The 1,153,433-nt window shown below is 34.6% G+C and overlaps 1 protein-coding gene across 1 annotated transcript; it reads left to right on the top strand.

Annotated features, from left to right (window-relative positions):
* The first annotated feature begins 796,311 nt into the window (after window positions 1–796,311).
* LOC100027413 (baculoviral IAP repeat-containing protein 5-like) lies at window positions 796,312–796,659 on the top strand. The gene has a single exon (XM_056821078.1). The coding sequence runs from the start codon at window positions 796,312–796,314 to the stop codon at window positions 796,657–796,659; it is 348 nt and encodes a 115-aa protein (XP_056677056.1).
* The last annotated feature ends 356,774 nt before the right edge of the window (window positions 796,660–1,153,433 follow it).

The raw sequence follows: 1,153,433 nt of genomic DNA, 5'->3' as shown, positions 1-1,153,433 counted from the left end.
ATTCTGTGTTTGCCTCGGGAGATAGATTCCTAAGTATTTTATTTTGTCTAAGGTGATTTTGAATGGGATTTCTCTTTCTAGTTTTTGGTGCTGAGCTGTGTTGGAATTATATAGAAAAGCTGATGATTTATGTGGGTTTATTTTGTATCCTGCAACTTTGCTAAAGTTGTTGATTATTTCAATTAGCTTTTTGGTTGAATCTCTAGGATTCTTTAAGTGGACCATCATGTCATCTGCAAAGAGTGATAATTTGGTCTCCTCCTTGCCTATTTTGATGCCTTCAATTTCTTTTTCTTCTCTAATTGCTACTGCTAGTGTTTCTAATACAATGTCAAATAATAGAGGTGATAATGGGCATCCTTGTTTCACTCCTGATCTTAATGGGAATGGATTTAGTTTATCCCCATTGCAGATGATATTAGTTGATGGTTTTAGATATATACTGTTTATTATTTTTAGGAATGACCCTTCTATTCCTATGCTTTCTAGTGTTTTTAGTAGGAATGGGTGTTGTATTTTATCAAAGGCTTTTTCTGCATCTATTGAGATAATCATGTGGTTCTTGTTGGTTTGCTTGTTGATGTGATCAATTATGTGGATAGTTTTCCTAATATGGAACCAGCCCTGCATCCCTGGTATAAATCATACTTGATCATGGTGGATGACCCTTCTGATCACTTGCTGGAGTCTTTTTGCTAGTATCTTATTTAAGATTTTTGCATCTATATTCATTAGGGAGATTGGTCTATAAGTTTCTTTCTCTATTTTTGGCCTGCCTGGTTTTGGAATTAGTACCATGTTTGTGTTACAAAAGGAGTTTGGTAGAACTCCCTCTTTGCTTATTAAGTCAAATAGTTTGTATAGTATTGGAGTTAGCTGATCTTTGAATGTTTGATAGAATTCACTGGTGAATTCGTCAGGCCCTGGGGATTTTTCCTTAGGAAGTTCTTTGATGGCCTGTTGGATTTCTTTTTCTGATATGGGATTATTTAAGAAATCTATTTCTTCTTCTGTTAGTCTAGGCAATTTGTATTTTTGTAAATATTCATCCATATCACCTAGGTTAGTATATTTATTGCCATATAGTTGGGCAAAGTAGTTTTTAATGATTGCCTTAATTTCCTCTTCATTGGAGGTGAGATCCCCCTTTTCATCCTTGATGCTGTTAATTTGCCTTTCTTCTTTCCTTTTTTAAATTAGATTAACCAGTACTTTGTCTATTTTGTCTGTTTTTTCAAATTACCAGCTTCTAGTCCTATTTATTAGGTCAATAGTTCTGTCACTTTCAATTTTATTAATTTCTCCCTTAATTTTTAGGATCTCTAGTTTGGTTTTCTTCTGGGGGTTTTTAATTTGTTCATTCTCAAGTTTTTTAATTTGCATTTCCAATTCCTTGATCTCTGTCCTCCCTAATTTGTTAATATATGCACTCAGGGATATGAATTTTCCTCTAAGTACTGCCTTGGCTGCTTCCCATAAGGTTTGAAAGGATGTCTCGCCATTATCATTTTCTTCAACAAAATTTTTAATTGTTTCAATGATTTCTTCTCTATCTGATTTTGGAGTATCGTATTATTTAATTTCCAATTAATTTTTGATTTGGCTCTCCATGTACCCTTACCAATCAATATTTTTATTGCCTTATGATCTGAAAAGGATGCATTTATTATTTCTGCTTTTCTGCATTTGAGTGCCATGTTTCTGTGACCTAGTGTATGATCTATTTTTGTGAATGTGCCATGTGGTGCTGAAAAGAAGGTGTATTCTTTTTGTCCCTATTTATTTTTCTCCATATGTCTATTAACTCTAATTTTTCTAAAATTTGATTCACCTCTTTTACCTCTTTCTTGTTTATTTTTTGGTTTGATTTATCTACATTTGATAGTGGTTGGTTCAAGTCTCCCACTAATATGGTTTTACTGTCTATATCCTCCTTCAATTCTCCTAGTTTCTCTATTAAAAATTTGGATGCTATACCATTTGGTGCATACATGTTGATTAGTGATATTTCCTCATTGTCTTTCCTCCCTTTTAACAGAATATATTTACTTTCCCTATCCCTTTTGATCAGGTCTATTTGTGCTTTGTCTTTGTCAGATATCATGATTGCAACTCCTGCCTTCTTTCTATCAGTCGAGGCCCAAAAGGTCTTACTCCAACCTCTAATTCTAACCATGTGAGTGTCAACCCACCTCATATGTGTTTCTTGAGGACAACAAATGGTAGGGTTTTGGGTTCTAATCCAATCTGCTAGTTTTCTACTTTTTATGGGTGAATTCATCCCATTTATGTTCAAAGTTATGATTGTCATTTGTGGATTTGCTGGCATTTTGATATCTTCCCCTAATTTTGACCTTTCTTCTTTAGCTATCTCCTTTTGAACCAGTGATTTGCTTTAGGTCAATCCCCCTAGACCCCTCCCTTGAGATGCTTCCCTTTCTAGCCCCTCCCTTTTTGTGCTCTCTTCCCCTCCCCCCTCCTCTTCCCTCCCTTTTTATGCTCCCTCCCCCCCTTAATTTTCCTTTCTTTCTTGCCCTAATGGATAAGATAGAATTCAGGATCCCACTGGATCTAGATGTTCTTCCCTGTCAGATTTAATTTCACTGAGAGTAAGGTTTAAGTAATTCCACTTCATGCTCTCTTCCTCTCCTTCTGATATTAGGGTTCTTCCCCTCCCCTTCCCATGTGTATCTTTATATGGGAAAGATTATTCTATTAAGTCCCCCCCTATTTCTTGAAGTAAGTCTTAGTATTATTGACGGTCCCCCCTTTTCCTTTCTTTGCCCCCACTTTCCCCAAATCTTCTTAAAGCCCCAATCTTTCCCTATGCATGTTTCTTCTAACTACTCTTATGATGCTATAATTTTTGAGTTACACAAAACATTTACCCCACATATTAATATATATATATATATAATTTGATGTAAATGTAGTCCTTATAGAAGAGAGTTTGACTTAAAGAAAAAGATAAGATTTATCTCCTTTTCCCTTTCTTTCATATTTACTTTTTCATGTTTCTTTTGCTTTCTGTGCTTGGATATCGAACTTTCCACAGAGCTCTGGTCTTTTCTTAGCAAATGCTTGGAAATCTTCTATTTTGTTGAATGCCCATACTTTCCCCTGGAAGTATATAGTCAGTTTTGCTGGGTAGTTGATTCTTGGTTGGAGACCCAGCTCTCTTGCCTTTCTTTGTGTTCCATGCTTTGCGGTCTCTTAGTGTATTAGCCGCTAAGTTGTGTGTGATCCTTATGGGAGCCCCCTTATATCTGAAGCTCCTCTTCTTGGCTTCTTATAGGATTTTCTCCTTTTCTTGGAAGCTCTTGAATTTGGCAATTACATTCCTAGGGGTTGTCTTTTGGGGATTTAGTATACAAGGTGTTCTATGAATCCTTTCTATTTCTATTTTGTCCACTTGCTCCAGAACGTGAGGGCAATTTTCTTTTATAATCTCCTGTAGAATAATATCGAGTTTATTGTTTATCTCTGGTTTTTCTGGGAGACCGATAATTCGGGGGTTTTCTCTTCTCCCTCTGTTTTCCATATCGGTGACTTTCTCAGTGAGATATTTTATGTTTTCTTCTAATTCATTAATTTTTTGGGTTTGCTTTATTGATTCTTGCTGTTTTATCATCTCACTTTCTTCAAGTTGATTGATTCTGGTCGTTCGGGACTGGTTTTGCTTTTCAGCTTTGTCTGCCCTTCTATTGGATGCTTCGGGCTCTTTTTCCAATTGAGCAGTCTTATCTGTCAGACTGCTGATCTCTTTCTCCCATTTTTCTTTCCAGGTTTCCATCTTTTGGGTAAGCTCCAGTTTGAGATCTTCCAGAGCTTGTTGATAGTTTACTATTTGGGAGGCATGTTCTGATTTTTTTTTGGATTTCCTCCTCATTCTCTTCTTTTCCTTGGGTACTTCCACCATAAAAGTTTTCAATAGTCATCTTTTTCCCTTTCTTCCTGGAGGCTTGATTTTGGGCCATGTGTGCCATCCCTTTGGTGGTTTTATTCCCCTTTCCTTTTTGGTCTGGGGTCTGGGTGATGTGGGTGGGTTTTCTGTGAATTTAGGTTGCCTCAGACTAGTTCTTCCCAATCTCTGAGGTATCTTAGAGTGCTGGGGCCCTGATCACAGCCACACTGCCCAGGTGTTCAGCTCCGTCCAGATAATCAGCGCGTGGTCCGCCCCTGGTGTTTAGCTCCGCCGAGATGTTCAGCGCAGCCACCCCAAGTACAGCTCCTCTTACCCCCGTGCTCAGCTTCGAGTTCTCCAGTGAAACCGCCCTGAGACGTTTTTTCCTGGCAGTCCCCAGATCCCAAGGACCCTGGAGTTTCCCCCCCAGACAGAAATGTTCCCCACTCACTCGCTGTCCCGGTGAGTGCTCAGTTAGCTCACTCTGGTTTGGTGGGGGAGGTGGGGTGGGGGAAGGGCGGGTCAGTTCACTTTTCTGTGCAAGCTTTTCCTCCTTCTTATAGTGTGGAAATGTTCAAACCCCATGTACCTTCGCCTCTGTGGAGTATTGGGGAGTACTGGGGTGTCCTTCTGTTCCTCCAAAGGTGATTTTTATGCTCCTTTGATGTAGTCTATTTCATTCGGTGCCGGGTAGAGGAAGCCTGTGGCGTCCAGATTGCAGCCATGATTACCCAGAAGTCCTGATGAATTTATTTTTAATGATTATGAAGTTTTCTTGGTTGTGTGCCATTCCCTGTTGGTTCTGAGGAAAAGGGCCTTTGTTGAGTTATGAAGCCATAGTGTTTCTAGTTTGTCCTCTGCTCCCGATGTGAATATTGCTATAATTCCTAGCTGTCTGGGGAGAGTTGCACTGTCTTCTCGACTTTTCATGGTTTGAAATATATTCTTCTGGTAAAAGGAAGGAGAGGAGAGAGTTTCTCTTCATCATCTTCAACAAGCAAATTCTTTCTTAAGACCTTGGCTGGAACTACTCCACCACTATACTGAGCTGCTTTTAGAATCACAGATTCCAACCTGATTTATATTGTTTTATCCAGGATACACAAGGCATGATGGCAGTTTTTTAACTAAATGCTAATACATTTCTTGCATAATATCTTATCACTTCATTCGAAGTCTTTAAGCATTTCACTCCTATACAACTTGATTAACTAAATTGTTTGAACCTAGTTTATATCTTTGATTAGTTCAGTAGAGATGTCTAGTAGTTTTTCACACTTAGTTTACATATTGGATTGATTTGCTGATTCAGTGAAAAGACTGGACCTTTGGTGGTTATTGAAGTAAGGTAATAGGCCACCTCTCTTACATGTAGTTAAAACAAATTGCTTATTTTGTTTCATTTTTTTTATTGAAAGTGTACAACTATATTTTGGCAGAATGGTGAGTCAAAGGAAATGTTACAACCTATAAGGTATGGTGTTCCATACTTACATTTTATTTCCTGCTTTGGCAAATATGTATGTATATATTTTAATCATTCTGAAATCTTAAACACTATTCTCTTTTGATGGATCTTCAGCCAGGTCATTCTTATTAATTGTAGTTATCTATCTCTCTTGATCTCAGCTACAGTAAGTTGAATAATCTCCTTTGTATCTACAGTTACCAGTTTTATATGTCCAGACTAGTCTCTTTCCTAAATTCCAGTCCAGAACGTAATGTCTTTTTGATTTTGTAAGGATGATATTAGAAAATAAGTGTTGTTTTAAAAGTTTCAGTATAAGAAGTAAAGTGGCTTGCTTGAGAAAGAACTAGAGTTTGAAGCAGAGCTGAGAGAGCAAGTTGATTTCAAATGTTCACAGTTATAACTATTTTTCTGTGTCAATTACTGTCTCTGGCAGTTGGCAGAGACACTCACACAGGGACTCTCTCTCAGGACTGGAGAAGGTAACATCTTTGCCTCTCTCTCTGTCTGAGGGAAAGACCTGAAGTAGCTTAGTTTTTTTCCTTTCCCACCTTGGGAAACACTATTGAATATCTATTGTGGTTTTTATAGAGTGTTTAACTCTGAGAAGACTAAAGAAAAACCTTGTCTTTGGTTTGGACTCAGTGTGTTAAGGCTCAGAGTCCTAATTTGATTCTTGTTGAGACTCAACAAGAGTTTTTATAATTTGAAGTCAAAGTTAAAAATTATAAGGATAATAGCAGTAGTTTCTATTTAGATAGTATAAGTTTGGCTTAGTCAGATCAGGGAGGATTAGTGTGGCCAGTGAAACACAGGAGAAGTGGTTCCTTATAGAAACAGGGAGTTTATTTGGGTGGGTTTAGAATCCCTTAGAATTAGAAATCCTCTTTATCCTTATATATTTCAATAAATATTTTATTTTTATAATAAGAGTTTCTTTAGTGTCCTTGCACCTGGCCCTGAAGGGAAGTTCACAGTTGAACTTCATTTCATCACTGAGGATACTTTTGATTACATCTGAACAGCTTTGGATTTTCCATCTAAATATTTTAATTTTACAACTCACCAATATAGTTTTTTTTAAAACATTATTTTATTTGGTCATTTTCATACATTGTTCATTGGAAAAGATCATTTTCTTTTCCTCCCTCCCAACCCCGCCCCCCACCCCTTCCCTAGCTGACATGCAATTCTTCTGGGTATCACATGTGTCCTTGCTCTGAACCCATTTCCTTGTTGTTGGTATTTGCATTAGGGCTCTCATTTAGCGTCTCTCCTCAATCATGTTGCCTCAACCTCTGTAGTCAAGCAGTGGCTTTTCCTCTGTGTTTTTACTACCTCAATTTGTCCTCTGCTTGAGGATAGTTTTTTTTTTTTTCTCGTAGATCGCTGCAGGTTGTTCAGGGACATTGTAAAGTCAGTACTGGAGAAGTCCATTACATTCTCTTGTACCACAATGTGTTAGTCAGTCTCTGTGTACAATGTTCTCCTGGTTCTACTCCTCTCACTCTGCATCACTTCCTGGAGGTTGTTCCAGTCTCCATGGAATTCCTCCACTTTATTATTCCTTTTAGCACAATAGTATTCCATCACCAACATATACCACAATTTGTTCAGCCATTCTCCAATTGAAGGGCATCCCCTCATTTTCCAATTTTTGGCTACCACAAAGAGCGCAGCTATGAATATTCTTGCACAAGTCTTTTTCCTTATTATCTCTTTGGGGTACAAACCCAGCAGTGCTATGGCTGGATCAAAGGGCAGACAGTCTTTTATCGCTCTTTGGACATAGTTCCATATTGCCCTCCAGAATGGTTGGATCAATTCACAACTCCACCAGCAATGCATTAATGTCCTTACTTTGCCACATCCCCTCCAGCATACATTACTTTCCTTTGCTGTCATGTTGAACAATCTGCTAGGTGTGAGGTGATACCTCAAAGTTGTTTTGATTTGCATCTTTCTGATTATAAGAGATTTAGAACGCTTTTTCATGTGCTTCTTAATAGTCTTGATTTCTTTAACTGAAAATTGCCTGTTCATGTCCCTTGCCCATTTTTCAATTGGAGAATGGCTTGATTTTTTGTATAACTGTTTTAGCTCTTTATAGATTTTAGTAATTAGGCCTTTGGCAGAGGTTTTTGTTATGAAGATTGTGTCCCAATTTGTTGCTTTCCTTCTAATTTTAGTTTCATTGGTTTTGTTTGTACAAAAACTTTTTAATTTGATGTAGTCAAAATTATTTATTTTGCATTTTGTGACTCTTTCTATGCCTTGCTTGGTTTTAAAATCTTTTCCTTCCCAAAGTTCTGACATGTATACTGTTCTGTGTTCACCTAATTTACTTATAGTTTCCTTCTTTATATTCAAGTCATTCGTCCATTCTGAGTTTATCTTGGTGTAGGGTGTGAGGTGTTGATCCAAACCTAATCTCTCCCACACTGTCTTCCAATTTTCCCAGCAGTTTTTATCAAATACTGGATTTTTGTCCCAAAATCAGGGGTCTTTGGGTTTGTCAAAGACTGTCTTACTGAGGTCATTTACCCCAAGTCTATTCCACTGATCTTCCTTTCTGTCTCTTAGCCAGTAGCAAATTGTGTTGATGGCCGCTGCTTTGTAATATAGTTTGAGATCTGGGACTGCAAAGCTACTTTCCTTTGTATTTTTTTTTTCATTATTTCCCTGGATATCCTTAATCCTTTATTCTTCCAAATGAACTTTGGTTTGGTTTTCTCTAATTCAGTAAAATAGTTTTTTGGTAGTTCAATGGGTATGGCACTAAATAGATAGATGAGTTTGGGTAAGATGGTCATTTTTATTATGTTAGCTCTTCCCACCCATGAGCAATCAATGTTTTTCCAATTGTTTAGATCTAGTTTTAATTGTGTGGAGAGTGTTTTGTAGTTGTGTTCATATAGCTCCTGTGTTTGTCTCTGCAGATAGATTCCTAAGTATTTTATATTGTCTCGGTTACTTTAAATGGAATTTCTCTTTCTAATTCTTGCTGCTGAAGAAGGTTGGAGATATATAGAAATGCTGATGACTTATGTGGGTTTATTTTGTATACTTCAACTTTGCTAAAGTTGTTGATTATTTCAATGAGCTTTTTGGTTGATTCCCTGGGATTCTTTAAGTAAAGCATCATATCATCTGCAAAGATTGACAGCTTGGTCTCCTCATTGCCAATTTTAACACCTTCAATTTCTTTTTCTTCTCTAATTGCTACTGCTATTGTTTCTAGCACAATATTAAATAATAAAGGTGATAATGGGCATCCTTGTTTGACTCCTGATCTTATTGGGAAGGCTTTGAGTTTTTCCCCATTGCAGATGATGTTTGCTGATGGTTTTAGGTATATACTGTTTATTATTTTTAGGAAAGGCCCTTCTATTCCTATACTTTTTAGTGTTTTCAGTAGGTATGGGTGTTGTATTTTGTCAAAGGTTTTTTCTGCTTCTATTGAAATAATCATGTGATTTTGTAGATTTGCTTGTTTATATGGTCAATTATGTGGATGGTTTTCCTAATATTGAATCATCCTTGCATTCCTGGAATGAATCCTACCTGATCGTAGTGGATAACCCTTGTGATGACTTGCTGGAGTCTTTTTGCTAGTATCCTATTTAAGATTTTTGCATCTATATTCATTAGGGAGATTGGCCTATAGTTTTCTTTCTCTGTTTTTAACCTGCCTGGCTTTGGGATCAGTACCATGTTTGTGTTGTAAAAATAATTTGGTAGAACTCTTTCTTGGCTTATTCTGTCAAATAGTTTGTACAGTACTGGGGTTAGCTGTTCTTTGAATGTTTGATAGAATTTATTTGTGAATCCATCTGGACCTGGGGATTTTTTCTTAGGGAGTTCTTTGATGGCTTCTTCAATTTCTTTTTCTGATATGAGGTTGTTTAGGTAATATATTTCTTCCTCTTTTAGTCTAGGCAATTTATACTTTTGTAAGTATTCATCCATATCACTTAAATTGACATATTTTTTGCCATATAATTGGGCATAGTAGTTTTTAATGATTGCCTTGATTTCCTCTTCATTAGAGTTGAGGTTCATCTTGGATACTGTCGATTTGGTTTTTTCTTTCCTTTTTTTAATTAGACTGACTAGTACTTGGTCTATTTTATTTGTTTTTTCAAAGTACCAGCTTGTAGTCTTATTTATCAAATCAATAGTTCTTTGACTTTCAATTTTATCAATTTCTCCTTTGATTTTTAGAATCTCTAATTTAGTCTTAGTCTGATGATTTTTAATTTGTTTACATTCTACTTTTTTAATTTGCAAGCCCAATTCATTGACCTCTGCCCTTCTTAATTTGTTTATATATGAACTCAAGGATATAAATTTCCCCCTGAGTATTGCTTTGGCTGCATCCCATAAGTTTTGAAAGGATGTCTCACCATTGTGATTTTCTTTAATGAAGTTATTAATTGTTTCTAAGGTTTCTTCTTTAACTAGCTGGTTTTGGAGAATCATATTGCTTAATTTCTAATTAATTTTTGATTTATCTATCCATGTACCCTTACTAATTATTATTTTTATTGCACTGTGGTCTGAAAAGTTTGCATTTATTATTTCTTCCCTTTTGTACTTGTTTGCAATGATTTTGTGCCCTAGTACATGGTCAATTTTTGTGAAGGTACCATGTACTGCTGAAAAGAAGGTGTATTCCTTTTTTTCCCTATTTATTTTTCTCCATATGTCTACTAACTCTAATTTTTCTAAGATTTCATTTGCTTCTCTCACCTCTTTCTTATTTATTTTTTGATTTGATTTATCTAGTTTGGATAGGGGAACATTCAGATCTCCCACTAGTATAGTTTTTCTATCTATTTCATCTTTAAGCTCCTCTAGTTTCCCCTTTAAAAATTTGGATGCACTCCCATTTGGTGCATTCATATTGAGTACATATATTTCCTTGTTGTCTATACTGCCTTTTATCAGGATGTAATTACTTTCCCTATCTCTTTTAACTAGATTTATTTTTACTTTGGCTTTGTCCGATATCATGATTGCTACTCCTGCCTTCTTTTTATCATTTGATGCCCAATAGGTTTGGCACCATCCTCTTACTTTCACCCTATGTGTATCTGCCTTCCTCATGTGTGTTTCTTCCAGACAGCATATGTTAGGGTTTTGGATTCCAATCCACTCTGCTATTTGCTTGTGTTTTATGGGTGAGTTCATCCCATTCACATTCAGAGTTGTGATTACTATTTGTGTATTTCCCAGCATTTTGATTTCTACTACTGGTCCTGCCTTTTCTTCTTTCACTATTTCCTTCTATACCAATGTTTGTTTATAGTCATCCCCCCCACGTTCCCTCCCTTATTTTACTTCCCTTTCTACCCCCCTCCTTTCTTATTCCCTCCCTTATTTCCCCTGTAGTCTTTTTAAAATCCCCCCCACCCTCTCCCTCCCTTGTACTGCTTCCCTCCCCACCAGTCCATTTTTTACCCTTCCACTCCCCATAGGGCGCAAATCTATTCTCTTCCCCAATGGATTGAGTTGTTCTTCCCTCTTTGTGTCAGTTTCAAAGTAAGTAAGAGTTGAGTATTTCCTGTCTCCAACCTCTTTACCCTTCCAGTGTATCAATGTTCTCCCCCCTCCCACCATGAAATTCTTTGTGACATATAAATTTACCCCCATTTGTTTCTTTTCCCATTTCTTTTAGTCATAACCTCTTTTCTTTTTTAGCTCTAGTCATGTATATATATATATATATACATACACATGTATATGTATTTATGTATGCATATATCTATATACCTATTTATGTCTTGTCCTTTCATCCTATACAGTTTGTCACTGTTCCCTTTGAGTGTAATTCTTCTAGCTGCTCAGGTGATAGCAACAGTTTTTAAGAGTTACCAATGACCTCTTTTCTTATAGGGATATATATCATTTTAACTTATTGACTCTCTTATAAAATTTTTGTTGTTGTTTTGTTTGTTTTTTCCCCTCTTTTTTAATTACCTTTTGATGATTCTCTTGAGTTCTGTGGTTGGACATCAAATTTTCTGTTCAGGTCTGGTCTTTTATTTATGAATGCTTGGAACTCTTCGGTTGTGTTGAATGACCATACTTTCCCCTGTAAGAATATAGTCAGTTTTGATGAGTATTTTATTCTTGGTTGTAGACCTAGTTCCCTTGCTTTCTGGAATATCTTATTCCATGCCTTTCGGTCATTCAGTGTGGATGCAGCCAGATCCTGTGTTAACCTCATCGTGTTTCCATGGTATCTGAATGGCTTCTTCTTGGCAGCTTGTAATATCTTTTCTTTCATCTGATTGTTTATGAATTTGGCTATAACATTTCTTGGTCTTGTCAGTTGGGGATTAAATACAGGGGGTGATTTGTGGATTCTTTCAATCTCCACTTTCCCCTCTTCTTCTAGGATCTCGGGACAGTTTTCCTGGATAATTTCCTCTAGTATGATGTCCAGGCTTTTTCTTTTGTTGTGGTCTTCTGGTAGTCCAATTATTCTTAAATTGTCTCTTCTTGATTGATTTTCTAAATCGTCTGTTTTGTGAATGAGTTGCTTCACATTTTCCTCAAATTTTTCATTCTTTTTGTTTTGTTTTATAGTGTCCTGCTGCCTTGTGAGGTCACTTGATTCAACTTGTTGTATTCTGGTTCTTAAAGATTGGAATTCATCTCTGGCTTTTTGGTCCTCTTTTTCCTTCTGGTATGATTTACTTTGAAGATTGTCTTTCATCTGCTTTACCTCATCTTTCATGTCCTTTGCTCACCTTTCATCTTCTTTGCCTCATTTTCCAGCTGCTTGATTTTGGCTTTTAAGACATTATTTTCTTGTTTTAGTTCAAGTGTCTCTGTTTCCAGATGACTTATCTTAATTTTTAAGTTCTTTTCCCAATTGTCTTCAGCCTCTCTTAGTTGTGTTTTGAGTTCTTCCACAGCCTGTATCCAATTTGCTGGGATTTCTGGTTTATCATTTGTTGATCTCTCCCCCTCTGTTACATTTGCTAAGTAGTAGCTGTCTATTGTAGTTTCTTTCTTCTTTTTCTATTTTTTGCTCAAATTCACCCCTTCTTTACTCCCCGTATTTGTCTGTGCTCTCGTTCCTCTCATTTTCTTTGTTTTTTGGGGACTTCTATCAGTCTCCCCTCTTGGAGCTTTAACAGAAGATCTCTTGGTGTAGTCTCTAGGGGAGGGTTGTTGGGGGTTTGAGCTTCCCTGTCCTCTGGAGGCCTTTGATTGGCTTAAAGTCCAGCAGTCAATGAGGATGGGTGGGGAGCCTGGGCTTCCCTGCATTCTGGAGACTTTTGATGGGATTAGATTCAGCTGGTTCTTTCAGAAGACTCTGCTCTCTAAGGGGGGAGGGGTCGTGGCCTCCCTGGGCTCTGAGGGCTCTTGATGGGATTAGGTTCAGCTTGTTTGTGCTGAATGAGCCCTAAAGCAAAAAAACCTCCTTCATAATCTGTGTTGAATGCCCAGAGACTGGCCCAGGTTGCTTTCAAGGTAAGCTCTTTGGAGCAACCCCTTTGCCAGCCCTAAGGTTTCTCTCCTTTCAGTAGCTTTGAGGGCTCCTGATGGCATTGGAGTCAGCTGGTGCCCTAAATTTGGGAACTCCCTTGAGACTCAGTTGGAAGGATCCAGCCAGGGGGCTACAGGCTTCCCCCTTCTCTCTATGTTTCCCTGCCGTCTGTGTTGGGAGCCCAGGAGACTGGCTCAGGTTGCTTTCAAGGTGACTCCTTCAAAATAGCCAGCCCTGGGGCCCATTTTCCGACCCTGAAATTCCCGCTGCTGCCTTGGGCTCAGCCCTCTGGTTTGGGGGTGGATGGGTCCTGGGACCTTCCTTCTGCCTTCCCCGTAGATCTTAGTGATCTAGGGTTTTGGCTTTTGGGGGGCCGTACCTTTTGATCCAGGTCCGGGAGGAGGGTTCCCCGGGTCTGTCCTGTTGTTCAGCTTGAACTTCGGTGTCCTAGGAGCTCTCAGTTTGCGATCGGTAAGGAAGGGTTTCTGAGGTCTGAACTTTCGCAACTGCATCTTGACTGGACACCAATATAGTTTTACAATTTCTCAACCAAGAAATTATGTAGGCATCCCAAACTTATGTCCAAAACTAAATTCTATCACTTGTCTTCTCCTTCCATTCTCCCATTTTCCTATATTAACTGTCTTTTTTAAGCATAGTTAAAGTTTTACATATTAAATAATATGAAACATAACAAAAATGAAAAATACTACTTGTATTAAATATATAATAAATTATAATAAATATGCTTATACAAGAGAAAAAATTTCTCATGTTAGCTATGTACAAAAACATATGTCTAAATCTTTGTCCCCTTTCCTAAGAATGAAGGCATCCTCCTATTCCTGCTACCTGGACTCATACCCTCAATATGATATTATATTCATCAAACATATCTAATCGGTTGTGAAATTTTGGCATTTCTCTTTACAAAATATCTCTCATATATCGTCATTTCCTTCCACTCACATAGCTACTACCCTAGTACAGTCCCTAATATCTCTTTTTTTTTCCCCTAGACTATTTCAGTAGTCTTTTTCTGATTGATCTCACTGTCTCAAAAATTTCCCCATTTTATTCCATCATTTATTGTGCTGCCAAAATGAGTTTCCAAAAGGGAAGGTATATTCATGTTAACCACCCAAAACACACATACATACACACAATTTCATAAAAATCACTCACTCAAAGAATTCCAGTGACCCCTTACTTTTTTCAGAGTCAAACATAAAGGTATTTTTGGCATTTTCATATTTGACCTTTCATATTCCATCCAATTCTCATCTTTTCAATTTTATTAAACTCTTTTAATCTAGTTACACTCATTTCATTGCTATTCCTTCATCATAATAATCTATCTTCTCTCTCAATGACTTTATACTGTTTGTCCTGCATTCCTGGAATACTCCCTAGAACCTCAATTGTACTTTCAGTTTCCTTGGTTCTGATATGCTATACCCTTCTCTATCCTCTACCCCAATGCCTTTCTTTAACTCTCAGAATATCTTTTAATGTTATTTTTTTACATGTTGTCTTCCCCCAATAGAATATCAGCTCTTTGAGTCCAAAGACAGTGTTCATGCCTTTCTAGGAGCCCTATAATTTATCACAATTCCTAGTACACAGTACCAATTATCATTTAATTGCCAAATATGATAATCTATTTTTAGTCTTCATATATCTTCACTACCCTACAGCCTTTGATGTTATCACCATCTTCTTAATTCTCTCTTCTTTTTAGGTTTTCTTAATATTTATTCCTCAGTGTTCTCTTCCTACCTTTGTGACACCACTTTCTGAAATCTTCTTTGCTGGATCTTCATCCAGACTGCTCCAAGTAACCAAGAGTGTCCCTGAAGCTCTTTCCTCTTCTTCCTCTACCCTATTCATTTGGTGATGGCATTAGCTTTCATGGATTTTCTTTTCATGTCAGTCTATGTGGTGAGGGCAGCCAGGTGGTATAGAGAATAGAATGCTTGTCCTGGAGTCAGAAAGACTCATCATTTTGAATTTAAATGTGGCTTCAGACACTAGCTGTGTGAGCCTGGATAAGTCACTTAACCCTCTTTACCTTAGTTTATTCATCTGCAAAATGGACTGGAAAAAGAAATAGCAAATCACTCCAGTATCTTTGCCAAGAAAATCCCACATGGACACAAAAAGACTTGAACATACCTGAAGCAACTGAATAACATCAACAGCAGATGAATCTCAGATTTATTTCTCTATCTCCAACTTCTTCTCACTTCCCGTCTATGTCTGTCTATTGGACATGTCAAACTGGATATTTCATAGACAACTTCAACTAAATATATCCAAAATTGAATTCACAACTATAATGTAAAATAAAAATTCCTTATGTTGGCATTAAGAAGGTTCTCTAATCTGGTGTAGTCTCTTCTTAGAGACTCATTTCATGATTTTCCCCATTTGGACATTCTACATTCTGGGATAATTGCTTTACTTACTGTTAGTCAGTCACATCCTACCTTATCCTAACTTCATGCATTTAGGCAGGCCATTCCCACTTATACTTGATGTGCTTCCTGTACATATCCTCCCTTTGGAATTCTTATCTTTCTTCAAGGCCCAAGTAAGTTTCTATTTCCTTCATGAAATTTTCTCTTAGATTGTTATTTGGAATTTGAGAGTGGCCTTGCACTCAAATTTTCTTATCTGAGGCCCCCATTGTCTTCTCACATTCTGTCATATATCATTTCTCTGTTTTAACATCTTACTCCTATTAGATCACATATTGGCCAATATAGTGACAGTAATAATGATAATAAATGAGATTAATGTTTCTTGACACACATGAGCGTAAATAGGAAAGAAATGCTCAAGGAGATGAAAAAGAATTTCAAGAGAAAAAGTGGGACATATGGTTCTCTCCATATTATTGTTAAATGTTCTCATACAAGATCTGTATTTCTTTCCTTTTTTTCTCTTAAAAAAAAAGAAACCTGATCTTCTCAAAGACTGATCTTTTCTGGACATGATTACTGATAAGGTGAAATGACTACAGTTACTTTAATCTTTCTCCAAGTGATCACAAGTTTCTTAAGCAAGACTAAATATATATGGTAATGGTTCACTTGAACAGATTCTATTTATCTTGCCTAGGTTTGAGGTTTGACTATATTCTGAGTCTGAAATCTGGCCAGTAGCATTAGAGAAGGGATGAATCTTTAAGCTGGATAAAGTTATGTCCTAATGAAACTCTATGATTGCCCCTTAAGAGGCAGCAACAACTGTGTATTCAATTTTTCAAAATATGACAAAATTATGGACAATCTTTAAGACCTTGTTTTACATGAAATAAATGAGACAATTTTTTTCTTTTCTCTTTAAAAAAATGCTTTTTTTCAGGCAGGGATTTCCCCCCTCTTTTATGGAAATAAAATCTTGAAAAAAATTCCTTATCTTTTATCTTAGAATCAATACTTTGTTTTGGTTCCAAGGCAGAAGAGTGGTAAGGGCTAGAAAATGGGAGAGGGTGGGGCAAAGTGATTTGCCAAAGGTCATACATCTAGGATGTGTCAGAGGGTAAATTTGAACCTAGGACCTCTCATATACAGGCCTGGCTTTCAATCTACTGAGCCATCTAGCCACTCAAAATTTTTTTTTTCTTTTTAATGCAAAGACGAGTTTCTTTCTTTTTAAATAAGATTCTAATTCTGGATTTTCTAGATTTCATAGATGAGATTGCAATTTATTTTGGCAGAGCTCAGTCCTCTATAGCATATCCTTGCTTACTTCTCACAGCCACTTTTTTTATGTTGTCTTCCTTCATTAGACTGCAAGCTCCTCTAGGGCAAGATTGTCTTGTCACAACTCAACTAAATCAGTAAGTGGTTATAATAAATATTCTATCTATGCATCAGTCTATCTATCTATGTACTTATCTCATCTCTGTAATAGAATATATAGAAAATGCTTATATATATATGCATATATATATATATATATATATATATATATATATATATATTTAAAAGACCTCTTCCTTATATATCCTCCTGATACATAGAGTGGGAACATACTTGATCTGTGATTCAGGATACCTGAGCTCATCTCCAAACTGTGCCATTTACTAGCTTTATCACTCTAAGGAAGTCATTTAACCTCTCTGTGCCTCTATTTCCTCCCCTATAAAATGCAAATCATAATACTTGCTCTATCTACAGCAAGTATGCTTGACTCTATTTTATGGAGGATATATCCTCAGAAAGGTCAAGGAACTAGACTAAGATCACAAACCTACTAAATATTATAGTGAAACTCCAACCCCAAATCCATTGCTCTTCTCTCTCTCTCTCTCTCTCTCTCTCTCTCTCTCTCTCTCTCTCTCTATATATATATATATATATATATATATATATATATATATATATATATAGTCAAGGATATATGTATCTTCGACTTTATCATCTTTGTTCTGACAATTCTTAGATCCATTTATCCTACCTGTAAAATGGAGATTTGAACCCTAGACTTCAATCCCCAGAAGTCCTTGGTATTTCCCAGAATTTCCTATAATCTCACCTGAGTCTCCACCTGGGAGAGGTCACAAGGAGTATTTAATTGGCAACAACACCTACTTTGTGCTCTTCCATTTGCAAGGATGTAGTGAGTAAGCTAAGAACAGAGTTTTGAATGGGATAATCAGTCCTAGGCATGTGGTTTTCTTATTTTGTATTTCCTTATACCTTGATTTCTAATAATCCTTAATAAACCTCACAAAATATAATATTTCCATTACTAGAGACTAATTTAATTTTACATGCCCCAAGTCTCACATCTCTAACTGCTTTTCAGCCATGTCTAACTGTATGTTCTGCAGACATCTTAAATTCAGTATGTCCAAAGTCAACTTATCTTCATCCTTACCACCACCCTTATTTCCCTGTTATTATAGAGGGTGAAACTCTCCATTTTCTCAGGCTTATAGTGGAATCATTCTTTACTCTTCACTATATCTCACCTGCCCTATCCTATATGCACCAAGACCTGTCAACTTCACCTTTGCAACATCTTTCCAACATGCCCTCTTCTCTTCTCTGATACTGCCATCATTCTGGGACTGAAACTCTTATCACTTCATGGCTATATTATGGGAATAGCTTACTAATTGGTCAGCTTGCTGCAATTCCTTCTCCATTCCAATCTATCCTAATTTCAGATAATGAAGAGATTTTCCTTAAGTGCAGGTCTGTCACTCTCAGGAGCTCTCTTTTTATGTCCAGGGTCAAATACATTGCTTGGCATTAAAAATCTCACATAACTTAGTCTTATCCTAATTTCCCAGTGTTCTTATATCTTATTCTTTACTACATACATCTCAATCCATTGTCACGAGCCTCCTTACCATTTCATGAAAAAATACTCCATTCCTTAACTCAGGCATTTTCTCTGATTTTTTTCTCTTGATCTGATATCTGTGATGTCCTTCTCCTCATTTCTCCTCCTGGTTCTCTTCAAGTCTTCAATAAAGTCATATTTTTTTTAAAAGGAAAGCTTTCCTAATTATTCTTAATTCTAGTGCCTTCCCTTCCATTAATTAGCTCCTCTTTATCCTGTATATCCATTTGTTTGTACATATTCGTTTATTGTCTGTCCCATGAGAGAGCGAGTTCCTTGAGGGCAAGGACCATCTTTTACCTCTTTTTGTATCCCCAGCTCAGGAAAACTGAGGTTTATAGACATTAAAATTGTTGTCCAATGTCATACAACTGGTAAGTGGTCAAGGTAAAATTTGAAAGCTATGTTTTTCTGATTTCAAATTCAGTGCACTTTCCTTTTTTCTGGCACTGAATCAAAGATGGTGCAATCTTTATCAGAAAGAAAAAAAGAAGAAATGATACTTATAAAAGGCAGAAAGGACTCATTGATTTTTTAAACATTATGCATGAGCTATATAATAGAGTTTGCCATTATCAAACACCATAGAATTGTTTCCAACATTATAAATAGTAAGATCTGGGAGTGGTTCTTCCTGACTTTATGCCAGATCATCTGATATTTTGACATTTGAATCAACTTATCCAACACTTTCATCTTCTTGAAGATGAAAGCAATAAAGCTGACTATGGTAATTACTGAGATACCCCATGTGCTATTTATGGAAGAATATTCAGTCCAGAAAACTTTTAGATCAGCTACTGCACAACCTTGTCAACTGTTAGCTTCCATAATTATAATAACTCTTTAAGTTAAGATGTGTCATAATAGACCTGATCTTTTCAGTGTTTCTATCACAAAAGAAGAGCAGGGAATAGCACTGAAGCTTCTATTTGAGATCTTTGAAAACCCACGGAGAACAGGAAAGATGATGTCAAATTTGAAATTGGTAAAAATTTCATTTTTTTAAACAAAGTGGGGAAAGGTGTTAGAGTTCAATTCCTGCCAAAATTTCAGTGTGTATTATTAGAGACAATTTGTAAGCACTGAAAAATGGAGGTAGTGGATGCTAAATGCCAACATGGGATGATCAAGAAGAGGTCATTATAGTTGAACCTTCTTTCCTATTTGGACAAGAGTATGAGGTTGGTTATTAGGGAGTATTCAATTCAGTTCAGCACACAATTCAATTATCAAGTATTAACTAACTATGTGCATGATATTGTGCCAGATAGATAGAATTAACTATGTCTTGATTTTGGAAAGCTAATTTAATAAAGTCTCATAATATGTATGTTGACAATGTTGAGATATGAACTGCTTGAAAGTTAAGTGGAGTGGATGCAATGGAGGCAATAGTGGTTGATTGACTAAAGCTAGAAAGTCATGATTATTGAATCCCCTGTAGGGAAGTCTCCATTCAGGAAGACTCAAGTTCAAATCTGGTCTCAGACACTTACTAGCTATATGACCCTGGGCAAGTCACTTATCTGCCTTGATACTTTGAAACTATAAAATTTCTTATACATGTTAGTAATGATGATAATTTCATATAAAGTACAAAATAATCTTCCAAATCATATAGGCCAGATGTGGATACTTGCTTGTAAATTATTTTTAGTGTCTTCACATTGCTTATAGGATAAAAATTTTAAAATGATAAAATTTTAAAATAAATACATAAAATAAAAGTTTTTCATATTGAGGACCAACTACAAACTAGGTTCCTCCTATGCTCTCAGCTTTATTTCATGATTTTCCCTTTTGATATATTCTTTATTCTTGCTTAAGGGGCTACTCATCAGCAGTCAGTTTCATCCTACCCTATCCCAGCTCCATGCATTTATATAATACATTCCCACTTCCTTCTAAAGTGCTTGCACCCTACTCATGTCTTCCCTTAGGAATTATTTTCTTCCTTTGAGGATCAGTTAAGTTTCTATCTCTTCCATGAACTCTTTCCTTATATTGTTATTTGAGAAATTGAGAGTGGTCTTGTACTCTATTTTTCTTTTCAGAGGCTTCTGTTTCATCCTTATAATTTTCTATCTTGTACATTATTTCTCTATTTTCTTATCTTACTCCTCTTAGATTACATATTAGCCAGTATATTGACAATAATGAAGATTAGTAAGATTAATATTTCTTGACACTCATGAGTATAAATGAGGAAAAAAATGCCCAAGGATATGAAAAAGAATTTCAGGGAAAACAAAACAAAACAAAACATAAGGACATATGGTACTCTCCAGACTGCTATTAAATGTTCTCATACATGATCTGTATTTCTTTTCATTTTTTGTTCCCTTAAAAAAAAAACGATCCTCTCTAAGATTGATCAGTTCTGGACATGATTAAGTGATGAGGAGAAATGACTACAGTTATTTTGATCTTTCTCCAAGAGATCACAAGTTTCTTAAGCAAGATTAAACATATATGGAAATGATCCACTTTGATAGATCCTATTTATCTAGCCTAGGTTTGACTATATTCTGAGCCTGTAGTCTGGCCAGTTATATTAGAGAAGGGACGGATCTTAAATCTGGATATATCTATATTATAAAACTCTATAACTGCCACCCACGTGTCAAAATAAGTATATATTTATCTAACTTCTCAAAACATAACAAATCATGTAAATTCTAAACCTCATTAATGCTTTCTTTTACATGATGTAGAAGGACATTTTAGCTGTCTTTTTGGCTTTTACCTATACAATATTTTGACCACATGTCCGATGCTGCTTCCACTGCACCATGTTAAAATGATGGACTAAATTTAAAAACATGATATTTAAGAAGGATAAATATAAAGTCTCATATATAACTATATTTTCACCCTGGGCATGTCACTTAACCCGTCTTTGCCTTAGTCCTCTGGAAAAGGAAATGGCAAACTATACCAGTATCTTTGCCAAGAAAATCCCACAGACAATATTGGTATACTGTAGTCCATGGATCATAAAGGATTGGACATGACTAAACAACTGAACAACAATAAAAGTAGAATTTATTGTCCAAAATTTTACTAGGAGGCACTATTATATAGTAGAAGAAATGCTTTATTTGATATCTGAATATCTGTGTGACTTTGGGTAAGTCACTTAAAATCTTTGGATCTCTGTCTGCTCATTTATAAAATGAGGTAATTGGGTTAGATGAAACCTCTGCAAGTCCTTCTAGTGTTAAGTTGACATTATCTAACCTATAGCAGTAGTGAGTTCAAATTGATTGCTTCAGGTTTGAAATTTTAGTGTGAATGTCAATTTTTTCAATGTTGTTTTTATTTTTATTTTATTTGTAATGTTGTTTTTCTTCTCAATATATAGGGAAGGGGAAGGAAGGAAGAAGGAGGGAGAAAATTCAGAATTGAAAATAAATGTGAACTGAAAAAAAATTTGGAACAAATGAGCTAATGGAAAAATTCCCAATGTCTGTCTTTTTTAAAACCCTTACCCTCTTTTCTTTTCTTTTAATTTTATTTAGTAAATTTATAACATTATTCCTTGATTACAAGAATAATATTCTTTCCCTCCCTCCCCTCTCCCCACCTCTTCCTGTAGCCGACTGGCAATTCCACTGGGTTTTACATGTGTCCTTGATCAGAACCTATTTCCATGTTGTTGATGTTTACCCTAGGATGATCATTTAGAGTCTATATCCCCAATCATATCCCCATCGACCCATGTGATCAAGCAGTTGTTTTTCTTCAATGTTTCTACTCCCACAATTTTTTCTCTGAATGTCAATAGTGTTCTTTCTCATAAATCCTTCCAAGTGGTTCAGGATCAGTACATTGACACTAATGGAGAAGTCCATTGCATTTGATTGTACCACAGTGTATCAGTCTCTGTGTACAACATTCTCCTGGTTCTGCTCTTTTCATTCTGCATCAATTCCTAGAGGTCATTCCAGTTCCCATGGAATTCCTCCACTTTATTATTCCTTTGAGCACAATAGTATTCCATCACAACATATACCACAATTTGTTCAGCCATTCTGCAACTGAAGGGCATTCTCTCTTTCCAATTTTTTGCCAGCACAAAGAGCACAGCTATGAATATTCCTGTACATGTCTTTTTCCTTATTATCTCTGTGGGGTACAAACCCAGCAGTGCTATCAAGATGCCACTGTCTTGCATTGCATCCCTGACCATCACTAGTCTAAATATCTTTTGTATTGCCACTGACCTTGGATGACTCTGAAAGAGAGATTAAGGATGACTACTTTGTGCAACTATGCCTCACTTAAATCATAAGATATCACCCAGTGTTTCCATTGGTCCTCTTGGAAAACAAAGGATCAACCATCAGGCATGCTGCTAAGCCAGTGGAAAAAAAAATGAAAATAAAGAAGAAAAGGGTAGATGATTAAAGGGTAAAGCTCTGTAAGAGAACTATATTAAAGGGACAAAAAAGGAGGACCCTTGTAAGGAAAAGGGACACAATATCCTCAGAGACTGGAATAAATGAGAAGGAAATTAGGTTGCATGTCATATTAATATGATTTGAAGTGTGTTGTTATTAAGCAATAAATGAACTTTCCAACTTGAACAACGAGAAATGGTCCTGGGCTGACAGGTGGGAAGAAGATGGTGACACTGGTTTGATGAGAGAAGGCCTTTGGGAGAGACATTGTGGCAAGTTTAATAGAATTAATTGTTCAGTCATTTCAGTTGTGTTTGGCTCTTTCTGATGCCATTTTGTGTTTTCTTAGCAAAGATACTGGAATGATTTGCCATTTCCATCTCTAGTACATTTTACTAATGAAGAAACTGAGGTAAACAGGACTGAGTGACTTGTCCCGGCTCACACAGCTATTAAGTGTTGTAAATAATAGACTCGAATACAGGACTACAATCCCCACTAGCCTTTGCTCCACTTCCCCAAAATGCTTTGTAATCTCACAGGAATTCTGAGGTGGGCCGAGATCGAGGAAGGATTTAAACTGGTGGCAAAGGTCTTCTCGCTGTCTCTTGAACTTCCGCTTTGGGGCAGGCATGGCTTTTTTTCATAATGTAGGGGAGGTTGTGTCTAGGCCTCTCTATAGCCTGGACACATGTCTCTTATCCTGTAATTTCTTTAATCCTTAATCTTCAATAAACCTCTAAAAAATATAATACTCCTTGCAGAGAGAAACTAATTTCTACCTGCCTCAGTCTCCCCAAGTATTCCTAAATTTTAACTGTTATAGTTTTGGCGACCACTAGATTGGATGAGAACTTCTCAAATTTTTTAGCCTAGATAATGATTTTTTTAAAGCCACTTTTCTCCAAGATGCTCTTTAGAAAACCATCTTGATCGGCTCTTGCTTCTGCTCCTGGCCTCTCACCTGGTGCCCGAGCTGCGCTACGGCTCCCGGCCTGACCCACCCCGGCGGTCTGTCTCTCACCCATCTGGCCTCCGACCCAGACTGCTCCTCACCCCACCCCCAGACCCACGAGCATGACCCCAGCCTGCTCATCACCCAGATCCTTGGAGCAGATTGCTGAGGACTCATTGCGACCAGCTGGTAACAGTATTGGCCACATGGGCAGAGGGGAGAGACAAGAGGGAAAGGAGAACGGGTAATTTTCCCTTAGGCTAAGCCTCCACATGGATGGGGGTATTGGCCACAGGGGGTATCAGAGCAGGGGAGAGAGAAAAGGGAGAGGAGAAGAAACAGATTCTTTAAACAGAAACTTAATAGCAATGGGCTGTTTAAAAGGATTTTTGACTGTTCTGGCAATGTCATTGATTTCACCTGCCTGCCAGAAGAAACATTCAGCCCAAAGATTCAACTTTGAATTTGCAAATGGGTGGCTCAGGGAAGTTAGAGCATGGTCCTGGGTTAAAATCTGGCCTCAGATTCTCCCCAGCTGTGGGGCTCAGAGCAGATAGATAGCCTTTACTACTCTACCTTTGGACAATAGACATTTAAATGGATAATTAAAAACAAACAAACAGACAAAAAAAAACCCACCCAAGGAACTTTGCAGAGACTAAAGGCTATATTTTGAGGCATTTCAAACTCCAATGGTTTATGAAAAATCTCTGTATTCTATTACATTTTTTGTTATGGTTTAACTTTGTGATTTTAAGTTCATATATTACTGGATTCAATATTATTTTGCTTGAACTGAAGGTTGATTGAATTTATTTTGAATGTACTGAGTTTTAAAAATTCTGTTGTTTTTCCCCTATAACTGTGTTGAACAAATATTATTGTGAATAAGCCCATATATGAAAAAACAGCTTTTTTCTATTTTGCTGAGGATAGATGGACTTCAGAACTGGTTATAATTGTATTAACAACCTTTGGAATTTTAATGTGCTAAATACCTCAAATGATTTGATTTTAAGGGTTTTTTAAATATGATTTTTGGAATTTTTTTTAACAATCTGGTTATTTTTGCCTGCCCTAAGGCCCATTAGCTGAAGTGAAATACATTTTATAACTCCCAACCTTCCCACATTTCTAAATATTTGAATGGAAGTTGGGCAGTTAATCTCAGGGTATTTGTATCCCTAAAAGCCTCCAAAAGGAGCACCCCTTAATTTATACTCTTCAGCTCACTACTTTACTTGCACCAGAATGATATATAGATTTCTTGATTATGTTCTTAACCCAAGATGCGTTTTACTTTGTTTTAAAAAATATGTTTAAATACCAAGGTTGAAAGATTGCTGGGTTTGTAAAAATTGTGACAAATGTCCATCAATTCATAGGTTTTAAAAATGCCATACAGCAACTTATGTGAAATGTGAAAGTGTGTTTGTTTGCTATTGTAATTAATTGGGCTATTGAGAATTTTGGGGATTTTGGTAACTACATATTTGTACTACTGTATTTTTAAAAATGAAAAAATTGTTAACCTTGTTCAGTTCATTTGCCTTCTACTCACAGTGATCATGGCCAGATACAAAGAGGAAATGGATCTCATATTTGTTGAGAAAGCCTTGTAATCTTTATTTTCTTAGCTGACACAGTGTCAATGATTATAAGCTCTATTTTGGAATTTTTGAAAGACTTTTATTCTATTTTTCTTGCATGTGCAATATACTTTTTCAGTTTTTTTTATTATTTTTTCTCTCCTTTTTATATTTGAAGCACATGTCACCAGCATTAAGATTTTCTTTAACTTTTTGACTTTTCAGTGCTACAAGTCTGAAATACATTTGCTAAAGCATGCCCTAAAAATCTTGTGACTATAAAAATGATGCCACTAATTATTTAAATAAATTATGGGACTTTGCTTAATGATTCTGTCTGATTCCAGGACAAGATATACACACACAAGAGCCATTGCACAGGGCCAAAGAAAAGCCAATCCAGGATGGATTGATGCACTTCTAGGCCAATACAAAGGTCTTGAACATAGTGTGAAGACTCGAGGTTACTATGTTTAACATGTGTTAAGACATAGGCTTTCCTTGTGTCCACACTCACTCTGAAGATACAGACGAGTATCCCCAAACCTTGGCTCATATAATCTGGTCCCCTTTTCTGCCTTCCATAATGTGGTACCTTTCTGTAGTCCTGGCTACTGACTGGGTAAATGCATCATTGCTTAGATCATTTTGATTGGATCCTGATTGAAGGACCTGCTATAGATTTATTTTCTTTTACTTGGAATTTTTACACATAAGACTTTGATAGTCTATATTTTCATCCAGAAATTTTTCTTTTCTTTTTGATTTTTCTGATGTCTTTTTAATATCTCTTGCCAATTGATTCATATACCTCATACCTCAGCCATGCATCCCTAAGTGATTCTGTATTTTTCAATCACCTACAACACGGGGAAATGTAAAAAAAAATATTATTGTAAATTGCAAAGTTTAAATTCCTTTTGAGAAGAATTTTAGGTAAAGAAGATGCTACCTCTCTGAATCCAGAACTGAACTGTTGGAGAAGCCACCATGAGGAAGCCTCCAGACCACAAGCTGCACAAGATCAAAATGAACTTTGGGTGTGGTTGATTGAACATTTATTTGTATGTATACTTTCATGCCAAAGGGGACTGCCCCCAATGGGCTTTTTGTCAATGCGTTCAGCAATTATTGGTTTTATTCTTTTTTTCTCTTATCCTCACATTATTGTAATCTTTCAAGTTGATTGTGTTTTTATGATCCTTTGGGGGAAAATTTAATTTTTCCAAAAATGATCACATGGAGAAATGTAAATAATAGACTCGAATACAGGACTACAATCCCCACTAGTCTTTGCTCCACTTCCCCAAAATGCTTTGTAAACTCACAGGAATTCTGAGGTGGGCCGAGATCGAGGAAGGATTTAAGCTAGTGGCAAAGGTCTTCTCGCTGTCTCTTGGACTTCCGCTTTGGGGCAGGCATGGCTTTTTTTCATAATGTAGGTGAGGTTGTGTCTAGGCCTCTCTATAGCCTGGACACATGTCTCTTATCCTGTATTTTCTTTAATCCTTAATCTTCAATAAACCTCTAAAAAATATAATACTCCTTGCAGAGAGAAACTAATTTCTACCTGCCTCAGTCTCCCCAAGTATTCCTAAATTTTAACTGTTACATTTTCTAATGTTGAACTCAGGAGGATGAGTTTTCTTGAATCCAGGCCTGATACTCTATGCAGAACACCACCTAATTGTCCCAGTAGAATCAGTCAGAGAAGAACAAAAGCTCCAGTTGAGAATGGATGACATACATTTATATTGCACATAGTCAGCAATTGTTCTAAGACTTTAGTATCCAGCAGTCTACAAAAAGAAGCAGGGGGTAAGAGAGTCATATAGGGTAAGGACCTAAAAAATATGAGTGCTGAAGCAAAGGATTCAAGAAAGTCTAGCCTGTCTATCCCTGGACAACTTTCTGAATCCTTTTTTGATGGAAAGAGATTGAACCAGGTATGCTAAAGAGGGAAACCTGTATGTGGACTGGCTTAGATCCATGAATGGGAAATTGAGATTTCTTCAGTTTGTTCTGTTATGTTTATTTTGAAATTACACAATTACAGACTTGCTGTTTCAAGGATACAGGAATAGAATGGATAGATTCAGTGGAGATGCTTGTAAAAAACAGCTGACTCAACCAAAGGCTGAAGGAATAGAGAACCATCAGGGATCAGATCAAGATAAACAGGGGATGAAAGAAAGCACCAATGGATAAGTGCAGTAGAGTCTTTACTCAGGTAACAGAAGATCCCATCCTCATCCCAACCCCTAGCTGGATATCGAACTGGGCAAGTGAAAGGGAATGCAAGTGTAAATATAAATAGAGACAGGCATCTACGACTGAAATTTGTATGATTTTTAGGGAAGAGTAAAAAATAAGCAGTATCTATGTGTGTCAGGTATGAGGGAAGAGAACACTGGGATGAGACTTACTGAATGTGGTATGAATGGAAATGGAAATGAATGTGACTTGGCATATGTATTTGCAAGAGGAACAAAACCCCCATTGCTCTTAACCATGAACCTATGAAGGTCTAAATAAATACTTGTCTGTTTTCTTTATATAATTCCTTCATCCTTGATCTCAGTGGAGGTCCTGGAGTAATAAATACTATTTCTTTCATCCAGCATTTTAGGTACCTTACTCAGTTTTGTGTATCTGCAAAAACTTGATCAATGTTCCATATACCCTCTTAAAGGTAGTAATAAAAACACTGCAACAACAGAAGGCCAAGAGCAGATCCTGATGACACTTGGCCTCAGAGGCCCTTTTTAGCTTATAGACAGACCTTTGATTCTATTTTGAGAGTTCAGTCATTTACCCAATTCTGAATCCTCCTAATTCTGAATTTCCTAAATCTGAATCAGACCACATGATCATCTCATGCACATGTCTGTCCACAGAACAGCATGAAGTTCACTGTGAAATATTCTCCTGAAATCTAGGTAAACAAAATCAAGATATTTGATCCACATAAATAATAATAAAATTTATTTAGTATCAGAGTATCTTTTTAGTATAAAGAAACTGAGTAGAAAACTGCCTCTGAATTTTCTGATCCTGGTAGTTAACAGACATTCTTGCCTGATGCCAAACCATCTGCTTGACATCTGGGGAATGACTGATTTTGTTTTGAATTAGCTGAATTGATTAGCTGTTTTGGCATTGGTAGACACAACTGCTGTCAGATCTAGTAAGTGATAACCAATATGAGGATGGCCTTCATCTCCTTAGAAACACTCCTAATCATTGTATGTAACTCCAAACCTTAGAACAAAATGAACATCGAGTGTCTAAATATCTTAATGTCAGTGGGTCTTGGACCTGCCACAGATGTTACATTCAGTTTCTTGAACCAATTCATTTCTAGCACCTACTTAACAGTTCACCACGGACCTCAAACAATTCTATAGTCCTTAACCAGGCACTCAAAAGGCTTCTGGTGCCTGTATTTTTTTTTTTTTTTGCATGTGAGATCCTTCTAGTATGGTTACTCCCTCCACTGATACAGAGTAACAACTTTCCTATTACTTAAGGTATCAGAGACTTCTGTGAACCTCCAGTGTAACTTAGTCATGGTAAACAGCTAACAAATCAAATCAATAGCATGATTTGTATCAAGTCCTCTTAACTTCACGGTTGTTGTTTAGTTATTACCTCATGCTACCTTTCTAAGTAGAGAGAGAGAGAGAGAGAGAGAGAGAGAGAGAGAGAGAGAGAGAGAGAGAGAGAGAGAGAGAGAGAGAGAGAGAAAGAGCATTTTTACACATGGATAGGGAGAACAAGGAAGCTTGATTTAGACAGAATTCAGCACACAAAAGATGTGATTCTGAAGGGGAATAAATTATGTTGCTTGCATATGTTAGTTTCCTAAAAATTTAGGTCATTATAAGAAGTTCCAATAAACCATTTTACTTAGAAATGGATTGCATTCTTAAATTTGTGATAGTCTGAAACTCCACTTTGATACAGCTCCTTTAATCTCTAATTAGAAGAAATCCTTCTACCTCTTAGTATAGGAACTTGGGGGAAAATAACTCTAAGTGGGGTCAAAATCATTGTAGTTGGCTCAGAAAATGTGGACTCATCCCATCTCTACTACTTCCTGCCTGTGTGAATTTAGTTAAATTGCTTAACTACTCTGAATCTTAGTCTCCTCATTCCTATGAGAAGATTGGACCATATGACCTTATAAGACTGTATTAGCTCTAAATTCATTTTATATGTGTGGAATGAACTTCCCACTGTATCACTTAAGTATCTGCATGCCTTTAAGCAAGTCATTTCATATTTATGGATGTTTCCTAGATATTACTTCCCTCTGCATCAATTCATGCAAATCTTCCCAATATTTTCTGATTTTCTATATTCAAAAAACATTTTTGCAGCAAAATATTATGCAATTATATTTGTAAAGGTGAAGTTCTCTATCCACTTAAATTAATCATTGTTTTTCACAAATCTGTCATACATAGATCTATCAATTTTCCTTACTCTGTATTATAAAGCTAACAGTTTAGAACTATATTAAACAATGGCAAAAATAAAAACCTTGATCCTTTTGGACATTTTTTATAATACTGAGGAAAGTCCAATTTAATCATTTTGGTTTCAATTTTTAATAAATTTAATCAAAACTGATAATGTATAGTTGGGAATTTTTAAATCTCAACTTTATCCCTTTATTTCTTACCCTTTATACACCCCAGGTCCCTGTCTTGACCTTACTTTTTCTTTATTTTCTCCTTAGAAATCAGTGTTGATTGCTGAAGTTTGTTTTGCTTGTACCTCTTCTTTTTCCAAGTCTACTTCTTTTCTTAAATTCAGTTTAACTATTATTTCCATATCTCTACTCCAAACAAGAAATTATTTGCATCTTTGAATTGCTGTACCATATTCTCCCCCCTTTCCTAACTTCCTTTGCAATGTGTTAAAGGATGAATGGGTTGCAAAAACTGAGAGAAGCAAATGTCAGAGAGTGATTGACAGGAGCATGTGACTAAGGGTCACATGGGAGCCTGAGGCTAGAGATCTGGGAAAGATTCTATGCCCAATGGACTTCATCAGATCTCTCCTGGAAGGACCTGAGGTTGAGGATTGGAAAGGCTTTCTCCTGAGACCAACAGAAGGAAAGAAATCTTTTGGATCTGGCTGCTGGCTGCTTTGAGATTGAAGATAGACTAACCAACTGAAGATCCTGGCCCATTTGATTGGACTCCTTGTGTGAGAATTTGCTATTGGATATTTTACTGCTTAGCTTAATAAGATAGGTTTAGATAGTTTGTAGATATTAGATTATTAATATAATTAGTATAAATTTCTCCTAAACCCCTGTTCCTTCCTCCCCTTCCCAACCAATAAATCTTAATTATTTATATGTTCCCTCTTGTTCTTTCCTCACCCAAAATCCCAACATAACAACTTTGAATAGGTGATAGTAAAATTTATGATAAATTCATTGTCTTCTTCCATTTTTGTATTTTATAATTTTTTTGTTCAAAAGCTTTTCATTTTGTGTATTCAAAATGGCCTATTCTATCTTTTTAGATCTCCTTGACTCCCCTCTCTCTTATATTCCCACATTCCCTTAGTATGATTGTGAAAGGTACTTGATCTCATTCATTCTCTTCCAGTTTTTTTTTTATGTGACCTTTGTAGATATTCTAGGAACATATCCTTTTTCATATTATTGTAGTATATAGTATAAGATGTTTCTCTAAGCCTAATGTCTGACAGTTTTCCAGTTTTCCTAGTAGGTCATCTCAAATACGATCCTATGGGAATTTTTTATTATTTTATTATTTGGGATTCAGGTCAATTCTTCCTACAATTTTTGGTTAACAAAAAGTCTGTTTTAATGTTACAATTAAAGATGTTTGAGAGAGTGGTTTTGGGATAATAATATCAATTTATTGATTGGACTAACATTTAACTAATAAATTAATCCTTTTGATTTTCAAAGACCCACAAGTTCCTTCATGCAATTCATTATATACAATTTAGGGGTTCATATTTAGGCCTTCCCTTGGGTATCCTAAGACATCTCCTCCAGTTGGTAAATAGCTAATGAGGAGATAGATTTAGAGATTTCAATTCCTCCCTCTTTACTTCATCCATCACAGGAGAGGTGGGTCTTTGCTTAAATAAGGAAAATTCCAGCAAACTCTTTCATTAGATACATGGCTGGCCCACCATATTTTCAATTGGGTCAAAGTTCAGTATGACTGATCTGTCCTACTGTTGTGGGGGCCTTGAGGTGAACCCTTTGGGTTTGGGATTAGTACCCTTTGTAAGAATGTAGGACTCCATAACAGCTTAAAAATTAAAAAGAGAAATTTATTAAATTGGAATTCATGTAGAATTTGGCTAGTAGGACTGAGTGCAGGAATTTGACATTACCTTCTCAAGTGGATGGGTTCTAGGTTTTTTTATACTTTACTGATAACAGGTGCTATATGACCAGAAAAGGGTATGAGTTCAGGTAGAAGTGGTGGAAGGGTTGGTCACCTGAAAGGGATCAGAATGGTGTTTTATGTCATGAAGACACAGCATACCTGCCCCAGAGGATGTACAAATCTACTTATAGGGCCATAAGTATTTCTTAGATAAGAAGGTGGAGGATGAATTTAAATTTTCTTTGGCTCTTTGGCAACATGAAAATCTTCCTTCCCAACCAGCCTATTGTTAATCCTTTATATGTAGTTTGACATTTAAGAAACACATAATATGTAAATATTTTGCATGTATTCATTTACATATATGATTATGAAAATACATCTACACATATTAATCTCTGTGCATGACTACACAGTAACTATGTACAGAATATGCACAGACATAACCATGCATGTAAATATCCACACACATGTATATCTATGTATATGTGTGTATATAAACATATAAACATACATTATATTGGCGCCTTTCTCTGTAGCAGAGTATTGTAGTCTAGTTCTAGGTGATGGTTTTAGAAGGCACCTTTTTTGCCCTTTTAATCATCACATATCAAATGCACAAACATTTTACTTACTGACTTGAGCCCTAAGAGGTTTTTCAGATTTTTATTGAAGCTATAAAGGCTTACTTTGGTCTCTTGGAGCTCCTAGCCCAATACAGAGTTTGCCACCAGCCACCAACATTGGTAGTGATTTCTTCATTGTCTTTTATTTTACTTAATAGTTTATATCTGCTTTTCATAGAAATGCTTATGAAATGCCTTTGGTGATAAAATCAATACAAGTCATACTTACAATTAAAGTAATAAGGCTTTCCCTTCTCCCACTAGAAAATATTCTTTACAGAGAATACTTAATGAGAAACAATGTTCAAATATTTTGAAAAGTTAAAAAATGGATTTTGAGAATAACAAAAACAAACATTGGGGTAAATAAATGTAGCTATACCTTCGTCCTCCCCTTCTTCCTGAATCAACTCTCTCTCTCTCTCTCTCTCTCATATGCACAAAGGCTTTCACAAGTACACATGCTCACAATTAACAGACATTTGACCAGGTGTTTCCAGTTGTGCCTCCAAATCTTTGGCTGCTGAGATAATAGGGAAAGAACCAGGAGAGTCCTGATGAGCCAAAGTGGAATTGAGTAAGAAAGCAGCTAGTATGCAAATTAGAAAAAAGAAGACAAGGGCAGTACTTTCTGATTTCAAAAATAGTGAGAGGAACAAAGCGGCAGCCTTTGGAACCTGTAAATGTCTAGTGACTGGACAGCCAAAAAAGGGTTTGAATGGAAAATACTGCTGTGAAGCACCAAGAGATGAAGGACATAAACTTCTTTTCTTAACATTTCCTTAATTTGGAGGCTTACCTAAAGAATTAAGAGGAGCTGGGATACATGGCCCAAAAGGAGCCCTGGGTGCACTGGACAACAATAATCTTAATGTTCTTGGTTTTTCTTCTATAGTTATGAGTAAGGAATTGTATATAATTAATCTGTACTGCTGTGATTAACTTCATTGAAGCATAGTAAAGATGGAAAGTGAGCAGAGTTTCTTAGGGTTTAGCCAAGGGTCCAATTGGATAAATTCATGCAAGCATAACACTTGTTAAATTGGGATGACTATCCCACTGAAAAGGGAGTGTCACAGTCCACTACAAAATTATATTCTCTTATCTCAAGTCTCATTGTAGCAAGGCCATCCTTTTATTACTTCTTAATCAATTTTCTACTCTATTCACGGCCGAAAATGTTCTAAACTTTTTTTTTTTCTGTAAGACTTCCACCCACCCATTCTTTTCAACCTTTCATGTGAGAATTTCACTTCTTACACTAAAAAATTGGTGGCTTTTGGTAAGAGCAATTTCTTTTCTTCTTGTCATCTCATATCCCTCTAATATTACACCAACTTTGTCCTCCTTCACTCTAGTCTCTGATGAATAGGTTGCCTTCTTACTGATAATACTAGGCTCACTATATATTTATATTTTAACTATATCTACAAGTCCTTGATGCCATTTTTTCCATCAGATTATCTCTACTCTTGCTTTTTATCATTCTCTATCAACTTGTTCCTTGCATGTTCCCCATAAAAACTTATACTCATTGCCTCACCTAAAAATGGAAAACCTTTAATAGATTCTATCTTCCTGTCTAATATTATCCTATATAGCTTTATCTCTTCTCAGTTAAGTTCTGTGTTTGAGCTATCTGAAATTATCTACCTTCTTACTTTTTGAAAAAAATCTTCTAAACCTATAGCTTCTGGTTTAATAAAATCAGCTGAACAGATTGCTCCAGAGCTCTTTTAAAAATTATTTTTTCAAGTAATAAAATTCCATTTTCTCTGTCTCTTCCCTGACCCTCCCTGAACTGAGAATGAAAGAAAGACAAAACTCTTGTGATTCCATTCTGTGCACTTAGTTCTTCACCTCTCCACCAGGAGGAAGATAACATGTTCCATGTTAGGCTCCTGGAAATGTGGTTGGTCATTATGCTGTTCATATTTTCTTATTCTATCAAAGCTGTTTGTTATCATATTATTTTCCTTTAATACATCTTACTCCTGGTTCTATACATTTCACTTTGTATCAGTTCATTTATGTTTTCTCCTCTGATATCATCCCCTTTGTCATTCTTATAGCACAACAGCATTTCATCACATTTGCCTAGTTTGACTTTTTAGCCATTCATCAGTTCATGGATACCTTCTAAGATTTCCATACTTTACTACCTCAGGAAAAAAACCTAACCAAATAACAAACAACAACAACAAAAACAAACAACGAAAACAACTCTACCTGTATTTTTGAACAACCTTCAGGTTTGTTTTGCTTGGGACTAATCCCTCCTTTAATCTTGATAGTATTCAGTCATTCAATCATGTTCTACTCTACCTGACTCCATGGGCCATAACACACCAAGCTTCTATTTTCTGCTATCTTCCAGTGTCTATTCAAGCTCATATTCATTGTTTTCATGGCACTCACTAACCATCTCAACCTCTGCCATACCTTTGCATTTTCCTGTCAATCTTTCCCAACTAGAAATTTTTCTCTATCAGTCCCATTTTCTCATTATGTGGCCAAGTATTTGAGTTTCAGTTTTAATAGTTCTCCTACTGAAGAGTCTGAATTTACTTTATCTACATAACTTGAATTCCTTCATTTATCCTCCCTCTAGTTCCCCCTTCTCCTTTCTTTTTTCCTTCCTATTTTCCAGTAGAGTGAAAAGTATTTTGTACCCTGCTCTTTCTCTTTTTGTGTAAACTCTTTCCTACTCGGCGTGGTCCCTACCTTTTTGTTTGCATAGATGCCTATGTCTATACCTTAATTTTGTGAAATAATCTCTCCTAACCTTTTATTCTTCCTCCTTTCAGTATATTCCCTTCCCTTCCACACTATCATTTATTCTTTTAATATCATCAAGAAATAATAATAACAATCCTAGGGTTTCTAATTAGACACACCTTATGACTCTGATGAAGATAGAATTTGGAAGGAATATATATGTAATAACATATTAAATTGGGACATGTTCACTTGTATTTTCTTTTTGTGTTTGTTTGTTTGTTACTCCTATAAGGGAAATTCAAAATTTTCGTACAAAGTTGATCTTATTATTAGATAGGCTCTAAAGTTCTCAATTTCATTAAATGTTCATCCTCATTCCACTTTTCTCTTTCCATATAATCCCTTATACAGATATTCAATTTTGCAAAGTGACACTGTTGCTTATGATTTTTTTATCTTTCTCCTTCAGATTATCATATTCCAATCTTCCTGCCCCTTTGTAGTGGTGACTGCTAAATCATGTCTGATCCTGATGGGCCTCCTTGATAACTTGAAATGTTCCTTTCTGACTGTTGAGGGTATTTTTCTCTGATTTGGAAACTCTAGATTTTGGCTATCATTTTCCTGTAAGTTTTCATTTTATAGTTTTGTTTTAGTAGATGACTGGGGAATTCCTTCTCTTTCTACTTTGTCTTCTGGTTCTAAGAGATCTGAGTAATTTTCATTTAGAATATAAAGGAATATGATATTTAGTCTTTTATTTTGGTAATGGAGGTTAGGTAGTCTGATGATTTTTATGTATTTCCTTATTTTACTTTGGAAGACATTTGTTTTTACTCTTTAAAAGCAAAACCTTATGTTTTATTCTATTTTTTTCAGACTTTTGACTTTATTTTAAGGTTTCTTATTGTCTTATAGAGCTATTGGTTTCTATTTGTCCATTCTAATTTTCAGAGAGTTTGTTTCCTGGGCAAGAATTTATATTTTTTTGTGCCAAGCTGTTAATTATTTTTTCAATCCTCTCATAGTTTTCATTTCATTTCATCAATCCCCAAAGAAAGAAAAGAAAAGAAAAGAAAAGAAAAGAAAAGAAAAGAAAAGAAAAGAAAAGAAAAGAAAAGAAAAGAAAAGAAAAGAAAAGAAAAGAAAAGAAAAGAAAAGAAAAGAAAAGATACTAAATGTCAATTCCAAGGCATAAGGGCAGTAAGGGTTAGGCAACTAGGCTTAAGTGACTTGACCAAGATCTCACAAGTAGGAAACATCTGAGCCAAATTTATATCCAGAATTTCTATCTTTAGGTCTAGGTCTCTATCCTATCTATGAATAACAGTTTTTATCAGAAATATTTAAACATATTTTATTTCATTAAAATACATTTTCCTTCAGTGATTATATTCCGTTTTTAAGCCTATGTCTTTGTTTTGTTTTGTTTTGTTGCATATTTCATTCAAATCTCTTCATTCACAAATGGTTCTGCCTACTAAATTTTATGTAATCTTAACTATGGATCCTTGGTGCTTTAATTCTTTCTGGTTTCTTACATTTTTTTTCTTTGACTTTGAAGCTCTGGATTTTGGCTCTGACATTCTTGTCAGTTCTCATTTTGTGTTCCTTTCCTTTCAGGAAGTAGCTAATGTATCTTTTCCTTTGTATGTCTTCTGCTAACTCTAATAAATCTGAGCAGTTTCCTTTCATGATTTATTTGAATGTGATGCCTATGCCATTTTCTTGTAATTCAAAGATTATAAAATTATCTCTTCTTGATATATTTTCCACATGGAACTTTTAAAATAGATGCTTTAGTTCTTATTTTTCCACCTTTTGTATTCATTTTAATATTTATGATCTTATAGAATAATCAATTTGTTTCATTCTAATTTTCTGGGTCTTTGTTGGTTAGAAGGATTTTGTACTTCATTATATGCAATATCTTGTTTCTTTTCCATTTTTTTGTTTTCCTTAGTATTTTCATTTAATTTGTTAAATAATATTTTTAACTATTTAAAAAATAATTCTTATTTCCTTTACTTAGGTAATTCTGGTTGAACTTGTGTTAAAACAGCTTTGGCTGTGTTGATCTTTGAGACTTTGACTGTAGATGTTTTTGAGTCATGGTCTTCCAGTTTATATCTTAGGCATCTTTGTAACCATAGAAATTTTTTCATGGTAGATGTTTTCATTGTTATTTTTTCTTTTGTTGTTAGTTATTCATTCTTCAATCCTTAGTTCTTTTATTATTATTTTGTGTTAGGGAGAGTCTCTTCCCATTTCTTCAGCAGATATCTTGGACTTATTTAACTCTTTCTGCATACCCTTTGCTCCTATTGCATCTTCTCTGGGTTCTCTGAATGCTATGTTCTTCAAGGGGCTGAAGATAAAGCTAAAGTTTAATTTAAATGGCCTAATCCAGGGTGAATTCTTATTGGCACATTTCAGTCTGAACTTTTCAAACTCTTAAACCCAGTTTAGTTGGAATCTGAGTAACATATCTGTAGCATCATCCATGGGTAGAGCTATAGTTGACTGCTACTGTTTCTGTCTGCCAGGCTCTTCCCTACTCAGTGAAACAACTGAAAGTTCCTCCTTGGTCTGAGCTTAGTCTGAGCTGGCTGAGGCTAGAGGATGAAATTGAGTCCTTGATTCAGCATCAGAGGACTGAAATTGTAGCTAGTTTATGTTCTTGCTACTTATCTAGTGCATAATTTCATGCCTATAGTTGAAATTTGCTTGTTCAACTACCACTAGTCTCTAATCTTCTCTTTAATCCCAACTAGATGAGTTTTGTGATAGGCACAACAGAGTTGTTACTTGAATTTTGTTCCTACTACCTACACAGTCATACTGTCTTTGTTAGATCCAGGATCTTCTTGTGATCTATTATACAAATGCAGCCCTGGGCCCATTTTTACATTAGAATGCTCTGTGGGGGTGTCTTCATGTCTAGAAACTATCCTTGGTGCCTTAGATCTTTGGCTTTCTACCTATGTCTACCTAGGCTTGGGAAAAAAAAAATGACACATTCTGATTTTGCCTTCAAATTTCCCAATTAGGACTCATCCTGGTGCTCTTTCAAGGTCTTTGTTGGATTACTTAGGGGGAAAATTGATTTGTACTATATCTTCTTACTCTGACATCTTTCCAATCTTCTTTGTTGGATCTTCATCAATATTTCATTCATTAATATGTTTATCCCCCAAGTTTCTATCCTGGCCCTCATCTCTTCTTCCTCCAATATATGTCTGAATTAGGAATTTACCAGTTGCAATGAATTCTTCTGAATCTCAATTCAGTGCTCTTTCTAAAGTTGAAGAAGTTCTCAGAGACATATTTCATATCTTAGTATTTAAATATATTTTCTTCACAATAGGGCGTTGAGGGAGGACTAGTCCATGTGGTGTGAGGGCTTGGCAAATAATTTTTTAGGCCTGTGCTCTTCCTTTTGTGTTCATTTGCCACTAGGCTCTCACTTGTGACTCCAAGAAGCTGTAGCATGTATGGTGGTCATACCTTGTGGCTAAACCAGGTGGACTAAATCAGATTGAGAATAACTGACAAACCTCAAAGCAAGTGGTGAGTTGGAGAGGGGATATTCCCTAAATACATGAAAACTTCTCCCTGGGGGAATGGGCAAATTAGAACAATTTGTTCCAGTGGCAATGAAGGCAGAAGAAGCAGGAGTTGTGGAGTGCTTAAAGCTTGGGTAGGCACCAAAGAAGCCAAAGTCGCAATACTACCCAAGCCATTACCAGTCATCTTGACTTTTGCCTTGCCACTGGACTTCTATACTTCTGGAAGAAAGGGTGAGGCTGACAATTTTGTGCAACTCTTCTTATTTAAATCCAATTTATGACTGAATCAAAAGACATCACCCATGCCATTTTACTGTTTATTTTATTATTTTACAATATTATTTTATTTATTTTATATATTTATTACATTATTTTATTATTTTGGTCCTACCCCCAAAGTCCTGTGGCAATAGGCAAGGGATGAAGCAGCAGGTATGGATACACTGGTTGCTATCCTCATACTTGTATGCCTATGAAATGTGGACACTACACCGATACCATGCCAGGAACCTGAATCACTCCCATTTGACTTGTCAAGGGAAGATTTGAAGATCATCAGCTAAACTGCTAAACTTTTAGTATCTACTGTAGAAAGCTGAATTCTGCTGGGCTGGCTGTTTTTCAAATACCAAACATACGCCTGCCTAAAGGACTATTCCATGCACAATTCACAAAAGGCAAGTGTTCTTGTGGAAGTCAGAAGAAGAGATACAAGGACACTCCCAAAGTCTCTCTGAAAAACTTTTGTATCAGTTGTGAGATGTGGGAAACATTGGCACAGGACTATCCTGCATGGGGTACTCCTAGTAAAGAAGGATCTGTGCTCTGAGAGCAATGCAGAATTATGGTAACTCAAAATTAACATGAGATATACAAATTTAGCCTGACTTGTGATAGAGCCTTATGAACTCCAATTGGTCTGATCAGCCATAGTCAGACAACAAATAAATTGATTCTGATATAGTGATGTCACTCTGATCCTCTTCAAGTACCAATTAAATACTTTTTTTTATTAAATCCTAAATAATGATATTTCATCTCAAAAGTGTGAGTTTAACCTCTGAATATAAAGTGTAGTTTATTGACCAATTAATACACATTAATAACTAATTCTAATTAAAATTGTATTTTGACCATTTAAACCCCTCAGTTAAAATTATAACTGAAAAATTACATGTGGAACTGAAACATATTAGTCATGTAAAAGAGATAAACTAATTTGAAAGGCTTATTTTATTATATCATTTAAATGCTGCTAAAGGTTAATTTAATACCAAAGACTTTTTTATTTATTACTAAATTGATTACTATTACTTAATAGCTTACCATGTTTATCTCTTGGAGATGCTTGAGAAGCAGTCACTGGTAATTTAAAATCAATTACAGTAGTTGAATAAAGAAGCATTATCTTTTTTTTTCCTGTCTAGAAAATAAAGTCTTGGGACCAAAACAATGTATCATGTTTTGAAATTAAAATCTATTCTGAGAAAAAATGATGCCAGTCACACAAATGCAGAACAAACCTCTGACCAGAGGTAATTCTATAATACTAATATATTGGTTACCTTCTCTTGGGGCCTCTGTAAACACAAGAGCCAAAAAGTGAATTGCTAAATGCATGCCAGCCTCCAGATCCAAACAAATGCCTGGTATCTCAATGTGAAATAATGGACATTGAAGTTAAAGATGGATCTATTATTGTGTGTTATCTTGTTTCTATAGGGTCCTGTTACATTCTGATGTGATACAATTTAATATAACCAGATGACTGCAAATCCTTAAGTGAAAACACTTAAGAGTTTGTGTACATCTGCTGATAGCTGCCCAAGCTGCAGCTCTCTGATTTGAATTTTGGTAGCTTTTTAGAGGGCCAGATGTCTGGAGGGAACAAGTAATTCCATTTTATGTCAGGGTACAGTTCATGAATATGCCTTTTTTTGTATTGCAGATCCCCAAAGAGAATGTGGAAACAAAGAAAATTTGGGGTTTTATTTGCCTAAACCTAGTATATACATAATTCCTCCTATCTAGTGATCATAAGGGAAGAGTTTGGATGCAATTTTTAACAAAGTGTATATCCCTTAATATTCTGAGGTATGTTTTCTTGACATGGAGTTTACTTTGATTTTATAGAAGTTACAGGTTCCAAAAGGACAACTATTAAAAATAGAAAATTTAATTGGGCTTCTTATGAGTTTTGATTGCAAATACTATTTCCCCATTTAAAATTCTTAGCGTTATTAATTCCTTTCTGTTTTTTTTTCTTAAGCCCTTATCTTCCATCTTGGAATCAATACTATGTATTGGTTCCAAGGCAGATGAGCAGTAAGGGCCAGGCAGTGGTAGTGAAGTGACTTGCCCAGGGTCACACATCTAGGAAGTATCTGAGGCCAGATTTGAATCCAGGACCTCCTGTCTCTGAGACTACCTCTCAATCCACTGAGCCACCTAGCCATCCCCAAGTGATATTTATTCTTAGACATTTACTCTTAGAAGTGTTTATGCTCATTCCATTTTTAAAAGTTTAACTAATTAATTTAGAATTTTTCCCATGGTTATATGATTCATATTTTTCCCTCCTCTCCTCCCACCTAGTCCCATAGCCAACAAGCTATTCCACTCATTTTTTCATGTCTCATTGATCAAGACCTATTTCCATATTATTAATATTTGTAATAGAGTGATCATTTAGAGTCTACATCCCCAATCCTATCCCCTTGACCCATGTGATCAGGCAGTTGTTTTTTTCTTTTATGTTTCTATTCCCACAGTTCTTTCTCTGGATGTAGATAGCATTCTTTCTCATAGATCCCTTGGAATTGTCCTGGATCATTACATTGACACCAATAGAGAAGTCCATTACATTTGATTGTACCACAGTGTATCAGTCTCTGTGTATAATGTTCTCCTGGTTCTGCTCCTCTCACTCTGCAGCACTTCCTGGAGGTCATTCCAGTTCACACGGAATTCCTCCAGTTCATTATTCCTTTGAGCACAATAGTATTCCATCACCAACATATACCACAATTTGTTCAGTCATTCCACAATCGAAGGGCATCCCCTCATTTTCCCATTTTTTGCCACCAGGAAGAGAGAGGTTATAAATATTCATCCCATTTTAATGTATGTCAATATAATGATGTAAGAGTTTCATGAAGAATTTACACATCTAGACTAAGAAACTGGAAGATGTGCTACAAATTCCACCTCTGACACTTAGAAGTTGGACTTGGAGTCAGGAGGGCCTTAGGTTGAATCCTGCCTCAGATAGTCAATAGCTGTGTGATCTTGAACAATCCTTTATTCTCCATGATACTCAGTATTTTCATCTGCAAAATAGGGACAATAATGACATCTACTTCCTAGGGTTGTTGTGAGGATCAAATGGGATATCATATGTAAATCCTTTGCAAGTTTAAAGTCCTAATATAAATGCTAGCTAATATTATTGCCCAAAATATCTCATTTAAAATATGTATATTTATATAAAACTTATAAATGACCACCAGAAACATTTCAATATACAGAGAGGAACAAAAAAAGATTTTTTCTCAGCTATTGAGAATCCTCAGTTAAGAGCAGCCCCTGTTCTTCTGGGACTTATTGTTTAGAAATAATAATGTAATAATTATTATTGCAAGCAGCATTTCTATAGCACTTACTATGTTTCAGGTACTGTGTTAAGTGGTTTTCAAATATTATCGAATCTGATCTCCTCAAGTCTGGGAGGTAGGTGTTATTATACCTATTTTACAGTTGTAGAAACTGACAGAAACAGAGATTAAGAGCCACATAGCCAGCATCTTTGAATTCAAATCTTCCTGATTCCAGGCCCAGAACTCTTTCCACTATTTGAGCTACAATGCACTTTTACATACGTTATCTCATTTCAGTTTCATAATGTTCATGCAACATTGATTCTACAAGTAGTATTATTTCCCTTTTGCAGATGTGAAATTTATGACCTGAGTTTTACCTAGCCTTTACATTATGGAAAGATACAATTGCTGAACTTTAGGAGTTGTCAGGTGTGATAGGTTCTAGAGATAGTCACAAAGTATGAGTGTATTTCTCTTATTCTCCATTTTACCTGACTAGGCTGGAGAGGGAGAGAGAGTACACAGGATTGACAAAACTCAAGTCAGAAGACTTGCCTTCTTCTGAATCCTGCCTAAGGCATTTTGCCTGAGTTACTCTAAGTCACATAAACTCAGTTTCCTTATCTGTAAAAAAAAAAGGAATAATGGCATCTACCTAGCAAATTCTCTCTGAGGATTAAATTAGATAATATATTAAAGTATTTTACAAACACTGAAGTACTGTATAAATTTGTTGTTTTTTGTTACTAGGTTTCAATTATGTCTAACTGTTTGTGTTTCCATTTAGGTTTTCTTGGCAAAGATACTGGAGTGTTTGACACTTCCTCAACTAGCTTATTTTTACATGTGAAGAAACTGAGACAAAGAAGGTTATGTGACTTGCTGTAATGGCAGAGGAAAAGGGCAGATAAAGAAGGAAAAGATTCTTTCCTCTATTACATATGGGAAGAGGTAAACCATACTTTGTTTCTATAAGGAAGAAGTGTCTCCAGTGAGATGCTGAAAGGAGAAGTGGGGGATGGAGATAGGGTTTGTAATTGATTGACTCAGTTAAGGTGGCAATGTGTCTCCTTCAGTGAAGTTCAGGGCTCTGAAGCTGAATCTGCTTCAGTGGACCAAGATGACTGCTTCTAAATCCCATCTCCCAAAGGTACTTTAGCTGTTAGCCCTTTGGCAGTAAGTTATGGCTCCAGCTGGTAAGGAAAGCTGACCATGCTCCTTATCCAGCTATACTGAACCACAGGGGTTCAGAATCAAGCCCCTTCTCTCAGGAGAGTCTGACAATCCCTAGTCTGGGATGTCACAGCCAGGGACAAGACTTCACCTTGAAATCTTGTCTCTCCTTCCTTGAACCCCTATCCCCTTTGGTTTATAATCTACAGGCAGGTCCCAATTCAGATCTAATTAATAAAATGTATTTGAAGACAATGGGGAAGGTAATGGTGGAGGAAAGAGGGAAAGAAAGGTATGTGGATGAGGGTAGCCCTATGGTCTACACCCCTTGCAGATTGAGTTTCAGAGTCTGGAGGCTGGAGGCTTTGGGGGCCCTAGCCTCCTTTTTCTATCAACTGCTTCTTATCCCTACACTTAATAATTTCACTATCTAATGTTGAGTTCAGCAGACAGGTGTGGGAGAGAGAGAGGATTAAATGGCTCAGCCCAGAGTGAGTCCCACCAAAATCCTTCTAGAGTATTCAGTTAGTTGTTGATGAATCTCAGCAGAGGTATTTGAGAGTCTCTGAATGGAGTCAGGTCCCCATTCATAGAGAAATCTGGTAGAGCTCTTTCTCAGCCTCTGGAAACTCCTCCTTCTCTTTCTCCTTCTTCCCCTGCTGGAAGACTGTTAGTTGGCTTCAGAGTTCTCTCCTGCTTCCAGAACTCCCTGCATTCTCTTGCCCTTTCTCTGCTGCTCCTCAGGCTGATATCTCTATCAGCCTGGCTTTTCATCCCCCTTTCCCCCCTGCAGAGTCTCTCTCTTCCTTACTTTACATTGTCCAGGACTGCAAAATCAGTAAGTGTCTGAGGCTGGATTTGAACTCAAGTTTTCCTGACTCCAGGAATGGTCCTCTATCTACTGCTCCACCTAGATGCCTCCATTCATCTCATTCTGTGTAGTAGCTTCTTAGGAGAATTCACCTTTATTTTCTCTCTAGGTCATGTATTCTAACTTGGAGTCTAAAACAGATATATACATACACACATGCATACATAAACACAGACAGAATACATCTCAACAAAATTTATTTCCTTTGTAATACTGTGCATTTTACTTCATGTAGTGAGAAGTTCTGATTTCTGTACAGACATGCAGGAATGAGTCTGTAATACCAATTGCCATAAGACCCACAAGTTCAAGGCCTTACTCATATTCTACACATTTTTAAATTTCAGAGTTAGGGGTTCAATGTGGGGGCATTTGGAAGATTATTAGAATCTCTCCTTCCTTGATGCCTCACTCCATTTTCCTTAGAACACTAAAATTCTGACACATATATCCAGGTTGCTGATGTACTAGGAAGGAAGAATACTATTGTAATGATGGGGAGTAGGAAAGAGAACCATTGGGCGTTAATGGAATGTTGAGGACTGACAGAGGCATGAGGCAAGAACAACAGTTGGGAACTGAACAAGGACTTCTGGGGAATTATCCTGAGGGGCAGGGTCTTAAGGGCTTAGACACAGAAGGGAGTGGAAGGAGGAGCTATTTCTCTGGACCATTCAAGGCACCTGTGGAGATTTCTGTCATAGACAGAAATCCTAATATCAAGGGTTCCTGTTTAAACATCACTGGTTCCTGTCAAGAAACCTAATTTCTTCAAAGACTTTCATTTCCACGAACTATTGAGATACTGGACTCTATACAGTGAGCAGTGTTCTCTCCTCTTTTTTCTACCTCTCCCCTGGCTACAAGAAAATCTTGTACTTCAGTAATTAGTTTTATTTAGAAAGAGATTTAGGGCAACTAGAACCTCTCTAAACTCGACCCTTTTCCCCAGTTAACAATTAAATCAAAACAAGCAGTCAGATAGTGAATTCAAACTTGTTTATTTATATCTAGAGAGTAAGCCCATTTGCAGACTCCATCTTGTTGCCAGTTTTCAAGAAAATACAAAGGGGAGGCTTCTGAGCACCCCAAAATAGTGCATATTCAGATTGAGGTCCCATTAAACCTCTCCTTGTAGAGAAGATTTCCCTGTTGCCCTTGAGGGCTGGCATGACCATCAAGGGGCAATTCTTCACTGAGGGGAGATCTCCATTTTGTCTCCCTCAAGTAATTCAGGGACTCTGAGAGGGAGTTGTGAGGTAAGCCATTTTTATCAACCCTTTCCTCACTGCCTTCAATCTTAATTTCTCCATCTAAGGAGTGTGAGTTCCCCTCAACATTACACTATTAAATGATCAATATATTGGGGCAGAATTGCAAATGAAAACGATAGAGACGCTTGCTCATGATCCATTCCTGAGTGAGTACTACAGCATTCTCTAAAATTCTACTCAAATGTGGGGAGGGATTTAGACTTCAGTAACATCAATCTTGAAGTTTTTTCCTATAACTACTTATACTGGTATCACCCTTCTTTTCCTCTCTTTTTACTCTTAATAGCAGTCAGTTGTTTATAGAAACCTTCAATACCTGTATCACTGAGCTTTGCCTCCTAAAGACAGCTCTAGCTGCTTGCTTCTACAATAGATCTGTGGTACCTGCTGGGATAAGATTTTTCTCCCCATACTCTGTGTTTTTACATACATGCTAGGACTACTCTGAGTTTAGTTGTCATCATTGCAATCATGGATGCCTTATGCTTTGACCAGATATCCTGGGTTCTCTTTCTTTTCCAGAAATCTCTTTGGACCAATCAGAGTTGATGCTTTGTAACTAAGCACTCTGAGCTATAGCACAACGCTTCTTGGGAAGTGAGGTCCTGTATGCTTTTCCCATGATTTGTTGCTTTTCTGTGACACAGCATAATGAGAAATCCAGTTCTATATTTACCTAAGCAATAGATGCTATGATGAAACCTTACAAATTTTATAATAACGCATGCACAAGAGTGTTTCAACACGTATGAATTTTTTAGGGTCAGGAATATAGTATTTAGAGAAAGGAAAGACTTTAAGCATCATCTAGTCCAAATCTTTCATTTTGTAGACTAGAAAAATTAGACACAATGAATATAAATGGTTTGCTTAGGATCATACAGGGAGAGTTAAACATCAGTGATGGGAAGCCTATAGCATGGGTGCCAAAGATGGCACACAGAGCACTCTTTGTGAGCAAGTGGCTGCCTCCCCTCCAAGTTTGTTACTAGAAAGACAGAAGGATTCATGTGGAGCAGCTGCTCCCCTCCCTCTCTCCACCATGCCCGAGGACATTTTTACCATCTCTGAACCCTCTGCCCAGTAGACAATGGGAGCACATAGGGGGTAAGTTGGGCAGTTCACAGTCAGCAGAGCTGGAGGGGAGCAGAGCACTCAGGCAACTCCCCTCCTCTTCTCTACATTCACTGAAGACATTCCTGATTTCACCCACCCCTCTATCCAGCAGCCCAATGGTAGCACTTTCTCCTGCCCATGGATTGGGTAAGAGGGAAACAGGGTACATCAGATACTTGATGATGGGAAGGGGCCCAACATGCTGTCTCTGGGGTGGAGGGCAGGCAAGGCACTTGATCTGGGGGTGCAGTAGGGATGAGACCTGGCACTCCATCTCTTAAAGGTTCACTATCATTGGTCTACATCATGGTTTTACCTAATTCTAAGTGTAGTATGTTTTTCACTTGTCTCTTTGTATTAAAGGGAAAAAACTTAATTTATTGATTATTTTTTAACCCAAATCTCGCTTGACCTCATTTCCATGGCTTTTTTCTTAACATTAATGTTGAAAAGTAGATTTTTTAAAATGTAGAAGCTATTTTCAATGAATTTGTGTTTGCTTTCCTATGTCTTGAAGTCCTTTTAAACATATAAATATATCCTTATATAGATACACTCCTATCTCAGAAAATAAATATTTATTTTATTTTAAACTTTACTTTTATTGCTAGTATTCTATTATTTGTTAGAAAATATTCCTGAAGAGTTTATAGGTCTTCAAGAAGAAGTGGGGCACTCTCTCCTCTTCTCAGCCTTATACTCTCAAAAATACTGGTAAGATACCATGGCATCAGAATGTATCATTAATGATGGTTTATTTTAGTCTGAGATTTTTTTAATGTGGACAATAATGTTGTTGATGTATATTATAACTCCTCTGATGTTAGGTTAATGACTTTACAGATTTCTGTGGTCAGAAGAAAATTTTTTTACTTGCCGACCAATTTTCTATGATGATGGGGCTTGGTAACACATGGTCTCTCATTGGGTTTATATTTCAAAATATTTAGCTTTGGATGAGCTGCTAGATTTTCTCTTTCAGATGTTACCTTTGTGCACCTAAGTTGCAGCCACATCTCAAAGCATAAGAATAGGACTTCCGGGGAGGGAGTCTCAAATATTTTCTTTTTTTTTTTTAAACTTGTACCTTCTGACTTAGAACCAATTGGTTCTAAGCCAGAAGAGCAGAAAGGGGGTTAAATGAATTACCCAGGTTTCACAGCTAGGAAGTGTCTGAGGCCAGATTTGAATCCAGGACCTCCTGTCTCAGCCTGGATCTCAATCCACTGAGCCACCCAGGTGTCCCCTCAAATATTTTTATAACCTATATTGCTTTTCCAAAAAATTATTGAGAGGGTATGATCAGTTTTATCTTGTGTAAGTGAGCATGTAATTACAGTATTAAAGAACTCCTTTTCATCTTTAAAGGTCCCAAATTTTTCATCTGAAAAAAAATGAGGGGATAGATTCTCCCTTACTTCCTCAATTTCTTCTACTTTTCCTCTATTTCAAAATATGCTCAGATTACCTACATGCTGAAAATTTGATTGAATAAAAGCCCTAACTTTAACTAAGATAAACCATCAAATTAGTCTCTTTCATTTCCCCTTTATGACAAATTTCTAGGATGATTGGTTTACAATCACTTGACTTCACTTCCTTAAATGATTTGGCAACTTACTGCAATTTGATTTCTATCTCTATTATCTTCTCCAGGTTGATCAACAAGAACAACAATATACCAATAACAATAATAACATTATGGTATCCATTTTACTATTATGGAAATTGAGGAGATTGTCCAGGTCACTTAGCTGGTAAGTATCTAAGGCCAGATTTTAATTCAGTGAATGTCCCAGTGTACCATCCAGTGTGCCACAGTGCTTCATGAATGCTCATTTTCTTCTCTTCCTTTATAGTTTGTAAGACAGAATTCGAAGTCATCTTCTTGATTTCATCTCACAAATTCACTATTATGCCACCTAACTGCCTCTTCCATATCTTTACTTCACTGACTTTTTTCTTCTTGTCAATCATTATCTTCTTTGATATTTCTGCACTATGTTGGACTGTTCAATGCTCTTTAGTTGGTTCTCTTTCACTTCCTTGAGCCTCTTCTCTGTTAGTTTTCTTCCTATCTATTTATTGGCTTGTTTTCTTCAATAATTCTCAGTCTCTATGATCATTCTCTAAATTTTTATCCTGCAGTGTTTGTAGCCCTCTATTTCTGTCTCTGTCTCTGTCTCTCTAAGTATCTCTCTCTGTGTCTCTCTCTCTGTGTGTCTCTCTCTCTCTGTCTTTCTGTCTCTGTCTGTCTCTGTCTGTCTCTCTGTCTCTCTCCCCTCCCCCTACTTTCCAATCAATTCTAAAACACAGGTCTTATCATTTCACTATATCGCTCAATAATCTATTAACAAGCAAGTATTAAGTATTTATTATATGTCATGCACTCTGTTGGGTGCTGGAAATACAAAGAAAAAGCAAAAAAAAAAGTTCCTCTCCTTTAGGAACTGATCCTGTGGGGGGAAGAGAGGGGATGATATACTGTACATAGATGAGAACATAAAAAAATAAATGTGGTATATTCAGTGGCTCCCTATTATATCTAGGATCAAATACAAATACCTCTGCTAGGTTTTTGAAATCCTCTTAAATGTGATTTAAAACCTCCAGTTCCATTTTAATCATATAAATGAATCACTTTTACATGCTTTTCAGCTCAACTTTCTTATTTGATGTTCATCACACATAACATTCTACATTTATACAATCCATCTCCCATATCTAGAATTTATTCTCAACTAATCTCAACTTCTTTAAAAACCCTGTTTCTTTCAAAGTGCAGTTTAAATACAATGTCATTCATGAGGATTTTTCCAATTCTCTGAAGTGCTGTTGTCCCTCAAATTACTTCAGTGCTTTGGAATATATTTTTAAAATATTTATGTATCTGTATGATGTCTCTCCTGATGGAATGTAACCTCCTTAAGGGTAGGGACGATTTCATTTTTTTCTGAATCATTAAAATATATTACAATATCTCACACCTAGTAGACACTTTATAAATGCTTATTCATTGAAGGGTTGTTCTGTACATTCTTCCTCTTTGTAATCTCATTTATTCTTATGATGTTGATGATCACATTAATAATATGGCAATTATATCTAAATCTCTGTTTCTAGGCCTGATATTTCCCCATTCCAATACCATATTTCCAACCACTACAGGGCATTTAAAACTCAATCTCTAATCTTACAATCTAATCTGAATTACAATGGGTATTTTAGACTCATCTTATTTAAAATGAAGAATTGTCTTAAACTCTTTTCCCAACTTCCCTTATCTCTCTTGATGGTATCACCATCTTCCAATCAACCAGGCTTAACACTGAAGTTTATCTATTTCTCACAATTTATATAATGAATGAGTTTATGTACTTCATGAGCTTAATGCAACTATCTGCTTCAGGAATGTAAAGAATTTCTTTAGTTCCTTCCTTCCTTCCTTCCTTCCTTCCTTCCTTCCTTCCTTCCTTCCTTCCTTCCTTCCTTCCTTCCTTCCTTCCTTCCTTCCTTCCTTTCTTCCTTCCTTCCTTCTTTCCTTCCTTCCTTCCTTCCTTCTTTCCTTCCTTCTTTCCTTCCTTCCTTCCTTCCTTCCTTCCTTCCTTCCTTCCTTCCTTCCTTCCTTCCTTCCTTCCTTCCTTCCTTCCTTCCTTCCTTCCTTTCTTCCTTCCTTCCTTCTTTCCTTCCTTCCTTCCTTCCTTCTTTCCTTCCTTCTTTCCTTCCTTCCTTCCTTCCTTCCTTCCTTCCTTCCTTCCTTCCTTCCTTCCTTCCTTCCTTCCTTCCATTCTGCCTCCTTCTTTTCCACCATTATTTAAATGAAAATGCAGAGTGAATGAGAACATTATTAAATGATGATTATGCCATAAATACTGTGCTTAACATTGGGAAAGCCTAAAAGGTCTTCTGATTTCAAGTGTACATTCTACATTTATAAATAACATATATAGAGAACTGATTTTTTCAGTGTCCTTTGATCTGAAATTCCAGGAATTGTGATTGAATAAAAGGGTATATGATTCACATGGTCTTTCTGGAATCTATCATAGAAGAGCAAAAAATAGAGAGAGGCTGTATCCTCTTGATGGCAGTCAGAAAACAAGGTAGGGATGTGGAGGATACTATACAGTCCCAGGTAGTCCAGAACTGAGTTATTTACCTCCTTCCAGATTTGGTTTCTCACAGCAACAATATGATACATGACTGGGGTGGGTGAAGCTAAGAAACAATGGTGCCATGGAGAAAAGAATAGGTTATTATACTATTCTGAAGTTGTCCATAGAAAATTTTATGGGATATATTTACCCAATCAATTAAAATATTTATTATATTATGCTATCATATATTATATAATAAAATATATTGACCCAAATCAATTAAAAATTTATTGGGTTTCTAATTTACTACAAACTGCACTAGGTTCTGAGGATACACAGATATATTTGAAACATACCCCATGGACATGGAGATTTGCTTCCAATTTCCATTAAATACTTCTATTTGAAGGTTTCTTGACAATGCATTCTCCAATTTATTAAAACAAAAACCTAACTTGAGACCTTAGGATTGCCTCTCAATAGCTAATGTGTAGGTATCCGTATATAACATGATTGCTGAGTTATGGACTATAGGCATAAAGATTTTAGTTGCTCAAATTTTCACCATATTATAAATGAACTTGCATTAGGGATTTCCCTGTTTCCTTTCTGTGCAAGTCATATTTGGACTATTGAATTCCTAGAACTCAACTGATTCATTTGGTCTGTCATTCTCAAGAAAAAAAATCACTATTTAAGTTTTATTTTTTTTCTGGGAATAGCTTCTTAGCACGTTTGAAATTGCTTCAAACTTAGCACATTTTCAATGCTGTGAACCCAAAGAATTTGGACAAATCTTACTTTTTCTTGCCAAAGACACCTTCTAGCTCTCCTGACCATGGTAATGAGGTCCAATAATTCCAAATGGAACTGGGCAAAAAGAATATATCCATCACCCTATTAAAAAAAACCAAAACAAACAAAAACATGCCATTCCACCAACAGAAATCCTAGTGAAAACCTAGAAAAGATATTGTAAAGAAAGACAGACTTTATAATATTTACTTAAAATTCTATTGGCTAATTTCCTTTAACTTATTTATCCTATCTACTTGAGATATATGCTAATTTGTGGTCTTGGTCAAGGTCAACAATGAAAAGAGCCAATTTATGGTTAGTGAAACAAACACCAATTTCGATATACCTGGTTATCTGTTGGTAATGAAAAAACTCTTTTATACTATCAATTGTTAACTTAAAAAAATAGAAGAAAGAAAACAGAGGTAAAAGCTAGAATGAATTTAGGAAGACCATAGAAGAAAAAGAATAGTTTTGCCAAGCTAACATAGCCTAGTATAGTGTTTCTCTTACAGATCATACTCAATAAATGTTTGTTGAAAGAATGGAATTTAGAACTAAATCAAATGAATAAACAATGTTCCTAAACCAACTCATAACTGATTAGAAAGAGCTTGGTTCATTTTCACTCTATTGACAAAGTAAAGGAGTGAATGTAAGTTATATTTACAATCTCATAGATCACAGAAATTAGAGATAGAGGGGAATTTAATACTCAATAGCAGTCATTTTACAAATGAGGAGACTGTATCTTTATCTTGTTAATAGCTTCTTTTTTTAACTGGAAGAGAAACAATCTCATATTGTGGCTTCACAAAATCTTGCTAAAACATGAACAACAACAATAACAAAATTGTGTGTCTGTATGTATGTGCATATATGTATGCATAAAATTATTTATTCCAAAACCAGTTGGGAAATATTAAATCAGGGAGAATGACATGATATGTTCAGGCTTTCACTTTAGGAATATTCTTCTGCTAGCCATGTTGAGAATATCTAAGGCAACACAGAGAAACTTTCTAGATTTAAGTTCAATTCAGGAGAAGAGAAACCTCTAAATGAAACCAAGTGTTTTGGACCATGATTAGCTCTTAAAGAAAGGTCACACGAAGCATGAACAAAAAGCTATAAAAACACCCAAGAATGTGACACTTTTTTAATGCAGAGGCTTTTTAGATAGGAAATTTTATAGAATGACATGTAACCTACAAAATAATTTTCTTGACTCACGATGGGATAAATTTGGAATGTAGAACCTAACAAAAAATTCCTGGATTATTTTCTGGTTTATATCACTTTTACCTTAACATAATTTTCTACATGTTCATTTCCTTTGTGTACTACTCCCTCCTGCCCCAACCCCACCAAGAGTAAAAGAAAAATCTTGCCTCATGAAAATGCAGGAGAGTCATGGCATATAAAGACCATCTTTAAAATGCGCATTATTTACTTGACAGACTGTAATGGCTGTTTCAAGGATATTATGGGTTGTCACGTGAATATGTATTTGAGAATGCTATAGTATAAATACTGTGCCTGCACAATACATATAAAAAATATAACCTAACAAAATGCCTTTTGAAGATTAGCCATTGTGTTAGAAAGCAAAGGAGATGGGCAAACCAGTTGAGCTAAAATGAGAAAATGCAGATGATCTTATAGACCTAAATTGAACCTAATTCACATTTTGAGGCTGGGAACAGGGTTTAAAGAAATTAAATATTTTTTAATCCTTATTTTAAATTGAGGCTGCAACTATAATTTCAGACTATAACTCAGGCATCAATAACATGACTTATTTATCAAAAAAATTGCTTTCATTGCAATGTCCACTTTGGCTGAAATTATGAAATAATGAGAATCTAAAATAGCCTTATTCTTGTAAGATTTGTGACCCAGTCCCTGAACTGAAGAGATACATGAATTGATTAATTTTGCATTTGGAAACATATTTAGGCTAATATTAAATAATGGAAAAGCAATACATAAAGGCCAATGTGGTGTACATATGATGTAGACAAATGAGTTCTTTAAATGCTTGAGTTTAGTATCTGTCATTGATTTGGGTCTGTGATTGAAATTTTGGTTTTATTCAAATAAATTATGCAATATTGCTTTGTTCTTTTTTTTGAGATGTGAATACACTAAATAAATAACAATAGTATCACTGTAAACTCAGATATTCTGTCTTAAAATGTTAGAATCATCCTCACTGTATCACAATGTTCATAATCAGTTAGTTTCGAGTCCTCCTTCCCCAATGTATTTGTTATCTTTCTGCTCTTCCTGCATTGTTAAACATTGTTAAATGTTTGAATGCAGAGAGAAGGATTTCATCTAATGTAATAATATGACTACCTAAATTATTAATGAACTTCTTTTCAAACCTTATTTTGGGCCATACAGGTAATTGTGTAGACCATAAGCTCTGCCATAAGCTCTGCTAAGACAGCAGAGCTTCAGTTATGGGGTCCAATGATGGACTATTAGACTGTTTATCATCTGAGGATTTCCAAAATCAATATGAAGATCTACATAACCAGGATAGTCACAGGGTGAAAAACAATTTGAGGCCTAAGAACTTTCTAAGCTCTCTCAACTATTGTAGAGTAGTTCTGATCGACCTAAGGGAATGTGACTACCGAAAACAATGAAATCAAAACTCATTTTTGAAGTATTGAGTGAATGAATGAATGATTGAAGCATTTCTTAAGAGCTTGCTATGTGCAAAGCACTGTGCTAAGCATTGGGGATACAAATAGAAACACAAGATAGTCTGAGTTCTCTTAAAACACAATTTAATGAGAGAAATAACATAAATGGGGGAGATTAGAAAGCTTTGAATGATTCCAGTAAATATTGGAGATGGCAACCTAATCCTTATACTGGAGGTGCCTGTATACATAAAGAACTATGAAATATTCAGAGGAAAATACACGGAAATTAACTAGTAAGTCAATTATGTATTTTTAAAAGGCCCACACCCCTTTTATCCTCTTTGGTTTCTTTTTTTTTTACCCCCTTTTATTAAGATGAAGATCTTTATAAGCTACTTACTTAGAATGATAGATTAGTTATAATGGACTTTACCAAGGAAAGAGCACTGAATTTGCAGTAAAAAGACCTGAATTTGAATCTTGGTTTTGTCGTTTAATACTTCTGTGACTTAGGAAATTCACTTAACCTCTGTTTGGATCTCAATTTCATCATCTATAAAATGTAGGGGCTATACAAAATGACCTATAAAGTCCATTATAGCTTTAGATCTAGGTGTTTATAATCCTACTATCAGGTCCAATTTTCATTTTCTATATGAAGAAACTGAGGCCAAGAGATAATAAATGAATTACCAAAAGTCATTCAGATCGATGAGGAATTAGAACCTGAATCCTTTCATCCCCAGTTCATCCATTAAACCAAACTATCTTGCTAAGATGCAGTTGCTTCTAAAGGCACACATGCATTCCTAAATATATTCAGAGCAAAAATTTCTCCTGATCCTTCAGATCCTCAAGGATAATTCTGAAATTCAGTGTAAATACTTGGAGTCATCAATTATGACCCAGTTTCTAGACATTTGGGTACTTTTTATTAACAAATGAACTTTAAAGAGAAACTTTCTTTTTATGATAAATATAATTCCAGATATTTTAAAATTCCAATGTGTGTGTGTGAATTTATTTTTGAATGTACTTTTCTTAAAGCTACTACTTCTTTTAGATATTGAGAAAATGGACATTCAGAAGGGAAGACAATAAGGGGATATTTCCATGATACTTCATTGACTTATTGAAGACCTGATCATTTGCAGATGTAATCTAAGTTTTCAACTTTGAAATGTAAGCATTATCCTTAGTTACTTCTGCAACTTTGATTCAAAATCCACTTGTATAAGATTCTCCTCACTGGTGGATAGTGGTTACTCATTACTCATTGCTGTAGGAGGGGAAGGGAGAAACTGGTGAGAAATTTAACAAGAGAAATTTTAATCTGGATTCTAGCTTCAACAAAGAATTGAGGTCCCTGAAAACAGAAAAAGACTCTGGGAAGAAGCAGATGTGTAGAGAAACCAATACCCTTAATCCAACTCATTGCATGAGTACATTTGGGCAATTTCCCCATATATCTCCATATATGTATCTATGTACACAATATGCATACATTATATACATATATATATATATATATAATATACACACATACATACACATGATGCACAAATGCATACATTTATGCATGTATATTTGGGCAAATTCCCCAAAGGTTCTTGTGTAGTAAATTAAATTAGCTCTCTGTCTTTCTCTGTCTCTCTCTCTTTTTCTCTCTGTCCTCTCTCTGGGTCTCTCTCTCTCTCTCTCTCTCTCTCTCTCTCTCTCTCTCTCTCTCTCTCTCTCGCTATATATATATATATATATATATATATATATATATACACACACACACATATATATAGCCTCTGGTCAAAAATATTGCTATATTTTATGATCTAAGATTTTTGATAGCAAGAACTATTTCATTTTTTATCTTTTTGTATCCAAGTATGTGCTGGAGCTGATCCTTAATAGATTGGAAGATTGATGATTAAGTTTTCACTGTGAGCATTTACACCTCAGAAATCAGAAAATGATACAAATATGAGATTGATTTATTTTTTTGTTGACTGTTGAGACTTAGAGTGAAGAGACATTAATAATATAGATTAGAAAAATGTTAAGCCCCTACTTGATGTCTTAGTAACAACTCTAAGACAGAAGGGCAAAGGCTCAGCAAATGGTATTAAGTGACTCACCAGGGTCTCACAAGTAAGAAGTGACTGAGGCCAATTTGAACCAGGTCCTCCCTTCTTCAGGCCTGGTTCTTTATCCACTGTGCCACCTACAAGCCCCTCAGCTTAAATTTAAAAGCATGTTGTGTGATGACAGCTGGGTGGCTTAGTGGATTTAGAGCCAGGCCTAGAGATGGGAGGTCCTGGGTTCAAATTTGACCTCAGACACTTCTTGGTGATGTGACCCTGGGCAAATTACTTAACCCTCATTGCATACCCCAGCCCTACTCTTCTGCCTTGGAACCATTATACGGTTTTCATACTAAGATGGAAGTTAAGGATTTTATTTTTAAAAAAGCATACTCTGCATACCCCACCACTCCAGAGAGCTGTTGTTAAAAATGTACCAGAAGCCCTTGTTTGCATCCCTATGGCCCAAAATTGTTCATGACACATAGTAGGCACTTAAGAAATGCTTGTTAATTTATTGATATATAACTTTGTCCCATCCACTGGGATTTGTCCCATTTAGGAAGAATCTCTCCACTCTCATTGGTTGTGTATGTTCATGCCTTCTTTCTGCAATGACCCTCAGGATTTGACTTGGATATATATTGACTCCCCATTGAGAAAGTCATTGAATGTACTGGGCTTGCCTTTTCTTCATCTTTAAAATGAAAAGGTTCAACTAGATGTTGTCTACACTGCCTTCTCATTCCAAATTCTATGAAATAGCCTATGAAAATGAAATGTATATTCATATTTATATCCTCTATAACATAATTTGCATTCAATGAATATATGCTGAATGAGTAGTAATAATAGTGCTTTTAGGTTTGCAAAGCATAAACTCTTTTGATCTTTACATTAACCCTGACAGCTAGATGCTATTATTATTCCTATTTTACAGACAAAGAAACTGAGAGAGGGTAAGTGACATGCTGAGTTATATAGCTAGTTGCTATCTCAGAAAGATTCCAATTTCAATCTTTCTGACTCCAATTTCCACACTATTCACTGTACTTCTAGGCTGTTGGTATACATAGCCAGAGCCCAAGACTTGGAGAGTTTAAATAACTCTTCCACAGTAATACCTCACATTTAAAAAATTCTTAAAAACTCATCCAGAATGCTCCTCATGGTATATCTGTGTATATATACACCATATATGCTGATATATATATATATATATATACACACACACACACACACACACACACACACACACACACACACTCACTGATAATCTCCATTTTGGGCAGAGCTAGCTTTAAGTCATGCCTGTGACTTGAACTATATTCACTGTGTAATCCTTTGTAAATTGCACAACTTCTTGAGTCATTAAATTAGCCTCAATGGTGGGCATCAGTGAAAAATATAGGGTTTCCTCACACTGATGGAATTATAGTTCCCCTTCTCACGACAAACTCCTCCATTTTATTTGTCTGGAGACTTCATAGGGGGTGAACTTACTTGTCCATGATCACCAAGCTAATAAGCATAGGATCTAGAACTTTAGCCCAGGTTAAGATCTAGTGGTTTTTCTCCCACTCCAAAATATTGGCATAAGAGAAAAGCCAATCCCAAGGATAATAACATAGAAAAGAGAACTGACGGCTGTATCTGGACCCTTTAGGATGTTAGGACAAGGATGTTGAGTCATATGTTTGTGGAGATGACATAGATAATTAAAGACTATCATTTAGATGACTATTATGACCTCTTTTGCTTAAACTATGATGCTCAGAATGTTGTTTTTAGCCCAATTTAGAGCAGATAGTACAAGGAGTGTGTCAGAAGGACCATTTTATGGTTTAAACTTCTACCAAGATAGCTGTGGCATTGTTAACTAAAAAGACTGATATATTGAGAATAAAAAGATTTGGGTTCAAATTCTGACTCTATCAATTATTGCCTTACAATTTTGGACAAGTCAGTTCCTTCTCTTTTCCTGAGATTCCTCATCTCTCAAATGATGATGTTTGACTAGATGACTTCCAAGGTCCCTTCCATTGTAAGTATACAAATCTATGAATATAGAGGTTGTCCCTGTAATTTATAATACATATATATATACATATATATATACACATCAATTCTTCTATTTATATAGTGCTTTAAAGTTACCAAAGTGCCTTATGTACATTATATTATTTGAGCCTCAAAACAACTATGTGAAACAAATGTATCATCATCAAAATTTTACACATAGGAAAATTGAGGTCCAGAGAAGCGAAGTGACTTCCCATAGTGATAAAACTAATAAATGCAAGAGATAAGATTATGCCCATCTTCTCTTTTTATTATAATGTTCATCTCAAATACTGAATTTTATCAACATGAAAATGGTGTAAGAACATCTCTATGTATAAAGTGGAACACAAAATTTATGTGAAACAGTGTATTGTGTACATTTAGCTTTTAGAGAAAGAGCAATTACATAATGAATTCAATATTTTAATTTCAAAAGTATCCTGTTTTTGGTTCTTCCTGAACTTTCTTCTATCCTATGCATAGAAAAAAAAAACAAAGAAAAACACCACTTCAATGACCCCTTTTTTTCTTGGTTTTTCAGTGACATCCTCGATAACCTATTTCAACCTCTCAAATCCCTTATACATGCACACAAACACAGAGGGTCCTTATTACAAGGAAATATCAATAAGAAAAACAAATCCATTTATTTTCCTTTTCTACACCTTGGACCCATCATCCATATCAGGAAAGTAAATAGCCTGCTTGATCATCAGTCTTCTAGAGTCATGCCTAGTCTTTGCATTGGTCAGAGTTCTTCTCTAAATTTCTTTTCTTTGTTGTGTTGTTACCTTATAAACTATTTTCCTGGTTTTCTTCACTTCATTTTGAATAAATTAAAGTCTTCCTAAGTTTCTCTGAAGCTGTTCCTTTCTTACTGTTCTGTGGCTCAATAACACTCTATTATTTTCATGTCCAATTAAGCCATTTCTCCAATGAATGGAGTCCAAGATTTTCTTCATATAGGATACTATACTATATCCATGATTCTATGCTCTATTTCTCAGTATATAATGTGTATAACAGAGTCACCTGATATATATATATTTAGGCAGTTAGCAGTATCAACATTAAATACTATTATTACTACTTCTATGATTAACAAAAATAACAATCATAACTAGAATTTATATAATGCTTGAAAGTTTTCAAAATGTTATATACTTATTTCAATTTATTCTTTGGAATTTATGTATCTAGCTCTGTAATACAATCTAGAGTAGGTAGGAGTTTGCTCTTGCACAGATAACATAATTTTCTCAATTTTCAAATGAGATACAGGAATTTTTCCCCACCTGGTACATTATTTCACCTTTCTAAGTAATTTCTCTTCTATATCTTTGAATCACTAGTGAAGATGTTCAGTCAGGCTTGCAGTTACTCTGATAATCATTGGCAAAAGAACTTGACTCACTTTGGTTTCTTTTTGTTTGTTTTTCCTTCATATTCTTTCACAGACTACAGACATTAAAATATATATTTTAAAAATATATGTAACATGTTATATGCATTTCTAGAGGATCAAAATTTAAAGGTCAATGTTTTGAGCAGCCTAATCAGCTAAGAGAATTTAAAGATCAGAAATCTAAAATGAGTTTTTAGATCCTTTGAATAAATGAATAACAAGGAGAAATCAATTGACTAAAATTCCATCTATCCCATATCTTTGCTTCACTTTCTTAAGAATAAGCAGTGGAGATTTCAGGGTTAAGACTTTGTTTTCCATAGCACCATGTAACTAATTTGGGTCTTTACATAATTTTTTAAAGGAAATGAAACGTATTGACTATCAGAATTTTGGGAGGACTCCTATGTAGACTGCCACCTACTTTGAAGCATGAAGTCTCAGAGAGTTGCCTAGGGTCACAAGGAGGTAAAATAATTTACTCAGGTCATATGGACAATGGGTGACTGATTCAGGAGTTGAATCCAGTCATTCCTGACTTGAGGCCCAATTCCAATAATCTCTCTCTCACAGACTGAGGTAAGGGGTGCAAGGGAAAGATGTTTACTGTGCTTGATAGCTCTCTCCTTTCCTTGATCATTCATACTTTTGATGAAAAATACTCCCCCAAAACATTATTTCTGCATCTTCCTGAGGTTGCGTGGACCATTTGTTTAATCCATGTGAAGATGAAAACAGATTCTCTCTTAATCCATAACCACACAGCTGAAAGATGGTCATCCAGAGGATGAATGGATCCGATCTGTACCTGCTTCTTCGACAACAGTAAGAAAAGAAACATTTAAAATCAGGCCCAGGATGGTTAGCTTTGAAGGTAGAGAAAACAGCTCAAAATTAAATATCCTTCACTTAGGTCAGCAGAGAAATGATGGTTTATTTTTTTTTCCTTTTTGTACTATGAGAAAGACATTAGTTTGTAAGATTTGGAGTTAAGTTTAAAGGACACTGAATGTATTTATGGATGTGTCACTAAAAGTATGAGGTTATAAGTGCACAAACTTGAAGGAAAGTGGGGCATTCACAGCTCATCAGCTTTTTGCCATCAGGGTTCTACAGTATCAATTGCTAGATTCCACTAAACCCTAAGCTCATTTATGTAATATTTATATTGCCAATTTGTCCACACCCTTGGTGCAGTAGAGCATGACTCTTAGCTCTAGCAGTTGATGTTTTCTGGAAATAACATTTTGTTTTTCCTATTGGCTCTTAGTATAACATACTACAGTGTATTATAGAGGGGGCATTCTAACAAATAGAATCCAACAGGAATACTGATCTGAGAGGGGTCTCGAAAACAAAATTTTTATTGAAAAAATAAACAAAAAAATTGACCATGAAAGAATATAATTGTCAGATAAAAATATATCACTGTAAAGATCCAGACTAAGTAAAAATCATAGAAAAACAAGAAAACAGATTTATATGTAATGTGTATGGTATATAGATTGTGCATGTATGTGTGTATATGTTTATACACCCATATGTATAGAAACATACAAATTTAATATATAGGTCTGCTTAAAATATGCTATTTTTTTCATTTTAACACAAACTATATTTTGCTCAAAAATTGTGTGATTAATGCATTGATTTAAGTTCTCAATGTGGACTGCTGCCAGGCAGATTCTGATATTATTTATTTTTATTAGTTTATAATATGTCAATTTTTCTTGCTTATCTGTCAACTCCCACAAAAATACATAAATCAAAAATGTAGCAATGTGGACACTAACAAGGCATAATTATTGTAGGGCCTGTCCCCTTTTAAAGAAAAAATACAATTACCCACTAGTATGCTGCTGGGATTAGGTCAGAATTTGCATAATACTGACTCATATTTTCTTAACAATTTTAACATCAGACAATAGCTTTTGCAGATCTATAATCCTTTCCTATTTTCTAGTTTTATTTTCCATGCTCAAATAAGGAGTAGCTCAGTCAAAACAAGATAATTAGAATAGCCTATCCCCACAGAAAACTTTAATTACTCACTGGCATGTTTTTAGGATTAGGTCAGATTTTTATAAGTTATGTGGGTGTGTATATGTGTGTGCATGTGTGTGTATGTATAAAATAACAATAGACAATTAAACTTGCCAAACTATAATTCATTGCAGTGAAATTTATTCATTTTTCTACAGATAAATATTTCATAGAAAATACCTCAATCACTGGAGGAGATTAAGGAAAAATCCAACTTCAGTTCAATCTTAAGACAATGGCTCTCAGACAGTTTGCTATTTACCAGCTGTAAATACAACCAGCCCCAATCCAGAGTGATGATGAAAATTGTGGAAAATTTTAGCTAAATTAAAATAATAGCTGCTAATGTTGAGGATTATGAAACACCCAGTAGCAGAATATGTAACAAATAGATCCTTTCTGAAATACTGAAGGCTGGGGGTGGGATCTGGGGTTAAATAACTGTGATATATTTATAGAGGGCAAGGGATCACCATAAAATAAAGCAGCAAATAGTAAAGAAGTCAATGTAAAAGAGAGGCCAGGGATTTAGGGTATAGAGATCATAAATTTTCATCGATATAAACAGTCTGTGTACCTCAGGAGTTGAGGTTTAGCTATAATTTCAGGTCTGACCTATAGGTTTTTTGTGTTCACAGTGCATGCACGATCAAGATGCCATCTAAGGAGGTGTTAAAAAAAGAAGGAAAAAGAAAGAAACAGGAGAAGGGGAAAAATGTTTCAGATCTCTGTGATTTACTCATTTAATCATCACAGAATCTACTCCAAACACAATGGCACTATGTGGAATATCAGTAGTTGAAAGGATTTTATTGTCTCACTAAATTATATTTAATTCTTACCATATCATCTCCTATAAACAAGAACAGAAGATGATTTTTCTTCTATCACATTCTTCCACAAATAATAAAAAAGAGAAAAAAGATTGTTAAATTGAAATGCATAGTTTCCTGAACGAAGGTCATTACCACCTTTCCTATGCCTCTCAGACTCTCAAAATTTAATTATGTTTTTGTTTTACAAGTGTAAAGTATGGTCTATTCTTGGAAGTATCCATATATTTATTTATATACACATACACTTATATGTTTACATACTTAAATATAGAAGTGAAAGTTTATTCAAATTTTGAAAGCATGAGAAACCTAGAACATATAGTGGTCGCAATGACAAAAAAAATACAGTGAAGGTTTTTAGCTGTCCTAATGGCCTAACAAAATTAAAAAAAAATAACTAACAAGAAAGCCTTTGGCTTTCAATAGTTGCTCTAAATGGAATTTTAGATATTTTCTAAAAATGCTTAAATAAGCTGGGCAAAGATCTTGTCCTTTGGTTTGGGGTTTTGTGCTCAGTATATTTATAGGCCTGATAATAAACTTTTCTCCAAGATGGTACATACATGTGCTTGTAGGCACACACATTCACATGACACACACATTCTGGGGTACATGCATAACATAGAAACTTTTGTAGTCATTTGCTTAACAGGAATGGAATGTGAAAAGGTGACCTACAGAAAACTGCCTGTTTTTATTACTGAGAGCTGCTTATTCCTCTTAATTAAGACCATAAACAGAAAAATCGACCCCACCCTGAATTTTAAACTCTAATTTTTTTTCCATAATTGACATTTTTCTAACTTGTTTTATAGAAATGTACCGACACTCCCATCTTCCCCACATTTTTTATTCTCATTAAAAAAAACAACAACTTAGAAAAGGGCAGCTTGGGTTAGCCTTTCCAATGACTCTTGAAAGAGAGGTCATGTGGCTGAGGCAGCAGCTGGCCAAGCAGAGCTGGACCTTCATCCACTAGGTTGCACTGTTGTATAGAAAACAGGCTTCCCATTCCTTGCCAGGCTTAGCTTCACATAGGCACGGCTCTTGTAAATACTATTTCGCAGTTTTCACTAAAAACAGAAAGACAGGCGGATGGTCAAGAGAGGAAGACTAGCATTTGGAAATGTTTGCTTTTCCCTCCAAGCCAGGGCCAGTGTCATGGACTTATGGGGGAGTTTCTGTGCCAGGTGTGTTTTTGGGGGGAGAGAGAAGACGTGGTCACTACAGGGTATGTGTTGTGTGTGGGGAGGAAGGTTGTTATTCAGAAATTTGATTGCATTATTTAATATGTGATCTAAAGGTCACTAAGAAACTTTCAAGGTGGCCCTTGGGCCCTGGGTTCTCTTTTAGAAGCTAATAGAATCTTTTCTCATGATCCTTCCTCCTCTGCATTATTTTATTGCCAAATTATATGAAAAGGAACCAAAAAGCTGACTTTCATGTGGGTACTGCACTGCGTGATGCTTAACATTATATAGTGTTTATATTTGAGCAGTTAATTGTAGTGGTATTATTTAGCCATCTTTTCCACTGCCATGGTCCAAAATAAATCTCTCTCTAAGTGTAATATAATTTTAAAGGGAAACAGGGGTCCTTTACCCTAGCTGACATTATCCAAACCATCTTTAGGGAGCTTTTGCATTATTGCCCTTCCTTCTGCTAGCAGAGCACACTGCCTACATAGGAACTGGCTTTTATCAAGCAAATTACTTGCAGAGGATTTTGTAGGAAAAGATTGCTAACCCATTCCTTTGCCTACAATGCATTGATTCTGGTGTAAATCTTTCAATATTTTTGCTTCATGGATTAGCACCTCTTGCATCCCTTTTCTCCTCATCTCTTTAGGGCAGTAAGTGGAGACAATGATAATGAAGACCAGAGCTGGAGGCTTTCCCCATACCAAAACTCTTGGAGGGAATAGGTCATCACCAAAGACCTGAATCTGGAACTAGTTAGTTTACTTGGCTTGATATAAACTTCACATTCGGGAACGGTCTGCTCCAGGGTTTAGAATGTTTCAGTAACAACTTTTCTGCTAATTAGTTTCTTACTGCTGCTGTGACACTTTTAGAAGATACTTGAGGTACTTTTCCTCCACCTAGACAAAAAGAAACTCCTCTCATGACAAGAACAAACACTGTCTACAATTAATCCCCAGATGGCAGAGAAAATGCCTGAAAGAAATATAGTTGATGAGAAAATTATAATGGAAGATATCTCATATATTGGGAGAAATGTGTAGATGTGAGTGTCAGAAATTATACATCTGGAGTGTAGACTGGATAATACTTTGTGTTTCCTGTTTTCTAGAGAATTCTACCTAATCTACTCAGAACAGATTTTTACATATGAATATACAAATACCAATACAAATATAGGTAGGAGCATATAAGTATATAATGCAACATACATATGTGTATATCCATACATATTCAGTGAAACAAATTTATAAGATACATACACACACATTTGCTATTTTAAAATATAAGGAATTGTCTATGTTTTCCTTATTGTTAGACATTTCCCTTGTAATTCCCTTGCCATATTTCTGTAGGAATTTCTCTTGTCCCTTTTAATCTGCCCTCCAGAAATAGAAAATAGCATTATATTTTGGTGAGTAATTTTGCATAATGGAAAGAGTGCCATAATTGTTAGCAAGAGACTTGGGAATATAAATATATATATATATATATATGTTACATATATGTCATATATGTTATATATGGTATATATACATTCACACAAAGAACAAGAAATGAAAAAAGTGAGATTCAAATTTAGGCCTAGCTATTTACTATTGCAGGAGTAAACAAATCTCTTCACCTGTCTAACCTCATTTTCCTCAATTGTGCCATCTGGAATTTAGCTGTAATTATCACAAAGCTCCTTCCATTTCAAAATACTGTGATCTTAAAGCAATGAATAATTGTAGTTTTACTTCACATGTAATTTTATTTTATTTAGTTGACTTTTTCTCTGTCTTAGATAAAAAGGGTCTGTTCTTCCTATACCCTTAAATAATTAAATAGATTTTCACTGAAATTTGCCATGTACCTCATGTTCAACCAATCAAATCAACAAGCTTTTATTAACTATTCTCTATGGAAATACAAAAACAATTATAATAAAAGCAGCTCTCATTCCTATGGCATTTTATGGTTTAATATTTAGCACTTGTGGTCCTTTAAAGTTTCACTTTAAGCATTTGATTGTCACAGTAACCCTGTGAGGTAGGTGCTCTTTTCATCTCCATTTTTCAGATGAGAAAATTGAGTCTGAGAAACTTAAGTGACACTTACCACCACCCCTCCCCTCCCAGGTCACATACTTTCCAAGGGCCTGAGACAGAATTTGAATTCAGTCTTCCTAACTCCAAGTCCAATACTATCTATTAATTGTGACACTTAGCTACCTACTCTATGAGACAGGGAATGTAAGGATTACTATCCCTAATTTACAGGAGAGGAAAGGTACTATGGAAAATTTTGCAATCTAGTGTATATATAGACATACATCGATAAGGATGAGATATAAGAGTTTATGAATGGAAATAGGCTACCAAGTACAGATGGGAATTAGATTTTGTGTTGCAGGAATTATAAGGGTAACAACCTAAATAGAAGAGTCATTCTGTTTTAGAAGAACACTTGGAGATTCAGTTTGGAATCAACAAATATTTATTAATCCTCTGTTATATTTCAGACACTGTGATAGGTATACCGCATGCTAAGAAACAAAAATAAGGTAGTGCTGGCCATAAACATGGCTTATTTTGAATTGAAAGGGATGCAGAAGGTGCATGAATAAATATATTACATGGGAAATTAAAATGGGAATAAGCACTAAGATTTGGAGAGATGAAGAAAAGAATCCCAGGAAAGAGGGTACTTGAGTTGAATCTTTAAGAGAAGTTTTGGTTTCTGCCCGATGGAGCTGAGGAGAGGGTGAATACCAGAGATTGAGAAGTTACCTATACATATGTACAAATATGGAAGATGGAATACTGAGTCTAGTAAAAAGGCTACTAGTCCTTTTTGACCCAAATATGGAATGGTTAAGGAGTGCAATATGAGATAAGTCTGGAACTGTAGGGGATAAACAGGCCATGGAGGACTTTAAGGCCACATAAAGATGTTTACGTTTCAGGATCAGAGTTTCACAACTAGAAAGGACCTTGAATATCATTTCTAATTTTCTTATTTTATAGATAAGAAGGAAATGGAGACCCTAAGAGGTTAAATGCCTGATGCTAGATAGCAGAAATATGAAGTGAGATTTGACCTCAAATCTTTTTCACTTCAGAATCCATGTCCTGTCTATATATCACAATTGTTAAGAGTAAGCCATTAAAGATTTTTAAACAAGGAAGTATCATATTCATATCTGTACCTTGGAAAATAATTTTCACAGCCAGATGAAATCGAAGGGTAAAAATGGAATGGAAAAATTAATCAGGAAGTTATTGAAGTAGTCTAAGTAAGAAATGATGAGGATTTGATCAAGGGCTATAGCTATGTCAGTAAAAAGAAAGATTCTAATATTAAAGGTGTCATACAAGTAGAATGGATTACATATATGTTAAAACATTGGTGAATGTGATGCTGCTGCTGTTTTTAACAGAAAAAAGGAATCTGGAAGGAGGCAAAGATTTAGACAAGAAGACAATGAGATCCATTTTGGACATGTGGACCTTATGGTCCCTACAAAATAATCAGTAGGAGAAATCTAGAAAGGAGTTGGTCATTTGCATCTGGAATTAAGGGAAAGACTGAGGTTGGTTATATAATTTTGAAATACATCTACAAGAGAAAATATTTGAATTCTTTAAGATTGTTGATGCATATAGTTTTGGAATCAGTAGATATAAATTTATAGCCTTGCATTGCCATTTATATATACTGTATGACCTCAGACAATTCACTTAATTCCTCCATGCCTCAAGTTCTCATTTGTGAAATGATTGGACAGGATTGGATGACCTCAAATGTCTCTTTCTTTTTAAAAATATCACTCCAAGAAAACAAAAATAATAAAAAGAAGAAAAATGGACCCAACAGAATCCACTCTAAAGTAGCAAGGATGGATGATTGACCCAACAAAGTAAACTAAGAAAGAGTAGTCTGATGAGTAGGCACAAATAACAGGTAAGAAAATTGTGTCCTGAAAGTCAAGAGAAGTAAGAGTGTCCTGGAGGAAAGGAAACTAAGAAAAAGAAAGATTCATAATGTGATTTACCAATTTAAAAATCCTTGACAACTTAAAAAAATAGTTTCAGAATAGTTAGAAGCCAAATTATTTGGTAAGCAAAGCAAAAGAAATTAAGTGTGAATTTATTCTTACTTAGGATTTGGTATTGGTTAGAAAGAGAGATCACAGGTAATATAAAAGAGTAGAGCAAAATAGGTGTCTTTAAAAGTAAGATAGCAAAGAAGCATTAAGTAATTATGTGACAGGCACCTAAGTGCTAGAGACAAAAAGACAAAGGGCAAGAGACAGTGGTAATTGTGAGGTTGAAAATGACAGAGAAAGATAATGATCCATAGGGCAAACTCCTGGAGGAGACAGAAGGCTAATGGACAGAGACCATATGCAGAGAAATTGACTTTGATGAGAAAAAAGGATTCCTCTTCTTCAGAGACAACATCGAAAAAGATAAGAATAAGTAAAGTACATGAATTCTGAAGTATGGAGTAAGAGAGAAGAATTTGCACTTAATGTATAGCCTCTATTATCTCAATCATGTAGGAGGTGAGGATATTTGAAAGACTGGAAATCTTGAGGTGAGAGGAAGAAATACGGACCAGTCAATGAGGGGACTGGGGTAGAATTTGGGGAAACAAAAGTTTTGTCTGGTAGCATTGAGGGTATAGTTAAAGTTAAGTAACATGGATTTTTAAGTTTTCTGCAGTTTTATATATGAACAATTAAAGTGGATGGGAGGGATTCAAGGTTAAGATTTGTAAGGGGTAAATGGTGGTATAACAAAGAGACCAGGACTTCAAAGGTAGTTCAACTGGTCAACTCTAGTGTCAAGACAATTAAGAGAATTAAATGCAGTTTTAATAGACATGATGAACTTGAAGACAAAGGGGTGGGAGACCCAGAAGCTGTGGTGCAGATGTAGAAAGTGGTCAGTAGGAGTAAAGCAAAGAGAGAAATTAAAAGAAGGGAGGTTGTGATAAAAGGGGTAATTTCTGAGTTCAAAGTTATGGAAGTAACATGGTTATGACTGATGGTGAGATTGATATTTTATCCATTCCTGTGGTTGGCAGAGGTAAAATGAAGACATAAATCATGTGAGCTAAAGAGGATGATTAACTATGAGATCAAGGTGCAGAAGGGGCATCAACATGTCTATTGAAGTAGCAAGTATGAAGACAAAGATTGGTTTGTATAGGAAAGTAGTGCATTAGTTAACAGAACTCCAGCAAAAGAGAAAACAAAAAGAGACACAAACAGAAAGAGATAAAGATAAAGACACAGAGAAAGGGAGAGAAACCTGGAAGTCAGTGGGTCACATCAAAAACTTTTTGAACAGGATTCAGTAGATGGAGTAAGTGAATCTCAAAGGAGAAGACATTGCTGAATGATTAAAGTCAGACAACTGTTTAGGGATTTGATGGAAAGCCTTGAATGCTAGCCAGAAAAATATTAAATTGATCCAGTAAAACAATAGTAAGGCAATTTAGATTGTTTGTTAAGCAAGAAGTAGACTTGATTAAAGGGGTGCTTTTGACAGATTAATTGGGAAATAGTATTTAAGATAGAATGGAGTGGGAGAGCCTGGAGACAGTAAAATTAGACCTTGTTTTTAAAGAATTTATATTTTTGGTCTGGACCTATGATTTCTTTGTTGTATGGAATTTTTGGTTAGAGAATTCCTTCTGCTATTTACTCAGCTATGACAGTGGTCACATCATATTTCTCCAAACATAAAAAAGCATATACATAAAAATCTTATATATCCTGCAATGTCAAGGAGACCTATGTTCAAATTCCATCTCTTACATCAACTGTACTAAAAGTAATGCATTTTACCTCCCTGGTTCTCAGTTTCCCTATCTATCAAATGAGGATATTGGATGAGATGACCTGTATTGTGCCTTCCAACTTAAGCACCTCTCCTGTGTTTATTATCATTTCTTTTGTTACATTTTCAGAATTTTATTTAATATATGCTTTCTGAATCTAATAAAGATTTCATTCAAAATAGAACGGTGATCACCACACTATAGCAATGTTATCTTGTATAGTATTTTATATATACATATATATATGTAGCTATCATTGTACCTTAAAAAATAACATGCCTTAAAATAGTTGAATTACTAACCATTTCTATATGTGAAGTACCAAATGAATTTAGACTTCAAGTGAGTGCAGAGTATATACATACTAGATAAATGAAAAAAAATGTTAGGAATATTAAATCTAGGCATTTTGATGGGAGGATACCACTCTTAGAAATATAGATGTGAGTTCTGCATCAACCTGCACATAAAGTAGTGTTCATGATAGGAATATCAATTACATTTAGAGATGGATGTATGTGCATGTGTAAATGAATTCACTTATGTGGTGAATAAAGGTGGGCCAATCTCTATTTCCTTGAAAATCTCAATAGGTAACTGGCAAAGGAAAGAGACCACGAGATCACTTCTCTTTATTTTTGCATTAGTAAATCAGTTAACATACAATGAAATTTTGATCCTTTCCTTTTTCCAGTTGCCAGTCACAAAGGGCTGATCTCAATAGCTGTCCATTTTTAGAATATCTCATTCTGTTTTAGGAAATGTAATGGGAATGTAGACTGCATTTTAGAAGAAATAGTTTGTTTCTTTACAAGCTTTCTTAGCTTCCCCTGGGTAATATTCTTTTTTTAACCAGTCTGTTCATTAGAAACTTGAGGAAAGTTCTAGATAATTTATCTGATGGTGTTCAAACATGCAACATTAAGATTTTTTTGGAGAACTATATTGTTGTAGCTTTTGATTTTAATTTGAAACTTAGTTCAGGCTGTTATGCTAGAGTAGCTCATAAACTATTTCTTATCCTCTGTAGGGATTAGTAAACATGGAAAAGGAGGAAGATAAGTGCCTGGGACATTGAGAAAGAATGTGAAAGGAAACAAAGAAGAGAGGTCAGTTATAAGCCAGTACTGAGCAATGTTCCTTGCACATCAGTAGGCACTTAGTAAATATTGAACTGAAATGAGTAAAAGACATATAATGCTTTAATGGCTTCAAAGTATTTATATATAGTCTCTCATTTGAGCCTCAGCACATATGTGATGGGTAAGTGCTACAAATAGGATCATCCTCATTTTACAGATGAGAAAATGGAGGTTCACTCAATGGCATATAGTAGTGGGAGGATTTGAAACCAGCTCTTCGTGATTCCAGATCTAACACTCCCTTCATTATTTAACACTTCTCATTGAATTGTTATTGAAATGGACACTTTCCAAGTTTTATCATTTTGTTTAAAAAGATATCCTTTCTATTCCTTGAACATTCCACTTATCCCTATACTCTCTCTGCCCCCTCTCCCTATATTACCATATACTTACTATCTAATTTTGTATTTATTGGTAAAGTTATTGGCCTCTTGCTATCTCCCAGATGTTTCTCTAGCAGACACTTAATCTAAACCATTTAACAAACAAATATTCAAATAGAAATTATTTTTGCTATCATGTATTACATTTTAAAATTATGGAAATATTTAAATACTGCATTCACAAAAAATTTGTAATTTTGCAGATGTGTATTTCCTCAACTGATATGGATCACAACTGTTTGGTAATTTAGTAAATATTTTCAAGAATCTCTGTAATTTATGAATATCCTCTGATCTAGCAATTCAGCAATTAGGCTTATACCCCAAAGAATAAAAAAAAAAGAATGAAATGAGTCATATGCACAAATACACTAATAATGATACTTTTGCTATATAACGACAAGTCCTAGAAATTATGGGAGTGGCTATCATTTGGGGAGTGGCTGAACAAATTCTGTTATATGAATGCAATTGAATATTGATGTACTATAAGAAATAGAGAAATGTTTAGTTTCAGAGAAACCTGGAATAACTCATAAATAAATGCAAAGTAAGCAGAAGTAAGAAAATAAATTTATAAAATAAAAGAATATATTTTAAAATCCTCATCTTTTTTCTTAGAATCAATACTAAGTATTACTTTCAAGGCACATCAGCGTTGTCTAGGGTCACATAGCTAGGAAGTGGCTAAGGTCAAATTTGAATGCAGAAGCTCCTTTCTAACATTCTGTCTGCTGAACCTATCTATTCTATATAGCTGCCTGTAGTACAGGAGTATTGTATGGACAAACATCAAAGAAAGACAAAGAAACTGATCAATGCAATGATCAACCATTACTCCAAAGGTTGGTGAAGCAGGCTTTAAAATTCTTGTCAGAGAATTAGTGGAATGGAAGGACAAAATGAGACATATGGTATTGTTGAGAGTCAATGTGTGGATTTTTTTCTTTGATTGACTGTATTCATTGCTGCAAAAGAGGATTTTTATTTTTATTTTGGGGGAAGGGTAATGGTGATGACAAATAATAAGAGTATTGATGAAGCATTAAAATACACAGAAGCAAATAGTAAGAGAGCATTTCAGTATTAATGTACTGAATTATTGTATATTTAAAAAATAAAATGCATGTAAAGAAAATTAGGATGTTCTTGAATGATTCTTTTCTATATGAAAAATCACATATTTATTGAAAAATATTTGCTATTGTTGCATTTTTTAGAAATATATGAAATCAATAATTAGAGAAATGCAAATTAACACAATGCTGAAATTTCAACTCACATAGTAAATTGGAAAAGTTATGAAAAATGAGGAGTCAATTTTGGAGGAATTATGGAATGATGAGCACTCTAATTCATTACTGGCTAAATTAATACTATCCTTTGAGAAAACAATTTAGAATTCTGCAAATAATATGACTGCAATGTCTATACCTTTTTCCTATAAAATCTACTACTAGGCATGTATTCCAAAATTTTTTTAAAAAATGAAAATTCTGTATATCAAAATCACTTTTTTTCTGATTGCAAACAACTAGAGACAAAGTGGATGTGCATCTATTGGGGAATGACTTTTGGTACACGGATGTAATGGATTGTGGGAGAAAGATCAAATATGTGGAATACAGAGAAACATATAGAGACATATGAAGTGATGAAAAGTGAAATAAGTAGAGCCAAAAAATCAATATACATATTGACTACAGCAATGTAAATGGGGGGAGAAAAATAAAAATTAAAACTATCACAAAACAAAAGAAATTGTATGTTGTAACAAAATCAAGAACAAGTTTGTCCCCAAAAGTTATGTAAAGATTATCTCTTGAGTAGATAGGAGTTTTGAGAAAATAATTCTTGTCATTCTTACAAGAATCACTATATGATGGGCACTATGCTAAGCACTGGAAATACAAAAAAGATTCAAATGATAGTTCCTGTCCTCAAAAAGCTCACAATCAAATAGAAGCAGAGGTCTGGTGATGTAGAACATAGGACATAATGTCATTTTTCCTTTTTTATGTGCTGAAAACTTTAATGGTTTTCTTTTTCTTTTCTTTTCCTTAAAAATATTTTAAGGGAACCAAAATCAGAAGGGAAATAACAAACTGGGAAACAATCTTTTCTTAACAAAAACCTCTGACAAAGGTTTAATTACTCAAATTTACAAAGAGTTAAATCAATTGTACAAAAAATCAAACCATTCTCCAATTGATAAATGGGCAAGGGACATGAACAGGCAGTTTTCAGTTAAATAAATCAAAACTATTAATAAACATATGAAAAAGTGTTCTAAATCTCTGATAATCAGAGAGATGCAAATCAAAACAACTCTGAGGTATCACCTCACACCTAGCAGATTGGCTAACATGACAGCAAAGGAAAGTAATGAATGTTGGAGGGGATGTGGCAAAGTAGGGACATTAATTCATTGCTGGTGAAGTTGTGAACTGATCCAACCATTCTGGAGGGCAATTTGGAACTATGCCCAAAGGGTGATAAGAGACTGTCTGCCCTTTGATCCAGCTATAGCATTGCTGGGTTTGTACCCCAAAGAGATAATAAGGAAAAAGAATTGTACAAGAATATTCATAGCTGCACTCTTTGTGGTGGCAAAAAACTGGAAAATGAGGGGATGCCCTTCAATTGTGGAATGGCTGAACAAATTGTGGCATATGTTGGTGATGGAATACTATTGTGCTCAAAGGAATAATAAAGTGGAGGAATTCCATGGAGACTGGAATAACCTCCAGGAAGTGATACAGAGTGAAAGGAGCAGAGCCAGGAGAATATTGTACACAGAGACTGATACACTGTGGTACAATCAAATGTAATGGACTTCTCCATTAGGGTCAATGGAATGTCCCTGAACAATCTGCAGGAATCTATGAGAAAAAACACTATCCACATGCAGAGGAAAATCTGTGGGAGTAAAAACACCAAGGAAAGTCAATTGCTTGACTACAGGGGCTGAGGGGATATGATTGGGGATGTAGACTCTAAATGAACATCCTAGTGCCAATACCAACAACATGGAAACAGGTGTAGATCAAGGACACATGTGATACCAAGTAGAATCTTGAGTCCGCTATGGGAGGGGTAGCGGGAGGGGTGGAAAGAAAAGAAAATGATTTTTGTATCCAAGAAATAATGTTTGAAATTGACCAAATAAATATAATGTTTAAAAATATATTTTAAGGGATAGATCACAGATTAAGGGAGCAATCTAGGTGAAAACATAGGAGATGCTAAACTAAAATATAAAAATTTTAACTATTAAAAAAAAGATAAACTTTCTAGGGTTAAAAATCTCTGAGTCCTGTGACTGACCTAATAATGAGTATCTTTGAACCTAGCAAGGCTTCTCCATGGACAACTGGCACTCTTTCCATTTAGTGTTTGTTCGTGCCAGGCCTTTACCATTTGGAAGTCTAGGTAGAGTCTTGACTTTAGTAGCAGAGTTTTTAGACATTTCCATATAGAATCTTGACTGGAGTAGAACTTTAAATAATCAATTAGAAAGTATTTGTTAAATACTTAATCAATGGCAAATCACATAACCTCTGTTTGCCATTACCACCCCCTGGAGAAAGAAATGGCAAATCATTCTGGTTTCATTGCCAGGAAAACTCCATGGACAGCATTGACATGCTCTGGACCATGAAGAGTCAGACATGACAGAAAAACAGAATAATGACAATAGGGCAGATACTATGCTAAACCCTAGAAAAAAATACAAAAAAACCCAAAAAAACCAAACAACTGCATAAATATATCTTGCCTTCTATTTTTTATACTTTTGTATATACTTATTTCCCCCATTGAAAAGGAAGCTCAGGAATTATTTCATTCTATGTATTTGTGTCTTAGGTCCTTAGCATAGTGCCTGGAACATTGAAGATTCTTAATAAATACTTTTGGATTGATACTGAAGAGGAAGATGATATAAAATAAATAGATGTTGATAAGATATTCCTAGTAGATGGAAAGTAACTTCTGAGGGGCTGAATTGAGCAGATTGGAGCAGGGAAAGACTTCTTAAAGAAAGTTGTGCTTCAGCTGAGTTTGAAGGAAGCCAGAAATTTCAAGAAGCAGAGACAATCAATCAATAATGTGGGGGGAAAAATTTATCCTGGTTGAACAAGACATTGACTTGAATGTATTTAATACATATAGAGGAACAGCCACAGACTCACAGCATGTAAGGAACAGGTAGAATGTAAACTCCTTTAGGGTAGATGCTGTTTTGTTTTTCTATTTGTATCCCCAGCACCTAGGCCATATTGAAGGCTCTCAATAAGTTCATACTGAATTGATCTGAATAGCAGGTAAAGATCTATATTCCTAACTGTTGCAGTGAGTTGCTCCAGGAAACAGGTACTATCTGCTCCTTCAGTGCTGGGGTACTTCTAAATGAAATGTTAAAAGCAACAATTTAGAGAAACTATTTTCCCCCAAAGCCCATTGCTGCTATTAATACCCTATCATTGTATTTTGTTAATTTGGGAAGTATTTTTCAAATACACAGGCTAAAAAATGCACTATAGAACTACTTGTACTACAGTTGCTGGGGCAGGTCATGTGCCTTTTTCTTCCAAAATTCCTGCCCCCTCCTCAACCCTCCCCTTTGTCTCTGTTTTTTCTCTCTCCTGATCTCCTTCATATAATTTCCCCTGACTAAAGCCACTCTATATTTATTATAATAACTCTCACTCTTATTCTCTCTTTCAATTTCTTTTAGTAGGAACAATAAACTGACTGATCACTAGAAAATTAGCCTAGGGAACTCTCTCTTTTTTTCCCTCCAATCATTTCTCTTCTACCCCATTTTTACTCTCTTCCTCTCTATCTAGTTCTCCCTCTCCTCCCTCCCTTTCTCTTATCTTCTCCCTCTCTCTCTCTCCCCCCTCTCTCTGTCTGTCTGTCTGTCTCTCTTTCTGTCTCTCTCTCCCTGCCCCCCTTCTCACTTTCTCTTTATGTCTCTCCTTTTCCCTCTGTGTCTCTGTCTCCTCTCTGACTCCTCTGTCTCTCTTCTCTGTCTCTGAATGTCTTTCTCCTTCCCTCCCCTTCTCACTCTTTCCCTCCCCTACTTTGTTAGATTAGTGAGCAAATTTAACCTGTGACTTTCTCTCATATTCATCATTAGGCCAGCACATTTCTGTCTCATCTCTACTCCAACTTGTCTGCAGAATGTGACCAAAGTTTCTCATTAGAATTCAAGGGAGAAAGAGCCTGTGTATAGAGTTCCATGTATATTATGCATACAAAGTTATTGTTCAAAAGACTTCCACTATCTATTCCCTTGTAACACCTTTGCACTAGACATAGAACTGTACCATTTCTGTGCCTCTGAGAAAATTAAGCAATTTTAACCTTCTGTTTCTTTCTGAAGAAAATATGACTACTGTGACATCAATGGTGTACTTCCCTTTTTTACTAAGTAAACCCAGCATCTAAAATAAATGTGAAGAGCAGAAAGAAATAATGCAATCAGAGTACAGAAGATGACTACAAGCCTGAGATACAATTTGCCTTGGTCATACTCTAGGACACAGGGAAAATAACTTAGCTAAAATATAGAATTAAAATATTATGAGTGGAATGTATTGTAAAATGAAAAAAAGCTTCTTTATATCATTTTAATTCTATATTTTTAAGATAACAATGTGGAGACTCAAAGTGACCTGATTTATTATATTTTCTATTTTATAGATATTTTAGCTCCACATTCTAGATATTCATTATTTTTTTTAAAGAAAGTTCAGCATATTCTCCACTATCATTATGCATCTTAAACTTAGAATATTCCAAACTGAACTCATTTTTCCTACTCACAACTCTGCCCCCTTCCAAACTTCCCTATTACTGGGAAGGGTACTATCATTCTCCTGGTCCGCTACAATCAAAACCCAAGTGTCATCTTTGATTCGTCACCAGAACTCACCTTCCCCCCACTCTCAACATTCAATCTGTTCCCAAGGCCACTTAATTTCACTTTTGTGAAATATGTCTCCTTTCCTCTAATACAACTATCACCCTCATCTCTTTATACTTGGATTATTGCAATAGTCTGCTGGTTAGTCTGCCTGCCACATGTCTACATTTCAGGCCATGCTCTACTCAGTCATCAAAGTGATTTTCCTAAAATACACATTTTACTATGTCATCTAGTAATCCTGGACCACATACCAAATCTATTTCCATTCCAAACCATTCATAACCTACCTACCCCTATTCTCACAGATCTTTTCAGTCTTCTTACACCTTCCCACCATCTCCCAACTCCTTATCATGTACTCTGATTTAGAGCCACCCAGATCCTTGCTGTTCCCTAAATAAGATATCCTATCTTCCAACACCAGGCATTGGCATTAGCCATCTCTCATGCATGAAATGCTCTCCCTCCTCATATCAGCATCCTGGCTTCCATGCCTTCTTTTAAGTCCACTAAAAACACACCTTCTTTAGGAAGTATTTTCTCCTCCCTTTTAATTCCAGTGCCTTCTCTTTCTTGATATTTCATAGTAATTTTTTTTGTTTGTTTATACATAATTGTCTGTCATTTCTTTCATTAGACTGTGAGCTCCTTGAGTGCAGGAACTGTCTTTTGACTGCCTTTGTATACCAGAGGTAGTGTCTGGCACATAATAGAAGCTAAAAAATGACTGAGATCAAATATTTTGGAGATTGTAAATCTTGAAATTTCTCAGACTTGTGAATGTTAAAAATTTTCACATTGGGGAATTCTCCATTGGAACAATTCCCTACTGGGAACATTTCCCATTTTGACAGTGAGAACTCTATTTGGATCAGAAATGGGAGGACCTCTACTCCACCCATACTTAAGACTGCTTTAGGGGAGAAAACTCCTTGCTAAGCAATGAGGGTACTTGGGCCCATACTTATAATGAGGCAAAAAGTTCTTTAAACCATGCCTATTTTTAGAATTAATACAATGGGGTGCTAAGTACCTATTAAAGGTCAGCCAACTTGTAAACTTGCCAGGAGCAAAGAGGTGAAAACTTATTCAGAAGTTTTTTCTGATTCAAACTTACTAAAGGGATTAGTTGACCCAGCAGTGAATTCAGAATGGGCTGTCCCTTGGAAAATGTGATTGGTAGATGGAAGAACTTAGGGGAGGTGACATAGGAGAAAACCCCCTATATAAGAAAAAGCAGACTCTCTTGTAAGACAATCCTTTTGAGGAAGATCTCTTATGAGGAATCCTTTTGGAGAAAAGCTCTTGGGAGAGGCTCTGAAGAAGGGAAGCTCTTGGAGGACAACTCTAAGAAGGTCTCTCTGGAGCTCCTCTGAGGGGACTCTGTCCCTCTGGAGGCTCTTGAGAGAGGCCCTTTGAAACAGTCTCTGGCTGGAAGGCTCTTTGAGGAGGACTCTGGCTGCAACTCTCTCTGAGGAGACTCTGTCACTAGAATCCTTGCTTAGACAGATATTGTGGTGAGTGAAAAAAGACTGACTGACTGATCTCTCTCTCCTAAGACTCAGATCTAGGCCATGTTCGCTTAAGGCTCTTCATACTTATTTCCTTTTTCTCTCTTTCTCTCTTTTCTTTAATTCCTCATTTGTATTAATTAAATTCTCTATAAAACCCAGTTGACTTGGGTATATTTATAATTGGGAATATTTCCCTGGCGACCACCTTATATTTGATTTAAAACCAAGACACTGTAGTGAAACATATTTTCTTCGGTCACAAATTTACTCATCCACTCTTATATCTACTATAATTTATATCTTCCACTATTTTACTCACTACAGTTTACAACCTCAACTCTTTTAACTGCCACAATTTAAGGCCTTCACTATTTTAATTATAACAAGATTTATATATATATATATATATATATATGCTCATTACACTCAATATACTTATTAGAATCAATTAAATTTGTATTGGAATATAAGGAATATGTGTCTGGAAAGAGCAGATTATATTGAAACCTAGTTTATCTCTTAGAAATCCTTGAACCAAACTTAAACATATCAAGAAAAGATAGTGTTACTATTGATGCAAAAATGTGCTTCCAGGGTGGATTGTTGATGGAGCAAGGTATGACTGTGTAATTGTCAGTCTTCTTGTAGCCATATGTGCTGCAGATAATATCCTTATTGCCTCTGATGATTCAATGAAATTTAAGTTCCCCATCCAAAAGTCATTCCTCCCATTGCCATGACTTTATCTATATGGGGCCTGCTGATTTCCCCTTGTTCTCTTTTCTGAGAGGTTTTTCAGGTAGATTTTGTAAAATTTAACCATTTGATAATAGCAATGGCCCTAATTTCAAGTGAATTAAAGATCTTCAGTATTTAAAAATTGGTCTTTCAAAAAGTTCTCCCAATACTATACAAACTATTTGACTTAAGTAAAGAGGGAGTTCTACCAAATTCCTTTTATGACACAAACATGGTACTGATTCCAAAGCTAGGCAGGTCAAAAACGGAGAAAGAAATTATAGACCAATCTCCCTAATGAATATAGATGCAAAAATCCTAAATAGGATACTAGCAAAAAGATCAGAAGGGTCATTCACCATGATCAAATAGGATTCATACCAGGAATGCAGGGCTGGTTCAATATTAGGAAACTATTCACATAATTAACCATATCAACAAGCAAACCAAGAAAAATCACATGATTATCTCAATAGATCCAGAAAAAGCCTTTGATAAAATACAACACCCATTCCTTTTAAAAACACTAGAAAGTATAGGAATAGAAGTGTGTTTCCTAAAAATAATAAACAGTATCTATCTAAACCATCAGCAAATATCATCTGCAATGGGGATAAATTAGATGCATTCCCAATAAGATCAGGAGTGAAACAAGGATGCCCATTATCACCTCTATTATTTGACATTGTACTAGAAACACTAGCAGTAGTAATTAGAGAAGAAAAAGAAATTGAAGGCATTAAAATAGGCAAGGAGGAGACCAAGTTATCACTCTTTGAAGATGATATGATGGTCTATTTAAAGAATCCCAGTGAATCAACAACAACAAAAAAAAGCTAATTGAAATAATCAACAACTTGAGCAAAGTAGCAGGATACAAAATAAACCCACATGAGTCATCAGCATTCCTATACATTTCTAACACATTGCAGCAGCAAGAATTAGAAAGAGAAATCCCATTCAAAATCACCTTAGACAAAATAAAATACTTAGGAATCTATCTCCTGAGACAAACACAGGAACTATATGAACGCAACTACAAAACACTCTCCACACAACTAAAACTAGACTTGATCAAGTGCAAAAACATTAACTGCTCATGGGTAGGATGAGCCAATATAATAAAAATGAATATCCTACCCAAATTGATCTGTCTATTTAGTGCCATACCCATTGATCTTCCAAAAAAATTTTTTTTACTGAATTAGAAAAAAAAAAACATAACAAAGTTCATTTGGAAGGACAAAGGATCAAGGATATCCAGGGAAATAATGAAAAAAAATACAAAGCAAGGTGGCCTTGCAGTCCCAGATCTCAAACTCTATTATAAAGCAGTGGTCATCAAAACAATATGGTACTAAGAGACAGAAGAGAGGATCAGTGGAATAGACATGGGGTAAATGACCTCAGCAAGACTGTCTATGACAAACCCAAAGACCCCAGCTTTTAGGACAAAAATCCACTATTTGACAAAAACTACTGGGAAAATTGGAAGACAGTGTTGGAGAGACTAGGTCTGGATCAACACCTCACTCCCTGCACTAAGATAAACTCAGAATGGGTGAATGACTTGAAGATAAAGAAGGAAACTATAAGTAAATTAGGTGAACACAGAATAGTATACCTGTCAGACCTTTGGGATGGGAAAGACTTTAAAACCAAGCAAGACTGAGAAAGAGTCACAAAATGTAAAATCAATACTTTTGATTACATCAAATTAAAAAGTTTTTGTACAAACAAAACCAATGTAATGAAAATCAGAAGGAAAGCAACAAATTGGGAAACAATCTTCATGACAAAAACCTCTGACAAAGGTTTAATTACTCAAATTTATAAAGAGTTAAATCAATTGTACAAAAAATCAAACCATTCTCCATTTTATAAATGGGCTAGGGACATGAATATGCAGTTTTCAGTTAAATAAATCAAAACTATTAATAAACACATGAAAAAGTGTTCTAAATCTCTTATAGTCAGAGAGATGCAAATCAAAACAACTCTGAGGTATCACCTCACACCTAGCAGATTGGCTAACATGACAGCAAAGGAAAGTAATGAATGTTGGAGGGGATGTGGCAAAGTAGGGACATTAATTCATTGCTGGTGGAGTTGTGAATTGATCTAACCATTCTGGAGGGCAATTTGGAACTATGCCCAAAGGGTGATAAGAGACTGTCTGCCCTTTGATCCAGCTATAGCATTGCTGGGTTTGTACCCCAAAGAGATAATAAGGAAAAAGAATTGTACAAGAATATTCATAGCTGCACTCTTTGTGGTGGCAAAAAACTGGAAAATGAGGGGATGCCCTTCAATTGGGGAATGGCTGAACAGATTGTGACATATGTTGGTGATGGAATACTATTGTGCTCAAAGGAATAATAAAGTGGAGGAATTCCATGGAGACTGGAATAACCTCCAGGAAGTGATACAGAGCGAAAGGAGCAGAACCAGGAGAATATTGTACACAGAGACTGATACACTGTGGTACAATCGAATGTAATGGACTTCTCCATTAGGGTCAATGGAATGTCCCTGAACAACCTGCAGGGTTCTAGGAGAAAAAACACTATCCACAAGCAGAGGACAAACTGTGGGAGTAAAATCACCGAGAAAAGGCAACTGCTCTACTACAGGGGTTGAGGGGATATGATTGAGAAGAAACTCTAAATGGACATCCTAATGCAAATACCCAAAACATGGAAATAGGTTCAGATCAAGGACATTTACGTGATACCCAGTGGAATCGTGTGTCGGCTATGAGAGGGATGGCGGGAGGGGTGGAAGGAAAAGAAAATGATTTTTGTTTCCAATGAATAATATTTGAAAATGACCAAATAAAATAATGTTTAAAAGTAAAAAAAATAAAAAATAAAGTTCTTGATGAAGGAATTGTAGTATCAATGATTCATTTGGATGCCTAAGAGAACCATGAGCTATTGATGGAGGCATGGGAGTTGACTAGAATGAGACTCATTGAAAATAAATGATGATCTTGAGTTCTTCATATTAGAATATTCAAAGATATATCTATAATTCTATTTCCATCTCTATATCATATCTATCTACCAAAAGAAAAACCCAAAAGAATATAAACAACAAAATTATCTGCTCTAACTAGTTCATAGTCTAATGGAATAACACTTTTACACAACTACTTATGAGAGAGACTGCAAATATTCCCATTTTACATAAGAGAAAACTGAGGCTCAGAGAGGATAAATATGTTGCCCAATGTTACACATCTAGTGTATAAGTTTGTACTTCAGTCTACTTGAACTCAAACTAGTATGATTTTCTTTACTCTTTATTACTTCTCTATATGTTTAGGGATGTTTTTAACTTTTTCCATGTAAACATATATACATATATACATGAATATATGTACATATATGTATGTATAGGTATACACACAATGTGTGTATTTTCATATGCAAAAAAGTAAAAAATGTACATTGTCATCTATATATACCTCAAAGATGAGCTCATTGGAAATATATATAATGTACATGCATTTCCTCTATATAATTTTACATGTAGAAGCTTCCTTAGATATCTAATCTAGCTGGGTAATTTTATAGATGGAGACACTGGGACATAGAGAGTTTAAGTGACTTACCCCAAATCAAATATCTTTAGTGATAGAGTGAGCATTATAACTCCAAATGAAAGACTAGGATGTTTTCTTTCTAGAGAAAAGGTTATTAATTTGGAGTCCACCTCCAAACTTAAGAAGCTTGGAGAATCCTCCCCCTCACCCAGGAAGTTGATAAAAAGATTCCTAGAGTTGCTTCAACTTGGAAAGAAAAAAAGGGACATTTTAATTTTCAAAATGAAATTTAGCATTTCATTCAATTATAAATTTCAATAATTACATTGTGAAGAGGGGTCCATAGGCTTTACCACACTATTAAGAAGTTCACAAGACAAAAATATTTTAAAACTCTTATCATGGATCATGATGTCTTGCAGTACTTGGATAAAACTTTAGGACCTGAATGAATTCCAAAGAGTAGAGATTATGTTTTAATGTTCTTTAATTTAGATTTTATAGTCATTGCCTGAATCTATGCAATTACTTATACTTTGAACTTGAGTTCTGTTTGCTTATTCAGCTGGTTGCCCTCGTATCCAGAATGAGGGGATGATTGCTTATGAACTATATAACTTCTTGATTCCCTTTAAAAAAAAACTTTTGTTTATAGCTTATTGATTTCTAAATATGCCAGGAATGATTCCTGGAATCTTCCCTTTTAATAAAAATTTAAAAAGAAGAAGATAGTTCCATAAATCCAACCAAAAAGCTGTCCATATCTAATAGGATTTGCAATGTTCTATGTCCATGGAAATTCACTTTCAAATGAAAAAAGTCAGGTATATTATCTCAGGTTTTGTCCAAAGCCTATATATCCAATTTTTGTTTCATTTTATTATCATTTCCATATGTAATGTTGTTATCTATGTGCATATTGTTTTTAATTTATTTCATTATGAAGCATTATCACTCTTACCATATTCTTTTAGTTCCTTATAATTTTTAAGGCACAATAATATTCCACTACATTCATGAACCATAATTTGTTTAAATATTTTACAATATCTACTGACCATTATCTACTTTGTTTACATTTATTCATTACCACTGTGAGAAACAGAGAGACTTACAAGCAGATGCAAGGAATGGAAGCTTGAAGGACTGTCAATCAAGGAGAGAAGGGAAGATTCCAGAGAAGAATTTGGTCAGGGAGACAGTTAAGAAAGCTAACATCTAAATCTTCATTTTCTGCTCTCCTGGACTGTGAGAAAAAGGAGCTAGCAGGCGACTGCTCTGAAGTTTTGGCTAATAACTTAACCTTGGGAAAGATTGGGGCATAGCTCTGAAGATTCTTTTCAATTTATTAGCAATATTCCCTCAGAGACAAATCAACCCTTATTTCCTTATATTGAATCTTAGAATAGATTAGGGAAACCATAAATTCCTCCAGTCCTTCCCAAATCCCTAAAAATAAATCCCCTTTTGAAGGTACTATAGTGTGAAACTAGTCTATTGAAAGTTGCTGTTAACATCTCTGAAGAGCTGTTAAGATCAACAGAAAGGGACAGGAAGTGGGTGGGGGAGGAGTGAGAATCCCAGTTTCTCCTTTAACCTTATTTCCTAGTGTCACCTTTCCAGCACTTCCCTTATCTTAAATACCTTGGTTGAAGAAGTCTCTATTACAACACAAAGAGGATTGCTATAAAAATTCGAATACATGCACACACACATATATATTCACATATTACTTCTCTACTGATAAGTGGACCTCTTAATTCTATGTAAACACATATGCACATGAATATATACATATGTGTATATATTAACATATTGTGTACAACTTCTTATGTGAAGAAAATCATAAACCTATGAATTGTTATCTACACATATCCAATACTTAGTATGCATATACTTATACCCCATGTTCATGGAAATATATACTATGTGCATGCATAACCCAGTTTTTCTCTATGTAATTTCACAAGTGTTAGGAGTGTATGTATTTGTACTGATCAATTTATTTATGCCAATCATCTTTGTTTATCTTTGAACTCAGTGAACATAGGTTCCTATTAGTGGCAATGCTGGTTATTTTGTATCTTAGCCACTTAACAACAACAACAAAAGCTACATTTCAATTTACTTTTTTTTTCTAAATCCTTACTTCTGTCTTAAATCAGCACCAAGACCAAGGCAGAAGAGCAGTAAGGGCTAAGCAACTGAGGTTAAATGACTTGCCCATAGTCACAAAGCTGGTAATTGAGCCTACATTTAAACTTAGGACCTCCTATCTCTGGTCTGGCTCTCAATCCCCTGAGCCACTTAGATGCCCTCAATTACTCCTTTGCCAATAGTGTATAAAGATGCTTGTCTTCCTATTAGTTCTCTAAAATCTATTTCCATCTTTTGTACATCTTTTGTATCTGTCAGTTTGTTGGCTGTCTAAAGAAACATTAGAGTTGTTTTGGTTTTTATTCATCTTATTTGTGATTTCAAGTAATATTAGCTAACATTTATATAGCCTTTAGTATATGTCTGATACCTCATTAAGAACTTTACTAATATTATCTCATTTAATCTTCCCAATAAGGGAGTTAAGTGCTATTGTTATCTCTATTTTACAGATGAGGAAACTGAGGCTAATGGCTATTAAGTGACTAACCCAGCCATAGAACTAGTATGTGTCTGAAGCCAAATTAGACTCAGGTCATTTTGACTCCAGGCCTGGAACACATTCCATTATGCTACATGATTGTTAATAGGTAGCAATTATTTGCCCTCTGTATTAATTAACTGTATCTTTTAATATGAGATTCTTAAAAGTGATGGTGGATGCATTTTTTCTTAGTTTACCATTGTTCTTATAACGCTGTCTTCATTGATTTTATTGCTACAGAAACTTTTTTTAATTTTAAGGCCTAATTGTTTCCTTTGTCTTTTCAGATATTCTCTATTCATTGCTTAGTTAAAAATCCCCCCTTTCCATATTTGTGAAAGGTATTTGACCTCATTCTCTTTTAATTTTATAAACAATATAATCTTTTATAGTCAAGCCATTTTGAACTTGTGGTATAAAGTATGAACTCTTGATCTATATATCTGTCAAGTTGCCCATCAATTTCTTTAGCACATTCTATTAAATAGTATTCCTTTCCAATGAAATGGTATTTCTCAGAGGAATAAATTAAAACTCTCCAACGTCATATGGGAAAATTCTACAAATCACTATTGATTTGACAAATGATAAATACAAACCTCACACCTATCAGATTGGCTAATATGACCAAAAAGGAAAATGATAATTATTATAAGGGATGTGGGAAAACTGGGAAACTAATGCACCGTTGATGTAACTGTGATTTGATTCAACAATTCTGGAAAGCAATATGGAACCAGGCTCAAAGGTCACAAAACTCTGCATTCCCTTTGACCCAGCAATATATCACTAAGGTCTCTGTATCTCAAAAAGATCAGAGATAAAGGAAAAGGACATACCCATACCAAAATATTTTAGCAGCTTTTTTATAATGGCAAAGAATTAGAAATTGAGTTGTGCATCACTTGGGAAATGGATGAACAAGTTGCGGTATATGGATGTAATGGAATATTATTATGCCATAAGCAATGATGAATAAGATGGGTTTAGAAAAACACCTGGAAAGACTTATATGAACTAATGCAGTGTAGTGAGCAGAACCAGAAGAACAATGTATACAGTTGCTGAAATATACAATGATCATCTTTATCAACAAAGTCAGTCTCCAAGATAAACACAAGGGACTCATGACAAAAATTCTATCTATAGCCAAAGCAGGAAATGTTGGTGTCTGAGTGTACATCAAAGCATGTTATCTTTCATTTAATTTCCTTAATGAGATTGTTATTGTATGTGTCATATGTGTCCTCTATCATGACATAAACAATATGGAATTATGAATATAGCCTATATCAGCCCATTTACTTCTTTGGAGAGAGTTAGGGAGTGTGATATGGAAATCACATTAAAAGACTGATATATATTAATTTAAGGTCACCAAGGAATTCAGCTATGTAATTCCTAAATGAAAACTCAAGTCAGCAGTCAACCTTTTATGGAGTTTTTAAATTACTAACAGGAGGAAGAAAGGTATTAGAGAGAGAAGGTATTAGAGAGAGAGAGAGAGAGAGAGAGAGAGAGAGAGAGAGAGAGAGAGAGAGAGAGAGAGAGAGAGAGAGAGAAAGAGAGAGAGAGAGAGAGAGAGAGAAAGGGGAGAGAAGGGAATAGTGCTTAAATACCCCCTCTGCTTAGGCTGGGCCAAAGGCCCAAGGCCTTGGATAGCCGAGGCAAATAAAAGAGATCAGTCCCTATCACTCATGTGACCAAAATGGAGAAACAGTCTCAGGGCCTCCACTCTAAGCACTAGCTCCAACAACCTCCTTTCCTCCACCCAGGAAGTCCCCAGACTCCTCAGCTGTCCTCTACCTCACTTCCTGTGTCTCCCCTGTGCCAATGGTGGCTCTAGCTTAACCCAGGACCGCCCAGAGGTCTGTCCCCTTTGCACATGTCTGTTGAAGGTCATATTCTCAAATAATTAAATCTTGAGCTTTGCTGCAGCCCTTCCTTTTTTTTTTTTCAAATTCTTTTTTTTTTTAATATATTTTATTTGATCATTTCCAAGCATTATTCGTTAAAGACATAGATCATTTTCTTTTCCTCCCCCCCACCCCCCATAGCCGACGCGTAAGTCCACTGGGCATTAGATGTTTTCTTGATTTGAACCCATTGCTTTGTTGATAGTATTTGCATTAGAGTGTTCATTTAAAGTCTATCCTCTGTCATGTCCCCTCAACCTCTGTATTCAGGCAGTTGCTTTTTCTCGGTGTTTCCACTCCCATAGTTTATCCTTTGCTTATGAATGGTGTTTTTTTTCTCCTGGATCCCTGAAAGTTATTCAGGGACATTACACCGCCCCTAATGGAGAAGTCCATTACGTTCGATTATACCACAGTGTATTAGTCTCTGTGTACAATGTTCTCCTGGTTCTGCTCCTCTCGCTCTGCATCACTTCCTGGAGGTTGTTCCAGTCTCCATGGAACTTCTCCACTTTATTATTCCTTTGAGCACAATAGTACTCCATCACCAACATATACCACAGTTTGTTCAGCCATTCCCCAATTGATGGGCATCCCCTCATTTTCCAGTTTTGGGCCACCACAAAGAGCGCAGCTATGAATATTTTTGTACAAGTCTTTGTGTCCATTATCTCTTTGGGGTACAGACCCAGCAGTGCTATGGCTGGGTCAAAGGGTAGATATTCTTTTGTCGCCCTTTGGGCATAGTTCCAAATTGCCCTCCAGAATGGTTGGATCAGTTCACAACTCCACCAGCAATGAATTAATGTCCCTACTTTGCCACATCCCCTCCAGCATTCATTACTTTCCTTTGCTGTTATGTTAGCCAATCTGCTAGGTGTGAGGTGATACCTCAGAGTTGTTTTGATTTGCATCTCTCTGATTATAAGAGATGTAGAACACTTCTTCATGTGCTTGTTAATAGTTTTGATTTCTTTATCTGAGAACTGCCTATCCATTTCCCTTGCCCATTTATCAATTGGAGAGTGGCTTGATTTTTTGTACAATTGATTTAGCTCATTATAAATATGAGTAATTAAACCTTTGTCAGAGGTTTCTATGAAGATTTTTTCCCAATTTGTTGTTTCCCTTCTGATTTTAGTTATATTGGTTTTGTTTGTACAAAAGCTTTTTAGTTTGATGTAGTCAAAATTATTTATTTTACATTTTGTGATTCTTTCTATATCTTGCTTGGTTTTAAAGCCTTTCCCCTCCCAAAGGTCTGACATGTATACTATTCTGTGTTTACCCAATTTACTTATGGTTTCCTTCTTTATGTTTAAGTCACTCACCCATTTTGAATTTATCTTGGTGTAGGGTGTGAGGTGTTGATCTATTCCTAGTCTCTCCCACACTGTCTTCCAATTTTCCCAGCAGTTTTTATCGAATAGTGGATTTTTGTCCCAAAAGCTGGGATCTTTGGGTTTATCGTATACTGTCTTGCTGAGGTCGTTTTCCCCCAGTCTATTCCACTGATCTTCCTTTCTGTTTCTTAGCCAGTACCAAATTGTTTTGATGACTGCTGCTTTGTAATATAGTTTGAGGTCTGGGACTGCAAGGCCCCCATCATATGTGTTTTTTTTCATTATTTCCCTGGATATCCTTGATCTTTTGTTCTTCCAAATGAACTTTGTTATGGTTTTTTCTAAATCAGTGAAGAAGTATTTTGGTAGTTCAATGGGTATGGCACTAAATAGATAAATAAGTTTGGGTAGGATGGTCATTTTTATTATATTGGCTCATCCTATCCATGAGCAGTTAATGTTTTTCCAATTGTTCAAGTCTAGTTTTAGTTGTGTGGCGAGTGTTTTGTAGTTGTGTTCATATAGTTCCTGTGTTTGTCTTGGGAGATAGATTCCTAGGTATTTTATTTTGTCTAAGGTGATTTTGAATGGGATTTCTCTTTCTAGTTCTTGCTGCTGAGCTGTGTTGGAGATATATAGAAAAGCTGATGATTTATGTGGGTTTATTTTGTATCCTGCAACTTTGCTAAAGTTGTTGATTATTTCAATTAGCTTTTTGGTTGAATCTCTAGGATTCTTTAAGTAGACCATCATGTCATCCGCAAAGAGTGATAACTTGGTCTCCTCCTTGCCTATTCTGATGCCTTCAATTTCTTTATCTTCTCTAATTGCTACTGCTAGTGTTTCTAGTACAATGTCAAATAGTAGAGGTGATAATGGGCATCCTTGTTTCACTCCTGATCTTATTGGGAATGCATCTAGTTTATCCCCATTGCAGATGATATTAGCTGTTGGTTTTAGATATATACTGTTTATTATTTTTAGGAATGACCCTTCTATTCCTATGCTTTCTAGTGTTTTTAATAGGAATGGGTGTTGTATTTTATCAAAGGCTTTTTCTGCATCTATTGAGATAATCATGTGGTTCTTGCTAGTTTGCTTGTTGATGTGGTCAATTATGTGGGTGGTTTTCCTAATGTTGAACCAGCCCTGCATCCCTGGTATGAATCCTACTTGATCATGGTGAATGATCCTTCTGATCACTTGCTGGAGTCTTTTTGCTAGTATCCTATTTAAAATTTTTGCATCTATATTCATTAGGGAGATTGGTCTATAGTTTTCTTTCTCTGTTTTTGACCTGCCTGGTTTTGGAATCAGTACCATGTTTGTGTCGTAAAAGGAGTTTGGTAGAACTCCCTCTTTGCTTATTATGTCAAATAGTTTGTATAGTATTGGGGTTAATTGTTCTCTGAATGTTTGATAGAATTCACAGGTGAATCCATCAGGCCCTGGGGATTTTTTCTTAGGAAGTTCTTTGATGGCTTGATGGATTTCAATTTCTGATATGGGATTATTTAAGAATTCTATTTCCTCTTCTGTTAGTCTAGGCAGTTTGTATTTTTGTATATATTCATCCATTTCTCCTAAATTGGTGTATTTATTGCCATATAATTGGGCAAAGTAATTTCTAATGATTGCCTTAATTTCCTCCTCATTGGAGGTGCTGTCCCCCTTTTCATCTTTAATGCTGTGAATTTGCTTTTCTTCCTTCCTTTTTTTAATTAGATTGACCAGTACTTTGTCTATTTTGTTTGTTTTTTCAAAGTACCAGCTTCTTGTCTTATTTATTAAATCAATAGTTCTATCACTTTCGATTTTATTAATTTCTCCCTTAATTTTTAGGATTTCAAATTTGGTTTTCTGCTGGGGGTTTTTAATTTGATCGCTTTCGAGTTTTTTCAATTGCATTTCCAATTGATTGATCTCTGCTCTCCCTTGTTTGTTAATATGAGCTTTCAGGGATATGAATTTGCCTCTGATTACCGCTTTGGCTGCATCCCAAAAGGTTTGAAAGGATGTTTCGCCATTGTCATTTTCCTTGATGAAATTATTAATTGTTTCTATGATTTCTTCTTTAGCTAAATGGTTTTGGAGTATCATATTGTTTAATTTCCAATTGGTTTTAGATTTGGTTTTCCATGTACCATTACTAATCATTATTTTTATTGCCTTGTGATCTGAGAAGGCTGCATTCATTATTTCTGCTTTTCTGCATTTGTGTGCTATGTTTCTGTGACCTAATGTATGGTCAATTTTTGTGAATGTGCCATGTGGTGCTGAGAAGAAGGTGTATTCCTTTTTATCCCTATTTATTTTTCTCCATATGTCTATTAATTCTAATTTTTCTAAGATTTCATTCACTTCTTTTACCTCTTTCTTATTTATTTTTTGATTTGATTTATCTAAATTTGATAATGGTTGGTTTAAGTCTCCCACTAGTATGGTTTTATTGTCTATTTCTTCCTTCAATTCTCCTAGTTTCTCCATTAGAAATTTGGGTGCTATATTATTTGGTGCATACATGTTGATTAATGATATTTCCTCATTGTCTAGAGTCCCTTTTAACAAAATATAATTACCTTCCCTATCCCTTTTGATCAGGTCTATTTTTGCATTGGCTTTATCAGATATCATGATTACCACTCCTGCCTTCTTTCTATCAGTTGAGGCCCAGAAGGTCTTACTCCATCCTTTAATTCTGACCTTGTGGGTGTCAACCCGCCTCATGTGTGTTTCTTGAAGACAACATATGGTAGGGTTTTGGATTCTAATCCATTCAGCTATTCGTCTACGTTTTATGGGTGAGTTCATCCCATTCACGTTCAAAGTTATGATTGTCATTTGTGGACTCCCTGGCATTTTGATTGCCTTCCCTAATTCTAACCTTTTCTTCTTCGGCTCTACCTTTTAGTCCAGTGATTTACTTTGAATCAGTCCCCCTTGTCCCCTCCCTTGATGTTTCCCTTTTTAGTCCCTCCCTTTTTGTTCCCTCCCCCTCCCCCCTCTCTTTCCCTCCCTTTTTGTTCTCCCTCTCCCCCTCCCCCCCTTGGTTTTCCCTTCTCCTTACCCTTGTTGGGTAAGATAGAATTCAAGATCCCAATGGATCTGGATGTTTTTCCCTCTCAGAGTTGATTTCCCTGAGATTGAGGTTTAAGTAACCCCCCCCCCCTTCCTCTCCTTCTTATAGGAGTTTTCTTCCCCTCCCCTTCCCCTGTGAATCTTTGTGTGAGAACCATTATTCTATTTGGTCTTTCTTTACCCCCTATTTATACATTACATTTTCCCCACATATTAGTATACATAGGTTGATATAAATGTAGTCCTTATAGAAGAGAGTTTGAGTAAAAGAAGATAACATTTTTCCCCTTTCCTTAATATTTACCTTTTCAGGTATTCCTTGCTCTTTGATTTTCGGTATCAAACTTTCCACAGAGCTCTGGTCTTTTCTTTGCAAAAAGTTGGAAGTCTTCTATTTTGTTGAATGCCCATACTTTCCCTTGGAAGTATATAGTCAGTTTTGCTGGGTAGCTGATTCTTGGTTGGAGACCCAGCTCTCTTGCCTTTCTGAAGATCATGTTCCATGCCTTACGATCATTCAGCGTAGAACTTGCAAGGTCTTGTGTGACCCTGATTGGCATTCCTTTATATCTAAATTGTCTTTTTCTGGCTTCCTGTAGGATTTTTTCTTTTGTTTGATAGCTTTGGAATTTGGCAATTACATTCCTGGGAGTTGTCTTTTGGGGGTTTAGTGTAGAAGGTGTTCTGTGAGCTCTGTCAGTGGCTGTATTGCCCCCTTGTTCTAGAATCTCTGGGCAATTTTCTTTGATTATATCTTGTATCACCATGTCCAGTTTGGTGTTTATTTCTGGCTTTTCTGGGAGTCCAATTATTCTTAAATTTTCTCTTCTCCCCCTGTTTTCCAGATCTATCACCTTGTCGGTGAGATATTTTATGTTCTCTTCTAATTTCTTGGTGTTTTGGCTTTGCTTTATTAGTTCTTGCTTTAAAGCCTGGTTTTCTTTTACAGTTTGGTCAAACTGGTTTTGTAGATGCGTGAATTTCTTTTGCATCATTTCCCACTTTTCCTCCCAGAGGGCTTCCATCTTTTTGGTCCTTTCTGATTCAAATTCTTCATGGGTTTGTGGAGAGTTTCTATTTCCTTTGGAAGATTTTGGAGAATTTTCTTGTATATCTTCTTCTATCTGCTCTGTATTTTGTATTTTGGCTCCATAGAATGTGTCCAGAGTCGCCCCTTTCTTCTTATTTTTCTTGGTATTTTGGGGCTTCTGTGCTTCTGTGGAATTTGTCATCTCTGAACGTGGAGGATTGGCTTTTCTTGTCTTTGTCTGGTGATCAGTGGCTTTAGTCCTGGGCAGATGTTGGTTCTATGAGCGTTCCCTGGGTTAAACTGAATATGCCTCACTGGAACTGGAATGGAAGGGTCGGACCACAAGGCCACACTCTCCCCCTGGCTCGATTTCCGGAAGTTGCCTTCAGAATCCCTGGCCGTGAGGCTGTTTCGTAGGCCTGCGGGGGGGATGGGCTGCCGCTTCCCCAAGCTCCGAGAGCACAGACTTTCACTGAGACTTGGATAGCAGGATCCAGCCCGTGAGGCTGTCTTGCCCGCCCTGAGGGTTGCTGTTGTTTTGACCAGCTCTCTGCAGCGGAGGCCCCAGGCAGTAACTTTCACCCGGACCGACCGGCTCTTTGCAGCGGAGGCCCCAGGCAGTAACTTTCACCCGGACCGACTGGCTCTTTGACCTACCGACCGGCTCTTTGCAGCGGAAGCCCCAGGCAGTAACTTTCACCCGGACTGGGACTTGGGTAGAAGACCCTGAGGGTTGTTGTTCCTCAGACCCTGCTCTCTGAGCCCGGCGCGGCTGCCGCTTCCGGGAGCCTTGGACTCTGCGCTCCTACCCCTGAGGTCCGAGGGATCTCGGGTTCTGGCTTTTAAGGGGAGCCGTACCTTTTGAACCGGGTCCAGGTCCAGGAGGAGGGTTCCCAGGTTCTGTGCTGTTGATCGTTTTGAATTTCGGCGCCTTAGGAGCTTCTAGTTTGAGATCGGTCGGGAAGGGTTTTCCGGAGATCTGAACTTCAGCTTTCTCTAAGCCGCCATCTTAACCGGAAGTCGCTGCAGCCCTTCCTAAATCCTGTTACCCTGAGTAGGGTAGAGATTATAGTTTCCAAGACCTGATTCTGTCATTCCAAGTATCTCTATTGTTATTGATCAGGAAATAGCCAAATCCCATCCTCTAAAGAATGGTTTGAACAGGGTTGAGTAGTTTTGAAATTCACAGGAGGGGAGGGAAGGAGAAAATATAAATTCTAAAATTGTAGAAAATAATTGTCAAAAATTGTTTCTAATGTAACTAAAAAAATAAAAAATATTTAAAAGTACTCCTTTCTTTAGGAATTTAATTTCCATGTTTTTCAAACATTGAAAATTTTCCTCCATTTCAATTTTTTGTTTAAATGGTCTGTTCCACTGATTTACCTTTCAAATTTTGACAAATATCAAATAATTTTGGTTATTATTGTTTCAGAATATAGTTTGAGGTCTATTCCTCCTTTGTATTATAAGGGGAGGTTAATTTGTATCTGAGGGGTTAAGACTTTCAGTATAGAGAGGGGGAAAAGAGTGAAGACCCCCCCTTCTCAAAGCAGGGTTCATGGGAGACAGCTGATGTTTAGGGTTGGCTCAGAGACAGGAGAGGACTTGAAGCTTTTCCCCCTTCTGCCTACCCTCCTTAGCTAAAGCGGCTCTCCCCAATTTCCTCTTGTCCCTCTTGTCCCCCCTCAACTACTCAAGACCAAAGGGTCTTCCCTTAATCTGTTCACTCACACTTAGCTTGGGGAACAGATAACTTTTAATATCAACTCAGTAAGGTAATACAAAAGGAAGAATGGGCAGGGAAGAATGGGAAATGGAAGTAGGGGAAATGGGTCCCTGTCTCTATCTAAAACATTTTTCCTCCCTCCTCCAGTTGGGGGGGGAACTCAGGCTTTGGCAGCCTGAGCCCCTGAGAGAGGGTCAGGTTGACTCACCCTGGGTTTGGCCCCTTGGCCACAGTTCAGACTCAGGGCAACAGAAGCCGAGGTAAAGCCTGCTCAGGTTTCTCTTCAGAAAGTTCCTTCAATTGGGAAGTGTTGGGGGGAAAGATTTCCAGTCATCAGCAGGAAAAGTGGGTAACCCTCAGGAGAAAGTCTTTTCTCACCTTTTATCTCCTCTCCTAGCCAGTCTTCTCCTCCTCAAGATTCCAAACTCCTGGGGCCCCTCCCCCATCTAGGTGATGAGTTTAACATACTCTTCAGCCTGGTACTTTTCTTATGTGCCAGCCTCTGCCACACCTTGCCTCTTTTACTGGTACTTTCTTAGCATTTCTCTTGAAATTCTAGATCTTCTTGTTTTCCAAATTGTTTTTTTTTGGGGGGGTGGGGGGAGAAAGAAAGGATCTAGATCTAAAAATTATACCTGTGCTAATTTGATTAGTATAGCATTTACTTTCTGAATTAAATTAAATAATCTAGTCACATCATATTAGAATGGTATGGGCTAATGATAAGCACCAAATAACTCCAATTATTTGTCTCTTTTTATTTCTATAAAGTAATAAGAAATTTTATTTGTAAAAATAACATTTGTTTTTCTTGTCAACTAAGCTCTGAGAAAGTGCTAAGTGATTATTGATTGGTGGAAGAATGGATTTCATTTGACATAAGCTTTAATGTTAGTTATTGCTTTCCAGTACCACCTAGAGCTAGAAGTATCTCTTAGATTCCTGTTCCCTTTGCTGCCCCTTCTGTTTTGAGAAGAAAAACAGAGGTAACGACTGTGCCCTACTTTGTTTCACAGTGATCTGGCTAGATTTGTTTCCCTGAGTTAAAAAAGTCATCCTTAGTTGTGGTACTGTGAACCCTGTTCTGATTGAATAGCATTTGGATGAGTGAATACACTGCCTGAGCTGTTTGTCATGGCCCAGGGAAAGCCAGTTTGATGAGTTTTGCAGTTCTCTGGTTTAAAGTAAACTGTTGTTCACATTAAAAGAGCTAACACTTTCTAAGCTTGCTTTTAAAGACAATTGAAAGTTGAAAGAACTTTTAAATTCTGTATTCTAGAAAAGGCTTTGCTGAGGGAAGTAGTAAGTAGAACAAACAGTTTTAAATGGCATGGATGTTCCTTAATGCACCAATCTCATCAAAACCTAAAACTCAGAGTTAGGAGTTAAATAAAGCACATATATATATATATATATATATATATATATATATATATATATATATATATATATATATATATATATATATATATATATATATTACTTCCCTTGTGTAATTTTGCATGAACTTACTCTTCCTAACAGTTTCTAATGCATTAATTGGAAAGACGGACCTACATTTACATGTGGATTATAAGGTATTTTATTTATTTATTTTAACATATAAGTACTCATGAAAAAAAATTGGATTTCTTTTGCCTTATTTCTAATTACATGAAGGAGTTTTTAGGGTTTGGTCAGGTAGAAACAGTACCTCTGATGGGAGGGCTTGCTGAGACCGTCTCAGGATGCTAATCTACCTTTGATAACTCTCACCTGTGGCTCCAGGTAGCTGTAGTATGTGCAGCTGTCACACTGCAGAAAAGCAATCTCATCAGATAGGCCAAACTAGGAGGCAGGTAGTTGACTCTCAGTGAGTCAGGGAGATGCCTACCCAAGCATGTGAAAACGTCTGCTGCTGGAATGGGTAGACAAGAACATTCTTGTTGGAATGGTTCTGAAGGTGGCTGAAGCAGGTGCCATGGGACACTCTAACCTTGGTATTACTATATCCTGGACCATCACCAGGCATCATGATTTCTATTTTTGACTCTGGAAGCGAGAATCAGGTTGTTGAATCCATGCAACTCTTCCTGCCTCACTTAAATAAAATTCACTTCCAAGTCAAAAAACCAACAATTATTAACACACTGTACTCTGACCTCAGAATTGTGATGTCATTAGCTTTTTAAAAAAAGACAAAAAGCACGTGGATATTTTTTAAGTTTTTAAGAGGTAAAGTTCCACTATTGTGAGTGACTGATTATATAAATATAAATAACAGTAGTTGGGGATCATAGTAATAAAGGGAAGTAGACTACCCTTCATCAAGATTGTCTTCATCAAGGACTCTGAGTGGATTTGAGTGTAATCCTGGGACAGTGATCAATCTCTGGGGTTTTTAAACTTCCAAAGAGAGGACAGATTAGAATAAATAATCAAATGTATAGAGTAAGTTAGTGTCTAATACACTTAGGTTAGAGCAGTTGACCCCAATGTGGTATATGAGTAGCCACAAGATACAATACCAATGGATGTAACACTAATGGATTTCACATTTATAGAATTAATTATGCTAATTTTTTTTAATATTGGAAAATATTTTAGATCTGATATGAATCCAATTTGATCATACCAAATTATTTTCAAATATATTTCTAGTTTTCTTGCATGGATTTTATTTTATATTGTTGCTTTAATATAAATTAGCAAGAAACACACATATATATTCATATTTGTATGTCTTTATCTGTTTTGCCTTTTTCTGGTTTGGGTATCATGATCTTGCCACATATTTTATCTCTTTGTAGTTGCCCAGGAATTTTCTTTGAAGTCTCAGTTTTGTTTATATATACTGTATAGTGATTTCTGATAATTATTTTCATTTATCTTCTGTCATGATATTATTATACTTCATTCTATTTTGATAACTTACCTCTTTCTTAATCATGCTGGCTAATGTTCATTGATTTTATTAGTCTTGTTAAAAATTCTTAGTTGATCAGTTTTTATAGTTTTCATTTTCAAGTTGTTCTAGTTATCCTTCAATTATTATGTTTTTTTTCTTTTGTACTTATTTTCAGTGTTGCTAAATGTTTGTATGTTTTTATTGCTTATTTAGTTCATTGAATCTTTTCTCTATTTTGTTAATATTGTAATTCAGACATTTTCTGGTATGAGCAAATTTAACTATTTCCCTAAAACCAGGTCTAGGAGAAAACCCTATGTCATTTCATTGGAGTCCTTCCTCTAGGCTGTTTTCTATTCATTAATCAATATTCTTTGATTATTTCAATGAGTTCTGAACACAAATAAATGTAGTTATGTTTAAGAGATTCTATTTACTTTGCATATAATCAATGTACAATAATTTTTCCTACATGAAAAAAATAAAATCTTTTAAAATTGGGTGCTATATTAAAATTTAGGAGTTGTCCTATAGCAGGATTTTTATCCTTTGGTAGAAGAAAGTTATGAAGTAGGAAATCTGTTCTAGGCATGACTGGCAAGCAAATGAGTACAAGTTTTCACTCCTTCAAGAGACCAGACACTACTTTTAAAACTAAAGTTGATTCAGACACACTGGTGGGAAACTACTGCTTTAATAGAAGTTAATATAATGCAGATATGGCCTAAAGGAGCTATTCTTTTCACAAGACGTATGGAATTTCAATGCTTAGCTTTGAGGTGCCATTTTGAATTCCTTTCCTTCTCACTTTAAAGCTTTTCATGTCTGCTTTTGCTTAAAAAATTGAGGTCAAATATTTTCACACTAGATTACATTTTTTTCACCAACAAGAACCACTTTTTAGCCAAATGGTGCTTACTAATTTAATTAAAAGAACCTTGTTTTCCTTGTACATCTGTAACTATCTTAAATATAAAATTTTATTGAACTTCTTGATAAAGGAGTCACATATAAAAGGCATAGATCTAGAACTAAAAGAAACCTGAGGGGTCATCTACTCCAGTCCCCTTCATTTTACATCTGAGGAAACTGAGGCCCAGATAGGTAAAGCAATTTGTTCAATTTCACATAGAGAATAAATAGTAGTGAGGATCTGAATATTATGCTCTAACTGAATTGAGCTTTCTTTATACTATACCATGCTGCTTTTTTCTTTGAGCTTTGTTTTTTTAAGCCTTTTTGTTGTTTTTGGAATATACCTATCATAAGATGATTGGAGATAGAAACAGGAACCAGAAACTATTCCCATAGAAAATAGGTATTAATATAACACATATTTTTGTATCCATGAAGCATGTTAACTTTATCCAACCTTATATTAGAAATTATCTGAGCTGTGACTAAAATTATGCTGAATTAAGTTAGTACCTATAATCAGATCCTAAATTGCTCATTGGATTTTTTTAAGTTTGTCTTTACTTATATTCCAGTCATTCAAGGAACACATTGTTGGCAAGGGCCTTTCACTTATCTAAATGAACATAAATTGTTTTGTGTCATTAATCCTACTAGAAGAAATGAGAAAGAAAAGAATGGTTTATTTTTTGCATAGGACCCAGGATTTGGAAACAGGATGACTGATAATGACTTTCTCTTCTATAACATATCCCAAATTCAGATGAGCATTGGGTTGTATGAAAATTTCATTGTGCATTTTAAAACTTCAAAACTTGTAGTAGAATTCTATTTCAAGAGAATTAAGGTTCTTTTTTATTCAAAGAAATTATAGATACTATAAATCTGTTCTATATCACTTCATGATTTTCTCCAAATATTACAAACATTAGAAATAAAAGGAAATTAACATGATCAGTGATATAGAGCATCAATAATTACAACTACAGTTTTGGAATTCATTTAGAATTGAGTAATATAATACCAGAAAAAGAGAGTCCTTGCAAATTTAATAGTCACTATAGTAGGCAATATCAACATTGAATATGATTTTATGCTGAAAATGTATTGTCTATTCTTTGTAACAGAATTCATTTAAGATACAAAATTAGCAGTTTTCTAGTTGTTTAATGATTGGAAATTGGAATATATTAACCTCACTTTTAAATATTTTTAAATGAATATGGGTTCTTGGCTATTGAAAGGACCTTCCAAACATGGTAGAGCAAAAAGTAGCCTTCAAAGCTTTCCTCCTTCAAGGTGTCTCTTTTCATATGTAAATATCATAATAGAGAGGTTAAAGATGCAGCCATGGATATAACTTTGTTTAGTGCTTTTCTGATTATCAATATCCAGGGAAATGTAATGCAGGGAGACATATTCATCAAAGTTTGTTTACTAGTATCATGTGAAAATAGCCTGCATTGGTCTCAAATTATGGACAGATTCCAAAAAGATTGTGCAATTCCTTAAAATATTGCTGACACTGTGCTGATTGCATCAGTCACAGAATATATCAAGGTCTCCAGTATCATCCAAAGTCAGTTAACAGAGGTTGAACAAATAATCCACAGACGAAATAACACATAGATGAAGAATGTTATAACGTGCAGCTATAAAATCACTCCACTGAGTTTATAAATTAGTAAATATATCTTGTATGAACACTGTAGATAGATAACTAATTGACTATGCCCAGATTTAAAGAGAATGAAAAAAAGATCAATGAACTGCATTTGAAAATTATACAGTGCTTTCAATGATCCCATGAATTCTTTCACTAAATATCATTTTATTTAACAATGATAATACTTGATGATGATATGTGATTGCAAATCAGGGTACACCTTAATATCTGAAGATTCAACATTTTAAGGGACTAAAGGTGATGGAGAGACAGATGGTGACTATGAATAGAATGTGTTGCCTCACTGGTGATGATTTGAACACAGGAGGTGGTACTTTCCAGGAAATGTTTGATCAGAATGAGGGGCAGATTCATTATGTGGCAGTTTTATGAAAAATCACAACTTAATAGTCTATATGATTCACTCATAGGTACTCATAGATTATTAAAATACCTTTGAAAAGCCTTTAGAACATAAGGAGGATTTATGGGAGAACGTTGACAAGAATCACTTTGTCATATATGAATGATTAAGGATTTATTAAGTGTTTACTATGCTCCAGTCACCGAGGATACAAATACATGTAGGCTGAGAAAACCAAATTATTATTCATGTGAAGTCATCTACTTTTCAAATTCATACTGCATAGTTTCATTGGGTTAGAACCAATTATTATATTCTACTTAACATATTATATATAACTTCAAATAGTATGACTTCAAATAATGTGACTTCTTCATGAGATTCAATATTCACATTAAATGGGATCTAGCCATATGAACAAGCAACACTGTCACTAACTTCAAGGAGCTCCTGTTCCAATAGGTAAACATACTTAAAAATATTGAGAGGAGGAATTCAGAGAATTGAGATGTCCTAGGTAGAAATGACAGTTTTAATATGATGGAGGACCATACAGATATGGCAGCAATGTTTGGAGATAGACCAGGAATGAAGAAAATGGCCTGAGAGAGGGCATGATAAAGTGAGATGCTAACCAATCCCAGAGAATTGTATTAAAGTCAGATAATGCATTGGCTTTATAAAATCTGCTAGATTAAGGATGGAGGTTGCTGTGGGATTATCAGTATCACCACTCTTTTACATCGGCTGTTAAAGGCAAGTTTTTTTAAAAATTTAATTAGTTAATTTAGAATTTTTTTTCCCATGGTTAAAAGATTCATGTTCTTTCCCTCCCCTCCTGTAGCTGATGTGCAATTCCACTGAGTTTTACAATTGTCATTGATCCAGTCCTATTTCCATATTATTAATATTTACATTAGGGTTATGATTTAGAGTCTATATCCACATTTGTTATTTTTCTTTTCTATGTTTCTATTCCCACAGTTCTTTCTCTGAATGTGGATAGTGTTCTTTCTCATAAATCCCTCAGAATTTTCCTGGATCATTTCTTTGCTGCTAGTAGAGAAGTTCACTACATTTGATTGTGCCACAGTGTGTCTGTCTCTGTGTACAATGTTCTCCTGATGCTACTCCTTTCTCTCTTCATCAATTTCCTGGAGGTCCTTCCAGTTCACATGGAATTCCTCCAGTTTATTATTCCTTTGAGCACAATAGTATTCCATCACCAACATATACCACAATTTGTTCATCCATTCCCCAATTGAAGGGCTTCCCCTCATTTACCAATTTTTTGCCACCACAAAGAGCACAGCTATGGATATTATTGTACTAGTATTTTTCCTTATTATTTCTTTGGGGTACAAACCCAACAGTGCTATGGCTGCATCAAAGGGAAGACATTTGTTTAGCTATTGGCTATTAATGTTAACAATCATAGGATCACAATTTTAGTAGTGGAAAGGATCATGGATATCAATGTATACAACCTTATTTAATAAGGGTGGAGGACTAGATGATCTCTAATCTGTCCTTTGATATCTAGCAATCATTTTGTCAATCAACAGGAAGTATTTATTAAGCATATTATGATTACAAGAGGGTCTACTTTGGATGTTGGGGATCCATGTTCAAATAATGAAACAGCTTGTGTTCCAATAGGAGAGATGGGCAACTAAAATATATGCAGCACAAACATGAAGTGAATACATTCATATTTAGACCAAAGTGTTAGGTACAAGATAGTTTAAGAGGGAGGGCATTAGCATCTGGGACAATAAAGAAAGATTTCATAAAGAAGATGGTATTTTATGCACATCTTAAAGGAAGAAATATTGAGAGGCAGGGTAAAGAGATCAGGTGGCACAGTAAATAGAGCTCTGGGCTTCAAATCAGGAAGATTTATCTAGTCTCAGATACTCACTAAGTGTGTAACCCAAAATGACTTTGACTCAGTTTCTCACCTGTAAAATGAGTTGGAGAAGGAAATGACAATCTGTTTCATATTCTTTGCCAAGAAAATCCCAAATGGATGCATCCTAGGAACTAAGATGGATTAAGGGACACTCATCTTGCCTAAAGCCTCAAAACACGCAAAAATAGAAAACAAAATGCCTCAAAATAAAGGAAAACAGGAAGGACATCTCTCACTGGGGTGAAAAAGGAGAGTTGCCCAGTCAGTGATGCATTGGGGGATGCTTATAGAGTACAAAATGGTGCAATCCTGATCTCTCCCAAGTGACTTAGGGCAATGAAACAGCAGAGGAAGAGCAGCAATATGGTTGCAGAGGGTACAATAGAAAGATCTAGAACAGGTGGATAAGAATTAGAAGAGAGCTGAGATTGAGTTTGCTCTTAGGTTAGACAAGGTGGCAGGACCAGAGGACATCTAAGCCCTCAATGAACTCACTTGTTTAGCTCATCCTTTAAGCTGATCCTAAGAAACCTAGAAGTTCTATGGAAGGTTTATCAAAACAGAGGCTTAAAGGACACCATACATTGATGAATGGAAGGGAGAGGTGGTTTGAATTTCACCACATACTGAATCTTGCCATGCATCCAGATGTCTACATGTGTCTAGGCTATGCCAGGCTCTGATTATATCTCTGATTTTCTTTATAGTTCAATTCAGGTGACCTTCTAAAATAGATCTTTCTTAATTCTTCCAAGTGCAGTCTTTAGGCTTCTCTTCTAAAAGGTATGACTCATTGAATGTCAAATAACCTTTAAATATTAAAATGCTTTAATAGCTATGTGTAAATAGGTTCAGGAATATTGGATACCTACTATGCAATTTTTTCTTCCTCAAATTTATTTTTGCTTATATACTATATGAGAAAATCACAGAGAAAGTATATAAATGTAGTAGTTTATCCACTAATTGACATTTTCATTAAAATGAATTATTTTCATTAATTTTATTAGCATTGGAAAAGAAGATAGATTCCTTGTGACAGCAGAATCAAATTCATTTGTCCCAATTATCATTTCATAATAATGCAAGCATGCATACATAAATGCATATATATACATTAATACATTAACATACAAATAAATTTGCACATATTAAGGATTTTCAAAATGTGTGTGATAGAATAAAAAATGTTTGAATCTCTGAACAGTTTGTGTTGGAGTAGTAAAATTATTTTGGCATTGGATCAATAAGTTATTTTTTATATTTTTAAAACCAAATCCAGACTAGAATTCTATACTATTGTACTGATCAGAACTTTTGCTTCTATTGCATCAAATTGTAAAAAAGAGTTTAATGTATAAATATATTTTTGTTTGTAATAAGTACAAAGAAATATTGTCTTGGGATTTTATTTCTGTATTTCATTTATTCTTAGCCAATTCCCTGTTCTCTGTTCATTGTTTATCTATTCTCAATCTCCTCCTATGCTCTCCCTCCCTCAACCAGCAGTTACAGCTATTCTACTTTTTCCCCTTTCTTTTATTCTTTCTTTTCTTTTTTTTTCCACCAGGCATCCCTGAGGCTTATGCCTCTCTGGACTTTCCTTTGTCTCTTCCTGCTCCCTCCCCCTTCAGCAGTTTGCTTAATATGCATTCTCTTTCTTTTTCATTTTCGATATTTACTCCCTATTTTGTCTTCGAGTTCTTTCTTATTTTTACCTAAATTTTCTTTCTTTTTTATCACTTTTACATCTCTTTTCTTTTCACGTTCTATTATTTTCGATATATTTTGCTTCTTTCAAAGTTCTCTTTTGCAGTCTCTTCCACTTAGCTTCTCAGGATTATTTGTCTTTTCCTTCCTGATTGTTCAATTGTTCTTTTCTCTGTTCACTTCTGCTGCTCTCTCTGACTTCCCCATGAATACTTAAGCACCTAGCTCTTATGCCTTAGCAATAATAAAATTCGGAGTACGATTTCAGAGAAATGATCTGAGAGCACTCATTCTTACAATATTTTCTTTGATGAACTTCACAGAAATCCTCTCAAAGTATTCTGATAAGAAAATGAACTGGTTAGCCAACTATTGAAAATGATTCTATCTAATATAGATAGATGTGCATAAATATATATGTATACAGACATACAGATGGATATATACTCATGGAAATATATACATGGAGAGAGATTCTCATACACAGATATACATATGTATGTGCATTGTGTAGGATATTCTTCTTTCTATTGCTATATAGAGGAAGCTATTGCTTACTTGAGGGGCTGAAATGATATTAGTAACAGAGTTCAGCAACTGTGTTCAGACTCCCCTTTGATGGAGTTGATTTACTATTTCTGCCTTTGTCTAGGTGATCCAAGGAAATCCTAATTGAAGCCACATGTTTTGTGCATACCAGAAGCTTCTCACCTTTTATTGGTAGGTATGAACTCTGAATTTCTCTGGGTGTAGTGGGAGCAAATTGTCATCATCATTGTCAAATAAAATTTACTAGGCTTTTATAGACTCATGACACTGTTTTGGGGTCGTTACCTGAAATATTCTCCAAAATTTTCATTTATAAAAGGTGTTGCAAACACTCAGCAAACAAATGCACTGTTACTTTTTAATTCGACTTTAACTGTTTGCTTCATTAAAAACTTGAGTCCTGTCTTCATAGCACACTATCTTGGATATAGCATGAAAGTCAATGGATTGTCATAAAAATAAGGAAGCCAAAGGTCGGGGAATGTTGGATGGTTACAAGCGCAGCAATAGTTGTGAAAGTTGGTTGTTACATTGGGGGTTTCTTGATGGAAGCACTGCCTTATGTAACAAGACTAATAATGATAACATCCAGTTTCTCAGCCATCTCCAGGTTACATCTAGTAGATTGAAGGAGGGAAGATGAAACCTTCCTACATTTTTGATACCTTCTTGCCTCCCATAGCAGCCATATCTCCTGTTACTTTCTAATAATGACTTTTCCTTCTTTATGAAGAAGGCAGTTACTAAAGAAAAATTGAAACCTACTGCTAATTTATAAAAGTAACAATAACTACCAAAAATAGGGAAAAAAGGGATAAAAAGGCTCTCTTTGTACACATATAAAACCAACTACTTAAATTATTTTATTTGAACATTTAAAAATGCATATTAGTTAGGTTACCTGTGAACTAAAAAAAATCTATATACTCATGACATTAAAAATATAATTTGGGCATTAGATCTTATCAGTCTGAGATGCAATCTTGTTATGATGGTCAAAAAAGGGGATGAGGATAAACAAAAGTAATGATTAAGCAAATACATGGATCCTAAAAAGTAAGCATTTTGAAAAGTAAAATAAGGTGTTAATTTTATCCACAAGGTTAGACTACACAAATGAAACTCAAAGTTACATTTAACATAAAAAAAACTTAATGTCTGGAGATAATAAATAATGAGAACTCTAGTTCTGGTATCAAAAATGGAATTTGCAAACATTTATTTTTTCAAAAGATATTTTCTGGCATTTACCTTACTTAGGATTTCAAACAAATCTCTAAATGAGAGATATATAATAGAAAGAATTAATAGGCTAAGACAATTTTCCATCTGTTCTCTAAATGCAATGAAATAATTGTCATTCTTTAGCAATTTCATTACTTCATTACATTCAGTAGTCTGAATAACATTATTGTAGTATGTGTGTGCATACACACATGTAATATGTAAGTGTATATATTTTATCTTAATTGCAATAAAGAATTTATTAATGGGCAACAATATTTACCCAGAGGTTTTGTTTTTTGCAATTTTTGGATTGAGAGAAGGAAAGCCATGAAAAATAAAGCTCTGAGAGTTGGAATGTTTTATGTGATGTGCATTAATGAAAATTTACCTCAGAGTATGTGTATAGAAAAAAAAACACCACCACAAAATTGCCTCCAAACAATTATGATTCCCATAGACAAAAGAAACTTTAATTTAAAAAATTACATTTAAGCTAGAGATATATCTTGCTGTGGAGCTGCCCAAGTAGTTTTTCTTGACAAGCCTAGAACTTTAAAAAAATGCCATACTAAATTCAGAAATTCAGTATGATAACTTGCTAATTTATGATTCAAAATTCAAGTCCTATCTTGATTTATTTCAAAGTCATCTGACATTACTGTATTCAAACTTTAGTATTAGAATTCAGTGTTTGGTAGTAAATCAAGAAAAATTAACCTTTAACAGCTAAGAGTAGAATATCCCTTTCATGGAATTTTAAAGAATATGTATTGAAATGCTAAAGCCCACAGGGATTTCACAAAACACTGGCATTATTTATTTGATGTTACATACAAACACAGACACATATATGTATAGATAAATATAACACAAATATTTGCACCTATATCTTCATATTTCAAAGCATTCTTTTTTGGTTAATCATCCAGATATAATAGCCTTATGGTTTTAACTGAAATTTCAGAAAATGTAAGCTTCTCTGGACATTAACCTGCTATTACTAAAGAGATACTGAGTAAAATGTTAGAAACATTTGAATATATGATGCCTCAGTTTCTTCATATATTTTGCACATTGCTCTGCTATTTAAATAGTGTAATGAGGATTAATGAAGTAAAATTTCAAAATTTCTTTGAGTTTTTTTTTAAGGAAACAGACTATGTATACAAATGTGACTTATTCAATTTATTCTATTCCCTTCTAAAATATTCATTTGCAGTTATTTTTCTGATTGACAATGTTGTTTCATTAATAAGCATCTTCATTCTTTTACTGTCCATAATTGCTAATGGGTAAATCAAGTGCAAATATTTCAAGAAAATGAATCATATCCTAGACCTAAGCTATAGACACATAGTAATTATATATTTCCTTACATGTAATCAAAAACATTTTATTTTCACATTAGCCATTTTTAAAATTTAGATTATGAAAACATAAGCAACATTCTGATTTTTAAGGAAGACAATTTTAAAAATTAATCTTTATAAAAGCTTTTTCTCCCCCCAATTTTATCCTTTTTAAAAGAATAAAACATATACATTCATATTTATGGATTGTTAGACATAAAATGGGAGTTGGAGCTTTTCAAATCCAGGACTCTCATTTAACAGATGAGAAAATTTTGTCCTAGGGTGGTTAAGTGACTTTGTTTTTTCCCAAAAACACTCAACAAATTAGTGAAAGAAGAATGAAATAGGCTCAGGCCTCTTAGTGTCTAGTCTTGTATTTTTCCACACAAGAGAAAACAAAGCACTTTAAAAATAGGACTAGTTGAAAAAAATCACTTGGAGATATTGTTTGTGCATCTGGGGTTTTGCAGTGATAATAGTGTATTATCATATTTATTAAAGAATATTGAGTAATTTCAAATGGACCTGGTCCAACAGGGTTAAAATAGATGCCATATATAAACAACCTAAGCCATAATTTCTGACACTGGGTGTGCCCCACACAGTCAGTAATTCTGGTGTAACATGCCATTCACAGCCCCTATATTATATCAGAACTTTAACAAGGCATTGTTCCTCCCCCAGATTCAGAGGTGGAAATGACTATAAGGTACTTTCATGCTTTAGATGTCTTTAGCAGCAATTTGCCCTGATGGGCTAACTACAAAGCTGAAGCCATCAAAAAAAGGAGGCATATCAGAGATTTTGTTTCATAAACTCATTCTTAGTCTTAATACATTAAAAAAAAAAGAATAAAACTGGGCTTCACTGTCTGGGGATGAAAGAAATGTAAAATTAGAATTTAAAAATGATCAAGACTGAATAAAATTTGTCCAGTTCCTTTTTCTTCCTGTCTCCTTTTTGTCACTGAAATACAAATGTCATGAATGCAAGAATAAAACATCTCAGGCATTAAGATTGCATGATAGCTCATTCACATGACAATGACTGCAAAGAGAACAGGGGACATTTCTCAGAATCTAGCCATTCTTATGACCAAAGATGATAATGACAGGGAGAAATGGTGCAAAATTAACCAATTCTTACATCTTTAGGAAGCAATCTTTTGGGTTGCCTCTTACACATTATTATATTTTATATGAGACGGGAAGAGAGGGAGAGAAAAAGCTAGTAGAGGTTCAAAATCACACTGGGCTAAATTTTTCCACGGAAAAGCTTGATGTTAGTGGTCTGGACTCTGACCAGTAGATGTCACTGCAATCAACGGAAAAGTCCCCCTTGGGCTGGAAGGAATAACATTAGGCTAATGAAGTAACCCTAAACACCTAGAAAATAAAACAGAAAGCTCATCTGTGGTGAATTCTGTATGATACAGCCAAAGCACTCAGATAGTTCAAGTTTTAATTTTCCCTCAACAAAATCTGTTCAGCTCTTGCCTAGGTGACTGGAGTATTTGACAAGGTCCCCCAGAGCAGAGCCTTTATAACACTGTCCTGATCAGACTTTGTAGCTACTGTGGCTGGGCTCCCCTCCTGGATTTATTGGGCCTATTGCTCTCTTGGCATGTAGCTGGGATTACTTTTTAACCCATGCATGGGCTGCCATTCACTCTGCAATGATCTAGGATTGAACTGAATGTGAAACAGATTTCCTTAGAGGAGGTGGTGTTCTGGTGTTATTGCAACTTATTACAAGGATAAGGTTGGGGAAAAGCTGAAGATTGGGGTTCAACAGAGGAAAGGAAGGGCTGACGAGTGCTGCCATATCCCCTAGGCTTCAAGGGACTGTTGTAGCTTTATCTTGGGTCCTTTGATGAGAGACAGACAGACAGAGACAGAGACAGGAGGGAGAGGGAAAGAAAGAGAAATAGGAAGGGAGGGAAGGAGAGGGACAAAGAGAGAGGGACACAGAGACAGAGAGACAGAGAGAGAGAGACAGAGAGAGAGAGAGAGAGAGAGAGAGAGAGAGAGAGAGAGAGAGAGAGAGAGAGAGAGAGAGAGAGAGAGAGGAGAAGGAAGTTTGACCCTCAGTATTTGTGTAAATCATGGACACTAAAGCAAGCTCCAGAGACTGACTTTAGCTTCCAGTGTAACACCACAAAAATGTAAGACAGGTGACCTGAGAACCTCACAGGGGCTCCTTGGTATTACCATGATTTTGCACTGCTTCCATTGTTTTCTGTACTAATGTATCAGAAAAGACCACTAATTAGGAGAACCTATGAGGTCACTGTATCAAACCTGACCACCAATACCTGGGCAGGGCTTTTTACTGCACATTTCCAGCACTTTCCCTTTATTTTTGAGGGAAAGATGCCTAAAATAGCTGAAAGGATGAGTAAATTTTCATTATTTACATTTTTATCACCCTCTCTTGATTTTTTCAGTAAATGCCAGCTAACTGAAGTACTTAGTCTTATTAATTTGGCTTAATTATTCCCTAAATTTATAGTCTCTAAAGCTCTATTAATTGGAGATTTCCCATCATTGGCATAGGACTGTACAGCCACATTCCACCAGTAAAAAAGCACCCTTTGGCTTTGACTGAGGCTCAGTATTTCAGTCGATAGATTTAGCTTATCCTGAAGCTTGTCCTGAGAGTGTTCAGGGTTTTTCAGTGTTCCTTGAAGTACTGGTAAAGGTGACAGCCTCACAGATCTCTTTTGTTCCAGTCTAAAAAATCAGTCAGATTTCCATTAGTTCTTATGGTCCTTTTGAACACTGGGCTTTTATTTCACACTTAAAAGAGACTCTGTCAAGTAGTTTGGGCCCCAAATATATCCTGCCTACAAATGTCAGACTGGTGGGGATTAGATTTTCTATTTTAAATAGCCTTTAAATGAGCCAGCTCTCTGTTGCTAATAATTTGTGTGTGTGTGTGTGTGTGTGTGTGTGTGTGTGTGTGTGTTTAAGAGTAACTATTATTTGTGAACCTGGTAATATTTTGTGTTCTACTTTGGTGGAGTTAAGAGAAAAGGCATGTTGTTTGCATAGCAGAGGCATGTAATTTCAGAAATGCTGTTTTGAGAGAATGGAGGTTGGTGTTGGTACACATGAAAGGTAAACAAAGCAATTTGTGCTCTATTTCTAAAATTGAAAGGGGAGGATAGAGAAATGGACTTTTGTCAAAATGAAAAAGAATAGAAAAGACAGACAAACTTTAATCACCTGTAAAATGTACTAGAATATGAGAAGGGGAAACATATTTTATAAAAAGAGCACTGAACTGGAGAGTGTCACTTTAAACTTTCATTCTGGCAGAGCTTTCCATGTCTATATACCTCTTAAGATCTCCTGATCCTCTCTTTTGGAATTCTTTCAATTAGTTTTGGATCTGTCACCCTAAACTCCCTGAAATTGCTTATTCAGAGAGATTTCAATATTCCCTCTGATGACATTTTAGATTCTCAATCCATAAGGATTCTTAGAAGTTTTGAATTTACTTGTATATCCTTTAGTCCATATAAATCTGGCAATCAAGATTTCTCTGAGTTAAATTTGCTTTCTGTTGAGGATTTAAATGATATTATCCTGAAGCTTTAGCCAACCACTTCCAGTCCTAATCCTTGGCCTTCCTCACTTGTGAAAGGCTGTTCTCAGTTGTTTTGGTTCAGTTTAGCCCCCTACTTAATCTCTCTTTGACTTCTGGTAAAGTGCCATCATGTTTAAAATCTGCAATTGTAACTCTCTCCCTAAAGAAATCCAATTCACAAAGGACAAGATGACTAACATATCATCTATTTTTATTTTTAATTTACCTAAGAGCAACGGGGGAAAAGTGGCTGTCGGTCAGCTCTAGACATATCTTAACTGTCATCAGATCTAGAATGAATTTCAGTCAGAATTTTTGTCATTTCATAGCACATAAATTGCTCTTCTTAAAGTTAGAAATGGTTTGGACATCTAGGTTTATGCTAGCAGACTTTCTATGGTTGTTGTTGCTTCTGGGCTTTTAGCAGACGGGCTAGGTGCTCTTTTCCAGTGCTAAGTTTATTTTTTAAAGGTTGCAGTCCTATAAAGGTCTTTCTGGTATTGCTTATATTAGTTTCAGTTCATATTTAATTTTAGCCTCCCCCAGCCAGTACTCATCAACAGATTATGTTTCCCCCTACATAATAGGGTTTCACAGGGTTAGACCCTAACCCTTTAAAGATTTATGTATTTTCAGGCAGACATCCCTGGAAGACACAATCTATCTGGCCCTATGCATGTAGATGGCATGCAGACCATTTTTCTCCACTTCAAGAAATATTATTCAAGCCCTTTCCAGTGGGTCTGTTTGTTTGGCTGACTTACTGCAGGGAATGGCCAAAATTTTTCTAAAATTGAATCCAGATAAGACAGAATTCCTTTTGATTGGACCTTATCCCTGGGTCGATCAACACTCTTCCATCACATTGAAAGTTGGCGATTCACTGATAGCACCAGTCCCAGAGGGGAAAACCTTGGTTTTATGCTTGACTCTACTCTGTCTTTTATGAATCGTGTAAATATAAATATTAAACTGTCATATTTCCCTCTGAGAAATACAGCAGGGATAAAGTCAACAGTATCTACACAAGATGTGGAAGTGTTGATTTTGGCTTACTTTTTTGCACTCAGACTACAATAATTCCTTACTAATTGAACAGATTCAACATCTTTGAAATATATAGAATTCTAGCCTCTTTTCAGTTTATTCTACAAAATTAGTTTTCCATTATATACCATTTTAAGATTGATTTTCCCTTCTGAACTTACGAGAGATCCAGGATCATAATCTCCTGAGTAAGAAAGCCCCTCTCTATATGCCCTTTACTGTGTATTTTCACTCTCACTTTAGTTTTTTTCCATTGGGGTTCAGAATGGGCAATTGTACCATATCAAGCCACAATTACAACTTTATTTTAATGGTGAAAAGAATTTTAGGTAGGCCTTATAAAGCAAAACAAACAAAGGAAAAAAATTCCTTTCTTTGTAAGAAACAGACTTAAAAGAGCCTGACTTCCTTCCAAAGACACTCAATTGGACATAGGACTTTATTTCCAATCAAGAGTATGATAAGCCATTAGAGATATATACTACTATGATGGAAATCTTTGTGATTCCAATTCTAACTTGAGAACTACCTTAAGCTAGGCTTTTAACTAGAAATTATCTGAGTTTGGTACAAGCATCACAAAACCTGCCCAAGACAAGCTTCACAAAATGCTGATATGGGTCATATAGCATAAAATCCATCCTCAAATTAAATATGAAAGAGATAATCTATTCATGTGTATGCATGGCATGAACTAGGGAGTATGAGATTTCTAGACACTGTTACTTTTTCCATAGGGCAATAGGAACTGGAAACTCAGCTGGCAAATGGTAATTATAGAGTCTAACTCCTATGGCCAATTGGGCATCCTGGAAAGGGAATCTAGACCATACTATGGTAGGATCCCATGTTGCTGGAAGTACTCTTCAAAAGTGGCTAAAGACCAATTATTGGGTTAAGCATTATAAACTATCCTTCATTGCAGAATCTGAGTAGTCCTCTAGGCTACCAGTATTGGTTGTAAATCCCATAGGGCAAACTTTCCTTTCTCTGTTCTGTTCTCACTCTAAATTCAGAATGTTTTGAAGATTCTTGATAGTTGACAAATTTAGTGGAATATTAGACTTTGTTCCAAGATTCAAAAAAAAAAAAAAGGAGTCAATGCAAAGCTGCTTATGTTTTGTAGCTAAAATTGAGAAATTGAGATAGAAATAAAGTAACTTCTCCCATCCCCAACTTAATATTTCAATTTAATATTTATCTAGTTTTTATTACACAGAAGGTACTAGGATTATAAAGGGAAAAATAAAATAATAACAATAGTCTCTGCTCTCTTCTTCACCTATCAAATGAGGAAATGAATTAGATGATCAAATGTAATAAAAAGACAATTCATAAAGCCACTTGTAAATTTTTAGCTCTATATGAATGCCATTCTTTATTTTTGTTATTATTGAGAACAGCATTGTTGTTGATATCTAAGGCCCAAATCTCCTTAAGAGTCCAGCTTTAGTCTCACTTCAATTAGGAAACTTTCCTTGAAAAATCTGGCTTATGCACTGCATCACATATCATCCATGTTGTTCCTTACTATTTTTCCACATTTCATCTTAATCTTTCCAACTAGATAAGTCTCCTTCACTTTAAGAATCTGGTTTTATTCAGTAGGATTTCTCTGAGCACTTGGTATAGTTCAAGGCATAAAGTCATTAATCAATACCTATTGATTGATATACGTCAAGACAATAGCAGTGTCACAAAACTGAAGCTAGAATGTAGGGCTTAAATTAGAGAATAAAACCAAATTTCATTAAAGATTTGATGAACTATTGTAGACTATTAGAAGTAGTTTGATCTCATGCTAGGCAGGCATAGGAATCAATTATTTTCCACTTAATTTACTACTTTGATTCAAACTATAAATTTAATTCTGTAACTAGTTAAAGATAGCAGATTTTAATTGCTGAGAGATTTGACCCTTCCTTGATTCATATCTAGAGGGTACTGTTGAAAAGGAGGTGGTTATTAACTTTAATGCAAGGATCCTGGACAACTCCAAGAGTTTCATAACATAAAAGACTATCTACCTCCACAGAAGGAACTGATTCAATCTGAATGCAGACTGAAGCATATCATCATCCCCTTATTTCCTCCATGAAATTTTAGCTAGTGTAAATGATGTGTCCTCTTTTCCATGATGAATGTGGAAATATGTATTGCATGATAGCACATGTATAACATGTTAACTGCTATCTTGAGGAGGGGAGGTGGGAGGGAGAGAACATGGATGGCAAAATGTCAGAAGATGATTACTAAAATATATTGTTATGTAAAAATTGTATATAACAAAAAAGGAAAAAAGGGGTGTAACACCTCTCATCTCCTCAAATCTAAGAGATAGCATGATCTAGTGAAAAGACAGGTTTAAGAGGAAAGAAACTTGAATTTAAAGCCTCTATCAGACACTTAGGGGCTTTGTGACTGAGTAAGTAACTTAAACTTTCATAGCCATAGTTTACACTTTTGCCACAGTGGGATAATAATAAACACACTATCTTCTTTGCCTTGATTTTGTTTAAAAAAAACACAAAAAAATATAGTTCTTCTATTTTAGGACAATCAATTTGTGTGAACTATCATCATTATGGGTAAGCAGCTTCACTGATAGAAGGTTCTAGGCTGCTTTTAAAGCACAGTCTAGTTAGGATATGCATCTAGAAGATTCTAATGAGAAATTAAATAATCACATATGACCTAATTAGACCAGAAGTAGTAGGAAGGACTTTTCAAAGACACAATCTTTTAATGACTCTCTTGTTTATTCTCTCCCTTTTCTTGGCTCCTCTGCTGGATTATTTCCAGCAGGCAAAAGAAATGCTCTTTGCCTTTCTCTTTGAGCTCATCATGATAAGTGAAGGATAGAGTAGCAGTATTTTCCTTCCTCTTTCCACTCCCTGATATTTTTTTTTTTCTTGGCTCTGGGAGGCATCTATGATTTTCTGTTAAGGTAGAGACCTTGGATCTAGGAAAGGCCATTTAATTTCTACTGAAAATACTTATATATCTTGTATTTTTGGAGCTGCTCTAGTATTACATGGTTATTTTATAGAAGTAATTTATAACTGGTTTTTGTATCTATATAAAACCAGAAACATTTTATCAGTAGTTTTTATTTCTTAAAATCTCTGTCTCTTTCCTTCCTTCCTTCCTTCCTTCCTTCCTTCCTTCCTTCCTTCCTTCCTTCCTTTCTTTCTTTCTTTCTTTCTTTCTTTCTTTCTTTCTTTCTTTCTTTCTTTCTTTCTTTCTTTCTTTCTTTCTTTCTTTCTTTCTTTCTTTCTTTCTTCCTTCCTTCCTTCCTTCCTTCCTTCCTCTCTCTCTCTCTCTCTCTCTCTCTCTCTCTCTCTCTCTCTCTCTCTCTCTCTCTCTCTCTCTCTCATCCTTTCTATGTCTCTGTCTCCCTCCCTCAGTCATATAATCCAAAACTTCAAGTTTCTGTGATTTTTGTCAGCACGAGGCGTATTCCTTCTACTAATGCAAGTGGAAATCCCTTTGGGATTTTATAGGTAGCACATCACATATTTATGCCTGCTTTCATGACAGGGATACAATCCATCACTAGGCCCATATTCAAATATGGTCCAATTTGTCAGGACCATGCCTTGGAGAAAGAACCTAGCTATCTCTCTGGCATGATGAATAGATTTCAGTTGAAGTCTCAATTCGATTCAATTCATTCAACACATATTAATTGTCTATTTATTTTCAAAATGTTGTTAGGTGTCACAGATTTCAAAGGCAAAAATGAAATTGTCCCTGTCCTCAAGGAGAATAGATTCTATGGGGATAAAGAATGGTAATGTGAATTCAGCATATATACAAGTTACTTAATTGAAAACATAAGACAAACTAATATGAAGTAATTTAAAGTAAATGGAAGACCTCATTTTGGATTTGACACCTGAGCCATGCTTCCTAGAAAGTAGTGGATTCCAGTAGGTAGATCAAGTAGTAAGAGAATAGTAAACACTTTAGAGATGGGGGCATTTTTACATAAAAACAGTGATATAGGTGAAAGACAGTTTTATACCAGGAGCTGCTAGGAGGATTCTTCAACAACAAATTAATCAATCAACAACCATCTGTTGACTACTCACTATATTCTAGATACTAGGGATACAAAAAGAAATGGTCTTTTGGTCCTCAAAATATTGGCACACTCTAAGGTAGAGACTTAGTGCATGGAAAATCTTTGCATATTAGATAAATACAAAGTGGTTTATGATATGTGGGACTAGAAACTCAGGAGGGAAGTACTAGTGTAGGAGGTAACATTTCAAATTGAGCTTTCAAGTAAACCAAGGTTTTCTTGGCTGCAGGTGAATATGGAGTTCATTTCAGCCAAAGGGGGATGTTCTTGCAAAAGGACTGAAGCTGGAGGTGGGATGTCCTGTCTGAAGAGAAAGTGGGTCAGTTTGCCAGGACTGAAGATTATATAAAAGGAATCAATAAGGTTGTGAAGGGCTTTAAATTCCAGACATTGTAGTTTGCATTTGATACTAGAGGTAACAGGGAGCCACTGGAGTTTGGAGGAGCAAGGGAATGACTTCAGAGATCACACCTGTGCTTTAGGAACATCACTGTGGCAGCTGGGTGGAATGGATCAGAGAAGGGTCAGGCTAGAGAAATTGAGCCAAGTTGCTTGTTGATTCAGAGGAGTTCAGCCCACCATACACCCTAATGTCCACTGCCTAAGCTGAGCTGAAAAGCCAAACCATCGACTGCAAAAAGGAGAGGTAGATTATTTGTGCTTCTGAAATCCTCAGGAAATAATGGAGTTAGCAAATGAGAAGAAAGACAGCATAGTTTTAGAGAAAGGAAAATAGCTTTAAGCAATGTAGAATAGGAAAGTTTTGCCTACTCAAGTTATAGGCAGCAGAAGCCAATGCTATATGCCCTACTACTTATTAAATTGGCCTCAGTTCCACAGATACTTCTTAAGTGTCAGTGAAATCTAGAAGTCCCCAAACTCGCAGCTTAGAAAGATTTAGTGATTCCCCAGTTTTGTTTAGCCGGGAGGTGAAAGCCTCAGGTTTGAGCCTGTTTCTGTGAGAATCCACAATCCTCTTCAGATGGAGGCTAAACCCAAGGGGAAGTTGAGTCACTCTATAATTAGCCCTCATCTGAAGTGGATTGTGGATTCTCACAGAAACAGGCTCAAACCTGAGGCTTTCACCTCCCGGCTAAACAAAACTGGGGAATCACTAAATCTTTCTAAGCTGCGAGTTTGGGGACTTCTAGATTCCAGGTTGACATAAGCAACTACTATTTCTGAGACCTGTTCTGGAAGGCACCTTAATCTGCATCTGGTTATCTGTAATTCACACTTTTCCATCCCATTTTTCCGACCTCAGGATTCCTACTTGAATCTCCTGTTGTGTGGAAAAAGATAAGCAGAGTGAAAATATCACTGTTTTTGAAATCTGCATTTTCTTTGCCTCTACTTTCAATAACAGGGAACTTGATTCATGACAACATCTGATCATTATAAGGAATTTGATGAAGTTACGAATATCCTAAGGGCTCTAAAACACAAAATGACTCTGGCGGACCATCTGATGGGCAAATCAGGGATTATTTCTTTTGCCCTTGTCTGTGATGAAAATTTGTTATATAACCTCTAGAAACTTGCTACTTTCTTCCACTTCAATTTCTCATCTTTAAATGTAGTAGTACTTAGAGTTTAATAAGATTACTGTGAAATAATGAGTGGATATATAAACCACCTTTATTGTCACCATTGTATTTGATATTTACAAAAATACCCCTTTTCTCCTCATGGTTCCCTTGTGGGCAATAGCATGGGAAAAATCAAATTGTTATTCTGGAGCCACAGAGACCACAATTCAAGTCTTACCTCCAGTATTGATCTGCATGAACCAGGAAAGCTCACATGAACTCTCTGATCCTCATTTCTGTCATTTCTCAAATGGAGTGAGACTAGATGGTCTTTGAGGTCCATTCTAGATGGGTAATTCCATGATAAACAATAGATAGCAATTTTTTTCCTTCCTTCCTTGAATTCAGATCAGTGCAATTCAACAGGTACTTAATAAAGCCTTGGTTATACAAAGAAAGCAAAAAAAAACAACAGTCAATAAAGCCATTGCTCTTAAGAAGTTTTAGCATCTTTTAGGGAGATACAATGATGTAGGGGTTACTGAGAGTAGATGCAGATCAGTTAAAATGGGGAAAGATGTGTTTAAAAGAGTAAATGACTAAGCCAGAAGAATTAATCAGCAAAGAGTAGTCTTAGCTCTACCCTGTGCCAATTGGTTTCTTGTAGTAAAATAAAGGATACAGAGAGACTCTGTGACAGCCATCCCCACTTGAAAATGTTAATACCAGCATTGCCTGAAATGAAAAGTAATTGGGCAAGGCAGGATTCCAGCATGACAATGTTAAAATTAGATCCCACTTCAAAAAGGATTTTTTAATTGAGAAGCACCCAAAATACAAAGACCTTACTTCCCAACTAACACAGAACAATTATGTTAATCAGTATGGTCCCCATGCAATCTTTGGGTGGATCTAAAGTAAGTAGTTGTTATTTTGGCCTGAGTTTCCAACCCCACTCATTTTGCTAAATTGCATTTCTTTAGAAGTGAGGGTCTGATAGGGTACAAGTGTTACTAATTCTATTGAATCCCCTCCCCTCTTTTTTTCTTTCATACTAAAGATCAAACCCTTAACCACTTTCTATTTTTAAATGATTGTTTCTATAAACAAAATGAGGCCTCTGAATAAACCACCTCATGAAGATTAGGATTTCCTGAATGACAACCTTGAACCTTCAATTTATTACAAGCCACAATATTAAATTATGCAAATTAAATCAAGGCTTGGAAATGTATCTAATTTTATATTTGTTTTGAGTAGTTTTGAAAAATCTACAAGAATGATCTCAGGGTTTATGGGATTAACTCTTCAATATAGGCTTAATTACTTGAGGAAGGCTAGGCTATAGGTGATTACTTTTGGTAAGACAGTGAGCTTCAGGAGCTCCTAATCCATTTTTTTTTTTTACAGATGACTTTACAAATGTCTTTCTTCAACAGATAATTGGTTTGTGTCTATAAGCAAGTAGTTATAAAGAGGAATAGTGTACTATTAACAACCATATTGAAAGAAGGCTCAAAATCATTGAAAATAAGAGATGAATATCAGAACATCATTCTGCCTTTATATCACCCACAACAAGTAAGGAGTGACCAATGACAGAAAAGTTAAGGAATATAATGAATATGAAGAAGCTTGGAAAAACCTGTATGAATTGGTGGAAAATGATGTAGCCATCAGGAAAACAATATAAACAATGACTATAGAATCATAAATATAAAGCATAGCAACTATAAAAGAATTAAAATTGGATGCTGGAGATTTATAATGACTGAAAATAGCCTCAAAGAAGATATATGGGCGCCATTGGTTATGGGACATAGGGTACAATGCCAGTCCCGTTATGTTGGTTAGTTTTGCTAAACCTTTTCTATTAAAAAAAACAAAAACATAAGAGATGGCTTCTTTGGTGGGAGCAAGTGGAAGTAATACAGTGAGAAGTCCAGGTGATGTAAAAACAAAATATATCATTATAAAAGAAATGACATAACAAGGAACTTAAACAGCCACTATAGGCATAGCATTTTCCTGGGTATTGTCAGAAATATTGGCTCTCATTAGAATCTGCCAAAGAAGGAAAAATAATTGTTTATGATGCAGACCAGTAACCAAAACCCCTCAGTATTTTTATGGGATTCCCAATTTTAGCACTTTCTCTATTGACTTTGTTTCTTTACATTTTTTTCAAATATATTCTTATTCAGGAGATAGCTAGTGTTACTGTGGATGGTCCTAGAATCCAGAAGAAGTTCAAATCTAGCTGCAGACCCTTAGTTGTGCCCTAGGCAAGCTACTTAACCTCTGTTTGCTTTGCATTCCTTAACAAGAAAATGGGGAAAATAATAACATCCACCTTGTAGGGTTATTGTGAGGATCAAAAAAAGATAATATTTATTAAAAGAAAAAAATCATTTAACACAGTGACTGGAACATAGGTACTATGTATCTTTTTCCTTATCTTATTTTTTGTCCCTTTTCAAGCCACCAAACTGCCTTTATGGCTTTTTTTTTTGTTCTCATCTAGTTATTTTGTTTGCTTGTTTTAGTCTAATATTCCTTTTAGAACATTTATGGAAACGTGGACTCTATTCCTGATGTTCTGGTTCTGAGAAGTTAGCTTTTGCCTTAAATTCTAGGAACCCAGCCTCCATGACACTTGATCACTATCTCCTTGTCATACCTCTGCTAGGATACTTTTTATGTCCTTTGTAACACTCCTTTTTTTTTATCTTTTTAGTATTTTTGTTTTCAGTTAAAATATTGTATTTGTTTAAAGAAACCAAAATATACTTTCTTCCTTTCTTATTCTAATTGTCCTTCTAATTGAGAAGACAAGAGAAATAAAATTCATTACAAACACATTCAAACAAAACAAATTTACACGTTGATCATGTCCAAAAATATCTGTATCATTCATCAGATGAATGCATTCTGAGTCTTCCATCTCTCTATCAGAAGGTGTAATCATCATTTGTCCTCTCAAATCCTGGTTGGTCATTGTGATTATAAGAGTTCAGCATAATAGTATTCCATTACATTTATATATCATAACTTATTCCCCCACTTACTAATTTATGGGAACCTCCTCTGATTTCCATCATTTTCCACCACTTGAAAAAGAGCTATAAATATTTTTAATATCCTTAGACTTCATTTTGCTTAAGTCTAATCCCTAATTTAAACTACCCACTCATTCATTCCCTCTTGTCCTTCTCTACTTTTCCTTTTATTTCCTCATTTAATGAAATATATTTCTATATCCAACTCTGTGTGTATTCTTCCTTCTTACAATCAGTTCAGATGAAAATGAAGTTCAAGTTTTTTTAACTAGTCCTTCCATCCCCTCTTCACCTTGTTTATATAGATATCCACTTGTGCATCTTGATAATGTGAAATAATTTCCCCCAATCTATCTATCCCTTTCCTGTCCACTGTATTCATTTTCCTCTCATTTTTCCATTTTCTTAAGGTCATCAAGACATAATTGAACCACTCACAAATATTGCCCAAATTAGAATCCCTTTATGAATCATGATGAAGATATTTTACAAAGGTGATATGTGATGCATCTCCCATGTTTGAGTGTAAGCAGTTTACACTTGTTTAGTCCTTTATCATTGTTCATTCATGCTTACCTTTTTATATTTCTCTTCACTCCTATGTTTGAACTTATGAATTTCTCTAGAACTCTCATAGGAATGCTTGGAAGTCCACTCTTTTATTAAAGATTCATTATTTTCCCTATTATATCATACTCGGTTTTGCCAGGTAAGGTATTCATGGCTGTCAGCTTGTATTCTTTGCCTTTTGGAATATCATATTTCTAGTTCTTCAATGTTTTATAATGATGGTTTCTAAGTCAGGTATGATCCTCACTGTGACTCAGTACTTTAAATCTTTCTGACTGTTTATAGCATTTTATCTTTGACTTTGAAGTTCTAGATTTTAGTTATGATGTTCTTAGGAGTTTTCATTTTGAGGTTTCTTTTAAAAGGTGACTAGTAGATTCCATTTCCACTTTGCTTTTCTTGTTCTGAGAAATTTGGATAATTTTCTTTGCTATGACACATGTTTCTGTCTCTTTTTTTTTCCTTTTCTACCTTTTACCTTTGTTGTTCCTTGTAGCCTCATGGATTCTCCAGCTTTTATTTGGTCAATTCTAATTTTCAGGGACATTATTATTGAATAAGTTTTTAAATCTCTTGTATGGAGCTGTTAATTTCCTTTCCAATTCTTTTTTTCATAGCTCTCATTTCTTTTCCATTTTTTCTCTTTTAACAAACTCATTTAATTGATAAGAACATTTTTACTTAAAAAGCAATTAAAACAAAATGCTGCTTCAACTTTTCCAGGAATTTTAGTTGAATTTAAACCTACGTAGTGTTGTTCATAAAGGTGTTGCTATTAGATATTTTAAAGCCATTCTGTATCTTATATATCCCTGTTATTTGAGGGACACTTTCTTTTTTCTTTGTCCATTTGTTCAGCTTACTACCTGGCTTTTGAACTAATTATGATGCTTGTCTTTGCCACTTTTTGAGGGAAGGTCTGAGTTGGTCCTATTGTGGCTTTCCTGTGGTATTAAAATGTTATATTATTATAGGATCTCAGAGACAGTCAAGAACTTCATAAACTCCTAGTAATCCCCAAAATGCTCTCATTTAGAGCAAAGTCTGATTGTTGCACCTCTGGTCTAAATTTTATAAATACCTGACCATATTTGAGTCTGTGCAAAAGTAGACAGCTTCTAGATCCTACCCTCTTAGCCAGCTTGAAAACTCTTTTGCTTCAAAGTGTCAAAATTGTAGGTTTTCCTTCATTCTCCAATTTCTGTTGTTATTTTTCCTCTATAGGCTTGACTAGGTAATGGTAGTCAGTTACACCTCTACTGCTTTTGGATAATGAAATTTCTCTTTTCTCAATACACTGACCAGAATCTCCCTGCTGGGGAAAATCACCCTTGTGCCCAAACCCCTTTCTCATTCTACTCTTGACTTGGGACCTGGAAGTGGGTATTGGGAGGAAAAGCTTCCAGTTAGCACCTGTCTTTTTTATAACACTCCACTATGGACTTGATGGAACCCTGATATGATCTAAGACCTCATCTGTCCTGGTACACAATCTTTCCCTGGACTCTAGAGTAATTCCATCCATGGTATTTTTCTGTCCTTATTCTGTTGCCAGTGTTCACAGACCTATCTGTCTGTGATGAGTTGGACCTATGATTCACTGTGACTCTTCCTGGATTTTCATCATTGTCTGTTGAATTTTCTAAATCCATTTGGAGGAATTATTTAGAGGGAACCATTGCTCTCAGAATGATAGGAAGAAGTAATTCCTATCTTTTTGCACAACCTCCATATTTATAGAGGTGAGAAAGTAGGACCAGAGAGGTTAAGCTAATGTTAATCAGATTGTAAATGTATATTGAGAATCTGAACCCAATTCTACTGTCTCGAAATCCAAAAATTCACTGTACTACCACAATTAAGTACTTTAAGAAAAAGGTGTGTCATATAATGTTTCATACACAGTAGGTCATAGAATCCTAAATCAGAAAATCTATAGGTTGAATGAAACATCGGAGGGCATCAAGGCAATGTACACATTAGCAAGAATCCCTTATAACATTCCCAACCAGCAAGCAAAAATGATCTATTAAGCAGCTACTATTTTTAAGGACTGAGACTACAAATACAAAAGAGAATATAAATAAACACTATTAAAAATTAGATAGATTAGGAAAGGTTTCCTGTAGAAGTAGGCCCAGGAAATGAGCTGTGAAGGAGGATAAGGAATTCTAAGAGGTGAAAATGATGAGAGTAAATTCATTGAAATCATGAGGGAAGACAAGCTTCAAGATGAAACATTGGTCAACGTGGGCAGATTGGACAACATGGTAGAGAAGATGACAGGATGACAGGAGAAAAGGACTACAAATTTATTAATTAGGAGAATGTATATAACCCTGGAGAACCCACTTTCACTTGAATGACAGAGTTCAAAGTCAGATTTTAAGGGCTTAAGAAGTGAATTGCAGAAGTGGAGATGAAGGTAAATGTACAGATTTTTCTAATTTGTTTGAAAATGAAGACATATATTATCAATATACATAAAGGAATATATATGTACATATGTATACACATACATATTATATACACATACATATACATATACACACAAATGAAAACTGGAAGGGATGACAAGGTCAAGTGAAGGTTTTTTGTTTATTTGTTTGCTATTAAAGAATGATAGAGATTGTGTCTTATAGTAGCAAAAGAAGAGTTTTGCAATGGTTTTTCTTATATGATATCATCTAAACCACCTGGATTCTGGTATAACCAAAAATTAATCCATTTTGCTTTTCTTCAACATAATTGGTTCTTAACAATGTAACTTTTATTATGTGTAGGGGTAAGAGGATTTTTAACAACTGGATTTAATAGGTTTCCATTCATTGTCTGGGGATACTATTCTGTCCCCAAGAAGAGAATGGAAAGGATTGTAGTCTCCTACAGAAAACCCTGATACAGTCACCTTTTTTAACACCAGCAAATAACTTCTTATATTTTTCCAGTGTGTGGCAAATTTCATAAGAGAATTTTGCGGACAGTCTGTGACTCCTCCATTTGTGGTGAAATGTTTGTTGCTCTTGCAATTTGCACTGATTGCTTAAGAAAAGAAGGGTTTGTTTTGAGAGGACTGCTTTGAGTTTAGTGGGTTCTGTGCATAGTTAGTGGCAATGCCTTTATTTTGTGGTGGTGGTCCAGATTGTGTTTCTTGGAGACATTTATTCATTCTTACAAATTACACATGTTGAAGGAAGACTGTCTTTATCCATGGATTTTAAAGCAAAGCTGCCCTCTTTTTGACTCGAATGAAAAGCTTGATAAGCTGAGATTAGTTTACCTAGTTTAACACCATCAAATCAAGAGAAATAAATGATGGTATCAGTGAAAAATGTAGACCTGATTTTCCAGAATACTAATTTCTAACAGTAAAATATCGTGATAATTTAAATTATTTTTCTCCTTAAATTGAGTGCTGTTTTTTTAAGGCTTATAAGTTGTTAAAATCTAGACCTGGTGAAACATTTTTCTGCTTTGTTTTGTACTAATCTGAATTCAAACATACTTCAATTCATCCCTTGTTCATTAAGCACTGATTATGTTCAGTACAACTTTCTCATTCTATAAATGCTTACCTGCTCTTGTGGGGGGGTTGTCATTAAGGAGTTTCCCACATCAATGAAATCACTGGTCAAGTCCCTATCTGAAAGTTCTAATTTTAATAAACTGTTAGGTAACAGAGGTACAAACATCAAACAAATCAAACAGTGTACAGCGTCTGTACTTGAGGAGCAAGCTTATATTCTTCCTACGGTTGGAACTTGGAGTGAACTCTGAACATAAATAACTTTAACAAAAGTTGGAATGCAATTAGATGGAGAGGACAGATTGAATAGAATATGAAGATGCTTGATTTGAGAAGAAAAGTCTTCAGACTTAGATGAGAGAAATGGAGAAAATTTCATGGAGGTCTTGGGACTTGGATTAGATCTTTCTTAAAGAGTTTTACAGCAGGTAGAAATGTGCAAGGGGGCATTTCTTGCATAGGGAATAGGACAAAGAAGGGCATAGATAGCATAATGACAGTGCAAAAATATATCAACAACAAGATCTAGTCTAATACTTGACTGGAGAATAAAATACAGGAAGGAAAGTAGTATGAAAAAATTTGAAAGGCAGAGTAGAATCTCTTGGAGATTCTGAATAGTCAATTAAAGAATTTTCACATTAAGTGGAATAAAAACAGGAGGATTTATTAAATGGATGAACACAGAGATGAGCAAATCTGTGTATAAAGAATATGCATTTGAGGGGAAAGAGTATGAAACCTTGAAGAAAAACAAGGAGCTTATTTTGTTCTATAGGTAGTAAATAAGAGTTTGTGTCAGTATGATGACAGTGGGATCCAGATGAATTTTGGATAGGGGGACTGTGTCATTTCTCATGGTCTATACTCCTTTGTATTTCTCCATCATGTCTATGGGAGTCTTTTAGCCTTGATACTCACCATGTCATGACTCTCTAACCCTCTGGGGAGAAGTGAAGAGATTCTTCACAAATCCCTATTTAAAGAGGGTGCCAGGGCCATTCATCTCTTTGTTTCTCACCTGGGTACACTACTTTGGATTTCTCCATCATGCCCCACTCTTACCCAATCTAATCCTTTCAGTTTCTTTTTGTTTGGTTCATTCCCCCATTAGATCATAGGCCTATTGAAGGCAAGGAATATCTCTCTTTTTCATATTTATGTCCCTAACACTTAGCACAGTGCCTGGAATATAGTAGATACATAATAAATATTGACTGACTACTGCTGAGTTGTAACTGATAAGACTTAGTAAGTGGTTGGATATAGGAGTTGAGGGTGACAGAAACATCAAATATTTTATTATTACTTTAAACATTTAAACACTTAGTGAATTATGGCTGGTTGTTGTCCTTTCTTTGTATTTGAAAAGAACCAAAATGTTATGAATATGATATCTTTTGACACATGCATAAGCTGGATTTAAGAGTGGTAGTGTTGTACAAAATCATCAGCCTCAATCTTCTAGTGTCATTGAAATTCTAGCAGCAAGACAAAAATCAATACAACTGGTGATACTGGTGATGGTCCAGGATGCAGTGGATGACCTTATCTTCTTTAGTGTCTAACCAAACTCCACAACATCTGCTTCCACCATCTGTGTGGCCATTGAACCACATTGTTCTCATCTAATCATTCTGCCAGGGGAAGTCTTGGCATACCTGCAGTTTGACACCCTCCCCCCACACCTAATTCACTGATGGGCTTGAGCTCTGTGAAGTCCCCCCAACCTGTTTAGCCTACTTGCTGAGGTATACCAGCATGTGTATAGCACCAGCTTCTTGGTGACAGATGGACACCAACAGAGAAAAGCAGCACTGAAGTGAGTGCTTAGTAAGTCCTCACATCAGAGATACTAGTCCTCCCTAAACATCACATACACCATTAATAGAAATTCTAAGGTAAGAAGAAACATGTTTTGGGAGCATACTGTTAAGTTCAGATTTTTGGAATTGATTTTAAAGCTTCAGTAAGAGGCATCATTAAGATAATGGAGAACAAGCTAGATAAGAGTTTGTACAAACATTTCAGAGGCTTATAAAAGGTAATAATGATAGGCTGCATGACTGGCACTGGAGTAACAATCATGATAATTTGGGAGATGTTCATTACTAGGTTGGCAGCAAGTTGATTAATGCTTTAGCCACAACCACTTTTGGAGTTGTGCTACTCAGACACAGCAGATCTGTAAACTCTACCAGTAGGAGTATCCTCATGGATAAAATTTCCAATATTATTTTTAGGAAGCATCACTTTGGCTAAACAACCTATGAACAAGAATCTCCTCTTTAAGTTTATCAGGAAGTAATTAGTTAGATTTTTATTTAAAGAACAACAGTGATGTGGGTAGCTGGTGGCTCAGTGAATTGAGAACCAGGCTCAGAGAAAGGAGGTCCTGGTTTCAAATCGGGCCTCAGTCACTTCCTAGCTGTGTTACCTTGGGCAAGTCACTTAATCTTCATTGCCTAGGCATTCCCATTCCTCTGCCTTGGAACTAATATATGGTATTGATTCTAAGTCAAAAGGTGAGGGTTTAAAAAAAGAACAATGAAACAATCTAAGTCAAACTTTTCCCTTGTATTGAGCCAAAATCTGCCTCAATTACTTAAAACATTGCTGCAAGCCCTACTCTACTAATCCAGTAGATGTCTAGCTCCTCTTTTGTATGACATCCCTTAAAATACATAAGAAGGCTGTCAAGTCCTCCTCAAAGTCTTCTTTTTACAGACTAAATGCTTCTACTTTGTTCCATCAACTGACCATTGTATGGTGCCAAAATCTCAAGACATCTCACCATCATAGAACAATAGGAAATTCTAGTGGGACATTCGTGCAAAACAGTTCAATAAGCAGTTGGAAGTACAGGTCTGGGAATCAGAAGAGATGTCATAGATAAGTGCTTAGGAGTCAGACATTTAGAGGTGATCATCAAAGTTATGAGCTTGATGTAATTGACAAAGGGAATAATGAAGAGAGATACTAGAAATGAGTAATGACAGAATTTTGGAGAACAACTTGAAACATTAAGAGGTCTATTTATTAAAGTTCTACACAAACATGTTGTTTTGTTAAATTGAAATATTGTCATATTAAGGAATCAGGTAAAGGAAGCAGAACCATCAAAAGAGAATAAAGGATAATTAGAGAACTTAGGTAGAGTCCAACATATGCCACACACTGCACTGGGTTCTTTATGCAAATATTATCTTATTTGAGTAAAATGATGTTGTTAAAACAATTGTGATAGATTTATAAGATCACATATTCAAAACTAGAAGGGATGTTAAAGACCATCTAGACCAAATCCTGAGTTTAAAGAGAAAAAGAGAAACTGCATCCTAGAAAGTTGAAATCCAGACAACAAGCACTCTTTAAGCACCTACCATTACCCCGGTACTTTACTAGACGATTTGTCAAAAGCCATAGAGATAAGAGAAATAATGTAAGATTTTATTCCAGGACCCATAAATATATATATGTAAATGATATTTTTAGTGTACCAAACTAGAATTAAAAGAAGTAACATGGCATTATAGAAAAAAAAAACACTGAAGTGGTATAAAGGGTGAATATTATTGTTGAGACTGAAAAAAATCTAAATTTAAATGGTCACCAAGGGAAATCCCAACAAATAAAATATCCAAGTCAGCTGCCAAGTTTTTATGGTGATTTAATTACAACAGGAGGAAGAAAATATTAGAGGGAGAGAGAGAGAGAGGGAGAGAATGAAAGGAGTTTAACTCAGAACCACTCTGGCTCAGGCTGAGCCAAAATGGATGTTAAGGCCTTGGAAAGCCAAGGCAAAGAAAGGGGTCAGTCCTTATCACTCACGTGACCATTCTGAAGGAAAGTTATCTGTGGGGCTCCTCCAAGCTCAAGCTCCAGGATCGAACTGCCCTCTACCCTCTCTACAGGAAGTCATGAGAACTCCAGAAGCTGTTCTCTACCTCACTTCCTGCATCTCACATGTGCCAATGGTGGCTCAAGCTTGACTTAGGACCACCCAGAGGTCTGTCCTTTTTTTGCACATGTCTGTTGAAGGCCATCTCTTCAGATAATTAAATCTTGAGTTTAATGTAGACCTTTCTAATCTTGTTAAACCAAGAAGGGAGGAGAAATGTAGTTTCCAAGACCTGATTCTTATATTCCAAATATCTCTACTGTTATTAATCAGGAAATAGCTAAATCAGATCTTCTAAAGAATGGTCTGATTAGGGTGGAATAGTTTTGAAATCCACAGTAGGAATCATAAATGAATTGAATCAGATCACTAATGATCATCAGATGTCATCTAATCTAACTTCATTCTTCTGTCTCCCATTTTCCACATGAAGAAACAGGCTTAAAGAGTTGAATTTCCTTTCCTGTTCATATACAAGAGGGATTGAACCTTGCTCTCCTGACCTCTCGCTCTGCGACAAATATAATTTTTGTTTGATCATTCGTTTTTTCCCCCTCAATGGCCTTTCATCTTTTTATTTTTCAATAACTTCAAGTAGAATTAAATCCTTGCTTGCTTTTGGGGAGAAAGAGAGTGCATGAGAGAGAGAGAGAGAGAGAGAGAGAGAGAGAGAGAGAGAGAGAGAGAGAGAGAGAAAGAGTGCATGAAAGAGACAGAGAGAGAGAGAGACAGAGACAGAGACACTGACAGAGAGACAGAGAGTTGGTTCAGGGAGTAATGGTAAAATAGCAGGTATTTAAACAACATTTAAATGTCAAATGGAGAAAGAGGCCAACAAAATCCATTTTAAGAATGCTGCTTGATTGTTTCTTTCCATACAGAGGAAATGCCAATCACCCCACATTCACATTACTAATGCCTATTAACTTAGTGACCTATACTAGTTGATGAATTTTACCTTTGGGAAAACTGAAATTAACCCTAATGTGAATGTTAACTTGGAAATGACAAAAAAAAAAGATAAACAGGACTTGGATTTGCAGCCACCCTAGTATATATGGTAGTCAGGAGTGTTAGAATTTAATTCAAGCAAAATCATTGACTTGGAATCATGTGATTAATACATATTTGATGAATAGAATAGAATATTAGATATGGAGTGAACTTTAGCAATTATCTATCTCATCTCACATCCTCATGTTACAAATAAGGGAAAATAGGGGATTAGAGAAACAATGTGGATTCTCAGGGCTATTCAGTGACTTAATGTTAGTACCATATCCCAGGTCTCTTGACTCATAATCTTTCCATTGATACCTGCTATTTATGATATTAATATAGGTGGTTACATCTACTTCTTTAAAATTATTTATTTATTCATTTTTGACATTCCTTTTTAAAATAAAAAGTTGAGTTCAGAATTTTGGTTCTGAATGGTCTTTAACTGAACATAGCATAACAGTATAGTTTCAACCACAGAAGAATAGGAAATTCTGGGGTATAGCAAATTTCAATAAGCAGTATGAATATGTCTGGAAATCAGAAGAGATGTCAGAGATGAAACTATATACTCAGGAGTCAATCATTTAAAGGTGAATACCAAAGTCATGAGATTGATGAAACTGACAAATTTCCTTCCCTTTAGTCCCTCCTCCACCCATTGAGAAGGCAAAGAATGTGATATCAATTACGCATCTACATGGGCTTTTAACACATGGCATTTGACATTGCTAATATTGATGAAGATCTGCACAAAAAGGCTTCTTCTGGCTTAGAACATTTACACAAATTTACAACTTGAAAGATGACAAGGGGAACATGGATTTAAATCTCATCTCTGCCATTTATTATATATGTGACCTTGAGTATTTGTATAACCCCTTTGGCCCTCAGTTCTTCCTATGCAAAATGACCAGTTTGAATTAGATGGCTTCTAAGGAATCATCTAGCTCTAAATGTATTTTATTATCTCATGAGTTGGCACTTACCAAGATTACTAAAACTGGATATGATTTCAGTAATTACTGATCTAAGGTATCATGTAAGGGCCTATTTTCTTCTACAATATTGATATATCGTTGCATTCTTCTTCAACCATTATATCTAGAGATTACCATTGCATGCTGAATCAATTCCTCCTAAAAATAACAAATCCTTTTCTTTGCTCTGCCATATTTCCTAATCCGAAATCAAACTCAGGATTATTTCACCCCAGATCTTCATTTAAACAAAGGGCTAGTAATAAAAAATCAAGAGAGTTAAATTATTTTAAATAGTTTAATTCCATGAATGATTAACAACAGTGTAACATCTATTTATTCATATATTCATCCATCCATCTATACATTCATCCATCCATCCATCTATACATTCTTCTTTGTTTCTATCTACCTTCCTATCTATCTATCTATCTATCTATCTATCTATCTATCTATCTATCTATCTATCTATCTATCTGTCTGTCTGTCTGTCTGTCTGTCTGTCTGTCTGTCTGTCTGTCTGTCTATCTAGGTTATCTTGTAGTATATTGGATAGATTGTTGGATCTGCACTCAAAAAGTCTTGATTTAAAATCTGACCTCAGATACTAGCTGTAGAGCCTGGGCAAGTCTTAAAATTGGAATAATAGAATGCCTCTCCTCGGGGTTGTTATGAGGATCAAATAAGATATGATTTTTTTAAGTGCTTAGCATGATTCCTGGCACATAATAGACACTTAATGAACTTATTCTCTTTCCTTCTCCTTAAGAGAAACTTTTAGAGATAAAAAGTAAGAAATTATTCTTTACTACTGCATATTTGGCAATATAATTAAGGCTTAGTTATTTGGAGCACTGAAGGTTTGAAGGATTTACATAGGATTATATATGTAGGAACTGAATCTATATCTTAGTACTTTAAATTTGGCTCATAATCCATTTTGTAACAATGACTTTTTGAGCCTGGATTCAAAGTCTACCTCTTACAGCAAGCATGTAACCCTAGGCAAGTTTTTTAACCTCTATGTGCCTCAAATATCTCCCCAGGATTTAGTCTATTTACAGTAGAATGGGTGGTAATGTGTGTTGATGACAAGAATTCCCATAGGTCCTACACTGAGAGTCTCCTTTGCTGATGGACAGGCACTAGTCTGCTGAAGCTATTCCAGGAACAAATATATTTTGCTCTCTACTCTAGGATTGCTCTTTAATAAGGAGGGAAAGTGCCTTTTTTTTTTAAAAGATACACAGAGTATAAACGTGTAAGTTTTAGAGCACTTGATATGATGCTGATAAGAAAATAAATTAAGCAAACTAGAAACATAGAGTGATTAGAAAAAAAAATCTAATACTGTATTACCCTAAGTACAATGAAGTGAAAGTTTATTCAAGTGTCAATGGGACAGTAGAAAACAATTTCTTTGTGAAGGCTCTCAATGACCTATTTTATATTTTCTTTCTTTTTTTAACCCTCATCTTCAGTCTTAAAAATTGATACCAAGTATTAATTTTAAGGTATAAGAGTGTTAAGGGATAGACAAGTGTAGCTAAGTGACTTGCCCTGGGTTACATAGATAGGAAGTGTCGAAGGCTAAATTTGAATCCAGGTCTTCCTGAATCCAGGACCTGTGCTCAATGTACTGTGCTACCTAGCTGCCCCTCCTATTTTATATTTTCACCTTCCCTAAATCCAGTCTGATCTTGTCAGTTCTCCACCCCTTCACACCCCACCCAAATTATGGGACAGATAGGGGGAAAATATATTACCTGCTCAACTTCCAGGACCACTCAGAGGGTCATTTTTGTACTTTAAAACTAGCAGGAGTAGAGGGCCCCAGTGTCAGATAGCACCTCCTTTAGTACATTTGCACATTTCTCACTTAGCAACCAATTAACTTTTTTGTGAGGACACAGTATGAGCACCTCAGTCATCATGGTCAAAAGGAAACACTCAGAGGATATCAAATGCTCTCCCTCTTCATCTTGGTCTCTTGGATTTCTTGGTTTCCTTCTAGACCTGCCTAAAATCCCATTATCTATCAGAAACCTTTTCTGATTCCTCTTAATTATAGTACTTTCCATTTGTTCCATATTTTTTTTATTTATCCTGTCCATAACTTGTTTGTTCATACTTATTTGCATGCTGTCTCTTCTGTTAGACTATGAATTCCTTCAGGAATTGAATTATCTTCTCTCTTTGTATCCCCAGCAAGTTAGCATAGTGTTTGGCACATAGTAGGTGCTTGATAAATGTTTATTGACTGATTGACTAGATATTCCAGAGTGTTTGAGGAGAAATCAGGGAAGGAGAGAATCTTATGTTCTACACAATAATAGGAAAGCTGATGCAAAGCTTTTATACGTTTGCAGAGAATGTTTGTTAAGCTTGTTCTAGATGGGGAACTTTAAGGGAGTTTCACATATAAAGAAAGCAAAAAAAAAGACAAAATACAAAAAAGGAAGAAAAAAACTCATGAATCTAAACCTTTCTACTCTGTGGCTTAAAATTGGGTAATGCTTTAGAAGCATAAGTAAACAAATGAAGCAACAAACTGGTCACTGTGGTGGGCTACAGCGTGAGTATTTGCATGATATATCTCTGAGTCTGTGGCCTTTTTCTTCCTGTCCATGTGAATTTGGCAGAAGATGCTGAAGTGGCATATCTGCAAAATGAAGCATTTGTGTGGTTTACAGGCTATTATAGGAAATGAGTTCATGTTGTCTGAATCCACTTTTGGTTTTTTTTGTTGTTGTTTTTTGTTTCTTGTTTTTTCCCTGAAGTGATATACTTCAACTCTATTTGGGAAAGTTTTTGTCCATGCAATTCTTGGACTTGCTACAGAGACACGTTAGTATTATTATTTTTTAAATGGAGCTCACTTGCAGGAAAAAAGAAGAGACCAAGTAGGTTGATTATTATGCTTTGGCTACTACTAATCCTGTGTTAATATAGTCCAGGCATGCCTTAAACACCATTGTTCTTCTCAAGTGTCTCTTTTTTTCATTTAGAAATGACTAGAGCTCTATTTTGGTGATATTTCCAGCCTGATTATTCTGATATTCCTTAAAAACAAACAAATAAGAACAATTGAATAAGAACAGCAATTTTCCTTCTAATTCTTTATGATCAGAGGATTATAGAATTAGAAATGTTTATATTCTTTAGTACAGAAAAGAAAATTATGTACTTTCTTGTATTACATGTGGATTTATTAGGCATTATATGTGGTCTAGGGTATGAAGCTAAGCCAGTCAATAGTAAGACCTCAGTTCAAATTTAACCAAGTTGTTCAACCCTGGACAAATCACTTATAAATCACACTGCATCCTCATTTGTAAATAGAGGCTAATAATAGCAGCTCCCTTATAGAAATTTGCAAAGATCCAATGAGATAACATGCATAGTGTTTTGTAAACCTCAAAGCTCTATATAAATGAAAGCTATGATGCTGGCTACTGTCATAATTGTTTTGTTTTATTACTGTGAGCCCTAGAATGATTTAAGAAATGATTTGAATAAGGGATTCTTTTCTTTTTAATTTTTTTTATAATTGTCTATATTGGTAGTAGGGTGACACTATTGACTCCTTAAAACAATGCTAAAAATATATAAAATAAACAAGATTCCCAATTATCTTAAAATATAATTCTTTCTGTCTCTCTCTGTCTCTGTCTCTGTCTCTCTGTCTCTGTCTGTCTTTCTGTCTCTCTCTCAGAGTTCATAGACCCTAATTTAATCCCTGATTTGTAATTCTCAATGATATTCCTTTGAGGAAGCATCTAGGGCATTTTTACCATAATCCAAATTTTTAAAAGAATGAGGCTCCGAAAGCCTGAATGACTTTCCCAGTCCCAAAAACAATAGGAGCCAGAGCCAGGAACATAAAGTGAGTTTAAACTGCTCTTGTTCCAGATGCAGTCAGTTTCTAGTAAAATGTTCTCTCTGAATTTCCTGGAGCTGTGCTGGTTGCATCATGCCCAGTGACATGCTGTTGGCATGTGGCAATTCTTTGTGTAAAACAGGGAGAAAAGACGGAGAGTCAGGAGAACATCCCCACATCTTTGCTGGCTTGCTGCTCCAGGAATGCAGCAGTAGGGGAGTCATGTGTAGTTTATAGAAGGACAGAATAAGTTCCAGATGTTCACCATGCGGCCAATCCTGATATATACAAAAAGGGTTTTCCCAGTGCCTATATTTAATTTCCACACAAAAATATGGGTTTTCTAAAAACCCTTGCCACATTTCACTGTGTTTGCATAAATCAAAACATTTTAGTGCTCCACCCATATGAACATTTCTTTTATTTACTTAGGACAAAAGATGGTGGCAAAGTCATGTTTAGGTTCTAATTTAAATCAACAACAAAAAAATAGATTGATTCTACCAATCCCCTTCTCTATATCTACCTCTCTTCTTCCTCATCTCCTCCTCCCCTTAACATGTTCCTTTTGTCGTTTAGATGAAACTCTGTTGTCCATATTGGAAACAGCAAAAACAAATAATTGAGCTTGATGTTATTAATACCTTTAGAAATTTTGTTGAAGCCTTTAAAAATGGTTTGAAAGAGTAAGAAAATTCCCTCTTGTAACTCAATTTTAGGACTTGTAGAAACTTGCTAAATGTTCTTCAAAATTATTTTTACTATTGAATAGAAGGAATGTTTGCCAGATGTGGAATTTGTTGGGTTTTTTTTTCAAATTTCCATCTGAATGTTGCTAGAGAAAAGGAAGCCAAAATGTAGTGATAGTATGTTAGACAAAAGATATAATTTCATTGGTATGGGGAATTACCAGTAAGGAAACTCCTATTCATAATGCAGATCAGCAAATATTCTGTAACCTATAGTTCTAGAGATAAACTTGGAACATTGAAAGATGAAATGACTTGTATAAGATCACACAGCCTCCATGTATCAGAGGTAGAGTCTAAAACTGGGTCTTCTTGCCTTCAAAAACAGTTTTCTATACATAATACAATGTCTTTTTAAAGGCCTTCTTCTTTTATCAACTCTGTGGTCCATGAAGATGAGGACTATAATTTATCTAAGTTATATCTCCCCCTGTTGCTAGCACAGTACTCTGCATAGAATACGCCTATAATAAGCATACATGTCAGACCTTTGGGAAGGGAAAGACTTCAAAACCAAGCAAGAATTAGAAAGAGTTACAAAATGCAAAATAAATAATCTGGATTACATCAAATTAAAAAGGTTTTGTACAAACAAAACCAATGTAACCAAAATCAGAAGGGTAGCAACAAATTGGAAAACAATCTTCATAAAAACCTCTGACAAAGGTTTAATTACTCAAATTTATAAAGAACTAAATCAATTGTACAAAAAATCAAGCCATTCTCCAATTGACAAATGGGCAAGGGACATGAACAGGCAGTTCGCAGACAAAGAAATCAAAACTATTAATAAGCACATGAAAAAGTGCTCTATATCTCTTATAATCAGAGAGATGCAAATCAAAACAACTCTGAGGTATCACTTCACACCTAGCAGATTGGCTAACATGACAGCAAAGGAAAGTAATGAATGCTGGAGAGGTTGTGGCAAAGTGGGGACATTAATTCATTGCTGGTGGAGTTGTGAATTGATCCAACCATTCTGGAGGGCAATTTGGAACTATGCCCAAAGGGTAATAAAAGATTGTCTGCCCTTTGATCCAGCTATAGCACTGCTGGGTTTGTACCCCAAAGAGATAATAAGGAAAAAGACCTGTACAAGAATATTCATAGCTACACTCTTTGTGGTGGCCAAAAATTGGAAAACGAGGGGATGCCCATCAATTGGGGAATGGCTGAACAAATTGTGGTATATGTTGGTGATGGAATACTATTGTGCTAAAAGGAATAATAAAGTAGAGGAATTCCATGGAGACTGGAACAACCTCCAGGAAGTGATGCAGAGCGAAAGGAGCAGAACCAAAAAAGCATTGTACACAGAGACTGATACATTGTGGTACAATTGAAGGTGATGGACTTCTCCATTAGTGTCAATGCAATGTTCCTGAACAATCTGCAGGGATCTAAAAAATACTATCCACAAGCAGAGGATAAACTGTGGGAGTAAAAACACCGATGAAAAGCAACTGCTTGACTACAGGGTTGGAGGGGATATGACTGAGGAGAGACTCTAAATGAACACTATAATGCAAATTCCAACAACAGGGAAATGGGTTCGAGTCAAGAACACATGTGATAACCAGTGGAATTGTGTGTCAGCTATGGGAGAGGGAAAGGTGGTGGGAGAGGGGTATGGGAGGAAAAGAAAATGATCTTTGTTTCCAGTGAATAATGTATGGAAATGACCAAATAAAATAATGTTTAAAATTAAAAAAAAGAAATGAAATACCAGCTAGTGAAATTAAAAAAAAAAACAATATATGGTAAATATACTCAGAAGAAAATAACAAAGTCAAAACAGTGACAAAGGCATGCAAAGCTTCAAAGAAAAATGTGAATTATGCACAGGTCCTGAGATAATCCAAGGAAGAAGTAAAAAAGGTTTTAAAAAATCAAATAAGAGAAGGAAGGAAAATTGAGAAAAGTAATGAAGATGATGAGAGAAAATTATGAAAAGATGGTCAAAAACATGGTAAAAGAGGCACAAAATAATGAAAATATAAATACCTTAATATTAGAACTGGCCAAATGTAGAAAGAAGTTCAACAATTCATTGAAGAAAATATTTTTTTTAGAATTGGGCAAATTAAAGTAAATGAAACCTCAAGAAACAATAAAAATATATTTTAAAAAGAAGAAAATAGAAAAACTTCATTGGAAAAAATGACCTACTAGAGAGATAATTTAAGAATTATTTGACTACCTAACAACCATGATAAAAAAGCCCACAAAATTATCAAGTAAAACTGTCAGACATCCTAGAACAAGAGGGGGAAAAATTGTAATAGTCTTCTGCTCACCAATTGATAGGTTTCCCAAAATGAAAACTGCCTAATTTACTTATTCAGTGACATCCCAATAAAATTATCCATAATTATCTTATGGAGCTAGAAGAAAACAATAAAATTCATATGGAAGAACAAAATGTCAAAAATATCAAAGGAATCAAAGAAAAAAATGTGAAGAAAGATGCCCTAGCATTACCAATCTCAAACTGTATTAAAAAGTGACAAATATCAAAGCACCTTTTTGTTTTTCAAATGTGTGTATTTATTTCAAAGACTTCAGTACAAAGTAGTAAGAAATATAGTGGTGGATCAATGGCATAGATAAGATGTACAACAAAGAGTGATAAATGATCATCATAATCTAGTGTTTGATAAACCCAAAGATCCTAGATTTGGGGACAAAAAGTCATTATTTGACAAAAATTGCTGGGAAAACTAGATAGCAGTTTGGCAGAAAAAAAGGTAAAGACTAACATCTTATAATATATACCAAGATGAAGTCAAAATAAGTACGTGATTTAGATAGAAAAGGTGCTATCTTAAGAAATTTAAGGGAACATAGACTATTTTACTCATCATAACTAAAGTGAAAGGAAAGAATTTAGGACCAAACTAGAGAGAGCATTTATAGGATGCAAGTGGTTTGATTTGATTACATGAAATTAAAAAGGATTTGTACAAATAAATCAATGCAGCCAAGATTAGAAGGAAAACAAGAATCTGGGGAAAAGATTTACAAGAAATTTCTCTGATAAAGGGGTCATTTCTCAAATATAGAGTTAGCAGTCAAATTTATAAGAATATAATTAATTACCCCATTTATAAATGGTTACAAGATATGAACAGACAGTTTTCAAAGAAGAAATCAAAGCTATCTTTGTCATTTAAAAATGACCTAAATCACTATTGATTAGAGAAGCACAAATTAAAACAATTGGAAATTGAGGTTGTGCCTATTAATTGGGTAATGGCTGAAGAAGCTGTGGCATTTGATTGTGATGACATACCATTATGCTATGAGAAATGATAAGCAGGATTCTTTCAGAAAAAAAAAACTGAGAAGATTTACATTGACCAATTCAGAGTCAAGTGAACAGAATCAAGAAAACATTGTGCACAGTAATAGCAATATTGCATGATAACCAATTGTGAATTTCTTAGCAGATCTCAGCAATACAATTTCCCAAGACAATTATAAAGAACTTATGATGAAAAATGCTATAAACCTTCAGAGAAATTACTGATGAAATTTGAATGCAGATCAAAGATTTCTTTTTAAATTTTCTTTATCTTGTTTTTCTTTTGCAATCATGGCAAAAATGGAATTATGTATTGCACTAGTGCACATGTATAATCTATATCAAATTGTTTGTCTTTAAAAGGACATAAGGGAGGGAAAGAGGGAATATGGAATTCAAAAAGTTTTTAATGCATGTTAAAATGATTTTTACATGTAACTGAGAAAAAATATAAAATAATAATTTAAAAATGTACCTTAACGGACATATTCTTTTGAGCTATATACTCAAAGACCACAGTTGTACTGTACAGTTAAACATTGGAATAAATGTTGCTATTTTCCTGATTCAATGGCTTTTTTCAAACATTGTGCACTGAGTGTTCACAATTAGCACACTCATAGCAGTCTACAGAGGGATCTACCCTTCCAGCTATATCGATCAAAAGAATAGCAACTCAGAAGGATGATCAACTGAGCTAGTATAGATCATGTGTCTGCCAATATCCTATTCCCTCACTCCCTTTGGGTTTTCCTTCTACTGATAAAGAATGTAAAGGTTTTTTGTTTCTTTTTAAAGGAAAACATGTTGGGAATAGAAGAAACCTTCCTCTAAACATATACCTTCTTTACTCCCCCAGTATTGTAAGACTTATGATGACCATTGAATGAAAAACTTTTCTTGAGATAGTTCAGTCTGACACACATTTATTAAGAGTCTACTGCATGCCGCACACGATTCTTCTAGGTGCTTAGGATACATAAACAAAAATGAAACATTCTTTAGTCTCAAAGTGGATCATGAATTAATTGACCATGAATAATGGTTGAGACAGACCAAAGACTTGTTAAAAGGGAAAACTCAAAGTCACAAGTCATGAACAATTTCTTGCAAAAAGCCTGGCAATATGGTGAGTCCTTTGGAGTGGAGACCATCAGATAACCTAAGAAAGTGTGGAACCACACAGGTCAGATATGGAATAAATCAAAGCTCCAGTTCTTATTAATAATAGGATGAAGCCTTCCAGTCTGATTGATTTAGGAAGACATAGGCTAAAAAAAAAGAAGAAAAGAAAATAAGTAAAGGAGAGAGAGAGAGAGAGAGAGAGAGAGAGACAGAGACAGAGACAGAGACAGAGACAGAGAGACAGAGAGAGAGACAGAGACAGAGACAGAGAGACAGAGACAGAGAGAGAGAGAGAGAGAGAGACAGAGACAGAGACAGAGAGACAGAGAGACAGAGAGAGAGACAGAGAGAGAGAGACAGAGAGAGAGAGACAGAGACAGAGAGAGAGACAGAGACAGAGACAGAGAGAGAGAGCAGGAGAGAGGGAGATAACATTGTATTACTGGCATCAAGGTCTTGGACACTGAGAAACCTCTTGGACTAGATCTGTAAGCACTTAGAAAAGTTTATTCTAACCACAGGAAACAAAGAAAAAATAGTTGAAATATACACATTATCTTTCTTTCCTTCTTTCTTTTGACCTGGAAGGTTTTGTCAAGGGAAGTGCAGGATAGTCACATAAATAGGTGGTTATATTTATTGCTGAAGGGAACAACCACATGGATTACATCATAGATACATTTAAGTTTTTTCATCTTTTTAGTATCATAACTAATACATCTTTGTGGAACTTCAAATATTTTATTGATAATTGCAAAAATAAATAATATTGATAATTACTATTAGTTAAAAGATATTATAGAGGATTTGTTTCCCTAAATGTAAATGGCATTTTTTAAATTTTAAAACTTATTTTACCCATGTATTAAATTATTAAACAATACAATTATCAATAATAAAAACTTTTAAAATCAAACCTAAAAAATGCCACTCAAGTTAGATCAATTCCTTTTTGTCCTGTTGGACTTTTTTCTGTGATTTTTTTCTTAATGAAGTTTTTTAGTATCTCTATTCAAATGAATACATTTGCTTGAGAACGCCCTAGTTTTTGTCACTGTTTTCACTGAAGTCTCTATGCAAAGTCATGTAAATTCATTCTTTGGCTCTGGGTGAAAAATGTGTTATTATTATTTGCTTTAAATTTTAAATGATATTATTCCAAAGCTGCTTCTCCACATTCAGGCTTCTTAATAATTCTGGCAGGAATTGGAGGGTCAAGTTGGGAGGGTAATATGGGGAGAGATTAAGAGATACTTGAAAATGTTCCCTACTCTGTAATTAACACATGAAGAATGAACTTATTGAAAACAATAATTCCACAGTCATATGTCTTTTTTGTTTTTAATCCAACATATTTTATCTGTGATTTCATTAGCTGCCATTTTGTAAATGAGCCCTGTGTTTGCTAGAATCAGCTTCAAGTGTTTTAACAAATTAAGATCTAATACTTCTCATCACTTATTTTAGGGTGGTGTTCCACACTTTTCCCACAGAGCTTTCAAAGTACCACTCCCGTTGGCAAAAGCCCAAAGAATTGAACTGAGACTTCTCCTTTGCAAAGTCCAGGACTAGGCAAGCATATTGACTGTTTGGAATGTATTCTCTCATTTTTTTTTTAACAATTACTTTACAAATAGACAAAAAGTTGTCATAAGACCTGTCTGTCTGGATTTGTAGTGATATCTAGTATAAGATTAAAAATTAATATCCCAATAGTTCAAGTATTGTATTTTTATAAGAATTTATTAATAATAACTTGAAGAAAAGGAAAATGTTAGCATTAGCAAAGAGAGAGTTGCCTGGACCCCAAAAATGGGAAGAGGGCACTAGTAGGAAAGCAGGGGAAGAGAGAGAGAAAAAGGTGGAGATCTAGCAAACGTATTTACAAAATATAATGACACAAAGTAGGGAACCTGATTCATGGAATTCTGGGAAAAGTAAAGGAATTCTGGGGAACATAGTCCTGGGGTATAAAATTCTATTTACATTATATTTAATTATTGTTAGATATTCTCAAAGATCAATCTCTGGCTATGGCATATAAACCCACATACAGAAACATATACTAGACCACAGGGGGAATATTTGCATCCATGCATATGTATTTGTGTATATATATATATATATATGTCCTTGTATATCTATGTGTATATGTTTTTATACATTCTTTCTACATATTCAAAGGGTAAAACATGAATTACATTAAATAATTAGTAAATACCATGAAGAAACTTAACAAGATAGCTAACATTGGAACAAAAGAATTTTGAATTTTGGATGTTTTCTACACTTTGAATACCAGGAATGGGGGGGGGGGGGAGATAGCTGGATAGCTCAGAAGATTGAGAACCACACCTAGAGATAGGAGGTCCTGGGTTCAAATGTGACCTCAGACACTTCCCAATTGTGTGACCCTGGGCAAGTCACCAATACATAGTATTGATTCCAAAACAGAAAGTAAGGGTTAAAAAGAAGAATAGCAGGAAGGCTTTTTTGTCATGAGATCAATGATATAATCAGCAAAGACCATTTTAAAAACAGATATATATCCTTTTTTCATAGAAAAGAATATCTATCTATCTATCTATCTATATGTGTGTGTTCTTCCCAGGATCAGTGGGGAAAGAAATTGAACTTCAATAAATATAGACGAATAGATAGAGAGATAAACAGCTAGGCAGCAAATCTGAGAATCTCCTAGTTAAAAGGATGCTAAATTGAAGAGGCTAATACAAACAACCATAGCAGAAAGCTGTGGTTGCTTTTTCTGATGTTTTTCTACTTTCTTTCCTATTTTCTGGGAGTACAGGGAGTGAAGAGAGTGAAGATTTCATGCAGAAAGTTAGCTATAGAACATGGCTACTGTAGAAAGAGGCTACATTATGGAAAATTCTGAGTCAAGGTCAAATGGCAGATAGCTATCAAGCAAGGGATTTCTAGGAGGAAAATAGAAGAGGAAGGAAATTATAATAGTCACCCTCAGTTGTAAACCTTAAAATTTCTTAGACTTATAAATGTTGGAAATTTCACCATTGGGAAATTTCATACTTGGAAAATTTCATACTGATAGTGGGAACTCTATTGGAATGTGAACCCCATTGGCAAGGGAGGTTCCTCCTCCTCCCTTCTTAAGATTACTTTAGTACAGAAACCTTTTGCTGAACAATGGAAAGGGCTTTGACCTATGCTTAAGCATAGAACAGGAAGTTCTTTGAGTCATGATTGATTTTAGAATTGATACAATAGAGATACTTGGAATGACAGAACCAGGTCTTGGAAAATACAATTTCCACCCTACTCAGTCCTAACAGGATTTAGGAAGGGCTGCAGCATAGATCAAGATTTAATTATTTGAGAATATGACCTTCAACAGACATGTGCAAAGCCACAGACCTCTGGGTGGTCCTGGGTTAAGCTAGAGCCACCATTGGCACAGGGAAGACATGGACAGTGATTGGTAGATGTGAGAACTGAGGGGAGGGAACTTGGATGGTTTCCTTAAAGATAGCAGGGTCTGAGGACTGGGGGGTGGGTTGGAGAGGTTTTGCTCTGGAGAGGTTGTGCTCTGAGAAGGTTGCTCTCAAGGAAGCTGGAGGTGGAGGCCCCTGAGACTCTTTCTCCATTTTGGTCATGAGAGTGATAGGGACTGATCTCTTTTCTTTGCCTCAGCTATCTAAGAGCTTGGGCCTTTTGGCCCAGCCTAAACGGAGGGGGCATTTAAGCCCTATTCCCTTCTCTCCCCTTTCTCTCTCTCTCTCTCTCTCTCTCTCTCTCTCTCTCTCACTCTCTCTCTCTCTCTCTCTCTCTCTCTCTCTCTCTCTCTCTCTCTCTCTCTCTCTCTCTCTCTCTCTCTCCCCCTAATACCTTTCTTCCTCCTGTTTGTAATTAAACTCCATAAAAGGTTGACTGCTGACTTGAGTTTTCATTTAGGAATTACATAGCTGAATTCCTTGGCGACCTTAAATTAATATATATCAGTCTTTTAAAGTAATTTCCTTGTCACACAGTTTAGCTAAGAGCAAATGAAAGGATATAAAGATGACCAAGATGGTGGCGAAGTTATATGAAAATAACTGCAAAATAAAAAATGGCTAATGATCCAAGTAGAGGTGCAATACTCCCTTCACTGAAGTATTCAATCTCCTATTCCAAGAGGGCAGAGAGACATGGCCTAGATGTCTCTGATGCCACTGTGATGACTGTTTAAATGGGATCAAGACCCAAAGCTGTTGGTAGGAAAGGGAAATGAGATATAATCACTGAAAATGTAGACTGCAATTACTGTCTATTGCTTTACTCCTTACTGTTCTCTTGTGAATAAATTTTATATTTAAATGTTATTGAGAGCTTTAGTTTGCTATCATATAATTCCACTGAATAGTTTGAAAGTGAGTTAGCTAGAGAAGTTTCCCAAGAGGTTTTAAAGCTGGATGGGGCAACATGAGCCAATGGGAGTATTAATTTTTAAGACTTTCTGCAGTAGGAACCTGATCTGGCTGATAAGAAATTAGGGCCTAATACCTAGGACAGATAGCACTTAAATGCCAAATAATTCCATATCATTGGTCATGTGAGTAATGAGAAGTGTACTGAAGATTCTGGCCTCCTGGGCTTAGCCCTAAATAACTCTCCCTTTCTAGTCTCCTCAACCATGAATCTTAATGTACTACAGTGTGGCACATTTAAGGAGTAGAAGAACGAGAGTCAGGAGACATGGATCTGATTTAGTTAGATTTTATTAACAACTCAAATTCCATTATGTGTCTTAGGCAGATGGTAAACTACATAAAAAGTAAGGAGACTATATTATGAATAGAACTGAAACATTATTGAAAATAATCGATTTTAAATCATCAGAACCAGATTATCTAAGTATTTTTCTTAAATCTATTCTCAGAGTTAGAAAGCATTTCTGCATTTGTTCAGTCCAATTCAAATTTCACCAGAAACTCTCAATGTAAGAATTCCATTCTCATTCGCCCAAGTCATAAGGAATTCCATATCTAATGAGACAATCTATTCAACTTCCGAGTAGCTCTAAATGTTTTCTGTTAAAGTGGGCCAAAAGTTGCCTCTTGGCAATATTTACCTTTTCCTCCATTTTCTTTATTCTCACCTGGCTTCTGAGTCTAAGTCAAATTTCAAGTTTTTATGTAACATTTTTGACAAGTTATTATTCAGTCTCCACCTGCAGTAGTCTGGGAATAATAGTGGGTTTAGAATAAAGAAGAACTTGATTCAATTTGTGACTTCTACATTCATCAGCTTTATGACTTATGGTATTTAAGCTTTTTTAAATGGCATCTTTCTTTAGACGGGAATAATGCTAGTTTCTTTGGCCCATGGAGATTTATTGTAAAGATAAAATGAGGCAATATAGTGGACCATGCTTTTAAAATTGTAAATTCTATTGGGAAAGTATATACTACTTTACTTTCCCTCCAGTGAGGGCACAGAAGCGTGGCCTCCAGTGAGTAGGAGTATGTCACAGAACCATACAATTTCAGGTTTGGAGTGATGTTTATATACAAGTGAAATTAATGCAATGCTTTCCTTATACCATCTAATTGAAACCTCATTACAATCATAGAAAATACAGACTTTAGATATTTTTATGTCTAAAAACCTCAGAGGCTATCCACCAGTACCTGAAATAGAATTACACTTTGTATATCCATGACAGGTGGTATTGTGATTCCCTTATTAAAGCTTCACTGTATTACAGTTTGAAATATATATATAAAATTCTCTATCACAGAGTTTTGCTATATCACATGATCTTGTGGATGTATACCATATTGTACACCACGGAAATGCAGTATTTGTACTTTTGTAACTTCTTTTGAACCAAGTTCTCCTCTCATGAGTCAAGTACAATAAGTTCCATATCTTTCCATATGATCATTCATTAAATACTTGAAGCCCAACATTGTGCTTCTCCATGGATCTGAAGTTCATATCTTCTTTTTGGGGGGTGCAATATATTGGTTATGTTGAGCTTCCAGTCCACTGTTTCAGCAACTATTTCATCCTTGTTAGGGAAGAATGAGGTCGAGAATAGCAATTTCCTTTACCTTTGGAGAAATTAAATTATCAAGGGAAAAATACTCAGCTTTTAATAGATGAGAACAGATGACAAATCATTGGAGTGTTCATTCCTACTATAGTAAGCCCCCTTAACCAGTCTTTTGATCTTTTCCCTCATTTCCCTTATATCCAAGGACTTTATTGTATTTTAAAAAATGTCATTTCTATTGTCCCTTTGCTAATCCTCATACAATTATTCTCTTCATTCCTATGGTTATTTCATATTTTACATATAACTCTACTTTGCTTCCTTCTTTTCTCATCTGGAATATGGTAGTCCTTTCTAAAGCTCTATTTTAATTGTAAAGTCCATTTCACCAAGTTGCAATGATAACTAAAGGTATCCTTAACAAAAGATCTCTTATTTTACCATGCTCATTAACTTTAGTTTGTTCATTTCTATATAAATATCTCAGACCTTTGGTATTATTGCTAATTTCCTTCTTGTATATTGTCTCCTACTAATGACCCGACTGTATTTACTTTTATTCATCTTCCTATGCAGAATCTGTTATTGTCTATGACTTGGAAGATGTCTCAGCAGTTATCCAGTGTAATCTAAATCTGGCAAAATAATGTTTCCATTATACCTAATTAGTAATCCAGTGGTTGCTTGATAATTTATGGTGAAAGGGAAGCCTATTGCTATTTGATGCAGTCCATTATACTTTTGAATAACTGAAATTGTTAGGAAAGTTTTCTTATGTAAAGCTTTTCAACCACTCTCCCAGTTCTTTTTTCCAGGGGGGCCAAACAAAACAAGTTTCTATTTTCATATGGAAAGCAATTAAACACTTACAATCCTTGACATATGCTTGTGATAGTATAGTACTGGGCCATAAGATATGATGAGCAGGTTAATTTAAAAAAATTGAAAGATATATATGAAATGAGCAGGAACAAGAGAACATTATATAGAACAATTGAAATATTATTTGAAGAATGATGTTTGTATGTCCACCTTCATAGAAAAAAACTGATGAACAGAAATAAGTAAGACATAGTTTTACACACACAGACACATTTTATATATATATATATAGTGGAGCATGTCCAAAGAGCATTTCATGAGATGATATATGCAAATATGCTCTTGACCTTATATGTAAGTAAAACAAAACTATGGGAAGAATCTCTGGCCATTTGAGATGAGTTTTAGCACAGAGCTTCCTTACGGTAGTCTTTCTTTCCTTATTCATGCACTCAACTTGGCCTGAACTTTGGGGATGATACAGCACATGATATTTTGGTGTTATTCCCAGATTTTCATGGACTCTTTTCAGGATATCTTCAGTGAAATGTGATCCTTTATTAGAGTCTATTGTTAGTGGACTCCAAATCTAGATATGATTTCCTTAATCAACACTTTCACCACAGAGCTAGCTGTATTTGTATTTGATAGAAAAGCTTCAGGCCATTTAGTTACTCTATCAACAATTACCAAGCAAAACTTGCATCTTACAGCTTTTGGCATGCTGATAAAAATCAATCTACAGACTCTCAAATGGACAATATGCTAAAGATCTACTACCTAAACTCCTTAATTGAATTTTTGGCAAACAGAACAGCTTGAACAAATCTTATTTGCTACAGTACTTATTCCAGGAGCAACCCATTGCCTCTTTACGATGTCAATTACAGCTTGACTACCAAAATGACCTTTCGTGTGAATGGCTTGACACAAATAGGTATACTGGTCTTTTGGTAACAGCGGCTTTCTTGTATCTGTTGACCATATACCACGGTCTTTTTTAGCTTCAAACTTCTCTTTCCATTTTTATATTTCTGAGTCTACATAAGCTTTTCTAGGTCATCAGATTCTATAGTTGATAAGTTCATAATATGCACTGGAGCATTTCTGGCCACAAATTTTGCCATTATGTCATATCTATGATTTCCTTTAGTAACAGAATCTCTTCTATTAGTATGACTTCTAAAATGGATTACCACTAGCTGTTTAGGCTTCTGGATAGCATCCAACAACTCAGTTATTATTTCTGCATGAGCAATTGGTTTTCCTGATGCAGTAATAAAACCTCATTGTTTCCAAATATTTCCAGTAGCATGACAAACAGAAAAAGCATAACGAGAGTCTGTGTAAATGTTTGTACTTTTATCAGCTGCCAGAAGAAATGTTTGTTTTAAAGCATTTAATTCTGTGGTTTGAGCGCTAGGGTTACTAGGTAATGGTCCATATTACCGTGTCTCAAATTCTGTGACAACTGCAACACCTGTACATCTAATTCCATTACACAAATATGAAGATCCATCTGTGAATAAAACCAAATCTGGATTTTCGATCAGAGTGCCTTTTAAATCTGTCCTTGGCATATCCACTAGATTTGCTACTTCTAAGCATTCATGTAATGGTTCACCGTTCTTTGGCAAATCAGGAAGAAGTGTAGCTGGGTTTAACACACTACACCTTTTCAACGTGATGTTTTCACTACCTAGAAGTATGATTTTATACTTAGATATCCGTTGGTCTGAATATGCTTGAGTACAAAATTTCCTCGTTAGCACTTCCATTTGATGTGAACAGAATACTGTCAATGGACATCTCAAAATTAATTCTGTTCGCTTTTGAACTAACACAGCTGCAGCAGCTAAACCCCGTAAACAAGGAACTGTACCTGCAGCAATTGAATCTAGCTGACAACTATAGTATCCAATTGGATGATAACTTTATCCTAAAGTCTGTGTCAGTACACCAGATGCAATAACTTTGGTCTTGTGCACAAATAATTGAAATGATTTAGTATAGTCTGGGATTCCAAGAGCTGGTGCAGATAAAATCACTTCCTTAAGCTTACTTAAGACTTGCAGATGTTCAGGTTTGAGTTTCGGAGGTTCTGGTTCTGTATTCCTAGTTAAATCTGTTAAACATTTAGTAATTTCACTATATACAGGTATCCATTTTCTACAAAAACCAGTTGTCCCAAAAAAAGCTCTGAGTTGTTTCTTGGTCTTAGGTACACTCAGTTTCTGGAAATCAGCTATTCTTTTCTTGATACTTCTGGAACCCTCTGACAACACAAAACCAAGATATTCAACACATGGCAAAACCCACTGAAGTTTTGCTTTAGAGATTTTATGTCCACGTTTATATAATTCACTCAAAAGAATCTTGCTATCTCTTAAACACACTTTAGCAGATGGAGATGCTAGAAGGATATCACCTACAAAATACACTATTTTACTTTTCTTGAATGATATTGTTTTAAGATCTCTGTTCAAAATTTGAGAGAATTGGCTCGGGCTGTCACAGAATACCTGAGGAAGACAAATGAACATCCACTGGGCACTGTCTCATGTGAATGCAAAGATCTTTTGAGAATCCTCACAATAGAAGCCTTTATCCAAATCATTGGTAGAAACAATTTAAACTGCATAAGATGAACAGACCTTTCTATTGTTTGCCATCAATACATAACTCCTTTTCTGTCCTTAAAAATGCTACTTATATTCTTTTTCTTTGATTTCTCCTGGAAAGACTATCATGATGGCATGTAAGAATATTTATTATCATTACTCATATTGAAAGAAACTATTCCATTCTGAGAGGGTCTAGGTACCCCTTCTTTGTGAAGAACTTCCTGCCTATTTTAAAGTATTTCATGTTCAACACTGTCTCCCCTTTTTTTATATGTATCACATTGTTTCTCTCACCAATTTCCTGACACAGGTAAGATTTCAAATCTAATTCATCAGAATATTATGCATTCCTCCTTCTCTTTTCCTTAAAACATTTCTTCTACTTTTTCAAGGAATAATTTGTTCCCCTGTTAATGTGGTCAGTTAAAGGTTGTTTCCTTGGTCTGGCCCTTTTACCTTCTCTTTTTAGAGGGAGATCAATATGCATTTTGTAAATAGTTGTTTTTTGGTATAAGCACAGACAACATTGACTGGTAAGAGAGAACCTGAGAGAAGAGATAACAAGAAGAAAATAGAGAAGTGATTCTGGGAATTTGAATTCTAGTTGTAGTTGTTCAGAGTCAGAGCAAAGGACAAGAGTGGGACGTAAATTTGGAAATTTGTGACTTGGGCAGGAACTAAGATTTTAGATAAGTGAACTGTTTAGGAATGAGTACTGAGTAAGGAAAGAGGCAGGTACCAGAGAGAATAATGTCAGCTCTTTTAAAAATCTATCACATTTCAGACAGATAGCTCTTCTAGCTTGGGAGTTCTGCTAACTGCCTAAAATAACATAATTAGTGTAACTAAGTATCTAAGTCCCCTAGAGTCTGAGAGAACTTCAAGGCTGGGAGAATCAGCTGCATGGAATATTTAATTGTATCTGTGATTTTAGATTAGCATGCAATGACATGTGAATTTATTGTCTCTATTTCTTGCATTTTGATTGCAAATGGACAAAGTCAAAATGAATAGAAGGAAGTCCTTTGAAACCAAAACATTCATCTAGAATGTTTCTGAGAATTCAATTCATATATCAATAGGAGAGATAATGTTTTGTTCCTAACATTTGGCCACCTGGAGCAGATTTAGGTAATAGCTAAATGAATTTAATTCATTAAACATTTATTCAGCAACCATTATGTGCAAGGAACTGTATTTGGTGTGTAGGGAGATATAGTGGTACAAAAGATAGTTTCACTCCTCAGTGAATTTATAGTTTGAAAGGATAGATAAGAGTTATACACAAATAGATAAAGAAATCAGAGCCTGATAACCAGGTGCCTAAATGAGAGAGGGACCTAAGGAAGCCAAAATGATTTCTGACCAACAAGGATGGGATGAAAAACAAGAAGATTCCCTTCATGGAGAAAGTGACATTCAAAATGGCATTTTAAAAGATGTGTAAGGTTTCAATGAGAATGGGAGAGGGAAAGGAGAATCATGTGAGCAAAGTCATGGAGTTAAAAAACTATGGAACATTTTCCTGAGATGACAAATACTCTAAGGTTAAGTAATATGGTAGTGACGTTTTTTGTTGTTTGTCCTTCATGTTGGAAGAGAACTGATGACATCATGATGAGTGATGTCTTGACTAGTGCAAGAATTTGATTTTAGCAAGGTAGAGTTGTAAAAAAATGCTAACCTTACTCTTTTTCAGAGTCATTGAAGTCCAATGGCAAGACAGAAGCCATAAGGACTAGAAATGGTCTGGAATGCAGTGTATGAGCTTGGTGGCAGAAGAGGAGAAGAGGAGGTAGGAAATTTAATTGTTTTTTAGCACCCCCTTAATCAAGATTTCACAGTTCAGCTCTAATGAAGGATATCCCTAGGAAAATAAGTTGGGTGGCAATTTTTCTTAAAAATATCTATTTTTCCCAGAGCAATCCTCTTCTATATGTAATAACCCTTCAACCAAATCGCATCTTTGAAATTATTATTATTTTTTCTGATACTACTATATTATTATGGACTAATTGTGCTTTCCAAAATATAGGGAAACTACTGATTAAAAAAAACTCATTTAGAAACACAGAAGAAAAACAACTTGTTGATCACATAGGTTGATGGGGATATGACTGGGGACTCTAAATAATCACCCTAGTACAATTATCAATAATATGGAAATAGGCCTTGATCAATAATATAAGTAAAACCCAGTAGAATTGTATATTGAGTATGGAAGGTGGTTGGGGAGGAGGGGAGGGAAAGAACAAGAATCTTGTAACTATGGAAAAATATTCTAAATTAATTAATTAAATAAAAATGTTCAATTCAAACAACAACAAAAAAAGTTTTTTGGCAAACATCTCCCACTTTCCACTATTTCTCTTCAGTCATTATATCTGTCCAAAACCATGCATATGGTTGAAAAGTGAAAAAATAAAACCAAAAACCAAAGCCAATTAAACAATTAAACTAAATAAAAATTAGAATCCCCCCAAAATAAAATAACTAATAAATAATTAAAAAACTCACTTATGAGAAAGCAATTGGTAGTTACTGAGGCTTAATGTTAATTCTCCCTTAGTTGTACTTTAACAAGATCATTTTAAAAATCCAAAGGAACGAGATTTTTTTGTATGGTAAAATTTTAGGTATCTCTACTGTGGGCTACTGGAAAAATTATTTATTTTCCTCCAGGAATATTTTACTGTATTTTCCCCAATTACATAGAGAATTTTAAACATTTGTTTTCTGACATTTTATGATTCCAATTCTCTTCCTCCCTCCCTCTCTTGAAACAGTCAATAATTTGATCATTGGGAACATTCTTAGAGGAATCATACTACAGACTCTGCCTATGTGCCTATGTGTGATATTAGCTCTAGGTTTTATTATTTGCCTGTAAAAACTATATTCAAATATATGGCATGAAAAGGCCAAATATAGGAATTCTGGTCAAGATAGCTGTCTGACTTTTCAGCTTCCATATATCTATGCCATCAAAATGTTTATGTTCAGATTAGTCAATAGTGATAGAGAAATTTAGAGAGAAACTACATGAAGTGACTTCTTCTACCCTTTAACTGCACTGAAAATCAGCCAGAGTTTCTCCTCAATAATTCTACTACAGAGAAATGATAATGGGTTTAAGTCCTAGCAGTACCATAATGACATCAAACCGACTCTCTTAAAAATAGGGCAATAATTCATTAAAGGTCATATTCCCAAGAGTGAAGCAGATCACACTCCATCTATGCCCAGTCATCCTGGGAAATTATGTTCTTTTTTCATAGTAAAGTCACCACATGAGGTCTCCTAAGTGTACTTGGGATTTTATACTCTTTCTTTGGACATAGTGAGCATGCCAGTGGATTTTAAGTACCTTCCATTGATTAAGCCTTTCTTTCACTTAGTATTTAGTTCTTTTTTATAGTTCTCAATCTGTTATTTGCTGAAGACTACTCACAACCATCGTATTCTTGTCTATTGACCTCTGCTTTATTTTAATTTTTAATTAATTAAAGTTTCTAGCTGACAATTATTTTCAGCCATATGGCACTGTCTTGGAGGATGAACAACACACAGTCCAAATGAATTGAAGTTCCCAATATTTGTCTTTTTACTCTTATGTTACACTTATACATCATCTATGTTAATATATAGTATTATATTTTGACTCATTCTGTTAAACATTTTCCAAATTATATTTTTATGGACAATTTCTTTTATTTGAATAAAATAGTGAATAACATACCCTGACTGAGAAAAAAGAATGTGGTTTAGGGTTTAAACAAATCCTTCCATTCTGAAACATGCATTTTGAAGGTTTGGGACTTGTGTAGAGGGAATTTCATCCCCTCCCCAGGATTGCCGACCCAGTTCATCCCATTTTTTGCATGCCAGAACTGCATACATGTAAATAAAACTTTGGGTGTACCCCACTTGGCTCTACTTTCCTGAGCCTGGCAGGTGAAGCAGTCAGAGAATCCTGCAAGATGAGCTACATGTGGTTAGACTTAGAGTAGGAAAGAGACTTTAAATCTATGCTTATCTGTTTTCTCTATTTCAAGTGATTATTAATAAACTTGATTGAAATTAAGAACTTGTAGATATTAATTTTAATCTAACAGAATAGAAGCTTTTGACTCAACATCTTTTGGCTTGAAGCCTTAGGGTGGTGTTCTCCATAGGCTTAGTCAGCAGTCTTGGAATTGCTGGGTTTCATGAGAGCCCCCAGTTTTCTGTTTTCCTACTAATCTTGTTGCATTTGTCTTGTTTAGAAACAGACTTAATGACCCTGGGCTCTGACTTAGTGATCTTGCCTTCCTTGAGATCAGTCTTGATGCCTGTTTTAGACTTGATAGCCTTGGTGACTTGGTTCAATTTTGGTGGCCTTTGGGTTAGATTTGGTGATCATTTTGCTTTTCTATCACATTAACCAATCTGATTTGTGTGAAGTGGAAAGTTAGAGTTATTTTAATTTGAATTCCTCTAATCAATAATGATTTAAAGCATTTTACTATGATTATTTAAAAAAAGGAACTCTTTATTCATTTTTAATTTAATGGGGACCTGGATGTCTTCTTACCATAGAGATGTGTAGGGATTAACTAATCCACAGGAAGTAGGAACCAGGGAGCCCCGCCCCCCCGCTAAACCAGCATCAGTTGGAGGCAGTCAGTTGCTGACAGTTGGTGGGTCCATTCCTGATAGTTAGGGTGGGCAGAGTTGCAGAGAAGTTGGCTGCTGGGTGTGAGTTGGTCATTGGGGGTTGGTTGCTGGTGGTGTGGTTGACTTTTAGTTACTTGAATATAAAGGCAGGCCTGAGCTTACTGAGAGGGCTTTTGACTTTAGCCTTTAGAGAGGTCTTTTTGCCTTTGGGATGTCTAGAGTTCAGGAGGTCTGTCTCATAGGCAAGGATCTGTTGTCAGTTGGCTACTGACAGTTTGGGCTGCTATAAAAAACTGATTGAAGGCATGAGTGGTAGCTGTCTATTATTTTATAGAGTTAGGTAGTTGGTGAATCATTTATAGATAGTGTAGGTTAGATAGGCCTGGTCTTAGCCAGGCAAGAAGAAGCTGTTCTCAGAAGACAGTTAGAGGTAGTTATTAGGAATTTTAGGTATATTTATAGGGTATAAGATTAGTAATCTCTCTTTCCCCTTTTCTATCTTTCCCTCCTTTACTATATTCTTTTAATATCCATATTTTAATTAAACTAAATTGTTAATTGTTAAAAGCTGCTAGAAGTTTTCTTTTTTCTGGCTTAAAGGGCTAATATTAATTTACAACTCTACTATATTCTCATTAAAACTTACATTATTAAAAGCTTCTCTCTTATTCTGTCAAAACCCGTATTTTAAGCCTTACACTATGGATATCTTTGATTTCTTCATTTGAAAACTGGCTATTCATATTCACTGGCCCTTTATCAGTTGGGGAATTTCTCTTTTTTTTTTCTTATTAAGTTGATTGTTTTCTATATGTTTGAGAAATGAGACCTTTATTAGAGAAACATAAATTTTCCTCCAGAGCCCCCAGTTTTCTGTTTTCCTATTAATCTTGGTGACATTGGTTTTGTTTGTGCATTTTAAAATTTAATATAATCAAAATTATCCATTTTATATCTTATAATGCACTGTCTCTTTGTGTCTGTCTCTCAGTTTCTCTCTCTCTCTCTCTCTCTCTCTCTCTCTCTCTCTCTCTCTTTCTCTCTCTGTCTTTCTCTCTCTTTCTCTTTCTTATTTGATCATATTTTCCCCTTGTCTATAGATCTGGCAGGTAAATTATTCTATGCTCCACAAAGTTGCTTATGGTATCAATTTTTATGTCTAAATCATATGCCATTTTGAACTTGTCTTGGTATAGGGTATGAAATATTGGTCTATACTTAGTTACTGACAAACCCCCTTCCAGTTTTCCCAAAAGAAATTCCTTTTATTTAACCAATTACATCCAAAGATCCAAATAGTCTCCCTCCATTCCTTTAGTGCTCCTTCTCAGAAAAGGGAATTGATTTGAATGATACATATAGTATTATGCAAAACATATTTCCATATTGATTCTTATTGTAAGAGAACACTTTTAAAATCAAAACCCCCAAATAAAATCACAAATAAACTAAAGTAAAAAATAATATGATCTGATAAGCATTCTGACTCTACCAGTTCTTCCTCTGGAGGCGGATAACATTTTTTTTCATAAATCTTTCAGAATTTTGTCCTGGCCCAAAACCCCAAGTGGCATCATGAAGAGTTAGATCAGATTGAAAAGCAACTGAACAATACCACATAGATAAGTTTTGACTACTGGTTGAATTGATTTGAGAGAATAGCTACATACCTTACATGGACTACTTCTTTAAACAATGACTATTTTAAAAATAGATTAAAAATAGAAATAAATCAGTGCAATTAACCAACACATCAATTATATTTAGTATATTTAATATTCTACAGTTATAACCTATTACAAAAAAAAGAAGGGGAAGAGGTGAAATTTTCTGACTCATATTTGGATCCCACTTAGATCGTTATAATTTCAGGTTGTAAAATTTTCTTTTTATTATTATTTTCCACTTTTATTGTTATATTAATTTATTTCTCCTTACTTTATCACACTTTGGTTCATATAAGTCTTGTTATGCTTGCTTGTCTGTATTTTTCTCTATTTTTCACCAGTGCAATAAAACTCTCTTTTGTTCAGGTGCCCATAATCTGCTTAGACATTCCTAATTGATTAGCTTGTACCTTGTTTCCATCTAGTAGGTGTTTAATAAGTGCTTATTAAATTGAACTAAATTGAACACATAAACTTAGCCAGAGTAATTGACCCTAAAGATTCAAAGCAGAGAGAAAAATTAAATAACATTTGTCTTCTAGAAAGAAACAAACAAACAAAACTAAATGAGTTAAAAAAGCCTGTGCCAGGCAGGTGGTAAATAAAGAGTTAGGCCTGGAGATAGGAGGTCCTGGGTTTGGATCTGACATCAGACACTTACTTCCTCATTGTGTTAGCCTGGGTAAGTCATTCAACCCCAATTGCATAGCCCTTGCCACTTTTCTGCTCTGCATTTTATACCTACTGTCAGTTCTAAGAGAGAAGGTAAAGGTTTTTAGAATAAAAAGTAAAAATCTGAGTACTCAGCTAAAGGAGAATACCAGTCCCCCACTAAAATTCTCAAAAATGTTGAAAGCAAAAATGTATTAAAAATTGGACTACATAGATTACTAGCAGAAAAGACCCTCAAGAATAAAACTACTAGTCATGTAGTGGTTAAATACTTCAAACTAGTCTCCAGAAGGCTAAGTAGCTCAACTCTGATCATATTACCAGTAATTAAAAGATATCAGACTTTTTTTTATTTTCCATTATAACCTGGCACCCCTGAGAAGGGCATTTACCATCTTTAAATTCTGCCAACCCTTCTTATGTTACATTGTTTTGTTTCTGTATTTGTTACCTTATTTTGTGATTTTCCTTGTAAGTTTATATGTTTATATAATTTGTCCCAAAGAACCACTAATCTCATTATAATAATAGAAAATATCTTTGATTTACTGATGAGTCCAGTCCCATAGAGTCAGCTAAGTAGCTCTTTGGATTGAACACTGGTCCTGGAGTCAGTTCAAATATGGCTTCAGATATTTATTGGCTCTTTGACCCTGGAGAAGTCTCTTAACTTTTGTTTACCTTAATCCCTAGGAGATGAAAATGGCAAATCACTCCTTTATTAGCCCAGAAAATTACATACAAATTAGGTCATGAACAATAAGACATGAATGAACAATAGCAGTCCTGTAGCATGTACCTAGACCAATGATGAACACACATAATCTCAAAAATGAATATCAACTGATTGATGATGAGTGAATAAATGAGAAATTCAAAGAATTTAGTAATTTAGGGACAGTGCTTTATCTGTGTCTCAACAAACATTATTGATTTTTGTCCACAGAATGAACAGAATCTCAGTTAACCCATATTATCTAAATTAAACTAAAACTTGTCACATCAGTTTTACTTTCTATCTTTACAATTGCAAAGATGATCTCTTTACTTACTGTCCTTCTCACTGATCTCTTACATGAATCTATGAATAAAGAGTATCAGAGATAACTTTATGAATGTTCACTTTCCTTACCAAGGTTACGCCATCCAAGCTGATGCACTTACTGCTGCACTGGCTTTAAAAGCCTGCATGACATTGAAGAGTAAAAAACCCAAGTTTAAATATCTCAATCCTTAATAAGGATCCTGAAGCTGCCTATTGTTGTCTTTCTCCAGCTGGAAATATTGACCCTCAAAAATCTTAGGGTGGAAATAATCTTAAAAAATCATCTGACCCAATAATCCCATTGTTTAGAAGAGAATCTGAGTGTTATCAAAAACAAACAAAAAGAGATATATGCTTAAGAATAGTCACAACAGTATTACTTGCAATTGAACATAAAGTAAAACTGGAAGCAACTTTAATGGAAAACAACATTGAATGGGAAAGGTTGATTACATTGTGTATACAAATATGTTGGGATATTATCATGCAATTAAGGTTGAGAAGGATGATGAATCTAAAGAAATCTGGATACATCTTTATGAAATAAAATGTCAAGTAAGAAAGGCAGAGCCAAACAGTAAAAGTAGTTGTGACCCTTTATTGGAGGAAGGGAATGGGAATGAATAATAAAACAAAATTTTCAAGGAGAATTAAAGGATATTGTTAGGACTTTTTATGAATTGAAATTCACTTATTTAAATGTAAATAGTTGTTAAGAATTTTAAATTACATGCACTGCTTTTCAATACAATAAATTTATAACAAGTCATTTAAAAAATGATCTATTTCGAATTCTCACTTGCAGATAAGGAATCCAGGCAAATGATTTGCCCATGGTCACAAGGTAGGTCTCTGAATTCACAGGCCATGTTGTTGTTGTTGCTGCCTTTCACCTCATACTGTGTTTCTTCCCTGGGATGGAATAAAGAGGAATATGATGCTGTATTAAGATGCTTTTTCTCCATGGTGGCTTTTTAAAAGTATTTTTGGGTGATCCATAGGAAATGCATTTGAAGTATATTGATAACAACTTGTAACTAACTATGTGTGACTGTGACCATCAATAAATGGCATAATGAATGTCTGTTATTTTTAAACATAATTAAGTAAAAAGGAAACAGCTCTGCATAACTGGTATCTTCTGAAAAAATAATTGGTTCATTAACTGTAACCACATCAGCCTGTTCTCTTGTCTCTAGTCTAATTGGAGCATGGATGGAAATAGTGTGGATAGATCATTGTATGCCCAGGTATGCATTATGCAATTATTTCCTCAGTATAAATGGCTGTGTTATCTAAAATTTTATTAATACCACAGTCAAGTTCAGTGAGACATATTAATGGAGAGACAGATCATGAGAGACTACACAAAAAAAGAAAAGAATTATTCTGTGTCATGGATGTGATTGATGAATGACACATTTGACAGGCCACTTAAGTATGGCCATCTCAGTCCTCTGTGGTTGGCTTCTGAGTAGTTGAGACAGAAACATCCTTCTCCATTCCTGCAGGAGGAAAAAAAAAAGCACAGTGCATCATTTTTGTTCTTCCTGTCACTGTGATCACATTACTCTTTCCTCAAGTTCTTTTTTTACTTTTTTCTGCCTCTCACATCAAACTTACACTATATTTATCCTTGCCTTCAAGACACTTCATACCTCTTCACCCTTGTCTAAACCTTGACGATCATCTCCAATTCCCTACTTTCTCTGCTCCAATCAAACTCATCTCCATTCATTCTGTCACTCTATTGCATTGCCCACATATGCATCCATGCACTTTTCTACAGCCAGTATGAGGTACATGAAGTATTCCTGCATTTTTTATCCTTCATACCCAATAAGCATTATCCTGATTTTCTTAGATTGCAGTCTCCTAGAAGTTTTGTCATCTTAATAGTATAACTTTATCAGATAATAATATCACCTTTAAATGAAGTATCTTATTACCTTAATCAATGTAAATATAAAGTCCACATTATAGATTTCTCTACCTCTGTGTCACTTATTTGTTCTCTAGATTTATTCTGTTCTGTTTCCTTCTTTTTATCCAAGGAATCTGTCTAATTTAACTTATGAGCCTTTTAGTAATTGTCTGCACTTGATTTCTCAAACTACAGAGTTTTTTAAAGTCCTCTTAAATATTTATTATGCTATTGCTGCAACAAACAATGCTAATTGGTAACAGGATCACTTACAATGCATCAGCAGTTCTTCTCTCCTCCCCTCCCTCATCCCTTCCCTTTTTAGAGTGCAATATTAGACCCTTCACACTCTGTTTGTCAAAGTTTGGCTTTAAGGTTTTCATTCTGTTGCCTAGAAGACAGATAAAGGGGATTATTTGTCTGTACTGAGCCTGGTTTCTGCTAATCTCCAACTTGAATTCTTTCAAGGGTTGCAAAATATGATTCAAGTATTGCACAAGCCTTTATAACCCAAACTGAGCTTTGTCATCTGTCTGCTCTATGTACTATCATGGGTATATTGGACAGTGACATTTTTTAATCTCTAATCTCTGACTGTATAAATATTTCCTTAGAGTGACTATCAACATAACACACAGAAGCTCTCTCCTCAGATTCACTGATGATAGAACAGTTCTTAACTAAAAGCTCCTTAGTGGGCAATGTTAAATTATTCCATGGCAATGGGGCAAATACAGTGAATGTTTCTGTTGTATCTTTTGCACAGGTCTTTTCTTTATGAGTGAGATAGTAGCAGTACATTACTGCCCTGGAAACTTCTCAGTGACATGGTGTATGATGTAGAAAAATAATATTTAGAAATGCACACATGCATCTGATAAAATATGCTAAGTAATTTTATGCATGAGATTCTTATTTTTCTATCCAATAAGCACCACTAATCTCTCCTTTTATCCTTTCTTTGAAATTCACTTTCTCCAAGTAGATCATCAGAGAATAATTTTCTCTGTTGACATTTTATATAATTGTTTATTTCTACTGAAGTATTTGACATAACTGTGATGAAGCAGATTCATATTTTTATAGCTTGTGTGAGGTTCAAGTTCTTCTCTCTGATTTTCAAAATGGCACCTGGTTATCTGGACAGATTTGGTGGACTTCTGCCAGAACCTTTCCTATTAAGCTATATTCTGGTACACTCAGTATACCAAATTATAACCTGAACACTCAAGGGATGGTTCATTTCTTGTTCTTTGACATATGCTAATTTTGTTATAACTTTAAAAGCTGGGGAAGATCTTAGACAGATTGCCATATTTTAGCATGTTCTTAAAATTATGATATAAAATAGAATTTTGAGATTGAGGAACTGGCAGAGATCCTGATAATGGTTTCATGCTTCCCCTCTTTTTACAGATGAGGAAACTGAGAATTATTAATAAATCAGCAAGCATTTGTTAAGTTTTAGTGCCAATATTGGACTAAGGCTGTAGAGCCAAAAAGGGGCAAAAGACAGTCTGTGCCCTCAAGAAACTCCTATTTTAATAAGGGAGACAACAGATTATATTCCTATACACACACACATGCACAAGTTTTTGCAGTATAAAACAAATTAACAGAAAGAAATCAGTAGAATTAAGAGGTATTAGGAAAGAAAAGGCAGTAAATAGATATGAGGAGGAAGGGCATTCCTATTATGGGAACAGGTCCAGGAAATGTCTGGATCCAAGAGATGGAATGTCGTGTTCATGGAACAGCAAAGAAGCCAGGGTCACTTTATCAAAGAGCATGTGGCAGGCAATATGCTGGAAGAAGAATGGAAATGTAGGAAGAGAAGAGGTATTAAAGAACTTTGAGTTTGCCTTTGATCCTGGATTCCATAAGAATTTATTGAATAGAGTGGTAACATAGTCAGACCTGTGCTTTTGGGAAATCACTTTGGGGTCTGAATGGAGAATAGATTATAGTAGTAAGAGTCTAAAGGAAGGCAGATCCACCAGGAGTCAATTGCATCGGTCCAGGAGTGAGGTAATTAGTGCTTGCACCAGAGAGGTGGCACAGTCAATATTTACTCTTATATTCTTTGAACACATTCATAAACAATTATCTTGGCAATCTAGTAGCATAGATCTAGAACTTCAAAGGAACTCAAGAAGCCATATAATCTACCTTTTCCCTTCACAATAGATATGAAACTGAGGCTTGGTGGGATTAAATGACTTGTTCAGAAAGCTAATAGGCATAAGAGACAAGATCTGAAACTGAGTTCTCTGATGTCTTTATTTTTCTCAGAATAAAATTACAATTCTCAGAATAAAACAACAATTTTACAGGTCAGATCATTAATAGTCTTGCTACACTCCCATGGAAGTATTCTCTGCTAAATTATACTTTGTGTTAAGTTCATATCAAAAAAAAAGGATCATAGATTAGAAAGAACTTATTAGCATATTATGTTCAACCCTTTGTGAGGTTTCAAGTTTTTGTTGGAAGCTGGATTCTGCTTCTACTCAATTTGGTCTCTACTTTGAAACAGCCTGGAAAAATAGCTGATACGTTATTTGTGGTTTTCTATCTGTTGTGATTTATCTAATCAGAAGAGTCTTTGAGCTAGATGCTTCATGTTTTTACTGGATTTTATAATTCTGATATTCATTATATGGCTTCACATTTCCATGAGGCTGTAGATAAGTTTTTGTTTATTCTTCTGAAAGAATCTTATAGCACAAAATTTGTAAGTATCAGAATGGAGACTAGAAATTGTAATTTCTTTTGACCACCACACGTGTATTTAAAAAGCAATCAGTAAATACCATAATATAAACCAATAAGAAGGTACAGACAGGCAGGGCAGTCAAAATCCTTTTCACCAATCCCAATAGACTTGTTCACTATTATAGGAGGAGAATAAACTCAAAATAGTTAGCAATAAGCTCCCAGATCTCTTTTAAAATTTCCTTCCTCTATCCTCATATTTATTATCTATTTAGATTTCATTTGTCAGAGGTCTGAATTTCTTCATAGAAGCACAGGGCAGAATCTCCACTCTGTATGTTGAGAGCAGTTGGGACTTTTAGAACTTTGTTAAAATGTTTCAGGTTGGTTTGTAGTTTAAGCAGTTTAGCTTGTAACATATTTTTGAGGAGAAGGAAATAAAATGGGAAATCTCCAATGAAAATAAAAAGTCCCAGGAAAAGAATTAAGCAGATGAAACTGCACTTTCTAGCTCTACCAACTTAAATTGTTGTTTCAGAGTTAAAAGCATGCTTTGCAATAGCATTTTTCCTGAAAGATTCTGAATGGAATTTGTTTAAAGAGTAAACAGAAAGAAGCAAAACTTTGAGAGAAAACAATAGAATATTTGCATATGAGAGAAAAAAATGTTTCTCCTTGGTGTTTTGAGTCAAGAGAAAAAAGGAAAAATAAAACAGGCTTATTTCCCAAAGTTGACTTTAAATTTAATGATTTGGAACTAACTGTCCTCCCCATGAAAAACCTTTAGTAACAGCCTTTTAAAACTAGGAGTCCAGGATCAGCTTAAAAAAATCTGCTTGAAAATTAGAAGGTGTAGGGTTCTTTTTTCCACACTGGAAAATGGCGATGGCAGGCTAGAAACAAACACATGTAGAGTGTGAAAAGGGATTGGGGTGGAATTATATGTCACCCACTGTGGAAAAAAATAGATGGAATTGGCAGACTCCTGTGGCCGGTCTGGTCTCTGCAAGAGGAGGCACCAAGCTGGGTGGAGAGCAGTGAGGAATGCTGGCCAAGCAGATGGACAGGAGAAACAGCAGTTAGTGGCAGGTGTCAGGGCAGGGCAGGAGCGCAGGCACACCCCACCACTGGACTCTCATGGTGGGCAGTGACTGGGCAAACTTACTATCTTTACTGTACGGCTATCTGCTAAAATTTTTTTAAGAATTCATAATCACTTCATGGTAAGTCAAACTGTGGGTTTTTAAATTAATAATCATTAACTAAATATTATATTTTATAAAGTTTTATTAATAATAACGAAAACAAAAGAACTTCCTGACTTCATCCTGGTCAGAGGTGCAAGAGAAGAAGAGGGAGCAGTTACAGTCACTTAAAAACAATCATGCAAAATGTAGGGACACAGGAAAATGGAATTTTGGGAAATACGAAGGGACTTCTGGGAGATGAAGTCCAAAGGCTCAAAATCTACATTTATATTATATATAGGTATATATACACACATATGCACATAGATGTGGGTACACATACAAACACACACATAAATACGACTGGCTTATATTCTTTTTTCCACTCTTTCCCTTATAGTAGGGAATGCTAGTACCCACTAAACTGGATACTCTACTCTCTATCCTTTGAATTCTCTAGCCTCTTTCAATCCTGAGACTTAATCCACCTCAGCCACATGTAGGAAAAGTCACATACCAGATCTCACCATTATATATAAATATCCCACTTCTCTAATTTAAAAAAAAAATCTAATATTCAGATTTCAGTACCTAGCCTCATTTCATTCCATTTCTCCTTAAATCACTTTCTCTTCTAAACCAATTTTCCCCCTCTGGTGTAGACATTCAAATTGCTCTACTCTTCATGGTATCTCAGACCATTATTGCTACTTTGATTTTACTTTTCCCACTGTCCAATCTCAAACCAATAGGTAGCCCTTAGCTCTGAACTTGCATCTGACCAGCAGATGGAGGAATAAGCATATAGGTAAAAGAACCAGGATACAGTAGTCACAAAAACCTACAAAGGAGAGAATATCATTGAGAAGAGGGTGGTTCTCATTTCAAAGATGTAGAGATAAAGAGGAATAGTCATCAGATTTGACAATTAAGAGATCATTAATAAGTTTGGAATAGGAAGTTCTGTTTGAATGAATCAGAAAGTTAAGAAGAAAGGGAGAGGAAAGTAATAGGCTACCTTCTCAAGGAGTTTAGCTCAAAAAGGAAGAAAGATACAGGATGATAGTGGTGATGGATAGATCAAATTAGAATTTTTGAAAGCCATATGAGACATAGACATGTTTATGTGCAATAGAGATTCAATCATAAGGGAGGAAGATATTGAAGATTAATTGGAGATTATAGAAGAGAGCGTCTCTTAGATTAAAGAGAGTAAAATGGTATTACAAATATTTAAGCATTTAAAGCTGCATTTGTACTTTGGTCTTCCTTATGTTAGATCAATTATTCTGTCCAGTGAATCATCTAGCTGTAGCTATAGGAAAGAACTTGCAGCTACTGTTATATCTATACACTTAGGCTTGGTGGATGAGCAATAATAATAATAATAATAATAATAATAATAATAAACATGCAAACAAACAAGTAAACATAGCTTTCCAAGCTGGAGATCTTAGATAATAGCGACCCAACTCTTCCATTTTTTTTAGAGGAGGAAACTGAGGACAAAATTGTTTGAATAACTTGCCAAAGTAGTATGTGTACTAAGTCCATATTGGAAAGTAGATTTTTTTCTCTCAAAACCCAATGCTCCCTCCATTATTCCACATTGCCTTTCATGTTTTCAGAAATAAGGCATTCACTTGGTGAATTAAATCATATAATTTTCAAGATATTTAATTGCTTTCTTTGCCCATAGGGCTCCTGGTTGGAAGGGTATGCAGGTTTATCTGCTTTCATCACTTTCCGCCACTATTATGGGCTATGACACGATAGGAATCCCTTAACATGTATTCAGTTTGGTCTAATATGTATTCTCTGCAACCCCTGCAATAGGCTGTTTTTCTTTCTCCCTCATCACTGTCAGTTCCAAGCCTGCCACTTAACTAGGTAACCTGGGACCAATTAATTTAAATTTCACTGAATTAAGTGCAATCAGCATAATGGGTTTTTGTATTGTCTTTATCTTTTTTGATTGATCATGTAGCCATTATGATGTTTACTATTTTGTAATGTTTTCAAAAGTCTTGCTTGTATTCTTCTTATATTTTCATTAAAGGTTTCTTTATATATGCATGATTTTTAAAGAGGTGAGTCATTAGTCACTGATGTTTTCTCAATCACTTTCTTTCAGCAATGATTTGGGCAATTGTGTAATATCTTCCTGTCCTTCAGATATTGATGCCATCCTCAAATTTGAGCCATTCTGTACATGGATTTACTCTATGTATATCTGACTTAATTCAGGTGCTGTTCCTGTCTTTGTTTTATTTAGGGCCATTTTCCTGTTATTGACTGAGATATATAAGTTGAGATGCAAATGTTCTAAAGCCATTGATAAAGAAAATAGATTATTATAGTGACTTTGACAAATCTGTGCTATTTTTGGGAGGGTGGATCATGATAATATCTGTTATTTTCCTTACAGTTTTATCTCTTAATTTTACATGCATGATTTGTCCCAGTTGGGTTACATGCTAGGTTTTCTCGAAACTATTTCCACCCCTACTGATTCTTTCTGTTTTATATGGTGATACTACTCATATTTTTCTAACATCTCCTTCTTTCATATTTTCAAAGGAATTTATATCCTAACCTGGTTTTGTCTCTTAGTTGCCATGTCGGGTCTGGTAAAATAAATGTTTTCTGGTTGACATTTTTGGAAGCCTTTTTATTCTAGCTTGCTTTAGAACATTAAAGTAGTCAAAGAAAATTATAATCCATGTTGACAACTTCTCATTCTACTTCCTTTTGGTGGGGAGCTTAAAACACAAATTTCATTCTCCTCCATATTATAATGCCATGGAGGTGACCACTGAAAGTTTTTGATGGCTCTGTCAAACTAATATAAGACTTTATAGGCTAGTATGCTTGCCAATCGACAACACTATCATATGTTGATGTTTCATTACAGTTCAGTTAAAAAAGTTTTTCTGTTGATGGTAACCCAAACACTTGTGACTTACCAAATATCTGATTCTACTCTTCCTTTCATAGCTGCAGGAGTTCTAGTCATATTTACTTCACAATTTAGAAGGCATTCTTCTTTCCATATTTTCTTCTTAAAGTATTTTAAACCCTATGATAAGATTTAGGCTAATATGCAGGTGTGATTATGTAGTTACCAATACCCTCCTTTTATGAATCCCTTCTCAGAAAACTCCTGATAAAGATTAATCATAAACCCAGAGAATCCCTACATTGATGTGATCAGTGATTCAACTTCTGCAATCCTATTGTCATTGCATACCATTCAACCTACACTATTTTGTTGTTCTTTTAATTTACTTAGTTTTAGTATAAATAGAGAGATTTGGAGATTCCTTCTGGCTTAAAAAAAACACTTAGAGTGATAATACTTTTCCTTTATCAGTATATCACTTTATAGTATTATTACAATTTTATATATCTTTGAAACCAACTAGAAAGTGCCTAGGCACACAAGGATTGCTATATTGCATCAAACTCTTGGTTATCCTAGGACCATCATGAAACATAGCATCTCAGACTGGGAACAGATTTCAGAAATCATATTTTCCAAACTATACTTTAGTAGGTAACCATGGGATTTGAGAAGGTATTGAGTTTTAATACCTGTTTCTATCTGCATGGTGAGATTTCAGTTAATAAGCTTATTCAGGGGGAAGAATGATTTCTTGTAGTCAAAACCTACCAGAAGATCTGATGTAAAATGAATGAATGACTGGATAAATAAATGAAACAGGAGGGAGGGATAAGTAGTTCACTGAAATGAACTAGCACATCAATCAAATTCAACAATTTATGCAATGTTTTGAATCCTTAGCTCTTCATCTCTGCCAACAAAGGAGTGGGGGTGATTTTTATATTTCTTTTTGGTGGGGGAGACAAACAGTAATTATAATAGCTTACCATTTTAATTTTTGTCATTATTTTTTTGGAACTCACAAATACTGTTTTCTCATTTATGCCCTCTTCACTTTTTATTAATTCATTCATTATTTCTTACAGAGCAACAATATTCCATTACACTAATATTCTCTTTTTTGTTGAATCACTTCCCAGTGATGGACTTCTTCTTTGTTTCTAATTCTGTGATACTACAAACAGTTTTGCTGTAAATAATATTGTATGTATTGAGCCTTGCTTTTCACATTTGACCTCCTTGTGGAATATGCTGATCACTAAAATCTCTGGGTCAAAAGATATGGACATTTTATTCACTTTATTAGAATAATTCTAAATTGGTTTCCTGAACTAATTCACAGTTTCCTCAGCTTTATATCAGTGAACTTATCTTTCCACATGCTTTCTACATTGACTATCCCTTATTGCTTTTCATTTTCTTCAGTTTGAGTGATGAGAGGTGAATCTTTAGAGTTGCTTTGCTTTGTTTCTCTCCTATTATTAGCTATTAAAATATAATGATCAATAATACTTCATTGTTCTTTTTATAACTGTGTTCCTGTTTTGGTTTTAAATCTCTTCATGACCTGGCTCCCGACTCTCTTCCAAGCTTAGTGGATACATCTTTTCTTCAAATATTCTATGTTTCAATCACAAAGGCTTGTTCATTTCCTTCTTTCTACAACATGCTATTTCCCATCTCTGTGCCTTGGCACAGGTTATTCCCCATGCCTAGAGTGTGTCCCATCTTCACTTCTATTTTTTAGAATTTCTAACTTTCTTTGTATGTTACTTCCTTCAGGAAGTCTATTCAGATCTTCCCTAGTTACCAATACCCTGGGAAAATTGTTTATGTGTGTTTATTTCTCTATGTGTGTTTTTTTTCCATCAATGAAATGAAAGCTCCTGAAGGAACGGGAGTCTCATTTTTTGTTTTTGTACACATACCCTAGCACATTGTAAGGTACATACTAAATGTTGTATCAATGTTTGTTGAATTAATTAATTGAATTTCATCATAGATTTGAACCATAGTTGATATACTCTTGAGTCTTTTTTGATCCTAGTTCTGTTATCCATTGCCACCTATCCTTGTAATCGTGATATCATTGTTAGTTTTTATAAGTATATTATCTGCATCACCCATGGAGTGAGTTTTAAGTAATTAGTTGATATAGAAAAACTACATGAATGTTACTTTTTAGGCTGACATGGATCCAGTTATAATTACTCTAGTTTCAGTCATTCAACTGGTTATGAATCCACATAAATATAACTAGCCTCCATTTTTCTATCTGATTCACATAGATACCACTGTAGACTTTGTAAAATATAATGGTAAATCTAGCTATGTTACTATGACTGTTACAATTCCCTGATATAATAGGTTAGTTACTTCTCAATTGAATGCTTAGAAGGTCTCCCTGCCTTTAGTATTTCCTCCCTGTAATCTATGTCGCTTTATTAAACACAAAACAAAAATTTTCAGAATTTTAAGGACAAAACACAAATTCCTGTGTTTGGTATTAAAAGTCCTCATCAATCTGGCTCCAGTCTATCATTTCAAGCTTATCCAATGCTACTTCCCACCATGTACTATATGTGTTTTAGTCAGTGTTCTAATTTCTCTGTCCCATGCATTCCATTCCATTACTACACTGTTCTTTTGGAAAAGCTTCTAAAAAAAAGCCTAAAATGAATTCCACCATATATATATAGGTGTAGATGTATATGTATACCTATATCTATATCTATATCTATACTATATATCTTCCCTACCACCCTTTAAGGTTCAGTTCAAATGGCATATCCTTAATTTTGCTTTTTCCTGATCCACTCATTTATGACTATCTTGCTTCTCATGGAATTGTTTCAAATTTACTTTGTAATATTTTGAATCAACTATCTGTGTACTTGCCTTTTCATTCCATGAAATGTAAAGGCCTTGAAACTATTGATTTGTTTCATGTTTGTCTTTGTATCTTTAGTAGGCTCAATGAATTATCCTTAAACAAATTAACCAAATTGTTGAAAATAGTCATTGGGGTCATTGCCAAGGAATGGGTAGTGAGAATGTCTTCTTGTCCTCTCTAAAACCAATTTGACAGGTTGTCTCAGGTGCTCTTAGTAACCATTTAGTGCCCTGCCATTAATAATTCATTTAATATTTTCTTCCTGTACTATTATTGAGCTCCCACCATTTATCATTTACTGTGATAAATAGCACCCCTTCTAATTATCTTTTACCTAAGTAATGTATAAATATGGTTTTGTCAAATCCTGAATTCAAATCCCAGCTGCACTTTTTGCAATATGAATATATCACTTTACTTTTCTAGGTCCCAGTTTGCTCATTTTAAAAATAAGTAGTGTGTTTAGGATAAATATTATTGAAGTCTTTGCACAGCTTTGGAGTTTATGAAAAGCACATCTGGTGAGGAATATAACATTCTACTCCAAAAAATAACATGGTGAAATCTTGGAGGATACCTCACCTTAAGAATTTAAACATTTCTTCAAAAGTTTCATATAGAGAAAATGTTAATTTGGTAGTGAGTATGATTTGAATATGCTGCTTAAATACTTTTTTTAGGATGAAATATTTCTTGTCACAATGTAGTAATCCAGTTAAAAACTCATAATAAACTATTGCTAAAAGCTGGAAAAGAAAAAAAAACAACAACAACATGTTGTTATTGATTTGAACATAAAATGTGTTGTATCTTCATTTCCCATGTGATCAAGAAAAAAGATCCAATTATATTTGCCAATTATTTATTGAAATGATATGGCTTTAAAAGAGAAACAGAAATTATTTTTGTCTAACTTCACCTTCTTTTCCTTGTTATTATCTTATTATTAAGCTAAGAATTGGATGGTGTTACCCATGTTATTTTATTGTTTGAAAAATGGCAAATGAAAGATTTCTTCAGGAAGCTGGGTTAGTTTTGTTGAAACACCTATAGTGAGTCCAAATAGATCAACAGAAAAGTGAAATTTTATTGTTATAAAATTGAACTGTCAAAATGAATGACTGTGACAGTAGAGGAAGAGCTGGACAGTGGCAGAATTCTGGGTTGGGTTATTGCCTTACATATCCAATTCATTCTTCTAGTTTAGGTTACCTAAAAATAACGTTAAGTCCCAAAGTTTTCAAACTTCATGAAATAATAATGAAACAAAGTGTTTCAAGAATGTTATATATAATACTGCAGGTTACAACTGATGTTTGGCAATGCAATATTAAAATTATTCAACAGTGTAACAGCAATTGGCATAAAAGTACCTGAAGGGAAACCAAGGCCATAGATCAATAAAGAAAAGGGAAAATAAAATAATATGTGTCTAAGGTGACCTACAGTACAAGACTTGCAAAAAGAAATTAAAGGTTAATTTCTACCACTTACAAAAATGGGGAGGTGAATGTGAAAGTCAAAAGAGGGAGATTAACCTGAAGAGAGATTAATTTGAACATATCAGACTTCAATCTTTTCTTTTGTCATTGACTTCATCCTATGAAGAAATTATAAGCTTTTTAGGACATTCATTTCAGGGTGGAAGGCCCAGAAATTTAAGAGAAAAAACACTGAGTGGATAAATCTTTTCTTTGAATTTCAATCAGTACAGGAAAAAATACCCCCCAAAACTAAATTTCTTCTTAATTTCAGGATGGCCCTCTACCATATGTCCTGTAAGAGCTGGAAGACAGCAGCTCCCACTTTCTCAGTTCAAAATTCTAGTGATACTAAATATATATGTATATACAAAAAGATATACATATATTTATATATTTAAGCTATGCTAGTCATAGCCTACATTCACCTGACTCCAGAGATCATTGTCAAAAATCACTCTCAATTATACTCACCATATCTGCTGATTTGTTTGTGAGAAAACTCAATGCAGTTGGAGAAAAAGATAGTTTTTCCAACTGGATCTGTGCTTGTGGTAATTTAAGAGGGAATGGTGGTTGGAAGACATCATTCATCAGAAATATCTCTTCTTCTATTTGCTCAAGTAAAAATATCCTATTGCTTCTGTCAGAGCCAGGAAGATGATTGTCCTATAATGAAGGGGGGAAAAAAACAGAATATAGTGACATATGTTGCTTTTTCTCCATGATGAGAATTGTCTCATCAATAAATCCATTTAATACTTTAAAAAGAGTGAGTATGGATCTGTGTGAGATCTAGACTTGTTAAACCATTTCAAAAATACTCCCTGGAGTTAGGATGAAATAATTATTTTTAGTTAAGGGATTTAGTTTTCGAAGCATTTTCAAACACACACACACACATACACACACACACACACACACACACACACACACACACCCAGTTTGAAGGAAATGAATGCTATTTATGGATACATTTAATCAAAGGGGGAAAATGCCCTTCCCACTGTCACTTGCTACTACTTCCTGGCAGAGAACCCATTCAATTTTCCATGTAGGTGGATTCCATCTGGTATGTATCTCCCGAAAGAGCTGTTGAAGTGAAAGGTCTTTGGGTTTTTCTGAGAAGATTTTGGCAAGAACATTGAGGGTTTTCATCAAGTGACTGAAGGGGGTGTAAACTTTGCATTCTGTATCTAATGTGGCGATCACCTGACGGTCACCATCAAATCAAGCTAACATGAGTCAATTAAGACAATAGAACAACAGACGTGAGTGAGCCCAGAAGCCCTGAGTTCTTTTGTTATACTTTTACCACTGTCTGCTACAAAGAAACCACATGTGCGAAGCTTTGATGGGATCCAGACAGTACAGCTGGTTTTGAATGTTCTCAGCTGTGACAGGGATGAGTTGGGAAAATTTCCCCCTCTCATCCATTGTCTTCTTCCCCTATGTGCTCTGTTTGATTCTCATTTGGTGATTAGGGTTGACTAGAGGAAGGGGTGATTCATGATTTTGATTCAATGATGTTTTCTTATATGGACAGAAGATTGGATCTAAATTGAGGTATGTTTCCCCAGTTGGTAGTGACTTTCTACAAATTCTGTTTATGACTGTTTATCCCTATGCTATTCCTTCTAACAAAGAAGAGGTCTACTTGGTTGCAAAGGACTAGAAGTGGAGGATGAGTGGCCTTATCATTTGACTATCTCTAATTATTATAACTGGATTTGGTGCAGCTTAATAATTAGTGATTTTTATTTGGACATAATCATGAAAATTGTAGAAACAATCACAGTAGCCATAGTTTGGTTGAAAGATCTCCTAAGCTTGAGAGTTTTGAGGTATGGTTGACTACACTGAACTAGTGTCAGCACTGTTTCCTATTAATGTGGTGAGAACTCAAGATCAGGGGGTCACCAATTTACCTAAAAAGGTTGAATTACTTAAGGATGAAAATAGAGCAGGTCAAAGCTCAGTACCCATCAATAGTTGGATAGAAATTGTTAGTAGCCCTTACATTTTAATCCTGGATAATGTCTTAAATAATTGATAGTACTACCAACACAATAATACCTATAAAATATTAATAAAATAAATCAACCATTAATTTTATCCAAAATGAGGGACAAAAAGGGACAGGATGGGCATCACTCTAAATGAAGAAAAAATAGTTCAAAATTTAAGAAACTATATTATAGTTTAAGAAAATGGAACAACTAAAAGGAAGCAGATGGATATCTATAAAAAAGAAAATTTGCAAACAACTACCAAAATAAATAATCCAAAGGCTTTATACAAAATAAATCAATCCAAAAATATGCAAAAAATTTCCTTTAAAAGCATTTTGGGACAAGTCCAAACCTGTAACACATTGATGAAACAAAGCAAATGTCATCAAACCTGCAAAAATTATATGATACATACATATTGTTTTTATTAATTAAGAAAGTGTTCTTTGACAAGCAAAAAAGATTATATTCAAGCCAATTAATAATAAATCTGAAAAATAAACTATGTAACAATAATACTAAATAATATTATTAGTCAAGTTTTAAGTAAAATACAGAAGGTGGAATAAGTAACATATCAAAAACACAGTATTTATTATGGTCAGTTCTCAATTACTTTAGAAAGCAATAATGGGACAATATTGGGAAAATAATTGACAAAGTAATTCAAATTATTAGCCCAGTACAATATCTCAATATATCTACAAATGTAGTAACAACTTCAAAATAGAATATATTCACATTAAAATATTTTCAATAAAAATAAAGAAAAATATTATAATTATCAAATTATCTATCTAAAACTAAGAATTGCTATTATTTTATTTTTGCTTAATATGTTTTTACTGAATGAATTAGAAAGCATTAGAAGATGATTCTGGTAGTATGGAACCAAGATGGCAGATTAGAGGCTGCAAATAAGCTGAAATTTCTAACCATTCTTCTCTAAACAACTTTTTGTAGTTGCAAAGACGGAAAAAGGTCAGAGTGAGACATTTTTCTAGCCTAAGAAAACATGGGAGATATATTTGACTCTGGAATAAAGACCTGTCTAGCATGCATGTGGTAGCAGCAATAGTGGCACAGATATAGTAGTAGCTTTGGGAACTCTCAATTTGTAGGTCTTAACAGGGTCTAACAATTGATCAGAAAGATATTATAGGTGACCCTTTGCTGGAAGTGGATATAGCTAGAGTTTATTAGAAACTTTATTCCTAATAAGCTATGAAAACAGCAACTCAAAAAAATAATGAAGCTTGGAACAGTCATTTCACTCCCAAGTGAGCAGAGCCTAATTTCATTATAAACTTCAATGTCAAGAAATAGACTGGGGAAATGATCATACAACAATGAAATGACCATAAAAAGTAGCTTTGGTGGTAGGGAAGATGAAAACATAAATTTAGAAGACAACAATATGAAAACAACTACAAAAAAACCCAAGAGGAAAATGGCAAATGGACCAAATCCTAATAATTAATTTTTGAAAGAGTTTTTAAAAAATGATTGGTAGAGAAAAATTAGGGAGAAAATAAGAGTAATGCATAGAAATTATGAAAAGATGATTAATAGCATGGTAAAACAGGTACAAAAATACCAAAGAAAGTAAGTTAAAAAGATAATTGGTCTAATGATAAAAAGACACAAAAAGTCTCTGAAAAAAATTCCTAAAAAGTTCAAAAATTCAATGAAGAAAAAATGGTCTAAAAAGCAGAATTTACAAAATGGGTAAAGAGGTAGGAAGTCTGATTAAAAAAAAGTCTTAAAAGTTGGAATTTGGAAAGGGAAAGCTTTCCCTTTTGATTCAATTAAATATTAAGAAATAATAAAAGAAAGTAAAAATAATGAAAATGAAAGAACAAAATATGACATATCTAACTAAAAAACTGATGCAGAAAATAGAGAAAGGAGTAATTATTTTAAAGTAATGGATTACTTGAAAGCCAGGATTAAAGGAAGAGAGTTGTTACCATGTTAAAAGCAATTATAAAGGAAAACTGTCCCAGTGTCTGAGATCCAGATGATAAATAGAAATAGCAAAAAATATATATATTTTTGTCTCATTATATAGATTGCAAAATGAAAATTCCCAGGAATATTTTAGCTAAATTTTAGAGATCTTGGATCAAAGGAAAAAATAGTTCAAGCAAAGAGAAAGAAACCATTTAAATATTGTGGAGTCAGAGTTAGGATCACACAAGATCTAGTCACTTCCACCTTAAAGGAGCAGAGAACTTTAGATGTTGATATTTTGGAAGACAAAGAATTTGGGATTGCAAGTAAGAATAACCTTCCTTTTGAAACTCAATATATTAATTTTTAAAAAGGGATGTTTAATTAAAGATTTTCCAAGCACCCTTGCTGAAAATACCAAAGCATATGAGAAATTTGGAAAGCAAAAAAAAGGTCTCCAAAAAAGCAAGACAAAATACACTTGAAAGATAAATAATAAGTGAATTAATATCATTAAATGTTTATGTTCTTACATAGGAAAATAATACATGTAACTCCTAAAACCCTTATCCTTATCAGGTAGTTAAAAGGTTTGCATAGAAAAAGAACATAGGTTTTAAGTTATTTTATTATTATTTAATACTATGTTGTTTATAGGAGACATTTGAAACAGAAAGACACACATGGAGTTAAAATAAGGGGCTGGAGCAGAATCTTTTATGCTTTAGCTGAAGTAAAAAAAGGCAGTAGTAGTAATTATGATCTCAGTTAAAGCAAAAGCAGAAATAGACGTAATTAAAAGAGATAGTCAAAACTACATTTTGCTAAAAAATACCATAGACAATGAATTAATGCCAAAATATTTTACTACAAATACCTCATTTCTTGAGGGGATGCCCTTCAATTGGGGAATGGCTGAACAAATTGTGGTATCTGTTGATGATGGAATACTATTGTGCTCAAAGGAAGAATAAAGTAGAGGAATTCCATGTGAAATGAATGAGCTCCAGGAACTGAAGCAGTGAAAGGAGCAGAACCAGAACGTTGTACACAGAAACAGATATATTGTGGTACAATCGAATGAAATGGACTTCTCCATTAGTGGCAATGTAGTTTCCTGAACAACTTGGAAGGATCTATGAGAAAGAACACTATCCACATTCAGAGGGAAAACTGGGTGAGTAGAAACACAGAAGAAAAACAACTGCTTCATTACATGGGTCAAGGGGAATATAACTGGGGATATAAACTCTAAATGCTCAATCAATCATCAACAAAATGGAAATAGGTTCTGATCAAGGACACATGTAAAACCCAGGGAATTGCACATCAGCTCTGGGAAGGGGAGAAAGAATATGATTCTTGTAATCAAGGAATAATATTCTAAATTGACTAAGTAAAAATATCAAAATAAATAAATAACTCATTTCTCAAACATAAACTGAGTAGCATGCATCAAATTTATTTTTAAAAAGCTATTTTCTAATTGATAGTCAAAAGATATAAAAAGAAATTAAAGATAATTTATAATCATATAAAAATTCTAAATTACTGTCAATTATAAAAATGCAAATTAAAACAAAACTGAAGTACTACTTCACTACTTCATATAAGGAATGACAGGAGGGGATTAGGGTAAAACTGGTACATTAATGAACCATTGGTGAAATAGTGAACTTGTCCAACAATTCTGAAGAACAATTTTGGAAATACGTCCAAAGGATTATAAAACCATGCATACTCTACCCAGCATTACCACTATGAAGTCTGATTTGCAAAGTCATTAAAGAAAATGAGAAAAGAACTCATATGTACAAAAATATTTATAACAGCTATTTTTTGTGATGGATGTCCATCATTTGGGGAATATCTGAACAAATTGTCACATATGATTATGATGGAGTCCTAAGAAATTATAGAGGGTGATTTCAGAAAAAAATATTGTACACCTAAAAACTGATTCATAGTATGAGAACAGTGAAATCATTGTACACAGCAACAGCATTATTATCATGATGTTCAACTATGACAGATTTGGCTTCTCTGATCAATACAATAATGCAAGTAAATTACAAAGGACTCAAGATTAAAAATGCTATCTACCTCCAGAGATAGAACTGATGAAATCTGAGTATGAATTGATGTATTATTTGCGCACTTTCTTTATTTTTCTTGCTTTTTAAAAATATGGCTAATATGGAAACTTATTTTTCTTGATACATATGTATAATTGATATATTCTTTGCATTTTTAGTGGATCGGGTGGGATAGGGGGAGGGAGAGAATTTGGAACTCAAATTTAAAAAGAAAGGAATGTTAACTTTAAGTAAATAATAATTTAAAATAGATATACATGTAAATAAGAGGAAATAGTTCTGTGAGTCTCTTTCCAAATATGTATTGGTCAAAGAGTTATACCTTTTGGAGCAGAAAATGATTAAAATTTTTTTTAATTTTCAGTTTCAAAAATTTTCCTTTCCACAACCCTTTGCCAATTTACTAGAAAGGCAAACAATAAAATACCCATTATATATGTGAAGTCACAGAAAACATTTTCATATTAGCTCTATTGCAATAAATAGAATCAGATAAAGAAATAAATCATAAGTAGTATGAAAAAATAAACTTCAATCTGTAATAGATTTCTTCAGTTTTTTTTTTTTATCTGAGGTGAATAGCATTTTTTAATCTTGGGTGCCTTAGTATTGTTGTGGATCATTGTTTTGATTAAAGCAGCTAAATATTTTTCAGTTTATTTTTGTTATAATATTGCTCTTACAATGTTCAATGCATTTCTGCTTCTGCTCTAGTTTGTATCTCTCCCTAACTTTTTCTGAAACTATCCCCTTTGTCATTTTTCATAGCACAATAGTATTCCACCACAATTATATACTATAATTTGTTCAACCAATTGATGGGTATTCCCTAATTTTTTAACTCTGTGCCACAACAAAAATGGCTCCTACAATTATTTTTGTATACATCAACCCTTTTCCTTTTCTAAAAATATATTTGGGATAAACACTTGGAAAGTTAATTGCTGGGTCAAATGATATGCAGTTGTGCGGCAGTTTTTATAATTTTATTTTTCCCAGAATGATTGGAACAATTAACAACTCCACCAAAAATGCATCTGTTTATTTTTTTTCCACATGCCCTCCAACATTTGCCATTTTCCTTTTTCTTTCATGTTAGTCAAGATATAAGGTAGGACCTCAGAGTTGTTTTAAAGGTAATTTCTCTAATTATTAATGATTTACCATTTTTATGGTTACTGATAAATTTGATTTCTTCTAAACACTTCCTGTTCATATCCTATCTCAATTTATCAGTTGGGGAGTGGCTATTATTTCTATTAACTTTGTTAAGTTCTCTCTCTCTCTCTCTCTGTGTATATATATATATATATATATATATATATATATATATATATACATATATATATATATTTACATATGACAACTTTTAAATGGAAGAATTCAGGATAATTTCACACTATAATGGAAAGTGATATAATCATACTACTATAAAATTATTTAATATGATACAAGGATATGTAATTTAGAGCAATAAGATGAGAAAAATAACATAAGAAAATAAACATGAGCAAAGATGTAGCAAAATATTCCTTCTTACATATGACAAGACATTATTACTCAGAATATCAAAGTTAATGATAAAATTGTTTGTAAATAGCTTCAGCAAAATAGCAGCATACAATATAAACCCACAAATCTATTTGAATTTTTAGCTTGTAGTAGCAAGTCATGAAATAATGATAGAAAAATGCATTTTAACAGCAAAATCCATGAAATATTTGAGATTCAACCCTTCTAAATAGAATTTATGCAAATATAAGTTTCACACATGTGCATTTACAAATGTACATATATATTCACACATATATTTACTAAATAATTAAAAAGTATTCCTTTTCACAGTCTTTGTGAAGAGAGTCAAAATAACAAACTTATGTAAACTTTTATCCGTCTGCAGTACTTTGATAATAAAATGCCAATTTGTTATACTATAAATTAGGCAAAACAAAATTTATATGGATTAAAATTGTCAAACATCTGAAGATAAACAATGGAAAGAGCAAGTAAAAATTAAAGAAATGTGAATGATATTCTTGAATCTATTTATAATATTAAATAATAATATTAAGATTTATCATACTGGATAGAGTGGAGAAAAGTAAAAATGTGATATATTCTATAAAAAAGCTTTAAAACTAAGTACACAGAACATCTGACTGCAGAAGTATATGAAAGAATAATAAGTACTAGGGAATAAATTCATTGAATAAAAATTGGAAAAATGGATAGCAGGAAGATAATGGGTTTAGGATAGAACAAATAATTCTAAGTTATTAAATCATTTTAATATAAAAGAACTAATAATTTAAAAAATTAATAAAATTAAATAACCCAACTTTTATCTTCTACCTGTAACATCTGTGATGAGAATGTTTTTTCATGATTTGCAATAGTAAATCAACTTTTCAAGAAAAAAACGTATTTTATATCCATAAAAATAGACATTTACACAAATAAAAGTAATGCAAATATGTTAAAAAGAAAATAGTAAACTGGAGAAAAAATTACACTATGTATTTCTAATAAAAGTCTGAATTTCAGTATCAGTAGAATATGAATTTGTTAATCTGGGAAAGGCTAAACATAGATTTGTTTCTAAGAAAATGAAGCATGATATTTTGAGTAGGAACATTTTTTGAAACTTTGGATTGTTTATTAATTGATAAATTCTTGTATGTCAACTAACCTTTTTTCCTTGTATCCCTTTCAAATGAAATTTTATGTTTCCAAGAGAAAGTTTTTCACAATCCACAATGTGCAAAAAAATTTCTCCTCTGAAACAGAGTACTTTGTTCATATTTTAAACAATCTTTAATAAATCAAATATCCCAGTAGTTTGTTTCTGGGAGTGGAGAGTTACACATTTCTAGAGGTGATCAAAGAATAAAACAAAATGGAAAAATATTTTTTACAAAGTTTACTGCGTGCTAAGCACAAGAGATACAAGTAAAAAATTGATAGTTGCTTCTTTCAAGATCAGATCCTTATTTAATGAAATAAGGTTGAAAGGAGGGTTCAGTTTCATCATAGTGCAATGGTCAGGTGACTTTTGGCTGCTGGCTAGACAGATGGAAAGGGCCTGAAGGAATTTAGGGAAATGATATCAGGGCAATTAGTCTATGTTCAAGAATGTCCAAGAGTCCAAGTTAAACAGGGTTCTGAGGTACCTCTACTGGAGGTGAGAGTCAGCAGAGTTGAGACTGGATGTCCAGTCTCAACTAGACAAGGGAACTAGACAAGAAGACTTGGTTTCAGGACAAGAGAAGAAATTTTTTGGCTCCCCAAAATGTTTCGCAGAGCTAGATGACCACTTGTAAGGGATATCATAGAAATCATTACTGTTTAGGTTGAACTAAAGTCTCTTTGATGTATCTCTGATCTCAGATTCCATAATTCAAGAATTAAGGAAGTTAATTGATTTGCCCATGGTATGAGCTTCATTCAGATTTAAGTTTCCCAATTCCCTTATTCCCATTAAAATATAATCCTAAAAATGCAAAGTATCCTTACTCTGAAAAGCATGGCAAAGAGTGATACCTGAAAGGTTGAACTATCTAAAGTAAAGCTTCATTCCCTGATAATATGCTTAATTTTGATGAACATTTGCAATGCAAACAAACCCTACCCAATAGCACTAGACTGATATTTATATAGGAATATTACATCTGGGAGAAGTCTGTTAGTTTGATCAATGGCTCCATGTGTAATATTTGGTTCACATAACACACAAAAAGTTCAAACACTATTTTGATTATAACTGTATTTTGTACTACAAGTAATGCAACCATGGCAACTTTCTTGTACTCCTTTTTTTTCTAGCAATATTAGAAAAAGATCCATTCTTTCAGAGCTTCCTAATGCACCTAAATATAGAATTTCACCCTTTTCTGATAATATTTAGAAGAAAGAAAAAGTTGCCTTTTCCCAGAAAATAACAAAAAACAAACAGTTTTACTTGCAGGGCTCCTTTTGCTTGGCTGGAATCCATTTGATATAGAAGGTGGTATGCTTAGCACCTGATTTATTATAAGTTTGTGTGGAGTTAGACTGCTTTGCAATTCTGATAGGTCCATTAGAAAATTGTGATGTGGCATTAAAATTTTAACAGGCAATGCTCTGTTTGCATTTTGTCCTACTTAGTATCAGATTGTGAAAGATTGGGAGGGAAAGCTTATTAACTTTTCATAAAGAACTTTCACAAAATGTAAAATCCACACATTGAGACCCAGGTAGGAAAAATTCATCATATATGGCATTGATTACACACATATATATATATACATATATATATATTATTTGATAAAAAGTAGCAACTCATAAAGCATGATTTTATAGTTTATGACATTTTAATTCAAATATGATTAATACTTTAATATCCAATTTAACAAATAAAGGGTTGTTGGTGAAGATTTTAGCTTACTGTTGGTTTCTGTCAAGATGCAAAACTAAAAATGTCTTAATTCTGGGGTTTATTTTTGAGTATGTAAGTATAATCAAATTCTTAGAAATGGTAAATTGTTTTTGGGCATCAATGCTGAACATTCTTGTAATCTCACTCCATTGTTTCCCAGTCCATCAGAATGTCTAGGGACAATTTGCTGCCTTTATTGGATTATGCTGACTTCCAGAACAGCCTTTAGTTTATGTAGCATAACAATATATGTGTTTGCTACATTGACTGTCTGCAGCTGGATTTAAAACCTGCACAATTTAAAAACTTTTAGTAGGGACAGATCTTGAAAGGTCATGATGCAAAGCTAGTGCTTGTGTTTATGTGTATGTGTTTATTTTCATACATATGCATTTTGTGTGTGTTTTTAAAATACTTAAAAACAGCAACAACAGAGGCAATATATAGATTGCGAAATATCCAGAATCTTTGATCAAAAATATCCCTGGCACCAGAAGAAAGGGGGAGGTGGCAAAGGGAGGGTGTCTTTGAAATTTGCTGTTATAACTGCCATCCCCTAGGGCAAAATAAATAATATTATTCTAGACTTTTAAAATGTACATGGGGGTGATATGAAAATGATAATGTGAAAAGAAAGCCACACTTTTGAAAACTAGATATGTTTATATAAATCTCTGTGTCTGTTTTTTCCTCCTTAATTTTTTTAAGTTTTGTAGCCCAGAAATGCATGTTTAAGTGATTGTATTTGACAAAGGAAAGACAAGGAAAAATGGTGCAGCATCTTTAATTTATCAGTTTACATGAGATGCAGGCAATCGCCTGTGGGTACCAGATTGTGATTTTTTTCCCTACTCAAGTACATTCTCATGTTTTACTGATGAGCTGTACACCAGACCCTTGTGTTCTGCATAGCGTGAGTTTCATGGACCACCTGCTTCAATTGCTCCATCGCTTGCTTTATTTTGTCACTAAACTCACTTATGCTACCGAGACATTGACTATAGAAGAAGCGACTTTAATTCAATAGCATATCAAGGAGGCAGATTTTCTAATGCTTGTTCTACAGCTACTTAGGTATAATACCTTCCATCACACCAAAGCAGTCTGACATGATATTCTGTCAGACATCGTATGAGACAGAGTTTTGATCTAAGGTTGGGCTATTAAAAGAAATACATGTAACTGATTCCCATTCTGCCAAAATATCAACCAAATGAACATATAAACTGCATTGGAAGACACAAAGTTGATTGGCTCAGGAAGGCTTTGACTCTTCTTAATGACCTTAAGTATTAAGGATGGTGTCCTGGGCCACTGGAGCTATGTGTTAAAGGGAAGTCAGAGTCTTAAAGGAATCTAAGCTGAGAACAGGATTAAGCAATGCAATCCAAATCGGGTGTGTGGACCAGGTTGCATAACAGAGAGAATTATTTTAATCAGTGGGAAGATGTTGCATTTTCTGTTAATTTATCAATCAGACTTCAACTTGCCTCCAGTTGTCCTTCCCAATTCCATTTGAGAATTTTCATTAGCTATCTGAAATGTCTCAAGGTTTAGAGCTTATGGTTGTCAAGTTATCCTGCTATTTGCTTGTCAAAGCCTACTAAAATTGTGATATGAGAAAATGCATGGCAACATCCAAGTAAATATTTAAATAAAAAATTCAGATCAGAGCTTTGCACTACTCTAAGTTAATGTAATGAATGCTAAAAATATAAATCAAGCTGAGTTATTCTCCACCCTCTCAAAATAGTCTTGTTTTCCATTGCACCAAAAGTTCCCTTTATTACTCAGTTTTAATTCCTGGTTTTCTAATTGTAATTTCTGCCACACATCCAGGGAGAAGAAAATGCCCTTGGGAACAAAGGAACTAGGAAACAGTCTAAAATCCTCTTTGGTTTCATTGTCATTATCCTGGGGAATATTTTCTTAAGAGGAAATATGGTTTATCATTGTATGAGAATTGCCATTGACACGGCTGGTAATTAGCCTCATATTATTTTCAGCATAGTTCACATCCACACATCACAGAACAGAAAATGGGAGTCTTAGACAAACAGAATCCTTGTAGAAGATCATTAGGATTCCCACTGTGACATGCCACGTGCAACCTTGTTGATTCAAATTAGTCATCTGCATTGTTCTATATTTTAGACTGTGGGAGGTATCAACTCATTTCACAAAGCCATAACTGTTACACATTTATGGCTAGGGTAGCATGTTAGATGTTTTACATTTACCGATCCTGCTGAAAACATTCTAATGTGCGCTCATTATAAAAGCTGTTTTGCGATCCTACTTAGACTCATATCAGTGTCTCCATTATGTACTCTCGTTTTCACAACTGAGCATGAAACACGTACAGCTTTCTTAATATGACATATAAAGCATTGACCAGGGTTCAAACAAAATTAAAATGACTTTGGAGACAAGTGGTTTCTGAAGGTTCAATTTTTAAGTAACAGAAAGAGCCATTGAGGTTTATTGGGCAAATTACAGGAGCAAAAATGCATTTGTCTCAGCCAATAGGAATTATTATCTTAAAAATATAGAATATACTCCCTTTAATAGTAGTGTGGCTCTTCCAGTGAAAATTATACTTCATAGTTTATAATGGATTTAGACCTTTAGCTGTAATGTAAATTCTGTGATTTTTATTTCTATGATTATTCTAAGCTTTTAAGAAAGCAATGTCAACCAAAAAAATGTACTTAATTTCTTGAATACTCCAGGGAATCTGAAATCTCCTTGATGTGATATTCCCTCCTATGATGCTGATAGTAACCCATCTCTGCTTATGCTTCTTGTGTGACATATGCCCATATCTTCCTATACATTTGCATAGTGGGTTCATCACATAGTAAGTACTTTTCTTGTATTCTTTTAATATTTTATGGAGACAAATGGAGCAAGAATGTTTTCTATTAGTTATCACTTAATTAAGGAATGGGATAATAAATGTTTAACAATTTAGCTCTGCAAAATGTACATCCAACGCACTTTTAAGTTAATCTGTATCAAAATTATCTCCATAACTTTCTTAATGCTAGACAACAAAATAATAAATCAAGCCTTGCTATGTAGCATTTGCCGATTTCTAAAATATGTGTTGATACTGAAAATTTAATATTCATTCAATTCTTGTAGCTAGACTCCAAAACTGTCTCCAACATATCTTTGCCTTTATATCACTATGTATAGCCCACTTTTATTTCTTCTCATACATTTCTCAGATAGAATCCTTTATAAATCTCTCCTACAAGTTCCTTATTTGTAATGTGTTGCAGACTCCACATACCCTAAACCCACTCTTTGTGTGCTATTCAATGTTAATTTTTTTAAATCTATAGTTTTTCAAGAGTGACTGTCAACTATAATCTCCATAAGAAAATTGCATTGTGTTAAAATTAACAGAACTTTGTTTCAGTGAAAAACAAGGAGACCAGTTAAATTTGAACTTTAACAAAAGTAATACAGCTCATTCATTTCTGGTCCAGTATAAATTAATTTTCCATAACTTCATGTGTTGCAAGGAAATAATTTTACGTCTCCATAATTAACTATCCCTCTCATCACAGTGGCTTTTACATACTTTTTCATCCCGCTCAAATGTTCCATTGCTTCCTTCTCCCTCCATTCTCTCAGATGAGAATCTTGTCCAAATTGAGACCATTCACTAAAAGCATCTTTTCCTCCCCATCTCATTGAATATCACTTAGATGCTTTCTGTAATCATCTCCTATGCTGTTCTTTCACATGAAGAGGTGACACTCTTACTTGCCAAGGCAAATCTCTCTACATACAGAGGTTATAACATTCCATTCCATTCTCTGTGTCAGATTGTACCTCCTGTTGTCCCTATTCTCTCACTTACCTTCAATCTTTCCCTGAATCTTGGCTACCTCTCTATTACCTTTGATATCTCTCACTTGAGATATAAATATATATCTCAAGAGATAATAAAGACAGTCTTTATTATCCAATTTCTTCCTTCCTTTTGGTGCCTAAAATTCCTTGAGGCCATTTACAATAGGCTATTTCAATTCTTTCTTAATTTTCGAGTTTGCTTTCTAACTTCACAATTTAATGAAAAGTACAGTCCTCTAATTTCCAAATCTAATTGCTTTCTCTTACTCCTCATCTTTCCTTGACCTCTGTGCAGTGTTTTACACTGCTAATCACCTTCTACTGATACTGTCTTCTCCAAATTTTGTTCCAGTGACTTCTTTGTTTGTTTTCTACCTATTTGAGTATTCTTTCTCAGTTTCTTTTGCTAAATCTTCATCTAGCTAATACCTGAAATCCATCAGTGATCACAAGGATCTATCCTAGGCTCTCTTCTCACTGTCAAAATGTTCTTAAAACATAAGTCTTCTCTCCTACTCAATAAACTCTAACTCTATCACCACCATAATCACATATAAAATCCTCTTTTGGGCATCCAAAGTCTTCAGGATATGGGCCTTCTCCAATATCCTTACACCTTATATCTTTCTTCCCCATATAGTCTCTCTAGCCTCCTTGATATTTTTGGAAGAAGACATTTCTTCTATCTCTGGGCATTTTCATTGGCTTTTCCCCTGTTTCTTGAATTTTTTTCCTTCTCATTGCTAATTCTTGGCTTCCCTGATTTTTCCCAAGCCTCAAGTTAAAATCCTACTTTCAACAGGACAACTTTTCTGTTTGCCTATTGTTCTAATCCTCTTTGTTGATCACAGTTTGTATGGGTTTAGTTTTTCTATTAGATTGTGAGTTCCTTGAGAGAGGGAATGTCTTTTATATTTTCTTGTGTTCCAGGTGCTATAACATAGTGTCTGTCACCCAGAAGTCACTTTATAAGTGTTTATTTTCATTCATGGTTTCAATTGATTAAAATATAAAAATATATAATTATGGAATCATGGGATTTTACAGTTGTGAGGAAAACCTAGAATTCATTGAGGCCAATACCCTCATTTTACATGTTGAAAAATAGAGGTTTAGAATATTCAAGGGACTCACATGAGTAGCATAGCCAGAATAGTTATTTAAGTATTTTTCTTCATGATTTTACTGGAGCAATTCAGTGACAATAAAAGCTGATTTGTAACTAGAGGGAAAAAATACAGCTATGACTAATGATCTCTAGTGCCTAAGTTCACAGAAACATTGTCAGCATATGTGATTGGAAAAAAAAAGAGAATGTGAACTGACCACATCATATTTATCAAAAATATACTTCTATTTCCTTTTCAACAATAGATTGAAAAGTGAAAATTCAGTAAATGAACTAATTGTTATGCATATATGTCATTACATAAACAGTTTGACTGATTGCTTTTGATCTAAGTGGTTCATTGTTTGGTATGACTTGGAGCCTTGAGACAAAATCTACTGAAATAATTTCCTAGGGATATGGTCTGGAGATAATATGTGCATTTTTTCGTTTATATCCTGTTTTCTCTGTAAAAAATAGACTCAAATACAGGACTACAATCCTCACAAGCCTTTGCTCCACTTCCCCAAAATGCTTTGTAATCTCACACAATTCTGAGGTGGGCCAAGATCCAGGAAGGATTTAAGCTGGTGGCAAAGGTTTTTGAGTCTCTTCTCTTCTTTTGGACTTCCGTTTTGGAGCAGAGGCGTCTCTTCCATGATGTGAGATGATTTTGTCTAGGCCACTCTGGCCTAGGCATGTGTTTCTTATCCTGTCTTTTCTTTAATCCTTAATCCTTAATAAACTTCTAAAAAATATAAAATAAATAATAAAAATAAAAAAAATCTCCTTGCAGAAAGAAACTAATTTCTATCTCCCATAGTCTTCCCTAAATTTTAACTGTTACAGTATGGTGACCACTAGATTGGATGAGAACTTCTCAAATTTTTTAGCCTAGATAATGATTTTTTTAAAGCCACTTTTCTCCAAGATGCTCTTTAGAAAACCATCTTGATCAGCTCCTGCCTGCGGCCCTCTCTGGCTCTTGCTTCTGCTCCTGGCCTCTCACCTGGTACCTGAGCTCCGGCCCTGATTGTCTGCGCTCAGGCTCCCGGCCCTACCCACCCCGGCGGTCTGTCTCTCACCCATCTGGCCTCTGACCCAGATGGCTCATCACCCCAGCCCCAGACCTACGAGTTTGACCCCAGCCACTCATCACACAGATCCTTGGAGCAGATCGCTCAGGACTCATTGCCACCAGCTGGTAAAAGTATTGGCCACATGGGCGCAGGGGAGAGATGAGAGGGAAAGGAGACCGGGTAATTTTCCCTTAGGCTAAGCCTCCACATGGATGGGGATATTGACCACAGGGGTTTCATAGCAGGAGAGAGAGAAGAAACAGACTTTTCAAACAGACTTTTAAGCAATGGGCTGTTTAAAAGGATACCTTTTGACTCTTCTGGTAATTTCATTGACTTCACCTGCCTGTCAGGGAGCAGACTCAGTCCAAAGATTCAACTTTGGAGGGGCAGCTGGGTGGCTCAACGGACTGAGAGCCAGACAGAAAGACATGCGGTCCTGGGTTAAAATCTGGCCTCAGATACTCCCCAGCTGTGGGGCCTCAAGCAGATCGCTCAGACCCCATTGCTTAGCCCTTACCACTCTGCCTTTGGACAATAGGCATTTAAATGGATAATTAATAATTAAAAAAAAAAACACCCAAGGAACTTTGAAGAGACTAAAGGCTATATTCTAAGGCATTTCAGATTCCAATGTTTTATAAAAAAACTCTGTATTTCTATTGCATTTCCTGATTGTTCTGTTTAAGATATAACTTTGTGATTTTAAGTTCATATATTACTGGATTCAATATTCTCTTACACTGAAGGTTGATTGAATTTATTTTAAATGTACTGAGTTTTAAAATTCTGTTGTTTTTCCCCTATAACTGTGCTGAACAAATATTATTTAATAAGCCCATATATGAAAAAACAGCTTTTTTCTATTTTGCTGAGGATAGATAGACTTCAGAACTGGTTATAATTGTAGAACAACCTTTGGAAATTTAATGTGTTAAATATCTCAAATGATTTTAAGGGTTTTTAAAATATGATTTTTGTAATTTTTTTTTAACAATCTCTGGTTATTTTGCCTGTCCCTACCATGAGGTAAGGCCCATTCTAGTAGCTGAAGTAAAATACATTTTATAAACCACAACCTTCCCACATGTGAATGGAAGTTGGGCAGTTAATCTCAGGGCATTTGTATCACTATAAGCCTCCAAAAAAAGGAGCACCCCTTTATTTATACTCTTCAGCTCATTACTTTACTTGCACCAGAATGATCTCTAGATTTCTTGATTATGTTCTGTGAGATTTAAAATGGTTGAGGTCTTAAACTGTAGTGATTAAAATAGTGGAAGATATAAATTGTGGTAGATATAAGAGAGGGTGAGTAAATTTGACCTCAGAAATATGTTTCACTACAGTGTCTTGGGTTTTAAAATCAAATATAAGGTGATCGCCAGGGAATTATTCCCAATTATTCAAATATCCAAGTCAATTGGGTTTTATAGAGATTTTAATTAACAATACAATGAGTAATCAAAGAAAGGGAGAGTAAGAAAGGAATAAGTATAAAGGGCCTCAAGCCAATATGGCCTAGACCTGAGTCTTAAAAGAGAAATCAGTCAGTTTTTTTAACACTCACCACAAGGTCTGACTAAACAAGGATTCTAGTAACACTAGGCCAGTATGGAACATGGAACATGATCTTCAGAAAGGCAAGAGAGCTGTGTCTTCAACCAAGAATCAGCTATCCAGCAAAACTGACTATATACTTCCAAGGGAAAGTATGGGCATTCAACAAAATAGAAGACTTCCAACTTTTTGCAATGAAAAGACCAGAGCACTGTGGAAAGTTTGATATCGAAAATCAAAGAGCAAGGAATACCTGAAAAGGAAAATATGAAGGAAAGGGGAAAAAAGAAAAATGTTATCTTCTTCTTTTACTCCAACTCTCTTCTATAAGGACTACATTTATATCAATGTATGTATACTAATGTGGGGAAAATGTAATGTGTAAATAGGGGGAAAAGAAAGACCAAATAGAATAATCGATCTCACACAAAGATTCACATGGGAAGGGGAGGGGAAGAAAACTCCTATAAGAAGGAGAGGAAGAGAGTTTTTACTTAAACCTTACTCTCAGGGAAATCAACTCAGAGAGGGAAGAACATCCAGATCCATTGGGATCTTGAATTCTATCTTACCCAACAAGGGTAGGGAGAAGGGAAAACCAAGGGAAGAGGGGGGAGGGAACATAAAAAAGGAAGAAGAGGGGTTGGGGGAGGGAACAGAAATGGAGGGGCTAGAAAGGGAAATATATCAAGGGAGGGGATAAGGGGGACTGATTTAAAATAAATCACTGGATTAAAAGTTAGAGCCGAAGAAGAAAGGTTAGAATTAGGGAAGGATATCAAAATGACAGGGAGTCCACAAGTGACAATCATAACTTTGAACATGAATGGGATGAACTCACCCATAAAATGTAGAGGAATAGAAGAATTGATTAGAATCCAAAACCCTACCATATTTTGTCTTCAAGAAAAAAACACATGAGGCTGGAAGACACCCAAAAGATAAGAATTAAAGGATGGAGTAAGACCTTCTGGTCCTCAACTGACAAAAAGAAAGCAGTAGTTGCAATCATGATATCTGATAAAGTCAAAGCAAAAATAGACCTGATTAAAAGGGATAGGGAAGATAATTATATTTTGTTAAAAGGGACTTTAGATAATGAGGAAATATCACTAATCAACAAGATCCATTGGGATCTTGAAGTCTATCTTACCCAAGAAGGGTAAGGAGAAGGGAAAACAAAGGGGTGGAAGGGGAGAGGGAAAACAAAAAGGGAGGGAAAGAGAGGGGTGGAAGGGGAGGGAACAAAAAGGGAGGGACTAAAAAGGGAAACATATCAAGGGAGGGGACAAGGGGGACCAATTTAAAGTAAATCACTGGACTAAAAGGTAGAGCCAAAGAAGAAAAGGTTAAAACCAGGGAGGATATCAAAATGCCAGGGAGTCCACAAATGACAGTCATAACTTTGAACGTGAATGGGATGAACTCACCCATAAAACGTAGACAAATAGCAGAATGGATTAGAATCCAAAACCCTACCATATGTTGTCTTCAAGAAACACACATGAAAAGGGTTGACACCCACAAGGTCAGAATTAAAGGATGGAGTAAGACCTTCTGGGCCTCAACTGACAGAAAGAAGGCAGGAATGGTAATCATGATATCTGATAAAGCCATAGCAAAAATAAACTTGATCAAAAGGGATAGGGAAGGTAATTATATTTTGTTAAAAGGGACTTTAGATAATGAGGAAATATCACTAATCAACATGTATGCAACAAATAATATAGCACCCAAATTTCTAATGGAGAAAGTAGGAGAATTGAAGCAAGAAATAGACAGTAAAACCATATTAGTGGGAGACTTAAACCAACCATTATCAAATTTAGATAAATCAAACGAAAAAATAAATAAGAAAGAGGTGAAAGAAGTGAATGAAATCTTAGAAAAATTAGAATTAATAGACATATGGAGAAAAATAAATAGGGATAAAAAGAAATACACCTTCATCTCAGCACCACATGGCACATTCACAAAAATTGACCATACATTAGGTCATAGAAACATAGCACACAAATGCAGAAAAGCAGAAATAATAAATGCAGCCTTCTCAGATCACAAGGCAATAAAAATAATTATCAGTAAAGGTACATGGAAAACCAAATCAAAAACTAATTGGAAATTAAACCATATGATACTCCAAAATCATTTAGTTAGAGAAGAAATCATAGAAACAATTAATAATTTTATCAAGGAAAATGACAATGGCGAGACATCCTTTCAAACCTTTTGGGATGCAGCCAAAGCGGTAATCAGAGGTAAATTCACATCCCTGAGTGCATATATCAACAAACAAGGGAAAGCAGAGATCAATCATTTGGAAATGCAAATAAAAAAACTCAAAAGCGATCAAATCAAAAAACCCCAGCAGAAAACCAAACTAGAAATCCTAAAAATTAAGGGAGAAATTAATAAAATAGAAAGTGATAGAACTATTGATTTAATAAATAAGACAAGAAGCTTGTACTTTGAAAAAACAAACAAAATAGACAAAGTACTGGTCAATCTAATTAAAAAAAGGAAGGAAGAAAAGCAAATTAACAGCATCAAAGATGAAAAGGGGGACATCACCTCTGATGAAGTGGAAATTAAGGCAATCATTAGAAATTACTTTGCCCAATTATATGGCAATAAATACACCAATTTAGGTGATATGGATGAATATATACAAAAATACAAATTGCCTAGACTAACAGAAGAAGAAATAGAATTCTTAAATAATCCCATATCAGAAAATAAAATCCAACAAGCCATCAAAGAACTTCCAAGAAAAAATCCCCAGGGCCTGATGGATCCACCAGTGAATTCTATCAAACATTCAAAGAAGATCTAATCCCAATACTATACAAACTATTTGACATAATAAGCAAAGAGGGAGTTCTACCAAATTCCTTTTTATGACACAAATACGGTACTGATTCCAAAGCCAGGCAAGTCAAAAATGGAGAAAGAAAACTACAGAACAATCTCCCTAATGAACATAGATGCAAAAATCTTAAACAGGATACTAGCAAAAAGATTCCAGCAAGTGATCGAGAGGGTCATTCACTATCATCAAGTAGGATTTATACCAGGAATGCAGGTTTGATTCAATATTAGGAAAACCGTCCACATATCACATGATTATCTCAATAGATGCAGAAAAAACCTTTGATAAAATACAACACCCATTTCTATTAAAACACTATAAAGAATAGGAATAGAAGGGTCTTTCCTAAAAATAATAAACCTTATATATCTAGAACCATCAGCAAACATCATAAGCAATGGGGATCAACTAGATGCATTCCCAATAAGATCAGGAGAGAAACAAGGATGCCCATTATCACCTCTATTATTTAACATTTTACTGGAAATACTAGCAGTAGCAATTAGAGGAGAAAAAGAAATTGAAGGCATTAAAATAGGCAATGAGGAGACCAAGCTGTCACTCTTTGTGGAACATATGATGGTCTACTTAAAGAATCCTAGTGAATCAACAAAAAATTAATGGAAATAATCAACAACTTTAGCAAAGTTGCAGGATACAAAATAAACCTACATAAGTCATCAGCATTTCTATATATCCCCATCACATCTCAGCAGCAAGATTTAGAAAGAGCAATCCCATTCAAAATCTCCTTAGACAAAATAAAATACTTAGGAATCTATCTGTTGAGACAAACACAGGAACTGCATGAACACAACTACAAAACACTCTCCACACAATTAAAACTAGACTTGAGTAATTGGAAAAACATTAACTGCTCATGGTTAGGACGAGCTAATATAACAAAATTTCCCATCCTACCCAAACATATCTATCTATTTAGTGCCATACCCATTGAACTTCCAAAAAACTTTTTAACTGAATTAGAAAAAAACACAACAAAGTTCATTTGGAAGAACAAAAGATCAAGGATATCCAGGGAAATAATGGAAAAAAAATACAAAGCAAGGTGGCCTTGCAGTCCCAGATCTCAAACTCTATTATTAAGCAGTGGTCATCAAAACAATTTGGTACTGGCTAAGAGACAGAAAGGTGGATCAGTGGAGTAGACTTGGGGTAAGTGACCTCAGCAAGACAGTCTATGACAAACCCAAAGACCCCAGCTTTTGGGATAAAATTCCACTATTTGATTAAAAAAAAAACTGCTAGGAAAACTGGAAGACAGTGTGGGAGAGATTAGGTTTGGATCAACACCTCACACCCTACACAAAGATAAACTCAGAATGGGAGAATGACTTGAAGATAAAGAAGGAAACTATAAGTAAATTAGGTGAACACAGATTAGTATACATGTCAGACCTTTTGTGACGGGAAAGATTTTAAAACCAAGCAAGACTTAGAGTCACAAAATGTAAATAAATAATTTTGATTACATCAAATTTAAAAATTTTTGTACAACAAAAACCACTGTAAGCAAAATTAGAAGGGAAACAACAAATTGGGAAAAAATCTTTTTAACAAAAACCTCTGACAAAGGTCTAATTACTCAAATTTATGAAGAGCTAAATCAATTGTACAAAAAATCAAGCAATTCTCCAATTGATAAATGGGCAAGGGACATGAATAGGCAGTTTTCAGATAAAGAAATCAAAACTATTAATAAGCACAAGAAAAAGTGTTCTAAATCTCATAATCATAGAGATGCAAATCAAAACAATTCTGAGATATCACCTCACACCTAGCAAATTGGCTAACATGATAGCAAAGGAAAGTAATGAATGCTGGAGGGGATATGTCAAAGTCAGGACATTAATTCATTGCTGGTGGAGTTGTGAATTGATCCAACCATTCTGGAGGGTAATTTGGAACTATGCCCAAAGGGCGATAAAAGGCTGTCTGCCCTTTGATCCAGCCATAGCACTGCTGGGTTTGTACTCCAAAGAGATAATAAGGAAAAAGACCTGTACAAGAATATTTATAGTTGTGCTCTTTGTGGTGGCAAAAAATTGAAAAATTAGAGCATACCCTTCAAATGGGAAATGGCTGAACAAATTGTGGTATATGTTGGTAATGGAATACTATTGTGCTGAAAGGAATAATAAAGTGGAGGAGTTCCATGGAGACTGGAACAACCTCCAGGAATTGATGCAGAGCGAAAGGAGCAGAACCAGGAAAACATTGTACACAGAGACTGAAACACTGTGGTTCAATCAAACGTAATGGACTTCTCCATTAGTGTCAATGCAATGTCCCTGAACAATCTGCAGGGATCAAGGAGAAAAAAACACTACTCACATGCAGAGGACAAACTGTGGGAGTAAAAACACTGAGGAAATACAACAGCTTAACTACAGTGGTGGAGGGGATATGATTGAGGAGAGACTCTAAATGAACACCCTAATGTAAAAACCCTTAACATGGAAATGAGTTTGGATTGAGGACACCTGTGATACCCAGAGGAATCAGGCATCGCTAATGGGAGTGGTGGGGGTGGGGAGAAAAAGAAAATGATCTTTGTTTCTAATGAATAATGTTTGAAAATGACCAAATAAAATAATGTTTAAAAGGGAAAAAACCAACAAACATACAAAAAAATAATTTTAGTGCCCCTACTTAGTGCCTCACTACATTGTGAAGACAGTATGAAAGAGAGAGAAAGGGAGTACTCTCCCTCTCTAGGCAAGGCATAGGAGAGGTATTTGTTATTATGTTTGACGAGGAGGGAGAAGGAGGGTGATTTTTTTCCTTCATCCCTCATTAGCTATGGCCCCTCACAAAGCCTATCAAGTTACTCCCCAATATTACTTTGTTTCTATCCAGCAAACTCTTCTTCTTAGGAGGAAAGAGATCCCTTTACTCATCTTTAGCCACTTGTAGTAAATCACATGTTTATTCTAATGTAATAAAGAAGCAAGATAAAGTTGGGAAGGGCTAGTAACTTGAGGTAAAAAGGGGAAGGGGAAGGAGTCCCTAGCTGTCTAAATCCTCCTCTCAAAGTTGAGGGGACTTGGGCTTAATAGCCCCAATCCCCTGAGTGGTTCAGTGTGACTGAACCTGACTTTAACCCCCTGCCCAGAAAGAGCCTCAGTTCAGGTGAGGAGACTGTGGTGATTCTTCTGACTCTCTTCTTTTTAGTCTTTGTCCACTTGTTGGGATTTGGAGGGAATGGTGATCAGGATTTCAAGGTAGGAAAGGTTTCCGGAGGATCAAGACCCAGCCAGTCTGGACCTTCACTTCTGCTGTCTCAGAGTCAAAGTAAGTGACTCCAGTTGCTGCTCTCTCTCTAAGTTCCTTTCCCCAAGATTCCAAATCTCTATCCATCCCCCATTGCTGCTGGAATCTTTGCAACCACTCTAGGATTTTCCCATGTCCAAAAAAAGTCTCTGGGTTTTCTCCTCTCACACATCTCCCCATTTTGTCTTGTCCATATGGTGTCACCTTGATCCCACATAAATTACTTAATCTTATTGCTATATCTATGCTAAATTATCTATTTTATTTACTATTCCCACCTAATATTCCCCTCCCAAAATAACAAATGTTAGCCTTACCTATAGCTGTGCTATACTTAAACTTATTCTAAGCTGATATCTGGGTGTGGAGAAAATGGGTATAGGATGGGTTTATGATAAAAATTTCCTTTTGGGTTTTTAACAATGTTTGTAACAATAGAAATTATGCTTATTCCTATGCCAAACACAATGTAACATGTAAATATAGAATATAATAAACTTTCTTATTATGTATACTACTCATGCTCATTGAAAATACCTTACTCTACTAATATCTATCTATCTATCTATCTATCTATCTATCTATCTATCTATCTATATATGCTGTCTTCTATCTTTTAAGGTATGGATTTTTCTGTCCCTATTGCTACCTCTCTATGTTCCCAAAATTCCCTTTTCTCCCCAAGTATTCTATCTGTCTGTTACAGGTTAATATGCTAGTCCTGTACTATCCTAAGTTAGTTTATTAGCTCATTAGTACTCTACATATGTACACATATGTTTCTTATACAAATATTACATATGGTACATACATATTACCTATATACATATATACATACATACATATATGGTATGTTTTGATGTTATCCAGACAGAAAAGTTATTATCCCTTTTTGCCTGTATGATTTCTGCCAGAGACTTATTTACAAATGTACAATCATCTATGCACTGTTCTTATTTATGAAGCAGCCCCTAAGGTCAGTGTGATTTTTGTGTTTTTGTACTCAGTGTGTGGTATGGATGCATATACCTTTTGATTGAATGAACACAAACTTGAACTAGGTGGAGAAGTTTCCAAACCACTTATAGAATCCACACCCTCAGAATCAGTTAGGAAAGGGTAAACCCGTTTGATGAGAATTCACACCTCCAGAAGGTGAGAAGTGGATCCCACAGTCACTGCCCCTCTGGGCAGTGTCTAGTCAAATTAGAAGCTGATTGGCTCTTGTGAAGTGGGGAAGGGACATGAAGCCACTATAAAAGGCCCTGAATTTCTGGGGAGGTCAGCTTCAAGAGGGGTTCAACTTCAAGAAGGAAATCAGCTTCAAGAAGAAAGTAAGCTCAGGGAAGAAAGTCGGTCTCAGCAGTCATCTTTAGCTCAAGTCATTGTCTTGACCTGCCTCTTGGAGGGAACTCGGGTGAGTGGATAGCTGGCTTTCCCTTCCTGTCTTTTGGAGAGAGTTTAATTCTGGTTCAAGGTCAACAAGTCCTGGCTGAGTCGAGCACCAGAGCAATATTTAGTTAGATAGTCTAATGTCTTCTCTACCCTTATGAATTTCTCTGCTTTCTGCTTTCACTCTTTCCACTTCTTTGTAAATATAATCCATTAATAGTCATTTCAACTTTGAACAATAATATTTTGAGTTGGTGACTATAATCATTATTTAGAATTTTCATATATTTCAGTCAAACCATTACATTTTAATCCCTACATATGTTATGAAGACCATGAAATATTAGCTATCACTTCAAAAATAAGACATAGTTTATATTTTATCCTAGAGGCAATAGTGAGCTATTGGAGTTTATTGACTTGGGAAATATCATGGTCTTAAAGAAAATCACTTTGACCACTGTGTGGAGAATTGAAATGGAGAGATATTTGAGACTGAGAGAGAATATTATGAACAGTACATGATAAGGGCCTAAATTAAGATGATGGTTGTGTGAGCACTGAGAAGAGCACATATGAGGAGATGTTGTAGAGGCTGAAAAATGACAAAATTTGACAACAATTCAAAATGTAAGTAAAGGAAGGAATAAAAAATGACACCTCCATTCACTTGGGTCACTTGAAGGATGGTGACACAAATAATGTAGATTACATGAGAAAAATTATCATATTTCAAAGACTTTTAAATAAGAAATTAAATAAAATGACAATTGTAATAATCTCTAATTCATATAGTGGAAAGGGAATTGGTTTTGAATTCAGGGAATTTGATTTTTAGTTCTTCCTCTATTATCTATTTTTCCTATGTTTCCTTGACAGAGGTCATTTGCTCATCCCATTGTCATTTTCCTCACCTATAAATATGAGCTCCAGACTATATGATCTTTAAGGTACTTATTGCCTTTAAATCTTCTTTTGATACTCTTTTTGAAATCATATTTCTTGAAGTTAGCCAGATAATATTGTAACTATTATTTATCACATTCTAAACTTAGACATCAAATAAAATGGCTATTTCTATGTATAATAGAAAAATATATTGCACATGAAGCTGCTCATGTCCATTATATATATATATATATATATATATATATATATATATATATATATATATATATATCTTGATTTTCTTTTTTTCTTTTTCTTTTTTGTTATACCTTTACCTTCTATCTTAGAATCAATACAGTGCATTGGTTTCAAGGTGAAGGGTGGTAAGGGCTAGGCAATAAGGGGAAAATGACTTGCCCAGGGTCAAACAACTAGGACGTGTCTGAGGTCAGATTTGAACCTAGCACCTCCTGTCTCTATGTCTGACTTTTAATCCATTGAGCTATCCAGCTGCCCCCTACTTTTCTTTTAAAATATGGAATCAATTCTAAATGCAATTTTAAAAATTGGAATGCTTGCCTTTGTTACTTTCTGATCTTCTGTTCTCTGGACATTAAACAAATGTTTCAGTGATATCTTTGTCTTGACAAGGTTATTTTCTCCTTTTAGTATCTTTTACCTATCTCTATTCCATTTCCTACCTTTCCTTTCAACTGCAAAAAACAATAGTAACAACAAAATCAACAGTGAAAAAACAAATAAAAAAGAATTTAAAAAAATCCAAAACTTATGACATTTATGCCCAGAGGAGTGAAAGAAACTCCAGCATTGACTATTTCAGAAAAAAAAAAAAGTTTTGTTATGGATCTTGTTTGTTTACTTTCTATCATAAGTTGGACAGGAAACTTCATAATCAGTCTTCTAGGGTCCTTAATAATTGAATTGAACAAGAGTTCTTCAGTCTTCCAAAACTGTTTATCTGTGAATGTTTGAATGTTGATGTTATTGTAGGAATTGTTCTTTGAGTTCTGCTCACTTCATTCATAACCATATCACAAAAGTTTTCAAAGTTTCCCTGGAATTATTTCTTTCATCATTTGTTATAGTACAATAATATTCTATCAAACTCATATACTATAAGTTTTTAGCCATTCTCCAAATGATGGATATGTGTTTACTGTTCAGGTGTTTACTATAACAACAAACACTAGTATGAATATTTTTGTACACTTCTTTTTCTCTTTGATGAATAGGCCTGGGAGTTTTATTTCTGTGTAAAAGGATGTCTTAGGGCATTGCAAATTGTTCCCTGGAATGACCACATCAATTCACTTTTCCAAAAACAATGTATTACAGTACCTATTTTCATACAGCACATCCAACAACTACATTTAGGGAAGAAATGAAAAGCTTTCCTTATCAAAATCAGCCTGGCAAAATTATATCTAATTCATATATACAAGCCTAGCAAACCTGATCCCTGTGTATCAGCCCAGCAACAACAATTAGATACAAAGGCACAGAGCTGTACTAGCAGCAATGCAATGATCCAAAATAATCCAGAGGAATTTATGAGAAAGGATGCTATCCAGAGGAAAAATTGTGGGAGCAGAAATGCATAAGAAAAACATATGATTAATCAAATTCAAAGAGGATATGATTGGGGATGTTGACTAAATGATTATTGCAAATACTAATAAAATGGGAATAGTATTTGAACAATGATACATGGAAAACTTAATGGAATTGCTTGTCAGCTCCAGGAGGTGGGTGGGAAACAACATAAATCATGTAACCATGGAAAATATTCTTAATTAATTGGTTGATTGATCAATTAGTTAATTAATTAAAATCAACAAAGTTAGAGAGCTCCAGAGATCTAGGCTCTTGATTGGGGCATACATCCCATATACTAGCAACACTACCTGTTCTCTCCTCCTAGGGGACTGCAAGATTGGGGAGATATATGTTTACATGCCTATAATTCATGAACTGACCAACTAATGATTGTCTGGGCACTTATATTCCTTCCAGGACCTTACCAATGATTTCTTAAGTCTTATGTAATCAAAATTATCTATTTTTATCTCCAATGATCCCTGCTATATACTGTTTATTTAAAACTCTTCTACTATCCATTGTTTCCAAGGATATTTTCCCCTTGCTCTCCTAATTTCATTATATAAACTTTTATATCTAAGTCATATCCCTTTAGAACTTATCTTGGAATATTTTATGAGGTGTTGATCTAAACTTAATATCTGCCAGATTGTTTTCCAGTTTCCCTGGCCATTTTCGTCAATAGTGAGTTCATATGCTAAATCTTAGTAAATTATAAGATTTTCTATCTAATTTATCTAAATCTTAGAATTTATAAAATCTTAGGTTGGTATTTTTTTTTGCTTCTCTATGCTGTGGACCAAATCTGGTTTTTTGTTCAAACTTTCTGTTTGGTATGTCTAATAAGTCCAAATCACAATTCTTGATTATGTTGGTAGAAGGCATTTTATAAGACTCAATTTTCTTCTCTAGAATTGTCTTTTGCTATCGATTCACTTGTGGATATGGAGTGGGTTTCCTGGCTCTTTTCATGCCTGGGAACTTTTGACCCTATCTTCTGTTGTATTTTGGAGTGGAAATTGTAATTGTAATACAATTTCTGGATGTTTTACTTTCCCTACTTCTTGTGGGATGCTTGACTTTTTTATCTGCTCACTTGTTCACTTTCTGTTCCTGTCTCCTGCTATGTTTTGGATTGGGTTGCCTAGGTTTTGTACTACATGGGAATGAACTTATATCGTCACCAAAATCTCCTGGATTCCTTGACTTCCTCTAGGAGCAAGCTAAAATTTTATTTTCTAGAAAGCCTTTCCCAATTCTGCTAAATATTAGTGCATTCCCTCTGTTGATTATTTCCAACTTATTCCAATATATTATGCCTTGCTTCACAGCTGTCTTGGTGTTGATTTGGACTCATCTACTATGGTTAATGGGCTTTTTCTTTGAGCTGCTATTTCTTTTCTCTGCTCTGAGATTCACCAGGATTCTGGTGGGGTTTTTTTTCCTGTAGTTTTGGACATGATAGAGGAAGTCACAAGTACTCCTTTGAGGTTTTCTTCATCATTGTTCTTTGGGGTATATTTTTTAGAGCTTTGCTGAGTCTGTGAGGAATATAAATTCAGTCCTTACACATGGTCATTTTCTCACAATTCCTCAGCAAATATTAATTAAAATGAATTCACACATACAGACATCACAAAAATATAGGGCATGGAAGGGAGAAGAACTTAAGGTAAAGCTTATCAGGAAATTATGTGAAGAGCCCTGTGTTTTCAATTGGTATACTGCACAGATTAGAATAGACAAAAATACATCTAGGAAGGAAAATAAAAACAATTCAGGAGAGCAAATGTTTTTCTTACATATGTTTTCTTCATGGAGAAATATTTTCAGTGTCCTTGGAGAAGTAATTTAACCTATTCTATTCAATTATTCTTTTTATACAGTAGGAAGCTAATATCACAATCATACCTTGAAAATTATTAAACTGCTGATAACTATAATAGGCCTTGATCTCCTTGAAAGGCATCCAATTCTTATAATCAAGGATAGTCTACATTCTGACTAAAATATTATAAGGGAAGGGAGCCTTCAGGATGTCTGTAATATCCCAAGGAATTAATAATAGGACTTAAAAGCTTTTTTGAACCATAGATGAAAGTTATATATGTAATTCAAGGCTGTCTCCACAGTATCAAAACAACCATTTGAAGGGCAAATAATTAATTCAATCAATCAGTTTTTTTTTTCTCATGACAGCAAAAAAAAATTGGCTTGAAAATGAGTTGACTGAATTGATTGGCTATTTTTGATGTCATGTAGGCAGAAGCTGGAAGGCACTCTAGATTTCAAACTGTTCAGGGACTAAGGCCTTGTGGCTGTTTGTTTATTACTTATTGTTGGTGAATATTCTCTACTGTAGAACTTGGTACATTAGTCACTACTGCATACTCAAAACAATAACAACAAAAATCACAGCATACTACTTGTATCTTCTGTTATATGATGAATATGACTAAGTCCGCTACAAATTTATGTTATGAGATCTTGATTGGGCCTTCATTGTGGGAAGTTAATCTAATCCTTTTACATTTCCACAATTAACTCACCAATGCTACCACTACACTGATTTTTCCAAACTGTACATCCCCCTCAATTCTCCCAAAGCTCTCTTTTATCCTAGACTATCAGCTGAGACCTGTTATTCATTTCATGAAAAATAGTGAAATATTCATCAAAAGCAGCCTCTGCTTTCTTCTTCCTCATAACCATCTTCTTCATTCCTCTCTCAGATGAAGAAATAGCTCTTCTTGCTATGGAAAAAACTGTCTTCATTCAGAAGCAATCCTATTCCATCTCATATTCTCTAACAGATTGCCCCCTCTATCATTCCCACAATCTCACTTATCTTCAGTCTCTCCATATCTCTTGGATGCTTGCTTACTGGCTACACATATGCTCCTATCTCCATCCAAAAATTGAAAGCAAAAACACACTTAACTTATTCAATCTGTTACTTAAAGTCCTACATTTTTCCTCTTTGGGGACTAAATTTCTAAGGACACACAATATAAATCTCTACTTTCTTTTTCTTCCTGTCTCTCTTTAACTCTTGTTTGGTTTCTGAAATTATCCTTTAGTGAAAACTGCCTTATCCAAAGTCACCAATGATCTGTTAAATGCCAAATCTAATACCTTTTTCTCCATCCTTATCATCCTTGGCCTCTACGACATTTGGAACTGTTAACATGACAAATGCTAATCAAAATTCTTACATTAATAAATATTTTCATAATACCTACTGTGCACAGACCACTATGCAACTCACTTGGAGAAATACAAATTTTAATGTGACTTCTGCTTTGTAAGCTTGAAATTTAGTAGGGATATATGACTTCCCTAGAGAAAACTATTATATGAACTTCCCCTATTTAATGTGTATGCAATCTCTGTGAAATACCCATTCTAATGCTTTAGATCAGAGATCACCACTCCCATCTCATTCTGTGCAAGTCTTGCTCTTATTTTCTTATAAATTCTACACAAGAGATCTACTCTCTTTATCTCTTCATAAAACTTGTATTCAAAGGCAGAACAGGAGCTATTTTTTTTTTAGCATTTTCTCTTGTCACATAACTGGTCCATTTCCTTTTCTGGTAATGCATATCTTCTACATCACTTTTTGGGGCCAATTCATCAGGTAAATAAAAAGATTATATGATAATTATATAATGGAAGACAAGATGCTTCTTTAACTCTCTCTGGCTTTTGACATGATTGGTCACCTTCTTGTTGATATTCCCTACTCTTCGGTTTCTGTGAAACTTCTTTTCCCCTAATTCTCTTACATATTTCACTGCTCTTTCTTAGCCTTTTCTCATGTTTTTGTGTCTAGGTCAGACTTGACAACTCTTGGTTCTACTAACTTTCTCTCAGGGGCTTTCTTCTCTTCTCTGTCTACACTATTAAACTGTTTATCTCATCAGATCCCATCTATTTAATTGTTATTTCTATGCTTATAATTCAAAAATTTGTTTAACCCTAATCCTTCTACTGACCTCCATCTCACATCTCCAAATGACTACCAGAAATCTCAAGTCAGATGCCATATAAAGATTTTAAATTCAACATATCCAAAACTGAATCCATGACCCTTATCAGAAAATACTCTTCCCTCTCTAGCTTTTCTATTACTGTGGAGGATTCTAACATTCTTCTAGATTCACTAGTTGTTATCTGCTTTTCCTAACTCTCATCCCTCATACCCAATATGTTGCCACACTTTTATCCATTTTCCCTTCATTATATCACACATATAAATATAAATATATTATTGCATGTTATTATAATATTTATTGTATTTATCATTTATATTATATTATTTATTGTTATATTATTTTATATAATACAACTATCTTTTTTCCCTCTGACACATCACCACTCTGATCAGGGATCTTAACATCTCATTCCTTGAATATTATAATAGCTTAATGATTGGCCTCCCTACTTCAAATATCTTCCTACTCCAGGCTATCTTTCATTTTACTATGAAATTGATTTTCCAAAGTATGCATGTGATCATGTCAAGTTCAACTGTAAATTCTAGTGGCTCCCTATCACCTCCAGGATAAAATTTTAGAATCATCTGATTGACATTCACAGGTTTTCATAACTTGCACACCTACTATTATAGTCTTTTTATAACTTACAGCTTTTTATTCCCATACACACAATCTATGACCCTATTAGATTGGCCTTCTTGCTATTATTTTCACATGGTATCTCCTGCTTTTATTCATTTTTAGTGGTTGAATCTCCTGATTTTGTTCATTTTTAGTGGCTGTAGCCATTTTTGGTATTCTCTCCATATTTCTGCATTTTTACTATTGTGGCTTCCTCCAAGTTCCAACTACATTTTCACGTTCTACAGGACACATTTCCTGATTTTTGCTTACTATTTTGTGTTTTCCCATTCTTCATTATTTACAATTATCTTTTATATAACTTTTTCATGGTTTTTTTTTTCTTTTGTTTCCTCCATTAGACTGTGAGCTCCTTAAAAGCAGGGACTACCTTTTGTCTTTCTTTCGATTCCCTAGCACTCAGCACAGTTGTTGGCACATAATAGGTTCTTTTTTCCAATTATTTCTTAATTTTTTTCCAATTACATGTTACAACTTTTTATATTTACATTTTTTTGAATTTCATATTTTCCCTCTCTCCTTCCCTCCCCTTTCTCTGAGATGGCAAACAGTTTGATATGTTATACATGTATAGCCATATAAAGCATATTTCAATATTAGTCATCATGAAAGAAAATGCAGACCAAATAAATAAGAAGAATAAAATATAGTTTAAAAATATATACTTTGAACTGCATTCTGACTCCATCAGTTCTTTCTCTTGAGGTAGAGGACATTTTTCATCATAAGTCCATGTCTTGGATCATTGTATTGTTAAGTCATTTATAATCAATTTTTGTACAATATTACTGTGTGCATAGTGTTCTCCTGGTTCTTCTCATTTCACTTTGCATCAATTTATGTAAACCTATCCAGAATCTTCTGAGAGCATCTTGTTAATCATTTCTTATAGCACAACAATAATTCATCACAATTATATTCCATGGCTTGTTTAGTCATTTCCCAATTGATGAGCCAACCTTCAATTTCCAATTCTTTGCCACCACATAAAGAGCTGCTATAATTATATACAATATAATATATATTTGTGTTCATATAGGTCCTTTTTATCTCTTTGGGATACAGATCTGGTAGTTGTAATGTTGGGTATGTAAAGACAGGATTAACTGTCCCCTTGTTTATTTTTTAGCTAAACAAATCAAGAACTCAAAGAGCTCCTATTTAATACTAAGTAATGGTTCTTAAGTTTTTGACTGATTAACTTAAAAGTTGCTGATAGATAGACAAAGAGAGAACCAAGGAAGGAATCACTCCACTCACCACCTCAAGCAGATGCAGGATCCAGGGAAAGAGTGTCCTTCTCCAGTTTGGCTCATCAATGGAGAGAGAATGCATCAGTCCTCAGGCTGGCTTTTTAAAAGCAGTTTTTTTCAATGTCACTTCCTGTCTCTCCCCCACTTTATGGGAACCAATTGCAATCTTTCAATTTGCCTACCTCTGCCCTGGGGGGGGGGTGGCAGTAGCCTCTGGAATTGTCACCCACTCCAGCAAATGCCTTGTGAACTCCCATACTTGGTGACTGGCAAGGTACTAAGTAGGGGTGCTTAAGTTTTTGATTGATTAACTTAAAAGTTGCAGATTGATCAAAGAGTTTGATTCATTCTTCACAGGTCAAAGTATGTACACAGTTTAACTTCTCTTTAAGCATATCTCCAAATTGGCCCCCAGAATGTTGGAATCAGTTCACAACTCTACCAATAGTGCATTTTTTATCTTATAAAATTGACTTTATTAAGCTAGTATTTTATATTTGTCTTTAATTGTCATCTTTCTATTTTTAGTCCCTTATTCTGGACTGTAAGATCTTTCCTATATACTAACATGATCAGCAATACTCCTGATTTTGTTCTAACTACAAATTTCATAAACACAACATCTGTGCTATAATTTAACTTCTTGAGGAAACAAACAAAAAAATAAAATGTCATAGAGCTTTTACAGGGATTGGGTACATGCCCATACAATCTCTTTCACCAATGTGATCTTTGGACCTGCTCTTGGAAGAAAGGAGAATTGGTGCCTCTGTGGATCTTTTCCATTGCTCCATCAAATGATTGAGAAGGAATTTTGTACTCTTCAATGAAGAAGACCTTAGACAGTTCTATGCAGCCAATAGGGGGAAAACGTTGTTTCTAATCACATGGTAGACCAAAGCATAATGTCTTTGGCTGTACCAATTCTCCTTCTTTGGAACAGGTTTCGAATATTTCATTCATGAGTGCTACTATTTTATGTGAACTGGTCATGTGTTATATTCTCATTAAAAAGTCATAGATGGGCCACAGGTTCACTCTTTTGGAGAATCCCATTCTTGCCCCATTGGCAACAATTAGTACCATTTGGTCTTTCCATCCAACATGTTCTGAATTCCTCTTTTATCCTTGCCATAAAAGGAAATGACATTAACCAATCTAGACTTGTTCTTGCCATGCTTATTCTTTAGGACCAATACATTTTTTCTATATTTTCATTAATCTTTTCTTTCAATTTACAGTTTTGAATTTTACCAAGAATTAAATTTGACCGCAGTGTCCTATAGATTACAATGCTAATCTCTTTCCTTTTCTGAGAATTCGGAACCACGCTTGTCTCAAGTCTTATGACATCTTTCCCATTCTTCATGATCTTTCAAGGATCATTAAGATTTACTCAGTAATCATTTGCATTCTGAGAAAGATTTGTTCTGCCTAGAGATGTAAATGTACTTGGGATGATGAGGTGATCCTTTAGTATCTTCCTATTTATCTTCCCTTTGTAAAAATGCCTTTTCTCTCTCCCTCTTGCATTCTTTTTCAAGAATTATTTTCCTTAGCAAGAAAACAATAAAATCTGATTAGTTTTGCCTTCTCTGTCCATTATCAATGTCTCATTCATGAACATAACTCCTTTTCCATGTTTGTCTTTCTTTTTTTATCTCACTATCACTCTTTCTGATAACAATTAGGGTTATCATATTATCATAAGGTTTGCACAACCCTTTACACATGGCATTTCATCTCATCATTATAGAAATCCTGAAGAAATATTCTTATATCCATTTTCAAAATGAGGAAACTGAGGCTGAGAGATGATAAGTGATTTGCTTAGGGTCACAGACAGTAAATGTCTGAGGTAAGTTTAGAACTCATCTTTCTGACCTCAATTCCCAAAATTTCCACAGCGTTCCCTATTTGTCAAAATAAATTATTCTTTTGTTTTCTTCATTTTTCTCAGATTGTTTTAGCTTTCAGTATTACTGACATTATGTTCTTGTATTTCTCTTTGGTTACTTCCCTTTTCCTTTATTCTCTGTACATTCCTTGAAAATTCAAATTGATTGATGATTTTCTCTCTCTCTTTTTGTATTGTTAAAGAACTCATCTTTCTTTTCCTCATTGTAATGGTTTGTATCTTTATTTCATTCTTAAGATCTCTTCATCCTTTATATACTGATTTTAAAATTCTGAATATTTTTAAACCATGGGATCCTGTCTAAACTTTTTCTGAACTCTGAATTATGCACTCAGATTTAAAGGGTATGTTTAAAGATTTCTAGATTTTTTCTTTTTTATCAATAATTTTGAGATGCCACAGTCTCATGCCTCCAAGTTAATATAATGTTAATTCAATGATCAGTTCCTCATTGCTGGGAAAAATATAAACCAGAGTAGCAGTTATTGCCCCACTGTTTGTGCTTTCACAGTCTAAAACATTAAAGATAAGTGAAGCTATCAAGTTAAACCAAAGCTGTTTTGCTTTTAGAATGAAGCTTCAAATGTCTAAGTAAATTCCAAGTTCTATACCATGCTACTATGCCAATTTTTAATGTTTGTTAAATGCTTCATCTTTTTAATAATAATATTAATTGTAATAATTGGGTTGTAGAGGATAGATAACTAGTTTTACATTAAGAAAAACTTGAATTTACATCCTTCCTTTCATTTGCACTGACATTATTTAAGCTTTCAGCTTCTTGGCTGCCTATGTAAAATCTGAAATTCAAGGCAAGCTGAAGATATTCACTGGTGGAGTTAGACTCCATACTGAGACTTTCCATTATTAGTATTGAAGTATTGAATAAAAATCTAATTAATAAAATCAATAGCAATGACAATAGTAATAGCAAAAATTATCAAAATAAAATCATTATAAAATTATAAAAGTATTATTAAAATTACAAAACACATTAAACTATTGTATTATTACAGTAAACATTTTGTAGCACCTTTTCTCATGAATAGCTGTGTGAGGTAAGAAGTATGAGTATTATTCCCATTTTTAAAGGATTTCTCTACTCTACTATAGATGGTTTAATGGATAGAGTGCTGGGCTTGGATTTCGGAAGATTTGAGTTCAAATTCTGATTCACATACTTTATAGATTTGCAACCCTGGAAAAGTCACTGAACTGCTCTCTTACTCAATTATCTCATCTAAAAAACTGAGATATTAATAGCAACTACTTCCCAGGGTCATTTGAGAATGATATGAAGCAATATATGTAGAGTTCTTTGAAAATCATGTTAGCTATTATTATCCTGTGCTCTTGGAGAGCCAAACACTGTCACTTGTTCTCATGTGGATCACTACAGGACAGGGTCACCTTCCAAAAGACCTGAAAATTAACATTGGTTTCATGTATGTATGTATATATATATATATGTGTGTGTGTGTATGTGTATGTACACATGTCTATATATGTCACTTTTTATAAGGATGAAAGCAAACTTATGATTCTATCTTATACTTTTTTCCATTTTAAAAGCAAGAAAAGTGCTCTTTAAACTTGACTATTTTTTATGCCAAGAAGTATGTTTTCACTTTAACTGTTACTCATGTTCATTTGAAAACAAAAGAAGTTCTCGCCATAAGTATTTCCAAATGTCTTGCATGCACCATAACGTGGTGATGAAATTTGAAGATACGCACTAAAGAAAGGATTCCCCTATGCCTGGTCTTGTCTCTTATGAGAAATTTGAAAAAACATTCTGGATGTGGTAGAGAACACTGTTCAAGATATTTATGTTCTGATTGTCAGGGCCACTGCCTTAGAAACCTTATAAAATAATGGCTGCAAATATTCAGACTTTCTGCAGCTGAGAAAATGTGAAGGTTTTCTGAGGATTGCCATCAATACTACTAATGCTTATGAAACCTCATGGGTGAGCTTCTTCTAGGGCTCATCAATGGCTACCAATGAGCCAGCCAGATTTGGCTTTTAGAATTGAATATATATTAAGTGCAGTAAGAACAGTTGGCATCAAACATTCCTCTCAAACTCAGGGTTTGTTCATGTAGAGATAAATATGTTTAGGGAAAAGTAGGCTTATGTTTAGAGAGTACATGTGGAAAAGTGTAAGACTGGAGGTTGAGGGAGAGGTTAGGAGTACACAAAGAGAAATGAATCATCTGTATAGAGATAGTAATGGAAACCATGGCAACCAAGTAAAATGAAAGAGGAAAGGACCTTGGATAGATGTGAAATCCATGATTATTTATTATCACCTGAATCATGATCCAGCAGAATAAACAGAGAAGGACTGTTCAGACAGGTAGGAGGAGACCCAAAAAAGACTAGTTTCATGAAAACCTAGAGAGAAGAATAGCAAAATAAAAATGATCAAGACAAAAAAAAAAGATGAAGATTATTAAAGAGTCATTCAATTTAATAATTAAGAGAAACTGAGGGGGCAGCTCAGTGAGAGGCATGGAGACAAGAGGTCCTGGCTTCAAATTTTACATCAGATACTTTTTTGTGTAACCTTAGGCAAATAACCTCCCTGGGACTCAGTTTACTCATTTTAAAATGAGGTCAGATTATATGGCTTCAAAAGTCCCTTAAAATTCAATAGAAAAGCACAAATGCCCTTATACCCCTTTGAAATATGGCTTCTTATCTCATCTCTCAATCAAAATTTCTTTAATTGAAAACATTGGTCATCTCTAAATTGCCTGTTTTATGACTTTTTACAAATCTTTATCCTTTTTTACCTCTTTGCAGCTCTCAAAACTCTAGATTATTTTCTCTTCCTGAACATCTCCCCTTTTCTATTATTTTTGGCCACAACTATATTGCTTCTTTTACTACATTTGATTAATTCATTTCAGTTGCTTGACTCCATCACTATCTTCTGGGCCCCTATGTGATGTTCTACAGAGCTCTGTACTGGTTTCTCTTTTCTAATTTCCCTACACTCTTATTTAGTGACTTTGTTAGCTCCCTTGGGTTTGATAAACATATATATGACACAAAGATTTATATTTCCAGCCCTCTTTTCTTGAGTTCTAGTTCTTAATCACCAACTTACAGGATATTTTGAAGAAGATATCCTGTAGACATCTGAAACTCAACATCTCCAAAACAAAACTATCTTTATTCCTGCCAAACAAAACTCCAAATTCCTCTCTCGCTGTAAAAATTTGTCACTATACTTCCAGTCATCTAGGGTCATAACTTTCATGACATTTGTAATTCCTTATCCTCCCTCCTTCCAAGTATCCCATCATTTCCTAGATCTTGTAATTTTTAATTCAATCCTTCTTGCATGTATATTTGTCTCTCTTCCCACACTGCCACCTTCCTGGTTTTGACCCTCACCGCTTGGACTATTGCAATAGCTTTATCATGTGTCTCTCACCTTCACCTAATTCCATTCTATCTTCTTCACAGTTGAAGGAAAAAGTTACCTAGGCATAGGTCATACTCCTATTCAGTAATACTCAGAAATATTCAATAGAATTCAGAATTGAATAGTTCCTATCACTTCTAGGAAAAAAAATATAAAGCCCTCTGTTTCACATTTAAAGTTCTTCATAAAATAGATGCAACCTATAACACCTTCATGTGATATCATTAATTTGCCCTCGGTTTTTTATTCCTGTGTCTTTATAGTGAACCATCCCTTCCTCTGAAAACTCTCCTTTTTCATGTCTGCCTTGTAGAATTTATATTTTCCTTTATCATTCAAATCAAACTTTCTACAAGAATCTCTTTTTGAGTCTCTTCAGCTGGTGACACTCTCCTCCTCCTAATCATGCTGAATCTATTCTGATGGAGAAACATATTGTTTTTCAACCTAAAAATAGAAGGTTCTTGAGCGTGGAAACTATTTGACTTTCATCTTTGAATTCTATGACACTAGGAACATGCATATCACATAGTAGCTGTTAAATAAATGCTTGTTGGTTGATTGATTTTCTCTTAAATTAGAGAAGAAAACACAAACCCACAAATACTCCTTCTTTGCTAAGTTATCCCATTAGGATCAAAATTGTCCAGTGATAGTAATCTTCTACTTAGGACCTAATGAAGCAGAGAGTTGTGCAACACCAGTGAGCATAAACTGCCTTTAAAATGGTAAATGGACATATTTGTATAAGAATATAGCTACATTTTGTTCTGGTGTTGAGAAGACATATTAGTATTTTGGGGTGTTTAATAAATATGTCTTTGGGGCTTATTTCTGGGGACAGATCCAACACAAAATTAAAAGTAAGTTTCTCTTACTAGAAGCTAAAGCCATAAGAGATTTGTTGTGAAGTGAAAAGATAAATATTGAGTTTTTATAGAATGTTTGCTGTTTTTAGCTTCTTTTGATAATGGCCTAGACCTCAGAATATTATTATTGTAATGATATTATAGAAATGAATTTATGTGATACCTGTATGAGCTCCAGAAAAGTTATTAATTAAGTTTATTAAAATAAAAAGATTCTAATAATCATATGGTTAGAGACTTTATAAAAAATTAGTTATTGTTACTGTAAATATGAGACCCTTGTCCAATTACTGATGAGTGGACAGAGTCTCAAAAGAAGTGAATCATACTTGTGTTAATATTTAGACTATAAATGTAAACAGAAGATGTATGGATGAAACTAAATGAAAGAATTGTGCATATCCTTGTATAGTCAAATGAAAGAATTGCTTTTATCATATATATAAAGACATCAAGCAATATTATTTCCTGGGATACTTGGTCATTTTATATTGTAGTGCTCATGATGAGCTTAGGCAAAGAAGACCACCATGAAGATAATTACAGTTTGCATGACAACATATGTTAGCAAGAATGAGGAGGTAGAAAAATTCTACAAAGAACTATATGAGTCATTCCAAATTAAATCAACATACACTTTAATACTTAATGAGTTCAATGCAAAATTGAGGTTAGAGAGATGACAAAAATATGTTGGAAAATATTGCTTAAGATTAGGAAACAAAAGAGACCAAATAGTTGTAGACTATACAGGAACTTCATACCCATTATATCACTAATATTTTCTTCAATAAAAGAATTGAAACTGGACATGTTGAGCAATAAATGACAGTATAGAAAAAAAAGGAAATTGACTATATTAGAATGTTTCTGTTTTCTTACAGATAGATCATTAACGGGAGCTTTGAGATTTTAAACTACACTAAAAGAGAAGAAATAATGAGATGACATGATATGTAATTAAAACATTCTAAGACTAATTATTGTTCAACAAATTATTAACACATAAAATAAGTAGTAGCTAAAGAAATAGATGTGAACATGGATTAGTGCCATTTTCTATGAAAATTTAAACATTAAAATATTAAAAAAGAACATTAAGCAGGACTTCCAGGTTAAGATGGCCCAAGAGAAGAAGAAAGGCTCTTCCTCTCCTCTCTACCAACCAATATAAAATGCCTCAAAAGTACAATAATCAAGATCAGATGAATGAAAGGGTCTCTACTGTAGGGCACAGCATTGAAGGTAGACAGAGTTTGGGCATTTCCAAGCTAAAAGGGGGCAAAATTACTTCCACCAAAGCATGAGCTAATCACCATCCCCTACTCCACCCACAGTGCCAGAGTTGGAACAAGCATGGGCCAATCTTAAGGTTCTCGGTGGGGGAGGGGGTTGAGAACACCACAAGCTTACCCCTGAGAGCACTGAGACTTGGGATCCCAGGAAGCTGAAGAAATCTGGAGATTGGACACAAGATTAGGCAGAGAACTCACAGCAGACACTGCAGAGACTCAAAAAAATAGTCTCAGGGCAAAAACCTCTCTGGAGCTCAAGACAGAGACTTGCCTATCCTCTTCACTCAGACTTCTGACCAGGAAATAACAAAGCAATGGCCACCAACAACCAAGAACTTCAATTCACAAATATAAAAAAAAAAAAACCAACAACACAAACAAACAAAAAAGAAAAAAAACAACACCACCAAAAAAACTTAACCCTAAATGATTTTTATGGACAAAAATTCCAGACCACAGAAGATGACAAACAAGTAAACACATCCAAAAAGAAAGGAAATTGGTCACAAGCTCTTGAGGAAGTCAGATTTGAGATGATTAACCAAATTAGAAAGATAGAAGAAAATTGGCAAGAAAAGTGGTAAATAGTTCAGCAAGAAAATAACAATTTAAAAGACAGAAATCACATGAAATTACAAGCAAATTGGAGTCCAGAATTGAACAGCTGGAAGTCATGGAAAGCAGAATAGACCAAACCAAAAGGGAAAATCAAAAGATCATATCTGAAAACCAGTCTTTAAAGACCAGAATTGGGCAAGTAGAAGTTTATGATCTCACAAGACAGTAAGAATTAATAAAGCAAAGTCAAAAGAATGACAAAATAGGAGACATGAAATATCTCATAGAAAAAAAAAAAACAATTTACCTGGAAAACCAGTCAAGAAGAAACAATCTGAGAATCATGGGTCTACCTGAAAACCTAGAAATCAACAAAAATATTGGCATCATACTACAGGAAATTATCCAAGAAAACTGCCCTGATATTCTCAAACAAGAGGGAAAAATAGACATTGAAAGAGTCCATAGATCATCCTCTATATTAAATGCTTAAAAGACAACCCTTAGGAACGTAATTACCAAATTCAAGAGCGTCCAAGCTAAGGAGAAAATATTACAAGAAGCCAGAAAAAGACAATTTCAATATCACAGCGCAGCAATCAGGATTGCAAAGGATTTGGCAGCTTCCACACTAAAGAACCACAAGACTCATAATATGATATTACGAAAGACAAGAGAAATGAGTCCACAACCAAGGATCTCTTAACCATAAAAACTGACTATATACTTCCAGGGGAAAGTATGGGAATTTAACAAAATATATGAGTTCCAAGAATTTATAAAGAAAAGACTAGAACTAAATGGAAAACTTGATGTCCAAATACAAAAAGCAAGAGAAACATGAAAAAATGAATAAGAAAGAGAGGGGACATTGTCTTCTTTTAAGGGCTTCAATAAGGTCAAATTATTTATATCCCTATATGGAAAAATGTTATTTGTAACTGTCAAAATTATATTTCTTATTACAGTAGTTAGAAAAAGTATTCACAGGTAGAGGTTGGGTTACTAAGTGGTTTAAGATAATATACAAAAAAAAAAGAAATGGGGAAGAATAGAAGATGGCATCAAGAGAAAAACAGGATAATCTATACCATATAAAGAGGCACATGTGATGGGTAGGGGAAGAATACTATTATAAGAAGGAGAGGAAGAGAGTGTGAATAGGTAATACTTAAAACTTACTCTCAGTGGAATCAATTCTGAGAGGGAAGAGCATCTAGATACATAGGGGTATCAAAAGCTATCTTAGCCTACAGGAAAGTTGAAAGGGAAAAAAACCAAAGTAGGGAGTGGGGTGGGGAGTACAAAAAGGGAAGGAAAGAGAGGAGAGAGTGAATTTAATACACCCAAAAGAAAAATAAGAGGGGAATAAGAAGGAGAGTTAAATAAGGGTGGGGATTAGGGAGATTGATTAAAAGAAAAACGCTGGTGTAGAAGGAAATAGTGAAAGAAGAAAGGGCAGGAGTAGGAGAGGAAATCAAAATGATGGGAGATACACAGGTGGTATTCATAACTCTGAATGTAAATGGAATGAACTCACCTATAAAATGAAAACAAATAGCAGAATGGATTAGAAACCAAAATCTTACCATATGTTGTCTACAAGAAAAACACATGAGGTAGATAGACACACAAAGAGTAAAGAGAAAAGATGAGCAAAATCTATTGGACATCAACTGAAAAAAAAAATAAGGCAGGAGTCACAATCATGATATCTGACAAAGGCTAAGTGAAAATAGATCTGGTTAAAAGAGATAGGGAAGGTAATTATATCCTGATAAAAAGCAATATAGACAATGAGGAAATATCAGTATGCAACATGTATTCACCAAATGGTGAATAGCATCCAAATTTCTAAAGGAGAAACTAGTGAAGCTCAAATAGGAAATAGATAGTAAAAGTATACTAGTGAGAGACCTGCACCTACCTCTATCAGATCTAGATAAATCAAACAAAAAAAGTAAATAAGAAACAGTTAAGAGGTGGGAATGAAATCTTAGGAGAATAGGAGTTAATAGATATATGGAGAAAAATAAATAGGGACAAAAAGGAATAACCACCTTTTCAGTAGCACATGGTACATTCACAAAGATTGACCATATACTGGATCATAAAAACATGGCAAACAAAAGCAAAAAAGCAGAAATAATAAATGCAACCTTTTCATATTATAATTCAATAAAAATAATAATTGGTAAAGATACATGGAGAGGCAAATCAAAAATTGATTGGAAATTAAATAATATGATTTTTCAAAATCAGTTAAAGAACAAATCACAGAAACTATTAATAATTTTGTTGAAGAGAATGACAATGATGAGACATCCTTTCAAAATTTTGGGATGGAGCTAAAACAGTACTCATAAGGAAATTTATATAATTGAGTCCATATATTAACAAATTAGGGAGTACAGAGGTCAATGAATTGGGGATACAAATTAAAAAAAACCTAGAAAAAGAACAAATTAAAAATCCCCAAATAAAAACTAAACTAGAGATACTAAAAATTAAAGGAGAAATTAATAAAGTTGAAAGTGAAAGAACTATTGAATCAATAAATAAGGCTTGAAGCTGTTACTTTGAAAAACAAAACAAATAAAATAGATAAAGTACTGGTTAATCTAAAAAAAGAAGAAAGAAGAAAACTAAATTAACAGTATCAAAGATAAAAAGAGAGTCCTCACATCTAATGAAGGAGAAATTAAGACAATCATTAAAAACTATCTTGCCCATTTATATGGCAATAAATACAACAATCTAGGTGAAATCAATAAATATTTACGAAAAATAAATATCCCAGATTAACAGAAGAAGAAATAAGAAATATAAATAATCCCATATCAGAAAAAAATGAACAAGCCATCAAAGAACTCCCCCACCCAAAAAATTTCCAGGGCCTGAGGGATATATAAATGAATCTTATCAAACACTCAAAGAACAACTAATTACAATACTATATAAACTATTTGATATAGTAGGCAAAAAAGTACTAGCAAATTCCTTTGTTTTTAAATAATACTTTATTTGATCATTTCCAAGCATTATTCATTAAAGACAAAGATCACTTCTTCATGTGCTTGTTAATATTTTTTTCTTTATCTGAAAACTGCCTATCCATGTCCCTTGCCCATTTATCAATTGGAGAATGGCTTGATTTTTTGTACAATTGATTTAGCTCTTTATAAATTTGAGTAATTGAACCTTTTTCAGAGGTTTCTGTGAAGATTTTTTTCCAATTTGTTGCTTTCCTTCTGATTTTTGTTACATTGGTTTTGTTTGTACAAAAGCTTTTTAATTTGATGTAGTCGAAATTATTTATTTTACATTTTGTGATTCATTCTATGTCTTGCTTGGTTTTAAAGTCTTTCCCCTCCCAAAGGTCTGACATGTGTACTATTCTTTGTTTACCCAATTTACTTATGGTTTCCTTCTTTATGTTTAAGTCACTCACCCATTTTGAATTTATCTTTGTGTAGGGTGTGAGGTGTTGATCAATTCCTAATCTCTCCCACACTGTCTTCCAGTTTTCCCAGCAGTTTTTATCAAATAGTGGATTTTTGACCCAAAAGCTGGGATCTTCGGGTTTATCGTATACTGTCGTGCTGAGGTCACTTGCCCCAAGTCTATTCCACTGATCCTCCTTTCTGTCTCTTAGCCAGTACCAAATTGTTTTGATGACTGCTGCTTTGTAATATAGTTTGAGGTCTGGGACTGCAAGGCCCTCATCATTTGTGTTTTTTTTTCATTATTTCCCTGGATATCCTTGATCCTTCTTCCAAATGAACTTTGTTATGGTTTTTTTTTCTAAGTCAGTAAAGAAATTTTGGGGGAGTTCAATGAGTATGGCACTAAATAGATAAATAAGTTTGGGTAGGATGTTCATTTTTATTATATTGGTGCATCCTAACCATGAGCAGTTAATGTGTTTCCAATTGCTCAAGTCTAGTTTTAGTTGTGTGGAGAGTGTTTTGTAGTTGTGTTCATATAGTTCCTGTGTTTGTCTTGGGAGATAGATTCATACATATTTTATTTTGTCTAAGGTGATTTTGAATGGGCTTTCCCTTTCTAGTTTTTGCTGCTGAGCTGTGTTGGAGATATATAGAAATGCTGATGACTTATGTGCGTTTATTTTGTATCTTGCAAATTTGCTAAAGTTGTTGATTACTTCAATTAGCTTTTTGGTTGAATCCTTAGGATTCTTTAAGTAGACCATCATGTCATCTGCAAAGAGCGATAACTTGGTCTCCTCCTTTCCTATTTTGATACCTTCAATTTCTTCTTTTCTCTAATTGCTACTGCTAGTGTTTCTAGTACAATGTCAAATAGTAGAGGTGATAATGGGCATCCTTGTTTCATTTCTGATCTTATTGTGAATGCATCTAGTTTATCCCCATTGCAGATGATATTAGCTGATGGTTTTAAATATATACTGTTTATTATTTTTAGGAATGACCCTTCTATTCCTATGCTTTTTGGTGTTTTTAATAGGAATGGATGTTGTATTTTATCAAAGGCTTTTTCTGTGTCTATTGAGATAATCATGTGGTTCTTGTTGGTTTGCTTGTTGATGTGGTTGATTATGTGGATGGTTTTCCTAATATTGAACCAGTCCTGCATCCCTGGTATAAATCCCAATTGATCATGGTGGATGACCCTTCTGATCACTTGCTGGAGTCTTTTTGCTAGTATCCTATTTAAGATTTTTGCATCTATATTCATTAGGGAGATTGGTCTATAATTTTCTTTCTCTGTTTTTGACCTGCCTGGTTTTGGAATCAGTACCATGTTTGTGTCATAAAAGGACTTTGGTAGAACTCCCTCTTTGCTTATTATGTCAAATAATTTGTATAGTATTGGGATTAACTGTTCTCTGAAAGTTTGATAGAATTCACTTGTGAATCCATCAGGCCCTGGGGATGTTTTCTTAGGGAGTTCTTTGATGGCCTGTTGGATTTCATTTTTTGATATGGGATTATTTAAGAACTCTAGTTTTTCTTCTGTTAGTCTAGGCAATTTGTATTTTTGTATATATTCATCCATATCACCTAAATTGGTTTATTTATTGCCATATAATGGGGCAGAGTAATTTTTAATGATTCCCTTAATTTCCTCTTCATCTGAGGTGATGTCCGCCTTTTCATCTTAATGCTGTTAATTTGATTTTCTTCTTTCATTTTTTTAATTGGATTGACCAGTACTTTGTCTATTTTGTTTGTTTTTTCAAAGTACCAGCTTCTTGTCTTATTTATTAAATCAATAGTTCTATCACTTTCAATTTTATTAATTTCTCCCTTAATCTTTAGGATTTCTTGTTTGGTTTTCTGCTGGGGGGTTTTAATTTGATCACTTTCGAGTTTTTTTATTTGCATTTCCAATTTATTTATCTCTGCTCTCCCTAGTTTGTTAATATATGCACTCAGGGATATGAATTTACCTCTGATTACTGCTTTGGCTGCATCCCAAAAAGTTTGAAAGTATGTCTCGCCATTGTCATTTTCCTCAATGAAATTATTAATTGTTCCTATGATTTCTTCTCTAACTAAAAGATTTTGGAGTATCAGATTGTTTAATTTCCAATTAGTTCTTGATTTGCTTTTCCATGTACCTTTACTGATCATTATTTTTATTGCCTTGTGATCTGAGAAGGCTGCATTTATTATTTCTGCTTTTCTGCATTTGTATGCCATGTTTCTGTGACCTAGTGTATGGTCAATCTTTGTGAATGTCCCATGTGGTGCTGAAAAGAAGGTGTATTCCTTTTTGTCCCTATTTATTTTTCTCCATATGTCTATTAATTCTAACTTTTCTAAGATTTCATTCACTTCTTTTACTTCTTTCTTCTTTATTTTTTGATTTGATTCATCTAAATTTGATAATGGTTGGTTCAAGTCTCCCACTAATATGGTTTTACTGTCTATTTCTTCCTTCAATTCTCCTAGTTTCTGCATTAGAAAAGGGTGCTATACTATTTGGTGCATATTTGTTGATTAGTGACCTTTTCTCATTATCTAAAGTCCCTTTTAACAGAATGTAATTACCCTCCCTATCTCTTTTAATTAGGTCTATTTTTGCTTTGGCTTATCAGATATCATGATTGCAACTCCTGCCTTCTTTCTGTCAGTTGAGGCCCAGAAGGTCTTACTCCATCCTTTAATTCTTATCTTTTGGGTGTCTCCCCACCTCATGTGTGTTTCTTGGAGACAACATATGGTAGGGTTTTGGATTCTAATCCATTCTGCTATTCATCTACGTTTTATGAGTGAGTTCATCCCATTCACGTTCAAAGTTATGATTGTCACTTGTGGACTCCCTGGCATTTTGATATCCTTCCCTAATTCTAACCTTTCTTCTTCAGCTCTAACTTTTTAATCCAGTTATTTATTTTAAATCAGTCTCCCTTGTCCCCTCCCTTGATATATTTCCTTTTCTAGCCCCTCCGTTTTCGTTCCCTCCCCCTACCCCCTCTCTTTCCCTCCCTTTTAAATGTTCCTTCCCCCGCTACCTCCTTGGTTTTCCTTTCTCCCTACCCTTGTTGGGTAAGATAGAATTCAAGATCCCAATGGATCTGGATGTTCTTCCCTTTCAGAGTTGATTTCCCTGAGAGTAAAGTTTAAGTAAAAACTCTCTTCCTCTCCTTCTTATAGGAGTTTTCTTCCCCTCTCCTTCCCATGTGAATCTTTGTGTGTGAAAGATTATTCTATTTGGTCTTTCTTTTCCTCCTATTTACACATTACATTTTCCCCACATATTAATATACATAGATTGATATATATTCCTTATAGAAGAAAGTTTGAATAAAAGAAAAAGATAACATTTTCCTCCTTTCCCCTTTCCTTAATATTTACCTTTTCAGGTATTCCTTGCTCTTTGTTTTTCGGTATCAAACTTTCCACAGTGCTCTGGTCTTTTCTTTGCAAAAACTTGGAAATCTTCTATTTTGTTGAATGCCCATACTTTCCCTTGGAAGTATATAGTCAGTTTTGATGGGTAGCTGATTCTGGGTTGAAGGCCCAGCTCTCTTGCCTTTCTGAAAATCATGTTCATTGCCTTACGATCATTCAGAGTGGAACTTGCAAGGTCTTGTGTGACCCTGATTGGCATTCCTTTATATCTAAATTGTCTTTTTCTGGCTTCTTATAAGATTTTTTCTTTTGCTTGAAAGCTTTGTAATTTGTCAATTACATTCCTGGGAGTTGTCTTTTGGGGATTTAGGCTAGAGGGTGTTCTGTGAGCTCTTTCAGTGGCTATATTGCCCCCTTGTTCTAGAATCTCTGGGCAATTTTCTTTGATTATCCCTTGTATTATGATGTCGAGTTTGCTGTTTATTTCTGGCTTTTCTGGTAGTCCAATTATTCTTAAATTGTCTCTTCTCCCTCTATTTTCCAAGTCTATGACCTTGTTGGTGAGATATTTTATGTTCTCTTCTAATTTCTTGATCTTTTGGCTTTGCTTTATTAATTCTTGCTCATTTTCTTCCAGTTGGCTGATTCTGACTTTTAAAGCCTGGTTTTCCTTTTCAGTTTGGTCAAACTGGTTTTGTACATGCGTGAATTTCTTTTGCATTATTTCCCACTTTTCCTCCCATTAGGCTTCCATATTTTTGATCCTTTCTGATTCAAATTCTTCATGTGTTTGTGGAGAGTTTCCATTTCATTTGGAAGGTTTTGGATCATTTGCTTGTGTTTCCTCTTCTATCTCCTCTGTATTTTGTATTTTTGCTCCATAAAATTTGTCCAAAGTCGTCCCCTTCTTCTTGTTTTTCTTGGACTGTTGAGGCTTTTCTGTGCTGTTTGCCATCTCTATCTGAGTGGGGTGGTCTAGGTTTTCTTATCTCTGTCTGGTGTTCAGAGGCTTTAGCCCCAGGCAAATTGTATGTTTGTTGGTGTTACTGCTCTCAGTTCCCTCCTTATGATTCTTCGTTGCCTTACTCCCACGCTCTGAGCCTGGGTTTGCACTCTCCGCAGGGTGTCTCAGAGCCTTTGTGGGCCAGAGAGGCCTGCACTCTGAGGGGGGAGGGGCCGAGGCTTCCCAGAGCTCTGAGGGCTCCTGATAGGATTAACTTCAGTTGGGTTGTATTGAGTGTGTCTTAAAGCAGGGACCTTCCCTGAGACTCGGAATGAAGGATCCAGCCCGGGGGCTACAGTCTTCCCTCTGTCTCTCTATGTTTCCCAACTGTCTGGGTGCCCCCGTGACTGGCTCAGGTTGTTTTCAGGATGTGACCATCTGAATAGCTGGCCCTGAGGGTTACTGTTGTCTCAGAAGGCCCTGCACTCTGAGGAGGAATGGGCTGTGGCTTCCCGGAGCTCCCAGGGCTCCTGATAGGATTAACTTCCCCTGGGTTGGATTAAGTGTGTCTTAAAGCAGGGACCTTCCCTGAGACTCAGATGGAAGAATCCAGCCAGGGGGCTACAGGCTCCCCTCTGTCTCTCTCTGTTTCCCTGCTGTCTGGGTGCCCCCGCGACTGGCTCAGGTTGTTTTCAGGGTGTGGCTTTCAGAATAGCCAGCCCTATTGTCCTTTTTCTGGCTCTTAGGTTCCTGCTGCTGCCTCGGACTCAGAGCTCTGGGTTGGGGAAAATGCGTCCTGGGACCTTCCTTCTGCCTATCCCTTAGATCCAAGTGATCTCGGGTTCTGGCTTTTGGGGGGCCATACCTATTGATCCAGGTCCAGGTCCAGGAGGAGGGTTCCCTGGATCCTGTTGTTTGTTTTGAATTTCGGTGTCCTAGGAGCATACAGTTTGAGATCAGTAAGGAAGGGGTTTCCGGAGATCTGAACTTTACCTCTCTCTAAGTAGCCATCTTGACCTGAAATCCTCAAATTTCTTTTATGACACAAACATGTTACTGATTCTAAAGCCAAGCAAATCAAAAACAGAGAAAGAAAACTATAGATTAATCTCTTTAATGAACATAAATGCAAAATCTTAAATAGAATACTAGCAAAGATACTTCAGCAAGTGATCACAAGGGTTATGCATTATGATCAGGTGGGATTTATACCAGGAATGGAAAGATGGTTCAATATTAGAAAAACCATCCACATAATTGACTGTATCAACAAGCAAACCAACAAATATCACATGATTATCTCAATAGATGCAGAAAAAGCCTTTGACAAAATGCAGCATAAATAGGAATGCAATCATTCCTATTGAAAACACTAGAGAGTGTAGAAATAGAAGGACTTTCCTAAGAATAATAGTTTATATTTAAAACCATCAGCAAGAATCATCTGCAATGGTGATAAATTAGAAGCCTTCTCAATAAGCTCAGGAGTGAAACAAGGATGCCTATCATCACCTCTATTATTTAAAATTGTACTAGAAACTCTAGCAGTAGCAATTATGGAAGAAAAATAAATTGAAGGTATTAAAATAGGCAATGAGGAGACCAAGCTATCACTCTTTGCAGATGATATGATGGTCTACTTAAAGAATCCTAGAGAATCAATTAAAAAGCTAGTCGAAATAATCAACAACTTTAGCAAAGTTGCAGAATACAAAATAAGCCCACATAAATCATCAGCATTTCTATATTTTTTCCAACACATCCTACCAGCAAGATTTACAAAGAGTAATTCCATTTAAAATACCCCTAGGCAATATAAAATACTTAGGAATCTATTTGCCAAGACAAAAGGGAATCATATGAGCACAACTATAAAACACTTTCCTCACAATTAAAGCTAGATCTAAACAATTAGAAAAATATTAATTGCTCATGGGTAGAATGAGGTAACAATAAAAATGATAATCCTACCCAAAATAATTTGCTTATTTAATGCCATACTTATCAAACCACCCAGAAACTTCTTTAATGAAAAAAAAATATAACAAAGTTCATTTGGAAGAACAATAGATCAAGAATATCGAGAAATAATGAAAAAAAGTGTGAAGTTGGGGCACCTAGTTGTAGTAGTAGTAGTAGTCTCTCGATAACTGAGGATGACGATTGTCTTTGTGCGCTTTCATCTGTGATGTAGATGACTGTGCACAAAAACACTTGTGCGTGAAGGAGATTTAAGTGGAAAAGTTGACGCACAGACAGTCCCACTTTCTCAGCATTGGAAGCCTGGGTCCATTGGCACGAAAAATCGTTACACCTGGAGGCTTCCTCAGCTGCATTGGATGGCCGTGTTGTCTTTTGTGCTCCAACACACCCTAAGCACTCCACAGTGCTTTGCTGCGTCACCCTCTCAGCCGTTGAACCTTCTTATTGGCACCTAGTAGTACCAGATCTTAAATTGTACTATAAAGCAGTGGTCATCAAAACAATATTATACTGGTTAAGAAACGGAAGGGAGGATCAGTGGAATAGACTTGGGGTACATGACCTCAGCAATACAGTGTGTGATAAACCCCGAGTCCAGCTTTGGGGACAAAAATCCACTATTTAACAACAATTGATGGGAAAATTGGAAAACAGTTTGGGAGAGATAGATTTAGATCAACATCTTATACTCTATACCAAGATAAGTTCAGAATGGGTGAATGACTTGAATATAAAGAAGGAAACTATAAGTAAATTAGGTGAACACAGAACAGTATACCTGTTAGATCTATGGGAAAGGAAAAATTTTAAGACCAAACAAGAGTTAGAAAATATTACAAAATTTAAAATCAATCATTTTGCTTACATTAAATTAAAAAAAATTATTGTACAAACAAAACCAATGCAACCAAAATAAGAAGGGAAACAACAAGTTGGGGAAAAATCTTTATAACAAAAACAGGTCTAATTATTCAAATTTATAAGAAACTATATCAAATGTACAAAAATCACACCATTCTCCAATTAATAAATTGTCAAGGGACATGAATAGACAATTTTCAGAAAAAGAAATTAAAACTATTAATAAGCACATGAAAAAAGTGTTCTAAAGTACTTATAATTAGAGAGATGCAAATCAAAACCTTACACCTAGGACATTGGCTAACTTGACAGCAAAAGAAAGTAATAAATGTTGGAGGGAATGTAGCAACATTGGGACATTAATGCATTGTTCATGTACTTGTGAATTGCTCTAACCATTCTGGATGGCAATTTGGAACTATGCCCAAAGGCCTTTAAAAGACTATCTGCCCTTTGATCCAGCCATACCAGTGCTGGTTTTATACCCCAAAGAGATAATAAGGAAAAAAGACTTGTACCAAAATATTTATAGCCACACTCCTTGTGATGGCAAAAAAATTGGAAAATGAGGGGATACCCTTCAATTGGTGAATGGATGAACAAATTATGGTATCTGTTAGTGATGGGATACTATTTTCCTAAAAGAAATAATGAACTGTAGGAATTCAATGGGAATTGGAATGACCTCTAGGAATTGATGAAGAGTGTAAGGAGCAGAACCAGGAGAATTCTATACACAGAGACTGATACGTTGTGGTACAATTGAATGTAATGGACTTCTCTACCAACAGCAATGCAATGATCCAGGACAATTCTGAGGGACTTCTGAGAAAGAATGCTGTCCAACTTCAGAGAAAGAACTATGGGAGTAGAAATACAGAAGAAAAACAACTGTTTGATCACATGGGTAGATCGGGGATATAAATTCTAAACAATCACTCTAATGTACATATTAATAATATGGAAATAGGTCTTGATCAATGAAACATGCAAAACTCAGTGGAATTGTTTGTTGGCTATAGGAGGGGGGTTGGAGAAGGGGAGGGAAGGAACATGAATCATATAACCAGTGAAAAATATTCTAAATCAATTAATTGAATGGAAAATTTCAAATTAAAAAAACATTAAACACAATGAGGAGGGCACTACAACCCAGAAATTGCCTCAGTCAGCAAATAATTGATCTTCTCAAAAAGAAGAGTTTATGCAACATTTGAGGAGAGCAATATATTATAATTTAGATTCATCTGCAAAAATTTATAGAGGATGATAGTAGTGTAAAAGTTAAATCTCTAAAAATATTATATTTTAAGAGATTTATTAATGATCATTAGCAATCAAGGAATAAAGAAGATACAAATTAAAGACCACGTTCCTATGGCTGATCAGCCAGTACAAACACCCTCTTTACCACCACCAAGCTTAGGACCAGAAGTAAAGAGGTGGGAACTTCCTAGTCTCTGCCTAATATCCACTATCTACAGGAAGTATATAATGACAGGAAGTCAGTGGGCTCCTGGAAAATGTAGTTCTTTTTTTAAGGGTAACAGATTTTCAATTATACACACCCCCATGAGATCCGTGGGAGACTAGTCTCTCCAATGGATATTGTAAACATAACCAACTTTGAAATTACAATAATTTGAGGATAAGTGGAAAAGGGAACAAAAGCAGTTATTGCTGGGCACATTGATAAAAAGCCAATTAGGGGGATGTCCCCTTTGGCATAAGAGTAGGCATAGAAAACAAATGCATTCAACCCCACACAGTTCACATCATCACATCTCAAAGTGCACTCTGGATCTCCTGGTGACACTTGTGGTCTGTGGAGGCATCTTCATGGTGCCTTCTCCAAAGAGTTCATTTTCTGGATTTGGAGAGATAGCATGTTTCTTAACCTAAAATTACTCTCAAAAAGAATTTAAATTTTGCAATTTAGAATAATTATACAACAAATATATCTATACCTTATATATCTAACTTAAAATTTGGAATCAACCATAGTAGCAGTTGAATCTAAATCATGCAACAAAGGAATTTCTAATATCCCAAATTCAACAAATTTTTTTTTGTTTGTTTGTTTTTCCAATCTTCACTTGAAGATGTCTAAAAAGGTATAACCCATTTATTCTATAGGGAGATCAATTCACTTTTGTACAACTCTGTTATGAGGCAGTATTTTCCCCTTAATTCTGAGCTTAAATTGGCTTCTTTGCCAGTTTTACTACTTGCTTCTGGTTCTATCCTCTGTAGTCAAATAGAACCACTATAGTACTTTCTCATGGCAGCACACCAAATCCTTCAACATAACTATCATGTTCTCTCTGAGTCTTCTCTTTCAAAGGATTGATAATGTCATATTACTTTGACAAATTGTCATATAGCATGGATTCAATATCCTTCAGCATCCTGACCACTCTCCTTTTGACAATCATTGGTTCCCAGAATTGAATAAACTCCCAGATGAGGTCTGATAATGAAAGATGTAAATGGGATTATCACAGTAAGACTAATGGAAGTCTTTAAATTCTTCCTTTAAATCCCAACTAAAATTTTACTTTCTAGAGTAAGACTGGGAGGTCAACAAAGTAGAGTAGTAAGAATATTTCAAGCATGGAGGACAGCCAGCGAGTATGTCTGCAGCCAAGAGACAAAGTTCCTTATTTGTAGAGTAGCCAGGAAGCCAGTGTTATTGGATCCAAAAGTATGTGGCAACAAGTAAAATATCCTGGAAAGTCAGTAGGAGACTAGGTTATAAAGGTCTTTGAGTGCCAAAAAGAGGATTTTGTATTTGATCTTTCAGGTAATACAGAGTTATTAGAACTAATTATATAGGATAGGTGACATGATGCATCATTAAAAGTTTAATTAATATTCTAGTTAAACGAAATTCACAGTATTTTATCCAATACTTTAGGTCTGTCAAAGATAGAATGTAAGGTTGATTTGGCATGACCTTGCCTTGATAAATTCATGTAGGCTCTTTATAATAATCACTGCTTAATATGGGTCCTTAAAGATGAGTCCTAGGCATTGATGTCCAGCTTGTTGATCTACAGTTTGCAGAGTTTGTACTCTTGCCTTTTATAAAGTTCAATTGTTCTTCTTTGATCATGTGGTCTCTCTCCCATTTCCCATGCTCTTTCAAATATGAGGAACAGTGGTTAAGCAATCACATTTCCCATTTTGTTTGGGACAGGTGGTTGTAATTCATCTAGGCCAATGGCCTTGGATGGTTCAAGGAGAGAAAACTCTTAAACCATCTCATCTAACTCCTTTTTAGGCTGTGTACTAGTTCATCTCCCAGTTAAGCTATTATGATCTTCATTTCCAGTGTCAAGATCATTCTCTTTTGAAGAAAAAACGGAAACATAAGAATCTAATCAATCAATTCTGCCTTCTCTTTATGTGTATATTTTATGAATCCTTACCTTTCATTTTAGACAATACCGTGTATCAGTTCCAAGGCAGAAGAGCATTAATGATGAGGCAATGGGGGTTAAGTGAGTTGGCCAGGGTTACTAAGCTAGGAAGGATCTGAGGTAATCCTTGAATCCAGGATCTCCCATCTCTAGTTCTGAAACTCAATCCACTGAGACATCTAGCTGCCCCCTTTCTCTTTGTTTTCAATGACCTCACTACCTAAAACAAAGGCCCTAGTTTTTCTTTTTTATCCAACTTTTTATCCCAATATAAAGAGCCCCTTTGTTGTCCTTGGCTTCCCTTGTCAACTTGAGTTAATGCTTAGCTTTTCTATTGCTGATACAATTTTAAAACACGTACATTATTTTAGTTACATGAAAATCATGGCTGAATTGTATATTATTCTGTTTTATCTGGAAAACTTCAAAGCAAACCTTTGCCAAAATAGAATATAGTATTTTTCTAGTATTCTGATTATCTAAATTTAAATGTGGTCAAAAATATATTCTATATTCTTCCTAAAGAAATTAAAGTATACAATTATTTATAATAAGCACAAATCAGTATACTTATAGAAAAACAGATAATTATATATAGTTTTCATTATGTACATTTCCACAAAGGGATATAATTATGAGTAAAGAAGCATTTAATACATGCCTTATACTTTTTGACCTGGGCTTCCATTTAACAAAGATCTGGGAAATTTTAATTAGTACAAATATATATATAAATATTTGTAAAAGATGCATGACAAATTATTACACTGTGCAACTCTGGGTTCCATGTGCTACTAACTATTGGGTCCTAAATTTAGTGGAGAGAAAGAGAAAAATACATATGTATAATCCATGATTTTATAAATTAAATTGAGAACTCTTCATATAATATTTGCATATCTGTATGCATATATGTCTATACAGACATGCATATTTTTCACATATACATTTGGGTATAAATATGTGAAATTGAATTTTTCATATATTGTATTAATTCCTGTATATTAGGGAGAATAACTGTTTATTCCTGTGTCTGGAATCCGGGTCAGAGATACCATCAGGTTTACTACTTTTGGCATTTTCTCTGTCCTAAGGAATCTCAAGGGCTATCTTCCTTTTTAAAAGAGTTTGGTTAATAAATGGAGAAGAGAGAGATTCTTTTCTGTGTATGTGACTGGTTTACCTAGGGAAATGGGGAAAGGATGAAGGACCATCCCCAAATTAGCTATGACCAATTAGAGAAGTCTTGAGATGCTTAAGGGCACATTTGAATAATGAGCTCCTAAAAACCTATTTATTAAATTATCTGATCCAGCATGGGTCATCTCTGGTCATAAGAAAGCCATGGAGATTTATATCAATAACTTAATTAGTTGTAATGCTGGTCTAACCAATAAACCCTATATAATCAATAAATGTATTTTCTTCCAAAAATCAATCTCTTGAGATAATTTGAATCATGAATATATACATATATATATATATTCACCCATTCAATTTCATGTGATAAATCATAAAAAAGCCTTAACATAATAGACTTTATTTTCTCTCCATATCAATTTTTTTTTTGTTGCTGAAAACAAGTCACAAAACTGTACACTCAGAAGAGACCTCATAGCTCATCTAATATGGTTTTCACCACAAGTTTTAATTTCACCTGGAGTATTCTTCACAAATAGTTACTAGAGGTATTTATTTCATTTGCATAGTCTAAAAGAATAAAAACTCAAAACAATTTAAATTGAATATTTCAACAGGACAAAGAATAACTTTAGTCCCCAAAAAGATATATGGGAAAGCACTTCTTCCATTTCTTTTGTCTTTTGTGTGCCTCTCACAGTTTGAAAAGTCATAGAAAAAGATCCAGTTTTTCTGGGTCACAATTGAGGTATGAGTCAATAGAAACTTATGTAGGTGTTAGGTCTCCAGTGAGAAATGTAACCAGCTAAGTAAAAACGAAAATAACAAATTTCAAAATCTTTATCATTTAAAGGTACAAAAAGGAAATACTTGTATGGGACAGATGGTAAAAGGACGCCTCTGTTTATCTCTTACCAAGGAATTAAGGTGATTATACAAAGTTAGTTGGTCAAAGAATCAAAGCAGATGCTGATTTTTTGCTGATATTCTTTTTTTGGAAACTTTGATCTTTATTTCAAATGTAACTCATCCCACAGGGAACCATGACTTGTTTGAATAGTGGATTTCATCCCCTACCCCTTCTTCTGGAATAATATAAAGAATACTTGAATACAAGTCAGGGACCTTATGTTCTAGGATCATCTCTGGTCTTCACTCACCATGTGACTGGGGAGCTCACATAAGATCTTGGCCCCTTTTTTTTCATATGTAAAATGACTAAGTCAAACTGGATGGACTCTAAAAGCCTTTTCAGACCATTCTGTGACTCCCAATTAAATATTTCTCCTAATTTAGGGAAGCATTTTGCATATTTTTAAAATTTTTTTTAGTTCAATTTACTGAAACAGAGAATCATAAGTTTAATAAGAAACCTCAGGGGCCATCTGTAATTCAGTGGGTGACTAGTTCACAATTGTTTCTACAAAGTCTCTAAAAGGAATCATTGATGTAATATAAGAAGGAATTCAATGAGAAGTATCCCTTCTAAAGTAGCCCATTGCAATTTTGATATCCTCCAATAATGAAAAATCTTAATATCAAACTTAAATCTTATTAGAGGAAATATTTCACTGTTAAGTGTGACAATTATATTCATGACTCCTGGTTTTGCTTTCTAGAACCAAGAGGAACAAATATAATTACTATTCAGGTGACATTATTTCAAATTCTTGGGAAGAGTTCTTTTCCCTAGGTTAAGCCTTCCACCCCGACCCTGCCACCCAGGTCTTTCAGCTAACTCTTACTTTGAGAAGGTGTTATGAAGGTGGGATACCTGATTAGACTCTAGTAAAAAAGAGAAATGAATCAAAGGATATTAAAATTAGAAAAGATCATAGTAATGATCTAATCCAAGATCTGTGTAATATAATATATCCAGTTTATGGACAAACCAGGAAGTGACACTAGAACTCTTGATTTCAAGTTTGTTATGATTCCAATGTACCACATTATTTTTAAGCTAATTCCTTGATACTTAAGTCTATTCTGGATATATTGCTATCTATCTAGGTGGAGAATATCTATTTTTAGACAATATTAGAACTTCTGAGTTGGTTGAGACCTCAGGACTTATGTAGGCCAACCCATACCTAACATAAATTCACATTACAAACTTGTCAACAAGCCTGAGACAACACTGAACTTCTATGCTTCCAAAGAGGAGGAAACCTTTTCCTCTGAAGATCACTGATTTTACTTTTGCATAACTCCAGCTGTGAAGTAGATTTCTTCTTGATATTAGGGCCACATTTACCTCTTTGCAACATCTACCATTTTTCTCCTATTTATGCCTTCTGAAGATAAGTAGAAAAAGTCTGGGACCTCTTTCATATGGCAGCTTTTAAATAGTTGAAGATAACTAGATGGGACACATAGTTAAATGGGAATATGTTCTGGTTGTTTTTTTTTTTTTGAGGCCAATTATTCCATGTTCTTTGACACTATGAACAATATTGTTTTAATTCATGATATTTCCTTCTGAACATTGAGGTCATTGTCAAGAAATAACCTTCTAAAATTGTGTCAGTAAATTCACCTGGTCAGGTCAAGTCCCTAGTCTGGTTCAAAGCTTAAAATCTGCCTAATATGGCAAATAATACATTTTGTCTAGCTTTATGTACACAAACAATGCAAGAGGAAAAATATCTGGATCCAAATGCTCAAGTACAGTTTGTAAACTTTTCCTTGGTTTAAGTCCAGTCTATGTCACGGGTATATCATGGTTACCTGCCATTACTTCTTAGTTCAAGGATTTATCTTTCAAGACTATAAAATGTCATACAAAGCCATTTAACACCCTTAGAAGTTCCTACATTTTTAATGTTGCAGATTAAACTGTTACAGGCAAATCCATTTTATATCCAAACCATAACAAAGCAAATGAAGAAATGCATTGTATACCACTGAACACTCATTTGGTAGCTGCCTCCCACTGTGCTGGCACAGTTTTCGACTTCTCTTTTGCTCCATCATCTTCTAGTAACAGAGTCAACAGCTGGGGCCAAAAGCAGACACTTCTGGCAGTTGCTGTGCCCAGATGACAACCTCTGGAGTATGTCTTCTGAGTAGCAGCAGCGGCAGTGACATCTGGATCACTTACTGACTCTTGAATTTGCTTCTTGGCTCAATTCCCCATAAGCAGCTGTTGAACTGTCTCTAGTGCTATCTTGATATTGGCCTGTGACAGAATTCCTTGCTCCCTTCTCATTATGAGTAAATTCACAATTTATATCTGATCAGGCTTTCCTCAAACGAATTATGCTGCCCTCCTGATAAGATGCTTCCAAATGAACTCATATGTTTTTCAAATTATTTGTCCTTTACCCTTAAGGGTCTATTTGCCTCCATCTGAACATGGCCTACTTAGGCATCATTTCCTTTCATAATCAGAAGATTCACAATTGCCTCTAGTAGGCAATTAAATTATTTTTCAAGGGGAGGCTATAAAAGCTCAAACTAAGCTAAAACCTTGAACCAAAGATCTGTCAAAAACTCTTTTGGAAGAAGGATGTAGAAAAATAAGGTTAATAAAAGTCATTAAGGAATATCTCTCTCCTTAACAGAGGAAATATGGAGTCTTAATGAGAGGATGGGGGTGAGGGAGAAAATGCCTCCAAAGGAAATTCTTAATCGAGGAGTATGAGACTCATTAAAAGTAGTAAAGCAGAGAGAGTGGCAATAGAGTAGCAGTTGCCAAAAATCTTTTAACTGTATTTAAGCACATATTCTATTCATTGAATCTGGGCAAGAGGGTGATGGAAATAAACATTCATGGGGATAGCATGGTGGATGTCAACTACATGGGAGAGCTAGCTAGCTTTTGATGGGGCTTGGTGAAAATTCCAAGATCCAAGAAGGATAAAACTTCCTCAAAAATGTAAACACTTTGAGGAAATTAGTTCCCTTCATTAATCTACACCTATGTTAGGATAACAGCACAGTATATTGTATAATTTAAATTGGCATTAATTGATAAAGAACTTAAATGAGATATAGTATGTAAAACCACTAATTTTGGGGCAGTAGGAACTGAGGTTTTCTTGATAAAGAGCTACCAATGAAGGAATTCCTTTCACTTATGTAGATGGGTATACTTTCTGAATCTTAAAGACTAGGAATCTTTCCTAGAGTACTGTGAGATTGATTGAATTGTCCAAGACTCCAGGGTCTACATCAGAAGCAAGACAGTAATGCAGATTTTTGCTTACTCTTATTTACTGAACAAGACCAACACTATACTAAGCCATGCCATGCCATCCTATCTGAATGCTATTTATCCTGACCAATCCTATGCTACAGTGTGTTATAAAATGCTAAAAATGACAATAAAATTTCTTCAAGAACCATATTGTAGGTTTATTATATTAAGATAAGCTTTAAGTAAAAGTCCTTTACATACTTCAAAGAACTATATAAATATCAATTATAGTATTTATAATAACAGCCCAATTCTAAGATACTGATATTACTAGCAGTAATAATGATAGTTCACAAGGGTATCATCCATAAGAACTACTATACCTGAATAATGCAATATCTAACAAATATCTGCACCATATGGATTTATTGGTGGAAACAAAGTGGCTTAAGGTAGTGACTTAGGACTAGGTCATTGTCAGCAGTAATTTACAGAAGGGTTAAGCTTTTTTTTAAACATTATTTTATTTGGTAATTTTCAAATATTATTCATTGGAAACACAGATCATTTTCTTTTCCTCCCCTCTTCCCCCCAACCCTCCCATAGCCGACACGTGATTCCACTGGGTATCACATGTGTCCTTGATTCAAACCCATTTCCATGTTGTTGGTATTTGCATTAGTGTTCATTTAGAGTCTCTCCTCAATCATATCCCCTCAACCCATGTAGTCAAGCAGTTGCTTTTCCTTGCTGTTTTACTCCCAAAGTTTGTGCTCTGCTTGTGGATACTGTTTTTTTCTCCTAGATCCCTGAAGATTGTTCAGGGACATTGCATTGACACTAATGGAAAAGTCAATTAAGGTCGATTGTACCACAGTGTATCAGTCTCTGTGTACAATGTTTTCCTGGTTCTGCTCCTTTCACTCTGTATCACTTCCTGGAGGTTGTTCCAGTCTCCATGACATTCTTCCACTTCATTGTTTCTTTTAGTATAATAGTATTCCATCACCAACATATACCACAATTTGTTCAGCCATTCCCCAATTGAAGGGCATCCCCTCATTTTCCCATTTTTGGCCACCACAAAGAGTACAGCTATGAATATTCTTGTACAAGTCTTTTTCCTTATTATCTCATTGGGGTACAAACCTAGCAGTGCTATGGCTGGATCAAAGGGCAGACAGTCTTTTATCGCCCTTTGAGCATAGTTCCAAATTACCCTCCAGTATGGTTGGATCAATTCACAACTCCACCAACAATTAATTAATGTCCCTACTTTGCCACATCCCCTCCAGCATTCATTATTTTCCATAGCTGTCATGTTAGCTAATCTGCTAGGTGTGTGGTGATACCTCAGAGTTGTTTTGATTTGCATCTCTCTGATTATCAGAGATTTAGAACACTTTTTCTTGTGCTTATTTAATAGTTTTGATTTCTTTAGCTGAAAACTTCCTATTCATGTCCCTTGCCCATTTATCAATTGGAGAATGGCTTGATTATTTGTACAATTGATTTAGCTCTTTGTACATTTGAGTAATTAAACCTTTGTCAGAGGTTTTTGTTCTGAAGATTTGTCTCCTAATTGCTTCCCTTCTGATTTTAGTTACATTGGTTTTGTTTAAACGAAAACTTTTTTATTTGATGTAGTCAAATTTATCTATTTTACATTTTGTGACTCTTTCTAAATCTTGCTTGTTTTTAAAATCTTTCCCTTCCCAAAGGTCTGACATGTATACTATTCTGTGTTCACCTAATTTACTTATAGTTTCCTTCTTTATCTTCAAGTCATTCGCTAATTCTAAATTTATCTTGGTGTAGGGTGTGCGGTGTTGATCTAAACCTAATCTCTCCCACACTGTCTTCCAATTTTCCCAGAAGTTTTTAATCAAATAATGGATTTTTGTCCCAAAAGCTGGGGTCTTTTGATTTGTCATAGACTGTCTTGCTGAGGTCATTTACCCCAAATCTATTCCACTGATCTACCTTTCTGTCTCTTACCCAGTACCAAATTGTTTTGATGACCACTGCTTTATAGTATAATTTGAGATCTGGGACTGCAAGTCCTCCTTCCATTGCATTTTTTTTCATGATTTCCCTGGATATCCTTGATATTTTGTTCTTCTAAATGAACTTAGTTATTTTTTTTCTAATTCAGTAAAGAATTTTTTTTTCATAGTTCAATGGGTATGGCACTAAATACGTAAATTAATTTGGGTAGGATTGTCATTTTTTTTATGTTAGCTCATCCCACCCATGAGTAATAAATATTTTTCCAATTGTTTAGATCTATTTTTAACTGTGTGGAGTTTTGTAGTTGTGTTCATATATTTCCTGTGTTTGTCTCGGCAGATAGATTCCTAAATATTTTATATGATCTGGGGTGATTTTAAATGGTATTTCTCTTTCTAATTCTTGCTGCTGAAATGGGTTAGAGATATATAGAAATGCTGATGACTTATGTGGGTTTATTTTGTATCCTGAAACTTTGCTAAAGTTGTTGATTATTTCGAGTAACTTTTTGGTTGATTCTCTAGGATTCTTAAAGTAAACCATCATATCATCCACAAAGAGTCTCCTCATTGCCAATTTTAATGCCTTCAATTTATTTTTCTTCTCTTATTGCTACTGCTAGGGTTTCTAGTACAATGTTAAATAATAGAGGTGATAATGGGCATCCTTGTTTTACTCCTGATCTTATTGGGAAGGCTTCTAGTTTATCCCCATTGCAGATGATGTTTGCTGATGCTTTCAGATATATACTGTTAATTATTTTTAGGAAAGGCCCTTCTATTCCTATGCTTTCTAGTGTTTTCAATAGGAATGGGTGTTGTATTTTATCAAAGGCTTTTTTCTGCATCTATTGAGATAATCATGTGATTTTTGTCAGTTTGCTTATTAATATGGTCAATTATGTGGATGGTTTTTCTAATATTGAACCATCCTTGCATTCCTGGTATGAATCCTGCCTGTTCATTGTGGAAAACCCTTGTGATAACTTGCTGAAATCTTTTTGCTAGTATCCTATTTAAGATTTTTGCATCTATATTCATTAGGGAGATTGGTCTATAGTTTTCTTTCTCTGTTTTTGACCTGCCTGGCTTTGGTATCAATACTATGTTTGTGTCATAAAATGAATTTGGTAGAACTCCTTATTGGCTTATTTTGTCAAATAGTTTGTTTAATATTGGGATTAGTTGTTCTTTGAATGTTTGATAGAATTCATTTGTGAATCAATCTGGACCTGGGGATTTTTTCTTAGGGAGTTCTTTGATGGCTTGTTCGATTTCTTTTTCTGCTATGGGGTTGTTTAGGTAATTTATTTCTTCCTCTTTTAGTCTAGGCAATTTATATTTTTGTAAGTATTCATCCATATCACCTAGATTGCCATATTTGTTGCCATATAATTGGGCATAATAGTTTTTAATGATTGCCTTAATTTCCTCTTCATTAGAGGTGAGGTCTCCTATTTCACCTTGGATATTGTTAATTTGGTTTTTTTCTTTCTTTTTTTTAAATGAGACTGACTAGTACTTTGTCTATTTTGTTTTTTCAAAGTACCCGCTTCTGGTCTTATTTATTAAATCAATAGTTCTTTGAATTTCAATTTTATTAATTTCTCCTTTGAGTTTTAGGATCTCTAATTTAGACTTCATCTGAGGATTTTTAATTTGTTCTCTTTCTAATTTATAAATTTGCATGCCCAATTCATTGAACTCTGCCCTTCTTAATTTGTTAATATATGAACTCAAGGATATAAATTTCCCCCTGAGTACTGCTTTGGCTGCATACCATAGGCTTTGAAAGAATGTCTCATCATTGTCATTTTCTTCAATGAAGTTATTAATTGTTTCTACGTTTTGTTCTTTAACTAACTGGTTTTGGAGAATCGTATTGTTTAATTCCAATTAATTTTTGATTTACCTCTTCATGTTCCCTCACTAATTATTATTTTCATTGCATTGTGACCTGAGAATGTTGCATTTATTATTTCTGCTCTTTTGCACTTGTTTGCAATGTTTTTTATGCCCTAATATATGGTCAATTTTTGTGAATGTACCATGTGCTGCTGAAAGGAAAGTATATTCCTTTTTTTCCCTATTTATTTTTCTCCACATGTCTACTAACTCTAATTTTTCTAAGACTTCATTCACATCTCTTATCTCTTTCTTATTTATTTTTTGGTTTGATTTATCTAGTTCTGATAGAGGAAGGTTCAGGTCTCCCACTAGTATAGTTTTTCTATCTATTTTTTCCTTGAGCTCCTCTAGTTTCTCCTTTAGAAATTTGGATGCTATGCCATTTGGAGCATACATGTTGAATACAGATATTTCCTCATTGTCTATACTGCCTTTTAACAGGATGTAATTTACTTGCCTATCTCTTTTAACTAGATTTATTTTTACTTTGGCTTTGTCAGACATCATGATTGAGACTCCTGCCTTCTTTTTATCAGTTGATGCCAAATGGATTTGGCTCCATCCTCTTATAGTCACCCTATGCTTATCTATCTTCCTCATGTGTGGTTCTTATAGACAGCAAGTGGTAGGGTTTTGGAATCTAATCAACTCTGCTATTTGCTTGCATTTTATGGGTGAGTTCATTCCCTTCACATTCAGAGTTATGATTACTAGCTGTGTATTTCCCAGCATTTTGATTTCTACTCCTGTTCCTGCCTTTTCTTTTTTCACTATTTACTTCTACAACAATGTTTGTTTTTAATCAGTCCCCCTAGTTCCCACCCTTATTTTACTTCCCTTTCTACCCCCTCCCTTTTTATTCCCCCCTTATTTTCCCTGTAGTCTTTCTAATGTCTTTACCCCCTCGCCCCCTCCCTCCTTTGTACTGCTTCCCTCCCCACCAGTCCATTTGTTACCCTTCTAATCCCCTATTCTCTGCCCCAATGGATTGGATTATTCTTCCCTCTTTGAGTCAATTTCAAAGCACTTAAGAGTTGAGTATTTCCTATCTCCGACCTCTTTACCCTTCCAGCATATTGATGTGCTCCTCCCTCCCACCATGAGCTTCTATGTGACATATAAATTTACCCCCATTTGTTTCTTTTCCCATTTCTTTTAATATTAACTTATTTTAGCTCTAGTTTTATATATATATATATATATATATATGTGTGTGTGTGTGTGTGTGTGTATATATGTGTGTGTGTATATATATATGCATATACGTGCATGTATTTATGCATGCATATAGGTATATAGATAAATACCTATTTATATCTTGTCCTTTTGTCCTATACAGTTTGTCACTGTTCCCTCTAAGTGTTTTTCATTTTGCTGCCCAGGTAATAACAGTTTTTAACAGTTACCACTTACCTCTTTTCTTATAGGGATACATATCATTTTAACTTATTGAGTCTCTTAAAAGTTTGTTTTGTTTTGTTTCATTTTTCTTTTTTCCCTCTTTTTTAATTACCTTTTGATGATTCTCTTGGGTTCTGTGCCTGGACATCAAATTTTTTGTTCAGGTCTGGTCTTTTCTTTACAAATGTTTGGAATTCTTCTATTTTGTTGGATGACCATAGTTTCCCCTGTAAGAATATAGTCAGTTTTGTTGGGTAGTTGATTCTTGGTTGTAGACCTAGTTCTCTTGCTTTCCAGGATATCATATTCCATGCCTATTGGTCATTCAGTGTGGATGCAGCCAGATTCTGCATTATCCACACTGTGGTTCCATGGTATCTGAATGACTTCTTCTTGGCAGCTTCTAATATCTTTTCTTTGGTCTGATTGTTCTTAAGTTTTGCTATAACATTCCTGGGTGTTATCAGTTGGGGATTAAGTATAGGAGGTGATCTGTGGATTCTTTCAATCTCCATTTTTCTCTCTTGTTCTAGGATATCTGGGTAGTTTTCTTGAATAATTTCCTGTAGTATTATGTCCAGGCTTTTCCTTTTGTCATGGTCTTCGGTAAGACCAGTGATTCTTAAATTGTCTCTCCTTGAACGAGTTTCTAAATCCTCTGTTTTGTGAATGAGATGTTTCATATTTTGCTCAATTTTTTCATTCTTTTGGTTTTGTTTTATAGTGTCCTGCTGCCTTGTGATGTCACTTAATTCTAATTGTTGTATTCTGTTTCTTAAAGACTGGATTTCATCCCTGGCTTTTTGGTCATCCTTTTCCTTCAGGTTTGATTTTCTTTGGAGGTCATCTTTCATCCTCTTTACCTTGTCTTTCATCTCCTTTTTCTCATCTTTCATCTTCTTCACCTCATCTTTCAACTCCTTTGCCTCATTTTCCAGCTGGTTGATTTTGGATTTCAAGACACTCTTTTCTGTTTCCAGATGATTTATCTTAGTTTTTAAGTTCTTTTCTCAATTGTCTTTAGCCTCTCTTAATTGTGTTTTGAATTGCATTTTGAGTTCTTCCAAAGCTTGTATCCAATTCACTGGGATTTCTTATTTTTCCTTTGCTGATCCCTCCCTCTCTATTTCGTTCACTTTTTGCTCGTTACCTGTACAGAAGCTGTCTATTGTAATTTCTTTCTTATTTTTCTGTTATTTGCTCGTTTTTTCCCCTTCTTTGTTCCACATATTTGTCTATGCTCTTGCTCATTTCATTTTTTTTTTGGTTTTGGGGCTGTAAGTCTCCCCTCTTGGAGCTTTGTCAGAACTCTCAGTACAGTCTCTGGGGGAGGAATGTTGGCTTCCATGTCCTCTGGAGGCTTTTGATGAGATTAAGTTCAACTGGGTTGGGCTGTATGTGCTCTGAGGCCGAAGACTGGAGTCAAATGGAAGTTCTCAGCTGCCCAGGATCTCTCCAGTTTCTCCAGCTGCTTCTCCACTGCCTACATTCCATGCTCTGTGCCTGGCACAGCAGTCCACAAGGTACACCCTCTAGACCAGTGCCTTTGCCCTCCCAGAGGTTCCTGTCCTTGCAGGAGGCCCTGTACTCTAGTGGGGGAGGGGTCCTGGTCTCCCTGTGCTCTAAGGACTCATGATGGGGTTAGGTTCAACTTGCTTGGTCTGGATGTGCCCCAAGGCAAAAACATCCAGTGAGATTGGAGGGAGATGGAAGGACCCAGCCACAGGGCTGCAAGCTCTTCGGTCTCTCTCTGGCTGCTTCCCTGCTGTCTGTGTTGGATGCTCTGAGCCTGGCCCAGTCCTGCTCACAAGGTACACCCTCCAGACCAGCACCTTTGCCCGCCCAGAGATTCCCACTGCCGCTGGGGGCTCAGTGCTCTGGGTTGAGGGGGAGGGGTCCTGGGACCTTCCTTCTGCCTTCCCCTTAGACGTGAGTGTTCTTGGATTCCAGCTTTTTGGGGGGTGTACCTTTTGATTTGAGTCCAGAAGGAGGGTTCCCCGCCTCTCTACTGTTGTTAAGTTTGAGTTTCAGTCCCCTAGGAGCATTCAGTTTGTGATCAGTAAGGAAGGGTTTTCAGAGGTCTGAACTTTTGCTGCTTCTAAGCCACCATCTTGATTCCTCCCCCCAGAAGGCTTAAGCTTAAGGATGGTAATGTAGGATGTGCAAGGAGATAGTAAATGGATAGCATATCACTATGGGGCATAAACATTTAGCACTGATTTAATGCCACAAAATACATCATCCTTTGGATAGAATCTTAAGTTCACTATTCTCACTGAAATTATTGGTGATATACCCCCATACTACAAATAGAGATTTCAAATATCTTGAAGAATTAAACTACACAGTAATCAGAGCCTCATTCTAGACCCATCTGTTGTCCACAATTGCCAGGAGATTACATTGATCCATTAAAAAACATACACATCAAACTAAGGACAGTTTTAATAGGTTTTACCATAATAAATATTCATAATTTCCACATTCTTGGGAGACAAACAAGCAAGCAAATAAACAAAGCCCAACTTTCAAAATAGAAGAAGGGACTAAAATAAGGGTACCAGCATAAGATTTATATTACCCCTCTAGTTTTGATTTCTAAAGTTTTGCTAAGTATATTTTCAATGAGACTACAAACTACAAGCTTACAACAAAATAATTTTATTCAGCTATATAATCAGTTATTGCATCCATCTGTGCAATAGTGCATAGGGCATTGAATATAAAAGAATTATATAATATAAACTCTTCCTAGGAATTTTACTTGCTGAACTGCATCAATGAAGAAGAAAAAACATGATAGGAGAGACTGGATAATAACAATACCATTTTGATGATGATGATGATGATGTTCTCTCCCTAAAAATATAAAACTAAAAATTCAATCATGCCAGGGAACTGGATAATGGGGGAGTAGCTCAAAATCTAAGTAGTAGTATTCCAAGTCACAGATGTGTGGTAAGGATTTTACATGCATTGATAATAATTTGGTAGTCATGAAAGTCTGGAAAATTGGACTTATGTTATTTTGTATTTCTTTTTCTTTATTTTGTTTCATTTTCATCATTTTTTGTTTGCTTGGTTCTCTACATTCATCATAGTAGTTTCTAACAGTGCAATAATATTTTTTCACAATCTATTCTCATGTTCTTTGATTCACTAGTTTTCCTCTTCCTTTCTTTACTAATATTAGTGAATAGATTTAGTTTAAGGTATAAAGAGTAAATGGGCCCAAGCTTCTTGGACTTTCTGCTATAAGGGTATGGAATTAGAATTTGGAACAATGCAAATGTGCTGTGGATAAATTTATAACCCTTAAGTTGGCTTTTTAATGTCTGTGATATATTCTTAGCATCTCTTTAAAGAGTTAAATTTTAGTTAGTTGACATTTAAAATGGGTGTTTGTGTGGCAAAATAATTCAAATGTATGTTCCATTAGACCTCACTTAAAAGAATAATTAAATCAAGACATATAGACTCTAGCCAATTTCACCTCAGACATCAGTCAAGAAAATATAGTTTATACAGGCACAAAGAGTTAGAATGAGCATAAACATGTATTATGGTCTCATGAATCTAGTAATAAAAGAAAAAAAATGGAGAGATAATAGAACTTTGTCCCTTTAGTTCAATTTACTGGGCAAAATGTATGTGTTTTTATATAAGAAAAAAACCTTTTGCATTCACATTTTTTATTTGGAAACATTTCTATGAAAACATTTAAGTTACAGTAGTTGATATCTGAGTCTTCAATGAAATGAAAGAATGAGTAACAGTTAAATTTACCTTGCAATCAATTGAGTTCAGCATTGTTTCACCTGAACCATTAACCACACCATACAAAATTCCAGACAAAATTTTGGGAAGCACCCACAAGGAAGGTTAATGATATCCTTTAAAGGAAATGACATTGTGGTTCAATATTATGCTTACATCTAACAAGGTAACAGTAGGCTTGCTAGAGAAACTGAGACTGAGATCAAGAAATTGAATCAATTTAAAACAAGTATATATTTAAAGCAGCTTGCCTCTTGGTTGTTAGTACTGGACAAGTGTGCCAATTATTCCAGATTGGAATATCTTTCTCCTACAAATATGATTTAAGCCTGTACTATTTTATACTTTATAACCTTTATGTCTTCATTTCTATTAGTAACAAGGGAGCCAATATGGCAGAGTCCATACTAGAGAACTAGGCTTAGAACTAGGAATATATGGATTCCAAAACCTCCTCTGGTACTTAATATCCATATAATCTTGAGTTTCACCTTTTCTGTAAAAAATTTATAAAATGAAAATAATACCTTTATAACATTAAAATCAGAGTTGCTTTTGGCCTTAATTATTTATATGTATAAATATAAAAATATTTAATTATTACACTTTTTATTATTGTATATGTATTCTACTTTTATATACACACATTTAATATAGCATATTATATATTGCATATATTATAATATTGTTGTTATATTATATGACATTATATATAATATCAACATATAGCATATACATATTTAAATATTATACTTTGTATTTTTGTACATGTATTATACTTTTATTTATATATATATACATATACATACTTTGAAAAATTATCGTATTTTACTGTTACAGAATTAGTGATGGTTTAGCATTTAGGTGAATAATTTAATCATCAACATATCCACAATTCCATACACCTAATATCAGAAGCTTTGTTATATAGTAAGCATGTCATAATATTATAGTTATTTATGAATTTGACTATTCCCTACAATCAGATTGGAAACTATTTCTTCATTTTGAGCCTTATTTTTTTCATTTATAAAATGAGGGTGACTGACTAAACATCTAAGATCACTTCCAGCCCTAAAAATCAATGCTTTTAAAAATTCATGACACTTATGGGTAAGAACTTTGTCTTATTTCATTTATTCACTTCAGTTCAGGGTATTGTCTACTGTCCCAAAAGTCTTAGTACAGTGTTTCATTCAAGTAGTTTAAAATGTACTAAGCTTATTGGAATAAATTGAACACCAACTAATGAAAGAATATATATATATTTTAAAATTATTTAATGCTTTCCAAATGCCAGGCAAATTTATACTCTTAGTGCCCTCAAGAAACTTGTAGAGGAGTGGTGACTAAGAGTGAACATTTTGATCTAGGGAAACACAGGGATAGTAAGTTGATATATAAGGCAATAAATTAACAAGCCCTTTACAGAAGTTACTATTGATTTAATTACTGTGTACAGAGCAAATGATGTATAGTAGAGGTAGAATACAGAGAGGGAATGGAGAGAGGTATATGCTGTGTAACAGCAGGCAGATGGAAATATGGCCTTAGCAACTAGACAGAGAAGTTGTGAGGGGGCAGCATATTCTGGAATCTGGAGCCACCTAGGCAGAGTGGGATAAAGGGGCTCATTTGTCCTCATTAGGTTATTAATCAAGATGACTGGGCTGGAGGTTGGAATTTCCAAGGTGAATGGATTAACTTTCTAAGGTCTCCTGGTAGTGGATTTGGGAGGTACTCATCCAAGTAAAGAGAAGTCAGGGCAGAAAGACAACTTGAAGGATATCTAGATGGAATATGAAAGTAAAGCAAGTACTTAATTGACATCAGCTGAATAGAATTGAAATGGAAAAGAAATGACACTATAAAAATCAGTTAAGCTGATTATTTGTCCAGTTGTGTAGAGGAAATAAACAAAATTTCTTTCCCTCTTTCCATTTAAATCAGGTGTGCTCTCTAAATCTAATTTTAGAATCATAAGTTTGACAAATGGACAATAGAGAGCTAATTCCATGATCTTAAACCCTAGCATCATGAGACCCTGAAGGATTACCATGAGGATAATTGTGCATAAAATGAACTGAAGCTTCCATTAGCTATGCAGCATAAAGACCGAGATATGCAAGTTGCTTGTAGCCCACATGTAAGACAGGATTTCTTCTCATTACAGAGATGGAGAGACCATGTGACTGAACATTTTACTTTCACAAATCCTGTCAATGAGATGCAGGAATTCGTCATGGCCATGGTGCAGCTTCAATTGTGAACTCCCCTCCTTTGAAATTTTAGAGGAGAGCATATCTTTTGGTGCCTAGGTTAGAAATCTGAAACCCTCATTATTTTTGCATTTGTTAAAATATGTCTCTGTTCAACATACAGACAAAGCAGGCAGCTTTGATAAAACTTGATCCACATTCCCCATTCTTCTAAAAGGACTCTTCTCAGGGCACCCTGCATTGGTGAAAAGGATACTTTTAACGGGTTCCTTTTTTCTTCTTTGAGCTTTGCTGTTTTCATTTACATACCTGAATCATACCATTTTTGTTGCCATCTCTGGTACTTCAATGAATTTGTTGCTTTGTTTCCATAAGCATTTTGTGACTACAAATGTTTCATGTTTTCCTGAATTCAGGTCTGTATCTATACTCAAAGAACTTTTCTTGGTGATTCTTTAGCAATACTCCTGTCTAGAATGCTTTTTCCAGAGTTAAAAAAGATTCCTTTTGAATTTTAAAAGGCCTCATAGAGCCTTAGGTAATTAATCAGCCTCCAGAACTTTGATTATCTAAGTCCTCCTGTGGTGCCTAGAATAATGAAAATATATTCTTTATTGGTGTATGCTTTCTGCCTTAAAACAAAAGCATTAAATATATTTCTAACCAAGTTAACTTCTAACGGGATTATTAAATGGGCTGTATGAAAATCTGCTAGATAAAAATGGGACTCAGATCAAATTTTATTTTCTTGAAATTTTGTCTCTTGAGGCATGATAATTTCCATCCTCGTGTTTAGGGCAGCCAGCACAATTAATTTTTCTTAGGGTTCTATCCCCAAATGATTTATGAATCTGGAAAAAAATCCCCAAAGAATTCTCTATAATCAAGGGGTCCCCACATTTTTACCACTTAGAACACATGAAATGTTTTAGCTTGGTGATAGGCTAGCCTGTTGGTTATTGACTGAGAATTTGGAGGATAATTAGAGCCCTCAATTTAAGTTATACTTTCTATAACCTCTACTGCTTCTGTACATCTTTGAAATTGTGATGGGAATTGATTGACTCCCCCATTGTAATAGGGATTTCCAAGAAGTTCCAGTATTTGGAATTGGGATGGAGAATTCTCAAGTTTCTTCTTCCTCATATCAAAGGTTTCATTACACATAAATAATCTATAAAACATGGCACAATCTTAGATATCACAAATCTTTAACTCAATTAATATGAACACCTTGCCTAGCCTTTTTCCACAACCAAAAACAAAATGAATGATTTTAGTCACCTTCTCTCTCTTGATCTCAAAAGAAAAAAAACATTTTTTCTGAATAGGATAAACCTTTATATTTGAAAGCTTGGTCATCAGAATACTAGTTTTCAGTGAATTAAGCACCCTGCCTTGACACATCCTGTTTTCTTCCTTTGAAATGAACCACAGCTGGTTGTTAATTTTTTTGCCATCATTTTGAGCTGTTCCATCTGTCTATCGCAGCACTGATGTTGCACCAAGAGAAACAGCATCCTTAGAAAAATTCAAACAACTGTTTCCTGAAAGGTTGCTGCTTTATAAGACAACTATAATACCAGAAAAGAAGCCTTTAAATAAAATTGGAATTTATGAGGTCTAAAGGGAATAAGAGAGGTAATCATGATGTCTGTTCTTTCTGAGAAATTCTTTTTCTCTAAAAGAGGTGACTACCAAACATTTTAATTCCATCACCTTCTAATTGTGGTTGGTCTGTGAGCAGGCCTGTGCATTAGATAAATTATTTTGGCAAATATGCTAAGGATACTTTTATGAGAGAGAAGTAGAGAAGATAGGTCCCTTGACCAGAGAAGAAGTCCTACAGTAGTTGAAATAAGAGGGATTGATGGCAGAAAGAATGAAAACGGTATATACAAGAGAGATTATACAGTTAGAATCAACAGGGCATTTTGGTTGATTGGATATGAGTGGCAAGGAAAAGGGTAAGGTTAAAAAAATTATTAACCTGAGTGATTTGGGGGAATAATAGTGGCCAATATGGGAAAGAGAGGGAAAGTTCAGATGGAAGGTACTGAATTCTGCTTTGAAAATGTTGAAATGTGGTATGTTAGTGATATCTAGGCAGAGGTATCCAACTGACAAGTAGGAATTTAGGACTGAAACTGACAAGGAATGGTCAGGCTTCAAGATGGAGATATAAGACGTTGCCTACATAGAGATTAAATTAAAGCTATGAAAATGGGCAGGAATTACTCAAAGTACAGGGAAGAAAGGAGAAGAAAGGGCATCTTAGTTTAGAGGGAAATACTACTCTGAATATTTGATGAGGCTCATGGGGATACTTTCGCTTCAAGAATCTTATAAAAGCAATTTCCAGTTACATGGTGAGGGTCTAGGGCATTTGTCATTTGCATGCCTTTTAAAATTCTGTCTCTGCTGAATGACCCCAGCCATGACTTGGTATCCATTAGAGATCTGGTCTCTGGTAGTGGTTGGGGGGTGGAGGAGGAAATGGGTAAGTTGGGAAGTCTCTAATATATTTTCACTCATCATATTATTCCAGAAGGCTGACCTGGAGTGCTAAGAGGGTGAAAATATTTTCCATTGCATGAGAGGACCTAACTTTTCTCACTAGGAGCCTATATCGCTTGGGTGGAAATTTGGGATCCTCTGCCCAACTTGGAACTTCTTGTGTTCTTGTTTTTATTGTTTTTGTTTGTTTTACACAATACAAGAGCAAGGTTTCTCATTTCAAGTTCAGGGAATAGAACATGGGGAATCCCTGGACAATTAGACAACTCTCCTCTTAGAATTGTGTCTTTCAAATGTAGGTTGAAAAAATGATTTATTAAATACACATGATGATGAGGGTGATAAGCCAAGTTCATGACTCCTTGTCGTTGCCATATTTCCACCTTTTCTGCCAGTTTAGGAAGCCAGACCCAGTCAGACAGAAGGAAAGAGAGAGAGAAAATTTGGGTTTGTGGGTGTGTGGACAGCAGTTGTCTCCAATGCTGGTTGCTGAGAAACATGCTGTACTGAGGAACAACATGGATTTGTCACATACTAAAAGCAGTGTTACTGGGAGTATTCCAGCTGGGTTCACTATCACAATTGGTCCAGCAAGATCATTTTCCTATTAACTTTCTCTAGTCCCAAATGAGCCTCTAGAATGGAGGAGGAAAAATGAGAGAGAGGGCGAGTTTGGAGGGGGGGTGATTGGAAGGGAGGAGAGAATTCAGCTGTGCAGAAAATCGTTCTTAAATAGTTGCCAGCGGCAGAATATTGTTATTATAGCCAACACTTTCATTTTAAGACCTGGTTATCTGAACTTTGGACTGTCCAGGCTCTCTCTCCTTCTTTCCCACTGTTAGCCTTTATAGAAAATGAGAATTGGGTGGATGGGAGGGAAGAAGGAAGAAAAATGACCACTTCCTCTTCTTCCTATGTTCTCAGATAGCTGTCTGACTTTTCACATTATTTGGAGAGCTCATAATGGTAACAACTGAATACTTTAAGCTTGGAGCTGACAAGAGACTTAGACAGGCTAAGTGGCTTGCCAGGACTCCCTGACTCCACAGGCCCATGATGCCCTCCATCTCTGCAGCAATCCTTGTGGAGGTTGGTAACATACTTAATATGTTTTAATGGGAATTGCCTTTCAGTGTTAACTTCTACAAGCTGGCCTCTGGTAGTCCTTTATACTCTCTCTATTGGAAGGATTCATGTCTAAGGTTAGACTACATCATCTCTGCTGTTGAAACTCTCTGAGATTCTAGCATTGGGGTATTATGCTAGAGTATACCTAATGACTCAATGTGGTGCTCTGAGCTCAGAAGAAAAGATTTAAATTATCGTGTTGTTTCCTGTTTGGCCAGGTAAGAGCTTCATTTAATCCAGATAACAGCCTGAAGGATTCATGCCAAAGCTTTGATGGATAGCATGAAAACCCCTTTGTGAGCCTCTTACTATTCCTTTGCCTCAGCCCTCTAGCCTAGGTCCATGTTGATTATTAAGTTTATATTTACAAGCAGCATGCTCGCTGATTCTTTTTTAATTTCCCTTTCAGCAGCCATTGGAGTAAGGCTAGTGTTTTTATTCCTTCCTCCTCACCCCTTCCCTCCCTCTTTCCCCCTGCCCCCAGAGGGGCTGAGTTACAAAAAGCCAGAGAACCATTTAAATCATTTGATCCAGGTCCAATAGAAAGTCAATGATTGGGGATTAGAACTCAGGGCCCCCACACTCCCCAGTGTGCTGCTTAGTTCACTGAGACATGCTGCTGGTGTATGGCTTTGATGCCAGCTATAGACTCTTTAGCTTAATCCTTGGTTAGTGCATTAAGACTTAGTGATCTATAGCATACCAATTCCCACATGTCCAGTTTCCCTTAGTGATGGGCTATTTTTCTCTTCATTGTTGCTCGAAGTATTATCAGGGCCAAATGGGTAGATAAAAGCTTCAGCATCAGCAAAGTCAGTATGCCTGTGGGTCAGCCAGTGCCCACATGGTGAGGGTCAAGCTGTCTGAGATTTCTGCAATTGTCCCCGAGACATAAGTAATAGGCTGGCTTGACACGTTTCTCAGATCAACGAGCAAAACAACAATTTCTAATCTGCTACATTCCATTGTTTGGTTGCTCTGTAATTTCATAGAGATTTCTGGTAACAATTAATACTGCCATAAAAAAAGAGAAAATAACAGAAGAAAAACATGCGCCCAAATTGAAAGCAGATATCTGAATGTTGTTGTCCCACAAATTCAGATCAACCGCACGTCTGCCTGGAAACTTGTAACTAGCATTCATGAGTGATGTTATCATCTAAAATGTGGTGGAGAAATGACAGTGGGGCCTGTTTGTACTTTCTGGAATTAATATCTATGTGCAGATAATTAAGAGAACAATAAAAATTCACAAAATGATCATACACGGGGGAAGGCTGGAACGGAATGTGGTCCAACTAAGTCATATGGTGGGGGCCTTAGGGAAATAAAGCTTTATGGGATACTGGCAGACAGCACTGAAGCCAGGACCAGGATTTTGTAGTCTTGCTGCTCAAGAAAATAATTCTTTCAGTTAATCAGGATGTGTGGGCAGAATTAAAGACACCACTCCCATTATTGTTCATTGAAATTGTGTGTCTAATTCCCATGCATTATCCTGAGCATGTATCTAGAAGCCTCCCCTATATATTTACTTATTAGAAAAGCTTTTAAACATGCCTTGCGAACACCAGCTGTTCCAGAGAACAGGACAGACTCTCTTCCTGAGTGCATGTGTGAAAGTCCAACATTCAGTGGCAGGCTTGGGCTATGAAGAATGTACACTGGCAGGAGGCTGGACTTCCACTGTGGCTTCTTTCATCCTGGTGTGTTCCAAAAGAACAGAGCTCTAGTCAAGTGGCCTGATTTTAACTCTTGACCTAGTGAAGTTCCCCTCTGCTCCCAATCCATCTCTCTATCCTAGACTTCTTGAGAGACCATGTGTCAGTACTGTAAACAAGTTCTGTCCCATCTGGCTCATTCCCATTTTAGGGATCCATTTAAGAAAAAAAAAACCATTTTGCAATTATGGAAATTGAAGGTCAAATATACAGTAAGCTATTTAAATATATGTACTCATGTGCCTTATTGCAGAATGCAGCAGGCATCTGGGACCAGGCTTTCTCATATTTCAGGCATAAATCAAAGTAAGAAGCAGTTTGTATAGAAATTTTCTTCACTTCGCCTAGAACTTCATTGTCCAAAGAATCACACCTTTAATTTGTTTTATTTCTTTGATTCTTCATTTATTTACTCATTGATTAATTCATTCATTGAATTGCTTATTTAGATGGGTATTAGACATGAGAAGGATGACTTTGACATAATATTCTCTCTACCATCACAGTATCACAGATTTAGATCTAAAGGAAGACTTAGAGTCCCTCATGTAAATTCCCTCATTTTTACAGATGAGAAAACTGAGGCTGAGAAAAGTGAAGAGACTTGTCCAGAACTACACAAATGTTATGTGTCTGAGTCAGTATTCCAACTCATATGCTTCTGAATCCAAGTCCAACATGCTATTTTTTTTTTTTTTGCCACCTGGTGTAGCGGATCCAAGGAACTATTGTCAAAGGCACAAAGTCCTGTGCTCTAAATCTTAGAAGTTACTAATTGTCATTTGTAAGATAAATTTGTGCAAGGAAGGTTCAGATTTGCATTGGTAGAAAGATTTTCTTTGTCCGTGAATTCCTTGTAGGAACAGAATCACAAGTCCTGTCTTTTCCCTTTTCTCTATAGATATAGATAGAGTATCATCTTCAAAGGAAAGTAAATAGATGAAGGTGAATTCTCAGAGATATATGTTCCTTGAGGCCAACTTCAATTTATTTATTTTTGGTTTTGTTTTCTATTAATGAGTCTAGCAAATCTTATGGTTCTTAGCATATGGTAGGTAATTCATGCATGTTTTTTAGATTAGATTAGAATAGAACATATTCCTTAAATATCAGAAAATCTCTGATTTTGTTATTTTGTTGTGCCCCTGTGTGTGGACTTTCTAATTAGTTTACTTATCCCTGGTTATGTTAGGCTAAACAAATTGTAGGTAGTCGCTGAAGGCATATGGAGAAAATTTACTTGCATAAGGTCACACAGCCAGGGAAAAACAGAGGAAGGTTTGAACCCAGATCTTACTGACCGTGAGGTCAGAACTCTAACTGCTATGCTGTACTGTAACCTAGGAGCAGTATACTAAATATTAAAGAAAACATGACAAAAGCTTTAAAGACATGGAAATTGTTGGTAGTTTGATGTAAATTAAAATTCACATTTTAATTAGGTTTATAATTTTTAAAAATTGCTTACATGTATAAAAAAGGCTTTCTAGGGAAATGTGTCTGTCATATCTCCTGAGTGTACTGTGTGTGTGAACATGCATGCACACTTATTTCAGAGATTATATTCAGATGATATTAAACATATTAGATAATTTCATCTTTTTGTCACGGGCTATGGTATGCTAATATTTGTGCCTGTCCTCTTGAAATTTCTGGGAAGAGAAAGGGAATAACATCAATATCATTAGAGAATAGTTTTAGAAAACATAAAACAACTACAGAGCCACAATTAATTAAATATACTCAGTACAAATGTCATACTACTAAATGTCTCATCCAGACTTGTGACAGGAGGCAAGAATTAAAAGAAAAAAGTCATTCGTGAATTTTTTTCTGATGCTTTGCTCATAACAAAAGTATTTTTTATATATTTTTGTCTGAAATAATACACCTTTCCTTGTATGCCAGAGGGACTATGGATTACTTTCAAAAGGAGAGTCTGCAATTCCTGAATGTGTCATGGACCTTTACAGGCAAACATCTGTAAAACCATTTCCATTTATAGCAGAATAAAGCTACATATGTGGGTAATGGAAGAAATCTGAACAAAATTTATTATAGAGGGAGAGGAAAGGGGTATCCATCTATCAGGGAATAAAAGAGAGAAGACTGTGGATTATGTAATAAAGCATCTGAGAGAGTTCTGTGGGGGACACTGGAGCGGCAGCTGTATTTGCTGGTCTTCATCTCAGAGAGGTGTTGGGCAAAAACATTTAGTTCTAAAGGACCTTGTCCATTAAATGAGATGGGGTATTCATGTGTTTTTAGCTGCTACAAGCAGAGCTATCTATAGGCAAAATCTCAAAGTCTGTCTGTGATACAAATGTAAAGTACCCAGAGGTTCCACTGAACGTGACATTGTCCTTTCTCTGTTAGTCTCCCCTGTACACATTCAGATAACCACTGTACTTATTCTCTCTTTGTTTCTCTATGTCACTGTCTCTCCTGCCTTCTCACTCTCAATATCTGTCTTCAACAAAGAATATGATAAATCCATTCTTACTAATAGGATCATAACTGATAAGGCTACATACCTGCTGAGATACTCTCACTCAGTTTGAAATAACAACAACAACATCAAAATACAATTGTCAAATTAGTACATATAATGGGCAACAGAACTGTCCCCTGTGATCTTAAATTCAAACTATTAAGTTGCAATTTCTTGTTTGGCATTCTTTATATACTATTATTGCATTCTACCTGCTCCATGTTCCAACCAAATTGGATTATTTAGCATCCACACATATTTTTTCTGCTTCTGACTCTCTGTGTTCTTCTTTATTTCAGAAAGGCCCCTGACCCTCCTTGAGTTCATGTAATTGTCCAAGTGTTAATTTAAATGGCAGTTAATTATTTATTTTCCTCTATCTTTTGTGGTAGTCATCAAAGAAAAGATTTTCATTATTAAATTTGGTAGTTTCCCTAGAACTTAGCAGGATAACCAGCAAATAAAAGGTGTTTAGAATATTTACTGAATTATTTTTATTAGATGGCCATCTATACTTATCCTGTAGGGTAGCTGTAGCTATAGGCATTTTTTAAGAAGCAGGCAGAACCTTTCCTTTACGCCTTTCTGAATTGAATGCACTACCAGAAATCCTGAACTCCAACAACTGTAAAAACAATTCTCATTATTCTAAACAATTTATGGAGATGCGGAGGATGCTCTTAGAAAAAACACCTTTATAGTGTCTTGAACACTGTCACTGTAAGGATTCAGAAAAGATTTGTGGAGTGAATGAACATAAAATAAATGAATGACTGGTTGTATAGTCAATTTTGTTGAAACTGATAGCACTCAAATCCACACCCCATTGTGGTCTTCCACACAAAATGATGAACATATTCATCCATCTAACATTTATCAATTCTCTATTAGTTTTGGCATTAAAGAAAACAAGGATAGGTGATGTATTATACCTTTGATCCTTTGAAAAATTCTAAAATTCAATAGAATCGTTGAGATATCTATCCAGGAAGTGGAGTAATTGATAGTGATAACTGTAGATAGAAGAAGAAAAATGAACAAGAGAACAGAGACTGATGTTTAGAGTCAACAGAATGCTGGGGCCTTACTATACCATGAGCTTAAAGAAAACCATGGCCATAAACCACTCAACTCAGTGCTAAACTCACATAGTGCCAAAGATCCTCTTTAGAATTGTCAGAGATTCACTACTTTCTGAAAGACTAAGTCCTAATCAAAGCAAGAGAATCATCAGAAAGAAATTCTGACATGTGCAAAAGCTACCAGTGAAATAATGAAAAGCTGATTTCTCCTGTGATCTGACCACTGAGGTTCTATCTCTGGCTTATTGACTAAGTAAAGTATGTGTAATCTCACTCCAGAATCTCAATTTCCTTGGAAATAAACAAGTGTGATTGATCTCTCTGCTCCAAATTCCATGCATCTAAAATTCAAGGAGTTATATGAACTCACAGGAGAAGAAATGCAGGAATGGGTACCCAAACCACACTGAACATAGGAAATCCCTTGGTTTCTTGAAGCTCTTTGCAATCTGCTACCTATAAAAAAGCACCTCAATGATACTACAAATGTACTGAATTTTCCAGAACAAATTGACAAATGTTTTACAGATTGCCACTAGTGTCAGTAAAGAGTCCTGACACAATTATTTATACATTACTTTCATTTAAGCATTGGTGAACTTGGGAAAAAAATTATTAGAAGCTAAACCTCCAGTTTTTCTCAAATTCCTGAACATTGTCTCACAGCACAATGGAGAGGCTGAATCAGAGGGAAATTTATTTACCTTGTGTATTACAGTGACCATTTTAGTACCATGAATTCCCTGGGAAAACATAAAATGACCTATTATAAAACAATCAAATCTTTAGGATCTTTGGTTGGTTCATGTGGAATTATCAAAGAATTATAGATCTAGAGTATGAAGAAACCATAGGAAAAAGCCAGTTCAAATCCTTCATTAAAAAAAAAGGAGGAAACGGATGCCAAGTTAGATGAAATGACTTGACTATGGTCAGTTAAAACAGAGACAGCATTTGAACCTGACATCTCTCTTCCCACAACTAGAACCCTTTCCACAATGAGATTCTGCCCTTCAAATGATCAACTCTATAGCTTTGAAAGAATTTTTGATTTTCTGATTTGGTCAAGTGAACTTCTTGACCTTGAATTCCTCCTCTAAAACAGTCCTGCTTATGCTAATCTTTTGTAACTTAATGTATTAGTTTGAGGCTAGCTGGGCTGGGCTCTTCTATTTTTGTTTGCTTTCCAGTTCCTTTTCATTCCCAGATGAATATGTTCCCTATTTTACCTAATCCTTAGCATATAGCAGCATGTACATATGAATGAATACCCACATCACTTTTTTTCACCTCTTTCTTTTTTCCTTAATACTTATTATTAAGTAATTGTTATTTTTATTAATTATTAATATTAATCATTAATAATAATTATTATTAAGTAATAAAGTAAGCTCTTAATAACTGTATATTGACTTGACTTCATTGATGAGTCCTTATGATTCTGGAAAGTTGGGATACCATCCTTTAACCCCACATCCAACCCTCACTATGTTTGCTTTTTCTAGAGTTGCTCAGAGCAAGGCAGACTAAGATTCTGACAATAAGTCCTTGTCAAGACAAAGCAACAAATTCAAAGGAGAACTAAAAGCTCTGGTGTGAACTGATCCTCTTCCTATCTCCATATAGTTATTTTGTTACAAATCTCACCCTCTAAAGCCAAAAACAGCATATTCCATTTCAAGACACAATTTAGGCTATATACCATTTCTTAGCTGTTGATAGTTCTAGCCTGTAGGAGAATGACTTGGTACAGACAGAGCAGTCTTATCAGATTAAGTTGGAAATTTCATTTCTGATCCAATCCACTTGCTCTGTGTGGACATGGGCATAATTCTGTTAAGTAGCTCACTGTCAAAGAATACATTCATCAGGGAAAAATCAAGAAGGCAAGTATGTCCTTTCGAAGGAGGATAGGAAGAAGCTACATCTGCATTGGGCATGGGAGAGTTAGATACAATTGGACAATTTAAATATTTCTGATTCCCAATGGCTAATTAAAATCAAACTATTAATGGTGAGACCAAACTTTTCCTAGTCTTATTACTCCTATGACCTTAAAGACAAAGAGGGAACCATAAAAGCTCAGAAGTGAAAGAAACCTTATTGGTTAGCTAGTCTTCTCAATCCTTTAAAACATATTCCCTTTAACATACCTGAGATTGTATAGTTTTTGCTTGAAGACTTCAAGTGAGAGGAAACTACCTTCTGAGGTAATCCTTTTAACCTTTGAATTGGTCTAATTGTTGGGAAATTGCTCCTTATAATCAAGCTTAAATTGAAATCTGTGCAATTTCTAGTCAGTGTTCTAGTGATGTCCTTTGTGGCCTTTTAGGAGCCTAATCCCTTGTCCCATTGACATACCTACAAATACATCCATGTAGGATATGTATGAAATGATTTAAATTTGTTTTTTTTTTCTAAAAATCATAACATGATGCAAAATCATGTTATAAAGGCAACAGGGCTTGTGGGAACACTTGGGTTAGGTATATAACTTTCTTTTTTTTTGCCTTTTCTTTTCTTTTCTTTTTTTCTTTTCTTTTTTCTTTTTCTTTTGTCATTTCTAAACATTATTCATTGGAAACAAAGATCATTTTCTTTTCTTCCCTCCCCTCCCTCCCACCACCTCTCCCATAGCCCACGCGCAATTCCACTGGGTATCACATGTGTTCTTGATTCAAACCCATTTCCATGTTGTTGGTATTTGCATTAGAGTGTTCATTTAGAGTCTCTCCTCAGTCATATCCTCTCAACTCCTGTAGTCAAGCAGTTGCTTTTCATCGGTGTTTTTACTCCCACAGTTTATCTTCTGCTTGTGGATAGTGTTTTTTAGATCCCTGCAGATTGTTCAGGGACACTGCATTGCCACTAATGGAGAAGTCCATTACGTTAGATTGTACCACAGTGTAACCGTCTCTGTGTACAATGTTCTAGTGGTTCTGCTCCTTTCGCTCTGCATCACTTCCTGGAGGTTGTTCCAGTCTCCATGGAATTCCTCCACTTTATTATTCCTTTTAGCACAATAGTATTCCATCACAAACATATACCACAATTTGTTCAGCCATTCCCCAATTGAAGGGCATCCCCTCATTTTCCAATTTTTGGCCACCACAAAGAGTGCAGCTATGAATATTCTTGTACAGGTCTTTTTCATTATTATCTCTTTGGGGTACAAGCCCAGTAGTGCTATGGCTGGATCAAAGGGCAGACAGTCTTTTATTGCCCTTTGGGCATAGTTCCAAATTGCCCTCCAGAATGGTTAGGTATATAACTTTCAAAAACTTTGTCAGTGACACATAAAAGATATGGAAATTTAATAGAAGTGGTAGTGCAGTGTTATATATTTTAATGCTGGAGAAATTGCTCAAATTGTTCCCTAGTATATATTTTTTGGATCAAATATATTTGGAACAAATTCACATTTTCAAAACAATCATTACGTCAGAACTGATTTCACTTGAAGGAATTATCATTATGTCCACACTGAGTTTCCTACATTCAGGTTAAACAGTAATGTTAAGATTTAATACTAATGGCCACTTTTATCCTATGCATAAAGTATGATGGACTTAACATGTAAAATTCTAGAAGGAATCAGATTCAAGACTGGAAGATTTCATAAAGTTCAATCCAAACCCTTTTCTACTTTATCATACTAATCTTCTAAAATAACCTCCACACTTAAAAATTGATATTTGAGTATGCCTTAAATATAATGATTAGCTACTTGGGACAAATTTTTTAATAAATACTCCTAAGTAAAAATTACTATACTCACTGAAAACAAAAACAGTATTTCATCATTATGAATACTTCTCCAACCACAGCATATCACAAGCCCTCTGTTTCATGAATTGCTTAGGCAAATAAAATTAATTTCAAAGTCAAACTTCTGGTAATATGACCCCTTCAGTTTTCTTAAGATATTCCTCAGTTAGCACAGTCCATCATCAACCTGTACTCCACGTCTTTCCACATTGGTATGTCCTGCCATTTTTTTTTTTACTTTGCTGACTAGACTTTGGGAAATCAGGATCATCTCCACACCATGATGAAGAATTTGCAAAGGATGAATGTTTCTTATTCAGTAGCACTTAAATGACATATTTTATTACTAGACAACTAGAGAGACATCAATATTTTGCACCATGATTCTTATAAGAAAAAATAAACAAGGGATATGGTTTTCAATAATTAAGTAATGGAGTTGGAAAGGTTCCTAGATATCATATCATTCAACTACTTAATTTAACAGATGAGGAAACTGAGGCTCAGAGCAATGAAATGACTTGCTCAGCCTCAAATAGGAGATCTTGCTTATGGCCTGGAAAGATTCAATTCCAGGTCCCTTGATTCTAAATTTTGTACTTCTTCCATTATGTTATGTTACTGATTCTTTTTATATTTGAGAAATAGTGGCTCGATTTCTAAGTATGAAAATCATCATGTAATTAGCTTTAGATCTGGAAGGGACCTGCATTCAACCTAGGTAGAAAAAATGGAACAAAATAAGGATTTGAGTACATTAGTGCCAATGCAAGCAGCATAAGCCTTAGATTTGTGGACCCCTGTCTGCTTGCACTAAGAATTTTAAACAAAAGGGTATCCGTTTGCCTTAAGAAGTACAACGTTTGTTTAAGAGAGCCCTATTTCTTTTAGATTATGATCCAAGTCTTGGCAAGGAAAAGCAACATGTGATTTTGCAACATGTGTCCACATGTGGTTCACATATTTCACATGTGCTTTTTAAATGGGTCCTGTGACCTTGGTGAGGATCACATGTGTTTTACATATGCTTTGCATGGCTCACATCTGTTTTAAACATTATTCTGACAGTAGACACCCTTGTTATATTACCATTTGCTATAATAATTAAAGTCAAGGAACTTGAGTGCATTTGGTGGGGGTGTTATTTTTGATAGATATTTTGTGCTGTGTTGAGTGATACCCATTATAACTGCTTACGTATCTCTTTTGAGACATACTCTTGCTCCATTTGACTTCACTGAAGCTGGACTAATCCAGAAAGATGTTCTTAAGCTCATGGAACTCATAGAAAGGTTATCATTTTGGAAGAGATTGAACACATGTTCTCTGGATTTAGGAAAGAAAACAGCACCCTGATATTTTTTTTTTGATGAAGAGAGGTTTTCAGAGAGATTGTGGAGCTGCACGGCACATATGTCCAGCTGAAGGCAGCTAAACAAACACTAATTTTATGAACCATCTCTAGTATATTATATCAACGAAAAAGTTATGATGAATGTGGACACCTGCCTGTTTTACTTATGTCAGCGGACACTGAATTCTGTTCCAAGCTAATGAGTTCTTTGTTAGAGTACAATTAATTATCCCCTCCTTTGGTTACCCCAGGAAGTCTATTGCTTTAACTTGTTACAATAGCTGATTTCAGGCTACCGTAGGAGAATTTCTTCTTAATTACAGTGTATTTGTTTTTTAGTCTTCTCTAAGAACAGCCTAAAATTAGAGATTTGCCCTCTGATCATAACAACACAAAGCTTAATGAGGGCTAAGAAGCAATGACTTTAAATCCCATGTCCTCTCTTCCTGATGTGCCTCTATAATGCTCATTAATGTGAATAATACTTGGAAATAAATGAGGCACATTGATTTGTGGCTACCTTATCCCATAGGCATTATAGGAATGGGTCACCCCTCACCCACCAAGTTACCTAACTCCCAATTGGCTGATGTTGAAAGAGATTTGGTGCTGTAGGCTGTTAAATCCAGTCTACCCCCTTAGGACTGTGCCACCGTAAATAAGCATTTTAAAAGAATCTCAGTCTTTAATGAAGAACAGGGGGAGTTTTCAATCCATAATCAGAAACAGCTTTGGAAGTACCGGGACAGTGGTATGCATATTTTGATTTGGGGCACAGAAAATGCATTGTTTCAGAGGCATTCTGGTAAGCAGACCTTGTTGGTACTGTTAAAAGTTTAGTGGATCCTGAAAATGAAAAGAATTAGAGGCAGCATCATAGAGCAGTTAGCGGCACCCTGGTGAGAAATGATTACCCACTTAAAACAGTCAACCATATTCAATGAAAAGATAGGAAGAATAGGTATATCAAAAGGGGGAGGGTAGGAAATGATTCTTTGAAATATATACTTGAGCATTACTAATCATTGTCGGTGCTGCACATGAGCTTTGTGGGTATGTTTAGCAGGAGATTTGAAAAAACGCTGCTTTTATCTAATCATCTGAAAATTACAGTAACAAATACATTAATTCAAGTTGAGCATCCATCCCAGCTAATGAGTCATCAGGACTCTCAGGAGTAAATGAAATTCCATGCTCATCCAGTAAAATATATTTAGAACAGACCAGAAACACATTAAAAGTATCAACAGACTTTTTAAAAATGTACACAATAGCAAAAACATTTAGATAATATGTAGGCAAGGGCTAGGAAAGCTGATCAACACTCAGTCCTACATGTATTTTAGATGGCAATATCTAGGCAAGATGAGTTTTGACTCTGAGATTTCGCTCAGTAATTTGATTTCATAGTCATTTAAAGAGCAGTTATGTTTAGCCCAGTGCCTGGCATATAGTAAGTGCATTGTTAACTATACAAATTTCTATATCTGATTATCTAGTTAATGCTAAAATGACCTCATGATATAGAGACAGATCCTCAAAATTTTGGGGGGGTGTCATTTTAAATGATGTGTGCTGTGACCCTAGGAGTCAATTTCGAGGATGACCTCAGTGGGACTTGGTTGTGGATTTTGTGATTAGTTTTACTAGGCTAAAACTAGGTAGTCACATTTGTGATCCTAAAACTAGCTAGCCACATTCGTAATATCTTTGGTACAAATCACTCCATTCCTATCAGCAATCATCATTGCCATTATCATCATAATCAAAGTCACCAATGTTTGTATTATTTCTAAACTGCTTCTTTAAGATTCCTCATTTTAGTCTCAACACCAGCTTGTGGGAAGTATTTTCTTACTAGTGTCATACCATCTGTGCCCCAAAAGAGAGTACTTAAAACTATATATATAAAAATGCATGTGGCACTCTTCTACTATAAAAAAATCTCATCACTTGAACAAAGAAAAAAAACATAATGAAAGATGCCTTTTCTTTGGTTACAGTGATAAAGGACTATAAAATATGCTTTATGTATATATATATATAACTTTTAAAATAAATAACTTTCACATATATAATATTTCTATAATAATTTTTTAATTTAGATGTCATCTTGTTAGACATATTTGGCTCCACAAGACTCATCTAATTCTTAATAGATGCTGGTTATTAAAAAAATAGAAAGGTATTAGGGTGTATTTGAAAGAGTGCTAGTTTGGGAATCAGAGGGCCTAGGCTCAAATTCCAATTCTTCCAAAGGAAGGGCCATTTCAAGTTCTCAGTCTATGCTCCTGTGAATATAATGATGACTGTGTGAAAGTTTGCTCAGACACAGAGAACTTTCTGAAAACAAAGGCTGTTGATTGAATGTGGCTACCAAGTAGGGTTATAATTGGAAATCTTGGCACCCAATACAAATACCATGAACCAGGAAAAAGACAGAGGTCCCAAAGCTCTGTCAATAGTTGGAGTTGGAACAATAATCAGTGCTAGGAGAGAGACCTATGACACCAGCTGTAGGCTGTTGCCAACAATCAATCCATCAAGAAATACTTATTAAATGTCTAAAAAGTTCCAGGCATTGTGCTAAGTCCTGAGGATAAGACAAAAAGAATGAAACTATCTCTATTAATAATGAGTTTGCCTTCTAATGGAGCACCTTGCATGGAAGGATGGTGAAAGATCTTGTCTTGATCCACTGGCTGGTACCTCCCAATAATAATTTATTACTCTTGCTAATTAGGTGGCTAGCTCTTTTATTTCCATATTCTATGTTTTTTTTTAGTTAGTCCTATGATATAATGCCTTAAAGCTGTTACTTTCAAGTGAGGAAAATCTTGATTCAAATCCTGCCTGAGATAGTTCTTATCTGAATGACTGAAAAAACCAATTTGACTTCTCTGATACCACTTTCTCATCTATAAAATATGCATAATAATGACATCTACTTCAATATGCTATTATTCAGCTCAAATGGGATAATGTATTAATAAGAGGATTCTACAAACCTTTAAGTTCTTGATCATTCTCAGTTATTGTTATCATAATAGTGATAATATCATTATTATACTATAAGGGTTGGAAATCATGTCAGGGCTCTCCACCTCTGATGCTGGAGAGAAAAAGCTCAAGTTGTTATGCCTTACTTACAAATCTATTATGAAGAGAGAGGTTTCCAACTCTTACTCTCTATGTAAAGGAAAACTGAATCAAACTTTGGGTCTTTTTGCCACTGAGGTGGAACTGACAGCAATTAAAATGTTGGAGTGAAGATATTGGTAATGATGACAGTTGGTGGGGGGGGGAGAGGCAACTGGGAGAGTGACAGTGGCTCTGGAGGTCTCTCTTTCCTGGCCCTTGGACTGGAAGCAGCACTCTCTCCCTATTTCTGGATAGAAGTACCTCTACTCCTGGATTTTTCCCAACTGTTTGCTCTACCTGGATCCCTGTGGTCATGTCATCAAACAAAAGGCTTTAAGGAGAGAAGTTTGAACTGTCAGCCTGGTCTTTAGGGGCATTAGCCTGAAGAGACAGGGCCAACCAGCTCTGAAGGTCAGGTTCTCATTTGCCTCTTGCTGTCTACTGCTAAAGACTTTGAACTTAAGAAAGTTAGCACAGATATAGCATAGAGAGGAATAAAGAAACCTCCCATCAGCCTGTGGGGCCTAGCCTCAGCTCCAAAGTTGAGAGAGACTCAAACCCGATCTGGGAAAAGTATAAGGAACCCCTCTTCCCTCTTCCCTGATACCTTCCCAATCCAAACTTTTAATTAAATTCATCTTGAGTTAAATAACCCACAATCAGATAAGAGGAGAACTATCATTTCAGGGGGACATAGAGGGAGCAGATCCTAAGGACAGCCATTCAACCATAAATGGTCCTTATCAGACCCCTGCTGGGCAACCTTGGTCCAGGGTAAGGCTTGTCCCTCAGTATGGTCCTTGATTACCTGCCATGGGGTATCTTCAACATCAATTAATAGAGAAGACATCTCCTCAGCATATCATAGTTGGCCCATTTCTCAGGAACCCCATTTTTCAAAGACAGCTCTCAGCAGAGGGTATCTCTCTACTTTTACCTCACTAGCAGCCATATTCCCCCTGTCCCTGCAACTCCTCCATTCCCTGTTATAAACCCTTCCTTATCCCCTGTACCTCTTCCATCCTCTACAATTCCTTTGACTATTACATCTCAAGATATTTATAAATAAAACATAAATCCATTTTTTCTTGAATGACTTAGATATAGCCATGATTGGAAACAGAGGGATGGCTTATATGACTTTTCAAGTCATCTCATCTGTGTATATTATTTTACTTGTTTCTGGCTTCTCTTTTTGCACTTCATTTTTTTTCTTTTTTAGTTTTCTATAGTACTACAAAATAAGAGAAAGATTTTACTAATGGAAATAATTTTAGTATATCAAATTATCATTTCATGTGATTTAAAAATATAATTATGATATTTTACCAAAAAAGCATAATTAATGCTAAGATGAAAAATGTCACTGCTATTGCTACTCTTTAAATAGAAAGCCTGAAAAAAGAGGATTATAGAGTAAATTGTCTCAGAGCAAACAGTGGATTGAACCAAAATTGAGAAGTTATTCACTCTGGTCCAGACTATTAAGTAGGAGTATGTTTTATTAGTGATGAAATGTATGTATTTTACAGAGTGGAGAGTGGTCCTCTTTTTGTAGCTTAGTGAGTCGAGCTTCTTTCCTCTGTTTTTTTCTATTTAACCTCATGAAATTTCCTGTTATTTCTGGACTGGTTCTTCCACTCTATGTATTTACAACTATAAAAACCCTTTCTTGGCCTTTCCCCTCAGAAAATTCTTGGGCTTACTTCCTTCTTGAATTAATAAATACTTTTAAGACAAAAGCAAAGCAAAATAGGAAACAGGCTCATTTATATACCATATGCCATAGTGGATTTTCAAGTATTCCATTCTTTGAAGGGCTTGTAAGAAACTTAAATGCCATGTGCTGGGGGGCAGCTGTTTTGTGAACTAACACTTTTCTGTGAACTCCAAATTTGCAGCTGTATAAGTCTTTTATTTATTTATTTGTGTTAGGAAATGTAATTTTGTCATTAAATTAGTCTTGGTTTGGCACCAAGTTTTTCCTTCCTTATGAATCAGTTATCTTGCATTTACATTTTTGTGAGAAATTAAATTTTGGTCAGCAAATGTTTATCAAGGATCTACATTATGCTAAGGACTAGGAATTCAAAGAAAGTCAAAACAAGCAAGTAAACAAACAAAATAAACAAAATCCAAGGACTCCAGAATCTCACAATTTACTAATGAGGAAGACAACATGATAACAATTGTGAAAAATAAAAGATGAATAGATATATATGTCTATATGTAGATACATGTGCAGCATAACTATCTGACAAATTGAAGAAATATTTTTAGGCAGTAGGATTAAAGGTCAGTTGAAAGGGTCCTGGCAGAAGGTGTAATTATAGATGGACTTCAAGGAACCAAGGAAATTCAGTACACAGAAAGAAGGAGATAAAGTTATAAGTATGAGAGGCTAAAAATGCACAGTGAGAAGATGAGAGTATTGTGTTTGAGGCACAGAAAGGAGATCAGTATCTTCAGATTGCTGTGTATGTAGGGAGATAAAAAGGGTAAGAAAATAAGAAAGTCAGGAAAGAAGTTAGTGAAGAGCCTTAAATCCAAAGCTGAGATATTTTTATATCACCTGAAAGGAGCAGGGAGCTATGGGAATTTATTTAATAATGGTGGGAAATAGTCAGATCTGTAGTTTAGGAAGATCTGCACTTTATAGATGAGTAGAAGGTCTCTTGGAGTGGGAAGAGATTGAAGTAAGGAGACCAACAAGAAGAGTATTGTAATATACAACAATAATAATGATAATTTTACATATACACAGTTCTATTTCTGGCCCTCATCCTGAATTTTTATGAAATTTTATTTAGACTTAAAGCCTTACATAAATTAATATTGACTTCCTCATAAATTATATAACATATAGTCCTAAGTGACTTTAAAAAGTAACTTCTAAAGGTAATGGACTTCTCCATTAGTGTCAATGCAGTGTCCCTGAACAATCTGCAGTGATCTAAAAAACACTATCCACAAGCAGAAGATAAACTGTGGGAGTAAAAACACTGATGAAAAGCAATTGCTTGACTACAGTAGTTGAGGGGATATGACTGAGGAGAGACTCTAAATGAACACTCTAATGCAAAAACCAACAACACGGAAATGGGTTCGAATCAAGAACACATGTGATACCCAGTGGAATCACGCATCTGCTATGGCAGAGGTGGTGGGAGGGCGGGAGGGAAGAAAAGAAAATGATCTTTGTTTCCAATGAATAATGTTTGGAAATGACCAAGTAAAATAATGTTAAAAAATAAAAAATAAAAAACTAAAATAAATGCAAAATAGGAAAAAAAGTAACTTCTGAGCATTCTTTGTCTTTTAGGTTATTTCTACTTTTGAAAAGAGCACTTGAAATATAGCAACACATTACACAATTCTACTGAACAATATCCGAAAAAAAGAACAATACTGAATGAGAAGATTCTTTATTTTATCACCTCTAAAATTAAAACCTAAAACTCATTTTTGTAAGACATATGTAAGAGTAAGAGATAGGTATAAATCTTCCAAAGTAAAATAACATTGATGGTGGAAAATTACAGAATGTGGTGGAGACGGTACAAGGAGTTATCTGATCTCCATCAAATTATCCTCCAAAAGCTATGATTTAACATCTCAGAATGAATTCTGTAGCAGCATAATTCACGAAAGAGATGGGGTGGAATAATTTTTCATCTGAAAACAACTTAGAAGGCTGGCATGAGGGATCTAGTGCACTAGAGGTGGAGCAGTGTGCCAGGGCAGGCCCCCGTCTGCCAGAACAATAGGTTCTGGGCATAGCTGAAGCAACAGTAAAGGCTTCTGAAGCTCTCAACCACAGAGAGTAAGAGCAGTCAGACAACTGCTCTGAAGGAGGTGGCAAGGGTAGCTTTAATGATTTGGGGTGTAAGACTGTTATTGCATTGCCCATACACAGAGGCTACAGGGTGAGGTGGAATATTAGTACATGCCAGTGTTTATATCCAAAGGAGAATATGGGACCTTGTTCACATTCCAAGAGGAAAAAGAGTGCTTGTGATTACTCATAAACCAGAGCACAGACTGGGAGAATATTAAAAACACCTCTTCTTAGATCATACAACCTTGGAATAACTGAAAGTACATAGATTCCCCTGCAACAGGTCTAAAGGCATCTTCACAAAGAACCTAGAGCTTAGAACAGTGCTCCCTTCACAACAGGAACAAAGCCCAACTTTAAAAGTTTTTTTTTCTAATTAAAAGAAAAAGAAAATAGCTGGGGAATGAGCAAAGAAAAAAAAACCCAAAATAGAAAGTTATTTTTGTGACAGAGAAGATCAAAACACAAACTCAGAAGACAACCAAGTCAATACTGCTGCATCCAAAACCTTGAAGAAAAATATGAATTGCTCTCAAGCCCAAAAATAATTAGTGTAGGAGCTCAAAAAGGATTTTAAAAATCAAATAATAGAAGTAGAACAAACATTGGGAAAAAATGAGAATGAAACAGGAAAATCAAGGGGGGGAAAGAAGAGAAGAACACCTCAAAAAGAATTGGTGGAAGAAAAGGTACACAAATTCATTGAGCAAAAGAACTCTTTACAAAGTAGAAATGACCAAATTGAAAAGGAGGTACAAATACTGACTCACAAACATGCCTTATTGATTCCATGAGACATCAAGAAACAAAGTAAAAAAAATAAAAAAAATAAGGGAATAAAGTGACATATCTCATTGGAACAAACAATTGACTTGGAAAATAAATCCAGGAGAGATTATCTAATTATCTATTATTGGACTACTTTAAAGCCCTGCTTAAAAAAAGAGTTTAGACATTATCTTTTAAGAAATTATTAAGGAAAATTGGCTTGATATTTTAGAACCAAAGGAGAAAACAAAAATGGAAAGAATCTACTAATAATCTCCTCAAAGAGATCCCAAAAGGATAACTCCCAGGAATATTATAGCTCAATTCCAGAATCCCCATTTAAAGAAGAAAATATTGCAAGCAGTGAAAAAGAAATAATTGAAATGTTGTGGAGCCACAAGATTTAGCAGCTTCTAAATTAAAGGATTAGGAAGCCTAGAAGATGATATTCCAGAGGGCAAAGGAACTAGGACTTCAACCAAGAATCACTTCCCCACCAAAAATTAGCATAATCCTTCAGGGAAAAAATGGATATTTAACAAAATAGAGGACTTTCAAATATTCCTGATGAAAAGACTAAAGCTGAATGGAAAATTTGACTCTCAAGTATAAGACATAAGAGAAGTATAAAAAGGTAAACAGACAAGAAAAATCAAAAGACTTTCAATGGGTTTAAACAGTTTGCATCCCTACATGGGGATTTGAGTCTTATAATTCCAAATAATTTTTATCAATATTAGGGAAATTAGAAGGAATATATAGAGAGAGTCAGTGGCCAAGGATATAAGTTGAATATGATAGCATAATGTAAAAAATAAAGTCATGAGAAAGAGGAATACATTGGGAGAAGGGGGAAGGAAAAATAGAATGGTATAAATTATTGTTCATAAAAAAGGTATGAAAGTGTTTACATTGGAGGGGAAGATGGAGAAGGGAAGGAGGGGAACATGTTAAGCTTACTCTCATTGGAATTGGCTAAATTAGAGAAACACATAAATGATCAATAAGGTATTGAAATCTATTTTCCTCTTCAGAAAAGTAGGCAGGGAAAAGGATAAGAAAAGGGGAATGGGACTGTTAAAATGAGGGCAAATTAGAGGAGGTGGTGGTCAGAAATTAAAGAGGGAGAAATAAGATGTCCAAAGATGAAATCCAAAGGAGAATTTCAAAGGAGAAGCCTCTTGGACAGGAAGTTCAGGACTTTTATAGTCCTTTTTCCAGGTCCCTTCCTGTCCCTTCCCCACTTTATGGGAAACAATCACAGTCTTTCAATTTGCCTAGCACTGCCCAGGGGCAGGGAAGTGGCTTCTGGCGTTGTTTCCCACTTTAGCAAGTGACTTATGAACTCTCATATTTAGTGTCAAGTAAGGATACTTTAAGTTCTTGATTTGTTTAGCTAAAAATAGACAAGGAGAGAGTTAATCCTATCTTTACACTTTCATGTTCATAATATCTTTTCCTGTACCTCTGCTACACAAAACTCATAAGCTCAATCAATCAAAAAGTATGTATTAAGTACTTGTTGGATGTAGGACACTGGGCCCTATGATTGAGGCAGCTATTCCACTTTTTGATAACTTTAATTGTTAGCAATTTTTTTTTAAATTGCATATTTGTTTTCTCTGACATCAAGGCCTAAATTGGTCTCCTTGCACCATTTACACTTTGCTCTTAGTTTTTCCCTCTCCTCCACCTATGAGAATCCGTCAAATAGTTGAAGACAGCAATCCTGTCCTACACTTAGTCTTCTTCTGTTCAGGTTAAGCATTCCTAGTTATGACAAGGGATCCTCACATGTCACAGATTAAAGGCCCTCCTGTCTGCTCTTCTTTGGACATTTTCTACTTTGTCAATGTCCTTCTAAAACTAGGACATTGAGACATGCACAGAATACCCCAGATGGGTTCTGACAAGGGTAAAGTACAGTGAAACTTTCATCTTACTCTTCCTGGAAAATACATTACTTTTCATTCAAGTCAGAGATAGAAAAAGTCTTAACTTTTTCCAGTTCTTACCATACTCTGACATTCATGCTGAGATTGTAGTGCATTAATTTTCCCCTTCCCTTCCACATTTTTCCCCTCTAAAACAACTGCTGTATCAGCACTCCTTCCTAATTTTAAATCTGAAGTTAATGTTTTGGGTTTTTTGTTTTTTGGGTTTTTTTTTTTTTTGCACTTAACTTCAAGACTTCATTCACATTCATCTGCATTGAATTTTATATTATTCCATTAGATACAAAATTCTAGACTTTCCCTCTTCCTTTCATACTATGACTTTCTTGTCAACTTCTTAATTAACCTTGTTATCTTTTCATGATCTGCAAATTTCTTAGGCTGTCTTATAATCTTTTTATAACTCATTGATTAAAAAAATAAATTATAGTGTGTAGGGAAAACTATAGATCTCTGGGTTGTATGCCACTACAGACTTGTCACATTGACAGTGAGCCATGAGGAAGTAATCTTTAAGACCATTTAACCCATTTAAGCTACATTTGATTGTATTATCAATTAATATATATGTATGCATGCATACATAAAAATGTATATATTATAAAAGAATAGTTTATGATACTTTGTCAAAAGTTTTACAAAATTGTTGATTAATAATATAAATCATAAATTTGGACAACTTAGGGAAAATATACCTACACATTCTCTTAATCTACTAGTTTAGTAAACTTGTCAAAAAAGTGGAATGAGATTAATTTAGCATCACTTGTGTTTATGAATCTATATTGACTTTTGGTTATCATTGCTTTTCTTCTAGAGGTTATCATTCTAGAATTTTCCCAGAAATTGATGTCAAGCTTGATATTTCATACAATCTATTATCTCTCTCACTGTCTCTCTTTCTCTTTCCCCATTGATGCAACATTTACCCTCTGACAATCTAATGATTTTTTCACATTTTTTATGTTCTTTCAAATATCATCGATAGATACTCTTCAATTCTAGTTGCCATTATAGGAAAAAAATATCAGCTCAGAGGAATTTAGTAAAGTATATGTGAACTGAGGCAGAAAAAAGAATAAATATGGTAGGAAGAAAGCAAGTATTTATTAAGTTCCTACAATCCAATGAATGTGCTGGGCCCAATACTAAGTGTTTTACAGTTCTCATTTTATCCTTATAACAATACTGTGAAATAGGTGTTATTATTACCCCCATTTTTATAGTTTGGGAAACTGAGGATGCCTTGGCCAGGGCTGCAGAGTTAGTAAGTGACTGTGGCTTCATTTAAACTCACCTTCTTGATGATGATCATAATAATGAAAAGGTAAACTTCACTAAATGACATTAGAGTTCATTTTAATGAAATGACCTATGTGGATTCCATAGGAATTCTGATGAAATACATGTATCCTTTCCACATTGCAAGGGTTAGGGATGCAGCCTCTGGTATCTGGAAAATCCACATAAAAATGTTTTGGCCCTCCTTTCATGACAGAGAAAAAGTTTGAATTTTTTTCTTTTTCTTTTATGAGGTGTTTATAGTATCTTATTATATAGTTTGGGTTAAGTGTTTGGTCATAGGCTATGTGCAGGTCAATGTTAAGATATCTCTACATTTCTATTTTTGTGTGTCTTCTGGCTTTTGAATTTTGTCCCCACAAGCTCTAATTTTTATTTTACCTTTAAAAATTGTCTAAATTTATGCCATTAAAAGATAAAGTATGTTGATATTATACAATATTATACATATATATTTATGCATTTCTGAATTTCTGAACTTTTTCTGTGCCATGTGCTAACCTTTGCCTATCATCTAAGGCTTGTGCGAAACTCTCTCAAAATTTCCTAACTTTTTATGTTGACCTCCCAATATATTGAAACCACAATGGGAAAATTGTGATGTGAAAGAGGCACCTTTCTATTTCTTTTTTTTTTCTGATAGAAAGTAGGTGAACTATAGCTACAGTTTATATATACTATCCCATATGGTCACTATGGCAATTTTACTTTATTGTTTCTTTTGATAATAAAGGTGAGTTCTACGATCAGTGATTTGGAATTTACATTAAAAAAATGAATGAAACTTAAAAAAAAGATTGATTTGGCAACAATGCATAAAATAAGTTGATGAAGGACTAGATTCCAAGAGAGTTCTTAGGAAACGATTTCAGTCAAAATATTTTAACCATTCTGTCAGAAATGTCACTATGCTGAGTGATCATCTGGATTTTAAAAAATGAAAGTAAGTTGAGCAGTTACTTTGGTGTCACACACATGTGCCTGTAGTAGAGGCCCAGGAATACTATTGACACTGATAGCAAAGATGGTATGTTTGATTGACTTACATTTTAAACTATTTCTATGTTCCTTTTTTGTTATAATCTTATTTTCAATTTTGATTCAAGTAATACCTAATTTTCCTCTATTAGATGCTTTATCTTCATGTCTATACATCTCTTTATATAAATACATGTATGTAAATATAAAATAAATATATGTATACCTATGTATATGAGTGTATGCATGATTGTGTGTGGATACAAAAGAGAGGTAGGGAGAGGATAGAGAAAATCAGAGAGACAGATAAATAGACAGACAGCATAAAGAGATAGAGACAGAGAGAGAGTTTGAGAGAAAGTGCTTGAGAGAGAGAAGTTGTATGAGTGTGTGTGAGAGAGAGGGAGAGCGAGAGAGTGAGTGAGAAAGAGAGGGAGAAAGTACTATATTCTGGTCATACTGTATACTAGGTTCTTCACTTTCCTTTCAGTATTTAGCATTAAGGCTTGGGCTACTGTCTATTAATTTTCCTTATCAATATTATCATCAGCTAGGTGATACAGTAGAGACAGAATTGAACCTAGAATCTAGAATTCCTGAATTAAAATCTAGTTTCAGATACCAGCTCTGAGCTGAGAAAATTACTGAACCTCTCTCTGTCTCATTTTCCTTGTCTGTAAAATGCAGATAATAATAACACCCACCTGCCACTATTGTTATGAGGATAAAATATAATAATGTTAGTAAAGTGCTTTGTAAATATTAAAGCTAGCTATAACCTTCATTCTCACCACTATTTTTATGACCTCTGCTCTTGACTTCTCTTCTTCCTTAGCATTACTTGCTATCAAAATATAGGTTTTCCCATTCTTCCCTTCTCTGCTCCATGGAAATAGTAGAAAATCATTGTTTTTGTTTGTGCTTTTTCCTTTAGCTATTTATTAGTTCAGAGAAGCATTAGAAGGTGGTTAATTTGTTAAAGGAAAGTTTAAAGTTTAATAATAGTTAATCCCAGTTGTGTAAATGACATTGTACAAGGAACCATAAATTAATTTCTCTTAATTGCACTTTCTTGAGTAAATAGATTTCTTATAGATCTTATTGTGAGATTCCTCTGGTTCAATTATATATGGATTTGATTATAGCTAAAATTCTAGGTTTCTAGCTAAAATAGATTTAGTCCAACAAATTATCAAAGCTTGAACCAATCTAGAATCTCTTTCCCCAAATTAGCTTTGGTGGTGAGATTCCCACATTTTGGATAAAAGGTCTATTAGTTCTTTAATAACATTCAAGTTGATTCCCTTGACATTGATTTCAGTATCCATGTGTCAATCTAATTAAGTTCCTGTCCCTGATCTTTGGCTCCTGGGTTAGTAATGTTCTATAATGTAGTGGAAAAACAGTGGGGTTAGAATCAGAGTCAAATCTTACCTCTGGTCTCTTATTATATTTGTAAGGCTGGGTTTTTCTCCTTGTTGAGCTTCAATTTCCTCATCTCTAAAATAAGAGTTGTACTAAAAAGCTTCCAAAGTTATATATAGCTTTAACCCTATGCTCCTTTGACTTACAAAAATTATTTCTTTTGGCTTCTGGCCTTCTACATACTAAGACAGTTGCCTCCTTCAGCACATTGGAAACTTCCAAAGCTATAGTAGTGGAAACTTTCTCTTTCTTACAACACCCATTCCTTCTTATCCTCTTGCTGCTGTTTTGCTTTTTCTGAATGATTAGGTAGTAAGTTTGCTAGCAAATACAGTAACCAGATATAGTAGTTGAGTTCCCCTTTGGGTAATATTTAATCTTCTCTATATCTTGCACTATATTGCTCCATCCTTTCCTCTGGAGGTCATGACCCTGGGGGTTATGGGATCTATACTATTAAACCATCATTGAACTTAGCCTTCGTATTGCCCCCACCACTGGTCCAGGCAGATTCATTTTTATTTTCCAAATGTACACCATTAGGAAATGGAAGAACTCAGAACAAACTTATTTTGGGAGGACTGCACTGGCTCTCTCCTTACTAGAAGCCCTTAAAAGATGAAAAGGTGTCAATCAATGATAAAATCTGCCATATCTCCATAAACAATAATAATAATGATGAGACCGATATATTATTAATTATAATAGTCTAATACTTATAGTAGTGATTTAAGTTCACTAAAATTGTTTATATATGTTATCACATTTGTTCCTCAGAATAATTCTGAGAAGTAGTTGCTAGTATTTACTTTTTGAGCATATGAAGGATGAGGAAATGGAAAAATCACAGAGCTCAAAAGACTTCCCCATAATTGTCACAGATGTGATTCAGCTTTTGAACCCAGATCTCTTTGTCACTTAGCCCAACATTCTATTCCTTGAAATATCAGACTTTAATGGTAATATGTACTGCTCAGAGTTCTGTGTTCCAAGCATCCAAGTAGATAGCTGATAATGCCTTGAATACAGAGTAAATAATAAGTGAATAATAAGAGAATATCCCACAGTACAACTAGGACAGAGACATAGGAATTCACATGCTCAGCATTAAAAAATGTGATTGATGATTTACCAGTTTGTTCATTACATTCATGCATTTAAAGGAAGTTTGAACTTGGCACACATGGGCTGTGATTTATTCCATTTGGGCAAATAATGGCCAGTCTAGAAGAGTCCCTTATATCATTGGAAAAGAAATTTTGGCTGTTATTCAGATTTCCATCTGAAATACATTTCAATCAGTTCCCACATCACAGTTAGGCAATAAATGTAGGAGGGAATATTCTATAATATTTGATCAACTAATGGAAATTTACCTGGATGAGTGAAAAGGAAAAGACTCAAATATATTTGTAGAAAAAATAAATATATTGATAGAGTTGAAATTAACTGTTGGTTCAGTGTAGTCATTAAGATAGGCTATTGATGGATCTATTTTTTAAATTTTTTGTTTTCCAACTAATTGGTGGCTATCATCACCCAAAATGCCTTCATGAAAGGTAGTCTGTAGTGCTAAGAGTTCTCTGGCCCCAGCAAGACAAACATGTGCTTGGAGATTGATGATATTTCCATTCTCTGCAGCATATGCCCACCAGTGAAGCTGAGCTTGATGGATCTTTCTATCTCTATTGTTCTTTCACATTAGCTTTAAGAGATTGCTAAGTTAAACTGCCAAGGTGAACTGTGGATGCCAGATGCCCAAGAGAAATCATGGTTTTAATGGAGAGCATACGTTCTATATTTATGGCTAGTGCGATTTTGAAACATGGAAGGACTCCTTTGCCAAGAAAGTATCTTTTAAACTGACTCTATAGGAAAATTCAATCACCTCTCTCTCATTTCCAGAATATTGGATAACATTAACAGAAATTTGAGATATGAGGGTACAAGTGCTTTAAAAGGAGAGAAATGACAAACTCTAGAATTCTAGGTTTCAGCTAGAAGTAAGTCAGTATATATGATAATAATGTGACTGAAATATATATGCAATTGGTTTGATCAGGAAACAAATCCTTTTTGGTTTGAGAATTATTCATAATTCCATATTCACTTCAATAAAGAGGTTTTTAACATTTAAGTTTATGTTACAAGTACTGTACTGTAAATAGCTGAGTTCTATAATTGACTTGATTCCTTTATAATTGCTTAATATTTGTCTATATAAAGTATAATGGACATCTCTGCAGAGACTACCAGGTCTAAATTTACCTGAGGGGCTGTGCTGACATCATTAACTCACAAATATAGTTGTTTTCCCTTGACATATTTATTATTGTTGTTTCTAGTAATATTGATTATAATAAAGTACAAGAAATTAAAATGAAAACACTTATGAATTTTAGATTTTGTTTTTTAATTTTAAAAATGCCAAACACTATGGGTTTAACCACCTTAAACTACTGACACTAATGCTAAGGACTAGAAGTATTAAAAAAGAACAAAAGTATCAAAAAAATTATGCTATCACTTGTTCTGATGTCTGTCTGTCTGTCTGTTAGTCTGTCTGCTCTCTCTCTCTCTCTCTCTCTCTCTCTCTCTCTCTCTATCTATCTATCTATCTATCTGCCTGCTTGTTTGCTGTCTGTCTGTCTATGTTTCTCAGGAAGCCGTCTCCATTGACATCTGGGAAATGAAATAACAGGTTTATTCTCTGTGGCCCTTTCGAAACAAATAAACTGGCACTTATATGCTATAAACAGCTTAACAGCATCTTTCATTTGAATCTAAAATTTTGCAGTCATTGTGCCAACTCTTAGCTCTGATTTGAATTCTCTGATGAACCCCTTGATACAATGGGCAAAATGCCAGGAAAATGAGGACTTGTCGGGATGGAATTCCTCAAGGGAAACTGACTCTAAAACATTTCAATCAAAACACTAAGCAAATTTCTCAGGGATACAGCCCTATTCCTTCACTCAGGGCATGTACTTGTTACATATTCATACTTTTTTTGTGAGAAGGAATACAAAGTGTCAATGAGCTATATAACAAACTTAGAATCTTTAATATGAATTCTGATTTTACACAAAAAACAGTATCCTATGAGCATAGAAGTTATCAATACAGAAACAAACATGATTTCAAGATTTTAAATAGTGTTGTAAAACACTTTTAAATGTATGTTGGGCTATTATATATTCTCAAACTGTCACACTTATATAAGTGGCTTTGATCCTAGATTTGCTACCTGCTATCTGGGTGACCTTGGGACCTATGGGGTCCAAATTATGTAATCTTTCTGGGCCTCGCATTTTTTATCTGTGAAATTAGATGGTTGATTTTGATGGCTCTAAGCATTCTTTTAAAAAAAATCCCTACCTTCCATCTTGGAATCAATATTGTGTATTGGTTCCAAGGCAGAAGAGTGGTAAGGGTTAGGCAATGGGGGTTAAGTGACTTGCCCAGACACAGCTGGGAAGTGTCTGAGGTCAGATTTGAACTTAGGACCTCCTGTCTCTAGGCCTGGCTCTCAATCCATTGAGCTACCCAGCTGCCTCCTAATCATCCTTTTCTAAAGCCTTTTATTGATATATATATGTATATGTATTATTATTATTATATATTATATATAAATACATATTTGAAGATTTTGGGCTTGAGATTCATTATATACTTCATATCCCTTACAGACATGAAGCATTTTACTAGTTTTTAATCGCTCCTTTTGCTAATGTCAATAGTTTTGATGTTATGTTTTTCTTTCAGGGTGAATATTTTAAGTATAATTAGGGACATTATTTGCAATAATTCCTTGAAGGTTGGAAAATTATCTCATGAAAACCCATAAAAGGGAGAATCAATGTATATTTTTGTTAGTGACCAAGATTTTAAGGCTGTCTGACAAAAATTCTTTAATGTATTATTCAAATCCTTCCATTGTTTCTGTGCAATCCATCTCTACTACTTCCCTATATAAACTTTTTGTTTTAAAAAATTATGTTCAGGCATGTCTTTGTATTCCCCCATAATAGACTTTTCTCTTTCTGACTATTATTTATATCCATTCCCTCATCTAAGAATGTCCTCCTTTTAATGATCCAAATCATATTCATTATTTAAAGTCTGGCACAATTTCTTTCTATTCCTTATAGGGTACTCTGCTCACTCATGAAACATAATTTCTTCCTTCTTTGAAGTCCTGTTGCACTTAATATTGCTAGCACTCTCTTGGACTTTATGGATTACTGTCTTTTATGTGAATGGAGGGGAACAAGCACTTATTAAGTACCTAATATTCTACCAATCATTTTACAAATATCATAGCAACAGATCTGTAAATAGCTTGGAAGTTACTTGAGGGCAAAGACTGAATCTTATCAGTTACATATGCTTTGAGCATCCAAAGTGTTTAATATTTAATAATCATGAGGGACAAATTGGAGTCAGAATCTCAACAAATTCATAATCAACACAGTTTGATGAATAATCAGGGCATAAATCAAGCCATACTGGAATAAATGAAACTAATTTGGGGATACAAGATAGACCATAAAATATATGCCTTGTGTGAGCTTTAGTTAGTATGATGTACTAGATAAAGAAATAGTCTTGGAATAATAAAGACTTCAAGGAAGATATAGGTTCAAATTCTGCTTCTGACAATCAGCTTGGTTGTGTGATTATGGTCAAGTCATATAACCTCCATGTCGCAATTGACTAAACATTATTAAAAAAAGACTAAACATTACAGGCATGTTTCCAGTTTGCATTGCTTGTCTGTTTCCATGCTAGGGCTTTTCAACACTGGGGAACTCATAGCTCCACATTTCCCTTCCCGATTTTATGCTAGTTAAAAAATCTTTTAAAATATGAATCAAAAAATGTAAGAAGAGACAATGGTGATCTATTCACACTAAGTTTCCTTAGTAGTACTCTTTTGGGGATAAACAAGAGACATAAATTTAGACATGACCAGACTAATTTTTATACAGTTTGATCCCTTAGATAACCTGCATAATGAATCTTTCAGGCTTTAAAACTCTGGGAATCACATGTTGAAACATCTGAACTTACAGTGACATGAATGAAAATGGGAATGCAGATGAAGAGGATGAAAGGTGGATCCAAAAGAGAGGGACCCAAATAGAAATAAACAGAGAAGTAGTACTAGTTGGCTTGATAGGTGACCGAAGAAGAAAAATATTTCATAGCCCTCTTATTTGGGGTATTTTTAAAACACATCTGCAAAAATTTCATCACCTCTACTTTCATATAGATGATAAAACACACATACCCACACACATATACCTTTAAGCTGATCTTTAAAAGCTGTTTTTTTCCTTTTTTCTTTTCTGTTGTTACCTTTTAAAATATTAATGAACTCATTAGTTTGGCTACACTTTTTATAGCCTTGAATATCAACTGAAAAAGTGACAGATTTTTATTTACATTATTCAATTTGAAGTTTTTCCTTCACATTAAGTTTATTTTTTTTAACTCTACTCTAACCAGTCTTATGATTAAAGCAAATTCTGTTCTCTGAACTAGTCAGGTGGAAAGCAAATCTGAATCATTGAAAACTACAGAAGAAAATCATTTAAATAATAGCAAATTATAAACTCTTTTAAGGCAGGGATTGTTTTGTTTCACCATTGTTTTGTAATATCTAGCACAGTGTCTAGAATATAATAGGCAATTAATAAATATTTGTTGAATTGATTAAATTATCTTATGATAAAAGAGATTTAACAAAAGTTCTCAGAATGCATTTACTATCAGCACATCAATTATTTGTATATAACAAGGTCACAGGAAAAGTTTAATTGACAATTTTCATTGCTATCTTTTTACAATGTGATTTGGCAATAGTAATCGACAAAGTCCTATCCCAATAAACACAATTTTTTAAAGAATGAAAACCATGTAAATAATAATGATGGTCTCTTTATTTTCTTTTTTTCTTCCATTTTACACTCTCTCCTTACATTTTTATTGTTTGGCTTCTAACTTTATCATTCCATGAAAACTGCTCTCTCCAAGGTAACCAGGCATTTCTTAGTTGCCCAATCCATGGCTTTTTCTCAGTCCTCATTCTCTTTTACCTCTTTGCAGCTTTTAATGCTCTTGGGCACTTTCTCCTTGATCTCTTCTCCATGAGTTATTAAGACACCATTCTCTCCTAGTCTTCTTCCTACCTATACAACCATTATTTTTCTGTCTCCTTTGTTGGATCTTCTTCCATATCATCATCACATCATCAACTTTATCAATATTAGAAGGATAAAAGGTAAAATATATATCTACATTTCTACAAAGTGAAGTGGGAGATACAGAAGTTCTCTATATAGATAGATTCTCTATTTTCCATAATCATATTTTCTCTTATTTAGTTAACACAGGTATTTTAGCTGTCAAATGAACTTGCTCCAAGCACAATTCTGATCATGTCTCTCCCTGCTCAAGAACCTCCATTGATTCCATCGTACTTCTAGTATCAAATACAAGTTCTTCTATTTGCCATTTAAAGCCCTTCAGCATCTAGATTAAAACTATTACTTCAGGAGAGTATATCTTATTATTTCCCTTCATAAATTCTGCAGTCTTATGAAATTGGTTTGCCAGCTGTTCCTCCCTCATGATGCCTTATCTCTCAACTTTATGCTTAGAATATGTTCATTCCTTCATATCCTCTGCATTTTAGAAACCCTAATTTCATTCAAAGCTCAGTTCAAACAACATCTCCTATATTATGTCTTTCCTGATATCCCCAGCTATTAGTATAGTACCTCTCCTAATGAAATTACTTATATTGCTTTGTTCCTATGGTTCCTATTTTATGTGTAAATATCATTTCTCCTAATATAAATATATATATATATATGTCTTTCTACACACACATATTCCCTCAGAGCAGATATATATTCAATAATGATTTGCTAATTAATTAACTAAGATTAGTATATTATGGTCATTCATTAGTAAAACAATGGCTCAGTGGTCAACCTATTAAAATAAGGAAAAGTCCAATATTATGATATATGGACCTAAATCTGCCTGTGGTGATTTTTAAAATTTTTTCAAAATTATATGATTTGCATTGAAAAAATGCTCAGAATTTGAATCAACAGTTAGCATGACCAAAATAATATGAACAATTCTTTTGCTAGAGATAGAATCTAATTTTCCCTCCAGTCTGAACCTTAGTTTTTTCTAGAAATCCATAAGCTTTCCTTTGTGCCCTGTTGTTACAGAACATATCTGCTCTTAGAGTCAATAATAACCTTCAATGACATTGCAGAAATATGTGGTTATACCCTTGTATTATTGATTGAAATAGTGAATTGGGACTACAAAGTTTTGATTATGGATTGGGGATATTCTTCATTTTGAGAGTTTGTAGAGAACTTGAATTTTCCTAAGGACTTATAGTAGCTGAGAACTTAACCCTGAAATACTATAAAAAAAAATCCTAAGGAGATAAGCTTTCAATTATATCTATCATAAAAATAGAGGTGAAAGAATATTTTAGGGAAAAACATACCAACAATAACTACAATCATTTAAAGATTTGTGATTTCTTAATTTTAATTAATTTTAATTAATTTGGTAACTGGTAATTTGGTAAGTAATTTTTAATTACATTTCATTTCTTATTAAATAGTGTAGAGTTTGTTAATAAAAGAATATAAGACCTGCTACCTTAGCTCTCGCATTTTAAAGAAAAAGCAATGCTAAAAACCCTTCATAGGTAGCATCATTTTCCAAGCTATTCTCATCCTCAGAAAAGAGAAATCCAAAGCCTTTAAACTTCAGTGATTTTTCTTTGAGTATCTTCAACTGTAGGTCATCATTAATGCATACAAATTATTCATATGTCCATTTCCCCCCTTAAATCATTCATTCTCTTTTCAAAACTGTTTAAACAAAATATAAAAGGAGATTCAGGTTAGAAAATTATTTTAATCATTGTGAAGTTCAAGTTGGCCAATGAAATATGCATAACTTATGGATAGTCTAAAGTAAAAAGTTAATAACCACAACTATCTTATCTAAATAATAAAATCATAATATGTAAACATTACTATATTAGTACTTGCAATACACATGTAAGAAGAATATAAAATTCATGAATACTTCACATTGAAAGTATAAAGTAGAAAAAACATTATGAAACTATAGTATATACTTTACCAGTAACTTAAGTTAGTGAAAACATGATCCTAATAAAAACAAGGTCATGACTCTATCCCAGAGGAGATCAAATGGTTTTGCACAAAGGGCAGTCTTTATTCTTTGGTCAAAAATAGCCATTTTTAATTTGGCCAACCAACTCTGAAACTCATATACATGAAAGCTATGCCAAGAGAACTATGACTTTTTGTTGTAACCTCTCACCTTTTCTTTAGGAAAACAAAACAAAACAAAACAAAACAGGAAGACAATATTTCTATTGTCAGAACCCCAGGAACAATATATATATATATATATATATATATTATAGCTACATGTATAAGAACATAAAAAGTCACTGCCTTCAATAAGTTTATATTTAGGAGTGGCAGGAGGTTACTATATGTACAAAGATAAATAAAGTAAATGTGAGATAATTTCAGGAAAAAACTCAAATAACTGAGAAGTGAATTAGAGGCAAGGAGTAACTTAGAGGCACCTTAAGTAAAACTTGAAGAAAACTAAGGACTTTAAGTAGAAATGAGGAGGGATTTTTCCATACATGTGAGATTGAAATCAATGATTGTATTCCAAGTTGAAGATACATATAGTTTAATAGACCAATTTTTCTTGAAGGTGGAATTTGTGAAGAGGAACAATATTAAATAAATTTGTAAAGGTAAATGGGAGCTGTAATGTGGAAGATATTAAAACTCAGCCTGAGGAGTTTCTATTTTTAACTTAGAGGCAATGGGGAATCTCTACAGATTGTTGAGTAGCAAATAAAGAAGGTAGAAATTTAAGTAGAGAAATCAGTGAAGATATACATAAATTATGTTTGTGTCTGTGTGAGTAGAGAAAGAGACTGGGTGTTAGTGTGACTGTGGTGGTGTATTCAATAAAACTCACCAAGTGATAAGATAGGAGTTGTGAGAAAGAGAGAAGAAAAAACGATGACAAAAATTGCAAATCTGCATTACTTGAAAGATTGTACTGCCATGAAAGCATTTATTCAGTGTTTACAATGCCCAAACCACGAAGATAAGTGCTGAGGACAGAAATAGAAAAGTAAGATGATCCTTGTTTTCAAGGAGCTCATATATTGAGGAAAACAACACATATGGAATGTTGTGACTGCAAGTTAGTTACAAAATCCCATGGTCCTTAGAAATGGTCCTTAGAAAGGAAATGATAACAACCTCTTTGCTAATGTCATTTCCACTGAAATATTAGTTTATGTTGGACAATTTGACAGTGCCTAGATCTTTGGTGGAAAGAACTTATTTCTCTGGATCTTCAATAGTTATTGCTTTGTTTAATAAATAATCATTAATTAAACACCTACTATATGCCAAGCAATATACTACACAGTGAATATTTTAAAATGCAAAAAACAAAACAAAATTAAAAAAAAACTGTACTCTCAGGGACTCACAGACTCACAGTCTAATGGGGGTAAACAACATTCAAAGAAGATATTTATAAGATAAATATTTAATAGAGGAGTAGAATTGATAAAGTTTGGAAATGTTTCCTGTAGAAGGTAGAATTTTAAGCAGGATTGAAGGAAACCAGTGAAGCATGGACATCTCTAGCCCCTGCTCCCCTTTCTGTTTTCCCAAGGGAGAGTTTCATTTCTGCCAGGAGGGAAAGCAGGAAGTTGCAAATGGGAACTACCACCCTGTTTTCCTTAAACAGTGGAAGTACGAGGCTAGAAGTATATCTGTCTGATCCATTAAAATTATTAGTCTGGAGACTACAATAACGTTTTATCTAATTTTTGATCACTTTGTCATTTGGGGGCAAAAGGGAGTTCTATACCCAAGGCTTGACCCTTCTCTGTCTAATGCAGGTTTCACAATGAAGACACATAGAGAATAAGAAAGAAATACATTCATCTTACATGTAACAAGAACTTTGTAAATGTTTGCTGAATCAGATTGCTTTTTTGTTTCCTCCCTCAAGCCAAGTGTGTATTCCATATTCATATCTTATATGGCTACTTACTTTACTCTTTATCTGTCTGCCTATGTCTATCTGTCTATCTGTCTATCTATCTATCTATCTATCTGTCTATCTATCTATCTATCTATCTATCTATCTATCTATCTACTATTTATCTATTTAACATTCATTCCAGTTTGGTTCAAGTCATATCATGAATCAGCTCCATGAATCCTCTGCATTATTACTTTACTTTAGCTTAAGTTTTCAAATGCAAGCATCATTTTGCATCATCTCGAAAGTTCTTCAGCATCTAATGATCTGTATGTGCTTACTACTATCCTGTGCACCTAAAGAGCACTTAATTAATGCTTTCATTGATATTGGTGGTTTTTATTGATCACAAATATAAAAGTGATGTCTATTTGGCAAGTAGTATGATACAATCCTCTAGATATATTTTTTATTTTCTAAAAATCTTTTTAAATTGATGATATGAGTTCTATATTAACCTTCTGTCTCTCTTCTTCTTTTTCCCAACATTGGCATAAATCACTTCCCCAATTGTGAACATTACTAGCTGCTTGGTCCATAAGAAATAAAGAGGTAGGTACATGGACACAACTTTCAGCAAGGCCCTACAAAAATCATTTTCCCATTTCCTGAACTGGATTAGGACACATCAAGAAAGTTTGTGAATGGGTATTTCCAATTCTGAACTTCTTTTTCCATAAACATTATAATAATGACAATGAATAACAAAACCACCACTGAATGTCAAATGTCATATTCACCAACTGCAGTTGAATTTCAATGAGCCAACATTCAGTGTTCATGGAGTGATGGCATTCCCAAATCTCATTACTAGAAATTCTGTTGTGTCATTTAACATTTAGTGGAGCATGCAATGTTGCAGGTGGAATTTTCTCTCAATTTGAATATGACTGTCACAGCAAGTTGGGCTCTCCACAATTGGTGGGATATCAACATTCATTCATTCATTCATTTCTTTCAGTGAATATTTGTACTTATCCTGTACATGGCATTCTGTACATAGCAAAGCTAGGTGCTTTGGATGATATAGAAATATATTAGGCATGGTTTATGCTTTCAGGGAGGCTACAACCATACTTTTGTCTTAATCTAAATCTTCACTTGTTCATGCTACAGGCTGCCAAAATCCAAACTATTGTTCTTCAATCATGTCTGATTCTTCATGACTCCATGCACCATAATACCTATGGAATTTTCTTGGCAAAGATACAGTAGCAATTTGTAATTTCCTTTTAATATGGATTAAGACAAAAGGAAATTAAATAATGTGGGAGGGTCGCACAGCTTGTAAATGTTTGAGGCTGGATTTAATCTCAAGACTTCTTCACTCCATGCCCAACACTGAGAGGTTAAGTGACTTACTCAAGGACACATAGCTAGTAATTGTCTGACAACTTCAGGGCCTACATTGTATCCACTGAAGTATTTAGCAGCTTCTAACACATGTAGCATATTGCTTTACATGAGTACTTCATCAATATTGCTGAATCAGATTGCTTTTTTTCCTAGACAGTCTGAATTTCATGTCTACATTGATATGGCTACCAATTCCTATCAACAATCTCTTTTTTCTAATATTCATTCCAATTTTGCTTCAAGTCACTTCCTCAAGAGATCCAAAAATCAAACCATCCTATGTTATTTTTTAATCCCGAGGCAAATAGGTAAAGAGAATAAATCAAACAATATTGCACTGTTAACTGACTATTTTAAGTGGAATATGTAAAACCCATGGATGGTAGGAATGGCATGCTGACACTGAAAGAGTATTAAACATGGAGCCAGAACTGTCCTGAATTTATATACCTCCTGTAACACTTACTAAATTTGTGACACAGACCACTTGTTTAATTTCTTGGAGCTTTAATTTCTTCCTTTGTACATTTGAACAATATTACCTATAGACACCTGAGAAGTGTTCTCATATAAGTGACTCTATCTTATAACTTTGTGGATTTTTAATGGTGTCTCCCATGTAAAGAAAATATTCCTCCTCATATCTGCCTCCTGAATTACCTGGATTTTCTTAAAATCAGCTGAAATTGCAACTTCTGCCAAAAGCCTTTCTTAGTCCCTCCTAAAACCAGTGCTTTCCTTTGGCTATTTCTTCTCATTTGCTCTTCATATATCTTCTTTGAACTGTAAATCTTGAAATTTCTCAGACTTGTGAATGTTAAAAATTTCAACATTGAGGAATCCTCCATTGGAACAAATTCCCTACTGGAAACATTCCCCATTTTGATGTGAGAACTCGCCAGGATCAGAAATGGGAGGATCTCTACTCTACCCATACTTAAGACTGCTTTAGGGGAGAAAACTCCTTGCTATGGGAGGACCTCTACTCCACCTGTACTTAAGACTGCTTTAGGGGAGAAAACTCCTTGCTAAACGATGAAAGTACTTGGACCCATGCTTATAATAAGGCAAGGAGTTCTTTGAGCCATGCCTGTTTTTAGAATTGATACAATGGGATGCTAGGTACCTATAAAGGTCGGACAGGTTTTCTCTTGATGGGATTAGTCGACTCAGCTGTGTTTTCTCTGGTTCAGAGTTACTGAGGGGATTAGTTGACTTAGCTGGAATTCAGATGGGCTGTCTTTTAGAAAACATCTATGGTGATTGGTAGATGGAAGAATTTAGGGGAGGTGACATAGGAAAAAACCCCTATATAAGAAAAGGAATTTCTTGAGGAAGGGAGGCTTGGAGATCCTTGGAGATAGATCCTTGGAGATAGATCCTGGGAGATCCTTGGAGATAGATCCCTTTGGAGGAGGCCCTTTGAAGATCTCTTGAGAAGAAGTCCCTTGGGAGGCTGACTCTGGCTGGAACTCCCTCTGGGGAGACTCTGTTCCCCAAACATCCTTGCTTAAGACAAATCTTGTGGTGAGTGATAAAAGACTGACTGACTGATCTCTCTCTCAAGACTCAGGTCTAGGCCATGTTGGCTTAAGCCCCTTTATACTCTCTCTTTCTCTCTTTTCTTTAATTCCTCATTGTATTATTAATTAAATTCTCTATAAAACCCAGTTGACTTGGGCATATTCATAATTTGGGAATATATTCCCTGGTGACCACCTTATATTTGATTTAAAAACCAAGACACTGTAGTGAAACATGTTTTCAGCGATCAAATTTACTCACCCTCTCTTATATCTATCATAATTTATATCTCCCACTCTTTTATCTACAACAGTTTAAGGCTCCAACCATTTTAACTATTACAGAACATGGTTGCTTCTATGTTGACTCCTCCATTAGATTTTAAGTTCCTCGAGGCAGAGACCATGTTTTTTGTCTTTCCTTCTCTCTCTAGTTCTATACTAGACTCTATATATTATGGACTCTATAATAAAGATCACAGAAGACAATAAGTGTAAAATACTACATGAACATTTAAAAGTTGAATAAATGTTATTTTCAATTAGCATGAAATAAGGGAAGGGGGGAAAGTGGTAATAGGCTCAGTTCTTTCAAATGACAGCTGTACTATCTTGGTTAAATCACTGAAGCTCTTTTTAAGGCACATTTATCAAGGGGTCAATTTCCTTGGGAGTGAAATTAAAAAGACCTGGGTTCAAATATAGCCTGAGACATTTCTTAGCTCTGTAATCTCAGGAAAATCATTAAACTTCTGTATGCCTCACAAAACGTTTCACCAGAGAAGAAAATAGAAAATCATTGCTTTATACTTGCCAAGAGAACCCCATGATCTGCTATGGTCCATAGAGTCACAAAGAATCAGACATGACTGAACAACAATAAAATCCTTATCTACAAAATGAGGGAACTGGTTAAAGTAGATATTTATGGACTTTCTAACTTGATAAGGCTATATTTTTAATGTTTACCTAAATAGTTTCTTTTGTGTAGTATATATAATTTCAGATGATCTAATGATTCTAATAAACACAAAGTTGGGAATCTGCCTAGGACCAGAGTGTAGAGTGATGGAAAAGTCATCTATGGAATCAGAGAACTTAGATTCAAAAAAAGTAACTCTGATTCTTACTGGCTCTATGACCTTGTTTAAGACAATTAAACCCTCTTAATCTCATTTTCTTAATTTTTAAAATGGCAAAGTGGGACTAATGGGTACATAAGGTCTAGTTTTAGGATCCTCAGATGTTTTTCATGAAGAAAAAGAAAACATTGCCAACCCCAGCCTTTGCTATACATCTTGCATTTATAAACTATGAGTCATAAAAAGGGATTAAATAAGGTTAAGTTTTGTGATAATTTTGTGCAGTTCTCTATTACCAGTTGTATACTTCTTCATTCTCTTTTTATGCCTTTTATTTCATTCTAGTGAAAAGTAGTAGCAATGTTTCATCATATCCCCTTCATATCCCACCAACCTGTTGTATTCCTCCACATTCAGAAAATCAGTAGCCTTGATCTATGACTTCAACGTATTCATTGACAAAGCAAAGTTCTGTTTTGAAGAATTAGAGTCAACTATGGAACCAAGTGCTACACTGTAAGGATCCTTTCTAATTAGTTTGAGTAAGTTGCGTGAGTTTCCAGTGCTTGGCAAACCCACACCTCTCAAACTACTAAATAATCAATTTATTGGGTTTTGGAATTCTTTCTAAGCATATTACAAAAGGTAATTCTATAAGAGACACACAAACTTAATTTTTGTTGACTTCTACTACATTAAAGGTTGAAAAAGGTAATTCTGGAATTGTAGGAGAGGAAGGGTATAGTACAGATTCTAATGGTAGGGGTGCAGGACAGCAAAAGATATAATAACTGAAACTGAGCTTGGATTTTGAATGCATTAAAGTAATGGATTTTTAGGACAGTGGGATGTAATTGTGTTTAGCTTGCTTACTCTTGATGGTAGAATTCTTCTGACCTTATAAAGGCATTTTTCCTTTAGAAATTCCCATGTTCTCTTGGATTATTCCTAGCAATTATCAATAAAATGAAAAACAACAACCCCGAGCTTCAATTTTTATAGTGTTAGCATAAGTGGGATTGATTTAGATTTTTAAAAGTCTTTAAAACTAATGAGTGGATACAGGAAACTGGCTCATAAACGAGTCTAAAAGAAACGCTCTCAACTATCTTCTCTGCATGTACCTAACTCCAAAGAATTTACTAGTTCCCACCAAACCCCATGTGCTTAAAGTGACAAAACCTGAGTTATATTTGTTAAATGACAATTAAAGTGCATTATAAGTACCACTAAGAGGAAACAATTTATAATAATAAGCAGACGTATTTGCAAGAATATAATGAATCTGACTTCAGAAGATGATACTTAGTTTTATTTTAAGAAATTATACAAGTAGTAATAAAAAACATTATTGAGGGATTTGTTAAAAGCATACTTGGGTCTTGCTTTTAGTGAATTCATTTTGAACCCTCTGAAGCAGACACTGTGATTTTTTTACATTCTAATGAGTGAACTAAAAACATATATTTCAAAGAAAACAGCACTCATAAATTACATTTATGACACATGAGGTTGCTGACTGCTGTGCAGGGAGCACAGAGTAATGCTGCTAATATGCACTCTAGCTTGATGTTCTCAGTTCCCAACATGCTCTAATTCCACACTACAAATCTTTAAATGGCAGTTATATTTTAATTAATGTGATTATGCACTGCCATTAGTGATCCCTCCCCCAGTACATTTCTCCTGCCAGGCCCATGAATGCCAGTAAACCATTAACATAAAAGGGCTGTTTGCTTATTAAATTCATCGACACAAATAGGCAAGGGTGGCCATTGTTGACTTGCCATGGAAAGAACTGAGGGGGAGAAAGAGCCGCACAGTTGCTGGCAGTTGCAATTATCTGGTGTAATTAAGTCTAATTTATAAGCCCCCCCTCTACAAATGAGAAAGTAACAATTTTTGTTAATTAACAAGAGCATTTGTAAAGCTCGTTAACTCCATCATTCACAGTCAGCCTGGAAAGATGGGAGCATATGGCTATTAGGATGGGACATGTTGCATATGCGTATTTGCGCATTAATCTATTTGGAAGGGCTAATGATTGAAATGGGAGATAGAAATGGATGTTATATTATGGAGAGAAGAAGATCTACTGTTTTCATTTATCTTTATAGCAATGTAAGTGCTTTGTCATTACCATCCACATACGGTTTCATTATTCTGATACAGCACTCTGTTACATTGCCTCATACCATCATCCCCCTAAGCCTGCAGGGTACAAGAGCACTTATCTTTCCTGATGACTGTTGAATCATTTAAAACAAGTTATTAGTGAAACAATTAAAATGATATTGGTTCACAATTGTATTTATAGCTGGCAGGCATAATGAACCATTCTGAATAGCAGTCGGGGGTTCTCAGAATGGATGGAAAATGCTGTTAATCAGAGACAAGAGAAACCTCTAAAGAAAAACTAAATTGCAAGAACACATTAATTGTATTGGAACATTTCATTTAATTGAGAACAAAGGAAAGGTAAAAATCATATTATCAATGTTTTATGAACATGAAGAAATAGGAAAATTACTATGTCATTTGTCACATATCTTTTGTTGGAAAGGAAAATTAAAAAGGCAGTATTTAACTTTAACAAGAGCAGGCCAAATGTATCATGTTGTCACACATTTTGTTTTTCATGGGGAGGATTAGAGAGAAAGAGAAACAGAAAGATAGGAGAGAGATAGAAAAGAAATAATGAAAGAGAGATAGGGAGAGAGAGAGAGAGAGAGAGAGAGAGAGAGAGAGAGAGAGAGAGAGAGAGAGAGAGAGAGAGAGAGAGAGAATCCCACATGCATGAGGGGAGATACTTATCAGGGTTATAGATTACTGAATAGCCAGGAAAGGGAATTAAGCTGATTCTTGTTTCAGCTATATTCATAAGTCTTAGATAATCAGTGTCACCAAATCATCTGTGAATAGTATATCAATAATATGTTGTTTAATCACCTTTGTTAGTAGAACATTGAAATTGAAATTTATGAACAAGTTTGGTAGCACACAGGTATATAGCTGGTAAGCTTCTACCCTCACATCTGAAAATATATCATAAATGTTCCTTGATTGATCCTAGGAATGGATACTTTCAGGGATAAATGTATTAATCCCTGTGTGTATGTGTATGTGTGTATACACTGCCCATATATGTGCACATATGTGTTGTGGGTTAGTTGAAAGACAGGGCAGAGAAGAGTACATTTCTTTCTCTTATAAACTAATTCTCTTTGGAATTCATATCTCTTGATGTGAAAGGCTAGTACATTAAACCAATGAACCAATTTTAGGTTCAACTCAATTTATTTTTATGTAGCATTCAGAATATAGGACTTCAAATGTTTTACAGCAATAAACAAAGTATTGGAGAAAAATATTTTACTGAGTTGGCTTTGTGGAAAGCAAGACAAAACTGTATTAAAGAAATAAATGACTGTGGAGACAGTTGAAATAAGCACTGATATTCCAGAAAATCTTTCTACTTTGAAACTTGGGTGGATCTGTGATTTCATTGGTCTAAATTCTCCCTACATTGATGCATGACCTAGACTTCTACCTTTCATATTCCTTGACAAGTTTATCCATGTTGTTTCATCAATATACTAGTGATAACATATTTAATATTAACTTGGCCTAACTCTGGATCTTTTAATATTTTAAGAGCATTAAACATACTTTGGAGGTCCCACTATTACTTCTCATCTAAAATCATCATACAAATCATACTGTAAAATTGGCTTTGTAGCATTTCAACTTCAAGAAGAAAAATTGGAATAGAAAAAAAATTAATAGTAATTAAATAAGCACATCTATATACACATATGAGTTCCATTCCCACACTGCATATTTTTACTGAATTTTCCATCATCTCAGATTCAAGATGTCTAAAATAGAATTCATTTTATTTTGCCTAAAACTTTTGCTTTATCCAAACTTCCTAGTTTCTGAGTAAGGTACCACCTTATTACCAGTCTTACAGATTTACAGTTTCTGGATCATCATAGATTTCTCAATGTCTTTCTAACCTCCATGTCCAATTAGTTGTGAAGTCTTCCCAGTTCCACCTTCACAACAGCTGTTATATCTATTCTCCACTCATATGGCCGCCATATTCATTAATTTGTAATCATCTCTTGTCTCTACTACTTTAAAGTCCTCACTTATTTGGCTTCAGTCTGTGCTCCCAATGTTATTACACATTCTTCAGAATTGACATTTTAGCCAAAGTGGACAATTTACTGATCTTCATAACTAACTATCCACCATCTCATTACCATTGCTGAGTCATATGAGATTCTATGTCTGAAATATACTTCCTCCTTATATTTGCTTCCTAGAACCTCAAGCTGCCTTTAAAATTCTTCTCAGGAGCCACATTCTATGCAATGTTTTGCTGATTAGCTTATTCCCAACTGCTAATGCTTATTTCAAAGAAATATGTCTTAGATCTAATTTGTACACATTTAAGACTGTTGGAATATTGTCTTTATGTCCTTAGCACCCAGGAGAATGTTTTACATATAATAGGTATTTGATAAATGATTACAGATTAATTGGTTGATTAAGTGCTTTAAAGTTTACAAGGTAACTTTAAAAAAATATTCTTTAAGCCTCATAATGAACCACATGGTGCTCAAGGTATTTTACATAATTTATCTCAGTGGAAACTCAGAAGAATTTTAAAATGGTGGCACTATAACCATCATTTTCCCCACATTACTAATGAGGAAAACTGATTCAGAGAGAATGAATGACTTGCCTACAGTCACACTAAGCTAATCAGTGTCTAAGGAAGGATTTGAATTTAGACCTTCCATACTCCAAGGACTAATTTTTTTTTCCCAATGAAATCATCCAGAGGAACAGAAACAATAAAAATTAAGCCACAGAAAATATGAAGATAATTTAAAAAGAGCCAAAATCTGGAGAAAACAGTACAACTGGATTCAAAGGCAAGCAAGGGAATATGTCTTTGGAAGGTCTGGCAATGTTCATGGTAAATATTTGCTCTATGATAAATACAATTTAAAAAGAGCTCTTGATTCCCAAAGATATTTTCAGTTTACATGAAGTAAAAATGCAATTTTGTTGCTTAACCTTAGAATTTTAGATTGCATTCATTTATCAAAGTAGCAACCATTAAAAAAATTCTGAGAAAGAACTGCGAAATAAAATGTTTCCTTAGTAGGAAGATATAATAGGATTACCAAATTTCTTTACAACAATGCTTTTATAAAAATCAATACAAAACATTAAAGATCACAAGGATGAATGAAGAACACTGCAACACTCTACTAGAGCCTTATAGTAGCAAAGGTAATAGCAACTTGTTACTAAAGAAACTTTTGGTCATCAAATTCCAAATCTCTCTTACTATATTATTATCTAGCTGACATTTCTCTATCCTGTTCAAAAGGATAGCATGATAGTTATTATGTCTCTGATTTTATGCAAGTCATTGCTCATTTTGGGCCTCAATGTATTCATTTGTAGGAAAAAATGGCCTTTAAGGTTTCTTTGAACTCTAAATCTAAAATTTTATGATTCTATGATTGCTCATATCTTTCACACTCACATTAAAACTCACTGGGACCTGAAAGTCATCTAATACAAATCTGACATTATTTGATTTAATCCAACCCATTTTTTACTCTGTCTTCAATCTTTCTGAAGCTGGCAATATTATTCATAAGTGAAGATCTCATAGTTAAAACTTTAGTATTCCCCTTTGTTTTTCTCTACTTTCCTTTCATATTGAATCATTAAGAAGTCCACTTAGCTCTACCTCTGAAATATTTCTTCATTATTTTCTCTACTCTCTCTTCCTCCCAACAATATTCCATTGGAGGCTCTCATTACCTTTTGTCTATTTCATATTAAAAGCCTATGAATAGGTCTTCTTACTTCTACTTTTTCCCTACTCTTGTTTTGATGTACATTATACATAGCTTCAAAAGTGGCCTTCTGAGATTCCTATTCATTGCTGCTCTTTTAATGAATTAAACTCTGTATCTAATGAAAAAACAAAACAACTAATTTTTACACATTTCCAGATTAATCTTCCCTATTCAGAGGAAGATTATCACCAGGAATCCTTTTACCCGGTTTGAAAATTTCTCATAGCCTGAAATCATGATATCTTTTCATTATTAGATCATACTATTTTTCATAGCATTTCATATTCCTACCATATAAGACTACCTGGCATCCCAGACTCTGCAATCATTTGTTTGTCCATGCAATTTCTTGAACAGAAAAAAAAAAATCTCCCCTCTTCAGTCTGTTGAATTCCTACTTGTCCTTTAACTTCCAAGGCCAAAGTTATGGTGAGCCTTACCAACCTGAAAAGGCTTCAAGTAGAAGTACAAAGATGAACTCTCTTTTCTGAGGACCCATTCTGTCTAGTATGAAGAGTCATTGCCAATTCAACAACAGAATTTTTCAGTTAAATTTGTTTTACATTTTTAAATTTAATTTTTCTCTATTAGTTGCAATTATTTTTAACATTTAAAAATGTTATTACAAATTCTTTCCCTCCCTTCATCCCAACCCTCCTCTTTGAGAAAACCAGGAATTTGATATAGATTATAATATGTTGTCATGCAAAACATATTTCTATATTAGCCCTGTTGCAAAAGAAATCATGGACCACAAGAAAAACTTCAGGAAGAAAAATAAAGTTAATTTTAAAAAAAGTATTGTTCAATCTTCGTTCAGACTCCATCAGTTATTTTATAGGAAGTGGATAGCATCTTTTCATCATAAATCCTACAGTACTATCTTGAATCTTTGTATTGAGGAGAATGGATAAATAATTCACAGTTGATCATCATTTAAATATTGCTATTACTGTGTACAATATCCTCATTCTGCTCATTTCATTTTCATCAATTCATGTCAATCTTCAAATTTTTTTTGAAAGCATCTTGTTTTTCTTTCTTATTGCACAATAATATTCCATCAAAATCATATGCTACTACTTGTTCAACCATTCCCTAATTGATTGGCATCCCATCAATTTCCAATTCTTTGCCATCTCCAAAATAGCTGCTATAAACATTTTTGTACATTTAAATCCTTTTCCTTTTTCTTCTATCTCTTTATAATTGGGAATGGTATTATCGGGTCAAAGGATATTTATAATTTCATAGCCCTTTGGGCAGAGTCCCAAATTGTTCACCAGAATGTTAGAATCAGCTCACAACTCCTCCAACAGTGTTTTAGGGTCCATATTTTTCCACATCCACTCCAACATCTGTCAGTTTCCTTTTCTGTCACCTTAGCCAATCTGCTAGGTATGAGGTGGCACATAACAGTTGTTTTAATTTGCATATATATAATCAATAATTGATTAAGAATTTTTTATGTAACTATAGACAACATTTTTTAATTGCCTGTTCATATTCTTTGACCATTTATCAATTTGGAAAAGACTCAGAAACTTGTATTTGAGAAATGAGGACTTTATTAAAGAAAATTGCTGTAAAAATGTTTCCTCAGTTTTCTATTTTCCTTATAATCTTGAATCCATTGGTTTTGTTAGGGCAAAAACTTAAATTTAATGTAATAAAATTATTCATTTCACAACTTGTAATGTTCACTATCTCTTGTTTGCTCATAGAGTCTTCCCTTTTTCTTAGAATTGTCAGGTGAAATTTTCCATGCTTTCAAAATTTGCTCATGATATTACTCTTTATGTCTAAATCATGAATTCATTTTGACCATATCCTGGAATACAGTGTAACACGTTGGGCAATATGTAGTTTTTGCCAAAGTGCTTTCTAGTGTTCTCAGAACTTTAAAAAAAATAAGTTCTTGTCTCAAAAGGTGAGTTTTTTGGTTTTGTCAAAAATTGGATTACCATGGTCATTTACTAATGGGTGTTGTTTACCTAATCTATGCTAATATTCTACCACTCTAATTTTTAGCCAGTACCAGACTGTTTTGATGATTACTGATTATAATGCAATTTGAGATCTGGTACTTCTAGGCTACTTTCCTTCACACTTATTTTTTCTACCATGACTTCCCTGATATTTTTTACCTATTCTTCCAGATGAATTTTACTTTTTTTTCTTCTTGCCCAATGATATTTTTGGTAATTTAGTTATTATGCTACTGAAAAAGAAAATTAATTTAGGTAACATTTTCATTTTTACCATATTGGATATTGACTCATAAGCAATTAATATTCCTCCTATTACTTAGATCTGATTTTAATTGTGTGGTCTTTTATGACTGTATTCAGATAATTCCAAGATTCATCTTGGCAGATAAATACCCAAATATTTTAAATTGTCTTCAGGTATTTTAAATGGAGTTTCTCTTTATATCTCTTACATCTGGGCTTTATTGTTAATAGATAGAAATGCTGATGATTTATGTGGGTTTATTTTATATCCTATAACTTTGCTAAATTGTTAATTACTTCCACTATTTTTTGTTGTTGTTGATTCGCATTCAGTTTTTTTTTTTCCAGAGATCTATCATGTCTAACTTTTCTTGAATTCTATTCAACTACTTGACTACTTTCTTATTTATTTCATGGTGAGCTCTAATCTAGTCTCTGAGAGGGGAAATTTGAGGAGCCACTAGTATAATTTTACTATTTGCTCCTGTAACTTATTTAATCTTTTCTTTGACATTTTGGATGCTATTATGCCATTTAATGAAAATATGTCTCCTCTTGTTTTTAGTTCCTTTTCTATGGTAGTTTTTAGTAAATGTGGCTTCCCCTCTTATCTATTTTAATTAGATTTATTTTTACTTTTGCTTATCTGAGACCATGATTGCTATCCCTGTTTTTTTTTTTATAATAGATTCTGCCTCAGTCTCTTAATTTTACTCTATTGTCTCCTCATTGTAAGTCTCTTTCTTGTAAACAACATATTGTATTCTGGATTTTAATCTATTTTGCACTCCTCTTCTGTTTTATGAGTGAGTTAATCCTGTTACCATTTACAATTATGATTAAATAATTATATTTCTCTCCTTACTCTTTGTCCCATTTATTTTCCTCTCTTTTTACCTTTTCTCTCCTCAAAAGTGTTTTGCTTCTGAGTACTATCTCACTTAATGACTTCTCTTATTCCCCTTCCTCTATTCCTTCTGTATAGGCTAAGACAAATGTCTATACCTCACTTCTTCCCTTTTACTAATGGATGTTAACATAATAATAATAGTAGTCTCTCAGAAGCTGAGAATGATGATTGTCTTTGTGCATTGTCATCTATTGATGTACCCTCATGTGGCTTTGAAGTCCAAAGGCTGAGGCGCACAGTTTGTGGCACATGGGGCCTGGGACGCCAGTTGTTATGGGAGGTGCGGTTGTGGCCTGGTGTCGGCGTTCACATGCAGCGGCAAGACGTCGACGTCGCTCATCTTCAAAGGTGGTGGCGGCATGGTGAATGTGGGTTCGCCAGCTGATTCTGACAGAGGCAGCGAGTTCTAGTTGCTTTGGTGTCATGCCAGCCCACTTCAAGTTTGACTTTAGCTGATCCTTGAATCTTTTCTTTGGTTGGCCTTGTTTCCTGAGTCCAGCTGACAGTTCGCCATAGAATACCTGTCTTGGTATTCGCTGTGGGTCCATGCAGATGACGTGTCCAGACCATTGTAGCTGGGTCTTGAGGACCATGACTTCGATGCTGGTGGAGTTGGCTCTGTCGAGGACTTCCTGGTTGGTGATTTGGTCCTGCCATCGGATCCTCATGATTGACCGGAGAGAGCGTTGGTGGAATTGCTCCAGCTGTTTTATGTGCTTCCGGTACAGTGTCCATGTCTCACAACCGTGCAGGAGCGAGCTGAGGACCACTGCGTTGTACACTTTGAGCTTCGTTGCAGTGCTTACACCTCTGTGTTGGAGGACTTTGCAGTGCAGCCACCCGAGTGCCTGGCTGGCCTTTTGGATTCTGGCATTGATCTCGTGGTCTAGGGACCCGTTGTTGGCTATGGTGTTGCCCAAGTACTTGAAAGTCTTGACATTAGAAAACTGCGTGCCGTCGATTGTAATGCATAGCTGGTTCGTTGGCCTCCCTGGTGCAGGTTGGAACAGCACCTCTGTTTTGCTGAGGCTGATAGTCAGGCCAAACAGTTTTGTTGAGGTGGAGAACCTGTCCACAATGGTTTGGAGCTGATTTTCCTGGTGAGCCATGAGAGCACAGTCATCTGCAAAGAGAGATTCCAGGATGAGTCTCTCTGTTGTCTTTGTTTTTGTAGTCAGGCGGCGAAGGTCAAATAGTGAGCCATCCAGTTGGTATTTTATGTAGACGCCCAGGTCTAGATCCATCACAGCATGTCATAATACTTGGGTGAAGGATAGGTTGAATAGTACCAGAGCGAGGACACAGCCTTGTTTCACACCATTGGAGATGTTAAAGCAGTCAGAAGTCTCCCCACCAGATAGGACTTCCCCTGTCATGTCGACATGAAAGAGCTGCATCAGTTTGACGAATTTTTCTGGGCAACCGAGCTTGCTGAGGATCACCCACAATGTGTCCCTGTTCACTGTGTCAAATGCCTTCATCAGGTCTACAAAGACAATTAAGAGACTCAGGTTATGCTCAAGGCATTTTTCCTGCATTTGCCTCACAGTGAAGCCCATGTCAGTGGTGCTGGTTGGAAACCACATTGTGATTCAGGCAGGTTCTGCTCTGGAACAGATGACAGGAGTCTGTTGATTATAACACGGGTGAGGATCTTTCCAGCAGTGGAGAGTAGTGAGATGCCTCTGTAGTTGTCACAGGCTGCTCCTGAGCCTTTGTTCTTGTATAGGGCTACGATGGAGGCATCTCTGAGTTCTAAGGGCATGTCTTCCTCTTTCCATATGCTGGTCAGCACTATGTGGAATGCCTGAAGTGCCTTTCCCTTTAAGGCCTTGTACACCTCAGTTGGGATCCCATCTTTACTGAGTGCCTTGCCTGCATTCATTTGTTTAATGGCTTTTTGGACTTCTTCTATTGACAGAGGGATGTCAATTTGCTCAATGATGCGGTTTTGGGGGATCTGGTCAAGGGCCCTTTGGTCGACTGAGGAGAGTAGGTTGAAGAGCTGGCTGAAGTGTTCTTTCCACCTGTTGCTGATGTCTTTTTTATCTTTTATGAGAGTGTCACCATCAGAGGATAGCAAGGGGGCGGTGGTGGATTTTAAAGATCCATAGACAGTCTTGAGGGCACTGAAAAATTGTTTATAGTTTTTCATGTCAGCAAAGCACTGGATTTCTTCTGCCTTCTTTCCCCACCATCAGTCTTGCATTGTCCTGATCTTACACTGTGCTGTGGCTTGGAGAGACTTGAATCTGTGCTATTTAGGATCAGAGTTTGGGTTATTTTGCCATTCCATAAAGGCTTTGTTCTTTTTGTTCAACAGGTCTTCAATAGCAGTGTTGTTCTCGTCGAACCAGTCCTGGTGGTTGCGTTGTTTGGGGCCTAGGACTGCCTTTGATGTTTCCTTCACTGTGTCTCTGACACCGTGTCTCTGAACTGGTTCCATTTCTTGGCTGGGCATCCAGTGAGTGGTCCCTTGGCAGACCATTTGTCGTCCAGACAGGACTGGAATATTTGCAGATGGAATGGATCTCTGAGAAGACTCACATTGCAAGATGCATGTTTTGGATGGTGGAGTGCAATGCAAATTTGAAGAGTTGCTATTTGGGATGTTAATATACAGAATCTCAAATACCCTAAAAGCTCAGTTCTACAACCCATCACGTCCCATGAGCTACTTCTCTACACCACATGAGCCATACACTAAGATAGTTATATACTTGATCTTTATCTTGTCATTATGCACAAATGTACTGTAGTTATATTCAAGAATTCTGAAATCAGGAGGTTCTGAGTTCAAATCTTACCTCAGCCACTTCCTACCTGTGTGATCCTGGGAAAGTCACTTAACCCCCATTGCCTTGCCCTTACCACTCTTCTGACTTGGAACCAATACATAATATTGATTCCAAGAGGAAAGGTAAGGGTTAAAAAACAAAAAGAATTCTGAAATCCTATGTTACCATAATCTTGTTTTTCTTTTCACATCTCCTTCTGCCTTCCCTTCAAAGACCTAGTCTTTATCCACACTATGACATTCAATCCTTTGACCCTTAAATTCTCTCCCTAGCCAGATTCTCTGTACTAACCCCATTTCCTCTACTTGATCTCAATCAATCAGTGAATCAATTCAACTCTACACAGTCCTTCTCTTTTGAATCCCCTTCCCCCATTGCCGTTGCCTTTTTCTTCCACAGAGACTCAGCTTTGGATCTCTCTCATCTTTTACCATCTTCCCTCTAGCACATTTACCACTGAAGAAAGTTGGAAAAAATTATGCACATATACTTCCTGGTTCCATTATGAATTTATGATACATATTCTTAATGGAGTCTTACTTACTTCTAGGCAATCCTTCTACACCTCTCTTATTCATTCACTCACTATCTATCCCACTTTTCACATTGCCTTTTCCCAACCTTTATATTCTTCTCCAAACAACCCATGGCTTCTCTTATCCCCATTTCATCTGATATTCTTGCCTCATTTTCTTTAATGATACAATTCACTGAGAGAGTTCCCTCCTCTCACCTATTACTCATCTCATATAATCCAGATGCCTTTTGTTACTATTTTCTCCTTTACCCAATCTCACCTGATGATTTGACCTTACATTTTACCTAAGATAGCTCCTCAAATTGTTATGTGACTTCAACCTGTCTCCATCAATAGACTTTCCCCTTCTTACCCTCATCTTTTCATTTATTTTCATATCATCTTAAACCACTTAGTATCTCAACTCTACCTATGAATAATTCTTCTAACTACTATAATAGTGAGTATAATTTTCGAGAGTTACAAATAACATTTTTCAATATAGGAATTTAAACTATTTGACCTTATTGAAGCCCTTAAAGAAGGAAAATAATTTCCCCCTCTCTTATTTACCCTTTCATGTTTCTTTTGATTTTTGTATTTGGATATCAAATTTTCCATTTAGTTCTGGTGTTTTCTTTACAAATACTTTAAAATCCTCTATTTTGTTGAATGTCCATATTTTCCCAGGAAGTATATAGTCAATTTTGATTGGTAGTTGATCCTTGGTTTGTAGACCCAATTCTCTTGCCTTTCTGAATATCACATTCCAAGCCTTGAAGTCCTTTAGTGTGGAAGCTGCCAGATCCTGTGTAATCCTGATTGGATTCTCAAATTGTCTCTTTTAGATTTGTTTTCCTGGTCAATCATATTCTCAGTGAGATATTTTATGTTTCCTTCTATTTTGTCATTCTTTTTACTTTGCTTTATTAATCCGTGCTGTCTTGTGACATCATTAGCTTCTGCTTGCTCAATTTTGGTCTTTAAGGACTGGTTTTTAGCTATGGTGTTTTGATGTTCCTTTTTGGTTTGGTCTATCCTGCTTTTCATGGCTTCTAGCTGTTTAATTCTAGCTTCCTATATGCTTATCATTTAATTTTATTTCTGGATTTCTTTTTCTAAGTGGGAGTTTCTGTCTTTTAAACTGTTATTTTCTTTTTGAACTATTTCCCACTTTTCTTGCCAAGTTTGTACTATTTTTCTAATTTGGTTCATCATCTCAAATCTGAGTTCTTCAAGAACTTGTGACCAATTTCAATATATATTTTTGGAAGATTGGGATGTGTTTACTTGTTTGTTGTCTTCTGCTGCCCCTCTGTATTCTGTTTTTTTTTTTTCTCCATAAAAAATTATCCAGGGCCAATGCCTTTTTCTTGTTCTTTTTGGTGGCTATAGATTGTATTTCTTGGGAATTGGTCATTGTTTTGTAGGTTTTTCCTTCCCTTCCCAGCCAGATGTCTGAATGAGGAGAGCAGGCTCTCTGTGTATGGAACTCTGGAGTGGTTTTTGACCTGAAGCTATTTTTGAGTTCCATGGTGTTTGTTGTGTGCCCCATTCTCTGCCCTGTTTCTGCACCCAAGGTCCACATTCCTCAGCCTCCTGATATCCCTTGTTTCACTGCTCTCCAGGTTAAATCTGTGGTGTTTTCACCTAGCTCCAAAGAACCAAGAGATTGCCCCTCACTTGCTCTGACTCTGGAGTTCTGGGTCTAACTCTGGCATAGTAGATAGAGTAGGGGAAGGGGGTGATCATCTTGTGTTTTGGTGGAAATTAGTTTAACCCCTTATAGTGTGGAAATGTCCAAATTCCACCTACCTTTGAGGCTTCGTCCTACAGTGGAGCTCCTTCATTCATCTGTTTTGGGGGTCTGTACTTTTGAGGCACTGTTGTGGAAAGGAAACTAGACTAACATCTTCCTCCCTTGCCTTACCAAGCAGTGTTCCCTCTCTCCCCTTAACTCCTCCTTACCGCATACAAACCTCCCATTTATCCCCCTGTTTTCCAATCCTATTTCTTTTCCCAATAAATATTACACTGTATATCTTTTGGTGGAGAGGAGAGGAAGTGCCTTGCATCTACTCTGGGGCCATCTTAACCGGGAAGTCTTTTCTTTTATTTTCAAACTCTTCCTGTCTACTGACTCACTCCTTGCTGTCTACACACAAGTTCATATCTCTCCCAGCTCTCCAAAATTCCCCACTGCAGTCCTTACTATCCTATATCTCTTCTGCTTTTTGTAGCTATATTCTTTGAAAGGGCTGTGTGGTATGCATGCCTCTGTTTTTATCTTCTTACTCTCTTACTTACCCCTTACAGTCTAATCTTCAAACTTATGTGTCCAAAAAAAAAAACAACAAAAAACAAAAAAAAACATTTCCTTTAAATTCATCAGTAATTTCTAGTTGCCAAATCCAAGGACTTTCTCATTTCTCATTCTCTGTGGCCTCTTTAGTCTTTGATTACAGAGTGTGGATCAGCTCTTCTACATTGGCAGTCACTTCTCTGTAGGAATTCAGGACACTACTCTTTCTTGGTCTTGCTCCTATCCATCTGACTACTCCTTTTCTGCCTCCTTTGCAGGATTATCTTCTAGGTAAAGCCATTTAATTATAGGTGTCCCTCAGAATTTTTGCTTTATCCTTCTCCACACAATCTTGCTTTCTCCTTCTATATAAAATTGCTTCATAATCTCTTTAGATCCCCTGCATTTAATTACCATCTTTATGATGGTGATGATTCTCTTCCATACCTTCTGCTCTATCTATTGACCTTTTTGGCTTTCTTTCAGTCCAAGTTAAAATATCAACGTTTACTGAAAACCTTCATGGATTAGAGTTATCTTTTTGTTTGTTATTCTCTATTTATCCTGTATGTAGTTTGCTCTGTATATATTTGTTTGCATAATGTCTCCCCCATTAGACTGTTATCTTCCTGAGAGCAGGGGTTATCTTTCCTTCTTTTTGTATTTCAAGTGATTAGCACATAACCTGACAGTAGGTGCTTAATAAATTTTTATTAATTTATGTATACCACAACATAAATGACAAAATATTTGAAGTGACATGTATATATTGCCTTTGAACACTTAATAAATTCAACTCTTACAACTACTTTATGTATATCTCTTGGGAGAACCAATGAACTGGTCTTCATTTAGCTATAACTTTGTTGTTATTTTCTTGTTTCATTTTTGAAAAATAATAATCCAGATATTTACTGTTAAGTTGCCCTAGAAGTAAACATAGGTACCAATATTTGGATATGCATTTTATATTTAGAATACCAGTAGTTAAGTAAGCATTTAGAGGTAGTGATAAACTACAATTTTAGAATTCTAGACCAATCTCTTCTGTTCTACTTTGACAATATCATTTTAGAAACAGCAGGATACAAGAAGTGATTGAATATTTTTTTTTATTTTTTTCAAAGTTTGCCATAGCCATAGAATTCATTGGTAAGTGTCCAAACTCTGGTGAATGCTCCTATCCATACTTTTTATTTTTTAATTTTGAACATTATTTTATTTGGTCATTTCCAAACATTATTCACTGGAAACAAAGATCATTTTCTTTTCCTCCCCTCCCCCCCTCCAACCACCATTCCCTCTCCCATAGTTCCACTGGTTATCACATGTGTTCTTGACTCAAACCCATTTCCCTGTTGTTGGTATTTGCATTAGAGTGTTCATTTAGAGTCTCTCCTCAGTCATATCCCCTCAACCCCTGTAGTCAAGCAGTTGCTTTTCATCGGTGTTTTTACTCCCATAGTTTATCCTCTGCTTGTGGATAGTGTTTTTTAGATCACTGCAGATTGTTCAGGGACATTGCATTGACACTAATGGAGAAGTCCATCACCTTCTATTGTACCACTGTGAATCAGTCTCTGTGTACAATGTTTTCCTGGTTCTGCTCCTTTTGCTCTGCATCACTTCCTGGAGGTTGTTCCAGTCTCCATGGAATTCCTCCACTTTATTATTCCTTTTAGCACAATAGTATTCCATCACCAACATATACCACAGTTTGTTTAGCCATTCCCCAATTGATGGGCATCCCCTCGTTTTCCAATTTTTGGCCACCACAAAGAGTGCAGCTATGAATATTCTTGTACAAGTGTTTTTCCTTATTATCTCTTTGGGGTACAAACCCAGCAGTGCTATAGCTGGATCAAAGGGCAGGCAGTCCTTTATCACACTTTGGGCATAGTTCCAAATTGCCCTCCAGAATGGCTGGATCAATTCACAACTCCACCAGCAATGAATTAGTGTCCCCACTTTGCCACATCCCCTCCAGCATTCATTACTTTCCATAGCTGTCATGTTAGCCAATATGCTAGGTGTGAGGTGATACCTCAGAGTTGTTTTGATTTGCATCTCTCTGATTATAAGAGATGTAGAGCACTTTTTCATGTGCTTATTAATAGTTTTGATTTCTTTCGCTGAGAACTGCCTGTTCATGTCCTTTGCCCATTTGTCAATTGGAGAATGGCTTGATTTTTTGTACAATTGATTTAGTTCTTTGTAAATTTGAGTAATTAAACCTTTGTCAGAGGTTTTTATGAAGATTGTTTCCCAATTTGTTGCTACCCTTCTGATTTTGGTTACATTGGGTTTGTTTGTACAAAACCTTTTTAATTTGATGTATTCCATATTATTTATTTTGCATTTTGTAACTCTTTCTAATTCTTGCTTGGTTTTGAAGTCTTTCCCTTCCCAAAGGTCTGACATGTATACTATTCTGTGTTCGCCTAATTTTCTTATAGTTTCTTTCTTTATGTTCAAGTCATTCACCCATTTTGAATTTATCTTGGTGTAGGGTGTGAGGTGTTGATCTAAACCTAATCTTTCCCACACTGTCCTCCAATTTTCCCAGCAGTTTTTATGAAATAGTGGATTTTTGTCCCAAAAGCTGGGATCTTTGGGTTTATCATATACTATCTTGCTGAGGTTACTTGCCCCCAGTCTATTCCACTGATCCTCCTTTCTTTCTCTTAGCCAGTACCAAATTGTTTTGATGACCGCTACTTTATAATATAGTCTAAGATCTGGGACTGCAAGTCCCCCTTCCTTTGTATTTTTTTTTCATTATTTCCCTGGATATCCTTGATCTTTTGTTCTTCCAAATGAACTTTGTTATAGTTTTTTCTAAAGCAGTAAAAAAAATTTTTGGAAGTTCCATGGGTATGGCACTAAATATATAGATGAGTTTGGGTAGGATGGTAATTTTTATTATATTGGCTCATCCTACCCATGAGCAGTTAATGTTCTTCCAATTGTTCAAGTCTACTTTTAGTTGAGTAGAAAGTGTTTTGTAGTTGTGTTCATATAGATCCTGTGTTTGTCTCAGGATTTAGATTCCTAAGTATTTTATTTTGTCTAAGGTAATTTTGAATGGGATTTCTCTTTCTAGTTTTTGCTGCTGAGCTGTCTTGGAATTATATAGAAATGCTGATGACTTATGTGGGTTTATTTTGTATCCTGCAACTTTGCTAAAGTTGTTGATTATTTCGATTAGCTTTTTGGTTGAATCTCTAGGATTCTTTAAGTACACCATCATGTCATCTGCAAAGAGCGATGATTTGGTCTCCTCCTTGCCTACTTTAATGCCTTCAATTTCTTTTTCTTCTCTAATTGCTACTGCTAGTGTTTCTAATACAATGTCAAATAGTAGAGGTGATAATGGGCATCCTTGTTTCACTCCTGATCTTAATGGGAATGGATTTAGTTTATCCCCATTGCTGATGATATTAGTTGATGGTTTTACATATATACTGTTTATTATTTTTAGGAATGACCCTTCTATTCCTATGCTTTCTAGTGTTTTTAGTAGGAATGGGTGTTGTATTTTATCAAAGGCTTTTTCTGCATCTATTGAGATAATCATGTGGTTCTTGTTGGTTTGCTTGTTGATGTGGTCAATTATGTGGGTAGTTTTCCTAATATTGAACCAGCCCTGCATCCCTGGTATAAATCCTACTTGATCATGGTGGATGACCCTTCTGATCACTTGCTGGAATCTTTTTGCTAGTATCCTATTTAAGATTTTTGCATCTATATTCATTAGGGGAGATTGATCTATAATTTTCTTTCTCTGTTTTTGGCCCGCCTGGTTTTGGAATTAGTACCATGTTTGTGTTATAGAAAGAGTTTGGTAGAACTCCCTCTTTGCTTATTATGTCAAATAGTTTGTATAGTATTGGAGTTAGCTGTTGTTTGAATGTTTCATAGAATTCACAGGTGAATCCATAAGGCCCTGGGGATTTTTTCTTAGGAAGTTCTTTGATGGCCTGTTGGATTTCTTTTTCTGATATGGGATTATTTAAGAAATCTATTTCTTTTTCTGTTAGTCTAGGCAATTTGTATTTTTGTAAATATTCATCCATATCACCTAGGTTGGTATATTTATTGCCACATAGTTGGGCAAAGTAGTTTTTAATGATTGCCTTAATTTCCTCTTCATTGGAGGTGAGAACCCCTTTTCATCCTTGATGCTGTTCATTTGCCTTTCTTCTTTCCTTTTTTAAATTAGATTAACCGGTACTTTGTCTATTTTGTCTGTTTTTTCAAAGGACCAGCTTCTATTCTTATTTATTAGGTCAATAGTTCTGTCACTTTTGATTTTATTAATTTCTCCCTTAATTTTTAGGATCTCTAGTATGTTTTTCTTCTGGGGGTTTTTAATTTGTTCGTTCTCAAGTTTTTTAATTTGCATTTCCAATTCCTTGATCTCTGTCCTCCCTAATTTGTTAATATATGCACTCAGGGATATGAATTTTCCTCTAAGTACTGCCTTGGCTGCATCCCATAAGGTTTGAAAGGATGTCTCACCTTTGTCATTTTCTTCAAGGAAATTATTAATTGTTTCTATGATTTCTTCTCTAACTATCCAATTTTGGAATATCATATTATTTAATTTACAATTAATTTTTGATTTGGCTCTCCATGTACCCTTACCAATCAATATTTTTATTGCCTTGTGATCTCAAAAGGCTGCATTTATTATTTCTGCTTTTCTGCATTTGAGTGCCATGTTTCTGTGACCTAGTATATGATCTCTTTTTGTGAATGTGCCATGTGGTGCTGAAAAGAAGGTGTATTCCTTTTTGTCCCTATTTATTTTTCTCCATATGTCTATTAACTCTAATTTTTCTAAAATTTGATTCACCTCTTTTTCCTCTTTCTCGTTTATTTTTTGGTTTGATTTATCTACATTTGATAGTGGTTGGTTTAAGTCTCCCACTAATATGGTTGGTTTTACTGTCTATATCCTCCTTTAATTCTCCTAGTTTCTGTATTAAAAATTTGGATGCTATACCATTTGGTGCATACATGTTGATTAGTGATATTTCCTCATTGTCTATACTCCCTTTTAACAGAATATATTTACCTTCCCTATTCCTTTTGATCAGGTCTATTTGTCCTTTGGCTTTGTCTGATATCATGATTGCAACTCCTGCCTTCTTTCTATCAGTTGAGGCCCAAAAGGTCTTACTCCAACCTCTAATTCTAACTTTGTGAGTGTCAACCCGCCTCATATGTGTTTCTTGAGGACAACAAATGGTAGGGTTTTAGGTTCTAATCCAATCTGCTGTTTTTCTATGTTTTATGGGTGAATTCATCCCATTCACGTTCAAAGTTATAATTGTCATTTGTGGATTCGCTGGCATTTTGATATCCTTCCCTAATTCTAACCTTTCTTCTTTGGCTCTAACTTTTTAATCCAGGGATTTGCTTTAGGTCAGTCCCCCTAGTCCCCTCCCTTGAGATGCTTCCCTTTCTAGCCCTTCCCTTTTTGTGCTCCCTTCCCCTCCCCCCTCCTCTTCCCTCCCTTTTTATGCTCCCTCCCCCCCTTAAATTTCCTTTCTTTCTTGCCCTAATGGATAAGATAGAATTCAGGATCCCACTGGATCTAGATTTTCTTCCCTCCCAGATTTAATTTCACTGAGAGTAAGGTTTAATTAATTCCACTTCACGCTCTCTTCCTCTCCTCATATGAGAGTTCTTCCCCTCCCCTTCCCATGTGTATCTTTATATGGGAAAGATGATTCTATTGATTCCCCCCCTATTTCTTGAAGTAAGTCTTAGTATTATCGACGGTTCCCCCCTCCCTTTTCCTTTCTTTGCCCCCACTTTCCCCAAATCTTCTTAATGCCCCAATCTTTCCCTATGCATGTTTCTTCTAACTACTCTTAGGATGCTACAATTTTTGAGAGTTACATAAAACATTTTCCCCACATATTAATATATATAATTTGATGTAAATGTAGTCCTTATAGAAGAGAGTTTGACTTAAAGAAAAAGATAAGATTTATCTCCTTTTCCCTTTCTTTCATATTTACCTTTTCATGTTTCTCTTGCTTTCTGTGCTTGGATGTCGAACTTTCCACAGAGCTCTGGTCTTTTCTTAGCAAATGCTAGGAAATCTTCTATTTTGTTGAATGCCCATACTTTCCCCTGGAAGTATATAGTCAGTTTTGCTGGGTAGTTGATTCTTGGTTGGAGACCCAGCTTTCTTGCCTTTCTAAATATCGTGTTCCATGCTTTGCGGTCTCTTAGTGTGTTAGCCGCTAAGTCCTGTGTGATCCTTATGGGAGCCCCCTTATATCTGAAGCTCCTCTTCTTGGCTTCTTGTAGGATTTTCTCCTTTTCTTGGAAGCTCTTGAATTTGGCAATTACATTCCTAGGGGTTGTCTTTTGGGGATTTAGTATAGAAGGTGTTCTATGAACCCTTTCTATTTCTATTTTGCCCCCTTGCTCCAGAACATGGGGGCAATTTTCTTTTATAATCTCCTGTAGAATAATATCGAGTTTATTGTTTATCTCTGTTTTTTCTGGAAGACCGATAATTTGGAAGTTTTCTCTTCTCCCTCTGTTTTCCAGATCTGTGACCTTCTCAGTGAGATATTTTATGTTTTCTTCTAATTCATTAATTTTTGGGGTTTGCTTTATTGATTCTTGCTCTTTTATGATCTCACTTTCTTCGAGTTGCTTGATTCTGGTCGTTAGGGACTGGTTTTGCTTTTCTGCTTTGTCTGCCCTTCTATTGGATGCTTCGAGCTCTTTTTCCAATTGAGCAGTCTTATCTGTCAGACTGCTGATCTCTTTCTCCCATTTTTCTTTCCAGGTTTCCATCTTTTGGGTAAGCACCAGTTTGAGATCTTCCAGAGCTTGTTGATAGTTTCCATTTTGGGAGGCATGTTCTGATTTTTTTTAGATTTCCTCCTCATTCTCTTCTTTTCCTTGGGGAGTTCCACCATAAAAGTTTTCAATAGTCACCTTTTTCCCTTTCTTCCTGGAGGCTTGATTTTGGGCCATGTGAGCCATCCCTTTGGTGGTTTTATTCCCCTTTCCTTTTTGGTCTGGGGTCTGGGTGATGTGGGCGGGTTTTCTGTGAATTTAGGTTGCCTCAGACTAGTTTTTCCCAGCCTCCGAGGTTTCTTAGCGCGCTGGGCCCCTGATCACAGCGACACTGCCCAGGTGTTCAGCTCCGCCCAGATAATCAGCGTGTGGTCCACCCCTGGTGTTTAGTTCCATGGAGATGTTCAGCACAGCCCCCCCAAGTACAGCTCCACTGATCCCTGTGCTCAGGGCTGGGTTCTCCAGTGAAACCGCCCTGAGACGTTTTTTTCCTGGCAGTCCCCAGATCCCTAGGACCCTGGAGTGCCCTCCCAGACAGAGATGTTCCCCACTCACTCGCTGTCCCAGTGAGCGCTCAGGTAGCTCACTCTGGTTTGGTGGGGGAGGTGGGGGGGGGAGAAGGGCGGCTCAGTTCACATTTCTGTGCAAGCTCCCCTCCTTCTTATTATAGTGTGGAAGTGTTCAAACCCCACGTACCTTCGCCTCTGTGGAGTACTGGGGAGTACTGGGGTGTCCTTCTGTTCCTCCAAAGGTGATTTTTATGCTCCTTTGATGTAGTCTGTTTCGTTCAGTGCCGGGGAGAGGAAGAGTGTGGCGTCTAGATTACAGCCATGATTACCCGGAAGCCTAAAGTCTATTTTTCCTCCTATCCATACTTTTAAAAATGACCAGAAACAGAAAAAGGGTTATCATCAAGACAATATTTAGATCCTTCCTAGCATACTAGAATTGCCAGAGTTTATCATCCACTGACCTGCCCTCAAGAACCTATAGTCAGCTATGTATCAAAGGGTCATCAAAAGAGGAGTTTTAAAGGAAATATCAACCAGAGACTTGAAAAGGCAAAAATAGCAAAAGAAGCTCACCCTGCCTCATTTTTTTAATAATACTATTCTGTAAAGCAGAGTGAGACAGAGATAGAGAGCTGCCAATTGAGAAAATTTAAGTTAAAAGACAAATTTAGATGCAAAGAATAAGAAATAATCTTGTGCCACAAACAAGTCTGAATTCAGAAAGACATTTATGCAGACTTTTGATTTTAAATTTATTATCAAAAACTGGAATGTGCTATCAATTGAGATTGTGGAATCATCTTTCTGCTATTCGAAAAAGATGAACAATTAGCTAGTATGAAGCTAGATAAACAGCCACATATAATTGATGCATTGTGGAAAACTTGTCAAAAGTTGCTCAACTATATATGAGAAATGTTTTAACTTGGAAATTAAAATAATTAACAAGAGAAAAGGTTTTGTGAATGTTTCAATAAAAGGAAGCCTTTTATTTTTCTTGTCCTTTGTGCAAAAATGTCTTTCCCTTACCCTTACATCCCTTATCATTACATTACTTCATTACTGAGAAGACACAAATATACAATTAAAGTTTATCGATATTTCAAGTGTGCTTTTTTAAGTTTACAGTTCAATTTTGTCTCCTTCCCTTGCTTTTCCTCCCTAGCATTTTATAAAATTCAACAATATGAATCAAAATAACATATTCTTCCAAACTACTTTGAATCTTAATGTAATTTGAAGCAAACTACTTTGATAAATGTTTAAATATGTCTCCTTAAATTAAGGCTTATGATGTAGATACTTACCCTGTCAAATACTTCTAATTAAAGTTAAAATGGGGTACCTGATAACAAAATTTAGAATGTTTTGTAGAAAACAGTCTGAACTTTATGCCAATTGGCAAATTGGATGATTACTTTAGGTACATTATGTTTATGAAATCTGATGGGTTATCTCAAATACAGGATGTAGTGGTTAGCAAATTAAATAGGGCAACCTTAATAGATTTCAATGTCAATTCACAAATTATAAATCATCTTATTTTCCTGATATTGGTAGATCTTTAAAATCCATCAGCAGAACATATTTTGAAAGTACAGGACTTTTTATATTTTTAAATATTCTCATCATAAATGAATATTTGGCCACGTGAACATGTTTAATTTAACACAAAGCACACAATCTTGTGTGCTTAGCTTGGTATTTTTGTAAAAAAAAAACAAATGTAGTTAAAGAGAAGAAAATTATGGCATATTACTTTCTATGTGCTATAAACATGTTATTTGTGATGTATTTGTGAAAACTGAGAGTTCTCCCATTAAAAAAAATAACAACACCCAATCTCTACCGCAAGCACATTACCTCTAGCTTCTGAAGAAATCAAAACTTATTCCCAAATACCATTTCTTCTAGTAGTTTGTGTCACTGTTAATCAATATGAGGTGAATTTATAATTGCCCTACAGCCTTCTTCCAGATAGTGGTGCTATGCACTAAGAACCAAGCCTTGGTTAGTGCAATGTTTAAACAAAGTTAATGTTGGCTGTTGTCTATGGACAGTATTCTTAGTTGCTTGGAGTGAAGCTGGGATTCTGCACAGAAGTTAAATGCATAGTAAACAATAATATTCCATTCTACTTTTATACTATTTTTCTTTAAAGTTAAATTTGATATATATGTATACAAAGTACATGAAAAAAAAAAGCAAGGAAGGAAGGAAGGAAGAAGGAAGGAATAAAGAAAAGAAGGAAGGAAGAATAAAAGAAAAAAAGAAAGAATATATAATTTTGGTTGAGAAAATGTACATATTGATATTTTCATAAATGAATATCAAATGCCAACATATATGTATATCAAGTATGCACCACTTTTCTAAACCAAGATCTTTAGTATACTTTATATTTCTTTTTAAAAAGACTGCAGATTTTAGATTTATTTCCTAGGTAAAGTATGCTTTGAAGGATGGAAAGTGGATAAAGGTTCATTGACCTCAGTTGCCAGGGCTGAATTTTATTCCTCTTTTTGTCTCTCCAACTAATGGGTGAAGAATAACAGTCAATAAATTGAGAAGCCTCAGAGTTTTAGCACAAACTCTTCATTTATTTCCTGACCAGGACTCATTTGCATGTCTCTTGGTGTTTTTCAATCCAGAAACATAGTAGAAAACAGAAGAAAATCATAGTGAGATTTTGCTCAATTCAGACAGACTTTTCTCATTTGATAATGAAGTCTAGTGGGGCTGCTTAATAGTTTCAGTTTAATTCAGTTGAATTTTATAGTCCTGTCTAAAATTGTGAAGAATTTGAATATTGTGTCCAACTTTTTTTCTGGGCAGATTTTTCAAGAGATTTTGATAATAATATCCACTTTTGCTACCATAGCAACCTGATGGAAAAGTAAAATATTCTCAATGACTTGTTGTGAACAGGTAAAGCTTAAATTTAGTTGCTTAGTTTAGCAACAACTTTTCAATTACTAAATTTGACCAATATTGCCTACTGGTGTGAATGCAGCCTAAAGATACAATCATACTGGGCCTATTTTATATTCATAATTATCTTCTCAAATCACATCCAGATTAGTATATGTTAAAGGAACAACAAGGTATCATAAGACAATCAAAGAATATAAATATCATCTACCAAATTTTGTCCAACTCTTCCCTGGAGGATGTCTATCATCAAAACAGATTTAATGCTGTTACCACATTTTACCCTAGGCCACAAAATCAAATAATGTACTTTTTTGGCCTCACATTCAAAAGTGCATTTTTTTGGAGAAAGAAAAGGAAAATGTTAGTTAAAAAGACCATTTACTTTGGAAAACATATAGATTCAGTAACATGAGCTCACATCAATTTTCAGAAGTTCTACAGAACTGTGATATCAATTCATTGCTCTAAAGAAATACGGAAATTGTGCCTATAATTTTTTAATAATATCTAGTTACTTAAGGATTCCAAGATCATCCATGAAACATCAATGTCAAATGGAAAGACAAAATTTCCTATTTTGTAGGAATAGTATGTAGCTTGAAACTATCAGCTCCTTGACTCTGTATCTACAATACAATCCATTGGATAGAAACTATTTGGAAGGTCCATGATAGTAAAAGCACCTTAGTATTTCTTTATTGCTAGCCAAAATCCTTGGAACACAAGACATGCTTTAAAGATGACATTTATTCATTCAACAGTTCATTCATTCACAATCTTCCAGGGAATTAGGTTCAGGTACAATGCTGGCAAATATTTAATACATGGCTTGGGGGGGGGGAGAGATTACACATGGGACATTTAAACATTTTGAATTTACATTGTTACCATTTTCTCTATCCTTTCCTTATGTCTATACAATCAACAACAGTAAATTAAGTCCTGGTTTACATATCTTGATTATTTCTGAGGTAAGTACGTATTCATACTGAAAAATTAACAATCAGCTCATAAGAAAGTTTGAGCTGGTTCCATGACATCCCTGTCAAGTGTCCAAAGCAAAGCGAATGATTCTTCTTTTGTTTTTTTTTATTATTTTTTTTTGTCTTTCTCAGGATGATATCCAAAGTGTCTGACACAAAGTAGTTAAATCAATGTCGAATAAATACAACCAATCATGTGCTGTTGGTGGGAGGATTTGACAAAGGTGTCCAGCATTCAGGAATGAAATAGCTACAGTTTTATATCACCAACATTATACCAGTTGGAATTGCAGAAAAGAATAAAGGATATCAGTCACAAGTATTCAATGTAGAAAGAACAGCTCATCAGGTAAAAGATACATTAAAGAGAAGATAACTGAATAAAATAGAATGTCAAGATATGTCAGTGCTTGCACACACATATTTTTCCAAATCTGACAGTAAATTTACTTGTAGAGTTTTGTTTTGTGATGTCATCATATCATTTAAAATAACTCATAAAAGTATAGCAGCCAAATGCATATATTAACATTAATAACATTTAATATTTTGCTTTTATAGTTTAAAAAGTACTTTCATTGTAACAGCCCTATGGCAAATGATGTGAGTACTTACAACCTCATTGCACAGATAAGGAAAATGAGACAGTGAGAGTAAAATAATTTCCCATAGTGACACAGCTATTCAATATTAGAATTAGAATCCAGAACCATATTTCCTGGAACTTTACCCAATAAAATCTCCATCATACCATGTAAAATTGTATCTATTGTTAGGATCTATTATAGGTGAACACAAAAATGTCTTTTATCCACTATTTTTCATATTATAATGATAACAAAAATAACAGGAATAACTATATTATTTTTAAAGGTAAAGGGGAAGAGGTTCTAAACCGGGGGCTCTTCCTGGTGTGCAAAGGGAGATCTCAGATACTAGGTTAACTAATGAAAACTTAGTTATACTGTTAGAGTAATTTTTTTTTAAAAGGTTTGTGTCTTACAATGTCAATCACCAGTAAAATTCTTTTTCACTAGGGTTGATAACAATTCAATAAATAAAGAATAGAAATCCCTGGGTCTTGAATTTAAACTTCTTTAGGAGTTACGTGAAAAAGAACCTTCAGGAGATTGAAAGCAAGGCATCCTTTGGTCTTTCCATCTATTCGATGTTATTCCCAAGTCAAAACATATGGGAATCTAGCCTCATACTTTAGATTGTACTAAAGATGTAAGAGGGGCTCAGATCTCACCCTCTGTTTTTACTCTGCCTCCTGGTCTGGTTCCCCAGGTCCAGAATAATGTTTGCTCCTTCTCCCCATGTCAGAGAGGCAGTCTACATTTACATTACCAGCTGACTCATCAAGTCACACAGCCCTCAGAACGAAATTTCTGTTGTTTATTTAGCAAAGGAAAGATATTTGTAGACAAATGGAAATTACAGTCTGCCATTTACAGGAAACCCGGAATATCCTGAAAATTCAAGAGAAATATTCCAGGGCTATAAACAGCCAAGTAAGACATTTTATTTAAAACTCTTATTTCAGGGAAAGTATAATAACAATATAAAAATAAAAACCTAATGGTCCGTCTTAAGCTGAAACGAAAGGAGTTTTGTTTGTGTGTCTTCTCAGCACACTGTTCTGTGGCTGTGAGAATCGCTGTGTAGTTACCTTCAAGGCTGCTGCAAATAAAGCTGCTGCCTTGGAATCTTTTCACTACTTCTATAAAATAGCTCGGGACGTTTTAAATGTATCCAGTGCTACAGTAAGACCCCAAGGAGGAAGCTTCTTGTGTTCCAAACCCACTCTGAATGTCTTCTATTACCCCCTGTTAGAATCCTGCACCGCAATCATTCAGTTGAATTGGAAAGAAATTTTGTGCTTAAACACTGCTCTGCCGTGTTAAGAGCAGACAGCCAAGCTGAATTACTTCTCCTAGCCAAGCCCGCTTTCTAACCTGATACACGGTGACACATTCTGCTCCCTAAATCACCCCGGCTTTAATCTCGCAGCTCTGCTGAAGTGACTGGGTTGACGAGAGCCTAAATCCTTGCAAATATGCCACTGCTGGACTCTCTTCAGCTGGAAAAGCTACCAGGGAAGAACCGCTGGGAATGGGGTTTGCTTATATGGGAAGGTCTCCCAGCCACTGCTTTAACTTCAGTGACCTTATTCTCCCACACTTAAGTTTAGTAAGGAACTTGGCGAGTCAGGAGAAAAAGGGAAAAGGGGGAAAAAACAGTTTTCAGAATTTTGGTTGGCAAGGCTGGGAGCTACTGAGAGCTTTTGAGTTCCAGGGAAAGAGGCCAGTTGTGATTACTGAGGCACATTCCTTCTCTGTAAATTGCATACTTTATCCTACACAAGTCCTTTGTCAGGATATTCCAGGCTGATGATAAGTACACCTGCTCCTGAGTGGTTGCTTTTATTTCTCTTTGAAAATGCTAAATACTGGAAATGCATCAAGAGTTCCATTTCAAAAGGGCTTCATCCCCACATTCAGCCTTCTTTAGAGTTGAAGCTTGGACTCTGGCTTCTGGTTAGCTTAATTGTTGGCTTGCTGACTTCCAACACTTCTCATTCTGCCCACACTGAAATGTAAAACCTCCAAAGGAAGCTAGCACATAGGGATAGGAATGATTCTGATTTCCTGCCTGTCAGCACTAAGGGGAGGTGGGAGTCAAGTGAAGCTTCATTTCTTGGTTGACTTTAACTCCTAGTTGTCTGGGTGTCCCATTTTACAGATAAAGAAATGGAGACAGTGAATATTCAATAAAAAAAAGAGCAGGAACTTTTAAGTTGCTTTTTTTTTTTTTAATCACAAACCCCTTTGGCAATCTGGTGAAGCCTATAGATCTCTTATCAGAATAATATTCTATCCAATTATATTAAAAGGCATTTAAATATTTGTATTTAAAACCAATCTACAAACCTCAAATTGAGAACCTCTAGAATAAAGCAAGAAAATGAAAATACTAGGAGTAAAATGTGGCAGAGAAAGTCATACATTAGGAGACAAAACCTGGATTTAAATCCGTGCTTTGCTACTTATTACTAATGAGACAAATTTATTTAACCATCATGAACCTCAGTTTCCTCAGCTCTAATATGATATAATTGAATTACTGAGTTCCTTCAATGTCTAATTCTATGATCCTATGATGCTTGTCTAGTTCAGGCTCTGGTATTACCTGTGTGGATTTAGGAGATTAAGTAACTCACTTAATAATGTCTCTGGTGCTTAATTTCTTTATTATCTGTGAAACATGAGTGAGGATGGAATTGCTGCCCAACTCTAAGTTTATTCTGGTCATTCTGGAATCAGAAATTCTTGGAAACTGATACACTGTCTAGTTTAGTCTCCATTTTACAGAGGAGGAAACAAAGGGCTTAGAGAGGAAAAGTAGGAAGGGTACTTGTTCAAGATTTAGACGGTCTTAATCTAACTTCTTCCTCTGACTCATAACTGTGACCTTGGACAAGATACTATACATCTTTGAGCCTCAGTCTCTTCATTTGTAAAATGATGGACTTGTAATAAATGACTTCTGAGGTTTCTTACAGTTTGAATTGTTCAAGTTTAAACAAATAGTTAATGTCCAAGCCCAAACAGGTACTACTCAAGTATTCTAAAGTACACTAAATGCAGTTATAACTGTTTTAGTCTCCCTGCAAATTCCAAAATATATTCTTTAGTATCATAAGTAGGATCAAAATATTCTTTCAAGCCACTATTTGTACCTTTATTACATGTAAAATGACAATGTTTTTTAAATGAAATTTGTGATTACTCTTGTCTTTGAAGGAAATCATTTTCTAAACTATCATTCATTATTAAAAAAAAATAGAGAAAATTAAATTAGGAAGCATCCACATTATTTCCAGTCAATAGGAGAGGGAGAGATTTTTCATAGAGAGAAAGATGGAGGCAAATAAATACTTCACAGGAGTTCTTTAATGTTGGCATGTTACACAAATGGCCACTAACCCATCTTTCTAAGAAACTTATCATTTATTTTTGTGAAAGGTTGCAGACACTGGCCTCTTGCTTCATTATTCTATTAGAAAAGGCCTGTTCATATGCATTTACAACTCACATTGGCTATGTCAAAATGTGATAAGTTAGGGCTAATTGATTTCACCCTCAGATTAGTCACATGGCAATCAAAGCTTTATGCCTAGTCTTTCCTGTAGGTAAAGTAATACCACATTAGTATGAGAGTCAAAGCTATGTCAGAGTTTTCAAATAGTAATCTGTCCACCTAATATTTGGCATTAACTGAGTGCTACAGCTCTCCAATGTGGCAGCTAACCAATTACAAGGAGAATTAAATCTTCAAATTTTGCCAGACCAACATATCTTAGAACACTCTCCAATCTCCATTAAAAATTAATCCCTGATCTTTCCAGAAACACATGCACCTTGTTTACCTCCAATAAACATTTTAATTTCTACTCACAGAGGAGAAAATAGGATTTTCTCACTACAGTGGAGCAATAAACACTGGTAAGAAAAGAAAAAAAAAAACTGACCAGCCTGGCACATAATATGCTCTTCCTCTCTGTATATATCCTATGTGGATGGGGATGATTTGATTTACTTTCCATATCAAAAGCAATATCTTTCCTAAGGCAATATTAGAATAGTTTTTAATGATAGCGGACTGTGCAGTGATGACTTTTTTTATATAAATTTAATGATTTTTACCTTAGGCCCTGTTATTTGAAAACCTATATGAAATCAGATGAATGCTAGCTAAACACTGCTCTACTGGAGGTGAGCATAGGCTTTAAAGTGATAATGTCTTAATTGCCAAGACTGCATTACCAGAGACATAGTGGTGACAAGTTGAAGGGAGAATAACATTTCAGGATTAATGCCTTAAATTAACAATCCACAACTTTGCAGGCTCAATTGCAATTTATCTTGCTAAAGATAGTCAATGTTGGTATTCAGAGATCCCTCTTACATTTTCTAGGGTTTCTTGGCCTTATTAATTCAAATCTTGCTTTCAATGCATGCATGTAGCCAAGATAATTATTAGAAGGAGAGATCAAAGCAAGCATATTATAGTCCTATTCCATTTTCTGCTGATGTGAGTGATCTGCCTCTCCTTTGATGTTGTATGCTTCTACAGTGAAAGTACAGAGGATAAAAATACTACACCATGTAATCTGGCATTTATCCCATGAGAGCAGAATTCCAAATTGTGACACATGTCAAGAAGTTAAAAAAAATAACTTAAAAGAGTCCTATGCTTTATAAAGTGACACACTCTGCATTTAAACACCATCAAACATCATTTTCCATTACAAATTTAGTCCCTGATATAAAATTCAAAGAATTTCTGTAACTTTAGTCGAAGAAAATGACAGCAATACTTTACAAAATAGTTACCATATTTACTAGTAGTTACATTAAAATTGTGCTTTACCCTTTACCCAACTGAATTCTTTTTGGAGGTGAAGGGTTGGGGATTCACTAATAATGCCTTTGTGCCAGCACAGAGCCAAAGTCAAATGTTTAAGTTGCTACTCTACAAACATTGCCAGCAGGGTTTGGTTTGCTCTGAAGCTTGTATCACCTGAGGTCATAAGGCTGAGCTACTGTCAGATCTCAGAACTAAACTGCTTTGTTGATCAACCTACATGATTAATACTTAAGTAGTGGATTTCCATATGATGATACCTTTCTGGAACCACATTATTGCTCTATCAACATCTATTGTATGACAAACAAAATGAGCCTCATCCTAGATTGTCTTATAATTTCTTGGGTGAAAATAGCTGCTCTATTTGGGGTCTATATTAACCATTTCTAGATCCTAAAGTGCCATTCAGCAAATAATCTTTGGTGGTAAGATAAATGGAACTCCTTTCCCAATGGAGTGCAATTTATTTGCCATAATTCCTAACACAGTAGTAGAATTTGGCCTATTCTATTTTGGACCCAGAGAGCTTAAAGGCACTGCATAGTGTGTGTGTGTGTGTGTGTGTGTGTGTGTGTGTGTGTGTGTGTGTGTGTGTATGTTTTGACAGAAAAATGGAAAATTATTTGGACTTCATGGCTGTCACATCTAGAGCAGTATACCCACCGTTGAGAAAATTGGTTTTAATAGAGAATCATTTAGCCCACATACTTCACTTCAAATATAAATCAAAGCCATTTTTTATTTTGAAAGATAATGTTTTCATTCTATCCTATTTTCCCCCCAAAGAACTTCTCTGCTTCTGAAATACCAGATCTGACTGGAAGCTTAGGTGACACAGTATAGAGAAAAAGAGTTATAAAACCAAACCAAACCAAACAGTGCTTCTGTATTCCCTACAAGGTAGAATAGTGCTTAAATATGAAAGTATAAAGCACATGTCATTAGTACTAGATTGAATATAAGCTTAATGGATAAACATATTCAGAATTAACACAAAAAGGGAGTCCAAAGAATTAGAGAACAATCGATAAATAGAATATTTTATAATGACATAAATTATTCTCAAAAATTGAGAAATCACTTTATATAACTCCTCACATGAGAAAATTATAGTTCTAATACCTAAATCAGGAAAGATAAAGTAAAGCAGAACTATAGAACAATATCCCTAATGAATATTTTAAATTTTAAATAAAGTCTTGTCATATAGATTGCTGTAATTTGTTCAAGAGATCATTCTAATATAGATTCATCCAGATATAAGGATGATTCAGTGTTGGTAATATAGTCAATAAGCTTATATTAGAAAGAAAAAAAAACATTCACAACCAAATGACTATCAATAGATAGTGAAAAATTTTGATAAAATACCGAAAAAAATATTTAAAAAACCAACAACAAAAATGTATAGGCACAAAGAGACCCATTTTATTATGACAAAACTATCTAAAATTCATAGCAAACATCACATTCAATTGGGATACACCAGAACCTCTCCTAATAAATATAATAATATTTGCTTTTGTTTTGCACCTGTTATTTGATATAATTCAAAAGCAGCATATAATAAAGTTAGGTAAGAAGTATATAAAACTATTTCTAGTTGCTAATAACATGATAGTTTACTGAGAAAATCTTAGAGAATAAAAAAGAAACTGAGACAATTGTATTAACAAGTTTCAACCTAGAAACCAAGAAATATCAGCAAAATTTCTACATAATAATTAAAAATCCAAGTCAATAGTAGAAATGTATCTCATTCACAATAACTATAAAAGATATAAAAAACTGAAAGCTAGTCTATCAAAGGGCACTCAATACCTGTATAGATTCAATTATAAAATATTCCTTAGTGAAATAAGAAACCACTTAAATAGTTGGAGAAATATTCATGTTCAATGTTAATGGGATGACAATACAGATTTGATTTAATACCAATTGAATTACCAGAGGGATACTTTACAGAGCTAGACAAAATAATAACAAAAATTCATTAGGAAGAACAAAAGATATAGAATATCAAGGGAAATAATGAAAGAAAAAAGATAGGAATGAAAGGAGATAGCACTAGCAGTCACTATCACCAACTTATATTATAAAATAGCAATCATTAAAACCATTTGGTACTGGTTAAAAAAATAGAAAAGTAGGTCATTGCAAAAGGCTAGGCAAGAGAGAATTAGAAATAATGGAACTCAATAACCTAGTGTTTGATAACTCTGAAAATATAAATTACCTAGGAAATAACTTCCTGTTTGATTAGAACTCCTGGGAAACCTAGAAAATGGTATGACAGAAATTCGGTTTATATCAACATCTTTTAATGTAGAACATAAAATTAAAATGCATTTACAATTCAAGTATTAAAGATCATACAATTAAAAAAATAAAATGGATTATATACTTTTCCCCAGCAATAGGTAAGGAGAAAAATTCTTTGAATAATTTGGGATTGAAACAATTGTAAAAAGATAAAACAAATATCTTACATGGAATAAAAAAATGCAGAAATAAAATTAATTCATCTAGGGGAAGAAGGATTATATCAACTAGTGATATAAATTTTTATATCAATTATTTAGGAAAAGGATCTGAAATCAAATATATAGACATCACTACCTTATAATATTCTATTATACAAGGACCCTAGCTTCCTTCCTATTTTCACATAAAATACTCACTCTTTTGACTCCATTTATTTTTGTTCATTAGAATTCTCCCACCTAACTTGCATATCATAGTACCCCTGGCTTCTTTCTTTCCTCAGCTAAAATCCCACTTTAGGCTGGAAACTTTTCTTGATCTTCTTTAAAATAAATGTTTTTCCTCTAATGTTATTTTTAATTTTTCATCTATATTTTATTGGCATATTGCTCTTTGCTGTCTCTACCTCTGATAGATTGTGAGCTTTTCAAGGTCAGGTATTGTTTTTGCTTTTTCTTTATATTTCAGTGCTTATCACAGTGGCCAGCAGATAGTAGATATTTCACAAATACTTGTTGATTTGGCCAGAAAAGAATAAAAACTGCTCAGGATAGACAAGAACTCAAAAGATTTGATCACATAGTACTCAAGGAATTGCACATAGTCACAAACCATAGGAAAGATTACTTCAAACCACTAATAATAATAGAGAATAAAAGAATACTGAGTTTTCACTTCAAACCCAGTAAATTAGTGAAGCTGAAAAGGGATAGAAATTGTCCAAAATGTAGGGGTTGTGAAAAGATTGGCAGAGTAATATATTGCTAGTGGGGTTAAGAATAGTTAAGCCATTCTGTGGTCAATCAAGAATACTGCAATGTAGTTAAAATATTAATACCCTAGAGATTCCATTGCTATACATATAGTCCCCATGGAGGCCACTGACCAAAAAAAAATGGCTCTCAGTATATATAAAAATAAATATGGAGAGCAGGGCTTTGCACTGAAAACAAAATTGATATCCATTGAGTAAGGAATGGTTAAACAAACTGTGGTGCAGGAATATAATGTGTTTATTACTAGGTATTAAGAAATTGTGAACATGTAGAATGCCTAAAGACTTGAACTTACATGAACTGATGCAAAGTAAAGTGAGCAGAACCAGGAAAATAATTTATCCAATAACTACAAACATGTAGGTGGAAAAAATAATGACAAAACCACAGAATATGAACATAGGAGAAGTTTGAACTCAAAGAATAAATACGAAAATTTTTTTCTCCTTTTCCTTTGCTGACTTGAAAGACTTGGAAGGTTTACCAGTGTGGAAAATTGTATCAAATATTAGACTTTTTCAATGTATCCATCAGTTTTGCTGAAAAATTTTCTTCCTTTTTTATACTTTTATTTTAAAATAAGGGATAGTTCTCTGAGATAGAATAATAAAAAGGACAAGAAGAACATCTAGGTGATGTAAAAAATAAAAGATAACAATAAAAAACTATCTTTAAAAGGGTGAATTTAAATGCAAAGTCTCTTCTATAGAGCACCAGAATTCTTTGGATTTTCAGTCTCCTGGAGTTTGAGTTTTTCTTACCTTCTATGGTAAGGAAGTAACAAAAGGTTTGAGACTGTGATGAAATCAAATGGTGAGTTAGCAACAAATGCAAATAAAACATAAAGAAATGAAGAAGGAAGCAGGGCTTCTTCCTCCAGTAGGTATTGACCCCAGTAACCATAACCCTCCCCAGCTCCATACATCAGGGGAGACTGCAGAAGTGAAAATTAAGGTGGTAAATGAAAAAAATATATTAGTTTTTATGGTTTGGGTGTTTTGGTTTTTTTTTGTTTAGTTGTGTTTGTTTTTTGTTATTTCTTTTTTTATCACAAGTTCTTCCCCCACTCCCAAGTTGTAGGAGATCTGAGGGGAAAACAAAACTGAAAGTGCAATTGGTGAGCTTATCTGCTTCTTCTGGGGGCAATGGACAAACTTGCCTTTTTGGAACTTTAAAAGACAACATTTCACCAACTTACTTTATTTCTTGTCAACATCTACGATTGACTCATTTCATTTCTTTTTTAAAATGACATTCGTATGATACTTTAATATTTTAGGCATATTTTAACATAATAATTACAAAGGACAAGTAGGTGGCAGAATGGATTGAATACTGGGCTTGGCAACAGGATGACTAGTCTTTCTGAATTCAAATCTGACGCAAGATACTTAATGAGTATATAACTCTGGGTAGTCACTTAACCCTGTTTACTTCAGTTTTCTCATCTGTACAATTAGCTGGAGAAAGAAATGGCAAATCACTCTCATTCTGGGTAGAAAACAAACTAGAAGAGTTGCAAATAACTGAAAAAATAAAGACTAAACAATAATTTAGTATTTAATAATAGTAATTAACATGTAGTGCTTTAACCTAATAAAGAATTATATCTGTTATCTAATTTAATCTTCAGAATCGTCTTGTGAGATAGGTTCTAGTATTATTTTTATTTTATAGATGAGGAAACTGAGGCCAATACAGGTTAAGTGATTTGCCTAGGGTCACACATTTAGTAAGTGGCAGAGTTAGGACTGACCTATGCTTTCCTGACTACAAGTCCAACACTATGCCTGTATCATCTCATGTACCTTCTTCAGTTATCTCATGGAGACTCACTAAAGCCCTGGGGAGTAGCAAAAATAGTTTTTACTATTTCCATTTGACAATTTAGAAAATGAAGCTCAGCAAAGTTATGTGATTTGACCACTGTTGTTCAATTAGTTAGTATCAAAGGAAAGATTCAACATAGATCTCTCTGACTCTAAATCCAGGACTCTAGACCATGCTCAACACTATTTCCAATTTTTTCAGGAAAGGAAATGAAGTTGTTCTGAAATGGTTTTCATTTTCTCTTATCTCTTTGCTCACCACCAGAATGATCTGGACACCTCTTGGGATCATATCAAGGAAAATAAACTTTTCTAGGACAAGTCTGAGGTCTTATCTCTCTTCTCATTCCCCCAAACCCATTCCAAGGTTAGGTTTTTAATTGGGGACATAATGAGGGGTTATTCACATATATGTTACCACCATGCCAAGGGCAGAATTATAACCAACTTTGTCCTTTAAAGTTGCCTCTCTTTTTCCTCATTTGTAAAATGAAGGGATTGGTATAGAGTCCCTCTAAAGTCCCTTCTAGCTCAAAATCTATGATTTTATGAGAGAAAAGGCCCTGCCCTGAATTTCAGAAGGGATGTAAAAGAAGATTGCAAAACCAAATCCTATTTAGATTGTTGTCAAATCCTGGAAGAATATTGGAGAATTTATTGTTAAACAGGTAGTTTGTGAAACACTTATGAAATCACAGAATGGTCACCAGAAGCCAGCATGGGTTCCCTAATAACATGCCACAACAAACTAACCATGTTTTCTTTTCTGATTTTTTTCTATAAACTAAAACACAAGAGTTCTAGTTAATTTCAGCAAAACAAATGAAAATCATTTCAGGGAACCCTAATGGATAGGATGAGGATTGTGTGATAACATATTTGGGTGGATTTATAGCTGGTTGAATAACCATATCCCAAGAGTGTTATTAATGGATCTCTGTCAAACTAGACAGATGCTTCTTGAGAATAGCCACAAGACTCTGCCCTTGGCCTTGTCATATTCAACATGTTTATCAATAATTTGGATGAAGTCAAATAAGGAATGCTTAACAAATTTTAAGATGCCACAAAACTGTGGGAACTAGTTAATGCATTTTATGATAGTCTAAGCATTCTTATGATTATCGTTAGACTGAAAAGAATGGCAAACAAAATGCTTAAATATTTAACAGGTATAGATCAGACATTTCATAAAAATAATCAGCTACCTAAGGACAGGTTAGGAAGACCTGTCTTAATAGAAATTTAAATGAACTGTTCAAGGTTCTTTATTTGACCAGTAATGATATAAGTTAATTGTAGGAAATGAGTGTTAAAGAGAACAATATAATATTATGTCATTAATAATACATCTATGTCAAGAGAGGTAATAATGTACTCTACATAGTTTAGAACAAATACACACATATTTGTCTACATATGTGTATATATACATGTATATATGCATATATATATGTTCATATATATGAGGGGGGGAATAGAGAGAGATTCCAATATTCTGGGGAGCACATTTTCAGAGGGAAAAAATGAGGTTTCCAGGGGAAGCAAGAGATGATAAATAATAGTGAGACCAGGGCATAAGAATGATTGAAGGAACTGGTTTTGTTTATCCTAAACAAAAGGTTTTTTTTTCTTTTCTTTTGTCTGAAAAAAAAAAACAGATTTAAGTATATGACTAATGTTTTCATATTTTTAAGGAATTTTGTGTGAAATTTTGTAAGTTTAAGTACAGGTGTTAAAATAATATTTCCCATTTATTTACCTCTACATTTTTTAAAACATACACATAGTGGATCTCATTTGATTTTTACAACAACCTATGAGATAGATTATATAATTATCCACATTTTAGAAATGAAGAAACAGAGTGAGAGAGGTTAAGTGGCCAGTGTCCCACAGCTTTTAAATCATTTATTGTGGGGATTTAAACCCAGGTCTTTCTGGTCCCATGTCCAATGCTATATGTGCTAAGTCACTGGGACATTCTTTAATTAAAGTTTATGAATCAAAACCTTAGTTGAGCCTCCAAAGCTACCTGGCAAATCTTCTCCTCTATATTTCTGAATTCCCTATCTCATTCTCCAGTCATTTTTATTTTTTTTATTTTTTTCCATTTTATCCTCAAATAACCATTATGCCATTCCTTCTCTACAGATGAATTAACCCATTGTGTCAAGAAGACTGAGATCAGCCTAAATGAGCTCTGTACCTGTTTCCTATTGCTAAAAAATTAAATTCTCACTTGCTTCCTTCTCTTCTTTGAATGGCAGAAAAATCATCCATGTCTGGCAGTATTAGGTTGGAGTATAGCTCAGGGGATCAATAAGTACCCATGAGCTCAAATATGAATAAGGGTAGTCTATCAAGGAGGCAAATCCTTGTTCTGGCACCATTTACCTGTTGCATCCTGCCTGCTATATATCTTTTGATTCAGAATATATACCTTTTTTGTTCTTGTATTTTATTTTATAAATAAGTTTAAATTCATTTATTTTAAAAATACCCTAGTTTTTTTCAATATCTTCCTCAGAGAGCCATTCCTTATAATAAATTAGTATTTTCAACTCCAAAAAGGAGAGAGGGGTTAGCATAAATGATAAGTGTATAAAAAGTCTTAAAACTTGTGTAATGTGCAACAATTGTGAATCTTCCATTGCCAAAAAGTGGTATATTGGGGATATCTTCTTCTATCTCTTCATTTGAGTCCTGCTGGTTCTTTATAACTTTGTTACATTTATGACTCATGATTTGTGCGTGTGTGTGGTTGTTCTTTCCATTGGCATTATGGTAGTTTTTGGTGTATCTTGTTTTTCTATACTCTCCTATCTTCATTCTATATCAATTCAGATCTTTCTATGTTTCTCTAAATTCATCATCTTTGACATTTCATGTAGTAAACTAGTATTCCATAACATTCATATAGCTTATTTTGATTTGCCATTTCCCAATAAATGGCCAATCAATGCATAGTGGACAGAGTAGTGGGCCTGGTCTGATATTATCTTCCTGACTTCAAATCAGCCCTCAAACTTTTACTATGTCTGTGACCCTAGGCAAGTCACTTAAGCATTTTTTTTCCTCATCTGCAAAGTGAGCTGGAGAAGGAAATGGAAAACCACTCTATTATCTTTGCTAAGAAAACCCCAAATGGGGTCACCAAAAGTTGGATACAACTGAATGACTGAACAACACAATAAAATCAAAGGTCATATATTGTGTTTCTAATTCTTTGCTATTGTAAAATGTGCTTCTATAAATATTTTGGAGTATATGATGACTTTCTTCTCATCAATAGCTTCCTGGAGGTATAAGTTGTAGAATATTTGAATCAAAGATGATCACCATTCAAATAATTTGATTTGTATACTTGCAAATTGCTTTCTAAAGTTTTTTATGCCAATTTTAAGCTCCACCAGAAATGTATTAGTGTGCCAGTCTCACTACACCTGCACCAACTATTGACATTTTTGTCATTTTTGTCAATTTGTTGAAAGGGAGGAAAGGTAAAACCTCAGAGTTGTTCTGATTTGAATTTCACTTGTTAGTAGTGATTTTGAAAATCTTCCACAGACTTGCTAATACTTTGAAATGCTTCTTTTGGTTACTGTTTGGCCATATCATTTCAATTTGGAAATTTCTATTGGTTGTACATATGTGTACATACACACATACACACAAACATATATATGTATATATATATATATATATACACACACCTGTATATGTGTGTGATATTTATATATCTTGGATAGCAAGTCCTTATTGGAGAAAATTGATTAAACGGTTCTTATTCTTCCAGTAAGCCTCCAACTTCTTCTTTTTTCATTATAGGTATAGAAAATTTTCAGTCTCATGCAATTAAAATAGATTACTTTTATTATTTTCCCTATTCCTTCTTTAGTTTATAATCTATTTCCTAATCCCAACTATAATATTTATATGTATGTATATATATGCACATATATATAATATGCTTCATTTTCAAATTTTTAATAACATATTCCTTAATATTAAGTGCATACATCCATTTAAAATGTATTGTGTTGTATGAAGTAAGGTTATCCTCTAATATCTATTTCAGTCAGATTTTTTTCTAATTTTCCTATCAGTTTTTAATCTAACAGGGAATTCTTTCCTAGGTAAAATATATTTTCCATCTTATCAAACACTGGAGCTCAACAGAGTTTCCCTTTTTCATAATCTGCTTTCTTTAGTGTTTTCTATGGATCAACCTCTCTATCCTTTAATCAATACAAGATGATTTTCATGACTGCTTCTCTTCAATATTATTTGAGGTCTGGAAGAACTATTCCTCTTTCATCCCTACTTCATCACTTATTTCCCTTGATATTCTAGATCTTTTGTTTTTCCAAATGAATTTTGTTGTTTTATTAAGTTATATCAAGTAGAACTTGATGAATTTGATTGGTATGACATAAAAAGTATAAATTAACTTTGACAATCATTATTCATCCTTACTTTCAAAAGGCACCAATGACATCATGGGGTCATGTCTTGACTTGTATGTAAATCATATTTAAGTGAGGCAGAGTTATGTCAGACTCATTCTGTCTTCCAAAGTCATCAAACTCTAATGGAAAGACAGATGTTACGATGACTAGTGATGATCCAGCATGTAATAGGTAACCTTGGTTTTCACGTTTTTTGACCAGCTTCTAGGCACTCCATAATATCTGGCTCTTGGAAAAAATTATTCTCATTCTCCCATTCTACCAGGGGATGTCTTCACATATTGAGGTAGACATCCTCTTAATTCACTTATGGTAGTGGTATTGCAATTTTTATTATAGTTGTATGACCTAACAATGAGTACTGAGTGTTTCTCCAGCTATTTTGGTGATTGTTGCTGTTTTTTTAATTTCACTAAGTATCACTCTGTAATTAAATTAAATTAAATTCATCAAAGTCTGTTGTATACTTTGGTAGACAACTTTAGGTATTTTATGTATGTTACAGCTATTGGAAATGGAATTTCACTTTCTATTATTGCCTCTTGGATAGGGTTATCATTGTATAGAAAAGCAATTAGTATTTGAAAGTTTATTTTTGAGCATATGACTTTAATGACGCTATTGTTTTGATCAGAAGTACTAATTTCTTAGGAATTCCCAAGTATATCATCATATCAGGAAATAGGAATAGTTCTAAATATCCTCTTTGCCTTCTGTTTTGTCTTTATTTTCTTGTCTTATTATTGTTACTATTGTTTCCAAAAAGCATAACAAACAATATTTGGGAGAGGAGATATTCTTGTTTCATTCCTATATTTTTTGAAAAAACTTCTAGTGGATCCCCATTGCATATAATAATGACATTGGTTTTAGGTATATTCATTTTATGATATTTTAAAGGTCTCTCTGTCTACCTATAATTGGAAGGGTATTTTTTAGCATATGTAAGTATTATATTCTTTCAGTCTTTTTTTTCTGAATCTGTTGAGATAATTGTATGAGATATTTGTATGAGATAATTATTATTGCTATTATTGACTTAATTTTGAGTCATTCTTATATCACTCATGTACATTCATCTTCGTCATGATGAATTTTGTTTCATTTTTTGAATAAATATTCATTAATGTTACTGGTCTAAATGTCCCTTTGCATTTTATCCTTATCTAATTTGGGTGTTGGGGGAATTCTAAGCACAAGAAAAGATCTCTGAATTGATACATTTGTTTCATTAAATGATTCTGGTTGTGTGCTTCATCAGGCCAAGGAGTATTTTTGTTTGTTTTTGCAAATTTCTTTAGTACTTTTTGGGTTGTTTTTCTAGTCTGTTTATATCTAGTTCTACTTTCTTTTCTGAAATTGGATTATTTAAGGGTTGTTAGTCTTCTGTCAATGTGGATATATTAAAGATATCCCTCTCTTTTGTGTTCACACTTTTTTGCATATGAATAAGCATAAAATTTTAATTATTATTTTTATTTCTTTTTGCTTCATGTTTATATCCATTTATTTGTTTTATTATTGATTTGTTTTTCTACACTCTTCTTTTTAATCAGATTACATAAAGGTTTATGAATTTAATTAGTCTTTTCAGGAACTGTATTTTAGTTTTATTTATAATTTCCATATTTTTTGCTTTCTGTCTTTTCTACTTCTTTACTAATTTCCATTTGTGCTTATTTTGTGCTTTTATGTTGTGCTTATGTTAGTTTTTTCATTTGTTGACTTTTTAATTTTTAAGTGCAAATTCAATTCATTGGTGGTTCTTATTTTGTTTTTTGTTAATTTTTATAGGTATATAATTTCTCCCCCTGAATGACTTTTGCTACATGACAAAAATATTGGCATGCTCTTTTATCATTATCAATGTCTTTCATAGAATTATTAGCTATTTGTATGATTTGTTCTTTTTATGTAATTTTTATTTTATTTTAAATATTTTCCATGGTTACATGATTCATATTTTCCCCCTCACCTCTTCCCTACCTCTCTCAGAGCTGATAAGCAATTCTACTGGGTTTGTATGATTTGTTCTTGATATGCTCATTATTTAGGATTACATTGTTATGTCTCCATTTGGGTATGCTTATTCCTTCTATGTGCCCTTGACTATTTTTTTGTTGTAGTGGTGGTGGTATAGTCTATAAAAGTTGTAGTTAAAGAAATTGCCCCTCCCCCCCAGCCTTTTTTTTTCCATCAGTTTTGCCTTACTCTTAAAAAAAATATCAGTTCTGGGAGGTGATTGAGAAGATACCATCCCTTAGAAGGATTTCTCTTATGTCCCTTTTCATTCTGATAATTATTCATTTTTGCCCTACCATTGATTATTTTTTCCTGTTTGCCTTATAATTCCCATGTTTTTCTACTCTTTTAAAAACAAATTTCCACGTAAGTTTCCCAAAGTTATATGATCCTTATTGTCTCCTTCCCATCTTCCCTCCCCACTCCCAGAGTTGACTAGTTCCTACTCTTTTCCATGTTCATCGTCCACAGGAATCTCTAATTCACCTTTTACTGAGGCAGTAAGTGTGGGATGTCTAAGCATCAAATCTCTGAAGATAACATCCTTAGTCAATTCCCTTAGTCAATTATATAGAATATCTTTCTTCATCCATTGGAGCATTTGTCAGTTGTACCTCTTCCCACCATTGAAATGAGATTATCTCTATGTTTCTGCCCACTTTTCAGTTCTTTCTTTGTCTGCTCACCCATTCTCCTATAGGCTTAATTCTTTCTAGGAAATTACAGAAGTTACTTGTCCTTCATTGTAGTCTTTGACTTGATCAGGGTCACATTTATTTTCTTTCCTCTTTTTAGGTACCTCCTACTGATTTTGTAATTTAATCACACAAAACCTTGATTTTCCTATAAGTTGAGTATTGTGAATTTTACTACACGTTTTCCCTTTATTGTATTTATGCTGTGTGAGTTGTTCAAGAAGGAAGTGATGTCTTCATGTATGGTTTTCTTAGCATGTTTTGAAAATGTTTATTATTGATTATTATTGAATATTCATCTTTTTAAATTTCTATTTAACTCCTGATTTATAAAGTAGGTCATTTGGGGCTATATCTTGAGGTCTATTGCTCTTTGGCACACATTAGTCCAATTCCTTCTTGTGTTTTGTCATGAGTACCAAATAGTTCTGTGTTAATTTCCATTGTAATAGAAGATCTATTATTTTTTCAGATTGTTTTTCTTTTCTTTCCTTCAAAAAAATGTTTACCTTGCATCTTAGAATCTATACTGTGTATTGGTTCTAAGGCAGAAGGGCAGTAATGGCTAGGCAAATCTGACTTGCTCAGAGTCACATAGCTAGGAAATATTTGAGGCTAGGTTTGAACCCAAGACTTCCTATCTCTAGGTCAAACTCTCAATCCACTGAGACACTTGGCTATCTTCCTTTAATCTATTTTTCAATGCATATACATAACAAACAAAGCTAGCATGTGTCTGAGACCATATTTGAACCTGGGATCTTCTGCCTGTAGGCATGGCTCTCAATCTAATGAGCCATCTAGCTCATTAAGAACTTGTAACAAGTAACTTGTTCTTATAACTTGTTCTTGTAACAAGAACAAGTAAGAACTTGTTTCTTACTGAACGTGTTAAATTTAATTATTTGGTTTTTTGGAGTTTGCAAACTTTTTTTCTTCTTCTGGAGTTGACATATGGACACTTTCAATTAGACATTTGTTTTCTATATTCAAAAGTTCTGTAGAATTTTCTTATGTTATTTCTGGTATTACAATTTCTAATTTTTTCTCATGTCATGTTCTTCTGGGAGAACTTTAAACTGTCTTTAAGTCCTTAAACTGTCTCTATGCATGTTGTTTGTAAGATCAATGTTTTAACTATATGGGAAGCATGTTTTCTTTTGGTGTTGTTGTCCCCCCCTTTCAGCCCCCCTTCTTTCACGTTGGCCTTCATTTCCATGAATTTGCATTCCCAATCAGCCATCTTCTTTTCTGATTTCTTTAGTGACACTCACTACCAGGATTTACATTTTCCTATTCTCCCAAATATATCTTTTGCAGATCATAAATTTTCCTCTCAAGATTTTTGTTTCTTTACTAAAACTACTCAGCAAGTGTGTTTGATGTTTCTATGCTTGCCTCAAAGTCCTTAGGGTCCTCTTTCTCATTAGGTGTTGAATGTTTTCCTTTATTTTTTAAGTATTTATTCATAGAAACTTGATAAATGTATCAGCTCCATGTTAAAGAGTTTTTAAATCCATTTAATGAGTTATAATTTTTTTTTAATCTCTCTCAATCTTCCATTACAAGATTCTACTCTTTATCTATACAATGACCTCCAATCTGATGACTTCTTAATCATTCTCTGCACATAAAATTCTTTCTTTTCTTCATCTTGGCTACTTGGTGAATCATTTAAATTTCTACTCTGTGTCCTCCTCTGTTGAATTCCTAGCCCTTACCATATTACTCGTTATTAACTGATTAAGCCAAGTCTTGGATAACTCATCTTTTGCTTCTTTCATTCCTACACATATACTGTTGAATGAAGTTGGAGAAAATCATACAACTCTTCTGACTGGGTCTGCTATATAAATTAATGTCACACAATAACATTTGGTTTCTCACAGCTACTAAAACAATCCTAACTGCATTTCCCTTATTAACTTCCTAGCTCACTCTCCATGGTGGGTCTTCTAAACCTTTTCATTCCTCTTCAAATTTCCCATGGTTGTTCCTCATTACACTCTCTGAGATGTAAACAATGCCTTATATTTTAGAGGGGGGAAATGAGGTCTTTTACTGTGGACTCCCTTTTCTCCCCCATGTCTCATCTTCTTTTACTTCGATGCCCTCTGCCACTAACCCCTGCCTCAAATAATTAAATGACTTTATTCTTTTCCAACATCAATCCCTCTACTTGTTCAAGTGATCCCATTCTAGCCCATCTCCTCCAATAGTTTGCCTCTTCTATTATCCTCAATTTATTTATTTCCTTTTTTTTCCCCAAATCCTTATCTTCTGTCTTGGAATCAATACTATGTATTGGTTCTAAGGCAGAAAAGCAGTAAAGAAAAGGCAATGGGGGTAAATAACCTGCCCAGGGTCACATAGGAAGCAAGTGTTTGAGGCTAGATTTAAACTCAGGAACTCCCATCTCTAAGCCTGGCCCTCAATCCAATGAGCCATCTTGTTCTAATGAACCCTTTTATCACTTATTATTTATCTTTTCATCTCTACTGACTCATTTCCTATTGACTACAAAAATGTTCATTTGTCTCTTATACCCCAAACCCCAAATACCGGTCACAATCCTTCCATCCTTGCTTTCATCCCTTATTTCTTCTGTCCTTCAAAGCTACACATCTTTAAAAACTCTCTACAACAGGTACTTCTACTTTCTCTTTCGTTTCTTCCTAATCCCTTACCATTTGGCTTCCCCAGCCTTATCCATCCATTAAAACCATGTTCTCTAAAGTTACCAATAATTTCTTAGTTATGAAATCCAATAGCCTTTTCTCAGTTTTCATTCTGCTTGACATCTGTAGTTTCTGACACTGTTTATGGTTTTATATTAGCATACTATATTATATATTATATACTATTATAGTTTCATGATATTCTTTTCTCTCTAGGATTTTGTGACTATTCTGTCTCCATTTCTAATGTGGAATCCTAATCCAGATATTGCCATCTAATTGTAGATATCCCTCGGAATTCTGTCCTGGGCTCTATTTGCTATTTTATTTATTCTGCCCCAAATTCTTCATTGACCTTCAATGTTATGTCTTCATCTGCCTTTCAGCTCTCTGAAACTTAGTGTTTAGTAGACATCCTAAGCTAAACATGTCCAAAACAGAAGCCATTTTCCTTTTCCCTAAATTCTACCCATTTCTACTATCCCTATGTCTATATTATCCTTCTGGTCTCACAGCTTTATAACGTAGGATTTATCTTTGACTCCTCACTATCTCTCATCAACCCTATTCAGTCTTTTATCAAGCCTTTTCATTTCTCCTTTGCCACATCTCTGGAATATGCCTGATTCTCTCCCCTGACACTGCCACAACTCTAGTGTTTCCTCATCATCTCACACTGGGAATATTGCAACAATCAGCTAGAAGGGTTTGATTATCTTTATTCTATCTCTACTCCAATCTATCTTCCAGTCAGCCACCAAAGTGATTTTTCAAAATCTCAGATGTGATCATATCACTCCTTTATTTCATAAATCCCAGTGTCTAGCTCTCTATCATCTTTGTGATCAAATGAAAGAATGTTCTGTTTAGTATTCAAAGCCTTTTATGATTTAACCCCTTTTATATTTCCAGTTTTCTTGTACCTGATTCCCTGCCACCTGGTATTTAATCCAATCACACTGGTTTCTTCACTACTCCATGAAAAAAAGATACTCAGCTCTAGAATGTTCTCTGGTTGTACCCCATGCCTAGAATGTTCTCCCTCTTCAACTCCGCCTGCTGAATCCCATGTCTTTTTTATGTTCGAAATAAAATCCCCTCTTATATAGGATACCTTCCCCAACCTCCTTTGATTCTAATGGCATATGTGTTAACTATTAACTCCTTGCTTTGTATATATTTATTACTATGTGGTTCACCTTCTCAGTGTTGGAGGAAAGCCTTGAGACCTGAATGTTTAAAAAATAAATAAATAAACAATTAAGAAAAGGAATTAAATACAGGAAACTGAAAATCTAAAAGAGGCACAATAGCTCTCTTCAAATATATGGTGTCTCAAAACTCAGTGGAATTTCAAGTTCCTAAAACTAATAAGGTTTAAAATTCTATACAGTCTTTTGAGATACTCTGATGAACTAGTAAACTTTAGTTAATATGATGAGAAACTTCTTGACATTTATTGTTGACCAAAACCAGAATGGATTTACTTATATGGTAGTTATCTCAACTCTTGTGCTTGCCAAGGGGATTATTTATTGGGATATTGGAGAGAAGATTCCGTTTTTCCAGGACAGTTTTGACTTCATGTCACCTTAGGCCCCTTCTAACCGCTAAGATGCAATAAATCTATTAATTTAATATTATTCCCTAAGCAATTTATTATGTTTATTTACTAAGTATTTGATGGATGGAGTCATTTTTGATAGTGTAATTGGTGGCCATAGAGGAAGGCTAGTTTAACTATAGTGGTGTTGAACTCATAATCAGGATTTGGGTTTGAATCCTACTTCTTCTAAGTAGCTATGTTACCTTAATGAAGGTACAATTCCATAGGCTTTTTAAGCCTCTGTTTTTCAACTGAAAAATAGGAAAAACAATGATTGTTCTACCATTTTCACATGATTATTTAAAAATCTACAAAATACATTCTAGAGTTGCATGTTACCTCTAAAACAAATTTAACAAAATTATTATGAACTTGAGAATATGCTCATGATTCATCACAAACTCTAACTTTTAAAACTTTTATTATTCTTGAAACACCTAAATATAGCAAAATAGACTCATGAATTGCATACCCTAATATGCCTCCTTACCTGCTCCATTTCCTAAGATGGAGATGGCAACAAGACATAAAGAAAATGTTCTTTTTTGAGGACAAGAAATACTGAATTTGAATTCTGCCTCAGATAGATACGGTGCAATGTTGGTCAGATTTTCTATCATCCTTAGCATTTTCATTTTGCAAAATAGGGGAGATAATGCTATTTTCATACTTTCAAAATGAAATAAAGCAATATTTGTAAAGGACTATTAGGTACAGTGATGAGTGATGACAAAATATTTCTAAAATATTTACAACACAAAATCTTTAAATGTGTGCCAATTATAAGATATCATTTTGGTATACAGTGGTAATGATATTGAACTGGGAGTCAGAAGACCAAGTTCTAGTCATCCTGAATGAGTCACTTGGCCTCCGTGTGGATGATTTTCCTCGCTGTAAATCAAAGTAACTGCTTTATATGTTCTCTGATTCTGAGAGCTCTAAGAAAGAAAGATATAGAAATATTTCTAAAGTTGGTTCTGCTGGTCTGGCTCTCTCCTAAAGCACAAAACTGCCTTTACCTTCAACGAGAATGGCAAGAGCAAAGAAAAAATTCATACTAGGGAAAATATAACCCATTGTTATCATCACTGTAACGATCATTATCATTATAAAAGAATATATTACCCAATAAGTTCCAAGTGAGCAACGGCTGTGCCTTTTTATATGTTCCTTTATAGTTCTGAGCACTTTATAGGTTACTTATTGTAAAATAAGCAGAAGAATTTTTGCCAATCATTAAAAAGATGGATGAACTTTTGTCCAATGTCCTTGCCCCCAGTGGAAAATGATATATATATATATATTTTTTTTTTCTGTTGCCCAATTTTTAATTTGCACACAAAGAAGCTCAAGGCCTACCTACATTTTTCATTGGTATGGCCCTCACCAAATGACCATCTTCACAAATTGCTTGGTCAGTACAAATGAGTAGGAAATTAATTCAACAAATCAACTAATTTGTCATATCCTTTTGTTTAAAAAAATAATTAGTTTTCCCCCCCTCCTTTCACCAAATTGACTGGCTATTTAAAAATAGTGAGAACCCAGATAATCTGACTAATAATTATTCTCATGCCTATAATAGATATTGTGTTGGAATGAAACTCATCCGAAATGAACCACTTGCCTTCAATTTAGAAATGAGAGGTTGAGTGAGCAGGCAGTTGGGGAATTTCTCCAAATCCCCCCTACATATATACATACGTATATTCATTCATACACATACATATACACATGCACACAGCACATCTATTTCTTTATATACATATACATATATAAATATGCACACATAAATACATATACATGTATATACTTGTGTGTATAAATATATATATATATATATATAAAATTTATCATTCTTTCCCTATCTTGAGTAAACCCAGTAGAAACCTACATAAATGGTGCATAAAGCTTTCATGACTCAAGCCCTAAGGCTATCCATTTAAGTGGTCCCCACTGTATTCACATATAAACAGTTGCACAGTATATTAAGAATTGCAATAATAGCGAAACAGCTAAAACAATATTAGCATGATTTTATTTTTATTTTTATGGCTTCTTGACTAGTTTGAAAACTACCTCCTGGCTTTTAGGAAATGACTAAAATGCTAGTTAAACATACATTTATGTCAGGGAAGGTGAGGAGGGTTGGCATTGGTTTTTTTAAATGGCTGAAGATGGTGATGAAGGGGAGAAGGATCCTAAAAATGGTTTAGCGACATAAATTTCAGGGTCTTGCGTGTGTAATGAATATTCGACATACAAGTTTCCTTGTTATCAATTAATTCAACTTACTTTCTCATCAATTTTTCCCCCCTCAGTCTTGATGGTTTTATGGCCTAGACCCAGGCGATCCCCTTAGGCAGTCCATCTGATAATTGACACATTTTCTAACACAGTATAGTGATGCCCAAGTCAGTGCTTTCAGGCTGTGACTCGAGCTTATTGGAGTCTGCAGCAGGGACTCCTTTTATCCCTCATACATCAGAATCCACTGACAGCTCTCCCAAGCAGGGACCAAGCAGATCTCTCCCTCAGGAAAATGTATGCAAACACCTCCAGAACATTGTAATGGTTGCTAGGCATCACAATGGTGACATCTTTATGATAAACACAGTATGCAGAAGAAGGCCTAATAAAAGAATAACAAATTATTACATCCAGAGGGCAATTTTGCAAGATTAACTGGTGTAATAAATTACCAACCCACCTTCCCCTGCACACACACACACACACACACACACACACCCCAATCATCACAATTCCATATTATCTTTTAAGGTATTTTTCAGTAGAGACAAAAATAAACTGGGTTATAAAAAAACATGGAATGCATAGCTGAGAATAATAAACCATATTTTACATTTTTTGAAAGCTAGTCATGGTAGCAATGTGTGGGATTTGCCTTGTTGCACTGTGAGTTCAGCAAAGGCTCTCTGGAAAATAGGGTTATGCATGTAATTCAGGCCACAGTGTTTATCATTACTTTTCATTTGACATTTGAATGTTCAGTACCACTGCAATCTACATAATATCAATTCATACAAAAGCCTATAGCATTTTATTTCTAAAACTATTTCCATACATAAAACATTTACAAGTGCCAAAAGCCAAAATTCTTTTCATAATAATTATTAAATATATACATATATATTAGAAGAGGAATTATTTAGGATCTTTTTTAAAAAACAAATGAATCACCTTTTGTTTGATTTTGTATGGAATATTCATTAAAAGAGAAGAGGTATTAGATTTTTTATTGAACTTGAATAGCTTGGTCATTTTAAATAGGAAATGCTCTTACTTTTTTTCTAACATTCACAACTTGACTACAAATGACAGGAAAATATAATTTCTTAATGTGTATAAGAATAAGATAGTTTGTGAATAGGTTACATCATCATTATTATTGATAGTAATAAATAGAGTAGAAAGCATTCAGGCAGCAAGGCTTAATTAAGAGGGTGATCAATTCAGAGTCAAATTAACTGGGCTTGAATTCCAGTTGTACTATTTACATCTTGGTGACCTTGAACAAGTTACTTTATTTTTGTGGGACTCTATTTCTTTTCCTCTATAAAATAAATAGATTGAGTGATCTTTAACAATTCTTTTCATTTTTAAATTCAATCATCTCATGTACATTTATTTTGTTGGTAAGAAACAGGTTGAGCTGTTATGAGGGTTCTGACTTAAAAATCTAGTACATTATCAGGAATTCAAAGGTCAGGTATGTGTATGAGTATGCATTTTATATCTCTATCAATCTATCAACCTATCAATCAATCAATCTATCTATCTATCTGTCTGTCTATCAATCTATTATATATATATATATATATATATATATATATACATACATACATATATATGTTTGTATATAGGTCTTTGCTTCCTGTCCCCCTACAAATAAAGGAAACAGTTATGACTCCTCACTTCTTCCCTTTTTCCTCTCATGGAACATGCATGCACATATACAGGTGCACATATATAAGTGTATGCATAATACAAACCTTGCATATGTGAATACTTAACTATGTGCATATATGCTGTACATATATAAAATCATATAGAACATAACAAAACTAAATTAGCATAGTTTTCCACTTGTAATTGAGCCTTTGTTGCAGATTAAAGCTACACAGACAGCTAGCTATAAGTAAAATTATAACAAAGGGATAAACTTGTCTTTACTGACCTGTAATTTGTCCTTTTGTCCTCTCTGCCTATAGTCCAGTAGTTCAAAGGCTCTGATCTGCCTTCTGGCAGCTAGAAAATCCTGTGCCCTCTGTTTTGGTTCCCACTAAAGCTAAAAATGCTCTTGACTAGGCCCTTGATTTTTTTTTTTTTGGTTGGGGGAGAAGAACCAAATAAGTCTGGGTATTTTTGAATGAGAAGCTTTGATAGTCCTATCTATGAGATAGTGGAGATTCAGGACAGATAGTGGTATTTTAGTAAAAAATCCATGAGTGAAAAATTAAGGGAGGAGAAATATACCTGTTTCCTATCCTCTCCTTCCTTGTGAAAGTCTTGGAGGAAGATTTGAGAAAAAAAAAATCGTGGTCATAGTGGAAAGAATGGGTTTTTCAAATCTTTAACAAAGAAAGTTTTGAAATCCCTTTGTAGATATTAATTAACTAACCTTACTCTAGATTTTAAAAATTTTCCTCATTCTTTTATCTTTCCTCCCCTTTTTTTCAGTAATGGGATCTTAGATAGTAAGAATCCCAGGTGTAGAATTGGAAGAGAACTCAGAAGCAATCAATTCCAAGACTTTAATTTTATAATTGAGGAAATAGATGCCCAGGGAGGAAAGTAACTTTTCTGAGGTCATAAAAATAGGAAATATCATAAATGGGTTTTGAATCTTGCTCCTTAGTATCCCAATCCATTTATCTTTTCTCATGATACCATCTTGTTTATCTCTTTATCATATGATTGGCTCACTGCCTTTCCTTTAGTTTCTCTGTCATTTGACCATATAGTCAGTGGTTAATCAGTTATAATTCATGTGTTTCTAGAAGGCCATTCGTCTGATAATTCATCCAGCCATTCAAAATATTCATTAGCATCCAATTATTCTACAAGCATTTATTAAGTATATACTATTTTTTAATTCTTACCTTCCATCTTAGAATCAATACACTATATTAGTTCTATGAGAAGAGTGCTAAGGGCTAGGCAATGGGGGATTTAGTAACTTGCCCAGGGTCACAAAGCTAGGAAGTACATGAGGCCAGATTTAAACCTAGGTCCTCCTGTCTCTAGTCCTGGCTTTCAATCCACTGAGTCACCCAGCTGCCCCCAGGTATATACTATTTTCCAAGGCATGCACTAAATTCCAAGTATACAAAGAAACACACACACACACACAAACACACATGCACACACAGTTCCTTCAAAACTAACATCTATAATATGTTATGGTAGACAATGAGAGATATTGAAAGATAAGTAAGATTTGATGCTTGACTTCCCAATTCTAACTCTCTAGCAGAGTTAAGATGTATATTTCTTTGATATAATGATGGATCATTGATCTTATTCATAAGTATACTCTTTCCAATTATGCATATTGAAATCTACCAAAATCTTCTTATTGTAGAGATTCTTATCCAGGACCTCCTTTAAACCTTCCTTTTGGGAACTCTATAAATTATTGGAGGTCTTTTTTTCAGATTCATCAACAACACATAGATATCATAGAAGGATGGAGGCTGTTCAACAGTTAACCTTTGACCTTGCTACAAGATTGGTTCATCTGCTTTTCTGGTAATACATCATTCTGATGATTAGCTTTATACTACTTCTCCTGAAGAGTTCTTCATTGTTAATATGCCCCAGTCTAGTTATATTTACCATTTTCTTCTACATTACCTTTGGGTGACTCTGATTGAATTCATCAGACACTGTAATGTATCATAACTTATGGCATTATTAGAACAATATTGATGTTGCCAATATGGACCATTAATTGAGAAAGAAGTTTGGAGTCACTAAAAGCATTGCACAACTTCCCAAATAACAATACAACTTTTAATTGAGAATTTTGTAAATAAGCTTTCTTCTTTTTGTTTTATGGAACAATAATATATAATATTTCTACCTTATTTCCATAAGATTTTTGCAAGACAAGCACATTCTAAATCAGTACTTCCTTTGGATGCAATATCTTTCTTTTTTATTTTAATTAAATTTATCTTATTTTCCCTAATTACATGTAATAATAGTTTCAAATATTTTTCAAAGAATATTGACTCAAGAATTCTCTTTCTCTCCACCCCCCCCATTCCAACCATGTTAAAATAGTCAGAAATCTTACATAGATTTTACATATTCAGTAATGGAAAACATGGAAAATATTTCTCTATATTAATCCTTTTGTGGAAGGAAACTAAAAATATTAAAAAATTGGAAAAAAAGTTTAATTAAATTTTTAAACAATCAAATATCATCCTAAAACATTATATTACTACTTTGTGAATTTATATACATACATGTAAATGAGAGAGAAATGGCATAGGATAAAATAATAGAAATAAATAATAATCAAGATGAATTAATTAATGAATATTATTATGTGCCAGGCATTGCTCAAATCATTGGAAGTACAAAGTCAAGAATAAAGAAACTCTTTTCCATTAAGAAATGATATTTTATCTGGTGAACTACTCCTACTCATGGAGGTGATAGTGTTAGATGTATAGGTGTCATACTTTCTGCTTGTGTCCGAAAATATATAAAAAATGAAAACAGGAAATTAAAAATATAAAATTCAACATAATAAAATTTTGTGGTTATCTAAGTCAAAAAAATATGCCTTGTAGGCATCATCCATTGCCACCTCTTGAGAAGGAAGAACTACAATGTTTTTTAAAATATGAAGACATGCAAAACATATTTTGATATTAAATATGTTACAAAAAAGCAAGAAAAAAGAATATATGTGTATACAGACACATACACACACATATATTTAATTTTTACTTAGTTTTCATCATTTGTCTTGTCAGAGGTTGATAAGTTGTTTTTTTTTCTCATGAGACCTCTGGAATTTCTTAGATCATTGTATTGTTTAAAGGACCTTATTACATTCATAGTTGATCACCGTTACAATACTGTATCTACAGAGTACAATGTTCTCCTGCTTATGCTCTTCACTTTATATCAGTTCATCTGGGTTTTTCCAGGTTTCTCTGAAATAATTCTGTTCATTGTTTCTTATAGCACAATAGTCACATTTATATACCGCACCTTGTTTAGTCATTTCCTAATGGATGAGCATAATCCAGGTTTCCAAATCTTTGCCAGCACAAAAAGAGTTACTGTAAATATTTTGTACAGAAAACTGCTTTTCCTTTTTCTTTAATCTCTTTGGGATTTAGACCTAGTAGTGGTATTGATAGGTCAAATATTATGCATATTTTATAATCAAATGAGAGAGATTGAAGAAAAATTAGAAAAAAATATCGTCACTGCAAGAAAATCAAGAAAAGTATGAAAGAAAGATTATTCAAATGGAAAACGAGATCCAGAATTTCATGGAAGAAACTAATCAATTAAGGAGTAGAATTGGACCAAGGGAAGCAAATGCTTTCTTAAGACAATAAGAAATAATAAAGCAAAATCAAAAGAATGAAATAATAGGAGAGATTATGAATCATCTTATTACAAAAACAACTGACCTAAAAAATAGATCAAGTAGAGACAATATAATTATAGTTGGACTCCCAGAAAGATTTGATGAAAAAAAGTTTAGACACCATTATGCAAGAAGTCATCAAGAAAAACTTACCAGAAATCTTAGAATCAGAAAGTAAAATAGAAATAGAAAGAAATCACCAATCATCACCTCAGAGAGTTAAATATGAAAATACACAGGCACATAATTGCTAAGTTCTATAGCAACAGAACTATGAAAGCCATAAGAAAAAAACAATTTAAATACTATGGAGCTTCAGTCAGTATTACATAGGATGGCAGCTGCAACATTAAAAGAATGCAAGATATTGAACAACATTCAAAAAGAAAAATAACAGATTAAAACCAAAAATAACATATCCTACAAAATTGAACATAATTACAAAAGGCCGAAAAATGCATATTTATTGAAACCAACCTACATGATAAGGAGTTCAAGCTCTCCCCCTACTCTTCCAGGTTCTGAACCTGGGCACAAGTCAACTTCAAAACCCTGAGACCCTACCTAAGCCAACAGCAGAGCATCCCATGCCTACCCCCTTGAAGTTCTGGCCCTTGTGCAAGCCTGAAGTGAGGCCCTAAGCCCTAGTGCAAGGCAGATCACAGTACCTGGCTCATTCAAGCTTAAGGAGTGGCCCTGAGCCCTTGCCCAAGCCTCTGGTGAGGCCTCAGTCTATAGTGCAACAGTCTGCTGTATGCCTAAAATGAGGATCTGAACCATTGCCCAAGCTGGCAGAGAAGAATGAACATACCAGCACCCAGCACCAACATAAAGACAGTTGCTGTCTGCCTTGGTGCTAGTATAAGAGGAGGTCCAGAGCCTTGCCCAAGTCTCCTATCAGGGCCCAAACCCCACTACAAAGTGGTCTGTAATACACTTGGCCTGTGTAATCTCAGAATGAGGCCCAGGACCCCAAAACAAGGTAACTCACAGATCTCTGAACCCTGAAAGCCATCAGCAGTCCCTAGAGGAGACTGAGTCAGCAAGGGGAAGTGGTTTCAGAGTTCCTATCCCACAGGACCTGGAAGTTGCAGAAAAGTAGACTTAGAGTTGAGGGTAGCAGCAAGGAAAAACTAAAATTTAAGAGAGGGCCTCCTTTACCCTGAACATAGAGCTCCTCTTTAAGATAAAAGTAATAGTTTAAAAAAAAGTCTGGGGAAATTAGCAAATACCAAAACAAACAAACAAAAAACACCTACTCATAGAAAAATTTTATGAAGAGTGAGGCACAGATACAGAAAGGGACAGTAAGACAAAAGTAACCATGTGCAAAACTGCAAAGAAAGATAGGCATTGGCCCCAGGCCCTGGAAGAGCTAAAAATGAGTTCACAAATAAAATAAAAGAGGCAGAAGAATAATGGGGAAGAGACATAGTGAAGATAATGTAAAAGAGGCACAAACAATACAATGAAGAACAGATTCTTAAAATGTAGAATTGACCAGGGACTAGTGGGTGGCTCAGTAGATTGAGAGCCAGGCCTGGGGACAGGAGGTTCTAGGTTCAAATCCGACCTCAGACACTTCTTAACTGTGTGATTCTGGGCAAGTCACTTAACCCCCATTGCCTAGTACCTCCCCACTCTTCTTCCTTGGAACCAATACATAACTAATGGTTTCATGAGATAATAAGAAGAAATAAAATAAAATCAAAAGTCTAAAAAAATAGAAGATAATATAAACTATATGATTTAAAAAAAATGATCTGGGAAATAAATCCAGTAAAGATATTATAAGAATTATTGGACTAACTGAGAGTCATGCTAAAAAAAATGTCTAGACATCTTTACAAGCAATTATTTAAAAAATTATCAAAGAAAACTTGCCTGATATTCTTGAAAAAGAGAGTAAAATAGAAATTAAAAGAATACACGGTTCATCTTCTGACATAAATCCCTAAATTACCACTTCCAAGAATATTACTGATAAAAAATTAAGAGCTCTCAGTATAAGTATAAAATACTATGAACTTCCAAAAAGAAGTAATTTAAATATCATGGAGTCACAGTCAATATTACATTGGACTAAGCAGCTTCTACATTAAAGGAAGAGAAGTCTTGCAATATGATACTTTGGAAGGCAAAGGAACTAGGTTTATTATGAAGAATCACATACTCAGCAAAACAGTATATTCTTTAAGGGGGAAAGGTGATCATATAATAAAATAGAAGTTTTCCAAGAATTTCTGATGAATAGACTAGACCCAATTTGAGTCCAAATACAAGACTCAATAGAAGCATGAAAAGGTAAATAATAGAGAAAATTAAAGGGATTCAGTAAAGTGAAACTATTTATATTCCTACATGGAAAGATGATATTTGTAACTCAAAATTTTATCACTATCAGAGCAATTAGAGGGAGTAAACATAGAGAATGAGGGAGTAAGCTGTTTAGGATTATATGATATGCTAAAAAATCAAGGGGGTTAAAAAGAGGATTTCACTGAAAGAAAAGGAAAGAGAGTAAAATTGGGTAAATTATATCATGTAAAAGAGGCAAAGCTCCCACCTGCAGTTCCTAACTATTACAGTAGAGGATAGGATGAGGGTGGTGATGGGAAATTCTTAAACCTTTCAGAAGTATCTCAGAGAGCGAATAACAATCATATTCATTGGGGTATAGAATTCTATCTTTCCCTGTAGAAAAGTAGAAGAGAATAAGAAGGAGGAAGGGGGTAAAGGAGTAATATAAGAGAGAAGGAATTGATTAAATGGGGGAGCAGTAATTAAAAGCAATACATTTGTGAAGGACAGAGTGAGAGAGAGAAAAAGCAGGATCAAAAGGAGAACAGAAGATGGAGGGGAATACACAGATGGAAATAATAACTGTGAATGTAAATGGGATGAACTCACACATAAAATAGAAGTGGATAGCAGAATAAATTAAAACCAGAATCCTACAATATGTGTTTTACAGAAACATATTTAAGGCAGGGAGACACACACAGAGAAAAAAATAAGGGAATGGGGCAGAATCTATTGGAATTCAACTGAAGTAAAAAATAAGTCAGGAATAGCAATCATGATCTCAGACAAAGCTAAAATGAAAATAGATCTAATTAAAAAAGATAAGGAAGGAAGTTATATCTTGATAAAAGATGGTATAGACAAGGAAGTAATATCAGTACAAAACATATGCATCAAATGGTATGGTCACCAAACTTCTAAATGGAAATTTAAATGATTTTCAAGAGGAAATAGACACTAAAACTATACTAGTGGGGAATCTCAACCTTCCCATCTCAAAACTAGATAAATCTAACTAAAAAAAAAACAAGAAAGAAGTAAAGGAAGTGAATGAAATTTCAGAAAAGTTCAATTTAATAGATTTCTGGAGAAAACTGAATGTAGATTAAAAAGGAATATCGTCTTTTCAGCAGTACATGACATATACCCAAAATTGACCATGTGTTAAGGAATAGAAGATTCATAACCACATACAAAAAAGCAGAAATAATAAATAAATCATTTTCATATCTGAATGCAATAAAATTGTAATCAATATGGTTTTAGGGAAAGAAAAAATATATCTATGAAAGCTTATATCAACAAAATAGAGAAAGAGCAGATCAGTGAATTGGGCATGCAACTTATAAAATGGAAATCAATGTTTCCCAATTAATCATCAAATTGGAAATACTAAAAATCAAAGGAAAAATTAATAAAATTGAAAGTAAGAGAACTATTAAACTAATAAATAAGACTAGGTATTGGTCTTAAGGGGAGGGGGGACAAATAAAATAGATCGAACATGGTTTAATTTGTTTTTAAAAAAAGGAAAGAAGGAAATCAAATTACCAGGATCAAAATGGAAAGGATGAATTCACCAACATTAATGAGGAAATTAATGATTAGGAATAATTTTGCCCAATTATATGATAATTAATCTGAAAATCTAGGTGAAATGGACAAATATTTACAAAAATATAAATTGTCTAGATTAACAAAAATGTAAATAGAATACATAAATAATCCCATGTCAGAAAAAATAAATTGAACAAGCCATCAAAGAACTCCCTAAGAAAAGCTCCCAAGGGCCATATGGATTCATAAGTGAATTTTATCAAACATTTAAAAAACAACTAATCCACATGCTATATAAAATATTTTGCAATATAGACAATAACAAAGTCCTACCAAATTATTTTTATGATGCAAATAGGAACAGAAAACAGAGAAAGAAAATTATAGACAGATTTCCTTAATGAATACCAATGCAAAAATCTTAAATAAAATACTAACAATGAGACTATAGCAGTATAACACCATCGTCATTCACTATGACTATGTGGGATTTGTACTGGGAATGCAAGGCTGGTTTAATATTAGGAAAACTATCAGCATAATTGACCACACAAGTAACAAAACTAACAGAAATCACATGAATATCTCAATAGTTGCAGAAAAAGCCTTCCACATAATACAGCACCCATTATTATGAAACAGTAGAAAGAATAAGAATAAATGAGCCTTTCCGTAAAATGATAAGTAGTATTTGTCTAAAATCATTGTCAAGTATCATCTTCAATGAGGGTGAATTAGAAGCCTCCTCAATAAGATCAGGGATGAAGCAAAGATGCCCATTATCACACTATTATTTACCTTTTGCAACAAGAGAAGGAAAAAAGAAATTAAAGGAGTTAAAGTAGGAAATGAGGAAACTAAATTATCTGTCTTTGCAGATGATATGATGGTATAATTAGAGAATATTGGAGGGTCAAATAAAAAATTAGTCGAAATAACTTTAGCAAAGTTGCAGTATACAAATATACCCACATAAATCATCAGCATTTCTATATATTACCAAAAAAGTCAGGCATCAATAGATTGAAAAATAAACTCCATTTAAAATCATACTAGACAGTGTAAAATACCAGAGAATACATTTGCTAAGTCAAACACAGGAATTATATGAAAACAATTACAAAACACTTTTCACACTAATTAAATTAGATATAAAAATTAGAAAAAAAACATTAATACCTTTTGGGTAGGCTGAGTTAATATATTAAAAATGAAAAGTCAACCTAAAATTAATTGACTTATTCAGTGCCATAGCAAACAAACTAACCAACATTCTCAATGTCCCCCATTTTATAAAACTGGAAAAACAACAACAAAATTATTATGGAAGAATAAAAGAATAAGAAAGTTAAGGGGACCAATAAAAGAAAATGTGAAGAAAAGTGGCCTAGGTGTACTGGATCTTAAACTGTACTATAAAGCAAAAATCATCAAAAAAAAAAAACTCGAATTGCCAGAGATATAGAATGGTGGAATAATAAAAATACATTAGGGGTTAATGACCTTGTCAATCTAGTGTTTGATCAATCCAAAGATCTCAGCTTTTTGGATAAGAATTCACTATTTGACAAACACTTCTGGGAAAACTAGAAAACAGTATGGCTGAAACTTGGTATAGACTAATATTTCACCCCATGGGTATTTGATTTAAATATAAAGATTGCTACAATTTGTAAATTAGGGGAACATAGAATATTTTCTCTGGCAGATCTATGAAGAAGGGAATAATTTATGACCCAACAATAAACAGAGAAAATTACATTATATAAAATGAATAATTTTCATTATATTAAAAAGATTTTATAAAAAGCCAATATAATCAAGACAAGAGGAAAAATAAGAAATGGGATTTTTTAATAATCAATTTCTTAGATAAAGTTCTTATTTATCAAATATATAGAGAACTATGTCCAATTTATGAGAATAGAAGCCATTCTCCAAAATGACAAATGGTCAAAGGATATGAACTAGTAGTTTTCAGATGAAGAAATCAAAGCTATCAATAATCATATAAATATTCTAAATTATTATTGATTAGTGAAATGCAAAATAAAACAACTCTGAGGTACTATTCACATCAATCAGATTGGTCAATATGACAGTAAAGGAAAGTAATATATTTTGGAAAGGATATGGCAAAATTTGGACATTAATGCTTTTTTTTTGGTGGAGTTGAGAATTAATCCAACCATTCTGGAGAGAAATTTGGAACTATGCCCAAAGGACTTTAAAATAATGCATACCCCTTGGACTAGTAATGTTACTACTATGTCTGTCTCCCAAAAATATTTTTTTAAAATGGGATTGCACCCACTTGTACAAAAATAATTCTAGCAGCTCTTTTTGTGGTGTCAGACTTGGAAATTGAGAGGATGTACATCAGTTGGGGAGTGATTACAGAAATTGTGGTATATAATTGTGATGGGATACCACTGCATCATAAGAAACAGAGGAACTGACTGATTTTAAAGGACAAACTGGAAAGAATTATATGAAATAAGTAGAACCAAGAAAACATCATACTCAGCCACAGAACTAATACTAGAAGAATAAACTGAGAATGTTATCTCCAGAAAGTAAACAGAAGGATAAAACAGGAAGACTATTAGCCTGCATGATGATATTCTGTGTAATGCAGGTATTGGGAAGAGATTTGGACAATAGTGGATGAAGAAAATAAGTTAAACCTATAGAAGATCTGTGATTTCATTTATCTAATATCTTCTTTTTCTTCATATATGGAAATTCTTTGTTTTGTTTGAATTTGTAAACATTTGGCTTATTAAAAAAGAAAAAGTCATCAATGAAACTTTTTTTATAAAATAATGAGAATGTCAGGCATTTGGGAAATCCTTTGGGGGTGAAGTTCTGGGGAGGGAATATTTTTGAGAGGGAAGGATCATTTGAAAGTCATAGATTTTCATGAGCTGGACAGCTGCCTACTTTTCTTGGACTTTAATGGAGAGTGTGCATACATCTCCTAGATCTACTCAATTAAGATACAAGTATTTTGTGAAATGAGACATTCTTGTATGTTTAGAAAGAATAAAATGAAGAGTAATTTAGTCAAAACTATTCTCTAAAGCTGTATTTGGAGTTAGGTTCATGGTTGTACTATGTACTGCCATAACTCCAGTCCCAATTTTGGGTGGACTATCCATGGTTTCAATAAACAATAAGATTTTTTTTAATAAGAGATCTCTGACCTTTAAGGCCCATTCATAATATATAGTGAAGTCGGTTCTTCTATGTTCTTTCACTCTAGTTTTGTGCTGTATTTGAAGAAGAACAAATATTCTATGACTTCTTATGCCAGGAAACTTTTTCAGATGCATGTTTCCAGCATAAACTCCATGTACTTTACAGTAACTAAATAGAAACTGAATCCATGTGTGTGTGTGTATATATATATATATATATGTGTGTGTGTGTGTGTGTGTGTGTGTGTGTGTGTGTGTGTATAATACATACATATGCACATAATACCAGTTATATTGATAGCTGTACTTATACATGTTATAATAATATTAATATATAATATTAGTAGCATCTTTCCACTGAGTAATACAAAGTATTCTACTATACATATTAATCCTTAATGCCAAGTTTAACAATTCCTGGTCCACCAGCAGAAGGATACCAGTATAACTGAGAATCAAACAAGAGCCTCAGTGAGAAGAAAGTTCTCTTACTATGGACTAGGAGCAGTAAGAGAATACTATATTCTAAAAGGACCTTATAGCTAATTGTGCTTTTCAGACTTTCAGCAGGTGCATTGTAGGAAAAGGTTAAAAGCAATCAGAAAAATCCCCAGCCTATCTTCTGAGAAGAATCTTAAAGGCCAACATAATAGCTGGAAACTTTTTTGCATGGGACTTCTAATATTTGTCATTAGACTAGGAAGCCTGGTCTACAGATTTTCCTGTTTCCTCTCTTAATTAGATGGAACATTCATCCCGAACATGGAGAAAACATTTCAAGGAATAGACATATCTATCTTCCTTTTTCTGTTTTGATGAGAAGTGAGTGAATGTATGAGACAGGGCTTATTGCTTGGCCAGACCCTTTGTTTTCATTTGTGTGGTCAAGGATTTCACCTGACCCTGTGATCTTTAGTTTCATTCAATTCTATCATTTCTTTGCTTTTGCAAATGCTGACCTTACCTTTTTTTTAGGCCTGTGGTTTTTCACTTGACATCTGCTCATAAATTGGGAAGCTTCTGGATGAAACAGAGCCATGATAAAATGTTTCCCCTAAGAAATGAAGGGAATTTACTCACCAAGTGAGAACAAGAAAGACAAACCAGGATCAGGGGAAAGAGGATGACTTAAAGACAAGTCTCAAAAACTTTAGAGAGAGCAGACTAGCACAATTATTACTCTAACGAAAGGCCCAACCTCCAACAAACAAGTGGTTTTTAAAAAGGTCCAATTTCACCCAAATGGAGTAATAAAGTTTATTTTCTGTTTGAGTGCTAAATCTTGTCTAACAAATAAACAAATGTATTAATCATATTCAAAGCCCATAAGTGTAAAATAATACATGAATTGTTTTTAAAATGATCAGAATCTAAAACTAAAATATTCTTCCCAGAAAATTAATTTGTATATGCCTTCATGTGAAATGAAACAAAGCTTTGTAAAAATTAACTAACAAAGAATTGAGTTTTTTCAGGTGAGCAACTTGCCACTGTTTAAAAAAAAGCTATAACTTTTTCCCCACAATTTGAGTATGCCATCTTACTGGCAAATTTTTTTCTTAATTTTATTTAATTAAGAACCCTTGGGTCTTTTGTAAAAAAAATTGAACATACTAAATGTTCCAGGCAGAAACACAGGAAACCTGTATATAGTTGTAGGAATTCAAGAACTGTTCGTCTTAACACCAGAAATTGAAAGTAGAAAAAAACCTTATGTTTCTTGACAAAGAGAAGACCCACTTAGGTCTTTTATAGCTCAATGTATTAATGTGTATTTTATAAACAAGTATTGAACAGAAACGAAGATCATAAGATTTGTTTCCAGTGGTATGATAATCCAGTCCTCAAAAAATTGTCCCCTCTTGTGCCAACAAAGTTCTTGGTACATAGGATAATCTCACTATTTATTGGTTAATAGATATATCATTTTGGGTCACAGGCCAAAATTATTTTTCTCTCTTAGATCACATTAAAATAGTCTATTCTCCTATTTTCTCCCCACTCAGCAAAAACTTCATTCATCCACACAATCATCCAAAGAGAGAGTGCAGAAAAAACAAGAGAGAGGGAGACAGTAAGAGAGAGAGAGAGAGAGAGAGAGAGAGGGAGGGAAGGAGGGAGAGAGAGAAATAAGGTATTTTTAAAAAACTTTTAGGAAAATATTCACTTTTACTTAATTAAAATTACGTTGTTTTTTGAACACTGTGTTTATATGTGTTTCTATATACATATATAATGTGTAAGCTATTACTTTTGATATTATTTTGATAATATAAGCATAATATTACTGTATATTCTGATGTGTGTATATGTTATATAAACACAAATATATAATCAGTATAGTAATAGCTGACCTACATTTCAGATTGCTTTGCATGATATTGGCAGTATGATATTCAGAAAAGAGTCTTAGGTTCAAATCAAGAGTTCTGGGTTCTAGTTTCAATTAATTCCACGTTCATTAAACTCTTACTATATTCACAGAACACAGTATGAGGCAGATAGGCATTAAAATTAGAAACATAATAGAGAAAAAATAATTGAGAAACCATCTCTTCTTTCAGGGATGTAACTTTTTCCATTACTTGCCACTTATTCAGTCTTAAACAAGATATTCAATTTTTCTGTAAAATATATAACATTGACTAATGCTTAGAGTCTCTTTTTATTCATTTATAAGGTATAAATTCAATTTGTTTGTACATTAATAATCCCCATGTAACTATCTCCCTCTCTCCCTCCCCTCCATTCATTAAAGAAAGTATAATTTGACAAAAGATATATGTATATATATATAAAACTTTACCCTACTAATTTCCATTTATCAACTCTTTCTCTGTAGGTGGACATAGACAAGACATTTTTTAAACAAAATTTTTGATGCTGTATATGAGGTTATCTTGGCTCTGCTCATTTCACTCTTCATAATTTCATGTCTTTCCATATTTTTTCCAAAATCAACCTGTTTCTCATTTCTTATGGTGCAATAGTATTCTATCACAATCATATCCCATAACTTGTTTAGCATTTCCTCAGTTAATAGACATCCCTTCAATTTCTAGTTCTTTGCCACCACAAATAGAACTTTTATAAATATTTTAGAACATATAGTTCCTTTTATTTTTCCCCTGATCACCTTAGGAAATATACCCATAGTGGTATTGCTGAGTGAAAAGGTGTGTGCATGTGTTTGTGTGTATATAGTTTTATAATTCTTTGAGCATAATTCCAGATTGTTCTCTTAAATGTTTGGATAAGTTCACTGTTCCACCAGCAATGTATTTTTAGTGTCTCCATTTTTCATTTTACTCTTCTATCATTTTAGCAAATCTGATAGGTTTGAGATGATATTTCAGACTCCCTTTTAATGTGTGGCTTTCTGTCATTCCATACTCCTAAAAAGGAGAATATAGCAAATAACTCTGAAAATCATAGATCACATATACATATAAAAGTTATAAGGACTATATTGTTTAGATGTGTAACTATTTCATCAATGGAAAATAATTGTAGTTACAGAAGGTCTTCAAAGGGTTTATGTTTTGACTGATTTGGGTTTTCTCTAGAGTGATGAGATATATAATTCTCATTATATACAATGATATAATAAATATATAAAGATATAATAAAATATCTTTTTGTAAAATAAAAATATAATAAAATATAAATATTTTTATAAATTTATAAAAATATATAATTAAAATATATAATAAAATATATATAAAAATGAGATATATAACAATGAGATATGTAATATGAATCCCTACTCATCCTGTGATATTCTTTTCCATGTTCAATCATAAATCGTCCAGAAAATTTTAGCGCTAGATAGGACCTAAGTGGCTCTATAACCAAAGCAAACTGATCAAGCATTCTTACCACTCTCCTTAACTATCAAGCATTCTTACTACTCTCCTCAATAAAAATACTGCATTTAGAAAAGGAAAACCTCTTTTATCTCAAAGCAGACTATTCTACAATTGAGCACTTCTTATTAAAGGAGGCCTTTCCTTTGAGCATCTTTACCTTCTACCATTTGCTGTTCAAGGCTAGTCAAAATATATTCATTTCCTCTACTACATGACAGCCCTTCAAATTCTTGGAATCTCTTCTCCAGGTTATATTTCCTTTGTTTTTTTTTAAATGTGTCCTCATTTAGAATGTCATGATTTTCAGTTTTCTCACTTTCCTGATTATGCTCTCTGTTCGATGTCTTCCAGCTTATCTATGACCTCAAAATTCTATACTCAGAGCAGAATGCACTATTTCAGTTGTGGATTTGTTAGAGCCAAATTTAGTTAATTAAAAAATACTGTTTTACTCTATCTTATATGAAAAAGAAATGGCATTCTGATCATCACCTGTTTTAGTAGTACTTTGGATCAAAAATCAATGGATTTCTTACAGATACAACATGCATTTTCTTCATATCCTAAAACTAATAAATTAGTAGCCAAAAACTATTAGAGCCAGTCAATCACTATTTTTCCATTATTTTCACTAAAAATATCAGAGATTTAAAAAAATATGTTCATTGGTTTCTTTTAAAAAATGTGGTACTTTGAAAGAAAAGCAATATGCCAAATGTGTTTAGACTAAAATAGAGAATAATAGAATCATCATCCTTCATTTTGGGGTGCTATAATTCTATTAAAATGCCACTTTAAATACTGTCTGTTTATTCCAAACTTCTTATATAGGGCGGATTTATAAATTTGGTTGACACTTGTATTTGGAAATGTAGTTATGAAATGGCTTGCAATTATACCTCCCACTAGAGAGCAAACCTCATTAAAAATGGGCTGAGAGTCATGGCTTCCATTGTGCCATCTTGTCACCAATAAAGGAACATGAGGCTACAACTATGAACTGGCTCAACTATTCTGGAGAACAATTTGGAACTATTTCCAAGGTGTTATAAATTGGCACATACCTTCTGACTCAGAGGTACCTCTACTAGGTGTATGAAAGAAGAGAAAAATAAAAGGGAAATGATTCATAGTTATAAAAATATTATCAGCTCTTTTTCTGGTAGCAAAGTGTTAGAAACTGAGGGGACACCCAACAATTATGAAATGGCTAAAAGTGTGATATAATGTAATATAATATTTTTATGCTATGAGAAATGATAATGAGAATGGTTTTAGAAAATCTGAGAATATTTATATGAACTGATGGAAAGTGAAGTGAGCAGAACCAGGAGAACAATCTATACAATAAGAGCAATAATTTAAGGATAATTGACTGTGAAAGATATGGTAACTGGCGAATGCATTCATCCATCAAAACTACAAAGGACTCATGAAATAAGTTTATCTCTAGATAGAGAATTGATAGTCTTATTGTGCAGAACTAAGTATATTAATTTTCCTTGCTTTATTTTTAAAATTATGGCTAATGTCATAGCTAATGGAGTATGCATCCAAAACAAAAACATTCAGATACTTCTTTCATCTTAACATTTAGGAGTATTTTTTGTGGTCTTGAAGAAAGGAATTATAGATGAGTTAGATCCAGGCTGCAAAGGTCATATGACTACCATGTAATGACTGTCACTTCTCCTCCTTCTACTTTCCTCTTCTGGTTCTATTCCTCCAAAACTCCAATTATAGATTGTAGATAATAATAATCTGTCTTCCTCTCTGTGGGCTGATATCATATTAGTACTCTTCATGAATTAGGAAGAATTATAAATCTCAATATTTTTGTGGCCATTGAACCTCTTTCCAAAGGTTGTAACATTCAGATTCATATTGTTGATTTTTATTAAGCTTGCCAAACCTTGGCATATTTTTATACAAAGTGTTGTCAAAGTGTAACTACTTTATTTTGCAATGCTATCAATATAAAAGTATAAGCAGGTAGGTGACTCAGCATATAGAGTGATGGGTTTGAAGTCAGAAATACCTGAGTTCAAATCTGACTGCAGATACTCACTAGCTATGAAACCCTGGGTGAGTCACGTAACCTCTATTTTCCTTAATACAATGCAAAAGTAAATGACAAACTACTTCAGTAGTTTTGCCAAGAAAACCTATACAGAATGGCAGAGTCATATATAATTGAGAACAATAACTCTTTAAAAATGGATTTACAAAAATTCACTGAAGGGAAGAACTCTTTAAAAGGCAGAACTGTTCACATTGAAAAAGAGGTACAAAAATTACAGATCAGAAACTAAATAGGGAAATTGAATAGAGTGTAATGCATAGTAATCTTAGTGGTGCAATTTTTTTCAGTCTCTCTAATAAAGGTCTCATTTCTCAAATACATAGAAAAATGAGTTGAATGTATAAGAATATAATTCATTCCCCAATTGATAAATGGTCAAAGGATATGAAGAGGATGTTCTCAAAGTAATTAAAGCTCTCTTTAGTAATGCAAAAAAGGTCTAAATCACTATTAATTAGAGACATGCACATTAAAACAATTCTGTGTTATCACCCCCATACCAATCAAACTGAATATTATTAAGAAAAGGAAAATGAAAAATCTTGGACAGTGTATGGGAAAATTGAGACATTAATGCACTGTTGAGAGAGTTGTGAACTTATTCGACCATTCTGGAGAACAATTTGGACCTATGCCCAAAAGATTATAAATTAGTACATACTTTTTGACACAGCAATTCCATTATTAGATTTATATCACAAGGAGATAAAAAAATTAGAGGGACCTACATGTATAAAAATATTAAAGCAGCTTTTTTTTTGTGGAGCAAATAATTGGAAAGTGAAGATATAACCATTAATTGGGGAATGACTTAGCAAATTATAGTAAATAAAAAATAATGAGCAGGGGGAGACTGGAAAAACCTAGAAAAACTTCCATAAATTGAAGCAAAGTGAAGTGGAACCAGAATAACATTGTACACAATGGTAGGGAAATTGTACAATGAACAACCGTAAATAACTTAGCTATTCTCAGCAATTCAATGAACCAAAACAATACCAAAAGACTCATGATAAAAAAATGCCATATGCTTCAAGAGAAAGAACTAATAGATTCTGAATTGTGACCGAAGCAAACTTTTGTTTGAGATTATTTCCAGAAAAGGATTAATATAGAAAAAATGTTTTACATGACTGCATATGTAAAATTACTATCAGCTTATTTTCCAAATCAGGATGGGCAGGGAAGGAGAGAGGGAGTTAATTCAAGATTCATATTCTTTTAAAAATGTTAGAAACTGTTTTTGCATATAATTGGATAACTAATAAAATTAAATTTCAAAAAAAGTTAATTGCCCAGAGTTATACAGCATGTAAATGTGTAAGTCCAAATTTAAACTCAAGAAGATGAGTTTTCCTGATTCTATACTTGATACTCTAGCCACTTAATTGGATTTTTGTACATCTTTTTCCATCTGACCAATTCTGATTCATACTGTTTTCATTTCTCTTTCTTATTGTCTCTCTGCATCTATTAATTGATTTTTGCAATATTTTTTGAGCTCTTCCAGAGCCTGAGACCAATTGACATTTTCTTTGAAAATTCACATTGTGGACTGCCTTGCCTTGGCATTCAGGTGGTCACTGTATGCTTGTAAAAGGGTCTGGGCCTCCCCTTGGGCTCACACCAGTTAGGAACACTGTCTACTGACCTGCCTTGGGCTTGGAGCCTCACCTTGAGCTCAAGTAGAAGCTTACAGACTCACTCTGAGCCCACACCAGCCATGTGTATTATGTACTACTACCTTATTATACTAAAGCCTAGGGCCTCACTGCAGGCTTGCACTAGGGCTTGGAACTTCAAGGAATGGGAATGGGGTGCTCTGCTGTTGGCTTAGGCAGAGCCTTGGGGTATTGAAGTTGTCTTGGGCTCAGGTTTAGAACTGGAAATACTAGAAGATGGAAAAAGGAGTGATTGCTGTTGACTTGTGCCAATACTTGGTGTGATCTTACTGTGGACCTGTAGGCTGTGTTCCCCTCTGACCCCAGTGAACCAGACCCTCTCTGCTTACCTTTCAAGTTGTTTTATCCAGGAAAATGGCTTCACTCCAACTCCTTGTTGGCTCTATCACTTCTGTATTCATTTGAAGTGTTATTTTAAGGTTGATTGAAAAGGATTCTCAGATAGGTTCGAGCTTTTCATCCTTCTACTCCACCATCATGGCTCTGTCTTCTGACTATCCTAGCTGCCACCTAGCTGTCCAAAATAATAATAACCAATATTTATAGCACTTAATAGATGCCTGACACTTTGCTAATAGCTTTGCTATTTTTTTTATCCCATTGAATCATCACAAAACCCCTATAAGGTAGGTGCTAGGATTATTCCCATTTTATAGATGAGGAAACTCATCTATAATATATATATATATATATATACATATATATTTATATATGTATATATATATATAAATGGCTCATTCTATTATGTTGTTATTTTAAAGTCATTTATAATATTTTTGATGCTTTGCTTTCACACAAATTGAAAGCTCCCTCTTCAAACTCCATATCAATTGCCTTCAATTTTAGAGAAAGTAACCCAAGTATCAAAAAAGAAAAACATAAAAATGCCTACGTCATTAATAATTAGACAAATGCACATTAAAATAACTGATGTGTAACCTCACAGTCATGGATGGCTAAATTGACAAAAAGGGATAATGACAAATACTGGAGGATCTGTGGGAAAGCAGATACTTTAATACACAGTAGGTGAAGTTAAAACCTGGTCCAATTATTTTGGAAAGCACTATGTAACTGTGCCTTGAAAGTTATTAAACTGGGCATATCCTTTGACTCACTTGTAATGATATTGTCTATACCCCAAAGTGACAAAAGAAAAAGAAAATGACCCATAGTCCCATAAATATTCATCAAAACTCTTTGGGGGTTAATAAAGAATTGGAAGCTCAGGAACTGTTAATCAATTGGGGAGTGAATAAACAAGTTATAATATATGAATGTGGTGAAATGCTATTCTACTATAAGAAATAAAGAAGATAATTTCAGGAAAATCTGAGAATGCTTGTATGAAGTATTATGACATGAAGTGAGAACTAGAAAAATTAAATAATGCATAACAACAAAAACTATAAAGATAATCAATCAACTTTTATAGGCTTTGAAACTGTGGTCAACATAATGACAAACTGCAGTTCTAAGAGACTCATGAGGAAACATACTATCTCCCTCCAGAAAGAGATTTGATGGACTCAGAGGGCAGACTGAAGCATATTTTCTTCTCTGTCTTCCTTTCTCTCTCAAATGGCTAAGGTAGATTTTCTTTTCTTGATTACACACATTTTTAATGTGCTTTATTTTTCTTTCCTTCTCAATGAATGGGGAAGGGGAGAAATTGGGATGAAAAATAAAATAAAATTTATCATACTTTAAATTAAATAATTTAGATATTCTATTAATAACTTTCTTATAAGTCACCATTGATCCATTAATCATTACGCTGAAGGTGTAATTATTCAAATATTTCTGAATCCACTGTAGTGGCTAGCACATCTAGCCCAAATTTGAATAAAATCATAGCATATAGGATTTACATTGAATAAAAGTAGGAAAGAAACATAATGCATCTGTAAAGTGACCATAAAATCATAGTCAGATTGGATGGAAATTTAGAAGTCATCAAGTCCAAACTTCTTATTTTTACAAATAAGGAAACTGACACTAATAGTGATTAAATGCCTAATCAGAGGTTGCATAGCTTAATTTTTTTTTTTGGTCAGGCTACATTCAATTACTCTAAGCTTCTTTGTTTACCAAATGCAAAGTTTGTACTGTAGGTATGCTATCTTTCAATTTTCCACTTGATACACTAAAATGGAATATTTTATACTGCCTAATTAAAGAAGTCATTGGTATTGAAAAAGCTTAAACCAGAAGTCATAGAAGAATATCTTCTGCTGTAGCACCATTCTTTCATCATATAAAGAAGTTTTGAGATAAGTTTGTTTTCTCTTTCTGTCAGAAGGGAATTTGTGGCAAGTTTTATTATTAAAATTTATTTATGCACAAAAAAGAAGTCATTCTGGCCCAAGTATTCTTTTCCCCCATTATTTTTGATCATGCTGTTAGTATTTTATCAATCCTAAAATCTACTCTCTACAGGGTGTATTCACATTTTCTTCTTTTTGATTACAACACATTTGGCCTATTTATAAATGTGAAATTGGGATGGATGATGGCAACTCTCAAATCTTACTACAGACACTTAAAGTTGTTTCAGGGGGAGGTCAGAAGTAAACTATAAATCATTAGCCCAAGGCTATGTGTAATCTCAGAACCAGCCTGAAAATGGAAAGCCCTTGTGTCTTCTAGTCTCTAGGAGACTGAACTAATTGTTAGTTATAGCAAGCATACTTGCAAGGGAATCACAGACTGCTGTTTAAGTAGAAAATAGTATTAACTTCACCAAAAATTCTATTTTTAGGTGTTCATATTTTCAAATAACTTCCATTTAAGTAATTTCTGGTATATCATAGGAAAAATCATGTGTAAGGCATATTTCAGTAACATTTTTGTTATTTGTTGTTGTTGTTTTTTCCTGTTGAGGGAAACAGTTGTAATGATGTCTTAAGTAATTGTAGGAAAAATGAAACTAAACCTATTAAGAAGTAAATTAAAAAACAAACAAAAACTTCTAATAAGCTCTATCCTCCCCTCATCAAATGATGTGTCAGTAACTTGGGAAATATAATCAGAAGCATTACTAAACAACATGCCTATATAGTCCTACTTCAACAAAATAGACTTCTCCCTTTAAGGAAAATGGTTTCAATATAAATTTCATCTTTAGAGTGATGTTGTTCGTTTATTCAGTATCAATATTTAAAGTTGAAGCTTGCTACTCTCTGGAATTCATAAGTCACATAGCATCATTCTCTTCTGAAACTGTTTGGGTGACACTATATTTATTGAGCCCCTGCAATGAACTGCTCAGGACTGTGGGAGAAAGAAAATAAGATCATTCAATCTTATACTGCATTAATAGAAATGTTCACAACAAGGGAGGCATTAGTCTGATTGCATTCTGTCCTGGTCAGATCACAGCTCAAGCATTGCTTTCAGTCCTGGGTGCCCTCTTTTCCAAAGCATATTGATAATCTGAAGCATATAGAGAGAAAGACAAATAGAATATAGCTAGAGGATTCAGAAGTATGTCACGTGAAAATTGGTGGGAGGAACTGGGGATCTTTGGCTAGAAGAAAAGTAGATAGAGGGAGTAAATAGCTTTCTTCAAATTTTTGAAGGGCCATGATGTGGAAGAGAGATTTTACAAACTCTGTGTTGCCTTGGAGTTTTGAGCTAGGAAAAATAGTCAGAACTTACAGGAGGAAAGATTAAGGGGCATTTTAAAGAAGAACTTTCTAATAATTGGTGATGTCTCCAAATGAAATGGATGCTTTGTACAAGTTTCCCATAACTATGCATGCTCAAGCTGAAGCTAGATAGCAACATTTCAGAGATTTATGTATGATTTGGGAAACTGGCTTAATGTTCCTTCAAACAATAAAATTATATGATTCTTTGATACTAAAAATCATGGTCTCTTCCTTGGTATAACATGCTGTTTTGATGAGGATACAACCTATAAAAAGGTTAGCTACAAATATAATATAGAAAATAATATAATATACTGTCTATACCAGTTACAATCCATATAGATTTAAGGAAATACCACCAATTCTTGGAGTTTTCTATGCTTTTTGAGGGGAAAAGAGTACTAAATGAGAAATAAATTCCTACACTGAAGTGTCCCTGTTGGTCAGATCTTTGACAGCCTGGATTTTATAATGGAAGTATCATTATAATGGGGCTTGAATAGAACAATGTTTTCAGACTTATCTTGTAAGACCATCTGCAAAAAGACACCACATGTCACAGAACAATGCTGTAGAAAGCTTCAAGGACATATTGGACTAAATCCATGCATTAGCAGAGTGTATTATAGTAATTCATCTTTTGAATACAAAGATACTCTTTTAGATACATAGAGAAGCTTCTCCTTAGATAGTCACATTATCAAAGCATCAAAGATATTCATACAGGATTGGGAGGGACCTAAGAGGCTGCTGACTCTAGCCTCTGCTACTCTTTCTTCACTGCTTCACATATCCTTCTATTATCAGAAATTAACTTTATATATATATGTATATATATAACATATAACCAAATTAACTTTATATAGATTTTAAAATAAATTGACAAATTTAATATAATGTTGAGAATTACATCAATGGTTATAGAAAACCAATTTTGATTTTCTTTATGAAATCCATCAGCATTAGATTCTTACTACATGCAAGGCAGTGGATTAATTGGTTAGGATACAAATAAAAATAAAACACATTACTAGACCCTGCCCTAAATGATTGTGAATATTAATGGGGAAAACATGTAATACATAGATCAAATTTCCGTCCCCAATCTTATTTTTCTGTCACTAGTCCAGACTCACTTGCTCCCCTCTTTGCCATTTGTGTTACTACTCCAGGTTAACCCACTCCCCTCTTTTCCATCAAGTAATTTCTTCTACCAATGAGAAGTACTTCCTGCTCTATCTTTAACATGGTCTTAGATTATTTTATAAATTGTAATATTCTTGAAGTATAAAAGAAGGTGTCTCACATTGCTTGTTGTCTTTTGGTCTTGAACAGAAGTCTGGCTTTATTGGGAGACTGGCCCTCTTTGAATAAAACTATTTCTTTATGACTTGGAGACTCACTTCCTCTTAATTGCAATCCTGTAGTTAGAAATTATGCAACAATTCATACTATAAGAAAGTAATCAATTGAATAGGTAAAGTAACTTTTTAAAAAAATGCTATCCTTAAAAGCTATGGAAGAATTCATAACCCATTCTGAACTTCTTGCTTACTGAGTTGGGTGACTACAACTATCAGGATTTTCCTTGCCTGAAGGGGATTTACCTCTCCTGGGCTCTTTACAGTCCCAAATTTGTAAAACTTTACCTTGTCATGCATACTCTAGAATTATGAAACATGGTTGAAAAATATGTGGCCTCTGTCCTAGAGTTAGAGGTCAGTTCCCTGTTTAAGTATGTTTCATTTGTTTTGACCTATCTTTATTGACCTCTTAGATGTTGTTTTCTCCTCATCCATTTGAACCATCTCTGTCTTTGCTGATTTCCTAAAGTCTAGACCTTTCCCTAAGGTCTTCCACATTTGAGACCCATGGAACTACTGGCTCTTCCTTGTCTTTGTAGAAAAACTAAATTACTGATTATATTTTCACCTTCAGGGTTTATTTTCTTCTTCTGTCTCTCTCTAGATTTACAGGTAGAATTAGTGACCTTTTCTTCTGTTGATACCCTGATGACATGGGCTTTCATTTGACTAATATTGAACATTATCATTGACATTTATCAGTGCATTGGAAAAATGATTGAATATAGACAATATGATATAAATACATATAGACCATGTGAAAACAAAACAAAACTTCCCACCAGCTGGAAATGAGGTATGCATGTGGATGGGGATATTAAAGGATAAAAGAAAAATTCCAAGTGTCCATTGTGAAAAATGAAGAATAAGAAACAAAAAGAAACTGTTCCAGGGGATATAATGAATTATCATGATACTGAAATATTTTACTTATTAACCATGAGTGAACAAGTTATTACTTAAATTAAAAAATAAATATATGTTATCAATATGTATGAATATATCAGATTATGTACAGATATGTACTTGATATGCAAAAGCATGTTAGGGTATGAAATTTCAGGGCCTCTGATTCTAGATTGTCAGAGAGAGATTCCACACAGAGCTAGCTTTTTAAAATGAGATGAATAAGTCTCCTTTAAGTTCTTTATTATGACTACTAGAACCCAGATATCTTAATGATTTATTATAATAATAATAATAGTATTTTTAAGCTTTTAAAGTGATTTACAAACATTTTCTTGTTTAATCTTCCTTATAATAATTATTTCAGATAGAAGATATTATCATTCCTTTTTTATAGATGAGGATGCAGAAGTTCATAGTAGTTAAATGATTTTTGAAGTGTCATTCAGGTAATAAAAGTCTGAGATGATTTGAACTAAGATCTTCAGAGAGAGTCTTTCCTTTCCCAAAAATTCCTGGCAAATGTATAATAACTCTGTTTTATAATAATTCTTACAAATCCCCACATTCTAATCTCTGGTCCAGCGTGATATAACATAATCAAGAGGAACCAATGGCAGAAGCAACATCACCATAATATTAATATCAAAATACTTGACATTTCTGGTTGTGTTTAGCTCAAAGTAGATACTTTACTCCAGTCTTCTCACTCCCATCATATTAACCCATTTACTAGCTTTATAGATTTGATTTCTGTGTCAGGTATTCTTGGAATATGGGGCTATTTCCTGGCAGAACTGAATCAACAGCTTTCTGAGATATGCTCGGCACATACTTACAATCATTAAAATCAAAGCTCTTTCTATGAACTCCTTTCTTCTCATTATACAATATTAATCATATTAATAATAATTATTATTATAAATGAGGACTAATTATGGTTCTGCCATGACTGTATATATGATAACCATCTGCAAATATTACTATGCCCCATCTCCATTTTATTGGTTATACATAGTGCAATTTCAGGTTGATCAGATCATGTCTATGGGTAAAATAGCAAACTGTTTTCTACTACAGTATATCAACTTTCAGTACATTTTCAAGAAGCACAGCTCAGTAAGGAATTTTATGGCACAACTAATTCCTTTCCCAAGTCACATCTCTTCAGATCATTAAGCAGTGGTGTGGAAATTAGGAAACTAGATTGATTGATGCTTGGTGAATAATGATGACTTTGTTTTATAAAGATAAGCCCAATTAGGACTTGAAAGTATATGGAAGTTAGAAAAAAATTCTAGATTTACACTAACTAATTTTTGGGTCCCCAAATCTATCATAAATGAATTCTACATATCAAAGATATAACTCTTATCCATAACCCACACAAAGATTTTGAGAAATGAGATGGAGTTAGATTGTATCTTCTGGACCCAACTCAACCTTGATATGAGTTCATTTGTCATTTTCTAACAGACAGTTTTATAAGAGGGACTAGAGATAGAGACACACACACAGAGAAAATACAACCAGAGTTAGAGACACAGAGACAAACACAAAGAAAGAAAGTGACTGAGACAGATAGAAAGATGTAACAGAAAGAGAGAGGCAGAAAAAGGGAAAGAAAGATAAACAGGTAGGCAGGCAGATAGACAGTCACAAAAACAGAGACACCTACATAGAGAGATAGAGATAGAGAAACAGAAACAAATCAGGGAAAGGTGAAACAGTCATTAGAGACACAGAGATAGAAAATTGACAGTTACTCCTAAAAGTTGAAGGGAAGAATAGAAGACCAACATTATCAGTAGGAAGAGACCCATGAAGTAAAGGGCTAAGAATGAGTCCATTCCTATAAAACTTTATTGCTTCATTTTGCCCTTTCTCTGACTTGTTATAAATCAATCATTTGACAAGCGTTTGATAAAGTATCTACTCTGTGCTAAATGTTGTATAGTATGATCTAATCATATACCAACATGCTATCCCATTTTACTTCCATTCTCCCCATAAATATTCTTGCTCTTTGAATCTTAAGTAATATGCTGGATTGGAGAAGTTCATCCTCCATTTAGGAAAAGCAGAAGTCCTGGAACACAGTGATTTCACACACGGTATTTGAATTCAACTCTAGAGATGTAGTTTGAAACTACCAAAGAATTCTAAGAAACCCCAACAGAGTTTCTAATTCATGGGCTATATGAAAGGATGGTTTCTTGTTAGAACTTAGTGCTTGCCATATTAATGCTGAACTTGAGAATGGAAATCCAATCAACATTAACCCTACTGCAACTAAGAAAGCCTGAGCCCAAGTGATTCACCAGCCTTATCTGCACCATCAAGTGCTCCAAGTTGGGTATACCTAAAAAATCAGAAATGGAATAATGAAAACTTCCTTGCCAATCCATAGTGGTGTTCTTGCCTGTGAGTGGTCACTGCATTGACAGGAAGATAAGAGTCTAAAAAAAATCTAGTTCACCTAATCCCACCTACCTTTCTTGATTATCCTTTAACCTTATGACTGGGGGCCTTTCACTGTGGAAGAAGTTGGATCCAAAGTTACTTTTGGGGATGATTCTAAAACAATGTCTTTTAACAATTATATTAAGTGATTTCAGAGATTGCAAAGCCAACTAAGTAAGCTTGGATTTTTAAGGAAAAAAATCTCAAAGTTATTGTAAACAAAATTAACTTAGACATAGAAAATCAACCAATGAACACTGCAATGTTCTAAGCATCATGGTAGGTGCTAAGGATATGATGATAATATAAAACAATCTCTGTTCTTAAGTAGCTTACATGTTATCAATGAAATGTTATAAATGAAAATGACAACCATAAATATATATATAAATTTATTCATACATATATGAATAACACATAAACCATGCATATAATATAATATATATAATAAAATACGAAATATTGAAAGGCAATAATATGAATAGTATAAGCAATAGCATGTGGGGTTGTGGGATTAGGAAAGATTTCATGAAGCTTGAACTGAGTCTTTAAACGAATTTGAAATGTGAAGAGACAGAAAGGAATATGTTTCTGGAATGGAAGGCATGTAATGGCAAGGAAATTGGAGTAAGGCAAAATGGCTAAAAATTCGGATGATGAAAATTATATGGAGCTATGGACAAAATAGAGATCATTCATGCTTAAAAGACAGTGGAAGATTTAATAACTCTCTTAAATCTACTCAGCATTCTCATAGTCATTTATGTTTTTGCTGTCTTGGGGCTGGAACAACACTTGCAAGAATTGTTAACCACTTGAAAGAATTACCTAGAAATATTACAGAACCTTCTCCTTTGAGTCTCTATGATCCTGTCTATTTGTAGAGAAGTTCCATCACTGCAAATGAATGGAAAGTTCTCTTCATTTAAAGATTTGTTTATTCTATTTAATAATTACTTGAATAGAATATTTGGGAATATATGACAGTTTTTATAAGGACAAAAGCTAGATTAGCTGATTTCTAAAACTTTTTAGTAATTATATTCCTTTATGTAAACACATAAAGGATATATATCTTACCCAGAACATTTTTATTTTTGAGAGCAATTTATGGTAGAGTGAATATATGCTTTGGGCTCTTGTGAAATTCTAAATTATGTTGTATGGTTTCATAATTGCATAGTTTTGAGTGCTGTCAGCAAATATGAATGTCCCTTTGGTGCAAAGGAATGTTATAAATAAATACATGTTTGAATGTGTATATATGCCCACTCTTACAATATAGTGACTTTTCATTACAGGGTCACCCTGGGAATACTATAGTTATGGCTGAGAGTGTTCTTTCATTGCAAGGCTCTATATCTATTACTTTTCTAACAAAATAAGTCTTTATGTTGAAATCACATTTCCTTCTCTTTATCTTTTAAGGATAAATGTGCATTTGTTTTAGAAAGATCTCTAACATTTTCACCTGGAAGCTTTGTACAGTTATTGTTCTTCTTGAGAAAAGAGACTAGCACTTCCTAAGATAATTCAGATACATATAAACATAGTAGGGTGAAAATTTGTGGTTCTACATGTTCTTATTGTCTCCATAAAATTCTTGAAAAAGTGTAGCCTAGGGAAGGAAAATGATTAATAGGGAGTGAACCAGTGTGTTAAAGCATGGAAAATATGGATTTATATAACACCACCATTCCCTCTTGGTAGACACTACTTCCTTTACTAGATAAACAATAATTATATCTTTAATAATCCATTCTAAATTTTCCATGAAATTGAAGTCAATTTCTTTTGTTTGACTTCCTGTTTTATTAGGTTTTTCTCTCCTACTTTTAAAGTATTTATTTATTTTTGGAAATTTGGGACTGTTTGCCTTCTCCAATTCTGTGATACAACTCCTGTTTCCCATGATCTTTAAAATATTTAAAAACAAATAAAACAACAAAAAAAAGGGATTATACCTATGATTGCCTCTAGGATCCCATATAAACTCATCCATTTGGCACAATTAATCTTTCTAAGAGTATTACACATTTCTTTTCATTTTATACACTCTATTACTTAAACTTACAGAGTCATTCTTCCTAATATCTGATAAATATATCTTCTATCTCCAAACATGGACTGTCTTTCCTCCCTATGCCATTTAGGTGGACAGTGAATAGAGTGCCAGGGCTGACACTTAGTAGTTGTGAGATCCTGGGCAAGTTATTTAACCCTGTTTGCCTCATTTCATCATTTGCATGTTGGAGTTGGAGAAGAAAATGGCAAACCACTGTGGTATCTTTTCCAAGAAAATCCCCAAATGGAGTAAAAGATGAAAAATGAATGAACAACAGAAATATTTTCCCCCATTAATCCATATCTGGAGTACAATATTTAGCCTTTTCCTCTTTGAAATCCTATTGTCTTTTAAAGTTCAGAACAAATGCAAACTCCTGAATTGGGCCTTTACATATTCCCCCCAATATGATTATACATATCTAAGAAAATTACTTTCTGTGTGTATTATACATATATATATGCATATTTTTATATATATATATATAGTACATGGTAATAAATTGTAGATTTTAATTTTGCATTTTATACTTGTCTATTGTAATAAATATATATTATAAATAGGAATAGCATGCTATAGCAGAAAAACCACTAGCTCCGGAGTCAGAGGTTCTGTGTTCAAATTCTTATTCTGATACTTATTACTTTTATGATATTGACCTAGTAACAGTTTTGTCATCTTTAGTATCCAACACAATTCCTACCACAAAATGTGAACTTACTAAGTTATTTTTGATTTATTGATGTGGAATATGGATTACTTACAATCAGTGGTGGAATTTGAGAAATATATGACTTATGGAATGTATTCTAGACAACTGTCAATAAAGCGAGCAAAAGTCTCCAAGGATTTATTAAGCTTGTACTTTGTGCCAGGGTCTGTGTTATACCCTGGGAACACAAAGACAAAAATGAAATAGACTCTACCAGTCAGGAACTTACAATCTATAAGTACACTAATAGTACATATATAAATAGAGCAATATTGGTATTATTTTAATGTAAACTCTCTCTATATTATATATATATATGATAAATACATGCATGTACTATATATGTGTATATGTGTAATAAATGTTCCCAATTGCTTATATCATCTTTTTTCTTGATATTCTTAGGTTGTTTTAAACTAATGATTATACATTCATTCATTTAAAAAAACAAGTATATATATATATATATGTGCAAAATATTTATTCTTTTGATTTGTTTTGTTTGAGGAGGAATGTCCTTTAAGTTGCAAGAGGAAGTGTGATAAAATAAAGAAAATCTTTATGAAGAAGTTTGATCCAAGATTTGAAGGAAACAATGGATACCAACAGATAGATATGAAGTGGGCAGTAGGAGTAAGAGAAATTTTGTTCCAATATTGCGTTTTTCTTGGTCAGAATTCATCTATGGCATTTCATCTGCCTACTGTATCTCTTTGTTATTACTCTCATAAAACTAATAATTTATGTTATAATAATATAATAATAAGACTAATAAGTATTTTATGAAACACTTTTGGTTTTAACCCTCAAGTTCTTAGAATCTTAGAAATGTAAAATATCAAAGTTAGAAGAGACTTTGAACATAATCTAGTCATCGGTTTAGATGAAGAGGAGGGCTTAAAGAAATTAATAACTTGCCTAAATTCATCTACCTAGTGAATCATCACTAGGACACAAATATAAAAAATTTTTAGACTTGAAATCTACACTCTTCATATAGGGTCCTTTCTACTAATCATTGTTATCTTTCTGTGTATGATTGTATTCAATCTTCCTTTTTCCAATTCAAATGGAAATGAGACTAAAGGGATGCCCATTCCCCTAAATCTCTTTTTACATGGCTATAATATCTTTATTTTAAGTATCTCTACAATGTAAGGCCCCAGTCACTCTTATTTTGGCTTTATAAGATCATTTTAACAGAATAAAACCACTCACAGATATTCATTTTAATTAATAAAATATTCTTTAAATTTTTATATATGATTTTAAAATATAATAGGGTTCTTAGAAGATATCTGTTTCTTAACTCCCATTAATAAGTAAACAGTTCTTTACATTTCCTTAATATTATACAAATATACCTGCCTTTCTCTATATATCTCTTGGTGCTTGTATTCCCATTTCCAAATGTCTACTTCATTCTGCCCTTTTTTTAAAAATAAAGAATGTTGAAAATCATTCATTTTTTTCTTCCATATTAAGTTATATTGAGTTTTGTTGGATATTTGGTTATAAAACTTTTCATTTGACTGTATAGCCATATTCTGCTCCCATTTTTTAAAAAGAGAAATTGCCATTTTATGTAATCCTTATATTGATATTTTAATTTTTTTTTCTTGAGTGAAGTCTTTTTTTTCTTCACTGGATTTTATATATGATATCCCTAGGAGTTTTTATTTTATGTTTCTTCCTTCCTTCCTTCCTTCCTTCCTTCCTTCCTTCCTTCCTTCCTTCCTTCCTTCCTTCCTTCCTTCCTTCCTTCCTTCCTTCCTTCCTTCCTTCCTTCCTTCTTCCCTTCCTCCCTTCCTCCCTTCCTCCCTTCCTTCCTTCCTTCCGTCCTTCTGTCCTTCCTTCCATTTCATTCTCTCTTCCTTTCTATGTATCTATATATGCATGTATGTATGTATGTTCTATTTATCTTTCTATGTTTCTCTCTCTCTATCTATGTTGTTCTATCTACCTACCTATCATTTATTTATTTATCTTTCCTATTGCACATAACTGTTTGCATGTTGTCTCCCTCAATCGATTGTGAGCTTCTCTAGAGCAGAGATGATCTTTTATCTTTCTTTGTTTCTCTAGTGATTATCAAGTGTCTGGCTCTTAAAAAATGTTTGCTTATTGACTGTCTGGATCATTCTCATTTCCATGGCATTCAGTTCTCCAGACATTCCTTCTTGCCTTTCTGAAGTTTCTATTAGGTTTCTCTTATTTTACTTCTACTTACTCCTGAAGTCCTTGGGGCCAGAGCATTTTAATTTAATTTTATTTTTGTGTGAAATTATAATGACTTCATGTGGAGTTGCTATCCTCTACTGAAGTCTCTGGGTTTGTCTCAAACAAGGTATTTCCTCATGAGTTTTCTTGATTTGCACTTTCCTTCTCTCTCTCTCTCTCTCTCTCTCTCTCTCTCTCTCTCTCTCTCTCTCTCTCTCTCTCTCTCACACACACACACACACACACACAGATGAGCATGTGGGCATGAGTGTGTGTGTGTGTGTGTGTGTGTGTGTGTGTGTGTGTGTGTGTGTTTTGAAGGGATTTGCAGTGGATAAGTTCATGTTCTCATGTGAACTTCTATCACTTAATAGTGTCAGCAGAACCTACCCTTTCCTGAATAGGATGATCCAGAAGAAATTCCTTCTTCCAGGACCCTTTGGGCAACTCTGAGAATATTTTTTCCTGGTGACTTCTTCCTATCATTGAACTCCAGAACCTCTTTCCAATGTAGACTCTACTTTACTTTCCTGCTGCTTGGTTCAAGACTTATTCCCATTGGACACTCACCGCAGATTTCAGGGACTCAGTTTTATCTAGGATTTTTCTTGCTATTCAAGATTAATAGATTGTAAAGTTCATGAAAAATTTTCCTTGGCTAATAAAATTAACTCTTTGTGAAGATCTCATATTTTCACAGAAGGCCTCACATTTTTTTCTTTTTACTTCAAAGTGTTTTTAAAAATATATAATTTTAATTAAAAATTTAAATATATTTACCCAATGATTTTATATAGAGAATAATTTCTGATTGAAGATTATATCTAAATATGAGTTGCAAAAAATTCTTATCTATCCATAAATTTTAGTTTTAATTGTTCTGAAGAATTATTTTTGTGTTTCATTAAATGTTTATAACTGATTATTTTGGTCCTGGGCTATCATAGCCTAGATCCTACTGACAAGGGAAAAATACATAGGTATAAATATAGAATATACACACACATATCTGTGTATATGCTTATATTACATATACTCTGTGAATTATGTGATATGTATGCACATGAATGTGTATATGCCTGTATATATGTATACATTCATGTGTCTTTATATATATAATACATATATATATAAAAATAATATGCTTACATGTAAACATATGACTTATTTTTGCCAAAATGCTGAAACATTTAATGGTGCAATAATCTGTCTTGCTTCTTTTTAAATTTCCTTTTGTGGAAATCATAGGACTTCAGGCATTTTGATAATTTTTGACAATGCTTTAGGCTTAAGATATTATCTTTTTATTCTATTTAACAGAAAATTAGATCAATTATTAACTGCTCACTCATAAAATTATCAGTAGATCATAAATCACTCCTTTCAAACATCTGACAATAATTTGAAAATATTGGAAAAGTGATGAAAAAAATCACTAAAATATAATGAGCAACAAATTACCATAAGGAGCAAATAGCCCTGTGGACCTAATTTAGGAGATATATGTGTGTTCTTAGACATACCACCAACTAGGTGCCTTGAAATATATCATTTAATGCTCCTTGACCCAATCTTTCTCTATGTAAAGTAGATATATAGTCATATAAGCTCACAGAGACTTTGTTTGAATAAAGTTATAGATGTGAAGGTTATTTGACTCCTAAGTTAATAATAGTTCCTGTTTATGTGATTCTTTACACCTTACAAGGTCCTTTCCTTAAAATAAAATATTAAATTTCCATGAAGTTTGTGATACAAGTATTGTTCCTATTTTGCAACTGAAAGGGAAGGCTTTAAAAGGGAAATGATTTTCTTACAACCTTAGAGTAAATGGTTGACGTATAATTTGAACCCAAGTTTCTGACACTAAGAGTTTTACCTATAACAGAACACCACCTTATCTTTTTTTATATGATATTACAATTTTTAGTAAGTTTTTCTGACATTTTATGATCCATTTTCTCTTTCCTACCCTTCTATTCTCCCCAAGATGGCAGTTAATAATATAAAAGTTGTACATGTATTATGATACAATACATATTTCCATATTCATCATGTTGTGAAACAAGATGCATATTCCTTATACTAGGGAAAAATTCAGGCAGGAAATGAAGTGGAGAAAGGTATGCTTCAATCTGCATTCAGATTCTATTAATTCCTCCTATGGTGGTAGAGAGTCTTTTTCATCATTAGTCTCTTGGAGTTGTCCTAAATCTTTGCCTTGCTGATTATAGTTAATTCATTCACAGCTGATCCTAAATTGATGCTGTTACTGTATATACTGTTCTTGTTTTGTGCATCTTACTTTGTATCACTTCACATGTGTATCTAGGATTTTTTTGTGATTATTCTATAATTAAATTTTTATGGCATGAGAGTATTCAATTACAATCATATGCCACCATTCCCTAATTGATGGAAATCCCTTCAGTTTCCAGTTCTTTGTAACCATAAAAAGAGATGTTATAAATTTTTATACAAGTCACTACATTAAGTTTTAAATATTGGTGTTATAATAAAAATAATTTGGTAATTCTTAGGGAATTTAGTCGAATTCAGTAGTTATCCTGTATACATTGTGTTACAGATTTAGTGTTGGAAAGGACCCTATTCAACAGTTCAACTTGGAGAAAACTAAAATCAAGAGAGGTTAGAAGACTTGATTAAGAGATGAGCAATAAATAGTATAGACAGGTTTTGAACTATAAAGATTAAAATTAATATCTGATACTCCAAATATTGTTTTAATACTATTTATTAAGATCAAATTAGAGTAAAGAAGTAAATCCAGAGGAAAAAAAAAACAAAAATGCTCCCTTCCTCCACACAGGTCCAAGCCAGAGAGCAATCTTCTGGATTAGAGAGCCAGCATGGAAGAAGCTGAAACTGAATACCAAATTAACCAATGACCCACATGTAGGAAAAGGAAAAGGGGATTGTGGGAAATGTAGTTGGGGGTACACATTCTAATCAATACAGAACTTTTATCTTCTAATTCCTTTTCAAGTAATCTTTCCTCCACACTAGATGTGTCTAACCTATGACCAACAACACTCTTAAGTATGAACTGATTTAGAATAAATGTAAATAAGAAATATTTAATAAAATCAATAAACATGTAATAAATAAGTAATGGACAATATGAATGTATAGTTTGCTAAATCAATATGTACCCACAGAGATCCTTATGTAGAATGTAGTGGTGACCATTTCTATTTGAGCCTGACATCAATGCTATACACTACCTTATCTCTGTGGTTTCCACAAGTAAGAATGCCATTGGTTCTTATCTCCCTGATTTATTTGATGATAGCTCTCAAACTGTACATGTTGAAATGAATTCAAATCATTTTAATTTAATTATATCTTATTAAACAACCATTCTGATTGTGCTATAACAACCTTCTCCTCCACAAAAAGGATATTGAACAAAAACTTCAAGACCAAGATTCTGGAGACTATTCCTTTTCTTCCTTAACCCCTGAGATTATCCATGAAAGCACCAGTGTGTGCTTAATAAATATTGACTAGTGTTAGATAAGGATTCAATAGTTCCTTTGGAGAGGAAGCAGCCTGGTACTATGCTAAACACTGGAGATACAAAAAGAGCAAATGGCAGTCCTTGCCTTCATGGAGTTTACAAATTAATTGGAAAGACAACTTCCAAATATATACAAAACAAGCTATATAAAGGATAAATAGGAAATAATTAAAAGCATGAAAGCATTAGAATTGGAAGGAGTTAGGGATGGCACTACAGCAATAATCACAGCTAGAATTTTTTTGTACCATTTACCTGGTGTTTCTAACATACTGTTCCAATCATTGATGTAAATGAAAGATTTTTTACCTATATCAGCAAGAGTTAGGATCTAGTATACCTTATTCTAGGTATTAGCTTCAGCTAAATGGTGCAGTACATACATAAATTGTTGGGCCTGGAGTCAGGAAGTCTGCATTCAAATCCAACTTCCGATACTTATTGACTTGTGACCTTTCCTTATTTAATTTTTGTCTAACTCAGTTTACTTAAGTGTAAAATGGAGATGATGGTCCCTACATTATAGGGCTTTTTATGAGGTTCAAATGAGATATTTGGATAGCGCTTAGCATCTTGCCTGGAATATAGTACACACTACATAAATCTTAACTTTATTATTATTATTATTATGCCTCATAACAGGTATAGCATAATTTTTGTGTGTTTTGGGGCAGAGAAGGAGGGAAGAATGGAGAAGGAACTCTCTATTAGGACCAAGGGCATAGGTACAATTCCTGACTTATTTTTGCTACCCAACCATTCTGATTGTGCTATAAGAACCTTCTTTTTCTCCACCAGAAGGTTAAGGAACAAAACCTTCAAGACCAACACTGTGTAGAAATAGTTCCTTTTCTGGAGTAATCCATGAAATTATCCATGAAGGCACCAGTAGGGACCCAATAAATATTGATTAGTACTAGATAAGAGCCTGATAGTGCCCTCAGAAAGGAAATATCTGCTCAATTATTTTACCAATAACAGTCAAATGGGAATGTTTATTCCTCTTTGCCCTTTATTGCCCTGCCCCCAACAACCCACTGAATATTTACAATGAAAAAAGGGGGGAGAGAAATACCTTGAAAAGAAATTAGCATTTTCTAGTCAACAGATTCTTATGTCCTTCACTTGATTATGTAGTCATTCACAAACTACCTCCATTGACTATCAGAATACAAAAGTGATGTCTATGCAAATATATTTAAGAAAAAATATAGGAAAAGAAACAAAAATGGATTGGGGGTTAATTCCACATCTTTTCTCTTGAGACATAATGATTAAATCTGGTTTACTTTTAATGCTAAAACATTAATATTTGTTTATTACAATAGAAGGTGTCCTGAAAGGTTACAACTATTCTAAGAATTTTGGGACATTATGTATAAAAGTTAAAGGGTTGGGATGTATTTTGCATTTATATTCTTATTTGATGCTCATAATAAGCCTGTAGGCTATATACTATCAGTGTTAACCCCAGGAAAATGAGGTTACTCTACCCACAGTAGTAGCTTGTTGCTTGTTCAGTTTCCTGAGAATTAATTAACCACTTTAGAATGTATATGCTAAGTATCCATCTACCTGTATTAGCAAAGTATTTGTCATCCTTCAAAATTAAATTTGATAGCTTGTCAAGTTAGAAAGGTCTGGATTATTCCAACTCACAAATTTACTAGGACTGAATAGTTTGAAGAATTTGGAGCTATATTACTATATGACAACTGGGTTGAACATGGTGCTGCTGCTGGCTAGAATAGAAACAGGTCCATGAGGTGCTTTTCAAAGGAACAGGATGCATTAGTCAATTTTCTAATTATGTATTTATCTAGGGGAGAAAATTCCTCCTACAGGTGATTAGTATCTACCCTGAAGCCTGAGATCTGATTTCTTGCATTTGAGCTTACTTACTAGTCATAATGAGACAGATGCTCCCAGATGAGTACCTTTCTCTATATGCAGAGCACCCATGAAAGCTATGGCAGGGAAGGGTACTACATGCACAGGGGCTCCCAGGTGAGTATTATTTTATTATTGTTCCTAAATTCATATAGCCCTGCTGTGCCTGGCAGTGAATTTTTTGTTTATATAAATATTCCTATTAGGGATGTGCCATATGATGGCTTCTACATTTGCTTCTTACTAATTCCATTAAAATTAACCTTTACATATCATAATAGTTTTTTGTTTAAAAGAGCAATGCCTTTTGTAACCTCTTTACATTTTTTCCCAGTTGAAACAATTATAAGCTTTTCTGCTTTTCACCATAGGAAGTGATTGGTTTGTTGGGCAAGATAGAAAGTTGGTAAATTAGTCCCATATATAGCAGACCCTGTGATGTTGTTTTTTGTGAGTTCAGATTGTGTATGTTCAAACCAAGAGGAAACTGTGGTTTGGAATTTGGGTGTCTAAGATGCCTGTGGTTCCTAGAAACCCAGAAAAGCAGGAAATAGTACTGAATGGACCTCCCAAAGGATTCTGGCATATAACAAGATTGGGAGAAGAGAGGGCAATCTGATACAACTTTTACATTCACTTACATTCACAGCAGCTTTTACTCTTACATTCACATTTATACACAAAACAATGATTAGCAAAAATATACTAACCTCAATAGCTTTGAGGAACTGAATTTGTGGTTTTATTCATGAATAATGCAACTCAAATTAGAAATTGCCTTTGATGATTCCATCTATGATAGTCATAAGAGCAAAATGACTCTTGGTCAAAATTTCTGGGTAAAAAAAAATCTCTGAATACTATTAGAAAAGCTTTATTCAGTTTTTACACCATACTCAAGCTGCTAAATAAAGAAATCCAAATGATTATCCAGCTTTAGTATTTCAGGAGTAGGAGAGCATAACTCTTTTATCATAAGAAAATTCTCTTTCTAATTGTTAATCAACATGAGTCATATTTATATTGCATTTTACAACTTATAATGAGCTTTCTCACATAATATCTTATATTGATAATGAAAGAAGCCTGTGCATTAGGTAGGGTAGATGTTATTATTCTCATTTTATAGCTAAACAAATGGAAGATCAGGGAGTTTAAACTTAATTGTTAAGGTTATACATCTAGCATATGACACTGGATGTAAATTTTTATTGCAAATTTAGGATCATATATTAATGAACAGAAATTATCTGGTCATATAATCCCATCCTACTATACAGATGAAGAAACTGAGGCATAGGAAGATTAGGTGGCTTGTTAAAAATTCTACAACTATTGAGTGGCTTAGCCAGGAATTGAACCCAACCCATAAGTCTAAAACAGTGCTGATTCCATGATAAAATTTTATTTACTCAAGATAAATGGACACATTTAATTCTTGGAATAGTGTGTAATTTATATAACAAGAATCTGCTAAACTAGAATGGAGGAGAAAATTTTAATGAATGATGCTCTTTAGCACTATTTTTGCAGGATAAATTAATTGCTGTGGTAATTTCATCTGCCTTTTTCTTTGGCTCAAGGCAACACACACACAGATAAAATCATCTTATGCTAGATTAGGCATCCTCTTCTCAGTATTTGTAAAGTTTAGGTCCATCCAGTGATTACACCCAATAATTATGGAGAATTATGTAGATATGAAGAAAAGTAAGCTAAACATGTAGGAAATTTGAGATTTCATTTGTGTATTACCTTCCTTTTCTTTGAAAATGGAAATGATTAATTCTTTTGGTTTTGTAAAATTTAGAATAATTTTTTTAATTGCTTTTATTTCTTATTTCCTTTTCTATTTACATAATGTTCATCATTTCTACCCATTGTAGAGAATAAACTCTCTGAAGGCAGATTTTTTTTTTGGTCTTTGTATCTGTAGAGTATAAAACAATACCTGGTACATGGTGGGCATGTAATAAAAGCTAAGTGCATTGAACAGAATGAATGTCATAAGAAACAAAAATAGCTATAAGGAAAAAGTTCACAATTAAATGGGTAAGCATAGTATGGTTTATCAATGAGGTGCCAAGAGAGCTCAAAATGGAGGGGAAAGCTATACAGAATTTTAGCAGATAGATAGATATAAGGAAAGGAAAACTTTCTAACTGATTAGAAAATGCAGGATTTCTTTGTTAACTTGTGGAATAAATGTAGGGAATTAATAGTAAGTAATACTATTCTGCTAAGATTATAGAGCCACTAAAATGTTTAATTAGGGAAGTGAAATAATCAGAATTGTTTTACAAAAATTACTCTGGCCTCTATATGCATGACAAATCAGAGGACAAAAAGAACAGATCAGTAAAAATACTAAAATATTGGACAGATCCTGGAATCATCCAAAGATTAATGAAGAAATAATTAGCTCATATTTATATAGCACTTTAAATTCTGTGAAGTGCTTTACCTATATTTTCTCAGTGGACCATAGTCACCATTCTAAGATGTAGATGTCTTTACATTTTATATGCGTTAATGGTAAATTTTAGGGTTGAGACTGAATATATCATTTAGTGATCTCCAGGGATTTAAATTCTAAATCCCAATGAAATTCTCAAGTCAGCATGGAACTTTATGGTGGTTTATTTACAATAAAAGGAAGAAATTAAGAATGAGGTAGAGAGAGAGAGAAAGAGGAAGATCTCTGCTCTGACCTGGCCTGAGCCAGGGGTAGTTCAGAGGCCTCAGCCAAGGGGCCTTTCCAGAAGATTAAATCTAGCTCAGCTTCCAGCCACGAGGCCTCCTCTAAGATGAGGGGCCTTCTTGCAGGGTGATGCCTTCAGAAAGGTGAAGGGAAAGGGGAGTTAGCCTTATCACTCACCATGTGGTCATTCAGGGAAGCAGGCTGAGGACCTACGCTCCACCAAGTCATGTTCTACTGCTAAAGTCCACAAAAAGTCCTCTCACAGGAAGTTTCATGAAATATAAAGGCAGTTCTTTACATCACTTCCTGTGTCTCACATGTATCAATGATGTCTTAAACTTGGCTTACATAAGCCCAGGGGGTCATTCAGTTGTTTCTTATTTGTCACTTGCTAGCACATGTGGGTCCCAGACCATCCTACCCCATACTTATCCTTAAGTGGGGTTGTATACATTTCTGGTTGCTAAAATTCTAAAGACTAAGCAGGGTGGAATAGATCTAAAATTCACACAGGTGACAAAAGAGACCTTCAAAGGAGTTAACGGACTTGCCCAGAGTCACATAGTAATCTAGAAAAAGAATTTGAGTCCATGTCTTTCTAATTGAATTCTATTAGTACCATGATTCCTCACAAAAGGCAATAAACGTATAAGCTAGGAAGTGAAGAATGGTAAGGGAAAAAGAAAATAGATTTAGGAACTGACAATAAAATGTTAATTATACTGTGTATCAAAATTTTCTCAAGAAAACTCAATTTAGATAAATTGAGTCAAATTCTCAAAGCCAGGTAATTATTTAGGTTTATTGGAAGAGGGTCAAATCCTCCAATAAAGCCAGACTACTGATTGATATCAGAAGACCCAGTGCACTGAGAGAGACCTTCTTTTATGACTTTAAGGGAACAGCTAAGTTTTCCATGGAAGTACAAAAATAGTATAAGAATAGTCATACCCTTCAAAGGATAAAGACACTCAGCAACACTGTTTATTGGTTAGGTTAACTAGGAAGCAACCCTTATTTGGTGAAAGAGATCTTCTGACCATGACCTAAGAGTCACTTGATGGTTATTGGAGGGAGAACGATATTCTCTGGGCCTACTCTGGATAAGGATGGGTGATGATGGATAACACCATATCTGCTTATGAAACTAATGTCAAAACCAATGACACATACCCAATCATTACTAGTTAGGATGCATGACATATCAGCTCAGAAGGATGGGGTGACTCTAAGGCCTATGCTAAAGCCTTCTAAAGAAAAGAAGAAAAAGCCTTCTAAAATCATGACTTATACTAACTATCTTAGAATTACAATTATGATTATCTTGCTAACATTAAAAATTTAATCATGTATAAGGATGTAGAGGTATTTCTCACACCCAGTATTCCTAACATATAGATAAAGTAACACATGAACTTTGCCCTTAAAGTAAATACATATTTAAATGGAAAATTCTAATTACTTTTTTAATGTCACTAAAAAATTATAGCCTTTGAAAGGAAAATAAATAAAAATGTGTTTTCATGAAGGAATATGGAAATAAGCTATTTGAAAATTATTACAGTATTTTTTCATCAGCTAGGTGGTATAATGCCAGGCTTGAAGTCAGGAAGATTGATTTTTCTAAATTCAAATCTAGCCTGGCACTAGCTATGTGAAGTAGGGCAAATCACTGAACCCTATTTGCCTCAGTTTCCTCATTTGTGAAATGAGGTGGAGCAAGAAGTGGCAAATAACCCCAGTATCTTTGCCAAGAAAACCCCAAATGGAGTCATAAAGCATCAGATACAAATGATACTAAAAACTAGGGGAATGGTTATATAAACCAATCTTTCTGAGCTATTTTCTGATCCTTTTAAGTATTTCCTCAATGAAGTGTCAAGAGAAGGAAAATAACTAACTTTCAGTTTGAAAACTTACCCTCCTTTTTTGCTCTTTTTACTGTGAATAGAATCATTTAATTTTGACCTTAGTTTGGTGAGCCACCATTATAGATACTAGATGGATATTTGTTTCAAAAAAGCGACTCAAAGCAGCATTCTGCCTACCACCAGAAACAAGGCACAGCAATTATTGAATGCTGACTCTGATGAGTCACCTTGCATCAGAAAATATGTTTTTGAAGTCTGTGAGTTAATTAAGATCTCTTCAAAGGGAATCACTAATCATGTGGCCCTGAGTCATTCACTGCTCTGGTTGCAACCTCCAACACAAAGCTTCACTGCCTTCTGTCAGTCTTTAAGGCAGTCTTACCTTTGCCCATCTGTGTAGCAGTCCCCATACCTACATACCGATTTAAGACCTGGACAGAGGACACCCAGATCCTTCTAATTGGCTTCATGATTGATTTTACAAAAAACATGAGAGTTTCTAGAGGGAAGGACAACAACACTTATCATTTCTGGAAAAGTCAGAACCATGAGCATTTGCAAGATGGTCTACTGAGATACAAGTATCTCTAGGAAAAAAAAAAAAAGCTATGACTCCTATCATGTGAATTTGAGAAAATGGGAGAAAGGGGAAAAGCTTTAAAAAATATTTCCTAAATACTTCTTAATATGAATGATACCTGAGATATAAAAACCAAACAAAGAAACAAAGAGCTTTTACTCCCTAAAGGAAATTAACTACTACCAGGGAGAATCACAGGTACATAGATAAAAATTGAGCCTCTGATTTCATTAGTGTACAAAATTCCTAGGTGAGGAAACATCATCTGCTGGTGAGGGTTGACAACATCTATGTAATTTATAGTTTTAGATTGTTGCCCAGAACATCGAGAAGATGCCTAGGAGCACATAACTACTTTGTGTCAGTGGAAGAACTTGATTGCATAGTCTTCCTAGCCACAAGGCTGACTCTTTATCCTTTGTACCGTGTCCTCTTATATGAACAGAAAAATGTGAAATTAATGATTCCTCCTACATTGACAATAGAAAACATATACATTTCTCAAAAGATCATAATATCACAGCTTCATAGATCCCATATGCAATATGATACACATAAAGAAAACTTGAACATAGGTCATAAGAATACATAATTAAAGAATTTCTGAAGAACTGCTGGAATCTGAATGACAGACTAAAACATATTTCACTTTTCTCCTTTTTTCATTTGATATTTCCCCAAATAACTAATATAGAATAAAAAGTTTTGCATAATTGCACATGTAAAATCTGTATCAGATCATTTACAATCTTGGGGAGGAAGTGTGGGACAGAGAACCCCCCCAAAAAAGGGAGGGAATTTGGAACTCAAAACATTTTACAAAATCAATGTTAAAGCATGGTTTTTAAATGCAATTGGGAAAAATTAAATATTTAAAAAAGAAAGAAATGCAGAGAAACAAGGAAAACTCTTTTAAAATTAAAATTTTCTGAATTTGAAAGGACCAGAAAAAGCACCATTGTCATCTAATCTGGTCTATACCTCAGAAAAGCATTATTCCCTTGGCAGGAAATCCTTTAGCCTTTGAAATAGAAAAAGGTAAACTGAGGAAACTATTACTTATTGAAATAGAGAAAGTAAACTAGCAGCCTGGTTCTCATTTCCACTGCCACCTTCAGTTTCCTGAGGTACATTCTCAGTTTGCCCATTGTCCTTGCCCATAAATAGATCTAGACCTTTTTCCTTAATGATATGTTCAAATACTGTCTTAGTCATCTTGTCTAAGCTGTTGTCAATGGCCATAACCTTCTCTGCCTTAAAGGGAATCATGAACCTGAAAACTTTCTTCACTTGGGTTAGAGTATGCAGCACAGCCATGAAGAGTACATATACTTGTGCCAGGACTTGCCAGAGAACTAATTCATGTTGGAATGGTAATTGAAACATGGTCATTGTCAAGTTTCCTACATATTCCACACTTTCCACTACCATTTAAGTCAATTTGCTGTATGGAATATGATAAACCCAAAATCAGGTGATGGCTGCCAAAACTACCACACCAAAAACTACTTGTTTGAACATTTTTTGTCTATCTTTTCTTTCCTGCCTGTGGGATTGTTGGGTATAGTCATACTAAAGGTGCCACTTGAAATAGAGAAAGGTAAACTGAGGAAACTATTACTTATTGAAATAGAGAAAGTAAACTAAGGGGAACTGTTTCTTCTGCAATGACTGCTATCCTCTGGCTGGCTTGTGACTAGAGAGAGCTGTTAAGAGAACCTGATGCTGCTCATTTGTAATGGAGGTAAGAATGAGAAATGCTGAGGGATGCTGCCACACAGGGATGCTGGTACAGCAGGGAACTGCTACACAAGGGAACTGCTCTGGGGTTTACTCTGGGGTTTGCCTCCTAATCTCTACTGATGGCTGATGAATAAATATATCTTTCTAAACCTCCTCCCCCCTTCTCCAACCCTCTCCTCCCTTGTCTCCCCCACCTCCAAATTCTTCTTGAAGCCTTTGGCTTTTTACCTCTCCCCTGAGAGAACTATAAAGATATTCTTTTCTTTTTATTTTCAAGTCAGGGGGTTTATTGGGATAACAGGATGGGAAACTGAGGTTAGAGGGATGAGGATTTCCCTAATCTAAATGAGGAAAATAGAGGGTTTGAGAAAATAGAACAGTCTGACTCTAAGACAGTTAGGGAGATGGAGGACAACAGCTTTTAAATCTTCTTTCTTTTTCTTCACAAAATCAGCAAGGTTTCTCAGCTTAACCCCAGAGAGAAACAAAGTTCAAAATCTTTCCTTCAGCCTGGCTTGTCTCCTTTCTCAGCTTCAACCACAGAGTGTAAACCTCAAAATTCCTTAGACTTATAAATGTTGGAAATTTCACCATTGGGATATTTCATACTTGGAAAATTTCTTACTGATAGTCTATTGGAATGGGAACCCCATTGGCATGGGAGGTTCCTTCTCTTCCCTTCTTAAGATTACTTTAGGACAGAAACCTTTTGCTGAACAATGGAAAGGACTTTGACCTATGCTTAAGCATAGAACAGGAATTTCTTTGAGTCATGATTGATTTTAGAATTGATACAATGGAGATACTTGGAATCAATCTCCACCCTATTCAGTCCTAACAGGATTGAGTAAGGGCTGCAGCCTAGATCAAAATTTAATTATTCCAATCTCTACCCTACTCAGGTTAACAGGATTTAGAAAGGGCTGTAGCAAAGGAGCAAAGATTTAATCATTTGAAAATATGACCTTCAACAGACATGTGCAAAGCCTCTGGGCGGTCCTGGGTTAAGCTAGAGCCTCCATTGGCACAGGGAAATTGATGGACAATGATTGGTAGATGTGAGAACTAAGGGAAGGCAACTTGGATGGTTTCCTTAAAGATCAGGGGGGTTTGAAGACTCGGGGGTGGTGGAGGAGTTGTTCAGAGTGGTGGAGTGTACTCTGAGAAGCTTGCTCTGAAGGAAGCTGAAGGTGGGGGCCTCTGAGACTGTTTCTCCATTTTGGTCACGTGAGTATTAGGGACTGATCTCCTTTCTTTGCCCCAGCTATCTAAGGGCTTGGGCCTTTTGGCCCAGCCTAAACAGAAGGGGTATTTAAGCCCTATTCCCTTCTCTCCCTTTTTCTCTCTCTCTATCTCTAATTCCTTTCTTCCTCCTATTGTAATTAAACTCCATAAAAGATTGACTGCAAACTTGAGTTTTCATTTAGGAATTACATAGCTGAATTCCTTGGCGACCTTAAATTAATATATATCAGTCTTTTAAAGTGATTTCCTTGTCACAAGAGAAAAACAAAGTTCAAAGTCTCTCAGTTTCTCCTGGCCAGTTCAACTCTCAAATAGTCCACCAACTCAAAAGCCAAGTTTCTCCTTCTTGTCAACTTCAACTGTCCAAAGCCAGAGAACCCCAAAACCAAGTCAGCCCACCAGGGTCATTCAGCCAGGTTTTTCAACCTCCAGAGAGAGTGACTCCAAGTCAAGACCCCTCTCCCTGGTCAGCTCAACTGCCAACTCCTAGGAACATTCCTTTTTGGAAACTCCTTCTGTTGATTGACAGATAGGTCTCCAGCTTATGTCCCAGTTTCTTGCATCTTGTTTACAAGTTCTCTCTTTCTCTAGTCTCTACCATACCTTGTCTTCTTTGTTCCTTCCTTCCTTCCTTCTTCCTTCCTTCCTTCCTTCCTTCCTTCCTTCCTTCCTTCCTTCCTTCCTTCCTTCCTTCCTTCCTTCCTTCCTTCCTTCCTTCCTTCCTTCCTTCCTTCCTTCCTTTCTTTCTTTCTTTCTTTCTTTCTTTCTTTCTTTCTTTCTTTCTTTCTTTCTGTGTGAGGTAAGTAGGGGGAGGCATGGCACTCCATTTCTAAAAGGTTCACCATCACTGGTCTAATACCTTCTTTCAGATATGACACCCAATTGACTTTTAGCTAAAAGTAGCTGACTCTTTGGCCAAGTGCAAAGCCAAGCCTGGTAACTTAAAAATAATACAGCAATTATATGTGTCAATATATGATCTCTCTTCTGCTATCAAACTACATGACCACCATCTGTTGTACTTTTCCAATACCTCCATACACATTCACATACAAATATCAACAGAAGAAATATTCAACTTCAAGTATATGTATTTGATAAAAGAATGATTCAAAAAATGTCAAAGAAACTTTAAATCCTAAATGTTAATTATAAAAAGCTTAAATTACCTTAAATTTAAAAATAGTATAAAAGGATAAGGAAATTCATGCCATGCCCAATTTGAAAACAATCAGGCAGACAGAAAGTCTGAACAAAAAACAACACATCCAAATTAGAAGATGATTAGTTACATAAAATAAGAGGATTTCTTAGAGGTTTATATATATATTCATATTGAATGTTTAATATATATATACATTTATATCAACTTGGAAAAATATTTCCTCTCATGTACTGCATAAAGCAAGGATCTGTCCATATTTATAGATTCATAAAGAAGAAAAAACTTAGATCTTTGAAAAGCATGTCATATGATTTATTCAAATATATGTTATTATTTATCTTTATCTTACTATTTACTTTATAAATTTTTATACAGAAGCACAAATAAAATTATGAAAGGTTATTTTTTGTTGGAGAAGAGTTTCAAACACTGTTCGGCAGAAATTTAAAAATACAAGCTTTTAGGAAAAGTCTCAATTTCTTTTCTAGTGAAATGAGAAGTTTCATTTAAATTTACAGAAGGAGTAAAATGCATTTCTTACCATTTTGACTTAAAATTATATAAATATCTTGTAATCAATGTATAGTCTAAAATAATTTAGGGTCATTTTATATACTGCACACTGTTCTAATAAGAGTTCTGTTCTCCAAACTGGAAGGTCACTTCCAAAGCTTATACCTCCAAAAGCATGGTATGAAGCTTTTTGGAATGTATCAGGATATTCAAGAAATTTAAAAAAAAACAACCATAATCTCTGTATCATATAAGGATTTTCAATGAACATTTTTCACAGAGTATGTACTGAATATGTATATACATTTGCATATATATGCAGATTCCAGTATATTCCATTTCAATCAATCAAGAAACATTTATTAAGCTCTTACTGTTTCCTAGGCAGTGCTTTTAGAACTGGGGATTCAAAGGCAATGAATGAAGCAATTCTAAGAGAAATTTACATTATAGTAAGGAAACAAGTATATATATATAAGTGTATGGAAAATAAATGTAAAGAAAAAATAAATACAATATAGTTAAGCACAAGGCAGTTAGGAATAAATGCTATTAGGGGTGTCAAGAAAGGTTTCATAGGTAAAGTGATACTTGTGCTTCAACCTGAAGGAAGAGAGAGATTCCACAAAGTAAAGAAGAAGAGGAAGTGTTTATCAGCCAAGGGGAATAGCTCATATAGAACCACAGGGACAAGACATTGATGAGTCTGCGTGAGAAAAAAAGAGGGAAGGATACTTTGATTAGATTGCATACTGTAAAGGGGGAGTAATGTTTTTGAGTATATTTATCTATACGAATTTATATCTGTATCTATCTGTTTATATCCAATTGTATCCAATTAGTCTATCTAGGCATCTATCTATATATCTGTCTGTCTTTCCCTTTATTTATCTATCTTTGTTTTCCTTGCTTTACAGGATGACAGGGTTGGAAGTTGGAACCATTCCTCTATTTACAGAAAGGACTAAAAAGTTAATTGGGAGATTTAAAAGAAGTAACAAATGTATTTCTTCATGCTAATATACAATGAACATGCCTGTAATATATTATAATAATTTAATAGTAAAATATAGGTTAAATATTGTTTAATAGATAACCTTTTGGGATTCAAGTCATCCTGCCTTTAGCATCATCCTAATATATTTTCATCATCTAAATAACTGCAGTCTGTTCTAAAAGTACTTGGTATGAAATAGAAACAATCCTGTTTGATAGTTATTAGCTACATTGAACCTGAAATGGTGTGGATAGGAAAAACATTATTATCCATAAACTGTGCAAACATGACATAGAAATCAGAGGGAATGTGTAGAAAGCATGTAAGACCAACATATCTTTTTTCTTGCAAAGTATATCATATCACCAGAGGGACACTGGAAATGAAAGCATTCAAAGTTTTGGAGTTGTCCTGTGGCACATGCATTTAGAGCTAGCAATTAACTATAGAAATTATGGATAGAATGCAATTGGAAGTGAAAATCTAAAAAGTCTACACTGATCTGAGAAGACAGGCTGATGCAAAGCATCATCTCCCAAAGGCCCTTCTGTCTATGTAGTTTTGAAACATACACTGAACCAGCTGCCAAACAGGGCTTTCAAATGAAGTCTAGGGAAGAGAAAAACACTCCCCCCCCCCCCCCCCCGAGGTGTTCTGCATTTTTAGTACATGCCATTTCATGAAGGTGATAGACATTGTCTGTCTATCAATTAGGCAAAGGAAATTGATTAAAATATTCAAGTTGGAAATGATTAACCACATTATCCAATGTAAAGCAATAAAATAGTCTACCTAATTCCCCATTTATACCTGAAAAAAATGTGAGCCTAGACACGGATTCGTAATAAGAGAGTTCAGCACACTTATTCTATATGACATATATAATCCCTAAAGCCATGTGGAATATACAGAAAGGAACTGAAGAGTTTGAAAAAGATCAAGTCCTTTCATTATATAGCATGTTACTCAACCTTCCTTCCTTCCTTCCTTCCTTCCTTCCTTCCTTCCTTCCTTCCTTCCTTCCTTCCTTCCTTCCTTCCTTCCTTCCTTCCTTCCTTCCTCCCTCCCTCCCTTCCTTTCTTCCTTTCTTCCTTTCTTCCTTCCTTCCTTCTTTCCCTCTTAATTAATTTGGTCATCATGTTTATCACTCTCAAGTTTCAAGAATATACTATTTATGATAATTCCCTGGAGTTCCTTAACAACTTGTTTTGAGAAGAGGGGCATGAAGTGGAAACCAAATCACCCCAGTTATATGAGGTTAATTTAGTCTTATAATCTTTCTTGTGTGTGATGAAGGTTAGGTGATCGGGGTGATTTGCTATATATTGAATATGAAATGAGTGTCCTAATGAATTCGGTTTCACTATTGCCACTATATATATATATATATATATATATATATATATATATATATATATATATATGTGTGTGTGTGTGTGTGTGTGTGTGTGTGTGTGTGTATTCCTAAAGAAACCAAGGAATGGTAGAGGTGTATCATAAACATCCTTAATTCTTTTCAATGCATTCATCCAGGATGAAAAAAAATGTTTTCCATTATTTGTGTGATCTTTAAAAAATCCTTTCATTGAATGATGTCAAATAACCTTATAGAAACTTGCACAAAACATTTTCTCTTTTTAGTTCCACATTTCAAATATGGATTACATTTTAAAATTCCATTTGTAATTAAATATTGGGGCATTTTCTTACTCTTAGAATTATTTCCAGAATCACTTCTTAAAATACAAAACTAATGAAAACAAATGGAAGATGCCATCTATTCAATGGGAGCTGCCACATGAAAAGTATCTCTGTTATTACAGCTGGGGAAATGACAGCAGGGGAGAATCTCCTACTCTGGTATAATACTCTTGCTATTTCTTTAAGATGCAAAAGGCTTCTTTCTGAAATTCATTCTGGTAAGTCTATTTGTCCAGCTGAATTTCAACTGTGGAGGAAGTGACATCATCTATTGCTAACCAATGATATATTAGATCATTTATTTGTGACAAGGCAGACATCTCAATAGTGCTCATTGTTTCTCAAAATGAAATGTTTAAATCTTTCTTTTTCCCTGAAAAATTTTTTTTTGTGATAGGGATGAGGGAGATTTTGCTAGGGAGGGCTTCAGAAATCTCAAATTATTAATTTTTCTCTCATTTTTATCCTCATTTTAAATTGAAGATAGGGAGACAGGAGAAATATATTTCTATATATAGAAATATTTGAAAGGAATGCGTCATGTAACAGAAACATTTTAAAAACAGTCTTTATACAGAATAAATTCCTTTCTACAAGATTCTTCATTGAAAATATGCTTAGCTACTGAAAAATAATGCTATCTACTTTCTGGGCAAAAGTTGCATACTGATATATTTTGAGCATTTGACAAGATAGCGTACTGTATATAACAAATTTATTGAGTTTACCTCCAAAATTCTTTTTCCCAGAAAATTAAGCCCTTCCTACTTGCCTGTCATAATTTCTTGAAAGCCAGGATACCATTTGCTGAAATGATTTAAACATTCATTTTTATAACTGCTGCATCGAAGAATAGTTCAACATCACTATGAGTAAAGTGGTAAACCTGTGTAATTATTTTAGAAAAGCAATTGTCCTGTGGTAATCTTGAATAATGTCTGTTTTGAAAAGCAATGTCTATTCATCCCTCTGTTTAACTGAGTTATAGTTTCCTGTCTTAAAATCAGACCATAGTCATTATCTTGGTTTACAGTGTCTTCCAAAGCCACGAAGATTTGAGGAAGAACACTATTGGTTCATAGTATAGGTTTTTGTTGTGGTTGAAAATTTATTTTATAGAAGTATTAGAAAACAATTCCTGTATCATACAAAGAGAAAGCATTGCTACAATTTTTAAAAAAATCCTTTTGCTTCTCAGTTCTCAATGACAGCTTCAACAACTATCTAGCATATGATTTGTTTGTAGAAATAATGCTTTTGGTCTACTACCTGTACCATTCCCTACTATTACATTGGTGGAGAGTGAATAAGCAAAGGAAGAACAGATAAAAGTAAATAGTGCAAAGGATAATGTTTGGCCATCTCTTCTTAAGGTATGAGTGACATCTAATAGACATGAATGGCTATTAAATAATTTATGTGAATTTCTATTTGAGTACATTCTTTGCATGTACTGTGTGTACAGAATGAATGTAAACTATTAACACAGAAATGAAGATAGCCTTATGTTACTTCCTTTCAGAAAACAAGGTTTGCCTTCCATTAAATGATCTTATATATTTGGGAGTCTATATTCCTATTAATAGGACTTTCCTTATGAATCATCACCTAAAAACCTTAATTTGCTTATATCACTGGTTGAACAAATACCTGACAATAACAACAGGGAATTATTTAAGGGATTTAGGATTACATTCCTGTCAAATGGCACAATTATTTCAGAGTTATAAGTGTTGACTGACATGCAGGAACTTCCCAATGTCAATTCAAGATCCTAATGTAAAGTCTGTTTAAAATAATAGGGATTTGAGTAAAGGCACAACTTTAGATCTGTGGAGCCTGCAGATTTTGTTTAAGAAAAATTACCTCGTATGAAAGAGAATGTCCTGATGAGGATGAAAACAATACTTAAAATCTCACACATATACATATTTAAATGGAAGGAAACTGACTCAGATCAGCTTCGATTGCTTACTATATGTCAGGAACTGTGCTCTATAACTGGGGAAAGAAAGACGAAATTGCAAAATCTGAAGGAACTAACATTTTAATGGAAGAGTTCACCTGCTAATGTTCTCTGACACAGGAAGGAACTGAAGCTCACAGACATCAAGCAACTTGCCCCAAATTAAATTCATAGAAAACAGAATTGGCCAGGCCTAGACTCCTATTTTTCTAACACCGAATGCTGCGAGTGACCCTTCAACAGCACCACACTGCTTTCCACTGTTAGGGACTGCAAAACAGCATTAGTAAGAGTTATAACACAGAAAGAGTAGTTTCCTAATCCAAGTATGCATTAATATTTGATTATAATCTCTATTAACATGTTCTCAAGGCTATTCCACAAGGAAATGTAGATGATCTAAATCCAAAATATGTCAATAAAAAAAAAAGACTATAAACTCAATGAAGTCAAGCACTCTGGTTTAGCTAAAGGTTGTATCTATCCTAATATCTAACATAGTATTCTTCTCACCAACAAAATATGGAACTGAAATATAGAACTGATAGGAATATTGATTGGCATTTTTTTTTCTCTCTTGATTTCCATGGGCTAAGTGGCTTGAACTGTTAGAGGGCATAAACTCACCTCTCCCAGGGAATCATCAAGTTTTATGGCCACAGAAAGATGCCAGTTGAGTGAATCATATGGTCATTCCAGTGTGCCCTTCCAACATCTTTATCTACTTTAGTAGTTGAGTGGTGTAGCAGAGAGTTATGGACTTAGAATCAAGAAGATCTGATTTGAAATGTTGTCTCAAACTAGCTATAGTCCCTGAATTTCTTTCCACGTTGGCCCTTCCTTCATTTTTCTCTCTCCATTTCCTTCCTCCATAGAATTATTAGGGGAACTATTTATTGGGAGTACACCCTTGTCTGGATCATTATGAGAGAATTTTTCTTTCTTTTCCTACCTCGTGCTTGGTGGGAGGTCAGCTGATGCCAAGGTAGAATTAGCTTTCCTCTTCTGGCTATTGCTCAACCTGAATGCAGGTCGTCTCCATGTAGATGAAAATACTGAGAAGAAGAGAATTGCCAAGGAGGACTGGGAGTAGCATTCAAGTAGGAATATACTTTACCTTCTTGAACTTAACAGAGCGAATGAGTCTCACTGTTTCTCAAATGCTATTAAAAGACTTTGGAGATGGTTACAATATAAATAAAAGGTGTCAGACATATAAATTTATTGTCTGTGAAGTTTCTTTTTAGCCAGGTGGCCATGAGAAAGGAGGTAAACATGGTTGTGGCTGTCTGGAATTTCAAAAGGAGATGTTGAAACACTCTTTTAGTTTAGGCCAAGAATTATTTTTTCTATCTACCTTTTTTTCAAATTGATTCAAATAATCCCAATATTCAGATAGACAATCATTGTATAGTGAACCCTTTGGTAAAAAGGAAATATCTATGATGATTTTGATGAATTGAATGAGTCCAAGAGATTCATTGATGAGATAGTAATACAAGATATTCAGTAAAGAAGAAAATAGCACCTTACAGAAATAACTTACTGTGGAAATAGACCATAGTGTAAAAAATATTTTGAGGTTTCTGGTTCAGAAACAAACATATCTGTGACCTAAACTGCTCTAGCTAATCTTGATGGTTCATGGAAAAAGATACTCCTTCACTGTACATGGAAGAACTATTTCAGCTGAATGGAGACCCTGTTTAGAATTTTACTTAAAAAGATATACAAGGAGTTTGAAAAGTCTTAGTGCATGTTCTTAATACTGCAATAAGACTTATAGAATACTATATTTTCTTTCTTTCTATGTCTAGGCCTGTCTGTCTTCATGAACCATCAAGATTAGCTCGAGCTGTTCAGTTCACATAGTTTCATTTGGAATAGACATGCTATTTCATGAATTTCCAAGAAGACAATACTTCTCCGATTACTCTTTCTTAGAATGCCAGAATTTGAACTCATCAAATATATTTCATTACTGAATATAAATGATCCATATTTGGAAGGTGACTTCAGTTACATCTTGAAAAGAAATGAAGTTTACATACCATAGAGTCTGGTAGAAGGAATGGAGAGTGGTATGTGTGTGTGTGTGTGTGTGTGTGTGTGTGTGTGTGTGTGTGTGTGTGTGTGTGTATAAGAGCAATGGTAGCTTTCATGTTAAAGAATCCATGACATCTGAAGAGAGCTAACCAAAGTTTTATGCACTAAGCGTGAAATAGGAAATTCAGTGCTCATAGTCAGTTAAGATCCTCTTATCTCACTGCAGAGGGAAACTGAACCCTGTGTGTTACTGTGGCTACTGAGACAGCCCACTCTGTTTATCACAAATGTGGAAAAAGCTCCAAAGAAGGATTTTCTCCTCCTGTGGCTTCTCGAGATCATTGTTGCCACTCAATATTATTTATTAAGCTTACATGCATTTGGTTTCTATCAATGGAAGGTTAATTGAAGTTAACCAGAAATTCATCCAATAGGATTTCTACTCAAAACATGTTGTTTTTTATTGTTATCCTCTAATATTTCATGTATAGGCAATATTTTCACTAATTGAATTTTAGTATGATCACTAATTTTGCTACTTTAGCATTCTATTCACCTTGGGAGAAACAAACAAACAAAAAAGATAAATTCAATCTAATACAACCAAATGATACTCTTGACACATCAAGGTTGTATAGCTCTTTGAGGTTTTTAGTCAGGGTTGACTCACATGGGATAATAGCCAAGTAAAGCTGCTGCTGATCACTTTTATCATGTTCTTTCTCTTACCTCTTCTGGAAATATTAAACAAGCCCTCTGTCTTTCTGAAAGCAAACAAACCTTGGTTCTGTCCAAGATTGCACCAACTCCTCTTGGGGATGCTGTAAGAATACAATTTTATTTGACATGTACTTTGCAAGCATTAAAACAGTATCTAAAAGTTATTATATGTATGTATTATGTGATGTATTCATATATATATATATTTGCACACACAAAGATAAAATGTGCTTAAACTACATATAAATATATGCATGCATACTTAACTATGCTTTTATATGATTTTTAAATTTGCATCTGTAATTCCTATATACCTTGAGTCAAAGCTAAGTCTTCTCAAGAGGTGGAACCAAACTCAAACTGCTTAAGTGACCTTCTGTAACCTTTTACAAAGTGTTTTTGATCCTCAGTTATAAAGAGAAATTGTGGACATCTTGCAGGTTAAGGTTTGCTCTAGATTAGCAAACTGATGTGAACCATTCCCAATGATCTCCTAAGTTGTAAGTCCTCAGCCAAACCCTCTAGCACTTAAAACTGACCATCTTTGCAGCAGCAGCTGTTGTCAACACAGGATGTTCTTGAGTTTTGAGTCCAAAGTGCTTCTGCATCTTTTAAAACCTAAGGAAGAAAGTCTAACAGTGTCAAGGAGCATTATGTATGATTTAATATACCTGAGATCTATGACCCAGATGTAAGAGTCTCATAGATAGCAGGGAAAGCATTTGGAGGTGGTAGCTTTTACTTTAAACATTTGTACAAGCCAAAAGATGCATTTAAAAAGGCTAAGACTGTTTCTGATAAGCAAATATAAAGACATGGAAAATTCAAAGGTACAGTAATGGAGAAGCCCTATTACAGAGTGGAAAAAAATGAGGCTTCCTGCTTCTTTAAACCTTCTCTCATTTTTACAGATGAAAAATTAATCAAAACCTTGGAGAAATCAAATAATTTGGTGATATTGAAATATTTGGATTAGTAGCTTTCTTTTAATGGTAAGTTCCAGTTTTAAAAAAAAAAGGTGACAGAAATCTTGTGCGTTCCTGTTCCCAAGAAATTTACATTGTATTTTTGACCTCACAGATTTATTTTTATATGCTTCAGATAGCTCTCTGAATTTTCTGATTTATGTTCAGAACTGTGGATGTCACTCACCTAAATTATTATTCATTCCTCTACATGACCAGGCTGGGTTTCAGATCTTGACCAGTTTTTCCTGGACCCAAAACAGAAGTTACAATATTGCTGGTGAGGACAAGGGAAAGATATTCAGAAGGTAAGGTGGGTAAACATGATTTCTAAGTCAGTCCAAGGGAGTTTGGAGTTTTGAATCACAAATTTACTTCATAGGTGTTGGGGATACACTAAAGAAGGCATTAGTTCTTTTTGTAAGTTCTTTTATTTCCATCTGCTTTCTCTCTATTATTCTTTTCTCTATTGCTAAATATTGGCTGAGGACCACTTGTTCATTTATTGACCAAGGTGAGAAGCTTTGATTGTTGTTGTTATTCATTCCTTTCAGTCTTGTTCAACTCTTCCTGAATCCATTTTCAAAGATGGTTTGTCATTTCTGTCTCTAACTTATTTTTCAAATGAGGAAACCAAGACAAACAGGGTGAATTATCTTGTCCAGGGTTACATAGCTAGCTAGCACCTGAGGACAGATTTGAACTCAGGAGGATGAGCCTATCTGAATTCAATCTGGGACTCTATCCACTGTGATATCTAGCTACTTTGATTATTTTTGTGCAAAGCAAGACACTGACTAAGAAAGTGTAAGACCCTGAACCTAAGAACTTTGGGAATAGCACTAATCCCCAGGTCACTGGACCTGCTTCCAGCCCAGCCCCCACAGCCAGCATGGAGGGGTGAAATTATTTTGGGAAAGGATTGGTCTTTTTCATAACAACCAGTAATAATGCCTAGGCAGCCCACCACCAACAGATAGATCATCACAAAAGTCCTGAAGGTAGCAGAAACTGAATTGCTCCACACCCCTCTCTTCCCTCAGACCACTTGGAGGAAACTCCTGTGGCCAAGGGGCCAGTCCCATTAACTGCTACTCATAAGGCAGGCAAATCAATCAAGCTGAAACAGTGGAATAGTCAATCACTGGAGGGAGAGACAGGAGAGAGAGTGGATTCTGCAAGTCAATCCACCAATACCTCTGTCATTATTTCCCCTCAGACACTGATGGATCTACTTCATACCTTGTGCCAAAGAATCTTTTGAATAACAATGCCTCCAGTCTGGGATGTGCTGGGAAATGCTCTAGAACCATCTCCTCAAAACAAATAGACACACAAACAAACCAATCAGAAAAGACATACTTTTCAGTTTAATTTGGATTATTAGTATTTCCTGAAGTCTAGACATTCAACTAAACAATCAACCAAGGGCTGATTTATAGCAGCATTAAGATGATTTCCAAGGCATAATTATCTACACTGAAAATTTAACAATCATCTTTTTTGAGCAATGGGGAAATCCTCTTTCAAATTCACTTTCAAATGTTTTGACATCAGAGACTGATATGATTTTATCAGTGGAAATGCCACTAAAGAAAAGATTTTATCATCTTCTTTGCTGCTGTACCCTATGGATCATTGGAGCTTTCCATATAACTTTATTGAAGCCTCCCTTTTGTGTCAACTTGCCCACTAGAATGTAAATTCCTTTACAAAAGGAAGGCTCTTACCTTTTTCTTTGTTTCCCCAGTGATTAGTACCTATTAAATGCATAATAAATGGTTTAGTTATTCTTTCATATATTCATTCAAAGACAAGTCTTCTGACTTACCTCTCTGATTTACTCATTGCTTTATGGAAACAAATCAACACAATATGGAGAGTAATTATTCAGAAATATTAAGATGATTTTTATTAATTTCTCCTTTTTGATATTTAAGAGGAAAAGAAGCAATAATGTTTTTCAGTAAGAGACCCCCTGATGTGACACTTGGCCCTTGGTGACAGAAGGGTGTGGCTGATAGTGGTTTATAAGTTGCAGACCACTGGAAAGGGCTTTTGTCTCTGGGTCTCCTGGAGAGAGGCTGTGCTGCTAGCAGTCTCTCTGGTTGGAGACAGAGAACTGAATTAAGGCCTTAATAGCCTTATTGGTTATCATTTAACTTGGGTAGGTAATGTAGATAGATAGTGGTTATATTATCAGATGGAGAGAGTAATGAGAATAGGCAAGGACTTTGGCCTAGCAGAAGATACTGTACTCTGAAGCAGACAGATGTAGAGTTTTCTAGAAAAATTTAGTTAGGATTGGGATCTTGGGTATAGTTATCTATTATAAGATTACTTTCACTTTCCTCCTTCCTATTTCCTATCCATATTTCCTAATAATAAACTGAGTGTTTTGCATTTAATAAACTGTGAACTGGCTTTTGATCAAACTCCTGCCACCTGTCCCCCAAATTTAACCCTTCACAGAAACAAGATTTTAAAATTTCTAGTGCTTGCTTTTAATAGCTTTTAACTTACTTTTCACCTTTCTGACCCTGAAATATGGTCTAGAAAAAAAGGAACTCAATTATTTTCAGCTAGACATATATGATTTCCTTTTTATTTTTGTAGAGATGATATGGAATTCTTAGAGAATCCCTTTGTACCACCTCTTCCATGCTAATGTGATACATTATGCTGATAATGATAATGATAAGAAGGAGAAAGATATCTTTGGTCTACATCCATGATAGGTGTGAAATCTCCCTTCACTAATACAGGCAGTCAAGTTAATTTACAAACATTTAAATGCTTATTATATGCCATACATGGTGTTAATGACACAAAGCCAAATAAAAGTACTTGCTAACATCTTGGAGCTTGCAGTCTAATGGAGAAGATAATATTCAAGTAATTATGAACAAACAAGACACATACAAGATAAACTGCATATAGTCTCCTAAGGAAGACAATAACATACACAGAGATAAGGGAATATTTCTTACAGAATGTGGACCTACTACATTTCCTAGCTGTTTGACCCTGGGTAAGTCACTTAACCTCCATTGGCTGGCACTTGCAGTTTCTCTGCAGTTCTTAGAATTGATACTAAGACAGAAGGTAAAGGTTTATAAACAAATAAAAACAAAATGATTTAGCTAAAACTTGAAAGAAACTAGAGAAATGAAGAAGAAATTAGGAGGAATAACATCCTAGGCATGAATGAACATCACAGAAATTTATCAAAATTGAGAGATGGAATGTCTTGTAGTAGAAACAGAAAGGAAGCCAATGTCCCTACATTACTAAGAATGTGGAAAAGATTAAGGTGTAAGAAGATTGGAAAAGTAGGAAAGAGTCAGCTTATGAAAGAATTTGAAATCTATGCAGAGGATTTTATATTTGATTCTGGAAGTAATAGCAACCTACTGTAGTTGATTAAATATGGTCAGTGATTGGTCAAATAATACATTTTAGGAAGATCACTTTCATAGCTGTATAGGGGGAGAAATAGGAAGTTGAGAGAACAACTAGTAGGTTGCAATAGTCTACGTGTGAGGTGATGACAACCTACACCAAGGTGCTGACATTGTCAGAGGAGAGAAAGGACCATGAGAGATGTTGTGATGGTAAAAATCAATAGGACTTACAGGTAAGGATGACACATAGATTGTGATCCTGAGTGACTACAAGGTGATATAGATCAGGAACAATTTTATAACTTTAAGGTCTTTAAGGAATTAGTTACCAGAGGAATTGAGAGGTTCAGTGACTTCTTCATGGTCACTTAGTGAGTATGTTTCAAATCAGAGATATTCTGAATCTAGGACTTTTCAGGAGGTTGCTGTTAATATTTTAAACAATTAGTTTTCTGTGGAGAAGAAAGAAAAACAAACAAACTATAGACAAAAAAACAAAGAAGAAAAACATAAAACATGGGCACACAATTAGTTTTTTGTGGAGAAGAAAGAAAAAAACTATAGACAAAAAAAACAAAGAAGAAAAACACAAAATAGGCACACATCATTTTTTCAATAAATCTGTATTATTAAAATATTACCTTTTAGTCTCTCAAGTCTATACAAATATCTAAACAAAATTTAAGCACTGATTTGTACTATTTAATAGTTTCTAAGGTATGAATCTGTATAACCAAAAATTTAACAATTGGCTCTTCCAAGCCAGTTCAAGTTGGCAACAGCATACACTGCCTTTGTGATTTGGATCCAAGATTGACTCTATCCATTCTATCTAGCTACATCTCACTTGATTTCATACTATCTCTTTATTTTCCATAGTGTATGAGACTATCAAAGGTAAATATAGAGAAGATGTAATGAAAGTGGTTTTTGGACAAGAAGATTTGTAGTTTAATTGCTTTACTTAGCCTAATCAAAGAAATATTATAAAAAAGTAAGTATATATTCTCTTAATGCACACAAGCCAAGTGGTAATTCATGCACTGAAAATTTGCTGAGAGTAAATGCAGAACTTGGCTCAGTATAACATTTTTTAAAAGTCATTGTAAATCAACCACAAAATGAGTAATTTTGTATGCATATTATTTAAAGTGATTTACATTTTAGAATTTTAAATATCATATATATATATATATATATATATATATATATACATATTTAATAAGACCAGAGATTTGAACCAATCCTAACCAATAGGTTCAAATCTCTGGTCAGAACACATTCTTCCTTACCCCCAAAGCAATTGCTGTTCCTATATAAGATTCAACTTAAGAGGTTTTGACTGATGTTTTTAGTTTTATGAAACAGACCTAGGTACAGTTTGTGAACAATTAATTACATGTTTGAATGTTGTGCTTCATACTGTGAGAACCTTGAGGGGAGGACTGCTTTTCTGTGTTTTATTATTTTTTAAACTATGAGCACCAAGCAGTGCCAGGGATGTACTAGACACTTCATATTTATTAACTGACTGACTTGAAAAATTCATAGTATATTTAACTTAATTCTAATCTGAGACTAAACCATAGACTAACTGAAGTGAGATTCTTAACCCCACCCAAAAAAAAAATAAAGATGTCCTTAATCAGGAGAGCAAAGGATTTGTACCTCATACACTTCTGTATCTGGTATAATAACAGAATCTGAAAATCAGACTGGCTTAAACTTCTCAGTATCAGTACAGTTAATGTAAACTGGGGTACTCTTGGAATAACTGCTCTTATCAGAGGATAAGATTCTCAGATTTCAGTTCATAGGGATCCTTCTTGATGATCTAATTCAAATGTTAATTTTGGAGTTGAGGTGACTTTGATCTAGAGTGGGAAAAGAATATCTCTGGAGTGTTGTCCCTCCTGGTAGGATTATATTGCACTAATTGTATAAATGTAACCTACATCCATAGAACAGGGAGGCAACATGGGACAATGGGGACAATACTGAACATAGAATCACAGAATCAGAGTTTAACAAAGGAATTTTGAGCAAATTACTTAACTTCTCAGCATCCAAATACTGGGTCACCTGGGTCATATTTAAATAGAAATGGAGGCTACTGATTCATATATGAGGACCCCTGTGAATTGCACATTTACAGTTTTAAAATGTAATGTTGACTTCCAGTCAAGATGGCGTCTTAGAGAGAGCTAAAGTTCAGATCTCCAGAAACCCTTCCTAACCGATCTCAAACTATGTGCTCCTAGGACACTGAAATTCAAAACAAACAACAAGATAGATCCGGGGAACCCTCCTCCTGGACCTGGATCAAAAGGTAAGGCCCCCCAAAAGCCAGAACCCGACATCACTCGGAACTAAGGGGTAGGCAGAAGGAAGTTCCCAGAACCGATCCCCCCCAACCCAGAGTGCTGATTCCGAGGCAGCAGTGGGAACCTAAGAACCAGCAGAAGGACCTCAGGGCTGGCTATTCTGAAGGCCATATCCTGAAAACAACCTGAGGGAGTCACGGGGGCACGGAGACAGCAAGGAAACAGAGAGACAGAGGGGAGCCTGTAGCCCCCTGGCTGGATCCTTCCAACCGAGTCTCAGGGAAGGTCCCTGCTTTAAGACACTTTCCAACCGAGTCTCAGGGAAGGTCCCTGCTTTAAGACACACTCAATACAACCCAGGGGAAGTTAATCGTATCAGGAGCCCTTGGAGCTCAGGGAAGCCCTTCCCCCCTCAGAGTGCAGGCCTCAGTGCAAAGCCAGGATCAGAGCATGGGAGTAAGGAAACGAAGAAGCATAGGGAGGGAACTGAGAGCAGTAACACCCACGAATGGACAATTTGCCTGGGTCTAAAGCCTCTGAATACCAGACAGAGATAAGAAAAGCTAGAACTCCCCACTCAGATAGAGATAGCAAACACCACAGAAGCACAGAAGCCTAAAAACTCCAAGAAAAACAAGAAGAAGGGGGCGACTCTGGACACATTTTATGGAGCAAAAATACAAAATACAGAGGAGATAGAAGAGGAAACACAAGCAAATGCTCTGAAACCTTCCGAAGGAAAAGGAAACTCTCCACAAACCCATGAAGAATTTGAATCGGGAATGATGAAAAAGATGGAAGCTTTCTGGGAGGAAAAGTGGGAAATAATGCAAAAGAAATTCACACATCTACAAAACCTGTTTGACCAAACTGAAAAGCAAAACCAGGCTTTAAAAGTCAGAATCAGCCAACTGGAAGAAAAAGAGCAAGAATTAATAAACCAAAGCCAAAAGACCAAGAAATTAGAAGAAAACATAAAATATCTCACCTACAAGGTCATAATGTGGAGAAAATAGAGGGAGAAGAGTCAATTTAAGAATAATTGGACTACCAGAAAATCCAGAAATAAACAACAAACTCGACATCGTAATACAAGAGAAATCAAAAGAAAATGCCCAGAGATTCTAGAACAAGGGGGCAATACAACCACTGAAAGAGCTCACAGAACACCCAGTACACTAAATCCCCAAAAGATAACTCCCAGGAATGTAATTGTCAAATTCGAAAGCTTTCAAGCAAAAGAAAAAATCTTACAAGAAGCCAGAAAAAGACAATTTAGATATAAAGGAATGCCAATCAGGGTCACACAAGACCTTGTAAGTTCCACTCTGAATGACCTTAAGGCATGGAACATGATTTTCAGAAAGGCAAGAGAGCTGGGCCTTCAACCAAGAATCAGCTACCCATCAAAACTGACTATATACTTCCAAGGGAAAGTATGGGCATTCAACAAAATAGAATATTTCCAAGTTTTTGCAAAGAAAAGACCAGAGCTCTGTGGAAAGTTTGATATTGAAAAACAAAGAGCATGGAATACTTGAAAAGGTAAATATGAAGGAAAGGGAAAAGTAGAAAAACGTTATCTTTTTCTTTTATTCAAACTATCTTCTAAAAGGACTATATTTATATCAATCTATGTATATTAATATGTGGGGAAAATGTAATGTGTAAATAGGGGGAAAAGACTTCTCCATTATTGTCAATGCAATTGTCCCTGAACAATCTGCAGGGATCTAAAAAATACTATCCACAAGCAGAAGATAAACTGTGGGAATAAAAATACCGATGAAAAGCAATTGCTTGACTACAGGGTTGGAGGGGATATGACTGAGGAGAGATTCTAAATGAACACTCTAATGCAAATTCCAACAACAGGGAAATGGGCTCGAGTCAAGAACACATGTGATAACCATTGGAATCGTGCGTCGGCTATGGGAGAGGGAAAGGTGGTGGGAGGTGGGGAGGGGAGGAAAAGAAAATGATCTTTGTTTCCAGTGAATAATGTTTGGAAAGGACCAAATAAAATAATGTTTAAAATTAAAAAAAAAACACTAGAAAGCATAGGAATAGATATGTTGTTCCTAAAAATAATAAACAGCATATATCTAAAACCATCAGCTAATATCAGCTGTAATGGGGATAAACTAGATGCATTCCCAATAAGATCAGGAGTGAAACAAGGATGCCCATTATCACCTCTGTTTGACATTGTACTAGAAACACTAGCAGTAGCAATTAGAGAAGAAAAAGAAATTGAAGGTATCAAAATAGGCAAGTAGGAGACCAAGTTATTGCTCTGTGCAGATGACATGATGGTCTACTTAAAGAATCCTAAGGATTCTACCAAAAAGCTAATTGAAATAATCAACAACTTTAGCAAAGTTGCAGGATACAAAATAAACCCACATAAGTCATCAGCATTTCTATATATCTCCAACACAGCTCAGCAGCAAAAACTAGAAAGAGAAATCCCATTCAAAATCACCTTAGACAAGATAAAATACCTAGGAATCTATCTCCAGAGACAAACAAAGGAACTATATGAACACAACTACAAAACACTTTCCACACAACTAAAACTAGACTTGAGCAATTGAAAAAACATTAACTGCTCATGGATAGGACTAGCTAATAAAATAAAAATGAACATCGTACCCAAACTTATCTATTTAGTGCCATAGCCATTGAACTCCCCAAAAATTTATTTACTGATTTAGAAAAAACCATAACAAAGTTCATTTGGAACAACAAAGGATCAAGGATATCTAGAGAAATAAGGAAAAAAAAAAACCCAAATGATGGGGGCCTTGCAGTCCCAGACCTCGAACTATATTACAAAGCAGCAGTCATCAAAACAATTTGGTACTGGCTAAGAGACAGAAAGGAGGATCAGTGGAACAGACTGGGGGCAAGTGACCTCAGCAAGACAGTATACGATAAACCCAAAGATCCCAGCTTTTGGGACAAAAATCCACTATTCGGTAAAAACTGCTGGGAAAATTGGAAGACAGTGTGAGAGAGATTAGGAATAGATCAACACCTCACACCCTACACCAAGATAAATTCAAAATGGATGAGTGACTTAAACATAAAGAAGGAAACCATAAGTAAATTGGGTAAACACAGAATAGTATACATGTCAAACCTTTGGAAGGGGAAAGACTTTAAAACCAAGCAAGACATAGAAAGAATCACAAAATGTAAAATAAATAATTTCAACCACATCAAATTAAAAAGCTTTTGTACAAACAAAACCAATGTATATAAAATCAGAAGGGAAACAGCAAATTTGGAAAAAATCTTCATAGAAACCTCTGACAAAGGTTTAATTACTCAAATTTATAAAGAGCTAAATCAATTGTACAAAAAATCAAGCCATTCTCCAATTGATAAATGGGCAAGGGACATGGATAGGCAGTTTTCAGATAAAGAAATCAAAACTATTAATAAGCACATGAAGAAGTGTTCTAAATCTCTTAAAATCAGAGAGATGCAAATAAAAACAACTCTGAGGTATCACCTCACACCTAGCAGATTGGCTAATATGACAGCAGAGGAAAGCAGTGAATGCTGGAGGGGATGTGGCAAAGTAGGGACATTAATTCATTGCTGGTGGAGTTGTGAACTGATCCAATCATTCTGGAGGGCAATTTGGAACTATGCCCAAAGGGCGATAAAAGACCGTCTGCCCTTTGGTCCAGTCTTAGCACTGCTGGGTTTGTATCCCAAAGAGATAATAGGGAACAAGACTTGTACAAGAATATTCAAAGCTGCGCTCTTTGTGGTGGCCAAAAATTGGAAAACGAGGGGATGCCCATCAATTGGGGAATGGCTGAACAAATTGTGGTATATGTTGGTGATGGAATATTATTGTGCAAAAAGGAATAATAAAGTGGAGGAATTCCATGGAGACTGGAACGACCTCCAGGAAGTGATGCAGAGCGAGAGGAGCAGAACCAGGAGAACATTGTACACAGAGACAAACACACTATGGTGTAATTGAACATAATGGACTTCTCCATTAGTGTCAATGCAATGTCCCTGAACAATCTGCAGGGATCTAGGAGAAAAAACACTATCCATAAGCAGAGGACAAACTGTAGGAGTAGAAACACCGAGGAAAAGCAACTGCCTTACTACAGTGGTTGAAATGACCGGTCAGAACGAACACTCTAATGCAAATACTAACAACATGGCAATGGGTTTGAATCAAGAACACATATGATGCCCAGTGGAATCACGCGTTGGCTATGGGGGGGGAGGAAAAGAAAATTATCTTTGTCTCTAATGAATAAAGCTTGGAAATGATCAAATAAAATATTATTTAAAGAAAAAAAACTTTAAAAAATGTAATGTTATTTATGCTTTATTGCACTCTTATTTATTTTGTTAAATGTTTCCCAGTTATATTTTAATTTGGTTCAGACTGCATTGAGGAATTTTGGGAGCCACATGCAATCCATAAACCTTGTGTTTGACATTTCTGAACTAGATGACTTTTCTAGCTTGCGTTCTATGAGCCTATGAATTTTCTCTCGCTTGAGATTTGGCTGAAATCAGAACTCAGTAAAAATTCCACTTCAGATAAACATATATAGAAGACAATTCTCTTCCCAACTTCATTACCCACTCTTATCTACTTGTTGCTTTCCAATAAACAGAAAAATGCTGCTAACAAAACATTGAACTTCCTAATTAAGAATTAAAAAGAACCTTAACATTCTCTAAGTCCAGCTCCTTTAATTTATAGATAATAGCCCAGAGAAGTTAAGAAACACTCTGAAAGTCACCTTTGTAGAAAATGGGAGAGCTCAATTTTACCTCAGTTTCTCTAAATCATATGCTAGCATTCAGTACATTGCACTATCCTGGTTCTGTGACGATAGTGATAATATCAGGTATGTGGATATACTCAAATTTATGCCTAGATCTTATTTATGTTGAACCAGGAGCTATCACTATGTTTGATTCATTTTTTCTTTTGATTTTCAGTTAAATCCACTACTTGGGAGGCTACTGAACCTATGCAGATGACTTCATATATTGATAACTCCAGTTCATGTACTGCTGCAGAGATCTAGAGCAGCAATTCCAACTGCCTAGACAAGTCCACTGACATCTCAAATTCAGTATGTCAAAAACTAGCACATGGTCTTTACCTAAAAGTCAGCTTTTCCTGATAACGGTATTACCTCTGTTAAACACCATTCACCTCCCTGGTCTTCAGTTTTTCAAACCTTCTTCCATGCAAAATTATTCAGTTATTCCCCATTAGAAACAGAGTAAAGTTAAAAGCTCTATGACTGGCATTCAAGGCTCTCTACAATGTGACATTATTTTTTCCTAGTCATATTACTTCCCAGATTGGATACTACCTCTCCTAGTCCACTATTTCAGGAAGACTCAAACTCCTCATTCAAAGCCTGTTCTCTACAAATCTAACCATCATGCCCAGTACTCTTATATACTCATTCTACCTCCTCATTCCACCTGTACTAATAGAGATCCCATTCAAATTAATTCTGCCATTTTTTTTCCTATGGGGTGTGTTAGTCTTCTGTCCCAATGTCAGACTTACTCTTCCTATAACTTTCTGATCCAAATAGCCCTTCCTAGCTATCTCTCCCCTGTTTGCTGTCTCCTTTATTATAATTAAACTCCTTGGTTACAGGTACTGGCTGCTCTTGTCTTTTTGTATCTAAAATAAAGCCAGGTACAAAGTAAGGACTTACTAAATGTTTTTATTTAATTAATTCATTTTATACCCCTTAGGCTCTAGGCAAACTAGCCTTTTTTTCTGCCAACTGAGCAGTCCTGCATCATCATGTCATCTTACCCTACTCAAATTATATCCTTTAAGACATATTTTTCTTCCATCTATTAAATTAATATCCATCATTTCATGCCAAGTTCAAATGCCACATTCTCCAAGTTTCTTAGAAGGATGAGAATATAAATATTGGTTAGGGCAATTTCAGAGCAGTAATAATAAGTATTCATAGAAGTACATTGGCAATATTTACAGAGATATCTACAAAGGAGAATTGGCAAGATGCCAAGAAATGTATTCTGACAAGAAATGTATCTAAAATCAGTGCCAGGCCAAATGTTATTTTGGATCATATTAATCTAGTTCTCCTATATTGAAAACCAAACACAATTAGTATAATATCTCTAAATGTTTAAAAATGTGCACGCTCTTAACACAGCAGTCTTCTGGTGCAAGAGAGAGGAAAGGAGGCTCAAAGGAACTTGATACTATTTCTAGATATTAACTGCATCATATTGGAGATCAGACTTTAGGGCAGGGTATAAATGTAATTTTATTGACCCACTCCTGCTTCTGAAATGGCCTTCTTTTCCCCTTCAACCCCCCAAAACCAGGAAACTGGAGAATGAACCAAAGAAGAAGGTGAGGCACATCCAAGCCCTTCTTTCATCCAGTTGAAAGTGGTTTGTTTTGTCCTTTGAATTCAACAAAATTTGGAAGTCTGATGAAAACAACTTCATATGGTCATTGGAATCCTGGGATTTAGAAATGAAAAAGATTTCATTGATTATTTATTCCCTTGTTTGAGGAAACTGAGGTAGGCTCAGAAAGAAAGAAAACAATCTCTTTTAAAATTACTACTCTATTTAGGAACACTATACATATCTCATCTTATTTGATCCACACAAGAATCCTGAAAGGTAGGTATTATTATTATTCTCATTTTAAAGTTGAGAAAACTTAGGCAGATAAAAGTTTTAAGTACCAGGAGCTGAATTTGGACTTAGTTTTTCCTTACTTAAGACCAGCACACTCTTCACTATTTCACTTAGCTGCCTCACAAGTAGTGTAACTTATCCATATTTATTGGGAAGATTCCATCTTGCCGCCTAATTTATGGGGAAAAAAGAAGAAACAAATCTGTGTGACCAGAAGAATTCTCAGCCTAGAGCAGCATCCTAAGGTGACTCAAAGACCTAGAGATGCACAATCTTTTATCGTTAGAGCACTTTGGTTTTTGAGTTCCAGAATCAGCTACTAAAAAGGAAGGATTTCACCAGGTTTGAGAACTAGATAGAAAATAGAATTTACTGAGTAATTAAAAATAGAATTCTTTATAAGGTTATTTTGGACCAGTGTAAGTCTTGGTAATTTACATAATCTTCCTCATATTCTATTCTATATAATTTTATAAATATAAGTTGTTAAATAGGCAAATTTGTTTTTTGTGCTCTTTAGCCTCTAAGAACCCTAAAGAGGATTGTAGTTGAATACTCAAATCTGCCTATTTCAGATTCAGATACTGAGATCAAACAACAAATGCAAAAAATATATATGTTCTGCTATTCTAAAATTTAAATTTCAAGAAATATTTCAGTCACTCAGTCTACCAACAAGCATTTATTAAGCACTAATTGTGAGTCAGGTACTGTGTGTATAATAATTATGATACACACATACACACATATACACACACAGAGTTCCCCCAGGAACTTATATTCTAATATGAAGGCAATGCATAAAAGGGACGTGAAAAGGGCAAAGAATTAGATATTGAGGGGATACCCATCAGTTTTGAAATGGTTGAACAAGTTGTGATGTACTTATTGAGATAGAACACTCTTATGCTATAAGAAATGACAAACAGTTTTAGAAAAACTTGGGAAACTTATATGAACTCATGCAAAATGAAGAGAGTAGGGCCAGGAGAGCATCATATATAGCATTAGCAATAATAATGTATGATGAACAAATGGGAATGGCTTAAGCTATTCTTACAAAAACAGTGAGGGGGCATCTGGGTGGCTCAGTGGATTGAGAGCCAGACCTAGAGACGGGAGGTCCTGGGTTCAAATCTGACCTCAAACACTTCCCAGATGTGTGACTCTGGGCAAGTCACTTGATCCCCATTGCCTAGCCCTGACCACTCTTCTACTTTGGAGCCAATACACAGTATTGACTTCAAGAGGAAAGGTAAGGGTTTAAAAAAAAGGAAAAGAAAAAAACAGAAAAGAAAAACAGCGATAATATCAGTTATGTGGATATACTGGGATTTATGCCTAGATTTTATTTATGCTGAACCAGGAGCTATCACTATGTGACTGAAGACAATCCCCAAGGACTCATGATGAAAAATGACATCCAACCCCAGAGAAATAACTTATGGAGTGTGAGTACAGATGTAAATATGTGATATTTCTAAAAATATCAAAGCAAAAATAAAGGCAGAAAAGGGAATGGAGGGGGTAAGTGGGAATATACTCAGCAATGGGTCATAGGAGAGAAAATCTAGTGAAAATAAGTGAACAGTGAAGGAGAGGAGTGAAGATATTGGTCTTGGACTCCTTATGTTAAAAATTGATTGACTGAATGATTTACTGGGAGGGAAGAGGGTACTTCCAGTGTAAGAAATGATGTAGGTGTAGCTTGATCTTAGTCACTAAATAAATCTTTATTATTCCCTACTTTAAGCCAAGAATTATTTTAAGCACTGGGGATACAAAGAAAGGCAAGAGTCTCTGTGCTCAGTAAGCTGAAGTTCTAGTTGGATGATAGTAGGGGCAGCTAGGTGGTATGGTTTAGAAATGCTGAACTGAGAATCAGGAAGACCTGAGTTGAAATCCAGCCTTAGTCACTTACTATCTGAGTGACCCTGGGGAAGTCACTTAATACTGTTTGCCTAAAAACAAACACAAAACCAATATGATGGGAGAAGGCAGCATATGAAAGAATCTGAAAAGTAGATGTAGGTATGTAAGGGGATGTTTTATGGGGTCAGAAAAGTCCTATGGAAATAATTCAGCAAGGAAGCTGCTAAAAGTGTAGTATTGCATAATATGAACCTCTTAAAATAAAATTTCTAATCATTAAAGGAATTTTCCCACAAGGCAGGGCAAGATCTTAAGGTAAACAAGGGTCTTGTTTCTCTAGCAAAGCTAACCACCATACAATACAATGCTCCTTTGGTTGGATCAAATAAAAAATATATTTTTCTTTTGTTTTAATTTAGCGGAAATGAATAATCTACAGGTCACACAGCTACAAAGAATACTTATAATTGTAAACAAATCTGTACAATGCAAACTTAAGAAATACAGCCCTCTGTGGAAATCAAATTGCTTTTCGATCCTTTGCATTCACCCCCTGTGATAAAAGTTCATGATATAACTCTATCCTATGCAGAGAAATCATAGGGCAGGAATCTTGTCTCATTACTGTAAAATGTTAAAGAGATCAGTGTTGAAGGTGGGATTTCATTTAGACCCATCATCATCAGATAGTATTGATTTTGACACTAGTAGTATAAAGATTAAAATTTAGGGGAGATGGGGAGACTGAGGCATCTGAAATTAGTTTCTCTCTGCAAGGAGTATTATATTTTTTTAGAGGTTTATTGAAGATTAAGGATTAAAGAAAATACAGGATAAGAAACACATGTCCAGGCCATAGAGTGGCCTAGACACAACCTCACCTACATCATGAAAAAAAGCCACGCCTGCCCCAAAAAGGAAGTCCAAGAACCTAGATACCCCTCAAAAGCCTTTGAATCAGCTTAAATACCTTCTAGATCTCGGCCCAGGTGAGATTACAAGGCATTCTGGGGAAGTGGAGCAAAGGCTCATGGGGATTGTAGTCCTGTATTCGAGTCTATTTTTTACATTTCCCCGTGAGATCATTTTTGGAAAAAATTAATTTTTCCCCCAAAGGATCATAAAAACATAATCAACTTAAAAGATTACAATAATGTGAGGATAAGAGAAAAAAAAGAATAAAAAGAAAAATTGCTGAACACATTGACAAAAAGCCCTTTAGGGGGCAGTCCCCTTTGGCATGAAAGTATACATACAAATAAATGTTCAATCAACTACACCCAAAGTTCATTTTGATCTTGTGCAGCTTGTGGTCTGGAGGCTTCTTCATGGTGGCTTCTCCAACAGTTCAGTTCTGGATTCAGAGAGGTAGCATCTTCTTTACCTAAAATTCTTCTCAAAAGGAATTTAAACTTTGCAATTTACAATAATATTTTTTACAGTAGAATGGAAAAATCACTGAATTTTAAATCCAAAAACCTAGTTTATAGTTCTAGAGCTAACATTTATTGCGTGACTCTATGTGTCATTTAATCTCCTTGGATATTTTCCTTCATCTTTAAAATATTGTTGTTGTTGTCTGCCCTCTATACTTATTGGATATTGTAAATTAATATATTTACTGAGGTTAAAGACTAGAGCTATGATCTCATGAGGAAAGGGGAAGGCAAGTCAGCACCTTCTCTTCAATTTAAGTCTTAAACAGTTGCCTAGAGGGGTGATATCAAACTCAGACATAAACAGGGACCATTACACTATAAATAAGGATCTTTAAAGGCTGCATATTAACTTGGAAAAGAACATTTTAATATTATCAATTTTATTATATTTTAACTTAATTTTATATTCCAATTACATTTTAATCTGGCTCTTGCTCCACAAAGGAGTATTGCTGAGCCACTTAGTAGACTTCTAACTTTATCTGATCCATGGGCACACCATGATCATTACTGTATCATCATAGATAGAAATGGCATCCATGTTAGAAAGGCTGAAATTCAAGGCCTGCCTCTGACATATAATGGCTGTGGGACATTGGGTACATTACTTTGGGTCTGTCCCAGTGTTTTAGGCCCAAAGTGTCAAATATATTGCTGGGAACTCTCCTGAGTACAAGAGGACTAAAATGTAATTGGGACTGTTGAAATGAAAACAAACAGTTGAAATATATATATATATATATACACACATATATATGTGTATGTGTGTGTGTATATATATATATATACATATATGTATATATATATATATACTCCTAAATGTATATATTTTAGAGAGATGTATAGTTAGATTGATAGAGAAAATAGCTAAATAGCTAGATAGCGAGATAGCTAGCTAGTTAGATAGTAGTAGTAGTCTCTCGGTAACCAAAGATGACAATTGTCTTTGTGCATTTTTGTGCACAAAGACACTTGTGCGTGAAGGAGATTTAAGTGGAAAAGTCGATGCACAGTGACAGTCCCACTCTCTCGGCATTGGAAGCCTGGGTCCAGTGGCACGAAAGGTCATTACTCAGGAGACTTCCTCAGCTGCATTGGATGGCCATGTTGTCTTTTGTGCTCCAACACGCCCTGAGCACTCCACAGTGCTTTGCTGCATCGCCCTCTCAGCCGTTGAACCTTCTTATTGGTTTCTTCCGTCTGTTCAGCCGAAGCAGTCTTCACATGCTGGGTGAGCAAAGCCCTGGTTCACCGGGGGTCGATGACCCGATGGCTACCCTCACAAGGTTTAGCAGGCCTGTCGAAGCCGTTGCCCGGGGTGTGGCCGTTGCTGCATGCTAGCAGCTACTGGGAGCCACAAGTGAGAGCTGGGTGTCAGGTGGGGGTCAGAGGCTGGAGAGCTGCCCTAGGAGGGCACGACAAGCCCTCCATACCAGAGATACTACCCCTCCCTGAGCACCCCATACATAGATAGATAGATAGATAGATAGATAGATAGATAGATAGATAGATAGATGGATGGTCACAGACAGACAGATAGATAGATAGATAGATAGATAGATAGATAGATAGATAGATAGATAGATAGATAGATAGATAAATCAATGATTAAGTAGACAGGCAGACAGGTAGGGTCAAAGAGGCATTGGTGAGCAAACGTTTATTTCTTAAAACTGCTGATCAGTGTCATGCTAGTGTGTGTCAATGGCATTGTGAAGAGTCCTAGAAAAACTTGTGAAGGAAGTAGTCTGTTTTTCTAGGCTCCTTTATCTTCCTTTCAGTTCTTCTTTTATTTGATGTTCTCTTTAGCCTACTTGGCCACTGTATGTCTCATTTTCACAAGACCTAACTCTCAGGTACATGCCAATCCCTATGTACCAAAGGAAGGAAGTTCTCACAATTGACTGTCAGATATCATGTGACAGGTTTTGAAACAAGTTCACTTAGAACCTTTTATATTACAATGGAGTCACCTATTCCAAAGACTGATAATGTTGGCACTATATGTTAAATAGCAGATGGATCATTTAGAGGAAAGGAGGAATTTTCTAGAAATGGAGTCTTTGGCTCATCAGGATGATTTTTGAAGGTTGTTGTAGATTCTTCTTTAAAAATGTATTTAAAATTAAATTGATTGGGTTGACTCATAAATAATCAGTATAACGTTCTCCCTGTGAATAAGGGAATGGAAACAAATTAGTTGACTGAAAAACTATTTGTTGACTAGAATTTTGATGGAATTTTACATCTAGAAACTCTCTACATGGCCTTTTAGCATCATAGATATTTTGGGATTTGGAGCTGGAAGGACTCTTTGCAGAAAATAAGTGGAAACTTCTCATTTGTGATAAAGGACTACAAAGATTGAATGACTTACTCAAGATCACAAAGCTAGAAAGTCAGACTCAGAGTCTCAGTCCAATTCTGACTGCAAATGCAATATCCCTTCTACTGTACAGTACTATATTCTCATCCCAGAAATTCTGTGAATCTATGATGGTATTATTTGGATTGAAACCAAACAATTAAAGAACAACTTAGAATCATTTGTATATATCTACCACCAGAGAAAGAATAATAAATAAAAATAAGTAATATGGTGTTTATATATAAATAAATATCTATAATAAATTTCATACTTATATATGCAATTTGTCAAGTGATGTCTTCTGTAATGGGCATGAGGAGAAGATAGGGAGTTAACTGAGAATTTTAATTAACAACAAAAAATTTAAAAAGAGAAAGGAAAAAACTCAGAATATATGTGTGTGTGTGTGTAAGGTAAAAAAAGAACAGAAACACAAACTTTTTTTAGCTTCAGTGGCCAACTGTCACATATCCATATACATCTAACAGCAGAATAGATGCTAGAAAATGAAAGTATAGGCTATACTTACAAATTTTTCCCTAAAAAAAACAACAAAAGCAATAGGAAAAAAGGCATAGAGAATTAATTGCAGGGGCAGGGAGTTTGAGGAGAATGAAACTGAAAAGCAATGAACCATCCTGAAAAGTAGGAATGTTTTTCACCCTTTTCCTTCAAGGGCCTGATATTTGATTAAACAGAATGAAATGAATAAGGTTTGGAGGATCATTAGAGCCAAGTTTTGACTACTGTGTCTTGACCCTTACAGAGACAAAGATTGTACTGTCCCCAAAGTTGATATTTCCTGCATTTTTTCTTCTGATAAAGTGGCCATTTTACCAAAATATATTTGGTAAGGACTTCCTACAAGGGTTTAAGTAGGATCACTACTAGTGTTCCCAGCATCCTCCCATGCTTGTGTTTCTTTGCCCTCTCTGAAGTCCACTCCTAATGCTTTAAAGAAGTTGAGGTGCATCAGCTATTGACACTGAGCCTGCTGAACTACATCTGTGGTCGGGAGATTGTCCTTCAGGATCTGCACAGTCTGGTTTAAGGCTGTCAGTTTTTGTAAAGGCTACCTGTTACAATGGACCTAATTAGCTTACTGGCTACTTGGAGACAGCTCCAAAATCTTTTCTTATCAAACAGTCTTTATTAAGTGAGTTGTTGCTGAGGTGAATAGGTTCTTTATAATGACGAGGCTCCTTTTACGCTTATTAGTCCTTAAAGCAAGCTACTTCTTATAGAACAAAGTTGTATCTTCTTTCCACTCTTTTTTAAAATACTAACAGCAGGAGCAAGTAAAGCAGCACTTGTGTGTGTGTGTGTGTGTGTGTGTGTGTGTGTGTGTGTGTGTGTTTGCATTTGTTGAAGTATTTTATTAAAAGTTACAGTGGCAGCACTAAGAGTAAGGTATCTGTGCCTTTAATCATTTTCATTTTTAAAACAGAGCCTTATATTTCCACATCTTCAGCTGTCCCAGAGGGCAGCTAGGCCATCTTTAACAACATTAATTTCTCTTTATGACAGGACTAGTGCTGCCCCAGGTCTTCAGAACTGCCTAAAATGTCTGGAAAAGTAGATAATGAAGAGGATATTAGAATTGTAAACAAGAACAATTTGGTAATAAAAACCATATATTTTCTCCATAGGACTTTTGGTTTAATACTGCGGCAGCAAAAGTGTCATGGGTAGTAATTTGTTGATGGCCACTGAACATTAGTTTCTGTGGGAGCATGTGCATAAAGGGCATGTCCTATTGGCATGGCATTAAGGAAGAGCTAAGATGAATCATTCTAATTTAGTTGTTCTGATGCATTTTTTTTCGTTTATGTTTGTCTTGATGTATAACCTGATGAAATCTTCTCTTTTGCGGGTGACTTCCCTAACTTGTGCCACAGATGCCTTAACCCAATAACAAGGAAGTTATACCCAAGTCAAGAGACTTCTCTATTGGCCAAATAGAAAGTATCATCCCATTTGATGGATATTTAAACAGTCCTCTGTCTGGCAACTTAAAGCACTTAATTAGTATCAGGATGCTTGAGTGGAATGCTACCATGAAGAAGAGGAGGAAAGCCATTTCCTTTTGGCTGGTGTACATTTTACTAGCAGCTCATCCCTGCCTCCATCTATTCATAAATGCTTCCTTTTTTTTAAAATAAATGCTTCTTGCTGACAAAGTTTATGAGTGTAATACAATGAACTAGGAACAGTAGGTTTTCCTCAAGAAACAGAGGGCTGCTTTTTGTAAGCCATTAGTGAATGTAGAAAGAAAGCATGGATTTTAAGCATGAGGGTCTGTGGATGTCACAAAGAGTACTATTTCCTTGTCTTGAGATAAACAGTATCTGAGAAACTTCATGCTGGTCTTAACTCAATGTCTTAACATGATCCTTAGTTAATTTACATTAGATTGATGGAATTTGAAAAGAGTCCTAAAATACATAGTCATTTTGAGTTATATTGTTTTCTTTGCAATTCTCATTTGATTTTATGAGTGTACTCAAATAGTCTATTTAACAGTAGAGTTGAATGAATTTAGAATTATAAAAGAAAAAATGAATGGCAAACCCTACCTTTTTTTCCAGATTATTAAAATGTTTTGCTATTGTACATATTAATGATATCATTTAAATATTGGACTGATCAAAACTAATTTTAGTAAGTGTATGATGGTTTCCCCAACCCACCCAATTCATCTCAAGTTGGTCATTAAATCATCCAAAGGAATCAACTATCAGATATTCCATTGCAATTTGGTTTGTAATCAATGTTTTCTTTATTGTTATTTGTTTGTCTGAAGAGGAAAGGATGAAGAATCATATTTGAGTGAATTTCTTTTTAGAAGAGCATTTTTTATTTTTCATTGTCTAATCACAGAAAAAAATTAAAACTATTTTTGTCATTGTTAAATCCAGTTTCCAAATGCTCTCCTAACACCTAGGGTCTAAATCTCATCAATTGCCTGTGTTGATGCCTTGCTTTAGCACCAGAGTGGAATCAGGAATGGGGGGGGGGTGTTTTTCAGATGTGCTGCTGCTGCTAGGATCAATCCTGAGACAGGGCTCACTCAGCCTTGATATGAACTGAAAGGCTAAAATGAGCCCTCTTCTATTATTTAGGCACCTGTCCAGAGGTTGGAAGAAATCCTACTTGTGTAGATTTAGCCAAAGAAAGCAGAGATAACCACCTTGCCTTCTGTGTCTAATAAGATGTGAAAGGGGCAGAAATAATGAGTATTACAGTGTATTTTTCATGTAAAAGGCCGAGAAACAAAACAGGCAGAACACTGGCAGTGATTCCAGTCATTTTCAAATGAAAAGGGCTATTTGTTTCCAAATGACACCAGCCACTGGAATGCATGCATACATACCGGGCTCAGAAATCCTTGTTTTGTGAAGTAAAATTACCTCTCAGTAATTTAGTCACTGCAGGCTTTCTCCTGCTGACTGGTCAGAAGCTATCAGATAGCTTGCAGCTGCAGCCTGAAGCCCGACCATTTTTTTTTCTCTCTTCAGGACAGGCAGTTAGTTAGTAGAGCCATCAGTGTGGCATCTGTCATCCTGCTAGGCCCAAATTGTTTTCTATGATGGATGTCACAGTCTGTATGATCAAAATAGGAGCCCTGCTGCTTTTAATTGCAAAATCGGAGTACTTGCACATTTGTTATTATGCTGGGCTTATTACCTCACACAAAATGAATTAACAGGTGAAAATAATTGATGAGAGGAGTAGAGGGATTTTTAGCCTCTTCAAAGAGACTTGGTAATTACGGCAGAATGAATGTTCTGAGACATATCTGTGGGGGGCAGCATGAGACCACCAAAGATCTCCTTAGATGGATGATAAATTCTCCTGAATTCGACTGTAATACTGCTTAAATTTACTTAGCAATTAGTTTAATAGGCCTACATGATTCATGATAACGTAGTGAGAATTTTTAAATAAGTTTGTTCCATCCATCTATAAATTAAGCCGCTTACCTCAGCTTTCTTCCCAAGATGATGGAAGACATTCACTAATCAGACTTTCTGGAAAAAAAAAAAGATGATGCTGGTCAGGGATTTGGGTTCCAGGAATATGGGTCTCTTTAAATGCCTTGCTGTTTGGCATCTCAAATAATTTTAATTATCTTTCTCTCTTTTTGTTTTCCTATGTGTCTCTGCCAAAACTATCTGTCAGTCGTTCTCCTCCTCCCAAAATTTTGTTAAAACTGCACATACAGACTCTTGCTTTGCCCTGTGAAGTATCTCATTCAAAAATTTGTAAACTAAAATAATTGTTCCTTGATTATTGACCACTATTCTATTCAAACTTGGTCATGTTTCAAATTCATCTAACCCTGGAATGCGACCCGAGTGATGAAGTCGAGCCCATGTTCCCCTTCATTCTGTGTCTTACAGAGGGGTCTCTGTGTCACCCTGGCCTCATTTCTAACATTGCCTCTGGAATATTAGCTGGAAAGGGGGTAGTGGTGAGGAGAGAGCAAGGGATCTGACTTTATTTTACCTAAGGACAGGTGACATGCTGGAAAAAAATGCCTTTTTATAATATAGCTAATGTGGTGAAAAGAAGCTGAAAATCATGAAATAGCTGTGACAATGACAAAATATTAATAAAAAATATAAATAGCCTAAAAACTAACCAAACCCCTGCCCCCTGCATTAACCAAAGTTCCCTTCTCCTTAGTCTGAAATACATATATCATCGGCACCGGCATACATTCATTCAGGTTGTGGTAATTTACTAATTTAAAAAAAAAGTTGAAATCTACTTTGATTTTGGCCAATATTATGGAATATGATAAGCATAATGAGTAAAACTGGAAATTGATCTCCATTTGCACCAGTTCAAAGTGGATAAAGAAGGGCAAAACATAATAGAAAGAGAGAACAAGTTCTACCTAATTAGAAACTCACAACATTGTCATTTATGTGTTTGATACAGTGTATTTATTATGTATTTATTTTATTACATACATATACATACATACAATACATATTATTAAATATGTATTTATTACATATTTAGTAAGTCATAAGAAGTGTTGCCACTGATTTAAACTACTTTGGTTTATGTCTACTGCATTACTAAGAACCACCTTTTATTATTTTTATCTCTTAACCTACAAGACATAAAACACATACATATTCCTCCTGCTAACAAGTCACAGTTCTGTGAAAAATTTTATCTCAAACAAATATTACCTTTTAATGATTCCCTAACTCTTGCATGCATTATTTCTTTGAAGTAAAATGATATATCTTTTTGAGACAAAACTTCAATATTAAGTTTATTATTTTAAAGCACTCCTGACTTTCTCGATGTCCTTTCACTCTTTCTGCCTCCCCACCTCACTTTACAAACATTTGTTATGGATTTCTTTCAATTTTCTCTTCACTTCATTTTATAATAGGGATTTCATCTTGCTCGACATAACATTCTTTCTTTTCATATATAGAGTCGACATTTGGTATTTAAAAGTATATAACATTAAATTGCCTCAGAGATACAAAAGAAAAATACATAGGAAGAAAATATAATAAATGCAAGGCGAGTAGTGGATTGCCCCACATGTGAAGCGGACTGTGGTAACTCATATGAGGCTGCATGTCACTTGCTGAGACATTTTTCATAAACCTTCAGATGCCTGCATTTATCTTCAATATAAACCCTAAGATGAATTCTCCAAAGACATTAACAATAGATAAATGCTTATTAAACAAAATAGTCTATTTGAAAAATATGTTGCCAAAGCTGGAAGATGTTATAAAATTATAGTTAAATTGTGTTGCATAGCTTGATACTAGTCTATGATATTGCTTCATTGTTTTGCCATAACTTAAATGCAAAGCAAAAGGCTACTTAGAGCCAAAATTTAATGTTTTAAGTCATTGGTACCCAGTGTTTGGAATCAGAATATATTTAGATTATTTTAAACAACGCATTATGCAAAGCATCATGGGTATTTCAATTCAAATAACAAGAAAATATTTTGGTAATAAAAAAGAATTGCTAGAGAAGATTTCATATTAATGGGGGCTATAGTATTGTTTCCAAAATTCTATTATTAAAAACATTCCCAAAGCCTGCTCATAACTTAAACCAGAGATCCACAGATTATACAATTTAAATCTCATGGGACTCAATACAAATACAAATCTATGTGTCTTACACAAAAATGAAGAACAGAGGAATCCCGCATCCTTTATGATAGTTTTATGACAAATGATAGGTGTGTAGTTTGCTGTATAACTGACTGAAAAGCAAATTCAACTGTTTCTTTTCATTTCTTTGTTTTTTTTTTCCCTATATGATATGTATAGTACTACAAATGCTTATATGGTGTCTAGCATCTCCAAACAAAGAGCATCAGATACACTGTGGAAACCAAAAAGAGAAAAAAAAAACCTTTCAGGAAAGCATATCTGATATGTGTTCTTTTTTTTAAAATGACTATGTAATGTAACGTGGTGGGAATTGAGAGGTAAGAAAAGCTATTTGTTTATTCATAGATCTTTGTCAAAGACTTTTTGCATGCTTGGTGTGTGTGTGTGTGTGTGTATGTGTGTGTGTGTGTGTGTGTGTGTGTGTGAGAGAGAGAGAGAGAGAGAGAGAGAGAGAGAGAGAGAGAGAGAGAGTATGTAGGTTATGAAGTATAAAATTTCTCTTACTAGAGAGATCCATTTCTGGAAAAATAGAAAGTTTCATTGATAATCTAATGAGGAAGCAAATGATTTCTCTGAGTGAATCTGAAACTTTGATAGTTAAGTAACATCCTCTTGCTGACATACCATGTATTCCATAATTAAATGGAATTGGATTCTGGACCTAGTCTTCTGTGGATGGCACCAATTTCTGAGTAATACCCCATACACACACCTCATCCTGATGTATTGCATTAATAGATCATCAGAAGCAGTTGTCATTCGAATGATATATTAGAGTAATACATGAGAATGAAACTCACTGATGATGTATTTAGTACTCACAAGATGGCACTGTCCGAAGAAGAAAGGGCCCAGTAAGGGATTCATTCTAATTATAGCATGAAATTGGTTAATGTACTTAACGGCAGCCAGTAAGTGCAAGGCTGGCTTTCTGGTACTAGGTTCCTATCCTGATGCTGAAGCTATTTCCATGACATTGTTTTTGGTGTCATAATGAAAACTGTGCAAACCTTGGAGAAAATAATTCTAACCATGAAATTAGGGCCAAATAGATATAAATGTCTCTTCTGCTGATATTGAATCATTCGGCCTTGGTAAGTAAGGACAGTTGTTGAGAACACCATGGGTAGCACTTCCAAAAGGGTTGATCTCTGTAGTAGGCATTCAACCATAGGGGGCTTTTGAGGAGTTTGCACATGTTCTTGTTTCTCAGTTCCTGAATGGGGAAAAATGTTGCCAGTTGGAGTGCTGATGTGCCACCACTCCTGGGCACAGCTCCCAGCATTAGCTAAAGAGGCAGATATTTTAAGTAAAATATTAAACTTGGGACTCCCTCTAATACATTTTCATTTAAAGAACTGAACATCTACTATAAATGTAGATGAATTAGAGACTCACAATGACCTCTATCTACCTCCTGCTGTGCTTTTTCTAAAAGGGTAAAAGAGAGACTTTCAAATGTTTACAACATGGGGCTAAAAAAGGCTTTTCTTTATTTTTTTTCTTTATGCAATGGAGAAGCAGTTACTGTTCACCTTCCTCCTGCAGTTGATTGCATCATAAATAAAACAGTAGGGTGAGTCCTCCCAGATGGAGGATGGATGTGTTGAGATATCAGCTAGAAATCCTGGCTGAGAAATAGAGAGTTATGTGACCAAGCCCCTGGGCTACTGAAATCTGATATAAAATGAAGGGATGTATTCAGTTTGGATTTTGAAAGGGGAGAGAAGAAAGAAAGAAAACAGAGTGAAGAGAAGCCAATGAATCTGCTTTAGGTATAATGACTAGTGGTCCACAGATTCAGCCCCTGAGGCATTTTAAAAATGTTTTTACCTATCAATCTGGTCACAAGAGCAAGGTCAAATTGGAGGAGAAGGATGAATGAGAGACAAATATCTTAAGATATATTGATTTTATCAGTGATTTTTTAATTTAACTTACATCTTACAGATCTGAATGAGTCACGAATAGCTTGAGTAGCATGTTCAGGATCACACAACCAGTATCAAAGGTAGGATTTGATTCCAGATCTTTCTGATCCCAATGGAGTCCTCTATCCATTATATCATAGTTCTTCACTGGACTGCAAAATGTTAAGACCCTGAATTTTTTACATTTCCTGATGACTGCTTGATCTTTTAGACTGTATAAAATTTTAAAAATAGCATAAGGATATGAGAAGAATAACAATCCTTCTATTGTGTCATCCTTTTTTTTCCCCTTTCTTTTCACAACTCCATTCCTATGAGGAAAATGCAAAAACATTTTGTGATTCTTGGATGAAAAATATGAATCACGTCAGAAGTTTGCAAGAAGCATGGCTAGTTCTTCTGAAGATTTTAATTTTGTTTAACTTAGAAGAATGCTCTAAGTCCATTTCAAAGCAACATGACAAATTATTTTGAAAAGTCTAAGATGTTCTTCTGGTATCCATACATTTATTAAGAAGGATCACCTAAGCAAATATCCAATTAGATTTGAGAATATTCAAAATATCTTTTAATTTTCCCAACTAGAATCTCCTGAATATTAGTTATATTTTCATGCTTGTTAATAAGTTCATGAGCTATTCTCCTCCTCCCCAATCCTCCTGCCCACAATGCCACCAAGGTCCCTGAAGATACATGGAAAATTTGAAATCAGGGCTTGGTTGGTACATAGAGTTAGATATATATGCCCACACTAGTGTGTTCTAAAAGAAGCAGTTTTGTTTAAAAGCATTTAGTTTCATTTTAAAAGCATTTCTAACAAAATTAAGATATATGAGTCATAATTGTGAATAATAAATGCATTATGGCTAGCTACAAAGAAGATTTTAAATATGTTATCATACTAGAGTCTTCCACTCTGCAAATTCATTTTTCCATATATAAATATCTTAGTTTTGCCTCAAACTTGTTTGCATATAAACAGATTTAATTAATTGTCTAGAGACTTTAATGGTTTTTATTTTTTGAAAAACATTCATCAATTCAGTAAACATTTGATTATAGACCTTTTAATAATTAAGATATGTGCATTAACTTATTCTATACCAAGTTAAGCAACAATATCAATACTGCCCAAGTTAAAAACCCATTCTGAATATTTGCTTTGATCTAGCTACAGGAAATGAGGCACAAATTCTACATGATACTACCAAATTTGCATAGTCTCATATTTGGTTGTTTTTGTATTTTAGATTTAAGAAAATGTATATTTTTAAGAGAAGAAAAAGCTAGACAGTCAGTGGGAAGGGAAGGGTTAAAAATAAGAAAATACAGTGCCACTACCATGCTGTGACAGTCATGAATCAATTATTCACCCAGTGATTGGTAATATTTCTAAAATGATATACATTTGCAAGAAAATGGTAAAGACTTTTTCATGGTGATGCTATGACTTTTCCATGTAAATGCATAAACAATAGTGAAAGAGGGAGATAGATTGAGGAGTCATGAGGGTAAGATTTGATGAGGAAATTCATAATTGGAAAAGTATGGTATTATAGGAAATGCTTTCATAAGAGGGAGACAAAAGAGAATATGTAGAATAAAAGGAGAAAACACTCAGCTCAGCTATTTATCCCCAAAATTCCACGTGTTTGAAGCTACTGCCCTAATAAGACAAGCAAATTTATTTTAAAGATATTTCCAGTGTTACAGTTGGAGAGAGCTTTGAGGGAAAAAGAAAAGTATTGATGCACTTTAAACAAAATAAGTAACTATTAAGAGATAGAAAATGATAAAAGAAAAGTGAATCTGACCATACCAACTTTATATTGTATTCACAAGTATCATGGATAACAGTTGGCTCTTTCTTTCTTTTTCTTTCTTTCTTTCTTTCTTTCTTTCTTTCTTTCTTTCTTTCTTTCTTTCTTTCTTTCTTTCTTTCTTTCTTTCTTTCTTTCTTTCTTTCTTTCTTTCTTTCTTTCTTTCTTTCTTTCTTTCTTTCTTTCTTTCTTTCTTTCTTTCTTCCTTCCTTCCTTCCTTCCTTCCTTCCTTCCTTTCTTCCTTTCTTTCTTTCCTCATCTATCTACCTATCTCTCCATATGAAAAGTATAATATGAAATGTTATGCATATGAATGTGCAAGTTTGTGTAGAAATAGAAAAATAGTAATAAATAGATAGATATTGCACTTCTTTTGAAATGCTCAATTGAGAAAATTTAGAATATTCACAAACATTTGAAGCTTCAGAATGCCCCTCCCCCACTGCTTATAATGTGCAAAATGCAGTATTAGTATGTGGAATAAGCTCTATTTAATGCCTCTCCTCTTCTTTTGGTTAAATTAGAAAATATCCATTGTTCTTCATTACACATTTTCATATCTTCTTATAATAATATATTAAATTTCTGTTCAAAAAGCTATGTTTCCTTTTATGCAATAACTTTTTCATCCATTGGTCATATACTTTAAATGCTGATTTTCTTGACCCATGACAAACATCATTTTTTTCAGTTTAAGACAGAAACTTTTCACAGAATGAACATTCAGAGAATTTGCCAAAATTTCAGCCAGTGAAGTTTGAGATTGTGTTTGATGGCAATATTCTCTCTGCTTATATACTCTCGGTCTGGCTTTTTTCCCAATGATTTTTTGTACTACTTAAAAAATCTCCATGAAACCCTTTAGCTCACTGGATTTCATAGAATATGTATATATATATATATATATATATATATATATATATATATATATATATATATATATATATAGCAGTTCACTGATTTCCATTAGTTATCCCTGCCAACAACTCTCACCCACCTCTCTCTCTCTCTCTCTCTCTCTCTCTCTCTGACTCCATATCTGTCTGTCTGTCTCTATCCTCCATCCCCTCCTCACCTCCTCTCCTCTTCTCTCTTCTTTCCTCTTTCTCCTCCCACGACTATTTTTTTTTTCCATTAGAAACATTTTACTCTCACTTCAGTTACAAAATGTTACTTTTCTCTTGATAGAAATTCACCTCATCTTCTTTCCCATCTTTTCAGGCTGTCTGATCTTCTCATTCTAGGAATGATTATTTCTTCTACTTTTTATACTAGGAGTTATTTTCCCCATTAAGAGCCTTCACCTTCACAGATATAAAAATCTAATTGCTCACTGTGGTACAAATGAAATCCCCAAATTATCAAGTGCAAAATTAGCATTAAAAAATCATAAGACAACAAACAATAGGGCTTTTATGTGATTTTTGTAATTGCACGAAACTAGTTACTTTGGCAATAATTGTTTGTGCTTCATTAACATGCAAAATGGTTTTATAGACTAACCCGCACACAAAAGAAACCATTTGTGACGAGAACTGTGCTTTGTTTAATGTTAGACACCATTGTATTTGCTTTCCTAATATAACAGTTCTAATTAGTACCTAGCACTCATCCTGAGTTTTTCAGCTTGAACACGCTGAAGGTGACAATCGAGTCACAATTCCATGGCACTCTTTGTCAGTACCTGTCAAAATATAGCTAAGCCTTTAGGAGTTGTGATCTAAATACTGAAGAAAAAAAGTTAATAGTCCAGAAACAATATGTCTCTAGGTAATTTAAAAAAAATAAAATTGTACATTAGTCCCTTGCTTCAAAGGATAATAGCATTAATACTCCACTATTAAGAGTGGTCTCGAAAGAGCTAGATTGTCCTAATAATTTCTTCACATTGTTTTTATTATCTGACCTCTATCTGTTTGTCCAATTCATTTAATTTCACTGCCTTCATAGAATAGCACAGGTGGATTATCGACAACATTTGACATCAGTTAATCAGCTGTGCAAACTTTTCAGGGGTGATTAGTTGCTCATCATTGAAGCATAGAAAGCATGTTTTCAGGGCAAGAAGGAAAGAAAAAAAGACACTGAATGACTCTACAAATCTCTAACCCTAACTTCCTCAGGATTCTAAAGGGAAGATGTCTGATGACTTCTGCTTTGAATTTGTCTTCATTTATTGTAGGATGTAGAATCAAAGACTTCCAGTGGTCACTGAATCCTTCCTCACTTCCTCAGACAGAAGCAAGTTCAAACGTTACCAGATTTGTGACTGCAATGAGAATAAACCAATGAGAAAACCTATCTTCAGTATATACTCTGACATGACTTTTTCAAATCCTAGTCACACTGTTAAGTAAGGACCGAAAAGCATAGCTACAAAATTCTCTTACAGTTCTAGGGATATCTCTGGGTGATTTAGGGATTTTTTAACTGGGATAACAAATCACAAGTCCAGTGAAATTTACCCAATATCTGTAGTTCAATGTCAATTTACTCAGTCAACTTTAAGAAGCTCTTAGAAATAGGCTTTCACTGAAGTGGTAGATGAATAACAGCTGGCATGAAATATTTTCCTCCTTTCCCTGTAAAAAATGTCTGTGACCCACTTTTCTATGAGTACATATTGAGTGCAGAGAATAGTGGGCTCAAGTTTAGAAAGTACATGAGATAAAGGGGTAATATATACTTTATGATTCCTAGAAGTCCTTTATTTGTTTTCTTTCTTGTTCTCTTTAAATTATTGTATAATATTCTTTTGGCTTCTTTGTAGAGCTCTGTATTGGAGTCTAATCTTTCCTTGGTTCCTGGTGCAGATATGACCTTCAGTTCTTCAAGATGCTGCTAAGATGTTAATGGGAAACGGATGTCTTTCAGAATTCTGATATTCACTAGTTATACCTGTGATAAATTATCAGGGTAAGACAAAGGCATCCTACTCCTAACAACTCTTTTGCAGGATGTTTAACAAGAATGTCCTCTCTTGTTCATAGCTCAATGGAATTTTTAGGTCTCAGTTTGGACTAGTCTGTAATAATTTTTAGATGATTCCATAGGCAAGCAAAGTTTACTCAGCCAATCCAACCACATTTCCTATTTAACCTCACTCTAGTTCATCTAATTGACAATCAGAAACATATGAACCTATTAGGGATTTTTCAAAGGTAGATTACTTTTTGAATGATTTGTTTCAATCAATACATTTTCTCATCTGGTTAAGGTAGTAAAGGGGTAACTTTTTTTTTTTTACTAACTTTAAGAGGGGTGAGATAATTTGATGAATTTATTCTATCAACCCCATCCTCACAGATAAGAGAATATGCCACCTGAAATTACTTAAGTACATATTCTTCTTTATAATGGTAGCTTTATAGGTTTGTGTGATCCTTACTCTGGCGTAGTTGTGAATTACTTCTTTCTGAAGAGTTGGAGCGTTTTTCATTTAACCCTGAAAATCTAGATTTTATTATGATATTCCTGAGGATTTTCACTTTGTAATTTCCACAAATGACTGGTATTTTTTTTCTCATTTTAATGCTCACTTATTAATGTGTTTTTTAAAACAAATATCGTCAGTTTTCATTCATGATTTCTTGAACATAGCACCTAGGCATAGTTTAGGGTAAAAGTTTTCAGGTAGTACAACGATTCTTTGATTAATTCTTTTATATCTTTCTAAAAATCTTTTCTTTTTCACAGGTGATATTTGGCAACTTATAGAGAAGATTCTTCTAATACTTCCTTTATAAGAGATATCTGATTTTTTCAGTTTTCTATTTCACATCTAATATTTCTATTTTATTCATAGACCTATTGATTTCTTTCTAATGGAATTCAGTTTTCAAGAAATATATTATTTGGGTAACATGTCATATTTGTTATTAAAGCTGTTTGTTCCTTCAAGTTTTTATAACTCTCATTTACTTTCCAATTTCTTCTCTTACAGATCAGATAGATAAATAGATACACACAGATATATATGTATATATATATATACATATAGACACATACACAATATATTATTAAAGGCTATTCACCTATGGAGAAATGATCATAGTATATGAACAAGTAGTTTTAAAAAGAAAGATTGTAAAACATTAACAGAATGGCCCAAATCACTATTAAGAAAAATGTAAATCAAAATATCTGTGACCTTTCACTTCACATTCAGTCAATTGTTAGAGATGATAATATTTAAAAGTAGTCAATGTTGGAGGAGTTGTAGAAAGACAATTAGCCTGAGATGCCAATTAGTCAAACCATTCTGGAAAACAATTTGTTTTCAACAACAATCAGAAATATTTGCATAGTGCTTACTTATGTGGTAGACACTGTGCTAAGTGATTTATAATTACTTTCTCATTTATCCAAAAGACCCTGGGAGGCAGGTGCTACTATGATCTCCATTGTACAGATGAGGTAACTGAAGAGAACAGAAGTAGAATGACTTGCCCAAAGTGACATAGCTAGTTCATTTCTAAGGTTGAGTTTGAACTCGGGTCTTCGTGCCTTGAGGACTGACTCATCTATTGTGCCAGCTGCCTTATTATTCAAATAAAATGTTAAAACATTTGTATGTTTTGACTCAGAACCTCTGAGTCTACCCCAATGAGGTAACTGAAAAAAAAAAGATGTTTATAACAAAATATGTTTAGCAGAACTTTTTGTGAAATAATGACCTATAAACCAAATAGATGCCCATCATTTGGAGAATTGATAATGAAATTGTGGCATGTGAATGTAATTGTGCTATAAGTAATGAATATAATGATTACTAAGAATCATAGATGGAAGGGCATGAATTGGTGCATGGTTGAATAGCAATACCAAGAAAAGAAATGTATTTATATAACTATATATGTGTGTGTGTATACACACACACACACACACACACACACGCACACACACACACACACACACACATATATATATATATATATATATGAATATATATGAGTGTGTATGCTCTAACAATGTAAATGAAAAGAAAGAACAAGCAAAACTCCGCAAACCATCAAAAGTCTTGGAAATGGGCCCCAAAGAAAACATGAGAAATATATGAGAAGAATCTTTCTGTCTCTGTCCCTGTCTCTCTTGTATTTGTAACCAAGATCCCATATAGATGAAGAGCACTAAGATTCACCCTGTGTCCTGATTTGAGGCATAGACCAATATAGTAAGGAACTCATAGGATAATATTCTCAATTTTTCATGTTGAGAGATTGTGGGAGTTTGCACAGTGTGTGTATAAAACTGATATCAGTCTTCTATGAAGATAATCCTTGTATAACTCTTGATAGTGCAATAATTAAAATGTTGAGATTATGCGCTTGCTATCCTTGTATAGAAAAGTGAAGCTCAGTATAAAATTGATCACCTAAATATGATGGCTTAAAACAAAAATTCTTTAAGCTTTCCAATACACTGTATTAATTTCAGTTCCCCACTTCAAATACACACACACACACACACACACACACACACACACACACACACACTTTGGGGCAAAAAATATGAGAACAGTTAAATATTTTTTACACATGTACAGAGATGGAATCTTTTAGAGGTTATGGACAGAACTCTCTTTCCAATGAAAGTCAGAGTGCTGAAAAGTTAATGTGATTGTATTTCTCAGTTAGCAAGTACAGAGTCAGCTGGCATGAAGTTAGAGGCAAAAAGATGTTATATCTTTTGAAGAGCGATAAACCAAAAATTTTCATCAAATTTTCTGTGGAAAAAAAGAACAATATTTTGTGTTTTGAGATATAGTGATTCCTTTTACATTTAAATAGTGAACCATTGAAGAGAAATTTCAGATTTCATTCTTTAAGTTCACACAAAAATACTCAAGTAATTTTTAAAAAAAATACAAATTTTTACAACTTGAAGAAAAACAAAAAGTAACATCTTTTAAATGTTCTAATCTGAAATCTTTGAAATCTTAGGTCAAATTTGACTCCTCACTTTGCTCTTTTCTGCCCTGTCCTGCCCTGCCCTCTCTTCTTCTCTGTTCTCCCCTCCTCTCCTCTTTCCTTCTCTCTCCTCCTCTCTATGATTTTGTTTCTTTGTCTGTCTTGGAGAAAACAGATGAAATAAGTGTACAACTGCTTTTGTTTATGAAAAGTAAATAAATATGTTTGAGGTTGTGACTCATCTAAATCTAATGTTTGAATTAAGTAAAACAATTCCCTCCAAAGTTTGGCCAATCTTAAAAAAGAGCATGATTGTGTCAGTTCCTGCACAACTACTTATTTTTGGGGAGGAGAGATCAGTTAGATTTTTATTTTGGTGGAAATGGTGAGAAAACAAAGTGTAACTACTTTAGAGAAATAAAGATGTAACAAAGACCAGAACCTCGCATTTCTAGGGACATTTCAATTCCTATGTTGTAGTTTTATTTCAAATATTGACTTGATCTCAAATTCTGTTGAATTCTCAGAAATTATTAGCTGCCCATGACAAATGCTATAGTTCCATTTAACAAATTAACATTGATTATCTTTTTAAAAGAGCTATTTATTTAAGTCTGTAACCAGAAAGGAAATACATGCTTCCTCTTCCCAGTTTTGGTCTCTGAGTGGTGTGATCTCAGACTAAAAGTAATTTTCAAATACAAAACAAGAAGTTCATGTACAAATGTAACATAACCAGTAAATGAGGTATTATCTCAGTTACTACAATTCTGGACTACTTATCCCTCTTGAAATTTGTTTGTCTGATTAAAAATGTATTATGAACCCCTGGTGACTTGCCTTCTTAACTATTTGAAGTAAAAAGTTTGTACCTCCAATCTCTTTTACCTATAAACATAAAAATAAACATAAAAAGAGTATAAAGACACATAAATGCTATTTGATGTTACTCAAGTCAGCTGATATCATTTCCCTCATTTTCCTCAACTGCAAAATTGGTATAATCATCTATATATAAATGGAAGACCAAGATATGAACTCACTGAGATTTCCCAAAGTGAATCTCAAAAAAAAAAAAACAACAAACAAAAAAACTATAAAATTAACTCCAAAAGAATTTTGGAATTCAGAATGAAGAAAAAGATGGAGAGAAGCAATTTTCTAAGCTGATACAACTTTGAAGGTTGGCAGGAAAAGTCTATCTTATTGGGATAAGAGAGGAATTCAGTCTAGTACAGATGGTATCAGGGAAAGCCAACAGCAGACCTCAATGCAGAAAGCATTTCAAGCAGCCATGGTGCAAATCCCCCAAAATTAAGGCCCATAGGTCCCCAGCAAAAGAAGCTTGAAATATTTTCTCCTCAATCCCGGAAGAAGAGATGAACTTTAGCATACTTTAAATTGATAAAATAAACTGGAACCCCCCCCCAAAAAAAATACCTAAACATAGAATGTTATTAACAATGTGCATGAAGTTAAAATCCCACAGTGGGTGTCACGGAGTAATGAGGCACATGTTGACATCTCCTACAGAATTTTGGCATCAGAGTCATCATGAGTAACAATGTGAGAGAGCCAATGGAACTGTCACCATGAAAGGGCAAATGGCATGATGTTTGAAAGCCAATGCCAAGGGCATGGAACTTCACCCAGGTGAAAAATGCAGCTGGTGGCCTTTTTTGCTTCCACTCTTGAAGAGACTGACTCCCTGGGCTGGTGCTTTGCAAGGGGCAGTGAAGCATGGAGGGAACAAAAGCTGTGCTAAAATCTGGGACCTAATCTACCTTAAGTCTTTGGCTGAGATCTCTCTCTACCTCTATCAAACTCTCTCTTTTATTAATAAATGTTTATAACTTGGGTGCTGAGCCTTCAGACCACCTTTATTTGTTACAAGTAACAGAGAAGATCAAAACCAATGCTGAAAAAAAGGAAAATCTGTCAAAATGGGTAACTGAGAAATCCTATAGAAAAAAGTGAAATTGCATCATGCGAAAAAGAACTCCCAGAGGAACTCAGAAAGGATTTTGAAAATCAAATAAAAGAGGTTGAAGAAAATTTGAGGAAAAATCTCATTAAAAAAAACTGACACTGAGCATGAATCCCAGAGAGAGAATCTATGAATAATCAAAGTATCTGAAAACCATGAAAAAAAAAAAAACCTTAGACATCTTCTTTCAAGTAATTATCAAAGGAAACTAATCTGAACTTGTAGAATCAGAGGGAATAAAAATGGAAAAAATTAACCAAGAGGATAATTCCAAAAAATATTATAGCCAAATTCTAGATCTCCCAGGTCAAAGAGAAAATATTGTGAAGAGACCAAAAGCAACAATTTAAGTATCATGGAACCATAATCAGAATAACATAAATTTAGCAGCTTCTACATTCTAGATCACAAGTTAGAATTTTAACCAAAACTTGCCTACCTTGAAGCATTAAGGATAATCCTTCAGAGGAAAAAAGAAAGTGTATTCAGTGAAACAGAGGATTTTTAAATATTCTGGATAAAAAGAGCAAAGTTAAATGGAAGATTTGACTCTTAGATATAATACTTAAAAGAGGCATAAAAAGATTAACAGAAAAGATAAATTAAAAGATATTCAATAAAGTTAAATTGTGTACATCCCTGCATTAGAGAATTATTCCTATAACTTCTAAGAAGTTTATCACAATTAGGGCAGTTAGATGAAGTATAAAAAAGAGGGCAAGGGTGTGAACTGAATATGATCAAATAACTAAAACAATAAAATTAAGGTGTGAGAAAGAAATACCATTTCACACCTATGAGATTGGCTTTTAGGGTAAAAAAGGAAAATTAAAACACATGGAGGAGATGAGAAAAACTAAGACACTAATATATTGTGGTGGCATGGGGTGGGTGTTAAAATGATTTGTCTATTCTGGAAAACAATTTGGATTTATGCCTAAAGAGCTATAAAATATACTCATCCTTTGACCAAGCAATGGCATTACTAAATTTTCATCCCAAAGAAATAAAACTAATTAGGACCTATGTGTACAAAACTATTTAGATTAGTTCTTTTTTGTGGTGGCAAAGAACTGAAAAGTGAGACTATACCTAATATGTCATAGTATGTCATTTGTTATCATATGTGGGTTATAAGTTAACGAATCCCTGATCTCTTTTCCCTTTCTCCCTTTAGATAAATAAACTTTATTTTTATATAAATTAGCTAACTTATAACTCACTTAAAGATTAAATCTCTTATACTAAACTAAATTTCCAAAGTAATACTTAAGCTTAAGGGCGTTTTGTTAGGAACAGGGCCAGGGACAAATGGGGCAAAGATTTTCACAACACCAAAGTCCTCCTTTGGGTCAAGCAGCATTCCCAGTAACAGCTCAGATGAAATCTTCTCCATAGCAATAGCACCAGCTCCAGTAGCAGGAACAGACAGGAAACAAGGAAACAGCCAAAGGAAAAGGGACCATTGGCTCTCTGAGTCCACTTCAGAAATAAACAGATTGTACCCCTGGGCTCTCTTGACTGCTAGAGGAAAGCAGTCTCACTTTCCTAGAGTTCACCAACCACTTTATTCAACTGCTATGTCTTCAGTCCCAGTTTCTGGGAGTTCTGAGTGGAATGTTGGTCTGCAGGGTCTCATGCTGTCAGCTTGCCCTGTTATGCCCTACTAGAAATCCTTTTCTTCAGTCCCCCATTTGCACAAAGCCGAAATTGTGTTGAAAACACTATTTTGGTATTTGTGCACTAACATATTTTCTATAAACTAAAATTTCTAACCAAAATAATAAACAACCTAAACTAAACTATCTTATCCTATCTAATACTATCCTATTCTAGGAATTTAATAAAGGAAAGAAAAAAAGGGAAAAAATACAATGAACAGTTACAAAGTTGAAAATACAGATCAAACATATGTAAAAGCAAAACAAGCAAATAACATCAACATCAAAAGATAAATACAAATACATATTAAACATGAAAATCATAAAATACTACTCTTATCAATCAATACAGAAAATGTTACTACTATTGCAATGCATAAACAGCAAACTTAGACAAAATTTTTTTTTAAAAGTTACAATAAACACATTGCATAAGTTTTACAAAAAATTATACCAAGCCATCAAACTTACTTATGCAAAATGCATTTAACAAAAGGTGAAAATAAAATATAAGTGATCTACTTACATAAGTTTTACATATATATAAATATTCATATAATGCATACATATAGTGTATGCATGTGTGTTATAAATATACACTTCATATTTACACATATGGTACATATACATTATACAACAATTAATTTTACAATTCTAACTATAATACTATTTACATATGTATTTATATTTTTGCATGATAAATGATGTTATAAGTCATATGTCCTATGTAATGTATGTTGCAATCTATGTTGCAATGTATTTTGAAGTGTAATTCAGTATCATACCTTATCAATCTTAAACTCTAATCTATCTAACTAAAGTTCTATCTTAATAAAATCTCCTGAAACTTATCTCACCTATCTTTGCTATTACTATACTAAGTAACTATTCTCTTGTTAGTAACTACTTTATAGCTAGGGGTGTATGGGGTGCTCAGGGAGGAATAATATCTTTGGTATAGAGAGCTTGTCGTGCCCTCCTAGGGCAGCTCTCTAGCCTCTGACCCTCACCTGACACCCAGCTCTCACTTGTGGCTCCCAGTAGCTGCTAGCATGCGGCAGTGGCCACACCCTGGGCAACGGCTTCGACAGGCCGGCCAAACCTTGTGAGGGTAGCCATCGGGTCGTCGACCCCTGGTGAACTGGGGCTTTGCTCACCCAGCATGTGAAGACTGCTTCGGCTGAACAGACTGAAGAAACCAATAAGAAGTTTCAACGGCTGAGAGGGCGATGCAGCAAAGCACTGTGGAGTGCTCAGGGCGTGTTGGAACACAAAAGACAACATGGCCATCCAATGCAGCTGAGGAAGTCTCCAGGTGTAACGACTTTTTGTGCCACTGGACCCAGGCTTCCAACGCTGAGAGAGTGGGACTGTCTCTGTGCATTGACTTTTCCACTTAAATCTTCATGCACACAAGTGTCTTTGTGCACAAAAACACACAAAGACAATAGTCATCCTCGGTTACTGAGAGACTGCTACTACTAACATTATTCCTTCTCTTCTCAACTTGATTGAAGAATTCTTCCTCTTCAAAATTCATGGTAGTAAGATGTCTTTATGAATGCTTGTGAATAAATGTTATGTTATATTATGTTACATTACCCAAATTCCTTAGAACCATCAGTCCATTAATACCCTAATCCTCTCCATTGAAAATTCCCTTCAAAGTCTTTATCTGCTTAATATTTATATAAGTCTTTCAGTCCTTGTACAATGTCCATTAGTTTTCTGAACCCTCCTCTTCATCTGTAATGTCCTCTTCCATCCAAATGCCCTCTTCCACTGGAATGGTGCACTCCTTACTGATCTTTTTTGACTGCAGACTCTATTTGACTGATGAATCTCAACTTTCCATGAAGTATTCTTCATTTTCTTCTTCAAAAATTTGTACATTTTCATTATCAATTCCATGAGCTAATTTAATATGTGAGCAGTGATAACACAAATATCTTCTAATACTTTCACTGCAGAAGGTGAAACTAACACAATTATATAATATCCTACTCAACTGTCTTGAGTTACTGAAGTTTTTGCAAAATTTTTCACATACACCATATCACCTGGTTGAATATTAGGAAGAGAATAATCCAGTGGACCAGATTGGATCAATACTCTCATATCATGTAGTTCTCTAAGCCATTATTGTAATGCACCTAAATATGAATCAAGTTGACAATCTCCTCCTAAGAGAGATGTAGAAACAGTCTTACAAGTTTTTGCCTGCAATGGAACATGTCCAAAAATCATTTCATAAGATGATATATTCAAATCTGCTTTTGGACTTGTACATAGGTAAAACAAAGCTGTGGAGGAATATCTGACCATAGATGAGTTTCAGCACAAATTTTCCCCACCACACTCTTGAGCCCCCTATTCACATGCTCCACTTGACCAGAACTTTGTGGATAATAAGGAACATGATAGTTAAGTGTTATTCCTAGATTCTCATAGACTCTTTTCAAGATATCTGGTGTGAAATGAGAGCCTTTATCAGAATCTATGGTAAATGCTACACCAAACCAAGGAACAATTTCCTTAAGTAACATTTTCACCACAAAGCTAGCTGTATTAGTATTAGATGGAAAAGCTTCAGACCATTTTGTTAATCTATCAACAATTACCAGACAAAACTTATATCTTCCAGCTTTTGGCATGATGTAATTAATTTGAAAACTCTCAAATGGACAATATGCCAAAGGTCTACCACCCAAACCTTTCTTTATGAATGCACCTTGATTGAATTTTTGGCAAACAGAACAACTTGTACAAATCTTATTTGCAATAGTACTTATTCCCAGTGCTACTCATTGCCTTTTTACAGAGTCTACTACAGCTTGAGTAGCAAAATTACCTTTAGTATGAATGATGACACAAATAAGTATATAAATCTTTTGGTAATAGCAGTTTTCCAGTGTCTGCCACCCATATTCCATGTTCTTTCCTTCCTCCAAATTTCTCCTTCCACTTCTCACTTTCTGAATCTACATAAGTTCTTTCTAAATCATCAGACTCAATAGTTGACAAATTCATTACATACACTGGAGCATTCCAGGCTGCAAATTTAGTAGTTATATCAACTCTATGATTTCCTTTAGAAACTGATTCCCTGCCACAAGTATGATTTCTACAATGGATAAACACTAACAATTTAGGTTTTTGGATAGCATCCAACAACTCAGTTATTATTTCTGCATGTGCAATTGGTTTTCCCAATGCAGTAACAAAACCTAATTGTTTCTATATCTTCCCTGTTGCATGAAATACAGAAAATGCATAACAAGAGTCTGTAAAACTATTAGCACTTTTACCATCAGCTGGAAGACATGTGTGCTTCAGTGCCACCAACTCTACTCCTTGAGCACTATGTTTACTAGGTAATGAGTCATACCACCGTTTCTCAAATTCTGTGACCACTGCAGTACCTGTATAACTAATTCCATCATACAAATATGAAGAACCATCTGTGAATAATACCAAGTCTGGATTTTCAATAGGAGTGTCTTTCAAATACATCCTAGTCAGAATCCACCAGATCTACTACTTCTACACACTCATGTAATGGTTCATCATTCTTTGGCAAATCAGGAAGAAGTGTAGCTGGATTTAACACTGAACCTCCTCAACTGGATATTCTCACTACCCAGGAGAAAAAGTTCATACTTAGAAGTTCATTAATCTGAATAAATTTGAGTACAAAATTTCTCATTAGTGCTTCTATTTGATGTGAACAATATAGAGTAAATGAACATCCCAAAACTAAATCTGCTGACTTCTGTACTAACCCTGCAGCAGCTGCTATACCTCTTAGATAAAGAACTGTACCAGCAGCTATTGGCTCAAACTGACAACTATAATTTCCAATTGGATGATAACTTTGTCCTAAAACCTGTGTCAGTATTCCCAGAAGCAATAACTTTGGTTTCATTGACAAAGAGTTGGAATTGTGAATTTCAAAACTATTCCACCCTAATCAGACCATTCTTTAAAAGATCTGATTTAGGTCTTTCCTGATCAATAACAATAGAAATACTTGGAATAACAGAATCAGGTCTTGGAAACCCACATTCTCCACCCTACTCCTTGTAACAAGATTAGGAAGGACTGCATCAAACTCAAGATACAATTATTTGAGAAAATGGCCTTCAACAGACATGTGTAAAAAAAGGACAGACCTCTGGGCAGTCCTAAGTCAAGCTTCAGCCACCATTGGCACATGTGAGATGCAGGAAGTGAGGTAGAGAACAGCCTTGGGAGGTCTCGGGACTTCCTGTGAGGAGGGCTGGAGTTGAGGTCGATCCTGGAGCTTGAGCTTGGAGGAGCCCCACAGACAGCTTTCCTTCAGACTGGTCACATGAGTGATAAGGACTGACCCCTTTCCTTGCCTTGGCTCTCTAAGGCCTTAACTCCTTCTTTGGCACAGCCTGAGCCATAATGGTTCTGAGTTAAACTCTTTTCCTTCTCTCCCTCTTTCCTTCTCTGCCTCTTTCCTTCTCTCCCTCTCTCTCTCTCCCTCTAATACTTTCTTCCTCCTGTTGTAATTAAATCACCATAAAATTTTGGCAGCTGACTTGGGTATTTTATTATTTGGGATTTCCCCTTGGCTCCCATTTAAATTTAGATTTTTTTTTCAGTCTCAAACATAATTTTCATCCTTTACAGAATGGTTTTATATAGTCTGGGATACCCAAAACTGGAGCAGATAAAATGGCTTCTTTAAGCTTACTTAAGGCTTGCAGATTGCAGGTTTTTTTCAGAGTTTCTTATTCTGTATTCCTGGTTAAATCTGTTAGACATTTTGTTAATTCACTATATCCAGGTGTCCACTGTCTACGGAAGACAGTTGTTCTAAGAACAGCTCTGAGTTTCTTTTTGGTCTTGGGAACACTCAGTTTCTGGTGTATCTGCTATTCTTTTCTGTGTGATACTTCTGGAATCCTCTTATAACACAAAACCAAGATATTGCACTCAAGGCAAAACCCATTGTAATTTTACCTTGGAGATTTTATGCCCATGATTATATAATTCTAACAAAAGAATTTTGCTATCTCTTAGACACACCTTAGCATTTTGGGATACAAGAAGAATATCATTCACAAAATACTCCAATTTGCTTTCTTTGAATGTGATAAGTTTTAGATCTCTATTCAGAATTTGTGAAAATTGGCTTGGTGAATTGGTAAAACCCTGTGGCAAATGAGTCCACATCTCCTAAGCTGTTTCCCTGGCAAAAGCAAAGATATTTTGAGAATCCTCATGAATTGTAATTGAGAAAAAAATCGAGCATAAATCTACTATGTGAAATATTTTGCCTGACTTAGAATGGAAGAAATTATAGCAGCTGGACTTGGTACAACAGGATGAGTCTTGATTACATAATCATTGATTGCTCTTAAATCCTGTATAAAATGATATAAAACTTTGCCATTTTGATCTAACTTCGACTCTTTGATTGGAAGAATAGGGGTATTAAATTCTGAGAAGCAAGGTATTATCATCCCCTATTGAATTAGGGATTCAATGATTGGTCTTATTCACTCAATTGCTTCTTTAGTCAAGGGATATTGAGGTACACAAAGAACTAGTCCTTCTTTAGTCCTCACCCTTACTGGAGTAGCTGATTTCAATAGACCTACATCTGTGGAAGACTTTGACCAGAGATCTTCAGGGATATCCTCAAGCATTGGATAAATTGAATATGCCATTCTCTGTACTGACTGAATCTAAGAACAGCAATGGAAAAGCTTTCAGAGATTCTTCTAGTAGATACAATGAGATATCACTAGTGTCGGTACATTGGATTGTTGCCCTTAATTTACATAATAGATCTCTACCGAAAAGATTCATTGGACAGTCTGGCATACACAGAAATGCATGTTCCACAGATAATGGACCTAACATAAATCTTTTTGGTTGTAATTTTGCTACTCTCTGTGGTTTACAAGTAGCAACTATTACTTCCATTGTACCAACATCTCTACAATTCTTAGGAAAACTTTGCAAAACTTATTTACTGTCTCCAGTATCAACCAGAAGATCACAAATCTGGTCTCCAATAATTACAGACACATACGGTTCTGTACTATTTGGTGGATGAAATGTTTCCAACATTACTTCTAGCTCAGTAACATCAGTACAAAGATCAGTTATTTCCTGTCCATCCAAATTTACATCTGCTTGAATTGCATGATATTCCCAGGATTTCATATTTTTAACATCATCATAAGCTTTTTCACTACTCATATTGGTCTTTATCTCTACTTGGGTATCATTGTTCTCATTTACAATCACATTATCTTTATCCAATTTATGTTCTTCACTATTTTCCAGTATTTCACAATCATTAGAATTTTCCACTAATTTTACATTACAATTTTCTTTTTCCTCACAATTATTAACCCTAATTTCATTATCCTTTGTTTCAATCACATTGTTTATAAATTCATTAACCTTATTTACATTTTCCCTTGACACTTCAAAAAATTAGAACTCCAGGTACACCTTCATAATGAATATGTCCCTATGTTTTGATCTCCCTTATGCCCATTCACTACTTGACTGTATTTGAGGCTTGCTCCTGATTTTGCCCATTCTTACATAGTATTTAAATCTAGTGCTTGAGCTCCCTGACAGCAAGCATTTTGGCAATTGTTTTCATTATTTCTTCTCCGATATTTATTATTCCATTTATTATTATACCGTCTATTATATCCATTATTCCTATTTCATTGTCTAGAAAATTGCCCTCTGAACCTACATTCCCTAACACAATGTCCAACACAATTACATAAGAAACACTTCTGAGGTAAAAATCTCCTTTCTCTTGACTTATATTGGTTGTTTGGTTGCACAGATCCAAGTACTGCTGCTGCCTTTATTTCCTTCACTTCAATGCACTTTGCTTTGTTTTCTGCATCCCTCAATTTCTTTTTCAAATCCTCTATTACGGTATCCCCTATCTTCATATTTATCATCATTGCCTATATACACATAAGTTGCCTTTCTCCTTAATTCTTTCAGACGCATCTCTTCCCAATCTGGGCAATTTAAAAAATAATAATTTAATCTTAGGGTATGCATTCTTTACAAATATCCTCTTAATGTGTGCAATTGTGTCATCTACTAATACATCTAGGCCTAAAATTATTTCTGCTGTGTCTGTTATTATCTCAAAAAAATTTGTAGGTGACTCATTTAATTTCTGTTTAATATTCTCAAATTTAGACCATGAATTAGGATGTTTAGCATGTCTCTTCATCACATCCATAATTGATCTTCTGGCTTGTTTCATAATTTCATAATCATGGAATAAATTCATATCCAAACCTCCAAAATCTTGTGGCCATGGGGTCAATAATGGATTATATCTTGTTTCCTCTATAAATTGATTCCTTTCCCTCTTAGTTAATAACTCCTTCATTAATAAATAAAAAATTGAATAATCAGGGTCAAAAATATCTATAGCCCTCTGAAATTCCCTCACCACTTTACTTGGTTTGTTGGGAAAAAAAAAAACATGGGGTCCTGCATCTAATTGTTTCCAACTATTCATGTTTAAATAATTTATGAGTTTTAACCTTACATATTTCATCTTGTGTCACAACAGCAATAACTCTTAGTGGGAACAGTGATGCTTGATTTTTATTGCATTCTGCATCTTCGCTTTCCAAACTAGAAAATTTCTTAAATTTTCCGTCATTATTTTCCTTATTTATATGATTATCTTTTAAATCATTCACCATATCATGTTTAAATTCATCCTTTCTTTCATACATAACTCCATTGCCTCTACTTTATCTTTCATTATCATTATTATCTGTTTCATCTCAGAATCTTTTGTTATCCATAACACAATTGCTCTTACCCTATAAACATCAAAAAACACAAATTTACATTTATATAATACAAGTAAACATAAACAAAGCAATGGTAAATGGACTAACACAATTCTTATAGTCAATAGTTAATGCCATCACTGGTTCCATGTACTCATATACTAAAACCAAGTAACAATAAAGATGAAACAGGGTAAAAATCCCATAAGGGATGTGTAGGAAACAATTCCATAGAAAATTCAACACACCATTTGCTATGATCCCTGACATACATAAAGTGTACATAAAGTTACTATACAACACAGAATATGTTACATTTTTATCCACTTTGATTATTATTAACAAACATCAAGGAACAGAACAACAACAACAAAAATAACAACCAAAAAAACGGTTTACTAAAACATGTGCTAGTAGCCTTTAAACTTTTAAACCCCCCTCACTCTTCATCAAGACTCAGAGAGTTCCGTTTCAATCAGGGCAAGCACCTTGGAAGCAACCAAGTGCTGAAGAGTGACAATAGAATAGAGCCCAACTGCCAGCCTAGAAATCTCTCTGTTTTACACTGGCCAGAGTCAAATTTTTGTAGGTTAGTACCTATTGACTCACCAACTGTTATGGGGAGGAATAAAGGAAGGGTTCAAACTATATATTAAGAGTTAATTTATCAAAAGGGGGAGAGGAAAAAGGGATCAGGGATTAGCTAATTTATAACTCAGAGGTTAAACCCCTTATACTTAACTACATTTCTAAAGTAATATTTAAGATTAAGGGGGTTTCATTAGGAACAGGGCCAGGGACAAATGGGCCAAAGATTTTCACAACACTGGAGTCCTCCTTTGGGTCAAGCAGCATTCCCAGTAACAGCTCAGATGAAATATTCTCCATAGCAATTGTAATAGCTCCATTAGCAGGAACAGGTAGGAAATAAGGAAGCCCAAAGGAAAAGGGACCACTGGCTCTCTTGGTCCACCTCAGAAATAAACAGATAGTACCCCTGGTCTCTCTTGACTACTAGTGGAAATCAGTCTCACTCTTCCAGAGTTCACCAACCACTTTATTCAACTGCTCTGTTTCTAGTTCCAGTTTCTAGGAGTTCTGAATGGAATGTTGGTCTGCAGGGTCTCATGCTGTCAAGTTGCCCTGTTATGCCCTGCTGAAATCCCTTACTACACATTATAGTTGAACACTTTTGTGCTATAAGAAATGATGAGCAGGAAGAGATCAGAAAACCTTGGAAAGACTTATATGAACTGATACAGGATGAAATAAGCAGAAGTAGGAGAACATTATACACAGTGAAAGCAATATTACACTATAAATAACTCTGAATAACTTACCTACTCTCAGCAATACAATGTTCTAAAACATACCCAAAGGATTCATGATAAAAAATGCCATATTCTTCCAGAGGAAAAAAACAATGGAGTCTCATATCCACACCAAAATAAACTTTATTTACTTTTTTCTTTTTCTATTTTTTTTCAAGTTCACTTCCAAAAGAATTAATATAGAACTATGTTTTACATGATTGAACATATAAAATCTATATCAGGTTGTTTATCCTCTCTGTTGGTGGGGAAGAGGCAGAAGAGAATTAAAGACACATTTTTTTTAAAGTTAGAAAATGCATTTAAATATAATTGGGAAAAAAATAAAAGTAATGCATCTGCTATCAGAATTCCTAACCTTGAAAAATCGGTAAATGAGAGATAAATTAAAAGTTACATTTTCTGAAAATCATGGTGGGTGGAGAGTAGACTATTCACATTATTTCAATAAATTACTATTTAGGCAAACCTCATTGTTTAGAACCAGAAGAAAAAGTAAAAATTAGAAATCCCCTGATAACTTCCCTAAAAATGAAGGCGTATGGAAATTAATTCCAGGAATTCTATAGTTTCATGGTCAAAGTCTGAATCATATATGTTTAAAAACTCTAGAAAATCCCAAAAGAATTCTAGAACTAAGGAACATAACATAATATATGGCAGCTTCTACTATAAATGAAAGATGGATGTTGGAATAAAATATTTCAAAATGTAAAAGGTAATAGTTATTGATCTAAAGGACTTCCAGTCAAGATGGTGGCTTAGAAGCTGTGAAAGTTCAGACCTCGGAAATCCTTCCTTACCAATCGCAAACTGAGTGCTCCTAGGACACCGAAATTCAAGCTGAACAACAGGACAGACCTGGGAAACCCTCCACCCAGACTTGGATCAAAAGGCACAGCCCCCCAAAAGCCAGAACCCAACATCACATGGATCTAAGGGGCAAACAGAAGGAAGGTCCCAGGACCCATCCCCCCAATCCAGAGTACTGAGCCCACAGCAACAGCGGGAACCTCCAGGCCGGCAAAAGGGCTTCAGGGCTGGCTATTCTGAAGGACTCACCTTGAAAGCAACCTGAGCCAGTCTCCGGGGCTCCCAAAGCAGATGGCAGGGAAACATAGAGAGAAGGGGGAAGCCTGTAGCCCCCTGGCTGGACCCTTCCTTCTGAGTCTCAAGGGAGGTTCCAGCTTTAGGGCACCAGCTGAACCCAATCCCATCAGGAGCCCTCAGAGCTACTGAAAGGACAGAAACCTCAGGGCCAACAAAGGGGTTTCTCTGAAGGGCTTACCTTGAAAGTAACCTGGGCCAGTCTCCAGGCATTCAACACAGAAGGTAGAGGAGAAGGGTTTTTTTGTTTGTTTGTTTGTTTGTTTTTGGTTCGGGGATCATTCTGACCACACCAGCTGAACTTAATCCCATCAGGAGCCCTCAGAGCCCAGGGAGGCCATGACCCCTGCCCCCTCAGAGAGCAGGGTCTTCTGAAAAAACAGAAACCTAGAGGTGGAGTCTAGATGGCGACAAAAGAATGTCTCCCCTTTGATCCAGCCATAGCACTGCTGGGTTTGTACCCCAAAGAGATAATGGACAAAAAGACTTGTACAAAAATATTCATAGCTGAGCTCTTTGTGGTGGCCAAAAATTGGAAAACGAGGGGATGCCCATCAATTGGGGAATGGCTGAGCAAATTGCGGTATATGTTTGTGATGGAATACTATTGTGCTAAAAGGAATAATAAAGTGGAGGAGTTCCATGGAGACTGGAACAACCTCCAGGACGTGATGCAGAGCGAGAGGAACAGAACCAGGAGAACATTGTACACAGAGACTAATACACTGTGGTATAATCGAACATAATGGACTTCTCTATTAGTAGAGGTTTAATGTCCCTGAACAATCTGCAGGGATCTAGGAGAAAAAAAAACACCATTCATAAGCAAAGGATAAACTATGGGAATAGAAACACCAAGGAAAAGCAACTGCCTGAATACAGTGGTTGAGGGGACATGACAGAGGAGAGACTCTAAATGAACACTCTAATGCAAATATTATCAACATAGCAATGGGTTCAAATCAAGAAAACATGTAATGCCCAGTGGATTTACACGTCGGCTATGGGGGGTGGGGGGAGGAAAAGAAAATGATCTATGTCTTTAATGAATAATGCTTGGAAATGATCAAATAAAATATTATAAAATTAAAAAAAGAAAGAGTCACAAAATGCAAAATAAATAATTTTGACTACATCAAATTAAAAAGTTTTTGTACAAACAAAACCAATGTAACTAAAATTAGAAGGAAAGCAACAAATTGGGAAAAAATCTTCATAATAAAAATCTCTGAAAAAGGTCTAATTACTCAATCTATGAAGAGCTAAACCAGTTGTACAAAAAATCAAGCCATTCTCCAATTGAAAAATGTGCAAGGGACATGAATAGACAATTTTCAGTTAAAGAAATCAAGACTATTAATAAGCACATTGAAAAGTATTCTACATCTCTTATAATCAGAGAGATGCAAATCAAAACAACTTTGAGGTATCACCTCACACCTAGCAGATTGTTCAACATGACAGCAAAGGAAAATAATGAATGCTGGAGGGGATGTGGCAAAGTAGGGACATTAATGCATTGCTGGTGGAGTTGTGAATTGATCCAACCATTTTGGAGGGCAATTTGGAACTATGCCCAAAGGGTGATAAAGACTGTCTGCCCTTTGATCCAGCCATAGCACTGCTGGGTTTGTACCCCAAAGAGATAATAAGGAAAAAGACTTGTACAAGAATATTCATAGCTGCACTCTTTGTGGTGGCCAAAAATTGGAAAATGAGGGGATGTCCTTCAATTGGAGATTGTCTGAACAAATTGGGGTATTATGTTGGTGATGGAGTACTATTGTGCTAAAAAGAATAATAAAGTGGAGGAGTTCCATAGAGACTGGAACAACCTCCAGGAAGTGATGCAGAGTGAGAGGAGCAGAACCAGGAGGACATTGTACACAGAGACTGACACATTGTGGTACAAGAGAATGCAATGGACTTCTCCAGTAACGGCTTTACAATGTCCCTGAACAACCTGCAGAGATCTATGGAAAAAACAACAACAACAACAACAACAACAACTATCCTCAAGCAGAGGACAAACTGTGGGAGTAAAAACACTGAGGAAAAGCAAGTGCTTGACTAGAGAGGTTGACGGGACATGATCAAGGAGAGACACTAAATGAGGCCCTAATGCAAATATGGACAACAAGGAAATTAGTTCAGAGCAAGGACACATGTGATACCCAGTTGAATCGCGTGTTGGATAGGAAAGGGGTGGTGGGGGGTTGAGGGGGAGGAAAAGAAAATGATCTGTTTCCAATGAGCAATGTATGAAAATGACCAAATAAAATAATGTTTCAAAAAAAAAGGTAATAGCTTATAATTAAGAATAATTTGCTATACAATAATCCCTCAGGGAAGGAAAAAAAACTTTGGTGGAATAGAAGACTTTCAAATATGTGTTGAGAATAGCCTAGAGTCAAGTAGAAACTCTAATATACAAACATAACAATCTAGAGAGACCTAGAAAAGTAAATTATTTGATCAACTTTAAGGGGTTGATGAAGGACGGAAATGTTAATAGAAGAAACCTTCCTCTTTAGAGGCTTCATATATTTTAATTCTATTGACCAAGCTACTTAAGAAAAACATCTGATAATATACTCCTTATTTTAAAGAGGGAAAATGGTAGGACTATTTTTTTAATAATTGAAGTTGAAAAGAAAAATAAACAAATGTGGAAGAAATGAAAAGGAACAAGTATCATATAAAACTCACTATCTGAAATGGTCAAAGAAAGGTTGAACATGCATGCACACCTACCACACACATATACTCAAGAATTTGGTGTAGAAATACATAATCATACTCCAAAGAGGGATAGACAGGAATAGGTAGAATTCAGATTTAAGGACGATACTGAGAAGGGAATAGTAGTGCATTTAATAGGACTTTTAGTGTATGTTGTTTTCACATAATATGGAGATGCTTTGAGGGACATGTCCTGGGCAAGTCCATATCTCCTAAGGTGGAGTCTTTCTGTATCCCCTACCATGTGGATGGTGGAACCTTCTTTGAACATCTTCATTTTTAAAACTGTCACAACAATGATGGTTGTTCTCTTTCTGCTGACTTTTCTGCTTTTTTTTTTTCCTGCTTGTTCCTTTCTGTGTCCAAATTGGGAGGATGGGGGGTATCACAGTATATTCAGTGCATAGGAACCATGAAATTAATATGTGATAAAAGAAGGACTTTCTTTTCCTTTTTTTTTCTTATAGTTCAGAGTAATGGGCCTATGGGCATTTGCTTCTGTCCTATTTCATGTGTCCTTTACAGTGTGTAACAGTTAAAATTTAGGGGAGATGGGGAGACTGAGGCAGGTAGAAATTAGTTTCTCTCTGCAAGAGGTATTATATTTTTTAGAGGTTTATTAAAGGTTAAAGATTAAAGAATATACAAGTAAGAAGCATGTGCCTATGCCAGAGGCCTAGACAAAATAACCTCACATCACGCAAGAGATGCGCCTGCTCCAAAATGGAAGTCCAAAAAAAACCAAGAGAGAGCCTCAAAAGCCTTTGAATCAGCTTAAATACCTTCTCGATCTCGGCCCAGGTGAGATTACAAGGCATTCTGGGGAAGTAGAGCAAAGGCTCGTGGGGATTGTAGTCCTGTATTCGAGTCTATTTTTTACAAGTGTTAGCTATAGACAGAATCACAACTGACCCAGGAATTCAAACCATAGATACCTTGGGGCCACAATTCCAGGCAGAATGTTGAAACCAGCCCTGAAAAGTTAAGGTGCCTGGGTCTTAAGTTTCAGAGAGGATTTGAAACTTGGTACTAAGAATGTGTGCTCTATAAAAAGATCTTGCTAACCTAATGAACTTAATTCTCTTCCACTAAGCCCTACTTTTTGGAGGAGTATATTTGTTTATTTGCAATTATATATTTAGAAGTAAACATTTGTCTGTAAAAGACAATATATTAGTGCTTATGATGAGTGAAAGGGATTGATTTCCTAAAATCGGAAAAAAATCCACAATTGTTAGGAATGCAGGGCATTGTGAAAGAGCCTGGACACATTACAAACATAGACATATACATATATATGTCTCTCTCTCTCTCTCTCTCTCTCTCTCTCTCTCTCTCTCTCTCTCTATATATATATATATATATATATATATATATATATATATATATATATATATATATATATATATATATGCACACACACATGAGAGAGAGAGAGAGAGAGAGAGAGAGAGAGAGATGTCAGAACTATAGCACTTGAACTCAGTTTCTATGGCACCAAGTTCAGTACCCATTTCTTTCTATCAATGCCTTTCTGTCAGTTCAATGAATTAGGGTTAAGTAAATGGTGTCATATGAATAGAATGAAATATTGAGTCAAGTATATGTAGACTCAATATTATTACCTACTAATGTCCAAACATTTTAGGTGCTGGGAATACAGAGACAAAATAAATGAGAATTAGTGAAATTCATGTAGTTTATGAACCATTGCCTCTTATGATATAAGGGAAATATTGATACTTTCCAATTTTAGTACAATAACATATGGTCTGGGTTTTTTTAGTTTAGTGATAAATCTGATGAAAAGGCTTCAATATTAATTTTACTTTGTTATTATACTATTGTTAATATTACTATTATTATTAATTAGCTATGAGTTAGTGAAATGGAAAGATAAAAAACATATTTCATAGTGTTCATTTTTGTTTTCTTTTTCTAAAATTTCCTCTCTATACAAAGTTAGTTTACTTTTTAAACCTTGAAGAGTTGTGGAAATGTAAACTATTTATTTTGCAAATGTCCTTATTGAAGCTTATAGGCCACATGGCTACTCATAAATTTTGTAATATAATGAGAAGCCTGATGAGGGAGACTTTGCTTTGAGTACTGCCCTTTGGGTGGGATATTATGTTTCATTCAACAAATATAACAGGAAGAGTAATTTTAATTAACAGACAAGTCTGACAGTTGACTGTTGGATGAATATTTAGTTGGTTATTGCCTCTAGAGCTTTGGCTTTGGTTAAATTATTCTTATCTAAAGGAAAGAATTAGTTTGTGGCTGTGTTATCCAAACAACACGACAGCCCATCACAAAGCAATTATTTCAGAAATTACAGCACTTCAGAGCTTGATACCTTCCTGACCTAGAAAGATATGGAATTGGTGTGTGAAGTACTATAAATAAACAAAACAGAAAGAAGCAATGGGTATGAGAGAGATGAGAATTCTATATTTGATCAAGAGACACTTTATTAAAAATGTAGTCCAGTACATTCTACATATAAAAATACTTAATAAATGTTTTTTGGATTGAATTTGTTGAATGAAACTTACAATCTGATACAAAGGGTGACACTCAACTAACATATATCCTCTCTGTATGGACATAAGTACAAACACAAACACACACACATATATGCATATCGATCTCCTCGTTATTTCACTATGAGATACAAATAACTTTCATGAGTAAAAAAAAAATAGGGAGATTAAATATATAAGTTCTTCAAAGATCTTAGTTTTATTTCACTAATTCTTTCCCAGTTGTATCACCTTCTCATTCCTGGTTCATTAAAATGAAAACTTTCATAGAATAATTTCAGACAATGATGGGATTTGATAAGGATGAATTTAAAGTTTTATACTTTGGTTCAAAATAGCATAAATTCTTTTGTCTTAAATTCCAGCTGCACAGTTAGATAACAGTATGTACGAAAAAAAAAATCTTGGGGTTTTAATGGACTGAAAATTCAATATGAATCAGCAGTGGGATATGGTAGTAAAAAAAGACTTTATGTTTCATTCAACAAATTCAGACAAATAAAATCGCAGTCCCTTCTCTAATAAAGATTTTTAGCTGAGCTAGAAGTTAGAGGTAGAGAAGACAATAGCAATAATAGTTTGATTAAAGCAGAATCATTCACAAAGTTCCAGAAGGTGGTTACATTGAAGTAGTATCTGTTAGTGTCCAGCAGAGAATCCTGGAGTAATAGAAGAAAATTCTGTGAAAACTCCAAAATTACAAACACACATACCCATATACATATGTATACACACATAAAAATTCATATATGCACAGGTACATACATGTATATTTTATCTACATTCAACATTTTAAAACTAAAATACAGTAATGTCAGTGTTTGTGCTGAGAAATGCAGCAATAAATACAGCTGAAGAAATAAAGCAACAACTATACATTGATACATTAGCACAAACAGTAAATGAACTTATGGAATAAATCTAAGACTTCTGCAGTTATTTTGTACAAACTCAGTAACACTACTCTTTAAGTTATCTGATTAGTTTAGAGTTAGAATGAATAGCCATTTTATCACAAATGCATAAGATTGTACCTTTATTTAAAATTAGCAAACAAAACTGTAGAAAAAATATCACCTCAGGTTTAATTGGCAAAAATCACATTCAACAATAAGCCTCAATGTTTCAGTCTTTCATGTAGAAATTAGATAAGACTAAAGTGTTAAAAAAGGAAAATATCCTGTGGTCCTTTGTAAAATATCAGTTCAATGAAAGACGCTAAAAATTCATATATCTTTAAGATATGCATAATAGAAAAATTTGAAATACATTATAAACATATATATTTCATTAAGTGCTTCTATATTGAGCTTATTGTATCTTCTAGTTGGTTAGAGAGGTCAGTGTTTTTAAACTATATCTTTAAGTGTACTGCTTGATGAAATATATTAAATTTTGAGTAGCTTTTTATTGGGGGACATATTTTGCAAATTGCAATGGACTTTGCAGTAGGCACTGTAGAATCCTGGAATGGTAGAGCTGGAATGAATCTTTGTAAACATTTAGTCTGAACTTCTTATTTTAGAAGTGGATAAAATGATCCAGAGAAGTTAAGTGATATAGTTATATCAAAGTCATATAGTTAGTGAGTTATTTAATCAGTCTGTAAATACTTATGATTTCCTACTATGTGCTAGTCACTGTAGTAAGTACTGGGGTTGTAAAGAAGAATAAAAAGATCCTTGATCTCAAAGAGCTCATAGTCTAATTAGAAAACATGCAAATAACTATGCACAATAAAGCTATATGAAGGATAAAATCTGAAATAACCAACAGAGTGAAAGTCTCTGAATTAGTGAGTTGGTAAGTTATTTTGTTGTCATAGGAAATATGAGGTTGAAAATAAAGGCAGAATGATATAATTCCAGAATGTTCAGGAACCTAGATATCAATTTAATACATTTAAACTTAGGGAAACAAATAGAGCTGAAATGACAGAGCAATGATAGGAGCTTTCTCCAATGTTACATGATTCATGGAATTAGTTCAAGTAGAGAAAGTAATATTTAATAGGTTAAGATATTTCTTAACTTCAGCAAAGTAGCAGGGTACAAGATAAACCCACATGAATCATCAGCATTTTTATATATTTCCAACATAACTCAGCAGCAAGAGTTACAAAGAGAAACTCCATTTAAAATCACTCTAGCCAATATAAAATCTTTAGGAATTTATCTTACAAGACAAACACTTTTCACACAATTAAAACTAGATCTAAAAAACTGGAAAAACTATTAACTGCTCTTGGGTAGGATGAGCTAATACCATAAAAATGACAATGCTACCAAAATTAATCTACTTTTTCAGTACCATACCTATCAAAGTATCAAAAAACCTCTTTATAGACAAGAACATTGTGGACATAGACTGACACATTATGGCACCATCAAATGTAATAAACTTTTTTGTTAGTAGCAATGTAATGACCCAGGACAATTCAGAGGAACTTAAGAGAAAGAATTCTGTCCACATCCAGAAAAAAAAAAAACTGTTGAAACAGAAATGCATAAGAAAATATATGATTGATCATGGAATGTGATGGATATATGATTGGGGTATTGAGGTTGTATTAAAAAAATTAAGACTTTCAGTATTGAGAGGGGAAAAGAGAAGAGACCCCCCCTTCCAGGATGCTTAGGTTTGTCTCAGAGAGAGGAGAGGGGGTTTGAATATTTCCCGCCTTCTGCCTTCCCTTCTTAGCCAAAGCTGCTCTCCCCAATTTGCTCTTGTTCCTCTTGTCCCCCCTCCACTACTCAAGACCAAAGGGTCTCCCCTTGATCTGTTCACTCACACTCATCTTGGGGAACCCATAACTTTTAATGTCAGCTCAATCAGGCAATACAAAAGGAATAATAGGTAGGGAAGAATTGGGAAAAGGAAAGTGGGGAAAGGGGTCCCTGTATCTATCTAAACCCTTTCCCTTCCCTACTCAAGTTTGGGGAAAACTCAGGCCTTGGCAGACTGAGCTCCCTGAGAGAAAGTCAGGTTGACTCATCCCTGGGCAACAGGAGTTGAGGTAAAGTCTGATCAGGTTTCTCTTCAGAAAGTCCCTTAAATTGGGAAGTGTTGGGGGGGAAGGATTTCTAGTCACCAGCAGGAAAAGTGGGTAACCCTCAGGAGAAAATCTTTTTCCTACTCTCAAGACCAAGAGGGAGCAACCATTCTACCAGCCAGAGTCTTCTCTTCAGGATTCTTAACTCCTGGGGCCTCTCCTCCATGGAGGTGATCAATTTCACACACTCTTCAGTCTCGCAATTTTCTTTAGTGCCAATCTCTGTCACAAATCCTCCATTTCCTGTCATTCATGTGGTGCCACCCTGGCCCACACCAGTTACTTACCTTCTATGTTTATTCTAATCTATCTATGTTATTTATTGTTCCCATCTAACTTCCCACCTCCCAGAATAATAAATCTTATCCTAATCTGTCCATTTGCTAATCTAAATTCCTATCTTATGCTAAGACTGAGTTGTAGGAAGAGGGTTAGGATTATGTGCCAACAAATTTTTTTACAATATGACAATTTCTTAATACAAAGGTCTTTCCTATTGCAATCAATATAAAATGTAACTTAAGTAAAATTGTACTATCCTATGAATTATGTAACACTAATTCCAATGTAACAATTCATATCATTCATTAATGCATATTGTAAACCTTAAAATTTCTTAGACTTATAAATGTTGGAAATTTCACCATTGGGAAATTTCATACTTGGAAAATTTCTTAGTGATAGTCTATTGGAATGTGAACCCCATTGGCATGGGAGGTTCCTCCTCCTACCTTCTTAAGATTACTTTAGGACAGAAACCTTTTGCTGAACAATGGAAAGGGCTTTGACCTATGCTTAAGCACAGAACAGGAGTTTCTTTGAGTCATGATTGATTTTAGAATTGATACAATAGAGATACTTGGAATGACAGAATCAGGTCTTGGAAAATACAATTTCCACCCCACTCAGTCCTAACAGGATTTAGGAAGGGCTGCAGCATAGATCAAAATTTAATTATTCCAATCTCTACCCTACTCAGGGTAACAGGATTTAGGAAGGGCTGTAGCAAAGGATCAAAGATTTAATTATTTGAGAATATGACCTTCAACAGACATGTGCAAAGCCACAGACCTCTGGGAGGTCCTGGGTTAAGCTAGAGCCACCATTGGCACAGGGAAAATGATGGACAGTGATTGGTAGATGTGAGAACTAAGGGGAGGGAACTTGGATGGTTTCCTTAAAGATAGAGGGGTCTGAGATCTGGGGGGGGTGGTTGGAGAGTTTTGGCTCTGAGTGGTTGGAGAGGTGCTCTGAGAAGCTTGCTCTGAAGGAAGCTGGAGGTGGAGGCCCCTGAGACTGTTTCTCCATTTTGGTCATGTGAGTAATAGGGACTGATCTCCTTTCTTTGCCCCAGCTATCTAAGGGCTTGGGCCTTTTGGCCCAGCCTAAACAGAGGGGGTATTTAAGCCCTATTCCCTTCTCTCCCCTTTCTCTCTGTCTCTGTCTCTGTCTCTCTCTCTCTCTCTCTCTCTCTAATTCTTTTCTTCCTCCTGTTTGTAATTAAACTCTATAAAAGGCTGATGGCTGACTTGAGTTTTCATTTAGGAATTACATAGCTGAATTCCTTGGTGACCTTAAATTAATATATATCAGTCTTTTAAAGTGATTTCCTTGTCACATTGTGGCTGACCACACGGGAGTCTAAAGAATTCTCTCAATAAACTTCTGAAATTCCTTGCCTTTTTTTCTATACTGTCTCACCACTTAGTCCCTTTTAACAAAAAAAACTTGGCTTAAAGACACAGCTGCTAGAACACGTGAGTATAAAAAACTTTTTCTCTCTTCTCTTTTCTCCTTAAGTTAAATTGGAATCAGCAGTTTTTCTTTTTCTTCCCTTTAATCTTAAGGGACAGCTGGGTAGCTCAGCAGATTGAGAACCAGGCCTAGAGACAGAAGGTCCTGGGTTCAAATTGGACCTCGGATACTTCCCAGCTGTGTGACTCTGATAGACAGAAAACAGCTGTTTTAAATCTCAGCAACAGGACCCTAAAGTCCTGGCTGGAAGAGCTGTTTCTAAATATCCTTTCCCTTAAGGAACAACTTCCTGGATTAGAAAAAAAAAAAACCTGTGGAAAGTTTGTTGCTTTGCCCTGCTCCCCACGTGTTTTGTGAAATTACAATATATATATATATATATATATATATATATATATATATATATATATATATATATATATATATATATATATATATATATATATATATATATATATAAATGAGTACTACATTCTTTGACGATTATATGGCAGCTGAAGAATTAGGGGCATTGAGGAATGAAGGATACCTCCAAATTTTTATATTAATAGGTACTGTCATTTTTGTACTCCTTAATACTATATTTAGAGATGCTAAAATAAAAAATATTGAGGATAAAATAGAAAATATTGAGGATAAAATAGAAAAAAATGAAGATAAAATGCAAGCCCAATTAGAAGATCTAAAATGTTTCTTACAGGATCAATGGGCAAACACCCACTCTACCAGAAACAGACCTGTTTCTGAACCTTTGAATGAGGAAATTTCCTTCCCTGAAATAGAGACAGAAAACACCTTCCCTATAGCCCAGTTAACAGACTGCTTCTCTCGTGTAGTGCAAATCTTGTCTGAATTTAATCCCCAAAACCCTTCCCCTGCAATCCCAGTTTCTTATGTTCCCTCTCCTACAGAAAGGAGATCTTGTCCTCCCAGAGAAACCTGTCCTTGTCAAACTGACCCACAGGTACAAAATTCAACTAGAGGCCTGTTTCCTTTAAGAGAAGTACCTGAAATAGGACAGAATGGGGATGTGGTGACTTTAAGACATAGGATACCGTTTACTCCCCAAGAAATAAATGAATTTACACGAAATATCCCCACATATGAACAAGATCCTTTTCTATTAACAAAAATGATGGGAGACATATTTTTTCAGTATAATCCGTCTTATAAGGACGTTGAGAACTTACTACAGGCTTTTTTAAGTGAACGTGAAAAAAATAAAATAATTGCTCATGTCAACAAAACCCGGGGGCGTAATGCAGCACATTGGCCATCTCAGGATCCCGAATGGGACTATAACAATCCTGAGGATTATCTACAACTATACCGTTGTAGAGAGGCCATCCTCACGGCAATGAAGGAATGTGCAGACAGTACAGATAAGTGGATGGAACTGGAAAAAATTAAGCAAAAGGAAGAAGAATCACCGTCCAGATTTATGGATAGAATTATCGAGTTTGGGGACAGATACTTAGATTGGGACTTAACTAAAGAGAGTAGTTTAAGACAAGTTAGAAGAATCTTTGTAAATAACTCTTGCAAAACAATTAAGAATTATTTTAGAACACAATGCCCAAGATGGTCAGATATAGACCTTGAAGAACTGCGAAAAACAGCTATATATGTTTTAAAGGGAAACAAGGAAAAGGAGGAAGAAAATAATGATGACATGGAGGAAATGAAGAAAAAAATGAGATATCTAATAGATAGGATGACTAAATTAGAAAGTGGACATGATAATGAACCAACGACAATTGCCCCTCTCCAGAAATCCAATTATCAATCCATTACTTGCCACTTCTGTGAGAAGAAGGGCCACAAAATGATGGAATGTAGAACCTTTCTTAAGATGATTGGAAGGAATACACAGTTTAATAATAGCTTTAGAAATAATAACTATAGAAATGATGATAATGGTTATAGAAACCAGAATTCTAGAAATTATAATAATGACTATGGAAATAACTATAATGAATATAGAAATAAGAACTTTAGAAACCAGAATTATAGAAATAGGAATTGGGAAAATAATGACAATTCTCCAAATGAAGAAAATGATAATACTCAACAACAATATATGAGAAATGGCACTCGTCCAAAACATGCTCGAGGTACTAATGAACCTCAGAGAGGTGCCCTTCAGGAGGGTGCCCAAGGAACTTCCTAATATAATGAAGATGATTCTTCTTAGATTGTATTGATTTTGTTGATATTAATTAACCTTTTTCAGTTTTTTTTCTCCTCTCCAAATAGTAGGAAAAATGAATAAAGAACTTAAGTCTATGATTGGCAAATTATGCACTGTTACCCATTTAAAATGGCCTGAAATTCTCCCTCTGGCCCTATTTTATCTTAGAAGCAGGCCTAGAGGAGACTTACATATTTCACCATTTGAGATGCTTTTTGGACATCCACCTATACAGGCTAAGCCTTTCTCCCTGGCTTATACATCGCTATTAGGGGGAGATAGTACTATTGCTTCCTATATACAGGAGTTACAGCACAAACTACGTGAACTTCATGAACCTGGAGCTGCAGTACAAGCCGGACCATTAGACTTTTCTCTGCATGACCTGAACCCAGGAGATAAAGTTTATATCAAGAATTTCAAGCGAACTGGAGCAACTCAACCTTCATGGGAAGGACCATTCCAAATATTATTAACTACTCCAACATCTATAAAGATTGGAGAAAGAGACTCTTGGATTCACTGCTCACACGTGAAGAAAACATCTTCTGCTGAGATTGATTGACTCTATCCTATCATATGAATTGTGACTCTATCTTATCATATGAATTGGAGATAATAATCCATAGACAAATGGATGCTGTTTTTTTAAGAATATATTCAATTACTGATTTTTTTTCTTATTTTTCTTATTTCTTTTCTTTTCTTTTTTGATCAGAATATTTGATTTTTTTTCTCATTTTTTGTACTGAAGGTACACATAATTAATATTAATATTATTTTCCCTGCAGTAATACAAGTTAATATATATACTCTTGCTATAATATCAATATGTGCCTAAAAGCTTTAAACTATGGGAACCTGCCATTTATTGATAAAATATTATAGGACTGTGATTAATGTTTGTGTCTGATTCCAGGAAAAGGTATAAAAACAAGGAGCACAGACTAAACCTGAATAGTGCCAATAGAGCACACAAGAAATATTAAAGTGAGACTCGAGGTTGCGACGCTTAACTTATGTTTAAGTCGTAGGACTTCCTTGTATCTACACTCTTTGTGAAGTACTCAAAGAAGTACAAAGCTTGACTATCATGCTGGCTACCTATATCTCTGAAAGAAAAAAAAATCAGACAAGAGAATGACATTTCCCCATCAAAATAGAATTCTAATTCTTTTCTTCTTATATTATGGCAACTTCCTGTAGTCTTGGCTACAAATGGCTAAGTGAAATATTACTGCATTCTGTCCTACATACTTGTGGGATAGAAATTACTTTAAACTGGACCTATACAAGGCCTATTTTGAGTTTTTCTTATGTTTTTTATTATTTTTCTATTCTTTTGATAATTGACATATACACCCCCATAACTGCACATTACATTCTGAGCTAAACTTGATATATATATATATATATATATATATATATATATATATATATATATATATATATATATATATATATTAATACTTACTCCAGGGGGGATTGTATTTTAATTTAAAATCTAAGAATTTTTTTATTTTTGAATTTTTTTTTGTTTGAGATTGTATTTTTATAAAAATCCAAGAATTTTGTTTAAGATTTTACTGTTAAAAAAAATTCAAAGATTTTGATTCTGTTTGAGAAAAGATCTTCAAGAAAGAAGCTTGAAACTTTTATATCCAGAGAATGAACTGTTGCAGAAAGATGCCGAAAACCTACACTTCATCAAGAAGATCAAGAATGAATATTGGATGTGATTGATTGGACTGAACTTTTGATTGAACATTTATTGTAACTGTACACATTTATGCCAAAAGGGACTGCCCCTAATTTGGCTTTCTGTCAATGCACCTAGCAAAACATTGGTTTTGCTTTCTTTTCTTTTCTATTCCCTCTCTCACTATTGTAATTTCTCTTAGAAAATTGAATATTGTGTATATCTTTAGTTAGAAGTGAATTTAGAACTACAAAATGATTATGTTAAATGATCAATGGGGAGACTAGTCTCCCAATGATCATCAGGGGGGATTGTAAACCTTAAAATTTCTTAGACTTATAAATGTTGGAAATTTCACCATTGGGAAATTTCATACTTGGAAAATTTCTTAGTGATAGTCTATTGGAATGTGAACCCCATTGGCATGGGAGGTTCCTCCTCCTACCTTCTTAAGATTACTTTAGGACAGAAACCTTTTGCTGAACAATGGAAAGGGCTTTGACCTATGCTTAAGCACAGAACAGGAGTTTCTTTGAGTCATGATTGATTTTAGAATTGATACAATAGAGATACTTGGAATGACAGAATCAGGTCTTGGAAAATACAATTTCCACCCCACTCAGTCCTAACAGGATTTAGGAAGGGCTGCAGCATAGATCAAAATTTAATTATTCCAATCTCTACCCTATTCAGGGTAACAGGATTTAGGAAGGGCTGTAGCAAAGGATCAAAGATTTAATTATTTGAGAATATGACCTTCAACAGACATGTGCAAAGCCACAGACCTCTGGGAGGTCCTGGGTTAAGCTAGAGCCACCATTGGCACAGGGAAAATGATGGACAGTGATTGGTAGATGTGAGAACTAAGGGGAGGGAACTTGGATGGTTTCCTTAAAGATAGAGGGGTCTGAGATCTGGGGGGGGGGTGGTTGGAGAGTTTTGGCTCTGAGTGGTTGGAGAGGTGCTCTGAGAAGCTTGCTCTGAAGGAGGCTGGAGGTGGAGGCCCCTGAGACTGTTTCTCCATTTTGGTCATGTGAGTGATAGGGACTGATCTCCTTTCTTTCCCTCAGCTATCTAAGAGCTTGGGCCTTTTGGCCCAGCCTAAACAGAGGGGGTTTTTAAGCCCTATTCCCTTCTCTCTCTCTCTCTCTCTCTCTCTCTCTCTCTCTCTCTCTCTCTCTCTCTCTCTCTCTCTCTCTCTCTCTCTCTCTCTCTCTCTCTCTCTGTCTCTCTCTCTCTCTCTCTCTCTCTAATTCTTTTCTTCCTCCTGTTTGTAATTAAACTCTATAAAAGGCTGATGGCTGACTTGAGTTTTCATTTAGGAATTACATAGCTGAATTCCTTGGCAACCTTAAATTAATATATATCAGTCTTTTAAAGTGATTTCCTTGTCACTATATATATATATATATATATATATATATACATAAATATATATACTTATATCTAATGAAATGATTTATTCTGTTCCTATATTACTTCTCTAGTTACAACATTCCCCTTTTCACCCTAAACTTCTCTGTCTCTTTCTATTAAAGTTTAGTATTTTAACTCTCTCCTTTCTATCTATATTAGTCAATTAGATCATTATTTTGATATATATATATATTTTGATATATATATAAAAATTTTTTGACCAATCATATAAACCTTTTGGTTCACATTAATCTTGCATTCAACTTCTGCCCCATGACCAAATATTGCTATTAAAGGAAAACTCTTTCCTTTGTATTTGTGATTCTTCTTTCCTGATCCCAAACTCAGGACTTCATATTTATCCTTTAAATTTGGCTCTGCTAGTTTAGACCAGTATTTTTTTTTACTGTGGCTTTAAAAAAATGCTCCTTTCATACAGTATATCCCTTGCCCTCGCCCCAGCTTTGAACAAATCACAAATTTGATGATTCATGTTGCTACTAAATTCATCTGGCAATGTAAAATTGTGTATATATCTGAAGAATCAAGACAGAAACCTGGGAGACATGTCCTCATGTAATGATAATAATAACGAATTTATGTCCTAGATTACATTTGGAATGTAATTTCCAGAATGGAAAACCAGTCAATATCCTGTCAGGATCCAAATTGTCAGATCAAGTGCAGTAAGTTGGAAAAGTTATCCATGGGATATATACTTTACTTGTATTGAGTCAAAATCTATTCACTGTTCTTGGTTTTGTCCTCTGGGACCAAAAGACATTAATTTTTCTTTCTCATGACAATGCTTCAAATTTTTAAAGTCAGTTATTTTGTATTCCCTAAGTCATCTCTTCTCCAGTCTGAGAATTCCAAATCACATTGGATTTTTTATATTAATTCTAGAGATTAAAAAATAATTTCATTTTCCCAAAATTTCTAGTGTGAAGCCTAAGAAATTAGCTGAGACATAAAGGCATTTATAGTTTTTAGATATAGCCAGATAATTTAAGAGATTATCTATAGATATCTATCTTGTAAATTTCTAGAACTCGAATTCATCCACTCTTTTCATATATGAATCAAAAATCAATACCTCTCTTATTGAAGGAAACATTTCCTCAATAACAACTGACATTTATATAGCACTTCAAACATTTCAAATTAATTTATATAGCTTGTCTCATTTGAGTCTTGCAACAAATCACTTCAGGTAGGTACTTCAGGTATTATTATTCCTTTTCTACAAATAAGAAAATGGAGACTCAGTGAAATGAAATACTTTGTCCAGGTTTACACAGCTAGGAAATGTAAGACTGTAAGAGTTGAATTCCAGTAGATTTTGGACTCTAAATCATCAGCACCATATAAACTTTCTTGTTTCTATATTGTTTTTCAGTAGTCTATTGAGTCTAAATTCTTGTGATTACATTTTGGGTTTTCTTGACAAAGTAGTTTGCCATTTCCTTCTCTAGATCATTTTATATATGATGAAACTGAGGCAAAAAGGGTTGTGTCTTGCCTAGAATGACACAGCTAATAAATGATTTAAGCTAGATTTGAACTCAGGTCTTCCTGACTCCAGGCTTAGGGTACTATTTACTTATTTCTATAATGCAAATTTGCATAATCCCTGGGATCAAATTAGGAACTGTTACCTTTGCTTTTTTTTCAAGGTGCTACACGTAGCCTATTTAGTGATGCAAAGATTCTTATTGAATTGATTACTTGCAGGTATATTTAAGGTTTCTAAAATATACCATATATATTGCATAATGCAAGCCTCTAAAGGTGCATCCCCCCCCCATTTGACAGATATGGAAACTACTGATCTGGATTGGTAAAACCCCCATACTTCAGAGTCACCATAGCAGTCATTAAAGAATAAAATATTCTACAAAATTTCATTATGAAATTCAGAATGTCTTAAACTTATAAATCAAGGGGAAAAAAATCCAGAGATGAGCAAGTTGCTATCAGTTTCATTATTGATCTATGAGATTGGGCTGTAATGTACTCCAACTTTGGGAAGTACAATATTTGCTAACTTTAGCTCTTAATATAAAATCTAGATACTCAGATAGTCAAATGAATCAGTGATCTCATTTATTTGAATGTTCCTTCTGATGATGCTCATCACAGAACTTCCATGTTAGTGTACTCTATACTACTCAATATATGTTCTACCATCATTTTGCCTTGGGGGTCCACCTAATATGTGAGAGTCCTTTGCTTTCTCCTGACACTAGGTGTCTTGGGGGATACCATTGAAATGTTATGTCTCTCCAACTATCATTGTTACACTTTCCTTGTGACAGGTTCATCTTTTCTTCACATTATATATTGGCTGGATAAGATCATTCATACCCATTCTTCTTGAGAATTCCTTACTGATTATGTGTCTCATTTTGTTCACTCCTAACATGTGCCTCATTATTGCCCTCTCTGTGCTATTTATTTTCACTTCTTCAGAGAATATTGTGTTGTAGTCTTGTAACATATGATTTAAAAATGGACCTTTATTTCCAAAAGAAAATTGTAGTTAAGTTCCCATTAGTTTAATTTTGGATGATTATTCCTAAAGACATATAACTCATAGATTGGACATATTATAGTAACTCTGTAGGCTTATTTTTTCATAATTCTGAGATACCTCTTACCTTAATTCTCTATCCAAAGCTCCTTTTATTTTCCCTCTGGGGAAACATTCTCTTGAATGATCCATTTCTTTAAGAGAAACAATTATATTTAACAAAGAACTAGTGATAATACGATTACTATGTATATCCCTATGCACTGACAACTGGAAAATAACAGCTGATAGACTTATAAACATTATTGCTGATTTGCATTGAAGAAAATTGTAATTTGGTCAAGATTCACATTTAATCTTGCCCCTATATTTAGTTTACAATTGTGTCCTGTCCTTGACACCTTTAAAAGCTATTTTATACAAAAGAATTCTATTCATAATGAATCAGATGATCTTTATACCTCATTCTAAACCCACAATTGCTTTCATTGGGCTAGGAGATAGGTAGAATGATAAAGAGATAAAAAGAAATAATAGTCAGCATTGTGCATAGTATGGGCTACCACTCTAAGATTACTGTCTTATAACAGGAAGAGGAAGCTTTGAATGAGTTTCAAAGGTCACAACCTTATGGTAGTGAAAAATATATATTCTTAATGTACAGTGTCCTTTTATTTTATTTTTATAAGAATATATTCTTTCTAAGACAATAAAATATTAACTATAGCCCCTATGTTTATAAAATATGCTATGCACATTGTATATGTATGTTGAGGAGCCCACTATCATCAATAATACATTGCTTTTTTCATAACAGTATTTTATGTTCAGCTATCTTGATAAATGATTAAATTTTTGAAAATATGTATTTTTCTGTTTCAGGAAGTTTTAAAAATCAGCCCTAAAAATTAATCATTAAATGTGCCAGATTTTAGAAAGGTTGTTATTGAATTGACAACAACAACAACAACAATAATTCTATGCATGGTTAAATTTACAGATGATTTCTGTTGCACCTGGTAGCTATCAAAGTAAAGAACTCTCCTCTCCTCTCCCCTCCTCTGTTCACCTATTCTCCACCTCTGCCCCCTCTTCTTCTACTTTTCCCGCCCTCCCAATAATATTTATTGAGTTTTCTACACAAACTATTGTTAACTATCCAAATGTAAAATGTTTGTAAAGTCAACAAGTACCACATGAGAAAGTACTTCCTTTAAGTATCTAGGTTAACTGTCTTAAACCAGGAATTCACCATCCTTTCAAATTTATAGAGTAGGTAGTCATTTGAAAGGTCTCTATTTTATGTCATCCTTCAGATATATTCCAAAATGAGAATTATACAAAAACATTTTTACCTAAAGCAAGAGAGGAAATAGGATAATTGGATTTGTTTCATTTCCTAGTGTATGGCTAAGGTGAATTTGAACTAAGAGTATCTTCAGAATATTCAAAATCAGTAGGAAAAGTTTCTTTACTCTCTCTCTTTTGGTCCTGTTTTAATGCTTCAGCATTTAGCATCTTTCAGCATCTTCAAATGATCTGCTTTTAGGTACAAAGCATCTAAGAGAAGAATATTTGACACCCCACTCACCCAGGGGGTAAAAAGATAAACCTTACATAGAATAAGCATAGTATATATCACATGTTACTGTGGCCCTTCCTCCCTGAAAGGCCAGGTAAGTTAAATTTCAATCCACCATCAGTGTTCTCTGGTACTACTAAGGGGATTGGGAGTGTGTGTGTCTAGGCTCTCTGCCATTGGTTGTAGCCTTACCTGTGTTATTCCCTCACTTCGACATTATGATCTCCTGTATCCCAGTTCCACCAGTCACTAACAATTAGTTTGGCTTTTGCCCAGAAATATTTGATCCCAAAGATATAATCACAAGTATACAAATTTAGTCTACTTAACCGTAGGAGGCACGATACCCCTCTTCCCTCACTCTATCTTAGTCTCTGGGCTCGAGAAGAAGATTTTGCTCATCATTTAGCACAATTCCTTTAAAGCCCAAATCCAAGTAGAAGTCCTAGACACTGGTTTCTCAGGGCATCCTAGCTTCTCTGGCCTGGTGCATGTACCCACAATCCTGATTCCAAGATTGTCACAGCTCAAACTCTCAGATTCTTTGTAAGTCATCTCTGGCACTTGACACTGAGGAGGACAAACAGCATAGGACAGAGACAACCATTACCAAACTCATTTTTCAGAGCCAGGATAAAAGAGAAGGATCAGTGCAAGGAAAGTCTTCCTTCTTTATTCACTTCATGCTGCTTATGTGAATAAACACTGACTTTCACCCTCTTGACAGAGCAGATGAGGAAGACTACAGTTGAAATAGAATAATCAGTTACACTTGCCCATGTGGCAAGCAATGTAGAGAGGCCTCTATGTTAAATAACCTGGATATATTCCAAAATCCCCTCAATTTGGAGCTCCATGGTTAGGCAAATTGGCCATGCCTAGATATAACCAGTTACAGCTGTCAAATAGTTTAGGACAGAGGCATTACTGATCTGATAATGGTAACATCTTTACTCCTTTTACTTTTCCTTTACTCCAAATTCAGTGCGATAATCAAATATTTTTACTCATCCTTGCCATTGTTTCTAAAACCAATTTGAAAGAATTAAAGGTAAGGGAACCTCTAAAAATAAATGATAGATTTTCTGTGTTTAACATTCTAGTATCAAGGCCCTGAAAACTTACTTCATTTATGTTCTTGTTGAATAGTTTATAGAGTTTTGAGACCAACAAGTTTACCCCCAAACCTTCTGCTATTTAAACCAACCTCCTGGAGAACCTGCCATAGTGACTAAGGATTTGCAAGTAATAGGAGAATGGGAGATCAATAGAAGATTGTTGGGGAATGGGATGAGGGTGAGCAAAAAAAGGAGGAAGAGAAACTGTGCTCAAGAAAACCACTGGTGACTCCTTAGAAAGTCTTCTGATATGGGGGAATTTGCCAGTAGGCGGTACATGCTTCAAGTTTTTTAGCTATGATGGCATCTGGCAGCAAACTAGAGAGGGCACATGCCATTAACTTTGGCCCACTCAGTAAATGCCAACAAAAAAAATCTCTTTGGAAAATGCATTTAGGGTCTCAGTTCTCAAAGCCAATAAAATGTGATAGTAGTCATGATTTTAGATAAATATACAAGAGAAACCTCATTATTAATCTTTTATACATAGTCCCCCTTGGGAAGCTTATCATTGTTTGTCAACTGAAACCAAAGGCATAATTTCTTATTAATAGGATTTTCTTTCCTGTTTCAAAGGACTTATTGCAAAATACCATGATTAATTGAACATTTCTTTTTATTTCTGATTTGTCTGATTGACACGAGTAACCCACTTCATTTCCCCAGATACCTGATGCAACAATGGCAAAGGAGCACCAGGTGATGCATTATTTATTCTACTCTTCAGTGGCCATTTTCATCTTCATGCCATGGCTTAATTTAATGAGGTTACATGAATTTGCTGCCCACCAACTATGTCATGTAACATGTTGGTAAAACCCTCATAAAATCCACCCATATTAAGTCCATTGATTCAAGTTCATGATCAGGTATTTTTACCCCATGTCATGTAATAACATTTTTGTGATGCATAATGTATCACCTATTACCAGTTACATTAAAAAAAATCAAATAAAACAAAGTAATTTATGGATGTAAGTAAAAAACACTCACTAAATACATCATTATGCCTCTAACTGCTTACTATTTAAGGTGCTATGACAATTTAGCAATGTTAGATTTGAAATTTAATGGCTTTGATAGATTTTTGTTTTAAGCATTGGTTGAGAAATTATTATATTTTTGTAATCTTTCCTTGTATACTTTTTTCCATTTAAGACTCAAATGTAAGAAAATTGCCTGCCAATTTGTCAGTTGTATTTCTGTAAATGTTGTAATACTCTCTAAAATTTATTTTGATCAATACTTAATAAATTATGATCTTTACCTCAGTGCCTGGCATAAATTCCAGACCTCTTCCTCCATATCCCTGGCCCAGGAAGTCAAGATTCACAGTATCCTTTATATACAGCTTGGATCTGAGTCTGTGTACATTAAATTTTATTTTGTCCTAGTTCTAGATGAGGAATCTCATTCAAAGAGAGACTGAATGTTCTGAAGTTTTTAAAACAAAGTAAAAGAAAGGAATATTTTCCTTTACTCCAAATTCAGTGTGACAATCAAATATTTTTACTCATCCTTGCCATTGTTTCTAAGATCAATTTGAAAGTACTGAAGTTAGAAAAAAGATTTTCACAACTGTTCAGGTCAAAATGATTTATTAAGTGTTCATCTTGAAAACTTGGAGGAAAGTTGGATTATCTCTTCAAATAAGGTTGAGAATATTTCTACGATTTCAGATTCTAATTCAAACTTCAAGGATTCTAGGACCTTCTCTACGCAATCTTCAGTGCTTTGGCGAAATCTATCATGAAGTTACTAGATAGTAGGGGAGAATGGAATTTTTAAATGCACTGATACAGTTTTTTTTTTCTATTCAATTGTAGACTGCTCTCTGCACTACAAGGCCATTCATTCCATATCCTCTTATGAAATTGCATCTCTGAATAAGAGATACATGCCAAAAGATAAATCTTCATTATGTACAAATACCCTGAATAACATCCATATAATATTTCTTAAAAATGTCTACACTTATCTAAATAGTTTAAATGAGGTTTGATATCTGTCAATATAGGAGGGGAAAGAATGCTAGATCCAGTCAGGGAGATTGGATTTCAAAACATTATTAAGTAATGATTAGCTTTGTCATCTCAAGCAAATTATTTAACTTCTTTGTGTCTCAGTTTTTAAATCTGTAAAAGAGTAGTAGCATTTACCTTTCTGATTTATATAGGCTAAAAGAGATTATATATATGAAGAATTTTTCAAATTATTACAATTGACCATTACCACTAAAAACCAAACAAACAAGTAAATCTTATCTTCTCTATTATAATGTACATTGTTTTCAAGGCAGAAAAGTGGTAAGAGCTAGGCAATTAGGATTAAGTGACTTGCCCAGGGTAAAACAGCTATGAAGTGTCTGAGGGTAGATTTGAACCTGGGTCCTCCCAATTCCAGGACTGACTCACTATCCACTTACTCAACTATCTGCTACCAGTTGCCATTTTTTTATGCATTCATTTGAGGAGCAATGAAAATGTGGAGTTTTTGCTTATTAACACCTCCTAGAGTAGACACTTCTACAACCCTCTAAGTTTTACATCATTTAACTATTTAAATATATCATTTAATTTGATCTTAATGAGATTTCTGGTAAAATAGGTGCTGCAGATTTTATTATAGCCATTTTACAGATAAGAGAACTGAGATGAGGGTCAGAGAGGTTAAATGATTTGGTTATAGTCACACTTTTAGTAAGTACTGGAGATGACATTTGAACCAAGATTTCTGCTCATTGGGATTCCAACTTTAAATTCTATGATCTTATAACTATCACATCACTGAGAAAATGCTTTAGAAGGAAATATATACATACACAGAAACACACACAACTGCTATCTGAGATCATGTACTATTATGAACAAGCATATCAGTGAATATTAGTTATTGACAAAACATTTTGTAGAGAGTTAAAAGAATGAGGAAGGGAAGAGAGAAGGAGACTTAGAGATGAAAGGCAGTCAACAATAATGGGAAGGTTGCTGATTGAAGATGTGGGAATGCCCTTTAATATAAACTTTTTTTTTCAATTTAGACTTCCTGATCTTGCCCATTCTAGAAGTGTAGGAAACATTCATGGACATGATTCCACTGCTGATGCCTATGAAAGTTGTGTAATTATCTTTTTGCCACCCCTTAGGCAACCTAGTAACCCTTATTCTAGGGGCTCAAAATATTGGTGACAGACTTAGCATAAGTACACCCAATCAGCTTTATGTATTGTCTCACGTAAGAACTTTCAAGGTTAAATGATTTACTAGCCTCAGAGATGACAGGTGTGTAGGACAGTTGTTGATAATATAAACTGAAAATAAGTCATTGCAAAATCTTGCCACAATGCTAATTTCATTTAAAATGCCCTTCTTAAAAAAACGGTTGGAAATGAGATGAAATGCTATCTGTCTGACATTCGATGCTGACCAGTGAGGGTGAAGTATTTGTTAAAGTTGAAATAATAGTTTTGATAGGAAATAACCATTCTATTTGGAGTCTATAATAGAAGTAGAGAAGAAAGTTTTGAAGAGTCCCATTCACAGAATAAATTAATAAATTCTGAATAGTAGATTTAAAGATTTCACAAAGAGAAAGTTTCTATCATAGTTTCTAATCATATGTGGGAAATTGCATCAAGAGGGATGGAATGTTAACAAGAATAAAAATATCATGATCAGTCATTTTGATCAGAAAAGAATGGGAGAAGTGTCTAAAGGGACTGATGTGGACAAACAAGTATCAAATTGTATCCTTTTTTTAATTAAAAAGAAGCATATAGAAGATAGCTGCAAGAATAGGTAAGAAAATTATTAAATGAATAAAATAATAACAAAATCTATAATAATTTTCAGGAACATAACTCAGAAGCAGATGAGCTGCTAATAAGTTCAAAGGAAAGCAAATATAGTTCATTTAGCTGTAATAGATAAAAGGAAGATCTAAAAGGGAATAAGACCAATGTTTGGAGTGGATATAATAAGGCTACTCAATGATGGAAAGAAGGTAGATATTTAATATGTATTTTGCTTCTGTTTACCCTCCATTGCTTCACCCTTATCCTCAAGTGGGAATTGTCTTTGAACTAGAGGACAGACAGGAAAATGGTTAACAAGAAGATGGAACTATATTAAGCGAGAAAAAGGTATGAACTTTTTTAAGTAACTTCAATTAGATCAAATCTTCAAAGAGATAATATCTTAGAATCCTGAGAGGAATGATTGCTATCATAACCAAAACCAATATCAGCAAACATTAAAAAATCAAGGAAATTGGAAAATATTATACAGAAATGAATGAAGGTCAATTTTGTCTGCATTATTAAAAAGTACATTTTTTATTCTATAGAGTAGTAAGTTTTATTTTGATTACTGGCAAACTCCTAAAAAGTTTGCCAGCTATTAGGAAAAGAATCATTGATCAATTTCAAGCAATATTCAGATTTGTTGTAAGAAAACAGTTTCTGGCTACATTAGCAAGAAGTTGTTTTACTGAAGTACAAAGGCCATATCCTACTAGTAACTGGCACAAAATAAAGCAAATTATATTTTGGTCCGCTTCCCATGAAAAGATGTACAGGGTGACCATAGGTAGATATAACTGCCATGGAGCTAGTTGTTCTGTAATGCCAAGCCTCATCATTGAATAACTCTCTCCTGCCATCTTTTTTACACCAACTAATGATAAAAAGTGGAGAAAATCATTCAACTGTTCTGTCTGGTCCCATTACAAATTTAAATTGGACAACTTCACTCTAGGCAATCCCTTTGTATCTCCCTTTTAAATTTTTTTCCTACTTTCCACAGAGGCTCTTCTAAAATTTCTCATCTCTCCTCATATTTCCTATGACTTGCTTCCCCCATCTTCTCAACTTAGAAATTTTTCTTATTTTTATAGAAAAAAAATGAGGCCATTTTCTATGAGCTACATCTTATCTTCTCTTTCTCAGCTCATATCTCTTATATGCTCTCTTTTACGATCTACTCTTTTACTCCTTTCTCAGATCATAAGATGATCTTACTCTGTAGAAAGATAAATCTTTTACCAGCTTAAGAGATCTCATTTAATCTCATCTCTTCCAACATTTTGTCCCCTCTGTCATTCATGTTCTTTTACTTATTTTCTATTTTAAAAATATTTGTTTTAGTTACATTAAAATTTTCTGGTGTCTTCCACACTATCTCTCCTCCTTGCACTAGAGAAGGCATCATTTAGCAAAAAGATACATTCGTGTATAAAATTATGTCTCTTTTGCTTCTATTCATAAATTCTTTCTTTGGAGGTAGATATACACAAGTCATTATTCAAACAATATTTTTGTTGTTGTGTATAATGTTTTCTTGGTTCTGCTCATTCTGCTCTTCATAATTTCATGTAGGTCCTTTCATGTTTTTCTAAAACTAACTTGTTCATAATTTCTTAAAGCACAGTAATATTCCATTCCCAATAATATGCCACAATTTGTTTAACCATTCTCTGACTGACAGATCTCCCCTCAATTTCTAGTTCTCTGTCATCACAAAGAGAGTTGGCATAGCAATTTTAGAATATGAAACTTATTTTCCTTTCCCCCCAATCACTTTTGGACTTAAACCAAATAGTGCTATTGCTGTGTCAAAAACATGTATACTGTTTTATAATTCTTTGGGCATGATTCCAGAATGTTCTCCAAAAATGTCTGGATTAATTCACAATCTCATCAATAGTGTATTAATGTCCCCATTTTTCTTCATTCCCTCCAACATTTTTCATTTTGCTCTTTTGTCATTTTGGCCAATCTGATTCATGTGAGATGATATCTCAGGGTTGTTTTTATTTGTATTTCTCTAATCAATTATTTAGAGTATTTTTCCATATAGTTATATATAACTTTGGAAAATAATCTGGTGGAAATTAGATATAGACCAATAGCTTAAACATTTACCAAGATAGATAAAAATGGTTATTTAACCTAAGCATAAAGGGAAATGTTGTAAGCAAATTAAAAGCACAAGGAAGACATTGTCTATCAGATTAATATATAGGATAATAATTTATGAAAAATAATAACAACCACTGTGAGATATAAGAAGTTTGCGTACATTAAATTTTTAAAAAATTATACAAATAAAAATAATATTACCAGGATTAGAAGGCAGAAAATTGGGGAGAAATTTTATTGGCAGTTTCTTAGATAGAGGTTTCATATCTCAAAATACAGAGAAATGTCAAAAGTATAAATTTATGCACCATTCTCCAATTGATAAATTGTCAAAAGATATGAACAGACAGTCTTTGGATGAAGCAATCAAAGCTATATGTAACTATATATTACTTTCAATCTTCCTGTTAACTTGTTTCTTTCCTGCTACCTACATGTTCATCATTCCCTTATTCTCAAAATATTATTACTTGATCATTCTATTCCCTCTATCATCCTATAGTTTTTCTACCCTTTGTCACTAAATTCCTTAAAACTTTTTTTTTATCAACAATAGGTGGGTCTAAATTTTCATTTTTCTTGTTCTTTAGCCTTGACAATAATGGCATTTTTTCCACCAATATTTCCCTTTCCAATATTACCAATGATCTCTTATTTTTTCTTCCAAAGTCAATGGCCTTTGTAAAATCCTCATTTTCTTTTACTTTTTGATACTGTTGATTACCTTCTCCTCCTTGATACTCTCTTCTATCTAGGTTTTCAGGCAGCACTTTCTTTGGGTCTACTATCTATCTAACCATTCCTTCTTAAATTCCTTTGATGGATCCTCATGTAGGCTATGCCCTATACTAATAGGATTATTTAAAGGAGTTCCATAGGATTTTAATCGGTGCCCCCTTTTCTTCTCTTTCTATACTACATGACTTGGTGATGTCATAAACTCACGTAGATATAATTATCTCTATGCTGACAATTCTCAAATCTACATATCCTTCTCTAACCTCTTTATTGATTTTTAATCTTGCATCTCCAGCTGCCATTTAGACATATCAAACCAGAATTTCTGTACTATTTTAAACTCAACATATACAAAACTAAACTCATCTTTTCTCCAGCCCCTTCCCCAAACTTCTATAGTGCTGTTAAGTGCAAACATTCTTCCAATTCCTTAGGCTTTCAACCTAGGTTTCCATTTGATGCTAAGACCCTGTCAATTCCACCTTTACAACATCTTTCAAAACCTCTTTCTTTTGATATTGTGATCAATCTCATTCAGGCTCTCATCACTTTACAACTCAACTATTGAAATAGCTTTCTGGTGGATATATCTGCCTCAAGTCTCTCCTCATTCAAATCCATCATCCATTCAGCCACCAAAGTGAATTTTCTAAATGCTGGTCAGACTGTCTTATTCCTCTTCAGTATCCAATGATTTCATAATGACTCCAGGATTAAAAAAAAAAAACAACAACAACTCCATGATCCAATCTCCTTCTTAAACTACTTCTCACCTTTCCAGGCTTCTTATATATTTTTATTATGTAACACTCTCCTTTTATTCTTTAATCCAGTGACCAGGGCTCCCTTGCTGTTCCAGATATAAGATATTAATATTTTGTCATTTTCTCTGACTCTTCCCTTTTCTTGGAATCCTCTCCTTTTTCATCTTTGTGTGCCGACTTCCCTTACTTCATTTAATTCATGACTAAAATCTCATGTTCCTTCTTTAATAGGAAGCCTTTCACAATCTTTCTTAATTTGATTACCTTCCATTATTCAATTATTTCCTAGTTGTTCTATATTTAGCTTACTTTTCATATGTTTGTTCACTTAGACCTCAAATTAGGTCATAAGATCCTTACAGACAGGAAGGGTCTTTTGTCCCTTTTTGTATCCTCAGTCCTTGACACAGTTCGTGAAACTAGTAGGTGCTTAAAATGTTTATTGACTGATTTAACTGGTCGTGAAACAGAAATGTGAGCTACAGTGATCTATCATTCAGAATCATTTGAATAATCTGGACACATTTACTTGTGCATAAGAGACTGATATAAACATGGATAGAAGTTTTTATTGAGTATTCCAGTGGTCTTTCTATAGAACCTGTGATGTTCAGTGCTTTTTTTTTTATTTACTTGGTTGAAGGCACAAATGAACTACTTATGAAAGTTGTCTGGTAATTTGAAGCTCTGGAGATAGTTAACATGCAGAATTACAATTCTGTCTTAAAAATATTTATCTGTAACTACATCAATACATTGACAGATTATAATGATGGGAATAATAGATTTTATAAAATGAAATCTAAAATAGATGTATTAGATGCACAGTTAGACAATAATTAACATGGGAAAATGATTTGGAGGGTTTATTCTCAGCAAATTCAATATGTCAAAAGGCATAACAGTCAAGAAAACTAATACAATTAGACTAAAGGGAAAGGTGACAGAAATAGAGACATTTTAAGACAGAGTCCAGAATGAGAGAGTAAAGCAAGTGATAGGTCCTTTATACTTTCCCCATAACAGATTGCTAGCATTGTTCTTAATTTTTATGTTCCATGTTTTAGAAAGTTTATTGGTATTTATAAACAGAAACATGTAAAGAATAGGATACAAAGAGCCTGGGAGTCCATACATATCATATAAGGATCAGTTGAAGAAATGAGAGATACATAGCCAAGCCAAAAAAAAAAAAAGAAAAGGAAAATAAAAAGAAAGAAAGAAAAGCTCTTTTCGGATGTTTGAAAGGTTTCTTGGGGAAAAGGTATGAAAGTTATTCTATGCTTATATTGCAAGTTAGGTGTAATAATCAGGTGAAATACTTGTGAAAGCATATGGCAAAAGATAAGGAACTACAGGACTTTGAATTCATTATTGTCATTCTGAGGAAATTTTTGGTCAATTAAAATTATTGAATAATATTAACCATTAAATATGGTGTCAAATGTATGTAAATATTAAACTGAGTCAGGGACTATTTCATTTTTGCTTTGTTTCCCCAAATGCCCTTTACAGTGCCTGGTACATAATAAACATTTCATAAGTGTTTGTTGACTGATTAATAAAATGATAAAATCTAAAATGGATAAATATTCCCCTAATTGCTGCCTACAACTCATATTTCCTAAAACAAATGAAGGTTGGCTACTGTTCTAGGCACATAACAGGTACTTAAAAACCTGGCAATAAACTAGCAAGTACTTTGGGGGACTCAAAGATAATGTCACCATAAGAAATTTGAAAAGTCAATTTGTATCAGGCTGAAAAAGTTAATGAAAATCCATATTCCATCAGATAAACATTTTCTATACCCTATCCGTTCACTGGAAAATATATTGGTCACTGTTTATCACAATATTTTCTTCACAAATTTGTGTAATTCACCCCCAAATTCAAATAGCTTCCTTGAACATTGTACATCTAATTCTGTTTCCTCTCTTCCTATCTGAATGTTAAAGTGATTATAATCAAGGATAAGATCATTTTGAACTCCCCCAAGCTTTGCTTAGTTTTTCTATATACTAACTGGCAATATGAAAAACCTACTTAAAAACCTACACTTTATCAATAATTCATTTAATAATATCCTAGACTTTAAAAAACAAACATTTCCTCATACAGTTTTGGTTCCTATTCAAATAAGGTCATCGAAATGTCACTAATTTTGTGTCTATTATTTATGTTTAATGCACAGATTCATAGTGCTAATATTTCCATTGCATTTTTACCAAGGACACCATCAAAGTGACATCCTCTCAATATAGACAGCTTCTTTTGTAGGAAAGAATCCATAGATTTTCTTGTTTCTTTTTTAAAAAGTGAAGCACATATATTAAACCACACTTGTCCTTGAAACGAATGTTTTGAAGAGTATACTCAATAGGAAAGAATTTGCTTACATTTTTGCTATATGAAATTTTTGTAATTAGGTAAGATATTTAATCTACCCTCAGAAGAACTGATGACATTTTTGTAAATAAATTTTATTTCACCAATTACATGTAATAAAAATTTTCCATGTAAGTTTTCTGAAGTTATAAGATCCAAATTATCTTTCTCACTCTTTTCCCTATCTCTTCCCAAAGATAGCAAGCTGTTTGAAGTGGTATATATAGGCATTATCATCCTAAATAATTTTGTATATTGTTCATTTTTTGTAAGAGACTACTCATTAAAAATCAAAACCTTCAAATCAAAACCAAAATAAACTAAAGTGAAAAATAATATTCTTTGATCTGCATTTCAATGCCAGCACTTCTTTCTTTGAAGGTGGATAACATTCTTTGTAATAAATCCTCTGGAACTGTCCTTAATCAGTATATTGCTGAGAGTAGCTGAAGTCTTTCTTTTTTTAAATTCATTCAGAATATTTTCCATGGTTACATGATTCATTATCTTTCCCTCCCCTCTTCACTCTCCTCTCCCAGAGCTGATAAGCAATTCCACTGTGTTATACATGTATCATTGTTCAAAACCTGTTTCCATGCTATTCATATCTTCAGTACAGTGATCCTTTACCATCAAACCCTAATCATATCCCTATCATACTTCCTGATGGATCATATATTTTTCTAATACATTTCTGATTCCATAGTTCTTTCTCTGGATATGGATAGCATTCTTTCTCCTAAATTCCTCTGGATTGTCCTGAATCATTGCATTGCTGCTGTTAGAAAAGTCAGTTACATTAATTGTGCCACAATGTATCAGTCTCTGTGTTCTGGTTCTGCTCCTTTCACTCTGCATCAATTCATGGAGGTTGTTCCAGGTCACATAGAATTCCTCCAGTTTATTATTCTTTTCAGTACAATAGTATTCCATCATCATCAGATACCATAATTTTTTCAGCCATTTCCCAATTGATGGACACCCCTTCATTTTCCATTTTTTTTGCCACCACAAAGAGTATTGTTACAAATATTTTTGAACAAATATTTTTCCTTATTATTTCTTTGGGGTACAAACAAAGCAGCAGTATGGCTGGGATCAAAAGGCAAGAATCCTTTTAAAGCCCTTTGTACATAATTCAAAATTGCCCTACAGAATTATTGGACCAATTCACAACTCGACCAGCAGTATATTAGTGCCACAATTTTGCCACATCCCCTCCAACATTTACCACTTTACTTTGCCACCATATTGGCCAATCTGCTAGATGTGAGGTGGTACTTAAGATTTGTTTTGATTTGTATTTCTCTAATCAGGAGGGATTTAAAACACTTTTTCATGTGATTATTGATCATTTTGATTTCTTCATCTGAAAACTGCCTATTCATATCTGTTGACCATTTGTCTTTTGGGGAATGGCTTTAGGTTTTGTAAATTTGATCTTAATCTAATTTTATCATAATGTTTTTCAGTTATCCCAGCAGTTTTTGTCAAATAGTTTGGTCTTCTGCCAAAAGCTGGGATCTTTAGTTTTATCTAAAAATATCTTGTTGAGGTTATTTACCCCTATTGTCTTCTGTCTCTTAACTAGTACCATCTTGTTTTGAAGACAAATGCTTCATAGTACAGTTTAAAATTTCGTACTTTTGGCCTCCATCTACATTTTTTTCATTATTTCCCTTGATATTCACGATCTTTTGTTTTTCCAGATGAACTTTGATATATATTTTTCTTTTTTTCTTTCTTTATTTTTAATTTAGTCAGTTTATAATATTATTCCTTTATTACAAGAATCATATTCTTTCCCTCCTTCCCCTTCTTCACCCTTCCCTTAGCCAATGCACAATTTCACTGGGTATTACATGTGTCCTTGATCAGAACCCATTTCCATTTTGTTGCTAAAATTTATTTCTGGTTGGACTCTGAATTCTTATATATTAACTAGGTGTTGTCTAGGGATTTAATTTCTAAATCCCAAAATGAATTACTAAAGTAAATGGAATTTATGGTAGTTAATTTACAATAGAGGGAAGATATTAAGGAAGAGAGAAAAGGGGAGAGAGACAGAGAGAGACAGACAGACATACAGAGACAGATAGACAGACAGACAGACAGAGGGAGAAATCTGGTTTCTTCTGCTATCAGTTAGAATTCTAAGTCCCAGCCAGGGGAAAAAATGTCTCTAGGCGATGGGCCTTTCTTGGAGGTTTAGACCTCTGAGAAAGACAGGGTCACTAAGTCAGCCTTTCACTCACCAATGGTGATCGTCTAAAATGGAAAAGCAGTTTGAGGTCTCCTGCATGAGTTCCTCTAAGGGTCCAGTTCCTCCAGTCCAACTCTGAGTCAGAGAATCCTCCATCCAACTCAGATCTCAAGTTGAATATCTCTTCCTCTGACCTCTGGTCCTCTTTTTAAAGATCTTTTCCTTTTGTGTCACCTCCCCTAAATTTCATGTCTACCAATGACACCAGATGCTTTTCTCCAGGACTGCCCACAATTTAGTTCACACCTTCTTTGGCTAGATTATACCTTTAGGGTTACTTAACACCTTTTTTTTTTGTTAGTTCAACCTTTGTAGTAACTTAACATGTTTTTGTAATTAAAATGGATAGATCTACTTAAAATACTGAATTATCAACTTTTAGAGATAAAAATCTAAAAATAGATTGGATTTCAATTCAATCTTTCCAATAAAGGAGGAACTAAGTACCTTCATTGGTACAATCAGGGGATTACAATTTCATCTTCACATTGTTAATGTCTGCACTATGATGTTCACCCAGAGTCTACATCCTTAATCATATATCCCCAGGACCAACATAATCAAGAAGTTGTTTTTCTTTGGTGTTTCTACTCCCACAGTTTTTCCTCTGAATGTGGATAGTGTTTTCCCTTGAAGATCCCTCAAGGTTGTTTAGGATCACTGCATTGCCACTTCCAGAGAAGTCCACTATATTCCATTGTACAACAGTGTATCAGTCTCAGTGTACAATGTTCTTCTGGTTCTGCTCCATTCACTCTGCATCAGTTCCTAGAGGTTATTCCAGTTCACATGGAATTCCTCCAGTTTATTATTCCTTTGAGAATGACAGTATTCTATCACCAACATATACCACAATTTGTTCAGTCATTCCCCAATTGAAGGGCATTCCCTCAAAGAGTGCAGTTATGAATATTCTTGTACATGTCTTTTCCCTTATTATCTCTTTGGTATACAAACCCAAGAGTGCTATGGCTGGATCAAAGGATAGACAGTCTTTTAGCGCCCTTTCAACATACTTCCAAATTGCCCTCCAGAATGGTTGGATCAATTCACAACACCATCACCAGTGCATTAATGTCCCAACTTTGCCACATGCCCTCCAGCATTCATTATTTACCTTTGCTGTCATGTTAGCCAATCTGCCAGGTGTGAGGTGATACCTCAGAGTTGTTTTGATTTACATCTCTCTGATTAAAGATATTTAGAACACTTTTTCATGTGCTTATTAATAGTTTTGATTTCTTTACCTGAAAATTGCCTATTCATGTGCCTTCCCCATTTATCAATTGGAGAAGGCCTTGATTTTTTGTACAATTAATTTAGCTCTTTATAAATTTGAGTAATTAGACCTTTGTCAGAGATTTTGGTTATGAAGGTTGTTTCCCAATTTGTTGCTTCCCTTCTAATTTTGGTTGCACTGGTTTTTTTTGTACAAAAACTTTTTAATTTAATGTAATCAAAATTACTTATTTTAAGTTTTGTGATTTTTTTCTAACTCTTGCTTAATTTTAAAGTTTTTCCTTTCCCACAGGTCTGACATGGATGCTATTCTGTATTCAACCAATTTACTTATAGTTTCCTTCTTTATATTCAAGTCATTCACACATTCTGACTTTATCTTGGTTTAGGGTGTGAGATGTTGATCCAAACCTATTCTTTCCCATACTGTCTTCCAATTTTCCCAGCAGTTTTTATCAAATAGTAGATTTTGGACCCCAAACTTGGAATCTTTAGGCTTATCAGAGTCTTGCTGAGATCACTTTCCCCAAGTCTATTCCACTGATCCTCCTTTCTGTCTCTTAGCGAAAACCATATTATTTTAATGAGCACAGCTTTATAGTATAGTTTGAGAACTGGGACTACAAGGCCACCTTCCTTTGCATTATTTTTAATTATTTCCCTGGATATCCGTGATCTTTTGTTCTTCCAAATGAACTTTCTTATATTTTTTTTTCTAATTCTGTGAAAAAGTTTTTTGGTAGTTCAATGGGCATGGCATTAAAAAATTAAATAACTTTGGGTAGGATTGTCATTTTTATTATGTTAGTTTGTCCTACTCATGAGTAACTGATATTTTTCCAATTGTTTAGATCTAGTTTTAATTGTGTGGAGAGTGTTTTGTATTTGTGTTCATATAATTCCTGTGTTTGTCTGAGCAGTAAGTATTTTATATTGTCTAGGGTGATTTTAAGTGGAATATCTCTTTCTAATTCTTGCTGCTGGGATCTGTTGGAAATATATAAAAATGCTAATGATTGATGTAGGTTTATTTTGTATCTTGCAAATTTGCTAAAGTTGTTGATTATTTACACTAGCTTTTTAGTTGATTCTCTAGGATTCTTTAAGTAGACTATCATATCATCTGCAAAGAGTGATAGCTTGGGCACCTCATTGCCTATTTTGATACTTTTTTCTTCTTTTTCTTCTCTAATTGCTACTGCTAGTGTCTAGTACAATGTTAAATAGTACAGGTGATAATGGGCACACTTGTTTCACTCCTGATCTTACTGGGAAGACTTCTAGTTTATCTTCATTACACATGATGTTTACTGATGGTTTTCAGTATATTCTATTTATTATTTTTCATTATTTTTAGGAAAGGCCCTTCTATTCCTATGATTTCTAGTGTTTCCAATAGGAATTAGTGTTGTATGTTGTGAAAGGCTTATTCTACATCTATTGAGATAATCATGTGATTTTTGATTAATATGGTCAGTTATGTGGATGGTTTTCATAATATTTAACCATCCTTGCTTTCTTAGTATAAATCTCACCTGATCATAATAATTAACCCTCTTGATCACTTGCTGGATTCTGTTTGCTAGTATCCTATTTAAGATTTTTGCATCTAGGTTCATTAAGGAGATTGGTTTCTAGTTTTATTTCTCTATTTTTGACCTGCCTGGCTTTGGGATCAGTACCATATTTGTTTCATAAAAGGAATTTGGTAGGACTTCTTTGTTTATTCTGTCAAGTAGTTTGTATAATATTGGGATTAGTTGTTCTTTGAATGTTGGTAGGATTAATTTTGAATCCATCTGGTCCTGGGGATATTTTCTTAGGAAGTTATTTGATGGCTTGTTCAATTTATTTTTCTGATATGGGGATATTCAGGTATTCTAATTCTTCTGTTAGTCTAGGCAATTTATATTTTATAAATATTCATCCATGTAACCTTGATTGACATATTTATTGCCATATAATTGGGAATAATAATTTTTAATGATTGCCTTAATTTCCTCTTCATTAGAAGTGTAGTGTCCCTTTTCAACTTGGATACTCTCAATTTGGTTTTCTTCATTCCTTTATTAAATTAGATTGACCACTACTTTGTCTATTTTATTTGTTTTTTTAAAGTACCAGCTTGTAGTCTTATTTATTAAATCAATAGTCCTCTGATTTTCAATTTTATTAATTTCTCCTTTGATTGTTAGTATCTCTAATTTAGTCTTCATTTGAGAATTTTTAATTTGTTCACTTTTTATTTTTTTAACTTGCATGAGCAATTCATTGACCTCTACCCTCACTAATTTGTTAATATATGAACTCAAGTATATACATTTCCCCCTGAGTACTGCTTTGGCTGCATCACAGAGATTTTGAAAGGATGTCTCATCATTATTATTTTCTTCAATGAAATTACTAATTGTTTCTATGATTTGTTCTTTAACCTCTTTTGGAGAGTCATATTGTTTAATTTCCAATTAATTTTTGATTTACCTCTCCATGACTCTCCCTACTAATTATTATTTTTATTGCATTGTGGTCTGAAAAGGTTGCATTTATTATTTCTGCTCTTTTGCACTTGTTTGCAATGTTTTTATTCCCTAGTACATGGTCAGTCTTTGTGAATGTACCATGTGCTACTGAAAAGAAGGTGTATTCCTTTTTGTCCCTATTTATTTTTCTCCACATATCTACTAACTCTAAATTTTCTAAGTCTTCATTCACTTCTCTTACATCTTTCTTATTTATTTTTTGGTTTGATATATCTAGTTCTGATAGAGGAAAGTTCAGGTCTCCCACTAGTATAGTTTTTCTATCTATTTCACCCTTGATCTCCACTAGCTTCTCCTTTAAAAATCTGAAAGCTGTTCCATTTGGTGCATACATGTTGAGTGCTGATATTTCCTCATTGTCTATCCTGCCTTTTATCAGAAGGCATCTCTTTTGACTAGATCTATTTTACTTTGGCTTTGTCAGATATTATGATTGCAACTCTTGCCTTCTTTTTATCCATTGACACACAATAGATTTGACTCCATATTCTTACTTTTAGACACACATAACATAAACAGCATGTGGTAAGGTATTGGTTTCTAATCCGCTCTGTTATTTGCTTACATTTTATGGATGAGTTTATTCCATTCACATTCAGAGTTACAGTTACCAGCTGTGTATTTCCCAGCATTTTGGTTTCTACTCCTAGTCCTACCCTTTCTTCTTTCACTATTTCATTCTAAAGCCATATTTTGTTTTTAATAAGTCCCCCTAATTCCCACCCTTATTTTATTTTCCTTTCTACCCCATCTTCCTCCTTATTCCCCTCTTATGTTCTTTGCAGTCTTTTTAAATTATTCCCCTACCTTCTCCTTCCCTTGTATTGCTTCCCTCCCCACCAGCCCGCTTGTTATCCTTCTACTTCCCTATAGGAAGCAAATCAATTCTCTGCCCCAATTTGATTGTTCTTCTGTCTTTGAGTCCATTTCAATGCACTTAAGAATTGAGTATTTCCTATCTCCAACCTCTTTACCCTTCCAATGTATTCATGTTTTCCCCACTTCTGCCATTCACTTCTTTGTGACATATACATTTTCCTCATTTTGTTTTTTCCCATTTCTCTTAGTATTGTAAAGATTAAATTTTAGGGGAGACTGAGGCAGGTAGAAATTAGTTTCTCTCTGCAAGGAGTATTATATTTTATGAGGTTTATTAAAGATTAAGGATTAAAGAAAATACAGGATAAGAAACACATGCCTAGGCCAGAGAAGCCTAGACAAGATAATCTCACATCATGGAAGAGACTCATCTGCTCCAAAATGGAAGTCCAAAAAGAGACTACACAAGCCTTTGCAATCAGGTTAAATCCCTTCTCAATCTCGGCCCAACTCAGAATTCCATGAGATTACAAAGCATTTTGAGGAAGTGGAGCAAGGGCTTGTGGGGATTGAAGTCCAGAGTTTAAGTATATTTTTATAGTATTAACCTCTTTTTTTAAAACTATAGTTATATATGATATATATGTATACATAGATATATTTATGCATACATACATCTATGTATATATTTATTTCTTGGCATTTTGACCTATACAGTTTGTCACTGTTCCCTCTAAGTATAATTCCTCTAGCTTCCCAGGTGATAATAATAATTTTAAGAGGTATCATTATCCTCTTTTCTTGTAAGGATACATATCATTTTAACTTATTAGGTCCCTTAAGAAAAGTTTGTTCATTGTTTTGTTTTGTTTTTGTTTTTTACCCCTTTATTAATTACCTTTTGATAATTCTCTTGGAGTTTTGTTTTTGGGCATCAAATTTTCTGTTCAGGTCTAGAATTCTCTTTACAAATGCTTGGAATTCTTCTATTTTCTTAAATGACCATACTTTCCCTGGTAAGAATATAAACAGTTTTGCTGGGTAGTTGATTCTTGGTTGTAGACTTAGTTCCTTTCTTTTCAGAATATCAGATTCCATGCCTTTTGCTCCTTCAGTGTAGATGCAGCCAGATCCTGTGCTATCCTTACTATCATTCCATGGTATCTGAATGACTTCTTAGCAACTTGAAATATTTTTATCTTGGTCTGGTAGTTCTTGAATTTGACTATAACATTCCTGAGAGTTGTCAGTTGGGAATTCAGTACAGGAGATGATCTGTGTGTTCTTTCAATCTCAACTTTTCTCTCTTGTTCTAGAATATTGGGGCAGTTTTCTTGGATAATTTCCTTTAGGATAATGTCCAGTCTTTTCTTTCATCATGGTCTTCTGGTAGACCAATGATTCTTAAATTGTCTCTCCTTGAACAATTTTCTAGATCTTATGTTTTGTAAATGAGATGGTTCATATTTTCCTCAATTTTTTCATTCTTTTGATTTTGTTTTATAATTTCCTGCTGCCTTGTGAGGTTGCTTGATTCTAATTGCTGTATTCTGGGTTTTTAATGACTGGATTTTATCCCTTCTTTTTTGGTCATCCTTCTCCTTCTGGTCTGATTTTCTTTGGAGGGCATCTTCCTTCTTCTCTGCCTCATCTTTCATTTTCTTTGCCCCATCTTCTATTTTCTTTTCCTCATCCTTCATCTCCTTTGCCTCATTTTCAAGCTGATTAATTTTGGCTTTCAAGACACTATTTTCTTGTTTTAGTGAAATTCAAGTGCCTGTATTTCCAGATGACTTATCTTGCTTCTCAAGTTCTTTTTCCAGTTGTCTTCAGTATCTGTTAATTGTGTTTGGAGTTCTTTCAAAGCTTGTGTACAATTCACTAAAGTTTCTGCTATTTTGTTTGAGGTTCCTTGATCCAACTCTGTTACATTTGCTCTTTGTTCATTGCCTGGATAGAAGCTGTTGATTGTAATTTCTTTTTTTCTTTTTTGTTGTTTCCTCATATTTGTCCCATCTTTGTCCCCCTGTAGTTGCCTGCACTCTTGTTCCTCTTATTGTGTTCTGGATCTGTGGATTTGGGCTTTTCTGTCATCCTTCATCCTAGGACCTTACTTAGGCACTCAGAGCCATATGTGGGGGAGAAGTGTTGGAGCTTGTGCTCCCAGCATCTCAGAAAGCTTGATAAGATTAAGCCCACCTGAGTTGAATTTGCTGAGCTGGATGTGCCCTGAGGCCAAAACCTCAGGAATGGGGAGGAGGGGCAATATGGAGTGTCTCCACTAACTGAATCTGAGACTAACTGCAACTGAGACTAACTGCATCCTCTGTGGTTCTCCTCTATCTGCCTCCTATCCAGCCATATTTAGAGCCCTGAACATGGCATAGCTTTGTCCACAAGGTACTCCCTCCAGAATAGCTCCTTGCTAGCATCCTATTTAAGATTTTTACTTCTATATTCTTTAAAGACATTGGTCTGTTGTTTTCTTTCTTGGTTTTTGGTCTGCATGGCTTTGGAATCAGTGCCATATTTGTGTCATAAAAGGAATTAGGTAAAACTCTTTCTTTGCTTATTTTGTCAAATGATTTATATAATATTGGGATTCAGTGTTCTTTAAATGTTTGATAGAATTCACTTGTGAATCCATCTGGCTTTGGGGATTTTTTTCTTCAGAATTTGCTTGATAGCTTGTTCAATATCTTTTTTTGTGAGCTGGGATTGTTTAAACTATTTCATCTTTTGTTTAACTTGACAATTTATATTTTGGCAAATATTCATCCATTTCATCTAGATTGTCATATTTATTGCCATATAATTGAGCAAAGCAGTTCTTTTTATTTTCCTTAGCAATTCTTAATAATTGCCATATTTTCCTCTTCATTAGAGGTGCCTTTCATCTTTGATACTGTTAATTTGATTTTCTTCTTTTTTTGAGTAGGATTTTATGTATTTTATGTTTTATTTTTCAAAGTACCAGTTCTTAGTCTTATTTAAGTTCAATAATTCTTTTACTTTCAATTTGATTAATTTGTCCTTTAATTTTTAGGATTTCCAATTTTAGTTTTTGTCTGGAGATTTTTAATTTGTTCTTTTTCTAACTTTTTAGGTCGTATTCCAATTCATTGATCTCTGCCCTTTCTATTTTGTTGATATAGGCACTCAGCAATATAAATTTTCCCCTGAGTACTGCTTTGGCTATATCCTATAGCTTTTGATATGATGTCTCCTCATTGTCATTCTCTTTAATGAAGTTTGTAATTGTTTCTTTGATTTCTTCTAGGACTTACCAGTTTTGAAGCATTAGATTATATAATTTCCAATTAACTTTAATTCTGACTTTCTGTGGACTCTTATTAATTGTATTTTCTACATTATATTCTGAAAAAGTGGTATTTATTGTTTCTGCTTTTCTGCATTTGTTTGCAATATTTCTTTGTCCTAGTATATGATCGATCCTTTTGTATGTACTATGTACTACTGAGAAGAAGGTGTTTCCCTTTTTTCCCTGTTCAGTTTTCTCCAGGTATCTATTAACTCTAATTTTTCTAACATTTCATTCACTTCCCTTACTTCTTTCTTATTTATTTTTTGTTGAATTCATTTAATTTTGAGAGAGGAAGTTTAAGATGCCCCACTAGTATGGTCTCAATTTCCTTCAATTTTTCCTCTAGAAATCTAAATGCTATGCCATATGATATGTAGATGTTTAGTAATGATATTACATCATTGTTTATAGTGCTTTTTAACAAAATGTAATTTCCTTCCTTATCTCTTTTAATCAGATCAATTTCTACTTTGGCTTTGTCTGGTATCATGATTGGTACTCCTCCTTTTTTAATTTAGATGATGCATAATATATATTTCTCCACCCTTTGACCTTGAAATTCTGTGTTTCACCCTTCCTCAAATGTGCTTCTTATAAACAACAAATAGTAGGATACTGGTTTTTAATCTTTTATCTGCTTCCATTTTATGGGTGAATTGATCCCTTTCATATTCAGTGTTATGATTACAAACTGTGTATTGACCTCCATCATATTATCCCCTTTATATCCATATCTATTCCCTTTTGCTCTGTTTCTTCTCACCACTATTTGGCTTTTTGTTACCCCTCAATTCGCCCTCCCTTCAATTACATCCCCTTTCCCTTGATTTATTCACCTTCTACTTCTCTGTAGGTTGATAGAATTCAATACTATACTGAGTATACTTGTTTTCCCCTCTCTGAGCCAGTTAAAAATGAGAGTAAATTTTAAGCATTGCCAATCACCACTCTTATCCTCCCTTTTCTATAGTGATTCTTCACACCTTTTTATGTTATATAATTTACTCCATTATATCTCTCCTTTCCATTTTCTCTCAGTGCAACTATCTCTTTCACCCTTAATTGATTTTTTATATCATTCATATGTAAACATATCATATGATACACACATTTTCATATCACATTTACATATTTATCACATCATCATATATATCATATTATGATAATTAGCTTACTTCTCCACCTTTTTCTGAGTAAACTATTCTATCATATCTACTACTAAGAGAAAATTTTCAGAATTACAAAAATCCTCTTTCCTTATGAACATATAAACATTTTGATCTTAATGAGTGCCTTAAATTTTCTATCTTATTTACCTTTTTGACTTCTCTTGTTTCTTATATTTGGACTTCAAATATTTTTTTTGTTCAGGTATGGCTTATTCCTCAGGAATGCCTGGAAATCTATCTTTTTGAATGACCATTTCCCCCCTGAAAAATTACACTCAGTTTTGCTGGATAGGTGACTCTCAGTTATAAACCCAAATATTTTGCCTTCATGAAAATCATATTCCATGACTTTCCATTCCTTAATATAGAAACTGCTAGGTCCTGTATAATACTATTTGTAGCTCTATCTTACTTGAATAGTTTCTTTCTGACTGTTTGAAGTACTTTATCCTAGGCTATATGGCTCTTGAATTTAGTTATAACATTTCTGGAAGCTGTCAATTGGAGAATGTCTTGATTTTTTGTACAATTGATTTAGCTCTTTAAAAATTTGAGTAATTAGACCTTTACCAGAGATTTTTGTTCTGAAGATTGTTTCCAAATTTGTTGCTTCACATCTCATTTTGTTTACATTGGTTTTGTAAGGTACAAAAACTTTTAAATTTAATGTAAGCAAAACTGTTTATTTTACATTTTGTGACTCTTTCTCAGTCTTGCTTGGTTTTAAAATCTTTCCCTTCCCAAAGGTCTGACAGGTATACTATTCTGTGGTCACCTAATTTACTCATACTTTCCTTCTTTATGTTCAAGTCATTCACCCATTCTGAATTTATCTTGGTGTAGGGTGTGAGGTGTTGATCCAAACTTAATCTCTCCCACACTGTCTTCCAGTTTTTCCAGCAGTTTTTGTCAAATAGTGGGTTTTTGTGCCAAAAGCTGGGATCTATGGGTTTGCCATATACTGTCTTGCTGAGGTCACTTACCCAAAGTCTATTCCACTGATCCTCCTTTCTGTCTCTTAGCCAGTACGAAATTATTTTGATGACCACTGCAATATAATAGAGTTTGAGATCTGGGACTGCAAGATCACCTTCCTTTGTATTTTTTTTCATTACTTTCCTGGGTATCCTTGATCCTTTGTTCTTCCAAATGAACTTTGTTATTTTTTTTTCTAAAACAGTAAAGTAATTTTTGGGAAGTTCAAATGGGTATAGCATTAAAGAGATAAATAAGTTTGGGTGGGATGGTCATTTTTATTATATCGGCTTCTCCTGCCAATGAGCAGTTAATGTTTTTCCAATTGCTCAAGTCTAGTTTTATTTGTGTGGAGAGTATTTTGTAGTTCTGTTCATGTGGTTCCTGTGTTTGTCTCCAGAGATAGATTCCTAAGTATTTTATTTTGTCTAAGGTGATTTTAATGGGATTTCTCTTTCTAATTCTTGCTGCTGAGCTTTGTTGGGAATATATAGAAATTCTGATGATTTATGTGCTTTTATTTTCTATCCTGCAATTTTGCTGAAATTGTTGATTATTTTGACTAGCTTTTTAGTTGATTCTCAAGGATTCTTTAAGTAGAACATCATATCATCTTCAAAGAGTAATAACTTGGTCTCCTCCTTCCCTATTTTAATGCCTTCAATTTGTTTTTCTTTTCTAATTGCTACTGGTAGTGTTTCTAGTACAATGTTAAATAATTGAGGTGATAATGAGCATCCTTGTTTCACTCCAGATCTTATTGGGAATACATCTAGTTTATCCCCATTTCAGATGATGTTAGCTGATGGTTTTAGATATATACTGTTTATTATTTTTAGGAAATACCCTTCTATTCCTATGCTTTCTAGTGTTTTAATAGGAATGGGTGTTGTATTTTATCAAAGGCTTTTTCTGCATCTATTGAGATTATCATGTAATTTTTGTTGGTTTGCTTATTGATATGGTCAATTATGTGGATGGTTTTTCTAATATTGAACCAACCCTGCATTCCTGGTATAAATCCTACTTGATCATAGTGAATAACCCTCCTGATCACTTGCTGGAGTCTTTTTGCTAGTATCCTATTTAAGATTTTTGCATCTATATTCATTAGGGAGATTGGTCTATAGTTTTCTTTCTCTGTTTTTGACCTGCCTGGCTTTGGGATCAGTACCATATTTGTGTCATAAAAGGAATTTGGTAGAAATCCCTCTTTGCTTATCCTTTCAAGTAGTTTGTATAGTATTGGGATTAGCTGTTCTTTGAATGTTTGATAGAATTCACTTGTGAATCCATCAGAATCTGGGGGTTTTGTCTTAGGGAATTCATTGATGGCCTGCTGGATTTCTTTTTCTGATATGGGATTATTTAAGATTTCGATTTCTTCTTCCGTTAGTCTAGGTAATTTATATTTTTGTAAATATTCATCCATATCACCTAGATTGGTATATTTATTGCCATATAATTGGGCAAAATAGTTTTTAATGATTGCCTTAATTTCCTCTTCATTGGAAGTGACATCCCCCTTTTCATCTTTGATTCTGTTAATTTGCTTTCCTTCTTTCCTTTGTTTAATTAGATTGACCATTATTTTGGGGCAAAATCAAGATGGCAGCTTAGAAACAGCAAAAGTTCAGACCTCTGAAAACCCTTCCTTACCAATCACAAAATGAATGCTCCTAGGGGACTGAAATTCAAACTTAACAACAGGACAGAGGCAGGGAACCCTCCTTCTGGACTCAAATCAAAAGGTATGCCCCCCCCAAAAGCCAGAATCCAAGAACATTCAGGTTTAAGGGGAAGGGAGAGGGAAATTCCCGGGATCCCTCCACCCCAACCTAGAGGACTGAGCCCCCAGCAACAGCAGGAACCTCTGGGTGGGCAAAGGTACTGGTTTGGTGGGCCTACATTGTGAGCAGCAGGATGCTGGGCTTGGAGCTCACAACGTGGACAGTGGGGAAGAAGCCAGGGAGAGACTGGGGCTCATGGTTGGGTCCTTCCATCTGCCTCCAGTCTCACCAGGAGGTTTTTGCCTCGGGGCACATCCAGACTAATCCAGTTGAACCTAATTCCATCAGGACTCCTCAGAGCTCAGGGAGGCCAGGACCAAATTCAAGAACTATAAGACCAATGAAGAGATATTACAAGTTGCCAAGAAGAATTCATTCAGATACCACGGAACCACAGTGAGGATAATGCAGGATCTGACTGCATCCACACTGAAAAAAAGAAAGGCATAGAATATGAAATTCCAGAAAGCAAGGGAACTAGGTCTACAACCAATAATCAACTACCCAGCAAAAATGGCTATATTCTTACAGGGGAAAGTATGGCCATTCAACAAAATAGAAGAATTCCAAGAATTTGTAAAGACCAGACCTGAACATAAAATTTGATGCCCAAGCACAGAACTCAAGGGAATCATCAAAAGGTAATTAAAAAAGAGGTAAAAAAAGAAAAATGAAACAAAACAAAAAAATTTAAGAGATGCAGTAAGTTAAAATGATATTTATCTGTATAAGAAAAGAGATCATTTGTAACTCTTAAAAACTGTTGTTACTACCTGGGCAGTAAAAAGAAGTATACTTAGAGGGAACAGTGACAAATTGTATAGGATGAAAGGACAAGACAAAAATAGGTATATAGATAGATGCATGCATAAATACATACACATGAGTATGCATATACATAAATATATATATATATAACTAGAGCTTAAACTAGGATAATATTAAAAGAAATGGGAAAAGAAACAAATGGGGGTAAATTTATATGTCACATAGAAGCTCATACTGGGAGGGGGGAGAACATCAATACACTGGAATAGTAAAGATATCTGAGACAGAAAATACTCAACTTTTATGTGCTTTGAAATTGACTCAAAGAGGGAAAAGCAATCCAAACCATTGGGGGCAGAGAATATATTTGCGCCCTATAAGGAAGTAGAAGTGTATCAAATGGTCTGGTGGGGAGGGAAATAGTAGAAGGGAGGGAGGGTGCGGGGGTTAATTTTAGAAAGACTACAGGGAAAATAAAGGGGGGGGAACAAGAAGGGAAGGGGGTAGAAAGGTAATTAAAATAAGGGTGGAAACAAGGGGGACTGTTTAAAAGCAATCATTGGTGTAGAAGGAAATAGTGAAAGAAGAAAAGGCAGGAGCAGGAGCAGAAATCAAAATACTGGGAAATACACAGCTAGTAATCATAACTCTGAATGTGAATGGAATGAACTCACCCATAAAACGCAAGTGAATACCAGAGTGGATTAGAATCCAAAAACTACATGAGGAAGGTAGATACACACATGGTGAAAGTAAGAGGGTGGAGCCAAATCTATTGGGCATCAACTGACGAAAAGAAGGCAGGAGTCTCAATCATGATATCCGACAAATCCCAAGTAAAAATAAATCTAGTTTAAAAAGATAGGGAAGGTAAGTACATTGTGATAAAAGGCAGTATAGACAGTGAGGAAATATCTGTACTCAACATGTATGCAAGAAATGGCATAGAGTCCAAATTTCCAAAGGAGAAACAAGAGGAGTTCAAGGACAAAATAGATAGAAAAACTATATTAGTGGGAGACCTGAACCTTTCTCTATCTGTACTGAATAAATCAAACCAAAGAATAAATAAAAAAGAGGTAACAGAAGAGAATGAAATCTTAGAAAAATTAGTTACTAGACATGTGGAGACAAATAAATATGGACAAAAAGGAATATACCTTCTTTTCTGCAGCCCATGGTACATTCACAAAAATTGACCATGTATTAGGGCATAAAAACATTGCAAACAAGTGCAAAAGAGCAGAAAAAATAAATTCAACTTTCTCAGATAATAATGGAATGAAAATAACAATTAGGGGAACATGGAGAGGAAAATCAAAAATTAATTGGAAATTAAACAATATGATTCTCCAAAACCAGCTAGTTAAAGAACAAATCATAGAAACAATTAATAACTTCATTGAAGAAAAAGACAATGGTGAGACATTCTTTCAAAACCTGTGGGATGCATCCAAAGCAGTACTCAGGGGGAAATTTATATCCTTGAGTTCGTATATAAACAAATTAAGAAGGGCAGAGGTCAATCAATTGAGCATGCAAATTAAAAATATTAGAAAACAAATTAAAAATCCTCAGATGAAGACTAAATTAGAGAACCTATAACTCAAAATAGATATTAATAAAATTGAAAGTCAAAGAACTATTGATTTAATAAATAAGGGTAGAAACTGGTGCTTTGAAAAAACAAATAAAATAGACAAAGTACTAGTCAGTCCAATTAAATAAAGGAAAGAAATAAACCAAATTGACAGTATCCAAGATGAAAAAGGAGACCTCACCTCTAATGAAGAGGAAATCAAGGCAATCATTGTGCCAATCATATGGAATCAAATAAGGCAATCTAGGTGATATGGATGAATACTTACAAAATTATAAATTACCTAGACTAAAAGAGGAAGAAATAAATTACATAAACAACCCCATATCAGAAAAAGAAATTGAACAAGCCATCAAAGAACTCCCTAAAAGAAAATCCCCAGGTCCAGATGGATTCAAAAATGAATTCTATCAAACATTCAAAGAACAGCTAACCCCAATATCAAACAAACTATTTGACAGAATAAGCCAAGAAGGAGTTGTACCAAATACATTTTACAACACAAACATGGTACTGATCCCAAAGGTAGGCAGGTCAAAAACAGAGAAAGAAAACTATAGGCCAATTTCCCTAATGAATATAGATGCAAAAATCTTAAATAGGATACTAGCAAAAAGACTCCAGCAAGTCATCACAAGGGTTATCCACTATGATCAGGTAGGATTCATACCAGGAATGCAAGGATAGTTCAATATTAGGAAAACCATTCACATAATTGACCATACTAACAAGCAAACCAACAAAAATCACATGATTATTTCAATAGAGGCAGAAAAAGCCTTTGACAAAATACAACACCCATTCCTATTGAAAACACTAGAAAGTATAGGAATTGAAGGGGATTTCCTAAAAATAATAAAAAGTATATATCTAAAACCTTCAGCAAACATCATCTGCAATGGGGATAAACTAGAAGCCTTCCCAATAAGATCAGGAGTAAAACAAGGATGCCCATTATCAACTCTATTATTTAACATTGTACTAGAAATAGTATCAGTAGCAATTAGAGAAGAAAAAGAAATTAAAGGCATTAAAATTGGCAATGAGGAGACCAAGTTATTACTCTTTGCAGATGATATAATGGTTTACTTAAGTAATCCTAGAGAATCAACCAAAAAGTTACTTGAAATAATGAACAACTTTAGCAAAGTTGCAGGATACAAAATAAACATGAGTGAGTCATCAGAATTTCTATATATCTCTAACCCATTTCAGCAGCAAGAATTAGAAGGAGAAATACCATTTAAAATCAACCTAGACATTATAAAATACTTAGGAATCTATCTCCTGAGACAAACACAGGAAGTATATTAACACAACTACAAAACACTCTCCACACAATTAAAACTAGATCTAATCAATTGGAAAAATATTGATTGCTCGTGGGTGGGACGAACATAATAAAAGTGACAATCCTACCCAAATTAATTTACTTATTTAGTGCCATACCCATTAACTTCCAAAAAACTTCTTTACTGAATTAGAAAAAAAACATAACTAAGTTCATTTGGAAGAACAAAAAATCAAAGATATCAAGGGAAATCATGAAAAAAAATGCATAGGAAGGAGGACTTGCAGTCCCAGATCTCAAACTATACTATAAAGCAGTGCTTATCAAAACAATTTAGTACTGGATAAGAGACAGAAAGGAGGATCAGTGAAATAGACTTGGCATAAATGATCTAAGCAAGACAGTTTATGACAAACATAAAGACACCAGCTTTTGGGACAAAAATCCAGAATTTGATAAAAACTGCTGGGAAAATGGGAAGACAGTGTGGGAGAGATTAGGTTTGGATCAATACCTCACACCCTACACCAAGATAAAATCAGAATGGGTGAATGACTTGAACATAAAGAAGGAAACTATAAGTAAATTAGGTGAACACAGAATAGTATACATGCCAGACGTTTGGGAAGGGAAAGATTTTAAAACCAAGCAAGACTTAGAAAGAGTCACAAAATGCAAAATAAATAATTTTGACTACATCAAATTAAAAAGTTTTTGAACAAACAAAACCAATGTAACTAAAATTAGAAGGAAAGCAACAAATTGGGTAACAATCTTCATAACAAAAACCTCTGACAAAGGTTTAATTACTCAAATTTTAAAAAGCTAAATAAATTGTACAAAATATCAAGACATTCTCCAATTGATAAATGGGCAAGGGACATGAACAGGCAGTTTTCAGCCAAAGAAATCAAAACTATTAATAAGCACATGAAAAAGTGTTCTACATCTGTTATAATCAGAGAGATGCAAATCTAAACAACTCTGAGGTATCACCTCACACCTAGCAGATTGGCTTACATGACAGCAAAGGAAAATAATGAATGCTGGAGGGGATGTGGCAAAGTTGGGAAATTAATTCATTGCTGGTGGAGTTGTGTATTGATCCAACCATTCTGCAGGACAATTTGGAACTATGCCCAAATGGTGATAAAAGACTGTCTGCCCTTTGATCCAGCCATAGCACTGCTGGGTTTGTACCCCAAAGAGGTAATAAGGCAAAAGAGTCATACAAGAATATTCATAGCTGCACTCTTTTTGGTGGCCCGAAATTGGAAAATGAGGGGATGCCCTTCAATTGGGGAATGGCTTAACAAATTGTGGTATATGTTGTTGATGGAATACTATTGTTCTAAAAGGAATAATAAAGTGGAAGAATGTTATGGAGACTGGAACAACCTCCAGGAAGTGATGCAGAGCAAAAGGAGCAGAACCAGGAAAACATTGTACACAGAGACTGATACACTGTGGAACAATCGAACGTAATGGACTTCTCCATTAGTAGAGGTTTAATGTCCCTGAAAAATCTGCAGGGATCTAGAAGAAAAAAACACTATTCATAAGCAAAGGACAAACTGTGGGTGTAGAAACACTGAGGAAAAGCAACTGCCTGACTACAGCGGTTGAGAGGATATGACAGAGGAGAGACTCTAAATGAACAATATGATAATGGATTGGAATCAAGGACACATGTGATACCCAGGGGAATCGTGCATTGGTTACAGGAGAGGTGGTTGGAGGGAGGGGGAGGAAAAGAAAATGATCTTTGTTTCCAATTAATAATGTTTGGAAATGACCAAATAAAATAATGTTTAAATCGAAAAAATAAGATTGACCAGTACTTTTCAGTACTTTTCAAAGTACCAGCTTCTAGTCTTATTTATTAGTTCAATAGTTATATCACTTTCAATTTTATTAATTTCTCCCTTAATTTTTAAAATCTCTAGTTTGGTTTCCTGCTGGGGGGTTTTACTTTGTTTGCTTTCAAGTTTTTTGATTTGCAATTCCAATTCATTGATCTCTGCCTTCCCTAATTTGTTAATATATGCATTCAGAGATATGAATTTTTCTTTGAGTACTGCTTTGGCTGCATCCCATAAGGTTTGAAAAGATGTCTCACCATTGTCATTTTCCTAAATGAAATAATTAATTGTTTCTATTATTTGTTCTCTAACTAACTGATTTTAGAGTATCATATTATTTAATTTTTGATTTGGCTCTTCATGTAGCATTACTGATTATTATTTTTATTGCCTTATGATCTGAAGAGGTTGCATTTAATATTTCTGCTTTTATGCATTTGTATTACATTTTTCTGTTACCTAGTGTATGGTAAATCTTTGTGAATGTGCCATGTGGTGCTGAGAAGAAGGTATATTGCTTTTTGTCCCTATTTATTTTTCTCCATATGTCTATTAACTCTAATTTTTCTAAGATTTCATTCACATCTTTTACCTCTTTCTTATTTATTTTTTATTTGATTTATTTAAATTTGATAGTGGTTGGTTCAGGTCTCCCACTAATATGGTTTTACTGTCTAATTCATCCTTCAATTCTCCTACTTTCTCCATTAGAAATTTGGGTGCTATACCATTTTGTGCATACATGTTGTTTAATGATATTTCCTCATTGTCTATACTCCTTTTAACAGAATATATTTACCTTCCCTATCCCTTTTAATCAGGTCTATTTTTGCTTTGGCTTTGTCAGATATCATGATTGCAACTCATGCCTTCTTTCTATCAGTTGAGGCCTTACTCCATCCTTCAATTCTGACCTTGTGAGTATCTACCCACCTTATGTGTGTTTCTTGAAGACAACATATGGTAGTTTTTTGGATTCTAATCCATTCTGCTATTTGTCTATGTTTTATGGGTGAGTTCATCCCATTCATGTTCAAACTTTTTTTTGGTTGTTTTAATTTTTTAGTTTCAAAAACATTATTTATTTGGTCATTCTCATATATTATTCATTGGAAACATATCATTTTTTTCTTCCTCCCCTCCCCCTGAAACCCCTCCCGTAGCCGATGTGAGATTCTTCTGGGTATCACATGTGTCCTTACTCTGAACTCATTTCTTTGTTGTTGGTATTTGCATAAGGGTGCTCATTTAGCATCTCTCCTCGATCATATCCCTTCAACCTCTGTATTCAAGCAGTTGCTTTTCCTCGGTGTTTTTACTCCCTCAGTTTGTCCTCTGCTTGAGGATAGTGTTTGTTTTTTTTTTTTTCTCGTAGATCCCTGCAGATTGTTCAGGGACATTGTAAAACCATTAATGGAAAAGTCCATTACATTCTCTTGTACCACAGTGTGTCAGTCCATGAGTACAATGTTCTCCTGGTTCTGCTCCTCTCGCTCTGCATCACTTCCTGGACATTGTTCCAGTCTCCATGGAATTCCTCCACTTAATTATTCTTTTTAGCACAATAGTATTCCATCAACAACATATACCACCATTTTTCAGTCATTCTCCAATTGTTCAATGGGGATGGCACTAAATAGGTAGATAAGTTTGGGTAGGATGGTAATTTTTATTATGTTAGCTCATCGCACCCATGAGCAATCAATGTTTTTCCAATTGTTTATATCCAGTTTTAATTGTGTGGAGAGTGTTTTGTAGTTGTGTTCATATAGTTCCTGTGTTTGTCTCCGGAGATAGATTCCTAAGTATTTTATATTGTCTCTGTTGACTTAATTGGAAGTTCTCTTTCTAATTCTTGCTGTGGAACTGGGTTGGAGTTATATAGAAATGCTGATGACTTATGTGGGTTTATTTTGTATTCTGCAACTTTGCTAAAGCTGTTGATTATTTCGATTAGCTTTTTGGTTGATTCCCTTTAAGTAAATCATCATATCATCAGCAAAAATTGACAGCTTGGCCTTCTCATTGCCAATTTTAATACCTTCAATTTCTTTTTCTTATCTAATTGCTACTGCTAGTGTTTCTAGTACAATATTACATAATAAAGGTAGTAATGGGCATCCTTGTTTTACTCTTGATCTTATTGGGAAGACTGCGAATTTTTCCATATTGCAGATGATGTTTGCTGATGGTTTCAGGTATATAGTGTTTATTATTTTTAGGAAAGTCCCTTCTATTCCTATACTTTCTAGTGTTTTCAATAGGAATGGGTGTTGTATTTTGTCAAAGGCTTTTTCTGCATCTATTGAGATAATCATGTGATTTTTGTCGGTTTGCGTGTTTATATGGTCGATTATGTGGATGGTTTTCCTAATATTGAACCATCTTTGCATTCCTGGTATTAATCATACCTGATCATAGTGGATAACCCTTGTGATGACTTGCTGGAGTCTTTTTGCTAGTATCCTATTTAAGATTTTTACATATATATTCATTAGGGAGATTGGCCTATAATTTTCTTTCTCTGTTTTTGACCTACCTGGCTTTGGGATCAGTATCATGTTTGTGTCGTAAAAAGAATTTGGTAGAACCCCTTCTTGGCTTATTCTGTCAAATAGTTTGTTTAATATTGGGGTTAGCTGTTCTTTGAATTTTTGAGAATTCATTTGTGAATCCATCTGGACCTGGGGATTTTTTCTTAGGGAGTTCTTTGATGGCTTGTTCAATTTCTTTTTCTGATACGGGGTTGTTTATGTAATTTATTTCTGCTTCTTTTAGTCTAGGCAATTTATATTTTTGGAAATATTCATCCATATCACTTTGATTGCCATATATTTGCCATATAATTGGGCATAGTAGTTTTTAATGATTGCCTTGATTTCCTCTTCATTAGAGGTGAGGTCTCCCTTTTCATCTTGGATACTGTCAATTTGGTATTTTTTCTTTCCTTTTTTTAATTAGACTGACTAGTAATTTGTCTATTTTATTTGTTTTTTCAAAGTACCAGCTTCTAGTCTTATTTATTAAATCAATAGTTCTTTGACTTTCAATTTTATTAATTTCTCCTTTGATTTTTAGGATTTCTAATTTAGTCTTCATCTGAGGATTTTTAATTTGTTCGCTTTCTTGTTTTTTAATTTGCATGTCCAAATCATTGACCTCTGCCCTTCTTAATTTGTTTATATATGAACTCAAGGATATAAATTTCCCCCTGAGTACTGCTTTGGCTGCATCACACAGGTTTTGAAAGGATGTCTCACCATTGTCATTTTCTTCAATGAAGTTATTAATTGTTTCTACGATTTTTTCTTTAACTAGCTGGTTTGGAGAATCATATTGTTTAATTTCCAATTAATTTTTGATTTATCTATCCATGTACACTTACTAATTATTATTTTTACTGCACTGTGGTCTGAAAAGGTTGCATTTATTATTTCTGCCCTTTTGCACTTGTTTGAAATGATTTTGTGCCCTAATACATGGTCAATTTCTGTGAATATACCATGTGCTACTGAAAAGAAGGTGTATTCCTTTTTGTCCCTATTTATTTTTCTCCATATGTCTACTAACTCTAATTTTCTAAGATTTCATTCTCTTCCCTTACCTCTTTCTCATTTATTTTTTTATTTGATTTATCTAGTTTGGATATGGGAAGGTTCAGATCTCCCACTAGCATAGTTTTTCTATCTATTTCATCCTTGAGATACTCTAGTTTCTCCTTTAAAAATTTTGGTGCTCTGCCATTTGGTGCATACATATTGAGTACAGATATTTCCTCTTTGTCTATACTGCTGTTTATCAGGATGTAATTACCTTCTGTATCTCTTTTAACTAGATTAATTTTTACTTTGTCTTTGTCTGATATAATGATTGCTATTCCTGCCTTCTTTTTATCATTTGATGCCCAATAGGTTTGGCTCCATCGTCTTACTTTCACCCTATGTGAATCTACCTTCCTTATGTGTGTTTCTTGCAATCAGCATATGTGAGAGGTTTGGATTCTAATCCACTCTGGTATTCACTTGCGTTTTATGGGTGAGTTCATTCCATTCACATTCAGAGTTATGATTACTAGCTGTGTATTTCCCAACATTTTGATTTCTACTACTGGTCCTGCCTTTTCTTATTTCACTATTTCCTTCTACACCAATGTTTGCTTTTAATCAGTCCCCCTATTTCCCACCCTTATTTTACTTCCCTTTCTACCCTCCTTTCTTCTTATTCCCTCCCTTATTTTCCCCTGTAGTCTTTTAAAAATATCCCCCCACCGTCTCCCTCTCATGTATTGCTTCCCTTCCCACCAGCCCCTATAGGGCCCAAATCTATTCTCTTCCCCAATGGATTGTATTGTTCTTCCCTCTTGGGTCAGTTCAAAGTATGTAAGAGTTGAGTATTTCCTATCTCCAACCTCTTTACCCTTCCAGTGTATTGATGTTCTCCCTCCTCCTGCCATGAGCTTCTTTGTGACATATAAATTTACCCCCATTGGTTTCTTTTCCCATTTCTTTTAGTCATAACATCTATTTTTTAGCTCTAGTCATGTATATATAAAGATATATACACATATGCATGTATTTATTTGTGCATGCATATATCTATATACCTATTTATGTCTTGTCCTTTCATCCTTTACAGTTTGTCACTGTTCCCTCTGAGTGTAATTCTTCTTGCTGCTCAGGTGATAGCAACAGTTTTTAAGAGTTACCAATGACCTATTTTCTTATAGGGATACATATCATTTTAACTTATTGAGTCTCTTATAAAATTTTTGTTGTTGTTTTGTTTGTTTTTTCCCTTCTTTTTAATTACCTTTTGATTATTCTCTTGAGTTCTGTGGTTGGACATCAAATTTTCTGTTCAGGTCTGGTCTTTTATTTATGAATGCTTGGAACTCTTCTGTTGTGTTGAATGACCATACTTTCCCCTGTAAGAATATAGTCAGTTTTGATGGGTATTTTATTCTTGTTTGTAGATCTAGTTCCCTTGCTTTCTGGAATATCGTATTCCATGCCTTTTGGTTCTTCAGTGTGGATGCAGCCAGATCCTGTGTTAACCTCACCGTGTTTCCATGGTATCTGAATGGCTTCTTCTTGGCAGCTTGTAATATCTTTTCCTTCATCTGATTGTTTTTTAATTTGGCTATAACAAATCTTGGTGTTGTCAGTTGGGGATTAAATACAGGGGGTGAACAGTGGATTCTTTCAATCTCCACTTTCCCCTCTTGTTCTAGGATTTCGGGACAGTTTTCCAGGATAATTTCCTCTAGAATTAGGTCCAGGCTTTTTCTTTTGTTATGGTCTTATGGTAGTCCAATTATTCTTAAATTGTCTGTACTTGAATGATTTTTCTAAATCATCTATTTTGTGAATGAGATGCTTCACATTTTCCTCAATTTCTTTCATTCTTTTGGTTTGTTTTTTCTTATAGTGTCCTTCTGCCTTGTGAGGTCACTTAATTCCAGTTGTTGTATTCTGCTCCTTAAAGATTGGATTTCATCTCTGGCTTTTTGGTGATCCTTTTCCTTCTTGTCTGATTTTCTTTAAAGATCACCTTTCATCCTCTTTACCTCGTCTTTCATCTCCTTTGCTTCATCTTTCATCTCCTTTGCCTCATTTTCCAGCTGGTTGATTTTGGCTTTCAAGACACTATTTTCTCATTTTAGTTCAAGTGTCTCTGTTTCCAGATGACTTATCTTAATTTTTAAGTTCTTTTCCCAATTGTCCTCACCCTCTCTTAGTTGTGTTTTGAGTTCTTCCACAGCCTGTATCCAATTTGCTGGGGTTTTGGGTTTATCATTTGCTGTTCTCTCCCCCTCTTTTCCATGTGCTGAGTAGTAGCTGTCTATTGTAGTTTCTTTCTTTTTTTCTGTTTGCTCAAATTCACCCCTTCTTACTCCCCATATTTGTCTATGCACTTGTTCCTCTCATTTTTTTTTTGTTTTTTGGGGGGCTTCCATTAGTCTTGGAGCTTTAACAGAAGATCTCTTGGGGTAGTCTCTGGGGGAGGATTGTTGGGGGTTTGAGCTTCCCTGTCCTCTGGAGGCTTTTGATTGGCTTAAAGTCCAGCAGTCAATGAGGATGGGTGGGGAGCCTGGGCTTCCCTGAGTTCTGGAGACTTTTAATGTGATTAAGTTCAGCTTGGTTGGGCTGGGTTTGCTCTGAGTTCTAAACTTCCTGGAGGGCTGGAGCAAATATGGAGGATCTCCAAAGCTCTGGCCAGGCTGCCAGGTCTATGCTTCTTCTAGGCCTCCATCTTTACTCCCCCTCTAGGTTTCTGTTCTTTCAGAAGACCCTGCTCTCCAAGGGGAGAGGTGTCCTGGCCTCTCTGGGCTCTGAGGGCTCCTGATGGTATTAAGTTCAGCTGGTTTGGGCCAAATGAGCCTTCAAGCAAAAAAACAAAAACAAAAACAAAAAAACTCCTCCTTTACAGTCTGTGTTGAATGCCCTGAGAATAGCCCAGGTTACCTTCAAGTAATGCCCTTTGGAACAACCCCTTTGCTGGCCCTGAGGTTTCTTTTCTTTCAGAAGACCCTGCTCTCTAAAGGGAGAGGCATCCTGGCCTCCCTGGGTTCTGAGGGCTCCTGATGGGATTACGTTCAGCTGGTGTGGGCCAAATGATCCCCAAACCAAAAAACCTCCTCCTCTACAGTCTGTGTTGAATGCCCGGAGATTGGACCAGGTTGCTTTCAAGGTAAGCCCTTCAGAGCAACCACTTTACCAGATGGTCTGAGTCTGAGAGCTCTGATAACCCTCTCCCCTGCTGATTCAATTGACCTTTGAGATGCTCATAGCTTAAATACTTTCCTCAGGCTCAGTTGTAAGCTTTGATCTCACTCTGAATTTGATCAAGTCAGGGGCTGATCATATTCTAGCCCCAGGATTAGCATCAAGTTTTTGGTCTCACTGTGTTTTTTATTCCATCAGGCACACCCTTAATTGTCCAATCCTGGAGCTACTGCCTTAGTTTTGGGCAAAAAGATCTCAGTCAGGGCTCCCAGTATGAACTGCATCCTCATCCCAAACTAGATTATTTCCTCATCCCAAGCTCTGCCTTAGATTTCTGGCTCTACTTTTGGTCCATACAGATCAGCCCCCTCTAGTCCAGATTGCCCTTGGCTAGAACTCCAGACTTATCTACAGGTTTGAAATATCAAGGGGTATGGGTTGGCTTGGACCACTATTTGCCCAGACAGGATCTCAGGGTCTGAATCTTATCTTGATATTATGAAATTGAGATGAACTCCACCCTACTCATTCTTTAGAATTTTAGCCAGCCAGGAATGTATACACCCCCACTTAAGAATTAAGTGTGGTGGAGGAAGATCTATGACCCACATGTACTATCAAGTGACAAATCAGAAACAACTGACTATCTCCTAGGCAGGAAAAAGTCAAGTTTAAGCTGCCATTGCTACACATAAGGCACAGGAAGTGATGTAAAGAACAGCCTTTAAATGTTGTGGTTACTTCCTGTGAGTGGGTCTTCGCTCAGATCTCAGACTGCTTCCCTTTGGACTGTTACATGGACTCCCTTTCCTTAGCTTTTTTGGAGGCACTAGTCTCTGGAAAATCCCCTCATCTTGTAGGAGGCTTCATGGCTGGAAGTTGTGTTAAATTTAATCCTCTGCTCTCCCCCTCCCAGCCACCCCCACTTTTCTGGGGCCTCTGGATTCCTGCCTGTTTCAGACCAGGCTGGAGCAGCTACCTCTCTCTTTCTTTCTCTCTCTCATTTCCTTAATTTCTTCTCTCTATTTGTAAATAAACTCCCATAAAAAAAAAACATTCTGACTTGAGTAATTCATTGGGAATTAGTAATTAAATCCCTGGTGACCAACTCTCAAATATTCAGTCCAACCATAATTTTTACCCCTTACAGTCTTAAGTTTGAAACCTGTGACAGCAGATATGGGGTGTGTATGTGTGTGTGTGGGGGGGCATTGTGGTTTACTCTTGGATTGCTCTTCAGTCCTTGCTATGGCCTCTTCCTGGCTCTCCTCTCCTCTCATCTCACTACCCCAGTTTTTGTCTGCCTACCTTTTGGGTTTTTCTCTTCCTGAAAGTTGTTTCACTCTGTCTCCTTGTTGGTTCTTTCATTCCTGTATTTATTTTGTGGTGATATTTTAATCTCAGTCAGAAAGGAGTCTTGTGGTGACATGGAGCCCCTGCTTTAGTTACTTCTCCATCTTGGCTCCCAGTAACACCTTTAAAGAGAAAGCAGTAGCTAAGTCTTTTAAAGATTCCAACAACATTCTGGTTACAGTGTACAACGTTCTCTTAGTTTTGCTTATTTCACTCTCCAACATGTTGGTCTTTTTAGATCTTTCTGAAATAATGCTGTTTATCATTTTTTTATATTGCAATATTATTCCATAACTATCATATACCATAATGTGTTCAGCCATTTCTCAGTTGATGGACATCTATTTAATTTCCAGTTCTTTGACATCCCAAAAAGGACTACTATAAATATTTTTGTACAAAAATTTTCTTTCTGTCAACTTTAAAAAAATGTGTTTGGGATATGGACCTAGTAGTTATATTACTAGTTCAAAAAGTATACACCATTTTATAACCTTTTGGGCATAGAACTCATCATATTTTTGTTATCTTTCATGAGATATCTATATCATTTACATTCAAACTTTAGCCTGTATGAATTCTCATATATTAAGAAAAATGATTCATTTTCATAACGAGGCTGAATAAATTGTAGTATTAATCTATATATGTCAATATCTGGTTTGAAGTTAACCTTGTTACCTTATGATATTAAAAAATCCACTCAAGCACATATACATACACACATAGTTATAAATATCCATATACTAAACATATTATATATGTACATATATAGCTTGAACCAAGATCTCTTCATATGTATAGGTAGATATTAATATACACATGAATATGGTTTATATGTATGTATACACACATATTTGTTCTAAAATCAAGATAACTTTAATATATTCTTAATTCTACCTATTTATATATATAGAATAGTAGGTATTAACCTGGGGGAAGGAATCTATAAACTTGAGAAATATTAACTTTATTTTAACATAACCAATTTCCTTTATAATTCTATGCATTTTATTTATGCATTTAAATACATTTCTCTGAAAAGGATTTCACATGTTGAAACAGATTACCAAGGCAGTTCTTGAACTTTTTACTATTTTATCTAGTATATGTCCTTTTATGAGAATTCTGGTTTCTGTTGGTCTCTTGTTTAGTGTGTGTGTGTTTGTGTGTGTGTGTGTGTGTGTGTGTGTGTGTGTGTGTATTTCCCTAGTCTCATCTTAGCTCTAAAAGTCCTTTGGACAGTAACCACCTTGAAGAATTGTTGTATGTTCAGGCTCCCACATAGCATAGACTAAAAGCAGATAAATGATATGCAAACAGGATTCAGATTTCTATCAAACCCTTGGGAGTTGGTTAGAGTAGGAGACTAGATCCTCCTATATTCACATTTGTTCCTTTTAAGATCCAAGTCTAGAGTACTGAATTACTCCCTCTCTCAGATAACCACATATAATTCACTTTACCTCTCTGTGACTCAGGGTCCTTAAACAAAAAATGGGGATAGTACTAAGACTAAGAGAGAAATTAATCTTAGTATTAATCTCTTAGCCTTTCTTCTCTGGCCTTGTGGCCAGGCCTCCCTGTTTCTCTCTCTTTTCTAATGCTAATACCTAGCATTATCTACCACCTTTAGTTTCTGACTCCTTTCCTTCTGAGCTAGCATTATCCTCTGACCAGTGCAGTGTTAAATTGAAATCATTGGATGGGAATAGCCTGAATTAGTAACCACCAGTGGTAGGAGCAGGCTGTGGCTCCGGAAAATCAATAATTGATTACTGACTCGATTATTTACATCTCTAAAACTGGCTCGTTCACTCCCTTCGTGGAATCCAAAACTTCTATCCTGTTTCTATCTTCTCTCCTTGTAACCTCTCACAGGCCGGGAGGTTGCACTTTAAAAAGATGATCAAGACTATAAAGCTATTTCTGGTCAATCTCCATGCTGATTGTTGCTGTCATACTCCAGTCTTAGAACTCCTGGGGTATTTCCACATGAAAGACTTAGGCAAACAGCTTAACAACTTACCACTGGCACACTCAACTTTACATTCTATCATTCCACTACTTATAATTTTAAGACTTTTAAATTGTGTTGACAAGGTCTTCCTTAAGAAATTTTGAGACAATTAATCAAGCCCTTTCTGTAGCTTTCAAAAGAGAATCCCACTCAGATGATTTCAGAAAGATATACTTATGTTTCCTACAAAAATATGTTTTTTGTCTCCAAAAAATATTTCCTGTGGGTACTGTATTCTAGTCCTGGCACAACTATTATTTTCCAGTGGTTAGTTTTACCTTTCTCAATGTCATACTCATTAAATTCTCTTCTAATCTTCCTATCTTGCCCTCCCTCTTCTTTCCTCATGCACAGCAAAAGACAATTTTTAGCTTCCCAAAATGTGTACATTGTGTAAATTCAATTGAACTGATAATGGTGATACCTCATCCATACAGAATAGCCAGTGGTATTAGCTTTATTACACCAATTCCCAGTTGTGTGAAGTACTTCCTCACTAAGATGTTTTCCCTATTAAAAATTATGACTAGATTTTTTATCATTTCCCCATAACATTTAATTATTACTAATTTAGTTTTAATATTAAAAAATCCAATTCTAAATTCTCTCCCCTTTTAAACTATCCCCCAGCTTTGAGAAGGCAAAGTATATGATATCAGTTATACATGTGATATCATGAAAAATATATTACTCATATCATTAAAAAAAGCAAGAAATATAAAGGAAGTTTAAAAAATATATACTTCAACTTCCTCTCACAGTTTATCAAATCTCCCTCTGAAGGTGTATAGAATGTTTCATTATGAGTCCTTTGGAATTTTCTTGGATCATTGTACTGAGCAGAGTAGCTAAGTCTTACACAGTTGATAATTAAAATATTGTTGTTACTGTATACAATGATATCCTAATTCTTTTCAATTTACTTTGCATTAGTTAGTATAGGCTCAATGGTTCAAACTTTTCAGAGACCAACTCCATGAAATTTCTTATAACCTACTTTTGGTTTTAGATAGATTCTACTTATTTTTTAAAATTCCCTTTATTCCTATACTTTCTAGTGTTTTAATAGACATGAATGTTGTTGTCAAAGGCTTTTTCTGTATCTACCAATATAGTCACATGATTTTTGGTTTTGTAAATTTATATTGTTTATATCCTTAATAGTTTTCCTAATATTGAAGTAGCCCTATATTAGAGATATAAAACCTATGTTACTAGCTGAAGATCTTGGATACATATTGTTATAAACTCCTTGCTAATATTTTATTGAGAATTTATTCCATTGATATTCAGTAAACAAGTTTATGTAGATATCAAAATTGTATTTGTGTCACAAAAGGAATTTAGTAGGACTACTAATTTACTTATATTTTCTCTTTCTGATTTTTTCTTAGGGAACACAATGATGAATTGTTCATTTTTTCTAAGGTAGAAATCATTTAAACTTTTTATTTACTGTTCTGTTCATCTGAATGATTTATATTTTTGTAAATATCCATCCTTTTTACTTTAATTTCCAGAATTTTCTGTTATATATTTAGGTAAAATAATTCTTAATAATTGTTTTAATTTCATCTTCCCTTTTGACAATGGTCATTTGGGTAATTCTTTTTATTCAAATTGACAAATGGAATACCCATTTTGTTGACTTTTTTCACAAAATCAGTATTTGATTTCTTTATTGTTACATTTTTAAAACTTTCAATCTTGCTAATCATATCTTTACTTTTCAGGATTGGATATTGGATATTGGTGTTTATGTGGAGATTTTTAATTTGTTTTTTTTTCTAGTTTTTTAGTTATGTGCCTAATTAATTGATCTGCTCTTTTTCTCTTTTATTATTGAATATGTTTAGAGATTTAGTATTACTTATTTTCTACATTTGTTTGTGAAATTTTTATGCCCTAATACATGATGAATTTTGTGAAGGTGCCATGCTTAGCTGAGAAAAAGCATACTCCTTTATATTCCCATTCAATTTCCCCCACATTTATCATATATAACTTTTAAAAGATTCTATTCATCTCCTTGACTTCTCTCTTATTTAAACACTTAAGTTCCATCTTAGATTCAATACTGTATATTTGTTCTAAGGCAGGGTGATAAGGGTTGGACCAAAGGTCACACAGCTAGGAAGAATCTGAGTCTAGCTTTATTCTCTTATTTATTTTAAAGTTAGATTAATCTAACTTTGAAAGGAGAAAACTAAGATTCCCAAAATGTATAGTTTAATTGACTATTTCTCCATGTAATAAACTTATTTTTTTTCCTTTAAGGAAATAGATATTATGTTTTTTTGGTATTTACATGTTTAGTACTGTTATTATTTCACTATCTGTGATTGCTTTTAGCAAGATAGTTTCCTTGCTTATTCATTTTAATTAAATCTATATTTGATTTTGCTTTGTCTGAAATAATTTCTACCTCTGCCTTTTTTTACTTAACTGAAGCATAATAAATTATGTTTTAGTCTCTTCTGAATATTTTTAACTTTTATTAAAAAACTCTCAGGTTCCATATTCTCATTCATTTTTATTTTCATTCCTCTTCCTCACACCCTCTCTATGCCCTAAGAAAGTAAGCAACCTGATATATATTTTTCAAGTTCAATTTGTAAAATATTTTTAATAATAGTAATTTTCTAGAAGAGGTCTCAACCAAAAAAAGGGAAAATAATTAAACATAGTATGCTTTGGTCTGTATATAGACTCCACTATTTCTTTCTGTAAAAGCAGATGACATTTCCCATTATGAGTCTTCTGGATTATCTTGAATCACTATTTCTGGAAATAACTAGGTTATTCACAGTTGTTCATCAAAACATATCGTTGTTACTGTGGACAGTGTTCTTCTGGTTCTACTCACTTCATTTTGTGTTAGTTGATTAAATTCTTTTCTGTCTTTTTCAAACTTATCCAGCTCAACATTTCTTATGACAGAATAGTATTCCATTATAATCATATACCACAACTTCTTCAGCAATTCTCCAATTTATGGAAAACATTTTATTTCCAATTTTTGCCTCCACAAAAAGAGTCACTATAAATATTTTGTTCAAATAATATTTATTTCCTTTTTGGGATTTCTTTAGGATATATACCTAGTAGCACTGTTGTTAGATCAAAGGGTGTGTACAATTTTTTTTTAAATATATTTTATTTGATCATTTCCAAGCATTATTCGTTAAAGACATAGATCATTTTCTTTTCCTCCCCCCCACCCCCCATAGCCGACGCGTAAGTCCACTGGGCATTAGATGTTTTCTTGATTTGAACCCATTGCTTTGTTGATAGTATTTGCATTAGAGTGTTCATTTAAAGTCTATCCTCTGTCATGTCCCCTCAACCTCTGTATTCAGGCAGTTGCTTTTTCTCGGTGTTTCCACTCCCATAGTTTATCCTTTGCTTATGAATGGTGTTTTTTTTCTCCTGGATCCCTGAAAGTTGTTCAGGGACATTACACCGCCCCTAATGGAGAAGTCCATTACGTTCGATTATACCACAGTGTATTAGTCTCTGTGTACAATGTTCTCCTGGTTTTGCTCCTCTCGCTCTGCATCATTTCCTGGAGGTTGTTCCAGTCTCCATGGAACTTCTCCACTTTATTATTCCTTTGAGCACAATAGTATTCCATCACCAACATATACCACAGTTTGTTCAGCCATTCCCCAATTGATGGGCATCCCCTCGTTTTTCAGTTTTGGGCCACCACAAAGAGCGCAGCTATGAATATTTTTGTACAAGTCTTTGTGTCCATTATCTCTTTGGGGTACAAACCCAGCAGTGCTATGGCTGGGTCAAAGGGTAGATATTCTTTTGTCGCCCTTTGGGCATAGTTCCAAATTGCCCTCCAGAATGGTTGGATCAGTTCACAACTCCACCAGCAATGAATTAATGTCCCTACTTTGCCACATCCCCTCCAGCATTCATTACTTTCCTTTGCTGTTATGTTAGCCAATCTGCTAGGTGTGAGGTGATACCTCAGAGTTGTTTTGATTTGCATCTCTCTGATTATAAGAGATGTAGAACACTTCTTCATGTGCTTGTTAATAGTTTTGATTTCTTTATCTGAGAACTGCCTATCCATTTCCCTTGCCCATTTATCAATTGGAGAATGGCTTGATTTTTTGTACAATTGATTTAGCTCATTATAAATATGAGTAATTAAACCTTTGTCAGAGGTTTCTATGAAGATTTTTTCCCAATTTGTTGTTTCCCTTCTGATTTTAGTTATATTGGTTTTGTTTGGGTGTGTACAATTTTTAAAGCCCTTTGGATGTGGTTCCAAACTGATCTTCAGAATGGTTGGATCATATGACGTCAGCAACAGTTTATTAGTGTTCTAATTATCCCACATTCCCTCCAACATTTATCATTTTCCTTTTTTGTCATATTGGCCAATATGATAGATATGAGGTGGTACCTCAGAATTGTTTTAATTTATATTTCTCAAATCAATAATGATTTAGAATATTTTCTCACAGGAATATAGATGGCTTTTACTTCTTCATCTGAAATTTATCAGTTGGAGAAAGGCATATATTAATAAATTTAAGTTAGTTCTCTAAGTATTTGAGAAATGAGACTTGTATCAGAGATACTTGCTATGATTGCCTCCACCCCTAGATTTCTGCTTTCCTTCTGATCTTGGTTGCATTGATTTTTTAAAACATTTTTTTACTGTACCATAATGAAAAGTATCCATTTTATATCCTAAAATGCTCTCTACCTCTGGTTTTGTCATAAATTCTTTCCTCATCCATTTATCTTAAAGATAAAATATTCCATGCTTCCCTAATTTGCTTATGACAGTACCCTTCATGTCTAAATCCCGTATCCAAGTTTTTCTTATTTTGATAGATTGTGGAAGAAAATTTTTCCCAGTGTCTTCCAAACCATGGTCCAATTTTCTCAACAATATTTCTTTTTGTCAAATAGTGAATTTTTGCCTCAAAAGCTTTTGATTTATAAAACTAAATTACTCTGATCATTTATTATTTAATATCATGCAATAATTCTATTCCATTGATCTATCACTCTGTTTCTAAACCAGTGTCAGATTGTTTTGATGATTACAGATTTCTAATATAATTTTAGACATAGTATTTCTAAGATACTTTATATTTCTTTTAATTTGTTCCCTTGATAATCCTAACTTTTTCTTCTTCCAAATGAATTATTATTTTTTTCTATCTCTATACAACCATGTTTGGACAGTTTGATGGGCATGGCACTGAACAAATTGATTAATTTAGGTAAAATTGTCATTCCTATTTTATTTGATCAGCATATACATGAGAAACCAATTTATTAATTGTTTAGTTCTGACTTGTATAAAAAGTGTTTTGTAATTAAGTTCATATAGTTCCTGGGATTGTCTTGTATATAATTAGAATCTGCTCCCCAGGACTCTAAATCCCAGCATCACACTTTCCTTCTCAAGTTATGTACTTATGTTTTGGAGATAAAGTTTTCTGGGACCACATCCCTCTCTCTTTTTTTCTCCTGATCACAGCTGGGAAAGTCAGCTTCATGCCAGCCAGGAGAATTTTCACAATTGGGTTTACTTTTTGCTAGATAATTAGGATGGAACTTCTATTTATTTTAGTTTATTTTCTTTCTACTTCAAGTGGTTATTAATAAATCTTATAAAACATAATACTTTGAGTTATTAGATATCACTTTTAATCTTACACTTGGAAGATAGATTCTCAAGTATTTTATATTACCTACCATTAATTTAAATAAATTTATTTTTCTATTTTTGCTGCTGAGATTTGATAGCAAAATAGAGAAATGCTGATAATTTATGTGGGCTTATTTTATATCCTTCAACTTTATAACTCCTTAATTCAAGTCAGTATTTAACTCAGTATCAAATATGTTTCTTTTTAACAACATATTTTTGAATTCTGATTTTCTAATTCATTCTGCCCTCTGTATCCAAATTAGGAGGGAATTTATCACATTCACATTTTCAGTTATGATTGTTAACTGCACCTCACCAGTAAAAGTAAAGAAAAAAGGGAAACCAAAATATTTAAACTTAAAGTGGAAGACAGGAATATCTCATATAAAAAGGCCAGAATCTTTTATTTAATTTCTCTTTGGGAAAAATACAAATCCTCACAGTCTATGATGAGTTTGATGTAACTCAAAGTTTTGTTGTTTCAAACCTTTACTGGCATAAAAGCAATTCTCAAAGATCTATTTAATAAAGATATATTTTTGTTTGAAATATTTAATGATATCAAACTGTATCATTAATAATGTTAAAAGAAAACTCCTAAAACAATGATATAAAGCCATTAGTTTTTGAAAAATTATCTTTTGGAAATCATCAACAAGATGAAATTCTCCCATATGAAATAAAGCTTGTAATCCATGTAATTCATTGAATTATTTAGTAACTAAGCTGTGTTTCTTGTTTTAAAAATAATAATTCCTAACCAATATTCAATGTATAAATGAAAATATCTCCCTGGAATCCACTCCAATATTCCCCAGAAGGAAAATTGTTCTCCATGGATAGATTATGGAGTATTTAATGAAATATTTATTAAAATGCTTAACACAGTATGGCTGGTTAAAGAATCACAGTGAGAAAAGGCCAACTTAGCCTAATGTAGCAAAGCATAAACACTACCAGGGACAGGATTAATGTGAGCTATTTTTCCACAAAAGTTAAAAACAGAAAGCTAAAATGCAAGTATGTTTGGGGATAGTTAGAAAGAAAGAAAAGAAAGAAAAAAGGTTAATGCCAACAACATTAAATTCTCCTAGAATCCCATGTAAAATTTATAGCTACTTTTAACAGAATATTTTTTTCATCTACAAAAACTGCCTGCTCTTTGACTTGATTGTTTTGGGATGACTTTGCTAGAAAACATAAGCCAAATAAAACTTTGCATTAGAGACAGAAGTACCAAATATTTTAGATTGTTTTCACTCTACAGAAATTGGAGGGATTTGTGAATTTCAAAAGGGCTCTTTGAAAGTGGTAATTGGGAAAGATCACCCACTGTGAACTGGTCTGTTTTAGGCAGAACTTCCTCTTCAAATTCCACCAAATGCTATTGTAGAAATAATGGGAATTATTTTGTGACTGTGTGAAACTCTAAATTTTCTGTGAACAGTTGGGGTTAGGAGTAGGGGAAGAGTCTAACGGTGAAATTCATAAAATGACCTTTTTTGGTCCATTTATTTTAGTTTCACATACATGTAATAGAAGAACTTATAGAGGAACAGGGGGAAATGGAAGAAGAGTGGGAAATGGGGAGAGAGATTATTCTTCCCCACTCTTTTCTGGGAGAAAGGTAGCCAAATCTTGTTCCTCTGACAGAGGGAATATGACTCCTCAGAGAATAGCTCTGGGAGTGGAGGACAAAAACTGGAGATATTAACTTTGGTAAAATGACTCACTGCCTCCCCTTTGGTCCCAGCTATTGTTGAGAGGCAGGATGGATTCTTCTGCCTCTAATCTCCTTAGGTACACCCACTGTCACTTTCTTTTAGAAACTTGGGGTCCCCCCACTATCAAGGAGAGATGTTGTTCCTTAGGTTAGGCAGTTTGGATCACTGGGATCCTGAGCTAACTTTCCCCTTTTGGGGAGAGATGCGATTCTCCCCAAATCTTCTTTCCCCTTTTCCTAGTGTCAGAAACCAGCCAGACCTCTTCTAAAGTAGTAAACAATTTACATGGGTTCACACAGGGAAGGAGAGGTAGGGGTGTCAGGCAAGGAAAGTGAGGAGTAGGAAACCCTAACACTTGCCCCCTCTGGCAGACTGGTGGGAAGTTCTCCAAGGTTCAGGGCTGAGTGCCTTAAACCCTCTTCCAGCCAGCTATGGGTTGATCCCTATTCCTATGCTAACTAGCTTTTAATTCAGGAATCCAGGAACTGGTCAGGAAGAAACTTAGAAGGAGATCTTGACAATAGATCTCTCTGTAAACAGCTTCCTTTCAAAGTTCCTCTATAATACTCACAGATGACTCTGTGCTATTGATGAAAATGAGGAAGAGGTGTCCAGGGGTTCACAGGGAAAGCTGTTGATCCCCAGAAAGATCTGGCTTCTTTCTAGCTTGGGAGGTTTACCTCCTTCCTCCCACTCTTAGCTGAAGAAGTGCCCAAATGACAGTTGGAACTCACCCTTCCCTCCTTTGCTCTCTGACTTAAATCCTGAAGTTCTGCTTTTCTTTTCCCTGCACCTCTCCCAAACCTTGGATTAATTCCTCCCTTACATACAGGCTACAGTTATTTCAGGGCATACAGATTCCTCCACTATCTGTGTAGTTTTAGCCTTGTTTATAAAAAGTATTTGTGGAGCCAGTTGAAGAGTAGTCAACATCTCAAGATTAACAAACCATAAGCAATTCCATATATAACAATAATAGATTAAGGGAGAGGGGGAGAAGGAGATACAGTAAATGTCCCCAACAATGTCTCTCTCTTTTTTTTTGCCATAGATCCCTCAATACAGATTATTGTCTCCCTCCAGCTACCTCCTCCTCTTTGACAACTTGACCTCTTGTATGTTATTCTAAATTCTCCAGCTGCCCCCCCACACACACACACACATTGGTCAACTAATACAATAATATTATATATCGCATTATTCCTGTGGAATCTTAAGTCTAACACAACTTATGTATTTTATTCATGTATATTCAGATTAATTTCATTTGTGCTCTGGAGTTAGGCAGAATAGAATGCATTGTCTTATCACATGCAGTAATTTTTATGCCAAGATTGTCTCATGAACATATAAGGTTAAAGTAAGATTTATTCAGGAACAAATAAGATTTCAAACCTTTTGATCATTTCTTTCTTACTAGAACACTTAATGTATTTTATTTTTCAATATTTTAGTGCTGAATTTAGAGCCCATTAAGAAGCTGAAGGATTTGGAGTACAGTGGAAGAAAGATTTTTATTATTAGATGGCAATGTAATATTAGGGAAAATGTCTTATAAGTACCTCCCGTCTTTCTGGTGTTATTTGTGAATTTTAAAACTATTCTACCCTAATCAGACCATTCTTTAGAAGATCTGCTTTAGCTATTTCCTGATCAATAACAATGGATATACTTGGAATAACAGAATCAGGTCTTGGAAAATCCACATTCTTCAACCTACTTAGTTTAACAAGATTTTGAAAGGTCTGCATCAAACTCAAGATTTAATTATTTGAGGAGATGGCCTTCAACAGACATGTGCAAAAAAAAAAAAAAAGACAGACCTCTGGGCTGTCCTAAGTTAAGCTAAGTCCTCATTTGTACAGATGAGATTCAGAAAGGTGATGTAAAAACGTCCATATAAGGCACATCAGTTTCTGCCTCGATCTCTTTCCCTGGAGCAACGACTCTGGCTGGCAGCATGCTAAGCATTGCAACATCTTGGAGTGTTGGATGGTGAGTTTGCCCTGGAGCTGATTTCAGTTTCAGGCATCTTAGCTAAGTCTCTTTGGAGGTCAAGCTGATTCTTTCCTCCATCACACTCAAACCCTTACTTTCTAGATCTGTCTTCCTACCCGATATTAGCCCCTTCTTTCCTCCTTCTTAAAATCTTCTCTATGATATTAAATCACCATAAAATTTGGCAGATGACTTGGGTATTTTATTATTTGGGACTCACCCTTTACATATTCATGAATGCAAACTGAGAAAATTAAGGAAATTAAATAGGTAGTGATATGTTTATCCTCGGAGTTGGAAGGAAAACTCAATGTAATGATTCCCAATAAATTGTTGAATTTCCTTTATTAAAAAAAATAAAAACTTCTCTAGAAAATTCGTATGTGCTTTTCTTATTTGGGTCTCTACACATTAATATAGCTCTCCTTTTGAAATCCATTTCAATGACAGTTCCTCTAGATGGATGAAATGGTTTTTGGTGCATGCTTTATTTTGATGGAAAAAAAATTAAGTGGCAAGTTTACCTCCAGAGTGATGCAAACTAATAAGTCAGAAACATTATTTTAAATCACTTAAAGAAGGAAATCAGAGTTTAGTGATGCCTGCTTTTCCAAAGGTTTGCCCCACCATTCCAGGTCCATGTATAAATAAAAAAATGATTCTCAATTGGAATTTCTCTTTATTGTGTTTATATATGTCAATCTGAGATTATGCCAAATAAAATCTCAATCCACTCCCACATGTGTATTTTAAATACATAATTGTCAGTTTTTTACTTGAAAAAGTACAGAAAAATATATATTATCTTCTTTGTTTTACTTTATGCCACCTAAATTTGACATAATAATTCAATGATTCAGCCAACATTTATGAATTGTCCACTAGAAACAAAGCAAATTCTAGCCATTAAAATACAAAGACAAATTTTAAAATAAAAGCAATACTCTGTGCACTAGACACTTTCCTTTTTTAAGGGAATAAATATATAACTATGAAAAAGGTAAATATTCCTATGACATCTTAATGATTTCTAGTGAATCTAAAAAAACCAATATTAAATAATATTGAACTTATTTAAAATGCTTTGGAATATTTTTGTGTGTGAAATAAACTGAAGTGTTTTTTTTATTATAACATACAAAGAATGCTTTATGGGAAAATTATTTATACCTTCCATGTATCTTATAATCAAAATCTCTGTAGCACTCCAAAAATGAAAATATAGGTAATAATTTTTGTATTCCTCATTCTTAGCATATGGAATGGTATAGCACAAAAACTTTAGAAATTTTATTAATGCTATAAAACTAAAAATGAATAATCCAGGTATCCAAAATGTATTGGATTTAATAACAATGAAGTGAGAGAAAAAGCTGTTCCTTCAGCTGAGTGAGCAGAAGAGTGAGAGCCCCAGAAGCCTACCAAGCTCAAACCAAAGAAAAAGCCCTGTAGTGGGTTTTGCACCCTGCCAGGGTGCAACACAGGGATGCAAGACAAGGGAACCCTGGGAAGAGTAAAGAATGCTTGGAAGTGAAGTCCCCAGGACATACATTTTTAAACCCTGGGAAGAGTAAAGAATGCTTGGAAGTGAAGTCCCCAGGGCATACATTTTTTTTTAAATTTTATAGTATTTTATTTGATCATTTCCATGCATTTTTCATTAAAGACAAAGATCATTTTCTTTTCCTCCCTCCCACCCCCCGTGGCCGACGCGTGATTCCACTGGTATCATATGTGTTCTTGACTTGAACCCATTGCCATGTTGTTAGTATTTGCATCAGAGTGTTCGCTCCGAGTCTTTCCTCTGTCATGTTCCCTCAGCCATTGTAGTCAGGCAGTTGCTTTTCCTCGGTGTTTCTATTCCCTCAGTTTGTCCTCTGCTTTTGGATAGTGTTTTTTTCTCCTTGATCCCTGCAGATTGTGCAGGGACATTACACCACCACTAATGGAGAAGTCCATTATATTCGATTATACCACAGTGTGTTTGTCTCTGTGTACAATGTTCTCCTGGTTCTGCTCCTCTCGCTCTGCATCACTTCCTGGAGGTTGTTCCAGTTCACATGGAAATCCTCCACTTTATTATTCCTTTGAGCACAATAGTATTCCATCACCAACATATACCACAATTTGTTCAGCCATTCCCCAATTGATGGGCATCCCCTCATTTTCCAATTTTTGGCCACCACAAAGAGCGCAGCTATGAATATTTTTGTACAAGTCTTTTTGTCCATTATCTCTTTGGGGTACAAACCCAGCAGTGCTATGGCTGGATCAAAGGGTAGACATTCTTTTATCGCCCTTTGTGCATAGTTCCAAATTGCAGGGCATACATTTTTAAAACACACATTTTTAAAACACACATTTCCCCCAGGATCCATAGGGGAGACTAATCTCCCCAATGAATCCTACAAACATAATCAAACTTATAACTTCAACTAAAGATGCATACAATATTGCAATTTCCAAGGGGAAATTACAACAATCTGAGTACAAAAGGAAACAAAAGAGAAAATAAATTAAACCAATATTAGCTGCTTTGGCACATACACATAAAAAAACCAATTTGGGGTGGTCCCCTTTGGCATTAAAGTGTATGTTTTTTTTAAATCATATGCATTCTGCCCCCCATAGTTCACTTCAGCACATCCAAAAGTTCACTCAAGATCTTTTGGTGCAGCATGTGGTCTTTTGCAGGCATTTTCATGGTACTTCTGTAAGTAGTTCAGTTTCCTAGATTCTGGGAGGTAGAATGTCTCTTATTTTAAAATTATTCTAAAAAGAAATTAAAGTTTGCAAAAAAATCCCTCCTGAGGAGGATATTGACAAACACAGAGATCACATAGGCTGAGTTATGAGGTATACGAATAATTTACCAAAAAAAAAAAAATCCAGAACATCACAAAAATCCAAATAAAAGAGAAAAAAGTTACTGGATGAAATATAAAACATTTAAGTCTTATATGTAAAAACATCAAGTGAGGAAAAAATAAAGTTATAACAGGTCCTCAAATCAGGGCATGATTAAAGTGATTTATGTCCTATAAGCCTGTAGTAAAAATCATGCACTTACCCACTCAAAACTACATTAAGTTGCCACAGTATTAGTATTTTTTAAATCATATTTTATTTGATCATTTCCAAGCATTATTCATTAAAGACAAAAATCATTTTCTTTTCCTCCCCCCACCCCCCCATAGCTGAAGCGTGATTCCACTGGGTATCACATGTGTTCTTGATTGGAACCCACTGTCATGTTGTTAGTATTTGCATTAGAGTGTTCATTTAGAGTCTCTCCTCTGTCATGTCCCCTCAACCTCTGAAGTCAGGCAGTTGCTTTTCCTCAGTGTTTCTACACCCACAGTTTGTCCTCTGCTTATGAATAGTGTTTTTTCTCCTAGATCCCTGCAGATTGTTCAAGGACATTAAACCTCTACTAATAGAGAAGTCCATTATGTTCGATTATACCACAGTGTATTAGTCTCTGTGTACAATGTTCTCCTGGTTCTGCTCCTCTCGCTCTGCATCACTTCCTGGAGGTCATTCCAGTCTCCATGGAACTTCTCCACTTTATTATTCCTTTTTGCACAATAGTATTCCATCAACAACATATACCACAATTTGTTCAGCTATTCCCCAATTCATGGGCATCCCCTCATTTTCCAATTTTTGGCCATGACAAAGAGCACAGCTATGAATATTCTTGTACATGTCTTTTTCTCCATTACCACTTTGGGGTACAGACCCAGCAGTGCTATGGCTGGATCAAAGGGTAGACATTGTTTTATCGCCCTTTGGGCATAGTTCCAAATTGCCCTCCAGAATGGTTGGATCAGTTCACAACTCCACCAGCAATGAATTAATGTCCCTACTTTGCCACATCCCCTCCAGCATTCATGAATTTCCTTTGCTATCATGTTATCCAGTCTGCTAGGTGTGAGGTGATACCTCAGAGTTGTTTTGATTTGCATCTCTCTGATTATAAGCGATTTAGAAAACTTCTTCATGTGCTTATTAATAGTTTTGATTTCTTTATCTGAGAACTGCCTATCCATGTCCCTTGCCCATTTATCAATTGGAGAATGGCTTGATTTTTTGTACAATTGGTTTAGCTCTTTATAAATTTGAGTAATTAAAACTTTGTCAGAGGTTTCTATGAAGATTTCTTCCCAATTTGTTGTTTCCCTTCTGATTTTAGTTACATTGGTTTTGTTTGTACAAAAGCTTTTTAATTTGAAGTAGTCAAAATTATTTATTTTACATTTTGTGACTTTTTCTATGTCTTGCTTGGTTTTAAAGTTTTTCCCCTCCCAAAGGTCTGACATGTATAGTATTCTGTGTTTACCCAATTTACTTATGGTTTCCTTCTTTATGTTTAAGTCATTCATCCAATTTGAATATATCTTGGTGTAGACTGTGAGGTGTTGATAAATTCCTATTCTCTCCCACACTGTATTCCAATTTTCCTAGCAGTTTTTATCGAATAGTGGATTTTTGTCCCAAAAGCTGGGATTTGGGGTTTATCATATACTGTCTTGCTGAGGTCTCTTGCCCCTAGTCTATTCCAACGATCCTCCTTTCTGTCTCTTAGCCAGTACCAAATTGTTTTGATGACGGATGCTTTATAATATAGTCTGAGATCTGGGACTGCAAGAACCCCTTCCTTTTTTTTTATTTCCCTGGATATCCTTGATCTTTTGTTCTTCCAAATGAACTTTGTTATGGTTTTTTCTAAATCAGTAAAAAAAAATTTTTTTGAAGTTCCATGGGTATGGCACTAAATAGATAGATGAGTTTGGGTAGGATGGTCATTTTTATTATATTGGCTTGTCCTATCCATGAGCAGTTAATGTTCTTCCAATTGTTCAAGTCCTGTTTTAGTTGTGTGGAGAGTGTTTTGTAGTTGTGTTCATATAGTTCCTGTGTTTGTCTCGGGAGATAGATTCCTAGGTATTTTACTTTGTCTAAGGTGATTTTGAATGGGATTTCTCTTTCTAGTTCTTGCTGCTGAGCTGTGTTGGAGATATATAGAAATTCTGATGACTTATGTGCGTTTATTTTTTATCCTGCAACTTTGCTAAACATGTTGATTATTTCAATTAGCTTTTTGGTTGAATCTCTAGTATTCTTTAAGTAGACCATCATGTCATCTGCAAAGAGTGATAACTTGGTCTCCTCTTTGCATATTCTGATGCCTTCAATTTCTTTATCTTCTCTAATTGCTACTGCTAGTGTTTCTAGTATTATGTCAAATAGTAGAGGTGATAATGGGCATCCTTGTTACACTCCAGATCTTATTGGGAAGGCTTCTAGTTTATCCCCATTGCAGATGATATTAGCTGATGGTTTTAGATATATACTGTTTATTATTTTTAGGAACGATCCTTTTATTTATATACTTTCTAGTGTTTTTAATAGGAATGGGTGTTGTATTTTATCAAAGGCTTTTTCTGCGTCTATTGAGAAAATGATGTGGTTCTTGTTGGTTTGCTTGTTGATGTGGTCAATTATGTGGATGGTTTTCCTAATATTGAACAAGCCTGTATCCCTGGGATAAATCCTACTTGATCATGGTGGATGACCCTTCTGATCACTTGCTGGAGTCTTTTTGCTAGTATCCTATTTAAGATTTTTGCATCTATATTCATTAGGGAGATTGGTCTATAACTTTCTTTCTCTGTTTTGGCCATGCTTGGTTTCGGAATCAGTACCATGTTTGTGTCATGAAAGGAATTTGGTAGAACTCCCTCTTTGCTTATTATGTCAAATAGTTTGTATAGTATTGGGGTTAACTGTTCTCTGAATGTTTGATAGAATTCACTGGTGAATCCATCAGGCCCTGGGGATTTTTTCTTAGGAAGTTCTTTGATGGCTTGTTGGATTTCATTTTCTGATATGGGATTATTTAAGAATTCTATTTCCTCTTTTGTTAGTCTAGGCAGTTTGTATTTTTGTATATATTCATCCATATCACCTAAATTGGTGTATTTATTGCCATATAACTGGGCAAAGTAATTTTTAATGATTGCCTTAATTACCTTTTCATTGGTGGTGATGTCCCCCTCTTTGTCTTTAATGCTGTTAATTTGCTTTTCTTCTTTCCTTTTTTTAATTAGATTGACCAGTACTTTGTCCATTTTGTTTGTTTTTTTTTAAAGTACCAGCTTCTTGTCTTATTTATTAAATCAATAGTTCTATCACTTTCAATTTTATTAATTTCTCCCTTAATTTTTAGGATTTCTAATTTGGTTTTCTGCTGGGGGTTTTTAATTTGATCACTTTCGAGTTTTTTTATTTGCATTTACAATTGATTGATCTCTGCTCTCCCTAGTTTGTTAATATATGCACTCAGTGTTATGAATTAACCTCTGATTACCATATTGGCTGCATCCCAAATGGTTTGAAAGGATGTCTTGCCATTGTCATTTTTCTCAGTGAAATTATTAATTGTTTCTATGATTTCTTCTCTAACTAAATGATTTTGGAGTATCATATTGTTTCATTTCCAATTGGTTTTTGATTTGGTTTTCCATGTACCATTACTGATCATTATTTTTATTGCCTTGTGATCTGAAAAGGCTGCATTTATTATTTCTGCTTTTCTGCATTTGTGTGCCATGTTTCTGTGACCTAATATATGGTCAATCTTTGTGAATGTGCCATGTGGTGCTGAGAAGAAGGTGTATTCCTTTTTATCCCTATTTATTTTTCTCCTTATTTCTATTACTTCTAATTTTTGTAAGATTTCATTTCCTTCTTTTACCTCGTTCTGATTTATTTTTTGATTTGATTTATCTAAATTTGATAATGGTTGGTTTAAATCTCTCACTAATATGGTTTTACTGTCTATTTCTTCCTTCAATTCTCCTAGTTTCTCCATTAAAAATTTGGTTGCTATATTATTGCTTGCATACTTGTTGATTAGTGATATTTCCTCATTATCTAAAGTCCCTTTTAACAAAATATAATTACCTTCCCTATACCTCTTAATCATGCCTATTTTTGCTTTGGCTTTATCAGATATCATGATTGCAACTCCTGTTTTATTTCTGTCAGTTGAGGCCCAGAAGGTCTTACTCCATCCTTTAATTCTGATCTTGTGTGTGTCTACCCTCCTCATGTGTGTTTCTTGAAGACAACATATGGTAGGGTTTTGGATTCTAATCCATTCTGCTATTCTTCTACGTTTTATGGGTGAGTTCATCCCATTCACGTTCAAAGTTATGAGTTTCACTTGTGGACTCCCTGGCATTTTGATATCCTTCCCTAATTCTAACCTTTCTCCTTCAGCTCTAACTTTTAGTCCAGTGATTTACTTTTAATCAGTCCCCCCTTGTCTCCTCCCTTGATATGTTTCCCTTCTAGTCCCTCCCTTTTTTTTCCCTCCCCCTCCCCTCTTGGTTTTCCCTTCTCCCTTCCCTTGTTGGGTAAGATAGAATTTATGATCCCAATGGATCTGGATGTTCTTCCCTTTCAGAGTTGATTTCCCTGAGTGTAAGGTTTAAGTAAAAACTCACCTTCTTATAGAAGTTTTCTTCCCCTCCCCTTCCCATATGAATTATTGTGTGAAAAAAATTATTCTATTTGGTCTTTCTTTTACCCCTATTTACCCATTACATTTTCCCCACATGTTAGTATACATAGATTGATATAAATGTAGTACTTATAGAAGATAGTTTGGGTAAAAAAAAAAGATATCATTTTCTCCTTTTCCCTTTCCTTCATATTTACCTTTTCAGGTATTCCATGCTCTTTGTTTTTTGATATCTAACTTTCCACAGAGCTCTGGTCTTTTCTTTCCAAAAACTTGGAAATCTCCTATTTTGTTTAATGCCCATACTTTCCCTTGGAAGTATATAGTCAGTTTTGCTGGATAGCTGATTCTTGGTTGAAGACCCAGCTCTCTTGCCTTTCTTAAAATCATGTTCCATGCCTTATGATCATTCAGAGTGGAACTTGCAAGGTCTTGTGTGACCCTGATTGGCATTCCTTTATATCTAAATTGTCTTTTTCTGGCTTCTTGTAGGATTTTTTCTTTTGTTTGAAAGCTTTGGAATTTGGCAATTACATTCCTGGGATTTGTCTTTTGGGGATTTAGTGTAGAGTGTATTCTGTGAGCTCTGTCAGTGGCTGTATTGTCCCCTTGTTCTAGAATCTCTGGGCAATTTTCTTTGATTATATCTTGTACTATGGTGTCGAGTTTGCTGTTTATTTCTGGCTTTTCTGGAAGTCTAATTATTCTTAAATTATCTCTTCTTCCTCTATTTTCCAAGTCTGTCACCTTGTCAGTGAGATATTTTATGTTCTCTTCTAATTTCTTGATCTTTTGGCTTTGCTTTATTGATTCTTGCTCTCATACCTGCTCATAGTCTTCAAGTTGCCCAATTCTGACCTTTAAAGCCTGGTTTTCCTTTTCAGTTTGGTCAAACTGGTTTTGTATATGTGTGAATTTCTTTTGCATTATTTCCCACTTTTCCTCCCAGAAGGCTTCCATCTTTTTGAACCTTTCTGATTCAAATTCTTCATGGGTTTGTGGAGAGTTTTCATTTCCTTTGGAAGATTTCAGAGCATTTGCTTGTGTTTCCTCTTCTTTCTCCTCTGTATTTTGTATTTTTGCTCCATATAATGTGTCCAATGTCACCCCCTTCTTCTTGTTTTTCTTGGAACTTTGGGGCTTTTGTGCTTATGTGGAGTTTGCCATCTCTCTCTGAGTGGGGAGTACTAGCTTTTCTTATCTCTGTCTGGTGTTCAGAGGTTTTAACCCTAGGCAGATTGTCCATTCTATTCAGTTGTTGTTCTGTCTTCCTGGGGAAGACAGGAATTGTTGGTGTTTCCGTGTTACTGCCCTCCTCAGTTCTCTCCCAATGCTTCTCTGTTGCCTTACTTCCATGCTCTGAGCCTGGCTCGGTCCTTTCCATGGGGTGTTTGTTTCTGTGCCTTAGCTGGCCAGGAGAGCCAGCACTCTCAGGGGGGAGGGGCCAAGGCTTCCCGGAGCTCAGAGGGCTCCTGATAAGATTAACTTTCTCTGGGTTATACTGAGTATGCTTTGAGGCAGGGACCTTGAGACTCGGAAGGAAGGATCCAGCCAGGGGGTTGCAGGCTGCCCCCGTCTCTTTCTGTTTCCCTGCTGTCTGGGTACCCCTGTGACTGGGTCATGTTGTTTTCAGGATGTGGCCTTCAGAATAGCTGGCTCCCGAGACCCTTTTGCCAGCCCTGAGGGTTACTGTTGTTTCAGAGGACCCTGCTCTCTGAGGGGTAGGGACTGTGGCTTCCTGGAGCTCTGAGGGCTGGTGATAGGATTAACCTCAGCCTGAGTATGCCCTGAGGCAGGGACCTTCGGTGAGACTCAAATGGAAGGATCTGGTCAGGGGGTTACAGGCTCCCCCATCTCTCTCTGTTTCCCTGTTTTCTGGGTGCCCACTCAACTGGGTCAGGTTGTTTTCAGGAAGTGGCCTTCAGGATAGCCAGCCCTGAGGTTCTGAGGTTCGCTGTGCTGCCTCGGACTCAGTGCTTTGGGTTGGAGGGATGGGTCCTGGGACCTTCCTTCTGCCAACCCCTTAGGTCTGAGTGATCTCGTGTTCTGGCTTTTTGGGGGGCCTTACCTTTTGATCCAGGTCCAGGTCCAGGAGGAGGATTCCCAGAGTCTATGCTGTTGTCTGTTTTGAATTTTGGTGCCTTAGGAGCATATAATTTGAGTTCAGTAGGGAAGGGTTTCCTGAGACCTGAACTTTAGCTTTCTCTAAGCCTCCATCTTGACCAGAAGTTCCCAAAGTATTAAAGACAGAAAAGGGACTAGATTTTTTAAGCAGATGAGAAATAGCATTCCTTTATCTGATTTTTCCTTGTCTCTCTCCTTGTCTCAGGTATAGGGGAGCCAGAACAACCAATGTTAGGTTCTTGATAGAAAATGTGGTACAAGGAATCCTATGTCTAACATATTTCAAATAGCTGTGACCTCGAGAGTCACACAAGGTTTAAGACTCCTGTTTTTGCTCAGAATCTCACAATCCTACCAGGATTGGTTTGTCTCTTTGACCTATGTGCTTAATTGGCATTATTCATGTTAATTATGTGTTTCCTTGGTACTGTGTATGTTAAGTCTGTGTTCCTTTGTGATCCCTGGATCTCTTAAAATCAGACAAACTTATTAAGCAAAATCCCATAATATTAAAAGAACCAGTGGCAGGTTGCCATAGTCTAAAGCTTTTGGGTATGTATTTGAATTTAGGGCTAATGGACATTTTAAACTTATTCTAGTATTTTTCAATACTGGTGACATGTGTTGTGCTTCAAGTACAAAAAAATAGGAGAAAAAAAGAAGAAAAACTCAAATATTGTATTGTACATATAAGGGAAAACCAATAATAAAAAAATATCAAAAATATATAGTTCACAATCAGTGACATACTGTACCAGGCAAGAAGAAGTAGAATGAGGTTCATTTCCTTTTAAACGTGGCCATGATCCACGGTGTGAGTGCAAATGATTTTTACAAAACAAGATATTTGTAAAATGGTAATATAGTAGGTAATGCACATTCAAAGAAATACAAAATTCTCAAAATTCACAAAAACACATCAACTTATCTAAAGGTTTCTAATACAGGTTTCTTCTAGCTAGTTTATTGAATTTTTAATGGTAACTTTTGGATTTTCAAGTATAGGAAGTTACAAATAAAGACAGTGCAATAGAATATGTATCCAATAACAAAAATATAGTAGCTGAAAATGACACAGTGTAACAGAATATAGATTTACACGACATATGTATAATTGAAAATCTGTTACCCTAAACATAAAAACCCCACATTTCCTGGGAGAACACTGACTTCTGATCATTATATACTTCTTGCAGACAGGGGATAAATTCAATGAGTGTGCCTGCTCTGGTGTCTTTGGCTTCCTGTAAGGATGGTAGTGGTTAAGTGTAGGGGTTTCAACAAGCCGATTAGCCATGGGCACATAGTTTTTCTTTTGTCTTTTTTATTTCTTTTCTTCTAATGATCATTAATAAATCTCTTAAAATATAATATTTTCATTATTGAGATTAATTTTAATTTTACACATATAAACTTTGAAAGAAAATTAAATGTCAAAACAAATAATTTGCAAATACAATAAGAATGATTGTATACAATCACTAATTATTTATAAAATGTACTCTCTTTATATGAAGTTCATCAATATTGGGGAGTGAATAGGGATAACTGGCATTAAAAAAATCAGGGTCTGGGAAATCAAAGGTTGTGTCCTCTGATTCCAGTGCTTCCCCCATCCCCTATCCTGAAGTCTTCCTTAAGATCTTTGGGTGTTACCTTGTACTCCTCTCGACTTAGGGGTATTCTCACCCTGATTATAGCATGGATGATCCCTATTTTGTATATAATATTATTGGGCATTTTGGTGTGAGTTATCGTTTGCATGATTTAGATTATTTTACTTAAAATAATTGGTATTATTTTTGAAGTTATTATTTCTAATTGAGTGTTTCCAGTTCTTACAGTTTGTCATTATGTGACCCTTTTTGCACAGAAGTGGCATGTAAATGATTGATATTTGGATTCCTGAAAAAGGGCAATGGTCACTGCTTGAGCTTCATTCTGTTATTTCTTTTTTTTAAATCAAATCTTTCAGTTAAATATTTTAGTCCCTTCCTTAATGTCTCTAGCAAGTCATTGGTCTCCAACTTTTTTGTTCATGGCCTTTTGATAAATAAATTGTGAACCTCCTTAATTCCTCAAAGTCCATATTAGGCCAGTTTGGTCAACTTGTCTTAAAATAATCTTTGATCACTTTGCTACAGTTATTTACACACTTTCTTCTAATTTGTTTGACATCCCTCCCTTTGGAAAGGTCAAGGTCTATGTATCTACCTCCCAAATCAATAAGTCTATCCTTAAAATGGAGGGAATTTCATCATCAGATTGCTTAAGACTCTCAAATTTGGTCCATGTACTTGGCCTATTAGAGCAATCTTTCATGGCTTTGAGCAATGCCTCGCTAGCTTGGCATAGTTGTAAGTGTTCTCCTTTGTTGTTTATATCCCATTTAAGATCTTGCTCAGGCCAGTGAACCATATTCCATCCCTGGGCTTCATTAAGAAGAAAAACTTTTTTTTTTCTCTCTTTCTAACAAAAAGACTTGGAGTAAATTTTGTGTATCCAACCACGAAGGATCATATTTAGAAAAAGTGTTCTCTAGCTTCTTTATTATGACCACAGGTTCATCTTCAAAAGTAGGGTCATTTTGCTTGAATTTCTTAATATCTTGGGGTGTAAAAGGTGTGTGGTACCTTAAGGTCACCACTTCTCCATCCTTATTTAAGGTGGGAACTTCCCTTAAGGGGAAAATTATTTTAACAGAATTGATTTGGGTTCTTGTCTTTTGGCTGGATGTCTGTATTGATATAGAGAAAATACGAGGAGGGGTCAGGGGAAAAGAAGAGGAGGGGGAGGAGCTGGTGAGATAAGAGATCTGGGGATGGGCAGGACTGGGGATTAGGACAAGGATCAGGAGAGGGTGGGGCACTGGGACAAGGGACAGGGGATGGTGGGGTGGCAAGGAGCTGTACAAGATGAGAGAGGATAAATTCCATCTGAGGTATAGGTGAGGGGGATTTTCCTTTTGAATCCTTTTGCATAAGCAAGGATTTTTAAAAATCATACATTTGGCTCTTTATTTGGATCTACATTTGAAGCAGACTAGCCTTTTCTTGCTTAATGTTGAATTGAATGAAAAGAAAATCTCCTAGGAATGTCAAGAGAATGAACCAGTGAGAACCCCTGAGGTGTATAATTGAAAATCTGTTACCCTAAAAAAAGAACTACATTTTCCAGGAGCCCACCAACTTGCTGCCTTTATGTAATTCCTATAGAGAGGGGATATTTGGCAGGGATGTGGAAGGTCCCAGCTCTTTACTTCCTGTCCCAAGCTTGATGGTAGTAAGGCAGGTGTTTGAACTGGCTGATCAGCCATGGGCACATGATTTTTATTTTGTATCTTCTTTATTCCTTGATTTCCAATGATCATTAATAAACTTCAGTAAAATATAATATTTTAATTATTTAAGATTAAATTCTAAATTTTACAGTTGGTGTCAAAAAGGGACAAGAAACTCCCTCAATCTTTTTTTCAGATAGCCTAGATAATTTTTTTTAGCCATGTTTCTCCTGCCAAGGCTTTTTGCCCACCCCATCCACCATCTTAAATTCCTTTTGACCTGCTGTATTTTATTTTCCTTCCTATTTGCCTGGTTGCTTGCTCTCCCTACTGATCTTGCTATTTTTAGCTGGGGGACTTTTGGTGAAGAAGAGATAAACCGGTTCTCTCACCCAATTGCTTGAGTCCTCATTCCTCCTTCATTGCTCATTACTTCCTGCTCACTCTGGTGTTGCTGATACTGCTTCCTCCAACCCCTGAGCCCAATAATTCATCAGGCCTAGCCCCAACCCCCAGCCTCCTGATATCCTCCTCCTGATCTCTGGATCCACTACTAAATTGGCCTCCAGCTTAACTCTGACTGCTATTGCTGCCTCTGTTGGGCTAATTGCTGCCATCAAGAAGCTAGGAGTCCTGAGGGGATGTGGCAAAGTTGGGACATTAATGCATTGCTGATGGAGTTGTGAAATGATCCAACCATTCTGGAGGGCAATTTGGGAATATGCCCAAAGGGTGCTAAAAGACTGTCTGCCCTTTGACCCAGCCATAGCACTTCTGGGTTTGTACCCCAAAGAGATAATAAGGAAAAAGAAATGTACAAAAATATTCATAGCTGCACTCTTGGTGGTGGCAAAAAATTGGAAAATGATGAGATGCCCTTCAATTGGGGAATGGCTGAACAAATTGTAGTATATGTTGGTGATGGAATACTATTGTGCTCAAAGGAATAATAAACTGAAGGAATTCCATGGGAACTGGAATGACTTCAGGAATTGATGTAGAAAGGATCAGAACCAGGAGAAAATTGTACACAGGGACAGCTACACTGTGGTACAATCGAATGTAATAAACTTCTCCATTAGTGGCAATGCAGTGCTTATGAACAACTTGGAGGAATCTACGAGAAAAATCATTATCCACATTCAGAGGAAAAACTGTGGGAGTAGAAACATAGAAGGAAAAAAAACTGCTTGAATACATGGGTCAAGGGGATATGCCTGGGGATGTAGACTCTAAATGATCATCCTAATGAAAAAAACCAACAACATAGACATAGGTTCTGATCAAGGACACATGTAGTACCCAATGAAATTGCATGTCAGCTATGGGAAGGTTGGGGGGAGTGGAGGGAGGGAAATAATGTGATTCTTGTTACCAAAGAATAATGTTCTAAATTGAGTAAATAAATAAATTGAAAAAAAGGAACCATACTGTAAAATAATAAATAAATAAATAAAGTAGTAGAAATTAAAAGAAGCAGTAGCAGCAGCAGCAGCAGCAAGGAGTCCTTGGAGTTGCTTCTCAGGGCAGATGGTTAAAAAAAAAAGAGTCTCTTTTTTTTTCCTTCAGCAACAATGAGACTCCTAACTCCCTCTGGGGAAACTAGCATTTTACCTCAGGGGTGACTGGGAGAAGGAAAAGACTCTTACAAACAGGAAGTTCCAAACAAGCATGATGTATTCTATAAAAGAGCAGAGCATTAGCTATTTCAAACAGCTTCTCAGCTTTAGGATATGTTTTTTTTATTTCTACCTCTGATCCTTTCAATTATCTTGCCTGAGATTCAGGGAAAAAATTCATCCCCCTTTGCAAATAAAACTCTTTGCCATTTGTGCCTGTCCAGTCTCTAAGATTCACCCATTTTGAGATTCCTAAAACCCATGTTCTCCCTTGCTAAGGGAGATCCCACAGTGCTGACAATAGGGATCAGAATTTTTAAGAAAAGGAACTTTAAAAAGACTGAAGGTGAATTTTTTTTTTGCCTTTTCAGATTCCAATGCTTTATAAAAGCCTCTGTTTTTCATTGTATTTTGCTGATTGTTTTGCTTCAGACTTAATGTTGTTATTTTAACTTCATATATTAATGTATTCAATACTGTTCTGTTACATTGATTCACTGTGTTTTAACTATTAGATATATTCTGTTACCTTTCCCCTATGGCAACTGAACAAAATATTGGAAAATATTATAAAAGCTCGTAAATCATCCCCCCCCCCCCATTTTTCATTTAATGTCACATAGATGATGCATGAACTCAACCTGGCTAACAACCTTTAGGGAATTTAGTACGTCAAGAATTTAATGGTGATTCTAAGGGATCTTCAGAGATAATTTTAATTAACTAGTGGTTTCTGAATGGATGAGTTTTTTATATTTATAATTTAAATAATGCTGTATTAAAAATAGAGAAACAAAGAAATGTTCATACATAGGTGTTTCTATTAATCAGGAAGCCAATAAAAAGAGCTCCCGAAAAATTATTCAGTTTAATTTACTTTCATCAGAACAATCTAGATTTCTTGGTGATGTTATAGACACAAATGAGTTTTACTTTGTTCATAACTATATTTGCTAAGTTGAAAGAATTGTTATGTCTGTAAAAATTATGACAAATACCCATCATTTCATAAGTTGTTTTATGTTATACAGGAATTTTCATGAAATATGATAGTGGGTTTGTTTGCTATTATAATTAACTGGGCTATTGTGAATTTTGGGGACTTATATACTTTTTGAATGTGCATTACATGCTGTACTATTGTTTTTTATAAAAAACTTACTTTGTGAAAATCATTTGCTTGCACTCACAGTGGATCATGGCCAGGTTTGAAAATAGAATGGATCTCATTTTTTTTTTTGGTGAGAAACCTTTGTAGTATACCTTTCCTTAGCTGACACAGAGTGTCAATGATTGTAAGCTATACATTTTTGATTTTAAAAACATTTTTATTGTTTTTGTTTGCAGGTGCAATATACTATTTCAGTTTTATTTTTTCTTTCCTTTTTGTATTTGAAGCACATGTCACCAGTATTGAGATTTTCCTTAACTTTTTGATTTTGCTGTAATATAAGTTTAAAATATATGTTATAATGTCAATGCATACCCCAAAATCTTGAGAATATAAAAATGATGCCACTGATTGTTAAAAAAAATTATGGGACTTTGCTTAATGATTCTGTCTGATTCCAGGACAATAGAATACAAAAAGACCCATTGCACAGTGACAAAGAAGCACAAAGCTAAACCTCATAGTGCCAATTGAGCATAAGCTCAAAAAGACCAACCAGTACCAATGATATTAATGAAAATTTCGAGTTAAGACAAGAGGACTTGAACTTGTTTGGGGTTCGAGGTTGTGGCTCTTTAACATGTGTTAAAGGCAGGTCTTCTTTGTCCCAGATTATCAAATTTGGCTCCTACCTGGCTCCTATGATTTAGTCCCTTTTCTGTTTTTCATGGTTTGGCAAACTTTCTATAGTCCTGGCTACTGCCTGGGTAAATGCATAATTGCTTAAATCACTTTTATTGGACCCTGATTCAAGGACCTATTTGTTTTTCTTTTACTTAGAATTTTTACACATAAATCTTTGATACTCTATATTTCACCCAGAAGTGATCTTTTTATTTAGATTTTTTTGATGTTTTGATTTCTCTTCCAATTGATTCATATATCTCATAACTCAGCCATGCATCCCTAAATGATCCCTATGTTTTTCAATCACCTCTTCAGGGGAATATGTATAATTATTATTATTTTAAATTGCAAAGTTTAAATTATTTTTGAGAGTAATTTTAGGTTAAGAAACATACCTCTCCAAATCCAGAAACTGAACTCTGGAGAAGGCACCATGAAGATGCCTCCACAGACCACAAGCTACACCAGTTGTATAAAAACCATTGGGGACAAAAAGCTTTCGTTTAAAGGTTTAAGCATGGTTTGCCAAATCTTATCTCCTCAGTTTTAGATGAATTGCAAAACAAAAAACAATTTACTTGAGGGCATGGAATTTTAGGGTTCAGAGGCTAGCACAGGGGACACCTCCTTCTCTCCCCCCTGCCTTCCCCCTCCTGTGCTAAGTTTTGAGGTGTAACCCCACCCCGGCAGGAGTCTAGGGATGGGGCTGGGCAGCAGGTAGAGGAAGAAACTGGAGGTTTAAATGGCTACCATATGCAGTAGCCACTACATGGGGAAGAGGGAGCACAAAGCTGTGGCTGCTGTGTTCCTGTGCTGAAGAGCAACTAGCATAGGTTTGAAAACCCATGTGGGTGGAGGGATGGGGTTGGCTGTGGCCAGAAGCAGGAGTGTAGTACAGGCCACTTAGCTAAGAGAAATATATACCTTACCTTCTCCATGGGGACTCATGGGGGGGCAGTCAGGGGACCACAGGGAAGCAGTGACAGGAGTGGGAGGGGAGCCACTAGAGCCCTTCATTGGCTGAAAGACAGTACCTGGAAACTCTGAAAAGAGTTCCCTGGAGTGGGGGGAGGGGAGCCCATGACCAGAGAAAAACCTGGTTTCTCTATTCACTTAAAGGTTCTGAAGTACCTCCTAGTCACCAAATATGTTAGACTAAAATGAATACTCCAAGCATTTAAAATTTATAGGATTTAAATAACAAAGTGAGAGAGAAAGGGATTTCTTCAGCCTAGTGAGCAGAGGAAAGAGAGCCAGAGCCCCAGAAGTCTGCTAAGACTGTCACTGATCAAACCAAAGAAAAAGCCCTGAAGCATGGGTTTTAGCATATTTATAAACAAACCCAAGTCAGGTGCAACTCAAGGACACAAGACAAGGGAACCCTGGAAAGAGTAAAAAATGCTGGGAAATGAAGTCCCCAGGGTATATATTTTTAAAGGACACAAGAGTATTGATGTGGGGTTATTACCCCTTAATACATGTAATATGAACAATTAAAATAAAATATATACACTAGCTAAAAGAAAACTTAAATAACATCTGATATAGCTTCTTTAATTTACATATGAGGAAACTCAAGTTCAAAGTAAATGACTTGGAGCAGCTGAGGACAGGAGCTCAAATATGGCCTCAGCTACTTCCTGGATATGTAATCCTGGGCAAGCGACTTAACCCCAGTTGCCTATCCTTTACCTCTGCCTTGGATCCAATTCTTAATATCTATTCTAAGACAGAAGGTAAGGATTAAAAAAAAAATAAATGACTAAGCTAGGTCACAACAAAAGCAAGTAACAGTTAGATTTTGAAGCCAGGTCCTAATCTGATTGCCTTTCCACTGGATAATGACCAAATAATTTCAACAAGAAGAAATATGAATAGATTATTGAGAATCTCTGAAAGAAATTAGGACTCCAAAAAAGTAGAGGTGAACCTGGAGTGAATACAAGTGGAACATCCTATGTAAAAACAAGTTGACTTGAGAAGGAATAGATGCTAGGTGAGAGGGACAACTATTAAACCAGTTCAATAAATAGAAAGAATGCATAAAATGAAGTGACTTTATATAAAATTGTAAGATAGACAGAGTAAATGACTTTTTAGATAGTAAAACTATCTAAAGAGAAAGTAAAGATAGTACAGAGATTTAAAATCTAGGATGAAGACTTTATATTTTATCAGAGGCAGGAAGGAACCACTTAAAGTTTTTGCTTATCTTTAGTAGGCAAAGGACATGGTTATTCCTCTCTCTTATGAATATAAATTTTACAGCTGTATGCAAAGTGAATTGGAAAAGCTGGAAACAAGACAACCAATTAGGAGAGCATTGCTATTGTCCAGGTTATAAGTGATATATGTCTGTGAATGAGGTTAGTGGTTATATGAATGACAATAAGGGGATAGATGAGAGATATGCTATGGAAATAGAATAAAAAAAACTTAGCAATTGATTGAATAGGGAGAAGGGTGATATGATATTAATGTAATAAAATAATGTAATAAAAAGTCTGATATATTATAAATGTAAATTGTTTAGGTAATATGACCATAAAGGGGCCAAAGAGTCTTGTTAAAAATACATATAACCTTGAATTATTTATTTTCCTTGACAAAGCACACATAATGTAATTATTATACAACTGTCTCCCCATAACCTACCCCAAACAGTTCCTTTGGCTTTTTCAGCCACAAAACTGAGACTGATTGAATGGTAAGTTACTTAGAGGAGATTATTGTGATTTGGTACACAATTAAGAGTACAGAAATTCTTAATCAATTCCTAAGGAATAAATATCATTCATTGCTTATTACAGGGGCCATTTTTTCAAATGTTTGGAAGTTAATAAGTATTTTCCTATACACTATATTTTTACACGACAATAAAAGAACATCTATCTTTCTAGCAAAACTAAAGAAAAAAAATTATATTCCAATTCATTTCAAATAGCGATATAGCTACAGATTTTTGGAATTTATAGGAAGCTCAGTAACTATGAAGATGATTTATAGAAATGTGAATGAAATTGTCAATTACATACTTTCTTCATGTAGCATAGCAACATAGGCCAGAATATTGATATGACAGGGTAAAAGGTGAGTAGCACCTAAAATGAAGTTAACATCAAAATAAAACATTGGGATGAATAAAACAAAATTAAGTGCAATAGGGATAAATGTAAAGGTTTATACTTCCATCTAAAAAATCAATGTCAAGTACAAGATAAAGGAAACATTACTGGATTGCAGTTTGTCTGGAATTTCTCTAGTGCTTTTTGTGAACTGTAATGGCAACATAAATTAATAGTATTACAAATTACCTGACATAATCTTGGATTATATTAAGAAGGCTTTGGGCAATAAAAATGATGGTATTCCTTTATATTCTGCTCTTATCAGAGCACATGTGAAAGAACATATTCCTTTGCAGGTAACACAGTTTAAAACAGTCATTGATAAGCTGAGGAACATTCAAAGGAAGTTAAGTAGAGTGGTAAAAAGCTGATTCTCTATATCATATGAACATTTATTAAATGACCTGGAAAAATGTATATTCAAAGGACAAATGATAGATAACTTAAATTATTAGAGAGAATACCAAATTCAGAATGACTTAGTAATCATGTGAAATTGAATATCACTTAAATTCTCTCAATCATAATTTCCTGATCTGGGAAGTAAGGATGATAATAATTATATTATTACCTTTAGAAGGTTGTAAATATTAAAGCTTGTTTACATAATCACCTTTAGAATACACATAGCGATATAAATATATAATTTTCTTTTCCATTATCATTATTATCTACTAGTATCTACTAGGGAAGATACCAACTTGGAAAGAAAGCTTCAGAGAGATCAATTAATTCTCTTTCCAACTCAAAGATTTTTGTGTCACAATACAATAAATGTTCCATTTTGTAAAATGGGTATCCCCACTCCCATCTCAATAAATATAGGAGGTATAGACTAAGTGAGAGAAAGGTCTTGGCATCTTTTTTTATTAAATCGATACCTTTTGTCTTGGAATCAGTACTGTGTATTGGTTCTAAGGCAGAAGAGTGGTAAGGGCTAGGCAATGGGGATCAAGTGACTTGCCCAGGGTCACACAGCTAAGAAGTGCCTAAGGTCAGATTTGAACCTAGGACCTCAAGTCTCTAGGCCTGGCTCTCAATCCACTGAGACCAGCTGCCCCTGGTCTAGGCATCTTTAATTAAACACCCAATCAAAGACATTTGATAAAATAATTTCAATTGTGCTAATCAGTCACCCTTTAAGGGACTTCTATTTAAAAAAGAATCAAACAGACAAATATTAAAAAAAAAACTTTAAGATAATTTGGAGTCAGACATTTGAACATCTGATGAGTCTCTTGTATCTTCTCCTGACAATAGGAAGACCTTCCAAACTTTGCAAATCTGGAAGATCCTAGACTTCACATTAGTGACCTGGTATTGTCCTCCAGCATTTAATGACTGTGTCCACATTGGGAGCCAAATTAAAATAGGACACATTGAGGAAAGAGAGTCTGGGGATTCTAGAAAGGTCAACTTTATAAAATGACTGTGGAGAACTTTGTGAAAATCATAATGTGGAGAAAAGAAAAAAGGACTTCCTGGAACTGTCACACCTTTTGCAACATGTAAAATAAGTGTGAAACCACATTCCCATGAACTTTATTCATATTTGTGTAGGAGTATACCACTCATTTGGTGGATTTAGGTACTAAATATTACCTACATTACCTATAAAATGAAATAAACATCAACTACATATTAATATTGTTGTGAATAATATGCTTCATCAATTAGAAAAATAAATATAGATATAATCTACTGAAATGAGAGAGTGATTGTTAAAAAGATCTATAACAATGCTACTGCAATCATCCAAGTGTATATTTTTTGACTTATATAGTAGATCAGAAGGAGTGAAGTGTATGGGAAGCACAGGGAAGACTGGAGTGAGGACTTGTTGAGCCCTTTTTAGGGCTGCTCATCCACTTTTAGTGTCTGTCTATTACTCATCTCTCAGTTGTGGCTCTAAGAATGTATAGCATGCTCATGTCACACTTAAAACAGATCTGTGAAGACCATATATTGACTAGAGAAACCATAATTTCACATTATATTTTAATTGTATTTTTACTAAATATTTTCATGTTTAGTTTTAATCTGATTTAGACTTTATTAGGAATTTTGCTGATCAACTGGACTGGACCTGAGTATATGGGACTTCAAAGGTAGAGTAAGTGTAAGGGTAATTTTAGGGTTGTGACTTAATCTAAATTAATTTGGTCACCAGAGAATATTCCAAATAAAATACCCAAGTCAATTTGGAAATTTTATGTTGGTTTAATTAATATAGAGGGAAGGAATTAAGGAGAAGAGAGAGGGAGAGAATATAGGATTTCTTCCTCTTGGCTTGTGCCAGGGGGTGTTCAAAGACCTCTGCCACAAGGTCTTTGAAGACGATTAGAGGCTTTCCTAAGAGGATAGTGTTTGGAAGGTAACAGAGAAAAGGATCAGCCTAAACTCCAAGAGAGTTCAGGGAATATGTCTGACCTGAACTAGGCTACTAAGCTTCTCCCAGTATTGTATAAAGGAAACTCACCGCCAAATCAGGACATACTTGGCATGATGCTGCCAGAGCCACCTCTCTGCCAAAAGAGACCTGAGAGAGTAAGTGGCGTGAAATATATAGACCATTTTTACATCACTTTCCTCCATCTCACATGTACCAATGGTAGTTTAGACTTGATTTAGGACAGCTCAGGGGTCTGTCAGTTGTTTCTGATTTGTCATTTGCTATCACATTTCTGTCATAGGCCATCATTCTCAATACTTAATCCTTAAGTAGGGGTGTAGGCATTCCTGTTTTGTTAGACTAAGCAGGGTGGAGTAGATCTAAAATTCACATAAGCCTAGGATTTCAGCAATATGACATAATGGCCATCTCTCTCAATGTAGCTGATTATTGCATCATCTTTCTGACTGTAATAATATACAATGGAACCATAATGACTATGAAGTCATCTAATAATTTAAAATATTTTTCAGACAGAATGCTACTTACCTAGCCCTATATTAAATTAAATTTTTAAAAATTATTTTTAAGAAATATGAATATGTATTAATCATAATCTTTCCATTCTGTGTCATTTTCCTGCAATTACTTTCTTTGAACTGAGTTTCCCTCTGGAGATTCTTTAATGTTTCATTACTTTATAACATGAAAACAATGTCGTGTAAAGGCAAAATCATTTGGAGAATTTTTCTTTTAATTTCAATTTAGAAATTCAATTTCAAAATGTAAAATTTTGCTTATTTTTTACTTCTTCACAAAATACCTGTGAAAAACCTATGAAGACTCAGTTAAGGAGGAAATGGTAAATCAGATGTTACTATACTTGTAGAATCTCTCCTTAGGCACTAAGGTCAGTGATGATACTATTTATAGTACAGATTATTAAAACAATTGAAGACTTTTAAGGATTGGAATAATTTTGAACCTTTGCACCAGACATTGCCCTTGATCAACTCTTCTAAATGGCTAAAAATTAAAAGTTGGCTAGTTTTATATATTTAAAAAAACAACTAGTAACAAGTAATTTAAGTAAATTATTGTATTGCATTGGTTTTAATTAGATATTGAGTTTCTTCAGCTTACTGAAAAATAGCCAGCAAGCTTCAAATTCTGTCCCTCCATAAAACAGTAGGTGTCAGCTTTAACTGCTCCTGAAAATATTAAATGTGTTCAATTAACAAAATCCCTTAGATATGGATACTTTTACATTCATTTGTATTAGACAAGGTTTGCAGCATGCTTTCTTTCTTATTTATTGTTCTCCTTTCCATCCTGTGTCCCAATTACATCCAAGATTTTACTGTGACCAATTATATTCATCCCCATCCTTTCAATCTTAATAAAGTAGCTATAGCACCAGCTCCATTTGAAAGCACAAGTCACCATGCTTCAGAAATCAAAGCAAGATGTGCCAAGCACCATGGGAATCAGTATCTTGTTTGGGGAACCTTTTCTTAGCTCACATCAACTTACAACCTGTCAAACATGGGATTCTCAGTACTTCAGACAGATGGGGACATCTCAAAAAAAAAACCCTCAATCTGTTTTCTGAGAAGTCTATAAAGTAATCTGAATGTATTTGGGAAAAGTGCTCAATATAAAGTCACATTTATGTGCCATTAGCATGTTTTCAAAGTGCTCCAAAGCTCATTATGATGTTTGATACTTACAACAGTCCTGTTTGGTAAATGTTATACCTATTAGTATCCCTGTTTTATAGACAACAAAGATGAGGTTTATAGGAAATAAAATGAATTTTCCTTGGCTACATAACTAGTCAGTGTCAGAATAATAATTCAAATGCAGATTTTTCCCAACAGAAATTAAGATCAGCAGGTCATGTCTGCAAATCATTCCAATCTATATCTTCCCTACAGGGCAATAAGGTTTCCTGTAAAGAAGCAGTAAGACTCCAAATTCTTTATCCTCAAGTTCCTATCTGGTAGGTCTCTCCCAGTGACATCACTAAATTAGTATATCAATATAACTTAACTGATCAATAACAATTCAACATTATTAATGATGGTACCTTCCTTATTCCACTAATTACCTATTATCTCCAATCTATCCTGTATGCCTTTTATTTATTAAATATAATTGTTTCAGGGGGTGAAGGCAAGATGGCAGCATAGAGGCAGCGAAAAATCATCAGACCTCTGAAAACCCTTCCTCACCAATGAAAAACAAAATGCTTCTAGGGGACTGAAAACCAAATCTAACAATAGGGAAGAGCTAAGGAACCCTCCTGTTAGACTCAACATAAAAGTTACAACCCCCTCCCCCAAAAGCCTAAATTCGAGAACACTCAGGTTTAAGGGGAAGGAAGAAGGAAGGTCTCAGGACCCCGCCCACACCTACAGTACTGAGCCTCCAGCAGTGGCTGGAATCTCTGCGTAGGCAAGGGTGATAGTCTGGAGGGACTACCTTGTGGGCAAAGCTGTGTCAGGCTCAAGGCTTTGAACACAGGTGGCTGGGAGGAAGCTGGAGAATAAGCACAGAGGAGGCAGCATAGTCATAGCAACAGTGACACTCCATATTGTCGTGCCACTCCCTTCCCAAGGTTTTGGCCTCAGGGCACATTCAGCTCTGTAAGATCAACTCCCTTAGGGCTTAATCTTTTTTTATTTTATTTTATTTATTCAATTTAGAACATTATTCTTTGGTTACAAGATTCATATTCTTTCCCTCCCTTGCCTCCATCCACCCTTACTGTAGCCAACTTGATCAGAACCTATTTCCATGTTGTTGATGTTTACATTAGGATGTTCATTTAGACTCTACATCCCCAACCATATCCCCCTCGACCCATGCACTCAAGCAGTTGTTTTTCATGGGTGTGTCTACTCCCACAGTTTTTCCGCTGAATGTGGATAGTTTTTTTTTTTCTCATAGATCCCTCTGGGTTGTTCAGGATCAATGAATTGCCACTAATGGAGAAATCCATTATATTCGATTGTACTGCAGTGTTTCAGTCTCTGTGTACAATGTTCTCCTGCTTCTGCTCCATTCACTCTGCATCAATTCCTGGAAATTGTTCCAGTTCACATTGAATTCCTCCAGTTTATTATTCCTTGGAGCACAATAGTATTCCTTCATCAACATATACCACAATTTGTTCAGGCATTCCCCAATTGAAGGGCCTTCCCATATTTTCCAATTTTCTGCCACCACAAAGAGCACAGCTATGAATATTTTTGTACATGTTTTTTTTTTCCTTATAATCTCTTTGGGGTACAAACCCAGCAGTGCTATTGCTGGATCAGAGGGCAGACAGTCTTTTAGTACCCTTTAGGCATAGTTCCAAATTGCCCACCAGAATGGTTGGATCAATTCACAATTCTGCCAGCAATGCATTAATGTCCCAACTTTGCCACATCCTCTCCAGCATTCATTACTTTCCCTTGTTAGCTGAAAGTTGTCTATTTAAGTCCCTTGCCCATTTATCAATTGGAGAATGCCTTGAGTTTTTGTACAATTGATTTAGCTCTTTATAAATTTGAGTAATTAAACCTTTGTCAGAGGTTTTGATTATGAAGATTGTTTCCCAATTTGTTACTTCCCTTCTAATTTTGGTTGCATTGGTTTTGTTTGTACAAAACCTTTTTAATTTGATGTAATCAAAATTATTTATTTTATATATTTTTTTATTTTTTCTAATGCTTGGTTTTAAAATATTTCCTTTCCCAAAGATCTGACATGTATATTATTCCGTGTTCACCTAATTTACTTATAGTTTCCTTCTTTATATTCAGGTCATTCACCCATTCTGAGTTTGTCTTGGTATGGGGTGTGACATGTTGATCCAAACATCTTCTCTCCCATACTGTCTTCCAATTTTCCCAACAGTTTTTATCAAATAGTGAATTTTGGTCTCCAAAGCTGGGATCTTTGGGCTTTTCATAGCTGTCTTGCTGGGGTCCCTTACCCCAAGTCTATTCCACTGGTCTTCCTTTCTGTCTCTTAGCCAGTACCATATTATTTTGAAAACCACTGCTTTATAGTTTAGTTTGAGATCTGGGACTGCAAGGCCACCTTCCTTCACATTTTGAAAAATTATTTCCCTGGCTATCCTTGGTCATTTGTTCTAAAAAATGAACTTTGCTATGGGTTTTTCTAATTCAGTAAGGAAAAAAATGATAGTTTGATGGGTATGACACTAAATAAGTAAATAAGTTTGGGTAGGATGGTCATTTGATTATGTTAGCTCATCCTACCCATGAGCAATCATTGTTTTTCCAATTGTTTAAATCTAGTTTTAATTGTGTGGAAAGTGTTTTGTATTTCTGTTGATATAGTTCTTGTGTTTGTCTTGGCAGATAGATTCCTAAGTATTTTATATTATGTAGGGTGATTTTAAATGGAATTTCTCTTTCTAATTCTTGTTGCTGAAATGTGTTGGAGATATATAGAAATTATAATAACTTATGTGGGTTTATTTTGTATCCTGTTACTTTGCTAAAGTTGATGATTATTTACACTTTTTATAGATTGATCTCCTCATTGCCAATTTTGATATCTCCAATTTCTTCCCAAATTTTTACTGCTAGTGTTTCTAGTACAATGTTAAATAATAGAGGTTATAATGGGCATCTTTGTTTCACTCATGATCTTATTGGGAATGCATCTAGTTTATCCCCATTGTAGATGATGTTTGCAATCAACAAATTACAAATTACAATAAAAAGCTTCTATCCAGACAATGAACAAGGAGCAAATGTAACAGAGGTGGATCAAGGAACATCAAACAAAAAAGCACAAACTCCAGCTAATTGAACATAGGAGTTGGAAGAACTCAAAATTCCATTCCAAACACAATTAAGAGAGGCTGAAGAAAACTGGGGAAAGAATCTAAAAATCAAGATAAGTCATATGGAAACAGAATCTCTTGAACTAAAATAAAAAAATAATCTCTTAAAAGTCAAAATTAATCAGCTTGAAAATCAGGCAAAGGAGATGAAAGAAGTGGGAAAGAAAATAAGATCAGCTCCAAAGAAAATCAGACCAGAAAGAGAAGGATAATCAAAAAGCCAGGGATGAAATTCAGTCTTTAAAAACTTTAAAAACTAAAACAATTAGAAGCAAACAATGTTACAAGGCAGCAGGGAACTATAAAAAAATCAAAAGAATGAAAAAAATTGATGAAAATATGAAACACTTCATCCACAAAACAGAAGATTCAGAAAAAAGATCCAGGAGAGACAACTTAAGACACATTGGCCTACCAGAAGACCATGACAAAAGAAAAAGCCTGGACATAATTCTACAGGCAATTATCCAAGAAAACTGCTCCAACATTCTAGAACAAGAGAGAAAAGTTGAGATTGAAAGAACACACATCACCTTTGGTACTTAATCTCCAACTGACAACATTCAGGAGTGTTATAGATAAATTCAAGAACTACCAAACCAAGGAAAAAATATTAAAAGCTCCTGAGAAGAAGTCATGCTGATACCATGAACCACAGTTAGGATAACACAGGATCTGGCTGCATCTACACTGAAGGACCAAAAGGCATGAATATGATATTCTGGAAAGCAAGGGAACTAGGTTTACAACCAAGAATCAATTACCCAGTAAAACTGAGTATATTCTTTCTGGGGAAAGTATGGTCATTAAATAAAATAGAAGACTTCCAAGCATTTGTAAAGAAAGTTCCATACCTGAACAGAAAATTTGATGACCAAACACAGAACTCAAGAGAATCATCAAAAGGTAATTAAAAAGGGGGAAAACAACAACAACATCAAAAAAACTTGTTTAAGGGAACAATAAGTTAAAATTGATAACTCTTAAAAGTTGTTATCACCTGGGTAGCTAGAAGAATTATACTTAGAGGGATCAGTGACAAATTGTATAGGATGAAACATCAAGACATAAATATGCTTAGAGATATATGTATGTATGAATAAATACACACACATATATATATATATATATATAAATAGAGTTGAAAATAGAAGTTAATACTAAGAGAATTGGGAAAAGAAACAAAATGGGGTAAATTTATATGTCACAAAGAAGCTCAATGCAGGAGTGGGGTAAAACATCAATACATTGTAAGGGTAAAGAGGTTAGAGATAGGAAATACTCAATTCTTACATGCATTGAAATTGACTCAAAGAGGGAAGTACAATCTAATTCATTGGGGCAGAGATGTGATGTGCTCTGTATGGAGAAGTAGAGGGTTAACAAACAGACTTTTGGGGAGAGAAGCAATACAAGAGAGGGAGAGGGTGAGGAGCGTAGTTTCAAAGGACTGTGAAGAAAATAAGAGGGGAATTAGAAGGGAGGGGGGATAGAAAGGGAAGTAAAATAAGGGTGGGAAATAGGGGGACTGACTAGAAACAAAACATTGCTGTAGAAGGAAATAGTGAAAGAAGAAAGGGAAGGACTAAGAGTGGAAATCCAAATGCTGGGAAATACACAACTGGTAATCATAACTCTGAATGTGAACTGAACTGGACTGAACTCACCCATAAAGTCCAAGCAAATAGCAGAATGGATTAGAAACCAAAATCCTACCATATGTTGTCTACAAAAAAAAAAAAAAACACATATGAGGAAGGTAGGCAGACATAGGGTAAAAGTAAGAGGATGGAGCCATATCTATTGGGCTTCAACTGAGAAAAAGAAGGCAGTACTCACAAAGTCAAACTGAAAATAGATCTAGTCAAAAGAGATAGGGAAGGTAATTACCTCCTGATAAAAGGCAGGATAGACAATGAGGAAATATCAGTACTCAACATGTTTGCACCAAATGGAATAGCATCTAAATCTCTAGAGGAGAAGCTGGTAGAGGCCAATGATGAAATAGATAGAAAAACTATACTAGTGGGAGACCTGAACCTTCCTCTATCCAAACTAGATAAATCAATCCAAAAAATAAATAAAAGGGGTAAGAGAAGTGAATGAGATCTTAGAAAAATTAGAGTTAGTAAATATGCAGAGAAAAATAAATAGGGACAAAAAGGTATACACCTTTTCAGCAGCATTTGGTACATTCACAAAAATTGACCATGTACTAGGGCATAAAACATCACAAGCAAGTGAAAAAGAGCAGAAACAATAAATGCAACCTTCTAAAATCACAATGCCATGAAATTATAATTAATAAGGGTACATGGAGAGGCAAATAAAAAATAATTGAAAATTAAACAATTTGATTCTCCAAAATTGGTTAGTTAAAGAACAAATCCTAGAAACAATTAATAATTTCATTGAAGAAAATGACAATTATGAAACATCCTTCGAAATCTATGGGATGCAGCCAAAACAGTACTCAGGGGGAAATATATATCCTTGATTTCGTATATTAACAAATTAGGGAGGGTAGAGGTCAATGATTGATTTAATAAATAAGACTAGAAGCTGGTACTTTGAAAAAAAGAAAAATAAAATTGACAAAGTACTGGTCAATCTAATTTTAAAAAGGAAAGAACACCAAATTGAGAGTATCCAAGATGAAAAGGGAGACCTCACCTCTAATGAAGAGGAAATTTAAGGCAATCGTTAAAAACTATTATCCCCAATTATATGGCAATAAATATGACAATCTGGGTGATATGGATGAATACCTACAAAATTATAAATTGCGTAGATCAACAGAAGAAAAAATAGAATACCTCAACAACCCCATATCAGAAAAAGAAATTGAACAAGCCATCAAAGAGCTCCCTTAGAGAATATCCCCAGGTCCAGATGAATTCACAAATGAATTCTACCAAACATTCAAATAACAAGTAATCCCAATATTATACAAACTATTTTACAGAATAAGCAAAGAAGGAGTTCTACCAAATTCCTTTTATGACACAGATATAGTACTGATTCCAAAGCCAGGCACATCAAAAACAGAGAAAGAAAACTATAGACCAATCTCCTTAATCAACACAGATACAAAAATTTTAAAAAGAATACTAGGAAAAAGACTCCATCAATTTATTATGACTGTTATTCACTATGATCAGGTGGGATCTATACCAGGAATGCAAGGATTATTCGCTATTAGGAAAACCATCCACATAATTGACCATATTAATAAACGCACTGACAAAAATCACATGATTATTTCAATAGATACAGAAAAAGCCTTTGACAAAATACAACACTCATTTGCATTGAAAATACTAGAAGGAATAGGAATAGAAGGACATTTCCTAAAAATAATAAACAGTATATATCTAAAACCATCAGCAAACATCATCTGTAATGCAGATAAACTAGAAGCCTTCCCAGTAAGATCAGGAGTGAACAAGTATGCCCATTATCACCTCTATTATTTAACATTGTACTAGAAACACTAGCTGTAGCAATTAGAGAAGAAAAAGAAATTGAAGTTATTAAATTAGGCAATGAGGAGACCAGGCTATCACTCTTTGTAGATGATATGATGGTCTACTTAAAGAATCCTAGAGAATCAACTAAAAAGCTCATGGAAATAATCAACAACTTTAGCAAAGTTGTAGGATACAATATACATATATATATATATATATATATATATATATATATATATATATATATATAAATTGTTTCTATGTTGTTTCCTCATTAAACTGTGAGCACCTTTCTCTTTCTTTGTATCTCCAGAATGTAGTACACTGCATGACATATAGCAGATATTTAATAAATAATTATAGCCTAATTCACAAGTAGAGCCATATTTTTTCCATATCACTTTCACTCTGCATTGTGGTACACACTCAAATATATAATGTGAAAAGTTTAATTTCTAGGACTCCTGTGATGTCCAACTTCAGTTGTTTCATGGTATTTATTTCAACCAGTTTCTAACCTAAGCAAATAGATCTCATTCTTCTTGTACACTTAAAATCTTTCAATAGTATCCATGTAGAAAATTGTCCTTGTAGGAAGCCTATTTCTGTAGCTGAGTGTGAAAGTAAGGGTGGCCTTATCGAATACAGGGCAATAATGTAAATCAGGTGACCCAGCTTCCCCTCCCAATTAATTGTATGACCTTGAAGACATAGCTCCATCTGCTGAAAGAAAATAATGACTCGTAGCTTACTTCAGGTATAACCACACAAATATTAAAATGTAGGCATAACCTTGGGCCCCTCAGATTTAAATGGCACTGTGTGAAATTCAAGGCAATAGTTTTGAAGGTCCATTCTTTGTGTTCTGCAGATGCCAAATATGAGAGACTAGATAAACCTCAATACTAGAAACCCAATGCTTTCCCTTTATATTGGCATTTTTTTCTTGAACAATTGAGATGAGTGGTCATATTTCAAAATTAATTTTGCATGTGTTTTTTCTCCATTGTCATTTTATGAAATATAATTCTGACATGAATGAGCAAAACTTTCATGAAGCATTCAGTCATTTGTAAAAATTTATCCGCCATTTCTTTAAATTTATGTGATGAGTTACATATTGAATCATATAAAAAGCATGCTATATTTCACATACTAGCTACATTGCAAATTAAGGTAGACAGGTTTTGTTTTCATGGTGTCCCCCCCTTTTCATAAATCTTAGAAAAAATTCCCTAGTGGTTTCAACTAATACTTGAAATTACCTTACTAAATTCTTAATTCTAGGCTGTAGTGTCACAAGGAAGTGACCTTTGATTCTAGATGGCTACATTATTCGCCCATTCATTATTCATTTATTATGTGCCTACTATGTGAAACAAGATTCTAGATTCACTTTCTCACTTCAAATGCATACTAGCATGTTAAGTCCCTATCCTGTATTTCTCTTTCATGGTCTTAAGCAAATCTCTACAGGGCACTTGCTAATGCTATAAGCTCAAATTCCAATGTGGTGCTCCCTTAGCAGTATCATCACTGTCTATTTGGGCTTTGATACTAATTATCATATTAATATCTCTTCAGCCTAATTGTTAACTAAATGATTAGCTTTTAAGAATTAATATTTACTAAACAATATTCAAAAAATGATAATAAAAAAGTTTCACTGAATTAAGGGGAAAGAATCTCTTCTACAATCTTGGTCACCAGTGGGGAGAGTAGACAAAAATTTAAAATGACTGGCACAAATATTCCAGCTACCACTGATTTCACTTCAGGCTGAGACATAGTGAATAAACAAATTGGTTCCATACTTGCGGGACAGGGAGTCCAGGTTTCTGGATGGAATCACTGCTAAAGTGGATCCGTCTTCATGTCTTACTCCTTATGACATTTGGATTATGGCAAATTCTGCTGGGTGTTTCAACCTTTTGAAACTTAAAGATTGTTTTATCTTCAATACTACTCATATATTTAAAATTACAAATACATAAATACAATAGGGACAGAAGAACAGTAGGACCATGTCCATATGAGAGATAAAGATCAGAGATTTCTTTTCTCACTTATATATGATTTATTTCCTAATTATTAAGTAAGAAAGAGAAGAGTTTTCTCTATTAAAACATTTCATACTTATATTCATTTCTGGCATGGCAACCAATTAAAGGTTTTTCTTTACCATGTAGTACATAGATGGGAAATTGTCTTTACAGAATACCTTCAACTGCTCTGAAACTGAGGCAGAACTCCAGCATTATATGCCATTACAAACTTCCAATAAGAGAATGACCCCTTACACCAACAGACAGCATCAGAAACAGCTCCTGTGCATGTTTTGAGAACTCAAACCCTGTGGGTCAATCCTTCCATTACAAGGTTTAGATAAATTTCATGTGCTTAATGAATGCTTATTTCTTTAATGTTTGAATACCAAGGAAAAACTGTAAATACAAAGAGAAAAAATGACTAGTACCTATTAAAAATAACAAGAACCACATCAAGAATAGCAACAATGATAGAATAGCAATAACAATAAACATGTATATAATCCTTTAGGGACATTGTGAGAAAGAGGTGGTATAGTGAATTTAGATTCCACTCTACTTTAGAAAATATATTGACTTTATGATCCTGATGAAGTTACTCAACTATTCAGTATTGTACCAAAGTCTTTGAGAGATTCTACCTGCCCTGTTAGCGAATATTTCCTCCTTCACTAATTATGTATGCCAATAAAATTATAGGTCTAGTTTCTATCCATAATGCTTATAGGCAAAATGGTATAGTATGGAAATGAAGAAAAGGGATAGGGAAAAAAGAAAGGAAAGGGAAGGGAATTATGATCTAGGTTTCTAAAGTATCAGCAAGGTTTTTAGACAGAGTCCTAAGTGTTTTTACAAAGACATCTTATTAATTTAATGATTTATTATTATCATCTCAATTTTATAGTTGAAGAAGTTGAAGTGGCAGAATTAAGGAAAGGGAGAGAGACAGAGCCAAAGACAGAATGTATTAGTCATGTGCAAAATCCAGTTAAAATGCTTGTAGTTTGTGATATAAAAGCTTATAATCCAAGTTAACAGAATAAAAAAGAGGAAAAAGCAAGTACTCTATGAATATTTGATGGAGAGAATAATAAACACTAAGGTATACAAGGAATGTTCAGGGAAGAGGTGGAATGCAACTTTTACCTCAAAGGAAGATTAAGAAGTTGAGAACAAGAGGTGAAATTGGAGGGTATCCTAGATCTGGGGGATGTCTTGTGAGAATATGTGGAGATGAAAGATGTTCACTATGATGACTAGCAAATTAAATTGCATCAATAGTAATACATATGGTGGTGGTGGGGAGTTGGAAAGGTAAATTGTAACTAGATAGCAAAGATCATTAAATACCAAACTTGCATACATACATACATAAATACATACATACATACACACAACGGTAATAAATTATATTATATATATATATATATTATATATATACATATATTATATATATATATATATAAACTTTAAGAGTTTTCTATAATTTTCTCTCTCTTTAAAGAGAGAGAGAAGGGAAACTAACTATAGGTAACTCCAAAAGTATCTTGAGCAGGACCTATGGTATTCTCATACCTCTGCCTCAGAATGATTGGGGAATAATAAAGTTAATTGAATAAGAACAAAGATGAAATCTGTGACACCCATTAAAAGGATAGTCCTAACAGGATATTGTGTGTCTACATGAGTAAAGAGAAGGATGTAGATGAAAAATACACTAGGAAGTTAGAATCCAATTGATTAATATGGAACAGGCTAAGAAATAGAGTTCTGGAGCAGTGTATTAGATTAGGTACACAATATACAGTAGGGGAAAAAAACTATAAAAAATCAAATGTTTGACAAATTCCCTCAATAACCCTCATCATCTTTTCTACTCTGCCACTGTCACCTTTCTAATCTGAAGCCACCTCCACATTTTTACTAGTCCATGACACAAAGGCACATCTTTGTCTCATTCAGTTAGAGGTAATTCTAAGAATCAGAATAGACTATTTCCAGTATGAACACCCTAACAACTTTCTCATTTCAGATGTGCTCATTTGATTATTCATATGCAGAGGTCACCCCTAGATCCTCCTATTTGGCCAGGACCCAGAAAGAAGCCTTGGACCCAAAGCTTTCTACAGCCCATAACCATCCCTGTCACATACTAAAGGGATTTGCTATGCCCATACTTCTACCACCAGGGCTGCCCAACTACCAAACACACTACCATTGTCTCAGCAAGCTACTAACCATAACCTTCACTCACTGAAGACAGTATTGGTCAGGAAATTAAGATGAAGCTGGCCTCTTATGCCAGAGACAGAGACAGAGGGAAAGAAACAAAGAGAAGAGTTATAGAGACAGAAAGACAGAGGCAGAGGCAGAGTGACAGTGAGATGGAGACAGAGGGAGACAGAGAGAGAGAGAGAGAGACAGAGACAGAGACATTGGAAAACTGAGGCAGAGAGAGACAGAGAGTTCCAGTCAGTTGGGAAAGTCAGCAATTTTATAGAGTAAGAGAGGACAACATTGTGAAAAAGACCCAAGAGCATATGGGTCAAGTAAGCAAGCCTACAGGTGAATTAGCATTGGTGCTGTTTCACAACAGGAGCACTTGTGCTGTCATCATTATCAGATGTAAAGTCATGACTCAAGCAGAATCAAATTCTTTGTCCTTGATGCCACATAGACTTGGATATCATAAACCAAAATGGAAAGGCCTGGGGAAAGACCACACGGGTGGCATTCACATTGAATTTCCTGCAGGGTCTTGTTTTAATGCTGTGACTATATTATTTTTCCTCAGTGTTATACCTTGAATGCACCAGTGGCAAACAATTTTATTTGTCTTTATTTTATCTTTTTTTTAAAAGAAAACCTTTTTATGAAATACAGAAAAGAAACAAAATTTAGTGTTATTTTCTTATAGCATGGCTGGATATTTGACTGCTTGTTTCTATTGCATACAGAAAAAATCATCAAAAGTGTGGCTTCTTCTAAAAGTTCTATATGAATTTTATTCTGAGTGCTAGCTCATCTGTCAACATCACTTAGGAGAGGTGAGTGGATGGTGGGAGGGTTGTTGGGATTTTGGGATAAGAAATCAGCATTTGAAAAAAATTTATGAGAAAACTAGAAAGCATTTGGACAGAAACAGCATAAATACCAATGTGTCACATGATCTATCAAGATAAGTTGAAAATAAGGTACATGATTTTGACATAAAATATTATAACATAAGCAAATCAGGAGAGCATGAACTAGTTTAACTCTCAAACTTATGGACAAAAGAACAATTTTTGACAAAATGAAATTAGAAAGCATTATGTGAGGCAAAATGGATTCTTTTGATTATATCAAATTAAAAAGGTTTTGCACAAATAAAACCAATACAAACAAGATTAGAAGGAAATCAGGAAAATGGAAAAAAAAATCATAGCACATCTCTCTGATATAGGCTTCATTTTTTAAATATAAAGAGAACTGAGTCAAATTTATAAGAATATATTTCATTCCCTAATTGACAAATGGCTAAGGAATATGAACAGGCAGTTTTCAGAAGAAGAAATTAGAAATTGGGCCACCCACAGTCATATGAAAAATACTCAAAATCAGTATTGATTAAAGAAGTTAAAATTAAAATAACTCTAAAGTATGACCTCACACCTAATGCTTGTGATATAAAGGAAAAATGACAAATGCTGGAGGGGCATAAGAAAATGTGGACACTAACACATTGTTGGAGTTTTGTACTGACTCAAACATTTGGAAGAGCAATTTATAACCATGCCCAAAAGGCTATAAAACTCTATATGCCCTTTATCACTAGTAACAATACCAATAGTAGTTTTGTGACTCAAAGAGACTAAAAAAGGAAAATAACCTATGTATAAATATATATCTATATATATCTACATATATATATCCTCTTTTTTTTAATGACAAAGAACTGGAGATTGAGGAACTGCTCATCACCTGGGAAATGACTTTACAAGTGGCAGTGTGTGATTTTAATGGAATATTATTATTCTATTAGAAATGACAAGCAGGACCCTTAAAAACCCTTTGACGAATTATATGACCTGATGCAAAATGAAATGTACAGAACCAATATCACATGGTGTACAGTAATGGCAGTATTGGATGGTTATTAACTGTGAATAATTTAGCTCTTCTCAGCCACACAATAATTTAAGACAATTCTGAAGGATTTATGAGGAAAAATGATATCCACCACTAGAGGAAGAACTGATGGAATCTGAATGCTTATTGAAACATGTTTTTCCAAATTTGGAATTATTCTTGTTCTTTGTTTATTTTTTCTTTGTTTTCTTTACCAACTTGACTGATGTGTTTTTCTACATCACTGAACACTTTTAATTTACATCACTGCCTTGCCTTCTTGAGCAAAGGGGAAGGGAAGGTGGGAAAGCATATTAACTCAAAAATTTTTAAAATAATGTTAATTTTTAATTTACATATAATTAAGATAAAAATTAAATGTGCAATAAGAAGTAAATGGATTTGCAATTACTTGGGTGGGGAGGAGATTGACTTATAGTGGAAGGAGATACAGGGTTTGTGAACCTGTGATAGAAAAATGTTGTTATTTTTTGTAAATTTGGAAGTTTGGAAGAACTGTAGATTTAGGGGAAATCATGATGAATTTATACTAGTACATATTCATAATTGAGAGAAAGAATTGAAATGGGAGATGGGAGAATGCCAGACAGGAAACATGCTTTTTTCCTGGAGCTAACTCTTAAAATAACATTCCTGATTTGGGAATTTTGAAAGGAATATCCATCTACAAAATAAGGAATTTTCTCTTTTTACCTTAGTTCACCAAATCATTTTGTTCTTTCTTAGAAACTTTTAGGACAAAATAATAATGGGGATCATTATAATTGTGTACTGTTTTAGGGCTTACACGCAGTCTATATGATATACTATGTGCAACATACAAATGACTTTATTCAATATTAAGCTCCATTCATTCTCATTTAGACAAAAATGCCATAAGTAGATCATATCAATGTGTTTTTAATTTAATTTTCATTCATATTCCTGTTTTCTTGTTTTCATACAGAAAAAAAATACTATCATGAGATCTTTCTTGCATAGCTAAAAAAATGACTAAATATATGAATAATAGATGTAGATGTTTCTAATGGAAAAGAATAGTTTGTGTCTATAAAGTACAACATAAAGTGATGATCTTAAAATTAACAGCAAATTTTGATAATTTTAAATTATTCAGATGAATTGTCCACACAAATGAAGTAAATTGGATAGACTGCTAGGCATAGAGTTGGGATAGTCTGAATTTGGATCTTTCCTGAAACACCTACATTTGACAAATCTCTCAACTTTTCTTTCAGTCTCATTTACTTTCTTTCTAAACTGAAAATAATAATGCATTTAACACATGTTTGAGGTAAGGATCAAATTATGTAATATATTTAGAGTGCTTTCTGAATATAAAATAATATTAAAGTTATTATTATTATATTATTATAAATATAGATAGATACTATGATTGGAATGTTTTTTTCAATCTAGATATTGGATAAGTAGATACTAGAAAATCAAAGAGATATTAGGAATTCAGTGAATATAGGGAGTTGCATCTGATAAAATCAATGATAGTTATAATAGGGTTCAAAAATAAAGATACTTTTGACAATGTTTAATATTTTAATGGTGCCCTGCAATTCCTTTAGATGGTATAAATGTTATCATATATTTCTGGGGACTGCCAGTGGAGCAAAACCTACATTTCTTTTGGGATGGGCTCAGGGAGTGATCAGATGTTTTATTTTCCAATTCCAACCTTTGCTTAATTTGACCCATCAATGGATAAATATCAACTGATGAAGTAATTCATTAAAATAAAGTAATAAACAATTAAGGGATTCTAATCTATATCAGTGAATGGAGAATCTATACTGAAGGAATCATTGGACCTTGACTTAAATATGCAATCCATTCATTGATCATTAGAAAGATGAAATTAAAGGTTTATTACTTGTATAAATGTTACAAAATGTATTATCATAATCATAATCATCTTCTCATCATTATCACCTGTAGGAAAGTCCCTCAAGAAATGCTGATAGTCATTGACTGGTTTCATGACTTGCCCAAGTCACAAACCTCTTTTTTATTCAGTTCTTCCTTACTCTGAGGCTAATTCACTACCATTATATACCACACTGCTTCTCTTGTACCTCCCAACAGTGCTGCTTTCTAGTCTGTCCACTGACACAGTATAGAGAAATTTTTTTAAAAAGAAATAAAATGTTTAAGTTAAATATTGTATCATAATCTCAGAGTGAATTTTAAGTATTTCTTAGCATTAGCACACAAACAAGCAGCTCATAATTATATTAATAGAACATGTAAAATTAGAAAGAGACTCCCAGCTCACACATAAGGCAAAGCACCTTGGGGTAGTAAAAGGGATATAAATGGTAATTGTGTTATTCTAATCCCCCATAGATGGGCTGTTGTAGTTTTCACCCTTTTCCTAATGTATCCCCAGATACTATCTCTAGGAATTAGAATAACTTACATATGTCAGTTGTGTCTTCAAGCTGCCAATTGGCTCTACTCAGTAATATAATATTTTAAGACCCTCTGTTCTGTGAGTCATTTTATGCAAAATACTATATCTTATTCTGAACAATCCAAATGAATACTGACCCACACTTATTCTCTGATCAAGATCAGGTTGGCATGCAGCTGTTGAATCTTAATAGAATAAAAAGATTCATAGAAAATAGAGATGGTGATTCCTATAATATTCATTATGATTTGGGAGAAAGAAATCATCATCACTTTTGTATAACATTACCACTTTGTAATTGTAATACTTTTTAAAAAGAATAGCAGTCTGGCGATAAGAGGCTACAAAAAGTTTTAAAATAACATGCCATAATTACCCATGTTCACTCATTCACTTTATTATATGTATGTGTGTGCCTTTAGAAAGACTGAGTGGATTTCTACTAAGGATATCAAAGTATAAATTTTAAAGGATAAATTTTCAAATAAATAACATCAGACTTAAGTCAAGTGAAAATTCAGAAAAATACTGTTAATTCAACTAAGATAAATAAGCTTTGAAATACCTTCTATCACCATTCCCATTAATAGTAAATTTTAGTGGTCCAGAAATATCCAGGAGAATAAAGGCAGACAAAAAGTTATTTTATATGACAACTAGATGACATATATTACTTTAAAAAATAGGTGTAATGACAGCGGGGTACACACAAGATTTCATTTTGTTTTTGAGAGAGTATACAATGATCAAGTGGAGTTACTGTGAGTAGTCACCTCTTCAAGAGATGTAGAATTGAGGAGGAAGAAAGAGATAACAGATAAATTGGCTCTATATAAGTATATAGGAAAACATTTACTGTTTGTTTTCAAGAAATTAAGTGACTGAAGCAAACTTTTAGGAAATGAAAGTAGTCATGACTCTGAGGTTATGAAAGAAGGTATAAAAAATTTAAACATATGATGAAGGAAAGGCTATTGGAATGAGGTCTTAGAAGTGGCATAGAGAAGATAGGAATGAAAGGTTCAGATACAAAGATTCATCTTAGAGAAAAGATAATTCTTCGGTGACCAGAGGGAGAGGAGAGAGTGAGTGATGATGGAGAATAGTAGTCCTAAGATTAAGATGTATATTGACCAAAATCTCCTCACAGATGTAGGAGGCAGTAATTTGCCATAATATAGAGAGATTGGTTTATGAATAGGGGATTAAAGAGAGATAAAAACATGTTTGGAAGAGCTTTTTGGAGAAAGAGATAAGGTGTTGATAAGAAAAGAGTTAAAAAATTATCAAATAGCAGCAAGAGGCCAGCTGAAATAAGGCATCATTAATTTGAAATGAGTTAGATCAGACAGATTTTTTTACCCCTAGAGATAATAAGAATCCTGGAGACTGGAGCTTACAAATCAAAAAAGTAGGGGTTACTCACAGATATTGATTAACTGGTAAGAAATGGTCATAGGTCAAGGTGACAAAGGGTTTTAAAGATGACCAGTGATACAGTAAAGAGGTAGATTTGAAGGTTGAGGCTAGATATGGAGGCAAGTATAGTTAGCATGGAAGATATATTGAAGCAGGTATGTGGCCCAATATACAGAGTGCTGCATCTAGACTCTCCTGCCTCAGAACTTATTAGGCATTTGGTCATTGACAACCTATTTAAACTCACTGACTCTCAGTAGCCTCATATGTAAAACAAAGATAATAATGGTATCTAACTTGTACGGTTATTGTGATGGCCAAATAATTTAAAATAAAGTGTTTTTCAAATGTTAAAATCTTACATAAAAAGAATTATCATCATTATTATTGTTGTTACATCAAATAAGAGAATAATGGTGAATTAAAGGACCAGAGGTTACCAAAATGGTGAATATTAGGGCAAGAGTGGGAGAATGGAACAAGTTGAGAAATGGAAGGTTATGGCTGGAAAAGAGAATTCAAGATATAGATCTTAGAAATAATGCATTTCTCAGATCCAATGATGTCTAAATCAAATGTTCTTAACCTGAGCTCTACAGACCAAAAATGGTCTATAGACATAGAAAATTGATGAGATTCTGAGAACTTGAATGAGAAAATAAATATTTATTTAGATCAAATTGATTTACTTTTTTAATTTATATGTGTTTTATTTTATGAATTAAAAAATATCCTAATAAAAATATAACCAGATTGTAAAAAACATCTATGACCAAAAGAAGACAGGTCAAAATACTACAAGTCTAAAATGTAACCTAGCAGCTATGAAGGAAATAAAGTTGTAAATTCATCAAAAGTTAGGAAACTGGTCTTATGTTAACAAGATAACCAATTTTTAATTTCTTTAGGATGATGGCAGATTTTTAGGATGAAGGAGAGTTTTTCCTACTCTGTCATCTTTGGACCTGAACCCAATACTGCAGATATGATCAGACTAATGATATCAGCTCCTCTTATGCTACATGGTGAGGTCATCATAGTTTTCTTAGATCTCCCATTGTTGAATAAAATTGAACTTGAGATCTACTTGAAACAGATCTTTTCACAGATTCTATTGTATTAAAACACTTCTATAATCTTATACTAATGTAGGTGATTTTTAAAATCAGGTGTAAGACTTTCAACTTAAAAAATTTAATGAATTTTTATAATGCTTGGCCCACTGTTTTAGTCTGACATGATTGTTGTTAATATTTATTAGATTGTGATCTTCCTCAAGGCAGGCAATTTTAAATTGATTTGGATAGTCTTTGTAGAGGAGCTAGAAACTAATTAGAGTTTAGAAACTAATCAGTTTAGTTAAAAATTAAAGAAGGGGAAGGAGAGAAGAAAAATCAAAACATGAAGGAAGGAAAAATGATGAAAGTGAGAGAGATCCTTTTAGCAGGACTGGAAAGACCATTGAGGAGACTAGTGGGAAGTCAACCTAGAAAAACAGTCACTACTATGTTGGAAGGGGTCTTAAAGAACAACTCCTAGTCCCATTCCCATTAAACTTTGTCAATCCTATGATTCATTCTCTAGAGACATTGCCTGTGATTGTACTGCAAATTTCTGACAAATTAATTCATTTTCAGGTGTTAGTAGCAGCGGTCTAATCTGCCCAAGTTTAAAGCCCTTCTTTATTCTTAGTATCTACATCTAACCACATATTCATTTTCTAGTGAACAATGTAAGAGAGGGTTTTTTGGTACATTTATATCATCTTCATCATAGCTATCTTGAAAAATGAAGGAAGTAACAATCAGTTTGGAGGTGGTTTAAGCATAGTCCTGTCTAGATGCAGACCAATGGATCAGACATCTTTTGGCTTCTCCAACCTATATGATTATAATATATAGGTATGATTATTCTGATTTCTTCATTAAGGGACTAATGCCCTGGTAATAGTTTCTAAAAGAATAAAAACTGAAGGTTAAAAGTGCAAATAAATGCAAATGAAACAGTCTTGAGAACAGACTACATTTTATTTGATTCTTAGGGAATCTGGTACATAGTGAGACAAGACATTAAATACTCTTAATATTACTCCTGGTTGATAACAATACCATTGTAAGAATAGTAGTTTCTAATTTTTAAGTTGAAAAAATATATTTCAAAGAAAATGTGGCTATATTAATTCTGAATAAATAATTGATTCTAATTGTTTTAAAGGTGTATCTATGACTTGTGTTCTGTAAGTTATCAATAAATTGAATAAATATAAGCAGAACTTTAGTCAAGGATTCATTAATTAACGTAGCATACATTCAATTGGAAACTTTATAATACTTTTTCATTTTTTAACCTCTACTATTTTGGGGTATAAAACCTAGTTTTCTACTGCAACAAACTCAGTTTGTTCTAATATATGTATGAAAAAAGTGTATTGTATAAAATCTTGGACAGGAATATGATCCAAAGGTAGGAAAATCCTTAGTTTGAATCCCATTTATGACATTCTAGATTTGTTAGTTTCCCAATAAAACTATATAGTACTCTAGGTAGCAGAATAGATGTAGATCTGCAATGGAAGGAGTTTCTATAACGGACATTTTTTTAATAGTAAAATGACAGATTTGGTAAGATAAAACAATACCAGCATGCCTTTTATCTCATGTAATTTGACAATGATCATAAAGATTATCTAATAAATATGAATGCAGAAGAATGGGCAATGTAGTTAACATAATAAAATAATAATAATAACAATAATAAGCTTCTTAAATCTCAATCCATCATCCACAATATATTCAAGAAACTTCAGTAAAGTAAGGAATTGCCAGTCAGGGATATATATATATATATATATATATATATATATATATATATATATATATATATATATGTGTGTGTGTGTGTGTGTGTGTGTGTGTGTGTGTGTGTGTGTGTGTGTGTGTGTCCTGAGACTTGTATCAAGCCATGAAGCCTGGCAGAAGCCCTCAAACATGTCTAACTGGGCTTTGGCAATAGCACTGATTATGTTGCCACCACTACCATTGTGAAGACAGTACTCCTGTCTCTAAGAAATAGATACAACTGGCTAAGAATTGGAGAATGGATTTACTAGAAATTATAATGTTTGATTTTCAAGTGTTTGGAGGTGTTCTAGTAAAGATTTAACATCCAGATCTATGAAAATGTATAGATAGATAGATAGATAGACAGACAGATACATAGATATAGATAGGTAGATGGAAATGTACATGCATACATATAGAACACATACTTAAATTTGATCCCTATTATTCTCCATCACTTTAGTCTAAATAATCAACAAAGCAATAAACCAAGCCCTAGTTTATAGCATTTGCTGTATATTGAAGAGTTGATGCTTACACTGAAAGTTTAATTGTCACCTTCCTAAAGCTGCATGACTTCACTACCTATAGGTAGTGAATACCTGGAGGTATTTCTAGGATTCTGATGTCACAAAATGGCAGATATAATGGAATAATTTAGAATATCAATACCCAATACTCTGAAAAATTCTTTAAGACTGATGATTCTGAGTACAAATGTGAGAAGAAATTAATTGAAAACATGAAGACTTTCTTTATGAACTAATAGCGCATCATAAATTAATCAGAAACATATCAACAATTATAAAGCAATGGTCTTATAATTTCATTTATTAGTCCTTCTCTCTGTTACAAGTCATATAATAACATATTGCCCACCAATATAGGGCAATCAAAACAAAACACAACAAAAACATCTTCATCTTTAAGCAAGATTACATGAAATATAGCTGAAATTTGAGAAGTTAAAATTATTAAAGTGGGGGAGGGAAGTTGAATATCCTGAGATCATTCATGGAAAATCTTTAGTAAAAACAAATTCTTGAAATTATGTGTGAAAATGAAATAGAAGTTTATGCAGCAATGAGTTTCAAAATATCTTGGAAAGGAGGTGGGTATAATCTTAAATTGACATTCCAAAAAAGCTTTTTTTTGTGTTTGATAACATTACTAATTAATAGACTAATTACATCAAATTACACCAAAATACTATAATTTAATAAAAATTAATGCATTCTTCTATGGTTTTTCACAAAAACCCATAATATTTAAAATAAGGTTTTTTAGACCCTGAATATTATCACTGTCTCTCATTCTCTTTCTTTCTCTCACCGCCCTCTCTTTTTTGTATCCCTTTTCTCTCTTTCTTATAGATTTATGCTATTATGCTATATATTTATGATAATTGTCACCACAGTAAAACAATAGGAGGATAAATAGTATTATCATGTAATATTTCTAAGAAGCATGAAACACTATTATGGCAGAAGTGATTAGAGAGAGCAATGGAAGAACTGAAGAAAGGAACTGAAAGATTGCATCAGTCCCTAGCTGATAAACAGTGTAGAAAATTTGGATATCACATTGGCCAACTAGTGATGGCAACAAAAATAACAAAATATTGGAAAATAAAATATGAAAGCAAAGAAATTCTTAATTACCTTTTGATAGTAGACATTAAAATACTATCACTACAAGGAATCAAGCAGTACAAAGACAAAAAGTATTCAATATCAATCAGAAATGGATGTAGTTCAAAAAATAAGACAATCAAGAGAAAGAGAACATTGAATATAGGTAAAAATATAGTAGTTTGTGTGGTCACAAGAAGTTCAGAAAAATGAAAACAGGAAGTAGATCCAATAAGAAACAGGAATCTGTACATGAATAAAATGAACAACGGAGTAGCTCCATGAAGGAAGAGGATGGAATATCTGAAAAACTAAAAAGCATTTGGAACAGATAAGATTCACAACTATTAACTAAAATACTTCACAAATGTGAGTGGATTATTTCCAAAGCATATTATTTTCATGGCCTGCTTCAAATGTAAGCATGATACCATATTTCTTAACAGAAGATATCACATACTTTTACTTAAGTATGAGAACACCAGTAATTTCTCCAAATAAAAACCAATTGTGTGTTTTTCCTTTATACAGGCCATTCACAATCTGTGTAATGAAACAAGAAATTCTATAAACACTTAAATTGAGCAATATATTGGCTGAGCATCAAAATGAGTGTGTTCAAAAGTGGGAGAGATATAAAGAGAAGCTTATTGTCAAGCTGATAACTATTAAATCTGCTACCTCAAAGATCCATAAGAATAATAATTTATTAGGTTAAGTCATTAAATCTTAAAACTACTCCAAGATATTTGGGACACTCTATATCCTGCTTTTGTTGATCATGGCAGACCTTTTGAATCTAATGCATTGTTACGAATTCTTCATGAAGTGAATATTTAAAACATACGAAAGGGTAGTGAAAAATTCTAGAGTATCTGATCTTTACATGTAAAAATAATTTTCCTAACAAGACATCAATGACACAATAATAGTTTTGCCAATCTTTAATTTCATTATTATCTCACCTAAATAGACCTATGGATTGCTTCCAAATTAAAGTATATAAATCAAAATACTTTTTCCAACCCCTTAATAAATATGGATGATACCAGATATATGACTTCATTGAAATAATTTTTCATCTCTCAGAATCTTTCTCTAGTTGTTATAAAAATAATATTTGGAATGAAAAAAAATATAAAATTCTTAATACAGGTAAAAATTGACTGAACTCATTGGGTTTTAATCAAAGAAGTCACATTTTACAAATGAATGAAGATAAAATCTAAAAGACTTAGTTTCATGAAACATAAATATAACAAGGATAAGGTTGAGGTTGAATTTGTAAAGAAGGTTCTTGGCATTCTGAGACTGACACATATAGACATATAAAGCAATTTACACCTCTGCACCAATCTTTATGAATACTTTCTAAACTATGAAATGAATGAGAATATATATGGGAAGTGCCTCCAGAAAAAAATTTACATATAAAGAATATCAGGCACATTATCATAAAGCAATTCTGAAGTGATTAATATTTCCAAGCCAAAAAGGAGGAAGATGATATATGTATGTATAATTCATGGAAAACAGGTTAAAAAAACTTACAGTGATACCAGAAAAAGTCAAATCCTTATAGAAATGTTAAAGACTTCCCCTAGAATTTTCTATTGTCACATTAATAGAAATTATTTCAATCAATGACTTCTTAGACTATCCTTTAACTTGCTTGACAACAAGAATGTCTTATTAAAATAAGGACTAAAAATGATAACCAAAAATTGAAGCAACAGAGGCCATATTTCTCTTTGTATGTATGATTCAATATTTTAAGATGGCAATTGATGACTTTTATAAAATTTTAAATCAAATAAAATATTCTTAGAGCAGCATCTAAAAAGAGTACATCTCTCCGAAAGTTTCTCACCTACCCCCTTCACCCCCCCCCGAACCTTACCGTCTAATTGGGGAGAGAAAAAAAAAAACATTAACTGTAAAACTTTTATAATTAGTTGATATATAAACAAATTCTACATGTACTAAAAACATTTCAAAAGCTTCTTCTCAGAACCACAAGCCTAAATGCAAGTTCTTTGTAAAAGAGCTATGCCTATAAGTCACTTCCTTGGAATATATTTGAAGGTTCCACTATGCATTCTTCAGAAAGAATATATTATGGTTTAGATTAAGGAAAGTTTTTGACACTATGACTGCATTCCTGCAAGAGATACCAAAATAAAGTTGAGGATATCTTCTCATTTACAGGAAATAAACTTCAAGGAAACCACATTTGAAGTGTATGTCTATAAACACACACACACACATACATGATTTTACGTTATTACTAGTAGTAGTATTAAACTAATATGACAAATATTGTTCTTAGTTCTCTGGTCATAATTTTGTTGAAAGGAGTTACTTTACTTTTTGGATGAAAGAAAATATGAGACTTTCCATAAGCCCATCACTGTATAGTTTCATTTGGTCATTTCACAATCATTTCTTAGCTTTTTTTAAAAAAAATTTCTACTTCTCATTTTAAAGAGTTCTTTTTTTATATAATGAGTGGCACAGTGACATCATTAAATTAACCTTTTTTTTCTAACTTTGCCATTTAAATGTGGAATTTTGGACCTGAGACATAGTCTTAAGAGTCATTATTTGGTGTGCATATCTTTGTGTGTGTCTGTGTGTGCACAGGCACACACAAAAGATTACCTGCATGTGCAATTTTTTTTCTAAGTTACTTGATCCTGTAGTGTTTGGAACAATTGTCCCTGATTTAGAAAGTCAAGCTATATGCATGGAACGACTAAGCTGATTGAATTCTATAATCTTTCTACACATTTAATTCAAGCTATCAGCTGATGGAAGACAAATGGGGCCATTAAAAATAAAAACAAAACCTTTGTTCATGTGACCTTTAAATCATGGAAAACACTAAGATCTTAACATTCATCCAAGGTGCAAAAGTTTGTATCTAATATCTGTTTATTACCAGAAAGAACAATTTGCCAGGTTTAAATTAATGACAAATTTTTGAGTCATGACTGTTTTTTATTAATCATCTGCTTGGGACTACTGCTGGGGAAATAGCCATCAATGTCCCTGTCAAACATGACCCCCCTTTTTCCCTCCCCACACCAACACCATCTCCACATCAGGCTTCCCTCAAAAAACCCTGTGAAGTTTCCCTGAGACCAGGCTGGTTATCTCACAAATCTGTGCAAAGCTCCAGTGAATAATTTATACCAGGCATGAGGTGACAAGTTAAACACGCCCATTTTGTCTAAAATGCTATGAAGGCATCAAGATGGAGCCAAGCTGCAGGGTGATTGGAGCTCCGCTGATGGGAATCTGAGTATGTCTAGAAGAGAGGATGCCGCTGTAAAGAAAATGAAATGTAATGAGATACTCTTTCATGCATAATTCATAGGCGAAAACATGACTGCATAAAAAGCCATGGATTTTAACAAGGCAAGCCTGCAATCATGCACATTATCTTCCCAGAGGAACTTTATATAATATTGGTCAAAGGGAGAAGATTCTGAATACCAGTACAAAATAAACCTGATAGGTTTTCAAATGCAGCAGAATTTACTTTAATGCACAATGGCCGTAAAAGAAACAATTTCTATTTACACCTGCAAATACTGGTTAGCCAAAATTTTACTTTAAAACATTTGCTTCTTGCTCCTATTTAAGAAAAAAACATACACAGTGAAGATAAGAATAGAGGCTCCATAGTGATAAAACTGAAATCTAAAATGTATTTGCTATATTTTATTGAGCAGTGGTGTTGTCATGTTAAACTGTGCTTGGCCATCTTTTGCAAGTCTTTTCACTTTCTTGGCAGCAAAAGTTTTCATAGACATTTTCCCAGTGAACTGGTTTAAGAAAAGATAAACTGTTAGCTATTGTCACCATAAGATTCCATTTGGTTGCATTTACAAAAGCAAACACTATATAATTCAGCTTTCCAGTCCAGCTTCATGGCCAGTATATATCCATTTTGTAATGGTGTTTAATGTGTGAGGTATGGACTAGAAGGGATTTTTTTAATGGAATGTTGATTAAAGATTGGAAAATGAAAAATTATCTTCTCAAAATCCCAACTATAGTCTTACCTTGCCATCTCATTCCATCCACCTATATGCCCTGCATAAGAGAATATAGCCAGCAGACAATATAAAAGAGTCAGTAGCAGGGAGTCACCAAAGTACATTGACTCGAGAGAGAGTGAGCTGCTAATGTATTTGTTTAGTTTATACTTTGCAATTTCAATATTTGTAGGGAAAGCAAAATGGCCACATTGCATCCAGTTATAGCTTTAGAGTCCTGACAGTTCAGTGGAAGAATGTGTTAAGGGTTCGACATGATTGATGTTTCAAAGGCTCTTCCCTACCCAGGATTTTGTGAAGTTCTCCAGTGTAGTAGGCAGAGAGAAACACTACAAAAGGGAATAGGTTGAAGGTGCTATGGTAGCTAATGCACTTAAACAAAATTATGTCATTAACCTCTATTCATAGCAACTTAGACATGCTTCAAGTATTTGACAGATTTTTTAAAATATGAACTTGGGGAAAGGTAATGATGTGAGATCTGATTACATTATTTTAGAATTTGATCGCATCAGTGGCCACTCAAACTAAGCTATACTCTAGCTGATAGACATGGAGTTATTACTTCTGGAATTCTAGTTTGCAAATTATTATAGTAATGCTTTGGAAACCCAAGGATGACCATTTACGAAATGAAAAGGATTTCTTCATCTTAAAAATACCATGTTGTATCACTGGTATTTTGTAGTTTGAAAATACATTGAAATAATTTAGTCAAAAAAGAGCTCTCAATATAACATGGGGTGATTGCTTTCAGAACTCCTACCATTCTTATTGCTATTAGAATTCCAACATTGACTTGACTTTTAGTAGCTTAAAAAACCTCTTTCAATTAATTAATTAGTCAAATATTACTTTTTCTAATGCTTCATCCCTGGCTTAAATAATTCTGATCTTGATTGTGGGAGGTGAAGTATTGAATGAGACAAAAGTCAAAATGACAGCATCCATCTCTATATGTCCTCTGAGGTACAAGAAATTATTTTTATCTATTACTTTCCCTGCTACCTATGTTCTTCTCCACCTTATTGCAATGGTTAAATCTTTTGCTCATTATTTATCCCTACAGAAAGATCCATTTCCAAGCATAGGGAGGACTTGCTTATTATATACATGTACTCCAAAGGAAGTCTGTGTAATTTCCAGACCATCTGGAGGACTGGTTGAATTATTTAACTACATACACATACAGAGAATATATAATATGACTATATATATATATGTAATATAAAATGGGTATCATACATAGCATTATTTAATTTTTTCTAAGAGGATCATGTGATTCTGATTGGGATAGTTAGTATTATGTCTTTGTATAATGTCTTCTAGAGGAAGGGTTCACTTTCTATTTATTTTTGTATGTGCATTTAATCCTTATCATCTCTACCATATGGAAAACACTTACTGATTAACTGTGTCTTAAAGGATCTTGTATAATTTAGAAAAGAACTTTTATTATTTTACCTCTGAGACATTGTCCCTTCATCAAATTTCCCAGTCACTGTTGAGGTCAAAATAATTCTTCCATTCATTCAGGTTCATAACCTTGAATGAGTCTCTCTCAATCAGCTGCCAAGTCTTGGCAATTCTCTTTGAAATGTCTCTTACATGTATTCCATTTTCTCTACTCACACAACCACCTCCCTCATTCAGGCTCTCCATACCTCTTACTTAGATGATTAGAGCAGCCTTCAAAAAAAGGTTTCTTTGCCTCCATTCTCTCAGCCATTTCAAACTGTCTTCCCACAGAGCTGCCCCAATATTCTTGCTAAGACACAAGTCTAGTCATGTAATTTCCTTGCTAGCAACACTTCAGTGTTTTCTTGTTGATGAGAGGATAACATATAGCCCCTTCAGCATGATTTTGAAAGCCCTCCACAGTGTACCTTTCATCTAAATGTCTAGCCTCATTTGATACTGTTTGGGATTACTAAATTTGAGATTAGAAGATATCTCAAAGCCTCTAGTTCAAATAATAAATGAAAGGGATCCCCACTATAACAAACCTGACAGACAGTTGTCAAGCTTATGTTTAAAACCTCCGAGAAAGGATAATCCACCAGTACTTTCAGCACTCATTCCACTAATATACATCTTTAGCTCTGTAGAGCTAATTGTTAGGTGAACTTATTTACTGACATTTCGTCTAAATTTACCTCTTGCAGAGCAACTTTCTGTTCCTCTGAATTCTGACTTCTGGAAGTAAGCTGAAAAGTTCAGTCCCTCCTTCTCATGGTAGTCCTTCCAATATTTGAAAACAGCTATTATACTCCCCTCCAATATAACTATGTCCAGAGGCTTTTCAGATGATCCTCCTATCTTCAAGACTTCAAGATTTTTATTATTATGGTTATCCTTCTCTGAACATTATCAAGAACATAAATAGTCTTAAAATGCAGTTCCCCAAACTGAAAACTATAGGAGAACTGAGGAAAGGAGAATACAATGGGACTGAATTCTTAAAAAAATATCTCTCTTTGGCAAGGCAAGAATGCATTAGGAAGTATATTTATCTCAACACACAGCTGGTTCATAATTAATATGGAATTATCTAAACACCCTACATCTTTTATCAAAGGAATTGCTGTGTATCCAAAACTACCCCATACTTATGAAACTATTTTCTTAAAACTCAAGTCCAAGATGGACATTTAACTCTACTGAATTCCCTCTTACTAGACTGAACTTTATATGATATCCTGTAAATACTTTTCTCTCAGTCCTGGATGGCATTCATTATGAAATCAAGTTACTTGACTTCTCCAAACAACTTACAAAATGGGAATAATAATTGTTATACTGTAGTAATACTTGCAAATAAGAACATACACCTGAATGAAAATAATTTGGTTGGTTTAATGCTAAAAACATTGTTTGGTAGGTACTTTTTAAAAAAATCTTACCATAAACAATCAATACTCTCATGTTTCCTTCCTACCTTTGCCCAATATGCCTAAAATGGGGGTTACAATACCATAGGAAATATTCCAGTATCTTATATTAGTTTCTACAACTTGCTTTGATATTCAATGTTAAAAAGCAAGATACTAAGATATTTCAACTCTTAATTCATTATTGTAATGCTGGTGATGCCTCAACAGTATATGAATATCATGTCAAGAAACAAAATGCTCCCATTTGAATTCTGTTAGGAAGATTCTGAAGAGGTAAGATAACAGACCCTGAGACCCTTTCTTGAGGTGAACTGCCTAGAAGATAAACTCTACTCCAGAGTGTAACTCTGAAGGACTAACCACATTGTCTGAATGCCAAATACTCATTTACCTAAAAGACTATTTTATGGACAACTCACATGAGGTGAGCACTCACAGAGAGGTTATAAAAAAGCAGTACAAGGACACTTTCAAGGTCTTTCTAAAGAACTTTGATATTGATTGTAAGACATGGCAGACGCTGGCACCAGAGCATCCAGCATGGCCTTCCCTCATCAAAGAAGGTGCTCTGTTCTATGAGTAAAGCAAAATTGCAATAGTTCATAATAAATGTGAAATCCACAAATCACAAATGTTCATACAGATTATTTGTGCCCAACCTGTGTTTGAGCCTTCCAAGCTTGTATAGGTTTGATTAGTCACAACCAGACAACTCATACATTGACCTTGACATAGTGATGCCATTTTGTTTCCCCTACAGCATGAAAGAAAATAAACAAAAAGCCTGAGTGAATGATAAACAGCTGCACCTGTATAAATAGTTTATGAGTAGAGTAGGGGAGTGTTAATTCATTAGTTCAGTTAATCAATGAATATAGACTTCCAGTCAAGATGGTGGCTAAGAGGAAGCGAAAGATCAGATCTCTGAAAACCCGATCCTTATCGATCACAAACTGAATGCTCCTAGGACACCGAAATTCAAACTGAACAACAGGACAGACCTGGGAAACCCTCCTCCTGGAACTGGATCAAAAGGTACAGGCCTCCAAAAGCCAGAACCCTAGATCACTCAGATCTAAGGGGTAGGCAGAAGGAAGGTCCCAGGACCCATCACCCCAAACCCAGAGTGCTGAGCCCGTGGTAGCAGTGGGAACCTCAGGGCTGGCCAAAGGGCCTCAGAGCTGGCTATTCTGAAGGACTCACATTGAAAGCGACCTGAGCCAGTCTCTGGGGTGCCCAACACAGATGGCAGGGAAACAGAGAGAAGGGGGAAGCCTGTGTCCCCCTCACTGGGTCCTTCCATCTGAGGCTCAAGGGAGGTTCCAGCTTTAGGGCACCAGCTGAACCCAATCCCATCAGGAGCCCTCAGAGGTTCTGAAAGGACAGAAACCTCAGGGCTGGCAAAGGGGTTGCTCCAAAGGGCTTACCTTGAAAGTAACCTAGGCTAGTCTCAGGGCATTCAACACAGACTGCAGAGGATATTTTTTTGCTTCAGGGCTCATTTGGCCCAAACCAGCTGAACCTAATCCCATCAGGAGCCCTAAGAACCTAGGGAGGCCATGACCCCTTCCCCCTTAGAGAGCAAGGACTTCTGAAAGAACAGAAACCTCAGGGCCGACAAAGGTACTGAGATACCTTGTGGACAGTGCTGTGTCAGGCCCAGAGCATGGAAGTAAGGCAGCAGAGAAACAACTGGAGGGAACTGAGATCAGCAACTCCCAAAACATGAGCAGGAAGGGGAGGACAGACCCTGGTCCTCCTTGGGAAGACAGAACAGCTGTGGAGAAAGGACAATCTGCCTGGGGCTAAAGCCTCAGACCATCAGACAGATACATGAAGAGCCAGTCCTCACTCAGATAGAGATTGAAAACAGTACAGAAGTACAAAAACCACCAAACACCAAGAAAAACAAGAAAAAGAGGGTGACTTTGGAAACATTTTATGGAGCAAAAATGCAAAATACAGAGGAGATAGAATAGGAAACACAAGCAAATTCCCTGAAACCCTTCAAAGGAAATGGAAACTCTCCACAAACTCTTGAAGAATTTAAATTGGAAATGATAAAAAAGATGGAAGCCTTCTGGCAGGAAAAATGGGAAATAATGCAAAAGGAATTTAACAATTTGAAGCATGAAAAAACACAACTACAAAAACAGTTTGATCAAACTGAAAAGGAAAATCAGGCTTTAAAGGTCAGAATCATGCAACTGGAAGACAATGATCTTGCAAAAGAGCAAGAATTAATAAAGCAAAGCCAAAAGACCAAGAAAATAGAAGAGAACATAAAATATCTCACTGACAAGGTGATAGACTTGGAAAATAGAGGAAGGAGAGAAAATCTGAGAATAATTGGCCTTCCAGAAAAACCAGAAATAAATAATAATCTTGACATTATAATACAAGATATCATCAAAGAAAACTGCCAAGAGATTCTAGAACAAGGGGGCAATACAGGCATTGAAAGAGTTAACAGAATACACTCTACACTAAATCCCCAAAAGACAATTCCCAGGAATGTAATTGCCAAATTCCAAAGCTTTCAAGCAAAAGAAAAAATCTTACAAGAAGCCAGAAAAAGACAATTTAGATATAAAGGAATGCCAATCAGGGTCACACAAGACCTTGCAATTTCCATTCTGAATGATTGTAAGGCATGGGGCATGGTTTTCAGAAAGGCAAGAGAGCTGAGTCTTCAACCAAGAATCAACTATCCATCACAACAGACTATATACTTCCAGGGAAAAAGTTTGGGCATTCAACAAAGTAGAAGATTTCCAAGTTTTTGCAAAGCAAAGACCAGATCTCTGTGGAAATTTTGATACTGAAAAACAAAGAGCATGGAATACCTGAAAAGGTAAATATGAAGGAAAGGGAAAAGGAGAAAAATGTCATCTTTTTCTTTTATTCAAACTCTCTTCTATAAGAACTACATTTATATCAATATATCAATATATATATATGTATATATATATTAATATGTGGGGAAAATGTAATGTGTAACTCTCAAAAATTATATGCATCATCAGAGTAGTAAGAAGAATCATGCATAGGGAACATTTGGGGCATCAAGATGATATAGAGAAAGGGGGGATAGAAAGGAAAAGGAATACGGGAATCATAGATGGTACTATGATATACTCCAAGAAATAGGGGGGAGAGGGAAAAAAAAACAAAAAAAACTAAATAGAATAATCTTACTCACACAAAATTACACATGGAAAGGGGATGGGAAGATAACTCCAATAAGAAGGAGAGGAAGAGAGTTTTTACTTATACCTTACTCACACTGAAATCAACTCTGAGAGGGAAGAGCATCCAGATCCATTGGGATCTTGAATTCTATCTTATCCAACAGGGGTATGGAGAAAGGAAAATCAAGGGGGGAAAGGGGATAAGGGAAGACAAAAAGGGAGGGAAGGAGAGTGGGTAGGGGTAGGGAACAAAAAGGGAGGGGCTAGAAAGGGAAACATATGAAGGGAGAGGTCTAGGGGGACTGATTTAAAGTAAATCACTTGCTTAAAAAGTTATAGCTAAAGAAGAAAGGTCAGAATTAGGGGAGGATATAAAAATGCCAGGGAGTCCACAAGTGACAATCATAACTTTGAATGTGAATGGGATGAACTCACCCATAAAATGTAGATGAATAGCAGAATGGATTAGAATCCCAAACCCTAACATATGTTGTCTTCAAGAAACACACATGAGGCAGTTAGACACCTACAAGGTCAGAATTAAAAAAATGGAGTAAGACCTTCTGGGCCTCAACTAATAGAAAGAAGGCAGGAGTTGCAATCATGATATATGACAAAGCCAAAGCAAAAATAGGCATGATTAAGAGGTATAGGGAACGTAATTATATTTTGTTAAAAGGAACTTTAGATAACGAGGAAATATCACTAATCAACATGTATGCACCAAATAGTATAGCACACAAATTTCTAATGGAGAAACTAGGAGAATTGAAGGAAGAAATAGACAGTAAAACCATATTACTGGGAGATCTGAACCAACCACTATCAAATTTAGATAAATCAAATAAAAAAATAAATAAGAAGGAGGTAAAAGAAGTAAATACAATCTTAGAAAAAATAGAGTTAATAGACATATGTAGAAAAATAAATAGGGACAAAAAGCAATGCACTTTCTTCTCAGCACCACATGACACATTCACAAAGACTGACCATACACTAGGTCACAGAAACATGGCATACAAATGCAGAAAAGCAGAAAAAATAAATGCAGCCTTTTCAGATCACAAGGCAGAAAAAAAAATAATGATTAGTAATGGTACATGGAAAACCAAATCAAAAATTAAATGGAAATTAAATAATATGATACTCCAAAATTGGTTAGTTAGAGACAAATCATAGAAACAATTAATAATTTCATTGGGCAAAATGACAATGGTGAGACATCCTTTCAAACCTTTTAGGATGTAGCCAAAGCAGTAATTAGAGGTAAATTTATATCCCTGAGTGCATATATTAATAAACTAGGGAGGGCAGAGATCAATGAATTGGAAATGTCAATCAAAAAACTTGAAAGCTAACAAATTAAAAAACCCCAGAAGAAAACCAAACTAGAGATCCTAAAAATTAAGGGAGAAATCAATAAATTTGAAAGTGATAGACCTATTAAAATAATAAATAAGTCTAGAAGCTGGTACTTTGAAAAAAAAAACAAACAAAATAGACAAAGTACTGGTCAATCTAATTAAAAAGAGGAAAGAAGAAAAGCAAATTAACAACATCAAAGATGAAAAGGAAACATCACCTCCAATGAGGAGGAAATTAAGGCAATCATTAAAAATTATTTTGCCCAATTATATGGCAATAAATATGCCAATATAGGGGATATGGAGGAATATATACAAAAATACAAACTGCCTAGACTAACAGAAGAAGAAATAGATTTCTTAAATAATCCCATATCATAAAAAGAAATCCAATAGGCCATCAAAGAACTCCCTAAGAAAAAATCCCCATGGCCAGATGGATTCACAAGTGAATTCTATCAAACATTAAAAAACAGTTAATCCCAATATTATACAAACTATTTGACATAATAAGCAAAGAGGGAGTTCTACCAAACTCCTTTTATGACACAAACATTGTACTGATTCCAAAACCAGGCAGGTCAGAAACAATCTCCCTAACGAATATAGATGCAAAAATCTTAAATAGAATACTAGCAAAAAGGCTCCAGCAAGGGAAAAGAAGGATCATCCAACATGATCAAGTAGGATTTACACCAGGTATACAGGACTGGTTCAATATTAGGAAAACCATCCACATAATTGACCACATCAACAAGCAAACCAACAAAAATCATATGATTATTTCAATACGTGCAGAAAAGCCTTTGATAAAATACAACAGCCATTCCTGTTAAAAACACTAGAAAGCATAGGAATAGAAGGGGGGTCTTTCCTAAAAATCATAAACAGTATATATCTAAAACCATCAGCTAATATCATATGCAATGGGGATAAACTAGAGGCATTACCAATAAGATCAGGAGTGAAACAAGGATGCCCATTATCAACTCTATTATTTGCCATTGTACTAGAAACACTAGCAGTAGCAATTAAAGGAGATAAAGGAATTGAATGCATAAAAATAGGCAAGGAGGAGACCAAGTTATCGCTTTTTGAGGATGACATGATGGTCTACTTAAAGAATCCTAGAGATTCAACCAAAAAGCTAATTGAAACAATCAACAACTTTAGCAAAGTTGCAGGATACAAAATAAACGCACATAAGTCATCAGCATTTCTATATATTTCCAACACAGCTCTGCAGCAAAAACTAGAAAGAGAAATCCCATTCAAAATTTCCTTAGACAAAATAAAATACCTTGGAATCTATCTCCTGAGACAAACAGAGGAACTATATGAACACAACTACAAAACACTCTCCACACAATATAAACTAGACTTGAGCAATTGGATAAACATTAACTGCTCATGGGTAGGACAAGCCAATAGAATAAAAATGAACATACTACTCAAACTTATTTATCTATTTAGTGCCATACCCATTGAACTTCCAAAAAATGTCTTTACTGATTTAGAAAAAAAACATAACAAAGTTCATTTGGAAGAACAAAATATCAAGGATATCCAGGGAAATAATGAAAAAAACACAAATGATGGGGGCCTTGCAGTCCCAGATCTCAAACTATATTACAAAGCAGCAGTCATCAAAACTATTTGGTAATGGCTAAGAGACAGAAAGGATGATCAGTGGAATAGACTTGGGGCAAGTGACCTCAGCAAGACAGTATATGATAAACCCAAAGATCCCAGCTTTTGGGACAAAAATCCACTATGTGATAAAAACTGCTGGGAAAATTGGAAGACAGTATGGGAGAGATTATGTTTGGATCAACACCTCATACCCTACACCAAGATAAACTCAAAATTGCTGAATGACTTGAACATAAAGACGGAAACTATAAGCAAATTATGTGAACAAAGAATAGTATACATGTTAGACCTTTGGGAAGGAAAAGACTTTAAAACCAAGTAAGATACAGAAAGAGTCACAAAATGTAAAATCAGTAATTTTGACTATATTAAATTAAAAAGTTTTTGTACACACAAACCAATGTAACTAAAATCAGAAGGAAAGCAACAAATTGGGAAACAACTTCATAAAAACCTCTGACAATGGTTTAGTTACTCAAATTTACAAAGATCTAAATCAATTATACAAAAAATCAAACCATTCTCCAATTGTTAAATGGGCAAGGGACATGAATAGGCAGTTTTCAGATAAAGAAATCAAAACTATTAAGAATCACATGAAAAAGTGTTCTAAATCTCTTATAATCAGAGAGATGCAAATCAAAACAACTCTGAGGTATCACCTTGCACTTAGAAGATTGACTAACATGACAGCAAAGGAAAGTAATGAATGCTGGACGGGATGTGGCATAGTTGGGACATTAATTCATTGCTGGTGGAGTTGTGAATTGATCCAATAATTCTGGAGGGCAATTTGGAGCTATGCCCAAAGGGCAATAATAGACTGTCTGCCCTTTGATCCAGCCATAGCACTGCTGGGTTTGTACCCCAAAGAGACAATCAGGAAAAAGACTTGTACAAGAATATTCATAGCAGCACACTTTGTGGTGGGCAAAATTTGGAAAATGAGGGGATGCCCTTCAATTTGGGAATGGCTGAACAAATTGTGGTATATGTTGGTGATGGAATACTATTGTGCTAAAAGGAATAATAAAGTGGAGGAATTCCATGGAGACTGGAACAACCTCTAGGAAGAAATGCAGAGTGAGAGGAGCAGAACCAGGAGAACATTGTACACAGAGACCTATACTCTGTGGTACAATCAAACATAATGGACTTCTCCATTAGTGGCAATGCAATGCCCCTGAACAATCTGCAGGAATCTAGGAGAAAAAACATTATCCACAAGCAGAGGACAAACTGTTTGAGTAAAAACACTGAGAAAAAGCATTTGCTTGACTAAAAGGGTTGAGGGGACATGTCTGAGGAGAGACTCTAAATGAACACTCCAATGCAAATACCAACAACATGTAAATGGGTTCGAATCAAGAACACATGTGATACCAAGTGGAACCACATGTCAGCTATGGGAGAGTTTGGGGGGTGGTAGAAAATGATCTTTGTCTCCAATGAATAATGTTTGGAAATGATCAAATAAAAAAATAAATAAACAAAACAAAAAAATCTTCATTTTTTTCAATTTTGTCTTTAATTTTTGTGACGTTTAATTATCATATATATGTATATATACACATATATAATGTACAATATAGCAATAATATTATATATTGTTATAGATATGTAATAAATATGCTTATCCAAGAGAAACAAATTCTCACATAAAAAAGAAATAATTGAATATAATGCAGCCTGTTGTGGTTGCTAATTTAATATGCTAACAGGTGAGTGGAAAAAGAAGTGGAAGGACTCAAATAAAGTTTTTCAGACCTCAGTCAAGGCTATAATAACAGGCCCTATAGATTTCCACAAGTATGCACAGAACGAATTTGACTTTTCTTCCTTCCTTTATTTAATCCCTCTTTTATTCATTTAAAAATTCCAAAGGTCGACTTCCGGTTAAGATGGCGGCTTAGAGAAAGCTAAAGTTCAAATCTTCGGAAAACCCTTCCCGACCAATCTCAAACTATAAGCTCCTAAGGCGCCAAAATTCAAAACGATCAACAGCACAGACCCTGGGAACCCTCCTCCTGGACCTGGACCCGGATCAAAAGGTACGGCTCCCCTCAAAAGCCAGAACCCGAGATCACTCAGACCTAAGGGGTAGGAGCTCAGAGTCCAAGGCTCCGGGAAGCCGCAGCCCGGCCCGGCTCAGAGAGCAGGGTCCTCGGAACAACAACCCTCAGGGCCTTCTATCCGAGTCCCAGTGAAAGTCATTGCCTGGAGCAAGACAGCCTCACGGGCTGGATCCTGCTATCCAAGTCTCAGTGAAAGTCCCTGCCCTCGTAGCTTGGGGAAGCTGCAGCCCATCCCGCGCAGGCCGAGGAAACAGCCTCACGGCCAGTGATTCTGAAGGCAACTTCCGGAAAGCAACGTGGTCCGACCCCTCCATTCCAGTTCCAGTGAGGCATATTCAGTTTAACCCAGGGAAAGCTCATAGAACCAACAATCTGCCCAGGACTAAAGCCTCTGATCACCAGACAGAGATAAGAAAAGCTAGTACTCCCCACTCAGAGAGAGATGGCAAACTCCACAGAAGCACAGAAGCCCCCAAATACCAAGAAAAATAAGAAGAAAGGGGCGACTTTGGACACATTCTATGGAGCCAAATTACAAAATACAGAGGAGATAGAAGAAGATATACAAGAAAATGCTCCAAAATCTTCCAAAGGAAATGGAAACTCTCCACAAACCCATGAAGAATTTGAATCAGAAATGACCAAAAAGATGGAAGCCTTCTGGGAGGAAAAGTGGGAAATAATGCAAAAGAAATTCACGCATCTACAAAACCAGTTTGACCAAACTGTAAAAGAAAACCAGGCTTTAAAGCAAGAACTAATAAAGCAAAGCCAAAACACCAAGAAATTAGAAGAGAACGTAAAATATCTCACCGACAAGGTGATAGATCTGGAAAATAGAGGGAGAAGGGATAATTTAAGAATAATTGGACTCCCAGAAAAGCCAGAAATAAACACCAAACTGGACATGGTGATACAAGATATAATCAAAGAAAATTGCCCAGAGATTCTAGAACAAGGGGACAATACAGCCACTGACAGAGCTCACAGAACACCTTCTACACTAAACCCCCAAAAGACAACTCCCAGGAATGTAATTGCCAAATTCCAAAGCTATCAAACAAAAGAAAAAATCCTACAGGAAGCCAGAAAAAGACAATTTAGAAATAAAGGAATGCCAATCAGGGTCACACAAGACCTTGCAAGTTCTACTCTGAATGATTGTAAGGCATGGAACATGATCTTCAGAAAGGCAAGAGAGCTGGGTCTCCAACCAAGAATCAGCTACCCAGCAAAACTGACTATATACTTCCAAGGGAAAGTATGGGCATTCAACAAAATAGAAGACTTCCAACTTTTTGCAAAGAAAAGACCAGAGCTCTGTGGAAAGTTTTATACTGAAAATCAAAAAGCAAGGAATACCTGAAAAGGTAAATATTAAGGAAAGGGGAAAAATGTTATCTTCCTCTTTTACTCAAACTCTCTTCTATAAGGACTACATTTATATCAATCTATGTATACTAATATGTGTGGAAAATGTAATGTATAAATAGGGGGTAAAGAAAGACCAAATAGAATAATCGTTCTCACACAAAGATTCACATGGGAAGGGGAGGGGAAGAAAACTCCTATAAGAAGGAGAGGAAGAGAAGGGGGGGTACTTAAACCTCAATCTCAGGGAAATCAACTCTGAGAGGGAAAAACATCCAGATCCATTGGGATCTTGAATTCTATCTTACCCAACAAGGGTAAGGAGAAGGGAAAACCAAGGTGGGGAGGGGGAGAGGGTGAACAAAAAGGGAGGGAAAGAGAGGGGGGAGGGGGACAGAAGAAAAAGGGAGGGACTAAAAAGGGAAACATCAAGGGAGGGGACAAGGGGGACTGATTCAAAGTAAATCACTGGACTAAAAGGTAGAGCCAAAGAATAAAAGGTTAAAATTAGGGAAGGCAATCAAAATGCCAGGGAGTCCACAAATGACAATCATAACTTTGAACGTGAATGGGATGAACACACCCATAAAACGTAGATGAATAGTAGAATGGATTACAATCTAAAACCCTACCATATGTTGTCTTCAAGAAACACACATGAGGCGGGTTGACACCCACAAGGTCAGAATTAAAGGATGGAGTAAGCCCTTCTGGGCCTCAACTGATAGAAAGAAGGCAGGAGTGGTAATCATGATATCTGATAAAGCCAATGCAAAAATAGACCTGATCAAAATGGATGGGGAAGGTAATTATATTTTGTTAAAAGGGACTCTAGACAATGAGGAAATATCATTAATCAACATGTATGCACCAAATAATATAGCACCCAAATTTCTAATGGAGAAACTAGGAGAATTGAAGGAAGAAATAGACAATAAAACCATACTAGTGGGAGACTTAAACCAACCATTATCAAATTTAGATAAATCAAATCAAAAAATAAATAAGAAAGAGGTAAAAGAAGTGAATGAAATCTTAGAAAAATTAGAATTAATAGACATATGGAGAAAAATAAATAGGGATAAAAAGGAATACACCTTCTTCTCAGCACCACATGGCACATTCACAAAAATTGACCATACATTAGGTCACAGAAACATAGCACACAAATGCAAAAAAGCAGAAATAATGAATGCAGCCTTCTCATATCACAAGGCAATAAAAATAATGATTAGTAATGGTACATGGAAAACCAAATCTAAAACCAATTGGAAATTAAACAATATGATACTCCAAAACCGTTTAAAGAAGAAATCATAGAAACAATTAATAATTTCATCGAGGAAAATGACAATGGCGAAACATCCTTTCAAACCTTTTGGGATGCAGCCAAAGCGGTAATCAGAGGTAAATTCATATCCCTGAATGCTTATATTAACAAACAAGGGAGAGCAGAGATCAATCAATTGGAAATGCAAATGAAAAAACTCGAAAGCGATCAAATTAAAAACCCCCAGCAGAAAACCAAATAAGAAATCCTAAAAATTAAGGGAGAAATTAATAAAATCGAAAGTGACAGAACTATTGATTTAATAAATAAGACAAGAAGCTGATACTTTGAAAAAACAAACAAAATAGACAAAGTACTGGTCAATCTAATTAAAAAAAGGAAGGAAGAAAAGCAAATTCACAGCATTAAATATGAAAAGGGGGACAGCACCTCCAATAAAGATGAAATTAAGGCAATCATTAGAAATTACTTTGCCCAATTATATGGCAATAAATACACCAATTTAGGAGAAATGGATGAATATATACAAAAATACAAACTGCCTAGACTAACAGAAGAGGAAATAGAATCCTTAAATAATCCCATGTCAGAAAATGAAATCCAACAACCATCAAAGAACTTCCTAAGAAAAAATCCCCAGGGCCTGATGGATTCCCCTGTGAATTCCATCAAACATTCAGAGAACAGTTAATCCCAATACTATACAAACTATTTGACATAATAAGCAAAGAGGGAGTTCTACCAAACTCCTTTTACGACACAAACATGGTACTGATTCCAAAACCAGGCAGGTCAAAAACAGAGAAAGAAAACTATAGGCCAATCTCCCTAATGAATATAGATGTAAAAATCTTAAATAGGATACTAGCAAAAAGACTCCAGCAAGTGATCAGAAGGATCATTCACCATGATCAAGTAGGATTTATACCAGGTATGCAGGACTGGTTCAACATTAGGAAAACCATCCACATAATTGACCACATCAACAAGCAAACTAGCAAGAACCACATGATTATCTCAATAGATGCAGAAAAAGCCTTTGATAAAATACAACACTCATTCCTATTAAAAACACTAGAAAGCATAGGAATAGAAGGGTCATACCTAAAAATAATAAACAGTATATATCTAAAATGAACAGCTAATATCATCTGCAATGGGGACAAACTAGATGCATTCCCAATAAGATCAGGAGTGAAACAAGGATGCCCATTATCACTTCTACTATTTGACATTGTACTAGAAACACTAGCAGTAGCAATTAGAGAAGATAAAGGAATTGAAGGCATCAAAATAGGCAAGGAGGAGACCAAGTTATCACTCTTTGCGGATGACATGATGGTCTACTTAAAGAATCCTAGAGATTCAACCAAAAAGCTAATTGAAATAATCAACAACTTTAGCAACGTTGCAGGATACAAAATAAACCCACATAAATCATCAACTTTTCTATATATCTTCAACACAGCTCAGCAGCAAGAACTAGAAAGAGAAATCCCATTCAAAATCACCTTAAACAAAATAAAATACCTAGGAATCTACCTCCCAAGACAAACACAGGAACTATATGAACACAACTACAAAACACTCGCCACACAACTAAAACTAGACTTGAACAAATGGAAAAACATTAACTGCTCATGGATAGGACGATCCAATATAATAAAAATGACCATCCTACCCAAACTTATTTATCTATTTAGTGCCATACCCATTGAACTACCAAAATACTTCTTCACTGATTTAGAAAAAACCATAACAAAGTTCATTTGGAAGAACAAAAGATCAAGGATATCCAGGGAAATAATGAAAAAAAACACACATGATGGGGGCCTTGCAGTCCCTGACCTAAAACTATATTACAAAGCAGCAGTCATCAAAACAATTTGGTACTGGCTAAGAAACAGAAAGGAAGATCATTGGAATAGACTGGGGGAAAGCGACCTCAGCAAGACAGTATACGATAAACCCAAAGATCCCAGCTTTTGGGACAAAAATCCACTATTCGGTAAAAACTGCTGGGAAAATTGGAAGACAGTGTGGGAGATACTAGGAATAGATCAACACCTCACACCCTACACCAAGATAAATTCAAAATGGGTGAGGGACTTAAACATAAAGAAGGAAACCATAAGTAAATTGGGTAAACACAGAATAGTATACATGTCAGACCTTTGGGAGGGGAAAGGCTTTAAAACCAAGCAAGATATAGAAAGAATCACAAAATGTAAAATAAATAATTTTGACTACATCAAACTAAAAAGCTTTTGTACCAACAAAACCAACGTAACTAAAATCAGAAGGGAAACAACAAATTGGGAAAAAATATTCATAGAAACCTCTGACAAAGGTTTAATTACTCATATTTATAATGAGCTAAATCAATTGTACAAAAAATCAAGCCATTCTCCAATTGATAAATGGGCAAGGGAAATGGATAGGCAGTTCTCAGATAAAGAAATCAAAACTATTAACAAGCACATGAAGAAGTGTTCTAAATCTCTTATAATCAGAGAGATGCAAATCAAAACAACTCTGAGGTATCACCTCACACCTAGTAGATTGGCTAACATAACAGCAAAGGAAAGTAATGAATGCTGCAGGGGATGTGGCAAAGTAGGGACATTAATTCATTGCTGGTGGGGCTGTGAACTGATCCAACCATTCTGGAGGGCAATTTGGAACTATGCCCAAAGGGCGACAAAAGAATATCTACCCTTTGACCCATCCATAGCACTGCTGGGTCTGTACCCCAAAGAGATAATGGACACAAAGACTTGTACAAAAATATTCATAGCTGCGCTCTTTGTGGTAGCCCAAAACTGGAAAACTAGGGGATGCCCATCAATTGGGGAATGGCTGAACACACTGTGGTATATGTTGGTGATGGAATACTATTGTGCTAAAAGGAATAATAAAGTGGAGGAGTTCCATGGAGACTGGAATAACCTCCAGGAAGTGATGCAGAGCGAGAGGAGCAGAACCAGGAGAACATTGTACACAGAGACTAATACACTGTGGTATAATCGAACGTAATGGACTTCTCCATTAGTGGCAGTGTAATGTCCCTGAACAACTTGCAGGGATCCAGGAGAAAAAAACACCATTCATAAGCAAAGGATAAACTATGGGAGTGGAAACACCGAGAAAAAGCAACTGTCTGAATACAGAGGTTGAGGGGACATGACAGAGGAGAGACTCTAAATGAACACTCTAATGCAAATTCTATCAACAAAGCAATGGGTTCAAATCAAGAAAACATCTAATGCCCAGTGGACTTACGCATCGGCTATGGGGGGTGGGGAGGAGGAAAAGAAAATGATCTATGTCTTTAACGAATAATGCTTGGAAATGATCAAATAAAATATATTAAAAAAAATTCCAAAGGTCAACTATCTGAAAGTATAATTCTAGAAGAAGAAGGAATAGATACTATTCACTTCTTTGGAATCCCTGGAATTTGAGGAAATCTGGGAAAACTTCATTTTTACTCAAGAGAGAACATATATAGCATGTTTAAAAAGAGAAATTTGCAGAAACATCTTTATTGCTAACATGCTAAAGAGATGATATTTAAATGTTTTACATTGGAATCTTATTTCTGATGATTATGTTCTCTAAAGTCGTTACAAACTCAAAATTAGAAAAGAATACTTTTTTCTGGATCTTCTATTGGATTGATTTTTTAACATTAAATTCATGACTACTCCTCAACAATATTATAATGCATAATTGAATGAAGCTCAACTAACACATACATTTTTCTCTAAGTCATATCCCAGTCATCTTTTGACTGAGAACCCTACATATCATTTGAGTACTTTATATGGGAGTTATTTTAAACAATAAAACCACCAACAAAAACACAAAATCACAAAAAAAGCCTCAAACAAACCAATATGTCTATTTAGACCCCCCCTCCAAAGACACTTGTTAACATTATGAAAACTAAAATAAGAAGGCAGAATACCAACTTGTTTGATTTTAACTAGGAATGTGTCCATAGGGAGACTCAAACTTTTCACTGCAGGGCATAATCAACATGGGTTTTGATTTTGGGATTACAAATAAATGTTATTGATTGAACAAATTCACAAATATGGACAACAAATAATGAGGATTGCCTGTATGTTAATAGAAACTATGAGAGTATTCCATTTGACATAAATATCTTGACTACAGTGTATTTATGCAATGTACATATATGTATATATAGAAAGAAATACAATTTAATTCATGTATGCATATATATGTAATCATTTTTATAAATTAATGTGTATGTGTATACACATGTATGTATTCACATACATTAAAGAAATACAGTTCTACTTTTAGCTCTTCCCCAGAGAAATGATTTAGAGACAGGATGAAATTCTCTAGCTTTCTCCTTCGGGGAGAGTCATTTTTCCCACAATCCCTTTTTTCTCTCTTCGAGTAAGATGATATATTCTTTCTGACTAAGCATCATCCCTATGGGAGACTTTGGGTACTTAGTATACTCCTTTCTTACTTCTCTTCTTTGAACTCTTCTGATCAGTGGTCCAAAAGTTGTATGTAGGTGTTCTCTCTCTTCCTGCTTCTCCATTTTCCCAGATCAGCTCTCAAGTTAATGGAAAAACTGACATACTATGATCTGACTCCATATATATATATATATATACATATATATATATATATATATACCTATGCCTGTATTACATATAGATACATGTATATATCTATGTTCTACATAATGTTTATATAAACTTAAACTGGAACAACCTCCAGGAAGTGATGCAGAGCGAAAGGAGCAGAACCAGGAAATCATTATACACAGAGACTGATACACTGTGGTACAATTGAAGGTAATGGACTTCTCCATTAGTGTCAATGCAATGTCCCTGAACAATCTGCAGGGATCTAAAAAACACTATCCACAAGCAGAGGACAAACTGTGGGAGTAAAAACACTGAGGAAAAGCAACTGCTTGACTACAGGGGTGGAGGGGATATGACTGAGGAGAGACTCTTAATGAACACTCTAGAGCAAATACCAACAACACAGAAATGGGTTCGAGGCAAGAACACATGTGATTCCCAGTGGAATCATGTGCTGGGTATGGGAGAGGTGGTGGGAGGGGAGTGGGAGGAAAAGAAAATGATTTTTGTTTCCAATGAATAATGTTTGGAAATGACCAAATAAAATAATGTTTAAAAAATGTATCTCCTAATGTTTCTGTGGTTTCAGTAGCTGAAAATTTAATTAAACTAGCTATAGCCTGAGCTTTCTCTCTTTCTCTCTCTCTTTCTCTCTTTCTCTCTTTCTTTCTTTCTCTCTTTCTCTCTTTCTCTCTCTTTCTCTCTTTCTCTCTTTCTCTCTTTCTTTCTTTCTTTCTTTCTTTCTTTCTTTCTTTCTTTCTTTCTTTCTTTCTTTCTTTCTTTCTTTCTTTCTTTCTTTCTTTCTTTCTTTCTTTCTTTCTTTCTTTCTTTCTTTCTTTCTTTCTTTCTTTCTTTCTTTCTTTCTTTCTTTCTTTCTTTCTTTCTCTAACTTGAATCAATTACTTGCCAATATACATCACCCTGCTACAATGTAAAACTGTCCTCTTTTAGGTTCCAATCTTTTTTTCTATACATTTAATGATTTCTCAGTTTTGTTAATATGTTAATTTAATGACAGTTTATAAAGTGCAACTAACTCTCATATCACTGAATGCAGATCTCAGGGAAAATAGACTTAGCAATCTTTATTTTGTTTCCAGTAGCTTTGATCAGAATGAAAGCTATGCATATTTAGCATTACTGACTCTTTCTAAAGGGCTCCTGGAAGCATTGAATTAGAGTCAATGGCCTCCTGGCCCTGATGCTGTATGTAATAGTTATCATACAGCTTTGATTTCAGATTGTGCCGATGAACCAGTACCCTTATAGCAATGAGAGTCTATACTCTAAGTGGATACATTAATCTCTCTGAAGATAGAAATAACACCTACCAGGTTTATTAGTATTTAGTAATGGCAGCAGAGCCAGGTGGGGGGGATTTAAAAGCCATGCAATTTTTGAAAACAGGTAATTTATCTTGTCTTTAGGCTCAGTAGTAAATGTATTTGAATAGAAGGATTATATATTAAAGCAAGGATTATTTCTTTTTCATAATCCTTTCTTGGGTTTAGGTCTCCGTACCATATAAGAAAACTGCACTAATCTTGAAGTCATATTGGCATGCTTAAAACATAAAATATATCATTATAATATATTCTACATATTTTATTATGGTCCAGAATATATATATTTTCCCTATGAATAATAATGTTGTATGCAATGCTTTGACCAAATAATTCATCACCAAATGGTCAAACTCTTGGTGATAAACTTTATGCCTACTTAACTAGACTGATATTAAGAAATTACAAAGTCAATTGCAAATTCTATGCTATCCCTTTTACATAATTTTCCCAGCACAGTAGGTAGGGTTCATAACCTTTAAAAAACTGGTATCTTCCTGATTTATGAGGCATCATGGCAGAAGATTCTACTTGGCTTCATTGCTAATCACAAAAAGTGAGGAGGACAAAATTGGAAGATTACTCTGATAAATACCTCGGATGGATATAGACAAGAATTGTCCAGGTTGAACAGGAAGTTATGAGTTATGGTTGATATTATTGGAGGTATATCAATTTTAGTGAGATCACAATTACATATGGATATTGGAGTTTGGGATAACTGCATATTTTAGTGACCTTTTTCTCTGTTATGTGACTCCATTTCTATCACAAATCTTACAATGATAGAATATCAGATTTAGACCTAAAATATTCTCAGTGATGACGTATTCCAAACCCCTCACTTTATAGTTGATAATATAAAATTAGAAAAGTTGAATGACTTTTCCAAGATCACATATAAGTGGAAGAGCTGAGATTTATATACATCCCCCAACTCCAAAATCAAGTACTCTACCCATGGCAGAGGGGGAAAAATCTCCTTTAATTGGGATAGAATTTCAGATGTGTAAAAAAGATACAAAGATGCATCTACCTTATCAATGCATCAATTACTACAGCAATCAGGAATTTTATCCCATATAGGCCTGTTTATCTTATTTTACCCTTATCTATTCTTTCACATAGATTTGCCACAGAGAGCAAACACTAAGGTGGACTCATAAAGGTTTAGAAGCCAGCTCTCTGGAGAAAAAAAATGCAAGCAGTGCACCATTTGGGAGGTACCTAGTTGGTTCAGATTATACAGCCCTGGACCTGGAGATATAAAGACCTGAATTAAAAACCTTCCTCATACACTTACTAGCTGTGTGACCCTGGACAGGTAGCTTAATCTATGTGTGCTTTAGTCCACATGTAGAAGGAAATGGAAAATCACTCCAGTATTCTTTTCAAGAAAACCTCATAAACAGTATGGTTCATGGGGTCACAAAGAATCATACATGATCAAATGAATAAACAATGACAAGGACACTATTTTAAGTTTAATCTCCATGAATTTATTTACTTCAGACAATCAACAAAACACTAATTTAAACCTCATTTTGTAGCATTTGCAAATTTTTGATATAAAAGCACACTAAAAATTTAATAGACATCTTTGGAGTCAATTGAATTGGACTCCAGCGTAATCTTATATCCAATATTCTGGAGATCTTTATTGATCTCTCTTGATAATTAACAAGTACAAAAACACTCTTCTGCCTGTCCTTCATATCTTATCCTTCCATTGTTACTAATCCATATTTTTCCATCTTAAATTCATAACTGAATTTATTCTTAGGCTTTAAGCTAAGTTGAATTGTAACTCACTAGGCTTGTTTTCTTGAAACAATCATGGTTTTACAGTTGGATTGCTCTTTATAATAAAAATTTCCCCCAAATGGAAAATTATGTAAAATTCCTTTTAAGTGGACAAACTTTGAAGGTGGCAGGCATTTGTATTATCTGGTTGAGTCAGTTCTGGGATTATCTACTAAAGAAACCTAAGAACATAATAAAGAGATTTTCTTTTGCTGTTTATAACTCAAATAATAAATAATCCCATACCACCAACTAAATATCATTTAGCTTATACCTCTCACTTATTTTTTAATTGCCTAGATTTATTTTGAATGTAATTTCCTTTTCTATCTCTTGCTGTTGAATTTGGTTGGTGACAAATAGAAATTGTCATGATTTAGGGGGATTTATTTTGCATTCTATGATTTTTCTGAAGTTAGAAATAACACGTATTAGTTTTTGGTTGATTCTGAAGGGTTCTCCAAGTATACAATCATATTGTCTGCAAAGAGTGACAGTTTTGTTTGTTCATTGCCTATTGTAAGTCCTTCAATTGCTTTTTTCTACTTTTATTGCATAGCAAGCATTTATGGTAAAATATTAAATAATAGTGGTGAAAATGGGCATCCTTATATTACCCCTGATATTGAGAAAGGTCTTAGATTTTCTTCAATATAGATTATGCTTGCTAATGCTTAATGCTATTTATCAACTTAAGGAAAGTTCCCTTTATTCCATTGTCTTCTAATGTTTTTTATAAGGAATTGATGCTGTATTTTGCCTGAAATGTTTTTTTTCTGCATCTATTGTGAAAATCACATTTATATTGTTTTTAATAACATAGTCAATTAAACTTATGGTTTCCTAATATTGAACTATCCCCATATTCCTGGAATAAAATATATCTGATCATAGAGAATTATTCTTCTGTTAAAATGTTTTAATCTCCTTTCTATTATTTTATTTAAATTTTTTGCATCAATTTCCAGTGGAGCCAAGATAGAAGAGTAACTAGAGCAGCAACACACCATTTCATCATGAAAATCCACTCCAACCAAGAGTAAAATATATCCACAAAACAAATACAAGAATGAAAGAACCAACAGAGCCAGAGGAAAACAACCTTCAAAAAATGAAAAATCCAAAAGGTAGGCAGAGATCATCTGGGGAACTGGGGTGAGAGGGAAGCAGAGCTAGCAAGAGGCAAAGCAGTGAGTGAAGGGCAAGCCAAGAGAAAACTACACACACACACACACACACACACACACACACACACACACACACACACACACACACTCTTTACATCTGCTCTCAAAGGTTATGAAATTATGTCCAAGTTAAATAAGACCCTGAGATCCAGCAAGGCAAATAGTGGTCCAAGCCAACTAACACCCCTTAAAATTAAAAACCTGTGAAGAAGTCCAGAGTCCCAGACCAAGGCAATATGAGCTGAAGGGGGTCAATCTGCATGGGCCTTGAGGGAATCCAGGAATCCAAATCTGTGTTTGGGGTGAGGACACAGTTCACAGAAAAAGCCTTCCTGGGATATTTTTGCCCAAAACTAAGGGTGGAGCTCCAGGATAGCGCAATCAAGGGTGTGACTGATTGAATCAAGAACAACTTGAGAACAAAAATCCTATAGGAAGATAAATTGAAAATGGGTAAATGGGACTTCCGGTTAAGATGGCGGCTTAGAGAAAGCTGAAGTTCAGATCTCCGGAAAACCCTTCCCGACCGATCTCAAACTAGAAGCTCCTAAGGCGCCGAAATTCAAAACGATCAACAGCACAGACCCTGGGAACCCTCCTCCTGGACCTGGACCCGGTTCAAAAGGTACGGCTCCCCTTAAAAGCCAGAACCCGAGATCCCTCGGACCTCAGGGGTAGGAGAGCAGAGTCCAAGGCTCCCGGAAGCGGCAGCCGCGCCGGGCTCAGAGAGCAGGGTCTGAGGAACAACAACCCTCAGGGTCTTCTACCCAAGTCCCAGTCTGGGTGAAAGTTACTGCCTGGGGCTTCCGCTGCAGAGAGCCGGTCGGTCCGGGTGAAAGTTACTGCCTGGGGACTCCGCTGCAAAGAGCTGGTCGGTCCCGGTGAAAGTTACTGCCTGGGGCCTCCGCTGCAGAGAGCTGGTCAAAACAACAGCAACCCTCAGGGCGGGCAAGACAGCCTCACAGGCTGGATCCTGCTATCCAAGTCTCAGTGAAAGTCTGTGCTCTCGGAGCTTGGGGAAGCGGCAGCCCATCCCCCCGCAGGCCGACGAAACAGCCTCACGGCCAGGAATTCTGAAGGCAACTTCCGGAAATCGAGCCAGGGGGAGAGTGTGGCCTCGTGGTCCGACCCTTCCATTCCAGTTCCAGTGAGGCATATTCAGTTTAACCCAGGGAACGCTCATAGAACCAACATCTGCCCAGGACTAAAGCCTCTGATCGCCAGACAAAGACAAGAAAAGCCAATCCTCCACGTTCAGAGATGACAAACTCCACAGAAGCACAGAAGCCCCAAAATACCAAGAAAAATAAGAAGAAAGGGGCGACTCTGGACACATTCTATGGAGCCAAAATACAAAATACAGAGCAGATAGAAGAAGATATACAAGAAAATTCTCCAAAATCTTCCAAAGGAAATAGAAACTCTCCACAAACCCATGAAGAATTTGAATCAGAAAGGACCAAAAAGATGGAAGCCCTCTGGGAGGAAAAGTGGGAAATGATGCAAAAGAAATTCACGCATCTACAAAACCAGTTTGACCAAACTGTAAAAGAAAACCAGGCTTTAAAGCAAGAACTAATAAAGCAAAGCCAAAACACCAAGAAATTAGAAGAGAACATAAAATATCTCACCGACAAGGTGATAGATCTGGAAAACAGGGGGAGAAGAGAAAATTTAAGAATAATTGGACTCCCAGAAAAGCCAGAAATAAACACCAAACTGGACATGGTGATACAGGATATAATCAAAGAAAATTGCCCAGAGATTCTAGAACAAGGGGACAATACAGCCACTGACAGAGCTCACAGAACACCTTCTACACTAAACCCCCAAAAGACAACTCCCAGGAATGTAATTGCCAAATTCCAAAGCTATCAAACAAAAGAAAAAATCCTACAGGAAGCCAGAAAAAGACAATTTAGATATAAAGGAATGCCAATCAGGGTCACCCAAGACCTTGCAAGTTCTACTCTGAATGATCGTAAGGCAAGGAACATGATCTTCAGAAAGGCAAGAGAGCTGGGTCTCCAACCAAGAATCAGCTACCCAGCAAAACTGACTATATACTTCCAAGGGAAAGTATGGGTATTCAACAAAATAGAAGACTTCCAACTTTTTGCAAAGAAAAGACCAGAGCTCTGTGGAAAGTTTGATACCGAAAATCAAAGAGCAAGGAATACCTGAAAAGGTAAATATTAAGGAAAGGGGGAAAATGTTATCTTCTTTTACTCAAACTCTCTTCTATAAGGACTACATTTATATCAACCTATGTATACTAATATGTGGGGAAAATGTAATGTATAAATAGGGGGTAAAGAAAGACCAAATAGAATAATGGTTCTCACACAAAGATTCACAGGGGAAGGGGAGGGGAAGAAAACTCCTATAAGAAGGAGAGGAAGAGAGGGGGGGGTTTACTTAAACCTCAATCTCAGGGAAATCAACTCTGAGAGGGAAAAACATCCAGATCCATTGGGATCTTGAATTCTATCTTACCCAACAAGGGTAAGGAGAAGGGAAAACCAAGGGGGGGAGGGGGAGAGGGAGAACAAAAAGGGAGGGAAAGAGAGGGGGGAGGGGGAGGGAACAAAAAGGGAGGGACAAAAAGGGAAACATCAAGGGAGGGGACAAGGGGGACTGATTCAAAGTAAATCACTGGACTAAAAGGTAGAGCCGAAGAAGAAAAGGTTAGAATTAGGGAAGGCAATCAAAATGCCAGGGAGTCCACAAATGACAATCATAACTTTGAACGTGAATGGGATGAACTCACCCATAAAACGTAGACGAATAGCTGAATGGATTAGAATCCAAAACCCTACCATATGTTGTCTTCAAGAAACACACATGAGGCGGGTTGACACCCACAAGGTCAGAATTAAAGGATGGAGTAAGACCTTCTGGGCCTCAACTGATAGAAAGAAGGCAGGAGTGGTAATCATGATATCTGATGAAGCCAATGCAAAAATAGACCTGATCAAAAGGGATAGGGAAGGTAATTATATTTTGTTAAAAGGGATTCTAGACAATGAGGAAATATCATTAATCAACATGTATGCACCAAATAATATAGCACCCAAATTTCTAATGGAGAAACTAGGAGAATTGAAGGAAGAAATAGACAATAAAACCATACTAGTGGGAGACTTAAACCAACCATTATCAAATTTAGATAAATCAAATCAAAAAATAAATAAGAAAGAGGTAAAAGAAGTGAATGAAATCTTAGAAAAATTAGAATTAATAGACATATGGAGAAAAATAAATAGGGATAAAAAGGAATACACCTTCTTCTCAGCACCACATGGCACATTCACAAAAATTGACCATACATTAGGTCACAGAAACATAGCACACAAATGCAAAAAAGCAGAAATAATGAATGCAGCCTTCTCAGATCACAAGGCAATAAAAATAATGATTAGTAATGGTACATGGAAAACCAAATCTAAAACCAATTGGAAATTAAACAATATGATACTCCAAAACCGTTTAGCTAAAGAAGAAATCATAGAAACAATTAATAATTTCATCAAGGAAAATGACAATGGCGAAACATCCTTTCAAACCTTTTGGGATGCAGCCAAAGCGGTAATCAGAGGCAAATTCATATCCCTGAAAGCTCATATTAAAAAACAAGGGAGAGCAGAGATCAATCAATTGGAAATGCAATTGAAAAAACTCAAAAGCGATCAAATTAAAAACCCCCAGGAGAAAACCAAATTAGAAATCCTAAAAATTAAGGGAGAAATTAATAAAATCGAAAGTGATAGAACTATTGATTTAATAAATAAGACATGAAGCTGGTACTTTGAAAAAACAAACAAAATAGACAAAGTACTGGTCAATCTAATTAAAAAAAGGAAGGAAGAAAAGCAAATTCACAGCATTAAAGATGAAAAGGGGGACAGCACCTCCAATGAGGAGGAAATTAAGGCAATCATTAGAAATTACTTTGCCCAATTATATGGCAATAAATACACCAATTTAGGAGAAATGGATGAATATATACAAAAATACAAACTGCCTAGACTAACAGAAGAGGAAATAGAATTCTTAAATAATCCCATATCAGAAATTGAAATCCATCAAGCCATCAAAGAACTTCCTAAGAAAAAATCCCCAGGGCCTGATGGATTCACCTGTGAATTCTATCAAACATTCAGAGAACAGTTAACCCCAATACTATACAAACTATTTGACATAATAAGCAAAGAGGGAGTTCTACCAAACTCCTTTTACGACACAAACATGGTACTGATTCCAAAACCAGGCAGGTCAAAAACAGAGAAAGAAAACTATAGACCAATCTCCCTAATGAATATAGATGCAAAAATTTTAAATAGGATACTAGCAAAAAGACTCCAGCAAGTGATCAGAAGGATCATTCACCATGATCAAGTAGGATTCATACCAGGGATGCAGGGCTGGTTCAACATTAGGAAAACCATCCACATAATTGACCACATCAATAAGCAAACTAGCAAGAACCACATGATTATCTCAATAGATGCAGAAAAAGCCTTTGATAAAATACAACACCCATTCCTATTAAAAACACTAGAAAGCATAGGAATAGAAGGGTCATTCCTAAAAATAATAAACAGTATATATCTAAAACCAACAGCTAATATCATCTGCAATGGGGATAAACTAGATGCATTCCCAATAAGATCAGGAGTGAAACAAGGATGCCCATTATCACCTCTACTATTTGACATTGTACTAGAAACACTAGCAGTAGCAATTAGAGAAGATAAAGAAATTGAAGGCATCAGAATAGGCAAGGAGGAGACCAAGTTATCACTCTTTGCGGATGACATGATGGTCTACTTAAAGAATCCTAGAGATTCAACCAAAAAGCTAATTGAAATAATCAACAACTTTAGGAAAGTTGCAGGATACAAAATAAACCCACATAAATCATCAGCTTTTCTATATATCTCCAACACAGCTCAGCAGCAAGAACTAGAAAGAGAAATCCCATTCAAAATCACCTTAGACAAAATAAAATACCTAGGAATCTATCTCCCAAGACAAACACAGGAACTATATGAACACAACTACAAAACACTCGCCACACAACTAAAACTAGACTTGAACAATTGGAAAAACATTAACTGCTCATGGATAGGACGAGCCAATATAATAAAAATGACCATCCTACCCAAACTTATTTATCTATTAAGTGCCATACCCATTGAACTACCAAAATACTTCTTCACTGATTTAGAAAAAAACATAACAAAGTTCATTTGGAAGAACAAAAGATCAAGGATATCCAGGGAAATAATGAAAAAAAACACATATGATGGGGGCCTTGCAGTCCCAGACCTCAAACTATATTACAAAGCAGCAGTCATCAAAACAATTTGGTACTGGCTAAGAAACAGAAAGGAAGATCATTGGAATAGACTGGGGGAAAGCGACCTCAGCAAGACAGTATACGATAAACCCAAAGATCCCAGCTTTTGGGACAAAAATCCACTATTCGATAAAAACTGCTGGGAAAATTGGAAGACAGTGTGGGAGAGACTAGGAATAGATCAACACCTCACACCCTACACCAAGATAAATTCAAAATGGGTGAGTGACTTAAACATAAAGAAGGAAACCATAAGTAAATTGGGTAAACACAGAATAGTATACATGTCAGACCTTTGGGAGGGGAAAGGCTTTAAAACCAAGCAAGATATAGAAAGAATCACAAAATGTAAAATAAATAATTTTGACTACATCAAACTAAAAAGCTTTTGTACAAACAAAACCAATATAACTAAAATCAGAAGGGAAACAACAAATTGGGAAAAAATCTTCATAGAAACCTCTGACAAAGGTTTAATTACTCATATTTATAATGAGCTAAATCAATTGTACAAAAAATCAAGCCATTCTCCAATTGATAAATGGGCAAGGGAAATGGATAGGCAGTTCTCAGATAAAGAAATCAAAACTATTAACAAGCACATGAAGAAGTGTTCTACATCTCTTATAATCAGAGAGATGCAAATCAAAACAACTCTGAGGTATCACCTCACACCTAGCAGATTGGCTAACATAACAGCAAAGGAAAGTAATGAATGCTGGAGGGGATGTGGCAAAGTAGGGACATTAATTCATTGCTGGTGGAGTTGTGAACTGATCCAACCATTCTGGAGGGCAATTTGGAACTATGCCCAAAGGGCGACAAAAGAATATCTACCCTTTGACCCAGCCATAGCACTGCTGGGTCTGTACCCCAAAGAGATAATGGACACAAAGGCTTGTACAAAAATATTCATAGCTGCGCTCTTTGTGGTGGCCCAAAACTGGAAAACGAGGGGATGCCCATCAATTGGGGAATGGCTGAACAAACTGTGGTATATGTTGGTGATGGAATACTATTGTGCTCAAAGGAATAATAAAGTGGAGAAGTTCCATGGAGACTGGAACAACCTCCAGGAAGTGATGCAGAGCGAGAGGAGCAGAACCAGGAGAACATTGTACACAGAGACTAATACACTGTGGTATAATCGAACGTAATGGACTTCTCCATTAGGGGCAGTGTAATGTCCCTGAACAACTTTCAGGGATCCAGGAGAGAAAAAAACACCATTCATAAGCAAAGGATAAACTATGGGAGTGGAAACACCGAGAAAAAGCAACTGCCTGAATACAGAGGTTGAGGGGACATGACAGAGGATAGACTTTAAATGAACACTCTAATGCAAATACTATCAACAAAGCAATGGGTTCAAATCAAGAAAACATCTAATGCCCAGTGCACTTACGCGTCGGCTATGGGGGGTGGGGGGGAGGAAAAGAAAATGATCTATGTCTTTAACGAATAATGCTTGGAAATGATCAAATAAAATATATTTAAAAAAAAAAAGAAAATGGTTAAATGACTTAAATATGAAGAATGCAATAATGAAGTGAACATAGAATAGTATGCCTCTCAGATCTGTGGAAAAAGAAGGAATTTAAAACCAAGCAAGAGATAGAGAACATTACAAAATGTAAAATAAAATGAATGACTATGATTATATTAAATTAAAAAACATTTTGTACAAGCAAAACCAATGCAACCAAAATTAGAAAGAAAGGAACAAACTGGAAGAACATTTCTATAACAAAACTCTCTGACAAAGCTTTAATTTCCCAAATATACAAGGAACTAAGTCAAATATACAAAAAAATCAAACCATTCCCCAATTGAGAAGTGGTCAAAGGACGTGAAATAGGCAGTTTTCACAGGATGAAATCAAAATTATCAATAAGCACAGGCAAAAGTGTTCTAAATTCCTCTTGATTAAATAAATGCAAATTAAAACAACTCTGAGGTACCACTTCATACATAGCAGATTGGCCAGTATGACAGCAAAGGAAAGCAATAAATTTTTGGAGGTGATGTAGCAAAATTGGGAAACTAATATACTGCTGGTGGGGTTGTAAAAAGGTTCAACCATTCTGGAGGGCAGTTTGGGATTATGTTCAAAGTGCTTTAAATGAACGACTGCCCTTTGATATAACCATACCACTGCTGTGTTTGTACCCCAAAGAGATAATAGTGGGAAAGACTTGTACAAAAATATTCACAGCCATAGTCTTTGTGGTGGCAAAAATTAAAAAACGAGGGGGTGTTCATCAATTGGGGAATGGCTGAACAAATTGTTGTATCTGATGGTGATGGAATACTATTGTACTGAAAGGAATAATGAACTAGAGGATGTCTATGTGAACTGGAAAGACCTCTAGGAATGGATGCAGAGTGAAAGGAGCAGAACCTGAAAAATACTTTACACAGAGACTCATCCATTATAGCACAATTTTTTGTAATGGACTTTTCTATCAGTAGCAGTGCAATGACCCAGGACTATCCTGAAGAATTTAGGAGAAAGAATGCTATCCACAGCCAGAGAAATAACTGTGGAAACAAAAAATGCATTAGAAAAATATATGATTGACCACAAAGAGAAATAGGGATGTGATTAGGGTTTTGATATTAAAGAATTGTTCTACTAAGAATATGAATAACTTGGAAATAGGTTTTGAACAATGATACATGTATAACCCAGTGTAACTGCTTGACAGCCTTAGGAGGGGGGAGGAGATTACAAGAGAGTGGGGAGATAATGAGTCATGAAATCATGGAAAAATATTCTAAACAAAAAAATTTTAAATTTGAATAAAATAAATAACTAAATAATTTATTTTGCATCAAAATTCTTTAGGAAGATTGGTCTCTAATTTTCTTCCCTTGTTTTAATGCTTCTTGGTTTAGGTACCAATATGATGTTTATTTCATAAAAAGCCTTTGGAAATATGATCTCTTTTTTTCCCTAAAATTTTTAGTATTGGAGTCAGTTCTTTGAATGTTTCGCAGAATTCACTTGTGAATCCACTTGGCCTTAGGTCTTTTTTCTTAGGAAATTCTTTGATGGTTTGTTAAATTACTTTTTCTATGATGGGGTTAAGTATTCTGTTTTCTTTTTTGTTAATATAGTTAGCTTATATTTTGTAAGTATTCATATGCTTTATTTATATTGTCATATTTATTGAAATATTATTTAATAAAGTAAGATCCAATAATTGCTTCATTTTCTTCAGTTGTGATTTCACCTTTTCCATTTTTGATTCTGATAATTTGTTTTTTCTTCCTTTATACAAATCAAGTTAACCAAATGGTCTATATATTTCATTTGTTTTTCATAAAACCAACTCCTTGCCTTATTTATTAGTTCAATGATTTTCTTACTTTCAATTATATTAATCACTCCCTTATTTTTCAGGATTTCTAATTTGGTGTTTAATTGGGAATTTTAAATTTGTTTTTTTCTAATTTTTAATTGCATATCCAATTCATTGATCTGCTCTTTATTCTATTTTATATATGTATACTTTAAGAGATATGATTCCCATCCAATAAGATCCCATTGTTATTGATATGCTGTCTCCTCCTTGTGATTTTCTTTAGTGAAATTATTGATTGCTTCTATCATTTGTTCTTTGACCCATTCCTTCTTTAGGATAAGATTTTTTAGTTTCAAATAGCTTTAAAATTTTTCTTTCTGCTGCCCTTTGTTAAGTGTAATTTTTATTTCATTATGGTCTAAAAAGTATGCATTAAATATGTCTGCTTTTCTGCAATTGGATGTAAGTTTTTATGCACTATCATAGGGTTGATTTTTGTGAAGGTGCATGTACTTTGAAAAGGATTGTTCCTTTCTATTGCCATTGTAAAAATGGAGACTTGAACTCCAGACTTCAATTCCCAGGAGTCCTTGGTAGCTCCCAGAGTTCCCCATAATCTTAGGTGAGGTCATCACCTGGGCTGCGAGGAGAGAGGGGTTTTTAAGACAGACTGTGCCTTCTTCTCGTTCTCTTGGCTTCCACGTTGCTTCTCTTTCCTGTTGCCACTTGCAAGCAGACGCGTTTTTTTCATAATGTAGGTGAGGTTGTCTAGGCCTCTCTGGGCCTAGACACGTGCTTTATTATTCTGTATTTTCTTTAATCCTTAACCTTTAATAAACCTCCAAAAATATAATACTCCTTGCAGAGAGAAACTAATTTCTACCTGCCTCAGTTTCCCAAAATTTTAACTCTTATACCGTTCAGTTTTCTCCAGAGGTCTTTCATATCCATTTAAAAAAAAATATATCCTATTTACCCCCTTAATTTCTTTCTTATTTATTTTTTGTTTGGAATTATCTTCCTATGAGATGGGAAGTTTGGGTTCCCCATTACTAAAGTTTTACCATCTATTTCCTCTTGTAACTCATATAAGTTTTCCTTTAGGAATCTGAACAGTGAACATATGTTTAATAGCAATATTTTTTTCATTGTCTATGGTGCTTTTTAATTATGATGTAATTTCCTTACTTGTCTCTTTTGATTAGATCAGATTTAACTTTTTCTTTCTCTGTTATCATGATTGCTACCCCTATTTTTGTTGTTGTTGTTTTTTACTTTAGTTGAAGTATAGTAGACTGCCCCACTGCCTTACTTTTACTTTCTGTGTATCTCCTTTTTTAATTGTATTTATTGGAGACAGCATGTTGGGTAATTCTAGTATTTAATGCACTCTTGTATCTTTTTCCATTTTATTGATGAGTTCAACCCCAAATGGTGTGTTTTCTACATCTTAATGCCCTCCTGTTTATTATTCTGTCTTCCTGTCTATTTCTCCTTTATCTTTCCCTGCTCACAGATTTTTGTTTTTGATGACTGCCTCCCTAATTCATTCTTTTGTCCATAAATACTCCTCCATTATTATCCCTATCCTCCTACTTCCCTATAGGGTAAGGTAGATTTCCATATCTTACTGAGTATTGGTGTTATTTCCATTTTAAGGTAGTTTCAAGGAGAGGAAGGCTCAGTCATTTCAACCCCACCATTTCCCTCTTCCACTGTATTTGTGACTTACGTACCTCTTAAGGAGAGGTAGTTAACCACCATTTTTGCTCTCCTGTTTTTTTCTTTCCATGTGTTCCTTTCTCATTCTTTTTTAAAAATAGATCTCAGTGCAACTTATTTAGCTTCCTTCTCTTTTTCTATGTATGCTCCTTTTTATTGATTTAATAATTATCAAGTTCTTAACTGTTATGTACTTTATGTATCCTGCATATTTGAAATAGCGTACCTTTCTCAAATTTCATAGTTACCTAAATTATTTCAATAATCACCTTCCCAGATCTGAATATACTAAATTTGACTTTATTAGAACCTCTTAAGTTTTCACTTCCCTTTTCATGTTTATCATGAGAGTCAAATTTGCTCCTCAATTTTCTCTTCAGTTTTGTTTTGTTTTGGTCAGGAAAGTTTGAAATTCCTTTATTTGATGAAACACCTTTTTTTTTTACTTTAAGGATTAAGCTCAGTTTTTCAAAATACATAATTTTAGGTTGTAGTCTTAGATTCTTTAGCTTTCATAATATCTTATTCTAAGCCTTCTGGACCTTTAATGTTGTGAATTTTAAAACTATGCCACCCTAGTCAGACCATTCTTTAGAAGATCTGATTTAGCTATTAGCAGATCAATAACAATGGACAAACTTGGAATAACGGAATCATGTCTTGGAAACTCTACATCCTCGGCCCTTCTTAGTTTAACAAGATTAGTAAGGTCTGCATCAAACTCAAGATTTAATTATTTAAGGAAATGGCCTTTAACAGACATGTGCAAAAAAAGGACAGACCTCTGGGCTTTCCCAAGTCAAGCTAAGTCATCATTGGTACAGATGAGACTCAGACTCAGGAAAGTGATGTAAAACTGTCTATATAAGGCATGTCAATTCCTCCTTCCTCCTCTTTCCTTGGAGATATGACTCTGGCTAGCAGCTTGCTAAGCTTTCTGACTTCTTGGCGTGGTGGCAGCTATTGTCTGGGTTTGGTGGAGAGTTTTGCCCTGGAGCTGATTTCAGGTTCAGGAATCTTAGCTGAACCCCTTTGGAGGTCAGGCTAATTCTTTCCACATTCATACTCCAAAACCTTTTCTCCTAATCTCCCCATTTGGTACCAGCCAAGTGGGGGTGAGGGGGAGAAAACCTACTCTTTTCCTTCTTCCTTCTCCTTAATCTCCTCCATTATCAATTAAAACAGCATAAAATTTCCAGCTGACTTGGTTTTTTTTTTAATTAGGATTTAATACATTAAATCCTTGGCGACAAAAAGAATTATTATATTCAGTCTTAGCCATAATTTTACCCTTTACAATGTAAAGCTGCTATTTTATGTGCAATTCTGACTCAGAATTTAAATTATTTACTTCTGACAGCTTGTAGTATTTTCCCTAGGCTTAGGATTTCTGGAGTTTGCCTACAATAGTCCTAGGATAAGTTTTTAGGGTCTGTTTCAGGAGAATATCAGTAGATTCTCACAATTTCTATTTTTCCCTCTTGGTTGAGGCTATCAGGCAAGTTGTCCCTTATCATTTCTTGTAATATGGTTCCCAGATTCTTTTTTTGGTCATAGCTTTCAGGTTACCTTAATGATTCTTAGATGATCACTTCTGGATCTATTTTCCAGTTTAATAATTTTTACAGTGAGGAATTTTAGATTTTCTTTTTTTTACCCATTTTTAAATTTTTGTTTTATTGTTTGTTCAAGTCTTATGGTTTCATTAGCTTCTGTTTGTCCAATTTTAATTTTTAGAGACTTAGTTTCTTCTTTGGGTTTTTGTATTTACTTTTCTAGTTGGCTAATACTACTCTTTAAAGAGTTGTTTTATTCCATTTTTAAGTTGTTTTGCCTCCACTTCCATTTTGTCACTTCTATTGCTTAGGGAATTATTTTCTTCAATTAATATCCCCTCAAATTTTGTTTTAATGCCAATTCTATTATTATCATTATTAATTATTATTATGATGTTAACTTTTATTCATGTTCTTCCAAGAATTCTTTCAAGGTCTGACATTCTTTCATATGTTTCTTTGAGGATTCCTTTGTTTTCTTTTTGGCCCTATTGTCATCTTCTGACCTTGTATTTGTCATTCATTTTCTATGGTCAGTTTTGAATTTATTTCTTTTGTTTATTTCTATGTTTTCCCCATTATCTTAGTTTGTTAAAGTTCATCTCTGTTCTGTGGGTAGAGGGTTGCACTGCTCCATGCTTTAACAGTACTCTTTTTTGGCACTTGTGGTAGGATTGACTGCATTTGTTCCTCACAGTGTGTCTGTGAAGGAGGTGGATTTGATGGTTTCTTCTAGGGAGGTCTGTAGCTATTTTGTCCAGTTATATTAAGCACTCCAAACTCCCAGTTTCCCCATTTTTATGGACTGGTCTTGTTGGCTTTTTGCTGCTTCTCTGAACCTGGCAAGTAGCTTGGGCTGGGCAGATTCCATCACCTCAGTCACTCTGATGCTATGTGGGAGTAAGTTACTATAGTTCCAGTTTTTCTTCACTGCTCCCTTGTAGCCCCAGGATTACATTAATGTTTATATATATTCTTGCCTTCTCTACCTGTGTAGAGTGGCTCAGACTGGGTTTGTTCCAGTTTTATAGATTTGTTGCCTCTGGCAGAGTTGTGGATTCTTGCAGATGCTATACTCTTTGGGTTTTTCTCTCCTCTTACCCCAATGAGATGTATTTCTTCACCTTTTCTCTATTTTAAGGTAGTTTGTGTGTGTGTGTGTGTGTGTATGTGTGTATGTGTGTAGGGATTGGAGTGGCAAAAGTGTCCTTTAAATCACCATATTAGTTCCCAGCATGCAACTTCTTTCACTTACATTTAAGATATAGAATGTTAGAAGGAAGTAGTTTAACTATTTTGGTGTATGGGGTGTTCAGGGAGGGGTAGTATCTCTGGTATGGAGGGCTTGTTGTACCCTCCTAGGGCAGCTTTCCAGCCTCTGACCCCCACCTGATACCCAGCTCTCACTTGTGGCTCCTAGTAGCTGCTTGCATGCGGCAGTGGCCACACCCCAGGCAACGGCTTCGACAGGCCAGATAAACTTTGTGAGAGTAGCCATCGGGTTGTCGACCCCTGGTGAACCAGGGCTTTGCTCATCCAGCATGTGAAGACTGCTTCAGCTGAACAGGAGGAAGAAGCCAATAAGAAGGTTCAACGGCTGAGATGGTGATGCAGCAAAGCACTGTGGAGTGCTCAAGGAGTGTTGGAGCACAAAGGACAACACGGCCATCCAATGCAGCTGAGGAAGTCTCCAGGTGTAACGACTTTTCGTGCCACTGGACCCAGGCTTCCAACGCCGAGAGAGTGGGACTGTCTCTGTGCATCGACTTTTCCACTTAAATCTCCTTCACGCACAAGTGTCTTAGTGCACACTCATCTACATCAGAGATGAAAGTGCACAAAGACAATCATCATTCTCGGTTACCGAGAGACTCCTACCAACCAACCATCTCAAGTCATTAATGTGATTGCATAATTATAAGCATGGTTTTTATTCATATTAAACATATTGAATCAAAATTCAATTTTTAAGATCCTCCCTTAAAAATAGTGATTCTATAATGTTATTTGGACAAAATATAAACCAATTGTAGCTTCAGAATTCTTGGACAAATATCTTAGCCTTATAGATATGGCTGTAGAAAAGAGCTTAGAAAATAATTTTCCAATTGGTAACTGGAAAGCTGACAGGAGTAGTAGTGGTGGAGAAGGGAAAGATAGTGAAGTAAGGAACACTCAAGGCCTGTCAACCATCCTTGAAAAACCACAAAAAAAAAAAAAAACTAGAAGAAGAAAAAAACACCGGGGAACCGGAACCAACAGAAGATGTAGTGAAACAATCTTTGACTGAAAACAAAGTTCAGAAACTGATGGATGATCCTTCTCACTGGGGAAAGAGGATGAGGTACCAAAAGAATCCTAATGGAACTCAGACCTAATATAACACAAGCAGAAGGAGGAAGGGAATAGTTGGCTGGATCCAGCACTAGTAGGGTGAAGGCAGACAACCAACATAATACAAAATAAACAGCAGTTGGAAGAAAGCTGCCCTTCATTATACAGCCAGAACAGAGGCTCAGCATAAATTGCATAGTTTGCAGACCTCCACACAGCATGAAAAGAAGGAATCCTCTGCAAATTTCTCAGTGAGGCCAAGAATGCTGAGCCAACCTCAAGCACAGTACAAGTGTGGTATAGACTTCCTTCCACCCCAGGACCAAAGATAAGCTTCAGCACACAGACAAAATCATAGGGAAAATAACACCAAAATGACAAAAAAATAAACAAAAATCTTGATACTAAAAAAAAACAAAAGAAAACAAAAACAATTTCAGAAAGAGAGATGACCAAAATACAAATACAAAAGAGGACAGTAATACAAAAATAAAAATATATCAAGCTTCCAAAATAAATATGAAAGGATAGTAATCCTAAAATAAACCCCCACAAGAGCTTTAAAAAGAATAGACACAAAACAAATAATAATACACTTAAAAGAAAAATTGGAAAAGATAATTATAAGAAAAAGCAACAGCTTGCTGAAGAAAACAGTTCCTATAAAAAGGAAATACAAAACTTAAACAAGAAAATAATGCCCTAAAAAGAAAGTAAAAATACTCAAGGAAAAAAAATGGCTTCCTGAAATTAAAATTGGACAAATAGAAGCTTACAATTTCATTAGACAGTAAGAAAAATAATAAATAAGAATAAGAAAATACAACTATCATTCCCAAAAAAATTAGAGAGCAGTGGAATAAATCCAATATTTCTTAAAATGTTAATTAACATCTATTTAAATAACAATTACACATAATGGATATGGACTAGAAGGTTTCCAAATTAGATGAAGTGAAACAATATTGCCCTTTATGATCACTATTCAATACTGTCATAGAAATGCTATGTACAGTAATAAGAGAAGGAAAAAAGGAAATAGAATAGAAAATGGGGAAATAAAGCTATTGATTTTGGCATAATGAAAAGAATCCCATAGATTCAACCAAATAACTAAAATAATTAACAACTTTATAAAAGTTGCAAGATATCAAATAAACTCACAAAAGCATTCTCATTTCTCTATATTGGCATTAAAACAAACAGCAAGAGATAGAGAAATTCCATTTAAAATAACTAAGAAATATTAAATACCTAGAAATCTGTCTTCCAAGATAAACCCAGGAATTATATGATCACAGTTTTAAAATACTTTTCACACAAATAAACTAAAATACAAACAATGGAAAAATTACTCATCAATAAGCTGAGCCATTATAATTTAAAAAAAAAAAACAACTCTGTTGTAAATAACTTACTTATTCAGTACCATATCCAATAAATTCCCCCCAAATTATCATATAAAACTAGAAATATGATAACAAAATTAATCTGGAAGAGAAAAAAAACTCTAGAATATTATGGAAACTATTGAAAATTTATGAAGGAATGTGACTTAGCTTTATCAGATCTCCAAATATATTATAAAGTGGCAATCATCAAAACAACTTGGAACTGACTCAGAAATAGAGTGAAGGACCAATAGAAATAAACTTAAAAATTAACACAAAATTCTAAATGACCATAGTAACCTACTCTTTGAGAAGCCCAAAACTTGAAGTCACTAGAAACACTCAGTACTTGACAACAACTTCTGGGTAAACTGGAAAATAATATGGCAGAAATAAGGCATAGACCAATATGGCATGCCATATACAAAGATAAAGTCAAATCAGATATATAATTTAGACATAAAGGATGATACACTAAACAAATTATGAGAACACAAAAAAATTTAGCTGTCAGAACCATGAATACGTGAAGAATATATTTCAAAACATGGGGAGAAACTTTATAGGAAGTCTATTAAAGACTTAATTTCTCAAATATATAGATAACTGAGTCAAATCTACAAGAATACAAAGCATTTCCCAATTGAAAAAATGGTCAAATGATATGAAAGAGCAATTCTCAGGTGAAGAAATTAACATGATCTTTAGTCATATAAAAAAGTTCTAAATCACTATTGATTTGATAAATGAAAAATTAAAAAAAAAACCCTTTGAGTTACTGCCTCATACCCATCAGATTGGTTAATATCCCAAAAAGGGAAAATGACAAATGCTGGATGTAATGTGGAAAAATCAGGACATTAATGGACATGAACTGGAGTTTTGAACTGATACAACCATTCAGAGAGCATTTCACAACCATGCCCAGATAACGCTTGTTAATGTTTTGAAATATACCACTTATATTTTAAGGAAAGACATATTTATTCCTATGTTTTCTACTTTTTTAATAGTGATCTAGTAATTAGAGGAAACTTTTTGTCTCTGAATGCCAACATTAATAAAATAGAAAAAGAACAGATCAATGAATTGGGAATTAAGTTAAAAAACTAGAAAAATAACAAATAAAAATATCCAATCAAATACCAAACTAGAAATTCTAAACATTAAAGGTGAGATCAATTAAATGGAATGCAAAAACATCATTGAATTATTAAATTTAGGAGTTTTTTATTAAAAAAATAAACACAAGAAATAAACCATTATTCAATAGTATTAAAATTTTAGAGAAGAAAACCAAATCGCTAGCATTAATGATTAAAGAGTGAATATACAACAAATGAATGTAAAATTATTTTTAAGTTATTTTTAAGTTATTAAGAGTCATATGGCTTGATTATATTAAAAAAATTAACAATATAAAAGAAATGTAAGAACACTGACAAAAAAATTGACAGCCTAAACTATCAGGATGAAAAGGAATATCTAAATAACCTATCTTAGAAAAAAGAAATTAAACAGGCCATAAATGAACATTCTTTTAAAAAAAGCATTAGTAACATATGATTTCACAAGAGAATTCTATCAAACATTTAAAAATCAACTAATTCCAATATTTAATAAATTATAAGAAACAGGTAAAGAAGGAGTTTTACTAAACTCCTTTTATGAAATTAAGATGGCACTGATACCTAAATCAGGAAAAGTAAAAAACAGTGAAATAAAATTATAGATCAATCTCATTAATGAATTGGATGAAAAAATACTAAGTAAAAAATAACTAGGAGTCACTAATAACACATGATAGAGATTATATATTGAGACAAATAAGATTTATACCAGGAATTTGTATAATTGAAAATCTGTTACCCTAAAAAAGAATTACATTTCTTGGGAGCCCACTGACTTCCTGTCCTTATGTACTTCCTGTAGACAGGGGATATTGGGTGGGGATGTGGAGGGTCCCACCCTCTTTCGCATGATGACAGTGAGCTTTGTGGCAGTAAGGTGTGCTTTTGAACTGTGTGATCAGCAATGGGCATGTGGTCTTTTTTTTTAACTTTGTATTCCTTTATTTCTAATGATCATGAATATATCTCCCAAAATACAATGTTTTATTATTTGAAATTTAATTTTAATTTTTACATTGATGATGATCAGAAGTGGAGGAAAAAACTCTTAATTTTTTTAAGATAGCCTAGATAAGAAAAATTTAAGCCACATTTCTCCTACCATGCTTATCACAACCTCACCCACCCCTTGCAAACTCTGTGATAACTCAGAATTCTCTTTGGAGCTGCTGCTCCTGCTCCTGTTGTTTTATTTATTTATTTTTTTTATTTCCCCACTTTTGCCTTGTTGCTCTCCCTTCTGGCCTGGCTATTTTAGTTTTATAGACTTAGTCAAGGACTCTTGGCAGAGAAGAGATTAGCCTCTTCTCTCACACATCTGCTTGAGCCCAAGTTCTTCATTCCTCAATGCTGCCTTGGTTGCTCTTGCCTGTCCTGGTTGCTCCTAGTCCTAGTCCTACTCCTGTTCCTGCTATGGCTTTGGCCCCAGCCCCTACTTCATTCTTGCTGGTAGCTGCCTCTGTATCTTTGGGATTCACAAACTTGGAGCCACTCTCTGGGCAACAGCTGGTAAAAACCAGAGTGTTTTTTCCTTAGGCAATAATTAGCCTTCGCATGGCAGGGGACCTCGGGGGGAAGGAGAAGGAAGGAAGTTACTCTTCCAAACAGGAAGAAAATTACAAGCTTGTTGTACTCTTTGAATCAAACAGCTTCTTCCATTCATGAGTGCACTGATTCTTTCACTTATCTTACCTGAGATTCAGGGGAGAAATTCATCCCTCTAAAACCCTTTGCTATTTGGACCTGACCAGTCACTAAGATTCATCCAATTTGGGATTCCTTCACACTATGCTCAGCAAGTAGTTCTCTCTCTATATGGGAGATCCAATATCTCTGACAAAAAAGAATCTGAATGGATAGAGAAAGGAAATTTAAAGAGAATGGATGTGAAAATTTTAAGCTTTTTCAGACTCCATTGTTTTATGAAAGTCTCTCTATTTTATTGATTTTTGCTGATTGTGTTGCTTTAAGATTTAATTTTGTTGTTTTGTTGTTTGTTGTTGTTGTCATCTATTAATGTAGTCAATACAATTCTGTTACACTGAATCATTTTAATCTACTGTGTTTTAACTATTAGGTATATTCTATAACCTTTCCCCTATGACAACTGAACAAAATATTGTAAAATATTGTAAAAGCCCATAAACAGCTTTTTCTTCCATTTTGGCTTTGTAAATTGTCACATAGATGATGGATGGACTTTTTCAAAACTGGTTACAATTGTTTATCAACCTTTGGAAAATTTAATGAGCTAAATATCTCAAATTGATTTTAAGTGGTCTTTAGACATGATTTTTAGATTTTTTTCAACAACTCTGACTGATGATTTTCTTTACCTCTGAGTTATTTATAACAAGAGATAAAGGGTTAATTTAGTAGCTGAAGTAAAGTGCAATTAAATTTCCATTTCCCACATTTGTAAAAATGTGAATGGATGGGACATAACAGTCTCATATCAAAGGAGCTGGGAAATTGATCCCAGGACATTGTACCCCTGGATGGCTCCCAAGAGGGAGCATCTCTCATTTGTAACTCTTCAACTTAATATACCCTTCAACCAGAATGATCTAGATTCCTGGTGACATTTTTTGACCCAATATCAAGAGTAAAGAGGTTTTTATTTTATCTAGACTCCTCTGCCACATTTTGTAATGATGGCAATAATAGATTTTTAAAAATATCTCAGCTAAAGTTGAAAGATTGAGACACCTGAAAAAAAAAACTGTGATAAGTGTTCATTACTTTTGAATGTCATACAGTAAATTCATGTGAATCCTAATGATAGTGGGTTTGTTTGCCATTGCCATTAACTGGGCTATTATAGCTTTAGGGTTTTTGATACTTTTTGAATGTGCATCTTATGTTGTAGTATTGTTCTTTATAAAAACTGTTACTTTATAAATAGTGGAAACATGTCCAAATTTTAAAAGGATATGGATATAATTTTTGGTTGTGAAACCTTTGTATTGTACCTTTCTTAGCTGACAGAGTGTGTCAATGATTGTAAGCTATATATTTTTGATTTTTAAAACTTTAATTATTGTTTTTGTTTGCATGTGCAATATGCTATTTCAGTTTTATTTTTTCTCTCCTTTTTGCATTTGAAGTACATGTCACCAGTACTGAGAAAAAAGATTGATTTGGAAGACACAAAGGGAAATTTTATCCCATAATTTGGCTATGCTCTTAGATTTAATATTAAAGATTTATATATGTAACCTTGAAAAATTGCTAATTAATCTGAAAATGTACTATGATACAGTGTAACTTTATGGTGATAATTGTGTAGCAGTTAAAGGTAATATGTTAGCTAAATTTAATTCTGCACAATGCTTATAGCCAGAGAGTTGTTTATTATCACTAGGAAGTAAGTTTCAGGACTGTTTGAATGTAATTAATAGCAAGATTGGCACCAAGAGGGAAGTTTCCCTTTTCAAAGGCAAAAAAATCACACTGAATGCTTAGTCAGACAACAGTTTTAGTGTACTGTGGAGAACTTTCCCTAAAGTTTAAATTTTGGATTTTAATATGAGATGTTCTTTAATTACATAAAAATAGCAACAAGTGATTACATGCTAATATTGTCATTTTAGAAGTTTAAATTTGGTGATCAGTATATGTGAATGTACATAGGTATTAAGAATTTTGTATATGGCTAAAATTGGAAATTTTAATCAGTGTTATACCTGATTGTACTGAGAAGTTGTTTTTGAAATGTGTGCTATGAATGGAAGTAGATTTACATGTATTTAAATATAATTTGTTATAATGTCATAATGGATGTATGCAAAATATGTGTGAATTTGTACTGTGAAGAAAATTAATTTTTATGTGAATGTTATTGGCAAGGAAATTTTGACCAATCCAGAAATCAAATAAGATTCATCATTAGGTTATTAAATATTAAGGAAATATAATTAAGGAACTTTAATCAGTCAATTTGGAAGTTGTTGAGTTTTTAATTTATTGGGAGTGATTTAATATCAAGTTTTTAAAAACATGTAACTTAATTGTTTAATTGGAAATAAAGGAATAATTTTTTCCCCTTAGCAAAATACACTTTACTGGGATTACAGCCAGGTACAGCCAACCATTGAGAAAAAATAAAAACTCTGGGAACTTTTCCAAAAGTAATTTAACCCCTTCCTCAGGCACAGGAAGGAGATTAAAGTGCTTATAATTGCCTAACACTTATATTAAGGGACTAATACAATAAAGAAACATTTTAAACAGGTAAAAGTTTTCAGTTACCTTATCTAAACTTTAGAGATAAAATTTGAACACCCAGAGATGTTAGTTGACAGCTGGAATAAGTTTTGATCTGGCAATAAGACATATTACAACTAAGGCTAAATAATAACAGGGATTTTAAGAGTTTACTTGAGGATGTCCAAATACTATAATTTCTATATACTACTATTAGATAAAATATGGGCTTTTCTAGAAACAGACAGGAAAAATGTTTTTTTTTTTTTTGGTTAAAATTGCAGAGTCCAAGCTATAAATTCAGAATTCTATAAAAGGTTCAGGTTAAAAAACAAACTTCTCTCTTAGAAATAACAATTGATACATTAGAGATAGTAAAACTAAATTAGTAATGCAATTTATGAATAATTGGATCAACTGTTTAATATACTAATGTGAATATATTAGAATTGAAAGACTTATGGTTCAAGTGGTTAGGATAAATCCTTGAGAAAAAAATCTAGATTGTCTTTTTATTCATTAACATGTCAGTCTTTACTGTAAATGCTTCTGTGCGAACCATAATACATTCATGATATAAATTTAGGATTGTATTTTGAAAAGTTAAGTATATTAACCCCTCAAAGGAAATTGTTTAGAGATGCTAGGAAACAAACTATAATTCATTCTGAGCCCTTGCTTGCCTCCTTTCTATTTTTCTTCTCACAGCTAGAGTTAAATAAACATACACTTGTTGACAAACAGAAGCAGATTTTTGCTCACAAATAATTTTATTGGTTATTGGAATAAAGAGTCCATTATTCACCTGTATGTATGTGAATCCACATATATTTTTGAAACCAGAAATCCTATGATTTAAAAAGCATTACTATTGATGATTTTATTTTATTCTTTTGAGTTAACCTGTATCATCATACCCCTCCTTTCTCCTGTTATAACAGGTTACCTATTACCCCCTCCCTTTTCCTAAAGCAGTAAAGAGGATTCTTAGAAAGCACTAAAAACTTTTTTTCACCACTATATTGACATGTACATGAATAAAGCTTTTTATGCAGCAAAATTAGTGAGAAAAACTACTTTTATTTAAGGTAAATATTTTAGTGATTGCTAGGCTGTGTGATCATGCAAACAACTTGTCTTCAAATTATGATAATGATTGGATTTGGAGTATTGTTGATTATGGGTGGAATTTTTTTTTCCTTTAAGAAGTAAATAATCACATCTACTATACTTTGCTTTTACTGCTCTGCATGTGTATTTCTAAACAAAATCTTTTCCCCTGAATATCTGAGATTATGATTGTCCTATAATTAAATGTCACAAGTATTACTTAGCTATTTACTAGGGATATATAATCTAAATTTTTAAGTTGAAGGTTAGGTAGAACTATAGGACTTGTCCTCACCATGACTCCTGCCCCAACAGCAAGCTGCATGACTTATCCCAGCAGGAAGGCAACGAAGAGAATGCAGATTCAGAGAGACTGTTAATACAACTGTTCAGGATGCTCTACCAACTTGGGGACAAATTAAGACACTTGCAGCCCAAGCACAAGCAATGATTTTCACCTCATGATTTTACTTCTGTCTTGAACTTTACATCAATGACTGATTTTCTCAGTGGTTGTACAGATGTGTATGTTATCCTCCATGACTTTTAGAATTTCTTGTTCAGGATGTATTTTAACCAATTGTCTTAATCAATCCATTCCTGCTACCATTGTATTTGTTGTCAAACAACCACTCTTTATTATGCTTCCTGTTAATATGACTACTAATTTGTATGATGATCCAGGCATTTATGCTCTACAATTAATCTCCCATAGTTTAAGCCACTTTAAGTGGTCCATTGCATCCCCTATTTTGGGTTTTACTCCACTTATCTTTGTCATTGCTTCCCCACCACTTTCCATTGCAGCCATTGTTCAACGAGTCCACACCGCCCAAAAGTCATTAGTCGATACCTTAGTTTCTACCCTATATCAAGTTCAAATTGAATTGAATTCACTTTATTTTAAAAAACAGAAAAGGGGGAGATGCCGGGGGCCATCAAGCCACAATGATTTGACATGGTCACTTGTGGAAACCAGGAAGTCACAAAGTGGCTCCTAGGAAGGATGGAGACATCCACTCAGACCCTCCTCTGTGTTACTTCTCTTACTAAGATCCCCTTATTATTGGAATTTCTCTTATTTAGCCCCAGGAAAAATAGATGAGAGCAAAGTGTTTGCAGGAGTAATACTCATGTCCCATTTTAATCCCCCCAGAATGTCAACAAAAGATTATAATTATAGAATTAAACTTAAGTAATCTTATTTGCCCACTTAGATAGGACCCTCTGTTCTAGGCATAACATTTCTGGCTCAGAATTCCCCAACCAAAATCTGGGTCATGTTGATTCTCCCCTCTGACCCCTCACTTAGAAACAATGTTTTGTTGACTATCTCCTTAGGCTTCTTGTTGGTTGTTGGGATCTATGGAAACATGTATGTTTATAATGCAACTGTGTACCAAGTAGAAGAGTGACCATGAGGGTATTAAATAAAGCCAAACCTCAGCCAAGGTGGAACAGTTTTTCCTGTGAAACCTGTGCTGTGGGTTGAATATGAAAACTGTCCCATTCATCATTCTGCCAACACCATTCCACCTCCAAGACCCCATCCCCATTGGGAGGATGGTCCAACCCACAGCAGATACTCATTCAAGTGATGAAAATGCTCAAGAATGAATGAATGAGTAAATGAATAAATATGTTACAGTCTAAGGGAATTACACAGAAGAATTGACACATTAAATAGCTTGTTCATGATCTCTCAAAAATGAGTTATCACATTTGAACCCAAGCCCTTAAAATTCCAAGGTCTGGCCTGGACTTTGACCACTCTACCATATTGTTTCTTACATTTTTTTACAATTTGTATTTAATCTCCAGTTACTTGAAAAGATATTTGTTTCATTCCTTAATTGACATAGGTCCAAGCTTAGTAGATGGTCTTCATATTTGAAAAAAAAATCACCCGGTGATCAACTTCCATTGTGAAATCCAGTAATTATAATTAAAGCTCAAATTATTAATTTTACTCATTTCAATGTCTCCCTTCTGCCCATTTTATATTATTAATACCCAATGCTTTATAATTCATTTTGTTTCTATTTAATATAACAAGCTTATTCTTTATTAAAAACATAATCTCAAGTGTATAAAGGAGTATGTGAGCTGATGAACTGATACTCAAATTGCCCAAAGAGAAAGCAAAGATTTAAGCATAATGATTGCCAATTGCTTAAACTTTATTGAGATTCTGGACAGCTTTCTCTCTTAATTTTGGGCTTATCATTTATTCACTATCTGAGAAAGATATAGAGCTTGGTATCAAAGGAGTTGGGTTCAGCTCCCTGCTCTCCAGATTATTACTTGTATGATATTGAGCAAGTGACTTACCCTCTTCATGCATCATTTCTTTCATGTGTAAAATTATATTTTAAATTTGACATTCTCTGTGGTGTACTCTTCTCTAAATCTATGATCCTAAGCTTGTTCTTCATCTATTAACAAAATCATATGAAAATTGTTGCTCTTGTTACTCAGTTAGTGCATTATGTTGATGGCTTGCATAATATCTAAGCACTTCTGACATGAATACAACCTGATGTTTGATTATAATATTTATGACATGCTATATTATTTTTGCTAATATTGAATATTTTGCATCTACCTTAATTAGGGATTTTAATTTATGGTTTTTCCTCACTTTTTTGCCTGTTGTTGCTATCCATATAAAGTCATATTTGTGTCAATGAATTTAAAAATAATCATTCTTGCTCTATTTTTTAATTGACTATGTAATATTATTATTGATTGTTTAAAAACTACATGTAGAAGGGGTGGATGAGTGGTTCAGTAGATTGAGAGCCAGGCCTAGACATGGGAGATCCTACATTAAAATCTGTCCTCAGAAACTTCCTAGCTATGTGACCCTGGGCACATCACTTAACCCCCATTGCCTAACCTTTCCTGCTCTTCTGACTTAGAACCAATAAACAGTATTGATTGTAAGATAGAAGGTAAGGTTTTTAAAAAAAAAATTACATGTAGAAACAATTTCTAAAAATTATTTCCTGACTTTTTACAATTTAAATTCTCTTCTTCCTTTCCTTGTTTTCCCAAGGTGGTAAGTAGTCTGATATACATTATATCAGTTCTTTAACCCAATGCATATTTTTAATTTCTCCATGTTGTGATGAAAGACATATCATATATACAGTAAAAACTGCATGAAGAGAGTAAAATGAAGGATGGTCAGATTCTAACAGCAACTTCTTTGCCTGTAGTTACTCTTTTCCTTTCTTTTTTTTCCTTTAGAATATTTTTCCACGGTTACATATTTTTTCCATGGTTACATGATTTATGATTTTTCCCACCCCTCTTGCCTCCCCATTCCCAGAGATGACAAGCAATTCCAGTGGGTTATACAGGTTATACATGTATAATTGTTCAAAACACATTTCCATGTATTCATATTTGTGGTAAAGTGATCCCTGAACATAAAAACACTAATCATATCCTCATCAAACTATGTGATCAATCATATGTTTTTCTTCTGCATTTCTGCTCCCACAGTGCTTTCTTTGGATGTGAAGAGCGTTCTTCCTCAGAAGTCGCTCAGGATTGTCCAGGATCATTGCATTGCCACTAGTAGAGAATTCCATTACATTTTATTGTGCCACAATGTATCAGTCTCTGTGCACATTGTTCTCCTGTCACTGTTCCTTTTGAACGGCACCAATCCCTGGGGTCTTTCCAGTTCACTTAGAAATCCTTCAGTTCATCATTCCTTTCAGCACAATAGTATTATATCACCATCAGACACCATAATTTGTTTAGCCATTCTCCAATTGATGGACAATCCATCATTTTCCAATTTTTTGCTATTACAAAGAGTGTGGCTATAAATATTTTTGTACAAGTGTTTTCCTTATTATATTTCTGGGGTATAAACCCAGCAAGGGTATGGCTAGATCAAAGGGCAATCATTGTTTTAAAACCTCTTGCACATAATTCCAAATTTCCCTCCAGAATGGTTGGAACAATTCACAACTCCACCAGCAGTGTTATCAACTTTCCACTTTTACCATATCCCCTCTAACATTTATCATCTCCCTTTGCTGCCATATTGGCCAATCTACTAAATGTAATGTGGTACCTCAGAGTTGTTTAAGTTTTCATTTTTGTAATCAGGAGGGATTTAGAACACTTTTTCATGTGCTTATTCATACTTTTGATTTCTTCATGTGAAAACTATTCATATTCTTTGATCATTTGTTGATTGGATAATTTCTTGATTTTTTATTATAAACCATGAATAAATTTATTATCCTCAATGTAAGGCTCTGTAAAGGGTGAAATTATGGCTGAGACTGAATGTATACTTAATTTAGGTCACCAAGGGTTTTATTTACCAAACATCCTAATGAAAAACTCCAATAATAAAATACCCAAGTCAGCTGCCAAATTTTATGATGATTTAATTGATATAGTAGAGAAGTGGAACAATAAGAAAGAAGGAGTAGGTTTTTTCTCTCCCTCTTCCCCCACATGATTAATATCAGGCTGGGAGTTCAGAAGATAAGGGAGTAAGGTTTTGGAATATGAAGGAGGAAGGAATCAGCCTGATCTCCAAAGGGGCTCAGCTAAGATGCCAGAACCTGAAATCAGCTCCAGGGAAAAACTCACCAACCCAATACTCCAAGATGTCGGAACACTCATCACGCTGCCATCCAGAGTCATATCTCCAGGGACAGGGAGAGAGGCAATAACTGACATGCCTTATGTGGAAGTTTTTATATCACTTTTCTGTGTCTCATCTGTACCAATGAGGAATTAGCTTGACTTAGGACAACCCAGAGGTCTGTCCCCTTTTTTGCACATGTTTATTGAAGGCCATCTTCTCAGATAATTAAATCTTGAGTTTGATGCAGACCTTCAAAATCTTGTTAAACTGAGTAGGGTGGAGAATGTAGAGTTTCCAAGACCTGATTCTGTTATTCCAAGTATCTCCCTTGTTACTGATCAGGAAATAGCTTAATCACATCTTCTAAAGAATGGTCTGATTAGGGTGGAATAGTTTTAAAATTCATAGCTCCAAGACAATTCCAAGGAATTCATGATGAAAATTGCTATCCACCATCAAAAAAAGGAATTGATTTAGTCTAAATGCAAATTGAAGGATACCATTTTTTCACTTTATTTCCTTCAGTAATATTTTTTTGAATGTGTGATGTGCATATTCTTTCACAACATAATGAATATGGAAATATGTATTCCATGATAGCATATGTCTAACCTATGTTATATTGTTTACCACCTCAAGGAGAATAAAGAAGAGGGAGGGAAATAATTTGGATTGCAAAATGTCAGAAGTGTTAAAAATGGATTTTGCAGGAAACTGAAAAAAATACAATAAAGTCTTTGGGGAAAAGAATGAAGAGACATTTAAATCAGAGAGTAGACACAAAATGGAATTGAAAGAGAAGAATTTTTTTTTAGCTCGTCACTGTAAATGATTTAACAAAATTAAATATCTATGTAAATTACAAACAAAATGGGAATTGGAATGGACTTTGCTTCTGTGAGATAACTTATGATAATTGTAAAGGTATATAATAGTTGGGGAAAGAAATTCTCAGTTAATTCTATTAGAATATCCTGGTAGTGTAGAATATCTCTTAAAATCATGGAAATATTCAAGATAGGAATGTTGGGTAACTTGCAAACTGAGAACAGTCTTTATTTACACAACCTTGTAACAATTCCTTTGATCTTGATTGAAAGTCAATTTTGATCTGTGAAAAAAAAAAAGTGTTGATAGTTTCAACTTAATTGTGCATGCTTCCAATTTGCAAAGGATAATTCTATAGAATGAAGTAAATTGAATGCCTTGAATTTTTTGTAAATTTGAATTAGTTCCTAATATATTTAGGAAATTAAACCTTTACCAGAGAGTTTTGTTATAATTTTTCCCCAGTTTGTTGCCTTCCTTTTAATTTTGGTTGCATTGGTTTTGTTTGTACAAAAGCTTTTAAATTTTATATAATCAGTCATTCATTTTACATTTTGTAATGTTCTCTATCTATTACTTGGTCTTACATTCCTTCCTTTCCCAAAGATCTGACAGGTATACTATGTTCACTGAATTTATGATTTAACTCTTGACATTTGTCATTTACCCATTTTGAATTTATCTTGGTATAAGGTGTAAGATGCTAATTTAAATCTAATTTTTCCAATAATATTTTCCAACTTTCCCTACAGTTTTTTGTAAAATAGTGAGTTCTTGTCCCAAAATCTTGGATCTTTGGGTTTATCAACCAATAGCTGGTTAAGGCCATTTACCCCTAGTCTATTCCAGTGATCTACCCTTCTGATTCTTAGCCAGTACCATATTGTTTTCCATAACAACTGGCATCCCATGCCCCATATGCCACAAACTTTGCACCTCAGTCTTTGGACTTCAAAGCCACAGGAGGGTTCATCAATAGAATAGATAATAATGCACAAAGACAATTGTCATTCTTGGTCACCGAGAGACTACAACTACCATATTGTTTTTATGACCACTGCTTTAGAGTACAATTTAAGATCTGGTACTGATATGTCTCCATTCTTCACATTTAAAAAATATTTCCCTTAAAATTCTTGATCTTTCTTCTTCTAGATGAACTTTGTTAATTTTTCTAATTTTATAAAAAAATGTTTTTGGTAGTTTACTAGGTATAGCACTGAATAAGAAAATTAATTTGAATAAGATTATAGTTTTTATTATGTTACTCCAACCTACACATGAGCAATTAATGTTTTTCCGATATTTATATCTAGTTTTAATTGTGTGAAAAGAGTTTTCTAGTTGTGTTCATAGAATTCCTGTGTTTGTTTTGGTAGCAAGATTCCTCAATATTTAATATTGTCTAGAGTGATTTTAAATGAATTTCTCCTTCTAATTCCTCCTGCTGAATAATGTTGGAAATATACAGATATGCTGATGATTTATGTGAGTTTATCTTGTATCCTGCAACTTTGCCAGACCTTTAGTTGATTTTCTGCAATTCTTTAAGTATACCATCATATCATCTGGAAAGAGTGATAGTTTAGTTTCTTCACTGCCTGATTTAATTCCTTCAATTTCTTTTTTTAAAATATTATTTTATTTGATCATTTTTAAACATTATTCACTGGAGACAAAGATCATTTACTTTTCCTTCCCCCGCCTCCCACCACCCCTCCCATAGGCGGCACGCAATTCCACTGGGTATCACATGTGTCCTTGATTCAAACCCATTTCCATGTTGTTGGTATTTGCATTAGGGTGTTCATTTAGAGTCTCTATTCAATCATGTTCCTTCAACCCCTGTAGTCAGGCAGTTGCTTTTGCTCGGTGTTTTTACTACCAAACTTTGTCCTCTACTTGTGGATAGTGTTTTTTTTCTCCTATATCCCTGTAGATTGTTCAGGGACATTGCATTGGCACTAATGGAGAAGTCCATTAAGTTCGATTGTGCCACAGTGTATCAGTCTCTGTATACAATGTTTACCTGGTTCTGCTCATTTTACTCTGCATCCCCTCCTGGAGGTTGTTCTAGTCCCCATGGAATTCCTCCACTTTATTATTCCATTTAGCACAATAGTATTCCATCATCAACATATACCACGATTTGTTCAGCCATTCCTAAATTGAAGGGCATCCCCTCATTTTCCAATTTTTGGCCACAACAAAGAGCATTGCTATGAATATTCTTGTACAGGTCTTTTTTCCCTTATTCTTTGAGGTACAAACAAAGCAGTGCTATGGCTGGCTCAAAGGGCAGACAGTCTTTTATCGCCCTTTGGGCATAGTTCCAGATTGCCCTCTAGAATGGTTGGATCAATTCACAGCTACACCAGCAATGAATTAATGTCCCAACTTTCCCACATCCCCTGCAGCATTCATTGCTTTCCTTTGCTGTCATATTAGCCAATCTGCTGGGTGTGAGGTGATACCTCAGAGTTGTTTTGATTTGCATCTCTCTGATTATAAGAGATTTAGAACACTTTTTCCTTTGCTTATTAATAGTTTTGATTTCATTGGCTGAAAACTGCCTGTTCATGCCCATTGCCCATTTATCATTTGGAGAATGGCTTGATTTTTTTGTACAATTGATTTAGCTCTTTATAAATTTGAGTAATTAAACCTTTGTCAGAGGTCTTTGTTATGAAGATTTTTTCACAATTGTTTGCTTCCCTTCTCATTTTGGTTACATTGGTTTTGTTTGTAAAAAAAAAAAAACAACTTTTTAACTTGATGTAATCAAAATTGTTTATTTTACATTTTGTGAGTCTTTCTATATCTTGCTTGGTTTTAAAGTCTTTTCCTTCCCACAGGTCTGACATTTATACTCTTCTGTGTTCACCTAATTTGCTTATAGTTTCTTTTTTATGTTCAAGTCATTCACCCATTCTGAGTTTATCTTGGTGTAGGGTGTGAGGTGTTGATCCAAACATAATCTCTCCAACACTGTCTTCCAATTTTACCAGCAGTTTTTATTGAATAGTGGATTTTTGTCCCTAAAACTGGGGTCTTTGAGTTTGTCATAGACTGTCTTGCTAAGGTCACTTACCCCAAGTCTATTCCACTGATCCTCCTTTCTGTCTTCATGGTCAGTACCAAATTGTTCTGATGACCACTGCTTTATAATAGAGCTTGAGGTCTGGGACCGCAAGGCCACCTTCCTTTTTATTTTTTTTTTCATTATTTCCCTGGATATCCTTGATACATTGTTCTTCCAAATGAACTTTGCTATGTTTTTTTCTAATTCAGTAAAAAAAATTTTTTGGAAGTTCAATGGGTATAGCACTAAATAGATAAATAAGTTTGGGTAGGATGGTCATTTTTATTATATTGGCTTGTCCTACCCATGAGCAGTTAATGTTTTTCCAATTGCGCAAGTCTAGTTTTAGTTGTATGGAGAGTGTTTTGTAGTTGTGTTCATATAGTTCCTGTGTTTGTCTCGGGAAATAGATTCCTAGGTATTTTATTTTGTCTAAGGTGCTTTTGAATGGGATTACTATTTCTAATTTTTTTTTTTGCTGAGCTGTGTTGGAAATATATAGAAAAGCTGATGACTTATGCGGATTTATTTTTTATCCTGCAACTTTGCTAAAGTTGTTGATTATTTCAACGAGCTTTTTGGTTGATTCTCTAGGATTCTTTAAGTAGACCATCATATCATCCACAAAGAGTGATAGCTTGGTCTCCTCCTTGCCTATTTTAATGTCTTTGATTCCTTTTTCTTCTCTAATTGCTATTGCTAGTGTTTCTAGTACAATGTTAAATAATAGAGATGATAATGGGCATCCTTGTTTCACTCCTGATCTTATTGGGAAGGGTCCTCCTTTCTGACTTCTTAGTCTGTACCAAATTGTTCTGATGACCACTGCTTTATAATAGAGCTTGAGGTCTGGGACTGCAAGGCCACCTTCCTTTGTATTTTTTTTCAGATGATGTTAGCTGATGGATTTAGATATATACTGTTTATTATTTTTAGGAAAGACCCTTCTATTCCTATGCTTTCTAGTATCTTTAATAGGAATGTGTGTTATATTTGATCAAAGGCTTTTTCTGTGTCTGAGATAATTATGTGATTTTTGTTGATTTGCTTGTTGATATGGTCAATTATGTGGATGGTTTTCCTAATATTGAACCTGCCCTGCATTCCTGGTATAAATCCTACTTGATCATGGTAAATGACCCTCCTGATCACTTGCTGGAGTCTTTTTGCTAGTATCCTATTTAAGATTTTTGCATCTATATTCATTAGGGAGATTGTTCTGTAGTTTTCTTTCTCCATTTTTGACCTGCCTGGCTTTGGAATCAGTACCATGTTTGTGTCATAAAAGGAATTTGGTAGAACTCCCTCTTTGTTTATTATGTCAAATAGTTTGTATAGTATTGGGATTAGCTGTTCTTTGAATGTTTGATAGAATTCACTGGTGAATCCATCTGGCCATGGGGATTTTTTTCCTAGGGAGTTATTTGATGGCCTATTGGATTTCTTTTTATGATATGGGATTATTTAAGAAATCTATTTCTTCTGTTAGTCTAGACAAATTATATTTTAGTAAATATTCATCCATATTGCCTAGATTGGTATATTTATTGCCATATAGTTGGGCAAAGTAGTTTTTAATGATTGCCTTGATTTCCTCTTCATGGGACGTGATGTCCCCCTTTTCATCTTTGATGCTGTTAATTTGCTTTTCTTCTTTCCTTTTTTTAATTAGATTGGCCAGTACTTTGTCTATTTTTTTGTTTTTTTCAAAGTACCATTTTCTAGTCTTATTTATTAGTTCAATAGTTCTATCACTTTCAATTTTATTAATTTCTCCCTTAATTTTTAGGATCTCTAGTTTGGTTTTCTTCTGGGGATTTTTAATTTGTTTGCTTTCAAGTTTTTTGATTTGCATTTCCAATTCATTGATCTCTTCCCTCCCTAATTTGTTAATATATGTACTCAGGGGTATGAATTTTACTCTGAGTACTACTTTGGATGCATCCCATAAGGTCTGAAAGGATGTCACACCATTGTCATTTTGCTCAATGAAATTATTAATTGTTTCTATTATTTTTTTCTCAAAGTAGTCAATTTTGGAGTATCATATTATATAATTTCCAGTTAATTTGTGATTTGGCTCTCCATTTACCCTTACTGGTCATTATTTTTTACCACCTTATGGTCTGAAAAAGTTGCATTTATTATTTCTGTTTTTCTGCATTTGTATGCCATGTTTCTGTGACCTAGAGTATGGTCAATCTTTGTGAATGTGCCATGTGGTGCTGAGAAGAAGGTGTATTCCTTTTTGTCCTTATTTATTTTTCTCCATATATCTATTGACTCTAATTTTTCTAAGATTTCATTCAACTTTTTACCTCTTTCTTATTTATTTTTTTATTTGATTTATCTAAATTTGATAGTGCTTGGTTTAGGTCTCCCACTTATATGATTTTACTGTCTATTTCCTCCTTCAATTCTCCTAGTTTCTCCATTAGGAATTTGGGTGCTATACCATTTGGTGCATACATGTTGATTAGTGATATTTCCTCATTGTCTATACTCCCTTTAAGTGGTGCACTTCAGATCCCATACTAATTAAATCCATAGTAATACGCTTAAAATTTTTTACATTTAAATTTTATTTTCAGTTCAAAATTATCTCCCTCCCCCAACATTGAGAAGACAAGAAAAATAAAATGAATTATGAATAAGAAATTGCTTTCGAAGTGGGATGGTGATATATTGCAAAACTCTTCACAGATTTTAATATTTTGCTCATCTGCCAACAATAGAGAAACTGGCCTGGGTATAAGTATCAACATCTAAAGGAAGTTTTTTACTATCCTAGACCATCTTTTGATTTGGAACAGGGAACAAGCAGCAAGAATATGAGGTTACATCATTGGTATTACCACCTATATTATTTTCATTACTCCCATTTTCATTTATCCTCAACTCATTTGTAATTATATCACACTCATTCCTTGATTCATTCTCATGTGTTCCCTGGGCGAACCTTTATAAGATAGTATTCTTACTCTGGTCACCTTTTACAACCTTGTTCAACAGCTGAGAGGGCGAAGCAGCAAAGCACTGTGGAGTGCTTAGGGCATGTTGGAGCACAAAAGACAACATGGCCAACCAATGCAGCTGAGGAAATCTCCAGGTGTAACGATTTTTCGCCCAATGGACCCAGGCTTCCAATGCCGAGAGAGTGGGACTCTCTCTGTGCATCAACTTTTCCACTTAAATCTACTTCATGCATAAGTGTTTTTGTGCACACTCATCTACATCACAGATGAAAGCTCACAAAGACAATCACCATCCTTTGTTACCGAGAGGCTACTACTATACTCCCTTTCAACAGAATATATTTACCTTCCCTATCCCTTTTAATCTGGTCTATTTTTGCTTTGGCTTTGTCAGATATCATGATTTCAACTCCTGCCTTCTTTCTTTCAGTTGAGGCCCAAAGGATCTTACTCCATCCTTTAATTCTGATCTTGTGTGTATCTACCCTCTTCATGTGTGTTTCTTGAAGACAACATATGGTCGGTTTTGGGATTCTCCTCATCTATGTTTTATGGGTGAGTTCATCCCATTCACGTTCAAAGTTATGATTGTCACTTGTGGATTCCCTGGCATTTTGATATCCTCCCCTAATTCTGATCTTTCTTCTTTAGCTATAACCTTTTAAACCAGTGATTTACTTTAGATTAGTCGCCCTAGTCCCCTCCCTTGATATGCTTCCCCTTCTAGCCCCTTCATTTTTTCCCTTCCCCTCCCCCTCTTCTTCCTTCCCTTTTTATATTCCCTCCCCTCTCTTTCTCCTTAATTTCCCCTTCTCTCTTATCCTGTTGGATAAGATAAATTTCAAGATCCCAATGGATCTAGACGTTCTAAACTCTCAGAGTTGATTTCATTGAGAGTAAGGTTTAAGTAATATCAATTAGCACTTTCTTCCTCCCCTCCCTATTGGAAATTTCTTTCCCTCCCCTTCCCATGTGTATCATTGTTTGAGAAAGATTATTCTTTTTAGTTTTTTTTTTCTATTTCTTGAAGTATATCTTAGTACCATCAATGATTCACCCCCCATTTTCTTTCTTCCACCCCCTTTCTCCATATTGTCTTAATGCACCAATCATTCCCTATGTGTGATTCTTCTAACTACTCCAATTTGCATCCAATTTTAAGAGTTATACCTTACATTTCCCCTACATATTAATATATAAATTGATATAAATATAGTCCTTATAGAAAAGAGTTTGAATAAAAGAAAATGATAACATTTTTCTCCTTTTCCCTTTCCTTCATATTTACCTTTTCATGTTTCTCTTGCTCTTTGTGTTTGGATGTCAAACTTTCCAAAGTGCTCTGGTCTTTTCTTTACAAAAAGTTGGAAATCTTCCATTTTGTTGAATGCCCATACTTTTTGGGCATTTTTTTCCTGGAAATATATAGTCAGTTTTGATGGATAGTTGATTCTTGGCTGAAGCCCCAGCACTCTTGCCTTTCTGAAAATCATGTTCCATGCCTTATGGTCATTCAGACTGGAAGTTGCAAGGTCTTGTGTGACCCTTATTGGCATTCCTTTATATCTAAATTGTCTTTTTCTGGCTTCTTGTAAGATTTTTTCTTTTGCTTGGAAGCTTTGGAATTTGGCAATTACATTCCTGGGAGTTGTCTCTTGGGGATTTAGTATAGAGGGTATTCTGTTAACTCTTTCAATGCCTATATTGCCCCCTTGTTCTAGAATCTCTGGGATGTTTTCTTTGATGATATCTTGTATTATGATGTCAAGATTACTATTTATTTCTGGCTTTTCTGGTAGGCCAATGATTCTCAGATTGTCTCTCCTTCCCCTATTTTCCAGGTCTGTCACCTTATCAGTGAGATATTTTATGTTATCTTCTAATTTCTTAGTCTTTTGGCTTTGCTTCATTAATTCTTGCTCTTTTGCAAGATCATTGTCTTCCAGTTGCCTGATTCTGACCTTTAAAGCCTGGTTTTCTTTTTCAGTTTGGTCTATCCTGTTATTTGAGGCTTCAAGCTGTTTCTGTGTTGCATGTTTTCGTGCTTCAGATTGCTGAGTTCCTTTTGCATTATTTCTCATTTTTCCTGCCAGAAGACTTCCATCTTTTTGATAACTTTCAACTTAAATTCTTTAAGAGCTTGTGGACAATTTCCATTTCTTTTGGAAGCTTTTGGCATTTGTTTGTGCCTCCTCTTCTGCTATTTCCTCTATTTTTTTTGTGTGTTTTCCCTCCATAAAATGTATCCAAAGTCACCCCCTTCTTCTTGTTTTTCTTGGTGTTGGAGTGTTGGTGCTCTTGGGTACAGTTTGCCATATCTGTGTTTTGTTTATTTTTTCTTCCTCACCTTTCCATTCAGAAATCTGAGTGAGTAGTACTTGCTCTCAGTATAATGGTCTAATGGTCAAGGCTTTAGTCTCAGGCTAATTCTAGGTTCTCTGCAGCTGTGCTGGTCTTCCCGGGGAAGCCCAGGGGCTGCCCTCCCCTGCCTGCTGGCTTTTCATGAGTTAGTACTCTCAGGTGAAAGTCTTTGGTGGTCTTAGCTAACTCCCAAGTCCTGTAGGTGCCCCTTGCTCATGTCAGGGGACCTTTTGTGCACTCGTTAATTATAACATGCTATTTCTAGGGGCCCAAGATCTGTGCTCCCATAGCCTACCTGCTGGGATTTTGGTTGTTAGTACTCTCAGGAGAAGGACCTTTGTGATCGTATTCAGGTCCCCAGACCTGGGGCTGACCGTTTTTCAGTCCTGGGGTGCCCTTCCCTCACTTGTTGATTCTGGCCAGTGCTGTCTTTAACTCTGGCTCTGGCTGTTTGGTGGGGGAGGGGAGGGTGGGTCAGCTTTTCGTTGCCTTATATTGTGGAGATGCTGGAATCCCACCTACCTTCAGAGCTTTGCCTTGTTGTAGGGTCTTTCTCTTCTTATGAGGATGGTTGTTTTTTTTATTTTGGGAGGGTCTTTTGAGGTCATCTGTGTCATTGGGTCTGAGGAGAGGGAGCAAGCTGCATCTACTCTGCAGCCATGGTTACCTGGAAGTCTCCTCAATTTATTTTTCTTCTCTAATTGCTAATGCTAGTGCTTCTTATATAATATTGAAAAATAAAGGTTATAATGGGCATCCTATTTCACTCTTATTAGGGATGCTTCTAACTTGTTCCCATTGAAGATGATAGTTCATGATGGTTTTAAATATATACTATTTTGTATTTTGAAGAATGGTCCTCAGTGTCTTAATGGCTGCCACATTTACTCCTTCCCCTCTCTTTGTCCTGTTATTACTTTGATTTAATAAAGTAATTAAGCTATATCAAGCCTCATAATTTTAATTCTTACATATTTACTATTACTATATTCATGTTATAGTTACATAATTATATATTATATTTAGGAATTATTTTCCTCATTCTATGACCCTTTATAATACTGACATTTGTCAGATTGAAATTAATATCAATAACTCCCAGTATCATATTTTGTAAGATTTATTAGTTATTACTTGAAGTAGATGTCATAAAAAACAGAAGTACAAAGCTTAAATATGTCCATGTGGTTAAAATTCGCCTTCCTGGCTCTCACCCAAAATCAACAACTACCTTCCCAGGAACAGAGAAAGAGAGTGGGAGGAGCTATATTCATGACTTTATCTTCTAAATGTAAGAAAATAATGTGAGAAAGAAAATGGAAAGATGGGAAAGATATTTCTGGGGAGAAAATTCTAATTACACAATAAAACCCCCCTGTGATTCCACTGGGAAACAGTCATATAGAAATCTCCCAGATTTACATGCCTAGTTTCCCCAATGAATCAATACACTTAAACAACTTATATCTCTAAAGATTTTTAACTAGAGGTACATACAATATTGTACTTTCTAAGGGGAAATTACAATAATTTGAGGATAAGAAATAAAAGAGAAAGAGAACAAAACCCAAGATTGCTAGGCATATTGACAAAAAATCAGTTAGAAAACAACCCCCTCTGGCATGAGTATATATTCAAAATAAATGCATTCAAACTCCCACAGTAAAATTCACTATATCCCTAAGTTTATTCTGGTTCTTTTGGTGCAGTATATATTTTCTGTTGGTCTCATTATGGAACATTCTCCAAACAGTTCACTTTCTTGATTCATGGAGTTAGCCAGTTTCTTATCCTAAAATTACTCTCAAACAAGAAAAAAATATATAAATCTAGAATTTTATGACAATCATACAATCCCCCCTGAGGAGAGTGTTGACTAACACATGGATCATCCTGGGATACATGGCTGAGTGAAGAGATACATGAATCAATTGTCAGAAGAAAATTAAAAAAAAAAACATAAAAAAAATAAAAGAGAAAAAAGTAACTTCTCAGTGAAATATAAAATATCAAAGTCTCATGTGTAAAAGATCTGAGTAAAAAGAATAAGTCCATAATGGGTCTTTGAAACAGGGCCTAATTAAAGTTATTTATGTCCTGTAAGTCTAAAGGGCAATTATAACAATATAGCTCATAAACACTGGTAGCCAGGACAACAGAAAATTTTTATACTATAAAGAGAAAAAAGTGACTAGATTTTGAAACAAAAAAGGAAATATCATCTCCTGGCCTGATTTAAACTTCACTCTCAGGGGCAGGGCAGCCAAAATGTCTGAGGTACTTGGTAGAAGTCTAGATCTGGCACAAGGAATTCCTGAGTCTGAAGGTGTCAAAGAGCTACTTCCTTGAATCCAAAAATAAGTTCAAATCACCTGTCTTGGCACAGAATCTCATTAATTCCACTGGAATTGCTTGGTCTCCTTGACCTTGTGCTCCTAGATACTGTGAAGTGTTAAATTTTGGGGGTAGGAGATTGAACAAAAGTAAGGAGAGCAGTTTTTAAACACAAAACACTTTGGTTATTATTAGGAAAATATGGATAGGAAATAGAAAGGAGGTAAGTAAGAGTAATCTTATAATAGCTTATAACTCTACCTAAGATCCAAATCCTAACTAAAATTATCTAGAAAACTCTAAATCTATCTGCCTTTGAGGGGAGAGCCTTCTGCCAGAGTCAGGTTCCCGGCTAAATTTTCTAATCTATCTAATAATTTACCGACTACCTATCTACTTATTTACCCAAGATAATCAATAATCAATAAGGCTGACAAGGCCTTAAATACTTCTCTCAGTCTCCAACTGTCAGAAAGCTCACAGTCCCCCAGAGAGTGAGCTACACACTACTCTCCCTAGGTGACTCAGAGACAAAAAAACCCTTTTCCAACTACCAACTGTAATGGACTAACTCTCTGCCACACCCTTCTGTCACCAATTGACAGTTTACACAGCGGGGGGTGGGGGGGCAGCGCTCTTATTCAGATATCTTTTTGCTCCATTGCTTCTTAAATAGAAAAAGGGAGAAATTAAGAAAAACTCTCTTAAAAACACTGTGCAGGTTAACTTTGTGCTCTTTGGAACTGTACAGTGGCTGTCTTGTGAATCATTCTCCTGGAATCAGACACAATCATTAATCAAAATTCCATGATATTTAATAATCAATGGCAGTTTTCCATAGTCTAAAGCATTTGGGTATGCACTGATATTAAAGCTAATGGACATTTTATACTTACTCTATTGCAAAATAAAAAAAAAAAACACATTAATACTGGTAACATGTCCTTCAAGTACAAAAAATGAGGGAAAAAAGAAAACCCAAATATTATATTGCACATTCAAGGAAAAACAATATTAAACATTTTAAAAAAATCAAAAATATATAGTTCATATTCTATGAAAATATATCAGCCAAGTAGAGGCACAATATAAAGGTTTCTGACCAAAAATGAGATCCATTTTCTTTTTAACTTGGCCATGATCCACGGCATGACTGTACCTGATTTCCATCAAGTAAGAACCTTTAAAATTAGTAGTACATCAGGTAATGCACATTCAAAGAAGTACCCAAATCTCACAAATCACAAAAGCCCATTTAATGACAATAGAAAACAAACTTGCTATCATTAGGATTCACATGAGTCTCTATAGCCACTTGCTGTGTGACATTTAAAAACCTATGAAGCTCTTGGATACTTGTCACAAGTTTTCCAGATCTAGTCATTCTGTCCACTTTAGCAGAGATATTTCTAACAAAAACTATTACTACCATCATTCCAAAATTTGACAGGACAGCCTAGAAAAACCTCTATCCTACTTATAAAAACCTGTTGGGTCTAAATTGTGACCAAGAATCTAGATCATTCTGGTGGAAGGGTAGAATAAGCTGAAGAGTTACAAATATAAAACCCATCCAGGAGCCAGTAGGCTTCAAGGGAAAATTCTCCCTCAGGGAGCCATCCAGGGGTTACAAATCCCCCTGGGACATCCGTCCTGCCTCCTAGATGAGATTATAACCCACCATGGGGTAACCAAGCCCCTTGGGAAACCTCCCTCCTCTGGGATGGGACTGCAACCATAATAAAAGGAATGTAAGACCCATCCATTGCAATGTGGAGGCAAGGAAAACAATTGTGAAAAACACTTCTGATGTCTCATCCATTACATTTTTATAAATGTGGATATGGTTAATACAATAGTGCTATTGCACTTCACTTCAGCTACTAAATGGACCCTTGTTACAAACAAGTCAAAGGTAGGCAAATGGCCAGTCAAAGGTACTAGATATCTGAAAATCACTTCTGAACACCTCTTAAAATCAATTGAGATTTTTTTTAGCTCATTAAATTCTGTGAAGGTTACTGATACAGATTCTAACCAGTTTAATGGGGTTCATTCATCATCATCTATGTGATAATTAACAAAGGTAAAAAGGAACAAAAGGCCATTAAGGCAACATGTGACCTTAATGATCTAGTGACAAATTCAGCATCCATGAGGACCTATGGTTGTGCCATGGAATAGAGTTTATCCAAGTTGTTTATGGACTTTTATAATGGCATTTTCTCCAGTCTAGTCATAGGGGGAGAGCAAAAATAAAGAAAATGTAACAGAATATACAGTTAATGGCCAAAACACAGTAGCTGAAAATGACATAATGTAATGGAATATATTAGATTAGACTAATATGTGAACTTACAAAATCACAATTGAATTTTAAAGCAAACAACCAGCAAATAAAATATAGATACTCCATGTTTATTGAAGGGTTTATAGGTGAGCAATCAATTCAAGAGTCCTTTTCTCCAATTCTGATTACTGTGTTACAGACTTATTCACTATTATAAGGGGAGCAAACTGAAACAGTTAACATCAATATGGCAATGTAGTCTGAAAAGGCTTACAATTCACCTCAAGAATCAGTGAGGTTCCTTCTCCTCCTGAGTATCATCATCTACCTAGACTCCTTTGATCACATGTCTGGGTTCCCTCCTATTGAGGGGATTTACATACTCAGCATAGTGTGGATGAACCCCATACTGGATATTTTGCAGAGGCTGTGCATATTTAGATAGTAAGGGGGATGAATATCCCTTCTGAATCTTGAGATTAATCAAGGTAACAGTAATGTATCATATTGATACAAGTACACCCAGGAGTGGTAGTAAGAAAAGGCATTCTAAAACTTTGGTAATGTACCTCTCTTTCATAGAGTGGGACATGCTTTTAAATTAAATCATTAATTTGGTTGCAATTCTACTTCCTGTTCAGAGCTGGTGCTACTCTAGTATGTACTGGCTAGGAATAAAAGCCTCACAAGGGTAGTAGATGGAGATATGGAGATACACCCCAATCAGCCTTTGAAAGGAGGGTGGGGTAAAAAGCCTTAGCTTGAGACTGGATTTAGAAGGGGCAAAAATAAAATGAAAAAGTTTTCTATTTTAGGCACAATGAAGGTAAAAACTCCTCAAAGGCCATTAGCTGAGCTGGTCTAGTTGAGCAAAAACGTTTTATGGGTATAGAATATTGTCTTAAAAGGTTATGAAAGCTTCCCAGGGTTCGTTTAAAATTTGCTTGGAAGCTTAATGGGTGTGGGACTGGTCAGTGTGGAAAGAGCTGCTCAGTGGTCTAAGAGCCACCTCAGGTCCAAGCTGGAAGTTCAATCTGCTTTCCTATGCTTGAGACCAATGTATGTGGGGGGGGAAGGGATGTAGAGGAATTTTTACCTCATCCTTAGTGCAGGAAAACAGATCCCAAGGGCCTACAGCCAGTGTGCTCAAGAGAAGAGGCAGGTAGCAGCAGGCTCAGCAAGGACTCTCAGGCAGTTAGTGAGGGAGGCAGAAGAAGAAGCAGCAACAGGAGGAGGAGGTGGAGCAATAAGGGCTGCAGAAGCTTTTAAAGCTAATCTATCTTTAACTAAGATCAGAGTAAGGGTCCTAAAGTTCAGACTTCTGGACACCAAAAATGAAAGCTTTCAATTAATATCAATAACCACAAATATTATATTTATTGGGTTTGTTAGTAATCACTTGAAATAGAAGAAATGAAAAAAAAGTAAAAAGCTTAAGTATAAGCACATGAGTAAACTATCTTGCCAAGTTCTACCCCCAGTCTCCACTGCCATGTTCCTGGAAAAAGAGAGAGGTGGAGTTACATCAAAATGTATCCTCCCTAAGGTAGCAGGTAGCATCAATATACAAATAGCATGCTGGGCAAGAGAGTCCTAGGGAGGAAATTCTATTCGCACACCTTGCTAATTGAGATCTGAATCTACATATAAATGAGATAAGCTTAGAAACCAGGAGGAGAGTGCATTCTTCTGATATTCTGAAACATATTCTCTTAGGTCTTCCATTTTTTTGTGCAGATTTTTTCCTTTAAAAAAAGTGACTCCCATTGAATCACAGTCCTCTCACATACATCTAATTTCAGACTAAAGATTTTCAGATGGAATCTTATCAAAACTAGTAGAGTTGGGGGAGGAGTCAAGATGGCGGAATAGAAGCAGCAATAGTTCAGACTTCTGAAAACCCTTCCTTACTGATCACAAACTAAATGCTCCTAGGGGACTGAAAATCAAACCTATGAACAAGACAGAGCCAAGGAACCCTCCTGCTGGAATCAATCCAAAAGGTACACCCCCCAAAAGCCAGAATCTGAGTACACTTGGGTTTAAGGGGAAGGCAGAAAGAAGGTCTCAGGACCCCACCCCCTCTACCTAGAGTGGTAAGTCTCCAGCAGCAGCAGGAATTTCTGGGCAGGCAAAGATGCTGGTCTGGAGGATGTATCTTGCAGGCAGGGAAGTGCCAGGCTCAGATTGTCAAACACAGGTCATGGGGAAGGAGCTGGAGAGGGATCTCAGAGCTGGCAGCCTGGTCAGAGTGGTGGAGACCCTTCATATTGCTCCAGCTTTCCAGGAGATTTTGGCTTCAGAGCACATCCAGCCCAACCAGGCTGAACTTAATCCTATCAAAAGTCTTCAGAGCTCAGGGAAGTCCAAGTTCCAAAACCCCTCCCTCATTGACTGCTGGACTTTAATCCAATCAAAACCCTCCAGAGGACAGGGAAGTTCAAACTCCAACATTCCTCCCCTACAGACTGCACTGAGAGATCTGATAAAGCTCCAAGAGGGGAGACTGACTGAAAGCCCCAAAACCAAATAAATTATAGGATCAAGAGCACAGACAAATATGGGGAGCAAAGAAGGGGGGTAAATATGAGCAAACAACAGAAAAAAGAAGAAAGAAATTACAATTGACAGCTTCTGTACAGGCAACAAATGAAGGAGAAATGGACCAGGGGAGGAGGCAAACAATAAAATAGAAATCCCAGCAAACTGGATAAAGGCTTTGGAAGAACTCAAAATGCAATTCCAAACACAAATTAGAGAGGCTGAAAACAATTGGAAAAAGAATTTAAAAACTAAGATATGTCTTCTGGAAACAGAAAATAGTGTCTTCAAAGCCAAATTCAATCAGCTTGAAAATGAGGCAAAGGAGATGAAAGATGAGGCAAAGAAAATGAAAGATGAGGCAAGGATGACCTCCAAAGAAAATCAGACCAGAAAGAAAAGGATGACCAAAAACTCAGGGATGATATTCAGTCATTAAGAACCAGAATACAAAAACTAGAATTAAGTGACCTCACAAGGCAGCAGGACACTATAAAACAAAACAAAAAGAATGAAAAAATTGAGGAAAATGTGAAGCATCTCATTCACAAAACAGACGATTTAGAAAATCATTTGAGGAGAGACAATTTAAGAATCATTGGTCTACTAGAAGACCATGACAAAAGAAAAAGCCTGGGCATAATAATACAGGAAATTATCCAAGAAAACTGCCCCAGTATTCTAGAACAAGAGGGAAGAGTGGAGATTGAAAGAATCCACAGATCACTTCCTGTACTTAATCCCCAACTGACAACACCCAGAAATGTTATAGCCAAATTCAAGAAGTACCAAACTTAACAAAATAAATTACAAGTTGCTAAGAAGAAGTCAATCAGATACCACGGAAGCACAGTGAGAATAATGCAGGATCTGGCTGCATACACATTGAAGGACAGAAAAGCATGGGATATGATATTCCAGAAAGTAAGGGAACTAGGTCTACAACCAAGAATCAAGTACCCAGCAAAATTGACTATATTCTTACAGGGGAAAGTATGGTCATTCAACAAAATAGAAGAATTCCAGTTTGGTCTGCCCTGCTGTTTGAGACTTCTAGCTGTTTCTCCAATTGGGAGTTCTTGTCCATCAGACTGTTGACCTCCCTCTGAATTTTTTCCTATTTTTCTTGCCAGAAGGTTTCCATATTTTGGATAAGCTCCAATTTGAGTTCTCCCAGAGCTTGTGGACAATTTCCATTTTTTGGGGAAGGTTTTGATTTTGTTTGAATTTCATCCTCTTTTTCCTCTGTAGCCTGGGTTTTCCCTCCATAAAAGTTTTCAAGAGTCACTTTCTTCCTGTTCTTCCTGGAGGGTTGGTCTTAGGCACAATGAGCCATCCCATTGGTGGTTTTCCCTTTCCTTTATAGTCAGAAGTCTGAGTGAGATAGGCAGGTTTTCTGTGGAATTATGTGGCCGGGATTTTGCCTCAGGAAGGTTCTGCTGCAGCCTCCACAATTTTTTCACGCGCCCGAGGTCTGTGCTTTCCTGTGCGCAGGGGTCTCCTGTGAAACTGCTTTGAGGGGTAGTTCCCTGTTAGTCCTTGTCAGTTCCCAAGGACCCTGGTGTTCTCCTCTTCATTACAGTGAGGAGCAGAGCTTTTGCCTCAGGCAGGCTCTAGAGTCTCCGCAGGGTCCTCAGTTTGCAAGAGCACCTGCATCTGTGCTCTCCAGTATGCAGGGATCTTCTGTGTAGCCTCTGTCAGGGATAGTTCCCTGGCAGTACTAGTTAGATCCCAAGGACCCTGGTGTGCCCCCCAGTAACTACAGAGACATTCTTCACTCAATCGCTGTCTCCTGTGAGAGCCCTGGTTCCCTGGGTGAGGTGGGGGAGGATAAATCAGATCAAGTTTGGGTGTGAGCTTTTTCTCCTTCTTATAGTGTGGAAATGCTCAAACCTCATGAACCTTCATTTCTGCACCCTACTATAGAGTCCCTCCTTTCATCCAAAGATGATTTTTATGTTCTTTTGAGGTAGTCTATTTCATTGGGTGCTGGGGAGCAGAAGTGATTAGCATATAGATTGCAGCCATGTTTACCTGGATGTCTCTGTCACTAACTCTTGAAAAGTGATTAGAGATTATTTAGGAACACATTGCCCAAGATGGCCAGAGATGGACCTTGAAGAATTGCGGAAAACAGCTTTATATATTTCAAAGGGAAACAAAGAGAAGGAGGAAGAGAATAATGATATAAAAAAAAATAGAGAAATGATTGACATTTTTAACAGATAAGATTGAAAAATTAGAAAGAGGGCATGATACTCAATCAATGGCACTTGCCCCTCTCCAGAAATCTAATTATCTGTTACTTGTCAATTCTGTGAGAAAAAGTGCCACAGAATGGCAGAGTGTAGAACTTTACTCAAGGTACTCAGAAGGAATCTTTAGCTTAATACCAACTACAGAAGTGATAATTATAGAAATAACTCTAACAATGATAATTGTAGCCACAACTTTAGGAATGGTAACTAAAGGAATAGATATTGGGAAAATAATAACTCAAACAAAATGACTCCACAACAATTTAACTTAAGTGGTGCTCATCCAAAAAAACTAGAGGTTCTAATTTCCCTCAGGGGGGTGCCTTCAGGGGGGTGCCCAAGGAACTTCCCATACACAATGAAGGTCTCCAGGGGGTGGTGGTACTGGGGCACAGGAATCAGAGGATACAACGTTTGATTTTCTGGAACCTGATGTCCTACTACCCTTTGTCCCTATCCACTACTCCCCATACTAATGAACCCCATGTTACTTTAATGGTGGGTAACACCTATTATGATTGTCTTTTAGACACTGGAGCTTCCTGGTCTGTATTAAAGAGAACACCTGATTTACATTGTTATTTTGTTGGCTCAGAGAATGTAATGGGAATATCAGGAATAACCCAAAGAGTTAAAAAATGTCCCCCTAGATTGTTGTCTAGAGGTACAACATTCCTTCCTTTTGATGACTGACTCCCCTTTAAATTTTGTGGGGAGAGACCTTCTATGCAAACATAGAGCCACAATAACTTGCTCCCCAGATGGTTCCTTATCATTGGAAGTACTGGAGGAATCTTTAAATTTACTCCCTGTAATTCTCTCAGAGGGTCAGGAGAAAAAGGAGCATCACACCTTTGTAATACCTGAAGGTATACTGGAATCTCTTTGGGCCACATCTTCTTCCGATATAGGCTTACTCAAGTCAGCTGTTCCTGTGCAGATAAAAAATAAATCTAGCCCACCTCATTCCATTCCTCAGTATTGTAAAGAGTAAAATTTAGGGGAGAGGGGGAGACTGAGGCAGGTAGAAATTAGTTTCTCTCTGCAAGGAATATATATTTTTTTGAGGTTTATTAAAGGTTAAAGATTAAGAATATACAAGTAAGAAACATGTGCCTAGGCCAGAGGCCTAGACAAAATAACCTCACATCATGGAAGAGACGCCTCTGCTCCAAACGCGGAAGTCCAAAAAAGGGCCGAGCCCTTCAAAAGCCTTTGCTTAAATATCTTCTCGATCTCGGCCCAGGTGAGATTACAAGGCATTCTGGGGAAGTGGAGCAAAGGCTCATGGGGATTGTAGTCCTGTATTCGAGTCTATTTTTTACATCCCCCCGTGTGATCATTTGTGGAAAAATTAATTTTTCCCCAAAAGGATCATAAAAACATAATAAACTTAAAAGATTACAATAGTGTGAGGATAAGAGAAAAAAGAATAAAACCAATAATTTCTGAACACATTGACAAAAAGCCGTTAGGGGGCAGTCCCCTTTGGCATAAAAGTATACATACAAATAAATGTTCAATCAACCACACCCAAAGTTCAATTTTGTGCAACTTGTGGTCTGGAGGCTTCTTCATGGTGGCTTCTCCATCAGTTCAGTTCTGGATTCAGAGAGGTAGCATCTTCTTTACCTAAAATTCTTCTCAAAAGGAATTTAAACTTTGCAATTTAAATAATGATATTTTTTACATTCCCCCGTGTTGTGGGTGATTGATCAAAATCCCCAAAATTCTCAATAGCCCAATTAATTACAATAGCAAACACACTTTCATATTTCACATAAGTTGCTGTGTGACATTTTTAAAACCTATGAATTGATGGACATTTGTCACAATTTTTACAAACGTAGCAATCTTTCAACCTTGGTAATAAACATATTTTTTTTTTTTAAAACAAAGTAAAACTCATCTTGGGTTAAGAACATAATCAAGAAATCTATATATCATCCTGGTAGAAGTAAAATAGTGAGCTGAAGAGCATAAATAAAGGGGTGCTCCTTGTTCTTGGAGGCTTTTCCCAAGGGTACAAATGCCCTGAAATTAACTGCCCAACTTCCATTCGCATGTGGGAAGGTTGGGGGTTATAAAATACATTTCACTTCAGCTACTAGAATGGGCCTTACCTCGTGGTAGGGGCAGGCAAAAATAACCAGACTGTTAAAAAAAATTCCAAAAATCATATTTAAAAACCCTTAAAATCAAATCATTTGAGGTATTTAGCACATTAAATTTTCAAAGGTTGTTAATACAATTATAACCAGTTCTGAAGTCCATCTATCCTCAGCAAAATAGAAAAAAGCTGTTTTTTCATATATGGGCTTATTCACAACAATATTTGTTCAACAGTTATAGGGGAAAAACAACAGAATTTCAAAACTCAGTACATTCAAAATAAATTCAATCAACCTTCAGTTCACAGAATAATATTCAATCCAGTAATATATGAACTTAAAATCACAAAGTTATATCTTAAACAAAACAATGCAATAGAATACAGAGATGTTTATAAACCATTGGAGTCTGAAATACCTTAGAATATAGCCTTTAGTCTCTTCAAAGTTCCTTGGGTTTTTTGTTTTGTTTGTTTGTTTTTATTTATCCATTTAAATGTCTATTGTCCGAAGGTAGAGTAGTAAAGGCTAGGCTATGGGGTTCAAGGGATCCGTCCAGGGCCCCATAGCTGAGAAGCATCGGAGGCCAGATTTTAACTAGAGACCTCCCGTCTCTGGGCCTGGCTTCCAGTTCGCTGGGCCACCCATTTTCCTCCCCAAAGTTAAAGTTGAATCTTTGGGCTGAGTCTGCTCCCAGACAGGCAGGCAAAATCAATGAAATTGCCAGAAGAGTCAAAAATCCTTTTAAACAGCCCATTGCTTTTTAGGTTTCTGTTTGAAAAGTACTGTTTCTTCTCTCTAGTCTTTTCTCTCTTTCCCCTCTCTGATACCCCTGCAGCCAATACCCCCAGCCACGTGGAGGCTTTGCCTAAGGGAAAATCTCCTTTCCCTCTGGTCTCTCCCCTCCGCCCACGTGGCCAATACTGTTACCAGCTGGTCGCAATGAGTCCTGAGCGATCTGCTCCAAGGATCTGGGTGATGAGCCGGCTGGGTCGGGCTCCTGGGTCTGGGGCACAGAAATAGGCAGGCAGCGGGCGGTGAGAGGCCAGGAGCAGGAGCGGCCGCGGGGGTGGGCAAGGCCGGGACCAGGTACCAGGTGAGGACGATCAGGGCTGCAGGCTGCAGGCAGGAAGCGGCAGGGCAGGTCCGGAGCCTGTAGCAGCTTTGCGAGGGTAGAAAACCTTGGCCAGAGACATATGGCTCAAAAAAAAATTTCTAGGTACTAGCTATTAAAACTGAATTTAAGATCAGAAAAGAAATCAGAAGATTGAAAGTTCTTTTTCCCGTAGTGGTTAGCCAAAACTGTAAAGAGTAAAATTTAGGGGAGAGGGGGAGACTGAGGCAGGTAGAAATTAGTTTCTCTCTGCAAGGAATATATATTTTTTTGAGGTTTATTAAAGGTTAAAGATTAAGAATATACAAGTAAGAAACATGTGCCTAGGCCAGAGGCCTAGACAAAATAACCTCACATCATGGAAGAGACGCCTCTGCTCCAAACGCGGAAGTCCAAAAAAGGGCCGAGCCCTTCAAAAGCCTTTGCTTAAATATCTTCTCGATCTCGGCCCAGGTGAGATTACAAGGCATTCTGGGGAAGTGGAGCAAAGGCTCATGGGGATTGTAGTCCTGTATTCGAGTCTATTTTTTACAGTATCCCCTCTCAAAAGAGGCAATTGAGGGAATTACCTCAGTAATTAACTCATTAATTGCACAGGGAATTATAATCGCTTGTAAATCTGAATACAACCCGCCCATCCTGCCCATTAAAAAACCAAAAAGAGGGCTTGATAGCAAACATTTCTATAGATTTGTACAGGATTTGAGGGCTGTGAACAATCACATTATAAAGAGACACTGAAGTTTCCAACATGAAAACTATTATTTCTTCTATTCCTAGCACAGCTACATACTTTACAGTAGTAGACGTGCTCAGCCTTCTTTTCCATACCCATACATGAGAACTCCAGGCATATCTTTGCTTTCACCTGGCAGGGCTGTAAGAACTCTTGGAGTCATCTGCCACAAGGTTTTGTAGACAGCCCAAACTATTTTGCGCAAATTTTAAGCGAAGATACAGATAATATAAAATTTTAAAAAAGAAAATTAATAAAATATGTAGATGATGTACTCTTGGCTTCAACAGGTGCTGAAGCATGCCAGGAAGACAGAAAACACCTTCTATTTGAATTTCACAAAAGAGGGCATAAGATATCGAGGGATAAGATTCAGTAATGCCTCCCTAAAATAGAATATTTGGGGTTCATCCTGACTTCGGGTGCCCTCTTTATTTCTCCCAAATGAATTGAGAATATACAAAATTTAAGCTCTCCTACCAATAAGAAACAGTTGAGAGCAATTTTGGGAACAACAGGGTTTTGTAGATAATGGACTCCTTGCTATTGGGAAATTACTAAACCCTTTATAGCACTAAAAAAGGATTTGGTGCCTGAACCCCTCAAATTAGAACCAGAACCCCTGTCAGCTCTATCAGATCTAAAAAAGGCTATCCTGTCTTCCCCCATTCTAGGTATCCCAGATTACAACATGCCATTTACTTTGTATGTACATGAGCAAAGAGGGGTAGCTTCAGGTGTTATAACTCAGACTTTGGGGCCTTCTCAGCACCCAAATGCTTATTATTCTGCCCAGCTGGACACAGTAGCATCAGGAGCACCACCATGTCTTAGAGGAGTAGCTGCTACAGCCTTACTAGTGTCAAAAACTGTTGATCTAGTATTGGGATGTCCATTAACAATTATGTGCTCACATGAGGTAGAAGCATTGTTAAGCTGAGACAGAACACAAGCATTTTCTGATCAGCAAATTACAAGGTATGAAATTAAACAATGAAAACATTAACTTGAAACTCTGTTCAACCCTTAACCTACCACCTTGTTTCCAGATTTACCAACTTCTGGTTGGTAAGGTTGGTAAGAGTAAAAAGGCAACAATTTATAAGGATTCTAGATATGCTTTTGGCATTTGTCACTCAGTTGGGATTCTATGGCTCCAGAGAGAATTTTTACCTCTGTTGGAAAATCCATAGCTAATGCAGAAATTATTAATGAAGTTCTTTCTGCTCTCAAACTGCTTGTAGCCCTAGCTGTAATTCATTCCTCTGCCCATACAGGTGGCACTGACCCTGTCTCTAGGGGAATGGCTGAGCAGATACTGCTGCAAAGCTAGCAGTCATAGAAAGGCCTGAATTAATTTTAACATTAACAACCACTGATGATTTAAATTTATCACTTTCCTATAATGAAAAGGAAGTGGAAAAATGGAAACAAAAATTCAAATCAAAACAGATTAATGCAGTATGGGTGTCATCTGAAGGAAAACCCCTGCTCCCTAGAAGTTTCTATCACCAAATTTGCCAATCTGTTCATAAAAATGGTCACTTTGCTTCCCAGGGCATCATGGACTCTGTTAAGAGAGTATGGATTGCCCCTGGTATAACTACCATAGCCTCTAAAGTGTGTTCAGCCTGTTCTATCTGCCTTCGTGGCAAAGCTTTTGGTGGGTGTCCTCTGGCTTACACACCTTTTGAACACCTACAGATAGATTTCATAACAATGCCAAATGCTGGACATTATAAATTTTGTCTAAGTCATAGTAGATCAACTGAGCAGTTGGCTGGAAGCATTTCCTGTGACCCCAGCCACAATGGCTTTTGTTGCTAATGTGCTTTTAAAAGAAATTATTCCTTGCTTTGGCCTGCCAGCATGTATTGATTCAGATAGAGCAAGTCATTTTACTGATTCTGACTTAAATCAAATATATTCTTGCTTGGGGTTAACTCCCAAATTCCATGTTCTATATCATCCCCAGAGCTCAGGCCAAGTTGAAAGGATGAATAAAGAACTTAAAACTATGATTGGCAAATTATGCACTGAGACACATTTAAAATGGCCTGAAATTCTCCCTCTGGCCCTATTTTGTCTTAAAAGCAGGCCTAGAGGAGACTTACATATTTCACCATTTGAGATGCTTTTTGGACATCCACCTATACAGGCTAAGCCTTTTTCCCCAGCATATACATCACTATTGGGGGAAGATACTACTATTGCTTCCTATATACAGGAATTATAGCATAAACTGCGTGAACTTCATGAATCTGGAGCTACAGTACAAGCTGAACCACTAGACTTTTCACTTCACGACCTGAACCCAGGAGACAAGGTGTATATTAAGAATTTCCAGCTTGACTTCCAGTTAAGATGGCGGCTTAGAGAAAGCTAAAGTTCAGATCTCCGGAAAACCCTTCCCGACCAATCTCAAACTATAAGCTCCTAAGGCGCCGAAATTCAAAACGATCAACAGCACAGACCCTGGGAACCCTCCTCCTGGACCTGGACCCGGATCAAAGGTACAGCTCCCCTCAAAAGCCAGAACCCGAGCTCACTCGGACCTAAGGGGTAGGAGCACAGAGTCCAAGGCTCCCGGAAGCCTCAGCCTTGCCCGGCTCAGAGAGCAGGGTCCTCGGAACAACAACCCTCAGGGCCTTCTATCCGAGTCCCAGTGAAAGTCACTGCCTGGAGCTCCAGCTGCAGAGAGCAGGGTCGAAACAACAGCAACCCTCAGGGCGGGCAAGACAGCCTCACAGGCTAGATCCTGCTATCCAAGTCTCAGTGAAAGTCCCTGCCCTTGGAGCTTGGGGAAGCTGCAGCCCATCCCCCCGCAGGCCGACAAAACAGCCTCACGGCCAGCGATTCTGAAGGCAACTTCTGGAAAGCAACCACAACACCAAGATTCACATGGGAAGGGGAGGGGAAGAAAACTCCTATAAGAAGGAGAGGAAGAGGGGGCTGGGGTTTACTTAAACCTCAATCTCAGGGAAATCAACTCTGAGAGGGAAAAACATCCAGATCCATTGGGATCTTGAATTCTATCTTACCCAACAAGGGTAAGGAGAAGGGAAAACCAAAGTGGGGAGGGGGAGAGGGAGAACAAAAAGGGAGGGAAAGAGAGGGGGGAAGGGGAGGGAAGAAAAAGGGAGGGACTAAAAAGGGAAACATCAAGGGAGGGGACAAGGGGGACTGATTCAAAGTAAATCACTGGACTAAAAGGTAGAGCCGAAGAAGAAAAGGTTAGAATTAGAGAAGGCTATCAAAATGCCAGGGAGTCCACAAATGACAATCATAACTTTGAACGTGAATGGGATGAACTCACCCATAAAACGTAGACAAATAGCAGAATGGATTAGAATCCAAAACCCTACCATATGTTGTCTTCAAGAAACACACATGAGGCGGGGTGACACCCACAAGGTCAGAATTAAAGGATGGAGTAAGACCTTCTGGGCCTCAACTGATAGAAAGAAGGCAGGAGTGGTAATCATGATATCTGATAAAGCCAATGCAAAAATAGACCTGATCAAAAGGGATAGTGAAGGTAATTATATTTTGTTAAAAGGGACTCTAGACAATGAGGAAATATCATTAATCAACATGTATGCACCAAATAATATAGCACCCAAATTTCTAATGGAGAAACTAGGCGAATTGAAGGAAGAAATAGACAATAAAACCATACTAGTGGGAGACTTAAACCAACCATTATCAAATTTAGATAAATCAAATCAAAAAATAAATAAGAAAGAGGTAAAAGAAGTGAATGAAATCTTAGAAAAATTAGAATTAATAGACATATGGAAAAAAATAAATAGGGATAAAAAGGAATACACCTTCTTCTCAGCACCACATGGCACATTCACAAAAATTGACCATACATTAGGTCACAGAAACATAGCACACAAATGCAAAAAAGCAGAAATAATGAATGCAGCCTTCTCAGATCACAAGGCAATAAAAATAATGATTAGTAATGGTACATGGAAAACCAAATCTAAAACCAATTGAAAATTAAACAATATGATACTCCAAAACCGTTTAGTTAAAGAAGAAATCATAGAAACAATTAATAATTTCATCGAGGAAAATGACAATGGCGAAACATCCTTTCAAACTTTTGGGATGCAGCCAAAGCAGTAATCAGAGGTAAATTCATATCCCTGAATGCTTATATTAACAAACAAGGGAGAGCAGAGATCAATCAATTGGAAATGCAAATGAAAAAACTCGAAAGCGATCAAATTAAAAACCCCCAGCAGAAAACCAAATTAGAAATCCTAAAAATTAAGGGAGAAATTAATAAAATCGAAAGTGATAGAACTATTGATTTAATAAATAAGACATGAAGCTGGTACTTTGAAAAAACAAACAAAATAGACAAAGTACTGGTCAATCTAATTAAAAAAAGGAAGGAAGAAAAGCAAATTCACAGCATTAAAGATGAAAAGGGGGACAGCACCTCCGATGAAGATGAAATTAAGGCAATCATTAGAAATTACTTTGCCCAATTATATGGCAATAAATACACCAATTTAGGAGAAATGGATGAATATATACAAAAATACAAACTGCCTAGACTAACAGAAGAGGAAATAGAATTCTTAAATAATCCCATATCAGAAATTGAAATCCAACAAGCCATCAAAGAACTTCCTAAGTAAAAATCCCCAGGGCCTGATGGATTCACCTGTGAATTCTATCAAACATTCAGAGAACAGTTAATCCCAATACTATACAAACTATTTGACATAATAAGCAAAGAGGGAGTTCTACCAAACTCCTTTTACGACACAAACATGGTACTGATTCCAAAACCAGGCAGGTCAAAAACAGAGAAAGAAAACTATAGGCCAATCTCCCTAATGAATATAGATGTAAAAATCTTAAATAGGATACTAGCAAAAAGACTCCAGCAAGTGATCAGAAGGATCATTCACCATGATCAAGTAGGATTCATACCAGGGATGCAGGGCTGGTTCAACATTAGGAAAACCATCCACATAATTGACCACATCAACAAGCAAACTAGCAAGAACCACATGATTATCTCAATAGATGCAGAAAAAGCCTTTGATAAAATACAACAGCCATTCCTATTAAAAACACTAGAAAGCATAGGAATAGAAGGGTCATTCCTAAAAATAATAAACAGTATATATCTAAAACCAACAGCTAATATCATCTGCAATGGGGACAAACTAGATGCATTTCCAATAAGATCAGGAGTGAAACAAGGATGCCCATTATCACCTCTACTATTTGACATTGTACTAGAAACACTAGCAGTTGCAATTAGAGAAGATAAAGGAATTGAAGGCATCAAAATAGGCAAGGAGGAGACCAAGTTATCACTCTTTGCGGATGACATGATGGTCTACTTAAAGAATCCTAGAGATTCAACCAAAAAGCTAATTGAAATAATCAACAACTTTAGCAAAGTTGCAGGATACAAAATAAACCCACATAAATCATCAACTTTTCTATATATCTCCAACACAGCTCAGCAGAAAAGAACTAGAAAGAGAAATCCCATTCAAAATCACCTTAAACAAAATAAAATACCTAGGAATCTACCTCCCAAGACAAACACAGGAACTATATGAACACAACTACAAAACACTCGCCACACAACTAAAACTAGACTTGAACAAATGGAAAAACATTAACTGCTCATGGATAGGACGAGCCAGTATAATAAAAATGACCATCCTACCCAAGCTTATTTATCTATTTAGTGACATACCCATTGAACTACCAAAATAATTCTTCACTGATTTAGAAAAAAACATAACAAAGTTCATTTGGAAGAACAAAAGATCAAGGATATCCAGGGAAATAATGAAAAAAAAAAAACACACATGATGGGGGCCTTGCAGTCCCTGACCTAAAACTATATTACAAAGCAGCAGTCATCAAAACAATTTGGTACTGGTTAGGAAACAGAAAGGAAGATCAGTGGAATAGACTGGGGGAAAGCGACCTCAGCAAGACAGTATACGATAAACCCAAAGATCCCAGCTTTTGGGACAAAAATCCACTATTCAATAAAAACTGCTGGGAAAATTGGAAGACAGTGTGGGAGAGACTAGGAATAGATCAACACCTCACACCCTACACCAAGTTAAATTCAAAATGGGTGAGTGACTTAAACATAAAGAAGGAAACCATAAGTAAATTGGGTAAACACAGAATTGTATACATGTCAGACCTTTGGGAGGGGAAAGGCTTCAAAACCAAGCAAGATATAGAAAGAATCACAAAATGTAAAATAAATAATTTTGACTACATCAAACTAAAAAGCTTTTGTACCAACAAAACCAATATAACTAAAATCAGAAGGGAAACAACAAATTGGGAAAAAATCTTCATAGAAACCTCTGACAAAGGTTTAATTACTCTTATTTATAATGAGCTAAATCAATTGTATAAAAAATCAAGCCATTCTCCAATTGATAAATGGGCAAGGGAAATGGATAGGCAGTTCTCAGATAAAGAAATCAAAACTATTAACAAGCACATGAAGAAGTGTTCTAAATCTCTTATAATCAGAGAGATGCAAATCAAAACAACTCTGAGGTATCACCTCACACCTAGCAGATTGGCTAACATAACAGCAAAGGAAAGTAATGAATGCTGGAGGGGATGTTGCAAAGTAGGGACATTAATTCATTGCTGGTGGGGCTGTGAACTGATCCAACCATTCTGGAGGGCAATTTGGAACTATGCCCAAAGGGCGACAAAAGAATATCTACCCTTTGACCCAGCCATAGCACTGCTGGGTCTGTACCCCAAAGAGATAATGGACACAAAGACTTATACAAAAATATTCATAGCTGCGCTCTTTGTGGTGGCCCCAAACTGGAAAACGAGGGAATGCCCATCAATTGGGGAATGGCTGAACAAACTGTGGTATATGTTGGTGATGGAACACTATTGTGCTAAAAGGAATAATAAAGTGGAGGAGTTCCATGGAGACTGGAACAACCTCTAGGAAGTGATGCAGAGTGAGAGGAGGAGAACCAGGAGAACATTGTACACAGAGACTAATACACTGTGGTATAATCGAATGTTAATAGACTTCTCCATTAGTGGTGGTGTAATGTCCCTGAACAACTTGCAGGGATCCAGTAGAAAAAAACACCATTCATAAGCAAAGGATAAACTATGGGAGTGGAAACACCGAGAAAAAGCAACTGCCTGAATACAGAGATTGAGGGGACATGACAGAGGATAGACTCTAAATGAACACTCTAATGCAAATACTATCAACAAAGCAATGGGTTCAAATCAAGAAAACATCTAATTCCCAGTGGACTCACGCGTCGGCTATGGGGGGTGGGGGGGAGGAAAAGAAAATGATCTATGTCTTTAACGAATAATGCTTGGAAATGATCAAATAAAATATATTAAAAAAAAAAAGAATATCCAGCTTACTGGAGCAACTCATCCTTCCTGGGAGGGACCAATCCAAATATTGTTAACTATTCCAACATCTATAAAGGTTGGAGAGAAAGACTCTCGGATTCATTGCTCACATGTAAAGAGAGCATCTTCTATTGAGACTGATTGACTATATCCTATCGTATGCATTGAAGATAATAATCCATTGACAAGTGAATGCTGTTTTTCAAAAACACACTGAATTTTTCATTTTTTTCTTTTCTTTCCCTTATTTTTTATTATTGCTTTTCTTTTGAATATTTGAATTTTTCCCCTTTCCTCATTTCTTGTACTAAAGTTACATACACTTACAATTAAATATTTTTCTCTCTCTGCAGTAATTTTACATATATATATATATATATTGCTATAATATCAATACCTACCCCAAAGCTTTAAACTGTGGGACCCTGCCATTAATTGATAAAATGTTTTGGGACTTGATTAATGTTTGTGTCTCATTCCAGGAAATGTGATAAAAACAAGGAGCACAGACTTAACCTGAATGGTGCCAAAAGAGCACACAGGAAATACTAATGTGAACTCAAGGTTGTGATGCTTGACATACATTAAGTTGTAGGACTTCCTTGTATCTACCCTCTTTGTGAAGTACCCATACAAGTACCAAAATTTGACTATCATGCTGGCTCCCTGTATCCCTGAGAGTGATAAAAAATCATACCAGGGAATGGCACTTCCATATCAAAGTAGAATTCTAGTTCCTTTCTTTCTTAGAGTATGGCAACTTCCTGTATTCTTGGCTACAAATGGTTAAGTGAAATATTATTGCATTCTGTCCTACAGACTTGTGGGATAGAAATTACTTTATATTGGACCCATACAAGGGCCCATTATGAATTTATTCTTGCTTACTCAACATTTTATATACATAGATTTTGGTATTTTGATTCTGATTTTGAATTTTACTTTTTTGTTCTCCCAAAAGTTTAACTTTCTTCCATATTTTCCCTTTTTATATTTTTTTGTTTTTTGTTTGTTTTGTTTTTATTGATTTTTAATTCTTTTAATAACTTACTGACTCATACACCCCCATAACTCAACAATGCATCCTGAGCTGAATTGGATGTTTTTTTTTTAACCCCCACTTCAGGGGAGGATTGTATTTTAATAAAATTCCAAGATTTTGAATTTTTTTTTTGTTCGAGAAAGATATTCAAGAAAGAAGCTTGCTATCTCCTAAATCCAGAGAATGAACTGTTGCAGAAAGATGCCAGAAAATCTACATTACATCAAGATCAAGAATGAACCTTGGGGTGTGGTTGATTGAACTGAAGAATGATTGAACATTTATTTTGAATGTACACTCTTATGCCAAAGGGATCTGCTCCCAATTGATTTTTGTCAATGTGGCCAGCAAAATATTGTTTTTTTTCTCTCTCTCCTATTTTTCCCTTATCTATAAATATTTAATTTCATAGCTGGTATGTTTACAAGACCCATTGGAGAGACTAGTCTTCCTTGGGACTCAGGGCAGGGATTGTGAATTTCTAAACTATTTCATCCTAATCAGACCAATTTTTAGAAGATGTGTTTTACCTATTTCCTGATCAGTAACAATGGAAATACTTGGAATAACAGAATCAGGTCTTGAAACTCTACATGCTTCAATCTACTCAGTTTAGCAAGCTTTTGAAGGTCTGCATCAAACTCAAGATTTAATTATCTGAGGAGATGGCCTTCAACAGACATGTGAAAAAAAAAAAGACAGACCTCTGGGCTGTCCTATGTCAAGCTAAGTCCTCATTGGTACAGATGAGAGGCAGAAAAATGGTGTAAAAATATCCATATAAGGCACAGCACTTCCTTGCCCCTCCTCTTTCCCTGGAGATATGACTCTGGCTGGCAGCTTGCTAAGCGTTCTGACATCTTGGAGTGTTGGGTGATGAGTTTTTTCCTGGAGCTGATTTCAGGTTCTGGCATCTTAGCTGAGCCCCTTTGGAGGTCAGGCTGATTCCTTCCTCCTTCATACTCCAAATACTAGTATATTTAGGAAGACATAGTACATTATAAAACAATACATTTAGGAAGAGATTTTATTTCTATTACTTTGCATCCATATCAGCTGACCCTTAGTAGGTTCTTAGTAAATGTATTAAAAATTGAATAAATGGAATGTGATATATCAATGGGACAAACAATTAGAAATGTCCAGAATGAACTTTGTCATGTGAGAATGGAATTCACTATATGTATGGAGAAGAGATAAGACTATAGGAGAGTCATTTGGTTAGGGAGGAAAAGTGAGCCTATGAGAGCTAATGATATTACTAAAATAGAACATGTAGAAATAACATGTTCAAAGACATGTAAAAGGGCACAGATGATCTCATGAGGGAAATTTAAGAGTATTAATCAGACAGGTAAATAGGAAGAGAAATAGAGGGAATAATCAGAGAGAAGAAAATGTACCAAAGGAAGGGAATATTCTATTCTTTAAGACCCTCCCACATTACTTGTCATCTGAATGTTTCTATTCCTGCTTCCTTTAACACTTGAAGGCAACATCAAACATTTTTGTATTCTATATTCTACTGCTATATTTAAGTGCTAAGAAATTATATGCTTTCTCAAAGTTCAATTTAGTTATTAATTGAGGAAAGTCCAATACAAGCAATAGAGATCCAACTCCCAATCATGCTCCATGACATATTTAGCCTAACTCATCTATGAATAATCATTCTGATTGAAAATGAGTTGAGAAGAAAAAAAAATCCCAACTGAAAAACTAGAAGAACACTAAGTTACAATAATTTTGATACTGCCAAGGCTGCTGAATTGGTCACTGAAACAAAGCCTTCCATTTTTGTCCTTACACATAATTGCATATATGTACACTCTTTGCTTTTCCAACCTACTTACTTTCAGAACCTCTGGGAATATTTGGTAATTAGAACAGTCTTCAAAAGAAAATCTAGAACTTTAAATTTAAAGTTATGACATTGAAATGATCTGTTTAGAATACATTCTAATTATATATTTCAGTTACTTAGAACAGTACCATTTATAAAGAAAATATTGTATGTACTTTAAGATGTACACAGTTAACAATATTAACAGAAGGCTTCAATAACTCTATCCATTTCAGTTAAGTCCAATAAAAATAAACAAAAGAGAAAAATTGGTTTGAACAAATTTTTGGAGGAATAAGAGTTTAAAAACCGGGTGCATTTTATTGGGATAACAAAATAATATGCTAATTTCTTTGCATTATATATGACTTTTTAAAAAAACTGATAATTTAAAAGGAAGAGAGATACTGCAAACAAATGAAAAAAGAGAAGTATTCAATACATACTTTATAGACTATAATGAAATAAAAGTACAAATTGGATTAGGGACCACAAAGAGAAGATATAGATCGAAAAAGTGGCCTGACAATAAGATCTTAAATAATGAATGGGTCAAAGAAAAAATCACAGAAATTATTAAAACTTGAGAAATATAAAGTTATGATAATGAAGCAACATAAAAAATTTCTGACATGTAACTAAAGCAGTTCTCCAGGGAAAAATAAAATCCTTACAATCATATGTTAATATAATGTAAAAAGAGAAGATTCAGGAACTGAATATGTATACATTAAAAACAGAATTAACAAAGGAATAAATCCAAAATAAGCACAAAAGATGTTAAAAGTAAGGAAAAATAGGAAAATTGCAAATTAAAACCATATAAGTGATAAAACTAAAAGATTTTTAGAAGACTTAAAAAGATTGATACTTAGTGAACCTACATTAAAAAGGACATAATAAATTTTTTAAAATGAGCAAAGTAAAATCAAAGCAAAACTAAAAGTAATAAAAAGCAACCAAAACACTGTTATGTGCAAACAAAACTATGAACACAAAATAAATAGAAGAAATTTATATATATATATATATGTATATATATATATATATATATATCACCAAAACTGTCCAAAGGCCAGATAGAGATCTCAGGATCTCAGAAAAGAAAATAGGTCTAGCTAGAAAGGAACTACCAAAACTATCTCAAATTGATAGATTCACAGTAAAATTCTATAAAACTTTTAAAGAATAATTAATATTAATATTTCATGAATTATTTTCAAAATTAAGAAATAGAGAATTCTTCCATAATTCTTAAGAGAAAAATAGAATCTTAATATGTAAACCAGTGAAAGATGAATCACAGAAGAAAAATTAAGGGCCAACATTATTAATAAATATCTACTCAAAAATTTAAACTAAAACCTATCAAAAAGATTACAGAGATTTTTCCAATAAATTATTCATCAGAAACAATTGGAATTCATACCATAGATGCAAGAACGGTTCAACATTAGAATATCAATTAAAACACAAAATATCCTAAACCACATGATCATCTCAATAGATGCAGGAAAAACCTATACATTGGTACAACTCTCTTTTATGCTAGAACCCATAAAAACCATGAGAATAGGACTATTTTGAATTTCATTAAAAGCATCTAATTGAAATCAAAAGCAAGCATTTTATGCAAGGAGGATGCAATAGAATATTTCCAGTAAATTCAAGAGTGAAGCAAATACCCTCACCCTTCCTATTCTTATTTGATATAATTCTAGAAATGCTATTGATAGCAATAAAAACAAAGAAAAGTAATTAAAGGAATGATGACAGGCAAAGAAGAGACAAAACTGTTCCTGCTTTTTGATGATGTGATAGTTTACTTGGAAAACCCCTGGAATCAAGACTTAGATTCAGATATCTAATAAGTTTAGAGAAGTTAAGGGCTATAAAATATACCATCAAAAAATCAATAACATTTTATACCATAATTAAAAAACACATGAAGTAATTAAGGAAAGGGAAATTGCATTACAAAAACCTACAAAAATATGAAATCTAGTTCTCAAAATATGCAAAGAATGGTATGGATGCAATTACAAAGCACTACATAGAGGAAAAAAAGAATAACTTTAATTTTTTGATATTAGAGTTGTTTTTTTTTTAACAAGAATACTAGAGTGGCTTCCTATTTCTCTCTCCAGTGATTAAGGCAAATAGTACTTATATGACTTTCCCCAGGGTCACCTAGCTGGTACAAATCTGAAACTAGACTTGAACTCAGGTCTTCTTGATTCTGGGTTCAACATTCTATCTACTGAGTCATCTAACTGTATGTATACATATATAAACTAGAACAGAATCAAATCTTGTACCTCTCACAGATATGTGTAAGAGATGTATTATTCCCCAGACAATTGATAGAGGGAATTTAAAAGAGGAGACAGGTAACTGATCACTTGTAACTGAAAATCTGCATAGACAAAATCATTTAACATAGTGTAAGAAGAGAAATAATCAATTGGGGAAATCTATTCACATCAGATTTTGCTAGGGACTTGGTTATTTAAGACCTATAAAGAAATATCTCCCATCAATCTATCTATCTACCTATCCCATCTATCTATTCCATCTATCAATCAATCTATCTATCTACCTACCTACCTACCTATCTATCTATCTATCTATCTATCTATCTATCTATCTATCTATCTATCTATCTATCTATCTATCTAACTATCTGATTAATAGCTAGCTATTCCCAATAGATAAATGATTAAAGAATAATAGTTCCAAAAAGAACTGCTATAAGTTAACTACATGAAAAAAATGTCAGATCATTAATAATAAGAGAAATACAACTCAAAACTATACCCTTAGGCTTCGCCTCACAACTTGTAAATTTACAAAAATGACTAAAAATAGCAACAATCAATTTTAGAGAGGTTGTGGAAATATAGGTACATTATAACATTATACAGGAAACTAGGAATTGGTAGAACCATTTTGGAAAGCAATATGTCATTATGAAAATGAAGTGATTAAATTGTCCACCACCTTTGATACTGAACTTATAGCCAATAGAAGCAATTAACAAGAAAAGAAAAATTTCACATATTCTCCAAAATATAGCAATAATTTATTTTTTAACATTATTTTATTTGGTCGTTTTCATACATTATTCACTGGAAACAAAGATCATTTTCTTTTCTTCCCCCCCCCTCCCCCTGCCTTTCCCTCTCCCATAGCCGATGCATGATTCCACTGGTTATCACATGTGTTCTTGATTCGAACCCATTTCCCTGTTGTTGGAATTTCCATTATAGTGTTCATTTAGAGTCTCTCCTCAGTCTTATCTCCTCCAACCCTATAGTCAAGCAGTTGCTTTTCATCGGTGTTTTTACTCCCACAGTTTATCCTCTGCTTGTGGGTAGTATTTTTTTTAGATCCCTGCAGATTGTTCAGGGAAATTGCATTGATACTAATGGAGAAGTCCATCACCTTCGATTGTACCACAATGTATCAGTCTCTGTGTACAATGTTTTCATGGTTCTGCTCCTTTCGCTCTGCCTCACTTCCTGGAGGTTGTTCCAGTCTCCATGGAATTCCTCCACTTTATTATTCCTTTTAGCACAATAGTATTCAATCACCAACATATACCATATACTATTTTTTCTAGATTACATCAATAAAATTTTTGAGTATTCATTTTATATTTTGAAATCCATTTTCTATTTATTTTTCTCATCCTTCACCCATAGCCATGAAGGTAGGTAACATCATATACGTTGTACTTACATTTTCATAAAATACATATTCCCATGTGTGTCATGTTGTGAGATTGCTGTATGATTTTAAAAGAGAAAATTTCATGGAGTAAATAAAGAATAACTCTGTTCCTTCAATGACGGTGGGTATTCTTTTTATCATGAATCACTTGGAGTTTTCATTCAGAACTGGTCATCATATATTATTGTTATTACATACAGTTTTATCCTGATTCTTCTCATTCCTCTTTCATGAATACATTATTTGTTATTTCTTATGGCTTGACTGTATTCCATTAAAAAATACATACCACAGCTGGTCCAGCAATACTCCAATTGATGGACATACTTTCAGTTTCCAATTCTGTGCTACCACACACAAAAATCTGCTATAAATATTTTTGTGTAGGCAGGTTCTTTTTACTGATCTTTATTCTCTGGGATACAGTTATAGTAGTGGTATTGATGACTAAATGGGAATGCCCAGTTTTGTGGACAATTGGGATTGGTTCCAGATTTTACTCCACAATGGTCATATCAATTTTCAGATACACCAGTAGTATATTAATGTCCTAATTTTTCCACATTCTCTTCAAAATTTATCATTTACTTTTTTGTCATTTTAGCCAGACTGATGAACATGAGGTGGTGCCTCAGAAGTGTTGTATTGTGCATTTCACTAGTCAAAAGTGAATGAAGTTTTGTATTTCACTAATCAAAAGTGAAAATGTAATGCAGCTATTTGAATTGGAGAAAAGGACTCTTGAATTGATTACTCACATCCTGTCACATATATTATATTTGCTGATTGTTTGAGATTTAATTTTGTTTTTAAGTTCATATATCAATTTAATCTAATATATTCCACTACACTGTCATTTTCAGCTACTGTGTTTTGATCATTAGCTATATGATTTATTAAATTGTCTTCATTTATATCCTCCCCCTATGACTGGACTCAAGAAAATACCATTGTAAAAGCCCATAAACAACTTGGACAAATTCTTTTCCGTGTCAGAAAGGTCCTTCTGAATGCTGGTTTTATCACTAGATCCACTGAGGTCATATGTTGCCTTAATGGCTTTTTGTTCCTTTTTGCCTTTGTTAATTGTCACATAGATGCTGGAGAATTTAATGAGCTAAAAAAATCTCAATAGATTTTAAGGGGTCTTCAGAAGTGATTTTCAGATTTCTAGTATAAGCGCTACATCTGTCTGATCATTTGCCTATTTTTGACTTGTTTGTAACAAGAGTTAAGAATCCATTTAGTAGTTGAAGTAAAGTGCAAAAGCACTCTTGTATTCCCAACCTCCATATTTATAAAATTGTAATGGATTCTCACATCAGAAGGGATTTGTTTTCACTATTGTATTCCTTGTCTCCACATTGCAATGGATGGGATATATAAATACATGCCTTTTATGGCTATTACAGTTTCATCCAGAGGAAGAAGGTTTCCCAAGGGGCTTGGTTACTTCTGGATCCTTTCTTTTTTTTAATTTTTTTTTGTAATTCTTCAGCTTATTCTACCCTTCCACCAGAATGATTTAGATTCTTGGAGATATTTTAGACCCCAAAGGTTTTCATCAGCAGGACAGAGGTTTTTCTGGGCTCTCCTGACAAATTTTGGAATGATGGTAGTAATTGACTTTGTTAGAAATATCTCAGATAATACCTCAGATCAGTAGATCTGGAGACCTTGTGACGAGTATCCATGAGTTTCATAGGTTTTTAAAATTTCACACAGCATGTGGCTATAGAGACTCATTTGAATCCTAATGATAGCGAGTTTGTTTGCTATTGTCATTAAATGGACTCTTGTGATTTGGAAGGTTTTAGTACTTCTTAGAATGTGCAGTTGTTATTATAATACTATTTTTTATAAAGCTGTTACCTGGTAAATAATTATGTATAGTCATACTGTGGATTATGGCCAAGTTAAAAGGAAATAAATCTCATTTTTGAATGAGAAACTTTGTGTTGTGTCTCTGCTTGGCTAACACAATGTCTAATGGAATGTGCACTACCAACTTTTGATTTAAAAAATATACATATATTATTGTTTTTCTTTTTTTGTGAAATAGGATATTTGAACTTTATTTCCTCTCTTATTTTAGTGTTTGTAGTACATACAACCAGTATTAATACTTTTTTGATTTTGCACTAAAATAGCCCTAATACTATTAGCCCTAATACCAATGCATCTCCAAAAGCTTTAGACTATGGATACCTGCCATTGATTGTTAAACATTATGGAATTTTGATGAATACTTGTGCCTTATTTCAGAAGAAGGGATCACAAAAGAGCCAATGTACAGTGTTAAGAAGCACAAGGTCAAGGAGACCAACCATTCCTGGTAGAATTTATGAGAATTTGCCCCCAAACAGAGGATTTGTTTTGGGGTTCAAGGAAGCAGCTGTTTGACAATGCCAGATTTAGACAAAGTACCTCAATTTGACTGCCACTTTGGCTACCTGCCATTGATTGTTAAATATTATGGCACTTTGACAGATCAGGGACTGCTATTTCCCTTTTGCCTCAAAGTCTAGTCCCTTGTTTTTCTTTCATAGTATGGTAATTTTCTGTAGCCCCGACTGCTAATTGGGTAAGTGCATATTGCTACAATGGTCCTACAGGATTGTGGGACTTAAATTACTTTATTGAGTTCTGATTCTAGGACCTGCTATGGGCTTATTCTTTCTTACTCAAAATTCTTATATACAATTAGATTTTGATTTTTTTCTATTTGTTTTTTTCTTATGTTTTTTACTTTCTTTCCACAATTGTTTCATATACCTCATAACAGCCATATATTCCAGGGTGATCTGGACGTTGGTAAATAACCTCAAGAGGGATTCTATTATTATCTTATAATGAAAGGTTTAAAATCTTTTGGAAAAAATTTTAGGATAAGAAACTTGCTAACTCTCTGATTCAGGAAAGTGAACTACTTGGAGAAGGTGCTCTGGGGATGCCTGCAGAAACCAGATACTGCATCAAAAGATCCAGAATGAACTTTGGGATATAATAAATTGAACTGTAAGGGGGTTGAACACATTTATTTTGAATGTATGCTCTTTTCCCAAAGGTGATTGCCCCCAATTGTCTTTTTGTCAATGTGCCCACCTAACTTTGGTTTTGCTCTCTTTCTCTTTTATTTCCCTCTTATCCCTAAATTATTGTAATTTCCCCTTAGAAAGTACAATATTATATGTACCTCTAGGAAAAGATCTTTAGAGATATAAGCTGGTTATGTGTAATGATTCATTGGGGAGACTAGGCAGGTAAATCTGTGAGATTCCAACATGCTCGCCTCCCAGTGGAATCACAGGGGAATTGTGTGGATATAATTTGCTCCCCAGGACTCTCTTACCCTGCATCCCATTTGAATGTTGATGTTACCTGCTAAAATAGGGAGTATATATTTTGATATAACTCTGTCACTCTTTATCCTCTTCCTGGAATACAGCTATTGAATCTGGGGGGAGGGGGGTAAAACTTGGCAGGAAAGTTTACTCACATGTTATACTTAAGCTTCTATTTCTTTCATTTCTTCTATTTCCGGTAATTACTAATAAAGTTTATAAAATATAATACTTAGAGTTATTGATTTTAATTTAAATCTTACAAAGGTAATATCTAAGTGCTATGACCCAAACAATTATAGCACAATGCCTGAAAGGATGGTTTGGGACCACGTCCTTTTTAATCTCCATTGTCTTAGAAGCAAACCATTATATATCCTAGTATGGAGACCTCCATTTGTTCTTTCCTTTGAAGAGCAGAAAAAAAGAGAAAATAGCTCTTTATCACCAGATTTTGGAAGATGACAACAAATTTCCTGTAAGGGCTAGCTATATCACATATTTTTTTCAAATAGAAACTTTAAGTTAATTATAAGAAATGTTTTAAAACTCATTTTCATTTTTTATTACATAAGATTATTTAAGTGCTACATAGCTTGACTCATATTAATAATTTTTTATTAATTTCTATATTTTTCTATTTAAGAGGCAAAGGACAAATAAGATTTCTTAGTAAGAGACTCCCTGCTATGCTACTTGTCAGTTGGTAACACTCTGCTGTGCAGGTTGGCAGTTGGTGATAGTTAGAAGGGTGTGACTGAGTGGAGTTTGTAAGTTGCCAACCATGGGAAAGGGCTTTTTGTCTCTGGGTCCCCCTGGAGAGAGGAGTGTGTATAGCTTTTTCTCTCTCTGGGACTGTGAGGAGACTGAGAAAAGAATTTAAGGCCATAGATAGTCTTATTGATATCGATAAACTTGGGTATATAAGGTAGATAGATACTAGTTATATTATTAGATAGTAAGAATAGAAGAGTAGGCAAGGGCTTCAGACTAGCAGAAGATACTTCCCTCTGAGGCAGATAGATTTAGGTTTTTTTCCAGAAAAACTTAGTTTGTATTGGGATCTTGGGTATAGTTATAATCTATTTTATGGTTACTTTTACTTTCTTCATTCCTATTTCCTAATAATAAACTAAGTGTTTTGCATTTAATAAATTGCACACTAGCTTTTGATCAAACTCCTGCCCTCCCAAATTTAACCCTTCACACTACTCATTTGGAATCAAACTTTGAATTTTAATTCTTTTATTTCAAAGTTTGCCATTGCATAGAAAGTAATGAAGATAGCACAAAATAATGGCATCATCATAGCACAGCTAGAAAATTAGTAAAATATATTTGTGTAATATAGATATTATAAAATTGACAAATGCTTCATTTGTCTCTCTGAGACTTTCTAAATGTCAAAAATCTGTATTCAAATTCTATATTTGGCTCACACTGACTCTGTCAAAATAAACTGTATGACACCTTAAAACTGTCTGACACAACTATAAATAACACTAAACTTCAATAATTTTTCTAAGGGTATTTCTTCCTGAGAAGGTAAAATATTGATGAAATCATAATTTTTGGAAAGAGAAAGAAAGTTTGGAGTTTCCTTCTTTTCTTTATTTTAAGTTTCAGATTTTCTCCCTTCCTCCCCCCCACCCCTGCTTCCCCCTTCTAGCTCTCAGCCTATTCCTTCATATTTGTAATAGAGTAATCTTTCCTATCACATGAAATAAGTAATAAGACACCGTGATTAGTATATAGCAACACATGGGTTTAAAGTAGATTAAAAAAAGAAATAGAGAAACTAAGGCAAAAAGTAGAGAAAGAAAGAAAGAAAGAAAGAAAGAAAGAAAGAAAGAAAGAAAGAAAGAAAGAAAGAAAGAAAGAAAGAAAGAAAGAAAGAAAGAAAGAAAGAAAGAAAGAAAGAAAGAAAGAAAGAAAGAAAGAAAGAAAGAAAGAAAGAAAGAAAGAAAGAAAGAAAGAAATAGAAAGGAAGGAAATAAGGAATAAAGAAAACAGACAGACAGACAAGCAAACAAAAAAAATAGAACAAATTGAAGGAAAGAAGGAAGGAAGGAAGAAATCAGGCAGGAAGGTGGACAATGTCATTTCATTCTTATTGGCCTGCAGTACAAAATTTGCTATGAAAATCTATGATTTTCATGCACCAATGACAATCCTATGTAGTCCTTTCTCTTCTAGTTTAAGTGTTCTGTTCAAGATTCTTCTAAGTCAAAAGCATTATTCAAAGTCTCTTCCTTTGCAAAATGAGAATAACCTGATTATAGAATTTCAAAATTGGATGAGATCTCAATGACTATGCTCCCAAATAAATCTCTACTATACAATATATTCAACAAGGAATTTTTCAGCCTTTTCTTGATCATCTTCACCTTACTGCCTTCTATTCCAATTTTGAACATCAGAGTGTTAAGCATTTTTATTTAGATCAACCATCTGCTTGATTCTTTTTTAACTTCCATCTACTGTTCTAAAATTTGATTATAGGAAACAACACAGAACAAAAAGAATAGTAAACATGAGAATATTTAAAATTCTGAAGATAGGCATCTTTTTCTACTGATGCTTCTAGTCTGTAGTTTAAACATTCCAACTTCCTTGAACTGATCCTTATATGACATGTTTCTAGGTCCTTGTTCTTTTCATTTGTAATCCTTTGCATACTTTTAATTTTATCAATTATCTTTCTGAAAAGTAAATAAAAGACTTGAACACAGTATTACTGATGTTCTTTTCTTATTCTGTTGTTAATCCTCCTCTTCAAAGACTGCAAATGAAATCACTGGGTGATGTTTTAACTTGAACATGAGTTGGATTTAAATGAGGCTAAGTTGCATAGAATCATTAGCCTCACTCTTCCAGAGTAACTGAATTTCAGTAACAGGACTGGCAACTGCCAGGCTACAGTAGAAGATTTTGGACCTTTCATGCTTGAGCAAGCTCTATGAGCTCAAAGGTGCCTATTTCAGCCACCTTCATGGCTATTGAATCAAATTCCTCCCATCTGCCCATTCTGCCAGTGAATTCTTCACATGCTTGGGGAAGACATTCCTCTAAATCACCAACAGATTTGAGACCTGTCAGTTATCCTATACCTAGTTTATTCCAATTGCAGAGATAGCAAGCTCTCACATCAGAGATGCTAGACTTCTCTGAACACCTCAGAAATCCCATACATCCAAATGTAGTAGACTGACTAGGTCAGAATGCTGGGGGTTGGGGGTTTGCTATCACTTTTTTATTCCTCAAAGTTATCCATCTTATAGGCCAACATCTCACCAGCAATTTTGGTCTGCAATATCATCTTTGGTCTGCAACATCAATACTGATGACTTAGCTTGTGGGCCATTAAAAGCCTCAGATATTTTATCTTTATAATTATCCCTTAAATCATGCATTCTCCATGCTTTAAAGTCAATCTTTTGAACCTTTGTATAAAGCCTTTAGAAGGCAAGGCTAAGATAATGAATGTAAATGCCATTTATTTTTGTTATCATTAGCCGCTAGTCATCAAGTCTCTGATATAGCGTTGACTTCATTTTCTGAGAGTTCTATGTAACTCCTGCTGAGCTTAACCAATGTTCTCAGAACAATAAATATATGTATTGATAAATGTTTAATATTGGGATTTTAGGGGAAAAGTACACAAAGTAAAATATAATCTTTACTATTAAATTGCTTTATTCTGAACAATCCCTAAAACAAATAATCTGACCTTAATTTATAGAGATTAGAGGTTTCTGAAATGCAAATAATCACATTGAATTTTTAACAATCTCACAAATAGCTTAGACTGGCTGCATCATACCCTTGACTTTTTTTTATTTTTTCTTATTAAACTTCAGCTTAATAGATTTAGTAGTTTAGTAGATTATTTTATTAGATTAATTTATCCAGATAGTTTAAGATTTTGATGCATAAAATATAATTAAACATATCATTTCTGTGTCATCTGAAAATTTAATATGTCATATAAATTTAGCCAAATTATTGATAGGGATAAGGAGTGGGGTAAGCTTTTGGTCTGTAATTTTATTGGCATAGGGAATCCCTGATGAGATAATTCACTGCAATTTGTATTCTTGGAGTACAAGTGAAATTAAGTGACTTTAATAGGATGATAGAGTCAGTCTGTTCCATAACCCAGCTTTTCCTGCCCTGTTCTCTTTCTATTATATCATGCAGCTCTTCAATGAAAAAAAAATATTTATACCTTAACAAGCATAGATACCTGCTTCACTGTAGAAACTATTTGAAACTGAGATAAAATGGTTTTTGATTATCAACATTTGCCTAGTTTTATATCCATTTAAGTATAATGTGTGTGCGCATGCATGTGTGCATGTGTGTGTGTGTTGTTGTTTGGGAAAATGCATTCTAATGGAAAACATACAAATTAATTCTATTCACTAATATACTGATGAACTAATAGACATTACAGACTCAGGCCTATAATAGTACATTTTTAGAATTTGCCCAGGATGTGCATCTAGGTAGCACAATGGATAGATCTCTAGGCTTGGAGTCAAGAGGGCCTATGTTCAAATTTGGCCTCAGATACTTCCTACCTGTATGATCCTGAGCAAGACATTGAACACAGATTGCCTAGCCCTTGTTGCTCTTCTCTCTTAGAAATGATGCTATACAAAATGTTAGTGTTTAAAAAAAATGAAATAATTTGCTCAGGAATTGAACTAAGGTTCAGTGGCCTATAGTGTACAGATTCCCTTATCTTCCCCACACTTGCATTTCCCTTTTTAATATCAGGATGTTTCCCCCTTCCCAATATTTGGTATATATGATTTTAATATATATTAAATTAGTACCATTATTCAAATAATAGTAAAAGACACTCCCCTTTTTTGTGCTTTTCCATCTTTGTACATTCCGATTCTGAATGTCAAATTTCTTCAGTTTCTTTATTTAAACCAGAGCATCATGAATTTCTTTTGTAACCTATTTAAGTATATTAGGATCTGCAAACAAACTTGCCTTAATGTTACATGTTACATATAACTCCTCTGAAATTAGAAGTAATGTTTCTTAAAATAAAACTTAAAATTAAAAAAAAAATTCTCCGTATATAATCCTGAATTCCTCATTGAACAGACTCAAACCATAACTTCATTCTCTTGCATCCTGAAAAATAGGTTAATTCCTTTCATTTTGATGTAAAATGACCAGCAACTATTCCCTCTAGGGAAATACTCTTGGCAGAAATTCTGGGAATCCTATGGTCAATAAATATACAAATAAACAAATAAATAAATGAAGTGGAAAAGGGGGAAAAGATATCCTCAATAAATGCAGAGGTCAAGAAAAGACTGATATACATAGAAACCTTTTTAATGATATCTGTAACATCTTCTTAGTGCAGGATTTATCAGAAAACTGTACAAAAATATGGACTCAATTTGATGCTCTGTCATTCAAAAGGGTACAAATTTTTGGAGCAAGGCTGTAAATGTTATGGACTCCCTTTTAAAATCAGTAGCTTATACTATTATTTCAACTCCAGAGTTGTAGCACAAGTTAAAGTAACTATAAACAGTAATGTTTTCAACTAATAATATCTTGAATAGTTTTTTTTTTTTATCTCGTAATAGGTAAGTTCAGATCACCCTATAACCAGAGTGTAATGAAATTGTCAACATTTTCTTCATTTCTTCTTTTCCTGACAAATGGTGTGAACATATCACCTTTTTCTCTTAATGGAAAACCTAACTGGAATACATCAAAATGCTATTAGGTTTTTCATTTTCTTCTACAATTTAATGCTGGAGAATTCATGCAACCTTCATCTGTGAACCACTGTAAAATATTCCCTGTCCCTGATAAAATGACTGCAATGGAAAATCAAGCAGAATTGTTCTCTGTTTTGTATTGCTGTTCCTTTGTTACAGTCTCTCTGTGAGTGTATGCAGGGGGATTATCTAGGCTGCAGGAATACACATGGGTTATGTTAACCAAAATGTGTTTAAAATTTTACCCAAGTAATTTTAATGTGTAAGCATGCTTAATGAAAAAGTCTTCATGTCCAACATGACTTATGCATAGGCTATATTTGGGACATAAAGGAGATAGCAGCAGCATCTAGTACTTACCATCAAAAAACGCTTATTGTGATATTATGTAGGAAGGGAGAAAACAGATCAAGTGTTCTTACCCCAAGGGAAATATCTGTAACCTATTCATTGTTTAATTTATTTTGTCTTGAACTAAACCAATAATGGGATATAAAATAAATCCAAACATGCATATGTGAAGTATATGTCAGGGAAGGACTGAAGAGAAAATTTCTTCTAAGGATAAAATTATATCTATGGTTTGTTTTGAGTGGGACTCAGTACTATACTACAATGACAATTTGACAGAAATACAAAAACAAGTGAAAGACTCATTAACCTCTTAGAGAATATGATTACACTCCCATAGAAAGAACAAAGCCTAATATTCCTTAAATCAACTCTAAGCAAGTTTCCTTAACTGTTATTTATATATATACAAACACATATATTTATATTTTCTTAATGAAGTCAATTTTTAATTGGTTAGTCTGTTTTTGTTTTATTTGATTTTCCAAGGAGCAGTTAGAGAGTAGAAACACTGATTTGGGGTAAGCAAAACAAATCTCAAAGATATTTTGGAAGACTGAGATAAAGAAAAATATGTGAGACAATAAAACTGAGATAAACTGAGTTTAAGAAATCATCCAGTTTTTAGGAATTAAGTCTGAAGTTATTTTACAAGATGCCAGTTGTTTCAACATACTAGCCAAATTTAGCTCTAATGATGCTAAACTTTTAAAACATTAAAGGACAAATGAGCCATTCCTGTCTGTGGCATTATTCCATCCAGTTCAGTGGCTATGTTTCTATCAGAGTCTATGGAGATAGTAGCTTGATTCCATAGGGACAGCAGAGATCAGTGTATATTTATATTCAAACATAGAATGGAAAATAGTATTTCAAAACTAGTGTCTGATTTATTTAAATACCATTCATAGCAATACTCATTTTTAATGCACATGTACTATGCTATATATTATTATCAATATATATTTGCATGGTCATGGAAAAGTCATTTAATTTTTCAGTGATCCAGACAAATGTCCACACTGGAGCTTCTGGCATTAGGTCCAGGCAAAAACAAATAAGTAAACAAATAAAAAGTCATCACCACCACACATACCAAAATAATATACACCTGTGTTTCATCAGTATAAAGAATGCCACTCCCCAGAAAAAAACAAAGAAACAAAAAAAAAACAAAAACAAAAACCCAAACTCCACATTATTGGACAATTTCTTCTGAGGGTATTTCCTAAAACTTTAAGAAGAAAATTCACTTGCTTAGAATCATTCAACCAGGATTAGCTACATCTGGATCTTGGACTTCCATTTCCTAACTCCATACTTGTTTTCATCTCTCTCTACTACTTCATATTGCTTCTTATTTTAGATATGGAACTAATGCTACTACAGAAAAAGAACAATGCTGAATTGTTTTGAATAAATGACAAGACTACACACAACAAATTTCCATGTAAAACTATTATATTTAAAGTATAGAACCAAATTTGCTATTGTCTTGATTAATTCCAAGCAGATTTTGTGACTCCCCTATAGAGTGACTAACAGTTCTGACCTAGCTCAATCTGGACCTTATAGACTTGGGCTGGAGTAGTTATTAATAGCAAATAGGTACTTCCCCTTTTACCTGGGATATTGTATCAGAGAAAAATATTTCCAGTTCCTTAAAATGAATCAGAGATCAAATGTAGAGGTCATTTACTGGCACCTTTTGGTCTTACTATAATAGCACTCCAATTGCATACATAGCAATTTACATAGTATTACCCATTATGCTTTGAGCTGCAATTTTGCTTATGGAGGTCACCCTAACTTGATTAACTCTGTTAAAAGAAAGCATTTTAAAAGCACTAAAGTCAAAGTTGCAAGTCTGGCTCTATTCATGGTAGTGGTTCCTATAAAAACAAGGTAGAGTGGTAAATTGAACTAGGTCTCCTGAAAATTTAACCATCATAAAATATTAAAGAACAAACTCATGATTTGTAAAAAGAAAAAAAAAAGATGGAAAAGTCTCAATAAAAATTAGTGACTATATTTTATCCTTTTGTGTAATTATCATATTTCATATTTTGCATAATTTTCATTTTAATATTTTGTTTCATATCACTTTAAAATGGCAATATATATTTAAAGAATTGTCTTTTCTGATTTATTTATTTTTCATTTATTTATTTTTTTTAATTATAGATGTGAAGTAGCTGCTTTCCTGATTTGTTTACTTCATCATTACCTGCTCGTAGAGGCTGTTCAATCTACTAGATATCTGTCAAAATTTTGGATTGGATACCCATTATCGAGATTGATAGCAGTTATCAAACCTTCCAATATGAGTGTGTTCTTTTTTAAATATTAGCTGTCAGAGAGTGATAAGTTGTGTTGAGTTGTATGGAGCACAGAGAAGAACATCTGACACAGGGAAGGTTGGTTTTCCAGGGCACACTTTACAACTAAACTCTGACAAAGGAGAGAAGCAAGCATAACATCAGTGTGTGCACAGTGACAAATACCAGGGTTCAGCCACCACTCCAGAGAAAGGGAAGTGACTTGACCTTCCTGCTTTTGCCTTTTGGAATGATTTGTTCAAGTTTTTGCTTTGGGAAACATATAGGGAAGAAAAAAGTATAAAGGAAACCATATTGAACAGAGAGAAATGGGGAGCTTTGTTCTATATGTGAATGAAAGGACTATGTCAAAGACTTAGGAGATATTTGACAAATGTAACCTATAACACACTTTTTGAGGAATTATGTAAATTCCTTCTAATTTAAATGGTTTGATCACTTCTAGATAGGATAATTTTGTGTCCCCTTTTACAGAAGGCTTTACTAGAAAGTTACATATGTATACATATGTATAAATATTGAATGTTACTGTTAATCATGCATTTCATGCTAAAAAATAAATGTATAGAGGCACATTGAAGCCATCATAGCATCATTTTAGTTTTAATGTAGTCCTTTTATTTTACTCCTAAATAATCTCTAAATATTTTACATACATGTCTTTCCTCTAAAAATTTGCAAATTAATGTAGTCTAACTGGCTATGAGTTCAGCATTTAGTGCTATCTACAATGTACAGACATCTTTAATAAGAAAGCTCTGGAACAGTTTTTATCTCTTTAGTGGGGACTTTTTAATATAATTGTCCCTATGTCCATACAAAACAACAAAAACACTCCCCACCCACCCCAAAGGCTTGCTGCTAGTATTTATTCTATTTTTTTTTCTTGCCTTTAAAAGGTACTGGCGAAGAGTTTACTTCCAGCCAAGTAAATGGTAGTGTTTTAATTAAGTGGGAAATTTGAAAAAAAAGAGGAGGCTTTTTTGCAGAGGGGGCTCAATTGATTCTTGCCACCTTGCTGTAAAGGGCAGAATGTTAAAACAAACCTCCCATTTTTATTTTCAAAAGCAGAAAAAAATCACAAGCTAAAGATAATCTCTCCATTAGTATTATTAATAGTGTTCAGCTTTCTTGACATGCTTTAGAAGCAGACAGACTTGTCATGAGCATCACATTTGCAAGTACTGTCACAGCTACTGAAGACTGGTAAAAAGCACAGGAGTGCTTTAACAGTAACTGCAAACAGCCTTTGGGGAACAATAGGCTTACCTAAACTGTGCCCAGCTAGTCACAAAAACAAGTTACTATGTAATACTCTATACTTGCTTTAGTGTTCATAGAATACTTGACCCAGACTCATTTTCTGAAGTACTGTCACTTTTTTTTAACTTTCTCTGGATTATTTCATTTGATTGTTAAAAATAATAAATCTATTATGAGAACCACATAGTCAGTATGTGGGTCCAATGGGTTCTAGGACCAGGGGTTTTCTATTCATCTTTGAAGATATTTTTGAAGGGGGCACCCCCTCTGCAAATTTTGACTTTTTACCTCCGCTAAATCTTTTGGCAGATATGTGTCATAGAATAATTATATATTAAAAGCTGATGGCATTAAGATAATAATGAGAGAAGAACCCAAGATTTTCTAACAATTGTGTCACAAAATTCTTGAAGCATGTCAGGATCGCTCAAGAAGAACAATATGCAATAGTATTACAAAAAACCTTGCCTAACAAGGAAGTAATTTCTGCTTCAGTGTGAAGGTGGGCAATTAATCTGTTCTCTGTTGGTTGTGTTGTGTGGAATAAGATCCATTTTTAATGCGTTGGGGAGTTGCTTTGCATTGGGGCTGGCTGGGGGAACAGGCCAAGTTGGTGTGGTTGCACTTTGTTCTCCCCAAGCAGTGGCCAAACAGCATAATCAGGTTGAATAAGGAAGCAGTGAGCTATGACACTGTGTTCAGATTTGTTGTTGTTTTTGTTCCTCTTTGGGTCAAGGAAGTCCCTAACTGACATGTTTTTATAGGATTAGGCAAGAACTAACTGGGTTTGGCATCTAATTTGTTTTAAGCAGTAGCTTATTGTGTCCATTGTCTGCATCCACTGGGAGTACAAGCTGCCCATCATATTAATATTATTATGTACTCCTTTTTTTCTACATTGAACAAAACAGTGGGAAAATTTGGAGGCCATAATTTTCCACCAAATGAGTTTTCCAAGAGTAAAAAGATTTATTTATGGCTCTAAAGAATTTTTAATGGTAAAATATATTAAGTGGTACAATTTTATTGTAGTTCTTATCAGCTTTTCAAGATATGGATGCAATACAGACTATTAGGGGACAGAGAATTCCCTACTTTATATGCCTTATATATTATGTCAGGAGAGAAGCTCTATACTTTCAGTGGATAGAGGGAAGATGATTTGACTCCACAGCATAATACCATCTCTTTATAAAGTATATTCTGAATGGGCCTTTCCATATATAATTTGGTACAGCTCAGCAAAGAGGAATGCCATTGCTAGAAATGTAGTCAGTCTACATGTATAAACACTAATTTTTAAATAGTATTTGGTACTTTAGGATAGGAAGAATTATGAGTTTTAAGAACAGAGTCAATTTAATATTATATCTATTGGCATGTGATAATTAAAAGCAGGATACTTGCTTATTTAGGTAAAGAAAAATTCTGGTTCTTATGCTATCCTTTGTCAGGTGGTCAGAATGTCAGAGGGAGGGAAGAACGTGATTGCATATTACCCACAAAAGCTATATCCTTTAGAGTCACTGTACCATAATAGGGAGAAAGAACGAAGGGAAGGAAAAAAAAAAACCAAAAAAACCTTAACAGAGATTGAAACCATTTATTCAGGGCTTAAGAAATGGCTTAGTTTAAACCTCCCTTTTCACTGTCATTAACTTTGTTTTGGTTGCTCATAAAGTCCAAGATGATGTCAAATCATAATGGAAGCCTCTCTGCCCCTGATTAAGAGGTATAGATAATAAACATAAAATGATTTGGAGCATTTGAGACAATTGTGACTTTCCTTCTCCCTTCTGAATGAGATCCAGGGACTTGAATTGTATCAGTTGTTTTGTTTTTTCCTTCGGAGAAGGCCACTCCAACTCCCAGCCAGGATGCTCCTGGAAGGAATACAAAGCTGTTGTGTTTCACCCACTCACAGTCTACCTGACTCCTAGATAAAGATAACAGTCTCAGTCCCTATTGCTTTCAGTTCTTTTCTTGAGATGACTTAATTCATCACAAACAGGGAAAGCAATAAAAAATAAGGTGCAAGCAAGTGCTTGAACAGAAACATAAAATGCACCTTATATATATTCAAATTCATATCTAGTTGTAGGAAATATTCATGACTAATATTAAACTAAGCCCAGAATTAGGCGAAATGCAACAGACATATATTGAAGTGAGCATTTTATTATGTGCCATGTCAGTCAGATTAAAGAAAAGAGTGCATGACACCGACAGGATATTGCATGTATATCAAGCAATCTATTTATATGTGACAGGGAGGGTTTGATTTCTGCAAAGAGTGACAACCCAATGAAATAACTACTCGCCTTCAAAATTACTATAGTATAAGTGTACGCCCTTTAAGATGGAGTTTTAAATTATAATTAACAAAATGTAGATAAATATGCTTGGGAATCAATGGTGACATATAGAATAAGAGAGAACAAAAAAAAATACAGATACAGAGGTTATTTAGTGTCTTCAGCACCCACTTGGTACAAAATGGGCTGATGGAATCCAGGAATACCCCTTAAACATTCAAGAGAGGGTAATTTAAATCAGGTGGTGATTTGTTTTCTACACAAATTCCTTTGGAGAGGGGATGGGAGTGGGGTATGAAATTGACAATTAGAAGGGATAACCAAAGAATAAAATATAGGGACTAATCTGTTGTCATTAGTAATAACTCATCAAGATATGAGTTTTTAAAAATTATCAATACCATGCCCCCTACATTAATGCTGTTAAAAGTAATATTACAAATGTGACTTTGTTAGTTTATTTTTACTTCATGTATATCTTCCATGGTATAGACAGGTATTAGAAAACAAATAAAAAATAATTACATATTAGTGTGCTTAAACTGTATAATGAGCTTTTCCCCCTTCTTAGAGTAGTGGCCTTTAGTACCAAAAAAAAAAAGAGTAAGAACTTAAGTTGAACCCACTAACTTCATTACCTATAAAGAGCATTGAGACAGAAATTCTTTGAGTTCACAATCATTACACTTGGATGCTCATTCAAGCCACAGGGATAAGGGGAAAGAACAATCACTGGTCAATTGACTTTATTTCCTTTTCAGAAATTATAATTTCAATGTCTTTTATATGTGTCTGATATTAGCTATGCAAACCACACAGTAGTCACCTGACAAGCATCCTATAAAATATGTTTAATGAGAAAAGGAAGGATTTGGTGAGAAATCTTCCTGACTGGCTGCTCTGGCTTGCTAAAAGGAATGGCTGGCTATTGCTCCAGCTCCTCTCAATTTTTATTTCAGTATCTTTCGGCAATATCCAAGAGGTACATTTGGGGGAGCTACAGGACAGATGCAATCAGGGCTAGCTTTCTACATCAATAATGTCAAACTGTATTTTCTTATAGCCTTTCCTTCTTTGTTCAGATGGGGAATTCCATTTTAAATTGTAATCTATGACTTTTGAAATGGACGTTAAGGAGTTTTGCGGACAAATTCTTCTGGTTGATTTTCTTCTTCTTCTTTCTGGTATGTTTTTAAAAAGAAATTATGGCAGCATTATGTTAGAGGTGAAAGGTAGTAGTCTTTCAGAAGGCAATTAAGTCTCTCTTCCTCTCTGCCCCAGGAGATTTTTGATGGGATTATGTATTTAGAAGATGCTAATCAGAGGTATACAAGGATGTTACCATGTGGCATATATTAAACACACATATCCAGAGATTAAACCTTTTTCTGTAATACCCAAACTGACATCCTAGCCTGAATACTTTCCACTTTTGATTCTCATTCAACATTAAGCTTGATTATTTGCAATTTCCTTATGTATTAGCTAATGTCATCTCAATTTTTCTGTTGCTTTAGCTGGTGCAACAATGAAAATAATCTACACTGCAGAATTATGAAAACATAGTATCAAATCATCAGAAAACAGCAGAAACTTTCCTTCATTGCTTCAGCAATCATCCAAGGCTTTGAAAAACCTACATTAAAAATAAATGAAAAATATTCTACTTACATAATATAATTCAGGCTCTCCTGCCACTGGTGTTAGTCTTCTGGAAGCAGACCTTTCTAGAATGATAGGATCATTCAATCAGATCTAGATAGAAGGCATTTTAGAGGTCATCTAGCCCAACTCCATTTTATAGATAGGGAAATTAATATACAAACAGGTTAATTGATTTACTAGGTCACATAGGTAACAGATCATGACTTTGAAACTAAGTCTTCTTTTTCCAAATCCAATAGTCTTTCTAGAGGCCACTGTTAATTTTATTGTTAGTCAAAAGCATTTATTGTCTTTTTTTCCCTAGGAATTAGGTTAGACTAGAGGATTCAAAGAAAGACCAAAACAGAGAAAACATGCTGCAAATAATTATTTCCTCTATAGGTGACACTTCTGACTCTCCAGACTTTCTTTCTTTACTGGCTATAGAAACTTCATTACTCTGAGAGCCCACATTAGTCCTGGACTTTACATATCAGAAGTAACTTCAATCCTTTGCTTCCTGTCTCTGATTGAGTCTATATGCTTCCAGAGTCTCTTAAAAATGCCTTTCTCAACCTTTCTTAATTCTTGTACCTTCCTTCTTGCTGCCCATGCTAGTCATATCTTTCTTCCTCTTCAGGCTGCACTCCTGACTCTCCTCTCAAACTTTCTCATCCATGATTCCTTGCTGGGTAGTTTCATCTCTCTTGTCACCTTTTAAATAATCATTTTTGTTATCTTCAACTGTTAGAATATAAGCTCTTTGAGGGCAAGATTTAAAAAAAAATATTTGCATTCTCAATGATTAGCACAGGACCTGGAACATAATGAACACTTAATAAATGTTTATTGACTTCATTCGGCTTCATCCAAAATAAATACATTATAAATAGAATGTATTCTCTGAAAGTAAACACTAGCAAAATGTGGAGGAGGCTAGGGGTGGTGCTAGGAAAAAACAAACAAACTTCTAATAGAAGGTGGGATTGGAGCTGAGTCTTAAAGGCAGTCAGAGAACCAGATGAAGGAGAAATTTATAGGAATGGGGGATAGTCAGCCAGTGAAAAGAAAGAATAGGAAGGGTAATTATGGAGAATCAACAGTAAAATAGGTCAATAACATTGCATGGCAGAAGATAGCAATAAAATATAAGAGACATAGAAAAGAAGGACAGGGTCAAGTTGTGAAGTGATTTAAAAACCAAACATTATTTCATATGTATGTATGTATATATGTATATACATGTATATTTCATATACACACATTTATTTATATATACACACATATATACATTTTTCATGGGTTTAATACAGAATCACTAAAATTTATTGAATTTGTGGCATGTTTTGACTTACTCCCGTTTTTTTAAACCATTATCTCCTGTCCTAGAAACAGTGCTAAGTATCAGTTCATGGATAGAAGGAGGTAAGAACCAGGAAATTTGAGTTAAATAACTTGCCTGGGGTTTTATAGCTGGAAAGTATCTGAGGCCATATTTGAATCCAAGACCTTCCACCTCAAAGACCTGATTTTTTATCAACCAAGCCACATAGCTGCTCCTCAGACCTACTCTAGGAAAATCATTTTTCAAGTTGCTAGTAGGAAAGGAGGAGGTGTGCTGCTTCTTAGCAGGAACCAATCAATCCATCAGAGCTACCAGGGCTAGATGCTGTGCATGGCAGTATCAGTACTCAACAGGAATTCATCTGTTAAACTGTGATGAAGCCATCATCTATAACCAACAAGATCAAGGCTGATATTGCCCAGAATTCTAGTTTAGGAAGACTCAAAAAATTTGGGACTTCTATAACATGGTACAGATTTTAATCTCTAAAATACTTAAGTGAAATTGTGAGGAGAAAAAGGATTAAACAGATCAAGCCATTTGAAACTCAATTTGGAATGGAGCCACAACATTCCCCTTTGTATTTGCATTTATTTCCCAAATGCCACGTGCCACGTCTAACCACATCAGGCCATATGTGCCCTCCAAATAAGAAGCAGGAGGTAGCAATCTGTGGAAGTGATTTTAGCATGCACTGTTCTTACACCTGCAATTAGCCACAGGCCAAAAAAATCTCTGTTTAAAACTAGAGCCTGGGTTTCTTATAAATCTCATTGGGGTTTTTATTTGTTTCATATAGTATATTAGATAGAAGTGGATGGGATATATAAAGTTGAAAGCATGCTCATAATCTTTTTTAAGCAAATCTATAACAAAAATATTTGTTTAAAAGAAAACATTAATTGGTAATCTATACTCCATTTATGTTTTCTTTTTGGGGAAAAAGATCATAACAAATAAGGCAGCTAGGTGGTATGCAGTTGATAGAATTGTCTTTCCAACACAGAGTTTCAAAGGGAGAAAAAAGAACATTGAAATTCATACAATCAGATTTCTCCATTTTGCAAATATAAAAATTTTTCCTTTTAACTGATTTATCAAGATTACACTGGTAACGAAGTCATGACTCAAACTCTTTGTAATCTATGACTTTTCTGCTCATATTCTTTCTGCTTTATACATAAAGGATATCCACCATCAGCCTCTGGAACCATGGGACCAATCTTTGTGCATACAGCAGTTCTGTATTGTTGAGAATGATGCTGCTGTGTCTATGTGTATATAGGTGCAGGAGGGGAAGCTCCATCAGTGATCTTGGTCTGCTGAGTGTTGCTGAAGCTTGTCTTCTGGCAGTTATCCTGGTAGGCAATATGCTATTGTTCACAGTTATGCTTTTTCTCCTCACCAGATGTATTTGACTTTGCTCCAAAAGAGTGATGATGGCATATATATGTGGGTGGTCTGACTGTTCTGCCACAGAATTTGAAGGACTGGCTTCTGGTTGCATTTAGAACTATACTATTTATGAAGATGGTGGAATGAAGTAAGAAATTTGTCTAAGCTTTTTCAACTCAAACAGTTCTAAAAAAATATGTCAACAAAATTCTAAGTGAGATAACTAATAAAGAGTCAAAGTGAGACATTTTTTTCTTTTTATTCTTTTATTTTTTGGTTACAATAATCACTTTATTTCCCTCCCTCCCCTCCACTCACCATTCCTGCAGCCAATGCACAATTTCATTGGGTATTACTTGTGTCCTTGATCAGAACCTATTTCCATGATGTTGTTTACACTAGGATGTGAGACATTTTTCTTGGAAGCAGACAGGGACAGAAAAAGAGGTCTGTTGACACTGGGGTAGTAGTAGAAGCTTGTCTGGAGTGCAGGCAAGACACCAGAGCTATGGCCCTTAGCGGTGGTAATGGCTGTCACCATATAGCAATGGAATTGCTTAGTGTCCAAATTTGGGAAGTAGATTGAATACTTGGTCACAAAGAAATTACAGATAGATTACTGTACTAGGTAGGCACAGGATCAGGTGATATATGGCAGGCCCATCTATTTACTGCCTGGTTCTAGGTCATAGCTCCAAAGCAGAGATGAGACATTGCAGTTGTGAGGGTGTAGGGGTATAACTTGGATATGGTAGTATATAATTTTCATAAAATCTAAGACTTAAATTTTGTTTTTCAGTGAAATTTCAGGAAAAGAAGCTTGCTAACTCCCCAAATCAAGAAAGTGAACTCAAAAGAAGAAGCCATAAAGAAGCCTGTGGAAATCACACACTGCATCAGATGATCCAGAATGAACTTTGGTATGTAGTGAATCATACTGAAGAGAGTTGAAAACATTTATTTTGAATGTAAATTATTATGCCAGAGGAGACTTCCCCCTAATTGGCTTTTTGTCAATGTGACTACCAATCATGGATTATGCTCTCTGTCTTTTAATTCCCTATTATATCCAACTATTATAATTTCTCCTTAGAAAGTTCATTATTATATGCATCTTTAGCTAGAAGATCTTTAGAGGTATAAGCTGGATATTTGAAATGATTCACTGGGGAGACTAGGAATGTAAATCTCATAGATTTCAACATGCTCTTCTCCCAATTGAATTACAGGGGGGATTGTGAAAGGGAATTTTTATTTCCTTTGTCTATTTTAAGTTAATCAATTAAGAACTTAAAATACCCCAACTGAACACTTAGTAAGTCACTGACAAAAAAAGTTCATGCCCTAAAAGGCCACAAGCATTGTTCTCCACCACCCCTCCATTCCTCCCCTCCAAGGCAGTGCTAGGCAAATTGAAAGGCTGTGATCAATTTCTGAGATGTGATAAAAAGAACTGATAGGCAGAGAAAATTGTATATAAGTGGGAGCCTGAGAGAGATTCATACTCTTCTATCTTAGTGGCTCTTAGGCTTGAGAGTGAGAGCTCTGGTGGGATTCTTGGAAGTCTTGGCCACATGTTCAGTGAAAACCCTAAGGGAACTGATTTTTGCTAAAAATACCCAGCTTACGAGGCAGCAGCAAGCACTCAGCTAATCTAAGTAAAAGGGGAAAAAGAAAACAAAAAAGGAAATTTAGGACTTACCCATTCAACAGCTGTAGCTCATGGCTAATCTACCCTAATGTCTATTTTACACTGCTCTACCAACTTACAGTGGCATAAGCATTGCAAATTCTAGAATTTAGCTAGAAATTGAACTGATTTAAGGAGAGTAGAAAGGGAAGAAAATTGAAGAAGATTGAGGATATTCTTCAAAGCTTTGTGGTGTGCCAAAATTGTAATATTTAAAAATGGTTTGACTAAATTTATGAGTTATAAAAGGTTTTTGTTGTCACTGTTTATAAAAATTATAGTTAAACTATGAGTCAGTAGGCTGTTTAGTAGCTTTATTTAACAGCAAGGTAGAGATATTAAAGAGGGATATATAGGAAGGAGGTAGAAAATATAACCTAGCTAAAAATACCCTAAGTCCTAATCCTAGTGCCTCCAGACCTTAAATGCAAATCTCAACCTTCCATGAGAGTATCTCTAGTCAGGCATTCCAACAACCAAAAACCAATTCCAAAGATGCTGAGCAGGAAAGAGAAGTCTCTCTTGCTCTTGAAGCTAAGAGCCCCCAACAATGAAAAGCAAGAATCTCTCTCAAGCTCCTAATTATATACAATTTTCTCCACCCATCAGCTCTCCTTGTGACATTTCAGGATTCAATCACAGACTTTCAATATTACTAACTCTGTGTGTGGGATGAGGGGAGGCAGTGCTCGTGACCTTTTAGGGTGTGAACTTTCTTTGTTAGTGACTTATTAAGGGTTAAGTAGAGGTACTTTAAGTTCTTGATTGATTAACTTAAAAGAGACAAAGGGAATAAAAATTCCCTTTCAGTTATAATTCCAGGGTAGAGGGGAATTGTTGTTGTTGTGAGAGAGCAGATAAGGCCAGAGCATAGACAAGGATAGTTATTACACACAGCCCAGATTATTCCTCTTGGAAAACACCAAAAACTATACGCTGCCATTCCTGACTAGGAAAAGAGGAAAATAAAGAAGTCTGAAGTTCAAGCCAGTCATCCTCTAAGAACTTTACTGTAATTAGGATAGTTAAGAAGGAATCTACCTCATCCAAGATCAGGAATGTAAGGTTTTTGGTTGGGATGTTCTCAAAGAAGAATCGATATATGAAAAAAGAAGGATATATTGAAGAAAGAGGGAAAGGAGAGGGGAAATTAGGGTAAGTAATTTTAAAAAAGAGGAAAGCAAGGAAGAATTTTTAAAATGTGACAAGGAAATCACTTTTAAAAGACTGATATATATTAATTTAAGGTCACCAAGGAATTCAGCTATGTAATTCCTAAATGAAAACTCAAGTCAGCCGTCAGCCTTTTATAGAGTTTAATTACAAACAGGAGGAAGAAAGGAATTAGAGATAGAGAGAGAGAGAGAGGGAGAGAGAAAGGGGAGAGAAGGGAATAGGGCTTAAATACCCCCTCTGTTTAGGCTGGGCAAAAAGGCCCAAGCCCTTAGATACCTGGGGCAGAGAAAAGAGATCAGTCCCTATTACTCACATGACCAAAATGGAGAAACAGTCTCAAAGGCCCCCACCTTCAGCTTCCTTCAGAGCAAGCTTCTCAGAGCACACTCCAACCACTCAGACCAACTCCTCAACCACCACCCTGAGTCTTCAGACCCCTCTATCTTTCAGGAAACCATCCAAGTTCCCTCCCCTCAGTCCATCAATTTCCCTGTGCCAATGGAGGCTCTAGATTAACCCAGGACCGCCCAGAGGTCTCTGGCTTTGCACATGTCTGTTGAAGGTCATATTTTCAAATAATTAAATCTTTGATCCTTTGCTACAGCCCTTCCTAAATCCTTTTAACCTGAGTAGGGTAGAGATTGGAATATTTAAATTTTGATCTATGCTGCAGCCCTTCCTCAATCCTGTTAGGACTGAGTAGGGTGGAGATTGATTCCAAGTATCTCCATTGTATCAATTCTAAAATCAATCATGACTCAAAGAAATTCCTGTTCTATGCTTAAGCATAGGTCAAAGTCCTTTCCATTGTTCAGCAAAAGGTTTCTGTCCTAAGTAATCTTAAGAAGGGAGGAGGAGGAACCTCCCATGCCAATGGGGTTCACATTCCAATAGACTATCAGTAAGAAATTTTCCAAGTATGAAATTTCCCAATGGTGAAATTTCCAACATTTATAAGTCTAAGGAATTTTAAGGTTTACAAAAATGGAGGGAAATGGTTAATAGAAGGACATTTGAGTCTCACTGTCACTTGAAAAGGTTCTAGTAGTAGTAGTAGTCATAGTCTCTCGGTAACCGAGGATGACGATTGTCTTTGTGCGCTTTCATCTGTGGTGTAGATGAGTGTGCACAAAAAATACTTGTGCGTGAAGGAGATTTAAGTGGAAAAGTCAATGCACAGAGATAGTTCCTCTCTCTTGGCATTGGAAGCCTGGGTCCATTGGCACGAAAAATCGTTATACCTGGAGACTTCCTCAGCTGCATTGGATGGCCATGTTGTCTTTTGTGCTCCAACACACCCTAACCACTCCACAGTGCTTTGCTGCGATGTCTGTATACACACATAGATGTATATGTAATAAAACATATATGTATTTGCAAGCATATATTATATATTATATGTGTAACATAAACCTATATTATTCATAGAAGAGATAAAGGAGTATGAAAGGAAGAGAATTGGTTGGAGAGAAATAAAGTTAACAATCATAACTCTGAATGCGGATGAGAAATATAACAATGGAAGAGAATAGCAGAATGGATTAGTAATCAAAACCCAACAATATGATATTTGCAAGAGACATATTTGAAACATGTACGCAGTCAAAATATGCAGAATCTACTATAATTCAGATTAAGTAAAAAAAAATCAGGGATAATAATCATGACCTTAGACAAGGTAAAAACACAAATAGACTTACTTAAAAAGGAAAATCATGAAACTACATTTTGCTAAAAAGGTACTACAAACATGAATTAATAGCAATGCCAAATACATATAGAACAAATATAATAACATGCAGGTTCAAAAAGAAAAATTTAAATGAATTAAAGAAGAAATAGTAAAACATATACTATTGAGTGAAATCAATGTGCCCTTCTCAAACATAAATGTAACCACAAAATAAATATGAAAGACATTAATATGAATGGAGTTTTAGAAATACTAGAAATGAGTCCTTTGTAGAATGTTAAATGAGACTAGAAAGATATAAAATCTTTTTTTCTCAGATGTATATTACTCCTTCACAATCAATCACACACACACACACACACACACACACACAGTCATTAAGAAACTTCAAAAATAAATCTAGATAATTAAATCTCACATTTTTGAACCATAATGCGATAACAAATAGTTTCAGCAGAAGGCCTTTGAAGTACAGATTAAAATAAAATATAAATTAAATAATCTAGTACTAAGGAAGGAGTGGTGTAAAGATTAAAATTTGGGGAGACTGATAGAGGTAGAAATTAGTTTCTCTCTGCAAGGAGTATTATATTTTATGACGTTTATTAAAGGTTGAGAATTTAAGAATATACAGGTAAGAAAAGGCACGTGCCAGGTGGGCCATAAGGCCCACCCAAAATTTCACTCACATCATGAGGCGCATCTGTTTACCAGTGGAGACAGGAAGTAAAGAGACCCCCGCCTACGGGGAATACCCTTTAAATAAAATTTTGCTTTCGTTCCAGGTGAGAATTCAGTGAGATTAGAGGGCATTCTGGGAGCTAGCAAGGACTCCTGGGGAATGGAGTACAGAGTTCAAATCTCAATTTTACTTTCCACTGTTTGATCCTCTGGGAAGAAGTCCTTCCCCAAAGGATCATAAAAAAATAATCAATTTAAAGATTACAATAATTTTAGGATAAGAGAAAAAAGAACAAAACCAATAATTGCTGGACACATTGACAGAAAGCCAGTAAGAGGGCAGTCCCCTTTGGCATGAAAGTATACATACAAATGAATGTTCGATCAACTACACCCAAAGTTCATTTTTGTGCAGCTTGTGGTCTGGAGGCTTCTTCATGCTGGCTTCTCCAACAGTTCAGTTCTGGATTCAGAGAGGTAGCATCTTTATTTACCTAAAATTCTTCTCAAAAGGAATTTAAACTTTGCAATTTAAATAATGATATTTTTTACATTACCCCCATTAAGAGGGTGATTAAAAAACAGGATCACTTAGGGATGCATGGCTGAGGTATATGAATCAATTAACAAGAGATATTAAAAAGATATCAGAAAAATCCAAATAAAAAAAGAAAAAACTCTGGATGAAAATATAGACTATCAAAGTCTTATGTGAAAAAAATTCTAAGTAAAAGAAAAATAAATGTATAACAGGTCCTTGAATCAGGGCCCAATCAAAATGATCTAAGTAATGATGCATTTACCGAGTCAGTAGCCAGGACTACAGAAAGGTACCACCCTCTGAAAGGCAGAAAAGGGGACCAGATTATAGGAGCTAAGGTTGTGGGGATACTCGTCAGTGAGTATCTTCAGAGTGAGTGTGGACACAAGGAAGGCCTACATCTTAACATAAGTCAAATGTCGCAACCCCAAGTCTCACACTAGGTTCAAAACCTTTGTATTGGCCTAGAAGTGCATCAATCCATCCTGGATTGGCTTTTCTTTGGCTCAGTGCAATAGCTCTGTTGTGTATATCTTGTCCTGGAATCAGACAGAATCATTAAGCAAAGTCCCATAATTTTTTAAATAATTAGTGGCATCATTTTTATAGTCACAAGCTTTTTGGGCATGCTCTGACAAGTATATTTCAAACTTATAGTACTGAAAAGTCAAAAAGTTAAAGAAAATCTTAATGCTGGTGACATGTGCTTGAAATATAAAAAAGAGAGAAAAAAACAAATAGTATATTGCACATGCAAGAAAAATATAATAATAAAAGAGCTTTAAAAAATTTCAAAAATGTAGCTTATAACCATTGACACTCTGTGTCAGCTAAGAAAATATAAAATGCAAGGCTTTCTCACCAAAAATGAGATCCATTTCCTCTTTGTATCTGGCCATGCCCTACTGTGAGTAGAAGGCAAATGAATTGAACAGTATTACAAATATATAGATATCAATATCCCCAAAATTCTCAATATCCCAATTAATTACAATAGCAAACAAACACACTATCATATTTCACATAAGTTGCTGTATGACATTTTAAAAAATCTATGAATTGATGAATATTTGTCACAATTTTTACAAACATAGAAATCTTTCAACCTTGGTATTTAAACGTGTTTTTTTAAACAAAGTAAAACTCATCTTGGGTTTAGAACATCATCAAGAAATCTATATATCATTCTTGTGGAAGTAAAATAGTGAGCTGAAGAGTATAAATGAGAGGTGCTCCTTTTTTGGAGGCTTTTTTAGGGGTACAAATGCCCTGAGATTAACTTCCCAACTTCCATTCACATGTGGGAAGGTTGGAGTTTATAATTATATTTCACTTCAGCTATGGGTCTTACCTAGTGGTAGGAGCAGGCAAAAATAACCAGATGTTGTTAAAAAAAACATTACAAAAATCATATTTGAAAAAAACCCTTAAAATAATTTGAGGTATTTAGCACATTAAAATTTCCAAAGGTTGTTATACAATTATAACCAGTCCTGAAGTCCATCTATCCTCTATGTGACAATTTACAAAGTCAAAATAGAAAGGCTGTTGTTTTTTTTTAATATGGACTTATTCAATAATATTTTTTTCAGTATATGGTTATAGGGGAAAATCAACAGAATTTTAAAACTCAGTACATTAAATGAACAGTATTACAGAATAATATTGAATCCAGTAATATATGAACTTCAAATCACAAAGTTATATCTTAAACAAAACAATCTGGAAATGCAATAGAAATAAAGATTTTTTTTATAAACCATTGGAGTCTGAAATGCCTTTGAACCTCCAGTCTTTAAAGTTCCTTGGGATACTTATCCATTTAAATGTCTATTGTCGGAAGGCAGAGTGGTAAGGGCTAGGCAATGGGGGTTAAGTGATCTGCTCAGGGACCCACAGCTGGGAAGTATCTGAGGACAGATTTTAACCCAGGACCGCAAGTCTTTAGGCCTGGCTCTCAATTTGCTGAGCCACCCATTTGCCCCTTCAAAGTTGAATCTTTGGGCTAAATCTTTCTTCTGGCATGCAGGTGAAATCAGTCAAAAGGTATCCTTTTAAATAGCCCATTGCTTAAAAGTCTGTTTCTTTTACTCTCCCTTTCTCTCTCCCCTCCTACACTCTGATCCACCCACGTGGTCAATACCCCGAGTTTGTTACCAGGTAGAAATGAGTCCTGAATGATCTGCTCCAACGATCTGGGTGATGAGCTGGCTGGGGTCATGCTCGTGGATCTGGAACTCATAAACAGGCAGGCAGCAGCCAGAGGATGGCTGCAGGCAGGAACACAGGCAGGCAGGGCCAGGAGAGCAGGCACCAGGTGAGAGGCCAGGAGCACTAGCCAGAGTGGCCACCGGGGTGGGCAGGGCTGGGACCAGGTGAGGACAGAGAGAGGTCAGTAGCAGCAACAGGAAAAATAGGCAGGCAGAACAAAGCAGCCAGGAACCAGGTGAGAGGCAAATGGCAAACAGGCAGGCAGGGCTGGGAGCTAATGGCTGGAATGAGCAGCAGCTTTGCGAGGGTAAAAAAAAAACCTTGACCAGAGAAACCTGGCTTAAAAAAATTTCTAGGCACTAGCTATTAAAGCTGAACTAAAGATCAGAAAAGAATCAGAAGATTGAGAGTCTTTTTCTCCCATTAGGTCGCCAACTGTAAAGATTAAAATTTAGGGGAGACTGATAGAGGTAGAAATTAGTTTCTCCCTGCAAGGAGTATTATATTTTTATGAGGTTTATTAAAGGTTGAAATTTTAATAATATACAAGTAAGAAAAGGCACGTGCCAGGTGGGCCATAAGGCCCACCCAAAATTCGACTCACATCATGAGACACATCTGTTTGCCAGCTGAGACAGGAAGTAAAGAGACCCCGCCTACGGGGAAGCCCCTTTAAATAAAATTTTGCTCTCATCCCAGGTGAGAATTCAGTGAGATTAGAGGGCATTCTGGGAGCTAGCAAGGACTCCTGGGGAATGGAGTCCAGAGTTCAAATCTCAATTTTACATTCAGTAAAAGAACAAATCTTTGAATTGATCAATAAGTTCACTTAAAGTTAAAATCAATAATTCACTTAAATATAACAAAAATGAGACAATATATGAAAATTTGTAGAATGTAGTCAAAGTAATATTTAGGGGAAATTTTATATCACTTAATGCTTACATGAATAAAAGAGAGAATGGGCAAATCAATGATGTGGCAGGCAAGTAAAAAATCTAAAAAAAGAACAAAACAGAATCATCTAATTAAACAACAAAATAGAAAGCCTGAAAATCAAAGAAGAGAATAATAAAATGAAAGTAAAAAGTAAACTAATAAAGGTAAAACCTAGCATCATAAAATAAAGAAATAAAATGAAACAATGACTATTTTGAATTAAAAAAATAAATCAGAAAAACTAAATGACCAGTATCAAAAAGAAGTGTGAATATACCATAAATGAAAATAAAATTAAAATAATTCTGAGGAGCTATTTTGTCTAGGAATATAAAAACTGACAATTAAAATTAAATAGATAAATATTTTCAAAAATATAAATTTCCTAGATTAACAGCATAGGAAATAGATTCATAAATAAGCCTCTCTAACCAAAAAAAAATTGTATAAGCTGTAAATATGTTTCCTAAGAAAAATCCTCAGTAATAGATGAATTTATAAGCAAAACTTTCAAAATATTTAAAGAATAATGATTTCTAATACTAAGGAAATTATCTGAAAATAGGTATAGAAGTTTTCCTCTATATTTCTTTCTAATTTTCAAATATGTTTGATACCTGTATCAAGAGGAGCAGAAACAAAAAGAACTCTCTAATTTATATTGATGCATATATCAAATAAAACACTAACAAAAAGTTTTATCACACCATGGTGAGAGTGGAAAACAGATCAGAATGCCAAAGTAGACCCCCACCCCACCACAGCAATATAGGGCTGGGGGATGGCTGAATCATTGGCAATTGCTTCTGGAGTTCTGACAACTGGTCATGAGATTAAGGGAATCATTTGCTGGTTTTGAGTTCATATTGTATTGCCCCTACACATATATAGCCATAGACAGAGGTTGTCATCCACATGTGAGGATGAGCACTAACATACCAATGTTTGTGACTACAGGGGAACAGGGAACATTGGGCACAGTTGAACAATGTAAAAGCATTCTTGTGGTCACTCAGACTACAACACAGTTTAAGAGAAGAGTTAAGGCACCTTTCTTAAGATCACAACACTTCGGAATTATGGAAACTTATGGATCCCAGGAGCTAACACTGAAAGCCTCTTTGCAAAGAAACTGAAGCTTAGGACAGTGTCACTTTAACCACAAGAACAGAGGCCAACGTTAATGAATTTTTTAGTTAAAAGATCAAAAATTTAGCAAATAACAAATTAAAAACACTTCACATAAAAAAATTATTCTGGTGACAGGGAGGACCAAAACTCATATTCAGAAGACAATAAAGTAAATATTAATATATACAAAGCCTCAAAGAAAAATTTTGAATGTGCATCCAAAATTGATTTTTAAAATAAAATAAAAAAGGAAGAAGAAAAATTGGAGAAAAAATGAATGAAGCAAAAAATCTTGGAAAAAGAGTAAATAGCAAAAGAAACACAAAAAATATTAAAGAAAACAAAACCTTAAATTTCAGAATGAGCTAATTCATAAGAGATGCACAGGAGTCCATTGAAAAAAACTCCTTAAAGTGAAGAGTTGGGGAAATGGGAAAAAAAAATTTATGCAAAAGTTCACTAAAGACAAGCTCCAAAGTAGGATTCAATAGATGAAGTGCCAGGCCTAAAGTTAGGAGAACTGGGGTTCAAATATAGCCTCAAACACTTCCTAGCTATGTGACACCCAGGCAAGTCACTTAACCTCAATTGCCAAGGCCTTAACACTCTTCTATCTTAGAACTGATACTGCATTGATTCTAACACAGAAGTAAAGAGTTGTTCTTTTTTTTAAAATTTTATTGAAGAAACGAACTCCTTAAAAAGTAGAATAGGCTAAATAAAAAAAAAAGATAGACAAAAACTGATTGAAGAAGATAGTTCTTTAACAATTAGAATTGGGCAAATAGAATATATCTCTATGAGACATGAAAAAATCATAAAATAAAATAAAAAGTATATAAACATAAAGAAAATTCAAAATATCTCATTGGAAAAATAATGTATCTGGACAATAGATTGAAGAGAAATAATTTAATAATTATTGAACTACCTGAAATCTCTAATCAAGAAATTATCATAGAAACTGAACTGATATTATGAAATCAGGTAATAAAACAGAAATTGAATCCATCAACCAACACCTTAAAGAAATCCCCAAAGGATAACTGAGGAATATTAGAGCCAAATTCCAGAGACCCGAAGTCAAGGGGAAAATATTGTAAGTATAACATTTGACCCAGCACTATTCAATCCAAAGAGATTTTTTAAAATATGAAAGAAACTTAATTATACAAAAATATTTATAGCAACTCTTTTTGAGAGAGAAAATACTGGGAAAGTGAGCAGATGCCCATCAATTGGGGGACAGGTAAATATGATGCAGTGTATAATTGTAATGGAATACTATTATGCTATATGAAAAGATGAGCAAATAGATTTCATAAAAACTTTGAAGGACTTATATAAAGTGATGCAAAGTGAAGTGAGCATAATCAGGAGAATCTACACAGTGAAAGGAATATTGCAACATGAACAACTATGGATGACAACTATTCTCAGCAATACAATTATCTAACACAATCATAAAATATTTATGAGGAAAATCTCCAAAGAAAGAACTGAAGGCTTCTGAATTCAGACAAAATCACCCGATATTTCACTTTCTTTCTTTCTTTTTTGTTTGTGTTTTCTTCCAGAAAAGGACTAATAGGTAAAAATGTTTTATATAATTGCACAAGTAAACTCTATATCAGATAACTTACACTCTCATGGAAGGGATGTGGAGGGAGAAAATTCAGGACTCAAAAAAAATTCAAATTGTTTTTACACTATCTGGGAAATAACATTATCCAATTTTTAAGAAAAGGAAAACAAGTGGATAAGCCAAAACTTTCCAAATAAGGTTAGTTGTAAAGGAAGTATATCAATTACTGCCATTATTCAAAATAGTTTTGGAAATGCCAAATATAGCAATAAGATAAGAAAAAAATTTTTGGAATAAGCATAGGCAATAGTGAAGCAAACTACTGCTTTTCACTGATGATAACATGGAATACTTAGAAATTTCCTAGAAAACCAAATAAAAATATATGTAAAGCAGTAACATTTTTAGCAAAATTGTATAAAATAAAATAAATCCACATAACCATTATTATTACTTTATATTAAAACAAAAAAGAATGAAAAATAGAAAGATAAAATACCAAGTAGAATAACGGCAGATAGGATAAAATATGTGGGAGTTCTTTTGCCAAAATAAACAGGAATTTTATCAACACAATTATTATTTACTTTATGCAAAAAAGAGAGATCTAAATTATTAAAGGGATATTCATTTCTCATGGATAGGTCAAACAAATATAATAAAAATTATAAGAATGTGTAAATTATTTTGTTTATTTATTATTCTACCAAAATAATTACTTGAAAGACCTAGAAAACACAATAAAAAGAAATAAAAAAGTTTAATGTGGAAAAAGGGGTTAATTTTTAAAGGGTTGGACTTGATTATTTAAGAGTTTGGTCACCAGGAATTTAAATTAATTACAAGGAGATTTATTTATAATTCGTTTACAAAAATGTAGAAAGAGTGAAGCAAAAAAATCAGAGAGAAGATAAGGTAAGATATCTAGCCTGAGCACTAAGTAATTTATCTCTGACCCCTGGTTCAAACACTAGGCAGGGGAGTTTAGTACTCAACTGGATAGGCCTTATCCCTTGTAGCCAAGACCTGGGGAAGTCTCTTCAGAAAAATCCAGAAGTTAGGAGTTAGCTTTTTCATTTACCTCATGTCATTCCAGCCAGGAGATCCTTCTGCCCCTCTTCACTAGCCTCAACATGAAAACATGAAGGATTCCCCCTGTCTCTACTTCCAAAAATGAAGAACTGAGTCTCACAGGAAGTGACAACCCCTTTTAAAGAAATGTTCTCTTCTGTCAATTCCTGTTGACAAATCCTGTCAATACCAATCATAGTTGATGCTCTGTTCTAGGACTGCCCAGAAGGCAGTCAATTCTGATTCATTACCCACTATTTCATACACATTAAATGATAAAGTGGGATGTTTACGACTTTGGTGATAATATCTAACATGGGCAGATCTTCATACTTAACTTTTAAGTAATGTGTTTGTACTTTTTGTGATTGAATCTAAAAATATGTAGGCCTCCATACTTAACTTTTAAGTAGGGTATTTACACTTATGGGGATTAAAATCTAAAAATAGACATGAGTTACAATTTAAATTGTCATAATCAGGGAAGAGCTAAGTACCTTTATTGTTACAATCAGGGAGTGCCAAATCCAATCTTCACAAAAGTCAAGAATCCAATGCATTAATAAAAATTTGTGAAGGAAGGAGGCCTAGAATTACCACATCTCAAAATGTACTACAAACTGTTAATCTTCTAAACAGTTTGGCACTGATAATAAATATAATTGTTGATCATCAGGACACATTTAGCACACAATATACAGAGGCAAAAGTAGCCTAGTATTTGATAAAGCCAACAATCCTAGTTATTTGAGAAATAACTTACCATTTAACAAAAATTACTGTGAAAACTAGAAAGTACTCTGAAAGAAACTTGGCATAGACCATTTTTCCCATTATATACAAGATCATCTCAAAATGAGTACATGATTTAGAAATAAAAGAGTGATAACCTAAATAAATAAAAGAGCTTAGATGAAATTACCTGTCAGGTCTATGGATAGGGGAAAATTTCATGAACAAGTAAGAAGAGATAGAGAAGTTTACAGGAAGCAAAATTTGGATTTCTGATTACCTAAATTTTAAAAGTTTTGTGCAAATAGAAAACAATGAAGTCAAAATGAGAAGAAACACAAGTATCTAGGAAGAAAATAGTAATTTTCATTAATAAAAGTCTTATTTCACAATAAATAATTGAGTCAAATTTATAAATATAATATCTATTCTCCTACTGACAAATTGTTAAAGTCTCTAAATAGGAAGTTTTCAGAAAAAGAGTCACCAATAGATATTTAATTGTTGTAGTTCAGTCATTAAATCATGTATGACTCCATCTGACCTCACTGGCCATATATTGCAAAACAGGCCCCTCTATCTTTACTATCTCTGGAAATCTGTTCGTGTTGTTCATGTTTTTTTTTTCCTTTCTCACATTGTCTAGCCATTTCATCCTCTGCCATCTCTTCCTTTTGTCTTCAATATTTCCCAGTATCAGTGGGGAGTTTCCACATAAAAATAATAAAGAACAATGATATTTAGAGAAATATAGATTAAAATAACTTTGAGGTACCATCTCATACCAATCAGATTGGCTAACAAGGGAAGAAAGGGAAATGAGAAATTTTGGAAGGAATATTGGAAAATTGGAACACTGAAGATCTATTGGTGGAGTCGTGAAATAGTATTACCATTTTGGAGAATAATTTTAACCTATGTCCATAGTCTATAGAATATTCTTATCCTCTGATCCAACAATACTGTTTCTAGGTCTATTTCTGAGAGGAAAAAAGGTGAAAGATCTTATTTGTGCAAAAAATATTTAGAGTAGCACTTTTTTTGGTAACAAAGAATTAGAAATTGAGGAGATACTCATCAACTGAGCAATGACTAAATGATTTGAGGTATATGATTGTGATGAAATACTATTGTGTTATGAAAAATGATGATTAAGATAGTTGCAGTAAAAAGCCTGTGAAGACAGGAATAATATGCAAAGTGAAGTGAGCAGAATTAGGAGTGCATTGTACAACATAACAGCAATATTATAAGGGTGATTAATTGAAATACTTAGCTTCTCTGACCACAACAATGATTGAAGATAAATTCTAAAGGACCTATGATGAAAAATGCCAACCACCTCAGAAGGAGAACTGATGAACTCTGAATGCAGATTAAAAAAAACACATTATTTTTCTCCTTTTTTGTCTGTGTAAGTCAAGATGACTAATATGGAAATATGTTTTTCATTCCTTCATATGTATAATTTATATTTATAAATTGCTTGTCTTCTTAAGGAAGATGTAAGGGTGAAATCGATGGGGTAATTTGGAATTTAAAAAATTGAATATTAATTTTTTACATGTAATAGGAAAATATTTTATAAAATTAAATTATATTGGTAAATGTGTATTCTTTTAAAAATATATTGATGGATTCTGATTTCTAATAATTCTGCTATTGACTTATTTTATGGATTAGTTCATCATAATCACATTTGTAATTAATGATTACTAAGTCTATATTTCCTTTTATACTATTTTCTTCTATTTTTCTTTGTCTTTTTTTATCCTGTCCCTACTCCAAAGTATGTTTTGCTGCTGACCATTGACATCCTTAAATTTTTTCCCCTCGTATTAACCACTCCCCTTCTCTTAGGCCCCTCTCCTTTTACTTCCCTGTTGGGTTAGAGGATTTTCTATACACAACAAAGTTCATGTACATATTTTCCCCTTTTGATCCAGTTCTGATGAAAATGAGATTCAAGGATTGCTTTCTCCTTCATTGTAAAAACTCTTCCATGCTCTCATTTTTGTTAGATAAATTTCCCCATTTTTCCTCTCCCTTCCTCCTTCTCAACAGTGTATACATTTTTTATCCCCTCAATTGGAGATCATTCCATAGCTATATCCTCTGTCTGTGTAGACTCTTTCTAATTGATTTAATAATGATAAAGTTCTTAGTACTTACATATGTCATATTCTCATGTAGACTGAGTTATGAATTCCCTTTCAAATCTACCTTGTATGTTTCTCATTAATCTGGAGCTTGAAAGTCAGGATTTCTAGTAAGCTCTGGTCTTTTCATAAGAATGTTTCAAAGTCCTCTATTTCATTAAAAATATTTTTTTCTGAACTCACTTTGACTTAGTAGACTATTCTTAGTTGTATTCCTGTTTTTTTTCTACTGTGTAATATCATATCCTAAGCTACTTTAAAATAGTGGTTAGTAAATATTATGTGATCCTGAGTGTGTCTTAAGATATTTGAATGATTTCTTTCTGACGCCTTGCATATTTTCTCCTTAATCTGGGAACTCTGCAATTTTAGCTATAATTTGCCTAGGGATTTTCATTTTGGAATCATTTTAGGAGGTGATTGTGGGATAATTTTATTTTCTATTTTGCCTTCTGGTTTTAAATATTGGGGCAGTGTTACATTATTATTCCTTGAAATGTGTTTAATAATACTTTTTATCATGGCTTTCAAATAGTCCAATAATTCTTAAATTATCTATTTGATCTATTTTTTATTATAACTATTTCCTCCTGTGATTTTTCACATTTTCTTCAATTTAATTTCATTCTTTTGACTTTATTTTATTACCTTTTAATGCCTCCTGGATTCATTAGCTTTCCTTTGACAAATTTTAATTTTTAATAAATTTTCTTCAACTTTCTTACCCAATTTTTCAATTTAGTCATTTTTTTCTTTTTAAAGAATTATTTTCTTCAGGTTTTTTGTTCTTTAATAATTTTATGCCATATTTTAAATTCCCCCCCCCCAATTTTTCCTCTACCACTCTTCTTTGATCTTAGGAATACTTTTTTTTTGTTCTTTCTTTCAGTTTTCCATGAATTCCTTTTAGATTTCTGTCCAGTCTGAATTTTACTTTGGTATTTTGCTTTTAGATATTTTCATATCATTGTCTTTTTTCAAGTTTGTTCTTTTCTTTGTCATCATAGTTGATTTTAATGGCTGGGTATCCAAATTATTTTTTCATTATTTCTAGCCTTTGAATGTTAAATTTGGGCTCTCATAACCTAGGGATAAGAACATTGTCCTTAACTTCAGGCTTTTTTGCCCTGTTGTTTTCATAGGTCAATTTGAGATTTGAAGTTTTATGAATTAGTGATACTTTTAAGACAGTATGATCTGGAAATATGATCAATGCTCTCTAAATGAGCTTACCCAGTTAATGTCCTTTCCCTCATAGCCTAGAAGTACTAGTGACACCTTCTGTCCTGGTACAGAAACCTAGAAATGGATATGTAGAATAGAATAGCTAAATGTCTACTGGTTCTGTGCTCACTGCTAATAAAGGGATTTCCTGCAATCTCTTTTTGACTAGTACAATCCCCTTATTGTCTCTGTGTTGAGTTTCCAAAACTGATGCTACTGCTATCACATTCCTCTGAAGGCCAACAGCTGGTGTTTCACTTCATATGCTTTGGGGCAACTTTCACCCCAGTGTCCCAGACTTCTTCTTGGAACCTCTTAAATTATATAAAACTGGAAAAAATGTCTGACCTCTAATTTTTGTTGGTTCTTTGCAGAATTCGATTTGACATAATAATTTTTAGGTTTTGAGAAGGGAATATTGGAAGATCTATGTTATAATGCTTCTTCTACTCTATCTTTTTGGTTTTACCCTGAAGAGACAAATCTTGAGGAATATAAAATCTATAAATAAAATTTTATCAAAATATAAACATTGTCAAAAAATCATTCATTATGACCAACTAGGGTTTAAACCTCAAAAGAATGGTTCACAAATAGAGAAACAACCAGTATAACTTGTATGAAAAATAATATTAAATATATATATATATATATTCAGAGATACATTACATGATTATGTCAAGATACAGATAAAACATTTTACAAAGCATAATATTATTTTATGCTAAAAGCCCTGTATTTTATAGGTAGAGGGAATTTCTTTCTTTCTTTCTTTTTTTGTTTTTCAAATGATGAAAATCCTTACCAATCTTTGAAAAAATATGATGAAAACATCTATCTTAACTTAAAATTAAACATCAAATACAATATGGATACACTAGAATAATGATGGTGAACATATGGAATGCTTGCCAAAAAATCATGCAGAAGCTTCTCTGTGGTTAACCTGCAATTGCCTGCCAGAGCTTGTTCACTAGAAAACTGGAGTGACTCAGGGCAGAGATGTTCTCCTACCCCTCTCCATGCACCCAATGATATTCCTCCCTTCCCTTGTTCTCTGCCCAGCAGCCAGTGGTAGCATGTCCTCCATCCCCTGTCTGGGGTAAGGTGTTGGGTTGGGGAGCTCACATGCTGTGTGAGGGTATGGTGCAGACAGCTGCCTGTTGAGTCTGTGGTGAAGGTGATTCCTCTGGTGGAGTTGGAGAGGAGTAAGGGGAGCATATCTCATGGCAAAGTACATAGATGTAGGGGAGCAGAGCAAGAGGGGAGTGGAGTGCAGGGGCCACTCTCTTTGCACTATCCACACATGCCTTTCATCACCTACCCCTCTGCCCATCAGTCTAATGGGAATGCTTCCTCTTTCACTGTCTGGGACATATGGAAAGCCAATGAGTGAGGTTGGGGGCCAGGGCACAGCACCCCGTCTGGGGTGGAATCCAGGTCCAATATTTTGTCTCTAAAATGTTCACCAACACTGCACTAGAAGATTTATCGACAAATATGGTAATAGTAAAAAAATGTTCAATTTTCAACAATACATATAGAAAATTATGATATATAAATTAGATAATTTTGACTATTTAAATTACAATATTTTTACACAAACAATTGCAACCAAGTTTATAAGGGGAAAAAAATCTGGGGAAAAACCTTATGGCAATTGACTTTCTAACACAGGTCTCCTCAAATATATAGGGAACTGAGTTGAATTTATAAGAACACAAAGCATTCTTAAATTGAAAAATGGTCAAAAGATATGAACAGATAGATGAAGTTAAAATTATCTTTAGTCACATGAAAAAATACTCCAAATCACTATTAATTAGAGAAATGAAAATTACAATACCTCTGAGTCTGGCTGATATGACAAAAAGGGAAAGTAATGAATAAATAAAAAAGTTGGCCCTTGCCCCAAAAGACATCAAACTGTACCTAGTCCTTGACCCAACAATACCATGATTAAGCTTGTGTCCCAAAGAAAACAAAGATACAGGAAAACTGTTTACTTATATAAAAATATTTATATCAGTTCTTCTTATTGTGACTGAGTTGGAAATTTAAGGGATGTCCATTGACTGGAGAATGGAAAAATGGGTTGTTGTATATGATTTTAATGTAATTCTATTGTGCTATTAAAAATGAGAAAGAGGAAGATCACAAAAAACCTGGAAAGATTTATTTGAAGTGATGCAAAATGAAGTGAGCAGAACCAGGAGAACATCATACACAGTATCAGCAACAATGTATAATAACTGTAGATTACTTACCTATTTTCAACAATGCAAAGAACAATTCCAAGGGAATCAGGATGAAAAAGGCCATAGAAGAAACTGATAGAATCTGACTGCAGATCAAAGTGTACTATTTTTTGCTTTATTTACTTCATGAGTTTTTTTTTTCCTTATATAAGTGATGTGTCATTTTCACAACATGATGAATAGGGAAATATGTATTGCATGATAGCACATATATAATCTATATCATATCATTTGTTATCTTGATGTGGGAGAAGACAGGAAGGAAGAAGAAAATATGGATCCCAAAATGTCAGAAAATTTTTATCAACATTGTATCTACATGTAAAATAAATATAATAAATGTTTAAGAAAAAGAACATTCAAATTATTTAAATATTTGCAGTTGCCATAAAATAGGACAAATAAGTTAAAGGCACAAAGCTAGAGAAAAAAGGAGAAAAAACTATTGCTATTTACTAATGACATGAGATTTAGTCAGAAAATTCTAGAGAATGATCAAAGTTATTAAATGAGATCATCAAAAGCTTCAGGTACATTGTTGTCTATAAGTTATTTAATTCATGTCCTATTCTTCTTACTCCATTTGGATTTTTGGCAAAGAAACTGGAATGTCTTACCATTTTTTGCTCCAATTCATTTTACAGATAGAAGGAAAAAAGGTGGTTAACTATCTTGCCCAAGGTTATATAGTGATTAAGTGTCAGAGGTCATATTTGAGCTCTGGTCTTTTTTACTCTAGCCCATTCTCTCTATCCACTGTGCCACTTCCCTGCCCTTTAGCTGCATTAGAGAATACAAAATAAACTTAGAGAAATAAATGGTATTTCCATATTTAATAATTAAAGAGTCAATTCAACGATTGAATGATTCAATGATTGAAAAATAAAATTGCATGCAATATACAAAAATAAATAAATAAAATATATGGGTACAAATTCATCTACATGAATAAAGACCTTGCATAGATTAGTTTACATTTTTCTTTAAAGAAATAAAGAGAAACTGAAGTACCTGAAGAAATATTCATAATGATGGTTAAGCCATTTAAATATATAGAAATCATAGTAGTACCAAAGTTAATACACAATTTAAATGTTATACACATAAAACCATTGAAGGGATACAATAAAAAAAAGTAACATACTTTACTTGGAGGAAAATTCACCTGGAATCTCAAAGGAAGTAAAGAAAATAAAGGGGTAGGAACAGCATTTACATGCCTCATTCTATTCTTTAAATTTTCTGAAATTAAAAACTTTTGTTATTTGTTAAAATAGTGATGATAATAAAAAACAGATTTGACAAAGAAGTTTTAAAAATGGAACTAAATTACACTTTGGAAATAATTATTGATTAGATAAGAACCTTTGAGAAAATAATCTTTCATTCTGAAAGAAATTAAGAGTTAACTAACACCTTCCACTGTATTGCACCATAAAATCAAAATGGACACACATCCTGGTCCCATCTCTACCATCTGTTCTTTGTTGCTTTCTCTCGTTTGATGAATCACTTCATCTCCTTCAACATTTTATTCATTATCTTTAAAATAAAAGAATATTTGTGTAAATAATCACAAGTTTTTAGTCTGAAGTATGGAAACTTGTATATGTACATATATAGAGTATGTGAAAAGTCTTAGTATAGTTTTAAGTTAATAAAGTTTAAGATGCCACAACCCTAATGGAAGAGCACAGTGAAAGGAGATTTGGAATGTTCAGAGTGGTTTGATGGACAGAGGTGGACCCTTGGAACTGGGAGCAAAGGATCCTGAGAAAGGATGAAGGAAGGTTGGGAAATAACCTAGGAAGAGGAGGGGATATTTGGTGGACTCTCTCTGGACTGCTTGGGACTGACTGAAGTCAGCCCAAGGGATTACCCTGAAATCTTTATCTTGAATTTTGGTGTTGCCTGTAAGCCTCCTCAACCATAAAGGAGGGGAAACTTTGATCCCTTTGTACCTGAAGGGCCAAGGACTCAGACAGCCTCTGACAGACAGCCTATGAGCTGACCCTCATAGACCTTCACTCAAACCTGCCTCAATCCAATTTCAGTTATATCTTGATACCATAGTTAATTAAATTAACTTAATTAAATTAAAGTTAATTAAATTAAGGAATTAGTAAAAGGGATGGTGAATCCCTGGTTTGGCTTTTGGGAAGTCCAGAGTGAAGGACCTTTGGGGGTTGGAGTTAGGGACTACCTTTGTGCCTTTACCATCTCCCTGATTCCTAATATATCACCAGCATTAAACTACTTCATAACCACAGTCAGATAAAGGAAGACTATTATTTCAGGGAGACATAGAGGGAGCAGAACTAAGACAACCAATCAATCATATTCTATAGCCTTGATCCAAGGGGGGGCTCTTGTGCTTCAAGGATTACACTTTGTGCTTACCTACCCTGTGGTTTCTTTAACATCAATCAGTAGAGAAGACCTCCCCCTAGGCTACCACTTCTGGTCCATTTTTGGGAACCCCATCTTTCCCAAGAATTTCCCTCTTGTCCCAGCTCTAGTAAGGTGCAGAGGGAGAGATTCAGACAGTCATATACCACCCAGACCTCTCTCTTACATTCTCTCACTAGGGCAGAGAGAGTCTCTTAATACTTAACTATTTACTATTAACTACTAACTATTACTAATATTACTATTAACTAACTTAACTATTACAAGTAAATAATTTAACTACAACAGCTTCCCAAAGTGATTATTACATATACTTTTAAGTTAATAAAGCTTAGGATGCCACAAACCTAATGGAGGAATGTGAAACACTGTCTCTGTCCCTGTTTCACTGTCTCCTTTTCTGCATTTCTCTGACTTTTGTTGTCTGTCCCCATCACTCAGCCTTTCTCCTTTTTGTTCCTGTCTCTTTTTCTCTTTTTCTGTCTCCTATCTCTTTCTATCTATCTGTCTGGTTTTCTCTCTCTGCTACCCTCTCTTCTTCTTTTTGTGTGACTCTGCACCTTTCTTCATTATTTTATCTCTTCCCATTTTGCCTCTGTCTTCTCTTTTCTCTCTCTTCTCCCTTTATTTTTCTGTCCCTATATAAAGTTGTTTCAATTTTACCTGTATTTCATTCTCTTCTAGCTCTGTCTCTTTTTTCTCTATATTTGTGTCTGTTTCTCTTTCTCCCTCTCTCTCTTTGTCTCTGCCTGTGTTTCAGCATCTTTTACTCTTTCTGTCTCTGAGATTGTCAATTTGTCTCTGTTTCTGTCTCTGTTGCTTTCTCTTTGTCTCCATCTCTTATCTGTCTTCATCTTTGGGTCTCTCAATCTCTGTTTCTATTTCTTTGTATAAATGTAAATACACAAATATATATATACCTATAAATATATACTGCATAAATGTATAATTATATTTCATTTTACTTGATTTTCTTTTTAGTCATTTATCTTATGCATTTGAAAACCTTATTGTGAAAAGGCAGCAATAAAAGGAATCCCTAAACTAGATGATCACTGAAGTCTCTTTAAGCTTGAGCTCATTAATCTTTTAGAAGAGACCAAGAAACTGAGGCTGAGAAGCAAGATTCTGGTACCATCTGGAATTCTACAACTAGCTATATATGTGACTTTGAGCAAGTCAATTTTCTTATCTGGTTATCAATTTCCTTATCTTTAAAATGAAGATGAATTTCTTAGATGCAAGCACCTCCTATTGATTTTCTCTCCTTTACTCCTGTGTATACTTTAAATTCACACTATGGCCTGGTCTTTAATATATGCCAATCTGATGCAACAGATGCTTTAGCCATTCTTCTGCTACATAAGTCACAGTACTAGGCACTGGAAATATAGATACCAATTTTTTTTTAAAGTTCTCTTTCAGTTTATATTCTACTTGGTGTATGCATAGTGACAGATAAGTATATAGAGAATTATTTGAGAAATAGTAGAGTTATCAAGAAAGACTTCCACTTTGTAATGACATGAGTTGCCCTTTAATGTGGTCAAATATTCTTCAAAGGGGGGTGAGAAAAGAGTGCATTCCAGTGCTTGGGGACAGCCTGTGTCTAATGTTTTGGAAAAAGGAGATTGGAAGCAGTTGTAGTAACTAGGGATAATGATGCATCTTTACAGGAAATGTGAATTATCTGAGCACCCAGTAGTTTCCACATAGAAAAAAAGAAAACACTTGGGAGTGATGTGAGTGAAACCAGAACACTGGAGTACTGTGTATATGATTGGACCAGTGCTAGGAGAATATCTTGACCCTCTATCATAGACTTGGTTATGTCAGGGATAATCAATCACTGATGACAGCTGTGAACTCTGCTGTGCAGCTGCTACTTCTTCAGAGGCCATCAATGTGTTAACACCTATATCAGTTGTTGGGCAAAAGACAGGCAGAGAATCTAGAGCATAAGCCAAATCAGCATGCTACTTGTTAAACTTGATAAAAGGTTTGGTGAAGAGAGAAGTTGAATGTTTTGTTAAATAGATTATTAGGTTGACAATTTGGTTTTGCTACTTATGCTCTCTCCCCTGCCTGTTTTCAAAGATTTTTCAGAGTTGGCTCCTTAAGTCAACTTCTTTGGGGAAAAAACAGAATTGAATAATGAGAACTAAAAAGGATATTGTGACCTTGGTGTATTTTCTGTGTCTCTAATCATCTCTTGGGAGTTTGAAGCAGAAAACCTGATTCCCAAACATTTTCCTCTTCCTGTTCAAGCAGTGGTGGAAAATATCTAGTTGAAAGGTTTCTGAAATGAAATGAAAAACATAGCAGAGGATTTACTAGTCCTCATAAAAGACAGGTTGTTGAAAACCAAAGAGACAGACTACTAACGACTTGTCTAAGTAGCAAGTATGGTCAAAAGAAGGAAGTACATAGCCATCAGCTCAATTGATGGAGGTCAATTTGACACTATGGGAAGCACTAGAAGTACAATATACAGAGCATTGGTCTTAGTGTCAGAGGACCCTATATTCTAATATCTTGTTTCCGATGCTTAACACCCCCTTGCCTTCTGGAAGGCCCCTTAACTTCTCTAGAGTTGTTTCCTCTTTTGAAAATCAAAGTATTGAATTAAATCTAGATCTATGATCCTCTAAAAGAGCCCTAGGTTGAGCAATAGGAAGACACATCAAGGTTTATTTCTACTGTAAACCTTAAAATTTCTTAGACTTATGAATGTTGGAAATTTCCCAATTGGGAAATTTCATACTTGAAAAATTTCCTACTGATAGTAAGAACTCTATTGGAATGTGAAACTCCTTGGAATGGGAGGATCCTTCTCCTCCCTACTTAAGACTACTTTAGGACAGAAACCTTTTGCTAAACAATGGAAAGGGCTTTGACCTATGCTTAAGCATAGAACAGGAAATTCTTTGAGTCATGATTGATTTTAGAATTGATACAATAGAGATACTTGGAATGACAGAACCAGGTCTTGGAACTTACAATCTTCACCCTACTCAGAGTAACAGGATTTAGGAAGGGCTGCAGCAAAGATCAAGATTTAATTATTTGAGAATATGACCTTTAACAGACATGTGCAAAGGAAACAGACCTCTGGGTGGTCCTGGGTTAAGCTAGAGCCACCATTGGCCCAGGGGAGACATGGACAGTGATTGGTAGATGTGAGAACTGAGGGGAGGGGACTTAGATGGTTTACTTAAAGATAGTGGGGTCTGAGGACAGGGGGAGGAGGCTTTGCTTGGAGAGGTTTTGCTCTGAAGGGGTCTGAGAGGAGAGAGGTCCTGGAGGGAGAGCTCATGGAGAGATCTGAGAGGAGGGCTTGCTCTGAAGGAGGCAGGAGGTGGAGGCCCCTGAGACTGTTTCTCCATTTTGGTCACATGAGTGATAGGGACTGATCTCTTTTCTTTGTCTCAGCTATCTAAGGGCTTGGGCCTTTGGCTCAGCCTAAGCAGAGGGGGTATTTAAGCCCTATTCCCTTCTCTGCCCTTTCTCTCTCTCTCTCTCTCTCTCTCTCTCTCTCTCTCTCTCTCTCTCTCTCTCTCTCTCTCTCTCTCTCTCTCTCTCTCTTTATCTCTAATACCTTTCTTCCTCCTGTTTGTAATTAAAAACTCCATAAAAGGTTGACTGCTGACTTGACTTTTCATTTAGGAATTACATAGCTGAATTATTTGGTGACCTTAAATTAATATATATCAGTCTTTTAAAGTGATTTCCATATCACACTACTCCTAGTTATCTATGTTTCATTGGAAAAACCAACTTGCTACTCTGTCTCAGGTTACTCATCTATAAAACAAAAAAGTTCAACTATATTATTGTATTGTTGTTGATTCCTCTAAATCAATAAACTTTTATTAAGCTCCTACTAGTCACACACTGTGCTAAATTCTGAAGATAAAAAGAAAAAAAAACACCTTGTTTTCTCCCTGCCCCAAAGTCTTTTTTCTCATGAAGTTAAGTCTATCTGTCTAAAATTCTGAACTATTTATCTGTACAAGTCAAATTCAAGGCAATAAAATCCATTCAATATTCTTGTCATTTCTTTTGTGCCCTTCTAAAACTATATCCTGTGTGACTTAATCCACTTAGCTTAGGAAGCTCTGCTCTGGGGCCATACTGTTCTAATTAGTGAATCAGCCAGAGCAAATACATATAACTTATTACATCTAGATATTCATTTCACTTCATGTTTTATATTCCACCAGATCTTCTACAATGTAAATCTACTTGCAATCAGTCCTGCAGTATTACATATGCTCTCCCTCTCACAGTCCATGTCACAAATGCAACAATGTACCTTTTGTTCTGACAACATTAATTATTGTCCCATGGTTTTGAGAAAAGATAAAATATTTGATTCTTTTAATACTCCACTTACGATATGTGTAAAATATTAACCTTTAAAGGTAAACTCCATGCTCACACTGAAGACCACTTGAATTTAGGATTAAATTTCAGTTTTACATTGAAAGGAGATTAATTGTCAAATGTTTCAAATAATCAAATGTGTTAGGATATTAAATTTCTTTGTAAAGTCTAAAATACTGGATAAATATTAGAGGTTCCTTTTCTTATCATTATTATTATCAGAGATCAATGTGAGAACACTAAGAAATTATTTACTTAGCTTCATGACACTGGGAAAATAGGATTCCTCTCTACCAAAAAGTATTTGACTTCATAGTTTTAAGAGCAGACTTATCAAATTCATAGTTGGCAAAATTCGGGTGTGGTTGAAATCTGACTAAATTGCAATTGGGAAATGTTTAACAAAATAAATAAAATGGAAAGCATTCTTTATGTGATGTTTTCTAAGTCAATGTGGTCCCACAGGAATACTTTTCTGTTTGAGTGTGACCCCACTGGTCTAGAGAGCATTAAAGAAAATGAGACTTACTACATTTGGCACTCACTGTTAATCCTAATTATCTGATCAGACTCAGGGTAAAAGCTAGGAGGAGAGAGATATGTCTCTTTGAGTGGGGTACAAGGAACCCATTAATGTATTCTTTGCATATAACTAACATATTACTAAATATTTTGTGACTTAAATGGAAAAGACATTAATGGGCTCAGCAGGAATACCCAGCCAAAGAATTTCAGAAGTATCACTGAAGGCCATCATTGAGTCAAATCTCTACCTAAACTAGAATCTCCACTGTGAAATTCAAGACAATTTAATGAATAAATTGTCGAATGAAGGAAAATTTGTTATGTTCTTACAATATGCAAAGCATCATGTTAATCACAGGAGATTTAAAAGTAAAAAGCAACAGTCTTCATCTTCAATGAGTAACTTTATAGGGGTAAATGACACTTATAAGCAGATTTCAACTGCCAATCAAATGTAAAGAAGAACCTCTCTTCTAGGAAGTAAGAGGGCCAAATCCTTCTCCAGAGAAAGAAAAATTAAATTTCCTCCAGAAGAATCCTGGAGTGACAGAACCTAGAGAAAAGAGAGTGAAGCAGTGTTCCTGCTCATAAAAGAGTGGAGGGAAAACAAGGAAGACTCAGTGAAATAGGAGGTAAGAACATAATCTAGAACAGGGGGTGCCACTCAAGCAGCTGGATATGGCAAAATCATCAGGGGAAAGAGCATAACTAGGTTCATTCTAGTCTTCAGGGAGGGATACCAGAAACCAACATGATAAACAGTAGATAGATGTGGGAGGAACTCAGGCCAACAAAATTCAACCACATCGGGAGATGGTATAACCCAATGTGATCAAGAGCAGTTGGCATTTGGACAGAAAAGTTGCAAGCCTCTCCAGAGCAGGGTGGTCAGCTTCCCTCTGCAAAGGTGCCCAAGAGGGATCATAGACCACCCCAGGAACTGGAAACAACAATAATACAAGCTCTAGACAATACTTTTTCCACCTCAGCAACTGAGTTGACCTTCAATATAAAGGCAAAACCATTAAAAAATCCCCACAAAATAAGTAAAAGACAAAGAAAAACCTGAACACTAGAAAATGATTTCAAAATAGAAGTAATGCCTCAGTGGTCTATAGAATAGAGATTTTTTTTAAATTACATTATTTCCTAATTATTAAATTCATTCAGTTTTTAATAGTCACTTTCTCACACTTTGAGGTCCATGTTCTCTCCCTCCCTCTTTCCTCTTACTCCTCACCTAGGTAATCTGATATACATTGTATATGTTCTACCAGGCAATATATATTTTCATGTTCCTCATATTGTGAAAGAGTAAGTTATTATTCCATAAGAAATGATGAAAAAGACAATTATCAAAAAAAACTCAAAAGACATATAAAGTGACGCAAAGTGAAATGAGAAGATCCAAAAGAGCATTGTACACAGTAAAGGCAATAATATATAATGATTAACTGTCAGTGACTTGACCATTATAAGCAATGCAAAGATTCACAACATGATGTAAAAGACTGTACATCACCATAGGAGGAACTGATAAAGTCTGAATATAGACTGAGGCAAACTATTTTTCATATTATTTCCTTCAAGGATTTTTCCCCTTTATTTAAGTCATAGTGTCCCCTTTATTATATTGATTCAGCTTACTCATGAGCAACTGTTTTTTCCAATTGTTTAGGTCTGACTTTATATTTGTGAAAAGTTTATTGCAGTCGTGTTGATGTAGTTCTTTGGTTTGTCTTGACAAATAGAATCACAAGTATTTTATAATGTCTATAGTCATTAAAATGGGATTTCTCTTTCTCTTGCTGTTGGATTTTATTAGTAGTTAAAATATTGATAATTTATATGGATTGTATAGTTGTTGTTATTGTGTTTGCTGAGTTGTTTTAGTCATGTTTGAATGTTCATGACACAATTTGGAGAGTTTTGGGGGGTAATTTCCTTCTCCAGTTCATTTTAAAGATGAGGAACTGAGTTAAATAGGGCTAAGTGGCTTTCCCAGGATTACCCAGCTAACAAGTTTCTGAGGCCAGATTTGAATTCAGATTTTCCTGATCCCAGATCTGGTACTCTATCCACTATATTACCTAGTTCAGTTTTCTGTAGGGCATACAATATAATAAAATAGACACTTATTAAATGTCTATTACATTTAATGTACTCTGCTAAGTGCTAGGGATACAAATAAGTAAAACCAAGACAATATCTGTCCTCAGGAAACTTACAATGGAATAGGGGAAGACAACACTTAAAAAGAGAAAGTATAATGTGTATAGACATACAGATAGGGATGGAGGAAAATCTAAAAAAGGAGCTGTTGGTGAATGTTGGGTAGACTTTTGAGCCCTCTTTGAAAGGGTCTTTTTAGAGATTTTTCTCTACTCTCTAGCACTTCAAATAGGCAGAAGCAGGTGTACTGATGAATCTAATGTAATATCTCTGATGATGAGCTTCTGGTTGATGAACCTTTCCTGGGCATCAAGAGTTGGAGGAAAGGAATGATAAAAGAGGAGTAGAATCTAAGCAGTAAAGTTCATGGGAAAAGAGAATTTGACAAAGCAAGATAATATGTTTCCATTGTCATTTGTATTAATTAAAGCACATCCATTGGACTATTTGGATATGCCAAGGTCCTTGGCATTCTGTTTTGTTTTCTGGTTATATAGTACGTGTCACTCCCATGGAGGCAGAGGCTATGTATAGCACCAGCAGGAAAAAATTATCATGTCACATATCTGCAAGTTATTTCCCTGGACAACAGTTGTATGGGCCAGACTGAAACCTAAGCAGGTCTTCTGGGAATTTCTGTTTCACCTCAGGGTTTGGGGTCAAAGGGTATAGGACTATTCCATAGGAGTGGAAAGGAGATGGTTATTGAGAGAGTATCAGTCATTTGAACCACTTGAGGAATATTGACTCCCTTATCACAGGACAAACTTTATGTTATCTCTACAGATTTCTCTCATTATCCTATTTTATCTTGGTCTTTCTGGGACCAAGAAATAAAGGTCTTATCACTGTTCCACATGCCATTGTTTTATTTAAATTTATTTAATTGATTAATTGAGAAAATTTTTCCATGTTAACATGATTCATGTTCTTTCTCTTCCCTTCTCCTATCCCCTCCCATAGCCAATGTGCAAATCCACTGGGTTTTACATGTGTCATTGATCACGACCTATTTCCATATTATTGATGTTTGCACTAGAGTGATTACTTAGTCTACATCCCCAGTCATATCCCCATTGATCTATGGGCTCAAGCACTTAATTTTCTTCCTTGTTTATCCTCCCACAGTTCTTTCTCTGCATGTAAATACTGTTCTTTCTCCTAAGTCCCTCAGAAATAGCTTGGATCATTGCATTGCTGTTAGTAGAGAAGTCCATTACATATGATTGTGCCAGTGTATCCATCTGATCCAAAATGAATACTGAAATTAAAGAATCATCAAGGAAGTGGAACGAAGCAACTTTCAATCTGAACACAATTTGAAAGATAGGCACAGTGGGTCTGGTTCACTGGGGTGAGAGGGGAGCAAAGCTTGCAGAAGGCTACCCAAAGAATACCAGTGTAAACAAATAGTAAGGACTTCCACCTCACATCTACAGTTCTAGATTCTGAACCTGGGCCCAAGCCAATGCCATGCACATACCATAAAGTTCCAAGACTCAGGCCAAGTCTGCAGCAAGGTCTGGAATTCCAGCCCAGATTGGACAATAAGACATTAAAGGAAAATGATAAATGTTGTTGGGGATATGGAAAAATTGGGTCACTAATGCATTGCTGGTGGAGTTGTGAACTGATCAAACCATTTTGGAAGACTATTTGGAACTATGCCCAAAGGGTTAAAAAACTGTGCATGACTTTTGATACCATTATTGGCTAAGGTTACTGGTTAACATTACTAGTTAAGGTAATTCCCCTTGATCACATATCCCGTAAGTGTCTGAGGCCAGATTTGAACTTAGAACTTCCCAACTCTTTGCTCATTGCTCTATTCACAGAGCTGGATTTCGAGTCAGAAATATTTGTGTTCACGTCCCCTTTCTGATCCTTATTATTTTGAGGTAATGGGAAATTATCTTGATTTTCAAATTTTTTATTTGTAAAACAGGAATGAAAATCACTTAAAACACAAAGTTTTACGAGAATTAAATTATATATACATATAATGTACATATATATATAAAGTTTTGTAAATATTAAACTTTTAAAATCAACTATGCCTCTTTTTACTAGTTCAGAATAGAATGAGATTGACAAGGATAGACTATTAGGACAACTGAAGTTAGTGGTCATGATCTTGATGAAAACTGAGCAAAAGAGAGAGAATGAATAATTACACAATACCAGAAAACTCTGAGAGAGCAGTGCCATGAAAATCTAGAAAGAAAAGAATTTCAGGTAAAGAGGTGGATAAATAGCAACAAATTCTTCAGAAAAGCAAAGAAAGAGAAGGAATCAGAAGAGGTCATTAGAAAAGGGGATTAAATGACTGATAACTAGTGAAATTGAAGAGGTAACCACAGATATTTAAGAATAAAGAAAAAGGTAGAAGTTATGTGGTTCAGGGGATAGAGAGCTATGCCTTTAGACAAGAACTCTTGGGTTCAAATTAGAGCTCAAAATTTTTCTTTCTTTTTTTTCCAGCAGTTCATAAAAATGTTCATATTTATTGATGATTATCATATATATATGTATATACATTAGGCGTGAGGTAATACCTCAGAGTTGTTTTGATTTGCATTTCTCTGATTATAAGAGATTTAGAACACTTTTTCATGTGCTTATTAATAGTTTTTATTTGATTAACTGAAAATTGCCTATTCATTTCCCTTGCCCATTTATCAATTGGAGAATGACTTGATTTTTTTGTACAATTGGTTTTGCTCTTTATAAATTTGAGTAAAGTAATTAGACCTCAGTCAGAGGTTTTTTGTAAGGAAGATTGTTTCCCAATCTGTTGCTTCCCTTCTAATTTTGAATGCATTAGTTTTGTTTGTACAAAAACTTTTTAATTTAATGTAATCAAAATTATTGATTTTATATTTTGTGATTTTTTTCTAGCTCTTGCTTGGTTTTAAAGTCTTTCCTTTCCCAAAGATCTGACAAGTATACTATTTTGTATGCAACTAATTTGCTTCAACTAAATTATATTCAACTAATTTGCTTATAGTTTCCTTATTTATATTCAGATCATTCACCCATTCTGAGTTTATCTTGGTGCAGGGTGTGGGATGTTGATCTAAACCTAATTTCTCCCATACTGTCTTCCAATTTTCCCAGCAGTTTTTATCAAATAGTGGGTTTTGGTCCCCAAAACTGGGAACATTGGGCTTATTATAGACTATCTTGCTGAGGTCATTTACCCCAAGTCTATTCCACTGATCCTCCTTTCTGTCTCTTAGCCAGTACCAAATTGTTTTGATGACCATTGCTTTATAATAGAGTTTGAGATCTGGGACTGCAGGTCCTCCTTCCTTTGTATTTTTTTTTCATGATTTCCCTGGATATCCTTGATCTTTTGTTCTTCCAAATGAACTTTGTTATGTTTTTTTTTTTTTCTAATTCAGTAAAAATGTTTTTGGTAGTTCAATGGGTATGGCACTAAATAAGTAAATTAATTTCCATTGGATGGTCATTTTTATTATATTGGCTCATCCTACCCTTGAGCAGTTAATGTTTTTCCAATTGCTCAGGTCTAGTTTTAGTTGTGTGGAGAGTGTTTTGTAGTTGTGTTCATATCGTTTTTGTGTTTGTCTTGGGATATAGATTCCTAAGTATTTTATGTTGTCTAGGGTGATTTTACTCAGACATTTTCTAACTGTGTGAATCTGGGAAAAATCACAACCCCAACTGCCTAGACCTTACCACTCTTCTGCCTTGGAACAGACATCTAGTGTTTGTTTTATAACAGAAGATAATGGCTTAAAAAAAGAATAAAGAAAATGGAAGTGGAAGCATTCATTATATGGGGCCTTCGTAAGGAGTGTGGTCACTAAAAGAAGTGATATGAGATAATTACTATCAAAGATTAACAAATCAAGTAAGGGTCTCTTTTCTTTGTTTTTATTCATTTTGTTTTGTTTTTAAGAAAGAAAGCGGTATGAATATTTTTGAAGGTAGCATAGAAGGATGAAAGCTTAATGAGAGAGTGGAATTGAGAGAGGGATCTTAATGTAGAAGATGGAATGAAATGATATCACTTGTGTATGTAGACCTGTTATCTTGGCAAGGTGAGGGACTGCCTCTTTTTGTGGGTCAAGGGTTAAGGTAGAGATAGTAGCATAAGGGATATGAAAAATGTGAGATGAAAAAGCACAAGGTAGAATTCCTGGTAAATAGCCTCAATTTTTTTTAATGAAACATGAAGGTTTTCCACAGAAGGGGTAAAGAGAGGGAGAGCCATATGATATTTGAGGAACAAAGAAATGTAAGAAAGATGTAGTGGTGAGTGACATAATAGATCAAATAGGGAAATATGAAAGGATTACTTTGCTTCAGTGAGGACTGAGCTCAGATTAAATATAAGATTAAAATTTTTAATTACAAAATTGGGCTTTGAAGGCATTCAGTTGGGGAAAAAAAGGACATCATGTTCATAATGAAAAAGTAGTTAACTTCTTTCAATGTTATCAGTTCAAATATCTGAGTTTGACAGAAAAGGGTCAGTAAAGTTTCTGATATGATGATATAAAAGAAACCATCTTTACCTATAATTATATTATTTACAAGTAACAAATTCATAGAAGCAGATATTATAGCTTTTACTTATAAGGGTAGGAGATATTTTATTATACAAGTGCTATAGGCAACTACAAAGAATAAAATATATAATACTGATTACATGATATATCGTTGTCACAAAAAATAATGCAACATGCTAAAGAGGGAAATGGTGGAAAAATAATTTAATTCAGTTTCTGTAGGATGTCTAGAATATATGTATGTATACATATATATTTATACATATATATATGCATATTGTGAATCGAATATCCAGGTGACCTCCATCCCATAACACTTACCCCAGTGGATGCATAGAGGACCCACAGAATGGCAAGGCCCTAGAAGCCAGATGGAATGAGATATGAAAGCTATTGCCAAATGGAAGGACCTTGGGGAGTTTAAGTTTGAAAAGTCAGCATAGGAAGCGGAGTAATTCTCTTGGCTTAGATACTTATGTCTGATCATACTCCTTCTCTCTGGGCTGCCTCGTCCTCTGAGCACTTATTTAATCTTGCCATCTCTGGCAAGAAGTGGTGCCCACTACAATTCAAGATTGGGTTTTTACCTTAAGTTAGAAAGTCTGGAAACCATATTTCTATCTTTCTTTCTCTTTACTAATAAATGCTTGAAATTTTGTATAAAGGCTCCAATATTAATTTTTTATTTATAGTAATTTAAATATATGTAGATATACATACCCATATTTACTATTGATGACCCTTATATATAAAGACATCTAGCTTATATATATATATATATATATATATATATACATATATCCTATTTTATATGACAAGCCACTGATCAATAGATAAGTGATCAAATGACATAGTTTTCAAAAGAAAAATTACAAACTATTATCAATCACATGAAATAATATTCCAGATTTATAATAATAAAAGGCTTGCAATGAAAGAAATGGTGAGGTTTTGCCTCACAACCAACAAATTATCAATGTTTACCGAAGTCATTTTTGCAAGAATTTTATCAGTATAGGAACAGTAATGGAAGATTGCTAGAACTATGAATTTATACTAAGTATGGAAAATAATTTTAAAGTATGCAAATAAAGTAAGTGTCCCTGTCATTTAAGACAGATTCCAATGCTAGGTATATGCAGCAAAGGTGTCATTGAGGAAAAGAAAGCTCAGATATACTCTAAAGTGCTTTTTGAAACACTCTCTATAGTATTGTAGAACTATGATCAAAGAAGATATCTGTGATTGAGGAATGACTAAACCAGTTAAAGTGCAGGAATGCATTGTAATATTATTTTTGTATGAGGAATAATGATTTATAACTAATCTTTGAAAGTATAACATAGAAATACTTATATGGATAAATTTATAGTGAAGCAAGAAAAGCCAAAGGAAAAAAAAATACACAATGCCTACAACACTGTAAATACCAAGAAAAAAAAAAAACAGTTGTGTTCAAGTATTCTTGACCCTGAGGGCCATGTTTTATCAATTTTGTCCATGGGATTTTCTTGGCAATGATAATGGAGTAGTCTGCAATTTCCTTTTCTAGAGGCAAATAAATGTTAAATGACTTGTCCAGGGTCAAGCATCTTATTAATGTCTAAGGCTACATTTGAACTCATATCACCATGACTCTAGGATAAGGACTGTATCCATTGAGCCATATTGGTACCTTTATTAGATTATTATTAATTTATGTTTATGTATATGTATGTATATATATGTATATATATATTTGTTCATATGCAGATTAAACTCATGTCTTCCTGATGCCATGTCTGGTGCTCTAGACACTACATCAACTAGCAGCCCTAGAAGATGGATAAAGAGAAGGAAATGGTCAGTGATAACAAAGTAAAGAAATTTTTTCTACTCAATGTACCATGTTCATGAATAGATTTACACAAGAACAGAATATTTTGATAGGAAAAAATAATGTGCTTTTTTCCTGCTTCCTTAATACCTCAGCATACCTCAAACTTTGTTTCTATCCAGTAGAATTTGTCCCAGATACCATAGTTCCTAGTTACAATTACTGTTATCATGAATTTCTTTTTTATCTCTTAGAGATTTTTTGCCAACCACATGAAGAATGTATTCATTGAATTTAGGTTCCTAAAGACCTATTTAATTTGTCATTATCTCCAGTCCCTAGTACATTGCAAAATGTGTAATGGACACTTACAAAATATCGATGGTTGATTGCTTCAATAAATTGATTTAATGATGAAAAAAGATTAACCATGGAGGAGTTACATGGTGATTTTAACCTATAGAGCTAAGGCTCTGGGTGGTCTGAGTTAAAAATAAAATGACTTGATGAAAAAGTATTAGACCAAGTGCCTTGAAAAATAGGGCTAGGTCTTCCAGCAAATAGTTATGTGACTTTGTATAAGTGATTTACTCTGATCCAAAGGTGACTTAATTGATTAATTTAGCATTAAACTCAGATGATGACTTAAGTCACTAAGTATTATGGCATCAGCATTCTCAGTCCTACAATAGGCAAATGTTCTCTAAAATATATGCTGCCATGAAAGAAAGTTAGATTTTTTAAAATACCAATAGAAATTCACATCAGAAGATTATAATAGAGTCACTTCAAAAATAAAATAAGTGATTTCAAGGAACAGAAGTTAAATTATCCTATTTCCAAAACAAAAAACAAAATATTACTATTCTGTCCTACCATTCTAAATTACAAAGCAACTCAGAGTACCTTATCCTAAGAGTAAGAAATATGTGCCTAATTACACTAAATTTCTTAATACTCAATTTTGTCTTATTCTTGATTTGTAAAATCTAAATATTAATATCAACATTTGCTTGTTGTTGCTGAACAATTTGACAACATTAATTCAGTTAATCATTCATCCTTTCAAAAATATTGAATATCAAGAAGATGATATTGTGAGCCAAGTTGTTTATCTAGCTTAAAGCTGGACAATCTGATAAAAGACTAGAGAAGGAATGGACATTAGAGAGAGTCAAATCCACTCTCTTCATTTTACAGTTGAAGCAAGTGAGCTTCAGGGAGGTTAAATAACTTGCCCTGCATCATATAGGTAAGAAATATCTGAGGTAATGTTTCTAATTCAGATTTTTCTTTTAGATTCACTATTCTATTCACCATGCCATTAACCTTTTGAATTTTGGGGGATTTCACCATAGTGTTGGCATCCTTCCCAGATTGCACCTTGTTCTCACTTTGTGGCACAAGAATGCCTGGCTTTTCCTTGGCCCATCTATCTATTCCTTCCTTCACTTTAAATGTTCCTAGTCTCACTGAAAACCAAATTGAGTTATCAGAATTTTATAGTGGAGCTGAAATACTATTTTTTCCCCATTGTAACTTCCAAATTCTCCCCTTTCCTTTATGATTGGTAACCTTTCTTCCTTTGAGGTTCACTCAGTCAAAATCCTGTTACCTTTTGTTTTCAGGTCTGCAGGTCACTTATTTTCTTTCTCCAAAGAATTCAATATCTACTTTACAATTTTTCTCTTCTCCTTAGTTCCTACCTTTCTAGCTTTCTTATAATTTGCTCTATGACACATACTCTTTAGTTAAGGGACCCTGGTCTTCTGGCTATTCCATGAACAAGACAGTCTAATTCTTTGTTCCAGGCATTCTCTCTGACTCTCCTCTATGACTGTAATACCCTTTCTCTTCCAGTCCAACTGATGACTAGCCTGGCTGCATTTAAGTTTCAACTAAAATGCCACATTCTACAGAAAACCTTTACCAATTCCACCAAATTCTAGTGCCTTCCCTCTATTAATTATTTCTATTAGGGAAGGTACTATCCTTTTCTCTTTTTGTATTGTTAGCACATAGCACAGTGCCAACATAGTAGATTCTTAATAAAATTTTATTGATTAATTGCTTGCTTGCTCATGTGCCCATATCTTCATTATTAATGATGCTGAACCATTTGGTTCATTTATGTATGTTATTTAGAAACTTAAATAAATTGTTAATATTGTCTAATAAGAGTTATAAAAGTTACAATTAAAAATAAACCTAATATTATTGATACTATAATAAATATGATAATATTTAATGTCTATTAAAATAAAAATCCAATAAAATAAAATAAAAAAAATTGAGTCTATCTTGATTAGCCAATCCCCCAGGATGGTGTGTGTGAATCTGTGTGTCTGTGTGTGTATGACAGATGCTTACCATTTTGGACTAAGGTATAAATTTCATTTTCTTTTTAAATTTCCACTGGCTTTTCCTACCACAATCTCTGTTTTCAATTAATTAAAAGAAATGAATTTGAATGTAACTGAGACCATGTGAAACTTGATTTCACAGTAAACAAAAAAGGAAAACTTTAAAGAAATACATATTTAAAAATATATTTGCCAGTTGTAGGTATTAGAAATAGATAAAGGAATTAAATATTTTCAATAAGTTTTTTTTTTTCAGATTACATGTTGGTACAATTTTAAAAGCCTTTTCTGACATTTTCTGATCAATGTTCTCTCTCTTTCTCTCACCCTTCTCCAAGATGTCAGGTTATGAGGTGCAGGATATACACCTATTATCATAAAATGCATTTCCATATTCATCATGATGTAAAAGACATGTTGTTGACATAGGGAAAAACTCTTGGAGGCAATAAAGTGAAAAATAGAATGCTTCAATCAGTATTTAGATTGCATCTTTATCTTCTATATGAGTACATAACCTTTTTTCATCATGGATCTCTTGGAGTTGTCTAGATCCTTGCATTGCTGATAATAGTTTAATTATTCACAGTTCGTTATCATAAATCATTGCTCTTACTGTGTAGTGTTTTCTTGGTTCTTCTCACTTCACTTTGAATCAATACAAAAATTTTCTGGATTTCTTGTGGTGAGTCATCTTGTTTATCATTTTTATGATGCAATGATATTTAATTACAGTCATATACACAAACTTGTCTGGTCATTCCCCAATGTATAGACATCCCTTAAGTTCCAGTTCTTTGCCACTACAAAGAGCTGCTATGAATATATTAATTCAAGTAGGTCCTTTTTGCCATATCTTTGAACACTTTGACATACAGATTTAGTAGTGATATTATTGGGTCAAAGTGATATTATTCTGTCAAAAAAAGTACTATTGGGCCAAACACAGTTTTCTAGCTTTTTAGGCATGGTTGAAAATTGTTCTTCAGAAGAGTTTATCAGTTCACAGCTCCACCACTAGTGTATCAGTGTCTCAATTTTCCCACATACCCTCCAAAATTTATTGTTTTAATTTTTTTTTATTAGCTAGTCCGATAGGTGTGAGGTGGTACATCAAAGTTGTTATGATTTATATTTACCTGATTATTAGTGATTTTAAGCATCTCTTCTTATGACAAAATATTGTTTAAATTTCATCTGATAATTGCCTACTTACATATTTTGATGAAAAATCAATTTGGGAATACTTTTGTGTTTTTATACATTTTATTCTATTCCCCATATAGTTGAGAAATGAGGCTTTTGTCAAAGATATTATGAAAATATCCCCTCATTTTATTGTTTCCCTTCTAATCTTGTTTGCAATGTCTTTGTTTTGCAAAAACTCTTTAAATTTAATGTAATCAATGTTTTCTAATTTACATATCATAATGTTCTTAATGTCTTATTTGAATATAAATTCTTCCATTATCCAGAGATCTGACAAGTAAAGTATTCCATGTTCTTCCAATTAATTTCTGGTTTCATACTTTATTTCTAAATTATTTGTCCATTTTGACTTTACATTGGATTATGATGTGAGGTATTTATTTGTGGCTAATATCTACCATGCGCTTTTCAAGTTTTCCTAGCAGTTTCTTTTTGTCAAATAATGAATTTTTCTTCCAAAAGTTATGGTTTGGGGGGTTGTCAAACACTAGAATACTATGGTTATTTACTACTTCATATTGAGAACCAAATCTATTCCATTGATCCATTACTTTATTTCTTAGCGATATCAAATTGTTTTTGATTATTGCTTCTTTATAATACAATTTGAGATCTGCTAGAGATAAAACACATTTATTCATATTATTTTTCATTAATGTCCTGTTATTGGTCTTTTGTTCTTCCAGAAAAAATTATTATTAGTTTTTCTAGCTATATGAAAAAAATTGTGATAAATAATTTATATCCGAATAGAGAAAAATGAGAACCTTATTCATTTTAAATATTATTTTCTTCAAGATCCAAACAAATAAATCCATTAAGGAAAAAAATCTGATGCTAGGTAGTTTAGTGGTTTTTATTTTTTCTTTAATAGTAGAGGACAAAAAAGGAAGAGAAATAGGATGCAGCAGGAAAGAAATGAGGAGAGAGGAATTTACTATTCCTCATAAATACCATAGCCATGGAAGATATAGTCATCTCATGAACCTCTCCCTCATCTGAAAATGCTGAAGAAACACCTCTCCCTCATCTGAAAATGCTGAAGAAACACTGAACATCATACAAAGACTGTAGTTAGTCAAAAAACACAAACTGCCCAATTATGTGCCAACAAAATTGCTAAAAAATACAAGAGTACTTATGAAAAATTAACAAATGATGAATAAATTATATAAAGTACTAAATTAACAATTAATTTAATATGATAAACAATTATGAAAATAATAAAGATTTTAATAAATTTAATAAATAATAATAAATTAAATAAATAAAAAACATTTTAAAATGAATATGTATCTGCTTCCTAATAGAGATATAGAGATATATAGAATAAACAAAAACTTAAAGGCAAATAGCTCCAGTGAATGTGGAATAAAGTATCACTAAAAAGAAAAGCTAGTAGAAATAGTTCATAAAATTGTCCAATATGTTTATGTTTGACTTAAAAGGTGTTCAGAATAGTTATACATTTAAAGTATAAAATATAATAAAACTAATTATGAGCACATTATAGCTATTATAAAATAAATATATAATTAACTTTTGAAAAATATTACTTTTATGCTAAAAATTCTAGAACATATGAAAATGAGTTCATCTTTTCTCAAAGTGGGATATAATGTATGTATTAAAAAAATAACTAACATCATTTCTAATACATAAACTGAAAAGTTCTCACATAAAAGAGCAGGTGATCAGGAGTTCAGAAATAAAGCAAAGAAATCCATTCTACAAGAAGGAAAATTTAAGGGAATGATCTTCAACAAATAGGAAACACAATTGTTACCATGAAAAGATCATGTTTTCCTTAAATGCCCTAGTGACTAAAATAAATTGATTGAAATAATTTAGTAAATAATAAGAATATAAAATAAAACAACACAAATCGTGAGCTTATATATATGTATATATATGAAATGAAACTTAGTAGGATGAGATGGAAAAAATTAATTCTATTTAAAATAATTATTGAATGTATAAAATATTCCATTTAAATTTCTTATGAAATTTTTAAACTCTTCAGGAGTCTAAACACTGTGTAATTAGAAAATCTTGAACCCTTGGACTTATCTCCCAGAATTCTATTCCCTTCTTCCACATAGGATCCTATGCATGTTGTTAAGTTCGGTAACTCCACCCTTTTCTCTCTTTTCTCAGGACCATGGCTGAGTTAGCTCCCTTTTTACTCTTGCTTTTTATTTTAGTTATTATTAATAAATCCTATTAAATATAATTCTTGGTGTTACTGTATATTAATTTTTAAGCTTACAACACCAAGACACAATTAGAACTTACATAAATAAAACTGCAAAAATACTTTTTATAGAATTGTGAACACACAAATTGAGGTATATTAATTAGCCATGTTTTATCATACCTATGCCATAAATTTGGTGATAGCACCTAAAATAATTTAAAGAATGTCATGCCAATAATATTAGTAAGAGATTATTTTATTTATTGAGTTAAAATTATTTCAGAATTCATTTGAAGGAAGTAAACAAACAAAAAATGAGTAATTGAAGGGCCCTAGTATTCCCAACTATCAAACTAGACTACAAATGCAGTCATCACCACATCTAGAATCACATACAAAATCTTCTATTTCATTAAACATTTCATGAGTTTTCTTCTTATCTTTTCTATGTTTTTGCAATTTGTTCCCCTTCTGCTCTAGGGAAAACATTCTTAATGAATAGTTAGCATCAAAGACGTACATTACAAGTTGCATAATAATAATAATAACAAAAATATTTAAAGTTTGAAAGTGCCTCACATATGATAATTAACACAAAAAGTTCTTTGAGATAAGTTTTATTATTTCCCCCAATTTATAGATGAGAAAGCTGAGGAGCAGATAGATACCTTATGATACTTGCCTACTATCATAGATTTAGCAAATATCATAGAAAGAATTTCAACTCAGAACTTCTCACCTCAAGTTCACTCTCACCTACTGTATTATCTATTGTATTTATTTATACCTTTATAAATAAAATAATTTTTTCTACTTTACAAAGCAGATAGATAATAGATGATAGAAATATGAATGTTTATATAATGAAATCATTCAAATAATATGTTAATAAAAATCACATTTTTAACTGCCTGAATACAGCGGTTGAGGGGACATGACAGAGGAGAGACTCTAAAAGAACACTCTAATGCAAATATTATCAACAAAGCAATGGGTTCAAATCAAGAAAACATCTAATGCCCAGTGGATTTATGCATCGGCTATGGGGGGTGGGGGGGAGGAAAAGAAAATGATCTATGTCTTTAACGAATAATGCTTGGAAATGATCAAATAAAATATATTTTAAAAAATCACATTTTTACATATCTGTGTTAACACACTTTAAATGCAGAGATTATAGTGTCTTTTACAGTTCTCTTTCTTATTCTTCTTGACTTGGAAATGCTTATAATTGTTGAATTAATAATAAAAAAGAACTATTTTTAAGACCTGTTGCAAATTCCTTCTCATTCATGAAGTCTGGGCAACTATAAACCATTGTGATATTCTCTTTCTTATTGTCACTCATTCATTAGAAACTCAATCTGACAGTGACAGTTGCCATTTCTGATACTACTTTTGTATTTTTATATAATTTCAATATTGTGCTCATCTCCATTTTATTCTAGGTTCTTAAGGGTATGTTTTATGTGTGTTTCATTCCCTTCTTCTGTCCTATTAGGGTTCTCATCATATGGCAGATGCTTAATAAATATACATTTGTTGGATGTAGTATATAAACGATATTGGTGACCAGGTCCAGCCCCATAAAGATATATTTAATATTAATATCCATCCTTTAAAATTACAAAACATTATTTGTGAATTTTCTCTTAAAGTCTAATTACTAATCATATCTATTTGCCTGAACACACCTCTAATTTACACAGATAGAGGGTCAAATAATAACTATTTTTCTTCCTTTGTATCCCTAGTGCCAGCACAATGACCTGGTACAAAACATTTACTTAATAAATATTTGTTATTAATTCTATTTTTGAAAAAATATTACTTACTTTCAGAGCCAAATTGCAATGCAGTTGACAAATAAAAAAGATTTCATAGGAATCACAATAAAGTTACATAATCATTTAAATTCTTTTAAAATGAAAGAATGGTTTAAGAACATAAGCAAGTTTAATAAAAATGGTGGTGTGTTGGGAAGACTTTAAACCTATGCCTATATTATATTTATTATGATAGCATCAGAAGGCTGTAGTTCACTGTTCTTGCCAATCAAATAACATTTAAGTGGATCTTATTTCATTTTATTAGTTTCAACTTGATAACCATTTAGTGAGAATCAGTCATGTGTTAAATAAACTATCAAGTGGGCAATGTCCAGAATTGTTTTTCTCTGTAAAAAGTTAAAAGCAGGAGATGTGGCCATCAAAATTTTGGATTAATTACCTTTATGGCACAATCAAGATAGTGAGAAATCCTATTATTCTTCCAGACATACATACCAAATAATTCTTCCCTACCCACCACCACATAGCAAGATCTTCTATAGGTATCTGTATACAGCTGATGCCCTATCAGTAAACATTGAAAAGTCATGTGTCTACAGAGTTTTGATGCTGGTTAAATCTAAGCAGAGTGTTGGAGGAAATATATGTCTCATAAATAGATTCTTCTTTCCTTCAACTCATGGTAAAAATGTCTCTTTCCTACACTTCTCTGATAGTTACTTTTAGCAGTGAATAGATAAATACAAGAGTTCATTCCATATGAAGTATTTCCAGTATTATTAGATTCAAACTCCTCATATTTGTTATATACATGAAAATCAAACTACTAAATATCTAGTGTCATCCAAATTCATAGATATATTTTTCTGAAAAAAATTGTATGACTAATTTAGGGATCCAAAGAAAACTGAGAAAATTATTATTTTTTAAACAAAATACATGGACAATTCAAGGGGAAAATTACCTAAATAATGGAGATCATGGCTCTTGGTTGGCTCATTGTTTTTGGAGACCTGATTTCATAACAGAAATACCAAGATAAGAACCCATATTTTTAACTCATAAAATAATAAATTCTATTCCTCCCTTAAAACTTCATGGAATTCCATGAGGACAGGTGAGGTATCATCAGACATCTCATCTGCTAATACAAGACATTATTATAGAAGAGTTATTGGAATATTTTAAAAAATGGAGGAGGCAATACAATTGATAAAGGTTCTCAGGAATGAAACAGCCACCTTCCTGCTCATTCCCTATTTACACATACCAAAGATCAACTGATAGAATTAAGTTGATATTTAATCATGGGATTTAACAAGAAGAGAATGCTGAGATTGAACTGGAAATATCTAATATAGTAGTCTGCAGATGAAGGCCAGTGGCCAAAGTATTAAGTGGGTTTATATTTATAGATTCTTAATGAAATGTTTCATGAGATTTAAATGCCATAGCTTTTCAATTTCCCCTAGGTTCTGGCACACAAATTGTGAGAAATCCCATTTGCCTATGAGAAATTACCAAGCTAAAAGAAGAGAGCATTGGCCACAGGAATATGTAGGTAGTGTTTTGCTTCCTGCTGAAACTAATCTGGGTAATTCTGAGAGATGTTTATTCACTACAGCAGTTTTTTGTGATGTATATTATTATCAATGGAATCAGAGCCTATATTGAACCATAGTGAGAAAATGAAGTTCACAGTTAGAGAAGTGCTTCCTTGTGTGAGCTAAATTAATTCCTTCAGAATGGAAGTCAAGGTGGAGTTGGAGAAGTGATATCTATATTAAATGATATTTTCCAATGTATCTTTGACTGATCAATATAGTACCTTGTACTCTCTCCATAGATTATAAATTACTCATCTTAAACTACCACAACAGAAGAGGAAGAGGTTTTCTTTTTAACCTGATTCCATGAAAAAAAATTCTATCTTTCTATTATCTCAAATTGGTCTTGATTGAGTCTGTTCAGAGGTTTCTTGGAAGCAGATTGTTTTTTTTTGTTTTTTTTTTCTGTATATGATATTCAAAATTTAAAAAGGAATTCTATTTATCATAGATCATTCATGCCAAGAGAGCTTTTGCATTTTTCTAAACAGTGGAATTAATTATGTATATATTTTTCTCTTTTTCAGTCTCTGTAGGGGTTCCTGAAAGTAATAGTCTCTTTTTGGAAGTTTTTTTTTTTAATTCCATCCTTGCCTTGAACTTCAGATTTTTAACTTTTCCTCATGAGAAAATCATGACTTCTGGGGAGTATTTCACAAGCTTTTAGGTAAAAAAAATACCTAAATAGAAAGAACCTAAGATCCCATTAAGGTGGGTCTCATGATTTAAGTATCTGCCAGAGATTTATTTCCCAAACACTGATGGGAATTTTGGCCATACAAATACTTGTAGACCGGGTCTTTCCATTTTTGTTATTTTGTTATGTTCATTAAATCTAGGGTGGTTAGTGTGAAGATTTCCTTCCAAACATTTAATGTACAGATTATTTGCCATCTCTTCTTTTATGGAATCTCTTCCATATCCCCTGTTTTTCAATCCCACCCATATTTCCCTATAAATATTACACTCTTAAACCTGTGATTTAATTTGACTAACTCATGGGCTATCAATTCAACCTTGTATTTTCAAAAGGGTACTCTTTTTGTATTCAATATCTTTCTGAAATATATTGCTATTTGTTATTTCTCTAGTTCAGTGCCACAGACACCAAGGATGAAACAAGTCTTTTGAATATGGTAGAAAATGATGAAACAATAACAGCAACAATAACAAAATTAATGTCAATGACACTGCTAGGTGTTTGATTTCAACAAGAAATGTATGCTATGTTATATCATAACCACCTGTACCATATGTATGAGGATTTAACACTGTTTCAGAGCTACATCTGCTCTATCATTCACTTTGAATTCCAGAGAACCATTAGTTGGATAGTTGGACCAAAAGTCTTTGTGTGTTTCATATGCCTCTATTTGAGGAAGAGTTTTTAAAACATAATGGCCTTTAAAATACTTAAGTTTTTATTTTTTTTCAGTTAATGGAGAATAGATTCTTAAATTCTTTCTTTTTAGTAATTTATGATGAACAAGTTGTGGTCTGCTTTGCTATATAACTTGTTGAAGATCTGTTATTTTCTGATATATTTATCAATAATGTTCACGATATGTATATGTCTTATATCAGGAGCATAAGGTCCCAGACCTTTTAGAACATTCAGATGTTTTATTCCTTCAAATAATTTAGTAATGAATGTCTTAAAACCATTAGAATTGGAACATCTTCAGCATGGATTTCCTGAGTGTATATTTGATTTAGTGTAGCTGGTGTTCCCATATTATTCTCTATACCATACCATTTCTACCTTTTTTACAATCCTTATTAGGACTATTATTGTAAATTCAATAGAAGTTATATTCCATTGTATTTAATGCTGAAAAATTTTTTTCATTATCCACATCTTTAGAAACATTTCTCCATTTTCTGGATGACATCTTTCTAATTCATCCTTATTTTTTTTATTTATTGATTCATTAATATTTAATATTATTACATTATATATTATAAATAGACATAGATAGTTATAGGTATACTAAGGATGAATATATGTTTATAAATACATACATATATATATAATTATAATCTGCACATCTAAATACAAGTAAGATTTATGATTTTTTTCCATGTCCACCAAAGTAAATGACAAAGGAAGTTGCTCAAGGCATATAGAAGTTAAGTGACTTGATCAGGATCACATAGCTAATAAACACCATTTAATAATTAATCATCATTATTCCTAGCACTGCACTTTCTGTGCATCTTACTCCTGCTATTATCATGTGGGCCTTGTGAAATACAAGGAAAAAACAACTTTATATGTCTTTAAATCAAATATAAACAGAATGATTGTGATTATATGACAAAATAACATTTATGACCTTCAAAAAGTTATATTAAGTTATATTAAAAACTGATCAATTTTGATTTACATTTCTACAAACACTTATTAAGCAGCTATAATGTATGTCACTGAGCTAGATAGAAGTGATACAGTCTCCTACATTTTACTGGGTAGAGTAGGATAAGGGGGGGGAGGGAAAATATATCATGTTCACTCTAAGTCAATACAAGGAAATTTGGGGCAAGGTAGAAAATTAACAGCTGAAAAGATTAAAAAATGGCATTATGTAGGAAAAAGTAACTAACTATAAAGAAAGGTAGGGATTCTAGGAGAAAGAGGTGAAATGGGAATACATTCTAAACAGAATGAACTGTCCAAAAACAGGAAGGTTAGATGGAATGCTGAGTTCACAGAACAACTAGTAGGCCAGTTTGTGGAACAGTAGAGAGGCATTTTCATATTCAAATTCTGCAGTTTTATGTATCTTTGGAGTTTAATATTGCTTGATTGACAACCAATGTAGACCATATGCTATATTCCAGAATGTAATTGTAATTTCTAAGTCAGCATTGTTCATTTTACTTTAATTTCCCCTGTAAATTCAGTATTATGTTGTCCTATGCATATCAGAATTCTTTAAGCATCTTGAAAAGATTCTGATTTTTCTTATTTACCTAACTAAACCAGCTATTGTATAGTGATATTTATGTTGCTAGACAATGTTCTCAGCCTGATTCCTCCCTTCCAAGACCACAAGGAACAATAATATTTCCTCCAGGGCCCCATAGATAAGACACCTCCTACAGGGGAAGGTGAAACTAATTATTAAAGCAACCTCCCTCAGACCTACGGGTCACAGAACTGGGTAGAAGATCTAAAATTTGGTGCCACTTTATGATCATCATAACAAACAACTCAAAGATCTCAGGTTTGTACAATCATATATATGTATATAAAACCCAAATCAAATAATCAGTTTTCTTTTAAAATAACTATTCTTTAACCATATTTTAAATATAAATAGTGTTTATCCTTGATAGGAAAGATCCCACACTGTGTTAGTTCTGAGGTAAGGGAAGGTATGAGGGAACTCCATATCCAATATTTGTCATAATATTTTGTTTTTTACACTTCTAAGGGAGAACAAATGAATGTTTTTCCTTTCCATAGCCAATGACGGCTGCCTCTTCTTACAATTTGTGAATGAGTTCTGAATTCCATTAGAATACATGGAGCATGTTTATAAAGGTACATCATTTCCCCATTTAACATATGCTTGACTCATGTGAATTCCATTCTTCTCTGTGCAGAAGGCATATTAACTGTGCAAATCCTTGTCATGAACACCGTCCTAACTGTCTGCATTTTTTAATATGTGATTAAGTAAATGTTGACTAAGCTAGGGCTCAGACTGAAAGATTTTCAATGAAATAATAAAGAAACCAAATGTAGCTTGTCTGACAGAACTAAACTAAACAAATCCAATCTTTCACAGACCAATATATGATATTTTGAGAGACAATTGCTTCATAATGGTATAAGGCCTGCTTTCTGGTTTTATTGCTGTTGTGCAAGATAGACTCAGTATTCAAGGAATTTCCTGTGACATGAACATGACTGGAGAAATAATTTTCAACATTAAATTTGGTGAACTGCTTGAACTTTGTTAATATTTTTTGCAATGTTCAATTCATTTTTATTAAATTGCTCTGGCAGCATAAGGAAGACTAATGATTAAAAGCCTGGATAGGTCAAAGGAAAAGTTAGTCTGCAATGGCCAGCCTGTGAAAACACAAACAAGAAAATTAGGCAGGAAAAATAGTTTAAAAAATATCTTGAGTATCTTTGATCAGCTGGTTGAAGAGAAGTAATATGACAAACAGGAAATTACAAAGAATAACTATTTTGACTGTAGTGGAAATAGCGACTTAGGTAGCTACAGTTCAAACTAGATGCAGCACATTTTCCTGGAATGTAAAGGAAAAGTATCCAGATGTCTAAACATTCTATTCAATGAGGCTTTTATTTAGAGTTTGGCAAGCCTTCAGAACACTAGTAGACACGTTTAGCTGGAAGACTTTTTCCAGAATATTTACATAATTTCATACATATTTTATGCTTCTGCATTGCACTTTTAGCAGTGATCATATTTAATTTTAGGATTTTCTGAAAATGTTATATTTGTACAAATTATCTCATTGCCTCTCATAGAAATGTTTTACTTGTAAAGTCAACACTAAAACCTATGAATAACCATTGCAAACAGTAGCCAGAGTAAACTCACATAATGGCATTATTAAAGCCTCAATTAAATGTCTCAGACTAATTGCACTATACTGTTTTTATACAGGAAAAAATCAACTGAAATAACTCTGGAATACTAGCTTTTACTTGTAGGCAACCACCAACTAAGTTATTCATTTATTTATTTAGATTAAACACTAAACATATTTTTAAAAATATTTCTTTTGATGGCTAAAATGGAAAAATGATAACATAACTTTTTAATAATAGGAGTATAAAACTTCCTTCTGATAGATACATATACACATGGATACACAGATGTATAAAACATGATGTATGTTTAAACAAGTTTAATTATCAAAACAAGCAAAAAATTAGATTGTTCTCAAATTTCAATTAACTAGTAACAGAAAGCCTCCTTTTTGTTCCCTTCCCTTCTGTTCTGTTCCCTTCTATTCTCTTTCCTTCCCTTCCATTCCCTCCAAATGTGTTTAGGACTTTAATGCTCCATATGCAGTATTTAGTATTTTAAAAGAAGCTAAAGAGGGGAATCTTGTCTTTGAGATCTTAGAAGATACCAGAGAAGAGTTATCCATATGTTGCCACAAAGAACAATTCAAGGCAAAATAAATAAGGGTCCACTAGAGCTGTACACTTTGAAATACACACAGATGGAGAACAAAGCAAGGGAATTATCAGTGCCAATGACCTTAGTAAGAAAAAAAATTTAAGAGATAACTTTTGACAAAGATCCTAAAAGAAATGATGAATGCAGTTAAGATTGGAAGAAAGGGGTTAGGAAATATTAGTGCAAAGGACTTGCAATGAAACAGGAAATATTATTGTTAAATAATTTTAATGGAACAAGAGTAGAAAGATAGGGATTGAGTATTTAAAGTAAAAAAGGAAATAGTTGGAACCAAAGGAGGTCAAAAAATAATTTAAAGGAAAAGGAGTATTTAGCTATGATATATTAAAGTGGACGCTGGATGTTAGGGGTGTCTTCAGGCAAAATGCCTCTCCAAAAAAGTGCATAATACTTAACACATACACTAATTGCTCTGCTTCGTAAGGGTACTTTTGAATATTCTACAGAATTTTCAAAGAATATGAGCTTTCTAAATGCTGTGATGCTTTGAAAAGTAATAGATGTAATGCAATACAATAAATAATTACTGAAAAATGAACATAAAGGAGTTTTTAAAAGATACTTGAAATTATCTAGAAGACAGAATTCTAGTCAAACTCTGCCTAATCTTCAATATCTCACTCATCAAAATGACTTAATATTTTAACACAACCTAACTAAGAAATTGAAGATGTTTGCGTGCGCTTTTGAATGGCATTTAAATATGTTTTTTATACTTAACAGATTATTCTAACTGAAGGCATGGATTAAAGAAACAAAAAATTCTTTGGATTATAAGTAAAGTAAGTCTTATCTTGAGTCTTGCTTACTATTGTTTTTCACTAAGTAAAGATGGTGTAAACTTTCCAAGATACAGAGTCAGGAACTGAACTGAATAAAGTTAAGCTATTATATTGCTTTAATATCAGTAGCATAAAAGTTTCTTAATGAAAACTATAGCTTTATGGCAAAATAATATTAAAATTAGTCTATGTTCTTTCTGAGAATAAATATGTTCATATTTCTCCTAAAAGTGTCTCTTTTCTTTTTAGTTTTCCTTTGGGATTATTTTATACTGCCATTATTTGATTCTTCTACTCTATGTATTTTAATTTTTTAAATATAGTAACAATTTAGAGAAACTCAGAAATATATAGTTTCTATTACAGTATATCGTTGGTCTACTATGTGAAATTGGAATATCTTTTGTATCTCAGTTTTCTATTTCTAAAATGGTTGCCACATATTTCAAAATGATTTGAAATTTAACTAAGAGAGTAAACATAATACAGAAGTGAATTATTTGTGATTTTTCAACATGTCATCAATATCAGTTTTTTTCTTTTCTCACAAGATTTTCATGGCAGGGAATTTCATTTATCAAATTTTAACCCCTCTGTCTTTATGGCTTCATGATGCTCACAATAACTTTCAATGATGATATCTCAATTTTGTACACATTTTTATAAGAAGATGATCTGCTCTACAATGCACTGACTAGGATATATGAATCAGTAGTGCAAGACACACAATTTGTCATTAATTATCTTAAACTTATTCAAAATTTTATTATAGTAAAGCAAAAACAGCAACACAAGTATCATTATACATCTATTCAATTAGCAAATTAGAAAATTCATAATAATGGTGCAGTGGAAGTCTTAGGAGATGACATAGTAAGATATACCCTTTTTAGACGATTCAAAATGAGATCAGGGAAAACATCAATTAAAGTGTAATGCTTTATTGGGGAGGGGGGAAATGAGAGAGAGAAGGAGATACAGACAGACAGGCATAGAGACAGACAGACAGAGACAGAGAAAAATGGGAACAAATACAATATTTAAAATAAAGGAAAGTAAATTTAAATAAACAAACTGACCAGTATTTCAATGGGAACTATAGACCTGTTTTGGCTAATGAGATGGCCAATGTCCTGTTCCATATTTGTCACTGCTAGCCATAACAAGTGTGCAAGTGTGCATCAATTAGTCTAGATGTAGTTGGAGATTTTAGATGTTTCATTCTGGAAAGCCTGTTCACAGACATAAGTGCTGTCAAAGATGGTTGCCATTTTGAATGCAAGGTTCCTGAGATTAGGATATGTCTCAGAGGGGAGAGATGCATAGAAATTAGGCCAGTTGCTTGACTTGAATGCTTCTTTCAGAGTCACAATTCTGCAGTTGAGGCAGTTCCATTTGGTAAATTGTATCGACATTTTCAATGTGCATAAAAAATGGGTTATAGAAAAGCTGCATGCCCTGTTCATGGAGATGAAGCTCTTTAAATCTGAATTGGAACTCCTTTTGCTACTTTTCCAGTGAAGCCACATGTGTTTCTTTTGGGAATGCAATCAAGTGTTTTTCTACTAACAGATTTTTAGTTAAGGGGAAATGGCAGAAATTTTCCTCCTTCACTTGTTTGATAAGGAGGCCTAATTTTACTTCAAATGCTTTCACATATGATTGCATATCACAGATGATCTTCCCTTTTCCTTGAAGTTGTACATTGAAACTTTTGAGTCGGTCTGTTACATCTGTTAAAAAGGTGAGGTTCTATTTCTATTCTGCATCATTGAGCTCTAGTACTTCTTTGTTTTTTGAAAGCATAAAAGCTATAATCTGTGGAAGTAAGCCATAGAAATGTCTCAAAACTCTCCCTTGATTCAACCAATGGACTTTGGTGTGATACAGATTCATTGCCAACATTTAGCTTAGACAGAAATTCCTGAAATTGTATGTGGTTTTAGTGTATTAGCTCTAATGAAGTTAACACAAAATACCACAGACTGCCACCACTATACTGGGCAGCAGTATACACAGTGCCGAATCCCCTCCCCCTAATCGCCACTCACCATGCTGAGGTCTTCCATTGTGCAGTCACATAATACTTTGCAGGGTGCCTCGTTCTCACTTACTTTCAGAACAAGGCCTCATGCAAAGGAGTATGTCACTGGAAGTAGTACTGTACATGAGCAATACCATGCTTTGAAGCACCACCACATATAGTACTCCAGGAGCACAGGGTGCGGATGCATCCTATGCTCCTCTCACTGACCACCAATGAAAGAGGTGCCCCTTCCAGAAATGGGGTGGGGGCTGGATAAATGGTCTCAGGGGGCCTCATGTGGCCCACGGGCCATAGTTTGGGGACCCCTGCACTAAGTTATAGTTTTAACCAGTTTCAAAGCACAAACTTAAAAGAAACATTCCGAAGTCCCCCAAATACTTTGTATAGTACAGACACACTTTTCTTCTGTCTCCCTCAGAACAAAAGAGGATTGAGAAGAACTTTTAGATTAAGGATGAGGGTGGAGCAATCCTATTCTGCAGGGGGATAGGAGAGACTAACTACTAACTTCTACTAACATCTACTGTGGTCCCAGGTTATTGAATTTGGAGATATTAATATTACTAGCTAACTATTACCTTGAAATAGCACATTATTTCCTCACTCTACACAGTAGCAAAATAGATAAACAATACATTGTTACATTGTTGATTGAACTTTGAAGTGATGAGATCTTTTTCAAAAGAAATACATCAACAAACATTAATAGTTTAAATATATATGCTGTTATTCTAATTAATAAGACAATGGACTAAAGATGTTTTAAACTACCCAGGAAAATAAATGTATTGTTGCCTCTTCCATAATAATAAAAGTAGAGTAATCTGAATTCTTAGGGATAGGTAAATAAATGATTCATATCAAGAAAAGATAATATATTTACTTTATAAAATTATAAATATAAATACAAAAATATGAAAAATTAAAACTAAAAAAATAAAATCAAAACAAAATATACAAACTATAATTATATTATATCATATGGCAATTTTCTAATATTTGTAGCAGCAGTGAAATTGGAACCAAAGTCATTTGACTTCAAATCTAACATCCTTTTTGAACTATGATATTATTTGTTGGTAGATGCATTCAAATAAGTCTAAATACATTGTCCCTTGTAACTCTAACTCAATGACTGTATAAACTATATTTAAAAGACTTTCTAACAAAAACAAGCAACTCAAACAATTTCCACATACCTTGTGTTTGTAGATTCTAGGCTAGTTAGCAAGAAAATCTAGGTTCAAACCCAACTTTCAAAACCTATTACCTATTTGACCAAGGTAAATCATTTAGCCTTAATTTCTTATAATGTAATATGGAGATGATCATACTTGTGTTACTTCTATGACAGTGTGGTTGTAAGGTTCAAATAAAATGAAATATATAAAGTACATTGCAAACCATAAATCCTTATATAAAATAGATTATCCTATTCAAAACTGTAATTTGACTCTCACCTTTTTATGATATGTACATAGAAATGGTTAAAGGATAAATTATCATCAAGACATATTTACATATCTAATGTTCAAGGGCCTAGTGTACAGATAGATAACTGGTTTTTATACTTGAGATATCAATTTATCTTTGTTGAACTCACTGAAAACACCTTTGGACCAATTCTAACTCTAGTAGACAACAGGCATGGTGACAATCACTGGATATGCACTATACTAAGAAATGGAGGAGAAAATACAAGCAAAAAGGAAAGCAGTCTTTTCTTTCAAGGGACTTACTTTCCAAAAGGAGATGACACAAAAGGGGAGTTAGAAGAGAAAAAAAAGTAAATTAAATACAGCTGGCCTGGACCTATTTTTCAAAATTGAAGAAATTTTGAGCAAATAAAGGGAGTTAGAGAGAGAGAGAGAGACCCACTGGGATTTTATAGGATGAAATGGATGTAAGCACTAAAAGAAGTTCTAGCAGCAGATGGGGTGGTAGGTATAATATGTTTCTTATCTCATTTCTACATGATTTCTTTTCTAACAGCCCTGAAGTTTGGGAAATCTGTTCATTTCATGTATTGCAAGGATGGCAAATATTTCACATTTTAACTTCGAGGTAAAAATGAAGTTCTTCAGTTTTTAGTGATCAATGTTATATTCAGCAATTTATTGGCAATAATTGAATCCAAAAACATGCATATTCCAGTATGGTTTAAATGTGTAATTCTTCAGGAAATTGTAGAGATCTGTTTTTTAGTAGAGGGATCTGTCATACTGGTTTCTAAAGGATAAAGAGCTTTTGATGTATACGTATACTCACTTGATCACATCTTCCTAAGTATTTTGTAGATGTCATATTTTTAAAGCTTGTATTTTGTGTTGCATAGTTTTAATCATATAGTTTTACAATTTTCTTTCACCAATAAGTCCCAGGCCCTCAATTAAAAAACTTCCCTATATTTATCTATTAACGTTAATCTGATCTGGAGTCACTATCATAAATCTCTCCCTTTTTAAGAGGTAAAGTTAACATGACTAATAAGTTTAATATTTCTACCAGCAAATCATAGTTGGAATTCATTTAGATGTTGCTTATATAGTTTCTTTTTGTTCTGTTTTTAGATATTAACAATTTCATAGGTTGATTTTGGAGAGGACATGGTTTTGATTATAATAGACAGATCAAGTAGTGGGGGACAAATGGCATTAAGCACTTAATATTTCTTCTTGAAGTAACATTAGTAGTAGAAAGAGTATGAGAAGAAGCAAAAGAGGGAGGTACAGCAATAGGGTAACTAATATTCATATAATATATATTTTGGCAGAGAAATTTGCCTTTGTTCTATCATTCATCTTTATAAGAACTTTGAAAGACAATTGTTAATAGTATTCCCATTTTATAAAAGAGGAAACAAGTTGAGAGGGTTTAAGTAACTTACTGAGAATTATACACCTAACAAATATATGAGGGTCAGTTTGAAATCAAGTATTCCAAAGAATAAGTTAAGACTATCTGTACTGTGCCACCTAAACATGAGGTCTGTTCTTCCAAAACTATTCCTCTAAATATGAACCAGCTCTTTGTGTACTGTGAAAACAACTCTTCAGCATCTTGCACTTTTTTTAATGAGTAAGTATTAATTTTTGGATATCTTTCTTGTGAATGAAAAAAATAAGAAAATATGAAATATCTAATCGGGAAAAAAACTGTCCTAGAAAATAGATCTAGGAGAGACTATTTGAAAATTATTGGACTACCTAAAAGCCAAATTCAAGAAAAAATCTTGGACATCATATTACAAGAAATTATCAAAGAACCCCCCCCCCAGAGATACTCAAATAAGAAAATAAAATTGAAATTGAAAGAATTCACAGATCACCTCCAGAAAGAAATCCTCAAATGGCAACTTCCAGGAATGTAATAGCTAAATTCAATAGCCACCAAGTCAAGGAGAAAATACTCCAAAGAACCATAAAGAAACCATTCAAATATCATGTAGCTCTAATCAAGATCACACATGCCCCAGTAGCTTCTACACTAAATGTTTGAATGGCATGGAATATGATATTTGGAAAGAGAAAGATTTGTGTTTACAAGCCAGAGTCACCTATCCAGAAAAACTGAGTATATTTTTTCAGGAGGAAAAATAGGACATTCCATAAGAGAAAATTTCCAAGCATTCATGAGGAATAAGCCAGAGCTAAACAAAAAAGTTGAAATCCAAATATGAGACACAAGAATAGCCTAAAAAGGCAAATAAGAAAAAGAAAATGTAAGGAACTCATTAAGGCCAAAATTTTTTATATGTCTAAACTTAAGGATTTCTGTAATTTTCATATATTACTCTTAGTATTAGAGAAGATATAAGGAATTTGCTCAGAAAAAGGGTGGAGAAGTAAGCTGATTATAGAAATATGATGTATATGATGATATGATATGTATGTAAATGTGATGACATTGATTGATAAGTACATATGATATGCTATGTCTGCATATGAATGATATGTAAAAAAATCAATCATGGACTGATAGAGAGGGTTGCACTAAGAGAAAATGGAAGGGAGAGATAGAATGGGGAAAATAATATAACAAAGAGGTGTGAAAAATCATTATAGATAGAGGAGGATAAGGATGGTGACAGTCAATGCTTAAAATTTATGCTCATTGTAACTGGCTCATAGGGGGAAAAACAAGTATATTTATTGGGTATAGAATTCTATCTTACCCTACAGAGAAATAGAATATGAATCACACAAGGGAAGGGGGAGGTAATTGGTGGGAGGGGAAAGTTTTGGGTTGACAAAAAGCAAAGTACTGGTGAGGAAGGACAGAGCAAAAGTGAATAGTTCAGTATCTAAAGGGAATAATATGATGGAGGGTAATACACAGTTAGTAATCATAACTCTGAATGTGAATGGGATGAACTCATCCATAAAATAGAAGCAGCTAACAGAGTGGATTAAAAAACAGAATCCTACTATATGTTGTTTACAAGAAACACATTTGAGGCAGGGTGGGTGACACATGCAGATTAAAGGTAAAGAGTTCAAGCAGAATTTATTATGCATCATCTAAAGGAAAAAAAAAAGCAGGAGTAGGAATCACAAAACCAGACAAATCTAAAGTAGAAATTGATCTCATTAAAAGAGGTAAGGAAGGAAATTACATTTTGCTAAAAGGTACTATAAAAAATAAAGTAATATCATTACTAAAAATGTATGCACTAAATGATATAGCATTGAGATTTCTAAAGGAAAAAAATTAAAGGAGCTTAAGGAGGAAATAAATAGTAAGACCATACTAGTGGGGCACCTCAAACTTCTCATTTAAGAACTAGATAAATTGAACCAAAAAATAAATATAAAAGAAGTAAGGGAAATGTATAAAAGTTAAAAAGATTAGAGTTAATAGATATGTGGAGAAATTTGAACTGGGATAAAAAAGAATATACCTTTTTTCAGCAGTACATGGTACATATACAAAGTTCAACCATTTACTAGAGCATAGAAATATTGTAAACAAATGCTGAAAAGTAGAAACAATAAATGCAACTTTTCCAGATCATAATGAGATAAAAATGATAATAAATAAGGGTCCATTGAAAGGCAAATTTAAAATTAATTGAAAACTAAATAGGTTAATTCTTTAAAAGTAGTGGGTAAAAAAAACAAATCAGAGAAAATATTATGAACTTGATTTAAGAGAATTACAAAGAAGAGATAGCATATTAAAATCTATGCCAAAGCAGTACTCAGGGAAAAATTTATTTCTCTCAGTTCCTATATCAGCAAAACTTATTTTATCTGATTATCTCTTTTAATTAGGCCACTTTTTGCTTTGGATTTTTCCAAGCTCACAATAGCTACCCCTGTTTTTATTTTTTTTTACTTTATTTGAATCATATTATAGTTTGCTCTTGTTCCTTATTTGAACTAGGGTGTGGGTTTCTGTTTTAAGTGTACTTATAAGGCACAATATATCTTATGAAGACAATCTTTTTAGTTTGTAGTTTCTAATCCCTTTTCTATCCACTTACATGGTATAGGTGATTTAATTGCATTCAAATATATAGTTAGGATGACCAAATATGTATGTCCTCTTCTATTTTCTTCTGAATATTCTTAACACTTTTTACTTTGTCCCTCCTCAAATATTTATTTTACTCCTGCTCACTTATATCACACACACACACACACACACACACACACACACACACACACACACAAACACACGTACTTCTTTTTTTGAATGAATTCCAGGAAGAGTAAAGTTCAAATACTGCCCAATACCTTTTCCCTGCCTTTTCCTCTATTGTAAAAAGCTCTTCTTGAAGGCAATTTTAGTGTTACATATTTTCTCCAATTATTCTTATCTCTTTCCCTTCTTTCGGTTCATCCATGATTCTCCTCCATTCATTTTTGTTGACATTATGCTGAAATGACTGAACCATTTCACTACACTCTGTCTATGTAAAAATTTTAAAATTTCTCTTGCAATAGCAAAGTTCTTAGGTGTTACATGTACCATCTTTTTGTATAGGAATGTGAACATTTTAAACGTAAGTGCCTTTTGATTTCTCTTTTGGGTTTACCATTTTGCTTCTCTTGAGTCTTATGTAAGAATGCCATATATTCTATTCAGTTCTGATATTTTTCATCAGGAAAGATTGAAATCCCTCTAATTCATTAAATGTCCATTTATTCTCTGAAAATATATGTTTAGTTTTACTAGGTAGGTGACTCTTGGTTGTAATACTAGCTCCTTTACTTCCCAGAATATCATATTCTAAATCCTTTCTTTATGACTGCATTCAATATTTTTTGACTACATAAGTCTGACCCTGTAATATTCCTGAAATTTTTATTATGGGATAACTTTCATGAGTTAATCAGTGGATTCTTATAAGTTCAATTTTACCTTTAATGTTTAAAACTTTTTGGAGAGTTTTTTCTTGATAATTCCTTTAAATTTTTGTTAAGTTAATGGGTTTCAGGTAGTCCAGTAAATTCTGAAATTCTCTCTGATCATTTTTTCCAGGTCAATTGATTTTTTTAATAATAGTTGATATTTCTTCTACTTTTTCAGTCTTGTAACTTTTTGTCATTTCTTTTGATCTTACACTATCATTAGGATTCTGCATCCCCATTCCTAATTTTTGAGTTTTTTTTCTTTAGTCAATTTTGTAGCTCTTTCCCCATTTGGTGAATTATGGTGTTTTGTTTTGTTTTTTTTTGTTTGGTATTTTTGTGGCTCTTATTGAACTATTAATTCTCTTTTCATAATATATTGTACCACTAACATTTATTTTCTCATTTTTCCATAACACCTCTTTTTCATTTTTTCTAGGAATTCTTATATGGCTTGTGTTTAATTTTCATTTTTTCCTTTGAGGACTTTCTTATAGATAATTTTAAGCAATTGTCTTTTTCTGAGTTTGTGTTTTGTTTTTCTATGTCACAAGATTATGTGTCATGATCAGATCAGTATGTTAGAGTAGGCCTGGTGTTTGCCAGGCAAGAAGAAACTGTCCTCAGAAGACAGTTTGAGATAGTTATTAGAAATTGTATATAGTATTAAGAATTTTAAGTATCATTTTAGGGTATAAGAATAGTAATCTCTTTCCTTTTCTATTTCCTATCTGTACTTTCTTCTAAAATTAAACTAGGTATTTTTATTCAACTACTCACTTTTGTCAAACTCCTACTTTTAACTCTTATAGTTTTATATATATATATATATATATATATATGTATGTATGTATGTATGTATATGTACATTGTACATTCAGCCTGGTTGTGGTTAGCTAGACTGAAGAGTTATTAGTGAGACTCTCTGAAACTAGCAGTTTATAGGTTATGAATGATCAGTTTCCAGCCTAAAAAAGTAAAATAAAATACTTGACAAAGGGAAAGAGATTCTGGAAGATGAAGTCCAGGGGTAAAAGATTCCAATTACACAATAAGTAGACTCTCAAGTATTTTATTTTATTTTTTAGGCTGGAAACTGATCATTCATAACATGTGCCATGATCTCTAGCACCATATTGAATTGTCTCTTTCCCTTTGTCCCCATGTGTCCTCATGTTGTAATGGTAAAATTGTATGTAACTCAGCCTCTCTCTTCTCCCATGAAAGTTGTCTGAGTAAACTCCTCTTTACTCAGCCCATTTTATTCCTTTTATTCCTTTACTTTAAGTGATTATTAATAAATCTTATAAAAGAATACTTGGAGTATTGGATATTAATTTTTAATATTACACTATCAAAATACAGAAGAAATATGTGAATAGAATTACAAAATATTTTTGCACAAATAAATACAAGTCTAAATGATTTGATAAATATTAATTGTATAGCAAGACTACATAATAAAAATGGTATTAATAAATAAATAAATTTACTTATTAAATTTTATACCAACAAAACTACAAAATTAATTTATAGAACTACAAAAAATTACTTTGTAGAACTAACAAAAATAATTAATCATTCAGAGAAATAAAATATTGAGATTATCAAGGGAATTTATTTTTTTAGTGTGAATGAAAGCAATCTTGCAGCACTAAATATCAAAAGACAAAACAGTAATTTATAATTTATGAAACATTAATAATTAAAAGTAATTGGTATTATCAAAGACATACAATGAGTTTATAGTGGGATAAATTAGCTACATAATATAGAGTATCCTCAGAGAACAATAAAAATTGTTCTGGGGGTCAAAAACAATTCCTAGAAGTGCTCAAAAAGTGTTTGAAAAATCAGTTAAGGGACAAATATGAATAATTGGTAAAAGAAATGAAAGTGATATAATAAAATCATAAAAAGTGGAAAACTTGGTTAATAAATTACCAAAAAGTACTAAAGAAAGCAATATTTAAAAATAGAATTTACCAAATGATAGAAGATGGACTGATATCAATTTAGGCAAAGAACTTAGAAAGCAGAATTGGACAAGTGGGAAAAGATGCACAAAAAAATCATCTAAAGTAAAGAACTCCTAAAACAGAATTGACCAAATGTAAAAAAATAGGTTGAAAAAGGTAATTGAAGAAAATAATTCCTTAAAGAATTGGGAAAGTAAAAGTTAATGATTTAATGAAACATCAAAAAACACTCAAATACATATGAAATATCTCATTAGAAAGAAAAAAAAAACCCTGGAAAGTGTATTATAGAACTTATGAATTAATGGTATACCTAAAAGCCATTATTAAAAGTAGAGCCTAGAACAGGAAAGCAGAGCATGTACAAATATGTACTTTATCTCTATCACAATTACCCTGCAAAAAATATGAAAATGCTTCCACACGGATTCTTGAGTAGCATAAGATGGAATGAAATAAGTTTTTAGCCCAAAGCCAAAAAGTGTGTAACACAAAAGATCTATTGCACCTCGGTGAAAGTAGAGCTCAAAGCACCATTCCAATGCATTCTGCACCATGGTAACAGACATTGGATGAAGGGTAGTGTTTGAATCAACAGCCAAGATTTATGGAGCTCTCAGCCATAGATCACAAAGGGGATTGGACAACTGCTCATAAAAAAAAAAAAATTGGGCTCCAATTGCTGGTTCTTGGTACAAAATCCTTGTTTCAGATCCAGGTTGTAATGCCAGGCCAGAGTCTCATTGTAAGAAGGAGCAATAGCAAACATCTGTACTTATAGCCACAATGGAACAGAAGACATAGTCATAGCTACAACACAGAAAAGAGTGACTGGTTTACTCACAGACTGAGACAATACTAAATATATCTCTTCTTAAATCATACAAATTTGAAAGAATTAAAAGCAATTAGTTCCTCACTCAAAATAGTTGCACAAAAAACATGAAGCTTGGAACAGTGCACCTTTCATTTATAGAGGCCACCTTTAGTAGTTTTTTTTAATTAAAAGAAAAAGGATGGAAAATGATCAAACAATAACAAAAATCAACATTGTGTTATTTTGATGACAAGGAGGGAAAAAACACAAACTAAGAGGAAGACAATAAAGTCAATACTGATATTTCCAAAATCTCCAAGAAAAATAGGAATTGTTCTTAAGCTCCAATTTTTTCCAGCAAAATCCCATAAGAAATTATTCAAGAAAATTTCCCTGATGAAATTGAAAAAGAGGGTAAAAGAGAAATTAAAGAATGCACAGTTCATCTCTTACAATAAATATCCAAATATAAACTCCTACCCAGGAATATTATAGCCAAATTCAAGAGCTAAGGACAAAGTATTATACTCAGCCAGAAAGAAACAATTCAAATATCAAGGAGTCACAGATAGTATTACACATAGGATTTAACAGCTTCTACATTAAAAGATCATAAGGATTATGGTATGATATTCCAGAAAAGCAAAATAACAGAGTTTACAACCAAGAATCTTCTACCTATCAAAATTTATTCTATTCTTTAAGGGGGGGGGGAAAGGTCATTTCATAAAATAAAAGACTTGCAAATATTCCTGATAAATACATGAAGCCTAAAGAGAAAACTTGATGCCCAAATACAAGATCCAAAAGAAGTACAAACAGATAAAGTAGAAAGAGAAAATTTAAGGGAATTGATGAGGTTAAATAGTTTTCATTCCTACATGGAAAGATGATATTTGCAACTTAAAATTTTTATCATCTTCAGAATAGTTAGATGAAGTATACCTAGAATGTGGTGTGGGAGTAAGCTGTTTAGGAGGTCAGGGAAAAATTAATTCAAGGGACCAAAAAGAGGATTGCTCTATGAGAAAAGGGAAGAGAGAGGGAAAATGATGTGAATTATATCACCTAAATAGGTATAGGAGAAAAAATAGTATTACAGTGAATGGGAGGATGAGGGTGTGAATTCTAAAACTATTCCACCCTAATCAGACCATACTTTAGAAGATCTGATTTAGCTATTCCCTGAACAATAACAATAGAGATACTTGGACTAACAGAATCAGGTCTTGGGAACTCTACATTTCTCCACCCTCCTTAGTTTAACAAGATTAGGAAGGTCCACACAAAACTCAAGGATTAAGTATCTGAGAGAAATGGCCTTCAACAGATATGTACAGAAGAAGTGGACAGACTCCTGGGCGGTCCTAAGCTATCATTGGTACAGATAAAAGGCAGGAAAGTGATGTAAAACCATCTATATAAGGCACAACGCTGGCTCTCTTCACCCTCTTTCCCTGGAGAGGTGACTCTGGCTGGCAGTGTGCTAGGGGTTCCAACACCTTGGTGTGGTGGCAGTTATTTCTCTGGGTTTGGAGGTGAGTTTGACCTTGAGCTGATTCAGGTTCGGGCATCTTGGCTGAGCCCCTTTTGGAGTTCAGGCTGACTCCTTCCTCCTTCACACTCCAAAACCTTACTTACTAGATCTTCTAATCTTCCCGCCTGGTATTAGCCAGGTGGGAGAAAACCTTATATCCTTTTCCTTCTTCCTTCTTAATTTCCTCCACTGAATTATATCACCATAAAATTTCCAGCTGACTTGGGTATTTTATTATTTGGGATTTTCCCTAGCAACTATTTAAATTTAGATTCAAGTCACAATGCTAAAATTAACTTTACAGGTTGGTGATGAGCAATGCTTAAAACCTTACTCTCATTAGAATTGGCTCAGAGAAGGAATAACAAGACTCATTGTGATATGGAATCCTATGTTACCCTATGGTGGTGATTAAAAGACTCTATAATGAAGTAATAGTGGAATAAGGGTGGTGGTAGGAAGGGTACTAATATAAGAGGGAAAATGGAAGTGGTGATAAAAAGCAAAAGACTGGTGTGGAGGGAAAGAGTGCATGGTGAAATTTCAAGATTGAAAGGGAAAAGCAAGATATAGGAAAATAAACAGATGATAATTATAATGGTGAATATAAATGGCAGTAACTCACCCATAAAACATAATTAGATGGCAGGGCAGATTAAAAACTAGAATCCTGCCATATGTTATTAATAAGAAATATATTTGAGTCAGGTACACACAGATAGAGAAAAGGTACAGGGATAAAGTAGAATATATTGGGCTTCAACTAAAACTAAAAAGAAGCTGGAGCAGGATTTGTGATCTCAGACAAAGCTAAAGAAATATTAGATTTCGTTAAACAAGATAAGGAATGTAATTACATCTTGATGAAAGGTACTATAAACAATGAAGTAATATCAGTACTTAACATATATGAACCAAATGGTATAGCCTCTGAATATTTAAAGGAGAAACAAAATGAGTTTAAGGAGGAAATAGACTGTAAAACTATAGTAGTGGGAGACCTCAACCTTCTTCTAGCAGAACTAGATGAATCTAAACAAAAAATAAACAATAAAGGAGTAAAGGAAGTAAATGAAAATTTAGAAAAGTTAGATTTAATAGATCTCTGGAGAAAATTGAATGGGGATAAAAAAGATTTTTTTCTAACTACATGTGGTGCATACACAAAAACTGACCATATACAGAGACATTATGCATAAACATTCCACAAACAAATTCAGAAAAGCTGAAATAAAAAGTGTAACCTTTTTAGATCACAATGCAATAAATTATAATCAATAAGTGTTCATAGAAAGACAAATTAAAATTAATTAGCAACTAAATAACCAAATTTCTAAAAAAGGAATAGGTCACAGAACAAATCATAAAAACAGCCAATGATTTCAAGAAAGAAAATGACAATGAGGAGACAACACATCAAAATTTATGGGATGTAGCCAAAGCAGAATATTTAAAGGAAAATTTATATTCCTTAATGCTTTTATCAATAAAATTGAGAAAAAGAATATCAATGAATTGGGCATGCAACTAAAAACTAGAATAAAGAACAAATTAAAAAACCCCAATTATAGGCCAAATTAGAAATCTTAAAAATCAAAGGAGAAATTAATAAAATTGAAAATAAGAGAATTATTGAACTAATAAATAGGACTTAGAGTTAGTCTTATAAAAAACAAATAAAATAGAACGAACATTATTTAAGTTTATTTTTGGAGGATTGAGTTTTATATGATTATTCATTTAAAAAATGAATGATAGGGAAATATATTATGCATGATATTACATGTCCTTTCCAGATCAAATTACTTGCCATCTCTGGCAGAGGGGAGGAAAGGAGGATGATTTTGGGGTGATATAACTTTAGAAAACTTGTTTAGATAATTCTTATTTCATGTACATTGATTCCTCAACTATTGCAGGAGTTACATTCCAGAGCCTCCTGCAATAGGAAAAAATCTGTGAAGCAACTGCATTCACTGCCAGAAGCCTTAGAAGACACAGAACATTTCAATAGCATCTGGCTTGAAATAAATGCAAATCTTTATGAAAACTTCACAAAAACACAACACCACAGAGCAATACTAGACACAACTATCAGGCATTGATGTGAACTGGACAAGGAGAAATTTTGAATGTATGGATAGAGTGCAAGAGAGCAAAGAGACAAAATGCTATAGTCATTGAGCCAATAAGCAGCCAGGAAACAGAACACAACACTGTGGTTGGTTATCTTTTATCTCATTATCCAAGGTTGTCCTGTGTACAATCTCACACTGGCAAACTTGTGCAAGCAATAATGGTGTACTGCATTTCCTTGTGTACAGTATGGTATTCATCCCCCAAATCACATGATATAGGAAAAACTCTGCAATACAGCATTATATATATATATATATATATATATATATATATATATATATATATATATATACACATATATATTATATACATATCTGTAATACAGTAAAGTCATAATAATTGAATTGCAATATAGTGATGGACAACTGTAATAGATTTAAAATGCACTGAAAAGAAGAATTCTTTAAATTGTGAACTTAGCCATATTAAAAAAGAGCTATAAAAGCTCACTGAAGAAGAAAATAACTCTTTAAAAATAGAATTGACAAAATGAAAAGGAGGTACAAAACCTCATTAAAGAAAATCATGTCTTTAACATTAAAATCGAACAAATAAAAGCTAATGATCTAGGAGACATCAAAACACAATCAAAGTCAAAAACATAGAAGAAAATGTGAAATATCTCATTTAAACAAAAACAGCTGAACTGGAACATAAACCCAGGGGAGAACATCTTAGAATTATTATACTACCTGAAAGCCAAGATAATAGTAGAAAAAAATATCTTAAATATCATTTTTCAAGGAATTATAAAGGAAAAGTTCTTTGATACTTTAGAACCAGATCTGTAAAAAAGAAATTGAAAGAATCTACTGATTCTTTTAGGGGGCAGCTGGGTAGCTCAGTGGATTGAGAGCCAGGCCTAGAGATGGGAGGTTCTAGGTTCAAATCTGGCCTCAGCCACTTCCTAGCTGTGTGACCCTGGGCAAGTCACTTGACCCCAATTGCCTAGCCCTTACCACTCTTCTGCCTTGGAGCCAATACACAGTATTGACTACAAGACGGAAGGTAAGGGTTTTAAAAAAATGTTTTCCAAAAGGATAATTTCCAGAAATATTATAGCCAAATTACAGAACTCCTAGATCAAGGAAAATATTATAAGTAGCCATAAACAAATAATTCAAATATCATGGAACCACAGTCAGATTAATAAAAGATTTAGCAGCTTCATCATTAAAAATTTGGAGGGCCTAGAATATGATATTCCAGAGGAAAAAGGAGCTAGCACTTCAACTAAGCATTACTCAGCATATTCCTTCATGGGGCAAATGGGCATTCAATGAAATGGAGGGCTTTCAAACATTGCTAATGAAAATATCAGAGTGGAATGGAAAATTTCACTTTAAAATATATGACACAAAAGAAACATGAAAATAGTAAATAGGAAAGAGAAATAAATGAGATTCAATAAGATTAAGTTGTAAATATCCCTAAACGGGAGATGATTCTTATAATACCAAAGAACTTTTTCATTATTAGGGTTATTAGAAAGAGAATACATAGACAGAGGCACAAGTATGAGTTGAGTATGATGGAATGATATTTGAAAACTATTAAAGAGTGATAAAGAGGGATTAAGTGGGAGAAGGGGAAGGTAAATTATATACTTAAGAGAGGCATGAAATGATTTTTAGAAAAGCAGAGATAATGAGAGAGGTGTGGGAAGTATTTGAACCTTAATCTCATCATATTTGGCTCAAAAAGAGAAGAGCATATACACTCAGTTGGTAATAGAAATCTATCTTAACCTATTAGTATGTAAGATAGGAAGAGGATAAATGAATGGGGAGGGCTAATAAAAGAGAGGGTAGATTTAGGAGTAAGTGGTCAGAAACAAAACACCTGAGAATGGACAAGGTAAAAAGGAGAAAGGGAATAGGATATGCAGGGAAACATGGACTGGAGGCAATTATACAGTGTTCATAATTGAAATGAAATTTATAGTAAGCTTCTCTGAAAAAATATGCATTTCTAAAATACATAGAAAACTGAAACTAATGTATTAGAATCTAAGTTGTCTCCCACTTAATAACTTGACAGAGAATGGGAACAGGCAATTTTCAAAATAATCAAAGCTATCTATTGCCTTAGGAAAAATGCTCTGTTAGTTAGAGAAATTAAAATTGAAACAATTGTAAGGTAGTACCCTACAACTGTCACATTATGTCTTCTAACAGAAGAGAAAAATGACAAATATTGGAGAGAATGTGGAAAATGAAAAACTAATGTATTGTTGATGGAGTTCTTTCCTAGCTCAAACAATCTGGAAAGTAGGTCAGAACTAAACTGAAAGTGCTATGTCATTGTGTATATCTTTTTACTTTTACTTCCAGGTATGTATTCCAAAGAGATCAAAGAAAGGGGAAAGAACACATATGTACAAAATATTTATGCAGCTCTTTATGTGGTAGCAAATAATTTAAAACTGACATTCAATTGAGAAATGACTGAATGAACTGTGTTATATAATTGCAATGGAGTATTATTGTGGCATAAGAAGTGATGAGCTCTCAATAATACCTGGGAAGATATGCAAGAATTGATACAAAGTAACATGAACAGAACCAGAAGAACAATGAACACAGTAGTATTAAAACTGCACAATGATCAATTGTAAATGATTTAGCTATTCTCAGTAATACAATGACCCAAAAAACTCCAAAGGCCTTATAAATGCCTTAGGATGAAAAAATACTTCATAATTGCAGAGAAAGAACTGATTGTGTCTAAATTCAGATCAAAATAAATGTTTTAAAACTTCTCTTTGGTTTGTTTTCTTTGATGACAAAACTAAAAGGGAAATGTGTTTTGCATGACTGCACCTGTTTAACCTATATAAAATAACTTGAAATATCATGGAGATGGTAGAGAAAGAAGGGAGCAGTAAAGGAAGGGAAAGAGGACATTTGGAACTCAAAATTTAAAAAATAAAATGTTAACAGTTGTTTAAATATAATTGAGAAAAATGTAATATTATAGAAAAAACATTATACATTAATGTGATCATATATTATTGTAGCATAAGAAATGATGAAGGGAGAGTTTGGGGGAAAGTATTAGGAATTTATATGAACTACTATCCACAGAATTAGTCCATTAATCCATAGAATTCTATTTTTTACTCTCTCCACTGATAAGACTTGATAACTTCGACTTTATTTTAGATAACCAACAACATTTTGATGGCCCTTCTAAAAATAAACATGTTCAAACCTAAATCCATTTTCATTTACTACAAATTGTCCCAATGGACTTAAACTGGAATGATTTCATTTCCCTAGATTTCTAAACTTAAACAAAACCTTGGCTTGATCATGACTTCTACTGCAATAATTTGGATCAAAGCCATTATGACATGGAACCAGTAGTACAGAAAAAGCATAAGTGCTATGTGGACCAACATTTATCTTCTCTAATTTCTGTCATGCTTAACAAAATGAGCCATTTTATTCAGAGAATATTTCTTTTTCAACCATGCTACCCTTAGAAAAGTATCATATTTCTCAAGTACTTCTGGAATTAAATAAATTCTATAGGTTGACAGCTCTCAACAAATGGTGCTTCTTCAACTCCAATTTTTCTCATATCTCTTTAATTCTCTTTTTAAATTTTTGGTTGACCCTGCCATATTTTGGTCTTGCTTACTTAGGATCTGCTGCCATGGCTCATGACATTTTACTTTTTTCTCTGGAGAGCCTAAATAACATCTTCATATGAGTTGTTCATTTTGGTTATTTTTATACTTGATTACCCACTAGCTAGAAGCACCTTGCACATCTCAATCAATCAATGACTATTTATTAGATTCCTACTATGTGCCACACACTGTAGTGGGCACTGTGAACATGCCCCCACCTTAAAAGTATTCACTATTTTCCCTTAAATCCATGAGCTTGTGTCTTTATATCTAAAACACTTAATAGGCTTGTTGAATTGCAATTTTAAAAGTTAATTTATTGAATTAATTTAGAATATATTTTCCATGGTTACATGATTCATGTTCTTTCCCTCCCCTTCTCCTATAGCCAACAAACAATTTCACTGGGTTTTACATGTATCATTGATCAAGACCTATTTCCATATTATTAATATTTGTACTGGGGTGATTGTTTAGCATCTACATCCCCAGTCATATTCCCATTGAATCTTGTCATCAAGGAATTATTTTTCTTCTGTGCTTCTACTCCCATAGTTCTTTCTCTGGATGTGGCTAGTGTTCTTTCTCATAAGTTCCTCAAAACTGTCCTGGATCATTGCATTTCTGCTAGTAGAAAAGTCTATTACATTTGATTGTGTCCCCGTGTATCAGTCTCTGTGTACAATGTTCTCCTGGTCCTGCTCCTTTCACTTTACATCAAATCCTGGAGGTCTTTACAGATTACATAGAATTCCTCCAGTTCATCATTCTTTTCAGCACATTAGTATTCAATTACCATCAGATACCACAATTAGTTCAGCAATTTCCCAATTGATGGACAATCCCTCATTTTCCATTTTTTTGCCACCACAAAGAGCACGACTATAAACAATTTTGTACAAATCTTTTTCCTTCTGATCTCTTTGGGGTATAAACCCAGCAGTGATAGAGCTGGATCAAAGGGTAGGCAGTCTTTTAAAGCACTTTGGGCATAATTCCTAATTGCATTCCAGAATAGTTTGATCAATTCACAACTCTACCAGCAATGCATTAATGTCCCATTTTTGCCACATCCTCTCCAACATTTATCACTTTTCTTTGCTGCCATATTAGTCAAACTTCTAAGTGTGAGTTGGTACCTCAGAGTTGTTTTGATTTGTATTTCTCTAATTATAAGAGATTTAGAACACTTTTTCATATGCTTATTGATATTTTTTCTTCTTTATCTGAAAATTGCCTATTCATGTCACTTGCCCATTTATTAATTGAGGAATGGCTTGTTTTTTGTATAATTGATTTAGCTCCTTATAAATTTGAGTAATTATACCTTTGTCAGAGTTTTTTGTTATGAATATTTCCCCCCAATTTGTTGCTTCCTTTCTAATTTTGGTTGCATTGGTTTTGTTTGTACAAAAGCTTTTTTAATTTAATGTAATCAATATTTATTCATTTTACATTTTGTTATATTCTCTGTCTCTTGCTTGGTCTTAAAATATTTCCTTTCCCATAGATCTGACAAGTATACTATTCTATGCTCACCGTATTTACTTATAGTTTCCTTCTTTATATTTAAGTCATTCACCCAATCTGAATTCATCTTGGTGTAGGGTATGAGACATTGATCTAAACCTAATCTCTCCCATACTGTTTTCCAATTTTCCCAGCAGTTTTTGTCCAAGAGTAGGTTTTTGTCCCAAAAGGTGGGATCTTTTGGTTTTTCATACACTTTCTAGCTGAGGTTATTTAGTCATTAACCCCAAGTCTATTCCACTGATTCTCCCTTCAGTCTCCTAGCCAGTACCATTTTTTTTGTTTTGTTTTGTTTTATGATCACTGCTTTATAGTACAATTTATGATCTGGTACTGCTTCACATTTTTTTTTATTATTTCCCTTGACAGTCTTGATCTTTTGTTCTACCAAATGAACTTTGTTATGATTTTTTTCTAATTTGGTAAAAAAGTTTTTATCACTTTCATTCTCTCCTTCTTATAATAGCATTCTTCCCCTCCCCTTCCCATGAGCTTCTTTATGAGGTATAATTTATTCTATTTTTCTTATTTTTTCAAGTTTCTCTTGGTTACATCTTCTATTTTCCCCCTTTTATTTTTTACATATCATCTTAAATCACTTAGTATCCCAATCCATACCTATGAATACTTCTTCTAAATACTATGATAGTTAATACTGTTTTTGAGAGTTACAAATATCATTTTTTCACATACAAATATAAACACTTCGACATTACTGAAGCCTTTAATTTCCCCCCTCTCTTGTTTACCTTTTCATATTTCTCTTGAATTCTGTATTTGGACATCAAATTTTCCATTTAGTTCTGGTCTTTTCTTTAAAAATACTTCGATATCTTCTATTTCATTAAATGCCCATACTTTCTGAAGGAAATATAAGGTTGGCTTTGATCGGTAGGTAATCCTTGGTTGTAGAACCAATTCTTTTGCCTTTCTAAATATCATATTCTAAGTCTTGTAGTCCTTTAGTGTAGATTCTGCCAGATCCTGTGTAATACTGATTGGTGAACCTTGATATCTGAATTGTCTCTTTTTGGCTTCTTGTAATATTTTCTCCTTAGCTTGGAAGCTCTTAAGTTTGGCAATTGCATCCCTGTAGGTTGTCCTTTGAGAATTTAATGTAGAGTGTGATCTATTTACTCTCAATGTCTATTTTGCCCTCTTGTTTGAGAATATCAGGGCAGTTTCTTGGATAATTTCATGTAATATGATGTCAAAGTTTCTGTTTGTTTGTTTTTTCCCCCTAGGCTTCCAGGTAGACTCATGATTCTCAAATTATCTCTCCTGGATTGGTTTTCCAGGTCTGTCATCCTCTCAATGAGATATTTCATGTTTCTTCCTATTTTGCCATACTTTTGACTTTTCTTTATTAATTCTTTCTGTCTTGTGAGATCATTAGCTTCTTTTTGCCCAATTCTAGTTTTTAAAGACTGGTTTTCAGCTACAATCTTTTGATTTTACTTTTCAGTTTAGTCTATCCTGGTTTTCATGGCTTCCAATAGGTCAATTCTGGTCTTCAATTTGCTTATCATTTCATTTGATTTCTGGGTTTCTTTTACCAAGTGGTAGATTCTGCCTTTTAAGCTGTTATTTTCTTTTTGAACTATTTCCCACTTTTCTTGACAAGTTTTTCTATCTTTCTTACTTGATTCTCAAACCCCATTTTGAGTTCCTGGAAAGCTTGGGATGAATTTCCATTTTTTTTTGAAAGTTTGGATGTTATTGCTCGTTTGTCATCCTCTGCTGTCTCCTCTATAGTATGTTGTTTTACACCATAGACGTTTTCCAGGGTCAGAGTTTTATTCTAATTTTTTTTTTGGTAGTTGTAAATTGTAGTTCTTGGGTGTTGGTGGCCATTGTTATGTTAGTTTTTTTCTTCCCTTCCCAGTCAGACTCTGAGTGAAGAGGGCAGGTTCTCTGTGTATTGAGCTACAGAGCAGTTTTTGCCCTGAGGACATTTTTCATTCTCTGCTACATCTGCTGTGGACAGCCCCTCTCTGTCCTATCTCTGTGCCCAAGCTCCCTATACCTCAGCTTCCTGGGGTCCCAAGTCACAATACTCTCAGGGGTAAGTCTGTGGTGTCCTTAGCTATCCCCCTTGAACCTAGAGATTGCCATGCACTGGCTCTGCCTCTGATACCATAGGTGGAGTGGGGGAGAAGTGATCAGCTTGAGCTTTGATAGGAATAATTTTATCCCCTCATCACATGGAAATACCCGAACCCTGTCTACATTCAATGCTGTGCCCTACGGTAAAGCCCCCTGGCTCATCTGATTCTGATTTTAATCCTTTTAAGGCACTTCACATTGTTTTGGTGGTAAGAAGAATACCCTTGCTTCTACTCTGAGGCCATCTTAGACTTGAAGTGTGAATTGCATATTATTGGGCTAATTAGATACTTGTTTTCGGTGCTTGCCATATTTCACAGTATCACTTGAATGGGATAAAAGTGACATATTTTGCTTTCTTTGTAATCCCTTACTGTATTTAATCCTATACTCAACAGAGAGTGAACTCTAATTAATGGTGTTGACTTTGACATGGGAAAGAACAGAATTCAAAGTAGCTTCAGGAGTTTGAAGAAAAGGTTTATGCAAAGAAACATAACATTCTATAGCAAGAAACACACTGTAGCCATGACCAAAGAATAGTGAAAGGGTTTCATGAGAGTGTAAAAAAATAAAGAAAAATGTGGTGATTTAATTTTGAAAGAAGAAGACCTACAAGTTGATTTTGAATGTGTGATTTCTTCAGGTAATGATATCATTAAGTAGATTTTATTTAGAATCATAAAGGTTGAAAGTGAAAAGGAATTTCACAGCCTTATAATATAACCCATTACCTAGAAATCATTACTACTTCAAAATGTCTGGCATGATCTGACATCCTCCACTAAAAGAATTCCAATGAGTGAAAATTGTATTTAAATTCCAAGACAGATCATTCCAGTATTGGTGAGATCTAATTGTTATGAATTTCTCCCCCTACATCAAACCTTTATTTCCTCTTTGAAACTTCTATCTGCTGATCTTTTTCTACCTTGTAGGCCAAAAATAATGGGTCTTATGCCCTCTCCCCTTTCGCAGTCCTTCAAACTTGTGTAGTCAACTATAATCTCTCCCTCTATTCCTCTTTTTCTCTTATTTAAATGAATCATCAATATTTATTTCATTTACTTTTTATATTATATGGACTTCATCCTGATTTATCTCCAAAATATGCCCTTTAGTTTATAAATGCATTTATAATGTTTTCCTGGTTCTGCTCTTCTCGCTCTGCATCACTTCCTGGAGGTTGTTCCAGTCTCCATGGAATTCCTCCACTTTATTATTCCTTTTAGCACAATAGTATTCCATCACCAACATATACCACAATTTGTTCAGGCATTCCCTAATTGAAGGGCATCCCCTCATTTTCCAGTTTTTGACCACCACAAAGAGTGCAACTATGAATATTCTTGTACAAGTCTTGTTATAATAAACTGTGATTTAGACCTAAAAATAACAACAATGCTTATGAAATGAGAAAAAAGTCATTTACCAGCTCATCTGAGAATTAAAAAGGTTTCTATTGAAGTTAGTTCTTCCTAATTAAAAAAATGAATGTGGGAAAATATCAAAATAAAAGTAATAAAAATGAATATTGATAGGGCAATTGAATCTTTGAAGGCAATTTAAAAACATTGTGTTGTAAAAGAGGAAATAAATATTTATTATTTAAATGCAAAAATTGATAACATTTAAGTCATAGCACTAGGTCCAAGTCTAAAAAAATAAATGAAGATATTATTTGATTGATTATACTTATTAGCTTTCTGGACTTTGACAAGTTTAACTTCTCAGGGCTTCAATTACCAGTTTTCTAGCTTGATGAATTCAGAGGTCTCTTTTTGCTATTTATGATACTAAAACTTCCATGTTTCCTTTCAACTCTAAATCTATCATCTCATGACCTCCATGGTTCTTTAGTTCTAAATCTGTGATTTTGAAAATATATACCTAGAGGCTATTAACTTTTCTTTCAAAATTCATACTTTGACTATATTCAATGGCTGGTTATCAACTTCATCTTCCCCAATGAAAGGCAATTTGGTGCGGTGAGAAGAACACTAGTTAGGGAGTCTTCAACCCTTGATTCTAGTACTGGCATTATCATAAACTAATTATATAACACTAAGCAAACCACTTAACCTCATTGGGTCTTAATTTTTTCATCCATGATGTGAGGGGGTCAGACTATATGACCTCTGCAATACAGTTGATTGAATTAAGCAAATATTTGTTACATGTCTATATTAATCAGTGAATTGTGCTATTCATTCTGTGAGATTAAAATATGAGTATAGTATGCTTGTAGCCCTCAAGGATTTTGCAATATAATGGCTCCTTCAAACTATAAATGTTCAGTATTCTACTAATAAGGGGAAATGAACTGGAATGACTATGTACTTAATTAGACATATAGAGGAATTTATTGTCATACTGATTAAACACAATAAAAAGGTATTAGAGGAGATTGTGATAATGACAATTGGGGAGATCTCTAGTAACAGAATTGATTTACATTAGATTTGAAAGGTTCAGGTAATTCATTTTCTTCTGAGGAAGTCAATATGGATTTCTGGGTGGGGGTGAGAGTGGAGGCTCATTCAGGAAAATAAGCCTCTGATTCCCTTTCTAATGTATTTTATAATATGAATCTTTTCTAAGGATTAACTTTTCAAGAATTCCCAAGATCAACATCAGAAAAGTACAAATGGATTATATTTAGGAAATTCTGAGTTTCATGGTTAGAAGACAGGCTTACTGATTGGAAAGCAAACAAAGCTCTAATACTTTTCATCTAGGTATATTATTAGTCACCTCATATTCCTAATTAGTCATAGTTTATTCATTATTTTTATAATGCAATATTTGATACCTGAATAAAAAATAATTAAAATTAAAAACTAAAATTATCATGTAGTTTGAACAACACACTCTGCTTTCATTAGTTAATCCCTGTTTCTTCCATCTTTTCTCTGAGACTCATTCTGCCATGTGAAGAAGAATACTCTCCCTTTAGGAATGGTACCATAAAAATATTTATTCAATTACTTAGATAATTGTCAATGCATCATAGTTTCATATTTTTAGTCATTATTTAAGGAGAATGAAACTATTTCTTCAGGAACAGTTTAACCTATCAGGTTAACAGCTATTTTAATTATTTGTATGAAAATCTAATAAAAAATAACTGAATTTTGAAGGTTTTTCAAACATTTTCTCATTTGATCATCACAACAAACTGTGAAATAAAAAAAACATAGGTGTGAAGAAACAGAGTCAGGGAGATTATATTACTTTCCCATGATCTCATAGCCAATAAGAAAGGAAAATATGAACTCACTTTTCTTCTGATTCCAGTATGCTCTCTATACTCATTGTAACATGTGACATGGATACATTATACTTCTTAGATCCTTAACTGTTTGTACTAATCCATCAGTATAATTGTGGCTACATTGACTATCATAACACTACGGATCATTTTATGCCTCATCAATATCATATAATATTTAAAATATCAATCCTATAGTTATATGATACATAACTATGTTTCTTATATTTGTATATAGATATAGATATATACATATATAGAGAGAGAGACAAAGAAGGAGATTAAAAGTTAGCTTAGAGATCATCTATTCTAATTCAATAACTTTTTAAATGAAAAAGTTAAGATCCAGAGAAAATAAATGATTTGCCTAAAGTAACACAGGAAGAAAATGTAAGAGCTAGGGTTTGAATCCAAGGAAATTGACTTTAAGGTCTATACTCTTTCTTCTGTACCACATTGATTTGGTAAGTCAAAAATTATTTCTAATCAATTGAATATCCTACTCCTTGAACAAATATTAATTACAAAGTCTATGAAGAAAGTAGTTCATTGTCACCATTTAAAATTACATCTGCCATTACTCATAGTTTCACTTATATTTCCAGAAAAAAAAATATATGTAAGATGAGTTTGAGGATTCTGGAAATCACCCTTTCCCCCCATATTTAATACTTTTGTTTTTTAATACCCCTTTTGATATAAAGGACATGATAAAAATGTGGTCTGTATTTACTCTGGTCTACAGCATAGCCTTCATTTTAAAAGTCAAACATTTGATCATTCATTTAAACATTTTTCTTCAGAACTTCCAAAGGAAGATCACAGAGGTTAAGAAAGAGAATGTGAAATGTCTAAAACCAGTTTGGAACTCAGGTCCTCCTTTCTTCAGGTTTAATATTTTATGAATTTTGCTACCTAGCTACCATTAAGGCATCAGATCAAGAAATATGAGAATAAAACCAATTTTAAAGTGTTTTGCAAATATACAGAATTAAAATGAGTTCTCAAAGCAAAAAAAAGATAAAAATAAAATTTTCAAATTGTTAGCCTTTTTAAAATATGAATCCTAAAACTATAAAATATCATCCTGAGAATAGTAATGCTGATACACTGTTCTCATAAAAATGCACAGAAACATAATACTCCTTAATTCAACACTTTTCCAATGTCTAAAATGATGAATACTTTTCTTTCAGCTTGTGTTTGGTGAAAATGGTTTGTGATATTTGCACTTGATAAAAATTCAAAATATTGTTAGTTGTTTCTCCCAGTTTACTTACAGTTAGCAATCCATCATATTTGCAGATTTTCTAATCCAAAAGTAGTAAATAGTATAACTCATTCTTCTTATGTGAAGAAATAATGCCTGTTATTATCAATTCCCATAAAATTTTTCAAAGAAAAACCTATAGAAAATAGTTTTATTTTTTTAAAAATCAGAATGGAGCTGTCAAATCAGTCGCAATCTGAAAAATTAATCATGCATGCCCAACATGGTAGATATATTAAAAAAGATGGAGACTGAGAAAGACCATCAGATCTGGCAATTAGAATATTATTATAATTTTGGAGATAGTAGTGTCAACTAAGTGATAGCAATCAGATTATAAAGGTTTTACAAGTGAGTGAGGATATAATGTAGGGAATAAATCTAGAGCTTATTGAAGAAACTTATCAGAGAAATGGTTGAAAATCAGAGGAAAATTGCTTGAGGAGGTGGTAAAACATTGTAAAATAGGAAAGATGGAATATATAGAGAAAATTAGTAGATACTGAAAAATGGAAGATTAGAGAGAATGAGCAAAGTGAGCATGAAGTGCTAGAAAAGAGAGGTGGGAATGTGATCATGTGCATGTGTAGAATGGATGATTTTGACCAAAAGAAGTGTTACACCATTTGTCATATATGGGCAGAAAGGTGAAGAAAATGAGAATAGATGACAATGGAGTTTTGAAATGAAGTGAAAAAGGGAAGATCATTTCAAATAGATTCAAGTTTCTTAAAGTAAGAACTTATTATGTAGTGGGCATTTTAGTAATGCAAGAATAGTTCCTTCCATTAGGGGGGTTAGATAAATATCATACATAAATCATATCACATAAACAAAATAATTTCTATTCATAGTGAAGATATCAGTGGAACCAAGAAAAGACCCTTGATGGAAGTGGCACATGAGCTAAGTCTTAGATGGAGCGAGATATTCTAGTAATAAGAGTTTTGAATGAAGATTATTCTAAGAATGGAGAATAGCCAATAGAAGGCTGAAGAGATGGGAAATGCAGTATCATGTGGAGAAACAGTAGTTAAATAATAATAGTTTAAATGAAGAATATGCAAAAGAGAGTATAATGAAAAATTTGAAAGTTAGGTAAGGACAAGGTTATGAAGAAACTGAAGTGCTAATTAGAGAATTTTAAATTAGAACTTGAGGGCAATTGGAAGACACTGGAGTTTGTTGGGTTGATATAGTCAGACATAAGTTTTAAGACAATCCCTTTGTAAGCTAGGTAGAGCATAGCAATAGTAAAGACTTGAGTAAATAAACCAGTAGGAGAAAAAGAAATGCATCTGTGATATCGAAATCACTTTAAAAGACTGATATATATTAATTTAAGGTCTCCAAAGAATTCAGCTATGTAATTCCTAAATGAAAACTCAAGTCAGCAGTCAACCTTTTATGGAGTTTTTAATTACAAACGGGAGGAAGAAAGGTATTAGAGAGAGAGAGAGAGAGAGAGAGAGAGAGAGAGAGAGAGAGAGAGAGAGAGAGAGAGAGAGAGAGAAAGAAAGGGGAGAGAAGGGAATAGAACTTAAATACCCCCTCTCCTTAGGCTGGTCCAAAGGCCCAAGCCCTTAGATAGCTGAGGCAAAGAAAAGAGATCAGTCCCTATCACTCACGTGTTTACACATCTGAGGGCAAAGACAATCAGTTCTCCTTTGGACATAACAACTTTGAGATATCTCTGGAATATACAGTTTGACATATCTAATAGGCAATAAAAGATGCATGATTTGAACTCAAAACAGTGATGAGGGCGGTAAAAATAGGTTGTGGGATGATCTCAACAGAGTTCATTATTGAAACTTGTGGAGTCAAAAATATAACCAAACAAATGAAGAATGTGGGTAAAAAAAGAGCACAAGGTAATCACCATTTCAAAATGACAACTCCCTGGAAATACCATGGAGAATGTAGAGATGCAACTCAAAAGAATATTGCAGAGAAATTCACAGAATGTGCTTGTGGCCTAGTTAAAAAGGCTTCAAACTTGGGATATTTGACAACATAGATGAGTAGGCTATTATGGCATGCCAGAAAAACACTGGTTAACATGAATATGATGTTTTGTAGGAGAATAAAAACATATTGGCATTTTCAGTTTTATTAATCTTGGTATTGAGCTTACTTTTAGTTATAAACAGATTTTTCCTCTGCAAAGACTTTAGACATTTACCTTTAAATTACCTTTTGTGCCTCAGCTTTATGTCACAGAAAGATTTCAGGCATTATTATGATTTGCTTCAGATGATACTAAGAAAATCAATTTTTTTTTGAGACTCCAAGAACAGGAAAGAAGAAATACAGTCTTTGTTTTGCAGAATTTTTTGAGGAAAGATGGCTTTGATTTTTAAGATTTGGGAAAAAAAAATTTTGATATGAGATCAAGCCTTCTTTAAATGGTTAGAAATAAAATATTGGAGTAATATAATAGTGCAGATTGGAGACATACACAGAATAAACCAACTAAAGGTATTTTACTGCACACAATTCACTGGGGAAAAAAATGCATTTCAAATCTGTCATGACCCAAGTTTATTTTCCAGGACTGTAACTAAGAATTTCCTTATTTGAGCCATTTTTTTCCTAGACTACTTTGCAACTATTGTAGAAAGAATCCACTATAAATTTAATTTATATAATTCTAGTTATTCTTACATAGATTGCATAATTCTTGTCCCTTTCAAAAGATAATAGGAATCATAAAAATCTAGGTTATAATATCTTTCTATTTACATCATGACATACCACAGATTCAGACAAAGGAACAATACTTTCTTTTGTACTTGCCAGATAAATTATTATTCATGAGAACAGAAGCTCTGAACTTATGGAACCTAGTTCCTTCTATTTTCTTTATTAGTAAAGAATCTATCATATAACGTAAGAGGGTCCATTGTATATTGCCTAGTAGGTTAAATGTAATTCTATCACATACATGACAATAGAAATTTTGTTTTACTGCAATTAAAATTAATCAATATAATATCCTGACAAGCCCAAATAAAATTTAGCAAAGTCTTCATATATAGCTATAATCAGAATAGAAGCAAGTTAGTTGATAAGTATTTATTAATTGCATCCTATGTGACTGGCATAGTTTCTAAGCATTGGAGACACAAGGATAGGCAAATTACTGTTCTTGCTATCAAAAAGCTCATACAATAATGGAGTTTTAGTCATTTTAAGAGAGATATTTAGGGAAAAGCAAAGGCTTTTTTATTTTTATTGTATAGAATGCCTTACTTTTAGCAGAAAATTTCATGAGAAAAATTTAAAATATAATAAATTAAAAGCAAGTTATGACATAACATATCCATGTTATGGATAGAAAGGTCCAAAAGTTGACTATTCCATCTACAACCCCTTGCTAGAGACTTAATTTTATTAAAATTTTCCTGTGCTGTTTTTGGAATTAATAGATTGGAATTCTAACTTGTTCTTTGTGGTTGATAAATCTTTTCTCCAACTCCAGGGCCCACCAACATTCATTAAAATTAGGAAAGACTGGAGAAAATAAATAATTTGAGTTTATTAGTATTGAGGATGTAGGTGAATACTACATACAATATTAAAACATCATTTTATAGTTGCCTTTTATTTTGATATCACTGTCATTTTCAAAAGGATTCTTCCATATGAATTTTATACTGCAAGTATCCTTTAAAATGTGATTATGAACTTAAGATCAATATAAAAGAACATTTCCTATAAAAGAATCACAAGGGAAGATCTCATTTGCCACCATGAATTCCTACTAAGAATAGATTGCTTATTCAAAATAAAAAAGCAAAACTTTCTGATGTTCTCTTCTATGCATCAGTTTAATATTTCAATGAAATGGTTGAAGCCATTATGGTGGAGTAAAGGCAAGGATTCACCTGAGCTCTCTAAAATACTACTCCAAAATTTTTTAAATGACAACTCAAAACTAATTTTGAAGCAACAAAAAAAATTAAAATTAAAATTAAAGGATAGGAGTGAATAAATTTTATAGCTCAAGATAAATTAAGAGATTAGGGGGACTTCTGGTCAAGATTGTGGCTTAGAAGCAGCAAAAGTTCAGACCTCTGAAAACCCTTCCTTACCGATCACAAACTGAATGCTCCTAGGGGACTGAAATTAAAACTTAACAATAGGACAGAGCTGGGGAACCCTCCTTCTGGACTCAAATCAAAAGGTACATACCCCAAAAGCCAGAATCCTAGATCACTCGGGTCTAAGGGGAAGGCAGAAGGAAGGACCCAGGACCCCTCCCCTCCAACCCAGAGCTCTGAGCCCACAGCAGCAGAGGGAACCTCAGGGCTAACTGTTCTTAAGGGCACACCTTGAAAGCAACCTGGGCCAGTCTCATGGTGTCAAATACAGATGGCAGGGAATTAGCCTGAGAGAGATGGGGGGAGCCTGTAGCCCCCTGGCTGGATCCTTCCATCAGAGTCTCACTGGAGATTTTTAACTCTGGGCACATCCAGACCAACACAGGTGAACTTAATCCCATCAGGAGCCCTCAGAGCTCAACGAGGCCAGGACCCTTCCCCCCTTAGAGTGAAGGGTCCTCTGAAAGGACAGAAAACTCAGGACCGGCAAAGGCACTGAGGTAACTTGTGAACAGTGCTGTACCAGGTTCAGAGCATGGAAGTAAGGCAGTCGAGAAGCAACTGGAGGAAACTGAGAGCAGTAACACCCGAAATGCCAGCACGCAGGAGAGGGCAGATCCTGGGCTTACCCGGGAAGACAGAAATATTGATTTAATAAGTAAGACAAGAAGCTATTACTTTGAAAAAAAAAAACAAAATAGACAAAGTATTGGTCAATCTAATTAAAAAAAGGAAAGAGGAAAAGCAAATTAGCAGCATCAAAGATGAAAAGGGCGACATCACCTCCAATGAAGAGGAAATTAAGGCAATCATTAAAAACTACTTTGCCCAATTATATGGCAATAAATATACCAATCTAGGTGATATGCATGAATATTTACAAAAATATAAACTGCTTAGACTAAAAGAAGAATAAATAGAATTCTTAAATAATCCCATATCAGAAAATGAAATCCAACAGGCCATCAAAGAACTCCCTAAGAAGAAATCCCCAGGGCCTGAAGATTCACAAGTGAATTCTATCAAACATTCAAAGAACAGCTAATCCCAATACTATATAAACTATTTGATATAATAAGCAAAGAGGGAGTTCTACCAAATTCCTTTTATGACACAAACATATTAATGATTTCAAAGCCAGGCAGGTCAAAACCAGAGAAAGAAGTTTATACACCAATCTCTCTAATGAATATAGATGCAAAAATCTTAAATAGGATACTAGCAAAAAGACCCCAGCAAGTGATCAAGAGAGTCATTCACCATGATTAAGTAGGATTTATACCAGGGATGCAGGGCTGGTTCAATATTAGGAAAACCATCCACATAATTGACCACATCAACAAGCAAACCAAAAAAAAATCACATGATTATTTCAATAGATGCAGAAAAAGCCTTTGATAAAATACAACACCAATTCCTATTAAAAACACTAGAAAGCATAGGAATAGAAGGGTCATTCCTAAAAATAATAAACAGTATATATCTAAAACCAACAGCTAATATCATCTGCAATGGGGATAAACTAGATGCATTCCCAATAAGATCAGGAGTGAAACAAGGATGCCCACTATAATGTCTATTATTTGATATTGTACTAGAAACACTAGCAGTAGCAATTAGAGAAGAAAAAGAAATTGAAGGCATCAAAATAGGCAAGTAGGAGACCAAGTTATCGCTCTTTGCAGATGACATGATGGTCTACGTAAAGAATCCTAGAGATTCAACCAAAAATCTAATCGAAATAATCAACAACTTTAGCAAAGTTGCAGGATAAAAAAATAAACCCGCATAAGTCATCAGCATTTCTATATATTTCCAACACTTCCCAGCAGCAAAAACTAGAAAGAGAAATCCCATTCAAAATCACCTTAGACAAAACAAAATACCTAGGAATCTATATCCTGAGACAAACACAGGAATTATATGAACACAACTAACTATAAAACACTCTCCACACAACTAAAGCTAGACTTGAGCAATTGGAAAAAACATTAACTGTCCATGGGTAGGATGTGCCAATACAATAAAAATGAACGTCCTACCCAAACATATTTATCTATTTAGTGCCATACCCACTGAACTTCCAAAACCTTTTTTTTTTACTGATTTAGGAAAAAAAATAACAAAGTTCATTTGGAATAACAAAGGATCAAGGATATCCAGGGAAATAATGAAAAAAATACAAAGGAAGGGGGCCTTGCAGACCCAGATCTCAAACTATATTATAAATCAGCAGTAATCAAAACAATTTGGTACTGGCTAAGAGACAGAAAGGAGGATCAGTGGAAAAGACTTGGTGCAAATGACCTCAGCAAGACAGTATATGATAAACCCTAAGATCCCAGCTTTTGGGACAAAAATCCAGTATTTGATAAAAACTGCTGGGAAAATTGGAAGACAGTGTGGGAGAGATTATGTTTGGATCCACACCTTGCACCCAACACACAGATAAATTCAAAATGGGTGAATGACTTGAACATAAATAAGGAAACTGTAAGTAAATTAGGCAAAAACATAATAGTATTTACATCAGATGTTTGGGAAGGGAAAGACTTTAAAACCAAGAAAGACTTAGAAAGAGACACAAAATGTAAAATAATTTTGACTACATCAAATTAAAAAAGGTTTTGTACAGGCAAAACCAATGTCACTAAAATCAGAAGGGAAGCAATAAATTGGGAAACAATCTTCATAAAAACCTCTGACAAAGGTTTAATTACTCAAATTTACAAAGAGCTGTACAAAAAATCAAGCAATTCTCCAATTGATAAATGGGCAAGGGACATGGATAGGCAGTTTTCAGATAAAGAAATCAAAACTATTAATAAACACATGAAAAAGTGCTCTACATCTCTTATAATCAGAGAGATGCAAATCAAAACAACTCTGAGGTATCACCTCACACCTAGCAGATTGGCTAACATGACATCAAAGGATAGTAATGAATGCTGGAGGGGATGTGGCAAAGTAGGGACACTAATTCATTGCTGGTGGGGTTGTGAATTGACCCAACCATTCTGGAGGGCAATTTGGAACTATACCCGAAGGGTGATAAAAGACTGTCTGCCTTTTGACCCAGCCATAGCACTGTTGGGTTTGTTCCCCAAAGAGATAATAAGGAAAAAGACTTGTACAAGAATATTCATAGCTGTACTCTTTGTGGTGGCCAAAATTGGAAAACGAGGGGATGCCCTTCAATTGGGGAATGGCTGAACAATTTGTGGTATATGTTGGTGATGGAATACTATTGTGCTAAATGGAATAATAAAGTGGAGGAATTCCATGGAGCCTGGAACAACTTCCAGGAAGTGATGCAGAGTGAAAGGAGCAGAACCAGGAAAACATTGTTCACAGAGACTGATACACTGTGGTACAATTGAACCTAATGCAATTCTCCATTAGTGTCAGTGCAATGTCCCGAAACAGTCTGCATGGATCTAGGAGAAAAAAAAAAAACACTATCCACAAGCAGAGGATAGACTGGGGGAGTAAAAACACCGAGGAAAAGCAACTGCTTGACTACTGTATTTGAGGAGATATGACTGAGGAGAGAGTCTAAATGAACACTCTAATACCAACAACATGGAAATGGGTTTGAATCAAGAACACATGTCATACACAGTGGAATCGCATGTCGGCAATGGGAGAGGTGGGTAGGGGAGGAAAAGAAATGATTTTTGTTTCCAATGAATAATGTTTGGAAATGACCAAATAAAATAATGTTTTTTAAAAAAGAGATTAGCATGGATTCTGGTCATATTTCCAGGGTAGAAAATGGTGCCTGTGTTGATTCATAGAGAAGAACCCTGAACAGGAGAATACTAAATACATCTCTTCTAATCGTATGATCTGGGAAGAACTTAAAATTTTCTGACTTCCAGAACTAGCTCTGAAACCAGGAGCATGAAAAACTCTGAAAGCTTGAGATTGTGCTGCTTTTTATACAACAGGAAGAACCCAATTTTAACATGAAATTGATTATTTAGAAATGGGGTGAAAAAATGAGCAAAAACAAATAAAAACAATTTAATCTTAGAATATTACTATAAAAACAGGAAAGATTATACCACAGTATCATAAGATAAGAAAGATTTAAAAATAAAGCTACATGAAAAGCCTCAAAGAAAACTGTGATCTTGTGTCAAGAACAAAAAGAATTCCTAAAAAAATCACCGAAACCTTTTTTAAACATCAAATAAGAGATATAGAAGAAAAATGGGAAAGAAATGAGAATAATGAAAGCAAAACATGTGAGAGAATTTGCATCTTGGTAAAGGAAGCACAAAAACTATTGAACACAATGATATCTTATAAAACAGATTAGGAAAAATGGAAAAAAACCCCACAAAATTCAACTGAACAGAAGAATACCTTAAGAAGCAAAACTGATCATATGGGGAAAAAAAGTTGTACAAAGTTCACTGGAAAAGAGAACTTCCTAAAAAAGTAGAATTAGCCAACTAGAAAGGGAAAATCACACTGTTGAAAATAATTCCTTAAAATTAAGAACAAAGAAATGGAAGCTAATGACTACATAAGAAAATTAAAAAAAAAACCAAGAAAATAAAATTGTAAATATGAAAAGAATAGAAGAAAATGGGAAATATATTATTCAGAACATAACAAACCTGGAAAATAGCTTGAGGAGAATTTTTAAAAAATTACTGGACTACCTGAAAGCCATGATTAAAATAAAGAAGAAAAAAAAGAGCCTACATATCCTTTTTAAAAAAGTAATTTTCAAGGAAAAAGCTGCCCTAAAATCTTGGAACTAGAGGATAAAATAAAAATTGAAAGAGCCCAGCAATCCACTCCTGAAAAAGATCACCAAATTAAAAGTCCCAGGAATATTATCAGTAAATTTGAGATCTCCAGTGTCAAAAAAGAAAATATTGCAAGATTCCAGGAAGGAATTATTCAAAAATTATGGAGCTTACAAAGGCCTCATAAAAGATTAAATTCCCATTTTAAAACAACAGAGATGTTGGAACATAATGTCAGAAGTCAAATGAGTGAGATTTCCATCCAAGAATAACCTTTCCATCAAAACTAAGTATTAATCCTTCAGGACAAAAAAAAATCAGTATTGCTTATATAGAGGACTTTCAAGTATTCCTGCTGAAAAGACCAGAAAGGAATAGAAATTTTGATATGGAAATGAATACTATAAGAGAAGCATATTAAGATGAAAAGGAAAGAGAAATCAAGTATGATTTTTTGATAAAGATCTCATTTCTCAAATATAAAGAGAACTGAGTCAAGTTTATAAGATTACAAGTCATTATGACTGGCTAAAGGATATGAACAGGCAGTTTTCAAATGAAGAAATCAAGTCTATATATAGTCATATAAAAAGGCTCTCAATCACTTTTAATTAAAAGAATGCAAATTAAAACTACTCTGAGGTACCACCTAATACCTATGAGATAGGCTAATATAACAGAAAAAGAAAATGAGAAATATTGAAGAAATTTTGTGAAAAATTGGGACTCTAATTCAGAGTTGCTGAAGTTATATACTCATCCAACCATTCTGGAGAGACATTTGAAACTTCCCTGACAGGGATTTTTAACTGCATATTGTTTGACTTGACAATACTACTACTATGTCTATATCCTATGGAGATAGAAATAAAGAAAAAAAGGACATAATGTTAATCAAATGTTGTTTGATTGTTTGTTTTGAAATGAAAACCCTGGAAATACTTTGCATGGCTATACATGCATACTCTATATCAAATTGATTACCAACTCAAAGAGACAGGATTGAAAAGAGGGAGAATATTTGGAACTCGGCTTTCTCAAATGAAAGCAAAAATTATTTTTTATGATACAGGAAAATATAACATTAAAATATATAATTGATATTTTTACTTCTTTTACTGGATGAAGGGTTCATTGATGTTACCTTCCTACTCTCTGCCTCTCTGAAGTGACCAGCAACCCCCTTCTCTTGTAATAAGTATAACCGTGCCATATTTATCCCTTTCTAAAAATATCTCATTCTGCACCTCTAGTCTATTATATTCATCATGGCTTTTAGGTTATCCAACAATTCTCAGATTGTCCCTCCTAGACCTGTTTTCTTCATCAGTTGTTTTTTCAATAAGATATTTGATGTTTTCCTCTATTTTTTATTCTTTTCATTCCTTTGATTCTGCTTTATTGTTACTTTATTTCTCTTGAAATCATTAGTTTCTACATGGTCAATTCTTATTTTGAAGGCCTGGTTTTCTTCTGTTTGTTTTTTGGTTCTCCTTTTACAATTGGCCCATTTCTTCTTGCATCACTTCCATTTCTCTTCCCCATTTTTCCTCTACCTGTAATAATTGCTTGTTGAAGTCTTTCTTGAGCTCTTCCAGAATCTGTGTCCAATCTATAATTTTCTTTTTTACTTTGGGTGTGTTTCCTTTCCTTTTGCTGTCCCCTTCTGTGCCTGCACCTTGCTCTTTGTCTCTCTAAAGAGTCTTTAGAGTTATGTGCTTTTTTATTGTTTGCTCATTTTTGCTATCTAATTATAGGTACACTCTGTTTTCCAGGGAGTTGGAGTACCCTCTTAAATTTTAGTCCTCCCTTGATGTTATTTTTGGCCTATTTTCTAGGTTCTTACTAGTTTTCCAGATGGTCTGAAGGCTGAGAGTTCTGAGAGTCCCTCCTCTGCTCCCTCCACAGTGCTAATTCAATTGACCCTTTTTCCTCAGTCTTGGGTATAAGCTTTTGATTTCAGTTTGAACTTGATCAGGTCAGGTGCTGATCAGATCCTAGCCCCAGGCTCAGGCTTGCATTATTTGGTGTTCTTGATTCAATCAGGCACAGCTTTGATTGCCTCTCCTAGAGCTCTATCCTTAGTTTTGGGCAAGAGTATCCCTTGAAGGCTCCCCCTGAGAACTGTATCCTCACACCCTCTTTTTTCAAATAGTGTTTTCAAATAGATTTTTCAGAATGAATTATCTTCATTTGTTTGGTAAAATTCTTTTGAAAATCCTTCTATCCTGAGGGATGATGTCTTTTTTCTTTGACAAATTACTTGTAGATTAAATATTTTAAAAATTAAAATAAATAAAAATAAAATATTTAAAAAATCTTACCTTCCATCTTTGTATCTATACTTCCTATTTTGTATTGATTTCATGAGAGAAGACTGGTAAGAACTAGGCAATGGGAGTAATTGACTTGTGCAGAGTCACATGCCTAGGAATGGTCTGAGGACATTTGTGAAACTGCGATTTCATATTTCTAGGCCTGGTGCTCAATGTATTGAACCACCTTGCTTCCTCTTAGATTTTAATAATAATATTCTAACATTTTAGATGTTTGTTCTCTCACTGAGTCCCTCTTCTGTCCCTTCCTTTGAATGATAGATTATATGACATACATTATGGATGTGCTCTCATATGGTATTTATTTCTATGTTCATCATGTGAAGTAAGACATACCAGGATTATACCGGAAAAACCAAAGGAAATAAAGTGAAAAAAGAAAACTTCAGTCTTCATTCAGTTTCTATCAGTTTATTCAATGATGGAGGACAGCCTTTTAGATCATGAATCTCTTAGAGATGTCTATGATCCTTACATTGCTGTTAATAGTTAATCCATTCACAGTTAAGAGAGAGCATTTCTTATTGATCTTATTTATTATTTGTTGAGGTATTTTTCTCATTTAGAGTTAATTATTATATTTCCTTTTATATTAAACTGAAAAATGTATATTTTTGTAAATATTTTTTCAAATTATTTAGATTGTCAGTTTTATTGGCATATCATTAACAAAATGGCTTTTAATGTTTGCTTTAATAACTTCATTTGTGGTACATTCACCCTTTTCATTTTTGATTCTGGTAATTTGTTTTTCCTCTTTTCTTATAAAATCAATTAATGGCTTATCCATTTTATCTTTTCCCTCAACATTCTCTTAGTAGTAAATATTAGTTCAATGTTTTCTTTAATTTTATTAATCTTACCTTAGATTTCCAAATTTATTAATCTTACCTTTTATTTTAGTGATTCATCGAGCATTTTTAATTTGTTCTATTTTCATCTTTTAAGTGTCTGGATAGTTTTCTTAACTTTTAAGGCTATGTTTGCAATTTTTTATCTTTTTTTCACTTTTACAGATATAAATTTTCTTCTAACTACAGCAATACTGCATCCCATGGTTTTTTTTGTGTTAACTAATTGTTTTCATTATTTTCATTGAAATTATTGGTTGTTTCTCTTCTTTTGTTTTTTGAAAGTCATTCATTAGGATTGAATGTTTAAATTATTGATTAATATTTAATCTAGATTCACAAATGCCTTTATTGAATATCATGTCATTATAGTCAAAGGGGCATATTTAATATTTCTGCTTTTCAGTTTATGTTTGTTAGATTTTTATATCCTAATATAGAATCAATTTTGTAAAAGTATGATGTATATAGCTGAGGGAATAGATTAAATATTTTCTATTTCCTTTCGATTTTCTCTAGAAATCTATCATATCTCATCTTTAAAAATTATATTTATTTCCTTAATTTTTTGTTATTTATTTTATGGTTGGATTTATCTGTATCTGAGACAAATTAAATTTCTCACTATTATACTTTGTTAATTTTTCCTACTATTTCTTCCTTTAGTTTTTTTAATTGTTTATGTTTAAAGATATGGATAGTGTGGGTATCCAAGCTTTTGGGGAAGGCGCACAAAGCACTCTGATATAATGCTTCAAAATGAATTCTGGAACTGAATAACCCATAAAAAGATTGGATAAAATATTTTTATAGTCCAAAACAACTTAGAAGTCTGCTACAAAATATTTATTGCACCTGGGTGGAAGTAGAACACAAAGCAGCATAATAAGACAGCCCTAGCCAAGGCAATAGAACTTAGACTTAATCAGTAGCAAAGAATTCTTGATCTCTCAATCACAGAGTGCAAGGGTGTTGGACAACACCAAGACCAAAGAAGAAGATTTAGGATTCCCTTTGCTGGCTCTAGGGGCAAGATTATTTTTGCATTGCCAATATACAGACACAGGTCACAGGCCTGGTTTGTGATTTCAGGGAGAGGAGGAGCACTAACACATACCAGCATTAATGGCTATAAGGGAGCAGAGAACCCTGTTCACAGTTCCAAGGCAGAAAAGTGTATTGTGGTTACTCACAGACCAGAGCACAGACTGTGAAAACATGAAATGCACTTCTTATATCAGACCACATTAGAAGAACTGAAATTTTTAGATCTCCAGAGGTAGCTCTGAAGGCTGCTACACAAAGAACTTGAAGGTTGTAATAGTATTCATTTCCACACAGTAGAATTAGCCAAGTGGAAAAAGAGATACAGAATCTCACTCATGAAAAATAAAACCTTAAAAATTAGAATTGGACAAGTGGAAGCTAATGAGCCCAGAAGAATTAAAAAAACAAAATTCCTTTAAATTTTAAATTTTAAAGGAGGAAAAAATTCAAGAGAATGTGAAATGTCATAGAGTAAACAGATGAACTAGCAAATAATTTGGGAGAGATAATATAAAAAATACTTCAGTATGTGATAGTCAAGATAAATAGAAAGAGCTCAGGCATCATCTTTCAAGAAATTTTCAAGAAAAAATGCCCTGATAGTCTAGAGCCAGAAGGAAAAAAAAGAAATTGAAAGAATCAACCAAGAATCACTTACCAAGCAAAACTTAGAATCTTTCCAGGAGAAAAAAATGGGCATTCAGTGAAACAGAGGACATTCAAACATTCCTGATGAAAAGACTAGAGTTTAAAGGGGAAATTTGACTCTCAAATATAAGAACAAAGAAAAGGATTAAAAGTAAAACAGAAAAGAGAACTCAATTATTCAGTAAGATTAAATTGTTTATAGTACTACATAGGAATATGATTCTTATAACTTCTAAAAATTAAAATCATCATTAGGGCAGTTTTAAAAGGCATATATATGGGGTGTATGGGGTACTCAGGGAGGAGTAGTATCTCTGGTATGGAGGGCTTGTCATGCCCTCCTAGGGCAGCTCTCCAACCTCTGACCCCCACCTGACACCCAACTCTCACTTGTGGCTCCTAGTAGTTGCTAGCTTACGGCAGTGGCCACACCCTGGGCAACGGCTTAGACAGGCCGGCTAAACATTGTGAGGGTAGCCATCGGGTCATAGACCCCTGGTGAACTAAGGCTTTGCTCACCCAGCATGTGAAGACTGTTTCGGCCAAAAAGACGGAAGAAACCAATAAGAAGGTTCAATGGCTGAGAGGGCAATGCAGCAAAGCACTGTGGAGTGCTCAGGGCATGTTGGAGCACAAAAGACTGAACATGGTCATTCAATGCAGCTGAGGATGTCTCCAGGTGTAATGATTTTTCATGCCAATGGACCTAGGCTCCCAACGCCGAGAGAGTGGGACTGTCTCTGTGCATTGACTTTTCCACTTAAATCTCCTTCATGCACAAGTGTTTTTGTGCACACTCATCTACATCACAGATGAAAGCACCCAAAGACAATCATCATACTTGGTAACCAAGAGACTACTACTACTATATATGTAGTGGGGAAAGGTGTTAGTTGAGTATGAAGGGATTATATGCTGGGAGCCATCAGACCACGATGCTGTGACAGTCACACGTGGTAGCTGGGGAGACCACAGAGTAGTGTTTGGCAAGATGTAATTGCCCACCCAACCCCCTTTACATGACCTCTTTCATCAATGCCCTTTACCTATGAATTGACATGATTATTATTCCCCCTAGTCTCAAAAGAAATAATGCAAGAGCAAAACACCTGTACCCTAATTCCACAAAACACCACCAAAAGATCAGACCCTTAAATGCAATCCCCAAAAGACTATCATGGGTTAACTTTTACTTGGGTACATAATTCCCAGCAAAACTGTAGCTAAAGGGCAAGCCCAAAACTTTCTCATGAAGACAGCACACAAATACATCATAGAGGCCCATACAATATATACAGGTACAGTACAGGTACACTAAGTTCAGTATGCCTCAGTGACTCAATTACACAAATCAGTAACTCAAAATCCCTAGTAAGCCACCTATGATGAAATCATTTATCTTGTATTCTGTCTGTAATTACAATAGAAAAATATAGAATGTTAATCAAGTGATTTGTTGAGAGTTAATGTATCACTTTTCCAAATATTTGTCTTTGAACATGTGTGTTAGGTAAGGTATTCTGCCTGCCAAGAAAATGGATATGAAACTAAAAACCAAGCCTGGGAATGGCAGAGCAGCTGTTATATGCAAAGCAGTCCCATGGCTGTAATGATTAAGCTGTCTTCCATTTGTTATTTATTTTATTTTATTCATTTTGACTGATCAGTCACCACCTGTTGGGAACCCTGGAGTGAGGCTGTATGTATATATATATGTATGTATGTGTTTATGTATGTGTATTAGCACATACATATATAATATATATTATATATTATACATACACACATAATATACATATATAATAAGGAATGCAAAAACTGTTCTCAGAGGAAGGGGAAGAGAAAAGAGAAAGAATAGAGAAGGAAAAATAGAAGGGGGTAAATTATCTCACATTAAAGAGTCAGGAAAAACTTAAAGTGGAGAGGAAGATGAGACAGGATGGGAGGGGACCACATGGACCTCTCATCAGAATTAGCTCAGTGAGGGGAAAACACACAATCATTGGGTTTAGAAATTTATTTTACTCTATAGGGAAGGAGGAGGAGAAGGGGATAAGGGAAAGGGGATGGGTCTGAAAGAATAGAGGGAAATTAGAGTAAGCAGTTTTCAGAAACTAAACAGTGAGAAATAGGATAGAGAGCAATACACAATAACCATAATGGTGTAATTATTTTTACAAGCCTAATAAAGGCCTCACTTTTCAAACATAGAGAAATGAATCAAATATGTAATAATAAGAGTTATTTCCTGATTAGTAAGTGATCAAAAGGTATGAACAGACAGTTCTCTGTCAAGTAAATAAACCTCTTTCTATTCATCTAATAATGCTTAATATCACTATTAATTAGAAAAATTCAAGTTAAGACAACCCTGAAATACCACCCCACAACTACCAATTTGACTAGAATGACAGAAAAGATGAATGACAAAATTTGGAGATGTGGAAAATTGAGACACTAATGCACTGTTGAAGGAGTTTATTTACATAGTTTATGTCAAACTATTTTCTCATTGTGCCAGGGATTTTTGCTAAATAATGATTTATCTCAATACCCTAGATCTATACTTTTGTGAAATACCAGGTTAGTATAGTTTAGAGTAGTGTTTGTTGTTTATCTGTTCTATTCCACTGTACTACCTCTCTATTTCTTATCTAGTGCCAGGAAATTTTGATAATTACTACTTTTATTTTTTTAAACTTCCCATAATTATATATAAAGACAGTTTCCACATTTTACAAAATAAATCTCAAATAATCAATCTCCTTTCTCCATTCTATCTCCACTGAAATGGCAAGAAATCTGATATGAACTTAACATGTGCAATAATGTAAAACATTTTTCCATATTATTTTTTGGAAGGTAACTCAAACAACAACAACAAAACAAGAATGTGAAAAAAAAATTTGCTTGGACCTGGTATCAGACTCCATAAGTTATTTTTCTGGAAGCAGATGGAATTTTTATAGTGAGTTCTTCCTCTTCTCTGTGACCGTTTTTTTCCATCATGCCTTTCTATATGATTTTTCTCCATTTTATATCTTCTTATCCTATTTTATTCCTATTTTAGCTCATTCAATTATATTCAACATGGCTTCATCTTCTATCTATATGTGCCCTTATAAACTACACATGTAATGATGTTCTTAAAGGTTAGGGTTTTTTGAACAATTGATTTAGCTCTTTATAAATTTGAGTAATTAGGCCTTTGACAGAGTTTTTGGTTATGAAGATTTTCCCCCAATTTGTTTCTTCCCTTCTAATTTTGGTTGCATTGGTTCTCTTTGTACAAAAACTTTTCAATTTAATTCAATCAAAATTATTTATTTTATATTTTGTAAATTTTTCTAACTCTTGATTGGTCTAAAAATCTTTCCTTTCCCAAATATCTGACAAGCATATAATTGTGTTCACCTAATTATAGTTTCCTTCTTTATATTCAAGACATTCATCATTCTGAGTTTTTCTTGGTGTAGGGTATGAGATATTGATCCAAATCCAATTTCTCCCATACTGTCTTCCAATTTTCACAGCAGTTTTTGACAAATAGTGGATTTTTGTCCCCAAAACTGGGATCTTTGGGTTTATCATAGACTGTCTTACTGAGGTCATTTACCCCAAGTCTATTCCATTGATCCTCCCTTCTGTCTCTTAGTCAGTACCATATGATTTTGATGATCTCTGCTTTATAGTACAGTTTAAGATCTGGTAGTGATAGGCTACCTTCTTCGCATTTTTTTCATTATTTGCCTTGATATATTTTGATCTTTTGTTCTTCCAAATAAACTTTGTTTTATTTTTTCTAATTCAGGAAAAAAGATTCTTGGTGGTTTGATGGTATGCCACTAAATAAGTAAATTGTCATTTTTATTATGTTAGCTAATCCTACCCATGAGCAATTAATGTTTTTTCAATTATGTAGATGTAGTTTTAATTGTGTGGAGAGTGTTTTATAGTTGTGTTCATATAATTCCTGTGTGTGTCTGAGCACATAGATTCCTAAGTAAGTATTTTATATTGTCTAGGGTGATATTAAACGTAATTTCTCTTTCTAATTCGATACTGAGATGAGTTGGAAGTATATAGAAATGCTGATAATTTACATGGGTTTATTTTGTATCCTGCAACTTTTCTAATGTTGTTGATTATTTCCACTAGCTTTTTAGTTGATTCTCTGGGATTCTTTAGGTAGACCATCATATCATATGTAAAGAGTGATAGCTTGGTATCTTCATTGCCTCTTTTAATACCTTCAATTTATTATTCTTCTCTAATTGCTACAGCTAGTGTTTCTAGTACAATGTTAAATATTAGAGGTGATAATGGGCATCCTTGTTTCATTCCTGATCTTATTGGGAATGCTTTTAATTTATCCCCATTGCAGATGATGCTTGCTGATGGTTTTATATATATACTGTTCATAATTTTTAGAAAAGGTACATCTATTCCTATATTTTCTGGTATTTTCAATAGGAATGAGTGTTGTATTTTGTCAAAAGTCTGTGTCTATTGAGATAATCATTTGATTTTTGTTGGTTTCCTTGTTGATATGGTCAATTATGTGAATGTTTTTCCTAATATTGAACCATCCTTGCATTCCTATTATAAATACTACCTGATCATAATTAATAACCCTCATGAACACTTCCTGGAGTGTTTTTTTTTTCTAGTATTCTATTTAAGATTTTTTCCATCTATGTTAATTAAGGAGATGGGTCTGTAGTTTTCTTTCTCTGTTTTTGATCTACCTGGCTTTGGAATCAGTACCATATTTGTGTCATAAAATGAATTCGGTAGAACTCCTTTGCTTATTATGTCAAATAGTTTTTATATTATTGGGATTAATTCTTCATTGAATGTTTGATAGAATTCACTTGTGAATCCATTAGGCCCTGAGGATTTTTTTAGGGAGTTCTTTGATGGCCTCTTCAATTTCTTTTTCTGATATGGGATTATTTAAGAATTCTATTTCTTCTTTTGTTAATCTATTATTTATATATTTTATATATAAATAATATCATTTAATATCACCCTAGACAATATAAAATACTTACTTAGGAATCTATGTGCTCAGACACACACAGGAAATTTATATATTGTAGATATTCATCCATATCACCTAGATTGGTATATTTATTTCCATATAATTGGGCAAAATTGTTTTTTAATGATTGTCTTAATTTCCTCTTCATTAGAGGTGAGGTCTCCCTTTTTATCTTGGATACTGTCTATATGGCTTTCTTCTTTACTTTTTTTTTAATTAGATTGACTAGTACTTTGTCTATTTTCTTTGTTTTTTTCAAAATACCAGCTTCTAGTCTTGTTTATTAATTCAATAGTTCTTTTACTTTCAACTTTATTAATTTCTCATTTAATTTTTAGGATCTCTAATTTAGTTTTCATTTGAGGATATTTAATTTGTTCACTTTCCATTTTTTAAATTTGCATGCCCAATTCATTGACCTCTGACCACTCTAATTTGTTAATATATGTACTCAAGGATATAAAATTCCCCCTAAGTACTACTTTGGCTGTATCCCATAGATTTTTAAAGGATGTCTCATTATTGTCATTTTCTTCAATGAAATTATTCATTCTTTCTGTGATTTGTTCTTTAACAGATTATGGAGAATAGTATTATTTAATTTCCAATTAATTTTTGATTTGCCTCTCCATATACCCTTACTAATTATTATTTTTATTGCATTGTCATCTGAAAAGGTTGCATTTATCATTTCTGCTCTTTTGCACTTGTTTGCAATTTTTTTATGCCCTAGTACATAATCAGTCTTTGTGAATGCACCATGTATTGCTGAAAACAAGGCGTATCCCTTTTTGTCCTTATTTATTTTTCTCCATGTGTCTACTAACTCTAATTTTTCTAAGAATTCTTTAACTTCTCTTACCTCTTATTTATTTAGTTATTTATTTTGGTTCAATTGATCTAGTTCTAATAGAGGAAGGTTCAGGTCTCCCACTAGTATAGTTTTTTCTATCTATTTGATCCTTGAGCTCCACTAGTTTCTCCTTTAGAAATTTGAATTTTGGTGCATACATGTTGAGTACTGATATTTCCTCATTGTCTATACTGCCTTTTATCGGGATGTAATTACCTTCCCTATCTCTTTTAACTAGATTTTTTTTTACTTTGTCTTTGCCAGATATCATGATTGTGACTCCTGCCTTCTTTTTCTCAGTTGATGCCCAATAAATTTTGCTCCATTTGCTTACCTTTGCCCTAAGAGTATCGACCTTCCTCATGTGTATTTCTTGTAGAAAACATATGATAGGATTTTGCTTTCTAATCCACTCTGCTATTTGCTTCCTCTTTACAGGTGAATTCATCCCATTCATATTCAATGTTATGATTACTACCTCTTTATTCCCCAACATTTTGATTTTTCTCTCCTTGTCCTGCCCTTTCCTCTTTCATTATTTCCTTCTACACTTGTGTTTTGTTATTAATTTATTTTACTTTCCTTTCTTCTTATCCCACTTTTATTTTTTTATTGGCATCTTTTGAAGCTACCCCACACACTCCCCCTTCTTTTTATTGCTTCCCTCCCCACTCTCCCTTTCCACCCCCTCCCTTTTTATTCCCCTTTTATTTTTTAGGGTCTATTAAATTCTCTTCCCCCTTTTTTCCCTCCCCCTTTTTTAACTCTCTGCCACAGTCCCCCCCTTAGTTTTTCCCTATCAACTTCCCTATAGGTTAAGATAGAATTTGATACCACAGTGGATCTAGATGGTCTTCCCTCTCAGAACTGATTCCATTGAGAGTAAGGTTTGAGTATTACCTTCTAGAACTCTCTTCCTCTCATTCTTATAGTTGTATTCTTCCCCTCCTGCTCCCTTGTGCCTTTTTGTGTGATATAGATTATACTAATTTTCTTATTCTTTCAAGTTTTCTTGGTGCCATCTTTTCTTTCTGTCCCTTTCTCTCTTCTTTTTTAATATATGATTTTAAACCATTTAGTACCTCAATCTCTACCTAAGGATAATTCTTCTAAATACTATAATAGTGAATACAATTTTTGACAGTTACGAATAACATTTTTCAATATAAGAATATAAACAATTTGGCCTTATTAAGGCTCTTAAGGAAGAAGAAGAAGAAAAACATAAGAACCCTCTCTATCTTATTTACCTTTTCATGTTTCTCTTGGATTTTGTGTTTTGATGTCAAATTTTCTGTTTAGTTCTGGTCTTTTCTTTACAAATATTTGGAAGTCTTCTATTTTGTTAAATGCCTATACTTTCCCCTGGAAATATATAATCAATTTTGATGAGTAGGTGATCCTTGGTTGTAGACCCAATTCTCTTGCCTTTATGAATATCATATTCTAAGTCTTGAGGTCTTTTAGTTTGGAAGCTACCACACACTGTGTAATCCTGATTGGTGCTCCTTGATATATGAATTGTCTGTTTCTGGCTTCTTGTAATATTTTCTACTTAGCTTGGAAGCTCTTGAATTTGGCAATTACATTCCTGGGGGCTGTCTTTTGAGGATTTAGTGTAGTGGGTGATCTATGGACTCTTTCAATGTCTATTTTGCCCAGTTGTTGTACAACCTCAGGACAGTTTTCTTGGATAATATCTTGTATTATGATGTCAAAGTTTCTGTTTGTTTCCAGGTTTTCTGGTAGGCCTATGATTCTCAAATTGTCTCTCTGAGATCTATTTTGAAGGTGAACCACCCTCTTAATGAGATATTTTGTGTTGACTTCTAATTTCTCATTCTTTTTGATTTTGCTTTATTAATTCTTTCTGTCTTATGAGATTATTAGCTTCTACTTGACCAATTCTAGTTTTTAATTATTGATTTTTGGTTAAGATCTTTTGATTTTCCTTTAAGGTTTGATCTATCCTTCTTTTCATGTCTTCCAGAATGCCATTTCTGGTCTTTAATTTGCTTACTATTTAATTCAATTTCTGGGCTTCAATTTCCAAGTGGGAGGTCCTGTCTTTTAAACTGTTATTTTTGTGGACTATTTCGCACTTTTCTTGTCACATCTCTTCCATTTTTCTCACAGTCTCAGATTTAAAGTCTTCAAGAACTTATGACCAATTTCCATTTTTTCCCCAAAGGTTTGGTTATGTTTAATTGTTTGTCATCTTCTGCTGTCTCTTCTTTAGTCTGTGTTTTTCTGCATAAAATTATCAGGGGTCAATTTTTTTTCTTTTTGTTTCTTTTGGGGTATTTGTGGATTTTAGTTCCTGGGAGTTGGTGGCCATTGCCTTGGTCCTTCCAGGTCAGATGTCTAAGTGAAGAATGTAGGTGATCTTTGTATTGGGCTCTAGAGAGGTTTTTGCCCTGAGGATATTTTTCCCAGTCCTCAGCAGTGTTCAGCTACTTTTAGTGGCAGGTCCAGCCCCCGGGAACTTAAAGATTGCCTCATAGCTGTCTGGGTGTGGGATGTAGGCAAGTCTTTGTATTGATGCTAGAGAGGTTTTTACCCACAGGCTATTTTTCAGGTCTCTGGGGCATTTTGCTTTGAGCCACTTCTCTCTGCCCAAGCTCCATGCCCTTTCTCCATATTTCTTTAGAGTCCTGGAATCCCTAGTCTTGCTGTTCTTACATGTAGCTCCAGCCCCTGAGAACTTAAAGATTGCCTGGGAAGAGATCTGGTTGTGAAGTGTAGGTGAGACTCTTTATTGAGTGCTGGAGAGGATTTTGCCCAAGAACTTTTTTTCAGTTCTCTGAGACATTTTGCTGTAAGTCTCCCACTCTGTGTAAGCTCTGCAGCCTATCTCAGAGTTTTCTCAATCTCCCAGTGTTCTGAGTCTAGTATCTCTTAGGGATTTCATGCAGCCTCCCTTCTAGAACTTAGAACTTTGTCCAGTGCTCACTCAGACTCTAGAAAGGTAGTTAAATTAGGGGATGGGGGATGAGCTTGCCCCTTGGTGGGGGAAATTTCACCCCCTTTTAGCATGGAAATACCCTAACTTTTCCGACCTTCTGTGCTGTGCCCTACTGTGGAACTCCTTTGCTCATTTGATTTTGGTTTTGTCATTTTGAGGCACTCTTTGTTGTTCCGTGGAGAGGAGAAAAGCGCGGCTTCTACTCTAGAGCCATCTTCTATACATATCTTTCTAACAAGAGGAAGTACAAGGCCTCAAAGAAAATTGGAATTAAAGAAACAGATGCTAATGTATGACTATATAAGACTTCAAACAACAATAAAGAATATTAGATATATACCCATAAATGGTGTCTAAAGAATTCCAAAGATTCTAGAGATTCTTAGAGATGATGGAAGAGAGTGTGCTGGATATGAAAGATAGCCAGTGAACATGTTTAAGATTTAAATTAGATCAATGAAGTTAATGATAACTAAACCTCTTAGATAAGATTACCTTAATGATCATTAAAGCAAGAACCCAAATACAGAAGAAAGAAGTACAGAGTACACCACTGAAATTTTGCAGAATCCTCAAAAATTGGAAAGGACTGAATAATAAAGTCAATAATATTATGATAGAGATTCTCAGATTAATTATTCCTGAGGCAATTCAAACTATGCTAGGTATGAATTTTACATAACTATGAATTTTTAGAAAACTCATTTGATTGAAAAATGTTCTTCTTAAGGACAATAAGCTTGTTTATTCTCTGCTTTTTTCTCCCAAGAAAATTAGAATCTTATTGTGATATAATATTTTCATTAATTCAACATTGGCAAGAGTCTTCCTAACATTACCACATTTAAATTTGACTTCTTGCTATATGAAACATAATTTGGAAAAGTTTCATAAGAGAGGCACATCAGTGATTAAATAGTAAAACCTGAAATGAAAATTATACTTATGAGAAAATATTAGAAAAATTAGCAATATTTGTCTTAGAGAAAATAAGGCCAAGGGTCCTCTAATAACTTTTAAATGTATAATAAGTCTTTTTCCCTGACTATTCCAACTTTTCCCTGTTGTCAGCCTCTACCCAAAGTTACTGAGAGGTTGTTACAGGTCTTGGAAGGAGACGTTTTTTTCCATATATCTCTATATTTGCTCTAAGTATTCATTATGTAACAATATACCTGCTTAAATAAAACAATCATTTCCCCCAGCTAAGAAGTGTCTGAGACCAAATTTGAACCTAGGACCTTCCATCTCTAGGCCTGGCTTTCAATCTACTGAGCTGTCCCATGAGATATTGTTAAAGACAATGGAAAGAGGTATTTTCTCCACATGTCATTATAATCTCTCTTTGTATTCAATATTTAACTTGATGTATCTGCTCAAGTAAAACCATCACTTGATTGTGTGTTTCTGACTTGAAACTGAATTAGAATTAGAATTAGAAAGGATTTTTAGTATAAACTAAAGATACTCTCCTGGATTTTGAAAATTTGACAAATACGTGACCCAGGCAATTCTAGCACATCCCTTTCCAGATCTGCTTACTGCCTTTTGGCTAGCAAGCATTGATTCATGACACTTTCAGAAGAACAACAAAACTGACCTCAAGGAGGTAGAGTGAAATAAGGTGTTTCCTGAAAGATTATAGTCATGGGATAGGACAGAGAGACATTAATATGGAGGGGCAGCAAGCACTCTCATGATCCTTATGGAAGGTTTATATCTGGAAGAAGTGAAAGTTTTCTTTATATGATGTTCCTGTACTAGTCTGGACAATGTTATCTAACCATCATTGTTTCATAGGCAAGACCCAGATTCTCTCCACTGTCATTTCACATTCACCTTGATGTATCTTTCTTTATTACATTCTCTTCCTTCTCTTACCCTTGCTAATAAGACAGATTCAGGTGTTTTTTTGTTTGTTTGGTTGGTTGGTTTTTGGCAGGTGAGGTTGGCAGTGCACAAAAGAGGTCGAGTTCTTTAGATAAGTGGAAGCATCTTGCATGGTTTAGACACTGGTGCATAGGTTTCTCATTGCTTATATGGGGACATTAAATAGTATGATTTTTAAATTCATATCTTGACAAGCTGTGTTAGTAAGTGGCCCCAGCTGGTGTTTGGTTTATAAATCTCCACCCTATAACCATCTCAATGGATTTCCCCCATTCTTAAGATAGTTACAATTTTGTTTGGATCTGTTATATTTGACCTATTTCAGTCTAACTACTACTTCATTCAATCAGTCAGTCTTGTTTAATTGTGATAACCTATTCTTCTTGGAAATTAATTGGCATTAGATTTTCTATTTTTTTCTTTTAGTGTCCAGTTGACGGTTTAACTCTAATCTCTTCTTTTAAAGGACATCTGTTCATTAATAAATATAATTATGATTTAAAATAGTCTTTATATTTTGGTACCATTTGATAGAAGATGACAGCTCAATGGAAAGGTGTGCATTGCATATATATATGTATATATATGTGAGTGTATGTATTCATGTGTCTGTGTCAAACACACATAAATACACACACACATATATGTATATATATATATATATGTACAGAGAGAGACAGAGACAAAGAGTAAAAATGGTATTATGGTACTGACAGCTGGAACATATAAATGATCATCAGTAAACTCTGTAAAGGGAATATAATGAGATTACAATCAGGGAATACAATAGCAGGAAACTTGCTTAATGAGTTATTGATAGCAAACTACATTATTCATAGGACATTCTGATTAGAAATAAATGCAAAAAAGAAATTCATATTTCTGGGTGGAAGATTTAATTTGCATTTCAAAGAAATACTCTATTACTATAACCTTTGACTTATAAAATGAGTTTTCAGATTGAAAAAGTTTTCCTGCCCCTTAGCTAAAAAGGATATAGGTGGACCAAATGGATATCTGTAGAGATTGGAAGGCCATAATGTAGCTATGTACTAGATTCTAAGTTTCTCTGATCTCATCCTTGGTCTAGGGGGCTTATACCATTAAGGAAAACATTGTTTTTAATAAATGTTTATGAAGTAAAACATTTTTCTTAAAATTATAAACTAGTATAATTGACTAATTCTTCTTAACTCATCAAGTCCAAATGTAAACAGTCCTATTTCCATATAAATATGCTTCTCTTCTCCATAGAGGACACTCTTCTATGACTATAAAATTAATTCATGAACATTCTTGATAGAAATTACCTATATCACAAATATATGACTTTTCTACTGAACAAATCATTAGGGGCCGATTCATCACTATAGACAATTTCCCTCATTCTTGATACTTTCTCCTGTCTTATGTTCTAAGATATCAAGCTTGCTACATCTCATGCTGCTCCTTCTTTAACTTTCTTTTATTGCTAGTACTTCTTAATATTAGCCTGGCTCTCTTCTCTATCTCCATTATTTCTCAATATTATTCCTATGTTCCTATGGTTCATCGATACTATGAATGTCTTCTAAGTCTCTTTTTAATCCTAAATATTAAATTTAATCTTGAACTTCAAAGAGACAACTGAACATTTTTATTTCTATATATTTTACCTCTAATTTAGCACCTCCAAACTGAATTTTTCATCTCATATAGCTGTGAAAATGGAATTAAGAATAATGAAACCAAATGCCACAAAGACAAAGTGGCAAGCCAGTTAAGTGGAAGCAACAAGGCACGTTAATAGAGCAACAAGAGATAGCGCATGCAAAGCAAGTGAAACTATCACCTGAACACACTGACCTTAATTTCCATTCCCCCCTGACCCTAATAAAGATAATGAAGCATTCTTAATTTGAGTCTTTGACATAGAAATCATTCCCCTACAGTAACTACAAATATCATTTTGGGAAGCAACCCATATAAATATGTAGCCTCACAACTGATTCTGCAATTGCTGAAGCCACAGCTACTTGATACCCAGAAAATAAAGTTTTCACCTCCAAGTCCTTTGATCTATCAAATGGTTCAATATCAGATACAAATATAATTTGTCAATTGAAATGACATTAAGGTGAAAAACCACCATCTACTTTGCCACTGAGGATAATAGTGAAAACTTCACAGTGTTTTTCTCTTCTTTTTTTTCTGAATTAATTTATTTAGTCAACTTAGAACATTATTCCTTGTTTATGTAATAGAGGCAAACCAGAAAGAGAGAACTTCAGGCTTGCAAACCAAGCTGGGGACCTGATCTGCAAAATCAAGTTGAAGATTCCAAAATGGATGTTCCCATGAGGAGGAGGCAGTTGAGCTGGTGAGGGGGAGTATGTGGGTCAGTCTCTCTCTCTGAGGTCAACTGACCAGGAGACTATGGCTCTCTGGATTTTTCTGACCAAGGGTATCTGGCTGAAGGAAAGAAGTCCTGAAATGATCTTATTTAGCTACTGTCCCAGGCTGAAGGACCCTTGGGGGGGGGGGGCTTCTGAAATTAGCCTGAGAGACCTTGGTGGCTTTTGTGAATTGAAAGAAGAAAAGATTTTAAACAGTTGTCCTCCATTTCTCTGACTATCCCTCTGTCACAGTTGTGACTGAACTGATTTCCCAAATCCTCAAATTCTCCTTATAGTTTAGGGAAATCCTCATCCCTCTTTCCTCAGTTCTCTATCCTGTTGCTTCCCAATTAACCCCTTACCTGAGAAAGAAAACAAGAGTATCTTCATAGTTCACTCAAGGGGGAGGGGCAAAGCCACAAGCTTCAAGAAGAAACTGGGAGTGAGAGGCTGAGAGAAGGGAAGGGGATGAGAGAGTGTGTGGGATCTGGGAAAGAAGGGAGGAGATTAGGAAATAGATTGATCTACTAGTCATCAGTAGGTATCAGAAGGCAGACCCCAGAGCATTCCCCTGTGGCAGCATCTCTCAGCACCTCTCTATCTCAGTAGTCCCTTTACCTTCACTGTAACTAAGAAATCCTCAGGTGTGTCGCCTAGTAGCAGCTCTCTAGTTATGCTCACAAGCCAGAGTAGCTAATTACAGCAATAAGAAATAGTGTCACACAGAACAGATCATCTTTATTTATTACAGTTACAATAATCACATTATTTCCCTCCCCCTTCCTGCAGTGGAATTCCATTGGGTATTACATGTGTCTTTGATCAGAACCTATTTCCATGTTGTTGTTGTTTGCATTAGGATGTTCATTTAGAGTCTACATCCCCAGCTATATCCCCTCAATCCATGTAATCAAGAAGTTGTTTTTCTTCTGTGTTTCTACTCCCACAGTTTTTCCTCTGAAAGTGAATAATGTTTTTTCTCATAGATTCCTCCAAGTTGTTCAGGATCACTGCATTGCCACTAATAGAGAAGTCCTTTATGTTCGATTGTACCACAGTGTATCAGTCTCTGTATACAATGTTTTCATGGTTTTGTTCCTCTCACTCTGCATCACTTCCTGGAGGTTGTTCCAGTCCCCATGGAATTCCTCCACTTTATTATTCTTTTGAGCACAATAGTATTCCATCACCAACATATTGTAATGAATTAAAATAGTGGTAGACATAAACTGTAGTAGATATAAGAGTGGTTGTTAAAATTGTGACTGCAGAAAATATGGTTTCAAGTCAGTGTCTTGTTTTTAAATCAAATATAAGGTGGTCACCAGGGAAAATTACCCACTTATTAAATATACCCAAGTCACCTGGGTTTTATAGAGATTTTAATTAATACAAATGAGGAATTAAAGAAACAGAGAGAGAGAGACAGAGAAAGGAAATAATGAGAAAAGGGCTACACCAGCCTAGGCCAGCATGAGCCTGCCTAGGATGAAAACACTAAGAGAGGGATCAGTCAGTCTTTTATCAACTCACCACAAGATCTCTGAGAGGGAGCCCCGAGAGACCCTTCAAGGCAGCTTTGGCCAGCTGCCCCCTCCAATTCAGCCTTTCCCAGCTGACTGTCCAGAGAGAGAGCTTTTCCTCTCCTTTTAAAGGGAATTTTCACCTATGTCACCTCCCCTAAGTTCTCACATCTACCAATCACAGTAGACGTTTTCCAAAGGACAGACCATTCCTAATTCACACCTGAGTAGACTTTAAACCTTTGATTAAGTTCACACCTGAAAAAATCTCTGAGTAAGTTCTCACCTCTTTGCTCCTTGTAAATTCACAAATTGCCTGACCTTTACAGGTACTTACCATCCTTTTGTATTAGATCTAAAAATAGGCACAGCTTAAGAACTTTTGCCTTACTATAAGTATGGGTTTAAGTATTTTTCATTGTTCAGCAAGGAGTTTCTCCCCTAACGCATGCTTAAGTAGGGGTGGAGTAGAGATCTCACATTCCTGATCTAAGTCCCTTCATTGTTTAAATGGGGAATGGTCTTAACAAAACCTTATGAAGTAGGGTCTGAGAATTTTTAAGGTTCACAATATACCACAATTTGTTCAGCCATTCCCTAATTGAAGGGCATGTCCTCCTTTTCTACATTTTTACCACCACAAAGAGTGCAGCTATGAATATTCTTGTACAAGTCTTTTTCCTTATTATCTTTTTGGGGTACAAACCCAGCAGTGCTAAGGCTGGATTAAAGGGAAGACAGCCTTTTAGTGCCCTTTGGGCACAGTTTGAAAATGCCCTCCAGAATGGTTGGATCAATTCACAACTCCACCAACAATGCATTAATGTCCAGACTTTGCCACATCCCCTCCAGCATCACAGAGTTTTTCTAAGAAAACTATGATAACATATGCACGAATTAGTTGTTAAAGCATAAAGTATTAGATAAATGTTAACTTTTTAAATCTTTGTGAGGGAGGACAGTGCCTAGACATAGGAAAAAGGCAGGGGTGTGCCTGCTATTTTTTAAATTCTGCTACACATATTTTAAAAATAATACCTCATTTGAATTCTGGAGCAGGTAAATCCACAAAAGGATGAGTTAAAATAATACCCTTCCCAAAATAACTTAGAAAGTTAGTAGGAAGGGTTCTTTGCACTGAGTTGAAAGTGGACCATACACCAGTGAAAGCTATATCAGGGAAGCCCCTGGCTCAGCAAGTGAGCAGGGGTCCTTAGAAGCAGCTGAATCAACAGCAATGGCTTCTTAAACTCTCACACTATAGGGGGTAAGGGGACCAGACAACTAGTCAGAATGGGATTACAAAGCATTCTTTGATGGCAATAGGTGAAAGAGAACAAGTAGACTGAAGGGGAATAAAGACCTTGGGCATAGGTCCATGGCAGAAAAGAGTTGTTGTTTTTCCTTACAACTCAAAGCATATACCAGGAGAGTAGATTTTGCCACTGTGGAGGAAAGAGAAAATTTTAAATCCCCAAACTACCTCTGAAGGCAATTCCACAAAACAAACAAAAACTTGAAGCTTAGGGAAGTGCCTGTTCATCATAGAAGCAGTGTCTAACTTTAACACTTTTAAAAGTTAAAGATCAAAAAATAGGTTGGAAAAATGAGCAACAACAACAACAAAAAAGAAAGTGACCACCAAAAGTTATGGTAACTGGGAAGATAAAAACACAAGTTCAGAAGAAGATAAACTCAAAACTGCCAAATCCAAAGACTCAAAGAAATATGAATTGGACTCACAACAGAAAAAGAATTCCTGGAAGAACTCAAAATTTTTTTTTAAATAAAATAGGAATGGTAGTGGAAAAAATAGGGAAACAAATGAGTGTGTGGAAAAAAGTCATGAAAAAATAGTTGATAGCTTGTAAAAAAGAACACATAAAAATACTGAAGAAGAAACACCCTAAAAACAGAATACTACAAATGGCAAAAGAGGCTCAAAAATTCTACTGAAGAAAATAACTTCCAAAAAAAAAAAACAGACTTGGCCAAAAGGGAAAAGATGTACAAAAGTTCATGAAAGAAAGTAACTTCTGAAAAATTAGAACTGGACAAGCATTAACTAGTGAAACCATGAGATATCAAGAAACCAAAAAAAAAACATATTCAAAGGAATGAAACAATAGATGAAAATGTTAAAAATCACATGGGAAAAAACTAATGACCTTGAAAATACATTGTGGAGAGATAATTTAATAATTTTTAGAAATACAAAGTAATCATGAATGTGAAAAAATATACAAGATTTTTAATAAAGGCCTCATCTCTGACATGCTTAATGAAATAAGTCAAATTTATTAAAATGTAAGTCATTCTTCAGTTGATAAGGATATAAATAATCCATTTTCAGATTACTATAGTCATGTGTAAAATCTATCTACATCACTATTGATTAGAGATATACAAATTAAAACAACTCTGAATTACCATGTCATAATGGGAACTACTAGGACAGAATGACTAATATGTCCAAAAAGAAAAATGACAAATACTGGAGGGAATGTGAGAAATTAAGACATCTGTGTACTGTTGGAGGAATTGTAAACTGTTTCATCTGTTCTGGAGAGAAATTTAGAACTATACTTAAAGGACTATGAAATTGTTCATACACCTTGGTCCACACTACCACTATTAGATCTATAAGAGATAGAAAACAAAAAGGAAATTACCTATATATGCAAAAATATTTATAACAACTCTTTTTTGATGGCAAAGAACTGGAAATTGAGGGATGGCTGAACAAATCAAATTCTGTATATGACTGAAATACTATTGTGCTATAAAAGTTTTTGTCTTTTTTTTTACACCATGATTAATTGTTGTTTGTCCTTTATTTTTGAAGAGGACCAATGATATCACAAGGTGATGTTTTGACTTGTGTGTGAATTGGAATTAAATGAGACAGAGTTGCACAAAGTCATCTGTTTAACTCTCTCTCTTCCAAAGTCATTGAAGTGTAGTTGCAAGGAAAAAAGTAAGGATAATTGCAATCATATATATTTGACCAAGCTCTAAGGGTTCCACAGCACCTGCTTCACCTGCCTTAATAGCAACAGAACAAACTGTTCTCATCTGCCCATTCTATTGGGGAAAGTCTTCACATGCTTGGTATAGACAACACCGTGTATCAGGAATGGTTTTGTGGCCCATAACTAATAAGGAAAAAAAAGGTACTGTCCACCTTCAGAGAAAGAACTTATGGAATCTGAATGATGATTTAAGCATACCATTTTTACTTTTTTCCCCCTACAACATGAGTAGGATGGAATTATGTTTCAAAGGATCAGATATGTGTAATCTATATCAACTGCTTACCATCTCAGGGAGGAACAAGGGGAAGGAGGAAGGAAGAAGATTTTAGAATTCAATATATTAACACAAATGTTAAAATGTTTACATGTAATTGGGAAAATATGATTTACAAATAAAATAATTCTAAAACATGTTGACTTTTATTATTGTTGTTGTATAGATCAAATAAATGAATGTATGTAAAGTGTCTTATAAACCATAATGTTCTCTATAACTGTCAAGGTTTTTCCATCCAAATTTGTTTTTTTTTTACTGACTTCCACATTTCTATTAATTATACCACTCTTCTTCGATCACCCAAACACAGAACATGGGAGTGACCTTTGACTCCTTCATCTTGTGTCATATTTTCTCCTTTGTTCTCCCCCACATTCAGTCAGTCATAAAGTCCTTTATGTTTTATTTCCTTCATAACTTTCATACAAATGCCCTTTTTCATTATCATTGCCATCACTGTAGAGAAGGGTCTCATATCCTTTTGAAATAACAAATGATCTCCCTTTCTCTAGTCTTTACCTTTCCTAAACTATTTCTAAAAATGTGTAGGGGGTTGGGGCATATTTCTAGGAAAATCTAATTTAATCAATTAATGAAAACAAGTTTATTAGGTGCTTTTTATGTACCAAATACTATATGAAATTCTGGAGAAATGCATATAAAAACAATGCTCTCTTCCCTCAAGGAGTTTATGTTCTAAAAATATTCCCTAGAGCACTGGGAATATAGGAAGGGAGTTCTGGTCTTAAGTCATAGGGACAGTAAGTTGATATATTATGGAATAAATTGGCAAGACATATTTAAAAATGGCACTATAAAAAGTAGGAAGGCGGGGATGGAGTGGGTAGGATGGAAGTTTCAGGCATACTGACTTTTTAAATAAATAGATAACATATAAAAGTAAAGCATGATTTGAGTACAGGAATTAGGTTAATGATCTAGGTTTTCCTTCTTCAGTCATCAACCAAGAGAAGTGAAAGGAAGGGAAGAAAATCTGAAATTAATAGGATTAAGAGTGAAGATGACATGTTATATGTCCAAAGGAGAATATATGTCCAGGAAGGAAGAAGCACAGCAGTAGTCACAAGTAGAACACAAGACATGCTGTATCGAGAGCCAGATTTCTTGATCAGAATGAATAGCTGATAAGAATTTGAAGTCTTGATTCCTTTATCTATAACATATAGAAGTGAAATTAATTACCCTAAAGGCTAATTCTAGCTTTTACTATTATTATTTTATATAACTACTTATAATCCCAAAGCATCAATGAACCACCTTCTTCAGAATATGCTCAAAATTCCTTTCTTGGTAATCTTTGATTTTTCTTCAAATTGTATTTCAAATGTTATTTCATAGCACATTTTATCAAATAAATTACCTTTTAAGAGAATTGAATTGACTTCCGGTCAAGATGGCGGCTTAGAGAAAGCTAAAGTTCAGATCTCCAGAAACCCTTCCCTACCGAAATCAAACTATATGCTCCTAAGGCACCGAAATTCAAAGCAAACAACAGCATAGACCCCAGGAATCCTCCTCCTGGACCTGGACCTGGATCAAAAGGTCTCCCCAAAAGCCAGAACACGAGATCACTCAGACCTAAGGCGGTAGGCAGAAGGAAGGTCCCAGGACCCATCCCCCCCAACTGAGAGCTCTGAGTCTGAGGCAGCAGAGGGAACCTCAGAGCCTCAGGGCTGGCTATCCTGAAGGCCACTTCCTGAAAACAACCTGACCCAGACGAGGGGGCACCCAGACAGCAGGAAAACAGAGAGAGACAGTAGGAGCCTATAGCCCCCTGACCAGATCCTTCCATCTGAGTCTCACCTAAGGTCCCTGCCTCAGGGCATACTCATTTTGAGGTTAATCATATCAAGAGCCCTTGGAGCTCCAGGAAGCCACTGCCCCTCCCCCCTCAGAGAGCAGGGTCCTCTGAAACAACAGTAACCCTCAGGGCTGGCAAAAAGGCCTCGGGAGCCAGCTATTCTGAAGACCACATCCTGAGAACAACCTGACCCAGAGGCGGGGGCACCCAGACAGCAGGGAAACAGAAAGAGACAGGGGACCCTGCAGCCCCCTGGCTGGATCCTTCCATCCGAGACTCAAGGTCCCTGCCTCAAAGCATACTCTGTTCAACCCAGAGAAAGCTAATCTTATCAGGAGCCCTCAGAGCTCCGGGAAGCCGCGGCCCCTCCCCCCTCAGAGTGCTGGCTCTCCTGGCCACCTAAGTCACAGAAACAAACACCCCAAGGAAAGGGCTGAGCCAGGCTCAGAGCTCAGGAGTAAGGCAACAGAGAAGCATTGGGAGGGAACTGAGGAGGGCAGTAAAACAGAAACGCCAACAATTCCTGGCTTCTCCGGGGAGACAGGACAACAACTGTATAGAAAGGACAATCTGCCTAGGGCTAAAACCTTTGAACACCAGACAGAGATAAGAAAAGCTAGTCATCCCCACTCAGATAGAGATAGCAAACTCCACATAAGCACAAAAGCTCCAAAATTCCAAGAAAAACAAAAAGAAGGGGGCGACTTTGGACACATTTTATGGAGGAAAAATACAAAATACAGAGGAGATAGAAGAGGAAACACAAGCAAATGCTCTGAAACCTTCCAAAGGAAATGGAAACTCTCCACAAACCCATGAAGAATTTGAATCTGAAAGGTTCAAAAAGATGGAAGCCTTCTGGGAGGAAAAGTGGGAAATAATGCAAAAGAAATTCACACATATACAAAACCAGTTTGACCAAACTGAAAAGGAAAACCAGGCTTTAAAGGTCAGAATTAGGTAACCCGAAGACAACGAGCAGGTAAAAGAGCAAGAATCAGTAAAGCAAAGCCAAACAATCAAGAAATTAGAAGAGAACATAAAATATCTCACTGAAAAGGTGACAGACTTGGAAAATAGAGGAAGAAGAGATAATTTAAGAATAATTGGACTTCCAGAAAAGCCAGAAATAAACAGCAAACTTGACATCGTAATACAAGATATAATCAAAGAAAATTGCCCAGAGATTCTAGGACAAGGGGGCAATACAGCCACTGACAGAGCTCACAGAACACCCTCTACACTAAATCCCCAAAAGACAACTCCCAGGAATGTAATTGCCAAATTCCAAAGCTTTAAAACAAAAGAAAAAATCCTACAAGCCAGAAAAAGACAATTTAGATATAAAGGAATGCCAATCAGGGTCACACAAGACCTTGCAAGTTCCACTCAATGATCGTAAGGAATGGAACATGATTTTCAGAAAGGCAGGAGAGCTGGGTGTTCAACCAAGAATCAGCTATCCAGCAAAACTGACTATATACCTCCAAGCGAAAGTATGGGCATTCAACAAAATAGAAGATTTCCAACTTTTTGCAATGAAAAGACCAGAGCTCTGTGGAAAGTTCGATATCAAAAATCTTAGAGCATGGAATACATGAAAAGGTAAATATGAAGGAAAGGGAAAAGGAGAAAAATGTTATCTTTTTCTTTTACCCAAACTCTCTTCTATAAGGACTACATTTATATCAATCTATGTATACTAACATGTGGGGGAAATGTAATGTGTAAATAGGGGGAAAAGAAAGACCAAATAGAATAATCTTTCTCACACAAAGATTCACACGGGAAGGAGAGGGGAAGAAAACTCTTATAAGAATGAGGAAGAGATTTTTTTACTTAAACCTTACTCGCAGGGAAATCAACTCTGAGAGGGAAGAACATCCAGATCCATTGGGATCGTGAATTCTATCTTACCCAACAGGGGAAGGGAAAAGGGAAAACCAAGAGGGGAGAAGGGAGAGAAGAGAAAAAAGGGAGGGAAGAAGAGGGGGAGGGGAGGGAACAAAAAGGGAGGGACTAGAAAGGGAAACATATCAAGGGAGGGGACAAGGGGGACTGATTTAAAGTAAATCGCTGGACTAAAAGGTAGAGCTGAAGAAGAAAGGTTAGAATTAGGAAAGGATATCAAAATGACAGGGAGTCCACCAGTGACAGTCATAACTTTGAAAGTGAATGGGATGAACTCACCCATAAAACATAGACGAATAGCAGAATGGATTAGAATCCAAAACCCTACCATATGTTGTCTTTAAGAAACACACATAAGGAGGTAGACACCCACAAGGTCAGAATTAAAGGATGGAGTAAGACCTTCTGGGCCTCAACTGACATAAAGAAGGCAGGAGTGGTAATCATGATGTCTGATAAAGCCAAAGCAAAAATAGACCTGATCAAAAGGGATAGGGAAGTTAAATATATTTTGTTAAAAGGGAGTATAGACAATGAGGAAATATCACTAATCAACATGTATGCACCAAATGGTATAGAATCCAAATTTTTAATGGAGAAAGTAGGAGAATTGAAGGAGGAAATATACAGTAAAATGATATTAGTGGGAGACTTAAACCAACCAATATCAATTTTAGATAAATCAAATAAATAAATAAATAAAAAAGAGGTAAAAGAAGTGAATGAAATCTTAGAAAAATTTGAATTAATTGACATATGGAGAAAAATAAATAGGGATAAAAAGGAATACACCTTTTTCTCAGCACCACATGGCACATTCACAAAGATTGACCATACATTAGGTCACAGAAACATGGCACACAAATGCAGAAAAGCAGAAATAATAAATGCAGCCTTTTCAGATCACAAGACAATAAAAATAATGATCAGTAATGGTACATGAAAAACCAAATCAAAAACCAATTGGAAATTAAACAATATGATACTCCAAAATCATTTAGTTAGAGAAGAAATCAGAGAAACAATTAATCATTTCACTGAAGAAAATGACAATGGCAAGACATTCTTTCAAACCTTTTGGGATACAGCCAAAGCGGTAATCAGACATAATTCATATCCCTGAATGCTTATATTAACAAACTAGGGAGAGCAGAGATCAATGAATTGGAAATGCAATTAAAAAAAAACTCAAAAGCAATCAAATTAAAAGCCCCAAGCAGAAAACCAAACTAGAAATCCTAAAAATTAAGGGAGAAATTAATAAAATTGAAAGTGTTAGAACTATTGATTTAATAAATAAGACAAGAAGCTGTTACTTTGAAAAAACAAACAAAATAGACAAAGTACTTGTCAATCTAAAAAGGAAGAAAAGCAAATTAATAGCATCAAAGACAAAAAGGGGGACATCACCTACAATGAAGAGGAAATTAAGGCAATCATTAAAAATTACTTTGCCCAATTATATGGCAATAAATACACCAGTTTAGGTGATATGGAGGAATAAATACAAAAATACAAACTGCCTAGACTAACAGAAGAAGAAATAGAATTCTTAAATAATCCCATATCAGAAAATGAAATCCAACAGGCCATCAAAAAATTCCTAAGAAAAAATCCCCAGCGACCGATGGATTCACCAGTGAATTATATCAAATATTCAGAGAACAGTTAATCCCAATACTATACAAACTATTTGACATAATAAGCAAAGAGGGAGTTCTACCAAACTCCTTTTACGACACAAACATGGTACTGATTCCAAAACCAGGTAGGTCAAAAACAGAGAAAGAAAACTATAGACCAATTTCCCTAATGAATATAGATGCAATAATCTTAAATAGGATACTAGCAAAAAGACTCCAGCAAGTGATCAGAAGGGTCATCCACCATGATCAAGTAGGAATTAACCCAGGGATGCAGGGCTGGTTCAATATTAGGAAAACCATCCACATAATTGACCACATAAACAAGCAAACCAAGAAGAACCACATGATTATCTCAATAGACGCAGAAAAAGCCTTTGATAAAATACAACACCCATTCCTACTAAAAACACTAGAAAGCATAGGAATAGAAGGGTCATTCCTAAAAATAATAAACAGAATATATCTAAAACCATCAGCTAATATCATCTACAATAGGGATAAACTAGATGCATTCCCAATAAGATCAGGAGTGAAACAAGGATGCCCATTATCACCTCTACTATTTGACATTGTACTAGAAACAATAGCAGTAGCAATTAGAGAAGAAAAAGAAATTGAAGGCATCAAAATAGGCAAGGAGGAGACCAAGTTATCACTCTTTGCAGATGACATGATGGTCTACTTAAAGAATCCTAGAGATTCAACTAAAAATCTAATCGAAATAATCAACAACTTTAGCAAAGTTGCAATATACAAAATAAACCCACATAAGTCATCAGCATTTCTATATATCTCCAACACAGCTCAGCAGCAAAAACTAGAAAGAGAAATCCCATTCAAAATCACCTTAGATAAAATAAAATACCTAGGAATCTATCTCCCAAGACAAACACAGGAACTATATGAACACAAGTATAAAACACTCTCCACACAACTAAAATTAGACTTGAGCAATTGGAAAAACATTAACTGCTCATGGATAGGATGAACCAATATAATAAAAATGACCATCCTACCAAAACTTATTCATCTATTTACTGCCATACCCATGGAACTCTCAAAATATTTCTTTACTGATTTAGAAAAAAACCATTCAAAAGTTCATTTGGAATAACAAAAGATCAAGAATATCCAGGGAAATAATGAAAAAAAAAACAGAAATGATGGGGGCCTTGTAGTCTCAGACCTTAAAATATATTACAAAGCAGCAGTCATCAAAACAGTTTGGTACTGGATAAGAGACAGAAAGGGGGATCAGTGGAATAGACTGGGGGCAAGAGACCTCAGCAAGACAGTATACAATAAACCCAAAGATTCCAGCTTTGGGGACAAAAATCCACTATTCGATAAAAACTGCTGGGAAAATTGTAAGACAGTGTGGGAGAGATTAGGAATTGATCAACACCTCACACCCTACACCAATATAAATTCAAAATGGGTGAATGACTTAAACATAAAGAAGGAAACCATAAGTAATTTGGGTAAACACAGAATAGTATACATGTCAGACCTTTGGGAGCGGAAAGACTTTAAAACCAAGCAAGACATATGAAGAGTAACAAAATATAAAATAAATAATTTCGACTACATAAAATTCAAAAGCTTTTGTACAAACAAAACCAATGTAACTAAAATCAGAAGAGAAACAACAAATTGGGAAAAAAATCTTCATAAAAACCTCTGACAAAGGTCTAATTACTCAAATTTATAAAGAGCTAAATCTATTGTACAAAAATCCAAGCCATTCTCCAATTGATAAATGGGCAAGGGACATGGATAGGCAGTTTTCAGATAAAGAAATCAAAACTATTAATAAGCACATGAAGAAGTGCTCTAAATCTCTTATAATCAGAGAGATACAAATTAAAACAACTCTGAGGTATCACATCACACCTAGCAGATTGGCTAACATAACAGCAAAGGAAAGTAATGAATGCTGGAGGGGATGTGGCAAAGTAGGGACATTAATTCATTGCTGGTGGAGTTTTGAACTGATCCAACCATTCTGGAGGGCAATTTGGAACTATGCCCAAAGGGTGATAAAAGACTGTCTGCCCTTTGATCCAGATATAGCACTGCTGGGTTTGTACCCCAAAGAGATAATAAGGAAAAAAAAAACTTGTACAAGAATATTCATAGCTGCACTCTTTGTGGTGGCCAAAATTGGAAAACGAGGGGATGCCCATCAGTTGGGGAATGGCTGAACAAATTGTGGTATATGTTGGTGATGGAATACTATTGTGCAAAAAGGAATAATAAAGAGGGGGAATTCCGTGGAGACTGGAACAACCTCCAGGAAGTGATGCAGAGCGAGAGGAGCAGAACCAGGAGAACATTGTGCACAGAGATTAATACACTGTGGTATAATCGAACATAATGGACTTCTCCATTAGTAGCTGTGTAATGTCTCTGAACAATCTGAAGGGATCTAGGAGAAAAACACTATTCATAAGCAGAGGACAAACTGTGGGAGTAGAAACACCGAGGAAAAGCAACTGCCCAACTACAGAGGTTGAGGGGACATGACAGAGGAGAGACTCTAAAAGAACACTCTAATGCAAATACTAACAACATGACAGTGGGTTCGAATCAGAAACACATGTGATACCCAGTAGAATCACGCATCAGCTATGGGGTGTGGGGGAGAAGGAAAAGGAAATGATCTTTGTCTTGAATGAATAATGCTTGGAAATGATCAAATAAAATATTATTTAAAAAATAAATAAATAAATAAATAAAAGAGAATTGAATTACTTGTCTTTCCTGATCATGCCATCTGATTTACCTTTGGACTTGGTTCATAGGTATTCCAAAGTAGAATAATTTCTCATACCATTCTACCAATATTTCAAGACATAACTCATTTTTTTAAAACTTCCCTGATTATTCATCCAGAAGTTATCCACACACACCCCTTCCCCACTAATGAAAGGTATAATGATCCTGTGATTAACCTTGGGCTCCAAGGATTTGCAAAGCTGCTACAGAGATGGTATGATATACTGAATAGAGAGCTGGCTTCCTAGCAAGGGAGACAATGGTTCAATATTGATTGTGTTCTTCAGTAATATATTTATCCATCTGCATTAGAGACCAATTTCTGTAAATGCATGATGGAGTGGCAATTTCCTTCCCTGATTTGGAGCAGGTATGCAAATTTTCTACTACTTCCTGTTAGGTTACTGAATGATGAAAAAAGAAAGTCCTTCAAGTGTTTGCTAATCAAGACACAAAACTCTTGAATGAATTTTTCTCTCTGTCTCTGTCTCAATGTCTCTCTCTTTCTCTGCTTTCTCTTCACACTCATCTTCATTCTCCTCCTTCTCTCCCTCTTCCTGATGGGAAAAAAAAAAACTAAATAGCTGTGGGCCTCTATTTTGAGGCAGGGTCTTGCACTGTCAGTAATCATTTGATCATCATGTTGAATTCATCTCATGACACCTTTAGCTCCATCTGTCTTTGTTGTGTTTTATTTTTTCCTGACACTGTTAGTATATGGAGATAAAGACTAGGTTATTTCTACTTAGTTTTACATAATCAGAGATCCAGATGTTAGGGTCAGTAACAATTTGTTCATGGTAAATACAATTTCCAAACCAAGGGAGGAGCCAATGCTAAAGAATGTCTGTTTAACCCAGCCCAGTAACAATGATACCACACCTTAGGGAATATAAATTTCCTACAAAAAAGCAAAAGCAAAACAGGAATGATTTGTCCATAAGTAAAGCCACATCTACTAGTGAATTTGATGATGGAGTTGGATGTGTAACTGAAGGCTAGTGACAGAGATAATTTGTAGCAAGCATTTAAAGTTTGAGTCCACTCTTCCAAAGTACCAAGATTTATAGAGGATAGAATGTGCTCCTAGTTTGGGAGGTTTTTTTATATCAGATCTTGAAAAAAATTTTTAGAAAATATACCTTTCTTAATTTTAATTGATCTCAAATATTTAAATGATACATATTGAAAAATATTAACTATTAATCATTATTGTAGGAACAAACAGAATAGATATTCATGAGTGGATTGTGAAAAGAAAACCCTCTTAGCTCCTCAGGGTTACCCCAAGGATGCTGAGGAGAGATGTAATAACTGCATTCTAGGGATCACACCTGATAGTCTGAGTAGAATTGGGATACTGAGCATAGACAATGTAATTTATCATATTTGCTATAGTCTTTAGATCTCTTCTACATGTTATCGATACTTTTTTTTTTCTTTTTTGTGCTTTAGGGATACATGAAGTTTGATTCTGACAAAGTAAGCTACAGATAATGAAACAGTCATTCTTATTTAAATTCCTTTAGTTTTTGTTTAAACAGAATCTCTTTGCACATCAACCCAAGAGATGGAGAGACAAGCAGGGGATTTACTAGTTTTACAATGATGCATGCATTTTAGGCAAATTACATTTTAATACTTCAGAATAAGATATAAACGGAATGAAATTAACATTTATTCCTGAAGTCATTTCCTAGAACACACAATACTTACAGCAATAACTTGCTATGAATAATGTTGATATTAATTAATACTGCTATTGTTTCAATTCAGTACAGAGTCTGATGGCATTTATTCAAACCCTGATCAGCTCTATTTAGCAATTGTTTGGTAACACTGCGATAAATGACATAATCACTATTGCTTCCTTTGGTGTTCATTGTTGGAATATGAACCATGCTGAACTGTTTTGGTATTCATGTGGATGTAAAGTGTAATTCCACAGGAATCCCTTTGTAATTTGCCAGAGCATTAATTAATGCTACTGTACAAATATGAGCAGATAACTTACATACTGCAATGAAGTAGAGAAAGCCACACAATTTCAATTTTATAATTATAGTACTTTTCATTTTTATAACTAGCAGCTCTGTGTATGGAGTTAGACAGAGGAGGTAGATACATATATGAGTATGATGATAAAGCATGAATGTTGCTTGAAGAGATTATTGTGTTATTCATCTAAAAAGTTAAGATTAATTTATATCAGACATTTGACCACATGGTTTTGGGGCTCCTGGATATTGCCAGTGTATTTACTCTTGAGAAGGTTTGCAGATATCTGCTGATCTTATTTTTATATTCAAAATTAAATCTTTAATGCTACAGAAAGTTAACTTTTGAATGTTGCTAGAATATAAATTATAAGTAGATAAATATATAATGTCAAATTTTATGTTAAACCCTTTTATTAGCCATATTCCTTACTCCCAGCAAACCTGTCTAAAATATCTCTAAGTTCTTAAAATGACAAAGTAGAAAGTAAATAAAAAAGGAATAGGTTTTAAGAGAGAGTAAAACCTAAGGCTTCTGCATCTTTGGGAATTTCTGTACCTCTCCCCCATTGCATCTTCATGGCTACTTCTTCTCCATTATGATTTTGTGCATCTCCTTTTATGGCCTTCACCTTGGTGAGCATCTTATTGGGAATGGCAACAGTGTTCTTTTGCCTGACTGATGAATTGGGAACTCAAACGATGAGCACATTGTTTTTGGATGTTTGAGAGATGGATATATTGGGCCCAGAACAAGAATATCCAGGAATTTCCTAAATTGCAATAGAAGTAAAGTCATCTGTCACAATGGATTTTTGTACATGCCCTTCTCTAAAACCATTATATTTTTTAAATAAAAGAGTTTGCATTTCTTTGTGTCAAAGGCATCCTCTTGCCAAAAAGGCCTCTCTGTGGACATACCTGCATTCAACCACCAAAGCTTGTTACTAGAAAGTCAGAGGGCCTCAGGGCAGAGCTATTCCCCTCTCCCTTTCCTTGAGCCTAAGAATATTCCTCAGTTTACCAGCCCCTCTGCCAAGCAGCCCAATGGGGGATCTTCCTCCCCCCCCTGTCTGGGATAAGATACTATGGAGTGGAGTGGCTCATATGGTGTGTGAGGGTGTTGTGACTTCCTCCCTCCCCTGTCTTTGGTAAGGGCAGGGCTGGGAAGCAAGATGGGGGTAGTGGGGTGTGGCACTGAATCTCTAGTGGGGGTAGACACAGTACTTGGTCTGGGGGGTGGGTTGGAAGTGGGGCCCAGCACTCCATCTCTCAAAGGTTTACCAGCACTACCCTAGCAGCAGATTCATCTGGGTGGCCTCCAGCATTTTGGGAGAGTAGGAACAGACAGATTTTTCCTAGGTCACATCTTTGGTAAATAAACATACATTTCCAAGAAAGAAATAGAAATTTGCCATGGTGTGGCTCCCAAGAAATCTAGAGCAGAACTATCAACTTGGCAGCCAAAGTGAAAGGAGGCATTAGCCTCTGCCTCCAAGGCCAGGGGCCAATTTCTTCTTCAATAGCATATCTTCCCTCTATTGCTTGCTATATAGATGAAACCAAAAACGGAAGAATCTTTGGCAAATAGCAGAATGGATTAGAATCCAAAACCCTACCATATGTTGTCTTTAAGAAACACACATAAGGAGGTAGACACCCACAAGGTCAGAATTAAAGGATGGAGTAAGACCTTCTGGGCCTCAACTGACAGAAAGAAGGCAGGAGTGGTAATCATGATATCTGATAAAGCCAAAGCAAAAATAGACCTGATCAAAAGGGATAGGGAAGGTAATTATATTTTGTTAAAAGGGACTTTAGATAATAAGGAAATATCACTAATCAACATATATGCATCAAATAATATAGCACCCAAATTTCTAATGGAGAAACTAGTAGAATTGAAGGAAGAAATATACTGTAAAACCATATTAGTTTGAGACTTAAACCAACCATTATCAAATTTAGATAAATCAAATCAAAAAATAAATAAGAAAGATGTAAAAGAAGTGAATAAAATCTTAGAAAAATTAGAATTAATAGACATATGGAGAAAAATAAATAGGGACAAAAAGAATGCACATTCTTCTCAGCACCACATAGCACATTCACAAAGTTTGACCCTACACTAGGTCACAGAAATATGACATACAAATGCAGAAAAGCAGAAATAATAAATGCAGCCTTCTCAGATCAAAAGGCAATAAAAATAATGATCAGTAATGGTACATGGAAAAACAAATCAAAAACTAACTGGAAATTAAACAATATGATACTCAGAAATCATTTAGTTAGAGAAGAAATAATAGAAACAATTAATAATTTCATCTAGGAAAATGACAATAGTGAAACATTCTTTCAAACCTTTTGGGATGCAGCCAAAGAGGTAATCAGAGGTAAATTCATATCCCTGAATGCTTATATTAACAAACTAGGGAGAGCAGAGATCATGGATAGGACGAGCCAATATAATAAAAATAACCATCCTACCCAAACTTATTTATCTATTTAGTGCCATACCCATGGAAGTCCCAAAATATTTCTTTACTGATTTAGAAAAAAAATAACAAAATTCATCTGGAATAACAAAAGATAAAGGATATCCAGGGAAATAATGAAGAAAGACACATATGATGGGGGCCTTGCAGTCCCAGACCTTAAACTATATTACAAAGCAGCAGTCATCAAAACAATTTGGTACTGGCTAAGAGACAGAAAGGAGGATCAGTGGAATAGATTGGGGGCAAACAATCTCAGCAAGACAGTATACAATAAAGCCAAAGATCCCAGTTTTTGGGACAAAAATCCACTATTCGATAAAAACTGCTGGGAAAACTGGAAGACAGTGTGGGAGAGATTAGGTTTGGATCGATACCTCACACCCTACACCAAGATAAATTCAAAATGGGTGAATGACTTAAACATAAAGAAGGAAACCATAAGTAAATTGGGTAAACACAGAATAGTATACATGTCAGACCTTTGGGAGGGGAAAGGCTTTAAATCAGAGCAAGATATAGAAAGAATCACAAAATGTAAAATAAATAATTTTGACTACATCAAACTAAAAAGCTTTTGTACAAACAAAACCAATGTAACTAAAATCAGAAGGGAAACAACAAATTGGGAAAAAATCTTCATAGAAACCTCTGACAAAGGTTTAATTACTCATATTTATAATGAGCTAAATCAATTATACAAAAAATCAAGCCATTCTCCAATTGATAAATGGGCAAGGGAAATGGATAGGCAGTTCTCAGATAAAGAAATCAAAACTATTAACAAGCACATGAAGAAGTGTTCTAAATCTCTTATAATCTGAGAGATGCAAATCAAAACAACTCTGAGGTATCACCTCACACCTAGCAGATTGGCTAACATAACAGCAAAGGAAAGTAAGGAATGCTGGAGGGGATGTGGCAAAGTAGGGACATTAATTCATTGCTGGTGGAGTTTTGAACTGATCCAACCATTCTGGAGGGCAATTTGGAACTATGCCAAAGGGCGACAAAAGAATATCTACCCTTTGACCCAGCCATAGTACTGCTGGGTCTGTACCCTAAAGAGATAATGGACAAAAAGACTTGTACAAAAATATTCATAGCTGCGCTCTTTGTGGTGGCCCAAAACTGGAAAACGAGGGGATGCCCATCAATTGGGGAATGGCTGAACAAACTGTGGTATATGTTGGTGATGGAATACTATTGTGCTAAGAGGAATAATAAAGTGGAGGAGTTCCATGGAGACTGGAACAACCTCCAGGAAGTGATGCAGAGCGAGAGGAGCAGAACCAGGAGAACATTGTACACAGAGACTAATACACTGTGGTATAATCGAACATAATGGACTTCTCCATTAGTGGCAGTGTAATGTCCCTGAACAACTTGCAGGGATCCAGGAGAAAAAAACACCATTCATAAGCAAAGGATAAACTATGGGAGTGGAAACACCGAGAAAAAGCAACTGCCTGAATACAGAGGTTGAGGGGACATGACAGAGGATAGACTCCAAATGAACACTCTAATACAAATACTATCAACAAAGCAATGGGTTCAAATCAAGAAAACATCTAATGCCCAGTGGACTTACGCGTCGGCTATGGGGGGTAGGGGGGAGGAAAAGAAAATGATCTATGTCTTTAACGAATAATGCTTGGAAATGATCAAATAAAATATATTTAAAAAAAAGGAAGTTTTTTGATGGCTTGTTGGATTTCCATTTCTGATATGGGATTATTTAAGAATTCTATTTCCTCTTCTGTTAGTCTAGGCAGTTTGTATTTTTGTATATATTCATCCATTTCTCCTAAATTGGTGTATTTATTGCCATATAATTGGGCAAAGTAATTTCTAATGATTGCCTTAATTTCCTCTTCATCGGAGGTGCTGTCCCCCTTTTCATCTTTAATGCTGTGAATTTGCTTTTCTTCCTTCCTTTTTTAATTAGATTGACCAGTACTTTGTCCATTTTGTTTGTTTTTTCAAAGTACCAGCTTCTTGTCTTATTTATTAAATCAATAGTTCTATCACTTTCGATTTTATTAATTTCTCCCTTAATTTTTAGGATTTCTAGTTTGGTTTTCAGCTGGGGGGTTTTAATTTGATCGCTTTCCAGTTTTTTCATTTGCATTTCCAATTGATTGATCTCTGCTCTCCCTTGTTTGTTAATATAAGCATTCAGGGATATGAATTTACCTCTGATTACTGCTTTGGCTGCATCCCAAAAGGTTTGAAAGGATGTTTCACCATTGTCATTTTCCTCGATGAAATTATTAATTGTTTCTATGATTTCTTCTTTAACTAAACGGTTTTGGAGTATCATATTGTTTAATTTTCAATTGGTTTTAGATTTGGTTTTCCATGTACCATTACTAATCATTATTTTTATTGCCTTGTGATCTGAGAAGGCTGCATTCATTATTTCTGCTTTTCTGCATTTGTGTGCTATGTTTCTGTGACCTAATGTATGGTCAATTTTTGTGAATGTGCCATGTGGTGCTGAGAAGAAGGTGTATTCCTTTTTATCCCTATTTATTTTTCTCCATATGTCTATTAATTCTAATTTTTCTAAGATTTCATTCACTTCTTTTACCACTTTCTTATTTATTTTTGATTTGATTTATTTAAATTTGATAATGGTTGGTTTAAGTCTCCCACTATTATGGTTTTATTGTCTATTTCTTCCTTCAATTCTCCTAGTTTCTCCATTAGAAATTTGGGTGCTATATTATTTGGTGCATACAAGTTGATTAATGATATTTCCTCATTGTCTAGAGTCCCTTTTAACAAAATATAATTACCTTCCCTATCCCTTTTGATCAGGTCTATTTTTGCTTTGGCTTTATCAGATATCATGATTACCACTCCTGCCTTCTTTCTGTCAGTTGAGGCCCAGAAGGTCTTACTCCATCCTTTAATTCTGACCTTGTGGGTGTCAACCCGCCTCATGTGTGTTTCTTGAAGACAACATATGGTAGGGTTTTGGATTCTAATCCATTCTGCTATTCGTCTACATTTTATGGGTGAGTTCATCCCATTCACATTCAAAGTTATGATTGTCATTTGTGGACTCCCTGGCATTTTGATAGTCTTCCCAAATTCTAACCTTTTCTTCTTTGGCTCTACCTTTTAGTCCAGTGATTTACTTTGAATCAGTCCCCCTTGTCCCCTCCCTTGATGTTTCCCTTTTTAGTCCCTCCCTTTTTGTTCCCTCCCTCTCCCCCCTCTCTTTCCCTCCCTTTTTGTTCTCCCTCTTCCCCTTCCCCCCTTGGTTTTCTCTTCTCCCTACCCTTGTTGGGTAAGATAGAATTCAAGATCCCAATGGATCTGGATGTTTTTCCCTCTCAGAGTTGATTTCCCTGAGATTGAGGTTTAAGTAACCCCCCCCCCTTCCTCTCCTTCTTATAGGAGTTTTCTTCCCCTCCCCTTCCCATGTGAATCTTTGTGTGAGAACGATTATTCTATTTGGTCTTTCTTTACCCCCTATTTATACATTACATTTTCCCCACATATTAGTATACATAGATTGATAGAAATGTAGTCCTTATAGAAGAGAGTTTGAGTAAAAGAAGAAGATAACATTTTTCCCCTTTCCTTAATATTTACCTTTTCAGGGATTCCTTGCTCTTTGATTTTTGGTATCAAACTTTCCACAGAGCTCTGGTCTTTTCTTTGCAAAAATTTGGAAGTCTTCTATTTTGTTGAATGCCCATACTTTCCCTTGGAAGTATATAGTCAGTTTTTCTGGGTAGCTGATTCTTGGTTGGAGACCCAGCTCTCTTGCCTTTCTGAAGATCATGTTCCATGCCTTACGATCATTCAGAGTAGAACTTGCAAGGTCTTGTGTGACCCTGATTGGCACTCCTTTATATCTAAATTGTCTTTTTCTGGCTTCCTGTAGGATTTTTTCTTTTGTTTGATAGCTTTGGAATTTGGCAATCACATTCCTGGGAGTTGTCTTTTTGGAGTTTAGTGTAGAAGGTGTTCTGTGAGCTCTGTCAGTGGCTGTATTGCCCCCTTGTTCTAGAATCTCTGGGCAATTTTCTTTGATTATATCTTGTATCACCATGTCCAGTTTGGTGTTTATTTCTGGCTTTTCTGGGAGTGCAATTATTCTTAAATTATCTCTTCTCCCTCTATTTTCCAGATCTATCATCTTGTTGGTGAGATATTTTATGTTCTCTTCTAATTTCTTGGTTTTTTGGCTTTGCTTTATTAGTTCTTGTTTTAAAGCCTGGTTTTCTTTTACAGTTTGGTCAAACTGGTTTTGTAGATGCGTGAATTTCTTTTGCATTATCTCCCACTTTTCCTCCCAGAAGGTTTCCATCTTTTTGGTCATTTCTGATTCAAATTCTTCATGGGTTTGTGGAGAGTTTCCATTTCCTTTGGAAGATTTTGGAGCATATTCTTGTATATCTTCTTCTATCTGCTCTGTATTTTGTATTTTGGCTCCATAGAATGTGTCCAAAGTCGCCCCTTTCTTCTTATTTTTCTTGGTAATTGGGGGCTTCTGTGCTTCTGTGGAGTTTGCCATCTCTGAATGGGGAGCATTAGCTTTTCTTATCTCTGTCTGGTGTTCAGAGGCTTTAGTCCTGGGCAGATTGTTGGTTCTATGAGCTTTCCCTTGGTTAAACTGAATATGCCTCACTGGAACTGGAATGGAAGGGTCGGACCACGAGGCCACACTCTCCCCTGCTCTCTGGGTCGGTTTGCTTTCCGGAAGTTGCCTTCAGAATAGCTGGCCGTGAGGCTGTTTCGTCGGCCTGTGGGGGGATGGGCTGCGGCTTCCCTGAGCTCCTAGGGCAGGGATTTTCACTGAGACTTGGATAGCAGGATCCAGCCCATGAGGCTGTCTTGCCCGCCCTGAGGGTTGCTGTTGTTTCAGACAAGCCTGCTCTCTGCGGGGGGGAGCTCTGAGGACAATGACTTTCACTGGGACTCGGATAGAAGGCCCTGAGGGTTGTTGTTGTTTCAAACGACCCTGCTCTCTGAGCCGGGCAGGGCTGCGGCTTCCGGGAGCCTTGGACTCTGCGCTCCTACCCCTTAGGTCCGAGTGATCTCGGGTTCTGCCTTTTGAGGGGGGCCGTACCTTTTGATCCGGGTCCAGGTCCAGGAGGAGGGTTCCCAGGGTCTATGCTGTTGATCGTCTTGAATTTCGGCGCCTTAGGAGCTTATAGTTTGAGATCGGTCGGGAAGGGTTTTCCGGAGATCTGAACTTTAGCTTTCTCTAAGCCACCATCTTGACCTGAAGTAAGAAATAGATTTCTTAAATAATCCCATATCAGAAAATGAAATCCAACAAGCCATCAAAGAACTTCCTAAGAAAAAATGCCCACAGCCTGATGGATTCACCAGTGAATTCTATCAAACATTCAAAGAACAGTTAACTCCAATACTATACAATCTGTTTGACACAATAAGCAAAGAGGGAGTTCTTCCAAATTCCTTTTATGACACAAACATGGTACTAATTCCAAAGCCAGGAAGGCCAAAAACAGAGGAAGAAAATTATAGACCAATCTCCCTAATGAATATAGATGCAAAAATCTTAAATAGGATACTAGCAAAAAGACTCCAGCAAGTGATCAGAAGGGTCATCCACCATGATCAATTAGGATTTATACCAGGGACACAGGGCTGGTTCAATATTAGGAAAACCATCCACATAATTGACCACATAAACAAGCAAACCAAAAAAAATCACATGATTATTTCAATAGATTCAGAAAAAACCTTTGATAAAATTCAACACCCATTCCTACTAAAAACACTAGAAAGCATAGGAATAGAAGGGTCATTCCTAAAAATAATAAACAGAATATATCTAAAACCATCAACTAATATCATTTGCAATGGGGATAAACTAAATCCATTCCCATTAAGTTCAGGAGTGAAACAAGGATGACCATTATCACCTTTATTATTTGACATTGTATTAGAAACACTAGCAATAGCAATTAGAGAAGAAAAAGAAATTGAAGGCATCAAAATAGGCAAGGAGGAGACCAAATTATCACTCTTTGCAGATGACATGATGGTCTAAGTAAAGAATCGTAGAGATTCAACCAAAAAGCTAATCTAAATAATCAACAACTTTAGCAAAGTTGCAGGACACAAAATAAACCCACATAAGTCATCAGCATTTCTATATAATTCCAACACAGCTCAGCCGCAAGAACTAGGAAGAGAAATCCCATTCAAAATTTCCTTAGACAAAATAAAATACTTTGGAATCTATCTCCCGAGACAAACACAGGAACTATATGAACACAACTACAAAACACTCTCCACACAACTAAAACTAGACTTGAACAATTGGAAAAACAAAACTGTTTAGAAAAAACCATAACAAAGTTCATTTGGAAGAACAAAAGATCAAGGATATCCAGGGAAATAATTTTTAAAAAATACAAAGGGAGGGGGCCTTGCAGTCCCAGATCTCTGAATATATTATAAAGCAGTGGTCACCAAAACAATCTGGTACTGGCTAAGAGATAGAAAGGAGGATCAGTGGAATAGACTCGAGATAAGTGACCTCAGCAAGACAGTATATGACAAACCCAAAGATCCCAGCTTTTGGGACAAAAATCCACTATTTCATAAAAACTGCTGGGAAAATTGGAGGACAGTGTGGGAAAGATTAGGTTTAGGTCAACAGCTCACACCCTACACCAAGATAAATTCATAATGGGTGAATGACTTGAACATAAAGAAGGAAACTATAAGAAAATTAGGCGAACACAGAAATGCACGTCAGACCTTTGGGAAGGGAAAGACTTCAAAACCAAGCAAGACTTAGAAAGAGTTACAAAATGCAAAATAAATAATCTGGAATACATCAAATTAAAAAGTTTTTGTACAAACAAAACCAATGTAACTAAAACCAGAAAGGAAGCAACAAATTGGGAAACGATCTTCATAAAAACCTCTGACAAAGGTTTAATTACTCAATTATACAAAGAACTAAATCAATTGTACAAAAAAATTAAGCCATTCTCCAATATTAAATGTGTAAGGGACAAGAAAAGGCAGTTCTCAGCCAAAGAAATCAAAACTATTAATAAGCATATGAAAAAGTGCTCTACATCTCTTATAATCAGAGAGATACAAATCAAAACAACTCTGAGGTATCACCTCACACCCAGCAGATAGGCTAACATGACAGCTATGGAAAGTACTGAATGCTGGAGGGAATGCTGCAAAGTAGGGACACTAATTCATTGCTGGTGGAGTTGTGAATTGATCCAACCATTCTGGAGGGCAATTTGGAACTATGCCCAAAGGGAGATAAAAGACTGTCTGCCCTTTGATCCAGCCATAGCACTGCTTGGTTTGTACCCCAAAGAGATAATAAGGAAATAGACTTATACAAGAATATTCATAGCTGTACTCTTTGTGGTGGCCAAAATTGGAAAACGAGGGTATGCCCATCAATTGGGGAATGGCTGAACAAATTGTGGTATATGTTGGTGATGGAATACTATTGTGCTAAAGGGAATAATAAAGTAGAGAAATTCCATGGAGACTGGAACAACCTCCAAGGAGTGATGCAGAGTGATAGGAGCAGAACCAGGAAATCATTATACACTGAGACTGATACACTGTGGTACAATCGAAGGTAGTGGACTTCTCCATTGGTGTCCATGCAATGTCCCTGAACAATCTGCAGGGATCAAAATCATACTATCCACAAGCAGAGGATCAACTGTGGGAGTAAAAATTACAAGGAAAATCAACTGCCTGACTACAGGGGTAGAGGTGATAGGACTGAGGAGACTCTAAATGAACACTCTAATGCAAATATCAACAACATGGAAATGGGTTAGAAACAGGAACACATGTGATAACCAGTGGAATCGTGCATCTGCTATGGGAGAGGGAAGGGTGGTGGTGGGGGGGGGGGAGGAAAAGAAAATGATATTTGTTTCCAGTGAATAATGTTTCAAAATGACCAAATAAAATAATGTTTAAAAAAAAGAAATTAACATGCTTTCTCAGCTTTGCTTCAAACTCCAGTTCTTTTTTCAAGCCATCCACTCTACTTTTTATCCCTGAATTAGTTAAAAAAATACTTATTTTCTAATATCATCCTTACACAACTCATACTAATATTCTCTTTAAGTCCATGAATCCTGAGGTAATTTGATTGTTGAACCAGTTTTCTTGCCTTCCTAATATCATATGCTACGCCTTCTAGTCCTTTAGTGTGGAACCTGCCAGATCCTATGTAATCCTTTCAGGTGTTCCATGATATATGAATTGTTTTTTTCTGGCCACTTGCAGTATTTTATTCTTGACCTGTAAGCCCTAGAATTTGGTGGCAAGGTTCTTGGGAGATGTCTTTTGGGGATTTAATGTAGGGAGTGATCTGTAGATTCTTTCAGTGTCTAGTTTGCCCTCTTTTTAAAATTATGGAAGTTTTCTGGGATAGTTTCTTGCAATATGGAGTCTATGATTTTTTTTTTTTGGTCCAGCCTTTCAGGTAGTACAATAATTCTCAAATTGTCTCTCCTGGATCTGTTTCCATATCAGTTGTCTTTTCAAAGAGATATTTCATGTTTCCTTGTATATTTTCATTCCTTTGGTTTTGCTTTGTTATTTCTTGTTGTCTTCTGAGATCATTAGCTTCTACTTGCCCAATTCTAATCTTTAAAGTTGATTTTCAGCCATGATCTTTTGATTTTTCCTTTCAGGTTGATCTATCCTGATCTTCATGACTTCCAGCAGATCAATTCTGGTCTCCAATTTTCTTATTTCATTTGACTTCTGTGCTTCTTTTTTCCATTTGGGGCAATTTTGTCTTTTAAGTTGTTGTTTTGTTTTTGTATTACTTTCTTTTCCTGAGGTAATTAGAACAGAAGTCTGGATGCATATATATAGGGAGAAAGGAGAGAAAGATGAAGTAGTGGCCTTCAATGCTGATTCTAACTGTATTTTCCAAAATCTAGCAAAATGTCTAGCACAAAATAAGTGCTTAATAATTGTCTTTTGATTGATGAGTTGATTATTATCAAAATGATTTTTGTTGGTTGATAGATACTAAAGGTCTGGGTTAGGGCAATTGAGACTCAGTGCAACAATCTGCATAACAGGAGAAATATAAATGATATGCCTAAAGAATGAACAAAAGAACAGAAAATACAAAAATGGTCAACAAGAATTTGAATATTTTGAATAAATCTAAACTGAGAACTGATGAAAAAATTCCTAGTAAAAGAGATAAACAAATGTACAGTAGGGATGTAATAGTTTTCAAGAAACCATAAGGCAGTCCACTTAAAGACCAATGTCTAACATATGTGCTCAAGAATTGATGAGAGAAGAAAATACTATGGAAGCACTAGTGATACTTTTAATATATTTTAACAAATTAGAATAATTATGAATGATTAATGAAGAAATTTTTTCAATGAAAGTTTAATACATCCAGAAATGGAGCAAGGATTTTATGATTTACTCTACTAGTGGGTGCCAATGACAAGATATCATTCAATCAAAAATTGATAGATGTTTTTGTTAATGTGTAGTTGGGTTTTTTAAAGGGACTATAAGTTGTATAATGAACTATATGATTGGTCTTTAGAACATTGTCAAGCAAGAAGAAATAAAATGTCAGAACTTGTAATTATAATAATATAATTATAAGAATAGTGTTTTTGACTATAAGGTACTTAATTATCAACAATCTTAATTCACAATATTCTGTGTTTTGATGAATTCTTGATTTTTGCTTTGAATAACAGCAAAAACTTGGATGAAAAGATAGGATTCTATAGGCCATAACCAAATGGGAGAAAAAACAACAATTGTAATATAACCATTAACCAATTGAATTAGCATATTCTGGTTCTGGGTAAAACATTTGATCACTAGTAAGAAAGACTTTTGGAACAATTTTAGAGGAGACATAACTGCTCATATGTAGCCAGGACTTAGAAGTGTAGCCATGAGGGAACCATTTGAACATTGATGATGATAATAGCTTACATTTGTATATTGATTTAAGGTTTGTAAAAGGTTTTATGTACATTATCCTATGTGATCATTACAATAACCCAGTGAAGTAGGGCCTCTTATAATCAGCATTTTGTAGGTGAGGGAAATGAGGTTTTAAGGGATTAATTGAATTGCCTAAGGTAAGAGAGGTAGTGTCAGGGGCAAGCTATGAACTCAGGTTTTCCTGAATTTGATCACAGAATTATTTTCACAATATCTTGATGCCTGTTTACTAGCAAGAGAGAGATCTATGAGCAATATCCATCTTAGATTGGGGTCAGTAACTATTACTGACCACAAGGCCATTGCTGATTAAGAGATTTAACCATGGGAAGGGCAAGGAAGTCATAGTACTAATAGTTTATATAGATTTCCTAGAGCATATCTACATAGCCTAACAACTTGGAGAATAATAGCTGAAAATCACATACTCTGTTTCCCTGTCATCTCCAAAGCCCAAACTTTGCACAAATTTAGCACTTGATTAATTATGTAATGAATGTGAATGAATGAATGCTGATAATAGAGTTAATTCTTCTTAGTAGATATTCATACATATATTATTATTTTAAACCCTTACCTTCCATCTTAGAATCAATTATTGGTTCTAAGGTAGAAGAGCAGTAAGGTTTAGGCAATGGGGGTTAAGTGACTTGTCCAAGGTCAAACAGCTAGGAAGCACCTGAGTCTAGATTTGAACCCAGAACCTCATCTGTCTAGATCAGGTTCCCAATTCACTGAGCCACCTAACTGTCTCCTTATGTATATATATTAATTTCTTCTGTTCCATCGTCTTCAAACTACCATGGGTTCTATCATTTGTCCCCAGCCTGATTTACTTAATTATAAATCAAAAATTCTTAAATTTTTTGTTGTAATGGACCCCTTAGTCAAGTAAAGCCTAAGAAATACTTCTTAGAATTTCTAATTCATGAAATTAATAGGCATTAAAAGGAAAAAATATGTAAAAATGGAACTACACTTTTTTCTTTTAATTTATTTTAATCTTTCAATATTTTATTCTTCCCAATTACATATAAAAGCTTTTTATAAAACATTTCATAAAATTTTGAGCTCCAGACTCTCTTCCCCCCTTCTCCATGAGAATAAGCAATTTGATATAGATTATGCATGTAATATCATTATGGTAGAAGAGAATTTTTATATTTTTAATATTTTTATAATTTTTTGAATCCAGAAAGAAAATAAAATGAAAAAAATAGTGTGGTTTTGGTGGTGGCTGAATTTGAAACGATCTGTATTAGCAGCAACAAGATGAGTGGCATCTCTACCTTCCAGAACTGGCCCTTTATGGAGGACTGCACCTGCACACCAGAGAAGATGGCTGAAGCTGGGTTCATCCATTGCCCAAGTGAGAATGAGCCTGATTTAGCCCAGTACTTCTTCTGTTCCAAAGAATTAGAGGGCTGGGAACCAGAAGTCATGTTGGAACATAAAAAGCACTCATCTATTTGTGACTTCATTGGCATTAAGAAGAAGATTGAATATTTAGCACTCAATGAATTCTTGAAATTGGAGAAAGAGAGAGCCAAAAACAAGATTGAAAAGGAAAGCTCCCAGAAAATAATTTCATTTGAAGCAGGCAACGAAAGTATGGAATGAGATTGGACAATTGACTGCTTCAGAGTGACTCTTCTCTCCTTGATACATTATCTCACAGCTTAATCATTAAATATGAACCATATTCTCCAAATATTAGTGTGGAATTCATTTAATGATGCCTTTTAATAGGAGAGATCTATGGGAATTTGACATTTGACTTCATCAGCTGTTTTTTACTTTAAAATGGTGCCAGACACAACTTGATTCCCATCTTATTCTGCTTATGTTTATAGTGTTGGTGGCTTCTATATCTTTGAGCTATTTTTAAATTTTAAATTTTTGTATTTAAAATTTTAAATTTTGTATTGTAAAATTTAAAATTTTGTATTTTTATTTTGCTACCCCCTGGCCTTGCCAGAATGAGACCTGGATGAGAAGTAGAAGGAAGGAACTAAGCACTAAATCCATTTTTATATTGCTAGTCATGACTGATATACTGTTTCATAGTTATTACTGTTGTCGTGGTATTTGTTGCCTGGGTCCTGAAATTTGAGAACTAGAATGGTCTGTGGGTGAATTTATAATCCCATAATGAATATATAAGCAGTTAATTAAGGATACAGTATTTTTATATCTTGTATTATAATACTTTGGATTTATACTGTACCATTTTTGCATTGTACACAAACTAATTTGAATACTCATTTATCACAATGGTCTTTTGAAGAAACTGTTGCTTTGGTTTTATCTTATTAGGAGTATATATATATATATATATATATATATATATATATATATATATATATATATATATATATATATATATATATGCTTCCAGCCCAGGTTCTGAATGAAATATCAATTAGCAAAAAAAAAAAATAGTATGGTTTGATTTGCATTTAGATTCCATAACTCCTGTCTTTGAAGGTAGACAGCATTTTTTTCATAAGTCCTTCAAAAGTACTTTGGATCATTATATTCCTGAGTATAGGAAAGTAATTCACCGATGATCATTGTATGATATTGCTTTTACTCACTTAACTTTGCATTAGTTCATGAAAATCTTTCAAGGTTTTTTTGAAAGTGTTCTATGGAGTCATACTTGTGATCACCATTAACCAAAAAGAGCAAAATGATTATTGTATGTCCTTTGAAGCTAGTAAGAACCTGACATTCTATTTTACACATTATTGGTGTGCAATTAACCATATAAAACTTAAGGTCTACTAACATATCTATTGCTTTTATATATTTAAAAAAGTCTACTTTGAATCATATTTAATCTATTCAATTTTTTTCTATAAAATGAATTTAATAGGGGCAGATAGGTGGCTCAGTTCTTTGACAGTGAGGCCTAGAGGTGGAAGGTACTGAGTTCAAATCTGCCCTAGATAATTCTAGCTCTGTTAACCTGGGCAAGTCACTAAACCCCCATTTTATTGCTTTTCTGTCTTAGAACCAATATATTATAATGACATATATAAGGTGGAAATTAAGGGTTTAAATAATAAGTTTAACTATCTCTCAGTAAGGGTAACTATATTTTCTCCTTTAAATAATTTAAGTTAATATAACCTAAACTTGTGTTCAATTTAAAATGGATATAATTGTATATATAACACATATGAACAGAGATACATCATGCATATATGCAATGGAGCCAGCAACAATTTCAAAGTATTTTTGGAGGGATTAGTGGCAGCAAATGTATATTCCTATATAGCCATCAACAAGAATGATTCCTGATTTGTGGATTTAAGGAAGAGCATTATAATTCTATTAATTTTTCTTTTTGCATCAATTTTTTTAAGGATCTGAAGAAAAGAATAGCTATGTGTAAAAAGGTCAAATTGAGAATTATCTTAAACTGACATTTTTATGATTATGGCCCTGTTTAATAACTACAAATGTAGAATTACCTTTCCTTTGATGTTTTTAAGACTGATACAGTATAAAAATGTCATTTTTAAAATGATGTTTTTACAATCTAAGCAATGTGTAAAAATGTCAGGTGAACAACTCAATGAATTCACTTTTTCTGAGGGCATAAAAATATGTTAAAATATCCAATGGAGCATTTCATTGATATTCAATGTTTTTCCAGGATACAATGATTATAAAATTGTCACACTTCATGTAATACTATCTTTAATTTCATAGTTTGTCTCATCTGTAGCAATGACCACTGAGTAAATATTTTTTCTCTGACAAAATTAGAAAGCAGCACTGTATCCTTTTGTGGATATTATCCCTAAACTTCAAGAAAAAAATATACATTTTGTACTAAGGAATGGATAATGAAAATATAGTTTTGACCAGCAGTTAGTCTAAATTATGCCTTCCACATATGATGCTAAATAACCAATATTGTTTAAAAGGAAACAATAGTTTCGTTTGTTCCTTGACAACATGGAAAACAGAATTTTTAAAGTATTTTTCTTTTGACCAGGGGTTTCCAGTGGTAGAAGAAATGGAGAGTTTTTAGTCATGAAATCCACTGGTCAGTCAAAATAGCTACATAGTTGTAGACATAACTAGAGTTCCTCAATAAATAATAAATTAATATGAGAGCCATTATTTTCATATATTTTATTTGTATACAATGATTTCTACAAAGATATTTGAGTGCCATAGAGACAAGAACATTATGAATAGGAGGTATATTTTTATGGTCATAGTTCTACAGTCAGAAATGGGGAAAATATCATTATTGTTATTTAATAGACAATTATATTAAAGGATCACTTGGAAAATTCCCCAGAGAGTTGGCAATAGAAACATGGTTTGGTTCTGGAGATTTATAAATGGTAAAATATTATTTGAGTTTTTATAGAAGGCCATTTGAAATATCACTCCTGCAACATTGATGAAATCTTACCATATATGAAAAGGTTGGGGAGTCTACTTATGGGAGGCATAATGACATGCAATGCAAATGACTAGAAGAAATATTGGAATATTTTGTAGATTTTGTAACATCTTCTGATTGATTAATATTGTGATGAATAGAATGCTATTTGATTAGTAAAAGTCAGTCAAAAAGGACTAACAACTAGAGCTTTGACCATTTTTTCTTCTTTTGTTAATTCTTATTTTGACTCTGAAAGACAATGCTGTGAAATAAAGGGATGAATGGAAGAGGCTTGGACCTATTCTTTAAGGCCAACATGTAATGCCAAGAAAATGAGGTTTCATTCTTTTTTGCATTAACATCTGTCATTTCTTTTATGTAGACATTAATTGGAATGTTCCAAAATATGAGTTTTTAAATCAGAAGAATGAGCATTTGAGATTCTGGGAATTTTAGTGTGTGTATGTATATGTGTGTGTGTGTGTGTGTGTGTGTGTGTGTAGTATGTAGTGTGTAGTGTGTGTGTTTGCCAGAGCAAAAACAATGCATTAAGGAGTAAGATATAATCATATAGTAACATTCAGAACTTAAACCAAATGTATCTAATAAAAGAACTTATTCTGCAGTTTTGCTGAATTGGAATGTGAAATGGGTGTGTTTAGTGCTATGTAAGAAATAAGAATAAGTTTACTCTCTTCAGACTCCAATGTGGGATATGGAAGAATGGGTCCCTTACAATATGAGAGGAAAATATTTGAACATTTGCTCTTACTTGGAACTTCAAGGAAATATCCCTTTATAAAAGGTAGAATTGGTGTTAAGTAGTTAATTGTATTACAGTGATATTCACAGACACCTAATAATGAAAAGATTACAGCCAGTTGGGGATCAAATCAATGGCATTAGAAAAGATATGCCATTAAATCCATCAGTGCCCTCACTAGGTCCCTAATGGGAAAATGTTGGATGAAGAGCCAACCACACATTCATGATATATAGATATAAATTGTGGTCACATGAGATTACTATGAATTGAAATTGTTTATTTTTCTGATCCCAAAACATCCAAACTAGAAAGCTCTATTAAAATTGTGTAAGCCAAGAAAAAAATTTACAAACTTTGCAAGTGTTGGTCTACTGAGAGTGGAAATAATGGTGCAAGAGATGAGCTGATTAAAGATAACCACGTAAAAGAGAGACAGTTGCTAGTGAGTTCACACAAAACACTCCTTTTTTAGTGTGCTCTAAAGGGAATCACTAAAGATCATTACATTTAATAGAAATAAATTTTAAAAGAAATATCACATTCTCAGGCAGTAGGGTCTTAGTGAAAAAAACCCAGATTTAAAATCAGAAGACTTGTGCTCAATGGCAGTTCTGTCTCTTACTATATGTAGATATTTTAGAGGACTATTATAGGAATTAAATGATACAATGAATGTAAAAGGACTTAGTAAAGATGACTTCTAAGTGAATGGAGACTGTACAGGTTCCACGTATCTACTATAGGAAAAAAAAATCGGAAGCTAAAATTAAATAGAATAGTGATTAAAAATATGTAATGATTAATTACAGTAAGTTACTACTTCCATCAGAAATTTTCATAAATTATCAGACATAAGAGTACAGAAAATAAGAGAGCTACCTCTAAAACCAGAACCAATATAGCTAAACTAATAAAAACAAATACTAGTAGTCTCTAATTTCTACCAGAGATATTCTAACCTCTGTCTAGAGGTAGCTAGAGCCGTACTGTATTGTGAAAACTAGGGGATTGTTCAAAAATATCAGTAGAAACCTTGGAAACAAAAGGAAACATGACAAACTGTGGAATGGCAGCATTGAGAATAAGACAACATAGAAACTGAGATATTCTGAAATTCCTGATACTTTGAATTGAGACATGAGAGTGGATTTTGAAGTTCCAAAAATCCACTGTGGATGGTTGGGGATGAAAATCGTAGGAGGCAGTAGTATAGGAATCTTAGTGACCCAAGTCATAGTGAAGCAGGTCTAATAACAAAAGATGAAATGAAGAAAGGGTAGACACTGAACCTGGCACAAAGCCCCAATTCAGGAACTAAAATTAGAAAGATTCATAAAGAAAATACCTAATAGTTGAAAATGATTCTAAATCTAGAAATTCATAAAAAGGAGAGATAAATAAAATAACAACTACCAAAAGAGATCCAAAGGAAATACTTGATATTTTGGAAAAGAATACATAATTGTGAGAAAATTTTTTTAAAAATAGTTCTTTAGAATAGGAGTTGGCAAACTATGGCCTGTGGATTGAATCTGATCAAAATCATTTGTAAGCATTTTTTCCCTTTAAAAGGATTGGGGGAAAAGCAAAGAATAATAATTTGTTAAATGAAAATTTGATGGCTAAAACAGCCATGTTCTTTTATATATTAACTATGGTTACTTTCATACCACCATGGCAGAGTTTATTCATTGCAAGAGAGACAATGTGTCACTATTTTTCCCTCACATTATTTCTAGGCACATTAAAAATTATAAAAATCCAGGTATAATTCTGCAACATTTAAAATTTTACCTATATTTCTAAGTCATATTTTATTTCATTTTTACCAGTTTAGATCAGTTATGTCAGAACAAGAAATGAGAAAAAGAAAATAATGTCTTATTATGATTTTTGGAACTCAAGGACTATTTAATTTTTTTCTCAATAAGAGCATTCTGTAAACATTATTATTCAATATAGAATTGCATTAACAATTAGTTTTTGTTACATTCTTGATAAAGTTTTTCTATGAATTTGACCTAAAATACACAGCAAAGCAATATTCCTTTTCAAAACTTAAACTATAATAAAGTCAATTAAAGACAAGTAACATTAATATCTGTGCTGTCAAAAATTGAAAAAAAAAGTAAAATCTCTATATCCACATGAATTTTCAGAGGGTATATCCTCTGAGTTAAAACTACAGTTTCAGTAGTATGTTTTAGATATTCATAAATGTATATTTTTCACATATTTCAAAATCCATTTAACTGTGTAATTGAAGAGTTTCAACCTAACCTTCAAATGGAAATGATTAAACTGCCTTGAAATGGAATATTCAAAGGCAATCTGTGGAAAACAATCTAAGTGATTTCCATGGGATGATATATTCCACTAAAACTATAATCTCATGGTTTAAATCAGTATTTGGTATTATCTTTCTAAATAAAAAAGATATTTTTTCTTTTTTTTAAGGAAAATGCATTTTGTTAATTTGTTGTCCTGATTTCAGTTTCTTTTTTAAAAAAATTCATAATATTTTATTTTCCCAAATTACATGTAATAATAATTTTTACTAATTTTAAATATTGAGTCCTGAATTCTCTCCCTCCATGCTCTCCTTTTCCCCTGTCCACCTCCAAATGAATCATTAAGTAATTAAATACAGGTTTATATGTGCAATCATGAAAAACATTTCCCTCTATTTATTCTTTTCTGGGAGAAAACTGGAATAAAAAATTGAAGAAAGGTATTGATATATACTATGTTTTCATCTGGATTTAGACACCATCAGTTCTTTCTTTGGAAAGAGATGCCATCTTTGTTATGACTTCTTTGAGGTTGTCTTAGATCATCCTGTTGCTGAGAACAGTTAAGTTATTTTCAGTTGTTCATTTTACAATAATTACTATTACTTTGTACAATGTTCTTCTAGTTCTGCTTACTTCACTCTGCATCAGATTGTGTAAGTCTTTCTAGATTTTATGAAATACATGTTCAAAGATAAGTTTCATTAATTATCATATATCAGCATTTACAGATGAACATTTGCAATTAATTTTGTTTATAAGGATTACTATGAACTCCAATTAAGCTAAATGGTATTTCCCTGTCAAAAAAGAATTCTATTTTTCTTATTAGAATATCAAGCAAAAAACAATAAATAGTTCCTAAATTTATCAGTAATTAATGCTACTATATTTTATACTTAACTAATAAAACATTTTTGTAGAAATTAGTATCTATCCCCTACTATTATATGACTTCCTAAATAATGTCCTCAATTTTAGCTGTCATCAAACTTTAAAATATTTAATTTCTGACCTTTCACTTAAAAAGTTTTCTAATCTCTTCTGTAGAATTAAGGATTGAAAGGAAAATAAAATGCCTACAACAGAAAAAAAATTAAACCACAATAGTCTAAAACTCCCTGAAAATTAAAATAAATCAGACAGAAAACAGTGATTACAATGACATCAAGGAATGAAAGCGCAAAACCAAAAGATTAAATTAAAAAGTTATAATATTTCATATTTTTAAAAAAACTCACCTAGAAAACATGTTGGAGAAACAATTTGATAATTATTAGACTTGGTGAAAAGCATGATCAAGGAAAAACATCTAACAATATAACTCAAGAATTAATGAATACAAATTTCCTTTTAGAATTATAGGACAAAGTGGAGAAAAAACAAAAAACATATTGCCTTCTTAAAAAAAAAACCCTCCAAAGAAAAATCTGAAGATTCTCATAACCTTAAATCCAGAGATTACTATCTCTATCTTTTTTGCCTCTATCTCTTTGCCTCCATCTCTCTTTCTTTTATTTCTCTTTGTATCTCTTTCTGTCTGCCTCTCCTCAATGCTTATTTGTCTACATGTTAGGTTCTCCAAAGTGCTCATTGGTTTCTATGGACATGGGAGAGGGAAACAAAGATGATAGAAAATGTGTAATATATGCAAAACTGTGAAATCCTTTTAATCTATTTTGAATCTTCACACTTGTAGGTCATGAATACATTCTTTACAAAGAGCATCAGAAGATACAAATCAGGTAAACACGAAGGGCCATAAAAATAACAATAAAAATGAAACAGAATGTCAACATAGGTATTGGTAAATTCACTTTCCCACAGAGGTAGTCATTTTCCATAGGATTGACTTATTCTTTGAGAATGTCAATATTAAAATAAAGATAAAAGTCTACATCAAAGCATATAAAATGTTAAAAATAAGGATAAAATAACGTGCAGCATTGTGACAAGTCCAGTTTGACTTATTCAAATGAAACATTAATCTTCTTAAAAACAGAAAACAGATGAAGGATGATATATTAATACAGACTAAAATTAATTCCTATAGAAATTTGACTATTATGTAAAATTCATGTGAAAATTTGTGGCATAATTAACCCAGAAATCACAGCAGTCAGCAAACACTTATTCTTTTTAATAAGCAAACAGAAAAGACAGCAAAAAGACTGCACAGAGGTGGGAGAAAATATTTAAAATGTGAAAAATATAATTAAGTTGGATGATGTAAGATTGTAATAATATTTCACAGAATAATGTAAAAATGTAGATGTAGAGCCTACATTTTAAAAGGACACTGATTCATTTTAATCAAATTGTATTTCAGTTAACAGAAATCTGTTCTTTATACATCCCAATTAGAAAAAGATAATACTTGGCATAAATATGAATAGTCAAGCAAAGCAAATTTCTTAATTGGCCATATCCAAATAAGACATGTCTCATTCTTCTCTCTGGGGCTATTACTTTTCCTATTAGGAATTAGCCATTTAGTTTTGGTCTGCTGGAGTGTTAATTTGAATTCTTAAATATTTTTAAATGATTCATTTTCATTTTCATAATGATATACTAGATTAGATATAGAAAATATTTGGGAGAATATTCTACAAATTTCCAAAGATTATCCTTGATGAAAAATAGGAAGAGCAAGGAGGTAAATTTCACAGATGATTTTATTTAGCATACACAGAGTTAATTGAAAGTAAACTGAGGGCAGCTAGGTGGCTCAGTGAATTGAAAGTCAGGCCTAGAGAAAGGAAGTCCTGAATTCAAATGTGACCACAGACTCTTTCTAGCTATGTGACTCTGCACTGGTCACTTAATCCCTATTACCTCGCCCTTACCACTTGTCTGCCTTGGAACCAATATACAGTATTAATTCTAAAATGGAAGGTTAATCTCTGCCTTAGTCTTCTCATACATAAAATTGGTATGTTAATAACAATACCTAACTGTCAGGGTTGATGTGAATACAAAATTAGATAATATTTGTAAAATGTGATGCAAACAATAAAGGTTATGGAAATTGACATTAATATTGTTAATAATACAAATAATAATAATGATTTTGATGATTATTATGTTAATTTCCTAGGAGCTATTAGGGATTGTATCTGGGAGGGGATTTAGTTGCCTATGGGAGCTATAGATCAAGGGTCATAGATTCCAGTAACAAAGCATAAAGGCAATCTAGATGAGGCACCAAGGCATCATGAGGGAGGGAGAGGAGGCAGTAAATGTTGGATAACTTGAGCACCACCATCACTATAATATCATCTCTGTTCAAATTCTAATTGTAGCAATCCAGGATGTGGAAGCAAAGTACCTCAAGCATAACACTCTCAGATCATCAACCTAATCCCTGTGTCCCACAGAGAAAAAATCACTGTGGTCTGGGGGCCAGTCTTCCTCATCAGAAGTCACAACTGCTGATCAAATGACATACTGGATACTCTGATACAGGAGCTTTGGTAGTGATAGTACTCCCTACCACCAAAGTACCATTCCTACTGCCCGTCTAACCCTTCCACCAATAATTATGGGAAGAAACTCCTTTGATAAAGGGGTCAGCCATTCCTACCAATTGTTAACCAAATATTACAAAGAATAGTCAGGTCAACCTAATTGAAGCATCAGTGTATTTGGAGGGCATCATAAAAGGCAACGGCATGTTCTGGGCAAGTCAAACTACCACTACCATTTTGAGCACAATATCTCCTTAGTCTCTGATGCTGACATCTCAGGAACCTGAATACAAGATCTCTGTGAAGAGTTACATTAAAGAATTAATATTGACTTCACCTTTGTCACTATCCCAAGAACCATGAATCTTCCATCTGATTTTTTACTCCATATATATATATATATATATATATATATATATATATATATATATATATAAACACATCTTTAGAACTGCATTTAGTTTACTTTTCCATATGTCCCCTGCTCATAGCATAGTAATATTGTACATAATAAATGTTTAATTCATTCATCTACTCATTATTTTATCAATGTAGATAGTCTTGCCAGTGGTGTAGATTGCAATTATAATATGCACATGTAACACCCATTTTTCCTTTAGGGAATGCTAATCAAAAATTATCTTAGGTAATAGAAGCATTGTTCAAGATCTTTGGACATAGTAGTAAATGGGCTTTTCATTAGTTATCCAGTGCTTTTGCTCCATGAACAGCTTAATACCTTATAATATACAACTCTTTTATAATAATCTTTATTCCATTTCTACTCCATAATTTATCATTAGTGATATCCTATAACTTATACTCAACACATGTTGACCCATGATATATCATAACAACAATGTTGAAAGTGAAAATGTGGATTGAATACCTGTATATGTTTTCATATAAAACTTATTTGACAAATAATTGAGAAAGAAGAAAGAATTCTTTCCCAGACTGGTGCCCCCCCCAAAAAAAAGACAGAAAAGATTTAAGAATTCCTGATATGGACATAACAGAAGCCTAAAACTTGAGGTGATTCAACATTACTTAATGAATAATGTTAAATGAATGAGTGCTTATTTCAATGAGAATCTCAGAGTCTTTTATTGTAATGTCATTTCACAAATTCATATAGTCCACTCTTACCCAAAGGTCCCTTGCATCATCTACCTCTATATATATCTAAAATATATGTTATAAAATACACACACACACACACACACACACACACATATATATATATGTTATGATAGAGAAATTCAGTTTGTTGCATAGCTCATCTATAAAATAACGTATCATAGTTTGTTAACTTATTTTCTTAATTTCCTTGGAATTTTTATGTGAATAGTTAAATTCTTTTGTGTGTTTTTGGATGTAATTTAGAAGCCTCTATGATGTTCTATTGTTTGCCATATTCAACACAATTTTATCTGAAAATAGCAGCATCTAGAAGACTACCATGTATGCAGTTATCCTACAATTCAAGTCACAAAGTCAAATCTACAAACACTTATTGAGTGCCTATGATGTATTCCACACTAAGCTAAATACTGGAGATATATAGTAAGGAAAAAAACAACAATAAAATGTTTAACTCAAAGGTCTTCATCACAGTGGGTAGATATATACAATGGTCTTTCAAGGTCCTTTTTCCAGTTTATATAATGCTATTATATCCCCTCATCTATATCCATCAGGGCAGGTTGGAGATGAAATCTTCTTCTGGTGTATCTAATAGAATTTCGATCACTGAAAATAGGAAAGTATCAATTAGCTTAACAACTGGTTGTTCTTAGAATAGAAGATTCTGGGTATAGACGATTTTGGGATTCTAGATCTTTAGTACCAGACGAGGTTTAGTTGAAACTTGTCACTGGAAAGATTATTCCAGAACCCAAGTTTAATTTGTAATCTAGACTTCAACATTTCAAACTATTCAATTCTCTGCTTTACATTTAGGACTTCTCATAATCCATTGTATTTACTGAATTCATTTTCTGAAGATTACATATGAAAAATCTGACACTTGTGGCTTATATATTCTACTATTGGTGAAGTCTATAATTTTCATTGGTTTCCATTAACAGACCTGAAGATGTCACATTCAACTCAATCACTAATTCAACCCCCTCACCTCCAATAATCCTATGTGTGAGATTTTGAGGATACAAAGATTTTTTTTAAATGAGACAATCCCACAAGAGGTTGTTTCCAAGAGGATTCTAAACTCTCAAAAGTTGCACCTTTATTACAATGGGAGTACATTAAACATAAACTCTGACAACAGTTAAAACAGCAAGATTGCACTTACACTGTATAATCGCTACACAAAGGGCCAATAATCACTTTGTTCAAAAGAGATAATGCAGCATAATATAAGTAGTAGTTTAAGCAATTATCTGGTAGAACAGTTAATCATCGCCCTCAGTTCACAGCCTTTTGTTTCTCTCCAATACACATGTCAGATTGTAATTAAATGCATTCACACTATTCAGGGCAGAGCAAGCTGCCTAGGCTGAGCAGTGGAACCAAGCTGGAGAGCACAATGCAGACAAGTTTAGACATAGTCTTTATGACTATGTCTGCCTAGCATGGGGTCCTTGCTGACAAATTGGTTATGTAACGATGAAACCACACTGGAGTAAATTATTTATAGAAGAGTGTAATTCATGTTAAAAACTTCTGTGTGTAGAAAATTTATGTTTACATAGATTTCAAATTTTCTAAGCATCTAATTTCTCTGTGAATTATCTGCTAGGAATAAGCTTTTCTTCAAATTGAATGTACAAAGAAACTAACTTTCAGAGTTAAGGGATTTGTTCAGAATTGTTCTATGATTAAAAAAAAAAGCAATACCAACACCGTATTATTCTTCCTCCTGCAATACACATTGCAATATACAGTTATCATTTTAAGCTAACTTATAACAAGATAACTTTGGACATGTTCCTCAGGAAACTGTTGCAGTATCTTCCAGGTAACAATTCAAGATTTTCTTCTTACCCTTAACATTGTAATGAACACTTTTTTCCCCATTGAGTTTTGTTTGATACGTCATTAGGACAAATGTTTTTTTTCTTTAAAATTATGTTTTAAGTAAGAATGTTTCACCGTTTTCCTTTTAATTTGGTGTATCTGATTATATTTCTGCTGGCCAGTATTGTGTTTGGTAATATTATTTTAAAGCCATCTTCCTTAGATTCTATTAATTTAAAATTTCAAGTAATTCAATTAAAATTCAATTGGTCTTAGGCATACTTTCCCCCCTATACGTCTGAAAATAATTTACTAAGTAAAGGAATAGTATAAAATATGAAAAAGAGTGTCTAACTAGTCATGAAAATAATTGCTTTCAAGCAATAGATATATTAATTTATATACAAAAGCTATATAACCCTGGGAAGTTTTTCTTGGTACCTCACTTTAGTGGCCTAGTTTAGATTTGTTTTGAGTGCTGACTGAAATTGAAAATAATAAAAACTGAATTTGATGAAAATATTTTATCATTTTGATAATTCAAGAACAGAGATTAAATAGTCTGAATTAGTAAAGATTTGAGCATTTGTAATTTTGCATCTCATAACTGAAATATATATATAGATGTTTATATATATATATTTATTTATACATGTATGTATGTGTGTATATTTGTCCACAGACAAAAAATAATAGCTAGAACATAATTAGTATTTATGAAGAAAGAATTATAATTCAGGGGAAAAAAGCATTTATTATGCAATTAACTATGTGTGAAACAGAATGTTAAATTCTGCGTATATGAAACTAAATTTTAAAAATTCTCCTTCCTTTCAAGTGGCTCATCATTCTGATAATAGGTACTATAAAAACTATGGAGATAAAAATAAGTCCTGATATAAAAAATGTTATATTCTAATGAGAATTAAGCCCATATAATGGGAAAAATACAGACTAAAGTTAGAAGGCCTAGTTTAGATATCTTGCTTCTATGTAAAATAAAGTCTTTAATTGATTAATTTCATTATCCATAAAAGGTGAAAGTGGGAATAGATTACTTTTAATGTCTTTTTAAACTCTGAATCCCATTTGTGTTGAGAATTGTGTAATTTAATTTTTATATATTGATTTATGTATATACCAATATTTCTCTTCTGAAAAGGCCAAGAAGGATAAATTGACTAAATACTCAATTGGTTAAATGAGGAAATGTACATTTCAAGAAATGAAAGACATCCCATTACAAAAAAAGAAAGAAAGAAAAGAAAAGAAAAAAGAAAGAAAGGAAGGAAGAAAAAACTTCTCTTACTTTGCTACTTCCATCTTCCTAAGGTCCCAACCTTTTACTTCTCAGTTGTCCAGAATATGTGAAATTTCATGGGCAGATAAGTGGTACAATCAATATAATATTGGGCTTAGAATCAGAAACATTCATTTTCATGAGTTTAAATTCTGCTTCATGTATTTACTAGTTGTATGACATTAGGCAAGTAACCTAATTTCAGTTTTCCAGTGGAAAAGGAAATGACAAATTGCCCCATCAATTTTCCAAGAAAACTCCAAATAGTGTCACTGACAACCAAACATGAATGAACAACAGGCAAATTTAAATTATAAATCTTTCAATTAAAAAAAGATAAAATAAAACTTTCCTTCCTTGTTGAGAAGAAAGTTATATCAGTATGTGTTTCTATTTTTAAAATAAATAATATAAATAAATAATAGAATAAAATAAATGCACTTAAAATAAAAATGATTGTATTTCAATAACATGAAATATTAATTAATTATATGGACATCATGTTAGAATCAACTGTCTAACATGGTCATGCCACCAACTTATTATATGGCAAAGACTGAAATTAGTAAAAATATTCAAGAAAGAATAAAATTGACCTTAAGAAAGTATTACAAACAATTCCAAAAACTCCAACCCTAATAAATTTAAAAATATTTAAAAATTGTAAAAGATAGATTGATGGAAGAAAAGACACATTAATTAGATTAATTTCTAAGAGACCCTTAATGTAAATCAAAAAGAAATCCCTCAAAAGATTAAAAATCATCTTAGTCAGCAAATACTCAACTTAAAGATGACTAAATGAAATATCATCTGAGAATACAAATACAGTTGTAAAATATCAAAGAGAATGATCTTGAAGAATTATGGATTCTCTTACCTAAAAAATTGAGAAATAGTGGGAAACAAAAGCCCATTTAAAAAGTAATTTGTAAGAATTCCAACTAATTGAAGTCAAATCAAGAGTATAGAATGTAAAAATAGAAATAAGAAACAAAATAAAAAGTCAAATTCTCCAAAACTTGTTGCTGACTTTTCCATGATTATTTTTCTTTAATGATATGTTTTCATTTCATTGAATATAGAAATGTTACATTCATACTCTAATATAAAAATCCTGTATTCTAAGAAAGGTGATGAAAGTAACATTTAAGAGAATAAAGCAGGAATATCAGTGGTATTATAGTAATCTCTATGTAAAGGTGTTACCTAATATAGGCAACGAAGTTAGGATGGCAAGAGATTTTCAACTTTTATCTGAAGGAATGAAAGAAAGTTAACAAATTCATATGATATATAACAAATAAAAAAAGAATTTCACAAAGAATCAACTACTAATTTATATGCCAATGAAGCAAAAAATTCTTGAAGAGAATATTTTAGTGGGAAAACAGGTTTTTGCAAGTATCATTCCACAGCAAACAAATTTTTGCCATCATAGATTACTAAAATATGTATAAAAATACATTTTACTAAACCTATTCATGATTCCCCAAAAAAGAAAAGAAAAAAGTAAGAAAAATGTTTGAATGTGCAAAACATTCACTTATAGACATGTTCAAATGTTGTTTTGTAGCAGGTATGCCAAACTTCCAACTGCATGCATCAAAGTTGTTTAAGAAACCTAGTTGTTGTTATTGTTGTTTGTTTGTTTATTTGTTTTCTTTTTGTATAAGCCAAAGAAAAAATCTTTATGGATAAAATATCTTCTACATGGTTGTTTGGATATTAAAATTTGTTGGTTGAGTTAAGATACATAGCCCCATGGAACCTTCTAAAAGTATGCTGCAATTAAAAAAAATTGACTTAATAATCTACATGGAAAATACCAAGTAGATGAAAAAATATTTTTGTATAGATTATGTTACAGGTGAAATGAAGACCTGTTGAGCTTGTACATTATTGATTCACATGTGTGCATATTTATGAGGTCATGACAAAACAAATGTACTATTTGAAGCTATAATTAAAAACAGAATGAAATATTTTATCTTTGATGAATTGCAAAATTCAATTAATAACTTAAAATTCCTCCTAGATATGAAATTCTTTAAAAAATACCAAATTCCCATCAGTTCTATTATATATCATTAACACACTGAATATAGTAATTTTCCAAAGATTTGAAAATTAAAAGCATTTGAAGATACATGAGAGTTATTGAAGAGTCTCATATTTAACAAATTCTAAAAACAAGGAATAAAACATGTCTCACTAAAAATGTGCTAATAAAAAGTTGGGTTGCTCACATGAGGAAGACAAGGGGTAATGGATTGATATGGTATACTCATTATGTGAGTAGATAGCAATATGAGAGAATAATTCATTAAGTGAACTACAAATTGCAACTATCAGAGGACAAGAATCATATGTGGAGGGTTTAGGATCTACATCTCTGGAGAAGTATCCTCATCAATTAGGCTAGAGATCAATTTGGGTATCCCCATTGTCTAGCACAGTACATTGCACTTGAAGAGGGTTAATAAGTGATTATTTAATCTAGATGTCTTTTAAGTTCACTCTCATCAATTTACAGTTGATGAATAATGGCCTCAAAAAGTAGAATTATTTGACCAAAATCTTGCAGTCCAGGTGAGACTAGAACTAGTAACTACCCTCCACCAGTGAATAGACCTCCAACAAATGCTGTTTTGGGCATATTGAAAGTATTATTCCTTTGTTGCTACTTCAATAACATACTCTACAAGTTGGGGCAAAAATGAGTTATATTTTATGTATTTTTAAATAAATCCCCCCCAGATATTTTAGAATCCGGCAAATCATTCTAGTTATACGAGATTTTTATTTAGGAAATGAAGTCTTTTTTCATAAAACCACAGAATCATAGAATTATAGATAGCAATGTAGTCAGAATGTTGGTAATGAAATCACAAAGAATTGAGTACACTCACTCCTACTTTGGATAATTACTGGCTAAATGAGTGACCCTGGGCAAGTGCCACTTAACCTATTTGTCTCTATTTCCCCATCAATAAAATGGTAATAATAATAGTTCCTTCTCAGAATAAAATAAAGTAATATATGCAAAGATTGTATAATATATGCAAAATTTGCAAATCTTAAACTACTCTATAAATGTTACCTATATAGGTAATCTTGTATGATTCCCAAACAAAATCTTTCAATAGTTCCACATGGGAAATGAATAGATTTTGTCCAATAACTACCACAGTATTTGGTATAAATACATGCTAGGTATTTAATCAATTCTTGTTGATTAATTTAAGATGGAATAATGCCAGAGTGGTAGTTAATCTTTTCTCAAGGAGCAATCTGTGTAGGACAAGTAACACTATATCAGTCTTTAGGAAACAAGTTAAAGGGGTGGAAACAGTGTTGCTCACTGTGCATTAGAATTTGTATAGTAACATAAATACTTGCAATACTGATAGTATTTTAATTGTCATGACAATAACAAGGTTATTACAACCCACTATTTATTACAAAGGGTCACTGATAAGTATACATAGTCAAAGACTGAAATTAAATTAGGGGTGAAGGATCACTGCATCTAGCTTTTTTTTCCTTTCTGCCACTTTAATTTGCTTAACAATCAGTGAAGATATTGGAAGCAAACAAACAAACAAACAAAAAACAAAAACAAAAAAGTGCCAGCATTCCAACTGATAGCAAAACTATAGATTTTTTAGTGAGAGAAAATGAAGGAGGATGGAGTTCTTGCAATAGGTTTGACAGTGAAGATTTGCAATCAGGGAATTTACAAGAATTAAAAGAAATCGAATGCTAAAGCAGTTAAAAATTGTCTGGAACAAAAATCCTTTCTACTAGGCATCAAAAGAAAGAGTCAAAAGAACAGACCTATTTGTAACTTAGATCATTCTGGAGTTTCTGTTGAGTGGCTTACTGGGAATGGTGGCAGAATACTGTACAATATCCTAAAAATTTTAGCTCTGCCAGAGAGAAAGAGGCAGTGCAAGTTCTGTAACCCAGTAGATGGTAGCAGAGTGCAACAGATGACCCTAAATAGCCTAAATGTTCATTAAAAGGCTAAAAAGATGAAGCCCAGGAGATGATACTAGAGAATAGCTCAGCCAACAATATAGCTGAGGAAATTCTCAGAAGAAAAAATGTGATAGCAGTCATCAAGGACAATCAACCAATTGGAGAGTCAATCTTACCATTCAGTCAAGAATGGTGAGCTAAATAATGATATCAGCACAGGACTCAGATCGGAAGTGTCAGAGATTTGAATTCACTTAGTCTTATGTGTGCTCAGGACTATCAGACCAATTTAGACATGCTTTCCTTTCGGTGTCCTGGCCACATGAGCTTTTGGATTGCTGTCTTGAACTATGCTATGCACCATTTATACCTTTCCTGTGTGTTTCTAGGGCCACAATTTTTTTAAGTGGGAAGGATTTAATATACTTCCACATATAATAAAATAATGCTTTGCTGATCCTTTAAATGAAAGTAGAAATATTCTTTTTTGAAAATGGAATAAAATTGTAACAACAACAGTAGATAATGATCAGCTGTGAATGGCTTATGTATGCTTAACAAGGCAAGGATCCAGGTCAACTCCAAGGGAATCATGACAAAAAAAAAAAGTCTCCACTTACATAGAAGGAACACTTAGTGTCCAGATCCAGATTAAAACATAACATTATCCACATTATTTCCTCCATGAATTTTTCTCTAGTGTTAAGTAATATGTGTCCTGTTTCATAACATGATGAACAGGGAAATAAGTATTATTTAACATTGTACAACCTATAGTATATTCCCTGACTCCTTAGTGGGGGAAAGAGTAGGTAGAGTGAGAAAATGTATAGAAATGTTAGAAAATGCATATTAAAAATTATATCAACATGTAATCTAGAAAAATAATAATAAATGGAATAGAATGCTGCAAAGTATTTATGGAGGGCTTATAAGAATGGAACTAAATTTATTGTCATGGAAAGGACATTAGATTGAGTGTCAAAAGACCTAGATTTGATGCAAACTTATACTACCTGTATATCATTGGTCAAGTCACTTACCTTGTCTGAATACTAGTTTCCTCATCTTTTAAATAAGGGTGGTAGACTAGGTTATATATAGGGATCTTTTCATTTTAAAATACTATGATCCACCCAGTGTTCAATAACTTGAAAATGTAAATTACTTGTGAAAGAACTTTCTCATTTGCTAAAAACATCTAAAAAGATGTCAGGCAGCAATTAGACTTAGATGAACATCTGAAATCATGTTTCATAATGTATCTTGAATGGATAGGTAACTTTAATCAGAAAGAGAGGAGAAGGAGATAATATAACTCTTCTAGCTATATGGAAACAATGTATTCCTAACAAATCAAAAGACAGAGGCAATGAGAAGCACTAAATAAATGACTTGGGTGGGGGAAGGGGGGAGGAGTGGAGCCAAGATATTGGCTTAGTAGTAGCAAAATATGAAACCACTCTGATAGTCATTCCAAACCAATCTTTAAAAAGTGCCTCAAAATGAAAGGAGTAAACAAACAATAGCAAGACCAAATGAGAGGGCTCTTCCACTTGAAAAGTAGGAAGAGAGAGTCAATGTTCACAGGATAAGGGGGAATAAGTAGCAAAACCGCCTATGGAGTACTGACCAACCATACACACACACACACACACACACACACACACACACACACACACACACACACATACTGCATTATGTTCGGTCATAGGTCAACTTTGGAATCCCTGGATCCTGCCAATATGACTAACAGAGCACTCCATACCTCAGACCCATCCCTTGAAGTGTCAGGTCATGGCACCATTTTCATGCAGTGAGGCCCAAAAGTGCATACTGCTTGACCTTTTCAAACCTGCCCTGTGGTGAAGACCTAGCCCCAGGGCAAAATAGCTCACAGTGCTGAGATCTACAAGTCATCAGCAGAGAAGACAGAATCATGAGGAGAAAGAAAGAAAGAAAGAAAGAAAGAAAGAAAGAAAGAAAGAAAGAAAGAAAGAAAGAAAGAAAGAAAGAAAGAAAGAAAGAAAGAAAGAAAGAAAGAAAGAAAGAAAGAAAGAAAGAAAGAAAGAAAGAAAGAAAGAAAGAAAGAAAGAAAGAAAGAAAGAAAGAAAGAAAGAAAGAAAGAAAGAAAGAAAGAAAGAAAGAAAGAAAGAAAGAAAGAAAGAAAGAAAGAAAGAAAGAAAGAAAGAAAGAAAGAAAGAAAGAAAAAAGAAAGAAAGAAAGAAGAAAGGAAGGAAGGAAGGAAGGAAGGAAGGAAGGAAGGAAGGAAGGAAGGAAGGGAAAGATAAAGAAAGGAAGGAAGAAAGACTTAGCCCAAGAAAATTTCTATAGTGACAAAGAACAAAGAACAGGGACAATACTGGACAATGAGATCCAAACATCCATATGCAAAACTTCAAAGAAAAATAGAAATTGGTCTTGGGCACTGGAAGAACTCAAAAAGAAATTTAAAAAATCAAATAAGGTAGGTTGAATAAAAGGGGAAAATGAAATAAAATAAGAGAAAAAGAAAATACCAGGCTTATATAAAATTAATCAACTGAAAAAAGAGGCACAGAAATCCAATTAAGAAAAAAGTTCCATGAATATTAGAATGAACCAAATAGAAAAAGATGATCAAAATGTCATGAAAGCAATTCTGTCTTTAAAGATTAAAATTGGGTTAATAGGACTTAATGACTTTATGAGACATAAAGAAACAAGACAATCAAATCAAAAGGATGAAAAAATATAAAATATCTCATTAAAAAACAGCTGACCTAGAAAATAGACATAAGAATTATTAGACTACCTGAAATTCATGGCAAAAATAAAGGCCTAGACATTATGTTACAAGTAATTATCAAAGAAAACTGCCTTGATATTCTTGAACAAGAGGGTAAAATATAAATTGAAAGAATCCACAGATCAGTTCCTGCAATAAATCCCCAAATGACAACCCAGAGGAATATTAAAGCCAAATTCAAGAACTCCCAGGCTAAGGAGAAAATACAGCAAGCAGCCAGAAAGAAATAATTCAAATATCATGAACTACAGTCATTATGTCAGCTTCATCACTAAAGGCTTGGAATATGATATTCTGGGAGTCAAAGGAACTGGGTTTACAACCAAGAATCAATTACACATCAAAATTGACTATATTTTTTTCAGGGAAAAGTTTACACATTTAACAAAATAAAAGATTTCTAAGCATTCTTGAAGAAAAGACTAAACCTAAATAGAAAATTTGATGTCTAAACACAAAATTCAAGAAAAACATAAAAAAGTAAATAAGAAAGAGAAAAAATTTAAGGGCTTCAATAAGGTCAAATTGTTTATATTTCTATATGGAAAGATTATACCTGTAACTCTTAAAATTGTTATATTTCATAGTAGTTAGAAGTATGCATAGACAAATGGTATGGTAGTAATCTCTTTTAGGATGATATGCAAAAAAATTTAGGGGTGAAAAAGAGGATTGAACTAAAAGAAATGGGTAGGACAAAGTAAAATGGAGTAAATTATGTCACATAAAGAGACATGGGGGGATATTGCCATAGAGGGGTGCATGAAGGTGATGATGGATTACATTTAAACCATACTCTCATTGTAATTGACTCAGAGATGGAAGAACATCCAGATTCATTGGGTTATAGAATCCTGCCTTACTCTATAGAGAAGTAATAACATGGTGAGGAGGGGAATATAAGGGAAGGAGAAATTGGAAGAGTTGATTAAAAGACCTTAAAGAGAAGTAGGAAGGGAGTAAGAAGGGTGGGGGGGTGAAGTGGTATAGTACAGAAGAAGGGGAATGGGGAAGTAATTAAAAACAAAAACAAAAACTACTGTGGAGGGAAAGAGTTAAAGGAGAAAGGACATGATTAGAAGCAGAAAACAAGATGGAGGTGAAGAAAATGGGATTTCAGGAGAAGGGTCTTGGGGATTAAGTTCAGCCAAAATTTGTAAACCATGAGGGAACAAGTTTGTTACCTGAACTACAGGAAAGGTATTTTCCATCTCCATTTCAGGGACTTCCTCATTTAGAAGTTCAGAAACAGGTGTGTCAGGTTCAGACCTGTTTTTGGTGGAGTGGTTGTTTGCCAATTGATCCTGTAAGAACCATATTAAATTTTCCAATTGTGCTTGCATTTTCTCTTGCATGATTTTTATGTCTTCCTGTGTTTTATTTTCAGATTTTTGCATAATTTTTTGTATTTTAGCATCTCTTAACACAGTATTGAGGAGTACAAAAATGACATTACCTAATTACATTAAAAATTGGAGGTATCCTGAATTCCTCAATTTCCCTAATTGTTCAACTGCCACATAAATGTCAAAGAATGTAGTATTCATTTATATATATGTATATATAATATAATAATAATATATAAATTATTTTCCTAGAGGGCTTCACAAAACAAGTGGGGATCAGGACAAGGCCAAAACTCAATCCAGGTCTCCCTCACACCTAATTAAGGGTGATCTAGGCAGTATTGTCAGTGAAGGTTGCCTAATTGGGTTGTTTGTTCCCTGAGGGAAAGGGGGTTTTTAGCTAAACAGCTTCTCAAGTCCTGCTGCTTTCTGGTTTAAAAAAACAAACAAACAAAACAAAACAAAACAAAAAACAGCTGTGTTCAATTCAAATTAAGGAGAGATGAGAGAAATAAAAATGTTTTTAGTCACCTGCTCTCACAGCTGTGTTTCAAACTGTTTAAAAGGCCTCATTTTAGTAAGTAATAAAGAATGAAAGAAAAAAGATTTCACAGAAATTTTAGGGTCCTGGTCACAATCGTTATGGATTAGCCAGACTATAAAGATAATTTTAGGATTTTCACTTAAATCCAAATTAATTGGTCACCAGGGGGAAAATCCCAAATAAAATACCCAAGTCAGTCTCGAAATTTATGGTAATTTTCATTAATATAGAAGGAAGGCATTTAAGGAGGAGGGAAAAGGATATAGGATTTCTCCCGCCTGGCCTGTAACACGGGGATTTTAAAATCTCTACCTCTCGTTCTCTGAAGAAGATGTAAGGCTTATAAAAGGATAAAGTTGGAAAGTAAAGGAGGAAACTTCAGCCAGAAACTCACCACCAAACTGGAAAATAGCTGTAGCCACATCAAGAAGCTGAAAAGCCCAGTACGCTGCTCTCAGCCACCTCTTTGCCTCCAAAGGTACCAGAGAGAGGAAAAATATATAGAACTTTCACCCTTGTGTCCCTTCCTCTAAATGCCCATTCTTTAGTTCTCATCTTCTTTGATTAGATTATATCTTAATTACTTAACACTTCTTTGTTAAATTCATCTTTTGTTAGTTACTTGACCTTTTTGTGATTAATTTAACCTTTATAGTTACTTAACACCTTTTTGTATTAATATATAAAAATAGACTTAGTTTAAATTTCTAGCTTCACTATAAGGTAAGACCTAAGTACCTTCATTGTTCAATCAGGAGATTACAACTTTATCTTCCCATAAAATAATGTCTAAGTAGGATGGAGTAATTTAAAGTTCACAATATACAGATGGAAATAATAATTATAAATGTAAATGGGATGCATACAAAATGAAGCAGATAGCAGAGAGAAGCCTACCATAGTCATTTACAAGAAAAATATTTGAGGCAAGTAGACACACACAATATAATGGTAAAAAGCTGGAGGAGATTTTACTGGTCTTCAACTAAGACAAAAAAAAGCAGGAATAATGATCATTTCAGACATAGCTAAAGCAAAAATAGATCTAATTAAAAGAGATAAGGATGCAATTACATCTTGATAAAAGGTACAATGAAGTAATATCAATACTTAACACATATGCTTCAAATGGTATTGCTTCCAGATTTTTAAATGATAAACTAAAGGATCTTAAGAAAGAAATAGACAGTAAAACAATACTAGTAGGGGACCTCAACCTTCCTTTAACAAAATTAAATAAATCTTTAAAAAAAAAGAAAAAAAGTAAAAGAAACTGAATGAAATTTTAGAAAAGTTAGATTAAATAGATATCTGGAGAAAATTGAGTAGGAATAAAAAAGAATACACCTTCTTTTCAGTAGCACATAGTACATATATAAAGGTTGACCATTTTCTAGGGCATAAAAACTTTGCAATCAAATTCAGAAAAGCAGAAATAACAAATGTATTTTTCAGATAATAATACAAAAATTATAATCAATGAGAGTTGATAGAGCGGCAAATTAAAAATTAATTGGAAACAATAATTGAATTCTTCAAAACTGGTGGGTCAAAGAACAAATCACAGAAAAAATCACTAATTTCATTGTAGAAAATGACAATGAGGAGATGACATATCAAAATGTATGGAATATAGCCAAAGCAGTACTCAGGGGGTATGAAGATGGGATTCACTCTTCCCTGCCTGTTTTTTAGATTTTTCACCAGAAGCATATACATCTCACTTATCCTTAAGTGGGGGAGCTCTGTGCCCTACATGTGTGAATCAGAACCTCTTGACTGCCCCTGGGCAGTCCTAAGCAAAGCTTTAGCTGTAATTGGTCCACATAAAATGGAAGACATGGGAAGTAACAAAAAGGAATGGTCTTTAACAATGCCAAGAAAATCCTGTTAGAAGTCTTTTGCCTTCAGCTTCACCTTGGAGGAGCTCTGGCTGAGAATGTCTTCAATTAGGATTACCACGTGGGTGAGTAAGAAAGGCTGACTCCTTTGTGTCTTGTTCTAGAGATATTAGCCTCTGTGGAGGCCCCTGGTCTTGTAAGAGGCCTTATGACTAAAATCCTTGTCTAATTTACCTCTGGGCCCCCTTTCTGGGACCTCTTAAGCCCTTCCTGGTTCAGACCAGGCCAGAGTAAACATCTACTCTCTCTGATTTTCTCACTTTCACTCTTTATACTTTGTAAATAAATTACCATAAAAATAATTTGGAATTGAGTAACAATTCCTGGCAACCATACTCTTAAATAATTTAGTATAACCCTTTAATTTTAACCCCTTACATTCTAGTCCTACAGGGGAAAATTCATATCCCTAAAGGCTTACATTATTAAGTAGAGGGAAAAGGTAGATAAATGAATTAGGCATAAATTTAAAAAAAAGGAGAAAAAGAACAAATTAAAAATCCCCAAATAAAGATTAAATTGGGAATCCTAAAAATCATAGGAAAAATAAAGTTGGACGAAAAAGAACTATTGAACTAATAAATGAGACTAGAAGCTAGTTATATTAAAATGTCAAATTGACAAAGGATTGGTTAATTTGATTAGAAAGGAAAGAAGAGAATCAAATTAGCCCTATGAAAATGAAAAGAGTGATGTCACCTACAATGAAGAGAAAATTAAACCAACAATTAGGAGCTATTTGGCCTAATGATATGACAATAAATCTGATATTCCAGGTAAAATGAATGAATATTTACAAAAAATATGAATATTAATTGTCTAGATTAGAAAAGAGGAAATAGACTTGATTCCACCCCCCTGATTATATTAACTTTTAAAAGTATTTATACAAACAAAATCAATGTAACCATGATTAGAAGGAAAACAACAAACTGGGGAAAATGTTTATAAAAATTACTCTGATAAAGCCCTCATTTCTTAAATATGTTAAGAACTAATTCTAATTTTTAAAAATCCAAATCATTATCCAATTGATAAATGATCAAAGGCTAAGAATAGTAATTTTAATATCAAGAAATCAAGCGATCTATAATCCTTTGAAAAAAATGTTTGAAATCCCTCTTGATTAGAGAAATGAAAATTAAAAGAATTCTGAGTTATCACTTCATACCTATCAGATTGGTCAATATGACAGTAAAGGAAAATGATGAATGTTGGGAGTAATCTGGCAAAACAGAAATACTAATATATTGCTGGTGGAATTATGAACTGAGCCAACCCATCTCCATCGCAATTTAGATTTATGCCCAAAGGGCTATAAAAATGCATACCTTTTTATACACTGATATCATTACTGTATCTGTATTCCAAAAAGATTTAAAAAATGGGATATGACCTGTTTGTAGGAAAAGGTTTATAGCTGTTCTTTTTGTAGTGGCCAAGAATTGGAAACTAAAGGGATATCCCTCAAATGTGGAATGGCAAAACAAACTGTGGTATATGATTGTGATAGAATACTATTGTGCTATAAGGAACGATGAACATTTGGAATGTTTGAAACAAGGAATGATTTTGGAAAGAACTGGAAATAACTACATGAACTGATGCAAAGTGAAATAGGCAGAACAAGGAGATCATTATACTCAATAACTGCAATATTGTGGGATGATCAAATGTGATAGACTTTGCTAATAATAGCAATACAATAATCTGAGCACAATTTTGAGGGTCTTACAAAAAATAATTCTATATACCTCCAGAGAACAAACTGTGAGGGTATGAAGGCAGATGGAAAGATATGACTTATCACTTTTTTACTTGGGTATATTTTTTAGAGTTTTGGTGTTATTCACTTACAAAAATGAATAATATGGAAAGATGTTTTGCATGTTAATACATGTAGAACCCAAATTGAATTGTTTGCAAGCTCCAGGTGTAGGGAGAAATGAAGGGAGACAATTTGGATTATATAACTTTTGAAAACTCATGTGGACATTTATTAAAATTAAAACCAAGAAATTTTGATTACCTGAACTGGAAAAACTTGTATGGAAACAAAGTTAATGCATCTAAGAAGAGATACAATAAAATTGGGAGGGAATAGTCATCTTTGAATCAAATTTCTACAGTAAAGCTTTGATATCCCAAATGAATAAACTATATATACATTTAAAAGACACTCGCACAAGGCCAGCTACATGGCACAGTGGATAGAGGGTATGGTCTAAATTTAGGAAGAATGACCTTCCTGATTTCAAATCTGACCTCAGCCACTTATTAGCTATGTGACAATAGGAAAGTTACATAACTCCATTTGCCTCAGTTTCTCATCTCTAAAATGACCTGGAAAAGGAAATGACAAACCATTTCAGTATTTTGGGGAGAAAATCCTAAATTAGCTCACAAAGAGTCAAACATGATTGAAATTAAGTAATAAATACACACACATATTCAAATAAGTTAGGCAAAGGTTATGAACAAACAGTCGTCAAAAAATGAGAAAGTATTAAGAAGCATATAAAAGAATGACCAAATCAGTAAGAACTGCAAATCAAAACAGACCTGAGGTTTAAACTTGCACCTTCTAAATTTGCATCTGGGAAAATATATTTTGGAAAGTTTTGAAGAAAATAAGCACATTAATTCATTGTTAATCGAGTTCTAAATCAGTGTAACATTTTAAATGTAATTTGTAAGTATGCCAACATAATTACTCTAATGTTCATATTTTTTCATCCAGTGATTTCATTTCTGAATTTATCCTCTAAGGAAACCCAATGACTCAAAGAAATAAGAGAATGTTTTTGATAGCAAAACAAAATCAACATCGATCATTTTAAAAATTATTAGATAAATTGTAGTATATAAATATTATTGAATAGTATGTTGTAAGAAATGAAGAATGTGATGAAAACAGAGAAGCATGAAAATATCTACATGAATAGATGGTAAGTACAGTAAGAAGAGCCAATATTAAAATATTCACAATAACTACAATAATGTAAAAAGAAAAAGCAATGAGACACAAAAAATCTAAATTGAATGTTGAAAAATTTATAAAGAACAAAACCACCCAAAATATATAAAAGATTCCTACTGCAGTGCTTTATAGAGTTGGAAAGTACACAAGAATAAATTATACATATATTCAGATACTGATCTATTTTTTTGCCAGTTATTGATACATTATTCTTTACTTTTCCTCTATATTTTTCTTTTGGCTTATTTTTATACTTGTTATATTATATGATCTGGGAGAAGGGTGAAGAGGGATACTGGGAGAATCTATGGTGATATTTAAAGATATAAATACTAGCTTCCTTGGGTTCTTTAAACCCTATATAATGTCTTGATTTCCAAAGTGAATCTTCCCTGACCTCCCTTAATTCCAGTGTGTCTTTTCTGATGATTATTTCCAATTCATTCTGCATGTATTCTTATTATTTTACATAGTTGTTTTCATGTTTTGTTTCTCCAATTATAATGTGAATTTGTTGAGAGCAGGGACTATATTTTGCTTTCCTTTGAGTTCCCAAAACTTAAAGCAGTTCCTGAAATATAATGACATGCAATAAATGTTTATTGACTGAATAAAATGTTTACAGAGAATTTGATTTGAGGCATTTAAAACACAGTTGGAGATGAAACTATAGAGGTTAAAATAGAAATTAGGTCAGGATAATTTAAATGATAGAGTGCTGGAGACTGATCATACCGGTTTGTGAAAGAACATTGTTACATTTCAATGTGATTATTTATACCTCAGAAAAACAGAAAATTCTATAAGTTCAGGATTGAATTGTTATTTAGTCAATTATCTAGATTTAATGAAGTGATGGAAAATGCTAATAATAGATGAAATGCAAATATTTTGAGAGTTTAAATTTGAAATATAATGTGTTTTCAGAGAGTTGATGGTTAAACATTTACTAGCACATATCTGAAAAGGTATATCTAATAATCAACAGAGAGAAAATTTAATTCACAGTAGCTCATTAAATAGAGTTAAGATGACAACTAGAAGAATTAGGTGTAGAATCAAAGTTTTATTTCTCTTAAACCATGGTTATTTTCACTACACTGAACAAAATTATTAGGAGGAAATTTAATAATAAACTCAAAATACATTTATAAAAATTATTTGGCACCTTCCTTTTTTTCTGGGAAGATAAGTTAAGGAGGTGATGAGCAATGTAAAAACTTTTATAAAAAAGCTTTTATAGCAATGTAAAAACTTCAATTATATTCATGATCCACAGTTACAGTGTGTTAAAAGCACTAGCAAAAATGTAACCTTGACCCTGACATCTTACCAATTAGAGCAAAAGGATTAATTAGACTCTTACTACTCCCTTATAGAATAAGATGGGTCTCAAAATGGGAAGTCATTCTAATCTGAAGTTATTCCATTCAAATTCTATTTAATTCTAATTTTATACCTTGTATATATTAATGAAAGTAAAATGGTATATTTGAGCACTTGCATTTCTTTAATTAGAAAGTTGAAGACTAATTCTCTAAGGCTCCTTACAACTCTAAAATTCTGTGCTTTTAATATTCTGGTAAAGCCAAGATATAATTTTGCTTTTCTTACATAAGTGATACAAGTGGCCAAAATTTATTAGTGAAAAAATTACTGTTTACAACAAATCATATCTCTTGGGGAGTGCTTCAATAAGAGAAGAGTCTCAGTCTGAAGTAAAATAAATTGGAAGATCACAAACTTGGTGATTCTCGGTTTTGGAAGAGATGTCAACATTCATCTAGCCCAACTCACATACAAAAACAAGCCATTTAATAACCTAACTAATACATATTCATCCAGACTCTTCAGGAAGATCTCTTATGAGGAAGAACCTGCTACCTTTCAAAGCAACCTAGTCTAGTCTTGACAGTGTTAATTAAGAAGTTTTTCCTAACATCAAACCTAAATTTTCTTTTTCATTAATTTTACCAGTTACTTATGGTTCTGTTCTTTGCAGTCAAATAGAACAAGTCTAAACAATTTTTACTCATTGTAACACCTCAAATTCTTAAAGATAGCTATCAAGTCAAGTCAGTTTTAGTTGACTTTTCAAACATGCCTAACTCTTTTTTTTAAACATTATTTTATTTGGTCATTTTCATACATTGTTCATTGGAAACAGATCATTTTCTTTTCTTCCTCTCCAACCCCCCTCCACCCCTTCCCTAGCCGAGGCACTATTCATCTGGGTATCACATGTGTCCTTGCTCTGAACCCATTTCCTTGTTGTTGGTATTTGCATTAGGGCACTCATTTAGCTTCTCTCCTCGATCATGTCCCCTCAACCTCTGTAGTAAGGCAGTTGCTTTTCCTCGGTGTTTTTACTCCATATGCCTAACTCTTTTAATCAATTTTCAAAATGTCATTGCCTCAAAACCCTTTTCAATCTTTGGTGACCTACGGGTTAACAATATTCTTTTAAAATCACAGAATCCAGAACTGAATTTATTATTTAAGATGCATTTTAATTAGTGCAGCATATGGGAGTACTAGTATCTTATTATTCCTGGAAACTATATGATCCTTAATAGAGTTCAGTTTCTCTTTAGTGTTTTTAGCTATCATCATACTAAAATTTCATGTTGAGTTTGCTATTCACTAAAGTAATGTCTTTTATTTTTAATGCCATTTGCCTATGCCTCCTCCATTTTCTACTTGTAAAACTGATTTTTGTACCCAGTTTATTCTTATTGAACTGTTAAACTTATCTGAATCTTCTGACTTATCAAGATCCTTTTGGATCAATGACCATCATTCACTTTGCTGGATATCCCACTCAGCTTTGTATCTTCTAAAAATTGGATACGCATACTACTTGCATATTTACCAAAGGCATCAATAAGTATATTAAGTAGCATATGAGCACATAAAGATCTCTGGAGTAAATTACTGTCAACTTTCTGATACATCATAATTGAGCTATTATGAAGTACCCTTTGATTCTGTACATTAAATGATTTCTGAATTCCTCTGATCTAATATAAAGATCTAATATAAATCTATTCATTTTCTTCACCGTAATTATATATTAATACATCACAATCTTTACTAAAATATAGGCAAAAGCTCATTCTCTTTGCAAACTAATTTTCTAATCTAGTCACAAAAGTAAATAGCTTTTTTTTCTTCTAAAACCCTTAACTTCCACCTTGAAGTCAACACTGTATATTGTTTCCAAGGCTGAAGAGTGGTAAGGGATAGGCAGTGGGGGTAAAGTGACTTGCCCAGGGTCACACAACTGGGAAGTTCCTGAAGCTGGATTTGAACCTTCCATCTCTAGGCCTGACTCTCATTCCATCGAGCTCCCTAGATACCCCCATGACCTACTCTTGATTAACCATATTGGCTCTTTGATACCACAATTTCCCTTTCACTGTGTTCACTAATTATCTCTTTAATGATCCATTGTAGAAATTTTGAAAGAAAAATTAAAATATTGACTCAAAGCTTGTAGTCACTTCCTCTTTTTAGGAAAAAAAAAACACCACAAACTATTGTATAGCTTTTGCCCTTCTATAAATTTGTAAGCCTACTATATTTATGCTCTGTTTAAAATGTCACTTACAGTAGCAAGCACATCTCCCTTTTCTTTCAGAATCATCACATATTGTTCATTTTTGCCAGCTGTTTTGAATTCATTAAAAGAAGTTATATACTCTCTTATAATCATTTTATTTGGGGTTTCAACACTTTGTTATCTATTCTTTTAGCACAAGTTCTAAAAAAGAGCACCAGAAAAAAGCCTAAAGCTTGACACATTGGACCCTCCTCACAAGAAGCAGTCAAACTTTTAATATAAAGTTGGATATTAAGAAATATACTAGGAAAATGAGCAAGAAATAAAAAGATCCTTAGTATGCAATTTACTATGGTGATAAGGAAAATAAAAACACAAACTCAGAAGAATACAACAATGTTAAAACTTCTGATTGCAAAGCCTCAGAGAAAAATATGAATTGCTTTCAGGTCAAATAAGAATTCCTTAGAAGATTTATGAAAAGGTTTTAAAAGTCAATAAGAAGAGTGGTGAAAAATTTGGGAGACAAATGATACTGATACAAGAAAAACATAAAAAATAATAGCTTGGGAACAGAAACATGGAAAGAGGGAAAAGATGTATTAAAAATCAAATGAAGACTACTACAATGTCTTTAAAAAAGCAGAATTGTCAAATGGAAAAGTAGTTACCAAAGCTCACTGAAGAAAATGGTTTCATAAAAATATGAATTGGGCAAGTGGGCACTAATGACTCCTTAGGTTGTAAAGAAACAAAAAAGCAAAATAAAGAAATAGCAAATAGAAGAGAAAGTGATATTTCGTATTGGGAAAACAACTGATATAGAAAAGAGATTAAGGACAGATAATTCAAAAATTTATTGTACTACTTAAAAGTCATGATAAAAAACAAAGCAAACAAAAACCCTTGATATCTCATTTTAAGAAATCATTAAGGAAAAGTGCTCTGCTATACTAGAATTAGTTAGAAAAAGGTAAAAGAATTGATAATTTTTTTAATTAAGAAGGCCTTAAGGACTTCCAGGTAATCATGGCTGCAATCTAGACGCCACACACTTCCTCTCCCCAGCACCGAATGAAATAGACTACATCAAAGGAGCATAAAATCACCTTTGGAGGAACAGAAGGACTCCCCAGTACCCCACAGAGGCAAAGGTACGTGGGGCTTGAACATTTCCACACTAAAATAAGAAGGAAAAGCTTGCACAGACAAGTGAACTGAGCCGCCCTTCCCCCACCCAACCTCCCCCACTAAACCAGAGTGAGCTACCTGAGCGCTCACCAGGACAGCGAGTGAGTGGGGAGCGTCTCTGTCTGGGGGGGCACTCCAGGGTCCTTGGGATCTGGGGACTGCCAGGAAAAAATGTCTCAGGGCGCTTTCACTGGAGAACCCAGCGGAACTGTACTTGGGGTGGGCTGCGCTGAACAAGGCGCGCTGATTATCTGGGCGGAGCTGAATACCTGGGCTCCGAGGTTGGGAAGAACTAGTCTGAAACAACCTAAATTCACAGAAAAACCGCTCTTATAACCCAGACCCCAGACCAAAAAGGAAAGGGGAATAAAACCACCAAAGGGATGGCTCACATGGCCCAAAATCAAGCCTCCAGGAAGAAAGGGAAAAAAGTGACTATTGAAAACTTTTATGGTGGAAGTACCCAAGGAAAAGAGGAGAATGAGGAGGAAATCCAAAAAAATTCAGAACACGCCTCCCAAAATGGAAACTATCAACAAGCTCTGGAAGATCTCAAACTGGAACTTATCCAAAAGATGGAAACCTTCTGGAAAGAAAAATGGGAGAAAGAGATCAGCTGTCTGACAGATAAGACTGCTCAATTGGAAAAAGAACTCGAAGCATCCAATAGAAGGGCAGACAAGGCTGAAAAGCAAAACCAGTCCCTAATGACCAGAATTAAGCACCTCGAAGAAAGTGAGATGATAAAACAGCAAGAATCAATAAAGCAAACCCAAATAATTAATGAATTGGAAGAAAACATAAAATATCTCACTGAGAAGGTCACGGACCTGGAGAACAGAGGAAGACGAGAAAATCTCCGTATCATCGGTCTCCCAGAAAAACCAGAGGTAAACAACAAATTGGATATTATTCTACAGGAGATTATAAAAGAAAATTGCCCTCACGGAGCAAGGGGGCAAAATAGAAATAGAAAGGATTCATAGAACACCTTCTATACTAAATCCCCAAAAGACAACGCCTAGGAATGTAATTGCCAAATTCAAGAGCTTCCAAGTAAAGGAGAAAATCCTACAAGAAGCCAAGAAGAAGAGCTTCAGATATAAGGGGGCTCCCATAAGGATCACACACGACTTAGCGGCTAATACACTAAGAGACCGCAAAGCATGGAACACGATATTCAGAAAGGCAAGAGAGCTGGGTCTCCAACCAAGAATCAACTACCCAGCAAAACTGACAATATACTTCCAGGGGAAAGTATGGGCATTCAACAAAATAGAAGATTTCCAAGCATTTGCTAAGAAAAGACCAGAGCTCTGTGGAAAGTTTGATATCCAAGCACAGAAAGCAAGAGAAACATGAAAAGGTAAATATGAAAGAAAGGGAAAAGGAGATAAATCTTATCTTTTTCTTTAAGTCAAACTCTCTTCTATAAGGACTACATTTACATCAAATTATATATATTAATATGTGGGGGAAATGTTTTGTGTAACTCTCATAAATTGTATCATCATAAGAGTAGTTAGAAGAAACATGCATAGGGAAAGATTGGGGAATTAAGAAGATTTGGGGAAAGTTGGGGCAAAAAAAGGAAAAGGGAGGGGGGAACCATGATAATACTAAGATTAACTTCAAGAAATAGGGGGGGAATCAATAGAATAAATTTTCCCATATAAAGATACACATGGGAAGGGGAGGGGAAGAACTCTCATATGAGAAGGAGAGGAAGAGAGTGTGAAGTGGAATTACTTAAACCTTACTCTCAGTGAAATCAAATCTGAGAGGGAAGAACATCTAGATCCAGTGGGATCCTGAATTCTATCTTATCCATTAGGGCAAGAAAGAAAGGAAAATTAAGGAGGGGGAGGGGGAAGGGAGTACAAAAAGGGAGGGAAGGAGAGGGGGGAGGGGAAGGGAACATAAAAAGGGAGGGGCTAGAAAGGGAAGCATCTCAAGGGAGGGGACTAGGGGGACTGATCTAAAGTAAATCACTGGTTCAAAAGGAGAAAGCTAAAGAAGAAAGGTCAGAACTAGGGGAAGATATCAAAATGCCAGCAAATCCACAAATAACAATCATAACTTTGAACGTGAATGGGATGAACTCACCCATAAAACGCAGACAAATAGCAGATTGGATTAGAACCCAAAACCCTACCATATGTTGTCTTCAAGAAACACATATGAGATGGGTTGACACTCACAAGGTTAGAATTAAAGGTTGGAGTAAGACCTTTTGGGCCTCAACCAATAGAAAGAAGGCAGGAGTTGCAATCATGATATCTGACAAAGCCAAAGTACAAATAGACCTGATCAAAAGGGACAGGGAAGGTAAATATATTCTGCTAAAAGGAAGTATAGACAATGAGGAAATATCACTAATCAACATGTATGCACCAAATGGTATAGCATCCAAATTTTTAATAGAGAAACTAGGAGAATTGAAGGAGGAAATAGACAGTAAAACCATATTAGTGGGAGACTTGAACCAACCACTATCAAATTTAGATAAATCAAATCAAAAAATAAATAAGAAAGAGGTAAAAGAGGTGAATGAAATCTTAGAAAAATTAGAATTAATAGACATATGGAGAAAAATAAACAGGGACAAAAAAGAATACACCTTCTTTTCAGCACCACATGGCATATTCACAAAAATAGATCATACACTAGGTCATAGAAACATGGCACTTAAATGCAGAAAAGCAGAAATATTAACTGCAGCCTTTTGAGATCACAAGGCAATTAAAATATTGATCGGCAAGGGTACATGGAGACCCAAATCAAAAATTAATTGGAAATTAAATAACATGATACTCCAAAATCGGATAGTTAGAGAAGAAATCATAGAAACAATTAACAATTTCATTGAAGAAAATGACAACGGCGAAACATCCTTTCAAACCTTATGGGATGCAGCCAAGGCAGTACTTAGAGGAAAATTCATATCCCTGAGTGCATATATTAACAAATTAGGGAGGACAGAGACCAAGGAATTGGAAATGCAAATCAAAAAACTTGAGAATGAACAAATTAAAAACCCCCAGAAGAAAACCATACTAGAGATCATAAAAATTAAGGGAGAAATTAATAAAATAGAAAGTGACAGAACTATTGAGCTAATAAACAAGACTAGAAGCTGGTACTTTGAAAAAACAGACAAAATAGACAAAGTACTGGTTAATTTAATTAAAAAAAGGAAAGAAGAAAGGCAAATTAATAGTATCAACGATGAAAAGGGGGATCTCACCTCCAATGAAGAGGAAATTAAGGCAATCATTAAAAACTACTTTGCCCAACTATATGGCAATAAATATACCAACCTAGGTGATATGGATGAATATTTACAAAAATATAAATTGCCTAGACTAACAGAAGAAGAAATAGTTTTCTTAAATAATCCCATATCAGAAAAAGAAATCCAACAGGCCATCACAGAACTTCCTAAGAAAAAATCCCCGGGCCTGATGGATTCACCAGCAAATTCTATCAAACATTCAGAGAACAGTTAACCCCAATACTATACAAACTATTTGACATAATAAGCAAAGAGGGAGTCCTACCAAACTCCTTTTATGACACAAGCATGGTACTAATTCCAAAGCCAGGCAGGCCAAAAACAGAGAAAGAAAACTACAGGCCAATCTCCCTAATGAATATAGATGCAAAAATCTTAAATAGGATACTAGCAAAAAGACTCCAGCAAGTGATTAGAAGGGTCATCCACCATGATCAAGTAGGATTTATACCAGGGATGCAGGGCTGGTTCAACATTAGGAAAACTATCCACATAATTGACCACATCAACAAGCAAACCAACAAGAACCACATGATTATCTCAATAGATGCAGAAAAAGCCTTTGATAAAATACAACACCCATTCCTACTAAAAACACTAGAAAGCATAGGAATAGAAGGGTCATTCCTAAAAATAATAAACAGTATATATCTAAAACCATCAGCTAATATCATCTGCAATGGGGATAAACTAAATCCATTCCCATTAAGATCAGGAGTGAAACAAGGATGCCCATTATCACCTCTATTATTTGACATTGTATTAGAAACACTAGCAGTAGCAATTGGAGAAGAAAAAGAAATTGAAGGCATCAAAATAGGCAAGGAGGAGACCAAATTATCACTCTTTGCAGATGAAATGATGGTCTACTTAAAGAATCCTAGAGACTCAACCAAAAAGCTAATTGAAATAATCAACAACTTTAGCAAAGTTGCAGGATACAAAATAAACCCACATAAGTCATCAGCATTTCTATATAATTCCAACACAGCTCAGCAGCAAGAACTAGAAAGAGAAATCCCATTCAAAATTACCCAAGACAAAATAAAATACTTAGGAATCTATCTCCCGAGACAAACACAGGATCTATATGAACACAACTACAAAACACTTTCCACACAACTAAAACTAGACTTGAACAATTGGAAGAACATTAACTGCTCATGGGTAGGACAAGCCAATATAATAAAAATGACCATCCTACCCAAACTCATCTATCTATTTAGTGCCATACCCATGGAACTTCCAAATTTTTTTTTTACTGATTTAGAAAAAAACATAACAAAGTTCATTTGGAAGAACAAAAGATCAAGGATATCCAGGGAAATAATGAAAAAAAAATACAAAGGAAGGGGGTCTTGCAGTCCCAGATCTCAGACTATATTATAAAGCAGTGGTCATCAAAACAATTTGGTACTGGCTAAGAGACAGAAAGGAGGATCAGTGGAATAGACTGGGGGCAAGCAACCTCAGCAAGACAGTATATGACAAACCCAAAGATCCCAGCTTTTGGGACAAAAATCCACTATTTCATAAAAACTGTTGGGAAAATTGGAGGACAGTATGGGAAAGATTAGGCTTAGATCAACACCTCACACCCTACACCAAGATAAATTCAAAATGGATGAATGACTTGAACATAAAGAAGGAAACTATAAGAAAATTAGGCGAACACAGAATAGTATACATATCAGACCTTTGGGAAGGGAAATACTTCAAAACCAAGCAAGAATTAGAAAGAATTACAAAATGCAAAATAAATAATCTGGATTACATCAAATTAAAAAGGTTTTGTACAAACAAAACCAATGTAACCAAAATCAGAAGCGTAGCAACAAATTGGGAAACAATCTTCATAAAAACCTCTGACAAAGGTTTAATTACTAAAATTTATAAAGAACTAAATCAATTGTACAAAAAATCAAGCCATTCTCCAATTGACAAATGGGCAAGGGACATGAACAGGCAATTCTCAGCCAAAGAAATCAAAACTATTAATAAGCACATGAAAAAGTGCTCTACATCTCTTATAATCAGAGAGATGCAAATCAAAACAACTCTGAGGTATCATCTCACACCTAGCAGATTGGCTAACATGACAGCTATGCAAAGTAATGAATGCTGGAGGGGATGTGGCAAAGTGGGGACATTAATTCATTGCTGGTGGAGTTGTGAATTGATCCAACCATTCTGGAGGGCAATTTGGAACTATGTCCAAAGGGCGATAAAAGACTGTCTGCCCTTTGATCCAGCCATAGCACTGCTGGGCTTGTACCCCAAAGAGATATTGGACAAAAAGACTTGTACAAAAATATTCATAGCTGCGCTCTTTGTGGTGGCCAAAAATTGGAAAACGAGGGGATGCCCTTCAATTGGGGAATGGCTGAACAAATTGTGGTATATGTTGGTGATGGAATACTATTGTGCTAAAAGGAATAATAAAGTGGAGGAATTCCATGGAGACTGGAACAACCTCCAGGAAGTGATGCAGATCGAAAGGAGCAGAACCAGGAAAACATTATACACAGAGACTGATACATTGTGGTACAATCGAAGGTGATGGACTTCTCCATTAGTATCAATGCAATTTCCCTGAACAATCTGCAGGGATCTAAAAAAAAATACTACCCACAAGCAGAGGATAAACTGTGGGAGTAAAAACACCGCTGAAAAGCCACTGCTTGACTACAGGGTTGGAGGAGATAAGACTGAGGAGAGACTCTAAATGAACACTATAATGCAAACTCCAACAACAGGGAAATGGGTTCGAGTCAAGAACACATGTGATACCAGTGGAATCATGCGTCGGCTATGGGAGAGGGAAAGGCGGGGGGGGGGCAGGGGGGAGGGGAGGGGAGGAAAAGAAAATGATCTTTGTTTACAATGAACAATGTATGAAAACGACCAAATAAAATAATATTAAAATTAAAAAAAAAAGAAGGCCTTAAAATGTGAATTCACAGGGATTTTATAGAAAAATTCTGGAGCTGCTATATTACGGAGAAAATATTGCAAGCTGACAGAAAGAATACATTAAAACACTATTGAATCACAGATAACATGAGATTTTAGTAGTTTCTACATTAAATGATCTGAGTTTTTGGAATATGATATTCCAAAAGGTAAAGGAACTAGGATTGCAATAATGAATCACCTACTCAGTGAAACTCAATATACTCCTTTGGGTGGGAAATGAATATTCAATGAGATAAACAAATTTCAAATATCTCTGATGAAAATACCAGAACAGAACAGAATATTGTATTTTCAAACACAAGACTCAAGAAAAACCTAAAAAAGTAAAGACAAGAGAAGTAAAAAGTGATTCAATAAGGTTAAACAGTTTACATTCTCATATAGAAAGATATTTATAACTCCTAATGTATGATAATTTTTAGGGAAGTAAGAAGGAGCAGAATAAACATGACATAGAGGGTATAAGTGCAAATGGACTCTGATGGGATTATATCCCAACCAAAAAAATCAAAGGTTGAGAAACAGAAGCATTGGGAAGGAAGAAGGGAGAAGTAGGATAGAACAAGGTTGCATGAGGGAGCACCTAGGTGATTCAGTGGATTGAGAACAAGGCCTACAAATAAAAGGTTTGGGGTTCAAATCTAGACTCAGAAACTTCCTACATGTGTGACCCAGGAAAATCAGTTAACCCTCATTGCCTAGTCCTTACTACTCTTCTGCATTAGAACCAATTCATAGTATTGATTCTGAGTTAGAAGGTCAAGGATTAAAAAAAAACATGAAATAGGGAAGGTGGAGTCAATATGGAAGCATAGAGGCAGCAAAAGGTCAAACTTCCGAAAACCCTTCCTCATCAATCAAAACAAAATGGTTCGAGGGCACTGAAAACCAAATCTAACAACAGAACAGAGCTAAGGAAGCCTCCTGTTGGACTTAATTTAAAAGGCACACCTCCAAAAAACCTGAATTCTACAACACTTGAGTTTAAGGGAAAGGAGAAATGAAGGTCACAGGACCCCTCTCCGACCTAAAGTCCTGAGCCTCCAGTGGTGTCTGGAATCTCTGGGCTGGCAAAGGCACTAGTCTGTAGGGAGTACCTTGCTGGCACAGCTAAGCCAGATTCAGGGCGTTGAACACAGGTGTCAGGGAGGCAGCTGGAGGAGAAGCTCAGAGAAGGTAGCCTGATTGCAGCCAAGACACTCCATCTTGCCCCCACCCTTCTCAAAATTTTGGCCTCAAGGCATATCTAGCCCTGCAGATCACTGACTCCACTGAGAGCCTACTGACTAAACTCCAAGGATGAAGGCTGCAATTACTACAGAATACCTTAATAATAAGGTGGGAAGCCCAGCTCCTGTTCAGCTTCTGATGACAGTTGGGAAAGATCTGACATCAGGACTCAACCTGACCAATCAGCAGAGCAGAGAAGTTCCTTCAGGACAGAATAGTTCAAACCTACAGATCCAGCACACAATCAAAAGAGCAATATTACAGGCAATTACAGCAGGGAAAGAAGGGAAAAATATGAGTTAAATAACAGAAAAAGAAAAAAATAAAAACCAACAGCTTCTATCCAGGCAAAAAACAAACAAACAAACAAACAAACAAACAAACAATCAAAGAGCAAATGTAACAGAAGAGGACCAAGGAACAATTAGCAAAAACACACAGAAACTCCAGCAAATTGGACAGGCTTTGGAAGAACTCAAAATACAATTAAAAAAAAATAACAGATGCTGAAGACAACTGGGAAAAGAACTTAAAAAGCTAAATCTGGAAACAGAGGCACTTGAAATAATGAGAAAATAGTGTCTTGAAAGCCAAAAATTAACCAGCTTGAAAATGAGGCAAAGACGATGAAAGATCAGAAGAAGGATGCCCAAAAAACAAGGAAAGAAATTCAGCCTTTAAAAACTAGACCCCGACTTCTAGAAGCAAATAACTACATAAGTAAGCAAGAATCTGTAAAACAAATCAAAAGAATGAAAAAAATTGAGGAAAATATGAAATATTTCATTCACAAAATAAGGGACCTGGAAAAAGAAGCAGGAGAGATAATTTAAGAATTATTGATCTACCAGAAGAGCATGACAATATTAAAAGCCTAGATATCATTCTATAGGAAATTATCCAAGAAAACTGCCCCAACATTCTAGAGCAGGAAGAAAAAGTGGAGATTTAGAGAATCCATATATCACATTCTGAATTTAATTCTGAATTGACAATTCCCAGGAATGTTATATGCAAATTTAAGAACTACCAGACCAAGGAAAAATATAACAAGCAACTAAGAAGAACTCATTCAGACGAGGATAACACAAGATCTGGCTGCATATACACTGAAGGACTGAAAGGCATGGAATATAATTCTGGAAAGCAAAGGAACTAGGTCTACAACCAAGAATCAACTACCCAGAAAAACTGACTATAATATTGCAAGGGGAAAGTATGGTTATTTAATAAAAATAGAAGACTTCCAAGCATTCATAAAGAAAAGACGAGACTTAAACAGAAAATGTGATGCCCAAACACAGAACTCAAGAGAATCACCAAAACGTAATTAGGGAAAGGGGAAGAAACCCTTTTTTTAAAGGGAATCATTAAGTTAAAATGATTTGTATTAACTATAAGAAAAGAGGAACTCTTAAAATTGTTATCATCACCAGGATAGCTAGAATAATTATACTTAGAGGGAGCAATGAGAAACTGTAAAGGATGAAATGCCAATATATATATATATATATTTAAACTAGAGGTAAAAAAGAGGTTAATATTAAGAGAAATGGGAAAAGAGATGAAATGGGGTAAACTTATATTTCATAACGAAGCACGTGGCATGAGTAGGGGAGAAAAACTATATACTGGAAGGGTAAAGAGTTTGGAGACAGGAAGTACTTAATACTTATGTGCATTGAAATTGACTAAAAGAGGTAAGAATTATCAAATCCATTGGGGAAGAGAACTTAGTCATGCCCTATAGGGAAATAGAAGGGTAACAATCAGACTGATGTGGAGGGAATCAGTATAAGGGAGGGAGAGGGTGGAGGGTAGTCTAAAAAGACTTTAAAGTACATAGGAGGGGACTAAGAAGGGAGAGGAATAGATAGGGAAGTAAAATAAGAGTGGGAACTAGGGGAACTAATTAAAAATGAAACACTGATGTAGAAGGAAATAGTGAAAAAAGAAAGGGCAGGAAAAGGAGTGGAAATCAAAATGTTGGGAAATACACAGCTGGTATTCATAACTCTGGATGTGAACAGAATTAACTCTCCCATAAAATACAAGCAAAGAGCAGAGTGAATTAGAAACCAAAATCCTACCATATGGTGTCTACAAGAAACACACATGAGGAAGGTAGACACACATAGGGTAAAAGTAAACAGATGGAGTCAAATCTATTGGGCATCAACTGAGAAAATTAGGCAGGAGTTGCAATCATAATATCTGATAAAGCCATAGTAAAAATAGATCTAGTTAAAAGACATAGGAAAGGTAGTTACATCCTGATAAAAGGCAGTATAGACAATGAGGAAATATCAGTACTCAACATGTATGCGACAAATGGTATAGCATCCAGATTTCTAAAGGAGAAATTGGTGGAGCTGAAGGAGGAAATGGATAGTAAAACTATACTAGTGGGAGACCTGACCCTTCCTCTATCAGATCTAGATAAATCAAACCAAAAAATAAATAAGAAATAAGAGATGTGAATGAAATCTTAGAAAAATTAGAGTTAATAGATATGTAAAGAAAAATAAATAGGGACAAAAAGGAATACACCTCCTTTTCAGCAGCACATGGTACATACACAAAGATTAACCATGTATTAGGACATAAAAACATGGCAAACAAGTGCAAAAGAGCAGAAATAATAAGTGCAACCTTTTCAGATTATAATGCATTAAAAATAATAAATAGCAAGGGTACATGGACAGGCAAATAAAAAATTAATTGGAAATCAAGTAATCCGATTCTCCAAAATTGGTTAATTAAAGAAAAATCATAGAAATAATTCATAATTTCATTGAAGAAAATAGCAATGATGAGACATCCTTTCAAAATCTTTGGGATGCAGCCAAAGCACTACTAAGGGGGAAATTTATATCCTTGAGTTCATTTATTAACAAATTAGGGAGGGCATAGGTCAATGAACATAGATGCAAAAATATTAAATAGAATGCTAGAAAAAACACTCCAGCAAGTGTTCATGATGGTTATTCATTATGATCAGGTGTGATTTATACTAGGAATACAAGGATGATTCAATATTAGGAAAAACATCCACATAATTGACCATATCAACAAGAACCAACAAAAATCACATGATTACCTCAATAGATGCATAAAAATCCTTTCAGAAAATACAACACTTATTCCTATTGAAAACACTATAACATATAGGAGTAGAAGGACCTTTGTTAAAATTAATAAACAGTATATATCTAAAACCATCATCAAACATCATCTGCAAAGGGGACAAACTAGACACCTTCTCAATTAGATCAGGAGTGAAACAAGGATGCCCATTACCACTTCTATTATTTAACATCGTACTAGAAACACTAGCAGTAGAAATTAGAGAAGAAAAAGATATTGAAGGCATTAAAACAGCCAATGAGGAGACCAAGTAATCACTCTTTGCAGATGATATGAGGGACTACTTAAGAATCCTAGAGAATCAACTAAAAAGGTAGTGGTAATAATCAACAGCTTTAGCAAAGTTGCTGGATACAAAATAAACCCACATAAGTCATCAGCATTTCTATATATCTCCAACACATCTCAGCAGCAATAATTAGAAAGAGAAATTCCATTTAAAATCGCCCTAGATAATATAAAAATACTTACGAATCTGTCTGCCAAGACAAACACAGAAACTATGTGAACACAAATCCAAAACACTTTCCACACAATTAAAACTAGATCTAAATAACTGGAAAAAAACATTAATTGCTCATTAGTAGGATGAGTTAACATAATAAAATGACATTCCTACCCAAACTTATTTACTTTTTTAGTGCTATACCCATTGAACTACCAAGAAATTTTTTTTTACTGAATTAGAAAAAAAAACATAACAATGTTTATTTGGAAGAACAAAAGATGAAGGATATCAATGGAAACAATGAAAAAAATGTGAATGAATGTGGCCTAGCAGTATCAGATATCAAACTATAATATAAAGCAGTGATCACCAAAACAATATGGTACTGGCTAAGAGATTGAAAGGAGGATCAGTGGAATAGATTTGGGGTAAGTGGCCTCAGTAAGGCTGTCTATGACAAACCTAAATATCCCAGCTTTGGGGACCAAAATCCACTATTTGAAAAAAAAAACTTCTGGGAAAATTGGAAGAGAGTATGGGAGAGATTGTGTGTGGATCAATATCTCACACCCTAAACCAAGATAAACTCAGAATGGTGAATGATTTGAATATAAAGAAATAAAATATATGTAAATTAGGTGAACACAGAATAAAGTATTTGTTAGATCTTTAGTAAAGACTTTAAGACCAAGAAAAAGTTAGAAAAATTACAAAATATTAAATCAATGTTTTTGCTTAAATTAAATTTAAAAGTTTTTGTACAAACAGAACCAATAAGACCAAAATTAGAAGGTAAGCAAAATATTGGGAAACAATCTTCATAACAAAAGCCTCTGACAAATGTCTAATTACTCAAATTTATAAAGAGCTAAATCAATTGTACAAAAATATCAAGCCATTCCCCAATTGATAATTGGGCAAAGGATATGAATAGGACATTTTCAGCTAAGGAAATCAAAACTATCAATAAGTACATGAAAAAGTATTCTAAATCTCTTATAATCAGAGAAATGCAAATCAAAACAACTCTGAGGTACCACCTCACACCTAGCACATTAGCTAACATGACAGCCAAGGAAAGTAATGAATGTTGGAGGGGATGTGGCAAAATAGGGACATTAATGTGTTACTGGTGGAGTTGTAAATTGATCCAACCATTCTGAAGGACAATTTGGAACTATGCCCAAATGGTGCTAAAAGACTGTCTGCTCTTTGATCCGGCCATAGCACTGTTATGTCTGTACCCCAAAGAGAAAATAAGGGAAAAGACTTGTACAAGAATATTCATAGTTGCACTCTTTGTTGTGGCAAAAAAAAAAGGAAAATGAGAGGATTCCCCTCAATTCGAGAATGACTGAACACATTGTGGTATATGTTGGTGATAGAATACTATTGTACCCAAAGTAATAATGAACTGGAGGAATTCCATGTGAACTGGAGAGACCTCCAGGAACTGATGCAGAGTGAAAGGAGCAGAACCAGGAGAACATTGTACTCAGAGACTGATATACTGTGGTACAATCAAATGTAATGGACTTGTCTATTAGTAGCAATGTAATGATCCAGTACAATTCAGAGGGATTTATGAGAAAACTATCTACATTCAGAGGAAAAATTGTGGGAGTAGAAACACAGAAGAAAAAAACAACTACTGGATCACATGGGTTGATGGGGATATCATTTGGGATGCAGACTCTAAATGATCACCCTACTCCAAACGTCAATAATATGGAAGTAGGTTTTGATCAAGGACACATGTAAAACCCAGGGGAATTGCACATTGGTTATGGGATGGGTGGCTGAAGGGCAGGCAAAGAACTTGATTCTTGTAACCATAGGAAAGTATTCTAAATTGACTAATTAAATAAAGTTTTAAAACAAAACAAAAAAACGGGAAAGATCAAAAATATTATCTATCAGAAATTCTTTGTAAATCTTGATCATCTATGTAAATGTCAACTAGTTTGGATAAATTAGTGAAAGACATTTATTGAGTGATTTTTGTAAGCAAGCACTAAGATAAACTTTAGGTTTAGATATAAAAAAACTAAGAGAATTAAAAAAAAAACCCATAAAATAAAAGATAATAGAAAGAATTTTTACTGTGAAAGGGAAGATAGGGATATGATTTACAATGTTTGGTTCTTACTCTCATTGAAATTGGCTGAAACAAAGACTAGCATACATGTTTAATTGGCTATAAAATCTCATCTCATACTACAGAGAACTAGTAGGTTGAACTAATAGGTAGGAAGCGAAAGGGAAGTGGTCAGAAGCAAAATACTTTTTAGGGAGAATAGGGTTAAAGGGAAAGGAAAGAGAGAAACAGAACGGTAAACAGTTTAAAATAGAATGAATAAAGGAAAATACACAGTTATGAGTCATAACTAATAACATCTGATTGAAATAATCAATTAAATATAACCTGATCATAGAATGGATTACAAATCAGTACCCTATGATTACTTTTTTACTTTAAATACATTCAAAGCAAACATACCTTAACAGATTAAAGGTAAGGGTCTGGAACAAAATCCATTTTAATTCAGCTGAAGTAAAATAAAAAAAACTGAGGTAGCAATCAAGTTCTAAAAGTAAAAGCATTATTACATCTGATCAAAAGAGATAAGCAAAGAAATTACTTCTTGCCAAAAATAACATAAAGAAGGAAATAATATCATTACTAATGATTCCACAGAGTATTCATGGAAGAACAGTATCTCTAAAGTGAATGCTCTCTAAACCTTTTGCAAGTTTGCTTGTCTTCTTTGGTAACCACCTGCCACTCAGCTCTCACCTGTGACTCCTATAATCTATAACCTATAAGCAGGGAGGCTAAAACAGAATGAGGGTAACCAATAGACCTCTAACACATTAGTGAGTTAGAGAGATGTGCACCCTAGGTTTTTAAAGATTCCTCTTTTCAGAATGGGCGAGTCTGGACAATTTATTCCAATGGTCTTGAAAGTGGCAAAAGTGAATAACTACAGAGTCCTTAGAGCTTGGTTAGATATTTGAAGAAGCCAAGGTAATCCAATCCATCCTGAGGTATCATCTGTCATCTTGACTTTTGTTTTTCTTAAATTCAATGTATGCATGTGTCAAAAGATATCACCAATGATAACAATTTGGTCTTCTACCAGTACAATATACAACAAGTAGCTTGACCATTAATACTAGCCATATATGTACCAGATTGTGTGGCATCCAAATTCTGAGAAAAAAAATTAAATGAGTTATAGGAGGAAATAAACATTAAATATATGCTAGTGAGGGAGCTCAACTTTTCACTATCAGAACTAGAAAAATCTGAACAAATAATAAACATGAAGTTAAGGAGATAATAGAATTTTAGAAACCAAATAAAATTGAATAGGAAAATAAAGTAATATACTTTTTTCTTTGCTAAATATGGCTTCTTCACAAAATTGATCGTACATTATGGTATAAAAATCTCACATCCATATTAAAAAAGCCAAAATGTTAAATGCATCCTTCTCATATAATAATTCAATAAAGTATATTTAATAAGGAACTATGAAAAGAGATTACAAATTATTTGGAAATGTATAATATAATCCTAAAGACTGGGTGAAAAACAGTATTAGAAAAAAGTCAATAAATTTATTAAAGAGAATTATAACAATGAGACAACATACACCAATTTTTTTCAAGGGGTGAGATGAAGCCAAAGTAATAGGAAATGTATATCTCTAAATGATTAAATCAATAAAAAAAAACCAAGATAAATCAATTGAGCATGCAACTAAAAAATCTAGGAAAAGATCAAATTAAAATATCCAGCTAAATACCAAGTTGGAAATCCTAAATATCAAAGCAGATATTATTAGAATCAAAAGTAAGATAATTAGTAAACTAATAAATAAAATTTGGAGTTGGATTTATGAAAAGCAATACAACTGTTAAAACTTTTTAACAAGTAAGGAGACCAAAAAAGTTACCAGTATAAAAATCAAGAAAGGGTGAATTTCTGGAAAGGAAGTTAACGTAATTATTTGGAAGTATTTTGTCCAATTATATGATGATAAATCTGACAATCTAAGTGAAATATATGAATATTTAAAAATTATTTTTACAAGAAAATAAAATGCTCAGATTAATTGAAGAGGAAATAGAATATCCGAAGAAACCCTTATTAGAAAAAGAATTTAAACAAGTCATCAAAAGAACCCTAAGAAAAAATCTTCAGAAACAGATGTATTCACTAATGATTACCATCTCTATCTCAGAGATTAAAGAAAGGGGAAAAGCCTACTTGTATAAAATATTTATTGGAGCCCTATTTGCAGTGTCAAAAACTGGAAATTGAAAGAATAACTATCAGTTGGAGAATGGCTGAAGAAGGTGTGGAATATATTTGTAATGGTATATTATTGTACCATCAAAATGATAAACAAAATGAACACAAGAAGCCCTGGAAAGATTAATATGAAATGATGTAAAACAAAGTGAGTAGAACCAGGAGAATGTGGTACACAATAGCAATAATAATGTATAATGATCAACTATGAATGACTTAACTTATCAGCAATGCAAGGATCCAAACAACTCCAAGAAATTCAAGACAAAAAGTGATAACCACTACTATAAAAGGAATAACTAGATTCTGGATCCAGATTGAAATGTACCATTCTTCATTTTATTTCCTCCAAGAATTTTTCTCTAGGTAAAGCAATATATGTCTTTTTTCAAAACATGATGAATATGAAAATATATATTGTATGATAATATACAAAACCTATGTCATATTACCTGACTTTTGGGGGAAGGGGCAGGGGCAGGGAGAATGGGAGTGAGGGAGAGAACAAGAATTTCAAAATATCTCAAAATGAATATTAAAAAGTATATTGAACTGTAATCTGAAAAAAAAAATAAAATTAAAATATGATCCATACGGCTTTTTTAAAAATCAAAGCTTACAGACAGACTTCCAGTCAAGATGGAGGCTTAGAGGCTGCAAAAGTTCAGACATCTGAAACCCCTTCCTTACCAATCACAAACTGAATGCTGCCAGGACACCAAAATTCAAACTGAACAATAGGACAGATCTGGGGAACCTTCCTCCTGGATCTGCATCAAAAGGCAAGGCCCCCAAAAGCCAGAACCCAGATCACTTGGATCTAAGGGGTAGGCAGAAGGAAGGTCCCAGGACCCACCCTGCCCAACCCAGAGTGCTGAGCCCACGGCAGCAGCAAGAACCTCAGGTCCGGCAAAAGGGCCTCAGGGCTGGCTATTCTGAAAGACTCACCTTGAAAACAACCTGAGCCAGTCTCCCCAACACAGACGGCAGGGAAACATAGAGAGAAGGGGGAAGCCTGTAGCCCCCTGGCTGGGTCCTTCCATTTGAGTCTCAAAGGAGGTTCCAGCTTTAGGGCACCAGCTGAACCCAATCCCATCAGGAGCCCTCAGAGTGTCTGAAAGGACAGAAACTGCAGGGCCGGCAAAGGGGTTGCTCTGAAGGGCTTACCTTGAAAGCAACCTGGTCCAGTCTCTGGGCATTCAACACAGACTGTAGAGGAGGAGGTTTTTTGGTTTGGGGATCATTCGGCCTACACCAGCTGAACTTAATCCCCTCAGGAGCCTTCAGAACCCAGGGAGGACAGGACCTCTCTCCCCTTAGACAGCAGAGTCTTATGAAAGAACAGAAACCTAGAGGCGGAGTCAAGACAATTTTATCCTAAAGAATTCTGTGGAGAATTAGAAGGAACATAGACCTGGCAGCCTGGCCAGAGCTTTGGAGATCCTCCATATTTGCTCCAGCCCTCCAGGAAGTTTAGAACTCAGAGCAAAGGAAGCCCAACCAAGCTGAACTTAATCCCATCAAAAGTCTCCAGAACACAGGGAAGCCCAGGCTCCCCACACATCCTCATTGAATGCTGGACTTTAAGCCAATCAAAAGCCTCCAGAGGACAGGGAAGCTCAAACCCCCAACAACCCTCCCCCAGAGACTACACCAAGAGAGCCTCTGTTAAAGCTCCAAGAGGGGAGACTGATAGAAGTCCCCAAAAAACAAACAAAAAAAATGAGAGGACCAAGAGCACAGACAAATACGGGGAGTAATGAAGGGGTAAATTTGAGCAAACAACAGAAAAAGAAGAAAGAAACTGCAATATACAGCTACTACTCAGCACATGGAACAGAGGGGGAAAGATCAGTAAACGATAAACCAGAAATCCCAGAAAATTGGATACAGGCTGTGGAAGAACTCAAAACACAACTAAGAGAGGCTGAAGACAATTAGGAAAAGAACTTAAAAATTAAGATAAGTCATCTGGAAACAGAGGCACATGAATTAAAACAAGAAAATAGTATATTGAAAGCCAAAATCAACCAGTGGGAAAATGAGGCAAAGGAGATGAAAGACGATCTTCAGAGAAAATCAGACCAGAAGGAAAAGGAAACTAAAAAGTGAGAAATGAAATCCAATCTTTAAGAACCAGAATACAACAACTAGAATCAAGTAACCTTACAAGGCAGGAGGACACTATAAAACAAAACAAAAAGAATGAAACAATTGAGGAAATGTGAAGCATCTCATTCACAAAACAGATGATTTAGAAAATTGTTCAAGAAGAGACAATTTAAGAATAATTGGATTACCAGAAGACCAGGACAAAAGAAAAGGCCTGGACATAATACTAGAGGAAATTATCCAGGAAAACTGTCCCGATATCCTAAAACAAGAGTGGAAAGTGGAGATTGAAAGAATCCACAGATCACCCCCTGTATTTAATCCCCAACTGAAAACACCAAGAAATGTTATAATCAAATTCAAAAACAATCAGATGAAAGAAAAGATATTACAAGCTTCCAAGAAGAAGCCATTCAGATACCATGGAAACATGGTGAGGTTAATACAGGATCTGGCTGCATCCACACTGAAGGATTGAAAGGCATGGGATACAATATTCCGGAAAGCAAGGGAACTAGGTCTAAAATCAAGAATAAAATGCCCATCAAAATTGACTATATTCTTACAGGGGAAAGTATGGTCATTCAACACAACAGAAGAGTTTCAAGCATTCATAAATAAAAGACCAGACCTGAACAGAAAATTTGATGTCCAACCACAGAACTCAAGAGAATCATCAAAAGGTAATTAAAAAGGAGGGGAAAAAAACAAACAAAACAACAACAACAATTTTATAAGAGACTCAATAAGTTAAAATGATATGTATCCCTATAAAAAAAGAGGTAATTGGAAACTCTTAAAAACTGTTGCTATCATCTGAGCTGATAGAAGAATTACACTCAGAAGGAACAGTGACAAACTGTATAGGATGAAAGGACAAGACATAAATAGGTATATAGATATATGCATGCACAAATACATCCACATGTGTATGCATATATCTGTCTATCTGTCTATCTGTCTATCTATCTATCTATCTATCTATCTATCTATCTATCTATCTATCTACATGACTAGAGCTAAAAAAAGAGGTTATGACTAAAAGAAATGGGAAAAGAAACAAATGGGGGTAAATTTATATGTCACAAAGAAGCTCATTGCGGGAGGAGGGAGAACATCAATACACTGGAAGGTTAAAGAGGTTGGAGATAGAAAATACTCAACTCTTACATACTTTGAAACTGACTCAAAGAGGGAAGAACAATCCAATCCATTGGGGAAGAGAATAGATTTGCACCCTATAGGGGAGTAGAAGGGTAAAAAACGGACTGGTGGGAAGTGAAGCAGTACAAGGGAGGGAAAGGGTGGGGGGGAAATTTTAAAAAGACTACAGGGGAAAATAAGGAAGGGAAGAAGAAGGGAGGGGGGTAAAAAGGGAAGTATAATAAAGGGGGAACAAGGGGGACTGACTTTAAAAAAAACATTGGTGTAGAAGGAAATAGTGAAAGAAGAAAAGGCAGGACCAGGAGTAGAAATCAAAATGCTGGGAAATACACAGCTACCAATCATAACTCTGAATGTGAATGGAATGAACTCACACATAAAATGCAAGTGAATAGCAGAGTGGATTAGAATCCAAAACCTTACCATATGCTGTCTGGAAGAAACACACATGAGGAAGGTAGATACACAGAGGGTGAAAGTAAGAGGATGGAGCCAAATCTATTGGGCATCAAATGATAAAAAGAAGGCAGGAGTAGCAATCATGATATCATACAAAGCCAAAGTAAATATAAATCTCGTTAAAAGAGATAGGGAAGGTAATTACATCCTGATAAAAGGCAGTATAGACAACAAGGAAATATATGTACTCAATATGTATGCACCAAATGACAGAACATCCAAATTTTTAAGGAGAAATTAGAGGAGCTCAAGGATGAAATAGATAGAAAAACTATACTAGTGGGAGATCTGAACCTTCCCCTATCCGAACTAGATAAATCAAATCAAAAAATAAACAAGAAAGAGGTGAGAGAAGTGAATGAAATCTTAGAAAAATTAGAGTTAGTAGACATATGGAGAAAAATAAATAGGGATAAAATGGAATACACCTTCTTTTCAGCAGAACATGGTACATTCACAAAAACTGATCATGTACTAGGGCACAAAATCATTGCAAACAAGTGCAAAAGGGCAGAAATAATAAATGCAAACTTCTCAGACCACAATGCAATGAAAATAATAATTAGTAAGGGTACATGGATAGATAAATCAAAAATTAATTGGAAATTAAACAATATGATTCTCCAAAACCAGCTAGTTAAAGAAGAAATTGTAGAAACAACTTCATTGAAGAAAATGACAATGGTGAGACATCCTTTCAAAACCTATGGGATGCAGCCAAAGCAGTACTCAGGGGGGAATTTATATCCTGGGGTTCTTATATAAACAAATTAAGAAGGGCAGAGGTCAATGAATTAGGCATGCAAATTAAAAAACTAGAAAGTGAACAAATTAAAAATCCTCAGATGAAGACTAAATTATAAATCCTAAAAATCAAAGGAGAAATTAATAAAATTGAAAGTCAAAGAACTATTGATTTAATAAATAAGACTAGAAGCTGGTAGTTTGAAAAAAAAACAAATAAAATTGACAAATTACTAGTCAGTCTAATTAAAAAAGGAAAGAAAAAAACAAATTGACAGTATCCAAGAGGAAAAGGGAGATCTCACCTCTAATGAAGAGGAAATCAAGGCAATCATTAAAAACTACTATGCCCAACTATAAGGCAATAAATATACCAACCTAGGTCATATGGATGAATATTTACAAAAATATAAATTGCCTAGACTAACAGAAGAAGAAATAGATTTCTTAAATAATCCCATATCAGAAAAAGAAATCCAACAGGCCATCAAAGAACTTCCTAAGAAAAAATCCCCAGGACCTGATGGATTCACCAGTGAATTCTATCAAACATTCAAAGAACAGCTAACCCCAATACTATACAAACTATTTGACATAACAAGAAAAGAGGGAGTTCTACCAAACTCCTTTTATGACACAAACATGGTACTGATCCCAAAGCCGGGCAGGCCAAAAACAGAGAAAGAAAATTGTAGACCAATCTCCCTAATGAATATAGATGCAAAAATCTTAAATAGGATACTAGCAAAAAGACTACAGCAAGTCATCAGAAGAGTCATGCACCATGATCAAGTAGGATTTATACCAGGGATGAAGGGCTGGTTCAATATTAGGAAAACCATCCACATAATTGACCATATCAACAAGCAAACCAACAAAAATCACATGATTATTTCAATAGACGCAGAAAAATCCTTTGATAAAATACAACACCCATTCCTATTAAAAACACTAAAAAGCATAGGAATAGAAGGGTCATTCCTAAAAATAATACAGTATATATATAAAACCATCAACTAATATCATCTGTACTGGGGATAAACTAGATGCATTCCCAATAAGATCAGGAGTGAAACAAGGATGCCCATTAACACCTCTATTATTTGACACTGTACTAGAAACACTAGCAGTAGCAATTAGAGAAGAAAAAGAAATTGAAGGCATTAAAATAGGCAAGGAGGAGACCAAGTTATCACTCTTTGTGGATGACATGATGGTCTACTTAAAGAATCCTAGACATTCACACAAAAAGCTAATCGAAATAATCAACAACTTTAGCAAAGTTGCAGGATACAAAATAAACCCACATAAGTCATCAGCATTTCTATATAATTCCAACACAGCTCAGCAGCAAGAACTAGAAAGAGAAATCCCATTCAAAATCACCTTAGACAAAATAAAATACTTTGGAATCTATCTCCCGACACAAACACAGGAACTATATGAACACAACTACAAAACACTCTACACACAACTAAAACTAGACTTGAACAATTGGAAGAACATTAACTGTTCATGGGTAAGATGCGCGAATAAAATAAAAATGAACATCCTACCCAAACTCAATTATCTATTTAGTGCCATACCATTGAACTTCCAAAAACTTTTTTTACTGATTTAGAAAAAAACATAACACAGTTCATTTGGAAGAACAAAGAGTCAAGGATATCCAGGGAAATAATGAAAAAAATACAAAGGGACGGGGCCTTGCTGTCCCAAATCTCAGACTATATTATAAAACAGTGGTCATCAAAACAATTTGGTACTGGCTAAGAGACAGAAAGGAGGATCAGTGGAATAGACTCGGGCTAAGTGACCTCAGCAAGACAGTATACAACAAACCCAGAGAACCCAGATTTTGGAATAAAAATACACTATCTCATAAAAACTGCTGGGAAAATTGGAGTACAATGTGGGAAAGGCTACGTTTAGATCAACACCTCACACCCGACACCAAGATAAATTCAAAATGGTTGAATGACTTAAACATAAAGAAGGAAACTATGAGAAAATTAGGCGAACACAGAATAGTATACACCTCAGACCTTTGGGAAGGGAAAAAATTTTAAAACCAAGCAAGACATAGAAAGAGTCACAAAATGCAAAATAAATAATTTGGAATACATCAAGTTAAAAAAGTTTTTGTACAAACAAAACCAATGTAACTAAAATCAGAAGGAAAGCAACAAATTGGGAAGCAATCTTCATAAAAACCTCTGACAAAGGTTTAATTACTCAAATTTACAAAGTGCTAAATCAATTGTACAAAAAATCAAGCCATTCTCCAATTGATAAATGGGCAAGGGACATGAACAGGCAGTTCTCAGCCAATGAAATCAAAACTATTAATAAGCACATGAAAAAGTGCTCTACATCTCTTATAACCAGAGAGATAGAGATGCAAATCAAAACAACTCTGAGGTATCACCTCACACCTAGCAGATTGGCTAACATAAAAGCTATGAAAAGTAATGAATGCTGGAGAGGATGTGGCAAGGAATGGACACTAATCCATTGTTGGTGGAGTTGTGAATTGATCCAACCATTCTGGAGGGCAATTTGGAACTATGCCCAAAGGGCGATAAAAGACTGTCTGCCCTTTGTTCAAGCCATAGCACTGCTAGGTTTGTACCCCAAAGAGATAATAAGGAAAAAGACTTGTATAAGAATATTCATAACTGCAGTCTTTGTGGTGGCCAAAAATTGGAAAATGAGGGGATGCCCTTCAATTGGGGAATGGCTGAACAAATTGTGGTACATGTTGGTGATGGAATACTATTGTGCTAAAATGAATATTAAAGTGGAGGAATTCCATGGAGTCTGGAACAACCTCCAGGAAGTGATGCAGAGTGAAAGGAGCAGAACCAGGAAAACATTGTACATATAGAATGATACACTGTGGTACAATCAAAGGTAATGGACTTCTCCATTAGGGTCAATGAAATGTCCCTGAGCAATCTGCAGGGATATAAAAAACACTATCCACAAGCAGAGGATAAACTGTGAGAGTAAAAACACCAAGGAAAAGCAATTGCTTGACTTTAGGGGAGGAGGGGATATGACAGAGGAGAGACTCTAAATGAACACTTTAATGCAAATACCAACAACACAGAAATGGGTTCGAGTGAAAAACACATGTGATACCCAATGGAATCATGTGTCAGCTATGTGAGAGTTGGAGGGGGGAAGAAAAGAAAATGATTTTTGTTTCAAATGAATAATGTTTGGAAATGACCAAATAAAATAATGTTAAAAAATAAAAAATAAATAAAAATCATAGCTTACAGATATCTCAGTAACACTTAAATTTCTCTCCTACATATTTTTCATGTGTATTGTTTTTTGATGAAATATTTCATTTTCTTCTATTTTTAAAAATCTAGACTTTATTTTATTATTTTTGGCATCCCACAGGGTGATTACCTTCTAGGTACCCAAACCAAAATGTCAAAGCATTGTTTTCTTCCATAAATTTTGTAAATTTTTTTTGTATTTGGTAAATTTTCCTTTTACAGAAATTTTTCCCCAATTAAGTTTCATACCTTTTTTTTTCCCATTTCTTTCCATTTTGGGTTTTAGGATATTATTTTCTTTTTCTCCCTCTTTTACCAAGATATTAATTGTCTTTTTTAAAGTTGCCTTTCATTACGCTCATTTCTTTAACCATTTTATTCTTCTCTACTACTCTAATTATGAAAATTAATATTTATCTCTTCCAGGAATAAATTCTGAGTTTGTGTCTGTGAGACATTTTTTTTCTTCAAGGCTTTGGATATAGCTATATTGAGACCATTATCCTCTGAGTTCATGTTTTGATCTTTGTTATCACTATAGTATGTGGACAGGATTTTTTTTTTTTTGGCTAATTTTCCTTGATTTTAACTTTATATTAAAGTTGGGCTCTTAGCACTTGGGATGGAAGAGTACTCCTCCTAATTTCAAGGGTTTTTGTACTGCTCTTTTCCCACCCTAGTCTTATGGTTTTGGAAGCTTCTGGTGCTTCCAAGGTGGTGTGATCTGGGGAGGGGTGAGGCCACTACTCTTTTAAACTGTCTTCTCTTATTTATCTAGGAAGAACTCCTGATCCCTTGCAGGTTTTACTCCTCACATCTGCCCTAATGTAATATGAAACACTTATCTCAATCATAGAATTATGACTTAGAACTGTGTATACATAATGGAGGTTCCAGACTATGCCTTTTCTTGTACCCAGTGCTGTCATAATTATCCCTTGTTTTTCAAATAATTATTTGTTTTTACCAGTGGTTTTGCCACTTTCTCATCTCTGGGTCTATCCCTACACTCATGTCATAGACCTTTACTTCTAATCCCTAAAATGTCTTATGGTGGAAAATACATTATGCTAACTTTTTGTGAACTGTACCACTCCAGAATTAAGTTTGATATAGTATTTTAATGTTATCTAGATGGTAAAATTGGAAAATATGGGCTAGAGCATTTCCTCTACTCTGCCTTCTTGGTTCACCATACCTTCCTCTTTTGTATCACTTTATCCTCCTTTATTCATACATCATTCAATGAAATGATTCTACTTCTTGTCAAGGATAATTTCTTTCCTTGTTCGATCTATCCTATTTCATCCAATATTCTTCTACAAATTTCACCCTATATCATTCCCCCCCTTTCAATATTTTTCAATCTTTTTTTCTTTATGAGCCCATTTTCTACTGCATGCAAATATTCCCACGTTTCTCTTATTCTAGAAAAAAATCTCTAACTTGATACTTCTACCCCTGAAAACTATCATCATATCTTTTCTTCCAGTTGTAATAAACTCCTTATAAAGTCCTTTATAATAGTGCCTCCACCTTCTCATTTTCATTCTGACCCCCTGAAATCTGGCTTCTGACCTTATTATCCCACCAACACTTCTCTAAATATGTTTTAATTTCCTAACTCAACATTGTTTTCTAAAGTATCCTTTCTATTAGCCTCTCTATAGCTTTTGACCTTGCTGATCACTTCCTCCTCTTTGATATTCACTTCTCTACAAGTTTTGAGTACACTACATTATCATGGGCTTTCTCTTACCTATCTGACAAATCTCTCCCTGTATTCTTAATGGATCTTCCTCAATATTCTACCCTTCAACCATATGGGTCCTAAAGAGTACTATTGTGGACCCTCCACTTTTTTCTCAGTACTTCTATACCTGTTGATCTCATCAGCTTTTGTAGATTTATTTACCATCTCTCTGCTAATGATTCTCAAATCTATCCAATCTCTGTCCCAATCCCTGCTGACATGTAATTTCACATATTCAACTGCTTTTCAGACATCTCAAACTAGATGTCCAGTAGACCTCGTGAACTTGGTGTGTCCATATTGGAATCTCCCCCAAATGGCCCATGTCCTATATTCCCTTTTATTGTGAATGACAATATTATTCTTTCAGTATTTCATGATTGCAATGTAGGAGTAATTCTGGATTCTTCACTAATTATCATTGAATCCCATAAGTTAAACTGTTTTCAAGGATTCCTGATATCACCTTTACAGCATCTCTTAATATTCCCCCTTCTCTCCTATGAGGATAAAAGTTATTTTGAAGTTGTTTTGAGGAGAATGTTGGAAGAGTTAGCCTATGTTGTTTCCAAAACTCTGCCATCTTGGCTTCCCTACTAACACCGTAGAGCATGATCTCATCACCTCATGCTTGACTAATGAAAATAGCTTTCTTGTCCATTTGTCTTCCTCAACTCTCTCTACTAAAGCAGAGATCCAAACATGTCACCTTCCTGCCCAATAAAGTGCAGTGAACTCTTATCATGTCCAGGAATCAATCAAAAAATGCTCAATGTGGCATACAAGTCTTCAATAATCTACCATTCTCCTACCTCTCCAGTCTTCTTAAACCTCTCTCCAAAAAATACTCATTTATCCAGTGAAAATAGGCTCCTAGCTATTTCATGAACAAAATGCTCCATCTCTCAGATCTGAAAATTTACTCTGTCTAGTTCCTTTGATCCCAACAATCTTCTTCCTTCAGTCCAACTACTCATCTCCCAGACTTCCTTTAAGCCCTTCCTAAATTTCCATCTTCTATTCCTCAAACCCTTCTTAATTCCTGGACCTATCTCCTTTTAATTATTTCTTAATGACCTTCTTATTGTATTTTGTATATATTTGTTGTATATTTTCCCTCTCACCTTGTAAGCTTCTTGAGGGCAGAGACTGATCAGGGAATGATTTTGTCTCTTTGAATCCCTAACATTTGGCACAGTGTCTGGTATATAATAGGTCATTAATAAATTTTAATTGATTCCTATTCATGGCAAGAAACTGCTTATAATTTATTTTTTCATTTATTTTTCTAGTTCCTTACTCATTTTAATTGATATCATATTGACCAGTGCATGTAATAAGCAGTTGATACACATTTAGTTGAATCACTGAATAACAACTTACATTTTTATAAAATATTTAGTGTTTATTAATTTTTGCAATAATCCTATGAGGTAATTAATCCTAATATGAATATCCTTATTCTTCAATGAACTGAATTCTAGGGGAGTTGTTACTTGACCACAATCATATAATAATTTTTGGCCTAATTTTTGGAAACAGTACTCAAAAGTAGACTTTACAAAACCCAGACTGATGTGGCATACTCATTTCAATGAAAGTAGAATCAAAGTTAAAATTGGATGTGATGTATCTCCAAAATCTAAGCTTAGGATGATCATGATGGGATTTAAGCATATTTTTAATAAGGAGTCAACTTGTAAGTTTTTGTGAAATGATGCAAAAGAACATGTAGAATAATATAGTAAGATTTGACGTCATTATATATAATATTGGTTGATTAGGTATAACTAACTATTAAACATTGAATTTGATAAGTTTATTCATAGACACTGTGACAAGGAAATCACTTTAAAAGACTGATATATATTAATTTAAGGTCGCCAAAGAATTCAGCTATGTAATTCCTAAATGAAAACTCAAGTCAGCAGTCAACCTTTTATGGAGTTTTTAATTACAAATAGGAGGAAGAAAGGAGTTAGAGAGAGAGAGAGAGAGAGAGAGAGAGAGAGAGAGAGAGAGAGAGAGAGAGAGAGAGAGAGGCCAAAAGGCCCAAGCCCTTAGATAGCTGAGGCAAAGAAAAGAGATTAGTCCCTATCTCTCACGTGACCAAAATGGAGAAACAGTTTCAGGGGCCTCCACCTCCAGCCTCCTTCAGAGAAAGCTTCTCAGAGCACAACATCTCAGAGCAAAACCTCTCCAACCTCCCCAGTCCTCAGACCCCGCTATCTTTAAGGAACCCATCCAAGTTCCCTCCCCTCAGTTCTCACATCTACCAATCACTGTCCATGTGTTCCCTGTGCCAAAGGTGGCTCTAGATTAACCCAGGACCGCCCAGAGGTCTGCCCCCCTTTGCACATGTCTGTTGAAGGTCATATTCTCAAATAATTAAATCTTGATCCTTTGCTGCAGCCCTTCCTAAATCCTGTTACTCTAAGTAGGGTGGAAATTGTATTTTCCAAGACCTGGTTCTGTCATTCCAAGTATCTCTATTGTATCAATTCTAAAATCAATCATGACTCAAAGAACTTCCTGTTCTATGCTTAAGCATAGGTCAAAGCCCTTTCCATTGTTCAGCAAAAGGTTTCTGTCCTAAAGCGGTCCCAAGTAGGTAGGAGAAGGATCCTCCCATGCCAAGGGGGTTCTTACTATCAGTAGGAAATTTTTTCCAGTATGAGATTTCCCAGTGGGGAAATTTCCAACATTCATAAGTCTAAGAAATTTTAAGGTTTACAACATATCATGTGATATATTAGGTAATAATTAAATTCTTGAAATAAAAGTGATATTTAAGATTAATTTTTCTTCTAATACCATGCATTAAGCCAGGTTATTTTATGGGCAATTTTTAAAAATATGCTTGCAGAAAATGAAAATTTGGGATTTGGTTTAAAACAAATGTGCTGAGTATAAAAAGAAAAGGTATTTTCTTTTAAGCATAAGCATACCAAAGTAGATGACAACAATGTAGGAAAATAGCATTATTATTCTCAGAATGTCATTATTTTGTTACTTCCATTGTTCTGACATAATCACTTGTTTATTATAATTGCTTCCATTGAGAGGAATGATGTTATGTCGATCATCAATGCAAATGGAAAACTTTAACTTTTGTAATTATGTCATGAATGCAATATTGGTTCCCTGGTAATATAAGATTGACTAAGTAGCCTTCCTTACAGTGGAGCACATGGCATTTATGTGTTCACAAATACCACACTTTTGTGTAAAACCTGTAAGACACAATCGCCATGTTCTTAGAAATCTGTGACCTAAATTCTATATAGTCTTTAGTCATTAGCTAAGCAGTAACCCATTTGCATGAATGGAGAAATTGTTAATTAACTTTTATTTCAAAGGGGCATTTGTTGTTTTCAGATATATGCTTTCTTTTTAATTCATTAATCTATTGTAAATTAATTATTTCATAGCCTTTTCTAGAAAATTTTGACATATTGTTTTAATCTGGATCATATTGGATTCTGGAATACCACACACTAAGGCCTTGGAAAGAGAACTTAAAGTTGTAAAATCAGTGACTTGATTGAAAAATGTTCTACTCTCCTAACCCAATAGGGCATGATGAGAGAAATTTAAAATATTAATATATCAGAAACCTTATCCAAAACCCAATTCCTTCCCGATTTTGCACCAAAACTGATCTGTTTTCAAGCAATGTATAACATAAAATATTTCCTCCTAATCCTGGATCTTTGATGTTTTATGTAGGTTCACATTATATATTTGTATCAAAATTATATGCTTCTTTTTATTCACTGACAGCTACAGACATTTTAACCACATGCATACACACAGTGCATTTGTATGTATAATCAACATTTTTAGGTCTTTGTATATAATTTTAAAGCCATACCTACTTAGAGATTTAGTCATATAAGGGATTATATCTCTACTTGTATAACACAAAACATATAGAAATATTTTAGCACATATATAGTGGTCAACACACATTTCCATACAGATAAAGAAAAGATTCTTTTTTCAAATAAGAGACTGTTACTGTTGAGATGACAATCATTTTGAGACAGCAGTGTTACTATAAAAGCTACAAAACAAAAGGGGGGACAGTAGGTTGTGCTATATTCAAGTGTAGAAACCTCTAAGAAAAGGCTATAAAGGCAGTTAGGGTTTACAGAGATCTTTTTAGTGCATGCACACTAGCAATTAATTTGATCTGTGGTCTAAGAGGCATTTTATAATTAATTTCTCAGCATTTACTGCATACAAGCCATCACTTTAAAGTGCTATGTCATTAACAAAATCCCATTTTTTTCATGAAGAATAGGCATACTGATCTACATTTTTCCATGCTGCCGAGCCAGAATGGACTCGAGGGATATTATCTTATTCAGAAAGAACCTTTCAAGGTTGAATAAAAGAAATGGTGCAGGGTCCCTGGGAGAGGGAAGTGATCATCATTTTCACCTTCAACTCTTCTTTGATGTGGCAGAGTCAATTTTTAATCAGCAGCCATCAGACTGGGCTTCATTTCGCCTTACAAAGTCCTATTACTCTGCCACTTTCTGGAAGGAGGTGATAAGGACAATGCTCTTCTTTTTCTCTGCATAGAGCCCCGCATATGATGAGTCCCTTTGGAGAGGCTTGATAAAAAAAAAAAATGAATGAGTATGTAGGGATAAAGGTCACCTCTCTGTCAGAATTAACTCTTCAGGACAACAAAGTTTGATTTTACTATATTTGTTTTTCAGAGGCTACCCATTGTCTTTGAAAGGACCAGCTGCTATGAGCACTGAGGGGAAAAAAGGGTTAAATGAACATCCGCTTTTGATGGTAGTGATACTTAGGCTTATTAGCCCTTGCTCAGCAAGGGAACTTAGTGGCTATAATGCTATTAGGCATTATAGAAATTAGTGAATTTTTTAAGGGAGGAGGAAACACACAATTAAAACATACCTCTTTGAGTAACACACCTGAAAGAAGTCATTTATCACTGGAGTGCACATTAGAGCAATCTAGATAATATAAGGAAAAATAGACTTCATGCATTCAGCCAAATTGAAAAATGAAAAGCAGAGGAAAACATCCCACAATTTTCCCCTCTGGAGGTGTTTTTATGTTAAATAAAGCTAAATTATTTTTTAAACTATGCATTCATGCAGAAAGAAAAAAAAAACCTATAATCTCTTAGTATCATTTATTGTAGTCAGCAGTCTTAATTGCCTCACTGAGATGGATCAGAGTTCTGGGAATTACCCACTAAAATGATGTTTCTACTCTCCAGCCCTCACATTCCTTGATATAATCTCATTAAAAATATCAAGCCTCTAGGTGAGGGAATACATATGGATACTAAATGCATTTTGAACAGGAGCACCCAAACTGATGACCTAGTTATTACGGAACAAAGCAGCCAAAGATGAATGTTAATGCTGAAGTGCAGCAGTTTCTTTCTTGGTTAATTCCATAATTATTAACATATTTTTGGAATACATATGCCTGTTATCCTTGAAAAAAAGATGATAATGTTGAACCAACCAAAATACCAAAATGACATTTTTGGAATAAAATAAACACTTATTTTCCAGAAGACCACACAAGTGAAAAAAAAAACACAATAGTTTTATTAACTATAATTATTGTAAGGAGATGGGAAGAGATCTTTGCCAAATCGCTATTTTTTTTTTCTGTGTTCTAGAAAAGCTAGCTGGGTTGAAAAATATAAACCTCTAGAGAAAGTACACTCATCACCCAGCCATATAAAGGGGGGGAAGAGTGAAGGGGAGAGCCCTGCTGAGTCCACTATGGGGAATAATTAGATTTTTATAGAATTGGATTTCATTTTATAAATTGGGAAGCATAGTTCTGCTAAAGCTGAGAGGATATAGCTAGAAGTGGTCATGTGCCATACAATCCAATGTGTTGCAATCACAAACCATACTCTCTTTGGTTCAGAGTAATGAGGCAGGAGAAGAAATAGAAACTTTGGACCCAGGGATGTACTTTAGAAGAATGTAATGGTTAATTACCACTGATTCCAAGTTTTTAGAGGGCCCAGTCAAAGACCATACAAAATTGAAGCAAATAATTTGAATATGGTTTTCCTTGTTAAAAACATATTTCATTGCCCTGTAATAATAATGTCTAAATAAATTGAAATATACACACAGACACAGACTCACACACACACAGACATATATATATATATATATATATATAACAAAGGAGAAAAAAGGGAGGTGAATATCATTGCAAACTTTAAAAATAAAGCTTAATTTGCAGTTATAATAAAGAGGTATTTCAGCATTAGGATAAATTATTTATTCCTTTGAGTTCTAATTCTATTTTTTTCTAGATGAATGAAAAATAGTAGGAGTCATTCTTGCCCTTTAAAGAACCATTCAAATTCTTAGTAGGTTAATAAAAGTTATTTGACTTAAACAATATAAAATTATTGTCATTTGGCAACAGCACTGTGAATTGACTTTTTATATACTGGAATATTAAATTATCTCCTAGGTTAGTAGTCTCAAACTCATGTTCTTTTTATATTCTATTCATTTAAAAATATCCATTATTTTTAAAACCTTATTTTTATATTTTGATAATTACATGTAAAAACAATTTCCAATATTTTTCAAAGAATATTGAGTTTCAAATTTTCTTCCTCCTCCATGCCTCCCTCCCAATGAGATGATGAGAAATCTCATGTAGATGTTACATGTGCAATCACGTAAAACATCTTTTCATGTTAATTCTTTTGTAGAAGGAAACTCAAAACAAAACAAAACTTAAGAAAGAATGTGAAAAAAAGTTTGCATTGGTTTGAATTCAGACTTCATAAGTTCTTATTCTGAAAGCAGGTACCCTTTTTTTATAATGAGTCCTTTAGAATTATTTTAGATTGTTGTAAGTCACAGTGTTCATTGTACAGTATTACTGTCACTGTATATACACTCTTCTGGTTCTACTTATTTTACTCAGATTCAGTTCATGTAAGTCTTTTCAGGTTTTTCTGAGCTCCTGCTGGTATTTGTTTCTTATCCCACAATATTTTTCTATTATAATCACATGCTAAAAATTACTCAGTCATTCTCCAGTTGATGAGTATCCCTTTATTTTCCAATTTTTTGTCCAAAGGAAAAAAAAAACGCTTTAAATATTTTGGTTCATTTAAGTCCCCTCCCCCCTTTTATCTCTTTAGAATACAGAGTTAGTAATGGTATTTCTGGGTAAAAAGTTATGTACTGCTTTTTAGCTCTTTCTGCATAGGTACAAATTGTTCTCCAGGATGATTGAATCAGTTCACAATGCCCCCAACAATGCATTAGTATCTCAATTTCCCCACATCTCTCTCAAGTTTTATCATTTTTCTTTTCCATCATAATAGTCAATCTGACAGGTGTAGGGTGGTACCTCAAAGTTGTTTGAATTTGCATTTCTTTAGTTAATCTTTCTTAATTTCTATGTCAAAAATACATATTAAATGTGACCTTTCATAGAAAGCCTTTCTTGATTTTCACCCAAACAGGTGCCCCACCTTGAGTCAGTATGCTGGGAAATGTTGAATAATCAATACCTCCCCCCCATGTACATATGACACACTTTTAAGTTTAATGAACATTGTTGAAATTATCTTCATTACTTTAAGTCTAAATCAACAACAACAACAAAAATATTTATTTGTAGTGTTTGCCAATTTCTGAAATGTAATTTCTCACATTGAACATTTAGTAATAGGGGTATCTAAGTGAATCTGTAGAGAGCACCAGGTCTGAATATAGGAGATCCTGGGTTCAAATTTGGCCTCAGATACTTCATAGTTGTGTGACCTTGAGACAGTTACTTAACCTCAATTGTCAAGGCCTTATCATCTTCTGTCAAAGAATCAATACTTACTTAGTGTTGATTCTAAGAGAGAAGTCAATAATTTGAAATAAAAAAGTAAATTTAGCAATAGGGACTCAGTATAGGCAGTTTCTACCAAACCCATGTCAATCACCCTAAATTACTTTGCATTTATTTATACAAGTAAATATGATCTCTACTGTTAAATTTTTATAAGCTGCTTGAGGAAGGAAGGAAGGAAGGAAGGAAGAGAGGAAGGAAGGAAGAGAGGAAGGAAGGAAGGAAGGAAGGAAGGAAGGAAGGAAGGAAGGAAGGAAGGAAGGAAGGAAGGAAGGAAGGAAGGAAGGAAGGAAGGAAGAAGAGAAAAGAGGAATGAAGGAAGGAAGGAGGGAAAAGAGGAACAAAGGAAGGAAGGAAGGAAGGAAGGAAGGAAGGAAGGAAGGAAGGAAGGAAGGAAGGAAGGAAGGAAGGAAGGAAGGAAGGAAGGAAGAAAGGAAGGAAGGAAGGAAGGAAGGAAGGAAGGAAGGAAGGAAGGAAGGAAGGAAGGAAGGAAGGAAGGAAGGAAGGAAGGAAGGAACTATTTATTGAATGTTACATGCTAGGGACACAAATATAAATTAAAAAAATAGCTTTTACCCTCAAAGAAATTGCATTCTAAAGGGAAAAATATATCATGCAGCTGAGGAGGATGGAGGAAGAGTGTACCCTGAACAGAAGTACTATTTTGAAGTCCAGAAGCCAGTAACAATACCATGATGAGAATGAAAGCCAAACTATGACCTTTCACAAAATTAAAATTCCAGGAGGAACTCATCAATGGGAGAAAAGAATTAGCCTTATAGATAGATAAAGTAAAGAAGGGATAATAGTTGGACAATTTGAGCTTTGTAACTAATATATAAAAATAGTGAAAAAACCAAAATGAACTAGATAGAACTCTCAAATTAATTGGAGAGATTCTCTATGGAACATTTAAGGTAAGCCATTTAGAAGAATTAAAAAGGTTGAAAAGACAAAGATAAGTTGCAATTTGCCCCCAAAGGAGTTTTATACTACTGCTATTATAGATGAATTAAGGAATCAAAGTAAATGCTGATGATCACAATGATGTTAGTGAGATATAAATTTAAGACAACTTTAAAGAAATGGATCATACTTTTTTAAGGAAAATTTATTATATTGAAAACATTAGCATATTGAGTTTCATGGCCTCATGAAAATCTTTAGCATTCAGGGAGGTTATAATAACCACTCCTTCATGCTTACCCTCCTTTCTTCCTTCCCCAACTCAATTTTTAATTTCTTCATGTGCATAAATTCCATAATTCACAGAAATAATTTACTTATCTATTCATTTGATTGAATGTCTTATATAATATAATTGTTGAAAGTTTTCTGCAGACTTAAAAAGATGAGGTTATATATTTGGAATAAAAAAAATTTCTCAAATATAAACTATGAAATATTATTCCATATAGTTACTACTCACTTTTAATTACTTCTACGAAAACCTTTAGCAAGCTAATCTCAACCCCAACTATCCATATCATTCATAATTTAGTTGACTTTAATAGTATCTCCTCTCATTCTATATTATTTGGTCTTAGTATACATAAAAGGAGGATACTGATATCTAATTAACATGTAATGGAGTTTTTTGTTAAATTAATTCTTTAAAATATCCTCTATTTTTGTCTTTGCTATTATTTTTATCCTTCTCTTCATCTTCTATATTATTCTACAGTGATGATCATCACTTCTTTTGATATTCTCTGCGTACTTGAATTTTTTGACCCTGTCAAATCTTGGTATTTTTTCCCTTTCCATCAAAAGGGCATTCAAGAGATATCTTTTACTTAGCAAAAATACTTAAAAAAATTTTGTGGCTCAAATTAGACTTGAGAAACAGTTTTAGTTTAAAAAATAATAAGAGTTGGGGAGAAGAATAATCATCTTAAATATATGCAGTGCTATCATCTTACATCATAGAATATTTTCTATATCTTATTCACTAATTATATATTATAAATTATTTTAGTAACAAATGCTATTCATATATATATATACATATATATGTATATGTTTCAAGTTCCTCATCCATTTCCAAACATGAAGGTCACTATCAATGTTCAAATCTTTGTGGTCTCATGTGGCTTTAAACAGACACATGGAGAATATGAGCTCTAAGATATTTTGATTTGGTAAAAATAATTCCACATTTTACTAATCACAAATATATGCAAGTAGAATAGAAATGCTCACATTAAGGTATTCCATATACTATTCTGAGCATGACTTAATCATTTTGAAACTGAAGGTCATTTGAAATGGTACAGAATCTAATGTGGGAAATGTAAATATTATTGTATAGGGAAATCCTTCACAAATAGGCAAGCATTCTAAGCACCAATATCTCTCTAAAATGACATTTTCCTCTAATTGTAATAGAAAAATAAATCTATACTAGAAAATGTGTGTAATGTATAGTGTGTATATTTCTATCACAATTTTAAAAATCACATTCAATTTACCTTTCCATGAATGAGAAAATCCCCTTCTATGGATCAGACAAAATTTAATTTTGTGGCCTAATGAATTTTTTAAATGGAAAATCAGTTTTGTATTGTCCTCCACCCTCAACATGTCCATTCTGAATTCTCTTATGGGGTCTTGAATCTTCTTTTCTCCTCTTTATAGTAGGTTAAATATTTTTAAATGAATGAATAACAAACAGAATAAAATAGTGGGACAAAATCAAACAATAATTTTACTGGCTTCCTTCAAAACAGCTCAGATTCCACCTCGTGCAAGAGATTTTTCCCAATACTCATCCACATAGTAATCTTCAATCTATGCCTCCCTAATCTAATGATTATGTGATGATCTAATGATCTAATGTCATCACTCTGAAATTATCTTCTCTAATATTGTGTGCAATTAGTATATAACATGTTTTTCTTCATTATATTGAGTTCCTTTTTTATTTAAACTTTAATTTTTAATTTTAAAAATAAATTTCCACATAAGTTTTCCAAAATTATATGATCCATATAGTCTTCCTCCTTTTTTTCCTCCCACCTCCTGGAACTTACAAACAATTCAATCTGGGTGATACATGCATTATCACACAAAATATATTTGATAAATCACATGTTTTCATCTGCATTTTTACTTCCATAATTCTCTCTCAGGAAGTGGATAGCATTCTTTTTCATATCTCAGAATTGTCCTGGGTCATTGTATTGCTGTTAGTAAAGTCTATTACATTTGAAACATCCACAATATTGCAGTTGCTATGTATAATGATCTCCTCATTCTACTTATTTCACTCTGCATCAGTTTGTGTAGATCTTTCTGAAATTATCCTGTATTGATGCCAGGGTTTGGACACTGAGAGAAAAACTAAAGAGAGAGGGAGAGATGGAGATAGACCTACAAAGTAGGACCAGATGGAGTGATGCATAATCTTTATTTTTTTAGTTGTATTTTTTATAATCTCTATTTATTAAAGCAAAGAAAATTATTTTTGTAGAGTTCTAAGCATTACATCATATTTAGGATGAATTTCTTTCTCACAGAATACTGTGTATGAAATTACTTTAACTAAAACATTTATAGAGTTGCTCTATAAAGCCAAGCAAATTGAGGAAGAGTGATAGTTAATTTATTATGAGTAACTTGCAGAAAGGAAAGTCTAAGTCATTTGGTCATGACATTACAAAAGCTTCTTTGCTCTTCAAAATAAGGAATAGCTCAAGGTTTTATGATAACCATTTGTGGAGGATTCCTTCAAGAGTTCTCCTTATCTGAATTTCAGCCAAGACAACACTTAGTAGCTGTGAGATTTTGGCCTCATAAGAAAATCCCAGACAAACTTACAAGGGTGTCTTTATGACTATTTTTTCCTCAGTGGGTCTAAAGTGTCTTAGGTTCCTCCATAGATCCTCCTTTTTATTTAGAAGCTGTATTTTACGTATAGGAAACAAATTAAAAGTACATAAAGTCAAGGGGTTCTACTATAAACCAGAAAAATCAGTAAGTCACAAAGGGCTCATATGGGGTAAGGGTCTATTCACTTCAGGGAGTGGATGTCCCTACTGTTTGTTATGTAGTGATAGGCTTCTTTTCTCTCTCCCTTGAAGTTCTAGCTAAACTTATCTATATAGGAGAGTTACAGGAACAATTGATTAGAAATTATCAATGTTACTATTAATCCTAATGCTAACCATAATTTTGAATAATGCACGATTAATTATTAATTTTTACTCCACCCAAATCCATGATCTTCAAAAAAACTTTCTCTTCTTGTTTTAAATTCTAATTAAAATTAGTATCCTATTCATCATTCTATATAGCAAAATAGTATTCCATCACCATAATATAATACAATTGGTTTAGCCATTCCTCAATTAAGGGATGTTCCTTTAGTTCATAATTGTTTGCCACCACAAAGAGAACAACTATAAATATTTTTGTACAAAAAGATCCATTCCCATTTTTTTCTTATCTCTTTGGGATCCAGATAAACCCAGTAGTGATATGACTGGATGAAAAGGTATGCATTCTTTTATATCTCTTTGAGCATTATTCCACATGAATCTCCAGAATGGTTGAATAAGTTCCAAACTCCACCAAAAATGCATTACTGCCCTATTTTGTCACATACATTAACTTTAATGTCATATTGGTCAATCTGATAGGTGTAAAGTGATATCTCACAGGTGGCTTAATTTGTGTTTTTCTAACAAAGAGAGATTTATAACTTTTTTGGTATGATTATAGGTGGCTTTGATTTCTTCATCTGAAAATTTCCTTTGACCATTTATCAATTGGGGAATGACTTGGATTCTTATAAATTTGGCTTAGTTCTTTTATATATATATATATATATATATATATATATATATATATATATATATATATATAATATTATTTTATACATTTGAGGAATGAGACTTTTATCAGAGAAATTTGGTATAAACTTCCCCCCAATTTGTTTTCCTTTTAATCTCAGCTATCTTAGCATAATTCAGCACAAGAGGAAATATTGATATTAATAGTTTTTTTCTGTGAAGAAAAGTTCTTTGAATGAGAGTACAAAGATTTATTTTCTTTCAGTTATACACTGATTGACCTAATGGTTTCAAGAGAACCAAATTGAAATTCTTTGATCTTGAATTTGTTATTGTTATGTTTTAAAAGAGACTGTTTTTTGAAAGTCATTTGAAAGACCACTGTTGGTAGCTAGTCCCTGATTTTACCTCACAAGATTGGGAGGAAGTGGATTTCAAATAATTTGTAATGCTTGCTACTCCAACAAAGCATTCAGGTCAAAGTCCAAGTCAGTATATCTGTCTCTTAAGGTTATTTCTATTCTCAAGAGGCCCACCTATCTACATGTATTAGTCTTTAGACATGTCTTTCTGTCTCCTTCTTGGGACTTACTCAATGAATTTTCATTTAACAGTGGTTTTGTATAGTGTCACATATTTTCTTATAACCCTACTGTAAAGAGCAGTTCTTTTATTTCGATTGGCAGGTTTTTTTTTGCTCATCTTCTCCATTATGCAGTATATATGCATATAAATATATTTAATTGGTGCATGTTTTCAGATTTTTCTTAACAACTTGAGTGTCTTGTCAAGTGAATGAATTCACATTGTAGAGTCTTTAGAAGCAGACATCTACCAAAGAAAGGGGAAAATTATTCATTGCAAATTATTCTGTAAGATGATGTGCTGAACCTGCAGAGCTATGGAGCCCTGAGTTTTTTGGCTCAGAAGTAGAGTTAACTAAGTAAATCCCTATGTAACTATTTCTATCCAACTCCTATAAATGTGTTTGTAATTGCATTATGAAATAGGGGAAGGTGGCCTATATATTTCAGAAAGATTTAAGAGGTGAATCCCAAGAGTAAAAGGAAGAGATTCAGAAGTATGCACTTTCTCCCTATGGAAATAGTTATGGGTATGCATTTTTCCCTCTCTTGTCATACAGAAGCTATGAAATATGTCATTTGGCTTGATTTACATAGTGATCTCATAATTATCTTAATGATACCTAATATTTCAAATGTGCACTTTTAGCCTTGTAATCTAAAATATAAAACACACTTAACTTTCAAAGGTATGTGGAATCTTGATGGTTGCTTTCAAGAACAATGTGAATGCATTAACCTGGGGTTATTATGCTTTTTTGGTTGGTAAAACCAAGAGCAAGAAATATGATATAAATATTTTATCTGTTCTGTTTGTCTCCTCCCAAGTGGTAAGAGAAAACAAGAAAAGTCTCCAACATATTGAGAAAAACCCTCTGTCAAACTTATGGAATGTCCATCACACAGAATAGGTAGGTGGGTATGCATGGATTATCATATGCATCATTGAAAGAAACATGAAATTTGAGAAGCTCATTGCCACTTTTTTAGTATTTCATGTTTCCACCATTACCTGGACTCATATGAAGCCAAAGGCAAAGATAGAGCATTGCCATGGTCTATAATCCAAATACACACAGAAACACACACACATTCATATTTTGGTATAGAAACAGAAATGCCACAAAGCAGATTCCTCTGACTATCCAGTAACCATATTGCTCCTGAATGAAAGTCAATCTCTCTTTCAGACAGTTCTGGTAAAGGTAAGAGATATTCTTTTGGGATCCTAGGTGCTAATGAGGCTGACAAACTGGAAATATATTTTGCTGTCAAAAAATGTTTCTCATATTGTGTGAATTGTGATAACTAGATTGATTACTCATTGCTTTTAAACATCACTTGACAATATAAGGAGTTAGTGTGCTGGGCAAGATATAACCATTTTTAATCAGTGAAAAAGGAATCATGCAATCTGCTAGAGTGTCGAGCAGGGAAAGAAATGTGTTCCATGATTCCAAAATGGAAGTCAATAAAACAATTAAACTCAGTGCCATGACTCACAAATACTTTAGAGATGAAGCCATCTGGAAAAATATATAGATAGATGTATGTTTCTCTACAAATTTATATATGTGTATATATAAATGTATGTTCATAAATATACAATTATATTTCCCTTCCCACACAAATCCTAACATTTTCATCATTTCCTAGGTGAATACAACCACATATAATTTGCTGTAATAATATTCAGAGGAAACTGAAGATCTTCATCACTTAGGATCCTTGATACCTCTCCATGTTAGCATTCTTCTCCAAATTTAGCAGCATTGACTTCAATGATATTTAAATATAATACAAGCAAAATCAAACCTGAGCAGAGCAATGAACATGAAATCAAAGAGATTAACATGATTTCCTGGAGTTCATGCAGCATATTTGGGCTATGGAAAGACTCTCTGATTAAAGAGTGCCACCTTTTGTGGCCAAAGATGTAATTGGATCACTTAAACAGTCATATGATAAGTAATATAATATTCTGGAAAAACTCCTTCTAAAGGACCAACTACCAAAAAGTAGTCTGCTTTTGTACAGGGAAAAATTGAGGGGGAAAAAGTACATAACAAAGGAACACTTTCAGTATAATACATTTCATTTTAAAGATAGCATTCCTTATGTTATTCAATATTAGTAGGATAAATATATAGAGAAATGTGTGTCAAAAGTGCTCTCAAAAGACAATTTAAAGTAAGTCTACTTCACACATTAGACTCCTTAATTCAGTTTGAAACTGAAATATTTTTAAGTGAGTGCTTTCTCAATGATGGCATGTGAGCAACCTCTTAAATTTATCAGATTCTTAACACTAGCAATAAATTAATGTATTGAAAAAATTCCTTAAAATAAATATACTTTCATCTGTTAAAATGTATAATTTTTCTAATTAAAAAAGATTTGCCAAAATGGAAGTATAATTATCTAAAATAAAATTAGCTGCCAAGTCTTAATCAGTTAAGACAGCACTTTAATTCTCACACATCTCACAATAATTCCCTCATTTGATTTGTACAAAAATGAAGTTTCTATGCAAGATTTAAAAGCATATTGATTCAAATATCTGCATCAAAGTTGAGAAATAGATGCATAATTTCTAAGTTTTAATGAAAATGACATAGTTTGCATGTAGGATCAATATAAAAGAGAATTGAACCCTTTTTGTTTATGAGAATACAGAAGCATGGGCTATGGGTCACAATTATTTTTCGTTATGCCCTATAGCTATTAATGCATGTTGATCAAGTATTATTGGGGGGAAATTAAGTATAAACATGAAAGAACCAAAAAAGCTATCAATTTTAAACTAATTTAAACAAAATAGCCCTAGAGGCATGATTGCCATTGTAGAAATGAAAAAATTATGGTGACAACTATTTTGCCTAAAAAACCAGACTATTACACACTACCAAAATGCATTATAAAGTACAGATGTTCTTTTATATTAGAAAAATAAAGTTTGTTTTTAGCATATTTAAGCATACCATATGGGATTAATTTTCATCACTTCAATACTTGAAAATTTTTTCTTAAGTAAAAATTTTAGGAGTTTGTTATTGAGATGTAAAAAATCTCTAACATGTTTTTATTCTGTGGTATTAAATAAGTACAAGGCAATAATTTAGAGACTTAATGTTGAATGGATTAGATAAGAATAAAAAAAAGCTAATAAAACAAACAAAAAAAAACCCACAGTATTTTCCCTTGGTTTAGTATTTTCAGAATATATTTCTTCATTGCAGAACACCTGAATTCTCTATATAGGTTCATTCCTTTTTTATGTCCATTTTTAAAACTAGGAAAGTACTTCTCCATCAGATGTTATCCTTTATGGTTTCTTCTTTTTCATTACTTGAGCACTCTTATTCCAAATATGTCCTGAAAATATCCCCCTCTTTAGTGAGAGAATTAAAAAAAAAAAGAATGGTCAGAGGCACGATCCCTTAAATTTATATTTCAATGCAATAAAATCCACACTGTCCTACTAATTTTTGGAGACTTTAGGTAATCTCTAAGAATAAATCATCTGATTTGTCTCATATAGTAGTAGTCTCTCGGTAACCAAGGATGACGATTGTCTTTGTGCGGTTTCGTCTATGGGGTATAGATGAGTGTGCACAAAGACACTTGTGCATGGAGATTTAAGTGGAAAAGTCATTGCACAGAGACAGTCCCATACTCTCAGCGTTGGAAGCCTGGGTCCAGTGGCACGAAAAAATAGTTACACCTGGAGACTTCCTCAGTTGCATTGGATGGCTGTGTTGTCCTTTGTGCTCCAACATGCCCTAAGCACTCCACAGTGCTTTGCTGCATGGCCCTCTCAGCCACTGAACCTTCTTATTGGCTTCTTCCTCCTGTTCAGCTGAAGCAGTCTTCACATGCTGGGTGAGCAAAATCCTGGTTCACCAGGGGTCGACGACCCGATGGCTACCCTCACAAGGTTTAGCCAGCCTGTTGAAGCCGTTGCCCGGTGTGTGGCCGCTGCCGCATGCTAGCAGCTACTGGGAGCCACAAGTGAGAGCTGGGTGTCAGGTGAGGGTCAGAGGCTGGAGAGCTGCCCTTAGAGGGCACAACAAGCCCTCCATGCCAGAGAACTACCCCTCCCTGAGCACCCTATAGTTCTTCTAAATATTAACAAGTTTCTTTCCTTTAGCAAGTTATTGGAGGAGAGGGAGAACCAGATGGAGGAGGGAGGGAATTAGAAAGGAAGGAGGAGTCAGAAAAAGGAAGAAAATGAGAAAAAAAAGAAGAAAAGAAAGAAGAAACAACAACCATAGAAAGACATAATAAGCAAACTTTTTGATATTTAGCAATTTCTATAGGAAATCATGCATTATAGTTATTGATTTGTACTCACTTAATTTTTTTTTTAATTTTGAGCATGAATCTCCACTATTACCACCAGGTTGTGAGGGGAAGGACCATTCAAAATTCTGATACTAATACTCATCAGTATAGAATTTTGACCTTCTGTGAGTTCAGGCTGGGAATGTGTCCTATTCTATGTAACTTTGTGGCCCTCCTTTATGGGGACTCAAGTGGTTTTGTGTGGTCACCTAAGCAGCTTTATCCCTAATGTAACTCAGAACTTAAATTCAAGTGATTCCCTCACCATCAGCCTCCTCAGTAGGAGGGAGTATAATAAAAAATCAGGCTTAGATTGCTTTCTAAGGTCTAGAGATTAAAGAAAATCAAGATAATTTTCTATGTCTCAGGATTTTGATTGGAAAGGAAGATTTCTATTTCCAAAAGATGTTTTACAAACATCTTCCATTCTTCTTCCATATTCCAACTATCTTCCATATTCTTCCAGCTTTTCCAATATACTTTAAATTTTTTTGTTGATGCAATTTAAGTCGTTTCTCTGACTCTTATTGGAGAGATAATTGAGATTACAGAAATAAATTTGTTTAAATGGTCTTTTTAGAATTTATAAGTAATCTTTCATTTAATTTCCCTTTTTTAAGGGACATGTCAATAATTCAATTCAAACCAATAACAATTTATAAAGGATCTATTATGTTCAGGTTCCTGAATTAGTAATAAAGGTAGAAAACAGAATACAATCCAGCATAGGATAAGACTAATATACTATAAAAAATACTAGAGTGTAAAAGAAAAAGCATCTTATGTACTCACCTAAATATTTGAACTTATTGATCTGAATATTTCTGGTTGTGATCCAAATTGTGAATCATCTATGTATGTGACTCCTGTTCATATTCTGTAATAATTTTACCATATGAATCAATTCTAACTACTTTTTTTTCTCATATAATAAGGATAAATTGAAGCATAAGGAGTATCCATCATTTATCTCTTGCTTTTACCACATGACCAAATATCTTTCTTACGGATCAACTAGACATATGAGGCTATTCTTTCCAATTTTAATAATTTCTTATTTGTTATATTATTTAAACTATCTAAAAACATATACTGTGCACTCACTATGTCCTGTATTTCCCCCTACCCTGTTCAAAACCAAACTCTTAGAAAAATGTGTCAATACTTATTTCTTCCATTCTTGATCCTCTTATTCATATTTTGACCCTTGGCAATCAGTGTTCCAATCTAATCTCTACAAAATCCCCTGATTTTTCATTAACCAATTTATAGAGTTTCTAAATTCTCTTTGACCTTGCTGCTACAGAGTGAAATCTTTTGATCATGTTCTCCTGTAAACTATTATTTGAGCTTTTATGACAGTGTTTTCATTTTTTATGTCTATATTTCTAATTGTTCCATCTCTATTTCCTCTTCTGATTTCTCATCTATATCATGAACCCAGGTTAATGTGGAGTCCTAATGCTCTGTCTTGAGTGTACTTCTCTATATTCTCCTTATCCTTTTTCAACCCCTGTACCTTTTATAGTAATCCATTACTTTCTGTGGATGTTATAATGAACATTAATCAAATAATACCAAAATCTATATATCCAGCCCTAGTCTTTCTCCTAGGTTTCAGTTGTACATCTCCAATTATAAATTAGAAATTTCAAACCAAATGACCTAAAAAGTCTCCATACTTATATCCAAAACATATATCAGTATTTCTACCTTCCCCATCCACCTTCTAAATGTCCCTATTTGTTTTTAAGATAGTATAAATTTTTCAGTTTTTCAGATTTGTAATTTTGATGTGATCTTGACTTTTTATCTTACCCTACATATAAACTCATTTGAAAAATAGTATTTCCACCTCTAGATGGTCTATTATACCTGACCTTTTCTCTCTACTTATATATCCACTACCTTTGTGCAAACCTATGTCAACACTAACCTGGATTAACAATACTAATTAATCTCTCTGTCACTAGTTGTTAACTTTTATAATATTTTCTCCACTTTGGTCTTAAGCTTTATGTCTGAGCACAAAACTGCCATGATCAATTATCTCTGAAAACTACTTTTTGAATTTCAATATGGCCATCAACTTGACAGCACCATAGGTATCAAAGAAATATCCTGTTTATCTGTAGATCCATATTACTTTCCTCCTGACACCTTTCTTGACCTCAGAACCTTCCCAGAGGGCCTTTCATCAGCATCTCAAGGTAAATCATTGTTACAAAGCATTCAAAGGTCAATGGTTTTTTTTTTTAATTTTCCAGTCCTCATAAAGGGTATCAGTAACCTGCAACATGGTATCAACAATGATATGCATATCAAAGACTTTTCTTATAGAGAAAATTGGTCATGAACTTTTCTTCTTCCTGACCCCAGAGGAAGCCATTTTGTAAATGCCTTCTTCAATGGCTACTTTATGCCACTGTTGTATTTTAAAATGTTTAGAAGGACATATGCATATATAAACACATTCACATAGATATATTGGTAGAGCTGAGGATATATATATTTATGTACATAAATATACATAAAGATAGATAGATAGATCGACATCTGGATCTATCAGTCTCTCTCTCCCTGTCTACTCAAGTATCTTTAATAAATAGGTTGGTTCGAGACAATCAATAAAAAATGCAAACCTGAAGAGGTTAGCAAATGATCTACTTTGATGCAAATGAGAATACTCACTCTTTCATTGGGCCTTTAGAATTCCCACTCCTAGGTGAACAAACTTTCATACATTCTAAATCCATGTGCCTCATATTCCTTCTATCTATTAGCATTAACTGTCATCTACTTTCCTGAAGATGATAGTACATACCTGGTCATTTGCTTCAGCCATGTCTGTACTTTGACTGACACCCTCAATGCACTGGTAAAGAAAAGGGAATTGGAATGTTCCTTTTTATGATTATTTCTTTTTCTACATCTTTTTCTTTATTGCCACCACTCAGCACTGCTCCTCTGAATTCCATTCAATCTAAATCTCACCCAATCGAGAATATTATATTGTATCTACTTGGTAATGAACTCATGTCAATCACATCCCTTTCTCAAGGATGTATCCCTTTCCCTAATATTAGGGATCTTCAACATTCCTCCTGAAGTCTCCTCAAACTGTCTAATTTCACAATTTCACATTATTCTTTCATCCTGTGGGATTCTCATAGGGTGGCCAAAGCCTGTATCTGATCCTTACTTTCATGAATGTCACTTCTCTAATAAAAAGTTTATGATTACCAAATTTCATCATTGGCTATTGAATTGATTTCATTTTCTTCCTTTTCCTGTAGTTAGTTAGTTGAACCCCACACTTGTACCTACTCTCAAATATTTTTCCATTTCTCTCATTAGTTTATTCTTTGCCAAAACTCAACTTTAGATTATGCCTTTCATCTCCCTAACTCTATTGTTAGTCATAAAATGCTGTACAAAGCAATAGAGAGTAACAGCTAAGCTGACTCATTATGGCAAAAATTCATATTATAAATTTTATTTGGACCCTGACTGTACAAAAGGAATCCTTTTATTTTACTGTGATTTATTCTCTGAGCTACCCTCCACAGATTCTTTGCTAAATCTTCTCTTCTCTGTTTTCTTATAATTTTGTTTTCCCTACTCTCTTAGCTAAGAACTTTGTCTTTAATTTTAATGAGAAAAAATAAAAAATTGTAAGAGTAGCTAATGCTAATAGTGTTTTGCTATTCACAAAAAGATTAAAAAAACTTTCATTCCAAGACAGAAGAGTAGTGAGGGCTAGGCAGTGATGGGTAAGTGACTAGCTTAGGGTCACACAGCAAGGAAGTATCTGAGACCAGATTTAAACCCAAGACCTCTTCTCTCTGCACTGACTCTCAATCCACTGAGCCATGTAGCTGCTCCCTCAAAATAGACTTTAAACTATCATCTAATTTAATCACACAAGTCTTAAGAGTAAGGTGTTATTATAATCCCATTTATATAAATGAGGAAATTGAGGCAGGTAGAAATTAAATGAATTTTCAAGATCATATTGCTTAGAATACTGACTTAAGGCCCATCATTCATTCTGCATTTAACATGAGATTCATCCTCTTTCATTCTTTTCATTTTAAATCCCCATTGATATCATCTCCATCACATTATCATCCCCTTCCCCTCATTTTATAATAATGAGATTGCCCAAAGCCTAACCAAGAAAAAGAAAATCCACTGCATATGCTCCTTGTGTTATCCTGTTTAATTTCCAGTAAGTGGAAAACATAATCACACATTATGTCTCTAATCTTCATCTTCTTATTATTTTATCTTCCTTAGATACTGACTTCAAACATGCAAAAGACTTAACTATATTTAAAAATTCTCCACTAGACTGTACCTTATTAAAAAATTCTCCACTATTAAAACTATTAAAATATTAATTAATTATTAAAATCAATCAATCAATTATTAATTAATTGTTAAAATTATTAAGAATTCTCCACTGTTAAAAAATTCTCCACTAGACTGTACCCAATTTATTATCTAATAACAAACACTCCATTTCTTAACCAAATTATTGGAATAGTTTATTATTATTAATATTATTATTATACATTTATAATGTTAGTTCTTATTATTGATGTCAATAACATGGTGCTTTAAGATTTGCAAATTGTTAATGTGTTACATGTGTTAATTTATTTGATTCCCCAAACCATCAAGTAAGATAGTTATTATTCACCCTTTATAATAGAGGAAACCTAGGACACAGAGATATTAAAAGAGTTACCCAAGGTCATATAACTACTAATATCTGGGGCAGGTTTTGAATTCATCTGACATGGACTGTATTCAAAGCACAAACTGAATATCTTCACTTGTTTTCTCCACTTCTACTCTCATTACTCAATCCTTTGGAAATCTGACTTTTGACCTTATCACTTAACTGAAATGGCTCTCTTCAATGTTAACAACATCCTCTAAATTGTCTGATCTAATTTCATTTTCTTGGACCTCATCATGCTTGACCTAATTGCTTTATTTGAAAACTATTGATAACTGTCTCCTCCTAGATACCCTCCTTGGTTTTCATGACACTTATTTCTCCTCTTTCATGATGACATATGATAAGTCATATCCATTAGATTTAAGTGAGCCCCAATGCTTTATCTTGGTTAGAACCTTTGTGCCAAATACACAAACATGCCGCATATAAATAGATATGCATATTAACATATATCTATATACATTTGTCTATCTATCTAGCTATATTATTCCCTTATCTATCCTCAGAGTTTCTGTCCAGAATCATCAATTGACTATTAGTTATTTTAAGCTGGTTGCCTATTATGCATTTCAAAAAAAAAATGTCCAAAACAGAAGTCATTATTTCCCCCTGAACCCACTCATTTTCCAAAGTTCTCTTTTTTTTTCTTTTAAAGATACTGCAATCCTCCCAGTTTACTAGGTTCAGAATCTTGGCACTATCCAGGACCTTTCATTCTTCCATACCATAAAAATGAAATCAGTTGCCTAATCTGGTCATTTCTGCCTCTATAATTTCTTTTAAATCTTATCTCTGTTTTTCTACCTTCTTGTATCTATGTCTATATATGCATACTCATACTTTTTAATTTGTGTTTCTCACTACCTCTCATAGATTATTATAATAACCTTCTAGTTGATGTGCTTTAAACTGCTCACTACTCTAGTCTATCTTACACCTTGCCACAAAAGCATTCAACTCCAGTGGCTCATTGTTACCTCCAGGATAAACATAAACACCTCAGTTTAGCTTTTAAAGCCCTAACTTTATACCATTATTGTATTTCAATCCCCCTCCTCTGTATTATACAGACAAAGTGGACCTTAATATGTTTTGAAAAGTTAAATACCTTTTTGTCCAAAATTAAAATTGTTTTTGCAAAGATACATTTCTTCTCTCCCTGGCTTTGCACTGACTGTCCCTGTACTTGGTATGTGCTCCCTCCTTACCTTTCTTTCTTTTTAGTTTTTAGTATTAATTTTCTTAATCCCCCCCCCCCCCAAGTACAAGTAAAAAGTTCCCAACATTTTTCTTTTCTTTTTTTTTAAACATTATTTTATTTGGTCTTTTTCATACATTATTCACTGGAAACAAAGATCATTTTCTTTTCCTACCCTCCTCCCCCCCAACCCCCACCTTTCCCTCTCTCATAGCCGACCCATGATTCCACTGGTTATCACACGTGTTCTTGACTCGAACCCATTTCCCTGTTGTTAGAATTTGCATTATAGTGTTCATTTAGAGTCTCTCCTCAGTCTTCCTCCAACACTGTAGTCAAGCAGTTGCTTTTCATTAGTGTTTTTACTCCCACAGTTTATCCTCTGCTTGTGGGTAGTATTTTTTTTTAGATCCCTGCAGATTGTTCAGGGAAATTGCACTGATACTAATGGAGAAGTCCATCACCTTTGATTATACCACAATGTATCAGTCTCTGTGTATAATGTTTTCCTGGTTCTGCTCCTTTCGCTCAGCATCACTTCCTGGAGGTTGTTCCAGTCTCCATGGAATTCCTCCACTTTATTATTCCTTTTAGCACAATAGTATTCCATCACCAATATATACCACAATTTGTTCAGCCATTCTCCAATTGAAGGGCATCCCCTCATTTTCCAATTTTTGGCCACCACAAAGAGCACAGCTATGAATATTTTTGTACAAGTCTTTTTGTCCATTATCTCTTTGGGGTACAAGCCCAGCAGTGCTATGGCTGGATCAAAGGGCAGACAGTCTTTTAGTATCCTTTGGGCATAGTTCCAAATTGCCCTCCAGAACAGTTGGATCAATTCACAACTCCACCAGCAATGAATTAATGTCACTTTGCCACATCCCCTCCAGCATTCATTACTTTCCATAGCTGTTATGTTAGCCAATCTGCTAGGTGTGAGGTGATACCTCAGAGTTGTTTTGATTTGCATCACTCTGATTATAAGAGATGTAGAGCACTTTTTCATGTGCTTATTAATAGTTTTGATTTCTTTGGCTGCGAACTGCCTGTTCATGTCCCTTGCCCATTTGTCAATTGGAGAATGGCTTGATTTTTTGTACAATTGATTTAGTTCTTTATAAATTTGAGTAATTAAACCTTTGTCAGAGGTTTTTTATGAAGATTGTTTCCCAATTTGTTGCTACCCTTCTGATTTTGGTTACATTGGTTTTGTTTGTACAAAACCTTTTTAATTTGATGTAATCCAGATTATTTATTTTGCATTTTGTAACTCTTTCTAATTCTTGCTAGGTTTTGAAGTATTTCCCTTCCCAAAGGTCTGACATGTATACTATTCTGTGTTCGCCTAATTTTCTTATAGTTTCCTTCTTTATGTTCAAGTCATTCACCCATTATGAATTTATCTTGGTGTAGGGTGTGAGGTGTTGATCTAAGCCTAATCTTTCCCACACTGTCCTCCAATTTTCCCAGCAGTTTTTATGAAATAGTGGATTTTTGTCCCAAAAGCTGGGATCTTTGGGTTTGTCATATACTGTCTTGCTGAGATTGCTTGCCCCCAGTTATTCCACTGATCCTCCTTTCTGTCTCTTAGCCAGTACCAAATTGTTTTGATGGCTGCTGCTTTGTAATATAGTCTGAGAACTGGGACTGCAAGACCCCCTTCCGTTGTATTTTTTTTTCATTATTTCCCTGGATATCCTTGATCTTTTGTTCTTCCAAATGAACTTTGTTATGGTTTTTTCTAAATCAGTAAAAAAATTTTTTTGGAAGTTCCATGGGTATGGCACTAAATAGATAGATGAGTTTGGGTAGGATGGTCATTTTTATTATATTGGCTCATCCTACCCATGAGCAGTAAATGTTCTTCCAATTGTTCAAGTCTAGTTTTAGTTGTGTGGAAAGTGTTTTGTAGTTGTGTTCATATAGATCCTGTGTTTGTCTCCGGAGATAGATTCCTAAGTACTTTATTTTGTCTAGGGAAATTTTGAATGGGATTTCTCTTTCTAGTTCTTGCTGCTGAGCTGTGTTGAAGATATATAGAAATGCTGATGACTTATGTGGGATTATATTGTATCCTGCAACTTTGCAAAAGTTGTTGATTATTTCGATTAGCTTTTTGGTTGAGTCTCTAGGATTCTTTAAGTAGACCATCATGTCATCTGCAAAGAGCGATAATTTGGTCTCCTCCTTGCCTATTTTAATGTCTTCAATTTCTTTTTCTTCTTTAATTGCTACTGCTAGTGTTTCTAATACAATGTCAAATAATAGAGGTGATAATGGGCATCCTTGTTTCACTCCTGATCTTAATGAGAATGGATTTAGTTTATCCCCATTGCAGATGATATTAGCTGATGGTTTTAGATATATACTGTTTATTATTTTTAGGAATGACCCTTCTATTCCTATGCTGTCTAGAGTTTTTAGTAGGAATGGGTGTTGTATTTTATCAAAGGCTTTTTCTGCATCTATTGAGATAATCATGTGGTTCTTGTTGGTTTGCTTGTTGATGTGGTCAATTATGTGGATAGTTTTCCTAATGTTGAACCAGCCCTGCATCCCTGGTATAAATCCTACTTGATCATGGTGGATGACCCTTCTGATCACTTGCTGGAGTCTTTTTGCTAGTATCCTATTTAAGATTTTTGAATCTATATTCATTAGGGAGATTGGTCTATAATTTTCTTTCTCTGTTTTTGGCCTGCCTGGTTTTGGAATCAGTACCATGCTTGTGTCATAAAAGGAGTTTGGTAGAACTCCCTCTTTGCTTATTATGTCAAATAGTTTGTATAGTATTGGGATTAACTGTTCTCTGAATGTTTGATAGAATTCACTGGTGAATCCATCAGGCCCTGGGGATTTTTTCTTAGGAAATTCTTTGATGGGTTGTTGGATTTCTTTTTCTGATATGGGATTATTTAATAAATCTATTTCTTCTTCTGTTAGTCTAGGCAATTTATATTTTTGTAAATATTCATCCATATCACCTAGGTTGGTATATTTATTGCCATATAGTTGGGCAAAGTAGTATTTAATGATTGCCTTAATTTCCTCTTCATTGGAGGTGAAATCCCCCTTTTTATCCTTGATGTTGTTAATTTGCCTTTCTTCTTTCCTTTTTTTAATTAGATTAACCAGTACTTTGTCTATTTTGTCTGTTTTTTCAAAGTACCAGCTTCTAGTCTTGTTTATTAGCTTAATGGTTCTGTCACTTTCTATTTTATTAATTTCTCCCTTAATTTTTAGAATCTCTAGTATGGTTTTCTTCTGGAGTTTTTTAATTTGTTCATTCTCAAGTTTTTGATTTGCATTTCCAATTCCTTGGTCTCTGTCCTCCCTAATTTGTTAATATATGCACTCAGGGATATGAATTTTCCTCTAAGTACTGCCTTGGCTGCATCCCATAAGGTTTGAAAGGATGTTTCGCCATTGTCATTTTCATCAATGAAATTGTTAATTGTTTCTATGATTTCTTCTCTAACTATCTGATTTTGGAGTATCATGTTATTTAATTTCCAATTAATTTTTGATTTGGGTCTCCATGTACCCTTGCTGATCAATATTTTAATTGCCTTGTGATCTCAAAAGGCTGCAGTTATTATTTCTGCTTTTCTGCATTTGAGTGCCATGTTTCTATGACCTAGTGTATGATCTATTTATGTGAATGTGCCATGTGGTGCTGAAAAGAAAGTGTATTCTTTTTTGTCCCTATTTATTTTTCTCCATATGTCTATTAACTCTAATTTTTCTAAGATTTCATTCACCTCTTTTACCTCTTTCTTGTTTATTTTTTGGTTTGATTTATCTAAATTTGATAGTGGTTGGTTCAAGTCTCCCACTAATATGGTTTTACTGTCTATTTCCTCCTTTAATTCTCTTAGTTTCTGTATTAAAAATTTGAATGCTATACCATTTGGTGCATACATGTTGATTACTGATATTTCCTCATTGTCTATACTCCCTTTTATCAGAATATATTTACCTTCCCTATCCCTTTTGATCAGGTCTATTTGTGCTTTGGCTTTTTCAGATATCATGATTGCAACTCCTGCCTTCTTTCTATCAGTTGAGGCCCAAAAGGTCTTACTCCAACCTTTAATTCTAACCTTGTGAGTGTCAACCCGTCTCATATGTGTTTCTTGAAGACAATATACGGTAGGGTTTTGGGTTCTAATCCAATCTGCTATTTGTCTATGTTTTATGGGTGAGTTCATCCCATTCACCTTCAAAGTTATGATTGTTATTTGTGGATTCACTGGTATTTTGATATCTTCCCCTAGTTCTGACCTTTCTTCTTTAGCTTTCTCCTTTTAAGCCAGTGATTTACTTTAGGTCAGTCCCCCTAGTCCCCTCCCTTGAGATGCTTCCCTTTCTAGCCCCTCCCTTTTTATGCTCCCTTCCCCTCCCCCCTCTCCTTCCCTCCCTTTTTGTATTCCCTTCCCCCTCCCCCTCCTTAATTTTCCTTTCTTTCTTGCCCCACTGGATAAGATAGAATTCAGGTCTTCCCTCTCAGATTTGATTTCACTGAGATTGAGGTTTAAGTAATTCCTCTTCATGCTCTCTTCCTCTCCTTCTCATATGAGAGTTCTTCCCCTCCCCTTCCCATGTGTATCTTTATATGGGAAAGATTATTCTATTGATTCCCCCCCTATTTCTTGAAGTTAATCTTAGTATTATCAATGGTTCCCCCTTCCCTTTTCCTTTCTTTGCCCCCACTTTCCCCAAATCTTCTTAATGCCCCAATATTTCCCTATGCATGTTTCTTCTAACTACTCTTATGATGCTACAATTTATGAGAGTTACACAAAACATTTTCCCCACATAGTAATATATATAATTTGATGTAAATGTAGTCCTTATAGAAGAGAGTTTGACTTAAAGAAAAAGATAAGATTTATCTCCTTTTCCCTTTCTTTCAGATTTACCTTTTCATTTTTCTCTTGCTTTCTGTGCTTGGATATCAAACTTTCCACAGAGCTCTGGTCTTTTCTTAGCAAATGCTTGGAAATCTTCTATTTTGTTGAATGCCCATAGTTTCCCCTGGAAGTATATAGTCATTTTGCTGGGTAGTTGATTCTTGTTTGGAGACCCAGCTCTCTTGCCTTTCTAAATATCGTGTTCCATGCTTTGTGGTCTCTTAGTGTGTTAGCCGTTAAGTCGTGTGTGATCCTTATGGGAGCCCCCTTATATCTGAAGCTCCCCTTCTTGGCTTCTTGTAGGATTTTCTCCTTTTCTTGGATGCTCTTGAATTTGGCAATTACATTCCTAGGGGTTGTCTTTTGGGGATTTAGTATAGAGGGTGTTCTATGAATCCTTTCTATTTCTATTTTGCCCCCTTGCTCCAGAACGTGAGGGCAATTTTCTTTTATAATCTCCTGTAGAATAATATTGAGTTTATTGTTTATCTCTGGTTTTTCTGGGAGACCGATAATTCATAGATTTTCTCTTCTCCCTCTGTTTTCCAGATCTGTGACCTTCTCAGTGAGATATTTTATGTTTTCTTCTAATTCATTAATTTTTTGGGTTTGCTTTATTGATTCTTGCTGTTTTATCATGTCCCTTTCTTCGAGGTGCTTAATTCTGGTCGTTAGGGACTGGTTTTGCTTTTCAGCCTTGTCTGCCCTTCTATTGGATGCTTCGAGTTCTTTTTCCAATTGAGCATTCTTATCTGTCAGACAGCTGATCTCTTTCTCCCATTTTTCTTTCCAGGTTTCCATCTTTTGGATAAGTTCCAGTTTGAGATCTTCCAGAGCTTGTTGATAGTTTCCATTTTGGGAGGCGTGTTCTGAATTTTTTTGGATTTCCTCCTCATTCTCCTCTTTTCCTTGGGTACTTCCACCATAAAAGTTTTCAATAGTCACTTTTTTCCCTTTCTTCCTGGAGGCTTGATTTTGGGCCATGTGAGCCATCCCTTTGGTGGTTTTATTCCCCTTTCCTTTTTGGTCTGGGATCTGGGTTATATGGGCGGTTTTTCTGTGAATTTAGGTTGCTTCAGACTAGTTCTTCCCAGCCTCCGAGGTTTCTTAGAGAGCTGGGTCACTGATCACAGCCACACTGCCCAGGTGTTCAGCTCTGCCCAGATAATCAACGCGTGGTCCGCCCCTGGTGTTTAGCTCCGTGGAGATGTTCAGAGCAGCCGCCCCAAGTACAGCTCTGCTGAAGTGCCGGATTCTCCAGTGAAAACACCCTGAGATGTTTTTTTCCTGGCATTCCCCAGATCCCAAGGACTCTGGAGTGCCCCTCCCCCAGACAGAGACATTCCCCACTCACTCGCTGTCCTGGTGAGTGCTCAGGTAGCTCACTCTGATTTAGTGGGGGAGGTGGTGTGGGGGAAGGGTGGCTCAGTTCACTTTTCTGTGCAAGCTTTTCCTCCTTATTATAGTGTGGGAATGTTCAAACCCCATGTACCTTCGCCTCTGTGGAGTACTGGGAGTACTGGGGTGTCCTTCTGTTCCTCCAAAGGTGATTTTTATGCTCCTTTGATGTAGTCTATTTCGTTCGGTGCCAGGGAGAGGAAGTGTGTGGCGTCTAGATGGCAGCCATGATTACCCGGAAGTCTCGTTCCCAACATTTTTCAAAGAATTCTGAGTCCCAAATTCTCTCCCTCCCTTGCACCCTCCCCCTTCCACTTCCCAAACATTGAGATAAGCAATGTCATATATGTTTTACATGTGCAATCATATAAAAATATTTTTCCATTTTAATCCTTTTGTGGAAGGAAAGTCAAATAGAAAAATGCAAGAAACTGAAAGAAGTTTGTTTTGGTCTAGATTCAGATTCAGTTCTTTTTCTCTGGAACTAGATGTCATTTTTCTCCTGAGTCTTTTTGGGATATTTTTGGATTTTTGTATTGCTAAGAATAGTTGTTATTCACAATTGTTCATTGCAAAGTATTCCTGTCACTGTACAATGTTCTCCTGTTTCAGCTAGTTTCACTCTACTTCAGTTTATGTAAGTTTCTCCAGGCCTTTCTGAGTTTCTTCTACTCATCATTTCTTACAGCACAATAGTATTCTATTACAACCATATACTATAAACAATTCATCCATTCCCCTCTTACTGGGCATCCTTTTTTTTTCACAATTTGCCCCCCCCCCCTTAAAAAGAGCTGCTTTAAATATTTTTGTATGTATACATTCTTCCCTTTTTTCATCTCTTTGGGATATAAATTTAATAATGGTATTGCTGGGTCAAACGTTATACACTGTTTTATAGCCCTTTCCAAGGTGGGGTGATGTAAGGAGAGGTTTCTTTTTAATAGTCTGAAGGCCTGTGTTCTGGTCTGTGAGTAATCTCACACACTCTTTTATTCATTGGAACTGTGACCAGGGTCCCCTGCTCCCCTGTGCTGCAAGTACTTGTGTATGCTGGAGCTCCTCTTTACCCTGTGACTGAGCACCAGGACTCTGACCTGGTTCTGCATATGGCAATAAGACAAGAGTTTTGAATCCAGAGTCAGCAAAGTGACCTTGTAATATTCTTCTGAGCATTTGTCCAACCTCCCTTTCCATCTGTGATTGAGAGTTCCTGAAGCCTTGGCTACTGCTTCAATTGTGACTAAAGCTTGTTGACTTGGTGGGCCCTGCCCTTGCCCATTGAGCTTCACCACTACTCTAGTGCACTAGATCCTTTGTGCTGGCCTTCTAAGTTGTATCGGGCTGAAGAATTACTTTGTCTTGTTTTTTGTGGGTTATGCTGCTCCAGAGTTAATTTTGAGGCATTTTATCATTGCTTTTTGGATGGTGATTTGGTAGAAGTCAGATTGGTCCTTCCCTGAATCTTCTCTGCCACCTTCTCCAAGTCTTGTTTCTTTCAAAACTTGACACAAATATAGCTTCCCTGTAAGGCTCTTTCTTATTTCCACATTTGCTAATGCTTTCATTCCCAAATTGCCTAACACTTAACTGCTTTGTGAGATAGAGAAAAATAGGTTGAAACTTAAATAAATTTTTAAAAAAACATGTGTTTTACCTCTTTCTCTACAAGTATTTGCCCCTACCATTAGAATATAAGCTAATAAGATAAATATTATTTTCTTCTTTGAATTTATATCACTATCACTTTCTACAGAGCCTAGCATATTTTAGGATTGTAATAAATGCTTTTTGAATGATTTACTGATTAGTAGATGTAAAGCATATTGAAGGTATATGCAAGAATTATTGTATAGGGATAATTTCCTAATTATAAGGAGATTAACATTATTTAATAAAATTGGGATGTGGAAATCCAGCATGTCATTCTAACATGATGTAGTTGAGGGTCTTGAATTTGTAATGAGGGAAGACTTGGATTTGAATCTCTACTTAGATACTTCCTATTTGTATAAGTATGTTAAAGTTGCTCATTCTTACTTAACCTCTGTTTTCTCCTTTGCTGAATGGAGATAATCACACTACTAATAATTACCTTACAGGTTTGCATTGAAAATCAAATGAAGCAACATATGTAAACTGTTTTGGAATTTTTGAAGCCTCTTTAAATACAAACTATTATTATGTTTTCATTTCCATTTCTCTCCTTCAGAGACTGACAAAGAATATGCAGAGCCTTCATGAAAGGTATATCTGAATGTGGAGTAGAGATTCACTCACTGGAGCAGATGAAAAGACATTGGGTCTTAGAGCATCAATACCTAATTTCCTGAGCAAAGTACTTAGAATGCCTAACTATTTAGAGATTCTGATGCCTGAAAAATGAGGAATGGGGTGAACTAGCAAGGTTTTCACCAGAAGTGAATTAATGCCACAGCTCAAAAGATCCTGAGCATCAGGTGCTTTCAGAACAAATAAGCATGGAAGGTTTCTAAAGAGTTCTAGGAATAATTATAATTCACACTTTAAGAGTTTACATTGTGTTTTCCTCCTCTTTACTCTCTGAAATGAATAGCTTACCTCCATTGTCATTGAAAGCACTTATAATAGAGATCCCTTATCCATATAACAAGGAAATGGAGGTGGGAGGCTTTTTGGAGTAAGCAAATAGGGGTAAAGGTGTTCAGGAGAAAGTGTTTAAAAAAAAAAACTCTAGGATAATACTTTATGAGAACCAAGATGTCAAAGGATGTGGAAAAGAAAAAAATCTAGACAAGGTGTCAGAGAATTTGAGTCCTATTCTTAGTGGGCCAATGGATTTGCTATATGATCATAATCAAGTTTTGTTTTTTTCCCATATCCTGAACTTAGTTTTCCCATTCATAAGTTTAGCTAGCTGATTGCTAAGGTCCCTTCCAGATAGTGTTGTATAATCTAAGTAGTATTACAGAGGAGTCACATTAAAGCCTGAAGATGTCAGGTTGCTTGTCAAAGATCATAGATCCAAGTAACAAAGGCAGAAATCAAACCAGTCTCCCAAAGTGAATCAAGGTACATTCTAAATAAGTCCAGGAATTAAAACTAAAATTAGATTGATCAAGTATCAATAACAGTTGGAATCTACAGGGAAGAAGTACTTAGTTAAATCTAAGTGGTTAACTAATGGGTAAATAATGGATTCTGCCAGTTTTTAAAGTTCTTTTTAATAAAAAACTAAGAAAAGATATTGATATTGGTCATCTGTCATTTTATTTCTTTTAGTAATTGATTAAAGAATTGCCCACTATGATTACTATATATTTCTGACCCCAATGGTAAATACTATATTTGTAGGCAGAACAACTTATGTAAATGACTAATATCTTATAGGCTGATTTCTTAGCACAAATCGTATAAAGTAATGACAGATTTCATACACATTCCATTCCATTCTCTTATCTTTCTCTGCTTTTTTCTTCTTTTTTCTCTTCTTTTATTATTTTTTTCCCATTTTCAGATATTTAAAAATGTCGTCACTTTGGATTATTGATAATATTTGACCTGCATTCTATGACTTTCAAATGTATTTCCTTTTGAACAGTCATTTATTTTGATTACTTTGGAATCAAAAAAGAAATTGACTTTAAAGTTTTATTTTTTCTTCCTTTTCCTTCTCTTAGACTGATACAAATTAGAGCACTTAAATAGTAACAAAGCATTTGCTAATTACATTTAAGTAAGATTAATTAGAGATACCTTTTAAAACAGAAATTTACTTTCTACAGTAGGTGGTATACATTGAATAGCCCCCATTACATATATTTATTCAAGTCAATGCTATTTAAAATTATTATTGTTTTCCAGGAATTATTCCATGCAAATTAGCCACTAATCCTTTTAGCATTCTTTAAATATATATTTTGGTTTTTTTTTTCCAATGACAATAATAGATTATTTAGGCACTTAAAAAACTTATATTCATATTACAATACATACTGTTTTAAGTCTATAAAACTCAGCAGTGACCATTTCCTAGACAATAGAACTTAAAAGTATGTATGCAATTTAAAATGTTAGCAAATATCATATGATCTCTCTATTTAGCATTTGCAATTTAATAATTCATAGCCTATTCATTTTTAAAGACCTTTTCAAGTTCAACTTTTCTCCCAAGAGTGAAGCAGAACATTCAATAACCAGGAAAAAGAAAGGTGGAGAGGATGAAGGGGATTTTAACATTTTTTATGACATTACTGACTCTGATATAGTTTAAAAAACACAATCCACAAGAGAGAATTAAACTCTAATTTTGAATATATCAATAACCATTTTAGCAACATGGCATCCATTAGTATGTAAGTCCTTCAGGCATGAGACTGTTTTTTTTTTTAAATGCCCATTACTAAACCCAATCAGAACTTGACACATAGTAAGCACTTTATAATTGATTGTTCAATTGAATAGAATTAAGGAGATGTTGATCAATTACTTTAACCATTCCAAAAATCATTTTCCTCCTCTGTAAAACAAAGGGGACTTATTAAATAATTTGGGGAGTTATTTTTAATTTTAATGTGTATTTTATATTTCTTAAATTCAATGCATACCAACTATGATTTAAAAGGACTATTTACTTCATAAAATGATTAAATAAAAATTTAGTTAAATAACAAATGCTTTATTATATTTACAGCTTGGTAGAGTTTTCATAAATAATTTTGTCTTTCTTTCAGGTAGAGATAATATTGGTTCCTTTCTGTTTATAAATAATAGAATGGATTAGGAAATAGAATGCCTGGCCCAATTTCAAACATGTGTTTACTTGCTTAACCTCTCTGTTTTCACTTCCTTCCTTTATAAAAAAAAGATAGTTATACTAGCAAAATCTGCTAAAAATTCTACAAGATTTAGAAGTAAACAAGTTATTATTGAGACTCATGTAGCTCATATTGAAATAAAAATAATGGCTATAAAATTTATCTTGCTATTGCCATGGTTCTAGGTGAATCATTCCACAATGGTATAATGGATTAGAGAAGAAGACTCTTAAAGATGACAGCAAAACTCTTGGGACTCACTATTTTCCTTTTTTGAGGACAGTTCTCTTTCTTTCCTTATTAGTAATGAGAAAATAATATGTATACAGATCAGTCAACTGTTATTTAAGATTTACAGGACAAAACTTTATCCATAATAAAAAAATCACACAAGGGAATGGGGAAGACTCAGAATTAATTTTCTCTAAGTTATATTTAAAAACAAATGCCTTACATACCCAACAAGAGTTCATCCACCTTTGCATAAACACCTCTGGTAGTCACAGTTGGGAACTAAGAACTTCTCTAATAGGCTATGTTAGTGAAATCCAGGTATATTCTCAAACTTGCTCAGTACAACCAATTGTTAAATTTTTAGTATGAACATTTTAGAATCAGTTGTTAAACATTTAACAACACTCTCTTGTTTAGATCAGACTATGAGAAAGTTGTTTTTTTCTTTTCTTCTTCTATTGATTGAGCCTAAATCTGATTCATTTTTATAATTTTTAATATCCTTATTATATCACAAACTTTCAGATACTTGAAAACATATTATGTTCTCCTTAATCCTATATTTTCTAAGATTTTAATCCTACATTTCCTCTTGACATGCTATTCTCTAAATTGAATTAAAGTGTTTTCACAATCCAGGGAAAATTCCTATCTTTACCTCCAATTTATTGCTGTTCTTTTTAAATGTGGTCTCCTGAACTCAACCCAAGTTTAATCATATCAGAATCAGTGATCTTATCAGTTTCCTAGTCCTGGGGGATAAATCTCTAACTGTTGGTTCATAGTATACCAAAGTCCACCAAAAAACCTTTATATTAAATAAAATAACACAAGCAAACAATAATCAAAACCTAAAGAAAGAATTGCTGCATAATCCCATTTTATTAATTGAAGTCTTTATAAGCAGACTGTTGCCCATAGTTTTGAGGGTAAATTTCTCTCAATTTTGAGTTAGTAGGAGAAAGAATAAATACAGCATGGATTTTTAAGTGGAAAACTTAATTGCAATGTCCTGGTTCAACTGCTTATTACCTTGGCCAAAGAACTTGTCTCAAGCCCTCTTTTTCCTCATCTATAAAATGAAACAAAGATCTGTGATTTTAAGTCCCATGACCAAATTCCCCAAGTCATCACAAGTATTGTGTGACAGAAATAGGTTTCAAACCCAGGTCAGGTGCATGAATAATGATTAGAATATTAATAAGGCTTAAACTTTGTTAACTATTGTAGTAGAAAACTCCTCTTAATTCTGGGTACTGGTAGCTACTCAGTAGACTCAGATATTTTTCAGAAAGTTAAATTTCCATCATTTTAAAGTTACCCATTATGATGAAGTGAGTGATTGTCCGAATTTATGGTACAGAGTTTGACCTGGGCAGTGTCTGATCATTAAAGTGGTAGAATCTCGGGACTTAAATTAAAATGTTAGCTCCAACAATTACAAAACAGTCTTTCTATTTCTCCTCCCAGGAATTGGACTGGAAAAGACACACTTGTGTGAACTTGAAAACTCATTTCTCTGAATATTAATCTATAGAATTGGAATATTTGGATTCCAAAATACCTTTAATCTCTCCATCTGTGATTCTATAATGATTACAACAGATTGCTAATTTGTTTAAATAGTAAAGAAACATATTTTTAGACCAACTAGGACAGATAAATAATTCCCTGCCTACCTTCAAAAATACATCTTACATAGACCTGCCATGGGAAAGCAGATTAGTCTGGAAGGCTCACTTTTCTCCTAAATTGGGTTTATAGGAAAGTTTGGTCAGAGTATTTCCTTTTCTCCCTAAAGAATGGATTAGAAGTAGAATTTATTAAAACAGCTTCCTACATAAAGCAGTTATCTGAGTGTGCTAATTTCCTATTTTACTGAACAGTGATTTGCATAATTGTCTTTGAGCTAGAATTTCCCCAATGTGTTCAATATGTAGCTTAATTCTGTATGCTTAATGAATAGACCTTTCTATTGTCAAGGAAGTCATGTGAACATGACTCATTGGTTACAGAGACACAGAGACAAAGACAGAGAGAGATGGAGAGAGAAGAAAAAGAAAAAAGAAAGGAGAAAAAGAAGAAAGAAGAAGAAGTAGAAGAGAGAGAGAGAGAGAGAGAGAGAGAGAGAGAGAGAGAGAGAGAGAGAGAGAGAGAGAGATATTTAGAGACACAGGGAAGACCCAGAGAGAGTGCTTTTATTTATACCATATATAAATAAGTACACATATAAATATATTAGTATCCATTTAATTATATAAATATCTGTATGTGCATAAATATATAATTATATATGTTTGTGTGTGTGTGTGTGTGTGTCTAAAGATTAAAGACAAGTGTGTAAAATGATTGGGAAAATCAGCAATTGATGGTACTTAAAATCTCAGTTTTCTTGGGAGAGGGATTTCCACTTTCCTCTTCCTTTTGTGAACATATGCCTTTCTTCCAGTTCTTTCTCATAAAAATATTTTCCTTTTAAAACCAGTCATCTAATATGGTAAGCTCAGGAAGGAAAAGTGTTAAGTACTTGTCCCCATTGTAACCTGTGATACTTGTTTTCTGGAAAACACACACACATATGAATTTACCTCAAATTATTTTTCTCTTTCCTCATCTTATCACTGTCTTATAATTTAAAAAATCCAAATTAGTTATAAAAACTTCAAGAAACTGAATGTACTAAACTTTTCTTTCTTCTTAGTCTCACCAATAACATTTTAGTAATTAACACATCATGGACTTACCATCCTGTTATCTTTGATGGTTAAGAATAAGAATCTGAGCACCAAAGGGTTAGCACCTATGGGTTATTTTATATAAGTATATTTTTGTGGGAGGAATGGGCATCTCTTAAAGCATCGAATATTAATGGAGTATCAGAAAATTCAGAAAGCTCTTTAGAGAAAATGAATCAGTCAGGTCACTGAATCATGTGACTCTAGGTCCTTATAATATCTCCAATCCACAGGTCTAGGAACACTTCAGTATTAGGGATCTTTTCCTTCAAGGAGAATCACTAGACCCTTACATAGCTCAAGCTCAAGTTCAGCATAAAATTAGATTCATTGGAACTTTCCCCCTTGCATCTCATTTCTTTAACTTGAATTCCATTTCCAATTCTTGAGATATTGTATTGTTCATTGTGACTCAACCCCCAACTTGCATACAAAATTGAGTAAATGAGTCCTTGTTGAAATTTCTTATTTTTCTGTGATTTTTTGGAAGGGACTTGCCTTCTCTTTATTTTAGCCTACTTTCTTTTATAGAATGGATAGAAGTTCCTGTCATCTATTCTAATTACTTCTTCTCTGAACTCAAAGTTGTTCGCCAACATGGCAGGTGAGACCCCTTAGCTGTTCATGTGAGCAAACCTTTGCCTTTTTTTATTGATCAGTGTCCTAATCTATCCACCAGCATTAGAACCAGGATCATTGTCTTTTTCTTCAAAGGCATCATATAAGCAAAATTCCTTTTTCTGGACTTGTAGCTGGGCTCCTAAAAGCTGCTCCCATGTTTTATACCATTTCACACATCCCACTTTCTCATCTTTTCTGCCTTGATTTTTAACTAATTTTGTACCATATTTCCCTTAGTCTTTTTTGCTCACATAAGATGTCTGTGAACTTAATCCTTGCCAGTTTGTACATTTTATTAACTACTACTGCATTAATTTTCTGTTCTGATTTCTTTTCTCTCTTATGTCTATGAATCTCAGTGATGTCCATTTTCATAAAATCATAAATAGCTCAAAAGAACCTTGGAGACCATCCAGTATAATCAGGCCCTCTTCTGAAGAAAATATATTGAGCTCATAGATTTAAACTGACTTGCTGAAGTTTAAATGTCAGAAGCAGGGTGTGAACCCTAGAATTCTGCCTTCAATACTCTTTTGAGATTTCAATATTGTATTTGAATATAATTCAAGTCATAGGACTTTAGAAATTATCACATGGGGAAAAATTTAATAGATAATGTCAATGGATAGGAGGAGAACTTCAGCCAGAAAATGGGAGAACTAGAACCAAAATAGAATTCTTCAGAGTCTCAATATACTCCTAGAATACTGTACAGGTCCTTTTTAGTTATACTGGATAACTGACTATGAAGGCTAGTCCTTGAATCATGTACATATTTGCCCTCCTTGATGGGTTGTACAGATTGTGGACAGATTCAAACATCATGGAGAACTTGAGGAGTTAGAACTTAGGGTGCTTAGGTAAGAGTCAGTTACTCCACTCAACTTAAAGTAAGTGATGCATGCTCTGCCTTGACACCTTAAACATGTGATAATGTATCTCAGTGAAAGAATAAATCAATCAAAGGTTTTAGGCTAAGTATAAAAAGTCCTTATGAACTACTATGTGGACTAAAGTGATGTTGTGAATACAATATATTCAAATTGGCTGAGAAAACCTTGTCATGCCTATGACTTGTCTATAAAATATAAAGTCAACTCCAGAACTGGGAGATTTTGAATGAGAGGCAAGCCAGGGGAAAAAAATAACCAAATTCTTCAGAAGAAACCATTTTGGATGAGGAAGAGTACCTCACTCCTTTATTCCTTTCTTTGGAGGCAAAACTTACAAACATTAAAGGCTCAGGAGGATTTTGAACATTATATAATCCCAAAGATGTACTATCATTTTCCCCCATGACAGCAGCATCTATATCTAATTCATGTCAGCCATGAATTATGGAAGAAAGCAGACTGGTGGAGAGTATTCACTTAATTAAGCTTCAAAAAACCACCTAAACCTTTCAATAATAAACCTAGAAAATAACTGAGGAGACACTGAACTATCTGCTGAGATGACCTGGGCTCAGATCCCATCCATCATGAGGGTCATTTCCCTGTAACTGCCCACCAGTCAGAGATCCAAGCTGTTCAAAGATGTGGGTAGTGAGAGAGGAGGCAGGGATGGGTCCCCAGGGTGATTCTCTGGAACTTGGAGCTGATGCTGGACCTGTGGCCTTGCTTGGACCAGTCAGGGCTGGAAGAAGGTTTTTGTTTGTTTGTTTTTCCCCCCTCTTCTCACTTCAAAATTACAAGCTTTTACCTCAATTTTTATATGAATCAAGAAGAAAAAAAAATAAGGAATATCTTTAAAAAAGACAAGCCTTTTCTGTCTTAAATTTTCAGGAAAATTGAATGAGTATTTGGAGGCAATACAAAAGGTACCAAAAGCTTTGAAAACTACCAAGACAAATTGGATGATAAAGAAAATGCTAATTGGACTATATTGAAAACCATCCTCATTGTAGAAAGGAATGGTATTTCCTTAAAATTTATCAATATGTTGACAAATTCAGCATTAATGCATAGTTTCCCGAGAAACTAATAAAACTACACATGTCACTTTTGTGACCTTAAAATTCACCATTTCCCACTTGGTCAAAACTTTTCCCTCAAAATAAATAATAATGATAAATAACTTATTTCAAAGAAGTTGAAACAAGATGCTACTTTGCCAAAGAAACCAGTTCTTAGCTCTTAATTTGGTAGATTTGGGCAATCTAAAGTTTATACATTTTGAAAGTCATCAGCATTAATAGATGAAAGTTCTATGACAAGTAGGAAGACTTCAAGTGCTGTTCTAAAATAAAGTCACTGTAAGTAGCATGGATTTAGCTGTGAAAGGTCATTAAACAACATATTACTATTTGTAATAAATTTGATAGTAAAGGTTCTTGCTGTACAGTCTTTCAACCTTCTAGGAAAAAGCAAGTTGATTCTTTTCAGGACAAGGAGAAAGAAGCCACTGGAAGAATCTCTGTCATTGTTATTATCCAAAGAGAGTCTTATAAAAAGAGATTGCCTCTATCAAAGTCAGTTTCCCCAAATGTCAAAACAAAGTTAGTTTCTGGTATTATAGAAAATAAGGCACAAAATATAATACATTTGGAGGTATAACCATTCATATTTCTGAAGTTCCTGCTTTACTTTTCAGTACCAAATTCAGAGGATTCTCAAATTGTTGACAAGAGGAGATACACTTTAATAAAACTACTGCTCAATATAAGAACTATACTAACCAAAGAATGAACAAAAGAGAGAAGTAATCATCTGATTGAATGGCAAAATAAGAAAAGTAATTAAATGATCATCTATGTCTGGTCTGTCTACTTTACCTAAGATGGAATTGCCAAAAGGAAAACCATTTGAGACTTTCTAGATGACAGTTTCAGAGTAAGATGAGCAAGAATTTTTCAGTGATAAAGTTAGGAAAAATTTTTATGAATATTTGAATTGATAAGGGCATTAATAATGTCATTGGACATTAATAATATCATAGCAAAGAATTGGTTTTAACCCTGAAAGAGTTCATTATAAACATGTGATATGCCAAAAAATTGTTAATTGTTAGATATACCTATACACCTTGAATCACTAACAAACCATATGCAAAATATAATAGTGCCATATGAAGGAACCTTTCTTGAAGGGTCTCAGCTTGTGAAAGAAATGTGAAATACACTTGTAATTTGCCCTAGCAATTAAGAGTCAAATGAAGGTTAATGCTGGGGAGAATGCTGATGAAGTTTTTTCACCTAATGAAGGGGTCAACAGATTATGTGATGAGGTTAGAAATCAGGGGTAACTTTCTCTAGATGGGATATGAGGAGTGGAAAATTCACAATTAAAAGATAAAGATCATAAAACAAAGGATATAAAACTTAAAGTGTTTGAAAGAAAGCAAGAGGATAATGCAAAAGATACAACAATGGATTTAGGGACTCCTGATGAGGAAACCAGCATATTTTATGTCAGTGAATATATAATGTGTCAACTACTCCATATTGACTAAGTGTGAAAAAGAAAATGACTTCTGATGAAAGCAGTCTTAATTTAAAGTCTTGAAGCATTCTTTTTGTTTTCAGTAGTTTTTATTTTTTTTAATTATCAGCAACTTTTTAACAAGGTAACTATATTTTATAATGCTATTAAGCCAACTGAATGTGACATATTTATCTGTTTCTGTATCTTTCCTATAAACCAGCATTTTGCAATAGGATGTGGTCCCATTCAGGTAGAAGGCCTGTGTATGATTTGACTCAGTAATAGGAAGACAAGCATCCTCTAACAGAAGGACATACAGCCATATAAGGCATTTCTGAATGAGGTTATCAATTAAAATATCAGTTTAAGCATAATCTCAACCAATTAGCATTCAGTAGGAAGATGACATACCTCCTAATAAGAAGCTATTACATACCCATTATAAGGAAGAGTAGATCCCACCCATTTCAAAAATATGTCATGTTTTAATGTCAGAAAATGTATTTGCCACTCATTGTATCCCTCATCTTTTTTTATCTCCCTAGCCTCCCTCCCCACATATCCTGATGTAATATAATTGGGGCCATATAAGAAGCAAAAACCCTCATTCAATTGTCTTAGCTGAGAGGAAACCTAATGATCTAGCTTTGCTGAGAAATACCATTCTCTCTCAATAAACTTGTAGTAGGCTTGGAGATATGCCTCTTTGTTTTCTTTCATATTGCCTGAAAAATATCCAGCACCTAAGTTAGGAAGGTCAAGTCGGTTATTTTCCTTATATATCAAGGAGCCTTTTATTTTTGGCACTATAGCTATATTTGCTACATCTCATCCTTGGTTGAAGTGAAAATAGCCAACAACTTTTTTTTACAAAACTAGATTAACTTTTAGGAAAAGTTAGAAGATAAATTTTCTTTTTAAAGATAATTGGGTAAGATCCTTGAAGGGTGGAGCCAAGATAACAGAATAGAAGCAGGGAGAGCTCAAACCACTCTGAGAATCCTGTCAATCATTAAAATAAGGCTTCAAAATGAATACTGCAGTGAAAGAATCATTAAGGGGATAAAGCAAAGTAAACTTCCTGCAGAAAATTATATTAAAGGTATGCAGAGAAGGTCAGGTTGGCTGGGGTGAAAGGGAAGTGTAGTTCATTGCAATGTTGCACCAGTATAAACCAGCTCAAGTCAAAAGCAAGCCTCTCCACCCCACATCTACTGTTCCAGGTTCTGAACCTGAGCCCAAGCCAACTTTGATACTCTGAGACATTGCCTAAGCCAAGAACAGTGCAAAGCCACACACACTCTTTAAATTTCCAAGCCCCAGCACAAACCTGAAGTGAGTCCCCAATCACCAGAGCAAGAGAGTCAATAGGGCACCCAGAAGATACAAGCCAAAGTAGTATCCTGGAGCCTCTGGCCAAGCCTGCAATGAGGACCTGAATTCAACTCTCCTGACCCATTATAAGCACAGAAGTGAGGCTAAGTGTGGCTACTCAAGCCCAATATGAAGCCATGGGCTGTTTAAAAGGATACCTTTTGACTGTTCTGGTAATTTCATTGACTTCACCTGCCTGCCAGAAGAAGCATTCAGCCCAAAGATTCAACTTTAACTTTGGGGAGGCAAATGGGTGGCTCAATGAACTGGGAGCCAGACCTGAGGACATGCAGTCCTGGGTTAAAATCTGGCCTCAGATACTCCCCAGCTATGGGGCCCTGAGCAGATCCCTTAAACCCCATTGCCTAGCCCTTACTACTCTGCCTTCGGACAATAGACATTTAAATGGATAAGAACCCAAGGAACTTAAAGGCTATATTTTGAGGCATTTCAGACTCCAATGGTTTATAAAAATCTCTGTATTCTATTGCATTTTTTGTTTAAGGTTTAACTTTGTGATGTCAAATTCATATATTACTGGATTCAATATTCTCTTACACTGAAGGTTGATTGAATTTATTTTGAATGTACTGAGTTTTAAAATTCTGTTGCTTTCCTCCTATAACTATTGAACAAATATTAGTGATTAAGCCCATATATGAAAAAACAGCCTTTCTATTTTTGCCTTTGTAAATTGACATAGAGGATAGATGGACTTCAGGACTGGTTATAATTGTATAACAACCTTTGGAAAATTTAATGTGCTAAATATCTCAAATGATTTAAGGGATTTTTTAAATATGATTTTTGTAATTTTTTAAACAATCTCTGGTTATTTTGCCTGCCCCTACCATGAGATAAGGCCCATTATAGTAGCTGAAGTGAAATACATTTTATAACCCCCAACCTTCCCGCATTTCTAAATGTGTGAATGGAAGTTGGGGCAGTTAATCTCAGGGCATTTGTATCCCTATAAGCCTCCAAGAAAAAGGAGCACCCTTTTATTTATACTCTTCAGCTGACTACTTTACTTGCACCAGAATGATATATAGATTTCTTGATTATGTTCTTAACCCAAGATGAGTTTTACTTTGTTTAAAAAAATATGTTTAAATACCAAGGTTGAAAGATTTGCTATGTTTGTAAAAATTGTGACAAATGTCCATCAATTCATAGGTTTTAAAAATGCCATACAGCAACTTATGTGAAATATGATAGTGTGTTTCTTTGCTATTGTAATTAATTGGACTATTGAGAATTTGGGGGATATTGAAACTACATATTTGTACTACTGTTCAATTCATTTGCCTTTTACTCACAGTGAGCATGGCCAGATACAAAGAGGAAATGTATCTCATTTTTGTTGAGAAAGCCTTGTAATCTTTATTTTCTTAGCTGACACAGTATGTCAATGATTATAAGCTATATTTTGGAATTTTTAAAGACTTTTATTATATTTTTCTTGCATGTGCAATATACTATTTTTTTCTCTCTTTTTTATATTTGAAGCACATGTCACCAGCATTAAGATTTTCTTTAACTTTTTGACTTTTCAGTAATATAAGTTTGAAATACATTTGCTAACACATACCCAAAAAGCTAGAAACTATAAAAACGATGCCACTAATTATTTAAATAAATTATGGGACGTTGCTTAATGATTCTGTCTGATTCCAGGACAAGATATACACACAAGATCCATTGCACAAAGCCAAAGAAAAGCCAATCCAGGATGGATTGATGCACTTCTAGGCCAATACAAAGCTTTTGAAACTAGTGTGAGACTTGGGGTTACTGTGTTTAACATTATTAGACATAGGCTTTCCTTGTGTCCACACTCACTCTGAAAATACTCACAGACGAGGATCCCCAAAACCTTGGCTCCTATAATCTGGTCCCCTTTTCTGCCTCTCATAGTGTGTTACCTTTCTGTAGTCCTGGCTACTGACTGGGTAAAGGCATCATTGCTAGATCATTTTGATCGGGCCCTGATTCAAGGACCTGTTGTAGATTTATTTTTCTTTTCACTTGGAATTTTTACACATAAGACTTTGATGGTCTATATTTTCATCCAGTTTTTTCTTTTTTTAATTTGGATATATCTGATATCTTTTTAATATCTCTTGCCAATTGATTCATATACCTCATACCTCAGCCATGTATCCCTAAGTGATCCTGCATTTGTCAATCACCCTCTTAACGGGGGGAATGTAAAAAAATATCATTATTTAAATTGTAAAGTTTAAATTCCTTTTAAGAAGAATTTTAGGTAAAGAAGATGCTACCTCTCTGAATCCAGAACTGAACTGTTGGAGAAGCCACCATAAGAAGCCTCCAGACCACAAGTTGCACAAAACTGAACTTTGGGTATGGTTGATTGAACATTTATTTGTATGTATACTTTTATGCCAAAGGGGACTGCCCCCTAACTGGCTTTCTGTCAATGTGTCCAGTAATTATTGGGGTTTTTTTTCTCTTATACTCAAATTATTATAATCTTTAAATTGATTATGTTTTTATGATCCTTTGGGGAAGGACTTCTTCCCAGAGGATCAAACAGGGAATTGTAAAAAATAGACTCAAATTCAGGACTACAATCCCCACAAGCCTTTGCTCCACTTCCCCAAAATGCTTTGTAATCTCACGGGAATTGTGAGGTGGGCCGAGAGCGAGGAAGGATTTAAGCTGGTGGCAAAGGTTTTTTGGGTCTCTTTTGGACTTCCATTTTGGAGCAGATGTGTCTTGTCCGTGATGTGAGGTTATCTTGCCTAGGCCTCTGGCCTAGGCACGTGTTTTTTCTTATTCTGTATTTTCTTTAATCTTTAACCTTTAATAAACCTCTAAAAAATATAATACTCCTTGCAGAGAGAAACTAATTTCTACCTGCCTCAGATGCCTCAGTCTCCCCTAAATTTTAATCTTTACATACTCTGCGGATGTTATTCTTAGAAAATCCAAAATAACTCATTAAAACACCAGTTGGATACAAAAGGCATAAATCATCATCATTTCTATATATTGTCACAAAATCCAGCATCAAGAGATATAAAGAAATATGCCATTTGAAATAACTCTGGAGAATGTTTAATAACTGGAAATCTACTTACCTATAGAAACACATGAATTATATGAAAACAATTACAAAAACATTTTCTCACAATCGAGTTCGATCTAAACAATTTGAAAATATTGTTTGGAAATGGATAGGCTGAGATATAAAAAAAATTATCAGCAAGATGATTTCAGGAGAAGTTTGAAACATCTACATGAACTGAAACAGAGCACAATTAGCAGAACTAGGAGAATATTCTACACAGCAAGAGCAATATTGTATGATCATCAACTGGAAAAAGAAAACTAAACTACTCTCAGCAATATAATGATAGAGTATAATTTTAAAAAGACTTATGACAAAGAATACTATCTACCTCCAGAGAAAGGACTATTAGGATCAAATGCAAATCAAAGCATACTATTTTTGATATTAGTTTGTTATTTTATTCTGAAGTTTTGGTTTTATATGAATATCTTCTTACAACTATGAGTAATATGGAAGCATGTTTTACATTATTGTACATGTATAACCCAGGTAAAATTGCTTATCATTTCTGAAGGGTGGGAGGGAGAAAATTTGATATTAAAATTTTGGAAAATGTATGTTGAAAACTGCTATTACATATAATTGGGCATAAAACTGGATTACATAAAATTTTAAATATAGTGTCATCATTTAAGTTTTTTACTAATGTCAAAAACTAGAAAGATCATTGGATATGGAAGTAAATTATTTTGGTTTGAAACTGGAGTTTTTCCTTGATTCTTAACCAGAAAGTTTTTTTTTCTCTTTGGAACTTAGTTTCCTTATATACATATGAAAAGTGTTGTATAACTTGATCTCTATTTTTTTTTTCTGTTCTAAATCTTGTGACCTGTAGTCAGAAAGTGTTACACAAGAAGTTCATGCCAAAAGAAGTCAGCTACGAATGCCATTTGTAGTCATTGTCATTATAAGGAGAAATCTCCAAACCAAGGATCAGATGTTTTATAGGCTGCCCATTCATGCCAAACCTTAGAGATTGGCAGACAACAGGGTTGAGCAATGTGAATATTCAGTCATGGATTACTTTGCTTGCTCATAAGGAGGAAGAAGCAATGAGAATATTGCAATTGATGCTGGCATTCACAATTTCATTTTTTCAGAGAATTAAAAATAATAATCTTTAGCTAAACAAAGATTCAAGTCATGTTTGAGGTTCTGGTACAGAGAAGCAGTGGCATTAGATATCAACACTAAGCTTGGTTGTTTAAATTTTGAATAAGTATGTTATTTATGAAGTTGCAAAACAATATTTGCAATTCTCATCCCTTTCCCACATGAATCTGTCCCACATGCAGAGCTTCCATTGACTTCAAAGGGAATTCTTCACGTGGAAGCAATAGGAGTGGGGTGGAAAATTGAACCCAAAGAGAATAATGATATGGTATATGCATTTAGGGATACTATAGGTCCATTAATTCAACATCTTTTTATAAACATATATAAAATTCATTTTGAAAGACATTTTATAAATCAACTAAAAATATTAGACTATTGCTTTAGAATAGAAAAGATATGCTCATCATCTAAGTTTATAACAAACTATACACACAACACCAAGGAAGAGCTTGTAGACCTATATTGATAACTGTGCTGACTTAGTGCAAGAAGACCTTTGAAGACAGATACTGATCTTGTAAAAAGGAATCCTTTTGCCAGGCTCATATATATATGCAAACTGCCAGACCTATTTAAATTCTTTTGATTCTTTAGACATTTCTTTTTTTTTTCCTTCCCTGCTCTGAAGAATATGTCATATGACATAGTCAAAAAAGAGAACCCCACCCAGATATAGACATCAAAATGTGCATATACTTGCCTATTACTGGAAGATAATCTACATTAGTATGGCAGAGACCTGCTCAAGAGTAGTAAAGCAAAAAACTAATACAAATTCAAATTGTAACTGAGTCTGATACTTTTGCAATCAGTATAAGCTCAACTAGAACATATAGAACTTATAGGATTCCTTCAAAAGCCAATGTTTAATTTCTGAAGTAAAGTGGCTATATTTCAAATTCATTTAAAACTACCACCCTTTCTGTAGCACTGACACAGGAATTATCTTGTATAACAGCCATCTCTTTGCCTTCACCCACCTATGAGTTCCTCCACATTTCTTTCATTTACCTATATCCCATGTAAAGAGCATATAGAGTACCACTTATGGTACTAGCTACAGTAGAAATCGTTTTTTTTTTTTTAAGATAAGTGCATTTTATCTATTAGCTCAAAAAATTAACATACAATTTTTAAAAATGGAATTGAAATGTCTTCTGTAACTTCTTTCCTTTTTTCCCTCCCTCCCCCACCAGAGTTCTGCTGCTTTGATTGCCAAGGTAATTTTTAAAAAATTAAACCCTAGTACTATGGCTCCATCCCAAAAATATATTGCTGTGCATTCAATTGCAATATTCCTCCTGAGGCCAAAACATTATTTTCACAAAGAATAATGCTATGCAAAATAACAGGAAACATACTGTGAATAATGTCTTACATATGAAACCCTCAATACTGTTACTAAAACATTGGTTATGTGTATGCAAAACTAAATGGCCATGAAGAAAAGACAACATAATAGTTTGTGGATGTATTAGTTAAGTATTTTTTTTTAGTTGAGAGCACTTTAGCAATGACTAAATATAGTTTAATTTTCCTTTAAAGAAAAAGCATGGGTATATTGCTGCTTTGGGGAATATTTAAAAAACACATTTCTGGCATTTCAACATAAGGTCAAAAATATTAAAAAGTAAATGTTGGTTTTCATATTATTGTCTGTTGTTCATTGAAAAGTGATAAAACAGTGAGATATTCAATGTCAATGTTGATTGTCCATTATTAGAGACCATTTAAAAGACATTTACATGAGAGTGCTGTCCTCTATAAGGGAAAAAAGATTTACATTTTGAAAAAAAATTCCTTAGCTAATTGAGCAGTCATATGTGAAGTGTTCAGTCACAATGTCTAAGAAAAATCGGGAAGGACAGTTAACCTTTAAATAATTTCCCTGGATTTTATCATCAAGTCACATCATTTCATTTGACTTCTCAGCCTCCATTTTTAATGTCAACTTCCCTGTAACTTCAGTATACTTTAGTAATGATATATGTATATATGCATATATATATGTACATATATTTATGTCTATATATGTACTTATTTGATTGTGCTAACAATATAAAATTAAATGAGCCAAAAGAATTTATAGTTGTGAAATATTACTAAAATTTTAGTAATATTAGAACATCCTAGGCATAGCTTATTTTACATTATATTAACTTTTTTATATTTTTTATTTTAAAACTATCACTAGGTTTTTTTTAATGGAAAAATTGTGCATACTTTTTGAATAATCTATTTTATGAAACAAGGGTCAGTGGATAGAGAGGGAGGCCTGGAGATTGGAAGTCCTGAGTTTAAATTTGGCCACAGATACTTCCTAGATGTGTGACCCTGGGAAAATCATTTAACCCTAGTTGCCTAATGCTTACCACTCCTCTGCCTTGGGACTAATACTTAATATTGATTCTAAGAGAAAAGGTATGGGTTTAAAGTTAAATTAATAAATGAAACAAGGCTCTATCATTAATGTGAATGATAATAGTATCATAAAATATGAGTTCCCTGAGATTAAGACAATTCCTGCCTTTTGTATCCTCAGCACTTAACATGGTAAATGAAACACAGTAAATGCATAGTAAATGTTTCATTTCCTCATTCATTTGTATTGGCAATGCAAGGTGATAAGTCATATAATACTACCTTCTCTTATAACCTGTAACCCATTACCACAAATATTTATTAGGTGTGGTTAATAAAATCTTGAGGTACTTCTCCCCAAATAATTGGCTCATTTTTATAACCCAGAGTTTCCTGTGGGAACCCTAGAATATAGTTAGTGTATAGATTTCTCAAAATATGAATAAAAGTTCCCCAGCTTAGAGAAATGCACCCACCTTTGACTATCTGATATGGATAGCAGGAAGCTTTTTATTTCACTTCAGAAAATGTCAAACAACACTAAGAATTTATAGGAGCCCTTAAAATCAAGATACAGTCTTTCTTTCTGATAAATTATAGTTTATATCTAGAGATACATTCAGGGCCTCAATTTTAACATACTATCCTAATGGTTTGGAATGCAAGGAAAATAGACATGGAGTTACTATAGAGTTAATGCTTTATATTATGGTGAGGCCTATTGGTATCTATTATGATACTACTCTAAGCATTTGAATTTCCCTTGGAAATGAAATGAACTTAGTGCTGTTAAAAGACCAATCTTTTTCCAATGAAATCTCTGCCATAAAACAAAAATTGGAAATATTCATGGTAGGAGAGAGAATTTTATATTGTAGAAATCATAAACACCTACCAATCTTTCAGAAGACTGGGATCCAGAATCTTTCAAAATTAAAAAATGTGGCTGAGAATATAAAGGATATAATAAAAAATATAGGTAGGCAACCACATTATGTCAAGGGATCTGAAAATAACCCTTTTATGTGTGGGATGGACCTCCTCTCAAGGCCTTACAAGAAAACTTTGAAAAGAATGACATGAAAAGAAAATCAATGATTGGATTTCTAATTATACTAATAGAAGAAATACCCACATTGATGAAATCATAGATCAAATAGAACATTTAGGTTTTTTAAATCAATCCATCAACAAAATTTTGCTTAAATATATATTTTATTTATTTTATTAAGTATTTTCCAATTACATATAAAATTTTAAACAAGGATTTGATTTTAAATTTTGAGTTCCAAATTCTCTTCCTTACTTCCACTCCTCCCCCTTTCTTAGAAAAGCAAAGAATTGACTATTGATTATTCAAGTGAAATCATGCAAAAAATATTACTATATTAGTCATTCAACAAAAATTTTTTAAAGAAATTGCTATGTGCCTGTTACTGTGCTAAAAAAATGAAAGCTAAGAAGTATTTGTGGATTTGTTACTAAATGCCAGACACCAGGGTCAAGAAGTATACAAAGACAAAAGGAAAATAGAATCTGCTTTCAAGGAGCTTCTATGCTGAAAGAGAAAGAGAATACAGTTACATAAGCATACATAAAATGTACACAACAAATATGAGAGTATGGGGATGGAGCACAGTAGAATCAAAATGGAACAGAAAATGCTACTTCTAGAAAGTGCTGCTTAAGCAGTTTTGAAAGAAATATGGATTTCCAAGAGGCAGAAATAAAGAGAGTGTGCATTAGGGAAACAAGGGACAGCCAGTTCAAAGGATGGAATGTTTATGTGAGTGACAAATAAACAATAGAGGAGAAAAATTCCTAAGAAGCCTTGAAAGATAGAAAGGGAACACGTTTTGAAAGATTAAAATGTCAAATAGACAAGTTTGCTTTTGATCTTAGTAATAATTGAGACAAATGGATTCTTTAGGTAATTTTTGCTGTTGTGGTATTTTTTTGTTGTTGTTGTTTTCATAATATTTCAGAACTGTTCTTTAGTCCTAGAGTGTTGGTTGTTGAATTGAGAATCAAAGATTCTTGAGGCAGGTAGCATAAATATGAAACTATCAAAGTACTCCAGGTGAAAGATAAGACTAAAATAGGGTAAAAGATGAAAAGAGGAAATATGGAAGAGTTATGGAGACAAGAATAACAAAATCTAATGGCTGATTAGATGTGTGAGATGAGTAAGGTGAAGAGGATTAGGTTTAGGTTAGGATGATACTGCAGTTAAAAACCTAGATTAATGGAAAGATGAAGTATCCTCAATAGTATGTTAGGGAGAAAAATTCTGACTACAATTTTGTTCATATTTAGTTTGAGATGTCTTCAAAACATCAAGTTATAAATATCTGGTAGACATTTTGTAATGCAGAACTAGAATTTAGGAGAGAATGTAGAAGGCCTTAAGTTTATATGTCATTTCTAGGGATTCTGGCTTTTAAAGGCAAGAGACAAAGAGAATATTAGCTTTTGATTTTCAAGCACATATACACACACACCACATATATTTATATATATATATAATTAACATATATTTTGCTTTTTACATATAATATATGAACATATGAACATATATGTATGTGAATATATACATATGTACATATGGATTATATATCAGATATATAATTATATCCTCACAACAACACTAGGACAAGTATTAATATGCTCATTTTAAAGATTAGTCATTTGAAGGAACAGAAAATGAAGTGACCCAAGACCATAAAACTAATTTTTAGTAGAGCTAATAAGACTAGAACTCAAGTTTCCTTACTCATAGCCTCACTGCCCAGGTAGAAACAATCCTTAATATATATGTAGGCAGTTAAAACAAACCCAAAGTGTCTGTTTCTGAAACTGTGTACTTGTTTCTTTACCTCTAAAGTTTTCTCAAACTGAAGTAAAGACACCCCTGGCAACAAATGAAAACCTTTTAGGGAATCTGTGAGGGCAAAACTTTCATCAAATGTTTAAACATTTTAACTTTGAATTTGTCAAATCTTAATAGATATAAAACTCACATAAAAGCTCTTCAGGAAAGCAGCCTCATTTTTTAAGTCTAAAGTGGTTCTGAGACCAAGTTTGTTAATCACTACTCTAGTCCTTCATTCTTTGCCAAGCAGTGGAAAGGATGTTTCATCATTGGCTTTTTTAAAACATGATTATTTGGTTAGAGCTCTGAAATCTTTCAGAGTTGTTGAGGCTCACATTACTGTCAAGATAGTCAATTAAATGTTTCTAGTTCTAACCAGGTCATACAAGTCTTTTCATATTTCTCTAAATCCATCATACTCTTCATTTCTTATGGAATAGTAAAATTCCATTATTTATATGCTACAATTTGTTGAACCATTTCTCAATTGATGGCTATTTTGTTTTCAATTCTCTGCAACAACTAAATGCACTGTTATCAATATGGATCCCTCCCTCCCTCACCCCCCAACTTTGTCTCTCTTTCTCTCACGTTCCCGCTCTCTCTCCCTCTCTCTTCTTTTCCTCCCTCCCTCTCTCTCTCTTCTCCCCCCACCTCTCTCTCTTTCTTTCTCTGTCTCTCTGTCTCTATCTCCCTCCCTCCCTCCCTCTTTCTCACTCCCTTTGGGATACATGTCTAACATTAGTAACTGTTTACTATATCTTGTATAGTGCTGGCTTAGGATTTTTAGACATACAAATACAATATAATCCTAAAACTAAGGAATGCTAGAATTATATTGTTTAATGGGACTTCAGAAAGAAACTAACATACCTGACATGAATGATATGTGGGTTTTTAAATACACACACATATTATATATATATATATATATATATATATATAATTCTGTATGGGAGTTACATTTATTGTGGGATATGTAAAAAGTGAGGTGGTTTGGGGGATGTGAAAGGGTGGATTGTATTGGGCCAGTGTTCACTAGGTTGACTGTAGGTTGAAAGGCTAACAGACACTCTGACCAGGCAGAGCCTGGTCTGAGATCACACACAGACCACTCAGTAAAATGGGAAAGTAGATTTAATTAAAGGGAATAGTTTAAAAGAGTATGGGATAACCCCAATGCTGAACCCCTCTAACTGAAGGTCCCAGGGATCTAATATCTCTTCACAGAGATTGTTGTTCTACACTAATCTCCTCACTTCCTAGAAAATCCCAAGTCCTTGTTCTTGCTAAGCTACAACAAAAACCCCCTTAGATGGTATTAAGGTACCCGTCAGTGTACGCTTGACAGGGCCCAGAGAACATCCTGGATGCAAAAAGGACCTAGACCTGCTCTTACAATCACTGCAGACAGCTGGTCAGGATCACCAAGTTCTGCTCTGATGAAATGCAGCACACAAGACAGCAAGCAGGACAGGAATAAGGATAGGATCAGCCACTAAGAAAAAGCAGCCACATCCTGCAGATACCTCCAGAGAGACAGACAGCTAACCCACTCAGTTCCAGTCTAACCCTTCCTTCAAAATTCCAGAATCTTTCCTGTTGGTCCCATGCCACTAACTTTTACAAAATTCAACACTTTCCTATTTAACTTTTCCTTATAACATCACTATTGGCTGACTAAAAGGTGATCAACCATAGACCTTGCTCTGTATCCTGTGAATTGATTAGGTCAATGACTGCAGGTTAATAAAAGTGTGGAAAAGATTTATAGGAGACTGGGAAGGGTTTATAAAGCCTTAAAATATATATAAATAATAAAATAAATGCTTCCCAGATTTTCACCTATTGAGGGTCTCTGGAATGTAAATCTCCCAATAGTTGAGTCTACATACATATATATATATATATATATATAGTGTAAAAATAAATTTTGCAATCTATAAAATAAAATGTCTGTCTTGATATTTAATCTGTTTTCATTTTCTTCTTTTGATATCTTTTTGACTGCAGCCATATTGTCTAAAGTAATCTCTTCTTCTGCTGCTGTTTTTTTCACATGCATGCAATGCAGCCATGTTTCTTTCTCTAATAAACAAATAGCTAATGGTGTTGTCAAAATAACATTGAATGTTCCTACCCATAATGGTTGTGCTGTGCTAGTTCTATTAAAGTTTTTTCTGATAATGGTAATATATTCAGCTCAATGATACCCCTTTCTCTTTCTTTCTATCATTCACTGGAACCCACTACTTAATTGTGTAATGATAAATTTTTAACAAAGATCTCCAAGAAAAAAACACATATAATATCTTTTAAGTTTATTTTTAATGTTATGAATGTTTTTCATCACTTTAGACATTTGATAGCATCATAAAACAGACCCTTAATTTGTAACTTTTGCTATTTTCCAAAATGTGACTGCTTATATTGAAAATTTATGAACTGATTCTCTCAAGTAAGTAGAAACTAATACATCTTTACTACATGTTATTGCTACCAAACCACTATTATCTTTGGATGTGTAATTTAGTATTATTTCCATCTCCTGCCACCTGTATGATGCCAGAAATTCTTATGAAATCATTTTTCCTGAGACTTCAATTTTCATTCAATTTCAAAACTTGGAGGTATGTTTATACCTTAAAACTCAGCATCAGTCAATTAGTCAACAAGTGTGTATTCAGGTGCCATATACAGTGCTAAGGGGTACATAAGAAGGCAAAAACCAAACAAATAAAAGCAATCTGTGTCCTCAAGAAAAGTGCATTCTAATGGATGCATTGTGTTATTGTGTAGTCATTTTTAGTCCTGTCTAACTGTTCATGATTTTTGGATTTTTTCTTAGCTAATATATTAGAATAGTTTCTGTTTCCTTATCTAGCTCATTTCTGTTGTTGCTCAGTCATTTTTAGTAGTGACAAACCTTTGTGACTCCATTTGGTTTTGAGGGGTTTTTTTTGGCAAAGATTCCATAATGGTTTGCTATTTCCTTTTCCAGTTCATTTGATAGAAGAGGAAACTGAGACAAACAGTGTTAAGTGAATTGTCCAGGGTCATAATCTGAGGCCAGATTTGAAATTAGCAAGAAGAGTCTTCCTGAATACAAGCCAGGTATTCTTCAAGAAAGACTAGAACTTCTTTTATGAAGGCTAGGTGATTCTTTTTTAAAAAAAGGCTGCTTTCTTCTTTTGGTATACATCTGACATTAAGTTCATATGTATAGCTCCAAGAAACTGTAGCATGTGCAATAGCTATACCCTGGTAAACTGTCTCAGCAGGTAGGCTATGTCCGGTTGAGGGTAACTGACAGGACTCAAATATTTATGTGAATTTGGAGGTGTATCTAAGTCAGGCATATGGATAATTCCCCTAGCCAAAGAGGCAGATGAGAATAATTGATTCAAACAGCCATGAAACAGGTGCCAAGAGGCTCTGAAATGTTGGTTACACATTGAAGAAGCAGAGTTCATAACTGTATCCCAAACCATCACCAATCTTTTTAAATTTTGTCTTGATACTGGATTTTGATGACTTAATGAGATAGTAAGGTCAGATGACTTTGTGCTATTATGCCTCACTTATTTATGCCCAAGTCAAAAGATATCATCCATGCTATTTTACATATTATTATTTAACTATCTCATTATTTTATTCCTACTTCAAAGCCCTGTGGTGACAGGCAAGTGATAAAACAGCAGATGTGGATATCCTGGAAGCTATAGTAACAACATTGTGTGAAGATTAAATTTAACTCCCCCCTGATTGTGAAGATTAAATTGTGACCCTTGCCTATTTTTAGATCTAATCACCAAAAGTGTAAACATCCCATTTAATCATTAAGTGGGAGGTCTGTGACACACGTGTGCAATAGTGGGTGATGAATCAGAATCAACTGACTGCCTCCTGGACAGTCCTAAAGCTGGGCTTCAACTGTGATTGGTAGATGTAGAATTAGGGAAAGGTACAGGAAGCTAGAGAAAGTGTCTTTAAAAGGAAGTGACAACTTCCTGAGTGGAGTTCTACTGGCAGTTCTTCATTCTTTGAAGTGGAAGCTAGTGATGAATGTGCTGACTGGAACTGAAACCCTGTTTCCTGGTGAGCCTGTTCTAAAAATCTCTTCCTTGAACTTGATGAGTGAAAAAGCTGACTATTAACTGCTGGATTTTTTTGAAGAGACTTCCCCAGGTCCTTGACTTTGCCAAGGCCTAAAGACTAACTCTCCCTGCCTGAGGCCAGGAGTAAATTACATGGTGCTAAAGCTAGATATCTTACCCTTTCCTCTCTCTGATTTTCTTACTTCATTCTTTCTACATTTTTAAACAAATTGTAAATAAATCTCTTTGAAATAAATATAAATTCCTGGCAACCACAATTTTAAATAATCCAGTCCAACCCTTTAAAAAATAAAATCTTCTCCCTCCTTACAATTGGATGCAGACTACCTAAGCCATTGGGTGATCTTAATGGATGGAAACAGCAGGGGAGTTAGGAAACCCTCTGGGTGTCTGAAATGCCTTTTGCAAAATCTTTTTTTAAGGATTGAACTTCTTACCTCCTGGAATGAGGAAGGGTTTATAAAAAGGACCCTAAAATTGTTTCTCCTAACCTGGACCTGCTTTCTGTAGCAGGTAGCAATCCTATTTTGTGGTCAAAACATATACACTCACACAAATGTGCATAAACTTTTGTAAAGACTATTCTGCTCTGTACTGGAACACAATATGTACACATGGATAACATGACATCCAATAGGCCTGAAGATACATACTTCTTGTGTTGATGTAAAATCTTGAACCCTAGACACTACATTTCACACAACCCCCTTTTCCTTTACCTGTTGTGCATCATTGGTTAATTTGCTTTTGTTTTGGATGAGGCTGCACTCTTGCTCCTAGAAGCTTACTCTGCCTGTAGCAGCATTGGGCTAGGTGCAGCTGGGCTTTTTCTCTGATTTCACTTTTCTCTTTGCCCCAAGTTGTTTATTAATAAATAGTATTAAAATAATACTGGGAGTATCAAATATTAATTTTAGTCTTTACAATTGGCAACCACAAAAGAACTTTAGAAATCAAAGTTGATTTTGTTTTGTTTTGTTTTGTTTTTAAAGCTGGCTGCAGCTGAGCTTATCCCCCCCACACACACACACACTACCACAAGTGGCTATTGGGGCTTGTAGGCACAGTGAGTTCCAGCCCAGCTTGCAGCCCCTGCTTGCTCACACAGGCAAAAAACTTAAAGCTTGGTTCCTGCCAGCAACTTGGCCAAACCCTGGCTAAGGTGCAGGCTTGCTCCTCCCTCATGGTATCCAGTGGCTGCTGGAGATACATCCTGTGCTTCTGCCGCTTTCTTTTATTTTCTCATGTTCTTTCCTTCCCCTTGCCCCAGCCCATCCTTTATCTGATGTGTTAATCTTCTGGGTTTAACATGTGTCATTGATCAAAACCTATTTCCATTTTATTAATATTTGCACTCAGTGATCTTTTAAAGTGAACTTTCCCAGTCATAACTCCATTGGCCCATGTGATTAAGTAGTTGTTTTTCTTCTGTTTCTTTTCTCACAGTTCTTCCTCTGTATGTTGTAATGGGGAAATTTAGGTCTCTGGGAGAGGGTTATAATATTGTAATGGCTAAAATGTGGCTACAGGATTTATGTAATATTGAACAATGGCCGCCAAGGAATTTACTTATGAAATTCCTAAAATGAACACTCAAGTCAGAATGGAGTTTATGGAGGTTTAATCACAACGGGAGTAGGGAAAAGGAGAGGGAGAGAAGGAGAGAAGAGAAAAGGGAAAAGGGGCTACTCAACCTCTGACCAAGGCAGAGGGAGTTTAGGCCTAAAGGCCCAGGTGGAAAGAACCAGTCCTTAACTCACGTGACCGATCTGAAGGAAAGCTGTCTGCGGGCGTCCTCTCTCTCCAAGCTCCTAACACCAACCCCCCTAGCTCTCTCCACAGGAAGTTCCGCGAATTCCAGAGGCTGTTCCCTACCTCACTTCCTGTGTCTCACAAATCCAATGGTTGGCTCTAGCTTGGCTTAGGACAGCCCAGGTGGGCAGTTAATTATTTCTGATTAGTCATTGACTAGCGCATGCCCGTGTAGGTGGGTGTGCACAATTTTTGGGTGCTAGACCAAGATGGAGACTTTTAAAATTCACAATCCCCCCTGATGATGATTGGGAGACTAGTCTCCCCAATTGATCACTAAACATAAGCATACTGCACCCCAAAAATTTCTAACTGTAAGTATATACAAAAATTTTTTTTTTTTTTACCCACTAAGAGGAAAATTATAATAGTTGTAAATATGGGAAATAGAGGAGAGAGAAAGACAGCAAACCAATGTTTTGCTGGGCGCATTGACAAAAGCCAATTAGGGGGCAGTCCCCTTTGGCATAAGAGTGTACATTCAAAAAATGTTCAATCAACCACACCCCAAGGTTCATTCTGGATCTTCCTGTAGTGAAAAGGTTTAGATATCTTTCTGCAAACAGTTCATTCTCTGGATTCAGTTAGTTAGCAAGCTTCTTCTCTGAAGATTTCTCTCGAACAAAATTTAAATCTTGGATTTTATGAAATACAATCCCCCCTGAAGAAAGTGTTGAAAAAAACACTGAGTCCAGCTGAGGATTCAAGTTTTAGTTGTGGGGGTGTGTGAGTTAATTCAAAAGAAAAACAAAAAAATATGAAAATAAAATCAAAAATCAAAATCAAAAGAAGAAAAAGGGAAAAAATTAAGGGAAAAATATATAAACCCTTTTTATATGCATATTTATATTAAAGAAGAATTCAAATTCAGTATCAAAATTCAAAAAAAAATCTATGTATACAAAATTTGAGAAAGCAAGAATAAAAAAAATTTTTTTTTTTTTAAATTTTTCCACAGGCCCCTGTATTAGGGTCCAGTTAAGTAATTTCTAATCCCACAAGTCTGTAGGACAGAATGTAGCATATTTTACTTCCCCATTTGCAGCCAAGGCTACAGGAAGTTGCCATACTATAGGAGAGAAAAAAGAGGACCAGATTTTTTTTTTTTTTTTGGTATCTAGGGAAGTGTCATTCCCTCGTCTGATTTTACCTTCGTTCTCAGGAATGGATGGAGCCAGGACGGTAGCCAACCTTAGGTACTTGTCTGTAGGTACTTTCACGAAGAGTGTGGATACAGGGAAGGCCTACATCTTAACGTCTGTCAAGTGTCGCAACCCCGAGTCTCACACTAGGTTCAATTCCTTAGTATTGGCTTAGAAATGCATTAATCCTACCTGGATTGGTCTTTTGATTTTTAGACCTGTGAGCTCTTTTGGCATTATCCAGGTTATCTCTGTGCTCCTTGTTTGATCTCATTCCTAGAATCAGACACAAACATTAATCATAGTCCCACAACAATTATCAATAACTGGCAGGTTCCCATAGTCTAAAGCTGTTTGGGTGCGTATTAATAATAACAGCAAGTATATATATTTAAACTAATATTGTAGAATAAAAATTAATATTGATCATATGTACCTTAAGTACATAGAAATGAGAAAAAGGGAAAAAATAAAATAATGTAAAAATAATAATAATAATAAAATAAGGAAAAGAGAAAAAAAAGGAAAAAAGGAAAAAAAACTAAATTTAGGAATTCAATGTGTCAAAAGCAGAATAAAACATTTCCACTTGTCAATGGGTAGTTATCTCCAATGCATGTATAGGATAGAGTCAATCAGTCTCAACAGAAGATGCTCTCTTTACATGAGAACAGTGAATCCAAGAGTCCTTTTCTCCAACCTTTATAGATGTTGGAGTAGTTAACAATATTTGGAATGGTCCTTCCCATGAAGGTTCAGTTGCTCCAGTACGCTTGAAATTCTTTATATACACGTTGTCTCCTGGGTTCAGGTCGTGAAGTGAGAAGTCTAGTGGTCCAGCTTGTACTGCAGCTCCGGATTCATGTAGCTCACGCAGTTTGTGCTGTAATTCCTGTATATAGGAAGCAATAGTAATATCTCCCCCTAATAGCGATGTATAAGCCGGGGAGAAAGGCTTAGCCTGTATAGGCGGATGTCCAAAAAGCATCTCAAATGGTGAAATATGTAAGTCTCCTCTAGGCCTGCTTCTAAGATAAAATAGGGCCAGAGGGAGAATTTCAGGCCATTTTAAATGGGTCTCAGTGCATAATTTTCCAATCATAGTTTTAAGTTCTTTGTTCATCCTCTCAACTTGGCCTGAACTCTGGGGATGATATGGAACATGGAATTTGGGAGTTATCCCCAAGCAAGAATATATCTGGTTTAGAACAGAATCAGTAAAATGACTCCCCCTATCGGAGTCAATACGTGCTGGTAGGCCAAAGCGAGGAATAATTTCTTTTAAAAGCACCTTAGCAACAAAAGCTGCTGTGGCTCGGGCTGTAGGAAATGCTTCCGGCCATCTGGTCAGTTGGTCTACTATGACCAAACAAAATTTATATTGTCCAGCCTTTGGCATCGTTATAAAATCTATCTGCAGGTGCTCAAAAGGTGTGTAAGCCAGAGGACGTCCACCAAAGGCTTTACCACGAAAGGCATGTTGGTTATACGCCTGGCAGGTAGAGCAGGATGAACACACTTTAGAGGCTATGGTAGTTATACCAGGGGCTATCCATACTCTCTTAACAGAGTCCACGATGCCCTGGGTGCCAAAATGACCATTATTATGAACAGATTGGCAAATTCGGTGATAGAAACTTCTAGGGAGCAGGGGTTTTCCTTCAGATGACACCCATACTCCATTAATCTGTTTTGCTTTAAATTTTTGTTTCCATTTTTCCACTTCCTTTTCATTATAGGAGAGTGATAAATTTAAATTATCAGTGGTTGTTAATGTTAAAATTAATCCAGGTCCTTCTATGGCTGCTAGTTTTGCAGCGGCATCTGCTCGGTCATTTCCTCTAGAGACAGGGTCAGAGCCACCTGTATGGGCAGAGCAATGAACTACAGCTAAGGCTTTAGGCAGTTTGAGAGCAGAAAGAACTTCATTAATAATTTCTGCATTAGCTATGGATTTTCCAGCTGAGGTTAAAAATCCTCTTTGGAGCCATAGCATCCCGACTGAGTGACAAATGCCAAAAGCATATCTAGAATCCGTATAAATTGTTGCCTTTTTATCCTTGGCAATTATACAGGCATGTTTCAGAGCTATGAGCTCTGCTCCTTGAGCGCTAATGTTAGAAGGTAGTGAAGCTGACCATTCAGTGGCAAATTCTGAGACTACGGCAGCTCCAGTGTAACGTATGCCATCCCTCATAAAAGAGGAACCATCGGTAAATAAAATCAGATCTGCATTGTCTAAGGGAGTGTCCAAGAGATTATCTCGAGGCTTTTCTGCCATGGACACTAATGTTTCACAGTTATGTAGTGGTTCTCCTGAAGTAGGTAAATCTGGAAGCAAGGTGGCAGGGTTAAGAGTTGAACAGCGTTTCAAGGTAATATTTTCACTATTTAATAAGGTTATTTCATACCTTGTAATTCTCTGATCCGAGAATGCCTGTGTTCTATGTTTTACCAATAATGCTTCAATCTCATGTGGGCACATTATTGTTAATGGACATCCCAATACTAAATCAACGGTTTTTGTTACTAGTAAGGCTGTAGCAGCTACTCCTCTAAGGCATGGTGGTGCTCCTGCTGCTACTGGGTCTAGTTGGGCTGAATAATAAGCAATTGGACGCTGAGAAGGTCCCAAAGTCTGAGTTAAAACACCAGAGGCTACTCCTCTTCGTTCATGTACATACAAAGTAAATGGCTTGTTGTAATCTGGGATGCCTAGAGCAGGGGCAGATAAGATAGCCTTTTTTAGCTCTGATAGAGCTGACAGGTGTTCAGGCTCTAATTTGAGGGGTTCCGGGACTGCATCCCTTGTTAGTGCTATAAGAGGTTTAGTAATTTCCCCATAACAAGGAATCCATTGTCTGCAAAACCCTGTTGCTCCCAGAATTGCTCTTAACTGTTTTTTAGTAGTAGGAGCACTCAATTTTTGAATATTCTCAATTCGCTTGGGAGAAATAGAGCGGGCACCAGCTGTCAGAATGAACCCCAAATATTCTACTTTGGGGAGACACCACTGGACTTTGTCCTTCGAGATCTTATGACCTCTTTTGTGCAATTCCAAAAGAAGGTGTTTGCTATCTTCTTGACATGTTTTTGCATCTGTTGAAGCCAAGAGTAGATCATCTACATATTTGATTAATTTGCTATTTTGAAATGTTATATTGTCTGTGTCTTGGCTCAAAATTTGCTCAAATAAGCTCGGACTTTCGACATAACCCTGTGGCAGCCGACACCAGGTATATTGTGAGCCCTTCCAGGTGAAAGCAAAAATATGTCTGGAGTTTTCATGTATTGGTATGGAAAAAAAAGCTGAACACAAGTCTACTACTGTAAAGTATGTAGCTGTGCTAGGAATAGATGAAATAATAGTATGTATGTTAGAAACTACGGAGTGTCTCTTTATAACGTGATTATTCACTGCCCTTAGATCCTGTATAAATCTATAGATGTGCTTGCCATCGGGCCCTTTTTTTGGTTTTTTAATTGGTAGGATGGGCGTGTTGTATTCAGATTTGCAAGGGATTATTATTCCCTGTTCTATTAATGAGTTAATAACTGGTGTAATACCCTCAATTGCCTCCTTTGAGAGGGGATACTGAGGGATAGAAGGAGGTGGGCTAGATTTAGTTTTTATCTGCACAGGAACAGCAGATTTAAGTAATCCTACATCAGAAGAAGATGTGGCCCAAAGAGACTCAGGTATATCTTTAGGTATTTCGAAAATGGAAGGCTCTTTTGCGTCCTGGTTTTCCGAGAGAAGTACAGGGAGTAATTTTAAAGATTCCTCTGGTACTTCTAATGATAATGAGCCATCTGGGGAGCAGGTTATTGTGGCTCTGAGTTTGCATAGAAGGTCCCTCCCCAGCAAATTTAAAGGGGAGTCAGGCATCAAAAGGAAAGAGTGTTGTACCTCTAGGGGTCCTACAGACACCATTCTAGGAGGAAGTCTTTTAACTCTTTGGGTTATTCCTGATACTCCCATTACATTCTCTGAGCCAATAGAATAACATTGTAAATCAGGTTTTCTCTTTAATACAGACCAGGAAGCTCCGGTGTCTAATAGACAATCATAATAGGTGTTACCCACCTTTAAGGTAACATGGGGTTCATTAGTATGGGGAGGGCAGTGGATAGGGACAACGGGTAGTAGGACATCAGGGTCCGGGAAATCAAAGGTTGTATCCTCTGATTCCTGTGCCCCAGCCCCCCCCGGGCACCATCATTGTTTTTGGGATATTCCTTGGGCACCCCCCTGAAGGGCACCTCTCTGAGGGTCATTAGTACCTCGAGTAGTTTTTGGACGAGCGCCATTTCTCATATATTGTTGAGTATTATCATTAAAATTTTCTTCAATTTGAGCATTGTCATTAATTTCCCAATTCCTATTTCTATAGTTCTGGTTTCTAAAGTTCTTATTTCTATATTCATTATAGTTATTATTTCTAAAACTATTATTAAACTGTGTATTCCTTCCAAACATCTTAAGAAAGGTTCTACATTCCATCATTTTGTGGCCCTTCTTCTCACAGAAGTGGCAAGTAATGGATTGATAATTGGATTTCTGGAGAGGGGCAATTGTCGTTGGTTCATTATCATGCCCACTTTCTAATTTAGTTATCCTATCTATTAAATATTTCATTTTTTTCTTCATTTCCTCCATGTCATCATTATTTTCTATCTCCTTTTCTTCGTTTCCCTTTAAAACATATATAGCTGTTTTTCGCAATTCTTCAAGGTCCATATCTGACCATCTTGGGCATTGTGTTTTGAAGTAATTTTTAATTGCTTTGCAAGAATTGTTTACAAAGATTCTTCTAACTTGTCTTATACTACTCTCTTTAGTTAAGTCCCAATCTAAGTATCTGTTCCCAAACTCGATAATTCTGTCCATAAATCTGGAGGGGGTTTCTTCGGCCTTTTGCTTAATTTTTTCCAGTTCCATCCACTTATCTGTATTGTCTGCACATTCCTTCATGGACGTGAGGATGGCCTCTCTACAACGGTATAGTTGTAGATAATCATCAGGATTGTTATAGTCCCATTCGGGATCCTGAGATGGCCAATGTGCTGCATTACGCCCCCTGGTTTTGTTGACATGAGCAATTATTTTATTTTTTTCACGTTCACTTAAAAAAGCCTGTAGTAAGCTCTCAACGTCCTTGTAAGACGGATTATACTGAAAAAATATGTCTCCCATCTTTTTTGTTACTAGAAAAGGATCTTGTTCATATGTGGGGATATTTCGTGTAAATTCATTTATTTCTTGGGGAGTAAACGGTATCCTATGTCTTAAAGTCACCACATCCCCATTTCGTCCTATTTCAGGTACTTCTCTTAGAGGAAACAGGCCTCTAGTTGAATTTTGCACCTGTGGGTCAGTTTGACAAGAACGGGTTTCTCTAGGAGTACAAGATTTCTCTTGCATTGGAATTTGGTTTTCTGTAGGAGAAGGAACATGAGAAGCTGGGATTGCAGGGGGAGGGTTTTGGGGATTAAATTCAGACAAGATTTGCACTGCACGAGAGAAGCAGTCTGTTAACTGCGCTATAGGGAGGGTGCTTTCCATCTCTATTTCAGGGAAGGAAATTTCCTCATTCAAAGGTTCAGAAACAGGTCTGTTTCTGGTAGAGTGGTTGTTTTCCAATTGATCTTGTAAGAGACTTTTTAGATCTTCTAATTGGGCTTGCATTTTATCCTCAATTTTTTTATTTTTTCATCTCTAAATATAGTATTGAGGATTACAAAAATGACAGTACCTATTAATATAAAAATTTGGAGGTATCCTTCATTCCTCAATGCCCCTCCTTCAGCTGCCGTATAATTGTCAAAGAATATAGTAGTCATTTTTATATGTATATTTTGTAATTTCACAAAGCAAGTGGAGAGCAGGGCAAAGCAGCAAACTTTCCACAGGCTTTTTCTTTTTACAGTAGGTGGCTCTGAGATACAGGCTAAGGGCCTATTGTATTGTAAATTCTCCTTCTTTACAAAGTGTATGTGGGTGGGTCCCAGCAATCTTCTTTGGCCCTCAGGCTAAAGCCTCTAGGACCATGTGCTATCTTCCTTGAGCAAAGCCCACTTAAATTTTTAAGACTAGAAAGGCCTGGAAACAGAGAAAAAAAATGGGTTTTAAGTTAGCTCCCTAGCTGTATTCAGCTGTTTTTTGCGGGCTAGGAGCTCCTAAGAGCTCCTTCTCCTGAGGTTCCTCGTTGCTTAGTTGATTAGGTAAGCCTGGCCTGCCTCTCTCTACTGAGCCACCTCCTTAAAGTAAAAGGAGACGGAAATGAGAGACAAAGAGGAGAAGGAAAAAAAATCCTGTTGACCCCAATTTAACTTAAGGGGTAAAGGGAAAAGAGAAAAGGTGTTTTATACTCACCTGTTCTGGCAGCTGTGTCTTTAAGCCAAGGTATTTGGTAACAGGACTGAGGGAGTAATAAGTGGGTTGAAAAGGCAAGAAAATTCAGGAAATTTATTGAGGTTCTAGAAACCTTCCAAGCACTAAGGCAGGGCCAAGAGCCAGAGGGGGTAGCCGGGGTGGGATTTCTCCCCGGTGATAGTAAGGAGATCAGAAGACTGATAAGGTTCAGGAGCTGGAGCGGCTGCGGGGGTGGGCAAGGCCGGGACCAGGTACCAGGTGAGGACGATCAGGGCTGCAGGCTGCAGGCAGGAAGCGGCGGGGCCGATCCGGAGCCTGTAGCAGCTTTGCGAGGGTAGAAAACCTTGGCCAGAGATATGGCTCCAAAAAAAAATTTTTTTTTTTCTAGGTACTAGATATTAAAACTGAATTTAAGATCAGAAAAGAAATCAGAAGACTGAAAGTTCTTTTTCCCGTAGTGGTCTCCAAAACTGCAATGGGGAAATTTAGGTCTCTGGGAGAGGGTTATAATATTGTAATGGCTAAAATGTGGCTACAGGATTTATGTAATATTGAACAATGGCCGCCAAGGAATTTACTTATGAAATTCCTAAAATGAACACTCAAGTCAGAATGGAGTTTATGGAGGTTTAATCACAACGGGAGTAGGGAAAAGGAGAGGGAGAGAAGGAGAGAAGAGAAAAGGGAAAAGGGGCTACTCAACCTCTGACCAAGGCAGAGGGAGTTTAGGCCTAAAGGCCCAGGTGGAAAGAACCAGTCCTTAACTCACGTGACCGATCTGAAGGAAAGCTGTCTGCGGGCGTCCTCTCTCTCCAAGCTCCTAACACCAACCCCCCTAGCTCTCTCCACAGGAAGTTCCGCGAATTCCAGAGGCTGTTCCCTACCTCACTTCCTGTGTCTCACAAATCCAATGGTTGGCTCTAGCTTGGCTTAGGACAGCCCAGGTGGGCAGTTAATTATTTCTGATTAGTCATTGACTAGCGCATGCCCGTGTAGGTGGGTGTGCACAATTTTTGGGTACTAGACCAAGATGGAGAGTGATCTTTCTCATATGCCCCTCTGAATACTTCTGGATCATTGCATTGCTACTAGTAGAGAAGTCCATTACACTTGATTTTATCATAGTGTATCAATCTCTGTGACCATTGTTCTCTTGGTTCTGCTCCTTTCACTATGCATCAGTTCCTGGAGGTCATTTCAGTTCACAAGGATAGTATTCCATCACCAGCATATTCCACAACTTGTTCAGCCATTCCCCAATTAGAGGGCATCCTGTCATTTTCCAAATTTTTGCTACCACAAAAAGTGCAGTTTTAAATATTCTTGTACAAGTCTTTTTCTTTATTATCTCTTTGGAGTACAAACCCAGCAGTGCTATGCTTGGATGAAAGGGCAGACAGTCATTTAGTGCCTTTTGGGCATAGTTCCAAATTTCCTTCCAATGACTGGATCAATTCACAACTCCAACTGCAATGCATTTATGTCCCAATTTTGCCACATCCCCTCTAATATTCTATACTTTCCTTTGCTATGATGTTAGCTAATCTTCTAGTTGTGAGGTGATACCTCAGAGTTGTTTTGATTTGCATTTCTCTGATTATAAGAGATTTAGAACACTTTTTCCTCTGATTATTAATATTTTTGATTTCTTTATCTTAAAAGGCTTTGTTCTTTTTGTTCAACAGGTCTTCAATAGCAGTGTTGTTCTGGTCGAACCAGTCCTGTGGTTGCATTGTTTGGGGCCTAGGACTGCCTTTGATGTTTCTGTCACGGCATCTCTGAACTGGTTCCATTTCTTGGTTGGGCTTCCAGTGAGTGGTCCCTTGGCAGACATTTTGTCATCCAGACAGGACTGGAATGTTTGCAGATAAAATAGATCTCTGAGACGACTCACATTGCAAGATGTGCGAACTGTCTGGGCATGTTTTGGATGGCAAGGTGCAATGCGCAATTGAAGAGTCACTCTAACCAATCAGTAGTCTGTCCAGCATTCAGCTCCTCTCATGGCTCTGGTTATCTGTACATCCTGGATGTCTGGCTGGCGTACAATGACGTAGTGAATGAGATGCCACTGCTTTGATCGTGGATGCATCCACGTTGTTTTATATTTGTTTGCCATTCTGAACACAGTGTTCGTGATGGTGAGTTCAAACTCTGAGCATTTCCTGAGTTGCAGTAAGCTGTTGTTGTTCATTTTGCCCAAGTTGTATTTGCTGAGCACACCTTTCCATCTTTCATGGTCCTGGCCAACACAGGCATTAAAGTCTCCCAGTAGTATCAGCTTGTCATTTGTGGGCACTGAGTGCAGGACGGCACTCAGGTCAGAGTAGAACTGCTCGATAGTCTCCTCTGTTCTGGACAGTGTTGGGGCATATGCAATGATGATTGTGGCATGCTGGTCTTTACTGAGATGTAAACAGATCTTCATGAAACTCTCGCTGATGCCCACAGGCAAGTCTGGTAGCTGTTTAAGCAAGTTGGTCTTGATGGCCAGGCCAACACTGTAGATTCTGTCTTCACTTATGGTTCTACCTTTCCAGAAGGTGTATCCAGTGGTGGGTTCACTGAGTGATCCCTCTTCTGGTAAGCGTGTTTCACTAAAGGCTGCGATGTCGATGTTATATCGTGCCAGTTCTTTACCGATTAAAGCTGTTCTTCTCTCAGGTCTTGGGGTATTCTCTCTGTCAAGTAACATCCTGATGTTCCATGCTCCTAGTAGGAGTTTCTTTGTGTTTTGTTTTCTTTGGTTTCGACTGCTTAAAGGGATGACTTGTCAGCCACAGTGTGCTGAATAGGTGTTTGTAGGGCAGGCAATGTTTGGGACATCTTTTCTAGTCCCCTCCCTTGATTAGGGTGAGCCGTGCTATCCTAGAGAGGGCTGCTCAGTCTCCCAGGATGCTGCCAAACAACGCTGCTGCCCAGGAACAGGGTCGAATGACCACTGGTCTGTGGGCAACCTGTGTGCAGGATCATGACTACAACTGCCAGTGGTCACCTCCACCTGTTGCGTCGCCACTCCCCCATCACCCCAGGTCTTGAAAAGGGTAGGCAGGGTTGGAATAGATGAGTGTGCACAAAGATACTTGTGCGTGAAGGAGATTTAAGTGGAAAAGTCTATGCACAGAGACAGTCCCACTCTCTCGGCATTGGAAGCCTGGGTCCAGCGGCAAAAAAATTCATTACACCTGGAGACTTCCTCAGCTGCATTGAGTGGCCCTGTTGTCTTTTGTGCTTCAACATGCCCTAAGCACTCTACAGTGCTTTGCTGCATCGCCATATCAGCCATTGAACCTTCTTATTGGTTTCTTCAGCCTTTTCCACCGAAGCAGTCTTCACATGCTAGGTGAGCAAAGCCCTAGTTCACCAGGGGTCTTCGACCAGATGGCTACCCTCACAAGGTTTGGCCGGCCTGTTGAAGCCATTGCCCGGGGTGTGGCCACTGCCGCATGCTAACAGCTACTGGGAGCCGGGTAGCACCCTTGGTATGGAGGGCTTGTCATGCCCTCCTAGGGCAGCTCTCAGCCACTGACCCCCACCTGACACCCAGCTCTCACTTGTGGCTCCCACTTATAATAATAATAATTAAAAATAAGTAAATAAAAACATACGTTTTTTATAAAATGCTAAGCAGCACAAATACTACTATGCATGAAAGTCTTCTGCTTTTTTGCCCAATTAGAGACATTTCAGATTCTGAATTACCTCCTTATCCTTATCCTCCCAGGATATTTCATTTTCTGATCTTAAATATTAAGACAAAAATGCTTCTATATGAGAGATTAAAGCAGAAATGCAGGCTGACAGGCAAATTCAATCAGAAAATTTCAAACACTACTTACATGATCTAATGACAATCACTGCAACTCCTGGATGATCTTACTTCCCCTGAACCTTCTTCTAATCCCTCATCCTCTCCTTTCCTTTCTCCTATCCCATGACCAGCCCCAGCCCCAAAGGAATGTCATACTCCTACCTGTTCCTACCCATGTTACCTCAGTAGCCCTACAGTCACCTTCTAAGGAACCACAGCCATCAAATGATTCCTATGAATTTCTTTTCCCCTTAAGAGAAGTTCCCCAAATAGTACACAATGGGGGTGTGGTAACCCTAAGACACCATACACCTTTCACTCCTCAAAAAATTAGAGAGCTGAAATACAATATTCCTCATTTTGAATGAGAACCTCTAGCTGTGACCAAGAAGATGGCTGATATTTTTTATCTACATAACCCATCAAATAAGGATGTTGAGAATTTGCTCAATGCTTTTTCTAACAGAACGTGAGAAACATAAGATCATCTCTCATCTTAACAAGGTCCAGGGGTATGGTGCAGAGCACTGGCCAGCTTAGGATCCTAAATGGGATTACAACAGTCCTGAGGACCACTTGCAATTAAATCATTGTAGAGAGGCTATTGTAACAGCAATGTGAGAATGCTCCAATGATATAGAAGCATGGACCATATTTGAAAGCCTTAGAAAATCTGATGAAGAGACACCCTCACAATTCATGGATAAGCTCATTGAATTTGGGAAACAGTAGCTAGATCTTGATATTTCTAAAGACAAAGATATTAGGCAAATAAAGTGACACTTCGTCAACAACTCTTGCAGGGTGATCCATGATTATTTTAAGACGCATTGCCAATGGTGACCTCAGATGAACCTTGAAGAGTTGAGGAAAACTGATGCTTATGTCCTTAAAGGACAAAAGGAAAAACAGGAAGAAGCTAATAATGCCACAGAAACCTTGAAAAAAGAAATCAAATCTTTAAAGAATAGGTTTGATAAACCTAACCCTAAATTCTTAATATCAGAGAATTCAGCATGTATCAAATCCAAATAGCATCCCTGATAGGAACAAAGTTGTCAAATGAAAGTCAGCCTACCAAACTCAGATCTGAATATTCCTTTTCTGGAGTGTGCACCTTGGTGAGGAGCTCTTTGAAGCTTCTTGGCTTAAATAATCAAATGAAAACTAAGTCAACAAGCTTGTATGTCCCCCCAAAAGGAATGAATGGGGGGAGGAAAAGAAAATGATCTGTTTCCAATGAACAATGTATGAAAATGACCAAATAAAATAATGTTAAAAAAAGGATGAATGACAGGGATATGAAAACATGATTTCTACTTTCAGGAAAACTCCCTGAAACTATCATGAGAAGGTCTGCTCCCTGTGCTCCTGCCTGACCCCACCCCCAATAATCCCTGTTGAGGTAAAAGGAAAAAATAGGAATACTTAGAAATTCTCAACATCAGTGCGCCAAAAGAGGACAGGCTTGTAATTCTTTTATTTTTTTTTAATTTTAAACATTATTTTATTTGGTCATTTCCATACATTATTCACTGGAAACAAAGATCATTTTCTTTTCCTCCCCTCCCCCCCTCCCACCACCTTTCCCTCTCCAATAGCCGACGCACAATTCCACTGGTTATCACATGTGCTCTTGACTCGAACCCATTTCCCTGTTGTTGGAATTTGCATTATAGTGTTCATTTAGAGTCTCTCCTCAGTCATGTCCCCTCCAACCCTGTAGACAAGCAGATGCTTTTCATCGGTGTTTTTACTCCCACAGTTTATCCTCTGCTTGTGGATAGTATTTTTTATATCCCTGAAGATTGTACAGGGACATTGCATTGACACTAATGGAGAAGTTCATCACCTTCGATTGTACCACAATGTATCAGTCTCTGTGTACAATATTCTCCTGGTTCTGCTCCTTTCGCTCTGAATCACTTCCTAGAGGTTGTTCCAGTCTCCATGGAATTCCTCTACTTTATTATTCCCTTTAGCACAATAGTATTCCATCACCAACATATACCACAATTTGTTCAGCCATTCCCCAATTGACGGGCATCCCCTCATTTTCCAATTTTTGGCCACCACAAAGACTGCAGCTATGAATATTCTTGTACAAGTCTTTTTCCTTATTATCTCTTTGGGGTACAAACAAAGCAGTGCTATAGCTGGATCAAAGGGCAGACATTCTTTTATGACACTTTGGGCATAGTTCCAAATTGCCCTCCAGAATGGTTGGATCAATTCACAACTCCACCAGCAATGAATTAGTGTCCCCACTTTGCCACATCCCCTCCAGCATTCATTACATACCATAGCTGTCATGATAGCCAATCTGCTAGGTGTGAGGTGATACCTCAGAGTTGTTTTGATTTGCATCTCTCTGATTATAAGAGATGTAGAGCACTTTTTCATGTGCTTATTAATAGTTTTAATTTCTTTGGCTGCGAACTGCCTGTTCATGTCCCTTGCCCATTTGTCAATTGGAGAATCACTTGATTTTTTGTACAATTGATTTAGTTCTTTATAAATTTGAGTAATTAAAACTTTATCAGAGGTTTTTATGAAGATTGTTTCCCAATTTGTTGCTACCCTTCTGATTTTGGTTACATTGGTTTTGTTTATACAAAAACTGTTTAATTTGATGTAATCCAGATTATTTATTTTGCATTTTGTAACTCTTTCTAATTCTTGCCTGGTTTTGAAGTCTTTCCCTTCCCAAAGGTCTGACATGTATACTATTCTGTGTTCGCCTAATTTTCTTATAGTTTCCTTCTTTATGTTCAACTCATTCACCCATTATGAATTTATCTTGGTGTAGGGTGTGAGCTGTTGATCTAAACCTAATCTTTCTCACACTGTCCTCCAATTTTCCCAGCAGTTTTTATGAAATAGTGGATTTTTGTCCCAAAAGCTGGGATCTTTGGGTTTGTCATATACTGTCTTGCTGAGGTTGCTGGCCCAAAAGTCTATTCCACTGATCCTCCTTTCTGTCTCTTAGCCAGTACCAAATTGTTTTGATGACCACTGATTTATAATATAGTCTGAGACCTGGGACTGCAAGACCCCCTTCCTTTGTATTTTTTTTTCATTATTTCCCTGGATATCCTTGATCTTTTGTTCTTCCAAATTAAGTTTGTTATGATTTTTTCTAAATCAGTAAAAAAAAATTTTTGGAAGTTCCATGGGTATGGCACTAAATAGATAGATGAGTTTGGGTAGGATGGTCATTTTTATTATATTGGGCTCATCCTACCCATGAGCAGTTAATGTTCTTCCAATTGTTCAAGTCTAGTTTTAGTTGTGTGGAAAGTGTTTTATAGTTCTGTTCATATAGATCCTGTGTTTGTCTAGGGAGATAGATTCCTAAGTATTTTATTTTGTCTAAGGTGATTTTGAATGGGATTTCTCTTTCTAGTTCTTGCTGCTGAGCTGTGTTGGAATTATATAGAAATGCTGATGACTTATGTGGGTTTATTTTGTATCCTGCAACTTTGCTAAAGTTGTTGATTATTTCAATTAGCTTTTTGGTTGAATCTCTAGAATTCTTTAAGTAGACTATCATGTCATCTGCAAAGAGCGATAATTTGGTCTCCTCCTTGCCTATTTTAATGTCTTCAATTTCTTTTTCTTCTTTAATTGCTACTGCTAGTGTTTCTAATACAATGTCAAATAATAGAGGTGATAATGGGCATCCTTGTTTCACTCCTGATCTTAATGGGAATGGATTTAGTTTATCCCCATTGCAGATGATATTAGTTGATGGTTTTAGATATATACTGTTTATTATTTTTAGGAATGACCCTTCTATTCCTATGCTTTCTAGTGTTTTTAGGAGGAATGGGTGTTGTATTTTATCAAAGGCTTTTTCTGCATCTATTGAGATAATCATGTGGTTCTTGTTGGTTTGCTTGTTTATGTGGTCAATTATGTGGATAGTTTTCCTAATGTTGAAACTGCCCTGCATCCCTGGTATAAATCCTACTTGATCATGGTGGATGACTCTTCTGATCACTTGCTGGAGTCTTTTTGCTAGTATCCTATTTAAGATTTTTGCATCTATATTCATTAGGGAGATTGGTCTATATTTTTCTTTCTCTGTTTTTGGCCTGCCTGGCGTTGGAATTAGTAACATGTTTGTGTCATAAAAGGAGTTTGGTAGAACTCCCTCTTTGCTTATTATGTCAAATAGTTTGTATAGTATTGGGATTAACTGTTCTCTGAATGTTTGATAGAATTCACTGGTGAATCCATCAGGCCCTGGGGATTTTTTCTTAGGAAATTCTTTGATGGGTTGTTGGATTTCTTTTTCTGATATGGGATTATTTAATAAATCTATTTCTTCTTCTGTTAGTCTAGGCAATTTATATTTTTGTAAATATTCATCCATATCACCTAGGATGCTATATTTATTGCCATATAATTGGGCAAAGTAGTTTTTAATGATTGCCTTAATTTCCTATTCATTGGAGGTGAAATCCCCCTTTTTATCCTTGATGCTGTTAATTTGCCTTTCTTCTTTCCTTTTTTTAATTAGATTAACCAGTACTTTGTCTATTTTGTCTGTTTTTTCAAAGTACCAGCTTCTAGTCTTGTTTATTAGCTTAATGGTTCTGTCACTTTCTATTTTATTAATTTCTCTCTTAATTTTTAGAATCTCTAGTATGGTTTTCTTCTGGGGTTTTTTAATTTGTTCATTCTCAAGTTTTTGATTTGCATTTCCAATTCCTTGGTCTCTGTCCTCCCTTATTTGTTAATATATGCACTCAGGGATATGAATTTTCCTCTAAGTACTGCCTTGGCTGCATCCCATAAGGTTTGAAAGGATGTTTTGCCTTTGTCATTTTCTTCAACGAAATTGTTAATTGTTTCTATGATTTCTTCTCTAACTATCCGATTTTGGAGTATCATGTTATTTAATTTCCAATTAATTTTTGATTTGGGTCTCCATGTACCCTTGCCGATCAATATTTTAATTGCCTTGTGATCCCAAAAGGCTGCAGTTATTATTTCTGCTTTTCTGCATTTGAGTGCCATGTTTCTATGACCTAGTGTATGATCTATTTTTGTGAATGTGCCATGTGGTGCTGAAAAGAAAGTGTATTCCTTTTTGTCCCTATTTATTTTTCTCCATATGTCTATTAACTCTAATTTTTCTAAGATTTCTTTCACTTCTTTTATCTCTATATTGTTTTTGGTTTGATTTATCTAAATTTGATAGTGGTTGGTTCAAGTCTCCCACTAATATGGTTTTACTGTCTATTTCCTCCTTCAATTCTCCTAGTTTCTCTATTAAAAATTTGGATGCTATACCATTTGGTACATACATGTTGATTAGTGATATTTCCTCATTGTCTATACTCCCTTTTATCAGAATATATTTACCTTCCCTATCCCTTTTGATCAGGTCTATTTTTGCTTTGGCTTTGTCAGATATCATGATTGAAACTCCTGCATTCTTTCTATCAGTTGAGGCCCAAAAGGTCTTACTCCAACCTTTAATTCTAACCTTGTGAGTGTCAACCCGTCTCATATGTGTTTCGTGAAGACAATATACGGTAGGGTTTTGGGTTCTAATCCACTCTGCTATTTGTCTATATTTTATGAGTGAGTTCATCCCATTCACGTTCAAAGTTATGATTGTCATTTTTGGATTTGCTGGCATTTTGATATCTTCCCCTAGTTCTGACCTTTCTTTTTTAGCTATTTCCATTTGAACCAGTGATTTACTTTAGGTCAGTCCCCCTAGTCCCCTCCCTTGAGATGCTTCCCTTTCTAGCCCCTCCCTTTTTATGCTCCCTTCCCCTCCCCCTTCTCCATCCCTCCCTTTTTATACTCCCTCCCCCCCTCCTTAATTTTCCTTTCTTTTTTGCCTTCTGGATATGATAGAATTCAGGATCCCACTGGATCTAGATGTTCTTCCCTCTCAGATTTGATTTCACTGAGAGTAAGTTTTAAGTAATTCCATTTCACACTCTCTTCCTCTCCTCATATGAGAGTTCTTCCCCTCCCCTTCCCATGTGTATCTTTATATGGGAAATATTATTCTATTAAGTCCCCCCCCTATTTCTTGAAGTAAATATTAGTGTTATTGATGGTTCCCTCCTCCCTTTTCCTTTCTTTGCCCCCATTTTCCCCAAATCTTCTTAATGACCCAATCTTTCCCTATGCATGTTTCTTCTAACTACTCTTATGATACTACAATTTATGAGAGTTACACAAAATATTTCCCCACATATTAATATATATAATTTGATGTAAATGTAGTCCTTAGAGAAGAGTTTCACTTAAAGAAAAAGATAAGATTTATCTCCTTTCCTCTTTCTTTCAGATTTACCTTTTCATGTTTCTCTTGCTTTCTGTGCTTGGATATCAAACTTTCCACAGAGCTCTGGTCTTTTCTTAGCAAATGCTTGGAAATCTTCTATTTTGTTGAATGCCCATACTTTCCCCTGGAAGTATATAGTCAGTTTTGCTGGGTAGTTGATTCTTGGTTGGAGACTCAGCTCTCTTGCCTTTCTAAATATGATGTTCCATGCTTTGTGGTCTCTTAGTGTGTTAGCCACTAAGTCCTGTGTGATCCTTATGGGAGCCCCCTTATATCTGAAGCTCCTCTTCTTAGCTTCTTGTAGAATTTTCTCCTTTTCTTGAAAGCTCTTGAATTTGGCAATCACATTCCTAGGGGTTGTCTTTTGGGGATTTAGTATAGAGGGTGATCTATGAATCCTTTCTATTTCTATTTTGCCACCTTGCTCCAGAATGTGGGGGCAATTTTCTTTCATAATCTCCTGTAGAATATTATCGAGTTTATTGTTTATCTCTGGTTTTTCTGGGAGACCGATAATTTGGAGGTTTTCTCTTCTCCCTCTGTTTTCAAGATCGCTGACCTTCTCAGTGAGATATTTTATGTTTTCTTCTAATTCATTAATTTTTTGGGTTTGCTTTATTGATTCTTGCTGTTTTATCATTTTACTTTCTTCGAGTTGCTTGATTCTGGTCGTTAGGGACTGGTTTTGCTTTTCAGCTTTGTCTGCCCTTCTATTGGATGCTTCGAGCTTTTTTTCCAATTGAGCAGTCTTATCTGTCAGACTGCTGATCTCTTTCTCCCATTTTTCTTTCCAGGTTTCCATCTTTTGGATAAGTTCCAGTTTGAGATCTTCCAGAGCTTGTTGATAGTTTCCATTTTGGGAGGCATGTTCTGATTTTTTGGGGGGTTTCCTCCTCATTCTCCTCTTTTCCTTGAGTACTTCCACCATAAAAGTTTTCAATAGTCACTTTTTCCCTTTCTTCCTGGAGGCTTGATTTTGGGCCATGTGATCCATCCCTTTGGTGGTTTTATTCCCCTTTCCTTTTTGGTCTGGGGTCTTATATGGGTTATATGGGCGGTTTTTCTGTGAATTTAGGTTGCTTCAGACTAGTTCTTCTCAGCCTCCGAGGTTTCTTAGAGAGCTGGGTCCCTGATCACAGCCACACTGACCAGGTGTTCAGCTCCACCCAGATAATCAGCACGTGGTCCACCCCTGGTTTTTAGGTCCACGGAGATGTTCAGTGCAGCTGCCCCAAATATAGCTCCGCTGACCCCTGTGCTCAGCACCAGGTTCTCTAGTGAAACCGCCCTGAGACATTTTTTCCTAGCAGTCCCCAGATCCCAAGGACCCAGGAGTGCCCCACCCCAGCCAGAGACGTTCCCCACTTACTTGCTGTCCCTGTGAGAGCTCAGGTAGCTCACTCTGGTTTGGTGGGGGAGGCCTGGAGCAAGGGGGCAAAATAGAAATAGAAAGCTTTTCCTACTTCTTATTATAGTGTGGAAATGTTCAAGCCCCACGTACCTTCATCTCTGTTGGATACTGGGGAGTCCTTTTCCACCAAAGGTGATTTTTATGCTCCTTTGATGTAGTCTGTTTCGTTTGGTGCCGGGGAGAGGAAGTGTGTGGCATCTAGATTGCAGCCATGATTACCCAGAAGTCTCTCGACAGGCTTGTAATTCTTGATGACACTTGTGCAGAGTGGGCACAGGCTACCAGATATGGCAGAGAGTCATTGAAGGGAATGAATTTGGAAACAACAATAGCTATTGAAGACTTATGTGTCTCAAGCCTTTCAGATCAGCAACACTGTCTTCTTTTTAGCTAAATGCAGTAAAACTTCATGGACACACCCTCAAAGCAAACATTGGCATATAATAAGTTACATCATTGTGAGGAGAAATAGATAGGACATGATAATGATAAAGGTGAATTGTGGCAGAGTACTGAACTGATCATAGAATTATCTCCTACAAGCTAAACATTTGCATTTAATAAAAGTAGTGGCCTCAAAACAAGATGACTTAATGATAACCAATTATACTGTTCCTTAATTATTGAACAGTTAGTTGCTGACATGTTGGGAAAGCTGAACCAATAGATGTTTAGGCACAGTAAAGCATAAATGGAGTGGGTAGCTTTCAGAGATTTGGTACAGAATGACAATTACTCATCATGGCAAGAATATTGACAAATATCACCATTTGCTTGATGGAAATGATGGGAAATTTAAAAACTACTAAATGAAAAATCAGAACTCCACAGAGTTTACCAGCAGGAAAGTTTATCCATCTCTAAGGTGTCAAGTTTAAACTCCGTCAAAATTGAGGTACAAAAGAAGATTAGTGAAATACAGCATTCATGGCTGAATAAGAAGGTAGAAAAAGTTCAGTTTTACACTGATTGAAACAACAAAAAATTATTCTATGATGCCCTTGTGGCTATGTAGGGGTAAAGACCTTTGATATATCTCAACTCTTCAGTGCTGATTGAGTCACTTTGATTAGTGATAAGGACATGATCTTGGAGAAGTGGGCTGTGCATTTTCATAGTGTTCTGAACAGTCATTAAGTAATGCATAAGTCATTGAACATATATCTCAGATTGAAGTCAGTCCCTCCCTAGCCAAATTTCCAAATGAAAAAAGTTTTGAATACTACTAGACTCATATTGTTTGGCAAAGCACCAGGTACTTATTCAATTTCACAAGAGATTTACAATGTAGGGGGGCTACTTCATATATCAAAGTTGACTTAATTCTTATATAGCAAGAGAATGTTATCCCCCAGAAGACTGAGGATGCTTCTATTGTACATCTCCATAAAGGACAATGAATTAAATTGTTTTGTGGCATTCACAAGTGTATCTCTCTCTTAATTATTTCAGCAAGATTCTTGTCAGAATCCTTATTAATAGGTTGATTCTTCACCTGGAAAATGATTGCCTACCCAAAAGCCTGTATGGCTTCAGAAAGGGTTAAAAACAGTTCATATGGATTTCAATGGTAGATAACTTCAGGAGAAATACAAAGAGCAGAACAGAGATATATACAGATAAGGGGGGAAAAGAGAGTAGTATTCAGTAGATAAATCTAATATGTGAATTAATGGATGATATTCTGGAAATCAATATAGGATATTCAGGTATAAATCAATAATAGAGAGATGAATGGAAGTGATTTTTTTATTCATTAGAATACCATAGAAAACCTGAACAGAAACAGAGATATTATTGAAGAATTTGCAAAATATAACTAATTTGATTTACCAAGCTAAAATAATTCTATTATATATGATATGAAGTCTGAAACCTTGGTTATAATAAAAAATTTAATAAACATTTATTAAATAGCTACTCTTTTCCAGTCACTAAGGTAATTGCTGCAGGTGCAAAATGAATAAGACTATCCCTTCCTTAAGGAACTCCCAATCTAACACAGAGGCATAGAAAACAACATATAATAAAAGTTAAAGATGAGGGAGGAAGATGACTAAATCTTGCAACCAGAAGAGGAGGGAAATTATCTGAGAAGATGAGAATTTTGGAGTAGATTTTACTTTGCAGAATGACAAATTTCTAGAGCTCATGAAATAGAGGATAAGTATGTGCTGGAATCAGCTTGGTTTATATGAGGAGATTACTCAATATTTAGTATGAACATTTATACTACAGAAATTACAAAACATAGTAAACTAAGAATTGATTTGTTATTTTATTGGTTTCTAAACTTTAGAAATTGATGAAGAAATTATCAAGAATTCTTATTAAACCTAAAACTGTCATGAGTACTTTTCTTTTTCCTGGAGAGCCTATCATTAATCATTTACCAGCTTCTGATCAAAGGCAAGGTATACTAGTGTTGTAATACTTTAATTATCCAGATATCTGTGTGGGGAACCACTCTGCTCAGGTACAGAAATTTACAACTTAAACAAGCAAAGAAATTTACTTTAATAAATATTTCCTTCTTTAGAAAGTGAAGTGAACAAAGAGGGGGAGTTCTAGTCTGGATCTTATTTCACTAAGAGGAAAAAAAATAGTTGCTAGAGTATTGATGATGAAGATATGTTGGAGGTTTTGAATACTCCTCCCCAGTGTTTTCAAAACAAAAGGATTGGAAAACTAAACATAATCTTACATGAGCACTAAATTTTTGCAATATAGATATACAAAAATATTTAAGTACTTAGGTAGTTAATTTGCTAAATATTTATGAGTTTACATAAAGAAGTCATTAGCAACTTAGGCAATTAAATACTAAGGTATTAGATAAAGTGTGTGTTCAGTTACTTAGGTTATGAATTATGCAGTTAGTTATGAGGTACTTAATTATGTCATATAGATACTTATTTCCTTGGTTACATGAATACTTAGGTGATTATGTACATAGCTACAAAGGTACTTGGGTTATTAGCAATTAAGTATTTTAAACTCAAATAGTAATTATAAAGTTGCTTACTTATATAGTTATTAAGGGAGTATTTATTTAAGTAATCTGGTATTTAAATACTTAGGTGGTTACCTACTGGGCATTATCACTTCCTCAATTGACAAGTTAGGTTTTAGTTTCTTTGATCTGAATTGAACTGCTTTGAAATTGACCTCAATTCTTCTAAACTGAACCAGTTTGAACTAGTTTGAACCACATAAGAACAGATGGTTTAGCAAGTCTGAATGGGTTTAAACTAGTTCATACTAGTTTACCACTATGATATTATGATAATATGACTTATACATATCAAACTAGTTTATACTTATGTAGACATTTTATATCAATTACATTGGTTTATACCAGTTTAGACCATTCTGAATGAACACAAACTGACTCATACTGTATTGAACTAGTTAGAACTAAATTTAAGTGAATTGGACCAGTTTGAAATAGTTTAAAATGGAGGTCTATAATACATTGAATATAGGGATTTAAAGGTACAAGTAATTAACTAATCAGGTTATTGACTTATTAGGTATTTAAGTTAATCAGGAAAAATATAGGAATTAATACCTAAGTTCTTTATTTTTATTTTTTGCACTCTGCATTACTTTATTCATTCATTCATTCATTCATTCATTCATTTATTTATTGTTTATTTATTTATTTATTTTATTCAGTCCTTTCTCCCCTCCCCATATGATAGAAGTCATCATATGTCAAAATATATATAGATAAGTCTTTCATGTTTCCACTTCTCAGATCATGCCCTGAAGGTGAGCATTCAAAGTTATTCTTCAAATATTAAATCTGCAGTTACATATAGTGTTCTCTTGGTTCTACTCATTGCACTCTTTGTTTTCTCATGTCATTCTTTTCAGATTTTGTTTTAATCTATCTGCTCATCTTTTCTTATTGCACAGTATTTTTTTCATCATATACCACAATTTGTCTATCCATTCCCCAATTGATGGACATTCTCTTGATTTCTATTTCTTTCCCAACACAAAGACAGCTGCTATGAATATTTTGGAACACATAGGTTCTTTTAATTTTTCCCCTGTTCTCCTTGGGAAATAAACCCAGCAATGGAACTAATGGGTCTAAGGTTATACATAGATTTATAGTTCTGTGGAATAATTCCAAATTGCTCTCCAATTGGTGGAATGAATTCACAGCTAAACCAGCAGTGCACTACTGTTCCTACTTTTACACATCTTACCATTTGTGATCCTGTCCTTTTGTTATTTTACTTGATCTGATGATTGTGAGATGATGTGAGTATTGTTTTGACTTATATTTCTCTAATCAGTAGTGATTTAGATAAATTTTTATGTAACTATATGTGACTTTGAATTCTTTATGCAAAATCTGTCCATAAATTTTGTCCATTTATCACTTGGGGGATGGTTCTTATTCCCATAAATTTCATAAGTTCTCTATATACAGATATGCTATATAGTTAAGATATAGTTAAGATAGTTAATACCCCTATCCAAGAAACTGTCTCTGAAAGTTTTTCTCCCAATTTTCTACTATCTAATCTTGGCAACATTTGTCATATTTACAAAAGTTTTTCAATATGCTCAAAATGATCAATTTTACATTCTACAGAGCTGACCATTTCTTTTGGATCATAAATTCCTCTTCAAATCATAAACCTGTTATGCAATATTTCTTGTTTGAATTTGATTAATATGTCTTCTTTTATGTCAAGATCATGTATCCATTTTGATATATTAGTGGTATAAGATAATAGTGTAAGAAGCATAGTATATTCTGCTCAAGTGCTTTATTTTTAGTTTATGTATGTCTACTTTTTCATTCTATTTCTTATGAACAGAATTTGTCAGATTTTAGTTTTGATTCATTCTGATATCCATTTCAATTAGTTTTATGGATGAAATCACTCCATTCAAAATCAAAGTTACAATTATTAGTTGTGAATTTCCCACCATTCTATTTTTCCTCACTCTTTGCCCTTCTCTTCCTATCCTGTTGTTGTATCCCTTCTCATATTTCCAATTTCTTCTGTCCACTATTTCTCTTATCCCTGCCCATTTTTATAATGACTCTCTATGCATAAACTTTGATCCAGCAATACCACTATTAAGTTTGTACCCTAAGGAGATAATAAGGAAAAATGCTTGTTCAACAATATTCATAGCCATGCTCTTTGTGGTGGCAAAAATTTGGAAAATGAAGGGGTTTCGCTCAATTGGGGAGTGACTGAACAATTTGTGGTATATGATGTTGAAGGAATACTAATGTTCTGTAAGGAGTGATAAACTGGAAAATTCCTATATGAACTGGAAAGACTTCCAAGAAATGATGCACAGTGAAATGAGTAGAACCAGGAGATCATTGTACACAGAGACTCATACATTGTGGCAAAATCGAATGTAACTGACTTTTCTATCACTATCTGATACCACAATTTGTTCAGTCATTCCCCAATTGATGGACACTCCCTCAGTTTCCAAAATTTTTCCACCACAATGAGGGAGGTGATAAATATTTTTGCACAAATATTTTTCTTTATTGTCTCTTTGGGGTACAAATCCAACAGTGGTATGGCTGGATCAAAGGGCAGGCAATCTTTTAAAGCCCTTTGGACATAATTCTAAATTTCCCTCCAGAATAGGTGAATTAATTCACAACTCCACCAACAGTGTTAGTATTCCAATTTTACCACATCCCCTCTGATATTTATCACTTTCCTTTACTGCCATGTTGGCCAATCAGCTTGGTGTAATGTGTTACTTCAGAGTTGTTTTTATTTGTGTTTCTCTAATCTGGAGGGATTTAGAAGAATTTTTCATGTGATTACTGATTATTTTGATTCTTCATCTGAGAACTGCTTATTCATATCCCTTGACCATTTGTCGATTGGGAAATCGCTTAATTTTTGGTAAATTTGACTTAGTTCCTTATATATTTGAGAAATTAAAATTTTATCAGAGAATTTGCTATGAAGATTTTTCCCAATTTGTTGCTTTCCTTCTAATTTTGCTTATGTTGGTTTTGTTTGTATAAACCCTTTTTAAATTGATGTAATCAAAATCCTTCATTTTATATTTTGTATTGTTCTCTATCTTACTTGGTCATAAATGCTTTTCTTTCCCACAGATCTGATAGGTATACTATATTCTATGGTCACCTAATTTATTCATTATTTCATTTCCTATATTTAAGTCATTTACCCATTTTGAATTTATCTTGGTTAAGGCAGGTATTGGTTTTAAAATATTGCTCTATTGCAAAAATGAATAATGAGGAAATAGGTATAAATGATAACATTTGTGTAAGCTAGTGGAATGCTTATTTGATCTGGGAGGTGGCAGGGGAGGGAAAGAAAATGAAATGTGTAAACATGGAAAAATATTTTAAAAATAGAATGCTTCTTTTATCCTCTCCTTTGCCCTCCTAGTTCTAAATCAACCCACCCTTCAAATGGTCCCCCCTTTGTCCATTTACCTTTACCTCCAAGTTATTATTCTATCTCTGCTTCCAAAATTATTTCCTTATATCTCTACCTTGCCCTTTTATTTCTTGTTCTAATTTCCCTTCTAAAAATCCCTCTTTTATCCTGTCCTGAGAAACCTTCCTTTTTCCCTTCACCTTCTCATATCTCTTGATATGTATTCCCTTCCAGTAATCTCTCCCTTTTCTTATCACCTTGCCCTCTTTTCTCTTAATTTATACTGCCTTCTCTTAGTCCCTTAAGGAGACCTTTAGTTTCTTCCTTATCCATTCCCCTCACATTCTGGTTTTTCAGTATAGTAAGAAGTTTGTTTTTATCCTTCTAGATCTATATGTTATTCCCTCTTTAACCCAAATCTGATGAGAATAGGGCTTTAGAACCATAAGCCCTTAATCCCTTCTTCTTTTTTTCTGTCACAATTTATGAGATAATCATTCCATTTTACTTCTTCACAGTTTCATTGATATTTTTTCATTAATTTCTTCATATTCAAATTGAACTATCTATCTATATATTTATTCATTCAAATTTTTGCCAAGTAATGATATCATAGTTAAGTGTTATAGATAACATTTTCCAACTATGAAGCAAACAATCTGCTTCTGTTGAAACTACTTTACTTCATGAAAAATGCAAATTTTCCCTTTTATAATTATGCACAGCTTTGCTGGATATGTTATTCTTGGTTGTAAATGCAGCTTTTTTACTCTTCTCAATATTATGCTCCATGCCTTTCATTCTTTTAATGTGGAAGCTGCAATGTTTTGTGTTATTCTTACTGTAGCTCCATAATATTATTATTTTCTGTTTGCTTATAGTATTTTCTAATTAACCAGGGAGTTATGGAATTTAGTAATGATGTTCCTGTTTATTTTCATTTTGGGCTCTCTTTGCAAGGTGATTGATGTATTCTTTCTACTTCTATTTTACTCTCTAGTTCTAGAACTTCCAGATAATTTTCATTAATGAGTTCTTGGATTATGGTGTCTAAAGTCTTTTTTTATTACAACTTTCCAGTAGTTCTCCAATTCTTATATTGTCACTTCTTGTTCTATTTTACAGCCAATTTTTTGTAATGGAGTATTATTGTATTCTCTTCTATCATTTCATTCTGTTGACTTTTCTTTTATATTTCTTATTGTCTTAGGAAGTATTTAGTTTCCTCTTGCCCAATTCTAATTCTTTACTATCAGTCAATTATATTCATTAAGCACCAGATAATGTCTATGTTCTGAGAACACAGAGAAAGGAAAAAGAAAGTTCCTGCTCTCAAGAAGCTCACAGTGTCAAGAGACAACATATCAAAAATATGTACAAATAAAATATAACGAATATACATATGTGTATATATATATACATACAGGATAAATTAGAATTAATGAACATTGGGAATATAGTTTCATTAATTCAGGATGATGAAGGGCAATTTGTATTAAGCAAGTTTTAATATTATATTCATAATTTACTTATTTATAACATTCTATTATTTGAAAATTTTGCATTCCAAATTCTCCCTCTCCTTCTTTCCTCCATACCACCCACTGTGAAGGTAAATAGTATGATATACATCATACATGTGAAATCAAGCAAAACATATTTCCATATTAGGCATATTTCAAAAGAAGAAAAGCAAAACAAAGGAAATCATAAAATTATGCTTTATTATCACTCATAGTTCATCAGTTCTCTTTCAAGGTGGACATTTTTATTTTCATCATGATGTCTTTGGATTAGGCTGTATTAATCAAAGTAATATAATTTTTCATATTTGATCATCATTTCAACATTGCTGTTACTGTGCACAATGGTCTCCTGGTTCTTGTCATTTTACTTTGCATCAGTTCATATAAATTTTCCCATATTTTTTTTAACTACAACCCTCCTCATTTTTATAGTACAATAATACTCCATTATAATGGCATGCCACACTTAGTTCAGCCTTTCCCCAATTGATGAACATCCCCTCAATTTTTAATTCTTTTCAAGCACAAAAAAGAGTTGCTACATATATTTTTCTATGTATCTAAAGGTTGTTTTTGTTTTCCTTTGATCCTTTATGCTGGATCAAACAATATACACAGTTTATAAACTTCTTGACATCGTTCCATATTGTTCTTCAGAATTGTTGGACCAATTAAATAGTCCACCAAATATTCGTTAATATACCTTTTTTTTCTCTCTTCCCCTCCAGTCTTTGTCATTTCTGGTATGTGTGTGGTGGTAACTCAGACTTGTTTTAAGTTGAATTTCTCTCATCAGTAGTGATTTAGAGTCTTTTTTCATATGACTATAGAGAATTTTAATTTCTTCTGAAAATGGTCTATCTGTTTTGACTATTTATTAAAATGGGAATGTCTTTTATTCTTTTAAATTTTATTCCGTTCTCCATATTTCTGAGATATGAAGCCTTTGTTAGAGAAACTTGCTATAAAATATTTTGATATTACTTCATTTCATAAAGCATCTTTTAACAAAATATATCTTCTTCAATTAGGTCTATTTTTGCTTTTCCTTAATCTGAGATCACTATTGCCTCCTCTGCCCTTTTCTGTTCAACTGAAGAATAGTAGTCTCTACTCCAGACTTTCATTTAAATTCTGTGTGCCTTTCTGTCCCAAGTGTGTATGCAACATGTTGAATTCTAGTTTGCAATCCATTCTGTTAAATGCTTCCATTCAATGGCTTATATAATCCCATTTATGTTCAGTTATGATTACTGACATTTTATTTCCCTTCATCCCATTTTACTCTGTTCATTCTTCTCTCTCTCTCCTTTTTATACTATCCCTCCTCAAAAGTTTGTCTTGCTTCTGACACTTCCTCTCTCATTTTGACCTTATGTTTATAATTCCTCCCAACATTTCTTTTATTCCCTTTCCCTCATGTCTTCCTCATGGGGAAAATGGATTTCTATACCCAGATGAAATTCTTGTGTGTTATGTATGTACATGTATGTTTGTGTGTACATTCACATATATGCATGAACACAGACACATATATGTAAATGTGTATAAGTAATTGTGTGTGTGTGTGTGTGTGTACATATTGACACATACTTTTTTCCTTTCACTCAGAAACTCTGTGGTTTGGCAATAATGTTCTTAGAAGATTTTATTTTAAGATTTCTTATAGGAGATGACCAGTATATTATTTATTTCTCAATTTTTGGCATCTGTTACCACCTGCAGGTACAAATTAATATCTTTATGGGTGGACACCTGAGAAGGAGAGTTAGCAACTGAGGGAAAATGGGTGAAGGGGATATTGAGGGGGGGGAACACAATAAAGGAAGAAAGATTCAGAGACAAAGAGTTGAACAACATGCATGGTGGAAAAGAGAGAGATAGAACTACAGCTGTCCCCAATCATTTATTGGAGGATCAAGGAATGGGGAATGGGAGGTAGCCAATGATCATATGACATGGCATAAGATTTAACACTGGCTCAATTGATAACCCCAAGATCAAAGAGGAAGAACTTAATTAAACATTTGACCTATTATGGAATCTGGTCTGACAAGGTAGGAACTAAGACCCTGTGGCAGCCAATGTCCTACCCAGGAATTCTGACCTTTGGAGTGTAGGTTTGGAGAGTGGTCAGAATTAAATACAATGATCAAGAAATAATATGACCATGAGTCTGGTACATGAGCACATAGGTTACAATATTAATACATCAATAATACTTTCAAGATTATAATATACCTGGGATGCCACAGCATTTTTTCTAAATATGTGGGAAATTTAATAATTTCTTGAAATATGTCCAAAACTTTTTTAAGGTCAGAACTTTCATAGAATCTAGTGTTCCTTATCTCTCTTTGATCTGTTTCCTAGGTAATTCATCTTGCATATTCTCCTTTATATTTTTTAGCCATTTTCACTTTGTTTTAATTTTTCTTGTGATCTGTTATTGCAATTACTTTTCTTTTGGTCAGTTCTAATTTTCAGGTTATTTGTTACATATGTAAGGTTTTATAACTCTTATGCCTATGATGATGATTCTCTTTCCAATTTTTTCTTCCCTAGTTCTTATCTATTTTCCATTTTTGTTTTAATGATCTCATTTCAATTACTGAAAAAAGTTCTTAATTTTAAACTATTAATTTTTTCATATATATTCTAGTTAAATTAGTAATCAGTTTTTTATTCTCTTTTGTGACTTGGTTTTAAATATTTTCTAGTTATTTCCAGCAAACTTTCATTCTAGTCTTTTCCCCCTTTAGTCCACAGTGGGATTTTTTTAAATATTTTTTTTCTATTTTGCTCAGTCTTACTTTTTGATTTGGGATTTTATGAGCAGATTCTGCCCATTTTTGGAAGGAATATCTGGTATGAAATTGTATACCATAGGCTATTGCTCTTACTACCTTGGGATATTAATTGCATAGTTGTTTAATTGTGTCTCTTTCTGTACTCTCCAAGTGGTCTACTCCTAAGCAAAGCTTAAGAGAATGTAGCGAATTACAATTGTTGTTGTCAATAAACATTTATTAAGCAGATACTATATACACAAGACATCATGCTAAGAGCTGAGGACTTAGAGTAAGGCAAAAGAGAGTTACTACTCTTAAGAAGCTCAGGGTCTAATAGGGAGAAAACATAAAATGATTATATATGAGAGCGATAAATGCCAAATAAATTGAAGGCAATCTCAGACAGAAAGCATAGAGTTTAAGAAGGAGAGAGAAAGTTAATATTAATGAAATTAATGTCCACAGATAATTCACATTAAAGGGACACATCAGAATTGGAGATCAACATTGTAGCATTAGAGAATAATTACCTTCACCATTCATGGGTATTATTTGGACCCTGAAGGGGCTCAGTTTACATAGAAGAGCCTTTAGCCATTCTTAATTCTAGAACATCATCTTTGGCCACAGTTCCTTTCCCTCAATATAGATGGAATTTCTGTCTTGGGTATGACTAACAAAACTACTATTTGGCATTGACTCCTACACCCTAAATAAATTGAAGTCCCTTTGTGCTAAATTTGAGTTTCTTTCTTGGTCTAAAGCATAGCTTCTACTTGCACAGAAATATTCTACAGATGTTTTCCCTAGTATCTCTAGTTTCTTCCTACTCCAAACTATATATCCTGAAGTTATTGAAATTCCCCTCCCCCAAAGCATGGTTTTGACTATATTACATTATCCCTTCAGTAATTTCTGGTTATCTCCTCATTACCTCAAGAATCAAAAAAAAAAAAAACTTAACTCTTAGTTTTATAGTCTAGTCAGGTTTTGTTCCTAGAATATGGAGGGTGATGCCTCAAATTTAGGATATGTTCTGCTATTTTCATGGGCCCTAATTAGTTCTTCCAAATTCTATGACCAAGGGCCTGGTATAGTCCCTAATCCCTCAGTTTCAAAGCTCAGACTGATTTATCTCTGGTGCTTCAACTAGAGTCCCGCCTGGTAGTTCTGCCACTACAAAAAAAGATAGTTTCTCTTGAGACAAAACTCAGGGATTCCAGTATTTTATAGGTGACCACATCCAGTAGGCCCCAGTCACTGGTGTACTCTCTTTCTTCACTCTTCTTTTCCTGAAGCCATTGCCTAGGACCAAGGTGATTTCTGGTCAGCATGCCTGAAGTCCCTCCTTGTTTAGTAGTCAACTCCCAGGTGTGGATGAGTGGGAACCCCTTAAAGAAGGGCCTCAGTCCACACAAGTGCCCCCAGGATTTGCCACCTATAGATACCTCAGGCATCCCCAACTGGGACACAAACTACTAGTTCAAGCAGGCAAAGGGAGACTGACCACCCTCCCCAATGGCTTGTGGTTTGTTGGCCATTTGATATTGTTCCCAGAAGCTTGCACCTCCAGGATGCCAAGGCCAAAAATGTCAGAGAACTCTCTTCTAAGTTATCCCTGTTTGCTCTATTTCACTCCCAACTCTCTTCAATATTTATTGCTTTTAGCATTGATTTTGTGGAGTTCTTTTTGATTGAGGTAGTTTTGAGAATGTGGCAGTATTATATACCATCAGCTCACCTATCTAGATACTTTTAATTCTGGTTTAAATGGTTTAAAACTCTTTCAATATGCTTAAATTAGTTTGAGCTAGTTTGAACTGAATTAATTAGAATCAATCAGTTTATATCAGTTTGAAACAATAGAATTTATTTGGAATATATGGAAGCTCTTTAAACTGGATTAGACTAGTTTGAAATGGATTGAATGGATTTAATTTAAACTGGTTTGAATTGCATTCAATGTAGTTACTTAAATATATTGTTAGATCTTGGATAATTATATGTTTAATGATTCAGGTAGTTAAGAAATTACTGATATAGAACTTATGTACCTAGACACTTAGATACTCAAGTATTCAGGTACATACCATTTAAGTACTTAGGAAGTTAGGGACAACAAGCACTTATGTATTTGGTACTTGGTGACATAAGTACTTAGAGGCATAAGTATTTAGATAATTAGGTACTTGGGTAATCAGCTAATTAGGTATTAAGCCCATTATTCTTAAGTTATTATGTACTTAATTGCTTAGCTACAAAGATAATTAGAAAATTAGGCACATAAGCATTAAATACCTAATTAACCAGGCATTTGGTTGAATAATTGGGGACCTTGACACATATAATTAGGAACTGACAGACTTAGGGACAAAAGAGCTTAGATACTTAGATACATAGATATATATGGAATGGCTTCTTCAAGAAAAGGCCATATGAAATTAAACATTTTTATTTTGATAGAGCTATTAAATCTATCATGAAAATACTCTATAGACACATATATCTATGTAGTATACCTAGATGGAACATTTAATAAATTATCTCAGTATTGCTATACATCTACTGCTAGAGTAGTATTTCTGTTCTTTAGGAATGTAAGAGATAAGGGATAGAGAAAAATTCATAAATTGTCTTTAATATAAAAGGAGGAGAATTTAAGTACAAGCCCTGGGGAGAAATATTCTGGAAGGAGAGGAGGATCTTGGAATTTAAATGTTTTTAACTGTCACTCCTGATTCTGGCTTTCCACTGAGCAGGAAGGAGAATTTTTGTTCTGTCATAACCTGGGAAGAACTAATCTTGTGGAAAGGTTAGGGATTCCTAAATTGGAGAATTTGCCTTGGAATAGTCTGCCTTTTCCCTGGGGTATAGAGATTCACCAGTCTGAGTGTTACCAGTCAGAAATCCACTTGGTTAAGGTAATCCCAAGGATTTGTCACTTGGACTCTTGGTTACCTAGGAAGCCAACCCCAAGCTTGAGAGGGGATTCAGGCTACTAGTGGGTCCTGTCTCCTTAGTCTTCTTAAAGACAACCTGGGTAGTTAGATTAGCAGATAGTCAGATAGCATTTAAGTTTTTAAGTAAGAGCAGGGAGTGGATGGGCAGGATCTATAGAAGCAACAAAGAGGACTTCTTGTGAGGTATGTAGAAGGTGGGTTGAGTCTAGATTTGTAGTTTTCCCTTTACTCAAATTATCAAAATAAACTTGGTTTCAAAAGCCAAAGTGTTTTGTGTTTTGCTGGCTGTGGGGAGATCCCTAGGTGGGTGTTTCTCATCTCCCATCCCATCTTTGCCAAACAATTTATCTGCCTTTGGAAGAAGAATTTTATTTCAGTTTTTGGATACAGGAGTACTTTATCCTTTCAAGAGGTCTATAATTCTATTACTGTACTCGCAAAATTGTCCAAGACTTCAGGAGAGTATATTTCCTAAATATCAAAATATTTAAGATTGAAAGCCAGACTTAAGACTTAAGGAAACCTAGATTCAAATTCCAACTGTTTATGTCAGTAATCTCTCATTGCTTTATGCAATTTTCTCAGCCTATAATTTATAAAGAAGTTGCTGGCCTACACTGTTAGAAGTTTCCTCTTCTGTCAGTTTCTTATATCTATAAAATATAGTTCTAGTACTATCATATATACAAATGCCTCAAAGATAACAAGAGTGTACCTGCATACTATTAATTGGTATGGATGATTTATTTGCCTTTTGAGACTTTAAAAAGAGAGAGAGAGGTAGAGGGAGAGAGACAAAGAGAGAGAGAGAGAGAGAGAGAGAGAGAGAGAGAGAGAGAGAGAGAGAGAGAGAGAGAGAGAGAGAGAGAGAGAGAGACATGGAGAGACAGAGAGACAGAGACAGAGACAGAGACAGAGAGAGGAGGGGAAAAACTGATGTAAATATGATAAATTAGATATCTACCATAACTGATAATAGCATCAGGATCAATATTGATCTTAACAGGTAAATGGGTAGAATTAAAATAAAATAAAATAAAATCTTAAAGGGACAGATATAGTCTTACACTTGGTTCCAAAACATTAATTTCACAATTATAGAACAGGGGTAAAGTTAATTATTTTTCTTCAAAACAAACAACTAAAACAAGTGTTTAGTGAACTTAAATTCATTGTGAATCAGCAATATGATATGGCACCCAAAAGAGCTAATATAATCTTAGGCTGACTTAAGAAAATCATGTATCCCATAAGAAGTCCACAGATTCATAGATCTCAGACAAAGAGGGATCTTTAAGTCCATCTAGTCTAAACCTCTGATTTTAGAGATGAAGAAACAGGCCCATCTTATTTAAGTGATTTACCCAAGATTACCTACATTGCAAGTATCATATCCCAAATTTAGACAGAGGTCCTTCAACTTCAGTTTCACACTATTTTCATTATACTATCCTATCCCTATATACTATTCCCTGGTCATATAGTATTTGGCATATTATATTTCACAAAGGACACTTCAGTTATGGAAAGATGTTTATTCTAAAAAAATTCAGAGTACTGTAAAAATAATGTAAAAATGGAGATTTGAACCTAGGATGCCAACCCCCAGAAATCCATGCTCCACTTCCTAGGATGTTTTGTAACCTAACTGAATTCTCACCTGGGCCAAGAGCAAATTATTATTTAAAGAGTCTCTGCCTATGGCTGGGTCTTGCTTCCTGTTTTCCGCTTGCAAGCAGATGGGTCTTTCATGATGTAGGTGAGGTTGAATGGGCCTATCAGCCCTCTTTTGCATGTGCTTTTCTTACTTGTATATTCTTAAATTCTTAATCCTTAATAAACCCCATAAAATAAAATACTTTTAAGAGAGAAACAAATTTTAACTGTTACAGTTATGGCAACCACTAGATTGGATGAGAACTTCTCAATTAAAAAAAAAAAGAAAGATAGCCTAGATAATGATTTCTAAGCCACATTTCTCCAAGATGCTTTTTTAGAAAACCATCTTGATCAGCTCCTGCTGCAGCCATCCTGCTTTGGACTTTCTTGATTCAATATCAATCACCTGGTCCCAGCCTTTCTGGCTCAGCTACTGTTGCCTGTAATCTGGACCTGTTTGATTCAGATCGCTCACCTGGTCCCAGTCCTGCCCACCTCAGCTGCCTGCTCCGACTCTGGCTCCTGCTCTTGGCCTCTCTCTTGCTCACCTGGCCCAGCAACCCAGGCTCAGGACTCATTTCTACCAGCTGGTAAACAAGGAGAGGTAATTTCTCCTTAGGCTAAGTCTCCATGTGGACTGGGGGCATCATAGGAGGAGAGCAAAAAAGGGGAAGAAGAAAGACTTTTCTAAACCAGGAACTTAAAAGCATGGATACCTTAAAAGGATATCTCATGACTGTACTGATAATTTCATTTACTTCACATGCGATCCAGAAAAAAACAAACAAACAAAAAAAAACTTCAGCTCCTTTTTTAGCAAAATTTGAAATTCCTAAAATCCACTTTTACTATGGGGAGGAAACTCTGCAGCTCAGTGAAATGAGAGCCAGGCCTAGAGATGGGAGGTCTTTGGTTGGAATCTGGTCTGAGACACTTGCTGGCAGTGTGGCCTTGAGCGGGTTGCTTAAACCCCATTGCCTAACCATTCTCCTGCCTTCTGACAATAGGCATCTAAATGGATAAAAATCCTAGGAACTTTAAAGAGACTGGAGGTTATATTTTTAAGGCATTTCAGACTCCAATGGTTTATGCAAAGCTCTGTATTCTATTACATTTTACTGTTTGCTTTGTTTAAGATTTAACTTTGTGATTTTAAGTTCATATATTACTGCATTCAATATTATTCTGTTATACTGTTCATTTTGATGTACTGAGTTCTAACTACTGTTAAATTCTCTTTCTTTTCCCCTATAACCATAGTGAACAAATATCATTGTAATTAAGCCCATATTAAAAAAAAAAACAGCTTTTCTATTTTTGACTTTGTAAATTGTCACATAGAGGATAGATGGACTTCATCAGAAATGGTTACAATTGTATAACAACCTTTGGAAAATTTAATGTAGCTAAATATATCAACTGATTTTAAGGGATTTCTAGACATGATTTTTGGAATTTTTTCTTAACAATCTCTGGTCATTTTTGCCTACCCCAAACATGAGATTTAAGGCCCATTCTAGTAGCTGAAGTGAAATACAGTTTAACCCCCAACTCCCACATTTCTAAAAATGTGACTAGAAGATGGGCAGTTAATCTCAGGGCATTTGTATCTCTAAAAAGCCTCCCAAAAAAGGAGCACCCCTCATTTATAACTCTTCAGCTCACTACTTTACTTCCACCAGAAAGATATCTAGATTTCTTGATGATGTTCTTAACCCAAGATAAGATTTACTTTGTTTAAATAGCAAGGTTGAAAGATTGCTATGTTTGTAAGAATTGTGACAAATATCCATCAGTTCATAGGCTTTTTAAAACTGTCATACAGCAACTTATGTGAAATATGATAGTGTGTTTGCTATTTTACTTAATTGGGCTATTGAGAATTTCGGGGATATTGATGACTACATATTTGTACTACTGTTCTTTAACAATGAAAAATGTTACCTAGCTCAATTCATTTCCTCATACTCACAGTGGATCATGGCCAGATATGAAGAGGAAATGGATCTCATTTTTGGTGAGAAAGCTTTGTATTCTATATTTTCTTAGCTGACATAGCATGTCAATAATTATAAGCTATATTTTTGAATTTTTAAATCTCTTTTATTATATTTTTCGTGCATTTTCTTGCATTTCTTGCATTTCAGTATTTTTTATTTTTTCTCTCCTTTTTATATTTGAAGCACATGTCACCAGTATTAATATTTAACTTTTTGATTTTGCAGTAATATAAGTTTAAAATACACTTGCTAATGCATGCCCCAAAAGCTTGAGACTATAAAAACAATGCCACTAATTATTAAAAAAATTAAATTATGGGACTTTGCTTAATAATTCTGTCTGATTCCAGGACAAGATATACACAAAAGAGCCATTGCACAGGGCCAAAGAAAAGCCAATCCAGGATGGATTGATGCACTTCTAAGCCAATACAAAGGTCTTGAAAGTAGTGTGATGACTTGAGGTTACATTTTTTTAACATTGTTTAACATTGTTATGACAAAGGCTTTCCTTGTATCCACACTCACTCTGAAAATACTTACAGACGAGTATCCCCAAACCTTGGCTCCTACCTGGCTCCTATAATTTGGTCCCTTTTTTCTGTCTTTCATAGTGTGGTACCTTTCTGTAGTCCTGGCTACTGACTGAATAAATGCATCATTGCTTAGATCGTTTTAATTAGGCCCTGATTCAAGGACCTGTTATAGATTTGTTTTTTTTATTTTACTTAGAATTTTTACACAGAAGATTTTGATAGTCTATATTTTCATCCAGAAATTTTTCTTTTTTATTTGGATTTTTCTGATGTCTTTTTAATTTCTCTTATGAATTGATTCATATACCTCATATCTCAGCCATGTATCCCTGAGTGGTCCTTGTGTTTTTCTATCACCCTCTTCATGGGGAAATGTAAAAAAAAATTGTTATTTAAATTTCAAAGTTTAAATTACTTTTGAGGAGAATTTTAGGTAAAGAAAGATGCTACCTCTCTGAATCCAGAAACTGAACTGTTGGAGAAGACACCATGAAGAAGCCTCCACACCACAAGCTGCACAAGAAGATCAAGAATTGAACTTTAGGTGTGGTTGATTGAACATTTATTTGTATGTATACTTTCATGCCAAAGGGGACTGCCCCCTAACTGGCTTTTTATCAATGTCTCCAGCAATTACTGGTTTTGTTCATTTTTTCCTCTTATACTCAAATTATTGTAATCTTTAAGTTGCCTATGCTTTCATGATCCTTTGGGAAAAAAAAAACCCTTTTTCCCAGAGGATCAAATGAGGGAATTGTAAAAATGGAGATTTGAACCTAGGACTCCAACCCCCAGAAGCCCTTGCTCCACTTCCCAGGATGCTTTGTAACCTCACTGAATTCTCACCTGTGCCAAGAGCAAATTATTATTTAAAGAGTCTCTGCCTATGGCTGGGTCTCTCTTCCTGTTTTCTGCTTGCAAGCAGGCGGGTCTTTCATGATGTAGGTGAGGTTGAATGGGCCTCTTTTGCATGTGCTTTTCTTACTTGTAAATTCTTAAATTCTTAATCCTTAATAAACCCCATAAAATATAATACTTTTAAGAGAGAAACTAGTTTTAACTGTTACAGTACCACAGACAGAATTGTGAAGGACCTTAAATCCATTTCATTGAAGATATTAATGAAAAATTGTGGATGCTTGATAGGAGGAAGATACACCTGAGGAGAAATAGAATAACTGTGTCCATGTATTTGGAATGAGGTGATGTGTAGGATGAATTGCATTCTTTTCATTTTGGTTTCCTTGAAGAAGTCTGGAAAATGATTAGAAGTGTTAAAGAAGTAATTTTAAATTTAGTGTCAGAAAGAAAAAACCAACAAAAAACCCCTTCAATAATTACAACTATTAAAAAGTTACATATTCTCCCTATGGAGAGAGTAGGTTGGCCTACATCAGGCATCTTCAAACAGAATATGAATGACCACTTCTTGAGTATTTTATAATAAGGATTCCTTTCCTAAGTTGGATTGAAATACATGGCAGCTGAGTTTCTTTCCAATATTACATTTTTGAGATTTTTTGAGATAGGAATTACTATCATGAATATGTATTCTTACCCCTTTTCACATACTTTCAAAGCAAGCTTGTTGTCATGTCTATTTAATGGATTTATTAATTTGAGACTCAACAGGATGTAAATTATGAGTCAGAGTAATCTTGAATATTTAGTGAATAATCACTGCTCTCTTACAAAAGGGCTGAAAAGCTAGTGACATGAGGCAGAGGTTTTATACCACATGCTACTTATTTATGAGCCAACATCATAGGTACACATTGTGGTCACAAAAAGGAATGATTCTTATTGAAATAAAAGTTTACATTGTTGGTTCCTCAAGGTCAGGAATTATTAATTCAGCCTAGTGATAGTGAAAGGCAGCTTCAGGTATTTGAAAAATAATCTTTAATAGTTCCTTGTATGATGATGAAGGTGCCCTTAGCTTCCTGTCATGCATGTCAAGGACCACAATAGTTCATTTCCATCTTATTGGCTACATTATTTTGTTCCATATTAAACACCCTTCTATCCACCCAGGAAATGTAAATTATAGACCCACAGTCTAATCTTACAGTATAGGAAATGTTTTCTTTTTCTCTTTTCTTCCTAGAAGTGTTCAAATTTAGTGTCTATGTTGATCACATTTGCTATATAAATACTCCACTTAGTTGGATTAGGGTAGGTGCAAAATGCATAGATGATGAGATATTGGGACTTTTTAACTGGGGAATCATACAAAATTGCTTTTGGTAAAAGGACTTAGCAAGTATGAAATATTTTTTTGTTAGTATTTGTATTGTCTATGAAGTTATCACCCAGTATATGTTTGTGTTCTCTCAAATAACATTTATAAATGTTATTATAAAATTAAGCATATTTTGTGTAATATGTTCTATGGCCAAAAGTCATGAATAACTTACCAAATAAATGAAGTTATCATTAATCAAGGGCAATTGAATGATATCTTTGGAGTAGCAGGTTGTAAATTCTTATTTAAAAAAAGAATTACAAATGCAAATTAGAGTAAAACACAGAATACACATCAACAGCAAGAAATCAGTGACAGAAAGTTTCCCCCACTCCTCTCCAGCCCTGTTAGTATTATCATGCCAAAAAAATAAAAGTAAGACATCCAGAATTTGGAGTGAACTCACATCGGTAAAAAAAAAAAATAAGGATTGACTTGGGCAAAAATCACACAAGTGGAATCCAAAGGAATAGATTGTCCTTTACATCCCTAGAGAAAATAGACATATCAATTAGTGAGCATACTGATCATCTATCATATTACAGATAATATTTAACAAGCATAAGTTATTAATTGAACTATAATGAAAATGTTCAGAAGATATGAACCAACACTCTCAATTTTATAGCCTTTCATGATAACTTGATCTTATTTTAGGGTTTCTCTAATTCATCTCAATATTTTTATAACCTTTTAAGATTTTATCCTTAGTGGAGTGTACTGCCTCAGTGGAGCCTGATTATCTGGGTTTGGAGTAGCTAGGTAGTACAGTGGTTAGGGTGTTGGCCTTGAAGGAAAGAATATTCATCTTCCTAAATTTGAATCTGACCTCCAACAATTACTAGCCAGATGACAGAAAAAAAAGCAGATAATTTTAATTCTGTTTGCCTCAAATGTCTCATGTGTAAAATAGACTGGAAAATGAAATGAAAATCACTCTAGTATATTTGCTGATAAAACCACAAAGAATCATGAAGTGTCAGATACAACTACAAAATTACTAAACATCAAAATCTGGGGTCTTTATTACATCTAAGAGTTAAGCAAGCAGAAGTGCTTCTTAAGACCACCTTAGAATTGTTTCATTTGCTTGTAGGCTAGATACCTCATCTGGCAGGATGTGATGATTCAATGGGTGAACTGTGTTATTTACAGGTCCGAAGTCTTCTTATTTTTGGCTGGTCCCCAGAGCCACTGAGAAAAAGTTACTCTGTATTACTAAATATTGAAACTTTGATTTTACTTTAATTTTACACTTGGTTTTCTATATTAGTCACTTTTCACAAAACTTGTTGAGAAATAGTAAGTCTCAAAAAAGAGATTTAATTCATATGCTAAATTTTCCTTACCTTTTGAAGAAATTAAATTATTATTTTTTGTTTTTATTTGTTTTTGCATTCCCATGGTATTTTCCTTCCAGAGAACTAGTGAAATCAAGAAATTTACTAGAAGTATCATTTTGGATCATTTGGCTTCTTTCCTTGAAGAAAGCCAAGAAAAACATAAATGAATTTTATTTCTGACTTTCAGAGGACACCCTGTCTTTTAAAAATCTACCAGATTCAACCATTTTGTGATTTTGAACATTTCAACTGCTAAAAATCATGTTTCCATGTTATTTGACATGAAAATAAATGAGCAAAACATTAACTTTAATAGAAAAGATGGAAGAGTAGTAGATTTTTGAGGACTTTTAAAAACCAAATCAATCAGCATTCATGATCTATGTCTTCCTCTTTATCCTGATACTATTTAGGCTGTGAGCTTTTTTCAGAACAAGCTTTTATTTCATTACTGCAAAAATGGACCCAAATATTCTGATAATGGGTGTGTTCAGCAATTCCAAGTGAAAATAAATAATAAATATCATTTGTTATTCAATCAAGGATCTTTTGGCCACACAGGGCTTTCTTTATTCAATGACTCATTTTCTTTTCCATTTTTACAAATGAATGAAAATTTTCACAGATCATATATTTCTCACTAGCCACTATCCAGTTTGATAACAACCATCAAGTTTCTCAAGAGATTGAAAGGAACAGTAGTCTGGATTAGTGGGTGAGGTAAAGAATAATATGCATTCCATTCCCAATGTGAGCATGGTGTATTCAAAGATTACTACGTTCTCATTAAGAATATGTTCAATTATGCTGTAGATAGAATTCCATTTGGTTTAATGAGCAGTTGAAATGGATGGAATTGGATTTACAGAAGAATCCCATGAGTATTAATAGAGTGATTAAAGTGGGTGCGGGAAAAGTCTTCTCTCTCTTTTTTTTCCAAGTGCCAACCAGGAAGTATAATTCCTATTATAATCTAAATAATATTTAATGGTAAAATAATTTAAACAAAATATAAAATGCTAGTTGCACTGCATTTTCCCTTCAAAAATTGAGATATTTTAGTGAACAATAACTGTCAAACTAATTCTCATTTTAAAAAAATTACACAATTTTGAGCTACCATTGAAACAAAGGGAAGTCTTTAATTAAAATGAAAATAGAGGGCTTTATCTCTTGTTCAAATAGGATAGGTACATCCTTTAGGGAATAAGTAAGCTTTGGAAAAGTACTAATACTAAGGCAAGAGAAGGCTTTTCCTCAGGCACAAAAAGCTGAGAGGTATAGGAAAATATTAAGATAAGCACTATGAAGAGAAATGACTTGCTCAGGATCAAATAGCCTATAGGTTTGACATTCAACATATAAACATTTATTAAATACTTACCATGTGCCCAGCACAGACCAAAGTCTTGTGGATTTAAAGATAGATTAAAAACAGTCTCTGCTCTTAAGAAGAACCTTACAGTGTAGTGGAGGGGACAATATGGAATCTATTGTGTACAAAAAAAAAAAAAACTATATACAGGATAAATTAGAAATAATCAATAAAAAGAAGGCACTAGAATTAAAAGGGATTAGAAAAATCTCCTTGGAGAAGGTGATATATTATATTGGATTAAGCCATAGAAGCCAGAAGGGAGAGATGAATAGGGAGAAGATGCAGGGGGCAGGTTATAAAAAAAAAAACTTTAAAAACCAGACAGTGGATTTATATTTAATACTAGATGAGATAAAGTAACATTGGAGTTTATTGAGTAGAAAGGAGATATGTTGACAATTATTCTTTAGGACAATCATTTTGATAGCTAAATTGAGTATGGATGGGAAAGAAGGGGAAATACTGTGGCAGAAGTCAGGTTGATCTCACTGAAAAATCAGTATATAATCAACATCATTACTGCTGTCTCACCTTATAGAATAATAGGAGGAGAAGGAGATAATAAGTTGGAGGAAGGAGAGGAAAAAGAAGAAGAGAAAGATTAACAATAATAACAATATCAGTATTAATAACTAATAAATTTAGATATTTTATATGAATATTAATTTGATTTTCATAATATTAATATGAGGTAGATCCTTTAATTATTGTCATTTGAGAGAATTTGAGGATCATGAAACTTAGGTGATTTGTTCAGTCTCATTATTCATAAGTTTCAGACTAAGTATTTAGAGCCAATAATTTAGTCTAGGTTTTCCAGCATCAGTGTTTATCGAAGAAAGACAAAATCTCAATTCTCATGTCTATTTGATAATCACTTCCAAAATCCTGTTTTATCATCTGCCTACATAATGAATGAATAGCTAGTCATTTTAAGATAATGCCATTCCATACTCACTTTTTTTTTAGTGTCCTGGATAAAGAACAATTAGAAAAACACTAGAGTGGGAAAAAGTGATGGATATTTCTGTCAATGTACTTAGTATTTTGCCTATTTGGTGAATAAATCTTGAATGTAGGTCCTGGAATAAACATTATGACTAATGTCTTCTTTCAATTGTAGCTCATCAATTTGACAAAATAATTCTTCTTTTGAAGCTGAGTGAAGTATGGATTTATAAACAGAATAGTTATAAGCTTTTAAAAACTATTTATTTCTCAAAAACTAATTGTAAAGAGGATATAAGAAAATGTGTTTTACCAAAGAAAATCCATACAAGTTTTATGTAGTTCCTCTTTCAAAAGCTTGGATTTGGGGGTCTGCCAAACACTAATATGTTCATTTACTATGTGTTGAGTCCCTAATTTATTTCATTGTTTGACTACTCTATTTTTTAGTCAGTACCTATTTGTTTGGTGATTACCACTTTATAATACACTTTGAAATCCAGTAGAGCTATTCCAGCTTCATTCCTGTATTTTTCATTAATTCCATGAAATTCTCAGCCTTTTTTCTTCTTATTTTTTACTAGCTCTATGAAATAATTTTCTGGGATATTTTTTTCATGACACTGAATAGGTAAATTAATTAAGGGAGAATTGTCATTTTTATTATATTGGTTTGGCATATCCATGGGCAATTAATATTATTTCAATTGCTTCAATCTGACTTTATTTGTATGAACCTGTTTTGTAGTTTTGATCATATAGTTCTTGGGATTGTCTTGGCAGGTAGATTTCCAGGTATTTTATGTTGTCTACAATTATTTTAAATGTCATTTCTCTTTTCATTTCTTGCTGATGTGTTTTATTAGTAGTATAGAGAAATGTTGATGATTTATCTGGGTTTATTTTATATCCTGAAACTTTGCTAACATTGTTCATCTATTTGATTATTGAAAGTTGCATGCTGAGAGCTAAAATGGTGGAGTAAATGATGCCCCATTTACCCAAATCCTCCACACATGAACATACACAAAGAAAATAAATTGCCACAAACAAAACAGGAAAGCAGAAGGGGCTTATCTCACTGAGAAAATAAAAGAGAATAGCTCAAGCATTAGAAATAGCAATCCAGGAATTCCTGACCAAAAAAAAAAAGAATAGAAAAGAAAATTTGATGAGCAAATTTGAGATGCTAAAAGAAAAGCATAACACTAAAGAGAAGAATAAAACGGTAAATAGAAAAGTAATTATGGATTTGGGTAAGATTAAATTGATTACATTAATATATGGGAAAGCAATAAAATACTTGATATCTATCACACTTGAGATACTAAAGTATTCATTATACTAAAGATATTTAAATTCTTTAGAACTTTATCACTATTAAGGCAGAGAAAAGGAGTATACAAAGAACAAATAAAGAATAAGCTAAATAGAATGAAATGATATCCAAATAAAAACTCAGGTGTTGAAAAAAAGAGAACACTGGGAGAAGAGAAAAGAAGAGATAAAAGGGAGTAAATTATCTCACATGAAAAGGCATATAAAAGTCAACCAAATAGATGAGAAGATGATGGGATAGAAGGCAAAATTTGGAACTTTCATCAGAATTACCTTACCATCGGAATAACATCAACATTCAGTTGCCTATAGAAACCTACTTTACTCTATAGGGAATGAGTTGGGGAGGGGAAAAAAAGAAGGGACAGATAACAGGGATGATGAATTTGGGGAAGCAATCATCACAAGCAAAACATCCATGAATAAGGAAAGACTGAAATGAGAGAGCTAAATAGAAAAAAAAAGAATGGAATGAAATAAGTGAATGTGGTTACATCACCCATAAAAATGGAAGAGGATAGCAGAATAGATTAAAAAACAGAATTCCACACCATACTGTCTATAGGAAAAAGATATTTAAAGCAGAAACACACACAGGATAAAAGTAAGGCACTGGAGAAGAATCTATTAAGCCTCAGCTAAATAAAACAAAACAAAGAGCAGGTGTAGCAATCATGATCTCAGATAAAATAAAAATTGATCCAATCAAAAGAGATATTGGAAAGAAATTAAATCTTGATTAAAGAAATCATAGAAAATGAAGCAACATAGAAAACACATTATATAGAAAATTGAATAGCATCCAGTTTCCTAAAAGAGAAGTCACATGAGTTACATGAGGAATTTTAGTAGACTTAAATTTTTCCCTTTCAAAAAATAGATGAATCTGTTAAAAAATAAACAAGAAAGAACTTAAGGACATAAATAGAACTCTAGAAAAGTTTGATATGATAGACCTGGGATGGTAATCTTCTGGCATGTGTGCCAAAAAGGGTACACAGATCCCTCTCCATTGGCATGCCTGCAGTCACCTGTCAGAGTTCCTTACTAGAAATCCAGAGGGACTCAGGGAATAGCTGTTCTCCTTCCCATCTCCATGTACCTGAAGACATTTCTCACTTCATCCATCTCTCTGCCCAGCAACCCAATAGAAACTTTCTACCTCCCCTGTCTGGAGTAAGGTGCTGGGGAAAGAGTGACTCACATGATGCCTGAGGCTGTAGTGCAGACAGCAGCCTGTTGAGTCTGTGATGAAGGCAATTCCTGTGGTGGGGTTGGAGAAGAGCTAGGTTTGAACCACTCCTCTCTCCCTCTCCACATGCATATCTCATCACTTACTCCTCTGCCCAACAGGCCAATAGGAGTGTTTCCTGGGGTAAGGGAATTTGGGGGGGATATGGAGGGAGTGGGGTACAGCACTGGGGCTCTTGGGGAGAGTGAGCACAGTACTCAAGTCTAAAAGGTAGGGTAGCTTAAAGACCTGGCACTCCACCTCTAAAGGTTCTGTGATAGTCCTGTGGAGAAAAGTGAATGGGAATAGAAAGGAATATACATTTTTTTCTCAGTAGTACATGGCACCTTCACAAAAACTGACCATCTAATACAACATAAAAACTTCACAATCTAATGTAGGAAAAAAAAAGTTTTGATCAGTTTTTGTTGTTGTTGGTATTGTTGATCCTCTAGGATCCTTTAAGTGTCATCATATCATTTTCAATAAGTGATAGTATGAATTCCTCACTATCACTTCATTTTTTTTCTTTTTTTATTGCCATAGCTAGCACTTCTAGTACAATATCAAATAGTATTATAGATACCAGATGTACTTGTTTTACTCCTGATCTTACTAGGAAGGTTTCTAGCTTGTCCACATAACAGAAAATGATTGTTGATGGGTTTTAGACAGATGCAATTTATTATTTGGGGGAATGTCCTGTCCACTAATGTTTTCAATAGGATTTGTTGTGTTTTGTCAAAACTTTTTTTTCTGCATCTACTGAGATAATCATATGGTTTCTGCTGGTTTTGATAATTTTAGGATCAGTATTCACTAGGAAGTGTATTATTTATAAATTAATTTATTGCATGAATATATGTAAGTGAATGTGAGAGTTTGATATGACAAATTTTAGGGTTCATTCTGGCTCCAAATTGATGAAACTTTTATCAAATCAACTTTCTTCAGCCTTAGTTTTGTCTTCTGTAAAATGGGGTCACAGAGTTATTGGGAAGCTCAAATGAAATAACCACATTATCAGTTATTGTTATGATTATTGTTTACAACAGCATGACTTGGAGGCCTATCATATGTATTCCAAAATGCTATGTTCATCAAGTTTTGGTTAAGAGGAATAAGCAAAATCATGTTTGTAAAGCACTTTGTAAAACAAGAACAACATGAGAGTTGTCATTGTCATCATCATCATCATCATTTTCATTTCTACCTTAAAATGAATGTTATCCTCACTTTTCTGACAAAATATTACTGAGTAGAAGGTAATACGAGGTATTCAGCATTAGGTACTTGCATCTGAGCTATGTCTCATCCTATCCCCCTTATTTTACAGAGATGAATTTTATATACAAGACAGAAAATAACAATATGTAGATCATTTACCCAGAATCCAGTTTACCTATGGATTCACTGTGGCAATATGACATGTGGCTCAGAAGTATTTGTCTGCTCTAAGTTTAACTACAGAGCCCTATATACAATATGCATTACATGAAGGAAGAAAATCACTTCTTTGATCCTAACACAACTCCTACCTACCCATGTCTGCCCCGCAGGCACAATATAGTAATTTAAAAGCTGGGATTTCTATTAAAGCCTTGAATGTCTAATATCACAACTGTGAAATATGCAATCTCACAAGCTGATTTGGTTTTAAATCTCTAAACTCTACATTTTCACAGAGCTTTCATGGTATGTCATTTGGGTTACTTTGCTTCAAAAATCTGCCATGTTTTCTAGAAGCTCCTCAAAGAAGCTTTGGAATGAATGCTGCGCCTAGAATGTATTCTAACATTTCAAATGGGACTCTTTATTTTCCTTAATTCTTCTACGTTAAACTATAGCTATATAATGCCAAATGTCATAATCAATCTCCCCTATTCCACCTTGTCCTACTAAAAAAAGTAACATAAATTAAATCATTTTACCTAGAGGATACTAAATTTCCAGATATAAGAGATTTGAAAAAATGTAGAAAATGATGAATCCAGAATTTATGTAGTCAATTTTTCAGTTTTCAACCTGTTGTTTGGTATTGGGTTGAAGCAATCCACAGTTTCGTAAGAAAATCCTAAGCTAAAAACAGAGTCACTTCAGGAAAAATAATAAAAAGAGAGGCAATGCAAGCTTTTTTATAATACAGAAATTATCAACCAGAATCTCAGGAAATAGAAGTCTTCACAGGAATGGTTTTAGCACCAAATATGTATGGTGTACTTCATTTCTCCTAATGGTCCCTTTGAAAACAGTGTACTGAATGTAAATCCCTTCTTCAGAAGGAATTTTTGACACAATTAATTGCAATTGTATTGATTCTTTGATTTCATTTTTTATAAAACAAAATTTCATTCTTTTGCTTTTTATGAAGTACTTCTGATCAGTCATCCTCCTGTTTTCTTTTAGTCCAACATTTAACAATACCATGGGAAGAAGGAGCCAGAATTATCACCAGACTACTTGGGCTAGGTAAATAGGTTAGAAAAAAAAGCCCACATAAAGCCAAATTTTCTAAATCTCTTGTCTAATTTAATAGAATAAAACAAATAACATTAGTTTCATTCTTTCTCTTAATGCCATGTTAATACCATTTTACTTACATTTTGTACATTCTTCAAAGCTAGAAACAAATAATAGAGATTATTCCTCTTTGTAAATTTGTAATCAGAAAGTAAGGTCAACATTCAGATTATGTGCTGAGTACTGTATAGGATATTCAAGAGTTTTAAAAGATCACAGAAACACCAGGAAATTAGTTAGCAAGGATACTTATAATAATGGACCTGAGAAAGGGAATACCAGAGTTCAAATCTGACTTCAAACACTTAAATGATCCTCTCAACCTTTGTATGGCTCAGTTTCCTCAACAGTAAAATTGGGACAATAGCACCTATTTTTTAGTGTCCTTAAAAGCATCAATTGAGACAAAATGTGTAAAGTAGGTGTGCCTCCCACAAAGTAATTGCTTCATATATATTTCTTGTTTTCCTTTCTTTCCTTCATAGGTTCATAGATCATAATATTATAAAAGGAAAAAAACCCTCAAAGCCCTTCATATCTAATCCTTTCCTTTCATAGATGAGGAAAATGAACCAGAGGTATTAATTAACTTGTCCATATAGGGCTCACACTAAGGTTTTCCTGATGTCAACTTTAGCACTCTATCATAGTGGACCTAGAAATGCTTTGAATGTCAATTAAAGACTCAGGATATTATTTAACAAACTTGCCACTACCTTTTTTTTCTTTGTCCCCTTTTCTGTATTCACATAACCAGAACTATAGTTCAAGTCTTCCTTACCTCTCTCTTGGGCTATTGTAACAGCTTCCTAGTTGGTCTCTCCAATTCAAATACATCCCCATTTTAATCTGTCCTCTACCAAAATAATTTTCCTAAGCATAATTCTTACTACATCCCTCCCTTAGAAACTTAATAACCTCTAGTAATTCCTTATTTCTAGGGGGGGAAATCTTTATTTGACTTTTAAATTTTTTCACAACTTAGCTCTTTCCTAACTTCCCAATCTTAAACACAATTCCACTTCACTCCATATACTCCATGATAGTCTTATTTAGTGTTCCGTCTCCCATCTCCTTGGATCTGTTTCCCATAACTGGAATGTTCACTGTTCTAAATTCTGAATGTTAGAACATTTCCCTTCTTTTAATACAACACAAATATCACTTTTTTTTCCTTCTCCCCATATGCTAATACCTTCTCTTACATTATTTTCAGCCTACTTCATCAATATCGTGTATTCATGCATTATGCATATGTATCCTTTTTACCATTAGAATATAAACTTTTTTGCTTTTTTATCCAGCACTTAGCATCATTTTTAAAGGTAAAATGAAGTCAGAACTTTTTTTTAACTTAACAGAATTTATTTACAAGTATCTCATCTCCTTCCTCCCTTCCTTGCCTTCCTTGCATAAATATATATATAATGTCTTTTGTGTGTCCATGTTTCAGTTCCTTCTGTGGAGATGCTCTTCACAAATTATTCCTCAAGTATTAATTCTGTAGCTGTATATAATGTACTTCTGGTACCATCATTTTGCTGTATACTATCCACTTTAGTTCTCTCCAAGGTTGTTTTTTTTTAATAAGCCTGCTCATCATTTCTTATGGCTCATAGTATTCCATCACAATCAACATACCCTATTTGATGGTCTTACCTTCAATTTTCAATTATTTGTCACCACAAAGAGAGCTGCTATAAATATTTTGGAATTCATGTGTTCTTTTCCTTTCCCCCAGATTTCTTTTGGAAACAAACCACACAATGATATTGTTGGGTCTAAGAGTACACAGTTTTATAAATTTCTGTGTAATTACAAATTGCTCTCAGCATACTTCTTAAAAATAGTAGGCATTAAATAAATAATGGTCATGGGTTGATTATACTCAAAGATAGGTAATAAACCTCAATGCTATTGTAGGAATCTATAATACTTAATATAATTTAACTTTATTAACTAAAAGTCTTTATTACCTGGTGATAAAGTGTTGGATTTGGTTAGAGGACCTGGGCTTACATCTCAGCATGACTAACATGTAACAGTGTCCTTGGGCAAGTCATTTATCCTTCTTAGTTCTTACCTTTTTGATCTAAAAAATGAATGAGTGAGATCAGTTTAATCTATACATTCCTTTCTCACTTCAAATTCTCTGAAAATATTTTTCAATATTTACAAAATCAAAACTAGTTCAAAGAATTTTCATAACTCCTTTAGTCCAGCTAAGTAAAAATGCTAATTGTCTCTTGTGTCTCTAAAGTTGTAAAATCACCTTCTGAATAAAGCTGATTAGATTTAGAGGTCCTTTATAGTAATCATAATTCATAATACTACTCATTTTACAAATGGGAAAATTTGTTCCCAAATAATTCAAAGTATTTGTCAAATGCCATAGTGATAAAAGATGCTAGAAGTAAGAACTGAATACACATTCTGATTCTTAAACCATCACTCTTTGCACTATGATTTATATGGTCTAATTCACAGATTATCAGTCTTATTAGTTCATAGGTTAGTGAGATTTAGAGCTAGATGGGATGTTTAATGTCACTTAGTTCAACCCACTCCCATCATAGATGTGGAAATCAAGCACCCAAGCATTTAAATAAGTGTGATTAGCACCTGAGCCCACGTCGATATCTACTAAATAACGTAGTTTCTATTAGTGCTCTGAAGAACAGGAGAGATCATATAACAGGGGATCTTAAACTTTTGGGGATCATGGTTTCCTTTGCTGACAGTCTGATAAAGTCTGTGCACCCCTTTTCAGAAACATAACTTTAAATGCCTAAAATAAATGCACATGATTTCAAAAGAAACCAATTATTTTAAAACAGTTATTCTCACATGCACACAAACATATATGTATAAAGTGTACAAACCTCCTGTAAAAAAAATATGATCTAATCTAAATTTCTTATTTTGAAAATAAGGAAACTGAAATCCACAGGAGAAAAAAAAAGGAAATATCCTGAGGGCATAGTGATAGAAGAGAACAGACCAAGAATTTGAATGCAGGTCTCCTCACTTCAAGTTCAATGCTTTTCATAGTAGGCAAACTTCATAATACTTCTATTAATTGGTAGAGAAACAGAAGATGTAAATTCTATGATATTAAAGGGCAAGGAACTCTTGGAATTTGTATTTCAGCTCCTAGAGTAAAGTGTTGAACCCAGGCAGTCTTGAATAAATACTCATTGAATAAATTCAGTTCCATTCTGCTCCTAAAGCTCTTTATATCACCGAAATTCAGAAAGAAATGGGAAGAGGGAAGGAAAGGAAACAAGTCTTTATTAAGTGACTACCATGCACCTGGCACTATGCTAAGCACTTTACAAATATTATTCCATTTATTTCTAACAACAACCCTGTGAGGTGAGTGATTTGACCAAGAATGGTTTTCTTAAACATAAGGGGAAGAGAAAAGATGCCTTCCATGCAAAATATCTCACTCTTTACTACTACTACTACTACTACTACTACTACTACTACTACTACTACTACTACTACTACTACTACTACTACTACTACACACACACACACACACACACACACACACACACACACACAAACACACCACTTCCCAATTCCAGAAATTGTAATCTTGTAGCTATAGCTTTTCTTCTTCCTAAAATCCAAGCTCTTCTAAAAGCACTGCCACTTTAAACTACTACTTACTTTCATTTTAGTATGAATGAGTTTAGTTTATAGTTTATTGTCTTTTCTCTAATGAGCTTTTGACTGAAATCAGTTAAATCACAAGAGGAGGGGAGTGAAGCTAGAGTCAAAGAGCTTGACACAGAGGTAAGGAGATTTGATAGTGTCGAATAAATATGAGTGGAGTATAGGTAATAAAGACTTGTTCTGATTCTGAGAGTACCATGTCTCAGAGAAAGTAACTAACTTTTCGGGCTGAGCATCTTTCCTCCTAATCCGATGTGTTAGAGTCAGAATTCAAAAACTTATAAAATCACAATATCAAATTTATATAAATTATTTCATCACTTTATTATCTTGTTTTTTATGACTTAGAATATTGCTAGGGCTTATCAATTACTAAATCAAAACAAATATTTTATACCAAAATTATTTTCATGATGGCCCAAAATTTGGTATTTATTCTAGTAAAACAATTTAGTGTTAAATATAATGTTTTCAAAATATAAAATCACACCATTTTATTTGAGGAAGCAATAAAGTAGTGTTCCTCAATTATGTCTACATATTCTCAGCAGAATGAAATCCTATGCAATGGGAGATAGTGATAAAACTCTATCACTGGCCTCATAAATAAGAGTGACCTTAAATTTTTTTTAAATATAGGTCTTTACATGCAGATTAAACAACAGTAATTTAGTTCACACTGTCATGGATATTTTCTCATCATTTTTACAAAAAGAAATCAGTTATTTCATGATGATTTAGCCTGAAACTTTAGCAGAGAAGTTGTTTAAATTACCTCTAAATTTATACTTGAGTTACTATACTCATTATTTCAAACATCTTGGCCTGAATCAATAGCAGTAATGATTCATTCTTTTGATTAAGAAGTGACTCCATCTGTAGATGTCAGATAATTACTGAGATGACCTATAATGAGAACATTTCACAACTCTCTGACTCAAATTTCTTATTCCCTCAACAGTATAATGACTTCCTCCTAGATCTTTTTATAGCATCTCTATGCTCCTGGGGTTTCTTTTCATGATCAGTCACTATCAGTGTTTGCTACTATCATCTTTATTTTTTAAATACAAGGAAACATTGTGCTTACATTGAATAAAACCTTTACTTTGTCTAGGGTTGTTTTTAAATTTTCTGACTATTTCCCCAAACCCTTTTTCCCCTAAAGCCTGCTTGCACTCATCAGTATCTGAATCACACATGACCACAATGGCAAAAGATGATACAGGAGATATTTTGTTATTTCATTAAGACACAGAAGGGAATTAAAGTGTTTTTAATATAAAATATTAAGATTAGAATTGCAAGATATTCTTTTGATCCAGACTCTTGGAAATAGTGGATATAAAAGTTTGTAAGAATAAATGATAACTCTTGATGCCATCCCCTGTAATGCTTGGAAATTCATGACTATACCAATATACAAAGAGCACTTTGTACCCAAAGTCATAAATTTGGTGTCATGTTCTTTGATTCTTTCATGAAAAATTTCTGTAGAATAAGTAGAGTGACTAATGTAACATTCTCACTCTAGTCTTAACATAACACCATCTTTATTACTTCTTTAGGTATATTGACTAACAAAATGTCGATATTCATTTAAATAAAATATACATTTACTTTCATATATTTCTTATTTTCTAGTTACTTCTTTTGGGAAAAATGAACTATTTTTATATTGTTGTTTAACACAGATCATGTATCTTCCTGAGCCTTCAATCTTTTGGTTTAGACACTGCCCCTCCCCCAGTTTTCAAGCACACAATCAAAATGACAATGAAGACAAGTCAAAAATTGCAAATTTCTTGTTTAATTTCTGTGTTTAAAGCACCACAAATCAAAGCCAAATGCTAAAATATCTCAGCAAAAATATTGCAAGATTTATTTTTTGTAGTTTTTTTTTATTATTATGTTTTAGCATCCTCCATTTCTCCTCCCTAAACAAATTGTCACAGAGATGACCTACTGGCTTAGTGTCTCCTGGAATTCTTAATGAGTAAAAATTTTATGCTCATTAATTATAACTACTTCATTCTTTTCACAAGACTTACATTCTTATTCCCTAAATGGCCCTGCTCAAAGAATTAGAAATAATGAAAGTCCAAATGACAGCCTCATTTCCAGCCTCTTTTAATAAGAAAGAAAGGGGAAATTTTGTCTTCAAAACACATCTTGAATAGAATAGGTAAAAACAAAACAAAACAAACAAAAAACATAGATACATCCTTCTTACAAAATATTTTAATACTGCATCTTTACTTTATCAACTGATTTTTGCATCATTAGTAACAAATGGAGAATAATTATTTCTTCTTCACATACATATCAAATTTATAATTCATATTAAAATACATGCATGAATGAGATGAGTGTAATACTAATGAATGAAGCCCATCCAACTTGGGAGAACTGTGTGCATTGGCTCAGGAGGGAGGGAAATTAGAACCAGTGTTCATATGTAACTTTGGGCAAGAGAAACACGGGTGATGAGAGACCAAGAGAAGGGGTGGGGAGGGAAGAAACAGTGAAATGGTAAGGTACTTAAATCCATAAAGGAATGAGTGACATATGCTATGTCCCCTTTTCCTCACACAGTCACTATTACAAGATGACTTGACAATGAGAGTGAAGGAGATCATTATCCAGGTAATTTTAATCAGAACCCAAGCCTGGATCTCTAGGTACTAAGCCACCTTTCTGTCAACTGCTTTCACTTTTAATTGTCTCTGGGTAATGGGTAAAAGTTTAGTTCTTTAACACTGATTTAACTCCTGAGAAACAATATTTCAAAAATAGTTACAACCCCTGCTCAAACTGGACCCCTATTTTATGGCATAACTATGATGAAAATGCAACTGTTCTAATAACATCAGTTCTGACCCCATTTCTTGAACATCATGCTTTATCCTCTGTAGCTGTTTCTGAAGTTCTATTTAACAGCTTATAACAGCAACAACAATAACAACAGCACTGAATAGTGTTTTAAAAATTATAAATCCCTTTATGAATATTATCTCAGTTTACCCATATTACCCTAGAGCCAGGATGATGAACTTATGACTTCTGGGCCAAAAAGGGCATGCAGAGCCCTCTCTGTGGGCACACCAGCTGTCATCTACCAAAGTTCATTACTATAAAAGTAGAGAGACTCCAGGGAGTTGCTTACTTTCCTCTCCTCACCAAATTGAGGATGTTTTTTAACTTCACCTACCCATCAGTCCAACAGTCCAATAGAGTCACTTCACAGGAGGCAGAGCTGGAGGGAATGGCAGGGAAGCACTTGGGTCACTCCCCTTCCCTTTACCACCAATGTCCTTATTTCATCCATCTCTCTGCTGAGCAGCCCAATTGAGCCCTTCCTGTCCTGTCTGGAGTAAGGGGGCAGGGTGGAGCACATGGAGTGCTCTACACAGGGTCTCTAGGGGGCCAGGACTGGTACCTGGTCTCCAAAAGTATTTCCATTACTGCTTTAGAGTATTGGTGCTATTATTATCTCCACTTTATAGGTAAGGACACTAAGATAGACAGAGGTTAAATGATTTGCTCAGGATCACATAGTAATTTTTTGAGACTAGATTTGAACATAGTGCTTCCTGAGTCCATAGCCAGTGCTGTAACCACTGATCTACACTTGATATTACTTAAATAAATCAAGATGCCATAGAAATCAGAGCTGGAAAAGGACCTTGGATATCACTTACTGCAAAGATTCTCAAAGATACTGCAAAAAGTCTCAGTCTGTAACCACAAATCTCTCATGGAGGTGAGGCATAGATACAGAGCAAGACATTCAAGAACTCAACACCAAGGTTTCAGCTTACTGCTGATGAGCTTTCCTGTCCTTGGGCTATTTCTCAGTTACTGTTATTAACAGAAATGTATTATAAATAAGGAACTGCACTGGAGAAATGGCATAAAGGGTTTAATAAGAGAAATAAATATATAACCAGAATTAAAGATGGGCAGTCATTTATTGAGCTAAGCTTAATCAATATTATGATTTATTGATATTGATAGAATATTAAGAGAATAGGGAGAGGCACCAACTATATTGGGAAGATTTATGGGGACATAAAGACCAAAGTCAATTGAGAGGGACAGGTACTAGCAGTTTGTAATGTACATCATTGTTGAGAGTATTCACATCAATGAGATGAGATTATCATTCATTAAAGTATCCAAAAAATTACTATAAACATTAATCTGTCAATAATCATTTATTAAGTACCTACTATGTATCAGGCACTATGGAAAGTGATAGGGATATACAGAAAGGTAAAACATAGTTCCTGCTCATTCATTCTAAAAAATGAGACAGAATGTAGATAAACATGCATAAAAAGCTATATATAGGTGGGAGGGGAAGGGGGAGGAAAAGAAAATGATCTCTGTTTCCAATGAAAAATGTTAGGAAATGACCTAATAAAATATTGTTTACAAAAGCTATATATATATATATGTATATATATATATATATGTATATGAAAATGGGAAACAGTCAATGAAGAGAAGGCATTAGCATTATAGGAGATCAGGAAAGCCTCTGTTTAGAAGGTGAGAGTTGAATGAAGCTGAGGAAGTCAGCAGGCAGAGATGAGAATACATAGCATACTAGGTATGGGGTAAAGTCATTATTATCATTCAAATATATTTATACATTCCTGTGATGAAAAAAAATTAAATTCACTGAAAAAAGATAACTGTAATTTTGTGTCGTTATAATTTTTTTTAATTTTTCAATCAATTGATTTAAATAATATAGCTACTCATATGTGATACTTAATAGGGATCCTCAGAGTGGCAAAGATCCAGAAGCTTTGATCTAAATCCATTTTGCAAATTTTCTTATAGAAGTTGAACTCCTTGTGTGGAAATTCTTTTTTATAATTTCTACATTTGTGTTCCCAGTAAAGATATCTCAGGGTTGTTGTAATTATCAAAGGACAAAAAAATTTTAACACAGCACAGTGAGTGACTCATTCTATGATGCATAACAATCCTTTCCCACTTAATAAATGTATGTTTGCTGAATGTTGGTGACTGATCAGGAAGTCAGGCCCAGAGTCATTAAGTGACTTATCCCAGATCTTAAAGCATCCTGTATGACTTTAATAGAAGAGACTAGATTGGAATCCAGACCATCAGTCCAGATTCACTGGTCTTGCCTCTGAAACACTGTTTTCCAACATCTGGATTCTACATTTGCCCATTATTAATTTAAGAGGAGGCAAGAAAAAACTATAAAATTAGGAGAATGGAAGAGTGGTCATTACAATTGCTGTGAAATTGCATTTTTAGGAAATATTTTGGGCAGTTGCTCTTCACAGATTCATGGAATTTCTAATAAGTGCCTCTATTCAGCTCAATTTCCTATTATTATAGGATTGGAAAGATCTTTGAGAAGAGATCTATTCCAACTCTAGGCAAGAGAACAAATGCAATATCTCAGAGAAGTAGATTCCATTCTATCCTAAAAGATTTACCTTACCAAACATTCTACAGCCACCCCAGTAACTCATGAAAACATTTAACATTTTTTGCCTGATAAATCAGTTTCTCATTTAAATTCCACGGGCTGAAATATGAACAATATGCTAAGAAAAGATGAGCCACTGATTACTGACCTTAAATTTAGTCACAAGTGAGATATTAGTGAATTAGATCTCAGTCTTCTCCTCTCCAGGTCAAATAATTCCAGTTCTTTTAAACTATTTCTTACAGGTAATATTTGTCCAGTCCTTTAATCATCATTTTAGCCCTGCTCTGAAACTTCATCAAGTATTTAAACAATTATTATTCTTTTAAGTTATAAGAGAAAGTCAGGTTAATACATAGTACATCAGTATGGTAGGAACTCAAAATGAAGAGAAATAATGCTTTTCATAATGGCACATTAAATAGCCCATCTTGTAGTTGTTCAAAAAGACTTCTTTTTTTTTTCTTTCTCTCTAATGACTTCCCCATGCTCTGTTGAGTCTGAACAGGGAGCTACAATTTTTCTTTTCCCTACATTTTAAACCAGTATGTTGACCCTTGATTTCTAGTTGTAAAATAAAATTTCTTTTGACTCTTTAGTTATTGGCATAAAGTTCATGTTTGGCTGTCTGTATATTTTTTATCATTGATGTCCATATTATTTCGTCTTAGATGGTAGAATCTCACAGAGCAAATTGAATATATATGATCATCTTCATACTGTGCCTAATATTTACAATTAGCATGTATAAAAGTGCTATTTTGAAAGTGGCATCATTCACATCCACCTTTATTACAAGTTCATTATTTAATTATCAAATGAGATATCATTAGGATAATTCTTAGTGAACCTTAAAGTGCTATATTAATGCTATTTTTATTTACTGTTTTCATTATAGAATGGTTGAATGAAAAATGCCTGGATATGAATTCAAATGACCAGGGTTTGAAGTCTGCCATCATTATTAGCTCGTTACTTACAATGGAAATAAGAAAGCTTTCTTAAGTGAAATGTTTGATATGAGTTAAACGCTTATTATTGAAGGTTTTTAGGATGGATATCCATTTGTTAGGGACCTTTAGATAGTTATCATTCAGGTTAGAAATCTCATCTAGTATTTCATTTTTTTCTAGTTCTGCCTGTTTGACTTTGGACAAAATCAACAACCTCCATTTCCTTACATGTAAAAAGTAAAATTAGAGTTGTCATGTCTATCTCATATACTTAATGTGAATATTAAAAAATAATATATTTGAAAGTATTTTGGAAACTTTAAATCAATAGAAATTATTTACTTTCAGTTCTAGTACTTTTAAATTTTACCTATCTGACATTTAAAAATTTCAGCTCAAGGTTTCCTTAAAAACTTGAAAAGTTGGAGGGCAATTTGGAACTATGCCCAAAGGGCGACAAAAGAATATCTACCCTTTGACCCAGCCATAGCACTGCTGGGTCTGTATCCCAAAGAGATAATGGACACAAAGACTTGTACAAAAATATTCATAGCTGCGCTCTTTGTGGTGGCCCAAAACTGGAAAACGAGGGGATGCCCATCAATTGGGGAATGGCTGAACAAACTGTGGTATATGTTGGTGATGGAATACTATTGTGCTCAAAGGAATAATAAAGTGGAGAAGTTCCATGGAGACTGGAACAACCTCCAGGAAGTGATGCAGAGCGAGAGGAGCAGAACCAGGAGAACATTGTACACAGAGACTAATACACTGTGGTATAATCGAACGTAATGGACTTCTCCATTAGGGGCGGTGTAATGTACCTGAACAGCTTTCAGGGATCCAGGAGAAAAAAAAACACCATTCATAAGCAAAGGATAAACTATGGGAGTGGAAACACCGAGAAAAAGCAACTGCCTGAATACAGAGGTTGAGGGGACATGACAGAGGATAGACTTTAAATGAACACTCTAATGCAAATACTATCAACAAAGCAATGGGTTCAAATCAAGAAAACATCTAATGCCCAGTGGACTTACGCGTCGGCTATGGGGGGTGGGGGGGAGGAAAAGAAAATGATCTATGTCTTTAACGAATAATGCTTGGAAATGATCAAATAAAATATATTTAAAAAAAAAAACTTGAAAAGTAAGTCATGTAAAGAATCCCAAGGTAGTCATGTGATTTGAGGCAAGTCACTTAACCCTTATGGTATTCAATTAACTCATTTGTATAAGTGGCTGGAAAAATGCCTGTTAAATCCATTCCATCTTTGAATTTATTAGTCCTAGCAATCAAGGAGACCAGAGAAGCCTCAGTATGTCAATTATGATTATAAAAATAGTTTGACAATATATATTAAAAATAACCTATAACTTTCCTTGAAAGCAAACAATGCTTTTTTCCAGTTCTCTAAGCTGCCACCCTCCTATTTTTCCTTCATATAAACCTATAGTAAAATTCCATTACACATTCTGGGTCTGCAGAAGATATCTTACCATTTAATTTGTAATCATAAACTAAATCATCATCCATCACCTGGACTCATACAACTACTACTTTAGTTCAAGTGCTTGTCATCTCTCATCTACATTTTTCCAATTACCTTCTAGTTATTTTCCATGCTACATATCTCTCATCATTTTCATTCCTCTTTCACAATGCTACCAAAGAGATTTCACTCCCATTAACATGGATTTAACTATGTAACTCACCTTCTCAATCAACTTTCGTGGCTCCCTTCTGCCTTTGGAATAAAAAATGAATCCTTTGGTTTAACCTTTAAAGCCCTTTATAACCTGACACTAATCTATTTTTCCAATCTTATCATGTCTACTGTCTTCCCCATATCTGTTATCCAGGTTCCCTTTGCTTTTCTCCATTTATCATGTATAATATTTCATCTTGTAAAGAAATTGAAGTTGTTGATTTTGCCTAAGGTTACATAGGGAGAACCAGAAAATGCTTTCACCCTATTTGCTCTCCCAATACCTAGAATGTACTTCTTTACACCAATCTCCTTAAATTCCAATATTGCTTCAAGATACTACTCAGGGATTATCTAAGAATTTAACCCAAAGCTTCTTTGGATCCTTTCAATTTCTTGGGAAAGTCCTCGTAAACAATCTTGTGTTTAACTATGTTTCATTGATGTATATTGATTCATTTTACATTTGTCCTGCAATATTCCTATATAGAGATAGATATGTAGATATCTAAATAACTAGTGTTTCCCCTATTTTACTTTACTTTAGAGTAGGAGTTATTTCATTCATTATTTGTATCCTCAGCATCTAACATGCGGCCTTTCATAGAATCAGTATTTAATAGATCCTTGTTGATTGGTAAGAAATGGGAAGCATGCATAATGGAAAATTGATATATGTATATCTGAAAGGGAAATACAAAACTGACAATTTAGAGAATAAAATCTCCCCTTTCTAGTAAAGTGAAGGATCACTTCAAATCCATAGTACTTGCTCTACTAATCCTATACTCATAATGGCCTTCTTGAGCTAATCATGAGTCTTTAGTCACTTGCCTTCCTTTAACACTTTTTGTACTTCAATAAGATTTTTATTGTTTTCTATGGGAAACTATAAAAATCTGAAAAATTCCTCAAAAATTCACACATAGGGAATTCCATTAGCCCTCATCATAAGCTCCACAGTCTCTCTGGGATTATTTCAATTTCATTGAGTTTAATACACTTTGAGGATATAGCCCAGCAATGATGGAAGAAAAATATATTTCCTTTATTTAAAACTAATTGTGACTTGTCTTCTTTTTAGTTTTTAATTGGTTTCCATGTGATCCTCTGGTTGTTCATTTCAACAAGTGTGGCAGGAACTTTGCTATGCAGAAAGGTGAGAGGTCAGGCAGAACTAGCTAACTGGTTATATTGTCATCTTGGGTGGTCAAGAATATTGAGGTTTGGGAAAAAACTCCCCCAAAATGTCTTAAATTGAAAACACCTGAACTTAAACTAATTTTCCCGTTCTTTACCCTCACTCAGAAATACATCAAAAATGAGTTTGAAATTTTGAAACTGAATGATAGGGTAATCAATTGTTCCCAAGTAACTATGGGTAATTTCTTCATATATAATTCATACTTTAAGTCATTTGGAAACAGATCTAGCATTTTATCTAAATAAAAATTTGTGATGTCTAAATTTAAATAAATTAGCATTTATTTTGACATATGAAAGAGAGGTCCTGCTTCTTGCCCTCCCATGCATACTACCTATTACCCTGGGAGAATACAAAGTATTAGTTAGAAGTTAAAGAAATGTTTTATTTATAATAGTTACAGAAAGATTGTAAGAACTGTTTCTCCTGCTATTCTTGTCATGTGAGTTTGGTAAGTCAATGAAGTAGGCTATGAATGTTTTTATGTACAAAAGCCATGTGACTACTTTGATTTACTCAACCAGTCAAATCTATAGCAGCATTGATCAGATGATCAAATTTTCTTTTTGTTCTTCTATTTATTATTATGAACCAGCAAGTACACAAAACACTCTAGGGCAGTTGTGCATCTAGAGACAATCTAGTCTAATCAATTGGTTAGTCAATTGTCAATAAGCACCAACTATACATCAGGGAAGAAGAAGAAGAAGAAGAAGAAGAAGAAGAAGAAGAAGAAGAAGAAGAAGAAGAAGAAGAAGAAGAAGAAGAAGAAGAAGAAGAAGAAGAAGAAGAAGAAGAAGAAGAAGAAGAAGAAGAAGAAGAAGAAGAAGAAGAAGAAGAAGAAGAAGAAGAAGAAGAAGAAGAAGAAGAAGAAGAAGAAGAAGAAGAAGAAGAAGAAGAAGAAGAAGAAGAAGAAGAAGAAGAAGAAGAAGAAGAAGAAGAAGAAGGAGGAGGAGGAGGAGGAGGAGGAGGAGGAGGAGGAGGAGGAGGAGGAGGAGGAGGAGGAGGAGGAAGAGGAGGAGGAGGAAGAGGAGGAGGAGGTGAAGGAGAAGGAGAAGGAGAAGGAGAAGGAGAAGGAGAAGGAGAAGGAGAAGGAGAAGGAGAAGGAGAAGGAGAAGGAGAAGGAGAAGGAGAAGGAGGAGGAGAAGGAGAAGGAGGAGGAGGAGGAATATAAAGAGCAATTGAAACAATTGATTTATATCTTTGACTAGTCAATTAGTTTTAGCATAATATATACACAACAGGAAAGCCAAATTGGAAGAATCCAAGCAGGGAGATTCTATTTTGCTTTGTCTCCACTGCATCTGTTTGAAATTTGCTGATCCCTACACTAAGCAGTGGAGCAGAACATGTTGAAGAATAGATTTGGCAATATTTTAGGACACTTGAAAATATCTCATGAAGTTGCCAAGTTGTTTTTTTCTGTTGTGAAGAGTTGCTAATATTTGTTTATGATTATTAATGAATCGAAAACAGTACTAAAGAGATTGGAAAAAATGAATTTGTAATTATACTTCAAGGGAATTAATGTTGAAGTGAAATGTACTGTTGTAAAATAAAACCTGGAAATGATAAATCTTTATGGAGAGACCAAAACAAGTAGGAAATATGAATTAATATTTGAAGAATTTATTTACTCCCATCACATTTGCCTCTTCCAGTGAAAATTGCAATATTCAGTGGCTTTCAGACTTCATGAGTCATAGTTTTTATTTTATTCTTGTTGTGAATATTGAATTCCAACTATATATTGTTATCTCCTATAGACACAGCCTGACTACAAATATTTGGAAGCAATATGAAATTGTTCCAACCTATTTATTTAATTTCCAATACATCTCAGGTACTTTTTTGAAATTAATGCTTGATTTACAAGAGATATGAAGTGTGTGCATGTTTGTGTGCATGTGTGTAAATTATGTGGAGAAGTTTTTTTCCAAAAATAGTTTTGTATAACAGAGGACAACACTTTTAGTAACAACAGAGCCAAGGCAATTTTGAATGATAGAGAAAAGATGGCAGATATTTTGTCTCAAAGAAGGATAAAAGAATGTATACCTAAGAGTGATTGCTGAATCAGAAAAAAGATTTCAGATTTTAAATTAATTAATATTTTTCCATGTTTATGTGATTCATGTTCTTTCCCTACTCTCTTCCCTCTCCCATCCCTGAGCTGACAAGCAATTCTACTGGTTTATACATGTATCATTATTCAAAACCTAGTTCCATATTATTCATATTTGCAATAGAGTGATCATTTAAAGTCAAAATCCCTAATCATATTAAACCAATTAAACCACATGATCAGTCATATGTCTTTCTTCTGCTTTTCTACTCCCACAGTTCTTTCCCTGAATGTGGATAGCATTCTTTCTCATAAGTCCCTCAGGATGGTTCTGGAACAATGCATTGCTACTAGTAGAGAAGTCCATTATATTTGATTGTGCCACAGTGTATCAGTTTCTGTGTACAATGTTCTCCTGGTTCTGCTTTTTTCACTCTTCATCGATTCCCAGAGATCTTTCCAGTTCACTTGGAATTTCTCAGTTCATCATTCCCTTCAGCACAATAGTATTCCATCACCATCAGATATAACAATTTGTCCAGTCATTCCCCAATCAAAGGACACCTCCTCATTTTCTGATTTTTTTCCACTGCATGGAGCATGGCTATAAATATATTTTTATGAGTATTTTTTTCCTTTTTATCTCTTTGGGGTACAAATCCAGCAGTCTTTTAAAGCCCTTTGGGCATAATTCCAAATTGACCTCCAGAATGGTTGGATCTAATCACAACTCCACCAGCAGCTTATTAGTGTCCCAATTTTTTTTATTTTTTATTTTTAAATAATATTTTATTTGATCATTTCCAAGCATTATTCATTAAAGACAAAGATCATTTTCTTTTCCTCCCACCCACCTCCCATAGCCGACTCGTGATTCCACTGGGTATCACATGTGTTCTTGATTTGAACCCACTGCCATGTTGTTAGTATTTGCATTAGAGTGTTTGTTTATAGTCTCTCCTCTGTCATGTCCCCTCAACTGCTGTAGTCAGGCAGTTGCTTTTCCTCAGTGTTTCTACTCCCACAATTTGTCCTCTGCTTATGGATAGTGTTTTTTTCTCCTAGATCCCTGCAGATTTTTCAGGGACATTACACCGCCACTAATGGAAGTCCATTATGTTCGATTATACCACAGTGTATTAGTCTCTGTGTACAATGTTCTCCTGGTTCTACTCCTCTCGCTCTCCATTACTTACTGGAGGTCGTTCCAGTCTATATGGAATTCCTGCACTTTATTATTCATTATTGCACAATTGTATTCAATCAACAACATGAACCACAATTTGTTCAGCCATTCCCCAATTGATGGGCATCCCCTCATTTTCCAATTTTTGGCCACCACGAAGAGCGCAGCTATGAATATTCTTGTACAAGTTGTTTTCCCCATTATCTCTTTGGGGTACAAACCCAGCAGTGCTATGGCTGGTTCAAAGGGAAGACATTCTTTTATCGCCATTTGGGCATAATTCCAAATTGCCCTCCAGAATGGTTGGATCAGTTCACAACTCCACCAGCAATGAATTAATGTCCCTACTTTTCCACATCCCCTCCAGCATTCATTATTTTCCTTTGCTATCATGTTGGCCAATTTGCTAGGTGTGAGGTGATACCTCAGAGTTGTTTTGATTTGCATCTCTCTGATTATAAGAGATTTAGAACACTTCTTCATGTACTTATTAATATTTTTGATTTCTTTATCTGAAAACTGCCTATCCATGTCCCTTGCCCATTTATCAATTGCAGAATGGCTTGGTTTTTTGTACAATTGATATAGCTCTTTGTAAATTTGAGTAATTAGACCATTGTCAGAGGTTTTTGTTTTGAAAATTGTTTCCCAGGTTGTTTCTTTCCTTCTGATTTTGGTTACATTGGTTTTATTTGTACAAAAACTTTTTAATTTGATGTAGTCGAAATTATTTATTTTACATTTTGTGATTCTTTCTATGTCTTGCTTGGTTTTAAAGTCTTTCCCCTCCCAAAGGTCTGACATATATACTATTCTGTGTTTACCCAATTTACTTATGGTTTCCTTTTTATATTTAAGTAATTCACCCATTTTGAATTTATCTTGGTGTAGGGTGTGAGGTGTTGATCAATTCCTAATCTCTCCCACACTATCTTCCAATTTTCCCAGCAGTTTTTATTGAATAGTGGATTTTTGTCCCAAAAGCTGGGATCATTGGGTTTATTGTATACTGTCTTGACGAGGTCACTTGCCCCCAGTCTATTCCACTGATCCTCCTTTCTGTCCCTTAGCCAGTACCAAATTGTTTTGATGACTGCTGCTTTGTAATATAGTTTGAGGTCTGGGACTGCAAGGCCCCCATCATTTGTGTTCTTTTTTTCCATTATTTCCCTGGATATGCTTGATCATTTATTATTACTAATGAATGAACTTTGTTATGGTTTTTCTAAACCAGTAAAGAAATTTTTGGGGAGTTCAATGGGTATGGCACTAAATAGATAAATAAGTTTGGGTAGAATGTTCATTTTTATTATATTGGCTTGTCCTATCCATGAGCAGTTAATGTTTTTCCAATTGCTCAAGTCTAGTTTTAGTTGTGTGGAGAGTGTTTTGTAGTTGTGTTCATATAGTTCCTGTGTTTGTCTCGAGAGATAGATTCCTAGGTATTTTATTTTGTCTTAGGTGATTTTGAATGGGATTTCTCTTTCTAGTTTTTGCTGCTGAGCTGTATTGGAGATATATAGAAAAGCTGATGACTTATGTGGGTTTATTTTGTATCCTGCAAATTTGCTAAAGTTGTTGATTATTTCAATTAGCTTTTTGGTTGAATCTCTAGGATTCTTTAAGTAGACCATCATGTCATCTGCAAAGAATGATAACTTGGTCTCCTCCTTGCCTATTTTGATGCCTTCAATTCCTTTATCTTCTCTAATTTCTACTGCTAGTGTTTCTAGTACAATGTCAAATAATAGAGGTGATAATGGGCATCCTTGTTTTACTCCTGATCTTATTGGGAATGCATCTAGTTTATCCCCATTGAAGATGATATTAGCTGATGGTTTTAGATATATACTGTTTATTGTTTTTAGGAACGACCCTTCTATTCCTATGCTTTCTAGTATTTTTAATAGGAATAGGTGTTGTATTTTATGAAAGTCTTTTTCTGCATCTATTGAGATAATCATGTGGTTCTTGTTGGTTTGCTTGTTGATGTGGTCAATTGTGTGGATGGTTTTCCTAATGTTGAACCAGCCCTGCATCCCTGGTATAAATCCTACTTGATCATGGTAGATGACCCTTCTGATCACTTGCTGGAGTCTTTTTGCTAGTATCCTATTTATGATTTTTGCATCTATATTCATTAGGGAGATTGGTCTATAGTTTTCTTTCTCTGTTTTTGACCTGCCTGGTTTTGGAATCAGTACCATGTTTCTGTCATAAAAGGAGTTTGGTAGAACTCCCTCTTTGCTTATTATGTCAAATAGTTTGTATAGTATTGGGATTAACTGTTCTCTGAATGTTTGATAGAATTCACTGGTGAATCCATTGGGCCCTGGGGATTTTTTCTTATGGAGTTCTTTGATGGGTTGTTGGATTTCATTTTCTGATATGGGATTATTTAAGAATTCTATTTCTTCTTCTGTTAGTCTAGGCAATTTGTATTTTTGTATATATTCATCCATATCACCTAAATTGGTGTATTTATTGCCATATAATTGGGCAAAGTAATTTTTAATGATTGCCTTAATTTCTTCTTCATCGGAGGTGATGTCCCCCTTTTTATCTTTGATGCTGTTAACTTGCTTTTCTTCTTTCCTTTTTTTAAATAGATTGACCAGTACTTTATCTATTTTGTTTGTTTTTTTTTCAAGGTACCAGCTTCTTGTCTCATTTATTTAATCAATAGTTCTATCACTTTGATTTTATTAATTTCTCCCTTAATTTTTAGAATTTCTAGTTTGCTTTTCTGTTGGGGGTTTTTAATTTAACCACTTTTGAGTTTTTTTTAATTTGCATTTCCAATTGAGTGATCTCTGCTCTCCCTAGTTTGTTAATATATGCACTCAGGGATTACTGCTTTGGCTGCATCCCAAAAGGTTTGAAAGGATGTCTTGCCATTATCATTTTCCTCGATGAAATTATTAATTGTTTCTATGATTTCTTCTCTAACTAAACAATTTTGGAGTATCATATCGTTTAATTTCCAATTAGTTTTTGATTTGGTTTTCCATGTACCTTTACTGATCATTATTTTTATTGCCTTGTAATCTGAAGAGGCTGCATTTATTATTTCTGCTTTTCTGCATTTGTATGTCATATTTCTGTGACCTAGTGTAGGGTCAAACTTTGTGAATGTGCTATGTGGTGCTGAGAAGAATGTGCATTCTTTTTGTCCCTATTTATTTTTCTCCATATGTCTATTAATTCTATTTTTTCTAAGATTTCATTCCCTTCTTTTACCTCTTTCTTATTTATTTTTTGATTTGATTTATCTAAATTTTATAGTGGTTGGTTCAAGTCTCCCACTAATATGGTTTTACTGTCTTTTTCTTCCTTCAATTCTCCTATTTTCTCCATTAGAAATTTGAGTGCTATATTATTTGGTGCATATATGTTGATTAGTGATATTTCCTCATTATCTAAAGTCCCTTTTAACAGAATATAATTACCTTCCCTATCCCTTTTAAGCATGTCTATTTTTGCGTTGACTTTTTCAGATATCATGATTGCAACTCCTGCCTTCTTTCAGTCAATTGAGTCCCAGAAGGTCTTACTCCATCCTTTAATTCTGATTTTATGAGTGTCTACCCTCCTCATGTGTGTTTCTTGGAGACAACATATGGTAGGGTTTCAGATTCTATTCCATTCTGCTATTTGTCTACATTTTATGGGTGAGTTTATCCCATTCACATTCAAAGTTATGATTGTCACTTGTGGACTCCCTGGCATTTTTATATCCTCCCCTAATTCTGACCTTTCTTCTTTAGCTATAACCTTTTAAGCCAGTGATTTACTTTAATTTAGTCCCCCTAGTCCCCTCCCTTGATATGTTTCCCTTTCTAGCCCCTCTCTTTTTGTTCCCTCCCCTCCCCCCTCTCATTCCCTCCCTTTTTGTGTTCCCTCACCCCCTTACCCACCTTGGTTTTCCCTTCTCCCTACCCATGTTGGGTAAGATAGAATTCAAGATCCTAATGGATCTGGATGTTCTTCCCTCTCAGAGTTGATTTCACTGAGAAAGAGGTTTAAGTAAAAACTCTCTTCCTCTCCTTCTTATAGGAGTTCTCTTCCCTTCCCCTTCCCATGTGAATCTTTGTGTGAGAAAGATTATTCTATTTGGTCTTTCTTTTCCCCCTATTTACACATTACATTTTCCCCACATATTAATATACACAGATTGATATAAATATAGTCCTTATAGAGGAGAGTTTAAATAAAAGAAAAAGATAACATTTTTCTCCTTTCCCCTTTCCTTCATATTTTCCTTTTCATGTATTCCATTCTCTTTGTTTTTCGATATTGAACTTTCCACAGAACTCTGGACTTTTCTTTGCAAAAACTTAGAAATCTTCTATTTTGTTGAATTCCCATATATTCCCTTGGAAGTATATAGTCAGTATTGATGGGTAGCTGATTCTTGGTTGAAGACGCAGCTCTCTTGCCTTTCTGAAAATCATGTTCCATGCGTTACGGTCATTCAGAGCCGAACTTGCAAGGTCTTATGTGACCCTTATTGGCATTCCTTTATATCTAAATTGTCTTTTTCTGGCTTCTTTCAAGATTTTTTTCTTTTGCTTGAAAGCTTTGGAATTTGGCAATTACATTCCTGGGCATTGTCTTTTGGGGATTTAGTGTAGAGGGTGTTCTGTGAGCTCTTTTAGTGGCTCTATTGCCCCCTTGTTCTAGAATCTCTGGGCAATTTTCTTTGATTATCTCTTGTATTATGATGTCGAGTTTGCTATTTATTTCTGACTTTTCTGTTAGTCCAATTATTCTTTTTTTTTTAAATATATTTTATTTGATCATTTCCAAGCATTATTCGTTAAAGACATAGATCATTTTCTTTTCCTCCCCCCCCACCCCCCATAGCCGACGCGTAAGTCCACTGGGCATTAGATGTTTTCTTGATTTGAACCCATTGCTTTGTTGATAGTATTTGCATTAGAGTGTTCATTTAGAGTCTATCCTCTGTCATGTCCCCTCAACCTCTGTATTCAGGCAGTTGCTTTTTCTCGGTGTTTCCACTCCCATAGTTTATCCTTTGCTTATGAATGGTGTTTATTTCTCCTGGGTCCCTGCAAGTTGTTCAGGGACATTACACCACCACTAATGGAGAAGTCCATTACATTCGATGATACCACAGTGTGTTTGTCTCTGTGTACAATGTTCTCCTGGTTCTGCTCCTCTCGCTCTGCATCACTTCCTGGAGGTTGTTCCAGTCTCCATGGAACTTCTCCACTTTATTATTCCTTTTAGCACAATAGTACTCCATCACCAACATATACCACAGTTTGTTCAGCCATTCCCCAATTGATGGGCATCCCCTCATTTTCCAGTTTTGGTCCACCACAAAGAGCGCAGCTATGAATATTTTTGTACAAGTCTTTGTGTCCATTATCTCTTTGGGGTACAGACCCAGCAGTGCTATGGCTGGGTCAAAGGGTAGATATTCTTTTAGCACCCTTTGGGCATAGTTCCAAATTGCCCTCCAGAATGGTTGGATCAGTTCACAGCTCCACCAGCAATGAATTAATGTCCCTATTTTGCCACATCCCCTCCAGCATTCATTACTTTCCTTTGCTGTTATGTTAGCCAATCTGCTAGGTGTGAGGTGATACCTCAGAGTTGTTTTGATTTGCATCTCTCTGATTATAAGAGATGTAGAACACTTCTTCATGTGCTTGTTAATAGTTTTGATTTCTTTATCTGAGAACTGCCTGTCCATGTCCCTTGCCCATTTATCAATTGCAGAATGGCTTGATTTTGTGTACAATTGATTTAGCTCTTTATAAATATGAGTAATTAAACCTTTGTCAGAGGTTTCTATGAAGATTTTTTCCCAATTTGTTGTTTCCCTTCTGATTTTAGTTATATTGGTTTTGTTTGTACAAAAGCTTTTTAGTTTGATGTAGTCAAAATTATTTATTTTACATTTTATGATTCTTTCTATATCTTGCTTGGTTTTAAAGCCTTTCCCCTCCCAAAGGTCTGACATGTATACTATTCTGTGTTTACCCAATTTACTTATGGTTTCCTTCTTTATGTTTAAGTCACTCACCCATTTTGAATTTATCTTGGTGTAGGGTGTGAGGTGTTGATCTATTCCTAGTCTCTCCCACACTGTCTTCCAATTTTCCCAGCAGTTTTTATCGAATAGTGGATTTTTGTCCCAAAAGCTGGGATCTTTGGGTTTATCGTATACTGTCTTGCTGAGGTCGCTTTCCCCCAGTCTATTCCACTGATCTTCCTTTCTGTTTCTTAGCCAGTACCAAATTGTTTTGATGACTGCTGCTTTGTAATATAGTTTTAGGTCAGGGACTGCAAGGCCCCCATCATATGTGTTTTTTTTTTCATTATTTCCCTGGATATCCTTGATCTTTTGTTCTTCCAAATGAACTTTGTTATGGTTTTTTCTAAATCAGTGAAGAAGTATTTTGGTAGTTCAATGGGTATGGCACTAAATAGATAAATAAGTTTGGGTAGGATGGTTATTTTTATTATATTGGCTCGTCCTATCCATGAGCAGTTAATGTTTTTCCATTTGTTCAAGTCTAGTTTTAGTTGTGTGGCGAGTGTTTTGTAGTTGTGTTCATATAGTTCCTGTGTTTGTCTTGGGAGGTAGATTCCTAGGTATTTTATTTTGTCTAAGGTGATTTTGAATGGGATTTCTCTTTCTAGTTCTTGCTGCTGAGCTGTGTTGGAGATATATAGAAAAGCTGATGATTTATGTGGGTTTATTTTGTATCCTGCAACGTTGCTAAAGTTGTTGATTATTTCAATTAGCTTTTTGGTTGAATCTCTAGGATTCTTTAAGTAGACCATCATGTCATCCGCAAAGAGTGATAACTTGGTCTCCTCCTTGCCTATTTTGATGCCTTCAATTCCTTTATCTTCTCTAATTGCTACTGCTAGTGTTTCTAGTACAATGTCAAATAGTGGAGGTGATAATGGGCATCCTTGTTTCACTCCTGATCTTATTGGGAATGCATCTAGTTTATCCCCATTGCAGATGATATTAGCTGTTGGTTTTAGATATATACTGTTTATTATTTTTAGGAATGACCCTTCTATTCCTATGCTTTCTAGTGTTTTTAATAGGAATGGGTGTTGTATTTTATCAAAGGCTTTTTCTGCATCTATTGAAATAATCATGTGATTCTTGCTAGTTTGCTTGTTGATGTGGTCAATTATGTGGATGGTTTTCCTAATGTTGAACCAGCCCTGCATCCCTGGTATGAATCCTACTTGATCATGGTGAATGATCCTTCTGATCACTTGCTGGAGTCTTTTTGCTAGTATCCTATTTAAGATTTTTGCATCTATATTCATTAGGGAGATTGGCCTATAGTTTTCTTTCTCTGTTTTTGACCTGCCTGGTTTTGGAATCAGCACCATGTTTGTGTCGTAAAAGGAGTTTGGTAGAACTCCCTCTTTGCTTATTATGTCAAATAGTTTGTATAGTATTGGGATTAACTGTTCTCTGAATGTTTGATAGAATTCACAGGTGAATCCATCAGGCCCTGGGGACTTTTTCTTAGGAAGTTCTTTGATGGCTTGTTGGATTTCAATTTCTGATATGGGATTATTTAGGAATTCTATTTCCTCTTCTGTTAGTCTAGGCAGTTTGTATTTTTGTATATATTCATCCATTTCTCCTAAATTGGTGTATTTATTGCCATATAATTGGGCAAAGTAATTTCTAATGATTGCCTTAATTTCCTCCTCATTGGAGGTGCTGTCCCCCTTTTCATCTTTAATGCTGTTAACTTGCTTTTCTTCCTTCCTTTTTTTAACTAGATTGACCAGTACCTTGTCTATTTTGTTTGTTTTTTCAAAGTACCAGCTTCTTGTCTCATTTATTAAATCAATAGTTCTATCACTTTCGATTTTATTAATTTCTCCCTTAATTTTTAGGATTTCTAATTTGGTTTTCTGCTGGGGGTTTTTAATTTGATCGCTTTCCAGTTTTTTCATTTGTATTTCCAATTGATTGATCTCTGCTCTCCCTTGTTTGTTATTATAAGCATTCAGGGATATGAATTTACCTCTGATTACCGCTTTGGCTGCATCCCAAAAGGTTTGAAAGGATGTTTCGCCATTGTCATTTTCCTCGATGAAATTATTAATTGTTTCTATGATTTCTTCTTTAACTAAACGGTTTTGGAGTATCATATTGTTTAATTTCCAATTGGTTTTAGATTTGGTTTTCCATGTACCATTACTAATCATTATTTTTATTGCCTTGTGATCTGAGAAGGCTGCATTCATTATTTCTGCTTTTCTGCATTTGTGTGCTATGCTTCTGTGACCTAATGTATGGTCAATTTTTGTGAATGTGCCATGTGGTGCTGAGAAGAAGGTGTATTCCTTTTTATCCCTATTTATTTTTCTCCATATGTCTATTAATTCTAATTTTTCTAAGATTTCATTCACTTCTTTTACCTCTTTCTTATTTATTTTTTGATTTGATTTATCTAAATTTGATAATGGTTGGTTTAAGTCTCCCACTAGTATGGTTTTATTGTCTATTTCTTCCTTCAATTCTCCTAGTTTCTCCATTAGAAATTTGGGTGCTATATTATTTGGTGCATACATATTGATTAATGATATTTCCTCATTGTCTATAGTCCCTTTTAACAAAATATAATTACCTTCCCTATCCCTTTTGATCAGGTCTATTTTTGCATTGGCTTTATCAGATATCATGATTACCACTCCTGCCTTCTTTCTATCAGTTGAAGCCCAGAAGGTCTTACTCCATCCTTTAATTCTGACCTTGTGGGTGTCAACCCGCCTCATGTGTGTTTCTTGAAGACAACATATGGTAGGGTTTTGGATTCTAATCCATTCTGCTATTCGTCTACGTTTTATGGGTGAGTTCATCCCATTCACGTTCAAAGTTATGATTGTCATTTGTGGACTCCCTGGCATTTTGATTGCCTTCCCTAATTCTAACCTTTTCTTCTTCGGCTCTACCTTTTAGTCCAGTGATTTAATTTGAAACAGTCCCCCTTGTCCCCTCCCTTGATGTTTCCCTTTTTAGTCCCTCCCTTTTTGTTCCCTCCCCACCCCCCTCTCTTTCCCTCCCTTTTTGTTCTCCCTCTCCCCCTCCCCCCCCCCTTGGTTTTCCCTTCTCCTTACCCTTGTTGGGTAAGATAGAATTCAAGATCCCAATGGATCTGGATGTTTTTCCCTCTCAGAGCTGATTTCCCTGAGATTGAGGTTTAAGTAACCCCCCCTCTCTTCCTCTCCTTCTTATAGGAGTTTTCTTCCCCTCCCCTTCCCTTGTGAATCTTTGTGTGAGAATGATTATTCTATTTGGTCTTTCTTTACCCCCTATTTATACATTACATTTTCCCCACATGTTAGTATACATAGGTTGATATAAATGTAGTCCTTATAGAAGAGAGTTTGAGTAAAAGAAGAAGATAACATTTTCCCCTTTCCTTAATATTTACCTTTTCAGGTATTCCTTGCTCTTTGATTTTCGGTATCAAACTTTCCACAGAGCTCTGGTCTTTTCTTTGCAAAAAGTTGGAAGTCTTCTATTTTGTTGAATGCCCATACTTTCCCTTGGAAGTATATAGTCAGTTTTGCTGGGTAGCTGATTCTTGGTTGGAGACCCAGCTCTCTTGCCTTTCTGAAGATCATGTTCCATGCCTTACGATCATTCAGAGTAGAACTTGCAAAGTCTTGGGTGACCCTGATTGGCATTCCTTTATATCTAAATTGTCTTTTTCTGGCTTCCTGTAGGATTTTTTCTTTTGTTTGATAGCTTTGGAATTTGGCAATTACATTCCTGGGAGTTGTCTTTTGGGGGTTTAGTGTAGAAGGTGTTCTGTGAGCTCTGTCAGTGGCTGTATTGCCCCCTTGTTCTAGAATCTCGGGGCAATTTTCTTTGATTATATCTTGTATCACCATGTCCAGTTTGGTGTTTATTTCTGGCTTTTCAGGGAGTCCAATTATTCTTAAATTATCCCTTCTCCCCCTATTTTCCAGATCTATCACCTTGTCAGTGAGATATTTTATGTTCTCTTCTAATTTCTTGGTATTTTGGCTTTGCTTTATTGATTCTTGCTCTTTTACACGATCGTTGTCTTCCAGCTGCCTGATTCTGGCCTTTAAAGCCTGGTTTTCTTTTACAGTTTGGTCAAACTGGTTTTGTAGATGCGTGAATTTCTTTTGCATTATTTCCAACTTTTCCTCCCAGAAGGCTTCCATCTTTTTGGTCATTTCTGATTCAAATTCTTCATAGGTTTGTGGAGAGTTTCCATTTCCTTTGGAAGGTTTTGGAGCATTTTCTTTTATATTATCTTCTGTCTGCTCTATATTTTGTATTTTGGCTCCATAGAATGTGTCCAAAGTCGCCCCTTTCTTCTTATTTTTCTTGGTATTTTGGGGCTTCTGTGGTTCTGTGGAGTTTGCCATTTCTGAATGTGGAGGATTAGTTTTTCTTGTCTCTGTCTGGTGTTCAGAGGCTTTAGTCCTGGGCAGATAGTTCTATGAGCTTTCCCTGGGTTAAACTGAATATGCCTCACTGGAACTGTAATGGAAGGGTCGGACCACGAGGCCACACTCTCCCCCCGGCTCGCTTGCCGGAAGTTGCCTTCAGAATCGCTGGCCGTGAGGCTGTTTCATCGGCCTGCGGGGGGATGGGCTGCAGCTTTCCCAAGCTCCGGGCAAGGACTTTCACTGAGACTTGGATAGCAGGATCCAGCCTGTGAGGCTGTCTTGCCCGCCCTGAGGGTTGCTGTTGTTTCGACCAGCTCTCTGCAGCGGAAGCCCCAGGCAGTAACTTTCACCGGGACTGTAGAAGGCTCTGAGGGTTCTGCTCTCTGAGCCCGGCCGGGCTGCGGCTTCCGGGCGCCTTGGACTCTGCGCTCCTACCCCTGAGGTCCGAGTGATCTCGGGTTCTGGCTTTTAAGGGGAGCCATACCTTTTGATCCGGGTCCAGGTCCAGGAGGAGGGTTCCCAGGGTCTGTGCTGTTGATCGTTTTGAATTTCGGCGCCTTTGGAGCTTATCGTTTGAGATCGGTCGGGAAGGGTTTTCAGGAGATCTGAGCTTTAGCTTTCTCTAAGCCGCCATCTTAACCGCTCCAATTATTCTTAAATTGTCTCTTCTCCCTCCTTTTTCCAAGTCTATGACCTTGTTGGTGAGATATTTTATGTTCTCTTCTAATTTCTTGGTCTTTTGGCTTTGCTTTATTAATTCTTGCTCATTTTCTTCCTGTTGGCTGATTCTGACTTTTAAAGCCTGGTTTTTCTTTTCAGTTTGGTCAAACTGGTTTTGTAGATGCGTGAATTTCTTTTGCATTATTTCCCACTTTTCCTCCCAGAAGGCTTCCATCTTTTTATTCATTTCTAATTCAAATTCTTCATGGGTTTGTGGGGAATTTCTTTTTCCTTTGGAAGGTTTTGGAGCATTTGCTTTTGTTTCCTCTTCTATCTCCTCTATATTTTGTATTTTTGCTCCATAAAATGTTTCCAAAGTCGCCCTCTTCTTCTTGTTTTTCTTAGAGTGTTGAGGCTTTTCTGTGCTGTTTTCTATTTCTATCTGAGTGGGGAGGTCTAGCTTTTCTTATCTCTGTCTGGTGTTCAGAGGCTTTAGCCCCATGCTAATTGTCCATTCATGGGTGTTACTGCTCTCAGTTCCCTCCCGATGCTTCTTCATTGCCTTACTCCCATGGTCTGAACCTGGCTTTGCACTTTCCCCGAGGTATCTCAGAGCCTTTGTGGGCCAGAGAGGCCTGCACTCTGAGGGGGGAGGGGCCAAGGTTTCCCGGAGCTCTGAGGGCTCCTGATAGGATTAACTTCAGTTGTGTTGGATTGAGTGTGTCTTAAAGCTGGGACCTTCCCTGAGACTTGGACTGAAGGATCCAGCCAGGGGGCTACAGGCTCCCCTCTGTCTCTCTCTGTTTCTCAGCTATCTGGGTGCCCCTGTGACTGGCTCAGGTTGTTTTCAGCATTTGGCCTTCTGAATAGCCAGCCCTGAAGATTACTGTTGTCTCAGAAGACCCTGCACTCTGAAGAAGGAGAGGCTGTGGCTTCCCGGACCTCAGAGGGCTCCTGATAGGATTAATTTCCCCTGGGTTTGATTGAGTGTATCTTAAAGCAGGGACCTTCCCTGAGACTTGGACGGAAGGATCCAGCCAGGGGGCTACAGGCTCCCCTCTGTCTCTCTCTGTTTTCATACTATCTGGGTGCCCCCGCAACTGGCTCAGGTTGTTTTCACTGTATGGCCTTCAGAATAGCCAGCCCTGGGGTCCTTTTGCTGGCTCTGAGGTTCCCTCTGCTGCCTCAGAACTCAGAGCTCTGGGTTGGGGGGATGGGTCCTGGGACCTTCCTTCTGCCTATCCCTTAGATCCGAGTGATCTCGGGTTCTGGCTTTTGCTGGGCCATACCTTTTGATCCAGGTCCAGATCCAGGAGGAGGGTTCCCTGGATCGATCCTGTTGTTTGTTTTGAATTTCACTGTCCTAGGAGCATACAGTTTGAGATTGGTAAGGAAGGGGTTTCCAGAGAGCTGAACTTTAGCTCCCTCAAAGCCACCATCTTGACCAGAACTTTTAGTGTCCCAATTTTGCCACAACCCCTTCAACATTTATCATGTTCCTTTACTGTAATATTGACCTATCTTCTAGGTGTGATATGGTACCTCTGAGTTGTTTTTATTTGAATTCCTCTAATTATAAGATATTTAGAACACTTTTTCATATTATTCCCTTCCTATAGCTTTAAATGTCTCCCATATTTACAGTGTTGGATTTCTAGTTAACATTTAAGCTCTTCAAAATCTAACATTATTGTCCCTCTACAGAGTTATTCCAAATAACTTCCCTTCTTGTCCTACTGATATTGATATTGAGTTTAACATCCTAATGTCTTGGCCCCCATGAGGGTCATAGCTGCCTTGATGGCTTGAAGAAGACCCTGTGCTCCATGAGCAAAAAAGACTGTAGTAGTACAACAGAAACATGAGATTTAAAAATCTCAAGATATCTCCATCTCCAAATGTTCAGGTGAACTATTCATGCTTAACTTTTGGTAGAGCTTTCTTATTGCTGAGACAAAAAAAATAATTAAAATTACAGCCTGTAACTTTTCAGTGATAAGTCCCAGAGCTAGAATGATTCTCATCAAATAGACACAATTTACTTCCAAGCCAATAGAAGTAGAACCTACCTGTGCTTGACCTCCCCTGGCATAGCTTTCAACAACCTATAGCCATGTCTAGTCCACCATGAGAAATCAGAATAGTGGTTCACAGAAAAGTTCCAGAATGCATATTTTTACAGGACTTATATTTTATGTAGCCTTAGTTCCTTTGATTTATCAGAACTCTTTACAGTGCTCTTTGTGGTGGCAAAAAATTTGAAAATGAGGGGATACTCTTCAATTGGGGAATGACTGAACAAATTGTAGTATATGTTTGTGATGGAATACTATTGTACTCAAAGGAATAATAAACTGGAGGAATTCCTTGTTAACTGGAATTACCTCCAGGAATTGATGCAGAGTGAAAGGAGCAGAACAGGGAGAACATTATACAACAGAGACTGATACACTGTGGTACAATCAAATGTCATAGACTTCTCCATTAGTGTCAATGCAGTGATCCTGAACAACACAGAGGGATCTACAAGAAAGAGCACTATCCACATTCAGAGGAAAATCTGTGGGAGTAGAAACACGGAAGAAAAACAACTGTTGTTTACATGGGTTGAGGTGAATATGATTGGGGATGTAGACTCTAATAATAATCCTAATGCAAACATAAACAACATGGAAATAGGTTCTGATCAAGAACACGTGTAAAACCCAGTGGAATTGTGCATCAGCTATGGGAAGGGTAGGGGAAAGGAATGGAGGGAAACAATAGGATTCTTGTAACCAAGAAATAATGTCCTAAATAAAATAAAATTTTAAAAAAGAACTCATTACAATCCTTAGTTTCAATGTGGTACTAGAAACGAGGTCGTATTTTACTGAAATCTGAACATTTCACTTTACATGTTATATACCTAGCTCTTTGCCTTTGTATCTCTCCATGCCTGGGAATATTCTCCTTTGCCTTTCTATTTCTGGGAATCCTTAACTTCCTTCAAGACACAATTCCAAAGACAGTTTCTATAGGAAGCCTATTCTGCAACCCCATCCTCACCCCAGGCAGCTCTTTTCTTGCTCCCAAAGGTTACTGTCTATCTACTCTGCATAAATCTTACATATAGACTCATGAATTTACGTCTTGACTAGCTCATTAGAATGTTAAGGTTCGTGAAAGCAGGGTCTATTTTTATATTTTTATTTGTATTATCAACATTTTGCAGTGTTGGTCATAGAAGCTTTAAAAAATGCTTGATCACTGATTGATTGACACATGATTTCCTTTGGTTCTTCATGCAGGATCCACATTATAAAGAGTAAATAAATTCAATTCTGTAGGCTTTAAGAGGGAGGCACAGTGACCATGATACATCACTCTGCATACATCAATATATCCTAATCCACAAAAATGTACAAGGAAATAAAGCTAGGTGCTTTCTTTAGAAAGGAGAAAAATCAATTGAATGAAAATTCAAAAGCATTTGCAACAGGTTTCTATATTTCAGAAATTCATTACAGGTGATTAGTTTTATCAGGACAGCAGTGTGCTTATTTCCTCAGTCCAGCTCAAAAATAGCTTTAAAAAGCAAATAATCCAAACTGAAAAGACCTGGATGTCAACTCAAAAAAGTGGTGTTCTCTATATAATGGAATTTTGGTCAGTAAAATCTCCTGTGTAAGATTGTTCTTGATAAATCTACAAAGAAAAAGGGATTCTAAAGCAACAAACATTCATTAGATAGGGTGAATTTTATGAACTTGTGATTTTTGTTAGTAAGCATAGAAGGAAGATCTGTGATACAATGTATATGATAATTAGTTTCTTTAATGAAAATGAAGAACTATTCCCATCAGAATCATCAGTGATATTTTTCTTATTTCTTTCACAGAGATCATGTCATTTTGTTTCAAATTATATAAAAATAAAAATTCTAAAATTCATGCTAATTTTATTTTATACTTTCCAGAATAGTAAACATATAAATAACTTATGGGATACTTCCAGAAATTTCCATGGATCTATCAACCGTATTTTCATTCACATATTATTTCCCCCAATTAGAAGATGGTTGCCTTGAAAGCAAGGACTGTTTTAATTTTTCTATTTGAATTTATATTTTTGAGCAGTGTTTGGCACATAATAAGTTATTAAGACATACTTTTTAAATTTAGTTTATATACTCTAATTTATTCAGATCAACCTTACATGTCATATAATCCAACTTCCTTATTTAACTGAAGAAGAAATTGAGAGTTAAAGATAATAACAGATCTTTTTCATGGTATAAAAAGGGAGCACCTTTTTTTTTTCCTACTCAAATGACCTGCTCTTTCTCTGAGATATTTGGGATTAAATGCAACAAGAGATATAGACACACTTGGTTTTAGTCTTTGTTTTTATTCTTCTAATGAATGAGTAAGAATACTAGAAGTAGTTTCCCTTTGCATCTTGAGGCATATCTAGAACTTAATCTCTTTTATATAAAAAGGGGGAAAAAGTAGTATTATCCCTCATTTTTTCTATAACAGCTGCAGTTCAAAATTTAACCCAATGAATACTCTATGATATAAAATATTTGGGATACAGAATAGGATTTTAGTGCACTCTAAAAACCCATCAAAAATATTTTTGTTTTATAGAGCAGGTACTAAATGCATATAATGGTAACCAAATCTCCTATACATATTGATGCTCTCTGACTTATTTTGCTTTTTCTGTCCAAAGCTTTTCCTCTTTTCCCTTATAGTAATTTTTGTGTGATTGCACTGTGTTATTCAAGTATCAAAACTCTTACATGACTTGCAATCATTTTATTTAAATGGCAAACTCACATTCTAGAAATATAGGCACCCAAGTTCTAGGCTGGAGGTATCTGTATCACATTATCATACTTTCTATGCTTCTCTAATCTATATTTACCCCCAACTGACTTACTCAATCTAGACTATGGGCAACCCCTTTCCAAAAAATTATTCATGAATTAAGTGGCAGATCTGAGATTTACCTTAATATTTTCTAGGGATTTTCACCCCAAACACCTTAAGAGAAAGATTCACTAGGTGAAGTTTCATACATCCATTTTACTCTCTAATCCTTCTAACCCTCTTTTAATTATGAAATAACATTTTAATCCCACTCAATATACCCAGTATTTAATTATTGTATACACAATCACAAATATTTGGGGACTAGATTCTGAACATAAACATTTTGGGACTAGATTCCAAAATTATCACTTTTATTTATCACCAGTGGCAAGATAATGTCCTGATGCTGTAACTGGCTCAAAGGATTATAGATGTAGACATGGAATGGAACTAAGAGCTCATCTAATTCTACCATTCATTTTGCAAATATGGACACTACATCCTGTTAAGGAGGGACTTCCCAAGCGGTTTTCCACATGCATTGTAAGGATAAATTCTGAGATGTGACCCTGGACACCTGATTCTAAAACCAACAAATTTCCAAATATACTGCAACTCCTCTCCACATCCTCCCTACCTCCTGTAGATCTTTCTTGGTCTCTTCAATTCACAATGCACAGAAATCATAGTAGGAAAACATAATGGTACTGATAAACTCACTTTTCCATAAGGGTGAGGCATAGGATCTGAGATACTCTGATGAACTTCTTTATCTATAGATGAGTTCTTAAGATATCATATGTATCTTTATTAGTTGCTACAATTGATCACTTTTCCATGGGCATTTTATAATCAAATTATGTCTCCATTTAATTGACATGTGCATCTATTAATTATATGTGAATATATGTATGTGTATATATATATATACATATATATAGGTACACATATATAAGCCATGCTTTAAAAAGTGTTAAAATCTGTATTTTGTGGTTTCAAATAAAAAAAACAGAAAAAAGTCATTCCTGGTGTGTAAGAAAAAAAAAACTTGTATAGAATTTTAAATAAAAAAGGACATTAAAATAATTTATATGCTTAGCAACTCCATTATTTCTAACAGATACCATCTTACTTAATAAGCTGGTTCATAAAAAAAGAGTTGAACACAAAGTGAAAAAGATTTTTTCTCCCTTGTTCTTTTAAGCAAGGTATAAATCAAAACTCTCTATGAAATAAATAATAAGAAGGGAAGCTGGGAAGCATTATGTATTTTATTTTATTTTAAAAGAACAATTTCCTTCTGAAAAATCTTGTATGATGCATTAAGGTGTTCTTTTTAGTACCTTTAGTTGTTTTCCTGCTTTAATAAAAATAATTTTTCAAAATGTGATGGCACAATCATCCGATGATATCATAATGGTAAGAAATATGACTCTTCATGCTTGAAAGTGTTTGTATTTTGAACAAGGTCCATTAGTCTACCTACTATAGATTGATCTCAGTAGTCTCAAAATGCACTACTCCTACCTCAACATTTGATAGTAAAGATTGAACTAAGTCTGAAATCCACTACATGCAAAAGCAGTTAGCACATTTTGAATAAAACTCTATTTTTACTATTGTTCTTAAATCTAATTATTTTTATGTGTAAAACTATATTTTCTTTAATTGAAGCAATTAACCATTGAGAGTAGCTTACAAATCAAAAGTAGAAGAAATGAAATAATAATTTATGAATTCCAAATGCAGATTAATTTTAAATTACATGGAATATCAAATAATGATTATATAGCTGATGATGTCAATGATCTCTAATATTCTAGTTAACATTCGGAGATTCCAAAGAATAGTAGAAATAGCACTTTTTGATCTCAAGTTTTGTTCTTATTTAATTCTTAGCTCTCCTCCAATATGACACTGGGAAAATCACACAAGCATCTTATATTTCAGTTTCATTGTTTGTAAAACAAACAAACAATAAATCCCAATATTTTAGAATAGAAGATCTTAAAATCCCATGCATCTGGAATGCTTACAAATTTGATAGTTTAGTCCATATTTAAGCAGAATTAGCATTTTATGTTTTTAGTAATGTTTTATTTGGTCATTTCAAAACATTATTCATTGGAGACAAAGATCATTTTCTTTTCTTCCCCCCCCCCCATAGCCGACGTGTGATTCCACTGGGTTTCACATATGTTCTTGATTCAAACCCATTTCCATGTTGTTGGTATATGCATTAGAGTGCTCATTTAGAGTCTATCCTCAGATATGTCCCATTAACCCCTGTAATCAAGCAGTTGGTTTTCCTTGGTGTTTTAACTCCCACAGTTTGTCCTCTGCTTGTGGATAGTGTTTTTTCTCCTAGATCCATGCAGATTGTTCAGGGACATTGCACTGACACTAATGGAGAATTCTATTATGTTCGATTGTACCACAGTTTATCAGTCTCTGTGTACAATGTTTTCCTGGTTCTGCTCCTTTCGCTCTGCATCACTTCCTGGAGGTTATTCCAGTCTCCATGGAATTCCTCCACTTTATTATTCATTTGACCACAATACTATTCCATCACTAACATATAGCACAATTTGTTCAGCCATTCTCCAATTGAAGGGCATCCCTTTATTTTCCAATTTTTGGCCACCACAAAGAGTGCAACTATGAATATTCTTGTACAAGACTTTTTCCTTATTATCTCTTTGGGGTATAAACCTAGCAGAGCTATGGCTGGATCAAAGGGCAGATAGTCTTTTATTGTCCTTTGGGCATAGTTCCAAATTGCCCTCCATAATGGCTGGATCAATTCACAACTCCACCAGCAATGAATTAATGGCCCTACTTTTCCACATCCCCTCCAGCATTCACTACTTTGCTTTGCTGTCATGTTAGCCTATCTGCTAGGTGTGAGGTGATACCTCAGAGTTGTTTTGATTTGTCTCTCTCTTATTATAAGAGATTTAGAACACTTTTTCATGTTCTTATTAATAGTTTTCATTTCTTCATATGAAAACTGCCTGTTCATGTCCCTTGCCCATTTATTAATTGCAGAATGGCTTGATTTTTTGTACAATTGATTTAGCTCCTTGTAAATTTGAGTAATTAGACCTTTGTCGGAGGTTTTTGTTATGAAGATTGTTTCCCAGTTTGTTGTTTCCCTTCTGATTTTGGTTACATTTGTTTTGTTTGTAAAAAAGCTTTTTAATTTGATGTAGTCGAAATTATTTATTTTACATTTTGGGATTCTTTCTATGTCTTGCTTGGTTTTAAAGTCTGTCCCTTCCCAAGGCCTGACATATACACTATTCTGTGTTTGCCTAATTTACTTATACTTTCCTTCTTTATCTTCACGTCATTCACACATTTTGAAATTATCTTGGTGTAGCGTGTGAGGTGTTGAACCAAACCTAATTTTCCCCACACTACCTTCTAATTTTCCCAGCAGTTTTTATCGAATTCTGGATTTTTGTCCCAAAAGCTGGGATCTTTGGGTTTATCATATACTGTCTTGCTGAGCTCATTTGCCCCAAGTCTATTCCACTGATCCTCCTTTCTGTCTCTTAGCCAGTACAAAATTGTTTTGATAACTGCTGCTTTGTAATATAGTTTGAGATCTGGGACTGCAAGGCCCCCTTCCTTTGTATTTTTTTTTCATTATTTCCTTGGATATCCTTGATCCTTTGTGCTTCCAAATTAACATTGTTATTGTTTTTTTCTAAATAAGTAAAGAAATTTTTGGAAGTTAAAAGTGTATGGCACTAAATAGATAAATAAGTTTGGGGAGAATGTTCATTTTTATTATATTGGCTCGTCCTATCCATGAGCAGTTAATGTTTTTCCAATTGCTCAAGTCTAGTTTTAGTTGTGTAGAGAGTGTTTTATAGTTGTGTTCATATAGTTCCTATGTTTGTCTCGGGAGGTCGATTCCTATGTATTTTATTTTGTCTAAGGTGATTTTGAATGGCATTTCTCTTTCTAGTTTTTGCTGCTGAGCTGTGTTGGAAATATATAGAAATGTTAATGACTTATGTGAGTTTATTTTGTATCCTGCAACTTTGCTAAAGTTGTTGATTATTTCAATTAGCTTTTTGGTTGAATCTCTAGGATTCTTTAAGTAGACCATCATGTCATCCACAAAGAGTGATAACTTGGTCTCCTCCTTGCCTATTTTGATGCCTACAATTTCTTTATCTTTTCTAATTGCTATTGTTAGTGTTTCTAGTACAATGTTAAGTAATAGAGGTGATAACGGGCATCCTTGTTTCACTCCTGATCTTATTGGGAAGGCATCTAGTTTATCCCCATTGCAGATCATATTAGTGGATAGTTTTAGATATATTCTGTTTATTATTTTTAAGAACAACCCTTCTATTCCTATGCTTTTTAGTGTTTTTAATAGGAATGAATGTGGTATTTAATCAAAGGCTTTTTCAGCATCTATTGAAATAATTATGTGATTTTTATTGGTTTGCTTGTTGATGTGGTCAATTGTGTGCATACTTTTCCTAATATTGAACCAGCCCTGCATCCCTGGTATAAATCCTACTTGATTATGGTGAATAAATCTTCTGATCACTTGATGGAGTCATTTTGCTAGTATCCTATTTAAGATTTTTGCATCTATATTCATTAGGGAGATTGATCTATAATTTTCTTTCTCTGTTTTTGGCCTGCCTGGCTTTGGAATCAGTACCATGTTTGTGTCATAAAAGTAATTTGGTAGAACTCCCTCTTTGCTTATTATGTCAAATAGTTTGTATAGGATTGGGATTAGCTGTTCTTTGAAAGTTTGATAGAATTCACTTGTGAATCCATCAGGTCCAGGGGATTTTTTCTTAGGGAGTTCTTTGATGGCCTGGTGGATTTCATTTTTTGATATGGGATTATTTAAGAATTCTATTTCTTCTTCTGTTAGTCAAGGCAGATTATATTTTTGTATATATTAGTCCATATCTCCTAGATTGGTATATTTATTGCCATATAATTGGGCAAAGTAATTTTTAATGATTGCCTTAATCTCCTCTTCATTGGAGGTGATGTCCCCTTTTCATCTCTGATGCTGTTAATTTGCTTTTCTTCTTTCCTTTTTTATTAGATTGACCAGTACTTTGTCCATTTTGTTTGTTTTTTCAAAGACCATCATTTAGTCTTATTTATTAGTTCAATGTTATATCACTTTTGATTTTATTAATTTCTCCCTTAATTTTTAGGATCTCTAGTTTGGTTTTCTTCTGGGGGTTTTTAATTTAATCAGTTTCGAGTTTTTTTTATTTGCATTTCCAATTCATTGATCTCTGCCCTTCCTTGTTTGTTAATATATGCACTCAGGGATATGTATTTACCTCTGATTACTGCTTTGGCTGCATCCCACAGGTTTGAAAGGATGTCACACCATTATCTTTTTCCTCGATGAAATTATTAATTGTTTCTATGATTTCTTCTCTAACTAACTGATTTTGTTTTATCATATTATTTATTTTCCAATTAATTTTGATTTGGTTTTCCATGTACCCTTATTAATAATTATTTTTATTGCCTTGTGATCTGTAAAGGCTGCATTTATTATTTCTGCTTTTCTGCATATGTATGCCATGTTTCTGTGACCTAGTGTATGGTCAATCTTTGTGAATGTGCCATGTGGTGCTAAAAAGAAGGTGTATTCCTTTTTGTCCCTATTTATTTTTCTCTATATGTCTATTAACTCTAATTTTTCTAAGATTTCATTCCCTTCTTTTACTTCTTTCTTATTTATTTTTTTATTTGATTTATCTAAATTTTATAGTGGTTGGTTCAAATCTCCCACTAATATGGTTTTACTGTCTTTTTCTTCCTTCAATTCTCCTATTTTCTCCATTAGAAATTTGGGTGCTATACCATTTAGTGTATACATGTAGATTAGTGATATTTCCTCATTATCTAATGTTCCTTTTAACAAAATATAGTTACCATCCCTATCCCTTTTATTCAGGTCAATTTTATATTCTCTTCTAATTACTTGTTCTTTTGGCTTTGCTTTATTAATTCTTACTCTTTTGCAAGATCATTGTCTTCCAGTAACCTGATTCTGACCTTTAAAGCCTGGTTTTCCTTTTCAGTTTGGTCAAACTGTTTTTGTAGGTGTGTTTTTTTCATGCTTCAAATTGTTAAATTCCTTTTGCCTTATTTCCTACTTTTCCTGCCAGAAGGCTTCCATCTTTTTTATCATTTCCAATTTAAATTCTTCAAGATTTTGTGGAGACTTTCCATTTCCTTTGAAAGGTTTTGGAGCATTTGCTTGTGTTTCCTCTTCTCTCTCCTCTGTATTTTGTATTTTTGCTCCATAAAATTTGTCCAAAGTTACCCCTTGCTTCTTGCTTTTCTTGGTGTTTGGAAGGTTTTGTACTTCTGTACTGTGTGCCATCTCTATCTGAATAAGGAGGACTGGCTCTTAGTGTATCTGTCATATGGTCCAAGACTTTAACCCCAGGCAATTTGTCCATTCTCAGCAGCTCCTCTATCTTCCCGGGGAAGCCCAGGGTCTGCACTCTTCTGCCTACTGGTGTTTCAGGTGTTACCTCTCTCAGTTCTGTCCAGTTGTTTCTCCACTGCCTTACTTCCATGCTCTGAGCCTGGCACAGCACTGTCCACAAGGTACCTCAGTGCCTTTGCTGTCCCTGAGGTTTCTCTTCTTTCAGAAGACCCTACACTCTAAGGGGGGAGGGGTCTTGGCCTCCCTGGGCTCTGAGGGCTCCTTATGGGATTAAGTTCATCTGGGTTTGAGCTGGATGAGGCCTGAAGCCGGAACCTCCCATGAGACTCAGATGGAAGTACCCAGCCAGGAGATTATAGGTTCCCCCTGTCTCTTTCTGTTTCCCTGCCATCTGTGTTGGGAGCCCCTGTGATTGGCTCACATTGCTTTCAAGATGTTCCCTTCAGAATAACTGGCCCTTAGGGCCTTTTGCAGGCCTTTGCATTCCCTCTGCTGCCTTACTCTGGGTTGGGGGACCTGGGACCTTCCTTCTACCTTCCCCTTAGATCAGAGTGATCTAGGATTCTGGATTTATTTTTTGGGGGTGTACCTTTTGATCTGAGTCCAGAAGGAGGGTTCCCCATGTCTGTCCTGTTGTTCAGTTTGAATTTTGGTGCCCTAGGAACATTCAGTTTCTGATCAGGAAGGAAGGGTTTCCAGAGGTCTGACCTTTTACTGCCTCTAAGGTGCCATCTTGACTGGAAATCCAGAATTAGCATTTTAAAGACATATATGAATAGAAAAACTATTAATGAATGTTTTTTGTTTTCTCCTTCTGAATTCATTTGATTAACTGACATTCAAGTCTTAAACAATGGTAAAATAATGGTCTTAGAATTGTTTCTCTAAATTAGCCACTTAAGTTTAACCATAAAATGCTGATTAATGATCAAAATGAATTGAAAAAGTTTCAGGAAGGAAGTAATGTTTTTGTGTACCATTGGTTTGTGGTAGTTATAAGCTAGTTTTTAAAATCAGTAATTTTTACATAATAACAAGTAGAGAAAATATGTATCAAAATTTTCATAATTAAAACACTTTAATGCAAAAATAATCATTAGCATTTTGGGGGTGGACCCAAGATGGTGGAGTAATCCAGAGCACCATAAGAATCCTGTGACCAAGACTAAAATATAACCACACTACAAATACTGGAGTGAAAGAACAAACAAGGAGACAGAGGATGAAACAACTTACAAGAAAAGAAAAACCTTCTGTTCAAGGTTTGGAACCTAAGGCCAAGCCAAACATCTTGACCCTACGATCCTGCCTGGGAAAATCGTGGTACAAGCAAACTTACATTCCTTGAGTTTTCAAATGTGTGGAGAAATACAGAGCCCCATCCCAGAGAATTCTAGTCTGGACTTGGGATAAGGACATAGTTCTCACTTTGGGGTGGCTAATAGACTGATCTGAAAGAAGCTGTCTGGGGGCCTCCTCTCTGCTCAAGCTCCTCACAGAAACTGGCCTCTCTCCCTGTCCACAGGAAGTGAGCGAATTCCAGAGGCTGTTCCCTACCTCACTTCCTGTGCCTCACAAGTGCCAATGGTGGCTCTAGCTTGACCTAGGACTGCCCAGAGGTCTGTCCTTTTTTTTGCACATGTTTGTTGAGGGCCATATTCTCAAATAATTAAATCTTGAACTTTTTGCCGCAGCAATTCCTAATCTCTACCTGAGTAGGGTGGAGATTGCAGTTTCCAAGACCTGATTCTGTTACTCCAAGTATCTCCATTGTCATTGATCAGGATATAGCTAAATCCCATCATCCAAAGAATGGTCTGAACAGGGTGGCTTAATTTTGAAATTCACAGAATTAAGTACTAAGTACTGACATTTTTCCCTAAAGCTTATGGCAGAGCTCTAAGGCAGGACTATCAAGGGTGTGCCCAATTATATCAAATACATAGTGAGATAAAAACAAACAAACAAACAAAATTGAGCCTAAGCCTGGGGCTAGAATTTGACCAACCCCTGACCTAATCAAGATCAAAGTGAGATCAAAAGTTTACACTTAAGCCTGAGGAAAGTCTTTAAGCTGTCAGCATCTCAAGGGTCAATTGAATCATCAGAGGGAGGGGCTCTCAGAGCTCTCAGCCCATATACTATCACATCATCCCACCAAGCCTACCTATATCTGGATAAGAAAAATGAGTAAACAACAACAAAAGCACCTGACTCTAAAGAACTTTTATGGAGACAAAGAGCAAGACACAGGCATAGATGGGGACAGTGAAAATAAAGGAAACACATACAAAGTCCAAAAGAAAATTATAGAATGTATGCAAATTCTGGATGAACTAAAAAGGACTTCAAAAAAGAAAACAATTAATAGAATGAGACAGTGGTTGTTCCTCAAACAGACCTCAAGTCCAGGGCTCTAACCACTTCACCACCTGGGCAACTGGTAAAAAACAACACAGTAGAGTGGCATTATCACTCATTTTGTAGTCAGAAAGTCCAAGTTTTATAAAATGAGCTGGAATGGATCCAAGATGGAAGAGTGAATAGAGCAGCAGCTCCATCTCACCACAAGAATCTTCTCTGACAAAGAGATAAATATATCAAGATAGATCAAGAACACAATTAGACCAAAAACTTGAGCCTAAGCCTGGGGTTAAAATTTGATCAGTCTTTCACATAATCAAGTTCAGAGTGAGATCAAAAGCTTACTCTCAAGCCTGATGAAAATCTTTAAAATATCAGCATTTGAAGAGTCAATTAAATTGGCAGAGCAATGGGACTCTCAGAACACTCAGTCCTTAGTCCATCTAGTAAACTAGTAACAACCCAGAATATAAGCCCAAAATAGCATCAAGGAAAGACTGAAGTTTAAAAGTATACCCCACCTTCCCAGAAAACAGAGCTTGCCTATTATTATACAGGAAAAATGAGCAAACAACAAAAAAGCACATAACTCTAAAGAACTTTCATGGAGATAAAGAGTAAGGTACAGACACAGATGATAGTGAAAGCAAAGGACACACAATGAAAGTCCAAAAGAAAAATATGGGTTGGACACAGAGTCCATAAGAACTAAAAAAAAAGACTTCAAAAACCAAATAAGAAAGACATAGAAAAGGGGGGAAAGAGAAATGTAAGTTATACAAGAAGAATTGATAGTTATGCAAGGAGAAAGGAAAGTGATGCAAAAAGATATGAAAGTGATGCGAGAAGAAACAGGTCAATTGAAAAATGAAAACAAAAAAATGACAGAGGTAAACCTTATCTTAAAATTCAGATTTGACTATCTAGAAACTAATGATTTCATGAGAAATTAAGAAACAATGAAGTAAAATCAAAGGAATGAAAAAATGGACGAAAACATGAAATATGTTATTGAAAAACTACTGATCTAGAAAATAGATTTGGGAGAGACAATTTGATAATTATTGGACTACCTGAAAGCCATTATGAAGAAAAAACTTTAGACATTATATTACAAGAAATTATCAAAGATAATTGCCCAGAGATCCCCAAACAAGAAAAGAAAATCAAAATTAAAGAACTAACAGATCTCTTCTAGAAAGAATATTCAAATGACAACTTCAAGGAATATAATAGCTAAATTCAAGATCCGCCAAGTCAAGTAAGAAATACTTCAAACAGCTAGAAAGAAAATATTCAAATATCATGGAGTTACAATCAGAATCACACAGGACCTAGCACCTTCTACATTAAAGGATCAAAGGGCATGGAATATGATATTCATGAAGACCGAAGATTTGGATTTACAACCCAGAGTCACCTTTCCAGCAAAATTGAGTATGTTCTTTCAGGGGGAAAATGGACATTCAGTAATTAAAAGAAGATTTCCAAGCATTCCCATTGAATAATCCAGAACTAAACAAAAATATGAAGTCCAAACATGAGTCACAAACAAAGCCCCAAAAGATAAATAAGAAAGAGAAAGTTTAAGGGACTCATCAAAATCAAAATGTTTATATGTCTATATGGAAAGGAGATACTTGTAACTCTGTAAAATCACTCTTAGTAGTAGAGTAGATAGGAGAAATTTACCCCGAAAATAATGAAGAAATACATTGATTATTACATTATATATAAGATAATATAAGATGATATGACATGTATGTAAATATGATGATATCAAATGACATATATGTATGATATGTATGCATATGAATGATATATAAAAAACCAAGGGGTGAAAGATAGATTGCACTGAGAGAAAAGGCAAGGAGAGATAAAATGAGATGAATTATATAACACAAAGACACATAAAAATTATTTCAGAGAGGGGAGCTTAAAGGTGGTGATGGGCAATGCCTATACCCTATTTTTATAATTCCCCCCCTCTTTGAGATGGCAAGCAGTCTGATTTTGATTTTACTAATAGGCCACGTAAAACATATTTCCATGCTAACCCTGTGGCAAAAGAAAACACAAACAAAATAAACAATTAAATTTTTTTAAAGAATATTTCAATATGCATTTAGAATTAATCTGTTCTTTCTTTGGAGGGTTTTTGGATGAATTTTCTTGGATCATTGTCTTGATTTGAGTAGTGTAATAAATGAAAGTAAATTTATAAATATAATATTAATAAAAGTGTAGTTGAATAATAAATGAGTAGTGTAATAAATGAAAGTAAAATTTTAAATATAATATGAATTTTAAAAGTGTCATCACTGTTTATACAATTAAATCTCAAGTCAGGATTCTGTCAATAGCTCTAAACAATCAAGTTTTTAATAAAAATGGAGATTATAAAAATGGAAATGTAGGAAAGGGACTGGAAATTTCACCTAGCTATATGCCTGAGCTGAATCAGGAATCCCACCAAAGTCTGCAAAAAACATTCAAGCACCCAGCAGGCACAAGAGCTTTCCCTCAAGTCCATCTTCCACCACTGTGCCAACCCCAAGAGAGAGTGAGCGACCTCCCCCCTATAAGATTTAAAATAGTGAAGCCCATAAACTGTAGTGAGTTAAAATGGTGGAAGATATAAATTATGAGAGATATAAAAGAGGGTGAGTAAATTTTCACCTTTTAGGTCTAAGTAGTTTACAAGTTGCCCCACCTTTATAGGCACCTAGCATCCCATTGTATTAATTCCAAAAACAGGTATGGATCAAAGAACTCCTTTCCTTTATAAGTATGGTTTTCAAGTATTTTCATTGTTTAGCAAGGAGTTTTCTGCCCTAAATCAGTCTTAAGTAGGGGTGGAGTAGGGATACTCCCATATGTAAACCTTAAAATTTCTTAGACTTATAAATTGTGGAAATTTCATCATTGGGAAATTTCATACTTGAAAAATTTCTTACTGATAGTCTATTGGAATGTGAACCCCATTGGCATGGGAGGTTCCTTCTCCTCCCTTCTTAAGATTACTTTAGGACAGAAACCTTTTGCTGAACAATGGAAAGGGCTGCAGCATAGATCAAAATTTAATTATTCCAATCTCCACCCTACTCAGGGTAACAGGATTTAGGAAGGTCTGTAGCAAAGGATCAAGATTTAATTATTTGAGAATATGACCTTCAACAGACATGTGCAAAGCCACAGACCTCTGGGCGGTCCTGGGTTAAGCTAGAGCCACCATTGGCACAGGGAAGACATGGACAGTGATTGGTAGATGTGAGAACTGAGGGGAGGGAACTTGGATGTTTTCCTTAAAGATAGCAGGGTCTGAGGACTGGAGGTAGTTGGAGAGTTTTTGCTCTGAGAGGTTGTGCTCTGACAAGCTTGCTCTGAAGGAAGCTGGAGGTGGAGGCCCCTGAGACTGTTTCTCCATTTTGGTCACGTGAGTGATAGGGACTGATCTCTTTCCTTTGCCTCAGCTATCTAGGGGCTTTTGCCTTTTGGCCCAGCCTAAACAGAGGGGGTATTTAAGCCCTATTCCCTTCTCTCTCTCTCTCTCTCTCTCTCTCTCTCTCTCTCTCTCTCTCTCTCTCTCTCTCACTCTCTAATACTTTTCTTCCTCCTGTTCGTAATTAAACTCCATAAAAGGTTGACTGCTGACTTGAGTTTTCATTAAGGAATTACATAGCTGAATTCCTGGGTGACCTTAAATTAATATATATCAGTCTTTAAGTGATTTCCTTGTCACACATAACAAGGAGTTTTCACATTCAAGTAGAGTTCTCACTATCTGGTAGGGAATTATTTCAAGTAGGGAATTGGAGGATTCCTCAATGTGGAGTAAATTTTTTAACATTCATAAGTCTGTGAAATTTTAAGGTTTACAATCCCCCCTGATGATCATTGGGAGACTAGTCTCCCCATTGATCATTTAACATAATCAATTTGTAATCCTAAATGCACTTCTAACTATAGATATACACGATATTCAATATTCTAAGAGAAATTAGAATAGTGAGAAAGGAAATAGAAAAGAAAAGAAAGCAAAACCAAAGTTTTGCTAGGCACATTGACAGAAAGCCAAATTAGGGGCAGTCCCTTTTGGCATAAATGTGTACATTTACAATAAATGTTTAATCAAAGTTCAGTTCAATCAATCATATACAAAGTTCATTCTTGATCATCTTGATGAAGTGTAGGTTTTCGGCATCTTTCTGCAACAGTTCATTCAATGGATATAAAGTTTCAAGCTTCTTTCTTGAAGATCTTTTCTTGAACAAAATCAAATCTTGAATTTTATAACAATAAAATCTTAAACAAAAAATCAAAATTCTTGGATTTTTATAAAAATACAACCTCAAACAAAAAATTCAAAATTTGAAAATTCTTAGATTTTAAATTAAAATACAATCACCCCTGAAGTAGGTGTTAAAAAACATTCAGTTCAACTCAGAATGCAATGTTGAGTTATGGGGGTGTATGAGTCAATTATCAAAAGAAGAGAGAAATAATCAAAAACATAAGGAAAAATTCAAAATAGGCCCTTGTAAAGGTCCAATATAAAGTAATTTCTATCCCACAAGTCTGTAGGACAGAATGCAGTAATATGTCATTTAGCCATTTGCAGCCAAGACTACAGGAAGTTGCCATAATATAAGAAGAAAAGAATAAGAATTTTATTTTGATGGGGAAATGTCATTCCCTTGTCTGATTTTTTTGTCATTCTCAGGGATATAGGGAGCCAGCATGATAGTCAAACTTTGTACTTGTATGAGTACTTCATAAAGAGTGTAGATACAAAGAAGTCCTATGACTTAACATATGTCAAGCGTCGCAACCTCAAGTCTCACATTAGTATTTCATGTGTGCTCTTTTTGGCACTATTCAGGTTAATTCTGTGCTCCTTGTTTTTTATCCCTTTTTCTGGAATCATACATAAACATTAATCATAGTCCTATAATATTTTATCAATAAATGGCAGGTTCCCATAGTTTAAAGCTTTTAGGTATATATTGATATTATAGCAAGAATATATATTAACTTCTATTACTGCAGGAAAAATTATTAATATTAATTATGTGTACCTTCAGTACAAAAATGAGAAAAATCAAATATTCTAATCAAAATAAAGAAAGGAAATAATAAAAATAAGGAAAAAATCAGTAATTCAATGTGTTCTCAAAAAAAAAAAACAGCATCCACTTGTCTAAGGATTATTATCTCCAATGCATGCGATAGGTTTCAGTCAATCAGTCTCAGCAGAAGATGCTTTCTTCACATGTGAGCAGTGAATCCAAGAGTCCCTTTCTCCAATCTTTATGGATGTTGGAGTAGTTAACAATATTTGGAATGGTCCTTCCCACGAAGGCTGAGTTGCTCCAGTACGCTTGAAATTCTTAATATAAACTTTATCTCCTGGATTCAGATCATGCAAAGAAAAGTCTAGTGGTCCAGCTTGTACTGCAGCTCCGGATTCATGAAGTTCATGTAGTTTGTGCTGTAACTCCTGTATATAGGAAGCAATAGTAATATCTCCCCCAATAGTGAGGTATATGCCGGGGAGAAAGGCTTAGCCTGTATAGGCGTATGTCCAAAAAGCATCTCAAATGGTGAAATATGTAAGTCTCCTCTAGGCCTGCTTCTAAGATAAAATAGGGCCAGAGGAAGAATTTCAGGCCATTTTAAACGGGTCTCTGTGCATAATTTGCCAATCATAGTTTTAAATTCTTTGTTCATCCTCTCCACTTGGAGATGAAAGAAGTGAATGAAATCTTAGAAAAATTAGAATTAATAGACATATGGAGAAAAATAAATAGGGATAAAAAGGAATACACCTTCTTCTCAGCACCACATGGCACATTCACAAAAATTGACCATACATTAGGTCACAGAAACATAGCACACAAATGCAGAAAAGGAGAAATAATAAATGCACCCTTCTCAGATCACAAGGCAATAAAAATAATGATAAGTAAAGGTACATGGAAAACCAAATCAAAAACTAATTGGAAATTAAACAATATGATACTCCAAAATCGGTTAGTTAGAGAAGAAAACATAGAAACAATAATTTTATCGAGGAAAATGACAATGGCGAGATATGACAGAGGAGAGTTTCTAAAGGACACCCTAATGCAAATATTAACAACATAGCAATGGGTCCGAATCAAGAACACATGTAATACCCAGTGGAATCACGCATTGTCTATGGGGGGTGGGAGGAAGGAAAAGAAAATGATATTTGTCTTTAATGAATAATACTTGGAAATGATCAAATAAAATATTATTAAAAAAAAAGAAAACAGCAATCTATTATACTTGTGATGTTTCAAAGTAAATGAAATTGAATTTTATTCAGGAATGGTAATCAAATACATTAAAATTTATTTTGTAGACCTTTTCATTAGCAGCCAAGCTCCTTTTATAGCATTGAAGAATATTTAACTTGTCAGTTTAGAATCATTTCTCTATTAAAATGTCACAAGTTAAAAAAAAATTAAATAAACATTATAAGATATAATAGATGAGTGTGCACAAAGAAGAAATCCATCATTTTGCTGATACGAAAAACTACAAAAAATTTTTCAGTGCCCTCAAGACAATCTATGGGCCATTAAAACCCACCACCACTCCTTTGCTATCCTCTGACGGTGACACTCTCATAAAAGATAAAAAAGTCATCAGCAACAGGTGGAAAGAACACTTCAGCCAGCTTCTCAGCCAACCCTCTTCAGTCGACCAAAGCTCCCTTGACCAGTTCCCCCAAAACCGCACCATTGAACAACTTGATGTCCCTCCTTCAATAGAGGAAGTCCAAAAAGCCATTAAACAAATGAGTGCAGGCAAGGCACCCGGTAAAGACGGGATCCCAACCGAGGTGTACAAGGCCTTAAATGGAAAGGCGCTCCAGGCATTCCACATAGTGCTGACCTGCATATGGGAAGAGGAAGACATGCCCCCAGAACTCAGAGATGCCTCCATCGTAGCCCTATACAAGAACAAAGGCTCACGAGCAGCCTGTGACAACTACAGAGGCATCTCACTACTCTACACTGCCAGAAAGATCCTCACCCATGTTATACTCAACAGACTCCTGTCATCTGTTTCAGGGCAGACCCTGCCTGAATCACAATGTAGCTTCTGACCAGATCACAGAGCCATCAACATGGTCTTCATGGTGAGGTAAATGCAGGAAAAATGCCTTGAGCAGAACCTGAGTCTCTACATTGTCTTCATAGACCTGACAAAGGCGTTCGACACAGTGAACAGGGACTCATTGTGGGTGATCCTTAGAAAGCTCGGTTGCCCAGCAAAATTCGTCAAACTGATCCAGTTCTTTTATGTCAACATGACAGGGGAAGTCCTATCTGGTGGAGAGACTTCCAATCGCTTCAACATCTCCAATGGTGTGAAACAAGTCTTTGTCCTCACTCCAGTACTATTCAACCTATTTTTCACCCAACTATTATGACATGCTGTGATGGATCTAGACCTGGGCATCTACATCAAATACTGACTGGATGGCTCAGTTTTTGACCCTTGCTGCCTGACTTCAAAAACAAAGACAACAGAGAGACTCATCCTGGAAGCTCTCTTTGCAGATGACTGTGCTCTCATGGCCCACCAAGAAAATCATCTTCAAACCATTGTGGACAGGTTCTCTACCGCAACAAAACTGTTTGGCCTGACCATCAGCCTCAGCAAAACAGAGGTGCTGTTCCAACCAGCACCAGGGAGGCCAACTATCCAGCCATGCATTACAATCGACGGCACGCAGCTTTCTAATATCAATACCTTCAAGTACCTGGGCAGCATCATCACCAACTATGAATCCCTAGACAACGAGATTAATGCCAGGATCCAAAAGGCCAGCCAGGCACTTGGGTGACTGTGCTGCAAAGTCCTCCAACACAGAGGTGTAAGCACTGCAACAAACCTCAAAATGTACAATGCAGTGGTCCTCAGCTCGCTCCTGTAAGGTTGCGAGACATGAACACTGTACCGGAAGCACATGAAACAGCTGGAGCAATTCCACCAAAGCTCCCTCCGGTCAATCATGAGGATCTGATGGCAGGACCAAATCACCAATCAGGAAGTCCTCGACACAGCCAACTCCACCAGCATCGAAGTCATGGTCCTCAAAACCCAGCTATGATGGTCTGGACACCTCATCTGCATGGACCCACAGCGAATACCAAGACAGGTATTCTATGGTGAACTGTCAGCTGGACTCAGGAAACAAGGCCGACCAAAGAAAAGATTCAAGGATCAGTTAAAGTCAAACATGAAGTGGGCTGGCATTATATCAAAGTAACTAGAACTTGCTGCCTCTGACAGTAGCAGCTGGCGAACCCACATTTACCATGCCGCCACCACCTTTGAAAATGAATGACATCGATGTCTTGCCGCTGGGTGTGAACACCGACACCAGGCCACAACCACACCTCCCTAACAACTGGGGTCCCATGCCCCGTGTGCCACAAACTGTGCGCCTCAGCCTTTGGACTCCAAAGTCACATGAAGGTACACCATAGATGAAACTGCACAAAGACAATAGTCATTCTTGGTCACCGAGAGACTACCACTATCACTATAAGTTATAATAATTGGAGCTATTAGATATTAATTTTAATCTTATAATAATCATAGGCCGTAACTTATTCAATCATTCCTCAACTGATGTATACATTTGACTTCAATTTTTTTGCCTCCCACAGAAAAAAGACTTAAGACTATTAATATTTTGTACAAGTGGAGCCTTTTAAGTTTTCTTTTATCTCTTTAGGTCATACACACAGTAGTGGTATTGCTAAGTGAAAGTTCTGTACACTTTTATTGCATTTGAGTGTAGTTTCAAATTGTTCGCCAGAATAACTGGACTAGTCTACGACCTCTCCAACAGTGTCTGAATTTTCCCAATTACCCTCCAGCTTTTGTAATTTTCTTTTCTGTCATGTTAATCAAATTTAGAGGTCATCTAACAGTTATTTTAATTTATATTGAATCAGTAATGATTTTTAGCATTTTTCTTGTGACTATTGATAGATTTGATTTCTTCTTCTGAAATCTGCCTATTCAACTTCTTTGACTATTTATACATGAATAAAGACTCCATTTAAAATAATACCTCTGTCTGCTATATATTTGAGAGATGGTGCTTTTATCAGAGAAACTTGCCTCAATTTTTTTCATGATTTTCTATTTTCCTATTAATTTGTCTTCATTGGTTTTATTTTGCAAAAAATTTTTGTTTCATGTAATCAAAATAATCAATTATAACCTGTGATGTTTCTATGTCTTATTTGAACAAGAACTCTTCCCCTATCCATATAACTAACATTCATTTTCCAAGGCCTGCTCATTTACTTATGATATAAACCTTTAAGTGTCAATCATTGGTGTCTTGGTACAAGTTTTAGGTAGTATTCTATACATATTTGCTGCCAGATTGCTTTCCAGTTTTCCCAGAAATTTTCTTCAAATGTTCACTCCATACCCCAAAAGATTGAAACTTTTGGTTTTTAGCTAGAATACTTTGTCATTAATTATTCCATATTGTTTACCAGTATATTCCACTCATTGACCCTTCTATTTCTTAGCCCATACCAAATTATTTTTCATAATTACTAACTTGTAACATAGTCTGAAATCTGGAATTCACAGTTTGTTTTCCTTAACATTTTAATTGATCCCAATGATATTCTTGAATTTTTATTCTTCCATTCAAATATTGTTGCAGCTTTTTCTCAATCTACAAAATGCTTCTGTGATATTTTATTAGTATGATACAGAATAAATAATTAAGAGGTCAAATTAGCATTTTTATTATTTTGGCTTAGTCTACCCGTGAGAATTAAGATTTCTCAAATCATTTGTATCTATCTTTAATTGTATGAAAAATACTCCCAAGTATTTTATATCATTTGAATTTATTTTAAATGGAATTTCTCATTCAATCTCTTTATGCTGTGTTTTTTGGTAATATATAGAAATGTTGATGATTTATATGGGTTTGTTTTATATCCTACAACTTTACTGAAGCTTTTAATTTTGTTTTAACTAGTTTTATAGTTGATTATTTAGGGTCCTCCAAATAGACCATCATATCATCAGCAAAGATTGGTAGTTTTGTTTACTTATTGCCTATTTTTATTTTTCTTCTCTTATTGCTATAAGCTAGCATTTCAAATATAATCTTGAAAAAATAATGGTGGTAATTGACATCAATGATTTACTCTTGATTTTATTGGTGAGGATTCAATTTAATTCTTATTAAATATAATGTTTGCTCTTGGTTTTAGATAGATACTACTTACCATTTTAAGAAGGACTCCATTGAATTTTATGCTTTCTACTGTTTTTAATAGTAATGGTTGTTGAATGTTGTCAAAGGCTTTTACTGTGTTAACAATTCCTTTTTTTATGTCTTGCCTTTCCAAAGCACTCAGATTATTCAATATACACTCTTATTGATATCATTTTCAACCAATGTCAAGTACAGAGTATTGAAATGAATAATTGATGAAAAATGGAGTGAGCACATATAGAACTATGTATACCATTACCCATTTATTTCAGAAAGCAAGTCAGAAAGTACTATTGCATTGTTATGTATCATGGGGGGAAATGTTTTGATCATTTTGCATTTCACATGGAATGAAGAATATTTAACATTCTACAGTTAAAGATGTCAAATTCAAAAAATCAGATGAGAAAAAATGTGAAGATTGTGAATCTTTTGCTAAGTATGAAAATAAGCTTAATTTTCCACTTCACAGTAAGGAATGTGTTTTCTTCAGGCAGGCCTACCTAAGAGTAAAGCAGAGAGGACTGGACCTCTATCTTTCTTCTATCTTTCTATTCTTTCTTCATGGTGCTTTCCAATTTTAAAGTTATGTACTTAGTAACCACTAGTAAATACAAAAATTCTAAATTAATGCATAAAAATTATGTGCAAAACCACAAACTCTAAATTGCTTGCAATCTGTTTAAAATATATATTATATATGTGTGCTAATATGCATATCCCCTGATTTATTACCCTTAGGAACTGTTTTACTCTGATACATTTTCCCCTTTATATTTTGACTATTTTTAGAGATATATGTGCATAGTATATATTATTTTTATTCTCTTTTCATCTCTTCAAATATTTACCCAAGTTTCTTTATATTTCCCACATGTATAATTTCTAATAACACAATCCATTTCAAATATCAATCTATTGAGCCAATTCTCCCATTTGTAGTATATCTAGTTATTTTTTCATTTAAAAATTTCAATGAATATTTTCATAATCCAGCTTTTTACCCTCTCAATTATGCTCCAATACTCTAGTATTAGTAATGGAATCCCTATGTCTGTGAGCATGAACAATTTTATAGCTCTTAAAGTCTATTTCCATCTTGTTTTCCAAAAGAACAATTTATAACTATTCTAGCAATGTTATATTAAACCTGTTTCTTTATGTCCCTGTCAGCATTTAATTTGATTAATTTAACTTTTCTGGTTCTGAGTTAATATGCATAACCAGGGCCATATTTTACTATATTGATACTTAGGCATCAAACACAACCTATTGCCAAAACTATACTCTTTTCAAAACCAAGTATTTCCAGCTTAATCATACACATTGGAACTTGTGGTCCAATGTCACAATCCCTCAGGAATGTAAGGATTACTTCCATAGTAGGACAACTGTTTAAAAATATTTTTGCAGAATACATGTGCTCTCTAAACCATTGTTGGGGGTCAGAGTCAATATGTCAGTTTGGAAGCAGCAGAAGTCAATTCCTTTGTGAAAACCTGTCCACACCAATCAAAAACAAAGCAGTTCAAGGGGGACAGAAAACCAAATCCAACAACAAGACAGAACTGTGGGACCCTCCTGCCTGATTGAACTTAAAAAGCTATGTAGAGAAGGTTGAATTCTCATGCTTCAGGAAAAGAAAGAAGAAACATTCCCCTCCCCAATCTACTATATTGAGACTCCAGGCAGGAGGTGAGATCTCAAGCCAAGGACTCCAATTGGGGCAGAGTACTTTGCTACCACAACTACATGAAGCCTAGTGATCTAACCACAGCTGGCAAGAAGGCATTTGGAGTAGAGAAGTCAAAAGAGGGCAGGCTGATGACACCCTTCAGGCACCACACCTCTATCTTAGGACACTGCCTCTGGAAGTTTTGGACTCAGGGAACATTTTTTCTTTTCAGATCAGCTCAACTAGATTAGTTTACTTTATCAATAATGCAGAGAAAAAGTCTCCAGTGGGCAGAAAAGCCCAAATGCACAGAGGTAGTAAACAACCAGAAGAGCAAGTACACAAAATAGACAGAAAGCCAAACTCAATAACCAGACAGAGCCACAGGTCTCTCCTACTCAATACAACCTGAAAGATTGAGAAAATGTTGACTTCTCTAGTATAAGGGAAAGATCCAATACTACTCTCCCAACTTCTGCTCTGAGACCCTTGGTAGGAATCTGGCTGACTGTAATCCCAGGATAAAGGTTGCAACTGAGACAGAGTACCTTGGTACCACAACACAAAGTTCAGGGCTCTGACTTTGCAGCTGGCAGGGAGGAGGCTAGCAGAAAAAAGTAGAGAGGAGAACTGAGGGTAACTACCTTCAGCCTTCACATCTTCACTTTCACCTTCAGCCTTTGCTGGTAGCTGGGGTAGGGAAGATTCAGCCTCAGGACACATAAATATAACAAGTTAGCTCTATCAAGCCACATCCAGTTAATCAGCTGAGCAGAGAAGAAGCCCCTTCAGGGCAGAAATACCTAAACTCACAGATCTAACAAATCAACAGAGGAGCAAGAAGATAGCCAATAAGGAGGGGAAAAGAAGGAAAAAAATATTAGCAAACAAAAGAAAAACAAAAAAAAATTGCAATTAACAGTTTCTATTCAGCTAATGAACAAAGAACAAATGGAACAGAGAAGAACCAAGGAACACACACACACACACACACACACACACACACACACACCAATAAATCAGAAAATCCAGTGAATGGGACTCAGCCTTTGGGAGAACTCAAAACATAATTCAAAAAGCAATTAAGAACTGAAGGGGTGGAGCCAATATGTCAGAGTAACACTCAGTAGCTCTGTGCCACCATGAGAATCCTCTCCAACCAAGATTAAAATATAATCATGAAATGAATACAGGACTGAAAGAACCAAAAAGAAGACACAATGAAACAGCTTTCTAGAAAAGAAAAAGAAACAACCCAAAAGGTAGGCAATGAATATCTGGGGCACTGGGGAGAGGAGAACAGAGCTAACACGAAACTATAGCAAGGAGAGAAAAGCAAGCCAAGAGCAACCCACAACCCCCCACCTTATATTTGCTATTCAAGGTTTGGAACCGAAGACCAAGCCAAACTTCAGGACCCTAACATCATGCCTGACAAATAGTGGTACAAACCAACCTATACCCCTTGAAATTTCAAACCTATGGAGGAGTCCAGAAACCCATCTCAGGGAATTCATCTGGGCTTGGGATAAGGACATAGTTCACAATTTGGGGTGGCTGATAGTACTAAGTATTAAGTAGGAAGTACTATTCTTTTTGCCTAAAGCTCAGGGTAGAGCTCCAAGGCAGGACTATTAAAGGTGTGCCTGATTAGATCAAGTGTACAGTGAGATAAAAAACATGAGCCTAAGCCTGGGGTTAGAATTTCATCAGCCTCTGACCTGATTAGGAATAAAGTGGGATCAAAATATTAAGCCTAAGCCTGAGATAGAAATAATAAATGCACCTTTTTCATATCATAATGCAATAAAATTATAATTAACAAGGGTCCCTGGAAATTCAAATTTGAAATTAATTGGAAACAAAATAATCTAATTATTCATAGCTGGCAGGTCAAAAAAGAAATCGCAGAAATTATTATAAACTTCATTGAAGAGAATTAAAATGAGAAGAGAACATATCAAAACCTATGGAATATAGCCAAAGTAGTATTCAGACAAAATTTATATCACTGAGTACCCATGGCAACAAAATTGACAGGAGGAGATCAATGAATTGGGCTTGCAACTTACAAAAAAAATTAGAAAAAGAACAAATTAAAATCACCAGGTAAACATTAATTTGGAAACCCTAAAAATTAAAGGAGAAATTAATCAAGTTGAAAATAAAGGAACTATAGATAAATAAGAATAGGAGCTGGAACTTTGAAAAGACAAATAAAATAGATCAAGTACTAGTTAATATAATAAAAAAGAAAGAAAAGAATCAAATTAACAGTATCAAAGATGGGAGACTTCCTGGTAAACATGGCTGCAATCTAGACAGCACAGGCTTCCTCTCCCCGGGACCAAACAAAATAGACTACATCAAAGGAGCATAAAAATCACCTTTGGAGGAACAGAAGGACTCCCCAGTACCCCAAAGAGGTGAAAGTATGTGGGGTTTGAACATTTCCACACTATAATAAGAAGGAGGAAAAGCTTGCACAGAAACATGAACTGAGCCACCCTTCCCTCCCACACATCCCCCACCAAACCAGAGTGAGCTACAGGAGAGCTCACTGGAACAGCGAGTGAGTGGGGAATGTCTCTGTCTGGGGGAGAACTCCAGGGTCTTTGGGTTCTGGGGGCTTCCAGGAAACAACATCTCAGGTAGGTTTCACGGGAGAATCCTGCGCTGATCACAGGGGCCCCAGAGCTGTACTCGGGGTGGTTGCGCTGAGTATCTGAGCAGAGCTAAACACCAGGAGCGGACCACATGCTGGTTATCTGGGCAGAGCTGAACACCTGGGCAGTTTGGCTGTGATCAGACCCCAGCCCTCTAAGAAAACTTGGAGGCTGGGAAGAACTAATCTGAGGCAACCTAAATTCACAGAAAACCCCCCACATCACCCAGACCCCAGACCAAAAAAGAAAGTGAAATAAAATCACCAAAGGGATGGCTCACATGGCCCAAAATCAAGCCTACAGGAAGAAAGGGAAAAAGGTGACTATTGAAAACTTTTATGGTGGGAGTACCCAAGGAAAAGAAGAGAATGAGGATGAAATCCAAAAAAAAAAAAATCAGAACATGCCTCCCAAAATGGAAACTATCAACAAGCTCTGGAAGATCTCAAACTGGAGCTTACCCAAAAGATGGAAACCTTCTGGAAAGAAAAATGGGAGAAAGAAATCAGCAGTCTGATAGATAAGACTGCACAATTGGAGAAAGAGCAGGAAGCATCCAATAGAAGGGCAGACAAAGGTGAAAAGCAAAACCAGTCCCTAATGACCAGAATTAAGCAACTCAAAGAAAGTGAGATCATAAAATAGCAAGAATCAATAAAGCAAAGCAAAAAATTAATGAATTAGAAGAAAACATAAAATATCTCACTGAAAAGGTCACAGACTTGGAAAACAGAGGGAGAAGAGACAACTTCTGAATTATCGGTCTCCCAGAAAAATCAGAGACACACAATAATCTCAATGTTATTCTACAGGAGAGTATTGAAGAAAATTGCCCACATGTTCTGGAGCAAGAGGGCAAAATAGGAATAGAAAGGGTTCATAGAACACCCTCTATACTAAATCCCCAAAAGACAACCCCTAGGAAAGTAATTGCCAAATTCAAGAGCTTCCAAGAAAGGGAGAAAACCCTACAAGAAGCCAAGAAGAGGAGCTTCAGATATAAGGGGGCTCCCATAAGGATCACATATGACTTAGGAACTAACACACTACGAGACCTCAAAGCATGGAACAGGATATATAGAAAGGCAAGAGAGCTGGGTCTGCAACCAAGAATCAACTACCCAGCAAAACTGACTATATACTTCCAGGGGAAAGTATGGGCATTCAAAAAAATAGAAGACTTCCAAGCATTTGCTAAGAAAAGACCAGAGCTCTGTGGAAAATTTGATATCCAAGCACAGAAAGCAAGAGAAATATGAAAAGGTAAATATGAAAGAAAGGGAAAAGGAGATAAAACTTATATTTTTCTTTTAGTCAAACTCTCCTCTATAAGGCCTACATTTACATCAAATTATATATATTAATATGTGGGGAAAATGTTTCGTGTAACTCTCAAAAATTGTATGCATCATAAGAGTAGTTAGAAGAAACACGCATAGGGAAAGATTGGGGCATTAAGAAGATTTGGTGAAAGTGGGGGCAAATAAAGGAAAAGGGAGGGGAGAACCATTGATAATACTAAGATTTACTTCAAGAAATAGGGGAGGACTTAATAGAATAATCTTTCCCATATAAAGATACACATGGGAAGGGGAGGGGAAGAACTCTCATATGAGAAGGAGAGGAAGAGAGCATGAAGTACAATTACTTAAACCTTACTTTCAGTGAAATCAAATCTGAGAGGGAAGAACATCTAGATCCAGTGGGATCCAGAAATCTATCTTATCCAACAGGGCAAGAAAGAAAGGAAAATTAAGGAAGGGGGGGGGAGAGTATAAATAGGGAGGGAAGGAGATGGGGGAGGAGAATGGAGCATAAAAAGGGAGGGGATAGAAAGGGAACCATATCAAGGGAAGGGACTAGGGGGACTGACCCAAAGTAAATCACTGGTTCAAAAGGATATAGCTAAAGAAGAAAGGTCAGAACTAGGGGAAGATATCAAAATTCCAGTGAATCCACAAATGACAATCATAACTTTGAACGTGAATGGGATGAACTCACCCATAAAACATAGACAAATAGCAGATTGGATTAGAATCAAAAACCCTACCATCTGTTATCTTCAAGAAACACATATGAGGTGGACCGATACTCACAAGGTTAGGCAGTGAAGGAAACATCAAAGGCAGTCCTAGGCCCAAAACAATGCAACCACCAGAACTGGTTCGACGAGAACAACACAGCTATTAAAGACCTATTGAGCAAGAAGAACAAAGCCTTTATGGAGTGGCAAAATAACCCAAACTCTGCTCCTAAAAAGGACAGATTTAAGTCTCTCGAAGCCACGGCAAAGCGTGAGATCAGGAAGATGCAAGACCAATGGTGGGAAAAAAAGGCAAAAGAAATCCAGCGGTTTGCTGATATGAAAAACTACAAACAATTTTTCAGTGCCCTCAATATTGTCTATGGGCCATTAAAACCCACCACCACTCCCTTGCTATCCTCTGATGGTGACACTCTCATAAAAGATAAAAAAGACATCAGCAACAGGTGGAAAGAACACTTCAGTCAGCTTCTCAACCGACCCTCTTCAGTCGACCAAAGCCCCCTTGACCAGATCCCCAAAAACCGCACCATTGAACAACTTGATGTCCCTCCTTCAATAGAGGAAGTCCAAAAAGCCATTAAACAAATGAGTGTAGGCAAGGCACCCGGTAAAGACGGGATCCCAACTGAAGTGTACAAGGCCTTAAATGGAAAGGCGCTCCAGGCATTCCACATAGTGCTGACCAGCATATGGGAAGAGGAAGACATGCCCCCAGAACTCAGAGATGCCTCCATCGTAGCCCTATATAAGAACAAAGGCTCACGAGCTGCCTGTGACAACTACAGAGGCATCTCACTACTCTCCACTGCCAGAAAGATCCTCACCCGTGTTATACTCAACAGACTCCTGTCATCTGTTTCAGAGCAGACCCTGCTTGAATCAAAATGTGGCTTCCAACCAGATCGCAGAGCCATCAACATGGTCTTCATGGTGAGGTAAATGCAGGAAAAATGCCTTGAGCAGAACCCGGGTCTCTACATTGTCTTCATAGACCTGACAAAGGCATTCGACACAGTGAACAGGGACTCATTGTGGGTGATCCTTAGAAAGCTCGGTTGCCCAGAAAAATTCATCAATCTGATCCAGTTCTTTTATGTCGACATGACAGGGGAAGTCCTATCTGGTGGAGAGACTTCCAATTGCTTCAACATCTCTAATGGTGTGAAACAAGGCTGTGTCCTCACTCAGGTACTATTCAACCTATTTTTCACCCAAGTATTATGGAATGCTGTGATGGATCTAGACCTGGGCATCTACATCAAATACTGACTGGATGGCTCAGTTTTTGACCCTTGCTGCCTGACTTCAAAAACAAAGACAACAGAGAGACTCATCCTGGAAGCTCTCTTTGCAGATGACTGTGCTCTCATGGCCCACCAAGAAAATCATCTCCCAACCATTGTGGACAGGTTCTCCACTGCAACAAAACTCTTTGGCCTGACTATCAGCCTCAGCAAAACAGAGGTGCTGTTCCAACCAGCACCAGGGAGGCCAACTAACCAGCTGTGCATTACAATCAATGGCACACAGCTTTCTAACGTCAACATTTTCAAATACCTGGGCAGCACCATCGCCAACGAGGGGTTCTTAGACCACGAGATTAATGCCAGGATCCAAAAGGCCAGCCAGGCACTTGGGTGACTGTGCTGCAAAGTCCTCCAACACAGAGGTGTAAGCACTGTGACGAAGCTCAAAGTGTACAATGCAATGGTCCTCAGCTCGCTCCTTTAAGGTTGCGAGACATGGACACTATACTGGAAGCACATGGAACAGCCTGAGCAATTCCACCAATGCTCCCTCCAGTCAATCATGAGGATCTGATGGCAGGACCGAATCACCAATCAGGAAGCCCTCGACGCAGCCAACTCCACCGCCATCGAAGTAATGGTCCTCAAAACCCAGCTATGATGGTATGGACACGTCATCCCCATGGACCCACAGCGAATACCAAGACAGGTATTCTATGGTGAACTATCAACTGGACTCAGGAAACAAGGCCGACCAAAGAAAAGATTCAAGGATCAGCTAAAGTCCAACTTGAAGTGGGCTGGCATCACACCAAAGCAACTAGAACTCACTGCCTCTGACAGAAGCAGCTGTCGAACCCACATTAACCATGCCATTGCCACTTTTGAAGATGAATGACGTCAATGTCTTGCCGCTGCGCGTGAACTCCGACACCAGGCCACTGCCGCACCTCCCAAAACAACTGGCATCCCATGACCCATGTGCCACAAAATTTGCGCCTCAGTCTTTGGACTCCAAAGCCATATGAGGGTACACTGTAGATGAAACTGCACAAAGACAATAGTCATACTCTATCACTGAGAGACTACCACTATTTGACATAATAAGCAAAGAAGGAGTTCTACCAAATTACTTTTATGACACAAACATGGTACTAATTCCAAAGCCAGGCAGGCCAAAAAAAGAAAAAGAAAATTATAGACCAATCTCCCTAATGAATATAGATGCAAAAATCTTAAATAGGATACTAGCAAAAAGACTCCACCAAGTGATCAGAAGAATCATTCACCATGATCAAGTAGGATTCATACCAGGGATGCAGGGCTGGTTCAATATTAGGAAAACCATCCACATAATAGACCACATCAACAAGCAAACCAACAAAAATCACATGATTATTTCAATAGATGCAGAAAAAGCCTTTGATAAAATACAATACCGATTCCTACTGAAAACACTAGAAAGCATAGGAATAGAAGGGTCGTTCCTAAAAATAATAAACAGTATATATCTAAAACCATCAGCTAATATCATCTGCAAAGAGGATAAACTAAACCCATTCCCATTAAGATCAGGAGTGAAACAAGGATGCCCATTATCACCTTTATTATTTGACATTGTATTATAAACACTATCAGTAGCAATTAGAGAAGAAAAAGAAATTGAAGGCATTAAAATAGGCAAGGAGGAGACCAAATTATCGCTCTTTGCAGATGACATGATTGTCTACTTAAAGAATCCTAGAGATTCAACCAAAAAGCTAATTGAAATAATCAGCAACTTTAGCAAAGTTGCAGGATACAAAATAAACCCACATAAGTCATTAGCATTTCTATATATCTCCAACACAGCTCAGCAGCAAAAACTAGAAAGAGAAATCCCATTCAAAATCACCTTAGACAAAATAAAATACCTAGGAATCTATCTCCCGAGACAAACACAGGAACTATATGAACACAACTACAAAACACTCTCCACACAAGTAAAATTAGACTTGAGCAATTGGAAAAACATTAACTGCTCATGGGTAGGACGAGCTAATATAATAAAAATGACCATCTTACCCAAACTCATCTATCTATTTAGTGCCATACCCATGGAACTTCCCAAAAATTTTTTTAATGATTTAGAAAAAACCATAACAAAGTTCATTTGGAAGAACAAAAAGATCAAGGATATCCAGGGAAATCATGAAAAAAAAAATACAAAGGAAAGGGGCCTTGCAGTTCCAGATCTAAGACTATATTATAAAGCAGCGGTCACCAAAACAATCTGGTACTGGCTAAGTGACAGAAAGGAGGATCAGTGGAATAGACTTGGTATAAGGGACCTCAGCAAGACAGTGTATGACAAACCCAAAGATCCCAGCTTTTGGGACAAAAATCCACTATTTCATAAAAACTGCTGGGAAAATTGGTGGACAGTATGGGAAGGATTAGGCTTAGATCAACACCTCACACCCTACACCAAGTTAAACTCAAAATGGGTGAATGACTTGAACAAAAAGAAGGAAACTATAAGAAAATTAGGTGAACACAGAATAGTACACATGTCAGACCTTTGGGAAGGGAAAGACTTCAAAACCAAGCAAGACTTAGAAAGAGTTACAAAATGCAAAATAAATAATCTGGAATATGTCAAATTAAAAATTTTTGTACAAACAAAACCAATGTAACTAAAATCAGAAGGGAAGCAACAAATTGGGAAACGATCTTCATAAAAACCTCTGACAAAGGTTTAATTACTCAAATATACAAAGAACTAAATCAATTGTACATAAAATCAAGCCATTCTCCAATTGATAAATGGGCAAGGGACATGAACAGGCAGTTCTCAGCCAACAAAATCAAAACTATTAATAAGCACATGAAAAAGTGCTCTACATCTCTTATAATCAGAGAGATGCCAATCAAAACAATTCTGAGGTATCACCTCCCACCTAGTAGATTGGCTAACATGACAGCAAAGGAAAGTAATGAATGCTGGAGGGGATGTGGCAAAGTGGGGACACTAATTCATTGCTGGTGGAGTTGTGAATTGATCCAGCCATTCTGAAGGGCAATTTGGAACCATGCCCAAAGGGCGATAAAAGACTGTCTGCCCCTTGATCCAGCCAAAGCACTGCTGGGCTTGTACCCTAAAGAGATAATAAGGAAAAAGTCTTGTACAAGAATATTCATAGTTCCACTCTTTGTGGTGGCCAAAAATTGGAAAAGGAGGGGATGCCCATCAATTGGGGAATGGCTGAAAAAATTGTGGTATATGTTGGTGATGGAATACTATTGTGCTAAAAGGAATATTAAAGTAGAGCAATTCCATGGAGACTGGAATATCCTCCAAGAAGTGATGCAGAGCGAAAGGAGCAGAACCAGGAAATCATTATACACAGAGACTGATACACTGTGGTACAATGAAGGTAGTGGACTTCTTCATTAGTGTCAATGCAATGTCCCTGAACAATCTGCAGGGATCAAAAAAATACTATCCACAAGCAGAGGATAAACTGTGGGAGGAAAAACAATGAGGAAAAGCAACTGCATGCCTACAGGGGTGGAGGTTATAGGACTGAGGAGAGACTCTAAATGAACACTCTAATGCAAATACCAACAACATGGAAATGGGTTAGAAACAGGAACACATGTGATAACCAGTGGAATTGTGTGTCAGGTATGGGAGAGGGAAGCGTGGTGGGAGGGGGGGAGGAAAAGAAAATGATCTTTGTTTCCAGTGAATAATGTTTGGAAATGACCAAATAAAATAATGTTAAAAAAAACAGTATCAAAGATGAAAATGATGATCTTGCCTCTAATGAACAGGAAATTAAAATAATTATTAAGAAATCTTTTGCCCAATTATATGGCAATAAATATGACAATCTACTTTAAATGGGTATAAATCTACAAAAATATAAATTGCCTAGATTAACAGAAGAGGAAATGGAATACTTAAGTAATCCCATCTCAAAAAAAAAGATGAAATTGGAAAAGCAATCAAGGAAATTCCTAAGAAAAAATCTCCATGACCAGATGGATTCACAGGTGAATTCTATCAATCATTTAAAGAACAACTACTCCCAATATTATACAAATTATTTGACAAAATAAGCAAAGGAGTCTTACCAAATTCTTTTTTATGACATAAGCATGGCATTTATTCTAAAGCCAGGTAGACCAAAAACAGAGAAAGAAAACTACAGACCAATCGCCTTAGTGAACATAGATGCAAAAATATTAAATAGGTCTAAAGCAAGTTATCACAAGGATTATCTACTATGACAAGATGGGAGTTATACTAGGAATGCAAGGATGGCTTAATATTAGGAAAACACTCTATATAATTCACCATATCAATAATAAAACCAACACAAATCACATGATTATTTCAATAGTTGCAGAAAAAGCCTCTGACAAAATACAAGACCAATTCATATTGAAAACACTATAAATTATAGGAAAAGAAGGGCCATTACACAAAATAATACAGTATATATTTAAAACCATTAGCAAGTATCATTTGCAATCAGGAAAATTTAGAAGACTTCTCAATAAGATCAGGAGTGAAGCAAGGATGCCCATTATCACCTCTATTATATAATATTATATTAGAAATGCTGGCAGTAACAATTAGAGAAGAAAAATAAATTGAAGGGATTAAAGTAGACAATGAGGAAACTAAAATATTTCTTTTTGCAGATGATATGTTGATCTACTTCAAGAATACTAGAAAATAAACTAAAAGAGTAGTGTAAATAATTAACATCTTTAACAAATTTGTAGGGTACAAGATAAACCCACATAAATCATCATAATTTCTATAAAATTTGTTATTAATTATATGGGTAGTTAGAAGTATATGGAGGATGATATGTCAAAAATATATTAAAAATAGGAGTAAAGAAGAGGATAATACTAAGAGAAATGAGAAAAGAGATAAAATGAAGTAAATATATATTTCTAAATAATTGCTGTCCTACATGAAAATATGTATATATTAAAAGTATGTTCTGGCTTCGATCTACTCCAAGCCTCATTTTGTTGTGCATTCATGTTTAACTCATGTAAAATTTTATTCATCTCTTTAACATTTTTCTTATTTTTTTTGGTAGATCTACCTACTTCTGAGAGAGGAAAATTAAAGATCCTCTACTATTATTATTTAGTTATGTATTTTTATTTATATCTCATTTAGTTTTTCCTTTAAGAATCTGGATGGTATGACTTTGGGAATACAGGTCCAATACTGATCAATAATGAATATACTATGCCTTGGCGAATCCAGAGAAGGCAGGGGTAGAGTCATGATCTTTGATAGAGTTGGGCCTAAAATAATTGAAAGGAAAGAATGGGGGAGGTACTATGAATAATGGATGTCTACTAACTCCATGAGCCTACAAAAAAAAAAATTAAACAAAGTCAGAAGAGCTAAAAGGTAATTGTAAAATATCTTATTATGAAACAAGCTGACCTGTAAAATATATTAAGGAGAGAAAATTTATGAGTTATTGCATGACCTGAAAGCCATGATCAAAGAAAGCTTAAACTTCAGCTTTCGAGAAATTATCAAAGAAAACTGATCTGATATATTGGATCCAGATGGTAAAATAGAAAATTAAATAACCCACTGGTTTTTTAAAAGAAATCCCATAATGAAAACTGAAGAGATGACATTTTGGAAGAAGAAATGTGCTTACAATGTTTAGGTATTATTAATTCTCCCATGCCCATTTTTAGATTTAATCACCAGAAATGTATACACCCCACTTACACTGTGACCCACATGTGCAATAGTGGGTTACAAATCAGAATCAAATGACTGCCCCTTCAAAAGTCCTAAGGAAAGCTTTAGCTGAAATTGGTACATGTAAAATGGAAGGAAGTCACAGGAAGTGACAAAAATAAATGGTCTTTAAAAGTGCCAAGAACTTCTTGTGAAGAGGTCTTTCATCTTCAACTTGACCTTGGATGAGTTCTAACTGAGGATCTCAGATTGCTTCTATTTTCCTTAGAAATACCATGTGGGATGAGTGGAAAAGGCTGACTCCTTTCCTGGATTTTATGAAGGGACTAGCCTCAGGAGATGCCTCCCATCTTGAGAGAGGCTTCCTGCACCTCCAGGTCCTTAGCTCAAGGCTGAGGCCCCTCTGGTTAAGCACTAATTAGCCCTGTCTGGGCTGAGTCAGGGGTCAGAGCAAAATACTTAGTGTGTAGGTTAGATATCTTATCCTATCCTCTCTCTGATTTTCTTACTTTCACTCTATATTTTATAAATAAATTGTTTAAAAAATCATTTTGGAATTGATTAAATTCCTGTTGACCATTCTCTCAAATAATCTAGTCCAGCCTTTCATAATAATCCCTTACATTCTGACCCTTACAACAAGGAGATGCTACAGAATGAGGGGGAGTAGTGATTGACTGGAGAGATTCTTAAAACCTTTGAGTAGGGGTGGAATCTGAAAAGGTTGTAACTACCAGTTCTGGGAGTTGAGAGAAAAACTCTGAGGGTGAAACAGCTTGGAGAGACTCTTACTTGAGCTTGGGAAGTGAACCCCACTTCTGAGAATGATTTTCCTATCAAACCAGAGATCTAAAAATTCCCTAAAAGCTTTCCTATCACAAGAAGAAGAAGAGACCAATAAGAGAGCAAATTTAAAATCCTGAGTCCATACTCAAGGGTTTTCCCTGAAGTAGACAGAATCTCTCCTGGTTCCTGGATCCTCCTCATCCAACTACATCTAATATTCTGGAGACTTATTCCTTTGTGAATTAGCCTAGTGAAGACAGATTAGAAAGCCTTTAGGTAGAGAGGAGAATCAAGACTTAGCCTTGGTTTTGCCAGAAGACTGATGAGGTAAGACTTCATTACTTGCCATTTTTAGTTTAGGGACTCCTTCAACATCTTTTCTGCCCCATCCTTGTTCCCTTTATACAAATAAATTTTAACACCTGAAAGCAGTCAGCTTCATTAGAAAGGGTTATTAAGGGGATAGCAGTTTTGCGGTTTATCCTAGAGAGAGGGAGTTTACCTCGATAGGGTGAAGCCAAGTCCCAATCAACCACCAATTTACTCTCTCTCTGTCTGTCTCTCTGTCTGTCTGTCTGTCTGTCTGTCTCTGTCTGTCTCTCTGTCTGTCTCTCTGTCTGTCTCTCTGTCTCTCTCTCTCTCTCTCTCTCTCTCTCTCTCTCTCTCTCTCTCTCTCTCTAGTTAGCACTCTTTACAGAGGAGAGACATCTTGGAAAAGCTAGGTTACATGAAATTCCTAGCAAACCATCATCTCCATTTTCCTGAAGTGTTTATCTCCCTCTGGCACAGTTTGCTGTACTATCCCTTTTAGCAGGTTGTGTCAACCCAGCTCAGAGAGCTCAACCATTTGCCCTCTGAGTTTAGGAGTAACTGCCTTGATTGACCAGGTTACTCCAAAACCTGGTCAACCATTAAAATCAGTGAAGGAGTTTCCCTGCCCATTTAACAAAACTCTCAGGAATAGTATATTTAAATTTCAATATTCCCAAGTGAAGGAAAAATATTGCAAATAGCTAGGAAAAAATATTTAGTTACCATCGGTCAGGGCCAGACGTGTAATGGGTTAAAATTAAAGGGTTGGATAATATATGTAAGAGTGTGGAAGCCAGGAATTATTACTCAATTCCAAATGATTTTTATGGTCATTTATTTATAAAATAAAAAAGAATGAAAGTAAGGAAATCAGAGAGAATAGATATTTATTCTGGTTGAGTCTGAACCAGGCAGGGCTTATGAGTCCCAGTAAAGAGGGACCAGAGTTAAATTAAAGAAGGATTATAGCCAGGAAGCCTTTCCCAAGAAGGGGGCCTCTCCAGAGACTATTCCCTCCAGAAAATCCTGGAAGAAGTCAGTCTTTTCACTCACCCATGTGGCAATGCAAAGGAAGAGATTTAAGAACAGTCTCACCAAGTCCACGGTCTTAGGCCAATGAAGCAGATTCTTCACCAGTCTTCAACATGAACTCAGAACTCTGAAGAACAAAGAACTGACTCTCAGAGAGATTTGTAACTCCTTTTAAAGAAGCTTCTTTGCATCACTTCCTGTGCTTTCCTCTACTTTATGTGCACCAATTATAATCTATAAATTTTCTTTGGACTTCTGTATTGATTTAGAATCTTGAACCTTAGAAACTACATTTCCCACAATCCCATTTTCCTTTTCTTGTTTGTGCATCTCCTTATGTGGAGGAAATTTTGAGTTTCTGTTTCTATCCACACAGGCTCTCTGGGCTTGTACTATAGGGAAGGAGGACGTGACATTTCAGTACTTGCTGGAGTTTTTTAAATTTCTCTTATCTATAAGTGGATTTTAATAAATAGTATTAAAATAATACTTGTAGTATTGAATATTAATTTTAATCTTTATATTTTGGCAACCATAAAGAGATTCTAGAACTCAACAGGTTTTTTTTTTCTTTTCTTTAAAGCTGGCAGCCTGGTTATAGCCAAGCAACCTGGTGGGCTTAAAACTGCTACTGGTTTGCAACCAAAAACTGCTTTTCTGGTGGGAATTTTCAAACCCCCCCCCACTAGAACCACCTAGCTGTGACTCATTCCTCTAGCTCTCCTTCTGCCTTCTAAGCCTCTGACAGCTATGAGTATTTTATACCCTGGCCTGCCTGCTGCTGGCCCAGCTGCCTTAATGTAAGGGACTTGGTGGAGAGGCTGCTCCCCACCCATGGTTTGGAGAGTAGCCCAATCAGTCTGATTGACCATTCCTGCCTGGAGCTTGGCCAAACTTCAGCTAAGTGGCAGGCCCACTCCACCCCCCACTGCCTTGAACTACTACCTCAGCCACAGCACCCGGAGTCTATCCTGGTGCTTCTTCTGTGTCCTGTAGCTGCTGAATCCTAATCATGCCTGGAATGGCTCTCATCTCCATGGCCCAAAATAGATGTTGGTTTTTTTTAGCCACAGCTAGTTCCAGCCTGGTCCCTACCCCTGTATTGCTCCTGCTTCTGCCACTTCTGCTGCCCTGATCCCCATTCCAATTGGTGAATATAGCTTCCCTTTCCACAGCCAGTGCAAAAGGGAATTACTTTTGCCAGCTGCCCAGCTGCTTTCCCCCTAGGCTCTACTAGGCTCTTTGACTTGACTGGGAGGGTCCTAGCCCTCTTTTAACCACCCCAGATTAACTCCTACCCTTCCTTGCTTTACCAAATTTGCCTTACTTCCATCTTTTGGTCTGTGCCCAATTTTGTAGTCATATGCTCCATTTTGGTTTCTAGCAGTCTCTAACTACATGTCTTACCCTGAAAACCACCCATAACCATGGCCCTAATCCCTCCCAGGTGTAGTGCTTTCTCTTCGTCACTAGAGGACAATATTGAGCACTGATTTTTTCTACCTTTTCTTCTGTTCTCCTTTCTTCTTCCTTTCTTTTCTTCCCTTCCTCCCTCCCCCATTTCCTGCTTAGCTACAATGGTTGTATGCTGCCACTAGATGGCAGAAATAAATAAACAATTTAAAATTTTTCCCATTTTTTAAAAAATACAAATCTAATTAAATAATAAAAACTAAAATAAAATAAGCTAAATACCCATACCTTCTACCACCACCCCTTATAATAATAGTAATTTAAGATGAATTTAAAAATATATACATTATTATTTTTTTTCATTTTTTGATCAAAATGTTAAGCAGCATAAATGCTACCATGCATGAAAGCCTTTTGCTTTCTATCCAATTAGAGGCATGTAATATTCCAAGTCCCCTCCTCCTCCTTATACTCCTGGGAAATTTTATTTTTCTGATCTTCATTCTTAAAACAAAAAATGTTTCTATATGAGAGATTAAAGCAGAAATGCAGGCTGACAGGAATATTCAATAAAAAAAATTTCAAACACTTACATGATCTAATAAAAAACACTGAAACAATCCAAAGCAAGTCTGAATTTTGAGGACCTGTTCCTGAACCACAAATATAGGATGATCCTTTTCCTCCTGAAATGGAGATGAGACACCCCTCTCCTATACATGAAGTGCAGACCCTTCTCTCTCATACTCTGCAACATCTCTCTCATGCTCTGCAACTCTTGGCTGACCTCACTTTTCCTAATCCTTCTTCTAACTCCCCATCCTCTCCTGCCCTTTCTCCCACCTGACAACCAGCCCTAACCCCAAAGAAATCTCGATCTACTACCATACCTGTTCCTACCCATGTTGCCTTGGCATCCCCACAGTCAACTTCAAAGCAATTACAGGCATCAGATGACTTCAATGAAGCATTTTCCCCTTAAGAAAGAGCCCAAAATAGGATGCAATTAGGATGTGGTGACCCTAAGATACCATTTTCCTTTTACTCCCCAAGAAATTAAAGAACTGAAATAAAATGTACCTTCCTTTGAATGCAAACCTTTGGTTGTGACAAAGCAGATGGCTGATATTTTCATCAATATAACCTGTCCTATAAGAATGTTGAGAATTTGCTGAGTGCTTTTCTAACAGAACTTGAGAAAAATGAAATTATCTCTCATGTTAACAAGGTCCAGGGGTGTGGTAAAGCACACTGGCCAGCTCAGGATACTGCATGGGATTATAACAGTAGCAGAGACTGGTTGCAATTACATTGTTGTAGGGACACCATTATAACAGCTATGCAAGAATGCTCAGAGGATATGGAAGCATGGTCAAAATTTGAAAGGCTTAGGCATCAGATAATGAGACAACCTCACAGTTCATGGATAAGCTCATTGAGCATGGGGGGTGGATATCTAGACCTTGATATTTCTAAAGACAAAAATATTAAGTGAATAAAGAGACATTGTGTCAGCAACTCTTTCAGGGTAGTTCAAGATTATTTTAAGATGCATTGCCCATGGTGGCCTCAGATGGACCTAGAAGAGTTGAGAAACACTACTTCTTTTGTCTTTAAAGGCCAAAAGGAAAAAAAGAAAGAAGCTAATAATGTCATAGAAACCTTGAGAAAACAAATCCAATTTTTTGGTGGATAAGATTGATAAACAAAACAAAAGCCATAATGTTCAACCAATGGAGCTCCCCCCTCTCCAAGAATCTAACTATCAGTCTCTTACCTGCAGCTTCTGTTATAAGAAGGGTCACATAATGATGAACTGTAGGAATTTTTCCCAGGCAATGATGAACTATACCAACTGGAGAAATTCTTATAGGAACAATTACAGGAATGATAATTATAATGGTGATTTCAGGAATCATAATTTTAGGTCTGATAATAATCCAAGGGACCTAAATCAGGCACCTGACAACTCATACCAAATGACCCCACAGGAGTCTATTTTGAATACAGCTCAAATCCAAACCTCCCAGGGAGTGACTGTCCTACAGGGGGGAGCACAATGTACTACCCAAAGATTATGAAGGTATATTGGGATGCCCTCTGAACATAATGTGCCCATACATGATTAAGGTATTATTATTAAGACATAGGACACAGGCATTTACTGCCCAAAAGATTACTAGGTATGATATTACCCTATTAAATAATGAGCATATCACATCAAAACACTGTGGAGTTCTTAATCCTGAAACCTTGCTCCTTGATTTACCAATTTTCTGAGAACCTTTACATGATTATATATCTTTAGTGTCCACTGTTGATAAATCTCATAATTATAGGAGTCTGTCCAGTGGCTGCTCTGAGGACCCAAGTTCCTCTGCCCAGATGTGACATCACATTCCAAATAAGGAGATGAGACACACTGTGCATTCAACCCATGTATGCAGGCACCACACACAGTGCTCTGACATAGTATCGTGGTTCATTTATTATATAGCTTTTTTGGTACATGCTTCTTTGACACATACTCAATCATCTATGTATGTGGCATTCTACAATTTGATTGGATATTATCAAATCACCTAAACAACACTGTTGTGATGTTACTACAACAAGGAATTCTGTGATCATTTACTAGGTTTCTACAACATTCTGTGGTTGATATGATTAATGTGAATAAAGTCATTTAAAGGTTAGTACCCCTTGAGCTGCTGAGAGGATCATTGTGCTTTTGGTCAGCTTTCACTATACATCATAATTACTTGGAAGATGAACAATAATACATATTCATATCTAGGCATAAGGACTTAAAGCAGACGAGTTTTGGAGTTTTCCACAATTTACAAGTTCAGTTTTTCCTGTGTTATTTTGAAGTACCTAGTAATGATGCTTGGCTTCTGTTCCAACAAATTCACTGCAGTATGGTAACTGTAGGAAATGTTTCATTATAGTACTCAAGCTTTTGGTTGGTGTTTATTGTAGAACCTTGGAGCATGTCTTGTGCTTGAGAAAGGAGGAGTCATGGGTAGAAATATTTGGGCTTTAATTCTATAAATGCAATTTTGGGGCGGTAATAACCTAGGGGTCTTAAAGTAGGGTATATGTTTATTGATTCTATAAATATTTGTTCTCATATTATTTCTCCTATATTGCGGAGAGAATAATAATCATAACAAGTCCATTAGTGGAGAAAATTTGGGTTGAGAAGTTACAGAGAGGGAGCAGAGGGGGCCCTCATTCTGGGGGCTGCTTTGCTGACCTTCCTTCCTTAGACCATGACCTTGTCAACTGGTCAGAATATGATGGCCTCCGGCACATAATGATTTATTGGACACCCCTTTGGATGATTCATATTTAATATTATTTACAGATGGTTCTTCATTTATGAGGGAAGATGTGTGCTATACAGAAGCTATGGTAGTTACTGAATTTGAAACTCTGTGGTCAGCTTTCTTGCCCTCAAATGTAAGAGCACAGGTTGCAGAACTCACAGTTTTGAAATAAGCCTATATCATTGCAAAGGATAAAAGAGTCACAAAAGGCTCCCTCTAGGCCTTTGGCATATGTCACACTGTTGGCATGCTATGGCTTCAGAGGGGATTCTTAACATCAGGTGGAAAATTGCCAATGCAAACCTTATTACAGAACTTCTTTCTGCCATCCAGCTCCCTGAAGCTATAGCTGTCATTCACTGCACATACAAGTAGCACTACCCTGTCTCCAGGGGAAATAACCAAGCAGATATCACAGCAAAACTAGCAGCCTTAGAAGGTACTGAATTAATTATGCCACTAACAATTACTGATGATTTGGATCTATCCCTCTCTTATAATGACAAGGAAGTGGAAAAATGGAAGCAGAAATTTAAAGCAAAACAGATAAATGGAGTATGTTGATGGCAAACCCTTACTCCCTAGAGCTTTCTATAACCAGATTTGTCACTCTATTCATAAACATGGTCATTTTGGCACCTAAGGCATTGTAGACCCTGTTAAAAGAATATGGATAGCACCTTGAATAACTACAATTGCCTCTAAAGTAGGTACAGATTGTCCTACCTGTCAGGCCTATAATCAATATGTCTTTTGAGGAAAAGCCTTTCTTGAACATCCTCTTGCTTACATACCATTTGAGCACCTACAAATTGACTTTATCTCTCTGCCAAAACATGGACAGTATAAATTTTGTCTGGTCATAGTCAATCAACTGACCAGGTGGCCTGAAGCATTTCCTACTGCTTGTGCCACAGTAGCTTTTGTTGTTCAAATCCTTTTGAAAGAAATTATTCCTCATTTTTGCCTGCCAGCATGTATTTTTTCAGGATAAAGAAACTCATTTTAGTGATTCGGTGTTTTCTCAAATTTTTCATGTCTGGGGATAACTCCTAAATTTCATACACCATATCATCCCCAGAGCTCTGGCCAAGTAAAACCAATGAATACAGAACCTAAAACCATGATTGGCAAATTGTGCACAGAGACTCATTTAAAGTGGCTTGAAATTCCATCTCTGGCCTTATTTTACCTCAGAAGCATATCCAGAGATGATTTAGACATCTAATGGTTTGAGATGCTATTTGGACAATTACCTCTTTAGGCACAACCATTTGCCCCTACCTATACCTCACTCTTAGGAGGAGATCCAACCATTGCTACATGTATCAGACAATTATAAACAAAATTGAAAGAACTCCACGACTCTGGAGGTCCTGTTCAAGCAGGCCCTATTGATTTCTTGCTTCATGATTTAAACCCAGGTGATAGTAAGTACATAAAGAATTTCAAACATACTGGGTCAACTGAACCTGCTTATGATGAACCATTTCAGCTCCTATTAACTACATAAACAGCCATAAAAATTGGAGAGAAGGACTCAGGGATTCCTTGTAGCCATGTAAAATGAGTACCTTCTGTTGATGGTGAATAATTGATTACACTATTGTTTGTCTATTGATTGTGATTAGATGTCTTTATTGCTGGATTTGTACTATTTTGTTATACTTTATCTGATTGATTCTTGTATTTGCACAAATTGCCTTGTAGGTCAACACATGTACTACCTCATAGAAGAAAATCTGTGTTAGTGACTTATATTGACCTGATTTGCCTTTTGTAGCATTTTGTGCCTTTACTGATTTTTTTGGATTTTCTTGAATGTATTATTGCTTTGTCTATCCCTCAAGATTTAACAGCTTTCATGTTGAAAAAGTACAGGGCATGAACTTTATAATATTCCAGAGGACAAGGATCTAGGAATACAACCAAGAATAATCTGCCCACTAAAACTGGATATAAACCTATAGAGGACTTTTAGGCATTTCTGATGACAATAAGAGAACTGAATAGGAAAAGTTACATTCAAATACAAAACTCAATAGAATCATAAAAACAGAAATATTAAAGACCATAAGGGAACCAAAGGAAAGAAACTGTTTTATAAGAACTTTGTTATTATTATAGCAATTTTAAGGAGTCTAAATAGACAATGAGCATGGGTGTGAGTATATAAGCTTATCTTTGGATGATCTCAAAAAAACAATATAAGAGCAAGAAAGAGAGTTGAATTTGGATGAGGGGAAGAGGAGAGATAAAAAGGAACAAATAGTCTCACATAAAGGAGGTATACAAGGAAGGGCTTTTGTGCTGGAGGTAAAAATGCTGGGGATGGCAGCAGTTCTTAACCTCACATACAGGAATTGTTTCAAAGAAGATAAATTATATGTTCACACACAGTTGAGTATAGAAATTTTATCTTACTCAATAGGGAAATAATAAAGAAAGCAGATAAAAGATGGGAAAGTAGGGATAATAAGGGTGTAGGCAGATTGAAGGAGACCATTTTCAAAAGAGAGAGAAAGAGACAAGACTAAACATGAAAATGGGAAGGAAGGAAATTTTCAATTAGTGGTCATAACCATGAATGTGAATGCAAAGAACTAACCCACAGAATGGAAGCAAATAGGCTAATGGATTGAAAATCAGATTGCAACAACTTATTTATATGTGACATATTTTGGATGAAAAGAAATACATGTACAATTGAAATGAAGTGCTGGAAAAGAGTCATTATGCTTTAACTGAAATGAAGAAGGCAAATATGATAATCATGACCTTAGAAAAAGCTAAAGCAAAAAGAGACCTAAGTGAAAGAGATGATCATGCAAATTACAATTTGCTAAAATGTACCATAGATAATGAAGTCATGTATGAAGTTTTTAAAGTCAGTATTTTTTCTCAAACATAAATGGAACTTGGTCAAACTTATAAAACTATGAGCCATTCTCCAGTTGATAAGTGATCAAAGGAGATGAATAGTGTTCAGAATAAGACATCATGGCTATACATAGACATGTGAGGGAAATACTCTAAATCACTCTTAATTAGAAAAAGGAAAATTAAAGTCACTTTGAGATAAAGCCTCCCATCTAATACAAGTGAAAAATTCTAAATGGGAAGAGGGAAAATAGGTACATTAATGAACTGTTGGTACAATAATGAATTGCTCCAAACATTCTGGAAAACAATCTGGAACTATGCCCCCCAAACTAAAAAATACTGTTTATCTTTTGATCCTGCAATACTATTACTTCAAGAAGATCAAATTAAAAAAGGAAAAGGACTTTTAGGTACAAAAACATTTACAGTGGCCCTTTATATGGTGGAAAATAATTGGGAATTGAGTGGATAGTCAAATGCAGAATAAATGAGCAAGATGTGATTGTGATAGATTACTATTGTGGTATAAGAAATGATGAATGAGAGGCCAGCTCAGTGGACTGAGAGCCAGACATAGAGATGGTAGGTCCTAGGTTTAAATCTTGTATCAGCCATTTCCAAGCTGGTGTAATAATGGATTATTTGAATGATAAATGATAACTAAAGATCATATCTGCTAATCTTCTCCCTTCCTTCCTTCCTCCATTTACCCCTGGTTACCTCCCTCCTCCCTTCTTGTCTGTCCTTGTACCTCCTCCCTTTCTCTCCCCTATTTTCCATTGATTCTTCAGTTCGTTTCTTTCAGTCAACTCACAGTCATGTATCAAATAAATATCTCTTTTCTCTTCCCTAAGATAAGTAAGGTATTTATTGGGTAGAAAGGTAAAGATAAGAAATTGAGGGAAAGAGGGTTTGAGGTTTCACTATATACTAGAATAATTCCTAGGTTGGAGGATGGTGATATGTATTTCAGATTGGGAAAATGGGTAACAGGTCTGGAAATTCAGTCACTGTAACACACCAGAGAAATCAGAGAGCTGAACTTTGTCCTTCTTTTCTTTCTTTCCCCAAGCCAAGAGACCCCTTCTCCTTTATCTCTCCAAGGCAAAGGAGACCTCTTTTTCCTTTCTGTCTCAAAGGCAAAGAGACCAAGAATTTTAGTTTCACTCCTTCTTAACTGTCTTTTCCAGTCCTCATTCCAATTAGAATATTCTCCTTTATTGACAGTTCTGGAATCTGCTTTTCCAGCCTTGTTGCAGGGTTTTCAAATTCTCTCCTCCATACTGGGTGACCCTGGGCAAGTCACTTAACCTCCATTGACTAGTCTTTACTGCTCTTCTACCTTAGAACCAATACACAGTATTGAATCTAAGATGAAAGGTAAGGCTTAAAAAGAGAAAAATAAATGGTGACCAATTGGTTTTGGGGGAAAAATTACAAAACTTATATAAACTAATGCAAAGTGAAATGAGAAGAACCAGATCACTGTGCACAGTAATGTCAATTTTGTAATGATAAAGACTTGGTTATTCTGATCAATAAACTGAACACCAAAAATTTGAAAGACTCATGATGAAAAATTCTATTCAACTTCAAAAAGAGAACTGATGAATTCTGAGTGAAAATGGAAATATAATGCTCTCACTTTATTTTATATTTTTCTTTTGTTTTCACTATGGCTAACATCGAACTATTTTCCTGTGATTTCAGTTTTATAAATGATGCCATGTTTTTGTCTTCTCAGCAGTTAGAGGAAGGGTGGAAAGGAGAGAGAGGAAATGGAACTCAAAATTTAAAAAGGAAAGAATGTTAAAAATAAATAAATAATACATATTAATTAAAATACTTATTAAATTTTATTGAATTTGATTACTCAGTCATCAAGAATTTAGCAAGCAATTAATATGTGCCAAGCTGTGCTAAGTATTGGGGATTAGAAAAAAATAAGCTGCCAGAGTATATTTAAGAAATAGAAGAGGAAAGGTCTACTATATTATAATTAAGAAACTCATTAAAATAATTTAGAAATAGAAGATAACACACTCAAATATACTTTCCTTAACAGGAAAATTTGAAATATTTTTATACTTGGAATTTGGTGATTTTATAAAATTTGCAATTACAAAATTCTATTTTGAAAACAGATTATCAGATCCCTGAGATGTATACATATTATTTAAAAACTCCTTATGCCTAGTATCACAGAAAACCTGGAACAGTAGCTATCTTACCATACAATTTATGTTATTTACTGAAATAATACTTCCTAGATTTAGGGAGAATTATGTCAGATATGAGATTTTTATACTCAGTATACATTTGGAGAGATAAAGAGAAAGGGGGAGAGAGAGAGAAAGAGATGGAAATTTCATATATTTTTATATATCATATTATCAGTCAATCTATTGTCCATAAAAGTTTGTTTCTGACTATGGTGACTAATTTCAATTTGCAGTGGCCACATTAGCATATACATCAATATTTTCACCTCGATAGAATTAAAGATCTCCTTTTTCTTTAAAAATAACACAGCTAAACCTTAATCTCAGGGAAATCAACTCTGAGAAGGAAAAACATCCAGATCCATTGGGATCTTGAATTCTATCTTACCCAACAAGGGTAGGGAGAAGGGAAAACCAAGGGGGGGAGGGGGAGAGGGAAAACAAAAAGGGAGGGAAAGAGAGGGGGGTGGGGAGGGAACAAAAAGGGAGGGACTAAAAAGGGAAACATCAAGGGAGGGGACAAGGGGGACTGACTCAAAGTAAATCACTGGACTAAAAGGTAGAGCCAAAGAAGAAAAGGTTAGAATTAGGGAACGATATCAAAATGCCAGGGAGTCCACAAATGACAATCATAACTTTGAACGTGAATGGGATGAACTCACCCATAAAACGTAGACGAATAGCAGAATGGATTAGAATCCCAAACCCTACCATATGTTGTCTTCAAGAAACACACATGAGGCAGGTTGACACCCACAAGGTCAGAATGAAAGGATGGAGTAAGACCTTCTGGGCCTCAACTGACAGAAAGAAGTCAGGAGTGATACTCATGATATCTGATAAAGCCAAAGCAAAAATAGACCTGATCAAAAGGGATAGGTAAGGTAATTATATTTTGTTAAAAGAGACTTTAGACAATGAGGAAATATGATTAATCAACATGTATGCACCAAATAATATAGCACTCAAATTTCTAATGGAGAAACAAGGAGAATCCTAAAAATTAAGGGAGAAATTAATAAAATCGAAAGTGATAGAACTATTGATTTAATAAATAAGACAAGAAGCTGGTACTTTGAAAAAACAAACAAAATAGACAAAGTACTGGTCAATCTAATTAAAAAAAGGAAGGAAGAAAAGCAAATTAACAGCATTAAAGATGAAAAGGGGGACAGCACCTCTGATGAAGAGGAAATTAAGACAATCATTAGAAATTACTTTGCCCAATTACATGGCAAGAAATACACCAATTTAGGGGATATGGATGAATATATACAAGAATACAAACTGCCTAGAATAACAGAAGAGGAAATAGAATTCTTAAATAATCCCATATCAGAAAATGAAATCCAACAACCCATCAAAGAACTTCCTAAGAAAAAATCCCCAGGGCCTGATGGATTCACCAGTGAATTCTATCAAACATTCAGAGAACAGTTAATCCCAATACTATACAAACTATTTGACATAATAAGCAAAGAGGGAGTTCTACCAAACACCTTTCATGACACAAACATGGTACTGATTCCAAAACCAGGCAGGTCAAAAACAGAGAAAGAAAACTATAGACCAATCTCCCTAATGAATATAGATGCAAAAATCTTAAATAGGATACTAGCAAAAAGAATCCACCAAGTGATCAGAAGAATCATTCACCATGATCAAGTAGGATTCATACCAGGGATGCAGGGCTGGTTCAACATTAGGAAAACCATCCACATAATTGACCACATCAACAAGCAAACTAGCAAGAACCACATGATTATCTCAATAGATGCAGAAAAAGCCTTTGATAAAATACAACACCCATTCCTATTAAAAACACTAGAAAGCATAGGAATAGAAGGGTCATTCCTAAAAATAATAAACAGTATATATATATATCTAAAACCATCAGCTAATATCATCTGCAATGGGGAGAAACTAGACGCATTCCCAATAAGATCAGGAGTGAAACAAGGATGCCCATTATCACCTCTATTATGTGACATTGTACTAGAAACACTAGCAGTAGCAATTAGAGAAGAACAAGAAATTGAAGGCATCAAAATAGGCAAGGAGGAGACCAAGTTATCACTCTTTGCAGATGACATGATGGTCTACTTAAAGAATCCTAGAGATTCAACCAAAAAGCTAATTGAAATAATCAACAACTTTAGCAAAGTTGCAGGATACAAAATAAACCCACATAAATCATCAGCTTTTCTATATATCTCCAACACAGCTCAGCAGCAAGAACTAGAAAGAGAAATCCCATTCAAAATCACCTTAGACAAAATAAAATACCTAGGAATCTATCTCCCGAGACAAACACAGGAACTATATGAACACAACTACAAAACACTCTCCACACAAGTAAAATTAGACTTGAGCAATTGGAAAAACATTAACTGCTCATGGTTTGGACGAGCCAATATAATAAAAATGACCATCCTACCCAAACTTATTTATCTATTTAGTGCCATACCCATTGAACTACCAAAATACTTCTTCACTGATTTAGAAAAAAAACAAAAACATAACAAAGTTTATGTGGAAGAACAAAAGATCAAGGATATCCAGGGAAATCATGAAAAAAAAACACATATGATGGGGGCCTTGCAGTCCCTGACCTTAAACTATATTACAAAGCAGCAGTCATCAAAACAATTTGGTACTCGCTAAGAAACAGAAAGGAAGATCAGTGGAATAGACTGGGGGAAAGGGACCTCAGCAAGACAGTATACGATAAACCCAAAGATCCCAGCTTTTGGGACAAAAATACACTATTCGATAAAAACAGCTGGGAAAATTGGAAAACAGTGTGGGAGAGACTAGGAATAGATCAACACCTCACACCCTACACCAAGATAAATTCAAAATGCGTGAGGGACTTAAACATAAAGAAGGAAACCATAAGTAAATTGGGTAAACACAGAATAGTATACATGTCAGACCTTTGGGAGGGGAAAGACTTTAAACCAAGCAAGACATAGAAAGAATCACAAAATGTAAAATAAATAATTTTGACTACATCAAATTAAAAAGCTTTTGCACAAACAAAACCAATATAACTAAAATCAGAAGGGAAACAACAAACTGGGATAAAATCTTCATAGAAACCTCTGACAAAGGTTTAATTACTCAAATTTATAAAGAGCTAAATCAACTGTACAAAAAATCAAGCCATTCTCCAAGTGATAAATGGGCAAGGGACATGGATAGGCAGTTCTCAGATAAAGCAATCAAAACTATTAATAAGCACATGAAAAAGTGTTCTAAATCTCTTATAATCAGAGAGATGCAAATAAAAACAACTCTGAGGTATCACCTCACACCTAGCAGATTGGCTAACATAACAGCAAAGGAAAGTAATGAATGCTGGAGGGAATGTGGCAAAGTGGGGACATTAATTCATTGCTGGTGGAGTTGTGAACTGATCCAACCATTCTGGAGGGCAATTTGGAACTATGCCCAAAGGGTGACAAAAGAATATCTACCCTTTGATCCAGCCATAGCACTGTTCAGTCTGTACCCCAAAGAGATAATGGACAAAAAGACTTGTACAAAAATATTCATAGCTGCACTCTTTGTGGTGGCCAAAAACTGGAAAATGAGGGGATGCCCATCAATTGGGGAATGGCTGAGCAAATTGTGCTATATGTTGGTGATGGAATACTATTGTGCTAAAAGGAATAATAAAGTGGAGTAGTTCCATGGAGACTGGAACAACCTCCAGGAAGTGATGCAGAGCGAGAGGAGCAGAACCAGAACATTGTACACAGAGACTAATGCACTGCGGTATAATCAAACATAATGGACTTCTCCATTAGTGGCGGTGAAATGTCCCTGAACAATTTGCAGGGATCCAGGAGAAAAAAAACACTATTCATAAGCAAAGGATAAACTATGGGAGTAGAAACATGGAGGAAAAGCAACTGCCTGAATACAGTGGTTGAGGGGACATGACAGAGGAGAGACTCTAAATGAACACTCTAATACAAATATATCAACATAGCAATGTGTTCAAATCAAGAAAACATGTAATGCCCAGTGGATTTACGCGTCGGCTATGGGGGGTGAGGGGGAGGAAAAGAAAATGATCTATGTCTTTAATGAATAATGCTTGGAAATGATAAAATTAAAAAAAAACCACCTCCCTCCATGTAAGAGCTTGTGGTTCATGAACTACTCTCCCAGGATCACTGGGTATTTACATGTCTTCCTTTTGCATGTGCTTTCTTTTACAATAAAACTTTATTTTATTTTTAAAACGAAAAAAAATAAAAATAACACAGCTAGCATAAGAGCAGGTGGAAAATATTATTCACAAGTATATTAAAATGCAGAGATAATAAAGAACCAGAGGTAAAATAAAAGCACAGCCACCACAAGGCCTAAATTCCAGGCATCTCCATCTCCCTATGTGACCTCTATAGACTAAACCAGCTTCAGAGTTTTCAAAGCACCTGGAATATATAGGCTGTCAGAAGAATAGATGCTGCTATGGAATAACTATTTCCATTTCTGTTACCTTTTTATAAACCAAAAATAGCAAAAGATGGCCTGTCTGTATGTGGATGAAGGCAGGATTTTGTATGCATTCAAATTGTCAAATATTTCACCAGAAAATGTGTCAGGAAAAAAATTCTTTAGGGGAAAAAATCAAAAGAAGTGAATTTGCTTTAGAATGCAGTTACCACCAAATTAAACATGACTGAAGCTTAATTTAAAATTCCAAGATATTTAATATCTTATAGTACATGTGTCCATTTGAATAGATGTATACATCTTTCACCAAAAGGAATTTTTAAAGACAATAAGCATTCATTTTGTACTTGCTTTTTAAAGAGATTTTTGTTGTCATAGTTTTGTGGCCTTTGGTAAATGCCCTTCTATCACAATATCTCCTTCTTATGCTGATGTGTTGAACAGAAAGAGATCATCTTGGGTAAATCCAGAAAAAGGCAGTGTCAAGTAATATAAATAGCTTTGAGGACCTGAGAAAAATATTTCAAAGCCAAAACATACTATGATTGTTAAGATGGCTACAATGTCTTCTTTTCTAGAAGCTTATCTATATAATATTGGTTTAGGGCTTGGAAGTTAATGAATAATTTCTCAGAAATCATATATCAAAGAATTATTTTGAGATTGTTGAACTATTGCATATGGAGTATTTATGTTACATCTGCTCTAAATGTGTATTTACATTGCTTAATTAATGAAGAATAGTCCCTGTTTTGAACATCAGGAGCATTAGAGGGCACAAAACAATGGCAACAGAACTCTTTTAGGAAAACAAGTAGTAAATGAATGTTTATTGTATTTGAAAATCTCTTTTACTGATAATTGCAGACATCTTTTGAAATGATTATATGAAGTATAGAACTTGAAGTTTACTGAAACTTTAAATTAAGATGTCCATGATTAATTTGATAACTGCATTCTAAAGCAAACTTACTTCTTCTGAGTCTTTTTAACCAAATGATTTTTCTTGATCAAGAGTCTATAGCTAAAGAACTTAAATATAGGAGGTAGAAGAGAGAATTTTGTATGCTCTGGTTGAAGAAGTGACTGAGAGAGAGGCTCTCTTGCTCTCTACTCTAATATGCAGTTTGAGAAACAACCAAGTCTCTCATAGATTTATGCATGTAGCTCTTTACTTTTCTCTATAGCTTGAGAGGGGAAAATCTCTCAAAACATAAAGGGAACAATTATTGAATTTATTGGCACTCCACAGGATTAAAGGGAACTGATTTCCACTAAAATAATAAAAAAATATTTTACTTCAATATCTGCACAAAGAAAGATATGGGAAGGTTTTCAGATACCAGACATAAGACTACAGTTAGCAAAAAGAACTCCAAAATGATGAAAAAAAAAGTTCACTCTTGTTCATTAGGACAAGAATGTCAAAGAAAAAGTTTCTTACTATCATATTGAAGGATCTCATAAGAGGATATTCTTTAAAAGGCCATAGGTTTACAACATATGCTCTATTTTGTGAGCTGTCATGGAAAAATGAGTTTGCATATTCATATCTCTCACCATCATATTTCTGTAAATTTGTATTCATTCTCCCTCATTAGATATTGTACATTGGTGGAATAGTATGATAAAAAGTTTATAGTTGGACCATGATATTATTATTTCCATTCATCTTTCTACTCAGTGTCTTCTATTTGGTATGCTATTTCCTTCTTTTTAGTATGTAATATTATGGTGATTTTTTTTCTTTAGACTTCTCATTTAGTGTTTCATTTTGAAGGGTTAACAGTATCATCATGACTTATTTGGGCAAATACAAAGCATACTTGTGGAATCTCAAAAGCTACTTATATGCCAATGTATATTTCTCATACAAGATTAACATGAAGACGTTTATGGCCAGTCTGTTGAGAAACCATCCTAACCTTCCAGAGCAGATACAGATAGGTATGAATTGTCTCAGACTTAGAAGAAAGAGATCCTAGAGAGAGTTAAGGAAGAATAGTGATATCACATTCATCACATCTTACTGAAAACTGAATGCAATGGTAGAATTCTTGCAAGAATTGACATTGTTTTTCTGTTACAAAAATACATTTATTGGCGTTATCATTGCCATTAGTATTAATAGGACCTTCATGACTCCTTTTCTTCCTCATTCTTCCTTCTATACTTCTTGTATATCCTTCTTTGCTCTTTCATCTCTAGATTCTGCTCTTCTGTGCTTCAACTGTCTCCTAACCTCAGAATTTACTTCTACCCTTACATCCTGTTATTCTATGAACTTCTGGAATCTTCCTTTTAAGGAAGTATACAGGAAAGTAATAATTATTTCATTACTTCTCACCTGGTTCCATTCTTTACTTTTCAATTACTCACTCATTATGAGCCAGATATTTTGTTAAGCCCTTGAAATAAAAACATGTAGAAATAATATCTTCAAATTTCTCATTATGCCACAGTTACCTTCTCATTCTGGAAGAATTTTTGTTGTGGTTGTTGTCTCACATCTCCATCTGGTGACTTCTTACCAGAATCTCCATTTTCAGGAAATACACAAGGCAGCCTTTTTCACCACCGCCTATATGGCTACCTTCTCTTTCTCCTACTTTTATGTTCCATTTTATGTATTTTTTTCTCCCATTAGAATATAAACATCTTGAGGTTAAAGATTCTTTTCATTTTTATTTATATTCTCAACACTAATATCAGTATCTGAAACATTGTAAGTACTTATAGACTTTTTGATTCAAATCTATTACACTTTTACTTTGATTACTCATTGTGATATAAAGATGATGATTAATCTTTGGAAATTATTCAATAAAGTATAAGCTCTAGTAACCTCTCACAAAATGTACTAGCTTTGACTATGATGGCAAAAGCAGCTTTCATTTTTAATGTGTCAGTTTCAGGTTTGTTAATTCACCATGGGATGGCTCATTATCAGAAGATGCAATATCAGATTAAGGAATATTTTTGGCCATAAATACTCATGAATACTATTTTCAATAAGTGAAAACAAGTGCAGGTCTACACTGATAAACAGAGTATCCTCCCTTATGAACTAGAATCTTTAAAATATTGAAGTTTGAATCACTATTATTTCTGAGAAAGTTCATATTCATATAGGGTTTAAGTTAAAATGTTTTCATGAGAATAATTTAGATTTAGTACAAATTAGATCCATTGTAAGCATAATGATTTTGTGGAAATTTTGGTGTATGAATCTTGGTATATAGGAAGGAGAGAGTAGTACATCATGTTTATGTATCTACAAAACCAATTTTTTTATTTTAAATCATCATTTCTCTGAATATGAAAACCCTCTTTCCTTTTCCTTTTCCATTCCCACAGCTTTCTTCTTTCTCAAAGTCATTCCTTTTTTCCTATATTTTCTCCCTTCATTTTCTTTCCTATTCCTTCTTTTTCTTTCCACAACAACTAATCAGGAATGATTCTTAATAACCACTGACTAGGCAGTGAAAGATTAGTATTTACTCATACTACTTTAAAACCCCTAGCCTAATCCTGTCAATTTACCAATATCCACATCATCAGGAAGAGGACCTGTGACTCTGACCTTCAAGTTATATGATAAATGATCATTTAAAAATATTATTGTTATTGGTACAAGTATTATTCTTGTTTCCATTCTTCCTGTCTAGAAGAGCAATCTATTCTGAATATTTCTGATTAGCTAGATTAATGACTTCTGCAATAACAAGGTTTTATCAGAAATCATAATGTTTTTCCTTTCCTAAGTTCCTTACTGTTTTCTGTATTCCATTCTCATTTAATATATGTCATTAAAAATGGGGGGAGGAACCTATCTTTAAAAGGCACCTCAAAATGACAGAAGTCAAAGAAGAACAGTGTGAGGCAGCTCTCCCACTAAACACAACTTGAGAGGTAGGAAGAAAGATTTAATTTTCACAGGATAAGGAGGACCCAGAAACAAAAATGCACACAAAGGAGTGCTATCTGTCTACCCCCACCTCCACCTACTGCTCCAGGTTCCATGACTAGAAGGAGGCTAAAATCACAGTCCTCTGCTACACCAACAAAAGAATACCTCAGACCCAGCCTTTAAAGGCACAGACCCTGGCATCAGCCCACAGTAAGGTATAGAAGTTCATAGCACTTGGCCCTTTCAAGCCTTCCTTACTCCAGTGAAGACACAGCCCCAGGGCAAAATAGCTTACAGTGTTGGTCCCTGAAAGCCACAAGCAGAGAAAACAGAATCAGCTAGCAGCTTTCAGTATTCCCAGTCAACAGGCCAAAAAAAAGGCAGGGAAATGAGAAAAACAGAAAAAAAAACAAATGAACAAACACTTAACTCTCAAAAAATTCTTTGGGACAAAAGAGAAAAGAACAGAACCAACAGGGAATGGTGTGAGGCATGCAAAACTCCAAAAACAAACAAACAAACAAACAGTAATGGTCTCAAGCTCTGGAAGAAGTAAAAAAGGAATTCAAACACCAAATAAGACAGATTGAAGGAAAATAGGAAGAAAAATGGAAAAGGAAATTAAAATAATGCAAAAATAAAATAACAGCCTAAAATAAAAAAAAGGTAAACTAGAAAAAGAGACACAAAAATCCAATGAAGAAAAGACTACCATGAAAACTAGAATGGACCAAATGGAAAAGGAGGATCAAAAGGTCATTGAAAAAATTGATTATCTGAAAATTAGAATTGTGCAAATAGAAGCTAGTGGTGTTATGAGACATCAGGAAACCATAAAACAAAATTGAAAGAATGAAAAATAGAAATGTGAAATATGAAATATCTCAATGAAAATAAAAATGACATGGAAAATAGATTGAGAAGAGAAAATTTAAGAATTATTGCACTACCTGAAATCCATGATCAAATAAAAAGCCTAGACATCATATTCTAAGAAATTATCCAAGGAAATAGCACTGATATTCTTGAACAATAGGGTAAAATAGAGATTGAAAGAATCCACAGATGACTTCCTACAATAAATCCCCAAATAACAAATCCAAGGAATCTCAGAGCCAAATTCAATAGCTCTCAGGCCAAGGAGAAAATATTACAAACAGCCAGAAAGAAACAATTAAAATATCATTGAGCCCCAGTCCATATTACATAGAATCTGGAAATTCAACATTGAAGTACTAGAAAGCTTGAAAAATGACATTCCAGAATGCAAGGGAAATTAATCACCTACCCATCAAAACTGATTATATTCTTTCAAGAGAAAGAATGAATTTTTTTACATGGAATATTTCCAAGTATTCTTGAAGAAAATACCAGAGTGAAACAGAAAATTTGATGTCCAAATACAAAATTCAAGAGATGTATATAAAAGTAAATAAGAAAGAAAAAATTAAGGACTTTAATGAGGTAAAATTAATTATATTTCTATATGGAAACATATCAGTAAGTCTTAAAAATTATCATTAACATAGTTAGAAGAAGTATACATAGAGGGTATGGTGTTCAGGATAATATGTATAAAATTAGAGGTGAAAAAGAGGACTGCACTAAGATAAATCGGAAGAGAGAAGTGAAATAGGTAAATTATCACATAAAGAGATGCAGAGGTGGGGGGCAATCTGTTACAATGGTAGGGAGTTGACAGGTATAATGAGGGTGGTGACAGGGTAAAAATCTTATTGTAATTGTCTCAGAGAGGGAAGAAAAGTCAGATTCATTAAGTTATAGAATCCCATTTTACCCTATAAAGTAGAAGAGGAATAAGAAAAAAGGGTTGTGGAGAGGGGTGTAATATAATGGAGGGAGAAGTTGAGAGTTATTGTTAAAAAATATAGAAAAGTAAAAGCTGAATAAGAAGGGAAGTTTTGGAAAGGGGAGAAATCTAAGGGAGAGGGAAAGGTCGAGTGGTTAAAATTAAAATAAAAGGGTATGGAGGGAAAGAATGAAAAGAGAAAAGACAGGATTAAAAGAGGCAATGAGGATGGGGGGGAATACACAGATGGTAATCATAACTGTGAATGTAAATGGGATGAACTCATTCTTAAAATAGAAGCATAGAGCAAAGTGTATTAAAAATCAGAATCCTACCATGTGTTGTTTACAAGAAACACATCTGAAGCAGATAGGCAAACAGAGTAAAGGTAAGAGGCTAGAGCAGAATATTTTGTGCTGCAACTGAGACAAAGAAGGCAGAAGTAGCAAGCGTGATCTCAAACAAAACTAAAGCAAACATATATCTTGTTAAAAGAGATGAGATAGGTAATTGCATCTTGATAAAAGGCAGTATACAGACTTCCGGTTAAGATGGCAGCTTAGAGAAAGCTGAAGTTCAGATCTCCGGAAAACCCTTCCCGACCGATCTCAAACTAGAAGCTCCTAAGGCGCTGAAATTCAAAACGATCAACAGCACAGACCCTGGGAACCCTCCTCCTGGACCTGGACCCGGTTCAAAAGGTACGGCTCCCCTTAAAAGCCAGAACCCGAGATCCCTCGGACCTCAGGGGTAGGAGCGCAGAGTCCAAGGCTCCCGGAAGCAGCAGCCGTGCCGGGCTCAGAGAGCAGGGTCTGAGGAACAACAACCCTCAGGGTCTTCTACCCAAGTCCCAGTCCGGGTGAAAGTTACTGCCTGGGGCCTCCGCTGCAGAGAGCTGGTCAAAACAACAGCAACCCTCAGGGCGGGCAAGACAGCCTCACGGACTGGATCCTGCTATCCAAGTCTCAGTGAAAGTCTGTGCTCTCGGAGCTTGGGGAAGCGGCAGCCCATCCCCCCGCAGGCCGACGAAACAGCCTCACGGCCAGGGATTCTGAAGGCAACTTCCGGAAATCGAGCCAGGGGGAGAGTGTGGCCTTGTGGTCCGACCCCTCCATTCCAGTTCCAGTGAGGCATATTCAGTTTAACCCAGGGAACGCTCATAGAACCAACATCTGCCCAGGACTAAAGCCTCTGATCACCAGACAAAGACAAGAAAAGCCAACCCTCAACGTTCAGAGATGACAAACTCTACAGAAGTACAGAAGCCCCAAAATACCAAGAAAAATAAGAAGAAAGGGGCGACTCTGGACACATTCTATGGAGCCAAAATACAAAATACAGAGCAGATAGAAGAAGATATACAAGAAAATTCTCCAAAATCTTCCAAAGGAAATAGAAACTCTCCACAAACACATGAAGAATTTGAATCAGAAAGGACCAAAAAGATGGAAGCCCTCTGGGAGGAAAAGTGGGAAATGATGCAAAAGAAATTCACGCATCTACAAAACCAGTTTGACCAAACTGTAAAAGAAAACCAGGCTTTAAAGCAAGAACTAATAAAGCAAAGCCAAAACACCAAGAAATTAGAAGGGAACATAAAATATCTCACCGACAAGGTGATAGATCTGGAAAACAGGGGGAGAAGAGAAAATTTAAGAATAATTGGACTCCCAGAAAAGCCAGAAATGAACACCAAACTCGACATGGTGATACAAGATATAATCAAAGAAAATTGCCCAGAGATTCTAGAACAAGGGGGCAATACATCCACTGACAGAGCTCACAGAACACCTTCTACACTAAACCCCCAAAAGACAACTCCCAGGAATGTAATTGCCAAATTCCAAAGCTATCAAACAAAAGAAAAAATCCTACAGGAAGCCAGAAAAAGACAATTTAGATATAAAGGAATGCCAATCAGGGTCACACAAGACCTTGCAAGTTCTATGCTGAATGATCGTAAGGCATGGAACATGATCTTCAGAAAGGCAAGAGAGCTGGGTCTTCAACCAAGAATCAGCTACCCAGCAAAACTGACTATATACTTCCAAGGGAAAGTATGGGCATTCAACAAAATAGAAGACTTCCAACTTTTTGCAAAGAAAAGACCAGAGCTCTGTGGAAAGTTTGATACCGAAAATCAAAGAGCAAGGAATACCTGAAAAGGTAAATATTAAGGAAAGGGGAAAAATGTTATCTTCTTTTACTCAAACTCTCTTCTATAAGGACTACATTTATATCAATCGATGTATACTAATATGTGGGGAAAATGTAATGTATAAATAGGGGGTAAAGAAAGACCAAATAGAATAATGGTTCTCACACAAAGATTCACAGGGGAAGGGGAGGGGAAGAAAACTTCTATAAGAAGGAGAGGAAGAGAGGGATTTTTTTTACTTAAACCTTAATCTCAGGGAAATCAACTCTGAGAGGGAAAAACATCCAGATCCATTGGGATCTTGAATTCTATCTTACCCAACAAGGGTAAGGAGAAGGGAAAACCAAGGGGGGGAGGGGGAGAGGGAGAACAAAAAGGGAGGGAAAGAGAGGGGGGAGGGGGAGGGAACAAAAAGGGAGGGACTAAAAAGGGAAACATCAAGGGAGGGGACAAGGGGGACTGATTCAAAGTAAATCACTGGACTAAAAGGTAGAGCCAAAGAAGAAAAGGTTAGAATTAGGGAAGGCTATCAAAATGCCAGGGAGTCCACAAATGACAATCATAACTTTGAACGTGAATGGGATGAACTCACCCATAAAACGTAGACGAATAGCAGAATGGATTAGAATCCAAAACCCTACCATATGTTGTCTTCAAGAAACACACATGAGGAGGGTTGACACCCACAAGGTCAGAATTAAAGGATGGAGTAAGACCTTCTGGGCCTCAACTGATAGAAAGAAGGCAGGAGTGGTAATCATGATATCTGATAAAGCCAATGCAAAAATAGACCTGATCAAAAGGGATAGGGAAGGTAATTATATTTTGTTAAAAGGGACTCTAGACAATGAGGAAATATCATTAATCAACATGTATGCACCAAATAATATAGCACCCAAATTTCTAATGGAGAAACTAGGAGAATTGAAGGAAGAAATAGACAATAAAACCATACTAGTGGGAGACTTAAACCAACCATTATCAAATTTAGATAAATCAAATCAAAAAATAAATAAGAAAGAGGTAAAAGAAGTGAATGAAATCTTAGAAAAATTAGAATTAATAGACATATGGAGAAAAATAAATAGGGATAAAAAGGAATACACCTTCTTCTCAGCACCACATGGCACATTCACAAAAATTGACCATACATTAGGTCACAGAAACATAGCACACAAATGCAAAAAAGCAGAAATAATGAATGCAGCCTTCTCAGACCACAAGGCAATAAAAATAATGATTAGTAATGGTACATGGAAAACCAAATCTAAAACCAATTGGAAATTAAACAATATGATACTCCAAAACCGTTTAGCTAAAGAAGAAATCATAGAAACAATTAATAATTTCATCAAGGAAAATGACAATGGCGAAACATCCTTTCAAACCTTTTGGGATACAGCCAAAGCGGTAATCAGAGGCAAATTCATATCCCTGAAAGCTCATATTAACAAACAAGGGAGAGCAGAGATCAATCAATTGGAAATGCAATTGAAAAAACTCGAAAGCGATCAAATTAAAAACCCCCAGCAGAAAACCAAATTTGAAATCCTAAAAATTAAGGGAGAAATTAATAAAATCGAAAGTGATAGAACTATTGATTTAATAAATAAGACAAGAAGCTGGTACTTTGAAAAAACAAACAAAATAGACAAAGTACTGGTCAATCTAATTAAAAAAAGGAAGGAAGAAAAGCAAATTCACAGCATTAAAGATGAAAAGGGGGACAGCACCTCCAATGAGGAGGAAATTAAGGCAATCATTAGAAATTACTTTGCCCAATTATATGGCAATAAATACACCAATTTAGGAGAAATGGATGAATATATACAAAAATAAAAACTGCCTAGACTAACAGAAGAGGAAATAGAATTCTTAAATAATCCCATATCAGAAATTGAAATCCATCAAGCCATCAAAGAACTTTCTAAGAAAAAATCCCCAGGGCCTGATGGATTCACCTGTGAATTCTATCAAACATTCAGAGAACAGTTAACCCCAATACTATACAAACTATTTGACATAATAAGCAAAGAGGGAGTTCTACCAAACTCCTTTTACGACACAAACATGGTACTGATTCCAAAACCAGGGAGGTCAAAAACAGAGAAAGAAAACTATAGACCAATCTCCCTAATGAATATAGATGCAAAAATTTTAAATAGGATACTAGCAAAAAGACTCCAGCAAGTGATCAGAAGGATCATTCACCATGATCAAGTAGGATTCATACCAGGGATGCAGGGCTGGTTCAACATTAGGAAAACCATCCAAATAATTAACCACATCAACAAGCAAACTAGCAAGAACCACATGATTATCTCAATAGATGCAGAAAAAGCCTTTGATAAAATACAACACCCATTCCTATTAAAAACACTAGAAAGCATAGGAATAGAAGGGTCATTCCTAAAAATAATAAACAGTATATATCTAAAACCAACAGCTAATATCATCTGCAATGGGGATAAACTAGATGCATTCCCAATAAGATCAGGAGTGAAACAATGATGCCCATTATCACCTCTACTATTTGACATTGTACTAGAAACACTAGCAGTAGCAATTAGAGACGATAAAGAAATTGAAGGCATCAGAATAGGCAAGGAGGAGACCAAGTTATCACTCTTTGCGGATGACATGATGGTCTACTTAAAGAATCCTAGAGATTCAACCAAAAAGCTAATTGAAATAATCAACAACTTTAGCAAAGTTGCAGGATACAAAATAAACCCACATAAATCATCAGCTTTTCTATATATCTCCAACACAGCTCAGCAGCAAGAACTAGAAAGAGAAATCCCATTCAAAATCACCTTAGACAAAATAAAATACCTAGGAATCTATCTCCCAAGACAAACACAGGAACTATATGAACACAACTACAAAACACTCGCCACACAACTAAAACTAGACTTGAACAATTGGAAAAACATTAACTGCTCATGGATAGGACGAGCCAATATAATAAAAATGACCATCCTACCCAAACTTATTTATCTATTTAGTGCCATACCCATTGAACTACCAAAATACTTCTTCACTGATTTAGAAAAAACCATAACAAAGTTCATTTGGAAGAACAAAAGATCAAGGATATCCAGGGAAATAATGAAAAAAAACACATATGATGGGGGCCTTGCAGTCCCAGACCTCAAACTATATTACAAAGCAGCAGTCATCAAAACAATTTGGTACTGGCTAAGAAACAGAAAGGAAGATCAGTGGAATAGACTGGGGGAAAACGACCTCAGCAAGACAGTATACGATAAACCCAAAGATCCCAGCTTTTGGGACAAAAATCCACTATTCGATAAAAACTGCTGGGAAAATTGGAAGACAGTGTGGGAGAGACTAGGAATAGATCAACACCTCACACCCTACACCAAGATAAATTCAAAATGGGTGAGTGACTTAAACATAAAGAAGGAAACCATAAGTAAATTGGGTAAACACAGAATAGTATACATGTCAGACCTTTGGGAGGGGAAAGGCTTTAAAACCAAGCAAGATATAGAAAGAATCACAAAATGTAAAATAAATAATTTTGACTACATCAAACTAAAAAGCTTTTGTACAAACAAAACCAATATAACTAAAATCAGAAGGGAAACAATAAATTGGGAAAAAATCTTCATAGAAACCTCTGACAAAGGTTTAATTACTCATATTTATAATGAGCTAAATCAATTGTACAAAAAATCAAGCCATTCTCCAATTGATAAATGGGCAAGGGAAATGGATAGGCAGTTCTCAGATAAAGAAATCAAAACTATTAACAAGCACATGAAGAAGTGTTCTACATCTCTTATAATCAGAGAGATGCAAATCAAAACAACTCTGAGGTATCACCTCACACCTAGCAGATTGGCTAACATAACAGCAAAGGAAAGTAATGAATGCTGGAGGGGATGTGGCAAAGTAGGGACATTAATTCATTGCTGGTGGAGTTGTGAACTGATCCAACCATTCTGGAGGGCAATTTGGAACTATGCCCAAAGGGCGACAAAAGAATATCTACCCTTTGACCCAGCCATAGCACTGCTGGGTCTGTACCCCAAAGAGATAATGGACACAAAGACTTGTACAAAAATATTCATAGCTGCGCTCTTTGTGGTGGCCCAAAACTGGAAAACGAGGGGATGCCCATCAATTGGGGAATGGCTGAACAAACTGTGGTATATGTTGGTGATGGAATACTATTGTGCTCAAAGGAATAATAAAGTGGAGAAGTTCCATGGAGACTGGAACAACCTCCAGGAAGTGATGCAGAGCGAGAGGAGCAGAACCAGGAGAACATTGTACACAGAGACTAATACACTGTGGTATAATCGAACGTAATGGACTTCTCCATTAGGGGCGGTGTAATGTCCCTGAACAACTTTCAGGGATCCAGGAGAAAAAAAACACCATTCATAAGCAAAGGATAAACTATGGGAGTGGAAACACCGAGAAAAAGCAACTGCCTGAATACAGAGGTTGAGGGGACATGACAGAGGACAGACTTTAAATGAACACTCTAATGCAAATACTATCAACAAAGCAATGAGTTCAAATCAAGAAAACATCTAATGCCCAGTGGACTTACGCGTCGGCTATGGGGGGTGGGGGGGAGGAAAAGAAAATGATCTATGTCTTTAACGAATAATGCTTGGAAATGATCAAATAAAATATATTAAAAAAAAAAGGCAGTATACACATTGAACAAATATCAGTAGTTAGATATATGCACCAAACAGTATAGCATCCAGATTTTTAAAGAATTAACTAAAGGAACTTAAGAAGGAAATAGATAGTAAAACTATAAAACTGGGGGACTTCAACTTTCCCCTATTAGAACTAGATAAATCTAACTAAAATATAAATAAGAAAGAAGTAAGGAAAATGTATAACATTTTAGAAAAGTCAGACTTTATATATATCTGGAGAAAAATGAGCAGGTTAAAAAAGGAATGCACCTTCTTTTCAGCAGTACATGATACATATATAAAGATTAATCATTTACTGGAGCATTAAAAATTCAGAATCAAATGCAGAAAAGAAAAAAATAATAAATGCACTTTTCAGATCATAATGAAATAAAATTTTAATCAATGAGAATTCATGGAAAGGCAAATTTAAAATTAATTGGAAACTGAATAATCTTTTTCTTCAAAATGGGTGAATCATATCATAGGAAAAAAATCACTGATTTAATTGAAGAAAATGACAACATGGATACAACATATCACATATTATGGGATGCAGTCAAAGTAGTAGAGAGGGGAAAATTTATATCCCTAAGTACTTATATCAATAAATTAGAGCGAAAGCAGAACAATAAATTGGCCATGTAACCAAAAAAACTAGAAAAAATAACAAATTAAAAATCCCCAAATAAAGACTAAATGGGAAATCCTAAAAATCAAAGGAGAACTTTTAAAAATTGAAAGTAAAAGAACTATTGAACTAATAAATTAGATTAGGAACTGGTTCTATAAAAAATAAAACAGATAAAGTATTGGTTAATTTTATTAAAGAAAAGAAAAAGAGAATGCAATTACCAGTATCAAAAGTGAAAAGGGTGATTTCACCTCAAATGAAGAGGAAATTAAAGCAATTATTAGTTGCTATTTTGCCCAACTATATGATAATAAATCTAATAAACTACATAAACTTAATGAATATTTGCAAACATATAAATTACCCACATTAACAAAAGAGGAAATAGAATACCGCTATAGACCCATCTCAGAAAATGAAATTAAACAAGTGATTGATGAACTCCCCAAGAAAAAATCTCTAGGCCCAAATGGGTTCACAATTGAAGTCTATCAAACATTTAAAGGCCAATTAATCCCAATACTATACAAATATTTTTAAAAATAAGCAAAGTAGTCATACAAAATTATTTTTATGACAAAAGAGATAAAACAGAGAAAGAAAAGTACAGAACAATCTCCTTAATGATCTTCGATGTGTAAGTCAAATAAAATATTAGAAAAGGTAATACAGCAATGTATCACAAGGCTTATTCACTATGACCAGTTGGAATTTATATCAAGAATGCAAGGCTGGTTTAATATTAGGAAAACCATCAATATAATTGAGCATATCAATAATCAAACTAACAGAAATCACAATTGTATCAATAGATGCAGAAAAAAACTGTGATAAAACACAACCTTCAATGTTATTGAAAACCCTAGAAAGCATAGAAATAAAAGGACCTTTCCTCAAAATTATTAATATTAGTTATTTAAAACCATCAGTAAGTATCATCGGGAACCAGAATGTTAAAAGTCTTTCTGATAAGATCAGAAGTGAAGCAAAGGTGCCCAGTATCATCACTATTATTTAATATTGTACTATAAATGCTATAGTTTTAGCAATAAGAAAATAAAAAGAAATCAAAATTATTAAAGTAGACAATGAGGAAAACACACTATCATTCTTTGCAGATGATATGATGGTATCCTTAGAGAATCCTAGTTTATCAACAACAACAAAAATACCTAGTTAAAATAGTTAACAACTTCAGCAAAATAATAGGATACAAAATAAATCCTTATAAATTATCAGCATTTCTAAGTATTTCCAACAAAAAGCAACAGCAAGAGTTGAAAATAGAAACTCCAACATAAAATATTTGGGAATCGATTTGACAAGAAAATATAGGAATTATGTGAATACGATTACAAAACACTTCTCACATAAACAAAATTATATCTAAAAATTAAAAAAGAAAGCATTACTTTTGGTTAGGGTGAGCTAATACAATAAAAATGACAATCATATCTAAAATAATTTACATATTCACTGTCATACCTATGAAACTACCAAAAACTTATGAAAACAAGGTCAAAATGGGTATATGATTTAAACATTAAGAGTGATATTATAAGTAAATTAGAGTAACACAAATTAGCTTACCTGTCAGATCTATAGAGAAAGGAAGAATTTAAATCCAAACAAAAGATAGATAGAATTACAAGATATAAATGGATAATTTTGATTTTATTAAATTAAAAAGATTTTGTAAAACAAAACCAATGTAACCAAGATTAGAAGGAAAGCAACAAACTGGGGGGGGAGTTTATAACAAATTTCTCTCATAAAAATATCATTTCTCAAATATATAAATAACCCAGTCAAATTTAGAAGAATCCGAGTCATTTTTCAAATGCAAAATGGTCAGTTTGCTGATGAAGTTGGGAATTGATCTAACCATTTTGAAGGCAATTTGCAATTAGGCCCAAAAGGCTATAAAAGACTGCATACCTTTTGATGCAGTAATACCACTATTAGGCATGTATCTCAAAAAGCCTAAAAAAAATGGGAAAGGACATTTTTATGGTAGAAATATATTTACAACTGCTCTTTTTGTGGTGGCAGAGTTGGGAACTAAAGGCATGACCCTCAGTTGGGGAATGGCTGAACAAAATGTAGTTTATGATGTTGATGAAATACTATTTTGCTATTAAGAATGATGAAAAGGATGATTTCAGACAGAACTGGAAAGACCAACAGGAATTGATACAGAGTGACATAAGCAGATCCAGAGAACAGTATGTATGTACACAGTAACTAAAATATTGTGGAATGAGCAAATGTGATAGACTTTGCTACTAACAGTAATACAATGATCTGGGCCAATTTTGAAGGGCTTGTGAAAAAGAATGCAATCCACCTCTAGAAGTGCTGGAGTATACTATTGGAGTAGAAATGCAGAGGAAAACATGATTTTTCAGTTGTTTATGTGGGGAAATGGTTTGGGGTTTTGATTTTATAAGATTATTCACTTATAAAAATGACTATACAGAAAAAAGTTTTGTGAGATACCACATGTATAATTCAGATTGAATTACTTGCCAACTCCAGGAGGGGGAATGGAAGAAGTGATGGATACAACATGAATCATGTAACTTTGGAAAACATGTGGAAAATTGTTAGTAAAATAAAATAAGGATAAAAATTTTAAAAATTATGTCATTTTATAGATCACTATAGAAAGGACGTAACTAGAATACAACATAAAATGCTGGTTCTATCTTAATTTAGTTCCTTTTCTCTTTTCATATAAATTAGGAAGGTATTTTTTTTACCCTTTCACTTCTATAGGGAAATTCAATACTTTTGCAAAAAGAACTGCCTAATAAATATCCTTTGAATAATTTCTCAATAAACATTTATTACACATGGAAAACAATGTTTATAAAACAAAATCCTTTTAGATACTTGTTTATAAGGAATCCACTTAAAGCCACAAGAGAACCCATTTTTCTCCAGGTTGAAGAAGAAAGAGTATTAGAACCATTAAAACTGCTTCTAGAAAATGGGTCGGTCTGTGTTTAAACCAGACAAAGGTCACTCTCAGTGATGAAACTGTAGCACGAAATTCTCTTATCCCTTTTAGTGCAAAACAGAGGGGGATGTAAAACCCCATCACCTCTTAAGTGGCATATAAACCTCTATGAGTCCTTTATGACCAGACAGGGAAGAGAGACTATCAGCAAGTCCATAAGCCTACTCATTTGTGCATGAAGATAGTTGAAGTATGGCTCTCATGACAAGCCTTTGGGGAAATTGGAGGAATTAAAAGTGGTGAGTATGACCTTCATATATATCAACTGTAGGCACAAAGCAATAGAGTATTTAAAATTTTTCTATTTAGTATATTTCTCAGTTTATTGATAATATTATATTGCATTTATATGAATCATCAGGGTCTAAAACATAGGAAAAGGCCAATGTTCATTAGCATCTTGGAGCTAATAAAAATAAAATGCAGGTCGCTCTAGAACTAGTATTTTATTTTAAGTGACAGTAGTTTTGGACATTATAATCCTGTTTTGCAAGCCTATAATATGTTAGATGAGGCTGTTTTCCATAGAAAATTTAAGGTACTTCACCCTCCTTCCTTTCTGACAATGAAAACTAAACCCCAAAAGGAGTTTCCACCAATGGAGGAGATTATAGCAACTATCTTGTTGGTGCTTTTTCAGGAAAATTGGAAGCAATGTTCTAGACAATTGATGAAAAATCCCCAATTTCTAAATCACAGAAGAATATGAAAATAACCCCCCTATAGTAGAATAATTAAAGATTGAAAAGACTTCTGTAGTGAAAAACATTATAAAACTGGACAATTTCCCCCTCTTTACTATGGCTAATATTAATACCATATTCAAAATAACAGGAGATTTTTTGGGTATGTGTGTATATGTGTATGTGTACATGTATGTGTTTGTGTATATAAAAATAAGCATACCTGCCTATATTTTAAAATAAAGTAAATATTTTTATGCCATAAATATCTTTTGAAATGCAAAGAAATCCATGTATCAGCACATCAAGAGGAAAAATCCTTTGATTTTTAAAATAATCACTAATTTTGAGGGAAAATAAACTAAATTTACTGACATTAATTACATTATGAAGAACACATTGATTTTTTGCAATATCTTCCTTGCTATATTACAAATGGGCATTAGGTTCAATAATTATTGTCCAGATGCTTAATGAAAGATTATACAAAAACACATAATTATTTCCCCAGTTCTTTGTGTCCCTGGAAAGGCACAAAATTCATGCTGACCTGCTAGATATTCCAGACTAATAAAATCAGAAAATTGTCCTAAAGGTGTTGACAGTACCATCTGCCTAGGAGGGTAAAATTATTTAAGGTTCTCTATCAGAGATGGTATTCTTGCCCTCTACTAAATGAAATCTCATGATAAGTTGGCCAATAATGTTCTAGCAATGATTTCTTATTTCTTTGGATAACAATAGTTAAGGGTAACCAATTTATGGTGTTTTTTTTTTCTACAAAAAGCAACTTCCCTTTTCTATTCATAATGATCTTTTGCCAAGGGAAAACATGTGTGCATGTATATACTCACAAATATAATCTTGAGTAGTGACAATCTGGTTTGTCAGGACCACAAATTGATGGTTAACACATCATAGGATAGGCCTAATGTTAGCAATGTCAGCTTTCACCTTATATCTTCTTCAGTCTTCTCTGTCAGGATATACATTTATCACTTGGTCAATCCCCTATATTAGACCTCTATGAACAATGGTTCTATAGAAGCAATGGGAAGTGATCAATGCAATTTATAAGAATACTGGGGTTTTCTCTTTCAAAAGTGACTATGATCATTTATGCTAGAGACCATCCTTGTTCAAATTGAAGAAAAAATCTGCATGAACATTGGCACAGGTGGCATGTTTATTACTTAACTCATGGCTCCCATTTGCACATTTTACATCAGGAGTTATCTTGGAAAATATATGGAATGAGAGAACTGAGAGCAGTGAAAAAAGGGGAAAGTATATTCATTAAAATAAAAATAAAAACAAAATTGTGTTACAAATATCCTCAGAGTAGGTAAGGAATCATACAATTAGTTCCAAAAGTGTAGGTCAGTTGTGTTGTTAATATCAAAGAATACTGACTAGCCTAGGGGTCATATATATGCTCCAATTTTACCAATAACTAATTGTATTAATCTTGATAAAGCATTTCATCTGTAGAAGCAAGTGCTATCACAGTGAATAGAATACTAGGTCTGAAGTCAAGAAGACCTGAGTTCAAATTTGACCTCAGGCACTTGTTTGTTGCATGACTCTTTTTAACTTCTTTTAGCCTCAGTTTTCTTAATTGTAAACTATGCATAATAATATAAAATAAATAAATAAAATAATAATATAAAAATAATAAAAAATAAAAAAACTACCTTTCAGGGTTGTTACAAAAAGGAAATGAGATAATATTTGTAAGCTCCTGACGCAGTTCTTGGCACATAGGAGGCACTAAATATATGCTTATTTCCTTTTCCTATGACCCATATTTTCTTCATGTATATGATAAAGAAGTTGGGTTTGAGGCCTTCTAGATGTTATTTCTGATTCTAAAATTCTACATTTTCCAAAGGGAAACATGATCGTGCATCAAAGAAGGAAAGAGGTTTCACATGTAAGATGGAAACTGGAGCTTTGGTATTCTGGTAGTCATGTTCAGAAAGCTTTTTGTTTTCCCTCCAGTAAGGTCCTTTGGGTAAACATAAGTTACATTTCCCCCCTTTTTATACATTTAATACAACTCAGATTCTTTCTATACGGGACAAGTCAGTTGCAAGAGAGGCAGCATGGTGTGGTGGCAAGAGCACTAGATTTGAAGTCAGGAAATTAGGTTTAGTTCCTTGTCCTTCTACCTAGAGTTTGTGAGATCTCAGCTAAGTCTTTTAATATCTAAACTTCAGTTGTTTCCTCTTCAAAATGGAATAACCACACTTTTACCACCAACCTTACAGGTTGAAATTTTGCCTTGCAAATCACATAATGAATTAATATTATTGATATAGTCAAACTTTTGATTCAATTTATTTTTCTGAATTTTTACATTTTAGTCCCTTGCCCCCACCATAGCTGTTTATGTATATTTTAAATATTTACTTAAATAAGATATAACTTACTGTTTGATCTCAGCAATTATACCAAATATAACCAAACAATAAATGATTTGATTATGATGGAAAGAAGGATGACAGTGTGATCCATTTTTATAAATACTGGCTTTTCTCCTGATACTGGGTTTTGGGAAGGGACGACATTGTCCAGAAATTGATTTCCCTCCTACTCATTTTTGTGGGATGACTTAATAAGTGAGGAGGTAGACTTGATTTTCTTAGTGCCTTTATGTCTCTTTCTCAATATACTATGACTGATACTCCTCCACTCTTAGCCATCTAAGACTTCATTTCCTTCTCATTGCTTACACATTTTGAGCCCTATCCTTTACATTAAATGAAATAGAGTATCAAATGTCTATTAGTAGAGGAGAAATCACCAATGCTCACTGACCATAGGTATTATTTTGATATCTCCCTTCCACAAATCGTATAATAATCATATAGAATTATTCATGGCTTTAATTGTACAGTGGCAAATGTATTCATATACACAGAAGTCTTAATGACTTTATGTGTGGACTAAAACTACTGGAAATCAGGAAATTCACAGTTCTTGCCTAAACTCTGTCTTTGGCCTATGTATTAAAAAATAAGAGCACAGTACAGAAGACAAGACACATTGCAAAGACTTGAAATGAAATAAAGAATAGAAGAGTAACAATGGACTTTAATTGTGGACATTCTCAAAATTATTTCATTATACAATATTGGGGGACATGTTCTAAATTAAATCTATATATCTAGTCATGATTTCTCTGTGTAACTCCAGTCCTACATCTTAAGGATGGCCTGACAAAAATAAACTTATTCATATCCAAAACTCAAATCATTTTCCCTTCTCTTTCTGTTGCCATTTTCATTACTTATCTTCTTTTTAAGATAAACTCATCTTTCCTATTGCTTAGGACAGAAAACTCAATAATCTTTAATTTTTCTTTCTTCTTTAGTCCTTATAAATCTGAAGTACTTTTATCATCACAACATATCTTACATACAATCCATCAGCATTCTCCACAGAGATAATGGTATGGTGGAAAGAGTAGTGGAGAGTTTTTTTACACCATTTGGAGTTTGGGTTTTTTTTTTTTTTGGCAGAGATAGTTTGTCATTTCCTACTCTACTTCATTTTGTATTTGAGAAAACAGAGGCAAATAAAGTTAAATGATTTGCCCAGAGTTATATAGCTAGTGTGTCAGCTATCTGAATGCATAAAGTTTAGCCTTTCTGACTAGAGCCCTGGAGTCTTTCCACTACACTCTATCCCGTACATCACCTACCTGCCCAGCTTCCATTCATTCTTTATAACTTACTACTTGTGTGAACCTGGATTAACATACTTAATTTCTAATATTCTCAGCATTAATCTATAACATATTGGCCTAGAAGACATTTTATTTCCTTCTAAATCTGAACATATAACACATAACTTACTTTCCTCTAGACATATTGACACTATCAGAGTTCAGGTCCCAAGCATGTCTGGAAGGTTTAGAAATCTTTCCAAATGTCCAACCTTCAAATCTATCATTCACACAAATGCCAGAATTCATTTCCATGTCTACCCAAAATGCTCCTTTGTTCATAAAACATCAATGTCTCTCTATTCACTATGGCAATGGCTTCTAAATTTTTTTTATCATGTACGTCATTGGTTAAGCATTTTTCTTCCTGAAACCCCAATATATATTTTAGTTATTTATAAAATATATCATTGTGTTATTATACTAGTGTTTTGAAAATAATCAGATTTTAAAAGGGTGAGATAAGGATAAAAATATTTATTACTAGGTTCAACAGAAAACTATAGGAGACAGATTTAGAGATAGAATCAAGAAGATTACATAATTTATAAGATATGAAAATCCAGGGTGAAAAAAGTGCCCATCTTGCTACCTAGTGACTTGAGCTCAGACTGGTTTAAGGAGGAAGAAAACATTGACACCTCCCCCGGGACACCACAGATCATTCATTCTCAGTCACACTGATACAAGATGAATAAAACAAAATAAAATTAAGAAACAAAAACTAAAAAAAAAATAGTTTGATATTTCAATTTATTCAGGTGAATTCTACCTGAAGGCTTCCTCCTCATCTCTACCAAAATGATTTCAAAAGGTAGGGGGAGCTTATAATTGGAAAGTAAAGTTAAAAAAAAAAAAGATCTCCTGAATAAAGTGTCATCTAAGCTTTTTTTTTGAAGAAAATGTGCTATTTTAAGTAGTAGGCAAGAATAGAAGCTCATGTATAAGATTAGCTAACCTCCTTCAGGGCAGCTTCAGTGTCACTTCTCCCATAATGTCTTTCTATTTCCACTAATTATTAACCCTCCCTCTTGAAATTAAATTGTATTAATTAGTATATGCCTTTATTTAATTATTGGCATCCATCTCATTTTCCCGCAGCACCTCAGTTCCTGAAGAACACAAATTGCCTAATGCTTGTACTCTCAGCTTAGACCATTAGTGCTTTCAATATTTTGTCCCTCAGGTTGGCTTGTGATCCTGTGCTTTCATAGGTTTAGGGAGCTTTAGAAAAAGAACTTCTAGTAATACAGATAAACATCTATTCAGCAACTTATACTCTTAAACAATTGTCTGGGGTCAATACAAAGTTCAGGACTTGTTCAAGTTCACATGATCCATATATATCAGAAGAATTCAAGTTTGTGCTCTCTCCATTAGGTCATACTGCCTATAAATGTTTTAAACATTGTCGATGTTTACTAAATATTTCTTGAATTGATGAGAAGATAAGAAAAATGAGAAGCAGCAGAGAAATAGCTTAAATAGTACATTAATAAGGCAGGAATATTAAAACAAAGAGAAGAATGATTTCAATGTATTTTTTCAATATGTATTCCAAAGGGGGAAAATTAAAATAGAAAAGGGTTGGAATTTTGAAGGGGCTACCACAATAGTTGGTAGCAAAATTATCAGCATGGATGAAATTGTACTTCCATCAAAGTGCAGAAAAAACAGTCAGGCCTGCAATCCATAGCAATTCACTCCAATCAATTTTCTGCTTTTGTAAATATCAATTGTAACACATTGAAAACTTAATTTCATAGAAAATGTGTCTTTTTGAAAACAATCTAAGTCCTAGAGCCATTAATTTTCCAGATTTTTTTAGTAACATAGTATAGTAGTAGCAAGTTGTTGATGAGTTATTTCTGGAACTTCATGATCCCATTTTTCAAAGATACTGGAATGCTTTGACATTTTCATCTCCAGCTTATTATACAGATGAAGAAACTAAAGCAAATGGGTTTAAGTAACTTGACCAAAATCACATGGTAATAGGTGTCTGAGGCCAAATTTGAACTCAGGAAATTGAGACTTCTTTACTTCAGGCCTGGCACTCTCTCCAATGCACCACCTAGTCGCAAGATATATTTTCCTATTAAAAATATGGGAATTCAGTAGTCTAATTTCATATTTTCCTTCCAAATTCTCTTGACTTCTACTTCACTTCTTCCCCTCCAACTCAACACCGATCTTCATAAAATAAGAAATGGATTCAAAAAAAAGAATATCATGGCAACTTTCTATCACTTCTTTGCAAATTTAAAGTCATGTTACTAGAGAAGAATTTTGAAAGACCCTTCGACAGCAAGGAGATCAAATCAGACAACACTTTAAAGAAATGAATTCAGACTATTCACTATAAGAAGAAATCCTGAAGCAGAAGGTTAAAATTTTGGCCACATATTAAGAAAGAACTCATTGGAAGAGACTTTAATGTTGAGAAAATTTGAAAGCAAAAGGAGATATCAAGTGGATTAGATGGAAAGATGGAAGTCATGGAAGATGGAAAGATGGAAGACATGGAAGCAATGGACAGAAGTTTGAACAGCCTTTGAGAGATAGTGGAAGATAGAAGAACCTGGAATGCTATGGTCCTTTGGGACAGGAAGAGCAGGGCATGACTGATTGAATGAACAATATGTCACCTAATCTTTCAGAACTTTGATTTCCCCATGTGTAAAATAGTCATAATATTATCTGTAAATCTTACCTTAATGGATTGTTGTGAGGCTTGTATAGTTTTTGCAAACTTTAAAGCACTAGACAAATAAATAAAAATAAAATTCATTATTATTCTATACTTTGAAAGTTATCATCATTATGCAATGGTAGATAGACATGCACACTAATATACTTTATTGAGTACAAAGGAATTTTACTTTTAAATGGCTGATGGCATGTGTATGATTCTTCTTTACTGAGGCAAAGGTGGCCTAGGGTATAGTTAAATAAATGTGAGCTAAAATTAAAGGTTTGTCCTAAAGTTTTAGCTTTCAAAGTATTAGATTTGACACTAACCCTTAATATGTTCTTCACAGGGAGTTTGCTAAGGGTATCTCAGGCCCTGAAGCAACGCACAGTACATTCAGCTTTTTACATTACCATTCCTAATGTGTCCTTGAAATATCTAGGGTACTGGGGATTGTTCAGCTCACAATTTGCATCTTATATTATATAAACAGAAGAATACTTTAAAATCATAGAGCATGAAAATTGCTTTATGTAGTTTAACTTATTATTTTTAATTGATCCAAAATGCTCTGATACCAGAATCTAAATGTGTATATTTAAAAAGATTTCAAATCTATTAAGATTCTCCCTGCCAGATGGTTTATTCCTATCTTAAAAGCATGGAAACTAATCCTTTACAGAACAAGCAATTATGACTTTTAGAAGGTGTTATTCTATGAGTCTTGGTTTTCATTCCCTTTGTGGGAACCTCATTATTAGAAGCTGCTTTTCAGTTCCAAAGAATGATAGCTGACAAAGGTGCTCATAAATCCAGCATCTGTTCTTTAATTTGTCTTTCCAGTGATATAATATTTTCTCTAAGGAGATGTCACACATCTTGGGAAGAATGCATTTTATTAAAAGCAAAACTCTTTTTAAAAAATCACACAGAAGGACTAACTTTAACTGACAAAAGCAATGGAAACCTGCCACTTGGTCTTTTGCTTAATGCCATTAGCTTCACTATTGCAAAGCACAAAAGGAGGGCAGAACAGATTGGGCCAAGACTGAATTAATTTGAAATTCATAGGTTCTACATATCAAAACAAACCTGAACCTTTTGAGGTTTCTTTTGGGTTAATGTTGACAAAAGGCTGCTTTTCTGATGCAGAGAGAAAGGAGGGGGTTAAATCTTACTAAATTTTTATAAGATTTTTTAGTCACAAGATGATTTTTATGAAACAATATTTTGATGTGTAAATGAATTAGAGCATATGGATTAAATGTCCTTTCAAGTGTGCAGTTTTTAAAATGAAGAAGAAAAGAGAGTGGGATTGCCAAATTCAAGACATTCAAATAATTGTTTAAGAAATCATCCTGAATCACTAGCTCTTTTTTTTCTTTCTTTTCCAAATCTATATAATGCTGAAGACATTGAACTTATGTAGCACCTTCCTTCCCAGACACATGAAGCTCTTTAGAAATCATCTCTTCTAACCTTTATAATGCAAAATATCTTTTTATTCCTAGATAAATGAGATATTTACCACCATTAAAAAATTCTGATCACTTCAGCATTCTATCAACTTAAGAAATAATCTTGACAAAATAAACTCTGGGTTTTTATTGTGAATCAACTACATGACTATCTGAAACCCTTCCATGGGAATTATCAATTCCCTTTAACACACACATTCCTGCATATTGTTAATTTAGATAAAAAGCAGAGACGGCATTTTTCATATATAAATAGTAGTAGCAATCTTGGGCAAAACTGTATTTGAAAGACATGCAATGAAATGTAATAAAACATTTACTGATGACCTTACTAGTGACCATTTCTGTGTTTGGAGCTGGAAGGCATTAGAAAAACAGAGGAAAATGATGTCCCAAGTCTAGAGGACTATCTATCTGAGGAGATAATGAAAGCATAAAATAATTCTAAGGCTATAGATAAACAAGTACCAGATACCAGACCATCTATATGCATTATGAAAGAATTCCCAGAAACAGAAAGATAACCTTGAAATGGTTTTATTTAGCAAACGCTTTTTAGAGGAGATAATTCTTGAATCATAGACCTTTGTGAAACACTTTGAAGTTTAAAGAGTACTTTGCAAATATAATAACTCCTTTAAACCTAATAAAAGAGGTCAGATTACTTCAATAGGGCCACATAACTAGTAGGAACCTGAGACAGTATATAAACTTAGGTCTTCATAACATTAGTCTTAACTCTCTGTCTACCCTAATGCATTGCCTGAGACTTGAGAAGACAAATCTAGATATCAAATACTTGAAGAGGGCTATTTACAGCTCACCTTTATCTTCCCTTTTCTGAGTTATGTATACTTAGTTCCTTTAACTGATCTTTGTACTAATCTCTAGGATCTGTATTGCATTAATTGTCACTCTCTAGATGTTCTCTAGGTTTTCAACATTCTTATTGAAATGTGGTACCCATGATGAAACACAATTCTTCAGGTATGGTTTACCAAAAGAAAATACCTTAATCTAGATACTTTGCCTTTACTAATACAATTAAACATAGTGATAAAATTTTAGCTCGTAAATTACACTTTTTAATTTTTTAAAAATTATTTGTTGATAACAATATTAATTATCTTTTTTCTGACAATTTTCTATTCATGTTCTCCTCTCCCTAAGAGCCCTCTGCCATCCTCAATATGGCAGATAATGCAACATATGTTGTGTACATATATGTCATACAATACATATTTCCATGTTCATCATGTTGTGAAAAGACATATTACTTACACTAGAGAAAAATTTGTGAAGAAAACAAAGTGAAGAATGATACCATTTTTAAAATACTTTGATCACCATTTGTGGTCTATTCTTTTTGTGGCTATGGATAGATTTTTTCATCATGAGTCCCTTAGAATTATCCTGGATTCTTTCATTCCTCATAAGAATTCAGTGATTAACAATTGATCATTGTATTTTATTGTTTTTATTATGTACAATGTTCTCCTGGTTCTGTTCTCTTCATCTTGTATCTCTTCATATAGGCATATGATATTTTTCGTTGATAATTCCACTCCTGATTTATATGAATTAACAGTTCATTAATCTGAGTTTCCAAATATTTTTCATGTATATTATATTTTCTCTTAGAATTCTCTTTTCTCAGCTCTATTTAACCAGTCCATTATATATTCTAGTTTAGTCCATTATTATAAAGTAGCAGGAGAAAAATAACAAATATATTCATTGTCAGGAATAATTTGTTCTTCATATTAATGTTGATGTTTTTTAAAGCCCTCTCTAAAACTTGACATTTTTAAACTATCAAGATCAGATGCTTGACATAGTTCCATATCCTGAAATTTCACAATTTGTTTTTAAAGCAAAAATGATGCTTTTTGTTAATTCTTATTACAAGTTATTTTATTAGTTTTAGTTTATTTTCTCAATTTTCAATACTTTTATCATTATAAAGACAACAGACATGTTCAACAGACTACAACCTTCTTGAGAATAGGAATTTTTTCTCTTCATCCCTAGCACCTAGCACAATTCTCTTTTCATAGTAGTAGTCAATACATGTTAAATCAAATTGATTTTTATTTGTCAAATTAAATTTTATTTCCAAACAATTTGATTTTATTTAATAAATTTTTTGTGGACATTAGAATATGTCATTACAGCAAGGGACATGGTAAGAAGCAGTATGGTATAGTAGAAAAATAAAATTTGGAGTGAAGACCCCAAGTTTAAATTTAATCTTTGATATTTACTTCCTCTGAAACCCTGGGTAATGATCTATCTGCTTTCAATTTCTTAATTTACAAAATTAAAGAGTTTCATAAGATGGTCTCTTAGATACCTTCTAGCTTTAAATCTAGGATCACATGAATTCAAAGAAGAGAGATTAGCATAAATGAAGAGTGAAGTAGGAAAGATTAAAGGATATTAGTTGTTTCTAAGGATCCTGGCTATATGGAGGGGCCATATGTGGGTCTAGTACAAGATAAATAGAGCTCACTACTTGTATACCTTTATTTTCTTTTCACTATATAAATTATTCTTCATCTATCTTCTCAAAATTCCTTCTTGTCATATACATAGTTCCATGCTAGGGATGAGAGTCTGAAAATCCTAGAATAACTGGATCTTAAGATAGAAAAGAACCTTAAAGGCCCTTCTAATCTAAATTTCCATAAAGTACAAATATCTTTTCTAAAATATTTTATAAGTGGCTTTCTAACCAGTTCCTGAATACATACAGTGAGTTACTGGGAGGTTATTATATTAAAAATCATCAGGTTCTCTTGCTTAAAAAGCTCCAATTTATTAATAATTTATTAAGGTGGCATCAAATCTAATTCCTTATGATTCTTACCTATTGCTTCTATTTTTTCTCTGTGACAACACAGAACAAAATTATCCTCTTATATACATGAAATATTTTCAATTATTTCAATACTGATTTCATTTAGCTTATTTTTTCCCTTAACTTTCTCTTTCCTATGTTATATATCTCTAGGTTACATATTTAAAAACCTTTCATCACATGAATTACCTTCTAGAGCAGCTACCACTCTAACTATCAATGGTAAAAAATTAACTGATATAATTTTAAGCCTATGTTTAGATGTGTGGGCTAGAAGAATAGAAAAAGGACAATTTTAATTAATTACTAGGGTTTGAGAAGTCATTCTTGTCTTATGAAATGCTATGGAAGATATTTGGGCAGTATAGAGGGTACAATGATATTGCATAGGGTTATTAGGTGACAAGGATAATCCCTTAAAGCAAAATTAGCCCACAATGAAGATAGTGTATCAGAACTATGAGTGCTGTTAGTAATATAAACACTAAAAATGCATACTTTTTAGTATTCAAATTATTTTAGTAAATGGAGCAGAAATAATACTATTGGGTACAGTGCTATTGTTACAAATATAACTAAAAATTTTAGTTAATTATTTCAGTAAATATTTTTCAATTAGCTACTATATATCAGATAGCATTCCATGCTTTAGTGATACACATACAAATAAAGAAATGGTACTTACAGGAGTTCAGAAACTTAATAACTCTAGTCTTTTGATAGGAAATAGGATTCCAAGCTGCAAAGTATCAAATAAAAATGGTTTATGGTTCTTTTGTAACTTGGAGACTATCTATGTATCATTTATTACCATTTCTAGTAAAATTATGAGATTCCCCCAGACTTGAAAGTTAAGTACCATTGAAGCTACCTGTGTCAACTAATACTATATATAATTCTGAATTCCGGTTTGGAGTCTGGGTGATATGGAATGCAAAGAGGGCTGTCAAAGGGATTGATTTTATTTGGGGAATATACTTTATGCTTTTATAAAAAGTAAAATGTCAGATGAAGTAGCAAGCTCTTCAGGCATACCATAAACTATCAAAATCTAGAGGTAAAATTATTTCAGACACTTCTATTTTACTTCAATAACACTAAATTTATAAAGATATTTATTTGAAAATATTCAACCTAAATTTTTTTCAGACTATGTAAGACCAATGGTAATAAATTATATTCAATTTTTAAATAACCCACTACCCTATCTTTTAGACTGAGGACAGACACTTTAAAATTCTTTGCTCATGCCTGGTCAGGTCACATTTAAATGCAAAATCATGCTTTGCTCTTACGTATAATCAAGGGGCCAAGGAACAATGTGGAAATGTACTTAGAGAAGTTCCCACATCACATTGGGGAATATTCATGATAGAGAAGTTGCCAGGTTCCATTATCAGGATTGTTGATTTAACTATGCAGTGTTCTTACCCTGGCTAATATTGCAAGCAAATATTTTACTCCAAATTAAACAACTTAAAAAAAATCAATGCCCATTGAGACTATGAAACTTTGAAAACAACCATTTGATTCAGTACTCCTTTATGATATGCTACTACCTCAAATGTGGTTCTAAAATTTAATCTAGCTTTTTGATTATTCTACAAAACATGCTTCTGATTTTGGAAAATCAAGTCCCAGCACTGTTATTTGACTCTCACAAAATTATTATAGTTTAGAAAGACATACAAGGATCATATATTACTGCTGAGATAGAAGCTGAGTTTTTTTTGTGGTAGAGACTCGTGAGAGAGGGGCAACAAGGTTGCAATACATGGACACTAACAGTACAGTCTCCAGAGTGAAATGGAAGAGATGGTCCAGAAATATTCTGTCCTCATCAAACCAATGCAGAAATGATCTCTCCTGTCCTGGATTCCTAATTTTAGGAAATCCATTAAAAATGAGGATATCTAGAACAGAGATTATGCAGGAGACACTGCTTAAGATGAATGAACTGAGAAAAGACATGTTGGGAGTGGGATGGCATATATGACAATAATCTTCAAATTTCTGAAATACTGTTATGTAAATCCATGAATGAGATATGGCCTAAGCAGCAGAACTGGTGACAATGGGAAAAAGTTACAAAGAGATCAATTTCTCCTTCACACATCTACAAGTTCCTAAAAATTGGTCATCAAAAATAAAATGGGATTTTGTGGATAATTGTGAGTTTCTGTCCATAGAGAAATAGCAAGGAACCCTCAATGACCAAACTGGGGAACTAATAAAGGAAATTTATGATTACATAGCTATTTTAAAAGATGACTACTTCTGTTTATGTAATTTAACATTTCTTGCTTTGAGGGAAAAAAGTCTTCATCTTAACTAAATTGTATATTATACCCAGAGACAAGCACAGTGCTCCATAATATGAGCTGAACTGAAATTAGTTGCATATTAACTGAATATACTCTCTTAAGGCTTTGGGATTCTATGACCTCTCATTCATATGTTGGAGTTCCCCAGAATTAGGAGTTGCTTATCAGACGGTACTTTGTATATAGAAAGATATAGAAAAATGCATAAAATATAGAAAGAAGTGTGTTGTAGTGTCAAATTTGAAGTGTCTATAGATGGAAGAGAAATAATTTCAAACCCTTCTTTAAAACTTATTAGTTCTGTGATCTGGAGAAGTCATTTAACCTCTTAAATCCTGTTTTCTTAGCAGTAAAATGGGAAAAAAGTGACTCTAGGACCTACCTTATAGGCTTGCTGTGAGGATTATCTGATATAACATTTTATACATGTATATATGTATATACATGCATATATATTTGTGTGCATAAATAGATATTGATATAATTTCAGGACAAAGAAGAATACTTATTTACTTAGCAGATAATATGTCTATCTTTAAAGAACTTTTCATTTTTAAACATGGATGCACAAAATATAGGTAGCAAGCTAGATCCGTAGGAAATAAAGGTCCTAGGGCAGAGAATTGATATTGAATCCATAAGTTTCACTATGGTAGAGTAGGAGGAGATCCATAACCAGTATCTGGCTCTGGAATAGTATAACTTATTCAAAAGAAACATTATATGTAAAAAAAGACAAAGGCTGATGAAGAAGGAAATAGTATATGTTAAGAAGATATACTCATGTAAGGAAATGCAAGAAAATTAGAAGGAAGAATGAAGAAGAGCATTTTCAAAACCAGTAGATCTAGAAAAATATATAATCTTGCCCATGGATTACACCACAGATCAACTTTAAAGAAAAAAAAATTCAAAATATGAATAAATAAAAAGAAGATCAATGAAGACTACTCATACACTTGGTTCATATGAATTTGTGAAAGGGGATTTTGGTATTCCAGGTGTCTTACTAGAGTGCTCTCTCTCTCTGCCTCTGTCAGTCTTTTTCTGACTCTCTTTCTGTCTCTGTTTCTGATTATGCCTTTGTCTATTTTTGACTTCCTTCTCTATGTCTGTGTCCATCTGTCTCTCTCTTTCTCTTCTACCCCCTGGCTTTTCTGTCAATTTCTGGCTTTATCATTCTCTTACTACATCTGTCTGTCTATTACAGAGAACCAAATCATTATTTTTTATTGATAATATGCTTTCTAAGGGCAAAACAGCAAATAAGAGGAATTTCTATTATGGAGTCAGTTCTCATAAAAAAAAACCTAGGAATTGGTTTGTGCTATAGAAATGAAGGGAACCTTTAGAAAAACCTGACCATTCTTTCTTCTGAATTTTGTTGGGTAAGGAAAAGAAAGTACTAGTTACCTTCCAGGGAATTAGTAAATTAAAGAAATAAAAAGACTTAGTAAAGTTTGAGGCATATGAAAAGCTCACAAAAATGAAAATCTGAAGATATGAAGAATAGTAATTTAGATTAATAAAAAATATGGAGTTTCATTTGCTTCTATTTAAACTGAATTGCCCACAATATCAGTATTAGTTTTTCAGATATTATATTGTTAATAGGAATGCAAAGAAAGGCACAGAGAGAAAGAGAGAGATAAAAAGAGGCAGGAAAATATACCTTGAGAGAGAAAGATAGAAACAGGTAAATATAGAGTAAAAGGGAAAAAGACAAAGAGAATTTGCATCATTGGGGACACCTCATTCTCTGAGAATAAAACTTTTGCCTATGTAACCTCTTTTGTTTTCTGTTCTACTCGATCTACTCAAAAGTTTTCAAGATCATCCACTTTGGCCCCATGAAAATGCTATATCTCAACTTTTGTAAACAGCCTAGAGTCTACTAGGCCAATTTTGTCCTTACTTTGTCTAGTTCCAATTCTACACTATCTTTTTTTTTTTAGATTTTACTTTCTTTTCTTTTTTTTAATTAAAAAATTTAAATTCCCATGTATCTCATCTCCACCCTTTCCTCTCTGCACCATAGAAAGGTTCACTTGAGAAAAAGATATGTATATATAATTCATGTCTTTCCTGACTCTTCTATTTATCCATTCTTTCTTTGCAAATAGGCATTCACAAGATATTCTTCAAATATTAAGTCTTTAACTATATATATACATATATATAATATTATTTTGCTTCTACTCATTTCACTATTCATTATTTTATGTAGGTCTTTTCAATGTTTTTTTTTAATTAATCTGCTCATCATTTCTTCTCTCTCAGAAGTATTCCATCACAATCATATAATATGTTCAGTCTATAACTGATTGCTATCCCCTCAATTTCCAGTTCTTTGCCAATGCAGAGAGCTGAAGATATAGGTTCTTTTGGAGAAACAAAACCAATAATGCTATTTCCACCTCTAAGTGCATACATAGTTTTACAACTTTCTGGGTGTAATTCCAAAGTTCTCCAAAATGGTTGCATCAGTTTGTAGTACCATCACATTGTATTAGTGGCCTCATTTTTCCATATCCCTTCCATTTGTCATTTTGCCTTTTATTATTTTGGCCAATCTGATGAATATGAGATGATATCTCAGAATTGTTTTTGATTTGCATATATTAATAAAAAGTCATTTAGAGCATTTTCCATATACATGCATACATGCATATGCACATATATATGTTAATATATATATATATATATATATATATATCTTTCCATTTCCAAACTCCACTTATTGTGTGCTGTTGTCCTGCATCAGAAGAATGTGCTACTACATATATATATATTTTTTTTTGATCCCTACCTTCCTCCATCCACCAAGAATGAGCATCTATTTTCTACGCATTAGCTTATTATCCAGATAAAGAAAATTAAAATGAAGTGGAAACATTGTCTGATCATTTATATGATACAGAGACAAGTGGCTCCAGGGATTTAAGAGCCCCAACCAAGTTACCCTCTTAGTCATAGCCCCAAAGAGTCAAAACATAAATTCCCATTTTCCTATAAAATAATTGATTAAGAAAATGAAGAACTATCTATTTTTCTAATTAGAAGTGACTTTTTCATATGACTAATGCAATAAAGAAGTTATTGAAGAGGATTGAAGAGGTATAAGAGATAAGGAAGGGATGGTAACAGGGAATGGAGGAGGTGAAAGGACAGAGATTGTGAAGATTGGATTTGGCTCTCTCATGACTGTAACAATGAAGGTATTTAGCTCCTCCTTGATTGTGAAGATTAAATTGTAACCCCCTGTCTATTTTTAGACTTTAATCCCCTAGTGTAAACACAGTACTTAAAGTTGATCTACCCATTTTGGATTTTAACCACAAAAAGGTGTAAACACCCATTTCATACATTGAGTGGGAGGTCTGTGACCCATGTGTGAAAGAGTGGGCAGTCCTGGAGTGGAGTGTTAGCTATGATTGGTAGCTGTAAAATTTAGGAGAAGTGACACAAGAGAAAAAAGGTCTTTAAAAGTGGAGAGACACTCAGACTTGGTGTGAAGAGGGACATTTGGCTGTGGAACTTGACCTTGGAGGAGCTTGTGAGGGAGACCTCAGGCTTCTTTCCTTTTAGACAATCACCATTGTGAGTGTAAAGACTGACTTCCATCCTTGCCCTTCCTGGAGCCTCCAGGAAAGGCCCATCATCTTGAAACTCCTTTCCCCTTGCTAGGACCTGGATTAGAGGAAGCCAGAGCTCGATCGCTCTCTCTCTCTCTCTCTCTCTCTCTCTCTCTCTCTCTCTCTCTCTCTCTCTCAATCTCTCTCTCTCTCTCTCTCTCTCTCTCTCTCTCTCTCTCTCTCTCTCTCTCTCTCTCTCTCTCTCTCTCTCTCTCTCTCTCTCTCCCTTTTCTCTCTTCTTTAATATCTTCCCTCTATTGTAAAATAAAATACCACAAATTCCATTTGACTTTAGTTAATTCAATTTTGGGATTTAGAAATTAAATACTTGGCAACTAATTAAATATTCAGTCAAACCATAAAATTAACATGAAATTCTTGAGGGCTGGAGAGGTAAAGTGGAGGTATACCCTCTGTGGCTGAGAGGCTATTTTGAAATTCCCTCCCATTCAACACACAAGAGAGGTACCCCTGTGTAAGGTTAGGTTAAGGATGACAGAACCAGTGTCCTTGAGAGAATTTCTAGGGATTTGTGGAGATTACTTAGTAAGGCTTGACTAGTAGTTGAAACCTAGGAGTTCCCCTTCTCTGGCAAATAGACTGTTACTCTTGGCTCTCATTGTTTTGCCTAGGCTAATGGCTAGCTTAGGCACCAGCCTCTCATTCTTTTTTCTCCCTTCAATATGAATCTGAATGCAATTTTCTATTTCTCAAGTAGTTTAATAGTTATAGTAAATCAAAAAAGAGGATAGGTTTAAGGGAATAGGAGATCCTACTGGGTTTCTAGTTTTTCTTCAGCTGAACCATTTTACCTATCTTCTTCTTAGCTAATTGATGTCTCTATACTACTTTAACAAGTGGCAAGTGTCCTTCTTGGGAAGGTCAAAGGGTGGAATGAATCTTCAGGGTGACCCCTTGAAGTTAAGGAATCAGCCCCTTCTCAGCAGCTGTTGTTGTTTGTTCTTCCTGTAATGGATTCTCTTAAACAGACAGGAACCTTCTTTTTCCTCTGAGTAATGGAAATGGAGGCAAGGCTTTTCCACAGTTTGGTATCTGGAGCTCCAGGTCTTTGCTCCACACTCAACAGAGTTCAGAGGGCAAAGGCCCATTCATTTAGCATTTTCTCCCACAATCCTCTTCTCTCACTACAACTGTCATGCCCCTTCCCATCACATTCCAACTACTTTCTGATCCACCTCAGTGGGCAGAAATGCAAAAAGCTTGATTCACAGTTTTCCTTTTCACACAAATTATACTATTAATTTCTTCATCTGAGAACTACCTATTCATATTCTTTGACTATTTATCATTTAAATAATGCTTTGTATTCCTATACATTTGACTTGATTCTCTATATAGTTGAGCAATTAAGCCTTTATCACAGAGATTTTATATAATATATATATTTATTTTTATAATTTATATATAAATATATATTATATATTATTTATATATGTATAAATTATATATAATATATAGACATATATATATTTATATTTCTGCAGTTTATTTTTCCTTTCAAATTTGCTGCATTGCTTTTGTTTGTGCATAAACTTAAAAAGTAATATAGTTAAAGTTATAAATTTTCATCTCATAATATTCTCTATGTCTTCTTGGAAATAAATGCTTTCCTTATCCATACATCTGACCATCGAGCTATTCTATGCCCCTCTAATTCCTTTATGGTTGCTCCATTTATTTCTAAGTCATATATCCATTTTTACTTTAGCTTTGTATATGGCATAATGTATTGATATGTGCCTAGTTTCTGCCAAACTGTTTTGTAATTTTCCCAGAAGTTTTTGTCAAATATTGAGTTCTTCTTCCAAAAGCTTGGATAAAATGATCATTACTGATAATAAATTCAGCATTCTCTGGTGTACTTTTAATTCCCTCCAATTTCAAGGACCAACTAAAGCTATTATTCATTAGAAAATGGAAAATCATGTCAATTCCCTGTCTATCAGATATATCTATTTGATATACCTATAAGGTTTTGATATATTTTCTTCTCTTTCCAATATTAATTGGTGTTTACCACTGACCAGTATAAAGTGCTTTATGTTTTTTTTAATTTTATTTAATTGATTAATTTAGAGTATTTTTCCAGGATTACAAAAATCCTGTTGTTTCCCTAACCTCCCCCCAAACTCCCCATAGCTGACACACAATTCCACTGTGTTTTACATGTACCTTTGGTCAAGACCTATTTCCATATTATTGATATTCACACTAGGGTGATCATTTAGGGTTTATAACCCCAATCATATTATTTTAGAATTTTTTTTATCATAGTATTTTATATTGTCTAGGGTAATTTTAAATTGAATTTCTCTTTCTTACTCTTGCTGCTGAGATGTGCTGGAAATATATAGAAATGCTAATGATGTATGTGGATTTATTTTGTAACCTGCAACTTTGCTAAAGTTGTTGATTATTTTCAGTAGCTTTTTGGTGGATTCTCTAGGATTCTAGTACAATGTCAAATAATAGAGGTGATAATGGACATCCTTGTTTCACTCTTGATCTTATTGATAATGCTTTTAATTTATCCCCATTGCAGATAATACTTGTTAATGGTTCTAGATTTTGCTGTTTATTATTCTTAGGAAAGGCCCTTGTATTTCTATATTTTCTAGTGTTTTTAATAGGAATCAATGTTGTATTTTGTCAAAAGCTTTTTCTGTATTTATTGAGATAATCATGTGATTTGTGTTGTTTTGCTTGTTGATATGGCCTATTATATGAATGGTTTTCCTAATATTAAATTTCCTTGCATTCCTAGCATAAATCCTACCTGATCATAATGAATGACTCTTGTGATCACTTGCTGGAGTCTTTTTGCTAGTATTCTAATTAAGATTTTTGCATCTATGTTCATTAATAAGATTGGTCTATAGTTTTCTTTCTCTGCTTTTGATCTGCCTCTCTTTGGAATCAGTACCATATTTGTGCCATAAAAGGAATTTGGTAGAACTCATTCTTTGCAAATTATTTCAAATAGTTTGTATAGTATTGGGGTTAGTTGTTCTTTGAATGTTTGATTGAATTCACTTATGGATCCATCAGGCCCTGGGGATTTTTTCTTAGGGATTTCTTTGATGGCTTGTTCATATCCTTCTTCTGATATGGGATTATTTGTGTATTCTATTTATTCTTCTGTTAATCTAGCAATTTATATTTTTGTAAATAATCATTCATATCCTCTAGATTGCCATATTTATTGCCATATAATTAGTATAATAGTTCTTAATGATGGCCTTAATTTCCTCTTCATTAGAGGTGAGGTCTCCCTTTTCATCTTGGATACTGTTAATTTGATTTTCTTCTTACCTTTTTTAAATTAAATCGATTAGTACTTTGTCTATTTTATCTGTTTTTTAAAAAAAAGCTTCTAGTCTTATTTATTAAATCAATAGTTCTTTGACTTTCAATTTTATTAATTTCTCCTTTGATTTTTAGGATCTCTAATATAGTTTTCCACTGGGGATTTTTAATTTGTTCACTTTCAAGGTTTTTTGATTTGAATGTCCAATGCTTTGACCTCTGCCCTCCCTAATTTTTAATATATGAACACAAGGATATAAATTTCCCCCTGAGTATTGCTTTAGCTAGATCCCATAGATTTTTGAAAGGATGTCTCTTCATCGTCATGAATTCAATGAAATTATTGTTTCTATGATTTGTTCTTTAACCAGTTTTGGAGGATCATAGTATTTAATTTCCAATTAATTTTTGATTTTACTCTCCATGTACCCTTATTAATTATTCTTTTCATTGCATTATGATCTAAAAAGTTTGCATTCATTATTTCTGCTTTTTTGTACTTGTTTGCCATGTTTTTATGCCCTAGTACGAGGTCAATCTTTGTGAATGTACCATGTACTGCTGAAAAGATGTATTCCTTTTTGTCCCTATTTATGTTTTTCCCCATATCTATTAACTCTAATTTTTTCTAAGATTTTTTTCATAACTCTTACATCTTTCTTATTTATTTTTTGATTTGATTTATCTCGATAAGATAGAGGAAGGGTCAGTTCTCCCACTAGTATAGTTTTACTATCTATTTCCTCCTTTAACTCATGTACTAGTTTCCCTTTAGAAATTTGGATGCTATACCATTTGGTACATACATATTTATTACTGGTATTTCCTCATTTTTTATACTGCTTTTCATCAGTATTTAATTACCTTCCCTATCTCTTTTAATCAGATCTATTTTTCTTCGGCTTTGTCAGATAGCATGACTGCAACTCCTGCCTTCTTTTTCTTAGTTGAGGTCCAATAGATTTTCCTCCAGCCTTTGATCTTTATTCTGCGAGTAGCTACCTGTCTCATGTGTGTTTCTTGTTGATAATATATGGTAGAATTTTGGTTTCTAATCCACTTTGCTATTTGTTTTTGTTTTATGGATTTGATGTTTTTAAAAGAATGGAAATTATTTGGAACATATCTTTGAATATAATATTCATACATTATATATTCCAATATACATATATTATATATTCATAACTCTATGCCCATGTATTCCAAAGTTATAGGAATAGAGATAATGGTAGGTCTAGTTCAAGGAATAAGTACAAGAAAAAGAAGAGGGACAAGGAGAGAAAGAGGGAGGCTACCTTCATGTAGTAGAGAGGGAGAGAGCTAGATTTGTACCTAGATTCCATTCTTAGACCTCTCTAACTTTATGAGTTCCATCATTAATTGCTTTATATTTTTACTCAGTTTTCCCATCTGTGAACTTAGGGGTGTTAGGAAAATTAAAAAAAAATATTTGATTCACTATTTTTTTCTGGAAGAATCATGGAATTAGAAAGTATCTTAGAAATCACTCCATTTGACCACCTCATTTTATACCTGAAGAAATTTAGGCACAAAGCAATTAAGTGAATTTATGGGAATTACATACTTAATAGCAGAGATAGGGCCAAAGTCCATATTACCAGTACAGCATATTTATATACTTCATTTAATCTGATATTTATTTTTCTTCTGGAAATTAATTTCTACTACCATATCACATAAAATATTTATTATATTTACAAATACAAGAACAGTATAGTAAAAGAAAAATTAATCTTCAATTTATAAGTTCATTGTATGTAATTTTGGCATTGGAAAAATCCCTTAAATTTTCTGTCTCATTTTCTTAATTTCTAAAATAAGAAGAATGTTCTGGATTGCTTCCAGAACCTCTTTAATTCTTATACTCTGTGAGTCTGAGTTTTTTGATCCTCATCTCCCTTTTCATAGATGCAAAAGATCATACAGGTTTAAATAACAGAGATGAATTTGAATCCTTGTCTTCAGGTCTAATTTCATTCTTGCATACCTCCCTTTTACATCATTGTTGTCTGTGTCTGGCCATTAACAACAACCCTGTGCTAGTCTAAATAAATAGAAACAAACCATCCCCAAGAAAGGTAAATGTCATATATCCTCAAACGTGTTTGTTGAAATATTCTATACCCCCTGATTATACTGGTGGAAAATAAATTAAAACTTGCAAGTTGCTTTGTGGAACACTTACTTTTTCAAGTAAAATAAACCTCATTATAATTCAAGGATTCTAATGAAGAAACAATGGGTAAAGGAAAATTTCAGACACCTGGTAATTCAGTCATATCATATAGATCACTTTTGTTATGTTTTGTCAAGGATCTTAAATTTCCCCATATCTTAACTCCCACAAACACAAATGACTGATCTCTTTCCATATTCTCTGCAATGACATTCACAGTAAATTTAATTTATAATACTGTACCAAGTATCCACTGCTGTACTGTCATTGAGATTATTGAAATGATAGTTCTGCTAGATAATCTATCAATCCAAACTGCTGGACTTGGACCAATCTCGTCTATATTAAAATTACCTTCCCTGTAAGAAACCTATAATTCTTTTCCTTTCTTCCACAACTTTGCCTTCTGTTTGGAGTTTTATGAATAACTGCTTTCTACTGATCAAAAGCAAATTCTAATGTACTATACACACTGTCATTGATCACTATAAGCACTAATGTATGAATAAAAATATGTTTATGTTTCCAACTAAAACTGACATCTCTATAATAAGATCTCATGCACACAATTGAGCACATTACTATCGCCTGTGCACAGAGGTAGAGGACCTCTTCTATCTAAGAATCTTCCTTGCTCTATAACTAATGACACATTAAAATGACTTGCCTTTTATTCTCTTCTCCTTCTTGCTTTTTCTTTGGATTTGATAAATAAGTGCAGTGACATATTGCTATTAATTAGCACACCAGTTCATACCAAGAAGTTGTTGTATTGATTCTTTTTAGAAAGCCTATGTAAGCTGAAGGTAAGATGACTGAGGTAGTTTAGGAGACACATGTGCATCTCATGTTTGTATATTATCAATTTGCTTAAAACGGAACCTTGATTTGCCTTTGGAGACTAGAATTAAATGCACTCTTTCTACAAAGATAGGTGGATTATATTGGTTTCCATGCAGCAGGGCCTCATTTCAGAGTGGTGGATAGCGGTAGTGGTAATAACAGTGATGGTGGAAAACACTATTTAATGGTAAAACTAGATTTCAAAATTCATGGACACAATTCAAAATCATTGGTAAAATAATGAATTTGTTTTCTACTGAATTGGCTAGTTAATTTTTACCTATTATTCTGACACTATCTCTGAGTGTGAAGATCTGGTTTGAATCTACTCAGTTATATATGGATTTGCTTAATGATTTTTGTCACCACAGAAAACCTCTTTCAATGGGAAGAAAGATACCACCTCAATCATACTTCAAAGGAAACTACAAATAAAAAAATAGGTCTCAGACTTGCAAAATATTTTGAAACAACTCTCAAAATTTATAAACAGCGAAACCAAAACTCAGGTTAATTGGCTTTTCTAAAATCATAAAAGTTTTAAGTCATTCAGCTAATAATCAAATTCATGTTCTACCAATTTTAAATCTGCATAAGACCACCAATTTAAAAAATAGTCTTAATGATGTTTTAAAACCATTTTAAATTCCTATATCTCCATGATTTTAAGGCCTTCTTCTTCAACAAAGTAAAATAGTTACAAAAATGCAAGTGAGAAAATTTGCCTTTCAGAATAAGAACTATATTTCAAAAATCTTCTTTTGTCATACTTTACCAAGTAGAGGGAAGTGTGTTTCATCAAACGCTGTTAAAAAGTTAAAAAAAAATCTTTTTATGAATTTTTAACAGCATTTGATGAAATCTGTCAGAAGAAAGTGATAATGAAAAATACAATTGTAGTTGTTGCAAAAATATTAGAAATATTTCAAAAGCATGGCAATACCCAAGGAGATGTGAAGAAGCAATATAAAACAAAACAAAACAAAAAAAGCAAAACATTTATGTTCCAAATGTCCCAAAACCTACTGTTTTGTCACTGTCTCAATAAAATTGGCTGCTTGAATATTTTATTTTTCAGCATGTTGTTTTTTCAGGTTGATGTACTCCAAAAAGGGTAGAATTTGAAGACAGAAGGCATGCATTCAAATGTTACTTTTTCTACTTCCTCCCTTTGAGTCCTTTGACAGATAGCATTTGGGTCACCTTTTGTGACGACTGTTTGTTGTTCAATCATCTCAATGGTGTCTGAATCTTTGTGATCCCATTTGGAGTTTTCTTGGCAAAGTTACTGGAATGGTTTCCCATTTCCTTCTTTAGTTCATTTTACAAATGAGGAATCTGCAGCAGGATATAAGATTAAGTGGTTTGCCCAGGAGCACACCGCTAATCAGTGTCCAAGGCCATATTTGAACTCAGGTCTTTTTAGAACCAACACTCTATAATACTGGGTCACCTAGCTACACAGGATGATCCTAGATGACACCTAATGTATCTTCTTCCATTTCTAGATATTGTGATTCTGTATAGACACAACTTGAGTCTACACACTAAATATAGACTAACTACAAATTAAAAAAGTATGAGGTGCAAATAAATCTAGTGCATGGGATCATGCATAGCAATGCCATTTCAATTCATTTTGATTTATTTAAACATAATTATTGAACACTTATGATATAGGAAGCATCACTTGTTACCTATGGAATTATTAGTAAGATGTTACCATTGGTATCAAGAAACTATGGATTATGAACAATATGGAAATATGTTTTGCATGATAATGCATGTATAATCCAGATCAAATAACTCCACAGCACTGGGAGTGGGGAGGTAAGAGAGAGAGACAACTTGGATCATATAACTTCAGAAACCTTATGTGGAAATTTGTTATTGTATGTAATTGGCAAAAACATTAATTAAAATTATTGATTTAGATTGATATATTACTTTTATACAAATAAAATATGCCTAGATATTGTGATATGAGAACTACATAATATTTTTCAATTTGACCTGAGAAAATGGTGGTAGGGTTGGCATGAAGAAGTAACGGGTACTTTGTATCTCCTAGTATCACCTCCTTTTACTGGAGCAATCTGAGGGCATGGGAATGGGGTATCTGGGCCTGCTATTCCTGGCAGAAATGTTTCTCTATGAGAGTATTTATATGAGGTGTGAATTTCTGGTCTCCTTTCTCCTCACTGCCCCTATATACATACTTTATCTCCCTTCCAAGTAAGAGCATACATTAAATCCAAAGTTTGTCTGGTGCTTAATGTTTGTTTACATTTTTCTACATTACTAATGAATGCCAGTGTGATAAATTATGGTTATTCATAAAAAAGTCTACTCCATATGTAGATAACTCTAGGAAAAGTGGAACCAGAGAAAATAACAGTGATGAGCAATGTATAACAAAAGAGGAAACAAAAATACACTCCATCTCTGGCAGAATTGCCACAATCTTCCTCACAAAACTTTCAATTTCTCTCAAAGCATTAAAAAGGCATCCATTGTGGGGTCCCCTTAGTAAGGGCCTGGATATGTAGTTTCTATCTTTTGGGAGGTAGGTTGCCTCATCAAGTTACTTTGTCTTCTCCACTGATATACTTGACCATTGAAATAGATATGATGTTTTGTGTTAACCTATACAGTATATTTTGTAAGGATTTGCTGTATCCTGCTTCTGCCTTAATCCTGCACATTTAGGAAACAATGCAACTAACACCAATTTTAAATGATTCATGGCTATACATATAGGATTTTATATATTTTAGTATTTCAGAGTATAAAGGTATACCTATGTGTCTGTGTGCTTAATACCTGATTTATCTGAAAAATTGCTCATTTCTCTTATTGTGAGAATATTTTAAGTTATTCATGTCAATTAACACACAAATAGTCTAGTGTTGTTTGGATCGAGAACTGGCTTTGGGATCTAGAAGACCTAAATGTTAATGTGTTTGCTTGTTATCACAAAACATCTTTTATGTGCAAATGACCAAATTGCTTGGGACTTGGGGGTATAACCAATAATAAGCCAATTAATAATAAAATAACAATTAAAGGAAAATTGTTTGTGTAAATTTATGAAGAAATTTTCCATATCAGACATCTTCAAAATCCTCCATGTGGATGAAATTACGAATTAAGAAATAAAGCTATCGACGTGGTTATTAACAAAAAAATACAGATATAAGTAAATATACCTTTTGTATAGATAAGGTGATAATGTGTATAAAGAATGGATGAAAATATCCATAAAGAAAGATATAGGTGGAAGGATATATATATATATATATATATATATATATATATATATATATGAAAAAAGTGATTTTAACTGAATTATATTTGAAACTTCTTTTGACTTTTTGGGAATAGATACAGTAATTGGTTATAAAAATAAATATATATTTTTACTTATTAAATGAAAGCCAAGGCACTGCCACAGTCAGTGTTGCTCATTAAGACAAGAAAGGCCATGTTTTTGTTGCATTTTAAGGGGGAGGTTAACTTTGAAACATGTAATTAATTCTTTTCCACTGATATATTCTATTATTGTTTTTGACTATGAATTTTTTGTTACTCTATTTCTGAAAAAAAGGAATTTAACTTTAGCTTTAAGCATTAATTTAGGATTTTATTATTTTTTAAACCAATGGCCATATGGTTGAAATGACTCATAAAGGAGACTATTATTCTATCTCATCAATATACATTTATGGACTTTTGAAAATACAAATTATATAAAAATCTGTTTATGAACTTGAAAGAGAACTATTTGCTATTATTGTAGTAAACTGTGCAGGAGCATTTAAGCCTAATGATATCTTGACTAAACCTGAAGACAATTTGTACTAATACCAACTCACCTTCATAAAGAATATTTTTCACCTTTATACACATGCACATGCACATGCACATACACATATAGAAACAAACAAGAAAAAGAAGGAAAAAGAAAAATATGCTTCAATCTACACTTCAAGTTCATCAGTTCTCTCTTAGGAGGTAAATAGAAATTTTCATTATGGCTTCTTTGCAATTTGTCTTGCTCCATGGACCAGAGTAAAGGAACTTACGTTTTAATGGGAAAAGAACACATGCAAAATGAAGGTTAATAGTTTGTAGCAGATACGACGATAAAAGTACCTGGGTTCAGATCTGGGTTTTAACTTTTAGGAAGTTAGGAACAGCTTCAGGAAGAGATTGAAGTAAGTTTGATCTAATGCCTGAATAAAATATAGACTCCGGAAGGAGGACTACCCTAGGGTGAGCAGACCACAGAAAGTCTTTTCCAGAGTGAGAATGTCTTGCGACTTAAAAGAAAGTTCTAATATGGGACTACAGTAAAGAACTCATGGTTTAAAAGTCTATAAAGTCAGGAATAGGGATGAGAGAGGAATGAATGATAATATTATATCATTAGTAATAATAATGATGACACTAGTAATTATTATCTTTACTTTTGAGTACTTTCACTTAACTACAATCATTGTCTCATTATAGAAAAGGAGAACAACAGCTTTGGGTTCTTAAGGTTTATCCAGAAGTTCCAGGTAAAAGAAATATCACTATAGGGAACTGATGAAAAAATAAACTAAAAACCATAGAGATATAGTCAGGATCACAAAAGACATGGCAACTAACACTATAATAGAGAAGACGTTTGTTTTCTCAGACATTTGATATATTCTCTTACAAAGTTGGCAAAATATGAATATAATCCTACAAGGGAAAACTGTACATTTAAAACATAGAGTATTTTTTCCTTTTCTAATGAATGGATTAGAATATAGTAGGTATTAGAAATTGAAAAAGAGATGAGAAATATTGAAAGTTATCTATATTTGATGAATTGAAAAGATGAATAATTTGCATATAAATAGGGGAAGAAGAAACAAACTTTCTCTTAGAGGTCTAAAGCACTTAAGGGTACAAAAAGAGAGCCAGTTAACCTGGCATTTTATTATTTCATTTTGATGACCTTGAGAGAAAGGATGTTGGAAATTATCGAGATACACTAGGAAGAAAGTGGAAGGAAGAAAAGGGAATTCCTTATTTTACATTATAGGAGTTCAGAAAAAGAGTATATAGGAACAAAGGAATGGAGGTTACAAACATTCCATGAAAGACACTTTTTTTTTCTGAACTATGTTTCCTCCTCATATACATATATACATATGTTTTGTATCTATATGTGTATATAGTAGAACTCTTAGTCCAGCTATTCTGAAAAGAAGTTGAGAAACCATTTTAAAAAAATCATCAAACAATTCATACCTTACATCTTAGTAATACTCTTCTCACTTATATAGTGAAGATTCATGAGTGTATACACTCATACACAGACATAAGCTATTTTGTAATAGCAAAGAAGCAGAAACTAAAGGATTACCCTTCTTTTAGGAAATGGTTACCTTTTTATGGCACATAAATATAGTTAAATGTAATGGTGCAATTAGTGATGAAATTAATAGATTCAACAAAAACTGGGAAGATTTTATGAACTGATGAAGAGTAAAATGAGCCGAAAAAATTATGCCAAAATGCAGTAAAAAATCAAAATTAGTTCTGGTAAAAATTTCATCATCTTTAAGTCTAGAGAACTGATGAATGTGGATAAGAATTAGGTAACCAAAAATAATGATAGAATAAAGGAAAAGAAATAAAATATTTTGAAACATAGAGAAGGGAAGAGAAGCAAACCACAAAGGAATGGTCAAACAAGGTTAGCTTTGAAAGGTCAAAGAAGTCTTTAATTTCATGTGTTTTTTTTAAATTCTTATCTTTTGCCGCTTACATGTTAACACCATTATATCTGTTGTCACTTCAGTTCAGAATTTATTAAAAAAAAGATTAAAATGAATTTCTATCACAGCCCCTTTCAAGTTTACAAACACACCCCCACACACAGAAACATACATCCTAAGCTTCCAGAAGCTCTTTTTTAGCATTATTAATATGATAAAAAAAGGCTATGCCTTGAAATATTTACTATTATGCTAAAATGAATGAAAATGTCCCTTAATGCAATTATAAAAATTTGTTAATGAAGCCTACTAATAAAATCATCTATGTGATGATATATTAAGTTTAAATGAATTTTATAATATTTTAATTAGATTTCTTTGTCAGTAGGTATGGTATGCCATTTCCTAGAATGCAAATTACAATCCAATTTCTTTTTATGTTTTAATTAAATATTATAAAGTACTTGATATAGTTTCTGTCTCTTTCATATTGGCTTACTCTCAATATAGTAAATACTTTGGAACATTTTTTCTAGTAATACTAAATCAATTCTTGCCTTTCATATATGCTTGCCTTTCTAGCTCTAAAAATATTTTGACAAAGGTTTTAACTTATAGTCTCATTCTCAGAGTTCTTAAAATTACTATCTTTTTAATCATTTAGAGTATGATTGCCTAATAATAATTATCACTATATGTCCATTTGGACATCAGTGGAATGTTTCCATCAGGCTGTCCTTGATGAATAGTGTAACTGTTTTATCTAATTACTTTGTTTGCAATAGCACAGCATTCTAAGCACATAAGTTAATGGAGCGTCTTATAGTTGCATAATTCAAGGCAGTTAGGTAATAGTGGATAGTACTGGGCCTGGGATCAGGAAGATCTGAGTTCAAATACTGCCTTGGACACTTCATATCTCTGTGAACCTGGGGAATTTATTTACTCTCTTTTTTTGCCATAATACACTGCTGAAGAAAATGGCAAACCATTCCAGTAATTTTGCCAAGAAAACCTGAGGGACAATTTTGGTGTGCTACAGACTATGGGATCAAAAAGATGTGGACATGACTAAGAACAACAATATTTATATGAATAGGTAGGGATAAAGAAAGAATGTGTGTGTGTATGTGTGTGTGTATACATAAATAAAGATCTGAACTTTTATTCTTTTCACACATACTGGTTGGGAAGATTGGATTTAGCTATCTCTTTCTAACAATGAAGATACTTAGCTATTTATCTCTTGTGAAGACAAAATTCTAATCTCCTGATTGTAACAATGAAGGTACTTAGTTCTTCTTTTATATTGAAGCTAGAATTGTAAGCTACAATCTATTTTTAGATTTTAACTACAAAAAGGTTTTAAGTAACTACAAAAGGTGAATTAACCACAAAAAGGTGTTAAGTAACTACAAAAGGTGAACTTACCAAAAGAAGTGTTAAGTAACCCAAAAAGATATAATCTAACCAGAAAAGGTGAGAACTAAAGAGTGGGCAATCCTAGAGAAAATCTAACCAAAGAAAGTGAGAACTAAAGAATGGGCAGTCCTGGAGAAAAGCGTCTGCTGTGATTGGTAGACATGAAAATATAGAGGAGGTGACATAAGAGAAAAGGGTCTTTAAATAGAGGAAATAAAGACTGAAGAAAAAACAGTTAGTCACCCAGGCTTGGAGTGAAGGATCAGTCACTCAGAGCTTAAGGGAAGATGGACATTCATTCAGAGATTTGGGCACTGACTCAGAGGAGCAGCCCAAAGGCAGACACCCTGACTTCATTAAGACTGTCTCAATTAGGGAGTGAAAAGCTGACTTAGTGAACTTGCCATTCTGGAGGCATGAAGCCTCCAGGTAAGGCACATCTTCTTGGGACTCTCTTCCCTTGGCTGGGGCTTAGAGATTCTTACTGATACCAGAAGAAGTCAGAGTTTTCACTCTCTCTCATTCCTTAATATCTTCCTTCTATTGTAAATATTGTAAATAAACTACCATAAATTCTATTTACTTTAGTAATTCATTTTAGGATTTAGAAATTAAATCCTTTGCAATCACCTAATATAATAATATACTCAAGTCAAACACACAATTAAATTTAACATGGTCTTGTGACCATGGCAAAGTCAACCAACTTGACAGAACTCTAAGCAACACTTAAAAGCCATAAATTGGAAAGAAGTTGTTGACCTGCAGTGGTAAAGTAAGTTCCTCTATATCAAAGAAATCATAGGTCCAGTTCCTTTCCCTAAACACAAACAGATACACACACACACACACATACACACACACACACACACTATTATGTACTTTATGTTTTGAACTTCAATAAACTTGTCATTACTGGTCAGACAATATCTGGAGCACTCTAGTATTTGCTGAGTGATTCTTTCTTGGAAGGGCATTGACAAGACAGGCAGGATCCAGAGCAATGTGGTCAGTTTAATCTGTTAATGTTGGGAAGCTTAGCTGTAGCATCTGTCATAGAAGGACTGATTGATGAAGATGTAGGCATTATTTTGCTTAGCAAAAAGACTTCAAGTGTTTGAAAGATTATTCCAGAGAAAACTTATTCTTCTTGGATGCTGAAGGCAGATACAGAAACAAAGGATATGGATTTCAGTGTGTTAAATTTTACCTTTTTTTTTAAGGAGAAAACAAAAACAAACTTTCTGGCAATTAGAGACATTCAAAAGGCAAATGGGATTTCTCGGGAGGTAGTAGACTTTCCAGGACTTGAGTTCTTCCAAAATAATTTAGATGGTGACTTTTATAATTAGTAGGATATTCTTCTAGTTCAGAAGTATCATTAAGGTGAATAGAATCACTCAGGATTTGATTATTTGCTCTTTTGATGTGTTGGTTAATATATTAATAGTAGAAGAGCTACATGAATGAAAACAAAGCAAAAAAAAGAGTTAATACTTCTTATATTTTGGTCCCAAATTGTTCTTCACATAAAATAAAAATTTTAGAAAAACAGAGAATCATCAGAGAATTAATGAACAATTGCTTCTTTCTTTTTATTCTCTTAAAAAAGACTAAATAAAAGTATAAATTCAATGAAAAATATGTGTGAAGTAAAGTATTCTCCATAAGAAAAAACAAACTATTATATTTTCAAATCACTTCGTTGATGTGATTTAAAGGAAAAATGAACTAGAATGTTGTGGTTCATCTAATGCATTTTCTTTCTCCATAACTACCCTATTCATAGAAAGTTAACAAAGTCAAGGTATATATGTAAAAAAAAATGTAGATTGTTTTCTGAAATATACACTTTTGGGGATCCCTTACAACAATGTTTTTAATTCACAGCCAAGTGAAAATATATAAAGAACTTTAGCAAATGCACATAAATAAAATAAAATACTTAAAAACAGAATTAAAATCATTCTTAGATATTTCCAAAAATAGTCATAAAACTGCAAAGCATCACTAACTTTTTTGAGTGTACATTAATGCCTGATTTAAAGGTACTGAAGGGGTAAAGGGGCACATTCTATGACAGAAAGACTCTGGAGACATCTTTGATCATTCTTTGTGATGCATAAAATATGTCACAGTTGTACTATAAAAGATATCAGCCATTAGGTAAGGCTGTCATTTGAGCTTCCTGGATTATATTGGAAAAAATATAGCTTTCTCTCTCTCTCTCTCTCTCTCTATCTCTCTCTCTTTCTCTCTCTCTCTCTCTCTCTCTCTCTCTCTCTCTCTGTCTCTCTCTCTCTCTCTCTCTCTCTCTCTTTTCACTGTACTTGTATGGTATTGCTGTTCATGAAAATATAACCCATTTAGACTGTGTGTGACCATTATCACACCCCTGGTTTATTTCAAAAGAACGTAGTCATAAAATAAACATCCTAAAGAGATGATAACTGGTTGATATTTTGTTTCAACATTCACCCATTTCATAGGTTGTTACAAGCTGTGAATATGTTCAATACTGGTCTACATTAAAGCTGGTTTCTACAAAAGGATTGCATGTATCGCTAGAGACTAGTTGTTTTCATTTGATTTCTGTTATGAATACATCTTATTTTACTTCAAAATCTGAACCTATGTCACAGATTATATGTATAACAAAAGAAAAATGTCAGTAAACTCTTCTGAAATAATATGATACTTATTTTTAGCTACTCGCAGATTTTTAGTATTCTATTTATTAGTGAGCTGTCTCTGCTAATATGTTTAAGAGAAAAAAAATTATAATTGTATGTTATCAATTAAACATTGAGTATATTTCCAATAGTATAAAAGCTGTAGCATCAATATGTACATTGTTTTGTCTTAAAATACATGAAAAAGGTCTCTCAGATTTTTTTTAATTACTAAGAGAGTGACTCCACAAGTTATGTTGATTAAACATGAAAAGGTTCTGGTATAAGAGTGAGAATCGGTCATTTAAAAGAAAAACTAAAAATAGAATTTCTACTATTTAACAAATATTTTCAGCAGATTAAATAACAATTTATTTTGCTATCAAGATTAATAGTTTCACTTACTATATGCTCATATATAATTTCAATAAGATTTTGTTTTCCAATAGTATTTTAATCTGAAAGTTTTTAATTCTACAGATAAAAAAATGAGATAAAGAAATTATTTTGAATAGGGGCTAAATCCAAGCTTATTGACAAGAGACTCTAAAGAATACAACCATGACTCACAGATATGTTCTTTTCTCCTCAAATACTGTTTTTATTTTTCTTTAAATATGGAATCTCAATTTTTCTCTGTTGTAAATGTACTACTGACTGCCCAAGATGAAAAATTAGTCATTTAGTTAATTTATAAATTGGGGGTTAGGAAATATTTAATGGAGAGCTAACATGAAGTACCACAGACAGAATCGATTAGAGGCCTCCATCTGGTACAAGTTGAGAAAAGTTGCTGCCATATGTTTTGGACAACACAGCCAAACTAACTGTTTTATACTATCACCACCTCCAGATCTGTTTTATAAATTGCATTTTGTTTTATTACATATATGAAAAAGAGTAGATATAGTTTCATCTATGACTTGGTTGCCTAATTGGAAAGTAGACACAACATAAAATTTTAAAAGAGATAGTTGGTCAATATAGTTATATTCAAAAGACATTTGACAGCTTTAAATAACAGAAGCAAAGGAATCACCATAAATTGTTTACTCAGTAGGCCTTTAAATCTTAAATGTTTTTATTTAAATCAGTCTACAATGAGATAACATCTTTGAAGATTACTAAAAGAGATACAGCAAGAATAAAAACAAATCTTAAGGGAGACTGCTTTATGAAATTTGTGCATAATATTAAAGACTAGTAATATCAAAAATGCATTCAGTAGTCTTTTTTAAGGTACAATTTCATAAAGATAGATTAAAAATCAGAATATATATGTTGCTGTTGGAAAAATAACATATCAGGTTCAAATGAAATTTAGGAATGTTAATCTCTTTTGCAGCTGCTATTTTTGTTTTATGGTATTTTTACAGCTGTTTTTAATTTCTTTTAAGAAATACTAAACCTTTAGGAGAATTCCCAAGTGAATAACCACAGTACAGATAATTGGTTTCATTGCAATTCAGATTATGAACATCATTTTTCAGTTGTTACTTTCAAACTATATACACAGCTAAATCTGTAAGCCATTTTCTTTATTTTAGCTACTATCAAACGGGTGGGGGGGAAGAGTTTAAAGTATCACAGAGTCTTAATCTTTATATGATAGCTTGTAATGTTTAAAAATATTTATTTTCCTAAATAGAACATACATGATATGCAAAGAGATATACTTTAAATAATTATTTCTACATATATAGCATATATAGTCTCACACAGGGGTGTGTGTATGTGTGTGTTTGGTAAAACAGTACATTAACAAAATGTAGAATTTGAGGAGTTTTTATCCACAAGTGATAAGGAAATCTCAAGGACAGATGCTTTGACAAAGTTCTAAATTTTTATCTGGATAAATCTTTATCACAGCTCTTTCCTAAATAAAACATCATCTCATTTAATAAATTATCATCTCAAAGCATCTTTTACCAATCTATGGTTTCCCTTGATTAGCAGCCACACCTTTACCATATACTTTTTAATAGAAGCAACCCTTCCTATGCAAGCCACAGGGTAAAGTAATTAAATTTAATAGAAGCCATCTTTGTTTTATAGCAACCCTCAATTTAAAGCCACAGGGGTAAGTAATTAAATTTAATAGAAGCCACAGCTTCTAAACAAAGATATAGTATCAGTAAGGTATACCATGATATTGAAATAGGGCATATTCTACATTGGGTATTGTTGGAAAGATCTGTGGTTGGTTAGGAAGTCATGTAAAGAAAAAACCTGGAAATATTCAGGAGTAGATATTATTATTATAATGGTTAGTGATTTTCAATGGGTGGAGAAGGTACAGATGTCACTGCATTTTTCCAACTCTGAGCAGAGGGGTGGGGATACTAGACTTCCTTGTTAAACCACAACTGTCTAGGTATTTGTTGGCTGTGAATATTGGACGTGCCTCTCCCACTAAAACCAGTTGAACAGGAGCTGTCTTTCCTATGTGGAAAATGTAGGACCCCATACCATTCGCAATTTATGGTATGTCTTAAACAACATGTTGAGTACTTGGGGACTCTCTGGCACAGATGTTCATTTCCATTTAGTCTAGATCAGGGCTGATAACATTCCTATTTTAGAGTGATGATGGATCTTCAGATAGATTAAATAGATTGTAGCCAAGGACTTACAAGTGGCTAGTATAAGACTGGAAGCACAATTATGATGTTTAATTTTCACTTTTTCAGAGAATGTACTTGACAGTTTAAGCCATCTTGGGCAAGAAATAACTTTTCTGAATCTCAGATTCTTTAAACTTAACATGGTGATAAGGATTATTGTGGGTCCTGAGGTAGTTGTTAGGACAGTACTTTAAAAACCATAAAGTGTGATATATTGTTAATTATAGTAATAACAAATGGCCTAAGCTAATGTAGAGCAATTATTGTCATGGGCATTGTACCCCCAGAAACTCAGGCAAACTATTATTGGGGAAATTCCTTTGCTCCCTTACACCCTCAGACTCTCAACCCCAAACATCTGAGCCTGAGAGTATTGTCCTCCTTTGATTTTCCCACTGATTTGAGATGGACAAAGAGACACACCTCATCCATCTGTCTTCCAAATCATGAAAACCACCCCCATGCCTTCAGGGAAGCCTCCTCCCCAACCCTTGCCCCAGAGTCACCTCCTCATTGCTGTAAAAGAATATAAAAACCTCAGAAATGAGACATTTTGGGAGCAACCTGGCCACTCATATTGTCTTGCTTGCCAAAAATTCAACATTACTAATAAATCTCTCTTTACTTTTAAATTAAGTTCTGGAGTCTTGTGTTTTTGCAGAAGGAATCCTTACTGAACCTCAGGGATACACCTCTACACCCCACAACATTATGGAGACATTCATAGGAAGCCACCTAGATTATTTTTCCTAATCATTTAAAAAGGATTGGAAACTCTCCCACAGAGATAGGATATGTATTCCATCAAGAAATCATTAAGTGCCTGATTAGTGATTCCTAATAACATACTTAATGAATCAAGAACTGGCCCTAAAGGTAGCAAAACTTGAATTCAAGATTCACATCTTATGCACAGTTGCTATGATTTTGGTCAAATCACTGAACCTTTTAATGCTCTCAGCAATATGCTAAGACTCTAAGGAATAAGGAAAGTGCTAACCTGCATTAAGAAAGAATATTTCCTCACTCAGCAGTTCCCTAAACCAGTTAAATCATAGATCCTGACCTCCTTTATCCCTACAATTTCTCAGATACTTGTGCTACCATGAGAATGAAAGACCAAAAATTAAACTGTCCCTTACCTCAAGGAATTAACATATAGTCAGGGGAGCTTTTCTTGAAATTTATTTTGAGATAATTTTAAGATTTTCTCAATTGCAGTGTTTTATTTTTAAATCTTATTTATAAAAATCATTAAGATTATGATAAAACTTATTTAGTCTTGCCAAGTATGACTAACATGCATTTCATTCTGGGCAGGTAAATGGTTCAGTGGATAAAGCATTTGCTCATCTTCATCATTTCACACCCAACTTCAGACATTTACCGTCTGTGTGACCCTGGTTAAGTCACTTAATCCCATTTGCCTCAATTTCTTCATAAGTAAAATGAGCTGGAGAAGGAAATGGCATACAATTTTGATATCTGCCCAAAAACCTCCAAATAAAATCCCAGAGCCAGATGTGACAGAACAGCAATATTTTATTTTGCATTATGCCTTTAAAGTAAAAAAAAAAATAACAGATTCCTCTAGGAAAATAATTCTATTGAAATTAATAACCCAAAAGATTGAATTAGTAAAAATTAGGTAGGGAGACAACAAAAGATATATCCTTCATGAGACAGTGTATCATAACTTGGAAAGAGAAAGAAAAGATATAATGCCTTTTTAAGTGCCAGGAAAAGGAAGAATTGCCAGAGGGTAACTAATGATTAGAGTCAATAGAAGAGGTGTTAATCAAATTAAAATTTAAAAAACCCTGAATTTTAAATAGAAGTTACTAGAACAAGATTAGAAATAATAACAATAAAAATATCCTGAGGTAGTATCTAAAAAGTCTTCAATGTCAAGTCATCTAATCATACACAGGAATGTTTTTGCTCATTTGTTAACACTTGATCAGAAAACAGCATTTTATTCTGATTAGGTAAGAAAAAAAGGTATTTTATTTTTTTTAAATAAAATCTCAAGTGAATGTATTATGTAATCTACATCCTGGTCTTTTTCAACTGTCTCTTTCTGAAGTCATATCTAACCAGTGTGTGTGATATTATAATTAGAAACTACTGATCAGCACTTTGGGGAGCTACCAGAGGTCATTGCATGATACATGTAATTATGAAACTTCTCCAGGTTTTCCCTTGAAAACTCAATTACCTTTTAATGAAGGAAATATCACAGGTACAAGCATAAACCCTTTGTTATTCAGTTCCTTAAGATGTTATTTCTCCCTCCAAAATTAAATATATAAAACTAGAAATATATGAAGAGAATCAGAAGCATCACCTGGGTATGAAACTAGTAATTGACTATATGCCCCCCTGCCAAAAGCCAATTCAAGGAAGTCCAGAGAAGCTCCATGACAGGTTAATCATAGCTTCATATATCCTTTCTGCAACACAAACTCAAAAATAAAAATCTGCTTTGACTTAGTGAAGTTGTGATCAGCATTGCCATAGGGTGGATACTCATAGAGAAAATCATATACCTTAGAAGTAGCAAAAAAAAAAATATTAAGAGTATGAGGGAAGGCCCTCTAGGAATTCATTAATATCAATACCTTCATAGAAAAAAATTAGTGAGTATATGGGGATGAGACTTTTTATATGCAATCAAATTTATGACTTTGATGATGATGACTCTGTGACAGTACCATAACCTCAAGTACTTTCAAAATTATCAAAGATAATTTTACTTTCAGTACAGGTTAAATGCAACCACATCTGATTATATCCTAGTTATTTTAAAATTGTTCACTCATATGTGACATAAATAACTCCTGTATGAAAATATATACAAATACATAAATAAACCCACTTTAGAAGGACCTGTGTTTGATTGCTATAAAGAATTTTAAGGATAATATGGAAATACCTTCCATCCTTCACTGCAGAGTGACTATAGTTAATTTTTGTACTTTTCTTGAAAAATAATGCCATTTTAAAATAAGCTTCCACTATAGTACTGAGTAGAGAAATATGATGACTGGTTACTTCTCATCCCCTTTTACCTTCCTTTATCTTTCTTAGGTCTTTCTTAGGTCATTCAAAAGATAAGTAATGTATTCTATCTCAAATACCTAGGGCAACCAACAATTAACAACCTCCTTTCTGAAAATGTAGCAAACTGCAACTAAGACCAGTGTATGAAAAGTTGTGAACCCAGGATGACTATGTGCTCTCCTAATCCTGTGATTATCTGATAAAATTGAAAGTTCATTTGTCCCATAAATATTTCTTTCTGTATGTCATAAACAATATGTCTCCCCCTCTTAGTATGTTTCTATTCATGAAAAAAAAATTAATGGACTTTCCCCTAAATTGTAAGTGATGGGCATCCTTTCCATGACATATGTATGTTAGTTACATGTAGATATAAATAATAAGTCAATACAATGCATATTGATATATATAGACATATATAAAATATGCATTAGTCAATTAAAATACCAGGTTTCTAAATAATTACCCATAAAATTATAGTTGAGAAACAACAAATTTCAAAAAATACAGAAGCTGCTATTGAGTGGGATTTCAGTCTCAAATATCATTTGCCAAATCCCATGTAAGAAAAATATATGCCATGATACTAAATTTTTAAATTTGATTCCTTGAGCTTATCAAAGTTGATGACTCTAAATATCCTTGATTTTATTACAAAATCAGTAACAATTCACTAAATCTGAGTATACCTCCTTCAAAAAATATACTGTTATTCTCCTTTATGCACTATAGAATAAACAATTATTAATAACCATGAACCATAAAATTCATTCACAGTGAGTAGACCAACTTTAGATGTATTAAGCTTTTTTCTGAATGATTTTTACATTCTAATAATGAAAATGTTCATTCTGATGAATACTTAATTGTTCATATATTAAAAACATGAAGTAAAGGAGTATTAGAGATGATCCATGACCTTTAGATTTCTATAACCTTTGCTTTAAAATATAAAAAAATGTACTATGATCTTTCAAGTTCAGTTATCTCTATAATAGTAAAAGAGAAAGATTAAAGGGGGGAAGTTCAAAGTAAATTATTCTACAAGACAGATAACTTTACAAAGTATTATTGAAAATGGATATCTTTAATTAATAAAAACTAAAAAAATGCAAAATAATAAAAATTAGTAAAAGTTTTTTAATACTATATACTTACTACACAGTTTAGTTAAGACTATATCAAGCTCCTAAGTAGAATTTCAGCTAAATAATTCCCTATTTCTATTACATAATCTTTATGTAGCAATGGACATAGCTATATATTAACTATAGACACGGTCTAGATAGAGATAAAAATATGTGGTATAGATTTAGATATTCATAGACATGAGATACATGATATAAACATGGCCATATATAGAAAGATTGACATAAATATGGATTAAAATAGAGATGAGTTAAAGGTTATCTAGAAATAGAGAAGATTGACATGTAGTTATAGATAAATAGGTATATATAAATAGCTTTTCTGTTTATCCTAAAGTCAGGAAAGTTATTACTTTATTTAGTTATACTTTAGTCAAAGGAATATTGTCCCCAAAATGCAGTTTTGAACCTATAATGCCTGAAGTCTGTAATTTAGTTTCATTTTTCTCCTTTATATATAATGTCTGTGCTTTGAAAGTGACTAATTATGAGTAAAGATCTTGGCATTAATATAACATAGTCCAATGAAGAGATCAATTGCATTTACTAGACTTGACCACCTATGCTTGGTAAAGAAATCTGATGAATAGATTTTAGAAGTTTATTATTCAGCCACTCGCTTGACCTTCTCAAGTCATATATATTTCATAATAACTTAAGAGTTTGCTGATTAACCTGTCCATCCCTCTCCATTCTTACCTCATGGGAAACAGGTACACAAGAAAACTACCTATTCAGGTCCCCTGACCATATGTCAATAAGGAATGGCTTGATTTTTTGTAAATTTGACTTAGTTCCTTATATATTTGGAAAATTAAACCTTTATCAGAGAGTTTAGTTATAAAAATAGTTCCCTAGTTTATTCCTTTACTTCTAATTTTACTAGCATTGGTTTTGTTTGTACAAAACACTTAAATTTGATATAATCAAAGTAATTCATTTTATGTTTTGTAATGTTCTCTGTTTCTTTCTAGGTATTAAATGCCTTCCTTTCCCACAGATTTGACAGGTATACTAATCTATATTTACCTAATTTGTTTATGATTTCATTCTTTCTGTTTAAGTGATTTACCCATATTGAATTTATCTTGGTACTGGGTTTAAGATGTTGGTCTACACCTAATTTTTCCCATACTGTTTTCCAATTTTCCCAGTGGCTTTTGTAAATTAGTGAGTTCTTGTGCCAAAAGCTGGGGTCTTTGGGTTTATTGAACACTAGCTTGCTGAGGTCATTTACCCCTAGTCTATTCCATTAATCCAAATTTCTGTCTCTTATCCAGTACCATATTGTTCTGAAGATCACTGCTTTATAATACAGTTTGAGATCTAGTACTACGAGCTCCTCACCCCACCCTGCAACTCCACTCCCATCCTTCAATTTTTTCCCATTATTTCCCTTGATATTCTTAATCTTTTATTCTTGTAACTAATATTTTTAATCTTATAAGTTTTTTTGGTAATTTAATAGGTATGGCAGTGAATAAGAATATTCATTTGAGTAGGATTGTCATTTTTGTTATATTAGCTCATTCTACCCATGAGCAATTAATGTTTTTCCAATTATTTAGATCTAGTTTTAATTGTGTGGAGAGTGTTTTGTAGATATCTTCATATAGTTCCTGTGTTCTCTTGGCAGATAGATTCCAAAGTATTTTATATTTTCTAGAGTGATTTTAAGTGGAATTTCTCTTTCTAACTGCTGCTGCTGAATTTTGTTGGAAATGTATAAAAATGCTGATGACTTATGTGGTTTTATCTTGTACCCTGCAACTTTGTTAAAGTTGTTGATTATTTCCACTAGCCTTTAAATTAATTTTCTGCTATTCTTTATATCCTCATATCATCTTCGAAGAGTGATAGTTTCATTTCCTCATTGTCTACTTTAACCACTTCAATTTTTTTTTCTTCTCTAGTTGCTATTACTAGTGTTTCTAATACAATATTAAATAACAGAGGTGATAATGGGCATCCTTACTTTTCTCCTGATCTTAGTGGGAAGGCTTCTAACTTGTCCCCATTACAGATGATATTGTTGATGGCTTTAAAAATATACTGTTTATTATTTTGAGGAAAGGCCCAACTATTCCTATACATTCTGTTTTTTTCAATATGGATGAGTGTTGTAATTTGTCAAAGGCTTTTTCTGCATCTATGGAGATAAACACATGGTTTCTATAGGTTTGATTACTGATATGGTCAAATATGTTAATATATAGTAAATTAATTTTCCTAATATTAAACAATCCTTGCATTCCTGGTACAAATCTCATCTGATCATAGTGAATAATCCTTGTGATAATTTGTTATAGTTATTTTGCTAGTATTTAATTTAAATTTTTGCATCTTTGATGTAATGGTAAAAATGTGAGGGGTTTTTATAAAAGGCTGAACTGGATTATTTAAGAATAGGGTCACCAGGAATTTTAATTAATTCCTAGATATTTATTTGATAATTTATTTCTAAAATATATAAAGAGTGAAAGTAATAAAATGAGAGAGAGAATAGGGTAAGATACCTAGCCTAAGCACTAAGTATTTTGTTCTGATCCCTGGCTCAAAAATAGGTAGGGGAGTTTAGTCCTTAGCCCAAGAGACCTCAGTCCTTGTAGCTGAGGACCTGGGAATGTAGGGAGCCTCTCTGAAGAGGATATGTCTCTCCTCAGGCTAGTCTCTTCAGAAAATCCAGGAAAGGAGTCAGCTTTTTCACTCACCATGTGTCAGTCCAAAAGGAGAGATTCAAGGACAGTCTCACCAAATCTAAGGTCTCAGGTCCAGTCAGCAGATTCTTCATCAACCTCCAACTTGTACTCAGAACTCCAAAGAATGAGAGCACTCAGAAGACCCAAGCATGAAGAAATCCCGAAGAAATCACAGAACTCCTCCTCACAGAAAGTAATAGCTCCTTTTAAAAAGGCTTCTTTGTGTCACTTCCTTTGTCTTCCTCTACTTAACATGGACAAATCATAGTCTAAAGCTTTGCTTAAGACTGCCCAGGAGAAAGTCAATTCTGATTCATCACCCACTATTACACATGTGGGTCACAGACCTCACCCATGGAAGTGTGAATGAGGTATATATACTTCTGGTGATGGAATTTAAAAATGGGCAGGGGAGTTAATTTAATCTTCACAATATTCATTAAGGAGGTTGGTCTCTAGTTTTCTTTCTCTGTTTGTGGTCTGTCTGGCTTTGGAATCAATAACATATTTGTGTTATGAAAAGAATTTGGTAAGAGTCCTACTTTGATAATTTTGTCAAATATTTTTATAGTATTGTAATTCTTTTTTTCTTTAAATGTTTGATAGAATTCACTTGTGAATCCCTCTGGCCTTAGGGATTTTTTTTAGGATGTTCCTTGATATCTTCTCCAATTTCTTTTTCTGAGATGGGATTATTTAAGTATTATATTTCCTCTTGGTTAATCTAGACAGTTTATTTTTTTTGTAAATATTCACTTATTTCACCTGGATTTTCATATTTATTGCCATATAATTTATCAAAATAGTTCCTCATAATTACCTCAATTTGCTCTACATTAGAGGTGAGATCACTTGTTTCATCTCTGATATAGTTGACCTGGTTCTCTTCTTTCTTTTTTTAAAATTAGATTAAGCAGTACTTTATCTACTTTATTTCTTTTTTCAAAGGACCAGCTCCTAGTCTTATTTATTAGCTCAATACTTCTTTTACTTTCAATTTTATTAATTTCTCCTTTGATTTTTATGAGGCCCATTTTAGTTTTTATCAGGAGATTTTTAATTTGTTCTTTTTTTCCATTTTTTTCCTAATTCCCTAATTCCCTAATTTCCTAATTCTTTTCCCTAATTTTTTTCCCTAATTCTTTGATCTCCTCCTTCTCAATTTTGTTGCTATATGTACTCAGTGACATAAATTTTCTCCTGAGTATTGCTTCGGCTGTATCCCATAGGTTTTGATATGTTTTCTTCTCCTTGTCATTCTCTTTCATGAAGTTCATAATTGTTTCTATGATTTCTTCTTTGATCAACCAGTTTTAAAGAATTAGATTATTTAGTTTCCAATTAATTTTAAATTTGCCTTTCCATGGACACTTGATAATTATAATTTTTATCTTATGATTCATCTGAAAAAAATTACATTTACAATTTCTTTTTTTCTGCATTTGTTTGCAATATTTCTATGCCCTAGAACATGATTGATCTTAGTATATGTACCATGTGCTGCTGATAAGATATATTCCTTTTTATCCCTGTTCAGTTTTCTCCAGATATTTAGTAATTTTTCTATCATTTCAGTCACTTTCCTTACTTCTTTCTTATTTATTTTTGGATTAAATTTATCTAGTTCTGAAAAGCGGAGGTTGAGATCCCCCACTAGTATGGTCTTACTATCTATTAGCTACTTTAATTTTTCCTTTAGAAATTCACAGGCTCTACCATCTGGTGCATAAAACTTTAATGAGAATATTACTTAATAATTTATAATACCCTTTAGCAGAATATAATTTCCTTCTTTATCTCTCTTAATCAGATCAATTTTTACTTTATCTTTGTCTGGTATTTTTTTTATATAACTCCTGCTTTTTTTTTTTTAATTTAGATGACACATAATAAATTCTGCTCCAGTCTTTTACCTTGAATTTGCATGTGTCACCCTATTTCAAATGTGTTTCTTGACACATGCAAATTGATTACTAACTGTGTATTGGCCTCCATCATATTGTCCCCTTTAGATCACGATCTATTCCCATTCATTCTCTTCCTCCTGATCAGTATTTTGCTTTTTTATCACACCCACATCTTCCCCCTCTCTTCACTTACCCCTCCCCACTTCCCCTGTCTTGTATTGTTCCCCTTCTACTGCTTTGTAGGGTGATAGAATTCCACAACCTAATATACTCATTTTTCCCTCTCTGAGCCAGTTATGATGGGAGTAAAGTTTAAGCACTGCCTGTCACCACCCTTATCCTCCCCTCTCTGTAATGATTTTTCATGTGTCTTTATACTATATAATTTATCCCATTCTATCTCTCCCCTACCATTTCTCTTAGTTCAACCGTTTTTCAGCCCATGACTAATATTTTTTACATATCATTCATATGAAGACATTTCATATCAGACATACATATTATTTTATATCATCACATTTACATAAACATTATCACTATATAATATAATATACATCATATCATCATAATCTGCTTACTTCTTTACCTTCTTTACTAGTAAATTCCTTCTATCTTCTCTACTACTAAGAGTAATCTTTGATAATTATAGAAATCTGATTTCCATGTAGACATATAAATATTTTGACCTGAATGAATCCCTTATACTTTTTCTTTCTTATTTACCTTTTGGGGCTTCTCTTGTGTCTTGTGATTGGATTATATTTTGTATATGTCTGCTTATTCCTCAAGAATACTTGGAAACCTTCTATCTTAATGAATGACTATTTCCCCCTGAAGAAACATGCTCAGTTTTGCTGGATTGCTGGCTCTGGGTTGAAAAAGGCAAATCTTTTGCCTTCCTGGATGTCACATTCCATGCCTTTTGATCATTTCATGTGAAGCTGCTAGGTTCTGTGTGATTCTTATTGTAGCTCCATAGTATTTGAACGGTTTATTTCTAGCCATTAAAATATTTTTCCTTGGCATGGTGGTTCTTGAATTTAGATATTATATGCCTGGAAGTTGTCATTTGAACATTTCTTTCTAGAGGAGATCTGTGACTTCTTTCAATTTCAATTTTCTTTTCTTTTTTGAGGATTTTTTGTAATATGATATCCCAGATTTTTTCTTCATCACGATTTTTAGGTAGTCCAGTAATTCTCAAATTTCCTCTTCTACTTCTTTTTTCTACATCAGTTGTTTTTTCATTAAGATATTTCATGTTAGGGGACAGCTGGGTAGCTCAGTGGATTGAGAGCCAGCCCTAGAGACAGGAGGTCCTAGGTTCAAATCTGGCCTTAGACACTTCCCAGCAGTGTGACCCTGGGCAAGTCACTTGACCCCCATTGCCTAATCCTTACCACTCTTCTGCCTTGGAGCCAATACACAGTATTGGCTCCAAGACAGAAGGTAACGGTTTAAAAAAAAAGATACTTCATGTTCTCTGTTTTTTTTTCATTCCTTTAGTTTTTTTTTTAGTTCTTTATTGTTTTTTGATTTCCCATGAAATCATTAATTTCTAGATTGTCATTTCTGATTTTTAAGGTTTGGTATTTGTCAGTTTTGGGTTCTTCTTTTTTAATTGGGCCTTTTCTTCTTGCAACACTTTAATATTTTCTTTCATCACATTCCTTTCTCTTTACATCACTATCATTTCTTCTTGCATTTCTTTCATTTCTCTTCCCCACTTTTCTCCTGTCTCCCTTAATTGGTTTTTGAAGTCTTTTTGAGCTCTTCTAGACTCTGTGTGCAATTCATATTTTTCTTTTGGGCCTTGCATGTATTTCCTTTTCTTTGGTTGTCACCTTGTGTGTATATACCTTACTGTTTGTCTCCATAAAAATTCTTTAGAGTTAGGTGCATTTTTTGTTGTTTGCTCATTTTTCCTATCTAATTGTAGGTAAGCTCTGTTTTCTGGGAAGTTAAGGTACTTTCTTAAACTTCAGTCCTTACTTGATGTTATTTTCAGCTTGTTTTCTGGAATTTTATTAGTTTATCAGATGGTCTGAATGCTGAGAGCTGTGAGAGCCCCCTACCCCTGCTGATTCAATTGACTCTTGAGATGCTAATGGATTAAATTATCAGGTTTGGGATCTTTATAAGATCAAGGGCTAATTGAATTCTAGCCTTAGGCTTAGGTTTAAATCTTTGGTCTCACTGTTGTATTGATCCAATAAGGCACAGCTTTAATTTCCATGTTCTGGAGCTCCACCCATCTTTTGGGGAAATAGATCCAAGGTGAAGGTTCCCTCTGTGATCTGTGTCCTCACCCCAAACTGTAGATTATGTCCTCATCCCAAACCCTGACTGATATTCCTGGCTTCTTTCTGGGCCCACTTGCATCAGCCCCCTTCAGGTCAAATTGCCTTGGGCTTGGACTCCAGAGTTCTCCACAGGTTTTAAATTTCTATGGTTGTTTGTTGGCTTGTACCACTATTTGCCCAGGCAGTCTCCAGTCTCTCAGTGTCTAATTGTTAACTTGATCTTAGATTCAGAGTCTATGACAACAGATGTGGGATGGGGTGGGGGTTTGGTGGTTTGTGGTTTACTCTTGGCTTGCTCTTCACTCCTTGCTACAGACTCCTGCTGGCTCTGATATCCTCTCACCACAGTTTCCCTGATGGTCTCTGCTTACTTTTTTTTTTCCTGAAAATTTTTTCATTCTATCTTCTTGTTGGTTTTTTTCACTCCTGTATTCATTTTGTGGTGATATTTTAATATTGGTTGGAAAGTATTCTTGTAGTGAAATTCTCTTCCATTTTAGCTACATCCCTTGAAAATTTAAGAAGCCCAATCAAGAGACTTTTCATCACCTTAGTAGAGAGCCAATTTTAAATTAAATCATTTTAAACCATGATTGACTTAATAGAATTCAGAGTCCTTCTAGGATTTTATGAAGCTATATCAAACATAGAGACTATTCTTTTCTGATCAGATCGTTAGAAATGATAAAGAAAGGTCAAGGTTTTCAGTGGTTTGATAAGTTTCCAATCCTTTAAATATGATCCTATTTCCCCCCACCCTTTGCTCATCATCTCAGGAAAATCAGTCATGTGGTTGTTGTTGTTGTTGTTGTTTAATTTCCTGACACCATCTAGAAGCTAGCATTGACTTTTTATTGGTGAACAGAACATGTATTAAGTTCAATTGGATGTGAGGCTATCTCAAATTCATAAATTTCCTTAAAAAAGTATTTCTGAATTTAACCCTCATTCTTGTATTAAAGAGCCATAGAATTTAAGCTATTATTTTATCTGAAATTTTAGAAGTTCAAAAGTCAGTTAACTACAAATTGGGTCTCTTAGAAGTCCAAAAGTTTTAAAATTAAACATGTATTTGGTTAATTCACATTGGTTTCTTGCTCCCTAACTGATTGCAATGCAGATGATGCATATTGCCTTTACTGAAGCAAAATGATGCATTTATTTTCAAAAAATCATGGTTTTGTTCAAATACTTCATAAAATCAAGAAGATGGAGCGATTTAAAGTTTTTTAATTCCCTTTTTCTTTCTTCAGAAGAAAGAATAGCAGAGAAGAGAGAACTTATAAGACATTAATGAATCACATCATCAAATCCATGCTGTACATGCCTAAGAATGTGGAATGTCAGATTCAATTAAAGGAGCCCTTATAATAGAAGCCATTACAATGCATGAGAATATTTAAATCATCACACAGTTAGATAAATGAACCAAACATCCAAATAAGCATGTGAAGCTACTTGATTTTTTAATTATTGAATTAGAAGCGACTGAATTAATTTCCATGTATGATGTTACAAATAGACCACGTTTTCTTAGAAATGTTGATTTCTGGCTCTAGAAGAGTAACATTTTTTGAAAAAATGAAAGATCTTTGAAAGAAAAAAGTAGCATGATTTAACCTCAATATGCCTGAGTAGTTTTTTATTGAGTTAGAAATTCATTCAGATTTGCTTCTGTTAGAGGCTCGTCCTCAAAATGAGAAAATCACAAAATCTTTTGCTTATATTCCCATATAAGGATGGATCATAAAGTTTAAGAAATTAGCCTTCTCTGGCTTTTTAAATTCATTTGTTCCAGGTGACACCCCTAAAAGTTGGATGTGGCATTTGAATCCAAATTTGAATCCAAATGCTACCATAACTAGTAAGATTTCAGTAAGTAGCCTCCTTAAAAATGGAGATGGATTACTCTGTCCTGCAAATGAAAGGAGTAACTTGGATACTTATGGACTTTTGCAGGTGAGTTTTTAATTATTTTCTAGATATGACATAATGAGTAGAAAATGACTTGGAAGTATGTCTTTTCTTTAAAACTAGGTTCCAGGGGGTGTGGAAGTGGACAGGCAAATATCTACCTAAATGTCAACTGAGAGAGCTATCTTGCTACAGTCATTGCTTCTGACTCAGTTTCCTAAAGAAATTTTAGTTAAAGTATGGTCTTTGCTTTGGGAAATTGGTATATAAATCATTAACTCTTTTTCATGGATCTGAACCTCTAACAATTGATTGTACTGTGACACTACTCCAGAGATTTAAATTTCTCCCTTCCTTCTCTGTTATTCCACAACCTCCTCTAAACATATCCAAAAAAACCTGATCCAATGAAGGAATATGAGTGTTTAACAAATGTTTCACATTTATACTCTTAAAAGAAACTATCATCTCCCACAATCATACTCTGGGAGAAAAAATTAAGTTCTCTAAAGAGAGAAGAGAAAGAAAAAAGAGAAAGGAATAAAGAATCACTGTTTTGGGAAAGGAAAAGATCAGCAGCACAGTTATCTATAGTATCTTATTTTGTGCTCATGCAGCATTGGACTCAGAGTTCAAGAATGATCATCTTGTGACTAATTTCTCTGTACTATCTATGGAGGTTATATGGCTTCTTAATTCTCTAGACTTTTGGGGACTTTGTGATATCTTTTCTTCTATAGGATGGAGGGCCAGTTTGAGTCAAATTAATCCCATCCAATCAGTCCTTCTGTCAGAACAATACTACTTAATTAAGGAATATGACACTAGTACAACTGTATATTACTCATGCTGATGATTTTGGCAAGCATGTAGTAGCCATGATCAAGATAATATTACACAATGTCTACATATGGACAGCAAAAGATAGATGACAGATAGATATAAGTAAATATAGAGATATAACTATTATTCCCTACTCTCTATACATATATGCAAATAAGTATATGTATTTCCATGTAAATCTATATTTATATTGTTATTTGTATATATATATATTAAGATGTTTATGAAAGGCTATAGATATTTTTTAATTGTTTAATTTTTTAATAATTAAATGTAGACTTTTTTGGACAATTTCTTTACGCTATTTGTGATTCAGATTCTCTACTTCCCTCTTTCTCCTTACCTCCTCTAGGCAGTAAATAGCTTGAAAGACCTTATAACAATGCTTTCATGAAATATATATTTCTATATTTCCCATACCTTAACTGAAGACACATTTCACATGTAAAATTAAAAAAAAGGTAAATATATGAATTATGGTGAGTTTTGATCTGAAATCATATTACATAATTCCTTCTTTGATCATATTTTAATTATTTTTGATGAGTCTTGAGGTTATCTTGGAATCTTGTGTTTTCTCATAATGATTTAGTACTTTATAGTTAATCATTGTAAAATATTTCTGTTGTATACATTGTTCTCCTGATCTTGCACTCTTCACTCTACATCAGTTCATCTAAGTTTTTCCAGAATTTTATGAAATCATCTTGATCATCATTTCTTATGGCTCAATAGTTTTCCTTCACAATCAAAGGCCACAACTTGTTCTGTTTTTCTCCAGTTGATGGACACCATTTCAGGTTCTTATTTTTTGCCATTATAAATACAGCTGGAAAAAATATTTCCATACAAGTAGGTCCTTTTTCTCTATCTCAGATCTGTTTGAAATACAAAGCTTTTAGTGCTATTTCCAAGTAAGAGATTTCATATAGCTTTATGGCCTTTTGGGTATTGTTTCATATTGTTTTCCAGAATGATTTTCTCTCTTCATCATTCCACCAACAGTGCATTAGTGCCCTGATTTTTCCTCATTCCCTCTATTTTTTTTTATCATTTTCATCTTTTTCATATGAGGTACTTTGATAGGTGTAAAATAATGTCTCAGATATTTGTTTTCATTTGCATTTCTCTAATCAATAATGACTTGGAGCATGTTCCCTTGCTTCTGGTTATTTCACTCTATATCAGTATGTAGACCTTTCCAGCTTTTTCTGAAATTATTCTGATTATCATTTCTTATGGCACAATAATATTTCAACACCATCATATTCCACAGTTTATTCAGCCATTTCCCAACTGACATTAATTTCTTTTGCTACAATTATGTCCCTTATTTTTTTTTACCCTTTTGAGATGCAGACCTCATAATGGTATTACTGGATTAGAGGATATGTACAGCTTCAAAGCCCTTCTCAGCACATTTACAAACTGCCTTCCAGAATTGTTGGATCAGTTGACAACTTATAATACATTAGTGTCTTCATTTTCCCACAGCCTCTCCAACATGTATCAATTCCCTTTCTTGTCATATTTTTTTCTTCCTTGCCTACCTAACTTCCTTCAATTTCTTTTTTTCTCTAACTGCTAAAGTTAGACTTTCTAGTACAATATTAAAAAATACTAGAGATAATGGTCATCCTTGCTTTACCCCTGATCTCATTGGAAAGGCTTCTAGTTTATAATGATATTTGCTAATGATTTTAGATAGATACTACTTGTCATTTTAAAGAAAGACCCATTTATTTATATGCTTTTTAGTGTTTTTAATAGGAATGAGTGTTGTGTTTTTCAAAGGAATTTTCTACATCTATTGAGATAATCAAATAATATCTATTAATTTTGCAGTCTATATGTCAAATATCCTTATAATTTCCTTAATATTAAATAAGCCTTCCATTTCTGGTATAAATCCCACATGATCAAATTGAATGATAACTTTTATATATTTCTATAGTCTCCTTGAAATCATTTTATTTATTTTTGGCATCTATATTCATTCAGGAAATTGACCTATAATTTTCTTGCTTTGTTTTCCTACTTTCTGGCTTAGTTATCATCACCACATTTGTGTCATGAAAGGAATTTGGTAGGACTCTGTATTTGCTTATTTTCCCAAATAGTTTAAATAGTATTGGTATTAATTGTTCTTTAATGTTTGATAGTATGCACTTGTGAATCCATCTGGACCAAAGGATATTTTTCCTAAAGAGTTTTTTGATGTCTTGGTCATTTTTTTATGAAATGTGATGAAGTATTGTATTTCCCATTTTGTTAATTTTAGCAATTTATATTTTTGTAAGTATAGATCCATTTCACTTAAATTGTCAGATATATTGTTATATCACTGGACAAAATAACTCCTAATTATTGCTTTAATTTCTCTCTTCATTGCTGGAGAATTTACCCTTTTCATTTTTGATAATGGCAATTTCATTTTCTTCATTTTTTAAAATCAAAACCAATCCTCTATTTTTTCATAAAATAATTTTCTGTCCTTATGTATTAATTCAATAGTTATCCTGCTTTAATTTTTATTTATTTCTCTTTCCAATATCACTTTTGATCATGAATTTTAACTTTCCTACTTTTCCAGGTTATTTTTTTAGTTATATAACTAATTCAATGATATGTTTTTTCTCTATTTTATTGATGACACCATTGAGAGATATAGATTTTTCTCATAATTCTACTTTGGCTGTATCCCATAAATTTTGAAATGTTGGCTACTCATTATCATTGTCTTTACTCAAATTATTGATTATTTCTATAATTCATCCTTGAAATCACCCCCTTTTTAGGAGTATATTATTTAGTTTCCAATTAATTTTTGTCTTTCCCTGGTTACTTATTTTTTATAATTTTATTGCATTATGAACTGAAAAATGTTGCATTTATTATTTCTGCTTTCTTATAGTTGGTTGTAAAGTTTTTATGCCCTAATACATAATCAGTTTTATGTAGGTGGCATGAACTACTGAGTAAGGATATTCATTTGTGTTCCTATTCAATTTTTCTACAGAGATCTATTAAATCTATTCCATTCACCTACTGAACTTCTTTCTTATTTACTTATTTATTTGGTTAGACTTAGGTTTTGAGAGGGGATAAGTTGAAGTACTCACTAGTATAGTTTTACTGTCTATTTCTTCCTTAAGCTCATTTATTTTCTGGTTTAAACATTGAAGTCTATGTCATTCATTACATATATGTTTAGAAGCAGAGATGTTTTAATTTGTATTTCTCTAATCAATTGTGATTTGGAGCATTTTTCATACAAATAACAATAGTTCTAATTTCTCCATCTGAGAACTGCCTCTTCATATCTTTTGGCCATCTGTCAGCTGTTAACCCTGAATTATTAAATACTTAATCAATGAAAATCAAGATTAGCCATAATATAACAATTTAAAAACTTGAATCTAGTCTCCAATAAATGCACTTAGCAACTACAGATAAGAAATGCAAATGTTCATCAACATATCTAGTAAATACATGAATAGGAACCTCTTTGTACCCCTAGCTATTTAGAACTCTAGCCTGCAGGCCTTTATGGTCTTGTTATATATAGGCCCTACTTTCCAAACACCTGAAATTACTTACTGAGTACTGACTAGTGCTTGCTGAACTGCTCAAACTATTATTTGGCCATGCTTTAAGAAGTATTACATTCTTTTAGCAAAAGCAGTTCCTTTATGCCTAGGATCTGCCAAACTATTCAGGTCAGGTCTTTTGTCTGGTTTCTGGGATTTTTATCCCTCTCTAGCCATAGATATTATCAAAGAGCAAGACATACTGGTCTCTAAGGAATTTTCCTCTCTCAGGTAATACATCGAAAAATAGGTCAAAGCAGTCACCTTTTCTTTTCCTACATACTTCTGTTAAGCAGCAGAAATACCTATTCCTCTAATAATCTTGTGTATGAGGAATAGAGTCAAAGTATGGCTTCCTCTAGTCTATTCAGCAAGGAGACATTAAAACTTCTAGGATAGAGATTTTTAACATTTTGTGTAATAGACTCCTTTAAATATCTATTTAAGCCTATGATCCTATTCTTGGGATAATATTTTAGATATGTAGAATATAATTCTTGAGATTTAGAAGGGAAGTAAATTATACTAAAAGCACTTATATATCTATATCCACTATATAATAACACTTTATGGGCACTTTTCAGCTCTCTGTTTGCTTTTGTATGAAAAACCTGCTAAATCATAGTAGTTCACTTTTGTTTTAGGATAAAAAATATGTTTCTTTTATATATATATATATATAGAGAGAGAGAGAGATAATATATAATTTTCTGTGTCAAGTGTCAAAAAGTAGTTATAATTCTCATGATTTCGAATCTACCAACCTCAAAGTTCTCATGATATTCATATTTAATTTATATTTTAGGAAATAATCCATTTTAGCAGTCTTTATCTTCAGTCTATTCATTTCTTCAGGGCATTCTTTGCCTAATTTATTTTCAACCTATCTTTGTTTCTCCACAAGCATTTTCCCCTCACGGGTTGCTTTTCCTTGAGTCATTTCATGTTGTCTATTCCTACACTTTTTAAAAATTAAATTGTCCAAAAAGGCTGCCCCATACAAAGATATTTATGGACATATTTGACTAAAACCATGCTCTCATTACTAATTGTGTTCTCTGAGTTCTCAAGACTCTACTGGTATTAATCACATAAAAATGAATTTGAATATATTTTGAGTAATTGGTTCTCCATTGTCAGAAAACCACACAAAGCTTAGAGAAGATCATCAGGAGGAGTCACATAGTGATGATTGATTTCTACTGTAACAACCACACAGATTATAACCTATGCATTAGATACAGTTACACTATGTACACTAGGGGAAAATATCTATACAGAAAGAGGTTTTTTGAAAGATTATTTGAATTCTAAATAGGAGTGTAGATTTTTCACTATAAGATTCATAAAAAAGTGAGAAACATCAGAGGTGCTTTTCTGTCAACCTTGGAAATTCTCTAATTTAAATTCATTGATGGGTATAATTTAGTAGAGAACATTCTTTAAAAGATAAATAGTAAATGGTTATAGTACAATTCTCCATTTTGCATTCAGAAGGGTATTAGCATGAAAGATGACTCAGAGCATTATCAACACTCTTATTCTCAGAATCAAAAAAAGTGGAAGTTAGATGGAAATCAAAAAGAACTTCCTAATTTGGATCTTATATATTTCAAGTACCATTAAGTTAAAGGAACCAGGCACAGCTAAGCACATTTCCACATTTTCATTAACTTATAAAATAATAGCTACAGTATGTGCAATAATTTTTATACTAATTTGGTACACAAAGTGAGAGATATTTATTCTACTATAAAACCTAATTATCAGATCCATCACATACTACTGTTTCCCTGTGATCATTGAAATAATGTTCCTGAAAAAGTGTTATATTCAAACTAATTCTAATACTGATAGAATTAACTTAATTTAACAAACATTTAGGAGATAAGAACTTTGTCCAACACTATATTAGGTAATCAGTATTCAGAAACAAATGTGATCATTATCTGCCCTCATGAAGCTTACTATTTCCTAGGAGTAGAAAACTTTCAGAAAGATAAAAGAACATTAGAAAGGAAGAGAATATTAATATGAAGGGCCATTCATAATAACTTCACATAAGAGGTGGAACCTAATATAAGCTTTAAAATAAGATTTCTAAGGGACAAAGGCAAGAATGTAGTACATTCTGTGGTGTATTCATGTAAAATAAGGAAACACAGCATATTATAATGGAAAAGAATCAGTTTTTTGTAAGATGTAAGGTTCAAGTTCTGGTTCTTTAATTTCCCAGTTGTGTGAACTTGGGCCATTGACTTAACTTCTGTTCTTCTTAGTTTGCTAACTTGTAAAATAAAAGTATTCAACTACATGTGCCCTAGGATTTTAACCAGTTAGATATCTATGATCCTGAACCTTGAAAGGTATAAGTGACATATATTGGGAGGTTCTTTAAATTCCAGGATAAATCATGCAGATACTATCCTTGAAACAGTGAGTTTCTGAAGAATATTAAACAGGTTATATAATAGGATCAGAAAGATTAATCCCTTAGAAAGAATATTTTAAGACTGGTGTGGGGAGTGAGAGGATGACTCTGGAAGGCCAAATGGGACATTGTGATAATATTAAAGGAAATAAGTAATGAGACTCATCTATGGTGATAGTCATTTAATTAAAAAAAAAACACATGATGGAGATAATGAATTGAAAAGCTTGGCAGCAGAATGATATAGGTGATGAGGAATAGGGAAGAGAAAATGAAAGCTACAAAGTTTTGAACATGAGGAAATGATAGCATGGTGGTGACCTCAATAGAAATAGGATAGTCTGGAGGATTTATTAGGTTTAGGTTAAAAAAAAAAGATATCAACTTCTATTTTTGAAATATTGAACTGAAGAATTCCAGTAGTCATCTAAGTAGAGATATTTTAAAATAATAAGCTATGTATATCTGGAACATAAGAGAAATCAAGGCTAGCTATGTAAAAAAATGTCTTAAAGTAAGGATTTCTAAGGGACAAAGGCAAGAATGTAGTACATTCCAGTGATGGATGACAACCTTTGCAATGACACAGAACAAGGATAGCTAACTAACCATTCACTGGCTAGTTCAGTGGGACACAGAATGAACAAAGAGAATTAATGTAAAATAAGGTATCTATAGTCTATATCCCAAAGGCATCAAAGATAGGGGGGAAAGACTTACTTGTAAAAATATGTATAGCTTGGGAGAAAGGACATATTTGTATAAGTATACATATATAATCAGCTCATTTTTTGTGTTAGCAAAGAATTGGAAACTGAAGGATTGTCCATCAGCTGGAAAAAAAGCTGAAAAAGTTGTGGTATATAATTGTGATGGAATTCTATTGTGCCAAAAGAAATCATGAACAAGATAATCACAAAAAAAATCCTGGAAAAGGTTGATATGAAGTAATGTAAAGTGAAATGATGAGAACCAGGAGAATGTTGTAACCAGTAACAAAAGAAGTGTATGATGATCAACTGTAAACGACTTGATTATTTTTAATAATGCAAGGATCCAGGAAACTACAAGGCATTAATGTTGAAAAAAGTTATCCACCACAAAAGAAATTAATCCCCTGAATGCAAACTAAAGTAGACCATTTTAAGTCATATGTGTCTTGTTTCACAACATGAGAAACATGGAAATATGTATTCTATGATAACACATATACCACTTATAACAGATTTACCTGCCATCTTGGAAAAGAGGAAGAGGTAAGAGAGAGGGAGAGAAAATAAATCATAAAATATCAGGAAACTATTATTAAAATTTTATTGACATGTAATGTGGAAGAAAAGATTTTTTATAAAAGATAATTGAAATTGTGGAAATTTATGTCATCTCCATAAAGAAAGTATAAGCATATTAAAGATGATCCAAGATAAATTTTTGGAGGACCAGAATGGTTAGAAAAAGGAGTTGGATGTTATTAAGTAAAAAAAAAAGCTTGAAATATAGCCACATAGGTTGGAGGAAAACCAAGACAAAGTTGCATTCTGAAAGACAAGAGAAGAGGCAATATTCAGAAGATGTATGCTATTGACAGGTTCAGTAGAATGAAGGAAGAAACAGATTACAAATGACTTGAGAAGTGAATTAACAGTAAGGAAATTGATGCAGTGAATATGGGCAACTTCTTCTTTTAAATCAATAATTAGAAGTTTGGTCCTGATAAATAGGTAGGGTATCCCACTCAAATGAGACATGTGCATAATCCAAAGCACTGATCAGATGCCTTAAAGTTTTATTCTGTTGAAATTTAATGACAAGTCCTAAAATGATTGGGGGAAAAACCAAAACCAAAACAAAACAAACAAAAAACAAGCAAACACACACACAAAATACCAAGGTAAAGCCTTGATACACATATTTGGGACAAGACAAAGAAGATACAGTTTTAACAATGTTACAATTTTCTTAGTGACAAGACAGAGTTTTTCTAGCATCAAAAGTCTATTCTTAGGTTTTGTTTCCATTAAAGGGGGGGAAATCTTTTTTTTTTGATAATTTAAAGTCTATTCATGCCATAATCATATTCACTAGGATGTGAATACTGCAAGTGTTTTTATTACTGACAGCTGATATGATTGGTTTGAAGTGACCCATGGCCCTGGTCCCTAGTTTTGACAGTAACAGATTTATGGCAATATAATTTATCCTCCTGAGTGTACACATGCAAAGGACTGTTGCTATGCCAAACTCACAGCTACCTTGATTGGATGAGATATGCTTAGCACCTAGGTTTGGGCCTAGAGCTACTGGTTTAGGTTCAGGGGACAAGATAACTCAGGAAAATTAGAGGCATTAGCAATAAATTTGGGAACATTGTAAAGGTCAATGATTTAAGCTTTTGCATTTGGGATATATAGATTGTCTGAAAAGTTTTTAACAGAATCAGAATTCTGGTATGGTTGAGTTGAGAAGAACGTTAATCATCAAATGAATTAGTAAACCATTAATTAATTTACTATGAGCCAATGGAATACAAAGAAAGACATTAATCTTGTCCTTAATTTCTAGAAGCTTACATTGTACTGAGGAGGACAACATGCAAAAAAATGCCCATACGAAGTACAAATGGAAAAATAATATCAGAGGGAAAAAACTATTGATCTCATTGGAGGAGGAGATTGTGAAAAAAAATCTTGAAAAGGATGGAACATGAACTGATACTTGAAGGAAGTCAGGGAAACAGGAAACCAAGGTGAGAATGGAAAAAATTACAGAGATGGGAGACAACCAATTAAAAGTAAATGCCATGTGAGAGAAAAAGTAAAAAAGCCAATGTTGCTAGGCTGTGGAGTATATGGAGGCTGTGGAATATGTGGAGGACAAAGAGTATAAGAAGATGATCAGAAAGGTAGGGAAGGTCTAGATTTTAAAAGTTAAAAAGAATGTTTTATATTTGATCTTAAATGAAAAAAGGAATCATCGGGAGCCAAGATGGTAGAGTAGAAGCAAAGAAAGCTTAAACCACCCAAATCCTCCCCAAAAAACCTTAAAATGACATTTTAAAATGAATACTGGCATGACAGAAATTGCAAGAGGATGACATGAAAAAACTCCTACAGAAAATAATTTGGAAGATAAGCATTGGAGATCTGGTTCACTGGGGTGACCGGGGGAAGCATCCCACAGCAAGGCCCTAACAAGAAATACTGTGGAAGACCAATACCAAGCCTTCCCACTCCACATCTATAGTTTGAGGTCTAAGCCTGGAACCAAGCCAACATCTAAACCCTGAGGCCTTGCCTATGCCAATAGCAGTGTAACCCCAAGCACATCCCTTAAAGTTCTAAGTCCCAGCACAACCCTACAGTAAAGCCCCAAACACTATTACAGGGTAATCTTCAGAGTGCCTGGCTGGTACAGGCCCAGAAGGAGGCACTGAGCCCCAGCCCAAGACCAAAGTGAGGTCCTCAAGTCCAAGAAGAAGGCTTTAAAAAGGAATCTTGCAGGTGCCAACCCTAATGGATGGCCTGAGCCCTTTTTTAAGCCTGCAATGAAGTCCTGAATTCTAGAACAAGGCAATTCACGAGGTATACTTGCCCTGTGTAAATCCTGAGTGAGGCCTGATTCTCCAGCCTGAGCCTGCACTGTGGACCTGAACCCCAATGCAAAGCAGTCCTTGCAGTATGTCTGGTCTAAGACAGCTCAAATCTAGGCCAAGAGCTACAGCTCAAATCAGACATCAGTATACATCTAGCCTCTGTAAGTCAAGAGGGAGACCCAAAGCTCCTACACAAGCTCAAGGCTAATTTACAAGTCACAGGGCAAGGCACTCCACAGTGTACCTGACCTGAAAAAGCCCAGAAAAACATAGGGTACCTGAGATGCAAAGTCCTTTCTTTGGAAATTCAAAAGAAATATTAAATATATTTTTGAAAAAAAAAACTGACCTGGAAAACAGATAAGCCTAAGATTAGACTCTGAGCCCCAACACAGGTAGCTCACAGGTTTCTGAAAGCCATTGGTAGTCCCATAAGGTGATAGAAACAGCAGTGGGAGGTTGCCTTTCAGGGATCCCAGGCAGCATACTGGAAGAACTGAAACTTGCAGAAACTCAGAAATAGAGCTAATGGTACCAGCAAACAAAAATTGAAGCTTAAGAAAGTGTTCTCTCTGTCCTGAGAACAGCATCCACCTCTAAGATAAAAAGTAAAAGTCAAGGAAAAGCCTGGTAAAATGAGAAAAACTCAAAAACAAACAAACAAACAAACACTTAACCATAGAATACCTTTATGGAAACAAAGAATAGGAAGGCACAGACTCTGAAGGAGACAGTGAAAGTAAAGAAGCTATGTCAAAAATTTCAAAGAAAAAATATGAATTCATTTTGGGCCCTGGAAGAACTCAAAAATGTTTTAAGAATAATTAAAAGAGGCATAGGAAAAATAGAGATGATAAATGAAATCAATGAAAGAAAAAAATAAGAACTAAAAAAGCAAAATTGGTCAAATGGAAAAAGAGAATCATAAGCACAAGGAAGGAAAATAATTTAATAAAAATTAGAATTTGGCAACTAGAAGAGAATGAACCCATGTGATATCAAAAAATAATAGGACAAAAAATCAATAGAATGAAAAATTAAAAGGAAATATCACTTTAACAAACAAATAACTAGAAAATACATCCAGAAGAAACAATTTAAGAAAACTTGGACAACTTGAAAGTTCTAAAAAATAGTCTTCAATCATATTAGAAGAAATTATCAAAAAATTTTCCTGATGTTCTTGAACAAGAGATTAAAATCATAACTGAAAGAATCCACCAATCACCTCCATAAATAAGTCCCCAAATGATAACTCCCCAAAATGTAATATCCAAATTCAAGAACCCTCAAACAAAGGAGAAAATATTGCAAATAGTCCAAAAGAAAAAAATTTAAATACCTTGGAGATACACTCAGGAATATACAGGACTAAGTAGCCTTCATATTAAATGATCAGAAGTCTTGGAATATGATATTCCTGTGGGTGAAAAAGTTAAGTTTACAAATCCCAAATCACCTACCAGCAAAACTAGGTATAATCATTTTAAAGGAAGAAATGGTCATTAAATAATATAGAAAATTTCCAAGCATTCCTGATGAAAATAACACACCTAAACAGAAAATTTGATGTTTAAATACAGCTCAAGAGAAATAAAACAAAATACACAAGAAAGAAAACATTTAAGAGCTACAATAAGATCAAAATTTTAACATTCCAAATGGAAAGATGATATTAATAATCCTTTTTATATAATAATAATTGTTATATATAATATAATTTAGATATAATAATTAGTTTTAGAGCAGTTAGAAGAAATATACTGTAAACCTTAAAATTTCTTAGACTTATGAATGTTGGAAATTTCCCCATTGGGAAATTTCATACTTGAAAAATTTCCTACTGATAGTAAGAACTCTATTGGAATGTGAAACTCCTTGGCATGGGAGGATCCTTCTCCTCCCTACTTAAGACTACTTTAGGACAGAATCCTTTTGCTAAACAATGGAAAGGGCTTTGACCTATGCTTAAGCATAGAACAGGAAGTTCTTTGAGTCATGATTGATTTTAGAATTGATACAATAGAGATACTTGGAATGACAGAACCAGGTCTTGGAACTTACAATCTCCACCCTACACAGAGTAACTGGATTTAGGAAGGGCTGCAGCAAAGATCAAGATTTAATTATTTGAGAATATGACCTTCAACAGACATGTGCAAAGAAAACAGACTTCTGGGGGGTCCTGGGTTAAGCTAGAGCCACCATGGGCATAGGGGAGACATCGACAGTGATTGGTAGATGTGAGAACTGAGAGGAGGAGACTTAGATGGTTTCCTGAAAGATAGCGTTGTCTGAGGATAGGAGGAGGAAGTTTTGCTCTGGGAGGTTTTGCTCTGAGAGGTTTTGCTCTGGAGGAGTCTGAGAGGAGAGAGGTCCTGGAGGGAGAGCTCCTGGAGAGGTCTGAGAGGAGGGCTTGCTCTGAAGGAGGCTGGAGGTGGAGGTCCTTGAGACTGTTTCTCCATTTTGGTCACGTGAGTGATAGGGACTGATCTCTTTTCTTTGACTCAGCTATCTAAGGGCTTGGGCCTTTGGACCAGCCTAAGCAGAGGGAGTATTTAAGCCCTATTCCCTTCTTCCCCCCCCCCCTCTCTCTCTCTCTCTCTCTCAAATACCTTTTTTCCTCCTGTTTGTAATTAAAAACTCCATAAAAAGGTTGACTGCTGACTTGATTTTTCATTTAGGAATTACATAGCTGAATTCCTTGGTGACGTTAAATTAATATATATCCGTCCTTTAAAGTGATTTCCATATCACATTGTGGCGACCACAAAGGGACTCTAAAGAATTCTCTCAATAAACTTCTGAAATTCCTTGCCTTTTTACTCTTATCATCACTTAGTCCCTTTTAACAGCAAACTTGACTTAAAGACACAGCTGCTAGAACACATGAATATAAAAAACTTTTTCTCTCTTCTCTTTTCTCCTTAAGTTAAATTGGAATCAGCAGTTTTTCTTTTTCTTCCCTTTAATCTTAAGGGACAGCTGGGTATCTCAGTGGATTGAGAGCCAGGCCTAGAGACAGAAGGTCCTAGGTTCAAATCGGACCTCAGATACTTCCCAGCTGTGTGACTCTGATAGTTAGATAGAAAACAGCTGTTTTAAATCTCAGCAACAGGACCCTAAAGTCCTGGCTGGAAGAGCTGTTTCTAAAATATCCTTTCCCTTAAGGAACAACTTCCTAGATTAAAAAAAAACAACAAAAAAAAAACCCTGTGGAAAGTTTGTTGCTTTGCCCTGCTCCCCACGTGTTTTGTGAAGACTGTTAGAGAAATAATTACAATATATATATATATATATATATATATATATATATGAGTACTATATTCTTTGACATTTATATGGCAGCTGAAAAATTAGGTGCATTGAGGAATGCAGGATACCTTCAAATTTTTATATTAATAGGTACTGTTATTTTTGTACTCCTCAATATTGTATTTAGAGATGCTAAAATAAAAAATATTGAGGATAAAATAGAAAAAATTGAGGATAAAATGCAAGCCCAATTAGAATATCTAAAATGTTTCTTACAGGATCAATTAGCAAACACCCACTCTACCAGAAACAGACATGTTTCTGAACCTTTGAATGAGGAAATTTCCTTCCCTGAAATAGAGATGGAAAACACCTTCCCTATAGCCCGGTTAACAGACTGCTTCTCTCATGTAGTGCAAATCTTGACTGAATTTAATCCCCAAAACCTTTCCCCTGCAATCCCAGTTTCTCATGTTCCCTCTCCTACAGAAGACCAAATTCCAACAAAAAGGAGATCTTGTCTTCCTAAAGAAACTTGTCCTTGTCAAACTGACCCACAGGTACAAAATTCAACTAGAGGCCTGTTTCCTCTAAGAGAAGTACCTGAAATCGGACGGAATGGGGATATGGTGACTTTAAAACATAGGATACCATTTACTCCCCAAGAAATAAATGAATTTACACGAAATATCCCCACATATGAACAAGATCCTTTTCTAGTAACAAAAAAAGATGGGAGACATATTTTTTTCAGTATAATCCGTCTTACAAGGATGTTGAGAACTTGCTACAGGCTTTTTATACTGAACATGAAAAAAATAAAATAATTGTTCATGTCAACAAAACCCAGGGGCGTAATGCAGCACATTGGCCATCTCAGGATCCCAAATGGGACTATAACAATCCTGAGGATTATCTACAACTATACCTTTGTAGAGAGGCCATCCTCACGGCAATGAAGGAATGTGCAGACAGTACAGATAAGTGGATGGAACTTGAAAAAATTAAGCAAAAGGAGGAAGAAACACCCTCCAGATTCATGGATAGAATAATCGAGTTTGGGGACAGATACTTAGATTGGGACCTAACTAAAGAGAGTAGCTTAAGACAAGTTAGAAGGATCTTTGTAAATAAATCTTGCAAAGCAATTAAGAATTATTTTAGAACACAATGCCCAAGATGGTCAGACCTTGAAGAATTGCAAAAAACAGCTATATATGTTTTAAAGGGAAACAAAGAAAAGGAGGAAGAAAATAATGATGACATGGAGGAAATGAAGAAAAAAATGATATATTTAATAGATAGGATAACTAAATTAGAAAGTGGGCATGATAATGAACCAATGACAATTGCCCCTCTCTAGAAATCCAATTATCAATCCATTACTTGCCACTTCTGTGAGAAGAAGGGCCACGAAATGATGGAATGTAGAAACTTTCTTAAGATGATGGGAAGGAATACACAGTTTAATAATAGCTTTAGAAATAATAACTATAGAAATGATGATAATGGTCATAGAAACCAGAATTCTAGAAATTATAATAATGACTATGGAAATAACTACGATGAATATAGAAATAAGAACTTTAGAAACCAGAATTATACAAATAGGAATTGGGAAAATAATGACAATGCTCCAAATGAAGAAAATTATAATGATAATGAACAACAACAATATATGAGAAATGGAGCTTGTCCAAAAAATACTTGAGGTACTAATGACCCTCAGAGAGGTGCCCTTCAGGGGGGTGTCCAAGGAATATCCCAAACACAATGATGGTGTCTGGGGGGGGGGCTGGGGCACAGGAATCAGAGGATACAACCTTTGATTTCCCAGACCCTGATGTCCTACTACCCGTTGTCCCTATCCACTGCCCCCCCATACTAATGAACCCCATGTTACCTTAAAGGTGGGTAACACCTATTATGATTATCTATTAGACACTGGAGCTTCCTGGTCTGTATTGAAGAGAACACCTGATTTACAATGTTATTCTGTTGGCTCAGAAAATGTAATGGGAGTATCAGGAATAACCCAAAGAGTTAAAAAAACTTCCTCCTAGAATGGTGTCTGTAGGACCCCTAGAGGTACAACACTCCTTCCTTTTGATGCATGACTCCCCTTTAAATTTGCTGGGGAGGGACCTTCTATGCAAACTCAGAGCCACAATAACCTGCTCCCCAGATGGCTCATTATCATTAGAAGTACCAGAGGAATCTTTAAATTTACTCCCTGTAATTGTCTCAGAGAGTCAGGAGAAAAAAGAGCATCTCGTCTTTGCAATACCTAAAGATATACTGGAGTCTCTTTGGACCACATCTTCTTCCGATGTAGGTTTACTTAAGTCGGCTGTTCCTGTGCAGATAAAAACTAAATCTAGCCCACCTCCTTCTATCCCTCAGTATCCCCTCTCAAAGGAGGCAATTGAGGGTATTACACCAGTTATTAACTCATTAATAGAACAGGGAATAATAATCCCTTGCAAATCTGAATACAACATGCCCATCCTGCCAATTAAAAAATCAAAAAGAGGGCCCGATGGCAAGCACCTCTATAGATTTGCACAGGATCTAAGGGCAGTGAATAATCATGTTATAAAGAGACACTCCGTAGTTTCTAACATACATACTATTATTTCATCTATTCCTAGCACAGCTACATACTTTACAGTAGTAGACTTGTGTTCAGCTTTCTTTTCCATATCTATACATGAGAACTCCAGACATATTTTTGCTTTCACCTGGTAGGGCTCACAATATACCTGGTGTCGCCTGCCACAGGGATATGTCGAAAGTTCTAGCTTATTTGAGCAAATTTTGAGCCAAGACTCAGACAATATAACATTTAAAAATAGCAAATTAATCAAATATATAGATGATCTACTCTTGGCTTCAATGGATGCAAAAACATGTCAAGAAGACAGCAAACACCTTCTTTTGGAATTGCACAAAGAGGACATAAAATCTCTAAGGATAAAGTTCAGTGGTGTCTCCAAAAAGTAGAATATTTGGGATTCATCTTGACTGCTGGTGCTCATTATATTTCTCCAAAACAAATTGAGAATATTCAAAAATTGAGTGATCCTACCATTAAGAAACAGCTGAGAACAATTCTAGGAGCAACAGGGTTTTGCAAACAATGGATTCCTTGCTATGGGGAAATTACTAAACCCCTTATAGCATTAACAAAGGATTCGGTTCCTGAACCCCTCAAATTAGAGCCTGAACACTTGTCAGCTCTATCAGATCTAAAAAAGGTTATTATATCTGCCCCTGCTCTAGGCATCCCAGATTACAACAAGCCATTTAATTTATATGTGCATGAGAGAAGAGGAGTAGCCTCTGGCGTGTTAACTCAGACTTTGGGACCTTCTCAGCGCCCAGTTGCTTATTATTCTGCCCAACTAGACTCAGTAGCAGCAGGAGCACCAACATGCCTTAGAGGAGTAGCTGCTACAGCCTTACTAGTAACAAAAACCGTTGATTTAGTATTGGGATGTCCTTTAACAATAATGTGCCCACATGAGATAGAAGCGTTATTGATAAAACATAGAACACAGGCATTCTCAGATCAGAGAATTACAAGGTATGAAATAACCTTATTAAATAGTGAAAATATTACCTTGAAATGCTGTTCAACTCTTAACCCTGCCACCTTGCTTCCAGATTTACCTACTTCAGGAGAACCATTACATAACTGTGAAACATTAGTGTCCATGGCAGAAAAGCCTCGAGATAATCTCTTGGACACTCCCTTAGACAATGCAGATCTGATTTTATTTACCGATGGTTCCTCTTTTATGAGAGATGGCATACGTTACACTGGAGCTGCTGTAGTCTCAGAATTTGCAACTAAATGGTCAGCTTCACTACCTTCTAACATTAGAGCTCAAGGAGCAGAACTCATAGCTCTAAAACAAGCTTGTATAATTGCCAATGATAAAAAGGCAACAATTTATACAGATTCTAGTTATGCTTTTGGCATTTGTCACTCAGTCGGGATGCTATGACTCCAGAGAGGATTTTTAACCTCAGCTGGAAAATCCATAGCTAATGCAGAAATTATTAATGAAGTTCTTTCTGCTCTCAAACTGCCTAAAGCCTTAGCTGTAGTTCATTGCTCTGCCCATACAGGTGGCTCTGACCCTGTCTCTAGAGGAAATGACCGAGCAGATGCTGCTGCAAAATTAGCAGCCAATGAAGGACCTGGATTAATTTTAACATTAACAACCACTGATAATTTAAATTTATCACTTTCCTATAATGAAAAGGAAGTGGAAAAATGGAAACAAAAAATTAAAGCAAAACAGATTAATGGAGTATGGGTGTCATCTGAAGGAAAATCCCTGCTCCCTAAAAATTTCTATAACCAAATTTGCCAATGTATTCTCAAAAATGGTCATTTTGGCACCCAGGGCATCATGGACTCTGTCAAGAGAGTATGTATAGCCCCTGGTATAACTACTATAGCCTCTAAAGTATGTTCAGCCTGCTCCATTTGCCAGGCATATAACCAACATGCATATCGTGAAAAAGCCTTTGGGGGACGTCCTCTGGCTTACACACCTTTTGAACATCTACAGATAGATTTCATAACAATGCCAAAGGCTAGATGTTATAAATTTTGTATGGTCATAGTAGATCAACTAACCAGATGGGCAGAAGCATTTCCTATGACCCGAGCCACAGCAGATTTTGTTGCAAAGATACTTTTAAAGGAAATTATTCCTCATTTTGGCCTGCCAGCACGTATTGACTCCGATAGAGGGAGTCGTTTTACCAATTCTGTCTTAAACCAAATATATTCTTGCTTGGGGATAACTCCAAAATTCCATGTTCCATATCACCCCCAGAGCTCAGGCCAAGTGGAGAGGATGAATAAAGAACTTAAGACTATGATTGGCAAATTATACACTGAGACCCCTTTAAAATGGCCTGAAATTCTCCCTCTGGCCCTATTTATCTTAGAAGCAGACCTAGAGGAGACTTATATATTTCACCATTTGAAATGCTTTTTGGACATCTGCCTATACAGGCTAAGCCTTTCTCCCCGGCTTACAAACTGGACCATTAGACTTTTCTCTGCATGACCTGAACCCAGGAGATAAAGTTTATATCAAGAATTTCAAGCGAACTGGAGCAACCCAACCTTGATAGGAAGGACCATTCCAAATATTATTAACTACTCCAACATCTATAAAGATTGGAGAAAGGGACTTTTGGATTCACTGCTCACATGTGAAGAAAGAATCTTCTGCAGAGACTGATTGACTCTATCCTATCATATGAATTGTGATTATATCTTATCATATGAATTGGAGATAATAATCCATAGACAAATGGATGCTGTTTTTTTCAAGAACACATTGAATTACTAATTTTTTTCTTAATTTTATTATTTCTTTTCTCTTATTTTTTGATCAGAATATTTAATTTTTTTCTTATTTTTTGTACTGAAGGTACACATATTTAATATTAATATTATTTTTTCCTGCAGTAATACAAGTTAATATATATACTCTTGCTATAATATCAATATATGCCTAAAAGCTTTAAACTATGGGAACCTGCCATTTATTGATAAAATATTATAGGACTGTGATTAATGTGTGTGTCTGATTCCAGAAAAAGGGATAAAAACAAGGAGCAAAAACTAAAACTGAATAGTGTCAATAGAGCACACAAGAAATATTAAAGCGAGACTCAAGGCTGCGAAGCTTAACTTATGTTTAATTCATAGGACTTCCTTGTATCTACACTCTTTACGAAGTATTCAAACAAGTACAAAGCTTGACTATCATGCTGGCTCCCTATATCCCTGAAAAAGAAGATCAGAAGAGGGAATGACATTTCCCCATCAAAATAGAATTCTAATTCTTTTCTTCTTATATTATGGCAACTTCCTGTAGTCTTGGCTACAAATGGCTAAGTGAAATATTACTGCATTCTGTCCTACATACTTATGGGATAGAAATTACTTTAAACTGGACCTATACAAGGCCTATTTTGAATTTTTATGTTTTTGATTATTTTTGTATACTTTTGATAATTGACACATACACCCCCATAACTGAACATTGCATTCTGAGCTAAACTTGATATTTTTAATACTTACTTCAGGGGGGATTGTATTTTAATTTAAATTCTAAGACTTTTTGAATTTTTTTTTGTTTAAGATTGTATTTTTATAAAAATCCAAGAATTTTGAATTTTGTTTAAGATTGGACTTTTGTAAAAATTCAAGATTTGATTTTGTTCGAGAAAAGATCTTCAAGAAAGAAGCTTGAAACTTTTATATCAAGAGAATCAACTGTTGTAGAAAGATGCCGAAAACCTACACTTCATCAAGAAGATCAAGAATGAACTTTGGATATGATTGATTGGACTGAACTTTTGATTGAACATTTATTGTAATTGTACACATTGATGCCAAAAGGGACTGCCCCTAATTTGGCTTTCTGTCAATGCACCTAGCAAAACATTAGTTTTACTTTCTTTTCTTTTCTATTTCCTCTCTCACTATTCTAATTCTCTTAGAAAATTGAATATTGTGTATATCTATAGTTCGAATTGAATTCAGAATTACTAATTTGATTATGTTGTTTGATCAATGGTGAGACTGGTCTCCCATGATCATCGGCGGGATTGTAAACCTTAAAATTTCTTAAACTTATGAATGTTGGAAATTTCCCCATTGGGAAATTTCATACTTAAAAAATTTCCTACTAATACTAATAATTCTATTGGAATATGAAACCCCTTGGCATGGGAGGATCCTTCTCCTCCCTACTTAAGACTACTTTAGGACAGAAACGTTTTGCTAAATAATGGAAAGGGCTTTGACCTATGCTTAAGCATAGAACAGGAAGTACTTTGAGTCATGATTGATTTTAGAATTGATACAATAGAGATATTTGGAATGACAGAACCAAGTCTTGGAACTTACATTCTTCACCCTACTCAGAGTAACTGGATTTAGGAAGGGCTGCAGCAAAGATCAAGATTTAATTATTTGAGAATATGACCTTCAACAGACATGTGCAAAGAAAACAGACTTCTGGGGGGTCCTGGGTTAAGCTAGAGCCACCATGGGCATAGGGGAGACATGGAAAGTGATGGGTAGATGTGAGAACTAAGGGGAGGGAACTTAGATTGTGTGCTTAAAGATAGCGGGGTCTAAAGTCAGAGGGAGAGTTCCAGAGGTTTTGCTCTGAGAGGTTTTGCTCTGAGAAGTTTTGCTCTGAAGGAGTCTGAGAGGAGAGAGGTCGTGGAGGGAGAGCTCCTGGAGAGGTCTGAGAAGAGGCCTTGCTCTGAAGGAGGCTGGAGGTGGAGGCCCCTGAGACTGTTTCTCCATTTTGGTCATGTGAGTGATAGGGACTAATCTCTTTTCTTTGCCTCAGCTATCTAAGGTCTTGGGTCTTTGGCCCAGCCTAAGCAGAGGGGGTATTTAAGCCCTATTCCCTTCTTCCCCCTTTCTCTCTCTCTCTCTCTCTCTCTCTCTCTCTCTCTCTCTCTCTCTCTCTCTCTCTCTCTCTCACCTTTTTTCCTCCTGTTTGTAATTAAAAACTCCATAAAAAGGTTGACTGCTGACTTGATTTTTCACTTAGGAATTACATAGCTGAATTCCTTGGCGACCTTAAATTAATATATATCCGTCCTTTAAAGTGATTTCCATATCACAGAGAACATATCAAAATGCCAGCGAATCCACAAATAACAATCATGACTTTGAACGTGAATGGGATGAACTCACCCATAAAATGTAGACAAATAGCAGATTGGATTAGAATCCAAAACCCTACCTTTTGTTGTCTTCAAGAAACACATATGAGGTATGTTGATACTCACAAGGTTAGAATTAAAGGTTGGAGTAAGACCTGATCAAAAGGGATAGGAAAGGTAAATATATTTTGTTAAAAGGGAATATAGACAATGAGGAAATATCCCTATTCGACATGTATGCACCAAATGGTATAGCATCCAAAATTTTAATGGAGAAACTAGGAGAATTAAAGGAGGAAATTGACAGTAAAACCATATTAGTGGGAGACTTGAACCAACCACTATCAAATTTAGATAAATCAAACCAAAATATAAACAAGAAAGAGGTAAAAGAGGTGAATGAAATCTAAGAAAAATTAGAGTTAATAGACATACGGAGAAAAATAAATAGGGACAAAAAGGAACACACCTTCTTCTCAGCACCACATGGCACATTCAAAAAATTGACCATACATTAGGTCACAGAAACATAGCACACAAATGCAGAAAAGCAGAAATAATGAATGCAGCCTTATCAGATCACAAGGCAATAAAAATAATGATTAGTAATGGTACATGGTAAACCAAATCTAAAACCAATTGGAAATTAAACAATATGATACTCCAAAACCGTTTAGTTAAAGAAGAAATCATAGAAACAATTAATAATTTCATCGAGGAAAATGACAATGGCGAGACATCCTTTCAAACCTTATCGGATGCAGCCAAGGCAGTACTTAGAGGAAAATTCATATCCCTGAGTGCATATATTAACAAACTAGGGAGAGCAGAGATCCATCAATTGGAAATGCAAATCAAAAAACATGAGAATTAACAAATTAAAACCCCCCAGAAGAAAACCAAACTAGAGATCATAAAACTTAAGGGAGAAATTAATAAAATTGAAAGTGATAGAACTATTGAGCTAATAAACAAGACTAGAAGCTGGTACTTTTAAAAAAAAAACAGACAAAATAGACAAAGTACTGGTCAATCTAATTTAAAAAAGGATACAAGAAAGGCAAATTAACAGCATCAAGGATGAAAAGGGGGATCTCACCTCCAATGAAGAGGAAATTAAGGCAATCATTAAAAACTACTTTGCCCAACTATATGGCAATAAATATACCAACCTAGGTGATATGGATGAATATTTACAAAAATACAAATTGCCTAGACTAACAGAAGAAGAAATAGATTTCTTAAATAATCCCATATCAGAAAAAGCAATCCAACAGGCCATCAAAAAACTTCCTAAGAAAAAATCCTCAGGGCCTGATGAATACACCAGTGAATTCTATCAAACATTCAAAGAACAGCTAACTCCAATACTATACAAACTATTTGACATAATAATAAGCAAAGAGGGAGTTCTACCAAATTCCTTTTATGACAAAAACATGGTACCAATTCCAAAGCCAGGCATGTCAAAAACAGAGAAAGAAAATTATAGACCAATCTCCCTAATGAATATAGATGCAAAAATCTTAAATAGGATACTAGCAAAAAGAATCCAGCAAGTGATCAGAAGGGTTATTCACCTTGATCAAGTAGGATTTATACCAGGGATGAAGGGTTAGTTCAATATTAGGAAAACCATCAACATAATTGACCACATCAACAAGCAAACCAACAAAAATCACATGATTATCTGAATAGATGCATAAAAAGCCTTTGATAAAATACAAGACCCATTCCTATTAAAAACACTGGAAAGCATAGGAATAGAAGGGCCGTTCCTAAAAATAATAAACAGTATATATCTAAAACCATCAACAAATATCATCTGCAATGGGTATAAACTAAATCCATTCCCATTAAGATCAGGAGTGAAACATGGATGCCCATTATCACTTCTATTATTTGACATTGTATTAGAAACACTAGCAGTAGCAATTAGAGAAGAAAAAGAAACTGAAGGCATTAAAATAGTCGAGGAAGAGACCAAATTATCGCTCTTTCCAGATGACATGATGGTCTACTTAAAGAATTCTAGAGATTCAACCAAAAAGCTAATCAAAATAATCAACAACTTTAGCAAAGTTGCAGGATACAAAATAAACCCACATAAGTCATCAGCATTTCTATATAATTCCAAGACAGCTCAGCAGCAAGAACTAGAAAGAGAAATCCCATACAAAATTACTTTATAAAAAATAGAATACTTAGGAATCTACCTCCTGAGACAAACATAGGAACTATATGAACACAACTACAAAACATTTTCCACACAAGTAAAACTAGACTTGAGCAATTGGAAAATCATTAACTGCTCATGGGTAGGACGAGCCAATATAATAAAAATGACCATCCTACCCAAACTCATCTATCTATTTAGTGCCATACCCATGGACCTTCCAAATTTTTTTTTTACTGATTTAGAAAAAACCATTACAAAGTTCATTTGGAAGAACAAAAATCAAGGATATCAAGGGAAATAATGAAAAAAGATACAAAGGTAGGGGGCCTTGCAGTCCCAGAACTCAGACTATATTATAAAGCAGAGGTCACCAAAACAATCTGGTACTGGCTAAGAGACAGAAAGGAGGATCAGTGGAATAGACTGGGGATAAGTAACCTCAGCAAGACAGCATATGACAAACCCAAAGACCCCAGCTTTTGGGACATAAATCCACTATTTCATAAAAACTGCTGGGAAAATTGGAGGACAGTGTGGGAAAGATTAGGTTTAGATCAACACCTCACACCCTACACCAAGATAAATTCAAAATGGGTGAATGTCTTGAACATAAAGAAGGAAACTATAAAAATATTAGGTGAACACAGAATAGAATACATGTCAGACCTTTGGTAAGGGAAAGACTTCAAAACCAAGCAAGACTTAGAAAGAGTTATAAAATGCAAAATAAATAATCCGGAATACATCAAATTAAAAAGTTTTTGTACAAACAAAACCAATGTAACCAAAATCAGAAGGGTAGCAACAAATTGGGAAACAATCTTCATAAAAACCTCTGACAAAGGTTTAATTACTCAAATTTACAGAGCTAAATCAATTGTACAAAAAATCAAGCCATTCTCCTATTGATAAATGGGCAAGGGGCATGAACAGGCAGTTCTCAGCCAAAGAAATCAAAACTATTAATAAGCATATGAAAAAGTGCTTTACATCTCTTATAATCAGAGAGATGCAAATCAAAACAACTCTGAGGTATCACCTCATACCTAGCAGATTGGCTAACATGACAGCTATGGAAGGTAATGAATGCTGGATGCGATGTGGCAAAGTGGGGACTCTAATTCATTGCTGGTGGAGTTGTGAATTGATCCAACCATTCTGCAGGGCAATTTGGAACTATGACCAAAGGGTGATAAAAGACTGTCTGCCCTTTGATTCAGCTATAGCACTGCTAGGTTTGTACCCCAAAGTAATAATAAGGAAAAAGACTTGTACAAGAATATTCATAGCAGCACTCTTTGTGGTGGCCAAAAATTGGAAAATGAGGGGATGCCCATCAATTGGGGAATGGCTAAACAAATTGTGGTATAACCTGGTGATGGAATACTATTGTGCTAAAAGGAATAATAAAGTAGAGGAATTCCATGGAGACTGGAACAAACTCCAAGAAGTGATGCAGAGCAAAAGGATCAGAACTAGAAATCATTATACACAGAGACTGATACACTGTGGTAAAATCAAGGGTAATGGACTTCTCCATTAGTGTCAATGCAATGTCCCTGAACAATCTGTAGGGATCAAAAAAATACTATCCACAAGCAGAGGATAAACTGTGGGTGTAAAAACAACGAGGGAAAGCAACTGCCTGACTACAGGGGTGGAGGTAATAGGACTGAGGAGCGATTCTAAATGAACACTCTAATGAAAATACCAACAACATGGAAATGGGTTAGAAACAGGAACACATGTGATAACCAGTGGAATCGTGCATCAGCTATGGGAGAGTGAAAGGTGAGGGTGGGGGGGATGAAAAGAAAATGATCTTTGTTTCCAGTGAATAATGTTTGGAAATGACCAAATAAAATAATGTTTAAAAAAATGAGGCAAAGAAGATGATAGATGATGCAATGAATATGCCAGATGACCTCAAAAGAAAATCAGACCAGAAGGATAAATATGACATAAAATCTAGGGATGAAATTCAATCTTTAAACACTAGAATAGGGACAAAAACAAATTCACCTTCTTTTAACAGCACATGGTGCATTCAAAAAGATTGGCCATGTGCTAGGGCCTAAAAAGATGGCAAACAATTGCAAAAGAGCAGAAATAATAAATGCAACCTTTTTTAGATCATAATGCAATAAAAGAATAATTCCTAAGGGTATGTGGAGAGGCAAATCAAAAATTAATTGGAAATTAAATAATATGATTCTCTAAATTCAGTTAATGGACAAATCATAGAAACAATTAATAATTTCCTTGAAGAAAATGACAATGATGAGACATCCTTTCAAAATTTATGGGATGCATTCAAACCAGTACTCAGGGGGAAATTTATATCCTTGAGGTCATATATTAACAAATTAGGGATTGCAAAGGTCAATGAATTTGGCATGGAAATTCAAAAACTAGTAAGTGAACTAATGAAAAATCTTCAGATGAAAACCTTTAGTTTTTAGAGATTCTAAAAACTAAAGGAAAAACAAATAAAATCAAATGTAAAAGAATGAATGAATGAATAAGTAAGATTAAATGCTGGTACTTTGAAAAAAACAAATAAAATAGACAAAGTACTGATTAATTTAATTTAAAAAAAAGAAAGAAGAAACCAAATTAAGAGTATTCAAGATGAAAAGGGAGACCTTACCTCTTATGATGAAGAAATCAAGGCCATCATTAAGAACTATTATACCAATTATATGGCAATACATATGTCAATCTTTTTGATATAGATGAATATTTACAAAAGTATAAATTGCAAAGATTAACAGAAGAAATAGAATAACTAAATTACCTCATATCAGAAAAATAAATCAAACAAGCCATCAAAGAACTCCCAAAGAAAGAATCCCCAGGACTAGATGGATTCACAAATGAATTCTATAAAACATTCAAAGAACAACTAATCCCAATTATATACAAAATATTTGACAAAATAAGTAAAGGAGGAGTTCTAATATTTTCATTTTATGAGAGAAATATGGTACTGATTTCAAAGCCAGGCTGGGCAAAAACAGAGAAAGAAAACTATTGACCAATCTCCCTAAAGAACATAGATGCAAAAATCTTAAATAGAATACTAGCAAAAAGACTCCAGCAGGTGATAACAAGGGTTATTCATTATGATCAGATTTACATCAGGTTTTATACCAGGAATTCAAGGATGGTAAACTATTAGGCAAACTATCCACATAATTGACCATATCAACAAGCAAAACAGTGAAAATCACATGATTATCTCAATAGATGCAGAAAAATCTTTGATAAAATACAACATCCATTCATATTGAAAATGTTAGAAAATATAAGTCTAGAAGGGCCTTTCATAAAAATAACAAACAGTATATATTTAAAGCCATCATCAAGCATCATTTGCAAGGTGTATAAATTAGAAGCATCCCCAATAAGATCAAGAGTGAAACAAGAATTCCCATTATCACCTCTATTATTTAACATTGTACTAGAAACACAAGCAGTAGCAATTAGAGAAGAAATAGAAATCGAAGGTATTAAACTAGGCAGTGAAGAGACCTAGCTATCACTCTTTGCAGATGATATGATGATGTACTTAAAGAATCATAGAGACTCAACTAAGAAGGTATTAGAAATAATTAACATCTTTAGCAGTTACAGAATACAAAATAAACCCACAGAAGTCATCAGCACTTCTATATATTTCCAACACATCTCAGCAGCAAGAATTAGAAAGTGAAATTCCATTTAAAATCTCCCCAGACAGCCTTTAGGCTAAGCATGGTGGCAATCTAGATACGAATTGCTTCCTCTCCCCAGCACCAATGAAATAGATTAACTCAAAAGAAAATAAAAACCATCTTCAGATGAATGGAGGGACTCTACAGTAGGACACAGCATTGAAGGTATGTGGGGTTTGATCATTTCCACACTATAAGAAGGAGAAAAAGCTTGTATCCATAGTGAGCCAATCTATCCTCCCCCATCTCACCTAGTTGGAACCAGCTTGCACCAGAAACAGTGAGTGAGCAAAAGATACCTCTAGAGTGTGCAAGGGGCACATCTAGGTCCTTGGGAGATGACTAGGACTGCCAGGGACATACACCTGAGAGTAGGGACATAGGAAACCTCTGCTCACCAGAGAGAGAGTAGACAGCAAGCCCTATAGTGAAGAGGAGAGGCTGAGGAGATTCACGAGTTTACCTCAGACAAAAACCTCACTCCTTAACTCCACAAACAGAAAACTTGCCCATCTCACTCAGATTTCTGACTAAAGATGAAAGGGAAAAACTACCAAAGAGATGGCTCATTGTACCCAAGACCAACCTTCCAAGAAAAACAGGAAGAAAACAATGACTACTGAAAATTTTTATGGAGGGAAAACCGAGGCTACAGAGGAAAAAGAGGATGAAATTCAAAACAAAATCAAAACCTTCACAAAAAAATGGAAATTGTCCACAACCTCTGGGAGAATTCAAATTGGAGCTTATCCAAAAGATGGAAACCTTCTGGCAAGAAAAAATGGGAATTAATTCAAAGAGAGATTAACAGTCTGAGAGGCAAGAACTCCCAATTGGAGAAAAAGCTGGAATCCATTAAAAGCAGGGCAGACCAAACTGAAAAGGAAAACCAGTCTTTAAAGACCAGAATTAGGCAACTGGAAGACAATGATCTTGCAAAAGAGCAATAATAATAAAGCAAAGTCAAAAGACTGGCAAAATATAAGAAAACATAAAATATCTCACTGACAAGGTGACAGATCAGGAAAACAGAGGAAGGAGAGACAAATTGAGAATCATTGATCTACCTGAAAAACCAGAAGTAAACAGAAATCTTGACACCATTCAACAAGAAATCATTCAAGAAAATTGCCTTAAAGTTCTTGAAGAAGGGGGTAAAATAGACAGTGAAAGAGTTCATAGAACCCCCTCTATACTAAATCCCCAAAAGACAAGTCACAGGAATGTGATTGCCAAATTCAAGAGCTTCCAAGCTAAGGAGGAAGTTTTACAAGAAGCCAAAAAGAGATAATTCAAATATCAAGGAGCAGCAATCAGGATCACAGAAGACTTGGCAGCTTCCACACTAAAGAATTGCAAGGCCTGGAACATGATATTCAGAAAGGCAAGAGAATTGGGTCTTCAACCAAGAATTACCTATCCATCATAACTGAGTATATACTTCCGGGGGAAAGTATGGGAATTCAACAAAATAGAAGATTTCCAAGTATTTTTAAAGAAAAGACCAGAACTAAGTAGAAAGTTTGATATCCAAACAGAAAGAACAACAGAAACATGAAAAGGTAAATATGAAAGAAAGAAAAAAGTAGAAAAAGTTTTTTTTTTATCCAAACTCTCTTCTATAAGGGCTACAATTAGATCAAATTATATATATATATTAATATATGGGGGAAATGTTATTTGTAATTCTCAAAAATTGTATCCATTATTAGAGGAATCACGAATAGGGAAAGATTGGGGCATTAAGATAATATGAAAAAAAGAAAATGGGTGGGTGGGAAATTGAAGATGCTACCAAGAGATACTTGAAGAAATATAAATAAATTAAATAGAATCATCTTTTTCACAGAAAGATACACAAGGGAAGGAGAGGATGAAGAATATTCTTATGAGGAGAGAAAGGTTGTGCTAATAGGTAATACTTAAAACTTAACCTCAGTGAAATCAACTCTGAGAGGGAAGAACATCTAGATCCATTGGGATCTTGAATTCTATCTTATCCAATAGAGTAAGGGAGAAGCTAAAACTAAGGGGGTAGGGGGAAGGGAGTACACAAAGGGAGGGAAGGAGTGGGGAGGGAAATTAACAGACCCTAATAAAAATAAAAACAAGAAGGGAACAAAAAGTTATGGGCCAGAAAGGGAAGCATATCAATGGAGGGGATTAGGTGGACCGATTAAAAGTAAACCACTGGTTTAAAAAGGATATAGCAAAAGAAGAAAAGTCATAACTAGGGGAGGATGTCAAAATGCTAAGGAATTCACAAGTGACAATCATAACTCTGAACATGAATGGGATGAACTCACACATAAAATGTAGATGAATAGGAGAGTGGATTAGAATGCAGAAACCTACCATATGTTGTCTACAAGAAACATACCCGAGGCTGGTAGATACTCACAAGGTCAGAATTAAAGGTTGGAGTAAGACCTATTGGGCTTCAACTGATAGAAAGAAGGCAGGAGTTGCAATCATGTTATCTGGCAAAGCCAAAGCAATAACAGACCTGATTAAAAGGGATAGGGAAGGTAAATACATCCTGATAAAATGGATTATAAACAATGAGGAAATATCACTAATCAACGTGTATGCACCAAATGGTATAGCACCCAAATTTCTAATGGAGAAACTAGTAGAATAGAAGGAGGAAAGGGATAGTAAAACTATACTAGTGGGACACCTGAACCAACCACTATCAAATTTAGATGAATCAAAGCAAAAAATAAATAAGAAAGAGGTCAAAGAGGTGAATGAACTCTTAGAAAAATAAGAGTTAATAGATATATGGAGAAAAATAAATATGAACACAAAGGAATACACCTTCTTTTCAGCAGCATATGGCACATTCACAAAGATTGACCATATACTAGGTAATAAAACATGGCATACAAATGCAGAAAAGCAGAAATAATAAATCCAACCTTTTCAGTTCATAAGGCAAAAAAAAATAATGATCAGTAAAGGTACCTGGAGAGCCAAATCAAAAATCAATTGGAAATTATATAATATGATTCTCTAAAATTGGTTAATTAGAGAACAAATATGAGAAACAATTAATAATTTCATTGAAGAAAATGTCAATGGTGAGATATCCTTTCAAACCTTATGGGATGCAGCCAAAGCAGTACTCAGAGAAAAATTTATATCCTTGAGTTCATATATTAACAAATTAGGGAGGGCAGAGATCAATGAATTAGACATGCAAATCAAAAAAAACATGAAAGCAAACAAATTAACCCCCAGAAGAAAACCAAATTAGAGATCCTATAAATTAAGGGAGAAATTAATAAAATCAAAAGTGATAGAACTATTGAACTAATAAATAAGATTAGAAGCTGGTACTTTGAAAAAAACAAACAAAATAGACAAAGTACTGGTCAATCTAATTAAAAAAAGGAAAAAAGAAAAGCAAATAAACAAAAGGGGACCTCACCTCCAATGAAGAGGAAATCAAGACAATCATTAAAAACTATTTGGCGCAATCATATAGCAATAAATATGCCAATCTAGCTGATATGGATGAATATTTACAAAAATATAAATTGCCTGACTAACAGAAGAAATAGAATTCTTAAATAATCCCATAAAAGAAAAAGAAATTAAACAGGCCATCTAATAACTCCCTAAGAAAAAAATTCCAAGGGTCTGATGGATTCACAAGTGAATTCAATAAACATTCAAATACAGCTAATCCTAATACCATATAAAGTATTTGAAATAATAAGCAAAGAGGGAGTTCTACCAAATTACTTTTATGACACATATGGTACTGATTCCAATTTGAGGCAGGTCAAAAATGGAGAAAGAAAACTACAGACCAATCTCCCTAATGAACAAAAATGCAAAAAATCTTAAATAGGATACTAACAAAAAGACTCCAGGAAGTCATCACAAGGGTTATTTACTATGATCAGGTAGGATTTATACCAGGAATGCAAGGATGGTTCAATATTACGAAAACCATCCACATAATTGACCATATCAACATGAAAACTAACAAAAATCACATGATTATCTCAATAGACACAGAAAAAGCCTTTGATGAAATACAGCACTCATTCCTATTGAAGACACTAGAAAGCATATGAATAGAGGAGTCTTTCCTAAAACTAATAAATAATATCTATCTAAAACCATCAGCCAACATAATCTGTAATGGGGATAAACCAGATGCATTCCCAGTAAGATCAGGAATGAAACAAGGATACCCATTATCACCTCTATTATTTAACGTTACTAGAAATACTAGCACTAATAATTAGAAAAGAAAAAGAAATTGATGGTATTAAAATTGGAAATGAGGAGACGAAGCTATCATTCTTTGCAGATGATATGATGGTCTACTTAAAGAATCCTAGAGAATTAACTAAAAAGCTAGTGGAAATAATCAAAAATTTTAGCAAAGTATCATGATACAAAATAAACCCACAGAAGTCATCAGCATTTCTATATATCTCCAACAATTCCCAGCAGCAGGAATTAGAAAGAGAAATCCCATTCAAAATCACCTTAGACAATATAAAATACTTAGGAATCTATCTCCCAAGACAAACACAGGAACTATATGTACACAACTACAAAACACTCTCCATACAACTAAAACTATATCTGAACAATTGGAAAAACATTAACTCATGGATAGGATGAGCTAACATAATAAAAATGACCACCTTACCCAAACTTATTTATTTAGTGCCATACCCATGGAACTTCCAAAAAACTTGTTTACGGAATTAGAAAAAAAATCATAACAAAGTTCATTTGGAAGAACAAAAGTTCAAGGATATCCAGGGAAATAATGAAAAAAATGCAAAGGAAGGTGGCTTAGCAGTCCCAGATCTCAAACTATACTATAAAGCAGTGGTAATCAAAACAATTTGGTACTGGCTAAGAGACAGAAAGGAGGATCAGTGGAATAGACTTGGGGTAAGGGACCTCAGCAAAACAGTCTATGAGAAATCCAAAGATCCTAGCTTTTGGGAGAAAAATCCACTATTTGATAAAATTTTCTGGGAAAATTGGAAGACAGTGTGGGAGAGATTATGCTTGGACTAATACCTCATACCCCACAATAAGATGAACTCAGAATGGGTGAATGACCTGAATATAAGAAGAAAACTATAAGTAAATTAGGTGAACACAGAGTAGTATATATGTCAGATCTTTGGGAAAGGAAAGATTTTAAAAACAAGCAAGGTTTAGAAAGAGCCACAAAATGTAAAACATATAATTTTGACTGTCAAATTAAAAAAGTTTTTGTACAAACAAAACCAATGTAACCAAAATCAGAAGAGAAATAACAAACTGGGAAACTATCTTCATAACAAAAACCTCTGACAAAGGTCTAATTACTCAAATTTTAAAAGAGTCAAATCAGTTGTATGAAAAATTAACCCAGTCTTCAATTGATAAATTGGCAAGGAGCATGAATATGCAATTTTCAGTCAAAGAAATCAAAACTATTAATAAGCACATGAAAAAGTGTTCTAAATCTCTTAAAATCAAAGAGATGCAAATCAAAACAACTCTGAGGTATCACCTCACACCTAGCAGATTAGCTAACATGAAAGCAGAGAAAAGTAATAAATGCTGGAGGGGATGTGGTAAAGTTGGGCAATTTGGAACTATGCCCATAGGGTGCTAAAAGACTGTCTGCCCTTTGATCCAGCCATAGCACTGCTGGGTTTGTATCCCAAAGAAATAATAAGGAAAAGGACATGTACAAGAATATTCATAGCTGTGCTCTTTGTGGTTGCAAAAAATTGGAAAATGAGGGGATACCCTTCAATTGGGGAATGGTAGAAAAAATTATGGTATATGTTGGTGATAGAATAGTATTGTGCTCAAATGCATAATAAACTGGATGAATTCCATGGGGACTGGAACAACCTCCAGGAAGTGATGCAGAGCAAAAGGAGCAGAACCAGGAGAACAATGTACACAGAGACTGATATACTGTGGTACAATTGATTGTAATGGACTCCTCCATTGGAGGTTTGATCCTGAACAACTCAGAGGGTTACAAGAGAAAAAACACTATCCACAAGTGGAAAAACTGTGGGAGTAAAAACACTAAAGACAAACAACTGGTTAATGACATGGGTTGAAGGGGATATGATTGGGGATATATACTCTAAATGAACATCCTAATGCAAATATGAATAACATGGAAAGGGGTTCTGATCAAGAACACATGTGATACCCAGTGAAACTGTGCATTGTCTATGGGAGGGGTGGGGGAAGGGAAAGGAGGAATAGAAAATGATTTTTGTAACCAAGGAACAATGTTTGAAATTGAAAAAAAATATATAAAAAAATAAAATCACCCTAGACAATATAAAATACTTAGGAATCTTTCTGCCAAGACAAACACAGGAACTATATGAGCACAACTAAAAATACTTTCCACACAATTCAAACTAGATCTAAATAACTGGAAAAATATTAATTGCTCATGGGTAGGATGAGGTAACATAATAAAAATGCCAATCCTACCCAACTTATTAACTTCTTTAGTTCCATATCCATTGAATTACCAAAAATTTTTCTTACTGAATTAAAAAAAATAACAAAATTCCTTTGGAAGAACAAAAGATCAAGAATACCCAGAGAAATAATGAAAAAAAAATGTGAGGGAAGTTGGCCTAGCAGTACTAGGCCTCAAATTATAATATTAAGTAGTGGTCATCAAAACAATATGCTACTGTCTAAGAGACAGAAAGGAGATCAGTGCAATACACTTGGGCAAGATAGTCTATGATAAGGCCAAAGATCCTAGCTTTTGGAACAAAAATCCTCTATTTGATAAAAACTGCTGAGAAAATTGGAAGACAGTATGGGAGAGATTGGGTTTAGATCAACATCTCATTCCATACACCAAGAGAAACTCAGATTGGATGAATGACTTGAATATAAAGAAGAAAAATATAAGTAAACTAGGGTAACATGGAATAGAGTAGCTGTCAGATTTTTGGAAAAGGAAAGATTTTAAGACCAAGCAAGAGTTAGAAAAAAATTACAAAATACAGAATAAATAATTTTGATAATATTAAATTAAAAAAAAAGTTTTCATACAAACAAAACCAGTGCAACAAAAATTAGAAGGGAAACAACAAATTGGGGGAAAAATCTTCATAACACAAACCTCTGACAAAGGTCTAATTACTCAAATTTATAAAGTGCTAAATCAATTGTACAAAAAATCAAGCCATTTCCCAACTGATAAATTGGCAAGGGACATGGATAGGAAAAGAAATCAAAAGTATTAATAAGCACATGAAAAAGCATTCTAAATCTCTTTTAATCAGAGAAATGCAAATCAAAACAACTCTGAGATACCACTTCACACCTAGCAGTTTGACTAATGTGACAGCAAAGTAAAGTAAGGAATGTTGGAGGGGATGTGGCAAAATTGGGACATTAATGCATTACAGGTAGAGTTGTGAATTGATCCAACAATTCTGGAGGGAAATTTGGAACTATGTCCATAGGGCACTAAAAGACTGTCTGCCCTTTGATCCAACCATAGCACTGCTGAGTTTGTACCACAAAGAGATAATAAGAAAAAAGACTTATACAAGAATATTCATAGTTGTGCTCTTTGTGGTAGCCAAAAATTAGAAAATGAGGGGATGCCTTCCAATTGGGGAATGGCTGAACAAATTGTGGTATATGTTCATGATGGAATACTATTGTGCTCAAAGGAACAATGAACTGGAGGAATTCCATGTAAACTGGAACAACCTCCAGAAATTGATGGAGAGTGAAAGGAGCAGAACCAAGAGAACATTAAACACAGAGACTGATACACTATGGCACCATTTATGGTAATGGACTTCTCTACTAGCAGCAATGCAGTGATCCAGAACTACTCGGAGGGATTCATGAGAAAGAACACCATCCTTATTCATAAGAAAAACTGGGATTAGAAACACAAAAGAAAAATAACTGCTAGATCTCATGGGTTAATGGGGATATGATTGGGGATGTAGACTCTAAATGATCACCCTTGTGCAACATCAACAACATGGAAATAGGTTGTGATCAAGGACACATGTAAAACCCAGTGGAATTGGGCATTGGCTAAGGGAAAGATTGGTCAGAGGGGAGGGAAAGAATATGATTCTTGTAACCAAGGAAAAATGTTCTAAATTGACTAATTAAATAAAATTTTAAAAATGTGAATATTTTCTGTCCTAATAGGAACTCATATTCAATCACATTAAATCATTATTATATTCTGTACTAATTCATACAATTTTAGTCCTTATCAACCCCCACCTAGTTTTCTTCTTCAAGGTGAAAAAAGATTGTAATTAGGTGAAAAATTCTGGAGCACTCTGACAGTGTTCCACATGGTTGTATTATCTAGACTCAACTAGATTTCTCAGCTTCAAACCTTTAAACTTTACTGAAATATTAAAATATGACTATGTATCCATTCTATGTGTAAATAGGAAATAAATACATATATTTCCTATGCTTAGAAACAACTTTTAAGTTACAATATTACTTTAAAACATTGATGATCTTGTCATTCTAATTAGCAAAAGAGTACAGATATGTATCACTGCCCAGGTGAGACAGCAAGTATGACAAAGGAATAGTTGCTGCTCATGGAAAACCAGAGTACCACCTTTGTTAGAATAATAGAGAAAATGAAATACATACACATAATATATGTATATGCAAATGCATATTTTATTTCTCAGATAAAGTAAAATTGATTTAATATACAGATGTTTGATTCTTTGATGTCTGAAAAGCCCTGGGTAAACAGATTTAACAGGTCTCAGCTGTCTTAAGTTAGCTCAGGTAGACAGAGAGTTTTATGACCTCAGGAAGCTGAAAGAACAATTGAGTTTCTGTTGTAATTTCTCTGTGAGGATTCCTGCAAAATGGAGAGGAGTTTGAAGGAAAGTTTTACTTGCCTTGAGCTTTAGCTCTAACCAAGTATCAATAAGAGTAATTCTGTCCCCCTTTTCCCCATTTCAGAGGTTGTCTAGGAAGAGGAGTGGGTGACAATAATGACATGATTTTCCTTTAGAAACTTTTAAGGTCCATAGTATGCACAGTCTGTAAAGTTGGCTGCTTTACATGAGCCAGCCTATGTTTAAAAAAATTCTCAGGCTGTATCTGGGAATTTTAGCAAAGGTAAAGTGTGGTGGTGGTGATGGTGGTGGTGGTGGTGGTGGTGATGGTGTTAGTGTGTGTGTGTGTGTGTGTGTGTGTGTGTGTGTGTGTGTGTATGTAAGGAGAGATTCCTAATTTTGCTTTCTTTTTATTGTATGGACTAAAAATAATGCTACAATTCTTCAAGCAAAACACATGCAAGAAGAAATTCATGCAAAACAATTTGGGACACTTTAAGATTACAGGGACATGTGTAAAAGTTTCACCTGGTCTAAATTATATCTATTCTTCCCCACTCCCCTTTTTATGGCTTTTAAACAGTTAACATCACCTGCTTCTGTTTGCAATGAAACCTCACAGGAAATGAATAGCCAAGGTACAAAATGAAAAGAGAAAGTAATTTTCTGGGAGGGGAACAAGAGTAATTTTGTATTGTGAGGTCAAAGGGTAAGAAACCAAAAGGTGTATGAGAGATCACATATGAAATTGGAAATCAGAAAGCAAAAGAAAAAGAAACAAATGGAGAAAAGTAAAGAGGAGAGACTAAAGGGAAAATAAAAAGGATCTATAATGAAAGGATAAGAAATTAGAAAAAGACAAAAGATAAATATTATTTATTTAGTACTCAAAGAACAATTAATAATCCTGTTGATTAAAATTCCAGTCTTAGATAAATGAAAACCTAATTAGAATATTGGTTCAAGAAAAGTTTTGTGAAGAAGCAAAAACATTAAAATATTTATATCAGAATATGATAATTTTTCACTATTTTTAAAAACACAGCTTCTTAAGCATGCTTGTATTATTGATTTAAGGGATTCATGATCTTGGATTAGGAAATGACATTTATTTTCACTAATCTCAAACAATTTTTGAAATTTTTTTTTCTGTGTACATGTAAAAATTTTAACATTCTTTTTTTTTGTACATTTTGAATTCCAATTATTTTTCTCCTTCTCTACCCTTCCCCCAGGGAGAAGGTAAGCAATTTAATATAGGTTATATATGTGTAATCATTTAAAATATTTCTATATCAGTCAGGTAAAAGAAAACACAGTCTAAAAATTAAAAATAAAGTAAAAAAAGGTATATTTCAATCTTGATTCAGTCTCCATTAGTTCTTTCTCTGGAACTCGATAATGTTTTCATTATGAGTTCTTCAGAATTATAATATCATTTTATTGCTAAGAATAGATAAATCATTCTGGTAGATCATCCTTGAATATTATTATTTGTGTGTTATTATTCTATCATAATCATTATATACCACGGCTTGTTAAATCCATCATTCTGTAATTGATATGCATTCTCTGAATATCTAATTATTTACCACCACAAAAATATATATTAGTATGGTGTGTGTGTATACACACAACAGTGCATTAGTTTCCCAATTTATAACATTCCCTTCAGCATCAGACATTTTCCTTTTCTGTCGTATTAACTAATATAAGTGTGAAATTGTATCCCGGGGCTGTTTTAATTTGTATTTTTGATGAATAGTAATTTAAAACATTTTATATGTCGATAGATAGCTTTTATTTCTTCATCTGATTACCATCTACCCATGACCTTAGATAATTTATCAATTGAGAATGACATCTTATAAATTTGACTCATTTAGCTCTTTAAGAAATAAGATTTTATCAGAAAAGGTTGCTATAAATATCCTCTCCATTTTCTTCTTTCCTTCTAATTGTGGTGTGTTGGATTTGTTAGTGGAAAAAAAACTTTAGTTGTAACTTTAATGTGATAAAAATTATCCATTTACACCCTTTAACACTCTCTATCTCTTATTTGGTCATTACTTCTTCCCTTATTCCCATTTATGTCTAAATTACGTAGACATTTTGATGTTTACTTTATATATGGTGTAAGATATTGGTCTATATATACTTTTACTCAAACTACTTTCTAGTTTTCCTTTCAATTTTTCTCAAATAATCAGTTCTTGTAGGAAACATTTCGATTTGGGGGTTTGTAAAACATAGGATTACTATAGTGATTTACTACTCTGTAATGCAGACCTAATCTATTCCAATGATCCAATGCTCCTATTTATAAGCAGACTATTTTGATGATTAGCACTTTGTAAATGTCTGATTTCTGGTGCTACTAAGTAACCGTCCTTCTTATTTTACTCATTGATTCCTTTTATATTCTATGCCTTTTGTTCTTCCAGATAAGTTATCATTATTTTTCTACCTCAAAAATTTTTATTCAGGTAGATTAGTCATTTTTCTTATATCAGCTCCACCTACTCATGAAAAGTTGCTATTTTTCCAATCAGTTTATCTGACTTTATTTATTTTAGAAGTATTCTATAATTATCTTTATATAGCTCCTCAGTTTGTCTTAGCAGGAATACTTGTAAGTATTTTTTATTGTTTACACTTATTCTAAATGGATTTTCTTTATATCTCTTGTTGCAGGACTTATTTTATTTATTTTTCAAAAGCTTTCTGAGAAGGGGTCCATAGGCTTCACTAGAGTATAAAAGGGTTTCATGACACAGAAAAAGAGGCTAAGAACTCTTGAAAAGATTCAAGGCAATAATCTTTTAAACATCAAATATCTTTATATGAGTTCAATGTTCACGTAAACCAATTAACTACTTGAAGTAAAGGCACACAGAGGATCTTGGAAAGTGTTATGTGCAAACTACAAAATGTGATTAATTTTACACAAATTAATTTTCAAAGAACTTGTCAGGAAGGCATCACGTTAAAAATGTGTTGCTTTGAGACAAATTCTATGGTAAAATTTCCAGAGTAAAAATGAGGACTAGTTTCCCAGAAAATTTTAGAATTGTTTAGTCAGAAGAGAATTGGAAAGTTTTTGTATATGAAAATGTATTAAAATGTGGGATGTTTTGTGAAGATTATTATTAATAAAACATTTCTTGACTTTCCTTTCAATAAATCATATTTTAAAAATTCTTTTCCTTTAGAGACTAGAAAAGAAAATATAGAATTGAATGTCTCATTTCCAGAAAATATGAAGAGAAGGGGGAAAATTACAGTTGCCTAAATAAAAGACAAAGGGGGGGGGGGAAAGGGAGTTAATTTTTAAAGATTATTTAAGAATTTGGTCACCAGGAATTTAATTAATTCTAAAGAGATTTTATTTATAATTTATTTACAAAATGTAGAAAGAGTGAAGCAAGAAATCAGAGAGAAGATAAGGTGAGATATTTAGCCTGAGCACTAAGTAATTTACTCCTATACCCTCCAGGCAGGGAGAATTAGTTTCAGCCAATCTCAGCAAAGTTGAGGACCTATGAAGTGTCTCTCAAGAGTAGGTGTCTCCAGAGGATAGTTTTTTTTTTTTTTTCAGAAAAATCCAGCAATTAAGAGTCAGTCTTTCATTTACCACATGTCAGTCCAGTCAGCAGATTCTTTATCAGCCTCCCCAGCAAAACAGGCTCTCAGGTCCAGTCAGGAGCTTAAAGAATGAAGAATTCCTCCAGTCTCCACTTCCAAAAAATGAAGGACCACATCTCACAGGAAGTAACAGCCCCTTTTCAAGATGCTTCTTTTGAGTCACTTCCTGTGACTTCCCCTAATTTTAACTCTATAAATCACAGCTGACACTTTGGTTTAGGACTGCCCAGAAGGCAGTCAGTTTATTCTGATTTGTCATCCACTATCAAACATGTGGGTCACAGATTTACCCCACTCAATGTGTGAAATGGGATGTTTGCCTCTTTGGTGATTAAATCTAAAAATGGGTAGATCTCCATACGTAACTTTTAAGTATTGTGTTCTAAAAATATAAAGGGATTACAATTTAATCTTCACAATCACAAGAGAGTTAGGTATTTTCATTGCTATAATCAGGGAAGTGTTAAATTGAAACTTCACAAATAATATAATCAATGAATATGTCTATTATCTTAACAGCAGTGTTGAACTCAAACAGAAACACATTTGGGAAGTGTATTAACTAAGAAGGAAAAAATAACATTATCTATGTTATATTTTATTAATTTTGTAAAACATTCATATATAACATTTTAATCTTGTTTATGCCAGATTAGGAAGTTTTGTTGTCTACATGCTGTTTGTCAGGAATTTGACCTCTCTAGTAAAATAAAACATGTAATTGGAGAGTATGTATATGTATATATACATATATATATATAAGTCACTAAATACATATATGTGTAGATTTATAATAATTATTACTAAAATACAGACCAAAATTCAACATGAAGTGTACATATTATTTGTGGGGTGGAAATGGTAGCTAGAAACAGAGAATAATAAAAGACTTCATGTAGGAAAGGACCTTTGGGCTGAGCCTTGAATGAAGCTAAGGATTCTAAGAGGCAGAGGTAAAGAATAAATTAATTACTATTACAGGATCAAGCTATTTAAGGACCAGGCTGTGCAAAAATAAGTGATGGAATGCTGACTGTGAGGAACAAGAATGTAAACTTAGTAGAACTATACAGTGTGTGAAAGTGAACAATATATAAATTTATAGGTGAATTACAGCCTGTTTAGGAAGGAGGGAGGGAGGGAAGGTGTGGGGTTTTCCTTAATGGACTTCCCTGACCAGCAGGGGTCCCACAAGGGAAGGGGCTCACCTTTGTGATGGGACCGAGGAGAGGTAGGAACCGAGAACCAGGGTGGAAATGAAAGACAAGGACAAGTCAGCGTTTGAATAGGGCAGGCAATCCCTATGATACTCCCTTTGATAGGAGAGTATGAGTACAAAGGAACATGAGGTGGAGGAGATTAAGGTAGGAAATGCAGGCCGAGATGGTTACAGCCTCGGGGAACGAGAAGGTCAAGAGGAGAGAGACAGAGTCATTGCGGAGCCCAGTGGAGCTCCATGAAAGGGAGAAAGGCCAAGAGGAAGTTCATGGGTTTGCCTCTGAATTTATTCCTGTCCTGCTTGGGCGGTACTCCCAAGCACGTAGTAACTACATCACAAAATATAGACAATCAAGATTGGGTGGCAAGGTAGAGGGAACACCTTTGGGCGTGTACATTGCAAACCTCGCTTTCCCAGGGAATTGACTCCGAGCATGTTAATGAGTTTGTCTTAGCCAAGGGCCGCATGGCCAGTTCAAGGTTACATTCACAAGCCTCATTGGTATAACCTTATGCCTGGAGACACAGTAGCCATACAGTCATTTATATTTCATAGATGTGAATATGCTTGGGATGCTACAGAAGGAGAGAGAGAGAGAGAGAGAGAGAGAGAGAGAGAGAGAGAGAGAGAGAGAGAGAGAGAGAGAGAGAGAGAGAGAGAGAGAGAGAGAGAGAGAGAGAGAGAAGGAGAGAATACATTTGTATTTAATTTAAAACATAGTATAGATAGGCCTTTTCTAATATTACCTACCTCTCCTTGCTATGTTACTTTTATATTTATAATTATATGTCTACCCTTTGAGAATGTAAGCTACTTAAAGGACTTTCGTTTTTTCTCTCCTTTTCTTTGTATCCCTGGAATCTAACACAATGTCTCTCCTGTAATAATGAATAAATAAATTCTTACTGATTGATTACTGAGTATAAAAGTATTTTGGTGTTGCTTCGGGGATGTCACCTTAAAAGATGAATGGAGGATGACTTGGGTAAGGGTGGGACAGGAGGCTGGAAATCCAAGATTTCCAGAAAGATGTTTTCATATACCAGGTGAAAGGAAATGAGAACTAATTCCAGGATACCAGCTTTGTAAATTCATTTAATGGGACAGATGTAAGAAATATTATAAAGATAAAATCACAAGATGGGTCAATTGACTGCATATGAGTTCAGAAAAGTGAACTATACATTTGCATGAAAAGAAAGATTTTAGTATGCTCAATAGAAGCTATAAGATTTAAAGAGAAGTTGAGAAGTTGTTAAGATGGGTAGGCTTGGGAAAATATGAATAAAATTTTGGAAAAATTGAGTTTAAGATTCAAATAGAACAGCCAATTCCAAGATACCCACAAGTTTTTTGTTCATAAAAAACTATATCTAGCAGTCTTTGGCACAGAATTAATGTTGGAAACCACTGGAGTTGAGGTCACCAAGCAAAAGTTAAAAGAGAACAGAAGTAAATAAAAAGAAAAGACCTGAGGTCTACCTCTATTCACGAAAAGGAACATGGATGAATAGAGATAGCTAAGTGATGCAGTAAATAGGACTTGGAGTCAGAAAGACCTGAGGACAAATCCAGTCTAAGACCCTTATTCATCTGACACCAGAAAAGTTATTAAACATCTGTTGAGTTAGCTTCCTATCTGTAAAATGTACATGATAATAGCACCAATCTCCCAGAGTTATTGTGAGGACCAAATAAAATAATATTTATAAAGTTCTTAACACAGGGTCTGGGATATACTAGACACTATATGAATATTAGTCATGATGGTGATTAAATTGATGTGATGATCCAAGTAAAGAGACTGAGAACAAATATATAAATAGATAAGAAAAGAATTATGATAACTCTATCATGAAAACCCAGAGATAAAAGCATATCCAGGAAGGTAATATTAGCAAGAAGTATTAGGAAAGTTTATAGGCTACTTACTTGGACAATAAAGTAAATGGTCATAACCTTGAAGAGAGAAGTTGATTCGGTGATAATACCTAATATTTATATAGTACTTTAAGTTTTGCAAAGTGTTGTACTTATATTATCTCATTTGATCGTTGAAGCAATCTCATAAGAGAAGTGCTATTATTATCCAAATTATCCTTTATTACGAGGAAACTGAAGCTGAGAGAGGTTAAATACCATGCCCAGGGTCACACAGCTAGTACCAAATTCAGTTCTTCATGAATAAAGAGCTACCACTTTATGCATTGTGCCCTACAACAACCTAAGTTAGAAATAAGATCATAAAGGGATGAGAAGTGAATAAGAGTAAAGGAAACAAAGAGAATCAATACAGAAAACTACTTGAAAAAACTTACCTGTGAAAGGGAGGAGAAACATACTAGATTATCTTCAAAGGAAATTAGAGACCAGGTTGTATTGGTAGAAATAGGAGAATAAACCAGCAAATAGGGAGAAAATCATGATTAGAAAGAGAGGAGGTAATAATTAAGAAGAAAGCAGTGGAGGAAATGGGAAAGAATCTGATCATTGATATACTAAGGAGAAGGACCACTTCACCAGAAAGTGAATTAAAAGAATAGAGCATGAAAATGGAATCCACTTATTTTTTTTTAATTTTATTTAAGAACATTTTTCCATGGTTACAAGATTAATGTTTTTTCCCTCCCTTTCTCCCACCCCCCTACACAGATAATGCTCAATTCCACTAGATTTTGTCATGTGTCATTGATCAAAACCTATTTCCATATTATTAATGTTTGCACTGGGGGATCATTTAGAGTCTACATTCCCAATCATATCCCCATCATCCCATGTGATCAAACAATTTTTTTTCTTCTGTTTCTACTCCCACAATTCTTTCTCTGGATGTGTAGAGTGTTCTTTCTCATATGTCTCTCAGAAATGTCTTGGATCATTGCATTGCTGCTAGTAGAGAATTCCATTACATTGAATTGTACCACAGTGTATCTGTCTCTGTGTATTAGATTTTCCTCATTCTGCTCATTTCATTCTGCATCAGTTGCTAGAGGTCATTCCTGTTCACATGGAATTCTTCCAGTTCATTATTCCTTTTAACACAATAGTATTCCATCACCAAAATATACCACAATTTGTTTAGCCATTCCCCAATTGGAGGGCATCCCTCATTTTCCAATTTTTGCCACCACAAAGATCACAGCTATAAATATTTTGGTACAAGTATTTTTCCTTAATGAATCTTTGGAGTATAAACCCAGCAGTGGTATGACTAAATTGAAGGGCAGGCAGTCTTTTGGCACCCTTTGGGCATAGTTCCAAATTACCTTCCAGAATGGCAGGATCAATTCACAACTCCACCAGCAATGCATTAATGTCCCAATTTTGCCACATCCCCTTCAATATTTATTACTTTTCTTTGCAGTCATGTTGGCCAATCTTCGAGGTATGAAGTGGTACCTCAGAATTGTTTTGATTTGCATTTCTCTAATTATAAGAGATTTAGAATACATTTTCATATGCTTATTGATAGTTTTGATTTATTTATCTGAAAATTGCTTATTTATGTCCCTTGCCCATTTATCAACTGGTGAATGGCTGAATTTGTTTTTGTACAATTGATTTATCTCCTTATAGATTTGAGTAATTAAACCTTTGTCAGAGGTTTTTGTTATAAAGACTTTTCCCCCCAATATGTTGCTTCCCATCTAATTTTGTTGGCATTGGTTTTGTTTGTAGAAAAGATTTTTAATTTAATTTAATAAAAATATTTATTTTACATTTTGTAATTTTTTGTAATTCTTTTTTTTTCTAACTCTTGCTTGATCTTAAAATCTTTCCTTTCTCAAAGATCTGACAGGTATTTTATTCTATGTTCACCTAATTTACTTATAGTTTCCTTCTTTATATTCAAGTCCTTCACCCATTTTGAATTTATCTTGATGTAGGGTTTGATATATTGATCTAAACCTTATCTCTCCCATACTGTTTTCCAATTTTCCTAGCTGTGTTTGTGAAATAGCTGGGATATTTGGGTTTATAATTAAATGTCTTGCTGAGGTCATTTACCCCAAGTCTGTTCCATTGACTCTCCCTTCTGTCTCTTAACCTGTACCATATTGTTTTGATGACGATTTATAGTACAGTTTAAGATCTGGTACTGCTAAGTCACCCTCCTTCACATTTTTTCCATTATTTCCCTTTATATTCTTGATTTTTTGTTCTTCCAAATGAAAATTTATCATAGTTTTTTTTTTTTTTGTAATTTAGTAAAAATGTTTCTTGATAGTTTAAAAGGTATGGCACTGAATAAGTAAATTAACTTGGGTAGGATGGTCACTTTTATTATGTTATCTTGTCCTACCCATGAGCAATTAATGTTTTTCCAATTGTAATTCTAGATTTAATTACGTGAAAAGTGTTTTGTAGTTGTGTTCATATAATTCCTGTGTTTTTCCCAGCAAAAAAATTCCTAAGGACTTTATATTGTCATTTTAAATTGAATTTCTTTTTCTAACTGCTGTTGCTGAGATATGTTGGAAATATATATATAAATGCTGATGACTTGTGTGGGTTTATTTTTTAACCTGCAACTTTGCTAAAATTGTTGATTATTCCCACTAGCTTTTTAGTTGATTCTCTAGGATTCTTTAAGTAGACCATCATATCATCTGCAAAGAATGATAGCTTGATCTCCTCATTCTCTATTTTAATACCTTCAATTTCTGTTTCTTCCCTAATTGCTATTACTAGTGTTCCTAGTACCATGTTAAATAATATAGATGATAATGGGCATGCTTGTTTCACTCCTGATCTTATTGGGAATGATTCTAGTTTATCCTCATTGCAAATGATGTTTGCTGATGGCTTTAAATATATACTGTATATTATTTTTAAGAAAGGTCCCTTCTATTTCTATACTTTCTAGTGTTTTCAATAGGAATGAGTGTTGTACTTTGTCAAAGGCTCTTTCTGCATCTATTGATATAATCATGTGATTTTTGTTGGTTTGCTTGTTGATACGGTCAGTTATGTGGATGGTTTTCATAATATTGAACCATCCTTGGATTCCAGATATATATCCTACCTGATCAGAATGAATAACCCTCATGATCACTTGCTAGAGTCCTTTTGTTAGTATTCTATTTAAGATTTTTGCATCTATGTTTATTAAGAAGATTGGTCTGTAGTTTTCTTTCTCTGCTTTTTTATCTGCCTGGCATGGGAATCAGTACCTTATTTGTATCATAAAAGGAATTTTTTAGACCTCCTTATTTGCTCATTTTGTCAAACAGTTTGTGTAGCATTGGGAATAGTTGTTCTTTAAATGTTTGATAGAATTTTATTGTAAATCTATCTGGGCCTGTGGATTTTTTCTTAGGAAGTTCTTTGATGCCTTGTTCAATTTCTTTTACTAAAATAGGATTATTTGAGTATTCTATTTCTCTTCTGTTAATCTAGGCAATTTATATTTTTGTAAATATTCATCCATATCACCTAGATTGCCATATTTATTGCCATATAATTGGGGAAAATACTTTTTAATAAGTATCTTAATTTCTTCTTCTCTAGAGGTGAGGTTGCCCTTGTCATCTTTGATAATGTTAATTTTATTTTCTTTACTATTTTTATATTAAGCAGCAATTTATCCATTTTATTTGTTTTTTCAAAGTACCAGCTTCTAGTCTTATTTATTAATTCAATAGTTCTTTCACTTTCAATTTAATAAATTTCTCCTTTAATTTTTAAGATTTCTATTTTATTTTTCATCTGGGAATTTTTAATTTGCTTTTTTTCTAGTATTTTAATTTTATGCCCAATTTATTGACATTTGCCATCCCTAATTTGATAATATATGCAC

Source organism: Monodelphis domestica, chromosome 3 (assembly GCF_027887165.1).
Source record: "Monodelphis domestica isolate mMonDom1 chromosome 3, mMonDom1.pri, whole genome shotgun sequence".
Lineage (NCBI taxonomy): Eukaryota > Metazoa > Chordata > Mammalia > Didelphimorphia > Didelphidae > Monodelphis > Monodelphis domestica.
Note: the sequence above shows the minus strand (reverse complement) of the source record. Positions and strands in the feature narration are given on the sequence as shown.

Bases quoted from the DNA above. Each gene is read 5' to 3' on its own strand.
- LOC100027413 (XM_056821078.1), top strand. From the start codon at position 796,312: ATGAGTGGCATCTCTACCTTCCAGAACTGGCCCTTTATGGAGGACTGC.